Here is a 1,153,433-nt window from a genome sequence, read left to right on the forward strand (position 1 = left end):
CTGCGTGGAGTGACCTTTTGCTGTTCCGTGGCTGGCAGAAATGCACAGGAGCATGCAGTCAGCAAGGAACTGCCTCTGCGGGAGATAAACCCACTGGTGTTGGGAGTACCAGGAAAAAAGGAAAGATACAGGTCTATAAACATTTGCCCTATCAATCAACTAGTACTGCATTGTACATTTTTCTTCAACAGACTGATTTTTGTTTATTCACATTGCTTGGGATTTTGCAGGCCTCATCAATGCTATGGCAGATTGCGGAACCAAAAAATGAACCCTGACAAGAAAGAAGAAAGGCAAAAAATAAGCAACAAGTTTTCCTGCTGGTCGAGATATACAGGGTTGCACAGTAGGACTAGGAAGAAAATCTCCTTGCAGGTGAGCTGTTTCATTTCCACAGCAGGCAAAGCGAGGTATTCAGTGCCTTAAGGATCTAAGTATAGCAGCAGTAAAACTTATTTTTTCAGTTTAGCATAGTTCCGTTAGCCTATGACTTTACAAAGAATGGGAGAGCACATCTAGGTTTTGCCAACTGTCTTTCTCTCATTACCTGCTTTTATTTCTCTGTACTCAAACAAATCACAAGTTCACCAAAGAGCCAAATGAAATTAACTGAAGACAACACACACATATATTCTGAGACAGTTAAATTACCTTTTGAATTGGATATATATATTCTGATTTACATTCTCCACTTGCTAAAAAATAAAAGAAATGTTGTTGCTGGGGATAACTGATTACAGTCAGATGAAATTTACTCAGGTCACTGCCATCATTTAGTCAACGCATGCTGTAATTTTCCCAGCTGTATTTAATGAAGGTTTTAGTTTATAATCAAATTTACACTGCAATATTTTGCTACCATTTTACTCACAATACTGTTGATTCTAGAGGACATCAATCATACTTTAAGAAATATGCAAGAAATATATTTAAGAAATATATAAGAAGCTTCTTACTAAACACAATGCACTTGACTACCAACAAAGAAAGGGAAAAGGGTAGAAAAGGGGTTAAAATAAAGGGAGAAAAGGTGAAAAAGGAAAGTAAAAAAAAGAATAAAGGGAAAAAAGGAAAGGAAAAAAGGAGGGAGAAAAAAGAAAATTATAAAACTTGCAAGAGAAATTAAGGCATAATATTTGAATAGAACAAGGTCTGCAGTGATATTACAAAATACAGTGTGGAAATTATCTGTGCTACTGTTGCAAAGTATCTAATTTGGTTTCTAACAGCAATGGAAAATCAGTAGTAACAATATATAATATACAATTTTATTTAACAAGGACCACTTTTGTAAACTTCATACCTCAAAAAAAAATTAATTTCTGGGTTTGTATGTAAACAAAGACACGCAAATATTTTAATATGCATTTGATTAGAAGCGAAGTATAAAACTAATTGTAAACAAATTCTAAACAAAATCAGGATTATTTTAATTGTTGTAAGAAATCATAGCAGGAAAATTAATCCTGTAATACAATTTACTTACAAAGAAATACCTTTGAAATGGATAAAAGTAGAATTATAATTTTAAAACCTTATATAATAGGTATAAATAAATTAAATGCCTTTTCTAAAAAACCATTTATACTGAAATTAGTTGGATTTTTGTATTTACAGGGGACATCAAATTACTACATCAACTAAATGTTAAAAAACTCACGGTCTTCTAAACAGTCTGATTTGCTGCATTGTCCTAAATATCAAGCCAAATATTCAACAAAAAAGCTTCATAGTCAAGAAAAAAAAAACTATTTTCGTTATTTCATTTATGACACAGAAGATAAACAGCAGTGGAGAGTTACAAAATTAAATGGCCAACAGTATAAAGACTCTGGTATTTGTCACTTTCAGGCACTTTCACAACTCTGAAAATAACATGGTTCAACCGATTATTTGAAAGTAGAAAATCCCTCCCCTTAGGAATTCAACTTTCTAAAAATTAAGTACGCTTTTAAGTGAATCATCATTCATTTTAACTAGAATGGCTACACCACGATAGGCTGAGCCCCAAGGAGAAATAAGCAATCTCAAATCCCATCACAGAATGCTGAAGGCAGTCACATGACAAAAGACCTCTTCAAAATGGTATTTCTAATGAAGTACATATAAATCCAAGTTTCTCAAGTAGTTTAACAAGCTGCTAATAAATAAAACAGCTGGTAATTTTTAACCACCACGTTACAAAGAACTTGATTCTCCAAACCTTTCTGGAAGGCACAAGGTTCCTGTCATAGCTGTATATGCTGTGTTACTCCTTGAAGAGATAACCCAGAACAGAGACCTGATCTCAGTGAAGGATCAAACCACTCTGTTCATGTCATGGAGGCAGCACACTAAAGGCAACAAAAACAACTATCAATGGCTTAAGCCACAGGTCAGGATACACAACAGGGTTTGAATGAGGAATGTCATACTCAACCCAAATATACTTTAGCACTGAAGAGAACAGACATCACATCCTTCAAAACAAATACTGAAAATTAAATCTAAACAGTCTCAGGGTTGCTTTTTCACGTCTCCAGCCTTCATCAGAGCCTTAATAGCTCTGGCCCTCATCTCAAGCTCCAGAAGCTCCAGCTGCTGTGCTGATGGCTGAACATCTTCTGACGGAGGAATGGCTAAGGTTGCTGCTTTGGGCTCCTTTGGGCTGGACTCTGCCAACCCCAGTATCTCATTCACACTTTTCTCAATGTCCTTCTGAAGGTCATCTATCTGGCCGGCTCCACTTCTGACAGTGTTTTCTTGCACATCGGGGCCATCTTCTTCATTGCATGGACCTTCTATGTCACTATCATACGCATCTGCATTTATGCTGAGGACATCACTATCTTCTCCCTTGCCTGTAACACAAATTTAACAATCATACAGTTGCCTAACAGAAACATTTTTCTTTAAACTTACAAAATCGCTTCTGCTTGAAGTGTTTTCTGCTGATTAAGAGAGTGGCAAAAATTTAAGACAACTGATTCCTCTTCTTTTTCTCCTCCAACTTTTAAGGCTTATCTAATTTAGACAAGTGATAATGCATTTTTATGACAATTTAGAAGAACATGCAGTATAGCAAAGCAGGAGTACTGGGAAATTTCTTCCATCCTATGGAGTCACATGATCTATTTTCCTAATTAAAATACCATAAGGTTTGTACCATAAGGAAGCCTCTGCAGTGCAAAATTTATTATTGTTTATTATCTTTAAAGTAAACTTAGTTTTCAAAATGCAATTTTTAAAATGACACTTTAAAACTATTTTATGTATTATAGGGAGTGGGACCCTAGGCATAGTACTAAAAATTAATAGAAACTCCACTTAAAGTGCAACTGTTCCTAATCTACCACAAGGATTTCAAACGTATTTATCTCAGTAAAAACATACAGAAAGTTATGGCATTGTATTTTAATGCTGGCTAAAAGTTGGAGTTTATTTAAAAAAAAAATAATGAAAAGAATCAGTGCAATAAAATAAAAGCAAAACTGTTCTCACAATCTGGCTACAGAGACACTTGTGCTTTTGACACATCAGCCTCGGAAATTATTAGTCCTTCACCAACCTATGTATTTGTGGAATCTTAAGAGTAGGATTGGTTCCTGCTTAAAATGAATGATTTATAGTCAGATGATGGTAAAGTTACCGATTCTAAAGGCTTTATAATTGCTTTTGGTAGTACCACTATCCAAAGGTACGGCTGTGTTCCCTGTTAATTAATAATGAGGGTTTAGAGCTAAAGATCTGTGGTTTTGAAATACACGTAATTTCTTACCATGAATATTCAAAGAATGTTTACATTCCTATGTAATTTATTTCAGTCTATAAAGATCCTCTATATATCAAAAATACTCTTCATTTAATATATATTCAGACAGTATTGCAAATCTGTTTTTTTTAAATTTTCTTTAATTGTCCTTTAAAAATGTGGGAGAGCATGAAGACAAGGGAGACAAACTCTTCTTGGTACTGCACACTGACAGGACTAGTGGTAATAGGCAAAAATTAAAACACATGAAATTCTATTTCAACATATGTAAAAACTTTTTTACTGTGAGGGTCGTCAAACATTAGAGCAGGTTCCACAGAGACGTTGTGGAGCCTCCATCCTTGCACATATTCAAAACTTGACAGCACATGGACCTAAGCAACCTGCTCTAGCTGACGTGCCTAAGCAGGATGACTGTGTTCAATCATCTCAAAACAGCCTTTCTAACCTAAACGATTCTGTGACTCTCTGATTCTTAAAATTACTGTGTTGACATCTGGTTTTAAAATGTTCTCTTTCACCAAACTGTTAATTTGCTGGTTAATTGCTAGTTTCATCCATCCATACCTTTGGTTCCTGAACCTCAACTCTGAGGGCAATTCCATTCAGAATTCAGAGCCTCCAAAACTATACTACAGTGTACATACAAGCTCATTGGCCTACAAACATTTAATTAGCCAATGGGCTTTATTTCCCTCTTTTGGAGTTGTCATTTTACCCCGTAATAAAGATCACGGTTGGCATGTCTCATTATCTTTTTCATTTTGGTAACTTTTACTTTTACTTTTTCCTTCAGCTACAAGCGTGAAATTCATTTTAGCATACTTAATTCTGTTTCATAATTTTATTTTATCCACTTTTGCTTATCCTCTCATTTTCTCTTTTCCCATAGCATCACAGGCTGCAGCTCAGCAGAATGATTAGAATTATATTTCTAAATTTACGTTGGTATTCTCAAAAGCTCTTTAAAGCTTACATCTTGAGTGGAGGCACTCTTATAGCCCAAAGCCATCATGATACTCTGGTTGATTAAGTCATAAAAAACAGCAATGAAGCAATCAACTGTTAACAGTCATCAATTCCCTTTGATAATACAAAAGTGGAACAGATCTGCAGGAAATCTGTCAATTCTAAGGTTATTCCGTATAGTACAACAAGCAACATTTAAAGCATTCCTCACAAAGCCATACCAACCTGCTCCTAAAAGTTTTGATGCTTTTATTATGACTTCACTTCTCTGTTTAACTCCCCTCACTAATTGCTCTAGAAAAAAAACATGCTATGTCTTTTAGACAACATTCTGAATTGTGAAATAGGTGTTGCAGGAAGCAAATTATGTTAGATCTTCACAGAAAACAAATATAGCTTATAAGAATTTGCAATATGATTTGATCGGAAAAGCTATTTCTGATGTTACGGCATGCAGCTAGTCCAAATGAAAAGAAATAGACTGAGACAGAAACAACTACAATTCTAGTGCTTCATGTAGAAAATAATACTGGCAGTTGTTATATGGTGCTGATTTAATGATTGGACTAAAACAAATACTGCTGCAGGTTAAGAAAATTGTTTCTTTACACAGCAGGTACTCAAATGTGTACCACTAACTTCCCTGCTTTTTCATTTTCTATTCTGCCAATCAGGTAGTACCTGAACGCTTCACCCACTACAGTTTTGCATTTACAAAGAGAAAATATACAAGACAAAGTGCTCATCCTCAGAGATTCAAAGATTTGAGCGTGTACCCCACTGGCACTGACTTTAAGTAAAATAAGCCAGTCATCAGCAGTGATAGGCGTTAAGCACCCTTCCACTGGACCTCAGCTCTGCACAATCAAACAAATCAAGACCAAACAGATTACTAAATTACAAGCAGTCCTTTGGCAAACAATTATTAGAATGGATTTCTATGAATGTCGAAACAGAGTACTGTAGACTCTTATGATCATCTCAACAGAAAGTAAAACCGACTCTTGAAGAATTCAGCAAGTGGTAACAGTAATATTAGCAATCACCTATATACCATGAAATTGAAATGTCTGAAGTTCCTCTTCAGCTGAAAAACTAGATATAAAGAGTCAAATGAGCCTCGCACAAGCTTTAGTCATGTTCCAGAAGCTAAACCAGCAAACTTTGAAGAGCTGCTATTTGCTTCTACCCATAAAAAACCCCCCAGTCTCACAGAATTAAGAAGCCAAAGTTCCTACAATGTCTTCCTCAGTGTTCCCCTCTCATTTTCTGGAATTGGGCCCAAAGGGAAAGGTTGTAACCCTACAACCGCTGATTTCTAAGAGGATGATTCTCTGTGATTGCAGCTACTGTTCAAAAGAGAGTTTACTGGAATTAGTCACTGTCCAACATGAAGAACACAAAATTTCAGCTTTCTCCACTACATACCTTGTTTTGATTCCTGACCTTCTAGCTTGTTGTCTTCTCTCAGAGAAGAAGTAGAGTCTATACTGTTGTCCTGTCTAGAAACAAATGAAAAGACATTTTAATCTACATCTTTTATAATTTAAGAGAACTTTTCTAAGAAACGTTTATTTTAACTAAAGAAATTATGTGGTGGTAGGCCAATAGGCCAGCCACACTATGAATAAAGGAAAAAGAAACGCACAGAGTGCTAATCTAAGCACTTGATAATAAGCTTCTTTTTTGCTTTGCCTAGCAATACAGGAGGATAAAGCAAATATTTCTACTACACCCCAGCCTTTCAGAATAACAATCCTCACTGGTAACCTCTCCCTAGTATTAGGAGCTTTTCTCTACAACTCAGAATCCATTGTCACACAGTTAAATGATTTGAAAAAAACCCATAATTTCACTTGCATTCAAGTATTATTTATTGTTCCCTTTTGAAATTAAGAAGCTATTTTCATGAAGTTACCGTCACCCCACTGACATCCACCTCTCCTACGTCATAATCTCATAGTTTCACAAAGGGACGCTTTTTAAAACAAAACACAATTAAACTGTTAAATTGTATTCAGCATCTACATTTCTCGATTTCTTCTATTTAAAGATTTGTACCTTTGACCTGTAAGGTTTCAACTGCTTTATGCAAGGGATAAAGAAGAGATACTTTTGTGAAATGTTGATGTCCTTCAGACATTTCACATGTACTAGTTATATAAACTGTGAAAATACTGTGAAATATGCAGGAAGAAGGAAGACAGAAGGACCCAGAATCATAGAAAGAGTTCAATTGCCATGTTTAGTGAGCATTTTGACAGTAGCATTGCCAATTTCCTACCCTGAATGTCAATGTGGCATTGGTTTCATACATATTATTATGGGATCAATGCAACCATCCTGCCTGTGGGAGCTAAATAACACTATATAAAGGATAGCAGTATTCTGGTGTCACAGACGTAAATACAATGACTTTAACAACTTGGTTTTTAGTAATGGCCTGAAGGCTTTTCCTGAAACTCAGTACAGATCTACAGATATTTTTTTTTCAGCTGTTCAATGGCTATGGGCAAAAAGGAGAACACTGTAATATCTCTAGCCATCTTGGTCTGAGAGACAGAGTTATTTTAAATTCTCTTTCCTTTTCTGTAGTAGCAATGGTTACGAATCAATAGACCCTTCTGTTTCTCCCATGTTTTGTACCCATTGCAACATAAATGCGTATGGTAGCATGCAATAAGCCCGGGAATTCAACAAATAAAATTAGGTCTGCTGTATGTGAAAGTTTAGACACGTTAACCAGAGTCTCACTCTTCCTGCTGTCATGGGGCAAAAGGAACACCAGACAACATGCCATCACCACATTCAGTTTGTTAAGGGGATTAAGCAGAGGACAGGCTGTGTGGAAAAGTTTTGCACTCATACACACACCTGTAAGGTCAGAGTTAACTGAGACCTACCCCAATTACCACTCGGGGAGCCTGTACAACGTAGCTCAGGGAAACACCCTCTGTGCACTCCCAGTGCCAGGCCATGGCTTAGCACCAAAGCCTAACTGGTCCTCTGCTTTGAGACAGTGCCAGGCTCTTGGGTAGCAACATTTCCCCACCCATTACTGGGATTAGTCCAGATGCCAGCACAGACCACCAACTAAATCTGACCATGATGCTGTCACAGGACACCTTCCCAGAAATTTCAGGTTTTCCTCTCCTGTCACTTGCCAAGGCTTATCACACTCACTTTTACGTTGTACTGTTCTGTCCATTAGGTTATACATTTAATGGCAAGTCACCATAAGCACAAAGGCCCAGTGAAGAGAACAGAAAAACTGCAAGCAGAGGAGCCCTTCAGTGCAGCAGGATCACCCCATCTGAGTTGCTCCTAGGGCTGTGAAAGGAGAGCAAAAAGCCCATTTTCTGGGAATGAAACCTCGTAAGAGCAGTCAGCCAGAGAAATCACCTTATAGGTGAAAGGGTGTTACTGTCTACGGAAGCAAGGGGCTCTGCATAGGATGCTGGGAAAAGCACTGCTGGACTGCATAAAACATAGTGTCATATGTTTTGAAAAGGAGTGTAGGAACATGCAAAGCAGCATGGGAGGTTTAGAGGAAGAACCAAAGGTGGGAAAAGGGAGAGACTGAGGCAGATTAAGAAACAAGCATGGGGAGGGGGAAAAAAAGAGGAAAAAAAAAATAAAAGAAAGGGCCAGCAGAGCAAAACCATGTTGCTGGTCAGTACGCTTGTCTGGTTAAGCCCTAGAATGGATCACCACAGCCTGTCCTGCCTTCTTATTGAACTCTATTGCTACACTAACTATTTTGCTAAATGACAGGACGCTATTCTCTCTATATATGCATGTGTGTGTGTCTAAGTGCCAGCAACTGCAAAGGAGACATAGGCCATAGGGGCCTGCAAGACTGCGCTGCCAGAAACTAGACAGAACGAAAAATGAGCAGATTTCCTAGGCAAACTTCAATGCCATGCATCAGTGTGTATGCAGACACTTGTAATTCACCAGCAAACCTCAGGCTACTCTAGCCAGTAAGCAGGACGAGACATCTGAGAGTCAGGTACCAGACAGACTGTAAGATCAGAGGCCAAATTCCTGAAAGAGACCGGGGTCTGGTAAGGCGGCAGGTTGCGGGACCATAGCTCTGCTAGATACCCAAGAGATCCAACAGTCTGAGCATCAGCTGCTAGGGATGATCACAGGTCTGCACCAGCCTGTGTGCACAAGGAGGTCTGAGCAGCAACTGGAGTGGGGATGCACACCTTGCAGGCTTATATGTCCAAGTGCCAGCAACTGGAAAGATCAGTAGACCTGGGACCAGCTACTGGACCAGGTCCGGAAGGATCCATTTCTTTTTTTTTTTTTAAGCAACTCCTAATGATTTGCTATACCTAGCACTCAAATCTTGACCAAAATAAGGTTGTCATATACTCTGTTCTTCACTATGAGCAAAAGCTGCTTAGGCTGTCCCTACCCCGTCCTCCCTCACACACACACACTTCATCGTTTTGAACTGAGTAGTCATGTCTGCACTGGACAGCAATGTGTCACTTGGGAAAGCCTGATCTTGCACAAATAGTATCCAGGCAAGAAACTTCACATCTCTGCTATCACCCTGAGCTCCAACTCCAAATTTCACTGAGGAATTACAATCAACCCTTTGACAGAAAACTCAGAGTGACCTCTCTTGTTCAAACACTGGCAGTGAAATTACCTACACATATTTTAATAGCTACATGAAAAGAAATTATCAATTAAAAAAACACATATCAAAACTTGTAAAGTTTCCTCCTGTAGCCTTGACACTACCACGGATTATAGCAAAACCACGTACTTTTAAAGACTACCTACTGTGAGCAAAAGAATTTTTAGAGCCCAAAAGTACTTTTACAGCACATTTTACCCTTTCAGAATTGATTGGATTGGACTGTATGCCTGGTGAACCTTCGCTACTTCATTTAATAGGCGGGCATTTTGCACCATCTTGTGGCCAAGCAGAAGGATTTCAGTTCACAGTTCAATTTTGCTCTCAATTTATAAGCCTTGTTTAATTTTTTTAAGAAATTTTTAAGAAACTTAAGAAAATTTTTTTCCTACTTATCTGTAGTGCAGTATAGATTTAAGAAAGGGTAGGAAAACATCATGTCTCCAAACAATGGGAGCAGAAGACACAGTAATCTAAAATTAAAACACAGTATACAAATTTAATACCCTCTTCTTTCATGCCATGCTACTAAGTGACCACAGTAATTTGGAGCTCCCTCCTTGTATCAGTCTTTAAAAGTACTTCTCCATCAGGATGGCAGTTAAGATCAAAGTCACTGTTCCAAGAAATAAACTCTGCTTTTTTTTTTTTAATAGAAGAACATTTGCACAGTATGTTCTTTTTAGCAGAAAGGAGCTAACTATTACAGTTTATTGGTGATAAATGTAAATTTAAATTTTCCCTACGCTAGATTTTCATGTTGGTATGCTCCATGGTAGTGCAACGCTTACCTGGGATCACGCGTGTGAATTCTGTACAGAACCTATTACTTTCAGGAATCTGCATAGCTGTCAAAGAAATCTGGGTTTGAGGGTGATTTGGTACTAGAAATCCAGCAGATCATGTGGAGTGCAGAAAGAAAGCAGCACAGGTTAGGAAAAGGCATACTGGTCAGAGGAGTGGGTGGCTAAGGAACAAGACAACACTGGTGGCTGGGATTCCAAGCATCAGCTTGGGGTTGGAGACCAGCAGGAAAAGTTGTGTGACAGAAAAAAATATCTAAATGCTGGACTAGAAGATAGTCTCGACACATGAGATACAGTCACGCTGATACTTTCCTTACACAGCTTTTAATTGCTGTGAAGAAACATTCACCTATATCTCTGGAGTGAGGCTTGAAATCAGCACCTCTGCTACTCTGATATAAACATAATGTACCTTCCTAAATACCCTGGTTTGAGGTAAAACAGAACGAAGCTTCCTTTTCAGCAATTCTACTTTTCAGTTAAGCTTCTTCTAACTCTCAGAAATTAACAGCATATTCTGTAGACAGTGCCTACTACCAGAGTGACAGGCCTGACGCTTACAGTTAATAGCAAGGAATGGTATGCAGAGAGGCTCCTGCTTATACTATCACTATAAAAACCAAGGTCAGCTAACTTTGTTGTGTGCTCTGTTGGCAGGTTGGAAGTGGAAAAGCGTGGTGGGGTCACAACTGCAGGGAAGACTGGACAGGACAGGGGACCCAAAACTGACCGACAGGGTATTCCATCCCATCTGCCCCGTGCTCAGTATAAAAGCTGAGGGATCAAAAGGGTCAGCCTCCTTCTTCAGTGGCCAGTGTCCAAGGAGGACTCTTGTCCATTTGTCTGCCTTTGATCCCAATCCGTGCATTTCTGAATCCAGATCAGGAATCCCGTTCCTGTCTGTTTCTGAGTCCAGTCTGGGACTTCCCCAGTGCCTGCCAGTGATGTGATTATCATATACAATACAGAAAATACAGGTTTGTGTATAGTATATATTTCATTATTTTCTTATTAATATTGTTATCTTTTATTTTTATTATTTTTTAATAATATTTCATTAAAGTAGTTTCGTTTCTTTTTCAACCCGTAAGTTCTATCTTCCTCTCATTCTCTCTTCTCTCCACTGATGGGAGATGCTCTTCCTTCTCTGAAGAGACAGAGAGGTCAACAAGAGCAACTGTCTTTCATCCAGTGGCCAGTCCAGCCCAAACCACGGCATTAAATTAAAATTTGCCTTTGCAGTTCCAAGTCTAAAAAACAGTTCTATAAGTCCCAAGTCCTCGTAAGCTTCCTGCAAGTTTTTGTTCCAAGGCTAGTTTTCCATGATGAATGAGAACTAAAATAATTAACAGCAAGCAATTTAAAAAAAAAAAAAGGAAAAAATCCATATGAAGTAGTGCTCCTTAGGAAAGGTGTCCCAAATAACAAATGCTAATCAAATAGTTTAATGTGCTATGAAAGGTTCACCAGTCCAACTACAGGTGAAGTTTGAGAACACCACAAGAACAGAAGACTGAACAGATGCCAAGTGCTAATGTATCTGTTCAGTGAATCATGTAGCCTATTCTTCCAGTGATTCCAAATGATGAGAATAACAAAATTGTCCTAGAGGGGTAAATATCAGATGGCAATTGCATGCTTGTGAACAGCCCAGTATCCAGGAGCAAAACATGTTATAACAAGGCAAGCTTTTAAACTGCTAACTTCTCTAAAACAAAACAAGCAAAAACCGCACTCATGACTGCAAAGCAGTAAAAAACCTACGAAGTCTTGGAAGAGCAAATATTAAGCTGCAAATTTTCACACAGTGGAAAAAATAAGCATATTAAATTTTTCAGAGCAAAAGATCATTTACTCACATTATACACATGAACATATGATCACCATAATGATATTAGCATGCTTGTTCTTTTAATGCATGTTTTACTACTACAGCAAATAATTTACTTTCAGTCCTTCTGTTGGAGGGTATTTAAAATGCTAATTCAGGCAACAGGAAAGAAATAGCTCAAGAACGTGACAATACCTTTTGAATGAGATGGGAAGAATGCCTACTTGATCTTGCAGGACATTCAGTAGCTGACTCCTTCCAATTAAATACCTGTCAATTTAGTTGGAAGCTTGGTATACAGCAATTCTCTTTGTTTAATCGTATTCTATTGCAGACAGTAACACATAAACAATAACAAAAATATGACAACTGCATAATTAAAAATCTACACAGAACTCACAAGTAATGAAGTCTATCTATTGTAACAGCAATTTCAGGTTATTGGGAAACATAAGCCTTGCTTCTTCAGTTCTGCATGCTTGTTCCAGGATTTCTAGTGTTTAACTGGGAAGAAGCTGATGACAAAATAAGAGAGCAAGTGTTTTACATGCTAATGAAAGCATCTGAAGCTTTTAGAGAGCTGAAATCTAGGAAAAGCCTCAGGACTTCTGGTTCCGGTAAATGAGGATTTCATATGTGCATCGGAAAAAGGACGGTCCAATTTACAATTACAGATGCAATACTATTCAAAAGCTTCAGATAGAGATCTGAATTTTGCAATCTTCCCTGTACCTGGAAAAACTTCTTTAAATCTCTACTACTTTTAGACTGACAGACAGGAAGCAGGTCTTTAGAGACAGATAAGTATTTGCATGTTTTGCAAAAAAGAGAGACATAGTATACACTATACTCTTCTAAGAAAGCCTGTGTATTTTGATACACCTTTCATTCCTTCAGATGTATTGATTTAAGCCTTCTGGATTTTGATTGACTTATGGATACTGCTGAAGGTACAAATTTGTCGGACTTTTATTTTTTTAAAGAACAAGGGTGAGAAAAACAAACAGATGTTTCCAATCATTTAACAAGTTTTTGACCAGAGTAATATTAACTATTCACATTTTCCCTTCCCACATTTACATGTCCATGAAAACAACTAAGACAAGTCAGATTAAAACCAAAAAGCTTTAAAGTTGCATTATTAATAGAATGCAGAATAAAGTAGTCATTTACAAGACAACCACAAGTAATGATGACAAACTATGAAGAAGTAGTGAGAATATAAACAATGAAACTGTCTTTTTTCATTCTGAAAAGTCTTCCCAGGGCAAATTCACCCATTTAAACTCAGATGATAATTAAAAACATATTAATGATTACAAACAACAGTTTAGTTGTTTGTAATCAAAAAAAGCTAAAAAGTTTAGCTCAGCAATTCAGTTTCTTCACTTCAGCCTCCCTGCCTACTGACTGACTTGCTGCTGGCTGAAACACAAGTTTTCTGAAGTTTTGCAAACTTGCGTTTGTATTTATTTACACACAGGTTGCCAAAAAGTTAACCTAAATGCCCAGAGATTAGACCTATTTAATAAAAAGAGCTTTTGACATTTTACAGTTGTAAAAGCAGAATAATGTTCTACTTACTGAGCACTGGGCTTAATGATTAATAAAAACACTTTAATTTTCCTCATTTTACCTAATTCTCCCTATCCCTTTATTTCTCTATCATCCAAACCGCTTTTCCCTTTTGTTTTTTGTTAAAAAACAGCTAGCATACAGCTGAACCTTTGGGCCAAGGTTCTGAGATAGTACCCTTGTGCGCAGCATGTTTTTTAACCCACCTCATTAAAAGGAGAAGAAAAGCCACAATGCCTACACTAACATATATTTCCTGGACAGTTCGAAGAGGTCTGAAATATTGAACTATCAGGATGGAGACAGGATACAAAAAACAGGACAACCCAACCACTGCATTCATCAGGAAGCAATCTGCTCTATAACTTTGATCAACATCTCTTAGTTTCTTTTACTTTTTTTAAACACAATTTCTTCTTGATTTGCTGTCAGTTACTGCTCACATCTTTCTCATAAGCGATATAAGGTGACGTAGCTTTGTCAGCTTTTGGTAACTGCAGCAATGGTTAAAGAACTTGGTCAGTTTTAATTCTGCTGTACTTCAACACAGCTATGAAAAATTACACAACACTAACTTTGATTTACTCATTGTTTATGCTTGGAATGTCACCTGTCCAGTGTGAAAACAGTAGACTTCCAAACTGCAACTTAGATCCTATAGATGTTGTTTTCCTGCTCGAATCATTACTCTATTTGCATATAAGCAAGACTTTACTCAATCTACTGTAGCTGAGGGACATAAATACATGTCTCAACAGTAGCTTCCAAACACCTTACAGCCACAGAAATACCTTCCTGAAATCTAGCAGCACTAATCCTACCATACCTTGTTAAGATGAAGAACATTTCATGCATTTTGCAATAGTAAGAGCATGTGAATTAGGCCTTAAAAAAAAAAAATCAAAAAAAATCATGTAATTTCTCCAAACATCAAAATCCTGGGGCATTTTTCATCATTTCCTTAGCCAAGAAATTTGTCTTCTCATTCTATTTAGAAGTTCACTGGCAAAACATCAATCACTTAACAGAGACTCCCCCACATAAAGAGACCTGATATTTAGTGTATTTTGTCGGTTTTGAATTTTTTATTTTGCTTTTTTAAATAGCCAGCAGAGAGCAATGTCCAAAATAAGAAAACTAGTACACGTAAATGGGTATACTGACACCACTCACAGAACATGTAAGAAATAAATACAAAGGGGGGGAGGGGGAGATACAGTCACAAATCAGTTCCAAACAGAACCCTAGAAGAAACAGTGCCAAAGGGTACTAAAAATGTATCACACGAGAAAGCTGAAACATCATTTAACTTAGTATCACTCAATTTTCTAGTATATTTGTATAATGTATAAGTTCTGACCGAAGAAAATTACTTCATTCAATAACTTCATGACTTGTTCTAGTTAAAGACAGGATCAGAAACCAGGTCTCTCTTAAATCAAGACTACCAACCAGAATGTGAAATTTGGATTACTATCACTACCTTTCCCATCCATTTGCTCCTATTTAGTAAGTCTAGATGAAGTAACCAAACCAGCAACCCAGAGGTACTTTAATCTGCCCAACTCTGGTGTACTGTCTTGTATTGTCTCAGAGGTTTATTAAGTTTGTGCACTGAACCTGCGGACCAGCTGTAATCAGGTCAGCAACGAAAACAAAAAGCTTTTTATCTTGTCTTCTACAGGTAAGTTCAACTGATAAAATTTGATCCATTGTGGGTGATAGCTAGCAACTTTCTTTTCCCCTTCACTACTTCCATAGAAAATGTCAAAAAGAGTTTACCTGTTCAATAGACTTAGCTATATACTACACAAGACTTGTCTTTAAAAAACAGACAAGTATTTGAAGAAAAGGTTAAAAGGTGTTGGTCTTTACAAAACTGACAGATGCCAATCTAAGAACAAGAAAACAAGCCTCTGTTCTTGAAAGCCTAGACATTCTACAACACCCCTATCAGAGAACAAGGGAACAGGTAAGTGTCAGTACTGCTTTGCCTGGAGCAGGAATGAAGGGTGGAAGAGAAGAGATAATACACTTAACACAGTTCACTGGTTTAAGGGGTTACTCAATCTGCTTTAGCTCACTCAAAGAGGGTTAACCCACTTCTGCTGCAGGCCAGGACTTCGCACATGTTCAATTACTACAACTCAAATGACGGGTGGTAACATCGCTATGAAATTCAGCTATGTGTTCAAGACACATTTAACATTTTATAGACACATTTATAAGTTTAGTGCTTGCTAGCAGTAACAGCTCATTGTCATTCAACTAAAGTAATCACATAATTAAGGATATAGCAATTGGGTCTTTCAACGCTCTGTTTGATCATTTCTCATGGAAAATCCCTGTATTGTTCACTATTCTTAAATTAAGTTTTTAAGTGTTTTGTCTTTTACTCACTGACTGACTGATTCACCTCCAGTCTTGTCTCCTCCATCTGCCTCCTCGTCAGTATCAGAATCAGCTCCAATCTTGCCTAGATATACACAGTTTCGAAAACGAAAATTTAGGCAGATAATATAATTAATATTATATATTTAGGCTTAATCTTAACTCTACTGCAATCAGCAGAAGAGGGTTTTTTCCCAGTTAAAGCAGATGTTCTAAAATTAGACTTACTCAAACCCAAAAAACCTTATTTGTGAGTTTTCTGCTAACCACATGGTTGGCATTTTTCAGTTACACTGTCTTATAAAAAACATAGTATCTATTGCTAGTGCAGTACTACAGGCACTAAAAAAAAAGCATAGGAGACAGAATTAACAGAAGATACTCTGAAGTATTCAAGATTCGAAGAGTTCCACTTAACTGAGAAGACAGCAATATGTTTATAAATAAATTCTACAGCCTTTAAATATCAAGTGGAAGTTCAATAAGATACTGAAAAGCTGGTATGTCATATCCTTAATGAAAGTACATGACCTCTGTGTCTCAGCAGAGCAGAGGGATCTACTAAGAATCTTTTATCACCAAATACCCTAGTGCAATTGCTAACACAACTGAACTGGTATTGAAGTATGTCAGATTTACTCTGCAGAGAACGAGGAGGCAACTTACTGTCAGTTTACTTCAAGTACTTCTACATCCTAGCTTTGTTTTTTCCACCAAGTCAAATGCTTTGTTCTTAGTTTGGGTACTAAGGAAAACAAGCTTATACTACTTTTTTCTGAATGCATAGCTTCTAAATCAATCAACGACTTCATCCAAGCTCAAAAGATCAAAACCAGCATACATATACACACATGCTATATATATACACACATGCTATATATACACACACATGCTATTAGCATGTATATATATAATACTAAAATATATGTATACTTATATACACATATATGTGCACACTAATATATATATATGCACACTAATTAATTATATATTAGTAGCTAGAAATGGAGTGAAAAATCAAGTTTAGAGGCAGACTATTCCCTGGTATAGAGCACTGCCTGGAAGTTTCATTCATACCTTCAAGTATCTTCAACAGTTTTTTTTCAGATAACAGCTCCAACTGCTCCAAGCAAAGCCTTTTGATTTCATCCATGGAACAGTTCTAAGAAGACAGATAAGACAGACCACAAGCTACTAAAAATTTCTGAGGACAAAGTAATTATGAACAGTAAGTAGTACTCACAATTGTACTGAGCAAAGAGCTAACTCAGGGTGCAAGTCCCTTACCTATTCTGACCTTCATTGATGCAACTACTGAAGAACACCAGGTAGGCAGTTCAGTTTTGGCAACTACCAAAAATTGTGTTGCTGTGTTTTTTTGTTTTTTTTCTGAGAAATTAAGCAATAGACACTATCAGTTACTTGACCTATGAGTTTTCACTGCAGCTGTAACACTGAGCAGTAGAACTACTGGGCCAGATGAGTGATACAGGGAACAGCAAACAACTGTAGCCCTGATTACTCCTAATTCTCCATCACTCGGGAGCAGGTGGGTTTCTTAATTAAGCCTGCAGAGCCAGAACTAACTGCTGAATCCAAGTTCACAAACTGAACTAAACACTGCTACGACGACACACCAATAGTTGTATATCATCATAAAGAAAATATAAGAAATATGTAAATCGTGATCCATTTCTTATGCTTAATACCCACCACACGCTGCCACAGATTTTATGGGTATTCTACTTACCTTCACATCTTTCATACTACTTGGAGTCCTCTTGGTGAAATAAAGTCATAATTTCACAGTTTCAAATGAACTATGATACCACATACAAGCACCAAAATTAGAAAGTGCTGAGCATATTGTAACATTCATGATGCTAATGTAGGTTTGGTTCTACACCATCAGGCAAATTCCTTTCAAACTCAGTAACACCTTTGCCTCCAGCTGCTCCAGACCACTTTTCTCCTCCCAGAGATGAGAAATGGATAAGACTCTAGGCAATTCATTACATGTTTAAAATGAAGAAGTCCTGCCTCACTTATATTAATAATATGACTCATAAAGATAAAATTAAAGACAAAAATTTTAAAACTATTTTAGAACTATTAACAAACATCACACAAATAGCATTTCACCTGCAGCCTCTTCTTCAGTACAGGCTGCTAGTCTAATTTATTTTTAGCAAGTCCTGCAGTTCACAAGACTCAAAAAGCTTGCGTTCTGAGCCAGTAAAACTCTACCAATACTACGACTAACGTCCACAGAAGTTACAGCTGTTTATCAAGGAGTTTTATTGCCTTATCTCAGACATTAATTTAATACCATACAAAAAAATTCAGCTGACACAAACAGAAATCAAACTTTTATTAACAAATCAGCATATTTATTAGTGAACAACAGTACTGAATTTACTCCATGCAACTATGAAACTCTTTTTGCATATAACTAACCAGTACAGACAGATGGTATAAAAAATAAGCAGCCTGCAGTTCAGCAATGGCTGAGCAGTGGAAAAAGGAGTAAGCTGGAATAACTATATCAAATCTTTAAAAAGTCTCAGAGACTTGACATAATCTTTATTTAAGAAATATACAGGCAACTTTTAAACTAGAAGTCCACTAGACTTGAGAGATAAATGCTTTGTTACACAAGCACTCAAGCTTATAAAAAAGTATATAAGATTGTATTTCAGTACCTTTAAAATATCAGGCAGCATCTTCTGTAGTTTTTTCTCCCCTATGATACAGAAACACTGTTGAAGCATTTCTTTTTTGTCTGCAATGTAGAAGCTGACTGGTTTGAGTGAGATGCTGAGATCTAATCCTCCTTCTTCTATATCACTGGGTTGTTCAGCTTCTTCCACTTTTTCTCCAGATGGTACATTGCATTTTACTTCCTAAAAATCAAGGAGGGCAAGTACAATTTTCACATTTTCTAGTGAACTAAAGAAGGAAACTTACAGCTTCGTTTATGCTTGCAATAGTTTCCCCTTCATAATTGCAACGGACATCTTAAGGTAGACTTCTGAGCTTCCAAACACTGTTTTAGTTTGCAAGGTAACTGCACTACAGAAACTACATTTTTGGTTACTGAAACCATTGTTACACTTTTAAATATTAACTGGAAAACATTATCTGCAAATAATGTAGCTTATAAACAAAAGCACGCTTTAAGGCGGAAGACATCTGTCTCTGATTGCTATGCAAATAAATCACTGATCTCATAATTTATAGTGAACTTTCTAAGAAGCAAATTGGTGTACAATTCCCTGGGTGGCACAGTTTTTTTAAGGATAAAAGTGGGCTTCACATCAGAAAATATATCTTCCACTCATCGGTGGAAGACCTCTACAGTTAAAAAAAAAAAAAAAAAACACCAAAAAACCAGCTAGAAATACATTTTGTCCTCCCTATGACCCACTCAGGACTGCATGTCCCACAAGTTTTGGAACGTGGGCACCAACACCTCATCGAACAGACCCCCAATCCTGGGGTTTGCACCGTGACTGGGGTCTGAGCTTGTGCCCCAGATCTCTTACACCTGGGAAAACACAGGCCGGTCTGCCCTGGAGGTGCACGGGGAGCACCACGGACGGAACCGCCCGTCCTCCCTGCGGCTGCCCGCTGGCAAGCTCTAACTGAAGGTAACCAGCCCTGCAACTGGTGCCACAGCTACGGACGGAAGCCAGCCCCAACCAGCCGGCCGAGAGGCGGTCACAGCCGCCTGCCCCACGACCCTTCCCGCATCCAGTTCACGGCGGGGAAAACGGCCAGGCCTCGCCCGCCGGGGCGCGCCCGGGCACCGTCACTCCCGGGCGGGGGTCCCAGCGCCGCCCGCCTGCCCTTCCCGCCCCACCTCCAGGGCGCCATGGCTGGACTCGGTGCTCCGCCGCTTCCTCTCGCTACCGCCCGGCGCCGAGGCTCCCTCCGGACAGCAAGAACGCGAGCGGCGACGCTTCTTCTCCTTGGCCGACCTCCTGCCCGGCATGACCCCACCCCCGCCGCCCTCACACCCGCACGGCCCGCGCGAGGCCCGCTTCCGGCGCTCGGCAAAGGCGTCAGCGGCGCTTCCGGCGGGGCGGGCCCGGGCGGGCACCGGTGGGTGTCCGACGTCCCCGGTGGCGATGGAGGAGGGGCTCCGGCCTCTGGGTTCGCCCCCCCGGGGCCGTTGCTGCCTTGGCAGCTCTTTGGAACCAAGGATCCTGTCCCAAGCAATGTGGAAGCACAAGTAGGTGACGTAAAATGCAAGCAAACTGCGTCATCCGAGAAACACCGTCTGTCTGTTAAATACTTCCAGGGATGGCGATTCCACCACTTCCCCGGGCAGCCTGGTGTAATGCTTGACAACCCTTTCAGTGAAGAATTTTTTCCCTCATATCCATCCTAAACCTCCCCTGGCGCAACTTGAGGCCGTTTCCTCTCGTCCTGTCGCCTGTTACTTGGGAGAAGAGACTGACCCCCACCTGGCTACCCCCTCCTTTCAGGCAGTTGTAGAGAGCAATGGGGTCTCCCCTCAGCCTCCTTTTCTCCAGGCCGAACAACCCCAGTTTTCTCTGCTGCTCCTCATAAGACTCGTGCTCTAGTCCATATAGTCTTCCTGACAGAGAGGCACTCGACTTAATTCTCAGCTGTTTAGAGAGTCGCCTCTCAGACTCGCTTAAACGTTGCTAGAGATGCTGTTCTGAGCCCCTGGTGCAAAGCTTTGAGAAACAGGTTGCATGCCACAGTAGACACTGGTTCTCATGTAACCTTTTGTCCCCAGAAATTTGTTCTTACTGATTTGTTTGATGTTTTGCTAACTTCTACTGAGACATGCTCTGTTAAAAGTGCTTCAGGCATGGAAACGTCCATACTAAAATATCAAATATCCACATCTCAGTGGGTGCTAATGTTGACAATAAATTTAGTTTTTCTGTGATATGTCACAAGTATTGCAGAAGTGTGACACAAACTACTTTTCATGGGATGCAAACAAGTAGGAATCACAGCAAAGAAGACCATTCAAGGCAGATGGCCGCTCCATGCAATTCAGTAGGACCCTGATCAGCCCTCAGCCACCAGCGTCTAGATAAGCTATAGAGGGAAATGCCAGTTAAAGAGGATAGTTAGCCAAAAATGAAGACCAGCGTAGACAAATGTGCATCATTACACAGAAAGAATTTGTATTAATAACATCATTTTCTTTGCAGAGACACGCAGCAATTTTCTTCTTTATTTAATGCACCAAAGTGTCCATTCATCTTTCTTCTGTGCCTGTTTTTTTTCCACAAATTCAAACACATTGCCTTCCAGTTTGATATATTCCACATTGCATTGGATCTTCAAATGGCATTGGTGGCATTGCCCCATTTAGGTAGAGGTCCATAAAATGCAAGTTGTACAAAACCAGCAGCAATCAAAAGCGCCGTGGGCAGATGATAGGTAACACCGTGGTTGACATTGTGTTATTCAAAAGGGTTAGAAGAATTTATTAAGTATCATCTGTTCTTTTTTTCAGTAAGCGTGAGTCCCTGTGGAGTCAGATAAGGTGCAGTCACAGGGTCGGAGTTGATCCTGATTAGTCTGTGGTGTTAGATTACCTGGATGGTGGGAATAGATCTTTGTATTTACCATCACCAAATGACAGCTTTAGCGCTCTCTGAAGATGGTAGAGGTAATGTAATTGGGAAATGTTGATGAAGGGTGTAGAATTTTGACAGGAAAATGAGCAACTATACGGAAATTGGAAGGTTAAGGAGTATATGCTTAGGCATGCAAACAGGACAAGTGTTAAAGGTGAATCAAGAATAATCAAATACCTAATAACTGCTATTTTTATACAAAACCTGCACCTTTATTTGTGTGGACTGTGTTTTCAATGAAAGCAGCATCTGTTCACGCAGTACAGAAGCTAACCAGGTATGCTGATAAAACTATTTCTAACAATATTGATGTTTTGGTGGTCACAGACTTTTAAATTTACTGTCAAAAAGGGGTGATTCACTCTTAACACTTATTTTTTCCATGTGTTTGATACAGATTGACAATGACTTGGTCCGCATTTGCAAATTCATCCTTGCAACTGGGAAGTCTAGAAAAAAAATTTCACACCAAAATTGAAAGCTCATTCTTTATGGTGAATAAACATCAAAAATCCATTGGAAGAATAGGAAATCTGAAATTGCCCAGATATTCCTTTATGCTTTCAGCAGTTGCATATGGCTCCTTGTTGCTGAACATTTATTTTCACAGTCCATTCAGTACACATTTTGAAAAGGTGGGACATATCTACTGTTCCTAGCCTTTGGATTTGGATAGTTTAAAGAGAGAGGAAAAAAAGAAAAGTGATCACTTTTATATAGTAATGAATCAAATTCAGTTAAGACAGTTTAACTAAATATGTATAAACAACAAACTTCACGCAACTGGAATCAGCAGGTTATAATATTCCCTAAAGCATTTAGTTACGTCCTTAGTACTGATCTGTGGCACTACTCTTCTATAGTATAGAAGAGTATAACATATCATGTTATAGAGAAGGGACTACATCCGACAATAATGAACTTGTAGTTCAAGGTACAGTGCTTTTCATGAAATAGTAGTTTGTAGACTGAAGTTGGTCTATTTCTGCCTGCAAACTGAACATGACTGTAGTTTTTAAAAGTTTGCCTAACATTAGGCCCTGTAATAATAATCACTACAGAAATCTTTTGATTCCTGTATCTCTGGTTACATGACTATAGTCTCCATTTGTCTTGGCAAGTACAGCAGTCAGTGCTGGCCTGAGTCAGTTTTGGTTCCTCATTCAGTTCCCTAGTAAAACATTTTATGTTGTATAGCTGAGTTCTGGTCTAAGTAGATCCCAATTACTTCCACTTCATAAAACCCACGGCAGGCCTAGCAACAAAGGTTTAAAGTGAAGCACTACTACATGCTGTTTGCTGTTCCAAGAGCTTCCATTCTAGCTTGGAAAAAGATGCCAGCGGAAGAATTATATGATCTACTGAGAAGCTTTAAATTCTTAGCTGAAGACACAATTTCTCTTTAAGGGGGTCTTGAAATCTCTCAAACGTGCTTTTGCTATTCCCCTGATGAATCAAATCAGGAGCATTTAGCACACAGATCAACTTTATTTGAGGTTTATTGCTGTAGATCGCAATCCAGCTCTGAGTTCTGTGCTAGGCACATACTTGTTTTCAATATCCTCTGGTCTCAAAAGATTGGACACATGGACCTCCTGTCTGGCATGCTTCCTACGCATAGATTTAACATCCTTTCACTGAAACGGAAACTTCATCCTGGTAACATTCTTAGGTTTTTCTAGTTGTTGGCAATCTCAGCAGTAAATTATGTAGTACACTTACATATATTTGTGTGTTTATGTACATGCATGCTTACATGTACAATGGAGTTTTAGAACAGTATCATTTATAACAAAAGCAATAGTAATTATTCATTTTTGAGATAATACTGACAGAAAGAGCATATTCAGTTGCTGTAAGTCAGAAGACAGAAAAACATGCCCACTGCTTTGTAAAAGATCTTTCTCCCCTTTTTGCTGTTAACCTGTGTTAGCACATACCCAGTTTTGCTACCTAGGGGAAATGCTCACTGAAAGCTACTGTACAAATGCATGAAGGCATAAAAACACCAACAGGCTTCTGCATCAATTAAAAAAACCCACCTTGTTGTAGTTACCTTAAAACATATTGCAAGATCTTGCTGTGTGTTTTAACATTTTTTTTTCATTACTTCCTTTACACGTTACCTCCACTGCCTGTGCTGCCACTGCACATCTCTGTGGGGACAGACTCTCCAAGGACAATCCCTATGGGGTTGGAATCCAATATTCCCCACTCCCTCTGTTCCCTCAGACAAGGCTAAATCTTGGAATGGTGAGGTCTTCACGGTACCCTGGTAGCAGCAGCTGTCCTTCTATTCAAATATTCCTGGCCTGCTTTATGTATCTTGCCTAACATGTAGCACTGCAGTCCCCAGATGAAGGATTTTTTTCTATGCCCCATCATTGCCTTGCAAATTTAAGTGAATTTTGTAATATCTCTTAATATGCCATTTGTTGGAGTTGCCAGAACATGTTTATTAATATAAACATTAATTTTTGGTCTGGGAAATTAATAACAATTTTCACGTAAAGAGGTAATCTGTAACAGAGCAATCCCACAATAACAAAACTGAAATGTTAGATGAGTATAGATTTCTTAAAATAGCACACGTACAAACAGTTAAAGAGCACAACATTGAAAAGCTAGAGCTTCAAGAACAATTTTATAGTAGGCAACCAAAATTCAAAAACCAGGCACATTATTTCACAGACACGTTTCCTAAAGGCAGCTTATTAAATGTTTTCTCAGGAAGGGATTGATCTATTGGTAAGCACTGTAAATCTTGAATAATTTCTTGAGTGCCTTATACATCAACCTACAATGGATCAAATGAGAAAACCTGTGACTAAGCCATGATCAAGACTGAGGATATGTATCTGGAAATTAATCAGAAGTGTAACAGTTCAAGTGTGCAACTAAAGATCTGAAAAACAAGATTTGCTGGAAGTAATGTACTAATTCAGACAGCTCAGTTAAATGGAGCAAAAAGTTAGAGCTCTTGGTCACAAAACCCTTCCCATCTGGCACTGATGAGGCGGACAGGTATCATGTGATCAAGAGCTCATGTGCCAGAAAAACTTGCCTATTTTTTCATTTTTTCCATTCTCTTAGTTTCATGAAAAATGTAACTTTGAACATAGACATCTTGACTTCATCTTAATTCTAAACCAAAGTATAACATTTACAGAAGTGAAATATTATTTTCCCTTTTCACAGTCACAACAGTTATGTTAAAGCTACTTCATAAAACCTGACTTTAAATTTGTACAGTTTAGAACAGAATATTTCAGTTTTAAGGGACCTATAATGATCTCTAGTCAACTGCCTCACCACTTCATGGCTGACCAGAAGTTAATGCAAATTATTAAGGGCATTGTCCAAATGTCCCTTAAACACTGACAGGCACGAGGGATCAACCACCTCTCTAGGAAGCCTCTTCCGGTTTCTGCTGCTCAGTCTGTTCTCTGCACCTAAATTTCTCTCCCATTCTTCCAGATGACTTTTTTTTTTTCTTTTAAATCATCTAATATTTTACAACATAGAGTAAGACACTTGCTATCAATTGGTGTAATATTCCTGTCATTGAAAGTTAAGTCATGTAAAAGCTTTTTTTGAAGTTCAAGCCATTTTACAAGCTACAAGATATCCACTTACCAGTGAAGCACAACATCTATACAGCAGTTAAAGGGTCTATCCCTCAAAAAGTCACCTAATTCTAGGTTAAAAACAGTAAGAGCCATAGAACAGCTAGATTTCAAAAAGAAAGTGGAAAAAAGCTGATGAAAAATCAGATACATGCCGTTTTCTTACCAGGATATTTGACAAGGGTTAATACTAACCAATGTTAAGGAACAAGGTTGTGAAAAGCACCATTGAACTTAACAGTTCCCAGGGCCCCTTGTCTGCTGACAAAAAGCACGGTCAAGAAAGAGACTCATTGTGCTGAAAGGTGGAAGTGTGGTTGGGGTGGGTGTCGGGAGTTGACAGTCACTGAATCACAGCCATTTCCTACATTTCCATCTAGATGGCCTTTAAGTACTGAGATGGTTTGACTTCTTGGTGATCTATTTTGATCTGAGCTATGTCAGGACTTCTTGCAAAGATCCTGTGCGCTACAGACTTCAGAAAAGCAGTCAAATGACAAACAGTGAAAAAGGTTTTATTTGCTCTGTATCTTGCAACAAATCAAGTGTAATCATCCACAGTATTTTCTCAATTATAGTCGGTCACAAAATATGAACAAGAGCATCTTTTTTTTCTGCATACATTGTGTCTCCCAGTTGCTACGAAAAACAATTACAGCAGATTAAGAACAAAGCTACAGCATTCCTTTACTTTAGCCGGTTCTGATACAGAGACATACTTTTTTATTTGAGAGTCAACTCCAAGAGACTTAGCTAATTGCACAGCACTTGTGTCATCACTGATTAGCGTCCCAAGAGCCACAAGCAGTCTAAAAACAGCTTCAAGATCTTGAACGACTTCCATAACTGTGCTGATTACTGACAAACATTGAGCTTTGCCCTCGACGTTGTTGACTTTATGTAAACATACAGCATAGTTCAATGTCAGCGTAGCAAGCGCAATGTGGATGTTCTTATTAGTGCACGACTTCATTTCTATTGCTTGTGTCATGATTTCATCCCTCTGTTCCATCATGAGCTTCTGGCCTGCCTGGCTGACAAAGCAATTGCAAAGAGCTCTAAGTGCCAACAGCTGGTTTGCTTGCTTTCCATTAGGGTTCAGAAATTTAAGGAGAAGGATGATAAATTGGACGTGATCCTTTTCACTGCAGAAGTTCTCATTCACAGTGGGATGCCTGACAGACACTCTAAGAATGTCTAGGGCTGGAAAGACAATATCTAAGAAACAAAATAAAAAATATTTTATTATTAATATTGCATTATGTGCACATGTGCTGGTGAGTTTCTTTCAGATACAGTCTTAAACCTCTTGCTTTGGGAACAGACAGCAACAGTTTCATGCAGGAAAAGATTCAGGTAAAGCACAAGTTGTTTGAAATTCATAAACACAAGTATTGACAAACTCATTCTAGTAACAAATTAATCACAAAAAACATGCTCCTTAATTTAGGATAAACAATGCTTTGCAAAAAATCTTAAAATCTTTCCTAAAAGCTCCAATTGATAACAGTGAAGGCAAGCACAAAATACAGTAAATAATCCAAAAAGGTCTCTGAAAGCTTCTCAGTGACAAAACACCCGTACAAAGGCAGCATTCTCCCTTTGTCCTCACTCCGTATCTTACAGTTTAGTGTGGCTACAAAACTCCTTACAGAAAGGAAAATAAGAAAAAAAATATTTTAGACTACCTTCAACTCTCAGACATAATTTGGATGTCATAAAAGACGTAAAAGGATGTCCTCAACTGATCAGCTGGAAGTCATTGTAAGGAAACTGAAGCATTTTCTCAGTAGTTTCCTCCCACTTTCACAAATTTCAAATATATCTGCTCCTTAAGTCTACTATCAGTATCCCATATTTCTATCCAAATCAAAGCTAAACTTGGTTGGCTACTTATTGAGCAGTTTGTCCTACAGATATGCAGAATCTTGAGAATTAATACTTTGTACAACATAAACAGTCTGAAAGGTATGATGACATTAGCTATTACCAGCTCCTAGCTGTGCTAAACATAGTTTAAGTGATGTTATATAATGAATGTGAATTTTTGACACCAAAATATTCTTCCTGTTAATAAATCTTTAACTGCAGCTTCAAGAAAGCAGTTCATTTTAACTGCATGTTTATATACTTGTATATGCAATGTATCCATTTTTTCCAGAATGCACGGTAACAACCAAAATAGACTTTCCAATCCATCAGTGCTGATGACAATACATTATCAATTGAGATTGTATCACTTCCATTTGCATTCATTCAGAATGTCATTTCACTAATGCAGTTCTGACCACGTAACCTAGGTTCAGTAACTTATTTTCTACCATATTAAGCAGGAGGTACTTTTGAGGTTTTTTTTAATGATTTTATCTCCATAATTCCATCTCTCATTTCATAACAACTTAGGACTCCAACCTCACACTTCTTTGCTCTATCTCCAAACAAGCCTCACACTTCTTTGTTGAATTCATTAGCTCCTGCTAATGAAATAACCATGACCGGTGTTCATATCAAGTTTCTCCTTCATGTTTACTGTTGTGCCAACAACAAAACTTGCAAACCAATTACCAATTCTGAAATTCATGCCACAACCCCTGCTACTGATTGGTGCTATTAGCATCTGTTTATCATTTTCTGGTTTCTACTTGGGTTATAAACTGTTTGGGACATACTCTGTGTAACAGACAACTTAAGAAGACTTTTGGTTCATGGTGAAGTATCGATATGATGGTCCAAAAAATAACTGCGAGTGCGTACCTTCTGGCCAGTTAACTGCTCTCCATAAAGTCTGAAGTTGCTGTGCTGTAGGTGTTTCTGAAGAGTTGTTGCATGTTGCAGACAATAACTTTTCTAGGATTATCAACTCATCTTCTGTAAGCTTATGTTCTTCACTTGCACTGCCATTAAGTTCCTTTAATTTGCCTGTAAGACCAACAGAAGAGGCATAGCTTACTGACATTAGAACTTCACAAATCCAGATCTTGAATGATACCACAAAAGCACTTTATAAACAAGTTACAACTATTGTAATTGTTTTGGGAAGATTTGGATTTATAAACATTACTTTTCCTAGTTTCATCATTTTCTAATTTTAAAGTTTTAATCATCACAATGGTTGCTACTATTAAGCCCCCTCTAATACTGCAACACAAAGATTCAGAATTCACATCTTAGCCTACACACAGGCAAAAATAAATACAATGAAACAAAGAAAAGAATAAGACCATTAGTTTTCATAACTGAAATATGATTCCTTTTTTGCTCTTTTCTATTATTAGGTAGTAGAAACAATAAAGAAACTCTCTGTTCTTAGTGTGATGACAGTTTTTGTATTTTTACTTATTTAAATGCCATAAACAAAATATGATTGCACCATGTCCTATGTCCAAATTTCAATGTAATTTAAAAATCAAAGTACTGTTAAAATTATTGTAATGTACAGAATTTTGCTTAAAATGGAGCTGGCATTAAGTTACTGGCAATCATGGTTCTTCCAGAATTGACGAGGGCCATGTCAATAAACACAAGCAGGCAGCATTACATTAGTACACCATTATGAGATTTATAGTATGCACAGAAATCAACTGTGGGCCTCCTATAAAAAAAAACATATAGCTATTAAATCCATCCCAGTCCTGCCATAATATTTACAATGGTATTTAATCATGAACTGTTACAAAACTGCAGGAAACTCAGTGAAGCTAGTTTTCAGATTCTAAGCTTTAAAAAAACCAAACAACCCACTGAGCCTGTGGCTAAAGTGGTTACCATTTAAGAATACTGGACAAAAATAAATACTGACACAGTATGTTTTTAAGACTATGTAGAAGTCTCTGCTTTGCTATAACATAGCAGAATGAAGGTCAGCCAGTCTTGCCATTCTCCCTCTTCAGAGGTTTTGGACAAAGTTTTACAGTAAAACCTGTGCAAAACTAGGAAGAGGCTAAGTTTATTTAGTAGCAACAACTTCCAGGAAAAAAAATAACCTATTTTGCAAATCCCTTATCTTCACCCTGAAAAAAACAAATACCAGAGTGCAAGAAAATTCAGGGAAACAGGATGAAGCTCACTGAAGATTCTGACTGATATTTTTAAACAGAAAGTGAAACCTGAGCAATACGTAGAAGATCAAGACCTTGAGGCTTCTACAAGCAAGACCCTGAGGCTTGAGAAGTGGACACATGCAAACGTCATGAATTTCATCAAGGCCAAGTGCAAGTGTCCTGCACCTGGGCTGAGGCAATATCCAGCATCAGTACAGACTGGGCAATGAATGGATTGACAGCAGCCCTGCAGAGAAGGACTTGGAGGTACTGGGATTGGACATGACCCAGCAATGTGTGCTTGCAGCGCAGAAAGCCAACCGTATACCAGGCTGCATAAGAAAAATTGTGACCAGCAGGTCGAGGGAGGTGATTCTCCACTCTCGTGAGATCCCACCTGGAGTACTGAGTCCAGCTCTGGGGTCCCCAGCACAAGAAAGTCATCAACTTGTTGGAGCAGGTCCAGAGGAGGACCACACTAATGATCAGAGAGCTGGAACACATATCCTGTGAAGACAGGCTGAAAGAGCTTGGGTTAGTCAGCCCAAAGAGAAGGCTCTGGGGTCTTCTCTTTGCAGCCTTTCAGTACTTAAAGGAGGCTTAAAAGATGAAGGGAAACTTTTTATCAGGGCTTGTAGTGACAGGACAAGGAGTAATGGTTTTAAACCAAAAGAGACACCAGAACAGGTTGCCCAGAGAAGCTGTGGATGCTCTATCCCTGGAAGTGTTTGAGGTCAGGTTGGATGGGGCTTTCAGCAAGCTGACCTACTGAAAGATATCCCTGCCCACAGCAGGGGGCTTGGACTACATGATCTTTAAAGGTCGCTTCCAACCCAGACCATTCTATGATTCCATAGAATCCTAGAATACAGAAGAATTCCTATAAGTTCAGGAGCTTGCCCTCTTCAAGAAGTTGGGTAAAGGTGCTTTTTTTCCAAAATGCAGAATCTTTTGTTTCAAGTTTCTTCATCACACTATGTAGACAACTACAACATTTTCACGCTCTGTATATAAAGGGGAGGGAAGGAAGCAAGAGAATTTTAATGTGGAGATCTTCAAGGCAGGTACACTGTGAGTACAAGCTAGTTTTACAAAACCCTTAAATGTACTAATGTATGTTCAGAAACATACTGAAATAAACTGGTAACAAAAAGGGTAGAGATTCTGTGGAACGTTTACAGAAAATATAGAGAAAGAGATAGTAGAACAGGACTGAAGCATGGGAAGAGAAGGAAAAACAAGCCAATAATAAAATTTACATAGAAGTGTATAATTACTAAATATTGTACACTTTTTCTGTTATGTAGAGTGTTCTTTTAAATACAGAGGTCACCACTGCAACCTATGAATTGCAGAATGCCTAACTTTAAAACTTCATAGATTACACTGTATGGTTATCTGGTGAACTAAAACTTTCATGAGCAAGATCAGAAAGGGATTGCACATGACCTGCATACTTAGCAGCTAGGCAAAAAAAAAAAAAAAAGGTACAGTATTCAATGTACCAGCTTGATAAAAAAGATGCTGATCAACAGCAGATATAAGCTGAGGGGGGGAAAAAAAAAAAAGGATAGCCTGTATTAAATGGAGTTCCTGTGAAGTTTACTCATACTCCTAAGCCTTCAAGTACACGCCCCTTTGAAGTGGTGAATGCAGTTTTAAAAGGTCAAAAACCGGAAACAGTAGGAAAGCTATGAGAAATCACCTAGCTTTTTGAAAAGATCAAAAGTGAAGTTACTATAAACAGATGAAAAATAAAAACATGGTTAAAAGTAAGAAACTGACCAAGTATCTGTGTAGGATTTGCCTGGTCAAATGTGACAGCATCCTTCTTCGGAAAATAAATATTTTCAACTTTAGCTGCAGCTGACTGGTAGGCGCCCATTCCTGTATAAAGGAAATATGAGAAGTTCAACAGTGTATCAGAGAGTCTGACATAGAACAATATCCTACCAGTAAGTCCCTCCTACTGGACATTACTCAAAAATAGCTTTTTAAAAAATTGAATGCTTATGCAAATAGCTGTCATTCCTTACATTATTTTTTACGTTCAAGGGTTAAAGCTTAAAGCAATACCTTCACAAACTGTTCTCTTCCATGTAAAAATTTACTATACAAGTGCAAATTATTAACAGCGATTTCTGAATTACATGAACTAAATACAAATTCACAGGAATGGGTATTGCAGGTAAGACATAAAATGTAAAGGTCATTTTTGAACAAAGATCCCTCCCACACCTGAAATCTTATCTTTGGATTATTTTCATAATGAATAGGCCAAGTTTTTATGTTGGAAGATTTGCAGATATGACCAAGGTACGTCATACAATAGTAGCCTGAAATATCTTTAGAAAGAGAGTAATAAAAAGCTTTAATCACGACCTCTAGTGGTTTCCTGCAGTCACAGGTGAATTAGTGGTTGATACTGTGTAATTTCCATTAACTAGAAATATCAGTTAGGAAACCAAAAATCCTACACAGAAAAACAACTGTGCATGACTCCTGCATACAAAGGAAGGCTGTGTTATCCCTATTTTCTGAATAATTTTGAGTATAAGCAGCTTCAATCTGCTCATTATTTTTAATTAAGTATAAATTTGCTTCAATATAGAATCCATGTCACAGGAGTAACTGAAGCAAAAGCTCAGGGATGCTTTTCATTGGCAGGCATCATCTCTTACCTGTATAGGGATCAACCCCACCCACTGGAGCTACTGCATTTGATGCTGAACCAGGAACATAGCGACCAGCACCTGAACGGAGACATTAGGCTTTTTAAACACCACCACTGGTAAAGAGGTAATGTATACCTGTATTTAGTTACTAGTTTTCAGACATCACTATTAAAGGTGTTACTTTGCGCTAAAGGAATTAAAGAGAAGTCTTCAACAGTTCCTGAAGTTTAAGGATTAAATCTATGCCTATATGTGAGGGTGGTGCTGGTGATGAGGATGGCATTCACAAGCTCAGTGACCCACATCTGGGAGACACTCTGGCATGGTCTCCGCACTCACTGGTGCAAAGGCCCTCGGGACAGCAGATACTTTATCCATCACAAGCTACAGGGGGACGGCACTGCTGCCCAGGCCTTGCCTCTCACCGTGCCTGGGGCCAACAGTGGCCTCTCCTGTGGGAGGTGGACTCTGTGGCACTGAGGCCTCAGGTGAAGGAATTGCAGGATCTTAGCATCTGCAGAGAGCACAACCTGAGACACACGAAGCAAGGGAGGAGAGACAGATGAAAACCACAGTAGAATAGGAACAAAGAAAGACTATCAAGATGGGGAAGGCTGAAGGCTATGGCTTTTGGCAACAGCGCAAAGGCTTCTGCTCCACCTGTAGATCTGCAAATGCAGAACAGGCACAGTTCCCTGGCATTGGTGAAGACACTCAACAGGGGACGGATGCATCAGACCCAGCTGAGACCACACCTTGTGTCTGAAAAAAGGGGAAAGGCAAGCAGCAGTGATGGGACGCTTCCTCCTGCAGGGTGTGGAGGCACCCATCTACTGACATAACCTGATACCTTGGGAGGTTTTGTCTGCTGGAGGCCAGGATGCTGCAGAGAGACTGCCAAAGCTTGCGTGGCCTTCAGACTATTACCCTGCTACCATTCCACATGGGCATCAACAGTACTGCCAAGGAAGTCCTGGAGAGCATCTAGAGCGATTAAAGAGCTCTGGAGGCAAGTATGAAGGGCCCAGGTGGTGCTTCTTTGATGCTGCCAGTAAAGCAAAAACTCTTGAGTAGAACCAGGCTTACCAAGTGGGTCAGCAACTCTGCATGGCTCATTTTGCAGGCAGGATTTTAGCATCAATGACTACAAGACTATCTTTCAGGAGCAAGAGCTATACTTATCAGGGATGAGATCTGTCTGACGAAGTAAGGCTGGAATATCTTTGCAAGCAAGCTTGCTAAACTAGTGAGGAGGACTTCAAACTAGCTCTGCCAGGGAGGGTTAGAATCTAAATTTAGGGTGCAAGGTACCAAGAAAGACCATGTAATAAGAAAAAAGGAATAATAAGGGAAAAAAAAAAAGAAAACTAATTTTATGAATACGCTCATGGCTGTGTTGGCCATGCATCTGAGAGTTTGTCAAAACATAGAGTTTAAGACCTACTCTTTGGTTGTAGAGGACAGAGTGACAGGAAGCAGAGACAGGAAGCAGATGAGACAGCAGGGGGCTCTCCTAAACCAACCTGGACATGCTTTGATAGTGGCAGAGTCCACACTACTGCCCCAAATGGACAACTGCAAGAAACAGTGGTCTGTGCCAAACACTGAATGCAACTGATCATGATAAAATACGCATCTTAAATGCTAGCAAGACAGATTATGAATTTTACATTACCTGTAAATGGATCTGCCGCAGGTATTGTACTTGACCCAGATGAAGAGCCTGGCACATAACGTCCAGCACCTAGTGAAACAGTAAGAAAAGCAATGACTATCATATACAGCTTGATGTTATTAAAGCGTCAATAGTTTTCATACAGAAACGTTCAAAAATAAAGCCAAACATCAAATATGTCTTATTGTTTATTTTGATATTAAAAGAAATCTGTTCCTATCCACACAAGAGTCCCCTGATGCTGAACAAATTCTCCCTAATTATTTGAGCATCAAAAATTTGTTTTCTGGGGCATATACGTTACACATTTGGACACAGCCAAATCAAAAGTATGTGCGTAAGTTCAGATGACTGCAGCTCCATGAGTTACATCTGAACTCGATTAGCCTCTAGTCACATTTCTAGTTCACTGCAAAAAAATATATTTTGCTCAATTATTGTAATAACATTTCATTCCTACCTTCATGTTTGTAAAACTAGATGAAATAAGACTGGTTTGTTTTGTATATGTGATAAGCAGGATGTAATTGATACACATGGTTCAGCTTATGAGCAATTAACTTGTTCCATAACTTTCCTGAAAAAGGGTCATTTATGTATTTCACTTAGTTTCAGTTCATTCTCTAGCTAAATTTTTGTATTTTATTAATTGCCTTAACAGCACCTGGCCACCTCTTAGAGTAACATGAAAAGTGAAGTTTTCTTCCACTGGGAAAAAAGACTAGACTAAAAAAATACAACTGGTGTGATTAAAATTTTGTTGAAGATTTGTTCTGACAAATAATTCACACATTTGTAAGGTTTTCATATTTTTCTTGTCAGATCTATCTGTGCCTTGCCCTCAGTCGTTTGAGGACATTAAAGTGTGGAGGAGCTACAACACTGAAATCTGCCTGAAGCACACAGTGAGGTGGACTGAAAACTGTCTGAACAGCCAGACCCAGAGGGTGGTGATCAGTGGCACACCACCTAGTTGGAGGCCAGCTGCTGGTGGTGTACGCCAGGGGTCAGTACTGCGTCCACTCCTGTTCAACATCTTCATCAACAATCTGGAAGACTGGCCAGAGCACAACCTCAGCGAGTTTGCTGATAACATGGAACTGAGACGAGTGACTGATGTCATCATTTAAGTTTATAATTTTTACCTGTAAATGGATCGGAATATTGAGCACTTGTACTCAACAGTGTTTGCCCTTTAGTGTTGTCAATAATAAACTTGGCCACCTGATCCAGAAACATAGGATTTAGATCATTCTTCTGCAGGAAATTGTATGCAGTCAGCCAAGGATCATCCGTGATGTTATATGGCAGTTTGTAGGAAGGCCCACTTTCATTTACATCAATAGTGAAAACATAGTCATACTCCTTTAAGCAGATTAAAAATAAAAACAAATTAGAAGTTTGTCAGCACTTTTTACAGAAGGATGTACCAAATGCATACTAGTAATGGCCCAGGGCTAAGCCTAAAAACTTTAATACTGTTACTTGCAGATTGTATCAATAATACTCTCCTACACAGGCTGCATGTAAAAAATACTTAAACTATACCCTGTGTTTTCCAGAATTCTTTGTCTTGGGGAGAGGAGGCTAGAACAACATATGATAATGTGTGTACAGATATAATACAAAATAACAGATGCATAAGGTAACTCTCGTGGACATCTCTGGCTGCCTGCATAGCTACAGGGCAGTCACATATGTCAAAAAACTTCAGTCTTAAAAGCACACTCCTAATACTGAAAAACAACAAATTCCTAAGGATTTTTTCCCAACCATGTCAGAGATAAAATTAGTATCTCAAACGCATTCCTTCTGAGTTGGTGCTAGACAGAGTCTGTTCTATGTATATTTCAGTAAGACAAACATTTTTCAGCTTATCTGTCTTTGGGTTCAAAAGTTACTATAGAAAAGCTGTACAGAAAGCCTGGTACTTAATATTTTAGGTAAGCCTCACATTATAAATTGTATGGGTCACTTCCTTTGCAAAGGAAGTTAAAACTAACTTCTCAAGGTATTGGCAATAAATACTAGAGAACTTAATTTCTCTACTAATAGTTTACTTCTATCCAAAATGGTCTGTGTCCATTGGCTTGCTCATTTTACAAAAAGTGTTTCAAAAGCAAGTAGTACTTATTTACACTTCTGCATTTGAATAGATCACGGCAGACAAAAAAAGTACCAACAAATACCTATTTTATAAGTTATATTTTATCTAAGCAAAGACTGGAATAAATTTTTAATGAGAAATTAAGCATTTTACTTAGGGAGGAATAAAACCAATTAAAGTTTGCATATACCTTTCCTTCAAATAAAACCTTTCCAGATGTTTGTTGCGTGGCTCCAGAAGAACCAACAACATCACCAATCTTTATCCATCTTCCTTCACTAACACTCCATTGATATGCTTCTACTTTCCCATTATCTTTAATAAGCCGTGTCTGTCCATCTCTTGTTCCTGTAGACAGGAGTGTTTAAGAGTTTGAACATATTCCAGAATGTGATTTACTTAGGAGAGAAAAATGTCTTCAAATCGCACTCACGTTTAAAGATGAAAAGATAGTTCACCAACAGTCACAGCACAGAAGTAACTAGATACTACACGTCACAACAAGAATAGCAGAAATCTTGACAACAGCATTTTACAATTACAGTAATGGTATCTGCCACCAGACTAAGTTGCAAAAGCAATCCTTAAGTCAAGTACTTCAAAAGTTTACCATTTTCACAGGGAGATGACAATCAAGAAAGGTGATATTCTCCCACGGTCTAACAAGTTGGGAAGCTTCATACGATTGTAAGATTTATGCCACTTGCTGATCAGAGCCAAGGGCTGAGGTCACTGGTTACTTCGCCTTGGGAAAAAGTATTTGTCTATTTAAGAGTAATCTTAACTATCACTGCTTCCACTGTATTCTGATTAATCTCCTGAGTACCTCTAAAGCGTAAACCAAGCCAAGACAAACTTTTCCAAGCCAAAAACTAAGGCAGAAAATTTGCATCTACTTTTCTTTTAGGAAAAAAATTTCCACATTCAGTAGGCCTTTTACAAATTATGTAACTGTCTCATATACTACTGGCACAACCAGCATAACAGATCTAAAACATCTCGAACACACTACAGTATCCCGAACTCCATGTTCTTCTAAATTCTCATAAGAGAAATATTTTTTACCATTTTAGTCTGCAAAAAAATCCCAACATATATTTAAACTAGAGTCTTGCCTTCGAAAGGATCAATGAAAGAACAGTAGAGCAAAATTAAACTGTTTTCTTCAGTAGCTCTATTAAAAATGATCAAAGCTTTAATTTTGGAAACTATGGAAAGTATAATTCCTCAGAACTAAGATCTGGAGGTATCTCTAACCTGACAAAAGTATAATAACTTACCAGGATCCTTAAGATGTTCTCTTCCAGGAAGGTCATTAGCATTAATATCTCCTAAATCACCAGTTTTAGGGTCAATGGATGCTTGGGAAAGCTCATTTTCAAAAACTTGAATCTCTTCAGCACTTGCTGTACGTTCCAAAGATGCTGTAAACACTCTTATAATTCCATCACTGAATGGAGAGAAATCAGTCACACAGAAATACTATTTTAAATGTCAAAATGATCACATACATTCTAATGGTGACTTCTATGCCAGAAGAAACCATCATTATTTCTACAAACCCCTCCCAACTATTTTTATGAAAGGAATTCACTCTTACAGTAAAAACAGCCAAAGAAGGACTTAAGCAGGTAACCTTCTCTGTAGTAAAATTTTAAAATCAAGATAGGATATGCCTATCAAAAGGGTTCCTTATACAGTACTTGTAAGTCCATTCTCAGTCTCTTCATGGTTTACCACGTTCACAACGAACTCACTCTACCTCTGCAATTCACACATAATTGACTTTTTGGAATAAGCATAGCACATGTTTAAATTTAATACACACACACACTTGGATGGCTGTATTTTTAAATATAGATGAAAATGATATCCAAAGTGAAGCTTGCAATTTCATCTAAAAATACACTGGGAGTAAAACCTGAATACCTTGCACCAACTACGATGTCACCATTATCTAACACACAGCAGCACCATACAGACTGAGCTGGAAGTCTGATAGTTTGAGCACATTCCCCTTGTTTCCAGATTCTAAGAGATCTATCCTCTCCAGTAGTTACAAAATCTGAAAGAAAAAGTAATAAAAACTTTTCAAGTATATTTTAGTGTACTAGATACTGTGATACTGCCTTTCTGCAACTGGGTATCTAAAAATTAGAACAGTAAAAGAACCTTTATACAATTTAATACTTCTTTCAGTTGCAAGAAGAGAGCTAAAAAGAAAGCTGCCACAGTTGTCTTCTCAAAAAAACAAAATTAAAGTGCATAAATTGTGGACTAAGCAGCCAGTCAAGGAATGAAATTACTGTCAAGACAAACAAAAGCTTCCTTCCTCCTTTCAAGAGTTTAAACAAGGAACTTTGAACAATTTTGTAACCATCATTGTTTTACCTACACTATACTTGCAAAGGAGGCCTGTTTTTCCAGGAAACATGCATAAAGCATTCTCTAAAGTCTATAAACGCCTCAATGAGGAATTTTAAGGCATAAGAGATTTACAAAATACACATCCACTAATATACATGCAATTTACCTGTTGAACAAATGCACAAGTGTCCCATACACCACACAAAGGTCACTGACTTGGAATTTCTTCTGCAACTGACTGCAACAGTTAGTTCTGAACCTCTAAACCTCTAACTCTGAAAACAAATGCAATTAAGCTCCACACATAAAATCTTAACCTAAACTATTTGTAATGTACTTTGAAAACCTTTGTGGAAGTATCTAAGTTTACACTATCTGTTATGCCACACGTTGCCATTTTAGTACTCTGCAACAATGCTGAAATACAGGTGGCAACCTAGATGACAGTTTTGCCTATCGCTTTGGCAAAAGTTTCACTTAAACCTTACAATCAGGCCTAACCCAGGACCTTTCACTTCACCTACTGCCAGAGCAATTGTGCTGGAGGGGTGATTTGGAGTCAATCACAATTTTTTTTTTTTTTAAGTTATTTATGCTAAGGAAAGAAGTAATTAAACTCTACCTCAGTGCTTTACTTGTGGCAGTTCCACAGAACTACCGGATGCCTACCTTGTAATTTCATTTTGGAAGAATGTTCAGTAATAGTCACAAAAATAATCCTACCTTTACAGTGAGGGAAGACAGAGATGCTGTATATGTAATTTGTATGTCCGTAATACACCTGCAGACACTCGCCAGAGATCTGCCATCTTCGAACACTAGCATCATTAGCACAGGAAAGGAATTCCATTTCACTGAGAATAGCTAGACCTCTCACACAATCTTCATGTCCTTTATAAAAGAAAGGAAGACTTTTAATGCAGCTTTTATTTCCATTAGCAGCAGTATACCATTTCTATTTAGCTCACATTAAAATCCTGGCAACTAATCTTCATTATGAGAGCCGATTAAAAAAAAACAAACAAACAAAGGCAATTTATCGCTCATTATTCTCTGAAAAAAAATCTAATTATTTTTAAAAAGTTACATGATTTCTGGGCATATAACTCAAGAAAATTTAAAAATCCTACCTAAAAATTGTTCAATTTACCTACAGTTTTAATTTTTTTCTCTTTTTAAAAGAACACATGCCCCTGATTAAACTACCAACTGCAGCACCATTTACCAGTGTATGTTCTTTCACATCTTCCTGCCTTCCACAGTTTAATAGTTTTGTCAGCTGAGCCAGTCAACATTAATCCCTGTTCAGGCAGTATTTTCACTGCCCATATTGCAGCTGTGTGACCCTGGAAAAAAAAACCAAAAAACATTATTAGACTTGTCAGAATCAAACTGAGAGTACCTATTTTATATTCATGTAGAGGAACTTCATACCTGTAGTGTCATCATACATCTGTCATTCAACCAGACCTTGGCTGTTGTATCCCACGATCCACTTAATAATGTGCCGAATTTCCCAGATGAAAGACTGCAAACTGGAATGAATATTCAAATCAGCACTGACAAGTTTCCTGCATTGCCACCAATCTTATGCCAGCAATTTAAAGTGATTTATTTAAGAAGATTTACTTGGTATTAGTAGTATATTTAGTACTGAGGAGTTTGGGGAAGAGTTAAGTTGAAGTGTAGATGCACTGCCACCTAGAAAGGTGCTGCTTAAAAATCTGTTCACTTTAGATGACAAAATTCCACATCTTTTTGCCATTCGTATTTTTAAATTTCTCTTAGTACCAGATCTTTTCTCCTCAGACTAGAATATTTTGACAAGCAGGTTAAATAACCAGTCAAGACACAGAATTAATGCAAAGGTTTAGTTTTAAGATTACAGAGAAAGCCAAGATTTAATCAACATGTATTCATTTATATCCTCAAGAAGCAAAATTTTGTACAAAAAACAATTAGCTCACCTTCTTGGAAGGCAAAATACTACTACCAAGAAATAGTGGTGACATGTAAAGATTTAACAAAAAGATAATCTGCAACTGCTCCAGTAATACACAAGTACAAAACTGAAGACACAGGATGCTAACAAGTTTACTATTAAGTTTACAAAAAAAGCTAAGTCATAGAGTACCCTGTCCACCTAATCATTCATAAAAGGGAAATACAGCTTGATATTTTTTCCTTTTGTGACTCCACAGTGAGAATCAGACAGTATTCTACCTGTCATTTCTCATGTCCTACTTTTTCTGCACCTTAAAAAAGATTTTACGATCACTGTAATTTTACATTTTATTAATGTTTCACGTTACTGTAAAAATTGCTACAAATACTTTTTTTGTAGGGAAATCTATAACTTGTCTAGAACACTTCATTCCTTTTTATACCTCTGGAGAGTGCATATCACACATTATTTTAACTACTCATCCATCCCAGGTTTCTGATAAAGGACACAAGTTATTCCATGCCTTACACAGTGACATTTTCTTTCATTCTCAGAGAAAACCAAGAACTTCTACAATACAAACATAAATTTTAGGTGCTGTTTAACAGTCCAGGATATTTTCAAACTGGTCTCCACAACTATTCTTTAACACAGTTAAAAAAAAGCCCCAAAACCTCCAAGACTTGAAATGTTTATTTTTGATACCCTATAATTACATGATTAGACTGGTCAAAGGTCTATTATATACTAGATCAGCTCGCTGCCATGGTTTAACCCCAGACAGCAGCTAGGACCATGCAGTCGCTCACGCAGTTCTCCCCCTTCCACCACAAGGGCAGAGATAAGAGGGAGAAAAGGAGGGGAAAGGGAAAAAAACCCAAACCCTCGTGACTTGAGATAAAGACGATTTAATAGAACAGTAACAGAAAAGGAAAATAATAATAATGACACAAGCCACTCTCATCACTTGGTGAACTGGTATCTTCCCAAGCAGTGATCATGAGTACCCGCCCCGCGCCCTCATGGCTAACTCCATTTATATACTGAGCATGATGTCTATGGTCCAGAGTATTCCTTTGCCCATTCCATTGTTCTATCTACAGTCCTTATCAGCTTCTGTAGGAAGCTGAAAAATGTCCTTGAAAAATATAAGCAATACCTGGCAACAACTAAAACCAATATGCATTACTGACATTCCTTTCATACGAAATGTGAAACACAGCAACCACTAGAACTCTAGCCCAGCTGAAACCAGGACACACACAAAAAGAAAAACTTCGTACACAAATATGAAATTGCTGAATCTTATTATATAATCAAGAAGAGGTATACAAAGTTGGTTTACTATGTCACATACTGCACTGACCTGACTAAAGAGAGATGAAGTTTCTGCAATCAGCTTTTAGTCTTTACTATGTATTTAAAGGACCAATTAATATTTGATTCCCCATTTAGGTAACAAAATGGGCAGTAAGAGTTTGTTTATTTAGGAAGCTGACTTTTCTACTTCTATCAACTTTGGCATAAAAATTAAGCTTAATACAAGGAGAACTAAATTAACTGCTTCTTAAAAATCCAACTCTAAGCAAAAGGATAACCATTCTGTAAATTGCCACGTGTTCACACATAACAGTAAAAGCTCAAGCATTCATCAATGTAAACTTGGAAGTCCTTGCAATGAACTGTCACTGCATGAACTGAGATTATAAAATCCTATTTTGCAGAGGCCATAGCAAATAGTTTGCTACATTAAATACCAAATAAATTAAAATTGAGTTTTATAACTTCAATTTTAATTTCCTCTAACAAATCACATTAACTTTTATGCAACAAATTAAAAAAATAAAAAGACTACATACCTGCGTTCTTATGACCCTTAAGGGTGTAAAGAGGAGCTGGGTTGTCAACTGTGAAAATGCAAATATTATGATCATTGCCACCAGTTGCAATCAGCCCACGAGGATAGAGGTCACTTGGAGGTATGATGCACACACAAGATACAAAATTTGAGTGGCCACTCATACAGTGCATTTCGGTAAAACCCCTGTTAAGACTAAACATATACAATAATCAGTTTAGAGTCATGACAGAAACAGTACTTATTTGAGGCACTGAATTACAACACATGTTTTATACTCCAACTCTTGAATTAATAAATATAATTGTAGTGTGCTGAATAAATACTATGGCTCTCCTATAAAGAATGAAAAACTTAACAGAAAAATAATATCCCAGCGTTACAACTCAGTAAGCAATCTTTAAAGCTTTCCACTTATTTTTCAGTAATGGTAGGCCTGGAAGGACTTAGTTTTGATTTTCGTTGCTCATTGGCAAACACTATGCCCAATTCGATCAGTAGTTACAGTTTGCCTTTATGAAGTCTTTTACTGTCTCAAGACTTAAATATGTACCCCAATATACCCTAAAATAACAGAGCACATAAACGAAGGAAGTTTACTGCCTGCCAAATCTATTCACTGGCTCTTAATTAGGAGCACTGCAGAGGTTTAACAGTTAAACAGATTCAAGCAGCACCCTTATTTCCTTATCATGATCCAGCCTCAATAGTTATAGCACTAATTGGAAAAAGCTAGTTATCCCCACGTAATAAAAGTATGAGTTGCGGTGGTGTCTGGTTGGTTTGGGGCTTTTTTTCTTTCTGCATTTGCTTCCCCCTTACCCCAAAAAACATAACATATCATATCACACTATCATCCTTCATACTCTAATGCTCATAAAGTTTGGAATATGTAGGGAAATCACGATACTCTTCTAAATTCTAAAACGTCTTCTCTGCTGAAGGTACAGAGAACAGATGAAGGTAACATATGTCCCTGTAAAATTTAAATAACAAAAATAACATACAGCAGTTTGCTTGCCCACTGAACCCTGCCTAATGTAATACCAGAATCTTCAAAGCAGAGAGAGATAAACATTACCAACACTATGACTCTGCATGAGTTACTCATGTCTTCCCTCACACAGCCCTCAAAAATTATGGGTTAAAATTATACTTCCTTATATGCAATAAATTTCTATGCAATTTAACAAGTTCTACCCCTTGTGATGAGAGATTTAACAAGACACACTTAATGAGATTAGCGTTCCCCCCCGCACTCAGCTGCAGAGCTAGAGATATCAATTTAAACATACATGTGAGCATTCAGGCAAATTTGTCCATTATCCCTGTTTCAGCAGTGGAAAGAATATCCACACCTAGCAACTTCAGAATCCTGTTCACAATTCAAAACTACAGACAGGTGAGGAGATGTGTCCTGTGGCTTCCTGCAACACCCTACATCTGCACCATCTCCTACAGATATCGCTTAGCACTACCTCTTCTGGTCACAATGATACGCTGAAAAATTCACAGAGTGAATTCAACAAGATGAATGCAGTCAAAGACAACCCTGTACAACATGAATATCAGAGAAAATAATGTTGGGTTTTTTTCCTTATCCAATGCCTTTGTGTATTTAAATTTCCTGTGTGGTTTTGGGTTCGTATCCCATTTTATGGTCAAAGATTTCTGCTCAGCAAAGGCGAGAAAGGAGTTTTCTAAAAACATTCAAAGCATATCACCGTACTATCAAAAATGCAGCATTATTATTTAGCGGGATTACTTTGGTATTGAATATCAAGAGGTAGAAACCAACACTAACACCACCGGGAAAAAAGACCTCCGGATTTATAAACGTTGTTAGCGTCTGCAAAGCACGCTAAAATATCGACATAGAGTTAACTGTTTGACAAATGCAACCTATCCCAGAAGCAGGCACGCAAGCGGACACGCCGTGGCCATTCACAAATTCCCCAGCCCGCCTCCATGAACCCTCCCAGCGCCGCGCACGGCCCAGCCCCTCCCCGGACCCCGGCGATCCACCCGGCCGTCCCGCCACCGGACACGACCGCGGGGGACCCTCCGGGCCCACCGCAACCCGGACCGCCCGCCCAGGCCCGCCCAGAGCCGGCGGCTCTGCTGACGACAGCCGCGGCCCAGCGCTCACCCGTCAGGAGCCCAGAGCCGCGCAGTTCGGTCCCGGGAGACGGACACGAAACCGCCCGGCGGGAAGATACCGCACGTCAGGCCCCGCACGTCCTGCCTGTGCCCCACCAGGGAGCAGCGAAGCCGGTAGGCGCCGCCCTCGCCCGCCATGGCGAGAGGCCGCCGAGTGAGGTATCCTGACACAGCAACTAACCCCGCCGCCGCCGATACCGGAAAGCGCCGACCGCCGCGCCGGAAGAGCACCCACAGAGAACGCCGGGCCGGAGGGGCGGCGAGACTACAGCTCCCGGCAGACACCGCGCCCCGGAGCGGGGGCAGAGCTGCCTCTCTTCTGCCGCGAGGCACGCTGGGAGATGTAGTCAGTCCCTCGGCGGCCGGAACGAGCTTTCTGACTCTCGCGATGGCCGGGCGCTGGTGGTTGCTGTGATACCGGCTCCGTTGCCTGTGGAGGCTTTAATGGCTGCCGGTGAGAGGAAAAGGCTGCGCCACCCGGGAAGCGGGATCGACGCCTTCTTGCGGCTCCGCTGGGCTTGCCGGTTCTGTAGCTGGGGCCGCTGGTGCTGTGACCTCCGCGCCTGCCCGGCTCCAGAGGCCCTCAGCCTATCTGGGGGCGGGTGTTTATCTCCCTGGGGGAGCAAGGATACTTCTGCCCCGGGGGAGCAGGGGCACTTCTGCTCGTTTGGGTCGTGGCCGACAGTTACGGCATCTCCTAGGGCCCACCTGGCAGCCTCAGCCATTGAAAGGCTGTCTCTGTGTGGCTCTACGGCTTGGAGGGGAGCTCCTCAGGGGGCTGGTGAAAGCGACCAGGGTTTGTCGGGTTAGCGCAGCCTGGGTTTGCGTTGGTGACTGGTGATGCTTGAAGGACTGTCCCCAGATAGATGTAATGGGAATTTACAACAGCAGTTCACTTCCAGGTTGTTTCATGAGAGACTTGAATTCTATGAGTGAATGCGGAAACAATAAATGCAACAAGAATTAGCAGTAATTACCTGTTTAACCATATAAACAGTACTAACTAAGTACTGAAGAGGGGCAGCTGTCTCACCTTACTGATGGAGCTTCTGTGTTCCTTTCTGAGCTCTTTTTGTCTCTCGTACTGTGCTTTTTCAGTAGGGAAGTGCTTTACAAGTTTCTAAAAAAAGCTAAGCTCCTTTTAATAAGATGAAGAATTAAGCTTTAAAGAGTTGATCTGTGGTAGTTTTAAAGAACTTGTGCAAATTAAAGGACAATTTCTATCCCTCTTTCCAGGGAGAAGTTCAAAAGGGAGCAAATATGGCCAGCAGTCACAGACCTCCAATAGCTCGTCCTTCTTCAAGAGCAGGAATAGGGCTGACTGCAAGGCCTACCTCTTCATCAAGGACTCCATCAGCAACCAGAATAGGAACAGGGGTATGTTAAAAAATTTGAACATGAGCTTCCATATATTTAGATTTCTATCAGGTTTTTTGAGTGATTTTTTTTTTAGTACCATGACTGGAGTGATAGGTTCTCAGGAAGAATTTTAAGATTATAATTTTTTACAGAGTTTTATTTTCTAATTTTGACTGAAAGAGTCAAGGAGGTCTTGCATCAGGAGTTCACCTGGGAGACTGTAATAGCATTAATGTTGCAGAGAGAGGGAACAATGAACAGCTGCTTAAAGGTAATTTTTTGCCCTTCTGCAGCAGACATTTGACTGAAGCTTTGTTTACCTGAAGAGATGTAAATGCTAAAAGATTCTTCTAGGAACAGTATAGAGACAAATTTAAGTTTTTAATTGCTTTGGCAATTGCATAAATTCATAATTCAGAGTTGGGAGGTTTGTGTTTTGTTGTTTTTTATAGATTCCTCCTAGTACCTCAAGACCTGGTTCTCGTGGTGGTTCTTCGACTACCGGAGGAGTCTTATCATCTCAGATTAAAGTGGCAGACCGTCCAGTGACTCAGCAGGGATTAAGTGGAATGAAAACTGCAATAAAAGGTATTTTTGACTGAAAATAGCTATCAAAGTGTCTGCAAACGTTTTAAAGGAATATTTAGGTTTTTAAAGGAAAACTTCGTTGCTGTATAAATTGCAGAGTGAATAGCTATGATTAATAGGAGTAGAAGAAAGGAAAGGAAGATTAAAGCATGCCTTTTATTTTCTTTGCTCTTGGCAGTCAGTTGAAGACAAAGGCTCTTCTGTGCCTTAGCTGTATTTAAAAATCGTTCAAAAGAATAGAACAGGATAAATTGTGTCTTCTTCCGGCACCGCAGACTAATTAAAATACTGTGTTATATAGTAACTATTCATATAGCTGAAAAGTAATCATAGAATCATAGAATGGTTCGGGTTGGAAGGGACCTTAAAGATCATCTAGTTCCAACCCCCCTGCCATGGGCAGGGACACCTCCCACTAGACCAGGCTGCTCAAAGCCCCATCCAGCCTGGCCTTAAAAACTTCCAGGGATGGGGCTTCCACCACCTCTCTGGGCAACCTGTTCCAGTGTCACACCACCCTCATGGGGAAGAACTTCTTCCTAACTTCCAGTCTGAATCAACCCATGTCTAGTTTCAATCCATTCCCTCTGGTCCTACCATTACCCGACATCCTAAAAATGTTTAATCTTCACAAGATTTTTAATGTTTATCTCCACAAGAGTCTAAAATGAATTTCTGCCTTCATTTGTTTTAATGAGGTAAAATCTATCTAAGAACACTGAGAAGGTGGCAGTTCTCTGCCTGCAAATTCTGCAGATTGTTGTAATAATTTACAGTTCATCAAAATCAGTTGTTTTCTGACAAAATGTCATCTTATTCTCCTTTGATAGGTCCTCAGAGACAGATAATGGATAAAACATATTACCTTGGACTACTGAGGTGTGTCTTAACAACACATTGAAACTGCAGAAGTTTTAATGCTCTTTTCCCTTTCTGACTTGAAGTTTGTTGTGCTTAACAATAGAGTGGGATAAGTGGTGTTTACTTACAATGAAATCTGTCCTGTTAAAAGAGTTAAGGTCATTTTGCATATAGTTTGTAGAAGGAAAGGAATGTTATGCTTATTTCCAAGTACAAGTATATTCCTTTGGCATTTTGTTACTAGGTTTGCTAAGTGAAATGCACTCCCACAGCGTTAGTAGAAGGAGGGTCAGTGATTTTGAACTTTTACCTGTAACGCTTGATAGGTCTGATAGCTCCGTTTGTAAGAAGTAGCATTACAAACTAAGCGCTTTTTAGTGTACATTTCAGGTGGTTTACTTGAATTATACATTGTGATAACACTGACAAAGGCAAGGCTTTGCGGAAACTGTATTGCATGAGCTACTTTGTCTGTTGATCATATTGCAGTATTGTATAATGAGTCCTAAAATATGTCATTTTAAATATGGACGTTACCCACATTCTGTGGAATGATACTGTGATTTTTTTCCTGTCCATTTGAGAATAATTCATATATGTTTCACCATTAGGGACAAAAAGCTAATTAAAACATTTTATTTCATATCCAGGTTTTCAAACAACTACTTGTGATTTTATCTAATAGAACCACTCTGTTTTTTTCCTCACTTATCCAGCTCTTCTTTGAAATACTGATTTGAAACACAGTGCAGTGTGAGAAAGAGATACTGATTGTGTATCTCTTGTAGTAAAATAAAATTTCTGTTCTATCTATGTTTTCATTGTCCATTCAAATATTAATGATCCTTTTGGTTTATTTTTTTGCAGAAGCAAAACAAATGAACTCACAACAGAAATTAACAAGTTACAGGAAGAAGTAGAAATGTACAAGCAAGAGAAATCTGTCTATTTGTCATATGAAAAAAGGTGAGATGTATTGCAGCTAATGCAGTGCTAACTTTCTCAGTCACAAATCTAGTCTTAAGTATTGTTCAGGCTTCAAGGAACCATTACATAATTCTTTTTTCATTCTTCTGTTTTTACATGTACAAATCTTCCCATATTAAATTTGGCTTTTTGTTTTGTATTTAGGGCAGAGGCTTTAGCTGGTGAAATCAAAGACTTTCAAGGTCAGCTAGCAGACTACAACATGGTATGCTGCTGTCAGCTTTTGATACTGAGTGCTCCCCCTTCTCTCATTTACTTTGTACTGCTTTTGTTTTGCTTCAGCAGCTTTTTTTATTGACATTCTCTGTAAAAATGTACTGGTTAATACTGCTTTTTTTCAGTTTTTGGAAAGGAAAAAGATGGAAACTAAGGAAAACAAAAAAAAAAAGAAAGTGTACTATACATTAGGACCATCAGTTGCATATGGATTTAAGAAATTACTGCTGCATAGTATTTGTGGCTGTTGTACAGCTACATACAATGATGATTATTTCTGAAAACTGCATGTAATCTATTAAGATACCCAAAACATGCTTTTTCCATTTGTAATAACAGAAAATTACTGTGTTTTCATGAGCACTTTGTAAGTTGCTACTTACTTGTCTGATTTTCTTGTTTGTAATTAAAAAAAAAGGAGAACAGTAAGAGCTTGGAATTCTGTCTTATTTCAGGTTGTGGACATACTTAACACTAATACGGATATAGCAGAAGTGATTCGAGATTACAATATGGTAAGAATTAGGATATTTGCCACGTTGGAACAGTGAAAGTGGTGTGTGTTACATTCTTGGTGCTTCAAACATGTGACATATATAAAAAAACCACAGCACTAATTTAAAATTTACCCATTTTTCCACTTAAATTAACCATAATATTGGCAATGTGTTTGTAGTGAAACAGTTGTCTTAGGTGTTGCATTACCAGCCCCATGATAGTTTTCTGTGTTTTAAATTTGAGAAGGCTGTTATCCCAACCCAAATTATGAGTCTTATAAACATATTCTTTATTTGACTTGGAAGCATGGAACACTAATCTTATGAAAAGCAAATTCACTAGACTACATTGCCTTGTAAAGCTGCCTGGTTGTCTGGAAATTTAGTTCTCTTTTGTCTTCTGCCTTTTAAATGACTTCAGTGTAATAAATATTAGATAGGTCTCTGACATTGCCAATCACAAAATCAATGAACTTTGTTCTTCCTTCGCTTTCTCTGTTTTCTAACACAGAGTGTTCTGCTAAGTATTAAGGCACGAATGGCATTAAGCATGTCCCATTTCCTATTGTCACTTTGTCCATAAGCAAAAGAAACTAGCTTTAGAAAAGGTTATTTTGGTAGCTCGAAAAACCACCTCGGTGTTTTGACCAAGAGACAGCTTTTTTTTCCCCCTGTATTTAATTGAAGAACAAAGTCAGAATGACTGTGTCATAAAGAAAATAATACTTTGCAAGTGTTACATTTTCATTATTTTCTGTAGACTTAAATAGTATTTTACTAAGTGTTCCAGGAACAGATCCCATAGTAATAGTAAGTGAAGTGATTTGTTACAAACCTGATTGTGTTTCTTTTTCAAACATAAAGACGCCTTCTTACTTCCTTTGGTTTCCATTGAAGAGTGCAATTTTGGAAGGTCTTTCTTAATTTTCAACCGTGAAGAACCTCTGTAGCAGGTGACCTCTGCTGCTTCTTCCTCTACTGCATTTTAAGCAATTTTGTGGTCATTTAAAGGAAACTTTGAATTTGTGTATAAAATTTGTGTCTTTATTATTATATGTTATATTAAAATAGGTTTGGTTTTTTTTAAGTTAAAGGTTCAGAATGACCGAGATGCTCAGAGCGTGGATAAAATTTTCACAGAAAGACAAGCGTAAGTACATGAAGTGCTTGCTTCTTAAGTACTTGCTTCCCCAAAGTTGTTAAAATCATAACTGAACTTGGCAAAATCGAGGTGTTACCTAATTCAGAAGTTCCTTAACAGTGCAATGCATACCACAAGCGATAACTGAGCAATTTCAAGATGATACATCAGTGCCAGGCTGCAGCTGGAGTTTCCAGCTTTAAACTCTTCTGAGTAATCTGCTGTGGAAGTACTTGCCCTGTCATCCAGGAGCAGTGAGGTGTCAGTGGAGAATTCCTGTCTTCTGGCAACCTGCTGTCAAGGTCATGAGTTTTGGAGGTTGTGTTAAGGAGTGGCAAAGTGGGGAAAGCAAGCAGAAGTGGGAACTAGAACGGTGATTCTTGTATGGTGAGGATAAGGGTGTGTGGAGGGGAAGATGAGGACAGTGAGATGCTTGCAGTTAAGAATTTGTAAGCTGTGAGAATGACTTGTGTAGTGATAGTTTGAGAGGGTGAGTTTCTGAGATGTTTAATTTAGGGACAGAAGATGTGCAGGAGAAAGAGATGTGATCCTGCTTGTTGCCAGTAAGAGCAATCTCAACGTTGAGATTTTATGTATAAATAAGCACTTTTAAATAACAATTTACCATTTAATAATAAGTCACTTTTAAATAATACCACAGTTTTCAACAACTCACAAATGTGTCTGTTCTACCCTTGAATGCATTTTTAAGTGTCAAAATATGAAGAGAAAAAACTTGATTCAGTAGCAAACTAAGGTATGAAGGCACTAGATATGCAGTAGTGATACTTTATCATTGTACTGTATGTAGAAACATTCAAGGGAATGGAGCATTTGGTCTTTCTTGCTCTGCTAATTCAGGTGAAAAAAACCCAAATGCTCTGTGTCTGTGTTGCTTTTGCTTAATAGACTACTGAGCTGTGACACCATTGATTTGGTGTCCATAGTCCCTAGTCTGGCTGTGGTCTGCTTCAACATTTTAGAGAAATTACTTTTCCTTTCTGGACTTCTTCGCATAGAAAGCATTAGTGATTATGCCAGCATCACAAGCTATTTTGCAAAGACTTGTTCATGTTAAGCAATATACAGTAAGCGCTCCTGCCCTGCCATGAATAACCAAATACATTTTTATAAAAGGTGGATTATGAGTATTTTTTGCATGTCTTGAAATATTTGCTGTGACAGTATGCAGCATGCACAGCACCACATTTTTTGGCTTCATGATTCATGCAGCAATGCTTTGTTACGGATTTGACAAGATGAAAGGAGATGGACTGCTTATCTTCATTTTGTATTGTATATAAGTAGTGTAATACGGAAGTACAAATGTACTACAGTTTTGAAAAGTCAGATCATCATCCATTGTTTGAGACATTAACTCTCCTCAGTTACATAAGAATCTATGTATTTATCCTCAATAAATCCATCTTCCCCAGGAACAAATGCATGAATCTTCTCAAATATCACTATGGGCTCTTCATTATCTGTACCCGATACTGAGGAGAGGAACTCATGTCAGCTGAGAACTCCTCTTCAAACATCTCCGAGTCATTTTCTTCCAGACGACGGTGACTGTAGCTGATCAAATAGTGATACCATGTTGGGCATTTTGTAGCAGTAAAAATCAGGAGAGTAGTGCTAAGGACAAACCCTAGAACACCCGCTAGGAAGGTCCAACTTTTGCCAAGAGGTGGTAAATCTTTAAAACAGACAGGAAAAAAAAAGAAGAGTCACCTTCATGACGAATACCAGCAAGAATGATTTTTTTTTTTTTTTGTAGTTAAACTTGAGAACTCACAAAATAAACAATGATAGGGGAATTACTGAGTGTCTCCAAAGCTTTAGTAAAATGTTATTGCTATGTTATTAGGGAGTCAGTAACATCACTCAGACCAAAAATGCATATATTTACTATATCCTATTTATATCCTATTTACTAGCAATATAAATCCACTATGCATATTTATAAAAAATAATATTTTCAAAGTTAGATAAAGTTATAGGGACATAGAAAAGATAAAATAATCATTTTTTTCAATATTTAAATTCCAAAATAGGCTTTTTGAAAAAAAAGAAAAAACAGCAATTGACTTCAAATTCTATTTCCCAGGCTTAAATTTCTGTATGGTGATGATGTCTGCACCCTAAAACATTACATCTTCTGTTTGGTGTATCCTTTCAATTGTGTTTCTTTTATAATAAAAATTTCAGTAGCAAATGAAGTATGTGGCAGTGGTGGCTTTATGGAGAGTGATATTTCTTCTGCTTTAGCCAGAAGCAAGAAGTAAAGCATTTCAATAGAGGAGAGTGGAGAAGAACATTAATTTACATGTAAGAGAAAAAATACTTGACATTACAGAGTGAGGATGGAATTAACATCAAAAGGTGAAGAAAAGTAAGGAGGCTATCACTGAAGTTTTTAAAGAGTATGACATGGGCGCATATGTGAGGGCACTGTGAGTTGAGGGCAGGAGTAAAATTAATTGGCTTATTCTTTCACATTTTAAGAAGCAGCTACGTCTAGAAAGCAGTTAGTTTGGAAGAAGTAATTGAATTTTTGTAAAGACACTTCCTTAGTTCTGTTAGGCAGAAATCTGGATCATTTGAGAATTCAAGTGTGATTTATCTATTTTGAACACTTACTCAGTAGAGCTTAACATTCATCATAATGTGTGTACAGTCTACCAAAACCTGGAAGTATACTGGTACCGTAGCCCTGGCTTTTATGGAAGAATTACAGTGTACTGGGAATACAAAACAGTATGAAACCATGGAACAGCAAATCAAACAGCTTGTAAGCAGTAAGGCAAAACATGAGTATATTACCTGCACGTGTTCTATTGTTTTCAGTGATGTTGTTTGGCATCTGAGTTGTTAGTAAGGCCCTGCTTTTGACCTTAATGGCAGAAGTGGAAGTTACAGTGTTTTCTAAAGAAGCTTTTTCAATTTTGCAGTCATCTGGTTGGATAACTGCTGTCTTGATGGAGAGTTTTTCCATGATTTTTGGGAATGTACATGTAGCGTTGTCTTCATTTGCTGTGAATGTGAGCAGTGGAAAGGTTATGAGAGATTATTAATTGGTGCTGTAATTACTGCAAAATACAGATAAGTTGATGGTGGATATTATCCAGATCAGGAAAAAACAAGATAAGGCTGTTTGATGTAAACAAGTGTGAAATGCTGCTGTTACCAAAACTTACCCATTGTCACACTGGGGTCCTTTAGCCATATTTGTAAATCAAGGAGGTCACAGGAGCAGTTCCATGGGTTTCCAGCTAAACCGATTTCAATCAATTTAAAAGGTGATTTTATATGAAAAGATTTGAGAAGGTTATTCTGTAGATTTAAAACTGTCAGACTTTTTAGAGAGGTAAATACATCTGAATCTAGTTGAGTAATCATGTTATAGGATAGATTCAACACTGACAGTTGATTTAACCCTGCAAATGCCGCTTTATGAACTGTGCTAATATGATTGTTGCTGATATCCAGAATTAGAAGTTCTGTCAGATTGCAGAAACTGTTATTATGCAGTACAGTAATCATATTTTCATTCAGATAAAGTTCAGTGAGGTTAATAAAAGTTCGAAGAATCTCTCCGTCACTAGGTTTTAAAGTGATTTTATTATTTTTGAGGCTTAATTTGGTAACATTTTGGAAAAGGCCAGTGGGGATATCAGAGAGGTTCTTTCCAGACTCCTCACAAATGACCTGTTGAAAAAAAGAGAATGACAACAATTAAATACTGTGGGGAGGTCCAGTGATGAAGGTGTCTCAGTGATGAGTATTAAGGGCATGAAAAATCTTTCTTGTATTTTTTAATGCCAGCTTTAAAAGAAAAATTTTACTTCTCTTCATGTAATTTTATTTATCTTTTTAATATACTCATGGCCTGGTGATACAGGGAAATGAATCCTCCTAGTGTACACAGACCTGAAGTTCCAGATCGCTTAGTGCTTAATCACTGTCTGAGATGCAAGAATCTTTATGTGATGATCATGCAAAATATAACCAGTGTGGCATGCTATTTTGGAATTAGTAGGGCTGTTTGTTTTAGAATTCTGTGTGAAGGTTGGCTGGGTAGAAAAAGGATTCCTTTCCCACATAATCTGCACAGAAGGTGTCATAGAGGAAGTGGATTCAAGGCTGAAAATTAATTAAAATATGCTTTTTCAAAGGTAATGTTTTGTTTTAAAAACAGCTGTGTTTAAAGCATCTTTGGAGCACACCTTCAACAAAACATTTTATATATATTTTTATTATTAATATAGCACTTTAATTAATTTTGGTTTTCTGGGTCAAAGTTTAGCATAACTCAGTTTTACCAGGTTTGAGAGTGTTTACTCTCAATACCTTGAAACATTTATGTTTCCTGAAAACAGTAGATTTCTTTTTATGTATGTGTATGCATCACTGCAGACTATAGTTTAGTGTCAAGGTACTGGAACTGGCTTTAAAGGAGATTGTAACTACTGGAAACAGTTTGGTTTTGTTATGACTCTTCCTAAATAAGCAGCCTATGTTCAGCGTGTCTCTGCTGTGAGCAGGTTGAGTCTAGATGGTTTATTTAAAAACAAATGTAGATGGAGTGCCTTTTCTACACCGTGTATATCCATTGTGTGTTTCTTTGTTCTTCATGTTTTTCCCAAAGATGAACAAGCAGTAGATACAGTACTGGACCTATAGGCAGTGAGTCAGAGCAAATAGTGCAATACCAGTTTTATCACTTGACTGTTAATCAAGGCTTCTTCCTTGTATTCCATTCCCCAATAAATACAAAACCCATTAAATTTATCTCTGAAAAAAAACTTTAAAATTTCTTGTATACATTTGGACGTGACTTGAGCAAGTGCTAACTCAATAAATCTCTCTAACTTGAGCAGCAGTTGGCCTTGTCCAAATAACTGTTGCTTTTTAGGACTATTCCAAAAAGATAAATGAGGCACTCCTGTTGTCTGGAGAGAGATTTGACTGGGATATAAAACCATCTCAAATATGTTTCAGTGTTATTCACCCACTTAAAATGACTGCCAGCAGCTCATTGTCAGTTTTGCAGAAAACCACGCCATCTTATTTGTCTCTGTGTGCTTCTTTCTTCAGGAATTTTATGGTTGCAAGGTAGTTTTTCAAATGCCTTTAGCTTCCAGTGTATCTTTCAAAAATAAGGATAATTTACATACATGTAAAACTTACAGTTTGAGAAGTAGTGTTGCAGTCAGCAGTGACTGGATTCAAAAACAGTGTTCCAGCCCAGATCACAAGCCAAGAGTGTTTCATGTTTAGAGCCTAGCAAAAAACAACACTTTTGTATACCAGGACCAGAATACCAGTGTCTTCTGTAGTGGTAGTTTAACATATTAATGGATACAGTTATTTCAATGGTAATTTCATAAATTTTGTTCTACATAGGTACTACCAAATGTAAAATTAAGAGGAAAACCGTAGGTTATCAGAATCAATGCATTCATCTTTCACTTAATTGACCCAAATTTAAAATCCAATAAGCAGACTATATCAACAAATAGAAAAGGACAAGTTAATAGACAACTATTTCATAAATCAATAAAACAAATTGACAGGGGTGTACTCATTAATATCCCTGTTAAAGCAATCGTGGGTACTGGAAGACTATCATAGGAGTAAACTGCAGAAAGTTTTCAGGCTTGCATGCTCTCCATAAATAATTTCTCTTGTTGACATAGACAAGAGGCAAAATACTGTACTAGATGGGTTTTTAGTTTATCCAGTCAGGTTTCTTTTATGTTCTTATGTAAGTTATAAAGCAGTTCTTGTGAAGTTTTAATTAGTAGATTGATATTCTAATCTCTTTATGATCCGTAATATGACATATATCATATGGCATAAACCTGGACCTCTGTATTATGAAGGTGTAGTTACTCTGATCTTTGGAACTAAATAAACATGGTTCAGTCTCTTGGATTGAACTGGAGTTCTTGTGCTGGAGTTTTTGTACAGATTCAAACCTTATTTTTTGAGACTTAGCAAAGCTTTTCTGACAAATGATATTCACTGTGACATTAACTTCTCTCAGAGAAAGTGTCACTTATCCATCCCCTTTGAATCGGGCAGTATTTGCAAGATATACTAATTTTGAACAGGAGTGTGAAACCATCACTGTTAGATGTTAAATCAGTCCCTGTTTATGCCAGATTTGAATTAAAATGTTATGTAAGAGGTAGATTATCCCTTCATTTTTCCACTTTTTCTTAAGCATCTCAAGAGAAAAGGTAGGGAGCTAAGGGAACCTCAGCATCTCCTTCCCAGATTTCTATTTTCCAGATGAAGTGTAAGATACTTGTTTAAAGTGCCTGTTGTATCTTAAGCTGTAGAGAGTATTCACTGGATTTAACAGAAAAGAGTTGGGGAAATTACATAAGAAAGCTCAATTGTGTGAACAATGCTAGATATAGGCACCCAGTCAGATTTTAAACTCCATCAATCCGTAAAAAGAGTGCCAGCAGTCCTTTGCTGATCAGTATGGGGTAGATGAGATAACAGAACAAACTGGTCAAGTCTAATTGGTTTCTTCTGTACAGTTGTGTGTCTGAGGACTGACCTCGTTCACCTAGCTGAATCAGCCTGGAAACTTACTAACTTCTTGGGAAGAAAAAGAAGATAAATGCCGCCTATGCTGCTCTGATCCATTGTGCATTTCCAATGTCTAAATTTACATTAAATGCAAAAAGAGTTCATAAACCTTTTGGTACTAGCAGCAGCAGCCACTGTGGTTCCATATTAGGTATTGTTCTTGTCAGGTACTGGTGGCCTGCATATTGTATGGAGGCAGTTTTTGTGTCGCTAGTGGAAAACGTGATGCATTTTAAGAATTTCCGGTAATAGACAATGTTAACAGTTGGGTCTCATGGCATACGTGGAATTTAAAGATATCTCTTCCAAGATGTTCAGAAACAGAGCACACCTTAACCAGGCAATCTAGAAACACAGATTAATAGTATGGTTGTAGTTTGCAGATTTCAAGAAAAATACTGTCTTTAATGGGAAAAATCTATTAAAATATTATTTTTCAAGTTATTATTTTAAAATATTATCTGTAAGTCAATCAGTAACTGTCAAGCTGAAAATGAAAGTTAATTTAAAAGTTTTCCAAAACTTCAAGCAAAAAGTTAATATGTCAGAATGAAGGGGATGTGATTAACTTGAAAAAATCTTTTCCTGTCTAAAAATTTACTCTACATATGTCTAAGCCAAAAACATAGTTCCTATTTTTTACTTTAGTTTCTACTGAAAAGCTAGGGTTTTCATATAAATTTGATTTCCTGCATTGTGTGTGGGGCAACCCATATAATCAATGGAAGAATAGGAAAGCATCTATAATTTTAATTGCAGTTTAGCTATTTTTAAGAACTGCTGTTTAAAGTAATTGCTTTGGAAAGAAACTGAGCCTGGCAATACATTTGCAATACCTTGACATTTGCTTGTAATTAGAAGCGTTTCCTTAAGAAGTTTTCCTCAGAGAACTTTTCAAGATTTTATTGTTTAATAGTAATGTAATTCCTATTATTTTTTTTTACATTTGTAAAGAAAAAGGAAGATTTGGGGAGGTGATGGAGTTTACATAATCAGGTCATCTGCTTTTCAGTGAAGAAACTGACTGTTCCCTGACTTTCTACTGAACTACAATTTACTTAACTACTTGGCACGCCCAAGGTTCATAGTAATTCCTGAACTTCTAATGTATCTCAAGATGTATTTGTTTCCAGTCTAGCAACAAAGTTACACTGATAAATCTTTGCCTACATTTTGAAAAAGATGTGCCAAATGTCTTACCTTTCTGTTGCTTCTTAGAGGCAGCCTATGTTGTGTAGATTTTTCAATGCACTGACAAGAAATAACGTGGTGCAATAGCACTTTGTTTTTGTTCAACCTTTGTACCTGATGAATAAGCAGGCAGTGTGAAGAAAAAAAAAAAAAAAACAAACCTAGAAAATCCTTAGCAAAAGATTGACTAGGTTGAGCAACTTCTTATAATCATCTTGGATTTAATTGGATCTGCAGCCAATAGGGAAGTCTAATAGTAGTATGCTCGAATGTCAAGTTCCAGGTCGCATAGGAAGCACTGAGTTAAAATGCCACTGGAAATTTACAAGCAAGTTGGGTTATAATCAATTAAAGACTTGCGTTTTTTTATATGATCAGTCACCAAATGAAGAACATTTCAAGATATTTGCATACTAAAGATCTCTAGTAGTTAGTTAATCTGTGTTAAATTCTTGTGTTTTTGAAACATCAGTATCAGAGGGGCTGCGACGTGTAATATGTAAAGCTCATTGTTCACAAAGAATTATAAGCACTTAAAGTCATCTGTTATATGGACTATATTTCAGGAAGAAATTCTAAAAACAAAATATACTTGCGCTGATTTGGGAGCATGTCTATATGCAGGTTGAAAGAGTGATTATATTGATACACAAACACTATGTCCAATATTTTTTTTTCATTGGTGCTCATTCTCTAAGTCTCATTCTGTACAATGCACAGCATCAAGCTACAAGACAGTTCAGTCCCCTCTCATTCTCCATTCCTCTCAAATGTGTGGCTGTAGAAACCATTGTACTTCACTATTCCTCTTTGATGTTGTTGCCACTTTGATATTTTTTGCTTATTATCTCAAAACAATCTGCAACTTTTTCAAGCCTCATCCCCAATTCAGCTTCATCAACAGTGTTCAATTCACTTGTTGTAATGGATTGTCTTCCTGTGACAGTCATTGCCTCTTAGAAAAACACTGAGTTTAAACCTTCAATCAAAAGGTTTCTACCAGAGAAGATGCATCACAGTTAAGTCAGACATTTCTAGTCTCAAGGAGATACTGGATCACCTTGAAATATTTAGCTAGGAAACATAAGAATATAAGAAAAAGAGTCTTGCCTCAGGTAGAGGGTCTACTCTCTAAGGTGTCCACACATGCTTTACTTTGTTGGGGCTTGCAAAGTAGGCTTTTTTCTTACTCTGCCATCCATACTTGCAGTCTCAGGCATAGATGAGAAAAATCCAGTAGAGTTTGGAGACGCCACTGCCCTCAACGCTGGCAGCTGCTTCCACATGGTGTTTTGGAACACAGGAGAAATACAGCAAGCAGTATTTTTCTCTCCCTCCCTAAATGCCCCAGTGATCTCTAGGAAAAGGCACCCTGTTGGTACTTAAAGACAAGCTCCCTGTGATCAGTACTGACGGTCTCTCCAGCTAACTTACATCTAGTGTGGAGGTTTATTCTGGAAATCAGCAACCTTAACATTTTCTTGAATTCTTCATTGCAATTTCTCTGTCTTCATTCTGTCATGTCTTCAGTTGGGCTTGATTTGAGAGAAAATGTCACTGCTCAGACCTTGCAACAGCTTTCATAGGCCCAGGTTGAGGGATGAGGAGCCTCCAATAAAGAAGGAACATGAAAGCTCCATGCCAACACCCAGTTCCATGCCTTCCAGAGGTTCTTGAATCAAACTACTTTCACAGCTTAAGAACATGCTTCACTTAAAAAATTACTCCTTTCCACTACCAAGCGTAACATAATTATCTATTCACAAACCAGTGTATTTACAATGAGGGACTCATTCTTTGGACTGGACTTGAACAAACCATTTTTACTCTCAAGAGAGGGTACCATTTAATGTCATGTTACAACCATCCAGTATTTCTTAGGCCACCCTAGTCCTGGTGCACTCCAAATTTGCCACAGAAAGTGGCAAATCACTTTAATTTGTTTCTTCATCATCAGACTCCAAAGCATCTTTGCAGCTTGGGTTGCTAACCTGACAGAATTTCTACTTAACATCCTCAGATTCCTGGAGATTACAGGTCTTTCTTGAAGCCAGTTGGAAGACTGGTTACATATTTGAATCTCTTTTGGGAATTCCTTGGAAGTGGTGAAAACTATGGAGAAAGGCTGAGGGAGCTGGAATTGCTTGATCTCTAGAAGAGAAGGTTTAGTGGGTATCTTATCAAAGTAAATACCTGATGGGCAGGAGTAAAGAAAATGGAGCTGTTCTGTTCTCAGTGATGCCCAAGGTCAGGACAAGAGACAATAGCCACAATGTGGTGAACAGGAAATTCCACTTAAATGTAAGAAACAACTCTGTTTACTGTAAGAATAGCCAAACATCAAAAGGTTTTCCAGACAAGTTGTGGGGGTCTCCATCCTTCAAGATACTCAAAACATGCCTGAACGAGACACTGACAACTCGCTCTAGGTCACTGTGCTTTAAGTAGTGGGGCTGGACTAGATGACCTTCAGCAGTCTATTCCAACACCGCTTTACTCTGCTTCTATGAAATTGTCATTATTCCCTTACCCTGAGATTATCCTTGTGCAGTTCCACTATTTTTCATCGTCTTTTAAGCCTGGGGGCATTCTTGGCTGCAATCATTGATCTCATAGTGTCAGTTACACAATTTAAAATTTTTGGTATCTTGCAACTCAAGAATAGTTCATGAAAAAATAGAAGAAAAATAAATCCTGAAGGAAGGTATACAGCTTATTTTGTCATCCTAAGTAGCAGAAGTCACTCCAGAAATAAGCAAACAGTTTAAACTGTCTTTCATGAACTGTGAAGGGAAGGTATCCTCCTCAGGGTGTCAAGAGTTTTTGTTAATTTCCATTATCTTTGGCTGTGTTCTCAAATTTTCTGACTCAGCTTTTAGGAATTTAATAGAAATTACTGGACATTATATTCTTATTCCAGGAATTCACTGATTGAGAGCAACTGAGAAGGAGCAGTATATTTTTGCCAGTGCTGGGGACTATGCAAGTAGACAGAGTGGGAGTGTTGGAAAGTACTATGTGGGTACTTCTGCATTCAGTGATGTGAACGTTTACATAGCTAATCCATCTCCAGGAAGATTAGATTCAAGTAGGTAACTCCTTTTTTTAAAATATGTGGAGTTTTTATGTTAAAGGATCATTTCAGTGAGGCTGAAGGAATACCAGAGTTTGAAATGGGCACTTAAAATAAACATAATCTAGTAAACATAATAAAAATGTTCTATTTTTACAGCACAGAAAAGTTAATTCAAGCTGTAGAAGAAGATATTGAACGTGAAAAGGTTGTAGCAGATGACATAATAAAAGACATGTCGCAGGAAAATCAAGCTAAATATATGGAAATGAAGGCTGCAAATGAAAAACTCTCCCAGGTTGGTTTGTTGTTTGTTTCATTGTACTTACTTAAAATGTTTCTCAATCTGGCTCCATTGGTTCCAGATACAATTTAAGTATCAAAGAGCTTGAGAGTGGAGTAATACAATTAAAAATTTTCCGATATCTTAATCAATTGTACAGGTGCATGAAAAATAAATGCAGGGATTGACTAAAACCAAATACATTGTCTTTTTGTATTTATTATTTTAAGAACAAGTGATGTTCATCATTTTCCTTTTAAATTTGGGGACTGACGTGCAGATTTTAAAAGCCACTCTAGTGCTTAGATGTTTCATCATGTGTAAAAAGCAAGCAAAAGGGAAAAAGAACCCCAGCAATTTTTTTTAATTCACTTGAGTAGAAAGTTTTCTTCCTGTGTACAAAAATGAATCTGACTGGGTTTTTTTTATTGTTCTTGTTGTACGTCTGAATGTATCAGAAAAATGAACTGGGGTTTGTTAAATTTTTGTGACTTCACTAATCCTAATGTTAACAACAGCAAATTTCTAGGTTCTCTGGGATCATCTAGCTTCAGCTATATAGTCTTAGAAAGTTTCTCTGTGTAGTCTGTACAGAGAGATAGGCATCTTTTAAGGCCAGTGCTTCCCAACTGTCTTAGGATGAACTGCATCACTAGTCAGGGCCTACCTGTTTTCTTTCAAGACTATGAAGAAACTGTTGTGGCTAGTTCACATTTCAGAATTTTATAAATTCTACCCTCAGTATGGATTTTCAGAAAAATAGTGGAAAAAGGGCAAACAGTTCTTTGGTTATAGCCCAACTGCAAATAACAGTGCTAAGAGTTTATTGGAAAAGTTGAATGCTAAAAGTAAGTGAATACTATATCTGAGTTACTTGGAGAAGCTGGACACAGTCTTGTCTTTTAGATTTTTAGTAAGGTGTTTTGCAGCGTTTTATGAAGACTAAGTTGTAGAACAAAAAAGTGGTTTCATCAAGTAGTGATTTTTATCTGAATTTTGCATTTTTTTTCCACTTCAGGAATTGATTGTTCAACAGCAGGAATTGGATGCACTAAGTGTAAAGGAGGAGGCTCTAAGAGCTGTATGTATGATAACAAGTCATCTCTGTACCAGTCTTTGCTGAACTCTAGTGTAAAAAATAATACAATAGAAAAATACCTATAATCTTGCTCCTATAGGATCATGCCCTAGAATGGGAAGGCAAAGCTGCCTCTCTGTTTTCCATCAATAATTTCTAATTAGTTTTGGGTAAAAGTTGTTTTTGCTAGATGCCAAGTACAAAATTTTCATAGCAATAGTGAGGTTTCCTATATTTAGTTACTTTGTGGTTTCAAATGTTTTGTGTGACATTTGATTGACTTGGATTTACTCTCTGAAGATAAACATGAAATTATCATTCACATCCTTCTTAAGGATTTGTGACACCTAATTTTCCAATGTGCTTTCAACGCAACACAGGATGTGTGAGAATGGTTTTCTTGTACCACATTCCATTTCAAAAGCAACTGGCATTTAAAGCACAAAGTGTTACCTGTTAAGACATTTTTTATCCCACATACATACATAAACACAAACTTGTAATACACTGTCATATTGCTAGACCGAGGAGAATTTTCTTGTATTGGGTCTTTCATAGATAAAAGGATCTGTGAGCTAAAACATACAGTCATGTATGTTTTCAGAAAGTGTATTCTTCAAATACCACTAGACATTTTTTCAGTCCTTTTGAATATTGTATATGGTTTGTGACCCCTAGAAATGATGAAATAGTAAATCTACTCAGAAAATTGGCCTGAGGATGAACTCATAAAGCAAGAAGTAGCTCACTGGGATATTTAATTGCAAAAAATGGAATATTGAGTATATTGATTATGAAGTTTATACTGTCTCTGTACTGTTTGTGACAAATAAGCTTCACTTTTGATGTATAGGTAAGTGTTGCTTAACTAAAGCGTAAGTTCTGCAATGCTGTCTTGCCATCTGAAAATAGCTAGCAGGTGTTTGCTCTTCCCAACAGGAAATAGCACACTCCCAGCTGAAACAGGAAGCTGTGCAGCTGTACGAAAAGCTCCATGAGCTCGAGGAACGTCGAGATCAAATGATTGCTGAGGATAAGAACATGGAGTCTCCACAGGAGGAAAGAGAGAGATTACTAAAGCAGGCAAGAACATAAAATATTATGAAGTAAAAGATTCTTTGAGTTAGTATCTTAAAGGGATGATAATATTTGAAAATACTTGTGTTTGGATCTTGCCTTTATTTGCTCTTTAAGCAGCATAAATCTTTTGAAGTGAAGAACAGTTAATAAATTGCATGGATGGGATGTTTTAGGTTCAGCCAAAACAAAGTTGGCACAGTCAGCTTTTCAGATGGTTGACTTGTTCCAATTCATCATTCATGTTGGTGTGGGAAAACTGATCCTATTGAGCAATTCTATATCATAACTCCAAACAGTATCCCTGTGAGGTAGTAAGCAGATGTACAAATCCAGGAACAATTTAGTTAGTTGACAAAGGTCTTTGCTGTGTAATGTAGCTATCCATATATACTATATGGATTATTGGACTGAATGACACCGATAAGGATGTCTGATTTTTAAATGTGTATTGAGAAAGGAGGAGAAGGTTTGGAAGACATAACACTTCTATCACTTCTCTTCAGTGAAGAGCTGTTGTTGGACAATATGACAGCAGTTTGTGATTTCATATGCTGAGTTTCTATTCCCTGTATATGGAATTAAGAAATCTTTTTTGATTTTCCTTTTTCCATTTGTAGATTTCATTTCATATGTTAAAGTTGTTACACTTTTTTATAGGTTAAAGACGATAGTCAAGAAATAGCAAGCATGGAAAGACAGTGAGTAATCTCATTATACTGTTGCTACAAATTACAATTGGACCCTAAAGACAGGTAGTTGAATTCTATCACGTATTTCTATGGGCTTTTAGAACATCACCACATTTCTGAGCCTCTGCTAGTGTTAACCTTCCACAGAGAATAGAATATATCCTTCTGTTTCAGCTAAACAGCTTTTATAGTGATGGGACATTTAGATCTGCGTAAGAAGGTACATCTATCCTTATGAACATGCCTTGGGAATGTAAATTGGTAATAGCGCTGACATAAACTTCTTTAAGGCTGAAGAAGACGTTCATCTATAAGAGCTACTGATCCGGGACATCTTTGAAGTTGAGCCTACATTACACTGCATCACATTTTGAAGAGTTAGTTTGTTATGTGTTCTTAAAACCCAAGAGTTACAAAGTTGCTTACAGAAAGTTCCATTCTAAAGAGAAACAGGGCATTGCTTCTTGATTCTTGGGTACTATACATTTCTGAAGATCTGCCAGAAACTCTGGTAAATGTTATCGTAAATAGTAATGTATTGGGGTGGAGAGTTAAAACAGCACAATATTTTTGTGATTTTGAGCCATTTGATTTCTCTCTCTGTACAGAAGAATTGAGATAATTCCTGAAATTTCCTAGAAACAATTTTAAATTGTTTTAAGCAGTATTCCCAACTGTAGTAATTGGTTATTTTTAATGCATTGTCACCTTTGATTGGATAGTAAGTTGCTTAACACAATTTTTCGAAAGAAACAGTAACAGAGAATTATATTTGAGAATTTACATAGAATTTTTTTGAGGTAATTTCGTTTCTTACTTCAATTGATTATGTAATCAGTGTTTTACTTGGCAATTTCTTAATAGATTTTAGTGAACACATACATAATCTTTAAGGAATAGTTCCTTGTTGCAGTTTACCAGTTTGTTGTACCTCTGCAAAGCTGTATAGCAACCAGTAGAGGGACCAGTTGAGTAAGTTAAGAACTACTCGTGACTCAACAAGAAAGGTTTTTAATCAAAAAGAACAGCAGTACTTATATTTAATACATATAGGGACTAAGGTGAAAGCTGCTTTACATAGACCTTTTATAATAACAGCAATCCTCCTGATTGCTTTCGGTTTTGATAAACTTAGGTTTGCTGTTTTTATTCTTGCTTTTTCTCTCCATTTTTGTCTAAAAAAAAATAAGTATTTTACAACACGTTTTTAACCTTGGATTTCATTATCTATTTGTCAGGCTGACAGAAGTAAAAGAAAAAATAAACCATTTTAAAAAGGTTATTCAACGGCTTGATATGGATCTGGAGAATCATCAAGGTAATATGACTAGAGTTGTTGCAGACTCTGCAGAGCTGCATCTGTTCCTATTGTAACACATATTGTTATGGAAATTAGTTGCTTGAAGCTTTTAGGCTTCTGCAAACGTGCATTATTCACCATCAGAAGAAGGTTTTGTTTCTAGGGGTGCAGACTTCTCTTTTCAGATGAGAGAAATGGGGAGTAACCACCTTTAGTGGCACATTCATCAAGTAGTAAAACTACCATATAAAATAAAAGTACAGCTGTCTGGTTTTCTGTCGCAGTTTTATTTTTAGGACTGCTTGAGGAATAAAAGTTTCTCTTACTGGCAACATTAGAACCAGCTTAGTTTTAGAAAAGCTTTTATTTATTTTACCTTTTACATGATCTGATACACTGTCAGTGAATGTGGAATTGAGAATGTTTAATAATAGTGTGTAAAGCATGCAGAATTCAGTACTATTTTATCTGTCCTTGAAAATTCTTGAGTTGGTCTTTCTAAGAAGAGTTTGGGAGCTGCCTAGCAATGGCATTAGCTTAGAAACTTGCCTCCAGCAAACACCTGCTGTAGTACATTAGGCTAGGTTATGTTGGGATTTGTCGTAGCACTGGAAGTCACAGTTACTTAGTTTGAGCGTAGGCCCTCAACAGCTGTGGAACATTCTCCTTAAAATGGCGATTCATCCTACGAAAATCCTTCTTCTAATTGTAAGGACTATTGTTTAGATAGGAGTTACATAACTATGTGCATACATTTGGGAAAGCTTTCTAACAAGTTATTTAAATTCTATAGGACTGATGAATTAATGTGTTTGTGTCCTTTTTACTTTTCTTGGGCAATCAGTGTAAAATTTGGCTGTAAATTTCTTCAAGGTGAACAAATATTTCTAAAATTGACCCTAAACAGATGTTTCATACATCTGTTTCTCATCTTTTGCATAACAAAATATTTCATATTTCTCCAGATATTTCATTATTTTTGCGCAAATAATTTGTTAAGACTGTTTTATTAGCTTTCTTGTTTCCAGATAATATCATTGCCAACTTCACTATTCTGCTTTAATTTTTCCTTTTTTGTTTGGCTTGCAACTCTTTTTTTGTATCTTTGGAGAAATGCAGAAGGTAAGAAGCGAGTTGCTTATTGCATTTTATAGTTAGGTTTACACACACAATCATTCATTGCTGAACTGTATGTCTTTCACTGTTTTAGAAAAAAGACTTCTATTGAACAAGAGGGTTTAAACCATATGTAGGAGGAAGCACATGCTCTCTCTCAACCTGTGAGGAACAGTCAGGATATTCAGAATAAAGTTACTTTGTGGTATAATACAGAGGGAATTATACCTGTTGGTATAACATGGAGGGAATAAAGAAGATATTCATAAGGAGTAGCTTTAAGACACAGCAATCTAAATTCCCAATGCCCTCTTCTGTAGTGAACGGAGAGAGAATCACAGAGGACCATTCATATTTCTGCTCTAAATCAGCATCTTGGTGTGTCCTTTAGATTCCTTTTCTCTCTCCCTCCCTGGTCAACTTACTTCTGGCTCAGTATTTAAACTGTTCATTACAAAGCATTCCCAAAACTTCAGGTCCTGAAGTTTTTTAGTTAAATTTAAGGTAAAATAGCCAGTGAAGAAGAAATTAAGGATTTTTTTAATGTTTCAGGATAAGTATTTCAGCACTAGGAACATTTTTGAGTGGGAGAAACAAAATAAAAAGACTGTAAATAGAAATAACTGTTTTTAGTTTTCACTTAAGAAAGTCTAAACAAGTAAAATGTCCACCCACTTATTTTATGTTCCATATATTAACAGTTACCTTTAACTGATTAGTCAAAATCAACATTAACTAGTAATGGAATAGACTTAACACTTTATAAATTGCATGAGAAGCTAGGATATTGATACAATAATGCCATATTTTGAAGAAAACTGCTCTGTAAAGACATTTCAAAGGTTGCGTTCTTTATTTCAATTTTTTTTTCTTTAAACGGTTGGCAGATCATGTGGCTCTCTGTTTCGTGGATCACTGTAACTAGGCATTTTAAGAGTAGAACATACTGAGTTATTAAGTGTTGGAGACTGGCCTTGCAAAATGAAAGAGAGAATCCAGCAAGGAACAAAGCCACAGCTGCAAGGAAGCTGGAGTAGAATCACAGTCCCTTAGGGGCCCACGGGTGTTTTTATTGTTTATATATACTAGATAAAAAGGAAAGCCTGAGAGGTTACAAGTAAAAAAGACCTGGAGAAATTTGCTTGCTCAGTTATATTTGTATCTACTTCATTTTTTTTTTCTTTGTATTCTTTAAAGTTATAAGATTATGCTGAAAATTAACCAGTGACCACAACACAAATATTAAAAATTTACATGTTTGAAACTTAAAATTATTCTTAGGAGCTGAATTGTCTCATCTCCTTGAAACCTGTGACAAATATATCAGGTTCTCCCACTTTACTAGTACATTTTAATTAAGAGCTATTTATAGTCAGTGGTTGGATTTTAAAATGGAGTGAATTATGTGTTGTGTGTTATTCAGTACTCCTAAAACAGCTATAAAGAATGAGAATGGAAATGTTATTTTAAACTCAATTTAGACAGCTTTCTTTTATTTTATTTTCCGCATTTTATTTTCCTATGCCATTACTTGTGCAGTTTTCCTGTTTATTTCCCTGAGATTGTCACACTGTTGCTTACAAGCTGTGTATCCTTATGAAAGTCCATTCTAATAGGTGAAAGTGCAATTAAAATGGCCTATACGGTAAACAGAGCTGCAGAACGTTTTAACTAACCATGACGCCCAAATACACAAAAACATTTGTTCTCTATTATTCATTCATCTGAATTCATCTGACTTCATAAAATCCTATGAACTTTCTTTTTTCAAACTAAGTATTTATCCCACTCTTATTTATCGAGAATTCTAACCTAAAAAAAGGTTCTAAAAATTGCATTGAGGCTGATTTATTGCGCTAATTATATTCCTTTTAATATAGAACTGTGTATGACATAGTTGAAGTGACTACATTAAATGACATGGGATGAGTCGTGTAGTTTCTAGGCATGCAGAATTTTTATTTTTAAAACTGACATTTTGCCTACCTAAAGGAATCCAGGACTGAGGCAGCATAAAGTTCAATCAATGTAACCTCTATTGCAGGAGAGGAAAACTGGAAATACAAGGAGCTGAAGAAGAGGGAAGAAAGCATGGATAGTAAGTTGTCTAATATACTTTAATTAGGTCTAATTCAACTAAAGTACAGGTTTTCTGGTATTGTTAACACTGAGTTAATTCAGAGCTGAAAAGAACTGATGTCCTGATCTTTGCATAAAGTTTCTGTGATCTGCTTCAGAACAAGATAATTGATATCATAGCACTTACAGGTACAAATATTTGGAGCATCTTTCAAGGCTTTTCATCCAACATTAAAGGTCTTTGGGTCTTAGGAACACACCTCTATTTTATGAATTAATTTTAAAATTAATTTAAATAAAAGATATGTAAAACCAACTGTTCAGATATGTACAGAGCTGTTTTTAAAATATATCCTATTGCTAGTATACTGTAGTAGGCAGCTTACAAAAAAAGTTGGTCTGTTACTGAGCAAAACGGGAAAATAATCAATAAATATGCCATGAAGGCCAAAGTATGTAATACCTTATTCTAACAGTATTCTCTAAAAATATTCAATGTAACTTATGGCTAGCATGATACTGAAAAAAGGTCTCAGCTGACAATAAAGAAAGATGGATAAGAGCATACTTAAGAGAGTTTTTGTATTTTCAAATTACCTGATTTCCTGAGAACCAAAAGGGCAAAAGCTTGCTTGATCTTGATTTTCAGTATGAATAGAGACTATGGAAGCAGGGCCTCCTGATCGTTGTGACTTTTTGGTGTTTGGTTCTGCTACTGCCCTACGCTGCTTCAGGCTCGGTTTTATAAAATCATATATTTGTGGATGTAAAGTGCTTTAGTTTGCTCTTGTTTCATATTTTTGAATGGTTTTCCTTCATGAAGGTGCTTTTATTTCGTTCCTCTGCCTTCCCTATATATATGCTTTGGGAGATTCAATATCCTCATTGCCTACAGCTTCCTTGGAAGCAAATAAATAGTTTTTATCAAGGTACTGCAATGAACTTATTTAAGACCTCTTGCTAAGACACATCAAAGGCATGGCATCATCTGTTATGTGGAAAAGAAGTGGCTCAGACCCCCACAAGACACAGGTGTTGATGAAGCCTTTGCTCACTACTAGGACACTATAAACAGTTAAATGTGATTGAAAGTTTTGTGTGTATTAGGTTATCTGAGTGATTCTCTTTGTAAAAATCACCCACTTAATTTTTTAACCAAAAATTGGAAGAATACCTCAAATGTTTTGCAAATGTGTTGTACAATGACTTTTATTGACCTCTAAGAATTCCAAGTGTCTTTCATCCTGAAATCTCCGCCTGAGAGGTAGTCTTTGTAGTATCTTGGTATTGTCCCCTGGCTCAAATAATGCACATTTTCCCCTCTAAAAGTTTTAGAAGCTGACTCTGTGAAGTGTCTCTGTTAACTCTTTCATGGACGGCATTGCAGATAATGTCAGATATCATAACATATCAAAACAATAGTTTCCTTATCCATAAATGTTTTATTAATAAAGAATTTTAAAATTAGGTATTTTTAAATAATCCTGGATGCTCTGGGATCCGCAGTTCCTATTCCTCATCAGTAGCTCCTTCTGTCTTCTTTCTCTGTTCCCAAATAATTCATCTTGAATTTACTGTTATGTAATCCTTCTTGCTCAAACAAGCAGCTCTCCCCTTTTTCATCCAGCTAGAAAACTTGCAAACTCTTACATCTCCTCAGTGCTCCTGTGTACATAGTCCATGTTTTGTGAGGACACCCAGCAGGAAAGGGATGATCATAACTTATAGCCCTGGGTGGCATCTTGTTGGGCCTCTGACTTACATGTGGTGGGTCCAGCACCTTTTTTTCAATATGTCTGTCACCAGGAATACAATGTAGTATGCCTAGGACACAAATACAGAGTGCATACCACCACTACAACTGTCTTGTCAGATTCATAGAATCACAGAATCTTCATGGTTGGAAAAGACCTTTGAGATCATCGAGTCCAACCAAACAACCTACAATCTCTGCCACTAGAGCATGCCCTGAAGTGCCACATCTAGACATTTCTTAAACACCTCTAGGGATGGTGACTCAACCACCTCCCTGGGCAGGGTGTTCCAGTGCCTGACCACTCCTTCAGTAAAGTAATTCTTCCTAATATCTAATCTAAACCTCCCCTGCTGCAACTTCAGACCATTTCCTTCAGTTGGACACTTATTAGAATGAACATAAATAAGAGATGCAGCAAAGGGACATCATACTGAAAGAAGGAGATGGTCACAGGTCCTCAGCAGTGTTTGGCATTTAGTTCAGGCTATTAGAGGTCGTGAAGTGAGACATTTCCTTTATTTAGTAGCTTATTTTTATAGCTTTCAGAAAAATGAAGACCAACAGCTGCCTAGACAGGCATTCAGAAAGGTGTCAGAAATGATGGTGGTGAAACTCCTTTCCCATTGGGTGGCACCCCTTACCTAAACAGTATCTGAGAAGGTGGTGACCTCATGTCACTTACCAGTCGAATATGTGTCTCTGGAAAAGTTGTCCTCTTTTTCATTCCCATTCATAAGTTGACAAGTTTCAAGGATTCTTATCACATGTCTCTTTAAATAAACCATTAATCTTAAAGTAACCTGTTTGAAATTGTGCAGCTTATCAATTTAATACAAGGTTATGGCTGGAAACAATGAGGGCTTGTGCTGTACTCATGCAAGTAACAGTGTTCTTTATCATGCTTCTTGTTGTCTAGATTTTCTTGAGACTTTTGAAGAGGTGAAGAATCAGGAATTGGAACGAAAGGCCCAAATAGAAGCCAACATTGTTGCACTCCTGGAGCACTCAAGCAGGGTAAGTGCATTTCCCTCCTCCTGTGGCAAGCTAGGAATTTAGAAGCACAGAACAGGAGAATGAATGGATAAAGAAGGATGGTAAGGGTGGCGGGTTTTGTATATTATCCAGTCAATATCTGTATGATAATCTCTTAAAAGTATTAAACTATGTACAGCTGTAGTTTAAAAAAAAAAAAAAAAGAAAGCTTTGTTTAATTTCTCTTTATTTCTGGGGAAAGAGTTTTGAATACTAGATAACACCGGTGACCAGAATAAAACAAATGTTTACATAATTGCTCTAACTCGTCATCGTTACTATAATGGCCATTATTCCATTCATGATAAACATTTCAGAATACTGCTAGTAGAACTACTGCAATATTTTGTTCACCTGAAGTCTGCAAATCTCGGTTCATGGGTATTCTGTCAATACTATTAAGTAAAAGACAACATTCCAGTTGTCTCTCTGATCTACTAAAATTATGTCTAGAGTACCCTGCTGTGTAGTATTTAATGTAAACACTTTAGAAATTGTTCCCATTTGCAGTGTGCCATTTTTTTGCATTTTCAAAACATTTTTTCTTTTAACATTTTTGGTTCCTATGGAATTTTTTCTCATAGAAATCTTTCAGCTGTGTAATACTTTGATTATATCACCACTTTAATTGTCTTCTAACTCTTTCAGTATGGTATACCATAAGGTATATTTTACGCAATGACACTTAATTTAAAAGAGATCAATACGGCAACACAGTTTATACTTGCTGCATTTTTGTTTCATCTTGTCTCTGGCCTGGCCATCTTTTATCAAAAGATGGCAGAATGAAAATCACTCACATTTAAGTCAGTTCAGACTATTTCCAGTATTTTCGGTCTTTGCAGTAGAAAAGCCAAATAATAGACAATGTACTAGGACAGGAGAGATTTTTACTTGTCCAGTTACCATTTGTTGTTTCAAAGATACAGCATGTTCTCATTATTGTTATTGGTAACACACAGAATGTGAATCGTATGAAACAAATTTCATCTGTTACCAATCAAGAGCTGAAGATAATGCAGGAAGACCTCACTTTCAAATCAAATGAAATGCAGAAATCACAGAGTACTGCTAAGAATCTGCTTACAGGTGAGATCACCAATGAATTTTCAGATTCATTCCTTAAAAAAATTAAAATTGTTACACTAATAACAAGATCAGTGATCTTCAAATACTGAAATACGAATAAAGTGTCAAATTTACAAATTGAAACTCTTGTGGGTAACAAGTTATTTATATTCCTCAGGAGTATTTCACTTACTGTTATCAGAAAATTATGAGTTTCCTGGCACAGATGTACGTTAAACAGATGTATTTTAATACAGGGGTACAGAGTTCTTTGAGCTAGATGTTTGACTTACTAATATTCACCTTGCAATAAACATTTTTCATAATCTTAATGTAATTTTTAGTATATTGAAGTAGAGACACAGTTATCTAACCATGTGTTATTTGTAGATGTAGTTCTTAGTATCACTTACTTATCATTTGTGCCTTTCTAAAGGGGTATGTACCATGGGAGAATAACTGGCAACAACAGTAAATAGCTCTCAAATTCTCAGGCTTTGATTCTGCAAAGTGAATATTCATTTTGACATCACTTTGGAATTACTCAAATACTTAAGTGTAAGAATCTGCATGATCTAACCTGTAATTTCAAAAAGCAGACAGTATTTTTCTTTCATTTCTGTAACAAGTAGCTATTTAGTTCTTTATTTGCACTGTTTAGAGTAGAATTGTTCTCATAATTCTAAGCCTTTGCCAATATCATTATTGGTTCAGCAAGCCTTTCCTTGTTTGTTTGCCTGAAAGGAAGGGGCAGGAATTAAGAACCATAAATCATTTTCTCAGAGGGCTTTTACGTGCTGTACTTGGTAGTAATTTTCAAAATAGGAGCCTGTATTGTAACTTCAAAGTAGTTATGTGCAATAAAGAAGTTGTTATGCACAGAGCGTTACAGAAATTGATTCTTGTGTTGTGTGTTTGGACATTTAGCGTTTGCTTGTCTGCAAATACTCATTTTGCAGTTGTAGTGTGGTTTAAAAAGCTGGGCCATGCATTAAAAGTTCATATATGACTTTTGTTCTTTTGTGTAAGCATTAATTCTTATTATATTACAGAGGATGTTCTGGAAGCACATAGCACTATAGAGACATTATTGAAAGACATATTTCTTTCTTCGCAAGGGGAGAAAAGGAAGTGACAGTACATAATTTTCAGCAGATCATTTAAATGATTCATAAGTAAACTTCTGAAAGCAGGGAGTCACAGATATTGTAATAAACAACTTAAAATTCTTTAAAAAATACAGTGAATGTTCAGTTTCAGTGAAATTTCTTCCTAACCCTTGAATTATAGCACAGTCATCTTCAGGATTCTTTTGTTGTGATTAAAGTCTGGATTTACATATTTTCTTGACATAACAAAGATATAAAAAGTCCACCAGCAGAACCCTTAGGGGGAAAAAAAAAAAAAAAAAAAAAAAAGGAAACCATGAAGAGTAAACAGAAGTGCTGATGGCATAGTTTCCCAAAAACATTTCCCTGGGTCACTGTAGTTTGGTCTGAGAGTTTGCTACTGCGTACACAGTGCCTGCTAGACGCTGCAACTTCATGGCGTATCAGAAGGAACTGGACTGCATCCTTTTCCTGTCTCTTCCCCTAGAGAAGTTTTGAGTTTTTTTAGTTTTGAGGTTTTTTTCATTGAGGCTATTGCTGGATAAAGATAAAATTCACCCCTTCCAGTTTCTTCCATTTTCACCAGAAAGTGTGAATGGATAGGAATAGCCCATTGCTGTCTCACCGTAGTTTTTATCAGTATACAGATAGAACAGTCTAAGAATCCTTTCTGGCTTTTTGGCGTTTATGTTTTTATTACTCTTTGTATGTAAAATAAATCCTAATTAATCAACTATGTATTATTTTAAAATAACAAAATATAAATATTAGAACAACTCTATAAAATGTGAAAATGCTGTGATTAGGCCTAAATAAATCCTTAAGAAAATCTAAAGTTGTTTTCTGCTTTTCCCCTCCAATTTGAATTATTTTGATTTTATAATTCTATTTTTTACTGTTTTTAATGTTAAGGCCCTGATTTATTGAGGTCCTTAAGCATTTGCCTGTCTATAAACCACAGTGCCATAGAGAGAAGAGGAGTAGAGCTGTGGTCTGTTCAGTCCTGTTTTAGGGTCTGGCATTGACCAATACCAGGAACTTCAAAGTGAAACTATGTGCAATTATGAAATACTCTAGACACGGGGAAGGTGTTTTGTCAAGCCCTTTAGGGTGGAAGGCAGCATAAAGATCGAATCACAGACATGCAACGCAGTTTCAAACCTTTTATTTTTAAACCCTTCTTTCTACCAGTATGAATTTTTTTTTGTATTTATATAAATGCTCTTTGCACATACAACACCTTTTCAGTCTTACCTTATAGAAGTGTGTTTCTCAGGATAATTGCATACTGTACACAAAAATCTTGGCTTTTTTTATTTTGAGGTTCCTAAAGAAATCCCCAAAGCACTCCGTAATAAGTCAGAAATGTTGATTAAAGCCAATATTTCACTCTAAAAAATGAGTATATGACACAAATACACAAGGGGAGAGAATAGTACCAAAATCTTGCCATGACAGGGTTTTGATCAGATGAGATTTTCCCAAATAATTCCACTAAGGAAACCATACCCACATTTTTTGGAAAGGTGAACTCTTCCTCTCTCTCATATGCCCATCCACTCCCTTCTGCCATAAAGATCTCTACTGCTTTGGTTATTTGTGGGGGGGAACTTCCTACCCTTTTTCCAGGTGATCAGAACAAATCTGAGTGTGTGAGCAAAATATAGTCAAAGCTGAGAGAGGTTTCTTTGTGCTGCCTCATCCTGCCCAATAGCACGCTTTGGGAGAGATTTTAGAATGTAGGAAAAAACCTGCATTATGTGTGTCATTCTTCTGAGTTAGACGCAGCTCTCAAACATGAGATTATGTAGCCATGTGTTTCAATGTTCAGGAACATGAAGAAAATAAAATGACAAGGCTGCAGGTCAGAAAACCACCCAAACAAAGTCTAGCCACATCTAGTCCTTCCACAGGGTGAATAATTTGTCCCCAAAACTGGATCAAGTATATTTTTTGTGTATCTTTATTGTGTCCTCTCTTAAGCATCTCATGTCTGAACAGTTTCAGTCTTTACATCTATCTTCATATAAGAATCCATTCATACTTCTAATTCCTTTAATTACCTGTATCTCTGTTGTTTCTTTTTAATGGATTGTCAGAAGTAAATGCTGTATATTGTAGCACATGCTCATTTTGTAAGGTTTGACAGTTCTGTGGAGATACAGAAGTATTTTCCTGTACAGAGTGAATATTTAAAGCAAATTTGGCTATTTACTGTCATAAAACTAAGACTTATCATATACAAGCAACATAAATAATAACATGATGCTAAAAAACTTATAAAAATATATTTTTTAAATTGTCTGCAGTTTTGCAGTCAACTTTTTGTACGGTATCACCACTGCTTTAAGACTTGAAATTGACTGATACTATAAACAACTTTAACAACAGAAATACCCCATTGTGATATAGGAAATCACCACATTTTCATTACTCTTCACTTACAGACTATAATACAGTAATTGTACTAAAGGAGTCTGATTTACGGGATGATTGTGAAGATCAATTTTTTTTCGTTCATTCACATTAACATTCCCATAAATATCAAAATCAGAAAGATATGCAGGAGCTGTTTGTGTTGCTTAAGTATTCTGCACTGTTAATTAGAGATTGTGTATCTGTTGATCTAGAGAGTCAAAAACTACAGATGGACCTACAGAAGATGGAACTCTTGGAGGGCAAGATGGTTGATGAACTGGCTTCTCTTAAAGACAAAATCGAACAAACAAAAACAGAGCTGGAGGTCTATAATAATTTGCCAGCTCTGAAAGCATCAGGAGAAGAGAAGAAAAAGGTAATGAAAGCAATGAACCCTTGGATTATACAGAATTTGTGTGGTTTTGATCACCTAGTGGAGGGGAATCCAGGCTTGTGACTGGGAATCCTGACTGATAGCTGAAAACTGGGCTCGCACACCAGTACAAAGGCTTGCACACGTGGTGCTTCTCTGCTTATATATGTGATTTATTAACTGGGTACATGTAGCAGGCGATCAGCTGGATACCTTTCAATAACTTCCTTCCCCAAAATCTCCCATTTATTTTAGTGATTCATCTGAAGTTTTCTGCTGTAACTTATGACTACCTGTAAGTTTGAATTCAGCCATCTAACCACAGAACCCAAACAAAAAAGAAAAATCCATCCTGCATGTATTTGCTCTAAGACAAACTCCATCTAGAGCACTATCAATTTAACATGTGATAAATTTCCTACAAATTCTTAACATCAGTGTTCCCACGTGTGCTGATATAGTATGGTCTAAGCCTACAACTTGGTCATAACCATTAAATTCTTTAAGATAGAGAATGCATTGATGGAGAAAAGCCTTATGAGTTCTTTATGCATGTGATCTTGTTCTGAAAGGAAGAAAAAGTAGCATCCTGAAAGCTGTATTAAAATAATTAGTCTATAGCCCACAGCAAATGAACTCATCCATTAATCAGTTTCTGTTGTTTTTTTTCCAACTAGAGACTCCAGGATGACAAAGGAAAATTAACAAAACGAAGCCATGCTTTTAAGAAAGTAATGGAACAATTGAATACAGAGTATGAGACACTAAAGAGAGAGCTGCAAGACAATGAGACACATTCTCAGGTATAGCTCAAGCGACGTATTACCTCTTCAGTTGTTTCTATTGCAGTTTTAATTTTCTTGTACACATGAAGCATTGTGTCGACGGAATCAGTTTATTCCTTCTCAGTGAGTTTTCAAAATTGTGTGTTCTAAATGCATAGCCGTGTTTTCTGTTTTCCAACAGAAGTTAATATCATGCCAGTAAACTTCTTGTAAGGTTTGGATTTCAAAGTTACTAGACAGAGATCTTTCTGAGCTTAAAAATTAATCCTTTGTGTGAATCCTTTGTTTAAATGTTTGTATTTATCTTGCTCAGATCTCTCCCACTTTTGCCATTTCTTTGCTTGAGGAGTTTCGAGGACCAACTTAGAAAGAAACTACAGGAAAAAAAAGTCACTGCTAATTAGATAAGATCCCTTTTGCTTTTAAAGTTACAGTAGTAAGTTTTTTCTTGCAGTCTATATTATTCCATTTCCCTTTTTCCAATCCTTCTTCTCCTTGCAAACCACTGAAGTTTTAGGATTTGTTCAGACTTCTTTAAACCCAAGGAACTTTGGTATACAAGTATATTAACATTTATATTTCAAAAGTGAATCAGGAAAGAAGATGTTTATAAACTCTTGAACAGCTTTGATTCTTCCATTGTAAACACCCATAAATTGCTGTCATTTTGGCAACAGAACTTTACTGGCATATAGGTTTGAATGCACAGAAGGAAAATGGAAAACCTCCAAATAAGCTGAAAAATGGAAATTTGTTATTTTTTCTGCATTTCAGTGATTTTTGTTGTTTCAGGTTGTTGAGATCTTTGCCGCTTAAAACTGTAACTTTTTCCTTATTCAGTTAAAAGCTGAAGGTGGTGTTTGTACATATTTAAGGTAACTTTCTTCTGGAGTGAACTTTATGGTGCAGATGAGAAGGCATAGCTCTAATTGAGGAGGTACATGGATACACTCATAGCGTAAGATCATCGTGGTCTCACTCTAGGGTGATGATATAAATCCCCACAGCTGCACGCCAAAGTGCACAAGACTTCAGATATTGTATAATCTTTATGCCAAGATCACATTCTTATTCCTAGAGATAATGTAAATCAGAAATGGTCACCCAGCCGGTGTTAAGATACTTGCGTAATGATGCTAAAATTTTATATAAAGTAGTAGTTGTACAGCATTTCTTCAGTTCATTAAGCTGGTCAGTTCTATTTCAATCTGTGCAAAAAGAATTTGTTTCTTTGCTTTTAATGTCATGAGTGTAAATGTCTTTAGGGTGAATAAAGGTATATCATAAAGTGGCTGATTAGTTGACATGCATCAAGCATTGTGAAGTACAAATAGCGTTTACGTATCTTGAGGGTTTGTGCAATTTTGCCAGCGGTAAACTGTACAAGTTGTAGTGTTCAAGGAGTTACTATAAAAATACAACTAATATTTCCTTTGGTATATATCGGACTGTTTTAAACCTAGGCTCCTTTACCAGCTGTATTGCATGTAGCAACATCTACAAAGGGGGCAGTAAAAGTTATAATTGATGAGAAATATCATATCTTGGGAAAAAATGACATTTTTGCTGTGAAGCAGTACACTGACAACTTACTCTTCACCATAAGATTTACTTTGAGTAATATAGCCAGTATTTTCATATCTTCTGGCTTAAGTATAAGCTTTTAAGTAAAATGTTGCAGTATTTTCCCAATTTATTACCTTAGTTTCCACAGAAAGTTTAGTCTCAGAACGATTTTCAGTTTTTGCATTTAAAAATAACATCTGCCTATCTTGAAATGCAGAACCTTGAACAGTAGCATCAGAAAAACAAATATTATAAAATTGTATTGTAAGGAAGCAGCCATCGATATAATGTCCACATTAGTTTCCTGTTGATGCTGAAAGTATTGAAGAAGTGCCAGCACTTAACCCACACTCCTACAATCTTCTCGCTGCAGCTCTGTTCTTATCACAGCTTCTGGCATCAGACAGGAAACTTAACTATGGAAGTAAGGAAGTTTCTTCTGTATAGCTCAAAGTCCAAGACAGTGTCAGGAAATATTGTATCTTTGGTGATTTTAGATCTTACTGATTTTAAGAAGAGATCGTTTAAATGATATGAAGTATAATGAGAATGGGTATCTCCCTGCAGTGTTCACCTTTTTACTTCTGACTTACTTACACATTTCCCTATGTGACAAGTCTTGAATTCTCATCTGATTTTTTCCATCTACCACTGCAGTTGCATACAGTGCTCTTTTATAGGTAGATATATAAAATGTTAAATTATATTCAGGTTAATCACTAGTAGTTTTAAAAATCATTTTGCCGTGGTTTGTCATATTTGCAGGTTTTTTTTGTGAGATAACTTTGATCTTACAAGGTGATAGAGCACAACGTATCGATACAACAGTTTTCGGAGATTCTTTGTGTGACGTACGTCTGTAATAATTGTTGTTTTCATTTTGGCTCTTTTTGTGTTTTCAGCTTACAAATTTGGAGAGGAAGTGGCAGCACCATGAGCAAAATAACTTTATGATGAAGGAATGTATCCTTTTCTTTAAGAAATACAGTAAAATTCACACACTGTATTAATTGAGGAAGAAGTCTGTTTCCTCCAGCAGAATAAGACAGGACGGAATGAGGAGCAGGAGACACGGGAGGAGGGGAAAGGTGATGCTTTGCAAATGTCTGATTAGCCAATAGATATTATATGGAGCGAAACTTGCATGTGTTGTCTGAAACAATTTTAAGGGGTCCTAATGCCTAAAAATTGTCTTGCAGTCTGGAGTCTTTCCTGTTGGGTCGGTTTTGCCATTAGATTTCATATGAAGATCATCTTCACACATGTCTAGGATTATCTGAAACTAGCCAGCAAGTATAGCATTGTTTGAAAATCTCTACAACATAGTGACTTTTCATGGTATTTTAGTTATAAAACACAATAAATATCAATGATGAAAAAGTAAACAACAAATTGTATGCATTTAATGTATTTCTTATCAAATAAAAGAGGAATTGCATATTAGAGAGGAAAAAAATCAGATACATGGGATAGATAAATAAGGTATGACAACAACATGCAAAATGGCTGGGGTGGGTGAACAGCAGAGTTGAATTCCACTAATCATATAAGACCTTCCAAAACATCAGCAAAATCTTATTTGCTGCAAGTGATTTTCATAAAGTAGTTTTTGAAATTAGGAAAGAACACTGAAGTTTTTTTAATTAGAATTGATGTTCTTCTTATCTTGTACAATTCTCCGTAGTTATTGTAGAGATCTGAGTGGGGCATACTTGCAGTTTTATTTTTTATTCTATTTTTTCCTGATTCAAATTCACTTCAATAAATTCACTTCTTTAAAATTACTTAGGAAACAAAATAACTGAAATAGATGCATAGAATCACTGTCACATGATTATATTACAAATGTAATTGGTAAAAGTAACCTTAAAGTTATCATCCAGTGTTGTGTGTTGGACAATGGACATGTCTCAGATAATGGCACAAGAATGTATTTCAGGCAAGTCTGTAATAGCCTAGCCATCAGGGGAAAAAAATAATATAGGATCTGCATGTATTGTTATCTTTTTCATATACCAAATATCCTATTTCTCATATCTGCTCTAATTCTTAGGAAAAGTCTGAAAAAGGTCTTGGACAACATAATGTAACTGGAGCCATGTCCTCTATGACGAAGGCTCTACAGGAATATTTTATTAAGGCAAGAATCATGGATCCTATCTTTTCTAACAGAAAAATAAAACAAACTTAAGCGTTGTTGATTGGGATATTAAAAGGACCTCCTAACTTGCTATAATGCATTTCCTGTCCAAGTGCAGACCCTTTTACAGAGTTTTATGCCTTCTTGAGCTAGTGGAAAGAAAGGTCCTACCTTCTTGGACTAGAACTTCTGTAGACAGAGTTCTAAAGTGCCAAATTGTATGGCTGCAGTAGCTAACTGCCTTGAAATGGGTTTGTTTGCAGTGTAACAACAAGCAGAGTCTTCCACGAGGAACCTATTGCCTATAAAGATGAAAACAAAACTGACTTAGGCGTGTAGTCTCTTCTTTTTACCCTGCTTGGCATGAGATGACAGCTAGCGTAAATCTTTTAGATCCAATTTGATTTTTTTCCATTATTTGCAATCCTTTGACGGTTTTGACAGAAGGAAACTTACTGTATTGTGGTTCCCTTATGGTCTCAAATTATGCTAATATTTATACTGGCAGTTTGTTTCCTTAATTCTTTTAATCAGTTATAGCAACTAAAAGTCAGGAGAGTGACTACCAACCAATAATGAAGAACGTGAGAAAGCTGGTCACAGAATACAACAAAGCTCTCATAGAAGCTTTACAGAACATCAAGAACTGAGCTGAGGCACTTCCTTCCTGCCCCAGTGGACCGACAATGAGAGATGTGCACAGGCAGCGTGGAAAGCTGGATTACTGAGCTCATTTGCTCACCTCTACAGCAACAGATGTTCTTAAAAGTATTTTTCCAGGTTTTTAGAAGTCACGGGTTTTAATAGTATCCCTCCTTTTGCAACATTTAAAAATTTTAGGAATAAAGTTCTGAATATTAGAAACTTGTAGAAATAAAAAGGAAATGCTGCACAATGAGTGTAAAATCATCAGAATATTTTACTGAGAAACATTGCTGGATCGCGTCTCAAATGTGAAGCTTCAGTCTGCTTTACACAATGAATCTCTAATTGTCTTGTAGTCCTATCCCTGCCAAACAGAATAGGAGTTTTCCCTGAATAAGGACTGCCTGACAGGCTCTCCTACACATTATCTTGAATGAAGTATGTAATAAGATAAATGGTAACATCAGCATACCATCCCTATTTAAATAGCAATTTTTTAAAAGTAATGAAAACATCTAAGGATTGCAAGCATCTTGTAAGTCAGAACTGCGTCATAGTGTAAAATTTTATAATAAAAGCAAGTGTACTTTGGATCTGTCAGCAAATTTTCATTTCTCAGTTAAATTCCTTATTTTACATTTTTTTAATGTAACGAGAGAACTGTGATAAAAAGTAGTGAAACATAGCTAATACTGACCTTGTGTGGCACATTTTACTTTTGTAGTATTCACCAATAAAGGAAATAACAGGGAAAATTATTTATGGTTTTTGCAGTGTTTTATTTCCTCAGGTTTCAAGCTGCAGTGTCACAAGCAACCACTTCTTTGACAAAAATATATAGGAAGAAATTAAACATAGAACAAAACTAGGATTGATGCATAAATAACAATGTGCTTTAGGATACAGAAATTTCAGAAAAATTTACATAAAACAAAATTTCCATGTATATATTTCCCTCACATTCTACATGTAATGTAATTATAAAATACCTGTTGATAATCTCCTCCACCTGGTATGTTATAAGCTAGTCCTGATCAAAGAGAAAAAAGCACAGTTGACTATTTTTACAAAAAATAATAAAAAACAGTGAGGTCTGGATTTATAGGCATTCTGCTCTCTCTTAGAGAACTTTTCCAAAAGAGGATTAGACTATATGGTCCACTTTACAGAAGTGGAGTACAGAAAGAGTTAGAAAATGCACTGAGCCCATTAAAACAGAAGTTCTGTATTTTTGTCTCTAAATTTATCCAAATCTATGGTATGTCATTTACATACCATATAAAGAGGTAGGTAAAACAGGAATATTGAAGGTTCTTGCAGAGAGCACTGTGTTTCCAAATTCAGCACAGTAAACGCTGTTGCTCTGTATATTTGTGTCTGTATAACATTTAGAGATAATGGAACAGGATTTCTATAAACCTAGGACTGTTATCTATGGGAAATTCCCACTAATGTCTCTTCCTTCCTCTCAAAGTTTCAGCTATTCCAGAGAGAGCCCATTATTTGTTGAGATAAAGTTGAAGTCTAATACTCTCACCAATCAAACCATCAGCTGGAGAGATCGCCTCCTGAATTCCACTTGTGCTACAATAACATATTTTAATGAACAATGGAAAAAAGCTGCAGACTGAATAAACAGACTGCTTTAAATTCGCTTTCACTCAGGGCAGGGGACGGTTTTATTCCTTGGTAGTGATTCTCTAAAACAGCATGGTGAAGTTCACAGGTTCTTGTTGTGTTCCCTAGGAGATGCCTGTCACAAAAGCCCTTTCTCCAGCATGCTGTTCTCGTTCTACTGAAGGATCTCCAGATTACCTGTTTCTGTCTCAGAATCTCGTCCTTCATTCCTTTGCAGTTCATCCATATGGTCCTGGATGATGGTCATAGTACACGTGACTGAAAAGAACTGTGTGGATTCTGAATGGCCAACTATGCAGCAGGTGCTTAATCTCCCTCTAGGAGATCAATAACTCATTCCCAGTAGTGAGCTGAGCAAATTGTATCCATATCTAGCTCCTAAAGTCTTTTTTTTTTTTTAATACAAGTTTAAGTACCAGACACAGAGCACTTTTTTCACCAAAGCTCCTGTGTGTATATCAAGACACAAATTCAGTGACACAGGTCCTTCTACCTAGGCAATCTTTTATACATTTTATGCTGACTACATACTGACAGGACATTAATTAAGTGGCAGCTTCTATGGGGTGGAGAAGTTTAAAACCTTTTCTGCTCATATGTCTCACCAGGGCTGAGTAGAGGTAAGGATCACCTCCCACAGCCTGCTGGCAATGCTCTTCCTAACACACCCCAGCATACTGTTGGCCTTTTTTGCCATGCATTGTTGGCTCCTGGTCAGCTTGGTGTCCACCAATAAAGGACCCCAAGGTCCTTCTCAGCAAAGTTGCTTTCCAGCTACTCAGCCCCCAGTGTGTATAGGTGCCTGGGTTGTTCCTCCCCAGGGGCAGCAATGTGCATGTACCATTGTGGAACTTCGTGAGATTCCTGTCTACCTGTTTCTCCAGCCTGTTGAGGTGCCTCTGAACAGCGGGACACCAATCTGGTACGTCAGCCACTCCTCCCAGCTTTGTACCATTTGCAGAATTGTTGAGGGTGTGATCTGACCCATCATCCAGGTCATGAGTGAAAAGGTTAAACAGTCCTGGCATGAGTATCCACCCAGGGGTACACCACTACTGACTGGCCTCCAGCTGGACTTTAGGCTGCTGAGCACATGGTGAACCCCAAGTCAGTTCTCAGTCCACCTCGCTGTCTGCTTACCTGAACCATATGTTGTCAGTTTATGAGCATTTTATGGGAAACCGTGTCAAACACCTTGCTAATGTTGAGGTAAACAACATCCACACTTTTCTCCTGGCTCACTGAGTTAGTTGCCTCATTGTGGAAGGCTATCAGGCTGGTTAAGCTTAATTATCCCTTCATAAACCTCTGCTGTCTACTCATGACCATCTTCTCATCTTTCACGTGTCTGGAAATGGTTTCCAGCATAAGTTGCTGCATCAGTTTCTCAAGGATCAAGGTAAGCCTGACCAGCTTGTAGTTCCCTGGCTCGCTCTTCTTGCTATTCCTAAAGATAGGAGTGACATTTGCTTTCTTTCAGTCTTCGGAAGCCTCTCCCTGTCACCATGAAAAAAAGATAATTGAGAATGGCCTCGCAATGCCATCAGCCACCTCCCTCTGCACATGTTGGGTACATCCCAACAAGCCCCATGGATTTACATATGTCCAGTCTTTAGAAGTTCCCTAACCTGGTCCACCTCTGGGAAGATCCCACTGAGGCATTAGGAGACCAGGTTTTACGGTGTCTGTCACTCCAAATCCCACTTCACTGGCACATGGCATGGAAATAAGCATTTCGGTTTCCAAATCTTCAACCAAAGGGACTGTTATTTCTGTGCTATGTTTTGTGCATGAGGATAAGCATAGGAGCTCATCTTCTTATTGGTCTCCCTGCTTCATCTTGCCTTCACTGCTTTTCACTGTGATGAAAAAAAACTTATTTTTCTTTCCAAACCAGTTGTTTTTTTTCCTTGCACTGGTGAGCTTAGAAGATGACATGCAGCACTCCTGTGAGGAATTCCAGGCAGGCAGAACACTGAGATTCTTTTTTAGTTTTTTTCTGGCTGACAACATTAGTTAATGTTAATGCTTCTTAGTGCTGTTTCACAATCAGAGGGATGCGTTTCCAAAGTGAAGCATTTGTAAAGTCTTTCAGCACACGGCTATTTTTTTGCTGCAAGTGTAAAAGAAGAATACAAGGCATAAGGCGGACCTTATGGTGAGGCATTGGCCATAAGAATATCTTACTGTGAGGAGAAAGATATTAAAATACTTACTTTATAACTGTTCTGCAAAGTATCTGCTTTGAGTGAACACCTTGGAAACGTGCCTTGTAGTGACAAGGCATCTGGGTGAAGTGGATGTGGCAATTGTCCTGAATGAAAAAAAACCACCCTTGGATTCTGAAAGATCGTAAAACCAAAGTTCACTTGAACACATGCAGAATGATGAATACCAGCTGACCACTGAACCCTACATATGTTGTGGGTGACAACTCCAGCCAGAGCACAGCTGTGAAATGCGGTTTCATCCCTGGGAAGGGGAACTGAATTACTCCCAAACAAGAATTTCCATCTTGTTCTTCCTTCATAAAAAAGGAAGCCTTTAAGCATTTCATAACTGCAGAGATGATCTGAATCCAAACCCCAGCTTTGATCAGCCATTCATTGGGATTGGCAGAAGTTTGGAGCAGAGGAAAAAATGTTCCTTGCCCATGACTTGTGGTCTACACTTGCAGGTTCTGCTTTCAGGAAGGAGGAGTAACTGCACAATTTGCCAAATGTGTGAAATGGAGGAAGCCTCCGACATATAAAAAAAAAAAAAAAAGTGCCAGAAGTGTAAAATGATCCGCTCTTGTTTCCTCTTGTAAAGCTAATTCCTTGAAAGCTACATTCATTTAAAGTGACTGAGCTTGACTCACGGAGTGCTGGTACCTTTGGATCAGGCCCAAGATTTCTGCTGCACCACAAAGGATGAGCAAAGGTGCAAGACCTCTGTCTCCAACGCACAACACGAGCCTGCTCATAAACAATATTCCAAGTGGAGAGAGGGGGACTCAGCACCTCTGAGAATTAGAAAGAAAAAGAAAATAATGATTATAGCAGAAATTATCAGTTACGCATGAGAGACAAAATTCCGAATAAAGCCTTCAAATTTTCAGTATCCTTCCTGTTCCTTCTTTTTCTTCCAAATCAAATGAAAAGAGGGTGTTTATGGCTTGAACTTGTGTTCAGGTTTCTGGTATTTAATAATTTTCTAGGATTACTGAGTTGAAAGTTACTGAAATCCTTTACCTATACACAAACCTACATTTTAACTTTTTTAACCTTTCACATTTCCATATTTCAAGAAATGCTAAAATTATATTGTTCAATATGTTGCCATTTAGAAATCTTTCTCTCACAGAGAGAGAAGACTGAAGTTAAAGCCGGAATGTTCAAGAGAAGGAACTGTCACACTGCAGCTCACCAACAGTGCGCAAGTGGCTCCCCTGTAACAAAATTTTGGCCAATACCCAGTGTGACATAAATTTGGAAGCAAAACCAGGTTGACAGCAAATTTGTCCCTAAGTTGCACTTTTTTAATGCTGGTTAAAGTTAAATAAAGTTAAATGATGCAGTCATCAAATAAAACTTATAATTCAAATCACATTAACAGCGTGAGATTAATTCAGTGGAAGACAGTGGGTCCTGCAAACAGGACTTTCAGAATGAATTTTTGCAACCTTAGTGGATGAAAACACTAACCCTGAGATCTAATTAGCCTGACCCATTTCCTGGCCCTGGGAAGCAATAGTCGGATCTGCAAACTTCACATGCATTAAGTGGCTCATGCAATTAGTCTTTAACTCTCCAAATTGCACAGGTAATGAAATTTGCCTCGTTAATGCTGGGCTACTTTAGGCAGTCATATTTTATTGCTGTGCATAATTTGGGGTGGTCAGTGTCAATATCTTAAAGACACTTGGATACACAGTTGTTACCATTAAACAGAAATACACAGACTCATTCATCTTTCAAAATGTATTGTAGAAAAATTAAGCAGAAAAGCAGTAAGAGAGAGAGGAGAAAAATTGTGAGCTCTGTAGCTTCTGTATGAGCTCTGCTTACTTCCCGTTGGATGACACCTCTTTCAGGCTGGAGAATCTCATTCGTCTCTGGACTTCTTTTGGCTTTTGGGCAGTAGAAGTATTAACATCACTTACATTTGTGCTCCCAGAATCTGGTCCAATCTTGGCGGAGAAGCAAAAACTTGGTTTGAGGCTAATTTAGCACATGTTCAAAATCACCCATTTTAGCAGGTCTTCTAAAAAAAAAAGCAGACATGCTCTAAAGTAGAAAAACAATTGGCTCAAAAAGCAATGACAACAAGGATGCAGTTTTGTCCTTTTCATACAAACTAAGTGGGATGTAACTACCTCACTTACTTCTCACTCATGTGACTTCATATACGTATTTGACATCATCAGTGGCCATCACGATTGCTGACTCTTAACTTCACTTTTCACACTTTCTTTCTCCAAGCATTTTTTAAAATACTTTTGGTCCCTTTTGTCAGCAAAGAACTGGGAAACAAAAATTATTTTTTTGTCCTGCTGCTGACAACAGGCCATTCTAGAGTCTACATAAAACCTATTTCAGCAAAATGCAAGTGACTTACAAAGATAAAGTTTCCGGAGTATAGACCTTAGTCAAACAGCCAGATGTCCTTCACAATGACTTTACTGATACAGAAGCCCTAAAGCACTCCTGTGTTGTTTCGTCAGCTCAACTTTCCCCTTGAGGGAAACCCGAGATTCCTACAAAATCCTGTGTTTAATCCCATGGTAGTAAATTGCCTTTCATTTCACTTGCAAGGAAGACAGGAAAGCAACAGCTGCATTTGACTGAGGCTGTTCTGTAGACTGCTCAATACTCAGCCGTTTTCCAGACTACGGTCTCCTGACAATCCAAGAGAAGCTCATTTTTGAGAAGAATACTAAAACGCTGAGTGAAAAACCTGATCGTAGCTATGCTTGCAACCTGAAGTTTCCTTTTGAGTATGCATATGCAGGAGAGAGAGTAGAAAAAGCAAGAGGTAACTGCACCTCCTCAGCATGGGCTAAGTCATGAGAGTGAGCTACAACACAAACCAGACTCTGCTACCTTTTCTACCCCACCTTAAAGTTTCTCACAACTGCGTATTACAATATCACCACTCCTCCACACTGTTCCTTCCATGTTGGCATGACTTATCTTTAAGTATGTATCGCCAAAACCTTTATCTCCCTCCGGTTCCTACACTGCCAATTGCATTGCATCCTGAACGCTTAGACCAGCAACAGCACATGTCCTATGACTGGCCACCTGGCTGCTACCTCTCACTTACAGGTGATCCAAAATAAATGGCTTAGGGGCTGTGGTTTGCCTCAGTGGCATAGACTGTTCTGTAGGGGAGAGCAGGAACTGTTTAAGAAAAGAAGCCTAAACTCCATCATTTATGAGCCTCTGCTTCACATTAGCTGATTGCGGTGACTTACAATTCCTAAAGTTCCTCTGCTGCCTCCTACTAACACATATTAACATCATGTCAAGGCCAAAGTAATGGCTTGTTTCCAAAAAGCATAATACAGCCAGACACTGCAAGAGGATATGTGCTTTCTGCTAACACATCTACCTGATTAAAGAAGTGCAGAGTGGCGTTGTTTATTTTTCCTCCTCACATATTTCCATGCACTACAGCGTGTATGAATGGATTGTCCTTGAGACAAGCATGCTGCTTATCTAAAGAGGAAAGCCTGGTGTCAGGAGTTCAGGACACTTGACATATCATAAAATTAGCCCTCAGCAAACGGAGTTATGAAAAGCCATGTTTAATGCTAGGGTTATATTTACAGCTTGAAAGACAATTTGTTTTCCTTCTGTAACTAATCTAAAAACTCATGCACACCATTGTGATGGGTGTTAGGTTAGATGTGAATGCTGATATGTTTTAATCAGCAGTTAACCAACCACAAGACTGATGATCCCGAAGGGAACACTTCAGAAGTCATAGAATCATAGAATGGTTCAGGTTGGAAGGGACCTTGAAGATCATCTAGTTCCACCCCCCCTGCCATGGGCAGGGACACCTCCCACTAGGCCAGGTTGCTCAAAGCCCCATCCAGCCTGGCCTTGAACACCTCCAGGGATGGGGCATCCATGACTTCTCTGGGCAACCTGTTCCAGTGTCTCACCACCCTCACAGGAAAGCATTTCTTTCTAATACCTAATCTAAATCTACCCTCTTTCAGTTTAAAACCATTGCTCCTCGTCCTATTGTCCTATCACTCCACTCCCTGATAAAGAGTCCCTCCCCAGGGGACTCCCTCCCCCAGTCGCATGGGGTTGGACAGCCTTTCTGAGTCTTTCCAAGTACCTTTAGAAAAGACAAAGGGTGCATTCTACAGGGCCCAAATACAGCTACCTACCCACCTGAGGATGTGCCACAGGCATGCTCGTTGGCCAGCCCAGTGGTCAACAGTATCTATTAGTCCCACATGCAACAAAAGCTAGAGTAACTCAGTATCATATTTTACTCTTCTTGCCATCCTCGCTTGTGGCCCAGTTTCTTTCACAGGCAACCTGGTTTTGCCAGATGGCTATTTCCAGTTCTCCTGTGTTTTCATAGTGAATGCAGGCTGAGATTTAGACCCATCAACACAAGTTGAGGACTGGATAGCAAGAGATGGGCTTGTGCATTGGATCCTGCTATGATATCGTCGCTGCCTGGTGGAGGGGACAGAAAATTCTACTGCGCCTCTGAGTTCCTCAGTAATTTGAGGGATGACCAGATCATGCAGTTTTTAGTTCACAGAACAGAAAATCAATATGACCTACTTTTAGGGAGATTCGTATTCTGATAACATGAAATATAAGGGTGAAAATATGGACGGTAAGGCTGGCAGACACTTAAATATGAATAAGAGTAATCTAGAATAATGAAATCCTTTTAATTCCATGGTCAAGCAAAAGCTTATTGTGTGCTTAATTTTGACATTAGTGGGAGCAATAATGAAACTGTGGCACTTAAACGCCTTCCAAATAGAAACAGATCTACACATAAGCACTTATTACACATAAACAAGTATTTAAATGTTTGCCGAATCATAGATGCTATTCTTTATTACTTCAAAAATTAAATTACATGATGAAACGCAAAACAAATACATGAGCCTGCTGAGGCTGGTATCCCAACCAAATCCTGACTTGGGTAAGTAGGTATTTCCTCTCTTCTGACTTCAGCGAGTCTTTGCAGCCTTCTTGTACTTGTGGAGTATGGCATATTTAGGCTGTCCGACCTCATCCTGGAGATAGCCCCCTTGTCATGGCAGATGAAATGATCAGTTGATCCTTCAAAACATAGTGAGTACCTGACCTGGCTAATTATGGATACTGCAAAATCAGTATCAGCAGCAGGCCGTATGCATTGCTTTGCATTTAGGTGCATTACAAGTGGAGGCATGATGTATTTCTCCTCAGTGACCTGTTTATGTGCCAGGGAGGGAGATTTAAGTGAAAAGTGTAAAAACCCCTCTAAGCTCACAACAACAATCTGTAGAACCACAGCTTTGACTGAAGTTGTTTAACCTCCCACCCCTCAGCAAATCAAAAGACACCCGAAAAAAAAAGTTAGGATAGGCCATGTAAAAAGCACATTAAATGAGCAATGGGAACAGAGATATCCACTAGATAGGAATTATGATAATACTTAGTATCTGGTAATACACTAAGTATTCTGACGTTGGAGGGGCCTATACCAGCAGGTTACTAAGGTTATCGTGCCATTTGGGTAATCACTGCCTCTTCATGTCTAAGAGTAGAAAGAAAGGTTCTCAAAAATCAAAGATGGACAAAATACACGTGTGTATTTTGGTCTGGAACCAGACCCGGTAAATGTCTTATATTCTGCCTCCTTTAAGCCTGAAAGTGGAATTTTTGTAGTGTTTGGAATGTTTGTAGTGTTTTGAAGTGTTTTTGCACCCATAGGGTATTTTCAGTTTAATTTCCTACTGGGTTTCACTTTCAGTTGTATTTGGGGGGTTGGGGGGGGGGGGGGCAGCAGCGGCAGGTAAGGAGCAGCTCTGGGTTAATGCATCGAAGTCTCCTGTAGATTGGCAATTGATCTTGAGTGTAAAGGACTTCTGTGAAATCTACACCACCCAAAGGCTAAAAGGTCTCCCTAAGGAAATTAAATCAAAGTAGGATCAACCCATACCCCATTTCCAAAATGATGCTGAACATTAGCTTTTCCATACTTCTGTAAAAGTCATTCTGGGTGTTGGCATCTTGGCAGAACCACAGGACTTTTAAATGCTACATTGTCATAGGTTATATTTAGTCAAGTGGTAAATAGGATTGCCCTTTATTTGCAATTCTGTTTATATATCTCAAGTGCTGCTTTTCCATTTATTTCATTATTTTTTTGTGGTATTCTTTGTATTTTTTCCTCATGTTTTGTTTTAGCTTCTGAGTTTTGAGGCCCCCCTGAGTGATATAGCATTTTGATCCCACTGAAGTCATACTAGCTCTGTGTGTGATTTATTATTGCGACAAGTTTTCGGTCTGTTTCCAATTGTCAAATGCAGAGAAAAGTTGTTTCCAGTAAAGCACATGAACTAATGGAGTAGTTTGCTGGATTGTGGCTGGCTTTGGTCTATACTGGATTCAGCTGGTTGTTTTGTTACTCTTTACTTCATATTTTTATTACTGTGCGCTGAGATGCGCTACGGTCAGCAGCTTACAAGTGGATAAAATAAATAAGGGAAAAGATGATAGCACCCTGATAAATTAGCAGATCTGCACTTTGAGAAGGGGATGACGCTTTCCAGCTAGGTGGAGGACTTTTTACTCGCACTCTCCCGCCTACTGGAGGATGCCATCATTGTTCCTATTTTGCTGACTGTGACCAACAGCAGTCCCCTGCTTCTCCAGCCGCTCCAGATAACCGTTTTGATGTATTGCTGGATGGACAGGATTTGCACTGCCCTGCAATCCCGCTGATACAAAAATGCCTTTAAGATCCTGCCTTTCCCATCCTAATCTACAAAGGAAACAGGAAAAAGGAACTTAAACTCCCTGTACTCAGACAGCAATGAGACCGTTCCAGCCTGCTCCAGCGCTGAGATTTCTTGCTTGTGACTTGTAAACAGCCTGCCATGCAGGAGGAGAGTAACTGGTAAACGTCTGCGCCGAGAAAAGGATACTCCATGAGCGACTGTAAGAACTGGATGGATAAATTTTGGAAAGCATGGACCCTTTAGCACATCTAGTTCTCTATGGATTCAGCCTGATAATTTCAGGTAAGCCTTTGCTTTAATATCCATAGTCAACCCGTCACGCTTTTCTTGTTTCTCACGCGATGTGCAGGCAAAACGCATGAGACTCTGCTCCTTACTCCAGCACTTATCTTTATTGATTTAAGTACTCGTGCTTGTTTCAGTGAGACCACTTATCTCCTTGCACTGCGCTCACAGCGAGTGAGGGCAGGACTCTGGCCAAGCTACTGGGAAGGATTTAGCTACATGTAGAATCTGCTGCTACTTCTTTTAAACTGTTGAAGTCATTTGTTGACGCATACACACATCGCAACAGGGTTTCTCCTCTGTCTCATGGTATTAACTTTTTCATAAAGCTCATTACTTTGAAACCAATGATGTCTTTCCCCAAGAATATCTGCTCTAAATACAGACTAAATGTTGACTTTTTCTGTGTCTGACTATATGAACTGGCTGAGCAGTAGGAAAAGTTGATGTTTCTAGGTATTCCAGTATCTGATTTTAGTCAAGTTCTAGACAGGATTCCACAACTGAAATCTAGATGAAAGTCAGTGGACAAAGAGGGTAGAATAATGCACATTATATAAGGTCAATTAATAACACTTCAAATACAGCTAAAGAATGATTCAGTATTATCAGCAAATGTCATTAGCTCAGCAAATCAGAAGTTAGTTGTAAGAGATATCTGCAGAAAGGTATACAATAAGATTATACTAACGAAAATTTAGGTTATAGTCTTCAGAGCATTAACGTTAGAGATGCTTTGCTGAAGCTATCGCAAGCAGAGCCCTGAGGAAGCCTGCGCTCTTCCCATTGGATTCCTAGCTGCTCAGAATTTCAGTATTGCTTTCACTATCCATATTTTGGTTTTCTGGACAGTTTCTTGTAGCTAACAGACCAAGCAAAATCTGTAACGGAGAAATACAACTCACACAATAACCTTAGACTCTTAGCTCACTCTTAACTGTTTCATTGAGATATGCATAGCTTGTTACAGTCCATCTCGCCGTAAAAAGATAATGTGCTGTAACACTGCAGATTATGCTGCAATGAAAACCAGAAAGTGGCAAGAAAAGGCAGAAGTCTGTGTTGCCATGTAACTTGCTTTACAATTTCCAGATCCTCTTGATTAACAGCACGTTAATAGCTAAGTGAAATTATGAACAGATGAGTTTGAGATGTTACTTCGGCATCTGTAAAAGGCTACAGATTAATACGGCGTGGGGGGGAAGTGTTTAAAATCTGTTGAACGCATGTTTGGAAGTATTCATATCTAGCCATTGCTGTAATAGGCTGCATAGTGTTTACCAATTCCTCTTTTGTGGCTTAAGTTTCTTAGCTGCGCATTGATTCAAACTATCTAGCCCTCAGGTCACTTCCAGCTTTTCACTTTAAGGAGATACCTGGTGCTATAAGCATTATGGATGGTGAATAAAAGAAAGTTTAGTCACCCCAACCCTTTTTCCTTGTCTCTCCTGTTTCTCTACGTGGTAACTTACACCTAATTGAGACAGAGAGCAAGCACGGTGCATGAAGCCACACGTACGGGAGCAACAAGTCGGCGGTGGAGATTAGCTATAAACACGGGCAGTGCGGACAGCCCAGCCCTGAAGAGCTGCCGGTCGCTGCCTTTTCCACCGGGTCTGACCAGCGAGGTGTGTGCTGCAGTCACACCCATCTCAATAGATCTGTCAGCTTTCCCGCTTTTGTTTGAGAATGATATCATGTTTCCTGGGGCGAGCGGGGGAAGACAATGCGAGCCCGCTTTCCTCTAGATACTGCAGGCGGAGTTCAGGAAAGCGGGGCTGACATTCCCCGAGCAGGGCAGGCTTTACCCTGGGGGCAGACAGTGAACTGGCTTAACCTTGTCCCCGATGAGCGCCGGCTGCGCTGGGTGTGTTGCTGGGTAGGCACAAAACCCGCTCCACCCTTTTCCAAGGTGAAGGCTTGGATCCCATTACGAGAAATGGGCTTTGATTTAATGTCTTTTTTTTGTTTGTGGTTTGTTTTCTTTTTTTTTTTAAGAACAGTACTCCATTCACAGCTAGAGCTAAAAGCTAAAGTTCTGAAGGTAGCGTTCAAATATACACAAGGGCTTGCTTTTGCACTGTGTATGTGGTCACCACTTGCCATAGCAAATGTTCAATTAAATTGACAAGGGGTTGAGTTTAATCCTGTCAGGGTTCTTGAAAATGAACTGAGCATCGCCATGTGTTTTTCTTTCCGTTGATTCTACTCCAGTCATCATTGTGTAGAATCAAAATGATCCTGGCATCCATGCTGAAGTATGGATCCACCAAGCTTGTGGCTAGGTACGATCTCTTAAGTCCTCATGACATAAGAGCCACAGGCTCACCTACTCCCTTGGAAGGCTGAGGACAAAGCAAAGAACAAGTGCCAGAACTTGGCTTTTGCCTCTTGACAACACCCTCAGATGGTCTGGAAATTCGCTTGCAGCTTCTCACAGTGGGCCAAGTCGCAGAAATATTCATGTGTGAGCCATATTTTAGCAAGATGGCCACCATCAGTAAGAGGTTTGAGGAAACCAGCAACAATTAAAAACAGTTTAAAGCGCATCTCTTTGACTATTTCTTGCAAAAAATAAATACATTGTCAAATGTCTCCATCCTCCAAGACAGACAGAATCTTCTGTGCTATAGACTTGCTCTACCAATAATCTTAAATCTAGTGGGTTTCTAAAAATATAGGAATTTTATTTATTTATTTATTTATTTATTTATTATTTAGCTGTTGGACCCATATATGGTAAAAGACTCAAAAGGTTATATTAGCCTTTTAAGAAAGGGTAACTGTGGAGCTAACAGTGCAGTGGCATTCGGTGGTAGATCCCTGTAATCCCTGTTCATGGCTGCATTTTCTTTGGGATCAGTAGATGTTACCAAAAAAATACATAAATTGTATGTATTATCATTATGTGACTCATTTACATATTTAGAAAGTTAAACAGCTTTTAATATACATTACCAGACACACAAGCACCATTATAATGTGCTGTAGGCTCTTCAAAATTACAAGAAATCATAATTTTTAGTTAGACTGGAAAGTTCTAATAATTCTGTTTCAAGACTTGTTTTTTTCTTGTGAAGTTTAACTTAACCTGAAGAAAACCTGTGTTAACCTCTAGTTAATACGTGCCTGTGACAGTGAAGAGTCATTCTTCCCGTAATTAATGGGACTAAGCGTGTGTGAGTATCTTCAAATATGCTGTTGTTAGACCAAAATAGCGTCTGAACTTAAACCAGTCTGTCCTACGGCTGCGGCGCTGAGGGTTTGAGCCTCCCACAGCCAAAGCAGTGGACACAAACCACATTTGAGCTTTTAATCTCAGGTATTTCAAAACTGTGCTCACTAGACATTACACTGACACACAACATTTCAGACACCTAAATTACCAAACTACTAATGCAGTTTTCATCCTTGTTGCTGAAGTGTATTTGATTTGGGAGACCCAGCAATTGCATCTGCCTTCCACACTCAGGTTATTTACCCAGAGGGAACAGTATCCTGCTGCCTTTTGCATGAGTCTGAAGTTTACATGGAATCTAGACTCTTCTTGAGATGTAGCCTTCATCTAACCCACAAATGATGGGCCTGCCACAGGAATCACCGGCTGAATCTCTGACCTGCTGAATGTTGGTGTTTCTGCACAGTTCTGTTAGGACCATCACGACTACAAAATTGATGAATCTGTCTTATTGGTGAAAGAGAGCTGTTCTGTTCTAGTTACAGCGTTGGCTGTATGTTTGCAAAGAAAAAAAGTACCAGCTGTGACCTAATTCATCACCCCCTGACTCTGCAGCTGGAAGCCAAAACCAACAGCTTCAGCCTGTGTGGGCACCTCTGTGCACCTCCTCTAAGTGGAATTACAAAAGTGGGATGATTCTTTTCAGTTCTTTTTAATTTTTAGCTTTAGAGTTTGCTTTTGGGGTGTCCCTGGTTCAGACCTAGTGAGAGGTAGAGTAGCTCTCAGGAAGCCCGTATTCCCAAAGGCCATTTCAGCAGCTGGGAATAGTCAGGAGTGAGAAGGCATTGCATCAGACCCAGAGGAATAAAATCTAAAAGGGTGAAGTGAAATCACACTACATTCACAAATACTAACATGTGCTATTGTTTTAGATGCAGATTTCACATATATATATATACACTATATATATGTATGTACAATAGATTGTTTGGGTATTTAGTCATAATTAAGCTGGTTGGATGGATTATTTTTTTGCTGAAATTTCATTTCAGGGAAAAAAAAAACCAACAAGTTGTAACATTTTGCAGAGATGGTCTGATACCAGCAAGAATTTCATCTGGAAGGCTTTATGTGGAACAAGAGGGAGTATAGAAGTCAGAGACACTGATTGTAGCAAAGCAGCTGGCTTTAGGGCAGGGAAGATGTGGATTTGGTCCTTCATGTGCCCACAATGAGAACTACCTGGGCTGGAAACCTGCTCTGTATTGGTCCCATAGACTTCAGCCTGCTTGGCCCAGACTTGTCTCTTAAACACACAGAACCCCTGTTCAGCTTTCCCTGGATGACCTTTGAAAGTCATTGTGGTTGGAGTGTGTTGGGTAGGTAGAAGAAATGAATCAAAAATGGATGCACTTACCACTTGTGTGAGACAGATGTGTAGTTCCATGGTCAGCTCCCACTGTGACACGCTGGGACTGGAGGGAGAAATTGCGAAGAAGAACGGCCCTCCAAAGATAGTGTCTACCCTGTGCTAGTGGCAAGATCATATTTAGGATGTTGTTCCACCGTGTTTTTAGTGGAGACACATAGCAAAGAAGCAGCCCATATCTGACCTGGAGTCTTTCCTGTAAGGAGTTTAAAATGCTGATTGTTTTTTAGGGCGCAGATTTGATAACTGTTCTCCAGCTAACAGCCAAACTAAGAACGTGCACTAGTAATATTAAACAAGGGTCATATCATAAAGAAGTAAAAAAAAAAAAAAAACAACAAAAATCATTTTTTGTAATTCATCACTAGGAAATGCTTTTAGGGTGTGAAGATATTAGGCATTCACTAAGTTCTGAAAGGATTTTTGAAAGACAGGTTCACAACTGACATTTCTGTATTCAAGGGTAGTATATGTAAAATATTTGCTTCAAGGTCAGTATTTTCCTTGCCTGGTATTTATTTAGTTTTTGCATTATGGCAGCCTGTGGCTTGGTTAATTTGCCCTTTGGAGTGTAACAAGTCTCTCTCGAAAGCGCAGCTCCATCTGCACTTCCGATCGTGCTGTTGATTTCCTCTTGTATTATTTTGTGGCTGTTCATCCCAAACCTGACACTGTTCAGGCACCTGAGCCTCATTAGTCACACAGTGTGCTTAGCATCAGAAACATCTCCTGCTACCCTACTCAGAAAAATCAGTAAGTGGTAAAGCGAGGGTACGCTACTGTACATGCAGAACGTGTTAGGGTATGGCCATCCAGCAGCCAGCGCTCACAGACACTTCCAGACAACTAACCTTACGCCTGTCGTGCGCGGTGATATATTCTATGAAGACTAATTGATTCCCTATATTATTTTGCAATTTTATTCAGCTTGGCACATGCACACAAACAACATACAGCTTATGCACGCTGTACACATAGTAGCTTCATGGTGCAACTTACAAGGATCACCCTTGTTATGGACATATTTATTCTTGCTTGCAAATGCTTTATTGGTGGTGGTACCCGTATTTGGCTAGCTGCAAATCCAGCCAGATGTAGCTGAACTATAAGCCTGTCCTATGCGAGCTTTCCCAAATCCCTCATCCTTTTTCAGCACTACCTAGCACACTGTCAGCTGGTTGTTCAACAAGCAATTTCTGCTGATATGTTGTTTTCGGCTTTACTTCCTGATGGTCAACCGGGCCTAAGGAGAAGTCATGAGAAAAAGTCTTTCTACATTTTGATTACTTACACCCACACATTTAGGCAGCTCACCGGGAAACACCCAACCAAGCTGCACCAGTGTTTATTTTCTAGCTTTTTCATCTTAAAAGATTGCTTTAATGGATTGTGAAACAACTGAAATGTAGAGAAAACAATTTCATTCTATTTTGCAAGATGGCAGTTTTGTTTCCTTCAGCTGTTCCAGATGTACCCAATGTAAGAAACCATTAGCCCTAGTAGCTTTGATAGACTATTTTATTTTTCACACATGTGCTCTGGCGTTCCCACTACTACTGAGTAGCAAAGTGATGTTCTGTCACTAATTTTTTTGTCTCTTATTACTTTCAAAATACCTTCCCTCCGCAAATAATGCCCTATTTTTAAGGGCAAGAGGTCTCAGTATTCTTTGAGCTGTGAGCCGTCCCATGGCTTCTCATAGTGGCATCATGTAAGATACAAGCAGTAAGATTCTTCCCATGGACAGCAAGAAAGACTTTATTGGCAAACCTGACTTTTTTCTCTTTTTCAGCAGCATTTCTGTCTCTCTCTTTTTTTTTTCTTTTTTTTTTTTTTTTTTTTTTTTTGACCCAGTTGCTGCTGCCATGTGCCAAGGAATCTTAACTTGCTTGGGTAATAATAATTTCAGCCTTGTTCTCCTGTGGAGGACTGTGCTGTCAGAGGAGAACTTGACTCACTGGGAGAAATTACCTGAGCTGCTGCTATCTTTGCATCCCAGATGGAGCTTCCAGGACACTAAGAGACTACGGAGCCCATAAAATGAATTTGTGATTTCAAAGACCCCTGAAATCATTCACTTTTTTAGAGAATGAACAAAAAATAACCAAGATTGATAAGAGAACTGTTGAGTGCACAGAAAAAGAGAAAATAAAGATTGTCAAATTCTGATGTGGTATATGTTCCACTCTCCATATGAAAATATCCCCAAACAGCTAATGTTTTGGGTTAGTTTCTGGCTAGCTTTAATATTAAGTATGGAATACTCTATTCTTTCTTCTCTCTTTCTTTTTTTTTTTTAAGGGAGAGGAGACATGGGGATTGGGTATCTATTTGGTTAACCTCTTCATATTTCACTTACATTATTTCCATCCTAATTATCTTCTAAATTGTCTAATTAGTTAATTAAAAAAAAAAAATCGAGTAATTTATTCAGTACTTCACTGAGAATTAATCGGATACTGTACTTTTTCAGCTTACGTGATTGACACTTGTTTTTCTAAATAGATTAATTAAATTCTTTTAATCTGATGTGTGACATTCTACAGAAAAATACAATCGAGGAGGGTACAGCTGAGCTTGTAACTACAAAACAAGACACAATGCAAAATACTGAGGTGCAAGCTATTTAACAAGTTAGGTTGGTTCCAAATCAAATCCTTACTCTTTCAAGCAGAGGGAATGCTTAGTGTTGGTTTTTAAGAGACTTGAAGAAGGGGTTGATGACTTGACAGTCTGGGACATAGGCTTCTATCAGTCTCAAAATGATTTTTAAATCCTGCATTGACCGCCATGTACAACTGCCTGTTTTACTTTCAGCATAACACCAAGCCTAAACTAAGCACAGATTCTACTTTTTTCTCTGCTCGTACAGTAGCTATATGCTTTACATTCCTATTGCCAGATAGTTCATAGCAGAAATAATTCGTGTTCCAAGCAATAGCAGTAAAAAATTTAAGAAGTCTGTAAGCATTTCAAATTACATCACCTTTTATTCCCCTTGCATCATCTGATGAAAGAAAAGGGGTGGAATTTACTGGAAATTTCTGCCCTCCCCTCTTCTTTTAAATAATTAGTACTTTAAAATTATTAATCTTTCCACTTACCTCTTATCACAGCTCTTCTTTTGCCTCTGTTATGCTCCAAATGCCACAGGAAGGACTTCTAGCTTATAGTCACTTCAAGCAATTAATAATAAAGCTCTACAAGTATAAGGAAAACACATACATCACTAGATTTGTAATGTCTAATGAATTTCTTTCCTTCCACTACACTCAGTATTAATTAATAGCTAAAACATTTACTCAGAACTTTGCATTCTCAATACACCTTGGAAATATGGACTAGTGATATGTTTATCTAACTAAATATGTTTGGGGGCAGTGTGGTATGGTTATCCTTTATGTTGGTGGAGCTGACCCCTCTGGCTGCTTGCTATGGTAGAGGAATTTCAGCCACTCCACAGTAGTGAACACTTTTCCAATTTACAGGCAACTGTGCAAAGGCCTCACATTCGGTACAAATTGTCTTGAATATTTCTGTGATTTCCTGGGGACCAGACAAGGGTTAACAATGTAAATCCGGAATTATGTGGGCAGGGACTTTCTGAGATGAAAGGACAAACCATAACGCTTTTCTATTCTCATAAGACTTGCTGTGTGTACTCATTCAGAGGGTAATGGTCAACAGCTCATTGTCCGGATGGAGCTCAGTGACAAGTTGTGTCCCTCAGTGGTCTGTATTGGGACCAGTACTGTTCAATAACTTTATTGATATTGTGGGATTGATATAGTGGGATATAGTGGGATTGAGTGCACCCCTGCAAGTTTGTGGATGACATCAAGCTGAGTGGTGCGGTTGACACACCTGAGGGGCAGGATGCCGTCCAGAGGGACCTGGACAAGCTTGAGAAGTGGGCCCGTGTGAACATCGTGATGTTCAACAAGGCCAAGTGCAAGGTCCTGCACCCAGGTCAGAGCAATCCCCAGTACCAATGCAGGCTGGGGGATGAAGGGATCCCTGCTGCTCCGCACAGAAGGATATGGTGGAAATGGTGGATGAAAAGCTCAACATGAGCTGGCAATGTGCACTTGCAGCCCAGAAAGCCAACCACATCCCAGGCCACATCAAAAGAAGAGTGACCAGCAGGTCGAGGAAGGTCATTTTGCCCCTCAACTGTGCTTTGGTGAGATCCCACCTGGAGGACTGCATCCAACTCTGGAGCCCTCAGCACAGAAAAGACGTGGACATGTTTGAGAGGGTCCAGATGAGGGCCACAAAGATGATCAGAGGGCTGGAGGACTTCTGTGAAGACAGGCTGAGAGAGTTGGGGCTGTTCATCCTGGAGAAGAGAAGGCTCCAGGGAGACCTTATAGTGGCCTTCCAGTACCTTAAGAAGGCCTACAGGAAAGACAGGGACAAACTTTTTAGCAGGGCCTGCTGTGATAGGAGAAGGGGTAACAGTTTTATACTAAAAGAGGATAGATTCAGACTAGATATAAAGAAGAAATTTTTTATGGTGAGGGTGGTGAGGCACTGGAACAAGTTGCCCAGAGAGGTGGCAGGTGCCCCATCCCTGTAAATACTCAAAGTTAGGTGGGACAGGGCTCTGAGCAACCTGATCTAGTTGATCTGCTCATTGCAGGTGGGGTTGGACTAGATGACCTTTAAAGGTCCCTTCCAACCCAGACTATTCTATGATTCTATGTTCTACTACATTAGACTATCTCAGCTTGAGATTGCAGCATTTATTCCTGAACTACTGTCTAGCACCAATTCTGATTTAGGGAAGTGAGTTTTTAAACTTTACCAGAGATTTTCTTGCTCTTTGAGCAGACCTGCGTGTGGGATGTCTTCCAGGGAATTTCTGTTTCTTCCAGCTGGTCCTGGCTCAGTTTTGCTGGTGCAACACAGCACAGAAAATACGGTGAGTCTGTGCCTGTATGAATGGCAATTTGGTAGGGAATTAGAATGCACAGGGGCTGCAGAGACAGCATGGTACACACTTATTCTCTGTTCAGCACAATTTTCCCAGGCAAAGATGTACTAGAGAAGCTGTGGAAGACACAGCTGGGCATCTCCTAGCAAGAGAGACCATAGTCCTGTAGTTAGGAGAGGGCCAAGAGGAACTGCAAAGGTCTGCCTGCGTTCATTTTGCTGTCTGTGTTATAGTAGGTGTGCTAATATTTAAGCTTACTGCTTTAGACGATGCCCTTTTCTCTGTGCTGGAGGGGCTCAGAGCACTGTGCCACAATGAGTGCGTGTCATAAATACCGGGCAATGAATCCTCTCTGCGTGGCATCTCCCATTTCCAGCATTAGCCTTCTGCAAGTGCTTTCTCTTCTTAAAATGTATTTGCACACACAGCAAATTGCCTTCCTGATAAGGTCAACTCTTCAAGGACCAGGTCAGGAGTCAAAGGGATTTTTCAAGGAAGCACAGAGGATTGTCACTGGTACAGAGACAGGATGTTTCCTGTCTGTATTTGTTGTGCTTTTCTCAGAGAGCTAAATCCTGTTGTCCTTATTTGGTCCTTACATACTCAAAGTCTTCATTAACATCAAGGGCAGGATTTGCTTAGCCTTTGCCAGACCAGATAAATTCCTTTTCAGCAACCACAGTTGGGTTAGTTTAAGTTGTGTTACCAGAGAGAGATGATGTAGGAATTCCTAAGCAAAAAGCATATGTGGATTTTATACTTTTCTGTGGCTTTTTTCTACAATCTGAGGGTAGGAACTCCCCGCAGAGTGGAAGAAAGCCTCCCTATCACCTCAGACGCCTTAGGCTGACTTTAAAATCCCAGTCCTACTAGATTCTGAGTTGAACGAGTGAGTTGCCTGCAAGTCCATACGCTGCTAGAGTGCTGCTTTTTTTTTTTTTTTTCTTTAAATACACCTAAAGCATAGCTTTTTTAGTGCAAAACTTTCAACTGGATATATTTTAATTTCTGCTTGCAATATATTCCAGCTGTGAAACCTCAGCTGCCATGTCATGCTTAGCATATGATTCCATACTTATGCACAGGTATTACTCCCTTTTATAGACAGAAAGACCTTCTAGTGTTTCTCCAGGAAGGCATGAAACTCCATCTGTGCTCTATCTGCCTCACGCATGCCTGGGTTATTCTGCAGTGTCTTAATGTCACCAAAAAAATACCTATATTTAGAAAATCAATCGGAACACTATGCATGCATCCGTGGCTAGATTTTGATTCATCTGGAATAATCACGAGTGTAAATAAGCAATACGCCTGAGCTATGCTTATTTTATACCTTGGTTACACTATTGGTATTATTACAAAGAAATAGAGAAATATGCAGCAAATGCCCTGAATCTGATATGATATTTCTATGCTATATTTTGTATAAGGATCAAAGGCATCATGAAAGCTAGTGCTCAAAATCAGACTTCTACTGCTTTTTCTCAGCATATGAAAAAGTTGAGATGCAGGGTGGGGAAAGAGGTGTCATTTTCACCTTTCAGTGTTGTAAGTCAGAAGGAACGAGAAATATTAGAGAAATGGTACTGGAGCCCTGGATGAGCGGCCACCCTCTGAAGGACCCCAGCAACTTGGGCCCATACGTCTGTATCGGAAAGACAATTGCAGCTCTGTGCCCTGTGGATGCTAGGCAGAAACGTCAAAATATTTCATTTCTGATCTGTAGCACCCTGCCTGACCTCGACACAGATAATCACATCAAGCCACAGAGGTTGGATCCAGATTTGGTTCTGAGTTTCACACAAGTTTGCAGAAATAAGGATCTTGCAATTTAAGATTTTAAGAATATCTCTACCTGGCATGTGGTCATTGCTGTTATAAGCTGAAGCCCTCTGCTTTCAATGTTGGTGACTGTCGAACTACATCTGCCCTCAGCTGACATCTCAGACCCATAGTAAGGGTACAAGCGTTCCTCATACAAAAGTAAAAATGTTGCGATAAATGCCCTATAAAATGAGTGAACAAGCCTGGCCTCATTTCTACCGCACACCTCTAACTTTTTTCAAAGGATTTATTTTTGTAATGTGCAGCGGGATGAACTGACTTCGCTGAGCCGTGCCTTTATGTAATATTTACTCTAATGGCCACTGCGTCCTTTCCAGAAGGTTTCATTTCTCCATTGTGTGACTGCAAGTTATCTGTGCGGGCGCGTTGCAGGGTGGTGACGGTGGCAGAGTGGCGGGGTGTGGTGAGTGTCGGTGGGCTGTCAAGACACTTCAGTCCCCAGAGTGGTTGCTGGCACTGGAAGCAGAGGAGGACCTCCTCCCTTGGCCCCGAGCACTGCAGAGACACACGCAAAGGCTGCAGCCAGCACGAAGACCTTTTGGCACCCCCTTATCGCAGGCTATACCCCTTCCTTCCAATCAGAGAAACATTTGGAAGCTGAGTGGTGATAAATATTGGGTCCCTCTGCGTAAATACAAAATATACTTGTATCCAAAGCAGGAAAATAGATGTGATGAATAAAAGAAACCAATTATTCTTCCTGTTTCAGATGGAAAAAATGTTACTGTTTCCCTTCTCCTTACCCTGAATTTCAGAAGTAAAGGGAAACGCCTGTTAACTGCAAATTTTTGATTATAGGAGAGCTGCATTTCCCTCCTGCTATGCACATTTGAACAACTGAACCTGTAGCGCTCTGCCAGAGACTGTTTTAATTAGGCTTGTATCTATAATTTTCAAAGAACTTGCATCTCCACGTATTTCTAGCAGTTTATTGATCAAATGGAGCTGTTTCAATTGATTTAAACCTAACCTCATAAAAAATGGCTTTACTACTGCCGCCAACTTGATCTTTGTTTCTGAGAAAGTTTCTTTGTGCCATGGTTCTTGCTGCTGTCTGGTAGGGCTTCGAATGGTTAACATGAAACCATTATGAAATCATTAATCCAAATTCATAAAACAGCTGAAAAACAGTACTCCAAGTGTTCAAAGCACTACCAGTTCCTATAGCTGAAAGACATATGTGCTTTACATCAATTCATACGTATTAAATCCGTGTAAAGGATATAAAAGAAAAACTATTAAACTGACAACCTTATGATCTACCAACCCTTTTACCAGCAAAGTACCACGCTTGAGGCATTTATGCACGTCTAACTATCCAAGGATCCATGGGCTTCTGCAACACATGGTTTTCCTTGGGCTTCTCCAACAGCTTTTAAAAGGAATTCCACAAGCTTGCGAGGCTTATTCCCTCTTCTGAGAAGCACAGACTCCATCTGTTCATGACATAAAAAGCAAATCCTAAAGTCAGTGTAGCAGAATGGTTAATAGTTAATAAAAATACTAGCCTTCTTATTTTCCACAAAAGCTGTGCAAGACACCAGCCCGAGAAACCCTGAGTACTGGGTGAAACAGCTTATTTGGTGATTTGATCAAACTCTGCAGTAAAATTTTTTACTTCTTGTTTTTTTCCTTAGGTAAAGTGGAAGCGGCACTGGACCTCATACTGATCAATTCATTCCCTCTGGTGGGCAACTCCGAGACATCACTTATCTGTATCACTTCCAAATGGCGTTCCCGGGAGTCTATCACAATCGACCGAGACCAGGAGGATGTGACAAACCAGCACCGGGAACCGCTGGAAGTTAATGAAGATTCAAAGAGAGCAACAGCCAAAACAGTGGTGTGGAAGAGGGAACAGGCCAGTGAAACCATTGGGGCATATTACTGTGAAGGGAAACTCAAGGATGAGGTGACCAGGATACATACCATGAAGATGCCGCTGGGAGGTACTGTATGGCGGTCAGAGCTGAATTTTGCATATCCCTGCTTGCAGATGGGCAGTTATCCTGGGCTGACACAAGTGGGCACAAACGTGGCTCCAGAGCAGGCAAGGCAGTCTGGAGTCAACAAAAACAGTCTCAAGCCCGTGTTTTTTTCCTAAAGTGCAGAGACAACTGGTCGACACTAGCTGCTAGTCATTTCCTTGTGGAAGTTAGTCAGACATCTGTAGGAATTCTGCCTGGAGCTGGCTACTGCCAGGAACAGAAAGTCAGGTGGCAAATAAGGTACGTACTGGCCTCACTGACCCCGTGAAATAACACATGCAGTAACTCCTGCACTGCGTTTTTCACCTCCCAGACCGTTGATTTCTAAACATGCTTCCATTTTAAAGTCTTGACAGGTCTGAGATGTAGATAGCTAAACACCACTAGCCTTTTTCTGTAATAAATGGGCAACCTGAGCCTAGAAAATAACTGCCTTGCCTAAAGTTCAGTAAAACTACAGATCAGCAACATTGGATCTGCACAGTCTGTGTCAGTATGAATAAAGCTAATCCATCTCAACACAGGAAAGAAAATCCATAGAAGTTTCCCAAAGTCTAAGAAGGTTATTCACAAAAATTCACTACAGGCTTTCCTGTTGACTTGGTTGTGGTTTTAAGGCTATACACAGTAGAAAATGCAAATATGGCAGGAAGCTGGTGGGATGAGAAGGTGGCATTTCCAAGGTCCAGCACTCTAGCCATTAAATTACGTTTTCTTATGTGCAAAATTTTGCCTGTCTCTGGACCTGATCAGATTTCTGGGACAAGTTCCAAAGCAGTGATCACAATAAACTACCAAAAAAGTATAAGAAATGTTGGCTAATTTTCTGCAGCAAGTAAAGTTTTCAAAACTTTAGCTGATTTTTAGTAGACTTCACTGTTTGCTAATGTTTTGTGCTATGGCAGATTGTCACATCTAATCTTTCCTTATAAGTTTTAGTAAGAGCAATTATCATTGTTGGTATCCCCTGAAATTACATAAAAAATTTAGAAAAAGAGGGGTTTCATTTGTCCAAGCTACGGCTGGTGTCTATTTATTTGTTTTACTATGGGAACGTTAGAAGCAAGGTGGGCATGCCAAATGCATTTTTTTTGGCTTATATTTTTTCTGACCAAATGTGGTCTTTGAAGGGTTGGACTGGTCACAAAGAAAGCTCTGCAGATGCAGGCTGACAACTCCCTTGTTTCAAAGAGGCTGCAATGAGGAGGAGATAAGATAACAGTCCGTTGAAAGTCAATGTGACCCTGCCTGTGGCAGAATGCTGTGGTGTAGAAAAATCTCCATGGGTGGAAGAGCGTCTTCTGAATCAATCAGGTTTTTTGCACTTGGTATCTATGGACCTAAAACCAAAGAATTTAAAGTAACAAAACTTTGTTTCTTATGTGACAGTAGTTGTTCTAACCAGAAATAACATTCACACCAGCAGTAGGTAGGTTTCTTTGAATCATTTCTGGGTTTGAATGCATTTCTCAAATGTTCTCTGCAAAAGCCTTCGCTGACAAAACAGCTCATCGGTGAAGGCATATAATCTAATCAGACTAGATGGGTGAGAAAGGGGCGCGACAGAAATTCTCAAAGCTGTTAAAGTGCACAGAAAGAGGAAGAAGAGGTCAGTGAAGGACTGTGAGGTTTGGCAAAGCATCTGTAGTTGGAAAACAGGTCTTTTTTCCCCTTTACTGTTGTTGGCTGAATAATTTTTAAAGGCAGAGCGTGTTTTTCAACACCAAAAATTGAGCAAGAGTTGAAATGTGCAGTTTCCCATTGAGGACACAAAAGGCCTGTGAAGGAGCAACACTTCTGAAAATCCAGCCACTGTTTTGCAGCTTTGGGGCAAGAAGCTGCTGAAACACTCACTGAGCATTAATCATCTGGGTAGCCCTGCTGACTTCAGTGGGAACTGCCATCTGCCTGATTACGCACCTATTATCAGGTATGCAGATACAGTGAAGATTTTTGCTGCCTAAAATGGAAAGATAACAGGTTAATCTTCCTGTTTTACTCTACACGTGTGCCTTTCTGAAAGTAACGAGTCCATTCTTCTAAATTCTTTATATTTTAGCATTATGGTTACACATGTAACATTCATACATGCAATGAGAGGGAACAGATTATGCTTTCTGTGTGTATGGGGAGTAATGCTTATACTGTATACAGCACACATACCTAGAATAGAGCACTATTCTATTCTGCATCTAGTCAAATATAATTTATGCAATTTCTCTATACAATAAATGTGTATTTTCATGTATATGATTGAGTTTCCCCCCCACAGACTCTCTAGAGCGGGCAAAGGGACAATAATGGAAATGCTAGCAACACAGCATTATGGCACTTGCCCTGCAACTCAGTTCATTATGTCTCTATAAGGAATTGGCACACTCGAGATGTGAAATCATGAAATACAAGTCACAATCTAAAAATACATTGGAACTGGGCCCACCAGGGAGTGTGGGTTCCTTTCCATTGCAACAATGCTCTGAAGAAAAAGTCTTGTGGTTAAGCTAAACAACATACAAAGAAAATAAAATGGGAATACAAAAGTTTCATATATTGTTTAAACAATTATTAATGCCTCACTAAATTTGGTTTAAAAAAAACACTGCAACTAAACCACTTAGGATCATTTGTAACTAGCAATTCATTTTTGGGAAAGCTGTTGAATTTTCTTTTCCTAAATAGATCAAGATTTTCACCATGCATCTGTTATTCATAAATAACTTCTAACTCAGGAGCTGGCAGTAAGTTGGGACTGCTTTCAGTTTTTGTTTGCCTGCTCCTAACGAGATCTTATTTCATTATTGTATATTAGAAAACTCTGTTTCTCTAAGATGTAAGTCCAGATACCAGCACCTAGATAACATGGCAAATGCTCGTAGATTCCTACACACGTGCGTAGTACCCTGCAAGAAAAGTCCCACTGAAATCAATTGGGTAGCACTTACAAAGGAATGAAAACACGTGGCAGAGGCTCAGAGCATAAACACTAGAACTGCACAGGGGATGGAAATTCCATTCTGCAAAGAATTGTGAGTTTTCAATCGTTGTCTTATTTCCAATCAGCAATAAAACTTTAAAATGTCAGAATTCTCAAGGAAATAAAATTCTGGGAGAGATGCTGGCTTGGTTTGATAGAAAGGTCTTCATTCTACTCAGATTTTCTTTCTTTAATTTTACATCACATAGCACAAACATTTTGATTTTTAATTAAAATGCCATCCTGAAATGAAAGTATTAAAAAGATCTTTCTTCAAATATTGCAAGAATACTACAAGACACAGGGCGGACTTACCCAAGAAGAACTTGCACAGCGGGAACTACAAGGCTAAGCACCCTCAAAAAACAGAAGGAGAAACGGGGCTCAATGCCTTGCCCCCTTGGGTACTCTAAAAGGGAAAGTAAAAACTCAGATAAAGAGGTGAACAGCTTGGAAGTTAACTTTGCCTAATTTTAGAAGATTTTCTGTAATTTTTTTGCCATAAAATACATCAGTGACAGTATGGCATAAAAACTCAGAGATAAATATGGTCAGAAAACCTGATTTTGTCCTCAAAGAAACTTCACTCCTTTCCCTTGGAATTTTCCAACTAAATGAAAGAAAGTGTCTTTAACTTCTAAGTTGTTTCAAAGTAATGTTGCAATTTAAAGTGCTGTTTCACTGGTTTCAAAAAGTACTATTTCTTAAGATTTTTCTGTCCCTTCCCTAATTACATTCTGATCTTTTTTCCACTAGTAATGATAAGGAAAAATTTAGTGAAAATCTGTCTATCTACTACCTTCTTCTTTTTCTAAAATCAAGAACTATAAACAAAGGTATAAAAGTACTTTTCTATTTAAGCAGGAAAATGAATTTCAATTTCCTAACTGGAAAACTGAGAAATACGACCGATCTAGACAGTTCCTCTCCTGGAATTTTTATTTTAATTAGGCCACATTTTCAGATAACAACATTTTGGTAAAAGTACCACTGTCTGTGAATGTGTTTTTTTCTTTTGCTCTTAGTGCAAGCCAACGCTCTTGCTATTTACAGGGAGCGTGGTGAACTAACACAAGCACAGACCTACTCTGTCTTACTGCATCTCCCCCAGACCCTGCATGACTGTGGTCTCCTGAACTATCTTGACCATTCTGCATCATAAATCTTAAACAGAGGAGAACTGAGTCACTCAGGGTATTTGTTTGCCAAGGGACAGCTTGCTCCTTAATACACATTTTCCAGTACTTTATCCAATCTGCTTTAAAAATGTCTCAAGGGATGAAGAAACTTGGGAAAGTGTTTTACAGGCAGTTGGAGCTCCTAATTAGGGGGTGTTTCCAGTTACTCAGCCAAAATCAATTTGTTTGTTTGTTTGTTTGTTTCATTCCCCAGGTTCTAGTAGCAGTCTGTTTCGGGTATAGGTGAGTCCTCTGTCTTTGCCAAAACATGGAGTTGATATTGCAGGTGATAAGGAGTCAGTGTGCGCTCTGAAGAAGTTTAAATGTCAAAACCTGAGTCAGGGTCATACTGTGAACCATTCTTGGCTTTCGGCCCACAGACCAGATAGAGATAATACCTGCTGCTATTTATCTGTCCTGTTCTGTTTTCAGCCTCGTTCCACCCGGTGGCATTAACTGTTACAGCAAATAAGGGAGAGCATGTGAATATTTCCTTCATCAGAATGGCAGCAAAAGAAGAAGATGCAGTGATCTACAAAAATGGTAATTAACCTTTCTCTCTTGTCTTTTCCTCCTGTTATAGTCTTAGCCAAGTGCCACGTAACTCTTTAAAGTCATTGCTGGCGATGCTCGTGCTGTGCAACTGGAGCAGACATAATTTATCAAGCATTTAATGTTCCCTAAAGGAGCCATTTGCCATATCCAATATATTGAGCTGACCTGTTTCTCTTCCACCAGAATGCCAAATTCTCTGCTTATTCCTTTGCTTTGTTTCTCATTTTCCTTTTGGATTTCCTTCTATATCCCCTCATGTACTTGCCTGGCTGATTTTAGCATCTTTTTGGTTTTTTACTGTGCCACTGTGAAGGCCTAGTTACTGCATCTTTCTTTGCATTTCTACTGCTTTTCAAGCGCGTACCTCTCTTCAAGCCATTCTTCAAATGGCTTTTAGATTTTATGATGCTCTTCAGGCTAAGAAATTAAGCACTAGTAAGCTGCTATTAGAAAGGCAAAACTGTCAACAAGATCTAATCCTTACTTCATTCAACTACAAAAATTAGGCAGATATTGTAAAACTTATGACAGCAACTTTTCTATCTAACATGGCACCTAAATCACATGTCACTCACTGTTCAGCTGTGTGCTGCTACTGCTTGACACTTGGAAATATGTGCAGTTCGCTATCTGCCTCCTGTATAAATGTAGAAAAATATTGGTCACTAAAACTCACAGTGCCTTCATACTTAATCAGAATGTTAGACCCCAACAAATTATCGTCGTTGAAAGCACATGTAATGTACTGGTCCATCTTTGTCTACTGATAGCCTAGCTTACAGTGAGCTACCAGGAAACAGGGAGTAAATCGGGCAGGATGAGGTAAGGAAGTGCCAGCACACTGCAAAAGAACGCAGGCAGTGGGTCAACCCCAGTTATTGAATACCTGGAGCGCTTCTCTACAGGCTGGGAGAGAAAAATAACCAAAAGGCATCTTTTAAAAAGGCGATATGCAAAGCAGAGTTTCTGGAAGACCTGTTCCGTTGCTCTTCAGAGATTCAGCGATGGCAGTGCAAAGTGGAGAAAGTTTGCCATCATTTGTCCTTTCATGGTCCCCAGGGAAATGTTGTGATCTTGTGTCAAGCATTTTCTCATACAAGAACCAGCTGGTATGTCAGAGCAGGAGTCCTTACATCATGGTGCTGCCTTAGCTGGGATTCCAACTGGAAATTTGGCAAAAAGCCTCAAATTCACCATGTCTCTGGACAGTAGGTCAAGTTCTCCGCCTGAGATTGCAGCTGAAATAGCATCCCTCAGGATTCCTGATACAGCAGCTGGCAAAGAAGAGAAAATACTCATCCTGTTATATTTAACTCTTGTGATCTTTCACTTCAGTCATTAATATACCACCTTCCCCTTGCAGACCCTCACTAGGGCTGTCTAGAGAATGAAACTGTTCTGCTAAATAAGATTGCTGTAAGACATTGGAATAACATGTGCCATCTTCAAAAACAAGCCACAAAACCTGAACCTTGCTAACAGACTGTGAGCATAAGGCTTTCTTAATACTTTGCTGACAAGTTTGTTTTGCGGCTTGTAACTCAAAAGATATGCAAAAAAAGCACCCTAGTTTCAGAACTATTCCCTTTCATTCTTTGCTCTTTTTTTGAAGAACTGTTATGTGTTGTCATGGACTAAACTGACCCAAGATCTTTTTGCTGTTTTGATTACGATCCTCAGCAAAGTTTTACATTTCCAGGCTGCCTGAAATTTGACTATAATCGAATTGATAGTATGATAGTATGTATGGTCACAGACAGTAAGGTCCTGCCTGGTGCTGTTTGTCTTCTAAATTTTTTCAGCACAGTGAAAAGTGTTGTTTTGTTATCAGCGTAACTGTAAGGGCATGTAGAAGGTAAGGGCATTTGGTTTGTGGGAGCATCATCTGGTTAATGGTCATTCAGCGAAAAAGACTAAGGGAAGAAACAAAAGAAGCAATAAATAAACTGACGCGCAAGCCCTAAGGAGTGGCAGATGACAGAGAAAACATGAAAGGACAGAGCTCTTCAGCTTCTGAGGGACACTCAGGGAACAACACAAAGCCCTGAGCAGTTTCAGCCAGAGCTTTACAGGTATAAGAAGTGGGGAGCAGGATTACCATGCACCTCAAGGGGAAAGAGCAAACTTACTACGGGAAGATTGAAGGGGACTGTGAGCATATGTGAAATATTTAGAGATAGAGCCAAACACGGGAAAGGGAGGACTCAAAGTAAACGGGAAAGGAACAAGCACGGTAAAAAGGGGTGGGAGGCAGGTAGAAGGTGCCACTGATCTGGCCAAGCTCTGCTTGACAGTTGGTCCAATCTTATTAAGCTCTATTCTTAGTTATTCTTCAACATAAGTGTGCTCTCTACCTGGAACGCATATGTATAATCTGCTAGTGCCCTTCAGGCCAGACAAAAAGGCACAACAATTTGGCTCCTAGTAACTGGAAACACATGCCACGGGTCAAAGGGGCTTGTCTGGGGCCAGCAACTGTAGAGATTGTAAGAGATGTAAGGCCAGTTACGGCAGGGACCCACTGGCATGTGTATGTGTGTGTGCGCATGCGTGCGCACATATGTGACGCTAGCAAACTTTAAGCCAGGCTAACCAGCGAGTAGGATAAGAGGTCTGAGAGCCAGCTATCAGAGAGATTGTAGGTCCAGGCCAGCTAAGACACATTTTTGGGTGTCTGAGCCTATGAGATACACTAGCAAGCCTGACTAGCTGGCAAGTGCGAATAGGATCAGGCCACCTGGGTTGTTCCTGTGTATGTGAGTCTTGTGTGCACATGCAGTACCTGTAACAGCATAGTTCTGCTGTGTGGGTGTGTTTGTGGCTGCCTGTGTCAGTACAGTGTGTGGTGAGGTGGTATGTTTTGGTGGCAAATGGCTGGGCCCGGCATTAGCCAACTGCAGCTGCCTTGCTCTAACAGGCTGGAGTGGAAGGATTCCCAGCAGTCCCGAAGTCCACTGGATGCACCTTCTCTTTGGCAGCAACCAATGTTCAAATGTTGTTACACGGTGATCCAGAGGGATGGGAGAAGACCAAATGCTATTGCCTTACCTAGCAACCCTGTATGACCAACTACAGCAAACCTAGAATAACATAGATAAGCTCCCTTGGTGAAAAAAACAGAAGAGACAGAAACATGTTAAGTCTGGGAAGAAAAGATAAAGCCGTGTTGTGTTCTTCCTCTTTTGGTCTGCTAAGTAAATCTTTGTGCTACTCAGATTAAATAGGACCTGGCTGGCGTTTGCTGCCAGCCACACTAGACTGCTTACAGATGGTCACCCCTCACTTCAGGAAAGGCCAAGAAACACAATGAACACTTCTAACCACTAGACTCCTAGCAACATTCCTGTAAAACAACACTGAACTCAAAGTTGTTTGTCCCTTTCGTCTACTAGATCTCCTCAAGGTCTAGCTTCCTTTTCACTTGTAACTCTCCAATTATCAAAAACGAGTATAGCTAAAGAGCTGTCAGCAAATTCATAACTAATAAATAGATTTGTCTGCTCAGCTCACCCCCGCTGTCCTTCCTCAGTAACCAATGCAAACTTACTTCTGTCTGAGAGGGTGAATAGCTTCTGTCTGTTGTAACCGTGTGCTCCTTCCCCAGGTTCCTTCATCCACTCTGTGCCCAGGCATGAAGTACCAGGGGAGCTGGAAGTCTCCTATCCTCAAGTTCAACCACAGGACGCAGGGGTTTATTCTGCCAGATATATAGGAGGAAACCTCTTTACTTCTGCTTACACAAGGCTTATTGTGAGACGTAAGTTCCATTAATGTGTGCTGATGGTTAGTCGTTTGAAGTTGTAATGAATCTGAAATGAAACTTATACTGTGCCCAAATAAGGGCCAGAATCTCTCTTGGCATGAGCTGCCATCAGATTATGTCAGAAGAAATTTTTTCCCAGGGATCTTCGGTACAAGCTGGTGCTGATTTAAGCAGCTGAGAGTGAAAAAATTCAGATTTGGGTTCAATTCATCCTAGCTATTGCCAGGACAGCTTGCTCTTTTCTCAGCACCTCAGCTTTCCAAACATCAAGGAAACACAAACGAAAAAAGGTGGCACTGAGTCTCCCATAAGTATGAGATGTGGGTCTCAGCACAAAATAGGAATTTTCAAATGTCTCTGTTCTCTGTGGTGGGCTATACCAAAACCCCATTTATCGTAAGATATTTCTCATCTTTAGCATACGTTATTGCAATTTCACAAACTACCCCCCAGCCTTAGTTCGCTCCTAAAGTTCAGCTCCCAGTGGATGAAAGGACCAGTTTACAATGGAGGCAGATATTTTCCATTAAGTATTCTACAGGTCTCGTAGCTCATGCTGATATGTCTATTTTCATCAGATATAAAGAAAATTGTATTCCATTAACTTGGATAGAAATGTAGAACCGATATGTAAAAAAAAATAGCTGTTCAAATATCTTATATTATGGAGAAAATGTTTCTGATGGTAAAGCATATTTCACTTGCTAACATCCACAGGATACTTCCAGAAGTCGCAAATGAATCATATAATGCCCCAAATTTGGATTTTGAAGCTATTGCCATCTTACTAAATAAAATGGTCCGAGATCTGTTCTCTAGTGCCAAGCTGCACAGCAGAAGACTTATCCATAAATTCTGCCCCCTGCCTTGAAATAGGTTTTTGTCTTGCCCATCCCGCCGATTGGGAAAACTCCTGAGGCCTAGTCTGGGAGAGTGGTAGGGAGCACGCTAATGATAAAAAGAACGGATGATTACATGCCACTGCTCAAACACGTCCTGTCTGTCTTTGAATTAGCATTACAGACACTGACTGATGATTTTTAGTGAAGTTTTTTTTTTAAAGTACTCACATGTAAGAATTTCACTGCGGGGGAAGGAGGAGATAGAGCCATGTTGATCCATTGCACTCTTGCTGAAATCTGAAAAAGCTCATCCCACTCTGGATTACTCAGTTTTAGTGAGCCTGCATTAGGACTTTCCAGTTTATTGTCTTCTTAGTCCTGACTTCACACTAGAAGAAGTCATGAAGGTCAGTTTCTGTGATGTAAGAAACTTTGTTATAAATGAAATACTGAAAATTATTGGGTCCACCCAGCACCCACTGATTTCAGAAGCAGCCCAGAGAATCTTGCATCTTGTAGGGATAGATTAAGCATTTGCATGATAAAGAAGTCTTATATACTTGTTTGCTTCTTCTATGAAATTGGTATCAAAACTCTCACTGAAGGCATTAGAACAACTGATTGCTCTTAGTTCATTTATTCCAGAAGCAGATGAATCATCAGATGATTGATCCTTCTTATAAAGACGCAGTGAAGACAGTAAAGGTAGATGTGAACCTGGTCTGAGGAACTTTCAAGAGAAATATTGTTACAGAAAAAAATCATGACTTGCCAAACGCTGGTATAATGCCAGTGATGCCAAGCTTGGTCCTGTTGGCTTACTACCAGTACAGCTGCAGGTGAAGCTTGGACCTTTTGTAGGTCTCAGATCCGTGCTACAAGGACAGAAATCTTAAATATAGCATCTTTGTCAACTTCCAAACTTACTCTTCCAAACTAAAAAAATCTATCTGTAGTTTCAAAAATTGAAGACTTTTTCAGTTCCTTCCTTGAAGACGTTACATAGCATTACTGCATGCTGTGCAGCAGTTCTGCCCCAGAAATAGAGGCACTTCCACAAAGAAAAAAGTGATTCATTACATTAGGTCGGTCGGTGGGGTTTTGGGGGTCCATAAGGATAATATTGTTATGTATTTTACTGTTTGTCTTAATTAAAAAGAATTTTACTACTTGATCAGTTACTGTATAAAAAAACCACAAATATGTCATTATGTTTTTGCATAAAAGGATGCGAAGCTCAGAAATGGGGCCCTTCCTGTAGCTCACACTGCCCTTCCTGCACAAACAACGGCATTTGTCATGAAGATACTGGGGAATGCATCTGTCCTCCAGGTTTTATGGGAAAAACATGTGAGAAAGGTAAGCAAATATTATTTTCACAGATTGCTTATTAATTTGTTCTCAATTGCAGAAGATGGCAGATTATTGAGGGAAGCATCAAATGGAGTATCCTTGTTTTACGCTTTATAGCTATAGCATTAACTGCAGGTGCCGGAGACGGGAGAGTGTTGGGCGAGATGAACCCTGAATTAGTAAGGCTGTTCTTGTAGTTGTGACTTAACTTTGCCCTCTCTTCTTCTAGTAGAGATTATGTTGCCAGGGAAGATGAGTGTTTCCAACTCTTCTTGATCAATACGCACTTGGACAGTGTGCTAGATAATCTCACCTAGGGTCCCCTTCCCCCGAGGGGTCGGACGCAATGATCTTTAGAGGTCCCTTCCAACCTGGGCTGTTCTAAGATTGCCCTGAAATTCAATATGCTCGAAGCTACTGAACGACTGTTAAATGCATGGCAAAACATGATCGTAGGGATACACTGGAACTGGGAAATGAAGCCTTATGTTAGAGATTCCCTGGCTACTTCTGAACAAGCTGCTAACATGCTCAAAGGGTGATTTGTCTCTGTGGGGGCATATCAACAGTATATGTATGTTTGTGTGTATCCGTGTCTGTGACAGTCTGAATTCTGAAATAATTACAGCATTAATCTGATCTCTCCAAGCAACTTTTGGTCCAATGCTAAATATGTATCTTAATATTTTGACTGAATCGCAATGCTGCAAATACTAGAGCTAAACTATTGGAATAGTTGACATCTGAAATAATCAAATGTAGCACTGATCATATCAGAAAAGCAAAGCCATGAGCTTGGAAGTTTCATATGCACTGACCTCTAAGAAGAATATTTGGTTTTCACGGCACTATTTGTCTGTTTTATATTAAAAAGGCTTATAAAGCTGGTTTATTGCTGAAGTACTGTCCTCACATACCCAAAGCAATGGGTGCTTTGCTGATGGATCCTCACATAGGAGAAAGTTATGTTTGTTTCTGCTGCCTGAACTGACCCATTAGTGCAGCTGTGGCTTAAGTTGTTATGGATGTTAAATATATCTTGTATCTGAATGGTAAAAATGCTATTTTTATTTTAATTCATGTTTTCTGTTGTCTAAAGCTGTATCGTTAGAAGCATTAGCTCTTTTGTGGACTTAATGCTGTTGGACTATTCTTTCCCTCTCTCCCTTCGACAGCTTGTGGAGCCAATACATTTGGCAAAACATGTGAGGAGAGCTGTAAAGAAAACTATGGCTGCAGAAACTATATGTTCTGTCTACCAGATCCATATGGTTGTTCTTGCGCCACAGGATGGATGGGACTGGAATGTGATAAAGGTAAAGGATATGAGGAATGGTGAGGAGTCCTCAGTGTGCTGTACATAGAAAATATAGAAGGGAACTAACAGAGGAGAGTAAAAGATGGGATTTTTTACATTCTGTAAAAGAGGGATAATAATATTTACCCCTCTCAGAGGATCATGTCAGATTCTCAGAAGGACACAATAAAGTTGAAAAATATTCAAGTAATCCTGCAAAATTAACCGATATTCTACTGAGACATTAAAAATCCTCCAACACCTACAGTCCTGCTGTATTTCTACAAGTCAAACTGAGCAATTCTGTGCCAAAGATATATCTGTCGCTGAGCAATACTGAGCAGCACTATATCGTGTGTCATGATCTGAAATTGATGACAGACACCAAGACAAGCCTTGTTCGTTTCAATTAAACTTCAATCTCTTTGGGACACAATGCACACCTTCCTTTATGGATATGTGCCATCTTGTTCAATGGTGATGTAACTCTGGTGGAGCCTTTGGGCGCTACCACAGTGCAAGTGAAAAAGCAGTGGAGACTGAAGAAGCTTCTGTGTTGGCATCTAGTCTACAAATGACAGGCACGGATACAAATGTGGTCTACTTTTTTAACGTTAGTGTGTTCTCAGGGTGATTTAGTGCTAATACACGTAGTTTCAAAGTAAAGTTCACTGAGGGAACTAAACCCTACTGGAGAATTTATGCATGACGCTGAAAACTAATGGCAGACATTTGCTAGTACCTTTACACTAACTGGGAACTTATGTACTTGCAGAGTGCAAACCTGGTTTTTATGGGCCGGATTGCAAACTCAAATGTAACTGTCACAACCGAGGGACATGCGACAGGTTTAAGGGCTGCATCTGCTCCCTCGGATGGCATGGTCTGCAATGTGAAAAAGAAGGTAAAGCAAGGTAACACGGTAGTAAATGGCTTTTCCCAGTGTAACTGAAACAGATCTTCATGCTGGCTGGCGTTTACACTCCAGGCTGGAATCCTTGCTCTCTCAATTACGTTCCAGGGCCCAGCCACTTCTGCGAATCTTTATTGCAATGCGGTGTTTTTAAGTCTCTGCCCCATATGCTTCATTTAGCAAGCTGGTACACTATCATTTCATCTGATTTTGCTTTCATTAGAGGTAGATTTGCAAACCTTACTCCATGAGATTTGACACTGACCTTAATGTCAATTACTGACAGAAGCTGCACATCCTACCTGCACGATCACCTTTTGGATAGGCTCATGATAGTTTACCATTACCTACTTCTTATTCATCTGCATACACTCCTATATCATGTGCCATGATCTGAAGTTGACGACAGACACCAAGACAAGCCCAGAGTTTGAAACAGCTCCTGTCTCTCTGGAAGTTAAGCTTGAGAAGCTGAACATACCTTATTCAGAATCTCTTTGGATTCAGGCAAGGTTCACACACAATATTTTATAAGATGCGCTCAGCACCTATTATTTCTGCTTGATAAATAAAGTGAAAACCCCACTGTTAACTTGTAAAAGCTTTTAAGCACAAAAACAAGCAGAGAAAGAAGACCATGATCCAACCACCCAAACTATACTGTTGTGATCTGACTGCTCTTATAAATAGACAATATGGAAACAAATAGATACTGTACATTCGGTACAAAATATGTGCATGATTTTTCCATAGCTAGACTGTCTGCACTTAGAATGTCGGCCAGAGAGAGAAGGGAGGGGAGTGGAGGAAAAGGGAGGGGAGGGAAGAGAAAGAAGGGTGGACTCAGGGCTTGTTCCTGACTTTGGTAAGTGTGGTCCTTGCGTACGCTCACACAAGTGGAGGGAGAACCAGACTCCCATGTTGCCTGTGCTCATTGCACACCTAAACCTGTTTTGGTGCTGCCTTTTTAAAGTTCTCTTTGAAGGCTGACATTAAAATTCTGTCTATCTTCTGTAGGTTCAGCAGATGTTTCACCTCAGATAGAAAACTTACTAGACCCTGTAGAACTCAATTCTGGTGTTGAATTCAAGCCTTTTTGTATAGCAACTGGGATGCCACTTCCTAAATCTGAAGAATTTAAACTATTAAAGCAAGATGGAACTGTCCTAAGGGTAGGCTTCTAATAAATTGCTTCCTATTATTTCTGATGTTTATTCGACTTTATCTGTAGTTAATGCACACTTTTCAAACATAATGTGAAATTTCAATATTTTGAGATACCTCATGAACTGGAGGACATACGAAACTATGTAATTTACCATTGTAGACCATTTTTATTAATATCACTAAACTCTAGATGAGTTCCTAAATCACGAGAAAATGTCATGGGAATATTCCTAAATGCCCACATTTTTCAGGCCCTGTACATCTTTTGTCATTTCAGCCTGCCCTGATAGTTACCAGCAATCGCTCTGAAGCCATGTTTACAATTAATCGAATCCAGCCCCGTGATACAGGAACCTGGGTCTGCAGTGTGCAGACAGTAGCAGGAATGGCAGAAAAAGCATTTCAAGTTACAGTCAAAGGTAAAAACGTGAATCTCTTCAAATGTCTTTGGCTTTCTACCTTAAAGGCAGTTTTATACTCTACCATGGGAGAGCTTTCTGTTCTCTGCACTGTAGGACAATGTCTGAATAAATATCTACAGTCAGAATACAAAGAGAAACCCTTTCTAAGCAACATACTAGTTATGTGTATTGAAAAAAATCAGAGCGATGGTAAGAATTAGAAGAAAATCCAAGGGTTTTTTGAAAGATCTAAACTGCCAGCTCATAATAGTTTTGAAGAATGTCTCCGATTTTCCTACAGATCTAGGAAGACACCAGAGTTTTACTGATACAGGGAATTAAATGTCTGGTTTAATACTTGTGTTCTTGCTTAGTTCCTCCTGTGCCACAGTATGCTCCAAGGCTGACAGATAGCGGACATAATTTTCTCATAATTGATATCAATGCTGAGTTACATCTTGGAGATGGACCTGTTGTGTCAACAAAACTCCTGTACAAGCCAGCAAAACATTATCAGTCCTGGATGTCTGTGGAAGGTAAAAGGACATTCTTTGATTCCCTTAAACACAAACTTCAGCTGTGTGCTGAAACATAGTGTGGTGTCTGCTCTTCACTAGACTCAAAATACTCTACAATGCATGAAAGTTAAATCTTTTATGACTGGATGCATGACTTTTTTTATATCACTATGTATAATGCCAATGTGGATGTGGAACACCAACAGTAGTCAAAAGCGTATATTCAGTTTTCAGTAACCAAAGGGTTCCCTTCTCCTTCCTTAAGATAAACAGTACTCAATGTTTGCCCCAGCTGTTGACAACTCCCATGTAAAGAGCAGGTTTTCAAAAGTAGTGAACAGTATGGAGATGTCATGGAATGCCTACAATCTTCCTTCATGTCTATTGTGCCGTCTGTTGAGACAAATATCTTACCTAAATATTTATCAGGAATGGTATGGGCAAAATTAAGCCTGCTTGTGAGTTAGATGTCTGCTTCCAGCCCTGTTTTAACATTTTATGCAAGGCCTAAAATATTACAGGAAACATTACAGGAACTTCAACAGGCGACAAACAGCCATTGCAACTAATTCAAGGTAGCCCAAGACCTGCACACACAACGCACACTGCGTAAGCAACCAGACTTGTTCTGTCCTGAAGCAAGGGCAGATAGAAACATCCTTTGGGCTGCACTGGAGCTCAACTTTAATTATTTTATGCTTCTAAATAGCTTATTGTAGTGAGTCAGGAACGAAAGAAGAGCCTGAGTGTCTTACCTTCCATGGTTAGTGGCTCAGGAATGTTTTCCAAACATTTTCTTCCCTAACAATCTTCCTCAGCATGGGCTATAGCTTTACTTTCTGCTTTCATTGTCAGTAAAAGGCACAACCAAAAGACTGGACAATCTGGAACCAAAAACACAATATCAGTTTTGTGTGCAGCTGAGTCGGCGAGGGGAAGGTGGGGAAGGCCATCCTGGACCACAGGCTAGCTTCACAACAGCTGCGCTTGGTAAGTCATCACCGTGGCTTTTCGCAAAAGGGCTGTTTCAGCTGTTTTTCTCGGTGGTCTGTTCCCTGATCTCTGACACAGCACTTTCATTTGAGCAAAGAAGGATGGATATGAAAACTATGTAGAGTCTTTAAAAATAATCTCAGGCAAAGAAAAAAAAAAAGAAGAAAAAAAAAATCAGAGGTGAAGAAAACCTGAAAAAGGCAGAACTATTATTCCCCCAGATTTAGAGAAGGAGGGTCTGGGAATAGAAAATTTGCATATTTTATCTGGCTGTGCAGCAGAGTTGGGGATAGAAATGACTATAGGTAACTATCAGGTTTTCAAAAGTTGTGAGCAGTATGGAGACATCCTGGAGCATCTGCAACCTTCCTTTGTGTCTGTGGTACCTTCTGGTGAGACAAGTATCTTACCTAAAGATATCTATCTAAATAGATATAGCTAAATATCTTATCTAAAGATATCTACCTTACCTGTACGACAGTCCTTCCTCCTAATACTAGATCAGTCCTTCCTCTTAGTATTAGATCAGTTTAATTTAAAAGTGCAGATGTCTGAACAGGCAGAGAAGCTTTTAGTCCACTGTGGATACAGCCCAAACTGAACACAGACATACAAAATAAATGAGGATTGCACCAGGAACTATCTAACAAAAGAGCTGGTTTCTCAAGTCTAAAAACTGCATCTGCAACACCAGCTCAGTGAGAAGACCTTTTTGTTTACACAACAGATGTCGATAAGATACTGCAGGATTATTAACACTTCTTAGATCTAATTTCTGCCCAATTGGGTGGGGTGGCAGGGAGAGTTACCCTTTGTCACTCCAAGTTAAGGCAACTGGCTGGGAATTACTGGTACCTCTCTTTTAGCTTGCATACCAGACTTGAAATCTTGTTCCCTGTCTCACTGTGGCTTTTCCAAGGTCTTCCTCCACCAGAAGGTCTCGCTCTCTTCCCAAAAAGTATGACATCCCTGAATTTGTCATGGCATCCTTTAACACTGAGGGCAGAGGATGACATTCGTGTTGAAGTGGAAAGGAAGAGCGTCAATGACAACGGTGATGAGAGCAGTGTTATTACTCAAGTGCCAGGAAATATGTCCACGCTGATCATTAAAGATCTTGAGCCTAGACAGCAATACATGTGCAGGGTACGGGTGAACACCAGGTCCCAAGGAGAATGGAGCAACTATCTGTATGCATGGACTTTCAGTGACAGTAAGTAGCTGATTCACATCCTTTTGTTTAATTCTTCCTTTTTTCCACCAGTGATCAGGCTGATTGTCACTTCATGACTACATTAAATGTAATCCTTTGTTCCAGTAGCAGTTCCTGATGATCATTTGTGGTTGTTATTACTGCTATTATGAAGATATAGCTTAGTGTCCAAAGAAATTCTTATGCTGGAAATTATCAGGAACGAATGAAAAAAATGGGAAAAACAAATCAAAAGTCTGGTAATACACATCTTCATTTAAGTGTGATTTATCATTCTGACATGCAGCATTTTTTCCTCCTTATAATGATGAATACACAGAGTTCCCTACTCCAAGCTCTTTTGTTACTCAAAAAAACCCCCGGCACTCAGACCCTGCAATTCAGCTATGTCAATACAGAAATAGTCAGCAGTTAAAGACAGAAGACAAGATACAATGCAAGGTAAAACCCCTGAGCAAGGAGTAGTTAAGTGTGCTACAAAGAAGATCAATGACCGCTCTTGAGTTCCCTGAGTGTGAGTGGTGTCCTTTCATAACGCCACAACAAATGCCCTATCTGAATGAGGTACCATGGGAACAGACATCCATCTGAATGCCTAACAGGTGCCACTGCCCACACCGTACACTGGAAAGGTGGGCTTCTTCCTCCTTACAGGTTGTGTGAGGAGGCCCTCACTGAGGTCCTACATGCATTAACAGAAGAATCATAGCTGTCATGGGACACTCCAGTTTCCTGAGCTCTGACACAAAACTGCACTAAGAAAAAGATAAGGGTACTGTTTTCCAGGAGGAGGTATTTGACTCAATAGTCATGGGTTTCTGCACAAGTCTAGCGCTCCCCCCTGCTGATGGTTTTCTGGTGAAATTTGTAGAAATGTTAGTATCGATTTCTCTTCTTTCTAACAGCCTGTATCGTGACAGGGAGTTGCTCCCTCCCTGAAGCACTGATGGTATGGAACCTGGGAATGACATGAGGGTGATGATGCAGTACAGAAGGAAATTAACCCTTTGTGCATTAATTTGAAAGCAACATGTTGTCCTTGCATACAGCTCAGAGAATTCGTATCTTCATCCCAGGAGAAGAGTTTACTGAATGCTACTCCAACCTCTGCTGGAAGTATGGAGTACTGCAATATGGGTGACAACACATTAAGTTCATGGAACTATAGCATCCTGTTACCATAGCTTGTCACCAAAGTTCTGCCTCTGTTTAGCACAGAAAAAGCGCCGAGGAAAGTGTTTGACTCACAGTGGGAAGGAGAAAGTGGTGGATGTATGCTCCAATGCTTTGTGTGTGTTTGTTCTCAGGAATCCCTCCGGCGCCATACAACATCAGGTTCTCTAACACCACAGACACATCCTCAGTCATCTCTTGGACAACTGCCGAGGGTCACTCCATCTCCTCCATCATCATCAGCTACAAAATTTATGGCAAGGCTGAGTACAACCACATCGATATTATCATAAAGAACACCAGCATTACTCAATACCATCTCAAGGGCCTGGAGCCAAACACTGTGTACCAGGTTCAGATCAATGCTCAGAACAACATTGGCTTGAGCAACCCAAACACCTCCTTTGAACTGAAGACTCTTCCAGAAGCTAAAGGTTGGTTATTCCAGCATGCTGGGCTTGCACAAACCAAGTCGGTTAGCTAAGGCAAAGTCACACTATTTTGTTTTATTTTTTTATTATTAGTTTTCTTTTGCTCTGAATTTTGACACACAACAGAGCAGCACCAAAATTTGGTTCTCAGTTCACTGCATGGCATTGGCGAAGTGACAACGTGCAACGTTTGTGTGTATCCAGCTCATAATTTAACAGCTCATAAATTAAATGACCTGCATGTAATAGGACTGTTAGGTCACTGAAAGTGACCTTAGCTCTGCTGTGCCTGAATTCAGTGTGACCTTCAGGTTCTCATACTTCTGGAAATCAGAGCATCCAATGTCTGTGGCATTTTTGGAAAACAAAGGGATGTATCTCTGTGTCTTTATACGGTTTGCAAGATGGGAGTATTTAGCTGTACATTGTTTGTGACTTTTTCAGAATTAGCTGGAAGTAAGGGTGAACTCTTTCTGTGATTCCTCAACAGCTCCATACGAATCAAAAGGAGGCAAAATGCTGCTTATTGCTATCCTTGGCTCTGCAGGGATGACCTGTGTAACAATTCTCCTGGCCTTTCTCATCATGCTGCAGTTAAAGAGAGCCAACTTCCAGCGTCGAATGGCTCAGGCTTTCCAAAATGTGGTGGTGGGTTTCCAGCTTTCCTATGTCAGTCTGGTTATTAATTTGGGGCCCATACTTTCCTGTTTTTTCCAGTTCCTTTTCCCCAGCCTTCCCAAATACTGTCTTTTCTTCACGTGTGCAATTAGTACTGTTGTTGTAAAGCTTCTCTGCTAGTGGCCCTGTAGCTGAAGCAACCACAGTTTTAGAGTATGAGGTAGACAACCTGACTTGAAAAAAGATGCACACCTTTAATCCTTCTCCCTCTTCTGTCTTGTTGTACCTATGTATGACAAATACTGAGCCAGACAGAATGGCCTGTTCTCCCTCTATGAAGTTCTTGATTTTGAAAATTACATTTTTTAATGTTGCTTTTGAGTATCAGCGACAGCTCCACCATGGCTTTTCAACCTGGGGACAGCACACCAGGGATCAGTCAACAACAACATCACAGCTCTGGCTGTGAGGAAATTGCTGAAGCTTGTGACATCTTGTAGAGATATCGTGCGCTCTACATATGTGCACATATATTTGTATCCTGCTATAGTCTCTTTATCACTCTGCTTCCTGGTGCTATTTTCTCACTTCAGAGGGGAACTTGTGAGGCAGAAAGAGCTCCTCCATATGGATCTGCACAGGCTGTTTCATAAACAGGGGGCCAGGGGCTCATCCAAAAAGATGGTCAGTCTCCAGGCCACAGAGTAGAGCTCCTGCTCCCTGTGCCGAAACTTTTCCCACAGAAGTATTTCGTGGGAACGTGTAACTGAAGTAGAGATATGTCTCCTCAAGTATGGAGGAAGGTCATTTCCACTCTCTTTTGTTTTTTTGCTTCTTTTTTCCTCAGTCTTCCTACTGTGCCTGATCAGCACACGATTTAGTCAACCCTGATGCAAGAAAAATGTCAAATCTGAGACTTAAAACTAGTTTTGAGATCAGTTTTACCAAACAATTTTTGCCCAGCTCCTTCATCTTCAAGATGATTATAAAACTCTTCAGGTTTACAAAGGTACTTATGCAGAAATTAGGAGCCTGATTAATTTTGTGGATTTGGGCAGAAGTGCTTGATGCAGTTAGTGTCTAAAGCAGGTGTAATTGTCTACTGTACTTGCTCTTGCATAAGCAAGAGATGGATCAGGCTCCGTGTGTGTGTTCATGTGTGAGCACATGTGTGTTCAGGGAGTGTAATCAAGGGCATTTCTCAGTAAAGTAGAAATCACTGTTCATGTCATTTGCTTACCTTTGTTACAGAGGGAAGAGCCAGCTGTACAGTTTAACTCAGGTACTCTCACCCTGAGCAGGAAAGCCAAAAACAGCCCAGATCCCACTATTTATCCAGTTCTTGAGTGGAATGACATAAAATTTCAAGATGTGATTGGGGAAGGTAACTTTGGGCAAGTCCTGAAAGCACGCATTAAGAAGGATGGCTTACGCATGGACGCTGCGATTAAAAGGATGAAAGGTAGCAAAGATCAGAGACTCTGAGACTAAAGACTTTTCTTGGTTGTTTGTTCCAAGTGTTTCCCTATCATACAAAATGCTTAGTAGCCCTCTCCTAAAGCTAAAATAAATATTCCCAGTTGTTAGCGAAATTGTATCAGCTGTCACTAGGAAAAGATTTGTGCCCTGGCAAAGACCGTCTTTCTGCATGGTCAAGTTGGTTTATATTTCTCTCTGTTAACATAATTAACTATTATGCATTTTTCAATTCATAGGTCAGTATGAACTTCATGTGTGAGTTCACCTGCAAAGTGGGAGCTGCTAAAAGATGCCTTTAGTAGAGTGAGGGACACAGAGCTTGCCTTGGGGCACAGCATTTACTCATTCTGCTTTACCTTAGCCATTCGGACACAACTGTATCCATGCATCGACATACATACATATATGTGTGTGTGTAGATGTACATATATATATATACACAAATATATATGTACACATGCTATGAGGATCACTCATTTTCTTTGTTCTCATTGGATATGACTGCCACGTTTCAGAGAGAACTGCAATACTGCAAGAATGTACGTATTTTCTTGAAATTCATTAGATCATTACCTAGGCAAATTGGGAGACACTCCTCTTAAGGATGACGATCATTTGAAAAAGAGCCAAGGTCTGCTTGCAGGTAGAAATAATCAACAGCACACACCGGGAAGGATTTTTAGGCAGCTAGTTTTCTTATGGTCTGCTATGACATTTTACATTCTCCGTAAGGGAAGTGACACAGTTACATTAAGATTCTTCCTCTGCAGGCGACTGCTGCAGACATTAAGTTCTCTTTTTTCTTGGATTGAAAAGTCCTACTTTTTTTTCAGTACATATTCATGTATTTTAGAGCTTTTCTCTCTTTATTGAGGCTGAAGCAGTAGTGTCCCAAGCACCCCAGGGTCCTCATGATTATCAACAATATACAAATGCATGCTTATTTGATTTTCAGAGTATGCCTCAAAAGATGATCACAGAGACTTTGCTGGAGAACTTGAAGTTCTTTGTAAACTTGGTCATCACCCCAACATAATAAATCTCTTGGGAGCATGTGAACATCGGGGTAAGATACTCTTGAATATGTATACTTTAAAAAATTAATTTTAAAAAAAACAAACCCACAGTACAGCTCATAGAAACACTAGCTCATAAGCAGGTCTTTCTGTAACATTTGTTAAAAAGCCAAATAAACTTGATTTTAGACCTACAAGCCCACATTAATCCTTCAGAAATGATGTTCTTTAATAGCTCTAAATTCTCCTCTGCACCTAGGAATTACGCTGTTTGATATTTCCCCTCCAGTCTGCTTTATGTTTATTTCTTTTTCACACAAAGGAGTGTAAGTGTCCAAATACTATTACTGACCACCTTTTACTTTCTGATGTGCTCACTATCTGATGTTTCATTAGGATATCTTTATCTTGCTATCGAATATGCCCCCCATGGAAATTTGCTGGACTTCCTTCGGAAAAGCAGAGTGCTAGAGACAGACCCAGCATTTGCTATTGCCAACAGCACTGCATCTACACTTTCCTCTCAGCAGCTTCTGCATTTTGCAGCAGACGTTGCTAGAGGGATGGACTACTTGAGCCAGAAACAGGTCAGTCTTCAACTCTCTAGCCACTGAAAGCACAGCAATTCATTTCTCAGGGATTATGCCTTTTAATTAAATCAAAATACAGTTTTAATTATGTCTTCAGTAGAACCCACTGATGAGTTTTATTTTGTTGTGTTCACTTAGCCCTATCAAATTCAGTGTCATGGGGAATCAAAGAAGAGGCATTAAAATTTACAAACAATGCAGTAACTTTCATCTTCAGATAAAGTTTAAAACATTCTTGGTCGTGACATACCAGGCTGTTCGTCTTGGGTTTTGTTCTTTTTCTGAATGTTTGCAATTTTCAATATAACACTAAAATAATACATGAAAAGCTCATTCATACTGTTACTGTTCTGATTTCATTTGTTTGGTTTGGTATGTTTTGTTGTTTTTTTTTTTTCTAACCTTAGTTTATTCATCGAGATTTGGCAGCAAGAAACATCTTGGTTGGAGAAAATTATGTTGCAAAAATAGCTGACTTTGGCTTATCAAGAGGTCAAGAAGTTTATGTTAAGAAGACCATGGTAAGGATCAAAGGAAACTGATATAGTCTGTTTTCCTCTTTTTTGTTTTCTTGTTTCTTTGTGTTTTCACCTGAACAAAAAAGCATACTCATGGGTACTACGGAACTGATTATTTAAAAGTTATATATAAACATATAAACATTTATATTGTATATATTAATAAACATATATTACTTGTAAGTCAATTCTATACCATGTTATAATATAATATACAATGTAATTAAAAATTATTTATATGAATATGCAAGGCAGTAAAAAACCCAATTTTGCAGCCAGTTATGAAATTTAGTAAGAATGTATCATAAAACCAATATAATATACATTTGACATATGAAGAGGACGTGTGCATGTGGGTGGATCTGCACAGCTATGAAAACAGTATTTTTGTACCAGAACTTGTCCAGCTGAGGAAAGCTGGTCTGATTTTATTGAACGAGGCCACAATTAGCAAAATGGTAACCAGAAGCATTTCAGGACCTGTGAGCTGAAAAAACAGGTGTCCAGAGCTAATGCTTTGGAAGATGTGAAAGAGGAAGACGTGTAATAAGCATCATGTAATCATACACCAGGAGTAACACCAGGTGGCCAAGGGAACAGGATTGGTTAGAGGCATCATAAGATCTCTCAGGAATTACTCCCACTTCCTCTTGGTGCTGGTTGGATAAATTTTCTACTAGCTTTAGTGTGAACTGTCCCTTTAGGAAGTAAATGCACAACTTCAAGAAATAAGTTTATTTATTTGATAAATTTACTTGCATAAAGTCTGCTTTCATTAAGGTAACACGCAGAATAATTGTTGGGGTATAAATTGCAATATTGCTTTTCCAACCACCAACAAATGCACTTTCCTGAAATAATTTCTAGGGACGGCTTCCAGTGCGATGGATGGCAATTGAATCTTTGAACTACAGTGTTTATACCACAAACAGTGATGTGTAAGTATGTTTTCAAGTGGTCTTTTGATAAAGAAATACTTTTCAATATCAAGGAAAGTTTGACAGCCAGGATAACTCAAAAGACTCAGTAGCTGTGCCAGCATGAGTGAGCAATGGAAGCAAAAATAAAACCCACAACACAAAAAAGGTACTTCTATTTCATCAGCAGCATCTGAAAACGTTCTGTGTTCACAATCAGACAGCTAATTGGATTGGGGCCACTACTTTAGCTATACTTCTCATTTGAAATCAGAAACCTGATGAATCCTTGGGAAATCCAGAGAAACTCGGTATTTTAGTCAGGAAACTGGAAGTAATAGTTGGCAAAGCAGTTCTGTAATAACACGATTTGCTGAGAGGTCATGGTCTAGTAAAGGACTGTGGTTGATGGACTCATAGTGAATTAATTGTGCTAAAGATCTCACTCTTGCTTTCTGATTCTACAAACTCTATCATTATTAAAAAAAATGATAAAAAAAGGATGAACCGCACTTCTCTGTGTTATCTGAATACTAGAAAAGCTACCTTTTTAAAATGTGAAGTCATTTTGCATTCTTGTTGCACTCCATAATATCCCTCTGTTGCAGATGGTCATACGGTGTCCTGTTATGGGAAATTGTTAGTTTAGGTAAGTATCTGAATTTTGTACTGCACAAATAAACCAATCTGAGCCAAGCCAGCTCTGTTTACTTAGTCTGTTAAAAATGTATTCCTTTGCCACATACTTTAATTTTTTTCTGTTTCATTCTACTATATTTTATTTAGTTTCGGTATGCTTGGAAATTGAAGACTCCTATTTTAAGACTTATATTTTAATGATCAAGACTTATATTTTAATGTCTTGGAGGGAAGGGGGCAAACATCTACTCCGAGTATTCTCAAAGAAAATTTTTGAACATTAATCTTCAAATAAAATTTAAAGGTCGTTTCTGCACCTCTATTGATGATGTATGAGGTACAGCCTTGACCATTTAAAGTCACTGTGTGACATGGCCTTTATGATTTGCCTTAGAGTGTGCTGGCCAAGAGATGCACACACTGACTAAGGTGCACATTGTCTTCTGGACTAATCTACCTTGTCCCACCTTTCCTTACTAAATGGGTTTGCGCTAGATATGGATGGGAAACTAACACATTGCGGTGTGGAAATTGAAGAGTCTAAGCAACTAAACATCTGTAAAAAAGGGGCACAAACAGCTTGACAATAATAGCTCCATGAGTCCATATTGGATCTTAATACCATGCTAATGAAGGAATGACTTGCCTATTGCCATCACCATATTACAAAACCAGTTCAAATGCAATCTAGAGCAGGCCCTTAGAGTTGTAGAGAAATTCAGGCCAGGCCCACACACAATAAAAGTTTATACTCGCTTTTATTTTCCTCTTCAATACTGGGCGTTAAGCACAGTATGAAAACATTAACAAAAAAAATGTAGCTGCAAAATATTCCCTAACGTTGGACTAATTCACCTGCTACTGAGTCAGTCATTCTTTTTCATTTCTGCTATGAAATTAAGCTTTCTTTTACTAAAAAGACCATGTGTTTACGACAATGGATAAACTCTGTTTTAGGTGGAACACCGTATTGTGGAATGACGTGTGCAGAACTCTACGAAAAACTGCCTCAAGGGTACAGACTGGAAAAGCCTCTCAACTGTGATGATGAAGTGTAAGTAACTGCCTCAGCGAACAAAGTGAAATAGAATAACATCTGCTATAGGATATATATGACTTCTACAAGAAACTAATAAAACAACGATTTTTTTCAGGAAAACATAAAAACTACATTTAAAAAAAAATGTTAGAGGGTGCATCATTGGAAATACTTAGGTCCTTTTGTACCCAGCATGCACTGTTATTTGCCATGAACTCTTTCCCAGGCTCTCTGCTTCTGCCAGATACCCTGTTCTTTAAAAAAAAATATGGATGGGCTTTAGGTCAAAGAAAGTTGTTTGATTATTCCAGAGGAAAGAAAATTCTTTTCAGACAGCAATCAGCTGTGGAAAATGTTAAGTCTAGTTGTGTAAAAATCCATTTTCCTTTGAAAAATAGAATGTGCAACATCTTCCAATAAACATGAATTTGTAGCTTTAACCTGTGTATCTAAACTATCAAATGTTGGTGTTTGATTTTTAAAGGTACGACCTAATGAGACAGTGCTGGAGAGAGAAACCATACGAAAGACCATCATTTGCCCAGATACTGGTGTCACTGAACAGGATGTTAGAAGAAAGGAAGGTAAAAATGAATCCCTAGAAAATATATCGGCCATGAATAATTTCAGTATGGTTTAGGATTCTCGAGTTAACACACATTGCATCACGCTCTTTCTGCTTGTTTCCTTCCCAGACCTATGTGAATACCACCCTATATGAGAAGTTTACTTACGCAGGCATTGATTGCTCCGCTGAAGAAGCTGCTTAAGACAGGAGAAACATTCATTCGTCAATGATGTATTGAAGAAAACCAAAACTCAATCTGCTGGAGCCCAAAATGTGATCTGCTGTGTAGAACTGTGTATAGCTCTAACTGTATATAATACAGTAATACTGTTTTACTACAGATATGTATGTGTATATCACACAGTAACCTCTGCCCCCACAGCCTGTAGAAGTGTATATACTGTTCAGAGTGGGAATAGACTGAAGTAATGAATTTTTTTGTTTCATATGCAGGGTTTTCTATTTTCCTAGCCATGTAGATATAGTGTATACATATAATTACTGTAATGTATTAGGTATTGCCATCTTAGATATTTTTGATACTTTCCAAGAGCTACTGGTAGAAAATCAGTGTCTTATAGCAGTATTTCATAGACATTTCATTAAGATTTAAAAAAAAAAAAAAAGCTAAGCTCAATGTGACAATGGGAGTTACACACAAACGTCAATTCAGTAGGCTGACCAAGGATAATTAATTATTAAGTAAGACTCCTGCTTGAATGTAAAAGTGAGCTAGTAGAAATAATCTGTTCAAAAATTCTATTGAGACTTGTGAGATACAAGGCATGCTATTGCTATTTCATTGTCCAGTTTAACAGTCAGTGTGTGCCTATGTGCAAAATATGCATATATTTTGAAGCGTTTAATGCTATCAGAGGCAGCCGTACAGCAATTATCCTGAAGCATAGGATTGAGGAACATACTACGTATTGTAAAACACATTTTTACGATTAGCCTGGATATACATGAGGCTTATTCAATTTGTATTTCATTCAATAATTTCACTGCATAATTGCAAATTACTACCTGTTATGTACAAGCAGGGCTTACTTACTTTTGCTTATTTTATCCATTATGCAGTCTGTAGTGTGGTATGGCGTCTTAAAAATACTGTATTCAAATGCTTCAAAATGATGACATTTGGCCTGCCAGAAAGAACTTCTAGTCCTCAGGTTAGACAAACAGAGGCAGGAACGGCTTGAGCTTCTGGTATCAAGTCAACCACATGGGATTCTGTGGATTTACCCAATTCAAATGCCTCATATACAATACACAACTTGAGATGCCTCTATTCAATCTACACCTCACAGAACTACAGCTATTAAAAATATCCACTGGTTCTGTCTGAGTTTCAGATAGACAAAATGTTTCTATACCTACAATGTGCACCGGGTACCCCAGGTTCAATAGCTAGATTTTACTGTCTGTTATTCAGTGCTGGAAAGACCAATTTATGGCAGTAGGTGCCACATAAAGGTTTTCCTCATAACCTTTAGCAGGTTGTATGTTCTGCCTTCCACAGGACAATACATCAGATCCCATGCCCCTCCTTCACAGGTGTCTTCTATTTGTTGCTTGGCTCTCAAGAGCATTACCAGTGCCAATAGTTTTCTATTATTACAAATACCCCACATCCTAACATTCTTTATACACCTCCACCTATTTACACCTGCTGACATCTATGCACAAGCTTAGAGTATCATCAGCTATTCCTCACATTCTTTGTTGATATCACAGCATTAGTTTTCCCATGTTCTCTCACATACAGTTATCACAGTCATACTCAGTACAAGTTTTTTTGTTGGGAAAGAAAAGAAGCGTTTCAGACAAGTGGAGCTGGCCATGCTTTGAGGAGTATGTGACTCAGAATGGCAGGTAACTGTTTATAGTCAAGTGTTATCTATAGTTTAAAAAGAAATTATTTCACACCTGATTAGAGAAAGTGGAGCCTTTAAGAACAAAAAGGCAGGAGCAAGCCTCCACACCACTTCTCCCCCAAGCCTTCTCCCTCAACATCCTCAACTTCCATTTAGTGCAGCAGCTCTGATTGATTGTTCAACAGTCTGAGTGCAGACAAAAAAAAAATTGTCCTTGATATGTCCAAGAAAAACTCAAGAGCTACAGAAGAACACAGTGTGCTTGTCAGGAGAGCTAAGAAATTATCTGAGAACAGACACCACTGGCTAGCAAAATGCAAGATTCACCAGATACAAGGGGAGGAGGGGTAACAAAAATTCCAAAAGCACCTTTGCCCTCAGTAGATTAGCTGAAAAGTAAGGTATAACGACCCTTGGAGATGTCTGAATTCAGCTAATCCACTCAAGGGCTGCAATTCTCCTGCTCCTCAGTAACCCAAAAGGAAGCACCCATCTGGTCTTAAATGATGGGGTATTTAATTCTTACTTCTCTGTGGACAGACTGTGCCTGACACAACTATAAAGTCAAACACAGCCCCTCCCTCTACCCAAAATATAATGGTCAGGCATTTTCTGAAGCTAAAAGACAAAATGTTGACTATTACATACATCTCATCAAAACATATAAATACCAGATGGAAGAAAGTAAGGCAGATGGAAGTAGCCTTTGCTCAGCAGTATCCAGTGACAGGATGAGAAACAACAGACATAAACAGAAAACTAGGAAATTCCATTGAGGGTGGTCAGGCTATGGGAAAGATGTCCCAGAAAGGTTATTGAGTCTCCAGCATTAGAGATACTCAAAACATGACAGGGCACTGCAGAGGACTAGACTAGATGATCTCCCCAGATGCCTTTCAATCACAGCTGTACTGTGGTTCTGTGAACTCTGCAAGATGTGTTGTAAAAAAAAAAAAAAAAGTCATCCATTCTTACATTTTCATTTCCTTCTGCTTCCTTCACACAAAAATAAGTGGCAGACTTTAAAACCCTCCTCTGAAGACAGGAGAAGCTGAATCCTATCTTAAGCAGGAGACAGGTAATTATATCTGGGAGTATAGTCCAATGTTAGATGAAATGATAAACATACTTACTTCCTGAAATGCTCTACTTTTAGGGAACCTTTAAGTCAAAGCATATTGCTTTTACACTTGAATGGCTTCCTACAAGCTCAGTTTATTTAAAAGAGACCAGCTGATTCTTCTCCAGAAACATGACTAAGTTTGTTTTCTATCTCTCCATCAGCTTTCAGAGAGAGAGAAGGAGGAAGGGAAAGGGAAAAGAAAACAAAAATCTTAAACTTTAATCAGGCAGCAGAAACTTCAGTTTTATTTCACAGAGGCTGAAGAAGGTGAAATCAAAAGTTACATCCAGAACTTTAAACAATCAGTACCTTCACTTACTGCAAATGACAGTTTTGAGCTACACAGAGTAGTAAGAATGATTACAGAGATAATACTCCGTTAACAGAAGAGAAAAAAACATATGGGTTTACTGTTCAACACAAGAATTTACTCACTGCCTCTTACTTCCCTGTATTTTGGCATTTGTGATTTCTCCTTCCTGTACATCCTAAGCTTCAGAAGTACCTAGTGTCAAGTTTTCCCATTAGACTTTCCCACTGTCCTCTTTTTTTTTTTTACATCAAAAAAATAATTGATACTGAAGCATTACAGAGCAGTGAGCCAAACCGAAGTTGATTTTCCACCCCAGATCTTGTTCCTCCAAAGCCATAATAATCACCATTTTCTTGTTTTATTCTTGCTCTTGACCTTCCAAAGGATTAGTTCCATACAAGCAATTGCATCTTCCCTGGAATTATGACCACTAGCTAGAGGAGAACAACAAAAAAAAAAGTTAAGAGTGTTAGATTGTGCGTTTCTTTTTAAAAGAATGGTAGCTTTGTTTATTAAGCTGAACAATTGTTGAGAATATTAAGACAATACTTTGTATTCAGACAGTGCAACTTCTTACTACCAGGAGTCAAGGTTAATAACCACATGCTTCTAGCAGTCCAGTATTGTCTGGCTCCAGTTTCTCACCTGATCCTCCAGCTGCAACATCCAACGGAGCATGGATTAGTAACCTGGAGTATCCAACATAACTGTCTTTGGAAAACCAGCTTCCCCAAGTCACATAATTTCAAATGAGAAGTTGAAAGAGTAACAGATGACAAAGTTGATTTTGCAACTTTTAAGTAAACTCAATAGTAAATTTCTACGTTGGTAACTTAAGGACAATCTACTTCACAAAATCTAAACAGAATGGAGTTATAGGATTTAAATTATATATGGTTATATATTTTTATTACATGTTTAATCAAAGCTTAAAAAAACCCTTACAATTCTACACGTTTTATGCAGTTCCCATAACTACAAGAAGTACAGCAGAAAGGTTTTAATGCATTGTGGCTGGAAAACAGTGGTAGTCACCTGAACAAGAAATGCACAGTTCTCTCATTAGTTGGCACTTAATGTAGGCATCAGAATACCCTTCCTAACATTGAGTCAACAGAAGTAAACGCTGGCTGCTAGGATAATGATTAGTTAACTACTGAAAGCTTTGAGCCCTTCTTACTAAAAGCCGAAGCTCCACATTGGGGCTCTCCAAGCAACTTTAGGATAGGTGGAGCGAGAACAGACCTATATTCAGCTATCATCTTCATAAACAGATATTTGACACAGTTAAAATTGTCACATTGACTAATTGGAATATGTGTCCCTCTGTAAATCCTATATGAGCTGATCAAGGGAAAACTAAATCCTGTATCATTTGTGTTGAACAAAGATATCATTTTGAGTATAGAAGCTTTAATAAACGTAGAGAAAACCTGAGATAAACAGGTTTGGGACAGGGGCTGGTTATTCAGAAACCAAAAAAAGTTGTGGAAGAAAAAATCTGACAGCATATGGTTCAGCATTTTCATTTGAGGGTGGCAAAATCCCCTCCCCATTCTGTTTCTGAGCTAGTGGCTCAAAAAGAGAAAGGTATTGCTTCTTTGCACTATAGAATCACAGAATCATGGAATTGTCTAGGTTGGAAGGGACCTTTCAGACCATCTAGTCCAACCATCAACCTAACACTGACAAAAACCACCACTAAACCATGTCCCTAAGCACTATGTCTGCACGTCTTTTAAATACCTTCAGGGAGGATAACCCTTTTGGTGAAGAAATTTTTCCTAATATCTAATCTAAACCTCCCCTGGCATAACTTGAGGCCATTTCCTCTTGTCCTATTGCTTGTTACTTGGGAGAAGAGACTGACCCCCATCTCTCTACAACCTCCTTTCCAGTAGTTGTAGAAAGCGATAAGGTCTCCCCTCAGCTTCCTTTTCTCCAGGCTAAACAATCCCAGCTCCCTCAGCTGCCCTGCATAAGACTTCTTCTCCAGACCCCTCACCAGCTTCATTGCCCTTCTCTGGACCCACTCCAGCACCTCAATGTCTTTCTTGTAGTGAGGGCCCAAAACAGTACTCAAGGTGGGGCCTCACCAGTGCTGAGTACAGGGGGATGATCATTTCCCTAGTCCTGCTGGCCACGCTATTCCTGATACAGACCAGGATGCTGGTGGCCTTCTTAGCCACCGGGGCACACTGCTGGCTCATGTTCAGACAGGACTTAACCAACACCCCGGGTCCTTTTCCTCTTCCTCAAGCTTGTAACGCTGCATGGGGTTGTTGTGACCCAAGTGAAGGACCCAGCCCTTGTCCTTGCTGAACCTCATACCATTGGCCTCAGCCCATCAATCCAGCCTGTCCAGATCCCTCTGCAAACCCTTTCCACCTTCAAGCAGGTTAACACCTAACTTGGTGTTGTCTGCAAACTTACTGAGGACGCACTCAATCCCCTTTTTCCAGGTCATTGATAAAAATACTAAAGAGAACTGGCCCCAATACCGAGCCTGGAACAATATAGCACTGCATTACTACAGGTGTTCCATTTCCCACAGAAGCAGAGGACTTAAGTGCCATCACAACAAAAGATGACTCTATAGCAACTGTACAAGCTTCTAGCTTGTTCTTGTAAAACTTAAATACCAGTGATTTGAGATCATTTTTCATATGTAGCAGCCTAGACTCAGAAGCAAAGGTCTTCAGACATTTACAGACATGTAGCTGCAGTTCAGGTATCTACTGACTTAAAGCAGTGGAGTATCTCCTTGAATGTGGAAATGGTTATACTTACATATATTCTCTCTCAGTGAGCAAATAATTCAGACAGTCATGGTAGTCATCTGCAACAGCATTAGTGTGTTACATGAATGCTTTTACCAGCATATTTTATAAGAACTATCCCTGCAATTTCTATTTAGATTGGACATATAAAGAGCTGTGGAAGCTAACAGTTTTACACCACCGAGTCACAGAATCAGAAGACAGCTGGTAATAAACTTGCAGATTCTAGGTTTCTTCTCTTCTAAATGTACCATAAGAAATAAAACAGAACAGTTGCCAATAATCAAACAGAAACTATTTTGTCATTTGCATAACAAAATGGATGTGATCCTGTGAACTTCCCCTCTGCCCTTACTGTCTTTTGTCAGAGAAAGTTTCAATCCTCATCTGCTTTCCAATCCATGAAGTAGTGCTCTCTCTTGCCATTCCACCCTTCAGCTGTTAATATTTTTTAACTGGTCAAGAAAGCACAACCTGTACAAAACAGGTTTTTCAAGTAGTCTGAAAAGACTCGGTCATTTAAACAAGTCTTCTAGGCCTTCTTTTTCAATTTTTCAAAAATTCTGCAATTTTTCAGTCAATCAAGTATATGATATACTGTAAGTCAAGCTATATCAGCAGCTGCAACTCTTCTACTTTGGACACCAAAAATCCTGGAGTTGAGACCCTTTATAAATGCAATCCTAGACAAACCCCAGTTTGAGACAGTCAGAAAAAAAAGGCAGTCAATTAGTTAAATTCAGAGCAAGTTAAGTCACCACTGTCCTACTGCTTTCTGATAGCAAAGAGTGTTTCATACTGCTAATCCCTAGATTTACAAAACAAGCAAATCCAGACTTGATGTTTAATACCTTTCTTCTGTCCTAGCACAAAAATAACACAAACTAGCACAAAGTAGCAGCACAAACCAAAATAAACATAGGGAATGGAAGTCATGTGTCAGAATTTTTTTTCATTTTTTTCTAGAAATGGCAACTACCTAGCTCTATAGGTTAAGCTTGGATTTTAGCTCAGTGGTGATCAACAAAGAATCCAAAAATCCAAATTCAGGCAGAAGAGTCTGCTAAAGGCAGAGTTTTCGCTATTTGAGATAGTCATCTTGAAGTCTGTAGAAATAACTTTTGACATCCCCCTTACCCTCACCACAGTGCCATGCATCAGACTGTCAGAGCAAAGGAAGCCAGAGGATATTAGAAAGCTTTGAGATGCAACATCCAGCTATGCCACTGGGTATCAAAAGCCACCAAGTTTTGCTCAGTGCAACCATTTTTATATTCCCTGGACAATGAAGATATGTTAGCAAAATAGAATATTATTTGTTGTCTAGAAGGCTTCACTGATAAAAGCAAATATGAATCTGGCAGTTTATTTGATACTCAGTTTAATTTGTTCTAAAATCAGATTAAACCCAATTATTTAGAATGACATGGTCAGTACAAAATATAACTCTCAAATGCAATACTGCACTAGTATTAGATGCACACTGTAGAACAGATTTATTGATTTGTCTTTGACAGCCAGCCGAGAAATTTACTGTAATTTTACTACTGAAAACCCCAGCTGAAGAGCGCCTGTATCAGCTTGGATAAGCAAGTGAACCTTGAAATATATGTTAGCCTCATCACACTACCTTCAGAATTTTAACAATGCTCCTATGTGGGAAAGAAACTGGAATGCTTTTGTGTGCTGAACGCTTTGACAAGTCATCCGTACTGGGGTGAACGAGTGAGCGGCTGTGTGGTGTATAGTTGCTGTCCAGAGTTAAACCACACTACCAACCATCATACACTTGAGGTACATCCTCTGTATTTACTATACTATTGAAGTAAAGGTATCTAAGACAAAGCTTTAAGCAAGCGCATTACTACCTTTTCAGTTTTCTGTGTTATTCCTGTCTCCCATTTCACGACACAATACACCAATTGCTTAATAAGAACCTGCACTCTTACCATCACCTTGACGAATTCTCCTGAGGTAGTCAGCCATCAGACTTGCAAGGGGTCTTTTGTGAGGCAAACCTAGCCGATGAGGAAACAATATTGTTGTGTCCACTACTCTGCCATGAATTAGCTAGAAAAAAGTAGAGGCAACAGTAATGACTACACATACAGTTAATCTTGCATCTCCTTTATTTATTAAGGAAATCCCACCTAGTATGTAAGCCATTTCTTTTCTCAATAATATGCCCAAACTAATCCTTGAGCCCCAAATACTATGTCATTTGTCCCGTGTTCCCCTATTCATTATAAAATGGCAAACTGTGGGGCAAGAACTCTGGAAAAAATTGTGCCTCACAGTGATTTCTGTACACTACATTGAGGCTTATACAATAGTTGTATATATCAGTGAACATGATTAATTCTGGTTTTAGATAGACAATACCATACTGCAAGTTTCATTTGCTTTGGCGTTTAGATATCATCAGCAGGGAAGCCCATCAAGGCTAAATTCTAATTCCTTAATTAGTAATAATTACAGAATGGCTGAGGTTGGAAGGGACCTCTGGAAGTCGTCTTGTCCAAACCCCCTGCTCAAGCAGGGCCGGTGGCCACATCCAGTTGGCTTTTGAGCTCTCCAAGGTAAGAGACACCATAACCTCTCTGGACAACCTGTGACAGTGCTTGGCCCTCTCACAGTGAAAAAGTGTTTCCTGATGTTCACAGGGGACCTCCTGTGTTTCAGTTTTGTGCCCATTGCCTCTGGTCCTTGTCACTGAGCACCACTGAACAGAGCCTCACTCAGTGTCTTTCATACCCTCCCCTCAGGTATATACATTGACAAGATCCCCCCAAACCTTCCTGAGCAGATGGTTATGTTTCTTATGGAATATTGCTGCCTTTCATATTTAATAGCATAATCCATGCATTTTTGATACCTAAGGTAATTACCTGACAGGCAGCATAATTGTTTACAGAGATTCTAAAAGCAATCCCTTAGCATTATTTGAATTGTCACTGCCTTTTATGCACATACTGGCACAAGTTCAGCAAGATCAGAAAACATACAATTCTAGGTTTCTGTGAACCCAGAAATAAAGACAATATTATTCAGTGGTGATGTATAGTTACATAGGTAGAAGCACAAAACAGCAAAGTAGAAAGCCCAAGTGTCAGAGCCTTTACCATGCTGTGTTTCTATATACATCTCTTCTTTCTCTGAATGTAGTGTTGTCTTTAATACAGCTATCATTTAACAATCAAGTACATTTAATTCTTTTTTTCATACATGTTGATCTGCTGAAATACAACATCCTTTTCCTTTTTGAAATTACTTAGAACACAGTAAAGACAAATAGTGACCTCTTAAAAATGGCTTCAAAAATGTCATTTTACCTTGAGAGCAAATAAGGTATTTTCTAAGCTGTGCCCAATTAAAATTGTATCTGCACTGAACAAGTTCAGCAGTATTGCCTGTACATCCCGAAGAGATGTCGTGGTATTCTTCAGATCATCCTCTGCTGCTGCAGAGAGTCTAAAGACAGATTTAGAAGAGCTTCATTAACAGATACTAAGAAATACGTAGAAGAACTAAGTTCACAGTGGTCAGTCCCCCAGCATCTCAAGTTAACACTAGGCAGCTTTGAAGTCACACAATGCTGAAGTCAATATAAGGCTTTTTTTCCCCCCGCCACTTTCTCCCTTTTCACCTTGGTAGTGTAAGATAAACTAAGCTAGGTGATATTAACTTAGCTCTACCACTACAAGGAACTGAGCCTGTTTTTTGAGCATGGACCAAATACAGGGCTCTGAGTAAGTGAATATTGCTGTTGAATCAGTAGGAACACATTATGTTCGTTCTCCTCCAACTTTTTTTTTTTTACAGTGAGGCTCAAAACCTGTATTTCTTCTCAGAGCAGTTGCAGGACTTCAAAGAAATAACAGAAATTGAAAACATGTCTTCCAGGTCTCAAAGATAAAACACAATAGGAAGACCGAACACAAGTGATCTGCACTAAATACAGCTCCATCTAGTGAATCTGTACTGTCTGATGGCCTCAACACATGGCTTATGACTATACTGCTTTTCTGTGGGACAACATTTATAGATGAAATTTGCGTTTGCTTCTATCCCCTTAGGGAATTTCCCAAGTTCTGGGAGGTTTAGCTTAATTTTTCTTTTTTTTTTTTTTTTTTTTGCAAGAAGGGGAGAAGAAGTTTTCAAATGTGGAAAAAAATAAATTTAGTTTGGCAAAGGGAAAAATCCTTCTTAATCGAGCCTTTAAGAACAAAAGCCTCATTCCTGATTGAAAGTCTTTGTGTTACTAGAAACAGACATTTGAGAGGCATGTTTCTTCTTATACACTTATCTGCCAATTTATTGTCTAATCCTGAAATACTATAGACTAATTAGCATACCTTATATCGTAGTCTACAACTTTACCATCTGGTTTAACAAACGTATCATAGACAACCTGTAGCTTAGCATCAACCACTGCCACTCTAGTTACTTCCAAGCCGTGGGTTGTGTAACACTGAAGAAAAAAGTAAATTCAAAGAACATTTACACAGCAATGATGTTTCCTTACATTATGTAAGTTGTACAGAAAGCAGAACTAGCTACCAACTCAAACTATTTTACTTACTGCATACTACACAGTAATGGTCTAGCCACGTAGAGTGACTAGTCAGACTGAAGGTCTAGTCATGTAGAGTTACTAGTCAGAGTTCTGCAGATCTCAAAGACATGAGTTCCAAACTACTACAGATAGGAAATGGCTTCACAAACAGCTAATTAGTCTTCTATTAATTGAACAAAACTTTTCATGTTGCTCATACCATCTCGCAGTCCACAGCATATACACCATAGTTTCCATCTAAAGGCGGTGATTTAGTTAATGTCTTCATGAAGCCTTCCAATTTGTTGCTTCTTCCATCATGAACATGAAGCTGCAAAGTTTATATTAGTGTTTAAGTGCAAGTTTGCTAGATATGTCTTACCTGAATTGCCAGGCAATTCGTTTCTCTAACAGACTCAGCAGCATATATAATACTTCTTGTCAATATTTGCCACATAATTTACTAAATGCTAGTAAGTAAACCTAAAAGGCTTATACCAAACTGTTTACAGAAAGCTCTGACCCACCTGTAAGTCAAAAGGACACAGAAAGCAAACTGAGATACCACATTACATAAACCTTCTGAAAACATTATTCCTACCTTTGCAGTCTGACATCCAGCAGACCCAACTATTCCCTCACAACAGCTATAGCATTTTTCCATGCCACCAGGAACTGCCAAAAAGAAAAGTAGAAAATTGAGCAGTTTTTGCAGCAACTAGCAATTGCAAAAACGAATCAGCACCCTCACTCCTCCTCTAAAATTTCTTTTCCATTTTCTCCTGAGACTGCACTATGGAAAGAAGCAAGTCCCACCTACAGGTCCCACCTATGCCAGGATGGCAAACTGTATATCATTCCCTCTTGACACAATCTTTTCATCAAAAAAAGAAATAACACTGAATGGGAGAGAGAAAATTGTATGGTCTAGAAGGTTCTTCCCGAGAGAAATATTAAATATAGTTTCTGAGTTGTCGGAGGATGTCAGAGTGGGAGATGGACCCGGAGTAACGATGGAATCTCAATACGAGTATGATCGTTCTCCCTTTATTCCAGTTTACACAGAGTAGATATAGATAGGCAATAAGAGCACGCGCTAGCGGCAGCTATATGATTGGCTTACAGTCTCTGTTCACGCACTGTCCATGCAGTTCATTCACAGATCAGATTGGTTACAAGAATTCACATAGTAAATTACTTAGTCATTAGCACAACATGTTTTCTACCTTCTCAGTTCCCATTTTTCCCATGTACTAATTCCATCTTCTACCACCTGTTTTGCTCTTAATCTAATCTCTCATAGTAGGGAGGCTGGCTCACGTGACCATTTTCTCTCAGACACATTCCTACACTGAGTATTTAGGTATGTCCCAGAAGAGATGACAAGGTTCACTTACAAGTCAGTGCAAGACCACACAATGAACATTTTTCTATCTTCTCCCCAAACGGTTTTACTAACATCAGCTTTCCTAAAATTGTGACGTATTTGGAGAAAACAGGCTTTACTAACTAGCCACATTTCCAAAGGTACAGCAGAATCTCTCTCAGCTGAACCTTGTGCAAAAGAGTTTCACACTCTGATCTTGTTCAGTTTTGACATGGGATGTTGTAACTTTTAACAGCTTCCACAATGCCAAGGATACCTACCTCTTTGTTCCAACACTCTACCAGAATGATAGTTGCATTCTTCTTTACGTCTATGTTGTCCTGAAGAAGTAATGGCATATACTTTGCCACACCTACAGCACGCTCTTTTGAAAGCTAAAAAAAAAAGATAACAGATACTCTACAAGAGCTGAGTATGAATACATAAGCAGCCTCCCAAGATTAGCCGTGTATAAAAGAAACCAAACACATTCCTCTATAGCACAATATGAAATTCAAGTTTACCAGCAACTTCTTAAATTACTATGTTGAAACAAAAATTAAGAGACCTATGAAGATTTGTGGTTTAGTTATGAAAGCTTGTGAATTCACTTGTAGTCCAGGCACTAAATACAGAACACTGCTGTAATGTATAATCTTATACCTGTTTATTTTACTGTTCTGTGAACCACTGACTGAAATTAATTTTTTTTGCAAGTCCGCAAGTCTAGTATGCACTTACCATCATATCCAGCAGTTTTTACAACCCGAGGAAGTATAGCACTACCCTTTTTTTCAGGATTTGGCCGAGGGAAGTTATTTTCATTCAATTGCTCCTCAGTCAGAAGATAATCTTGTAGAAGTTCATATAGAGCCCCATCTGTAAATGCTAAAAAAAAAGCAACCCACAAACACTAAAAGTAAACAAACACAAAGCTTAAGCAATATTAGAACAAATGTAAGTAGCACTTAAATATCCCAGTACTTCCAAATTAAAACAAGACTGAAATTACAAGACATGCATCATAGTTTACATGCAACAACTATATGCTTGTACCTCAGAGCAATTAGAGGTTAGAGATGAAGTACTATTCAAAACAAAGATACTAAACAATAGGGAAGTTAATTCACTAGCTATCCCAGAAAGGCTAGGCATGCAACACTAAAGAACGTGCTTCTTTCAAACAAAAGTTCAACATTTTTTCCCTAAAAATGAGCCTTCAGATACGAATAGGGAATTGTGCTGGAAACCCTTGCAGTGGCTAACAAATAAAGCTTGACCAAAAGCAGAGCAATATTTTAATGCTGAAATAAGCCCATCTATAGGCTAAAGTAAAGAACCAATATCTTCCACTTTCTTTACCTTTCTCTGACTTTATGGATTCAGCGCCAATGGATAATATGCTGTTACTAAGTTGCCCTGAATGCAGGAAAAAAATATTTTTAGCAATTCTTATTAATTTTAGATTTCCTGTTAATATCCTAAGCAAATATTTATCAATAAAAACACCAATTTATTTCAGTGACATATTTCTACAGAGGATTTAGATACACAGAAATACCTTTAGTAAAGTTAAACTAAGTAATCCTTTTGAGACATTTCTCTGCTGTTCTAATTTCTACGCTTACAACTCACTTAGAAAAAAAATCTTCATTGAAAGCAAAAATACCATGATCTCTCAGATTTTTGAGAGTCTTCACAGCAAAATGTAGGTACATTTTTTTACTGCCACAACGATCATAAACAGATTGCTCTTCTACCAGGGCCTATATTTAAAAAAAGAAAAGAGATTGAGTGTTAGCAGAGTCCTTTACATTCTACAAAAAGCACTGCCATTTAGAATCTGAGATTCTGAACCCAGAGGTAGGTACACTAGTGTCCTAAATCTGAAGCACAACAGGAGACACTAAAACAGTAGACAGATTCAGTAGTTATGAAGTAGAGACCTGTGGGGGAAACCAATGCATCAACTCAGAATTTAAAACTAATCCTTGTGGGAATTTGAATACTCTTAGTGTAACCATTCCTGTGGCTACAGGCAGCTTTTTCTGATCCTGCTTCGAAAGGACGCATTATTGCTTTTTTTTAGGACAAGAAATATCTGCTTAACTTTCTTTCCATGTCGTAAGAAATAGAAGTGAGAGGAAGGTCCAGCACCTTTTAACTATAAAGAAGCACACTCAAAATAAGGAGTATGTTCATTAATCATCTGAGGGACAAAAAATACTTCTTCCCTGGTTTTATTTCACTGTTTACACTATCTATTTCGTCAACAAAAGAGAAGCTCATTTCAGGCATAAACAGTGCCTTCTAACAATGACAAGGAAAGAAGAAGTGGAGAACTGATGAAGCTGAGAAATAATACAGGGGAAAGTTAAATTGAAGATAAAAGAAACATTACTTAATGAGAATGAAGAGTCAGGCATACCAACATATGCTGCATAATACAGAGAACACACTGGAAATGGCAGAGGAGTAACATCTGATGGTGTACAAGTTTTTTTCAACATATAATTAAATACACACACAGAGTCTTGTCAGGACACCTCCAAAAAGTCTTTTGATTTCCAGCATGCAAGAAATTTAGATCATCTAAAGGTTAAGCTCTGGATATTTGTGCCTGTCACACCGTATCTGCTGGCTATAAGCTTGAGTAGCACTCGGTGTAGTGTAAGCAGTAAATACAAGAGCAAAGGCTCAAAATGATTGAGAGATTTACAATTGTTCTTCAAACGTGTTTTCCTCCTGTCCTGAATACATCTCAGTCACGACTACATTCCAGGAAGCCTCCAGTATTCACAAGATGATTTTTATTTTGCATTTGCAAAAGAAAGACTTCTCCTTTTTAATACTAAAATAGCATGTCTTTAGCACTCCTGATTACCTTCCAAAAAGACAAATGTTTTTACTTGGAGAAAATGGAAATGGATTGATAACACTGGCAAGTATAAGATGGAGTACATTTTAACTTCCACTTACTCAAAGTCTGAAATATTTGCCTTAAAAAAAAACAACAGTAAAACATTGTGCAAGATAAGACCTATTGACTTAATTCAGAAAAGGAATTGTGAAGAGCTACAAAACTTTACAAACCTTGTGAATAGCTTCATTCACTGTGCTACAAGTTTTGAGGCATTCTGCAAAAAAACAACTGACATATTGCTGTCTTGTCCCAAGTGGTACTTTGGATCCTGATTCTGGAACACAAGGCTTTTTCTGAGTAAAAACCTTAAAAAAAACAACATACAAATGTGGTCAATATATAACAAATAGCCCCAGTCCGGACATTCTTTTGCCCATCCTCAGAGGAAAAAAAAAGTCAAACAAAAACTAAAATCAAACTTTGCTTAATAGCTATTCAGAAAACTGGAGTTGCATGTGACAGGGAGTCAGGAACAACCATCAGAAATAGTAGCTATAGAGGTTTTTCCCTACTTGAACTAAACAAAGTAGTCTTCCGCTCAAAAACTATTTTTAATACCTCACATAACTTTAACTTATTTTTTCTCAAAGTTCAGTCCTTCAGCAATCACTGGCAGTTCAGTCATGATTTCATGATTTAAGTCACACTCTCCTTCTGGCCTTTATTTCAGGCAGTACTTCACTCACAGCATAAACTGAAAACTGAATCAACTGGACAGATAAAAATGAGTTTAGTGTTAGGAACCCATAACCTTTGTTAGACAATGCAATGTAGAGTTTTTGAATACCACAATATGCTTATAACCAACACAAAAGCATGACTTGCCTGAAAGCTAACTTAATTCTCCTACCACAACCACTTTGATTAACAATTTATGTATTTAATTGCTTACTTTTGTGTAGTGCTGGCTAGTGCAACCAAGGAAAATGAAAATCATAGCAACTTGACTACAGCAAACAGGACAAAAAGTAGTTTTTTTAAAAAAAAGCTATACTGGTGTATCACATTACTGGATCTACATTATAAAAAAAATAGTTGAAATTAATTGTAGTTTTTCCACTTCTGTTCCCATTCACATATCCAAGTTCTGCAGCAGTAACTTTACAGTACCTTGCATGGCACACGAGCAGTCTTTTTGAATGAACGACCAGACAGTTTACAGGGCTTTGCTGTTGCAGTGTTTCCTTCTAGTAGTACATGCAGTTGACCACTCCTGGTCTCAATGGGCTGAGCTTCAAGCAAATTTACAGAGGCTGAAATACACAGAAGATAGAGACTGAATCTAAACACTAATGGTAAGTTTTATTATTTAAATTACGTTAATCTGGAACAAAAGTATTTCAGTGCTCCTTTGTTAAAGCAGGGTAAGAGTAAATGATTTTATTTATTTATTTTTTTTTAAGATTTTCAAATCACAAGATTTAACAAATTGCTTCAGAAGGTCTGAATGCTTCAGATTAGAAACCTAAAAGCTGATATCAGTGCTAAAATGAAACTCACCAAATTTCTTTTTTTCTTTCAACTTGTGTATCAAGAGACTTTCAACGAAGCAAATGCTTTTCAGGTTTTTTGTCAAAACCATATATGTTTAAAGAACATAGCACAAAGTACTATCACTACCAAGACTTCAGATATAACCTTGTAGTTTGACAGGGCATCTATCTGCACATGCTAATGCTTACCATCATTCAACTCACAACTAACATTCACCACAACAGGAACACATTCAAGCAATGCCTAACCAAAGCAAAAGTAGGTTTGGTTTGTCAGAATATCTAAAGGGCAGGTGTCAAGAGGATGAGGCCAGACTCTTCTCAGTGGTGACAGGACAACGGGCAACAGGCACAAGGTGGAACACAGGAAATTCCATCTCAATATGAGGAACTGGAACAGGCTGCCCAGAGAGGTTGTGGAGTCTCCTTCTCTGCAGATATTCAAAACCCACCTGTATGCATTCCTGGCCAGCCTGCTCTAGGTGAACCTGCTTTGGCAGGGCGGTTGGACTAGGTGATCTCTGAAGGTCCCTTCCGACCCTTACGGTTCTGTGATTCTGGGAAACCTACGGATCAAGCTGTCATACCTATTGGTCCAATGCTTTGAAATGGAATAGCTGACAATCCAGACATAGTCTTCTGCTGTTGAGAAGCAGTAGCAATAAAAGCTTGTCCACTTTTAACTGTAGCTGGAAACTTCATTGCTGCCCAGTGTGCCTGCTGAATTTCTGCATCATGACCCTGCTGCCACAGAGATGCTTTAAAAGGCTCCATTTCATTTTTGTTATGTACCTGATACGCACATATACGAAGACAGAGTTAATATTCAAGCAGTTCCAAATTACAGCAAGATAGTGTTAAAGTTAACACATTGCTTCTTAAAACTGAATTTTGTTATCAGATTCATAGCTCAGCACACTGTCCCTAGAAGGAAAATACCAAGCTGAAAGAGCTCAGGGGTGGCAGAGGGGGCTTAGAATTATGCCTGCTGTTAACATTGCCACATAAAGCACTATAAAAGCAGTGAAAGCAACAGCTACTTTGAGTTTCCAAGTGCTGTATCTGTAATCTCATGGTACAAACCTCAACTTTAATCTAATTTTTCAATACTCATTAGCCTCAGCTGCTCTGAGCAGCAGCTTATTCCACCTGCATCAGGAACCAACTCGGTACTACGATATTTGCTACAGCAGAAGAGTTGATGAAACAGTTGTTCTAATTCATTTCAAAGTAATTCTCAATTAGATTACAAGACTCAGCCAACCTGAAGTTCAACATGAGTCTACAGATGCTAAGTAAAGCTATGTTGACCTTCAGTTTATTACCAGATTCTAACTCACATCCAATTTTGCCATGTGTGCAATTCTTCTCTTTTGACCAGGAGCTTTGGTTTCTAATAAGCTGAGATCTATGTTTCCTCCATGGTCCTATGAAAAACAAGAATATTGACTCTTTAGACCCGCTGTTATGAAGCTCTAGACTTCAGTAATATCCTCATGAACTACTCACTCCAATTCTTCAGGATATTCAGTTAAAAAACTCACCAAGAAAATTACAATTACAACAGTACTAGACAGTTATTTTACATTCAGAACAGTTAAGTCACAGTACTTTGAAGCTGAGGCAGTGGTACTCAGAGTTCCTACCTTTGTTTATACGAAGAACAGGAGACTACTGAATACACAACTGCCTCTAAAACTTTGCTTATTGCAGCAAAATTAGAAATGGCTACCCCAAGGCAAGGAGCTATTCAGAGCAATTTTCTACTTCACAAAATATCCAGATCACCCATTGTCAAACTAGACTACAGAGTCATAAGTGTTACTTATGACTTTGTCTACTAGCGTTGAAGGCTCAAATGTTTAATCTTTACTTACTTATCACATCCTGCCCTCATATCCTCAGAAAAAAAAAAAACAAGCACTGAAAAGGAAACAAAATACCTGCTTATCACTGTCCTTCTTTCGTGCTTCTCTTTCAAACTCCTCAAAAATTCTCCGACACTCCTCTAAAGGATCATCTGATTCAGAAAGATCTGTGTCCTTACCACTGGGTTCCGCTTCCTCAGCAGATGAACTCAGCAGAGTTTTTTCACTGTCTTCCTTGTTTAAGTAATAAGTTGGATATGGGTATGTATCTTCTGGGGTACTATTACTCCCATTTTCTTCTACACTCTGACTTTCCTCTGTATTTATTATTTCCTCATAAGGTCTTTCAATTGTAGTTTCATCTTTTGACAGGTAACCAGTACACAAGACAGACTGTGTTACTCTTCGTCTGCTCAGACAGTCTTCATTACTACTGTGTTCCTGAACAAATGCTTTGGCGAATATATTGGTTTCTGCATTCCCTTCCTTCAGAATTCCCTTCTGCATGACTGCCTCAATAGAAGGAGCTGAAGATAAATGTTTCTCCTTAGTATAAGCAAGGGCATCTCTTTCCTCCAAAACCTTCCGTGTATCAGTGTTTACATCAGGCAAATAAATCTCGTTTGCTTTTGGAAAAACATTGCCCAGTTTTATAGATTTATTTAAAACTTTGCCATTCCTCTGCAAAGTGATAATTTTCTCTGATTTTTCTTCTGTACACCCAAGCATTTCTTCTATAGCACTATCATGTAATGTTTCTGCACATATTTCAGCAGCCATTTTTTTGTCCCTGTTCCCACTTACACACTTCCTACTTATTCTTGGCTTTTTATTAACAGTTTGTGGTGGCACATCAATGACAAGATCACATTCATCATCAGATTCTTGAAGTTTTATGACAATTATCTCTTGGGAAGAGCTTCTTGACCTCTTCGTGGTTACATGTCTACTTCTAAATGGAGACATCTTTGAATTACCATCCTGATTTCCACAAGGAAATACTTCTGCTGGCTTAGACTGCTGCTTAGCATTTTCATCCTCATTTGTTACAGAAGAGATAGAGACACCTGCAAAATCATTTTGTAGAAAATTATATTCAAGAACAGTTGCTGGGCAACTATATTCAACAATGTTGATCTAATGTTGAATCTAATTAAAAAAACAACAGACATTATTTGTATAGCCAGAAACTGAAACCATGCACTAAAAACGCACTGCAATGGTTTCCTTAGGAGAAAGTATCTTACTTTAAGATAATTTTCAAGGGTTAAAGTGTTTATAATCATTTAACTGGGAAGACTGTACTGTGAGAGTCCCTTCTGTTCCTTGACTTCATTCTTTACTGAATGTACTGCTATTTTAATCCTTTTAGGTTTTTGTAAGTCATCTGCTTCTCTTAGAGGAAAGATAGCTACAACCTTGAATTAAGTCATCCTAAACCGCAATCTACAGATTTCAGCTGAGGTAAAAGAAATAATCTATTGCATTAATTATGCACAAGACTACAAGACTCATTTTCCTAACTACTCAGTACCATTTCAAGCCAGGCATATTTATAGTTGTGCATAAGCTTTAAGCAGCCTTGAAAGCCAAATTTTCCAACTGCAGATTTAAGTGACTAACTGTTATCTTTTTAGCTTTTATAGGCTGTAGACTGCCTACCAAAACTCAACCTGACTCATTTTCAAGGCACTATCTCCATCCTCACACCGATACTCTGGCAAATCACAAAACGTAGTGCTCGTTATCCTCCCAAAATTTTATTAATTGCATACAGACCCTGTCATTCAGGACATATGTTAGCATCAATCATGTATCTTAACAACAATGCTATTTACATTGTCATTTAAAAACATGTGTCACCATTTGATTTCAACAGCAATTGTATCAGTAATTATGAAACATTTCAGGGAATTACTAGAAAGTTACATTTTGTTAGTGAATGGGATCCCTTCCAGGTTAGTCAAAAATAAGTAATTTTGGCATTAACACAATAACACCACGCTAAAACAGGGTGGTACCCCAAAGTCTCACTACTCTGTTGTTGTGGGTTAACCCTGCCTGTCAGCTGAGGCCCAGGCAGTCTCCCTCTTGCTTCCCTAGTGGGATGGGTCAGAGAATCAGAACGGTAAAAGTGAGAAAATTTGTGGGTTGAGATAAAGACAGTTTAATAGGTAAAGCAAAGCTGTGCACACAAGCAAAGCAAAATAAGGAATTAATGTACTACTTCCCATCATCAGGCAGAGCCACTTCCAGGAAAGCAGGGCTTCATCATGCCCAACTATTACTTCAAATGTCCCCCCTTCTTCCTTCTTTCCTCAGCTTTTATAGCCAAGCATAACACTGTATGGTTTGGGGTACTCTTTTGGTCAGCTGGGGTCAGTTGTCCCAGCTGTGTCCCTTCCCAACTTCTTGCCCACCCCCAGCCAACTCACTGACAGGGCAGCATGAGAAACAGAGAAGACCTTGAGGCTGTTCAAACAGTCTTCATCAGTAACTAAAACATGGGTGTGTTATTAACATTGTTCTGGTTCACAAACCCAAAACATAGCACCATACAGAGCTACAAAGAAAAAACTTACTCCATCCCAGACAAAACCAGTACACACTTCTCTACCTCAAATAAGTATTCTGAGCAACCACGAGCTGGTAACTGTTCTTATCAGAAATACAAATAATCTGAGAGAGGTAACATTTACCAACCTTTCATACAGGTGAGATACCATTTTGACTATGTAGTAATCCATGCTATAGGATTATTTTTTGACCAACTAAAGCCTGAGCAAACCTTCAGTGCACAAGCTTCAAGCTTGCTAGAAGCTGCAGAAGACATTTAATAGCAGATGTTGGTCGCTGAAAAGGAAATACCTATGGACTCAGCCTTCACCAAGTCACACCATGCTGCACAGCTAGCTACCAGCAAGTGGAAGTCAGGAAGGGAATGACTCCGTGCTGGTTCGGGGTTTTTTTCCCCCGACTGCCGAAGATCTTAGCAACCATCAGATCACCCCAGTACTTCTTCCAGGCTGCAGTTCTTTATGCTCAAGCACAGAAATCTTCAAGAAAGGAACAACGTTTTACAGGCAACTGTGAAAACCCAGGTCCTTATTGTGGAAATGAAAGCTCCTGCTGCACAGAAAGAAGGACAGCAAGTGTTTCCCAAAGACTGAAAGCAATTAATGTTACTTCTGCTCTTCATCACAAGGTCACGCACCACGAAGGGAAGATGATATCCTACCAAGAAAGTGGGAAGCCTCCAGCTTTTATTATACTATCACAAACACCAGTTTATACGCTAATCCGAGAATTGTGGCTGCCGTTTGCCACGGTGGGGGTGTTGAATTAATTACTTTTTTCCTCCTGCTAACAGAGGCAGAGCAAGACCATACAGACCTCCTCTACGGTGCCATTTCACTCTCCGTCTCTCAGGCACGGCACTGCGGCTCTTTATTTAAACTCCCGTTCCCAAACGGCAGGCACGAAGCCCTGCCCGCCCCTCGGCGCCCTGCAGCACCTGCCGCCTCCAACGACAGCCCTGCCGCTGGGCAGCCACACCCCGAGCCCCCGGAACCGCCGGAGCCCTGCTCCCTCAGCACGGCAGCGCCTCGCTGCCGCCCCCCACCCCCAGCGCCCCGAAGAGGACAGGCCACCAGCCTCACCCTGCGAAGGACCGGCGGCAGCTGAGGGCCGCTCCCCGCGGCGCAACGCCCTTTGCTGGTAGCGAGGCCGCTGGCGGCTGCCACCCGCCGCACCGTCGAAGGAGCAGAAGGAAGGCACGAAGCACATGGCGGGGCGCATCGTTGCCATGTGTTGCCCCCACGCAACTCGTACTGCGGCTGCCGCCGCTACCCGCCTGTGCACCTGAGGGGAGAGCGCGGGAAGGCGCGGCGCCGGCAGCGCCACCCACCTGCCGCTATGAAGGCGACGCGCGGCACCGGCCGCCCAGTGGGAGCGCAGGGGGCGGGGCCTCGAAAGGCGGTGTGAGGGAGTTGGGGGGGGCGGTTGATCTACCGGGAAGGAAGGGGAAAGGGAAAGGGAAAGGGAAAGGGAAAGGGAAAGGGAAAGGGAAAGGGAAAGGGAAAGGGAAAGGGAAGGGGAAAGGGAAAGGGAAGGGGGGCACAGCCGCCTCCTCCGGCGGCGAGGGGGATCCGCGGCCCTTGGCGGTAGGAGCTGGCCCCCCCGCAGCCCTCATGGCGGGGACCGAGCCCGCCAGGAGCTGTCTCGGAAAGTAAGGCTTCAGTCGACGTTTGGCATGGCGGTGAGAGAACAAGTGTCCCGCCTCCCGCGGGCACCCGCTGGGGGAAGAGGAGGGAGGTGCCGGGGGAGCCGTGCCCGCAGCCCTCCCTGGTGAGGAAAGATAGGCTGTGGCGCTGGGGGGACACCCGCTCCTGCTGGGGAAGTGGTGTTTTGTCGTGCCGGGTGTAGGTGTTTATTTGTGAGCTGTGTCAGAAGCACTCGGGTCGGGACAGCCGTTGTGCCCCGGCTGGAGGAGAGTTGCCCAGGCCTGCTCTCCCAAGGAACAGGCGCTAGGACAAGAGGAAATGGCCGTAGACCGGTCTCTAGTTCTGATCCTGTGGGTCTCGTTGCACTTTCCTTCCCCATGTTGGAGTAGTGTCAACTGAAGGATTGTTGCTACTGCCTGGGAGTGGCAGACTGGTATGAGATTCTGGGTTTGGGGTGGTGCATAAAAAGCAGAGGAAGTGGAAAACTTGTATTCTCTTAAGAGACCTACCAAGAGATCTTTTTTTCTCTTCAAAACACCTGCCCTGCTATTATTTGGGCTTGCACGTTACTGTATACATACAAACAGCATACAGGGCTGTTGTGCAGACAGACTTTCCAAAGTGCATGTATGTTCACATAACTTTCCCAAACAACAGACATTTAAAAAAAAAAGTTAGTTAATTATTGCTCAAAAAATTCCTAATTTAAAAAGTAATTATTGTTCAGAGATCCATCACCACCACATTGCTATTCAGTGGGTGCATCTAATGTTGGACTGCTTGAATTCATTTCAAGAAGTCACTGTGTTTCAGATGTTCCTTTTTAACTTGAGGAATAATGTGGAGCTGTCTTCTGGTCATGGTTGTATCTCCTGGCACTTGATTCTGAAGCAATTAATGTTCGACTGCAAACATTTTTGATCAAATTTTAATTACACATCACTGTCTTATGAGAATGTAAGCTTTATTCTGCCCTGTCATGAAATTTCAAGTTACAGATGTAGTGAATCACAAGTACTGTTTCTATAAGTACAGTTGCACATACACCAGCATCTGAGTTACAGAGCTTGTCAGTCACTGTTAATGAGATTCAGTTTACTTGTGGCCTCTATTTAAGTCTTCATTAGGGAATCATTAAGTTCTTAATTCATTAGGTCCTCAAGGAATGCTGCTGAGACTCAATGCATGAGAAATCGGTGGTATATCAACTATAGAATTTATGATACATAGTGTTTCTGATTTTGTGCTTTTCCCTTTATTCTGTATGTTTGATGATTTTTCTTCACCCCACCCTTCAGGAAACGGAAGAATCAGGAACTCCCTTCAGAGGGTCAAAGTAAGATGCAGAAGTATCTTTGTTGTTCATGGGAATTTTCCTCTGAATGCAGTAGAAACAATCCTAAAACACAGAACAAAAATCATTACATTATTCTCACCAGAGCAATCCAATAGAAACCTAACAGATAGTGTTGAAGACAGAAAAGAAATTACTGAACTTTCTTCTTTTTGTCAATGTTTGAACTGTCAAAGGTAAGCATCTCAATTTATACGGAAATGTTTAGTACATACACTCTTGGTAATAACATAATTTTCTGTTCTTTAATAACTCTGCCTTCACTTTTCATTTGCAGGGGAAAAAGTAAGCAAATTAACTCTGTCTGTACAGCCTTTTTGAGGTTTTATCACATTTTTGCATAGTCTAATCCTGTGTTTGGAGTAGCACCTTACTTCGTTACCCAAATAATGAAGTGAAGCACAGCACATGACTGGAAAACTTACCATGTTTTCACTCTGTACTTGATGAAAGCAATCCAACAACATATTAAGACTATGAAGATGCAGGCAACAGCTACACATGACACAATGAGCACTACATTTACTTTACAATCTTCTTTTCTTGTTTCTTGAGCTGTGTTCCTCTCAGGCAAATCAGCCTTGTATGACACTAGAACAGTAAAGCACACACCACACCACTAGTATGCACACAGCTCATGTCCTGGACAAATCAATGCATGTAGAAAGGGGTTATATCTATGTGATTTGGAAATAAAAATAAGCACTTCTTCATAAAGGGACCAGTTCTGTGAAAACCTAAATCCATTCCGTTGTTGATGACTTGGCCCAAAGCACACTTTCCAATCTTTCTAGACACGATTTATATCCACCATAAAGAGTAATTCTGACAGATGTTTAGCAGGCTCCAGGGACTGTGGAGATCCTGCTGCTCTGAGTTTATTAGAACCCATTTTTTCACCTCTGAGGAGATGGGGTGGTCTTAGGCATCCGTGGAACCGTCAATTCTATGTATTCCTAATTTACGGTGTGCAAAATCCATCAGGGCTACTCTGCTGTATTCTCACTTGGCATTTCTTGGAAAAATGCGTTGCTTGGATGGTACCTGATGTCACTGAGGTCAGGAATTTGATTACATGCTTTTGTTTGATGATGAAAATGCCTTTGATGCAATTGAAATATCCATGTCTTTTCCACATGTCCATCTGTCATTTAAATGCATATCTGATTCTTTTGCTTGAAGAGAAACAAGTGGGATTATAAATAATTTGCAAGCAGTTGACTGTTGTAGGATTTAAACCAACTTGTGTGTGGCTGCTGTAACACACGTGATTTCGACATTGTTAGTGCTTTTGCCTGTGAAAAGGAATGAACCTCAGAGCTATCTCCAGTGAGCTGGTCACTCTGTCTTTTATGATTTTTACTGCTATTTTGTATCCTAGTTTTGCTATACTTTGTCTAGATCTAAACCCCCGTCAGTTTCTCCTAGATCTTGTTAACTTTCCGAAGTTAAGGTTTCTAATTATTTCTGTCTATTCAGATAGGTATTTCTATCTATTCAGAAACAAGCTTATATATTTTTCCAGAGATAGAGAAAGCATATACCGCTGTTTTCATTCAAGAATCAATATGGAGAAAAAACAATACAATCTCAGAGGCCAAATTGCACACAATTTGCCCACAAAAGCCTGTCTCCCATTCAGTTCAGTAGAAACTTAACTTCATCCGTACATTAATGAACGCATTTTTGTTCATTATGAACACATACATTTTCCCTCAGTTGCAGGGTAGCATTAAAATGTAACCGGAGGTAGAAAAACAAGAGATACACAACCTGAAGCCTTCTTGAAGGTTTTGAGATAGAAGCATGTTTTCAGATTCCAAGTACTTATTTGCATTACTTTTCCTATAGCTTGCTAATGTGGCCTGTGCCAAGTTTCATCGTCTTGGGACTTTGGTTTCTTTACCTGCTAATTAGCACATGTCTCAAAGACAGGGCTTGCCTAATGACTTTTACTTCTATGATTCTCAGATGAAGATGTGACAAAGTCTCTTGATTTCAAGTTCCTTTTTCTTTTCATTTCTGACCACCAAATTTAGAGTTGATGTTGTTCCTCTACTGTCTAGTTAGAAGAATTGAACTTAGATTTAATCGTTTGCTGAGTTCTCTACCGTACCATCCAAAGGTAGTTCTTCATGGTGGCTCTGTATGAGAGTGGTAGGGTAATGGGGTCCCAATCTGGATTCTGGAAAGAAAAAAGAACAGCTGCAAAGATTTTTCCTAAGACAAAGCAGAGCAAATGAAATCAGAAAGTTTTAACGTCTGAGATGAAAGGGAAGGAGAGAAACCGTGCCTAGGAAACCTGCTTCATTATTGTCAAAAGTCTAAAAGTTAGAAAAATTAGAAATTAATGTAGTTCACTAGCAGACATGTTTGGAAAAGCAGTGAGAACTGCTTTCTTTAGAAAAGACCCCCTATATTTTATTCTCCAGTACTTTGGAATTCTGCAGTGATTAGAAAATTGAGAACTTTGAAGAGATGTGTTATGAACTTAGAAATAGCAAAGGAAGTCCTGGTCTGGAGCTTGGTGAAACTGGGAAAATCTTGTCAGATTGGCATTGCAAAACAGTTTTTTTCAGTGTGATGCTATAATACTAGAAACCCTAACGAAAACACCAATTAGCTGTTACCTCGTGCCTGCTCTTCCTGGGAGCTCTCCTCTTCCTCTTCTTTGGTGGAGGTGAATTTCACTACAAGCAGTAATAATGAAGAAGCTGAAGTTACACAGGATGAATCTCTTAGGAGTAGAAACTAACTACTTACAAAAAACCCAGTCTAGTTACAAATTTTAAGTCAGAACTATTTTTGCAGAAGCACTTTCCAGATCCATGTTTGATTTTTGATGGCTGTGTATGGAAGGCAATGCGTCATTTGCCCACAGTGCTATGGCTGGTTTAAGAGTTTGCACGTGAGACCCCCTTTCACACTTCTTGGCAGAGCGGATAAGCGTAATAGCCAGCACCAGGATGTCACTTCCTATATGCAGTTAGTCACTCAGCAAAAATATCATTACCGTTATAGGCCATTTTAGTCATCCTGCATTGTTCAGTCTAAATTGTTACAGAAATGTCTTAAAGGAATGATTCAGGCAGAAGTGGGAAGGGGTTCTGTCAATCTGTCCACAGTGCCACGTGTGTTGACAGGCACTGTGGCGTTCCTTATTTTCTGCAATTAATTCAGATGTGGGCTCTCCTTAAACATGAACTGAAAACAGTGTTGGTGATCACAGAGGTCACCAGACAGCAGGAGACAGGATAAGAGGATTCTTGAGCCATAATGAAATGAAGTGGGAACCCGTGGGATCTGATCACTCACAAGCCAAATTACGTCTATGAATGTATTTGGTTAAAAGGTGGAGGGCAGCAGGATATTCATTCTCTCACACCTGTGGCTCTGTAAGTTTCTGTAGTAGTTTGGGACTGGTTTAGCATTTCTTGAGCTAACCTCTCATTATTTTGTCTTGTTCTTAGAACAGCTGTATCGGTAACGAATGCAACACAAGATACAACTTGAGATGCATAGCTGCCAGGTACGTGTGCCAGGCTCTTTCTGGACCTTACTACTACTTAAGCAGCTGTATATAGTTTCACACGGCTTCAGTGGTATCTTCTGCTACTTACCTTTTTCCTGCAAATTCTGCATAGTCTTCTTTAACAGATCCACTCCGTCATCCAGGTGGGACACAGGTGCCCTTGCAGAAATTTCTAAATGAATGCATATTCAGTTAAACTCCTATCTTTGCCAAATAAGCCTGGTATTTTCCAGAGAGTATTCACAAAATGGGAGTATTCACAAAAGCAGTCACGTCCAAGTGAGACAGATGGTTTTCAGCCTACCTAGTTGTGCTTTGACTGAGTTGTGGCTCATTAAATACAGTCGTTCGTACAGAGAAAGCAACCCTTCCCTTCTTTGAAAATTTGTATTGCACTACTCTGTAGCTGCCTAAAGTGCAATTGAAATGAATGTTCTGAAGGCCACATATAACATGTTTCTTCCTCCATTTTTTGATTCATAACTTTTTTTGTTTCCAGTCAGCAACATTCTTATCAATGAATAGTACAAATTTTGAACGTACTTTGTTCAAGGACAGAGTAGTACAGCACAGTTCCTCTCTCTTTCATCTTCCCCTTCCTGATACATTAGAGGAAGAAAGAGTTAATGAATGTCTATTCCTTACAGGAGTATTTTAAAATTCCATTGTTGAACGTTATAATGCTGTGGTATTACAAATTATCTATTTCAGATGTTGACAGAAAAAAAGCCAAGCTGACTTCATCCTTGAGGTGTTCCATCGTCCGCCCTTTTGTCTGTCCCACCGCGGACAGGCTTTTCATTTCTGTCCCATCTATGAGCAACAGACATGCCATTGTGTGAGCAAAGGACAGGGCACTGTTCTAACAGGATCCCAGATGTGTTTATCCCACCCTGCTACTACAGACTCCCCACTGAATTTGCGTGTGTTTCTAAGGCAGTCGTTTGGCTCGTGTGGAGACAGCGACTCCGTGAAACAATATTAGCAGCAAATAACTGCAAATGTGAAGATCACATTATACGAAAGGGAGAATTCCACTTCACATACAATTTTGAACACCCGGTCTTGAAGAGACGGAATATCTATATTTGCAACTTAATTTCATTTTACTGGTTTCTATAATCTTCTTACCAGGACTTTGTTCAACATTAGTGGCGTTTTTATCATCGTCGTCTTCCTTCTCCTCTTCCCAGTAATCTCCAGGTAGCTCGACTTTGGAGTAATTCAGAAAATGCTCAGTCAGTAACTGCCTAGTCAAATACATGCTTTTTTGAAAACCTGTATTCGCTGGTGACTTGACAGGCTGCAAATGTTTGCTGCAACAAGTGACTAAAACCAGTTCAATAAATTACAAAGCAGTACTATTCACTTTTTCAAAATGCTGTTATTATTTAATGATGGTCTTTATAGTTATACGATGCTGTATTTCTAAATCTGGCTAGTTTCCAACAGCTTTGTGCACACGCCGACATTCATGAACTCGCTCCTGCCACAGGCTCCCCACTTGGCTCTCAGCTGCAGCCTTCGCTGTACAGTGTGCCACTCACAATATTCCTCTGTCAGGGCAAAAAATTATGTATGCTAAGAGTACAATATTCCAGTCTTGGGTCTGGAGCGTAAGATAATGGCTACAATGGTCAGGAATCCAAGGGTACTTTTTTTACCTTGTGAAACAATACTTTTTTCCCTTTCCCTGTATGAAACAGGGCATCTGAGCTGGATCCAGCCGGAGAAACAGTCGGGAGTGTTTCAGTGTTACTGTTTTGCGGTTCCTGGTGACGGAACTCTGTGCTGTTTCTGCGGCACTGGCTGTCCCTGCACCTCTAGAAAGCTCAGAGGCAAACCCCATGTGATTCTCAATCTGCCCGTGGCTTGGTTCACAGGACTGAGCAGATGCTCCTCTCACTGGTGTTACGGGTGCTAATGGTTATGCTGGGTGGTGGCTGGATGTGCTGGACAAGCTCCATGCACTTTGGCCTCCCATGCGCTTTTGAACGTGCACATTGGCAGAACCAGTCCAGCTGCAGAAAATGTCTTTAAAATAAACAGTATAAGGGAATGGTCTCATTAAGCTCTCTGAGGAAGAACTTCATTTAACTAAAGAATAACAGAAGGAAGAAGTACCTCCTGCCTTGATATCTAGCAGAACGTAAGCTCTGTAATCATTTTTACCAGAACAAAGTTTTGATGAGAACATACCCTCAGGTGAAATAAATGTTCTGGTAGTCTCTGCAAAAGTGAGGAGGGATAAAAAGCCAAGCAGGATGACTTTCATAGTGGGAATGGTGCCGCTGCTCCAGGGTATCCCGGTCTCTGCAGCTGCTGTCCCTTGTGAGAAGTGGGATACACCCTCAGAGGTACCTGTGATGTCACCGTGATGTCATCACTGTTCTGAGAGCTGCCCTGCAGTTGTCAGCAGGAGAAGCCGAGCCCACCCATCTGGGAAGACCCCACAAATGACACTGGGGCGAAGAGGATTCTTACCTCAGATAACGCGATTTTGCTTTAATGTCTTTAGCCTTACACGTGGAGCCGCAGAGGGCCCTGGGTGGGCAGACGGACTGAGCAGCTCCTCTCCCATGGAACTCCTCACGCTTAAACCACCTGTGGGCTCCAGGGGGGAGGAGTGCACTTGGTACTGCCCTTTGTAGTAGATCACTTTTTTGGCAAAAAAAAAAGCCCAAACCCGAAACCCTTCTCCTGCTGAAGAGTCTTGTTGCATCACACATCCTGTGACTCAATCTACACGCATAAGGTTCAACATGTAATGGATATCTAAGGGTAATTTGCTGAAAAATAGAAACCGAGCAGAGCCGTGACATGATAGAGCTACCTTGTGAAATAGAACATCCTGTTTGGCAAGACCAGGTCAGACCACTGGACGCCGAGAAGAAAGTTTCTCGATCAATGATGCGGCAACAACTGTAGTTCGCGATAACCTTAGGCCTTATATGGAGTAAACTAAGGGTTTAGAGAACAATGTTGCCATAGAGATAGGGGCCCTTGTGTGACCACGCGTGAGCCTAAGAAATTGTTTTGCAAGAAGGAGTGTGTTCAACCTATATCTTCATGTAAACATTAACTAACTTTGTGCTTTAGAAAGAGACACGTACGCAGAAAAGCAAGATGTGCTCAGCAGCCGCGACGTCCGCCCCTGCGAGGATAAAAGGAGGATCCGTGCGCTTCGCAATTTGCGAGCCTGGTGGAGCTGCGACTCCCCGGCCGCCCAGCGCTGCTTTTGCTTTCTTATTCAATAAAAATTGATTAAACTTTTGATCGACTTGACGTGTTTATAACAAACACAACTTTCAGCTCTCACCGATTCTTTTTGCTTGACTGTAAGCTACAGCTGTTCCAAACGCATGTTTCTGATCACTAGGTTTTTTGCCTGAACTCTAAAGACTTCATTGCTTCAAAATACGACGTTCTTTGTTTAGATAATGCAGAATATAGACTTGTAGTAATGGCTGGCATGGTGCATTTTAAATGAGACACCAAGGAAAGGTATCCTATCCCTGACCTGTAGCAGTTTGTCCAGCTCCTCTTGAGCCTGCCACTGTGCCAGAGCCTTGTAAAGAAATGTTGTGGTCTGAGACTCATTCTAGCTTCTATGAACTGAAAAAAAGAGCAAAAAAAGCCCAGACCACGAAAGTCCTGCATAAGGAAGTGACAAAGCTCCCTCTGCTGACTACAGAAAGAAAAATCAGGCTTTTACAAGGTAAATGAAAAAATGGGCTCTGAGAGGAAAGAGTGTTGCAGAAGAAAAACATGAAGCAAACCCGAAGACTGAGAACAATATAATTACACTGGGAGACTAGAAGTCCATAGTTAGCAAATACTTATTCAATCAACACTGACATAAGCTGACTTACTGCTGACCCTTGTGACTCAGCATAAGCAAGAGTTTTAAACCACCTAAACCTCCATTCTACTTCACCAAGAGGAAACTGAAATTATCTTGATTGCTTATGTAGGTATTTTGCTTCCATAGAAAGAAAATTTAGAGATACACGTACATCTGTATGATACAGCTAATCTGTAACCGGTTTAATTTCAGGATACTTGTTCTTAGCTGTCTTGCAATTGATCTACAACAACCTAATTGTCTTACTACTTTTACCTTTTCTCCATTTACCATGGATGACAGATTCTCTTCCATTTTCATTTTTCAAGAAATAATTATACTGCCTGCCATCTTAATGAATAAGCATTGCTACAGGATCAAAGTTAATGAGATCCGTCTTGTTAATTTCCTGTCATGGCCTTTGAAAATGCAGTACTTTCCAGACACTGATCTCTATTCCACTTAGAACTTCCTCTTTTTGCCTTCATTGAGTGCTCCAGAAGGGGACCAGTGGAGCCTTCACCAGAGCTGATAGTACCCGCTGCCTGTGGAGGATGATCTTGGGCCAAATGATGTCATTTTCTAGCATTTCCGTACTTGATTTTTCCTAAAAAAGTACCGGAGGAGGTACTAACAAAATATCCACAAACATACACAAAACCCGCCCCCAAGGAAACCCCCCAAACCAAAGAAGGAATAAAAACCTCAGAACAGACTGTAATGTGAGGAGCTTCATACTAACCTATGAACTAATTTCTGCCCAGAAGACTCTTAAGTCTGTTTCATTCTGCCCATTATTCACAGAATTAGATTTTTAGTTAAAATGTGCAAGCAGGATTTGTTGCATTTCACTTTGAAAGAAAATACAGCGTTTTCCATGTCAAAGCCGAAAAGGTACCTAGTGATCACACAGCAACCTGAAGGACGGGCAGCTCCACTGCCATTTCTAGCACGATGATTCCTTGCTGTGGCTTTACTCTGGGCGGGATTTTAGGAATTCGCTTGTATGAACTTGGCTTTCACAACCAAGGATAAGGCTTGATGACTTTAGCCTACAGAAAGAACAGGATAACAGGATTTGGGCATTTCCTCATTCTTTCCACATCACTGTAGGCTCAGGAGAAAGGCCAGAGGCAGTGCAGCACAGACGTTTAAAACCTAAAAAAACCCCAAAAAACCAAAAAACCCAGCCCCCCCCAAAAAGAACCAAACAAGAAAACCCAACCTGAAGTGCTTGATTCTTGGACAGACAAAAGAGCTACAGAAGAGACATTCTGATTTCATTTATTTAAATAGCTGGGCAACAGCTGAAATTTGTACATTCGCACAGGAACTAGAAGAATAGAAAAAGTACTATTTCAGAGTTTCCACTTGAAAAAACCTAACTGGTAACACTTTCCAGGGGTTTCACTAGGAAAACTTGAATAGCATGCTTAGCTCTCTTTATGGCCTTTTTTTCTTTTACTGGTTCAAACAAAAAGCTTTCTCCTTTACTCAGCTTGTTATGCCAGCTGCTCTGCGCTGTTCCTCTCTCATCCTTTTTGGGTAAAGCAAAAGCTTTTTTCATCCTTCTGAAGGTGGCACATAACAAATCCTAGTGGGATCTGACAGTGATCCTCTGGCTGGGTCACAGAGCCTCAAGGAACAGCCAACCTCTAAGAGCAATTAAGAGTTTTGAATGAATGCGTCAGGTCTGCTTTGGATCCTGCAAAGCCACATCCAAACTAGGAACAGGAAATAGCAATAAAGTTTAGTCCCATTTGCTACTCCAGTCTGTCAATGAGTGAGCTGCTGCAGTAAGGCCTTCATACCCTTTGCTTTATAGAGGTCAAACTTTCAGACCTGTGTTTGAATCCAGGTGCGAGTGTCATTATGTTCCTGTTCCAGTAGTCTGACAGCTTTTCAGAGACCAGTTTCCATCATGGCAACTTGTGGAAATGCAAGAGCCCACAATTCAGAAGTAGGAAACGGAAGGCACTGACCGTGTTTCCCAGCACCTGAAGGGTCAAGAACAGCGGTGCAGGCTGAGCTTCAACATCACTGTCCAGGCCTGCAGAATAAACATACCAGGTTGTTTTATTGTTTTTTGGTTGTTGTTGTTTTTTAATTTGCTAAGATATGTTTCTTCTTTGCTGAACTTCGTATTTTGGAACTGTTTTTTCCAATGAGCTGGCATAAAGAATGGTTTATGTAGGTCCATCCAGTGAAATCAGCTTGTGAAATTAAGTTACTAGCACAAAAATGCTCTGTCAGACTAAGGCAGCAGCTTTACCACAGCTCCTGCTCATCCGCAGGAGCACTCGGGTTGTTTGAGATGGGAACCCTAACAGGCACTCATCTGTCAGTAAAATTCAATTTTCCATGTGTTAGTTGCCACGGACATTTTGAGGGGCAGCCACACATCACAAAGTTCAACATCATGCACAGGTTACACGTAAGTGACACAATCTGAGCCTTTTGAGTCTACTCAGCCTCTTTCTTTAGCCTAACCTTCCTCACGTTTTTGTAACTCTATCTCACGTCCAAGTCACTGAGAGCTAGAAACACAGGCCAGGCAAGTCCGATTTCACTGCCATGGATGATCAGCTTAGAAGTTCATCAGCAGCAGGTTGGCTGATTGATGGTCTCCAAACACCACCACTAAAAATAGCACAATACAGTGTTTGTGTAATATTCTTTTCTTATACTGATTTTTATTTTCTGCTAAGAAAATCTAGCACGGGAACGCTTAATAAAGGATGTCCTGTCAGTGAAACCTGCTTACTAAGGAAAGCGGCTCTGCCTCCCCAGCTACATTCACCAGCTCAGAAATGTATTGTGTTCCACCCACTTTGAGAAGGATAAAGGCAAGGTATGAGATGATTAAGATTTCGGGGGGTTTATCCCTGAAGTTTCTCAACTAGTATATACCATTTATCTCCTCACCCTTGATCATGTCAGAGCTACTTAAAAATTAAGCAAGTAGGCAGATTAATTGGGCATAATATTAATATGGTTATTGTGAAATGTGCTTAACTGATTCGTGTCAGTGTGGAACAGTGTTAGGGCCACAGGGTGAAGTGTGACCTTTGATTGTTTTGTCTGTATGGCCGCAGACGAGACGGTGTGTCTGTCCTGTCTGTGTTTTGCAGGAGCCACCTGGCGAACATTCTAGAATACCAACTTAAACCGGACCTGTTGTTATCTGCATAGTGACCTGTAAGAGGGGGGATACACCCATTTTTGGCAAGGGCCAACCATTTTAGAGGCAGTTATGAATATGTATTAGTATAGGAGATATAAACCAAAAATGGGGTCTGTAAGGTGTGTGTCTTGGTTGGGCAGAGACCCCCGGCACAGCCAGCGCTGTTTGCTTGCCTTTATTCCTTTAATAAATTATAAATTCTAATTGGAATCCTGTTTGCGATTAAATCATTTATCACAGTTATTATGATAGCAAATGGGAGGGCAGGTGACTTAATTCTTGGCCTTAACTGTTCAGGTCTTACATATGTGTGTCGCTGAAACGACTGCTAAGTGTGAGAGTTACTAGACTGCACTGTTAGTGTATTTCTCTGATCATTTGCTAAGAGAAACTCAGAAAGTCAAAACAGATGGTGTTTTGTGGTTTGTTTTTTTTCTGTTAACATAGTATAAAGTGCACATGTTAGTTCACTAAGCACTTGTCTGTTGGACACAGAAGTGAACAATTTCTGGATGATTTTTATGATATGATGATTTTTACAGCTTGAGCCCAGGAAAGCCTGAAAGGCTCCGGGACTGTGAATGATAGAAGTTCCCTGTTTTAAGGCAGAAAGAAACATGACAGGTGCTTAACACTGAACTAAAAAAAAAATGCCCTGATTTGCAGAGCTGACATGCCTGACAAGATTTTGCAGTGCTCTAGGAGGACTCTGTGACACAGGTCCTGCTGATACAACATAAATGTCAAATTTTACAATGTTATAATTTTGATTTTGTGGTGGTGTTGTGGTGTTTTGGTTTTTTTTCTGTTCAATTGCTAGAACATAATATAATCTGGTTTAGAGCAGGAGGGGGGCTTGATTTACTGTTTTTGCAATGAGATGCCACCTCTCCTCCTAACTACTGCTGCCCCTTGTGCCATGTTTATTAGTGAACGGTTAGTAATTACCTACAGTATGCCTTTTAGGGGTGTGAGTCGTGTGTGGCTTTTACTCTGCTACTAATGATGCCAGAAGGGCTCTACTTACCAAAATGCATGTACCAGGTGGGTGACCCCCTCAGATAGCCAATTTACTTGAATTGCTCTAATTGCTGTGACTAAATTAAAGTCTCTCCAAGGGCTCAAATCATGAGGTCCATCTGTTGTATGTTAGAACTACTTTTTTTTTATTTATGATAGACCTATTTTTTCAATCAGGCTGATCTGTTTGTTTTTCACTGTGTGAAACTGCAAGGGTTTGTCTCATTTTTATTTTACACTGGCTCTGAGGACTGTGAAGAGCAGTACGGAATAGAAAAGGGAGGCTGACTCCTGCTTTGCCATCACATTGCGCAGCAGCAGGCAATCATCGCCCCAGTTCCAGTGACATTGACACAGCTGAGTTAGTTTGTAGGATGTTATAGCCAGTCCCACTCTGCTGCTGCTTTGCTCCTCGGCTGACGCAGGAGGTGCCTCCCACTTGCTGTTCAGCTTTATGGAGTCAGGCTGGGGAAAAAGAGGGAGATTTTTGTGCAGCAAAGCTGCAGAGCAAAGAGTTTACTGTGGCTCTTTCCCCTCTTCTGGCTTAGGCAGGGAAATTGCTAACGGCAAACTAAAGAGCCTCTACACTGCTGTAACCAGAGGCTCACCACACCAGTGGACTGGAGGCACCGCTGGAGGCTGCTAGACCCACCCCATAATCAGAGCAGGGTCACTTTGAACAGGTTGCTCAGCGTTGTGTCCAGTTGTGTTTTTTAATATCTGCAAGGATGGAGACCCCACGGTCTCTCTGGGCAGCCTGCTCCAGTGTTTGACCACACTCACAGAGAAAAGGTTTTCCTTATATTTAACAGATGTTTCCTTCACTTCAGTTTGTGTCCATTGCTTCTGTCATTGGATCCACTGAGAAGAAGCTGACCGTCTTCTTCACTCACCTCATCAAATATTGATACATATGGATAACATCCCTCATGGACCTTCTCCAGGCTAAACAGTCCCAACATTTTCAGCCATCGGTCCCATCATTTCAGTGTGAGAGGTGCTCCAGTCCATTCATGATCCTCGTGGCTCTTTTCTGTACTTGCTCCAGTGTGTACTGTCTCTTGTACTGGAGAGCCCAGGACTGGACCCAGCACTCCAGGTGTTTCTCACCAGGACTGAGAGCCGGGGAGGCATCAGCTACTGACCTGCTGGTAACACTCCTCCTGGTGCAGCCCAGGAAGCTGTTGGCCCTGTTTGCCATGAGGGCAGATTGCTGACTCATGGTCAGCATGGTGTCCACCAGGACCCCCAGGTCCTTCTCTGCCAAGCCGCTTTCCAACTGGGTGGCCCCTTGCATATACTGGTGCCTGGGGCTGTTCCTCTCCAAGTGCCAGGACTTTGCACTTCCCTTTATTCAACCTCACGAGGTTCCTGTTGGCCGCCTTCTCCAACCCACTGAGGGCCCTCTGAATGTTGGCAGCCCTCTGATGCTTCCCTGAGACCTTCCTGCTGCCCTCGCCTGTGGGCTTGTTTCAGCTCTACCAAATTCCTCAGCTTCCCTCAGCAGCTGTTTTCCAGCTACTTCCTTAGTCCCAGCATTTCTTGTCTTCAGCTCCTCCCCACCGTTGGAGAGAGACACCCAGAGCCCAGCATCAGCTCTTCTCCTGGGTGCTGTCTCTACATAGCCAGCAGTCATTCTTAGCCCCTATGTTCCTGCTCCCCTCAAGCTCTCTAACTGACTTGTATCCAGTATACTGTAGCTTTATATATAATAGTACATATGTATATATATATGTGGTTATATATGTTTTAGGAAGCAGGCCAAAGGACAAAGAGGACAGTCCAATGAGATAGTTTCTGTCTTCCCATTAGACCTCAATTTCCTTCTGTGGCAGCCAAATTTTACAAGTCTGTTTTTAGGAGATGAAACTTTGCCTTGAACTAGCTTGGCACTACTTACATGTCCCTCCTGTCTTGGAGCGTCCCATCAGGAACCAGATGAAGAACATGGTGAAACCCATGAGTTACCCAAGCTCGAAGAACTGACAGGCAAGAACTAGTAGGCCAGCCTAGCTAAAGAAAGGCTACTTGCATGGCTAGTCCGATCCCACCGGCGGTGGGAGGCTGGCCAGTTTTCACTAGCATGACGTTTTGTCAATTTTTCTTGGTGTTTATCAGTGCCAGGAGGGCTGCGAGGAAGTTGTTGCATTGGCAGTGATGGACCTCACTCACCTGTGAGCCTGACAGGAAATTCTACCCCGCAGTATGAAAACCACATGCATTTTTCTTGCTGAAGAGTTAGATCCCAAACAACTTCACAACACTTCTGCACGGCTATGTTTCTTTTATTCGTATTCGGATTTCGTCACTTCGTCCATTAGCATTGATTTGAAAAGTAATCTTCCCTTTTCTTTTGATGATGGCAACAGTTAGTGTTGGTCTCGCTTCCCATATGCTTGAACCACCATTTAATAACAAACAGACTAAAAGAGCCTAAGACATATCTGACATCATTAAAAAAATTAATATACCAAACTGCTGATGCATAGAGGAGGAAAAGGAATCGACCACTTCTTAGAAAGATGCATCCCCCTTTAAAAATTACCAAAATTAAAAAAAAAAAAATTCTGTGGGGAAGAGCAGGGAGTGTACATATGTATACATGACTACTACCACATCCCTATCCCCACCCAAACATATATGTATACATATGCATATGCATATACATATACACATGCACACACGTACACGCACACACATACATGCACACACATATTTACACACACACGTATTACACTGGACAAGTAATTTATTTTTTTCCCTGGGAGATTATTATAACTCTTTATTATATTATGTGTCTTTAAAACAGGAAAACTTATTAAAACAGAAAAGAAACAACTACTTTAATATCTCCAACTTATTTGTCTAAACCTTGAAAAACATTGCCTCTATTTAGCATGAAATACATGAAAAATCAAGTTTGATCATTTTAGATTTAAATGTATACTGCTACCAGGTTCTATTGATTTGGCTCGATTTGCCCTTGGAACAGTCTCCATAATTATTAAAAATGTCTTTAATTTCTTCAAAATATATAGGACAAAATGTCTGAACACTGACCACTTGTCTGTACTGGGTCTCCCAGTGTTATCCCCTTTCTAAAGCACTTAAAGCATATTATAGAATAGCAAGCATATTCCCGTTTTGTACATAGTGCATCCTGTTTGCAGTGCTTGCAGGTACCTCCTGCTCTCTGCTTCCGCTCTTCTGAAGGATAATGGAAAACCAGCCCTGGGTGGCGCAGGGGAGAGGTATCCTCATTCTGCAGGCAGAGAGAGGCGAGAAAGCTACTTTTTGTAAAAACATTGGCCTTGGAGAAGGAAAGAGATTAAAAGGCAGAAGGCCAGCTCTTGAGACCTCACTTTTGGGAAATGTGAGAAACCTGAAGAACATGCAGGAAAGGTAAAAAGCAGAAGGAATGAATGGCTTTTTGTCAGAGCGCTCCAGAATGTGTAACTTATTCAACCTCAAGTACAAAGGTGCTGAACGACCCTTTTAGTCTGTTGTTAGTAGAGACTTGGTAATAGTGGCTCCCTGACTGCAAAGGGTACCATTCTCGGTTTCCTCTCCACAGAACCCCAGGAATTTTCTTGCACATGATCACTGGGACAATGTTTACCCCTTAATTAGGTTTCTGCATGTCTTGAGTAGTTGTCTGTAGGTCTCCATAAAGGTACGCATTAACTGTTTTCCTCCTCTCTCCCTGCCTTGTTCTTAATGAATCCAGTAGTTGAGAGAATGAAATACCTTGTCTGGATATAAGTTTTGATGTTGAGAGCTTGAGTTTTTGGAGAAAACTCAAGTTTTTTAAGTACACAGCTTCTCTCAAATCTGATGGAAATCATCAATTTCACTGCTGTGTATCTAAAAAAAAAACCAAACCCCTCTGATAGACCCTGGGACTCCATCCTTCATAAAGCATAAGGAAGGTTACATTAAGATCTGTTTCATGTTACATTTGTCACTACAGTGACACTAGTCTATGTTCACAGAAAGTAGAATTTCATTACAAAATCCCTTATTACAGAGACAATGAATGAAAGCTATTAAGTCTTTAATCACTGAAGGCTATTTTGGTATCACAGGAACCTTTCACGCTCTGAAGTCAAGCTGACTGTGGTCTCAGTGAGCTGAAGTGATCCCTCTTATAGTGCCTTGAAGCTTAACACTAATAGCATCTCTTAAGTACCAGACTAAAATAAATTGGTTTTTTAGGCAAGAAAAACAACACCTGATTGAGAGACTAGAAAGGTGATTAAAAGAAAAAAATACCCTAACAAACACAAACAACCTCACTCCCAATCCCAGAACCATATGAAATGCTGGAATGACTAGGAACATACATAATTCAGATCAGGTAGAAAGTTTTTCTCAGTAGGTGAAATGGGTGCATCTGCATACAATCACGTTTAAACTCAGTTCTCATTACATATCCCAAGGAATCACATAAATCAGGACCTGCAATTAACAACAAAACACAATTCTGTCCAGATGTGGCCAGGAGCAAATTATTGCTGAAGCTGGAATCCTTGATCATGAGATCCAACAGGACGCTGCCCCTCTTCCATGTGGGAAGGGGTAATAGGATACTTTCATGGTGTGATGCCATGTTCCAGACATTATTCTTACAAGGGTATCAGATACCAGGCACAGGAAAAGAAGAAATGACCCATGGCGTTAAGTGGAAGCAAGAGTACCTGTTGGGATATATTCAGCCAAAGGCCAAACGCTGCCATTCGGAGAAAGTTTAGTTCATCACCTAGCAAACTCCACGTGCTCCCCATGAGAATAAGCAACCAAAACAAGTACATTTTGCACTTCTTTATGGCTGGTTCAGTTCAAGGGTTGTAATGGGCTTTTCCCATTACAGGAATTTCGGCCAGGTCAAACACAAATCCTGCAGGGCTCAACTCTGCATTTCCCTCCTTTGCCTCATACAGTGTGCTGCAGCAGAAAAGGAAACACAAGAGGTTATGAAAAACAGTTTTAGAAATAGGAGAATACTCCAACAGTTAAGTTTTGCACTCACAAAATTAATGCATTCACAAAAAGGTGATTTAAAAATAATTCAAAGTAACTGGGTACAAATTCTGCTTCATCTTCAGACTGAGCTACAGTGAATAGACTCGAAACAGCATATGGTAAGCAGCATAATAAAATGCAGAATAAATTATTTTATGGATAAAATACCACGTTTTTCAGTTTACGTAGTAACTTTGATCTTTATGCATAAAATTCCACACATTTGCATCTTCATGTTAATTTTCAAAACGTAGCACTGCAGTACTGCCCAGCCATAAGAACACCAGATGGTAACTGGCCGCAGTGAAATTCAAGAGCCCCGTATTAGCTACAGGTCCATCTCCATCACTGCAAGAGCCCAGGCACTTCGGAGGAGTACAAGAAACCCTTTCATATGCACTTGATGTTGTCATTCGAGGCAGTTGTCATCCACACGTACCATGTATCTTCTTTCAAAGATGTAACATTTCTCATCTTTAAAATGAGGCAGCTAAGCTCAGCAGCAGCTGTGGCAATGAATTCCACAAGCTAGTTATGTCCCGCAGAGGTGCCAGCAGGCCAGAAATTATCTGTGTGCGCATTCCAATCCCCAAAGAGTTAACCTGATTGCAAAGACCACCGAAGGAGGTGGGAACACTTCAGTCCATCCCCTTGAAAACAAAGGATAGTGCTGCTTGCATAATTCTAAAGATGCAGAAATGCCTCCACCACTGCTACACTGAACTTTTACAGGCAAAGCCCTTTGTCCCAGCAGGGACGTGATCACTAACATTTACAAGCCCTATCTTAGGCAAGCAGGCAAGCAAATCAGAATATCCCACAATATGAGCTAGAAAAGGTTTGCCATTACTCTTTAGTGTCTGCTACCCCTCAATTTTAAATGTTACAATCCCTGGATACTCTGTAAGATTTGCTTCTGATACTGTCTCAGAAGATGTAAACATCCCTAACTCACTTGAGGGGAAGGCAGCAACAGGGTTCAGCACTTAGGAAGGAGTAATCTTTCACAATAGCACAAATGTGCAAAATTCATTAGAAGGCACAGAATATATGGGTGTGTTCCACTTGATTCCCACTTATTCAGCTGTATCTCTCTTGTGATCTCTCAAGTATTGCTTTATTTTCTTTTTTTTGAGAAGAAAGCCTCTTATCAGGGCATATTTGGCATAGAAGACTTGATTTACTGCAATGGATCCTTCCAGGCTGTCCATACAGGAGTTATGTTGCACCGAGTACCGGAAAAAAAATTTGTGTTAGTCCAGCGTGGAAAGCAAGCCACACTGCTTAGATGCAATAGAGACCTTCGCTGAGTGCATCCTGCTGCAACCTTTGTACTACTCATCTTTACTGCATGTTCCTCCCAGTTACTAAAATTAAATTTCTTTTTCCCTGAAAAGATGAAATTTTAAGGTGAATGAGAAGGATCCTTTTTCTAAGAGAATGGGAGGATAAAATTACATGACAGATTGGTGTACTTCATAGGGTACATCAGGAAAATGCTGACTATAGGTGTTTTTTTAGGTAATGTAGAGATACTGAGCAGATTAGCTGTCAGTTACAGTATGAGTTCAAAGAAAATAATTCAACACTGCAGAGCTGTATTTGGACTCCTGCTCGTGTAACTGCAGTCAGAAACTGTCTCATTGTCACCCAATTATGGGCCACAATGAAGCACAAACTGCCCAATCAGCCGAAGGACACAACATGTTCCTGGAAACATAAGGCTCACTGGCATTTGGGAACAGTGGCAAAACCTTGGGTGGCCTCTGGTGAGGGGTGGGGGGCATTAAAGGCAAAAAGTCTTCTGTGATTCCAGACTGCCGTAATATTCCACTGCACTTGGGAAACAAAGCACATACCAAAAAACAAAGGAGAACAACATTGCAGCTAACAATATGGTTTCATTTCAAAACAACTAATCTGGAAGTCAGCCCAGGGATCTGAATTTCAGTAAAGCTTTAGCAGCAGGAGCACCCTCTGTCATCATTCATGGCTGAAGAGGTTCTTATCCCTAAGGAAGGCGCTCGAACTAATATTGATTCTTCTTTTTCTCAATAATTCATGTTGCTCAGACAAGGTTCCTAGCAGCATATTCAGGGTTAAGAACACTGACAGTAGCGGGAAGCATTTGTGAATGTAACTGTGGTTCCCAAGGTCCCTGCTTTCATGGATGAACAAGCAGGCTCAGTCCATGAGGGCTGTCACGTTCTTGAACTCTGCAGTAAGAAGGAACCTGGACTTGTCTTTTCTTCGGTGGGGAGCTTTTTAGTGACACATCCTGGTTGTCATCTCTTTCTGTAAAATAAGAAGGGGAGATGAAAAAGCAAATGGCATTTCTTGTGAAGTGTGCACACGCTTCTTCCCAGCTAACATTTCTGCATCTCTGCAAGTTCATGTGGTTTTATATGCCACCACGTTTTTGCTCCTGTCTGTCACTTTCAAGGACAATGAACATAACCGGCAATTAGCATGCAGCATTTGTCATTCTTAACAGCTTTAATACCCTACCAATTCCCTATCCATGTCAGGTAAATGGTACTGCATCCAACAAAAAAAGAAATAAATCACCTGGAAAAGCAGGAAACCTTTTAACTTAATGTAAGAAACAGGATTCCAATCATTGTCATTGAACCTGCAGCCAACAGGCAACACGGAGATACATTCTTTGTCTAGTTATTTCTGGCTACACATGGACACAAATCTTCTTTTGAGACTTGACCAGAGCTGTGGCATTTGTCTCTGGGATGGGGTCTTGGAGCATTCACAGACCCATTAGGAACTGGGGTTTGGGATCCATGTAGGATTTTATTTGATCTGATTTACAGGCACTCTGATGCCAGCTCTGTCGTAACTGGCTGCCCTGCTCTATAAAACTCTTCATACTTGTCAGCAGATTTTCTGGAAAGATGTATCAGATGGTCTGTCCAACAGCCATCCACATACATGGCATTAATGTGTGCCGTCTGCTGTCAAGGCCGCCACATCTAAGGGTGACCATATTTGTGCAGGTTGTCCCTTTAGCTCCTCTTTCATAGTGTCTCTAGACTGTATGGCATTTCCCTTGGAGAATCTATTTAGATTTTCCAAGTTATCAGAAGTTTCTAAAAATCTTCTTAGCTTGCATGAATAATCTGTTGTAATTTGTAACATGATTAATATCTAATGTAAAGAGCTTCCTGACAGTCTTGTAACTGTATCTTACTCTGCGCTTAACAGATAATTTCTCCACCTAGAATCCTATGCAGAATTGTGGGACTTTTTTCCCCTTCCAGAGCTTTAATTAGTTTTAATTTCTTTTATATTCATAAACTATCTTGCAGTACTTGTTATTTTGCTGTCATGCGTGTAACTGAATTGAGTATTGTCATTTGTAGCTGTTACGAAGACAATGATATTTAGTACAGTAACTAATACAGCAAAGTGTGATCTCCACAGTGATCCATACAATAATCTGAACTAGTAGTTGTTTTTTCTCTCATTTGTTAAAGGTGACAAAAGTGAACGTTCATGGAAAAATCTGTCCCTTTTTCTCCTTACATGCTTTGTGTTGGTGTTTTTTGGGTTGTTTTGTTTTTCTTTTAAACAGCCACAATTAGGCTTATTCCTTTAGAGCAACAAACACCAAATGCAGACTTAATATAATTCAGCACACTGTTGGACGGCTTCCTACTGTTTTGTACATATGCAGATATAATGCCTCTCCCTCTTCGTTCTTTGAGAGATCAAAAAAAGCACCAATGCTAGGAAATACTGAAGAGCAGCAGCATATAATTTACTACTACATCAACACCATGATAACTAGCCCCGACCAAAGCAGGCACCTAGAAGCTGGTAAAATCCAGCAGCACGCAGTTTGATCTGAAGCCCTGGGGAAGCTCTTCCTAGGGAGGGCAGGGCAGGGCAGGGGCCACCATCCCTGATGTGGTCTGACACCATGCACAAGTTTTACTGGTGGGGCCTGACACCGTTTCCAGAGCTGGTTTTCCCGTCCGAGGATGCCCGGCACTGCCCCGGACGCTCCCCAGCCATCTGCGCTCCAAGCTGCTCCACAGGGTGCTCTGGCTTGTGGTGCTCAGCGAGGCGGGTGCCTCCATGGCACACAGCAAAAAGGCACCTTGCTCAGCAAAACCTGCTGCAAGTAGAAAGCTCAGGAAGGGAGCGCATGTTTCCAAAGTCTCCGTTTTCATCCTGGATGTTGAATTATTATTTCCCTTATCCGAAGATTAACTAAGTGCTAATGCTTCTCCAGGTAGCGTTCATCTTTGCAGACCCCTAAATTTACATGTACTCAGTGTCTGCATGTCTATACTGTACTGACAATAAGAGCTGATAGGTCTGCAAGGTAAAACACCACTTCTTTCTGCAGCTGCTGACGAACAGCTATTTGCAGTCAGACAGTAGCATCTTACCCTGTTAGAAAAGCAGTAGATCATGTGGACAGTGTCAAAGTCATTGTAAACTTGGACACCCTCTTTCAGGAGCAGTGAGAGCCAAATGGCCTCCCGATAAAATAATAAAACATCATAAGCAACACATTCAACATGAAAATTCATCTCCATTCTTACCTTGAAGAAAAAAATACCACCAGAGGCAGGAGTTTAGACATAGACAAAAGCGTCCAGGCAGAGGAAAGAGTAGCAGCCTAGATAATCTGTGCATAAGATGTAAACTACAGGGCTTTAAACCTGTTTGCCATGTGAGTTTATGAAATGTTTCAGCTATGTGCAGCTGTGAGTGTTCTACTGCTCGGGAGTCACGAAGTGTGAACCTGCCATGCCATTCCTACCTTTTCTGTCGAGGAAGAATACAGTAATACAAATTCTCCCCAAGCCTCTCCCTGCCTTCATTTCTGGGTTTTTGTTTGGTTATACAGTCATATTCATGGTCCCTTACGTCCACTGTCTTCCCCCCAGATCCTATTCTCCCACCCTCTGAGGAGAATGTTGCTGCAAATGGCTCTGCAGTTTTCTCCCTGCTTCTGCTTAACAGTCCTGTACCACTAAAGTTGTAAAGTCAGAAAAATCTTAAAACTTAAAAAAGGTCATCATTTCCAATGCATAGAAACTCTTCTGTATTGACCTATATTGTTATTGGTAAACGAAGGACACAGAAGTACACATACGATCCCACTGCATTCCTGCATTCCTGCATGAGCTTTTCCTGATTTCAGCCAATGACAATGAACTAGATGTGCTTTTTAAAAAAAAACAAAAAACCAAACAAAACATGATCCTTCTAGCAGTGAATTAGAACATACTTCTAGTTGTTTTTTTCTTAGAGGAATTTGCAATAGGGAAGAAAACCAAACAGGAAATGGTTTCTCAAAGAGACTGACATAATTATGAAGCTGGCAAAGAAAAAATTAGCTTCACTCCAAATGCTGGTGAGAACTGGAGGAAGGTTTGTACCCACAGCGTCCAACCTGGGCCGCGCGGCAGCAGGAGGGATGCTGTGTGCCACAGAGCCTACTGCTGAGCCTTCTACAGAGCAAACCTCTCCTATTTGCCAAATGCTCCCTCTCAGATACTTAACCCTTAAAAACTAACCACCGGCTCCTCACAGAGCCTGCTGGGAAATCTCTCCCTGATTCTGATGGGCACCAGGGAACTGCGCACAGTCCCACTCCACTTAACTCGGAAAGTAAGTCCCCCTCAAACCTCAACAGAGATCTGGCTCCTTAATTCTTCTGGTGGTGCACAGCCATTAAGACAAACTCAAAGCTGAGTCTTCAGTGTTTCCTGAGTCTCCCTGGTTTTGTGCTTCTCTGAAACTTTACTCTTCATTTTAGTTTGGGAAAGGTGTAGAGGTATGTTCTTGACTAATAACTATCAGTTAAAAGCACGTAAGGGTACTACCCAAACATGCGAAATGACAACTAGCTGTTGACTGACTCTTCCGAAAGGCTGGGAAGACTGGAAACACTGCCTCTTTAGCTTAAGGTACTACAATACCCAGCCCCAGCTGGGTATTAAATGAAATATACAGGCTAAAGAGACAAGCTAGAGAATCAGAGACAGAGACACAGACAGGCACACGCAAACATTTTTAAAGATATTTAAAACTTTCCAAATCTTTCTGTGCTTAATAAACACCCAAAATATCGTTAACAGAAACTCTACATACCAGAGCCTTTGATACCAGATGCACTTCTTCTTGAAAACAAATTACGAGAAATTCCAGAGCATTATTCTGTATTGCTGCATTCAGACTTTTTCCTGTTCTCAATTTTGGATTACACAATTAACTCAAAAAATGAAGGCAGAAATAAATACTGTTTTTCAACGCCAAAATACAAAACAAAAAATAAAATCTGGACCCAATCCGTGTTGAATATGCCCACACACCAGCCACTGAGGAGAATTTAACACAGAACTAACTTCTAAGTAATTTAAAGAGAAACATTTGGTATTTTCTGCCAAGTCCTTAAAGTACTTCCTCACTTGCTGGAGTTAACACTAACAAGCCACTTTGTAAGCACCAGAAATGTTTCCGTAGTATTTGTGATTTCACGGAAGGGTGCATTCCTCAGTGTTTTTCAGGGAGTACCAAAATTATTTCCCAGAGGAAGGGAAAAAAGCAACACACAGTCTTAAAAGGGTAATCAATCTTTATCTCTAATGGGTGTCTGGTCCGCTCCCCTCCCTACTGCTCTAACATGCACATCGGATACATTCAGCACACAAATCTATACCTATTTTAATTTCTGCTCCTCAGCTCACCTTTAAATAAAGCAGGAAAAGCATAGAAAAAATCTGACATCAGCATGCATGAACAGCTGAAGAAATATCTTTTTATCTGGACAAACCTACCAATGGGAAGATGCTGATCAAACCTGAATGGGGTACAAGAAGAATGAGTTCCCCAATGAAGAATCATGTTCTCCTAAGAAAATGGTGTTTCTATGCTTGCATGAGTCAAATAAGGAGTTGGCAAAACATAAGGCATAAAGAAACCAGTATTTAATGGAAGCAAGGGGTCTGCAGTCTGTCTTGTGCAAAAGCTGATGGGAAACTGAGAGAAGTGACATGAGTAAATAGTATAAATAATGGTATTCTGTAAGAACACCAGAAAAATTAATAAACACAATTAAAAGCAGGTTTAAAGATTAAATCCTCGCTCAGTGCCTCCGTCCCACCCTCATTTCCAGTTTCCCAAACCGCAGCCAAGCAGGGCTTGGCATTCCCCCTCCTCGCCCTCTCCTACTGCCCGATGGCAAGCCTAAGGATGATGCGACAACACCTTGTTTCAGCCCTTTGACAACTGTTTTAAACACAATGAGGGTTTAAGATGTGGATACAAGTGTCTCAGCAGAGAAGTTGTTAGTGGAAATGCATTACCTCCTGATGGGCAGGGACACCCTGCCAGGAGGTAACCAGCAGCTTGGAAGACCTGACCAAGTAGCTGACACCAAGGAGATGCCAGCAACAGACACCGTGCACAATTCACTCGTCCCACCTTACTGACCTAGAGAAAACAACCTTCCACACGTACCCTGTCATGTACTCACATCTTCAAGCTCTGCAACCTCCAAAAAAATCACAGTCTTATGGTTAAGGAACTTAATATCCATGTAACAATCCCGTGAATAAATACACGATGTTGGGCAGGAAAGCAATACACAAACAACCTTTCTGATCTGTGGTTCATGATTAGAAGGCCCTGCTGGAGCAGACACAAGCATCACTGGGACATACATTTCTCCTCCCTCCCCTCAGGCAGAAAAGTGAGCGACATCCAAGGGGATCCCACATACGGGCAGAGAGGCTCAGTGAGGCCCCACGGAGACAGGGCAGTCTTTTTGTTGTTCAAATCAGAATCACAGAATAAGTAGATGAAGAAGCAGAAAGTTTAAAAGAACATTTTACATAGTGTTCTTCAAAGCACAAATGGCTACGACTTCTGTGACTTTTTTTGTTTCTTGTTTTGTTGTTTTCTTCACAAAGATTTCAACAATTGACAAATAATCATCATGTGGACAAAGCTCTTTGTACCTTGGTCACAAAAGAGGCTGTTTACTATGGAATAGCATGGATCACGCGGTCTAAGATCCTGTGGTACACAACTAATCTATATTCAGACAGCTAATTGGCAGGATAAAAAGGCTGAAGCCAGATCTGTAGCAGTTAAGTTATTTGCAAAACTTTTTTTCTGGCATTTTTAGTTAGAGTCATGCCTTGAATATTAATTTACAATTAGAATTAGAATTCATTTAGAATTACTGAAAAAAATTTCCTCTAGTTCTTTAGTTGCCCCAGTCTCTGTACATTGACAGAAAAGACCCACAGACTGGCAACAGATGTCCAATGGGCATGTTGATCACTTGGGTATTTCCTTTGTTAGGTTTCGGGATGTCTTCCACTTGAATGAGTCTCAATTATCATGATGCACGGACTAAATTAATCTCTCCTACAATCTGCTTGGCTTCAGGGTGGTTATTTTGAAGCTCCGGATGGTCTGATAATAATTCTAGTAGATTACTCCTGAATTTGTACGGTGTTGTTTGCAGGACACAGATAACACTCCTCTCTGCAAATGTAATCCCTTATCACTGATGACAAAGGCGTTTTATCAGCTGATGGCAAATGGGAACAGGATCAGGAAATTACACTGTGAAACACACCTGTCAGCAGGGTTTAGATCCAGGTAGATAACACAGAACATGCATTTGTATGTCCGACTTGCTTAAAGGCATTGTATTCCAAGGAGGTGCTCTCACCTTCCACGCGTTTTTGTCTTCTCTAACAATAAAAGTCCTTCTGTGGTTGGTTTTATCTCACCCTATTAAATGGACCTCAAATGTGCTGCTTTTGGCACTGAGGTCATGCAGAGTGAGTGAGCAAACAGTAACACTATCATTAGCATAACATTTTTCAGAAAATTTATCAGGATACATGTTCTCTATTATGAACTACAATTTTGTTGCATATAATAGGTATTTCACATACATAATTTTATATGCTAACAGATCTATTTAAATGGGAAAACGAATACATCTTTCCCCCTTTTTTTTTACAAAACTGCCAAGTTCATGTGTCACTAGATATTTTCTTTTGACAATTAGAAAAATTGGACTTGCTGTTTCTCAGTTTTCTGATTTGTGTGAGTTTAGAAAGAATAATAACAGCCCAAATCAAAACTCAATAAAACTAAAAGAGTCACTAATCCAGTTCTGTTCAAATTATGAAAATACATGTTTTTAGCTAGGAAGAACAGCTTTCCTGAAACTTGTTTTAAATAACGTCTTCACAATTGCCTTCTGATGCCAGATAGACTACTGTATTAAGCTGTTAAATGTTACACAAAGGAAATGACATTTTTTGAACAGTTATCCAAAATTTCAAGTTGTTTTGAGTTCTAGGAAATCTCGAGTTTTGCTGCTGTTATTTTTTTTAAAGCAGCCTTTTATTTGTGAAGATTGACAACATTCACAATTGGGTTGGCTCCTTGTTTCAGTCTAGTAAGGGCAGCCGATCCACATTATTCAGAGACACACAGGATGTACCTAAACTGGGAAGATGATATTTTGTCAAAGAGGATGAACAGCAGTAGTTCTCTCCACAGTAATAAGAGCAGTTGAGGTGCTAATGCAGACAGGACAAAAGCATTACAGGAACCATGGCAGAGGAGTTCCAATTATACTTTTCTCAGTGCTGGTGAGAAAGCTTTTCCCAGTCTCCGCTTGCTGTTAATGTGCCTTCCACACTGAGCACAATCAGCAAGGACCCTTTTTGGTAACTGGTGTAAGAACTAGTGCAAATGGACTCATACAAACTACCGATGGAAAAGCCTATTTCATTAAACTCTTAATGATTTGGCCACTTTCTGGTTCTACCTACAGCATATTCGTCAGGGCTTTTCCTTGATGGGGCATAAATTGCAACTCTGTTCCACATCAGCTACAAGTTACTAGGTAAGGTATGATGTTGTGGTTACCAAGGAGCAATTTTGGCTCTAATTCAGCTCAGAATTTCAACACAGGGGCAAGTCCATGTGCAGGAAGCTCACAGGTGAGTAGAAGAAATACTTACGTATCCATTATAAAGCAAATAGTTTCAAACTTCTTTTTTATACCACACCTGACCTGGAATGCCCTTGTCATTTTTTGTGGTCTTGCAACCATAATTGCCTTTTCTACTCTGCTTTTTCTCCTTGTTGCTGTAAGCAAGCTCGCTACTCCCCACATATCCTGAGCTAGCACAGAGCAACAACCTATTGACTAGGCAAGATTCACACTAACTTATCAGAAGCTCATAATGAATTAAATAATTATGGAAAAGATTTTTTTTTTTATTATTATTATGATAGCAATCTCATAGGAGTTCACTGTAAAAAAACAGAAGTGTAAAGGTATCAGATTGATGCAATTTTGCAGTTAGTTTCTGCTCTTCTAGTATTTTGCAAAATTGAAGACATTTGGAGCAATAAGATTCTTCAAAAGTATCCTGTTCTCATTTTATTCTGGACTTTTTAATATAACTCTTGTTATATATATAGATCTTGTATTAATAATCTCTTTGAAGTACAAATGTGCCATGTTTATTACAAACTGTGAAATGTGGATTAATTTGGAGAAGCCCTTTTTATTCAACATGCTATAATTAACATTCGTTAGCTAAACTTCAAAACAGGACATATGTGGTGTACTCCTCAGCAGCAACAGACACCTGCACTTAATGTATCCACAAATGAGAGATAATTGTGTTGACACACGAGACCGCACAGGGGTTAATCCAGAGCACCAAAGAACCACTCCACAACCTCCATGACACATAGAAAACTGTCAGTAGGAAACTCCTCCTGTTCTCCAGTTCTCAGCGTGTGCCTGGGTTCAGTTCAAGCAAAGCAGCTGATGTGATAAAAATAGTCATTAAAAACATGCATGCCAGAAATTATTTACTCAGAAATTCTGGCACTGCAGTGCATCTTATGACTCTGCTTTCTTTGAGCATCAAAGTTGAGAATCTTACTTTTCATCAATGTCAACTCCTGGAGTTCTCATTCCTCCCCTAATTTCTTGCAGGAAATGGAGGAGATGGAGAAGTTGGCATTTATTTACCTACCACTGGTTTCTTGTTCAGTTAGTGATCAGATTCATTTGTTGAGAAATTCTCATCATTTGTACAACCTAAAATAAATCCTGTTGGATATTATCACCATACCACGTTGAACTAGAAAAAATGGACTGGGGGCAGGAAACGCTTCGTTTCTCTTTTTTTTTCTTTTTTTTCCCCCAGAATTAACGAGCCTTGCCTGAATGGGACTCTTTTACTGAAGCAAACAACTAGGGTGGGGGTGGGAAGAAAGAAAGTATACCTACTTTAAAGTTGGCTCAATGAGTTTATCTAATTTCGGATAATACCCAAACAAGGACTAGGTCACTCTATGACTTTGTGATAAGTAACAGAATTTAAAGCAACTATAAGCAATAACCTTGTAGGAAAATGAAATTATTAGGTAAATTAATACTGTGATTTGTACTTCTGAACACAAATGTACCTGAATTTTGAACAGTTTTAGAATAGCCATATGCCTAATTTACATGCCTAAAGAGAGCCATTGAACACAAAAACACACACACGTTCGCAAACCACCTCTGATTCAGTTATCCATATGTACATGCATCAATATGCGTAGACACACAGTATGTGTGTACCCAATGGTATTAGTTCTGCATCTACTGGCACATGTAACTGTTGGGCACAGTTTTCTACAAGGCACATGGTAAATATTTAGCAAGTGAATTTTGCATTAAGAGAGGCTGACAGTCAATTCCATCTAGCAGAGGGCATGGTGTGCCGTTTTGTGGGAGGACAGACAAAAGCACGTCAGAAGGGATGGGAGAGCTAGGTGCCACCTTCTGCAGAACAAGCTATTTGGGCTGGGCTTGCCTGGTCTTATCAGAGTGTCAGGGAGTCGCCAGCTCTCCCTCTGAATGCCCCAGCGTCAAGGCATGAGGAAAGCGGGAAGAAAAGCTTTTCATACAGAAGCTTCACTGATAGATTTTTGGATCAGAATCTGTTAATGATAGATTAAATAGGGAATGATCAGCTATCCCTCTGGAACACAAGCAGCATCTATGACTCTGAACAAGACTAAGCCTTTCGTGTTCCCTGCCTAAAATTTAAGCCATCCAGACAGCACGCAGAACTCACTAGGAAATCTACAAGGATAAAAGGCCAGAGATATCTTTAGGACAATGTGTTAATATTATTGTTGTCTTGCTTCTTGTAAGTGCTATAATACAGGACACTTCAGAAGGATCTGAAGGGCTGTACTTCGATGGCAATGAGCAGCAATATAAAAATAGGATTGGGCAGGTATAAAGGATAGTGATAACAAGAACACAGCGACTTTAATGAAATTAGTTATCCTCTGCTCTTGAGCTCAAACTGTCCTCTACTGACTGGCAAATAACTTCTATTTCACAGTCTATTGATTTATGAGTACCATCACTGCTTTCATAAAGATTGTAAATGGACGTATGGAGAAAACAGACATATGGAGAAAATGGACTGTTTCACCTGAGTGTACCCTCATCAAAATGCCAATACTTTGCCATATTTTGTTAAGCCGGCTACTGCTGATACTTTCCACTGTGAGCACTGGACGGGGCTAGTGCCAGACGGGCTATGTTCATGGTATTTCTACTATGTCTATGGCATTTCTGGCAAAGAAGTGCCTGATGAGTAAACATTTTTTGTGGTATAGACAAAGAAGCAGCAAAACCACTAATTATTTTGTGAAAAGATGTACTGTTTGTAGAAAATTGGATATGTAACAGCAGCTGCTTGGGCCTCATGCACAGTAGTGACAGGGCTGTAGGACAGATATTTATGCCTTGTTATAGTGCTGGCAAAGCAAAAAGCATAAAAGAGAAAGTCTTCAGTGATCACCCGAGCACCACCTGCCTATGGTACTTTTAATTAGCTCATCCTGAAACAGGGTGCTTGGAGAAACTCTAGAAACTTGGAGAAAATGCAGACTTCTTGATTTGGTATCCTGACGTCTGTGTGATGTCCTGAACACCTGGCAGGACTAGCACTACCAACTGCTGCAAGCCCAAACTCCCAGATGAAGGTAGGGACACTCACTCTTCCAGCATACAGTGAAGGACAATACTTTGGGCTGTTTTTGTGCCGTCAGAAGTGCAGGATACCACAAAAGCCATTACAATTCCCCCAGCTCCATGTTTCTGCCACCTGTCTTGTGCCAATATTAGACAGTGTTGTAACTGCTCAAGAAAGTGTCCTAGCAAAAATTCCAGCTGTTCAAGGAGTTAGTCAATAGGACCTGCTGGGAAACTGCCCTCAGGCACAAGGGAGCAGAACAGAGCTGTCAGGTCTTTAAGGACACTTTCCACAGAGCACGAGAGCTCTTGATCCCCAGGTGTAAGAAATCAGGAAAGGAAGGCAAGAGACCGGCATAGCTGAGTTGAGATCTGCTGCTCAAACTAAAGGGTAAGAAGGAAACACACAGGCAGTGGAAGCAGGAACAGGTATCCTGGGAAGAGTATGGGCATGCTGCCTGGTTGTGTAGGGATGGGGTCAGGACAGCCAAGGCGCAGCTAGAGCTGAACTTGTCAAGGGATGCAAATAATACTAAGAAGGGCTTCTACAGCTCTTCTGTAGAAAGGGCTTAAAATGACCATAGAACTATACCTTAAATGTTTTTGGCTTTTTAAAAATAGATTATGGAAGATACTAGCCAAAAGGCCTGGAGATGTAAAAAACATCTTTTCACAAACAGTGCCCAACATAAGACAGCACTTCTGACATCCCTGCTGTAAATACAAAAAGAACTCTTCCTTTCCCCCTTATAGTTTTTGGTTCTTCTGCTAAACGTGCCCACAAACCTGTCAGTTAATATATCCATGGGGTGCAGAGCACCCTACAGCAGCACACAAAGCAGCATATTGTGTAATACTACAGTTGTTGGAAAACCAGCACAGGAACATACCACCTGTGACTGCAGGGCTAGATTTTTCTGTGAATTCTGTAAGAAGATCTGGAATAATTCCACGGACTGAAAAGAAAGTGCCTCATATTTCTGTCAGTGTCACCAGAGCATCAACGCAGCTCTGAATTACAAAATATAAGAGGGTAGAGTTATAGTCATTACGCAAACCTCAAAGTGTAATTTCCTGAACACATTTAACTTCGAAATCTTCTGCCATGCAGTCCATAATAGGTTTTTCAAAATATTATATAATATTGCTTCCTAGGGGGCAAAAAGAGAGAGGAAAAAAACCCCACAACCCCCCCCCCAAAAAAACCCAACTGAACAGAGTTTAATGATTAGGTTAATGTATTAAACACGCATCTCTTTACTCAGTAGACTGCCTGGACAAGCACTAGAAATTCCATTCAGAAAGTTTTCCATAGAGATGTGAAAAAAACCACATTTAGATGGTTACTTTTAAGCAGCCCCAAATATGGATTAAAATGTTATCAGAAGCCAATTATGCTATAAAGCTTTTACACTGAGAACACTGGAAAATATGGCAGAAAAACCTTACTGGTTTTGCACATCCCACAGAGGAAGCCCATCCTCATGGAGGCAATTATCAGCTTCACCATTTTTATACACTCAGCTCTACTGACTGCCACCACTTCCAGCCCCAATGCTATCCGATTGCTGCCATGGCCCATCGTCTATGCATTTAAATGAAATCAGCATTTTAACAGTTATCAGAATAGCACATGTAAATAATATCATTCTCTATTTTTCTCCACTGAAGTGTAATTTTTACTTTTTGTTCTAATTAAAAAAAAATTTTATAAAAAATGAATTCTGAGGAAAAGGTCAATGTTGTCACAGGATGAGATTAAAAAAAAAAAAAAAAAAGACTTCTGGAGAATGAGCAAAGCAGATGGCCACATTCTGCTGTCTTTTACCCCTGTCCTCAGAGGCAAATTTCACTGCCATCAATAGTTTCCAAAGTTATGTAGGAATCTGCTGGGAATCTGACTGCTTTGCAATATGTTTATGGGTATTTCTGAAAAGAGCACAAAATCTTTGCTCTGTAAGAGGACACTACACTGGTTAAACAAAAATGTACAAAAATGGCATATACTGGTATCTCTGGCAAACAGATTTGTGCATTTGACAGTTCCTAATAGTTGTGAGAGAAGCAAATGTACTCAAAGCACGTGAATCATTCCTTCCTTTTTGGTAGGGTCCTCCTCCCACATCACCTCCCACCACACATTGGCACAATATGAATGCTTGACCTGCCCACAGTTTTGTAACTGGGTGGCCACAGAGAGATGAAATATACTTGGGTTTGCCATCTACATTTTTTATTAGAACGTGAGTTTCAGAGTGCCTATTGAATATACAAGCCCTGCACACATTCTCAGGCCCTCCATGACATTGCATAGATACACACAGCAAAAAGACTAAATATCTTTTTTTTCCCTATCTCTCCTTTTTTGAGATGTAATTTAAGGTTATGTTAATGAGTAATGCTCAACAGTGAGAAAAAGAGACAGGTCCACACCTCCCACAAATTAAAAAAAAAACAAAACAAATGCATCTTGGGAACTTTGTTCCTCCAAGAGAATTACACCATGTTCAGATCTCCAAATTTAACACTGAAATTTCACCATGTTGTCAGCTATTTGTTTTTTGTTTTTTTTTTAAACTTAACTCTGACAAACACAAGGCACAGTGAAAAATCAGGCAAATTAAAATGCACAGATTAAGAAATCAAATCAAGATACTGCAATACAGACAGATCAAGGCTGAGAAGCTGGGAGCAAACGGCTGCATCACCAACTAACTGTTACCCAACAAAATGCTTTGCACTGAGATTCAGTCACAGATCTCTAAGGCTTCTGAATGAGAAGGCTCTTACATGACCGAGGGAGAAGTACAGCTGCTGCTTTGCCTCTGTCTCTCTGACAGGCACCTTCCTTCTTGGGCCGGGGGGTGGGGGGCGTGGGGGAAACAACCACGATGTGGTTTAATGCCTCTCTGGCATTAATTTTATTGCTTTTCAGAAGGTTTTAGTTTTTTCTTCCCCCCTTCCTTTCTGGATGTCATGTTGCTGTAGCTGCACTGTTCCTTGGGTTTCATGACGGGAGCTGTGCCTGCTCCAGCTGGGCTTGGACTGCAGCAGTAAACTGGCTCCGCAACCACCAAGCCAAACCAGGCACATCAAGGGGGTCACCAGCAACTGATAAAAAAGACACCCCACCCCCTCACACTGAGGAATGGAAAGAGGAATTCTTTTTCTTTGAAACAGTGTTATTTATATCAGAGAACTTCTGTGACCTGATGCTGCCACATCACTAGAAGACACTTTGAAATGAAAGATTCCTTCAGGAGGGTCCTGCTCTACTATAGCAGTACTTTACTCCTGCTAAGTTAGCCTGTCTTTTCTGAGATGGGAGAAATGGAAAGTGATGTGTATCAGAGAAGGTACTTGCCTCTCTTCAGTGGAAAATCAGATTTATGATGATTTATGCCATGCTGAGCTAAAGAAATCAAAAACTATTTGGAAGGGATTATGTTGCCTTCCATACAGCAGCTTGTATTCCTTAAAAGTGAAAAAAGTTGATAAAGTGACCTGTCCCAGCAAAATATATTAAAAACAGGTCTCAAGTTATATCTTAACTGAAAAGAGCTACACCTTTCTCAAGTGGGGGCATACAGTATATGGTTATATATATTGAGAACACTTCAATAAGGTGTTCTATGAAGCAGTTCTGAAGATATCCAATCTACCCCGAGAGAGAAGGGGAACAAGGGTCTGATCTGTAGTTCAGAGCCCAGACTAACACTGCTAGTTTCATGGGATGCCTACAGAGCTAGAAAGCATGACGGTGTGGTGGTTGTACACTCCATTTTCACCAGTGGAACTCCTAAAGCAACAGCAAAGCAAATCAGCGAATGCCAAGTTAAGGAACACAGAAGTTTTGGTCTTCCCATTCCTTTTGTATGTGTCAAGGATCCAGCAGCTGCTGAAGGTAGGAAATTGAACTAGGAGCAAGCTCTACTCTTATTACAACCCTTATTTCATGACATCAGAGTACCTTGCAAACACTGTTGAATTCAGGTTCACAATACTTCTGTCAAATGCTAAATATTTTTATATTACACATGGGAAAAATCATGAAGAGAGCTATTACCCGGAGACAGGCAAGAAACCCACAACAAAACTGCAAACAGAAAGCAAGGCTTTAACCAACAGATTGCGTATGAGTGACTTTGCAGAGGATGCTTTGTACTGGGCATAACTGGCAGGGTTTTGGTAGTAGGGGGCTACAGGGTGACTTGTTGTGGTGGGAGGTCACGAACTGCACTCGGACAGTTATAGCTAATTCCAGCTGCCCCTGAAACCACTGCAAATAACCCACCATGTGCCAAATCTTCAACCAGTCAGAGAAGCACATGGTGTCTCTGCTCACAGATATTTAAGAAAGCAGCAGCCGCTGAGAGGAGAAGATATATGGCTGGTGGCACTGTTGGGGATGGGGCTGGAGATGCATTCTAGTGCCAGAGCAGGCACACCCCTGAAGGGACTGTAGGTCATGGGCAACCCGCTCCAGAGCAGGGACACCACGGAGGGACTATGTCCCACGGTAAACTCATGCTGGAGTGGAGGAAAACAAGTAAGAAGTAAGCAGCAGCACACACATCCTCAGTCTCCTTCATCGCCCCCCACCTCTCAGAGTAGCTGACTGTAATACGCAGCAAAACCAAGGTGAGCTGAGACCTGGAAGGGGGGAAGAAAAGTTTTTTACTGAGTTAGAGCCTAGGGAAGAAAGGTATTTCTTCACAAAGTGTTTTGTTTAGTTGTCTCTTCTTCCTCGATACCCAGATGTGTAAGCCAAAGTTTTGTTAACTGTCAATAAATTAAGTAAAATTCCCTGAACCAAGGCTGTTTTGCTCATAATGTGCTTAAAAAGTACTCTGGTGTATTTCTTAAGTCCTACATAGTATGAAATCTGTTGCTAGAGAAAAGTGATCACAGGAAGGAAGGAGAGGGGCATTACTCACTGTAGCCGGGCTGCAACAGTAAGTTACTGTGCTGAGGCAGCTGCATTAAGATTCTCACTAAAATGCACTTTTAGTGTTTCAAGTACCCAACACAAGCAGTCACCTACACAGGGTGAGGGTGGGATGGAGGTAACAGGCACCAGCCCACTAGACAGTTTTGGTCGTGGGAAGAAGCTCAGAAGTGAACTGAGGTGAACTACTGCCAGTGGGAAATAAAGCTGGTCACAGAGGGAGCCAGCACAAAGCAGATGCCATGTCTTAAAATTCAAACCTTGGTTTATTTCCTGATAGCCTCCCCATGGAAGCATGCCTTTAATGTCTTCTGAGAGCTCTCACAGTGCAGACTGCCTTGTCTGCCTGTTAGCTGCAGAAAAGGGCAGACATGCTTTCAGACGACTTCTTTTTACCCAAATTAACCAATTGGACATGCTTTTTTTTTTTCCTCAGGACCACCTGTGGGGTCAGTGACTGTGACAGCTTCCTATTTTGTCCCCACATAAAACAGCTCTACGAAAGACTAGGGAATCTGTCAAATTAACATAGTGATGGGAATGGGAAAAAGATAAGCAGCATTTTAAACTGCATCTCCCTTTGACTGCAGAAAGGACAAGTTATGCAACTCCCGAATGGGAGGGGGAACCCTATTTGACTCATTTGCTTCACTCATTTTATAACTGCTGTACTGAGTTGCAAAAGGCTGATAAAATCTATTTTAAACAAAGAACATAAGTTCTGCAGGCTAATATTACTATTCACCTACTGCCTGCTTCCACAATTATTCTCCATTCTTGAAGTTATGTTGATAAATCAGCTGCTTTTTTGTTTATTAAAGCATGTGTCAGTCTGTTTATTTAATCAGCTCTTAGCCCATTTTTTAATTAAGGGAGATAATGTGGGCTCATTTCCTGCCATGGTGAACCTGGCAGGGCACAGGTTATCCTCAAATACTGCATTAAAATTCAAGATTATTTGTAACGTCTGCTTTTGTTTGGCAACTCCTTCCCTCCTCTCTGCCCAGCTGAAGACAAAAATACAGATGTATGGGGTTTTTTTTTGCATTTCCACATGGCTGACACCCACCTAAGTCAAGGACAGAAAGATGGAAGCAGGTGGAGCTCCGTCAGTTTGCTGACATGGTGCCTCCTCAGTGCAGGTGAAACATTTTTCTGGGAGACCTGCGTCCCAGCAAAGTTAATAATACCTCATCATATGATGACCCTAAGGATAATTTTGTGAAGGGAGGGAATGCTGGAATGGAAGGGGAAAGCACGCACCAGTTGGAGCACATTCTAGCTTGCTCTGCTGCTGGAGTTGGGCCACCTCCTGAGCCACTCTGGCCCCAATCCTTTGTCCGTCTGCTTAGTGCAGGAATATTGCTAACCACCAACTGCAGCATTAAATAATTTTTGTGCTCTCTGTATTCCAAAGCAAGCAAGGATCTCGTAATGGCCTTAAGACAGCCACTCTTCCTAGCTCTGAGATATCCTGCCTCTTATCCTCCTGATTGTGACACATCCTTGGCGTTTAATAGCTACAGCTAACATAGGATCACTACTCTGGCAGCCAAGTTCTCTTAGCAGGGCTTGCTTCTATCCCTTAGGACAAATTTAGAGGGCATATTAAGTTTTCCTATCTAAAAAGATACCATAGATGCACTGCAAGTTATGAATACACACCATATGCAGTCTTTTAGCAGGCCTTGTGAACTGCTGAAAACAAGACCATCTATTTTGTCTCACTTTACAGGCTCTCCTTCAATCAACATAACCATATACATGCACCACACCTGTCACAGCTCTGGCTTCTGCAGAAACGCAGGCAAACATCACTTTGCCATACTTTCAGAACCGTTTCATACCAACTAAGCTATACACCTCTTTGCAATGTGCCTTTATGTGGAACAACTGAAAACTTGACGTGGCCCTGGGCAGCCCTCTCTAGGTGACACCACTTTGAGCATTTGGACTACATGATATCCATAGGTGCCAGCCAACCTCAGCCGTTCTGTGATTCTGTGGAAAAAAAAATCCCAATGGTTCTAGCACTTCATCAATAAGCTGTATGACACAGTATTTTCCAGACTTTGACCCATGGAGAAATGTTACCCTGATCCCTTTTAAAGCTGGCTAAATGCCCACAGTGAAGGTTTGCGCATACACTGCTTTCTGAATTGTGCCTTACTTTTCCTTCTCTACTTACACTTTTATTTCATTTGCATGTTCAAGCAAGAGCAAAAGCACTTCCATTTTTGGAGCCTTACTGTTGGAAACAATGAATTCAATTTTGATCTTTTTCAGTCCAAAAGGAAGCGTCTGGTTTTGTTACACTGCTAATTGTCTGAACCTCTGTCTCACCTCATCTGTCTCACTTAGACCTAGAGTGTGCTCTGGATCTAACACACTCAATGCCTTCACAAACACCTACTTAAAGATTAAAAAAAATCCACAAAATAATTCATTTTTATATAGACCACTGTTCCCTTCACATGCATTCAAATGATTGCTGTGAGTACCATGCTGTTACTGACCAACGAAAAAAGACAGAACAAAATTGTATATAAAATACATAGTACAGGAAGAAGCAGAAGACAAATGAACTTCTATTTTCAAATGGCAGTATTTCCCACCTTGTACTTTTCCTTATGAAATACACTGCACTTTTTCTACTGAGCCTACTGAGCATCACACAAATACTGCAGCAGATGGAATGGGTCTATGGACAGAAACAAGACTTCATCCCTTTAAATTGCCTGAGTTCAATCATGGACTTTATTGCCAGAGGAAACAAACTGCAACAAGTGTGGGAATGGCTCAGTGAAGGGAGGCGGAAAATTTCCCAAAGCTTTCCCCCAGACCCGACACTTACCAAAGGCTCCAGTTCTTTGCGGTCTATGAGGTTGAACTCTGTCACAAAGTAATAAAAATGCTTGTAACAGGTATTGACATGGGCCTCTGCCCCCATAAGGATGATACGATCAAAGTGATGGATGTAGACGTGAACGAACACCCGAAAAAGCCGGCAGAGTATCTTCTTGCAGATCTGAAGGAAGTTCTTTGGGAAGGGAACACCTGTGAACAGAGAAGGCAGGGTTGTCATAACCATCCTGTCATCCTCCCACGACAACAGCTTTGGAGCAAAACATGAGTTTGTAACTGCAACCTAGGTTATGACTTCCTAGGCTTCCCTTTCAATCCAGAAGATCACTTAATATGTATATTTATCTGTCTGCTAGCACCAAAGATAACCAAATACTTAAGCAACTTTAACATATCAAGACCGACAGGTACTCATCCTTTTTCCCTGAATAATTTAATGTACACCCAGTATTGTAATGTACACCCAGTATTGTGATGTCCAGAAATGTGATTTTCACTGCAGTGCACACTGTCCCAGTAATATCACTGGCTTTACATCCTGAGATGGCTGTTCCCCAGACTGATACACACAGAAGTTGTTGTAGAAGTGATAGACATTCTCCTGCTCATCTTAGTCAACGGTGGTATTTCACAGCGTCAAATTTAATACCGAATTTGAAATAACTGACTGAAGGACAGACCTCTTTGCTTTCACCTTCCTCCCAGTTATGTGTGCCAATCTAATTACTCTTCTAATAGAAAAACTCTTGAAGAGACAACAGCTCTTCCAAAATACCTTAGTCACACCACTTTGCAGCTGGAGACTCCAATGCAGCAGCAAAAGCAATGCTTGCAAGTAAACAGCCAGGTAAAACCACCTTCATTGAAGACAGATCTTGCATGGCATTGTGTACCACTGAGCTGCCCCAAAAAGCTGAAGGGTTCATCTCCTGCTATGATTGTGACTCAGACTTTAGTGCCACACTTGAAACTCTACTGCTACTTTGCTTTCTTGCACATCCTCCTGATTTTTTTAGTTAATGTTTTAGTTATATTTGAATTACATGTAGCGATAGGACAAGGGGCAATGGTTTTAAACTACAGCGGGGTAGGTTTAGATTAGACATTAGGAAGAAGTTCTTTACACTGAGGGTGGTGAGACACTGGCCCATGTTGCCCAGAGAGGTGGTGGAGGCCCCATCCCTGGAGACATTCAAGGCCAGGCTTGATGAGGCTCTGAGCAACCTGATCTAGTTAAAGATATCCCTGCTTACTACAGGGGGGCTGGAGGAGATGACCATTAAAGGTCCCTTCCAACCCAACACGTTCTGTGATTCTACATAACTGTAGTTATTGCTTTTTTAAAAAAAAACAAAAAAACTCACAGCTAACCAAACCCATACTTCCTAAAAGCCCAGCTCATGCTCTCAACAAGAAAAAAACTTATTATTTGCAGAAAGAAAATGGAGATATTAAATTAACACTGTTGCAAGCTTTCTAGTTTTCAAATTTTAGGCTCCTGTTAAATACCGCTCAGCACTCTTAAGAGTGGTGAATTAGTGGACAATGTGCCCAGTTTCACTGAGGAGGACATGAGGACATACAGGGAGAATTTCCATACTGAGAACAGATTTTTGATTATAGATTACATAGACGATCAGCTGTGGCTGTAACAGTCTGGGTGCCATCAGCAGAAACACGTGCCTTGTTCTGGACTCCCTGGTAGGCCACGGAGGTCCCAGGGTACATCCCCCGGGGATGTGAACACCGCTTTGTCTGCGGGCACGCAAGAGGGGAAGCCCATCATCACGCACAAGTGTCCTGCTCAGGGTATCCCTGACCTGCCTCTACATTTGCCAACGCTGAAGTGCAGATAACGTGGGAAAGCATCTTGGGTTTTTTTTGGCCTGTAAAGGATTCAGCAGAGGCAAGTCTTGAGAGATGCAGTGCAGCCCTTCTTACTCCTGATGTACAAACCAGGGACCAGCGAAATAGCTGCATCTATCAAAGCACAACTACTTTATCACCTCAGGAAATGTTTGCTTTTGGTTGTCACATCCATTCATCTCAATGCTATGCATAATATTGAAGGCCACAGAGGAGGAGGCCTAAATGCTGAAGTTATGACACTAAGCTACGGAAATGATAATATGTATAGATATCTTGGCAATATTTGAGTCAAAACTCCATAGGATTAGCCAAACACCTGGATTATAACAAACGACTGTTGTTATTTCCAAGGGCAAAATAAATACAATCTATCAAAAAACATAACAAAAGCCCCAGTTAGCCGCTTATTAACCAGGGAGATCACATTTCAGCCATTAGAGCATAGCTAAATTCAGGAATGATTACAGCAGCAGCCTGTTTTACATTTTTGTTAAAGCTACCCAAGCCAGAATTTTAAAAATACACCCAACAAAATGTTGAGTCTTAGAAGGTGGGAAGGGGAATAGCTAGCACTTGTTACTGCAGGCTAGTTCGCTGAACTGAGAGATGAATTCTTGAAGGTATACATTTTCTGATCCAGAATAGGCACGTCACAAAATAGAGAATAATTAGTTTTATCTTCCATGAGTTGACATATCATTGTTACTGAAGAATGTTACCATAATGAAGAAACTCATACTTCTATATTAACCGACTAAAACAAGATGAATAAAATAAGCTGACAAATCCTTTAACTTCTCTGCATCCCATGTTCCCACTTAACAGTTACAGGCAGTTAAGTGCAAAGGCCTTAAAGCACTGTTTCTGCTGCGAGTGAGGACTTTTCATCTATCAGCTTTTTAGATGTGTTAGGCAGTCAATTTGAGGACACGGAAACAACACGCAGAAAAAAAAAATAGCCGGTTCAGAACAGCCTAGGGTACATAATAAACTTGCAGTGTTCCCCTTGCTCCTCACGTGCATTAAGTTTTCAGACAGGCCTTGTATCTTCATTTGCCATTGCAGAACTTCTCCAATTCTGCAAAGCTACCTCTGCTTCATTTGCTCTTAAACATTGCTGCTACAGCAGATTTATCACCTAGCTACAGCAGAATCCATGACGACTCTCTGACTTCTCTCCCCTTCCTGCAGAACTGGTTTATGAACTGACATGGTATCTTGAACAGTTAACAAGTGCCTCCTTGTGCCACTGAAAGCAACTGGTAGCTGTGCAGTGAGCTGGACTCCTCAGCCTTGGAGAACCTGCCAGCCGGTCTGTCCCTGGAGCATGGAGGAGGCCCACAGTCTGGTCAGCCTCAAGGTACAGATGAGCACACACAGGTGGCTACAGCACTAGATTAAACATACACTCTTGCAGCTCTATGTCTTCAAAATTAGACAAAAGGATGGGAGAAAGGATTTCTGTAAGAAAAATTTTAATCTAATACAACAGAACAGAGTCTGATTTCAGTCACAGTAGCATGAATCCAAAGTAATGCCATCAAAATTTAAAAAATCAGAGCGATATGATTCTAGATTTATATTCTGAGGTCAGAATTTGGCCTAATGTTTTGTTCCCACTGCAACTGCTATAGTTATAAATAAATCAACCACAGAATGTAATCATTACAACTGTCTCTTGGGAACGCAATAGCTTAGATTTAGATCCTTGACTTGTTAAGGAGTCTGCTCTCTGTCCTTCAGCTCAGCCACAGTAGCCTTTGCCTTCTCCCCCTCCAAGCCCTCATTTACCATGGAGTCCAGGTTTAATAATTCCTTTCCTGGAACTGTGTAGTTAAAAAAGGAAAGGAAGAAAAAAAAAACAACACGCAAACCACCAAAAGCCCAAGTATTTATTTAAACTTTGGATGCTTTGCAACAGTGAAAAATATTTCCAAGAAGAAAGAAGACTGTCTTAGTATCTGCAAGGCAATACTGTAAAAAGACAGAATATAAACCCATGAAATTAAATTACTAAATTGTGGTTATTAAAAGGCAAGGAAATACAAAGACGGCACTGAAATTTTTGCACTAGCTGCTACTTGCTGAAAAAAGTATTTCTGGATGAGTGAACTGGCGGTGTTGATTCATTCATAGGCTGAGCCCCAGTGCTGCTGTATAAGAAGAAAGTAACAGACAGGTTCTCTTTGTTAATCTGGTGTTCAAAACCCCAGAGCTTCCCATTATGTCCCAAGAACGTGCAAGCAGCTTTCAAATGATCCCAGTCGCACCACAGAAGCTCATTTAACTCAGGGTTGTATGTGCAATTGGGAAACAATTCAGGAGGGGGTAGATAGGCATGGTGTAACCAGTAACAAACACGGCCAGCACGACTCTACCTACAATTCTCTGGAGTGTGTGCTGGACTTGTCAGTGCTGTACTAATAGATGGTCTCCTCCTGCAGGAAAGCTGCACCCAAATACCCTGGTGACAGATACACCACAGCAGCACAGGGCAACAATCAGGTCGTTTCCCCCGTGCTCCAGCCTCCCCATACTCCCTTCAACTTTTTGCTTCTGTTGACTTGATAGAAAAGGCTGCTCCTAACATGAGCAGGCCTCTCCATAACTTCCAAAATTCAGCTTGCCTGATCCATTTATCAAGCTCTTTTCCATTGGAAAATGAAGGGATTTTCCCCTCCTTTTTAAAAACAGCTTTATTCCCACAGCTCTCTGTAGGCTATCAACTTCATTCCTTACCTGTTCTTAACTTGCTATCAGGTGATGTGCTCCTGTGCCAGGGTGAGCATCTAGATCTAATCTATCCACCAAACAGACATACAGCACAGTGCTAATAAAGACAGGCATGTGATTGATCTGTTGTGCTATTTCTCTGAGTATTCCACATACATGACTACTGCAGACAGTGTCATGGCGCTCCTCTCATGACACTTGCTCCCCAAAAGCACTATTACGACTGCTCTCTGCTCAAAAGGCTGGTCACAATATCAGGGGAAAGTATGCGGACCATCTTGTGCAGTGAATTAATGGTCTGTTCGTTCAAAACATAGTTTTCATGCCATGATGAAGGTCCTTATTTAAAGCCTCTTGATACAAAACCTGTTTTTTGTATGATGAAAAAAACCAAACAACAGTGGGATAAGACAGAAAGACTAAAAGATAAAGAAACTAAATTAGGTGAGGATAACAGAGGGTAACTAAAGGTCTAGGATGAATAAGACAGGCAAGAAGTCTGTCTCATTTACTATATGGCAATCTTGAATGTTCTTACTTCACTATGTATCAGCCTCCCCTGAAGCAGGTCAGTTGCACAGGTTAGAGCGGACAAAGAAGAAAAGTCATGATACAGTTTGTCTTTGTTGCCTGATTCATTTATCTCCAGGCAAGAGTCAGAATGTATATGGTCCCAGAAAGCCCACACTGAGGAACCAGAGAGAATCACCCAGACTTTTTGCCTGTACTGTTACATGCGGTTCTCAGCTGGCTTACACTCTTGCCTGTAACATGCAGTGAGAATGACTGCCCAGTTAAATCTTCTGTGATGCCAGACACATGAGCATCTTTGACCTTATGCATTTTTGTGGTTTGAAGTCTTGCCTTCCTCAAGGGAAGCATGTAAGCCCTTTGGCAATTGTGCAGAAATTTTGCTGCACATTCAAAGATCCTCCTAAAGGCCACAGTCGTAATTCATTCTTTTTTAAAAAATACACATGTGGGAAGAAAGAGAGACTCCCTTCTCCATTGGCAAAAGGATTCACACTATACCATTGCAAACACAGCTTAAAAACACACCAACCTGTGAAAGTAAGAATTTTTTCCAGTTTTATAATAAGGAGGAAGAAAACAGTGTTACCAGAAACTGACCATTTGGAGAAGGCAGCTGAAGCAAACCCTTCATCCCCTCTTCCCTCCATGTTTTCCTTCTCCTATCTCTGCCCCAAGTACAAAAATTTGCAAAAATTTGCAAAAAATGCCCTCGACTATTGCTGGAAGCTTTGCTGCAAAAACACCTATCCTGATCCAAACTGATGTTTAATGTTATCTCAGCGTGTTAGTCAAGGAAGTGTCTGTCTCAAGGGCCAGTGAAAACAATGTCAGTTTTGCTGAACTTTGTTCCTCACATAAATAAGCAGGCAGCTGCAAAATATTAGGGATAAACTAGACTACCATGTACCTACATCCTCCTGATACTGCCCTCCTTTCTGCTTTTGTATCAGAGAGAGCAGAAGAAAGAAAAAGGTTACATGGCTTTCTAAGCAAAATGATGACCTTTTCTCTTTTTAAGCAGGACTGCCTCTAACAGTGTTACTCTTGAGTAAATAAATCAGCAGTCTGACTGTCACGTCTTCAACAAAGGTACTCGTGTGCTGTCCTGGAGAGAACTCTAAATGCAACCGGGTGCAGATCAGAAAACTATCTGAGGCTTTGCACTACTTAAACATCCACAACAGTTCTCCCTGCTGCTGCATATCACGAAATGGGTGATGGCACTAAATTTTGCCATTTAATTAACAACTTCATTAGAAGAGATGTCTTACAATGCAAATGCTGTGAAACACCTAAGTATGCAAAGGAATTGACTCTGAAATCAGAGGACAGAGGCACCTAAATCCTTGTGCTGCATAAGCCAGATCCCTTGGATTTTAAGCAAATTTACAGTGGCAGTTCCTGACTACAAACTGACCCCTTCTCTGTTACTTACTGCTTCTGCTTCTGCTGCTGCAGAGGAACAGAGGAGAAACACTGCAATGCCAGACAGCAGAATAATCTTGCTGCCTGTACCAAGCAAGGCTAGTTTTACCCCAGACAATAATCAGGCTGGTAAACCCATTAGAATAGATCTGCAGGTCTTGAAGGCAATGAGAGCACTGAATGCCACAGAGCGCTGCAGAACCATGGTTGTGTGACAGTGTAATTCATCAGACACATTTATCTGCCCTGGAAGATCCATCTTTGCCATAGTAACAAAATGAGATTTCTTGGAGCATTGCATTTCAACAACTTTATCTGACATGAATATATACACAGTATAAATAGGTTTGGAGAGCCATTATAATTATTTAGAGCTCTCCCTGCCCTAACAGAAACTATAGTACAGGTGAACAAAATGTAGCCTCTTCTGTGACAGAAAATATAGCAGTTATTTAGCAGTATAACAGCCTAGGATGGGAAAAGAGAGTTTATTAACCAGATGAGTGAACATAAGGAAAATGTATGCATGAACACTAGAGCCTGGTCAAGATACCAATCGAAAAACTTTCCTCCTCCCCTGGCAGATTGTTAATAGTTTTGTTCCTGTAGCACTTACCACGGCCTGACGATTTCTGGGTAATGACATGGTTTTGGCTTTCCATGCTGAGTGCACCACTGGCCTGCATGGCTTTTATTTTTCTTATTAACTTCTGATGTCTTCAGGAAACAAACATTCTGGTTGCCCATTAATTTTACAGGGACACTGCAAGAAATGTGCTGTTCTAAGGGCCCCTCTTGAGCTTACCGATGCAGCAAGATGCAGCAAGATGAAACATTATCAGAAGCAGCAAGCAACATGGTCCTGGAGATGCACTCAGAATCAGGCAAAACAGCCTCCTGTCTCCCAGACAAGATCTCCCAGCAGTTAACTGAAAAACAGAGGCCTTACGTCTGCCAAAACTCATGGCATGACACTAACAAGTAGCAGGAGGTGAAAGGTTAGTATCACAAAAGAAACATTTGCTCTTCAAATGATTACTGTGCTAAATTCCTTTTCAGAAGGCCATTGGAAGAAACATTCAGGCAGTTCTAACCCCTCAGATCACATGCCCTGTGTCTCCTAATACAAGTCATTTTCTGGCCCTTCCATATCTGTGCTGAATTAGGAATCTTTTATATGTATGAGAATATCCTCAGTGCGTATCAATAGTTCCTTACAGAGGTGATTTAGAAGTTCTGAATAAGTTATTTTCCCCTCCGGTAAAATGTAGCTCTTTCAAGATATAAGGAGAGACCATTATATAGCAGCATGCAAGGGAAGTTCAGTGGAAGATCGGAAGTTCTGACCCAGAAAACTATGAACAAAAAAACCCAAGAACAGAATCCTGGTCCCTGACTTTGCTTGAGTTAATCCTGATTTACCACAGCGCAGCCTGGAATAAAGTCCAGCATCCTGGGAGAGAATTCTGCAGAATGACAAGCAAGAGCCAGTCGGGGCTTTTAAATCTGCTTTTACATGTTTTAACTATTTTTGCTTTTATAACATGGGATCTGGGTGTAACACAACAGATGCTTTTCACTACTCTGTTTTTACAACTGTTAAAGGGTTGTAAAATTGAATGAACCCATCAGCTGAAGAAAAAAGAACCAAGCAACCCCCTTCCAGCACACTTAAGCACTCTCAAACATGAGAGCTAAGCCAGATTCACTCTTCAGAAGTCTGTAACTGCAACCTGAGCAACCCTGTCTTCAGTTACTGCCGGCCCATGCCCTTGCTCAGTCGAGGATCCCGCACGGCACCCCAAGTTTTGCTTCTCCTGTTTTCTCAGAACTACCTTACTGGAAGAGGTCAGTCCCTCACTCCCATGTAAACACTAACTGATGTTCAAACACTACACGGGATATCCCACTTTCCTCTGAGGAACGCTCTGTGCGTGCCTGGTACGCACGGGTTGCACCAGGTTCAGTGCCAAAGGCAGTGGTGACTGTTTTTGTTTTAGAGCAGAGCCAGAGAAGGTAGCATTGTCTGTCTTTTATCACTCAGGGTTTTTTTGCAGTATTTCCTGAGCTAAGGACACTCAAAACTCTTTCCACTGTTTTGCAGGGAACTATGTTTATCAATAGAAAGCTAGTGAATCTGGGCAGCTGGACTCTTTGTGCCATCTTGAAGCCACTGTGCTGAACGGAAGAGAAGACTTGCAATGTCAGAAGGCAGCAGAAGACACAGCACACCTCTGTAGCCCAGTGGGTGAAGTCCTGCTCGTGGAAATGCTCCTGCATTTTGCAATAACGTATTTATCTCATGAAAGGAATCATTCTGGAATCGGAACCAGAGTACACAGGCCTTTATGCTCACAGGCGACAAGACTTTCCAAGAGATTTCAGGTTATGTCAGCAGGCAGATGCACACACACAAATCCACAAATCCACATGTGCAAACACTCCCACACACAATCATACTGTGAAGCCTGTGTAAAACCTATCATTGACTGAGAGGTTTTGGATCCAGTGAAATTCCAAAACAGGAACTAAAGCCATTTAAAGAGGATTTGACTATTTTGATTGCGTATGCACCTATAAGACTATCTTTACTGTTAAAGTACAGGCCAATGACACTTGGATTTACAAGCCACTCAAAACCTACTATTGCCTATGAAAAAGGGCTACTATCATTTAAACAGATTCTTCTAATATGTCATGAATAGATAAGATCTGTCTCATCAGATGCCTAGAGCTCCATCTGGTACCTGGAAATCAAAAGAAGCTTTACCACTAATTTCATTGAAAATGAGTCTGGAAAATCAACGAGCAAAAGTATACTGTTACTTTTAAAGCATCATGAAGCTAAGCAGCATAACATTATTTTAATGTCTCTGGCAAAGGACAATGACAGAAACAATTTCAAAAGTTGCATTAAATTGATCACAACAAACTACTTTTGCAAAATTCATGTGCTAATTAAAATTTTTGAATGAAAATAAATCAAATGTACTACAGGACCAAAAGTTTTCAAATAAAACAACTGAAAGGAATATTTTAAAACATAACTAGCCAAAAATAAGTTGTTTTGCTCTATTATCAAATTCATCTGAGAAAGGGAAGCCCCTTGATTTCACTAGAGTAGAATTTTCTCTTGAACAGATCTTTTACAGGGTTAATACACTCTGAATCCTTCCCTAGCTCAGCATCCACACACCAATTCCCACTCACCAAAATTTGATATATCAAAGATTTTTGACAGACTCGAACACTGTCTTTAGAAGAAACACCTCAGGCCTCACTAGTCATGGGCAACATCATCTTATCAACAGATCTTTTGACTATTATATAAAGAACATTTCTACATTGCAACAGCTTCAGCTGCATGAACTCTTCTTTGGGTCTTGAAAACTGCCTGTAAACTTTTTCTGTTACTCCATTTAACGCCTAATGAACATCACAGAACTGAAAAAAAAATACAGCGAAGATTATTTTAGCTTAATATCTTTTTGTAGAACGTAGAAAGTAGTTCTGCATTACTTACTGCTATTTCATTCACAAGAAGAACATGAAAACACTCATTAGGCCTTAATTTTCATAAATGAAAAGCTAAAGAAATTCAAACATGGAATCATAAAATGATTCTTTAGGGTGCCTGCTTTCCATACAAATTAATAACATACTTTTTTATGTATGCTAGAAAAACAGCATATACCCCCACCCCATTCTGCAGACACACAATGAATGCCATCTAGACTTCTGCCTTTCCTTTCACCTTAGATCCAAAATTGAAATACTGGTTAGGACCTCACATTGTTTTTATTATTGTCATGGTTTCAGCTGGGATGGAGTTAACTTTCTTGACAGGAGTTGGTGTGGGGCTATGCTTTGGATTTGGGATGAGAGCAGTGTTGATGGTGCACTGGTGTGTCTGGTTGTTGCTAAGCTGTCAAGGCCTTTTCTGCTCCTCACACAGCCCCACCAGCGAGCAGGCTGGGGTGCACAAGAAGTGGAGAGGGGACACAGCTGGACAGGTGACCCCAACTGACCAAAAGAATACTCCATGCCATACAACGTCATGATCAGTATATAAAGCTGGGGGAAGAAGGAAGGAGGGGACATTTGGAGTGATGGCGATTGTCTTCCCAAGTAACTGTTACGCATGATGGAGCCCTGCTTTCCTGGAGATGGCTGAGCACCTGCCTGCCGATGGGAAGCTGTGAATTAATTCCTTGTTTTACTTTGCTTGCACGCACAGCTTTTGCTTCACCTATTAAACTGTCTTCATCTCAATCCACAAGTTTTTTCTTACTTTTACTCTGCTGATTCTCTCCCCCATCCCAACTGGGGGGAGTGAGCAAGTAGCTGCATGGTCCTAGTTGCTGGCTGTGGTCAAACCACGACAATTATGCAGGGGTAATTTAACTGAATGTGGGGTTTACAGGGATTTGGTTGTTGTTTTTAGCACAGCTTTAGAAATCTACAGTAAGACTAAGTGCACTTACACTAGCAAGGGTGATTACTCCACTTCAGTTACAGAGTTAAACATATACTTTTCAGTTTCTTGCTGAAGAAACTGATTTATCTGTATGTTTGACATTAATCATCACAAACATTAATTTATCTTCATGTTTAATGTTTTAATGTCTATACATTTTTATCTATAGTTTTAACTTAAGTTTACATGATCTCTGCCACTGCTCATATGGTGTCATCAATCACCTTTTAACTTTATGGGCATGTATATGGTCACACTGTAACTAACAGCCTCAAACTTAAAACATCGAAGGACAGACAAAACTTGTGCGTAAAACCTGACAGAGAGCTGGCAGCTTTATGCATCTGGACACTTAACATTTCCTATCTGTAAAGCTGGATGATGAGCGAATGTGGTCTTGACTCAGCGATTATCCTTCATCATTAAAAAGTGAAGCACACAGCAGCACAGGTGCCAGCTGCCACTTCTGTTGTGCTTGCAGGCTTTGAGTCTGTGTGTTCAGGCTCTGAGCACCAATGAACTGTGTAAGATGCTGAGCACCTACACCTCAGACAGTGCTGCCAAAGACAAATTAACTACTAGCACCTGGAGTGAAGTCATCTCTGCATTACTGGAAAAAAGGACTGCCAAGAACTGGATGAGGAGCTTCAAACTACTACAGACCCATGTCTCTGATACATGATTACTAGCAGAGTTCTGACAGGCCGGTGTGCTGGCAGGCAAGGACAGACTTTCAAAAAGGGTTTCGCTTTTGCATTTTGAAGAGTATCTGTAGGTGCTGGCCTCAATCCTCTTCCATGGAAAAAAAAACCCAAAACAACCCAACATTAATAAATCATACAGAAAATGGATTTCTTATTTCTTCCTGCTTACTCACAAGAGACCTGTTTGTACTTTTGATTTCTAAAATCCCAAGGACAGCATCGATAGTATTCTCTTAAATCCTCCTCTCACCCTCAGGACTTCCAGTTCAGTGTGACTTAAAACATTAGATCTTCATGACAGTGAACAGGCCAGCCTGCCAACCTACCCTTTAATGATGTTCCAGGAAGCTGAATGTTAGGAAATAATGCCTAATGGAGTGCAATTTGTTATGACTATACTGGAGAACTCCACCTGTGACAGAACATTCAGAGAGGCCTTGGAGTTCACATGCTCAAGGCACTGTGCCTTTTTCTTTCCTCCTGTCTCAGAGATAAACACAGCAGCAGTTGTGAATTTGCTGACAGCAACAGCTTAGCATGGCCATGGAAGTGGGACTGTTTAAAGAACAGTAGCAGTAAACTCAAACATTTTCACAGCAAGGAGGTTATTGCTAGTAACTGTAATAAGATAAAACTGATGGTCTGCAAAGGCCAAGTACTTGATTTTCTCTCCTCGGATCACACAGTTCTGTCAGCACAAGAGCAAAACACTGAGCAAAACATTTAATTTTTAACAAGAGCATGGTGTGAACTGTGGGTGCGCCGCAAGAGGCTACTGCATGAGAAGTGGAAGCAGGGGAAGGGATCGAGTGAAGTATTGTTACATGTCCACAGTTTCAGTACAGTGCCTTCATACGCAAATACACAGAGGCTTGCTGAACCTTAAAAGTAGATTTCTACAAACGCTAACTAAACAATTGTGAACTTAAGACAATATATTCTTTAAGGAATTGGTTATTTGTGCATTCCCTGAGATCCAGCAGGTTCACCTATTACATTTGGAACTAGATGATATCTAAGGTCTCTTTACTGAAAGAGTGGTCAGGCACTGGAACACCCTGCCCAGGGAGGTGGTTGAGTCACCGTCCCTAGAGGTATTTAAGAAACATCTAGATGTGGCACTTCAGGGCATGCTCTAGTGGCAGAGATTGTAGGGGTTTTTTTGTGTGTGTAGGGTTGGACTCGATGATCTCAAAGCTCCTTTCCAACCATGAAGATTCTATGATTCTATGATTTAAGAATTAAGACATGACTCTGAGGAACAGAGAAAGTATTGAGGACGCTCTGCAGCCCACCACTCAGATTCAGCATAGATCTGTGCTGGAAAATACAACGACATTCAAAGAAAAATTATTACAGACTGTGTTCAAAAAAATTCTGTAACAAACATGCTATATTGAGGGTAAAAACCTAGACAGAACAGAAGTGGTAAGAAGAAAGAGATGGCTGTTATATTCCATTTGGCCTTCACAGAATGAGACTACATTGTAGTGTTGTTCAATATGCAGGGCACGGAATTTCACGTAGTAATTTCTACATCAAGTCATACTTCCTGGCTACATCATGGTTAGGAATCCACTCATTGTTTCCTAGAAATGTCACCTTTTGTATTATAAAAAAAAACAGTAAATATGAATAAATGTTCAACGGCAGCACTGCATCAGTATGGACAGTCCATTATTATACATTCTAGTACAGTTTCTAAATTTCTGCTTAAGAAAACTGAGTTAAGTTTACCCTGAGCCCAATGGATACAACTGCATTGCTCTCCACAGGCTTAAGGTCATTGTTAATCTGTTTATTTTTCCCCTGAAAGCATCACCATGATTAGAGTCTTCCACCCCTGCTCTGTTTACAGCACAGATGTTTTCAGGATGCACTATTTCGTCAGTAATGAAACTTTTCCAGTGGGACTATTCCCAGGACAACGCACATACCAGTCTCGGAGCGTGGTCAACATATTCCAAACATTGTGAAGGCTGCAAGACGTTAAAAAATGACTTTGTGCCCAGATCTCTCCAAGGTCTTAAGAGATCATGCTGCCTTAGGGAGTGTGGGGAACTCTTAGGGCACTATCGCAAGTGTTCCTACAAGGACATTTTTTCTTGCAGCACTTATGCTCCTGCAGTCATTTGGCTATGTGAAAAATTGGGCTGGTTTTATGTACATGTATACACAAAATCTTTTAATAACTATCCCGAATTTAAATGCAAGGTTTGAGCCTTCTCGATTCTGCAGAAAAAAAAGTTTGAAATGTTGACACTAAAGACAAAATTCAGAAGACTAAGCAAATGAAATGAATTTAAAAATCTGGTCCTTTCCAGTTATTAAGACAGACTCAGTCAAAAGATACCTTTTAAGGTGTATTTAAGTTTGCATAGAGGATGACTGAAGAGTACACAGAGACAGAGTACACAGACACACTGACCCCATTGTGTGTTCATCCATTCAAAATTTGCTATGGACAAAAAACTGCTACAGTTTTAGAAATTCTCCAGACCATCATCGAGTCACAGTAAGTCCCTACAGAAGTGTTGCTGCTACTGTGGAGAGTATCACTTAAAAACCACAAAACAGAGGGAAAAAATTAATATTTTTTTTGTATATATATATATTTAAAAAGAAAGCTCTCTCTGAATATAGATCATGAAGCAGTATGTACAGTCCATAATATTTTCACATCCTTCCTAGCAGTAAACTTTGGGTTAGAATAAAGGCTGCATCAATCCCTGAACCTTAGATGTCTGTGGCACCTGGCCAATTCAAAAAATCTGTTTACCACACAGATGTTTTCAGGATGCACTACTAAGCACTAAGAGCAGCTGAAGCATCTCTGCTGAACTTTCTGGTGGAAAAAGGAGAACATGTAGCAGTTCTAGAAATATTAAAGAGAGAAACCCAAGTGCAAAATGCGTAGCCTCATTAGTCAGCATACAGATCAACCTTCCAGATCCACTTACCTTTAAATTACTGGTTTTAGTTAAATTTAAGCTGTTCCAACTGAGAACATACAATTAAAAGGTTCTCTTTAATTTTTCTAGCAGAATCTCTGTGACAAAGAAGGACAATTTCTGCCATTCTGATTTCTAATCGCTTTAGAAACCCCATAGTTTGGGGAGAAAGAGGAGATAACATGACCTCCGAAGGTAACTTCCCTAAACTAGTCTTTGAGTATGTATGTGATTCCATTCAAGCATCACACTCCTGTTGTCAGAAAGCTCGGGGGGGTCAGTAAAAATAAAAAAATACACAACGTAAGGATGGCTGATGGCAAGATTCCCTAATATTACCATTGCCCACTTTACGTCTTTGGTCTTGGGTGTCTACCTGAAGAGGTGTAGATGTAGGCACGTGCTTAATATAGAAGGTATGATTTTGTGGAATCATACATGATTTGTGCTTTCTTTCATTTTTCATTCTCTCTTTTGCTCTACTTACTTGATATTTTCCTCATGTTAACAGCAAGATACTGCTCCATGCAAGTAGTGGATTGCAAAGCTCTCTTTAGTCCTGCAGGCCTCCAAGGCTGACCCTTGTCCTCTTCTTGATTACTTGTATAAAAGAAAACTTTCTAGAGTCAAATTATTCGTCTAACAATATGATTTCGTTTTGATGCCTTACCAAATTTCTTCATTAGCTTGCTTATTTTTGTGAACTTTCTAATGGCTGTAAATTTATTTAGCATTTTTGTTCGCCCACTTGTATTATTCTCATATGAGACAAGAAAACTCTGAAAATCATATTCAGACAAAAACCAGAAAAAATAACAACCAGTATTTTTTCTTAGACACTTCTGGCTCTTGTTTACAAACTTAGAATGTGAGGACTGGCAAAACTCTAACTGATTTCATGAGGTTATCCTTACCGTTCTAACCCCCACAATACGAGAGAAATAAGCAGTACATATTGAAATTGCCATGAAGTTTAGCTTCTATTACAATAGACTGAAAATTAATGGCTTCTGATTTATGGGTAATCCATATAGATCACAGAATCATAGAATGGTTTGGGTTGCAAAGGACCTTAAAGATCATCTACTTCCAAGCCCCCTGCCCTGGGCAGGGACACCTCCCACTAGACTGAGTTGCTCAAAGCCCCATCCAGCCTGGTCTTGAACACTTCCAGGGATGGGGCATCCACAACTTCTCTGGGCAACCTGTTCCAGTGTCTCACCACCTACACAGTGAAGTTCTTCCTTATATCTGATCTAAATCTCCCCTCTTTCAGTTTAAAACCATGACCCCTCATCCTATTACAACACTTCCTCATCAAGGGTCCCCCCCCATCTTTCCTGTAGGCCCCCTTTAGGTACTGGAAGGGTCTATAAGGTCTCCCTGGAGCCTTCTCTTCTCCAGGCTGAACAACCCCAACTCCCTCAGCCTGTCTTCATAGGAGAAGTGCTCCAGCCCTCACATCATCTTTGTGGTCCTCCTCTGGAGTCGCTCCAATAGGTCCACGTCCTTCTTATGTTGAGGGCCCCAGAGCTGGATGCAATACTCCAGATGGGGTCTCACAAGAGTCGAGCAGAGAGGCAGAGTCACCTCCTTTGACCTGCTGGCCACGCTTCTTTTGATGCAGCCCAGGATGTGGTTGGCTTTCTGGACTGCGAGTGCACATTGTTGGCTCATGTTGAGCTTCTCATCCACCAACACCCCCAAGTCCTTCTCCTCAGGGCTGTTCTGAATCCACTCTCGCCTAGCCTGTATTTGTGCTTGGGACTGCCCCGGCCCACCTGCAGGACCTTGCACTTGGCCTTATTGAACTTCACGAGGTTCGCACGGGCCCACCTCTCAAGCCTGTCCAGGTCCCTCTGGATGGCATCCCTTCCCTCCAGCACGATGACTGCTCCACACAGCTTGGTGTCATTGGCAAACTTGCTGACGGTGCGCTCAATCCCACTGTCACTGACAAAGATGTTAAACAGCACCAGTGCCAATACTGACCCCTGAGGAACTCCACTCATCAGTGGTCTCCACTTGGACATCAAGCCGCTGGCTGTAACTCTCTGAGTGCGGCCATCCAGACAATTCCTTATCTACTGAGTAGTCCATCCATCAAATCCATTTCTCTCCAATTTATAGACAAGGAAGTTATGTGGGACAGCGCCAAATGCTTTGCACAAATCCAGGTACATGACATCTGTTGCTCTTCCCTTATCCAACCCCATCACAGAAGGCCACCAAATTTGCTAGGCACGATTTGCCCTTAGTGAAGCCATGTTGGCTGTCACCAATCACCTCCTTATTTTCCGTAGGCCTTAGCGTAAGTTTCACGAATATCTGCCTCATGATCTTACCAGGCACACAGGTGCGATTGACTGGCCTGTAGTTCCTCAGGTCTTCCTTTTTTCCCTTTTTAATATGGGATTTATTTTTCCCCTTTTCCAGCCAGTGAGAACTTCACTGAGCTGCCATGACTTCTCAAATATGATGGATAGTGGCTTAGGAATTTCATTCACCAGTTCCCTCGGGATCCGTGGAGGCATCTCATTGGGTCCCATGGATTTGCGCACTTTCAGGTTCCTTAGATGATCTCAAACCTGATGCATCCACCTACAGTGGATGGTTCTTCATTCTCCCAGTCCCTGCCTTTGCCTTCAGCACTTGCCAGTGAAGACCATGCAGTCTTACAGACCATGTAGTCATACAGCTGGGAAAGGCTCGCATGAAAAAAATACAGGGTGTGAGGAGAAGGAGATGAATACAGACCCAAAGGTAACCAAGGAGATGGATTTCACTAATAAAAATAATGTTTGGGTCAACTGGTTCAAGAGACAAACCAATACACCAGCAAGGCAGATCAACAAGGTAACACTGAATACCTAATTCCTAAAGTAAAGCAACAGTAGGAAAGTTAATTGTCCCATTCCCTGCAGCAACACCTCATTAACAGGAATGGTAAGATCTTTCTCAGAAGAAGACCAATTTCAGTTGCCACTGAAGCTGGAGTACAATCTACTTCAGCTGTCTCTCACTTGTTGCTCCTTATTCTGTTAGCTCACCCACTGATCATCCCTTGGCCTGCTTGACTTCCTCAGGCAATTAATCATAGTCAGTCAACCATGGCAGTGTGACCATTTTCTGCTATTTCAACGTAGCGCACAGGTGTATGGCACCACTAGAGAACTAATCCGGTGCCCTCGGTGTGTAAGACTTTTGTAAACAGCTCTTCCCACTTGCCAGATCACAGAAAACTCTTGCAACTTTCCTACTGCTCTTTATTCTTTCAGGCAGTAAAGTTTCACCACACCTCTGGAAGCTAATCGTAAGTATGGCCTTAGATTCAGAGATTGTCCATTGCTCACATGCTGCCTCTTATACATTCCGGGAACCCAAAGAGCAAGCTTTCTTCAAAGAATCTCTCATTTCTGGCATTCACATGCTGTCATGCCCAACTCATGAATAATTTCTGAGATTTTAAAAGCTACCCCAAGATCATCTTTTTCCTTTGAGACCATCAAAGCCAAAAGTCAACATTCAGAGAGCTTTGCGCTTCTGCTTCAAAAAAAATTTGAAGTAAAAAAAAATTCAAAATGCAGATGTTCAAAACCAACTGAAATAAAAATTAGAAGCTTTGTGGCTGTTTCTCTTGGGAAAACCATGTTAGTAACAAGGCAGTGTGTGGACTTCAAGTGTGGCACACAGATGAAAAGTTTAATAGGTATCTTTAAGTAACATTAGATGATTTTATAGCTTGTCCCTGGCCAATAAGGGGAAGTGGGCCATTAAAGATGTTGTGCTAAGAAAGAGCCATCTGCCAAAGCCAGCAGAGGCTGGCTGGTGGAATCAGTGGCTGGAGTTTGCAGCTGAGAGTCCTCACAGTCCTTTCTTTGTCTGTCTCAGTCACTAGGAATTAACAATAGAAAGTTTAAAAAAGAAAGCCGTGTCCATTTTGCTTAGCAAAGGGTATTGGAAGTTCACATGGGAAGACAAACTACTTGCCTTTTTGGGATCATATTCTGACAGATAGGTTATATGTCAAAACTTCAGTCCCAGGGGAACAGGATTGGTGGTGGAAGTTCACAGCTTTGAAATCCTATCTGGGTGATTAAATCTAGGCAAGATGAATGTCAACATTATAAAGGAAAACGCTGGGGACATATAGAAGCCAAACACAGCCAAAATATAAACAAGAGAAAGACGTGGTTCACTGCCATTTTATTCAAGAAAAAAATATTATGAAAATCAAAATACAGTTTTATAGAAATTTTCATTATAAGTCCTGAAGAAAAAAAAAATCAAATTAATCTATATCTAGTAAGCCTGATCTTCAGTAGCCTGTACTTTTTGTAATCAGCCACACTGATGTGAAGGCAATTTTCAGTTTTAAATCATTCAAACTTTTATCTGTGATTTGATTCATAGTCTATGTTTCCATAGTCTATGTTCCTTTTGCCTACAAGACACTGGTTTATCATCCAAGAAATATTTTCTGAACAAGTAAGGTTGTATAACTAGCTACATTCTGCGAGGTTTTATAGAAAATGATTCTGTTTGCCCCGTTATCCCTCCCCAGAGAGTCACCTGCCCATGTCTCCCCGCACTGCTCTTGGCACTTCTGAACTGCTGTCAGCTACACCATCCCAAGGGGTTTTGAAAGAGGGGGGCTGCCATCCACTGGTTACAGCAAGGAACATTTTGGCAAGGTCTGTTTCAGGCTAGTTTGCCCTCTATGATTATACCACAAAATTGCATATAAAAGGTTGTTATAAGCACATCAGAAATTGTAACACTTCTTCCAAGTGACCACATTATAAACATTGGTGGATACGACTGGGGCACTGCAATGGAGAGACACAGGCTTTTAAGGAAGGAGGGGCAGGGCAGGTAAGGAGGGGAGTGACCTGCTGTGTCAGAGCACTAGGACTGCAAAGAGCTCTGCCTTGCAGGAGTCAGTTGTCAGTTAGCTTCCGTGTCAAGTTTAGCAGGCAGACCAACATGGCTATCTGCTATAGACTGCCTGCTCAGGAAAAAGTAGATAAGGATTTCTGCAAACAAGTGGAAGAATTTTAACAGTCACAGCCTCTGGTCCTCAAGGGGAACTTCAACCCCCCTGATATCTGCTGGAAGGACAGAACAGCAGGGCTCAAGCAATCTAGGAGACTTCTTGAGTGCATTGCAGCATGCTGCCACAGGTAGCAGAAGAGCCAACAAGGAAAGGCGCTCTGCTGGACGTGATACTTGTTGAAGAACGAAGAAATGGTGGGGGATGTGAAAGTCGGAGGCAGCCTTGACTGCAGTGATCATGAGGTGGTAGAGGTCAGGATCCCAAGAGGACACAGGAGGGCAAAACCTTGGATTACATGAAAGCACATTACATGAAGCCTCTTCAGAGATCTATCTGCTCGGAAGAATCCCATGGGATACAATCCTGTAGAGAAGAAGGGTCCAGTAGGGCTAGCTGATAATCACGGATCACCTCCTGTAAGCTCAAGGAAGGTCTGTCCTGACAAGTAGGGAATCAAGCAAATGTTTCAGGAGACCTGCATGGATGAGCAAGTTGCTCCTAAGCGGAGTCGAATCTGGCAAGGTATGTGAACAGCAACAATAAGGGATTTTACAAATACATAAACAGCAAAAGGAAAACTAGGGAAAACGTCAGCCTGCTGCTGGATGGGGCACGGGAACTGGTGGCAAATGATACAGAAATACAGAAAAGAACAAAGTACTCAATGCCTTCTTGGGCTTAGTCTTTACTAATAAGATTGGCCTTTAGAAATCCAAGGCCCCTGAGACTAGAGGGAAAGTATGGAAAAAGAAGAATTATCCTCAGTGGAGGTGGACCAGCTTAGGGAAAAGTTAAACAAACTGGACATATGTAAGTCCATGGGTCCTGAAGGGATGCACTCACAAGTGGTGAGGGAACTGTTTGTCCCTACAAGGCTACTGTTGATTACCTTTAAAAGGTGATGGTGAGTAAGGGACGTTCCTGGAAACTGGGAGAAAGCAAATGTCACCTCTGTCTTCAAGAAGGGCAAGTGAGGGAAACTCCAGGCCAGACAGCCTCACCTCAGTCCCTGGGAAGGTGTTGTCAGAAAATCCTCCTGGAGGGCATACATGCAGGACAAGAAACTGATTTGGAGTAGTCAGTATGGATTTACAAGAGGAAACCACACTTGCGCAATCTGATGGCCTTTACTACAAAGTCACTAGCTAGGCAGATAATGGGGAGAGCAGTTGATGTTCTTTACCTTGACACTAGTGAAGCCACTGTAACCCATAACATCGTGGACAAGCTGACAAAGTATGGGTTCGATAAGTTTTCAATAATGTGGATCGAAAGCAGCTGAACTACTGGGGCAAGGGGGTTGTTAGCAGCAAGACAGTAGCTGTATACCTCATGGCTCAAGACCAGAGCCAATGCTGTTCAGTATTTTCATTAATGGTCTGGATAGTGGGTCAGAGTACATGCTCAGGAAGTTTGCAGATGATACAAAGCTGGGAGGAGTGGCTGACACATGAGATGGGTGTCCTGCTGTTCAGAGAATCCTCTACAGGCTGGAAAAATAGGCAGAGAGGGATACGATTAAGTTCAACAAGGGTAAATGCAAACTCCGGCCCCTAATGAAGAATGACACAGCCACCAGTACACTCTCAGGGCTGAGTGGATGGAAAGCAGCTTTGCTGAGAAGGAGCACTGGGTTCTGGCAGACCAAGCTAATCATAAGCCAGCAATACATCCTCACAGCAAAAAAGGCCAACAGTATCCTGGGTTGCATTAGAAAGAGCACTGGCAGCAGGTCAAAAGAGGTGATCCTTCCCTCTACTGAGCCCTGGTGAGGCCACACCTGAAGTGCTGGGTCCAGTTCTGGGCTCCCCAGTAGAAGACATGAACTTAACTGAACTGAGTCCAGCACAGGGCCACAGAGATGATGAAGGGACCGGAACATCTCTCATATGAGGAGAGGCTGAGAGGTAGGACTCCTCACTCTGGAGAAGACAAGACTCAGGGAATCTTATCCATGTGTATAAATACTTGATGTGAGGGAATTCAGATGAGGGGAATCTCTGCAGCTGCCTGACAGAACTCTTTGCCAAAGCAGAAATCCAGTTTTGTTGTCCCATGCTACATCCCCCCTAAACTGGGTCTGGCAGACTACAATGGTACTGGCGTATGTCTGAGGATCCCACCTGTTGGAGAAATTTTGACAGACCTTTTGGACAGCTTTGGCTAAGCAGTGAACACAGACTGCAGCGGGTAAAAAGAACTGAGCTTTTTTCTTTGTTTTGGTCTACAGGCTCTGAACTACTTCCAATGACAGAAATCATTAGCTTAATGATCCCAGTTATGCTATACAGAATCAGTCTGCCTTAGAAAGGTTTTACAAAAGATTCGGATTTTAGATTCAGAAATCTTAATGTAAGTCAATGACATTTATCAGAGCCTGACTCTGTTCCGTTCATATTTGCAAAACCCAACCTGATGATAAAAAATGTTAGGGGGAAACTGCACTACCAACAAAACAAGATCCTGATACAACAAATGTAACTTTTGTAAATTAGCCCTATAAAATCTCACATAAAGAAAAGCCTGCTCAAAAAATCAAGGAAGGTGTTATTGTCACGCACATTTGCTCTGAGAATGGGAAGATTTTAAAATTTTATTTAAAAAGGAACTGTTAAGACATATTTTAAATGGAATGAAAACAAGTTTTTTGTGTGTTAACAGATGAGCCCTCATAATAGGAGACATACTAGGAAAAGCTTGGGTAGATGACATGAGAGACAACAAGAAATCCTTCATTTTAGCTGAAGGCTACATTCCATGTGACAATTTTTTCATCTTGAATATTTACATCATTGCTTGCTTTACTGTAAAGCTTCCCAGCTCATGTGCAAGCAGCTGCAGCTTCAAATTTAAGTCCTCAGCGTCCTGCAACCCAATTGTCTGCAGGAGCCATGGACTATGCAAAACTAAAACTTTATCGCAATTCTAGTGTCAAATGTACACAAGTAAATAACCCCAATTTCTTTGAGTCAACAAGCTTCAGCTGTGGGAATTTGTCTCTCTTTTGCTGCTGTTGGTTTCTCAGAAGGCAATTAAATTACTGTACTTTTTTTCTTTTTTACTTTCCTGACATCTGTTGCTGTGCCCTGGGACAGTTACAGATATTTGTGATCTCTGCAGCAAAAATATATACTGTTAGTTAATTGATAATCATCTAACTCAAGTTACAACACAACCTGAAAACTAAAATGAGCACTGATTTTTATTCAAAAATTTTGGGTCTGTATGTGGCAGCTAATGTGGCATAAAGAGTTTTTAAAATATGCCTGTCCAAAGACAATTTATAAAGTATTTAAAGGAACTGCAAGTGTAAATGAAAAACAAAATGGGCATAAAGTTTAAGATCCCTTATTTTCACTTCAAGGGAGAACAGAAGGATGTATCTTTGGCCCAAACCTTCTGACTGCTCTGTTCTTCACCAGGAGAATTTATGGGCAGAAATTCTCAATGCAGCCCAAACCAGTAGAAAACTGAAGTGAGCACAACAAAGAGTCAACATGAAGATAAAACAGTGGGACTGCCATTTGTGAGACCTTCATTCTTGCCAGAATCCCCCAGATCAAAGGATGGTCTGACACCTCTGAGACAGTCTCTACCATGTGTATTGCTGGAAGATGGGAAGCAGCACCTTCCCCTTTTCTTGTACCCTTCTCTCATGGACATCCTCTATTGGGCTGGATGGATCCTTACGTTGAACTTTACAGCCTTTCTTCTGCAAATCATGTGCTCAAAAAGCCATGGATCTGGAACCAAATATTCAAAAGACTGTAATCGTGTAGGTCCTGAGTAAACAAACACCTAGGCAAAACCTTTCTCTTTGATCTGCAATTTTAATCCCTCCAGAAACTCTGTCAAGCATTCTCCTGGAGGGCTAGAAATGCATGGGATTGGAGGCTTTCTAAAGCCTTTCAGTTTTCATTTCCTTTATTCCAAATGCATACACAAAGCTAGGGTTTAGGAACAGATCAAGAGTATTCTTGGAATCACTGACACTACCTGTTTCTGGATCTACCAACAAATCACTATGCAATCCAAGAAAAATAATTTCTACTCAGAATTTCCTATCTTAATAGCTCCTCATACATTATGTAGACTACTTTGATTACCTGAGCTTTGGTTTCTTATTTGACAAATTAAATAGTAACATTTGCCTTGCTTTATAGGGCTCTTCAACAAATGGATCTTTAAAAAAATAAATACCAAAAACAAGCCCTAAAACTCCAAAAGAAAGGCAGCTGTGGTATGCAACTAATTTTAAAGCACAGAAATTCTAAACAGATGTATTGGTTTAATGTCCAAATATTAACTGGCACTTTTCTAAAAGGTCTGATGTCATCTAGTATGTGGTTTGGAAGTGTCTCCATTGCTGAGTACTACAGCTTCAAGCTTTAGGGATTTGTCTATTAGAGGGGTGAGTTCTTTCTATTAAGGCTGATTAGAGCTGATGCTCTACAAACAAAAATTACTATTGTTCCACCATGCCAATGTTGACAGTATACGTTTATTGATAAACTATAATGTTTCTCAGGTCAGCTGAACATCCGCCTCTTAAAAAAAAAAGGTACTTCTTTCCACGTCCAGATGAGAATTTGTCTTTCAAAGACAAGCTGTTCATTGTCCTTCTTTTCCCCTTCCAACTATTAACAGACTTTGATTATTCCCTTCTTGATCATTTCTGATTCCAGATGTCTCGGCAACCTTCCTTTTGTTTCTCATGATTCACATCATGAGAAATAAATACAAGTTTCCACTGTCTATTTTCAAGCATATGAAAAGGCACAGCCCCCCCGGTGTTCCTCAGACATGTGACTCACTGTGAGATGGAAAGAAGCAAAAAATCCCGTGTGTCAGCACTGTCGGTAAAACCTGTCTCCTCCATACTGTGTTGCTGAGATGCTCTGAGCATTTGTCAGGTCTTTTCTAATCTTTGACTTTGTGTAAGTGGAGTTTTCTGCTCAGTCATACAAACCAGTCACCCACCAGGTACTACAGCCTGCATTTACCCCCTATTCCAAGGATTCTAAGCATGGGTCATAGGATTTTCCAAGTAAAGCAAGAGGGAGAGTCAGCAAACACTACAGAGATCTGTGATTTAGGAAATTCCTATATCCATTTGCATGTGGAAGTACCAATTACTGTGGGGCATCATCTGTTAGAGAACCTCTTGGGTCTGTCTTCAGGGAAAATGGAACAATTTAGACTTTGGCTTTGCGGTTTTCTCTACTTGAAAACAATTCTTTGAGGTTAAATGCCTAACCACAAGACTTCGAGTCTCATACAAACAGTGTCAAACACTGAAAATTATTTAATATTTCCACAGTCCCTATGCTGCACGTTCAAGTTCTGTGGCATGTGGCTTACTATAACCAAAGAGTTTTTACTGTAAGAGTTGTTCATCCCTGTGATACAGAGCTTACAACTCAGCCTGAGAATGACTGTCAGGCCATGAGCCATAGAAACTACATGAATGAGAGAAGGAAAGTTTGTTGCTTTAAGACAGCTTATGCAGTTCTGTCCACAGGGCAGGTAGAAGTTAAGAGTGAAGATAACAATTTCACATTACTTTCGTGACTCATCAGATCTCATTGCAGGACAAGTGCCTGTCCTGTCACAGTTACATTAACAAGACTGACCTTCATCTTTTGGCTTCAAACACCAAAAGGCGTATGCAGGATGCACATTTTGTTTTCTGTTTCACTGCATGCAGTTCTTGGTCTGCATTGGCAGATGGGTTCCAGTCAAAACTGCCCAGCTTATGGTAAAAAAACCACAAACAATTATGCCAGCATCTACATATGTTAAGAAGAGAATGAAAGAGAACATCGATGAAATTCCAGCCTCTGTTGTATATCTGTGCAATTCCAACAGTCAAAAAGTAGATTTCTGCAGCGGTTACAGCGCTGTGTAGAGGTATCTTGAGGGCAGATGGGAGACTTAATGGAGTTCTATAGTGCTTAAAAACTACGAACATGTAAAGTTGTACAAATCACATGTACAGCCACAGGACAGTTGTTTTAGAAGCAAGTCACATAGAAAGACAAGCTTGCGGGCAGCACTGGACTGAAAAATAGTTCCAATTATGAAGGAAAAAAACCCCTTTACTCAGCACCTAAAGACATGCCTTGTGTTGGTCATATATATAAAGCTGTTTGCATTGCAGCTGTGGAAGACCAGAAGCCAGTACTCAATGACTTCTGCTTGGATTTCTCCAGGACGTTAACAAAGGTGTATGAAAGCATTTTATCCCTGCTTGGATAGAACCATAGAAGCACAGAGAGGAACAACCTACCAAAGCTTTTAATTTTTGTTTTCGTTTTCCTGAAGTAAGGCAGTCCCCCAGCATGTAACAGCTGGGAGCATTAGAAATCAGAGCACACTTACACTCCATTGAAGCATGGGGCATAAGCTGACAAGTATCCATTTTTGTTCTGTTGTTCAAGTGTTTTCAGTTACTTTATTTTCTACCACTCAGTGTGGAACTATACACACAAATACACTTCAAAAACTTCTTCTGTACTCCTTAGGTTTGGAAGTTTCCATTAGTAAAGATATTGCAGAAAACATATTGTGGGAGTATTACAGCACAACTGGCTAATACAAACAATTCTATGCTCAAAACCCATTTTTTGACAGGAAAACAATTATCCATGTAAAAATGCCTTACTCATTACAGAAACATAAAATGAAGAAAGATATTTGACTCCCCCCCCCCCCCCCAAAAAAAAAATCTATACAAGACATAGGGATCTAATTTAAAAGAAACTAATGAGTTTTTCCCTGTTAAGGTTTCTAATTTTACTCTATTTACATACTCTGTGTGAATCTAGAAGGCCAAAATTCTATTTGAAAGAAGGTGGCCAAACCTAAAGGCAGTATTGGTGTGTATACCTCTGGCTGAAGCAAAGACCTTGCTCTTCCTTTAGACTTTCCAGAAGTTCCCTTAGAACCGTACTACTGCAGCACTCCAGCCATTCCACTGTGAAGTTAAACTGAGGTTGTACTTTCAACAGGACTAAATTATTTTGTTTTCATAGCTCCATGACCAAACTTTATTCTGATGACTGTTACCATACGTCTGGGGCAGCTGAAGACCCCACTGACATAGGTCTCTGCCCTTGGCTAGATTCTGCATAAAACATGTCCCAAAAGTACCAGCACTGTCCTCAAAAGATTGACCTTAAAGATGAAAATATTTTGTGGGAGTAGAGACTACCATGAATTTTCTACAATATTCCTGAGCTTAAATAACAACTTAAATTTGGCAAAATAAACACAGGCAAAAAGTAGCCACTAAGAAAGCTGATACTCGTGAATCTTATTTCATTTGGGTTCCAAAAAATAAACCAGCAAAGTCATTATGATCTGTAAATACTACTCCTACACGTACTCTGCTTTGGAGCGTATCAGACAAAGTCTGTTTTATAAGGTTTCAAATAAGCAGCTATTCTTGTTCATCAGGGAAAGGAATGCACACAACACTGTGGAATGCAGACCACTCAGTTCACACAAACCCACTTTCCAAGGCAAAGCATGTTCAAGGTATCGAATTCCCCACGCTTTTCAGTTGGGCACAAGCTCAGCCCCAGTATGCCATAAACTTAACACACTATAGGTATCAGTCATACTGTGAAGGTAGCTAAAGAGTAGAGGTCACGGGTTCAGTTAGAGTAGAAGTTGTTGTTGCGGAGTTGCAGATCCTCTGAGAGGCTAGTCCAACTAATGTCCCACAGTGTATTCAATCAGAGTGTACTGGAGAGTTAAATTCCTCAAGGACAAGGGACCTTGCAGCTATAGGACAGACCACTCCAGCTCCCAGCTGGGACAGCACTTCTTGCAGGTGTCCTATAATTCTTTCTTCCTCCCAATGCAGTATCAGAGTGAGCAGAGATCCTGAAAACTTTCAGCTTTTGCAGAGCCAGCTAACACACCCCTCTCTCCATGAGCTTTCTCTCCACCATTCAGGCTACTGCTTAAGTTTTTGTTGGTTTTTGTTGTTTTGGGTTTTTTTAAGTTTCTGTAGCATGGAGAACAGAAGAGATCTGCTGAGACCTGCTTTTCTCTGTGTTCGTAAAAGTGCTTTTTAGCTTTTAATGATTGCCATAACACATAAAACCTGGCATATGAGGCATCAGCCTTCTAATATACATTCTCTAGGTGAGGAAGCATTCCTTCATACCAGCAGTGTCAAATCCTTCTCATGGAAAGAGATCATGCTAAAGAACTTTCTTTCCACTTACTTTCTACTGCACATATTTTCTATTATTATCAGAACTAGACTGAAGAATGGGTTAATTTATGTCTGAGATGAAAGCAGACCTATATGTTCCTCAAATGGGACATCTAGCATCAGGCCAAGAGGTACATTGGGGACAATGGCTGGGGAGGACAGCTTTGGGAGCAGCCACCTGTCAACCAACAATGACCAGGCTTGATGATTGCCTAGACTACTCCTAAGCTTCAGTCCCTATTCTTGTATAAGCAGAATGCCTAGACTAATCAAGGCCTTTGAGATACCAGACAGAAGTAGGGAATCAAATTGCTCCAAAGTATAATCAGTCAGCAAGAAAGTAATGCAACGCTAGGAAGGCTAGACAGATAGCTATCTAGTAAAATGCATCACTCCCCATACAGATGGGGACAAAATTTTATCAATCTTTTTTGATGGTACTCTTGAAGCCTAGTAGGTTTGTGGGTTGATTCCTCCAGCAGCTTAGTTTACATTGAAGCATCTGCTAGATGGAACAGGAAAAAGGGGAGAGGAGGAGGAAGCTCTGACATATAATCTAGTTGTAAAATATTTACCTGATATTTTCCAGGCACACATGCTACAGGACACCAGACTTTCTAAGATGATGGCTGTGCTGCTGGTCTAACTTTGCTGTAACAATACGCACACAATTCACAAAGTTTAGTGACTAGAAGAAAGCTACAGCCATACAATAATCTATTTCTTGCAGAATTTTATTTATTCCATTTGCACAAGAGATTAACTCAAAGCTTTTGGCAAGCACATCCATGCTGAAGGAGAGACCAAGGAAGTGCACCACCAGTGAAAAGATGATCAGCTTTACGAAACAAAATTCTTCTTTAGCCCAAATCCAGCATTGGTGCAACAGGCGTAAAGATCAAGCAGAATGGACTGTTTGGAATTTACAACAGTCTTCAGCTGGTAGCCTACCGCTCTATACATTCACCACTGGGTGACTGAATGACCAGTTAATAGCCAGCAATCTGACCCCTCCTTTCAGCCCCTAGGCAAAGCTCTGTCTTAAAATGAAGGAGACAAACCAGCTGTAGAGATTATACATTTTTTTGTTGCAGGGCAGATGTGCCTGAATCAATGGCAGTTCCTAGATGATCCAATTGCAATGGCTGCAAAGAATGAAGAAAAACTATACGCAGCAAATGCCAGCAAAGGCCACTTTGCCCACACCTTGGGCACCTCCTCATCCTTTGGAAGTGAAGTAAGACAGGGACAGTTGTAAGACAAAGTCAATGATGTCAAACACTATCCCCACATTTCTACAGGCTGTATGGTGAAGAGGTCTTTGCTCAGTAGAAGCAGTTGAGGAGTCTCTATTCACACCGACCAGTCAGCTGCTGCTCTGCCCCTGCAGAAAAGTGCCCCAAGTGGTAACTATTACTGGCTAGAGAACCATGAAAATTCTACTACAACATTAGTAAGAAACAATTGAAGAAGTTTAGTTCTTGATTTAGTAGTTGTTTCGAATCACATCCATAAGGGCCCTCCAGAGTCTTCATCTGCTTTCATAAATGCATTGTGGTGACATATTGGGCTCGTCTTTTGGAAGCAGCATCACACACATACTCTGTGCAAAAACTCTGAATCTGCCAGCTACCAAAGTTTACTAGTTAAGCATGGGCCATGCAGTGTGTTTCTAAAGATACATTAATTTTTCAGCTGAAGTCCTAGGCTTTAAACACTTTAAAAATCTGTTTTCATTTTGATCAGACATAACTAGGCTATTCGATTACAGTAACTTAATAACCTTTGAAATCCTCCTCTACAAAAACTTTCATAGCTTAAAAGTGATTTTGTACTTCCATTAAATGCCAAATTGCAGCTTCTTAAACTGCTTAATCAGTTTTGAATCAATTTAGCTCTTGTTCCTGAAGCAGTCTGTCAGTGCTGAAATTAGAAATAAGAATAGCAGGATAATTCAGGCTGGCACAAGTTTGGGGAGGTCTGTATCCCAGCTTTCTGCTTCATATAGCCATCAGATCAGATCAGGTTGCTCAAGGCTTTATCCAGCCTGGTCATGAAAACCCCAAAGGATGGAGACAGCACAACCTCTCTGTGCCTCCTCTAAACTGCTTTACTGTCCTCATTGGGAAAAGTTTTTCATAACATCAAGTCAGAAAAGTTCATGTTCTTGTTTATTTCAGCAAAACACTCTGTCTTCTGACTGCCTTCTCATTTCAAACCATGGACCTGATGAAGAAATCACGTGGTGAAGTTCTCTTGACCATGTTATGCTGGAGGTCAGACTAGAATAAATGAAATAATCCCCTGTGGCCTTAAATATCTTAGTGTCTTTCCCAGCCACTGTTACAACAGAAAGAAACATTACATTCACTGAAAATCCAAACAAGCCAGAGTTACTTCCAATTTAAGGCTGCAATGAGGAGAAGAAAGGCAACTGAATTTGTCTTATTTGGGAATCAGAGCCTGAAGGGAGCACAGCAATAGAGAGCTGCTTGCTTACTTAGCTCCATTTTTGACACTGCCCAAACACATATGGTGAAAGCTGACAATTGCAGTTCACCAAAAACTGCAGCCCTCCCAAGGATCTAATGCTTCCTGCTCCAAATGATTTCTTCAGCTTGTTCACCAAAAAGCACAGAAATAAAAAATGTAGGTGTGTGTGTGAAGGTACTTCTGAGGCTATAGAGTATTAAAGTTGTCCATATGAGCCTGGGAAATACATCCTTTGAGAGGTGTTTAAATAGTAAAACTACTAAATAAATGTCTGCAAGAGCAACTACTATTTACTGAAGAAAAAAAGTTTATGCTAAAGCTAAATAAAACTCCAGCACACTACGAAAATCCATGCTGGGGAGTAATATGAATAGCTTCACCAGAGTGGCCTGAGCACACATACAGAGTGAACCCTCCTCTGTTCTGTTCCTACATTCCCAGTCGGTGAGAGCCGAGACAGGTCAGGGTGTATCTGTGCTTAACTTTCAGAACTTGCTTCCGGAGCTGTCAGCCTCTTAAATGCCTTAAATCCACTTAAAATGGATAAAGGAAATGGATAATAATGGAAATAAGAACAATGACATTATCATGTCTGAAATCTTCTACAGGTTGTGAGGCCCTTTTATAATAAAGACAGTCATTAAAGCTTTGCTATACCAAGTGGTCCTAATGTTCACCATGTGTTTTTGTCACCTGTGCACAATTGTTGACAGCTCTTCCCATACCGGCGCCCTTTTCTCCTGCCAGACAGTTCAGTATCAGTAGAAGAGTGGCTAGAGGAAGAGGCTTTTTACCAGCGAATTAATATACCAGAATGACTGGAGAACGCAGAAAGGAAATAGGACCAGACCACAGGAAGTACAGAGACTGGTAAGTGGCCAGAGGTCATCATGCCAATGTAAACACTTAGAGGGTTAAATATAACATTCATAACAATTTGTAACTCAACTGCATTTGTGGTTTTTTTTAAACCACAGAGAAAAAACACCACCACATAAAAAAAGCCCACCAAGCCTGGCTATGCCTATCTTTAAATTGTTTTCCTTGAAAGTCGCTCCTCAATGAAAGCTGCGCTTAATCATTGTTCTTAAAATTCCTTTTAAGATAGTTTGCCTGAGATAAACTTGTTGTCTTCCATTTGGTGTAACAGGATTAAGCTGAGAAAAATGTGTTCAAGTTTCTGTGTGCAGCTCCTATGAATGTGACTCTGTATCTCTTCACTGAACTCATTTGCTAATGGAAAGGTCAGCCCAAATCCCATCCACTGGACATACATTTTTTCCATAACTATTCTGTGCAGACCATATGATACAAAGATTCAAAGCAATAAATAATATTTTTAAGTTACAGCCACTCAATGCTTTAGAACTATTGTACTGTTAGTAAGGACATACCTAATCCTGTTGCGTTTTCACATCTGAGTTTATCATCTTTCAAGATCTATTTCAACTGCTTTGAAGAATGAACAATCATCATCTGGATGTCGTCTCCAAACACGTAGAGGAACAGGAAGTTATTGGAAGTGGTCAGCATGGATTTACCAAGGGCAAATCATGCCTGACCAATCTGATAGCTTTCTATGATGTTACAACGGGTTGGCTGGATGAGGGGAGAGCCGTAGATGTCATCTACCTTGACCTTAGCAAGGCTTTTGACACTGTCTCCCATAACATCCTCATTAGGAAGCTGAGGAAGTATGGGCTAGACGAGGTGACAGTGAGGTGGATCGAGAGCTGGCTGAGTGACAGAACCCAGAGGGTTGTGATCAGCGGCACAGAGTCCAGTTGGAGGCCTGTAACCAGTGGTGTCCCTCAGGGGTCAATACTTGGACCGATTTTGTTCAATATATTCATTAATGACCTAGATGACAGGACAGAGTGTATCCTCAGCAAGTTTGCTGATGATACCAAGCTGGGAGGGGTGGCCGACACTCCAGAGGGCCGTGCTGCCATCCAGTGTGACCTGGACAGGCTGGAGAGCTGGGCAGAGAAGGACCTAATGAGGTTCAACAAAATCAAGTGTAGGGTCCTGCACCTGGGAAGGAAGAATGCCAAACACCAGTATAGGTTAGGGGCGGACATGCTGGGAAGCAGCTCTGAGGAGAAGGACCTGGGGGTCCTGGTAGACAGCAAATTATCCATGAGCCAGCAGTGTGCCCTTGTCGCCAAGAAGGCCAATGGCATCCTGGGCTGCATAGGGAAGACTGTGGCGGGTAGGTCGAGGGAGGTCATTCTCCCCCTCTACTCTGCACTGGTGAGGCCACAACTGGAGTACTGTGTCCAGTTTTGGGCTCCCCAGTTCAAGAGGGACAGGGAACTACTGGAGCGAGTCCAGCGTAGGGCAACCAAGATGATTATGGGACTGGAGCACCTCCCTTATGAGGAAAGGCTGAAAGAGCTGGGACTCTTTAGCCTGGAGAAGAGAAGGTTGAGGGGGAACCTGATTAATGTTTACAAGTATCTAAAGGGTGGGTTGAAGGAGGACGGAGCCAGGCTCTTTTCAATGGTTCCCAGTGACAGGACAAGGGGCAATGGGCACAAGCTAGAACATAGGAAGTTCCGTTCAAATACATGGAAAAACTTCTTTACGGTGAGGGTGACAGAGCACTGGAACAGGCTGCCCAGGGAGGTTGTGGTGTCCCCTTCTCTGGAGACTTTCAAGACCCGCCTGGATGCAGCCCTGAGGGATGTGCTCTAGGCAATCCTGCTCTAGCAGGGGAGTTGGACTAGATGATCTCTAGAGGTCCCTTCCAACTCTGAAGATTCCGTGATTTTCACTGTCATTAATTTCTCTGAATGAAAACAGAGATTTGCATTAACACTAAGCCTGTGGTGCATATAAACAAAGGCTGCTGCAGAACAGGTAGGAGCAACCACTACCCAATACAATAACAAAGCTTCTCTCTCTAATCCAATTGTGAAAAGCAAAACATGTAACAACATACTTGCTGAGTGACTGCATTTCATTCAACAGCTTTATAAGAAGTATTCAGACAAGCTGGCTGCTAGTATCATCTCCATTTTACAGTTAGGCAATTGATGCGCAAATAAATCAGAAAGATTCCCTTGAAAGAAAAGTAAGTTACCCAGGAATAGACCTGAACTTCCCTTTGACCATTCTGGGTGCCTAAGTAGGGATTTGCTGAGAGAAGAGGTACCCAGAATGCAAAATTCAGTGCAGTGTGCATCTCTTTAAAAATTGTAAAATCTAAGGCCCGCCCTCTCAAGCAATTTTACCAACAGTTTCATACCACAAATTGGTGAATCAAAAAGATAATGAGAACTGTGCAGATGGCCACTGTGGTATCTACAACAAAGGCTCAAGAGGAGGGGAGAGTGGAATATGGATGAAAGTGCTACTCTATGGAGTAATGCTCTGAAGGGTATCTATAAAATCTCTTTATCGGACTGTCCAGTCATCTCGGTCTGTAATACAACCATGGCACAGTCTACCACTCCACAAAGGCTCAAGACTCTTCCCCTTTGGGTCAATTCAGAGTGAGACAAAGATTTTTCACAGATGTCGAGCATTCCAGTTTTGACTTGTATCAGAGTCCACTCCTATTCTAGACACCACAGGTCTTTCCCCTTCCTCAGTTTCTTCAGATTTGATTTAATCTATAACAGCAGAAGCTGCTAGGAGGAGAAAAACAATAGATTGAGGGTAGTTACTGATTCAGTTCTTAGGCTTACAATAGGTAAGCCTTCAGGATAAAAGTTCCTCCAGACGTACTTAGAACAAACATAAGGGGGAGCATCTAGATCCGAAAGCTTGTGTGTTATAGATTATTTGTTGGTTCAGTAGAACCCATCAGCCTGCCAATGTGATACCTGCTCCCCATGCTTGCAGCCAGACATTTTCTGCATCTGCAAAGTGCAGTAGCATAGAGTATTACTGGAATACTCCAAGATGGAAAATTGATATAACAAAAGCCTGCAGAAATACCAATGGAAGCAAAATCACATACTTCACCACACCTTCAGCCCACCTTCAATTTCAAAGATCATTCACTCTGAAGAATCATAAAACAACAAATGCTTGAGAAATCAAACCCATTTTACACTACATAAAAAGTACAATGCTGCTTCCTTTGAAATCCTCCTCCTTCTTGCTGTGCTGGCAAAATCCAGGTTAAAAGATATAGTTACTGCCTTCTTTCTACCTATTAGTGCAGAAAAGAAAGGTGATAGGAACTGTGAAAGAAATCACAAGTTTGTCCAGACAAATAGCTGTCGAGGCCAAGAATAAGGTATTTCAAAGGTCAGGAAATACTTATAGATGCAGCCTCTTGATGTATCATCTACCCATTAGCTGCAGGCCCTAGCTGCATATGAACTGCAAAATATTTGGCTGAACTTATTTTAACAAATGAGCATTCTTATTGTTTGTTACTCATCTGGGCGAAGTACTTATATAGAACATCTCACATTTCTTACAGCAAGCTCCCAGTTTTCCCACTTGCAGGAAGTGAATCAGGACTCACTAACTAAAACTGCTAAAAATTACATAAGTACACTGACATCTCTAAGATACAGCATCCTGTCTTTTTTTATTACCTGCAGCCACAGCTAAAGGTTTAGGCTGTCTACAATGACTCTTCTGAAAAGCCCTGTTCAGCCAGCAGGAACCATTCCAGCAAAGATTCTTCACCTACTTGCCCCACTTTTTAGGGAAACTGACTATAGTTTTATAAAAGGAAAATTGTGTTGCCCTTAACAGCTGTCTCACCTGGCCTGTCTAGTTAAACAGCAGCAAAGCTTGTTAGTTATATATAGTCTTAGAAACAGTAATTTGGAGAATAATTCATTTCCCTATTTGTCAGTTTTGGATGGGAAGTCCGAGAGGGTGGCAGGGCAGAGTTCATTGCATTCCTGCCTCTCCACTGCCTGTACACACTTTGAAGGAAGGATACTACTCTAATTAGGCTTTGCTGTCCATCCATTCTGTATCTGCCTAAGTAGCCAAGCAAAGTGCAAAGCAATGCAAAACTGATTAACTTTCAACAAGTTAATAATGCAATACTGACCACCCCTGGTAATAAACCTGAGAGGCTTACCAGGGACAAATGGCTAGAATGAAAACATTTTAGGGTACCAAAGCCCACCATATTTAGCAGCCACAACTAAATTTTCATACAGTTCACACTATTCCTGCAAGACACCCACCTCCTCCCTATCTGCTGTTTAAAGGCTTGAATTTCACAATCTCTAAGAATGAGAGTGGGAAGAGAACATGCTTAGTACACAGAATGAAAAGGAGTTTATGCTTTAGGACTTTTTCCTTGCACTTACCTACACTTGTAGGAAATATATCCTCATTGTTGATTTGCACCTCGATCCAGTCCATGAGAAGATTCATATATTGGGGTGCTGGCAATGCTGTGGGCTTCTTGTACTTCATGTCGTCCTGCCACCGGTATTCATACTTAGGGCCTCCAGACATCACCGGGCAGGTGGTCTCTGTGCAGAACTCACAGATAGTTCCATAGATGAGGTTGATCCTATTGAAGAAGTCAACAACATGGACAGCAACCCAGTCATTTTGGTCTTCTCCACTGGGCAACTGCACAGCCGCTTTCAAGTCCACGCCTGAGTTGAGAGAGGCCTGTGCTCGTTTGTGAAGTTCAAACCTCTGGGTTCCGGGTTCAAACTTACGTTTTGGGCGGAAAGTCTTATCTTTATTAAAGACTTGCTTGAGTGCTATGGACATGTCTGCTAATCTTCTGCTCTGCAGCAGCTGGCGGAAAAGCACTGCTGAGATTTAATGCAGGTATCTGAAAACAGTTGCTCCCTATCACAGGTCCTCCAGGCCCTGCTCTTTTTCTCAGAGAAGCTTGTATCAACTTCAGAGCAGTCTACTAGCTCTTCCTCTTGAAAGCCTCCCGAAAGGCTTCATGGCCCTAAGGATATGGAAACAATATACATTAGTGGTAAGCTCAGGTATGGCTCTGTCAGTTTGTTACTGTTCTACCATCATTTTTTAGCAATTATGAGCTAAAAAGTAAATATATAACAAGCTAGCCTTAAAAACTGGCCAACCCCTAACCTCAGGAACATTTAAAGGAAAAAAAGAAAGCCCAATTTTTTAAAGTATTAAGGAATTAACTTCTGTCCTCTTTAAATATTTACCCAAATAGAGGCTCTTAAATTATCATAAAATTGTGAAATCAGTAAGTCATGTGTAGTTTTACCATCTTTAAATCATTTTTAAACCAACTTTTTCATTTTGCTACATTTTTACTGTGACTGCATATCATACATAAACATGTATACATTTAGTAGACAAAATACTATGTGACAATTTAGAAGGCTTATCTAACTGCTCCTAAAGTGACTGATGGTGCCTCTAAGCATTCACCATAGTTTCAGTGCTCTTCTCCACAGAAAAAAAATCTCCAAGCAAGATTTTTCCATATTTGTTCTCTATTTTTAATTAACAAGCTATTTATTTTTGGAAACCTTATAGAACCTAGTTAGAGTAAAACCTACAGCATTGCACAGAAATAATACATGTTTCCCACAGAAATGTACAGAGATTGTTATTTTTCTGGACTCACCTTCAGGAATTCACTAGTGGTTTTAATTTTCTATTGGACTGTTTAGAATAAGCAGAAAGCAATGGTGAAGCTGCCACTTTCTTTATAGGTCTATTCATCTTCTCTACAGGGGAATACTTGGCATTGTCATTCTTACAAAAGGAAGAGCATAGACTTTGCATTGTTCCATCTAACCTACTCTGGCAACAAAGAACGGCTTTGACAGCCAGTCTGACTGAAAAAATAAAATTACTGTACTAGAGCCTTGTTTGTTCTTATACACGCAGAAGAATATTATCATCAGTAAAGGGAGGCAATTAGTAGGTGATCGGGTAGCTGGGGGCTATCTCAATTATACTTTTGTTTTAGTACGAAGGTTTTATGATTAAAGACAAAGAGTAAACATTTTGTGCTATGCATTATTTAAATTAAATAACACAATATATTTTAAATTTGCATAGCACTACAAAAACCCTACCCTATCTGTGGCTGATGAATTCTCATCGTGGGATTATGCACGTTCCATCCTTTCCACAGAAATCACTTCCATGGAAATTTTACTAGGCCGTGTGTGGAAAGCGCTAAATTTTTCTGAAGACAGTTGCCCAAAGCTTTGCTGAGGGGCAGAAGAGAAAAAGGTGCTTCTTTTTTCTTAAGCATCACAAGAAAGCAACATGTACCAAAGCAAAGAGAAATCTGGTGTGCTAGAGCTTGTCTCCACACAACAGACTTTAAGTGCCATGAAAAATCCTCTCCTAAATAGCTGAAAGATCAGCATCCAGCCAATTTGCCAGCTAGCAGCAGCTAAACAAAACTAACAGAGAAGTGCCTGTTTTGCTGAAGGCATGATGGAGGGATACACCAATCATGAATTTATAAACAGTTATTCTTTCTGTGCCAGCAAAATATAAGAAGTTCAGGGATGAACTCCAAGGACACTGTTGTCATATCTGACATGCCCCTTGCAGTAATGTTCAAAAACAGAGATCCTCAAACCTGACAAAGGCCACGGAAAGAAGACTTTAAACAAAACTGGACTGGGAACAATTCAGTTAACTGTTCTTGGCAGGAAATGAAGGCACTTTAAAAAAACAACTTTGCCCTACAGTTTGTTGTTTGTTACTAGGACCCATAACCTCCAGCTCTCAAACACTCTCTGTCAGTCAGCTGTTTATTTAAAGCCTTTCAAAGAATAGGTGAGTACTACTGCACAGACTGAGCTTGTGACTGACACACTTTGAGGTGGCATGGAGCCAATGTCCCAGTTTGCAAAATCAGGATGTTAGCTCCAGAGTTTTACAGCTCAGGTAACTAATTTTTTTTCCCACTTTAATATACCCAGAGCTCTTATGTGGCTACTTTGATTCCCTTCCTCACCTGTAAATATTCATGAGAACATGCAATGAGTCTTTATTTAAAACAACAAGTTGAGCACCAAATAAAACTCATCTTCAAAAGACACATTTTGAAGCACAGTACTCACTGCTGTTAAACCTTTTCCAAGAAAAACAGAAGACACCATATTTTATAAGCTATTTTCTACTGAATATGAAAACATAATTAATCATATTAAATACGTACTCTTTCCTACTCCTCTCCATACATTAAGTAAAGTCTGCATAAAACCAATTACTACAGAGAAAAAGCAACCAAAACATTCAGCAAACAACTCATTATCTCAAGTCTTCTGTGTACCAGGAGTGACATGTTGAAATTGTCTGTGGAAGCATATATACGTCACAGTCAAATTCAACCCAGAGTAATCCAAAAGAGTACTCTACTATGCAGCCAGATGAAACTGTTTTTTAACCCACCAAGGCAGAATCAGAACAAACAAGAATTTCCTAGACATTTCCTGTCTGGAGAACTTGCTGTTCAGCATCTTGCAATAAAATGTTCTTCCTCTTTCATCTTTCTGTCACTTTGCACAATACAAAACTACATACTATCTTCACAAAGCTGGACTGTCGAAGTCAAACCCACTGTTTCACTTCTCTAAGAGACCTGGCTCTACTAAAAGCTGATTTATTGAAGGCTGTGGGACAGATAGACTTGCTTTCTCATGCATTTTCACGTGCAAGAATACAAAATAGAAAAGTGTATGACCTGAATTTCACAGAAATACAGCAGTGAATCATCCCTTTGAAATATTTTTTTTTGTATCCTGCTTCCTGAGGGTATTTGCTATCTAATTAACCCTTGTCTTCACTCGAAAGCTAACAGAAATGAATGAAGAAATAAACAAGAATTTTGAGACTCACCCCCTCACTTCCGAAACAGACTTTCCTGCCGGTTACACAACTGCCCTCACTCCCTCCACTCAAGCAACCAGCTCGGTTAGGCTTTTCTAAACAGTTACAAACAGCACCACCATTACTTCCCTGGAATAAAGAGGCTTTCGCTTTACTCACAAGAGACAAAAGAACAGCCTCACCTGATTTTCAGAGGAGATTAAACACAGACACTTTAGGTTTGTATCCTTCAGAGGCTGCAGCTAATGGGAAAGCTCTAGCCACAGTCTGTGGGCTTTAAAAGCATCTTTACTGCTTAGGCAATAAAGCGTCGGAAGTTAATGGTAAGATGGCCACTCCTCTGCTTTGGATTGAATCACTAAGCCATTGCAGGAACTCATTCACCATTAGACTTCAAACATGTTGCTGCACCGTGTTTGAATCAACAATCAGTGATGAGAGGTTTGTCATTCCATCCCAGATCACATACTGTCAATTAAAACTTTGTAGTGTTGGACTTATAAAGCAAAGCTATTGCTTCAAAAATCACACAGCATTAGCGAAAGGAAAACTCATCAGATAACCTCAACAACAAAAGGTGAGCAAAACCTCTTGACTGGGCAGAGAATGGACTGAGAGCAGCCCTGAGGAAAAGGACTTGGGGGTCCTGGTTGAGAAGCTCAACATGAGCTGTCAGTGTGTGCTTGCAGCACAGAAAGACAACTGCATCCTGGGCTACATCAAAAGAAACGTGGCCAGCAGGTCGAGGGACATGATTCTCCCCCCTTTACTGCACGCTTGTGAAACCCCACCTGGAGTATCCCCCAACATAAGAAGGACATGGACCTGTTGGAGTGACTCCAGAGGAGGGCGACTAAATCACAAAAATTATCAGAGGGCTGGAACATCTCTCCTGTGAGGATGGGCTGAGAGAGTTGTGTTTGTTCATCCTGGAGAAGAGAAGGCATGGGGAGACCTTATAGGAGCCTTCCAATACTTACAGGGGGCCTACAGGAAAGATGGAGAGGGACTCTTTATCAGGAAGCATAGGGGTAACAGTGTTAAACTGAAGGAGGGGAGATTTAGATTAGATATCAGGAAGAAATTCTTTACTGTGAGGGTGGCAAAATACTGGAACAGGTTTCCTTGAGAAGTTGTGGAGGCCCCATCCCTGGAGGTGTTCAAGACCAGGCTGGATGGGGCTTAGGGCAACCTGGTCTAGTGGGAGATGTCCCTGCCCATGGCAGGGGCGTTGGAACTAGATGATCTTTAAGGTCCCTTCCAACCCAAACCAGTCTATGATTTTTATGTCACTGAGATTGTAACTTGTCTTGCCGGCCACCACTTTCACTTCCATGACAATTTTCATCTGACAAGAATGAGAAACACTCCCAGTTTCATTATCTCAGCTGATCTTGGGAGAGTTACTTCAGAGATGAAACACTCTGAACAATGTTGTGGTATTGGTTAGATTGGATCATAACTCTCATAACATCTGTGGTACAGTAGCACCCACCCTCCTTCCACATCAAATTAAATTTGACTATTGCTAACAGATATTTTGCAGTCTCCTCTCATGTCATAGTAATGCTAGCAGAACTGCTCCTGACTTATACCTGTGCCAAAGTTGATAGAAAGTGGCTTCTAATCTCTTATGACGGGTCCTAACTATACAACAGGGCATGAAAAATGGTGTTGTGGCCATGACTTTGGTTTGATGCTATACAAAGCCTGTGTTCTGGATGCTTTTCTGAACTAGGCGCTTAATATATGTCTGTCCTGATATGGGCAGCTCAGATAACTCCTTCCAACACTTCAGGTTCTCTTCTTTCTTTTCAGAGCACTGTATTTCTGAAGATGTATGAGAGTCACCAACAGCTTTTCCTCAGGAACTATTCCATGGCATGAATATTGCAGTTGGATGAATTCCCTTGTTGGCAGAGCCATGACTAAGGATTGTAACCACAGATGTGGAGATATCTCAGAACAGATAACCAGACCCTCACAAGCTTTATCCATAGCATCAGCACCACAGTAATCAATGATGTCCCCAGTCTTATGCAGAAACATGTACATATAGACAGCAACTCAGTCTAATATCAGGTATACCAAGTCAACATATGTAAATAATAAAACAGTCCTACCCATGCAGATACTACTAAAAAAACACCCACAACAAACCACACACCATGATCACCATTCATATCTGAGTCACTGCTGAGTTAAAAATATACTATATCATTTTGTCATATACTTTCTATTAAATCACAGGTAATAAGAATGTTAAATGACACATTGTTAATAAACACACACCTTTCATCACAGCACTCTAGCGAGCATTACACAAGCTTTAGAGGGCTACTGAGAAGGTATCTGGTATAATTCCCATTTTATTAATCAAGAAAGTGAGGAGACAGGACTTCTCCAGCATAAAACACACAGTAAGCTGTCTATCGAGCAGACACTGGATAGACTTCTTATCAGATACTATCCACCAGACACTGAAAACCAAGTCTGCATCAGCTGATTTTTACTTTTTTTTTTTCCAAAATATAAGCCCCCATTTTGAACACTTGCATAGTCCAATCCAAGGCCAGATGAAGCTTGTAGGAAAGCACACATTTGATCCAAATCTTGCTAAGGTCCAATATTTTGTAGACTTCTCATGTTTGGCTTCATACTTCACTGTCCATACAAGGGACATTTTACTACAGCTGCATCAGACAATTGGTACAGCAAATACTTTATATGGAGGCACATACACAGACCATGCTCCATTCTGATTGAGCAAATGTACACTTTTTGTACTTCCAGGCTCATGTTTGAGAGTGTTATACTATACAATCATCAGGTTTTCTGTTTAACACACTGAAGTACAAAGTAAGGAAGGAAAGGCCTGTCCTGAAATCTGAAAATACTTTTCCTATTTAACAAAGTAAATATCAGCCAAGTGAGTAGGAACAATAACATTTTTGTTATGTTATGATCCAATCTTATTTACATACTTAAATTTGTGCAGCGCAGCTAAGTTTTACCTGAAATCACAAGGGAAAAAATGTCATGCAATTATTTGTATTCATAGTGAAGTCTTCATGATCTGAGAAGACATTGTATAATGTACACAAGAAGATTAAGATTTGCCTTCTGGTTGTGCCAGAATTGAAAAGGAAAGCAAGAGGATCAAATCAAATTTATGTTACTGAGAATATGTCTCTCAAAAGCAGCATATGCAAACAGAGGAACCAGGTTCTGAGGGTCAGTATATCTTTTTCTACGTTCCATCCTATCCTCAACAATCTTGCACGTTTAATAAAGCCAAAATCCCAGAAATAAGGACGTCTGATTAGTACTGTAAGACTTAAAAGAAGTATACACAGATATGTGTAAACAACATCTCAGTTTCGCAGGTGCTGGCTTAGATAGCTTCTCCATGGCTTCTACAGTGTCACTTTTCAGGTAGAACCATCACTATTAAGGACAACAATGTCCTGGTGCAGCCTTTGTCCATGGTTTCTGTGTTATTTACATGAAAGCTAGAGCATGTCAATTAACACAAAAAAAACCGATAGTAAATGGTACCATCCAGTGAAAGGAAGCTTACTGATGCTTCAGGACAAGAATTTGCTTTTGTTTATTGTGGCAGAAGTCCCAGAAACTTTAGCAGAAAAAAAAATCAGAATTTGTCTTAAAGTCCTCCTCCCAAGAAGGGATTCCTGGGGCTTCTCCAAGTTCTTCCCTTTCCTCTAAAGCTACTAGGATTACCTTACACTAATCCCTATGCGATAACCACAGTAACAACACTTCAGCCTCAAGGTGGAAAGCACAGACTGGAAAGAAGCCTTCCCATAGTCACAAACACATCTCACATATAGCAACATCCACTCATTGGACATGCAGTAACAAGCCTTTGTTTTGTCTATGTATGGAAAAAAAAAAAAGGAGCAAGTGATTTCAGGAGACACATAAAAGCCACAATTGTAAAAGATCACAGAAAGCAGCATAAATATTATTTTCATAATCAGAGTGCCAAGGCTCAATGGAGTAAATATAAATGACCTTTGATTCTTTTCTTGTTTAGACTAGTAACCACTCCACCTCATTTCTAAAGTAAAAGATTGGAAAGGGAAAGCAAAATACAATGGATAACTGTCTATAAAACCATGTGCTTTAAAAATGAACATAGTTACATAACATTTGACAAACAATAACTATACTAGATCAGCTTCTGCTATGCTAATATTATGGCAACATTTAGCAAATGCAATAAAATGATGCTATATCATTCTGCCAAAATACAGAGATTTTCATAGTGATAAAATTGAAAAATAATAAATGACTAAAGAACAGGGTCAGTCCCTCTGCTGTGAATAAGTAGCTAGGGCTTGGGTGGGTGTCAGGAGCTAAAACATGACCTTTGCAGGCCTTTTTAGACAAATGCCATTAATGATATTATCATCATATTTGCCATGAGGATATTTCAGAGGTGATGTTAGGTAGAGCTACTGCATTTTAGTATCCCAATGCTTTATTTACAACCATTTAATTCCACTTTCAACAAATTTCCTTTCGATACACACTACAAAAAGGAGAAGTCCCTCTTCCCTTAGGAAAATTAGAACAATTAGAAAAACAAAACAATTAGAAGGTGGTTTGAACAGCAGTCATTTCTACAATGAAGCACATCAGCTGTTTGACAGCAGCAGAACCAGGTATGACTGCTCAAATCTCAGGTGATACGTGCTATATATTAACTCAAATGAAGCATGCTTTTCACCATGTGGACAAATGTTTGTGTTTTAACAGAGGACTTGCCTCTGCAGCCACTATTATTCTAGTGCCTTTTACAAGTGTTAAATGTAATTGCACCTCATCTGAAATTCTGGAAATGTACACTGATCACTATGGAGAAACTGAGCATACCCTGGCACTCACTTCTTCACTGCAAGTTTGTATTGTAGCAGCACCCATGGCAATCCAGTCAGGAACATGGCCTTACTGTGGCATACATTTTAAGGAACTGAAATAAGTATCTCTCAGAACTACAGTGAAGAAACTTGAAAAAATGTATGGTTTAGATTACACTGAAGTTCAGCCTCTGTTCCTCTCTCATACAGGAATTTAAGGTCTTGACCCTCTACAGACTGATAGTCATGCAGGGGTATGTATGGCTACAATTTTTTTCTGAAAAGTTAATCCTGCCTCACCTCCTCCCCTTTCATGTTCCTGCCTTCTTGCCATCTCCCCTGTGATACCTGGCCCAGGTGTTTATATATCCCCTTGCAGGGAGCTGTATGAGACTTAGACATCAACAGCAATAATTAAACAAACCACCGATTTTTCATCCTAATCAATTTCTTTCATCTCTTGCTTAGCCACATAGCACAGGGAAGAGGACAGCATAAGAAAAGGTCTGTTTGGAAGGCAAAGGATGAGACAGATGGAATAGGAAACCCGTGGGAATGCTTTTTCAGCCACAGCCACTTTAGTGAATCACAGTGTTTGCCATGATCATTTCAGACTTCCCAAACCTTTAAAGCAGGTGGGGAACTCCCTTTAGCTCAGGCAGCTATCAAAGCTGATGTCTCACAGAGTGGCAGACCACAGCGAAGCATGCAGTTCTGACAGTCTCTTTGAATGCTGTTTTTTTGCTACACACCCTGGTTCTTCCGGTTCTCTCCTTGGTCCACAGGCTTTTACTGGTCTGAGCTGTGGCTAGCACATGTGCAAGCAGAGTCACTAAACCACATTCTCCGTAAGTACACAAACACCCTCTGCCTTCATTTATCAAGCGCTTGTGACCTGCTACATCCTTCCACCACTAATAAAACAAAGCCTTTATGAGTGTATGTGCCTTGTTTCGCCAGCTGCTGTTACAATCAACAGTCTTGTGAACAGTTACCATACTGGTGGATTGGATGGTTCAGCTTACTTATTGTGGTAGGAGTAGCAATAAAACCAGCTCACTAACCCTGATTCTGCCAAAATCTTTCAGTCTCTGTGGAGTCCTCACCACAACAGTGTATGGTTGTTACACTTTTGTAGCATGCTTATTGCAGCATTTGCTGCAACAGTGAACTGTTATCCTTCATTCCTGTAAAAAAAATATACTGAGGGTAGGTGAAAAGAGTAAGAAAATTGTAACAGCCTTGAAGAAGAGGAGGAGATACAAACTAAATTACATGGTCATTCTCTGTGATAATACATGTTTGTCTCCTCCAGCATGTTTAATTTCTGACTCCAGCCTGTTTCTGTGGATGAAATTTTGACTATGCTACAGTCAGTGGGAGCTCTGATACTGACCACAACAGAGCTAAAATTTTACTTTTACACTCTGAACACTCTCCTTTGACAAGACAATAGGAACTCCTTATTAAACTACCATTCAACTTCACAAATCTCTTTGTTCTGTTCAGCTTAAATCACTCCTAAATCTACAGTCTGGCTTTTGAAAGCACTGGTACAATTGAGCAGACAGGGAGACAGTTAAAATATGATTTCTTGCTCACTCCTACACTTTCAGAACATCCGCACAATTCCCATACAAAAGCTTAAACTAAGTCCACTGAAGTCTCTTGAAAAAATGCCAGTCAGGCTATGTGAGTGACAGAGAACAGCAAAACATGCGCACATAAAAATGTGGTCTCAGACCTCATGTCAGGGCCTAACTCTTCTTTGTTGTGTAAAGATCAACCAGAGGGCAATACATGGCAATACAATGACTTATCTTCTACAAGGCAGCAGTTTATCCCCTAGAACTTCCAAGGGCCCTACTCTGCATGCAGTGGCCAAACTCAGTTTTATTTTTGGTCTAAATCTTAGCTTTAGAAAACCATGTATGTGTTCTGCTTTAAAGAAAAAAGTCTAAATCATACATTCCATCTCAGTGACATTTCAATTAAAACCACTCATTTTCTTGTCCAGGGAAAGCATGCAAAGAAACAGAGATACAAAGGCAGAGCCATGTTACATACGCTACGCTGGCAGAGATAAATAACTAACAGTCCATGGAGAAAACAGTATTTCCTGAAAGCACAGACACTGAAAACCAGAGGTAAGAAGGCTAGCTGACTTTCAATCAGACTGTTTAGCCTTAGTCTGCCTTCTCCCACCAAAGCTCAAGTTAATGTGAGGAGGGTGCACAGGGGAGATGCAGGTTGGTGACACAATGCCTCAGCAGCTGTCCTAAGAAGCTCAGGAATTCAGAGGTGTTTTCCAAAGCAAAGGTCTGCAAAGAGGCTATGGCATCTTCAATCGGTGTGCTGCACCCTTTTTAACAAACACTGGTAATTCTCATCATGGACATGGTGATTTTCAGTTACAAAAAATTACCCGTAACTCCATGCTGCTGAGAGAGAAAATTTGCCTAAAATCATGTAGGAGTCAGTTATTGAGGTCAACCCTGACCTATGCAGTCCCTCAAATTGACTGCCAATAACTCAAAAATGAGTGGGATTGCTGCAGGTACTAAACACTCCAGTAAGAGGACAGTGAAGGTAGCTTCAGTATTAATATAGGGGAGAGAGGAATTATTTGTCTTTATAAAGCAGAGCTGATCAAGACAGGACAAAATGCATGGTTCTTTACAAATGGAGGAGTGTGAAAAAAAGTGCAATAATTTAATTGCAAATATCTTTCAATTATTTATACCATAAATCTAAAACCTTGTCCTGAAATGGAGCTCCAGCAGCGGTAGGACCCAATCCATTGACTTTAAGCCACAGCTCTGCATGGTTATCAGAAAAGCTACCAGCTCAATATGGCAGGTAGGGAGAGTGGCAGCAACTACAGCTAATTACGGACATTTTCAAACTCAAACAAAGGAGACAAAGTCAAAATATTTGTACATGTGTCTTTTGAAGAATACAAAACATTTCACAGATGTGAGAGTAATGATGGTTTTGTAGGTCAAGGGTGTGGTGTACTGGTAGCCCACGACTTGGCAAGTCGTACTGTGCTTCAGCAGCATGCAGACACAAGGCACAGCCTATGCAGTTGGTGGTGGGGTCAGAAGTGTCCTGTTGTGTGAACTGTGCTTTGAAAATTCAGAGAAATAAATTATCCACTATGTTGATTTATATATTGGTCTTAACTTGCAGGACTAAACTGACTTGATGGCTGAAGAGATTTTTCTCTAGAGAACTCTTCTGATCACCACCTGCAACTTTATCATGTTCAACCTTATCATTTGATCAAAATGACCTACTATTATGCACAGGGGGAAATACAGAGAATATGCTAAATACATGCACTGCCGGCCCCGCCGCCCTGCCCCATACACCAGGCTAGAAACAATACCTAGGGTGAGGTAATCATCCACAATCCAGAGCTCTAAATCAGCGCTCTTGCAGCACTCACTTGGGGGAAAAAAACAGTGTTTTCTTTGCTATCTGTGACACCTGAAATATAACAAAACCAATTAAATGAAGTCAGAGACATGATATATCAAAAACTTAATATTGGAAAGAACACTGAGGATAGTAACTACATCCCCTGAGGACAGCCAGCCTTCTCTCCAACTCATGATACAACTGTTGCTGTAACAAGGATTGCTCACCTGGGGAGAGCATAGGACAGAAAAAAATGTGCTGTCCTTTAATGCAGTTTAGCAGCCAGTAAGTAGCCAGGACCATACTGACTGGATAGCTCTGCAGAGAGCATCACGCACCACCACTAGGGGAGCAACGCACTAGCAATATGCGGTAAGGAACCAGGGGCATTTAACACAGCAAACAAAACTTCTACTCACAAACTGATCTAGAAGGAAAGTTTGGGTGTTTTTTTTCATTAGTGCCTGTGGTAAGCACTTTATACGCAGAAGTACAGTATTTGATAACTCTTTATGGTTTGTGGGCAGAGCAACTCTCATCTAGCACTAGCTCCGAGATCAGGTTTTTGTGTTCCCCTAAACCATTTTGCATTATGCAGCACTCTCCTCTTAACCACACACACAAAAAATTCACTGTGACAGAGCTGTAAAACCAAGCTCTCAACAGGTACAAAGAGATGAATACTTCCTTCACTGCAAGCTAAGGAACTGGCTTTTCAAACCAAGTTGCCCACAGCTGTGGCCAGGAAATACCCAACAGTACAGAATGAAGGGAACAAAAAAAATCACTGTTTATACAACATGCAAAAGTGACCAGCAGAGAGGGTTAAGACGGGTTCTTTCCTAACCATTACAGCAAGCAGTTTACTCTGAAGCAAAATAATTGAGTACCCCTTGTGGTCTGTGCAGCCATAGCTCCAGCAAACAGGGAAAGCACAGCTGACAATCTCTGGAAGGTGTCATTTGAAGGACTCTGCTTTGAACTAGAGTGGTTCCCCACAGCCTGGCACTGCGCAGTTTAGCCCTAACTAAAAGCCAATTGCTGATTTTAATCAAAATTTTACTGTGAAGCTGGCACAGTTTGGAGGCAGGAGTTGTCATGGCGGCTAAGCTTCCTCCTACAGGACTAGTTTATGGAGCATGTCTCCCACATCATAATTTCAGTAACTCCCCAACAATTTCTGGCCAAGAAAAAAAGAAAACCTGATAGCTTCCTGTTTGTACTTGTATAATTATGTGTAGCACATGCTGTGACTCAAAAGGAAGGTCTCCCTCTATCTCAGTCCCTGACCAACACCATTACAAACTTTTATTTGCTGGTATAACTAAAATGTCAGTAAGGAGTTCCTGTGGTGATGTTTCTTAATGAACCTTTGAAACTTCAAGGTCACTTTTTGACCGTACCTCATCCAATAGCCTCACATCTAAAGCAAAGCTGGACAGAAGAGCTTTAGAGGGAACTGCTAAAAGGCACCTAAGACCTGTTACTTTTCACTAAGAGATGCTGGGGACGATATGTTGCAGGAGAGGCTGTCTTATCAAAAACACATCCAAACCAATAGGTGGTTACAGTGGTTACAGCAGTGGAGGAATTCACAGCACCTCCAGTATTATTTCTTAACCCATACACCAGTAAGATTCTTATTCCCTCAAAATAAGATTTCATAAGACTCACACTCGCATAACCCTTAAGACATCACAAGCAGAGGTTCATTCAGAGTAATTATAGCAAAAAAACCAATCAACAACCCAGAAGGTCACTGAAGAGACAAAACAGGCTTTGTGAGATCAGAAGCAGGAAAGCCACCAAAATGTGTGCAGAAGTCATTGGGATAAACAGCCTTGCACTATCTGCACTACTTGCACGCAAACTGAGTCCTCTATCTTATTCTTTGAACAGCTCACTCCTAATTTGAGAATCTGAATTCTGACTTCATTATGCATTAATATTCTGCTGCTGGAAAACTGACTTAAAAGTATTCCCAGGAAGGCTGCAAGATACATTTTTTTCAGATAATTTGGAGAACCTTACATAATTCATAATTTGTACAAGTTAATTGTATTTAACTGAAGAAAAACAACACCAAAGAATATCCTCCCAAAACATCACTTATTGCTTGGTATTAGAAAGTGATTAGCACCTGAGGTTTCTACCCTACCCCAGCCCTCCCCTCACTTTTGTAGAGTCTTCCAAGTGCGAAGAACTTGGATCAGCAACACGCTTTTCACCCATTCACTCAGACCATGGCCTACATACCATACCCTGTCTCACATCATAATAAAAACAAGAGTATCTGTTATGTTGTTGAATGTCTCCATGCCCAGGTTCTGTATCTCTTTCCTTCTCCTGCTTCCTACCAGAAACACACATCCTGCAACACCCAGAAGATAATAGTGTTGAGGTATTTTTTTCACTATACATTTAGCACTTCTACTACATTACTTTGTTATATTTATTTTAGTACTTTAATTTATCCATTAGAATTTTACAGAATCTTTAACAACACTGAGAATGCTGGTAACGTTCACGCAAATTTTAGCACTTGCAATTTATCCCTAAATAGGTATTAAGCCAAAACAGCCTTAGACCTACTCCCCTTTAGGATGCTTTCATCATTCTGGTTGCTACATAATTAAATGGTTAGGAAATTGCCCTGCTACCTTGTTATTCTTTATCCCATTTCAATCACATCTTTTTCTACCCATGCATTCCATACATTATGGTTTTGATCCAGTCACAAATTATTTGAGTAAACCCAGCCATATCACACACAATATCTGCTATTAGAGAGGCAGATGCCATCATAAATTTTGAGGCAGCAATCACCACAGATCCCGAGAGTACTCTGAAATAATACATACGCTCTCCGAAAAGCATGTCACCCAGGTGACTAACTGACAAGACTGAATCCCTGTCCTAATACAACAGGGACAGAAGTCCAAGTTTTCTTTAGAAAAATGCATGAGAACCCAGGATGGCAAGCCACACAACTGAGTTTCGAAGCAACCAGTTTTTTGAGGGAGTTACTGTCTTGCAGACCACTACTCTGGCTCCAGCAAGACTTGAAACTTAGGCTATAGATATTTCTGTAGGAACCACCAATAATACCCAACGAGTACCAAGGTACAAATCACTGCACGTGTATCTGCAGATGCCATAATTACAGCAAACGGGATGGTATTTAATAGACAGCTTGTCCCATACTGCTTCACATGCTGAAAACACACATCCCAGCAATGCTATAAGATCAGACAAAGATTCAGAAATGCTTTCCTCTATTGTTTTTTCTCTATAAGAAATTTTTATCCCTTCTAGTCCTCTCTTTGTTCCAAAATATCCTCTTCATTTTCCTTTGGCTTTTTTTCCTTTCTCCCCTTCTTCTACTTAGTATTTCTCACAGCCACATCCAGGAATTGCAATAGGCTTTGGTTTAAGTGCCAACTAGACAGCAATTTAGGTGCCTGACAGCACACAGCAAAGCAAAGGTTGCTAGCTACATCCCATTTTGTCTCTATTGAGTTTCTAACCCCAGGTTCAAATATGGAAAACAATCAGGCAAATATACAAAGATAGTGTAAACCACCTATGTTTACTGCTTTTTATATCATCATGTGCAGACAGGTTCAATTATTAAATTATTGAATGTGTGTGGGAGTACATGCAATTAGAGAAGTATTCTTGCGCACTTCCTGTTTTAAGAACAGGAAAACATACTACAAGTTGTATAAAATAAAATGAGATTAGCTCCATTTAGGTCAGAGACATACTGATGTGGCACCCCTGGGAATTCAAGATAAAATCGACTACTCTGTGATTCATTCTTTAATACACCTGCTTAAGCTGGCATGAAAAGTGTGGTGTAAGTAATATATAGATTTAGATAATGTGATCACTATAAAGGAACATGATAAATATAGGAGAAAACTTCAAATACCAACTACAGCAGTTATAATTACAATGGAATAATCTGCTACTGCCAGGAAATCAAGATTACCAAAATTATGCTAAGTATCATCACTCTTCTGTTTCTTTCAGCTCCAACTCCTTAATATTAAAAGAAATATGAACACTGGCACTACATTTTCCACTACTCAAGAGGCAAAACTGAAATGTTCTGAACATAAAAAAATAAACAGCTAACTTGCAATGCAAGCATCCATTCATATATCACCGGACTGAACAGAAGGAGTTAAATTAAGCTCATAGCGATAAAATGGTCATGACGATATCTTGCAATACAAAATAACAGATAACTTTCAGCAGTCTATCCAGACATCTCTAAAGGCCTGAGATTTACTTTATAATAAACACATTGATAAATCTTGAGAAAATCTAAGGATGCTTCTGACATTGTGTAGGCTCCATGCAAACCATACTATTCAAAGTCCAATGTAATTCAGTGAGACAGACTACATCTATTACATAGATGTAATATGTAGATGTTCTAGCCTACAGAGACAGATTTCCCTCAAAGCTTGTACATTTGATATAACCTCCATTTTTTAAAGAGACACACGAGTGTCTCTCTCTCAGAGGCAGAACATAACACTTAATTTCTAATACACAGGTACTTATCCAACACCCTTTAAGCCAAACAACATAATACCCTGCAAAACTCCAGAGAACAGTTGTCATCTACGGCAGGCTGGACACGTAAAACTTTTGCTTGTTGACAGAGGTCTTTGGATATACTGACTCATATTTCATCTGTGTGGCAGAGATACTGTATCCAGACTGTGAAACTGCATACTCCATACCTGAACTTGCCTTGCACAAAAGAGATTTCGGCATACGGTTGCCAAAGGGTAAGGGGTAACCTTATATGCTCGCTTCTGATCTGTCACATCCCTTTGTCATTAGGACTGTTAGATTAAATGCATGGTTTATTCCAGTATCAGGCAGATGATACAAAACAGCTTCACTGAAAAAAAACGCACAAAACATTATGTCAAGCATTATGCTTCTTGTCTGCTTAAGACTTCATGATGTTTTGGTTTCTAGGACATTATGAGATGAATACAATTAGTCTAGGATGCAGATGGTGCACTGCTGTACTACTGTTCACATGAGCTTTAAAAGATGAGACTTTGCTGGAACAGATTGCAAGAGCGCAGGCAGCAACCCAAACAAGTGAATTAGTTCAGCTGCACTTTTTTGTTTTGTGCGAAGGTATAATGAAATGGACTGAGGAAAGGGGACATCTATGGGGAATAAAAGGAATCAACTTCTTGTTTCAGGCCTCAATATCCCTGAAAACTAAAACAACCCCTACTGTTATCCTACTGTCTGCTTTGAGTTGCACACAGAAAGATCTTCAGGAATAAACTTTCAGTATAAAGAAAAATTCTTGTTTAAGCTTTACCAGCTCTAAACAGAGAATAAGAACTAAGGCATGCTTTTCTTCCCCAAGACAAAGGTAAAAAAGAGCACAGAATAGCGCAAAACTATCCTGTAAAGATTTAAATTTGCTCCATGATCAAATTTACACCTACTTAAAGTAAAGCAGCAATCTTTTTGTGGGTAAACATGTTCTCACTTAATTTCAAATTTCTAATCCAGTTTCCATGTCATTTTTTGCAGACTGAGTATTAGTCCTTCTCTGCTATTGTACCCATACACATTCGCTCATATTTAAAGATCTGAAGCAAGCATCTGCTACTAGTGCAGTACCTTAGTTCCAGAGGAAAACTATGATGATGACCCTGTGGAAGATAAGTAGTAATAACTCCTTTTAATTGTTTTTGCTAAAGGAAGAAACCACCTCTGGAAATGTTACACCTGTCAACCATGAGATGAAATGCGAAGTTAAGGACTTTCTAACTATGAAGCTTTAAGACCCAATGCCTTATAAGGACTTAACATTTTGGAAAATGCACTTGCAATTGCTCCTTTCTATAATATTGTACTAAAACAGCCCACTAATGGCAAGTCTGTCTCCTTTTTACCTAATGTAAGTCATAAAAGAGTAGTCTGAAGAGCCAACAAAGATTTGGCTTTTCAACACGAAAAATCATGGCAAAAATATACTTTAGTGCATCTGATTTTTTTTGTGTGATTCCCATCAAGTGCTTTTAAAAATAAATCTTGGAATTTAGTGTCCTGGACATGTTTGAAAATAGGTTTCACATCAGATAAGATATACTGGACCATTGTACGTTCCTTCCTTTAGTTTAACTAACGAAACAAGACTGACCTACCTAAGGAGAAGCTTAGTTTTGATGATAAAACCAGTATAGACTGTGCTGAATTTAATACTAATGCCTGATAGTCTTACTGCAGCAATATAAACACATTGATCAGGACATAATTAAACCCCACAATTTACAAGCGACAGGGCAATATGAACAACACAATAATGTAGTATCTATCAGCTTAATTTATTGCATTGCTAAGCACAAACCTGTATTAAGAGCAACTAATGGCCCTGCCTTAGAAATCTAATAATTACAAGTAATAACTCAGCAACTCCACCTTTCTGGATTAAATGTCAGATTATATGGCATAATAAACAATCACACACATGTCATGGTTTAGGCCGGATTGGCCAATGACAGATGACTGATGCTCTCCCCCACCTTTCGCTCTTAAAATCGAAAGAAAAGAGATAAAGAGATTCGTGAGTTTAGAAAGAACTAAACTACTTTAATGAAATATTAATAATAAAATAAAAAAAAGAAATAATGAAATAGATACAACATATACAAAACTGTACCAAGCTCCCTGGATGATGTCACTGTCAGGCACAGGGAAAGTCCCAGACTGCACTCACCAACAGACAGGAACTGGATTCCAAATCTGTAGTCAGGAACACACGGATTGGGTCAAAGGCAGATGAACAGACAGAGTCTTCCTTGGACGCCGGCCACTGAAGAAAGAGGCTGACCCCTTTGATCCCTCAGCTTTTATACTGAGCTTGATGCAGATGGGCTGGAATACCCTGTTGGTCAGTTTTGGGTCATGTGCCCTGTCCGCTTCTCCCCGCAGGTGGGACCCCTCTATGCTTTTCCACTTCCAACCCTCCAACAGGGCAAATAACAAAGTTAGCTGACCTTGGCTTTTATACTAAATAAGTATAAGCAAGAGCCTCTCTGCATACCAGTCCTTGGCATGAACTATAAACAATCAGGTCTTATCTCTCTGGAAGCGAACAGTGTCTGGACAACATGCTGTTAATTTCAGAGAGTCAGAAGAGGCTTAGCTAAGAAGGGCTTAGAACTGAACACATTTTGACTGTACAATTTGCAGAGACAACACAATTCCAGCCAGGGAGACAATTTCATACGGAGCACAGCCTGATCACCTAAGCCACCTGACCTAGCCAACACTGATACTTCACCACTGCACTCCCCAGGACACAGAAATCTCTTGGATTTGTGGTTTCCAGCCCAGTCCAGTCCTCAAAGTGTCGCTACACTCCACTCCTCAGAGCACAAAAACTGGGGAGGCCTTCTGGCCCTTGGGAGCACACTGGTCCAGCAATACATTCAGGCTAATCAATGCTCCCCTAATGCAGAACACTGGTGGCTCAAGCAGACATAAATACAGTAGTACAGCAGGAGCAAGCGCAGCTGCCACTGCCATGACTGAGAACATGGCAAAAGCTAAAGCTTTCAGGTAAGCAGTGGCAGTTATTGTCATAGCAAAGTACATAAACCCTACAAATTCATTTCTTCTGGGATAAAGTGTAGGGTAGTAGTAAGATACAGAGGAATTACAGTTAGAACCTTTGGGAAGGGAATCATCTGTTCAAATGTAGGCATTTCTGTTGTAGATTTTGACACATTTGGTTCTTGCCTGAGCTTCCATTATCATTAATGAAGAGAAAGGCATTTCTAGGACACAATTCATCTCACCCTAGACATGTAAAATACATTCAGATGCATCAAACTTAAAAATGCTCATCTGTCTCCTCCGACAATAAACGTAGCCCAAGGTAATGAGCCCAGTTGTGCAAGTCTCACAGTGTAAACTGGAAGCTGCAGTTCCCATCCTTAACATCCCTTCATGCCCTCATCACTACCGCATCATTAGATTACGCTCATGCTCCTTTGCCCATTTTTCTTCTACTGTCTAAACAGAAGCACAGTAATGCTTTAATGTAAAACAAGGTTTCATTAATAAACACTCTGATTCTCTGATGCAAGATACTTTTAGAAAGTGAGTAATTATTATGTAAATATTGTATTGGGTCTTCATGACAAACAGTAATACTTCTCTACTGAATTTTAATACAGCAGTGTAGAAGTGCCTCCAATGGCATACGATATAGCTGCAACAGATTATGAGACCTAAGATTCTCATCCCTGACACTTTCTATCTAATCCCATTGGAGGCCTTACGGTTTTAATGCAGCCACTGGTGTCCTCACACATACTGCACTGAAATTTCAAAAGTTACTCTTTCCAGACTTATTCCTCTTAAACACATAGCAATTCCATTGACTCAATACACACTGATATAAAATATAACAAAGAGTTTAGAAATGTAAGCTAGAAATTAGCCACTACCATGGCAGAGAGAAATCCCTCCTGGTCTTCATTAGAGTAACTTTACTTGCAAAGGTGTGCAACACCTGAAAGTCCATTAAGTGTGAATATGCTGGTGAGAACTCGGTAATAATTTTTAAGCAACACTGTTAGAAATCTATTGAACAATTTAGCCCTGCTGAAAAACACCAGATACTAACATATCTTTCTTGCTCCTCCTTGCTAGTTCCCTGGAAGCTATTCTTGATCTTAGCTATCCAAGGCAAATGACTGCTAAATTCAAATGGCCTTACATGGCCTGCATGCATGCCCTTACAAATACAACCTCCTTCCTGTCACCTTATTTTATTTTCATTGCATTGAATAGGTTGTCATAAGGCACTAGGCATCACATTAAAAGGCTGTAACCAGTTCAATGAAGACTCTCAAGGCTAAATCCTTCATCTAATAAATCATATGCACTCCCTATTATCGTGTGAAGCCCTCTACTACACCATAAATTAACCCCTTATACCTATCTTACTTTCTCTTTGAAGATCTCAAGCTATAACCATCTTTTAATCCTAACTAGTTCCTATATGAAAACAGTGTTATGCCAGACTTTGGAAAATAGAAGCTGATGATTTCTCTTGGTAATGCCTGGCACAGCTGTCTCTCCGAGCCTTGATTTTTGTTACCATGCTAGTTTAAAGTATGATGCAGAAGAAAGTACCTGGAAAAGAGGATATCAGTTAATATCCTGAGGTCATCATAGCGGACTCACCCATCATCCCGTGTGGATTCTGCAACCTGTCTCGATGGAAAGCAGCCAGCCTTGAGAATTTTGGAGACTGGCTCTACAGCAAACCTATCTGTTTGAGTGGGAAGGCTGGGTTAAACAGGCTTCTCCCAGCTTATGCTCCAGTATCACTGGTAAGAGATAGATCATTAATAACATTATTTGCAAATCTGCCTAAAAAAGTGACCTGGCACTTGCATTTGGGTCACTGTATTTTGTAAAGCAGCACACAGCAGATTTCAAGACTGTCTAAAGCAAAAAGCACAAGGAAAGTTCTGCTTCCTCCAAATCCCTCATAAAAGAGAGAGAAAAGCTGTCTAGATATGCAGTCAGGAATAAATGCAAAATTCCCAAGGATTCACAAGTGAAATATTATTCCTCTGCTCTCAGGACACTAAATGAGTGAAATCATGCATCTCCTGTGCCGTGCACTACAGAGATCAGCCACATTTTTTAGCAGCTCATTCTATTCTTTTATTCCATCACCAGGGACAAGATGCTTCAGCAGAAGGCTTTTCGGCCTAAGAATGTTTGTTGCAAGACAAGGTGTCTTAAAGGTAGTGTCAAATCAAAATTTTGTTCAGGGATTTCAGTGGAATGCCATCAATGTTTTACATGCTCTACATTACATTTTAGGACTCTTTCGTCGCCTATATACCTAATGGAAGCACACTGCCCCTGCAATCATCCACGTTTAGTGACACTGCAGAAACCAGTAAATTGCTACGAAAGCAATAGAAAAAGCTAGGAGGTAAAAAGCCTACATCTGCAAGCACAATGAGCTGTACAACACAAGAGGAATCTTCCTTCTTTACAATTCTTTAAAGGCCATTAATGTAATCAAGTTGTGTTGGGTGTCTATATCAGTACAATAAACCAAAAAGAAATCTGGTTATAAAAGCTACTTCATCATAATAGTGAAAGATCTGGTTTTCAAATGGCCCATCTCTCTGCTGTAAGATATAACCACAACATTCTTATCAAAGCCAATCCCACTGTCTCTCATGTAAAATATTTGTCTCTTCAAGTGCTTTAAGAACAGCAGATGAAAGCAAGAAACACAACAGCAAGTCATTTGTCCAAGGTCACAATCAGGTCAATAGCAGACTAAGGAATAAAACCAAAGTTGCCACCTGTTCGTAAAGCTAGACTCCAAACATGTTCTTGAAGTAGACTTCAGCACCTCTCTTTAACTCAGCTTGAATCTGTGCAATGAAACAACATATGTCCTGATTTCCACTGGAAAATGGAGTCCTCTGGATCTAACAGAGTCACATTGGAAATGAAACAAGTCTGTACTTTAAGATGTGAGAAAAATTAGTAGCACAAACTTGACATCTTCTTATCCCTCAGGAAGTTTTTTTCTCTGACCTGCTAGGAAATTGCACTGCTGTTAAAGTCTCAATGTCCTTCAACAAGAATAGGCATGGTCATAATTATTGAACTAGCATGTTCAACCTGCAGAACAGAAAATAAGAAGTGGGAGGTGCCAGCTCATGTTATTGCAAAAAAAAAAAAAAAAACACGGACATGATTCATTATATTTGTTAAGACAGATGGAAGAGCAGAGGACGAATTTGATTTAATTTATGAGTTGACTTTTGTCTCCTGCATGTATTCCAGCCTTTCATCTGACTGCTTGATAGTCACCTCTTCTTCACTGTCTTGTTTCTTAGCTCTGGAAACTGTACCATTTTCCAAAGGAACAGCAATATTGTAGACTGAGAAGGTTTATAAGGTGTTGCTTAAGGTTGCTGTCTGAAAACAGTAAGTTCTGAAGTAGAAAAAGAAAAATGGTATTGGGGGCAATCTTAGGTGAAAGAAAATGCAAAACCTCTTGAGGTTCCAAGGCCCAGCGTCTTCTCTCACATTCCTGTGCCTTTTTCCAACACAGCACATCTGTCTATCAATCTGTGATTAATAGAGAACAGTTGCTCATTCACCTTGGGGCACCTAGAGTAAAAGTGTTGTTTGGAGCACCTAGAGTAAAGGAGTACGTTTGAACTTATTCAAGTGATTTCCAAAGACCTCCAACTTGTGTGTACGTTCAGATTCTACCAGTGAATGGTTTTCTAGCACCAAGTTCTTTGGATCAGGGGAATAAAATGCATCTCCTTCAAGCTGAATTATCACAATCCCATTGAAGGAAATCAGGCCTCCAGGCTCATAATACTTCTGGTGGTGACAACCACAACAAAATCAAGGAAAAAATATTTTAATTCAGGACATTACTTCAAGACTCCATTAAAAGTAACATGCATGTTATATTTATACAGAAATTACTTATAAGGGTATATACTACTTATAAGGACATTCCTTATAAGAAATTAGAAACAGTGAAATTAGTTTATATTAATATAATTAATAAATTTCTTATGTTAATATAAGAAATTAGAAATTAGAAATAAGAAATTAGAAACAGAATTGATCTCCTCTGCTTATGATCCAAAGGTCTATCTCAACTGTCTTTACAAGAGATGCAAAGACTTAATGCTTCAGCCCAAATTCTGTCCATAGAAGAAGAATGCCAGTGCTAAGCACTCAGTGTTGGGAGTTCCTCTCCCAGCATGGGGTAAGAAGGAAGGGAAGAGGTGCATCATATAATTATTAGTTGCTTGGTAGGCAACAGCTGTTGTCAACGCCCTTCCTGTGGATCATTTTAAATTAAGCTGCTGCATAAGCTCTGCGGGGGGGAAGAAACAAACCACAAACCACTCTCCAACTTAACAAATGGACTCTCTTTGTGCATGAAATAACACGTCTACAAAGTAAAGACAAAGCAAAGATGGCCCAAAACAAAGAAATAAGATGGGTAGAAAAAGCCATGAAGTCAGAAGAGCACTTGCCTTCCACTTATCAATATACCCTGTAATTTTAAAAAAAAATGAGAAATAATGCAAGGAAAACCTTGCTCTTTTAGCACCACAGAAATTTCATGCAAGTTATCTAGAAGTTACTTCTCTTCATCACCTTGCTAAGAAACAAGAGTTTGTAGACAGAAAATGTTTTAGTAATCAGAATTGTGCAAGTACTTGTTTTCCTTCGACAAGGAGTGTGGAGGGCCCAGCTGACAAGTCAAGGATTTCTTAACAGCAGTTCCCAAACTTGTCAGTCCAGCATACAGCTGTCCTGGTTGCCTGGAACCCAAATGATGGTAAAAAATAAAGGCATCTTTCTAGCAGTCCCAGCAGAAGAAGAAATAAATAAAGGAAAAGAGAGGTAACTACCAATTCTGCTCTCTCCTCTCATCTCTCTCAGGCAACATACTTACTGGGCTGTCCTCTTGCCTATAATCACTAACAAAATAGCACTGTCTAAGTGGGAACTATCTTTTAAAAATCAGTCCTATTCAGTTTCCCTCCTAAGAGTTACTACAGAAGACTTTGTACTGTGGGGGAATTCCAGACCCACACAAATGCTATCCTACCAAATGACCCATCTGCAGTGCAAAGCAGAGCCCCGCTCTGTTTACACCAGGGTCAATCCAGTCTGAAAAATGATCACACTCATTCTTGTTACAAAAGCACTTCAGCAGTGTTTAAGAGTATTACATAGAGTACTAGGTTAAACTGAAACCTGTTCTGAGCTCAGGCATGAAAAGGGTTAATATTTCTATTTCATAAGATTAGTTCCGTCCTTTTTCACCTCTTCTTCTAATGTCTGAATCGTGAACAGAAAAATAAGTGTGATACTAGCCACACAACAGCAGACAAAACTTTTATTTCAAATAGAGGCTTTCAGACCACGGAAAAAAAAAAGTGCCTGTTTCAGTTTAAAAATGCAGGACAGCCAAAATGATTTTTACATTTTAAGCAATGACACGACATGCAAGGAGTGTAGTGCAGACTCCTTCTGCACTTCACCAGAAAGCCAATTTGTTACTTTCTTAATTATATTTACTGAATGAAAGTAATTCTCTTCCTTCATCCTTAGACTAGCATGGTATCAACAATGATGCCACTGCTGCAAGAGTTTTTCTTACAGAACATTTGTATTTTATTATTTTATCTTGATGTAGCATCACATGTAATCAAAACTGACACACCTGCCACAACAGTGGTGCATCTCAGGGGTTCGCCTTGTAACACCCTGTGGTTTGGGACCTGCAAGAGAAATTTCTGTTGCTTCACCCTTTCAGTATAAAGGTGTTGCTGTGCTAATTTTGGGTGGGCTAATTTTCTTCATAGTACCTAGCATGGGGCTATGTTTTGTATTTGTGCTGAAAACAGCATCAATAATACGGGGATGTTTTAGTTATTGCCAAGCAGTACTTACACAGAGTCGCAGCCTTTTCTGCTCCTCACACCGCCCCACCAACGAGCAGGCTGGGGGTGCACAAGAAGTTGGGAGGGGACACAGCTGGGACAGCAGACCCCCAACTGACCAAAGGGATATTCCATACCATACAATGTCACGCTCAGTAATATAAATCTGAGAGAAGCAGAGGGAAGGAGGGGATGTTCAGAGTTACTGCATTAGTCTTCCCAAGTAACTGTTACACGTGATGGAGCCCTGCTTTCCTGGAGACCTGTCTGCTGATGGGAAGCAGTGAATGAATTCCTTGTTTTGCTTTGCTTGCGTGCAAGGCTTTTGCTCTACCTTAAACTGTCTTTATGTCAGCCCATGAGTTTTTTCTCACTTCTACTCTTCTAATTCTCTTCTCCATCCCACTGGGAAAAGGCAGTGAGTGAATGGCTGTGTTGTGCTTAGTTGCTGGCTCGGGTTAAACCATGACAGTCACACAGCAGATAAATCCTGCTGCATAAACAGTGGCCCAAGGGCGCACTTATAATAAAAAACTTTTAGCCCCTACAGTATATTGTTACATGGTAGGTGTGTGCTTTACACCTGACGATAAAATACTGATATTGATTTGAATGTCTCTCATTAGTGCTAAGATTCTGCTACAAGTCTTTGCAAAAGCAGCAGTGCAATTTTAGGAAGGAAACTGTAGGAAAGTTTGCAGCTCTCAGGGTCTCCAGGTCAGGTTATTTTTCAGTCAACAGGAGTACTGGATGAAAAAGGGACTCATTCACTGAGGCCACTTTTAGTTTTCCCAGGAAATCGTCAATCTCTCCAGAAACTTGTTAACCTCACCGTTAGAAATAGGTGAGGGTTTGGGGTCCACAGCTGCTTTCTGCTTGCAACATTCAACTTTCCCTCCAACCGCAGCGCTGATACTCATCCATACCAGTAATATGAATCACGGTTCACAGAACATGACTGATAGGCCTCTGGAGTGAGGGTGTAGCTGCTTGGTCAGTGTCAATCACTGTGGAACTGGGATGAGTAGATTTACAGCACCGCAGCCTGTTGTGGCAGTTTGCTGTAGTTGCTCTCTTTGCCTAACATGCAAGTGTCCAGACAGAAACCTGGCAACCTATACTCTTTATTCTATCAAGGATTTTAAAGTTGTCATTCCTATAGGCTTTGAGATAAGCTTTATGGTGAACTGATTCACAGTTTCAGCACATCAAATGTTCCTGTGTTCAGACGCTCTCCAAACCACTGATCCGTCAGGCACTAGCCTTGCTCAGTTGCCTGTCATATGCACTGAGCAATTTCAAAATGAGCACTGGTGCCAAAAGCCTGGATCACTTACTGACTGCACATGCACATGCCGTAAAAGGCACATGCACCATTTACTAATTCTAGAAGTGCTCTCCTCCCATACAGTCCAAACAATCTCTTATTGAGCAAAGACTGAGAAAGAGCTTAGGAAACCCACCTGACTCTTTCACAGACTTCTGCAAAATCCTAAGTAGCAAAACACACAGTACAAATAGGTCTTCACTCTGGAGTCATAATCTCCACAGCAAATGAATTGAATGTCACTGGGTTCACTGGAAGACAATAATACTTAATTCCAAAGACATAATATCTATGTGTGTTACTAGCTTTAAACAACCTTTTAAGGGAAAATATGTAATTATATCTCTATTCAATATATGTCTACACTTCTCAACCGATTTCCTATAAACAAGATGCTACACAGTCCAACTTTCTGTCTTGCTTCCCACAATAACTTTCTGAACCATCATCCAGCTTCAACAGTGTTTGAGAGAGCAGTTCAAACCTCAAAATATAGTCCCCTCCAGAGCTCACAAAATTAGCAGCTGGACAGGGATGAAAACAAGCTTACTGACCTCACTAAGGAAAAACCTAATCACTCAGCACTTGTGGAGTTGAAAATTAGTTACAGTATGTCCTCTGTCTTACCTACTGAAAGCTTGGACAGAACACAAGGAGAAGGAGTTAAAGAATTGAGTGAAAGGAGGTGTTATGGTTTGAGAAACCCACAACAATTTATTGTTTTTTAGACAATTATTCTATCCTCTGATGACCCCTTCCCACCTGGGAAGGGTAACTGGGTGAAAACAAGCAAACATGACGGTTGAAATATGAATAGATTTAATACGCTAAGACTAAAAAATTAACATTAATAATACTAAAGAACCAGTATTGATCCCAATACCAATATAAAATATACAAGGATTATAGTCAGCCAATTCTCTCAGCAGGAAGCCGTGCACTCCCAGCAGTGGACAGCAAATGTTGGACACTGCGAGCGCTGCAGCTTCGGGAGGAAGGGAAGGGCTCAGGGGTCCAGCACTGGGGCAAGAAGTTCTCTGGATCATCGCCATCAAGGGAGAGAGTGAGAGAGCGCATTTCTCAGCAAATTTTCTAATTTATATTGAATGTGACGTTCATGGTACGAAATAATCCTGTTAGCCAGCTTGGGTCAAGTACCCGGGTCTCACTTCTCCTCATCCCTGCACCTAGCAATGCTCGAAAACACTAGGACCTTGAATCCCACATAGCCTAGCTGGTTATAAAGTAAGTATTTTCCCGAATTCAGGCACTAGAATCTTCTAAAAGTACAGTTTTCCCAAGCATTAGAAGAGAAATGTGATCAGAAATATTCTATTATTTTTCACTATGGCAATGACACAGGATAGCCTACAGAATCACTGTATATACATATTGTAAAGTGGAATAGTATTATTACGCATTTGCAGCCTGTAATACAGACTAAGATTGATTTGTATCTGACATCAACTCTGCAAGGGCGAAGTCTGTAGCACACACACAGTAGTCAGAAATCTCAGGTTAAATTTGGTAAGGTCCTTAGCTTTTTATTAGTTTGGTTTTAAATTGTTTTGCTCTGTTCTACATTCTGCAGCCAGTCTCAGAACCAACTATTAGAAATCAGGAGCTGAGACACTTCACGATATAGCTAATGCTTCCCTCTCCAGCAAAATGGGACTTGTGGATGTCATGATGAGACAAGATCACATGATTATGTTAAATTGCCTTCAACACAGCACAGGCTCCTAAGCTCAGAATACCAGGTTTCCAGACTCTTAGTTTTACATCTCCTTTTAGAAAGGTCTGAAGGCAAAGAGACCTGATGCAAATTCTCAGCATCACTCTAAAAACTGAGATTTTTTTTTTTCTTTTTTCTCAGAGACCCTACCATGGGAAATCAGCAAAATCAAATCATCCAAGCCTAAACATATCATGTCAAGTGATCTGAAGGCTGCCTGCTGATGAAAGCAGGTCCTGCTCCCATGCCAATAGCCATGTTAGACTCATAGAATGTGTTGGGTTGGAAGGGACCTTTAATGGTCATCTAGTCCAACCTCCCTGCAGTAAGCAGGGATATCTTTAACTAGATCAGGTTGCTCAGAGGCTAATCAAGCCTGGCCTTGGATGTCTCCAGGGGTGGGGCCTCCACTACCTCTCTGGGCAACATGGGCCAGTGTCTCACCGCCCTCATTGTAAAGAACTTCTTCCTAATGTCTAATCTAAACCTACCCTGCTCTAGTTTAAAACCATTGCCCCTTGTCCTATGTTCTTCTGGTCATCCCTACGTGCCAGCACCAGCTCTACTCTGATTAGCCAGTTCAAGACAGAAAAGCAGGCAAAAAATTGTCCTTCCCATCCCGTCCCATCCCACACACACACACACACTTCTCTCAGAGAAAGGGAAAGGGACTGGCTTCTCAGTCACATTGGTTTCCCAAGCTGAAACAGTTGTAAGGCCCAACAGGAGAGAAATGGGAACAAGTCTTGGGTAAGAGCTAACTATTAAATCAATTTAGCTGTGTGTGGTAAAACTTCCCCCTAAGCTCAACATCATTTGTGCCCTATTAGAGGCTTGCTCCCAAGAGTAATTTGACTGACAAAGATCTCTGAAAACACATGCAGCATGAAACATTTCCTCTGCAGTTGGGGGTAAACAAGTTAGCTGGGTGGGGCTTTCCCTATCATGTTTATTGGATTCTGTGATTCAGGCCTAAGGGTTTTTCACATCTGAGAGAAGAAATATAGTGATGTTTGCACTCTTCCCAGAAAGAAAAAAACGCTACTCAGCAGGAAAACCAAGTGAGTCTCCCTCCTGGAATCTAGTCTGGCATTTTGGTTTCTTATTTTACCACACAAACACACAATTTTAACAAGATCAGTACTGACTAGGACAAGTGAGAAAGCATTAGGAACCTTAAATATCCTATCACTGTGGAGATGCTTTCATGATTGCTACTTTATTGGCGGACAAGATGACCCTTTTACAGACGGATGAACAATAATGCTAATCTAGCTGTTTATTACAAATGATTGCAAGCAGATGAGAACACTAAGAGTCCCAAAAATCTAACACAAAAAGTCTGACAGAGCAACCAACCATGGAAATTCCCTTGGAAAGCCGAACAGCCTTTGTGGAGTATTCCACCTCTGTTTTTCTGGTAGGCTATGACCTCTGCATTTTCCCCATGGCAGATATTCCAGTAAAGGTGAATCTTTTCTTCTTATCCCTGGAAGTGTTCCTTCACTCGTACAGCCCTTGATAACATGAATGAGGTGAGATGGGTACTTTATAAGCACTTACATGAGACCGTGGATTTCCTATTGGAATTGCTGGTCCCTGTCTGAGAGAAAACAACTGTAATTTGTCAGGGTGGGCAGAACCCAGCAGCCCAACAGAAGCAAGACTGCTGCAGCTTGATGCACCTAGGTCCAACCAGTTGGTCCAACCAGAATGGGCGCGCATTCCCAGGAGGCACACCCACACACACGTACAGCACATATATACACATACACATGACCAGATCAATACAGGCAGACACACAGAGCAGTCACGTGAATACCAACAGCTCCTTCCTGTTCCTCTCTCTTGCTAAACAGGATGGAGGTCTGCTAGTGGGGATATATATGTATACATGTATGTACAAAGTGAATCCCTTCAGCAGGTGGGCTCAGACACATCATTTGCCCCCTGTAACTGTCTCTGGATCCTGGCACCTGGACATACAGGCCAGCAAGTCTTCAGACCGATTCCACTTGCTAGTATAGACCCCTTGGTACATGTGTGCACACACACACATACAGAGCTCCACAGCAGATGACCAGGATCCCCTTAGTGCCCCCAATAGCCAGCCCCTCCTGTGTTGCCACCCTCAGAGACAGACATGCACTTGGCGCTCAGCTCACACTCATGGGATAGTCTAGCTTGATACTCTCTAGCACTCACATGCTCTACCACATATCCTCCCTCGCTGCGGTCACTGGCACCACAGACACACAGATCTCTGACCCCTGGTCCTAGTCCAGCTGCTGGCACGTAAGTCTACTCATTAGGATCTCTCCAGTAGCTGGTACCAGTGACACACGGGCCCTCTGACATGGCCCCTGGTCTGACCCTAGGTGCACTTAGATCCCATACTCACACACATCTACAGAATACAGTCCCTCACCCAGGAAAATACTTAGAAACAGAGTTTATTAAATGAGGAGAGGACATAGTGCTGTTCAGATGCTGAGCACAACCAGGGAAATGTATTGCCCAGCTGCTGTCTACACATGACCACTCCTTTTTATCTCTTCATCCTTCTATTTTCACACGCTTGTTCCTTCTCAAAACAGCCCGATCCATTCCTTTCCCTACCATTTGGTTCCTCCCCTAAACATCCCATAATATGTCCTGTGTAACCCTGAAGTGCTCTTCCTCTGCAACCTATAATATGTCCCTTTCCTCTACGCAGCAACCTTCAGGAAGTCCATAAGGTGCTCCAGCATTGCCTCATCTTGATGGGTTTCTCTCCTAGGGCATGGTTGTGAGGTTCTCCCAGGACAATGCTGGAAGGGGCCCTTCCTCCAAGTCCTTAATTTGAGTTCCTGCCTGCCACTGTGCCCCTGTGCTTCTCTGGGTTTGTAGAGATGGCCTGATGGCTCCTGTGATGGGACTGGAAACAGCTGGGGCAAGTGTTATTCAGGGTCCCCCACCTGCCAATATCTCTGTGCTATGTTGTGGGGCACAAGCAAGTTTTTATGATATAAACTAACAGTTTATCACCACTACTTCTTCAGCAAGCAAACAGGGAAATACTGAGTGAAACAAAAACAATCCAACAATTAAAGTAGCCTCTCTGACAGACACTAGGGTCATCTGTATTCAAAACTGATTTGCATTTACCAGGCCTCAGCCTTTTTCACTCCCCTTTTCTTCAGCATTTCTCACAATGCTTCCACTAGACAACCTTGACAGAGAGCCTGGGTAAAGCTACATAACACTCCCAAGGCATGGAGTAACTAGGTAGATCTATCTTGTAAAGATGCAGTTAAAATACAGGAAAACTAAAAGACACTTTGAACCTAGGCATCCCTAGGTGAATTCAGATCCGAGATCTCAGTTCCATTCAGTTGACTACTACTTGTCCAGTCTTTCAAACACAAAACCATCCTCCCCACAATTTCATTCATAAATTAACTTCTCTGAAGATCTCTGGGTACAGATAAGTTATGACAATACCACAATATTAATACAGCATTAGCATCAGCTGTAGCAAAACAAGAAGAATAACCACAGGAGCATTAATATATTAGTAGAGTCCTACTGTATAACTGCTGAAGTCATCCTGTGACTTGCTAAGAAACTGCTTATCCATAGCAATCTTTCAGTCTGTCACATAATAACAGGTCCTCCCAAGCATCAACAGGATTTTATTTTTTTTTTTAACAAAATACTTTCTAATCTCAAGAGCATCCAGGAGTTCCTTTGCTGCTTACATGACACATTCTTGAGCTTCAACATTTTCCATGTTCTTTTTCAAATATCCCTGTAATTATGCAGGCTAAATTACATAAAGGCACATCCCCTGGCTTCCTAAACTCTGTATACTTTGGTGACCAAATCACTTTTGTTCATATATATAGATTTATCAATCCTTAGAGATTCTCACGAGAAGCAAACCTGCCTGCTAAATGCCTTGTAACTTTTGCTTATCTTAATATTCAACCCAGTCTTCCTTTTCGATCCCCAGTGAGTTCTCATATTGTGATTACAGAAACCAGTTAGAAGGGCTAGTACTGCACTAGAGGAAGCCAGCAGAAACATGCCACCTTGCTACTGCATATTCAGGAACCAACCAAGATGTAGTGCTTGCCGTAGCACTATCTCATAACTGTCATCACAGAAATCTGAGGTTGTTTAGGGCAATTATAATTAACATGCTAACTGCAGTCCTACTACAAGACGGCACAAAGACTTGACATTCAGAGAAGTACCCTGGACAGACACTGGGAGACATGTTCCATGTGTCTGGGGGGATCCTGAGGACAGAACATTTTGCTACCAACACAAGTAAATTCAGCCTCCTTGAGAGTTTGTCTTCACAGGAGGAGGCTTCAGAACAGAAGTTTTCTTACTCTGAAATGCAAGGAATTCTTCCTCTTTACATAAAAACATAGTTTCCTTTATGGTTCTAAAAATTTAGGCTGATTCATCAAGTGATGAAGTAGAAAAAAGGTTCTTTGAGCAGTGAACTATCAGAGATATTGGAAAGAAATGCATCTGTCTTAAGAGCTGTATATACTTCTTTTTTGCCAACATAGTGATAGCAACATATGCCCCTAGTAGTTCAATGCTTCTGTCAACAATAGGGTTATTTTGCTAATAAAAATTAAGCCACTCCCTAAACAAAGCAATTTGTCCTACCAAACCAGACATTTGTTTTTAAATCAATAAAATTACATCCTACTTAGAGTGCCTATCTATTAGCTTTTTCTAAGTCCTTGCTAACTTAAGCATAGAAGTAAAATTTCTCAGCATAAAGCAAGACTGCCTGTTCTAGTAGCAATATAAGAAGATTAAATGCCCTTAGCCAGGTTCTAACCTGCTAATCTGTTCATGTCCTCTCACTGACTAGATTGACTCACTTATTCTTTTTTCAATTAAATACAGTCAAAGCAGAAATAGCAAACCTTTCCAACAGTCTGAAATTGAAATCACCAGTAAACCCTGGCAGGATCACAGCTGATAAAAACACAATTCCTACAAAATGAGTAATGTCCAGCATATCATACAGAAGAAATAAATTCAGAGACATGAAGGAGAAGCATGTGAGGACAGACAAGACAGACAAGAAACTGCAAGCTTACAGACCTGCAATAATGCAAGGAAAATAGTGCTGACTACTTCATCACCATGACTATCTTGGTTCAGAGGACCGTACTGCAAGTTTGCATTACATTGGCATTGTACATTAAAATCTCAGATCCAGTTTGCTTCTTCCAAGGAATCAAAGCGAACTACCACAACATGAACGTTCTGCGCAAAATGGGTGGCTATTCTCAGCACTGTCTCAGCGAAACAACTGATTTCAGATTCCCCATGGAGATTACCAAGGTCACACAGAAGAATGTCATAATGATCACCTATGAGTTCCTCCAACAGCTCTTCCAACTGTTTAGCAAAAATCTTCCTCTTGGTGCTTGGAATACAAGCAACATTGAGAAATTCCAAAATGGAATTTATCATCAAATTGAAGAATTAGAGATATGTTTGTCAGAAGAGCAATCAAAGGCAAGAAACCTCTTTCAAACATGGATCCTAAAAAGCACTATATTCAGCATGAAAAAGTACTTCCAAAGAATCACTAATTTCCTAAAAGATAAGCAATACAGTCTCTGTTCCTGGGAAGCAGTCCAAATGGAATTGAGAACATGCCTTATAATTTTTGATAGACTTATGAAAAAACACATGTCATAAAGAGGTAAAATCTTCTTTTTAATATTTTGTAATTCTTTGTAAGAATCTGATAATTTCCCTCTTTTTAATAGTTCTTTTAATTTCCACATTTTAATCATTTTCCAATTGATAACTGGGGCATGTTTTCAAAAGAGCATTCAGTGCTCTAAGTTTAACATGTGGAGTACTCAATTGAAGGGGCATTTGGTATCACTTCTTCTGTCAAAGATAAGCTTTTTAAAAAACAAGTGGATATTGCTCTTCTGTATTCTCTCTTTGCACTATAAGAACATTTTGTGGTCTTCCCACAGAATATGCCAACTGTTTTATGAAATAAAACTCTTGCATTTGGACACTGCATAGATTTTACTTTTTCATTACTTCACTAATGCAGAAAAAAGTACAGGATGCAGACATGCATAAGGAAGACAGACCTTCCTGGAGTCGTGTATGCTACAAAGACCTTAATTTACAAAACAGATGAGAATTTAACATTACTTGGGCTTCTTTAAACTCAAAAACAATGATGGGTAGATCTTTGGAGATAGAAAGTCAATTCCCAGCTTTGATCCTTATTTAGCAAGTAGACTCATCTCTGTATCTTATAGGGATATAAACCCTGTCTTTCTACACAGCATATTCAATAACTACAGCATATTCAATAACTACAGCATATTCAATAACTACAGCATGGATTTTCAGGATATGTTGGTTCACAATGCTATATGAAATATGTAGCTGTCCTATCTGTTTTGAGTTCATAAGCAAACAAGATTAATCTGAAAATATTTACTATATGGATGCAGATTCAAACAGATTTCTTTGACTCCTCTCCCACTTTTCTTTCCCTCATACAGGCAGAGCCAAGCAGCGCTTCAAGTCATCATCTTCATCAGTTTAACTGGTACTCAAGAGATCTTGAATGCCCCGAGTCTCAGTGCCACTCCCTATATATTAGAAGACTGGATGAGTTCTGACACAGATTTTTCCCCACCTCAGATTTCTAAGCATATCTGATTCCTAAAATACGTTTATCATAAACAGAACATGTTGCATTGGAATGTAAGAGAAAATAGTTAAAATCTTTCCATGACTGTATGGGACTGGGGAAGAAAAAGGGAATATTCTGAAGAGAAAAACTTCAATCTGGTGGTACTATTACCTGAGGACAGAATCTCAATATTTTGCCTGAGAAGTCTGAAGGCTGGACAGCAACTTAAGTCCCATGTTGTTCCTTCATTTAAATGGAATATATACCAAAATCCCTTCCCACTTAGGGAAAAAAAACCCTGAAACCCACAAACTAATTCTGGATGTAGCGATCTTAATGGAATGGTATTATTATTCCTCATCCCAGGAGTGCAACAACAGGATATTTACAACTGCCTAATTTTAGGCATCTAAATAAGACATTGAGCCAAGGAGATAGGGGTCACCCACTTCACTCTCACATGCTCTTGTTTTACAGAACCAAAGAGAGGGGAGAATGGGTTTTAAATTCCTAAATATAGATCTGCTTTCAATTACCAATGTAAGAGCTCAGTTCTTTAACCAGTTGTATAGGGAGCATAAGATGAGTTTGGCACATAGTTCATGTTAAATTCCCCAACAACCTCATTAATCAATCTCTGGGATCTTTGTTTTATTAATTTAAGCACTTTGCAACTATGTTGACACCATAATGATGTTAGATGGCAGCAAAATAAGTTCAAGCACATTTAATTCTGATTTTTTTTTTTTAATTTTATTTTGCTGCTTTTAATGTATGGTTACTGTGGGGAATTAATATAGCCCAATTTTGGATACCCAGCTTAAGGAAGTTGCTGAACCAAAGCCAATGAACTTGAGGTTTCCCCATGAATAATGCATCACGCAAGATGATGTTAAGTTTTATCTATGTATCTATATTTATGCTGGATGTACTTCTCTTTGCTCAAATCTGTACTTGGATTTCAGTCTCTGAAAAGCCAAGAGTCAGCAGAGACTTCAGCAGATATGACTGGATGCAACCTTACACATCCTACTATATTTCATCAATTCTTCACGGGATCACAGCATATTTTGGTTAGGCAACACCACCACTATGTGCAACAACCCATCCCTAGACAGTGTGAAAACATTTGCTTCCTTCATCTGCTTTTCTGGGGAGGTACTTTCATGAATCTAAAGTAGATATGCCTATTAACTCATGCATGCTTTATTGTCAATTGTGACTCACATTTTAAGATGCAGTGGTTTGGGGTTTTGTTGAAAGGCAGAAATAGAAAGGTTGTAAAGCCATACAGTCATTAGATGACAATTTGGGGTACCCAGGTGAGCTTAACTGACTGGTGTCAGCTAAGCATTTATAAGGAACAGGCATTTAAGAACTGCCTGAGCTAGCTTTCTGCAAAAAATCTTTGCTTTTACAAGTTAAAGTTAATTATATCTTATAGAAGAAAAAAAAAGTTATTGTAGACAATACTATTATCACATTTCCTGTCTGGAATTCAGTGTTAACCTTCAATGAGGATACATATGTAACTTTCCATTCCTGCAAAAGAGTTGCACTGTTGGAAACTGAAAATGGTCTTCTACTATTTGAAATCAAATGACTTTAAATCTTGACCTTTTCCCTTACAGGAAAAATTCTATATTACTGTTGTTATATGTAACTTTCAGAATTAAACCTTTTGTAACTTTTATGATTACTGTTAACTGGAGACACAAAGAAACAAAAACGTGTATTTGTTCAAGGTTCTTTAGATGGTTGTTTTTATACCACTGTGGATACACACACCACTTCAATGTCTACCTTAACAAGCATTCTGTTACCATGTCAGTGTGTACTTCATACCAGAACAACAGGAAAAGACACTAAAATTAGAAAGTAAAGATGGTAGTCTAAGAATTAGTACAGAGATTCAAAATAACTTAAAATTTATTTTAAGAAAAAATTTGATTATGTTTCAATATCCTCTATCTGGACAGTTTCTTAACCATTTTCCTAGGTAAAAATCAGCTCATATTTTTCAGGGAAGCACCATCTGAAATGTTCACTGTTAGCATTTGTGCTGTGTTGTACTGGTCAATGAAAGGTTGGATCACTTTGAAATACAGCCAGTTGTGAGATGGAAAAGACAAATTGCAGTTCTCACAAGATTCCGAGCTGGAGTAAGGAATGCATGACCAAAGGGTGAGAAACAGAATGGAACTTCATTTCTTACAGCCCTCAGACACACTTCTTTGGTTTCAGCACACTGAGGGTACCACTCAGTCAAGAGCTGGTCTCAAGCCCCTCCAAGCTGCATAAAATGCCTGTTCAGCACTCTCTCCAGTCCCTGATTGAGAGACTGCACTTATCTATCTGCTAGCATTTGTTTTAAAACTTCAGAGCTGCATAATTATGATAGACATATTTTCATTCTTTTGTACCCCCAAATGGCAATAAAATTCCAAAAACAAAAATCCAAACCCAATGCTCACTACGGTGGGGAAAGACATGTTTTTAAGCAGGGAGAGATCCTCTATTACCATGTACGTGGATATACTGCATGTTACTAGCCATAGAATTTGCTACAGTCTTTCTGGATTAAAAACCTGCATCTTTTGATAGCATGAGGGTATCTTCACACAAAACCAGAAAATCCTTTCTTTCTGATTGTGTTGGTGCGGTAAGGAAATGCTCTCAACGGCAAAAGTCGCAGGTATTTTAAATTAAATCTGAACACAAATTTCCCAGATCAAACAGGTCTTGTAAAGTCTTGACTGAAGAGCTCTATGCTTTTAAAAAACATGTCCTTATAAAGCTATCTGATTAGCCTGAGTACCTTTTTGTCTTTTTGGGGTAAACTAAAGTTATGGTTCAGAAGAGAGGATGACCCAATTTTACACCCTCTCTTCCTCCCTTCCGCACATTTCAATCATCTCACATTCTTGTCCTCTGTAATACTTGTTGAACCTTTTCCTGAGCTCAACAAACCAACAGGAAATTATACAAACAAAACAAACAAGCAAAACCCATACTTTTGTTCCAAGGTAAAGATTTAAACTAGAGCAGAGAAAAGCACCAGTGCATATGAGATCCAGCAGAAAAGAGAAAGGGGAGTGTGGCAGAAAGACTGCTTAACAACCACAGAACAGTAAGCAAAACCTCCTCTTCTGTTGTTATCTGGTCCAAACTCCTTTAAAAGAGCTTCTCAGTTACTCTGTGTAAGACTGACTATTCAGCCATACTCACAGTTCATTCGTAAACCTTTTTCCTTTAATATACTAATGTGCTAACTACCCATCACCAAAGAAGCTTAGTACAGTAGTAAGCTGGCAATTTCTCTGGAAATAAATTTAATTGTACAGTAGTTAGTGTTAAAATTACAGCTCCATCTTACTCATTTCAGCTTTCTCTCTCCATCTTACCTGCACAGGCCTAAGTCCCTTGCTCACAAGAGGCTCACAAGACTCGTATCTGTCAAAGGTACTACTGAAGCATCTGATCCTGAGGTAATATCCTAAAACAGAGAAATGAAAATAACATTTTGTTTTGTCTGTGAACTATTCCATCTGAGATCTCAGTTTACCTGACTCATGATGAAGACTGCATATTAAACAAAGAACAATACCATGTTTTTCCTGCAACATTATTAAATGATTGCTATTGCTATTCCAAATGACTCTGTGATCCACGTTCCCAGGGTACTTAGCCCTCTCTGCTTCTCCTAATTTCTGTTCCAGAGCACAAGTACCTTCCTCGGGGATCTCATATGATGCTGAGCACTTTGCTGGCAGCTGATAAAGAAACATTTATCATGAGAGAAATATCAGCAAAGGAGCTGAAGTGATTTGGTCCAGTCCCAAGTTTCACATCACTCACTAATGCGCTCTAAGCAGCACCATCTACTACACCAACACCGCAGCAAACAGCATTAAATCATCATTCCAGGCTGCTTGATGCCAAACAACACAACACTGTCTGCATTCATCTCCTTTTGCTCTTTAGCACTTTCTGGAACTCAGATTGCTTAACTGTACCATGTCTACGTTGTGTCCCTCTTCTTTCTGCTCTACCACTCTCTTTGATATGTGCATACTCTCTGTTACAAAACAACAGTTTCCTCCTTTTTTATTTTTTTTTGTGCCAGGACCACTCTTTTCTCTACCATACAGAGTGGAAAAGCAAAACTGTCACAAATGTTGGTCCACTCAGAAGAGTCTGCGAATTTTAGAATAACATACTTTGCTATGGTGGAAGAGGACAAACAGGCTTTCCATCTACCTACTGCAGAGCATCTGGCTCATAAACTCTCCCATCTGAGAAGAATGACTGGAAGATTTTCTCATGAGTATCCCTCATTATGTACAAATTATATCGTTGTGTAAAATCACAATTAAATGGCTTGGAAGACAGAAGCAATCCTGCCATCTATGTAAGAAATTACTGCAACTAAGCAAGGGTGGGATGGATCCTCAACCACCCTATATCTGTGTGATAATCATACAGGTAACCTGTTCTTGCTCTAACTTGGTTTAGGACACACCCCTGTATCAGTCAGAACATTTTGTTTATGAAAGCTGCCCACAACCAGCCCCAGAACAGGCTGATCTGACCACCAAGTGGGAGCAAGAAGGCCTCTACATCTTCAAATGCCAGCGGGCAGCAGTCTTGCCAGAAGAAAGAGATGATCTGCAGGGCCAATTAGCTGCAAGCAGGACTCTCTAGAAGCCTCTGCCAACCAGGCCCACACTGTGCTTGCGTTGCAGCTGTCCTCATTTAAGCCAACAGTAGGTACCTCTAGGGTTTGCTGGTCCTCACACCAGCAATTACTCATTTCTCCATAGTAAGCCCCGGGTCAGCCTCTGAGAGACCAGCTATGAGGTTGTTACGTCACAATGCTGCAAAGACTTGCAGAGATTTCAAATCCTGTGCTCCACTAGCAAACAAGAAGTTTAACACAAACCACTTTTCATTGAGCAACCTTGCAAACTAAAAGCAAAATCCAGCATCCTGAGCCTGCCTCTCCACAACTAAAAGACCTGGTGATCAGCTGCACGGCAGGTTTCTTGAGACGTTAACTTCATCCTCAACACTAAAAGAACTGCAGCAAAACTGCCGTTTTTAGCGGGCTGCGCCTCAGTGTTTGCCATGCCAGAGGACAGACTCCCAGCCTGCGGTGCTGAGGCTCCCATCCCTTTGCTCAAAACGGGTACAGCAGGACCAGCAAACAGGGCTCTGGATATCCCCTCCCCGCGTCAGAGTACGGTGCAGAAGGGCAGCAGGACGAGTGGGCCAGGATGGGGACACCATACTGGGTTTAAATAAATAGGGTGGAGGAGGAAAGACAACCCAAGCCTGACGACTACTTGCCTCCTCCTTCCTCTCTTTAATCGGCGTGCACCCTCGGCCGCCCGATGGTGCAGACCCCGCGCCCTGCCCCACTGTGGCTTCACCCCGCCAGCTCCCAGCCAGGCAACAGGTCGGCGGGGCCAGCAGCTCCCGGAGCAAGGCCGAGCGCACCCCTGCAGCTCTGGAGGAAAGCACGCTGCGACCTACCTTCAGGAAACAAGAAAAGGGGGAAGAGAAAAAAAAAAAACAATCCCCTTAGGGAAAATGCATCTCTCCACGGGCGAGTCGGCTGCCGCACCTACACAGCGCCAGTGACCGGGGAGCCAAGCGGCCCCCATAGGGACTGTCCCGTCCTCTTACACGGCACCCACCTGCCGCTTCTGGCCGGGACAGCGCGTGGATTTCCCCCCCTTTTCCCCCCGAAGGAGGAGGCCCCGGGCCGGCAGCAGACCCTCCCCGGTGGAGGCGGACACCGGCCGAGCCGCCGCGATGGGCAGGTGTGGGCCGCCCCCTCCCCAGGGTTGGGAGGAGGGGGGCTGGGGGGGCACCTCCATTTGGGCTGAGCGGGACCGGGAATGGGCGGTCGGTCGGAGCGCGTTCCCCCGTTAAGTTTGCGTGACGGCGGCACCGACCTCTCCCCTCACAGAGAACGAGCCACCCCCTCACACGCACCGACCCGCCACCCCCGCCTTACCTCCACCCCTCCGGGTGCCACCGCCCGCCCAGGTGCCTTCCTCGCCGGACAGCTAGGGAAAGGAGGCGACGGCCCTACACGCCTCCTCTACCAGGAGCCCCAGCGGCGGCACAGGCGCTGCCAACCGCCCGTCCCGCTCCTGCCAGGCGGCCGAAGCGGCTCGGCGCGGCCCTGGGCGGAGGCCGCCCCCTGGCGGGCGCGGGGCGGGCAGCGGCGGTAGTGGCCGAAATGGCGGCGCTGCCCTGCTTCCCGCTCTCCCGCTGGCGGGCTCCGCCGCGGCAGCGGCCGTCGCCCTCAGGGGAACCCCCAGCCTAACTCCGAGGCGGTTCCCCTCAGCTCCCGGGACGCCCCGAGGTTCTCCGGCCCCCTCCTCTGTGGCCCCATGTGAGGGGCAGCCCTACGGCTAGCGGGATGAGGCCTAATCCTACACCCTACTTAGCAGAGTTTAGCGGAAAACTTACCTCAGTTTAGGCAACAAACAAGGAACTTTGACCCGTCGTGGAGCATGTCATAAGCAGCGGGGAAGTCTCTACCCCCACCACAGTCTTTAACAGGGCTCTTCATAGACACCAGGCTCTGGAGGAGTTTGCCCTCCGCCACCGTATCGCTTTACCGCATCGGCACAGACCAAAGACCATGCGCCCTTCCCTCAGGGGTGGAGGGTAAGATAAATAATCGCGTTTGTGTCGCTGTTTTATCAGCTGAAGGGATTTTTGGTTTATCTAATCCATGGCGTTTACGAGAGCAGGCTGATGCACAACCACTTCTATAGCTAAATTCAGCTTTGCAGTTACACTGATTTGACTGTCTCGGTAGGAAAAAACCAAACAAACCAACAAAACACATTCTCCCAGCTGAGTGTGTGTGTGAGTATATATATATATATATATACACACAGCTTGGACAAAAAGCTCTTTTTCATGCTGAGAAAGACTTCAGGGTCTTACACCTTCCCATCTGACCCATCTTTTCTACAGTCAAAAAGAAAAAAAAAGGGGAGGGAAGATAGTGACAGCAGAGACCCATTTCAGTGCCACCCAACTTAAAATAAAACAGCTGTGTGCCAAACTCTTTATTAAGTAAAAAAATGTCAAACCCAACAGCAATGCTGACTGACTTTTGTAAATCCTCTTTTTGCTAAGTGAACAAAAAAATCCCCCTCATTTCAAGCAGCAGAAAAACCATGAGGAACTGTACAGCCTAACAGAGATGCAAGACAAAAAAACATGCAAAATTTAAGGCATTCTTCTGAGAACAAGAACTGCATGCAAGCATTGACAAATGTCCCTGGAGACTTGTCAGTCTCTCCTCTGGAGGAATCATATTTGAGAAGGCATAGGGGAGAGAGCTGCCCACTTCACAGGTTTGTAAAACATCGCAACAAAACAAGAAGACTGAAGGCTGCCTCCTTTCCCACTGTGAAAGGCAAAGGAAGGTGTCCTCTTTTTCCCCCGCTATGGAGCCCAACCATACCATCACAGAAGGGCCCGACTTCTGTCTCTCTGCCAAGGGCAGATGGTCTGGGGCAGCAGCTCCCATGTGGCAGAGGCAAAGCCTCAACTGGCCTGTTAGGTGAGAGCTTGGCTTAGGAGCTATTGGCTACCAAACCAGAGAAGAAAAGGTGAATGGGTAACTAAGAAGCTGCCAGCAGTTTGTGATTGGGAGGGGAGACTGAGTTGCTTGGAGGAAATAGCGTATTGCGACTGATTAACTGTTCTTTCCAAACATCTGCAAATAAAGATAGTGGAAGCAACCCTTGTACCTTCACAAACACAGCAAGAACAGCCTGAGAAGTGACCTTTTTCCAAATAATATTTTAGTTTTAGTGTGTCAGCCATTAGGTGTTTCTCACAGAGATATCTGAACAAACAGCAGTAGAAGTACTCCTCTTTCTGATAACAGAATAGCCGGTTTAAGTCACTGGTAGAACTGCTTTTTTATCTCATTACCAATTCCCTGCTTTCAGGCAGTGAGTCATACCTGAGCTGTAGCCCAGTTTGACATTGTTCTTACTGTATCCCATATACCTATGTAGGAAACTGAAGACAGTAAAATACGTGTACAGGGAGTTTGTGGGAGCAGACCCCTGAGGAGGAGTATGTAAAAAAGAGAAATTGCCACACTTAACATTTCCTAAAGTATTTGGAAAGACTTAAACATAATATTGAGACAATGCCAGGTCAAAACCCATGAAATCATTAAAACAATTTTCAGACAAGTTCACTGTTAAAAACAACTGACCAACCTACACAACCTATAGTCATCCCATTGTCCCAGTATACCCAAAAGTTTAAAGTTTGCATCCCTCTAAATGCTGCACGGAAAGATGTTTTAAAATGCAGTAGGTGTGGTTGACAAGATCCACTTTGTTATATATACTCAAACAAGGATACCCAGTGTCTTTGAGGACAGCATTCTCTTTTCTGTAATTCATAATCATTAAACTGTATCAAGAGCCTGCCAGCTCTGCCTAGGAAGAATTTATTTTTGGTGACAAACTAGAGCCCGGAAAGGACAAACTGCAGACACAATTCTTTTCCTGCGCTTCAATCCACAACTATCACAAATTGCTAGAAGCATTAGTGTACTCCAGCAAGAGCAGGAGTTGAAAGGGACAAAGTGCTTAAAAGCACATCAAGGACAGCTGCCCTTCCAAACAGGAAGATGCCTGCACCTCCCTTCTCTGTAGTCATGTTGTACACTGGATTGTTACCACAGCCACGTTCACCAGCACGCTCCATGGAAATTGCTCCTTTGCTGCTGGGAGAGAAGCCAGAGAGCAGTACTGTGAACCCAATCAATTTACTTCAGCTGAATTTAACCAAGAATCGATTCAGTCATGTATGCTCTATTATTCTAAACGTATACAGCAAAGATGCTGAAGTCAAGGGTCTTTCCTCTTCCTACCACACAAAATACATATCTCAAGAAAAAAAATATAAAAATGAGCAGATCTTCAGATTAATTGTTGTCAGTATGAGCGAACTGAAATGCAATTTAATTCAGCATCAAATGGTTGAGAACTGCTGAGTATCTTCCACTATTGGGAATCCAGAATGGAGAAAGATACAGATGTGGCAGATCACAGTGGTACAAAGAATCTAAACTAGCAGGAACAACCTGTTGTGATGTTGCTCTGTTTGTGCTTGGATGCTCTGACAGACCCAAGATCTTGCAAGTGGAACTTAAAAGGATTCTTTTCCTATGGCTCTGTTCTGTCTGGTTTTTTTTTGTTTCGGGATTTTGTGCCTGATATGACTGAATTCAAATTGCCTCCTTGGTAGATCACAGTGTTTGTGTATATCTCTTTGTCTACCCTGACATAAATTTGCATAGGAGTTGATGGAATGTACCATCTTTGAGATTTGTATCCCTTAATTAAATTTACAAAACCAGCTAGCAAAATCAAAACTAATTTGGGGACAGTGGGAAGAACAGAAACATGTATGTAAACAAGATGCTATCATAAACTCTGTTTTCTTGGGAAAGCAGGATAAAATTAGAGCTTGCCTCGTCCTCTTTCAAGTGGCCAGCTTATGGTTTTGATTTGAGTCCACAAGAAATTGCTGTGGCTTTGTTAAACCCAATTTAAGCTTGGAGATAATTTTTACTCCATTCTGCATCAAACTTACTGATTTAGTTTTATGTCAAGGCCCTGAATCAGCTTAAACCAAGCCAAAGGAGGCCATTGCTAAATACTGGCTGGTGGAATCAACTGGGGCATTGTCATGGTTTGGGCCAGACTGGCCAATAACGAGATGACTGATGTTCTCCCCTACCTCTCTTTCCAAGGAGAGGAGGGAAAGAGAGAAAGAGATTCATGAGTTTAGAAGGAACTAAACTACTTTGATGAAAACATTAATAATAAAATAAAAAGAAAATAATGAAATAGGTAAAATAAATACAGAACCAGTATCAAGCTCCCAGGACGATGATCACATCACTGGCAGGCACTGGGCAAGTCCCAGACTGGACTCAGCGATGGACGGGAACTGGATTCCGGATCTGGATTCAGGAATGCACAGCTCAGGATCAAAGGCAGATGAACAGAGTCCTCCTTGGACACCGGCCATTGAAGAAAGAGGCTGACACATTTGATCCCTCAGCGTTTACACTGAGAATGATGCAGATGGGATAGAATACCCTGTGGCCAGTTTTGGGTCCCCTGTCCTGTCCACTTCTCCCCGCAGGTGGGACCCCTCTATGCTTTTCTCCTTCCAGCCCTCCAACAGGGCAAATAACAAAGTTAGCTGACCTTGGCTGTTATACTAAATAAGTATAAGCAAGAGCTCTCTGCATACCAGTCCTTGGCATGAACTATAAACATAGGTCTTATTGCTCTGAGGTCAAACATTTTCTGCACAATATGCTGTTAATTTCAGAGAGTTAGAAGAGGCTTAGCTAAAAAGTAAAATTACTTTTGATTCTGTTTTACTTCAAACCAGGACAGGCATTTAAGAAGTTATTGTTCACAGCAGCTTATTGCCTCCCATTTGGCGATGATTAACACCCCCAAATCTGAGTCCGCTTTACTAAAAAATAAAGCATCTTCCTTTTGCTCAGCGCCATCACTGTCAGTTCAGCACAGCTGGTTTTGCACTGAAGTAGGTTATAGCAGACTCTCATATCAGGGGCTGTAGGCATGTGAAGCTCCGAAATACTGTGATGAAAAAACCCTCAGAAATGTAACTTAAACGACTCAATCTGGTTTTGAAGTAAGTATGTCTTCATGTTTACCAGCACCCAATTCTGTGTATATTAGGACTGGCTGTACTACTGACTAAGTTACAAAGCTTTACTGAAACACAGGACTATGTCATGCTACACCCTCTGAGTATATAGCCAATGACATGTAACTAAGCTGCTATCAGTTCTCTTACAAGTTAAATAAAATACTTTTTTAAAAAACTTTTTTTTTTTTTACCCAACTATTAAAACTAATACCCAGGGCACAAAGGGTACCTTGTGATGCGAGGAAGGAAGAAGGAGAGATTACAGCAAAGTAGCATAATAGAATATGCCTGCCTTTTGCCTTTTTACCATTTTTGCCTCACTGACTTGGATGTGTTTATGCAGCAGAATATCTTGAAAGAAGGAAGAGAACACTATGTACCCTTTGTATCTGTAGAGATCTTCCTCTATGGTCACCTTTAAGAATTTTCCTCGTTTTTAATAACCAGCATGACTTGGCTCCCCTGAGCCATCTATAGAAAAACAAAGTAGCAAAAAAACTGAAAACAGACAAACAGAAAAAAATGAACACATTCAGATAATCAATCAATGAAATTCTGAATAGGTTAAAGCCACAATGTATGCAAAACTAACTGTATTTTCATATAGGATTCTATGTCCTTGCATTCTTTTCAGTTGGTAGCCCATAGAGTACTTCATGTCAATAACCACCATGACTGGCTTAGGATTTTAATAGCTTTTTATTGTTCACAGCATAACCACGCTCTACACAGCATTAAGTTCTGACTTAACTCCGAATTACCGTGCAGTAAAGGCCTGCTGCCGTAACGACAAATTCAACACAGGAATCCTCTTTCACACCGTACTACCACCTTGAAATTCACGTGTATGGCACAGGTGTAGCACAGTTGGTTCTCAGATAGCTCTGGCAACATAAAGAGTATCCACCAGCCCAGGCAAGGCCACAACAGGCAGTAGGGCTGGCCTGCAGTAGCTTGGACTGCAACAGCTGTGGCTGCACTCCTGAGATGTCTGTGCCTGTGTTGAAGGTGAGATGATGCTGGTGTTGCTGAGGGAGAGTCTGAAGTGCAGCGAGGCCAGATCTGCTCTCTCAGGAGCGGGTACCAACACCATATGGCTTGCACCTGCTGATGCAAACAAATGCATCTCTTCCTTGCATTCATTCCTAGCTTTATTTCTACTGCCTAGCCACCTGCTTTACAAGGCCAGGGCAGCTCAGAACAAAAAGTGTGGTCTCCACCCGCCTCCCACGTGGGACAGATAGACAATTTACCCTCCCCACCATACACACGTGCACCTGTGACTACAAATAGAAAGAGACCGTTTCTTTCCCATAAAAAAACCAAGATGTAGAATTTCTTTTTTTTTTTTTTAATATGGCGATACATCTAATATGCTTCCAGATGTAGTAAATATTCTTAATATAAAGTCTAAATGCTCTACTCCAAAGTCCCTAGGCTCATATGTTACTGTGGGGTTTTTTAAATTATGGTGATCATACATTGAAGTTGTTGTCATTAAGCAGAAATATTACAGTACTAATCTGCTCTTTGTTATATTTAAGAACTGTGCTACCAGGCCTGATTTTTCACTTATTCCAAAGCATCACACCCTGGAAATCTCCTGCTGATATACCTGGTAAAAGAACATGGTTTGGCAGGGGAGATTACAAACTGTGTCCCTGTTACCATGAGTGGACTCAGAATCAGCTTTTTCATATATTGACTTATTTTCAATTTTTTAAATTTTTTTTTTTTTTAACTTAAGATGGCTTTCTGCAATTTGGAGGTGTTCCAGCATATGCAGTGTGGTGGCAAGCAGCCACAGTGAATATAGTGATATAAAAAGCACTGTAAGGCTAGCTTTGTCATTTTTACAGGTGGCTCACAGAGCATCCACAACCAGCTCCTGCACAACAGCTACTACTTGCAACAAGAGCTCTTTGTTCCCAGATCTGGCGAGAGGCAGGACACGAGAAGGGAAGGTACAAGAACTCTGAATAAAACAATCGGATGGCCCCACGACAGCTTTATTAGGGCTGGAATCTTTTTTTTTGTTGATGTTGGCCAGAGATTATGATGATCCTGTCAAAAGCCTATTTTCTTGTTCATTGATTCAGAAAGACAGATATTCCCTCTGCTGATTGTCCCGATAATTATAGCTGCCCATAGAACAATTCATTTCCAGCCGCTGAATGGCTTCAGCAAGAACATTTGGTGGCCTGGTTGCAGTGCCAGAGGCCTGAGCCTGTTTTTGGTGCATACGTGCCATCGGTTGCCTGCCTTCATTCCAGGTCTGTCAAAACTGCCTCAAGACCATGGTGTCTGGACTGAAAATTTGGTGTGGGGGGACAAGAAAAATAACCCATATTTAACTGAGGTCTGACAGCGGCGATAACCTGTGGGTAGGGTACTCAGATACAGTTATTGCTGTCAAAACCCATGGCACTGTCTCGCAGAAAGAATCCCGTTTCGTTTGGAGAGCAGCTCAATCCCAGTGGACTAAATTTGCTGGTGGTTTCAGATGTGAAAGAGAAACACTGCTGAGGTCGAGACCTGCATGAATCATCTTGTTTACCTCTGCTGACTGCCTGTTTCTGCTCACCTGTGGGTTATTTTCACAGGTTTCTGTGGCTGACAGCCGATGGGAGAGGCAAGGACTTGGGTATTTCTACAGTAACACAATCTCTTTAGTGTTTGCTAAGCAGCATGAGTGATGCTAAAATTCTGTCTAGGGAACACAGTACCTAGAGGGAAAAGGCAGCATGTGACCAAATTACTAGCCTTGCTTCTGCATTAAGAAATCTTTTCTAGAACTCTCCAATGCAAAATATAACCCCACTGCTGGCACTAGGTAATGCCTTCTAGATTTTATCCTGAAGTACGTGGAAACAAGTTTTGTCCAGTCTTTGCAGCATAAACCAAGAAAATCTTCCACTCCTAGCAATAAAGAGATTATATATTTATATGAAGGTGACCAAGACTGGAACTCAGTGCCCTTTGTCCCTTTGAGATTACAGTATTGTTTGCCATTCCTATCCAGCAAAAAGTAAACAGCAAAATCCAATTACCATTTCCTCTAAGTCAAACACTGCTCAAGGCTTCTCTCAGGACAATGGTTGTATTCAAGCTGCTCTCTGAACTTAATCCTGCTCTTATAATTGCGACATCTCTTTAGGATTTATTTGCCAAAAAATGTGTGGATCAGAAAGTGCTGTAATCTCACTGCATTTTGACAAAACAGAAGTCCCTTCCTTTTATTTTTTTTTTAATCCGTATTTCCTCTCCCCTTCTTCTCCAACAAAGCAGATAGAATTTCAGCTGAAGATTAAAATAGCAAATTGCTCTTTGTATCAGAAGCTGTCAGAAGACACAAAAGTTAGCCTTCAAATTCCAAGGCTTTTCTGCCAATGTGACCACCTGGTTAAGGTTGCTTGAGGATAAACACCAGAAACATTGCTTTCCTGGAACTAGTGGCAAAACTGTATCTCCTCCTGGCATTGCTACAACATTAACATAACATGAAGGTACTCCATCGCAAAGCACACATTCGTTCAGTTTCCATCTCCATTAAGAGCTATTTGCTTGAGGAGTTTGTTTTCAACCTCTCAAGTCACGTTACAGAAAAGGCACCTCCAAAACCAGTTTTTCCTAATGATCCCATATAGATGACGGATAGGATTGTGATCTCCCCCTCCAACAGGTGAAAACCATTACAGCCTTTAGAGCATCAGCCAGGACTGACTGGATGCTGGTTCATCTGAGGACGTCAGCTGAACGAATCACTCAAGCCCTGCAAAGTGGAGCCCTCTTTTTCAACCCTTGCTGGCAGCGTTTTGTGAGAGGATGCAATGCACGATGACCTTTTTCAGGAGAGGAAGCAAGGAGATTTCCAGGTAACATCAACCACCAGAAAGCTTATATTCCCACCTAGGCCCAACCTATCCACCAGCACTTGCTACAGTTGGAAATGAGAAAGAGAAATGTTCTGTTTACCATAGGACACACAGAGATGAAAGATAGATATAGCTACAATGCTATGGAAGAGGCAAGAGGAGCATCATTCATACTCAGAATCCAGCCTGCCTTCTTCCCGGTATACAAGAGCTACTTAAAATACTCCCTTAAGTATGGCTGCTACTAGATCTGTCTCTAAGTTTTCTTCTGACCTATTTCCCTCCACTCTTAGAGGTTTCCCATGGAACTTCTCAGCTCCTTCTTAAAGCTACCATGATCCCTCCTCCAGCTACGCTTAGAGCAGATCATCAAAGGACCACATGCAAAGTCCTGCAAATTCTCTTTGCCCAAGTTCCCAGTGATCCCAGTATTTAATAGAGAAGCCGTACCCCTTTTTGAACAAATTCTGAATTATGTGTCATGAAAGACCCAGTAACTCCATGCTGTATTAGCTTGGTCTGCCATTATGGGGCAAATACCTTTGGAAAGAGAGAAAAAAATTGAAGTTGTGCAGAATTTCACTACTCTCTAAATATTTCAACCACATTTTGAAGGGAGGTCCACCGTGAACCAATGTCTGCTGTGCTTTGTTGGTAAACACTTGAAAACATATATGGGGTGCAGAAAAGTTCATGGCATCCTTTGGATATACCTGTATAAATGACCCATCAGAACAGTTTGGGTATGAACATACACTTTAAAAGACCCACATACACAATGGTAAATGTTTTTGCTTGGCCCTTAATCTTACCTGTTGAGTGTTGTCATAGCAGTCTAGCACTTTCCAGAAAAATGTATATGCAACTGGAAAAGCTGTGAATTAATATTGTTTCAGATTCAGGCTGGCCTATTCCCTGTCCTAATCTCTCCTTTTATTCAATGACACCATTCAGACGCCAGAGCTAATATGGCACCTGGCAGCCCACTTACTAAGTGGGACTTTAAGACAGGAGAGCATTACGTTGCTGCTCGGACAGCTGCACTGGCTGCCTGGAAGTCTCTGGGGAAAATTCAAAGCTTTCAAGGCTCTAATTGTTTTGGATCTGGGTTATTTTATCAGCAGAAGAGGCAGTCAACTTTGAGAAGCCTTGATACAAAAGAGAAGTGGGTGGCAAGGGCGCTTGGATATTCAGGTCTGTTTCTTCCCAGACTGAACTCCCAGATGAGTTATTAAAGCCTATTTTCCAGTCTGACAACTGGGAGAGGGAAGGTTAGGAGAAGCTCTTTGCGCCATATAATTAGTTTATGTGCTGAGTGCAGTAGCATCAGCTGGTAGAATAGATGATTAAATTCTGTTATTTTGATCAATACTATAAATTACAAAGACAATCCTTGGAAAGACATTTCTGGTGTTTATGTCTTGTAAAACATATCTAAATAAAATGTACTCTTGGAAGTTATTCTCTGAGGGCCTAACAAATTCAGAACAGTAAATAGTTTAAATTTGATTTCAGACTTTTATGGTAAGACAGGCCATGGAGCATACTGTCATGTGTTTCCCTTTAAAAAAAATAAGTTATTATACTCTTAATTCGCTCTTTTATCTGAAGACAACACTACCATCTTCCATACAAGGAAGGTTGCCTTACAGGCCAAAGCATGGACAAAGTGCCGGTTCAGTGAAAGAGATGGAACAGCAGGCACCAAGACAAGCGGACTGATGCCCCCAAGAAGGGCTCAGACCCCTGCATAATGCAGTGGGAGCAGGAAGTATTAAACTTCATTCTCTACCTGTCACCTGGTTCTCTCTTTCACCCTGAAGGCTGCAGCCTCAGTGCATTTCAGCTTTCCGCAGGGATATGTTGGCTAACCTTACCTGCACAGGCTAGCAGGGCAGAATCACGCTTTGCTGTCTGCGCTGTTTCGCTGCGTTGGATCTATAGGGACATCCAGAAGAGCACAATAACTCGTCATTGCATATGCAGTAATATCACCTGGGTCCTACAAGTTTTGCAAAGTTATTCCTACCACAGCAGTTTAAGGAAAGGCAGGGGCCCAGTACTGCCTTCAAAACTAAGCAAGGTACTCCTTCGTAAACTAAAGGAATCAGGTAAATACAGCTCCAAAACACAATTAAACCCCAAGGCTTCAAGGCTTACATTTTCCAAGGTGACTGTCTCCTTCAGACAACATCAAGGACTGACTTAATAATAGAGGCAGTATTCGTAGTCTAAAATCTCATCTTACAGCACATGACTTCCTTTTTTTAATTAAGTTACTAGCTTTAATAATAGTCCCATCTCTCAGTGCACCAATTTCATGACCATAGGTAAAATATGACGTACTTATTCATTAAAAAGCAGGTAGCAGCACTCCTCTTCATCTCCCTGAGATATGGAAATGTGGGCTAATCCATCACAAGGTAAGACTGTGCATTCCAGATGGTGAAAAGGACTAATGAAAAGGAGTGGGGAATGCATTTCAAAATACAGAGCTAGGCTAGATATCCCTGTGGATTATCTGCAGTGGTACGATTTGCCTAGGAAATATAATTTTCTAAGGAAAAGCAGAGGGGTTTGAATAAATGAAATAAAATGTGCATAAATGGGCCCTACCTGCATGCAGAAATCTTGGTGTAACTCCAGTGGCGTTGTACAGACCTGAGTGTGAAGCCCTGTCCAGACACTTTAATTTGGTTTCAGGGTGATTAAATTACCAAACTTTGTGTAAATGCACTCCTAGACTACATAAAAAATCACTGGTTATCCATATCCAGATGGCCAAGCAACCTTTTACATCAGTCTAATGGGAAGGACTTCAAATCACACTGAACATTAAAGGAAAGCGAAGAACAAAACTCAAGTTGCAGTTCCCAGTGCCATTTTGCACCTTAACTGAAAGCTCCATCCACACTGCTCTGTCCTTGCTGACCGTACATGCACAGTAAGATAGAGAATGTGGTAAGGTAATGCTTTAATTCCTTCCATCCATAGGCACATGGAACAAAAAAGGCGGACCCTTCTGGTACTGGAAACCCTTGGTGGCTTGTGAGTCAGAGACTTTATATTCTAGAAAAAAGATTTGGATCTGAAGAGAAAAAACATCAGTGTCAGCCCCAAAGTCTCCTTATGTATAAATTCCATCTGCTTTTTTAATCATTTGTATTGCCACTTTAATACTTGTATTGCCATTTTTTACTAAACTGATGTAAGATGTTCCTGTCATCAGGGATTACAATCTCACAGTTTTAGCTTCAAGGAAGTCAGTACAGGAGCACTGTTTTTGCTCACCAAGTTCCATCACGATTTTCAGATTCATGCATGGTCCCCTGAGCCTCTCTGAATCTGGGGTCCAAAGAGATGTGTTTTTTAAATCCAATCAAATCGTGAATTCAGTGAGGTCTTCATTGCCTAATGAGGACCTTGAGGTGAGCTTGCTCATGACAAAACACTCTTTACAGGTACCTCCAAAGTAAAGACACAGAAGAGGTATGAATCCTAGTCTGATAATATTGGAATTCACTCTTGTATTACATCATAGTTTTTTCATCAGTCTTCCCCGTCAAAGGGAAGGGAGTTTATAGGGCCAATCAAATCTGGGTTTATAGGGCCAGTCAAATCTGGCAAATCAACAAATGGCTACAGCCGGGGGTTTTGCTACATAGACCATGGGACTTGCTTTGAGAAACATGGTCTACTGGGGCCTGATGGGGCCAGAGAGGGGAAGAGTATCTTGGATCAGAGGCTTGCCAAGCTGGTAAAAAGGGCTTTAACTGAAGTTGTTGGGGTAGGGGAACCTCAATCCATCCCACTCCTACCAGTATGATGCTAGTGCCAGTAATAGATGCCCAGAGCCTGGAGAAAGGCCACAGATCAGCAGCAGAGCACCTGGAGAGCAGCACAAAGGAATGCCAGCCACTCCAGCCAATAAGTGAGCTTCACTGGGGGCACAACTTAAATGCCTCTATGCAAACACACGCAGCATGGGGAATAAATAAGAGGAGTTAGAGATGTGCACACACCTGCAGGGCTATGATATTACTGGCATCATGGAGTTGTGATGGGATGGCTCCTATGGCTGGAGTTGGAATGGAAGGATACAGGCTCTTTAAGGAAGGACAGGCAGGGGAGATGAGGAGGGGATGTCTCCCTCTATGTCAATGACCAGCTGGAGTGCATGGAGCTCCACCTGGGGATGGATGAGGAGCTGACCGAGAGCTCATGAGTCAGGGATGGATGAGGAGCTGACTGAGAGCTTACAGGTCATGATTAAAAGGAAGGCAGGGACAGGTGACATTATAGGGGGGGGTCTGCTATAGGCCACCTGACCAAGAAGACCAAGCCGATGAGGGCCTTTATAGACAGATAGGAGCAGCCTTGCATTCACAAGCCCTGGTCCTCATGATGGGCTACAACCACCCTGATATCTGCTGGAGGGACAACGCAGCAGGGCATAAGCAATCCAGAAGGTCCCTGGAATGGGCTATCCCCAAGTGATACAAGCACGAGTGAGGAGAGGTGCCATGCTGGACCTTGTTCTCACCACCAAGGAATGTCTGGTGGGGAATGGGCAGCCTTGGATGGAGATTGTGGACTTTAAGATCCTTAGGGTAGGGAGGAGGGTGCACAGCAAGCTCGCTACCCTGGACTTCAGGAGAGCAGATTTTGTCCACCGCAGGGATGTGCTTGGCAGAGTACCATGGGATAAAAGCCCTGGAGGAAAGAGGGGCCCATGAAAGCTGGTTAATATACAAGGATCACCTCCTCCAAGCTCAGGAGTGATGTATCCCAACAAAGAAGTAGTCAGGCAAAAACATCAGGAGGCCTACTGTCCATCACATTTGAGAAGTTGTGGCAGCCTGGTGAAGTTCCCACTGACTTGAAAAGGGGAAACATAACCCCCATTATTAAAAAGGGGGAAAAGGAAGACACAGAGAACTACAGGCCGGTCAGTCTCACCTCTGTGCCCAGCAAGATCATGCAGCAGATCCTTCTGAAAACTCTGTGAAAGCACATGAAAAATATGGAGGTGATTGGTGACAGCCAACATGGCTTCACTAAGGGCAAATTGTGCCTGACAAATTTGGTGGCCTTCTGTGATGGGGTTACAGCAATAGTGGGTAAGGGGAGAGCAACAGATACCATCTCTCTGGGCTTGTGCAAAGTGTTTGACACTGTTCCATGTGACATCCTGGTCTCCAAATTGGAGAGACATGGATTGGATGGATGGACCACTCGGTGCATAAGGAATTGGCTGGATGCGCGCACTCAGAGAGTTGTGGTCAATGGCTCAATGTCCATGTGGAAACCAGTGACAAGTGGCGTTCCTCAGGGTTCAGTACTGGGACCAGTGCTGTTTAACAACTTTGTTGGTGACCCTTTAACCCAGAACACTATTAGGAGCAGTTACCATACACTCCCAAGAAAACTTGACAGCAAATGAAATGTCTCCTTCAGAGAAATCACTTATTAAAGCCAATTAAATTATTAAAACATAGCATAGAATTCCTGTTCTGGACCACCTTCAAGTGGCTCACTACAATCACTTAACACTGATTAATGAGGTGTAAACCTCATCACCTTTTATCTCTGCAGCTGCCTGCCTGTAGAGTCATTTGTACTCATCGCTGCAATCTCTTAACAAGAAAAGTAAAGGTAACAACCCAGAGCATCAAAAAGCTGTCTAAAACCCACACCATCTAGGTGACGGTACAGTCACCAGAGCTGTTTTTTTCAGATATGCTCAGCACACCAAGCTGAGACCCTGAGATGCTGCCACAATGTACACAAAGTCCTTCCATCTTGTGGTGGGTGGCATTAGCGCTCTCCTGGCTCAGGAATCATGGAAACATGTAGATCTTGCCCTTGGTTCTCTTTCCTGCCCTCACCTACAGCTTCCCCCCTGCCCAGAGCCAAGCAGATTTTGAACATGAAACGCTAAAAGTATCCTTGTTCTGAAGTCTGTCCTTAAGTCAGTGGAGTCTGCGCTGCTTAACCTTATAGACATGGTCTCAGACAGTGTAAGAACCAGATGGATCTTGCTCTTGTTGGAAAAAAATAACAATGCTGGTTTTAATAGTGGCTTTATTTTTCTCCAGCCATTGGCGAGAGTTGACATGCAGAATAGTCAGCATTCCACAATTTCTGCCCACAAGCAAGTGTGAGATGGCTCCAAGATGCCTTGCTCCTCTGTACTGAAGTTTTCTAATGAGAAGCCAAACTTCTGAAAACTGGAGATGCTGCAGCACATAAAGCCCTTAGAGAGGAACCCTGTAATACTAAAGTGGAAGTGGAATTAAATCAGGCTGCATTGGAAATGCAGGAACCTACAGCAGTGAACATAGTAATGAGTTCCTTTCTGTAGACTGTTCCAAACAAATTGTGAAAAACTTAAAACATACTAAGTTTTTCCACGACCTCATCCCATGGCTCGTATCAATAGATGTTTTTCAGTCTACTTCAATAGCCTCTGATCAAGCCATTGGTCTTTACAAGCCTTTAGATATATTACAATAGTTTAAAAAATTCTTCTCATAATAAAGCACATACAGAAATATTTGGTCAGGCATGTTTCTGCCTGCTTTTTTTTGATGCATGCTGCATGAATTTTCTGCCAGAAATAAAAATGTTCCCTGCATTCAGTGATTATCTGGGAGGGAGCAGAAAGGAGGAAGGAATTGGATAACTGCATTTCAACAATCGTCTACCACGAGAAAGAAAAGCATAGTAATCCAAACCAGATGTGAGGAAGAAAACAGAGGCACATAAATACCATCATTTGAATATCTATTCCACCACTCAGATTTTTTTTTAACACTGAAAATCCAAATACGTTCATTGCAAAACCAGACCATTTTTCTAACTAGAGGCACAGATCTCAAAACAGATTAATTTCTGCCCCGTGCCATGCTACCTTTGAACATAAAGGCCTGTTGATACTCCTTTCTCCTCTTCTTTCGGACCTTCCTGGATAATTTCCTTTCCTTTTCCCCTTTTTCTTTTCCATTTTCCCCTTTCCGGTATCCCTCTTCCCTTTTAGTTTCACTTGCACCCCTGTACCCGTTACTTGTGATCAGAGGGTACATCTACAGCACTGTTTCAGTTCACAGCAGGAAAGCTCTCCTGAAATCATTCACCTGATCATCCATCCCTCCTTACTGTAGTTTGTGTCACCTAATGAACTGCATAAAATGGATTTCATCCCATTAAACTGGATGGGAAGAGGCACTCCAGCAGCTAGTGAGCAGTCAATGTATGGGGTGGAACTAAAGCTCATCTGAAGTGAAACTGGTGAAACACGTACAGTGTGGACTTCAGGTCCTCAGCACCAATTATTTTGCTCTGTGAAATGACTCCCACAGCATTTCACCAAACGCTAACAGGATGTAAGATTGCACTTGAGTAGCCACGCACCCACTAGTGTTGTTCTGTGTGCTGTGAATGCATCCGCTGGTTTTCATCTCAGTGTTACGGTTATCATGCACAGCTTTGACATTCTTAGTCTCCCTTTGCATCTTTTGACCACCAGGCTCCCAGCACACCACGGATGGTTTCCCTCTGCTCCGCATCCCCAGCATCCTTTTCCATCTCGGTCCTCCCCTTCCAAGAAGGCTTTGGCTCAGTTTCCCTGACCTCCATGGATAGGTCTTTTTTTTCACCTTCCCACTTAGAAAGAATTTCATGCCTAACCACTCCAAGTCCTCCTCCTTCCACCCAAATCCTTTGTTCGTGCTGGAGTAAATGCTGCCCTTTCAGCCCAGCCATAACCATGCAGTTTGCTTTTGCTGCGTCATTGTGCTGTTCTTCCCAGCTTCTTCCTCAAAATATTCTGTGAATTCTCTTTGCAAACAGAGAGCATTTGAAATCCCACCGTCTGCTCCTCGACTGGTTCGGTCACAGGCTCCACCGACTGCAGCAAGGCTGTTCCCAGCAGCTGCCTGCAGACAGACAGGAGGTCTGTGTGCACGGAGCGAGGCAGAGGATGGCGTTGTGACCCCTGGCACCCAAGTTATCTAAAAGCCTCCTTTTCATAGCCTGAAGAATCGATCTTTCATTGGACAGCAGAATAACACTGGCTTGTGTTTCAGGAAAGAAGTAGCCCTGTTTGGATTTGAATGCAAAAGTGTTTTCAGTCTCTGCACAATCAGGCTCTTTGGACTTGACACAAATGGCCTCAAGTGAAAAATACTTAATTCTTCTCCATTTAAACTGTTGTAAGGCCATGGGGAGATTTCCCCTTCCATAGGAAAATCTCTCTGTCCCTCAGTGAGGTGTGGAGCCAAAAGGCAGAACTGGAGTTAACAGAGGCTGGTGGGAGGTGATCTGGGTTCCCATCCTGCTCTTCTTCCTCGGATAAGCCACATTTGCGCTGGGGCTCAGAGCACCAGACTCTTGCCTCTTGGGATCTTTCTTCAGTCTCCTGCAAAATAACTTAATCTCTCTCCTTCTGTGCCAGGCGCCAGCATTTTATTGTTTTTTTTAAAGCTTATTTCATAGCCTTGCCTGGAACCAAGCAGGTGCGGGAAGCTCAGCAGACGGCCGAGACCAGCTGGACCACCTGCCTCCTCGCACAGACGGGGACCGGCCTGCAGCTTTCAGAAACAGGGCTGAAGCTCTGTTTCAAAAACACTGCTATCAGGTTTCTCTCTGATTACAGCCCGTGGCTTCAGCATCACTCTGGTAGCTCTTGGCTGCCCAAGGCTAGCTGCAAAAATTGCTGCAACTTCCAAATATTATCCTTTGTAGAAGGGTCGTGCTTAATCCAACACACATACCTTTTGGCGTCTGTCCCAGTGCGTTGGTTTTGTAATAGGTGCCATTACTAAGCATCAGAAATTTAACAAAAACAAGGGGACTAAAAAACAAAAGTTTTGAGCAAAATGAAAGGCACCTCTGGTATTCAGTTTCTGAAATGGCACTCTTAAATAAAATTGTCAGCAGAGAAAGCATAACAAAGCCACATAAAATGCAGGAACATTTAAGACAGCCTCCACCAACACAACCATCCACTCAAAGCACTGCACAATTTTTTATGTGTACACACTCTTGATTAACAAAAATCCATAAATAAGAGACTAGATATGCTCTCACACTAATGTGTAAAGCTAGTCCTATAGACTTGGCTGCGTTTTTTTCTGTAATAAACACATTAACAAGCTGGCACTTCTCCGGAACTAATTAAAGACATTATGTTGTCACCACATCCTTAAGACCAGTCAAACAAACAGACATTTCTTTTCACACGTGACAGACTGGTTGGTTTGTTCACAAACGGACAAAGAAATCTATTGAAATATGTGTAGATGGGAACGAAGACTGGATGATTAGTTTGAAAAGAGACACTGAAAGTTAACAGAGTCTATTAGCTACAATTTGGATTTTTTTCTGTTCATTTCTTTTCTTAAATGCATTATCAGAAAGGTGACTGGAATGCTTCATTATATTTATGTCACATCTTCATAGTTTACATCATATTTTTATACATCTATGTGAAAATTTTGCCTGCAATTTACATCTGTAATACATCTGTAATACATCGGTAATACATGTATTACAGCCAGATGCTACAGTCATGCGGGCTGCAACTATCCTAAAAAACATCCAGAAATATAGCTGCCTTTTTGTGGAGAACTTGAGGGACAGTGAAAGGCTCTGAAGTACAATTCACATTTTACAGATCCACCACGGGAACAACCAGCTGGCATCAAAGAGCAACTTCATTTGAGGGAGTCAGAGGAAAACCAACACACGTGAGTGTGCTGCAGTCAAGACATGCTAGCATCGTGGATCCCCGAACCATAACCACCAGCTTGTTCTGTGACGTGCTGTTCTACCACCCCATGCTCCTCTACCCTATAAGGAGCCTCTCTGTTTCCCCATCCTGGAGGTCCTGGCACCAAAAGGTGCCTCACAGCTTCACTCAGTTGGCTTCCTGCACATTCTGGAGCTCACAACCACCTTGACATCAGCAAACCAGAGCTCCAGTGGGGCGCGTGGCCCCACGGCAGCCAAGGTCCTATGCGGAACCTGCGACAGCCCGCCACAGAAGTATGAAAACGAGTTATTCTGCTGCCTTGGTATGTAAACAGCTGGTGCACATGGCAAGAACCTGCTCGTGCTTAATAGGAGCCAGGCAGGGGAATGGAGGCTGAAGTACAGTAATTACGACTAGGAATTGAGTAAGTCCAACCAGGCTGAAGTGAATAATGGTAGGGGAACTTTGGCGTGCAAAGCCACCAACACCGAGCATTGCTATTGGTAAAGCCACATATGCCAAATATTGCCCAAGTCACAGTATCAGAAATACCAAATTTGGGTGCAGATGTAGCAAAACTAGGACCAATGGTAAAAAGCAATTAGGTGTGGGGTGTTCAGAGGAACTCAGTGGGGGGAGGAAGATGCAAGGATGGCAAAAAAGTCAGCTTAAAATAAGAAAAAATAAGGAGGGAGTAAGGTATGAAATCAGGCAGAGAAAAAAGGAAGATGGATCCTCCAGCAGCAGGAGCACGGAGGGCTGCAGACAGCAGCGATGCTGACCTGCGCGCCCCAGAACACTGGGATGCCAGAGGGACACTCCTTGGACAACCCACCATCAGGTCTGTGTCCATCAGATTTGGTGTAGGAGGAAACTGACTTGCACCACCACACTAACAGATTTGTAACTTGATTGTGATTACGCGTCTGTGTGTTTCACTGGACTTCAAACTTATAATTAACAGTTTCATAGTCAAGCCTGGTACTCTGCATTGTTATGTAATTACAGGCTGGTATATCTAATTGCCTAGATCACTGATAATTTTGCCGTCCCACCCATTTCCTTCTAGTGTGGTCATTAATCAACAAACACGTTAATCAGTTTGCATCAGCTACCTCTCCAGTCTCCAGCCTGAAGGGGAAGTGTCAGACCTTGGCAGTCCAACGCTAAAACCAGACTGAACCCAAAATGTTCCTCAGCCTGCCAGTGCCCAATTCTCTGCCAAAAACTGGTATGAAGTTAATTAGTCATTACTTATTGTCCAGGTCCTTAGTACTCTGTGTGGTTTGTCTGTGAAGCTGCCCTTGGCTACTAAAAAAACCCAACCCAAATGCTGGAAGGTCCCTCCTCCAGAATCTGGGTTATCAGAAGTTATTTCCAAATACTGCTGTCACAGAGATAGGGACGGGGACGTCAGCAGGAGACAAGGTGATGCAGGAGCAATCTCCAGTGAAGAGGCAGCCTGAGACAGGCAGAAATCTCAGCAAGGACAAATGCTTCGCATCCCTGTGGACGAATGTGGAAGGCTGAAACTGCAGTTCCATCAGTCAGCTACGCCACTGAACGTTTTGGCAGAAATATTGAATTGCTGTATGTATATGCTGCAGTACTAAATTTCAGTATTCCCTGACCTGTAATTTCTTACATTGCTGCTTCCACTGAAAACCAAAAGTCTGGCAACTGTTAGTCATATTTCACTGAAGCTGGAAAAGACACTCTGTTGTACCATAATGAGACAATTTTCTAAATGGGAGAGAAGCTGGCACTGAACTTAAAAGTTTCACAAATTAGCTTTTGGCTGTTGTACATTTTCAAACATTTTGGCTTATTGTTAGATAGAGGTTAGGGATGAAGCTTCAGACATTCGCCTTTGAGATATCACTGCTTCACAGCATCAAGCTTTTACTTTGACACTCAGCCAAAAATATCCTAAGTAATTTTACCTAATTACCATTTATACGTCTACATTCCTCTCTCTTAAGAGTCCATGCTTCCTTGCTACAGATAGATGTTTCTACAAAAAGTCATGTTTCAAGTACCTAAGGATAGGCTGCCACTAATTTTAACACATGTGCCTTAGATACATATTCCTGACATCTAAACTTTTCTTTCTGGCATTCGCTCGTTAGCGCACCCACCGTTTCAATGGTGAATCCAGCATCACCTTTAAGCTCTTGCACGCCTGTGCTCTCACAGTGGAGTTTATTCAGCCCCTGCTTTTTATCTGTGCGATTGGAGAACTGACCAGACAATGCCATGAAAAACATCAATGGAAGCTGGCTTGGTCCAAGCAGGGGGCTGGACCCACTACCCTCCAGAGGTCACTGCCCACCGCAGCTCTTCTCTGGTTCTTGACACCAGTGGCTGCAGCCTGCCTGCTGGACCGTAGCACCACAGGACATTTTGGGCTGGCAGGGACCTGAGAAGGTCTCCAGTCTGACCCCTGCCCAGGGCTCAGGCCATTATCCTGGGGGGGCTGGAAACCCTCCAAGGAGGGAGATGGCATCTCCTCTCTGGGCCCTGGCCCTGCCCAGCTTTTCTCTGGTTCTCCAGTCTCTCTGGCCCTGCCAGCTCACAAGACTTTCTCCCCAGAGCTGCCTCTGGACTCACTGATGGTCCAGGTCCCTCTGGACAGCCACCCTGCCCTCTTGCATATCAACTGGTGCCCCCCAATTTGGTGCCACCTGCAAACCTGACAGGGTGCCCTTGGTCACCTTCCCAGGTCACAGATAGAGATGTTAAGCAGGAGAGGCTGTAGGGCAGACCTTGTGGGACCCCACAAGGCACCAGCCTCCAGGTAGATAAGCCCCAGTGACCATCACCTCCAAGCCCCACCACCCAACCAGATGTTCACCCCTGGTGGGGCACCCACCTAGACTCTAACATCCAGCTTGGCTACAAGGACATTGTGGGAGAGTGCTGGAAGCCCTGCTGAAGTCAACATAAATGATATCCCCTCTTCTCCACTTGTCCACAAATCCAGTCTTTTAATCACAGAAAGTAATGAGGTGGGTGAAGCATTATTCACTCTTGGTCAAGCCATGGTGACAGCTCCCAATCACCTTCCTCATGCGGCAAGACACATGCTGCAAGAGGACACGTGCTGCAATGATTTTCTCAGGTGCCTGAGTGAAACTGGTCAACCTGCAGTTCCCCAGATTGTCTTTTGGCCCTTTTCCAGTTGTCAGGGTCCTCCTGTCATGTCAGGTCCTACATGACAATAAAGATAGAAACATCTAAAACAAGGGAGCAATTACCTGTTGCCATTCCACACGTTTAAGTGGAAATTTCTCTTTCAAAGGTTAAAAGTTCTTGCAGGGTAGCTCTATTATTCTAGTTGGAACTGAAGTCAGAATTACTCAATGGTTATCGGCAGGATTGTGTCCTTTTTACATACTTCTGAACTTTAATTGAAGTTTTCTGTGTTTGAAACCTCTGGACATGCATATGAGCAGTATGGCTTTGAGAAGCAAAATAATTACGCCCTTTAACCAAAGTATCACATAAACAACCTTGTAAACACGGACATGCTGCCATGGAGTTTCCTTGGTGTGTTGCCCAAGTAGGAGGCATAACAGTGTGTGGCTCTATGCCAGGACAGAGGTAAATCACATGATGTGCAAAAACCTACTCTGCAGACTAATGGATATGGTTTATGCCTCTTTACTGCTTACTGTTGAAGAGAGGACAAAGTACATTCTTTGTAGGCTCTGAGTAGACAATAGAGGAAAGCGACATGCCTGTATGACATAGCCCTCATATTGTCGACCACTTTCCTTTGTCTTCATAGATCTGAGAATAGGAAGTGAAATCTTTTGAATGCTTTTTCCCAGTAGAGAATGGAGTGTAGACATCCTGGCACACTGCTGGTGTATCATACTGATGGCTCAGGGACAAGAATATTACCAAAAGATGCATTTTGCTCTGGAATAAAACTGACACTACAAGACATTGATATATAGACCGGGAATATCCTCTGTGATCTCAACAAGAAAGACATTCCAAGGGATGTCTTTCTGTGCTACCTCTATAGATATGCAAAGACCAGGAATCAAGATCAAGGAAAACGTGCTACTAAAAATGCTCCAAACCGCTACTCCCCTTTCACATCCAACCGGAAGAAATAAACTTGCTCTATTCTTTTAACTGTAAGGAACTAAAATCCTGAAGTAAGGTATTCACTGACTGCTAGATATAAATGAACTCCTTAAAACATTTCTTAATTCTCACATATGCAATTAGGACTTTTTAACAGTAGAGGCTAAATTCTTATTTGAGCACATCAGAGGCACAGCAAGTCCCACCAGTCTCAGTCTGAAATGAGCAAATCCTTAACAGAAATGGAGGAACTAAATAACATATGGCTTTCTATCAATTACAGTCTATGATTCACCATCTCAGCAAAATTTTTAATTTAACAAGAAGGCATAAGGTTTCTTCTTTATTTCACAGCATAAAAGATAATGATTCTATCAGATACAGAAGAGAAACTCTATGGAAAAAATCAGCAATTATATTGAAAAATTGTGCATGAATTTTATTATAATACTTTTGTTTCCTGAGCAAGATTTACAACACAACATGCAGATGCATTTAATAACTTACCTCACTCTACATTCTGCACTTTTGACAGTGCACTTGTGAGAGCTGTGCAACAAAAGTAGCAACTGCGAAAGTTTCCAGCTTTTAATAATTTCAAAAAGTGACAGCATCTTCAGTAAACAAACAGAGCTTTACTTTTAGTAGTGTCAATGTTAAGCATCCAATGCCTATCAAGCTGAAGTGATTAATTTCAGCAGCACATTTAAAGCTCTTCAGACTTCAACACAACTTCTACATGAGAAGTTTCAGCAGTGTTCATTACGTTTTTTCACCACCTTACAGACACGAGAGTAAAAACTTAGCACAATCAGGCTCTTTTCTAATGGATCAATTGATTAAAAATGTGGAAGGAAATAATAATGGGAGGAAGACGAACAGAATCTCAGCACAAGTAACTTATGTCAGCAAAATTCTGACAAGTTCTTTTGATGAAGTGCTGAGCTTATTGCAAGAGTCCTACATACATGTACAGCAAAAAAAAAAAAGGCTCCACAAAATGTAATTACTTATTGAACCAGGTAATGCTGATGATGTTCATTCACCAAAATGGTGTGCAGCTGGGGCTCAATTCCACATCTTTCTGAAGCTCTAAATGTTTAATTGTGAATCTTTGTATTTCAGGAAATGTAAGGGAATTCTGGACATCTAAATAAAGGACATTATTCCTTTTAGAATCTGAGTATTGGACATTCCAGCAAAAGCTGTGAATCTAACTTCTGTTAACTTTTATGACTCCCTGTATGAAAGAGATACTAAAAAGCTATCTTGAAAACAGAAACCTGTTTGCCAAGGAGCATTACAAACAATTTAAACAATTTAAGCAGCCATGGCTTTTTGAATCACAAGTGCAGCTCTTCCACAATGAATACTGAGTTATGAGGGTACACTAAAACATGACACAAATATATTCCTGTATTTGTCCCAAAACAGAAGAAATACAACAACATGCAATACAGACATACCATTGACTTCAATATAACACACACCAACCACATGTCGAAACTCAAAAAAATGGGTCTGGATTAACTTGAAACCACACTGCGCTACACGCTACTGAGAGGTTGAGGGATACAAATAGAATATGTGTTTTTATTTTCAAGCAAAGCAAAGCTGCAGATGTCCTAAAATGAACTAAGAAGATTGGCAAGATTATTGACTGGAATTCACTCAGTATAATGCTAATCACATTAGTTCATAGTTGTGCTCATCTCTGAATTAAGGATTTACTGTTTTATCTTTCAGCTTGGCTATCACCTTCATGTTCTTTGGGAAGGTCTAATACTTTAATCTGAACCCTATTCTAAGTGACAATGGGAAAACCAGCAGCAGTTTATAGACAGGAAGACTAACAACTGCTGCTGAATGACACAAGTTTTCTGTTTTGTGTTTTGAAAGAGCTCAATTATGCTGGATCACTGAACACTTCACTGCAGGATGGCCCAGCAATCGGTGACAGAGTACCCTGGTTGGCGCTTACATGCACAAAGCTGCTGAAACAATGACCCAGTTCCCACGTGAAGAGTGCTGCTATTTAAGCTGGCTGCTAATAGTCAACAGTTTTTACACAAGAGTAGCAGTTTGTAGTATATTAAAAATCCCAAACACCTGTAAATGCTCTAAATAAAGGAGCGGGTAGTGTTAAAAAGGGATGAGGGAAGACACGGTTCAGATTTGTACCACATACAGAAGAACAAACTTCTAAGAATTCTTTGAAACTCCCAGAAGGCCCCTATTTCGCAATCTCCATGATTAGAGAGGACGTATGGATTGTTTTCTGTGGAAACACTAAAAATACTGACACAGAAGAACAGGTAAAAACTGACACATACCTGAAAGAAGTCTCTAGGAAAAGAAAATTAAAATGCTTCCCTTTATCATATGCCAAAACATATCTACTAAGCCCATACGGCAAGGGAACCTCTGGTAACATTTACTGTTAAAAAAAGCACACAGAAGAGATGGATTCCTTAAAATCATGCTTGTCTAGCTAAGCTGATATCCCCCCTGATAAAATCCCCTTCTGCTTTGGACAGACTATTGTCCAAATGTCTCAATGATTGTCACAAGTGTGGTGGTCACACTGACAGACTTCTTTTCATGCCATGCAAGACTGCAGTATTACGCGTTAGCAATGGAGAACTTTAAAACGTCATGAGCATATCACGTTCTTGTACGCTAGTGTAGAATGGCCTCCCAAAGATAAAGGAATGTAGACCTGGTTTAATCTTCTCAGCCAAAGCCATTATTATGTTAAGATCGCCCTCTGCCGTTAAGTCAAGATCTATCTTTAAGCTACGAAGAGACTTAAAAGGTTTTTTTCCTTTTTGCCTGCAAGAAAATAAAAAAGGGTGTTGTAAAAAAGAACAGAGGAAGTTTCTGAAAGCCTGCTTTCTATTATGTGTTCACTTACGTGTCATCCTCTATGTATTTTATTAAAGTTAAGGCTTTTCTGTGAAGGACTAGCAGAAATTGTGCAAGGAAAGTACTCCTTAGAGACAAGCCAGGCTTCAGATGAAAGATCTGTTAAAAATTATACCAGAAAATTAGGTAGACATGGAAATTAAAGAAGAATTCTAATAATGTGGAATATAAAGAAACACTGCATGCACACGTAACATATCCTTAATTACAGCAAAGAAGGCATGTTAACAGCAGATCTGTAGATATGCTCAACATTCTTAGTCTTCTGTCTGCTCAGATGCAATAAATTAAGCTGTTTTACAATTCTGTTTTTATAAAGTATTATTTTCCTTTTTAAAGTGATCTGTAATTAAGCAGAGTCAGATAGCTTTCTCAATACTGTAGACACTGCTGCACAACAACAGAAAACGTGCATTGTTTTTCATGCCTAAGGATTTTCAGTATTATATTAATACTACAAATTACACAGGCATTCTTCTCCCTAGTTACACAGGGAAGAATCAGCACTAGTATCAAAAAGACCTACCAAGCCAACAAATTATCTACTCAGTTGAAATTATCAAAATACTGAACTTCAGCTCCTGTTCTTTCTGAGAAAGCAACAATTTACCTGATCCAGGAAGGCTTTTACTAATGTATCTCGATGCAGGATATCTTGAAAGACATTTCTATAGAAAAGAAAGCAAACAAACATGTGATGTCATGCCATGAAGGGACATTAACTGTTCAGCAGTTGTGGACAGCAATAATATTACTGTTCACAATTCGGTAGAAACTAAAAGTGAATTCAAGATTTTAGTGAATTATAAACCTGCTATTTTTAAAGCCAATACAGAATTTTAATGCAAAACTTTCAGATGAAATGAACTAAACCCAGGAAAGCCATTGGGCGCTGTCAAATACACTTAGCTTTTCTTATACTCCTATTAAAACAGGCAAACAAAATTGACATAACATGGCCATAAGTATCACTGAAAATTAATTTCAGTAATATTTAATGTAACAAAAGTACTGACAGAACTGGTAGATTCCTCCAAAGCAAATGCAACTACCAGAGCTGAAGGAGCTTCTTAAACGCAAAAAGACATCATATACTTCATTAGAAAGTACACTTTGTACTACTTTACTGTCTTGTCCCAAGTCAAGTAACTTTGAGTGATATGAGAGAGGAGTACGTACAAATCAGGTGTGAAACTCTCATCTGTGTGGATAATACGATCTTGAGACATTTCTTCATCTGAATTAGCTCTCCAAAATGCTGTCAGCTCGGATCTCATATATCGTCGTTGGTTATAGATGTGTTCATGACAGGGAGGCATCTGCTTCACTGTATTGACATCTACATCTATATGTGTAGTAGGATATGGGGCATACATTACTTGACGGAAGGGCAACACAAAGCTTCCTGTTGCATCCTGTTTTAGTGAAAAAAATAAAATCTTCTAGTTACTTTTTTTTTTAAAAAAACCCAACAGCTATATTGGAACAAAGCAATATTAAAGCATCGTGGCTAAATTTTAAATCCCATTTGTTTAGACATGTTTTGTTTGAGAGAACTGATAGTTGTAGCCCACTAAAAAGTTCTTCGTACTGGATGGTTCCCTTAATATAACAGTGAAAACAGGTACTGAGGTAACCTGTGTATTACAGTATTGCATCATCCGGTTCATGAGCCCATTACCATTACAGTACTACATTTATCTGGTAAGTTTACATTGCTCGCTAGAGCAAGAAGCGTTATTTTTCTATTCATCTTCACCCACTGCTACAGCCCTTTTAAAATACGTGGAACTGTAGGACTGAGGGACTGTTGTTTTTTGGTTGTGGTACAACACAAAAACTTAATGCCTTTTGAGATTCTAGCCCCAAATAGGTAAGAGTATTATTATTGTAGCTCAAAGAACAGGAACAATTCTGAACAATACTCAAGGAAAAGATGTTTCAGAGTAAAGACTGGCGTGGAATTTTAACATGCAAATAGTTACAAGAAAAGCTATAGCGCCAGAAAGGAATCAAGAGAAGATGACATACTTCTTTGAACACGAATGTGTGTATGCATGTGCATATCATATGCACACATATACATTGAAGAATGTTCTTAAACTACAGAAGAATAGAACTTTCCTAAGCGTACTTACTTTGAGTAAGCCTTGAACAAAAAGTCCTGACTCATATTTGAAAGAAGACTCATTTCTACAGAGTCTGGAACACTTCCGCTCTGATGGTGTAAGAAATAGACACAATGTTCGCACAATCTGCATTAAAAAGAACAGTTTTGAAAAACATGAAAATGTAAGGAATGAACTGATCTTCAAATGCAATTTCTGACTAGAATGTATTAGGCATTTCAAATGATAAACAAAAAAGTTCATCATGCTTATTAGAAAAGCCAAAACTTTACCAAGGTCACAGAATAGTGATATGCTTAAATTATTAAGCTGTAAGCCATACCACTCCAACTTCTTCTCAGATGAAGAAAAAAAATCAAACACTTTTTGGCAAAGTTTGGTTTTTAGCCAACTATGTAGAACACATCACTTTGGCCTTCTGCTACCTCTTACTATTATATAAATGCAAGTCACTGTGATTACTTTCCTAGTCTTTTAAGCCTCTTATTTTATTAATTCCATATGGAAAGAGAAGCTAATGTCTCCCATCAGGCACGGTAAATTTCCTAAATAAGTATTCATGCTTATTTCCTCAGTAATTTCCTCAAACTCTACATTAAAAGCAACAAAGGTACTTTATTACCTGTTTTCAAACACCCATGCTGCAACATGAAATCATCTCCAAATACAAACATGTATTCCATTCTGCTAATCTTTCAGTCTTAATCTGTGGCGTCCTACCTGTGTCTGTGAGGTGTTTGAGAAGGGTCTATGTTTATGTGTTTATGCAGTACCTAAAACAATGACAACCTAGTTTCTAACTAATGCTTTCCACTGCTTCAGGAAGATGCAATAGGTGGGTTTTTTTACTTTAAAGAAAGTTAAAGTATGCCATAAAGAAAGCAATTACTTCAGAACAGTTACACTGTGACACAAAGAGCACACTGCTGATAAGAACCTGTGTAGAATTTACGAAATTTATCCTGGATGTACCTTGAGACTCACATTCTTCTACGACTGCTTTTTTCCTACAGCATCTATCTTATCAATATATTATTTTACATACTTATAAACATTTAGACCTAAAAGCCTTTTAATTAATTATTTTATGAACTATAATCTTTAAGCTTTTTATAACCACTGAAGTACTTAACATTTCCTCTATTATGCTAACTTAATCATGTGCAAATCTTGCATCCCTGAAATAATAAATATTAACTGTGGTTAGTACACTGGAGCTAAGATGTAAGAATTTTCTCAGTTGCTCATGACTATTTTTAATTTGAGTATCAGCATTTACTGTTCATTTGATCAGAGGTGCTTTACCACCACTGCCAGTACACATGAAACAATGCATTTCTAACCCCGCCCCCTCCCTTTTTATAAAGCATCAGGAACCGCTTCTTTCAAAACACAAGTTTACTAAAGGTGCCTTGAATTTTTTTAAAGAGTATCACATTTCACTGCACCAAGGAGCCCTACATCCTACAAGATACATAATATATGTCTAGTCTACAATTAATATATAATATATTCAGCAGGACCACTGTTCTTAATTTTTATTTTACATTGAAGCAATATACACAGATACACACATACATATGTCAAAAAGGGCATCAACTTCGAGAATGAAAATGAGTTTTTCCTCAAAGGAAGGTTTCAGTCTCACAAAATAAACCAGAGCTCAATAATTAGTACATCACAATTGAAAACATAAACAGACAGAAAAGCCAAATATACAAAACCATTCCCTATCAGAAAATGAAGTTAACTGAATACACTACTTCTCCACATGTACCACTATAGGACCTTTGTTATGGTCTCAGGACATGGGACTATTGTTATTGAATGGCCCGGGGGCCCCAGTGTAAATCGGAAACTTATCATGCTATGTAACTACACAGAACCTTACTCTCACAGCAGTACTGGTATACTTATTAAGTGCAGTGCCATCTAATACCTGAAGGCTCTAGGACTACACAGTTTTATGAAACGGTTCTTTTCATTCCCAGTGGCAGGGATATTCTGAAACAGAGGTTTATTAAAGAACTCAGCCGTGAATGTAGAGAGGCAATTGATTTAGTGAAATACATTTTCTCACAAAGAAAACAACATTTTCTTAATGATTTATAATATCCTAACTGAAAATTAACTTCAGTATTTTTATTAGAAGGGATGGAGTAACACCCTAATTAAATGCAAGTCAAAGAGAAATCTTTCTGAACAAAATGCTTATGCATTGGGCTATGCTAAAAAGAAATATGCTTGAAGAAATATTTCAACAGACAGTAAACACAAGTGTATGTCTTCCATGAATTGCTTTCAATTTATCCAAAACTCGCATTTTGGTATAATCAAGAGGCTGAACACAAAAAAAAGTACTTCAAGAATTCTGAATACGGAAAACATCCTCATTTGACTTCTCCTTCACATACTGGGTAAGCTTAAAATAAGCATCCATTTAGACCAAAATATCAGAGGAAAAGCAGTGCAGGTGATAGTTTCACATTGGTTCAAATTAAGTATTTCATAACAAGCTTACAAGAGAGTTAAAAACAGTAATAGCATGGGAAAAATATGTCTACCACAAAAATGTAATTACTTTCATGTTCTGAAATGTCAGTTTCCAAGTTTCCAAACCTTTTTTCCTCCCAAATAGACCATAATAATGTATATAGTCTTCCCCATTAAGAGGTACAGCTAATGCTGCTTATCGTTTTTAGACCTGAAAGCTCCTAAACATCATCCCTACTCATGTGATCCAGCAAGTATGACACACTGAGTGTTTTGTTGTTGCAGGACTCAGTTTTAGGAATTTGTATCTGTACTTTGTCTCTTTCTGGTTCTTCTGGAAAGCTACATCAAACCTAATTTAAGATCTACCAGTTAAACTGTACACTTATTTAACGATTAAGTTTTAAGGAGACTGAAGATGGAGTCAACACAAACACAGCTATGAAGAAAAAAATGCTGGAATTGCTGGAGTGGTTTAAGGTCCTAGTAAGCTTGCCTGTTTCAACATGTGTGTGTGATTACAGACTCAACAGTTTGAGGTTCCATGAAACACAAGCAGTTCATGATGCAGAAGTACATTTATTCCCCAGCTTAAGGGTAATTATGCAGACAGTAATTTCTTAAGAGTACATAGACATTACCCATTGACACAGATGAACTGGTCAAGCCAGTCCAGGCCTCTTCAATTTGTACGGTTTAGGTAACACACCTAGTTTTAAAAGCTCAGACTCATTTACTACTTGTTTATATACAGTATCAATTAAATTAAATACACTGGTTTTCTTATAGTTGTCAGAATACAACAGCAATTTTCAGGCAGAACTATCAACTGCTAGACCAATCAGCTGAAGTAAGAAAACCAGACAGCAGTATTCCTTCCTTCTTCAACCTCAAGTATGTTTATAGATAAAACTTATTCCAAGTAACACACTAACACTCCTAATAATCAGCATTTAAGTTTGGTTTATTAGAAAGTGCATTACCTTATTAACTTTTTCTGCGCTGCTTCCTACAACTACAGAACAACCACAGGTCTGCAGGTGTGAACTAATTGCACTGCAAATAAAAACAAACATAGGTGAATACATTTAATCAGACTTTTCAAATAAAAAAATTATCATCTTCACAAGAAGAATAAAGTGCTCCTAGTAAAAATTTAGGCCCATACCCATAGGACCCCACACAGCTGCATAGGTTACTGCTGAAATCCAAAAGTTCGACAGCATCTACATTTTCATTTTGATGAATAAAAAGACTGTCACTCAGAACCTCCAAACACCAGTTCAGACAAAAACTGTCTACTGCTATGATCTAACAGCATTACAGAATCTGTATAAAATAATTTATCTAAAGTAGCAGAAGACATATTAATAATGAAGGATTTGAAATAAGATCTATTCAATGGTTGTCCTCAATTTCTGAAACTGTGGATCAGAAGACAGTTTTGTGAGACTTGGCAGGTAAACTGTTCTACTCTGTGTAACTGCATGAGCAAGAGCATGTCACAAGCTTGAGTCCCTCAGAATACACACAGGCATGCTGGAAGCTGAGTGATCTCATCTTGTGAACTGCCAGCAGCATAGACTTGATTTAGTTTATCTTAAGTTTGGAGGCTGCAGTAAAAATACCTGGACTAACCTTGACAACTCTTAACTTGTCCTCAGGAAGCTTCTGTTGAGGTGTCTTATCCTTATCCTCCCTTTCCGCCTGCCCTTTCTCAAACCAACACCTGGCCCACAGCTTCAAAAAGTCTAGATACCCTAGAAAGTCTAGATGCTATTATAAATTTTTTCTAATTATCTGTAACTATACAAAAGTACATCTATGCTATCTTACTGAAGGATGCACTGTATGTGATTAACCAGTTCTAATAAACACCTCTAATTGATAAGGACTGTAATTGCTACATCAGACTCTGAAATGCTACGGGTGGACTTTAGAGGGGACCTGCTACTATTTATTTTATCAATCATATTCGAGGAGTTAAATTTAAGACCGTCTGAAGACTTACAAATGCTTCCTTTGGCGCAGATACAGATGTTCAGTTTCATTTAGAAGTTACTATGAAAGCGTAACTCCTTATTTTAGAGGCTGCTATTGTTGATATGGACATTTACTTATTTTAATTCGATTTTTGTTCAATGGCATGTATAAATCCATACAACACAGTATCTAAGACCTGAAATCTGAACCTAGATGACCTGATAAGCTTTGCAGATAAACTGAAAAGCAGACATCTGGGCCCTTCACATGAATGGACAAGTTATTCTTTTCAGGACAAAATTTCCAGGGAAAACAAGTAGCAAGATGAGAGAACTGACACACTATAGTCTACTACCTGCCCGCCCAATAAATCTCCATCTGATATGAGAATAGCTAATCATTTTAGCATCAATGGCTCCGGTTGCTCACAATAATCCATTCAATGATATTCACTTAATTATTCTGCAAATACTCTATGGAACTAAATACTACATTATTGTGAAGAATTAGTTAATTTAACACATGAATTTCTGTAGTACTGAAAGCACATGTGACACTGTGCTTTCATAGATAATAGCAACACATAGATAATAGCAACACAATAGATAAGCAACACATAAATGAATGCAGTTACACCAGGGATGTCCCAAAAGGTAACAGAACATCAATCAAAACCTGTCAAATATGCTTTTCCACAGGAAGAGACGAAGTTGCTCTCAAGTACAACTACTTCCACTTACACATTAAAAGCAGGAGGGTGAAAAGAGAAATACACAATTTAATAATAGGCGTTCTATATGCCATACCATTAATGACTCTTATTCATAGTTTATGCAGTAAACACAACCAGCTTGTGTTATGCAGGAAACACAACCAAAACCAGGTTTTTGGTATGTCATAAAAATGTAAAAAACTTGACTTACATCCTCATAAAATTAAACATAAGTATCAAAGAAAAATTGTATTTGATAGGAATTATCAAGCAAATGACTCTGCCACTACAGTCTGTAGGGATGCAGCCATTAGCTCAGAGCCATTCTTCTAAAAAGACAGCAACTTCTACAGCATTTTATAGACAAAAATCTCAAAAAGCCAAATACATGGCATGCTCCCCCCTCCTATAAAGAAAATTAATCTAATACATGTTCTTATGCACCTACAGAGATATAGATATATAGATATATGCACACACAAGTTTAAAACATTTTACCACAGCATAAATCAAAACTGAAATTCATACTTGAGGAGAAAGCCTTCATGGCAACTATCCCCAATGTCATCATCATTTAGCACTGTGTCACTTATCTGAAATGCAAGTAAATATAAACAAAGGTTAGACAAGAATCTGCAACACCTTCCAATTAATTGATTTTTGCTTTTAATGATAGGTGGTAACTGTTTGGGGACTATTTAAGCTAAGTTGTAAGACTGTCCCAAAAAGTGCAACCTTAAAAAGACCTTCTGACTTCAGCCAAAGCATTTTGAAAATTAGAAAGTCACTCCATTATTGAATGTTCTTCACCAGTCACAAGTCAGATTCTTCCTATTTTTTTGTCTATAACCTCATCCAGAATACTTTAAATTACTGCATGTGAGATCACTTTTACTTCTTCCATGAGAAGACTAAACCACACTGAAACAGGTATCAACATTAAAACCATTTACCTCCCCATTCATGTTGTTTTGCATCAAATAGCCTTTCCACTCCACTCTTAAAATCAGTATCATCCTACACAGTCAGTTTTGCTAAGTGCTGACCGTAAGAACCACCACTAGTACTGTTGTATTTACTGAACTAAAACAGTTATGTTAAACCATTCCCTACATCACTTAGGAGAACTTGATGTGAAACAACTGAAACGTACAAGAATTTATGACAACTGTGGGGTTTTGTCTGCCAAAGAGAGTACTGAACCAGAGTGCCAAAGCCCCTTTTATATTCAGAATGCAAAGAACACAAGAACTTACATCTATTTCTTCTGGAACACTGTGTGATTTCATAGATGAAAGGAGTTCCATTACAGGAATGACTTCTCCTGTCAGCATTGGAATGATGCTCTGGCCCTGCACAATAAACAAAATACTTGAAGTAAAAGCACATTGTGCGGTATTAGAAGTTACAACTAGCATGAACTTGCAATATTACATGCAAACAAGTTTAACTTCCTATTGTTTGGAAGTGTAGTAAGAGCTGATGATGCATAGACTTCTTGGGCTTTGCTCATCAATAATTATGAACAGGAAACATATATTTTGCTTCTCAACATCATGTCTGAAATGTATTTCCAGGGTCCTACGCTAATTTTCACCATCAGTTTGAGCAGCCTGGACAAGAAGTATTTGGAGTGAGATAATTTGATCATACCATATTATGTGCAATTACTGTTAAGCATTTTAGATCCAAGTCTGATGTTTCAACAGTGACAGGAAACTAAAAACAGGCATATTAGTTACTAACATACAAAATCGCTTATTTGATTTATCTATCACAAGGAACTGAAGCCACAATTTCATATTTACAGTTTCTTTTCACATTCTTATCCATGAGGTCTCCAAACACATTCCAACACAACAGAGTCCATACATCTCTGTAACTCAAAAAGGCAACAAACTAGCAAAAAAACATCCTTGATAGGAGGCGAGCACGAATCTATGGAAGCTACTACCTTTCCAGAGCTTCAAGTTCAAGTAAATGACTTTTATTTTCTGAAAGGTAATATTCTTCATAGATTTCCACTTTACCCATAAAGTGATGAAATATATTTTCCTTCAAATTGTTCACAGCTTCCATCATCCTATCTTCAGAAACTTTGCCTCCTGTGCATGGCAGGTCATCAGCCAGTCCAAAGTATCTTCCTGGACCCCAAAAATAAGAAGCAGCACCAACTTCTACAGTCACCAGACGCAGTCACACAGTTTTGTGATGGTGTGCCATATGCATCAAGCAGACGTCCCTTACCTGATCCTCCATTCTCTCCGTGCCTTCCAAGACAATCTTCTGGAAATGTTCTTGCCTCTCCTGAGCAAGAGAAGCAGTTAAATATAAACGCTCTGGTATTTGTTTATATATGTATGCACACAACAGTCAAATGGTACAGTTTCTTCCCTGTGGAGTCATGCTTCTTAGATTCAAATTTCGATGTTCAAGTCTTTTTTTCTTTTACAGAGTTGACATTAGCAGGAAGTGATGTCACTTTAAACAGATCAATCTCTGCTCTGCCCCCCACCAAACCTCTCACATGCTTGCGCAGGTAGCAGGAGAGAGGGTGTGATGACAATGACAAAACACTAAGTTTCTTCATTACAGATCAAGAAAATGCCAAATGATCAGATTACGGTGCAGAATTCCACTTTATGTATGGATTTTTATTTTCAAATGGATAAAGTACAGACTGATGGTTTCCAATGCAGCAAGAGAAAAAATGAGATCTCCAGAATGAGAAAAAGAAATTGTTGGGAGAGCGTAGGAAAAACAGGACTTTTTTTTTTTTCCCATCTTGAGACACTGACAAGCCTTCAAAACATTGTTTTATAATCAAGTACAGGAAACATGAAACCTCAAAACACATGAAACACAATGTACAAGAGACTGGACAAAGTTCTCATGACAGACCCATCAGCAGTTAAGTAGCAAACTGCATTCAAAAATGCAACTTACAACGGAATCAAGTTATTATTCACAAAGGGAATTTGGCATTTATCACTGGAACAATCAATACAATACACAAAAAATGGAAGCTGCTCCAAGAATTAATGATATCTTTTGCTAGATGCTGACAGGTTATTGCATTTTTATTGGTTACTCATTAGTTTCCTATGATTGAACTACTCAAAGTTGATCAAGTGGGAGAAGACTTTACATAACTTTTTGAGCAGATGAATAGGGAACAAGCTGCAGTAACTTCCCCTAAAACAGTAATAAAAGTTCTCTAACCATCTAAAAGAGGCATCTACTAGAATGAGGCGGATTCCTTCAGGGCACCTCCATCCTTGAGTTCAGTGTCAGCGAAGTCATCCTTGAAAACGAAGATCCTTGGCTTTAAAAGAAGTAAGTTTTCATGAAGATAAGGCTGAACGAGGGGTGTAAGCCACTTCTTTTTAGAAATGTAACTGCTCAAAATAGACAAACATCTGGAACATAAAATTGAAGTGGATAAAAGGGGTTTCAAGCCCCATATAGACGACTTGCTTGGAGTTGCTTGTCTTTCTCTGTCAGTTTGAACACTATTCCAAGCTTCTCCTAGTCCTTGAGTTAAGAAGATTTCTTCTCTTCTGAAGTTCAGCTGGAACTGTTGTACAGCTCTACAGAGAACTGATGAGAGCTAATAACTAGAACCACTGGAAATTCTAGAACAGATACATAGCTCCCTTCAGATAGAGCTTCAACATTTTTTGTTCTGTTGTAGCCATAGCTGCTGAACTGCCTCAAAATGCAAACTACAAAATGAGCCTGTTTTAACTCAGTATTAACATTCTACAGCTCATGCCTAAATTTTAAATTTTAATCTACATTTTCAAAGCAGGTTTCTCTCTTCTAGGTAAGGCTGCAGAACTGCAGATATATGCAGGGATGTTTGATCTTTCTCAGAAAAAAAAAAAGAAAAAAGAAAAGAAAAGACAGACAATAAATGTCTATTTCAGAATGTCTCACTGTCTCAGCTAACCCAGTTGGCCTATGTGCTTCAAGAACATGTGAAAAAAGAATGAAGAACTTAATGACTCATTTCTGAGGAAACTAGTAGAAAACATTTTTTGTCATTCTCAATGCCACTTGCAGGCTATTTCTACTGTGGAAACATACTGGTATGGATCAATGTCCAAAAATAGAGAAGACATATTATAGTTAAGAACGGTGGACAATTCTTACTTGACCACTCACATTAAAAGTCCGTACAGAGGACACTAACTGACAGAGAAGCAATGTAATCAAGAATGTGAGATAGCATTCACTTACGTCAAAAGCACTAACATCCTGCAAGCTTGTAGAAGACTAGATTAAGAATGAAATATTTGTGTTTCTACTATATTGAAAATGAACTTTATGTCCTGTCCTTCCTCTGAAAAATAAACCCCAGAAGTATCAAGAACCAATGTGACAGAAACCACTGCCAGCCACCATCAAGCAATGCAGCAAGAATCAATGGAGTTTGTTCATACAGCAAAAAGGAAACGACACCACAAAAATTAGCATCAGCTTACTATTTCAGAAATCTTAATTAGTTCAGATAAGAGCCCTCAAAAAGGAAGTTTAAAGTATGTTGACAAGAGGGCTCAAAACAGAAGAGGAACAAAAATTTTAACAAACATGCATCACCATACGCATTACAGCTGACATGCAAATTATTGCTCTAAGACAACTTGTACTCCGTGAACACAACAGAGATTTTAATTTTGTTATTATAATGTTATTTATTTTAAACAAAAATACGTAACAATTTTCACTTAATATGGAAATATCCATAAGGTACCCAAAGGCAAGAATTGCAATTCTTCAGAAAAATTTAGTATGTTTTGCTTTTTGAATTTCAAAAGTAGAAATATTTGGACCAAAGCAGATGCATATTTGTAGTTCTGCCGTTAGTTTTACACAACTTAACACCTACCAAACTATTTGTTGATACCCTTTTATGAGAAATAAAACTGTAACAACAATGACAATACTAATTACATCAGTTCTGTCTTCTGGACCTCAATAGTGAAAACAGTGATTTGAAACACAATAAATTTACAACTCTACCTAGTTTAAATACACCAATTAACACAGTTAAAAGCAACAATTTATATCAAATTCAGAGAGATGAAAATCTGTGCAGGATACCCACTTCACCTAAATAGCCTGGTACCGGTTATATATTACCAGGATAAATCATATGCCTAAAAATCCCAGCCTTGTATTTGCTGACATATTAGCAACTTTTAACCTTCAAAAAGGTATACTTGTAGAGAGATCAGCCTCCTCTGAGTTTTTGTGTCTGGATTGCTACATAACAGGTATCACAGAATCTTAATTCTTGCTTTTGCTCAAGACAACTTGGACAACTGTTTTTAGTAATGAACAATAAACCTACCTTATGCATCCAAATTCTTCCTTTCCTTATAATATGTGTTAACCTATCCACGCACACCCTGTGAAGTGGTAGGTAGAAGCTAAGTTCACTTTGCGGAAGTATAATTGATAGTCCATATGTGCTTCTGTCTCCATTCCAGTTTCCATCAAAGATCAATGACACAATGATTACCCTTTTTTCTGCCAAGACGAAGAACTTCACATCTATTGCACCGCTTTCTGCATTCCGAAGTATTTCTCCATTCAGGGTGTGGTTAGCAAGAAAAGTTATTTCACCGTCACTGAGAAGCACCTGTTCTGTCTTTGGGGCCCAGATATGCCGCACTCGGGGGCCAAGAATATTGTCCCAGTAAGCAAAAGTGGCAGCTAATAAAGGTGACTCGCCATTCAGAGAGATCTCTGTCTTAGCAACTGCAGGAGATGGTGGTGGACAAAGAGCTGACATGCCTGATTCCTCCGTTGTCTATAACTGAAATGCTTACATTACCTAAAAAAAAGTTTTTATAGGAAAAAAAAATCAAAACCAAACAAAATTAGAGCAGCACTTGTTATTGTCTCATCTTCTTTTGTTTCCAAATAAGACTTCAAGAGACAACCTGACTTCTACACCTGAGACTTCATTGTAGGCTTCATTCAAGAAGGAAGTCTATATGCATACCTTCCACATAATGAAGTGGTACGCTTTACAGACATTAGTCAGTCAGACCTCAAACACCCTTTACTCACTAGACAAGTATGATGAGCCTGCACAACGTTCAACTTGTGTAGGAAAACTGACACGTGATAAATATATCCTTTACATCATGGTGACATGCAGGGTGTTGGCAATAGAAGGTGTTGGCTCAGCACTTTATAGTATGCATTGATGGAAAATTCTTCATATTAGAATCATAGAATCTTCTAAACTTGAAAGGGACTTTTAAGTTTATCGAGTCCAACCATCAACCCAACATTGCCAAAACCACCACTAAACCATATCCCTAAGCACTGTGTCTACCTGTCTTTTAAATACCTCCATGGATGGTTATTCAACCACCTCTCTGGGCAGCCTGCTACAATGCTTGATCACCCTTTCAGTGAAGAAATTTTTCCTAATATCCAATCTAAACCTCCCTTGACTCAACTTGAGGCCATTTCCTCTTGTCCTATTACCTCTTGGGAGAAGGGACCGACCCCCACCTCTCTACACCCTCCTTTCAGGTAGTTATATAGAGCAATAAGGTCTCCCCTCAGTCTCCTTTTCTGCAGGCTAAACCACCACAGTTCCCTCTCATAAGACTGTTCTCTAGACCCATCACCAGTTTTCTTGCCCTTCTCTGGACACACTCCATAATCTCAGTATCGCGTAGACACAAATTTTTAAACATTTTCCCTACCAGTTTCCAACAACTCTACAGCTTCCCCATTTTGATGAGCCTCCAGAACAGGAAGCTTCACGTTCCCTAGAAGTCATGCTAGAGTCACAGAAACACATTAAATTACTCAACCCAGGATGATAAACTATAAAGGCTGAAAAGCATTTTATCTTCACGAAACCCCACATGACCAGCACTCAGCTTTCCTTTCCTCTCTGCCTGCAGCACTCCACATGATAGCAGGGGGGAACCCCCACCAGTATCAAAGGAGCAGGAACCAACACCCATCTCACTGACATATTTCAAACTCGCCACACCGCTGGCACACTTCCGTTTCATGTATCTGAACTTTCCCCCCCACCCCCTCACCCCTTAAGAGCGTCCGCAGTAAGATCATCCAGGTGCATTTCGTCACAGCAGAGGGGTAAAGCACCTTCCTCTCAGCTACTGCCCAGGCTCCGCTAAACACCAGGCCGTCCCCTGCCCGCCGGTGACCAGCCCAGACGGCAACGGGGAAGCCGAGGCCGTCGGAGTCTCTATATGTGACTCCATGGTTTTCGGGGAAGACGAAAAGAGAGCGCCAGCCAGCCCTGCCTCACACGCTCACGGGCTGACGAGAGGCTCCCTCTCACCACGGCCCTTCAGAAAACCCACCAACCCAGGCAGCCGCGGTACCCGGCGACCGCCCACAGGCTGAACCGCCCGCGGGGCCAGCCTGGATCAGGCCCGTTCCGCCCCCTCCGGCTCTGGTCCGAACTTCGGGAAAGGACCCACCTCCCGGGAGAGGCGAGCAACGAGGCAGGCCCAGCTCCTTCCCGCCGTCAGCAGGAGCGGGGGGACGAGGAGGAGGACAGCCCCACCGACGGAAAGCGCAGCGCAGCCCCCCTCCCCGTCCACGGCCCCGGGCCCGCCTCACCTGCGCGCCAGCCCCCTTCCCGCCTGCCCACACCGCGGCCGGGCCTCAGCAGCGCTCCCGCGCAGGCGCCGCACCGCCCCCATCCGGGAGGAGGCGGTGCCGGCGGGCGGTGTTCCCCGGGAGCTCGGACAGCCTAGCTCCTCCAGCGTACGGCAGAACGTGGCGGTGGAAGCTGTGTTGGCTGATGACAGCGACAGCGGGGAGGCGGTGTTACCTCCCCGCCGGCGGAGAAAAAATGGCGGCCTGCAGAGAGGCCCTGTGGCTGAGCTGTGGTGGCTGCTCCCGCCGCGGCGGCGGGGAGAGCAGTGCCGGGTACCCTAGGGTAGCGCAGGCCTCTGTGGAGCGAACAGCCCCAGCCCAGGCGCGAAAGCGAGGTGGAGCTTCTGAAGGGAAGGAAGGAAAAGGAAGGAAGGGGGAAAGGAAGGAAAGGGAAGGGAGGGAGGACGGGAGGACGGACAGACAGACGGACGGACAGACAGACAGACAGACAGACAGAAGCCGCCCCAGCTGCAGGTAGGTGGGGAAAGGGTGTTGTGCCACGTACATCATTATATGGAGGGGTTTCTAAGCTTAAAATAGGAACTTTAATAATGGCAGAATTAGGCTAGTATCCAAACATAACCTTGTGCAAAACAGTGAAGATGCTCTGGTTTAAGCTTCATTTAGTTTTACAGGTATGTGGTAAGCACCTGCTTCTTCTGCAGTCCAGTCTTGATGAAAATCACTATAGTTGCTTACATGTAAGAGGCATTTATTTATTTACAGCCTAAAAAGGGAAAAATAACCCCTCTGATGTAACAACACATCTCTAGTCCAGCAAGTTCACTCACTCGCACTGTACCCTGAGGAGTCGTGTCTTAGGCAGCTTGAACCGGCCCCTACAGGAGGTATTAACAGGGCACAACAGACCTGAAGTGTCATTTTTTTGGGGTCCTACCCTCCCAATTTAACCACAACAATCACCCTTCTCAAAATGCCTTTAATGTCAGGCAATCAAATAGCTCCACATTGACAAATGTAGTCTTCGGCCAGCTAAAATTTGCCTTTTAGATTACTTTTATTAATGATTTTTAAAGCAAACAGTGAAAGTAAAATGACTTACGTCTGTGTTTTGGACTAGTTTTAGCTTCTGAGAAGCAGAGCTCCAATAAAAGTAAATAGCTAAACAAAATTTATGTGATTTATAATTTGTAACAGTATACAAGAGCTTGGGGAAACGGTGGAATTAAACTCGAGTTTTAAAAGTTGCTGGTATTTAATTTGAATTTAAAGATTAGGCATCAATCTGGAATTGTCTCTTGTCTAAATCTATACAGTTTATAAAAAAAACAATGTGCATTTACATTCAAAGAGTGAAGATAAATGGATGTAAACTGCTTCTCATGTAGTTATAGTCACTAAGCTCTATGGTAAGAAAAGTGCATTGGTTAGATAAGTAGTGGTATAGGAAGAGTGGGCTTCAGGGATCGGGCAAGTAGGGTTTATCTTTGTTTTGTTACTGGATTGTCATGTAGCCCTGCATAAGACACTTGGTATTGCTGCATCAATTTTCCCATTAGAAACTCCTTTCGGAGTTCTACATTTAAAAGCAAATTGCCATGTTATATGCAAAGAAATATTAGCATGAATTACAAATCCTTTCTTTTTTCTTGAAGTAATAAACCAGTCTGTAACAGAGTGAAATTTCTGCCTGTTGTAGCAATACTGGTTGTTGTCTTTATTTTTTTTTCCTTCAGTTTTTCGTACTTTCTTCAGGCAGAGGACACAGTAACAATCCCATTGCATACGATTTGAAGAGATTAACAATGTTTCTGCAGGTGCCTTTTGTGGGCACATCAGAGAAGTGGTGACAGGCTGCAGAGTAAGCTGATTTTTTTCCTCTCACAGAGAATACATCTGGCTATGAAACCTAATGCTGCACATCTGCAAAGATATTAATTAACGTGGAACACAGAGAAGATGAAAATGAGCTCAGGCTCTCAGCTCAAGCAAAAACACATTTCAGTTTTTTTATTTATGTTTTTGGTACGGCATCCTGAATCATCATTATGCCTGGTGTCATGCTTATGTACGTAGGCAAAAAGGGAAAGGGATGAAACAAAATCCAGTGAAATTCAGCTGCTCAGCCTGGTGGAGAAAGGCCATGGAAGCACAAGGTATTACTTAGCTACCCTGCTGCACTGAAACCATGCATGCACTCAGGCCAGTACAGGTTTGCACACTGCAGAAAACGAATCTTGAAGAAAGCTAATTTCACAGTAATAAAATTAATATTTTCTAGCCAGATCAGATTGCGCAAAATTAATACACAAGGTAAAAGAGAGCCAATGGGAGAGGTTAATTGGGGTCACAAGAAGCAGGAACGTGCTTGGTGGTGGTGCAGAAATCCTTGCTGGGATTACGCATTATGCACATATAAGCAATGGATTTAGCTCTAGAAAAAACAAAGCTTGCAATCCCCTATCCCCAGTTATTCATTCCTGCACTGGGACTTTCCACAGTATCTGTGGTTGATGGCTTAAGGCTGTAGTTTCACATCTGTGTTAAAACCACTGAAGTATGCTCCCACTGTCACTGTCATGTTTTAGGAGTCTCTTGTTAGTAGTTCTAACTTGATCTTAGAAGCACTGGCTTTAGTAAGTGCTAGTACCCATGCAAATTTGAGCTTGACCTGTGAATATAAATTATTTTCACACAACTTCTAGTATAGATGCTAGCCTGCATCCCACCAGTTGTTTGTATCTGAGTGGTGCTGTCCTAGGCTGCTGTTATTATCATGCTAATACTTCACAGATCACTAAATGCACAGATATGGCAGTTTAGGGACCCATTAATTACTGTGACAGAAGGCAGCCTGCAATTCTAGAGCCACTCAGTGGAAGTTAACAATTTTCAAATGGAAGTTAAGGAACCAGAATTTGAGAGCGCTGAGGTATTTTATCCCAAGAGGTCTCCCATGGTTTTACTTTTTTTCCCTGATCCTGGTACACATGGAAAGGGTGATTTGGTCTTTTAAAGAGAAGTATTATATCTGTTCAAACCCACATGACAATAGTAAAATTACAACAAAAGATCTATGTAAATGGATGGTAGGAGGCAGAATATACATGGCTAAAGACCTTTCAGACAATAGCTGCTTTGGAGCTCAGGGAACACCGGGCTTCCTCTGACTGGACAGATGCCCCTAAGTTTTACACTTAGCAGTTCAGCTAAGTACAGGTTGGATAGACAAACTGTGGATTTAGGCAGTAAAAATAATTAACTCTTACTTGACTCCTGACATCCCACTGCCAGTTCCCCTTAAGCTGCCACAAATCTAAAAAGTATAAAATAAATTCAGTGTCTTTTAAAGATGCCTAGCATTGATTAGGAGTACTTATAATAAAAAATTCCAAAGATGATACTGTTTTATTTATGATGGAACAGTGATCATGCGAGCTCCAAGGTTTTTGTTGAATCCAAAGTTGCTTTCCAAACACAGCAAAACAGGATCTGCTATAGTAAGCACCAGAGCAGTTTTTTATTGGCAAAATGGCAGGAATTCAGAGTCGACACCATATTGCTGCAGCATCAATTAGAAATAAATAAATTAAAAACTCAAGGAGAATCCAGCACTGAGGTATACCCAGCTTTTTGTTTTGTTCTAACACCACTGAAGGAGAATACTGTTTCAACAAGATAATAAATTTGAGCAAACATACAGCAAACCATGCTGAGTTCAGCTGGAGTGTGGAGGTAGACATGTCGCTTTCAATAAATAACAGATAATGTCCTGTGATTTGTATACCTCTCAGATGTACTTTGTAAAACCAAGTTTCTCATAGCAGTAAGAGTTAGCTTAGGCTGGTTTCCATGGTCCAGGTTGCTATGCTGGATGTATTTGTCCAACGTCTTTCTAAGACTCAAAGGCATTATTCAGGTGCAGTTACACAGCTGACTTAAGTCAAATCTAAATTCACACAGCTGTTGAAAGCAGCTGGTCTGGTCTAGTCTCTCTTCCCAGCCTCGGGTGAGTGGTCCTACTTTCCTTTTCCTGCTTGTATTACTGTTTGTGTGAGAACACAAGCTAGCTGTACAATAGATCAGGCTCATCTATCTGAAAATCAATTTCCTTTTTGTATGTAGGCAAGCAGGCAAATATAACTTTGGGAATAATGTACAGAAGCAAGCATATATCATTATGTCATATTAAGCGGTATAACAGTAAAACAAAATTGGTCGTAACCTGAGATCATGATTTAAAATAGGAGATGTATATGTTGGGAAATTTTCAAATCTGAAGGATGCTGGGAAAACTTCAACAGAAAGCTTTCTTCAGTATATGTTAAAAAGGAAAAGGAAAAAACTTGATCTTAGAAGCACTGGCTTTAGTAAGTGCTAGTACCCATGCAAATTTGAGCTTGACCTGTGAATATAAACTATTTTCATACAACTTCTTGTATAGATACTAGACCGCATCCCACCAGTTGTTTGTATCTGAGTGGTGCTGTCCTAGGCTGCTGTTATTATCATGCTAATACTTCACAGATCACTAAATGCACAGACATGGCAGTTTAGGGACCAGGTTAAAAAGGAAAAAGACAGGAGAAACTGTAGCAGCACTTCTTGTTAGGACCATTACATAAACCACTTCTTCCTCAATTTCACTTCTTCTGTTGAGTTTTACTTCTGTTGTTGGGGAAGACTCTGAGAAGTATTGATGAAAATCTATGGAAACATACTGTTTTTAAAAGCTGTAGATGGCCCCTGCAGTTTGCCATGGCCATGCTAGCTGATGGCAATCAAGACATCTTAAAGGAGTTTCAAGCAGAGGAAATCTGGTCCTTTCCTTCAAGGCTTATGAAAATGGCCCAGCTTATTAGGACAGGCAGGTTTGGGAAATTTTTAAAATCTGTTGCATGAGTGCATTAGCCTTTATCTGTTAATGGGCAGAAGAGTGTGAAGTCCTCTCATGGACCTTCCAGCTGCCGTGAAAGGCACTCTTTGGACAGCAAAACAGACTAGGTACCTGCCATCACCAAGCAGGCTCTGCTAGGGTTTATATTCCCTTCACGGTTGGGTACATCTGAACAGGATTAGTTAGGATGTGTGATGTTTGATGGACACTTCAGTACCTTACTGTTTGTTCACATACTAGTACTTTAATTCATTGGAGAAGAGACATCAAGAAAGAAAGCAAAGACAATTCGTAATCCTTTTTCCTTTTTTTTTTTTTTGAAGTTCAAAGATTTTCATACTAAAACTGAAACCAGAGACTTTAGTTTCTTCAAGGTTTGAACCTAAACCAACATATTTTGCAGTACCTTGCCCAGCTGTTTTCATAGATACACAGCATTTTCATGAGCCCTGACATAAAAACTTTTGAGACATGCTATTTCTGTACTTGAATGTCTTTTGTCTTCCACTTTTAACACAGTATTAAAGTACACACTTTTAAAAAACACTGATTTTCTACCTCATTATTTCCAATGCCGTTTCCTCTTGAAAAAAAGGTCACTGTTTTTAAAGGCATCTGCCTTACTGCTGTCAAAAGTGTTACCATACCACGCTGAATGTAGGTAGTGCTTATTGTTTTTGAAGGACGTATGTAACTTCTTGTAAAATTATCATCATGTTCTCTCATGGTATGCTAATCATAGAATCATAAAATCACAGAATGGTTCGGGTTGGAAGGGACCTTAAAGATCATCTAGTTCCAACCCCCTGCCATGGGCAGGGACACCTCCCACTAGACCAGGCTGCTCAAAGCCCCATCCAGCCTGGCCTTGAACACCTCCAGGGATGGGGCAGCCACAACTTCTCTGGGCAACCTGTTCCAGTGTCTCACCACCCTCACAGTAAAGAATTTCTTCCTAATATCTAATCTAGATCTCCCCTCTTTCAGTTTAAAACCATGACCCCTCATCCTTTCACTACACTCCCCAATGAAGAGTTCTTCCCCATCTTTCCTGTGGGCCCTCTTTAGGTACCGGAAGGCTGCTGTAACGTCTCCCCACAGCCTTCTCTTCTCCAGGGAGAATGTACACTCCTAAGTAGTATGGCAACATCCAGTTTCTATTTTAGCTTCGGAATGGGTCAGAGACTTTCTGCAGAGTCAGCAGAAGCTGGTTGGGAGGTGCGTAACAAGCCCAAGATGGGTAAAAATTTTTCTCATGTAGTATCTGAGGTCAACGCTCACAGGATTGCGGTAAGATTTAAGCTTTTCCAGGGAAAAAGGTAGGGGCTTTCTGAAGTCAAGGCCTGTTTCAAGGGAAAGCAGCAGGGTTATTCTGATATCACCACTGTTTTGGTCCAGCCTTAACAGTCTACATAGTGTCACCAAAGGACATTGCTCCGTAAGACTTCATGTAAACTAAAGGTCGCTGGGGACAAGCAAGTTTCCAAGGTCAGACCCAAGCTGGAAAGCAGTCAGTAGGTTCCTTCTGTTGCTGTCCAATTTGAGACCCAGTGCTAAAATGTGCTCAGAGGTCAGCCAAGGTCACAACTGCCACCAAAAGCAGACATCATAAGTCTTCCTGCTGAATTCTTCGTATATGCAATTTTCTGTAGTCGGGCAGTTTGATTGAATCGCTGACTATTGCAATCTGCTCTTTAATGTTTTCCCAGTAAGAAGCTGTTTGCTTTTCACTTGTTACCTTGGCTACATCTATATATTCTTAGTATCACAACACATTAAAGCAATGTACAAAGCTGGTGTGATAACTGTTGGTAGTGTGATACGTGCTTCACACAAGGCGACTGCACTCATGGAATCATGAACCCTAGGGTGCAGCTTCGCTCAAAACATAGCAAATAAGGCTGCAGCTAAGAGCAGGGATCCGATATATCACAATCTTAACAGATTTTTCACCAACCTGATAAGCCATGAAAATGTGGCTTAGGTTCCTTGTTTATCATTACAAAGAAGGATTACAGAGAGGAGCTATGGGGGGTTTAGAGGGCTTGAGGACGCGGCAGAAGGCAGATGTCTACATAAAAGCTGTGGAAGCCTACTAACGCAGGTGGGTCTCATCCTCACTGCAAGAATAATTTTGATATTTCAGGTATTTCACAATCCTCTTTTAAGCATAGGTTGCTGGACTTGTTTTATGATGATTCACTGCTCTAGAACTGTAGAAATGTTCAAATCGCCATTGTCAAATCAGGACCAAAGTGCTGCGTCATATTTAGTGACATGAAATTAATTGGCAATCAATGAACTATGCAGTCAGGATCAGTGTCAGCAATATAACAGATAAACTGATACTAAAGCTTGCAAAATGCTTAACAGCCACTTACAAATTTTTATATGCCCATATAATCCCAAAAAGTTATAATGCCATCCATGTATGCTTCACCCCACCCAGTTAAGTGGGTGATTGGGTATGTATGTCACAAGCTGATGTCCCCTCTCCTGAGTACTGCTGTGTGTGACAGGGTTCTCCAGCTGTACCTGCACCTCTGCCACCCCTGCAATCCAGACCCACATGCCATGGAGGAAGACTCCGGCAAGATCCCATAAGCACGTGCCAATGGGTGTTCCCTCCTCTGTGCCCTTCACGGTGATGGATGCAGGTGCCCAGTGGTGCCCTGCAGCAAGGCTGCTCTCTCCAGCCCAGCACCAGCAGCTCTCAGGGTGTTCCGGGCCTGCCCTGGCTCTTTCCCACTGCTGCAAACGCTTCTGCTGCTTTTATACTGCTTTTCAGGCTGGCTCCTTTTTTGACAAAGTCTCTCTTAATTGCCTGATTACTGTTTAATCAATCTGATAGTCATCTTCATCTTTAGCATTATCAGTGTTGGACAAATGCCCCCTGAGACAGTTTAGGGTATCCCATTCACGTTCACCATTACACTGATGTCCCCACCCGATCTGTTCTTATCTGGCTGTTTGAACAAGAAGTGGGGCCTCACAGGCATCCCAACAGTCACTCTCATACTCTGGCTATCAAAAATCTGAGCAGGGAATTAACCATAGAAAAATGGTTTTATGGCTGAAAGGAAAGGATGAGGAGCTGGAAGAGCCAAATTCTGTCCTGTCTGCTTGCATATTTGTAACTTGACATACATTTAAATATAAGTGCACAAGGCATTATAAGAGTGAAAAATGCGGCATGGAACCTTAGAACCAGGACAGGCATATACTTTGGATAAAAACCACTGTAACCTTGATTTCCAGGTGGAAAACACTTCCACACATACTTACAGTGCTGATCACTCCTCCCTTCTAGGTGTGTGACATAGCATTCTGTATTAAACATCCAACATCTCATTTAGGATAGCTTTACTGTTACCCATACTACCTGGCAAGATGCAATTGTCTGTCACTGATTTAAGGGCTCCTAATTCTAGAGGAAAACAAACTGCAACCAGAACTTCCTGTTCCGAAGGGTTAGGGGGCAATTCCCACAAGCTAGATAATGCTTTTTTGGTCCTCTGATAGGGTTTTGAACATGTAGTCCTTCGGTTAAAATACTTGGAAAGGGTCTTAGTGACACTGGTGTGCTCTGTGCCTGAAATGGCACCAGCTGAAGGGTGATCACAATTTTATGGAGCTATGAATGTTGAGCTGGTCTACCGAGCTGGTCTACCAAGCTGTCAGGCTGTTTAGTTGGCTTCATTGTCTCACTGCCAGCTCATTTTAATCTCCACATTACAATTCTTTTGCCATTATGAAGGCGTTTAGAGGTGTTGAAAAATCTGATTTTTTCTTCTGACAAAAATATCGTGGTACCCAAAATCCGTGTGGTGTTATAGCAGCATGCCTATCTCTCTGCTGCTTTTCCATCCATGTGTGACAGAAGACACCTCAGCTGGATTTTATGCAGAGCATTCTTGTGAACTCTGGGGTGCATAAACTTCTTTGTTCCTCCTCTTGAGCTTAACAAAATTACTACAGCTGTTTCCCTACAGCTCCGAGGCCAAAGAAATATATTCCACCACACTTGGCCAGACTAAAAGTGCATATCCAAGTCTTCCCTTCAATACGTAGCACCTACTCCAAGCAGAGGCCTTGGGAGTAATTTGCAAGCAGAAAATGGTGGTAGTTCTTTGTTGAGGAACAGCTGGATATTCAGCTAGACAGCAAGGCGGTGAAGAACTGGCACCTTTGGCATTCCCTGCTGTCTCTCTTGCTCTCATAGTTAGACACTTGATTATCTATCAACCCTGGCCTCCCATCGCCTTGCTACCATCACTGGCTGTAGTTCCAGCACAAATACTGCACGTGAAATTCCCAGAGCTGTATGTGACTCAGGAGCCAGTCCTAAGACAACTGGATTGGACAGTGAAGAAAAATAATGGTTTCTTAGGATCATGGAAGTTGCCAAGTCCCATATCTTTTCCATATGGGAAAGTACTTAAAATCCGGATACAGCTCAGCACTTTATCATCAGCTGGAAAGAGCCACATGTGAGTGTGTCTTTCAGCACAGGTAGGTGCAAGCCAAGTGCGTAACCACACGATGAAGTGGCTGCTGGCTGCATAGATTTTGGGACTATTTAAGGTGACTAAGTTTCTTCAAGCAACCACACAGCTGGCTAGCAGTCATGTCAAATGCATGTAGCCAGCCCTCTGAGCTATGTGTAAAGAATTCTGGTTGCTATATCGTCGTGGTTTAGCCTCAGACAGCAACAAAGAACCACATGCTGCTCACTCGGGCCTTCCCAATACAGGAAGAATCGGAAGAAAACGGCAAGACTCTTGGGTTGAGACAAAGGCAGTTTAACAGAGCAGCAAAGGGAACAAGCAAACAACAACAATAACATGGACAGAGGAATATACAAACACGATTACGGAGCCCGCCGCTCCCCAACCGGACCAGAATGCCCAACCAGACCCAGGACGCCCAGAACAGCAACTTCCTGCCCCCTCTCCCCGGCAGGCAGCTCAGGGTGGGCATGGCTCACATGGCACGGAATACCAGGAGAAATTAACCCTATCCCCGCCGGAACCAGGACATATGTGTTCTTAGTTTAGAAATACTAATAGGATTCCATGATACTTCTTAAAATGATTACAGACACTTGCTCATCTCTTACAGTTAAGCCAAACACTGGCATGTTACAGAGGCAAACCTTGAGTATCAGTGAGGTCTGTAGGAATAAATCTGTGTCGAAGGTGTTCTTATTTTGCTGTGACTTTTTGCTTTCTCTGCGTTTGGTTTTACTTCCACTGGGATCAGTGGCAAAAGTTTCCTTTAGATTTCCAGGAGAGGAAAACCTAGCCTTGAGGCAGTGCAGCCATCAATGACAGCTTTACCTTAGAACAACAATGTGGGTACAATTCAACACTGCCTCATAATGTGTATGATTATTTTCACCGGAGAAAAGATGTGGTAGCCTTCTTCACCTCCTTCATTTGATCCTGCTCTGAAGCGTTGCATACAAAGGTCGGTAACAGACTCACATTTCACATCTGTGTCATTCTGTCTTGACTTCAGTGTTTATTTTCTCTGTCCTTATCTTTCAGGCTTGATTATCTTGTTTGGTATGTTCAAATATTAGAGAGTCTTTCTGAGTGATACTGAAAAAATGTGTTGTGATTCATCAAATATTTGTTTTAGCAGTTGTTTGACTGGCTAAACTTGCAGCCATTTATGGTAGGTTTATGTCTTACAGAAGCTTTTGTTTACATAACCTAGCAATGCATTTTTATTAGAAGTTCTATTTCTACGTCATTTCCATGTCTTAATGTCATGAGCATGACAGAGAAAACATAGTGTGTTTGGATACTGGGGTTTTAAGAATTGATGGTATTGGCACTGTTACTGTCCTTGGTAATTTCACACACATGCTCTCACACTCATTCCCAAAGCCACATTCCCTCAGTCTTCACTTCCTTCTCATTGGGGATATTGCAGCTGCTCCTGGAGAGTTGGGGAGAAAGTCTTGATTTAGTGCTTTTCTGGTGCTTGCAGTTACTGATCTTGGGTGTCAGTGGCCAAGTCCCCAAGCATCCCTGGGCTTTTTTTAGGTGCATTTCTAAGGAACTTCCCCCCTTTCCAAGGACTTCTCCAATTTTACAAATCTGCTTTTCTCCATTTAAATATTATGTATGTAGAAACATGTGACCCACATCTTAACTGAGGGTTTTGCGTCATGTTATGGCGCGTGTCTTTTTATTCATTGAAGGATTTGGTGTATGTCACTTCTGGTTAGCCCAGGTGTTACGACTTTTTACAGCAAGTCCATACAGGTTGTATCTAGCAAATAGTGGACCTCTGCTTGAGAATTCAGATGCTTAGTTTTTGACATTCACCTCCCTCACCACTACAGATTATCTCCTGCCTATTGATGTTAACAATCTAAGGTATTTCTTGTCCACTACACTTACTTGTATTAACATTTAAAAGAACACAGACTATACTGTGGTCTGCTTTCAATTTTTCTTGTCTTGTCACTTATCCTTACTTTCTTATCCATTTTTCTTGTAACATGCTATTAATTTTCCATTCGGGATTAAAATCCTGTCAGGTATTTTAAAGCTACTCTGCTGTGTGGCTTGATGCAAGGTGGATAGCCTAATATGGCCTCATGTGTCATTGCCTCATTGCAAAAAGCAGTTGTGCTTTTAGATGATACTCAAAATAATCAGCAGTTTCAGACAAAGTTCTGAATTTCTAAGTTACAGCAGTAAGGTACTGTTGCGTGAAAGGGGCCAAGCGGTTTTGGCAGAAGATAACCCCCCTTGCGTTCTAACACTCCTCACCGAGGTGGGAGGCTAGGTGCGGCTAGGTTTAAATTCTGAGTGATGCCCAATTCAGCACTATCAGTCCAATCGCGTTTAATATGTATTAAACTATTACGATTTGGATACACTAATAGTGGGCTGCACCTTCAGTCTAGTCGTGCTCCTGAACGAGCACGGCCTCTCTCGAGTTTTTGGTCACGTTCAGTGAGAAACCAAAACGACTAGCTACTTAAACAGTGCGGTTTATTTAAACAGATATATGGGTTCTTAGGATTGCCGGTGATAAATACACTGTCTGCAAAGCACGTGCAAATAAAAGTACTGTTAAATATACAAAACGTGCGACATAGTTATAAACAATACAGCCTGGCTATAAACGTAGGAAAAAGATTCTCTAGAGAGATTTCTAAGTTTCCCAAGGAAGCATTCGGCATAGTCTAAGTCTTATCCAAAGGCGTCCCTATATGGGGGAAGAAAGGCTCAGCCCGTCGACTGGTCCCAGAACTCAAAGGCAATCAGTGATGGAGTCCTCCTTGACTTGTTCACGATGGTGTCTTACCTGATATCCCCCCTTTCTTGGGCATTTTTATACTATATTTTACCTTCAAGGTGGAGTTTGAGTGACTTTAGTCATAAATACTTTTATCATGATTGGTGTAAAATTCTCTCGCTTCATATTTAAAGGTACAGTTTACGAGAAATTCAGGACATAGACTCAAGGAGGAGTGGCTGCACCTTGGAGGTGGGTAGGCTTCGGGATGGAGGTGTGTTTTGGTATTATAATGATATTATAATGAGCAAAGGTCACACAAAGGACAGCATTTCATCAAAATTTGACAAATGTTGGCTCAGGGTAGCAAATAGGCAGCTTATCGGTTCCATAGTACCATCTTGTTCCCATATCTGCTATACGTCACAGGGCAAGGCCATGGAAGATCAGATTCCGTTCTGTCCCCCATGTAGCTTCGCAAGCAATATTGTACAGGGAATCGCAGATGTTGAATTCTTCACATACCAGCTGCAGCTGTATTCTACCTTAGAAGCCGATTGATTTTATGCCTTTCCTCAATGTGTGAACAATGCTGTATTTTTGGCTATTTTAGTAATTATTCCACAAGTAACACATCCAGTATAACAAATGCTTATATTTAGGAAATATAACAAAATATTCAGATAGATAGATAGATAGATATGCGAACAGCATATAGTATTCTGTTTCCTCTTCACAAGCATAGAGAAACACGACTCAAAACCAGGGTCTCTCTTCATTCTTTCTGCTTTGTCAGGACAGTGGAACTTTAGAGGAAGTTTTGCCTGAGTGAGTAGCATGGATTAATATCTAAAAATAGTAGTGCAGCCAGGAAGCAATAAAATAGGTGGCTTAAAATTATGGACCTAATAGACACTTTGTGACAAGAATTTATCATTTCTGCAACACCTAACTTCACAGGAAGTTGTCCAATATGTCTCTGAAATTTGCAAGCCAAGTGTACACTATCACTGAAGAGGTTAATAATTGTTTTCTTTCCAAAATGCAGGGCAAAGTAGCTGGTATCCTGGGCAGAAATGAGTAATAGAAATATGAGATATTAGAGCATGGGAAATTAAAGTTCAGGTGCTGATGAATAAACTCATTCCAGAAAAGTAATGCATGAATATGGAGTCATTTTTATTGTCATAATAACACCTAAGAATACTAAAAGAAGCATTGAAATTGATGAGGTAAAGACGACGACACATTTTTTTCCCCACTACTGGTTCATTTTTTTTCAGGATTTATTAATGGCAAGGGCAGTAAACTAATGTTGGAAGCAAGGACTAAAAGTCCGTCATTTTCATTTTTTATTCAAAATCAGTCAGCATGTAAGATCAGAAATCCTGCTTTTCAAAAAAGAAAAAAAATTGGAGCCCTTGAAAGTTATTTTCCTGTTCACAGACAAATGTAAGTAATCCATCAGTCGTCACGGCCACTGAAGCAAGACAGGAGAATTGCCCTGTGTTTTTTGCCCTGTTCTAATAATGCACTTTACGAAAACCTTAACACTCTGCAAGGCTAAATCTGCAATCCTCATGCTAGCCAAATACTTGTGAGAGACACCTTTTCATACGCTTACTGTGTTCTATCAGGAAATGTAAGAGAAGTGGCAAGGAGCAAACTCATCTCTTATTAAAATAAATATTTGAGATCAGAATCTGTAGCAGAAGTTAACAGTCTTTGCAAATAACATGCCTCTCACTAATGATTTCAAAGCAGCTGTGCTGCTAAGAGATAGGTAAGGGCGATGGGTAAGTGACAGCTCTTTATGGCAGTTAGTTCCTGACACTCAAGGGCTTCTTTCAAGGCTTAGGGAATTTGAGTGCACTCTCCCTTGTGCTGCAGTGCAGCTGAAGAAGCAGGGAACAGTATGTTTTGACCTGTTGGTTGCAGCATGCTTTTCACCTAGGGAAGAACAAAACCCCATTCGTTTGGATTTTTTTGCTAGCAAGCCCCAGGGCACTTCCAGGACTCACACCTTTCCTAGCCGCTCAAATTCCCTTGCGATAAGCAGACACTTCTCAATTGTAGTGCCTTTTTTGAACACACAGAAGTCAAGATACTTATGTGGTCAAAGGTATGTTCTGTAGCATTCCCACTACCAGTTGTTTGTGTTTGTAATTACTGTGCAGACGCCACGGGAGCTTATACGCAGCAAAACAGACGACAGCAGAGAACCAGCCTCTCTGCCACAGGAGTTCATGTGTGAGCCAAATGCTTGGCACACTCTGATGTCATTACATAAAGTGCACTTGCACTTTAGCAGCTCTTACATGCTTGAAATGTCTATGGCAGGGAGGTCATTTAGAAGGAACACAGTAGTTTCATTTGATATCCCCTTTACAGTGCGGGAGGCCAGTGCCAGGCTCTCTGAACAAGGGTCACTGTAATCTGATGTGCAGAGAAGGTTTCCAGTCTCTGGTAGAGTCCCACTGACCTTCAGGGCTCTCAGCAAAAAGGCCAGGAGTGTTTCATTTACTCTCATCCTTTGGTACTGCCTGCAAAATTGTTTTGGTGGCCTAGCATGATTTTCCAGTGGCTAGGTGACAAACACCATCATCCACGGCCACTGGACAAACACTACTGACAACCTAAAGTGACCAAATTCTGAGATGACATTTCAAACAATGTTGAGACGTGCTTATTTGTAAACCTTTTCTGAAGATAAAAGCTTCGTTTCCAAAGCATCTTTCAGAATATATATTCAAAACAGAGACCAAAAAAGCCTCCACTATATTACTTGACTCATGCATATCAGACAGGGAATAGGCAGCGTTATTTTAGTTCATTCAAAAATCCAAGCATTTCTGCAACATAACAACATTTAGAAAGTGGTTGAATAAAGTGAGGTAGGTCCCTCTCGGCCTGTTTCCAGCATATTACAGCTGCAGTCTGTTAACAGCATCTTTGGGGATGGTACAAACTCACCAGTTCTTTGATTGCCACTTGTAACTTCAGATGTAATTCAGTTTTGTGTGCTATAGATCTGAAGATTGCTGTATTTGATCTCTCGTGGCGAGGGGTGTATATCTGATAATTAGCATACCTGACCATCCTGACTCTGACGACCCTTGGTCTATAAGTTCTACAGTTGTATTAATGGTATTTTCATGTAAAGGATGAATCCAATCTTGATATGCATATCTGAGAAATCTATCTTGTAGAAACAGGACATATGTAAAAGCCAATTAAGTTATTTTCTTGACAGAAGAAACAATATAAAATTGTAAACAATGCCAAAGGTGCAGAACACGAATGAGTAAGACAGGAAGCCACACCATGTTGTTATCTACATTTTGTAATTGTTGTGCTCTCTCAAAGATTGTGGAGGAGGTCAGCCACACGAAGCTTAATGTCATCCTGCAATGATTAATTACGGTCATGTCTAATCTCAGTCAAGAGCCGGTAATGAGCCACTTGCATTTTCCCATTCAAATATTTCTGTTGAGCATTTCGTCAGCGTGCAAATGATGTTAAATATTATGCTCAACAGATGAAGACACTTTACTCTGCAAAAGCAGCACCCTTAGTCACCCAGGTGGGAGGAAGAAGTTTTAGGTGACGTCAAGGAGTTCAAAAAGTTGCATAAACAGACAGAGTAGAGGTCTTGTGGTCCAATCACAGAACATTTCCATGCCCCAAGAAACTAATAGAGCTGGCTGTGAGCAGGAACCTCTTCCATCAGGAGATTTTCTCTAATGCATGCAGCCTGAAACATAAGGAATCTAAGGATGATCATGACGCAAACACATTCAATATCCACTCTAACAGCCCACAGCCCCAGCTCCACTTGCTTACTTAATTAAGAACATTTGTAATGATGCTGTGTTAGAAGTTATCATGCTACTTTGTCTTTCATTTTAAACTGTCTTGTTTTAAGGGTGATTTTAAATGAGCTTTATAACAAGTGAAACATCTCTTATATATGGGAGTGATGCGGTAAATCTGTAAACTGAAAGAATGAGCCATTTTAGCAATGCGTATAAGCACCAGAAAACATAGTAGAAAACAGAGCAGGCTGGTTTGGGACCTATTGTCCCTGGGATCAGGGAAGGAAGTCCCTCGCAGGAACCCAGTTGGCTACCCTGGCATATTATGAGATATGGAAGAGCTTATGTGAATCCTCAGGGATTTAAATGAGTTACTGTTATTGGCCATGCCTTCTCTTGTAAGGTACATTGCACAGGATTGTAGGAAAGAGCGGAGGAAGCTTTAACTCCCTAACTCCCACTGGTACTGAGCACCAGGCAAAATGTCATGTGTCTCACAAGGTCATGAGCTTTAGATGCACAAACACCTACAAAGTCTCTCAGAAATTATGACTAATGCATGCTCAGAGAAGTTAAGTGTGTTTCTAATGGCATTACATATACTAATATGTATTTTAGGAGTTGAAAATTGTCTGTGTTATCAGTGGAGTCTGAAGTGGGATAACCAAGGCGCTTTAGTCAGAGCAAGGGAGCAGTGTAATCGGCTTATAAACTCAAACGAGCTCTCTTTTGCCTGGTATTGTGTAACTGGTTCTAATCTCTACTTCACAGAAACTTAATTTGGGGATCCTTTATAACGTTCCTCTATTTCAGGCTACAAAGTCACAGGAGTACTTTTAACTGAATGTTGAGTGCATTATTAAATATTTTAAGATATTACCAACTTCCTAATACCTAGTGGAGTATAATTTTAATTTTTATATTTTTTAAAATGAAAATGACAAAAAATACCAATTGCATGCAGTGTTAGAGGCATGTTTGAGGAATGTTTCACGTAAACAAAAAGATTTTAAGCTCAGCATTCAGTCAGAGAAGGCTTTTGGTTACAGTATCAGCTGCAGAAATATGATAACAATGGCATCTGATGCAGACTAGCAAGGTTATATCCTTCTGCTATCAAATTGAAGAAGATGTAGCATCTAACTAAAGAATATGCAAATCAAATGCTTTAGGCAAATGGGCAGCACTGCTGATGAAACACAAGGCTGCTGTAATCAGTCACTACTATTTCCATTTGAAGTTTGTGAACAGAAGTTAAAAGAAAAAAGTCTTCAGACAAATCACAGTGGAATGGGAAAAGGAGGTAAAATTCTAGTTATGTCTTTGTAAAGTGAAGGACAGCAAAATGCACTCATGTCCTGTGAAACTATAGGGTTGCTAAAGTGTTTTTTTGCAAAATTAGAGATGATTAAAAATGATGTAGAGCATGTGTTGACAGCAACAGGAGATTCCATACTAGATACCGAGGCGGAGACACCTTAAAAATAACACAGACAGACAGAAGATTAGCCGCTAAAGTTTTCAGCAGGTACGTTTTGCTAGCCAGTATTTGAGAGGTGATCAAATTGCAGAGCATTGGCTTTCCTGGGTGGGACCAGTATCTCAACTGGGTCTGATGGACTGCCGTGAAGGTTAGCTGACTTACACCAGGGAAGGATGTGTCCTACAAACTTTCAGCAGTCACATTACACCTCGAAGTTATGTATTTACTTATCTGCCGTAGTTGCAGCACAAGCTTCAATCAGCTTGGCACTTTCTGGCCATTAAGATGTTCGCACTGCTATACGAATTGCCTCTATTTAACTCTTTTCACTGAGAAAGAGGCACATGCCCTGGTAGGATTCAGACACAGTACTCTTGTAGCAAGGATGAGTTAAGCTTTGTAATCAATGACCCTGGCACTTGTAAAAGATAATTGTTCACATTTTTACTTTGTGATCATTAAAGCTAAAAAGAGGGTAATCTTGCCACTAAATATATGTTTACGTATAGAGAATTAAAGATTATTATGATTGGAGTTTTTATCAGACTGATAAAGTAGGCCAATTTTAAACTCAAAAGCCTTTATTAAATTCATCCATTAACAAGTCATTTTGTGCTAATTGTTAGTACTTACACAATATTAATCGTCTTCACTACAGATGTAAAACTGTTTGTCCTTAGCATGGATACCCTAAATTACCTCTGTGTATGTGGTACCACAAAGCTGATGCCAGGAAGCCAGGACCGATGTCTGAGTCCTTGGTGGCCTTGGTGATGGAGATGTGGGCAATCAGGCTTGAGAGCTCTTCAACAAAGGAAGTCTGATCATATGTGGGCCTGTCCTCTTCCTTCTCTGTCTTCCTTCTCCCTGCCTGATGTTTATACACTCTTTGCCCCAGTCCTGAAAGAGTCCTCTCATCTGCTGCTCCTCCTGCTTACCTTGGGTCTGGTTTTGTCAGTCATCCTTCCTTTGTAGGCAGCAGGATGTCCTGCCTGATGCAGCCTTTTGTATTTATCTTGTCCTTTGGCAACTGTTGCTTAGTTGGATGCTTCCTGTGTGCAGCTATGTTTGTTTCCCCTGTTGGTGGTCACATTGCTCACACACGTATGTAAAATACTTATGCATTTTGTATGGCTATGCTAGCACAATGGCACAAAATACTTACATGGTTACACTTTTCAGCATGCTCATGCCAGTCTCTGCAGGAGGTAGCAGGGATTAAAAGCAATGCTCTTGAAACAGTACTCTGGAACCCAGTGGTTCTTCTTGCCTGCCTTGAGAGCAGATCCAGGTTTTGTTCATGTTGAAAAGGAGTTTTGTTGAAGTAAGGTGGGGAGGGGGGCTAAAAATCATAGAATCGTAGAATGTGTTGGGTTGGAAGGGACCTTTAAAGGTCTTCTAGTCCAACCCCCCTGCAGTGAGCAGGGACACCTTTAACCAGATCAGGTTGCTCAGAGGCTCATAAAGCCTGGCCTTGAATGTCTCCAGGGATGGGGCCTCCAAAACCTCTCTGGGTAACCTGGGCCAGTGTCTCGCCACCCTCGTTGTAAAGAACTTCTTCCTAATGTTTAATCTAAACCTACCCTGCTCTAGTTCAAAACCATTGCCCCTCATCCTATTGCTACATGCCCTTGCAAACAGCCCCTCCCCCTATAGGGCCCCTTGTAGGCCCCCTTCAGGTACTGGAAGGCCGCTACAAGGTCTCCCCGGAGCCTTCTCTTCTCTAGGCTGAACAACCCCAACTCTCTCAGCCTGTCTTCATAGAAGAGGTGCTCCAGCCCTCACGTCATCCTCATGGCCCTCCTCTGGACTCACTCCAACAGGTCTTTCTTATGTTGGGTGCCCCAGAGCTGGATGCAATACTCCAGGTGGGGTCTCACAAGAGTCGAGTAGAGGGGAGAATCACCTCCCTTGAACTGCTGGCCACGCTTCTTTTGATGCAGCCCATAATGTGGTTGGCTTTCTGGGCTGTGAGTGCACATTGCTGGCTCATGTTGAGCTTTTCATCTACCAGTTGAGCTTTTCATCTACCAGTACCCCCGAATCCTTTTCCACAGGGCTGCTCTCTATCACATCATCCCCCAGCCTGTATTGATAACAAGGATTGTCCCGACCCAAAAAATATGGCATGGGTCTCATATGTTCAGCCCTTGGTGTGACTGATGTACTTAAGGAAGACAGACATCTGGAAGAGGATGCAAAAGCTATACACATGTGCAAAAGAGTGCCACGTATGTCTCATCCGAGTTCAGACCAATGCTCTCCAAAGCAGTTAAGAGAATGAAAGGGGAGGAGGGGTGGGGGTGGGAAGAAATGTGGATGAAATTTTCTATTTTTTAAAAGGTATTGGGATTTATTGCAACTCAGTCATGCTTAGATACTCTTTTGAAATCCTATTTTGTGTGGACAAAAGGCCAGCTGAGATCGTACTGCTATTATGCAATTGCATCAGTTGTGTGCTTAATTTAGGTGAGATCTGGATACATGGCTTATTTCTTTGTGTATATTTAGACCAAAGGCATGGCACTGAATACTGGTACCATTCAGTATCATTCCTATACTGCAGACTATTTTTGATGCAGACTTGTATTTAGCTATGAAAGGCACATCTCTTCCTTTCAGAAAGCTCCGAAGGAGAACTCGGTACTTGTACATCTGGAAACTTCCAGTTATGGAGACTGTGATTCAGAGTTCAAATGACTCTCAATGACTTGGGCTTTAATTTTAGCTAGTTCTAAAAAATGAATGTTACTCTTCTGATGCCAGTTGAAAGAACTTTAAATGATAAGCCCTCCTGAGTATCTAATTGGGCATAAACACTCTGTATTAGGAACATCTGAAACTAAACATCACCTTAAATGAAATATATAACTTTAATCTTCTTAAGTCTTAATATAATAGAGAAAAAACACATGGACGCTTTCCAGAGGGATGTAACTGAAGGCAGGATCACAGCATGATGCAGAGAAATAACCGTTTCCTCAGGATGGCAGTAAAAAAAATATATTTTGTTTTCTCAAAGACTAAACAAAGGTATTCTTAATAGATCTGACTAGAGGTATAGAAAGAATACAGGAGCTGCTAGTATTATCCATCTCACAGGTGTTGTAAGAGAAAGATATGAGTGTTATGTATATTTCTGTGAAAATTCCCTAGAGAAAACAATAATGAAGGGAAACAATATCCTCTCTGCTATGTCAGCAACGAAAATTAAAACAGATGCCAAAGCATGTCATTAAGGGAGACATTTTCCAAGATAACAGTAGTTCAGTCCCCAAGTTACAGCGAAAGTCTCCCTTTCAAAGGCTCTTGCAGCTGTTGCAATTACTCTCGTCCACCCCTTACTCAAAGGGGAGAAAAAGGTCTGTAGGACAAGTCCCTTAGTAGTTGCATAGAAAAACAGATGGGGATAAAACAGAGCATTTCTGAGCCACAGCTTTTAAAAAGCTGAATTTTTGTGTCATAAACTAATACCTAATTTACTCAGGATCATGTTACTTGTTGTCTGATCTACAAAATACTCACCATCAGTAGTGAAACATGTACGGTCCTCACGATACCGTCAGTTGGAGGCTTCAGGATGGAGCAGGCAATAATAACCCATGTGGAAAGGACAGGGTTTGGTCAGCGAGGGCAGTGCCTGGCACCCACATCGTCATTGCCCAGGGGACTACCCCACTCAATTTATAGGCACCCAAGTCATCCAGACAGTCTGTCTCTGAGTGGTCAACGTTGGAGTGCTACTTCTTTTATTCATGTCTAGCCACAGTTCAGGTGAATTCAAAGCATTTCCTTCCTTATTTATAATTTTTATTCCTTAACTGCTTGCACATACAGGCTGTGAATTAGGAGCTCCTTCAGTTATTTGCTCGCTAACACATTTACCTTGTCCTTGAATTTGGTGAGTATGTGCCTAGCTGTAAATGGCAGCAACCCAGTCAAGAAAACCAGAGGAGAAACAACATCCCAAGATTCATTTCTGTATTTTTCATCCTACCAGGTGCATAACATCCACTCTGCTTCCACAGGTAGCCCACATATGTGTTTTGTTTGTATGTTGTTTTTTTTTTTTGCTTTCCTGCAGGCCTTTTAAACATCTGACTTCTTTCTGGTTAAGACCTTTATTTGTATTGATTATTGAAAGGTTGGACAATATGTGTGCCAAATCCCCCTGTGTAAGACAGGCCAATGACAGGTGAACTCCAAGTAGCATTGTCAGAGTCCTGCCAGAGCAATGCCCATAATACTCTATGGATATCAGGATGTCACAGTGTTATGAGTGCAGTGAGGATGTGCTGAGATCCAGGTATACATACACACATAGAGTAGAACACATAAGAACACTTACCTCCAAGTAAAGTTTTTTCCCATATGGTTATAGGGTAAATATGGGTATGGTGATATCATATAGGAAGAAAACATACTTACAACGAAAAAAAAAAGGGTAGAATGTCATCCCCACTGAAGGAAGGGGTTTTGTCAAGGTAAAGATTGTAAGAGGATTAAACCCATATTCAGAATTATATCAAGGTTATCAAGATGGGAAAAAAACCCCAAGCAGCTAAGAAATGTCTGTGTCATCATAAATTCTTGAAAATACAGTTAGGTGAGGAAAGCAAGGATTTTGGAATAACTACGAGGAATCGTGGTTGCAACTTAAGTGTTTTTAGGTTTCTTTAAGAAAAAAGTCTAACTCAAGTCCTACTTTATTCATATTTCTGCATTTTCTTTTTGGTTTCCTTACTCATGTATGGCCTTCCTGTACTTGCAACATCCATCAAATTGTGCAAGATACAGTAAGAGGATGTAATGGAACTGCAATCACTGAAAAGAAAAGCTTAGAAAAAAAATAGTGCTGGCAGCCTTTCTTTCAAAATCAATGAGATCAGAGAACTGAGAAAAATTACTGCAGCAAAAAATGATGATTTCTACAGTGAATCTGTCCCTTATCTCTCTCACAATGGATCCATGTTGAACGGTCTTAAAAAATTAAATCATGTATGCCAAAATGAACACAGGAGCGAAGGGGTAATGGTGACGGAGCTGTATTCATTTTAAAAAAAGGCTATTCGGTGGAAGGATTTGAATGAAACTAGTGTTGCATGAAAAGGGGCCAAGCGGTTTTGGCAGAAGATAACCCCCCTTGCGTTCTAACACTCCTCACCGAGGTGGGAGGCTAGGTGCGGCTAGGTTTAAACTCTGAGTGATGCCCAATTCAGCACTATCAGTCCCATCGCGTTTAATATGTATTAAACTGTTACGATTTGGATACACTAATAGTGGGCTGCACCTTCAGTCTAGTCGTGCTCCTGAACGAGCATGGCCTCTCTCGAGTCTTTGGTCGCGTTCAGTGAGAAACCGAAACGACTAGCTACTTAAACAGTGCGGTTTATTTAAGCAACAGGTACATAGGTTCTTAGGATTGCCGGTGATAAATACACTGTCTGCAAAGCACGTGCAAATATAGATATTGTTAAGTATACAAAACGCACAACAAAGTTATAAACAATACAGCCTGGCTATAAATGTAGGGTAGAGATTATCTAGAGAAATTTCTAAGTCCCCGAGAAAGCACTCGGTGTAATCAAAGTCTTACCCAAAGGTGTCCCTATGGGGGGGAAGAAAGGCTCAGCCCGTCAACTGATCCTGGAAATCAGCGATGGAATTCTTCGCGATGGTGTCTTCCCTGGCATCCCCTCTCTCTCAGGCTATTTTTATACTATTTTTTTATCTTCAAAGTGTAGTTTAAGTGACTTTAGACATACGTACTTTTATTATGATTAATGTATTCAAGGAGGAGTGTTCACACCTCGGGGGTGCATAGCCTCCGGGATGGAGGTGTGTTTTGGTACATTGCGGTGAGCAAAGTTCGCACAAAGGACAGCATTTCATCAGCATTTGACGAAATGTTGGCTCGGGTAGTGTGTAGGCCGCTTATTAGTTCCGTAGTACCATCTCGTCCCCATATCTGCTATTCGTCACAAGGGAAGGCCACAGAACAAGCGCGTTCCCTTCCATCCCTCGTGTAGTTTCGCAAACAACCTTGTACAGGGAATCACAGATGTTGCATTCTTCGTGTGCCAGCTGCGGCTGTATTCTACCTCAGAAGCCTCTTGATTTTATGACTTTCCTTAATGTGTGAACAATGCTGTACTTTTGTATTCTTGGCCAATTTAGTAATTATGCCACAACTAGTAATTTGGCCTTGCACTTTTCCTTTTGACACAACTTAAAGTTTCAGTACTGTGTTGAAGCGGCAACGTGCAATTTTTTTTCCTATACCTTCCATTTTACAGAGAAGGAGGAAAAATTTGTGGTATAGCCAACCCTGCCCTTTTGTGCAGCCTGTCTTCTGTGTTAGATGCTTGCCCTTTTTTTCAGCAATGTTTTTGAACCATAACAACAAATAGCAGCAATTTTTTTTTTTTTTTAATGAAAGCTGTTTAATACTCCCCTTGTCTCCGCCATGGTGCCTCTCCTTCCATTGTGGCAAGCATGGTGCTGTATTTCAGAGGCCTGGGTAGGCTGTGGTGGTGGAGAAAACAAGTCAGCAAAGGAGCTAATTGCTGATTGAGAAGCGGGGGAGAGCGCACAAATGACAGCTGCTCCACCTGCCTGCGTCTTCAGAGCCGGGAAGGGATGGGGCTACTCCTGCTTCCCAGAAAAGTGATCCTACTTCAGGCGCCCCATTAGTACTGAGTGAGCTCTAAGTGCAGCCACTCTGGGAGCTTGGAGAGTCCTCTACAGAGTCATTTCACAATACTGATGGGCCTTTTCACGTCCTCTTTCTCCTTATTTGATTTAGTCCAATGGTTTCAAATGATGCCATTGGAGGTGAACTGCTCCAAGTAAGAATCAGCTACAAGGGCTTCAAGCTTACAGACTCTCAATGCCTTGGGGTTTAAGGATACACTAAACCTACCTTTTTACACATAGAGGACCCATTATATACCCCTCTTAAAAGGCATTCTTGTCAAGGAACATGTACCAATCCTTAAAGCTGCTTTTTCCTGAAGGTTTATGTTAGGTTTGCTTCTTAACACAATAATGAGGACTTAGGTTGGCAATACATCTATTCACATCCAAGTTTTTTTTTTTTAACCCAATGTCCTACACCTCATCTATCTGTGAAGAAGGTGTCATTTCATTAATAAAGTGCTCAGCCATGGCTACAGGGCTATGCAACCAGACAGGCAAGCGTCTCCAACCTGAGTTTTTGTTTTTGCGAAGGTCATGAGTACCCTTCTTTCACTAGCCATCACAGCCTGGACCTAAAGTTACAGAGGAGTGAAAATGGCTGTAAGTCCACTGTCACGCACTTCACCTGTATACTAAAACTGAGCATAACCCGTATTCTTAATGTCACTAAACATCAACCAGCAAGAGGTGTGGATGCCTGTGCCTGGAGGCTGCACGCCCCAGTCAGGGCCGGGGGCTCCCCTTTCCATCAGAGCCACTGCCTGGCAGCATCTTGGCAGTCTTTTCAATACCTGAAATGCATTTACAAAGACTAAATTCATGCTCCACTTGCAAGGTTCCTCAGAAGGGGAAAACATGCATCATCCTCTTCCGAGAAATGACAGAAAAAAGATCAGTGAAGACATATTTCAGATGACTATGAAGTTTCAATAGTATGTGGAGCATAAAGAAAATTAGTAAGCTTAGGAACACTATGTACGCCTGTCTCAATCTCAGCAATTGTTCCCTTGTTAAACTGAAAACAAGCAGTCAGAGATGATAAAAGATTTGTAATATTTTGTAATAATGAAGCTTAATGCATGGTAAAAGATATTAAGACCTCAGTAAATTAATACAGAAAAGTTTAATAATTTCCTTAGGAGACTAAGGAAAAAAGGAAGATTTTATTCGTTTGTGACTGCATTATTTTTCCATCTCTAGTTCTTGTTTACTATGCAGAGAATGCATTACTGTGCATTACGAGGTGATAGCTGGGTGTTCAACAATATGCATGTCTTTGGAAAAAAGCATCCGCTGTCGTTACTGAATTACACAGGGAGACTGGCTGTGGCAGGCTTTTGCAGCTCTCCTCAGTGACTAATGTGCTCTGGGGATTGAGGTGAAGTGTCCTGAGACAGAAACCGGTGTCTGGAGTCAAAGTTGAAAGAGACAGAGGGAGGGAGGGCTATTTTCATGGTGCCAGATCTGAAAGCATATTGGGTTGACAATGTCTGAGACAGGGAGAAGGAGAGGAAAGTTTCATAAAATGTGCTGAAGCTAATGCAATGAGGCACAAGAACAAACTGAGTAATTTTTGATAACCAGAGCAAGCCTAATAATACTAATTAAGTAAATAGCAACAGTTGAGCAGTGGCTATTAGTATCTGCAATAAAACTTTGTACCCGAACTGCTATGAAAACAGCAGTTCTCCAAAGTCCAGTTTATGATATTGACCCAAGAAAACTGAACCCCAAAATTTTTAGTTCTAATATTTATATGACACGGGCTTAATGGAACCTATATGTCTGCATGGTGGGCCACTGCCTTTTCTCATCAAGGAGTAAATAAGCTTCAAGGTAATTTTTAATCTATATGTAAATTAGATATTATTATATTATCTGTAGCAAGAATCAGCAAACAGGTAAGGACAAGCGACATTTGCAGAGAAACAATGCAAAAAGAAGACAAGTTCTTGTCCAACAATTAGTCAGACATTGATGGAGATGGTAGATTTGATCTGTTTTAAGGACGGCTCCAATGAGTTTGTTAGCAGCAAAGTGGTTTATTTTCTCAGCACTTACTGTTCTTGCTTAACAGGAGGGTGCCATTTCTTTCCTCTGAGACACATATTGTACACCTGTGGGTAAATCTATATTTGTGTTCTTAATGCTGTCTGTTGTGTGTAGTATCATTATCTAGGTGAAGCCAGGAGCTACCCTTGCCATCGCCACAGAAAGCAGTGAACCATGGCATGATGCTACCAGCCCCACAGGGAGCTAGGAACCCCTCTGCTCACCGCCCTGCTCATGGCTCTGCCTCAGTACGGTCCTGGCCAGGCCAGCCTGTTGACTAAAGGACCACTTGGTGGCACCAGAAGTCAGCCAGAACCGGAGTTACTATGTATGGCACCATTTCTGTAAGGGCTGCTGCTCAGTTCAGCTATAAATGAAGCACTTGCAATCCTGCTGTGAATGAGTACTTTAAAAGGTACTCAGAGATCTTTGATTGGCTGGTATGATAGTGGTAATGGGCAGTTATATGGGTAACACAGCCTTTTCTAAACGCTGTAAGTTTTTGGGGATGAATGTGGTGACTGTCCTGGAATATCACATGCGAAAGGGGAGCTGTGCTGGCAGAAGGGCAGCTGAGCAACCTTCACCCCTGACCACTAGGGAAAGGTGGACAACTGGAGCCACTGCAGCCAGCTCGCCAGTCTCTCTGCATGCCCAGCGTGGTCCTGTACTGCAGTGGAGCAATGGGAGCCATCACAAACAGCTCACAACTCTTGCCTGTGAGTTATTCTGGAGTTCACTGCCCTCTGGGCTGTGTGGCCTGTGGCTCTGTGTTGTACAAAGATTTTGGTATGAGTCACAAGGTGAGTATGGCTTCCCAGAGCCATGACAGCAGGAAGATTGCATGCACTGGTGGCATAAGTGTGTTAGAAAATTTCATGGGTTAAAAAGATCTTCATATCTGATTCGCAAAATGACTTAGTAGCAGGATACTTGGCTTAATCGGTTACTTAATGCCACAGTTGTTCCGTTTTCTGCATTGGCCACCTGCTGCAAAACTGCATAGAAGGCTGAAATCTTCCATTTGAGAGAGAGAAATAAAAGGAGAGGGCATGATTTGTAACCCCATGCTGACAAGGAAATCTTTCCAAAAGTGAAGGGAGTATGAAGATCTGCAGGGATGTTTTTTTCCAGAAGTCTGTAAACAGACTGCCGTAGCAGCTTGCAACATCATCCATTAGTTTAAATAGTCCTTACCCTGCCCCAGTGTTTACTCTGCGGTATTCAGAGAGAATCACATCCTTGCTTGAAGCCCTTTTTTGCTGGTTGAAACAAGCTGAGCTTCTTCAGTCGTCTTGCATAAAGTTAGTTCTGCATTACTGAGCTCAGAAGGGGTTAATACAAATTGCAGAACTACCAGGGAAAACTATGAAGATGAAAATGTATGGCCAAGTAGTGCAAAAAAGCTGTGGCTTCTAAGTGTTGGATTTGATAACAGCCTTTCAGACTTTTTGGAAGGAACAGATTTCTTCTCTGAAGGGGTCCATGTGATGGACAGAGTTTGCCAAAGAGCAGCATGGTGTCCCTTTACAAGTTTTGGCATAGTCCTATCCAAAAGTTTTTGGTTTTAATGACAGAGAGGCAGGTGGCTTCAGTCTTATCTAGGCTTCTGATTAAATCTGAAGTCATATCCAATGTATGGTTATTATCCGTCGGTTCATACTGTCACCGCTGACAAGCTGCCCAGGCGATGGGACTGGAGCTGGCAAGGTTTGGTGGAGCAGCATCAGGGTGCAGATGCAATGCTACAGGGATCCATGCCTTTGTGCATGCTGAAGCGCTAATGTTGGGCAGATGGAGGGAGAGAGGGCTTTTCTGGCTGGAGAACATGCAGAAGACTACCTGCAAAAGGGTTAGAAGAAAGAAACATAGAATCTTGCAACAGCACTGGCAGCTATATTATTAAGGGAAGGTAAAGAAACCAGATACCTTTTGTTGGGGAAAAAAACCCACCCCAAAACCTTTAAACAGCTATAAAGAATATTTATGTGGGAGCATAGGGAACATAGCAGCTTGCAGACCGGGGCCTTAAATACTAAATCAGCAGTTGACCCTTGTTCAGGATATCAGTTAAGAATGAGATAAACTGAAAAGATTTCCATTCTGCCCATGCTTCAGCTGATGCATAGTTCCCACCGCATCTGAGTACACACTTAAAATCTGATTCAGCAAAGCACTTCAGTGACTTATTTCTTGTTCAATGATTTCTCTCCTTGACCCGAGTTACTCTGCTCTTATGAACTTAAAAATAGCATAAGAAGTTATGACAAGTCAGTCTCCTTTTCCTGCAAAGCTCCCTAAGTATCTTCTTCACCTTAGGTACCTTGATTACACAGATTCATTTGTGGAATTGCTCGTTGCCATTGACTGGTCAGTCAACTAGAAGGATTCTTGAGAGGTTCACTATATTCTGCTGCAGACTGATGTAGAAAAAGGAATCAAAGGGCAAGAATTATAATAAACCTGATAACAATTAGAGCAAGAACTCAAAAAAGGGGAAAAAAGGTCTTAACTGGTAGTGTCTTAAACCCGAGTCTCACTTGGAGGTGTTCTTTTAAGTGGAAACACCCATGAATCTGTTCACTGCATAACAACTTCAGTGCATACTTTGTACAGGGAAGAGTGACAGAGTGCTGGTAAAACACATTTTTATCACGTCACTTTTGTTTCACCTCTCATTTGGCTGAGTGTTCATGGAACTGGGCACTGGAAGTTTCGGGGTCTGTACTTTTAAGAAGTGTTTTTTTGTGTTTACAGTTCACCTTGAGCTGCCAAAAGTAGTAGGCATCTGGGTACCTATGTCACATAACAGTGGAAAAAAAAGTCTGTATAGTGTTAATGCTCTTTGGTTTTTAATTTATATATAATTTTTGTTTGTTTTTGATAAAAACTATTCACTATCAGAGTTAAAGAATCTGAAGAAAAAGGTTTGTAATGCTAACTCTGGAGACAAATTGGCATTGGTTTCACCCCTTTCTGTATTTTGCTTGTGAGGATACTGCAGTACAAAATTCTCTGGCAGTGGCTACTTTCTAGAGATTTTCCATTTAAAGTTTTTATGCTCTGCAGTCTAATGCAATGACTTTGAGAAGCATACAGGACAAGGAAATCTTGATAAACTTAGTAATAAAATGCAGGAAAAATATTATAAGTCATATTCAGCTTGGATTTTTTAACTGTTTCAAAATTTTTACTGTATTCAAACTGTTTTTCCGCCTTAAAAAAAAAAAAATAATAAAGCATTCTACTGCCCTGTCATGGCACTAGGCTGGGCTGGGCACTAAAACGAATGACAGATGCTCTCTAACTTCTCTCCCTTCAGAAAAGAGGAGAGAGAATGAGAAGAAGAGAGAACTATGAATTAAAAAAGAAATGAAACTACTTTAATGAAAATATTAATGGTAAAATACTAATAAGAAAGATAATAATATTAATAAGACAATAATTAAATATATACAGTATATACAACCCATGTGGAGCTCCCAGGATGATGATCGCATCACTGGCAGGCACTGGGGAAATCCCAGACTGGACTCTGCAATGGATGGGAACTGGATTCCAGATCTGTATTCAATAATGCACGGATTGGGATCAAAGGCAGACGAACAGACAGGGTCCTCCTCGGGTGCTGGTCATTGAAGAAAGAGGCTGACCCCTTTGATCCCTCAGCTTTTATACCAAGCATGATGCAGATGGGATGGAATACCCTGTTTTGGGTCACCCATCCTGTCCGCTCCTCCGCACAGGTGTGAGTCCTCCACGCTCTTCTACTTCTGACCCTCCAACATGGCAAACAACAAAGTTTGCTGACCTTGGTTGTTATAGCAATAAGTCACTTAAAGGTAGGTATTACCATGGAAATACCTGTTCTCTGCATTCACGAAGGGCAGGATGGCAGGGTGGCAGCGTTAAACAGCAGTGAGGGAGAATCTGCCTGGACATCAGAAGTAGTTTCTGATGTTATCCAAGCCCTGGAAGAAACCACTCCCAGGAAGACGTGGTATCTTTCCTGGGGGTTTGTGGGAGCAGGTTGGATATGGAGCTGGCTGGAGTCACCATGGTGGTGCTGCTTCAGCTTCAGAGCAAGGGAACAACTAAATCAATTGCAGCTCCTGCTAGGCTTTATGATTTTACAAGTGTATTGCAGTGTGTAGAAGAAAAAGAGGCTCCACAATATCAAAAACTATAAAGTGCTCCCACTGGAACCACGTTAATTAGATCAGCCCCTCCACCCCTTGCCAAAAAAAGCCCCTCAAACTAGCAAAAAGTGGAACCAAATGCTGGAACAGCACTGAGGAAGCAAAGCTGTACTGATGAAAAAACATTGCCACTTTGCAGAGGAATGTGACAGAATATCTCATGCCACTCCAGAAGAAACAACCGATTTTTCATCTAGAAAGGCATAAATTTTAAAGGCTTATCAACTGAAATTAAATGGTGGCATGCCTAGATGACAAGCTAGCAGTCTGCCAAATTGAAGGCAACAGCAACAATGAATCTACCTAGGATTTTAATTTCTGGCTATGTTGTATATTATGTTTCTTTGGAACTTCATTGCAGTACTGGGATTATAACCCTCTGCTTAAAAAGTTAAGGCCCCTCCCTGATAAATTAATGAAGGGTATCTCAGAGCAGGAGTAGAGAACGAAAGCTCTACAACACAGATCATTACAATCAAATGGTCTTGAAAGGAACCATTAAACTTTTAAATGGAATTAGGGCTCTTAATTCGGAAAGAAAGAAGCAAGAGCGAGGATGGGAGGAATGGATTCACAAGAATGGAAATTTCGGTATTTCACCTTCAGAAAGAAAATAATGAGTTGTTTGGCTTCTATTATTGCCCAAGACCCCTACTTATAGTCTTTTCTATGTTTAGCACAGGACTGAGCATCGATTCATATTCTCTAAGTCATGCAGCTCTGCTAAGAGGCATTGATCTTGGTTAAATGACATTTAGTGTTTAAAAATCAAGAGTACTCAGAGATGTCTTAATAAAGCAAGGTCAGGAACGAAGCTAGGTCGTTATGTTAGACTCCTTTTTTCCACTTATGCTCCTCAGATCACAACTAAAAAGTAATAATTTTTATAAGCAAAGCATTTCATACTAGAAATGACAGTTTCAGTACGTTGTGTGCAGTACAGAGAATCTCCGCGTGCACACCAGAAGGGGTCACTGTTGAAAGCTAAATCAACTACCAGATCTGCATCAAGCAGGTACAACTCCCTGTGCCTGTACATTCAGGGTAATAAAAATCCACGTTAACCGCTTTTCTCCGTCTTCCTAATGTATAACGCCCTGTCATGAAATAGCTCTAAAATGTCCATTCTTAACTAAAACTTATGCTACTGATCTTAAGAAGAATAAGCGCGTGTTTAAAGACTCTAGATGAAAAGAGACCCCAGCTCTACCCAGACAGGGAATGTTTGATGGTTAGAAAATGTTAGCACAGAGCTTAGAAATGATGAAACTATAGAAATGCTAAGTGCTAAGGCATCAAACACGACTGGAGCGATCTTGCAGCCTTTTGTACATGTGTATGTACTTGAGTCTCAGCTGCAAAGTAGTCAGACAATTTTGGGAGATCATTCACCTACCCAAGAACAGACGAATATGAAACTTTTACTCTGGGAAACACCATTTGAATCTACACAGTATGTATTTCTGCAAGCATTTGGAAGCGGGTGAAGACAAAGATCCTTGAAGTGTTATACCATATTAAATGTAGTTTCTTTGGAAACATTGTGCTTTGCAAATGTTAGTTTCCTTTAAGTCGCCATAGATACTTGACACCATTGACTTTGGCAGCAACCTGCTGAGGATGACCATCTCTTAAAAAATCAGTGGTTAAATAAAATGCTATAAAAACATTCAAGAATTTTGCCAGAGATTATACATTCAGACCCCTGAATTATCTTTTCACTAAACATAGCATATCTCAAGGGGAAAAATCTTTACGATGTGATTTAAATTTCAGTGATTGAAAGTCCACCACCGTCATGTAGGTCATTCCTCTAGGAAGATGTATGAAAACATGGACAGTATTATGACATTTTGGAGCAGCAAGCAGTCCGAGGCCAACAGAGGCCTGGGGCAATGTGATGCCATTGCTGTGGGCTTGTCCCATCTGCAAGGGAACATGGCAAGGAATGCCTGTGGTGGGCTCTGGCTGGAGGAAGAGCACACAGTAGAAACTCTTTCTTGGCTAGAAGTAGGGAAATGGGATGTTTGGACAGAAAGAATTCAAGTTCGAAATAATAGAGTTGCAGAAATAGGGAAAAAGATGTTTTAGAAAGACAAGCGAATTCAGAGGGAAAGAGAAACATCCGCATGAGTTCTTTGAGGGAGAAAGGGCATCAGTCAGGTTTTCCTCATTTTATTCCTTTTTCTGTGAAGATGGGCACAAATTTTATGTTGCATGCTGTCTGTTCCTCTAAGTAAAAAAATACAGCTGTGTTCGTTTCTTGTGTAGCATCCTTATGAATTGTTTGTGGAATAGGAAAGTTATTACTCACATCTTCTGACATGAAGACATCACCTGGAGTTTGTCTCAAAGACAAAGCAAGAAAGTTTACCAAACTTGCTTGTTTTGATTGCAGCATTATTATTATTATTATTATTATTATTATTATTATTATTATTATTATTATTATTATTATTATTATTATTATTATTATTATTATTATTGTTATTGTTATTATTGTTATTACCCATTTTGCTAGTTCTATCTGTGATAGGAATTTCCTTGTTCTGCATGTGACACCATGTAAATGTAGTTCCTATATAAGGAGCCTGCCCTTAGGAATTCTGCCATCAGCATTCACCGTAATTGAGATAAATTTGTGTTCATAAAGTAGCAAACAGCTACAATGAAGTAAACAGAAAACAGATATTTATTTTTTAAAAAAAGGCTTCATATTTAAGTTTGCAGTTAGTATTGTTTGGTAATCTTCTGCATGACTAGTTTTGTGCCTGTGCGTTGGTGCTGGTTCCTTCATCTTGGCACATTTTAAATTTCTACAGCACCATGTGCTGCTTGCCTCATTACACAGGAGTGATCTATGACAAGCAGACGTGTTTATACACGCAACCATTTCTAGGACCTTGGAACTGGCAGCAAAAAATAGCATCTTGTGCACAGTCTGTTTCTCCAATTCTCATGCGCTAGCTTGATCAATCCAGTTGTTTCCCTTGGACTTTTCAGATACAGAAATAGATCGTTACAATATGTTCAGCTGCTGCTAAGATATGCCAAGTTCCCTACTCAAAAGAGCAGGGTTCATTTCACAATTCATATCGTACTCATGATAGTGCTCAGCAAATAATTGCGTGTCATTTGACATTTTGAAATCAAGATTGTCTCTCCCGGAGAGACACTGCAGCACAAACAAAGGTCATGAGTCTGGTACAGAAATTATTAGGTAAAGAACTGTGATCTGTGTTGGGCAGAAGAGCACACTACACAGTCCCTTATTTGCCTTAAAATTTAAACCAAAATTATCTCCAAATGACCCTAAAAGTATGACAGAAGGTGATTGAATTTTAGTGGAAAACTGACAGCAAACCATACCTCCATCTGTAGAGCACTAAAAGATCTGTGACTCCCTGGTAGCCCTCTAAACTATTGCAGTTGTGGAACACAAACTGCTTTCCATCTTCTTCAGACCACCTGGGGAAGGTGACCTAACTACAACCTGAGGCTGAGATGATGCTTCTAAAAAGAGCATGCAGAAGCACTTGTATTTTCAAATGTGTTTAGGAAACAAGCATCTAAGTTAATACTCTATGTGCCTTGCTAAAGAAAAACACCCTACTTATTTCCAAATACATACTATAGCATAGCTATAGCTGATACAGCATAGCTGCTGCATAATTACTGTGTATATAATTTATTTGTGCTTGCAATATTGTCTTTTGCAAAGTTGGCCAGTTTTGTAAACTGAACCTGTCATTGCATTTCCGTCCTCTCTCAGATTCTGTATGTGCAGTTGACATAAAATAATGTTTAATACAACCAAATGTTTGGATTATAAGAAACACACTTTCATTATGATGCATTCTGAACTCTTTGCCAGCGTTCACTTGTAATTTAGTGTATGTATTTTGTACACATCATACTTAACGTAGATATATGTGTGCATGCACTTGTAAGTGTGTATATATATAATATTTATATAGGACAAATGCCTGATTATCTGAATAATAATGGGAAATTTCTTTGCACATTCCTTCAGTTCTTCTTTGGCAATTTTTGGCACTGGTTTTCCAGTAATTGAAATAATCCAATGAAATTCTGCGTATTAGCTGCTGCTCTCTTCCTGTGAGCAGTTAGGAGCGCAAGAAACATTCTTGCCTGTTGGTGCCCATGTCAGCGTGTTAAACTGGTCTGGCCTCAGGTCAGGTTGGCAAGCAGCGTCTTGCTCATCTCTGTGATGGCATTGCAGGAGATGGCATCAAATAGGCACCCACAAGAACAGACCATCTCCCGTATGCTGTCACACACAAATGAAGTATGTGCTGCGACTGCGGCATGCTATCTGCTTGGTGGATGTCATGGATGACCATAAAAGGCAAAACTCCTCTCGCAGGGATAAGGCACGTGCTAGGACTCCTTCTCTTTGCAGGGCTGCCCTGAAGCAAACAGATCTTCTGCAGGAATATCTCACTTTGCTGCAAAGCCACTAACATGATTATGGTGTAGGGAAAGTTTCTTTCCAGGCATTAATTCTGCGTCAATATCACATGTTTTAACAGAGCTGGAGGGTGACAGTCCAACACATCTTCCTACTCCAACCCAAATAAAGCTGCAGCTCACTCCCAGTGCAGATGTAAGGCACTCAGTATTTCTGCCTCCTTGGGCAGGCCTCCAGTGTGAAAAGCTGTTAGCAGGTCTGTGCTGGAAAGTACTCCTGCCATTTCTCCGCGTCCAACCAACTGCACTCAACGAAAACACATTTACCAGTTTAACTGCTTATACCTCAGAGCTTTGCTGGAAGATGTTTTGCCTCTAACCAGCATAAGGACATTATACACATCTAAGTTTATAGGACAGACTTATCCACTCAAACATGGACACTCCAAAACCTAATTTTGGCTTGTGTTATTCAAATGGCCATCAAACCTGATCAAACCCATGAGGATTGCATCAGGCTGTGAATATGTCTGCATTGCATTGTAGGTGTGTGTGGGTAAGATAATTGCTGTGATCTGGCACACCCTCCTGGCAGCTTAAAAGAAAATGTTACTGATTTTTTTATTAGATCAAAAATTGTTTTAAGATTCTTTCAAAGCAAGCTTTCTGCCCCGCACTAATTTTCTGTCATTTGAGTAGTTTAATGAGCTGAATATTTGAGGATCTCTAAATTGTAAGTGCATTTACACCTACTTCACTGAGGACCTTGTATGTGGGGTGTCACCTTATTTCATAGCTAGAAGTTAAGAGAGAGAGATATTAAATGATCTGCCGTAGATCAGCCAGTAAACTGTAGAACTAGGTATGGAGGTGGGAGGTCTTCACACCCACCCCAGTTCCTGAATGGTTGGTTTACCCTTTTTTTCTACAGACAATGATACAAATGACAGTTAAACACAGATGCAAATACAGCATCATATGTCCTTGCATGGAATGGGGATGTGTTAGGGACACTGTGCATCAGTACGCTCTGTATCTTCTCTCAGAGACAGACTTTCACCTATATTTAAGATGAAGCTTTGATGTTTTCTTTGTTGTAGAAAAAATTCACCCCATCAGAAAGTACTCAACATCACTGAAAGAAACATCCACCGATTGGGTAACTATTCCTGCCTCTGGGCAGGAAAAGATTTACTTTTCATTTTCACAGAAGATTTTATGTCAGTGAAGGCAAGCAATAACTTTTTTCTCCACCACCAAAAATAATACCTTTAGAGGAAACACGCAGACTTGCTGTATGAAATCATTCTTGTGTTATGTTTATGATTTCTACCCATTCGCAAAATTGAGTCACTGTTTTAAACAAATTTAATTCATATTCTGTGCATATTATTGAATAAGAGAATACCAGGAGTCACCGTTTTCAATGGCAACGTGGTACAGTTGAATCCTTCACTGCAAACATAATGCTCTTTTTGAGATTTCTGAAGACAGCTGCAGAGAGGAACTCTTTCAAAACGGCCGAAAACCCGAGTACTAAAAATGTCTTTTCTCCTAGTTAGCTAAGTGCTTCTAGCTGTGTCTTGAGGCTTATTACAAAGGTGGCACTGGAAGAAGTTCCCAAGAGAAAAAAAATCACCTTTTTGCTCACAGTCCTGCCATTTCTGTAGTTTATGCTGTGTTATGTATCTGAAATTCAGACAGGATCAAACTCATTTAAGAGGTAACTAGAGAGCTAAGTGTCAGCCAACCCTATACATAAAACTGTCAAGATCTCCTTGTCAAAGATAGCCAAACATCTGCTCGCCTAAGGTACTCAGAGAACTCATTTCTGCTCTGTGAAATTCCCAGTAGAGGAAATCAGTGGTAAAGGATTAGTACTTGCTCTGCCAGCATACCTTGTAATAATCTATCTAATTCATCAGATGTACATGGGTAGTTTTAGGCAATGCTTAATATCTGTGGTCTTTATGGTTAAATCAAGGCTGTAATTTTTGCCTTTTTTTTTTTTTCCCTCTTCCACAGTGGTCTATTATTTCAACAAAGAAGCACTCTAATAAAGCATGGAAGACTTGTATAAATGAGCTTCACTCATGCAAAACTCTTCTTAATGCATCCCACATAAAACTGAAGATGAAAAATTCTAGGCAGGTTTATGAGGCACTTAAATGGCTATCCACACTCATGACCTGGACCTATGCATACAAAGGGGATGGCGTTTGCAGTAGATGAGAGATTTCACAGTGCAAAGAGCTACCAAAAACTAGTTTATTCCTCCCAGCAAGCCCACATGCCTGTAAAGTGAGTCTCTTGGCGGAGAACAAGGAAGTATAAATAACCCTGGTTTTCCATGTTCTCCACCACTGTGAAATGGAGCACAGCCCATAAAACCTGTGATGTGTTATGTTCAGCAACAACTCAGCTGACATCCGTATGGTGCACAGTGGTCTTGCAAGAGTGGGCAGAAAGAACAGAGGAAAAACAGTGGGAGCATGTAAGAATGGAAATAAATTCCCTATGTTCTCCTTCCACTGAAGGTAAAACAAGGGGCTAGGGGAGACGACTGAAGGTAACAGCCTTTCATTCTGCAACAGTGGTTTTACATGCCTCACCTGCCAGTTGATAAACGTCAGGAAAGTAGAGGTGTTAGGGCATGCCACATGAAATTGAGGATGCAGTTCCTTCCTTTGTAGATACTGTTTGCCTCTGAACAGACCTTTCTAAAATGGATAAGAGAACATGATCTATTTGGGAGTGGAAGTTAAGGACAAACCCTAACTGATCATGGGCCTGACAAGACAGGTATGGAAAAACAAGAAGAAAGAAAGTTTCAGAGGAAAGTCCAGTTGAAGACATACAATAAAATAGTTACCTGGCATGGCTTCAGTGCCTGTGCCAATTCTAGATCGTGTTTAGGGAGTTATCATGCTCTGAATAATGTGATTATCCCAACACCTTAGTGGAGGCAATCCTCAGAGAGTACGACAGAAATACAGGAAGAACTGGAAAGGGCTGGATGGCAGAAAAAAAGCAAAAAACACTGCTTTTAATTTACAGTCTGACAAATATCCATCATGGGATAGAGTCCAAACACTCATCATTACCAACATGAAGTATTTATGGTTTTAACTCACTCTGATGCGGAAACTGCAGCTTGTCCAAAGGGCAGGTGTAGCTCTCCATGCACTCATACCCCCCTGTGGTACTGGATCCAGAAAACACATTGCTGGGGGTTCAACTCCATCAGACCTGACCTGATGGAACACAATTCCACCCAAAATAACTACCTGATATATTGACAACATGAAACGTTTTCTGGTGGGTCATCTCACTGGAACAGCTCACTTCGCAATTGCATGGAGACACAATGTAAGGGAGGGAGGGAAAACGTGTAGCTGAAGGAGTTGGACTGCATTGAATTTCAGCAACCACTTACAGTTATCTTGAATTGTGTTTAAAATTAAACCAAAGATAGGCCAGTCATGGACTGCCACAGTCAGTTGGACACAGGGAACTACCAGCATTTACCAGAGATTTTTTTCCTACATCAACCCTCTTGTGCTTAGAGTTTTGTGCTACCTTTTTATGGACTCTTCCTACTGCTTCGGAAAGAGGTGTTTCACACCTTTGTGTTCTTCACATTGTTATCATTGGCATCATTGTTATCAGGCATGTCTTTTATTTTATTAGCCAGCATCATGATTTCTGCTATTGCTACTAAATAAAAACATATGTTCGCATGTGCATATGGATATTATTTTCTTATCTACCTCATTAGTTACAGCAATATGAGTAAATTAGGCACATCTGAGGATGCAGTGTTACAATCATTTACCATAATTGGTTTCAGGAGTTCCCAACATTGTATTTCTTCTATCTCACAGTCACAGTACAGCTTCAAAACTGAAAAACAAGATGACTGTTTCTTTATTTAGTAAATGATCTATGCACGTTATGCTGTAAATAGCTCCACACAACTTCATATCTTAAATGCAATGTTTTTTTCCCCAGGGGACTCAGAAAGCAATGAATAAATACATTATCTGACTTGTCCAAAACTGGTTTTATGCTTTAGACATATGTCCTATTCAGTTAGAGCCTCTTTTCTCCGACCGCCCATTCTGTAATATGACAGATACTTAGTTTGGAGGGGACCTGTGAAGATCTCTGTAGTCCAGCCTCTCACTCAAAACGACGCTAGCTTCAGAGTTAGCTCAGGTTTGTTGGGAATATTGTAACATTTTAGGATAGCGTGCACCCACAATGACAGGAATAGCAAGTTAGATTTGAAGCAATGTAGTGCCCTAGTGTAGGGATCAGGTGAGGATATCCTGGAATTGTTCTGGAGTTGGCCTCATTGCCCAGACCTTGGATAAGCTAGGGCAGAGGTCTCAGATACAATTAGGGAAACAGAATGTCTGATTTATGAAAAAGGACAAAAATTCTGCATATAATTTTAAAAATTGTAAGGATGTAAATATATAATTTATGACAAAGTGGAATGGGAATTTAAAATGAGATATGACTATATGAAATGAGGTGAACTTTTAAGAGGAAAAAATAGAAAAGGGATTATCAAGAAGCAATAGCTACTAAGGCCAGGAAAATTGTAGTAGAAAGAGAGGAGTGGTCTCGTGACAACGGCGATGTGAGAAGCAGATCTAGCTATGGGCAGAGTCTGACTGCCAATATGTTGGTTACTGCTGTTCTTGCCATGCAGATGTCGACAGCAGCAGTATGAATAAGAAACAATAGAGTGCTAAAGTGACAAAGGCTTTTTTATGGTTACACTGGGAAAGCATCATACGGTATAAGAAAATCTCAGGGACAATGAGTTAGACAAGGTCATTTCGCTTTGTTACCTTCCACGTGTTCGCCTTAGTCATGCAAAACAGAAAAAGGAAGATAAAAAAAAGAAAGGAGATGTAGAACAAAAGCCCACATTATTTCCAGCAGGGTGAGATGTTTACCTATCTGTGATCAGGACCATAAGATTGCTTCTTTAACAGAATATAACAGAGCTGCCGCCTGCACCTTGAGGATGGTTTGATTTTTGTCTCTAAGTTAGAATAAGTGGATTAAGTGTACCTGCTATTACATGGCTCGATGTGTGAAATTTCATTTGACTTTTCAGATGGTCTGAGACCTGTTGGCATGTAGAAACAACGAAAAGGAGGAACTGTGGTAGAAATACCCCATGAAACATTCTTCTCTGCTTGTAGTCTACTCCAGCTTCCATTCTACACCAAAACAATCATAAAAGCTTTCCAGCACGTGCAGGCACATTTATTTAACCACTAAAATGAAACAATTACATGAAACTTATTTACCTAATGTCTTGGACCCAGAGATTTTGTTCGAAGTAGTTTTATACCAGTTGAAAGGAGAACACGTCTCAGACGATCACCTTTAGAAGTCAGAGATGTAATAAGGCTAATAACATGTCAGAAAAGGACACTAATGATTAAAGTGATGAGACAGCCCTATAGGCAGGTGGTGTCTTGCTGAAGCAGGTGTGGAAGTTGATGTTACTGAAGGGATTGAAGCTGGTGCTGGAAGACAATGGAGACAGCTCATTTGCAAGAGGTGCAAGATTTGTGGAATCATAGTGCCCCTTGAAGACTGTTACAAAATACAGCAACAAACACACAAAATGTATTGTTCCACTGCTTGACCTCAGGCTGGTGTCCCTCCAGTTCCCTCCTGCAAGTATAAACTTCATGGTCAAACATAACGAGGCCTGCAAAGAACCCCAAAATAGATTGGTTATGTTTTTGGAGCATGCTAAGGATTATGAATCCATTCTTGCACTTTTTATTCATATTGACATTCTCCTCAGTGCATATCTATCTGAACTTAGCTATTCCAAACCTGAGAGACAGCATGAAACAGACTTGAAAGTAGCACTGCCACTTAAACATCTCACTCCTGAGCAATAAGTTTAGGAAGTGGTTGCAGAATTGTTTCTTGTAAGCCTGACTAATACAGGCTATTAGGAAAATAACTCGGTGCCAATTCACTGAAATCATAAAATACTGTTCAAACAGTCCCTGGTCAAACCCTATTTGTTTCAGAAGGGTAAAAAGTTATTATATATTCTCAGAAAATACCATTCGGTTTATTGTTTTGAAACAAATGGCTGATGTTTAGGCAAAAGAAGATAAAGACTTTGCATGTGGCACAATAATGGTGAAAAAAATGTGTGTCAAATCTGTTGCAGAGATGGAAAAGTGAAAAAAAACCCACAGGGTTATTGAGTGTAGGAATATCATGACCCCATCAGAGGGCTACAGTTTCAAAAGAGCACCTCTGATTTTTCTTGCATTGTTCATATTATGTTTTGCATAAACACTTTTGCCACCAGCCAGACAAAAAGTCTTCTCCAAGCAGCACTCCCTGTTAACTCTCAGCCACACAGCATCCAGCCAGCAATCCCCAAATATGTCTTTATGTTCATGTTCACCGCAATGAAACAATACACTGATGGATTAGCAAAGCTTGCTCCCTGCAGCATCTCAGCTCCAAAGTGAAGTTCCTGTGGTCGAAATACACAGGAGGATTTTAGATTAGAAAAATGCAAAGACAGAGACCATGGTGCTGTGGTTTTGTGTTCTCTTTTGCACGCCGGTGGGTGACACTGGCTCCTGCCAAGGGGGTATCTGCCTGATACCCTGCGCGGGGATGTCCCAGACCCAAAGCTCTGTCCGTGCTCCTTAGAGACCTACCCAGGGCTAGTCCTGGGACAGCAGGGTAAGCAGAGCTGGGTGTTGTGATACTTTCCCAGCAGAAGGAGTAGTTAGGATATAGCCTGAGACTTCTCCTGACCACTCCCGTTCTGGCCTAATAAACTGTAATCCCTTCTCTGTCCATCCCCAGAAAGGAGGAGGAAAAAAAAAAGAAAAGCAGCAGCAAGGGAGGAGCAGTAAGCCAGTGCACCCTGCACGCACCTGAAACCCGTGGATCTGAAGCACCGTCATTGCAAAGAGAAACGGAACTCTCTTTGGTCTCCTGGCTTTCTCTCCTTTGTGATCCGGCTGAAATGGCAGTTTAAAAAAGGGACATCCTTGGATAGTCACAGTGGCAGATAAATGGCCTGTTCTGATCTCTTGGGACCGCTGTGCACTTTTAAAATCGATTTGCTTTGAAAGCCTGATTGGTAAAACTCTGTAGGACTACGGAGTCCTAAGTATAGGCTGAAGAAGAAAGCAATAGATGAGGAAGCTGCCTGTGTGTGGAGTGTTCATAGACGCAGGGTAGCCAGCCATATGTGGTATCTGTCTATATCGACTGTGCTTGGAGGCTGCGAAAGACAGTGCTACAGACTGCAGGAGGGCTTTCCTCTGCGCGTGAAATGCCTGGCTGTCATCCTGCATCCAGAAGCACTCGGCTTTGTTTTCCTTGAAGTACTTTCATGCTTACTATTTCAGCAATTGCCCAGAGCTTAAACATTACAGGACAATATTTCTGATGGGTATTTTGATAAAGACATACTTAACAGAAGAGCTCTTTGATTTGAATAATCATATCAAAGACTCTTTTTCTGATTAGAAGGCAGAGTATTGTCTTACACAGGCCTTTTCAGCTGAGGCTTTCTGTTTTAGTTACTTCCACAAATTCACCTTCTTGTAATACAACATCTTCAGGTCCCATTCATTTTATTCTATACTTGCTGACAGAGTCTGGGCTTCTCATTTCAGCAGCGCTCTTCGGAAATGCAATTGACTTTAAGTACTACTCTATTCTTCAGGTCATTTAATTGCAGCGAATTGAGCTCTTCTGAAGGTGACAGCTCTGCAAATTCAAAGAGTTCTGATCAGTTCAGAAAAATCGCTTTCAAACATAACTTCCCCTGACATTACAAAAACCTTCTGTTAAAACTTTTTCCATTTTCCAGACTATCATTTTGTTTCTGAACGTAGATTTCTTCCCTTTGTGTTCCAGCGACAACTTTCAACTTCCCATTCCCTCCCGCCCCCCACCCCCCCGCACCTTGCCTCATCTTGCAAACTGCTCCACTGAATTTTGGACCATTATAAGCACGCTTTTCTGCCTTTCTCCCCAGTTCGACCTTACACAGTGGTACGGCCTTTTGTAATTCCTCCTCCGCAGCTGCTAGCATTGCCTGGGAAGATGCAATGCCCTGTTCCCTCTGGAGCCTGCTTCTTGTCAAGCTCAGAGCAGCACCGACTGGAATGAAATGCCCTCACCCCTTCATCCGGCAGGGCTTTGCATGGGGGAAAGTTTTACCTTTCACCCAAAACTATGACAAAAATCAGCCATCAGAAAACATAAGGAGTGCAACCCCACATGGTGCGAAGCCTGATCAGAGCGCGGCAGCAGCTCAGAGGAAGGGAATCTGGCTCAAAGGCGGCTGCTGCCGCACGGTGGCTCGGTCCCCCTTGGCTGCTGGCCACTCACCGTCCCTGAGGAAGGGCAGGGGTCTCTAAGCAGGTCTCCGAGCTCTCTCAAGCTTTGCCCTGCTTGGTGTCTGCCTGGCTCCTGACGCCTAATCAAGCAGAGCAGGGAGGCAGAGGTCTCCCTGCGGGGAGGGCAGCCAGCAGGCTGATGCCAAAAGGGGACATCTGACCCTGCCGCTCTCTCCCTCTTTGACCTCTGCCTGCAAAGGGATAGGACCTGCAGGCCAGCAATGGATTCAGGGGTGAGAAGTGAAGTGGCAAAACAGTGGCTGCTTCTTTTGTGGAAGAAAGGGATTTTCTTTTTTCATGAAAAATCGTGTGAAATTTTCCTTCTTCTATCATTGCTTCTCCGTTACTGACATTCATGGTTACCGATTTGCTGCTCCTCTGAACTATTCTTGCTAACTCAAAAAAAAAATAGTGTTGGATGCAAGTGAGGACTCACATGTGTGGCAGCAGTTGGAAGTTTGTGGATCCCAGAAGAGCAGCAACTAGCATCTTGAAAGGCATATGCATATGAGGTAATGTAATAACAGCAACAGCAGGGTAGCAAGATGAACAATTTCTATTGTTCTATTGTGCCTTCCCCATCCCTTTTTATACTCTTTCAGCTCTAGATTTGTAAGTTGGCTTTCAGATTTTTATTCTTGCCATTATTTAGTAGCATAGTTATAGGTGTGGGTTTTTTCCGTTGGTGTTTGCAGTTGGATGGATAACAGCAAAAGGAACGCATTCATGTAAATGTCACGATTAGCAAACCAGTCTGCGTTAAACCTGACTTATCTCTTTACATGCAAGATCTTAGGCATACATCAGGAAGGCCTTGGGAAATTGCGACCCAGACAATATGTTTTTAAAATGCTGCTGCCATACAACTGCAGTTGGATTAGGAAAATTCCCAGTACAGCTAGGGAGCCAAATTGCAGATTCTTTCTTAAAGGAAGGTCACCTTTGATTCTGTTTTTGCAAGTCAAACTCCAGACTGCTCTTTACCCCCCACTGCCAACCCCTGCCATGTTGTGTAGCTTTGCCCCTTCAACTTTGTCTTTACAGCTTGCAACCTCAGTTGGTATCTCACCCTCCTTCAGCGAACAGTAAAAAAAAACCAACACATTTTGCTTTATAACACAAAATGAAGGCTGCAAACCTCTTTCTCTTGCAACCAAGAATATTATCAAAAATAGAAGCAGTGCATCTGAAAGGGTTACTGAAGCTAATGTGTTTCAAAAGCCCTGAAAAAATAATAAATAAATCAAAGCACAGCACTATTGAGCAATTAGCAAAGGTGCTAAGTCAACTTGCTAAGCAATCTTCACTATCAGACGCAACCGACATGGGAAGAAATGGAGAGAACGCTAATTAGTAATTAAGTAGGGCTGCTGGGATCCGAAATCAGAGGGGACCCTCTGTAGCAGAGTAGGGGGGAACTAATCTTTTCATTACAGAACCCGGTGTTTACTCAGGCAACTGAATCCAAGCTACATAGGAACAATATAAAAGTATTGAAGAACAACGAAGGCAGCTTTGTGCTGCATTTCTGTGTATTTTTAAATTTGAAATGAATAATAGATGTTACCTTTCTATAAAAATATGTACCAAGCAGCAGCAAGTACCAGAACACTGACCAACTCAGTAACTGTAACTCCAGCTTTGTGGGCTGGTTATCAGAGATGCTGAGCACAGCCAGCTCCTGTTGATGCCTCATGAATTTCCATGTGCTCAGCATAAGTTAAGGAGGAAAAAAAATCAGAATAATTCATATTGTCTTGTTTAATCACAACCCCTAAAACAATGATTGCTGCAAATATGTGGTTTTGTAAAATAAAATAAAAGCCAGACTAACATAAACCCGTAATTTTTGTGTCCCTTTTGCTACAATCTCTGGGCTAGAGTAGTCAAGAGACTTAACAGCTGTACGAGTGAAAATGTACAAAGGTATCGTAGAGTTTTGGAGGGGGGGCAGGAACCAGACAGGCTATCCCGTGCTTGCTCATTTACACATACAAATATCAGATTTGCAGACATGGTAGATGTATGTGCTGAATGCAGTAGGTGACAGGGCACACAGCTTTTCTGGAACGGAATCTGCATGGCAACAATAGAAATAATCAAACAGCTGTGTTCTCCAGCTTCTTTAAGTATCCTGAGCACAGTATTATTCATTTCAGCGGAGGCATGCCCGATGCAGACAAATATGGGAAGCAGCCTGACCATTTCAGTAATAAACTGTAGCGTATGAATCAAGGGGATTCACTCTCTTTTGTCAGGCTTGGCACAGTTCATCCAACCTGGGGTGTGAACTATGGTATTGTCTGAAACAACATCCGAGGGAAAACCGTGCATACACGCTTGCTTAAATGAATAATATTTACCACAAAAGCACCCACTCCCTGAGATGCATGCATTCGTGACATGAAAGATGGCTCACGGAAGGGGTCACTGTAAAGCAATATTATTTGTGGTTTTTATTAGAACCTGGTGCTCTAATGCTAGAGAGCAGCACCATTCACAAGGGAATAAGAGCTTATGGGCATATGAATAGGGAGTGTCGTACACTCACAGAAACACCTGTGCTAAATAACCTTGCACTCATCCCCTAGGAAAATCTGCATGCTCAACAGCTCTGAAATTTCTCATGTGTATATTAAGCTGCAGTGTAAAAGCATGGTGTGATAACGCAGGCTAAAAAAAATTCTTCAAGGACATATATATAAAGCCTGCGGTTTTACTTCAGTTTTTTTTTTTCCCCCTCCTAAACACTGCCTGCAGTGTTAAGGCACATTTTACTTCTCAGAACGTAAAGAGGCCTCCATCTACATACAGAAACATTGTTTTTCATCGTAACAAGCACCGTAACAGCATCATGTCTTGGTGGAAAGAAGATGATTCTTACTGATTTTCAACAGCTGAGGGTTTAGCCTTCTTGTTGGGGGTGTTTGCTGAAAGCCAGTCCAAGGCATGCCAGAACAATGGCAATCCTGACACTGCTGCTTTGGATAAAAGAGGTGTTTTTTCATCTCCTAATTTTTCAGAGCCCTCTGCATTTGTGAGCTTCTGGAAAACTACCTGCCAGAATGAGTAATACTGCAGAGAGGTTACTGGCAGCCCCCAAGGCAAAATACATTTGATTAGGGATCTGACATCTTTCAGACACTCATGTATCATCATACAGAAACAGATATTTCAGTCTCAAGTGATGCTTAGCACTAGCAATTAGCTCAGCGTGTGCTCACACACATTGAAGCGCGTGCACAAAGGCTGGGTTGCAGGTTTCTCTGTAACAGTGCAGACATGGCTTGGTTGGATGCCAAATTAAAGCAAGACAGAGCATCCTTCACGGGTCACTGTTTGGCCTAGAGTACGCTATAAATCTCCCACTGGCTACAAGTTGTTCTATTTAAGCACAGCAGATTGCTATAGGGATGATAATTTTTAAAGGCAGGGCTTCTGCTCCTAAAAACTGCTGACCTGTGTCTGTCCTGTTTCAGGCACAGAATGACCCTCCCCAAAATGTACGTAAAGTGCAGAAGGACATTCACTGCCATGACTCTGCTACAAATCAGTTTAATAGACCACAGTCATCTGCATTCCTCCCCGTTTTCCCCCTTCTCTTCCTCCAAGATAATGTCACTTGAAAGTTGTTCTTGCATCTAATACACAGAAGGGAAGTTAAAGAGACTTTGGTTTTGGATTTAATAAAAACGTATGATGTCAGAGAGCATTAACATATCGTCCTTAGTACAGGGTCGGACAAGTAAATCCACCCAACTGGCAGAACATAATCTCTTGAAGGAGTATGCGGAGGTTTCTAAGCAGGATCGATACAGGACTCTATGCAGGGGAAAAGGCAGGAAATTAGAATTTTCCATCTGATCCATGCACATGGCTTCAATAGGACTGAAATCACAGTGTCATGGTGTGGGCACCGGATCTGGAGCACGAACCGGTGTTGACGGGGCATGGCCAATAGTAGTGAAAGCTCCCACATCTAATGACAAGGGAGAGTCTCTTCTGTGTTCTGGAGTGTGATAGATAGAAAGGCAAAGGATCCTGTGGTTATGAAGCTGGTCATATTAAGCTGCTCTGTGGCCAAGAAGTTTTCCCTATTTATGATTTGGAGCAGGTCAGGAGAAGGTCACTTGGTCTTTAACTACATGGCTCAATTTCTCAACTCTGAATGTCACTACTGTCTAGGCTGGGAGATTTTGTGAAGAGGTATGCCAATTATCAAAGGCTGCACTGATATTATGGTTCCAGGGCCGTGCTGTGGATCATGGACACTGACAACGCTACCAGGCTAACTGACAATTTGTTGTTGGACTCTTGGGGTGACCACTGGAGCAATACTTCCACTAATTTTAAAAAGACTTGTAACACAAACAGCCTGAGTTCTCCCTATACATCTTTGAGTAGCCCATGCTAACCCTTACCCATTATTTTTCAGAACCGCAGACTAAAATGCAGTAACAGTTAAAGGATGAACAAAGTTTAAACTGCTACCGGTATCAATATCAGAAGCTGTTAGAAATTAGTCTGAAAATAATTAGCATCCCTGAAGCAAAAACTCAAGCTGAAAATGGAGTAGGTCATACTATCAAATCAATTTGAACAGCAAGTCAGATCTTTATTTAATATGAACTTTATGAACTCTCCTGCTGTCCAAAGCTAAATCTTCCAGATGGATATCAACTTCCGCAGGGAATCAGGAGAGAACTGCAATTTAGATTTTCAGTTTGCAATGGACAGAGACTGAGGGAACACTTTACTAGCTCATTTACTATCACAGCAGTTTGGCCTGCCCATACAGAAAATATACCCTGTAAAAGTACCTTTTTTCCCCCTTCTCTCCCACAGTGTAAGCCAAATACACATCTTTTACAAGGAATAGAAAGGCAACATATTGCTGAGATAACAGGGAAACTATAATGGCTTTGCACTTACAACAAACTAAGGGGAGGACAACAGAGCTTATTTGGCAGTTTTTCTGTCTTCACTTCCATTAAAAAAAGATTGTAGGAGGAGAAATTTGAAGTGTAGCACAAATAACCATATTCTGTTTGGAAGGTAAGGGCAGGTACGTTTTTTTGTGTGGAAGATTTCAAAGAGAAGAAACTGCACCTCATATTGTTCTAACAAGCAGCCTTTTTACTTTGGTACATTAGATACCAGTCAGAAGGATGCTTGCAGTAAAAGTGAAGACGACAATCTGTGATCACACCATTTCCTCAGTCGGACTTGTAATCGTGCTTTAACTTCCATCTCAAACTCAGTGCTGTAAATTAGTTTTACACATGCCTCTGCACATGTGTATGTACACCCTAGGTTTGTGAGACTTTACAAAACTTGCCAATCTTTCCCATGTCCTGTGCCCAAAAGGGTTGTAGTGTCACTCTTCTTTCTGTATTTGATGTATGGAGTAGTACTGCAGTTACCGCGTGCTCACATGCACCCTACTGATAAGAATAAAAATGTACTCAATACCATTTTGCCCTTTCCCAGCATCTGGGTTTTTGAGTTCTGTTTTTTGGGGTTGTATTTATTACTAACTGGCCTGGTAATATTTAAATCTGGATCTCTCTTATTTGTGTATTTCTGAGTCATTTATTGTTGTCATCCACTAGGTAAGAGATTTCTAACTCCAAACATCCAAATTTTGATGAACAGCCTCCTAATAAATTCTGCAGGGAAAGTCTCATCTCGCACTTCATTTTAGGAGGGACATCCTAGCCAAGAACTAATAACTTTGCAGCCTTCACTGGTACAGCTCTCTTCTCTGTACCAGTAAGTCATGCCATAGCTCTTTAAGAAGTACACTCTTGATGACAGACCTGTATTTGTCTGCATGCTTCTGATCGATGAATCCAGCTGCAGCTGGCTCAAATACAATTCTTAAAGGTAAAGGTATGATGCTAAGAAATTCTTATCTTACTACTTGACCAACGCAGTGACCTTATACTAAAATCAGGAATGACTTCTGAGTCTGAAAGTTTCATCTCTATTTTAACTGTATCTATTGGAAAGAAACAAATACTGCCTCTCAGGCAGACCTTACATTTTGAAGACGTGTAGTGTTGCTAGCTTTCTCCATGCAAGCTAGGACGTATTTTGACCCAGGGTGGGTTTACACTCAAGACATCCATTTCCAAAGCAACTGATTTTAATCGTCATATAATAAAAATGTTCCACATCCTGATCGTTGAATTTAACTGAGGGTATCTATTGTCTGTTGTTTAGATGTGTTGCAATTATTTGAGAGAGTTTAACAGCTCTCAAGGCATTGCCAAGTAAAACTCCAAACCTTTCTTCTCCCATGAGCGCAAATGAGTGTGTAACATGGACGCCTACAGAACCATCCTCTGCCCCCACAGCCCCCACTGACGAAGTGAGTCTGTTTTGAGTCCATGCTGCACTTACAGCTTGGGTCTTCAGCTGCAGAACAGCTTTCCAGTGTTGCCGTCATGCAGCAATCAGGGCTAATAAGAGGAACGAGCCTGCTATTCCCTGTATAATTGTCACTCTCCACTAAAGTGGTATCTCATGCAGAACTTCAGAAGGTGTGAGAAAACAAAGCTTGCCAACTTTATTAAAGAGAGGGCCTAACCTCACTGAAACTTTTCTTTTCAGAGGGAGAGGGAGCTGAAAATATTCCTTACCGAATATTGAGACTGCATGGTCAGGCGTACAAAACATTCTGATTAAGGAGAAAATGCTGATTCATTTCCCTTATCTGTCAGGATTATTATTTCCAGGAAGTGGTTTATGACACAGCTGGCACCAATACTCACAACCATATACAACACATCAACACAATGGCTGTATCATTTTGACTGGCCCTTGCTTGAGTTATAGTAATGCCTGCTGGCGTTGTCTTGTTACAGGAGGCTTGTGTCAGCAGTTCTGCTTCTGCATAAACCCATTTGTTTAGGGGATTATAATAACTCAGCTGTAAACATTATTCTGGTCTTGAATTATTATTATTAGCATCAGTAATACTAATAATATCTTAAATTTATATTGTGCCTTTCAACCACAAGAATCCTCAGGCACGTCAGTGGATGCACAGAGAGCATCATAACTTTCCCAGTCCCCCAGCATAGCTACTTTTCAGGATAAAACAAAACAGTCATTCTGAACTAAACCCAGAAATTTTTCATGGGGAAGGAAACATGTTAAACACTTTCTTATGAGCAAGAACCAAGTGCATTTACCTGTATGCCCATCTCTCCTAAGTATGCAGTGAGACCAAGACTGCATACAATGAATTCCTAATCATGAGTGCTTTGTGCTTCTTAATTTCAACTTTTATGCTAATGTAAAAAAATTATATAGTATGTGATGCATTAAGGTTTACATGCTTAACAAAACTTGTGCTCACAACAATTACCATTTTATGGATAGGTGAAAATCAAATTGCTTGGAAATTAAGCAAGAAATACTCATTTGTCTGCCCAAATGGATAGTCAGGCGAGAAACCAAATGGATATATTGGAGACTTGTGAGGCAGGCTTAAACCAGTCTGTCTAAGGAACAGAAGAATTGAAGATCAAAGAAGCATCTTCTCTTCTACTGTGAACTCTCTGTAAGGAGCCAAGTCAGATAGCCCCAATACATAAAACACTTCCTCTATACATTATTTGACTTATGCCATTAAGTCATTTCTACAAAAGCCTAAAGAACTCAAAGCCTCACATTAAAAACTGACTGCCTGGAAAAGTTGTGATTCATTGAATGCAAGGGAGAATGTTTGGCATCCATAAACAGGTAACCTCCAGTAAGCTGAGAAGTAAGACAACACTGGCAGCAGGGAAAGTTTTGACAGGGAAGATTGCTGCATCATGCTGTTGCAGGACTTTTCTCAGAACGAGATAGATCCCATCTTCTCCAGGCATGTCAGCCTGCCTGGGATCAGTCAACTGGGCAAAGTCAACCGAACGACCACAGCAGTTCATTCTCCTGCAGTGATCCTGGAGCTGGAGCAGGGATAGAGAGGGTAAGGCCCTCCTTTCCTGCCCAGGAAGCAGAGCTCTAGCAATAAAAGGTCATGCTATGTATTGGTCTGCAGGGACTATACTATTACTCCAGTTTTTGCAAATGTGAGCCTATTAAACCTTGTAACAGTGAGGAAACATTCACTTCAGTCTATTAGAGAACAAAATATGAGAAGTTAAGGTCACACTTTTTTAACATAGACATGTGCAATAGCATCCTATTTTCAAAGTGCCTAGAGAAAGCAGACTTTGCAAACGTGCTGTCACTGGAGCTGCAGCACATTGACACACAGCCTGTGATGAAGAAGTGATCTCATAAGACCACAGAATCACAGAATCATAGGGGTTGAAAGGGACCTCTGGAGATCATCTAGTCCAACACCCTGCCAGAGCAGGGTCATCCAGAGCAGGTTGCACAGGAACGCGTCCAGGTGGGTTTTGAATGTCTCCAGAGTTGGAGACTCCACCACCTCTCTGGGCAGCCTGTTCCAGGGCTCTGCCACCCTCAAAGGAAAGAAGTTCCTCCTCATCTTTAGGTGGAACTTCCTGTGCTCAAGTTTGTGCCCATTACCTCTTGTCTTGTTGCCGGGCACCACTGAAAAGAGCCTGGCCACATCCTCCTGACACCCACCCTTTAAGTATTTATAAGCATTGATAAGATCCCCCCTCAGTCATCTTTTTTCCAGACTAAAAAGACCAAAATCCCTCAGCCTTTCTTCATAAGAGAGGTGTTCCAGTCCCCTAATCATCTTGGTAGCCCTGTGATACATGATACATGAATGATACATGAATGTTTTCTCTGGGACCTCAAGAGCTGTGTGAACCTCTGTCTACTGGAGTGGCAGACTCTGCCCAAGCTGCCATAGGGACCACTTCATCCAAACATTACTCCTTTGGGACCCAAGGCAGGTATCTCACCTACACAGGAACCTTGAGGCAGATATCTTCTTCCTGAATACTGCCACAAAGAGGAATATATAGATCCAGATTTGAAATGTTCAGACTTGTCTCAAATGATATCCATTATGGAAAAGGAAACTGCATGATAGAACAATTTTAAATTTGTCACTAAAAGAGGATCACTGGGCTAATATCTTCCTTTTGACTATTAAAATAATGAGGGAAGATTTAGGAGATAGAATTGATATCCATCTATAGTCTAAATTGTCTCCTTGATGCTAAAAATCTCTGGGCAAAATTTCATGCCTAATGATAGTCAAGAGATTAAACTAGATAACCACAATGAATCTTTCTGGTCTTGTGCTGCATTATTGAATTTTAAGAGCACACACAATCCCTCTGACTACAGCACTCGGTGCTGAAGTATTTGATGCACATGCACAAATTCTTGGCTGCAATCTAGTCATCATTTGAACCCACTGTTAACGTAAGTTCCAAATAATTCTGTGCTCCAAAAGGTTGTGTGGTTTCAAATCCAATTTAAATAATTCTTAGCAGAATAATAAGATGAAAGAAGGGAAATAAAGACATTTGATAGTACAGCTGTCACATTCCCATATCAAACTCATTGATATTGGGTTGATAGAGCTTTCTGAACACAGGACAACTTAAAAAAAAATAAAAAATTAACACCTTCGTAAACTCAGGAGGAGTGACAAAGTTATGATCTTTAACCAGATGAAGAGAATCATGTTTGCTAAAGAAGAAATACTCTTCTGCAACTGTCTGATTATGTGCAGCATTTCTGCTTGAGCTGACATTTCCTGGCCTTGGATTTTTTTTAAACCATAGTCAAAGTGAGTTCAGTTTACAAAAACTTACTATAATAATGGGTATCGCAGTCATGCTGAGGATAGCATATTATTATAGAGGATATTCTATTCCTGTTGCGAGCAGCCAGTGGCCCTTTCATCTTGATTAACTCTCCAGACCTTTAGACATTTAGACCTTTAGACATAGACCTTTAAACTAGCCAGCACAACTTCATTAAGTCTCCGTAAGGAATAATTGTCATCCCCTTTATCTGTTATCCCAGTTATCCCTTATTACTCTGTTACCCACCTGTCTGTCTTCAAATATCACTTTTAAACCCACGGGTGAGGGGCTTAGCAGCCATGGATATGTGACCACAGGAACTGCTGCCCCTGGCATACCAGACCAAACACACACCATTTGTAACACCAGCCTAATAGCAGCCAATATCCTCTTTCATCGTATAAAATGTTTGAGACAGTCCACCATACAAATGCACACCTTTATTTCATACTTTTATTTCATATTCTTATGTCAGTTACTATTAAGTCCAGGGTGTTCTCAAAACAGGACAAAAGAGGGAAGCCTAATCCTTAGGAGGGCATATTTTATTGGCGCAAATGCCTTACTGAGCTCAGTATTGCAAGATCAGAGATTAGAGAGCAGACCCAGGTCAGATTTAAGGGTCTTTAAATACCTAAGAAATACAGAGAGACAGCCAATTTCTACTGAAAGTCCATGGGCTTAATTTTATTAGTCCCTGAATATGCAGGAATATTTTAATTCTTTTATGTTTGGCCAAAGATGTCTGGAAGAAGGTAGGTCAAACGTTGGCAAAATACCTGTTTTTTTTTTCTTTCTTTGGACTACTAAGCCACGTTAGTGTTTGGCCATCTGTTTTGCATCAGTGTATTTTCCCAGCTTAACAACAATTGCCTTTTGAAACCAGAAATGCTGTTTTCTTCAGAATTCCAAATACAAGTACTTTATTTAAATAGAAGTATGTCTGAAATATGTTTCAGAACAGAATTTTCATAAATGAAAACTGAATTTTGTGTCTCTTTTCTAATGAGTTTCATGAGATAATCCAAAGTCACCAAACAAACAAGTATTCACTTTGTACCTCCTCTTTTATGCAATAAACTTGTCCTGGGTTTCACAACAGCCTCACCTTAAATATCTATTTCGGTGAAATTACTAGCTGCCTATTGAGAGTAGTGCTCAGGATCTCTTACCAACAGAGGGCAAAAAATCTTATTATATGCTCTCTGCCAGACTAAGACATTGGTGTTTCCTCGAGGCACACATTAGTGTCCCCAGATCACCAACAAATATCAGTTTCAGTGCATTGGTCCAGTCACTCAGACTAATGAACTTGTCTTGCCAAGTATTACGATGCTTCTGTCATATCACCAGCATATGGCTGGTGGCAAATAACCTAGCTATTATTTGCACATCTGCTGAGTAATATTACGTTAAAACATTACATGCACAATTATGTTCAATTATATTAAACAAATCTATTCCACATAATGCTGAATCTCCAGGGCTTGCGCATCTTTAGTTACAGGAAGTTTAGTGCAGGGTAGCAGATGTTGCTGATTTTTTAATCGGATAATATGTTTAAAATGTCAAGTGCACAACCATAATTTCATAACAGATATTCATTTTAGGCAAATAAATAAAAGTCAAAATATTTGACTTTTAAAGGCTTCAGAGGAGTTGCACAAAATTTAGTATGTCAGCATCTAGTCTTGGAGGCATGTGAGCAAGCAGGGCAATTTTCAGACAGCAGACAAGTAAGCAATGCTTCTACTTTCTTTTTGGAGTCATTCCCAAGCTCATTTGCAACATGACTTGAATGTGCTAGGTTCCCTCCTCCCCTTTCCCTCCAATGTTGTCTTATCTGTTTATCCCTTTTACTTTACGTGGAGTTTTCCTATGTCACAGATTTCACTTACACACCTTCTTTTGCCCAAAGTCTGTTTCTGGAGGGATACATGTTCAGACTACAGATTAACACCAACATTGCTACTGGGTCAGCAGAACACCAACTTTGTAAGGTGCAAAATGCATTCCTTTCTTTGTTATCTTTCTCCTGGCCCTCATCCCCAACTCATATATGCTATCCTGGCTGGTCGCGTTCTGTTAGCAGTCTGGCCAACGCAATATACACCATTAAGGCCAGAAGTTTTTGTCAGGGAGGACAGAGGCTTAGCTGAGATTTGTAGAAAATAGCATGCTAGTGCTTATCGCCCAACTGAATAAGGGATCTGTGATCAGTGAATAGTGATATTCCTTTAGGATTTAATCCTACTTCATCAGCTGCTATAGATGCTCAACAGTATATTTCACAGTTCAACTTTGTCATACCAGCTACTAGAAAGTGCTATCGCTATGCAGTTTCATACAGTTATAATCTTTGCCATACCTATGGGGTATTTACTCCTTGGCTTTCCTTCTGAGTCACAGATAGGAGCATGTGGCAATGCTGAAGCTTGTATTCTAGTCCAGTTATAGCAAAACTTGGAATGGACCCATTTATAACCATATTCCCACATGATACTGCAAAATATATTTGTGAATAGTATTTATGTATGGAAGCAAAAGTGTTTTTCCACTGGCTTTTTTTTTGGAATGTACCCACTACACAGCACAATGAAGATCTATGGCCTTCAGTAACACTGGGGCTCAGGAAGCCCAAGAGGGAGGCAGAGCACCCTCTCTGCAAGACTGTAGACTTACTGGAAGTAAAGGAATAGACATCCAAGTAAGACCTGTTTCAGTCCACGAGGGATCAAAAGCCAGATGAAGAAATTAAAGATTCAGGGCCTCATCCTTCACCCACCCCAATTAAGCAATAACCTAGCGAATAATAAGCACCTAAGTCACAGGAGCTGAAAAATGGTGCACTCATATCGTGCTGAAGGAAATCCTCCATTTCTTAGCCAAAACATTGCAGAAAAGGCAAATCCCAAGGGGAGACATATCCTATTCTATAAGTAGCAGAGAAAAAGGGTTTCTTTTGAAACCACTGCCAGGTAGGGCTTTGCAAACTATAATATGCCCTTGCCAGACACAATCTGTCACACAACTTTTTGCCCCTCCCCCCCAAAAAAAACCCCATGAGGCAATAAAGCATTATAGGAAATTTTGTACATGTGGATTCTGGCCACTGTGACTAAGCATCTGGAAGAAAACAGAGCTGCCAGAAGAATTCCCTCCCCGACAATTTCTAATAGTTTTATTTCAGCCTGCCCCAACTCTGTGATTTGCCATAGAAATGTTATGTTACAGTAGAGGCTGTTTTTTGCTTTCCTGAACTGGAAACATGCCAGGGGGTGTACTGGCTAAAATAATACCAGAGTTAGCCTTAACAGAAGTGTGAATGGACATGTTGGTACTGCGGGCTAATTGGGGAAATGCCTCCATGATATGATGAAGTCCTCTGTCCCCATCCTCTTCAGCTGACCATGGTCCAGCATCCACCAGGCACAAGAAGGTTCAGGGGTATCTTCTGTTTTAGTCAGAGCTTAAATAACGTTAACCAATCCCAGAGCTGGGGCATGCAAAGATAAGAAAATACCATCTTGATTTTCTTGCTGAAGTTGTACCTCTTGCATGTCAGTTGGTTCAGAGGTGCTTGGTGATGAGTTATAAAAGACGGGACAGCACACACACCCTTCCTATAAATCTCAGCAGTGTGGACCAGCTCCACTTATTTTTGAGGCTCTGTTGTCCTCCCTGTGTCCCCTGCTGTCTCCCTGCTCCAGAGAGACCAGCCAATGCAACAGCTCACTTCCCATCTCGCCTCCTGCTGTGGACGTGTGGTTCCACATCTGTGGTGAAGGGATTTCCAGGGGCAATACAACTCAGTATGGTGGTCCCCTGTAAAATTATTTTAATCATCCTAGGTCCTACTACCTCCAAACTCGGGCTATTCCCTAACTCGCTGCAACCACTAAAACTATGTAGATTCCTCTCCTTCTGCATTTAATGGAAACAAGGCTGTGTCTTATAAGGCATCTTCTCCCCGCCCCTGAATTGCAAGGAAAAAAAACAATAGTTTGTAGCAGGGGTCAAGGCTCTAACTTTCAGTACCGTAAATAAATCTCATTTATCTTTCTCACTTGGGAAACCAGCAAGCAGAAATACACATTTGAGAAAGGAGACTAGCTTCCTCTGTACCTTAGGAACGGTAGCTAGGGACAGGGAAGACAGGCAGCTCGTGGCAGAGACCACTGCCCTAGATTATTTATAATGATAAATCTTCTCTTCCTTCCAATACTTTACAAGCACCAACTGGAGCTCAAAGCTGACTTACTAGCTTGTTAAAAAAATAGCAAAGGCCAGTTACATGAAGACCTCTATTGTTGCATGGTTAATGCATTTTGATGAGGACGGATTGTACTCATCAGCAATAAAATTCTTTAAGTTGACACCTGAGTCTTCAGGAGCAAGGTTTTTATGCAGGATTTTCATGAGGGCAACAGCATTTGGAGTCTTGGGCTGCTCTTTTTAACTGAGTAATTAACCCCAGGATTCATTTAAGAGATTAAAAGGATAATTTGTTTTTATAGTGTGGGAGCACAGTTTACTCCAGATCTATTTCTTTTAGCTGAAAAGACAGTTTTCAGTAAATTGGCTGCCGACTGGTATACCTTCCTTCATCTCAGAGACCCGCCTTCAGCTGCTACAGAGCAAAATTTAGGGAGTGCTCAGGAGCAGCAGGAGAATCAAGACAGACCTCCTGAGTGAGCAGTGTACACCAATGGGAGCATCTTTGGAAGGGTACCGGAGGAGTCATAGGGTAGGGCATCATTTCAGGTGGTGCTTTGGGGTCAGGCCCTTTGTGTTGTAGAGTTGTTATGAATGCAGCGTGGAGGACAGGTACTCAGTCTGCCTGGGTTGGAACCCATGTAAACACTGCAGGTACAGAATTTCAAGGTGAACGCAAACCTTCCCCTCCCCTTCCCCGTAATCTGGCTGGGGCAAAGGGGCAGGGGGAAAAGAGAGAGACAAGAGAGAGAGAGAATTACTGACAGACTGTGTGTGATTCTGCCAGTTTGCATGAGATTGCAGTAGTTTATGCTGGGAGGAAGAAGTATTTTTTTGTGTGTGAGCGCAGCGTAGATTTCCCTCTGCAAAGGAAAAAATTATTTTTTTAAAATGAATCATTGCTGGGAAAAAAATCAAGAATACTTGGTTCAAAGAGCACAATGCACAACAACAACCATGACTAGTTCCCTCACTTGAAACCATTGTGGAGACATTTACCTTAGGGAAGTACATGAAAGTCTTGAGATTCTTCCTGCTCATATGAGAAACTGTATCAAGCCTCACTGACCTCTTGCTCAAGAAAGCCTGGGGCTTTGTCATAATGAAATAAGAAGGAAGCTGAATAGATTTATGCTTTGTGGAACAATGCAGGAAATAACAACCAAAAACAACCCCAAACCCTGAAATTCTCTGCTGAAGCAGAATGCCAATATTGCTTTAACTAAATTCTACCTCCTGCACATAAGCATTCAGCAGGGAGTCTCTGTATGAGGTTTAACTGCTTTCCTCGGACACCCCTCGTTAATAAGGACTGGCTGGTAGGCCAGCTGAAGCCCAAGTATATCTTTTAGATTGGTGACCTCTTTGCAGATAAGCATGTGTCCATTATACTGTTTTCCTCCTGTTGCAGAAATGCCTTCCTTCTGCATGCAGGAAAACTCTCCTCGTGTTGGATGAATTTTGCATGCCACACAGTGTACACAGAAACCAGCCATATGCTTTTGTGCCCATGGATGATTCCCCAGAATGCAAATAAGGCCACTTCCAGCCAACAAATTGCACATCAGAGTTAACTATAAAGGCAGATTAAGGCTGCAAAAGTACTTTGACTTTACAAAGTGCGGTCCTGCCTCCACACATCCTTGTCTCTTAGGCAGGACTCCAGGAGTACTAATGCCTTCACACTCAACTTTTCCTCCTGTTCTAGCTTTGGCTTCGCACAGTGCAATGCATAGCCCACTTGCTCAATGTGAAGATCACAGGAACCAAAAAAAAAGAAGCCTGTAGTGAAGATGCAGATCTGACCCTACACTTTATCTTTGAAGCTCTCAAGAGGAGAGCTCTCAAGGGTGGAAGAGGAAAAATGAGCACACTGAGGCAGGAGGCAGTTGACAGGAGAGTATGAAATAAATGGGTGCATGAAATACAAAAAAGATCCCAAACCAGCCCAAGAATGTAAAAGGGAAGAGCAGCAAAAGACAAGCATGCAAAGATAGGAAACAGCAAGAGAAAGAGACGCAGCTGCTCTGAAGAGATGCTGTAGATAGGCAAACACACGAAAAAGGAGAGGAGACAAGCCTTCATCCCTTCTCCCAAAATCTTACTAATTCTCTCATGCAGGACATGAAGCCATGCCTTCCCCTAAATGCTTAGCTCTTCCTTCAGCTGTCCGAATCTCAGCCTGCTGCAGCACGGGCACCGTGCATATGCCCATGGGTGGGCAGGGCGTGCCCTGAAATCTGAGGTGGGTAGGAGGAGCAAAGGCTAGGCAGAAAACCTTATTTTATGGGTCAGGCCAATAAGTGGCAGCTGCAGAAGGCACTACTCCAGTGCATCTTGGCCAGTGATGGTGCCACTCTGCTGAGAGCCATCAGGTCTTGGTGCAACACAGAGATGAGAAACCTGCATTTCAAACACACAATAAAGAGAATTACCGATGCAAAGTAAAGTGAAGAAAATAGTAGCACCATGTTACTGCCAGTAGTGTTAAGGTGGTGTCAAAATTTCTTTTATAAACTTCTATTTTTGTAGGGTATATGAAGCTGACCCAACCGTAAAAATTCCGTTGAACCTGACTTACAGGACCATGTGCTGAGACCAAGAAGTCACTCTTCTTCATTGTCTCCTCTCAGTTATTATTGAAAACTTTTTTGGTCCATTTTTATAAAAGCCATAGAAAGAAAGAAATGTAACTCATGTGTCCCCATTTTGTAGAAAAATGACTGAGGTACTAATGTAAATGGTAAAAAAAAGTAAAAAATGGTATTAATTTTTTACTAATGGTAAAAAATGCATGAACTTAGCATATGTTCAGCAATTCTTTCAAAATTAAAAGGTCATAACGATTTGGAGTGCCTTGGCTTAATGATCCGACTTGGCTATTGGATTAACAGAGCTTGGACAGCTGTTATTGAGCACTGGGTGTATATTTCATGCACTAAAAGGAAGCTTCATGATAGAAAGCACTGTTGGCAAAAATTTATTAAGCCCTCTTTAATTTAACAGTCCAAATCCCTGCTTTGGGATGGCTATGGGATAGAGAAGCAGTTTACCTCTCCTCCATATCTCCATTCACCGGCTTGTGCAATGGTGGAGTGGTCAATATTATGGGACTTCCTCCAGTTTCCGAAAAAACATCAGATCCATGTGCCTCATGGTTTGGCCTTCCCCTGGTGCTGCAACCCCAATAGTCAGATTTGGCGGGGGAAAGAAAAAAATTATACTAGGACTGTGGAAATAGAGAGAAGCCAGGGAGTATGCTGGCAGTGCATTATTTGGTTGTGGTAACAGCATGGTAACAGGGAGTCCTGAGTGTGAAGCAGGACATTTGACGGATCAAATCCCAAGAAAATCCTCAGGCAAAGGCCATGGATTGGATTCGCATTTGCTGTGAGCTGCTGCAGTTTTTCTGATTTGCATGCCAGTAAAAGCCGAGTGAGCGAGCTTTTGCTGAAGTGCTGATCCACCCTGGTGAAGTCTTGATAGATGGGTTCTCTGTGCATGTGTGATATTTTAAATACATACTTGGACTTAGCTGCCTCTGCTTGCACAGAAGGTGGCTCACACATTCTCTCCATTGATTTTTTTCTACCAAATCCAAGTCCCTTCTGGAACTGTTTCTTTGGTGTAATGAAACCAAGCCATAACCCCAGGCCAGACAGCTCCTTCACCAGATGTTGAGGGGCTACTTCCAAGGAGTTGTAGGGGCTGCTGTCCCATCCCTTGCTTCATGGTAAGCTGCAGGAGCCTGTCTTCTATTGAACCATCTTTGCAGCTTCTATGACAAGGAATGTCTGTGCAGGTCCCACGTGGGGCAGATAATTGCATGTGGTTCCCCAATACAACACCAGTGGGCAATAAAGAAGAAGGTGACTTTTTTCCCAATCTGTCAAAAACCAAGTCTCCAAGAAATATACAATTACACCATTTCTTTTTCTAATTTCAAAAAATATTTATACACATAGGCACTCCACTGACTTCTGCTTAAAATTAAGGATATATGTATCTGAAGGCTATTTAGGTTGTAAACCATCCATCACAGGAGACTAGTGCCATATCCTTCACTTAAATTACCGTATGGCCATGCTTCTAACTAAGAATACACATTTTTGAGATTTTTCTAGCAAAATTCAAGGCATTTTACCGTGAAGAGGCACTAACAGACAGTTTGCTGGGTACACACCAAATATGAACAACCTGAATCCTAGTCCTGAGGGTACACTAATGTGGTTTGCTGTATGGTAAACAGGTCTTATAAATCACCTTCATGCACTGGCACTTAATTGTCAATGTGTTCCTTTTAAATCAGGACACTTAGGAAAAACAGAAAAGGAGACATTGCTTCCTGGCACTGGTATGTTTTGAAAGGACTGAGGTGTTTGTATTGTGACTGGTGTGTGAAATTGTTCCTGCTGTAGTCCAAGGCAATTCATGGGACAAGAAAGTCAAGCCTAGAAGCTGGGCTACTAGGGCTGCTCTCTGATTTCTCTTGCAGTTCAGCTGAGTATCAAGAAGTCTTGCTTAATACAACATCTCAAAAAAAATCATGTAACTCTGCAGCATAACTGAACAAAGCAATTCTCCAACCGAAGACCCATATACAAATAAGAAAGATGAAGCGGTGATGCAGGAAAAAAGGCATTGGCAAATATTGATGAGTTTCGGTTCTTCTGATACTGTTATTACACCAGATGACAAAAGGCTATTACCACCTCTCATGATAGAAAACAGAGGGAAAAATGCTATCCCCAGTGAAAAACTCCATATATTTGAAAAGAGTTACAATATATTGTGTTACTTAGAAAAACTCTAGAGGCATATCCCAATTCCCCTCACAGATCTGTCACTGTTATGGCCCTACAGATTTATGGGAACCAAAGAAAAAGTCACTGTGGTCCGCAGAGCCCTCTCCAGATTAACAGCTCTGTTGCCAACGCTTGTTCAACAGGATAGGATCCTCCCTTTATATGCTACATGCACTGACTTATGAGTGAGGAACATTACTTGGTGAAGGATTGTTATTGTACCAGTTTATGAAGCTTAGTCTCCTTGTGATATTTAAGTTAATGATCTAAAACCATCTATTCAGGTGGGACCCTACATAGAGTTTTTTGCTCTGGAAAAAAGTCCCATTAATTTAAGTTCTTCAACTGCTTTACGATCTCAGGCAATATGTTTCTACCATTTAAGAACAGTTGACCATCACCAGAAAATTACAGCCTCTTTTTCCCATAGCAAGCATTCTGATTACCGGAACTTCACAACCTGTAAACATTTTTCAGTCTTAAAAAAATGCCAGCCCCAGCCGGGCATTTCTAATACAGCAATACTGCAAAATACAGTACTGCAATACAATTGTATAGAAACATGTAAGATCTTTCTGCTTTTACAGGAAACTGTGTAATTATGTCAGAGACGCTGTACGTTTCTAGGCATCCATTGAGCGTCCATTCAGGCATTTACTACACCTGTTAAACTGCCAAGAAATAAAGATCTTCTGTAATAAAGACCACTTGGGGTTCAGCTTGCACTTTTTAATCTCAGGTTTGCCATGGACTGAAAGCAAGGAGATGATCAGGTACTTCGCTTCTGCTGAAGCATGGTATTTCAGTGTGATAAGTGGCTGCATGCTGTGCCATTAGACTATATGCTCGTACACAGGCTGGACCTTGCAAATAAGATGAGATAAGCATGTGGGCGTAATAGAGCCAGAGTTAACCTGGCCAGAAAGCTGGCAGTAGTGGCAATAGCACAGCAGGAAGGACTTTGGCATGAGACAGATGCTGCATAGCAAACCCTCCAGTGGCCCCGCATCACTGTGCCTTCACTGCTCTTACATGCTCTCACCTTCAGCCCAGACATAAGCCTACCAGAACTGTGAATCACGGAGACATACTGTGTTTTGAACAAATTTAATTTCCCCAGTTATATTCAATGGGATCATGCTTAATACCCTTTGCGGTGTGTCTAACCTTACAGTGACTCCTGCCTCTAATAAAGCTGGGACTTTTTTCTTTCTTTTTTTTTTTTCTTCTTATTTTTTTTTCTTTAAGGTTTTCAGATAACGATTCCATTCAGGTTTAATATTACAGTTATTGTGGATTTAAATGAACACTATCTGTGTTACTTACACATCACATTGCCTTCCTCGATGATGCGAGATTCACAATTTAATTTCTTATTGCAAATGCATAGCTTTTGTTACTTAGAAGCTAATACATGCTTGTGCTTTAATAATACTTGGAAATAAGGAAAATGTAATTACAAAGGGTATGCTCCCCATTAACTTGTTTGTACACTGGAATACGTCCGGTCTTAGCTGTAACTCCATATTAGTTTTTCCAATGAACTGAAGAGCGAGAGAGAAGCGAGCACACGGCGACAATTCCAGCCTGAGCTTCAGGAAGGGATTAGCCTTTAATCCCCAAAGACAAAGATACAGTACCAGCCCTGCTGTTTGAGGTACTCAGTTTCTCGGTGTTCAGACACTCTCTGTCACTCAGTGGTAGCAGCAGGTGCCTCCCTCAGTTCAGTGTATCTCGGCTCACATGTTACAGGAACAGGGGAAAGGAGCAATGCTTAAATAGGGGTTAGCTGTGACTCCAGTTAGTACGACCTAGCATGCGTGCTACTTCAGAGACATTTATGTGGCAATGTAGATGGGTCACTCCTGGGAAACCACCACCTTTCTCATGAGCTGGGGCAATATAGCCTTACAAAACTGCAGAATCTGCTTGGCAAGAAATGTAAATTTTGCCACCTGAACCTTTGAAGCAGGATCTTTGGGGCATGCAAGACAATGATGGATGTCCCTCTCTTCTGCTAAAGATGCCTGCAACAAGAGAGCGGAGTTGCTTTCTCGCTGTTCTCTTGCCTTTCAAATGTTAAAACAAATAGGGTCATAACAGCAGAAGGTAGCAAGGCTACTGGCAACCCCACGAACTTTCCTAAATATGGAAACAACCTCGGTGAGAGAAGCGGCAGAACAGCGTGCGCTGCTAATGGCTTCCCTCTTTGAGAAGTGAACATTCACGCATCCGCTGTAAATCCCAGCAGGCCAGAGCTAGAAGAAGGGGTCATATAGATTTTTCTACACTTAATAAAGTCCTTAGGGCCCTAAGCAGATGGACTGTGTCAGAAACAGGCAGTTTTAGGTACACTTATGACTCTGAAGCAATCAAGATATCATCCAAGTAAACAAGCACTTTCACTCCTAGAGACCTTAGGAAATGAATAACTCATCCCATAACCATGGCTATTCTTGGAGCAGTGCACAGGCCAAACACCCTTGCATATTGCTGATGTGTAGCATCTGTCTGCAAAGACTTTCAAAGCTCCTTTAAGTGGCTTGAATGCAGGAGGGTCAAGATGCTAAATGAGGTTTTACCTAAAATCTATCTATGGCAGAAAAGGTCCATTTCTGAGTTGTGACTTGCATGTTTGAAAACTGCCATGTGCAATCTATCTGTAGTCGCAAAGCAGCTCAACGAGTCAACACATATTGTGTACAGCAAACAGGAAGAGTTTAGTGTGATGAAGCTATGTTAATTCACTACCAAAGAGCAAATCCCTTTGACATGTAACACCGTGTTACATTTCTCTACATTTTCTATAACATGGATTAAGTTCAGATGTGAATTCCAGATTTTCAAACCGGTCAAGAACAGATTGCTCTAACTCCAAAACTGGTAATTATAGTGGAAAAATTATCAAAGAATAACCAAGGGAAACACTTCTACATACATAGATTAACAAGATTAACAGGATATATTCACATGAGTTTATCTATAAAAAACTCACACACTAGACTAATGACAACATAATTTCAACTTCTCTGTGAGACTTCTTTGTCACTTTGTACCAAACCTGAAAACAGGTCCTCACTTCATGCCTTTGTTTGCAACAAGTTTTACCATTGTGACTCCTGACTCCATATTTGACTTCTTTTTGTGACAGGGTAAGAAAAAGTTTGTTATTTTTATCAGTAGTAATATAGCATATGTGGCAGAACTGTAACATCAAGGTACACCCTTATCCTTCTTTCCTGGTGTGCTTGCTACTCATGTAGTCATGCAGAGACTAGTTTTGTATAAATGGAGTTTCATGTACACTTCTACAATGTGCAAACTAACCAACTGTTCGTTTGAACTAGCGTGTATTTGCTGAAAGAGAAGTAGCACCTGACCCAAAGATGCACTCTACTGAAAAAAATACCTAAAAAGCCTGAAAAATATAATACTACTTTTTTTAAGGTTAAGATATATTTTGATTGGCTGAATCTAATCTTAAATGTATATACAGTAACCTGAAATTTAGCATAGCCTCACTTACATTAATGAAGATATGCTAGTTACTGTAAATTGTGAATCCACCCCGAAAAAGTCTGAACTTGAAAAAGCAGTAAATGACCTTTTAAAGCTGGAATGTGAGTGTGAAAATGAAATTGATTTTGTATAGGAGAATAAATACAGATTTAGCAGCTTAACTTTATACATCTGGGTTTGTGAATTTTGGCCTTAGGCTACAACAGTACAAGATGAGCAGTTTCTCCTTGAAATGCTGAAAGTACACGATTATAAAATCCAACAGGTCTGTATTAGCTTTGCCTTTTTCTCTCTTTCCTCAGCTTCTCGAAAACTCTCACTGGTATGGTAAGAGATACACAAATTGGCATATGGCAGTCATTCGCTAGAATCAATTGCAAGAAATCTTATCCTAGAAAACAATTTAAGTAATCCTGAAGAATTATGAGCTACCTGAGTCACTCTTTTGAAAGGCATACTCCACTCTCACTAAGGGACTGAAATAGGCACTAGCCTAAATAGTTAGCAATTTTTTTTAAGGAAAGTCAGCTATTACTATATTGTTTACTTAATTCAGAATTCTTAGGGATAGTCTCCTAAACATGATAGTTAACACTTTTTAGCTAGATTAAACTTGTCTTATGCTATCAGTTGGATAACTTTCAGCTGTTCCATGATTCTTTTGTGTCTGTCACTTACAAAATATTTCAGCATACGAATCTGCAAAGCGTTTTCTGAGGAAATACTTTCTGTCACAAATTAAAATATTTCAGTATGCAGGCATGAGTCCTGTCTCATCTCATCTCATGGTTGCTCTGCATGGGCTTTTTCTCTTGCCCCACATAGCCACTCTTTGGGATTTTTGCTGATTTCTTAAGTATCTAATTTTCTACCTGCACAGTAGGAAGCTGGAGTGAGTCTTAACACTGAAGACACTTAAGGATTGAAGCAACTATGAAGTTCTACTGTTCTGCAGTGTAGATGCTCTAAAGGATAAAAATCTGAAAACACCGGAGGCACAATGGAGTCTTGTGAACAGTGCTGCTGGAAAATATTTTCCATTTCCAGAGCATAGTCCTTTCCATTGTGTTAAAACTATGTTCTCTCCCTAAATACGTAACAAGGAAATGCAGTTGACTGTTTATGGGATACAGTGAGCTATTATTGACAATAATGACTAAACTTGTAGTTAGTGCTGGGTTGTGTACAGCTTCTTTTTCATCTACAACCACTGTACATCTATCTTTTTATTACAGACATAGACCTCATTGCATTACACAGAAAAGACATGATCAGTTCTGGTGATAGAGGAAATGTAGATTTTTCTTTAAAATTATTTTCAGGTCATTATTTCCTTTCTGAAGTTAATATGAAACTGCTGAAGAATTCCCAGATTCCTTATAGTTAGTCTTAATAAAAGATCTATTCTACTTCTGTAGGACTTTTACATTAATAATTAAGACAAATGCAATTGTAAGTCCCCTAGAAGGAACACTTGTCAAATAGTTTAGTATTATCTATTCTGAAGCTTTCAGTTGAATCCAATTAATATTGCTGTGTGAGAGTGGAGGACCTTCAGCTGATGCTTTTCAAATTCATCAAAAATCGTAATGAATACTTGTATCCATATTATGTCTAAGCCAAGTCCATCTTTCTGAAATGAAGGAGGATAGGAACTTTGCCAGTCATAAAAAGACACGTTTTACATTTAAGTTGTTAATCCTGTGCTATCATTCATTGCATGTAATTGGTTTCTTAATTGCATCTCCTCAGAAATCTGATCTGTTCAAAGTTCAGCAACCTCTGGCTGGTGAGACCAGCACAGTATAATTTCCAGTTAAATGTGTTTGCCTTTTCCAGGTGTTATCAGGATTTCATTAATGAACTCATTGAGACGCACCCATTAAAGAGTAACTAAGAGAACAATGGGATGGTTCATTTTGTGGAGCATTTCTCATGCTTAAGGGAAACCAGTGCCACTTCATTTGCAATAATTAAATTTTATTAACTTAGAATAGTAGTTTTCAAAGTCTTTTTCAGCCTTCCAGTGGGGATGTACATCCCTGTATAGAGAACAGGCAGGCTAGCAGCCGGCTGGATTTCCTTAGCTAATTTTTGAGAACCATTGTGTCTGTTTCCTCTACACATCAGAGATATGCCTGTTGAAATCCATTGAGTTGTCAAGTAAATGAAGAAGGCAGGATGTCTGATTAGAAATTCTGGAAGGAAGGAGGATGATATAATGGCAAATGAATTTATTTCAGGTTAATTGTTCTGCTGCAGGACTGTACCCAAGTTAGCAAACCCCAAATTTTTGAGCATGTGTAGAGATATAGCTGCAAAGAAATGAAGGCATTTCAATGCCTTGAAAAACTGTCCATCTGTGCAGTTGCACAGTCTGCATAGAAAAATAACTCATCCCGTTTCAAGAAGAGAAGGAAAGAGATAAACTTGGTATGAACATAAATGCATGAAACTTACAGAAGATACATTGATAAGCTTCAGTTCATGAATGTGGTATAAATTTAGAATCATAGAATTGCCTAGGTTGCAAGGGATCTTTCAGATCATTGAGTCCAACTGTCAACATAACACTGACAAGAACCATCACTAAACCATGTCGCTAAACACCATAGCTACAAATTTACTTTGGTACCTTGCTTGATGTGAAGTCAAATCTGCCAGTGGAAACTACTGACTCTTGTATCCAGCCATTACTAGCTCACCCAGTCACTTGAGTGTCATCTTTGTAAGCTTTGACACTTCCTTGATAAGTTTAAACAATCATGAGATTGTTTAAAATGACACTAAACCATATTCCATTTAGAACAGTAGCTTAGACTTTGTATGACTTCAGATTTCTGTATACTTCTCAAGCAAACAACTTTTCCAGTTTTAGTAATTGTGAATGCTATTTGGGTGTTTTATGCTTATGTTACACAGTACTTACATTTTGCATGTATAGTTGTTGAGTTTAACTCAGAAAGCATCACTGAGTGACCAGTGTTTCCGTACTGTTAAAGTGCAGATACATATACACGTGTAGATATGTCTAAATGTGTAGGTCTGTTATAGACGCCTGTAATTTTTAAATTTTGTGAGGATGGGCCCTCGGTTCATCATCTGGCCAATAAGTTGCTGGATTCGATCAAAGGAGCTGAAATGTGACAGTAAAATTGATGTGACTTTGGAGGAAGGATGGGGACAGAGGAAGAAGATTGCGTGAGGAAGATCAATGCGGGGTAAAATGATTTATACGTCACTTTGGTTTCAAAGTAAACACAACCACATGGCCTCCTTTAATAGGCACTGTTTTCCTGATCAAAATGTGTCTTTTCTATGTGTAATATTTGTGTGTTTCATTACTATGATTTATAGCAGAGTTTTCTTTCCTGCTGCACTTCTACATCAACAGGCAATTCCTCATCAGCAAAGTGCGGATCTATCATTTTAATGCAGAGGAAAAGCAGCATCTTGCAGAATCGGTGAATGAGGATTTTGAGGGGAGTACCTCAGCTGAGCTACAAAACAGGCACTTCAGGGAGCAGTTACTTGCAACTCAATTAAAGGTAAGTTGGTAGCTTTGAAAACATGCTCTTCGATCACAGAAGGAGCACTAGATGAAAGCAAAAAGTTGAGGAGCCACTTAAGCAACCTCTCTGACGTCTCCGTGAGTGACCTCAAACCTTGCTAAAACTGAAACCGGAGGCCTTTTCCCAGCTCAGGGCCAAGCTGGGACATGCCTCCCCCAGAGCAGAGGCACAGTCACCTCTTTGAAAGTCAGAAATGGGACTGGAAGAACATACAGTGTCTGTTCAACCAAGATATGGAAAACGATAGCAGGTCTATAATTACAGTTTTCTGGACAGAAACAGCTGCTGCAAGTTTGGAGAAAGTCTCCATGGGACAGCATTTTGCAGAGCTAGCTAGAAGACCTTTTCTTCTATGGCGTGCAATGTATTTTGTAAGTTATTAATTAGTTTTCCTAATTCTGTCAATTTCATCTCTCAAAATATTGTAGTATTCTTGCTTCCTACGTGTCAGTAACAAATTAACTTTTGACAGGACTACAAAAAACATTATAAGACTGTTCAAACAGGTCTGTTTTTCTTATTTCCATAATGAAATGTAATTCTAACAATTGCATCAAGGTACTTCTTTTATTGCTCTTTTTATACTTATCTTGACTAATAGTAAGATAAAGTGTACATATTTGGACCAATTATGTTTTTGAAAGCATCATTCCACTCCTATTTCTGTCACTCCTTCCCCTAGAAAGCATTAAATATAACCTCTGGATATCTCAATGATTCAAAGGAAAATTGTGAAGTCTGAATGCAAAATTTCACAGGTAAGTTTTAGTGTTTGGTATTCTCCCACACTTTAGCAAGTCATGTTTCCCTATAAGAACAGCCCTACAAAAATATGTTGGCAAATTATCGTAAAATTAATACAAATATAGAAATTACATACTTTTTTGCATTTTATTCACAAAAAAAGAAAAGTAAAACCAAGCAGATCTGCAATATTACTAAAAAAAAATTAAAAAATTTTCTTACAGAAAATGTAACACGTGGCAGGGAGTAGAAGAGTTTTGTGGAACAAATCAAACTTGTACTAGGACAGATTTGCTTTTAGAAGCTCTTGTGTGTGAAAAGATTGGTAGATATTCTGATTTGTGGTTTAGTGAACAGTGAGAGATCTCTATACTAAGCAAAGTAGTAAATCAAGAAGGGATTCTTAGCGAGACCTTGAGTTAAAGAAGTGTTAAAGCCCATGCTGTTGTACCAAGGTGTTCTTAGCCAAAGTTCCTAAGTAAACAGTTACTTACATATTCTCACTGTGTTTGCCTATCGCTAAGTATCCTCCACTCCCTGGCCCAAAGGCTTTTAATCTACTGTCCAATTTCAGTCAAACTTGATGAGTACAGAGAATAGAACAATTTGGAGTAACATGACAAGAATCATGCTTCATTATTTCCCTTGCTTACAGGATGATTTGTGAATCGTTGACAAGAAAATTAGGAATCTGCTTTTCACTCCAGCCAGGCTGGCCAGCACTTTATGTCACTCAATTTATCTGATATCAGCCTTTGCTCCTGATGCAACACAATAAATCCCACTTTTGCTCAGTTTAGCATCCTATGTAGCCACCTAACCCAACCTAAATATCTTCCCATTGAGTTTGCTTTACGTCTTTGTTGTACAGGTGCAAATGACTACCCAGAATTCACAGGAGCACCAGGCGAAATGAATGTATATCAAAGATGCACAACATCATAGTTTAAAGAACATCATTCATTCAACATCCATTTAAATCATGAATGTGCAAATGTATACAATACACTTCCATTTCACTGAAGTCCTGCAAAAATTCTGGCTTTGAATAAGAATTAAAAGTGGCAGTTTTTAAATCTTCTCCACATCATGTTAGTAGTGGTACTCTGAAACAATAGTTAAGATTTCTATCAAGTTCAGTGACACTGACAGGGGATATTAACGTGCTAAAAAACTACTGTCAGGGTAGGAAGGACTGCTGAGGTGGCTACAAAAGAGGTCTAGTTTTGTATAGTCCAAGAGGCTTCGGTGGACAATGAACGACCTCCCATCAGTTCCCTGGAGCAGAGCTGAACTTCTTGGCTTTCCAACATTGTGCTGACACTTTCTGGATAGAATTTTAGCAACGAATTCCATAAAAATAATGCTACTTATCTTATTATTGGAAATGGTTATCTAGCTATATAGCCTGTGTAAAAATAGAACCTTGAAGTGTTCAAAATCAAGAATCAACATGTAAATTACTGAAAGATGGGTCTGGTATTCTTCTGAAACTTCATCTGGGACTCCTTGTCTTTGACCAGAGAGGTCAAAGCCTCTTTTAAGCCTGCAGGATAGAACTCTGTGCATTTTTTCAAATTTTATTTCTAGGCCAGCCCAACTGAAAAACTGGAAAATCATAAAAGCAGACCTTCTCCTGCAATGTTCAGTCCAGCACAGGGTTGTAAAAATAAGTAAACACAAGGAATTGTAGAAGTCTGAACGTCACGAGTCCTGTAGAAATCATTTTAGCTGGCAATACTGAAGAAGTACTTTTGTGACATTGCCAATGCTTACCAAGCAAGTGGGGTTTTTTCAGTGTTGTTTTTTTTTGAATATGAAATGCTCTTTAATAGGCCATTGCCGGTAAGCCTCTCAGACACATTCTGTCCTTGTGCGCCTGCAGCAAGCTTAACATCAAAGAGTGTAAGTGTGTTGTGGCTGCTTTTTGTCTATAATGGAGGGCTGGTTGTGAGACAGGGGATCTGTGAACCTTGGAAAGTTTAGTGAATGCAGCAATAGAAGTTTTGCCAAACCATTTGCAACTTGATTGGCCCTCTTCTTCTTTCCCCTCCTAAAGCTTAAATATCGAAGAATTTAGAAACTCCACAGGCAGATCTGTGCCAAAGGTAAGAATGTCAGATTTTGTCCAAATGCCAAGGTCTGGGGTTAATATGTTGATTTCTATGCCACTGAACAAAACTGCCATGGTGAGACTCTCTTCATCCAGAGTGGCCTTGACCCTGCCTACATTCTGTTCAGAGGAGTCAGACTTCTCCTACTGCCTGGTGTTTGTGGGGAGAGAAAGGGAAAGAAGAAGGAAATATGGAATACTGTTAAATATAAAGAAGGTCAAAGTAGTTCCATCTCACCTGGATGATTAAACACAGAATATGGATGTATCTAATAGAGGCCATCACCGCTACCACTACCACTTCTTTTTATTTCCAGGCTCAAGATCAGCATTTGGTGGCTAAACCACGTGAAACCATTTCTAGGTACAGCACAGCTGTACAAGCCTGTTTGTTGCTCTGAAGAGCTTTCATTCCTCAACTCCTGGTTTCTGATATATACTCATCCACTCAAAGTACCTGCAGTGTTATAGAGATTCTGGATTTAGGAAGGGCACCAAATAGCAGGAACAGTTGAGTTTCTGTGACAAAAATTAAATTGTTTTCATGGAAATGCATTCAGAAAGAAGGCAAAAATAGGGGTATCGCTGTGTCTTACTGTCCTGTGAATATTCTTGAGAGACAAATGGCAACATGGCTTAGAAAGAACTTTTCAGTAGTAACAGATAAATCAATCTCTATTTAGACTGGAAGTACTTTAAGAGTTTAGTTCAGGATTTAAACAGCAAAAGATTTCTGTTGTTCTTACTTTGTCTGCATCTCATTTCCCAAATGCTTGTTCATGTAGCTTTGATTCAATTGATCTCCATGACCACTTCTCATTGCCACTCTATTTTAATCTTTCAGCAATTGAAGGGTACCTAAATATGGAAGGATTTTCTCATGCATGCAAGGGAATAGTCATTCATTTGTACTAATTTTTCATGATCTGTCCTTTCAAAATCAGAAGCTTAGTAAAAAAAAATAGCTCAGTGCAGCCTGATGCCAGCAAAACTGCACCTGGTTTTGCTTTGGATTCTTGTGCTTTGATGAAGAAGGAAAGAACAGAATTATTATGCACTCCATCTCTGGTTAGATAGATGACGAAGGCTTAAAATAGTCTGCCAGTCAAAGAAGTGGCTACTGGACCAAGGCTGCAGGAATAGGTTATGGATGTGGATCAGATGGAGTAATTAACATAACATCAAAGTTGTTTCTCCTAGGATGTTAAGATTAAGACATTTACAAGGGTTTAGTGATTCTACACAGTTTAGGCCATCAGTGGCTGAAACTTGGACTCCCACCAGGAATAAATTTCATCAAATATCTAGAAAATTCAGCAGTTTCAAGTGATGTTTCAAGTCATGAAAAACCTTGCCTTTGTAATTCTGTGGTTAAAATAATGTTGTGGCTTGCTTTTAAAATAATTTAAGGTTCTCCTATTCATACTTCCACACTTCAATATTCACTGAAGGGTTCATATGAAAGTGATTGTCTAAGACCACCTTCCAGGTTTTATCTTCTGTAATGTGGCATGTAATCAGACCTTCATAAGTAAGAAGTAAATTGTTAAAACTGTGAGACAATACAAAGATACTCTCCAGAAAACCTATACAAATTACCTATATGGCTTTTGTGGTGATGCATGACACAATATTAATAAATATGGAGACTTTAAAATGCTGGGGGTTTAAGAGGAATCAAACCTACAAACCTCCAACTTTGCCCAAGTCTTCAAAATAACTAAATTTGGCTACAAAAATGTGCTCCTGGAAAAAAAATATAAACCAATCATAATTAATTCACAAGTGTAAACAAGTTGTGCTATATTGTTTTGATAGTATTTGCCTCGGATAATCCTCATATGGCTCCAGTGCCTCTTTGTTTTTCCAAGTTGAACTCTGGCAATCAAAATAGACTGTACAGTCTCACCTCAGAAAGGTAAATGGTAACAGGCTGAGAAAGAAGCAACAGACGCAGTTCACCCTTCAGGACAAGTCAGTATCTAGCCACACTTTTTGTGGACATCAAGAAGATGTGATCACACACCTCAGGCCTAATTTAACAGCATGCCACAGAAATCTGTCTGAAGTATGACTGCGGCAAATTCACACTGCGTTAGGCAGACTGACTAGACAACTGTTGAAGACATCCTTCCAGGTCAAAGTTTGTCTATTTGGTTATTAGAGAAGATCAGAGGAATCTTCACAAAGCGTTTTTAATGTAATCATAGTTACAAGCTGTGCTTTTTGGCTCAAGTAACTCATTAATGGCATGAAAAGGAACAGTGAGCCAGCTCGTCTTTGAGGAAATTATGTGGTAATGATAAGCTGCCTAATCCTTCAGGAGAACAGTCCATTTTGCAGAACAGATAATTTCCACGTAGTTGAAAGAACACCATGAAAGCCCCTTAAAGACTGGCAGCTGACTACCGCACAGAGGGATGGGTTTTTGCTCTGTGTTTGCCAGCCAGACTAGGCTATCAGCCTAATAACTCTCTCAGTGCCTTATAACAGCTCTATGTAGACCCATTCAGAGCCCTTGATCACACCAGAAAGAGAATAAAGAGCCCTCCATACTCATGCAAGGAGGAAAGAAACCAAAGCATCTGCTTCTGTGAAAGCAAATCTATATAGCTGCTAAAAACACTTTACAGCAGCATCAGTGATGACATGAATACCAGAAGTTTGAATACCGTTTCTCATCCCGATGCTCTTTTTCATTAGTCAGCGATGGAATAGCGTCATGTAAGCTGCAGCTGTTTTGGGTCTAGGGAGGGAGTAGATAGCTGTCAAAATGCTGAAGTTCAGGGTGGGCCAAAAATCTCAGAAAAAAGTGACACTCATTTGAAGCTGCTGAGAAACTTGTTTTGTTGTAATCCAGCCACACGTAACTAGTGTTCATAGTGTTCATAACTAGGTTTATAGTTCAGTTGTGGAAGGTGCATATATTAAAATATTGATAATGAGGAGTAAAGCAGCTTCATCCAAAACTGGGGTTTCCCTTCCAGGCAAGGCAAGATGGAGCAGTAAAAGAGAAACACCTCTTTGAAGACTGCAGAGGAAAAAGGAAACTGTAACATAACCCTCCACAACTTCCCATGCATCCAGGTGGCTGCACTGGCAAAGTGCATGGAGAGCACAAGCTGGAGCTCTTTAAAGATCTGTGGTATGTCCGTATCCAATCCCTATGAAGTGATCTGGGAGCAAAAGGGTTGGGAAACGCTAGACTAACCTGCAAGTGAAGTTCAGTACTACAAGAAGGAAAAAGCATTGACCCTCACGTCATATTTTTTTTGTAGTCTTACATTGTTTGATGGACTTGGTAAAGGATAATAGGGTCTCATCTGGTTTACCAAGGAAGAAAATATGGTGTGTACTACTGTGACTGAACTCATGCCAGGCAGAGTTCCGACTGGGAGCGACTTTTACTGATCTTCTCCCAGATTTGTGCAGTTACACTCAGGCAATGCACACTATTCCCCCTGCCAAAGCTTTCACCCCTCCCAGCATGCCTCAGCCAGGCAAGGAGCCTGTCCTCCCTGTCCTGGCTACTCAGAGGTGTACAGTCAGTTGTGACTGAACAGATAAAAAAATCTTACCTCCTACCTCTTACAAAAATATGGTATCTTACAGAACTGTATGGACAGTTTTTTCCAGTTACTTTATATCTTCTTGGATTACCTGATTTACTTGTGCGTTGCTCCATTTCTCACCATGCCTCTGTGGCTGTAAGGAAAGGCTGATGTTCACAGGCACCACAGTGAGCACAAGTGAGCGGTGGTGACTGGGTACACTAATACTCCAATTTCAGACAACAGCCAATAACATTATTGGCTGCACCAATGCCCTAATGACAAAAAAAAAAAAAAAGGCCGGGCAGAAGCCATGCAAAGATGATAAGTGCTCCAGTAGTTTATTCCATAATTGAGAGGTTTCTAGGCCATTCTACACCATGAAAATGCAAACAGTCCATGAGTTCAGATCTAAGTTGGCAAATGAGTGCTACGTACATTTGTGTAGCATTTGCACCGACAAATCCATCGTGCATGATGAGCAAACATGGACGTGTAAATGAACTATTGTTTGTCATGACCAGACTGAAAAAATCTCCTTGCAGCAAAGGCAGTAATACAGACGTGGGCACTACTGTAGAGAGGACTTAGACTTGCTGATAAAACTCTAAAATTAAATGTTAATTAAGCTGTAGTACACAATAGTTGTATTTCAGGTGATGACAGCTGCCTATTCTTTACTGTTCAGGCTGGATTGATGAAAACAAGTGATTGGGATGAACAGTGAAGAGCAGAAACCTGGCCTTGTGCTACACTATGTAGTGCAACAGGTCACACAATTTCACACAGAGTGATACTGAGGACAGCTTAGCATCAGCTAAACTTATTTAAGCTTTCCTGCATCTAATCTAAGGATGAATGTCAAAAAACAGCAGGAAAACAGTTGGCATTATTTGCCACCAACCAACCAGTTTCCTGGTGGGTTGTGGTTTTGACATTCTATTCTATTCTATTCTATTCTATTCTATTCTATTCTATTCTATTCTATTCTATTCTATTCTATTCTATTCTATTCTCTTTTCTTACAGTCAATATAACACTTTGCGAAAAAAAAAAATAAAAATCTGAAAATCTCATATGAATGACCCCGTAGAAGTTTCTGTTACACCTTCACTGATCAGATGTCTTATGTCCTGGATGGTAGGAGAGATATAATTTTCTGTAGGTGGTGTGCAAGAGGTGTAAAAGTATACGTGCAGCATCCCAGGGGCCAGTGTGCAATTGCATATCTCCCCTGTGGCGCAGGGACAGAAAACCCAGCGAGGCCGGGTTTGGGAAAAGGTTTTAAAAGTCTTTTTGGTGAAGGGAAGACCCTGTGTGCATTGACCTGGAAAAGGTGAGCCAGAGAAGTACCCTGGTGTCACTACTGTGTTGGGGAAGTTGTTGCTATTGGTGCCGTACCTCCAGCAAAACCAGTGTTGTCACAGGCTACGGGGAATGAGGCCATGGGGTTAGGTTTGAAGAACTGGATCTTGCACCTCACATCTCTTTGCAGTGCATGACCGTGATGGCAACTGTCCAGAAAAGGACTGGTGAAGGATGGGAAAGAAGCTATGAGATCATCGATTCTCAGAGGAAAAGCCTCCTGACCATGACACTTAGCACTGTGGACTAGGACTGGGCAAGACACCTCTTTAGTTTAAGGCCCCAGTTTGTGATTGCCAAATCTGTATTGCCTTTTTTTTTTTTTTTTGTATATTTAGCCTTTCTGTCTTTACTGTCTCTAAGCAGCAAAAATGATGTGGACCGCTGTTCAGATTAGGAGGATTATATACAAGTCCCATTGGCAGTCTTTTGAATTTGGAAAGCATCCATAATGGAATTAAACAGATGATGAATATTTAAGCAGCAACAGAAATGCAAGAAGGAGGGTTCTTAATGGATATTTTCCAAATGACTCTCTGGGATTTTCTTACTGATGTTGCAAATTCTCTCTCTGTGAATGTACCGCTTGCTACAGAACTCAGATTTTCCATGACACAGAAAAGTAAGTGGCATTGCTGACAAATAAAACTAAACCACTCTGACGTGTGCATGGGCTCCATCTGCATACATGTTGTATAAAGTACTAGAATTTAAATGTAACATCGTACATTTTAATCTGCTGTTTATAGATCCCAGTGGGGGTTTTGTGTGTAGTTCACTCCCAGTAATTTAAATTAGACAGGAGACCAACTGTAGTTTTCTTTTGTATTGTGCCTGTTTTAACTCATAATTGAGAATAAAACAAACTAACATGACTATATTCAAAGAACTGAGTTGTGGGATCAAAGAGAGATCATGGAAACAATACTTACCTGGTAGGATTATCTGCAAGGTTCAATACAGTGCAAGAGTAAACTTCATTCGATCTAAAGCATGAGCCCAAAGCACTTTTCCCAGAATGATGATAGATTTTGTGTCAGCTCACCGTGGCAGTTATAAGCCAGTATCATAGCTGGAACAACTTTGTATCTAAAAAAGCAAAAAAAACCCAACCCAGGTCTTTTTTTTTTTTTTTTTTTTGAAGTGGCCATGTTCTCTCAATATCACTTGTGCTCCTAGACAATAAGAGTTTTCTGGAAGACCTATTACTAAACATTTTCTTAAAATGTGTTTCTGAGTAAGAAAGGTTTTCTCTGACTAGAATGACTTAGAGCAACCATCTAAAAATTATTTAAGAACAAATGCAGCAGAACTGGACAACCATTTCTGAGGCAAATTATCTCTCATTCTGGTCTTCCTGAGGTGTACTCAGTTGTTTGTCTTCCCAGGCTGTTAAAATATAGTAGTTATGATAAAAAAATATACCAGAGGAGTGATCAAATGACAAAATGGTGAAATGATCAAAGTTAATTGCAAAGAAAGAACAAAGAAGAGACTGGAAGTAAACATAATTAAGATTAGCTTTGTTGAAGTAATTTCATTATAGTTCATGTAGCTTTTTTTGTCAATAATTGAAGCCATTTAGAGATTTTTCTCTGTCACTTCTGGAAAGTCAAATGAAGGGAACAGAATCTCTTGACCAACCCAAGATTTTTGGGACCAATTCTGTAGGGTGGAAAAACGAAAAGCTGGCAGGAGGAATTTTATCACAAATGATAATTCTAAATTGAAAAAACCACCAAATGGCCTATGAATACATCAGATATCTTCCCACAAGAAGGAATGCAAATCAAAACCAAGAACTAATAGCTGTGCAAATCAATGGAAAAGGACTGAATTTGAGGAATGGCAATTCAGTAGGCACTGACTAGTGAACTTCCCCATGCTAACGAAGCGTGTAAGAGCTACCTGTTTGACTATTCCAGAATCAGAGAATCAGCTGGTTTTAGGGGGGAAAGTCTACAGGATAGTGTAGTGCTGATTGGCAGTAAAATGACATCCAGGAGGCCAAATCAAAGACCTATGTAATAAGTAGTATATTTTGAGTCCAAAGCACCTTGTAAATCTGGAATGACTGATTTGAGAATCAATAATTCTTTTCTATAATCACTTCAGTTACATAGAATAATTACGAACTATTACTTCTGAAGGAAGATAAAAAAAACATCAAAAACAATTAAAGGAGTGAAAGAAACAAGCAGTGCAGAAAATCTGCCATTCTTATGTATTTATTAGTTATGTAGGTGTTCAGGGAATACTTGCTATTAGTTATTACATGCTGATCTTTCTTCCCAGTTACATTTTGCAGCATGTTTTGTTTTTAGGGGAAATCAGAGACTGAATTTCAAATGGGAACAAATCTGCAACAAGATGTTATTGAACCAGAAATGAAGCTTTTTTAACAGGAATTTCTTGAAGAGGCACTTCTATAAATTGTAAAGCCCTAGTTGGAGACATGAATACCAAATGAGACAAAAATTTCTGGCAGAATGGCCAGGCAGCAGAATTATTATCCCATCCCTTCAATACCTGTAGTTTAAGACCACTGAACAAAGGATGAAGGCTTAAATGATTCAAGACATGAGAAACTATGTGAATTTTTAATACAGAATGTTTAATATGTTCTGTCTCATGCTTCATGCCCTTTTGATAAACTCAAGATTTCTCCATTTTGCAACGAAATCAGCAATGGGATGTGTGTCAAGGCTTCTGCACGAGCACTGAGAAAAAAAAAATCACAGAGGGCATGAGGTAATAATGCACACACAGAGTGAAGAGTTCAGTAAAATTTGATTGGTGAGGTGTTCATTGTGGGCCTGGGAGATGGTTTCAGCTTGCAGACTGTTTTGTTTGTTCTTTCTATGTGTGTTTTTCCCCCTTGATTTTCAGAACCTGAAATTGAGTCCTCCTCTGCACCCTTGTAAGTCCCGATGCTTCCACAAAGCTCAGCAGAGTTAGGGGTGCAAGGAGGACGCAGACATGTAAATGTCATCTCATTTCATTCTTCCTATGACTTACAACTGGGTATAACTTATATACATAGCTCCTTTCGTCTTTCCACATTTCAGAAAACACTTGCCTGACAATTTGAAGACACATGGAAAGAGAGTCTTTTTCTTTTGCTAGAGGTGTACTCAGGTGCAAATCTGAAACTCCAGCTGCAAGTCACAGCCAATTACTGTAATGGGGTAGATTCAGTGGGACTCCCACAAGGGCTTACCTCAGAGAATGATGCAGAAAGCCCTTGCACGCTCATATGTAGGAGAATTGAAGCTACATAACATAACAATACAATTACACTTTGTAACTTTGGTTTTATATGCCTTCTGGAAGTCATTCCCCATCTCTGTTATTATAGTATAAATATTTCCTGCTGCTTCCATAAATATTCAGCTCCCTTTTTACCTTTGCTAATATCTTAATGTTAACGTTCATGTCACAGACTCCTAAATTTGAAGTAAAAATTTAATCTGAATTATGTTTCAGAGAGGGATATATATTTTTTTTTTTCCCCAAGAAATCAGCAGATTTTTAGGAGCTTAAGTTCTAATTGCATAGTCATTTATTATTACCTTTATGCAAAACAGGTAGCATTTATGTTAGTAAAGGTAGTGATATTGATATCTGAGAAGACACAGTTTGACATGCATTTTATACTACGTGAATTTTAGCAAAACAAATATACCAGACTAAATTATGCATTCACTTTCCTTCACAGAGAATTAGCACTAGAGGGGATGAATAAAATTTAACTATTAAGTAAAATTACCAAGGTTTTTGGGTGAAAAAATATCAGTCATAGAAGAAAAAAAGCAATCTTAGCTCACGAGTTTGTTTTGAGAATTTATCAATGGGAGCAGCGTTGCCAACAGCAAGCATTAAAGAAACATGAACCAAGCCCCAAAAGCTGTATGTTTCTGAGTCAATCTCACATCAGTCCTGAAAGGTGGTTATCGCCGAGTGTATGAATATTTTAATGTATGCTGCATACTAGTTCTACATAGCCAGAGGACCAGGCCAGCAAAATCCATCAAGTTTACCACAGGGGCTGATGTGGACTTCTCTGTCTCACAAACAGTCTTTCTGTTTCTTCTCTCATTTTGGAAAAACTGAACAGCATCTTCTCTTCAGTGCTGTCTCATTACCTAAACAAAGCAGTGAGAAAAAGACTAGTGTTAGCCCGTTCTGCAGAAACCATTTGCAGTTTTAACACCTTCCCTTACTTGCATTTGGATCTCATCACCAGTTGCCAGACCCTGCAACACCTCTGTTAGGAGGAGAAAGGAGTGTTTGCTCTCGGAAAAGAGTGGAATGAAGGCACTTGATGAAAACAAAGTACAGAAAATAATGAATAGGAAGAGGAAGATCGTTTAATTTTGAGCTGCTGCTCCCCTCAACTTGTAATGCAAGAGAATATTTTAAGTTATTTAAAGGTAGCAAACTGCAAAATTATGTCAAAAGAGTTCTTTTTCATTTACTATGTCATCAGACTGTGAAACTCACTGTCCAAAAAGTTATTAAAGATCAGAGCATACCAAGATTAAAAAAATTCTAAAACATTATATTCGATCTATTGTGGCAAATCTCATGTACTATATACCCCATATGATATTTCTCTTTCCTCAGTCATTCACTTGGGTTGCCCTAAAAACACCAGAAAAAGGGTGTTCAAGTGGGCATCTGGTACCAGATTTTGTTGTATCTACTGACATCTTCATGAACTTTACTTCTGGAGACAGAATTTCTTTGTAACAGTCTGGAGTTAGCTTTTACTTGCCCAGAAAACCCCATATTGCAGAATTTGTAAAAACTTGTAGGTCTTCTGTGGATCTTCATATACTACATTACCTGCCATTTACGCAGCGTTTGTTGCAGAAGGATATACGTATTTAAATAATACTTCATTTTGAAGTCCCTGACAAAATGTTTCTTTCCTCTGTCACAGGCTGAAAATAAGGCTTCTTTGGAATATGGATTAAATAGCATTTTAATCTTCCTGTACAACCAGCTGTGTGTGGAGAGGCACTAATGCAGTAATAGAATCTTAAATTCAGTTAAGAATTTTACTACATTCCTAGAGAGACTTAAAATAAACGTGTCAGATACAGAATAAAAGATTTATGGGAGGATTCCCTGGCAGAATTGTGTAAAGCTGAGCACACAACAAAAGGAAGAAATCTTAAAGGCAAATCATAATTGAAGGGTAGTTTCTCCACCAAGTACTCAGACGCTAGGAATTTGAAAGATTGGTGGATATACAGTCTTCTTTCCCAACACCTTCAACAAAGAGAGATGATTTTTTTAGAGCACCAAAATGCATGACTCCTCTTTTCCAATGAGTTTGGGTCCACTGTCACTATGCACCTTCCATTCCTCTCAATCTCCATCCCATATTTCCTGACATCCAGGCAGATATCCCAGTGCCTGCAAGGCCTACTCCTGCTCTGCTGCTTTCCACTGCTAAGTAATATCCTGAACTAAGCCATATCCTTTAACAGCCAGCTGTGAAGCATGAAGAATGTGTCAATGCTGGTTTCAGGCTGTACACCTGCTGGAAGATCAGTGTGCTAACCTTACCCTGCAGTTTTTGCTGTAGATAACACACACAAATTTTTCTTCTCCACATAGCCACCCATTTTCTCGTGGTCTGTTGGGGCTCTTTCTCCGCTATCTTTTCATGCCTTGGCCAACTGAAATGTACATAACAACAGTTTGCAAGTTTTCAGGGAGCTGTCAGACCAATCTAATCATATCTGCTTTGTCTATATAGGAAAGTAGTCTGTAACATGAAAGTAAGAATTAAAGGATCAGAAGGCATTAGGATTGAATCAGAAGGAAATTTGATGGAAGCCGATTCTCAGTAGCCTCATGCTATTTATTGTGTAATTGTGTCTTTAACTTTATGCAATTTTCCCCTCAGACCTCTGGCTAGTCTAATCATAAGTTTCTGCAACTTTTCTGATTTTAATAGGTCTTTTTTGAATGCAAATAATCTGAATTGGATACCATATTCTAGGTGTTATTTGGTATAATGGCTTGAATATTGCACTCCATCTGCTGGAATTACCCTCTCTTCTTTCATTATTGCTTAAAAGCACATCCACCACTGGTTGTGAATGAGATTGCAGGAAAAGATTAAAAAGTATGTATGCTTTATGATGTAGTGATCTTTTGTCTCGACAAGAGAGCTATCACTAGTATAGGCCTGGGTACATTAAGGCCAGCATGCTTTTATGTACATGGAGCAAAACAGCCTCTGCTCAAATTAGGCAAAGACAGTGACAACAGAATTCTTGCAAAATGCATCAAATACCACCAAAATCACAAATCTAAATGAATATCAAGAGCACTTTGTAGTGTACAATATACTTGTATGCAAGATGAGGAAAAGTTTCTGTCTCATTTTTAGGTAAGGGGAAGATGCAGAGAGACATAAATGCACTGACCCAGCCTCAGGCTTCAAGCCCACCTGCACAGGAGGGAGATGTTCTGTCCCAGTAGTTGCATAACCGCATTGGACTCCCTTTCCATTTCAACGTTTACACAAATCCAAAACAGAGACTACACTGCAAAAATCTTGACCGCTGATGAAGCAGAACAGCACAGTATTTGTATAACGTTCTCCTCTTTGTTAAAAAAAGGTATTTGCAGCTAGCTATTTATTAAAAAAAAAAAAGGTACAGGTTAAGAATAAGTGCTGGGAGAAAACAGCATTTAGAGAGATCTGTTTATCAGTCCATATATCTTAATATTTCTATATGAATGCTTTTGAAAAAACATCTTCGTCTTTTGCATATCATCCAATTTCATGTCAACATTCATTTTTTCCATCCAAGGTTGACTGATCCTGCTGTAATTTTCTTCAGAGCAAACAAACTGTGATTTACCAATATCCGTTGTATTCAAACAGCCAGATTCCTCTTCTGAAAAGGGAAGAAAAAGGTATGGTACCACACCAGTACAGATGATAGACATTTGTAGCATAAAATATTAATGATATAAAATCTAGGTTTTTTTCAGCTGCTTGCACAGCCACTAGATCAGACTCACACTAAAATAAATGAGAGAGACTAGGGTTTTAAATGTACTTAGTTTGCCCTGCTTACTGCTACCCAGGACAGTCTGAATTTCCTTGAGAATCACTGATGACTTCTTTAGTAAATTTTGACTCCAGTGTTTATCAAAATACTCGAGACTGAAAAACGTAACAAGAAAGATCCATCAAGGCTAGAACTGCTGAATTCAAAGCAACATTAATTTACAAGTGTGGCTTTCACTGTTCAGAAATACTGCCCATGTAGCAGTCATCAGTTTTATTGGGACACAGTGATGGCTAAAACAAAGATTACAGAGCAGGACTACCACAAACCAGCTGCTAACAAGACAGAAGCAGTCCACAATTAGTGTTATTTCTGCATCTAGTGAAAAATCAAAGAATGATTTTTTATACTTTTGCCAGCCACCCTTTTTTCCCTTAGATATATCATCTTCAGTCAGCCCTATATAGCATTCTGTGTGCAAATAATCCAGAGTAGAAAGAAAACAGTTTTCTTAAAGGATTTTCTTTTCTTCCTGTAATTGTTTTTAACAGGACTTGAATCAATGGTCAGTCTCTGAAGTGTGAACAAGAAGTTCTCTTTACACATCTGTACCTGAACTTGTGACCAAAAAGATTCAGGGATATCTAAAGCCTTGTAAAGGATGTCAGTTTGCCTTGATGAGAACATGCTTGAGTCCCCATGCTTAAATGCGAAGCTCCCTGCTTGTGCCCATGCAATACCCTGACTCACAGCCATGCTGGCTGACACAGATCCATAGCTACAAGGGCTAAACAGGAAGGTTTGCCCAGCCATGCCAAAGGTCAAGTTGGGAAGGAGCTGTTAGCAACAAAGATCAGATGGTCTTGATCAGCAGACGGTCATCTCAAATGCGTCTGTGTCAATTGGACACTCCTCTGCCAGCTCAGCGATCACAATACTTTGATGACCTTGTGGTGGCAATGTGTGACCATGCAATCCTCCTTCCAAGCATGATAATGCAATCTCCTCCTGTGGACAACTCCCAGTACGGCATGAGCCTGCTCTGGGTGGGATTCCCAAGGTAATGGCTCTCTGGAACCTCTTTTCTGTTCAGTAGAAGAAGCCATCTGCTGCTCCGTCTGCCGCTCCCCTGACTCAGCCCAGGACTAACACCAATCTTTTATTCTCCACCGGTGCTGCCCCAAACAGAGCTTCTGTGTTAAAAGCCCCTTTTTATTAACACAGGCAAATCTTAACAGGCTCCATAAGAACCAACGTAGGCTTTTCATGTCTAGGGTCTGCACGTAACAACCGCAGAGAGAGAGAAAGAAGTAGAAGGAAAGAAGAAAGGAAGGGAAGCAAGCGAGTCCAAACCCAACACCAGGAACTTTGCCTCCACTCAGCACAAAACTTAAGGACAGGCACACTTTCTGTGTGCACACTGTGAAGCACGCTTTCTCACAGACATGCACGTTCCCTCACACTCTTTCTCTTTTCCTAATGCCATTGGAGACATCTATCCTCAGTCAGCCATCCTTGCTTTAAATTTCTTTAAATTGGAATATGATAATCTTCCAGATTCTGGGGAACCCCCTTGTCAGAGTAATTCCTGGGGATACAGCCCCCATTTGATGAAATGGAGAGTTGCTCAATTAGCAAAGGACTGACCAAAGTTAGGGTTCTGTGTTCGTAGTAGAAATCCTGTTTTACTAACAACTTTCTTCAAGGAACCTTAAAGCAAAACCTGTATGCTTATACATTCATGTTCCTACATCTTATTTTCTGTCAAAATAGACTGTGAATTTATGAACGTTATAATCTCTGTATGTGTGTCTATTTGGGAATTTGGACTCTAGCCTACGCGCTTGCTACCTTCAGCCTCAAGTATCTCACATGTATAGGCACCATTTGATCTAATTTCTCCAAATCACTTTTAGTTTTCCAATTTCTTTGAGTGTACATGTGGCTCTTTGTCACACACGTGTAATTTTGCCCTACGTGTAACTCATGGATTAATTTAGCTGTACTGGTGTGCTTACACTCAGAAGAGAAGAAGAAGAAAACCCCACCACTGTCACGGGTAGCAAAGAATATCTTTTCTTTGTTTAAGAAGATTGTGGGGGAAGGGAAGGAATTGTCATCGCCATAAGTATCACTGCTGAAGCAGTCAATGAAGTTTATGTAGACAAGACTTGGGTTAGTAAGACTCCTAGCTGACTGGTTAAGAATCAGGGTAAGTGTACATAAAATAGACTTCGGTACTCTGATGCTCTTTTCTAGACGATTTTAAAAGATACCTCAGGGCAGAAAAAAACCCCTGTGTCTATATTGTCGATTTTAATATACTCTTTATCCAGAGTTTTTATGGGGTTTTAATATACTCTTTATCCAGAATTGGGCAGCCCAGCTAAGTACTTTTACTACCACTGGGAATCTTTGCTGTTCTTCTTCTGTAGGGGCGCAAAAAGAAGTTCTTAATAGAAACCCCAGAAACAATTACTTCCCTCCTATTTGAGAAAAGAAAATACTGCTATTTTAACCATCCTTCTTAAAAGATTTTTCTGACCCCTTAAAAGGAAAAGGGCTCCCTTTTCAATGTTCTTACTGCATTGTAAGCTTTCTTCTCTCCTACCCATAGAAAATCCTTCAGAGTTATGGGGCAATTTCAGTCACTGTCTGGCCCAGAGACACAGTTTATGCTTCATGAACTTCACTTAAATTCAGCTGATGAACATCCCATTTTGTAGTGTGAACACAGACAAAGCCGCCTTTATGCCAAAAGTACTTCTGATTCCCTCCTGCAATCTGTGTCCTCTGTTTAGATGGAAAAGCTGTCTTTTTTCCGGTTAGCAGGGGCTGAATCAGACCAGCGCAGCCCAGTGAAGCACCCCAGCCCTGAACCTGTGTGAAGGTGCACACGATATCTTCTGCAATCCTCTGCATAATGCTTCTCGTCATTACATCCCCAGAGCCTAAGTAAATTTGCCCAAACACAGATTCACAGAGTGTAAATAATATTTGTTGCATTGTGCACACAGTTTGTTATCTTTGCTGCTACATTTCTAAAGAGCAAAAGAGTCAAGATTTCAGTCTCTGTTTGAACTGCCTGGTAAAGACATTCTGCAGTTCCTAAATGGCAAATCCAGACTCTGAATTTATTTTATGGGTTGCAGGTTTTCCTACTTCATCATATCAGAGAAGAAAGACAGTGTCTAGGTGAGAGATACAGATTCAGAACTACTGTTGGGTATTCGTTCTAAAGGATAATGTTAGACAAACCTCTCAGAAAAAGCAAAGAGACTAATCAAATTGTAAATGGTATAAACAGGAGGGAGAATGTTATCAGCACTTGATCTGAGATAATCTCTGCCCACGCAGCCTCAGAATATTACTAATCAGACCAAATGCAAAAGGAAGACCTTCATATCTGTCAGGCGGCTGTCCCTGGACAGCTTATAAGTGCCTTGCAGTTAACAGGCAATCACTCATTGTCTAGCCCTGATCATTATCTCAAATACTTCAGAAATTATAGAATGATTAAAACAGTGAAAAATCTCATCACTCATTGCATTGACTCCCACACGTCTAATTCTTACATCTACCTCTGAAAGCCTGCGTGTTACATTTCCCTTGCTCTGGTTAGTATTTATCCTGTTGGATTTTCTCATGGCTTTGCTTTCATCATTTTTCATAGGCTAGTAGCACTCTTTCTAAAGTGACAAAAAAGGGCGTCCTTTGCAGGCAGTCATCATGCCTGCTGCTGTTGCATGCGCTACCCAGAATTTTCAGTAGCCGATAGTTCATTCTGTTTTTCAGCAATTAAGTGGCTGATGCTATAGTCCCAATTGTAAGAGCTTTTTAATCTGGAAAATGAAGAACAAAATACATGGCACCAAGCAGCTGAATTTAATGTGGAATTAAGAACCAGTTTCTATAAACTCCTACTCATGCAGTTATTGTGCTTTCAGAGGCAGAAAAATATTATTACATCACCTTTGTCTACTGTTGTACTGTCTGCTGCTTTTTGTACTTTTTCTATGACTTCTTCCAATTGCGTAAAATGCAGAATTTCCTTAAACACAGACATACTGTTTTTTATGTGATGCATTTGTGCAGATAGTTCCCTTCCAGCCTAAAAGAAATGGGAATTGCTCCACAGGTTTCTTCCATTTCAGTCCTTCTTCAGGGCCTTCATTATATCTTCTAATACATCTAGGATTAGAAGCCTAATACTAGAGTGAAAATGCTTGGCCATAGCATGTGAAATGGAATGGGAACAAATACATAATTTGAGTTCAGATATATTACAAAAAATGTGCTTTTTGGGGGAAAGAAAAGATAACTTTGTCCTAGCAGACGTTATGATAGATCACGTATTCTCAGTCTACAATACCGTATAATTAAACCTATGATTAGTGCTGCATGCTAATTTGACAACAGTGAGATCATTGGCTTGGCCTGATCTGTAAAAGTCTTCTACGACCAACCGCAGCACTAGCACTTGTAGCACCAGCAACATCCTTAGGACTATGTGATTCGTATTCATCCTTGATCCAGGCTGCTGGTATGACTCTTCCGTATATACTTGTAGCAAAAAACCAAATCAACACAGGTAAGAAGGGGCCATCTAACAGAACAGTAATTATATTTTTCCAACAGAGCCGATCACCATCTGCAAGGTTTTACGGCCATTGCTGAGGACTGTAACTCAATGGGAACTACCGCAGGCAAGCAGTACCGGCCCAAATCCTCAAGTCTACAGGCCAGCAGAGTCCTCACTGGCAATGTCTCTTCCAAAGCAAGATAAGTACCCTGTGGTATCGAGGAAAAACTAAACAAACTAGTAATAATAATATGGGGGGTGGGGGGTGGGGAAGGGGATGGGAGAAACTTGGATTTCTACACTTGGATTTCTCCAGGTGTTCTGACTAGGTGAGTCATCTGCTCTGCAGCATCTGCTAGCAGGCAAGCAAAATAAAATCCCACGAGCTGATAACAGCAGTGAAATTTAATACTTTTACTAATGTAATTCTTTAATAGATGTGATGTATTTCATGTTCCTAATGTTAAAAGTTTTAGACAATCACCTCGTTGAATGAATTATTTTATCTCTGTAACAGCAGTTATTCCAACAGATAAAGCTATGAACACCAGTGGTACACAAAATAAATGTTCCAGCGTGATATGCAAGATGGACGTGTATTCAGCCATGATCTCCACCAGTGTTGTTTCTGTAGTCTCAGCTGATGTAATTTAGATCAGCACTTACTGTTATTAAATCCATTGTAGATTGAAAGGTCAACATCAAAATCTTATGAATGTGCGAGCATTGAGATTGCCTAACTTAAGTACAATCATATGTCTTTGAAGTTCTAAACCAAGTTTTTGCACTAAAATGAATTGAGATTAGACACCCAAATATTTGTAGGTGAAAGATAAGGCTTTAAAGACCTGTCTTAAAAATACTGTGTGTACCATGAAACCTATGAGAAAAGTTGTAACAGAAAAAAAATAGTCATGACAATTAAACCTGCATTTTTGTATAGTGATTATATTAGAGCCTCAAAAGCCTCATAATTACGCTGTAACTCTTAGCACAGAAACATTTGACAAAGGCATCTTCTAAAGTGAAATACGGTAATCAGGAAAAAAAAACACCTAAGACTTGAAGATGGTAAAAAGTAGAATTTAAAGATAAAATTACTCTTTGGAATAAAAGGCGCTGGCAAAATCATTAACGTTTCATAATTAATTTTTTTCAAGTTACATTGTATATATTTTCATTTAGTCTCAACAGATGCGCAGCATGAAATTTCAGCTGCACGCGTGTGCCCACTGAGTTTGGAGACACTATTCACAAAAAGAAGTTGCCTGAGATTGTGAAGCCTGTACTCTTCAAAATGAACAGTTTACACTAATCCTGGAAACGTGTTTGGGAACAGTGTCAGGCAGACAGCATTTGGCTGCCACTTACTACCAAACATTAGTTCCTTGCAAATAGGCCTGCTGATTGCGGAACAGGAAAGGAAGGGACCATGTGATGAAACAGGTCCCAAACCTCCCGACTCAAAATACCAGAGTTGTTGATTTTTGCAGGATGAGGTTAAACAAGTGACTTACTATGGTCTATAGCCTTTTTCCGGGGTCTGAGACATGTTAATTACACAGCCTCAGAAAATTAAAAGTTCATCGTTTGTAACCCTTTAGGTAAGGTACATATCAGTATCAGCTGTGATCAGCATTCCAAACCCAAATGAATATTCTTTCAGAACAGAACTGGTAGAACTGAATCTTTATGGTTTTTACTAGACTAATATATACATGGAAACTTAAAGGACTTTCATGTCTGAAAGCTTGTCTTTTTTTCCCATTGATGCCAATTGCTCAAATAAAAGATTTTATCTTCCATGGGAAACCTCCTCACGGAGAACCACAAATTATTCCTGTATTTGGAGTAAACCAAAGCACAGCAAATAAAAAGAAGTGAAGAAATAGTTCAGCCCAGAGCAAATTAATCTGCAGTTTTGGGAGGGATGTTCCAGAATATCTTCTGCCATTTTTACAGCAGACATGCATTCCCTTTACCAAGATTTGAATGGAGCTCATAAACAGAAAGAATGGAACACCAAATATTGTGTAATTTATACAATATTTTCAAACTTTGCTGCATGCATGTTTGTAGGGATTATTTGTTTCCCTGAAAAGAAGCAAATGATATTTTACTACTGAAGCTGAGGACGACATCTTCTGCACTGTAAAGCAGAGAATCCTGGAGAAGACAAGGGGATTAGGCTGGATCCTTTCCCAAATCTCTATCATGTATTACTGTATTTTTAAAGACCTACTCTCTTTTCTTTCTTCTGTTAAAGTGTTACGTTTATATGACTCCTTTGTTTGCAAGCAGAGTCAGTAAAAAAGTGTGTTCCATATAGATGCATTAAAGACACTCTTTGGGTCAGTGCAATTCAAGTTTACCGTATGCCCTCTTTCTTACCTGCTTTGTACTTTGTAAACCACAGCCATTCCTCCTGTCTCTAATGTAAAATAGATCATGAGATCCTGATTAGCCTCTTTCTATACGAGGAGACAACATGCTGTATCATTATCTGAATGTTTAAACATTGACAATGCAGCTCTGATCAGGAGCAACAGGCAAGGTTTGTCAAAAAAATTGATGGTGCATTTTATTCTTGGTTTTCTGCCTGTAATGGCTTTAAGTTTGGAAGTCGTTAAGTTTGGAAGAATGTATTAACCTGGGTGAACATTCAAAGCCAATAAATGAAAACTATGCATATATATCATGTTTCAGTTGATGTTCAATCAATGATATAGTTCTAGCAATGTTCTAGCAGTGATATACTTCAGGTTATAGGAACTGTCTCAAGCATTAGAAAAAGCAATGTTTCTTGTATAAAATTCTCTTCTTACTGTCCTATGGTCCGTTTCCATTATATCATATTACCTGGACTCTGAATTTTAGGGGAAGTACAGGATAGAAACTTTGCCATGTGATGACATCTCCATAAATAGTCTATCTTATTTTCCTTTTAGATAAGATTGAATTAGTTCTTTTCTATCCTGCAAGAAGGAAGAAACATGCTTCAATTGCTTTACAGAACAGGGCTGTGAAATTTTAAAACAAACCCAGTGTTAGAAAGACACTACAGAATTGCCTACTATTTGCGTGTATATTGATAGATATATGTATTACTGCTTTGTATTGAATTGATCACTCAATTTCTCAAATAATCAAAGGATGCATTCAAAATTTTGGGATTGACATACATTTTGACTGCAAACTATCTGAGATTTAATTTATGAAGTATGTCCCCTTTACATACTTACGTACTTCCATGGCTAGATTAACTAGACTAATAAATAGTTTTTAAGTGCTGATGAGGGAGAGGATTAGTTCATAAGCAGGGCTTATATATTTCTATAAATAACCAGGAGATAATGTTATATTATTTCTGAAAGCACTTCTTTCAAATTATGCCAATTGATTATACTTATTTTATGAACTTCTGGAAAAATGTACAATCCATTTTTTTTTCCCTCAAGGATGTGTGTAAGATATATGTCAAGGAAAAAATTGCTAATTTACAGATGAAACAATGCATTTAATATTTTGGCAGTTGTATCCTCCTTATGCCCTTATCTTCAAGCCTTACACTAGCTCAGTGGCAGATAGTTTATTTACTGATATTGACGTTGAGTTGACAGTAATTTTTCTATTATGTAGAACCCTGCACTTATTTGGAGAGTTCTCCATTACTGCCTTCATTATTGATCCATTACTGCAGAGACAAAAAGCAGAGCACATTGTACCAGGCCCTGTGCAAGGATATTACTGCAACATCAGCACTCATTGCTGTGCAAAGTGGCATCTTGAATATCATTCTGCAGCAAACATATTTGATTTAGAAACTCACTTTATGACCTTGACTTCCTTGTCTCTTTCCTCTGTAACCCTCCCTCTCCTTTAACTGGTCCCAGTTCTTTCTTGAAACATTTATTTTTCAGTCTTTTAAAACTCAATATTCTCGGTTTCCTGCAACAAGATAATTCAGTGTGTCTCTGGGGCCAAGGGAACTATAGTTGAAATATCCAGTGCCCAGACCCTAGGGGAGGAGAAAAAGGCAAGGAAGTTGAGGATTTGGCCAGGATATGTCATCATGTTACCATTCTTCTCAGCACATCCCTGGGAGAGATCATTGTAAGAAAAGCACACCTTTGCTTGAAAAATGAACATAAATGGATGTGCCTAAATAAAAAAAAACAGAATGTGGAAATGACATCTGTAGACCTGTCTTCCAGAAACTTCCTTTAAAAATGCTTAAATCTCCTCTCTATTATTATCTGAGACAGCTGCCAAGATTCTCTATCCAGACTGAATTTCTCTTTCTGGTGTAACTCACACTGGTGCTCTGAACTAAAGTAGGAGCCTGAATAAATTTCTGTGGCTTCCTCCCACACACAGATTTGACTAACTTACAGATACATGTTGAGTCTTACGTTCTCTTCACTGTGATTCTCATCTCCAGTAGCAGCATACAACTTTGATTCCTCAGGAATGAAATTTACCAAGATACTTAAACATTGCTTTCTATGCACAGCTTAAATAGCCAATAAAAAGTATCTTTCAAAAGATATAATTTTGCAAAGCATTAAACACTACTTCCCAGGATAATTTTTCAAGAGTCTGATTAATGTTTCCTATTATTTACTGTATCTTCAAAACTGAATATTTTCAGGAGTTTCTAAACCATAATTTTGCCTCTGCGTATAGGAGATTATACGTGATGGGTCTAATGCTTATACACGTGTAAATCAGGAGTCACCCTGCAGCTGAGACTGTTACAGTAGCTCTACCTGTCATCCATTTTTTCTCTCAGCACACAGGCAAGCTTTTATTCTTGGGGCGACGTGCAGCTTGGACCTATAACAAACCCGCAGCATGCAGAAGCAGCGCTGGGAAGTATCGAAGGAGGCATGAAAAAGAAAATTTGTTTAGTTCCTTTGAGTTGTGTTTATAAAGCTGTACTTTGAGACAGAGGCTTTTGGATGTTGGCACTGCTTTGCCATCTGCATCATTTAGAGAGTGGTGCATAGCAGTTGGCACTCAGTACACCCAGAATCCATCTTGTAGTTTCCTCAGCTGTATTCATGTCAGAAAAGGAAGCAGTATTTTAAAAAAGAGGAACAGGAGCATAAATCTGATGTTCTTGCTACACTGGCATCAGTTCATTGATCTCCCCGTAAATCATAATTCACTGGAGGAAAAGTATGTCACGGGGAGCTCTTTCCAAATTTTAATTTTTTGCCTCTTTAATAAACATATCCAAGTTGCACATACCTAAGGAGACTGTCTCTGGAAAGATAAATATTTAATTTATGTTCAATTTTATCTTCTCTTTGACATATTGCCATGTAACTGAAAGTGATTTGTTTCCAGTCAGAAATGGATTATCTGGAGAAGAAAGTGGAGTATGTTTTGTGGGAATACAGGGACACATTATTAAAGTGACATGTTTAGTTTGGACCATGACTAAAATAGTTTGGCATGCAGATGTTTCTGGGTATAAAAAAGTAAACTTATCATGGGCTTGGGCACATGTGACAGTTTAGAGAATTGTTATTTTTCTTAGAAGGGAATGCATTGCACTGTACAGTCTGTTAGGTTCTGTATTAATATCGCCATTTATTCGTTCTTTTGTTAATTAAAGTGGTTAGAAACTGAGCCAGCTACTTGGCATATTTCTTTCTCTTGGAATACAAAAGCCTGTGAAAATCTTATTGCCTGTGCTATTCAGAAGGTCAGAGAAATTGGTCAAAGAAACTTCCTTTGATCCATACATCAGCTCATCAGATTCCATGTAAAGAAACTATGGTGCTAACTTACACTAGATGACGATCTCACCCTATAAGTGTGTAGGTTAGCAGGATAAGGTTTTTAATATGTGAATAAGGCATTAGGGAAGAAGATCTGAGAAGAAGGGATTATTGTCTACCTTTCAGGGAGCACAACTGAATGGCGTGAATAGTGCATGTCATTCTACAAAATAAAATGCACAAGCTTTTCCAAGAAAAACACATTCATATAACTCAGAGGATTGAAATTACTATAATTAATGATCAGTAAAACATCTGTGGTGAATTTCAGCATCCCAGAAGTGCCTGCAAGATCAATGATCATTGCAATTACAGAGAAGACATCAGCCTAGAAAGTCTTCTTCCTGAAAGCTTTGTGGAAATGGCTTAGATTTTTGAAACCTGAGTGTTATTTTCCAACTCAGCGATTCTTCTAACTTTGAGAGTTTGAATCATGAACAAGCTCAGTCCTGCATGGGCATGTGGAGTGCTGTTTGTGGCACAAGGAGGGCTTATAGGTTTATTTGGTAAACAGGTTTTCAGACTCCTTTCACAAAGAATTGTTAAGGGTTAAAATCTGATGCGTTCTGAGTTCCTCTTACAAGGTTGTAACAGAAATGTTTTAAAAGAAAACTTTTAACTTTCCCATGAGGAGTTTCTCTCTTCAGTCTCCAGGTCTTGCTTTCTAAGACACTTGGCTGCCACACTATATGGCAATGTCCATGTACATACCTGCATGTTAGTCTAGCTCAGCAGGGTGCACAGGGAGACCATGGCAAAGCAGGAGGCTGAATTATTTTTTGTAGACATCCTTTGACAAGATAAAGCTGCATCTACTGATTTAGAGTGGTTACAGAGAAAGAATATTTATCTCCTTTAACAAAGCAATCAGTTGAAGGGCTCTATGCACATACTTATGTTAATGTTAGTGACTACTGGGAAAGGCTACTGAGGAATTTTTGCTTCATACAGCCACAGTGTGCCTTGGATCTGCTCTAAGAACATTGGACTCCTACAGAAATCAACAGAGAATAAACAATAGCCTTAACTACCCAGTGGACCTAATTTGGGCAACTTGTTCCAAAAGTGACATGTTTTGTATCTTTAAACCATAGCATAGAGCTCAGTGAAATCATGAGAAGCTTCAGAAACCACTCCTTCTTTTTCATTAGTATAAGTTTCTTGTTCAGCATAAGAAGAAAGTAGAAGTTATTTTCAGAAAAAAAAAAAAAAGAAAAAAATAACCCGAAAGACCTGAAAACTACGGGTCAGTCTGCTGTACAGAATAACTGCTTGAAACAGTCCCACAAATTTATGGTGTGGTTTCACTGGATCATTTTTATGCCTTTCACTACACAAATATTTATGAATGACTTTTTTAATGGAAAAGAGGGATCGAAGAATGAATAAAACAGAGTCTTGAAATTCTCATAGCCTTAAATTCCTCAGATTAGGAAGAACAAATGTAGGCTCTGAGATTATGAACTAAGAAATCATTCCAGAGGTTCCTCATAATAGTAGTGAATATACAGGCATGTGCTTCACAGTAGTTGAAGGCCAACTCTAGGCAATTGAACCCTTTTGGCCATTGATGAATTTAATAATACATCATTTTGGTTTAGTGCATCCAGGACAGGGTCTTTAAGGATGTTCACATGTAGTGCCTTCACTACTGTCTTTCCTAATGACAACAATAGGTCTAGGTTTATTACTTTAGCTAGTAAAATGCTTTCTCTGGTCTCTGTTAAGAAGCCAAAGCCTCCACAAATGAAGTTTAGTGAGAGCACCACAAAATCTTTATCTACACAGAATCGAAAGGCCCTGTCCTCAAAAGAATAAAAGTTCACAGATTCACATTTACACAGAAACTGTATAAGGATTTTCCAAGTATGGTTTAAAGCTTCTTCCATATTTTTGAACCAGATTTCTTCAGCAGAGTCATTTTGTGCTTTCTACTTGTGGCAGCTGGAAGCTAGCTTGCCTACTGGCTTTGCCAGGAGCCTAGGCAGACTTTCTCATAAGAATAGGAGTTATCCCAGTTCACGGACGACCCTCCAGGAGAGAAACAATCAGATCAGTCATGATTTACATCTGTGTTTACTAGACAGGACCTGGTGCGGTCTTCAAATGAGGGAAAAGAAATAGTTCATTCAGCCTTGGGAGTGCTCTCCCAAAGTAATCCTTTGGTTTACACCCTGCTGCAGGTGGATAAGGTACAATTTACTTTATAATCCCAAATGTGTGAAACTATGAAGTTACTAGTGTTTCCTATTCCATTAGATTTATAGGTATACCACCAACCATACCAGAAAGGAATACAAAAACTAAACTGGATTGAACTTACCCATGGAGGATCCCACCAGCCATCCCCATGCTCTGTCAGACCTCACTGCTGCTCATAGATGTGGTTATGAAAACCTCTCGTGAGATCAGCTCAACTTCCCCAAGACAGGTAGTCACCATGGAATTGGACTGGACTCCGTCCTAGTGACTGCAGGTCAACACCTACTGGGATGTTCCAGCTCCTTCTCATGTAGCCATGGCCCCTTCTCTACATGAGAGATGCCCTTACATGGACCCTCCCATTTACATTCAATCCTGTTCATCCATCTGTCTTTTTATCATAGCTGGTCAAGTCTGCTGGGACCTTCAGTCAGCTATACCTAAACTGTCTCCTGTATGGAACAGTACTATGGAGACCAAAAGACTTTTAAGTGAAAATACTATCAAGTGGAAGCGGTATTATTAGAATGTAAGCTAGGATTCACAACTTCTTAACCGGATAAAAGTCTAGCTGATGTGGTGTGACAGACTCGGACTAGCAGGGATTCACATGTATCTCTTTTTGAACTTGCTGTGTCCCTTCAGAAGAAATTACTTGCTTTTAGGCTTGGTGCCAGCCTGCTCAGAGGCTTTCTGGCTTGCAGAAAACTGCTCAGTCCTTTCCACAGCCTAGAAATTGCTTTTTCCTTCCCCTCTGAGACCTGCTTACTTCCTCCTGCTCTCAGCAGTTTCCCTGTGTGCACCACAACCCCCCACCAACACGCAATTTTTCCTGATTTTTCCTGCTTCAAGGCCCTTTCCCACCAGCAAGTTTGTTTCCTCTCCAGGGTACTCCGACACTGTCTGAAAGAAACGTAGGAGAAGTGAGAACTTAACAAAAACACAACCAAACTCCACATTCTTTATGTTGTACTCTTAACCACAGTTGAAATCTAGATGTAAGTCTTTATTTGGTCATTTTCCTTTTAAAACCAGACTTTGTTCCTCTGTATCTCCAGCACTCTCTTCACATGGGAAAAAGGAAACCAACTCTCCTCACTGCATTTAATCCCTTGTCCAAGAGCATTTCTGTAGGTGGCACATAAGTTTTAACAATGCACTTTCCTGGTTGGCAAGCGAAGAAGAATTTGATCTACCTTCATTTACAGTGTTAGATAAATACTTTTATGCAGGCTTTCAAAAACATTCTGTTCTCTTAACAGCTCCCTCTGTCAAACAATTCACAGGCGGTAAATAAAAATCTCCACATTGTCACGCAGCTGACATTTCAGCTGACTTTTACATCTGCCACATTATGTTCTCCTCTGTCTAACTATGATGTTCACATCACTGTTAAACTGAATGATTAGCTAGTGCAATGGATGCTACTTGTTTTAGAGATACTTGACTTCTCCAGAGAAGCAGGAGGTAGTCTCAGCTCTGGCACTACACCACAACTGCTGTATGAGACAGCCACAAAGCACCAGTTGTTTGCATCTAGGATACCTTTTCCTTGATGTAGGATTATGATTCTTTGCTAAACTAAATTACTTACAAATTTGGAATAAGTTTTTTTTATTTGCCTTTAAGCAGAATTTACTGTAGACCCCACTGATCTGCTTCATACAGTATTTAGCCATTCAAAGAAATAAATTCAGACTGAAAGTCAAGCGTCATGCATTTTGACAAGGAATGATGCTGGTCATGTTCAACAAATGAGGATAATTAAGTTCAGTGACAAGACTGTGAAGAGCCAGGAGTTTTCCCATCACTGAGAAATGGAGACATCTGCCAGGTGCCACTGAGGAAAGTGATATGACAGCAGCTTCCACTGACCATACCAGATGACTGAGAAAAACTGCTTCAAGCAAGCATTGCAAGTCTTATGCCAGAAGCAATATGTCTGCTGACAGAAAAACAAGAATATTAAAATCAGAATTAGTAGTTTAGGCACAGAAGAACCCAATACCTGTAAAACAAACCAAGCTCAAGAGCATCTGGCTTACTTTCTAGCTCCCATGTTGCTGTCAGTTTCTCTTTAAACATCCTATATTTCTGAGTAACTTTTTAAAAAAGGGAGGGAGTAAGTAAAGGCTGAGCAAAAACACTCAGCTGACAGACTTGCATATGGAAAGCTTTCTTGATTCTGTCATGAGCAAGGAGAGCATTGATGGCTGCTGGGCTTGTAGCCACCAGCAAATCCCATGTAATATGAGGTACAGTCTAATACTGAGACGGTCCAACCAGTCCAGCACTGTCATGGCTTCATTGCATCAGTCGACAGGCTACCCAAACACGGCACCTGTGTTTTAAAGCTTTCCTTTTCCTGTAGTGCAAAAGACAATAGAATTGGAGAGAGATTATGTGACCACTCTTGCACTGAGAAGGCAGCTTTGATGCATGACATTCTAGGTATGTGATTTTAGTACCTGTGTTAGGTATTGAATCCTATGTGGTTTGAAAATAAATACATTTAAAAAATAATTATTTTTTAGCACTAGAAGTGGGTCAGGCAAGCACTAATTGAAGTTTCTGAAAAGCAGTGTTTTCTCTGCTCCTCACAGCAGGTCAGTGCTGTTGATGGTAACTGTGAGGAAGAGAAAGCTCAGATTACACAGGTGTCACCATCCACTTCCTTTCACAGTTGTGATTTTAATATGTTTAAATATTACCTTGAAATACCACCTTCTTTGCTTAATTGTGAAATTAATAGTTGCACCAAAACCAGCAGAACCACTGGTTGTTTTGTTTTGTGTTGTTGCCCCTACACAATCTGTAAACAGAGTCTTTGCAGATTATAACCAGATTTCTCATCATATCTATTTACTTGTGCTGCATTTGTCAAGGTCCAAGGTTTATCTGCAGCAAGGGCTGTACAAACATACAAGAAAGCGTGAACTCAAAGGTAATACTCTAGCAAAAAGGAAGAGAGCACAGAAATGCCTTTTTTACCTCTTAAGCGTAAGGTGCATCCCAGTAGGTATGCACCTTTGTTTTTTTGATCATGTTTCAAACTGAAGCCAAAGCAACACACTCTTGAAGGCACTGGTGAATAAGTATGGATTTTATTTGTGTTTGAAATTAGGCATGCTCTTAAGCCCTATACTACACACTAAAGCCCATTATCTCTTATAGTTCCTCAATTATCTGTGTGTTACAAGTCTTTACAACTAAGGTCACGTCTGCTGGTGCTGGACACAACAAGGACTTGACTGTCAGAGTGCAGATTGAGCAGAGCTGCATCTCCAACCCTGTCGTGTCTGTCCAGACCATTACAGGTCATCTCAGAAGCCGTTGCCTGTGCATTAGATATTGCAGTTTCCAGCAACATGTTTACTGCCTGGTACCACCCTTTGAAGGTAAAGAAACGATATTTCTGCTTGTGAAAATTTCTGAAATTATTTCAAATTCTGCGGCACCTTCATGTTCAGCAAGAGACACTCTACTCCCTTGCAAGGCATTCACCACAAAGACTTCAACTTCCTATCTCTCCTTCTTCACCTCACGTTATCCTCTGCAGCACCAAACTGAGTGTTTAGGAGTGCCTCTGATCAAATACTGAGAGCTTTTTCTCTTTTGCTTGCTCTCTCCCATCTGTGTTTACCTTAAACATAGTGTAATGTCAAAGCTCTCTCATATCCTGATAAACATTGAGATTTTATGCAAAAAGATGATGATTTCTTCCAATTCTCTGCAGAAAGCATACTTTTCCCCAAATTGTGTGGAAAAATGCATTTTAGATTTTTTAGATGTTTGCTCACCAAAGTCTCGTGCCTCAGCTGGGTGCCCCCAGTTTAACAGCCTTCTCCTTTTTTTAATGAAAACTTTCCATTAAATTTCTCTCAAGGATATTTTGTAAAGGCCTGTTTTCATATTGTGCTTCTCTTTTAGTGAGATTTTTGAACACCAGCACTTCCACTCAGATCTCTTCATGGGTCACCTTAATATTATCTGATATATAATGCAGGTGGAAAGGCATTGGGGGAGATTTTTGAAATAAACTTTTCTGAATAAACATTTGGAAGAATTGCTTCTACTCCTCCTCATCCGTTCTGTGGTATTTTGTACTATTGGGTTGTACAATAAAAAGTTCTAAGCAGGGCTGAAATGGGCACCCTGAAATGTTGGCTCCTGGTTGTCTTGGACATGTCATGTTTCTGTTGGCAGGTGGGTAAAGGCTGCAGAAAAGGGCTGGTGCCTGTGCTCCTCCAGAGCTGAGCTGCCTCTGACCCTTGGACAGATGGAGCTAGGGAATCTATGGCATGAGTTAGACTCATTTGTGGACTCAGTTGTCCCCTTGGGTTTACAATTCCTGTGGATAAAGCCTATTGCATAGCAGGCTGTAAACCACTGCTCCATCTGGTTACACTCAACTGGCTGTTGGGGGCTTGTGTTTGCAACTTGCTTCTTCTAGGAGCCCAGAAGTCTGGAGGTGCTATCTACACAGACATGGGCCAGGGTGTAACCACGTAGGAGGATACACTTAACAGATAAATTAATGAAAGAAAATCTGCAGCACTCATTTATTTTCCCAGATTATGGCTTTTTTTTTTCTAGCTGATGCCATTATTCCTATCTCTAGGAAAAATCACTTTTGCTGAATTGCTGCCAATTACAGTTAACTACCAGTTAATATTTTAATCACTGCAACACTATTCATTCTACCCAGAGCATCTCACTCAACATTTGCTTAGACTATTATGATGTCTTAGCACCCAACAGACACTTTAATTTATTGAAAGCTTTCCTCTGCCCTCAACCAAATTGCAGTTTTTCTTTCCTCTTATCTATGTTAGTTATTATAATGCATTTTGCACTGAAAGGTCTTTTTTCTTGTGTGGGGGTGTTTTTTTTCTTAATTCAACTAAACACACAATCATGCTATCACTTATAAGTATCTTGAATCAAAACTTTTACCAAACTGCAGTGCAGCAATTATGCAAATAAGTGGACTGAACAATTTTAGCATTACAAAATTAGCATACTGTATTTAAGAATAAATAAAAAGTTATAATGGATTTTAAATATTTATGATAAGTTGTTTATCACAGAAAATCAGCACAGCATCAATTTTGTGTATTTCCTCTCCTAATTTTCTCTTGACTTACAGCATGCTGTTATGACTAAGAGACTTGAGACGTGATCCTCAGTTGGTTTAAATTAGAGGAAGCCTACTGATTTTTATGAAGCTATGTGGATTTACATCAGTCACAAGTCTGCACCTCTTCTACAGTAGGCTATGAGAAAGCCTGACAGTGGCCTGGACTTCATGGAATAGATTGTACTTATTCTTTTACTTAAATGCCTTTTTTTTGACTTCCATCTTGTCAGGCTGCATGTGGGGATAAATTAGCGTTTCGCATTTTTTTGCACTGTGGAGCCATATAGAGAAATCTCTGCTCCACTAAGTCCTAGCCCTTCTCTGGTAGGCTTGCCTTAACATGCCCCCTGACTTTCTCAGGCCTCCTCTCTGTTACACTGGGAGAAGACCCACAAAGCAAACCTTCTTACTTGCAACCACACCAAGGCCTTCGGTTCCTGCTTAAATCACATCTAAGGTTTAAAAAATATGTTAATTTGCAATCATTAGCCCACAAACTCTAGCTCTTGGATCAGGCCCTCTGAACACCACTCAAACAGCTGCTCAGCTGAAAAAGAAGCATAAATTCAGCATGTCATAGAATCACAGAATGTGTTGGGCTGGAAGGGACATTTAAAGTCCCACCCCTGCCCCTGCAGTCCAGCCCCCCTGCAGTAAGCAGCGACATCTTCAACTAGATCAGGTTGCTCAGAGCCTCATCAAGCCTGGCCGTGGATGTCCCCAGGGATGGGGCCTCCACTACCTCTCTGGGCAACCGGGGCCAGTGTCTCACCACCCTCAGTGTAAAGAGCTTCTTCCTAATGTCTAATCTAAACCTACCCTGCTCTAGTTTAAAAACATTGCCCCTCGTCCTATCACTACATGCCCTTGCAAGCAGACCCTCCCCAGCTTTCCTGTAGGCCCCCTTCAAGTACTGGAAGGCTGCTATAAGGTCTCCCTGGAGCCTTCTCTTCTCCAGACCGAACAACTACAACTCTCTCAGCCTGCCTTCGTAGGAGAGGTGCTCCAGCCCTCTGATCATCTTCATGGCCCTCCTTTGGACCTGCTCCAACAGGTCCATGTCCTTCTTGTGCTGAGGGCTCCAGAGCTGGACGCTGTACTCCAGGTGGGGTCTCACGAGAGCAAAGTAGAGGGGAAGAATCACCTCTCTTGACTTCCTGGCCACCCTGGAAGACACTTTCAGGTAATCTCATCCTGGAGGTCACTATATGTTCTTTGCTTGCCACTCCAGCAGATGAGGTTATGAGTTGCTGTGAGGCATGGCTGTGATGTGGGCTAGACAGGTGAACACAGCCTGCCCCATTCAGGATGAAGGCAACTAATGTGTACTCTGATCAACTTTAAAAGTAAATGGCTAGCTAGAAGAGAATAATTGTGCCACTGTGCATACACTGCATATTTCTGGATAATTTAGAATTCTCCACTTTTTAAGTGAAAGTGTCAGAGAGAAAATCAGTGCTATATTCTGAGCTAGAAATTATATAAAAGGCAGGTGTCCTCCATATTTTGCTACTCTTAAGAAAGTCTAAACCATTTATTCCAAAGAGAAGCAGCTATGATTTACAGCCCCCCGCAAGCATTCGGAGCTCTTGGGGGTGTTTTTCCAGAAAGTATTAAATTAGCTATTCTGCCCCCCTGTGACTGAGTTTTCCATTTTTCCCTGTGCTCCATTAGTGCCTAAACAGACTATGAAGGCAGGGCTCACTTGGAAAGCAATGATTTTTAGTTAAACTTAAAAAGTAGCCCCAAGATGCAATGCAGAAAGCAACAGGCTGGGACACGGGAGCCTTGCTTGATGGGAGCATGGAGACTTGTTTTTATGCCTTGTTCTCCCATACGCAGTAGGGAACACAATACTTGCTGTGGTAAGTGTGGTGAGTTGGCCCCAGCTGAAACCATGTGAAGCTTTAAACAGGGCTTTGCATCAGGCCTTTCTTAGGCAATTTTCTGGAAAACACTTGGCGATAACCACTGCTCTTCTCTCCCTTTCTCTGGCTCTTGCTTTGGATATTTCATCTCTTTGGCTCTGAATCTTGTTTCTAGTCAATGAGCTGATTTTATAGTTTTCAGTTCAGGCTAATATTTATGAACAACCCTGCTCGGTTCTTCTTTAGACTCCAGATAATTTAATTTTGAGCAGGAGTCAGGCAAGAGCTCAGCTTGGATCCCTAGGGAGGGTGGCGGTGTTCATGATGAGATGTTCATGAAATGATCAGAGAGGAGTGACTGAATTATACAGAGATTGGGAAGGTTGTTCCCAATGTAATTTCCCACCTCTGTGTTTCCTGATGATCATGGAGTGAACCAGTGGCAAACAGCTCTGCACTGAACTCTGGTCTAATATCCATACCTCTGTTGTAGCCAGTTTGTTTGTTATACATCTGTGGTCTGGACAGTAATGGAGGCTGATGACACGTTATAAAAAAAGGTTTTAGTGAGACAGTAGGAAAGATGAGCAACAATGTGCCCATACAGTGACTGACCCAACCACCAATAGCAGCACAGGATCATAAGTGATGCTGTAGCTCTGGCAGACTACCAGGGACACTTGGTGTCCAGGTCATCTGGGAGCAGCAGCCAATTGTGCAAATGCCTTTTGAATGTGGGTAAGAGTTGTACCACCCCTTGACTCCACTGGTGGTAGTGTGATTTGAGAGAATTGTACCTTACATAGAAGGTGGGCAGCATCCTACCTATGCTGCCGATGTTGGTCATGGTGCAGGGTGTCAACACTTATTAATTTTAAGTGAGAATATTCAGCATGGGACCGTAAATAATTACCATTTTCATTTTATTTTTATCTCTACAGTGTTAAGAAAATTACAGGTTTTAACATTTCAGAGAGGTGCAAGGCTGTATTTAATTTTTCACTCTTTCCTGGTGGTGTCATTCACCTGGGAGTCAGGCAGAAGCTTTGTTTACACAGAAATACACAGAACTGGATTTTGGTCCCAGACAGATAGATTTCTGATTGAAATTACTGTCTATTTTTTAAGTAAAAATGAAAGTCTCCTATCACCTCCTGGGAACTTAACATGAGCTACTTGACTAAGAATACTTTCTTTTTTTGTTTATATTCCTAAATATACAATAAAAAGAGACATAAGATATCATCAAACTGCTGGAGAGGAACAACTGCTACACACCTTTTAAAACAAGGAAAATATCTTGTTAATGTTCAAATGATTTCATGCACATATATACTGACTGTGCCTTTGTCTATATACTTAGCAGCCTGGGCTTGCAGATGCCACAGTAGACCTAAAGTTTCAGGTACAAGTGCAACCCTCTTTTAACGCTACTTGTGATGATCTCAGACAAAACAATCTTTCAGCTTCATCATTCATCTCAACAATAAGGGATTATCTTTTCTTCTTCTTACCTTCTTTCATTGTTTCCTGTTTCTTTCTTCTTTTAAGCTTCAGCCCTTTTTGAGCTATGGAATTAGGAAAAAAATGCGCTTTTCCCACAGGTCCCATTTAAAAATATTAGCCTTGTATAATTAATAAGTGACAGACACTAGAAACTTGGCTATGGGAAAGCAAGTCAGAGTTGAAGTTTAAGAAGACTGATGTAGTTTTCCACAGAGTTGCGTTATCCGGAATGCAAGTAATCATACGTGCACCCAAGGGCGTGTTTTATTTCAGTGGAAAAGTTGTTGGGCATACTGCAAAACATATTTCTGGCTGTTCTAGAGCAGCTTTGGACCATGAAATAGCTGCAAAGGCTTACAAACTGCTGTTTTTTTCAGAAACATGTTTGTCCTATTTTTCACTACCTGAAGGAGACATAGTCCAGGAATTATATGTAACATTAAGATTGCTCCCATCATAGCTACTAAATTTAGGAAGGATTAATAAAAATGACAGTACTTTTACTCAATTATATAAATAAGCTTTTTTCTAAGATTTATTCCTCCCTCCATTATTAGGTATAATCTTCAGTATATCACTATGATGCTGTTATTAATGGCTACATTTACAAAATCTCTATACAATTTTCTACCTGCAGTGTTGCTGACAAAAGTATCGAATCTTGGATGAAGGGGGAAAATCAGTTGCTCAGCTGATGAAATCTTCACCCACAATATATCCACAGCAGACCGGCGAAACCAAATCTTATTCTTTGGAAAGGACATTAGACTAAACATAATGTCAAATGATGTGCTTGTGCATTAGAAAATTCTATGATAGCTACTTGGACCCTATTTGCAAGAACAGCAAGCCTGACAATACTGTTATACAGACTAACCAAAAAATTGAGTGAAGTTCTCTGCTCAGAGGAGAGTAGAAAATAGGACCGAGAGAAATGGAGCACAAGGTTATTTAGTTCTGATTTATGTCACTATAACTTAAAAAGTGTTGACTAGAAATGAGGGGGAATGTCTGGATCCTCTGATTTCTATGTATGTACGGTTCTTTCTAAGACATTCTCCAATACATAGGCTATGTATTAATGTAAAGTCCTGTGGAAAAAAATAGAATGCACACATATATTAAATGCTGTACTCATTCATATAAGAGGTCAGCACAAGAGTAAACAGCAAAATGTTTTTTGACAGAAGTTATACTGTTTTTCAGCCTGATCACTCAGATAGGGCTTGGATTTCCTACTGCTACTCTTTTAAGGTGAAAAAGGCACCTTCTGAAGAAACTATAACAAGTGGAAAGTGCTCCTTGTGGTTTATACTCTGTGTAAAATCTGTCTCAATCATCCTAACCCCACCATGCAGCCTGAGCCTGCTCAGAGAAAACTGTGGGCATCAGAGAGACTGTAGATAGGAGATAGCAAGTCACAATGTGCTAGAACAGCATTCTGTATGCAGAGGCATCCAACCACTCTTCCCTTTCCCTCTATCATTGCCTTGTATTCCAATAATATCTAGGATCTTCGCACGATGACCTACAGCAGCAATAACTTAGTTCCGTGAAGTTTCTGCAGCACATCCCTGTCTTTCTCATCTCTTTGGGTCTAGACAGCTGTGGTGAGGTAGAAGAACAACACATAGCAAGGAGAGGATTTTGATAAACTTGCTGTAATCCCCTAGGGTCAGCCCAGGACTCTGGTATCTTTCTGCCTGCCAGCATCACCAGTAGTCACGGCAGTTGCCACTGCCTCTCCTGGGTCCATCTCTTTACCTGCCATGCAGCTCACCTCTCCTCTCCTCTGGTGAGTGCTGACAGCTGTGCTGGGAACCCCAGGGCCATAGTCTACAGGTTCACAATATTGTGTGTCAGGTAGAGGGACAGATATCCAGAAACCTTATACTACATCTAGCACAAGATGGACTAAGGTAAAAATAAAAATGCAAGTTGTTGATTCATGACATCCAAACAGGCAACACAATTGCAGATATTTATAAAATTCACAACAGGAGTACTGTAAGTCTTTTAGCAAGAGCCCTCTGAGGGCTCACGTTTGGTCTAGACCTTGGCTTCTTAGTTGGGAGTGACTCAACACCAGCTTTGAAACTTCACAGACTTGCAGAAACAGGGCAAGAGCAGCAGGGCACCAGGGAACTGCACGTCCGTGGCTCATGTCTCCATCTGTCACCTACCATAGGTCGAACCTGTGAATGAACAGGATGAACAGGCTGAGTGGGTGCTTCCAGTGCTAACATCAGCAAATTCTGAAAATGAGATTAATCACCTTAGCTGAAAGAGGACTCGGGAAATTGCCATATAGTCATACTAATGTAGCTATTATGAAAGTAAAGCCACCTATCCTAGAAGAAACTGCTTGGGTACATGTTTAGACTTTTGGAACTCTTTCCCATGGGTATTGCAATTAAAAATCTGCCTGAACAACTGAATTCTTGTGAGGCATTACACAGCTAAAGAGAGATAGATGATTAGATTTGATGTGAGAGATAAACTCAAGAGTCTTCTCAAGTCTTTTTTTTTTCTCTCTTGTTGCACTGCTAATCTGGGTGCTGTAATAAACAGATAAGATGCTGCCCTACAGTGTGATCTGCTAGGGGTGTGGGAGTGCAGAAGAGGGCTTTGTGGCTATTGTTTTATTTCCTTTCTGGAACTCATTTGATTTCTTAACCCACTCTGGAAAAATCTGATTGTGCATTTCATAAATTACCATGCTTATGCAGGATCTCTCTCTAACATTTTCTGCCTGTCTGTCTTCTGTTTGTTTGTTTATAGGAAAACAGAGGGTACAAAGGAAAGAAAACATCAAGAGGTCTCAAAGTTCTTGCACAGAGAAGACAGAAACAACAGCTCAGTTAGTTACTTCCTGACCCAAAATGTTGTGCTAAGACAACATGATGTAGCCTCTGAAACACATTTTTGAGAGCACCACACGTGCTACACATGACACTGAAAGGAAGATGGAATGACAGTCAAGCTGTCATTTTCATATTTTCAGTGGTATGACTTGATGTGTAAATTCCTTGGCAAGGAATATTACCTCACCTTCCTCTAACCTCCACTACAAATGTATTCTGAAGGAGATGCTGCCAAAAGCTGCCAAAAGGAGCATCTTCTTAATTTCTTTTGTGATCAAAGCAAACTCCAGAAGTAAAACGAAACAAACTAAAAAAATCCATCAATACTCTAAAAAGATCAGAAGTATGATTATATTACCAACAGTTTGATCCATTTGACACTTAGATACATTTATGGTCTTTGTGTCCATAAGGCCATGGCAACTTCTGGCAAAGCAGTGATGACATGAAGTGTTTGGAAGAATGCTGTGCCTTACCTACTCACAAGTGCAGAGCCCTGGAGGCAGGTTGGATGGTACAGATGTGCAGATTGACGAAGACCTGCTGTCCTTGATGCCTGTGACCTTGCTCTGGAGTTCCTGGTTGTTTCATGGTCCAGGGAAACTGAAAGAAGTCAGACTCCTCCGAGAAGCAAATGGACATACCAACTTGCCTGTGGCACAGTGACCATCATCTCATTGTTTTCAGGGAAAACAATCAAACTGCAGTAGATATTTCAGAAGCTGAAGCAGTGCAAATACTTTTTATTTGTTTGTTTAAAATTATCCTAATTTAAAAGCCGATTAAGTGATACATATCCAACCAGGCAGTGCTGTTTTTATGGATGAGAAAAAGGTAACTGCCTGTGGAGAAAGCTGAGCAAGTGGTGTGCTCTTCAGCCGCAAGACTATAAGCACTGAACCTTAAGGTATGCACATTCACAACGTTAAAGCCCAAGGTACTATCCTAAACTAATAAAGATGTAAAGTGCCACTTGTGACTACAGTTCATTGTACTGAAATAGGATGGTGCCCAGAAATGAGAGGAGAAACTTGTAATGAGTGAATCTTTAAGGGCTGTTCAGGTAAGTAAAAATGATCTTATACTGATTCGATCATAACACCATGAAAAACAGCCCCGTTCTTGGATTATTTTTTTTTTCTTTTTCTTTGTTGTTATCTGGCTCAAGCATGGAAAAATGACAAGATGATTTGAGGGCTTTTTTCTCCATATCCTTTCTAAAATCTACCTGGAATCTATTCCAAATGACTACAGTGTACAGGAACCTAACCATCCTGGTACTAAGAATGGAAGGAAGACTTCTAGATTAGTTGCTACACACAGCTTTAGCAAGATTTTGAACTGAAATTTCTGTCCTGCCCTTTTTATGTGCGAGACCGATATATGCAAATGCTGTTCCCAGATTCAATTTATAGCATTCACAGTCTTTGTAAGTGCTTGAATTTAATTTCAAAATTTGGTATTGTCTGTTAACATTTAAATTGCTGTGTATGAACATTAGTTCTAGGCAGCAACTAAATCTCACTGTTACAATTATACTCAAGCCTTGTACGTTGTATGTACTTACATTTGACATTCACTCAGTTGAATTTCTTGCTGACTGGAGACGAGTGAACTTTTTCTTATAGTCAATGGTATCACAAAGTCCCAAAGAGAGGCTTGTGGAGCTCTGGTCTGTGTTCCCTGTGCTAATTATGCATTCATGGCACAACACGTACAAGCTTCAAAGGCGTATGTGGTGAATATGTAATAACAATTTTATTAGATTTACTAACGCTCGCCACAAACAGCTCTTACTAATGCAAGAGAGCAAGTGGGAGTTCTGCATGCCATGTGCTCATTATTTAATAAGCAGGTTGTACAGTGCACAAACTCTGAATATTAATGGATTTCTAAATATAAAGATCACATTCTTTTGAAATACAACATAGAGATACAATAATGCCAAGGATAAAACTGCAAAAAGTCACAGAAAGGAATCAGCATGACAGGAAGTGAGACTGGTATTGGTGAAGGGTGATTTGCAGTGGGTGATGGGAGTGTACCAAAGTACCAGCAGGAAACAGAATGCAAGAGTTTGGCTGGGACAAATGAGTACTATAGGAAGGAGCGTTTGGGATGGGGGAAGGATAGTGGTGGGAGCAATGGCAATGACATAGATTAACACTGCAGACACAACTCACACAAAGCTGAGAAGTGGTGCACAGCTGCTTTTCTCCTAAATTGTATACAGAGGGTGAGTGAGGTACAGTCATTGCAAATTGCCTTGCCACATGTCATAGCATCCTGAGACAGGCTGAAGTATTCTTTTCTGTATGCAGCATCTTAGATGGTGCATTCAGGGTGCAATGTGGTGCTCTTCTCACCAAAAGTGAGTACTTTCTCATAAAAAAAAGAATAAATGACCAAAACAAACAAAAAACAACAAGAAAAAGACTAGTGATCTTTCAAAAGAGAGACTGATTTCCTGATTCTGAGCTAGTGATTTACAAGCATTTCCCTGAAGCCAAAGAAGTTTAAAAATTAAATTACGCCAAGTTAGTCCCGTATAAAAGCAATATGGATGGGCTTGGGAGGTTTTGGTAGGCTCCATCTAGAAGAAGGGTTGTGTCTGTCGTGAGGAAAACCAGCCACACATCTAGGCGGGAAGACAATTCTGTTAAGGACTCAAAAGGACTATAGAGATAAAACTGTTAGTGCCTTCTTTTGATGTAGAGTGTGTTTATACCTCAAAATGTACAAACAAGAGGAGTATTGCCTCATAATTTTTCTGTAAAGTTCACTCGGGGAGGACACAGCAGCATCAAAACTTATCAGACACAGGAAAAGATGAGAATTATAAAACAAAACATCAATAAAGAAGAACCTCCTGCATAAACTCTGTTTCAGTTCAGGATAAGAAAGGCCTGGCTGAGTTTAGAGATGTCCCCTCAAGGATGCAAGCTGTCACTAAAAGAGACAGTTAAGAAATCCAATAGACCACTTCCTTAACATGGATTTAAGCAGTAACAGAGAACTGTTGCAATATTGCTGTAGCACGCAGTACTGTTTCTGGTATTAAAAATGTATCCATAAGCCCCTGATCTTTTAAACAACAGATTCTCTTTTCTGGCAGAAAAAATGTGTATAATCTCAAGTGGAGCAGCAGGGTGAATATTTGCAGGCCATAATGGCTTTAACTGTGTTACCTATGTGCTGGATGCAGGGGCCTTTTTAGTTTCCGTTGTTTCTAGCTGAGGAGTCAAAAAATTATTTTCATTTAGCTAGAATAAAAACCCCACCAGCTTCGAAGAGGTTTGTGATGCACATAGACCAAAGATGGATGCAGTTACTTGGCAACCTCCAGCACGCTCATAGCAGCAACAGGATGTATTCCTTACAATACCTGAAAAGTCAAACCCTTGTTCTGCGGCACAGAACACTTTGCTTTGGTTGTTCTCACTCCAGTTGGCCTTAGTGCTCCAACCTGCTCTGGGCCTTAGTGCTGTAAAAGCCTGTGTGGTCCATTTTTGAGAACATCTTTGTCCTTTACCTTCATAGAAACACAGAGCCACAACTCCTTTCTCTTGGCCCAAGGGTATCACTTCTCAGAAGTCCATCTCTACAGGTATTATTGAGCCAGTAATCCTGTCTTCAGGGCATAAAGAGATTTTACAAGAGCTATTGAAAGAGTGTTAGTCTTAACCGGCTAGCATAGGAAACACACTGATCCCAGACACAAAATGAGAACTTTTATTTGGCTTCGTAAACATCCTGGAGCTCTCACTGCATCACAGGCTTGAGGATATCAGGGTGGACCTGGAAAAGGGCTGCAAAGATGTTGCACTGGAGGTCATCCACTGGAGCCCTGGGCACCGTCCCTGCCATCCCCTGTTCCACCAGGACTGGTGTGTGCTGTGGAGAGGGTGGCAGGGATGCCATGGGGTGATGAAGCCGTGGGTATCTAGGTGTCCAGGAGCTCTTCCTGACTGGCTGCCAGCAGCTGATGGCTCTGCGGCAGTCATGTTGATGTACTCTAAAGTCATTTTCTGCTCACACTGAGAACTTGATGGACTGGACAGGGCCCTCCCTGAGGGGTCAGTCTGGTTTCCTACTGGCCCACCTTATCATGCTGCAAGTGTGCCCTGTGGTGCCCAGCTGCCTGAACCAGGCAAGGCCGGGGAAACGCAGGTGACAGCTCTGGAGACTGGCACCAAAAGCTGCCACCAGCAGCCCGCCAAGCAGGACCCAACACCAGCCAAAGCCTCGCTTGATTCTCCAGGCCTTACACACATGCTTGGCAGGAGTCCAGGCACAAACCAGGCTGGGCCAGACTCTGCCAGTGCCTAGGGATGAATATTGAGCCTGGCGTGGCCATGCCAGTGGTACTCACACTGGCAGAACTCTGGCCGCACCAGCACTCCTGCCTCTACACACTCCTCTGGGGCCTCCTGCAATGACCCTTTCCGCTCCCTCCCCGAATTTTTTGTCTTCTGCTCAGCATTGACATTCTACACTGGTCACCACGGACTTGGCTATGTTGTCCCAGATCCCCATCAGGTCACTCTGGGATCTTCTTCCTTTTGGTAAGAGATTTTGCTGTTAGAAATCACTCTGTAGCTGTCAAATGCAGCTGTCGCAAGGCTTGTCTCTGCCTCAGGTGCTCCTGCTTGTTGTCCATACCCCCTACCAGCCCTTCTCATACGTTGGTTGCCATGGCCAAAGACAGACATTGGAGAGAAACCAGAGGAGACCAGAAGTGGAAAAAAAGAAAAAAAGGGAAAAAAGGAAGACCTGTGGAAACAATACAGTATCAAGCTGTGTGGTATGGTTGACACACTGGAGGGAAGGGATGCCATCCAGAGGGATCTGGACAGGCTTGAGAGGTGGGCCCACGCAAACATCATGAAGTTCAACAAGGCCAAGTGCGAGGTCCTACACCTTGGTCAGGGCAATCTCAAGCACAAATACAAGCTGGGCAGAGAATGGATTGAGAGCAGCCCTACAGAGAAGGACTTGGGGGTGTTGGTTGATGAGGAGCTCAACATGAGCCAGTAATGTGCATTTGCAGCACAGAAAGCCAACCACATCCCGGGATGCATCAAAAGAAGAGTGGCCAGCAGGCTGAGGGAGGTGATTCTGCCCCTCTACTCTGCTCTCATGAGACTCCACCTGGAGTACTGTGTTCAGCTCTGGAGCCCTCAGCACAAGAAGGACATGGACCTGTTGAAACAGGTCCAGAGGAGGACCACTAGGCTGGAGCACCTCTCTTATGAAGAAAGACTGAGAGCCCTGGGGTTAGTCAGCCTGGATAAGGCTTCAGGGAGAAGTTATAGGGGCCTTTCAGTACCTAAAGGGGGCCTACAGGAAAGATGGGGAGGGACTCTTTATCAGGGAGCGTAGGACAAGGGGTAATGGTTTTAAACTGAAAGAGGGTAGATTTACATTAGGTAATAGGAAGAAATTCTTTACTGTGAGGGTGGTGAGACACTGGAACAGGTTGCCCAGAGAAGTTGTGGATGCCCCATCCCTGGAGGTGTTCAAGGCCAGGGGGCTTTGAGCAACCTGATCTAGTGGGAAGTGTCCCTGCCCATGGCAGGGGGGTTGGAAGTAGGTGATCTTTAAGGTCCCTTCCAACTCTGTGTTATGATTCTAAGTGTCGGTATGTAGATAGAAAGGGACTGGCTGCCGGCAGAGGGCACATCTGTCCCCAAAGCAGAGAAAAGTTGCTCCCCTCTGTGGCGGTCGATGTGCCCCCTCTTTCCCAATGGTGACCAGCAAACAAAGGGGTGGACAGTGGGGAAAGGGCTGGCAGCATGGCGGAGACCAGTTAAAGGTGCCTGGATCAGCAGCTCCTCAGCACCCAGATCCCTTCTCCCTGCACTTGCCTGGGGACAAGGCACTGGGACAAATCCTTACACTTGATTGTCCTGGGGCTGGATGGGGACAGTACATGCTGAACTTACCAGTCAAACACTGGTTAGAAAGTGTGGGGAAAGGGCAGGATGGGAGAAGACACTGACATCGCAAGTCTATCCTAGTTGGTGTACAATAGATTTATACCTACAGGAAATGCAACCTCATTGGAATATTAAAGAAAACCTTTTAATCCTTATAATCGATACACTTACTGGAACACTATGCATACTTCCAAAACTATAGCAGAGGACCAGAATTACAGCCTCAAACTTTTGCCTTAAAAAACACAAGTGAAACTGTAATGGATTTTTATCTTTATTTTTTCTTCTTTTTTTTTTTAAAGGAAAGTAATTTATTTTTGTGCCTCAACAGATGAAATTTATAACTTTGTTTCTGATAGACAGTTGAAACATAGGAATCAATTACAACAATGTGCTTTTGAGCTTTTATTTCTTCTTTTAAGTAACTGACAATTCGGAAGGACACAGACAATAGGGCTGTAGCAGAACAGTGTTACAATTAAAATCGATTTCTATGAAAAACAATTACAATAGCTGTTGAAAATCCAGGAAGGGTTGATCTTTTGATCAGAACAGGCTCCATTTTAAGAAAGTATTTGTTACGAAATGAGGTGATTTGTAGCTTTCCTTTTTGAACAAGGAGAGAGGAGAATCCTTGTGTTAAGACAGGATCTGGAGGGAGCATTTTATCACACTGAGAAAATGATTTTCCCATCAACAAGGACATCACTTATCCATCTTTCTGAGTTTTCATTCTTACAGCATAAAAGCCCCTAGAGCAAAATGCCTGTGGTTTCTTTAATGCATACCCTCCTCCCGTTTTCAGTGGTTTGGGTTTCTGCTTCAGCATGTTAAGCCATAAAGGACAAACTGATCTCTCATATGCTTTTTTAAGTGCAGCTCTCTAAGATGGCATATACGTTCAGCAAGTACTCCCTTCAGTTCTTATTGACTTCAACACACGCCTTCCAGTGTCTTGAGCTGATGGTGGTCTTCAATGGAAAAACGGACGTACGCTGGTTAATCTTGTTCCCAGGGACCAGTTATTTTTAATCGTGCCAGATAGGCCCATACCTCAGAAATAGTTCCCAGTCACTGCTGGATATGAGGCAGTAACTGGCCATTAACTATCAAATGTGCTTCAGTGACATTCACAGCAAATTCTTCTGGCTTCAGTGCTAAAGCAGAAGCTGGGAATGGGGCAGATCCAAGTGTTTGGCTCATGTATAAGGAAAACAATTTTGATTAAAAAATGAAGATAAGGTTGGCCATGATTCAGCATTGTGGCAAATTGAGTAAACAGAGTGTCAGGACAAATTCCCTATGATAAACATTGGCAGCAGAAATTTCAAAAGTGGATACTTGTTACTTTATCTATTAAAGAGTTGGAGAACCTGTGGGAATGTTAGCGTTCTTTCAATAAGCTTCGATCAAAGAGTAGAAAACTATGGGACCTATTTTTGGTAGTCTTGTAGAAGGACCAAATGCAAGAGTTTTTGTAGTAGTAGTAGTAGTAGTAGTAGTAGTAGTAGTAGTAGTAGTAGTAGTAGTGGTAGTAGTCTGAGTGCTTGGTGTAACACTTGACAACCTGACAATTGATGTGTGGTTTGCATTCATTTTGCCATCTCTCATCTATAATCAACGGCAAAGCGACAAGTCTTCCTAGATTCCTTGGGAGATGAATCATAGTTTTCAAGCATTGCAAACCCACTAATTAAATGAGGCATTAAAAGGTCCTTTCATGCAATATACCACTGAATTGCAAAAAAAGACAGTCTAGTTGGTGTGCATCTTTCATGACAATTTTCTTTCATGTACTTTCACTCCTCTGCCAGAGCATCTGTTCTACAGCTGTTGGAAATGCTGACTACAGGGCAGACTACGGCTGTCACCATGATGCCATCATCTTCTGGAGCACTTTGGGCAGTAGGGGTTGTTTCTTAAAAAAAGGTTTTGTTTGTCTGATAACAATGCCTATTACAGCATACAAACCTACATACAAAATTATCATTCTTCATGCAGGCATGGCCGAACCGTAACTCCTTGGCTTTATAATCCTCAGGAAAATGGCAGAATCTTCCTTTTGCAGGGTAAATATTGGTATTGTATTCTCCAGAGAGTTAGAGGCCCAGGGGTTTTGATTACAGCTCAGAAATCCTGAGTTCCAGCCTTTTATTTGCATTAACTGCCGACAGCTCTGCCTTCCCCAAGTCAGGCAATGCTGATCTGATATCCTTTAGCAAAATGTGACAGCCAGCCAAACTCACGAAAGCCAACACAAGATTCCGTAAGGCCCATTAAAATGCAAGCTTTTGTATAAGTCAGAGGGCTGTATTGCCTCCAACCCCTTCGTGTGGCACGCCTGTTCTCTGTGTAAAAGCTAAGTATTATCTGCAATGCATTAGAACTGATGCACCACACAGATGCACCAAAGGTCGGTAGCTTAAGACGAGATGTTGTTTGGTTTTAGTGATAGCAATACTTTATATAATGGATGTAATCTATTAGTCTTTGTACATACAGTAAAGATCTCTCGTAGCAAAAGTAATAGATTAAATTTATTATCATTGTCTTCCTATAATAAAATAAGTGTGCTCTCCATCACTTGTGCTTTTGAGTTATACAAATAGCAAAGTTACTGGAAAATAGCTCAGAAAAATATAACTTCCACTGAGGGACTGATGAGGTAAATAAGATTTTCCAGCTGGTGATTGCAGCTTTAACTAGCTGAATGAATCCCCTAGCCACTAACTAATAAACCAATTCCTGCAAACCCAAATAATTTAAAAGACAAGGTGCTAATTACCGGTGTCATATATTTTTTTAATGCAAGTTTTAATTTCTTTTCTTCTCTACTATCCAACCAATTTTACTAACTTCTTACTATACTATGTTTCCCCTTGATTACTAAGGTTGAAACTTATCCTTCCAAGAACAGAGGCAAAATAAGAATTTCTATGGAGAATCTGCTATATCTAGGAAAGAAGGAATTTATACCAAATCCCCCAGCCTGCTGCCAAGTCTATAGACGGCAAGGACAGGTCCTTTGCAATAACTCTGTGTTTCTTAATCCAGTAGTTTCATAATTATTTGTGATTTCCCAGCATGAATTACCAGCCTCTCCCCCTGTTGAACAAAAGAAGACGAAATTCAAAGATGAATAAAGCCCTTTTTTTATAGCATGTCATCTACGGCTGTGTGTGGGAAGGTTTTATGAGGCAGAAAATTCACTGTGAGCATTCCCCCATGTGAGAATAACTCAGTCTCTGTGAATTGAGTTAGTAATTGGTAAATAGTATGATTTCCCATTTCCCACTATCTTTTCTAAATACAAAAATGTTAAACCCAGGTATTTCTTAAAATATACTTTGGATATCAAGATTTGTTTATTTAAAGGTTACTGTGATATCCAACATAGGGTTACTAATTGTGAGGCAAATCTTCTATAGTGGATCTGCAAATGTATAAATATTCTCAAAAAATTATGAAAGCGACTGTGCTCTAGAAAATTTTCGATGCTTTTTATAAGCTGAAGTGGTGTTTGTCTGTGAAGAGTTACCTAAAGATATTACAAGTTTTTATGAGAAGAGTAGCTCTGGGGAGCAAAATTTTTTTCTGTTTAGTCCCTGGCCATGATGTGGCTTATTTTAATTAATATATTGGTGATTGCCTGAAGTGATAGTGTTTTTCTCTATCTGGTTATTGTGGAGAAAACTAGTACCTTCTTCTACTGTATGAACTGGAAATTGCACATTAGATCCTGTGATATAGGAACAGGTTCCACCTCTTGTGATAACGTCAGGTAGTCCAAAAAGGTAACTTGAATTGCATAACAGAAATTTAAAGCTTAGGTAGAGAAACCTTTTAAGGAAACTCAATGCTCATTTCAAACTCGATGTTCTCAATGCAGTGGTAGGAGCAATGGCTCTTTTTTTCATGTCATACTGAAGGCAGTACTGCAGTACACTGCAGACTGTCCATCACATTACCAAATTAAAGCAAAATAAGAGAACATGAAAATATAGCATATTCTTAACATAATCTATAGTTAAGTTTAGCCCACAGATTCATTGCATTTGACGTTCTGTTGCAGAGGAAGGTACGGTGGTGCAAGTCAGCCAAAACCTTTTGGAGGTGTCAAATGCAAATGCAGAAGGATAAGACAGACTTCAGGAGGCACAGGAGAGCTCAGATTCAGTCCCTGTCTGTCTCTGCTCCCAGCAATCCAGCAGAATTTCAGCCTGCTGCTTCCTTTCCTGAGGTAGAAATAGCAACTTTGTTTTCCTCTTCTAGTGAATAGGGCCCTGGTTTAGAGGATAATGGGTTCATGGCTGATAAATCTTATTTCAGATGATCCCAGAAAGAAAAATTCTCTGTTGGCGAAAGTATCTAGCTGTGGGAGAATGGGAATAGCAATAGTTTAGGTTTTGGCCTGTGTCCTTCTTCAAAGCTGATCTCTGTCATAGATTTGGTGGGTCATGGCAAGCCTCAGGGGTTTGGAATAGCTTTCAAGCTCAATAGAATCTACTTTCCACCACTTAAGTTTTCTGGTGCAGTTACAGTGGAGTTTGAATACTGGTGATTTCCTTTAGAAACCACATTTCAGATGCAAATCGTCAGTATTGGTTGCCTTCCAAGTGACACATAGCTGGTGAAATCTCTCTTTCTGCTGTGCTCTCCATGTGATGGTAAGTGGAAAGCTTTTTCTTTCCAGCATTAGCCATATGAGTATCCCCACCAATTACCTGTACACACTGTGCAAGTGAAAGTGAGGAAACAGGCTGATGGACACTTTGCATGGAGAATAAATCCCAAAACATATCTGAATGTGACCTGGGTTTTTCTCTGTGTCTAAGGGCCCCATGCAATCAAGCAGGAGTGAAAGTGAGTGGATGAAAAACACCTCCTAGAGTCTTCTCTCTCTGACTGTAATATTCTCAGTTCAAGAGTGGTGGATCTGAGCAGATTACCTGTTGTGAAGACTTGGCACTGAGAACCTTGGGTCTGTATTTTTCTCATTTTAGGTTAGTCCACTACCCCTTGAAAAAAAAGCTACAATAGGGAAAGCAATGTAAATGTTCTTCACTTTTCCCAGTAAATTTTGCCACTCCATGGAATTATTTATTTGGGTTTCATTTTGGATAAGTATGATACACATCATGACATAAGCCCTAAATTAACTTTTAAAATGACATTCAGGACAACTGTCTTGACAAACAAAGCTTTTTTTTTTGCCTTTTTTTTTTTTTTCCATTATATTAGCATATTTTGCTCAAACATGAAGCGAACTTATGGACAAACCCAACTTGTCATGTGCTTCATGGACCATAACAGCAAGGCCGTTTCATTTCCCATCCATACTTATGATCATATATAGTAAAATAAAGTACAACACATTTTTTCTGGTTAACCTTGTCACCTTTTAAAAACAATATACATTTAATACTTGAAGTAAGAAAAGAACAAAACAAATATAACTTTTTTTGCACACACAAACATATACATATGAACTACATGTGCTTGCAAATAGATTTCAGTAAGTGTGATGATAATTTAATATATACGCACTATGGCATTCCCTCCCCAAACAATAAGAGACTTGCTATCATATGTACTTGCCCAGAAGCCAACTTCCTACTATATGGCTGTAAGCTCACCAGATCAGGGTTGTCATTTACTTCCTACTTATACTGTGCCCAGTGTAATGAAGCCAAAGTGTCATTTTCTTTTAGGTATCAAAATGACATAAATGAATTCTTTAAGAAGTAATAATATTTTGTTTTCTGAAAGATTAAAATTAGTAACATGTGTACAAGTTGAAAACCATCTTCACACCTGCCTTGAAATTTCATGCCATTGTTCTTGGCTTATGTGTGAGGAGATAATGTTGTTGACTTGGAAATACCACACACCGAAACAGGCAGACACCTTTAAGGTTTGTCTTTTTCTTTTTCTTTTGCCTTTTGTTCTTTTCTTCCTAGAATCTACATTTTCATATGCTCCAGCTCAGTTAGCAGTGGTAAATATTAAAGCAATCCAGAACAGAAGGTATGCCACAAGGTGAGAAATAATTAAAACATAAGCTCTGCTTATTTTCCACTATAGCCCACTTAGTAGAAAGCAAAAAACCTAGATTCCTTTATCAAATTTCTAGCGTAACCAAGGAGTAACAGAACAGCGTCAAGAGGATTTATCCTGATTTATATTGCCTGACTAGAGTAGAAAATCTGTTTTCAGTCTCTTGCTTCAACATGTCTGCTTTATGACAATTTTGGTACCAGTTTGAGTAAATACAAATAATCAAATTATGAGGTGAGATTCTGCTCTTTTGTACTTTTCTATGAACTATTTGAATATGAAGGATAACGTATCCTTAAATTTAAGTTGAAATAACATGGAACATTTTCTTGACTGTGACAGCACTTTCCTTATTCTGCTGAGGTTATAAATACAGGTTTTTATTTCCAGCTGGCCTCATATCCAACCACCTGGTTCTAGTGAAAAAAAAAAAAAAAAGAAAAAAAAAGACTCAGACTTCTTTAACCTGCGTATTGCTTTTGGCATGTAACTATCTCAGTAGCAAGAAGCTCACAGAATTTGTTTTATTTCATTTGCAGGAGGAGGTTTACTCAATCTTCTTCCTTTTTTATTTTACTTATTGATCTGAAGAAGGTTTAAGATCCTGCTTTGAGATCTAGATTCCAAAAGCCACGTGAACATGCAGTGAAAGTAAACCAAAACCAGAGATCTGCATTTGACATCACAATCATTTGAAACTTAGAAGGGAAGAGTGCAGAGCTAGGAGGCCGGCAAAGGGAGCATGTATCACTGAACCAACTGGCTGTGATTCCTCTAAGCTGCGAAGGAAAACTGAGTTTGTAATTCTTATTACAGGTGATAGGAAGGGGGCATCCAAATTGCTTAGCTAACTTGAAAAATCTCATTCATTGTTTCAGTGATTCTCCAGCAATCAGGCCCTTTGCCTTTTCCAAAAATGTTCTTTTAACCTCTGCAGGCACAATTAACTTTTAAATTACTGGATGAAAGTTTTTTAGTTCTTCTTTCCTAGTTCTTTTTAGTACAAAAAGCAATCACCTAGGATACTGAAACGAGGTCAGAAAGCATGTATCTAGTGTTTTCCCACATGTTGTCTTACGGCTGTTACTGCAGAAGACTGCAGTTTCTAAGATACTGCTGCTGCTCTACTTTTTTTATTTGAAAAGACCAGAGTTACAGCTCAGGGAGGAGGGACAGCTTGGCCACGTGCTCCTTTCCCTGCTACTCCATGTCAGGCCACATTGTGAGCTGAGAGGATGAGAGTGGAGAGAGCAGTCACCACGCTAGCCCCAGGTAGACTAGGATCATCCAGGGGGAAAAGAAAATTAGCAAACTGGACAGAATAGTCTTCCCCTTCCTCACTTCTTTCTGGATGTTTCACTCCTGGGGATGGAGTGGAAGAGGCTGTAGCTTATTTACACAAATGTTGCCCTCTCTGAAGAAGAATGAGTAAGGATCGTCTGTTTTATTACTGGATAATGGACCCTTTTTTCACAGGATGCAGTAGCGGATGAGGCAAAATAACTATATGACTACAGTTTCCCGGCTGACTTTGCTAGAAGCTGCTGTTGTCCTTGGGCAGCCAGAAGCTGCTTACTCTAATGGATTTTCAGCCAATGCTTTGTCTTTTTATGGGTTAAATGTGGAATTCTGGCATTCACACATCTTGAAAGTTTCTCCGGAAAAGTCCAATATCTAAAACAGATATCTAGGCATGGTGTAGAAAAAGTCTATTTCTACCTGTCTTTGATGTGATTCAGTTGCAACATGACCTACATTCTCTGCACCTCTGCACCAATTTTATTCTATCACAAGGTTTAGATAAGACTTTCCATTAAATATTAACGCTGACTTCTTACTGTGTCTCATATGCCTCAAATAAAATTTGTGGTGTTGAAGGTGTAAGGTAGCTTGCTTTCTTGATTTTCTTTATTGTGGGATAATTGTTACCATCATGGGTGATACAATACCATGACGTAAGAAATAAGGAAAAAAAGACAGCTACCATTCACATAAACAAAACCTTGAATGGCAGTATGACAATGACGTTAACTTAATTAAAAAAAGTTTAGTTGAAAAAAGTACCTAGTGGCATCAGCTTGTATTGACAGGGGCTGAGAGTCTCCTGGCTGATTTCATTTGTGTCTGGAGCTGTTGACCCTGTTGGCACTGAGAGCCTCTGTGAATGGTGAGGGAGAGGGGAACAGAGGGTAAAAGCAGTGTCCCAATCTGAATTTACCCAAGCTGATGTTGTGGACGAAGCCTTTCTCAAAAGAATGGTGCCAAGTTAATAAGAAAGGAAGAAGGGGGGGTCAGGGGTGGGAAAGAAAAGCACCTCAAAACCTAAAAATAAGGTTGAGATGGGGCACTGCTTAGTCTTATATCTGTCCTTATATCATTGCAAATGCTTTTCTTAATAAGTTGCTGCAGCGCTCTCTTTAACTCACTCGTGGGAAGTCTGAGCACTTGTACATCCATCCATTATGAAAGAGGAGTACTGTTCTGTGGATGTGGACTTCAAAATGTATTTGTAGGAGGCTTAGCACTGGGAATTATGGGAATTATTAACAAGGATACTGTGGTACCTGCTTTCTCAAGTCGCTCTTCTGGTTTTGACATTTGCAGTTTTCTGCTTTTCTGCAGAACTATTGCCACTCCTCAGAGCTTTGTTGCACTGACCATCAGGTAAGCTCAGGCTGGGCCTTGTGCCAGTGTTGGGGGGCAGCCAGTACACAAGTCAGAGGTAGAGGAAAAACCTTATTTCCCTCTTTTAGCGCAGGTACACACTGTCCACCTGTTTCTGAATATATGATAGGGGAGCCATGTGGGCCAGATGCCTCCTCACAGTCCAGTTCTTTTTTTCCCCTGTAGTAAGATAAACCGTGGTGTCTCCTTGATCTGTAGCAGTGATGGAGAAGTGAATCGTTCAAGACCCAGGGTAGGCAGACACTCTGTTATTAAAAGAATTGCCAAAAAGGTGCATATCTAGGTATGACCTTGACACTGTATTCATTATCCACCCAAAATGGCCACTGTGAGCACGTGTCCCACAAATACAGATAAAGAAGATTATGTGGAGCAAGATAAAAGCTTGTCTCTGAGTTTTGCTGTCCTCACTTACGTTAAGAAATGCCATATGCCTTGCCAAGTCTACGGTGAAATAAGTAGGCTGCAAAAAGTAGAACATTGCTAGAGGCAGGGAGCGAACACTGATTCTTAAAAACTGAATACTGACTGAACTCAAGGCCATACACACAACGCTGACAGCTCTGCAAGGTGGTGCTCAGCAAGAGCAAGCGGTGATTTTCATCACCAGCACACATTTCACATAGGTAACTAAGCACATTACGTCTCAGAAATCCTTGCAGTGCACTAACAATGCAATCACTTTTTAGAGTCATTCTAAGGGAAGAGGGGACTTCAGAAATTCATAATTAATCCTAAAAGCACATTTTTTCTAGGTTTTTTTTTTTAGATTTTTTTTTTATTGTGTCATTTAGTATGAAGCAATCAGCTGCAACTGTCTAGAATTTAGGAGAATTTTTGCTTCTAACATTGATTTTAACACTTAACATGAAATGACTGCAGGGGTAATAGATTACTGGTTGAAAAAATGACAATTACAAGGGAAAGGCACATGCAAATGTCTTCAATGGGCAGTTCAGAAACACTTTGTTTTATCCCCATTTGTTTCTTTAACTGCCCACATTAAGGTACAGTAGAGTTTTGGACTTCAGTGCGGTGGTTATTATATCAGCAAAAATAATTTCCCTGGTGATAGAATTTAGTCAGGGGTTATTCCATTTCCTTAACGTTCTACAAACTGTCAGAGAACAAAGAGGATTAGTCTCAAGCATCTTCATAAATCTCCAGCTATCTAGTTCAGAGCATAAAAAAAAGGAAGCAAAAAAAAGAAAACACAACTCTAAACTTAAAATCAACTAAAGTGAAGAAAATGTATCAACTCTTGCATCCTCCTCAGTTTGGTGACCTAAAATGGAGCAACGATGCAACCAAAGATCAACTACTAAGAAAAGAGATTCTCAAAACTGCCTAGCCTTGGGTCCTACAGCTATGTTAGGGGTACACCTGGGGAGCACAGCTGGATATTACAAATTTTTGGCACATTTCCCTCGATAAGAGTGGGAGATTTATATCCTGCTTAGAAAATCTCTGCCAAAGAATGTGAATATTAATTTTAGAAGCACCTGCATGCCATTATAGGTCAGCCTGACTTTGGTTTCAAAGTGCTGAAATCTAATTTTAAGATTGGACACAGAATGTTCTGTCTTATAATATTTTAATATTCATTTTGGCTAAACATGTACATAGTCATAATTATCCTTACTTCTGGTTATGCCAATCATTTATAAATTGTATTTGTTATCATTCACTTAGCAACAAACCTATGGCTCATAATTGCTGGAAAATTGAGAGGTGGCTGAACAACTCCGTATCTTCCCATTGCTGAGAATTTCAAAATAAGAAAAGTGGTTATCAACGATAAAGGATAAAGAATAAAGTTTCAGTTCTGAGCCTTCTGAGGGTTTGTTTAGACCTATAAAACAAAAACCATTACTTGTACTGAACTAACATTCCACTTCTGTCTTCTCTCCATTAAAAAACTTCCTAAAACCTGGAAAAACTTGCCCCTCTTGCTCTAAGATACTGCCCCTGAAAGAAACATAACCACATAGTTAGTAAAATGGCATCAAGAATAGCTAAGTAATCTGTTCTTGGAAATTAGCTTTGTGTTTATGTGTTATCTACAAATATACAAGATGAGAATGACAGTGGCTAGAGGTTCATTATATCTGGCAGTATGTTAGCCTTTTTGAGGCTACCATGTTTTAAACATTTTCTTAGTATTAAAATCCCCATACTATGCATGGACAACCATAGTTTACTTGGCATTGGAGAAGAGTTCATTCTTAGTAGCAGAGCTTTTGTATGTTTCAATTCACTCATATAAGTAGTAAGATGACCATATTTCCCAAGGAGTATGCAGAATGCATTACATTATTTCTTTTTCCCAGCACATATGAACATTTTAACAGGAGCTTTGAAATTAAAATCAGGGCTAACAAAACTAGCTTGCTCTCTTCAAGGTAGAACTCAACTCTATGCCAGCAATGTCTAGGGGTTGCCTTCCCTGGTGAGATCCAGGGCTATGTTACAGTAAACTGGTCCAGTGTGATATCACAGATATAAAAAATATTCCATTCTGTATCAAAACTAGGCACATGCCTTATATTTATATGAAGAGAAGATAACAGAGCTGAGCATTTTTGCTCTCAACTATTCATCTCTGGCCTTCTACATGAGGAGAAAAATATCTGATGTAATTTCTAATTGTTAACTACAAGAGTCTAATTTGGGTTAGATGGTAGTTAAAAGGAGGGTGACATCACACTTGGGTCAGTATTGGTGGATATCTAAAAGCACAACCTCTCATTTGTATTGCTTTAAAATGTACACAGTATAGATGTAGATTAAAAAAAACTACCAATTTTTTTGTGGTGTTGAACCAACTAGAAGGGATGATGCAAGGTTTTACCAAATGAGATCTATAGATACAAATTTCACTGTAGAGTATGTTTTAGACAAATGTGTCTTTTTCCTTAAGTATGTAAATCCTACACTGTAGGCTTTTTTTTTTTTCTTTTTCTTTTTGTAGTGGTAGAAAATGTTGAACAATTGTCCATGAGCATGAGCCAGCGGTTCATTGCTGATATCCCCAGAATGCCAATATTTGCAATGCAAACAGTTGGTACTATTTACCAGTTCTATGAAAGGCCCTGACATATCTGCCTCAAGGTCTGGAGGCTCTGCTGTATAACCACAAATAGTCTTTCCATTTTCATGTAACCTTTTGATACAGTGACAGCTGCATTAAGCTGCTTCTGCCCAGCAATTCCACATGCCAGGCTGGTTTAATTGGTTTTAATGCCACAGAAAAAGCACTGCTAGCAGAATACCATCAAATCATTTTCATATTGAACCTTCGTGGTCCAGCAACCTCCCCTTCAACCACAGCACCATTGTTTTTGCGAGGGACATATTCAAGGTCAATGCTGGTTTTGTGTTTGCCTTTCCCTCGGCTCCACACAAAAAGAAGGAGGAAACAAAATAAAACCACTCCAAGGAATGTGAAACAGCCCATAGCTGTGGACACCAATATTGTCTTAAGGTCCAGAGAGAAGGTGTTCGCATTAGTTCCATTGGAACTTGTGTCGTTGGAGTCTGTCATATACATAGGGGTCCTGTTGGCGTAAAGGAAACGGTCTGAAGTAAACCCCTTTACTGTAAGGGAGGCCGAATAAGTGTCATTCCCCGCTGCGTTACTTGCAATACAAACATAAATCCCAGTGTCCTGGTCTTGAGCAAATCGGATCTCCAGGGTGCCATCTCCCAGCACAGTGGCCCTTCCGTTTGATTTAGTTGTGATCAGCCTCCGACGCGGGGTAACCCAGGATATGGTAGGCTGCGGATCACCGTCAGCATTGCAGATCAACTGCACTGTCTGCCCTTCCTCCACTACCAGGTATTGCAACTTCTTGTCTTGTATCTTGGGCTTCTTACAGGTGAAGTAAAAGGAAAGAGCTGTGCTGTGAAAGTCTTTGAATGACCTCTCTTTGACACTGTCTGGACCAGCACACATCGGCGGCTGGCCTCCAAACTGCAAAGTGGGTTGCCTCTGTAAAATCCAAAGGAGACGGCAGTCACAGGCCAGAGGGTTGTTGTTAATGCAGAGGACCTCAAGGCTTTTGGGGGAGTGGAATACATTCTCTTCTAGGGTTTCTAGCAGGTTTTGGGACACATTAAGCACGCGTAAGAATCGGAGCCCTTGGAAAGCATGTGGTTCAATGGTACGTAGCTGGGCCCCCACCATGTGGAGTTCCTGCAGGCGCACTAAATCTGAAAGCATGCCTGCTTCAATGGTGCTGATAGGGTTGTAAGAGAGGTTTAGATGTGTCAGGTAAACCAGATGTTTAAAAGCAGAGTAAGGTACTGCAGACAGGTTGGTGTTGGTGATGGAGAGAGAAGTAAGGTTGAGACCATACAGACTGTTGGCAGGCAGCATGTCCAGGAGGGGCCAGGCATCTATCTCTAGGTCTTTCAGGCGAAACAGTCTTTTAAAGGCATACGCAGGCAAAGCATTAATGTTGAGCTGTTTCAGATGGAGACTGATGAGGTTGTGGAGGTGAGAAAGAGCTTCTGTTGGTACAGCTGTGAGGTTGCATCTTTCCAGGGTGAGCTGCTCCAGGCTAAGCAGTCCGCTAAAAGCCCTGTGTGATATATAAACCAAATCATTGTCCCCAACCTCCAGGGACTTTAGGTTATGCAGATCTTGGAACATGTAGTCCAGCAAAATGACAATCTTATTTTCACTTATATCAAGTTTTGTTAAGTTTGACAACCCAGTGAACACCCCAAGGGGAACCAGCTTCAGACGATTTCCTTTCAGCCTCAGGGAGCGCAAGTTGAAGAGATTGTTAAAGGCTCCAGGCTCCACATTGGCAACTATATTGTCACTGAGGTCAATCTCCTCCAGCAAAGGGTATGATGTGAATTCCTCAGGGTTGACGCTCTTCAACCGGTTCTTGCTGAGGTCCAAGATTTTGGTCTCAATGGGAATGCCCTCTGGGATGGACATCAGACGCCTTCGGTGACAGCTGACGGACTTGTTCTGTGCTGAGCATTCACAGCGGGCCGGGCAGCCTATGGTGGGGCCCATGAAGACTAGCAGCACAGCCAGACCCAGGAATGGCTGCCAGCATGATACAGCTGTGTGACGCATGACTCCACTGATCCAGTCTAACCCTCCGTCACGGGCCTGTGGGGATAAGGATGGAAAAGAGGATAAGATAAGTCTTTAGAAAAAGATCTCTGCCAATTTTACAGTACCATTTCAAAGCAGGCACATGTGTTTGCATTTGAAACAATACAAAAAAACCTATTGCAAATGGCAAAACCAACAAAAAAACAGATTTTCCTTCATTATCATTGGGTTTGTCGAAGGATCTCTTTATCCAGCATTTTCCTTCCAGACTTCAGAGGAGACAAAACAACTTTTCCTACTGCAAACAGTAAAGGAGGTTAGGTTTTATTCTTTTCTTACTCTCAGCAGGTCTCCTCAAGACAGTGCTATAACTAATACAGAGATAAACACCATACATTCTGCAAATAGGACTAATCACATTTGTGATAAGTTTACAGCATTGCACCTCTGTGAGGTAATATGAAACTAGGCTTTTGTCTTATTCATGTCAGTGTTTTAAAGCAAACCTTAATGATGCATTATCTTCAAGAAAAGGAGCTCCTTGACAATGAAAAGATCCCTTTTAACATTTATTGCACACATTACAGGTATAAATAGATGGAGCTTGTTCGCTCATACACATACACAATGTCTCAGATGAGGAAGGAAGAACTGGTGCGTCTCTGATTAGAATTTGTATTAAGGACAAATTGATTCTTTGCTTTTACTGCACAGAGAGATTTTATGTGATTTTTGGAACCGAAGACCTGAGAAGTGTCTACAGAACACATCTTTGTACTTCCAAGATACGTAAACTAGCTCTGAGGGAGAGAAAACCAAGATAAGATGAGCAGACTGTATTTAAGCAGCACAATGTCCAAAGAAGCACAACAAATTATGTGGAAATCACAGTTAGTAAGAGATTTATTCATTCCTGCCTTCAGGTTAAAACTAAGGAAAGTAGAAGACAAGATAACCTCTATTAAATCAACTACCTGTCTCCAAAGGCTGTACTTTATAGGTTTAGTCACCAAAGGCAAGAGACTTTTTCAAGGGTTGCTACAAAACGAAGATACTCAATAACCCATTTCAAAAGAAGAAGAAAAAAAATAAATAATAATGTTGGTGCTCATCAAAGGTAGGTGTGTATGAGACACTTGCAAAGTAAGGTACGCTGCAAGCAAGGACTATGGAAGGCCTTTAATCTCTGTGGTACAGCCAACTTGATGCCAAGTGGTAGTATTGGGAGTCGGGCTTCGTAACAGTAATAAACCTGACAAGGTGCCTCAAGCTTTGTGAGACCTTATTATGGGTTATTTTGGGCTTCATTTTAGTTGTACTTGTAAAATTATTTACATAGCTCCTGCTTGTAACTTCCTCTCAGGTCTGGATAGATGACTATTGTCCAGCTGGTGCTACTCATAATGGCAAAATTACCCAATGGGCAGGCATTCATTGCCTGACCTGTGTCTTTGGGCTTTGAGAGTCATGTGGCTAGTGCTTAAGAAGTTTTCAACTTAAATTTGAGTCAAGTTTTGTTCATCTGTGCTCAGTCATGTGGATTGCATCGTAAAAGAAATCCTCCCATACGCACAGAAGGATTCATAGATTTAAAAAAATATGGCATAACTAAATTTAAGATCCCATCAGATAGGTTTTTTTTTAGCAAATAAGCTGTTTGAAGCACATAAAACCAGTATTGAGTAAAGTCCAGACTGACGAAGAAGAAAATCCCACGAGTAACTGTGCTGCAACAACACTGTGCTCCCCTGGCAAACAGCTTGGGATGTGAAAACTCACCAAATGGTTCTGCCTGAGAGAGGAGGGTTGCCTTCTTAGGCTATGGATGATCAGAAGGGTGGGATTCAACGTGCAAGAAAAAGAGCAGATACTTGGATCTACTGATCTTATTGTATCATTAACAATTCTCAACAGAAACTGTGCGGTTTGGATTGTAAGCTTTAGCTTTATTGTAACTGGACTAAGTAAATAAACAGTCGTTATGCTTTGACCGTTAAAAATTTAATTGGGTGAACAAAAAAATTCTCCTGGAGGTGCATATAAATTGTGCTCTTTGACCATAAATGCATGGTACACATATTACTCCTCTCATAACTCTGTGGAAGAATCTCACTCTTGACTGATGTGGCTGCTTCTTTCCACTCTGACACTTCTATGCAGAGACTAATAATAGGAGACAAATTACACGCTGGATTTGCGATGCAGTCTGGGGACCTGGATGAAGACTATTCTTTATTATACTACCTATAAAAGCACATTTCGACTTTGTCCTAGAAGGACAACCTGCTGAGTTTCATTTAGTTTCCCCCTTAAGTTGTAGTTTTGCAAGTTAAGTATTGCTAGTTATGTCCAGCTGTGACAAAGGTTTTCAGAGATAAACTTCACTTCATTAGGCACTAAGTTAAAACTGGAAGTGTATAGCGGTCTGTGAGTTAGGTGTTTGCAATGAGTTCAGATCAAAGGGGCTTTTGGGTGCTCTGATCATTACTTTCAGAGCTCAGTCTGTGAGGTTAGCGCTTTCATACTGATACTTCTAGCACGCAGGGAATTAATTTCCTACCTTATTCACCTAATGTATGAAGCACAAAGTAAACAGGTTCAGTGGAAGAGAGGCACCCCTGGTGTGCTCATTTTAGATAGCAAAAATATGAAATGCTTTTTGCAGCTATCCAAGCCACCTGGTAACTAGAACTTCTGAGGAGTATAAAGTAGAAGATGGACAGTATAGAAGATGATAAAAGGATTTTTTGACCTTGCCTGGAATAAAGAAAAGTAGTGTTAATAAAGCACTTCAAACAGTAACAGTTGCCTTCCAGAAGAGCATGTGCACACAAATGAAGACGGATATGCATTTACCTATAAGAGTGTGTGCATGTGTGTGTATGCGCTTGAGGGCAAGCAAAGTTCAGAACTGCATTTTAAATTGGAGTAAATTACACATCAATAAGGAAAAATAATAAATTACATTAAATCATAAGTCAGAAAAACAAAGATTACATGGATCAACAAGTACAGATTAGAAGATAACATAAATTAAATTAATTATTTCAATTTACATTGACCCAGATGATACTATTATGGTTTCTGCTAATCACAACTGTGACTACACCCTTAGCTTTGAACTGCTTTGTGCAAAAGAGACTTTATCTTTATTATACAAAAATTATTACCTTACCTCATTGTACAAATAATGAACAAAAGGTAAAAATGTCTGGGGAAAGAAATAATGGGCAACTTCAATATTCCTGACTCTTTGCGGGACAAAGTGAACTTTGGGAGAAACTTACAGTGAACTTTGACCAGCTACTGCTTATGGTCCAGTCCCAGACCAGAATTTAATGAACGCGAAGTGGTACTTTCAGGACAAGTCTGGTAAGATCACTAGCAGGGCCTCCCTTGGGCCTTCAGTGCAACAACATTTTGAAAGGATACATCTTCATCCCTAATTTATATTTTCTGTTACTTTGATCACTATTGCTTATTATTATATATCCACTAAACAACAACCCTAGTGTTTAAAAATCCTACTGAAATGATACCATTAGAAGATATTTTTCACCTCAAGATGATTTCTTGCAGTGAAAAATTATTTTCTACATTTCTTTAGACTTGTGGGGTGCTAATTAATTGGCAACTTTATTGGCACTGTGCTGAACTATCAGTGTCGCTCTTCAATGTGACATCTTTCACTCCTGCTTAAACAACCAGGACCTACATACTTTATCCTTTGCCAGTACAGGACTTCTTTCTAAACTTCTGCAGGATTACCTCATTATCCTTCTTTGCATCCCTCTGTACAACTTTTCTTCACTATGACACACGCAGGAAAGTAAAGTGCATGCATACAAGTACTTGTATATACATACATGTAAGCTAAAAGTATCATCTTTTTGCTCTGTGATTGTACTATGCCTTGCGCTGTGGAGTACTTCTCAAAATTCTAGCTTGTTAGCACAAAAATTCTAATAAAATAAATAATTATGAACCGGCAGGTTTTATATGCTTGAATGAGAATGAGAACACGTAAAACTGTTTTCCCAACCTTCCTGGAGTATTTATCACACTTCAATACACTCTGGGAAATGAAATTTATCATGGAATTCCTTATTAAAAAAAATAAAATTAACTGACTACCTCCTTTTTGTCTTTCTCTGGCTCTGTTTCTTAAGTCAGAAGTCAAGAGTCAAGTTACTGTTGGCTGATACTCTTTTTCAACACAGGACCCCAATCAAAGTTCAGTTATGCAATTAAGAAAGCTCATTAAAGTTATTAGTTAATAGTTCTGTGTGATCTCACCCCAAACAGCCATCTCTGCTGCTTTGAAATGCAAATCACTTTGCATAAAGTTCTGCAGCTTTGAATCTACCCGTAAATGCCTTACAAGAATGTGTACGTATCAGTACCCTGTAGCTTTTAAATTGAAGAAGTATACTAAAAAAAAAATATAAAGCAACCACATCCTCCCTCAGAATACTGTGCAATTCTGAATATCATAGATAGGACTGTATCAAGCCATGCAAATGTGCTATATATTGTATCACTTTTCCCTCTCTCTCAGACTCATTTTGAAGCCTTTCTGGCTAAAAGAATGCATTTGACCAGGTTCTTTTCCTTTTCCAATTTGTTGCTCCAGTACTGCATAGGACCAGGCCTTAGACAAAAAAAGATAATCAGAAGATCTGTTTCTCTCATTAGCTGCATGTTTGATGCTCAAACTTGGCAGATTCAATCTCACCTTTCCCTCCCCTTCTCCCGGCCTTTAAAACAATTAAAAAAATCCAGTGGATCATATGAGAGATGATAAGTTTGTCCAATGTTGAAGTCATTTAATATTTTCTCTTCTAAGATTCCCTTTTCAAATACATAACTGTATTAAATAAACTTTCTAGGATGAACCGTTGCATGACAGGTATCTGGCTAGTACTGATTATTCAACTAAACACCACCAGCTAATCTTGAGAACCAGGTGAAGTCCCTGTTTTAGAGGTGTTTTAAACGGTATCTGTTCTTCACATTGTTCAAGACATAAGGCATCCAGATGTTTATTTTATAACCCTGTGCTCAGGGAAAGTAAATTGTTCTTCCTCTGTAACTTTTTTTTCTTTCTCCTCTTGCTCGCTGACTGTTAGGATTCTTATGTTTTGGAGCAGGCAACAGATACTGAGGAGTGTGAAGAGTCCTGTCTTTGCCATTACTGTCAGCATCTGTCACATTTCAGCAAACAGTAAGCCACAATCTTTGCTCAAACCTTTGCCACATAACACCTTTGCTCATCTGCTCAGTAGACAGTTACTGAATATGAGTGGCTAAATCTACTGCAGATTTTACCTGTGTGATGCAAACTTATGACCAGCTCAGTGTGGTTTGGGAAGGTTTTTACTCATAACCTTATCTCTCAACTACCTATTGCAATTATTTTGGAAGAGCAACTGATCTGGCTTTCCTGCACTCTCCTGTGATGCTGAACCAGACCAGGTAAGGGAGGGTGAGGAGTCCTTGCTGCTGGACTGCACCAAGTTGGCAATGATGGGAAGTTTTGCGCAGGGGATGGATGTGAACAGGCTGGGAAGATGACAAACTGAGATGGTTTTAGGGACAGCCAAAGAGAAACATGAAAATATTAGACATTTGGGAATGTTCTTACAGCAAGACACAAGGCGACAAGGAGGATGAATGAAATCCCGACTGTGCTATTTTCTGACAATCCCACCATATGATCTTTCGATTTAACACCCCATGTGTGGCAAAGGCTTTGCCCCACCAGGTCTTGTGCCAGGAAATTTTCTAAGCTTAGTGTCTTGATCCCAAGCTCTATCACAGGCCAAGTCAACCCTGCCTATACACTCCTCAAAGGAGGATTTTTCTTTAAATGAGAGCGTCTCAGAAATTATTGAAGTGAACTATGGTGTACTAACTTACCTGTCTCTTTAGTCAAGCTTTTCTGGCTTATGCAGAGATTTTTTTTCTCCATCCCTTCATTGATCTCGTTAACATCTCAGTGTTTAAACAAACTGCAAAGCATTAAGTAGCTGTCTATCTGCATTTCAATAATTAATAGATTGGAAGAAAACTTGAATAGCAGCAGAAGCAGCACCAACAACAGTCTGCCAATTCACTGAATCAGAAACAAAGTTCTGATTCAATTATTCTACAGTCCTGGGATCATTCTCTACTACTAAGTCATCAGGAAAAGCTTCATCGGCTAACACCAACTCAGAAACCATAGTTGAGATGCATTTGTTTTCAGAAGAAACAGTACTTGTTTCCAGTGGTACCATGGTTATACTTCTAATTCTAAGACCCAGAATAGCATCCTGTTATAACGGACATGATACAGAAATGCAAAAAAAGAAAACTAACAAACAAACAAGCAAACAAAACCCCCTATCACCAGAGAAAACTTTGAACGGCTTATCCACTAGTATTATTATAAGACTGGTTAAAATCTTTGTACTCGGTGCTATAAAACTAGACAACAGGGTTTCGTTTTTACCCCTAATGCTTAGGTTATTCTTTGAATCAAAGTGAAAGAAGCAAGTGTGCCAAACAACAGAAGGTAAGAAAATCATAATGATAAATTCATATGATTATACAAATTACTTGTACAAGGCTTAGAAATCCAGATCATCTGAAATTAAGCAAAGAGATGAAGCCACCAGTACACCTTCTGTTTCTAACCCAATGTTTTTAAGATTGATTTGCCAATTTCTTGCAGTTGTCACAGAGAAAATGAATCTCAGGAAGAAATTTGAAGGAAAAGTTAATACACCTTAAGGATTATCTCACAGGAGACATTCCATGCATAAATAGCAGGAAAAGAAAGTGGAGATATTTGCACGAATTGTAGACAAAATGACATTCCCACTGACATTGTTGGCAAGTGGAAGGGAAAGAGGTTTACAAAAAGCTTATATGAACAATTATGTGAAGGGTTGCAAAAGAGGCTTGGAGGTGAAGTAAAATTCAGATTTTTTTGCATGGTTTAATGATAAAGTCAACCATTTAGGGAAGGTAACACTACCATCATACTCATACAATTCGCTACCTCATAAAAATTGCAAACATTTGCATAGAAACAGTTTTTGAAGAAGAATTCTTATTTGAATAAATTAGTGAAATACTGTGAATAGCACATCTTTTCTGATGTCTATTTCCTCCAAATGTGGAAGCAAATTTTTGAAAGGTGAAATTCTTCAAAATATCTTCTGCCAAGTTGTTCACTCATGTCTAGTAAATGGTATCCCTATTTTACTGGTGAAAAGTGATGTCACTAAGAGGTAAATATTCAGTGTCAAAGACAGGAATAGCACAATTACCATGACTATAGATGTTTTGAGAGACCTAAAGGGGATAATGCAATAACAAAGAAAGATACAGACTAATGTCTCTGAAAACAGTGCAGCTTCCTGGTAGTTTGTACTACGTCTTGTCAGGGCTGCTTAGTATTGGGAAGGGATCCAGCTGTTGTAGCAGAACTCCATACCTGGACTTGGTGATAAGTATCTCTGCATGTGACATCCATTGAGTGATGTGTGACTTAAAAAACGATGCGTATTATAAAATGCATAAAAGAGTGCACATTTTTATTAAATCGCTTTAACCCTAACTGATACTAAGCAAAAATCCATCAAGTTCTGTTTCACTGATGATTCTTGCAAGATTTTAATGTTCCAGATTCTGAGAATGACTTCTGACAGGGGAAGAAAGGCAAAGTTGTTGTAGTACAGCAGGGGAAAACACACAACAAGTAAAGAGCTAAAGCTGTTGCTCTTGGGGGAATGCAGCAGTCATAACAGTAAAAATCTCTTGCAAGTTAGGATTCATTATTTCAAAGAGGACCTTGCTGTGTTTCACAATGTATCTAGGCAGACGAACCTTAGAATGCTCTGCTGCTATGAACAGGACACTGAACAAGAGGATGTGGAAGTGTTAAATGCTATACTTGCTTTTCATATCTGCACTAATTAATGCAGTCTGAATAAATTAACTCAAAACTAAATCAGTAGGAAAGCTAACTGCATTGATTGCAAGAGGTAAGCTTTTGTCAACAGCAGTTCTACATTAAAAGATTATCTTTCTTCATCTTGAAAGAAACAGTCTTTCTTCTAAAACTGTCTGGGCACAGCAGTAAAGATGACACCCGTGTTGCCTGGACAGTATCTCCTGTGTTGAAAAACAGGGATGGAATTCCCTCTGAAGTTTTAATTCGAACATCCACATGCTTCTCAGCTTCAATGAGTGAAGGTCTCTGTGACGGAAAGCTAATGGAAAAAAAAAGGAAGCTGCTTTAAATCTGGGCCGGTAGCAGATTTTTAAGGGCTAGTACCTTCAAGCATAATTGAATTGCACTTCAATAATCCATTCAGAAAGCCACAATCAATCTGCATTGGATATAGGACATCATAAGAAAGGTTCTTGATACAACCCGTTATAAATGGATGTTTCCTTCAAATACCTGCATGTTAAAGAGGTCTCTATGGCTGGCAGAAAAAAATGAACTGTTCTGGTAACATGCAGACTTCCACCTTTTGCTAACAGAGACACTCAGTGGTAACTTTAACAACATATTTTGCAAGCTTCTGTCCATTAGCATAATTTCATTTTTGTTTGATTTAACACCAAAAGATTGTCTTTGTTATCTTATCCACACACACAATAGGACAGCTAGGATACAGTGACCTTATCAGCTGTTAGGAGAGGCAGACAGATCAATGTGCCATCTGTATAACAAAGGCAGGTGAGAACTTTTTCCCTAGCAGATCTATGTAAATACTGAACCGGACAAAAGGGAGACCAAAACTGCATGGTACTCCACAGGGTACGGGTCTGGTAGAGTTATTTTTTAATGTCGACCGCAATCCTGTGATTGCAGCTGCCAAGGAGGGTTTCAAACAATTTCAGTCTACTGAATTTGGTCTCTGCGATTTTTTTACATTTCAGCACAGAGCCTGGTGACAAATCATGGTATAGAGGCTAAAGCGTGTGCACACAAAATGTGCCCACGAAAGCCAAGAGATTGATCAATTAGTACTCAAAGTGCTGTTGTTGCTTCATAACAAAACCCAAAGCCTGTTTAGCCAAAAGCCCCTGAATACTTATGACCCTGTACTTTTAAGACACTTTTTTAGCTAAGTACATCTGAAAAATCAAATGCATTTTACAGTCGCAACTTTAATCCATGGTGGCTGGAGGTAGATATAGAGTTAAGTTTATACCTCCAACTATTTGAAAATAGCTAAAAAATTGAATTAAATGGGAAATCTGAAGAAACTGAAAACAAAATATTTTCCTTTGTGCTAAGACAAGAATATAAAAAGTATGTGGGTACAGCACATGTGTTGGTGGTGAGACAAGATGGTGAGATAAGATACACTTAGTGAAGCTGTAACACATGCCTAATTACAGTAGAATTTATCTCGCTAACACAAGGAAAAATGAAACCCATCAAGTGTGTGGTCTTTTCCACCTTGATAACCGTGTTACAGCTGTTCTACTTGTATCTTGCACCAAAACCCTACCAGTCAAATAAAGGGGCATATTCACTGGGGACTGTCTTCATACTGTCATATGCAAGGCCTTCAGAGCACAGCATGGAAGCAAGCTGCTGAGCTATACAACGCTGCTGTTTGCAGGAGTAGTCAGAGTCTGGAGAGACAGTATAGGAGCTACAGCATTACATTCAATACATTAAAAATAAGCACAAGAGAATAAACACATTTCTCAGTCCTTGTTAGAAGACCCTCTGTTGAATTTGTTGAAAATACAACACTGTTGAATTCAGAGTGGCTATCCTAGCAGAAAATTGTGTCCAGCAATCAGTGGTGGCACGTAGGAAAGAGGGGATGTATTTCAGCTCATTGGTCAACATTAATAGGTTATGCAGGAAGAAACTGCACGATAGACCCAACTGTAGCCACTTAATGGCTCAGATAAGGAAGATACCCTGGGGACAGCTGTACAAAGCTACTGCACTTCGAATTAAAATAGAGTTGATCAAGAAAAAGAAAATAGTAAACCACCCTGGGGATTTCCTGTTTGCTAAAGGCATTCTTAAAATATATTTAGATTCAAAATCAGCCTGCAGAAGGGTCAAGGTAGGACATTCAGAAATAAGACCTGACATGTTGACAGGTGAACAAGACACAACCATTAAACTCTGCTTTAGTCATACCCATACTTCACGAGTGTTACTGCAGATCTCTAATGGTGTCAGCATGAGCTGAACTAAGCCACCACATTGAGACAAAGACGAAGAAAAAGAGAAAGAATGTTGAAGACACAAAATAGTTGAAATTTTGTAGTCAGATTTTTGCAGCTGGGTCAGAGTCATAATCAACCCTTCATTTGAGCTGGGCCCATTGCAGAGCTCCTGGTGTCTGAGCAGTGCTGTAGGTAGCTCCCAAGTGAAGCAGTCAGAAAGATGCTAACTCTAGTATGCTTCACAGACAAACTACTCTTTTTACACTTGAAATCCATTCTTCTGAGTATTTACTGTCACCCATTTGCTTCAAATCTGTACCTACCTTTGCTAGGGTATCACTAGCAACTTTCCAAGAGCTTTCCAAACCATGGCAATGAAGACTGTTGCCCCATGACCTTTGTGTCTCAGTATTTATACACTTCTTTGGAAGTAAGAGGGATTTCTTGAAAATCTGCACTTCATTCAATTAGTGTCAAACCTGATGAAGGCACTTTCTGTACAAGGTAGGGCCTCTGCTGCTTAAATTAGTATACATTTGGTAAATATTTTCCTTAATTATTAGCAAAAGACAAATAATAGTTTCACAATATCCCAAGAACACTTATTTTCCTGGTTAATCACAAAAAAGAGATTAAAAAGCAAAGCTTTCCATATTGGTTTACTCATCTGCCCTACCATGCTAGCCCTAGATACAAGCATAATTGTGTATAGTTTTAAAAATAGGCCAGAAACAATTTTTCCCTTCTTTCTTTCTTTCTTTCTTTCTTTCTTTCTTTCTTTCTTTCTTTCTTTCTTTCTTTCTTTCTTTTTCTTCCTTCCTTCCTTCCTTCCTTCCTTCCTTCCTTCCTTCCTTCCTTCCTTCCTTCCTTCCTTCCTTCCTTCCTTCCTTTCCTTCCTTCCTTCCTTTCCTTTCTCTCTGTTTCCATAGGAAAGCAGTCTGTGTCTGCATACTCCTGCTGCTTCGTAGACAAATTGACATATCACACTTGCAGTGGGTGGTGCTCTGTCCCGCAGTTGTTCCTGATCTATATGTGATTTCCAGAGACTGGTGCCTGGCAGATGACACTTGGGTCCAGACATCCGTGAGTGCGTGCAAAGCTACAAGCACCATAACTGATGCATCACCCAGTTTCTTTTGCACCCTTTATGAGCTCATTGTCATGGTTTAACCGCAGCTGGCAACTAGAACGATGCAGCCACTTGCTCAACTGTTCCCCTCTTCTTCTCCCCCTTGAAGGGTGGGAAGAAGAGGGAAAAAAAAGGAGGGGAAAGGGGAAAGGGAGAAAAAGCTCCTCCTGGTCTGAGATTAAGACAGTTTAATAGAAACAATAACAGAAAAGGAAAAATAACAATAATAATAATAATAACACGGGTCACTCTCACCACCCAGTGAATTGGCACCATCTGGAACAGTGATCATGGATTCCTGTCCCTGGCTAACCCTCATTTATATACTGAGCATCACACCTATAGTATGAAATATTTTCTTGGCCATTCCATTCTGTCCATGCTTCCATGGGAAGCTAAAAAAGTCCTTGAATACTGCAAAGATCACTTAGCCATAATTACGACCAAGAGGTATTATTTACACTCCTTTCACAGCAATCACCAGAAAGAAAATTAACTCTTTACCAGCTGAAACCAGAACATTCTTCCACTGACTTAGTCTATCTATTGGGAGACCCGCGATAGCTCTTCATAGCACTGCTTTACTGTCTCTCTACGAGTTGAGCAGTACTTAACTTAAACTACACTCAAATCACATTTACAGTAGTTTTCTTCCTGGTTTAGATCTACAGACTTCAGCTTGGAGATGGAGACTTACCTTACAGGGTAGTTTCTATCTCACTCTATAGCTGTACAGTACAACTCAGAAGTGTTTTTCTCTTGAAAAATATTTTAACTTTTGTTGAAAATCTTTTCCAATAAATTATTCTTTCCCCTTAAGACATTTTCTACAACAGTTGTTTTTCATTAAAAACATAATATTCTATGAAGAAACAGTTTCAATGGATAATTTTCAATCAGTTCTGTGTTTATGCACACTAGCATGCTCAAAAATGCACATATGCTTAGAAGTCTTTAAAGGAGAGAACTGTTTACACCATCACAATAATACTCTCTGAGAATAACATAATTGTCCTTGTCCTAAATAAAATTAATGCTAAAATATCTTTCTGTTGTCAGAGCACTTTTAGATGTCCTAATTAAAAAAATAAAATAAAAAATCAATGCTTGAGTCTGCATGGATATGTCTATCCATAATGATGTCTCAGTTTTATTCCTAATTAAAAGTGCATTAATATCAAAGACAATTGTAAGAAACTCAGATGAGACTATATCATTTGGGATCTTAAGACTGAAGGCACCCATATTATCAACTGAAGTTCACTTTTTCAAAAGCTACTGTAAGCACTGTGTAAAAGTTTTATCCTACAGAAAGAATTGAAATACTTCTTGATGAAGGCTGTATGTAATATTCCACTCCTTCAGTTAGTTTGTGGCTCCAAAATGTCACTTAGGCCAAACAGTAGCTGGAAAAATTGAAGAAAAGAGGACAACCAAAGGAGGGTAATTGGTTCACTCTCAAAAGCATTACATATTTTCAGTATTACTAGACATGGGATCCGTGAGGAGGATGCAAACAAGTAGGATGCATGAACAGGCAGGATACCATCAGAACTGTGTACAGGAGATCTTCCTGCATTTCCTCCAGCGGAAGATATCTTGTATATCTCTGTCATTTCAGAGCATATACTACAATAAATGCAAAATCTCTGTAATGAGTGAGAAAAAATAAAAGAGGCATTCATTTTACTTGTATCCTGAGGGGAAGATTATGCCCTCTGAATCGGAGGTGAAAGGATATCCACAAAACAAAGGATGCTGGCAATTTCCCTCTGTTTTGAAATATGTGACATGACTTTCTACAAACTCCTGCCAGTAAGCTATAATTAATTTGATTTGGAAAATTCACTGCAGTCTTAAGCTTTATTACTCATCCCAATGACAAATATTCCTAGAATAATCTAGAATTCAAGAATGGTATAAGAACAGTGTTTATTTGCATGTGTATATATAAGGATGACATCAGTTATTTGGCAACTGAAATTTTCTTTTCAGGCAGTTCCCCAACTAGGGTTAATTACTATGATCATGCTTTCGGTCATAGAATCATAGAATATCTCAAGTTGGAAGGGACTCATAGGATCATTGAGTCCAACTCCCTGGTCCCTGCAGGACTACCTAAAACTAAACCAGATGACTAAAATTGTTGACCAGTCACTCCTTGAACTCTGACAGGCTTGGTGCTATGACCACTTCCCTGGGGAGCCCGTTCCAGTGACCAACCACCCCCCAAGTGAAGAACCTTTTCCTAATGTCCAATCTGAACTCTCCCTGATGCAGCTTCATTCCATTCCCTCATGTCCTATCCCTGGTCACCAGAGAGAGGAGATCAGCACCTCCCCGTCCTCTGCTGCTGACCTTGAGGAAGTTGTAGACTGTGATCGGGTCACCCCTCATCTTTCTCTTCTCCAAGCTGAACAAACCAAGTGACCTCAGATGCTCCTCCTAAGTCTTGCCCTCGAGACCTTTCACCAAATTAATCACCCTCCTCTGGACACACTCTTAATAGCTTGTTGTCCTTCTTATATTGAGGGGACCAAAACTGTACAGGACTCAAGGTGGGGCAGCACCAGTGCAGTGCTGAGGGGGACAATAACCTCCTTTGCCCAGCTAGCTCTGCTGTGCTTGGTGCACCCTAGGACACAGTTGGACCTTTGGCTGGCAGGGCACACTGTTGACTCATATGCAACTCGCCATCAACCCAACCCCCCAGATCTCTTTCCACAGGGCTGTTCTTCAGCCTCTCATCCCCCAATTTGTATGTATAACCAGGATTTCCCCACACCAGGTGCAGAATCCAGTGCTTGCTCTTGTTAAATTTCATATGGTTGGTGATTCCACGGCTCTATAGTCTATCCAGATCTCTATGTAAGGCTTCTCTACCCTCGAGGGAGTCCGCAGATCCTCCTAGTTTAGTATCATCAGCAAACTCACTTGATGTACATTTGATTCCTGCATCCAGATCATTTATAAAAACACTAAAGAGCACTGGGCCTAAAATTGAGCACTGGGTAACCCCACTGGCCACTGGTCACCAGTCTGATGTAACCGCATTTACTGTAACTCTTTGAGCTCGACCCAGCAGACAATTGCTCACCTAATGTATTATGGGCTTGTCTAGCTGTGTGCTGGAAATTTTGTCCAGAAGGATACTGTGTGATACAGAGTCAAAAATTTTGCTGAATTCCAAAACCCCTACACCTACTTGTTTCTTCATTCAAGCACTCTAAGACCTAGCTCAGTAAATCTGGCATGGGGATTCTGGCATGGGGGCTGACCTGATGGAGAGCAGCTCTGTGGAAAGAGACCTGGGAGTCCTGGTGGACAATGGGATGACCATGAGCCAGCAATGTGCCCTTGTGGCCAAGAAGGCCAATGGCATCCTGGGGTGCCTCAAGTAGAGTGTGGCCAGCAGGTGGAGGGAGGTCGTCCTCCCCCTCTACTCTGCCTTGGTGAGGCCACACCTGGAGTACTGTGACCAGTTCTGGGCTCCCCAGTTCAAGAGGGACAGGGAACTGCTGGAGAGGGTACAGCAAAGGGCTACCAAGATGATGAGGGGACTGGAACACCTCTCTTATGAAGAAAGGCTGAGGGATTTGGGTCTCTTCAGTCTGGAAAAAAAGACAACTAAGGGGGGATCTTACCAACACTTATAAATACTTAAAAGGTGGGTGTCAGGAGGATGGGGCCAGGCTCTTTTCAGTGGTGCCCGGCAACAGGACAAGAAGTAACGGGCACAAACTTGAGCACAGGAAGTTCCACCTAAAGATGAGGAGGAACTTCTTTCCTTTGAGGGTGGCAGAGCACTGGCACAGGCTGCCCAGAGAGGTGGCCGAGTCTCTGTCTCTGGAGATATTCAAAACCCACCTGGACGCGTTCCTGTGTAACCTGCTCTGGGTGACCCTGCTCTGGCAGGGTGTTGGACTAGATGATCTCCAGAGGTCCCTTCCAACCCTACGATTCTGTGATTCTGTCATTCTGTGAAATAAAACACTTTTTTTTTTCCCATGGAATTTTATTTAATTTACTTTGTTCAGGGAAATGAGCTACAGGCCAGAGCCACACATGTCTGTTTCAACTGAGAGGTCTAGACAGCAAAAATACATTTAGGTATCTAAAAGTGTCATTGGGTAGCTTTAGCTATTTTGTGAGCTTTGTCTTAGCTGATCAAAATTAATCTCAGTAAAGCTGCAAAAGGTACTCAGATAAGACTTTATCCTTGAAATGCACACACTAAGATGGAGATTTCCACTGCTCAAACGGACTGAATTCCATTGATCAGCAGTGTAGAGAAACTTTGCTGCACATTGCCATAAATGCCACTGGAATTACCACTAGTTAACTTTCCATATGGTATGAAATTGCCAGATGTGCTATTCATGCTATTCATGGCTCAGGAGCTGGTCAGTGGAATGACTAACAAAGAAAGACAATAAAACCTGTAAAAACATCAGTTTCATTCATAGAGATCCACTGCAAGAGGGTTATCTGTGCCAGTATTTTTTTTTCCATAGACCATATTAGTACTCATGACTTATAACTGTTCAGATGTGCAATGTAAGGAGAAGCCATAAGCCTCAGAAGAATATTTTGACTGTGTTCAAACTCAGAGTCCTCAAAAAATTATCTAGATCCATGACTTGTTATTGGTGTTCAGGGCCTCACAGAACAATATCATTCAAGATAATATACTGTCTGTTTCTCACAGTTTCATCTCAGCCAAATTCCGCTTTTGTGTTTAAGAATGCAGAAGAATGACACTCAAAAAGGAACAACTGGGCTGTGCAGATTCCTCCACTACATCAATTTTTTTGTTGGGTGGCCAGATTTTATTTCAACATCTTTTACACAATTCACAGCCCAGCAAATCCTCTGTAAAGCAATAATCCTTGTTCTTGTGTATGACAGAAACACAAAACCAGCTCCCTTTCTTCCACATGATAATTTCTTTCAAAGATTTCTATTCTTTTCCATTTGATTTCCTGATTCTGCATCCAACTGTATCAAAAACATTGCAATAATGTGGCTCAGCAATTTCACTTACCTTCTTAAATGAAAGCAGGGGAGGAAAAAAATTTAGGAATGACCAGTCACCTGCTTGTTACCAAAGCAGCTGGTAAGGGAATAAGAAATGTTGGAAATAAACACCTGGTGGACTCTCAAGAAAGGCGCTCTCTCTCTCTCTGACTACTATTCTCTGAGAAAGGAAACGACCAAGCGCTGTGCAAAATTCAGAGGATTCATCCATTTTTAAGGTTTTTTTTTGGAAATGGGAAGGAGCAATGACTATATTTTGCCTTATTGCATATAATTATAGATGCACAGAACCGAGTTATAAATTTAAAGGAAATCAATACAACACCCCAGCAGATTATATGAAACTGTGAAAGATGTTCAATGTTTCCACAATATTGTGTTTGCTGGCTAAGAAAAATAAAAATGATTTGCTGTTTTTCTCTTTTCCTAAGGTTATCATAACTTTTTGCTTATAAGCAGTTGTATAGCATAATTGAATGAGTACAAGAGTAATATAGCAATCACCCAAAACTCCATTTTCAGTCTCTTTGAAATCAGAACACAACCAGAGCCACTGTTGAGTGGCTGTAGTTAGTAAAGCAACACTTCATTAGTGACAACCAATTCAGTCCTATCACAAAAAAGTCCAGGTATTCTTCCCATGTACAACTGCCTGAGCTCAGCTCAAGACTTTTCGGGAAGCAGAAATACAGAAATACAGAATACAGAAATGCTCATAGGTTATTCTTTTTCCCGTATCTTTAATCTATTCAGGATATAAAGAAGCACTGCATCAACCTATCCACGTCTCTCATGAAGCAGTGATATTAGATGTTACATTCAGACCCTTCTTTTTTTGTGACTTTATGCCTTACAACCCATGATAGAAGAATGTATACTTCAGCTTAAGACTGAAGACATGGAGGATTTTCTGAAAGGACATACCCCACCTCCTAGGCACACCTGTGATCAAAACTGCTACTTCATGGACAAGATCTCTTTTTCCTCTTAAGGTTTTTGTATCTGACCTAACATTAATCATAACATTATAGTTTTACTATGATTGCTTTGAATGCTGAACCCAAATTTACAGCACTGTCAAACCAAGCTTCCATGCGTAACACCAGTAAATATCTATTTACCAAACCACCCTCTGTCAGGATGTGAGGACGTATCTCTGGTACCTTGTGTTACTTGAAAAAGTGCCTGCCCAAAAAACTGGTGAAAGCCGATGCTTCAAAAGATGTTTCAACAGAGCAGTGGGAACTGTCCTGTTCTCTGGTGGAAACGTGTGCCCTTTTGTTCTTCCTCCTCCTTGGAGAGGGCTCAGAGTGTGGGAGTTTGGGCGGAAATGCATGAAGTTGTGGAAGTGAACTTGTGGGTGGCACTGACAACCCTTGAGACCCCTGTGTGCCTCTTTGCAGGCAGACACTTGAAACCTGGGTGTGGTTTTCATGCAATAGCGGATATAAGACCCCCTTCTGATGTGCTCAAGTTTGCATGACATGTTGTCGGATGGCAATCCTGCCGATGAATACAGGCATGGCTTGCTAAAATGACATTGCAGGTTCTGAAGACAGTTGAGTGTTTGATCTAACAGTCTAGCTTCACTTCCAGCTAAATCTTCTACTAGTTAAGAGGATGAAAAGGATCTTGTTCCCACTGCAGTCAAAGCAGCTTGCCAGTGGTATCACTGGAAGCAGAAATGCTGTGAACCAAATTCCAATTAATTTCCTAAAGCAAGTAATTTTGCCAATGGCTCTGCACTTGTGTGCAGTCAGGCACATGCTAAATAATAGTAAGATTTTACTCACTGTAAAGCTTTCCCTGAGCTTGTAAGCTTTTTTCCAGCTTTGATGCTTCTGGTACAGTCTTCTGCAGCTGGATGGGACTTCCTCAGGTAATTAAGGAAGATATAGAAATATCCTTTTTTTGAATCTTACCAGCAGTGGGTATCTCAGATCAGAACACTGGATTTTCCTCCCTTCTTTATTATATAAACTGATTTCAAATAAAAAGCACTTTCACTTCCACACAGGTTCCTGTACCCTCAAAGGCAGTAATATCACATAATACTTAAAAGCAGACGAACTACTGAATCTGACAGGATGACTCATATACATGAAGTCAGTCAGGTTAAGGATAACTGTTTGCTCAATAGATGATGTTTCTTTTTCAATTTCTGTCTCTCTAACCTTCCTATAACTGTCTGAGGTTTTTATTTTTTCCTCTATGATAGAAAATCTTTATTTTTTAATAGGGTCATTTAAACCTAATCCTTTCTGATAGAAAAAAAAATCAGAAAATGTTGTGGCACCCAATCTTCAATCAGTCAGTATAATACAAAACATACGCTTAGGAGGTAGAAACAGAAAAAAATAGTGCACTTCTCTAAGTACATAGATGCACTTAGTACAATGATAATGCCAGTTCTTATAAACTTTGGGTCTCTAGGTTTAAAACTAAGCTTCTGGATCCCAGTTACAGAAACCAAGCCCATTTTTTACAGATGTAATTTCAAAACGTTGACTTTGAGGAACTGCGAGCTCCAAAATACAGAAGCAAAGACACACCTAAAAAGCTTAAAAAAGCTAAAAAAGAAAAACAGGGAAAAAATGCAATATTATTTTTATGAAGTGTTAGTATACTTCATGCTAAATCATGCTGATTTGCAGGGAGGACCTGATTACTGAGGTCTGTGTGCCTGCCATTGCTTATGAAGTGGCAGTGTGGGACAAGTTGGAAACCGGTAATGATGTATATGGTGGAGAGAAAGCAGCAGGGAATTACTGTGCTGTCTATGCTTGTGTAAAATAAAAGCTGCTTCTGTAGAAAATTGGTATATGAGAATGGTGCAGGCTAAATCTCAGTCCTGTGATTCAGATTCCCGCCCAAGCTTTATTTTCAGAGTTTGAGAGCTCTGACAATCACTTGGGTAAGGAAAACTGCACACTTCAGTTATTTTCCAATGCCTGACAGAGAACACAGAGTTAATAGTGGACATTATACTAATTTTTTGAATCAGTGATTCAGAATGCCTTATTCTGTATTCTGCTTGCAGGTCTTGATGAACTGAGGGCTTCCAGAAAGACTTAAGAAAACTATTGTATAAAACCAAGAATTGGTAGGCGGTTGGCCACTCTGTGGAATGTTTATTTAAAAGCAAAATGAAATAAAAAGAAATATAATACTCTTAGTGGAAGAAGGTAAATTAACTCCCAAGTTCAGGTTATACAGACTATATAGCATTGAAAATTATAAAAAAGTCTATATGTCAGCTATGAAGCCTTTGGCTAGCGTAGCTGAGCACGTAGCCGTCTGTTGCGCTTCAGCCATGCTTGCTTCTGGCTTTCTGGGAAACTCATATGTCAATTAGGACACGTTCTGCAATAACTCCTGGATCAAAGCCATGAACTTGGGTTTTGACCAGTGACACTGAAGACCTTTTTTGTTTTGCTGTTGCTTGAATCTGGGGAACTAAAGCTCCACGTTGATTTTGTTAAAAACAGACACATATTTAAAGAAAAAGGGTTCTCAGCTATTACTGTGGGAACAGATTTTCAGCCAGCAATTTTCAGCAGGGGCCCAGGCTAAGATCCTTCACTGTGAAGATAAGTATCCAGTTTAAGGAACAGCTTCGCTGCCAGAAGTGAGAGAAAATTCTTAAGAGCTAGGCGTTTATTTTGGCATCTGAAAGGACCACAACCTTATTGAAAAATCTTGACATATGAGGGTGTTCAGTTTGGCTGCTGCTGCTGTCCATGTTTCTCTCTGGTTCCCAGACTAAGGATTTGGATCCCTGACATCCCATTGATGTTATCCAGACAGGTCCCTGCATAGTGACACGGGACTTGCAGTAGGATGAACTACAGGACCCTGTCACCGGTCTCTAGACTGTCCCTTCATTTTGCCCTGCTCTATGGGTGAGGGAAAGGCGCATGATGTTAAATGGCTCATTGCACTAAATACCAGCTACCACAATTGGGTAGATTGTATTTTTGCTTTTTGGGGTCCATTAGATGAATAGTTCTTACTGAGCCTTAATTAAAGCCCAAGCCATTTGAAAGGAAGATGACTCATTTTCATATGGATTATTTTAATGCATTTATGTTTGTAACTTTTAAGTAACTTACACATAATTTGGAAACTAATATAACTCATTTGTTAAACATACTTTCAGTTTACATCTAAGGAAGGAGAGATGGGCAGATTAAGTATTTATAGTTAGAGACCATCACGTTTAAAGGATGTTGAAGTCTAGCCTTCCACCCAAAAGCAACATAGAGATGGAATACACATATAGGTGCCTTATCAAATGAAGTTGAGTTTGGTGGTGGAAGAGGTGATGGCTTGACAGCTGAGCTTTTGCAACAGACCACTTGTAGGCTTTCACTATCCATCACTCCTGAAAGTGCAAGACATAAACTCATGAAGGCTACAAGATTCTGGCACCCTTTTTGTTTCAAAGTTGTCCTATGTAAAATCAGCCAGAGTCACTATAATCCTTAATGAAATGATGATTTTTAGATGAATACCGTGCCATCTGAGACAGAACCATGAGAACATCATGTGCAAATGAGTACTGGCAGCAGTATCGTCGTTTCTTCTGTGAAGTTTTGACTCAGATTCTTGTGGATTAAAACTTATCATTGGTGAAGAAAAGCTGTGAGCATATTTTGTTCTTCCATACCAGTGTCTCCATTTTCTTCTTCACACAAACACATTTTAAATAAGAGTCACTTGGCTGCCAGTTCTGTTCACAGTTAGGAAATTTAATGCCTGAAAAGCTGAACTGCAAGTCAATTAAGACAGTTGGTCAATATCTGCCTTGCTGTTTTAGTGAAAGGAAATTATGCTGGTAAATTTTCATTGGTTCTGTTGATTGGTATGTATTTACTGTCAATGAAGAGGGCGGTTCTTTCTTTTTAAACACTGCTCTGTCAAACTTTGCTTAAACTGATTTTTATTGATACTTGACACACACTGATATGTTTTCCTTTAGGAAATGCTCAGTCTAGCTAATTTATCTTATTTTCTGCATGGCAACCATATCCAAATACCGATGTGTAACCACTGACTGTAGAGATCTTATGGACAAGAATTTGTAAGATGAAGTTAGCATCAGGCAGATGTTTAGAGAGTGCAATTTGGAGTTTGATCAACATTTTACTGAATTCTGCACTATCAACCACACAGAAGAGGATTTTAGGTAGTTACAAAGAGTGCTGCTATCTGCTTATCACTCAAATAACCGTACCATCGGGACCCAGTGACCAGACCTTGTCACTGAAAGGGAAAAGAAACAGCCCAAACCTTCTGTCTTATGCACAAATATAAAGAGGAGAAAATAAGCTGCAAATGCTGTTTATTCCCCTCTGCCTCCTCTGGGACTGAAGGAATATGTTCTAGTTGAGCATTTCTCCCTCTTTTCTAATACATCCTGCCATATGGAGGAAAGAAAAGAGAATGAATCACTGACTTCACATGGGGTAGGATGAAGGGGAAAAAGGCACAGAGGAGATAGGAATGGCAGTCTGAATGCAGACCTGAAATCCTCCCAAACAGTTCCAAACAGCAATTTGGCTAATGGCCGTAATTTGGAATGGCTGTGCATCCTTAAAAAAGCACAGGGGAGGTGGGTGGAGAGTAGTTTAAATGTATCCATCTCTGATCCACTTCCCACTGCCTGGCTAACACGCATGTCCCCTGCATCCCTTCACACAATCTGGCGATGCTGGTGGGAGGACCTTCTGGTCGAGAGCTTCTGCTGTATGGAGCAGCTTTCCCAAATCTGTCTGCTTCACTGAGTCACCATTTCAAGCATTTCCTCCCTTTTAATGACTCTCCCTGTATTACTAACTTTTTAACAATGCAAATGTTTTACTTCGCTATGGAAAGCAACCACAATACCCTGAATAAATGAGCCTGGCCAGCAAAGTTGTGTTTGGTTACATTTCAGGCATGCTCAAATTATATCTGAGTGAGTGGCGTTTAGTGCTCAGAATACTGTAAAAAGGCCTGATGATGACATTTAAGGAACAAGCCTGGCATGCCACGACAGCACATACACAACAACACCTGAATAGTAAATATTGCCTCTATCATCTCTCAAAAGGATAACTGAAAAGGAGCATTGAAACTTTCCTAAGGCCTTGAGGAAGAAAAGTTATCTTTATACTTGCCTTCCTAGAAAAGCCCTCTACAAATTAAAAACATAGGGACTAATATAAACATGAAATATGCTGTTTCTGAATAAACAACAAGCCTTATACAAATCATATAACATGCATAATTGAAGCTCATATAATTGCTCTAGAAACTGAATAAACCCCACCCCAACCTCTTGTCAGATTTACATTTTGAATTCATAGAGTCTCAAAACTGGGTAAGTGGGTTAATGACGAGGCTGATATTTCAATAATGTACAGAGCTAAGCAGCAAGGGGCAAAAGATGAGCAAGATGTAGTTTGAACAAGACTTCTGTTGGTTTGGAGCCAACAGCCAAGTTAGGCGTTTATCTGAATTTACTTGAGTAGTTTTAGGTATGTCCTTCCTTGCAGAAAAGTAAATCTTTGCAGTTTTACTTCATAAAAGTTTACTTCATAGAAGTTTTAGACAGTGTCCTGCCGTGACAGCTGGTGCTAGTTGGTTGCTTAGGCAGAGCATTTGCCATGTGTTCAGGAACTGTTTTTAGAGGGGTATAAGTATATACTGCACTTTCTAGTTTGAGGTATGATCAATAAAATTGACTAAGCATCTGTAACAGAGATGCAAAAAGCCAATCTTGCATGCTACCACCTTAATTTGCCAAGGTGATATATTCCTTTTTGTACTTACGCGTGTTCGTAGCTTTTCCAGTGGAAGCAATAATTTTGCTCCCTTGTCTCAAATTTTAGATTACACTTGCACAATACGAAGTGAAGAAGCTGACTCTCTATGACAGTCAGCTCCTGGAAGTACAAGGACTTTAACAGAGACAATTTTAATTAAGATAACATTAGAGGTCAGCACTTCACACTTCCATTTCACTGGCATTTTAAGCACTCCACTCCCCTGATGGGTAATATTGGTATATCATTTAGAAACGTTTCCTTCTATTATATTCTACTTGAAACTTATTGTTAATATACCAACAGGAATACGTGTTTCCTGCCATAAATTCCCGAAGTGATGCAAAAAAAATCTCAAATATATTTGGGTGACTTTGTTACATGCCAAATTATCTGGAAATATATACCTATAGCTGCATGAAATTATATGTGCCATTTGAGGAAATGCTGAATACACCATTCACAGCTCTGATTTAGTCCCTGTTTCTCAAAACTGCAGCTACACTACTTGAAATATCTTTATCATTAACTTACCAAGACACTGATGAATAAGTATTTCCATACATATATTCAGCCTGGTTCTCATGTGACTTCAAAGTCTCTTTACACCACTGGTGAGACTGAAAAGTTAAAGGCAAATGGAGAAAAAGGAGTATAAAGCAAGCAAGTAAATGAGTTCTTCAGGCTGAAGAGAGTATAGAAATCTCAAAACAACTATGATATTAGACTTTGCTTTCACCAGTTCGAGTCTGTCAAATTCGTTTTTTAACGCAATGAAGCCATTCATTATTTGCCAATGTTATCTAGAATAACTTTTGATCCTCATCCAGTGCAGTAAAACCAGAATCAAGCCACATTAGCAATGACAACTTCAGCAAAAGGTAGGTAATGCTTGTGTAAGAACTAAGAATATTGCCAAGAACTGAACACATTTTTTCTAAAACTTTTTATTATCTTAATAAATAAATAAAGACCTAAAGCAAAATTCAGACATGAAAACCCAGAATTTTACAGACTATGTATTACTGTATCGTAGTGGTGCAGCAGCATACTGAACCTTCTTCCTATTTAAAATAAAAATTGAGAGGCACAAACCATTGCTAACAGAATAAATACTGAAAGAAGCATGTTCATCGCAATTTGAAAAATGCAGAATTCTAAAATGGTTCTGCATGTAGACTAGCAAGAAATGAGAGTACAAAGCTTTTAACAATTTCTTTCCCAAGTGTTTACTCCCAGGTCTCCTTTCAGACCACTTTGTGGGAGAGACAAGGAACAAAGAGCCATTATTCAGGAGACAGGATAGAAGATAGTGTCTTTGTACAATATTACCATACTAGCACTTTGTATTAGTGTTTCTTAAATTCTAAGTATTGGTTAACTGATGATACCTGGAGCCCTTCAGGATCCTACACACGGTAAAACTGAGTGGAGAATACAACCGTGAAAGGCAGCGAAGGCTAAGGTTTAATTAGAAGATCGCTAATGTCAATGGCAAATATTCGAGTGACTCCAGGAAGTTTTGTGCTGGGAGAAAAACCTCTCTCTCTCATGTAGAACAGTTCACAGATCTTTAAGAATCTGTATAACAACATAGTGTGAGACTGAGAAAGTGTAAAAGGAAATCAAGTGCTTATGAGGACCAGCAAAAGTCAACAATCCTGGAACCTGGCCAGGGCAGGTCTGTTCAGTGTTCAGCTGTTCGAAAGCAGAGGATAATGCTTATAATTTATTCAATCTAGCATTAATATACATACGCTGAAAGAAGAGGATACAGAGGGTCTGTGTTATGTCAACTGATGAAGCCAGAGAAGGGAAAATCACAGCTAACCAGTTTGCTGTCATCTGTGGAAACAGATTTTGTAACAAGGCTTGCCATCAACTATGGTCTGTATAATCTCTAGCTCTAAGATCAATGAAATGATGGGAAGATAACTTCTGTAGGCTATGTTTCTATAAAGGTAATTTGAGTGTGAAATGGGTGGCCTCAGATTTCTTAATAACATGTGTATCATTAATGAACGTTACCGGCAGCAAACCCCTAAAGCATCAGTACAGAGAACACTATCTGCTGAGAAAGACTTTGTTTGAAATTCATCCTCATAGGTTCTCAACAGTTCTTAACTAAGTCCAGTTCCAACCGTATGGGATCAGCCCCTGTCTCTGCTTTTTTCTCTACTATGTAACATCATTCATTTTAAAGCTCTTGACTGAAGGGACTAACTCTCCTGCAGCTGGACTGTAAACTTTCCACCACCATGTTTGGGCCACCTATTCTGATTTTTCTGGGCTATCTTGATGTCCTCCTGGCAGCCCTTGGGGATCCTTTGCCACAATGGCTGTGTAACGCCACTCTGTGTTGGTGGCTGCAGTGGCTGCTGGTGTCTGCATAGCTGGTAAGCCGGGGGGGCAGCTCCAGCACAGAGCAGCACCTCGACACACGAGCCACGTTTTGTGCTTGGTGAAACGTGCTAACCTTCTGGCACCTTTGGTTTTCCCTGGTTTCTTCAGGAGGCAGCCAGGATCCTCTCAAACGCCAGCTCACTCACACTTACCACTGGTATTCTGCTGGTGGTGTTGCCACCAACAGATGAGACGTAATATTGCGCTAGATCAGTCCCTACCTAACCTGGTGTGGCTGCTTTTATCTGCTGCAGTACAAGGTGACCTTGTACAATGGGTATATACTGGTTTAAATTTCACCTAGAAGTTGACCTGTGGCTTTACAGGAAAAGCATTTTACATGTGAAGATTCCTCAAGTGTCATTTAAGTGTCTCACTTTCATAAGCATTATTGATTTAGTGGGAGTTATTCAGTCCCAGAAGACAGAAAATTTGGTCATGTATAATAGCTATATGACAAAAGAAAACAACTATTTGCATTACATTTAAAATGGTTTACTTTAAACAACCAGAACCACAGGCATAAACAGCATTTCCCTTTTTCAATATTGATAAAATAATAAAGCTGATATGTGGAATTCATGATTTTAAGTGACCTCCTGCTTGTTTGTTTCTGCAAACCCTGATTATAGCAGTCATGCAATAATCAACCCTCTTTCTTCTCATGAAAGTCTGTCACAATACTTAAAGCACACATGCGCTTTTCCCCTGCTTCATAGAAAAAAGTACAGAGAAAGGTTGTGCCGCAAAACGCTTTGAGACATAACACGGGAGCAGAGAGACACTGAGAGCCTCTCCTCAAAACCCTTGCGAGTTTATCAGCAAGTGGCAGAAGCAATCCCAGCCTAATTTACTAAAGCCACTAGGTGTCCCTGCTAACCTACGGCAGCAGCGGCGCTCCCGACTCTTGCTGGAAGATACAAACACACTTCATAAACCTGTCCAAAGAAAATACAGCACTACCAAACCAGGCAACTGTTCTTTGCAGCATCATCTGCCCAGCTGTGCATCACTTCACCGTGCCGTCCATTACTTTTCCCTCGCAGTCTTTCAGGGATGCGGTACCTGCAGGCAAGGTCAGTACTAGTCAACTGCACTGTTTCCTGTTCATTAAATAAACCAGGTACGTCCTTGGCAAATGTTTTCTGAGACTGCAGGTGTTCTGAGACCACACAGTTCTCAATCAAAAGCCAGGAAGTTTTCTGTGGTGTTCATTGCACCGGATGCATCAAACTGAATAATGCAGCAATTATTGAAAAGGGGCACAGATGCTATTCTTTTAGTACTGGCTGAGTAAGACAAATATATTAGGCGACCATTTTTTGCTTGTCCATTTTTTCCTGTTGTTTTCCTTGAAAGCATTTGAGTCAAATATGATTCGATTTAAAAGCACATTTTTGGGAAAGGACAGATTTTTCAGTATTTCAGACGCAGATTTAGGGACCCTTTAAGCAGCTGTAAAAGATTGTAGCATGTTATTTTTAAAGAGCTCATTTCCACATTCAGACGGATAAGATTTTTATTATTGGCATTACTGGAGCCGTGCTCTCACAATACTGCACTCATTCCCCATTCTCGGGGCCCCTCTGTGCAACCACAGCCATTGAGCTCTCTATCTTTCTTCTGTTACTGAAATAAAAATAATGATGTTTAATTCTTGAATGCAGTGTTGCCAGTTTCATACAATAGCAGATACCTCTCTCTAACTTGCTTTTCATAAACTAGAGCTTCGCAAACCCAAATGTTTTATTCACAGGCTATATTTGGTCTGGTTTTGCCCTAGGAAAGGACAGTTTTTTTCTCTAGTGAAAAATAAAAGAAAAATCAAAAGCCAAAAAACCACCCCAAACAGCAAAACCCACCCCCCTCCTCGCCCTAAACTTTTAGCATTTTGACTGGTGCCACAAATGCTTAGGCACGATGGTGCCTCCCTGGAATTACAATTGGTTATATCCTACTTCTGTGAGCTGTGATTTCTACAAGCTGGAGTGCTTCCCTCTGTGATGCATCACTACCTCTTCCTGAACAGAGAGGGTTTATTTTATAAGAATAATAAATTATGTTACACTGTCATAGAAATAGTTCTGCCAGAAAGATGAAGCTACAGAAAAGCGTTGCAATATAACATAACAGAACTGTAGATCTCACAAAAAGAAAAATGAAAGATAGCAACATTTGGAAGTTTTAGTGAAAGTTTTCTTCTTACAGAGCATTTGAAAACATTTGTATGTTATTTACAAAGCAAATTATGTTCTTAAGATTGTTTTTTTCAAAAATACCTCTTTTTTTACCCCCACTTTTACATGGTCATTTGGTTTTAGAGTTTCAGGTCTTTGATACAAGGCTTGGGAAGATATTCTGTTCATTTTTCCTCATGAGTGATGATTCTTACTTATATATGACACTTCATCCACTGGAGAAATCTCCCCATTTTCACTAGCAAAGTCCCATTTTTCAAACTGAGTTTGCTGTGGAAATACTGAAGAAATTCAGCGTGAATTTTTCAAGATTTAATGACTAAGTCCTTCTGAAACATTAAAACCCTTGAAATATGCAAGGCAGTACAGTTTAATGCCATGGTTATAAAAGCAAAAAACACAATAGGTTTTTACTCAACATTCTTGGTTGCTCTCTATGTGCTCTTTAATGCATGCACAATAGTGAAACACAATGGAGACAAGCGCTTAATGAATGTTGTCAGGATTTCAGTACTAACTTTACACAACAGATGGTTCTCAGGCAAAATAGGAACACTGAAAATATTTAAGAAATCACTATTATTTAAGACAATTTCCAACCACAGTCAGAGAAAAGAAAGCAACAATGGAGAACATATTCTTTCAGGCTCATCTTGACCTTGATTTCTTTAAGTTGTCAGAACAAGGAAGCAGTCAGGATGCATTACCCATGCAAAGGCATTATCTTCTTTCTATAATGTAGAGAGATGCTACCGATGAACCCTGACCAAAGCAAACTTATGGTTGTCTCCACAAGTTAAAAAATCTTAACTGTTACCCAAAGACTAGTACCATTCCTCCTTCAATAGACTTAAAAAGCCCACATGCTACAAATCTTCATTCTTTCAAAGCTTCTCTTACTCTTAATTCCCTTTTCCCTTTGGGATGGATCAGAAATGAACATTATGCAAAACTCTATTACCCACTTTAGTTGATGGTGGTTAACTTAGAGCCATGGCCAGTTGGATTGTTCTGTTCCTGATAGATATTTATAACACAGCATGCTGTTGTGACACTATCCTCTGTTTTAATCACTGCGTCCAATGCATAATGATAAAAAAAAGCAACCTGGCACAACCGTCCCTGCCCTGTCTGAAACTGTCCTCTCAGTTCATTGTCGACATTCATGCACCACTAATGCTGAGACATTTAGGAAGAATATTTTAACTGCAGTACTATCAAATGCAAGGAAAATTCAGGTTTAAAAATAATAATATAAGACAGTAAAGAAAAGGATGAAATCTCAGCAGCTGGGTGCGCAGAAGGGTTAGCACAAGGGCCTCAGATGCTATCAGTGTACCATGCAGCCTGAAATCCACACACTAAAAAGAAGTCTCTCTGGGAATCAACTTTAGTGATGCAAAGAAAACTGTTAGCCTTGATGCAGAGGGATTAGTTTACAAACATAAGCCCCAGAAGCATAGTTCCTAGAGCACCCCCCCCCCTTTTTTTTCCTTTCATTTTCTTTTCTTTTGCTTTGCTGCTCCAGTCAATGCACATACAGTATGACATGATTGGCAGCCTCTCAGTGGTGCTGTGTTCCAAAGATCAGGCAGATTTCAATGGCTTTCACTGGAGCGGAGCTGTGGGGAGGGACTGCTCTACAGGGAAGGACAGGTCACTGCCTGCAAGAGGCAATCCTTCTGCAAGAATGAAGCTGTATGCAAAGAAGCAACAGGATGCAACAGGAGAATGAAATAGCAAAGGGAAGAAAAAAAGGTGTGGAGGGGGAGTAAAATTAAACTAAAACCATAGTAACACAGGAGAGGCTACGACCAAAAAATAGAAGAGCTGGGGAAAAAAGAAAGCTAGGGAGAAAAGAATGTCTGTTCTTCTAAAATGTAAAAAGATCAGAAGAGAAGGAAAGAGATGAAAGATGAAAGATACAGTATGCTTCTGGGTTCAAGTCTTAACTTATTACTCTGTTGGACAAACTATTCCTGTTCTGTACCACCCAATAAAAACCCATGCATAAAATAGGACTTACCATCTTAGCTAAATTAAACACAAAAAGGAAGAAAAATATTGCTTAACAGCAGAGTGTTTATGGCAAAATCTATAATTCAAACAGAAGGAAAAATATGTTAATCCTTTTCATTAAACAGTAAATCTTTGCAGGCTGTGAAAAAAACCTGGTGTCTCATAGCAAGGCCACTGGCACGTGCAGAGAGGTTTTAAGGCTCAGACTGGGATTCAGGAAACACAGGCATGTACCTGGCCTCTGTCCTTCTCAGTTCTTCCACACTGTCTTCCTCTCACTGCTTTCCTCACTTGTGTAATTGATCTGTAATCCCTTTGGGAGCTGACAGCCTCTTGCCATGAGAGCATGGACTGCTGAGAGCCTTTTAGGCCTCAACTAAGCGTTAGCTGCTGCCTCTTCATAAATACCATAACTCACATAAAAAAACTATTCTTGACTTTCTCTCCGCTCAGAACGTTGTGCCGTGCACCTGGCAATGGACCGTAGACTGGTACCGCCGTTCAGTGTGCGTGCAGTACTGTCTGCACTGGTATCACCGACCGCACATATGCAAATGGTATTGCGTTGCCAGCCCTGTGTGCTGACAATCTCCATCCAGGGTCTCCTTCTCAGATGGCACTGGGGGTCCTGGCTCTCCCCTTCCCTCGCGTGGTGGGGGCAGAACAGAGCTGCTGCAGCCAGCAGAGAGTTAGGGAAGGAACGCTTGACTGCAGAGGGGTGCGGGACGAGGAGGAGACCTGTGCGAGGTGCCATGGCTACTGGTCAGGACTGGGACTTTAAGTAGGGGTTAACTAAGGAATGGGGATAGAAAGATCCCCTTCCCAGCTGTAGACACTTTAATTTCCAAGAAACCATCTATGTCCTATGCTTACACGACAACAATTTCTTTGGTAATATTATGGGGAATTGCAAGTGTGGTTGCTATTTGCAAAACGTAACCTAAATCTCATGATTATTTCTGAACTGGAAGCTTGTTGTTTTGTTCCACCAAAGCCAGTGCTGCTCTTACTTTTGCTGCGTGCAATGCTATAAGGGCATTTTTATTAATATGAACCACATGTACTCAGATGTTTCTTATCTTTGTGCCTTTGATCTTATGAGGGGGTGAAAGCTGCATTGCAGTTAGAAGCATTCTTACAGGGAGAAAGAGGAATGCAATATTTATTTTTGTTTCCATTGAAAATATTTCTCTTTGTTTCTCCCCATGTTGTCATCAGGATACCAGAGCCAGAGTGGGAAGGCGTTCAAAGGAGTGAGAAACAAGACCATGAGAGGGGCTTATCAACCTCAGACACCATAGTCAACCACATACAATATTTCCTCATCGTTCACTTTCTATTAAACCCACTACAATTGATACACTGGACACAGCTCCTAACATGTCTTTGCTGGGGACCACAAACTTTGTGGCTTCAGAGTCACACCAAGAGGCCTGTTTCTGTTGATAAGCAATTATCACTGGAATGAAAGGAGAGAAGATAAAGTCTTGGTCTATAGGACAGAAAGACAGTACCATTCACCTCCATTGTTATCAGTATTTTAGGGTAGTTACTTCTGAGGAGCAAACACATGGGAAGTTAGATTTCTTGAACGTATTTATCTAACATAATAAGGAGTCTGAATGCAAATTAAATACATCCACAAAGAAACGAATCCATTGTCAAATTTTCATGAGCTTTAATAACAAAATTCCTCTGGACTTTCTGAAAGCAGAGTCAAGCTCCTGATTTTAAAATGGAGCTGGAGCAGCAACACTCTGAGCACATGGAACACAAGGCTAATAAAAAGGATGGCAGAGAAAAAAGGATGTGAAAAATAATCCATGTGCATGAAGAAAAGTAGTCACACAAAATGAAATATTTTATACAGCTAATATTTAGAAAAGAACAGCAAGCTGGAAAGTTTATAGAACTGCATTCAAAGATTTGGATTATATTGAAGCCATGTCAAACAGTACAAATCCTCAACTTGGAAAACTCAGCAAGATTTTCAAGATGAAATTTAAATGTATAGTTAATGTAGGACATGGTTTTGCAGAGATACTACTGTATATTCACTTTCTTCCTGTCTAAAACACATTGTTTTCCTGTGTGTATCTCAGCAACTCCTCCACTGAGAGGTCACAATGTTATATGACCACATTGTATCTCAAAACTCTGGTCTCTTCAGAATGAAAATACCTAAGCCTAATTATAAACACCAGTCTCTGCCACCAAATAAATGGGGCAAAACCCCCAACCCAAACAAAACCCCAGACAGAAAATGTTTTCCTGGAGGTAACTTCAGAGACAGGGATGTTCTAGAAAGCTGTTCTGCTATACTATCACACTCCTCCTGAGTGAAAACATTAAATGTAATCACAATTTAGACAGCAACAGTCAGCTATCTGTCTGGTGTGGAAGGTGGATCCTATGCCCTGCTAAAAGGCATGGTCAAGATATGCAAAATTCACATCTGCTGGTTTCCATTTACAGCTGTGGTACAGATGTGTAGGACCTCCCTCTAGCTGTCTTCTTCCCTGCAAAAGACCTTTCAGTAAGAATATTATGCTTAGTTCAGAAAACTGATTATACCTTTGATTGCAGTTAATGATTTGTTATAATCTAGCTAAACACTTCTCTCAAGATGTACTGCCAGAAAATCTGTAGCTCAGGCAGCAGTTTCTTATAAGCAAGGTCAGCAGAACCGAACAACCACAGGCATGTGTAAGCAAGGTAAGCCAGTACCCCAGCATCCAATCTCACCATGACTGTCACATATGATAGGCTTAGCTTTACTAGTGTGCCATTTAACAAAAATCTGTTTCTGTGTCACTTTCATTATTTAATTTTATTTAGTTTTGCACTGGTAAGAATTATAGAAATAAGTCCAGAGAAGGTGTTACATGTACTATGTAAAGGAACTCATCTGTTTAATAATTCTCCAAATGTTTTCCTTCAGCTTTGCAAAATTTGGCATTTTCAGTTCAGTTAGATGTCCTGAGTCTAATTTTAGATGACTACAAGACCAATGTTTTGTGCTAGCGTAATCTTTCCTGTGCCATCATGGGATCATGCAGCTGTAATTACCTAGCACGTAACTGAGATACTATGAAGATGGGTTTTTCTGGGAATCTCTACTTTTGCAATGGACTCAAGACCCAAAAATGAAAAATAAGGAATGTACTTTGCTGCAATATTTGAAATCCCAGATGTAGAGCCTCAGTTAATCTGGGAAGCAAGGTCACCTTGCTAGGCCTGCTATCATTAACACACAGGGCTGGGACAAGAGTGACAAACTCAAAGAGAAGATCTTCCCAGAACATGGGAGAGGGACATATCAGTCATAGTTCCCTGCTATGCAGATATGTCTTAGCAGATTCAATGCACGACGTTGCTCACTCAAAATTTCTGTTATAATCTCACTTACCCTCTATCAGTTTTTCCTAGGCCTGACAAGAGCTTTCTGCATTAATACTTTAATGCTTCCTTCCCATCCCTTCTTTTACACTCTGACATGCCCTTTTTGCTACTCTGGAAATATGAGATCCTGCTGGTATTCTGCTGAGAGCCCAGGCTGCAGATGCCAGGCTGCAAATATCTGCATACACTGATCATGGATACAAAGGAATGTATCCCCAGCTCATGTGAAATGATGGAAACACATTGCATGCTACAGATCTGTGCTGTTTATGCTAGCTGGGAAATCTGCTCCTCTGTCATTTACTATCACAACAAAACACATTAAACCAGTATGTTCTATTTTCTAAAAGAAATAATTTTACCTTCCAGGGATTCAAAGGTCCGAAGAAAATACCATCCTATTACCATGTTTTAACTTCACACAATAAAGTCTCATTCAATTTACAGCTGGTATCTTAGCATCTTTGTAACCAATATATTCATGTCAGCAATCAGATCCATGAATATTTTTGCGTTTAATAGGTATAATTTCCATGAATCACTAATGGAATCAGTAGGAGGACATAATATGTATGCAAAAAAATGAGGTGGTGCCCTTCAGAACCCTGGAGGGATTTCATCAGCACAAAACAGCCTGTTTCTTTACTCTACAAAGCCAGGGGTTTTCTCCCAATTAGGAATTTCACAGCAATCTGTAATGTAGCTCTGGGAGGCCACACTGGATTTTTGTTTCATGTTTTATGAGCAGTATTAAAAAAAAAAAAAATCAACTGTTTTAGCAAAGCTGAAACACAGATGTCTGGAAATAAAGCTGTTTCTTAGCCTGAGAAACATTAAGCAGTTTGGCTAATACAACCATTTTTCCCAGTTTGATGCAAGATGATTGGGTGAAAATGCTCAGGTCCTACACTGGCTCTAGAGGACTGAATAAATTGAAACAGAATTAGTTCATTAATACTCTCAGAGCTTACCAGTTCTTCACCACAAAGAGAAAGGGATAGGAACAATTCAATCATTGTAGAGCTTTGATTCAGTTGCAAACTGTAAGCAAGATTCAGTACTTCAATTTTACTTGAGATCCACATTGACTTTGACTTTGGATCACGGACTACACTTAGCTTCTTCATGTCTAGGTTTGTAGACCACATTCTATCTTTGAGGCATAATCATATACACTTAAAAGGGGACTGATATGTTGTTGTGACTGAGAACCCTATGTAGTGATAATTGCAGGTAATGGGCAACTTTTTCTCTTCCCCTAATACTCACAAGGCAAGAAACAGCAGTAAACTCATGCCTTTAATTACCCATGCATTTCTATTCTGTTTCCTGCCACCCATAAAAACTCCCTTCTAACATCTGGCACTTCCAAAGAACTGTTATGTATGTCATTTGCAAATCTTCATGAATACATTTGAGGAAGAATAGTCTCTATGGATATTTATTTTTCCTGGCTGGAAGCACCTCTGTCATAGGAAGGACATTTATCAGTCTGTAGGAGTTCCCTGTGACACTTGGTACATACAGAAAAAGACAAGATTTTATCATTGTCATTCTTGTTAAAAGGGCAATACTACAAATTTACAGATCAACTGCAACGTGGTGCATACACCGGATCAGCACATCCAACACAAATAGCTTTCATGTCAGCTGTGGCTATATCTTGCTGGCTTGTCTCCAGCAAGCGTCTGGCCTAGAGATGGCTCGCAAGAGAATCTCAATGTTGATCTCTCAGACCGTACATTTTGCAGCAACTTCAAGAAAATAATATATGAAAGTAAGCAAGAAAGTATTTTCCCCATATTATTAACTCAAGATTTGTATGTTGTTTTGAGGCATCTTTCTTGACACATTAGGAAATGTTCCACATGATGTCCATCTCTACTACAGCACAGGTTGGCTTTCCTTCCCTGGTGCTTGATACACGCTCTTCACAAATCATTCCCTTTTGAGTTTCCTTTTGCTAAGCATTCAAATGTTAGTCAAAATACCTTTCAATTTTACTCCCTTTTGAGTGTAGCAGTGAAGTCATAGTTACTATTTTTCAGCTAGGTAGGTAGGTTAAAGGCAGTATCTGTGCCCCTGTCCACTCTGTTTGCTTGAGTATACCAAGTGCCAGTGAACCATGGGCATTTTCTTTATAATGCAGTAGGTAAGGCAAATCTGAAACCACCTTTCGGTGCAACAGCAAAGAAAAGACACTACCTATGTGAAACTTAACATGGCATAGACTGGTGACCGTCCACTGAATGCACAGCCCACACAAAGAATAAAGAAGGAACTGGAAGAAGACAGAAACTGAAAAATGGGATTAACTGAGGGAATTGATTTATTTAAAAAAATGAGTACTCAGCACCAGTAAAATAAGTGCTCAGAATGCCCCTAACATGTTCTTGGAAAAGAAAGAAGCCCTTTGCCACCAACATATATACTTTAAATTACCTCAGACATAGGTATTGCACTTTGAATAAGGCCAACATGAAGCATGCTGGTTGTGATATCTCAGGCAGCTGCGCCGTGTAAGCAGAAAGCTGGTGTATCCTGTAATTGATTTACAAGGCAGAAGATCAGATGACTTAGCAGGTGGGATTCCACAGCAGGCTCAAACAGTAGCTATTTACAGGCAGGTCTGCATTGAAGCAAAGCAACAGCGATTAGAAGGACCTTTTCCACCGATATCCCTGTTACTCTTGCATAGTTGTTCTTTTTGTAATAGCAGCACAGAAGAAAAACTAGATGTCTGAAGTAATTGCATTGGACTATTATGTTAAAGCTCACTTCATAGAATCATTGAATCACAGAATTGTTTAGATTGGAAAGGACCTTTAAGATCACCAAGTCCAACTGTGAACCAAACACTGCCAAGTCCACCACTAAACTGCGTCCCTAAGCGCCACATCTACCTGTCTTTTAAATACATCCAGAGATGCTGACTCAAACACTTCCCCAGGCAGCCTGTTCCAATGCTTGACAACCCTTTCAGTGAAGAATTTTTTCCTAATATCACAGAATCATAGCATGATTTCGGTTGGAAGGGACGTTAAAGTTCAGCTAGTTCCAACCTCCCTGCCCTTCCACTTTGACCAGGTTGCTCAAAGCCCCATCCAGCCTGGTCTTGAACACTTCCAGGGATGGTCCATCCACTACTTCTCTGCACAACCTGATCCAATGTCTCACCACCCTCATAGTGAAAAAGTTATTCCTGGTATCTGATCTAAATCTGCCCTCTTTGAGTTTAAAACTGTTACCCCTGATCCTATCACTACCATCCTTGATAAACAGTCCGTCGTCATCTTTCCTGTAGGTCCCCTTTAGGTACTGGAAGGCTCCTATAACATCTCCCTGGAGCCTTCTTTTCTCCAGGCTGAAGAACCCCAACACTCTCAGCCTGTCTTTGTAGGAGAGGTCCTCCAGCCCTCTGATCATCTCGCTCCACCAGGTCCATGTCCTATATTTGTGCTTGGGATTGCCATGATCCAGGTGCAGGACCTTGCACTTAGTCTGGTTGAACTTCATGGGATTTGCATGGGCCCACCTCTCAAGCCTGTCCAGGTCCCTCTGGATGGCGTCCCTTCCCTTCAGTGTGTCAACTGTGACACACAGCTTGGTGTCCTCGGCAAACTTGCTGAGGGTGCACTCAATCCCGCTGTCCATGTTGCCAACGAAGATGTTAAACAGCACTGGGCCCAGTATTGACCCCTGAGGAACGCCACTCATCACTAGTTTTGACTTGGACATCGAGCCATTGACCATTGATCTTTCAGTGTGGCCATCCAGCCAGTTCCTGTTCCACCGAGCGGTCCATCCATCAAATCTGTGTCTCTCCAATTTGGAGACCAGGATGCCATGTGGGACAGTGTCAAACACTTTGCCTAAGTCCAGACAGATGGTATCTGTTGCTCTCCCCTTATCCACCATTGCTATAACCCCATCATAGAAGGTCACCAAATTTGTCAGGCATGACTTGCCCTTGGTAACGCCATGTTCCGTGTGCCTTAGCAGAATTTTCAGGAGGGTCTGCTCCATGATCCTGCCAGGGACAGAGGTGAGGCTGACTGGCCTGTAGTTCCCTGGGTCTTCTTTTTTTCCCTTTTTGAAAATGGGGGTTATGTTTCCCCTTTTACAGTCAGCAGGAACTAAAGCTATCCAATCTAAACCTCACCTGGTGCAACATAAGGTTGTTTTCTCTCATCCTATCACTTGTTACTTGGGACAGAGACTGAACCCCACCTCACTACAGGTAGTTGTAGAGGGTGATAAGGTCTCCCCTCAGCCTCCTTTTCTTCAAGCTAAATAATACCAGCTCCCTCTGCTGCTCCTCATAAGACTTGTGCTCTAGACTCTTCACCAGCTTCATTGCCCTTCTTTGGACATGCCCCAGCACCTCAATGTCTTTGCTGTAGTGAGGGGCACAACACTGAACACAGTGTTCAAAGTGAGGCCTCACCAGTGCCCAGTACAGGGGGATGATCACTTCCCTGTGAAGTATTTCCAGATTTCTGCTGGCCATGCTATTTCTGATACAAGCCAGAATGTTGTTGGCTGCCTTGGCCACCTGGGCACACTGCTGGCTCATATTCAGCTGGCTCTTGACCAACATCCGAGATCCTTTTCCACCAGGCAGCTCTCCAGCCACTCTTCCCCAAGCCTGTAGTACTGCTTGGGGTTGTTGTGACCCAAGTGCAGGACCCGGCACGTGGCCTTGTTGAACCGCATACCATTGGCTCGGCCCATCGATCCAGCCTGTCCAGATCCCTCTGCACAGCCTTTCTACCCTCCAGCAAATCAGCACTCCCACTTAACTTGGTGTTATCTGCAAACTTACTGAGGGTGCACCAAGGATGCCCTCGTCCAGGTCCTTGATAAAGATATTTCACCATAGCTTTCTTAACTTAATCTTCCATTTTCTAAGACATATTAAAGCAATGAAGCTGAAGAGGATTCTTACAACCTCTCTAGGCCAATCCATCACTGCAACCTGGGGAGTTATGCCAACAATGAATCTGGTGTCTGAATTTAGTCATAAATGAAAGATTTATTCAAGTTATTAAATTATATATTGTAAACACACCACTTTCAAAAGCAAATCACTTACAAGAAATCTTCTATTAAGAGATTCAGATTGCAAGGTTACCTGACAACTTCAAAAAAATATGTGTTCCTGATTTGCAGGTATTTTAAAGAAGACACATTAAAATAGGAATTCAGTTCAAGCACAGGTATCAGACTGCATTTAATGAATGAGATGGGAATAAAAAGGGAGAAATTGGGGCACGTATAAGACAGCAATTCTGTACAAACAGAATTTTAAAACATGAGAGGTGTGTAGAGGAGGAGACAGGACACACCATGCAATTCACATTAGAGGACTTGTTTGTCCTTCTTATACAGAAAATATATCTACATTACATGAATGCAAATTATTATTTTATGCAAATAAAAAAGAAGGACAAGTATGAACTTCTGTTAACTACTGCACATAGCTAAAAAGATTATGAGTGTCTGGCCCCAGTGCCTGGAAGGCCATTGTCGTGGGTGGGCCCTGGCTGGACGCCAGGTGCCCACCAACCTGCTCTATCACTCCTTCTCCTAAAGTAGGCAGAGGGAGAAAAATATGGCAAACAGCTTGTGGGTCGAGATGAGACAGTCAGCAATTACCATCATAGGCAAAACAGACTCAGCATCCAATCAAATCAGAGTAGGATAATGAGAAATAAAATCAAATCTTAAAACACCTTTCTCCAACCCTTTCCTTCTCCCCAGACTCAGTTTCACCCCTGATTTCTCTACCTCCTCCCCATGAGTGGTGCAGGGGGACGCGGAATGGGCGTTGTGGTCAGTCCATCACATGTTGTCTCTGCTGCTCCTTCCTCCTCAGGGGGAGGACTCCTCACACTCCTCCCCTGCTCCAGCGTGGGGTCCCACCCATGGGAGACAGTCCGCTATGAACTGCTCCAATGTGAGTCCTTCCCTTTTTTTTTTTGGTCAGAATGCATCCAGCAAAGTGTGGCTTTTCATATAGCTTTTCTGGAGAGGATACATTGTTAGAGGGTATGGGGGTGATCATCCTGACTCAAATTCTTTAATCTTTCCTTTTCCTTTCTGCTATTGTGACCTTTTGTGATACTTGCAGCAGAAGGAGGTGAGAAGTAATAAAAATCAAGTGAGGGGATAATTTTTTGAATCCTCAGTGCTCCTTTTAAGGTACTGTTCCATCAAGACTTATTGTCCCAGCTGTAGTTAAAATAATTACAGCGCAATTACAGTCTAATGAGGAAGAATGGTGTGATCTACTCAAAATGAGTAAGAGAGAGAAAGTAGTGTTTCTTGGGACTGATAAAGCCACCTTATATGCATGTTACCATCCTACGAAGAGAACAAGAAATCTAATACGTTTGGCAGCTAGAAGCACCAGCCAGCGTTAAACATTTTCCACACACAGGGAAACAGAAGAGTTCCTGCCTCAAATATCTGTCCTTAAAAATTGAAAGAGAATCTGTGATACAGCTAAGAAATGTCATTTTCTTTTCCATCTTCCCATTTCATACAATTTAAATCCCTAAAGTAGGCAGAGTAATAAGATTTTCAAAGGTATTTAAAAAACCTTGTGATTTCAGGACTTATATTTGGAAGGATGCGTTCAGCACTTAGGACGTGATCTCACATTAACCAGAAGGGGAAAAATGAAATAAGGAGGGTTGTCTGACTTTCAGGAAGTCTTCAGTTCGTAAGTGCTGAATGTCCTTTTGAAAACAGGATTACGGTTCATAAGCTATTTGGTATACGTGCACACTGCCAGCTATAATGCAGTGCTGAGGTACTTGATCTGGCTCTCGCATGGGTAACAGCACAGCTAAAACTAAAGGCAGACAACGCCATATTGCAACTCCTAGTGCAAATTTACCTTAGTCAGATAATGATTTTCATTGGGTTTCAGCACTCATTTTTCAATGGAGCTGATGATCTGGATCACCATATTGATGTCTCGTTATTCAACTTGCAAATCATGGATGCCCACCCACTTTGCCTAAAGGAAAACTCTCACGGAATATACGGGAAATCTCATTTCTGCATGGATTCAATGACGTTTTACAGCGGTTTTGCACCGTGATTAGCATTTAGTTGAATTTCTACATAAAGTAATCACACCACTAATCTATGAATTCCTGTATGAAATCCAGTCTGTAGGAATGTAAAAGAAATAAACCTCGTGAAGTCATGGTGATGCTACTGTCATGTATTGTATGCATAAAACCTAGCCTTTCCTCCTAAGTCGTCCCTCCTGCTCTCCTGAAAGTTATTAAATCAGTTGTACTTTGGATCATGATTTCTAACCTCTTGAATGTAAATTGTCATTGAATTCCTTTGTGTTTGCATTTTAACACACCTCCTGGACATCTTGCAAAACATAACAAGGAGAAATAGCTAGGGCTGTAGATGTCCAAGTCACTTGGTGTCAAAGGTGACTGTGGTGCATTCTCAGCATTATTCTTTGTTTCTTTTAGAAATGGATCATGCAGACACCCCAATAATTAAATCATTTACTTACTGGGGGTTACAGCAATTGGTAACGATCAAGACATTGCACAATCAGCAGGCTGCACTCATTTGTTCTGCTGCTTAACATCACCACTGTGAGAACATCATTGTTTATTATGGCTCACAGGCAGTAATCATTTTACATAACATGAGGATTTTTTTCACTCAATTGCTTTCATGCTTTAGGCTGATGAGAATAATCATCATGCAACAATTACTTGCACCTCTACAGATGATGCTCAACAATTCAGGTCACTGAATATACCGTATATATATTTCTGTGGGGGTACATCTTTTCCTTTTGCACCATTTAAGGGATAAGAATGAAAATCTGAATCTCTGTCTTATTTTCCCCTGTACTGAGAACTCTTATCAAAATGAAAAGACTGTGTCCAGTGTCCAGTAGCAGACACTTTTCAGATATCATTGGAAAGAATTCAGAAGCTAAAAATGTAGATGAAGGATTAAGTAAACAATTAAAAAATAAAAAAATATCAGAGGGCTGGAGCACCTCTCCTACGAAGACCGGCTGAGACAGCTGGGATTGTTCAGCCTGGAGAAGAGAAAGCTCTGGGGAGACCTTATAGCGGCCTCCCAGTACCTGAAGGGGGCCTACAGGAAAGATGGGGGGGGACTCTATATTGGGGAATGCAGTGATACGATGACGGCAGATTTAGATTAGATATTAGGAAGAAATTTTTGCAATGATGGTGATGAAACACTGGAACAGGTTGCCCAGAGAAGTTGTGGCTGCCCCGCCCCTGGAGGTGTACAAGACTACGTTGGATGGCGCTTTGAGCAACCTGGTCTAGTGAGAGGTGTCCCTGCCCATGGCAGGGGGTAGGACTAGGTGAACTTTAAAGGTCTCCTCCACCTCAAACTATTCTAGGAGTCTATGATTGTCCCCCTGTATTCAGCACTGGTGAGGCCACACCGTGAGTATTGTGTCCAGTTTTGGGCACCTCAATATGAGAGAGATATCGAGGTGCTGGAGCGAGTGCAGAGGAGGGCAACGAAGCTGGTGAAGGGCCTGCAGAATAAATCTGATGAGGAGCGATTGAAGGAGCTGGGACTGTTTAGTTTGAGGAAGAGGAGGCTGAGGGGAGACCTCATCGCTCCCTACAACTACTTGAAAGGACATTGTAGAGAGGTTGGTGCTGGTCTCTTCTCACAGGTAATTAGCGATAGAGCAAGAGGGAATGGCTTCAAGCTGCAGCAGGGTAGGTTTAGGCTGGACATTAGGAAAAAATTCTTCCCAGAAAGAGTGGTCAGGCACTGGAATAGGCTGCCTGGGGAGGTGGTGGAGTCACCATCCCTGGATGTGTTTAAGACTCATTTAGATGTGGTGTTAGGGGATATGGTGTAAGGGAGAACTTTGTAGAGTGGAGTTGATGGTTGGACTCGATGATCCCAAGGGTCTTTTCCAACCTGAATGATTCTATGATTCTGTGAACTGTGACCTGCCAATATGGACACAAATGAAACAGCTAAATCCACTGGGCACTGACTTGGTTTGAGGATTTCTAATGAATAATTCAAACTATACCCATTTTAACTATTGGCAGATGAAAATACACCAGCAATCTTTTTCAGGAAATAGGCATAATAAACACTATTCTTCAATGCACTCACCTTTTGATTTGCTAGTAGTAGCTGACCTTAAATACAGATCTCATCCCAAAAGTTTTGCACCTTTGTCCAATTCAGCATTAAAAATAATTCTAGATTAGCTTGCAATAGATGCCATGAGCAATCTTCTGCTCAAACAAATGAGGCAAAGCATGCATGAGGTTGAAAAGTATTTAACTAAAACAACAATGATTTGAGAGCAAGATGGTCAAATGCAGGACTTCAGCATAAATTATCTTCATAAAGAGGCGATTTTACACAGAAAGATTTTTATCCTAGAGAAAAGGATTTTGGGTGATTTCTCTGCACAAATGCATTGAGTCAATTCACTCTAAGGTTTCAAAATTGTAAGGTAGGTGGGAATCATGAAGGCACATGTCTGGGAGAAGGCATGGGATTTCACAGAGTACTCAAAAATACTTCATAGTTTTATGTATATTTGTTGATTTTGCTCCTTTTCCTACTTTCCTTCTTGTAGATGCAGAGAAAGAAGAGTTGTTATCATCTGTAGAAATTTTGGCAAAGCACACACGATTGCAAGGCAAAAAGATTCAGGAATAAAGATTTCTAGGCAATGGGACATCATAGAAGGAGATACAGGAACGACATTAAAAATTTATTTTGCCAAAACTGACTTTGCTGCTAAGCAGGAGTAGATGAAAGAATGTGAAATGAAACTGTAAACATAGGTGCAAATTAGACATTATATGGACTTGAAAGTATGCTCAAGAGCTTTCCAAAATGAAAAAGTGCACAAGTCTAACGTGGGAACTACTCTCTATAGTGGCAATATTTTGAACATACTGGAGAATAAAATCTGAGAAACTCAGATTGGTGTACTACAGACTCAGTACTCAGTACTACACTCAGACTGGTGTACTAGTTACTTTGTGGTGAGACAAAAGCCCTTTAGACGGGGGAGAAGAGTGTGGAAATGGTGTTTAAGAGGGAGAAAAGGAAGCATTGCCCAGGCTGGCTTGAATTTTTAGGAACAGCTGAGGACAGAAATGACAAAGACACAGGTATCAAATCAGGTCTTTTCCGTAGTGATAGTATTAAGACATTGATGACGAAGATAACTTGCTTATCACAAAGGAATACGTGGACATGAAATTACAATGAAGTGACAACAGTGCAATATACATTATTTGCTTAAACTGTGGCAAGGCACTGGCATATTGAAAGCTTGTTTTTATGAGGCTGGATATATGAGGAATCTCTTTGGGCAGCTGTGAACAATCAGGTATTTGGAATATAAAATCCTTTTGCATATACTCAGATAGTTACCTGCTAGCCCATTTCTGCTCAGGCTGGTCTCTAATTCTGATACTTCCTGGCTTTCTGCTGCCGTAGTTATCACAGTTGGGCCTGTGTGAGTTCCTGTACCCACTAATTATAAATGAAAAATACTATGAAAGGTTGAAAACCTGTTTTTTGCAACTCCTACTTCGTGTCTGGGTCCACTTTTTCCAAAGTCTCAAAGCTGAATAAATCAAATCAAATCTTTCCAGTTTTATCACCTTTTCAGAGAGGAGAAATGCTCTACTATTCAAAGAACAACATTTTGAACTTCAAACACTATGCTGAGTAGATGGTATTTGTTAGGGGCAAAATGTGGTCGAGAGAGAGAGAGAAATTTGTAATCACAGGACGGGCACAAAGAGGAAATCCAGCAATCCTATTCAGACTGAAGACAGCAGAGTTATGATCTATGCAAGCATAAAATTATACTTCTCTCAGTGAGTCTGACCCTAACATATACTGCATGAATGGCACCTGTTGACTGATGACATCATATTTATTCATATTTCAGGTAGTTCAGTCATTCTGTAGAGCCAGTCAGGGTTTTTATCCCCTTCTCTGCCACACTTGATTAGGCTTGTTGAGTTAGAGAAATAAATCCAGTCTTCTGCAATGCTAGGCTATTACCTTTGCATAGGAAAGATGATAATCCATCACAGAAAATCCATAAAAAGATGATATTAGGGGTTCTACTCTTAAACTATTTGGCAAAGCCATATCTTATTGTAATCCACCTGCCTCCAGCAGCCTCCTGCTCCTACGAAGGCAATAAATAACAGAGAGGGAGTAGGGAAGCTGGTAAAGCTCTGTTGGTGACCAAGGGCCAGAGAGCTGCAGGATACTGCTTCTGAGCAGAGCAAATGCTGAATCCAACAGGTAACTTTGAAAAGTAGAAAGCACAGAGGTGCTACAAAGATGGAAGAATATTTAAACTGGGCTTTCACTAAAACATGTAAGTGGCATAAATGTCCAGTTTCACAACATCTTACTCAGATACGTCAAAAAAAAACCAAAAAGCAAAGTGTTCTGAAAACACTGCAGTCTACGGTGAGCCTGGCTGAAGGCTTCTTTGACAGGAGAGTGATCCCAGCCAGTGCTCCATTAAATGAGGCACAGTGGTTTCTCCCTCTTCTCTACATCTTCTTAGCTGAAGATAGTGAAAACTCAAGTACCTGCACTGAAGTAATGCTGAGAAGTAATGAAATACTCTAAGAACACTGAACTATATTCATAATTTACTTAGTAATAATGGAAAGTGATATGTAGAATATAAGTCCATCATGGAAATGACAGCACAGGTTTCTTTTTTAAACTAATTACATGTACTCATATCTCATTGTTCAATATTTTCATTGAAAATAAAAAAAAAACAAGCCTCCAAAAGAACAGCCTTTAATTCTTTGAACAGTGTAACTTGAAATAATACTGTAAGGAGCTGGTGTCTTTTGATAAGCGACAAAAAAACCCAAAATCCAAAATGAGAGCACTTCTGAAAACAGGCAATTGATACTATTAATCTCTGACATTTTCAAAATATGTCAGTGTAAATTTGTGATGAATTATGTATTATGAGGCAGATAACTTGTTAAAAAATCATCAAGCCTTGAAATAGGAAGCTTAATGTTACCATACTAAGCCATACATTGAAACAACAGCGAGGATCAACCTCTACCTTCATTAATCAGTGTACAGGAAATCCCTTCTTATTTGTAGCCTTTGAACTAGAATGTGGATCTTTTTTTAGCTAATTACTTGACTGAAAAGTTAACTTAACTGCATGTTAACTTCTTTTTAATGTATCAAATGGAGTTTAAATTTTAAAGAAGGTAGGGACCGATATGCCCTTTTAATCAGACTTCTGTTCTATCCTCCAAATTCCAGCAGAACAAATTTCTTCACAGATTTCATATCCCAGGAGTGGAACTGAGGCTTTGCCTGTACCTCTCCTGCACTAGCTTAGCTGATATAGCTCAGAGCAGAGTTACTGTTGGAGCTGGGCAGGGAATTAGCAGCAGAGCATTTACTGAATTAGCTGAACCTCTTTTCAGGTTCAGTTTCTCTCAGACAACTGTCAAATCTGGGTTATCCTCAAACTTTAGTATAGGTCATTTTAAAATTCCATCAAGTTTTAGTTTCATTACCTGTTCCAGTAATCAAGTAGTTTTTCTTACAGTTTGATAATAAGCAGGTAATACATAGATATTGGGAGATGGTGCCCAAAGTTTTGAGCATGGATCTTTCTATTAAAATTCTTGCTGCTCCACCATTATTTATGTTTTATACTCCTTGGTGTAAGCACTCTCCTTTCCAAAAACTAAAACAAATGGTGGGAGGAACATATTTCTTTTATCTTCGCTTTACAAGTGACACCAAGGTAAGATAAATGCTTCTTTCAAGGTCCTGAAGGAAGACTGCCTTTGAGCCAAGAAATCCATATTTTTGAAGTTTCAGCACAGTCTGCTAATCACTGAGAACTCTTTTATCATTAGTCAAGTGCAGTTCTGCTCTTACAATTATTACTTCTTTGGTTTTCTACAGAAAAGACATGTGAAACAGCCCAAGTCTTTAAAAAACTTTGGCATTTATATGCCTAGAACTCTTCTTTCACTTTGCCCTAATTAAAGAAAAAACAAAAGCACGTGATCAGTGAATTTGTCCTGAGTGACTTTGTATCTGACTTGCTCTTCACAGAGATTCATGTAACTGGACAGCTTTACGTGAGGTGGCAAGACTTCTTTGTAACATGGGCTTTGAACTGGTGAATTTTATTGGCAAAAATCAAAGTGTTTCTTAAAATTTGATCCAAGAAATCTAAAGGACATAAACTGAATTAGTTGTAAGGCAAGTGTTTTCTTAGCTCCTAAGTGAGCCAATTGGGAAAACACAAAGTGCTTTTCCATTTATTTATTTATTTATGTATGTATGTATGTATGTATGTATGTATGTATGTATGTATGTATGTATGTATTTGCCTGGGCAGTATTTACTAAGCTTTCAAGCCACTTCAGACTCAGTTTAGAGTTCATTCATTAAAACAGATGGAAACAGGACTTCTGAGCACTGTCTGATGGAAACTACGAATAGTTTTTGTGTCGATTGTAGCGTATAGTCATTTCCTGTTGATCAACGAAGACTACATCTATGTTTTATAGTCAGTTGTTCAGAGCATACATAACAGTGTGCTTATGGATTACAATAGCGTGTAGATAAAAAAATGTCAACACTTTTTTACTGACTATTGGTTACATCTATTCACCAATGCTTTTTATAATTATGGAGTATCATTCACATTGCCTACGTGGTGCAAACATATTCATATTTCTACTTTCACAGACCTTTGTATATTCTGAACTTTAAAACTGGAGTTTGCTGCAAACACCTTAGAATTTTATACATGTGAACTACAATTGCAAAAAAACATGTCTATTTTAAAACATACCATAATATTTGCTGTTTGTGTTATTTCCTGCAAATTCTTCTCCATCCCTCAGCAGACAAGCAAGCAGCACCAAATATATATCTTACGTAGAGCAAGGGAGTCTACGCTATGTTTCCATCCAACAGTGCATCAGAACAGACTCAATTCAGATTTGATCAGATTTTGAGCTTAATTTGACTGGTTAAAATAATTCAGTCACCCTTTTTGAGGTGTGACAGAGACACCCAAAAAAGCACCTAGCAGTTAACAAGGACAAACTACTCACAGGGGACCTGAGAACTAGTCTGACATCTGCTGCTCTGCCACTGTTTATCAGGTCAAGGTTTTGCAGCTTCATTAGCTACCTCCTGTCAAATGTCAGAAACAAACCATTAATTCTAGTAACAAATTCATACTGTACTGATACTTTAAATACCTCCCAAACCTACTGCTTTTCCCACTGAAACGTTTAGGCTTTTACTGAGCTGCCATTTATGAAAAGACAAAGGGGAAAATATCCCTTTTCTTAGTAATAAATTATTACTTTTACTATCAGAGTTTGCTTTAAAAAGCTTCAAGGATTTTTTTTCTTAGTTATTTTTTTTGGGTGTGTGTGTTAGCAAGCACAAAATGGTATGTATTACGCATCATGAGAAGTTTTTAAGATTCATTTTTTCCCTTCTATTGTAGCACTTCTCAAATACTCTAAGCTAACTGTTACCTCCTTGAAATGTCACTACACTTATTTCTCAATCATGGTTTTTTATTATCATGGCAGACTGATTCTTTAAAAGTTAGCTGAATTTCTCGAAAACCCTAGCTGGTTAGTTTGTAGCTTCATTAACTACATTTAGTTATCTTGTATTGAAAATGGAAGGTAGTGTTCTGTAGATGTAGACCAGAAACAGTAGAGATAGAAAAGCCTTGCTAAAGAAAAATTGCTTAAAGCATTTTTATTAATGAAGTTGTCTGACAAGATTTATAATGCAGTCATTAATAGCAAGGATTTATCTTTTTTTTTTTTCATGCAGTAGTCAATATGTTAAATAAAACTACCTAATGTTTCTCCCCTTGAAAAAAAAACCACACCACATTATCATGTGACAGACATTTTTAATTTTTACAGCAAGGTTTTGGGCAACTGCTTCAGTAAGATTCACATCCTACTCAGAGCAAATCTGAGCATCTTACAGTCCTGTGGAAACATGCTTCCTTATGTTCTCCTTTTCCCATCAATTCCAGAGAAAAAAAAAAAGCCAGCAGTCTTCTATAAGCAAATAAGCATCTACATATATATCAAATTATGTTTATTTTCAGAGGATAGTGCTTCATTAAGTTGTATAGCTTCATTTTCACAGAGGCTAATACCAACCAAAACCCTAGCCCATTTAGGACTTATTTCTACACTTTTACAAATTCATTCTTTTTGTGTTAGTCCAAAAAGTAGACAAAAACTTCAAATGAACTCTGATGTCTGCCTGATTATATATTTGGAAAAACCACTTTCCTTCTGAATTTTGAAAGTAAGGACATGTACAATAATATACATGTATACATATACACTACTTGCAGAGCCTAAGGAGAATCACAACCACAACTGGCCTACAGCAACCTAAGCATGACAGTGCCGTTCCATGCATCTTTTCCCTAAAAGCTAGCAGCTTCCAGATTTTGGGTTGAAGCCAGAGGTCCCACAAGCAAGCTGCTAAAGTGGTCAAAAAGGCTGAAGGCAGAAAAAGCTAGCAGACAACAACCGAGAGTTTAAAAAAAATTCTCAATAAATTTTTCAAAGTATTTCTGAAGTAAATTGCCCAATTTCTGCTTTTTGATACCATCTGAAAGATTGAAGTGGTTATCTGGAAATTGCCTAGCAGCAACAAAAAGGCAAAGGACAGATTCAGGGAAGACATATGTGTGCTTTTATAAAAGTCCACAGGCAAGATTTTATAATGTCATAGGGGATAATAAATGGCTGTAATTTTTTAATCATATAAAGTTTTTTTTACAGTTTCTTTACTATCTTTAGTACTTTAGAAAAGTATCTTTCTGTACATTACGAGGCACTTCTTTCCCTTTCTATTATAATGTGTTCCAACTAACCTCTTGCTTTAACAAATACTAGTTTTAGAGGGCTTGTATACACGTTGAACTTGCATGTGTAGGTTAGCTGTTTCTCATTCAGTCTTGCCCTAAAAGAAAAGCACTGTGTATGTGATGGCTTGCTATGAGGGGAAAGATCAACATTTCCTTAAAATCTGCGAATGTCGTACTTGAGGTATTAAAATTGTCACCCCTATATTCTTTATTTTTTACAGTTGTGTGTTTTAAAATTCAACCTTAAATTTCATGTACAGCAAAAACTTTTCCACCTGATAGCTACAGAACCAAGAAGAAAAAAGTTACTGACAGTGTGTGAGGATACATTTCACATTAAAGATGAATGGATAATGATAAGATGAACAATGACAAGTTAGATGTAGAAAAAGTGCTGGGTTTTCCAATTTCTGTGCATCATACATTAGACTTTATTAGTATTTTTTTTACTTTTTCCTTAATTTCTCAATTTCATTGGCCATTTTACAGCACTTCACTGAATTGCATAATGAAAAGCGTAGCTTGTTAGAAAGAACTGTGGAAAGTCAGAAGGCTAAGGCTATACACGTCTTCTGTAACCAAGCAGAGCTATGACTTCTTATTGCTGTGAAATGCATCAAAATTTGGACAATATCTGGTATGAGTGTTTGACATTGCCATAATAATACTGGTTTGCCACAAGAATACCATACGAACACGGTACCAGACTGAACAAAATATCAGCATTTAACTGCAGATAGTTAAATAAGGTTTACCCCAAGGCTACACTTTATGTCCTCCTATTGTGCCTCCTTCTCTCGTATGACATGCCCACTCTGCATTTTCATCTCCAGGAAAAACTAGTGAGTTATGCCCACAGTGCTTGGTAAACTGAAAAGATGAGCTAGTCATACATATAGAAAGGTTCACTCTGAGACATATACAAATACATCTGCTTGGAAATGAATGGATAGCTCTGTCCGTTGACCTGCCACTCTGCTAAGAAAGGCACACGTGAAAGTTGAGGCTGGGAGAAGAAACACATGTATCGCTGTAACTGCTACCATCTTGTAACTGCTTCTACTATTGTACTGACTAGAATGTGTGTATTCCCCAGGAACGGTTATTATATTTGTACTATTCTTCCCCTGTGCTCTACCTACAACTCCTGTCACAGTCTTCACTGCCACGGTGGCGGTGTCCTGTGGCACCACAATATACTCTCTGTATTTACCCCATCTGCAGGGAAAAACATGTCTTGTCCTTTCCCTCTTTCCTTCTCCTAACAAGTATAATTGCATGCTCAACTACTTTGAATAACATTGTGAAGATGGCTCAAATTAAAGAAATATCATATCCCATTATTTCAGTAAGTACAGGTTAGATAATTACATGGCTCAGTAGCACAGAGTTAAAAAAGTTAGAAAAAAAAAAGGATGCATGTTTGTGTATCTTCAGGGGCATGTGTGGTTTTGGCCAGGAAAATGCTACAAAAACATGCGCTTTTTGTGTCTCCCTGACGAGGTTTCAGAGCTCTCATGGGCAGCTCTGAGATTACCACGCCACTAGGCAAGCTGCTTACTCACGGACTGGCAAGCCATTTGTCGAGTGAGCAGGTTGTCCCACGCTGCTCTGTCCTCTCCACTGAACTAGTATTTGATGTGTAGCACACATGCAAGGTACGGAAAACTTTTGGGATTTGGGTTTTGGCATACAGAGAATGAATTGCTGACTTCCAGCCTCACCTAGTAATGCCCATGACTGAAATCAGGCACCAACTGGTGAAGACATATACTTTGGTAGTACACACATGTGTAAAGACTTCTATGTTTAATAGAAACATTTACTGAACTTAAAAAAATAACATGAAAGGAAAAGTCATGGCTTCCCAAAGTCTGGTAAGAATCAGCGTATTAGAAGTATAATCTAAGGGGAGCTTGTGAAACATACCAGAGAACATAATGGGAAGGGGGGGGATAGGCTTAGCTTTTTACTCAACAGTGTCTGCTGGAAAAAAAAAGATGTGCTAGAAAAAGAAGATGTGCTAGAAAAAATGCACTGGGGAATCAGTGCTGGTTATTATTTCATTTCCTTTTGAAGTCATCTTATTCTGCTGAGCTTCAGAGACCTGCATGACCAGTAAAAACTGCCTCCAAAAATCTCATTTTTATATAAGAATATAGGCAAGTTTTAATTTCTAATGACACACAGCTTTGGGTGTTGCAGTTTTTAGAACTTGTTTTTCATGGACCTCTCTACTAATAGGGAAGGGGGGAGGCAATTTTTGTTTTTATGCTTTAACTCCTCCTAATAATTTTTAATTTACCTATAGAATGTGGAAAGATCAAAGATATAAACCTAGTTGAAATGATGCTGGAGGAGTCCAGGAGCAATTTGCTGCTTATTAGGAAAGATCTCCAAAAAGATCAAATAATCACACTGGAAATCCAAAGGGCAGCATGGTACATCAGCGTTGAACTTTGAGCTAAAGAGTCAGTTTTGCCGAACTAACATAGCTCCAGCAGATGGGATTTAAGCTCATCAAAACCAATCCACCCTCCCACTTTGCAGTCTGCAAAATCCCTTTGAGGACCCATATGCTGCTGATGCTCTTCCAGGAGGTTATTTGCAGTGTCTGAAAGCCGCTCTGGGTCAGAGGCTTAACCTCAATGTACCAGACTCCATCCACATAGCTGCTCCTGCTACAGAATGGAGTTCATAACCTGGCCTCTCTTTATGACGAGGTAACTGTTATTCAACCCTCTATTGAAGGCAAAATTGCATGCCAAGCAAGATGTTATTATTACTACATGCTTATTGACCCTATTAGGCTACTTCCACTGCTGTTCTCCATCAATGTTTTGTTTTTCTGTGAATCAATGCCAAGGAAAGATTACTGCTACAACTGAGGGAAATTCAGTGTGAATCAACTATGATGGATAACTGTGTCCAGACAGGTCTGGAGTGACTACAAGCAGGGCTCAGTTTTGATTAATGCAGCTCTAGAATGAAGTGAAATGTGAAGAAATATCCTCACCGATGAACCTGGGTAGTGCAAAGCATAGCGATGCTAACGGATGCTACTGGTTATGTAGTAACCTGAGGACAATTCAGATCACATCCACCTCTTCTCAGCCATGCTCTGCAGCTGTTCACAAAACACTCCTACATTTCATATGCATGGGAACAAGTGAGTGCTGGCGACCAAATAAGAGGTGATTTCGCTCTCAGTTCCTTATCATGCCAGGACTAAATTCTGTGTAACTGAACTGAATACGGTTGAAAGGAGCAAGGGCCACTGAGAGTTGCACTTGGAGAAGAGCCCTGGGGAAGGGTCTGCATATCCCATAATTATACCACAGCTGCAGCTCTACTTACTGGATGCAGATGGTTAGCAGACAGCCAAAACTTCTTTCCTGCTTTACGTCTGGTATCTGTCTCTCTCCTTCACTGTTTCCTTCTCTTTTAGTCCTTACGTAGGTACTCTGTCAGGGTCTCCCCGGGGAGACTTTATCACAGCTGCCATGGAAGTTTATGTGCATATATTTTCAGATAGGCCCCTCCCGAGTCATAGGATCAGGTGGGCACTGCATTTTTGCTTTTACAGGTTTAAAATTTTAAAGTCTTTGAAAGTGGGCAGAAGCTCAAAACATCTCAGCTGCAGTCCCAATCTGATTTTTGAATGTTTGTACTGGGCAGCCTGATATCTTTTGTAAGATGGAAGCAAAAGCAACATTAGCAATTCTCCGATGCTTGTACGTCTGAGTATTGGATACACAGACATACCTTTGTCCCAAGCAGAAAGTCTTCCACTTATATAAATATACCTATTGAATGAACTTTAAAGAATTATAGAGCAAGTCACTTGCCCGACCAAGACATGTCCCTTACATATAGTAACAGCATCTTAGAGTTTGAAACAAATTATTTCTGAAGCCACCCAGCATCACAAAAGCTCAAATGGGAAAAGTATTATTAGATGAAACATGACAGTGAGCTCAGAACAGGAGCCTAGGAAATTGATGTTCTGAATTCAAATAACACAGACTTTCAAGGATAACAGAGAATACACCCAGGAATGAAGCTTCATGTACAGATTTCAATAGTTCCTTATATTTGAACACAAACAGAGCAAGCCAAAACCTAGACTCTTCAACCTCACTCTGACTGAGCTGAGATGGTAGGAGGTCATCTCCAACTTAACACTGAAAGTGTTCTTTTGAATAACTGAAGAATCAAACTACCTCCAGAAACCTGTGTAGCTTTTCAAACTTGTAGGCAATTTAAACTCTCTGCTGCTCCTCTGTGTCTCTCATGAAAAATCAACCCTGTTCTTCAGCTGCAATTTCTTGTGTCATCATTCTCTCCAAGGCATTGTGGTTTACATACTAGAAATAGCGAAATGTGTTTTACTCACTTTAAAATTTCAAGAATATGGTCATTAAAATCAAGCATCTCTGAGTAATAATGTTTTGGTTAATTGAACCTCTCTGACATGTAGTCCCCTAGGTTTCATGTGCTAAAAGTTCAGAAAAATTCACTATGCTGTGAATACATTATTCCTTAAATATACCAGGACAAAACTAGACGCTCCTGTTCTGAGCTTGCTGTCATGTTTCATCTAATAATACTTTTCCCATTTGTGCTTTTGTGATGCTGGGTTGCTTCAGAAATAATTTGTTTCAAACTCTAAGATGATGTTACTATATGTAAGGAACATTTCTTGGTAGGGCAAGTGACTTGCTCTATAACTCTTTAAAATTCATTTGGTTCCTAAGTTACTATATACACGCACTCCTAACACACATACAGACATATACAAGTTTACCTAATATTCAGTTTTGCATAAAAATCAAACCCAACACAGAACATTTTGAAGGAGAAATAGTTACATGCATTTTAAAACCAAAACCCTCATTTCATTTAAAGAAGAAATCAAGATTGCAGAGAAAAACACTAAAAAGTTGGGAAATACCAGATTCAAGGTTGGCACAGTACCTCCTCCTTTTTAGGCCTATGTGTTATGACAGCCTTTAAATGCATAATACTTTTCCCCACAAAGAACGTTGACCACTCAGTAAACAAGCAGAAAACAATTTTTTAAAGAGCATTTATCCTATGCTTTGTCTTGACTTTAAACTCTTCAGAGAATGTGAATCCCTACAGACTCTGATTACCAACATACCCAAGGTCTCCTGACAGCACAAGCATTTTTTTCCACTAAATCTTTTTAATGGGTCTCACTAACACATGGACAACATTTTTAATGAATATTTAATTTATGAAGTATTGTTCCTGTTCAGACAGTCTGTGTCCATCTATCACAAATCCCTGATTAGATTTAGGACTTGGCTCCACTTCTACATCAGTTTTTGTTCCTGGTTTCTATTCCTTCCTTTATGCTTGTGCACCGCTGACCCCAGACTCTGCCTGAGGCACGTGCTGCCTGTATCATCTTGTCCAGCCTGGATTCAGCATTCATTTTCTTTGTCTCAAAGGGATCTTCTCAAGGAGAGAGAGTAACTGCTGAAGTTACTGAGGGAGAACACTGGGATGGTGATGGCAGGCACTATATGACAGATGGCGCTCAACTTGGCAAAGTTTTGTCCATAGAGTTGTTGCCTGATGAGAATGGTCCCTGGTACATGTACACGGCAAAGCACAGCTGGGTGTTTTCTCAGTGTTGGCTGATGTAGGGAGAAAGCAATAATTAACAGTATTGGTGATCCAGTGCTCTAATTTGCTGGCTGGGCCTATTTTATTTAACCATATAGACAGACTATGCCACACAAGCTTATAACTATGGCTGTTATGTTTTGGCTCTGCCCATAACCGAGTATTACTTCCATTATAATCGCTGCAAATGTTGGAACCTAATTCTTTTATGAATTTTACCTGTTGTTTATTTTCACAATTCTCTCACTAGAAACACAAGACATTTTTATTTTGCCTTTAGTGTACTCTTGTAGGCTTCTTCATGCTACAGAGAAGCTATGGAAGGACCTAACATAAATAATTAGAAGTCACTTGCCCCGGTCTGGTGCATGAATTAACTCAAAATTTATGTTTTAAACCTATATCAGCTGTTACAAGTGACTATTTCTAGCAGATATGAGAGGGGGCAAGAGATGAAGAAGAACTAAGAGGCTTCAGCCCAGAGTAAATGCAAGAATATTTGTTATATACCTGTAGACTTTAAAGCAGATGTTCTGCTTATGAGACTGAATCTGGGAGCTCTGAATGCCAAATGAATGCTCAAGCATCCTTGTAAAATTTATCTGAGTTTCTTAATTCATACTTCTCAAGATGGATTACTGTTACCAAATCCAAGCAGTTAACAAAATTCATTTATCATTTCCAAGAATTTTAAGATGACAGATCTTTTCATCATGGTAATTTTTTTAAACCAGCAAACGACTTCTGAGAAGTTCAGCCTCCGCACCTTCTCACATCAGGACTGTACCATTAGTTCTTCTGGCCATTTCTATGACTAATTTGAAGTGACCTGCTGTTAGCTCTTCTCTGAGAGTTCAGAAAAGAGGAAGTAAGTAAGTGCTTCCTTCTCTCAGGGACATCTGGCTCTTATTGTGAATTGTAATCTTTCTACAGTGCTTTGTTCTCTTGAATTGCAATATTTGATTCTGAAAGGACTAGATAGTCATTCATGTTGTGTTTGTTTTTTTTAACCTCCAAATCTGCTATAAGAGTAATAGCATAAAGGTTTGGAATTAAAATTTTGTTTACACTTTGGCAATCATTCAAGGGAGAAAGGGGGTTCCATCAGTACAACCAACGACAGTACTAGGTCCAGACTCCCTGTTCTCAAAAACCAGTCTTTTTGCAATTATGTTTTTTGAGAAACACGGACACCTGCCACGGCTTTCAATGGGATGCACATTTCCCAAGAGCTGAAATTCAGATGTTTTCAGAGAGTCACAGCTGACATCTTTATTGACATAGGCAGGTACCAAAAACAGTAAATGGTGGGAAAATTTGTGAGGAGGCAGGTGGGCCTGCTGAGGGCACTGAGCAATGATAGTACAAAATCATAGAATCACAGAATGGTTTGGGTTTGAAGGGACCTTAAAGATCATTTAGTTCCAACCCCCCTGCCATAGGCAGGGACACCTCCCACTAGACCAGGTTGCTCAAAGCCCCATCCAGCCTGGCCTTGAACACCTCCAGGGATGAGGCATCCACAGCTTCTCTGGGCAACCTGTTCCAGGAGGATTATGTCTAGTCCTTTCACAGTATTACAATCTCCCCAGAGGAGGTCAACTAAAATCACACAAGAAGATCAAAAGACAAAAGAAGCCATGAAAATGGGAAAATGGGAGAGTCCCCTATCTCCAAGCCTGCTTCTCCATCTACCTGGCAGGTGGGCAAGGAGTGCAGTGACACCAGAGGTAAAATGTGACCCCACCAACATACTTCAGACTTCTCAAGCTCAGCTGGTGTACTGCTCCTCTAGTTTTCTATAGCTTGGAGAATGTATTTCCTAAACTGCAGCAATATCCCAATAAATCAAGAGAGACTCTGGGACACACTCTGAAATCTTTGCAGGTCCATGCACATTTCAACTGTGTCCATGGACATTTCAATTGTAAAAGGCAAATAAACTTTTTCTTTAGAGAAAAGGGTGTGGGGGAAGAAAATAAATTTAATCATTCATTTTTAAAAGCTGCAAAAGAACAGAGCACTTTGAAGGATAACAAGTGCACTTTGCAACTGCAGGGGAGAATTACATGAGCAGTGCTTTGCCTTTTGAGACTATGCGCAGGGCTAATAAAGGGCAGGTTCATTTGTCAGGAAACAGCAGCAAATCGATTGTATAACATCACTCAAACCGCTGCTCCCCTGCTATGTGTAGGACCAGGCCGCTGGCAGTTCACGAGCTAAGCCCCACTTCCTGGTACAATTCCTAAGGCTCATTTCCCCAAGCCTGGGATGTCCCTTCCCCAAACGCACACCCAGGACGCAACTTCTGCCTCCCTCCTCTCACACAAAAGACCCGATTTGAATCACTTTGTGGGAGAGGGCACATCTCATGCAAACTTTTGGTCTTCATAAAAAGCTTCAAGGGTGACCTTGGCTGTCATTCCTCCCATACCCTCTCTCCAAGGATGCAAACCATCGTTGAAATGCAGATGAAACTCTTGCAGGAAGAAAGTCAGTACAACCTGGCTGGGAAATGGAAGACTACATCAAGATGACTGTAAACATGAGTAGTTGTCACACTCAGATGCATCTACATCTTGAGCTAACAAAATGGGGTATTGCTGACAGTGAGAACCTGCACTAATTTAGCCTTGAAATAAGATAAGTGCATTCACTGGCACCTCTAGGCCTGTCCTACTGAGTCTGACAATACTGCCTACACAATAATGTCATGTTTGACTTACAGATGAAAATAGCATCCATTCACAAATTTGAAAAAAAACCCACAGCAAAAACCTGCAGCACCCAAGCTATTCAAGTAGGAGGACAGTTTCAAACAAAATCACTGGTGTGCTTGCTTGTGTGCACTTCCCATTCCCATACCCACTGATGTGGCTGGCCAGCTTTGTGGTGAGAAACTGAGCAAAGCAAAATCTACTAGTTCTGCAGTACAGAAACAGTATAAATGGAAATGGCTCGTATGGTATTGCAAACATTGAGGTCAGATAGGCTTGTGGTTCAAGAGACTGAACAGAGATTAAAGTAAGGGTACATGTTTTCATTCAGCACTTTCTGCTAGACTTTGGAGGAGGTCACTGTCCTATCTGTATTCTTCAATACTCCATCAGTTTTTACCTATAACCCTTGATGTGTATACTACATGTTTCGACTGCAAGTTCTTTGAAGGGGTTGCCTGTAGTTATGTTTATGACACTGTGTGGTACTGGAGACAAATTGGATTGGGAACTATGCCTGGTGACAGACTGCAAACAATAACACTGTATTACCATGTGGAGAAATATACCGTGGAATATCCAGTCTTTCTCACTGATTAGTTTATTATTGTAGAAGGAAGGTTTCATGGTTTTTGAGGTTTCACAAATACTAGCACAAATCCAAGCACATTTTTTCCCATAACTCAGTTGTGGGGCACTATTGAAAAAGTGTGGTCTTTTTTGAATCTGCTATTTTCTTTTCCAGGTAAAAGAGAAAAACTCATTAGACACAAAATCAATGATTAAAAGGTCAGTCTCACACAAAGTGATTGTGCTATTTATAAAATATTTATAAAATATTTTGTATTTGTCTATTGAAATGGTTTCCTATATCTTTCTTCTTCTTCCTTTAACATTTTAAAGAATGACCAGGCTTTCATACTTATTTCATAGTATTCTGTAGACAGAAGAAAGAATATCTATACTAATTTTAATTTCAGATGTTGAAAAGCTTGAATAAACCAAATCAAACTGCAGATTCTGAATTCAGATTACACTTTTTTGTTTTCTTGCTCTAACTCTTTGCTGCAGATCATTACAGCTTTGTTAGGTAGAGTGACACTGAAATTGCAAACTTCTTGATCTTCCTAAGGAAATTTAGTCTTTCATAGAAGACTCATCCTCCACAAAATTTAATATTGTAAAAAGAAGACTTCATCCATGGATATTACTCTTAAGCATTCTTTTACAAATAGATAATTATTTTTATGAGTGCTATAATTAAACACCAAACAAAAACTGTGTTTTGGAAGAATAAAATCAGAGGTTGTAAAATTTGTGGGTTTTTTGTGTATCATCACTGGTAGCTTTCCCCTATGGCCTCTTTTTTAAACTTTCCTCCATGGACTGTTCTTCACCTAGATGTATTTACAATAGGGAGCATTTTCAGACAGGATCTTCAGATATACCACTGATATTCCTTGCAAATTTTATCTCTGGTATCAGAGTCCTGAATAAAAGATATCCACTTCTTTGAAAACCTTTTTAAATAACAAAACCTTCTGGTAAAGTTTTCAAAGCAATTTAAAATGCTTCCATCATTGTTTGGATGATAGCAAGAACCCTAATTATTTATAGGGTTTTTACCCACCTATAGTTTCTATGACTCCATTGTGCAGTACAAGCAAGAGAGAAAACATTTCCCACAGGGTTGTTTTTGCTCTTTTTTAATTTCACAAGTGCTCTCTGAAACATGAGTATATCAACACCATGATGTCCCATATCTGAGTGAAGCTGGGTGATAATGAATCTGTACGTAGTTTCAATCCTGTAAGCACTGCAGTGACATAAGCACAGAGCTCTGTATGGACTATGTAACTGGGTTTGCCTGTAACGCACTGCAGGACACAGCGTGCGTGTAATCTTGGATTCTGCATAGCGTTTTGGGGTTTGGTACAGAAATCACATAGAAAGATGAGGGGTTGGGGCAAGAACACCAGTTCCACAAGAATTTTGTAACTCTCAAATCATAACATCACCTGCATTGACTCAGCAAATCAAGCTGCGCTTAGCATTGATGAGTTGTCAAAAAAGACTTCTGTCTTCATCAATTTCCTTGTGAGTGAAGACTTCATTTAATGATTTGCTGATCAGAGGTGGCTGTGTTTACAAACATTAATGTGCCTAAAGAACATCAGACCTCACACAAAGTTCTTAACGCATCTACAATAAAAATTGATCCCATACCCCTCAAAAGTAAATACATTTGTAACTGAGGCTATTTCAAGGATGGACAGAGGTCTCTTAGAAAGGCAGTTCTATACACAGTAAAAATGGAAATGCATCAATTCAGCTCAAATATTGTAACAATTTCAATTAAAGAATGCAGGTACATTAGCTTCTCACTCAGAACCCACATAGTGCATTTCTCTTCTCAGAAATGTATTAAAGGCCAGAAAGCAGCCTTTAAATTGTTAATTTTTTCTTCTTTATTTTCCTGAGCCATGTGTGAGCCCCCATACAAAGTTTCAAGAAGCTCTCTTTCCCCATCCCTCCCTCCTTCCCCTACATTTGCTGCACTTACACAACCAAATTTGCCGGGGTGATCTTGTTGCAGAAACACTCAGCATTAAAAGAAGGGAAAAAAGAGATCAAATAATGAAGGGTCAGATCACTGAGAGGCCAGCAGCAGTAGCAGCAATGAAAAGAAATTGTAAAAGATGCAATCACCTTACCATTCATTGTGGCTTCCTGCTGCCCTTAGTGCTTTCTGAAGTGGACAGAAGTTAAGCGACAGCTTTCCTGTCCTTTAAGTGCCTTTGGCTGCAGGCACAGGCATTTTCACAAGTGCTGCACATTTAACCTTGTTCAGAAAACTACCTTTGCAGGAAATAAGCCTAACCGAAAAGCAGTTGAGGTTTCCAGAGCCTTATGAGATCCCCTGTGGGCAACTGCAGGGCTGAGTCATGACGGGGAACGAAGGTGCACACCAGTCTGGATTGTCTTGGTATTGTAAACCTAGTAAGTGAGGGGTAGAAGACCCCACTAGCTTTGAATAATATACACACAACACCTCCGACAGAAATGGTGAAAAATTCAAGCGGTCTTGCTTGCTAGCAAGATTTGGGCACTATCTCATCGGTTTAATTAATCACTGGGGAAAACTGTACAACGCTGCTCCGATTATAAAGTAATGGGTCCATCAGGCACAATTAGAACCCAGCTGAAACACAGTAGTTTGCTTGAAAACTATTCAAGTAAACAATTGTGGGTCTTGGATGGGGCTCCTTTTCTAATTGATCCATAGAGAACCAAACTATTAGCTTTTCCTCAATGAGGCATTTCCTAATAAGTGATAGTGTTTTGCTCATGCTTCAAGTCTTCCTGGTAATTAAAGACAGATTTTCAAATAGGTATCCATTCCATCGCCATAGCACCGTCTCAGACATGTTTCTCCCTGTGGCATGACAAACTGCTGTGCTATTACATCATTCCCAATGGTACCACGTGTGACATGATGTAATAGCAATAGGGAGAATGAAATGCTCACAGTGACATAATGTTCCAGAAAGCATGTCTTTGGTGACAAGAGAATTTACAGGAAAGGTTACCTGGTTACACCATTGAAGACAGGAGGCTTGGTGGCAGCAAATTACATTCAACTTCTGTGAATTTTAGGTACTAGCAAGTACCTAAGAAGAGAAGAATATCTTTTTATTTGGAAATTCAGCACTGATAATAGATGCATAACTATCTTTAATATAGTATCAATGTTTAGATGTCTGATCTCAACTTTTGAATGTAAAAGAGGGCTAACTAGTTCTGTTAATGGAGTTTAACTCAGTGGTGGGGTGGAAAGCATGCTTGAATATATCCCCATACAATATGCAATGGAGCAACCATATACAAAACATGACCAGATCAGCCTCCCTGGAAGGAGAAGTTTTTGATGCGTTTACTAGAGTATGAAAACTCTGTTCTCACTTCCTCTTTTCAGTTTTCACATGTCAAATCTGAACATTTACTCAAAGGTGTCCAAATTTTAACTCCCATTTTCCACATATGCAAGCTTATGCACCAGAGGCACGACCATGCAAACTCCCTGAGCAGGTCAGTTCTGGAAAACACAAAATAACTCAGTTCAAGCAAGTCATGACTCCTTACAGCAAAAGCTAGCCATAAATGGTGCTAGTCTCCTCATTCACTAATCAACATAATGCATGTTTCTCTAATGGTGTGTTCTTGCACTGAATTTAAACTTCTGGTACAATTCAGAAGAGCTTGAGATATACCACGAGCTGGTGGGAAGAAGTTCATCCATGCCACATTACTTAACTGCTTGTCCAGCTAGCATTAAATCTACTCACCCTACAGATCAGTTGCCTTCTAAAAGCACCATTATACATCTGAGTATACCAAGTATATACCTCAGTTACTGAGAGTTACAAGGAATTCATATGGATAGGTTGACACTGTAAGGGAAAAATAACGGAAGGTTTTACCTCAGGTTAGGGTCCATTTCAAAGGATTACATTCTTGATCTGAAGAGCCACTTGATTCAGCTGTCATAGCTAAGAGGATACCTCAAAAACTTATTGAGGTCTCCATTCAAAGAAGGCACCCTATGTAGGAAGCATCTCATCTGAGACCCAGACCACAGCTATAATAGATATGTGATTTATCCTTGTTGTTAGCCCGACTTCATACTCTGCCAGGTGAGTATGACAAGGGAATGTGTTGTTGCACGTTCAGGATAGAGTGTTTGTTAAAAAGGAAAGAAAGCCCCACCCTAATGTATTAAGATCCTGACATGCAATAATACTCACATGGAAATGTAATCTGTTGAGCAAGATGACCATTTTCTGTCTGGTGACGACAGGCATCTCCATGGCAAGTATCCTCACAGAGATATTGTCAGCTGGATGAGGAGGTGCTCCCCTAAATTCTGTTCTGTACAGCTCTTATAACCCAGGCTGTGGTCCTACAAAACCACCCCAGAAGAAGCATTTTCCATTTCCAGTGATCTCTGCTGTCGTAGATTATAACTGCTACATATGAAAGACTACCCTACATGGACACTTCTGAAGGAAGAATTTCTATTGACTACTTAACAAATATATGATTTGATCACTTCTGCAGCAGAAATGGTCTAAGGAAATCTTTTGTTCACTCCACCCACGAAGTAAACCCAATATATTTAAGCACACAAGAGCAGACACAGCAGCAGCTTCCTTGGGGAAAATCTTGAGACCTGCCTGAAATTCCCACCTGCAGGGCCCTAGTACCCATCAGTCAAAGACTTCATTGTGAAGGTTCAGTCTGTCACCCAGTTCCAAGTGCATCCATCGTCTCCAGCCAGACCATTGTCTCATGTCTGCTGACATCTGGCTGGGTCCCCCCTGAATTAATGACTCTAGTGCAATATGTGTGCGCACCTGCACCACCCTGAAACCTCACGGTTATGACTAATGAACAAACTAGATTTTTGTACTTTTAACTTACTTATAACTTAAGCTCCATCATGCTTGCCCCAATCTTAAGCTAAACCAAACCAAATCAAGTAATTGTTTCATTGTCATGTTTCAAAACACTGTTACTAGGGTTATATTTTGCCTTTTTTGGGGGGGTTGCTTTGGTTTTGTTGTGGCTTGATATTTTACACCCCTATTAATCCTTTCCCAGTTTCACCAGCATTAAGAGTGATCTAAGGCTCACCTGGAAAGTAGTGGCTGTCTCATCTGCCAAGGAATGAAGAAATTCCAGATGGTTCTTGATTTCTTTCAAGGTGGTGGACACCCCAACAGGCCAAGATTTCCTCAAGCCACTGCAGAGCCCGTTTCCCACTTACAAAAGCATAATTCTGGGTTGTTAAAGGTGAAAACATTGAGAAACTTCTCTCTCTCCTTTGGCCGGCACAGTCTTTGTTCAAAGCATCAAAACACTGAAATGAGGTCATGAAACTTATGTTGCACTTACTGACTGTTACCTCAATGGCAAAAGCAATAAAACCTACATTTTTGGCTCGTCAAGGCAGGACCCTGTTCACAGGATGTCCCAATGTCTCGCATACTCCTGCTTGTACAGACACCATGCTTCTAGTTTCTGAAGATACACAACTACTATTCCTCCTTGTGCCTCAGAAATAATAATTTAGGATATAGAGGCAAATATTTTCTAACTAAATAGAGATGCAAACTATAGTAGCACCTTTTTCACTAAGATAGGGCACTAACATTCAGTTGAATAGGCTTTTTATAATCCCAGAAATTCTCAGACTGCATCCAGGTTGATAATGATATCAGAGCTATGAATTTATTGACTGGATTCCTTAAATCATTTGTCTGTGTCAGTGAAGTACAGTATAATTTCTGGCTGCTCTTCTTCAGTAGCACCTTCGATTGCCGCGTACATTGTAGCTTTCAACACTGATCAAGTGTGGAAACTGAATTTTCTCTGATTGATTATAATCAATGGTAAATTATAGCATATAGCATTTTAAATTCTCATTGACATACATATTCAGTTCTTTAATTTTGCAAGTTCCTCCTTAATCAGAGCGAGCTACGGATGTTGGGCTGAAAGTGACAAAACTGGCATTACTGTAGCTATTTTGAAGCTACATGATTTAAGCTTGAGTGCTCAGTCCAGCGACTGCTGAATCCTGCTGGGCAATTTCAGAAGAAAGGACTGTAACTTGACAGATAGAGCTAAGCCCTGATGGCTCAAGGGCCTATCATTCAAGAAAAGGAGCAGGCTGCTTGTTCTCTGGTAAGAGGACTTTAGGTGTAAGGGCTGTTAATCCAGCAGACTGCACCAAATGTAGAAAAAAAGAACCCCTTGAAAGAAAAAAAAAATCTTCTTTGCACACTCTTACATGTCCCAGTAAAGATTGTATTTATTCTTTTTTTGTTCATGGAATTCTATGCAACAGCACTGGCTATATTGTGCTGTGATATCTTGTAACAAGGCCAACTGGGGAATGCTTTTCAACAATATTTCACCCTCCCTCCCCTGAAGCTCTCTCATGCATCATACTCTCCTGAGTTTTAAGCCGGAAATTAGGTTGGAAGAGCAGTAAGCCTGAGAAATAATCATCTGAGTATCATAAACATCCCCATACTGTGTTCTCCGTGTGTGAAAATAAAAATCACTCCTCCTGCTTAGCCTCCCCCCAGTTTTTACGTGGAGTCTAATGATATCTGAGAGGCAATACCCCTTTGGTTTTTATTGCAAGATTTCTTACCCCCTGCAGGTGAATCTGTCTTCCCTAGAGCCATCAGAAGTGGTCTTGAAAATCTCCCGTCTGTAGACCTGCTTTTGGCGACCCATTCTTGCAATCCCTCGCATCCTTAAGATGCTTGTCCCCAGTGTCAGGCAGTATGCTATTGATACATCCTGAGTGTTAATGTGTTATTCATATTTCTCTGAGTTCATCAGTGTCTCAGCTTGTTATTCTCACTGTTCCCCAGAATAATAGAGCTTAGTGAGGCAATTTGTGCTCAGCTTCTGCAGCGTGTGCAAGTAACATATTCTATTCAAAAATATTACAGAAAAAATAGCAACTATGTCTAATCACCTTTCCTCCAGAGATTTAAAGCACAATAACATTCTCTCTAACTGTACTCACTTAACTGTTTTTTAAATAATACTTTCTACTGTAGAATTGCTCAGAAGGGTTGCTCTTTTTCCTCCTCACTTTGGCTTATCTCCTGATGGAGACTCACTTGTGATTATGTCTCACCAGTGTAAATAAGGAATAATGCCTCTAATGTCGGCACAGCCACAATGGAGTAAGGAAGAAGAGCCAAGCCCTTAGCATCATGTAATACACAAAGTTGCTTTTATCTACATCTTATCACAGCAATGCCTGCTTATACATTGACATAGCTTTGCACTAGATTGACTTTTCACAGACAAGAGAGGCAATTTCTGTGCCAATATAATCTACATTACAAATTTAACCTTATGTTGAGAGTTGATTTAAAGTATTAAAGGATTATAATAAAGTATTTTCTAAGGCAGGCTGCCCCGGCACAACCCAAATCAAATGCTCCAATTTTGTAAGATTTCAGTGCACAGGAAGAATGGAATATTTTCCTGCTATATTGTCTGTTCAGCGCAGTGTGCAGACCTGCATTCATCCTCTCATGCATGCATGAGATCAAGTATCATGAAGCATGAACAGAATAATAAATCAGATACTGTAAGTTCTTCAGCCTCCATCTTTTGCTAGGTAGCATCTCAGGTACCAAAAAATGTGCATCCAAATATATCATTTAGAGATACTTTCATCTTAGACTTTATGTAACAGGGAAAGAACATATTTAAAATTATATAATCGAGAGACATCTGTCCACATTATCCATGATACATAGATTTTCCAGACTCTTCTAGCTATGAAAATATAATATAAATTCTTCTTATTTTAATTTCAGAACTTAGAAAGCAAAATGCATTGAAATCAGGGGGAAAAAAATTGTTTAAATTAACATTTCCTTTCAAAGAATTTAAGAACATACCTGGTTAAGTAAACTACTAAAACAACATGATGCTTGTTTTGTCTCATAGTTAATGCAACCTATTCCCTGTTTATATTGCTTTAGTGTAAAGAGTACAATGGCTTTATGTGTTAATTTCCCTCAAATTCTCATAAGTTGCACCCATGACAGCAGCAGAGAGGGACTGCATACAGTACAGGGGCCCTGCACTGACTTTGCAGGTACTGTTCCTCGACGCCATTCACAGTCCAGGTAAGCACCGTGGTTTTGACATCTCTGTGCCACCCTCCAAATCATTAAGCCATCTGATGAACATAGGCAGGTTTGATTTTCATGGTCTCGCTTAATAGTGGCGCATCTTTCCAGGTTTGCTGTGCTACAACTCCATTGTTTAGACTGTCTAATAGGAAGCATGTTTGTTTCAAAATTAAGTGGCTGATACTTTTCCTTGTACCCCTGTATTTTATAGTGTTAGAAGTTGCGGTTTCTGTGAGAACATCTTCACTGAGGAACCATTTAGGACACTCCAGACATGGAATAATCACAGAAGAGTCATCTGCTTTACCATCAATAGGTGGTTTTGCACTTTAAACGTCTTTTCAGTTCAAATCAACCAATTTCTCTGTACAGGAGGCTTGATCAAAATTTTCATAAAATGAGCCTCGCTTAAATGTTATATTCAGATGCGCTTCATGAGGCCAGAGAAAATTTTTCCGGTTTGCAGGTGCAAGCCATCTGCACTGTGTCAAAAGTAATAGTGCATGTGCTAACCTTAACCTGCGTTTAAAATATGTGCGAGAGATGGATTTAATGCCACAGAGGTGAACTGTTAACATTTGAAAGTAAACCAGGGAAGTAAAATCAGGATTGAGTTCTTCCAGTCTAGCCATCAGAAATGGTTACCTTGGGATTTTTGAGGACATGATAATTCTTGCCCTGCCAGCTAGTTTCACACCGGTGTGTCAGAAAGAGTATGCTCAGGGTCAAAACTGCAAAAGTCCTTTCTGACCTCTTATTTGAGGATGAAATCCTACAGAAAAGAGCAATACACAGGCAAGATCTGTTACATTTAGAGCTTCTTTGTTGCCTCTGCTCCCTCTTGTTTTCAGGGGCTGAGAACTCAGCTCCATGTGTAATTCCATTATGAACCTCTGTACGCAAGATGTCATGCTAGGTTTACACCACAAGCAGCAGAGAATTTCTGAAGGGCATTCTCCAGGTCCACCAGAATATTTCTAGAGCACAAACTTAGGAATGTTTTTCATTCTGAAACCTGTCATCTAGAAAGATATCTGTGACTCTTCAAATGCTGTTCGAATGATTATACAAATCACACAGTAAAGTTGTTGTGATGGCCCTATGGACTATACCTCCAAAAGTTATTTTGAGAAAAAACACCAACAATATTTCAATGCTAAGCACAAAAACAAGGCAAACTTGTAAGATCTAATAAATAGGCAGAGATGTAAATACAGATTTTCACAAAAACCATAGACTGTGGATGTAAAAAAACCATCTACATATAAAATTCAGCAGTTTACTGCTTCTACAGTTTACTCAACATCTTGAAGAATTTAGATCAGGACTCGCCACAGAATATATTTTCCTACCTCCTTGTATTAGTTATTGTGTCAACATACACAGGATTTCACAGCAATGAAACAAATCTGCTCCTGTGGACAGAGTGAAATCCAGCTGCTATCTCTTCTTGGAGAATGATATCTCTAGACTTTGAAGAGTCATTAAAAAAAAGAGGAATATTCCTTATTGAAGTGATTTTTCCATTTTACGATGAAGCGCAGAAAGAACCACACAATAAGGAAATAAATAAATATGAGTTTCAACAAAAATATAAAATCATATTTGTTATGCCATGAGGAGGGCAACAAAGCTGGTGAAAAGGTCGGAAGGCACGTCCTGTGAGGAGCGGCTGAGGACTCTGGGTTTGTCTAGTTTGGAGAAAAGGAGGCTGAGGGGCGACCTCATTGCTCTCTACAGCTCTCTGAGGAGGGCAAGTGGAGAGGAAGGTGCTGAGCTCTTCTCCCTGGGATCCCGTGACCGGACAAATGGGAATGGTTCAAAGCTGCATCAGGGGAGGTTCAGATTTGACATTAGGAAGCATTTTTTTTCAGGCAGTGTGGTCAAACAGTGGAACAGGCTTCCTAGAGAGGTGATCAATGCCCCCTGCTTGTCAGGGTTTACAAGGCATTTGGACAATGCCCTTAATAATGTCCTTTAACTTTTGGTCAGCCCTGAAGTGGTCAGGCAGCTGGACTATATGTTCCTTCCAACCTTCCAACTGAACTATTCTGTTCTGTTCTGTTCTGTTCTGTTCTATTCTATTCTATTCTATTCTATTCTATTCTATTCTAGTCAACTCTAGTCAACTCTAGTCAACTCTAGTCTGGTGACTAACTGGTCTGCAAAAGGAAACAAAGATTTAAAAGCAAAGCAAAAGATAAACAGTTATGGCTAGTATTGTATTTTACTTACAATATGCACTGATATAAAACTGGATGTTCCAGGCGGTGTATAATTAGGTACAGCTCCTGTACTGAGCCTGGTACCATGACTTTGTTAGAGTTGGAGTTTGTAAGTAGGTTGAACTCTTGTGTTGTGGACATACTGGTCAACCAGATGACCATGAAATGCAGGTGCATGAAGATGCAGATGCACCAGACTGTATTCTGTCCATAAATGTTGCAACTGCCTTGGGGTCACTATTTTCTCTTCCCTTGTACCCACTGCCAGAGGCCCCACTGCTTGCTTCTCTGCTGCATGTGTCCCATGAGTTTCCATCTGAAATATTTTGGTAAATAACTTGCTCTGCTGGGAAGTACAGTTACCCAAAACCAGACCATGGTGAATTTTTATCTGGAAAGGGACACCATTAACTGATTATACCCCAAAACATGAATCATAACCTATAAGACTTTTGACATTGGCTTGGAAGAGAGGGTGGGAAAAAAGAATGCAAGGTACAGTGATATTTGCATTATGAAATCAATTTTCCCAAATGGGCTGCAGTTTTCAAAGGACAATGCAAGATTTCAAGATTCTGTACTATGCTTTGCTGTTTTCTGATTAACAAAAATGTTTTCTCTTTGTTTTTATTCTGGCAAAAATCCTACATTTTTTGTTTATTGCTGTTTTATGCTAGCCATTGTGTTTGTCTTTATGAAATGTATGATTTAAAAGAAAATAAAAGCTGCATTGCTATAATCATAGATGTCTAAAAAATTCAATCAGAAGATAATTATAATAATAAAAGCTCTTTCAGATTCAATGAGTTACAACTGGTAGGGTAATCATTGTTTCTGGAAAAATAAGGGTGTCTTTTCTCCCTTTCATATCAGTAATATGGTTTGGAAAGGTTGTACTATCTATCTTTATTCAAGTCCCAGGATGAGAATGAATTCCATTTAACATAATTGACAGGCTTCCTAATAAAAGAAAGAAGAGAAAAGAGATTTGTTCTTGGTCAACCTGAATTGCTCAGGTTTAAGGGGATTGTGAACACATTTAAACTGTGCTCTCTTTTTCTCTTAGACTTATCCTTACTTACAGCCTAGTCTTGCTGTGTTAAAGAACAGAATTTTATTTTGACTGAAGTGTGATGAAAAATTAGAATTTTCATTTTGGCAAAATATGAGTGAAATGAGGGTACAGTGAAATTTTGATGATATCCAGACTTGGTGGGGATACTCCATAATGCCTTTCAATGAGATGGATTCCTGTGCCTAAGGGGCTTATAGGTGCTAAAATTTTGAAAGTGAAGATATCTGGCACAGAAGCTTATAGGACAGGGCCATGAACAGGCACAGCTGTTCCACAGTGTAATGATCTTAGAACTTTCCGTACTGACATGTAAAGAAAATGTCCTCTATTATCTGACTCAACTTCGTCTGCCGCAGAATATTGGAGTGGATCAATGTGCTTCTTTATGTTTTAGCATGCTATCGTGGTTTCCTTGCATATTATGTAGGGAAAATCAAAGGAGGTTTTTTACCTCCTGCTGTCTTCACCTTCAGTGAACTATACTTTCCTTAAATATGTTTCATCAGATATTAGGATATTCTCCTACATGTTATTATTTCTTGGCAGCATAATACTACCTACATATTACATAGATGAACCAGGATCTTACTGTGTTACGAACTACTGAAACACAGAACAAGAAATTCCTTGACCTTCAGAATTAATGAAGTCTTGGGTCTAACAGTGTCTTCTTTCATGTTTGAGTTCCCATGTGCATTCTTCGATGACGAGAAAAAGTTGTACTTAGTCTGTAGACTCTTTTTTACTGAGGGCTTTATTAGGATCCTCCTTGTAGGCTTGTTTGTACAAAATTAATAGGAAATTACTTTTGAGATACAACCCTATGTCAAATTTGGCTGAAACTGAGAAGCTCATTCAAACTTTGTTGGTAGGAGATAACTCCATAGCCGGAGAGCATAGCCACTATAGCCTCCTTCATTTAGGAAATGAGGCTATCATTGCTACCTCTTCCAAGAAGTGTACAACTTGAAAAAACAACAGAAGACAGCAAATGTCTTTGGCAGGTGAGTGTGCTCAGAAAGACAACCCTGAAGAACGGGTCAGAGAATAAGAAGATTGTTACAAGCATGTGAGCATTGACCCCTCTAGAAAGTTGTCATAAGACTTATGGAGGAATTTGAAGGAAGATAATGATGTTCTGCAGGTGTTCGTAGGATGATTCTACTTTGAATAGAGGGGCAAACAAAATCAAGCATATAATAGTAATGACTTAAAATGACTTATGATCAAAAGTAAGCCAACCTTAGATATCAGCAAGTAGACCCTAAATTTGGGCTTTTGGTGAGTTTTTCGATTCTCACTGCATATAATCTGAGAAACAAGTACTGTTATTACAAATTTATTTGCTGCTGTCTTTAAATTAATGATGGCTATGGTTTTTGTGTGAATCAATTAATCTTTCAAAAAGTCTAATTAAAAAGAAAACATTTGGATAATTCCAATGTGAACTGTAGCAATACTTAGGCTTTTCTGAACAAATCCTTTGCTTTCAGACATCACATACCTGCAGCAGATACTTAAAGCTCCTTTTACATTTTCTTTTGCAAAATACTGCAAAACAAGCACAACTTAAAGCACTGACAGCATTTTCTGCATTTTTCAACCTATAACCTTAATATACAAGATGTCTTGGTGACATGATTCTGAAAAAAATTTCAGCATTTATGGCTCCTAGCAGCCCCCAAATATTGCAGTGGATGTTCAAAGTCTCAGAGATAGGGAGAAACAGAATTCAGAAAGAATAAGAATACGATTTAAGAATAAGAATGAGAAAAAAATAAGAATAGTCATAAGAAAAAAATTAAGAGAAAGAATAAGCTTACGAACAAGAAAGAAGGTAACTTTTTTTTCACCATTTTTCACTTTCTGTAGCTGAGAATTAATCTGAAGTCAGTATTTCTGTTTTAGATATTGGAAAATCTTTGATCAGTGCAATGAAATTAAGGGACTGAACACCTGCTGATAAATTATAAACATTATTTTATCTAGCTACTATGTAAATAGTAGAAAACTATTTCCAGGGAAAGGCTAAACTGTGCTATTTTATGTAATGAGTGTCTAAATATTTTTCTCTGTAAGGAAGGCATATGGCAATAGATGATTTTGTTCTAATCACAATACTTTCTCTTCATTCCTTCTTGCAATTTTTCCTTGCTGCTTTAATGTTTTCAGATCTTCCAGTTCCCAGTAGTAGAATAGATGGATTCCAGTCACGTTACACGGCTCAAGATAAAGACTGTTATGCTGCCCTTTCACAGTCCACAATGGTTTTATCATTCACCGTACTAGAAAAAAGACCTCTACGTAAGAACCACTTTATTTTAAAGTAGAGCTTTAAAAAATAAATTAAGAAAAACCTTCACAACCTCAAGCATATGAATCCTTACTGATAGCTAGTGGGGAGTAGGGAGAAGTAATTTCAGAAGTTGTTTGCTAAAAGGCATGAACTCAGAAACAGTCAGCCTTGATAAGTCACTTATGTTTTCCACTGAATAAAATATTTTGACATTTTTGTGGTTTAAATGAGAGCTGACGAGAGCTGTTCACAGGCAATTCAAACTCTAGTGAGCAAGTCACTGTAGGCTGGCATGAATTCATACCAGCACCTTCCTCTGTCAATTACCCTGTCAGACCATCCTCCAGTTCACTCTGTGGGTGTGGAGATAGAAAGAGCAGCACAGCCAGAAAGTGTGTGGATCTTCCCAGCCCCAAAAGGGCTCTCCAGAAGGTCCTGATCCTGTCAAACAGTGGCTAGAATCAATCACACTGTCTTTCTTCCCCCTGCTCCTTACAGCCAGTAGCCAGTAAGCAATACTTGAGTCTTGAGTCGGGACACAGCCATGCCTTCAACTCACCTCCCAGTGCTGAATTATTATTATTATCTGGCCGTTTCTGCCTGTTGGAGAAGGTTATGTACAAAGGTGCAAGGTAGAATTGCAACTTGGGCTGATGCAAGACACTTGTAATCTATATGCCATCCCCTACCAGTGTCTGCCGAGGTGCCCACATTTCTCCTCTTGTCCTGGGAGCCCCAGCATCAACCTTTTCCAGTGCTCCCACATTTATGTTACGCAGGAATAGAAGAGCTGGGGAAAACAGGCAGGAGAAAGCAGAGATAATGTTGTATAAGTAAGAAAGATCGAGAGGGGTTTTGCAAAAAAAAAAACAGGAGTGAAAAGAAATGGGGTAGCTTGCAGAAAAGTGGAAGTAAAGGTAACAATAGAAGGAAGCCTGCAATCAGAAAAGGAGAAAGGAAAAGGGAAACACTGTAGGTTTTTAAACTGGGTGGCGTGGAAGAGAAGTTCTAAGAGAGCAAAAGGAAAATCGGATGATGCTGAGCTATGACAGATTGGAAAGAAAAGGGAAGTATGTAGGAAAGAATATGTAGGAGAGGCGAGAAATAGGTAAATGAAGAAATGGGGCAGGTAGATGTAGCAGAATAAGAAATGAAGAAATTAAACTGAAGGAAAATGCTAGAGAAACAGATAAGGAGAAAAACAGAATGAAGGAGAGTGGGGCAAAAATGTCAAGATGAAAAGAAGAGAATGAAATAGGAGACAGACAAAGGGTGAAAGGAAATGGGGCAGCTAAAGCAAATAACCTTGGGATGGACTAAATTTCATTTCATTTACTTGGACTCCAGATTTTAATTATTCTTTGGTACTGTTTATAAACATTTATTAGGTAAGTGGCACCTTACAGGTTACATCTGTCTTGTTAAGGGATATAAGATACACAGCAAAGGAAAAAGGTTGTTGAAGGAAACATAATCTGTTTTGAGAGGTCAGAGATTTTTCCAAAATGGTAAAATATTATTATTACCTAGTGGAAAGTAGATTAAAGGATTGCAGTGTATATTAACAGACACAATAGGTTGTTGCTGTTTAAAAAAAAAGTCTTTTCACAAGGATTTTAGAGAGTAGAAAAATGGCTTTTTGACAGAATGGCTAAGGAGACTGTGGTAGATGAAGAAAAGTATGAGGGTAAAAACTTCACATGAAGATGGACGAGCACAGTACATGAGAGATGTGAATGTGTGCCTTGCAGTGAAAGAAAATTTAAAAAAAAGAGAGAATTTGTGTAGAGACTTGAAAGGTGAGGCAACGAAATCAAAGAGTGGAATGGGTAATTTGCTGAATGGACTGGAATGAGGGGTGGTGGGATGGCTAATGTGCAATGCTTCTGGACACAAACATAAATTGGGAGAGGAGATCGGCCCTGCAGGAAGGGATCAGGGGCTGCTGGTTGGCAGTGGGGTCAGTATGAGCCAGCGGTGTGCCCTGGCAGCCAAGAGGGCAAACCCCATCCTGGGGTGCATCAAACACAGCATAGCCAGCCGGTCAAGAGAGGTGATTGTCCTGCTGTATTCAGCGTTGGTGCAGCCTCATCCTGAGTGCTGTGTGCAGTTCTGGGCACCACAACTTAAGAAGGACATGAAAGTGCTCAAATGCGTCCACAGAAAGGCAACAAAGCTGGTGAAAGACCTGGAAGGCACATCCTGTGAGGAGCGGCTGAGGACTCTGGGTTTGTCTAGTTTGGAGAAAAGGAGGCTGAGGGGCGACCTCATTGCTCTCTACAGCTCCCCGAGGAGGGCAAGTGGAGGGGGAAGTGCTGAGCTCTTCTCCCTGGGATCCCGTGACCGGACAAATGGGAATGGTTCAAAGCTGCATCAGGGGAGGTTCAGATTTGACATCAGGAAGCATTTTTTTCCAGACAGTGTGGTCAAACACTGGAACAGGCTTCCTAGAGAGGTGATCAATGCCCCCTGCCTGTCAGTGTTTACAAGGCGGGTAAGATAAAAGGAAAAGCCCTATTATTTTAATTAAAATATATGCATGCATTTGCGTGCCAACTGAAATCAGAAATTAAATCCTGCAGCTTAAAAGTCAAGTGTATAGGAGGATTTCTTTTGATTGTGCTTTTCCCAGACAAGCTGTCTTCAATCCAATGTCAGAATAGAAGCCTCTCAAAAGAACATCAAAGCAGACACAAAGATTTTTGAAAGCAACTAGACACTTCAGCCTGAAAAGGCTAGTGAGCTCTAACACACCAAAAGTTAACACAAAACTGTGACTTCTTAATAACTATGGTGTGCTTAAGAGACGAAAGGAAGCATTTTTAGTGGTCCTACCATTCCTCAGGACATAGCCGGGTAGGACTATGAAGAACATTAAAGAACAAAGACATTGCAGAACATTAAAGAACAAAGACATTAAAGAACAAAGTAAAAACTCTCTATTGCCTACTGTCTTAAGAACTGAAGGGACAACAACACAGTCTCAAGAGAGTTAACTTCTTAAACCTTCACAGGTGTTGCAAGTGTCTCCAAGGGCTAACCTGGTTTAGGAACTGAAGTCTCAATGTCCAGTATGATAAATATGTACTGACCTCAGACAGCTAGATTTTCTTAGAGGCTTGTTGGAAAGCCTACGTTACAGACTGCAATGCAGAAGAAAAATACTGAAACTAGTCATGTGGAAGAAGCAGGGTAAATTGTTAAAGGCAGTAGGATTCTTTCACTTTTGCAGACATCCTTACTGTAGCTACATTAGTCTGCTGTGTAGACAAGTGAACTTCCTGAAAGAGATCACTTCAGTGCTTTCGAAAAAAATCTGTTCTCCATTGTCGGTGATGTACGTTTAAAGAGTCAGGAGAGAAAGGAAGAACAAAAGTGCAGAACTCAAGTTAAAACTCTCTTGCCACCATGTTGATACATGCTGAAGATGGATTGGTTGTGATTAAAGGTGAAACAGTCCTTATCCTACCAATTAATTATGTATTTAATATAAATTAATCCTTATATTTAATAAGGTCTGAGTCATTAGAATCAAGTTTGCATAGATACAGATAGATAGACAGATAGGCATAATTGGTACTACAAAAGTGTAACTTTTATGTGTGAAATGAAGGTCAGAGCTAGAGACAGACACAGTTTTATTATTAAAGAGATGCCAGGCTCATTATTGATATACTGCCCAGGGTATGCTGTGATAATTCCATGGTTAAGGCTCCTGGGGGGTTTGATTAAAAATGTAAATGATTGAATGATTGCTTTTCTTGCTTGAGAGAATGACACGCTGTATGCACTGTAATCTTTTAGCAGAATAGAAAGTATTGCCTACTGAGTCACTCGGTACTCTGCCTCCCAGAGGCAGTAACTGCTCCCTGGGACAAGCCCAGCAGTCTGTCCCATGGTCAAAGACAGTCAAAAGGAAAAAGTAAATAAATAAAAAGGTAGAGGGGAAGAGACTTTTTCCTTTCAGTCTTCAGAACAGCTTCATTACAGAACATAGTTTGCCTGGAATAGGAGAGAGGAACACATATGCCCCAGATTCAGAAAACTACCTTTGTGTTCTTCTGCGTACACAGGCCACCTGAATTTAGTTAAAACTATACATTTGTTTTCAGGTACTGCTAAGAGCAGGAGTTTTAATGTAAACTGCCATGAGCAAAAGAGGTAGTTAGTCATACATTTCTCTGGCTAACTTACTGAGCTTAGCCATGAAGCTGCTTTGGTTGTGTTCACCCAGACGTGTTTCAATAGCTCGACATCGCCACTGATGTGATGGAGAGAAGACTAACAATGCTTCCTCCTCATGTTTCCTCTGAAGCAGATGACTAGGATCTTGGTTTTGTGCCACAAGCCACATTTTAAGAAGACTGGGGATTGTGGGAAGGTCTAGTCTTGGTTTGACTGTTCACTAAATGCCAGAGAAAAAGAGAAAGAAATAGAGATGATTATCTCTTAACTTCAGAAAGCAACTACCTTGTAGATGAGGTTCCCTGTCTGTTCAGAAAGGGCATCTGAAGGAGCTATGAAAGAACATTTGTTTTGAGAGGTGAGCAGAAATAAGACTGAGGTCTTTCAGAGAAGATCTGACCATGGTTCAATTATTATTTTTTTTCCAGGGAAAATACACATCTCTCATGACTTACGGAGATCAGCTAGAAAAAGTTCCAAAACTGTGTTCCTGACTTGAACTGCCTATGGATCTTGAAAAAAGAGAATGTGTCTTTTCTTCTTGTAAAAACCTTCCTGAATCTGCCTGTAATAATGAAAAATAAAGCTGAAAAGCTGAAGCAATCCACTTCAGTCACAGGTGGAAACCTGAACCAGTGGAACTGCTGATGGATGCATTTCCTTTGTTACTTTTATAGATAGGAAAAAGCCTTTATTGCTCTTGCCGTCACTCTTACACTTCCAAAAGTAGTTGGGAAAAAAAAGAAGCAAATTAGCTTTAACTCACTACAAAAAAGAATTCATTTCCTTCAGCTAGTCTGCACTTGGGACAGATGTAATTGATGACTTAGAGAAACCAGAATAGTAGATGCACATTTGATCAACCTATCCATGGCTATCTAACTGAGCAACTAAGGAAATACCGTGAGGAAGGACTGCAATAAGTAATATGCAAGTGTGAGTTTGATGCTGGTTTTTTTCCTCCTAATTGCTTTTTTCTGTACCTAAATCTCCAAGCACAGAACTCAAAACAGAAAGGATCAGGAATATACCATTTCACTATGAATTAAAAGCTACTTGTGCAGCACTTCAGTTGTTAGATTAGTTTGAGACTAAGAAAATGCATGAAGTAGTGAGGAAAAAGGCACTAATTAATTTCCCTCAATCCAAAGGAACAGAATTAAAAATGGATTTTTTTTTTAAATTTCTTTCTTTTATTCCTTCCATTGTGGTGAAGTGGGAAGGAAAACAAGGGAGCACATAACTGTGTATACATTCTACATCTCATTTAAATTCAACTGTCAAAATATCACAAAGGTTTTAAAGATACAAGCTGAAACTTTCATTCAAATGTCTTACAATTCCCACATAGACTGCACCATTCTCAGTGATGCTCAGAGACCCAAAGTGATTTTTATGAACAGCCCTTCTACTTCAGCTATTATCATTGTTAAGGAGAGATGAAACAATCTTGAATAAAGGAAGCAAAATGTTATAAAGATCCAAAAGGCAGTTTATTGAGAGTAATGGCAAAAATTCACCTGAGAATGGTACTGAAATCACCCACCCTCTGGTATAATTAGCAAAAATTAAACTTTTAAATGAAAAATGAATATATTTTATGGTGGTTTTTTTTTAAATATAGACTTGAAAAAAGCTTGGTGTAGCCATAAAAAAAAAACATTTACAATCCACATTAGGTATTAAGAATACCTTTATCTAAGTAAGGCTTAATATTTTTACATTTTATTTAAAAAAAAAAAATAAATCCATGAAGAACAGCAGCCTCTGCCTTGGCTTTCTTCTATCTGGAAGAGCTTCACAAGTTGCCAAAGCATGTCATGGCCACCCTGCAAACCCTCTGGCCTAAACAAAGCTGCAAGTATTCAAGACTTTCTGCACTTGCAGAGGGGAGCGGTGCGTCACTGCTGAAACAATCTGTGAGAGTTTGTCTATACTGCCTACTCAGGCACAGCATCAAGAACAGAAAAAGCAGTATAATCCTTCCAAAACAAAGGAGTACAACATGATTACTTTCTAGTAGAATAAATCAACTCACCACTCATCTGTCTTGGTAAATTTTTGACCTCATCTCCTCTCATCTCATCTCATCTCATCTCCTCACTTCAATTTCCTTCATGACATTTTAGCCTTTTGTTCCTCTGGCTTTCCCCTTTTTTCATATGTTTCATTTTGAGACAGACAGTCTCTTTTTGACCCCTCTATAAAAAAAATAAGCCAAAGGTACTCCAGACCATACACTTGATGAGAAGGGTGCCAGAATTAAAATGTTTGCCATCACCAAAACTGAGGCTGATTTACAAATTCAACTTGGTGACTCAGAGATATTATGCAATTCTGGCATAGTATTAGTCAGTTTTCATAACAACTTCCTTTCCCAAGGAATCATAATGATGAAAGATCAAAGTAATTTCGATTTCATATATTTCATGTATTTCTATGGTGAATTTATATGGGATACACGTACATACATATGTGGTATAGATCCCACTCATACCTCAAGATACAAGTATAACCTTTTTTATAAGAAGAATTATTTTTTCCCAGTCCCCGCTTCTTTACATGTTTTCCCAGCAAATGACATTTGTTTTGTATTCTTCTTACGTAAGAGGAAACAAACAATTACGGATACCCAATTCCTATTTCAGGCACCAAAGTCTTAACTAGGAATCTGGTTCTGATGGACTTTCCCTTAAGTCTAACTGCAGGGCATGTTGAAATAAGATTAATGGAGACAAGATTTCACTGACATTGGTAACAGAGAGACAACTGAAGAGCCAGGGGCACATTCAGAGTTTATTAGAAATGGACTTAGATAATTTAGATCGGAGTCTTACTGTAATTTGCTCTATATGCACTGAATCATAAGATGTACCTACTTACATAATACAAAGAAACATAAAGCTGTCCAGGAGGGCAAAACCAACTTCAATAATGTCACAAAAATGAGAAGTGGCTAATGATCTGATAGGTGCGGAGGCAGAAAATGTAAGGTAATCAAAATGACTCTCAGGTTACTTAAGGACATCTAACATCCTGGAGAGCGCTTAGAAAGCATGCAATACACATTTGCTTCAGCGGTGTGTAATTCATACAATGGTGCAAGGTAATCCAGTATAGTATTCTTTAAGAAAGCACAGTGGAAGAAAGTTTGTGTTCAAAGTGGCAGCTGATTTGGCAGGTTTAATTCCAATGCCCCCCTCTTTCCAGATGAAAGGAGTACAGCCAGTGTGGGGCTGCAGTGCCTGACAGAGCATCTCTAGCCCTGCTGTCTTGCAGCCTCGTTCAAAATCATTGTCAGTACTGCCTTCTGATAATCTGCACTTCTCCATGCTGTGAAAAATGTTAAGAACTTTCTGCACTCCTGATTCAGTCTTCTCAAAGCTTTACTTTAATGAGTGCAAAACCAAAATGATCCTCACTGTGCTATGGACTCTCTTCACCGTCCTTGGGGTAAGGAAATATAATGCAATTCCTTGGCTTCAGGTTGCTTATTGAGCCCCCCACGAAGCCTCTGAATGTTTCATTACCAGGGGAGTCAAGTCCTCTCCTTCCCCCTATTTATTTTTGGTATGACAGGCACTACCCAACTGCATGAAATAGGTTCTTGTAACACTGTATTCAGGAAAATATTGACTTCTATTATTTGCTTAGGAGCTTCCTTACAGTGAAAGTGCAGAAACGTTTTATTTCCAAGAGTTATGAAGAGAAGGAAGTAACAAATAAGCATCCAAAACTGAACAAAACTGAAGTTCTAGTCCTAATGGGGCGTCAGAATAAACATTTTTATTGTCTATAAAAATTGACCAGAATATCCTCTCATTCCCATACATTCTTGCAAAAAGAGGGGGTGTGGCAGAGTTGCCACTCTGTTAACTGAAACGAAAGCACTGGCAGGCTGATGAAGGGACCAGAAGTCCAGCTAGCTGGAAGTGGTTAATACAACCGTGTCAGTGTCCACTACACCAGCATGTATGTCCTCAAGTTGTACTGATACCCACCACTGTAATTCCATCCTCGGCTTCCATTTAGCAGTTTAGAAAGGATCTCCCACAACCTCCACCTCCTGAAATTATTAAAGATTTCATATGGTTACTGTTGCCAGGGAAACGGATACTTCGTTTCCATGTCATGACCCAGTACCATAGAAATCAGGGATTAGAAAAACAGAAAGAAACCCATTAACACAAGACTCAGATTGCTGTGAGGAAAACCCTCAACAAATTCACTTGCAACAGCAGCTTTTCAGCAGAAGCAGCAGGCAGCACAGAAGATGGAAGTATGCAGAGCATCCCTTCATCACAGGGATGAAGGACTTGATTCTAATATGTGCTGAACATCCATACTGATGAACATCTGTGTACCATCAGCAAGTTTGCAGATGACACCAAGTTCAGCGGGAGTGTTGGTCTACATGAGGATAGGGAGGCCCTACAGAGAGACTTGGATAGATTGGACCGATGGGCCAATGCTAATGGTATGAGCTTCAACAAGGCCAAGTGCCGGGTCCTGCACTTGGTCCACAACAACCCCATGCATGGCTACAGGCTTGGGGAAGTGTGGCTGGAGAGCTGCCTGGCAGAAAAGGAGCTGGGGGTTCTAACTGACAAGCAGCTGAACATGAGCCAGCAGTGTGCCCAGGTGGCCAAGAGGGCCAATGGCATCCTGGCTTGTATTAGAAATAGTGTGGCCAGCAGAAGGAGGGAGGTGATTGTCCCCCTGTACTCAGCACTCGTGAGGCCACACCGTGAGTTTTGTGTCCAGTTTTGGGCACCTCAATATGAGAGAGATATCGAGGTGCTAGAGCGAGTGCAGAGGAGGGCAACGAAGCTGGTGAAGGGCCTGGAGAATAAATCTGATGAGGAGCGATTGAAGGAGCTGGGACTGTTTAGTTTGAGGAAGAGGAGGCTGAGGGGAGACCTCATCGCTCTCTACAACTACTTGAAAGGACATTGTAGAGAGGTTGGTGCTGGTCTCTTCTCACAGGTAATTAGCGATAGAGCAAGAGGGAATGGCTTCAAGCTGCAGCAGGGTAGGTTTAGACTGGGCATTAGGAAAAAATTCTTCCCAGAAAGAGTGGTCAGACACTGGAATAGGCTGCCCAGGGCGGTGGTGGACTCACCATCCCTGAATGTGTTTAAGACTCATTTAGATGTGGTGTTAGGGGATATGGTGTAAGGGAGAACTTTGTAGAGTGGAGTTGATGGTTGGACTCGATGATCCCAAGGGTCTTTTCCAACCTGAATGATTCTATGATTCTATAATTCCCATTGATATCAGTGTATACAAAATGCTGGAAAACAAGTAAGATTTGAAAGTAGTTCAACGCTTCTCAGAATTAAACTGACAATGAAAAAAAAAGGAAATCTTGTATAAAAAATCAGGCCCTTTTAAAGAGTAAGGAGTGGGAATTCTCCCAGAGCTGTAGGGAGAAACTCTGGGGATCACCCCTCCCTGGTTTTATACCTCCGTCTTTACCCAGAAATCGAGCAGGTTTATCACAGAGAAGAATATTTCAAAAGAGTGTTGGAGGTAACAAAATACACTTTAAAGGGGATAAGTAGTCTTCATATATGCTGATTTCCTTCTTCACTCTATGAAAGATGACACAAATAAATTTGTCAATAACCAGTTAATTTATCACTAGGCAAGCAGCGGCCCTATTAACTTCTCCAGTCAAGGAAGTCCTGCCACTCAGAAATGCTCTTATCAGCTAAAATTGGAGAACACTGCCAAAAGTCATCTGTCTTGATCCAGGGGAGCTGAAATACTACTTATAAAAGCAGTATTTGACTTCAGCATTGATCATGTTTTCTCTTGGTGCCAAGACAGCCTTCAAGTATAAGTGCTCAGACTACCATGACTTCTTTCCTGAGCTTGCTAGTTTTACCTCAGTATTTTGTCCCCTCCGTACTAAGCAAAAAAGTCTGACAAATCTTGAGATGCTCTTTGTAGACAAATAACACTATCTATCAATTGTCTAAAGGCAGACACCTTCACCTATCTCTTTTTTTTTTTTTTTTTTTTTTTAAATTCCTTACAGATTTGGAAGCAGAAGATCTCAAGCATTGAGGACATTTCCAGAAAAACAAGCAAACCTGTGTGCAGGTAAATATCCCACAGCTTCTTAGAGTTTGGATAGTGCACATTTTAATCTCTGTTATAACTTGTTGAATTAGTTTAAAAATATTTATGTCTGCAAAACTAAATGTCTCCTTCTCTCTCCTGAGAATTTCCTGAATTTGGAAAGGCTATAAACATCTTTGGACCTCTCTCTCAAACAGCTATATTGTAGCCTGCTGAGCCAGTTGTATTAGGAGGGAATGGCTGGCACTACAGTGATAATAAAGGGAGTTGAAGCATTGGCTGTCAGGGGCCCTTAAAGTCTATGGACACTTCATTCCTTCAGAAAAGTTTGACAGAATTTAAGAGAGGTGTAACATTTGGTCCTTAAAAGTGACTCTCAAATGAAAAATCACATCTTTTGATTGCCTTTAAATTATGTTAAAATGGTATTGACTATACAGCAATGATAAAACTGCTTAATTATAAACTGGAGTAGCCAAAGTACATGGGCTGAGGGGGACTCATTACCAGAACTAATATAATTAAGTTCAGTTATAATTCTATAATATACATTACAGATGACACATAGCTACAATACATAATATATTTGTATTATGTAATTATACAGTACACAATTAATTAGGCATGATATAATTCATTATAGTTATAAATATTTATTACTTGTTGTTAATTGTTATAGCCACATATCCATCCTATTCATCTAGCAGCACTAATTTCTCCTCTGCCAGAATTGAAAAAAAAGTCAGTTTCTATCCAGAAGAATAAACAACTACCTTGTCCCTCCCTTTGCACATCCACCAGCATACAAGTAGAAGGAATGCTGCCCAAATGGGAAACAAATGTACCCTTAGCATACTAGACCTTTAATCAACATTCTTGGAGAGGTTTAGCCAATATGCTGCAAGGCAGCATGGCCAAGTCCACAGATCATGCACACTGCCTTTCATTATCAGCTCTGCTGATTAATCATGCCCAAGTTTTTTTTTACAGCTCCTGGCCTCTGTTTCCTCTCTGGATGACAAGAATAATGACATCGAATCATAGAATCATAGAATCGCCTAGGTTGGAAGGGACCTTTCAGATCATCTAGTCCAAGAACATTCTTACAAAGAAATTTTAGGTCTGTGGTAAAAGAAATCCCAATTGTTGTGTTCCCTTAAAACAGCAAGGATGGAAACAGGTTGTAAAGGAAGAGCCCTGCAGAAGTCAAACAAGCCTGCGCTTTGAAACATAAGTGCCTTGGCTGCAGCCACACGGACCTTTCTGGCACTTTCTCTTACTCCATATTCTGGATGATATGTGCTAATGCTTCCCAGGTTTCACTGCTTAAAGAGAGCAGCTCAGCACACCTTGTGGAAACAATAGTTCCAGTTTATATCTGTGTGTTATTTTTTTAAATGCAGAGTGTGTTAATCATCACTGAAAGAATTATAAATCACTTCTTAAAAGACTTATAGAGACATGTCACTGATCCGTTGAGATGAAACACAAACTACTTTGGAGAAATTGGGCCTTTTTCAGAGTAGACTATTCCATGTGATCCGTTGTCAAAGTTGGTATCAGGTACTGAAAATATAGAGACGTATCTCTGATATGACATATTCCTTACCACTCCAATTTGCATAATCGTTGATGCTCTAAAGCGTTTGACAAAAATTTTATGTACACTTAAGTAATTTCACTTGCTCTGGGTGCTGTGAGGCAGTAATTCCTCTGTCCTGAGCTCCTTAGTATTCACAATAGCTGACATTATATCTGTGTAAGTGAATTATCTTACACAGTAAACTCAACTTTGTGGTCATTTTACTTTGCTTAGATAGCACTTGTCACCTTAAAATATTGACAGTGCCATGACTTCTTCATAAAAGAGTGAAGCCAGATATCTTTGAATCATTTCCTTTTAATTTGTAAATTTTTTTGATATATAAGGATGACAGATTAAATACACGTTGTGAAGTTTTCTTCCTCAATGCTTATTACTCAAATGGAGCATCCTGCAATACTTTGGTTATGAATTTGATTTCATGGAATGCAATTTGTGCTAGATTGTAACTAATCTTTAGACAGCCACCTGGGGCAGAAGTGAAAGCAAAACCAATCCTCTCCTTCCACCTCCTGATGATCTCAATACCGAGTTTCTATACAAAATCTTGGACAAAGGATGGCAAGAGAATGGCTGTCACTAACACGATATTTATAGCCATGGATATAAATACTCATACCCTAAACATATTTGTGTATATATACATACATACATTCATGCCCATAGCTACTAATATACCTTTTTGAAGAAAGTGACACATCTAGAATAACCATTCATTGATCTCACCCCTAGCTAAGACTTTTCATACACACCCACTCCTACAGTATGTTTCCTCTGAACTGAGAAAGGCCAGAGAGATGGCGATTTTAAGAAATCCGGGAAGCATCTGAAGTACCACCTTCCTTGGGTTCTACAGAGGTATCTAGCATAACTAAAATACCTTTATTTAACATTATTATAACATTTAAAATGTAAAATACCTTTATTTAACATTAACCTTTATATAACACCTAATGGTGTTGCACAGCAAAGCAGAAATGTACAGTGGAAATGCACCTAGGTGTGAATGAATGGCTGTGCTTAGCATCATTCCTGTATTGTTAGACTGCATCTACAGTCTGATCAATATAGTTTTTGAGACAACTCAGAAGCCTGGCATTCTTTAGAATATTTATAAACTCTGATACAGCAATGACACATCCTTACACAGAGAAAACACTTCTCTTCTGCTTCATTAAAAAAAAAAAAAAAATTGAAATGACCGCAGTGAAACTAATGTGAGTTAGGAAAATGATATAGTGTGTGGTCTAGGAAATCCAATTTCCAATTTAATTTTTTTCTGAGACAAATTCCATATGAGTAAATAAATAATGCAAATCCTGACTGGAGAACCATATGAAAGTTCCACTCTGCAAAATATATTCTGTTTCTGAACAGTTCTTCATTTGATCATAACCTTTTCTCAATTCATTTTTAGAGGAAAAATAAGGTATTTTATTCTGCTTTTTCCCCCACAAACTGATGAAGACATAGCTTTGTTTCAGTAGTTTTGCCTCTTCACTCTTTAGAAAGAAGGTAAATTCTGTCATATCCAAACTGAGATGTTAAGTAATTTTCAATATCTGAAAAAGAGGCAAGCCCTGAAGTCCGAAATAAAAAGAAATGAAAAAGCAACAGAAGCAACTGCAGTAGTGTATGATATATTCTACCGATCAACAAAAGGAGAGAAGAGGTAAACCTCCTTGGGGGTTTAAAACACTATAACAGACTGGGATAATGCTATGAAAAAAGGCTAATCGTGTTTCCTCTGTTTGCATTTTTGTAGGTAGCATACACGGCCAAAAAAGAAGTAAAGGAACCATTTGTTGCTATATTGCTGAAAATACAATTAATTTTTGTTTTGGCGCACTGTAACATCACTATATGGTGTAACTGGCAGCACCGGCGTGCATGCACGCGCTGTGATGACCCAAGGAGTGCTTTTGCCTGCGCTCCTCCGCCTCTGCCGGTGGCTGCCTGATGGACTCCTGCTGGCAGGAGGCTCTTCCCAACTGCTCGGCACTGACCCTCACGGTTCAGCGGAAGTCAAGCCTCAGATGCTATATCCCTTAAATTCACACTGGGTTGTAGATCCCTTCGGGGAGAGCACTCAGCTTTCATCATCTAAAGGGATGCTGTTTCTGCCTTTGGTCCTTGAAGGTGAATCATCCCAGCTACTGTCCTTTACTGCTGAACTCGGAATAGCCAACTCATTCTCCATTTCTCATCCTCTGTCATTTTTAATTTATCAGCTAGATAGCAGATATTGTGAGTGCTCAAGTGAAAGTTTGTGAGTTAAGCCTGAGGATTTCCAAGGCCAAGAGAAAACATAATGCTGCTCTGCCAAATCACCCAGGGAAGCCAACTGCAACTGCAGACCTCGTTACCTGACCTACGTTAAAGTTTTGTCTTGCTTCCTTGAGCTAATTCACTAAGGTTCTTTGGAGATCATCTAAATAAAACGCCAACCACAGAAGGAAGAGCAAAAAGAAACTACTTCACGCACAGGCCACTGTAGGTGTTCTCCCTTTTAATGCATCTTTAACCCACCCTTCTACAAATTGCAACTTTGATACAAGTGCATACTGTACCATCTGCTCATGAAGGAGTAAAAAAGAAGGTCTGTCAAGCTTGTGTGCCTCTGTGTGTATGTGTATAAAGAAAATAAAACATTCATCTGGTAATTTGAATTGGGGATAGGTTTTTCAAGATTGCTGGTGGGCAGAGCCCGAGCACACCATGAAGGTGAAAACGTACGCCTCTGCGTTCGAATCTGCTGCTTCCATCGGCAGTGTCCAACTGGCTAACCAAAGAACAAGGCAGCTAGCAGGACAGCTGTCAGCTTTCATTAGCAGCCAGAGAAATAGCACAAAGCAAGAGGCAGCTGCTGGAGATAGGTGGTCTAGAGAAAAACAGGAGAAAGAATAAGTGGATGTATCAGTTCTTTGCCTGCCCTTTCTGGCTCTCCTAACGTGCCATTTCCTTTCGTTCAGTTTCACTCAACCAAGCATCATGTGGTGCCTAAATAAGCTGTGCTTTTATTAACAGCAATACTGTAAGAAAAAATTCCTTAGAAGATGACTTCATGTTGTGTCAGAAAAGATAGCAGGGTATTATTTACACACTCATAGATAAGATAATTATTTGCCTATATATACCCATACTAACAGTAGGCAAAAAAAACATGGGGTAGATTAAAAAACTGCCATTTCTTTTTAGCTCCATTTTACTTCAGTTTTAGCCATCTGTCTCCCTAAAACTTTATGAAGAAAATAAGTCAAGTACCACTTTTCTGTTGGTGTTTTTATTAGTGTTCTTTTTTTGGTTTGTTTGTTTCGTTTTCTTTTTAAGATGCTGTCATGATTAAAGTTTTCATAAGACCCACGGGGAAACTCTGGCAATAAATACTGAAAGGCCTTCAATGGTCCAGTAAGCATGATAATCCTTTGGCTTAGGAGGAAATAAATGACTCATAGTCCTTTCCATAACCAAAGATCACCCTTGACCTAAGCCAGCTCTTTCAGTCTATCTAAAGAGCATTTATATGTATTTGAAAGAGACACATGCACCAAGAAAATCATGAAGGGTTATACGATAAACATATGACAGGGATACCTGTCTGCACAGGCATGAGAAGTACTATCTTACAGGATGCCAGGACTAATGCGGGTGATGTTTTTTTTCTTCTTTTTATAAGATAAATAGCAATAGCAAATAGCAATACAAATGATCCATATAAGCAGGGCTTTTTCAGAGTCCAGTCATTGAGACAGAAAAGTTTCCTTTCCAGCTGGCTGATGTGCACTTTGATTGCTGAGCTTTGAACTCCAGGGAAATATGGAAAGGAGAATGGAAGAAGAATTTGAGTGGCCTTCCCTCTGCTGAAGTAGCAGAGCCCATGAATCTAGCCAGTGACATTAATGAAAAGCTGAGGCATTGCACAACCCTGATCAATCACAGAAAATAGGACAGTCACATCTAAATCCAATTCTAGGGGCTGAGCTTTTACATTCCCCCAAAGTCTCTAATTGCCAACACAGTTATTCCTCCATTGCAGTAAATGTTCCCTTGTGAAAATCCCTCTACCCATCAGCTGGACCCTGGATGTGATCCCTCAGTCTAGTAAAATAGTGCTGAATTGGCGTCTTCATAAATCTTAACTGCTCAGGCTAATATCACTGCTCTTGCTTAATACATTTTGCCCACCCCATCTTACAAATGTTATTTAACTTCATTTACAAATGCTGTTTAAGTTTTGGACGTGTCAGGGAACAGAAGGAATACCCGCCTAATGTCCTTTGGCAGATGAAGATGGCTGGAGACAGCACAAACTGGAAAGTGGGAAAAGGTGGAGCCTTGTTTCTTAAGAGTGTCTGCCTTTGAGCAAAAGCAGGGAATAAGCTATGCCATAGCAAGTTAAAGGAGGACACGGGAGATAACTTACTCCATCCCCTTTGACACCAGACTAAACTTGAGGTGAAGGGTAGAAAAAAAATATTGTCACCAATTCACACAGTGCCATTATCTGATCCTGAGCCAGAACAACTATCCGCTCTCGAAGAACTTACCATATGCATACCAATACATTGGTTATTCTTAAGATATCTTGACACTAGCAGAACTTCAAGTAGAGATGTGAGAGTTACAACTGGCAGGACAGCTGCAAGCTCTGAAGTGAGATGCCCATCAGGAAAGTTGGGTTGGCTCTGCTGGAATATGAAGTCCAGATTTGGCATTGCAGAGAAATGTGGTGTAACTACCACAGGATGCAGAGCAAAGTGAATGGTAGCGGAACATTTTTCATTAATGCTTGTTCAAAAGCAAAACTAATTTTCACTTTGGCATGTTTATAGTGCCTTTTGTTTGCTTTCTGCAGACTTCTGAGCTCTCAAACCATTTTAGCATAAACAAACACAAGTGAGCTGTAAGCTTCATTGATCATGTATTTGAAATACGTATTTGATTTTAAGAGTTATTGTTCATTTCTTGTTGGATATTGCCAGAATAATCTAATCAGAGGAAAAAAAAATAAAAATCAGTGACTTGACTTCGGTAGCTAAAACCTAACTATGCCAAAATAGCACTAAAACAATCTCTACATAAAGAAAAACATGCACTGGAAATACATATAAAGATTTGAAGTGTAGATATGAGAATACCATAACTTATTTGTGGGCAATTAAGAAAAAATAGAGAGACAAAAGTGTTAAAGACTTCACTTAGTTACTTTCAAATTATTTCAGGGGAAAATAAGTGCCACTTCAATTTAGTAAAGGAGAAGGGAGCGAATATATTAGTAAATTCTATGTTTTCTGACATGTCACTTTCTTGACTCTTTTCTGACATTGAGTTAGCAGCATATTTAAAGATACGCAGGGCCAAAATTTCAAATACTGACATCTCAGCTGTTACTGCATTATTTTTCATTATCGACCTTCTATGTCTGCATTCAAAGACACCCTTCTCTGTGTGTAAAATGGCCAGGAGTAAGCAATCCCAAACTACTGGAATTGGAAATAAGTAATCCCAAACTGCTTCTGGGCCTTAAGAAAACATTACAAATCTTGGACCTCATACGACAAACTTGTTTATTCACTCAAACACAGAAAAGTCTGCAATGCTGCTCTGAAGCTTGTACACACTGTCACAAATTGAGATATAAACAGCAGCAAAGCATTTCACTCTCAAACTTTAGAAGCATGAGAAAAATAAGAAATAAGGAACTGATATAATTAACGCAATCTAAATATTGGTTTTGCCATCCTGAACTATGCATTCTGCATGCATTTGCAGTCTCACAAAGCACAAGCGTTGGCTCAGCTCAACCCTGTAGATAAATGCTATTGGAAGTGTATAAACCAGCTCAGCTTTATTATCAGGAGCATATATATGTGTTCAGAACAAGATTAGCTGCTCCTGCTGTTATGTGAAAAAAACCCAGCCCCCTCCATTCTGCAAACCCCAAACCTAACACACAGACACACACTCGCGCACACACAGAAGCATATCAGAGTCTGTGAGAAGAATATTTTCTGAGAAGAATCAGGATATATTACATGAAAGCTGAAAGAACTGTTTACAAACTGAGATTTCTGGAATCAGAGGCCACTAGCAGGAGAAACATTAGAAAGAGACGACTGAAAAAAGGGTGCTGATCAGGGCTAACTAGTCCCACGGCTGTATATCATGTTGTTATTACTGTGCAAAGTGTACAGTGCAATTTTCGTATTTGATCTTTTTTATAATCATAGAGCAATTCCTGGCTTTCGCCTCTGTCATACCACAGCATGACAAATGTGTAACAGGGGAATGTTATGTAAAGAGATCTGATCGCTAAGACCTTTTTTACTCTGTTGAATGATAGATGGAAGACCTACAGTAGCAGGCACCTCTGCTTCACTGTGGCTTTGAAAAAAAACCCAACAAAATAGAAGCCTTTCCTGCCCTCTCCAGTCTTTGTCAAAGAGCCAAGCCAAGTGACAACCCCAGAAAGCCAATCTAATCCAAAAAGGCTAGACTTTGACATCCCTGATTAACGACGCATCCATTTGGAGGAGACTTGACAGCTAGATGACCGCAGCGATCCTTTCAGAGAAACAAACAGTTCATTTACAAATTACACTTCATTAGTTTGGAGAAGATTAATCCAATTGCAGATGGCAAAATGTAACTAAAGCTGCATAATTTTGGTGGAAGTACCAGTAAAAATTTTCCCTAAAATTACAAGTTTAGAGATGAATGCCTCCCTCCACCCCTCAAACTGCAAGAAAGCAGTGAATTATTATAGTCTAGAGTCTGAAGGCAAGTTTAATGGGACTGTAAGTCAAAGCAAACACGTTCCAGTAACAAATGTGTTTAGCTGTATTATTCATATTTTTAAATGCACTCATCATGTTTCTAGGCCTATGTATGTGAGTGAACATTACTGCTAAAGTTGATGTCTCCTGACATCAGAGTAAATCTACCAAGATTCATCACAGAGAATTTAGGGATGCAGAGATGCTCCTGCATAGAGAAGACCAGACGTTTTTTTATCCCAACAGTTTCTGGTCAAAACCAAATGCACTCCTGAAATAAGAAACTATTGAAGAGACTACGGAATTTCAGACAAAAAGTTTTAAGAAATGTCTGCTCAAGTACAGGATTAATTTAGCAGGGAAGAAGCCAAACAGATACGGAGAAATTTGTTAGTATGTTTTGGGAGCCTTACCTTATAAATTTCTGTCTAGCAATTGTTTAGTTATTAATACAGAGATGGACAGTTTCAGTAAGAGACAAACGACTTTCCTACAAAACCATGGTACTCAGCTGGTTTGTGGAAGTATCACAAGAAGGGCCTTGAAATGTGGCCTTTCCATAAAAGACTAAATTGTAAAGACAGGCTATTATAGATTGATTCCTTTACATTTTTTATGAGAAGCTTGAAAGACTAGTTTTACCCCAGTTTCAAGAAGGATCTTTTTTTCATCCTGCAGTTTGCTCTCCTGTTCTCCTAAATGGGAAGGAAACCCTCACAAAAATTTTTCTCTGTATCTGTGTGATTGTCTTTTAGATTCAGAATTACAAATGATTAAACTTCTCTTAAAGATTTCCATAGCCAATCGTCATTTCTCTATTTCCTGCACAAGAAAATTGACATCTAAGTCTTCATATTGACCCTGCTGAGTTTGTTCACATTAGGATAAGCAAAAGCATACAGAAACTGGGGTCTGAGAGCACTGATGACATATGATACCTTAATAACTCATGACACAATAAATTATTAATAAAGCATCTCCATCTCTGAAGACATAATAATGTAAAGGAGTAATGATATATCAGCAACATAAGAATTATTTTCTTCTCTTTTTCTGTCTTCTCTGGCCAAATCTTTTCTCATTTTTTTGATAGACATTTTACATCAAATTATTTGAAACTTCTCTTCTGATGAGTTCTTACAAATCTTGCATATCAAGAAGGGAAAACCCAAAGCAATAGGCAATGTGCAGTAAGTGCAGAGCAGCTAACTGTAATCGCTGTGTGACATTATGTGGATTCCTGCTGACATTTCCATTGGTCAAGTGGTAACTTCAGAGTTCCTGAAGTGAATGAATGGTGCCATGTGTGCTTGATGCACATTTCCCATTCGTTTGTAACAACATCGCAACAGAAAAAGAGGAAAGTAGAAGAACAGACAGATGCTTAGCATTTAGACAAAAAAAAAAAACAAACCAAAACCACCCCAAAACACAGCAAAGCTCACCAGGGAGGGCTGATTCATTACATCAACTCCGCAGGGGGTTTCTACAACAGATTTGGCAGGGCAGTGACTTTCTGACATGAATCAGGTTGTCGAGTCAGTAATCAGGGGAATTGCGTTGTGTCAGTTTTCCACAGGTCAGTTCTAGAAAACTAAATTATTTCTGTTCAGCAAGAAAAGACAAGACAATGGCAGGGTCAGAGAATGGAGCAGACCTGAAAACCTTAAGGGGAACTGGTGATCAAGTGACAAATTTGGTAGCCATGTTTCCTATCAGACAGTTCTAATTCATGGTCCAAATACGTTTCCCTTACACAGGCTGCACAATGCTTTTTCAAAGAGACACATTAAACTACTCTTATGTTTAGTTACTACTCACACGGAATAAATGTGGTGGAGTTTTTTTCTAAATGAAGAATAAATAAGATTTTGATCGGATATCTTTGTTTTGCCTAGATACCAGCATAGTCGATTTTAGGAGCCTGAAGTGCAGCTTTCAATTAGAATTAGTCTAGCAATCAACAAACTGAAGAAAACAGATACAATGAAAATTACTATATTGAAATACTTTCAGTGTAGAAGGAAAAATCCAACATATATGAAGAAGTAACTGACAACAATGTGATTCAGAGGGCAATCTTTAGTGCATCTACAGTCTACTCAGCACCCGTAAAACTATATGCACAAAAGTCATTAACAATGTAAAGTGATAGTTAAGTTCTAAGTCAGCTGTACAAATTCTTTGCTAGACAGAAAATATTTCTTACTGTACACCCCAACCACAGTATGCTAAAAGTGGGAATGAATATGCGACTGTCATTCTGAGCTGTTATAAATTAAGCGGTCCAAGGTTTATTGTAAATGGGCACAAAGGGCTGTGCCAGTGAAAATTTAGAAAAAAAACCAAACCAAACCAAAGAAAACAAAACAAAACAAAACAAAACCAAAAAGCAACAAGAGAAAAACATCAAAATGAAACAAAACTGAAAAAACCCACAACTCAGCACAGTGGAATAGCAGAACCTGGACTTGTCTGTGTATTTTGCTCAAAAACTGAATGGAAGCATGTGAAAAAGTGAAATGTGATCTCCTCAGGCACCTAGTGTGTGAAAAATGAGAACAATTTGTATGCCAAGGGAAGGAAAGACAGGCAGAGCTATTCAGCAGGAAAGGTACATGTGGGAACTAATGGGATGATGTAAACAAAGTAACAGGTCTCATATACCCTTAACTATTCAGCCTACTATATTCTGTTCCTTCTCAAAAATCATCTTAGTGCTTTGCTCTGCTCTTCCTGTTGCATCCCACATTCTGAGCGATTTGCACTCAGCATAAAAATCATTTAGCTATTTATGCTATTAATAAATTTCTCTCATAGCTAGAAAAACTATTATCCAAAGCTCATTTAGGCATCATGTAGTATTTGGGTTCAAATATCCGTACTTCGGATTCATTTGCTCTTGGCAGCTGAGAAATGAAGAGATATATGGGTTCAGAAATGAAAGAATTTTAAGGAGATAAATTTTAACAATATCCTTAGGCATTTTCAGTGTATGCTACTGAGATTATAGGTATAGTTAAAATCTGAACTAAAACCTAATTTTGAAAAAAATAAAATTCTGTACAGTTCTGACAACAGGTAAAGAAGACCTCAGTGCAGATATAGTGTGACTTACAATAATGGTAAAACACAGAAAGTTTAGTTTGGAGGTCCCAGTGCTTTCCGCTTCAGGGCTTTTAATGCCATAGCCTAAATGCACAACATACCGTAAGAAATTTTTATTCATTCCAGGTCAACTACAGGAGCATAGCTTGACTGGCTTGTCCAAAACCGCATCATGCAGCTGAAGAAGAAGAACCTCTGCATGAAATTCTGGAAACACTGAAGTAAAACAACCTCAAAAAGGGCTCAACGGTATCTGCCTACTAATTCAGGGCAAGATCTTAAGTGCAACAACTACAGTACTGTTCACCTACTTACACGGTTATTGACTATTACAGATAATATACCAAATTCCATACTCCTTCTCTCTCCCACACACTGTTCACCTTGTATAATAACTGTGTGTTCAGCATGTGGACTTGACTGGGAATGGTGGACCTGCAATGTGGCATAATTCTATGTTGTATATTTCACCACATATGATTTACTTATTCAAACAATATTTTCATTATTTTCAAATGTGCGTGAGTAGATGGTGCAAATCCTAAAAACAGAGTCACTTCTAAGGTTACAACCGTTGGAAAATTCTGATTACCCATGCAGAACCATTAGAACTGGCAAAACGTCAAAGGTAAAAGGGAGGACACATTAACTCTGGTTCACCCACTTAATCTACTGTGGCAAAAGATTATCTGTCAGTAGCTGATGTGGACACATACCCTTCACTCAGGAAGGTAACCTTTTTCTACTCCACGTGGGAGGGAATGTTCATTTCCTAACAGCAGTAAGTGATCGCAGTAATTTTATTCCTAGAGCTATTGCCATGCCGAAGGTGATAAATCACTCAGCTTCTTATATTACAATAGATTCAAGGATTGCATTTGCTTGCAAGTATTGTATTTCATATATGAAATACAGTAGAACTGATGTTTTCCCTGCAGAGTAGTCCTTAATACTTTGTAGCAGGCTTGACTTTCAGAGTTTTTGTTGATGTTACTGAAAATATTGTGATGAAAGAGGCATCCCATGATACTGGAAGAATTGTTCACAAAAGCTGAAAATTGGAGCTAAATGGAGGTTAAAGAATGTAAAGCACAAAGTTTGCATCCCTTACACTTACTAAGAGTTTTGTAGACTATAATAATGAAAAAACCCACATTATTTTCCATCTGCATAGGATTTCTCTGTCTGAGGCATTTCAATTTTAACTAAAATGAAAGTCCATGGAAAGCAGGGGATATCTACTGGTAAGATTAGTATCTTGGTATCTGTTGCTTTCTTTTACTGAAGGCAGATCTTCAATCGTATGTGATTTATAGTGCTCTAGGCTGATCCTTGGGTAATAAGCAAAAAGCCACAGGAACACAGCATAAAGAAACTCTGCGGGAGATTAAAAAGTTACATTTCTTGACTTGAACAAAGCATGTGGTTTGTAGAGCAATTCAAATGATGGCATATCAGGGCATCATTTTGCTCTCTTACTCCAAAAATCATCCATTCCATGCCTGTGTAATGCACAGGTGGCAGTGGACTGGAGTTAGCTAAGAACGAGATGAGCTGCAGCAATAAAAGCTGCTTCACATTCATGTCTGATCTTACCATCCCCAGCTCTGGTCCCACAAGGTGACCTGAGTTCAGCAGCACTTTTCTGTGCATATTTAACATAGGAAAAAGTGCAGTGGTTCTTAGGATTTTGCAGTCAAAACCAGACAATGCATACTCTATAACAAAAAATTAGACAATGGTCCAGTTTGATTCCACTGGAAAAGGCTGCCATTTTCTTTTTCTGCCTTTTTTTTTTTTTTTTTATTTTAACTACCATTCCATGAAAATTCCTGACGACATGTAAATGGTGAAAAGGACGGGCAGCTGTTTTCTAGTCCTTCAGTAGAAAGTAAAGGATTTTCATTTCAACACTCCAAAGTTTTTATTTGTTATATACTCAGGGGCTTGCAACTGAAGAAAAATCATCCCATGCCTAAGTCATAAGATGAGGAGCAAATAGAAATGGATCCATTTCCCAGCTATGAGAGATTGTATGATCTTGGATGAATTATGTGAGCTATTTGTGCTTCCATTTTTTCTCTTGTGTTAGAACATTCCATGTATGCCCTGTGGATACCGGGTAGGTTTTTTTCTTCACAATTGACAAGTTTAGAGAAGGTGCTTAAATTGAAGGTTTAACACAGTGCTTCATTATGAGTTTTTTCTCAACAGTGTACTGTAACCCCAGTAGAAAATACACTGGCTACATACACCACAGAGCATTTCTTTTTGGTGGCACAGCTCACTGTCCTAGATGGAAAATGGATTGATTAAAGGAATTTAGGCTACTTCTCCACAGGAAAAAAAACAGTAAAACAGATGGTCTTCTCTGGAAGGGTGATCTATCCACACAGGGATTTTCAGCACAATGGCAGCAGCTAACATGTATTTCTCCAGACCCACAGCTGGCAGAGTTGGCTCATCTTTGCCATGTAGGCACTCTCCACTTCCACTCAGAGTCATGAAATGCCATGGAGTGGACCAAAGCACTGCGCAATACCTCAGCCCAGCAGAAACCTTGGGAGGTCCCTAGGCCAAACACTTGCCCAGAGCAGGCTCAGCCAAGGGGTCAGACCAGGTTTCTCAGGGCTTTATCCCATGGAGTCTGAAAAACCTCCAAGGAGGGAGACAGCACCATCTCCCTGTGTCCCAGACCTGCTCCCTGGTTGTCCTTGTGGGAAAAAAAACATTTTCTGAAACCCAGCCTGGACATCTCCTGCTACAGCCAGCTTCTGTCACTCTCCCACCAGGCACCACTGTGAAGAGCCCAACCCCACCCCTGTGATCCAATTCTGTATGTACCAGGCTGCAGTTAGGTGCTGTGAAGCCATCTCTGCTCCCACCAAACAAGCCCTGGCCCCACAGCCTCTCCTTGCAGGCTAAGCGCTCAAGACCTGCTATCCCAGTGGCCTCCCCTGAACCCCTCCATTTTGTTGATCTTTCTCCTGCTCTCTGGCCCTCTGGATGGTTCAACCTCTTGGCCAAGTCACACTGACAGTTCCCCATCACATCCTTCTCATTCATGTGCCTGGAGATGTACTCTGATAGGATTTGCTCCATTATTTTTCTAGGGGCTGCAGTGAGGCTGTGTTGTTCCCTGAGTCTTTGGCACCCCTGCCAGCTCTCATAAGGCTAAAACGTTTAAATGAAGCAACTAATACTTTTGGAAAAAATAGGTAAGTCTCTTCGTTAGAACTGACAAAGCAGCAGCAAGATTCAAGCTAAGAACAGGTGAAAAACAATGGGCCTAAGTTGAACCTAATTAAGTTCATTAGTTGAACAAATAGAGAAAAGAAGGTAATTAGCACCACTCCACTAGTAATGTGCTTGACACAGGATAATTAGCCTTTTTGAGAAGTAGCACGGAGCACTGCAGTGATACAACTATGTAGGTTTTCAGACTAACTTGAAAAGCTCTGCACAACAGAGTCATCAGTGCAGACATGTAATGATTTCCTGCAGAACATGAGAGGATCACAGTGACAGACTCTATTGGAAGTGGAAAGATGCATTTGTTCTTAAAAGATGCTGCTAACACATATACAGTACAACAGGAACAAAGGTCCAGAAAACTGCTTTGATATGTATTTGTAATCTGACTGTATAATCTGTTTTATAACACTGGCGTTTTGCTGTGACCAAGAAGAACCTCCCTCCCTCTCCTCCCTCTTTTTTTTTTAACAGAACAATATTTTGATCACATTATTAATGCCTTACTATAAAATCAGTATAGCCGTAATACTATCAAATTCTCCTCAGACCACCTTTCAATAGAAAAACAGCCTTAAATAAAAATTGACTACAGGCCAAGCAACAGAGAGGAGAAATGCCAATCTGTAAATACTGTGTTTCTGTTTCTCAGTTGTTTGGAGCATTGTCTAGCATTGGGACCTATTTATTAGGGTAAAGCTTGAAACAGGATATATATTAGTTCACTGTTATGAAGAAATGCTGCATTGCTTAGAGTTTATTATGCCCTTGAGTGTCATAATGACTTTTTACCTGTACTAAATCCTTGTGTTTTTGTAATGAAATGCATGCTCTTGTGCTTTAATGAGCACTCGAACATAATTTATAATCAAACATTATGAATCTGCAATTGCTACATTCCCCATTCACACGTAACAGCTTCCAATATACAACCCAACTTCATTTCTCGTGGATCAGTCACTCTGGCCTATTGGGTAAATCTTCCTCTACAGAGGTTTAGCAGAGCCATTTTCATTTGGAAGCTGAGGTGGGTCAAAATCTTATCCCTTAGCTGTGGAAGCCCTAGGGCCTCACTCTTGTTCTGATATTCCCTTATGCAGCTGTTACAAATCATGGATACCTATTGTATTTGACTAGTAACAGAACAGATATTTTGCCACCTTCTTTGGGTGATGTGCCACCACTTCTGCACAAATTACCGTGGTTATTCTTTGAGCAGCCCCACCAAAAAAAGTGATTGAGTTAGGTCAGAGTAAAGACACCAGAAGCTAGGTCTTTATTTGGAGCAAAACATAGCCTTGGTATTATGAAAAAAAAAAAAATCAGAGGAGATTGCCTAGAGCTGCAGTACATGTAGTTGGCTGTCTCATCTTCCCTAGAGACCAAGTGAAGTGTGGATGCTTGTTTTAAAAGAAGATTCTTATATTACAATGAAGATCAAACCCCAGCTAACTAAATAAGGTTGAATGTTGCCATCACACAAAGGAGAAAAGGAAAGAAATAGTGATTGCATCAAGATCCAAGTGTCCTTTGCAATAATTAGCAAAAAACAATGTAAAAAGTGGAACTAAAAATGACACAGATGTTTAATTAGACAGACTTGTGTCATGAAGCTTAGATAGCTGAGGATAACTAAATGTTTCTTTACTGAAGATCACTGTATCTAGTGATCCCAATTCACGCTACATATTTTGCCTATTTTACACAAAACTTGGTTTAAGACCTCTAAGTTTGGTTTGTGTTTTTTTTAATATAAAAGCTTTAAACTTTTTAGAGCTTTTCTGGCGTTGATGGATCTCACTATATCTTTTTGGAATATTAGATGTTCCCTTGAACATGTTTTAACCCCACCTATGTTACTTTATGCCATATATTAAAAATATCCTCTACTTACACTGACAGAAATTAAAATCTCACATAACTTACAACATCCATATGTGTGAATTACTATATCTAGAAATATTTCCTGTCACTTTGTTATAAATAAGGAAAATCCAGTTAGCTAAGTTATACCACAGTGAATAAATTAGGAGTATTAGAGATGATTGATCTGATTCTTATCTTATTATTTTAGGTATGTGAAAAGTATTCAGGGGTGAGGAATATAAGACGACTTATTTTATACCTTTGTGAATAACTACCTTCTTGTCTCTTTTTCTTCCTGTGTACATAGCAATATATGGTTAATATATACAAAACGGGTATTTTCATATAGAATCAGTGAATCTAAACGCTTCAAACAGCCACAGGGACATATTTATTCCAAAGAGTGAATCCAAAATGACACAGCTAATGAGTATGTCCTTGAAGGACTTGGGCTGCATTTATGCATATGTAATTTGGTTATGACAGATTCATTAAGGAAAGGCTGAAATGTCCATATTACCTGAAGCCTATTTAAAGAGAACATCTGTTTTGCTAAATGGAGAGCATATCTGAACTAAGAATGAGCAAGAGAGCCTGTCTTTTTGCAAGGAAAGAAAAAAATGAGGAAGGACTTAAGACAAAATGGTTAAGTATCAACATCTGCTAACACAATCTCATGCAAGAAAATAGGAAACTGCATGTTTTCTGAGTTGTCTAGATCAACCCATATAGTCATAAGTATGTATATTCACTAGGCCATTAAAATCAACAGAAATAAAAACTAATAGTTTTTCCCCTATGCTGTGTTCACTTCCAATACTTTCTAATATCTCTCAGATAATACATACCTGCTGATTTGTTCGATTGTACAAGTATTTTAGCATTCTTTCAATGTGCAGTATATACCGGAGAGAGGCAAAGGAAAAGACAAAGCTTTCAGCCAGACAGTCCGCATTTTTGTATAGTCTGCCTGTGACGGATCCCCCAAAGACTCAATCTGGCACTTAATTTGGAGTGAGAGGCATTTGCATACAATATAGCTGTGACAACTTCCCCTCCACTTAGCTCCCCTTCTAAAGGCCAATAGCTTGAGTCTATAACAGTTACAGCAAAACCATGCAAATCAAGTATATTACTCCATATGTAATGGCTTGATTTTAACCACTAAAATCACATTCTGCAGAAAGAACCAACAACAAGGAGGTATAAATAAAGGTATATATATAAATAGCTACAGGTTTAAATAAAGGAAGAATGCCCAACAAAGTTGTGTCTCAACTGATACAGAACCACACTTACCTAATGGTTAGTGGTGTGTCAAGATTGTGCTGAGACTCTGCTTCACCGTGTGGCTTAGCAGGATCTGCAGATACCAGAGTGTGGGTGTAGTGAGATCTGATCATCAGAAAAGTCCAAGCTGTGGAGAGCTTCTCCTTGATTCTTCAGATAAAGTTCATTACTCTTGCACTATAAACTTGACTTTTTTATATGAATCCTGCTTACAACAGAATGCAAAAAAGCACGACCTTCTTAACTACTCTCTGCCACTGGAATAGAAGACTCCAGTATTAAGTAGACCACAATTTATAGAGGAATTGGTTATACTCTTATTTTTAATTTTGTGTTATTTTACCACATTCTTTCAAGTAAACAATTCTGTATCTTTTAGTTCTGAATGATTATTAAATGAAAAGCCACGTCTGGGTTAAGTTATCCACTGGTAAAGTTCACCACTTCTGTCTTACCGTTTCCTCCATGTACAGACAGCAAATTACGAAGTGAGGGCTAACCTTGTGAAGAGCTCATGTTATACTGTATATCCATTACAATTCATTTCATGAAGTTAAGGAAGGTGTAAGGTATCCCACTGCTTTCCCCTTCTGCTCTGTTGAGACTGTTGATGAGTCTTTCATGTTTTCATGGCTATTAGTGTTGACATAATGATATTTGCATATGTGCCAGAGCTCAGATTTTTAATTAAAAATAGGTCCTGAGCAGCAGGACAAGCACTCTCAGAATGTGAAAAATTATTTCTTGATTATAAGGTTTTACTCATGTGTCTACCTGAAACATGACAGGAAATGCATAAATACTTTGTATCTCTTCCTCATTAAAATTAAAAACACTACACAAATTAAGCATGTGCAGTATGTATAAGAGTGCGAGGGACAAAAATGCTTCCAGACTCACTGCAGGCTGGTCATGAACAGCTGAGTACCTGCTGTTACAGTCTCCTGCTTTCCCACAACAGTAGCTCCCATTCATTTAGTCACTTAGATCAACAGGTCTAAGTAGAAAGTAGACAGTGGCCAAAGGCGGTGCTGTACATTTTACAGGTAGAATCAAATAAATAAATGAACTGTTTAGTCAGTATACTAGAACTAAAGAAAAAAACAACAAACCACCAAATTGAAGAACGAAGTTTATGAATTCAGCACAAAATGAAGATCATTCAATATGATGCTTTGCTTGTTCTTTTTAATGATTCACCATTCCCTTAATATAAGTATACTGTCCTAGGAATAAATTGTATATAGGTAAAATGAAGTGAAAAAGTTAAATTTTTATTTATTGGCTGCAGACCACTGTAGTGTTTCTGGCAAATAAGATGAAACAGTAAGTAAAGAACCCAAGTGAATGTAGACTTCCTCTTATCAGATTAACTTCTTGTCCCTTTCCAACAACCCTGAGTGTGTATCATAAACAGGCAACTGTATTTTGATGACGGCAAGTCCACATCATTACTCACTGCCAGACTCAATTAGAGAACACAAACTTAATTCGCCCTGAACATTACCTAGAAATTAGTTTAAAATGAAAAGCACATTATGTACAGAAATGCAATGATGGTGAATGAAGACAGTAGCTGTGATTTACCCCAGTTTCTTAAGTATTTTGCTTCCTGTCTTTGTGCCAAACCCCCTATCGTTCATTCTTAAAATTTTGCTATGGAAAGCAATAACGTAGAGTTTGTCTTCCTCTTAACTGAGGGTTGGGAACAAAATTGAGATTTCTAATTATTTCAGCTTTCAGAAATCATACTTTTTTTCTCTTTTCTAGAGGCTGTCTTTCTACTTGAAAATATTTAATTCTTTTTTTTTTTCTTTTCCCTCTGAAGAACTGAGAGACAACTTCTGCATTTTGTTAAAGTAGAGGAAATGCCCCCTTCAACTAGCTGACTGCACTGATTTAAATTAGTTTCCTCCTCTAACTCCCTACTTCTTTAACTGTGCAGCTTCCTATTATATGATAATATTGATCAGTGATTGACTGAATAGTGAATTTCAGACCAACTTTTTTTTTCTTACAGTCACGATATATACTTCCTCCTGTTGCATACACTATTGTCAGGATAAAAAGCAAAGGAACATCATCAATAAATGAAAAACTTTTGTTTCATGGATTGAAAGGCACAGCAGACTTCTGTCAAAGACACTGTGAAAGGCGTAACTGTACATAGAAAAAATGTTTCCATTCAGCTCCGGGGGCTGGCTGCCTCAGGCCTTTGCTAAGCAGTCAAAAAAGCAGCCCTCATTTGGGAAACTCTCCTTGTATTCTCAGCTGAGATTCTGATCATTCTGCAGTCACCCTCTTGAAAGGCCATTTTTGCCTGTTATCTGTTTCGTATTCTTCTGAAGTTCACTCACTTTGTGATTGGCATCTCACGCCTCCGACATCACTCCTACATCAAAAAGCTCTTAGCACTAGCCTAGCCAATTGCCATGGTCTCACCCTTCTGCAAAAAGCAGCTTTCCCCCCCTACTCAGTAATTCCTTTTCTCTCTTTAGCCTGCACTACTGATTCTCAAAGGAGTTTTGAATCTAACAACTTCAAAATGCCAGGAGAGGAGAAAGAAAAACCTCTATAGAGGAAGAGTCTTCTGAAGTACTGTTGGATAAAGTACTTGATCTTTGTTTCAAACCAAGCATTTATAACCATATAGAAGCTGTTTTTCTAAGGTTGCAATAGTATAAAAAAATCGCAGAAAATGAAAACCCAGCACTGGTTAATATTATGTTAGCAGCGTTACTGAAAATGAGTGAACCCACATCAAGCCTAACAAACAAGCTGAAGTGCAAAGCAAGCTAGCAGGCATTTACCTACGCAGACTCGGAGTTTTACTTAGAATCACAGGAAAATTATAAAAGCTTTTTGGAAGCACTCTAATAGCGTATGCACTTAAGAATCTGCAGGACCAGATTTTTACCTTTTTGCATCCTAAATAAGACATGAACCATTGGTTTACCAAACTGATTTCAGTGAATATGCTCCAAAACGAACAATGGCAGACTGAGATCCAAAGTTAGAAAAAGAGATGATAAATACTCAGCTAGACCAGTATGTCAGGGGTGGAGGAGACTAAAAATGCTGTATTGGTGGAAAATAAAACACAAGTTTCTGACAGTCCAGCAAATAATTTTGTTTAAAAATAGTAACTTGAGTAAAAATGCTTGTTAAGTGGATTTAATTCTTAATGTCAGGAATAGCGAAGCCTCAGCTCTGTCCCTTTATCATGCAAAAGACAACACAGAAACAGCACTTGAGGGGAAGTTAGGCTATACAGTCTGCACAATCAGAGGTTAAGGCTGCAATACTTGCCTTCTCAAGCCTGCTGTATCTGTGCGATATGTTCCTCGGCCATCAGAGACAGCAATGTGGATGACAGACCATACATCACAGCTATGCCCCGCAGCTTTGGCGGATTCAGCTTTACTCAGACCTATTTAAGCATGGATTTTAGTGTGCTTGGCTATGTTTTTTAGCATTAATTGTAATCTTTGTCTATGGTATTTTGTTAGAAAAGAAAAAGGCAGTCAAGATGACTTTATGTCAAATGTCTTTTTTTTTTTTTTTTTTTCTAAGGGTGACTGTACTTAAGTTGTAAGTGGATCAAACCAATTGCACATACATACCTGGCAAGAGAGGAAAAAAACTAAATTATTTCCTTCAGTGAACATCAGGACAAATATTACTATATTAATCCTGCAATGTCTAAAGTGCTTTCCATTTTCAGAAAGTGAGGCATGGAAGTGGGTGAAACACAAGTTATGTGGGATAGTGTTCTTCCTTCAGAGGCTTAACATCTGTGTAAGAATAGCAGAAGAGCAAATGTGGCTGCAAAGAGAAGAGTCTTTTCCCCATTTTGGAAAAACTGCTGTAAAGATCTTAATTTTGTATACAAAATTCACTCTGAATTTGTAAAATAAAGAGAAGAAAGGGAAGGTTTGTCCCCAGTTCTTTTATGAATCAACAGGCAGAATGTAACGCTTTATCACACCTTATTTAGTGATTGAGAAAGCTGTAAGAACTTCTTTGTAAAATTTCATACAATATTTCTAAAACAGCAGGAAGTCTTCCAAAATTCTTCATGATGTGAACCATATCTTCATATCATCAGTATGTGAACAAAAATGTATTTGCTTTGGAAATTTAGAAGGAGCTTTAGATATGTGTGCAATGCATTCTGCCTCATCTATTTTGCAGTTAAACTATTTTTAGCATCATTTCTATTACATACGTTTCTCACATACATTGTCAGCACTGGTTAAGCTTTTCGTTGTAGACAAATCTCAGCAGTGCTAACTAAACTAAGACTTCTCTTATAAACGAGCTTACTACTGGCTATTTTATATGTAGCCCATTATTCTCTGCTAGGAACCAGTAAATCAACAAAAGTAGTTATTTTCTCTGGGAGCTTGCTTATAGTCGTGAAAAGGAAATCTTCAGTAAATCTTAATTACTTGTGGATTTTTATTTTTTTAATGCTGCTGCAATAAGAGAAATTAATTCCGACATTTTGAGAACTTCACAGGAGGTTATCTCCATATAGCCATCATTAAAAGCACTAAACTAAATAGCCCTTACTTAGCAGAAAATGATACAGACTTGCGAGATTGGAATTTTGACAAACAAGCAAAACCAGTTCACTGACAAATAGCTTTAGACAGTGTATTTCATGAAGGGCTTTTAATTAAGTAGACTCTAAGGTTTATAGAACATGGATGATATTGCTGAAGTTCATTTTGATTGAGTGGAGACTTGACTATATTTCCAAGGGGAGCTTATCATGGCATTTCAGATACTCATGATTTCAACATAGATTTCATCTCTCTTTTTTTCGTTTGAATGACCACTCAAATGCCAGAGAACCCAGGCTGTTCTTGGAATGAATTGGCATTTTGTCAGGGGCTCTTTCTACAAGCTATCTGACTGGGTCTCTACTGTATCTTAAAAAAATCCGAACAGGACTTCAGCTTTGACTTTTACATATAACCATGTGGAATGTTCCCACAGATTTAAAATGCTTCCTTATTTTCTAATGTCCTTGTGCTAGAACTTTTAAATTACTGTATTATTTATTATCACACGTGTATATTTTATTAACATACTAAATGTGCTAAATAAATCATATGATGATACAATTACTCCATATAAATTTGACAAAGTGTGATTGGAAACAAAAAAGCTGCATAGTTCTAAATTGAGAAAAACCTACCTAAAGGTTTTAAAGCAAGATTGAAGAAATTTATTGAAAAAAAAAATTGCTAAGGGTTTCTAAACACACAAGAAATATCTCCAACTCATGATATCCCTAAATGCAGCTGGTTGGACGCTGGGCAAATACTCAGGGGATTTATTGTGTATACTTCCTCTGGATTTATATTCTTGAGAAATTATTTTTTGGCCATCACAGGGTATGGGATATTGGGATAGAGTAATGTTCAGTGTGACCTTATTTATCTGTTCTTATGTCCTCATGTCTGTTTTTTTTTCTTCTACATTGCAATTCTATTCTTCCTTTATTTGATTCTTCATGAGATTAACTTGGTGATCAGTCTCATCATATGTCACTGTCCTTTATCTAATATGAAATCTGCAGCACTCATAAAAGTTTATTCATAGGACTTAGAGACATTCCCTGTGCTGGATGACATGTTGTGCATAAGAATCTGACTCTTGCTCTATTGCATGTAAGTGACCTCATTGTTGTCATGAAGTTGACAGGGTATTCATTCCTTGACACTAGAATAGAATAGCTGCTATTACAACCCATGTGCCTCACTCGAAATTAGGGTCGTGTCAGGAATTATTTTTGTAAATTGTGGAAATGCATTGTGCACACTGTTTTATTTCTTGAGATATCAGATTATACAGAGCGAATTTTCTTTCTACCCAATAGCTCATTACAAATCCTTACACAAGTTTGAAATAATGCACTCCGTCTGTACATGCAGACCTACATGCATAATTCTACGCTCTCTTCAGGTATGTATGTTTGTAAATTAGTGATTTTATCTACCAATCCAAATATCTACATGTACAATGACCCATTTACGCATTTTGATTTGAAGAATAATTCTTCAAATCTAGATAAGTTCTGTTGAATGAGAAATAATAATAATTTCAGTTGTATTATGAAGTTAGCATAAAACCAGAAAATGACAGGAGATTTTCCCACTACTGTTGAGAATAGTAGTTTACAGGAGAAGGAAAAGGATGCTTCACTTGCTGCACTAGCAGCATTTTGACAAAATATGGCTACAGATATGACCAGTAAAATGTTGTATTTATAGATCATAATGGCAGGTAACAAATGTTTTAGGGATTTTTTCTTCCGTCTCCCTCTGTTAAATGGATAGAATCTAAATTTTGGTTTTGTTCTGGTGCTTTTCTTTTTTCTTTCCTCCATATTTAATACAGGAAAACAAAATCAAACTGATCTTGACTAGGTAGGGAAGGCAAAGTGGCCATGCATGCAAGTTAGTCATAAGAGAGACAATAAGAAATAACTGTCCCCTGCAATTTTTCAAACAGTGAAACTGTACATGGAGAGATAAAAGAAATAATTACTTGAAGAACAGCTACTCAGAAAGCATTTTTAACAATGTATGGATGTGTCATTAATCCTAACTGCTGTCAGAATAAATATTCTCTTGGAAAATGGCTATATTTAAAGGGAATTAATGTTTTTTAGTTTTTCCTGCAGTAGGAATCTAATGAGAGGAAAATGAAGGGCAGACATTGAAGACTGAGGAGCTTGAGAGGAAGAAAAAAAATTATTTCAAGATCTAGGTGGCTTAGGTTATTGTAGGTTCTACTGAGATAAATCATTGACTAATACACCATTCCTTGCATATAGATCTTCCGCCTACCCTCCAATCAAGAAAGAAATTTCTCAGTATTGACGTCATTTGCTGCAAAGCAGAAAGAGGCACAAAGTTTCCCCTTCTCTAAGAGGATTTTCCATAAAGAATTCTTCATACCTGCATATGTGTACGTAGAAGACTACAGGAGGTTGAGCCCATATTGTTTTGGTTCTTTACAAATGTTCTTTGTACAGGACATTTAGCTTTCTCGGAAAGAGGCAACTGTGGTTTGATTTTATTAATTATGCTAAGAATAGGACAATTGGAAGTGGACAGTTGTTCAGCAGAGATATTTCAGCTGTGAAGGATCTGCCCTGGCTTAGGAACATTCTGCGGATCCCATTGTCAGCACTGGGTTCACCACAATGGAATGCTAATGTTCGCAGAGACAGGGAAAATATCCAGGTAGCCTAAAAGATAAGGTAGTTTTAGGGTTTTTTGTTTGTTTGTTTGTGGGTTTGGATTTTTTTTTATGCCAAGGGAACCAAACATTAAGGGTTACCTTACAGAGGAGAGGACCTTAGTCACTGATGTCTAGAGCAAACCTGTGCCTGTTGATTTATGTGGCAAGAGGCACTAATCCTCCTTTCATTAGCCTACAAAATCATTCAGTAAACAATTACTACAGAAATATTTAAGTACTTTAAAGTTCTACCTAAGAGAATGCCACCTGAACATTTGTGTAAAATGCACAAGACTGCATACTTTTAGGAGCTTGTAGAAGACCACTTCTGGGTGTGCATGTCAAACCAAGATGATGAGCAATCTCAGAAGAACAGCTGTATGTAAATCTATCTTATATTTCTGAGAATGCTCAAAGGCATGGGGTAAATGTACAGGTTATAAAAAATATCTACATGAAAGATTGTTTCTGCTTACCCTACATTCTGCGTAGGTCCAGAGATAGCTTGCAATCATGTGGGTTTTTCTCATGAGGTAATTCAAAAAACAGTTAGTGCTGTCTTGCCATCAGTGAGATCTTACTGTGGCAGAAAGGAAACTAAATGGTTTTCTCTTCCCGTAAGAGTCAGGACTTTACCCCACAACATAAGCAATATACTCAGTATGATGCCATGCCAATCCCAGAAGTGAACTACTATTTGCTACGCTGTGTCTTCTAACTAGTTTCAGTTTTCAGATAAAATGTTGTTTTTCAAGAGCCTGGCAATCATTTTAAAGCCAGACGGTACTCACAAGACAGACTACAGGTGAAGATGTATGGCTAAAACCAAAATATCAAAAAGTATTTTCTGAACTTTGGGGGTTGGATGAATGAAGGGAAACTCGAATACATACAGATAAAACTAAACCATTATAAAAGCAGCTAAAGCAATTCTTCTGTCTTCTGTGCAAATAATTTTTCCAAATCCTGTTAAAAAATTGAGGGTTGTCAATTTTTATTTTTACTGCATTCACGCACTTAGGAATTTAAAGTACACAATAAAAGAGAAAATTCAGTGGACAGAGATAAAACAGAGGAAAAGCTATTTAGCTAGTGAAACACGGTTTCCACTTGGTGCCTTATGCCCTTATCTTACTGCAGAAACTCCAGCTCTCACCTACAACCTGCTGCCACTACAGTCCTTCCAGTGTTTTTCCTCCTTTCCCTGTCCCTTCCCTGCCCCACATGCCCAATATTCCTCCCATAGGACTGAAGATTACAATCAAAAAATGCTCATGCCATGTAGCTCACCATACCTATAACAAGAAAAGAAAAGATGTCCACTAGGCTCATACTTCATCTTCTTCCTCCATGGAGCATCGGTCTGGGACTCTTCCCTCTACCCATGACTGACTTCAACAAAACCTACAGAAATTTGAATCTTTGAGGCATCTACCCTGTTGCATTTGATTCAAACTGATCAGCTGCAGGTTACTGGAGGAATAAGGTGGAGGAAAAGCAACAAATTCTGTGCAATTGTTTCCTTAGACACATACAACATTAGTGACACTGATGCAACGCATATACAGGACAGTCTGTCCTTAGGCAGCACCTCATGAACCATTTGTATGTGTTCAGAGACTTCTTAAAAATATATTACTGTGTAACATAGAGGTCCAGCAATGTAGGGACTGAACATGATGACTGTATTTTTCCTTAAAAATGCATATAAAGGGATATTATATGACATTTTTATGACAAAAACTAGGTCATTGTATAGAAAAATCTCTGGGCACCTGCTGCTCCATTCCTCCAATGCTGGTCATCAGAATTGCCTCACGTTTCCTCTTTTGAGGGCCACATATATTTACGAATGTACTAAAATTTGACTTTTCAATTCCCCAGATTGAGATTTATATCCATATGTGTTGATTGGAGGTTAAGTGTAAGCACGGGAAGGTCCCTGTTTTGTAGATCCAGCATAGACTTGTTCTCTTCTGACAACAGCAGATTTTGTGATATACGATGATTCAAGTCATCTATTAAACATATTCTAGGAAGACAGGCATTGCTGATGCAGCAAGAGGTTCCTCAATAATGGGAATAGATTGGTCTATTACAATCAAACCTCATTTCCTCTCTCTCTTACCAGCATAAGACAAGAATAATTGTGACAAATGCTATTTTTTTTTCTTCTAAATTTGGCAGTGAGTTACACAGCCATGTTTAGTTTTGGTGCCACATTTTATAAAATGTTGCTGTTATGGGGGATATGTATAGCCTATGTGCTTTAGAGAGTAGAAGAGTATTTTCTCCTTGTAAGGTCAGTAAAATATTGTAATTAAAAACCTCTGAAGATCACAGAAGACAGCATTACATAAAAACTACCTAAAAAGTGGTAAAAGAAAAGCTTTATATTCCATTGCAATGCAATCAGTGCCTATTTGCCCCTTTTCTAACAATACCACAGCTTACCAAAAGGTCAGGATACCTCTGCTTATGCCATGACTCTGTTTCCTCAGTATCTGTCTTTGACTTATATTTTGAAGAAATATTCTTTACTCATGATCTGTATCTGCTTGGCTATATGCCAAACTTCCCAATACCTAAAATATCTACAACATCTACCTACGTCTACATAATATGTTCCGTCTCCCCTGGGGGCAGCGAACCACTAAATTGGACCAACGTTTTACTTTTGAGATAGCTATCAACCCAGCATGACACTTGGAGTTTTCGACAGCTTAAACAGAGAACTCTCATTCCCCTGGAAAATCATGTCAGAGATGTGCAACCGTTCTTGGTGCTCAGGGTGCACAGCACTCTCCTTTGACTCAACAGTGAGGAGTTTTAGCAGTGCAAGGAAGACGGCAGTGATCTTCCAAGAGCAGCTTATCCAGCTCCATTTGACTTCAAGCAAATATGTTCAAGAAGAGCAATAACCTACGCTGCTTCCCCAAACTGATTTGAAATGGTATGAGATGGACCCAGAAAATTTCAGTCCCACTAAACAAAATTCAGAACCTGGCCCAGTTTGTTCTCTGACTGCTACAACATGGAAACAACTGTGTAATAGCAAGGTGACTTGAAGTTTATACACTTTTTAAAGCATCTTCTTGTCATGCTTACAATATCAGGACAGTGCTGTCATGCTCACAGTTCATCCCAATCTAATCATGCTCAGACAATCTGCCGCATAATACCTCTGGGGCTACATCTGTATCAGCCTTCCTCATTGTTTAAAATACCCTGTAGAGTTGATCCCTCCAGGGAAAGTACAATGTGGGCAAGAGAAGGAAGAAAATAATTTAGAACCTATATGTATTTTTCTAGATGAAATTAATAAGATGTGAGACATAATGTTCAGCTGCATATCCACAGGAGCTGCTTCTACTATGAAATTGAATTGAACATAACAGTCAAAAAATTGCTAGGAAATAAACGGACATGTTAATAATAGATTTAAGCATCTTTCAGACTTCCTGGTTTCTTAAATATACCTTAAGGTACCAAACAGGATTGATTCTTCAGTTGAGAGCTGAAAAACCTTCACAAGGACATCAATTTCATTACTCATTTTTCAAGTTCCCTTTTGAAGGAATTGTGTTTTTCTTTTTGTCTCCCAAACTAGAACTCAGTAAATCCAAATTGTTTTTCAAATTGTGCAAAAAAGAAGTGGCTACTCCATAAGACTTCATATCATCCTTGGCATTACTTATACAGCTTCTCAAGCTTTAAAGACAAAAGTGAGTTTTTATCTACTTTGCTTAAAATATTAGTTTGATTGTTTAATTTGAAATAACAGATGTACCATTGTGCATTACAGTAAGTTTCATGTGCTCTCTGCTATGGTCCTTTCAGAAGAGCAATATAAACTTAACCTTTGGAAAGAGGAGAGATTTGCTGAAAGTACTTTGAGGGAAAGTTTTTGAAACTTCAGAGTACAGCAACCATAAGAATCCCAGACTGAAGCTGGGAAACTGCAGCTTGTTCAGAGAAAGACAAACTAAAGTAGAGGATCTGGGAGTAAAAGAATAAGCCTCCAACAGATTGAAAATAATTGTTTCTAGGGGTAAAATACACACCCATTCAGAAAGATATGAGTTAGCCAAAAGCAAGAATCCACCTTTGCAAATACACAGCAGGTAGGGGAAGAATAAATGTATTTCTTATATCTAGTCTGTTTGACCTACAGCTTTTAAGATTTATTCGTGTTGAAACTTCTCTAACACTATACTTGTTAATAGAATAATGAAAGACACTTTTCTTTAATGTAAAGGCCTTTCCTTCTTTAATGAGTTTGGTACCAGGAAGTCTCAGCAGTTCCTCCTCAAATTCTACACAACTTGCAGTGCCCTTTACAATAATTTCTTTTATTTTTCTGAGGAAATTAATTTCATAGAATCGTAGAATCATAGAATGGTTAGAGTTGGAAGGGACCTTAAAGATCATCTAGTTCCAACCCCATTGCCATAGCCAGGGACACCACCAGGTTGCTCAGATCCCCATCCAGCCTGGTGTTGAACACCTCCAGGGATGGGGCATCCACAAATTCTCTGTGCAACCTGTTCCAGTGCCTCACCGCCCGCACAGTAAAGAATTTCTTCTTAATATCTAATTTAAATCTCCCCTCTTTCAGTTTAAAACCATTACCCCTCGTCCTATCACTACACTCCCCCAAAAAAATTCCCTCCCTATCTTTCCTGTAGGTCCCCTTAAAGTACTGGAAGGCCATTATAATGTCTCCCTGGAGCCTCTTCTTTCAGCCTGTCTTCATAGGAGAGGTGCTTCAGCCCTCTAATCCTCTTCATGGCCCTCCTCTGGACTCACTCCAAGTTCATGTCCTTCTTAACTTGGGGGCCCCAGAGCTGGACGCGTTATTCCAGGTGGAGTCTCTGGAGAGCAGAGTAGAGGGAGAGAATTGCTTCCCTCAGCACTTTTCTTTTGATGCTGCCCAGGATATGGTTGGCTTTCTGTGCTGCAAGGGCACACATTGCTGGCTCATGTTGAGGTTGTCATCAACCAACACCCCCAAGTCCTTCTCCTGAGGGCTGCTCTCAATCCATCCTCTGTCCCTCTGTAGCCTTCTCTTCTCCAGGCTGAACAACCCAAGTCTCTCAGCCTGTCCTCATAGGAGAGGTTCTCCAGCCCTCTGATCATCTTTGTGGCCCTCCTCTGGACTCACTCCAACAGGTCCATGTCCTTCTTAACTTGGGGGGCCCAGAGCTGGACGTAGTACTCCAGGTGGGGTCTCACCAGAGTGCACTAGAAAGGGAGAATCACGTTCCTCAACCTGCTGGCCATGGTTCTTTTGATGCAGCCCAGGATATGGTTGGCTTTCTGTGCTGCAAGCAGTCATTGCCAGCTCATGTTGAGCTTCTCATCAACCAGCCTCTCAAGTCCTGCTCTGCTTGGTCTGGCTGCTCTGATTCCATCCTCCGCCCAGCCTGTATTTCTGCTGTGATTTCCCTCACCCACCTGCAGGACCTTGCACTTGGCCCAGTTGAATTTCAGGAAGTTCACATGGGCCCACCTTTCAAACCTGTCCAGGTCCCTCTGGATGGCATCCCTTCCCTCCAGCATGTTGACTGCACCCCACAGTTTGGTGTCACCAGCAAACTTGCTGAGGGTGCCCTCAATCCCATGTCGCCAACAAAGATGTTAAAGAGTACCAGTCCCACTACTGACTCCTGAGGAACACCTTGTCACTGGTTGCCACTTTGACATGGAGCAATTGACTGCAACTCTTTGAGTGCAGCCATCCAGCCAGTTCCTTACCCACTGAGTAGTCCATCCATCAAATCCATGTATCTCCAATTTAGAGACAAGGATGTGGTGTGGAACTGTGTCAAATGTCTTGCACAAGTCCTGGTAGATGATATCAGTTGCTCTTCCATTATTCATCAACACTATAATGCTAATATAGAAGACCAGCAAATTTGTCAGGCATGATTTGCCCCTTGTGAAGCCATGTTGGCTGTCACTAATCACGTCCTTATATTCCATATGCCTTAGCAGAGTTTCCCAGGAGAATGTGCTCTATTATCTTGCTGGGCACAGAGCTGAGAGTGACTGGACTGTAGTTTCCCAGGTCTTCCTTTTTTCCCTTCTTAAAAATGGGGGTTATGTTTCCAATTTTCCAGTCAGTGGGATCTTCAGTGGACTGCCACAACTTCTCAAATATGATGGACAGTTTCTTAACGACTTCATCCACCAGTTCCCTCAGGACCTGTGAATGCATCTCATCAGGTCGTATGGACTTGTGCACCTTCAGGTTCCTAAGATGGTCTCGAACCTGGTCTTCTCCTACAGTGGGTGGTTCCTCATTATCCTAGACCCTGCCTTTGCCTTCTGCAACTTGGGTGGTGTAGTAGAGCCCTTGCTGGTGAAGACCGAGGCAAAAAATCATTGACTACCTCAGCCTTCTCCATATCGCAGATGACCAGGTCTCCCATTCCCAAACTACACTGATTTTTGAATAGAAAAAAATTTTAAGTGAGCCTGAACCCCATCCCTGCCCCTTCTTAAGGTATAGGTCACTTGTGTGGGTAGACAAAAATAGGGGGGGGCATAAAAAAGTGTAAGCATACAGATACATGCCTTTTTTATTTCATAACAAAAATTGAAATTATCTTAATTCTGAAAAGGTTTTGCTGTATTTTATACTGCAGACTTGAGTTTTTATATAATATAATGTTATCTTCTCTCATGTTTCTTCGATTTCTTATAACTGTGTTCAAATAATTGAAAAATATCCCTTCCTTTTTTCCCTTTCCTCCTGCCCCAAAGGTAAGAGTATTTAAATTGATGAGGTATTCTTGCATAGTTATAAGACGTTTCTATTATACCTCACAATATCTGATCTATGAACAGAGCAAGAAAATTAAAATGTGATTATCTTAGATTCTAAGGATTAAACCATTGAATTTTGAGAGAATCTGTCTTCTCTCTTGGCTAGATCGGGCTATCGCATACTATTTACAGAGAGACAAAATATGAAGCAGGTGCTTCATAGGCAGTGCATGCTGCAAGGATACAACCTTGCAGTAGGAATTATATGAAAAATATTTGCAGCTTACTTTCAGGTTTTCTTGCGAATCTGAAGCACCAGAAGACTCTGGCACATTTTAAAAAGAAGCAGTATTATACCCCTCTTAGGGGCCTGTCCTCCCTTATTTTTAACAGAGATTATCTCCTACTTAGTCTCCAAGAAGCTAGGTCCCTCACAATTTATGTATATTCAATCTATATATTCTATATAGGTTCAGAAAATTTAGATTTGTTTAATCTACTGATAAAAATTTTCCTTTTCTTCACCCTTAGAAGAAGAGGAATAAATATGGCCTTACTGCCCCTAACAGACTGTCAGAAGTTGGAATTGAAACAAATGGGATCTCCAGGAGTCTAAAGAGCTGAGTCAGGAGTTCAGACTCCACTGGAATAGCAGTAGGAGACATCAACATCTTTCGCAGAAAAGCTGGAATACTATTCTATTCCTTTTGATGGAAAATAGCACTAAACACAGAGTAGATATATGTTGTATCTTTTTATCTTCAGAAAATGTGGGATCAATTCCTTTCTCTCCCTCAGGAGAGAATTCTTTTCTCTCCTCAGATCCTTAGGGAAAGCCTACTATTGACTGCTTGTCAGAGGTGGAGTAAAACATTCAATGAAACCATATCAGAATGTTGTAGCAGAAGGCTAAATACAAAAAAAAAAAAAAGGACATTATCAGTTTACTTATTGACTAGAATAATGCAGTTGTATTTCTATTGCCTTTTTTTTTTTTTCGCTGAACCCAATCTGGACAAATATCCTTACAATTCTGCAATCCTTGTTTTTGTAGGAAACAAAAAAGTAGATTGTACCTGTGAATCTAGACTTGGTATGGCCTCTGTTTCTGCTGTGACTTACTTTCCTCTTTTTTCAGATGTTTGAAATGCAAGTGTGCCTCTGATCTGACTCTAATTTTACACGGTTAAAGTGTCACTAGAAATAGTGTTTTCTGTTGATGAAATTGATGAAGAAGGGTAATCAAGCCCCCAGCGTTACTTTCAGGTACCAAATTGAGTTTCCCGCACGGTGGCTAGAAAGCTTTTGGTTTTGGATGTGCACTGCGCAGATTCAGTATAGAAATCACTGAAGGAGAATAAATACGGAATATCAAGGCATTAATTTTTTTACCATAATCATACCGCAAGGATAGATTATTCTTAAGTTTTAAAGTGAAAATCCAATTTGAATGCTAGAAGGGAGCTATACAGACAGGAACAGTGCAAAGCAGATGTACCAACATTTTTCTACAGCAGATAAAGTGCAGAACTGATGCACAGAGTCTTTATATACATCTAGGTGACTAAGCAATGGAATGCGAATTGGAGAAGTAAGGAAAAGCTGATGGACTGTGACATTTCTTCTGTTTATGTGTCTACTTCACTGACACTTGACAGTTATTAAAGTTGCCCTTGTGTTTGAGGGAGTCTTTTCCAATTGCCTGTACATGTAAAAGCTTTCAAGAGAAATAGAGTGTATCACTCCAAGAGTTCCACAATTTAAAGTTTTTCCCTATTTAAACCTCTACTTTATATAAATTTGCCAGGCAGAGTGAGACAACAAACATTGAGTTGTTCTGACACTTTCTATTACAGCATCTCTCCTGACTTTTTCTTATGCCCCAGATGCTTCATCTTTACATAATGACAGTGAAAAACTGGCATAACATGGCTTTCACATTTCAAATTAGGTGATGTAGTTACTTTCCCTTTGAAAGCACATGCCTCATTTCAGGACATTTGTTGTCAATGCGAAGACAAAGATGCCTGTTCCAAAGTCAGTTGGGAGACAACATAGAAATAAAGGATGAGAACTGACCTAATTGAGCAAATTATAGATGTAATTCTGGGAAACCTGGAAAAGCAACACACACAAGGCAGATGACGCTTCAGGAAATTGCCTCATGTTGAAGAAAACTCATTCAAGAAAGATGCCTGCCCTCTTTCCCCCAACCAATCCTCTCACAAGGATATAAGGTGTTAAGGTTTGGCTCCAAGTGGAAGTGATGACATTTAGATGCCATAATGTACTTTTTGGAATAGGGGGGAAATTCAGCTGATGCTTCTCCCAGGCTGGATTTGGCCCACAGGCTCACAGAGAGATCTTGTTGGCTTAAAAGACTTAAGAAATGCAGATGCAATTTCCATAATTCTGAATTGCATCCACTTAGTATAAAAATTGAAGTGTTTGTGGCTGCTTGTGCCTCATTCTAGCCTGGAAAATGAATATCACAGGCTCTCCACACACATTTAGTTTTCTGTCAAATAGCAAAACAGTGTGAATTTAGCAACAACAAAAAACAAATGGAAATGAAATGTCCTGAAAACTAAAATCCTCTAATATCTCTCTTTCCTGGGAGCAGCAAGTTGGCCTTCTCCCTTTAGGGAACCACGCTGTACTCATTTATTTCGAAACAACCCTATCTGAGAGTCAAGAATCAAGTAACCTTTTGGGCTGCTAAACTGTTAAAATCCGCTGCCTGGGCCCCATTCCTGTCAGTTCGATCAAGTGTTCTTGTGGGTCTGTTAATTTGCTTGCCACCTTTAAATACAGCAAGCTCTCTGTGTAGGGAACAGAATGTAGAAATGTACTTTGAAGGCCATATTGACAGATCTGTTAATTAAATGTCAATCATAAGACCTGTTCAGCTAGACCCTACCACCAAGCCTAGCAGAGTTTCCAAAGTTGGAAAATAGAATAAAAGCCCATCAAGGAACAATAAAAAACCACGCAATATCACTTTTATAACATTTTCATAAAGAATCTGATTTTCATAAGAATTTAACTTTCTACTTTCCAGCAACTGAAATCAGTGGGAGCTTTTCCTGAACAAGCCTAAGGAAGAACAGCAGCACTATTCTCGGTGAACTCATTCATCTTCCTTTCTCTCAGTATTTAGGTAGGCAATACCTGGCAGCAAAAAGTCAAGAAGTATACGTACAAGATATAGGGTTTCATATGAACCAGAGAGCTGTAATTTGTGAATGATTAACCAACAAAATGCAAGGGTAGTAAGTGACAACATTGCCCATGCTAACATATCCATGGGAAAAATATCTATCACAGTGCATTTTTAAAGGTTAGCAGGAGCTGTAGGACAACAAAACTACAATGTAATGCTAAGGAGATGGCATTAGGAAATGTATCAGAATGACCTCTTACTCTGCTGATGTCATCCTGCAAGATATCTGGGAGTCTTGGAAGAAAGGAAATAGATGAAATCTAAATGAAGTTTTCAGACCATGGAACTGAAGTTCCCATATAAAAATTAGTGTGACTAAGCTTAGCAGTAAAAAGAAAAAGACAAACTACATGCTTGTACATAAAGGCAAAATACCACATATAAGTGTGAGTAAGAGCTCTTTTCATTCCAAAGATAATTGGTTTGAGACACAAACTTCAGGATTAATTTCATATGGGAATTTGAAAGACATTCACATCCCCAAATTTTGACCTTAATGTAAACTTCGTTGCAAGCTTATCCAACACCTTGAGGGTAACAAAGGTCCTCTCTCCTTTCACAAGCAGCACCAATGCAATTAACACAGGCTGTTAAAACATTCATGGAAGGATCAAGCCTTGGGGGAAGACATCAGTTTGATCAGTAGTTCAACTTCATATATGGCAAATGTGAAACAGCATTGGATCACACCTAACTGCTGAGAGAGGCAGAGTGCTTTGCAGGGAGTTCAAAAGGAAGAGAGATGCACATTGTTCTGAAAATAGCCTTCTAACTTCGCATACCTCTGTCATGTATGATCTTATTCCTTACCCTGCTTCTACTTCGATGTCACACACTGTACTTACAGGGAACTATTAGGAAAAAGGTAAAATGTAGTTCAGGGGGGCATAGAACAAATATAGATAAGGTACGTTGTAACTAAGGATTAACATCTGGGTCTAAAACAAAGGCATTAGAAGACATTAGAAATCATCCAGTCAAGCATGCTTCATGAGAAATCACAAGCTTTCATTATAACTATTTACATAGAACAATGGACAATAGCAGCATAAGGTACTCAGGGAAACCAGTTCCTTGAAGGAAACTATCCTTAATTATAAACAACTCAAGTGAAAGTGTGAAAAAATGGCCAAAGTTCTGCGTGGGTCTCCACTGCTATGTCCAGGAAAATGGTTTGTTTCCAGGAAAATCTAACCAACATAATTGTTATACCATCTTTTGGTTCTTTTCACAACGACTACTTTTAAAGACTATGCTTAATAACTTAAAATCCTATATACCTCTGCAACGCAGATCCAAAAAGATCTCAAACAAAACTAGAATCAGATGCATGTACACCAACACATCTGCCAACTTAGCAAAGAGGAAAGAAAATCTGGGTTTTCTATTGTGATCATCACCATGAGCAGCATGGTACCTGACAGCAGACACCTACAATTCATACTTCTACTTGGAAAGTAGACATAGACTGTGCCATTTGCTTGATTCTGTTCCCCTTCAGATTGGGAAGTTGAACCAATCTTGAGTCGCTTTTTAAATGACAAAAGCTTCTGGGTATTTCTCAATGGTTTCAGTGACCAAACTTCACTTTGCCAGACTTTCCACCCAAATGCCGCAACCTTCTGACAAACTTCCATTTAACAGTTATACGAGTCTGCTTAGTGATCTGTACATCTCACTCAGGAACTAAGCTCATCCTGTGGCTTTCTGAAAGAGAAAAAAATCTCATAGATACCAGTATGAATTTCGTCTCAAGTTTTAGGAGAGAAATATACATGCTACTGCTATCCTATATATCTGTACAATATAACTTTGACCATAGCTGAAAGCTGCTATACCTGCTGCATTATGACCTATTTGCATGCAACAAAACTTTAATCAAGGACACAGCTTTCTGAGTAGAGGCAGCCACTTCTGTGTTCAATTATCGCCTGCTAGAGTGTTTTATAAGATGGCTTGCTTACTTTGGCTCCCTTGCGCTGCATTTTCTAAATGCCAGCTAAAGAATTATTTTGGAAGAATGTAATTATTTTTCTTGTGGACAAATAAGCGCAATGAATGACCAACATTGTACCATAGCTCATATCTTAACAAAGCCTGCAAAGTTTTGTAACCTGAAAATAATGAAATTCAAGCATATAAAAGTATTACATGGTAATAATTGTGGTAATGAGTACTTAGAACAACAGTGGGCATGGAGGTGTATGTGTACATCTTTTTTCACCTTTGGTATGTAATTAGGATTTTCAGAGACACTGAAAAATCTAGGAATCCTGAATTATGCCTAACAAGAACTACATTGAACCACACTTGGAAAAACTTATCAAGATGCCATCCATGTCTTAAAAGAATGTTCATCTGCATCTGAGGGAAATGGATTTATATTACATTAATAAAAAAATACACCTGAATAACTTTAGTTATCTTGATGGGTGATCAATGGATAAAGGTAAAGAATACAAAATTAGTGGGAAAACAAATTGATTATGCTAATAGGTTGGCACCTCTTCTAGGCTGTGTATGTAAATCAGTAGCAAAAACTGAGCTCTGTAGGTCTCCCTTCTTAGTATTATATCCTCTACTGCCACAAATGCTATTTTAGAACATTAAAGGGAAATCTTTTTCTTGTATTTGGTTTAATGTTTAATTTTATGTGTTTGGTTGGTCTGGTTTCTGCTCTTCAGAAATCCTTGTAATGCTAAAGTGCAAGAGAAAGGCAAGAAATACTGCATAGCAGAGTTTCTGGCTTTCCCCTTGTATGCTGTTCAGCACGAACTGCCATAGGAAGTTCTGTACATACAACAACAAATCCCCAGTTCAGAAGGCATTGCACACAGCAGGATAATAAGTTGCCATATAGGTTAAATACCTAAATGTCAACATTTCAAAATGATTTATTATCTCCCTGGTAGTTAAAATGGCTGACAATTAATGGGTTACATTTTTAATTCATAGGCTGTGTTTGTGAACTGGTTTAAATCCTGAGTCCTACTATACATATTTTCTTTTTTAGTCTAGGCACTTATAAAAGTTATTAAGGAGCTTAGAAGTAAAGTCATATTCTTCAACTTAAGCGTGTCTACATTTGAAGGGGAAAAACACGCTATTCCTTGCTAAACATCTTAGACTAAACACCCAATATTTACCAGTTCACATAAGCCTATCCCAGAATTAAGTGAATACTTTTCTTTTTTTTTTTTTCTTTTTTTGCAGTTTGTGCTTTAATTTAGAACTAGGCAAGTTGCCATTTTCTAAGAGGGTGTCAGAGCTGGACACTGGAAAAATAAGTCCAGTGCGCTTATGAAGAGACACATTTTGTAATTTATGTTTCCAAGATTAGATGTTTTCCTGTGTGCATGTATTGAGTCTGGCTGAGGTGGAGTCAATTTTCCCCACAGCAGCCTCACAGAGCTGTGCTTTGTGTTGGCAGCTGGAGAGGTGTTGGTAACACCCCAGCGCTTTGGCTACTGCTGAGCAGTGCTCGCACAGCATCAGGGCTGTCTCTCCAACGTTCCCCTCACCAGGAGGCTGGGGGTGGGCACGGTCTTGGGAGGGGACACAGGACAGCTGGCCCAAGCTGACCAAAGGGATATTCCGTACCACATGATGTCTGCTCAGCAGCAAAAGCTAAGAGAAAGGAGGAAGAAACGGGGGCATTCATTATTTATGACATTTGTCTTCTGGAGCAACCACTACCCGTACTGCAGCCCTGCTTCCTGGGGAGTGGCTGGACATCACCTGCTGATGGGAAGTAGAGAACAAATCTTTTGTTTGCCTTTGCTTCTCCACGTGGCCTTTGCTTTTGCTTTATTAAACTGCCTTTATCTTGACCCACAAGTTTTTTTCCATCTTATTTTATCTCTCCCTGTCCTGCTGAAGATGGGAGTGATAGAGCAGCTTGGTGGGCACCTGGTGGCCAGTCAAGGTCAGCCCACACCAGTATTGTTTATACTTCCTTCTCTATGTATCAGCTTGGTATTATTCACTGTCTAAGCTCAAAATCTAGCTTGTACAGCTCACATCTTAGAATGGCCAAAAAACAGGGCTAAGCAAAAGAAGCTTCTCCCAGAGGGACTGGAAGGTATGTATTCAATTATAGTATACAATTTGCTACATGAACTCTGGTTTCCTATAGCAGCAAAGTGAGAGAACAGACTGCTATGGACTTGCAATTCACTTACTAGGACAGATCCTTATCTCTCTGAAATAAGTGCAAGCCCAGAGTGACCCTACACCCTTCAATGAATGTAGTTAAATCAATATAAATCACTTTCGAATCAATTGGGGAATGATGTGAATGAAGTCTAAATCAAACTCAGGAATTTGCCTCAGACATTTTCTCCAGCCGTATGGAAAAAATTTCAAAAACTTAGTTTAAAAGCACTTCTTGAAATTTGCTGAAAACACTTTCAAAATCAGTTAAAAACACCTAACTGAATGTAGCTAACACCTCAAATTAGTTTAGAAATTTTTTAGCAGGTAAGATAATGTAACATTTGCATAAGTTCAGACAATTGCTCCTGTAATTGTGAAAACTAATTTTAAATTATAAATGCAATCCTAAATATACGAAACATTAGCAGTTATTAAATTTAAAGCCCTACACAGTCAGCTCCTATCAACTGTTATCTTATTTAAAAATAATTTTCTCAGACTTTTCTCTGATTCTTTTTTTATTACAGGATTTTCATATACATTAATTTACAAGTATAAACTCTTAAATCTGTTTTTTGTACACATTTTTCACGTTACCTAATGCACTAAAAATTCTTTTACTTTTCCTTCTCCTTTTTGAGTTACTTCATTGATTGTGAAAAAACGCTGGTTCAGTCACCCTGGAGACTGAATGCTGCTAAGCCCTTTTTCTTATGAGTGATAACAGAGGGAGGGATCAATATGTTTCAGCTTTGATTAGAATTTAAAAGAATTCCTATTTTGATGGAGACTGTCAAGGCCTCTGATCTGCTGAAGAGTCTTGGGTTGAGTGTCAAGTGAGGTGGATCAAGTGATTATAAAAGCAGATCAGTAGAAGAGCTCTAGAAACCAAGTGAGCTTTTGTGGAAGGCACTAAATTGAAGGAAGATGCAAAGGTCTGTGGACTCTAATCTCTTCTGTCAGTCATCAGTGCATTATCCATGGACACAAGGGAGGAAAAGTGGGTGTTCTACACACTCTTAAGTCCTAGAAGATACATGAGAAAGTCAAGACTTCATCGTCCTGACGTCAAGAAGACAACCCACAGGACTTCCTGCTCTGTAAAGTCTAGCCATCCAGAAAGGTCTCATGCACAAAGGACCAAACAGGCATTATCAGATTGCATGCCTTGCCATTCATGCATTGTTCAGCCCAGGTGCAAAGTCATCCATCCCTTTCCTACCTCCCTCATCCAGTAAAGCAGTACCACATTGCAGGGATCCTTCTCCAGCCCCATGGGAAAGAAAAGCTACCAGCAGCCTGGCACAGTTCATATGCTTGGTGCAAAGAAGTCAGCTTCCTGTGTCCTGTGGAAACCATGTCCCTGGCTTTTCCCTACTCTCTCAGTTTCTAGGCTTTCTGCGAAAAATTCATCTTCCTATTAATACCTACCACAAGAGCTCAGCTGAGCTGGTAGCCCAGCTGCTGGTAGCCCTGGTGACAACAGTAACTGGCTAGAAGAGCCTCTCAACTATGCACGAAGGAACCAGGCCCAGCCTGCCACCGTGGCAAGGTGTTATCTGCTCCAAAGACCTGGTCAGCCTCATTTGAGGGCATCCACAATATCACCCCAATGTGCTCTGACCCAACAGCTGCCAGCACCAAGTCTCCCTTGGCTCGTTGGCTAAAAGGCCAGCTCAGCCCAGTTCAGCCCATGACAGTCCCAGCTCTGCCATTATCTTCTAGATCTGCGACAGAGCTGCTGTCGATACAATGCTCATTGTTAATTAATATATTTCCCACAGATCCATCCTTCTTTCCCTGTGGGACAGGGAAATTTCTCAGAGCACTGCATGCTGTGCATTACTGTTGCAACAAGTATGAGTGGCAAAATTACCTGAATTTGATAATGGGCCAACCCACTAGCTATCCTTAGATTTGAGGATTAAGTTTATGCTTAAGTAAGAAACTCAGTATACGCAGGTGGGGATCAGCACCAGTGCAGCAAAACAACCTGCAGATTTTAAATTCCATGTCTTGCAACCAGAATTTTCATTAATTTGAGCCCAGTCAGAGCTACTTTGGTAGAGACATTATATCTGAAAAATGATACTTTGCTTCTGAACTAGCTGCAGTTCTCCTAGTAGAGTACACAGACAGATGTTGAAAGGGACACAATTATGCTTCAGGGAGAAATCAGCAAAATCAATTCTTCTTTCAATGTTAGTTAAATTGAGAGGATTTATTTCAGATACAAAGCTTGGTAAGAGTCTGTTTATTTTTCCTTCACAAAAAATATACAGCTACCTAATTTGAGCTGCAGTCATTTGAATTACAGCAGAGACACAAAAAGCATACTTGCTATCCAGCACACAAAATCAACCTAATTTGAAGAAATATACTTCAGCACAAATGTTAAATTCTGCAGCAACTTCCTAATTTCTGAAATGCTTCCTACTGACATTCACTTATTGAACTGCTGTTCTAAAACCTTTATATCTCTAATTTACAAAGCTATTCACTTTCCATAATTATGAAGCAACATATTTCTCATTTAGAGAGAGTTGCAAGCTAGAAATCTTCCTAGAAAGGTTTCTAGTTGGTTTTCAGTTTTCAATTATTCACAGAATCATAGAATCACAGAATGGTGTGGGTTGGAAGGGACCTTGAAGATCATCTAGTTCCAAATCCCCTTCCATGGGCAGGGACACCTCCCACTAGACCAGGCTGCTCAAAGCCCCATCCAGCCTGGTCTTGAACACCTCCAGGGATGGGGCATCCACAAATTCTCTGGGTCCCACCAGAGTGCAATAGAGAGGGAGAATCACATTCCTCGACCTGCTGACCACACTTCTTTTCATGCAGCGCAGGATGTGGTTGGCTTTCTGTGTTGCAAGCGCACATTGCCTGCTCATGTTGAGCTTCTCATCAACCAGCACCTCCAAGTCCTTCTCCTCAGAGCTGCTCTCAATCCATTCTCACCCAGCCTGTATTTGTGCTTGGGACCCCTGACCCACATGCAGGACTCACATGCAGGATATGGATGGCATTTCAATACCTTCATTTTTTTTCTCCTTCATTTTACCATATCACCATAATAATGCTTTTAATTCAGGCCACACAGAGCAAGAGGAAGTAAAGATAGAAAAGAAAACTTAGAAGCACTAGAAAATTAGATGGAGAGGAAAAAAAAAAAAAAAAAGAGAAACATTTGCCCTGCCCAGTCACTAAATATCATTCTATGTTTTCACATGATAAACTCCTGAGTGTTATCAGCTGGAATACTGTTCAACTCATGGATATATTATAGGGTATGTAGCCTGTTTTCTAATTAATATACAGAAGATTCAGCATTCTCACAATAGGCATTCATGGCTGATATCAGGTTTATATAAACATTACTTATTTAGAACAATGAGTCAAGTGTGTTTCTCCATTGCTTCTTGTAAATTTCACCCCCAGTTTCTCCCTTTCATCTTAAAATCATTCTTCTCAACCTCAAGACACTCCTCTAGTCATGAAGAATGGAGAGAAATGTTAATCAAGAGCGGTCAGATCTAGATATAATAAGCATAAAATAGTTTTTATAAGTCAAACAGCAGCTGTGTTGGGCAGAAAGATCAGAAATATATGTAAAGCACATTGGGGACAGCTATTCTGCCTATTTGAAAAGTCTTGGTGAACAGAGAAAAGAGGGTAAGCTGGTGAAAACTTAAAACAACTGAAAGCATAAATACCATGAGATTGAATGCATGAAGCTAACCTTAATGGTTTTTGTTACATGCCAGGTGAATATGGTGCATCAGAAGCCTAGAGGTTCAGTGAAACAGATAGAAAGAAGCTATTTAACTATCTGGCCCTTCTTTTTCTTATTTCAGTTGTGTGTTGCAGAGCACCAAGTGACACTGAAATTTTTGCAAGCATGTGACATTCAACACTTCAATGAGCTTTACTGCAGCTAATCCTTTACATTTAACTTACTTAGTGCAACATTCATGTCTTATGTGATGCTGAGTGAAAAGCAGAACTCAGAAAAGTACAAAATATTAATTCTAGTATTATGTCACCCTGTATGGGGGTGATGCTGCATGACAGCAGAAATGCCCAGTGAACATCCCACAGCAAATATGAAAGTTCATTTTGGAAAATTACAGTTCAGTTGCCTAATTGAATAACTTCTGAAAACGAAGAAGATGGTAAAAGGAAGTTTTCTTCTTCAGTTCCTGCCTATGACCAGTGTGTCCTTCCAGTGATACATCTACAGTGAATCTGAATATGCAGGCACAGCTGAACTTGTCTGGCTAATAGGAGAGAATTGGAATAGGATAATCTTCCAGATTCTGGGGGACCCCCTTGTCAGAGTAATTCCTGGGGATACAGCCCCCATTTGATGAAATGGAGAGTTGCTCAATTAGCAAAGGACTGACCAAAGTTAGGGTTCTGTGTTCGTAGTAGAAATCCTGTTTTACTAACAACTCGCTTTAAGGAACCCTAAACCAAAATATGTATGCTTGTACATTCACGTTCCTGTATCTTTCTTGCTGTCACTTTAGACTGTGAATTTATAAATATTATGATCTCTGTGTGTGCTTCACTGGGAATTTGGACTTTAGCCTATGCGCTTACTACCTTCAGCCTCAGAGATCTCACATGTATAGGTAACGTTTGATCTAACTTCCCCAAACCACTTTTAGTTTTGCACTTTCTCTGAGTGTACTTGTGGCTCCTAGTCACACACAAAAGCCCTACATGTAACTCTTTAAATACTACAGTTAGAGAATACCATTACAAAATCCAGTAAGACTGAATCTAAAATGAGATGCCATGCCTAGCTTTGCTATTTTAGGTCCTTTGAAAGTTAATAGTCCAGTTTATATCTGAGGTACTGGATCATTACCCTATGTGGGTGGTAATGCTACAGGCCTCTGAACGAAAAAGTAAACTACCATTATAAGTGGCAACAGAGCACTTCATTTCCTTCTAGTGGATACCTAACAACTATTTGCACAGACTTCATAACATTACCAGGGAGCAGGAAGAAAAGTTTTTATGATTAGAGCAGAAAACGGGTGGAACTGACAGAGAACTACTAATATATGAAGACTTCATGCACAATACGCTTCAGTTCAGACTCTTGTAACACTTTGTGTTTTAATCATTTAGATGAGTAAGATATTTGAGCACCTGATATTCTTGAAAATGTTAAGCATACATCTGCAATAGAAGCTACTATAATTTTGTTTTGCAGTAGGGGAATAGACTATGTAACCTGCTTCAGATCAGAAATTTATGGAATTTGGATATTAGAAGCCCCTACACAATCACTGTGTAGGCACTTCCTAGTCATACAAATGTTGGGTTTGGGTTTTTTTTTGTTGTGTTTTTTTTTTTTTTTTTTTTTTTTTTTTAAATTGCTGACATGTAATGATTTAAGTAAAAGAATCAATTTTCATTCTATATGTATGTTTTTACATGATCAACCTACGTGTTTCAACTTATGCAGAGGAATTTACTCTGCAATAATTCCATTTTTTGTTTTCCATTCCATTTAATGTTTTCAGCTTGATATTAGAAAAAATATCTTGAGAAAATGAAATTTCATGCTGTCTGGTGATGTTCATGTACCTGATGATACTTTTTTCTCCCAGGATTTAAGACAGAAAATACAATCAGAGAGGCTGATCTACTCATGTTTTTCAGGCTGCTCTAAGAATAAGTGGAAAGAAAATATTAAATCCAGTTTTGGAGATGTTGGATCCTCATCTTCATGACTGTTAAGGTGTACATGTTGTTGTATTTTCTATTTAGGGTGCACTGGTGCAAGTGAAAAAAAGATGTTCTATAAATTAGAGCAATAATGAAGTAAGTTTTGTATAAACTATGAGTTACATGGTTGTAGGCTGAAAGGAAGAGAAAACTGTGGAAATGCTTTACAAAGTTATAGTGAAGTATCACTAGTTATTAATATCTGTGTACCTCTGAAAATTTAAATAGAAAAAAATCAATATTAACTTATTGTTGCACTGTAAGGACTCTTACTTCAGTGATCTCACTGTGTGAAATATCTGCTCCACTGGGACTGAAAAATCATGTCACATTCAAAACAAAGTCTACATGGCTATGATGCAAATGGAAGATTGAAGGTCTATGTTGTATCTCAAAAATTCATCAAATCAAGCACCTAAGTCAATTGACGAATTTCTAATGAATATGTTAATTTTTTATGCACAAGCAATGTTGGACATATTTATCGATGATTTTTTCCTTTTAGCCTATTGCTAATTCCAATGCGAAGGCTAGAAAACAGCCCATGTTTTTATTCTGAGTCAAGAGTTCATTTCCTCAGGACTTACCCTTCCACTTTTACCTGTCAAAAGACTGCTAATTTGTCCAATCTACCTTCTCAGAAATATAAAACCGCAGGAAAAAGCCAGGAATTTCATACAGACGTACTTTTTAAAGTGTTTTGTTGTTTTGTTTTGTTGTGGGCTTTTTTGTTTGGTTTTTGTTTTTTTTTTTTGGTCTTCATAACCTCCATAAGTTTTTCTTTTAAAAGTTCTAAAAAAAAAAAAAAAGAAACAGGCAAGTTTAATTCGGCCAAAAAAATTCCTCACAAAGAATTCTGTGAGGAACAAGATTGTTTTTCCCGTGAATGATCACAGCTCAGCCAAACCTGAAAAGTGCTGAGTGATTTTCAGCTGTAGCAGTGAGGGAGCGAGTATTTTCACTCTAAGTGGGAGGTAATGTCCATACTCAATGTAATTCTCATTTGGAATTATATAATACATTTTTGAAAGTGAAGTCTCCAAAGCAGACCAAAAAGCTTTTAGTCTGAAGGAAGGAGACAGGCAGCTTTCACCAGAGAATAAACTGGGAAAATTAACTTTTTAGGAGGAGAAACACAAAGCCACTTGGGTGGAAGAGAAGACAAACAAAATGAATTAATAACTTTTTAAATAAATACAGCCACTGTTGGAAACAGCAGAGCTGAATGAGGCTGTGGTTGTTTTCAGAAATTCTTTGTGAGATCAACACAGCTTTTCTCCTCTCACTTTTCTTTGAGGTGGACTACTCATAAATGTGCACTAGAGGCTGAGTTGACATCAGAAGCAATTCAGTGTGGGGAGTCCTCCTCTGGAAGGAGCTATGCCGAGACCTTGTGTGGGGTCCCACGGGCACAAAAGGCATTGGTTTTTCCATGTGTATGCAGGGATTTCACCCAGTAGGCTCTTGACATATAACAAAAAACCCCATGCTTTTAAAATTTTCCTACTACCTAGACTGGTCCTCAAACAAAACTCAAGCAAAATAAATAAATAAGATCATAGTAGATTTTATGTAGAGTGCATTGTTTGAATGTGACTCCAACAAATAACATTTCACATTTAATAAGAAAAGGCTAATGCAAGGCCTTCATGATTCTGCTGAGCTTTGCAGACTATTTGGAATAATGTTTCACTGAGCATGAAATTTATCTAGTTCATCTGCCGTCTTATTGATTATTTTTTCTTTTCCTCTTGCATTAGATGTTCTTTCTGCTGCTGTTGTGAGCTGCCTTGTAAGTATAAATGCACGAAGAAATATCTTGCTCCTGGGGAAAAAAAAGAGATTTGGCTTCTGCTGAGGAGGTTAAACACTTACACGTTACTCTTTCAGGGTGTAAAATTTTCTGGAAAAATAAAGGCAGTTTTCTCAGTCCTATAAGAACATACAGAATATTATTACACTATCTAATAAAAAGTGATAGGCCTATTAGAAAGTCAAGGGGCTTCTCCAAGCTCATTGGGGAAGGCTGTATGAGAGATGTGATCATTTTAAGAGAAGGGTATACACTCCTGCTAGGAGCTCAGACTTATTACTCATTTTCCTGTGATTTGTTAGACGAGTATCATGTAATCCAGATAATTTACTGTTCTTATCTAAATTGTTTTATTAGAGAATCCGCTCTTTTTACATGAGTAATGTCACCATAGCCAAGGTATTTAGTTTCTCTACTACGCCTTACGCCTATAGCTGTTGCTCCCTAGAGGCTCAGCAGAACTCACTGATATCATACATGCAATATGAGACAATAATTTCTTGTTATTAGTCTTTCAGTGCTCAGTGATCCAGAACATGTATAGTTCAAATAAAGTGTAGGAAATGCTGGACTTTTTAGTATTTTTATATTCACTTACTTTCTGCTATATTTCAATATGTTTATATGCAGAAATGAATATGTAATACCACTTTATTCTCTTATAGATATCCCTGAAAGTAATTCCCCAAAAGGATTACAATATTTTAATAAGCATAGCTATAACCATAATAATACCATATAAATATAATCCAACAATGTACCAAACACAACTATTTTAAAACAACAAGCACCGTCCACAATTTTATGCCCTCTTCTTTTATGATTTAGGCTGCTATTTTCTGTTCTTCTTTTCATAGAAGGAAAGGTGCTATACTTCTTTCTACAAGATTTTAAAAAAAATTTGTGCTCACATGACATTTAGACAGAGACTGTACTATCTAAAGCTGTGACATGGTTATTAATTTTCTTTTTTATGTACAACTCCAAAAATATATATATAACTAACTTCAACTATAAATGATAAACAATAGATGCCATTCTAATGTTACATGTGAATTCGATTTCTGGATTGTGTTTAGGTTTTTTGTTTTGTTTTATTGTTTGGTTTTTTTTTCTAAAAGTAGGATGTGTTAAATTTCCATGTATTAAAAACAGACAATGTTCTTTCTCTCTGTCAAAAAAAAGTCTGTATGTTATTTAAGTTGACATAATACCTCCTTTTCTTCCAAATGCAACCAAGAATATTCAAATGTTACCAAGCAATCTGCTGGTGACTGCCTTTATTTTCAAAAACTAGTTTGATGGGCAAATGACGTAGTTCTTCATAAATATTTTTCTATGAAGATTTTTTTGATTGTTTTACACCATTTTGAAATTGAAGCTGTTTCCCTCTGCATATGGGAATATTAAAATAATTTTGGAATATCAGTGGTAATTTTAAATGTATGAATTTTATCAAAATAATTATTTCATGATTTGATATGATTTGTAACACCACATACAACAGGTATAGAGAATTTGGAAGATGGAAGAACTAACTTTCAAATAGTTCAAACCATAATTTTTTTGTGAGAAATCATTTGCAAAATACTGTATTTTCAAAGTAGCAAGTGTTACCCAAATCAAAAAATCCTATACATGTCAGTTAGTAGTTAATTTAATAGACTGCACCTTCCTCCCTTTCAGAATACCAAAAAGCCTTCTAGTAATTTCCACATTAGACTCCTTATTTGTTTTAAACTACTGACTGCTTTTTATTAAAGCACAGTCTTCCAAGGAAGATTTCACATAATTGAATGATCAGCATCATTCCCAATTGTCATTATGTTATTGATATTAATTATTATTAAGTATCACTAGCATTAAAAGTACTTTCTATTCTAAATGTACTGGACACTCTTTCCTACCTTTTTGTCTACTAAGAGTTATCTATTACAAATCATTTTACTAGGTGCATTCATGTAGGCATATGTCATTCTATTTCTTATACTACATCTGGGGGTGAAAAATAGGGTAGGCTCTTAACTCTGTCACTTATTCCTGTAACATTTCTCTGAATCTTTTCCATTATTTTAGCAACTTTTTTGAACCATGAATATAAATAATAGCCTAATTTACACTATATGCAGAGACAATAATGATTTCTGCCCATATTTGATGTTTTTTGGATTATACATTTGACTTATCAATGTCACGCTTCACTGTAATTTCAGCAACATTATCACTTTGATCACATGCATTTCTGTTAGGTAGATTAACATTATTACTGTATTTATGGTGAAAATCCAGGCCCTGTTTTCAGTACCTGTATACATACTGGGATGTATGCACCCTAGCAAAAGTCAAAGTAAAATCTCATTAATCAGATTTGACAGTTGTGCTTTTCGGTAAAGCAAGTGACACGCTTCCTCACTGAAGCCAGTGGCAAAATTACAGTGGATTTCAGTGAAGCAAGGATTCCCCATTCCCTTCTAAACTGCACCTGGGAGCATACTGAGGGAACATGCAACAAAGAAACAATAATTAACTGCACGCACAATCACAAATGAGTGTCTTTTCTTTTCCAAGGCATGTAATTGAACAAGCAGCTTCAGCCTCTCATTAGGAATCTTGCTGAGTTAGGAGAGTTTCCAGTGAGACTGAAATACAATTGATATCTTTAATATTTTTACTTTTTATTAAAGTTTTGGTTTAGAACAACAGTTCCTTTGTTATTTTCCCCTGTGTGTCCCTCAGTCCAATTAAAAACTACTAGCTCACAGCATATAAAAGAAATGATTACAACACTGTAATATGTCAAATGTATAGGGCAGAATGGGTTGTCATTATACCATATAATAATTGCCTGTATTTTATATTAATAGACATCTATGAAAAACATTTTAATGAGTATTGCAACAGGATAGAGAATACAAGATACTAATACAAGATTTTTTTTTTAAATGAATTATCTATTGATTATGCTGCACAGGATATGACAAAGGCAATTGTACGAAATACTTTACACTGGCGTAACACTTGAGTTCTGATTGTCTTTTATAGTACTGCCTTTGTAGAATGAAATTTTCAAAAATGCTAAGCATTTAGCAGCTCACAATGACAACAGTAACAGTAATCCCAAAGAAATTTTTTTTTTAAATCAAAATTCCACATAAAGAAACAAAAATACCAGAGGCAGGTCAATTTATCGTACCAAGCCACAAATGGATGCTTCCCTGGAATGATGTGCTATTAGAAAGGTCAGTTTTACAAGTATAGAGATGTGCTACCAATTTATTTTCATGCATCCTTAATAGGTTCTATTTTGTCTCTCCTCTGGTGCTGAAGAAAGGTATTGATCGCCAAAAGGTGTTCTAGCTGTTTACTCGTAACAAAGAAGCAATTTGGGACAACTTTTTTGGGTTATCAGACATAAATGAGCTACATGAAGTCTCAAGCCTTGACACTGCAGGTGGGAATGGTTATATAAAGCATCATTATTTCCCAAGTATGTCTACCCTAGCTGCTGCCCACTGACACCAGTAATGAATAAAGACAGCTACCAACTTCTCCCGTGATTCTCTCAATGCAAAGTCAATTCTCTGACTCTCCCCAACAGTGGGCATCAAAAGGTTGTTAGTTTTTTCAAGTTACTCATATTTATTGATCTTCTGTCTAAAAAGCAACAACAGGTACAACATTGCTAGCCTATAGATGAATTGCTCATGCTGTTCTGGGGAGTGAATGGTTTTTAAATAAGCACTGTTCCCATGAAGCATGCACTACATATGGTTTAATTTTAAAAGCTTCAGGAGATTTACACTGTCCTCATGCACTGCTTCACAGACAGATCTGTCCACAATCATTGCTATTACAACAGTCTGTCACCAGTCATCCTCCTCAGCAGTAGCTGTGTGCTCATAGGTACAAGGCCACACAGACGCAAGAAAAACCTTATTGTCCGTCCACTTAAGACAATCAACTGGTTCATGCAAGAGAAATATAATTACTGCACAGCAGACAAGCTGTTGACCTGCATTTTAAAATCCTCAGAGCATTAGCTAAATAGAACATCTAACCAAAGAGTGAAAATAAAAATCACTTCTATTTTCCCTCCTAACACAGCTGATCACAGCAGGAATGATCACTTGAAGTCCTATCACGTTGTTTTGTTAAACTCTCACCTCTCAGTACCACAATCAGGTTCCCCACAGCACCTTTGAAATCAAGTCTGCAGCCACTCACCTCTGTGGTTTCACAAATTCTACTCTGGTTTTTGGAGAGTTTTGCAAAGAAGCTGAAATGAAAGCAGTTTTAATCTGCTTCTGCTGTCTAATAACCCAATAGCAGCACCAAATTGTGCTTGGAGGAGTAACTTTAAACAGCAATTTCCTCATCTGGCCTACCAGGAGACTGATAAAGTAACAGGCAGTACTGAAACATCAAGATAGTTTAGTGGCAAAACGTGGAGTGGTTGAGGTACCGTATTTTTCTATTAAAACATATGATGGGTAGAAGAACAAATGAATGCCAAATTATGCCTACTTACAGTCAGACAGACTAGTTCACTAGGATGCCCCGTAAGAAGCAGTATACCAGTTTTTGCTCTGATATGAAGCCCAAACATTGCATAAAACCTGCACATCTAAGCACAGCATCAAGCCACTTACAGCTGCCTCCTGAAGAAGAACAGAGGAGACAGGGCGTCCAGGAGCTTGGTGAAGTCTGCAAAATACACTTTAATGGGATCTGGACAGGAGCCTACCATTTTCATAGCTCTGGCAAGAATTATTCTATTGTGTGCTCATACTAGGCCAGGTCATGAGCCACCCAACTGCCTGTGCACTGGTCATGAATCAAATGCATGAAGAATGACTAACGCTGTCATGAGTGTTGAGGAATTACAATGCTTTTTATAATATATACTAGACATTAAGAAAGTTCAGCTTCTCTAGACCAACATTATTCCTCAATGCAGGGAATGAAGACAAACTCCCAGCTGCTGCTTTAAATTCAATCATGAGAAACCCCCACCATTCCTCATAGTGGTTTGTTGAGACCACGTCTGAGACACATTGAATAAGCAAAATGAAGACTGTTGCAATCTTGCTGCTTACGTTGATTTCAATTCATTGACACAGAAAGCACTTCAGTTGTAACTGCAGGAAGATGCTAACGTTAAGCAAGCACAAGCAAATTTATTTTTTTATTATTTTAAACCCATTAACTCAACAAAATGTAGGCCTCTGTGACCAAAAACACGAAGATCAAAAATGTATTCATAGCGAGTCTGTGACACGTTTCATTATATTCATAGAGTTTTCTCAAGGTTGATGACAATTAAAATTTTGGCATGCTGTTGTTAGATTATTATGTATCTGATATGACATATTTCTTTGTATTAATCACGTGAACCATTGTTTTCTGGAATTGCCCAGCTCAGTCTCCTCGTTTGCTTTGTGCTCCTGACCACCAGCCCTGACTACCATGATGACCCTCTGCTGGATTCACTCTCCTGCACATCAGGGTCTGTCTTGCACTAGGAGACCAAATCCAGACCTGGTGTGGTCTCACTCCTGCTGAGCGGTGGCACAGGACCCACGCCTGGCCCCGCTGGCTGCTCCCTTGCCGGTGCATTCCCTGGTGCAGGGGCTGCTTTGCTGCCTGGGTGCAGTGCTGCCTCCTGGCAGCTTGCTGCCTCCCGGGGCTCCTCAGGACTTTGCTGCAGAGTTCTTCCTGGCTGGTTGGCCCCAGCCTGTTCTGCTGCAGGGAGGCTCCAGACTGTTTCCCATCCCTGAGGCCAGACTTTGCCTTGGCCTAAGGTGAACTACATGGGAGCCCGTTTTCCATTTCACTCTCAACAACAGCCCTGCCCTCCAGCTCACTGACCGCTCTCCCCAACCTGGTGTTATCCACAAACTGTCTGGGAGTGCCTTCTTGTCCCACCATCTAGGCTGTTAATAAAGGTAGTAAACTACATGGACACAGCATCAATTTAGCCACTAGACACCACTAATTACTGTCTGTCATCTAGACTTTGCACTACCTGTCACAGCCCTTTCAACCTGTACATCCAGCCAACTTCTTACCTACCTTCTCATTCAGCTGTCCGAATGAGATCTCACTGATTTAGTGATAAGGAAACTCTGGGATACTGTAGCAAAGGCCTTGCTAAAGTCAGGGTACATCCAGATCCTTCCCAGAGAGTAAGGGGAGACTGACCTGCCAGTATAATGTGGATTCTCCTTTTTTACTCCTTTTGAAGATGGGTACAAAGTTTCCCTTTTTTCGGGCATCAGAAACAAAGCCACAATCTTCTGAAGATGACAGGTAGCAGCTTTGCAAAGACACCAGCCATCTCCCTTCAGTGTGTTCTGTCTGATCCCACACAGTAGGAGGCTCAGGGCTTCGGGTGGCTTGAGGGCAGATCTCACCAGTGAAAACTGAGGCAATCTCCATGTCTTTAGTCACTAGTTCCCTTGCCCCACGTAGCAATGGGCCCACATTTCCATTATCTTACTTTTACAGACAAGTCCACCTCCACACACGGTCTGTCTTTTACGTGTTTGAGCTCAGAAGTTCCATGTTCATCCATGCTAGCTTTTTCTTGCTCGGCTTTTCACACATTGAGATGAACCATTCTTCTTCTCTGGAGAGGCTATCCTTGAAGACTAACTAGCTTTGTCCTTCAGGACCAAGCATGTCCCCCAGTAAGGAAAAATACATGAGCCTAAATGTTCATAATCAGAAAATCAGGAACAAAACACAAATTTGGCTAAAGCTGTTTACTTCAAAGTGTCAATTATTAACACTTAGGCTCTGTTCAACTAGTTAGTTTACTTAGCAATCCAGCATGGCAAAATACCATAGCTGAACTTTCCAACCTCAGCATCTTTTAAGGTGCTTATGATTCACATGAGAGCTTACATACTATTCAGCACTTTGATTTTACACCATGGTATTTATTCAGCTCTTTCTTCCAGTGCAAGCAGCATTAGACAGCATTGGAGGATCCCCAGAGGTGTGCAACAGGCAACTGGAGAGTGACCACAAGATTTCATTTACCCCCCTTCATGCCATCCCCATCCCAGGCTTCAGAGAAGAAACAAAAGCTACGGTCCACTTTCAGAACGTTTACTTCCCATGATAGAAGGAGTTAGCTGTATTTCAAGACACAAAAACAGGTTAGGGTTCCCTCTCAGATCTCCTGTTGTAACCATTTGGATTCCCAAAATTTCTGTTGCCCTCAGCACTGTGCTGTCAATTTCCCTTGGAATAAATCTATGCTAAGTAACAAAAATGCTACCTATAAATGGACATTTCAAGTGCTGCTATTAATAAACAACAACAGCCTACTGAGGTCAGACTATATAATCCATGATTCTGCATTTTGTAGCTTCGTAGGAAGAGTTCTACAAGATTATTCAGGCACTGAACTTTTCATTTGTTTTAGCAGGAATTAGCCACTTAAAGGACCTTTGGAAAACCAAGTTGTAAGCATGCAGGGGAGTGGCCAAACCCTGTATCACAACTATGTAAGGTAAAGATTATATGCATTCCCTTATGAAGATTTTAGGCCCATATTAACCAACCACAGAGTTTTGGAAATGGCAGGTAAGAACTGTCCTAATATTCCTACAGAACCATTCTAAATTCTTCTTTAGAAAATGTGCACAGAAATAAGTCAGCTTCCAGGATAACTCTTCAAGACTGCAGAAATGATTAAAAAGGTGCTATTAAATGTAAAGAAAAAAAATTACCAATTTACCCTTGACCAGGCTGATATTTTTCCTCGTGGAAAACTAACAGCATGCCCTGGCTCTCTGGGTCTTCCATCTTGCTTATATTCTTTAGGGTCTCCCCCTCCTCTGTATGTGAGATTTGCTGCAAGAGTGGTACAAGCCAGAGAAAAAAAGTGAAGCTGGAAGAGACTAAAAATCTTTTTTTTTTTTTTTTAATTAGAACATTTTTTTTTCTTTAAACAATCATGGCACAAACCAAGGAGCATCACTAAATTAATGGACCATAAGTGACTTCCTGGATTAAAGTATGTTGATTGAATAATCAAATTCTAAGGTCTAATAGAAATAATAAACCTTATTCAGTCTAACCTTGCAAAAAGAAAAAAAAAACTACTTAGAGTTTTTATTGGAGAGTTTTTTACATCAAATGCCTAATGAGATGGCAGGCATGCATGAATAATTATTTTTACTTACTGTTCCTATTAAAGAAAAGATGAGCTATAATTCTTTCAGTCAGAAATGAAAATTCTTCCCTGATCATTAACATTAAATTGGCTTTTTATTTTTTATTCAAAGAAAGCAGAACATTTAAATTGAGCTTCAAATAGGAAGAATAAATATCAGTCTTTAATAAAATGAATGTTTTTCCCTCTCTTCTTTTTATAATATTTTTAGTTATTTTCAAAGTGTTTAATGGTTATGGTAGAAAAAATTTCACCTTAGTGCACAGCAAAAAAACCCACAAAACCACCACCACTCTTGGAATTGTAACTGAATTGTTTTCAAGCATCGATTGGAAAACAGTTTCAATTTTTCTGTGATCACAGTAGTACTGCCAGCAACTCCATAATTTAGTATTGAAGTTCAGAAATCTGTGTACACTTTTAAATATTTTTCCAGGTGAAAAAGTTGCACTGGTATTGAATAAGCTGGTTACTAAATCTCAGTATGGAGTAAATATTAGTGGAGAAGTATGTGAATTTTGACAGTAAGTGACAAAGGTGTCTTATTTTGTTGATCTTGGTGCCTTTAAAATTGCACTTCTACCACCATAGGAATGGGAGCCTCTCTTTTCTACTCTGTCTATCCTGTAAGTTGTATACAAAGGGCTCAAGAAATCTTACCATCTGTGGGGATATATTTTTTTTTTCGGTATAAGAAAAGAAGCTTCCCAAAGGCTGTCAATCAGACACAGCTGTAAACCAGATAAGCACCAAGGAAAAAATTAGCATACACATTTTCCATAAAATTGTAGTATGTAGTGTTTTGCTGAGAAAAAAAAGGGACATAATCTTGCAGTCATTCAGTATTTAAAGGGGGCTCATGAGAAAGATGGAGAAATACTTTTTACCAAGTCCTGTAGTGACAGGACAACGGGCAATGGTTTTAAACCGAAAGACGGTAGATTTAGACTGGATATAAGGAAGACATTTTTTACGATGAGGATGGTGAGACTGGAACACGTTGCCCATAGAAGTAGTGGATGCCCTGTTCCTGGAGGTGTTTGAGGTCAGATTAGATGGGTTTTCGAGCAACCTGATCCACTGAAAGATGTCCCTGCCTATGATGGGGGGTTGGATGAGATGATCTCTGAAGGTCTCTTCCAAGCCAAACTTCCATGATTCTATGATCTATTTTTTTCATCTGCATAAAATTAACATATGATTCTCGATGACTTCTTGATTCTTCTTTAGGGACACAATATAGAGTCATGGCGGTATTTTCAGCTGCTTTGGCCCAAGAAGCTTGTGCTTTCTCTTTCTTTCTCTTTTCTTCCTTCCTTCCTTCCTTCCTTCCTTCCTTCCTTCCTTCTTTCCTTCCTTCCTTCCTTCCTTCCTTCCTTCCTTCCTTCCTTCCTTCCTTCCTTCCTTCCTTCCTTCCTTCCTTCCTTCCTTCCTTCCTTCCTTCCTTCCTTCCTTCCTTCCTTCCTTCCTTCCTCCCTCCCTCCCTTCCTCCCTCCCTTCCTTCCTTCCTTCTTTCTTTCTTTACCCTAAACAAAAAGTACACCATGTTCTTTCTGCTGTATTTTCCTTTCATATAAATGTTTTAGGGTTGGTTTTTTTTTTATCAGTTACTGTCACTAAAACCGTTATTCTGAAACTAGAGATCTATCCCTTTGACTGAAAACAGAACCACATTTCTCTCATTTTGTGGTTTTACATAAGAAAATTGACTCATGGGCATACCACTTCAGTGAAATTCTAGAATAAAGAACATAATGTCAGCCTGTCTTCCGGTAGAAGACCTTGCAGAGCCTTTCAGGTATTCTGCAGCTGACAGGGCTTTCTACGAAAAAGGACAGCTGAGATGAACCTGCTCTGTAACCTTTGATGTCCTATAAAACTTTGAAAGCTTAAAAAATTATTATGCCAAGGCCTTCTATGGTTAGTGCTATCTGGAGAATATTTCAGTTCAGATTGCCTGTTGCATTGCCCTAGCACTACAGAAAATTGCTTTAATGCAACATAATTATCATCTCCCCACTTACGGATTCAACTCTATATAATAGATGTACATCTGTTTCTATGCTGTCTCTCACAACTTTAGAACTGCCTATAAACACTTTCAAAGTCTCCTTAAAAATCTCTTTTGTTGTGCTGCTTGCACAAAACACTAGCATCAATTAGGTACTGCTGAGATCACTGCCTAGCGGATTGATCAGTACTGCCTCAGTGTCTTGTATTCCCACAGCATGTCTGTTTCCAACTGTTGTCTCATCTTAAACATACATTGTAAACACCATGGGAAAGAGAGTTCTTATTCTTTTCTTATATACTACCTAGTATAAGAGAATTCTGGACCATGGCCAAGGTATGATGATGGTACAAATACCAGCATATTACATGAAAAATTTATACAAAGTAACACAAAGCAGAAACATTTCCGAAGCAAGCAATTATTTTCGTCTTACTTTTAAAGCCCACAAACTGTATAAGCTCTGATTCTTTCATACCATCCAAGCAACATGTCTTCTCCCCTCTCCCCAACACCACATTTTCAGTTAGGAGTTATTAGCTCCTAACTGAGTATTTACACCTGCACAGAATTAGTTTTCCCAAGGCAAGCTTCTCTGTAATTGCAGTTACAATGAAAGAATAAAACTAGAATTGCAGCTGTCTGACAGTGAAAATGATCGCAAAAGAATTTTATGCTTCCTCTGTTCCAGGACGACCATAGCTTGGGACCATCTCACCACCCTGAAAATCTCCCTGAATGGTACTGAGTAGGCATGGAGACTGGGAGGAACTGCTAGAAAAAACAGACACCACCAGAAATCACATTCCCAAGCCATGTCACTGTTACTAACCATGCCACAGGTCAATATATGTCATGTATCGTTAGAGTGAGTGGTACTGACGCAAGAACCACGTGATTTTATGTCACCAAATATAAAGCTGTGATGCAATGGTGATCTTTAGGAGACCCACAGCATCTTTGTCATTTGAAAATACTTTTTAACTAGGAAAGAAGACCTAGGTTTAGCCATAAAAAAAGGGTTAGCCTCTGGAGTAAATCAGTTTTTGGGTGGAGAAGTGAAGGATTGTAGATGTTAAATGATGCAAAAAAAAATAGGTTAAATATTCTAGGACTGGGGACAGCATGAGACACTACTTGGAAGAGAAGATTAAGGGCATGATCATATATATACAGTCACCTGTATTTTCTTCACTAACTTCAATGAGCTTTTCCTAAAGAAAGATGACTGAGCATAGTATAGTAGATGATCAACAATGGCAAAATTTACAAAATATTAGACCTTATCAGTGAAAGTGACTGGTTTTAAAAATTCAACACTGTCTTTATTTTCACATGAAGGAAATTTAACACGTAAGGACAGAAAAACAAACAAACAGGACGACATTACTAAAGAAATTATGAAAGATCTGGAGCTGCTGCAAGACTAGAACTCAATTTGTATGTGTGTAGTGTGTGCGATGAGAACTGAGCAACAGGAAAGGAAATGGTGGGAAGGTGCCACTGCTTCAGTCACCACTGTTTCTTGTTATTCCTCCTTCCCCTACTAGGAGGGAACAGAAGGGGAGCCAGGAGGAGAATTTTGTAATTAAAAGGTATATATACTTCTACAAGCACTCCTTGGGTTTGAGTGCATGTTTCTCTTTAACATGTGCAGTAAAATAGGCTTAAGAAGTTGGCTGTCTTCATTTTAATATGAGGCATAGATAAGGATATGCTGCTCCTATAACTCATTAAAAAATATCTTCTAGGAATATTTTTTTTTTCTAGGGGAAGAGCAGTCTGTGGAGATTAACATCCATCTCACCAGAGAGTCTTGTCAGTGAAGTATGAAAATAAATCAGATTTCTGCAGCACGATGAGAGCTGTGAGCTACAACACAGAACATCTTTCTCAAACCATTTTTCCACTCCATCTTTATTTTCACTGACTTACCAACCACACGAAAGCTTATACAATGAATACAAATCATATCCAGGAGGAATTTCTCTCTTTCCTAAAGGCTGGGAGCACAGACATACACGTTGTTTTATTCTTCAAACACTGTAATGAATATTTTATGAGCTATGAAGCTCAACAACTTCCATGAAAGAAAAACCAAAGGAAGGCTGAGACTCTGCCCTCCCCTTTCCTCTCTTGTGGTTCACCTCCCACTCTTTTTTTAATTAACCTTTGCTCTTGTGAGAAGTAGAACAGACTGTGGTCATACATATCCCCAGGAAATCAGTGACTTGTATGGCAATAATTTGTACTGTGTCACCTATGTTTGTCTTGTGCTACTTGAAACCGCAGCACATTCATGTGCTCCTAATCTGTTTTTCCCCAAGGAGGCCAAGGAAGCTGGTGACTAACGTTGTCCCACAACAGAGAGGATTAATGCCGGAGGACTGAGAACTTGGGCAATTGAAGTTTCATACCACTGTTGATAAAGGTCATGATATACATTACACAACAGATTGCAACAATTACCTGCTTGGACTTCCTTGAAGTACTGTTTTTCCCCAGTGTTCAGACTAATAGTTTTTTTTCCTCCCAGCCTAGCTTTGACTCACAGGAAACTACCAAAGTTCATAAAACATAGATATTTGAGACCTGATTCTTCACTACTAAGCAACTCATGCATGATTTATGCCTGTACAAAGCAGATGTAAGAGAACAAGACTGAACTGATTGCATTTTATACCTGCTTTTATCTAAGTATAAAGGACTGCATAAATAGCAAAATGTGAAGCATCAGGCCCATTTTCTTAAATGAGTAGCAGAAAGATCTCTTTTTCTGAAGCTCAGTCCATGCTGCCAGAGTGAAGTCTAATCATCACTGCACTGCAAGGAAAAGAGTCTCTTTTTCACCCACGGCTGATGGAATTTTTGTTTGTAAAAGGTGAAATAAAGATAAGGGAAGCAACAAATACATTTCCTTTCAGTCCTGACAAGGAAACTGATGACCTTCCTGGTGTAAAACATGGTTCCTGGTTCAGACATCTTTTTGCGTACAGATACCGTGTTGCTACTGAGCTCAGCTAAATTAATGCTGAAGTCATGGAGGGAGTCTTTCAACCTGGGAGTGACAGGTCTGGCTATATGGGTAGAAATCAGGGATCTTAATTAAGATTCTGAGGCTTGAAGTCTTAGGCCCTTGCAGCCCCAGAGCATCTTTAATAATAAATGATGCAACAGTCAGGCTAACAGGCCAGAAAAGAGATGGGATGGTAAGCTTAAGTGAGCATGACTTAGGTCAGCATTACAAAGCACACTGCCAATTTTGCTCAGCTTACTGACAAGCATACACATGTGTTCCTGAGATCCAAGTCGCATAGTGAAGATAGTCCCATTAGACATCCCAATCACTTCTCCTAGTCTCTCTTATTTATGATTATTAAGAAAGACATTCTTTAGCGGTTCCTTAACCTAAACCAGTATGAGTTTTCTAGCCAGAGTTCAGTTCCATTACAGAGTTGTGTTCTCAAAAGTACTGTTCAAGTTGTAAGCAAGAAGAACTTTCAAAAGATAAGGCGTGAGGGAAGAAAATGAGCATTTCTTGTTCCCATCTGTGGATGTATTGTGCTATTATCAGAGACTTCTGAACATCTTGCTGATGAAATCAATAGGAATCCTTTTTATTCTGTTAAAAAGGACTGAAAATCTGAATTCACACTCTTTCCTTTTCTCACTCTTCAGCCACTCAAAATACAGTGACACTTAAAACTGCTTATACTTCTTAAAAGTTTTGGTTCAAGAAAAGCCATCCAGGCTTCAATTTCAATACATCTGACAGAGAACAAACAGAGAAGAAGTAGGAGAAAGAAAAGGACTAGACAAAGAGTGATTGGAGTAACTAAAAATACTGTTTAATCTGATTTCTGACTCCTCATCCACCCCTGTGAACCAGTAACATTCGAGACTTTATAAGATTAAGGCAAAATTAGTTGGAGTTTCTATTTTTCCATCAAAAGATAACAAAAATCCATTTTGGGATAAGGCTGTAAATATTTTTAAAACAAATATTTAACTAAGTTTTCTAATCATAAGTGCTTTTAATGTTTCTATTGTGGCATATCTTCTTGGCTGAGAAAGTTCAGTTTCAGTGGGTAGAGCTCTTAGACAAGGAGCTTATGCCAATTTATATTCCAATAAGGTCTAAGGTCGGTTTCTTGATTTCATCCTGCTGCTTTTTTTTAAACAGCAACTCATGCCTAAAGGCAAAGAAATCTGAAATTCAAGACTATAAATAACAAAAGGAGATGGCATGTCTGTGCAGTGGAGAAAAGACAAAGTAATATATACAAGCAGAATATTTTGACCTAATAAAATGCATTAAAATAAATCAAGTAAATCTGTACTTTAATTCTAGAAGCTAGTGGTGAGAAGTCTTCAAAAGATTCTGCTTCCTATACCCTGAAAGTATCCTACTAGGTCAGCCCAGTGGTACGTCCAAGTCCACTATTCTCTCTGGAAGTGGTTATAGGAAGAACAAACAAAGGATACTATCTGCAGTTATATCTCCTAGCATCCATAACCAGTGGACTAGTACATCCCTGCCTACTCCCTTCCAGCTATTTAAACATTTAATTTAAACAAATTGTGGAAGTTTAACCCCAACCAGCAACTAGGACAGCACAGCCGCTTACTCACCTCCTCTTCCCTCACCCTCCCTACCCCTTCGGTAAGGAGAAGAGGGAGAAAAGGAGGGGAAAGGGAAAAAAAAACACTCGTGCATGTGTTGAGATAAAGACAGTTTAACAGAACAATAACAAAAAAGGAACATAACAATAATAAGAAAAATAATGGCAAAGGAATATACAAGACACAAGTCGCTCTCACCACTTGGTAAATTGGTTGCGAAGCCTGACCCAAGCAGTGCTTGTGGATTCATTCCCCCTGGCCAACCCCCATTGATATACCAAACATGATGTCAATGGTATAGAATATTCCATTGGCCATTCTATTGTTTGGTCTATGCTCCTTCTCAGCTTCTATGGGAAGCTGAAAAAGTACTTGACTAGTATAAATATCACTTGGTAACAACTAAAGCAATATGCGTTATTGACGTTCCTTTCATACCAAATCTGAAAGCACAGCAACCACTAGAAAGAAAATTAAGCCTATCTCTGCTGAAACTAGGACACAAATGCAGCTTAATTCTTTCAAAGAATATTTTAGTAATTTTGGGGGTTGCAAGCCAGAGACTTTGGCTTAAAACCATTTTCTTGTGATGACTGTCTTGTTCTTACTTTCATGTTTATTATTTTTTACTGTCATCTGTTTGGTACATTACGTAAAACAAAAAAAATAGAACAACATGGTACTATGTCTGATATTATGTTTATGTCAAATTAACAAACTAGAGAAAATTATTATGACATTCTAGTTTCTCACAAGAGCTCCTACATGCTGTTCTACTCTTATTTTTTTACTCATAGGAGAAACAATATATCAACCTAAAATAATGATAGGCTGGAATACATATACACATATAAAATCACCCTCAGATGTCCTGAGGGTTTATTAAGTTGGATTCCTTTTTCCCTGTTACACAAAAAAAGAAAATATATTGTTGACCGTAGTCTGTCTTTTTATCCAAAACAATTTGAAGTTCAAATCTTGCTATATTTACTTTCACAGAGAAGTATCTTCCTTCTCAAGCCGTTCTTTTTCATTTGGTTGGATCTCTTTTTGCAATCACAAAATCACAAAATGATAGGGGTTGGAAGGGACCTCTGGAGATCATCTAGTCCAACCCCCTGCCAGAGCAGGGTCACCTACAGCAGGTTGCACAGGAACGCGTCCAGGTGGATTTTGAATGTCTCCAGAGACGGAGACTCCACCACCTCTCTGGGCAGCCTGTTCCAGTGTTCTGCCACCCTCAAAGGAAAGAAGTTCCTCCTCATGTTTAGGTGGAACTTCCTATGCTCAAGTTTGTGTCCATTACCTCTTGTCCTGTTGGCGGGCACCACTGAAAAGGGCCTGGCCCCATCCTCCTGACACCCACCTTTTAAGTATTTACAATCATTGGTAAGATCCCCCCTCAGCCATCTTTTTTCCAGACGAAAAAGACCCAAGTTCCTCAGCCTTTCTTCATAAGAGAGATGTTCCAGTCCCCTCATCATCTTGGTAGCCCTTTGCTGTACCCTCTCCAGCAGTTCCCTGTCCCTCTTGAACCGGGGAGCCCAGAACTGGACACAGTACTCCAGGTGCGGCCTCACCAGGGCACAGTAGAGGGGGAGGATGACCTCCCTCCACCTGCTGGCCACACTCTTCTTGATGCACCCCAGGATGCCATTGGCCTTCTTGGCCACAAGGGCACATTGCTGGCTTATGGTCATCCCGTTGTCCACCAGGACTCCCAGGTCTCTTTCCACAGAGCTGCTCTCCAGCAGGTCAGCCCCCAACCTGTCCTGGTGCATGGGGTTATTCCTCCCCAGGTGCAGCACCCTACACTTGCCCTTATTGAATTTCATAAGGTTCCTCTTTGCCCAGATCTCCAACCTGTCCAGGTCTCTCTGTATGGTGGCACAGCCTTCTGCTGTGTCAGTGACCCCCCCCAGCTTTGTGTCATCAGCAAACTTGCTGAGGGTGCACTCTGTCCCTTCATCCAGGTCATTGATGAATACATTGAAGAGGACTGGACCCAGTACTGACCCCTGGGGAGCAGCACTTGTCACTGACCTCCAGCTAGAGTCCGTGCCCCTAATCACGACCCTCTGAGCTCTCTCTTTCAGCCAGTTTTCTATCCACCCCACTGTCCATTCATCCAACCCACACTTCCTGAGCTTCCCTAAGAAGATACTGTGGGAGATGGTGTCAAAAGCCTTGCTCAAGTCAAGGTAGACAACACCCAATAAAATACTAGAAAATGTAACCAGATACACCAGCATCTCTGCCTTTGAAAACAATGAAATTACGTTTAGGAAATCTTGACAGCTGCATCATATAAATGCAATAGAGCAATTGGAATGAAGGCGGCAACATCATGGGTTATATTCAAGAGTGTCTCTCAGACTGAAATTTTCTATGAGTTTTTCAAACACTTTGCTAAGTAAAATGGAAAACTAAATGCAAACACAACCATTCACCATACATTTCTCTGCAAAAAAATAGAAAAAAAAAAAAAAAGCATACAAAAACAATGGCCTTACCCTCACACACAAGAGAGTAAATGCTCCGAAATACCATATCAAGCCAATATCGAGTTACTAGCAAGCTAATATCTAGTTAATGGAAAGAGGCCTTATAATGCTCTCCACGCTTCTGGAACACCAGTACCTAAAACAGTGATAAAAACCCCTCTAGTTACTTGTTGAACTGTTTTCATAAATATTAACTCTCTCTTTAAGATTCAGAGATTCAGATGGCTTAAAGCCGCTATGGTTTCTCAGGCCACACACCAGAAAAAAAGCTGTGCAAAGGGGCAGGTGGCAGCTGGAGTGACTAAACCTGGGACTCACTGATCACACTTCTCTGTTGTTGTATTAAACAGCTGCCGTAAGCACATGAGAAAGCATGGGCAGGCCAAATATCTTTTCAGAAGTGAGAATTCAAAGGCGTAGATGGCTTTATTGCCAGGTAATGACATATGGAGCTTTTTACCTCTGGATAACGGCATGAAATTGCCTGAGGTCAGCGATGACTGAAAATTGTGACAATTAAATGGCTGCTTTGTGGCCTATAGGAAATGAATTGGTGGCCTCATTCCAGTTCTCTATCATAAAACAATTACAGCTAATGCTGATTGACATCTTTGATTGCAACCATGGCTGAGAGGCCGAGGCTGAATGAGCCTTGAAAATAAACTGCCCTTCAACCCAGAAAAGTCAATCCTCCAAGCCAGAGGTGAGACACGTTAGACTGAGAAAAATGCACCTCTTTTTGCTCACTTTGCAGATAGAAAGTTTGTCTCTCCTACTAAATGACAGTGCGTTCACAGCCTCTGCTTAAAATGAAATAGAAAATGCAAGCCTTCTGGGAGGGTTTAGGCAAGATTTATTACGTATCACTCTTCTCTGATTGCATTCCAGAACCATGCAAGATTTCAGACAGCGAGGTCCTGTTGTGCTAAGTACTGTGCAGACACTGTGCCCAACAGTCCCCTCTGCGAATCACTTGCCATCAAAACAAACAGGACAGATGTGGGAGGCAAGAAGCACCGTTAGCAGTATTTGACAGACAAGGCATGAGGCTCAGTGAGACAATGTAATAAATACAAGATCACACAGGTAATGTGTGGCAGCGAAAGGAGATGAAACAGAAGATTGGGTCATGGCTTTAAAAGTGAGTTAAAGCCAAATAATTCTGGGTAACACAGATATTTCTTTACACATTTTGCTTGTGGCACCACAGAACAGAAACTGTGCATGAGTGCCCGTGTGTTTGATGCCGTCCTAGCATTAGTGATGCACAATGGAAATGAGGATGACTTTGAGACTAAATGTGGGTGCAAAAAAAATTAAATTCCTGCTCATCGCTTAAAGTATCTGTGACTGGCTACTTCCTATCCCAGACACACCCAAATCAGAAGATTTTTGCTTAAGCAGCTGTTCTTGAATTAGATAAAATGTTTCACATGCAGGAAGAAACCCTCAAACTCCCATTCTCCACTATTTATTTCACAGCAGAAAGGTCATTTTGCTCTGGTTATGTAAAATACGAGTAGTGCTAAACACATACATTGATTAGCACTTGAAAATGTCATGCAATTAAAACAACAAGAAAAAAAAAGAGGAGTTAGGAGTTAGACTGATCTTTCCTAATGCACGGTTAAAATATGCTTCTTCTGAAGCAGTGGGGATTGAGAAAGAACAGAGTTGATGTCTGTATAGGTTTATGACTCCATGTTGGCAGCTGTCCTTGACTCAAAATACAAGGATTCAGCTTTCTCCCCCCTTCTGACTCCAGTTACAGTGTATGGGCTGTGATACTGTTTGTCTTAGAGGCTGCAGTACATTTCAACTCCTAAGAAAAGGTATGCAGTAGCAAAAATTCACAACACTGCTTTTCCAATGGACTATACTGAAGCATTTCAAGCATAAGTCTTCAAATAACCTGAGGTAAACAAAGAAAGATCAAAGAAACCTAGAGGAATGCATGCTAATGCTCAGATGAAGCATAAACATTATCAAGCTGGAATTTACTTAATCCATCTGCCTTTTTCTCTTAAGACAAGAAGTGTCTTTCACTGGTCTTACATTTTGGGAGGCTAAAAACAGTGTATTCCTTTATCAGTTGATAAAGATGTGACCACTAATCAACTGAAATGTAAAAACTGGGTATGTGTATGTTCTTAGCCCATTTCAGTTGCAAAATAATAGGTTAGCTTAAATCACCTTCACAATTTATACAATATATGATCTCAGAAAAGTTATTATTATATAATTAAATATAAAATGAAAGGAGGGGGCCCTAGAAATCCTGGCAGGCTATCAGAATGACATGTAACTAACGATATCTCTTTTTGGTATTGTTACAATGAAAGAATTCAAACACTCCCACCCCTTTCTTACTATGATTCCTGCTGCCACTCCCCATAGTATTTTAACAGAAGATCAGGCCCAGGATCCTTTTTCTGTGATTTTTCCTACAATTGATGTGCTAACTGGAGGGACCTTCAATAGTTTTTATTATTGATCGCTGACGATAAAAGGGAGAAATAGGAAATCCAGCTGGTTATGACACAAATCCAAATAGATTAACAGTATTAGTGCATCATATGAACATCAAAAACCAGAGAACAAACATTTCAGTTACCATTTTAAAGTGTCATTCTAACGAAATAACAAGGCAAACCCCTCAATACTTAGCCATAATGATATCTGAGAGTCTGGTTAAAAGATGGCATGGAAGCAGGAATATCTCAGGCTTGACATGAAAAAATATGACTACTTTCAGATGATAATGCACATATGTCAATATGTAAAAAATATATTCTCATAGACTTAGGGCCAAACACTTAACCAGTAACAAAATCTATATGAGTCCAAAGGACTTTGAACCTAGGGTGTTCCTCATTCTTTTGAAGATTTATAACTAAGGAATCCTAACTCCAGCATTTCTCTTTTTTTTTTTTTTTTTTTTTTTCTCCTTCTGAGTGGATCTTCTTAGAGTGGATATGTCTTCAATCTATTTTAATTTAAGGAATTAGTGGCTTCATTACACTGTGTTACTAAGACACCTGAAAGCTTCTAAATGTATTATCTACACTTTGAAACAAGTTATCTTACTCTTTCAAAATGTAGGTCAAGTGTCATTCTGCATAAAATTATATGAATTGCAAGGAATGAAATTCCTTTAATTTTCCTGTTAAGATCTCATTTGGCCTTAGATTATGTGAATCTTAAATTGGCAAACCCTAAGGGTTATTAAAAAAACAAGAGAGCTGTATAAAGAAATCCAAATGTAAAACAAATCTAGTAAATCTGGCTTTTTTCCTGCTATATGCACAAAGTGGAAAGAAGTAATGTGACATTTTATAGACAAAAAATGTATTACAACACAGAGAAATCCTTTGCTTCAGCCAAATCTTCATTAAAGAAGGGCACAAAAAGAAATATTTCTTTTACAATTGTCCCTTATGTAAGTTAAAAGGGAAAAAAAGTATCGGTGCAGGACTCACTGTATAAGATACCCACTGACTATTAGGATATACCATGCTATAGACTAGAAGTATCATTTTCCTTTTTCATGAAGAAAAGGAAATGTGGAATCATTCCAATGCTAACATATGGCAGTTTATATCTTTATGTGAGTGAAGTGCAAAAGTTGCATATCAATTAATATCAAATTAAATCAAATCAAAACATTGCTGAAAGGAATACTACGGCCATTTCCCACATGGCTTTGGAGAGGCTGAACAACTGATGATGCTTAATATAAATAAGTACTGTGATTAACTTCTTACTAGTCAGAGTAATATGTATACCTGGCTGCTGATTAATTACTAAACTTGGCTCAAAATAACAAATGTAGTTCTGAGATACAAATCTATCACAGAATGCATCATATCAATTGGAAAAATTTATGAATTTATCTTATAAATCTAAAAAGTTCATAATTCATAAGATCTTACCAGTAGTCTACCTGGAGTTCACAGCACAAGCCATAATTCATTCCTAGCCTTGGCATCTTTTTTATGATCTGATGATAAAGCTTTGTATTTGACTAAATAGTCCTTCTAATTGAAAGAAATTACTACATACGATCTGTCTTTGTGTTCCATACACTTCTGGTAAGCTGGAAAAATAAAATACCATTCTGATAAGATTTCAGAAGTCATGACAGACTAGACTTCCTCTCCTTAGACTTTGTCATGCAAGTTTGGAAATCTTGACCCAGCCTTACACAGAATGTATCATGAGATAATATTTCCTTGGTAAGGCACACCTAACAAACAAAACATAGGTACACACAGCACAATTCACAGAATGCTACTTCCACAGACTGGGCTTTGGAAAACGTTCGTTACCTGCAAATGTTTGAATGGTTCTTTTACTAATATGCCATGTTCTGACAGCTTTCTAGACCGAAGAAGACTTGCTTATGATCTTCTGTTTTGTATGAACAACATATGAACTTTGAAGTTCAGTCTAAACTGAATTTAATGGATGAGAACCCACAAGAAAAAGTGTAAGTTAATTTTCAGGAAAATTCTTATAAAACAATATCTCTGATGTTCACACATTCTAATTTGAGGCCCTGTGGGGAAATGATCTTCTCTTCTGATTTTTCAGAGTCATAAGCTTAGTTAGGTGTATACAATTAACTTAAACAGTAACACATGGCCATTTTTTGTGCAAATTCCCAGTTGAGGGATGTATAAACAACGTATTTGCATAAGCAAATAGCCAGCTAGTTTGCTACTAGGTCACATGCATGAATAAATACTGATTTGTGTATGCACAATGACTGTTTGAAGGCATATTAGATGCATACTAATGTATGAGTGCAATTGTTCACTTGCAACTTTGAAAATATTGTTTAACTGGCAACAATTTTAATCACAATTTTTACCAAATCCAGAGGTGTTTCTCCCCAGTGTATGAAGCAGCAGTGGAACTAACAGAATCATAGAGAAGAAAAAATTCCAAAATGCAAAGAGAAATCCAACATGCTCATCTGCTTTGCTAGAGAAAAACTACAACAGGAAAATAACAGTAGGATTGACATTCTAATTTCACAGAATCAGTTACAATGAATCATTACTTTGTCTTCCAACTGCAAACGTCGTTATTACTGTGACAGACTTGCAACACAAAAAAGATGACAGTGAAATTCCAAAGTTCACGTCATAGCCTAACTAAATGTATCCCTACAAAGTCTGTAGCCAGAATTTTTAACTCTGTGAGGCATGCATTTGAATACTTTTTTATGCATACCGGAATAATGTATGAAGATGCCCATATAAACTATACATTTGCCACATGAAATATACATCCAGTTCCAGTTAAGCCTTAATGTAAAGTTAGTTCCACAGCAATAGAGTAGGTCATTCTCAAAAATACTTCTCTGATCTTTCATTCCTTGAACATACCTCATGAAGGAGAGAAACCTAAAGTACTGTATTGATACTAAAAATGTGTTACTGTTCATGATGAATGGCTATTTGATATGAGGGCTAGCATTATCTTACTGTAGTCTGCTGCTAAGAAGCCTTTCCAATTTAATTGCAGCGGCCCATGAAGTAAAGTAGCTGTCAAGGTCACCCATAGTGCCAGATCCTAGCCTGAAGTTTCTGAAAACATCACTGGAATCTTATCTGAATGACTGAAATATAAATAGTTGAATAAAATGTTATTCAATGTTCATCATGCATAATGTCTTATGTATTAATGTCTTACAGCATCTTATAGCCCTGACCTCAACGTTCACAGTTAAGAAGGATGTTTAATAATGTTCATAACATATATATTTTCCTGAATTCATAGATTTCAACCAAAGAATTTGCATTGTACTATTAATAATTGCATTATTAGTATTTTCTCTGCTTTTTGCAGAAAGTTATTTTCACTCACAAAACCTCCTGAATACAGAATTTGCTACAAGACATATGAAATTTCGCTTGTCAAACTACAGATGTTACAAAGGACATTTTAAAGGACATTTTATTGTATGACTATATATTAGAAGTTTTCCCCTCTACCTCTTGCCTTTTTTGGAGGAAGAAAGGACAGATATTATTTGACTGAGTTGGACAGCTCATCCAAAGCTGTTAAAATGTGTCATTTCCAATTCTTATTTAGAGAATGGAATCTTCTTAAAATACGCACTATTTATTTGACAGACCATGAGATACTGTGCACATCTAATTCAGGAGCTTTACGTCTCAGTGTACGCTGGCTAGTAAATATGTTTTCTTTTCCAATCTGTACAGAACTGTTCCTAACTAGAGTAGCACCATCAAGCTGCATCACACTGAAATAGTCTCTTGTTTGTTCCCATCTCATCACAGGCTGAAGTTCTTGCGATCTCAGATGTGTGCAAATACGTGTTTCTTTACAATGTCGCAACAGATCAGCTAATAAGAGGAGAAAAGCAAACTCTCTTCAAACCCAAACTGTAAAACCATGGACTTGTAAAGACAAAAAGCTCAAAGTGCCATTTGATTTTGACAAAGTCCCCAGACAGCCAGATTACAACCTGAACCTTTGTTATGTACAGAAATGTCCTTGAAAAAGAGTGGGCTTTTTTTAAAAGGTGCCTATGGTAGGGTAGATATCTAACGCAAGTAGGATACTCTAAAAAAAGAAGAAATAAGAAGAGATCTTTATATAAATTTATATGTATCTACACACATTGCATAGCAAAAGGTTGGGAACTAGGAGGAATTACTCAAATAGCTTGGCACTTCTCTTGATACAGGAATCTGCTTCAGTTTTGGGGTTGTTTTTTTTTCTTTTCCATTTATCTATTTCTGTGAAGTGATGAATTTTCAGAAGGGTTTAGAGATTTCAAGAATACTTGGAAAATATTAAAAGGAGGCTTAGATTCAGGGCATTTATTGTTAAACTGATCAAGACTGGACATCTTCTTCTTTTCAGCTGCACTTTGTTTCATGACAGGGAAGATTTTACTAAACAAGTAACAGTGTTATGGGACTTCAGCTCCTCTTATCAGCAACAGGATACTTGTGTGTTGGCATGCTCAGAACCTCCCTAAGCCTTTCTACATATCTGTCATAGCTTTGTCATATCTTTCTGTAAGATTCTTTATAATGAAACAATTTCGGTAACTTTCCCTAGGAGCTCATATATTTTTATTAGTGAGCATGTTGGTGTTAGGTACATTCAGCTTCCTTTGCTGGCCTGCTGAACTTGCTAGAGAATTGAAATTTAATGATTGATAAGGTGATAAAATGACGAATAGAAGGATAAAACCTGAGGGATAAAAGCTGACTAAGAAAAATAAAGTTTGGAAGAAGTGAATTAGTTTTTAATTGAAACATAAATTTGAGGAACAGGGTTATGAGACTTCGTTTCAACAAATGTGTATGAAGGTGAGTTTTAAAAGGCACAAGCATTGGATATTGACCCATTCTGGGCTGATATGGCCCATTGTGCAAAGCTGTATTTAAGTAACCTATAGGCAGTAAAGGCCCAATCAGTCTATAGTGAAAAGCTGAGGTATGGCAAGTTCCATTATGCATCATTCTGGTTAAAAAAAGCACCACCTCATCCATTCCTTTTCATATTAACAGATGATGCTTATCAAGATGTTTGAAATTTATTATGTTTTTCTGCCCAGCAGTTGGGTGGGTCCCCCAACAGAGCACTTAAGAGCAGGTCTGAGCTGTCTTTCAAGCTCTCGGGAAGGCTGGGCTAGAGTAGCACCACCTAACCTGCCTACTTTACACCCTCAATGTCCACACTGCACAGGGGGCAACTGGTGCGAGGAGATAATCTCTGTGGGCCCTGTTCAAAGACAACTCCTGACTTTCTTGTCCACACTCAACAGTGGCGAGATGGAGACGGTTCTTCTTACCTGGTCAACATGCTCTTTCCTCAGATTGTGGAGTCCTTCCTTACCCTCCCACTTCTCCATTTTCATTTAACGACTTAATGGAAGGTATTAAGCTAGCTTTCTCTTTCTGTTACTCCTCCTCCTTCTGGCCCTTTTCACACTCTCCTGTGTTAGCATACCCACCTATTCCCAGTTGGCAGGGATGCCACAGAGAGCACTTTCCACAATCCATTTGCTCACATCATGTACCATCAGAGGCAGAAAATTCTGTTAAAGGACTGAAATGGGGAAGAGGACGAGAAGACAAAAAAGAGGAAGAAATCCTCCTCCATTTTCCACTGAGCCAGTAAAGTGTGTGTCTCACAGTGCTTACACAGGAAAAGCAACGCTTTCTTTTTCTGAGAGGTCTATTGAAGATTCTCGCCCAGATTTAAAAATTTACCAGATTTTCCCTATCAGACTTTTAAAAAAAAAACTAGTAAAATTAATTATGTGACCTCAAATGGAAAGGGAAAAAGATTTATAGAAATATGTTTGCTTTCAGAAAGCATTGAGCATTATATGACTAAGGACTCGGAAATCCAAAGATGTCTCTAGTTCATGAGACTACCAATATAAGGAGAAATAAAAAAAAAATTGGAATGGATTTTAGGTTCATTTTATTTGCTTTCTTATTCTTAAGGCTCAATCCTTTAAGCACCTTTTTCTACCACTGCAGATCATAGAATACCTTGAAGAAAAATGAACCTTTTATTTTCAAGTATTTGCATGGTTTAGGAATCTTGTATTCCAAGATACCAGTCTCTAAATGAAATGAAGAAATCACAAGTTACTTAATAGAATCATTAAAAATATTTTAATTTCAAAGGAAGAAAGATGTGTGGAAAGGAATAGATCAAAGAGAATTAAAGTTGTAGTAATAGCACCGAGTCTCCTGTCTAAGTTCAAAATATTCTCAGAAAATCACATGAGCAGTCAAAAATCTGATCAACTCATCCCTGAATTCCCAGACATGCTCACTTCTAGCTTCATATTGTAAGTATGCTACTATAAACAGCATCAGATTGACTTGGAATTATCAGTCTATTGTACATCCATAATAACTCTGAAGAAAGGACGTGGTATTATTATCAGTCACTTAAAGCCTCCAGATGTAAAATGTGTATTTTTCTTCAGGCTTTTCCAAAAAGCACGGTGTAGTTAGCTAGTTTGCATATCACATTTATCTTCATTGTGAATGGTAAGTACGAAGCTTTCCGGATATGAACTCATCACCTTTTGGAATATTTTTCATTTTTCTTTAGTACTCATGGAAATATTCTGAGTTTTCCATGCATATTAGTATTATATTTAAATTCCTGTTATGCAGAAACTTTAAAAGGTATATAATATTTGTTGAAAACAGAATAAGATATTTTGATATTGTAGATCTTAGAAAAAAGGGGTTTGGAAGTCATGACAGCCCTTCAATTAGCAAACATTTTTCATTGGCTAGTAATTCAAGTTAAGACTTCTGAGAAAGGATTCCTCCCAGAAGCTCTTTGCAAAAGTCCCTATTGTCTGCCCATTTATTCAGCCAAAAGAGTAGCATGGGAAGCTACACAGCTGGAAACACGGTTTATCCTTTGATGCAAACAGTGAAAAATTTGAACCCTTACTGAGATGAAAAATGCAATGATTTTTAAATATACTTAGTTTTTACAGTACACACCACAAAAGACTTCTACAAATGAGGGACAGCAGAAAGGAAAAGCAATACTTTCTGAAAGGCAAAATAAGAATTTTATATTTCTTTTGTCTCTTGTGTTCCACATACCACACACTCCCAAAGTTTAGAAGTATAATTGACAGTGTTATCACTGTTGACTTCTTTTTAATAGCTGACCCTTCAATTAAATGCTACAATTTCTTTTAAAAATGGATAAAAATCTGGGTTTTAAGAAGATGAAGATTAGCAAAGCATAAACAATCCTAATTCAACAGTGATCCCAACTCTACATGAGTATCATCAGAATAAAGCTACCATGAGAAATATAGGCATATGAGAAGAATATTTTATCAGGCTGTAGGTTTATATAGGAAAGTAATGTGAAGCTAGAAACGCAATCCAGTATAGGATGCCGTTTTAAACACTTTTTTTTTTATCACCATACATCAACATTAAAATTCCCCAATTCTGTATCTCAAAGTTGAGCTTTGGGGGTACATTATGGTTTTGAAAACATTAGTGATCTTATTTCTGACACTGGTCTGCTCTTTTTCCCTTTCTTTTCTGAGTTTTTCAAGGTTAAAAAGCAGAGTCTTTTATGCTAGTAAAATATCTGAAACAAACCTAGTCCTTAAATAACTAGGTTTGAATTCATAGGACGATTCAGTTGCAGCACTAAACAGAAAGTAAAATGTATTTTTCCCACCTGTTATAAAAATTATTTTGTTGCAAACATCTTTTGGAAACAGGCAGAGCAAAACAGTAGTGGAGCTATAATATAGATAGAGACACACCTGACCTACACCTATCTGAGCGTACTCTAAAATCAGAACCCTGAGAACATGAATGTAAAGATAGCTTTTCTGCACTTATGTCTAAGCTGACTTTTACCGACAAGATCGTATCTGGAAGCTGCACAGTCAAAATTGCAAGGTACAGTGTCACCTGAACATTGCAGTACTGTTTCCTGACCCAAACTGTGTATCTGTACGGTTCAGCTGGCATAAGCTTGGAATTTGCACACCAGTATCTACCACTGCCCTAGACATAGTCCAAGACAGTTTTTAATACAGTTTTGGTAAATAAAGTATCACTCCTTGTTCTTTACCAAGCCAGAAAGGAATACATGAATAGTATCACCCTTAACCATCCATAAGCATGAGGCTTACACACCAGCAAATTGCGTCAATTCAGCTTTGCCAGAGTCCCATATTGCTGCATAGTTTCTAAGATTTTGGCTTGAAAAGAGAAAAGCTACAGCAACATACAGAAAAAAAAAGAAAGAAACATACCAAAACTGTTTACCCTCTCCTCCCTCTCTTGTGAAACATCTGTCAAAATCAGGAGAGATAGATCCATTTTTGGTAATGTTTGAAATCGTCCATACCACATTGCTCTATGTTAGACTGATTGGTTTCTACAGATTGCTCTAAGGAATGAGATAGCTTGTTTAGACACCAAAACAGGAGTGTCAGTGAAGGTGAAAGGGGACTCTCAGGATCTAATAATAAAACAAAATATTATGCTAAAATAGCCACAAAATAAACATGCACTAAGGCCCAAACTTCACACAGGTAACAGTCTTTTAATATAACAACTTACATAGTGGCCACTAAATTTCTCTGCTAGCCTAATTATTTACATTTTTTCCATTGCTTTCATACTGGTACAATGCTACTGGGTGTAGCAGAGATTCTTCTTATTAACACAATGCAATGGAAATAAGTCAGTCTCCTTTTCTCTTTCTTTCTTTCTGTAAAGAAAACAATTTACTGCACAAAAAACCGGAGCTGCTTAGAACCGAAATTGCAATGGTTGTTTGCATTTATGCTTGAATACAGATTTTTTTTTGGCTGTTAGGTAGGACTGTGCAACTGCTCTAGATTAGTAAGCTGAAACAAGCATCTGCTTTAACACAATTCAGTGCAATGTTCTTTGTGATTCCCTTCTCTTTGGAGATGCATGACTGAAGTTTTGTTTTAATTTTAATTTTTAGTTTTTATTTTAACCTGATTTTTGTTATATTCCACTTATGCAGTAGAAAATTTTTGTTTCAAGCCACAGCTTGAAACAGCTCTGAGATGGTAATTAAGAGGAAACCCTGTTAGAAAGAATCAGTGATAAATGATTCTATAAACACCTGCAACTGAAATAAGCCTGGAAACTGTAAATAAACAAACTGATTTCAAAAGACTTACCTGTTTAATGCTTTTAAAAGTCCAATACTTCCTCTTTACCATACAAATCTTTTTGCCACTCAGTGAAGTCAAAATAGAGTACTTGATCATGATAATCCCAACCTGTCATGGACAACAGCATCTCTCATGGCACCACACTCAGAATGCTTGAAACAAACCTGGAAGACACAGACATTCTTACGTTTTTATTGAAATATACTCAACCTAGGACAAGGAAATACCAGCACTCTAATAAATGAATACATTATAAGGCGTGAGTACAAAGCCATAAGCAACACCTGGTAAACTTCAAGACCATTGTCTATGAAGCTTACATTCCAGAGAACCTGTTTTTGCTGAGTATATGCAACTCTGTTGTACTTACTGACCCATTAAAGCAGTCAGGATTAAAAACCAGTATTTATCTTTTTTAAAAATTGCAGCTTTTCATACATAGACCTGTTAAGTCTTCTTCCATATGAATTTCAAAAGGAAGATCATATTCTGAACCAAAGAGAATCTTATCTGAGAAAAGTCATGGAAAGGATTCAATAAAATTATAGTTAGTTGTTCCATGAGAACTTTGCTGAGTACCATTTCTTACAGCATCTTTAAAAGAAAATGTAACCTGTAAACGGATGTAGTGCAAACCCACACCAATCACATGCTCTTCTTTTTACTAAGAAAAGGTATGCATACAAGTAAAGTATTCCTGAGTGATGGCAGATGGAGTCGCCAAGCCATCATTTATCCATCATATCCATCATATTTGAGAAGTCGTAGCAGTCCAGTGAAGTCCACGCTGACTGGAATAGGGAAAACATAACCCCCATTTTTAAAAAGGGAAAAAAGGAAGACCCGGGGAACTACAGGCCGGTGAGCCTCACTTCTGTGCCTAGCAAAATCATGGAGCAGATACCCGTGGAAACTCTGCTAAAGCACATGGAAAATAAGGAGGTGATTGGTGACAGCCAACACGGCTTCACTAAGGACAAATCGTGCCTAGCAAATTTAGTGGCCTTCTATAACAGCATTACGGTGTTAGTGGATACGGCAAGAGCAACTGACATCATCTTTGGCATTCATCATTGAATAACAAGAAGGGCTTCTACAGGTATGTCAACCGGAAAAGGAAGGTTAAAGAAAGCATACCCTCCTGAGGACCAAGAATGGCAAACTTGTAACAACAGATGAGGAGAAGGCTGAGGTTCTCGACAACTTTTTTGCCTCTGTCTTCACTGCCAGCCTCTCTCCTCACGCCTCGCAAGTTGAAGGACTGCAAGACGGAGACCTGCGGGACAAAGTCCCTCTCACTGTAAGTGACAACAAGGTTTGTGACCACCTGAGGAACCTGAACATATACAAGGCTATGGGACCTGATGAGATGCACCTCAGAGGCCTGAGGGAATTGGCTGATGTAGTTGCCAAGCTACTCTCCATGATATTTGAAAAGTCATGGCAGTCAGGTGCAGCCCCTGGTGACTGGAAAAAGGGAAACATGACACCCATTTTTAAAAAGGGTAAAAAGGAGGACCCCGGGAACTACCAACCTGTCAGCCTCACCTCTGTGCCTGGGAAGAACATGGAACACATCATCCTAGAAGGTATGCTAAGGCATATGGAGGACAGGGAGGTGATTCGAGACAGCCAGCATGGCTTCACCAGCAGCAAGTTCTGCCTGACCAAGCTGGTGGTTTCTACAATAAAACACTGACTGTGTCAGTGGACAAGGGAAAAGCAATGGATATCATCTATCCGGACTTCTGCAAGGCCTTTGACATGGTCCCCCACAACATCCTTCTCTCTAAGTTGGAGAGATACGGATTTGATGGGCAGACTGTTTGGTGGATAAGGAACTGGCTGGTCGCATCCAGAGGGTAGTGGTCAATGACTCAACATCCAGATGGAGAGGGGTGACAAGTGGTGTCCCTCAGGGATCCGTACTGGGATTGGTGCTGTTCAACATCATCAGTGATATAGACAGTGGGATCAAGTGCACCCTCAGCAAGTTTGCCGATGACACCAAGCTGAGTGGTGCAGTTGACACGCCAGAGGGAGGGGATGTCATCCAGAGGGACCTGGATGAGCTAGAGAGGTGGGCCCAAGCAAACCTTATGAAGTTCAACAAGGCCAAGTTCAAGGTCCTGTACTTGGGTCAGGACAATTCTTATTATCAATACAGGCTGGGGGATGATGTGATAGAGAGCAGCCCTGTGCAAAAGGACTTGGGGGTACTGGTGGATGAAAAGCTGGACATGAGCCAACAATGTGCACTTGCAGCCCAGAAGGCCAATTGCATCCTCGGCCGCATCAAAAGAACTGTGTCCAGCAGATCCAGAGAGGTGATTCTCCCCCTCTACTCTGCTCTCGTGAGACCCCACATCGAGTACTGTATCCAGCTCTGGAACCCTCAGCACAAGAAGGACATGGACCTGTTGGAATGGGTCCAGATGAGGGCCACGAAGATGATCAAAGGGCTGGAGCACCTCTCCTCTGAAGACAGGCTGAGAGAGTTGGGGTTGTTCAGCCTGGAGAAGAGAAGGCTCCAGGGAGACCTTATAGCCACCTTCCAGTACCTGAAGGGGGCCTACAAGGGGCCCTATAGGGTGAGGGGCTGTTTGCAAGGGCATGTAGCAATAGGAGGAAGGGCAATGGCTTTAAACTAGAACAGGGTAGGTTTAGGTTAGACATTAGGAAGACGTTCTTTACAATGAGAGTGGTGAGACACTTGGAACAGGTTGTCCAGAAAGGTGGTGGAGGCCCCATCCCCGGAGACATTCAAGGCCAGGCCTGATGAGGCTCTGAGCAACCTGATCTAGTTGAAGATGTCCCTGCTTACTGCAGGGGTGTTGGACTAGATGACCTTTAAATGTCCCTTCCAATCCAACACATTCTATGATTCTGATTCACCTACCTGGACTTGTGCAGCGCATTTGACAATGTCCCACATGACATACTTGTCTCTAAATTGTCGATACATAGATTTGATAGGTGGACTACTTGGTGAATGAGGAATTGGCTGGATAGCAGCACTCAGAGTTGCAGTCATCGGCTTGATGTCCAAGGGGCAAACAGTGACAAGTGGCTTTCCTCAGCGGTTGATACTGGGACTGGTGTTGTTTGACATCTTTCTTGGCAACATGGACAGTGGGATTGAGGGCACCCTCAGCAAGTTTGATGATGACACCAAACTGTGGGGTGCAGTCAACATGCTGGAGGGAAGGGATGCCATCCAGAGGGATCTGGACAGGCTTGTGGTGGGCTCGTGTGAACTTCCTGAAATTCAACTGGGCCAAGTGCAAGGTCCTGCAGGTGGGTCAGGGAAATCACAGCAGAAATACAGGCTGGGCGGAGGATGGAATCAGAGCAGCCAGACCAAGCAGAGCAGGACTTGAGGGGCTGGTTGATGAGAAGCTCAACATGAGCTGGCAATGACTGCTTGCAGCACAGAAAGACAACCATATCCTGGGCTGCATCAAAAGAACCATGGCCAGCAGGTTGAGGAACATGATTCTCCCTTTCTAGTGCACTCTGGTGAGACCCCACCTGGAGTACTGCATCCAGCTCTGGGCCCCCCAAGTTAAGAAGGACATGGACCTGTTGGAGTGAGTCCAGAGGAGGGCCACAAAGATGATCAGAGGGCTGGAGAACCTCTCCTATGAGGACAGGCTGAGAGAGTTGGGTTGTTCAGCCTGGAGAAGAAAAGGCAACAGAGACCTTATAGCGGCCTCCCAGTACCTAAAAGGGTCTTATAGGAAAGAAAGTGAGGGACTCTTTACCAGGGAGTGTAGTGATAGGACAAGGGGTAACAGTTCTTAAGTGAAAGAGGGGAGATTTAGATTAACTATTAGGAAGAAATTCTTTACTTTGAGGGTGGCAAGACTTCGGAACAGGTTGCCCAGAGAAGCTGTGGATGCCCCATCCCTGGAAGTGTTCAAGGCCAGGCTGGATGGGGCTTTGAGCAGCCTGGTCTAGTGGGAGGTGTCCCTGCCGGTGGCAGGGGGCTTGGAAGTAGGTGATCTTTAACGTCCCTTCCAACTCTAACCATTCTATGATTCTATGATTCAGGTGGCATTTTTCAACATGGTTTTAATGAAGCCAGGGAAATTTACCATTTTATCTAGCACTCTCTTTCTGTATAGTTTTAAGGTTCCTTGAGAACATTTCCTACCATTTATAAATACCTATTAGCAACTCAAGTGAATACTTTTATTACAATCTCTAAATTTGTTTTTTTCAGGCTTTCAACTACAGTGCATAATGTCTTTCACAAAAAATATGATTAATTTAGGTGACCTGAATTTACTTAATAAAGATATTTTTCTCATCTTTGTTCTCTGTCACTGAAATCTTCAGGGCAGTGCACAGATATCATGGGGAATAACAGATGGCATCCAGGTCATGGCCAGGTCTTCCAGAAGATATGCTGATCTGAGCTTTCTTCAGGAGTCTGAATGTGTTATTTCAGTCCCTGTTGAAGTATAAAGAGTGACTGAGCACTACTCCTAAGCATCTCCAAAATATGGATGTTCCGTACCTTTCCCACTGACAGGAATGTCTCCTTCTCAAGTGTTGCATATGTTTTTTTAATGGGCAGCAGTAAAATGTGTGCACAGAGGTGAGTGCTCGTGCATATATATGTATGCAAGATAAAAACAAAATATTCTAACCAAATTCAGAAATATCCTAAGTAAAATATCAGTAGATTTCTTGTCTAACTTTGCAAAGTATTTCGCTACTGGGTTAACACACACTATGACTTCTCAGCAAATCAAATTTGTTAGACTGCAACAACTGAGCTAAAACCAGTGGGTCAAACAAGAAATTGCTATTCAATCTCCATCAGTCATTAGAATTTTTTCTAAAAGTTACACAAACAGAAGCTATTTCTAAAAAATGGACAAGATTGCTCTTAGTTCAGTTTTAAAGTGGGAGTTCAGTGCATCTGATGGTGGCCTGATGCACCACCATAAAAAACAAAGTTTCCAAGTGTACAAAATTTAGTGTATCTTCCATGACTTCAAATGTGAGAGCAACCATGTACAGAATTTTAGGAATGTACCTGACTAAATGATCAGGAATCACGGTTCTGATCTCTCATCATACACCAGGTCAGATGAATACAGGAAATGTGAAAGGTTAGTGGAATGTACTTTGAAAATCCACTGAATATGTTTCATTGAGATATTAATGGATCTTTTTCATCCAGTCCAGTGAATGCGAATCAGTCAGTGTTTGACATTTTGTTCTCCATGATCTGATGCAGAACTGAATTTTAGTTAGACAGAGGAAGGAACACACTAATACATTTCAGAGTAAATCTAGTACCAAACTCAAAATACATGCAGAAGGGTGCTTTTTCTTTGGTCGTGACTTCCATAGTGACATCTCTTATGGGGCAGCAGGGAAGTTTTCCCTAGAAATGCAATATCATAGACACATAAAGGAATCTAAACAATAAGTAAAGCTTTTATTAATATCTTCCAGAAAGATAATGGAAAAGTTTTATTCAATTGTTGTAAAATTCTCAGAATAAGTCAGGGTGTGTATGGCCAAATTTAAATACTCCAGATATTGCTCTAAATTTGCATAATAATTTTGCATTTTACAGTGCAAAGAGAGCAATCAGCTAAGATTTCAGATTTGGATGCATCAGAATTTGTATGACCAAATTGAACAACTTTGATCTTTAATGCAACTGAGAAAGACAGAAGGTAATAGGATCAAGAGGTAAACCGGCTGGATAAAGGTCAAGATCTCTAGAATTTACTAATAACATAGGCAGGGGGCATTCCTGAATCAGAATAAGGGAAACTGGGCTGAAAGGAAGGCAGAATATATGGATTTGGTTATTAAGATGAGAATTTATACCTTATCTTGAGTAACCACTTCTCTGAAGAAAAAGAAGATTCCTTAAAACTAGGACAATTTGTAGTAGAAAAAGCAGCAAGGAACAGTACCTAAGCCTTTGAGGTCTACTTGTCTCTAAATACCAATGATGGAAGAACAGGCAAAAGTCCTGAAAAGTGCTAACCCAAATCCACACAACTGCACTGACAAAGGGAGATCACCTGTTAGTTCACAATACCACAGAACAGGATGCCTCCTTCAGAATGTGCCAAAGCCTCCTTTCACCCTACCTGAGTCTGAAAGTGGAGAGGAGGATGAAACATAGGCCAGTGCTTTAAAAACAGTGTATGCTCACCTCCAGAAAGAGACAAAGAATCTGGAGAAAACTATGTACAAGGCAATCACTGGGCGAAAGGTGCCAACAGCATTTAAGGAGGAGAAGACAAACATCTGGCAATTGGTAGCTTTGCATGTTCTCCTATAAATAACTTATCTCTGAAGACAGAGTAGAAAAAAAAAAAAAGTGAAAAAAAAGTCTTTTTTGATAAGCTCCCCTGTTGTGCTGGTATTGACTGGGATAGAGTTAATTTTCTTTAGGGTAGCTACTATGGGGCTATGTTTTGGATTTGTACTGCAAACAGTGTTGATAATACAGGGATGTCTTAGTTATTGCTGAGCAGTGCTTACACAGAGACAAGGCCTTCCCTGCCACTCACACCGCCCCATCAGCAAACAGTCTAGGGGTGCACAGGAAGTTGGGAGGAGACATAGCCAGGACAGCTGACCCCAGCTGACCAAAGGGACATTCCATACCATATGACTTCATGCTCAGCAATATAAAGCTGGGGGAAGAAGAAGAAAGGCTGGACCATCAGAGTTACAGTGTTCATCTTCCCAAGTAACTATTATGGGTTGATGGACCCTTGCTCTCCTGGAGATGGCCTGCCCATAGGAAGTAGTGAATGAATGCCTTGCTTTGCTTTGCTTTGCTTGCTTTGAAAATGCATGGCTTTTGCTTTATGTATTGAACTGTCTTTATCTCAACCTACAAGTTTTCTCACTTTTACCCTTCCAATTCTCCCCCCATCTCACCGGGAGGGAGTGAGAGAGCGTCTGTGTGGTGCTTAGTTGCCAGCTGGGGTTAAACCGTGACACCTGTCAATCCTGTTTCATAGGCCAGATCCACCATGAAAATCATCAGATAGCAAGTACATAGCAACACAAAATTTAGCAGGAAAAAAAGAGAAGGTGAGGTCTGCAGAGAAATCTCATGTGGTGGGGAAGGAATATTGAGCAACGAAGACAAACAATGTGACAAGAATTCAACAAGCTTGTGGCCAGCAGGTTGAGGTAGGTGGTTCTGCCCCTCTACTCTGCTCTTGTGAGACCCCACCTGGAGTACTGCATCCAGCTCTGGAATCCTCAACACAAGAAGGACATGGACCTGTTGGAATGGGTCCAGCAGAGGCCCATGAAGATGATCAGAGGGCTGCAGCACCTCTCCTATGAGGACAGGCTGATGAGTTGAGGTTGTCCAGCCTGGGTAAAAGAAGGCTCTGAGGAGACCTTATAGACGCGTTCCAGTACCTGAAGGGGGCCTATAGGAAGGGTGGGGAGGGACCCTTTATCAGGGAGTGTAATGATAGGACATAGGGTAACAGTTTCAAACTGAAAGAGGGTAGATTTAAATTGGATATCAGGAAGAAATTCTTTACTGTAAGGGTAGTGAGGCACTGGCACAGATTGCCCAGGGAAGTTGTGGATGCCACATCCCTGGAAGTGTTCAAGGCCAGGCTGGATGGGGCTTTGAGCAGCCTGGTCTAGTGGGAGGTGTCCCTGCCCATGGCAGGGGGGTTGGAACTAGATGATCTTTAAGGTCCCTTCCAACCCAAAGCATTCTATGATTCTATGATTAAGATATATATAAAATAAATTTAATTAAGATTCAACACAAAGTGGAGGAGTGAGAACAAAAAATCAGCAAAGTATCTATGATGTCATTTATGCTCATAGTGTCTGGGGTTTCTAAGAAAACAACTGGCCAATCACGGGACATGAATTTTGTGCTGAAATCCCAGATGCTGAAAATAAGTTGATACAATGACTACTCAACACGGTATAATTTTCCAGAAAAGGAAAACCTCAACACTGATAATGTTCACTGCTTGCCAGTAATTTTTGTCTCAGTATCCATGCCAGAGCTTTTTATCAGGAACGCTCATAAACGAAATTTAGATTACTGTGAACAGTAAAATCAAATCAGTGAGTTGATTATTTAGAAATTATTTTGCTTGTCATCTTCTGAAGAGTTCTTGTAGCAGACCCATTTCTGTTCATTGTGTGTTTTTTCCTTACTTTTTGGGGAAAAAGATGATTGATTTTCAAGGATCATCTCCTCTTAGCTCAGGGATGGTCTGTTGCCACATGCAGAAGTCAAATAAATGTAGCAGGAGGCCTTGATAGATGAACTACTGACTAAAAGCAAACATATAAAGGAAGCACACAGGAGGTGGAAGCAGGGACATTGTCAGAGGGTTAGGATTAGGACAGCCAAAGCCCACCTGGAGTTGAATCTGTCAAGGTATGTAAAGGGCAACAAGAAGGCCTTCTATAAGTAGATCAGCAATAAATGGAAGACAAGGGAAAGTGTGAGCCTACCTCCAAATGGGGGAGGGGTGCACATGACAAAGGACACAGAAAAGCCTGACTTGGTGCCTTCTTTGCCTCATTCTTCATTGACAAGAAGAGCCTTCAGGAATTCCAAACTTCTGGGACCAGAGGGAATGTCTGGAGCAATGAAGAGTTCCCCTTGTTGTAGGGTGATCATGTTTGGGAACACCTAAAAAGGCTAGCCATATACATGTCCAAGGGGCCTGATAGGATGCTCCTGGGAGAGGTTCCTGAGCAGTAGGAGAATGTGTCATCCCTAGCTACAAGACGAGTCAGAAGGAGTATGTAGGGAACTACAGGCAGACGAAACAAATAATCCTGGAAATCCTTTCCAAAACGAAAAAGATAAGAAGTTGATTGGGAGCAGTCACCATAGATTTAGAATGATAGAATCATAGCACGTTTTGGGTTGGAAAGGACCTTAAAGATCACCTAGTTCCAAAACCACTGCGATGGGGCCCAGGATGTGGTTGGCCTTCTGTGCTGCAAGAGCACATTGCTGGCTCATGTTGAGCTTCTCATCAACCAACACCCCCAAGTCCTTCTTCTCAGGGCTGCTCTCAATTCGTCCTCCGCCCAGCCTGAATTTGTGCTTGGGATTGCCCCGACCCATGTGCAAGACCTTGCACTTGGCCTTGTTGAACTTCATGAGGACTCACACCATGCAAGTGTACCACTTTCACAGCCCCAATGCTCGCAGAAAGCATTTTATTTTTACTAACACTTCTTTTGTTCACTTCAGTAACTCAAGCACTTCACAGTCAGTGACCCACTGCAGTACTGTGCAAAAATACACAGTCAAACTGAGATGCTTCTGGCTCAGTAAGTCATTTACTGTACCAAGAAATCTGAGTGCAGCACTTGGAGTTGCAGAGGTGGTGGCCGGGTACAATCAGCACAGAACGACATCCTGCCCCTGCAGGAAATCCCACAAAAGTCTGTGGGCTCATCCTCTGCTGCTGGCAACTAACTTTCAAAGCCACCTTCAGATTTCCAAAGAAAGCTTCAAGTTTTCTATCACCTTACATTAGAGCACAGAGAGTGCACCAGGTTCTCAAGTTTTTAATCATATAAGCTTTGTGAATTTATTAGCAAGACACCAGACAGCATGAGAAAAGGAATTAGAGCATTCGCAATCCTTTTGCTATTTCTGTCACAAATGATCGTTACCTGCCAAGAGACTCAAAAGGGCTCAGCATTATCAGGTTACAGTAGCTCCTGTACTCTTAAATCAAAGGTTAAAGGCTTAAATCAAAATCATAGTGATAGGTGCTGTAAAAATGTTGGGGGGAAAAAAGTTGTGAAGGGGAATCTGTGCTTAGCAACACGATAGCATTCTACAATGAGACGATGAGCTTGGTGGATGAAGTGAGAGCAGTGGATGCTGTTTACCCCAACTTTAGTAAGGTTTTAATCACTGTTTTCTATAATATCCTCACGTACACACTGAGGAAGAATGGGTTAGATAAGTGCATACTGAGTGGACTGAAAATTGTCTCAACTGCTGACCTCGAAGGGTTGTGATCAATGGCCCAAAGTGCAGGAGGAGACCATTCACTAGTGGTTCACCTCAGGGATGGATACTTGGGTCAACACTGTTTCAACCATTTGTGAAAACCTGGACAATGGAAAGAGTGCACCATCAGTAATTTGAAGATGATACAAAAGGGGAAGGAACAGTTAATACATCAGATGGATGGCCTGCCATTTAGAGGGGCCTCAGTAGGCTGGAGTAATGGGTCAACAGGAACTTCATGAAGTTCAAAAAAGGGAAATGCAAACCCCTGAACCTGGAGAGGAATGACAGACACTTCCAGAGCCAATATATCGTGGAGGCTGACTGTCTGGAAAGCAGCTCTGCGGAGAAGAACCTGGAGTTCCTGGGACACAAGCTGATCATAAGCCAGCACAGTGCCCTTGCAGCAAAGAAGGGAGGTTGCATTAGGAGGGGTATTGCCTGCAGATTGAGGGAGCTGATCCTTCCCCTCTGCTCAGACCTGGTGAGACATACCTGGAGTGCTGGGCCCAGGTATGACCTCTCTGGTACAGGAGACACATGTACTTACTAGAGGAACTCCAGCACAGGGCCACAGATGATGGACTGGAGCATCACAGCATGGACTGTGCCAAGAAGGCACAGTGTGGTGAGTAGGACTAGAGAAGTAATCAATCCCCCGTACTCAGCACTGGTGAGGCCCCACCTCAAGTACTGGGTCCAGTTTTGGGCCCCTCACAAGAAAGACACTGAAGTGCTGGAGTGGGTCCAAAGAAGGGCAATGAAGCTGGTGAGGGGTCTGGAGAACAAGTCTTAGGAGAAGCAGCTGAGGGAGCTGGGGTTGTACAATCTGGAGAAAAGGAGGCTGAGGAGAGACCTTATCACTCTCTAGACCTACCTGAAAGGGGGTTGTAGAGAGGTCGGGGTCTGTCTCTTCTCCCAAGTAACATGTGATAGGACAAGAGGAAACAGCCTCAAGTTGCACCAGGGGAGGTTTACATTAGATATTAGAAAAAAGTTTTACACTGAAAGGGTTATTAAACATTGGAACAGGCTGCCCAGGGAAGTGGTGGAATCGTCATCCCTGGAGGTATTAAAAAGATGGGTAGACATAGTGCTTAATGATATGATTTAGGGATGGTTTTTGTCAGAGTTAGGTCGATGGTTGGACTAGATGATCTGAAAGATCCCTTCCAACCTAGACAATTCTATGATTCCGTGATATTCAGAACCTGACTGTACATGGTCCTAAGCAATCTACTTTAGCTCATCCTGCTTTTAGCAGGGGCATTGAGCTAGACTATCTCCAGAGATGCCTGCCATCCTCAAACATTCTGTGATTTTGTGAAATCCTATAAAATGTTGAAAGAATGAAAAAAATTCATCAACAGCTTTTGCTTACTTCATAGTACCTTAAGACATACCAGTGTAATCTGGTTTACAACAGCATATTGTTTTACAGCATTAGAAGAAAGCTTATTTTGTCTCTACTCTGCTAAGCCAGTGTTTTTGGTGCAATAATATTAGCTGTGACTTTTGAAGTCACAGGCATTCAGCAAAACTGGCATTTAAATAAAGAATCTTCGCAAGAACTTGCCACTACACCTAACCCCTCCCGAACCCTATTTAAGTAGACAGGTTTAATATTTAACATCAATTTCATTCTCTACTTATTCTTTTTTACCATTACTGCAGTCCAATTTTTGAAAGTGAACTGAGGTAATAACACTGGAGAACTAGTAAGGCTAAAATCTGGAGAATACTTTTAAGAGCACAGTCCCACGAAACAAATACCTAACAGTGTGCTACTTAACAGAAACTAGTAAAGCCAAACAAACAAAGCACTCACAACAAGCCTACACCTTCTGTTGGGTTTCCACCATTGTGAAAACAGAATCCATAAATGAAGGGGTTATGTTTTGCAATGGTTTTGTTCAGGTGTGTGCGACTGAAGCAGAACCCAATTTCCACATATTGAGAGACTCTATGATATTACTGGTGACAGCAGCCTGCCCTGTCTCTGCTCCTTGCGAGCTTAGGCTCTGTGATGGCCTGAAATCCTGCTCAGGTTTGAGAATTACACTGCTAATTGCAGCATTAGCATTTTGACAGTCTTGTTTTGCAACATTATCACTATGCCTAGGTCTCAAAGAAGAAAGAAATGAGGCATGTGAGGAACTGCTCTTTGACTGGTTCTGTATAATCTGTGGGGTGATACTCATTGCCCCCTCTGTTATTTATCATATTTTTTTCAGTAGTCTTAATGGAAAAAGAGGACAGCAGAAGAGGAGCTTCTTGCTGTACCACACCATATAAACTGACCCAACGGTTTAACATTTAAATCACGAGCACAGGCAAAGGATGGGAAAAAGCTATCGGAGAGAAAACTATACTGATGCAATGAATGCAATATCAGTTCTGATGACTTGTTTTAAATGTTGGTACTGGATTTTCAGTCCTTTCAGTGGGTTTTTGACAGAGGTGATTCCAGAGGTAGCAACAAAACAAAGAAGAAAGCAAGAGAGAAGGTGCTGGAACAGAGAGTGGGAACTTTCAGAAAATAAAGTAGTGTGATGGTGCCATCTGAATCTCTCCTTATAGGTTTAGGAGACTTTTTGAAGTTGTGATGAAGGGTGAAAAAAAATTCGATGTTGAACTGATACATATTTAGGAATGGTTATACTATATATGTGCTCACAGATCAGTTTCTAACACCAAATGCAAAGGCTACAGACTACAAATATCAACTGCTTTAGGACCATCATTTGCATTTACAGTGCTGGTTATTGGTTTGGAAGACTGATACCAGCTAACTGTTGCATGGCAGAATATGCATCCCTGACAGTAACATGGTTATTCCTTTCCCACGACCTGTTTGACTTCTGTCCTCTCTGACCTGCCAATAAAACATGTTAATCAAATCCAAAACCAAAAGGATCGAATCCATGTAGGATTGTCACCTACTAAGAACTGGCTCGAAACCATTGAAATCACATATCTAGCAGTTATCAGAAGTTAATCTGAAGGTAAGAGTAGCATGCCAACTAGTTGGAATTAATTGGAATCATACAATCATCGAATGTGTTGGGTTGGAAGGGACCTTTAAAGTTCATCTAGTCCAACACGCCTGCAGTGAGCAGGGACATCTTCAACTAGATCAGATTGCTCAGATTGTTAGGTAACAACACTGGGGACGGGAACTTTTCTTTTCCAGCTAGCACCGCTGCAAGAAAAGTGTTACGACTGTGTGACTTAGCTGTTTTTACTGCTGATTGGTTCACTGCCTGTTGGTGGAATGGAATCTGACGTTTTTACAGTGTCTGATGTGGGGTTCATCAGAGCAGCTGTCAATTGCTCTGAGCAGCAGCAGCAACTCCAGTGGGTCATGAATGAAACGTATTACACATATGTATGCAAATATTTTGCTTCGTGTAACAGCTGTGACACATCCCAGTCCCGCTGGAGCTACTGCATGAACAGAAATTCTGAACATGGACATTTGTTATTTCTGATGATGATGGGTCTACCAGAAGACACTTGGAAACATACATATAAAAAACGTGGGAGACCTTTGCCAAAAGATCAAGCATGGGCTGGGGAGGGCAGGGATTCTTCAAAAGTCTTTCCAGGCTTTGGTAAATGTAAATATGCGAGCAAGCATACCTGCAGGACAGCAGGGCAATATAACAAACACCAAAGAATTCACTGATTAGTTCTCCAGATGCATGCATGTGTGCTCTCTAACCTCTGTAGCCTCTCACTCACAGTGCACAAGAAACCACAAACATGAATGAAGAGCACCAGCAACCATAAAATCAAACACTAAAAATGGAGGGGATATTTTTGGATTAAAAAAATCCTGCATTTTTGTTTGCTATCTAATTCATGATTCTCTAAAATTCCTTTTCTTCTTTTTTTTTTTCCCTTTTTCTTTTCCTCTCCATAGTCTTGGATCTAGAGCCTCATTTTATATAAAATGAAAAGCTGAAGTTCCATAATAATGAGTTGCAGGAACTCGAGCTTTGATACACATTCTGTCAAAACTAAGGTTCAATAAAGGAAGACTTAATAAAATCACGCAGAGATTGCACTACATTTTTCTTCTTCAGATTTCATGATTTAAGAGTGGAAGGCACAAAACAGAACAAAACTTATCACTCAATGAATCAGTTAAACCTGTTCCATTTAACAACGGTGAGATATATGACCTGTGATCAACTTGCCACGGTCAATCAAAAGAACACAATACACATCCCAGCTCTTCCATGTAGAAAAAAAGCCCTAATATTTGTAAACATAAGAATAACACCATTTCATTTTTAACTTTCTTGCAACATAGCTGCAAACAGTAATATAAGACATACTCAGATCAAGTTGTTTTACTAGGGAAAGTATAAATAACATACCTTAAGACTTAGTGGTCCAAGTCCTGGAGACAATCACTGCACCTTTGGAAATAAAATTCACCTGTTAAAACTTTTGCAACTAATTTAGTTTAGGATAAAAATTCCTATTATCTGAAATCTTTTATTCATCACAGTTTGCAAGCTTCCTTAGTACCAAGCAGCATGCTCCTTTCTGACTTCCTTCAAGCTATCTTCAAGAGGTGAGTGTAATTTCTTCAGTCCCTCAGTCCTCTTTTGAGGTTTCCGAGGAGAAGGTCCACTGTAATATACAGTCCTGCATACTCCAACCTCCAAACCCGGATTTCAGCTCATTTTGTATTACAAAGCCTAGCAAGAAATCTTTCTAAAGCAACTATTTTATGAAGCGAGCTTCAACAATATTTTGTACTCCCTCTGCAGCACTGGTTACTGCAGCAGCAGTTAACCAACAAACTGTTAAAAAATAAATACCAATCTTACAGATGACAGAAAATAACATACCTAGCACCAACCTCTTACTCAGCTTTTTTGGAATGAAGGGGAATATAACGACCGGACTTCTCCTTGTTTACCAATGGTGGTGTCAGCACATTGGACAAAGCATTATAGGCAGAGCACTGGGAACAGTTTATTTTGCACAGGAACACCATGATAACTCTTTTCTCATTCTAATTTCTGTTATTTGCACGTACTATGTGAATGACATCAGACTTTCTCATACTCGTTTTTGGAAGAATCTCTAGAGCAGATCCTTTGCTCCTCTACATTTGGAATTATTTCAGAAAAGTGATAGCAATTTATAGTGTTTGAGGATCTTGCACCTTGAGTTCAAGACATCAGAGCCCTCTTGACAAACAGGCAATTCTGGTATTCTGAGAGACTAAGAAGATGCTTACTCCTTTGGTAACCTGTCCTTGCTATCCCTTGTTCACATTTACATATACATTTATAAATATATACATATATTTATACATATATACACAGACCTATATATGTATGTCATGGACATATATTTTTTTAAATACTGCCTGAAAATTTTTGTTTATTCCCCACCCCTTTGAAAATATCTTAATTCATGATACTTTGGACTCTCTACATCCAGTTTTCTGGACGTATGAAATTACCTGCCACCCTTGAAATATGAGAGCACTATAGTCCAAACACTGTCTGCTATTCTACTACAGAGCTTGCCTTATTAAAATATAAATAGTACAACCATCTTATTCACCTTAATTTTACAGGTTTAACTGCTTTATAGCAAAATACACAGCTTACAGGGATCATCCAAGATATTTCTTTTACGTTCATGTCATTAAATGATCTTTGTAGGAACCATCACAGTGGCGTACGAATCAAAGCAATCTTGTCTCAATAGCTGTTGCTTTATTGGCTAGCACAAAAAATGTGTATTTCCCCACCTTCAACAACATGACTTGCAACTCCCTTGTAAGGGCACAAAAGGCAATCTGAAAAGCATGCACACTGAATCTGGCCAGATATAGGAGGTTTGCAGATTTGCACCGTGTGTGACTCAAGATTAATCTTCTGTAAAATTCCAGATCCTACAATATGTCATTCACAAATCTGAAATCTTCAATTTATTAGATTACCCGGATACTCACAAAGCTAATCTCAAAGAGAACATGTTCCCTAGGTAGCTAACTCAAAAATAAATCATATATTTTTGTCTTAATAAAATGCTTACTAGAGATAAGTTCTGTTTTCGTGTAGCAAAATTACATTTTCTCCTTAAGTGTATACTTGTGTGTACAGATCAACGCAACAACATTTATTTCATTTTAAAGACACTGCAACTTCTGACAAACATTTTCAGGGTCATTATCCTGCACATAAGAAGGTAAGTTTAGACAAATATTTTTGCAGAAAAATCTTTCAACATTCTAGAAGTGATATTTAGAAAAAAAAAACAACAAACAAAAAACCAAACCAAAAAACCCCCCATAACTAAAATTTGCTGATTTGCATTAATCAGCTTGAAAGTATACCTGAAACAAATGCATTAATGTCCGGGAAGTATACGTTCCTTCTAAGTGGAATGACTTGGGAAAACATGCTGACAGTTGTGACAAAAGTAAGAAAAATGCCCTCCTGGAAGTAAGGACAGCTATGAAAGTTGGAAAGTATTTGTAGAATATAATTTTTTAGCTGTAATTCATACTTAATAGTATACATATGTTTCTAACTGTTACCTCCTAAACAGAGAACTCAGTGAGTTGTCAAACTCCTTCCAGTACTGCTGTACATGTTTCAGATTTCTTATTTTCAGTCTATATTCCCAAACAAATCTTTTATCAACTCTTTTGCTGATGTTTTTTCAAAACACACCACAACTCATAATTCATGATATTATCTACAAAATGCTTTCCAAGCATTCTGAACTAACACTGTAATAGGTGGTTTAGATGATGTAGCACCTAATGCTAAACAAATGCTAGTTTTGTTTGTATCCAGCTGAAGTCAATGGAGATAAAGATTATGAGGGACCTCACAACTCCTCATCCTTAAACTCCTGCCACCTTGTTTTTGATAATAACGGATTTATGTTTGACACAACCACATTGAATTCAGGGCTATCATCTCCAATAATCACTGATGTGAAAGTAGCTGACACCCTTCAGTGATGACTACGTTACATTTCACTGCCACATCGCTTATTAAAATTTGCATATATTCTGAAATATTTATTTGAATTTAAAAAAAACAACAAACTTTCATGTACTTGAAAGAACAATCTCATAATAGACCAACATACTTCATGAACCTAGTCAATTTATTTCATCCCAAGAATTAATTAATTCACGCTTTGGCACAGGTTATTCAAATGCAAAAATATAAATCCTGATTTGCAAAACCAATAGACAGACACAAGTATCCAGAAATCAGGTGGTGCAATGTTCAGGAGGATCAGGAGGATGCACCTCAAGGTGCAACGTTCATAGATTGTCACTGGATTTTCCTCTGCCTGCTAATAATGACCAAACACCTCCTTGAAACAAAATTATGCCAATGATGGCATAACGAGACAGATTAGTGTCAGTGTCAGAACAAAAGGCACAAAATCAGCTTTGCTGACTAATAATGCATCCAAACTATGGCTGTTCAGTCAGTTAAAGGATTTCCACACCTCATCTGTCTGAAAAGAAGACAGTAGATGAAAGCTTGGCTCGAAGTCCTGGGTTTTGAAAGTTTCTACCCAAATGATTCAATGTCTTCAAATAAATGAGATATGAGGGGGAATTAATAAAGCTTGTTATTTGGCCCCTGGTAGAAAGTTCTGTCAAGTTCTGCCAGGTTACAGTTCTAGTGTTCCTATGCTTTGAAGAAGACTTCATATCTGCTGAAAGAGCAGCCTTTTTGCCACAAAACTTCTATTTTGCTGACGCTCTGAAAATCCAGCAAATGTGGTCAAGTTACAAGAGTTGTGTGTACACCCAGAAGAGTGAAGGGGAAATTCAGATTGTAGCTGCTCAGCATTGGTAATTTGGGACCAAGGAATGGTCTGGCATGGAAAGCAAGAAGGTCCAACAGCAGAAGGGTTTGCACTGGCTGGATGCAGGAATGCCGGAGCCAGAAGGACTCTCGGTAAGGGAGGGAAGTTTCCCTCGGTGATGAGACAAGAAACGCTGCAGTGTTCCATGTGGCAATCCGTCGGTTGTGGGAGGCGAGTGCTCCGGGGGATGAGGAGGCAGAGCCAAGCCAGGGGATGGACCCCAATCCGGCCGAGGTGCCCCGTGCTGACGCTCATGGGGTTGGTGCCCGTGCAAGTGCACGTGAGGAATCGGCTCGAGTGGCACCTTTGCAGACTCCCTGTGGAACTGCTTATGGGGGTGCGACTCTGTCCAATGCATTGTGTGTTAGAGCTTTTATATTTAAATGCAAATATGTTTAATTTACCTCAAGGGATACAACAGAAATTCCCCAACAAGAGACTTGGAAGTTATCGGTTAAGAAAAACATAGATTCTGTCTGCAGAATTGACTGGGTGATAAACGTGAGATTTCCACACAGAAGATGGGTTTATCTCACCCACAGTTAGAACACAGAACTATTTTTTCTTTGATGATGCATGTCTTGGCAGTTTCAGGCAAACTCTAGGTCTCTGCTGGGATGTTCTGTGAATATTTATAACACATTTTGGATTGGAATGCCTCATAGAAGAAGAAAATACAATGTGTACTGAGGTATGTACATAGAATGTATCCTATTTTATGTACCAGCAGAATAACAAGAATTTATTTTAACATAATCTATAGCCCCTGCTTTCTACACTGAAAACAATGGACAATCACCCAGTCTAAGAGAGTCAGCTGAGTGATCTATAAAAATAAATTTCCTTAACTGAAAACAATTAGGAATGTAATAATGAAGGCGCAGTTCTCACAATAACTAAGGGATAATTACCAAGCTTGTTTTGTGACTGATGAACAAAGACTTTGAAAGGAAATTTAATCACCGATTTTTATCATATAGTTAGATGCCAAATGAGATCACATAATTACAGATGAATTAATTTCTATCCTCATTTTATATATAATCATGTTTTGCATGCTGATTACAAAAGCAAGAAAAAACAGAATCTTGGTGTTTATTTCATGGAATAACAGTGAGGATTCACTTTTAGCACCCGAAGGCAGAATACACGAATACAGTCTTGCGGCTATAGGAAGATGAAAATTATTCAGCCACAATCAATCCATCTACATCCACAGGAAAATTTTGCACGAAGTTAAAGGATGCATTGCCAGGACCTTTTATCAGGAATCAGCTTCATCAGAGCCACAGAAGGAATGCATTGCTGGCAGGATGTTCTATAGGAAGGTATGTAAACAACAGATCCCCATCCTGGTCACATCACATCCCTTTTCATACTGCCCCACTTTAAATAGCATTAGTTCCTTATTTTTCTCTACTCACACAACAGCCTCCATCACGTCTTCATTCTTAGTGGCTTAGTCTCATTCTTCACTGACAGCTACTTCTCATATTTTACATCTCTTTGAAGTGATACTGCCGTTCGTTATCTGCACATTTCCTGACATGGGGTTGAGAACAATGCCACTAACACACCACTACTAAATAGAAGAAGAAAAATGCTATGTACATCTGCCTCCACACCCTCTAAAAACTGTATCTTTCACCAAGAAAAATGACTATGCTTAGTCCATGGTATGCTATAGACGAATTTCTGCTGAGTTAATTATAGCATTAACACAGAAAAGCCAAGACTCGCCTTAAAGCAGGCAACTACGTATTTATATGAAGGTAATGGAAAATGAGAGCAGTGAACCTTATGTAACATCGAAAAAGCATCAATAACATTAGCAGACAATGAAGCAAAGTAGAGTCCGTGAGAATGACAGTACACATTTTGAAATTCACTCCTTTATCAACATGGTATGCCATTGTGATCAATTATGGGAAGGGAATTCTTTGAGAAGACAGAGACTGAAATTTTACTTAATTTCTCTGGAAGTAAAATTTTGTCCTGGTCAGAGCCACAGAAGGACAGAGTACCAAAAGGAGAACACGTTGATTTCTCTTGTGCTGCCCAGATTCTGCACAGTGCTAATGTGACTATTTTAGCAAAGTCAGACACCTCCCATGCTCACCAGTGTACACGTAGCGGTGTCTCTCAGCAACTCGATAGCAATGCATTTAGGGAGGATAAAGGCCATGTGTGCAGTGTGAAGCTGCCCCTTATAGACTACAAGCTTCTCTTCTTTAGCTCTTCATAAAACGTCCCCAGGAGCTTGCAGCAAAGTATGAGAAGGAAGGGCTATGTGTGAAGGAGCAACCCTAGGTAGAAAATGCTTTTCTACCATTCTGCTCTCAGTGTCACAGCCAAGATCTCATTGCTAGAATCAGACGTGCATGATGCTCTGCAGTGGAAACCGTTTCTGACAGTATCTGTTTTCTTCTTATATTTTGGCTTTTAAATACAATAAAATCAAATCCAAGCCAATTTCTAGAACCTTTTCCTCACACAATACTGCAGACAACACAAGACCATTACGAATAGCATCTACTATAAAGCCTTTTTCATACTGCTCCTTGGCTAACCTAGTTTTGAGAATGTTTTTATCAGAGTAATTTAACTGTAACTGAAACTACCTCACTGAACCAGGAATTTTGAGCAGGGGAACAAATACATTTCTGTAAACTTCCTACAGATCCTAAGCTGGGGCAACTAAAGATGAGGAACCAGAAAATAAGTGTGTGGCCAAAAATTCAATTAACAAAGGGTTATTTGAAGTGGCAAATTATAACAATTCTCTACTGACCTTTAATTTAACCTTCTGCTAACACCTCACAGTAGGCCAGTTTAAACTGTTCAAAAGGGATGCACTGTACCTTTCTTGTCTCCTTTAATATCACCCCACAATTCACTCTATTTGGATTACTTGCTGGCCAGTGTGACTGGGAAGAGAAGTAAAACCTGCTATTTAAGTTGCAAGCAAAAAGACTGCCATGGGCATCCCAATGCTCTCAAATGGAGATATTCCTTTTACTAAAGGATTAACTTCATTCGAGAGTTAAGTTTTTTACAGTAAAGCTCCCAAGAGCAGTTGTTTCTAGGATATCTTTGCAGTTCTGTCTGTGTAAGTGTTGTCAGAAACACATACTGTTCAGTTACACCTGAGCTTAACAGACACCAACGCATATTTTGTGGTTGTAACAACTACTAAATCTACCTGTGATAAGACTTTATAGTAAGTACATATCTCCTTATGTTATGTAAAAACCCCACAACAAACAACTCGATGGATTAACATGCACCTGGCTCGAGAGTTATTAAACCAGGATAAAGGCTGGTTTACCCTCCAGCAGTCAGTTACGAGAACTGTTTCTGCAGTGTGCAGCGGGGCTAATGTTCCAATCCTCCCTCCCAAAGTACACACGCAGCAATTATACCAACAGTAACTCTGCCACTCTCAGGTTTTCTGGAAACTTTAGTCACTAAAAACAGTTTAAAAAGAGCTAAATTTCAAATTCTTTTCACAGCAAAGAGTTCAACTAATGGATGAAAGGATTATTGGCATCCTACCTGGGTTTCTTTAGACTGGATTCAAGGAAGTATTATTAGCAAAGTCATTAGCAAAGGCTACCCATTGAGCAATAAATTTTGAGGTTCCATAGTTTGTTTTTCATTCTATTTTGGAATGCAAACTAAAGCTGTCTGAATTTTCTTTTTTGAAAGTAGAGCTGGTCTATATTGAGTACAAACTGGAATTTTGCTTAGCTGGAATTGCATATTTGTGTCAATCAACAGACTGATGGCTGGCTAACAGCCTCAGTGTAAGTCATTTAAAGCAGTCTGACTCTAAATAGTTTTGCTGACTCTTTTAAATCAGTCTCTCCTCTTATCTCTCCAAATCAACAGAAGAGGGATAAGAATATGGGTTACTCTCATCTCAACAATTTAACTTCTGCTCCTTTTTGGACCAGCTCAGTACAGTTGGGTTCATCCGTATATAGCTGATGAAGAATCAGGAATAACAGCCCTAATAGCATTGTACCTCAGAGGATATAAACCAGATTACCTCTACTGAAGGCAGTTTAGACTAGCTAAAAACATAGCTAAGACTTTTAAGGCGGACTATACTGTGAGCAGTGAAGAAAAAGGAATAAATATTTCCTGTCCTGACACCTTCCCAGTTTCACACACAATTATAAATGCATACCTATTATCTGGTTTTTTTTTTAATATTTCTTATATCTGAAAATACGCCGCTAATCTACCAGAAATACATGCATAAGAATTTTCCTGGGAGGAGAAAGTTAATATGAAGTGATATGATGTTAGGAAAGACTGCAGTAGGCAAACTGATCTAAAATCAGGCACCAAGTTATGAAATGGAGTTACCTTTATTTTTACTTTCTGTCCTCATTCAGTGTTTAATGTTACAGTATCCTTGCAGAAAACAAGCTATTTTACAATCAATGTGTTTTATTAAGTGCAGAACGAAGAACTGAGAATTGCTGCATATGAATCTCAGCTCAGTTTCTTCTCACATAACTTTGACTAAACCACATTTTTTCTTCCTGTAACCTCATATTAACAACACAAGTTGACTTACTGAGCTCCTGAGGGCCTCTTCTGTGATAGAGCATTAGGTGCTGGTGCCCATGGGGAGAAGAAATCCCTCTTAATTTCTGGATTTTCTTGATATGAGGAAGACTTGGGGCAGGGCCATTCAAAAATGAATGAGGTAGGCAGAGGAGGGGTCTTTGTAAATAGATGTGTTTAGTCTGGTGTAGAAAAAGGAGCTGGTCAGATACTCCCTTTACGTGCTGATTCTTAGAACAGATCATATGGGGCTCTTAAAATGCATCCACGCCACTAATTTGAATCCCAGGCAACTTAAAACTAGGTTGATGTACCTTCCTCACCCAACTCCAAACCAAGTGTACTATGTGCAGATATCACAATCAGACCTTGCATTTTGATAGTGCATTGAATTTATATGATGTTATCTAACTGAAGAGTGCCATTTGAAAGCAAATTTTGAATAATAGGCAGTATCTACTTTGAGAAGAATTTATAGAACTAAACAGCCTTTCATCCCCCTATTCCCAAAGGAACCATTCCAAAAAGAAAATATATATAATAACATAAACCCCCTATGCCTGTGGAACCAACGTATTGCCAATAAGCCTAACTAATCCGATTGAAGTTGTCTGGATTCTGTCAGCATATAGCTTGAGATGAATAACAGTTTAGCATGTACCGTTCATTTAGGACAACTACAAAACACAGAATACCATGTCCAAACTTGCCTGCACAGATACATACTGACTTTATAAGATTTGAAATGAAAAGCTGCACATGCAAAAGCATTCAGTCCTTCCGAATGTACTTGTATTTGGACATGCAAAATGAACTGCTGACTTATTAGAAATGAGATCTCAACACATATCAAAACAAAGGTGAGACTGACTGCAAACGACATCAAAACTACACCTACCCCTGGAAGCAACCCAGCTAAGTACCTTTTGTTTTAATGAAGAGAGCAAATAATGAACAAGACTATAAGAACATAAAGAAGGAAGACAGCCAAAAAAAGGTGAATAAAATAAAATCAGTCTCAAAACAGAAACAACCACATGGTAAACAATTCAAGGTTTCAATTTTAAAGAAATGAGCTGTCAGAGAATAATGTGGATGGTAATGCACCAAAAGCAATAATCAATCAAAGTTCATTGCTATCTGCACCTAAAAAAGCATTGTGAATAATTTCTCAAGCATTCACAAGAGAAGCTGAGGAAGACCATATCAGTGAATGACAGTTTCTATTATTAACTGACATTATTAGCAAACTATAATAATTAATTAAAAGACATCCTCCTAATTAAAATTGCTGAACAGGGTTACACTTGCTATTGTTGACCGTTCTCTCCCTGGAATGCTCATCTCCCTTTTTAAGGGTCATGTTCCTGTATACATAATTAGATTATTTAGAAAGTAACAGCATATACTGGGGTTTCCAGGGAAGGCATACGTATTTTTCAGGAGGCAAAGATCAGAAGTTCCCAAGTATAATTAAGTTGTATTGCCTTTTTAGAGGAAGAAATCCTTGGCTTCCTACTATAAAGCCAAATAAAGGAATGCTATTAAATCAATATTTATGCCCCAAACTCAAGATCACATGGCTGTCCAAATATTGGTATTTTGTGTAAGACATTCTCTTATGCATATATTGACTTTTAGCAGAAATTTTATAAGCTTCTAACATCATTACAATTTTGTCAGAATGTTCTGAAAAAAGGTCAGATGCCTTCCTATTGCACATTCTTATTCCGATTGTGTGCAGCCGTTGTTGCATTAAACCTACCTTAAAAATATCTGCTGAGACAAATGAAATACAATTTATTTTTTAAATCTGTAAGGACCGCATTCCGTTTTCTGTGAGGTCGGTGGTTACCTCAGGCCCCTCGTTAGAGTAAAGAAGACTAACGCAGAAACACTCGGTGTAGACGACTAACCCCGAGCGCTGCTGGATGGACAGAGCAGCCTTGCTGTAGGGCACTGAAGGACACCTGCACTCCACTGTGGGCCACCGTGGTGGAGGACACAGAGGTGGGACACCATGCCGAGCTGTGCTTGTGGGACCTTGAAGGGGCCTTCCTCACGGCGTGTGGGTCAGTGGGCTGGCAGGGGTGGAGGCACAGCTGCAACCCCCATTCTGCCACAGCATGGGTGAGCATGTGGCTGGGGTCCACATGGCCAGGAAGGAGGTCTGCAACACCCAGAGCCTGTGAGGGGAGGCGGTGTGCGTGCAACTGCATGTGCATGCAGCCACACACACTTGCATGTGTGTTTGTGCAGGGGGGAATTGTATCGTCTTGGGATTTGCTACAGAAGGATGCCTGGAAATTTGTAGGTGTTTACTGTTTCGTAAGTGTTTAGTGTTGTGGAGTATATGGTTTTTTGTTGCTATTGGTCCCAAATGTATAATTCACTGATTACCACTTAATTATGTGCTGTTAACAATAAAGAGCTTTGATACTGATTTGATTTAAACCACTTCAGCAAAACATTCTTTTTCTCTCATATGCTATGAGTTTTTTTAACAGATTAGAATGCCTCGACTTCAAACAAAAAGTCCACAGTATACATCATCTTCATCATAGCAAATGAACATACAGTTTGCTCCCCAACCAGACGCACTTTCTGTGTGATTTCAGAGACAGACACTTTGCCCTTTGGAAACTGAATGTAATGGTACTTCCCTGTTTCAAATGGTTGAAGGTCAGGTGTGCAATCCATCGGCAACTGAGTGGTGCTCAGCTGTTCCACCAATAAAAGCCCTTAAAAGAACAATACAACTAAACGGACTTTTCTCCATTCTTTTTAGATCCTATATACCACGTTTATAGGTGGTGTCTGTACGTACCCACCAAAATACAGACTTTCACATACTAATAAATAAAATTAAGTAAGGCTGTAGATGAATAATTATAATTACTAATAGAACAATAAATCATTTCATCACATAAACCAAAATACTCTAGGTTATTACAGAGACAGTGTTCTGTTTCTTTTCTATTCTTTAAAAAAAAAACCATACACGGCATTCATTTAAAAGACACCCCTTCTAAAGCGACAGCTTAAACCAGCAATTCTGCTTAGCAAAAAAGAATCTTAGAGCTGTTATATACTATGTCTATTATGCTTTTTAAAGGGCTGATACTGACTACCATTTGCCTATGTTATTACTAATTATTTAGAAGCGCTAAAGTAAAAATAAGGAATGACTGCAGTCTGATAACCAACAGCAACAACAGGAATCTGAAAGAAAACTGTTTGGGAGCTCACTCTAAGTGGAAAGAATATAACATGAAGGTGGCATCAGTAAAAGTGGAAGCAGTCCAGTTACAAGTCATTTTTTCAAAGGTAGTACAGGATAAGAGTTGATATCCTTTATACAACAGAACACAGTTCTCTGGAAAATTGATGAAAGTAAGGGGATTTTAGAAACTCATTTAAGAAGAAAACAAAAAAGAAATGTTGGGGAATAATGCTAAGTACAATGATGCTGCACACAAATGAACATAAAATGGAAAAAAAAAGTGCACAATATGTCAGTTTCCTTTCCTCAGATGTTACAAAAGAGGTTAATATTGCTTAATAAAGCTTTGAGGTGGCTGCTTTGTTTTGTTTTTTTTTGTTTTTTAAATGTATAAAAATTTTGTCCTATATTGGAGTTGAATCTCTCAGGGTATTTTTTTGGCAAACCAGTGATAGATCTTCGTGAAGAAGAAATAATTCTTGTTTTTTAAAACCAAAATAAACTTACAAATGTTTCTAAAAGGTAAATGGGGAAGATGTGTGAGGGGTCCAGAGAACGAGTCTTATGAGGAGTGGCTCAGGGAGCTGGGATTGTTTAGCCTGGAGGAGTCTGAGGGAAGACCTTATCACTCTCTACAACTACCTGGAAGGAGGCTGTAGAGAGGTCGGGGTCTGTCTCTTCTCCCAAGTAACATGTGATAGGACAAGAATAAATGGCCTCAAGCTGTGCCAGGGAAGGTTTAGATTAGATATTAGGGAAAATTCTTACTCTGAAAGGGTTATTAAATATTGGACCAGGGTGCCCAGGGAAGTGGTGGAATCGTGATCCCTGGAGGTGTTTAAAAGTTGGGTAGACGTAGTGCTTAGGGACATGGTTTAGTGATGGTTTTTGTCAGTGTTAGGTTGATGGTTGGACTCAATGACCTGAACGATCCCTTCCAACCCAGACAATTCTATGATTCTATGAAAATGGCAATGTATTATTTTATTTTTTTATTTACTGATACTGCTTTGGCTTTTATTTTAAACGCAAATGCACGGAGATGTCACTCTAAAGTCTACAAGCGTTCAGAGTTTACCTTCACTAGAAATATCGAAGAGCCACTTATAGTTTGTCGTATATTGTGATTACATAGGATAGACACACATTAAAAAACAAAACACACTTAAATCAGTGCTACCTGTGGTACAGTTTATTTTCATAGAATTAGCCCATATAAATTATTGCAGCATCAGGACTAGTATAGACTAGTAAGTGAGTCTACGCTAGACTAGTAAATGAGGCTACACTAGGTGGTTCATGGGCTTAACTAGATTGATGTCTACTCCAACAGCGCTGAAGGCAAAATTTACTCTACAGGAAGCAAATTGTATGATCATATTACAAAATGACATTTGGTTTATTGGCTATCATGGATCATGCTGAAGAAAATTAAATTAAAGTTACAGTAATTAACTCCTATTTAAAGGAAAAAAAATATTCATAATTGGGGGACACTGTTTAATATGTATATTTGCTTCAAACGTTCAAATTGTTCAAATGTTCACACAAATGATGTAGGGAGATTACTTTACAGATCATCATTATTTCTCTCATTAACAATTTATCCAGCACATGAAAAAAACTGAAGGTGATTGTGTATCCTAAGGTGACTTCCGTACACTGGAAATATCTCAAGGACAATAATTCTGGATGTGTTAAAGAAGTAGAGGGCTACTAACAGCTACCCTTCTAAATGACAGCTATTACATCGATACTTATATATGATCTTTATGGAAACTGAGAAGAATGTCTAACTATTTATTAGAGAAAAGAGAGAGGGAAGGAAACAGAACTTGATTTTTTTTCTTTTCGCCCTACTTAAACTAACTCCTCTGGTAATCACTGTTGCTCTTTCACTCCTACAGTCCTCAGCTTTTTCCCACAGCTCCTGCAATTTGCCACCCTTATATCTCTTTCTTACATCATCATGTTTTTTGAGAAATGGTTCAACACTGGCTTCTATCTAATCCATGGCAGGCTTAGATATACCACAAGGTGAAATGAAACAGAAGTAAAGAATATTGCATGTTAATAATGCTCCTAAGACTCTAGGTGAGAATTAAAATATCTTTAAAATGAACTGTGATGGTACAAAGAGAACATTTTCTTTCTCTTCAAATACTGTATTTTAATTGTCCTCTGGAATTTGCCACCAAATACTATCTGTGAAATACCTTGGCTATTGAATCTTCTCAAAGCTGAGGCTCTACACTGGATCTGGAAACACTGATAATCACAGAGGCTGAAACTGAGCCACTGTAATCCTTTTCTTCAACTCCCAGGGAAGAGGACATCAATTGTAAGGATAATTGAAAGTCTTATTTTTGAATAAGCAGCTAAGTACTTGCTTGGCTCCCATTGACTTTGATAAATATTAAGTAATTTCATAAATGTTCTTAAACAAGAGTGATTCATTGAACTGAAGCCCAGAAGAAGCAGTGTTGACATTGTTAGTAAATGCAAAACCAAAGAAATGTTCTTTGCTAGCTTATGACAAACTATTTGTAGGTCACCAAAGATGGCAAACCAAAGCCAAACTTTCTTGGATCTCCAGTTTACACTTCAGACACAATTTTTTTCACTCTGCAAGATAATTAGGGATGATTTGCTACTGAAAAACTAAAATGAACATTTTCTTTACACTGTCTTTCTTTTGTAGGAAGCATGTTATGAAATACCAAAATATTCAATTCCCAAGGAGAGTCCAGGGGTATGGAAGAAACATCTCTCATTCAGACTGAATTGTTAACAAGGGATTTTCTTCCCCAGGAAGAGCCAGGCCAGTAACTTCCCCTGATACTCCCAAAATGTGACAGTTAAGCAGTGGTCAAATAGCTAATAGCGCATAGTGAAGAACGTGGGAACAGCAGCTTCAGTCCCTGTTCCAACATAAACCTCTGCAACCATACAGAGGTAAGTTAGTGTCTTATTTTGTCTTTGTTGAAATAGTACAGGTAATAGCATGACATGACTTCAGTTAGGAGGACAAATACATTAAAGATGAGGAGGAACTTGCAGACTATGGTAATGGAACTGACAGCTAAGATAAGGAAACAATACAGAAACACTGGCTGGAAGAAATAAAAACAGCAATAAGATACAATATAGTATGATCAAAAAAAAAAATAAAAGCCCAAGATAGTCTAGTGCCAAACACATTTCAAGGACACTACCTAGGTAATCACCTCACTACTACCCTTTGCATCTACATACATTTCCAAAAGTTGCTCTTGCCTACCTTCTTCCTGATTATTTATGCTAGAGGGACACAAACCCCAAGACGATATTGTGGCAAGCATGGGGTAACCAAAGAATGACATTTGGAACAGACACAGGTGACTGCAAAGGAACCAAGGAAAAGGAGATCAGCGGAATTCAGCCTGTGGCCAGCAGCACAGCTGGGGAACATGTATCAGGTGTGTGGTCCCTCCATGAGAAACACTACAGCCTCATTTTGCCTGTTTAGCGTGCTCATGCAAGAAATATCAGCTCTTTAGGGAAGAAGTTATTTCATGCAGATTTGCAACCAATGTGTTAGTCTTATTCCAGAAGTTCCAGAATAATATTCAGTACTATTGACTGCTTTACCCCAACTTGTTTTTCCAATGTGCTTCCATTCAAAATACAGTATTTTTGTTTTCCTCCAGAAAAAAGAATGAATCTCCATGGACTGACAAAAATACAGAATGCCCACAGAAATTATGCAGATCAATATAGACGAAGAAACTTGTTGAGTATTAGCATGGCACGCACATGGTAATGAAGTTATGTTTGACTTAAAAACACCTTCTCATAGAATTCTTCTTTAAAAAAGAAAAGAAAGAAGAAAAAGAAAGAGACAAGAAAGTCCCTTCTTGGACTATGTTGTTCATATTTGCTTTTGAAGTCCTATTAAGCTGTAAAGTGATATTTATAGTTAAAAGCAGGTTTTGAGAAGAACATCAAAACACATCAGGTAAGTAGTTTCTGGTGGCATAAAGTGCCAGGAGAATTCACTTGTGCTTATTTTCCCTTTTGTTTTAAATCCTCTAATATTATGGGAAAAGAGTCTACTAGCCTCATTACTACAAATGAGAAGTTCTATTAATTTGGATTAAAGTTGTTATGATATCTGAACACGGGAATGGAGTGGTGACTGCATTAACAATTCTCAGTTGGTTAGAATCAGTGGATTATGGTTATAAATCTTGTCTTTGATTATATCTGCATAATAAAGTGCAAGGGAGCCTACAGCATTCTCAATGTTTGAAATGGGGATACTTTCATGAGGAAAGAAAAAATAATAAAAAGTCCAAGCTCATAAACTAGTGGCATTTACAAGCCTATGGCATTTATACACTAGTGGCATGTACAAGCCAGATATATTAAAGCCTTTGGAAACCTAGAGGTTCAGAGAGACACTTACACAGATGCCAAAAAAAAACCCCTAAGTATCTGCCTTTATTTCAACAGAGGATAGTTGGTTTTGAAAACAAATATCCACTTTCTCCTCCCTGTCTCCTTCTGAGACTTTTCTCTTTCTCTCACAAAGGCAGCCTTTAAAAATGTGGTCCCTAGAGCTTCCATCACCATTGGAGGAAGAGGCTGGCAGAAGACTTGCAGATCAGTTTACCTTTGCTCTTTGTTCATGGGGGGCTGCACTTTGACTCTGCAATACATTCTCATTTTCTTCATTTAATAAACTTGCTTTCATGGAGTTAATTGTTAGCATTTGTAGTAAGCACAAAAGGGGAACGGTGATAAATAAACCTATTTTAAAAAGTTCTCTGAGTACCTAAACCCAATAAATCTTATTGCTTCCGCACATAACAGGAACTGGCTTGATGTATTGCAAGCATGGACGCCAGGTACCGAGCACTAAACTTGGCTTACAGGATTGTGTTGTGCCTTGTGATCAGTACAGTAAACAAGATAAATCAGTGCATTTCTTATACCTCCCATCCTAAACAGCAGAGGATTTAAGTTGCTATGCTCTTTGAAAGGGAATGTAACACTTTTTGTTAAGTCTGGCTGGTGAGGAAGAAGGATCTTTGCCTACATTTTGACCTGTCTGGGGAACTGTGTCCTACATAGGAAGAAAGTAAGAGGAATCATGCCTAAGACTATTTTGAGGAAGAGACTCTAATTCTGTTTGCGAAGCACTAAGGCAGAGGGCTATTTTGCATAGCTGCATGAGGAAGGTAGAAAGAGAGAGAACTGGCTTATGATACTGCTGCAGTTACGGATGATTTGTCTGTCTTCATGCTCTGCACATATATACATTAACTGCCATCAGGTCTGAAGCTGGAGGGACAACATTAAGCATCTTCCCAGTATTGCAGACATGGATTACAAAATGCCAAGGCTTTTAAGTACAAAGAAGTTAAGAGTTCTCAACGATATAAAGGCAGACTGTTACTTCAGTTCATGGAAAGCCATCTCTGTTTCCATCAACATTAACACAGCTGAGAGATGCTTCACTGGAAGATGAAAGGAATTGACAACTATTCACCAGAAGCAACTACACAAAAGAGATGCACCAAAGTCTAACTTAGTCTAAGTCTAAGTCTAATCTTCATTTTGATGATTTTCAGTTCAAGAGTAAAGGAGGTATTTCCTAGGTTAATCAATGTCCTAATTAAGGGGTCCTCCAGCAATTGTGGGAGATTTTTGTTTGTTTGTTTGGTCGGTTGGTTGTGGGTTTTTTGTTGTTGTTGTTGTCTTGGAGAGAATACCTTTTAAAAAATACAGCTGATTTGATAAGAAAACAATTTGGTTACTTTTCAGAACCTGGTAGGTGAGGTAACTACAGACAAACATTTCAGTCTACAATACATAAAATGCCTTCTTGCAAAGCACTCTTTTTATAAATCATAAAATGGTTTGGGTTAGAAGGGACATTTGAAGATCATCTATTCCAACCCCTCTGCCACGGGCAAGGATATCTCTCACTAGACCAGGTTGCTAAGTGCTGCATCCAACCTGACCTTGAACATTTCCAATGATGGGGCATCCACAATTTCTCTGGTAAAAAAATTCTTCTTCATGTGCAATCTAAATCTACACTTTTTCCATTTAAAACCATTGCCTCTTGTCCTGTGTTACAGGCCTTGGTAAAAAATCTTTTTCAGTCTGTTTTATAAGCTCCTTTTATATATTGAAAGGCTGCAGTAAGGTCTCGCTGGAGCCTTCTCGTCACCAGGCTGCACAACCCCAACTTTCTTAGTCTTTCTTCACTGGAGAAGTGTTACAGCCCTCTGAGAATTGTTGTGGCCCTCCTCTGGATAAACTCTAACAGGTCCATGTCTTTCTTGTACTGGAACCCCAAAACCGGATGCAGGTGGGGTCTCATGAGAGCAGAGTAGAGGGGGAGAATCAACTCCCCTGACCTGCTGGCCACACTTCTTTTTGTGCAGGATGTGATTGGCTTTCTGAGCTGCAAGAACATATTGCTGGCTATCTAGTAGCTTCAGGAGGGCCAAATAATTTCATTATGTCAATAACACACTTAAAAAACCTGGATTTTCCCATTTAAGTTATCTCACTGGCACTCTTTAACAGTAATCGATGTCAATAGTAAGTGATACATGCCAGCTTCAGCTAGACACGTGATCTGGAGCTACTGTCTAAGGATATGGAAAATAAGACATTTTTACACTTATTTTCAGAGAATTAATGAAGAAAAGAGTAATAGAATGTTAACCAGAATCATAGGAAGATGTTACTAAGCATGGGTTAATGCCAGAGCATAAGAGAGGGTTTAAACTGTTTGCTGATTATCATCCAAAGAGAGAAAGGGAATTGGCAAAACTATGAGGAAAGCTGCATGATTTGTTAGTTTGTTTTAAAGTAGGAAGCTAGTCATAACTGGAGACACTTCTCCTCCACTACATCAAATATTTTCTGATTACTTACTCTGATTAATGACTGTCCATGAGTCATTACTGTATTTTGTTAACAAAGTAGTAGTCAGCAATCTCCTTCACCCTTGGCTCAGAGGTTAATTTAGTTGTAAAATACATAAAAACTGAGAGGGCTGCCAGTGGTAGAGAAATTTTCTTCCCATTAGTTACACTTTGAAAACGAAGTAGGGAATGTTTTAAAATACTGATGAAAGAAAGACTATCAAATATTGAAACTATCAGTAGTTTATTAAAGTATTACTATTAAAGGATGAAATACTTAATTTGAATCAGTATTGAAGGCTTGGATTTTGATCTTAAGTTTACTTATCCTCATCAAAACTTTCTGCATCTGCAAATTTCCTGAAATTTCAAGGAATGAAACTTCATAAGGCATCTATTTTGATTTTTAACTGTTTAAGTCACATTACGAGGAGCATGCATTTGGTGGCTCCTGAACCAACACCAGTAAAGAATTTCTGGTCCCACCAGAAAACTGGGACCTTCACTGAACATGAGAGAAATATCGAGGTGCTGGAGCGAGTGCAGAGGAGGGCAACGAAGCTGGTGAAGGGCCTGCAGAATAAATCTGATGAGGAGCGATTGAAGGAGCTGGGACTGTTTAGTTTGAGGAAGAGGAGGCTGAGGGGAGACCTCATCGCTCTCTACAACTACTTGAAAGGACATTGTAGAGAGGTTGGTGCTGGTCTCTTCTCACAGGTAATTAGCGATAGAGCAAGAGGGAATGGCTTCAAGCTGCAGCAGGGTAGGTTTAGGCTGGACATTAGGAAAAAATTCTTCCCAGAAAGAGTGGTCAGACACTGGAATAGGCTGCCCAGGGAGGTGGTGGAGTCACCATCCCTGGATGTGTTTAAGACTCGTTTAGATGTGGTGTTAGGGGATATGGTGTAAGGGAGAACTTTGTAGAGTGGAGTTGATGATTGGACTCGATGATCCCAAGGGTCTTTTCCAACCTGAATGATTCTATGATTATCCACACTGTAAGGCTGGAAGTTAGCTTGATTCAAACTTGATTCAAATGAATGAAAAGACAATGTATGTTAACTGTTTATTCATACCAACACTTCTTTGTTTAAATTTTATTTTCCTTATTTCTATTTCATTTTCAATGCCTTCCCGCCTGAAGGAAACACCTCATTTATGTTCAGGAATGATGCTTAAATCCCAAAGTTATCTCTGACAGAAATTTAAATAGAGTACAGTACACATAAATAAAGTAAAGATTTGCAGGCCTAGGCTTATTAAATAGGCAAAAAAAAAAAAAAAAAGCCCAAGTTTTCGATCAAGGTTGATTCCAAATGTTAGATATGATCCTTGATTCTATGCTACACAATATAGAAGAAAAGAAAAAATCTTATTTTGAACTAACTGGAAAAATGTTTCCTAGGTTAGTAAATTGGAAGGGCTCTCTAGACAGAATCAAAAAACGAAATAGGAGGTAACAGTGTATATGTTACAATAATGAACCTAAACCACGAAATGTAAATGGGAACAGAACTAACATAAACAGAATTTCTACTAGTTCTTCCTCCAGAAGATTGTCAGTTTCCAACTGACACCACTTTGCTGATCAATTCAGTTTGAGTATACTGGCATCCTTGAAACATCCTTTTTGGACATAAATCTCATTCCAAACACTTTGAGCTACTGTACAGCAATTCATGTGCTCCTACGCAGCTGGGCTGCAAAGAGGATGCAGAACTTTATCTGTATGCAAAGTACTGAAGACTTTTCAGTTTCTTGACAAGAAGAAGTGGAGATGGAAGACAAGAAATCAAGTATGCAGCTTGCTAGGACAGACTGAGAGGACTCCAGTGCTCTAGATATTTTTGCTTAAGCCAGTTCATCAGTCCTGTAGTCAGCCTGCTGAACAGTTAATCACAGATACATACTGACTTCCAAATGCAAACTTCCACCACTAACTTCTCAATAATCTGAGAAAGGCTTCTGCAGATTAATTCTTGAAACAAGCTCATTAACCATAGATTCCACTACTTGCTCCAAGTTCTGTAACAGCAAAGTCCCAAAGAAGACAATCACGAAGTTACAATTCATGCTGGAGAAGCAGAAAAAAGAATGTGTCCCCTGTTTCATTGCGCATAGCTACAGACTGAAGAATGGCAGAAACATCAGTTTGGGAAAGAGGTTACTTGAAGATGGTACTATGCAAAGGATATGTGCGCTTATAGAGATTTCATTCACATTAACTGAGCATGGCATTGATTGAGAAAATCCATCATTCGCTTTTTCATTAAAGCGCATACAAGGACGCCTACATAGTACGAACCAGTAACAATGAATCCATGCAGCCTTGGAAATTAGGGTTGGCAGAAAGTGATGAAAGTGACGATTACTATGTGAATAGTGAGCAAGGTCCAAGGAAATTCCAATGCCGTTTATAGCCTTTAGTTAGGCACTCAGTCACTTTCAGTACTTGGGAAAAGATATTGATTCTTCAATAAGCTAGGGAATTACTGATAACAGTAGCAGGATCTGACAGGCCAACCACTCTAAAATTCTTATCAGCAAAAGTCCTCCTTTCTAAATCCACTCGGGACACATGATCTCCTAGATAGTTTGACTCATGGTGGGATATTTTATACTTGGCATCAGAACAGATTGTGAGATTCAAGAAATGATCTCAGCAAAATGACACTGTTAGAGCTACAGGTACACATTTCCAAGCACATTTGCTTTTAAGCCATCTTGTAGGGGCCAGAATCCTACCTAGCGCAGGTCAGCATTAATCCATTAATTTATAGTTACTAAACATTGTAATGTACTGGAACTGCATCTATTTACAGTTAAAGCCATGGAGCTCTCTCTCTTTCCTGTTTAAAACTGAATTCAAGTCTCCAGGTAGACAGTGATAATGAAATGTTGCAGGAACTTAGAATAAATTCTTAAATAGTGAAGAGTGCACAGAAAGATGGTGACTTTCTAGCAAAATGCTTTTATAAATGCCTAGGAAAAGTTGAGCACATATGAAAACAGTGAAGGGAGCCACTGGCCTACCTTCTCCAGGACAATTAATTAGTAATGAATGAATTAGGGAGGCAGAAACAAGTGATTATAGAAAGCAAAGCATAGTCATTGCTGTCAGTCAACCACATGTGACACGAGATAGCAGCTTGTCACGAACTACCATGAATATGTTTATTTCCTGTTGGAACAAAGATTAGGAAGAAGAGAGATACAAGTGAAGGAGAAACTCTCACACATGAAGTGAAGAAATCAGTGAGAGAAGATGATGCATAAACAATGTCTTTGGAGAAAAGCATCAAGCAAAGCTAAGGTGAGTGGAAGATACAAGCATCTGGGGGCTGTTGAAGGTTGAGATTAGAAAGGACACTGATAACAGACAAACAGAACTAGCGGGAGCAAAAAAAAATTAGAATCGTGCTTCCTGATTATTATTTTCTTCCCTAAAAAGTGAAAATCATTTGCAGAAGCTTAACTCAAAGTATATAACATGGTAATATCTAACATAATAATTTTTTTCCATGACCAATTATGATTATTCCAACCACAAAATGAATGGGGTCATAATTAGGAAGCTTGGAGTGTGGGTAATCTCCTTTAAGGTACACCCTGCAGAGGAGTGAGACAAGCGCTGCTAAAGAGGTCTTTAAAATCTGCAAAATTACTCAACATAATTGCCCAGCTAGAAATACAGACTCTACAAGAACAGGAATGCAAGTATTAAATAGTAGTCTGTCGACCCTTTGCAAATCATGACAAGAAGTATATTAGCCCACAAAGATTCACCCTACAGCATTCTCTCCTAAAACAGACTCAGGCCATCACCAAACTGCTTTTGTTCTAAAAATTGGGAAAAAAAAAAAAAAAGGAAAAAAAAAGCTAGCATACATCACCGTTGTGGGCTTTTAACCTGTGGGGAGAATTTATAGTGTATTACTTTCCAGAACTTTATTAAAATAAGTACCAATAAACTACAAGGACAGTCTGAAAAATGAATAACCTCATCTACCTGCTTCAAGCACTTGAAACAGATTAAATAAAATAGAGCACTGCATCCATATATATCAGTATCTTAGAGTGTGGGCAGATAATCTATTACCAGGCAAAACCTTCCTAGAACTCTCTTGAGGCTGCTGTCCCTGCCACTGCTTTCACATCTCATAATGCAAAATAAATATTGACATTATCTGTATCATTTCTGTTCTGTGCTTTCATGACCTTCTGTATCGAGACTGAATACTTAGATAATTCTATTTGTGCTAAACTTTCTTCAGAAAAGCACTGCCTTTCAGGTATAGCAAATAACGTGCCTTCCCCACCTAAATGCTAACGAAGCAAAGAATTCAGAGAAATAGTACCAATTAAATAAATTAAAAACAAACAACCAAACAAACAAAAACCCAAAAAAGAATGAAGCCAGTAAGAGAAGATTAACATGCAGAAAATGTCACTGGTCACAAGTGAAATCAAGTCACAAACTCTGTATTTATTGGAAGTTCTTAAAGATACAGGATGCTAAAACCAGAGAATGTGCAGAAGGAATGTGATACAATGTACATAGAGACCTCTCAGAATTTCTTAAAAAGCAATATGGCTTCAATGTAAAATTATGAATCCCAGAATTATCATCCTTCTCTTTCAGTACAATGAACAGACAACAAACAGATAAAAAAGGGAAAAACGAAAAACTGACAAGAATTGGACCTAAGACAAGAAAGATGGTAGTTGCAAGATGCACTAATGTATTCACAGACTATTTTTACTTCCAGTTCTCAGTGAAATTTTTAATTACCAGCAAACTGAAGTTTTACCCAGTTCTAGCAATTTTAATTGCAATTGTTAGACCACAAGATGAAACAACAAATACTGAATTAATGCAAATCAATCCCTGATCATTACGAGAATGCAGCACCTTGGAAAATAACCACATTTCTGTGAGCTAGTTATGACACGGCAGTCACCCCTCCATTCTAGCCTTACCCATTTCCAAACCATATATCCATGAAAAACCTAAGTGTAATAAACACAGTTGTCCCATGAAGGAAATATACATACCAACACACACACATATATGGAATATATATTAGATACATACATATATATATATACACACATACATCTGTATGTCTACAACTGTATGTCACAGGGTAGAACTGAAGTATGAATCATTTGAGACAACCAAGCATCTTTTCCACTTTTTCCGTAAGTACCATATAAGTTCATTACACCATTCTCTACCAGAAAGATCTTTCTCAAAGTAACTTAGTTACTTTGGAACCTGGAATTTTGTTTTCAGTTCTGCCACTGCCACTCACACATGACCTTTAGCACATTACGTCACTTTTTTGCGGCTCAGTTCATTGATCCGCAAAATGGTACAACAATACCTGTGTTGCAGATAATTGATACTCTCTCATGGCAAGACAGTCTTAGATGAAAAGCATTATCTAGGAATGTCCTGCGTAGACAGTTGTAAGAGGAGGTGCACTGACAGGATTAAGGCTGGCTAGTCTCATAACTATTATCTCTGTCTATACGATGATAGATTATGGGAGTGCACTTTTGAAAGAACATGCATCACATAACACATACTTATTTTCTGCTGAAAGACGAACAGGAAACAAAGCAGATTTTACAGCAGCTGTGCTACATCTAGTGTACAATATAAAGGATAACACCATGACAGAAGGCCACACCAGTGTGGCAGATAAGAACAGGTGGCATTTTTGAACCTTTTAAACTAACTTCTATTCACTTTGAAGTCACTTTTTTCCCTCAGTCTAGCAGTATCACGGATACTAAAGTGAGCAGAGATGTAATTCATGCCTTAGGTCTCTCCTACATTGCACAAATGCCATGAAGAGTTTTAAAGAATGTAATACAATCTATATGTTTTAAAGTGCATTTTACCAGATAAAATAGAAATAGCAGATACTTGTACTCATGCATATTTCTGGTATTTTTCCCTTAATTTTTTTTTTCTGAGAAATTTTACAAAATGCTTTTATCTCACTATAATCCCCTGTAATGGAAAAAAGCTGCACATTTTCTCTGAATAATTCTATTAAAAAGCTCTTAAGTGCTAGGAGTTAATTTTTAATTTTTAGAAGTCCATTTAGCATAAATATTTAATGTATCTCAAATATGTATGTATTAGAATTTAATACAGAGAATTTGTAAAGTTATATTACACTCAAAATACAGAGTTCAAAAAGTTAGTATAATTTCCTGCTTAAGACTCTGTCACTACAGAGTTGCAGTTCTAAATAAACAGTTCCTAAATCACAAAAGGATAGATTTGTCACTTTGTGATCTAGTTATAAGCCCTTTCATTTTCATTTTCATTTTCATTTTCATTTTCATTTTCATTTTCATTTTCATTTTCATTTTCGTTTCTTTAAGTAAATATCACAATGGAGCTATTCAAATGAGTTACATCAATTTAACTCCTCAGCAACCCTCACAACAAGAAATTCTTTCAATGCCTTGAAATAATCAGATGAATCACTAAATTGTGATTCTTTAGTGCTGGGTTTTCCAAGGAAATGTTGGGTTTACTCTCTTCATGATCTGATTCCCATTCTATGAACTTTTGTTTTTCTTTCCACTAAACTTGCTACTTCCACTTCTTAGAACTAGTCCCATGACTAATGACTGCTCAAGCGATTAAAATTGACCTTTATTTTTGTAATTGATACGATTTTTAGGGTAACTATCTTGCTTTCAGCTTCTCGGACTGTTAGTTTTCACTAGACAGGAAACCTATGTCTCATCTGGTCTGTCATTGTAAATGTATTTTTATTCATGAAGATTGGTATTTGACAACAGTAACGCCATGTCCATTACACTCTTCCTCCATCAACTTTCTTTAAACTACTAGTCTTAGATATCAGCTATATGGACATCAGCTATATGGACATTTATAGCCAATTCTAATTTACTTTGCCAAATACATGTGGAAATTCAACAAGTACATGTGGTTACCCTTCATTATCAGCAAAAGGAAACTTCTGATACTGACCAAGGGCTAGACTAGCATACTCTTTGCTCAGGTAAAATTCTTAAGGGCAAGGTTTCCTGATCATCAGACTATATTTACTTGGATTCCAAGTCACGTGTTTCTTTGATATTGCTTATATCTTTATCCTTCCTTCCTCCATAAGAAAACATTTTAAAGTTTTCATATTGTATTAAAAAAAACCACAACCAAACACAAAAGCAACAAGCAACAAAAAGGAAACAGTGAAATACTTATCACATCTTTTACAAGGAATAAATCCACTTGCAAGCTGAACATATGCAGAAATCCAGAGATATGATAGTACTAGTTTTTCAGATTATTATTGGGGAAAATTAACAAACTGGGTTTTGTCACAGGCAAATCATAACATAAGCAATTAGAACTTGCAGGAGTGGGACAAAATCAGAAAATTTTAAAGAACAAGGAAGAAATTTTTTTCATCCCTAGTGGCACATGGAGATTTGGAACAATTTCTCACCTCAATGGCAACAACTCATATTATCCAGCACAAATCGAAAGAGGAGGTCACACTATTTTAACCATCAGGTATGGTTTTGCACTACAAACAGTACTGAAGGCACCAAGGTTTTAACTCAGAGCCCCCTGAATCTCTTTGATAAAGGGAAGAAGGATGAAGTTGTCATTGACGAACTACCAATTTAAACAAAATAAAATAATCAGTTTCCTAGGTGACATATTGTAGGGGCGTTTGTCCTTTTTAATAACAATGGATCTACAATCAGTGTCGCATCTAGGTCTCAACAATATACTGCAGATAAGTTCAAGTCCTCAAGGGCAAACTGTACAACTGACCATAAAATCAACACTTAGTTATCAAGGTTGTAATTATCATGATTGGTGGTGTAATAGAAACTCATTTTTCTAGCGGAAAGACTCATTATCATAGTGTTTACCAGGACAGTGCTAGGGAGATTCTGTAAAAAAATTATGGAACCTTGATTGAGCCAAATTCATCCCAGGAATAAATCAACAAGACAAGCTATAGATTAAAACTGACATGGATGAATTTATCACGATGTGCTGTATATCACATTAATGAAATGTGATGACATTCTATATTCTGCCAATCTTTAAAGAAAAAAAAAGGATTTAAAGAAAATTAATACAATTATAACAGTTGATAGAAAAACAGTACAGTTTCCAAGTAATGCTGGAGACACAGTCCCAGATCACATGGTAAGCCATTCTGATCCTCCAGCTGTCAATTTCTATAACTCTATTCTTGTATCACTCTCATATTACTTTTATTTATGGTTTCAGAAATAAGCAGAATTAATTCCTCTACCTAATTATTTAGTTGCACAGATCACAGAAGTTTTAATTTAGCATGTTTATGAAAGGAAGGAAGGAAGGAAGGAAGGAAGGAAGGAAGGAAGGAAGGAAGGAAGGAAGGAAGGAAGGAAGGAAGGAAGGAAGGAAGGAAGGAAGGAAGGAAGGAAGGGAGGAAGGGAGGGAGGAAGGGAGGAAGGGAGGAAGGGAGGAAGGGAGGAAGGGAGGAAGGAAGGAAGGAAGGAAGGGAGGAAGGGAGGAAGGGAGGAAGGAAGGAAGGAAGGAAGGAAGGAAGGAAGGAAGGAAGGAAGGAAGGAAGGAAGGAAGGAAGGAAGGAAGGAAGGAAGGAAGGAAGGAAGGAAGGAAGGAAGGAAGGAAGGAAGGAAGGAAGGAAGGAAGGAAGGAAGGAAGAAAAAAAAGAGAAAGAAAGAAAGAAAGAAAGAAAGAAAGAAAGAAAGAAAGAAAGAAAGAAAGAAAGAAAGAAAGAAAGAAAGAAAGAAAGAAAGAAAGAAAGAAAGAAAGAAAGAAAGAAAGAAAGAAAGAAAGAAAGAAAGAAAGAAAGAAAGAAAGAAAGAAAGAAAGAAAGAAAGAAAGAAAGAAAGAAAGAAAGAGAGAAAGAGAGAAAGAGAGAAAGAAAGAGAGAAAGAAAGAGAGAAAGAGAAAGAAAGAAGGGAGGGAAGGGAGGAAGGGAGGAAGGGAGGAAGGGAGGAAGGAAGGAAGGAAGGAAGGAAGGAAGGAAGGAAGGAAGGAAGGAAGGAAGGAAGGAAGGAAGGAAGGAAGGAAGGCCCCCCTCCTCCCCCAAATACTGAAATTTGTAGATGACCTAAACAGTCCTCAGCCACTTTTTCTTCTCTGATTGTACTGCTGATGTAATATCCCTGCTGTAAAGAGAACATGCTGAGCTTACAGTTAGCATAGCAACATGTTCAGTTTGATAATTAGATTGTTCCCAGATGTAGTGGCATCCTCGATACATTTCTCATATTGATTTTGGTTTTGCCTTCTGGAGTCTTTACCACAGTGTCCCCCACTAGCCCTCTGCACTGAGGTCCTTTTAAGAGATACTGTAAAATCTGTTCTTTCTAAGAAATTCAGAGGATTGTCTGCTGATTGTAAAACACAAACTGATATGTAGCCCTTGGTCATGATTAAAAATGAAGAATAAAAAGAAGACCTAGGTTTTAAAAATGATGAAGAAATTTCAACAACATTTATCATTTACACTAATTCTGCTGGATTCACAGGACAATATTTGAAACTGTTCCAATAGAAAACACTAGTGAAAGAAGTTTTAAAACACAGTTATAAAAACACAGCTGCATTCTATGCTTCCTTATACACAAACATTCCTATTGGGCACTGACATATTGATTGAAAATATCTAAAAATATTTGAACACTTGTAATAAGTTCGGAAATATCAATTAGATAACACCACTGCTGATTACATCGTTATGAAAGGGTGTGGCATTCATGTTCATTGACTGCTGTCTGCGCCCAGTATTTGCTGTGAAACACTTTCTGCGCATAGTTTTTCCTGGAAGCCACGTATCAAAAATTACAGGCTTGATTCTACAAAATGTTAAAACTTTCTCATTCTGATTCGACAAGGCTGGCAAGTACACAAAAATGTTTTTAAATTCAGTAGGACAACTCATTTGCCTTCTTGGAAGAAAAAGCAAGAAAATAAAAAAATAATTGTTTCTTCTCTTTGTTTCCCAAAAAAATAAATCATCCTTAAAAGCCGTTTAAATCATAGGTATATAATTATCCAGTGACTTTTTATATACAGCATGAATGCGTTGAGCTCTCTGCAGTTCTCAAGGGAAAATCATTAGAAGACATGACTGTCCATAAAAGAGGCAAAATACTAAATTTTATGTCAAAAAAACTCTTTCATATTGCAAAACCATAATTTACACAGTATAAGGTGATGTTCTTGCTATGGTATTGCAATATAATTTTTCAAAGTAGTCTGTTAGAAACACACACCGGACTTCATCATAATTCACCTACTGAGTTTTAGAGATAATTTTTTGGGTGAACCTGAGGTTGTCTGCATCTGTTTGTGTAGATACTCTTCTACACGTTCCTTAAATGCCTGACTCACACTGCTTCCTCCTACTCCAATCCACACACTCAGCACCTGGAGGCAAGTCATAGAATCATAAGAGTCATTGATCAGCCCAGGGTGGAAGGAACCTCAAAAGATTATCTGGCCCAGCCTTTCATGGAAAAGGGAACCTGAATGAGATTATCTAGCAACCTCTCCAACTGCGTCTTGAAAAAGTCCTACACAACTGGGCAGTTTGGTGTGCTCAGACATTTAAACCTCACTGTTTTCAGAAATTTTGTCTTCTCTAGTGCTTAAAAGTGGCACTTCAACAGTGTCACAGCACCTGGACTCACTCCATGGAGGGCATAAGAATTTACTGTTTACAGCCTAGATAATACAAAGTTTCTACTCCAGAAATATATATTCTTATAATCCAGCAAACTATAGATATCATGCCCAGTGTTCGTCCAAAATTTACACGGTGATTCCCTAATGCTTTAGTGCATTTAAACCTAATTTCTGAATAAATATTACCTGCTACTGAAACAGAAAATAGCAACGTGGTTGGTAGCCTTAGCCTTCAGAATTCTTCTCAGTAGAGTATGAACCACTCTTTTTTGTTCATTTTGTAGTTTCTACTGGATCCAAGTAATGGAGAGAAGTAAAAGGTACCACTTGTCTCTAGAATAGGAATGCCTGGTATGGTCTGGTTTGGTGTAGTAAGGAAGACAAAAAGGGTCCAGGAACCTGAATGTCCTTTGGGAAGGAAACATTAAGCAATGCAAAAAAAAAAGGACAACTTAATATTAAAAAAGCTCAATACACATACATTTACACAAAGTTCAGTGCTGGAGATATCCTGATTATGCAGTATGTGAGAGGAATGACCAATTTTTTTTTTACTAATCCAACTTTTACAAGCATTTTAAAAATGTTAGGTATGTATATTTCTAAATATATATTTATATATATTCACATCTGTTACACAAAAATTGAAGGGACATGCAGTGAAGTAGTTACCCTCAGCGCCAGCTTACTAAAGAAACATGTACCCTTAGCAACCAAGATTTTGTGTTTAATGAAACAGCACAATTCATTACAGATTTTACTGCAGAGCATCATTAATAAAATACCTCTGCACTGGCTCTTCTGGGAACACAAGTCTGACAGCAGTAGTTAATTGCCTTCCAGAGGAACACAAGTAGCCTTGGAAAGGCTGCAGCATCTTTTCCTCCAACCAAATGCATTAGGCTGTAACAGAGTAAGGACTGAACAAAACACAGGCATTGTTTCCCTATTTTTCACTGACCACCTTACCAGTCACTCTTCACCAAAGATATTATCATATATATAGTCTATCTTTCTTATCCTTCTATTGTCTATCCACTTATGCCAGAAACAGAATTCAGAGATAAAGATCATGGCTACCAAAACTTATCCTGCTGAACCTCTGTGCACTGATGTGTTTACGGACAGGGAAGTAAGAAATCCTAATAATCAAATCCAAAGTGAGGGGAAGCTTATTGTCCTTTAATGGATAAACAAAGTAATAAAAAAGAAAGATGTACTTTAATGGCAAACACAATACAGAACGAACACATTTCTTTCACAGCATATATACCCCATTTACAGAAAGGAAAGAAAATCCCACATTCAGGCTGACTTAAAATTGACATTATTTCTAACACCGGCACAAGCAGGAGACAATTTAATAGGCTTTGGGACAAAGCAATTGAGACCAGTCAGTCTCAACTGACCTAACCGCACCTTGTGAGGCATGTGAACTTTTCTAGTGTAGACTCTTATTTCCAGAAACTTAAGAGTGTAGAATTTGTTCCAGTTTAACTTGTTTCATAATGCTCTACCCAAGAAATGTATCTGTGGTTTTATAAAAATAAATTTTCACTTACACAAAGCAAAACAAACCATAAAAGAGATGCTCCACTTAAGAACAAAACTGGTTAAGAGGTTAAATCTTGCTGATTGCTACTGTGCGCTACAGCCTATGAAATAGCTCCTTACCTCTTTATCAAGATTAAGCTGGCATTGCTTTGCTCACTCATGGTGCAATCAGACCTTCATTCTGGAAGACAGGTATATTAGCCACAATGCCCTTGTCCTTGTGGAAATCTACCAAGTGCAACCCTGACCAGCTTCTGTGATGAGGCAACTGGCAGGGCATGTAGGGGACAGCAGTGGATGTTGCACGTATTGACTTTAGCAAGGCCCTTGACGTGGTTACCCATAGACTCATTGCAGCCATGGGCAGGTTTAACCTGGGTATGGGTATGATGAACTGAGAAGAAAAATCTCTGGAAAGACGGGTTCAAAGGGCTGAGGTCAGTGTTGCAAAGTCCAAATAGTGGTTGATTAATAGTGGCACCCTTCAGGAACTGACAGTGGTTCCAAAGTAGCTTAGTGCCTTCATCGCTTGCATAATGGGAAAGAAGGAACTGAAGGGCACCACATTGAGGGCAGCAGAAAGCAGGTTGGAGGGCAGCATTGTTATTTAAACGAATTTGGACAGGCTGGAGAAATGTGCTGAAGGGAACCGCATGGAGTTCCTCAAAGCCCTAGAAAGGAGTCACCCCTGCAGCAGGACAGGCTAGGCCTGACTGAGCAGAAGCAGCTCTGCAGAACAGGCCCTGGGAGGCAGCAAGTTCCCAGGAGGCAGCAGTGCACCTGAGCAGCAAAGCAGCCCTTGCACCTCAGGCTGCAACTGCACAGGCAGAGCAGCAGGGTCAGGCACTGATCCTGCCCCACTGCTCAGCACCGGTGAGATCACACAAGGAGTGCAGGGTCCAGGTCTGGGCTCCTGACTCTCACGTACAAGAGTAAGTCTAGTGGAAAGTCACCATTATGGCCAGGGCTGAAGCATGTGGATGAGATCAGCCTTAAGAAAGAGGTTAAAGTGAGATTCTTCTGTTGTCTACAGCCACCTGATAAGGAATGGGGAGGTAAGGAAGATGAAGCCAGTCTCTTCTCAGAGGTGCATGCTCCCATGGAACATAGGAAATATGGACTCAATACAACGGAAAATTTCTTTGTCCACTGTAAAGGCTGTCAAAGACTAAAACAGGATGTCTATGGAAGCTGTGGCATCTCCAAGGATGATCTCAAAACTTAGTGGAACAAGGCCCTAAGCTACACAGTCTAACTGAACCTGCTTTGAGAAGGAGGCTGGACTACATGAACTCCAGCAGTCCTGTCCAACCTACCTTATTCTGCAATTATACGAAATCAGTAATCAGTTGGTAGTTCCTTTTGACCAGCTTAGGCCTGGGAATGTGTAAAAACCGTAGCAGGTTTTTTTGCTATTGTTCACATGAATAGCACAAATCAAAGTACAGTCAAAATATTTTTATATTCATCATGCATCCTCCTTCTACATAGAAAAGGATAAAATATAAAATACTCTTGCAATGCTACTCACCTCTCACTTAGTCTTGTCTGATGTTCTTTATTATATTTGATGCCTGTTGTAATTGCCCTCTGCATGATTCCAGACAGTAAATGTGTTTGTTGTCCTTGTCAGAGTATTATGGATGTGAACTATGGTGCATCAAGGGCAGGACAGGCATTAAAAAGTAAGATGAAAATTGTCAGCTGCCTACTTTTGTCTTTACTTGATACTTCAATAGCAATAATATAACTCTTGTTTTCATTCTAATTCATAAGTTCCTCTTCTGAAAGAATGAATGGCTTGGATATTGCATGCTTGTATGACAGGCATGGTACACAATATGCTTCACAAAAACCATTCTACAGAATCATTGTATTCTATTGAATGTCTTCTCAAAGTTAAGAAAAACCAAAGAACCAAGCTGTTACAAGGTGCTTGCAAATATGAATCTGACTTATTTCAGCAGTACATACCTTCAGTTCTACTTCAGCAGATCTTATTGGAAGATACCATTACGAGATCACCTTCACCAATGTCACTCTAGATATGACAGGGAAAAGAAGAGCAGTTGTATCTCCTATCAGCTCACAGCTAACAGTGCAGAGCACTGCAGAATTTCTCCTTTGTGCTTCAGCAGAAAGTGTCATTTAACATGGATGAAGGAGGAAAGGAGTCACCTGTGAGAAAGCTTCTGGGTAACAAATGTGACTTGCACAGGACTGGCCCTTTTCATTCTATTAATTCAAAAGTATCAAACCATTTGATATTAGTAGAATGAAAAGTCAAAGAACGTAAATTCACATAACCACCAGTAGAGCCATCCATCAACTAAATCCTTGGTTTCATCAGTTTTATTATAACACTATATAGTATTTGTACAGGTTTTATATTTTCTGTCTACTTTTTTCTGAAGGTTCAGCTAAGACAGGTTATACTATCGTGACCAGCAGAACACATAAGGAACAGAAATTCTACAGTTTACTTAATCATGTTACATCTGTTGGCTTAAAGACTCTGTATAGAGCAAGAAACGATACTCCCTTGTTGATTAGCACAAATACATACCCAAAGCCCTTTGTTCTTCTATTCTGTATTCCACACGAGCCAAATGCCAGATTGTTCATTATATTTGTTGAGCAAAAGCATACTGTTCACAACTTGGCATTTCACAAATAAGCTTAACCTTTCCCTCCCCTCTCTCCCCGACTGTATCACCCTCCTACTTTTCCTGACTTAGTCTCTTCGACATCTGAAAAGGTTTACATTAACATTTCTAATGGTCTCCTGAGAGAGAATGAAACTCAATCATCCATCAACACTTTTCTTGCAGTGATACACAAAGAGATCTTTGTGAGTTAACTTTTATTTTCTGGATTAATACACTAAGATCCAACAGAAAGCCTTGCTAATATAATTACTCCGCTGCAGCAAAGAAATTGTAGGGAAAAAGAAACAAAGAATGCACACTCACAGAAGTGAACCAAGCTGGCCTGATCTCTGCTAACAGTGTAGCCATTGCTGTGCAGAGTTCACCACCGGACGTCCATTTTTTGGCAAGCGTTTTGCAACTTGCTCTGTTCTCTGAGCCACTACATACACACCCCAGCTGCTTTTAAGTCTTCATGAATTCATAACTGCAAAAGTAAACTAGCGGGTGCCCACATCCCAAGATTAGACTTCTTAACATGCTAGGCATTGCCAACTTTGTCTCACCTAAGACAACTAACTAATGGAACATCGGTCTACTCCTCATGGGAAAAATTCAAATATAGAAAATATTGTTTCTTAAAATTATTTAAGGAAACCACCAACAAAGCTCTCATTCTTCTTTCTTTTTCTTTCCTTTGAAAGCCAAGTCCCTTCATGCTTCTTGTGGTCTGATAACGCAACAAAGTCTACAAAAAAATGTCTCTGGACTAGATTTAAAAAAGAGAAATGTAAGTTGAAAACTTCATTATAAAATCAAAACAAGAGAAAAACACCCAGAAGTCACAAAACTTACTCCGGAAAGTCTTAAAAGCCAAACTTTCTCCCCTAAACTTTAAAATATTCTTTTAGAAAATCCTGTAAATGTAACCTACAGAGTGTTTTCCTTTTGTTCATCTTAACAGTGAAAAAAGAAAAAAAACCAACAAACACCAAAATCACCAGCCAGAGCTTCTTTGGGTACAAGCATTGTGTTTCATTGACTTTAATACCAGTTTATAACACCTATAGATTGAATTTTCTACCATTTAATAACTTTGGTGCTATTCCCAAGCATTCATACACTGCTAAGCATTGCTCAGAGAAAAAACAACCCTGTCGTTAAGCACTGAATTATGACGTGAGAAACTTAGACTGAATGATAGATCTAAAATTACAGGGTTTACACTTTATACGTTCTCACTATTTTGTATATGCATGATTTCCCACAAGATGGTTCTAAAAGTCCTCGCAGAAGAGGATACCCAAGGACTACATTTTTAGAAGTCATGGATTCAGAAAATTAAATAACTTCATTCTTCAAATGAAGATGATACTATATAGTGATATAAAGGAAGAAGAAATTACCTAGTAAGACGAAATTGTAAGTTCCAACAAGGGAAACAAGTCAAATAAAATGCAATGCAAAGCCTGCACCTGGAGAAGAATAACCCCATGCTCCACTACAGGCAGGGACCTGGTGGACAAGATGACCATGAGCCATGCTTGCAGCCAAGAAGGCTAAAAAAGCTACCTGGACTGAATTAGGAAAAATGTTGCCAGCAGGTTGAGGGAGGTGATTCTTCCCCTCTGTTAAGCGCAGGGTACAGCTCCTGTCTCCTTAGTACAAGAAAGGTGTGGATTTACTGCAGTGAGTCCAGCGGAAGGCCACAAGAAGAGGCTGAGAGACCTGGGACTGTTCAGCCTGGAGAAGCGAAGGCTCAGGGGGATCTTATCTGTGTATAAATACCTGATGGGAGGGATTGAAGCAAGAACCAGACTCACAGAGTGGTGCTCACTGATGGGACAAGAGATAATAACAACAAAGTAAAACATGCAAAGTTTCGTCTGTACACAAGAAAATTTTCTACTGTGAGGGTGTTTGAACACAGGAACCCATTGCCAAGGGAGGTTGTGGAGACTCCATCTCTGGAGATACGCAAAACTTGACAGTGGGCAATGTGCTCCAGCTGGCCTTGCTTTAGGCAAGGGCGTTGGATGAGATAATGCCAAGAGGTGTCACCAAACTCAGTCTTTATGTGACTTTGTGAAGACATACTCGCCTCCCTGTGTGGAATATATCAACAGCGTACATAACATTATTTTTCTTCCATTATATTTTTGAAGGTGATGTTATAGAGGCATGAAACATCTTTTTCCTTTTTCACTTTATAAATCTGCCCAAAATCTTAAATCAACATGGTTTCAGTATTTCAGTTCAAAGACAATGACTTATACTAATTTGGAATTTGGAAAATATGTAAATTTTGGCCTTCATGTAAATCTGAAGACTGTTTCTGTATTACTATTTTTACCTTCTTCTAGCTACACTCCATTATCTTCAGAATCACAGTATGTGGTATCCACTCAATAAGATAATCTATATAACATTATAAGAAAAAAATAAAGATTTTTTTTACTGTTTTAAACGTGGCAGAAGTTACCAGTGCTGTCTAGATGTCTGGCAGGTAGGGGCAAGGGAAAAGGAGAAAAGGTATTCATATTTTCACAGAGACATTTATGTTGAGGAGACCTCTGGATGTAATTAGTTCATCTTCTGCTTGAAAATTTCATATTAGATCAGGTTGCTCAAAGGCTCCAGACAGGTTTTGAAGACCTCCAGGTGTACAAGCTTCACAACCTGGCCAGGCAAGGAAGGAAGAGGCATCAAATTTATCTCTATCACTAAGTTCTAAATTTAATAATGAATTTTATTTGGACATGAGAATTGGCAACAATTTTCATTTTTAGCCACAGCATTTATAATTTTCTCTTACAGATTCTACAAAATAGTCTTTTGCCGAATTGTGGAAACACCGAACTTTCACAAATATATTAACCTAGGCAAGTCTATCTTCCTTTAACACATAAATGCCACACAGAAAAGAAATGCAAAATACTTAATCAGATCATTTCACAGCATGGAGCAATTTTACTGTATAGCTTTCTACCTCACCATTTGATTAAAATGACATACACATATATTATTCATGATATACCCATACTCTACTGTGTATATCTTAAAAGCATTTTAGAAGTTTGTTGGTTTGATATATATAGAAAGATAACATAATACTGTCTTGAAAATGAACTAGAGACATCATATATTTTCTACTTAGCTAATTCAGAGTTTTAGATCTCTGTCTGTAGTACAGCTAAAAGATCAAAGCTGAAAACTTTACAACTACCTCAAATTTTCTAGATTGTCAGAAATGTAGCTGCAAGGTTTTAATATGTTTTAAGAATGAGTTATATCCTCAAACAAACCTCAAATCAGGTCATGTTTTTCAGCCTGGCAGTCGGAAGTCACCTTGAAAAGCTATACCATACATTTCTATTTCCTCAAATTGATAAAAGAAGTCAGTGCTTGTTATCAGAATGCAACAAATAATATTTATACACTCAGAAAGCTTTAAACACAGACTGTTTCTTGAACAGTGGAAGAATACTGTTTCAGATTTTTAGCTTGATTGGAAAGGGCTCAGAAATGATGCAACTTATCCCTCTCACCCCTAGGAATTACAATCATTGAGGCGCCTATGAATTACATGAAAAATAAAACCCCTTGTTTTTCTCTTGACACTATTTTGCTTTCCTAGGTGTTTTTCTCCTTTGCTTCTTGTTTTCACTTCCCTGTTTCATCTTCCTTATCTTTATCCTAAACAAGATGCTTCTTTTGAATATTACGTAGTTACACAAGTACATATAGTTACACAAGTCCTAAAACAAATTTATCATTTCTCCATTAGCAATTTCTTTTTATGTCTTAAACTAGAAAAAATAACTTCTAGGCAAAACCAAAAACCATGCAAATTTATGTTAAATATAATATAGAAGAGGGCAAAAATGGAAGAATTTACACTGGATTGCTTTTATACTGAGATATTCTACAAAGCTAAAATGGAATTCAGTGTATTTATAGTGAAGAAACGGGTGCCTTCATTTGTGGGGAGCCTAACATGACATGAGATTTAAAAGGTCATACACAGAAAGAAAGAGTTCTGAAAATACCTAATATATGTAAGTTAGGAAGCTAAATATGACTGACCACATCAGAAAACTTTGCTATAATTTTAATTAAGACTCATCAGTTTGTAATTACAAACACTTCTTGTCGTATCACTGGCCTTTACTATCAGTATAAATTGGTGTTGGGAAGATAACAGTTCCAGATTGTAATATATGATAATCATAAGATTAGAATGAAGGGACTTCAAAAAAAATTCAGACATAGCAAGTTTGAAACAAATTTGAAACATTGAGTGTTTTTTCTAACACACAGTAAAACCTAATTAATTTATTGACATGACATACCACTGAAACTAGGAAATTAAGTCAACCTGCAAAAGGAATTGGACAGTTTGTGGCTAACGCTATGATGAATTGAGATTCAATGTGTAAAGTAAACTTTAATTTAGACCCAATACCAAATTTCAAGTAACTCTTAACAACCAAAAGATTATATATATATGTAGTGTGCAGTGGGGTGATATAAGAGAAAGCCAGCTAATGTCACAGCAGTTGAATGTGAGCTATCTTGCATCTTTTCTTGAAGCAGTCTGTGCCAACCACAGGGTTTACTGATGTAAGTCTAACACAATACTGCAATCTAGTTGCTGTCAGTTATCTTAAAACTGATATGAAATGCTGCTGGTGACTTTGTTATGAGAACAAATGTAATCACCCCAATTTATCTTTTTTTTTTTTTTTGTAAAGTACTTTCTTTTAGAAAAAAAAATAATGAAATACCAGCAAATTCTTAGTGAGACAAGCATGAATATACAAGCTAGCTCTTCATAAAAAAATACAGATCTCTTCCCTAGCTGAGTCTAGAAAAGTATTATAGCTGCTTGCTTGCACTGGGAAATCATCAGAAGACAATTTCATCTATGCAGAAATGCTGAAAGCAAAGGGATTTCACTTTACTCCACACATACTTAATTTACTTTGTATCCTTTGCTAATGAGTGCATTTTTCACACACTAACTTAAAAAAATATAAAATCCTTCAATTACGTTTAGGATACAAATATTGTGTCCTACTGAATATTCCCAGGAGAAACACTTTCTACTGCAGATGGGGCAAAGAAAACATTATAGAAATCATTAGGTCCAGGAGAACAGATTTGAGGAGGAAATGCTGCACTTTTACTAGCTCATTAAAGGTGTGATTGCATTTAAAGAGCAAGAGACCCCTTCCTGCAGAAGCTTAGGCTTTTTACATTTACTTTTTTTTAAGTTAAATATCACAATTAGGCATAAGCATCACATTACATTATGTAATCTCTTTGCAGAAATATGGCAAACTGCCTACTGTCTGTACTTAGACATCCACTCTGTCTGGAAATCCATTAAAGCCCATAGCATTGCTGCCAGGTAAGAGCATAAAATGGGTTTGGTGGCAAGGGTACCGCTGGTACCGGTACCAACTGTTTTCCATATTATATCTTTATTATCTCAATTGAATAAAATAATACCAGCTTCAATAGAGATAGAAGGTCAATATGGTTGACAGTTTGATATGCTAGCCCTGCTGCAATATATTTTCGACAAACTCTAGACTCATACATGTTTTTAATAAAACATATTGGCTTGGGAAGGCACTTTGCTTCAAAAAGACCATTTGAGTAAAAATTTAGATGGATATTCGGTGTACTCATTCTAAAGAAGAAATCAATTGCATGCTAAAAATAATCTCAAAAAAAACCCAGCACTTCCTTATTGCCTGCCATTGCAATGTCTGAACTTCAATATCTACAATACTGAAACACCTTTCTTAGTGTAAATAACAACAGCCTGGGAGATTTCCAGCTCCACCACATTCTTCCACCATTTCAATATGGATGACTACATTTAGACTTGTACTGAGGTTGGAATAAAGCCATGTGGAACCGGTCATTGATATTAGGCACGGTCTCCCATTCAGTTTGAGAGTAGAGAGTTTCAACTTTGTGCATTGCTTTTGAAGTTCCTGAGGTTATATTTCTTCTGTAGTTGAGCTTGTACAATAGAATCATAGAATGATAGAACACCTAAAGATGGAAGGGACTCAAGGATCATTGAGTCCAACTCCCTGGTCCTTGCAGGACTACCTAAAACTAAACCATATGACTAAGAGCTTTGACTGGACATTCCCTGAACTCTACAGGCTGGGTGCTGCAACCACTTCCCTGGGGAGACTGTTTCAGTAACCGACCACCCTCTTACTGAAGAACCTTTTTCTTAATGTCCAATCTGAACTCTCCCTGATGAAGTTTCATTCCATTCCCTCATATCCTACCCCTGGTCACCAGAGAGAGGAGATCAGCACCTCCTCCTCCACTGCCCACCTTAAGGAAGCTGTAGACTGTGACGGGGTCACCCCTCAGACTTCTCTTCTCCAAGCCAAACAAACCAAGTGCCCTCAGCTTCTTCTAAATCTTCCTCTGGAGGCTTCTTACCGCCTTTGTTGCCCTCCACTGGACACACTCAAATAGTTTGATGTCTTTCTGATATGGAGGCACCAAAAACTGCACAGGGCTCAAGGTAGGGCTGTACCAGTGCAGAGTGGGACAATCACTTCCCTCGCCCAGCTAGCTCTGCTGTGCTTGGTGCACCCCAGGACACATTTTTCCCTTTTGGCTGGCAGGGCACACTGTTGACTCATATTCAACTTGCCATCAACCCAACCCCCTAGATCTCTTTCCACAGGGTTGCTCTCCAGCGCTTATCCCCCAGTTTGTATGTATAACCAGGATTTCCACATTCCAGGTGAAGATTCTGGCACTTGCTGTTGTTAAATTTCATATAGTTGGGTACTGCCCAGCTCTCTAGTCTATCCAGGTCTCTCCGTAAGGCCTCTCTGCTCTTGAGGGAGTCCACAGATCATCTTGAGGGAGTCCACAGCTCCTTGTAGTTTAGTATCCTCAGCAAACTTAATGTACACTTGATTCCTGCTTCCAGATCATTTATAAAAACATTAAAGAGCAGTGGCCCTAAAATTGAGCCCTGCAGAACCCACGGGTGACTGGTCGCCAGCCTGATGTAATCCCATTTATACAACTCTTTGAGCCTGACCTGTTAGTCAATTGCTCATCCACCTTACTATGGACTTGTCTAGCTGCATACTGGACATTTTGTCCAGAAGAATACTGTGAGAGACAGTGTCAAAATCTTTGCTAAAATCCCAGAACTCCACATCTACTCGCTTGCCTTGGTCAACTAGATGGGTGACCTTGTCATAAAGGGAAAGTTAGTTAACCCCTCATGAGCCCGTGCTGGCTATTACCTAACATACAGGAAGTATAAGAATACATCCTATTCTTTCATTCCATGCAAGACCTCTCATGCCAGAGGTATAAAGTATCAAAGAACATCATCATCTCAACATTTGCAAGTGGATATTTTACCTCTCTTATACCCAAAATACTCTATGATTCTTTTTAATAGACAGTGTATTATATGAGATCATGATACAATGAGTTAAATAACAAATATTTTAAAAAAGGCTGTGGACTGAATCCTATCTATGAACTATATCTAGTGCCTGTGCTTTATTGTGTATGACCAGAGGTGGAAATGGATCTTTCCTTGCTGTTTGAAAGGAAATCAATAATAGTAAATTCCACTAAATTCCTGTAATCTGCTAGGGGGGGGAAAAAAAAGAAAAAGAAAAAAAAAAAAGGATAATTTCTTAAGATTTCCTCTTCCCTGATTACAATGCTGTAGTGCTCCAGGGGATCTGCAAACACACCTGATGCTCAATTAACTCTCTCCAAGTTCCGTGTAATTCTTTCTAGTTAAAAGAACTTCCTCCCATTTGGCTTCCACACATACACTACCTTTGCAAGACTCATGCAAGATCTCAGGGCTGGCACATAGTTAATGTCTTCTGAGTCACCCCAGAGCACTGGGAAGACTTGAATACAAGTTTTGTGTCTCATCCCAATAGCATCTAACAGAAAATCCACTAAGTAAAATTATGTTAAACAATTTTTTCTAACTGTAGATTTTACATCAATCTTTCTGTTGTCAGATGTTAGCTTTTTGAGTAACCATCGATGCTGGCTCATCTGAACCTGTCTTTATAAGCATCAGAGAACTGTCAGTAGAGGTTCAAAAATGTATTTTATTTTTTTTTTAAAGACAGGAAGCATATCTGAATTAATATTTTAATCTATCACAGAATGTGAGTATATGAAGTATGTGTTTTATGAAGCTCAGGGAAAAAAGTGAACCCAGAATGAATTTACTGTGATTAACACGTAGTTGATGTATAATTCTCCATGTTGCACTAAAGGCAAACACAGCAGCTACTGGGTAAATGGGTAAAGGATGCTGAAAAGTGACCAAAAATGGTGCACTGCAGAAGAATGCTGGATCACATTAAATCAGCTCCCTCTTTTTTACTGCTGATTAAATACTTCTCTAGTCAGGATTACCAATTAGAGGAGATTTCCTAAGCATATTAAAAAATGAAGGGGGAGCAATGGAAGAAGGGGCAAGTCATCAGTGATATGCATAAGCAGCAGAACAGATATGTGGAAAAAGAGAAAATGAAGAAATAAAAAAGTAAGTATGGGCCATACATCTGTCATTGTTACTTAGGAGGCAGATATGGACAAAACTAACATATCATGGATTTTGCATCATTTTTACTGATACGAAAACAGTGGAATAGCAAAATTTGATCCTGAATTGGCAAAATCCACCTAAGAAATTGGAAATCTTAGGCCATCTGTTTTAATCCGCTGAATTCAGGAGACTTGCAATACATATTTTTTAAAAGCTCTTCTTGCCATAATCTCTCATTCTATATGTGACTGAGAAGTGTAATTCAGCTTCTTCTATGGAAAAGGCAAGAGATGGAAATTAGGTAAAGTAGGCTGAGCCCAGTCTGTCAAATATGGCTTGCATGATTCAAAGGATGCCAATGCTTACTGTCACCAGAAAATGGTCATAACTGGTATGTAAAATACATTAAATAATCCACATATTTCAGTTCCTTAAAACACTATATTCACATTTTAAGTACCAACACAGCAGCAGAGTCTGACTTCCAAGATAGTTTACCAATCCCAGGTTTCTTAGGTCTGTTTCAGAGCTGGCTAAAGTGAATCTAGGATAAAGGAAACATGTTTGTCTGTTCACAGATCCTACATATCTTGAGGTTGTATTCAAAGAAGTACATGCCATGACTGTCTTATTTTGGTAAAGAAGATAAACACAAAATTTGGCATTTCAAGTATTACTACAACTCATTCTTTCCCCTCTCTTTGTCTTGCTTTGAAAAGTTAAAGTGTTGGTGAGCATCACAGTTGATGACTTTTTTTTTTTTGTTACATTTCACAACAAGAAGGCTGTCAAATTCAGTGTACAAAGATGAGGATAGTGCATCATAACTACATATCTTATGAAATATTTTAGCAATTTATCAACTCTGAAATAACTTAAGAGGATTCTACAATGGAGTGACTGCACTGGTGGACAAGGGAAGAGCAATGGATATCATCTATCTGGACTTCTGCAAGGCCTTTGACATGGTCCCCCACAACATCTTTCTCTCTAAGTTGGAGAGATACGGATTTGATGGGCAGACTGTTTGGTGGATAAGGAACTGGCTGGATGGTCACATCTAAAGGGTAGTGGTCAATGGCTAAATGTCCAGATAGAGAGGGGTGACAAGTGGTGTCCATCAGGGATCCATACTGGGATCGGTGCTGTTTTATATCTTCATCAATGATATAGACAGTGGGATCAAGTGCACCCTCAGCAAATCGGCAAACCCCAAGTTTGCCGATGACACCAAGCTGAGTGGTGCGGTCGACATGCCAGAGGGAGGAGATGTCATCCAGAGGGACCTGGATGAGCTAGAGAGGTGGGCCCGTGCAAACCTCATGGAGGTCCACAAGGCCAAGTTCAAGGTCCTGCACTTGGGTCAGGACAATCCTCATTATCAATACAGGCTGGGGGATGATGTGATAGAGAGCAGCCCTGTGCAAAAGGACTTGAGGGTACTGGTAGCAGCCCAGAAGGCCAATCGCATCCTGGGCTGCATCAAAAGAACCGTGGCCAGCAGATCCAGAGAGGCAATTCTCCCCCTCTGCTCCACTCTCGTGAGACCCCACCTGGAGTACTGTATCCAGCTCTGGAACCCTCAGCACAAGAAGGACATGGACCTGTTGGAATGGGTCCAGGTGAGGGCCACAAGGATACTCAGAGGTCTGGAGCACCTCTCCTACGAAGACAGGCTGAGAGAGTTGTAGTTGTTCAGCCTGGAGAAAGAAGGCTCCAGGGAGACCTTAAAGAGGCCTTCCAGTACCTGAAGGGGGCCTACAGGAAAGCTGGGGAGGGGCTGTTTGCAAGGGCATGTAGCGATAGGACAAGGGGCAATGGTTTTAAACTAGAACAGGGTAGGTTTAGATTAGACATTAGGAAGAAGTTCTTCATAGTTAGGGTGGAGGCCCCACCCCTGGAGACGTTCAAGGCCGGGCTGGATGAGGCTCTGAGCAACCTGATCTAGTTGAAGATGTCCCTGCTTACTGCAGGGGTGTTGGACTAGAAGACCTTTAAATGTCCCTTCCAACCCAATACATTCTATGATTCTATGATTTCAGAAGCTATACCTGTGGCGCAACAAGTATATACTGAAATAATTACTACTAACTGAGAATTTTCAGTCATAACTAATGTCTATTGGTCTCTGATGCATAAAAATGTTCACTATTTGTTTAAATGTAAACCTGAAATCAAGCCTGCAGATGTCAATAGGAGCCTTTACATGCACAAAGCTAATCTGTTGTTAAATTAGTTAGTTGAGTCAGCATTTAGTGCTGAAATTCCATAGGATTCACAGCCTGCAAATGATGTTTATTTTATGTATTCAGAATAGATAAAATTTGTTCTTTTTTTCATGCAGTTCTTTCAGAAAGTGATCAGAAATGTACCTGGATCAAGTACCTACTGGTAGGTATAGTAACTTATACTTAAAGAAACATACCAGCATTCAAGGTAACTGAAAGATGTCAACACAGCTAGTATATGGAGAAACATCTGTTCTGTGAGCATCTACCAGCATCTTGGAATGATCTACCTACCCCACACCTGCAGGAAAACTTGTATAATCAATAAATTATAATCCAGCTGCAAAACATGCCGTGTATGCTCTGGAAAGAATACAGAAAACTCCATTAGACAGTGAAAACACCACACTTAAAATTTGTTTTCCTCTGTCATTTAGACAAAGAAAATGCAGAAAGGTCTTCGCCCATCCCAAGCAGTACCCTTCAGCTTTACAACAGGAAAAAGCTGCTGTGAGCTTTCTTCATGGAATCAGGCTGGCTTTACTGTTTTCAAGCCTCAACATGCTTGACTGATAAAATTATTAAAACTGAGAATGTTGCAGCAGAGAATTCTCTGAAGCCATGTTTTCTTCCAATTTATGTGCAGTTGACAATTTAAAAATGAATATTAAGAAGGTCAAATCACCGATTTTAAGGGAGGAATTAGGAAAAAGCATAGGCACTCTGCACATACAATTTTTAATTTGTCTCGCAGTTTTTCAATGATTCATGCTACACTGAACATAGAAATATTTTTTTTTCCCAGCAATTCTTTTTTCCTCTAGTTCATCATTTAAGCTTCAGTGATATCTCATTCCTACTACTGACCCTTTCCTTAATCCTCCACTTCTTCTTTCATCATGACAACTTTGCTGTGACGATGGTTTCTCATTCTTTCTTCTACTATTTGGGCTGTCCTCTTTTTCTGCAAGGTTGAGTCCCCTCTGAATCCAAAGTATATGACATAACTCTTCTGTCTTTTCTTCAAAACCCCAAATCTATTGAAGAGTGGGAAGCTAACCGTCCCCAGAAAAGTTCTCATAAGACATATTTCTTCCCAATTGTTACAAGACAAGTCCTTTTATTATCAGGTTTATTTCATGTGATGTAATAATTACTGCATATTGTATGACCAGGGAGCTTGCCAGATTTCCAGTGGTGGTCCACCACAGCTTTCTACCACGACTAGCAGACAAAAATCCAGCACACGCACAACTTCCCAGCTTTTCTGCCATGATGCAGGGCAGGAAATACTGGAAGCGATGCTGACTACTGTTATGACAGTTTTATTTAGTTTGCAAACTTTATGGATGGCATACCAAATGTCCCGTCAATATTTGTGACTTTCATTTACTACCCAATGTCTCATTACTATTCCCTCCAAGTCATTTGGCTGTCCTTTTTGTAACACGTATTGCCAAGCAAATCTGCCTTACAAAGCTAAAGAGGACTCAGGCTTCTTTCTACCAATCAGAGACAAAGAAAACCAAAATTAGCAGCATTAATTTTAATGATATTTTAAAGTTCAAAGAAAGGGATCATTTTGCTTGGAACAATAAAAGCACTTTCTTTCTCTTGCTCCATTAGGAATGAATAGTACATGGGAGGTAAGCTTTACTGTTGCTTTATGAAAAGACATACATTGTATTAAGAATCTTTTCTTTGTCTGTTGCATATGATCACAACGTTGTCTGTTGAAAAAGGCAGAAATTGTTTCTTCAGACTTTTCATGGGAATTTGCCTTCAGCTAATATGAGTGGGAGATAGGTAATCTGTTGCCAGCACCTACCAATTTACTGACAAGTGCCTATTAATTTGCGTCTCATAGCATCGAGTGTGAAATCACAGAATGAAATTTTTGGTAGTGTAGGATGGAGATAAGGGGTATGAAAACATTTCTATTTTTAGAAGACTTAATTTCAAGGTTAAAAAATATAATTGATTTTCATTAATCACCATGCTTACCAAAAGTCTGTTTTTTTCTGTTAGTCTGCAATTGCTTTTCTATGTATGCAAAATTTTAACTTTAAACAGGGTCGGTTTTCTCAATGTTTTCATAAATACACTCTCTGCAGCGTTCAGAAAGAGAAAAGAAAAGCTTTCTCAACCTTTCACCAAGTTCACCCTTCTGTATCTTATGCAGATACATGCCACATGTTTAGTCCAGTAAGTAACTGATCCAAATATAAAATTTTTCCTTAAGTTTGGCATACAACATATTTTCAGATCAACAATTAATTATTTTTCTGATGAACTAAAAAAAATATTTGTGAAAGATGCACCTATGGTGCATCTATGCACAACGGTTTAAAAATGTACATTTTTCATAGATGGAAACATTGATTCAATGCTGAAAACAACATATGAGTGAAATACACAAAAATAATCTCAAACATTTGTATGGTATGACTACATTATCCTACATTAAGTAAACCTGGTCACTGGTACAGTTTCTTGTAAGTTTTTAGGAAGTTTAAATGACTTATCAAAAAACCTTTCAGCCTGGGTTCTGCCTCCATGTATCAGTGTACCTTAAAAAGGCAATTAAACTTTTGCAAACTAATAAAAGTACCAGTAAGATGAAAAACTGAACTTTTAGTTGTATTTTATTAAAATTAAGATTTTATAACTTTTTCAAAAGCATGCTTATTCTTATATCAGTCTTCATAATAGTTTATTAGATGGATACAGTCCATCTACGGTATTATATAGAATGTGAGGAGACTGAATACTTGAGAAAGGTTATTTATAAGTGTGACTTTTGTATGGGTGGTGTTGTCATGGCTTCATTAATAACATGAACATAGAACAAAATAAAAGTTTTTCATTTAATAGACTCCTGATCCTACAGATTCTTCTAGCAGCGTCTAAAGCCCTTCAGCGATATGTCAGTCTGCAGCATACTGAAAATTACACACCAAGTAAAATTAACTATGAAGATATTAATAATTAAATAATATAAACAAACAAACAAACAAAAACATAACACAGGAAAACTACAAGACATGGACAAGGATTGTGACTAAAATCCTGGTCTCAATTCAGTTAATGACAGTTTAGCCTTTGGTTTCCAATGTTGAAACTGATGTTCATATTTGTGGGTGATACTCGAAATAAAAAAGGGCATTGCAAACTGTGGGGAGAGGGACTATCCTGAAAGTTAGCAGGAATAATCTCTGTGATATAACAGGATTGCTTTAATTTTTATTTCAGTTAAAGCTTTGAAGTGTCTTTCATGCTAATAATTTCCTATGTTATGTCTGTTTCTGTATTTTTTTTCCAGTTTTCACATTACATTTCTGGAAGTCTGTCAGATAATTGTGACTTTTGCTCAGTTCAGATTCAGAAGTGTATAACCTTCTTATGATCAAATGACCTTCACTTTCCAAGCAATACTGCCAGATTTTTCTGCACTTCTGGAATTAGTCTTGCCTATCCAAAACCTGGGAATGCAACAAGTGCTTTTGAGAAGAAGTAAAATGGGATAAATGTCAAATACGAAAATTCATGGGGTTTTTTTCCTATAGGCAGACTTTTCAAGATCATATTTTCAGTGTTTACTGTTGGTATTTGTTCCCTGTTTGAAATATCAAAGTATATGAAGTAGAAAACAAAAGAAATAAAAACACAAACCAAGTTTTCACTTATGTTTCATTTGTTTGTAAAAACATCCTTCTACCTACCAAGGTGTTCATTAATTCTGAGAAAATGTAAAAAAACAACACCAAATGCACAAGTTTCCAAGTAGCTATTAAATTCAAAGCCTCTATTTAATAGCAAAATAAAAAAAAAAGTTCAGAAATAAAATTACTCAAGTAACTCAAACTAATATAACATTACTTTGCCCTAAGAAAATGCTGGTTTCTTTATTTCTCTTTGAAAAGTGTATCAGTCTTTTGTATCACCGTTTTTAATCAAATTAGCTCAAGTATCTTTTTTACTGTTGTGTTGTTTTGTTTTGTTTTGTTTTGTAGCAAACACCAAGACTATATCCATACTGAGAGGAATAATGTGTAAGTGTACAGGGAAATACGATCCTACCTTTGAATCACACCACATCTGAATTTTTGGCATTTTTTTGAAATTGTGATAAATCTGTAATGCTTTAAAGTTGGTATTGTTCAATAGCTGTGAATAGATTATCTGATATAGCTTATAGTCAATATGCCATGGAATGTAGATAATTCACACTACAGACATTATACTATATTATACAGATATTGTATTACGTACCTTGGGAAGACAGTATTATTCAACAACATAACAAATAAATAAAATAAGTATTTTTTTCATTATAATTAGATGCAGAAAAAATTATTACAGTAATATATTCTCAAGATATATATCTTCTTTCAGATCTTGGAAGTCTAACCTCCCACCCCCCCGCCACCCCTGTAAAAAAAGAAATCAGAACAGAAGACAACCCGAATTTTTAGGGCTAACCAGCTGATATTTTTCACAGAATTTGAACAGAAGACAAGACTGACTTGTCACAACCCACAATTTCCATAAGCTATTATGTATCAATTAGAAATAAAGGCCAGTGCTGACAGCATGTTTAAACTTCTCATTGTTTTTAGATTAACCGTACCTCTTCTTAATGTAATGATTCCTAAGCGATGAACAAAACTGCATATTTTTTCAACTATTCTTTTTGTTTAAGACATTCTGTGATTCAAGGAGAGAAATACAACAGATTTTATGAGCGTGCATCACAGTTTTGAAACTGTAATTCTGATGCAACAGGAAAGCTCTTAAATGCAGGAGAGCCAGAAGTTCGCATTCAAAAGCACATAAAGCTCTAAAGAAATACCAGGCAACCAGTGTGTAATTCACAGATTTAGAGAGAAAAAATTCAGAAACCTTGCACAATTTTTTTCTTGTGCTAGCATGCTGTAAAGATTCCTCCCACAGTTTAGAGTGCATTTTACTCACTTTTGCAAGATCCTGAAATAATTTTCTTTCAAAATTCTAGCTTGCTTTCAAGGACTACAAATCCCTGTATCAGACTAATGCTTGAGCATCTACTAACATTATAGTATTTGAAAGAAGAGCCAAAGATTAATACAAAGGTCAGTGAAATGTTAAAAAAAAAAAAAAAAAGGATTTCATGTAGACAAACCAGTCAATGTTCTGGAATTCAAAAAAACTTGACAATAAAGCTTTTGATCACAGGTTTTGCTTGATTTATAGAAATTATAAATAAATAAATACATAAAGTAAAATGCCTTCACTTCTATATTGCCATTGTTTGTTTCAGTCTTATTTTCTCTAGTTCTGGGATGCTTCAGGAATGATCATCAAAATAAAGAACCTGTAAAGACATTCATGTTGTGAATGTTTTCATTAAATCTAGTAAACAAGCTTTACTACAGCAGTGTATTGGAAATGAGAATTAAAACAACCCTGTCCTATAATAATCCTGCTTGCCACATGCATAAGGTCACACAAACGAAAACCAACAATTTATAAATGTGATAAAATTCAAGCAGTGCCATTAAGCTGCAGTTCAGAGTAAGTTATATGCAAAAAATTAAACCGAGGCTGCATAAAAGAACGAAACAAATAGTGATGAAAGAGATTTCAAATCTTCCTATTTTCAACATCAGGAGTTTGCTGACACAAAATAAGGAATCCTTAAATATTTATATGTTGAATGGCGGACATTTCATTGTCATAATATTTCATATTACATGCTTTAAATTAAATATTTTAATAAATGTTATATTTCACAGAAATTACAATTTTCACTAAGGCCACTATATCTCAGAACATGGCTCTGTCATGCAGTTGCATCAAAACAGGCACAACCAGTTGTGCAGCAGAGACAAGACTTAATAGGAAAATAACAGTGATGTCAAATCTGGAGCCACAGTGCCCTCAGACCACATCAGGAAAGCAGAGTAGAATTGTGCAGTGAATATGGCAATGGAATTTTTTTTCAGAAACCATCTAACATCTTACACATTTTATGTAGTGTTCTATGTATGAAGGAGCTACATATCAACACTTAAATTATAAATGAAAAATGACAAGCAGAAAGTAAAGATGTGCATACGTGTTTGGATTTCACCTGGTGTATATTAGTATGGCTCCATTCATCTCCTTGAAGGAATGCTGATGTAATTAAAACAGCTGATGACAGTGGAGAACACTACTAAACTGTTTTATAAGGTTACGATGCGAGACACCAGTTTTTCATTTTCACATGAAAACACATGTATAATTGGTGTACTAACTGAATGCTAACTCTTTCACAGTTAGAATTCAGAGAAAAGCCCACATGAAAACAAAAGACACCTGAACTGAACCTTCCAGTTAAAGTTGCCTTTTGTAAATGACTCATCTAACAAGCTTGTACTGTGTTACAAACTAACAAAAAAAAAGAAAAAAAAAATCCCTCATTTCAACATGGCAATCTTAAAGCCCTGAGTTATTCAAGTGTTACAATGGAAAAGTCTGATACCTTCCCTCTGCCTGTCTCACATTGTATTTTGTATGTGAAGACAAAGAAGCGGACTGTCTCCACTAGATAGGTTTAAACTGTCCATCATTTAAATTATGAGCAAAAGAAATTAATGTTGCCATTAAGTCCATCACGAAGTGATAAAAAGTGAGACGAATTCTTTTATTCCTTTATTTTACCTCATCTACTCTGACTTCACCGGGAGCTTATCCTCTGAGCCTTGTTGAAGTGATGCACTCATCACTAACTATTTTTTTAAATGCATTTTTGAATTACTGAGAGGTGAGGTTCCCTAACTGGTTTATGCTTCTACTGTAAGTCTGATGAAACTCAGACACCTACACTCCTCATAGGTAAAAACCAATCCACCCTCATCTTCATGTTTTATTTTAACTTCCACAATTCAGTGGCCAGGTCGGACATACTTGATTTTATTGTCTTCTAAAGGAGTAAAACCTCTTTAGATATTTTACAAAGCTATGCACTAAACTTATCTGACTACCTTTTGTTGTATTACCAAGAACTGGCATTGTCTGAAACACCAGGAATGGAACCGGACATTCAAGAAGCAGTTATAACTTTTTCAGGCTGACTGATAATAGCCAGAAGGCAATAAGCAAGGGAAGATGGGGTGAAAGCGACTTAATGGAAACACAGTCACAACAAAGCCAGACAGACAATTATCATCTGCCTGTTTCATAACAAGATCTTTTTGCATTGTCCTCTTCGTTACCATTTCAGCTGATGCTTCTTGTCTTCTTCAGTGTTTGCTCCCTGTCTTAGGTCTGTTCCGCTCTTACCATTTCATCCAAATCCAGCCATCTGCATGTGGGAAAGCACTGGTCTCTTTAATTATTTTCCCTCCAGAATAATTAGAATTTATTTTTGCATCTGGATTTGATTTTTGCTCCTTTTGCTCACTTTGCAAGTGTCTTTTTGTACCATTGTCTCATTTCTTTGTTCTCAATGGTATTTGAAATATCATCTCAGACAGGTAACATTATATAAGTGCAATTGAATTAAATTAAACTTTTGCTTGATGGTTCCTAAGGCCATTCATCCATTTCCAACAATAATTAAATTGAAACATTTATACAAGAATTATGCATGAAAGAGAAAAGCTGAAATGGAAAGTAGCACACCAGAATAAATAGTCCGCTTATTATATATGCACATAAACCAAAACCACCAACTTCAATATAAATGTGCAACTTCAGAAAGCCCAAACCTTGACAAAACTGACTTCTGTAAGGAGCAAGTCCTTCTTAATGCAGTGCCTGCAGAATTACCTGGCACTAACACAGAATAATGGTGCAAACTCAAAGTCTTCATTCCTGTATCTTTGGAATGAAAACTTAAAATGTTTGCACTACTCCTCCAAGAAGAAATGCTCCCTCCAAGAACATCTGCTGTTGTTTCTGTTATACTTTCCAGAAAGACTTGAATCCCTTCTGTCCATAAAATTATACTGATCATGTACTATCTTTAGGCCCCACACTCAAGAAATCAACAACAAAGCTCATCAAGTTTAAAGGTACTAACACCAGCTAACCTGCATGCAAGTCTCAAAGGGAAACACTGTGTTTTATTATGCAGGCTTTCAGAGAGAAGGGCAGAGTGTATACTAAAATACATTCTTTCAGAAATTCATTTGACTGTGAGAATCTGATTATGGCCTAATTTGCATGTCATTCATTTATATTTGACGTTGAAAACAAAACAAAAAAATATACTGTATTATAAATCTATTTGGTGGCCCACTGACACATTCAAGAGGGCTTACAAATTCCAAGTGTGCTGTTGTAGCAGAAACAGCTGCAGAAACTGTTCTATATATTCTATATTCACCATAATTTCTATATATTCACCATAAATTTCATCTTTTATGAACCAATACAGGAATATGCCAATGCTCAGTCTAACGCATGCTTCAAAATACCAAACATCATGGCAGTTTGGAAAGACGGGGAAATCACAGATGTGCTACTACATACTTAGTACTAGAAATAACTCATTTTAAATGTATGAAATACCCACAAAAGACTGTTTTTATGAATCATAACTGGAAATTTTATTCATATTTAAGAACACTCAGCAGCAAAAGAAAAAAAAGCAAAGAATCCATCCCAAGATTTAAAACCACATTTTTGTGGTAATGTTTTCTTCAAGAAGAATGAACATTATTATAAGCAGTATTTTAAATAACAGTCAAAATTACTATGTTCCCATTTGTTATGAAAGCTGAGATTTTCACCACTATGCATGTTTTAATGGAACCTTTGAAAATGAGTTCCTGTAATGAAATAATAATAAATTGACTAGCTGCGAAAGGCTGAATCCCATATAGATGTTCATTGACAAAAATGAAACCTCACGGTATTCATATCTGGAGACACATACAGGAAGTCCTTAAAAATACTCAGGTTCAGATGATACTCAGAAATGCAGATGATCCCTCTGACTTCAGTTATTACCTGATCTAATGGACTTTAATTGGCTTGTAATTAGGGTACTTGGTATCTATCAGAATGTAATACTATACAAATATTGATTTCAAGCTTTTGTTGGTGATGCACAAGCAAAAGCCCTTTCTTAAGGACAGAACAGAATCCAAGCAAGGTAAGTCTCCAGGGTAATTTTTTTTTTTTCTGAGGAGAACTTCTGTCACCTTAGAGGCAGAAAAAAATGACTATGAGGAAAAAACTGCCAGGGTACTACAAGCAGAGCCAGTTGAAAGAGGACCTGTGGAGCACTCTGTGACCAGACTGTGAGGGGCTGCCTTGCAATCCACTTTACCTTTGCACTGGGCCTAGGTAAACACACCGGGAAACAAACAAAAAGAGCCTTCCAAGTTTTTCAATGAGACCATGAGGTTAAAAAAGCCTTAGCCTTAATTCTTTTCAAAATAAAGCCTGTTCACCCACATTCTCAGTACTGAGGTTGTCTAAACATTGAAGAATCGAGTTAAAGAACTCTTCCCTAGTGAAGAATACATAGACCCAGAATATTCTCTGAAAACTAAGCGAAAAAAATATTTACAACTAATTCAAATTAATTTGGTGCTTATTCGGATGACTATCCTGGTTTCTCATGCTAAATTTTGTCAAAGAAAAAGGTAAGTAAAAAATTCTTATTCTTAGTAAAATATTGTGAATTTTTTGAGGCATCCTATACTTGCTATATGCCATTATTGTACCTTAATCCCAGGGTTTTTTGCATTTAGAAAAGGGAACTTGTCAATTTAGAAATCTATGTATTGCAATTTATGCTGTTATTGCTCAAGAGTAGCACCTATAATCTTTTTCAGCTCAGGTTAACCGTGATTGATTTCATGACAGCTCAAATCCATTCACAATAAACGAGCTCACATACACTAATGTGATTACAGCTTTAGAACTAATGAAGAATAGTTTAAGTGCTTTCAGAACTTGAGTCTATCCTTATATTCACTACACTTAGAGTCACAAAAATCATGGGTGTATAATAGAAAAATGCTGTTATAAGATACATTTTAAGCATATTAATTGCACTTTTAAGACATGGGGATCCTGGTGTTTGAATTTAATTGAGATTATTTTAATTTCCACAATTGACTACTGCAGATAACTGAAGCTGACTTTGGCTTGACTATGTCTACCATTTAGAAGGTTAGTGCCTTTCAGAACAATCACACTTTCGTAAATGAAAACACCTGCAGTTATAAGCTGTATTTCCTTCTCTGTTTAAAATACAGAAACTATTAGTGCAGAAAAAAACCCACAATTTGAACTTGAAAGAACTAATTAGTTCGAGGGCAGAAAGGCCACTTATAGGATCACAGCTTAACTACACATCCTCCACATTCAATGTGAGGGTTTTTTTTTTTTTATTTAAAATGATACCTCTAAAGAATGAAACACATCTCAGACTAAGAGCTGATGGACAAGCTGAGACAGGCATACAAAAAAAGAGTCCTAATCAGAAAAAAACACCACACACAAAACAACCAAAATCAAAAACACTTGCAAACATACTTTTTACTTCTGACCTAACTCACTCATTTCCTACAGAAATGAGAGGTTAGGGCAGCATACAATAACAGTATTAATCAATCATCAAAAAATCACTGCAAAGAAAAACTGAAAGAAACTTTAAAAAACAACTTCACCAGCAAACGTGGCCCTGATTTAAAAGTACTGCAGCCATAAAGCTGTAACAAGAGAACAGGTAGAACATTGTCATAAGACTTTGCTTCCACACATATAATTTTAAGCCCTGCTGCCTAAATGTCTCTAGCAATTACAGAAGTTGCACTGCAGTCTGTTATAATAAAGAAGGAATGCAGTGGGTATAGCCTTGATAAGGCAAGAGGATTCATCTGGAACACACTTTTCACAGGGGAGAAGAAGAGAAACTATAAAAGAGAAGAGAGCTTGGGGCCTTGAGGTTTATTAATAACATTAGCAGCAGCAAGGGAAAGCCAAGCATTGACGTTTTGAGGCAAGAGTTCTTAACTTATAGGTCTAATTTTAGATATTGGTATCCTCCTAAGTGGCCCCATTTGAAAAGTTAATTGCTATTTGTTGACCTTCCATAAATCCTGAAAAAGAAACTGGCCAGAATGCCAAAGGAGAAATATACCTGTGATTAATAACAAATGGCATACTCTGTAGTCTATCACTTCAAATAAACATTGGAGATGACAAAATGTTTCTGCATTTTACTATGAGAATTCGAGAAATTTCTGCAAAGCACTCTGAGAATGTGAAATCAGCACTTAAGAGTCAGTAAGGGTTTTGTCAAAATATTTTTGCCAAATTTTGTAATAAATTGCCATGGATGTGGGAGACATTCTGCCTGGGCTTCACTATTGCTTTTGTGCCATTTGGGATGTGAGATTTAAAGCTCACAATACTTCATGCAGTTTCAGAATTGTAGACTCAACAATTTATAGACATTAACCCTACAGAAAGAAAAGACAAGAGTGTGCAACTGCTGTCTTCTCATCTAAGACAGTGTTATAAATAATGTTAATCAGAAAGGGACTGCTGAAATGCTTTTCTGACAAAAAAAAAAAACCTTTAAAAATATTTTTGTAAAAAATACCGTGTTTTTCATTGGGGAAGAAGAAGACAAAATTGTCATCTTTTCTACCTGACTTAAACTTTCCTATGCCAGCCTGTTATTTTCTGCCAATCTCTAACTATAACAATTCTTAATCAGTGCTAGAACACTGATTAAACCAAACATCATAATATTTCATCCTAGATGACCAATAGAGCTGCTCTATCTCGTGAAAGAACAACAGAGTCATGTTATTTCCAAATAAATGTTTCTTAAACATTCATAGTGCCAAAAAGCTGGCACGTGGGTTGTTTTCTTTCTTTTTTTTTTTTTTCTGGTGTACTCTGGTTAGTGATAAGACAATTTTAACCTTCTCCAGCTTATACCAAAAAACACACTGAGCATGGGTACCCCAATATTTGCAGCATGATAAAACAAAATTTATGCTTGTTCCCAAGCTGTTCACATGAATTTTCACAATTTCATTGCTTGACTCAGCAAATGAAGCAACTATCTCTGGAGCTTTAACCAATTTAGCTGGTGATCCCATTCAACAACCTCACTTCAGTTTAAAGAAGTAGCATGCTAAGGAGTACAGGAGCTGAGCTTACTATTTGCCAAACTTCAATGACTTTCCAAAACAAAGAAACAAACAAGCAAAAAACCTGTTTTTCCTTGGTCACCCTTTTAAGATGATCTTTTTAAGACAATTCCGAAGATGTAAGCCACTTTTTCTCCACTGTAGCAAATGAAAAACTTCTTAAATCTGCAGCCAAAGAGGACTTTGTCAAAAGACTCACTGTCGCAGATGGAAATATTTGACATGGTTATGATTTAGCAGTGATTCAAAATTTGTTAATGATTTGAGGTAGATCAAGAGGTTGAATTTTAGCAGCACTTAATCATTAACTGGTTTAGAGGTTTACAAAGTGATTTAAAACAATAAATGAACCGCGACTTAATTACAGATTCGAAGATGGCAAGATTCACAGTAACTTACTATATGGTGTTCTAAATCAATACATATACATATAAACAAAAGCACAGATCTCAAATTAATGCATATACATATAAGCAAAGCATATATGCCCCCCCACACACCAGTCTATAAATTGAGATCAAAGGTTACTGCATGACTCTAATGAGCCAGTGGGTACCCCTTTTAACTCCTACATGTGCACACACAAATGGAAGAACACCCACACCCATAAAGCTAATGTGTATACCATGAACATGTAAGTGGAGAGGTTGATTTAAGAGAGGCAAGCTTATGGTTAAAATTTCCTCTTTGCTGAGTTTAAATATTCACAATGGATTGGCATTCCTCAATGGGAGAAAATTGAGACTCGAGAGGGGTTGACTTGCTCTGACCTTCCAACTCTCAAAATGTCTGCCTGAGTGGCATCCCAACTCAGTGGCACATACTGCACACAGCCCACTGCAATCCAGAAGAGCTCAAAGGCTCTTTACTATGATATTTGAACAGTCATGGCAGTTAGGTGCAGTCCCTGGTGACTGGAAAAAGGGAAACATCGCACCCATTTTTAAAAAGGGTAGAAAGGAGGACGCTGGGAACTACCGCCCTGTCAGCCTCACCTCTGTGCCTGGGAAGATCATGGAACAGATCCTCCTAGAAGGTATGCTAAGGCACGTGGAAGACATGGAGGTGATTCGAGACAGCCAGCATGGCTCCACCAGGGGCAAGTCCTGCCTGACCAAGCTGGTGGCTTTCTACAAAGGAGTGACTGCATCAGTGGACAAGGGAAGAGCAACGGATATCATCTATCTGGACTTCTGCAAGGCCTTTGACATGGTCCCCCACAACATCTTTCTCTCTAAGTTGGAGAGATACGGATTTGATGGGTGGACAGTTTGGTGGATAAGGAACTGGCTGGATGGTCGCATCCAGAGGGTAGTGGTCAATGGCTCGATGTCCAGATAGAGAGGGGTGACAAGTGGTGTCCCTCAGGGATCCGTACTGCGATCGGTGCTGGTTTATATCTTCATCAATGATATAGACAGTGGGATCAAGTGCACCCTCAGCAAGTTTGTCGATTATAGTTATTATCTTCAAATGGTAGGAGCCATGAGGACCAGGGACCTATGTTCTGGTCTGTTGCTCTCCACCTTTTCTTTCTTTCATGTTAGACCATTATAGAATCATAGAATCATAGAATCACAGAATGGTTTGGGTTGGAAGGGACCTTAAAGATCATCTAGTTCCAATGCCCCTGCCATGGGCAGGGACACCTCCCACTAGACCAGGTTGCTCAAAGCCCCATCCAGCCTGGTCTTGAACACTTCCAGGGATGGGGCATCTACAACTTCCCTGGGCAACCTAATACAGTGTCTCACCACCCTCACAGTAAAGAACTTCCTAATATCTAATCTAAATCTAAATGCCTCTTTCAGTTTAAATCTGTTACCCCTCATCCTATCACTACACTCCCTGATCAAGAGTCCCTCCCCATCTTTCCTGTAGGCCCCCTTTAAGTACTGGAAGGCTGCTACAAGGTCTCCCCGGAGCCTTCTCTTCTCCAGGCTGAACAACCCCAACTCTCTTACTCTCTTCTGGTCCCTTGTATTATTATGTGGGCCAGGTGGGGCGGAAATCACGCCAAGTAGCAAGTGGCCTAAAGGGGCTGAGGCGGGGGAGGGTTGCACCACCACACTCACTGACTACTTATTTCAAAACTTTTCTCTTTCTAGAAGATGGAGTATTAGAGAATGGTTGAGTTACCTGCACATCACAGAGTCCGTGTTAATTGCTATTAGCATCATGACTCAGGCACCAGTCTTGGGTTCCAGGGGAATTATAATTTGGTACAAAAACAAAAAATAAAATGTAGAAAATAACAACTGTAAGATTACATAGAACTTCTTCAAATTTCACTGTTCTCTGAACATACCAGCAGTGCAATAATAAGAAAATAAAGACAAAAAACTCTGTGAAGCTACTGAACTCTTGCAGTTAAATGTTAATGCATTGACACACCAAGATCCAGAGGATTTAATTTTGATAGTGCACCAAATATTTAATATGCACCAATCCTTCAATGTTTTACAGCCATACAAATACATTATTTTAAACACAACTAAAATACATTCAGTAGAGTGCAGAGATAAGATACAAAGCTACATTTGTATCTCTTCAGAGCTTGAGAATATTTTGATTGAAATTTTAGATCCAACTGTATTGCACTACTATGAAATGGCAATACAAACCATCACAGAAGAGAAGACAGAAAAACTTTGAAAAATATTTGAAGTGTGTAATTCAAAGGAGGAAAAAAATTGCTAAAAGGAGCGACCCTCCCTGGAGTTGCTTTTTTTCTTTCTTTCTTTTTCCTCTACTGTGATTTAATGAATTTTAACGAAATTACATGCTGGTGAAAAACTCTCAAAGGATTTCACCCATTTACTTCAGATACAATTCTAACTTTGGATTTGAAATTCATAATAATGCATAATTAGAAGCAAACCTCCTTTATTTTGCTTGATACTTTTCCGTCAATCAATGGGCAGAGAAGAAATGGACTCTGATCAGCTTCCTAAAGACACATCATCACCCTGGAGAGCAGCTGGTCCTTCACAAAAGCAAATATGCGTGCATCCATGAATGTAGGTATGTTTGTATATGCTTTAGACATCTGTAGATTCATATGGAGTGGTATATTATTTCCAATGAATATTCTGATTTTATTAATTCTATTTGTTTCCTCTCTGTGAAGTTTGCTGCTAGAAAATTCTGCTATATCTTGGTAGGCTGCAGATAAATTTTTAATCTGACAACAGCTGCATAGCCTTAAAAGGATAAATTTACATACCGAAACAAACTAGAAGAGATAGAAGGAATATATTCAGTGGCTTTCACATTACTGGAAATGTCTGTTGTATGTCTTACTATCCATATTTATTGCCTCTTGTGACACATCAGCCATAATTATTACACATTATCTGCCTAGTCCTGCATTAACCAAATGAATTCTTTTGCTTTTAGGTGTAGCAGATTTGTAATTTTGATTATGATATGGTCCATTAGAAAGGAAAGAGCGTCTGGCAAGAGAGTGTACTAAATCTAAAAAAAAAAAAAAAAGTTACGTGAAGAGAAGAAAAATGCAAGTTTACTTGGAATGTCTCTAAAAGAAGCAGCAGGAATAAGGCTCAGTGTCTTGAGCCAAGATCCACAGAGGTAGAGAAGGAAGATTAGGTGATAAGAAGAAGTGAAAGGAGACGAAAGAGAAGAGCTCACAACTGTCATTTTTAATACAGTTAATTTGGAATGCTTAAAATGGCTCAGATAATCTGCGGAATGCTTACCTGCTACCTGACAGAAGCACTGAGGGGGACAGTAGCGTAAGGGACTTCAGGAAACTGACACTTGCTGAAAACAGTCCTCACGTATATCTGCATCTTCTCAGACTGCCCTTGTAGTGGAAAGTGCTTCATTAATTAAGCAGAAGTACCATGTGGTATAAGTTGAATGCCCAAAGAGGTGAGGGGGTACCTGAGAGTGTACTCTCCTTTCCTTCTTGCAGGATTCCCTTGTGCACACAGATATATGGCTTCTGCCCCCTCATGAGAGGATTCTTCACTTTTGTTTCCATTTATGCAGTAGCCCTTTAACTTCAATGATTTTCATGCTCGTTATTCATACGGATTGCCAACAAATGTTTCTTGCTCTTGCTCTAAGTTTAGTTTTCCTTTATAGTATGTTATGGGGCCAGTTCAATGTAAACAAAGCACTGTGGGCTTTATTTAGAAGGGAGGGTCAAGGACCAGGACAAAAATATTTTTGCTATTAAAAGCATTTCCAGGGTTGTTGGAATATTTTTTATCATAACAGAAAAAATACCTGCCACCCCTTGCTGACTATAAAACAAAAAGAAGAACCTCATAGAAATTCCTCATTAAACCAATACTGAAGATACCACTTAGAGTGCTTCATCCAAGCCACCCCTCTTATGTGTCCCGGAGCCAAATTTCTCCATTTTATTCTTTGATTACATATAGCTTAGACAAAAAATATTGTATTGTGCCAGCGGTTCTGCTTTTTCATGCAGTATCATTGGAAAACATTGACTCGTGAAGGTAATACTTTGGCCAGTAATGGTGAGATGAATTGTTTGTCATCAAGATGGAAAATATTCCTTTTCTCTGTGCAAATATATTACAAGGTGAGAAGTGCTTAATGCCTCCTCCACAAAGAATAAATCAGATCTAGCATCAGGTCACGAGGCAGCAAACTAGAAAGTTACTTTAATTAAAATGTTTTAATATATAGGACTATTGAATAATAATCTCAACCTACTGATAAATTAAGCACGTTAAATCTTCACAGTTGTCAGCGATTGCCTTCAATATTGCCATCTTGCCATCCAGAGAGCTAATTTATGCATTAGTGCTAAGAAGAAACCCTTTTTCTGTCAGGTAGAATCAAAAGGATCAGCATTGTGTACAGTTTTGGTATTACAGCTTTATTTTCCTTTGTACATTTTCTACATTTTATTTTATTTTCTTGTAGGAATGGTTGCTGGAGGCACAGATTTTGATTAATAACATAACTCAGTTAAGCATTCTCTTTGAAAAGAATTAACTATCTAAGCAGGGTACAACAAAGCATATTTCAACAAGAATATTTTACAAGGCAAATTACAAAGAGGACCATAATTACCAATTTGGAGCAGTGTTTTTCAGGATTTCCTCTAGGTAGGGAGAAATCTGTTGGGAAAGTTGTTGTAGCACGTATTTATGAACTGATAAACCTACTCTTCTAAAAGAACAGTACATCACCCTTAAACTCAAGTTTATAGACAATGCAGCGCATATCCTAGGCCTCAAATGTAAAAATATTTTGCAATATAAAGTTCTCTCAGGACTTTTTTTTTCTTTCTATATACAAATGATTTCTACTAGCATGAGTGAGGCATTGTCCCACAATTACATAAAGTCTATACGGCGTAGTCTTTTTCAAAAATTTTTATTTGGTATTAGTATTTAAACATCATTGAAGCATAAAGCAATTATGTCTGTGTGTTCAGTCCCAACAATGGTAAAATATAATCAATAATAAACTCAAATTTACAGACGAGGTACATTTACACACTTGTTAAGTCCAGACATGATTGTGGACCCTAGCTTACTGCTGCATAGGTCAAGACATGCTTCCTTTCCCAGTACTGAATAGCTAGTTGGCAAGGTTCTGCTGTTCTTGTTTTATTATAAAAGGTAATAAAGCAGCAAATAGTAATAAAGATATCAGAATAGATAGCAAAAATGTTTTGCAATTTCACACAACAGAAAGTTTTCTACTTAGAAATCTGCTTTATAAAAAGTAAAGAACACAAAGCTGGGACACTGTTAGCTTTACGGGGCATTCTTCTCTTCATGCATCACACGGAAATGCTCATCAGAACTTAACTAAAGAGTTATAACTTCTCCAAACCAGTTGAAGATTGGATGAAATTCAACAATATGGTGAAGCGTATGAATAATATAAGAAAGTTTAAACCCATCCCTGCAAAATACAGAGAAATTCTTAAAAGTAAAACAAGAGTTTCCCTGAATCAGACCTGTTTTCACAGAGCTTTAATTAAGGCTTCATTTGCAGGAAGAGATCAACAAGAAGGGCTCAGAGAATTTATTAACCTCTTCTCCCTTCAGATGGAGCTGAAAGAATAGTAAAACTGACTAGGAACAGTGCACAAACTGAAAAGTTAAGTGGAGTTTTGACATAAGATTGTGACCTCTATAGTTCTGAACTGTTAATGCTTGAGATTACCTCCTCCACTGTTCTATGGTCTAATGAAAGTCCAAGGACATCTAGCTGACCGTCCTCTCATGTGAACATTACACAATCTTGCACCAAAAAGGGGCACCAGTTGAGCAAAGAAGCCAAGAATTGACATGGTTAAAACTTAATAACAAAACATCTGCATGGTGTCCCAAAACTAAAATTCTTTTACGATGGGAAAAGAATCATACAGTTCTTATGACATCAAGGAAGAGAAGGCTGACATGACTTTTTTAGTAAGTTACGGCTTCAGCACAAGTTGGACAGTTGTCATTGTAGTTCTGGATGTGATTTTAAGCAGAGGAGAATGGAAAAATGCTATTAAATAACTCAAGCATAATTTGTGATTTGCTTGCTTCTAAGATGTTCAGATTTAAGATGTTTATGGTAGGACTAATACACAGCTAAATGCATGTGAATATGCAGGAGTAACCACATACTGAAGGTACACCACACACTGTTTAACTTCAGACTTTTCTCTCTCCCTTTCTCACCACCTTTGTAACATTTTTACCAGTCTAGTCTTCATTCTCTTTCCAGCTGTATTCTGTTTTAGTTCCTCTTGCTACAACCCTTGCCCTACTTTCTGAACTCCTGTGCTCTCTCCATCTTTCATGACTGCTCCACCCACCCACACCTATTGTTTGCAAAGCGTCTCAAGAACACTTTTCCATCCCTCTACTAAATTAGCAGATCAGATAGCAACCTGTCCCCCACTGATTTTATAACGATTTCTCTGCCAAAAAGATGACTCAAAGACAGCTAGAGAAAATGAATATGAAGAAACAAACCTGAAAACATGAAGAATCTGAGAAATCAGGGGATTCCTTGGTTCTACTTTTAAAGCATCTGAAAATATGAAAAAAGCCCTAGAAATGTACACTAAAACAAGGGATCAGAGAATAGCTAACCTAAATTGCCTTAGCTTCTCTGATCACATTGCAACTGATAACCTATACTAGCTGAGATATATCTTCTGCAAATTAATATGCAGAAGTGTAATATCCTAACAGAAGTGTCTTGTGTCTGCTAAATTGAAATAACACACTGCCATGAACATCTTTACTCCAGAGTTAGATCAAACACCATTCTGTTTACCAATCTGGGAATAAAAGGACATCTTGAACCTGAAGGGAGTTGTCTGATTCTGTGAAACTGATTTTGAAAAAATACATTAATATAGTTAGTATAGACTTATCTGCTTTTTTATCTGAGTCATATTTACACTTCATCACAACTGATGCCAGGGTACAATTCTAAATTACTCAAAAGAATCACATTAACATTTGGTTCTGGGAAAACCCTTTACACTAAACAGAACCTCTTCCCAGCCAGAACAACACAAAGGAGCCAAGGTATAAATAAAAACCTGTCTCAGCACAGCACTTTCTAAGACAGATTCCTTCCCTGTGCAAAAGCTATTTATGAAACTGTGCCTGTACCTGTGGGAAGCCAGCTAACTTCACTACTTTTATTTTCTCAGTGTAGAATGTGGAATAAATAGACAAGAATTCATCTTAATAATACTGCCTGTTGGAATAATATCGTATAACTTTTTTGTATGTCAAAATACCATAGTTATATTTTAGGATGGAATCTATTTTTTTCTAGGTATGTTTAATCTTAGAATACATTTGAAATGTTGGTCATGAAACTGATAGTAATTTTTACAGTACAAAAATAAATAATATGCTATGCTTAATTATAGTATTTACTGATACAGTATCCCCAGATCACTTTTTCATTCCAATTAGCATGCTTAAAAACCCATTGCCAGCAAAAAAGCTAATGTCTATAAATCACTGTTACAGCTGCAAATGAACTCCTTATTACTTTAGAAATACCAAAAGAAGATCAAGGTCAGGAAAAAAAGTTAACGCTTATTCATACAAGCAGGAACTGAAAAGATAAGTGGCAGAAATTAGATGATATTTTGAAGTAGCTAAAAATAAGGGCTTAAATGGTCATCAGTAATACTTTCTACATGTTCCATGACTTAGTAGCAGTAGTGATTTTAAGATTAGTACTTTTCAGTACTTAATCACTTTAAGGGTGTGGGGTAGCTCTTTAATCAAATTACTCTTTGTTTCCTTTAAACAATAATTGGTCAGATTTAAGTCTGATGCAATTCCTTTGACTTTTGGCAAGCTCCCTCTGTTTCGTGTTTCCTTTTTCCCCACAGTTCTCTTCCTTGCTCCTTGTTCCAAAGGGAAGACAAAGAGATCTTAATCAAATACAGCTATTACAACTTGAATTTCCTTCCCCTCAGTAGTTTCTGCAGTTCAGTCTCTACCAATCACCTTTTAACAAAATGAAATTTATTAGGCGCTTGGGTTTGCCACTCCTGAGTTCGAATGAAACATTTATTGCTTACTTGCCAGAATGACATCACCTCACAAGTATTTTAAGAAAATCCACAGTAACTAGTTCACTAGAAAGAGACCATACAAAACATTAATAAATATACATGACAGACTTAGCATTACAGTCCTCTACACTCTAGTTCTAGACACTCCCACCACCAGAGAAACTCCTCCAAATTGAAAACTTATAAAAAGCTAATTACTCTCAAAACCTTTCCACCTCGATTAGATCCAACTGGCACCCGTTGGTAACCAGGAATTTCTAACTTATTAATAAGGGAGTGCAATTGTCTAAAGGAAATGTTTGTCTTTACAAATTTCTAAAACATCTCTGGAAGCACATTTATCTGTCCAGTATCTGCTCCTTGTTCAGAATCACCAAGATATTGATATTCTAATATGTGTAACTAGAAAAAGAAAGAGAATATGCATTTCATATCAGTTTAGTTAAAATCTCATAACTAATTGCTTGAAGTGATTAGTGAAATTAAGCAAAATAGTTGATAAGACTTTTCTTCTACTTCTTGGACACAATGCTAACCATAGAATCACAAATCCACAGAATAATTTTGAAAGGAAGGAGCCTTTGGAGGTCATCCAGTCCAACCCTCCTCTCAAAACAAGTCTAATCAGATAAAGCTGCTCACAACAACCACACCGAATTTATTCTTGAACATTTCGAAGGACAGAGATCTCATAGTGTCTCTGGGCAATCTGCGTCAGGATCTGATCACCCTCATGGATAAAAACCAATCAACTAAACAAAGATCTTCTTATAGCTAATGGGAATCAAAGCAGAAAGCCAGATACATCAAGACTGATATACTACTATTATTCTTTACCAAAGCACTCATCTCATCTAACTGCAGAAGACACAAAGTTTTCAGAAGACTAAAGCAATTCAAGATTAAAATATTTAAAACTGTCCTCAAAATAATTCTGAAAGGTAAATTCTAGAGGTACACTGAAGTGAGGTATGCAGATAAATATATAGAAAATTATCAGTTCTGCGTAACAGAATTACAAGTGTTTCCTTCAAAGATACCATCTAGATATATTTTCGCTTTCTGGAGAGTAAGAAGCTTCAAGGAGGACTGAACAACTGGCAATTCAAAAACACTGAAGGGAAAACACCATATTTTTGTGCTACCTAAAACATGACTAAGAAGTGGTGATGTTAAGGCAAGAAAATGCCATGTCCCAGGGCAAGTCTAAACTCTGGATGAAAAAGCACTCCCAAACGTGCAGAAACAGACCAAAGCAAATGTATCCAAGAAAAAATTAGCTTTTGCAGGAGCCCATAGTAGACCATCCTCCATTATGTGCAAGAACTGAATTCCTCCTAATTCCCAGAATTAGCATCTTCCTCACAAATTTATAAGAGACAAACTGTAAATACCTTTATGTAGTGCATGTGGGATTTTTGCCACATAGAAAAGATTCGGGGTGCTTCTAAAATGAAAGTGACAATGACTGGGTTTCTAAGGACAGAAGGTGGGTTTGAGTCAGCATAGGTATTACAATACTAGAGGACTTACCATTCAGCTTGGAGACCTCAACAGTCCAAGTGAGTTCATATTATCGGAAAAAGAAATATCCTTCCTGAGACACAAAGCTATATTCCCTGTGTTTCTCTGTTAACATTTTTGATATCTCTGCCACCTGCCAGTGACCACAAGACAGAGTCAGTAAACTTCATTTTTTGAGCGGCGGGTTCTCACTTCTTCATTATTATCCAACATACTTTCAAAGTCAGTACAGTGGTGAAGCACTAGTGATGAACTGTCAGTACTGACATCATAGTCAAACTCAGAAAACTATTGTGTTTCCTTTAAATAAAAGATATAGATCATACACTTAACAACACAAGCCATATATACACAGGGATATATAAGTGAATATAGTTACACATATACATGAAAATGGAGATCAGACAAGACCAGTCTTGACGGAAGTTTACAACTCATTACATATTTCTTTGCTGATAAATTTGATATCTTTATAAATCCATTTTTTGGGCATAAAGCCTTATGCTGTGCCATGTCTCCAATACCAGGGTTTTTAAATATTTTTAGGTCATAAATTTGAACATGTTACTCTATTAAATGCTGCAGCTCATCTGAATTCTTTTTGAATTTCTAAAACTATCGTACCACTTTTCATCACTTTATGAGCCAAAGGTTGTATGTGTGGCTGATATTCTAGCGTATAAAAAATAGCAGGGCTCCACTCCCTTTGGGGGCTTAGAGACTATTGTCCCTAACCATTTCTAAGTACTTTTCCTCTGAAAAGAGAGAGCACTGCTAAAATTGCAATGACTTTCTTCTAGGGAGGAAAAAAAGGTCAACTCACATGAAGTAAACATTTCTCAGAATAAGGCTGGAGTAAGTAGTTCTTTTAAAAAATACAATTTGAACCCCTAGAACAGTATTTTTAAAACTCATGAGTGTATTTTTCTGGATTTTAAAACAATAAGATAAAGCAGAAAATAACATTTTAAAAGCAGCCCCTTCAGCTCATAAAATTCTTGACATTGAAACATCTAGTCCTGCCAAGAGTGGGCAAAATTTGGGAGTATCGTTTACTAAAACTAAGACTAAAACTAAAACTAATACTAATAAATACTAATGCTAATATTATACTAATATTTAAAGGATTAGAAAATAATTTTCTGTGCTAGCTTCATTGGCTGGTGACTGAAAATACATGGATCCATGATAAAACTGCATCTCAGAGAGATAATGAGATACTGAGTATTCGTGTTTTGCTAACACAGAAGGCAAAGTTTATGACATTTAACAAAGAAATATAACATCAAGAATAAAAAGCAACATCAGCTGAGATGTTACTACAAACATAAATGAGACCATCAGTGGTAAAACCCATCACCAGTGAAAACAAGAAAGAAACTTACCAGGTTGAAACTGTTCATTGCTCACACTTGTGGTGATAGTCTTCCACTACTTCCCTCATCCAGACTGCTTATTTTCATATCAACCTGATACAAAAATAAAATAAAATAAAAAAATAATTTAAAAACAAAACGAAACAAATAAAATAAGGCAATGATATTCAAATATTTAGATAGAATAACTTCAGTAACTGGGTGAGAAATCTTTCAGTAGAGCAATGTGATAAATCATGTCCTCTCATTATTTTTACATTTTGAGATTGAGTATATAGGACCTTAGCATATAGGACCTTAAGCACTTATAAAAAAAAAAGAAAGAGCTCAGTGTAAACTGTTAAAGTTACATAGTATGACTTCTCAGCTTCCCTCTATTTATGAATTTAAGTAAGTAATATGGAGGTTTTAGAACTTTTGTAGTCATAGATGGCAGGAGGTAAACCTTGACATGAATTCATATGAATTGTAAGGGTAGAGCAAGGATAGATCATAGAATCATAGAACAGTTTGAACTGGAAGGGACCTTTAAAGATCATCCACTTCAACCCCACTGCAATGAGCAGGGACATCTTCCACTAGATCATGTTACTCAGAGCCCTATCCAACCTGTCTTTGAATGTTTTCAGGATCTGCCACTTCTCTGAGGAACTTGTTCCAGTGTCTCACCATCCACACAGTAAAGAATTTCTTCCTAGTCTAAATCTACTTCTTTGAGTTTAAAACCATTACCCCTTCTCCTACCACAACAGGCCCTACTCAAAAGTTTGTTGCCATCTTTCTTATAAGCCTCCTTTAAGTATTGAAAGGCTGCAAAAAGGTCTCCTTGGAGCCTTCTCTTCTCCAGGCTCAACAACTCTCTCAGCCTGTCTGAGCTCCAGCTCCCTGATCATCTCCGTGACCTTTCTCTGGACCTGCTCCAATAGGTCCATGGCTTTCTTATGTTGGGTGCCCCAGAGCTGGATGCAGTACTCCAGATAGGGTCTCATCAGAGCGAAGTAGAGGGGCAGAATCACCTCCCTCCGCCTGCTGGCCACGATTCTTTTGATGTAGCCCAGGATATGGTCAGCTTTCTGGGCTGTAAGCGCACACTGACATGTCCAGCTTTTCATCCACCAGTAACCCCCAAGTCCTTCTGTGCAGAGCTGCTCTTAATCCCTTCATATCCCAGCCTGTGTTAATACAGGGGGTTGCCCTAACCCCCACATGCAGAACCCTGCACTTGGCCTTGTTGAACATGAGGTTCACATGGGCCCACTTCTCGAGCTTGTCCAGGTCCCTTTGGATGGCATCCTGTCCCTCCAGCATGTCAACCACACCTCTCAAATGGTGCATTTTATGTCTCAGTTATTTTCCAAAGTTTACTTGCTGTTATTGCAGGCTTGTATTACCTGGGGTAGAACCTAAAAAGCACTATAACACCCTTGTGGTGATTAAAAAAAAAATTAAAAAGCATGTTTGTTTTGTTGGTTTTTTTTAACTAAAAGGAAACAGCACTGGAGAGCTGCAATCCACCACATAATGGTTCTTCACTAAAAGTCCTCTTCCTTTTTGTTATATAATCAGTTGTAGTATCATTCTTAAAGTTAAAAGTAAGAAGAGAGAAACCAATGCTCTAGATATTTAATTCAGGAAATTAAAATAAACTTCCATAGTTTCTACCTTGGTCAGGGTTTGGCCTGAAAATAATGACTTATTTTCAGGACAATTCTTTTAAAATAAATTGACTGGTTTGGGTTCTCCACTTGAAACGACCTCTACCAGTTTCATTTTGAGAGGCACTAGGATGAACAAAATTGGAATAGGTCACCAACAACTAGTACCAAACTGATAAGTCATTTACTAAGATCTCAGCTTATATGGTTTTTTTCCTGGAATAATCTGCCATTGGCTTATCACATTAACTGGACAGGCTTAGATCAGTTAGGATTACTTTCATTTTAAAATGCTAGAAAAGTCAGGGAGAAAGATTTCTTTGCTTTGCAAAACTCTTTTGCTTAACACCAGGAAAACTGTACAAGCTGAGATCTACACATAGATTAAAATGAATAAACACAGGATAAGTAATGCTACATTTTTCTCCAGGTGCATTCTTACCTGTGCACTTGTAAATTGCAGACTTGCTGAAAAAAGAGAGAGGCTTCACGTAGGTATCACAAAACTCACCTATATCCTTCCGAAGCTTCCTTCTATGATTAATAATAAATCTAGCTCATGATTTTCTGTCCTTAAGCTCTCAGTCAAGACAACTGCTTATATGACAGGACTCTCTGTTTCTTACATTCAGTTGCCTTGCAGCTTTTTAAAGCCAGAGGATTATGATTGACATAGAGAACTGCACCAATGGTATCAGGCTTTTTGAATTTTTTTGTGAAGAATCAGAGTCACAGAACTGGTTGGACAGGACCTGAGGAGGTCTCTTGACCAGCATTCCACTTCATGTGCAGGGGAATTCAGACCAAGGATTGGTTCAGCTAAGTATCGAAAAACATTTCCACGATACGTTTAATTCAAAAAGGAAATCGAGAACTATAATTTTAGTAATTCCACTTAGTTTGTACAAATTTATAAAGGCAGCTTAACCCCAATTTATTTGGTTTGAATTACTCCTGAAGAATTAACTCATATGCTTGTCTCTTACCTTATTGCTATCTCTAATTTAATGCATTTTCAAACATGAAGGAGGAAAGAGGCAACAGTCATAATCTTGCAATTCAGCACGTGAAATGTTTTGGATATCCATCCATTTTTAGACATTACTGCTTCTGTATCTTGATACAATGACTCAGGTAAAATTTGCCCCAGTCCAAATTTATATGACAGAAAGGATTTCCTGCAAACTACTTTTAAAGCCAGAAAAATAGCCACTTCATCCTTATTATAATGAATGATATTTGCAAGATCAATGAATAAACTGATGTTTTCTAAGAGTGGCTATTTTTAATATCTACTTAGAAAGTATGAAGGCTAAGAGAATGATTTCTCTGTTGTTTTATTACTAGTTTTGGAGACTGTTCCATTACTGTTATAAATAAGGAACACTAGACAATTTCCGCACTGTTCAATGAACTACTTTCTTTTCAGAATGCAATTTTAAATAATGTTCCTGATAATTTATTATGAAGAATTCTGTTGTGTGATGTGCACTGCTAAGTGGTACTCTAATATTAACCTGCATTATATACAGACAGCATATTATTGAGGAAGGCTGTAAGAATACCCACTTGACTTCTGAAATATTTTGTAGAATACTTGACAAAAGCCAAGGAGCATAGGCTAAATTCAGCTATTAATGAAGATGAAGAGGCAGTCAAGGTGACCTCAAGAGGCAAATACTAACTACCTACATACCTAAAAAAAAGGAAAAAATGTATTCCCCAGATTTTATATTCTTCACAGGAAACTCAGGAACAGGCAGAAGTCAGCATAGATATGTTATCTATTTGGTACAGGTGACAAGGTAGCATTGCTACCTCCTACTGGAGACCTGGAGACTTGGATCTGTTCTAGTCCTCAGGAGAGGAGTAGGATAGAGTCATATTGATCTATTCTTGAAATATCCCAGCAGCCTTATTGGCAAACTTTCGACTTCTAATTTAATTTATATCATCTTAATTCTGTGCATATTACAATAAAACCTCTTCAAAGGCTTCACTTTTAACCCAGACACATAAAAGGTGAGAGCAGCGCTTGGCCAGAAAGAAAGTTCAACAATAATAGGTACAAGAATCCTTCTGGTCTGAATTATCACTGAGAGACTGGTAATGGACATCCTCTTTGAATTTAAGGCAATATAACTGATCTATTTGAGAGGAGATGAAAGAAAAGGATAGAGAAAGAAAGACATCAATTTATGCTATTCCACTTTTTGTTGCTGTTGTTGTTTTTGGTATCAATTACTGAGAACCACCTGAGACTTTGATGCCATGGGCTTTACTGTTACTTCAGGCATTTCTTTGTAAACTCAGGATTAAATCAAAAGAGTGTCCGTTCCTCAACGGAAATACTAAATATTTCAGTCCTGTTTTGTGAGATATGCAACCTTTTTTCTGAGCCATTTTACTTTCTCAGTATAAATCTCTGTAATGAAATCACATTTTCTGACAAGACTGAAACTGACTGTCCCTTAAACATCTGGCTACTTTCAGTTTCCTGGTATACATAAATGATGGCCTTATGTACCTTATGAAGTTTACAGCTTCAACTTGTTTCAGTCCTGAAAGTCACCTGTAATCTTCAGCTAAAAAAATTATATTGTTTATTTTTTAATTAAAAGAATTCTATTTGGAAAACAGAATTCTACTTTGGAAGAAGGTAAAAAATGAATTTCGCAACTGCAGAGTCAGAACACAAATGAACACAAACTGTATGCATTTAAACTCTTGTAACTGTTGTACTTGTTTTTAAGGACTGGGGAGTGAGGCAAACAAGACCTTTGGTATTTCTTTCTGAAATACTGATGGACCTCAAAAGATTCAACAATGGGTCTATGCATACAGGGCTACCTATGATAAGGATTTAAACTGGATCTGCAGAACATCAATGTCTACTTAGCATCCTGTACTGTTTCATACTGAAAAATCAGGGACAAGAAGAATTAAGCTCAATTCTGGCTCCATTCCACATTTATTGGCATTGGAGTAGGATCAATCATATATTAGTGTCTCACTGTGGAAGGGGAAGAAAGAGACTAACCGTTATAGTTCTTTACTGATATTTGTCCTGCCAAATTTCCTGGAATTTGGCAGACAGAGGAAAGCCATGGTATGATCAGAAAGTAATGAAATAAAAGCAAAAAATAAACTCAGAGCCAAAAAAAGGCAGCAGAATTAAGAGGCAGTAGTAGTATAAACTGCAATTACTTAAAAGGACCTGTAATCAATTGTTCCAGAAATATGTGTAGTACTGTAGCTCAGATTTCATTCGTGAGATACAGAATAGAGATTTTGGTATCTTAGGTGAACAAGAGTATATACTGGCACAACAAGAACTTTCTTTTTTCTTTTTTTTTTTTTCTTTTCTTTTTGGAGAAAAAAGCATAGCCGCAGAGATCCTCAATAGCAAATCATATTTCAGATTTTTTCAGAAAGATGTAAAAATATGACTGATTAAGAACTAAGATAGCTGCTTATGAACAAGGACCAAATACAGACACTGTATTCTTCTGACTATGCTTATGACTGTTTAAACTGCATTTATTACACATACTGGCGACATTCAGCTCAGGTCTTTAAACTGTCAGTCCTGGAATCTAGTGGGGTTTACCAAGAGGTTGCTCACTTTATATATGTATCATCACTTTCCCTTAGCAATACTGGAAACAGACTACTGCGGAGCTTAACATCTGGTCTGAGCAAATAAAGAGATTCTCATGGTGAAAATCACATTTTTGCTAAGTAATTTAGGTACTTTCCCAGCTCACAATTCAGAAATACCTTACCATTGACCAATGTGACAAAAAGACAGGACATCATAATAATTTGAATCAGAAGGCAAAATTTGAAAATTTGAGGATTTTATCTTTTATGCTGCTATACAAGTACATCCTATCACAATGATCACAGTACGATCTGTTACTCACCAAAACAGGACCTATTCATTTCAAAGGGACTATTTTTAGACAAATGTATTTTCTCAGTGTAATCAAAGAACGTTGATGCTTGATTTTAATTGCGTGCCACAGAGAAAATGAGATGGCACCTGCAGAAAGAGCAGGTACCACCAGTAGATACTATTAAGCTATTAACCAGTTAACAGATCTGCATGTATCTGCAGCCTGACATCCCCAGTCTTACCAACAGCTGAAAATAAATGCCATAATTGATTTGTCAAAATGTATGCATTAAATGGAACACTCTTTCACCTAACAGAAAAGATCATGTTGATTACATTAAATACAGATGGTACACTTTCTAAAAGGACACTGTGCACATGTATACATTTCAGCTGAAAGGACAAGATGCTGTCTCTACCTGCAACTGAAATGCCAAACGAAGTTATGACTTGAACAAGATGCAATAAAGATCCTAAGGGCACTGGTCTTGAAAACTGACTATTCTAGTAAATTGACCACAGGTAAGCACCCACTGAATTTTTAATATAAGAATCAGATGGCTTGCAGATGCTAGGTATCATAAACCATGATTTGTTTGAGTACAAGTGAAGGATCCAACCTAATGTTTGAAAATAGTCAAACAAGCAATATTTCCTATACGCAGCAAATCAGGTTTTTATGCATTACCTGCAACTGTATTTTTATTATTTCTCAATTGAGAAATACAGCGGCTCCTTACCTATAATTTCTTGTTCTAAAAAGCCAGCTGCTATTTGATATGACAATAATCTTGTTAGAAATAAGAAAGCTTCAAGAAAATTGTCCATGGGATTAGTGCATCAGTTGTTCGGACTTTTGTTTCTGGAGAGTGGAAAACAAGAGCAGTAAAGGTATCTGAAAAAATAGGCTTTATTGATAGTATTTGAAAGGGACACATGCTAGTGGATCTTCAGACAGCTGGATACATTTAATAAAAAATGTTTTTCTTTGGATTAAGATTGTTTCTCCTTGAAACTTTTATCACTATAATAGATTACATTCTTACACCATAAGGATGCTTCTTGAAACTCACATCTGCAAGGCAAGAGACTATCTGTTGATAAAGTGTTTTTTTTGTGTATCACGCATTTGGAAAAGAGCTTTTGTATAAAACTAAATCAATTCCAATATAAATAAAGAAATGAAGAATCTGAAAAATTGCAGCAGGCACTCAACAAGATATTGGTGTGACAGCCAGACAGATACAGCGTGAATCTGTGCAATTGAAGTCTTGTATTAAATAACAAATCTAACAAAATATGTTACATTATGGAGCTTGCACACTCAACAAAAGTGGTATTAAACTCAACTATAAACTTCTATTGTTGCTGGCACTGGGTTAGGGAGACTGGAGAAAAAAAACAAAACCCACAAACTAGAATTGTTCTTAGTAATGCCAAAACTGCAAGCTACCATGTTAAATCTGCCCTTTCTAGTTTGATCAGTGTTAGATGAAAATATGCACTTGTATCTTACATGTGTTCTGTCTTTGTAAATGATTTCACAAAATGTTAAATCAGGGCTTATCTCAGCCCTTTTAAAATTTCAGACCCTCTCCTTCCTGCTCATGATGGGGCTGCCTCCTATTTACACTCCTCATTTACTAAACAAGTGCATTATTCTTATCCTAAGTGATAGCGTCTTTACTGAGTAATACTCTAAGGGAAAGTGCAAATGCTGCAAAATTCTCTTTGAGTCTCCGACATGGTGAAATGTGGGGTGCTCACTGGAGGCAGTCATGAGTAGGTACTGTTCTGCACCCGGGGAAAAGGTAAATGGGAGAGATGCAGAAATTTCTACTCATTCACAGATCATACGGCCAAATAGTCCACTGCACAAAATAAACTTACCTCACATTTACAGTTTTTATTTTTCATGTTTGCTTCTCTGATATTTCCCACAACGACAACTCTGAAAGATACCAGAGCATTTTTGCAAAAGCCTTTCCTCAGGGATGTCTTAGACTTCAACCAGTTTAAGCCGTGCAACAATGATTTTCTGAGCAGACTCCTTACTTTATATTAGTTGCTGCAGTCAGGGTAGCAGTTATGCCTACATTTCATGTACAGAGAAATATGATAAACTAATCACTTTGAACTACAAAAGCTAAAGATGATTTCAGATAGAGCTGTTGTCTTAGATTCCTAATTATTTTAATTATAATAATTACAGTATTAAGAATACAATATCAATCTGTCACATCAGGTACTACAGTAATGAAAAATAGCCTTTCAAGTGTGGATTATTTTCACTCCCTCCACTATTACTCTGAATTGTGCTCAAGTCTATCTTAATGTCCAACCATGCACTCGTATTTATCAGTTCTTTTCTTATAATCTCCTGTCCTGCACTCTCCTACCTTGTACTCTCCTATCATGTTAGTCAAGCTCAAAATCCAACCTTTGTCTACTTGGAGTGCTCAAGATTATGCTTCTTTATCCTTCTGTATCATCCTTATCTTCTTACTTGTCAGGTTTCCTCTTCAGGACTCTATCAAAGGTACTAGCCTGAGCATAACATTTTTTTCTTCTTTCCACTTGAAGGCCTTCACCCTTCTTCCGATGTTCACTTCATTTCATCTTATCAACTAAACAATAGCATATCTGAAAGGAAAAGAAGAATCCTGGATCCTGGAGATAAATATCAGAATACTGTTATATTCAAACTGTTGGTGACTAATGAGTAGAGATGTAAAACTTTGAGACTTTTGGCTCTCTACTGTTGAAACATAAGCATAAGTGTAACTGATTAGTAAAAAGTTATCTTAATAAATTTTAAGATTAATGTTTCCTATTAATGACAAGATAACTAATGCAAGCATCACCACTAAATACACGCCTTCATATACTGGTGCTTGAACTCCCTGAATGAAAAGTTCATTCTCCTGGCAATTTCAGCCCGTCACGGCTCTGCAGGGTGTGTTGTCCTGGTTTCCAGCCTCTTGGCAATTTGCTGATGGCACATCAACATAGTTATTCAATAATAAATAAAAACTCCCACCAATTCTTTGAGCAAAGGAAGCAACTTCTGGGACCTTCCAGGTTCATCTGGGCTAGTCTTTCTGATCATCTCAACCTCCATGACTAAGGAGCACCCAGCCATCAGCCCTGACTACAGTGCATCATCCCTATGACACTGTACATACTCTAGGGTATGTTTTGTATATGTAGTGGCAGTGTTTAATGTGTAGAACAAATCACTAGTACTAAGCATATCGCTAATGAATGAATTTAGGAATGTTTTGATTTTAAATTTAAAAACTGTTCAGATTTAACAGTATACTGATCAATGCACAGTGTAGCTGACATTTTATCAGTATCAGATACTCCCACTGGACTTCTATCTTAAATAAATTTAGCAGCTTGGACACAAATCTGTCAGGAAGGACCTGGCTATAATGAAGTCTGCCTCAGGGTCTCGGGCACTTGTATCTACCCATTTAATGTTTCTTAGTAATAAAAATCTACCTAAAAAATTAAATATAGTTTCAGCCACAATAGAACCTGTGAGACTAAAATTGAAATATATGATTCTGTTACGCCTGAACGTGCATACAGCTGCTTTTTACAAAGACAGGGTTTTGGAGCTTCTGCTGTGGCAACAAAAACTTTGAATTTTTTCTCCAAGAATGTGGCTGTGATGCATATTCACATACACTAGGTAGACCTGGCAAAATTCAGCATTTAGGATCTAAATGTTTACAATATGAAAGTAACCATTACCCAAAAAGTCTATGGCCTTGCAAGTAAAACATGAAATGATTAGAAAGAATAACTGGGAAAAGAAATGTGTGCCAGTGCCACATTGCTTTATCTTACAAAGTATATGTACAACAAAATTTTGTTGGTATTATCGAATTAAGCACTCATGCTCTTTTTTTTTTTTCTTTTTTACCTTGAAGGCACTTGAGACTTCCTTAGTTCAGCGACCTGGGTAACTAACTCACTTGAATTTCTGAGACCCTGATTTACGCTCTGAGTTCAGCAGCCTGAAATCTGCATGCCTAAAAACTAGCTTTATCCAAGGCAAATCACATTGCTCCAGGTAAGGCTCAGAAGTACTGAAGATTTATTCCTCATCCTCTCAGGAAGGTGCACAGACAGGGATTTTACAACGCCCCAGGAGGTAAGTGCCACAAAAATCTCAAGGCTCAGGTTCAGAATTCAAGCCTTGCTGAGCTGCCTAGAGATTCTCCTTTGTAACCAAACAGTGGAGATTTTTGGTTTTTGACATACATAGAAAGAAGGCTTACTGGTACATTACATAAGAACACAAAATCTGTGCTCGGATAGAGGAAACCAAATAGAGGAAAGCGATTTCATTTGTAATTACAAATATCCCTCATCTCTCATTTCTGAACAGTTTATAGAATTTTCTTTTATATAGAGATCCTATGTTGCATCGAAAACTTCTTCAGAGTTCTTCAGATTATATTCTGCAAATTCTAGTGAAAACCTACATGTGACCAGTAACAAACTTCAGAATCCATCACTAAAGGGCATTTTAGATAAGTACTTAGGGAGCATGATAAATTACAGAGCCTTCAGCAAGAATTTATAGTCTGTAGACTACCTCAAAATACTCTGTAAAGGTTAATAGTTATTACCTCCTACAGTCAGAATGTTACATCATGTAAGTTTTGACCAACTATTTTAGTGCATGCACATATTTCCTAAATACCCTAAACTAATTTTCATATTTTTTTATGATTTTTTTAAAATTTTCTTTTACTCTCCTTGACACAAGACTTTCACCACTACATTAGTTTTCGACAACCAGAATGCTTATATTTGAAAGTAGTACCAAAATAAAGTGTCACTAGTACAGAGGGAACATTTTCATTTGTAGTCCAAAAAAGCTGTGTATTGAAACTTTAGTAACACCTACAAAGGTAAATAATGTGGACTGTTCCATAGTTCTAATTTACTGATACACAGGCTTACGTGTGACAAATTGAAATCTAGAGCTATTGTTGACAATCTGCTTCTTTGAGGTCAATATTCTAGGTTGCTTTTAAAGTGGACAAAATATAATTTAAAAGTAAAAATTAATTAAACAAGTAACTCCCACACTACAAAATTTTATTATTCTATACAATGCAACATAGTAATAAAAACAGCAGTAAAAAGCCCATAATGCACAACTGTAGCTTTTTAGTGCCATAAAAATGCACTTTCAAGACAGTAGCACATTATAGTTTAAGTGAAGCTCTACATTAGATAGTATGAGAAAATGAGGCATGAAAGGAAGATAGAAAAGCCTCCTTAATAGTTCCTGTGAAGATAATGTAAGCCAAAGACAATCAATAGCCATGCTTCATTTATTTTATGTTTTTGAACACTTAAAGGCAAAATGTTAGTATTTGCGGTACTGTTGGGCTTCACAGACCTGCATCAGTAATGACAAAACAGATTTGCATTTGTGATGTAATTTATATGAATTTATATTTAAATGGCATGTGGTTATTGTCTGCTAATATGAAAGGTATATATGAATATCTACTCCATTAGTCTGGATTCATTAAAAATCATGTTGGCCTACTAATTTGGTTAGTCATCAAAATGATCCAAACAATCAATCCAAAGGTTCATAAATACATTATAAAATCACATAAAATGTATGTCAATAACTTAAACATCACATTAAATACCCTAATAATTCAGACTAACCTTGTACACTCTGTGCAGCTACTACTGACTGAAAAATGAGACTAAAAAATATATGGGTTTCAGTGCACTTTTCACGTACCTTAACAATTATTTTCTAAGTGTTTAAATATGATTTAGAGTGACCGCCATGTTTCAATTCCTTATTACCTCAATCACATATATTTCTTAATATCAATAATGAACTTAACTACTAAGCTGTACTAGAAACAGAAGAGGGAAAGACAATATATGAAAAAATATTAAGAAAAGAATGTGCTGGAAAAAACACAGCATTTAGAATCATAGAATCATAAAATTGCTAGGTTGGAAGGGATCTTTCAGATGATGGAGTCCAACCATCAACCTAACTGTGACAAAAACCATCACTAAACCATATCGCTAAGCACTGCATCTACCCATCTTTTAAATACCTCCAGGGATGGTGCCTCAACCACTTCCCTGGGCAGCCTGGGAAAGGGCTTGATAACCCTTTCAGTCTAAAAATTTTTCCTAATATCTAATCTAAACCTCCCCTGGTGCAACTTGAGGCCATCTCCTCTTGTCCTATTGCCTGTTACCTGGAAGAAGAGACCAGTCCCCACATCTCTACCACCTCCTTTCACGTACTTGTAGACAGTGATAAGGTCTCCCCTCAGCCTCCTTTTCTCCAGGCTGAACAATCCCAGCTCCCTCAGCTGCCCTGCATAAGACTTGTTCTCCAGACCCCTCACCAGCTTCATTGCCTTTCTCTAGACATGCTCCAGCACCTTGATGTCTTTTTTGTAGTGAGGGGCCCAAAACCGGACCCAGTACTTGAGGTGGGGTCTCACCAGTGCTGAGTGCAGGGGGATGATCACTTCCCTAGTCCATTTCATCACGTTCTTTTAAAAACACAGAGTGTAACAATTTTATCATATTAAAAATCTACTGCAAGGGTCAGGATAGAAACTGGTTAGTTTTTCTATGTAAAAGTTCTAGCTAATAATAATGGCCTAACTGAAACCATAAAGCTTTTTCTAAAATTCAAGAGAAATAAGATACAGCTTGGACTTCCACAGCCTCCTCCCTGTGCAGTTTCCCTGTATATTTAGAAATCTGGGTAACAGGAAACAGGTCTGATTCAATAAACCTCTACATTAATATTTTTAACTTACTGGCTTCACTCCTGTAACCTGCTTGGCAGTACCATTATTTTTATCACTCCCCAAGGAAAACAGTCACTGAATGTATACGCCCCAGTAATCAAACTTAAGGACAAGGTTTGACCTTTTGTTTACAATAGGTTTCACTCCTGCACAAAAGCCAGACCATACTACTAATATATTTGCTAATATATGTAGCATTATAGCCTAGTGATTTTCTAAGCTTGTGTAGGAAATTAGTATTGCAAATAGTTAAATGAAATTGTGTTTTACTTATGTTTAACCTTTTTTATGTGCAGTGTTAAATCAACAAAGAAAAGCTGCTACTTCACGGTAAGGCAAATCGTGCTTAAAGAGTACAGTGGTTGCACCAAGTACACCACACACAGAAGTGAATGAAGAGGCCATCTGGAACAGATGAACACCTCCAAGCACATGCCCAGGGGAACAACAAACACCGCATCCAATGGATGATAAGAACCTTGGATGTATACAGTTCTGGGATTGCTACAATTCTTTTGATCAAACTTCATAGCTTTTTGTTTTTGTCAAAAAAGACTGACATCTTGTCATCTTGTTTGAGATACAAATCTTGGTGAAAATACATACTTCTGAAACTTACTTTCTCATACTACTTCCTACCCAAAGGTAAATGCATTAACTTTTAGAATTTTCCCTGATTTAATTACATACAGGAGGGAGGTGAATTAGGGTCTTCAACTTCGACACGCTAGATGCAAAAACCTGAAGTACTTTTCAAATCTGTTCTTACTGAATCCAGTTGCACCAAAACACTGGTGGTAATGAAATAGAAGGGTAAGTCATTGGTGGAGCTGTTGTCACAACTATTTTAATTTAAAGCTTAGGTATTCAAAAAAATTTTAGAGGTAAAAAATAACTTTTGAATGCTAATTTATTAAAAACCTTGCCATTTCAATAAACTAAAATCTTTTATTTGCTACCAATGGATTAACTCATAGTACTTGCCATTACCGGAGTGCTGTAGCTCACAGGTTTTCAAAGAACAGGGCTATTTTCTAAATAGAATGCCTTAGAATTGAAGCCTTTTCTACAGCAAAACAGAAATTTAGTTGACATCTAACTTGAGAATGTTTGACTCTCAGGGCCTCAACATAGAGAAATGGATGCTATGAAACACATTTTTCTGTTTTATATAAATTGCTGGAGAACTTCTATGCTTAGGCTGAAAGAAAACACCTAACTGAAGACTGTGTGAGCTGAAGCATGCTTTGGAAATTGCATCCAACGGCTACCGTAATCTAATGCTGAAGAAGGACAGTGTCTTACAAACTACCAGATAGACAAATCTGATGCAGATTCCATTAAAAATCTGCTAGAGAGACACAAAATCCCCCTCCTTTCCAATCTTTTACATATTGCTGCTTGCCCATTCCTAAATTACGGACCTGAGAGAAATGCCATGGACAACAATACGCTTTCTATGACAGGACATGACTGTTAGAAAGAGAGAGAAAGGAAGAGAGAAAGAATGAGAGAGAATTAATCAGCAGTACCTGATACCTGTACACTGGTGGCACAACCAAAGGACATAACTAATTTCCCTGGAAAGCCTTTTGTAATGTCAGATAATATTTAGTAGTATAGTCACTCTGCAGATTACCATGGGATGAAAGTCGCATGGGCACAACAAAAAATAATAACCATCAACTTTAAATCTAATATGTTATTTCTTATGCATTTGCAAAGAATTTACAGCTACTATAACTTATCTGCTTTAATCATAAAACCCTCAGTAACTTTTATTAGTGGTAAAGAAAATGGTTGGAAGGAAAAAAAAGAGGACCTTGCAAGCAAGGTAGACACTTAAATAGAATATTCAACTTCTAATATTCACAGAATCCTTGCTCATTAATTCCCATTAATAAGATCTTTGCAAAATGAAAGAGGAGGGGTTTGTGATTTATGACCATTGCAGGGTGAGGACAGGAAGTAAAAGATGTAGGTGCAAATGATATCAAGCAGTTTTAAAAAATACTAAAATAATAGTGATGATCTCATTAAAAAAAAAATATTCTTAAGACCCTAACAATTGTCTCAATAAAATCTGTCTTAGCATTTTTAATTAAATGCTTTCTCGCCTTGATGTTTATCAGCAAATTTCAAAGAAATTAGAAAATATGTCATTTATAATGCTTACATCTGCATGGCATTTGAGTTCCTGTCTACAGCTCTTGGGTATTCACTTGGCTCCATCCCACTCTCTTATATTGTCTTTGGACTAAGTGGTGAAACAGGATCTCTGTTGTTGTCCCAACACTTCGCTCCTTCCATTATGCAGATAGCTCCCTACCACAGACTGGTCTATGAGAATAAAACACATACAAATCCCAGAGCAGGCTTTTAGCATCTGTCTTTGCAAACAAAGCTGGAAAGACAGAGCCCATTTTTTAACAATTGTCAGTTGAATGTCTTGTTTTCCTTTTCAATTGTCTTTAAGTTTTTAACTCTAAAGTTTTCATGTTTATTAATGCAAAATAGATAATTGCAGCCTGAAGTATAGGGATGGGGGAATGACAAAATGATTACTTTACTGGCCATCACAAGAATTCCTAATGTGCTTTTATGCCCTTTGATCTCCTGGGAATTATTTTTAAGAGCAGCAGAAAAGATGTATAATCTACTACGAATATAGGCATGAAAAGATATAATACACAGTAAATAGCTGAAAGTGAAACTTCCTTAATCAGGTTATTTTTACACCTGTTCATCAAGGTCAGCAGAGAAACTAAGATGTATACCAACTCCACGTGGTATTTCAAGGCTTATTTTTCAGAGAAATTCCTCAAGTATGTTACTGCCATTCATTTCTGCTGTCATACCCAGGTGTAAAGAACAGGAACAAAATGAATTAAAAATATTCTTGTCCTTGGATCACAATACTGATGTTACACAGTGTTGTTTTACTAAGAGAGGTGACAGAGACAAGGATGACAGATATTCGTTCCATGATAGAATGATCATCAGTCTTTGCAACTCCATTAACATAGGATAACTCTTTGCAGTAAGTCGTCATCTCTGGTAGAAACAATGTCTTAAGGTAATTGATCAGACGTCAAAGACACTACGAAAAAAAATCATGGAATGTCATGTAGTTAATCTCATCATCTGTCTGTATGTCTCAGGATCCCTAACACCTTAGCTTTTTGTCTATTATTTAAACTCTATTTGTCTAAACACATGTTGCAGTCCTTCATAACACATGCTTAGCAGAGCCTGAAATTTGATGGAACCCATGGGCTTTAATGAACTGCATGGATTTTAACTGTAAATAGGGAATCAGGTAAGAAGTTTAAAGCATTCATCATTAGTTTAACTCAGCTCATAAAGAAAAGGATGCAAGTTTTTGTATTGAATTTAATGGGAACAGAACAAAGCAGCTTTTGTTTGTTTGGCTTTTTTATTTCTTTTTCAAAATTATTCTACTCCAGATATCAAGACTGATTAGAGGACTTTGATTTAAGCAAAAGAGGTTGGTGCATGACTTGAAAGACTTATTCCAGGGGGAAATCACCAACACTCTATTTCAAGTGGGTTAGTTCACTGAGGTCTGTGCATTGCCAGACCTTCAGATCAGCAATTGGAGAGCAGGACCCACATCTACAGAAAATACAAATAAGGACATGTTACTTATTTTCATAACAGACATTAAGACTTTGCTTTGTCTGGACAGGCTAAATTGAAGAAGTACTGTAATCCTTTTCCTCAGAAAATTTCTGATTGACATCCTCAGCAACCACTGTAACCAATAACATTATTTAGGAAAAAAATTATTAAAAAATTGTGGTGAGGCACCACACAAAAGCTGAGTTACTAGAAATCCTCTCTTGCTTCACACTAGACTCACCCTTTGTTGGTCAAAAGGTCTGTCAAAAAGGAGTTACTACCAGCACTCTTCAGATTCTTCTACCACCTTTGATCATACTGGCTACAAAATTCAACTTACACACCCTAAGAACCAACAAGAAATGGATATAACTTTGCTTAAATATATTATTTTCATTTTCTGTTAAACCAGACTGGGTACTCCTCAATTGCTCATCTGTGATGTGTGCTTTCTTACACCAGATACTACAGAACTCTGGCTTAGTCATACCTCCTGTTCATGATACATTTTCTTCTCCTGAACTTTTATGAGGTCTGTCTCTCTCTACCTCTTCTAACTCCCTTTGGTCTTTCTCAGGTGTTACCCTATGCATGTTGACTGTGCTGTGCTTCCCCAAGAAACAGGAGATCAAGTTTCAAGCTTGTGTTCCTTATCTGTACAGCTGGGAACTGAATATCTTTTCCTAAACAGGAGTGCCCTACTCACTGAGTTTACTGACTGCCATTATTAAAGGTAAATTCTCCTGATCATTCATGGATACCACTTCCCCCCCCGTACCCTCCCCCCAACAAAAAACCCCCACCAACCCAACACCAAAAAACCCAAACAAACACCCAACCAAAGAACTCAACAATGCACATTTATGTATCTTCTGGTTTAGCAGGACAGTTGTGTCTTTGTGGTCAAGGAGGACAGTGGTATTACAATACCATTGGCACTGCTACTGCAATTCCAGCACATCAAATTGAGCTACTTGGGTTCATACTGGTAACTCACAAACCAGTAGCTCAGGTTTGTCCATGCAGCTGAAGCTGTCATTAAGTATTTAGTTTGGAGTGTCTGATTGTCTTAGGCATTGTACAGAAACATGTTCCGTCTTCCTTCGCTTATAAGTGCTGTCTAAACACATTCTTTCATCATACTCTTGGGTCAACTCCATTACTGAGAAATTACTCAGCAAAATTAGCTCCTTGAAAAAAGGAAGAGCTTGTTCCCTTTGTCTATGGTATATGAACTATTGTCTTAAATTAGACTGTAGACTGTTATTTCATTTCTGTAATTAGCATTTTCTTCTAGTATCGAGTACCATGCTATAGCCAATAAAATTTTAACTTAAATAATATTTTTATCCTCTGCTTTTAAGAGCTACTATCAAATACTTCACCATGCTTAAGTGATACGGTTTATATACAACTTCAATTTAAAACAAAGGCAATATGAACATTTCAGTTCTTTCAGTTCAACTCTAGGTGCATTTAAGAGTAAGCATTTAAGGAAATAGCTAAAACAGACAGGTGCTGATGCAAAAATGTCCTCCTTCCCCCCTCCTCGTCCACAACTGCCACAAAAACATCAATATAATTAGAATATTTCAATGTTCCTTTAGGCCAAGCTGATGATCTATACTCTAGGATAATATGAGTAGTTTAAAGAAATAAATGAAACCCTTCACCATCACCTACTCCTCAAAGGAGATTTAAACAAAACTATCAATGACCAGATTTTCAGTGAAGAATGAGAGAAACTGAAGGGAGGAGTCTAAACAATTCACTGATATTAACTGTTTAAAAAAGGAACCAATACTGATTTTAAACGTCTATGCATGTTTGCTACTTTTGATTGTTACTTGAATTGTTTAGCTGAAGACTAGGAAGAAAATTGAAGAATACTGTGTCTTTGCTGCACTACATGTCATCTAAAAATATGCATATGTCTTCTGAAACACAACAGGAGAATTGCTGTAGTCATTCTGAAGTGTGATACGTAAGTTCGCAACTTATTAACAACTTGAAAAAAAGAAGCATGTAAGAGCCCAGCATTACACTGAATGTTCTTAAAGTACTTTAGAAGGACAGATGCTTCAGCTTTTCCACAGTCATTCAGTAATGCTTAAGAAGACTTGAAAAAATACATTAAGATTGATGCACAAAGAAATTTGATCAAAAAGTAGTATCCATTTTTCTGAACAACAAAAAGTTTCAAGTAGTGCTTTTACTCCAAAAAGTAACTGAAGATGGCTTCACAGTTCAGTGGGGAAGCTATTATAGCAGGTTTAGTCTAAACAGCAAGAAGGATATGGAAGCAAAAAAACATCAAATGCTTATTCAGTAATTCAGTGAAGTTGTTTTTTTAATGATTTCACCAGTATGATGTGCCCTTATTATAAAGTCTCGCTTAACTAAGGCTGGGATGCTTGTCAGGAGAACAGCATATTCCACCTTCAGTTAGCTGAATGAAGCCAAAGAAAAATGTCAAAATACAGCTACAATGAATGGCACCAAAATGGTGGCAAATTACAAAAATTGTCTCTGTCAAGTAACCCATTTCATAATGTAATTTTACATATTTTTCTTAGTTTGTCTTTTTTTGGTCAGCGGGCTAGCATTAGCCAATATTTTTCTAAGTCTATTTCATCTGCTTTAAAATTTGGATCTAAGTTATAAGCTGAATTGCTTATAATAATCTATATTGCAAGAACCTATACAGAATATATATTGCTTTTATACATATATAAGAAACAATCTATATTACTTAAAATATAAAGCTTTTATTAAAACAGAAAAGGCAGCAGCTCTAACAGGATTTATAAATACTTTTTTGAGCTTTGCATTTGGTTTTATGAAAATGCAAGCTTTTTATTATGGATAATAGTTATCTTACGGTTGGAGGGCAAAAGTATACAAAGAAACCAATGAAAACAAGAGTCAGACTCTTCAAATAGAAAACAAGACATTAGATAAAGTGACACATAATTCTTTTGAAAGGAATTGTGTACACCTAGTTCTACAAACCTTTCCTTCATCTAGCATCTAAGATACAAGAAAGTTCATCAAACATTGGGATGGCTTCTTAGAGAATAAGACGCTAATAAGCAGAAATAAGGATGCTGGGAGTCACTCTTTTTTTTTTTTTTTTCCCCCTCCTGAAGGACAAAAAAATACAAAGAAACCAACGATAACAACTTGGACTCTTCAAACAGGAAATACTACTTTAAACTGACACATTATATAAGTAACAGTCAAGAATATGACCTTGGGACTTCAAGACCAGATTTAGTTTACTGAGCTAGAGCTCAAAAAATGCCATTACTGTGTATGCTACCATATGTTGTCTCAGTATCTTAGCATATAGAATTGGATTGCTTCATGACTTTCTGAATAATTCCACTAAACGCAATTTCTTCCTAAGCATACAAAATACAGATGCTGTGATTTAGCATGCACAAGGAGGCCTCAGTATGAAACTTGAGTTCTGAGAGAATTACATTGTCTTCCTGTTCAAAATCAAATTGATTTTAAAATTGCTATATGACAACTTACAGTATGAAGCTTTGCACAATTTGGAATCTCTGTTTTTATCTAGCCTATTATCTTTAAGAGTTTAGAGGTTGTTGAGACCATCTGAAGTTGGCCATTTCAAAGCAGTTCACATACGTTCAGCTGTTATGCCTGTCAATTTGAAATCCATTTCCAGATGGGGTCTAGAACACAGATTCAGATTCATTTAAACATAAAATTTTATGTTTGCAGTCTGACATCTTCATCAACCGAGCACTGGTGCTTTGTATTTTATGTAGCTGAAAGTACAAAAATAAACAAATAGAAAATTACTTAGCAGAGGAACATTTTTGCATCAAAAGAGATTCTATTTGTTTGTCCTTGTGCTGTAAATAAACTTGAAGCTGTTGCTAAATACTTGAGATTCTTTCCAGTAAATACCAAGGTTTGATTATATATTGCAAAAAGGTGTACGCCCATTGTTCTTCATCACATTAGTCTGGGATCAGATTTGCAGTGTGAATTCATATTAAGAATGAAGATAATCGTTAGCTGCTTTTCTGCCAGTGAACATGGGAATGGCTGAACCGGCAAAGATCCATTTGACTGGCTCCAAAGGCAGGTGCTTAGGGAAGAGCACAAGGATGAGGCAAAAATATCTGTGTGATTACAGTAATCTTATATTCTCTCCCAGTTTCTAGCATGCATTGTTCATGGACATCCTAAGTAAAGGTAGTCCTTAAACTATACATACAAGAATGTTAAAGAGTTTAACATTCTTGTATGGATTTTTCTTCTAAGCGTTTCCTGAATATATGTATATCCAACAGCTATGCTACCCTACAGCAACATATACACACTTTAAATATGTGTTTTATGAGCTTTCACTGCTTATTTTGGAATTTTGGAAATATTTATAAAAATAGACACATTCTGGTATCAGTTGGCTATAATAAACATGATTATGCTTCTGCCCAGAAAAACAGACAGAATGCCAATGTGTTCAAAGCAGAATACCAAGGATACTACTTTACCAGTGGTTTTTCCAAACCTGCCAGGAATATCTAGATCTCCAGTAAGTATGTCCTTTCAGACATTATCAGTTAACAACCATCCTCATTCTTAGGATGAAGAGATCTAGCGCAATGTTTTCAAAAGAAATTACAATAATTTTCAGTGAAATTTTAGAAAATAATAACTAAACTTTCCCAGCTAAACTTTTATTGCTAATGAAATGAATTTTACTTTATACAAGCCTATTGACAGGAAAGATAATGTCTATTTTTCTGATAATTTTTCCTGTACATTATACTATTAAATCAAGACTCATGTCGCTAGTGCTACCATAAGGTGGCAGCATATAACACATATTTATTTTGCTGAATTTTTATATAATTGTACCTATTTTCTCTGTGCTTTAATTCACATTCTTCCAATTAACACAAATGTGCCTTTAGAGAGATTGCTAACAACATATTTCAAATTATCCCAAGAAGAAGCTTTTTAAACTGTAAAATCTTTTGTGCATATCTGTATCCATCTTAAACTTTCACTGAAAGTTAATTTTGCCAAAGAGTACAAGGTCAGTAAAAATGTAAGTGCTATAGTTGATATAAACATTCATATAACTACATTTTTTGGATGCAGAGTTAGAAACTAATATTTGCTGAAGGAATCTTGAAAATAACACACTGTTTATAGCTATGCTTTAGTAGTTGATTGTCTGTAAGTGTAACAGAATACCAATACCAGTACTGCTTGCATGCCTTCCAAACAATGTTAGCTATGCAAAACTGTCATCAAAGCACTGTAATTTGAATAAAAAGAGAAAAAGACTGTTTTACTGGGGTTGTAGTTTTACATGTTTTCGTATCTTATTTTCAAGAACCAGTGACTTAAAAAAAAAAGAAAAACCAAAACAAAAATTCAGATTCAATAGGTTACCATTGAGGTTTTAACATTAAAGATAACACAGTCAGCTTACACAATTATTTGTAGAATTTATATTACATAGAAAATTTGTGTTCAGACTTGATTTGGAAAGCTACAAAAATTTGTGGCCTTACTGCAAATCATATGTCGGAAAAGTATTATTCCTGTTATATGTAACGAGAAGCTCAGAGACACTGATTGGTACTTGGAATAATCTGTTTCTAAGGTACTCCTTGCTGTGGGGAAGCAGCAAAGTAATTCTAAATAGGCATAATGAAAAACAAGAGTTGTTCACAGTAAGGGTGGTTCAGAATTGTAATAGGTTGTACAGAATGGCTGTGGAATCACCATCCTTTGAAATTGCCAGATCTACTGAAGAAGGGCCATCAGTGGTCTGGCTTCACTTTGCAGTTAGCCCTGCTTTGAGAAAGGCTGGGCTACATATCCGCAACTATGCTTTGCAACACAATTTTCTATGCTTTCTATGAATGTTCCTATTCTCCATCAGTGCTGTGCTCGGCACAGGTGATTTCACAGAATATAAGAAAAGACTTAGTTGCATGTGATGCATGTATTCACTTCGCAAGGAAGAAGCCTGCTCTCCCTACAGGCAACAAGGATGTTGTGTTGACCAGCACTACGAGTGATAATGTTGCCTTATTTAGTACCTGGGAAACACTCAGACACCACTGTCTGTCCTAAAGCAGGTCAGCTAAAGAAGCATATTTGACTAGCTTCGTTAGCTCTCAACCCTGTATTGTTTGCGTATGCCCTCAGCGCCTTCTGTCATTGTTTGGGCACTACATAAATTAAAGTCAAAGACTCTCCTACTCTTTCTTATTCTTCCTTCCCTGAGGTCATAACCCAGGTATTTTTCCCAGTTTTGAAAAAAAGAGCACAGTCACAACTACTGCCCTAATTTCTGCTCACTTGACTTCAGAGAGGGATCTTGTCCCACTGTATCACTTCCACAGGAAACACCACTGGATTCTTTTCTTTCTCTTCTTTCTTTCTTTCTTTCTTTCTTTCTTTCTTTCTTTCTTTCTTTCTTTCTTTCTTTCTTTCTTTCTTTCTTTCTTTCTTTCCTTCTTTCCTTCTTTCCTTCTTTCCTTCTTTCCTTCTTTCCTTCTTTCCTTCTTTCTTTTTCTTTCTTTCTTTGTCTCTTTCTCTCTTTCTCCCTTCCTTTCTTCCTTCCTCCCTTCCTTCCTTCCTTTTTCTCCCTTTCTCCCTTTTTCTCTTTCTCTCTCTTTCTTTCTTTCTTTCTTTCTTTCTTTCTTTCTTTCTTTCTTTCTTTCTTTCTTTCTTTCTTTCTTTCTTTCTTTCTTTCTTTCTTTCTTTCTTTCTTTCTTTCTCTTTCTCTCTCTCTTTCTCCCTTTCTCCCTTTCTCCCTTTTTCTCTTCTCTTTCTCTCTCTCGCTCTTTCTTTCTTTCTCTCTTTTTTTCTCTCTTTCTCCCTTTCTCCCTTTCTCTCTTTTTCTTTTTTAGATCCAGCTAGTTAAGATGTCTGAACAATAATACAAGTGTGAGTTACCACATCGTATACGGTTTCACTATACATCATGCTATTATATCAGTGTAAGGACCAATACAGAGAATTTTGATAATTTATAATTATCAAACTGTTTACATGATCCATTCTCAAATTGCTATGAATGTGATAATTCCCAATTATCAAAAGGACAAAAAAAAAGAGGTTCTTTTCATCTTGTTTTTGAGTTGGCTTCTACAAACTCTTCACTGGGAGAAGAAGGAATGTCACAGTACTAATCCCACATTGCTCTCCCCCATATAACCTTTTAGCCAAGTTCCCACTATGATTAAGCCTGGAGCAAATCTAACTTATGTAACGGAATGGCTCCTACAGCCCGCTACTGTGTAACTCGTGTAAAACCCCCTTGTGATTGTCTAGAAGTTCTTGCTCATTACTGCAGTACATTTGAGTACTCAGTCCAAGAGCATTAAAACACAGCCTTAGACTGAAGACTATCAAAACAAACCAAACAGATATTAAATCAAAAACTTCTCAATCACTTCCTTTCATCATATTAGTTTTTCTAGCAGTGTCTGGCTTTTTAATTTGTCTGGAGGATCTTCCACTTCCCAAACTGTTAGCTTTTCACACATACACAAATCTTATCTCTGGTAGCAAAGCTTGTGTAGAGTCCAGCAAGTTCATAAATTTATTTCTGAGGGAAAAAGACACTTGTTGGTAGACCCACTTATGCAAATCAGGGCCTTTAAAGCAGGCCACTGTGGACATCTGCACTACTACACACCGGCATGAGGCCGAAGAGGTAGGCCTATTAGCCATATGATTATAACACACAGCAGCATGCCTTGTGGCAAGGAAGTTCCCGTTTGGGTTCTCTGAGATGGTTGGTGCTCATTGACGTAAAAACCCTTTGAATCCCTGGAGTAACTGGAGACAACTCTGCAGAGTTTCAGCAAAGCAGAACACAAAAATGAAGCTCACAGGATTTTCAGGGTGGAACTGCCACTTCAGGAGCAAGGAAACAATGTCATAAAATGGCTTTGGAAAATGCACAAGTGTCCCACTGCATCTCAGCCCCGAGGCATATGTCTGCCTAGAGCAAATTTTCACAGCTCAGCAGAGAATCCTTGAAAATTAGTGTTTTTAATGTGAGCGTTAGCACAGTTTGTACCATGGGATAGCTTTGTGCAGGGGAGATACAGAAGACTCAAGAGGCAAAATCTGACAAAAAATACATGCTGGAGCTCAAAAAGAAATAAAGCGTCAGAGCAATGTAACTTGACAGAACTGCTGGGAAGTCTTTTTTATTTTTCTCCTTTCAACATTTTTAATTTCCCAAACAAAAGACATCACGGTACTGATGTGTACTCAGCCCGAGGAGACAGCTAAGAGAGAGGGAAAATTACCTTTAATGGAACCTCCTGATCCCACATTCATGCTGCTGCCAGGACCAAACTTAACTGCAGCATTTCTATCTGAATGTGGCAAAAAAAAAAGAGAAAAAGAACAAGGCTGTATCACCCTTCAGAGACAGACCAGCCAGCAGCAGGGAAAACCATGATACAGTGGTCTGACGTTTGACTTCTCAAATCATGCTATTCCCTAAAATTTCCTCTCTTTCATTCCCTTGTTTTGTTCTTTGTTTTGTTTTGTTTTTTAAATAAACCAAATGTCAGTGTTCATGTTTTGTAAAATAGAGATACTTTGGTTCTTCCTGTGGATACTGCACTTACTGCTTAGTAATAATAAGGATGTACCTCTGTTTTCCTGTTCAGAATCTTCTCTCCTCCCAAGAGGGCACAATCATGCTGTGCTCTGGTTATGGATCTCCTCCCTCTTGATCACCAATCTTTAGCGAAGTGCCTCAATAACTGACCTTATTTTCAGGTGCTGAGCCCCTGGCAGCTCCCTTTAAAGTAAACGAAAGTTGCCAGAGGCTTAGCATTTCAGAAATCAGGGCACTTAAATTTGTTGCCTGTCTCTGGATTTAAAAACCTGGTTTGAGGTTCTCTTTTATTTTTTAGCTTTGCTCTGTAATCCAACATCAAGGGAAAAGTAATGAAAAGAGACCTGACTACAAGAAAGAAGGGTTACAGTTTTGGAATGACTTTTTCTATCCATTGGACTTATTAATTAAAGAGAAAATCTCAGTTAAAATATTGCCTGTTAATTCAAATATTATTTTCTAACCTGCTACAGCTACAAATAACAATTAAGACCGCACAGCTCAGAAGGTTTTTTCTTCTTCTCCAGCTTGTAAACTATGTTTTTGACAAGAATGCTTGTAAAACTGACATTCGCTCAGACTTGGCCAGGTTTACCTGAAATATTTCTAACATGACAAGCCTTTCAGTTTGAACCATCCTGAAGCCTGCCAAGCCTGCCAGATCTTAAGTGGGCACAGAACTACTTTCTTAATAGGTTAAAATCAAAAGAGAAAGCCATACTTACAGTGTAATACTGTAGCTTGTTATAGAACACAGATATTAGTGAAGCAAGGTCATCTTAAGAAACATGTACTTGCTTTAAAGCAGCTAATATAGCTGGAAAGCAAACAAATCACGAATTACTCTCACACACAGATTGCTCTAATGACATGATGTTTTCTTACAGCTGTTACTCTCCCATATTTCGGACGTTTATTTTGCAGCTGATGGGTTCATGACAGGTTTGTGGTTTTGGCCTGCAGCAGAATAGTGCGCTCAGATCTGAACAGACGCAGACATGCTCTTTGGGACAGAGTTTTGGGGAACTGAGTCAGTTACTGCAGGTGCTAGGCAAGAAGGAGGCAAATATTCCGTCATAAAGGTACCACAACTTTTATTTCTTCATCAAAATATTTCAAGTCGTGTCATATTTTACGCCACATTTCAAACCAGGTAACTTCCACTCCCTTTGTTAAAGAAAAAGGAGATGTGTGAAGTATGAGCGGATGAAGAAGCTACCAAATCTGCAAGTCATTGTAGCAGAACAAACATTCTGCTTTGAACATAGTGAGCTTATTTTATCAGAAATCCTATACACTGATGAATAGTAAATATCCAGGCAAATAGTATGTAAAACCACTATATGACTTGTTTCAAAGTTATCAGGTCTCCAGTTCTGTATGAAAGAAATAAGTGAGACTGAAAAAAAGATATGTCAGGAAAAGTTACAATCTACCTCTCCAGCATCTCTGGAGTATATGCAATAATGCACAAAATGTCTCATGTTTTTCTGATGGTGGTGAATGATTGTATAATACTTACAAATTGTGAGGACCACAAACACTTATTTGCCTCTTCTTGTGGGCAACTTCCATCTGCAGATCTGCTACTTAACCTAACTGCATCCTAAAAGGGTTTTGCAAAGTACCGCTGCCTCAGAAGTAACACTTTCTCTTGCCCTCTACCATTTAATATTGGTGTTCAGACATTATTTTATTGTCATCATTTTATGGATAAACCCCTGTAAAGCTACACTCCGTTCCAAGCACTCAGAGGCATCAATCAGACTCCAGCAAGAGTCATGTCATGAAAACATTTTAAAAATATTGCACTTTTAAAAAATATTTTTCACTTGTTATTCATTCCTGAGTATTAAATTTTTAAGGACTTTATTTTTAAGTCATTTCTGCATCATCTAGACTAGGGACTTTTTTAAATGAAAGCTAAGATTTTAAAATAAATTTTTAGCAGGAAGGTGAGAATTAAAAAAGCAACATGAAAAGAAAATAAAATAAAGGCAATATTTTAATTAATGCACAGTATAAAAAATGGCATAACGCAGTCTTACATAGGCCTTAGCAGTGTGGCACAGAAACTGGCTAGAACTGATTACCATGACCACAGATTTTAGAGAAGGAGCTGTATGTTTTAGAGATAGAGAAGTATCAAACACTCAGGAGGCCCTTCTCACGAATAATGTCCTGAGATTACATGGAGATTATAAATGTGAACATAAATTTCTACTCCATTTGTCAGAAACAACTGGAGTAATTTCAACAAATTGGAGAAAATTACTTAAGAGTCAGAGAAAAGCTAACTGGCTCAAGTAACATCCCTTAACAAATAAATTAGATACTTGTGCTACTCTTTGTGCTAAAACAAGACAATCTGGATTTCACACCATTCAAGAATATACCTATATTTAGGCTTCTACATGTAGGTGTCTATAAGCTCCTATTATAGACAATTGAGATATGTCAAAAGTGAGAGCGGAGTTTAGAAACTAGACTGTCAACTAACATTTCTGCTTTCCCAGAATCAATGAATGGTTGAGGTTGGACAGGAACTCTGGTAGAAATCTGGTCCAATTCTTCTGCTCAAGCAAGGCTACCTAGAGCCAGTTGGCCAGGACGATGTCCAGATGGCTTTTGAATATCTGCAAAGATGAAGACTCCAGCGCCTCCCTGATCAACCTATGCCAGTGCTCACTCATTCTCGTAGTAAAAAGTGCTACCTTATGTCCACAAGGAACCTTCTGTGTTTATCTTTGTGCCCACTGATTCTTGTCCTATCACTAGGTACCACTGCAAGCAACCTGGCTCCATTATATACATTATATGCATTATAAACATTGATAAGATCCCCCTGAGTCTACTCTTCTCTAGGATAAACAGTCTCAGCTTGCTCAGCCTTTCCTCACAGAAGAAATGCTTCAGTCCTTTCATCATCTTTCTGGCCCTTCATTGGACTTCCTATGTCCATGTGTCTCTTGTACTATAGAGCTCAGAACTGGAGACAGTACTCCAGGTGTGGCTTCACCAGTGCTGAGCAGAGGGGAAAGATCACCTCCCTTGGATCTGCCGGCAACACCCCTCCTAAGGCAGCCTAGGATACCGTTAGCCACCTTTGCCACAAGGGCACACTGCTGGCTCATGTTCAACTTGGTAGCCACCAGGGCTCCTTGGTCCTTTTCTGCCCAGCTTCTTTCCATCCGGCTGGGCCCAGCATACACCAGTGCCTGGGGTTGCTCGTCCCCAGGTGCAGGACTTTGCACTTGCCATTTTTGAACCTCGCGCAGTTCCTGTAAGCCTATTTCTCCAGCCTGTCCAGGTCCCTTTGGATGGCAACATGACCTTCTGGTGTATCAGCCCCTCCTCCCAGTTTTTTGTCATCAGCAAACTCTGTCCCATCATCCAAATCATTAATGAAGACGTTAAATAGGATTAGACCCAGTACTGATCACTAGTTATTGGCCTCTAACTAGACTTTGCACATCATCTGAGCCCAGCTGTTCAGCCAGTTTTCAATCAATCAACCTCACTGTCTGCTCACCTAGCCTACACATCAACAGCTTCTCTATAAGGATCTTATGGGAGTCAGCATCAAAGGTCTTCCTGAAGTGCAGGTGGACAATATCCACTGGTCTGTCCTTGTCTACCACGCCAGTCATTTAATTGTAGAAGCTTATCAAGGTGGACAAGCATGACCACAAGATGGTCAAATATAACAATGCTTTACAGTGACACAAGTCTTTCTCCACATAACACTAACTGTGACACCAAGATCTCACTGACAACAGTAGATACTTGGCTCATTTGCAGATCCTACATACAGATGCTTAGCATGCAAGGGCAGCCAAGGCTTGCCTTCAGCTGTGTGGAAATGTGGTCTTTGCCAGACCTTTATTCCTCTTTGCAGAGATGCTAAACTCATGCCCATCCTTGCTCTTTCCCTAGCCAAGGAATGGTGGCTTTCCCAGAAAGCTCTGCTATGCTTCTTTTGGTGTCAGCACTGGATGATTCCATAGAAGCAGCCATATATCCTTCCTACTGACCTCCCTATCCTGCCACTTTAAGGCGCACTTCTGCTGCAAAGGTGAAGTCTGATGAGTTGGGGAAGGAAGCAGGTAGGATGAAGAGGACTGACTGTCTCACCCAGAGCACTGGGTTCATGCTGCAAACAATGTAAGGCAGCAAGGGTGTGGGGATCTTTCTTTTTCACCAGCAGTACTACAACCTCCTCTTTATGGTGGGAGATAAATCCTTTATCTTTTGCTAGTCTGAGCAATGGAATAACTGCTTGTTTCCTTTCACCTGTAAAAGGTGGCAAGTCAAATAGAAACATCTTGTGAGCTGAATCCAGCTCATGGGTTGTCACTAACATGTTATTGCATGAATTAATGCAAAAAAACCTTCTCACCACAACTGATTCTCTATTGCCATGTTCTAGAAGAAATCAGTTACTGCTACTTAAAAGCAAATGCAAAACAGTAGCTAATTATGTCTATTCCATTTATATCCATTTTGCACTGGAACCTAAGGTTCTACAGACCCATAAATCTATTTAAAAAATTGCAATACTTCAGGGAGGGGGCATCATTGGAAACATTAAGTAAATTGAGGGAAGTGATTCTCCCCGTCTACTCCACTCTGGTGAGAGCCCAACATGGAGTACTGCTCCAGAGGGGGGGCCATGAAAATGATCAGAGGGCTGACCTATGGGGGTCAGGAGGGCGGACCTCTCCTATGAAGACAGGCTGAGAGAGTTGGGGTTGCTCAGCCTGGAGAAGAGAAGGTTCCAGGGACACCTTATAGCAGCCTTCCAGTATCTGAAGGGGGCCTACAGGAAAGCTGTAGAGGGACTTTTAACAAGGGCATGTAGTGATAGGAAGAGAGGTAATGGCTTCAAACTGGAAGAGGGTAGATTTAGATTAGATATCAGGAAGAAACTTTTCACTATGATGGTGGTAAGACATTGGAACACGTTGCCCAGAGAAGTCGTGGACGCGCCCTCCCTGAAAGTGTATAAGGCCAGGCTGGATGGGGCTTTGAGCAACCTGGTCTAGTGGGAGGTGTCCCTGCCCATGGCAGGGGGTTGGAACTAGGTGATCTTTAAGGTCCCTTCCAACCCAAACCATTCTATAATTCTATAAAAGGGCTTTGTTTTTACTACAAAAACATATAAAAGATTTCACAATTTCCTTCTAGAACAATTATCAAAGAAATAATATCACAAGATCCTAAAATTCATGATGATTCTTCCACTAGAAATGCTATTTTAATGGTACTGTCTTACAACTGAAGTATCATTGTTCATTGCAGGCAGGCATTTTTCCCCTTTTCTCTTCACTGCATGTTCCTATTTCTGTTCTCAGTAGTTTTGCTGGAAACTTAAACACATCTTGATAACTAACAATAAAAAAACCCTCATTATAAGATTATGGATTTGGAGCATGTTGCTGACATGTATCAATCTACTTTCTCTTCACCTTTTACATGTGGAAATCCAGTTGATTTCACTGGGAACTGTAATTGATATATTTATAAAATTATCAGAACTGTGGCGTCTCTTTTATTCACATTGCAATATAAAATCATATAGATCCACATTCAACAAAGGAATTAAGATAGCTGAAGATCTGCCCATCTCAGTTTTCAGAGACTGACTAATTTGTTTGAGTTAAGCATCATTTGAAATGGCAGCACAGGGAATCCATATGCTTGCAGTTAAGTTGTTAGTTTTTCAGCCTTAACTCAGAAAGCATGGAGTCTGCCTAATCATAAATCTTTAGAGAGTTTCAAAGCTTCCCATTTCGGTTGGACGATTTATTCAGTCAGTATATTCTAGTGATCTATGTCACTGCATTTCAATGTTCAAATCTCCTGACACTTTAGGTAAAAAAAAACAAAACAAACAAAACCAAAACAAACAAAACCAAAAAATAACCAAAATCCTAACATTCCTATTAAGTAAACAACTTTTAAGAAAAAACCCTAATAAAATGTTTACAGTAGATATGAGTAGGTCTTGATGAAGCTATAGTCTATGTCTTAATTTATTTTAAATGTTTTTTTTCTTATCCTCTGTTGTGATGACCTCATTTTTCATGGAAAAAAAAGACAAAACACAAAATCAATTAGATGATAACTCTTTGATGTCTCCTCCCAATGGAGAAGCAAAAGCTCCCAGGCAAATATTCTAAGAACAGGCATGATCTAATGCCAGCGGAAATCATCCATTATAAAAACACAGAGAAGGGGGAAAGTTTTGCACGATAGAAAGAGGATCAGAAAACAATGATTGAAGATGAATCAAAATAACGGTGACAACGATAACACTAGTTGAAATCTCAGATAGTATCTGAGAACAAATTTGCCAGTCGGATTTTAGAGTAGTTTATTCCGGTTTTGCTATTTAATAAACCTTTTGCTGCTTGAGTGGATTCTATCCCTCTGCTTATGACAACAGTCCCTGTGGCCATTTTAGCGGCAAAGTAAGAACACAAAAAAACAAGTATCATATAATTCATACTAGACGAATCTGCTAAACCACAGTTCAGTTTTCACTGCCAATGACTGTTATATATACATAAATGATAAGTAGCAATGGATCCTACACAATAAACAAGCACAGGCACTTTCATTCAAAAAAAATGCTAGGCAGAGCAGCTATCTTTTTCATAGCTTTTCTATAGGTTCTAGGAAAAAAAAAAAATCATTCATTTCCTCATCCAAATGGGATTCACACTTTTGCTTCAGATTTCTTTTCTCCTAAGGGGAATGTCCTAATGATAAGACACACTATGAGACAGTTCAAGAACCAGAAACTTGGGTAGCTGGCTCTCTATCCCCCCTTTTAAGATGCTTCTGTGTACGGCTTAAGAAAACCCCACAGTGTATGTCTGGCAGGAGAAAAAAAAAGTATAAAAAAAAGAAAAAAGAATGAACACGACTGTATTCAGATCTGAGCTTTACCTATATGGGGTGGACCCTTTGTGCTATCCATTCTTGCCCTCTTCATTGTTCCCTGTCTTACGCTGAACAGGCATGAAAAAAAAAAAAAAGTATGGAGTGGCTGGGACAGTAGCTTATTTTAAAATAGATTTACTGGCTCGTAGACAGGCATACATCATTTTGCACGAAAGATATGCCTTCATCTTCCGCAGAACACTCATCTGATAGACTCACAAAATGCATGGAAATAAGCTGTATAATTTTTAAATAACTAAGTCCAGCATTGGGAAACTTTCACCATGAGCAGCCAGATGGAATCGCCTTTCAGAATTACACAATTTGTTTGCTAAATTATGGGGACTGTGACTCGTACCAATAAAACTCTTCTATAATATTATGTCTATACTCTCAGCTTGGCTAATTTAATAATGGCATGGGATGAATGAATATATTACTTCTCTTGTTTGGCTTAGTCTTTCATACTGAAGGGACAAGGTGATCTTCAAAAATTGTTTTCAGCCTGACTGTGCTGCTGTTTTATTCACATGTGTCAACAGCATCTGGTGAGCATGCACTGTGCATTGCTAATTCATCTCTAAGCTCTAAAATTAGTCCAAGTTCCGGAAAGAGCATGAGAGCAGTTGGTAAAACAATGAATTTGACTAGTTTGATCAGCTGAATATACCTTGGAGCTATTCCTGTCTCAGAACAACTTGTGCTGCTTACTACTACTAATTTCAGGTCTAAGTCTGAAATGCTTGTCTGAAATGAAGAACTGACATAGCTTTCATCAGCCTAACAAACAACAGTCAAAGTAAATATGAAGTTAAAGCAACAATTTAGATTTAAATTAAAATCAAATTCAGATTTAGTTTAAAATGAGAAAAGAGTATTTTAGACGATTACTGGTACTGCTTATTCATGGAACCCAGGCCGTAGTCCCAGGAGAACACAAGATTTGCCTATATCAGACCACCTGCCCCACTACCTACTACCAGTAACAGGTTGCAGTGAGTAAAGGAAAAGATTTCCTGAACCAGGGAAAGACTAAAGCTAATCTTGTGCTTTAGTATACCCACAGCTTCTGACAATAAGTAGCTAGACACTAAATCATTTTCACTGCATTTAAGAGTCATCTGTAGACCTATTCTCCATGAATTTATGTATCGCCTCTTATGAAGGACTCTGCTCTGTAGTCCACACACCCTCGGGCGAATGACTTCCACAACTTAGCAAATACACTATACCATGGAAAAAACAAACAAAAAAAAATCATCAATTTTAGATCTGCTGCCTCCACAGATGCAGCAGTTATCAACCATGTGCTTGGTAGCATCCACAGTAATGTATGACACACAGGTCACTCTGCGGGGTTGCTGACTCCATTTACTGAAAGACAGCCAGCAACTGTTTGTTTACACTGGTAGCAGTCACATCCAAGCAGGTCAGAACAGTACAGAACTCAACAGGTAAAGATGATTTTGACCAAGATGATTTATGGGTGGAGAAAGGGGAAATATAAGCACTGGACACAGGCAGCACAGAAGTTCCTCGTTTAACAATACCAGCAGAAAAACGCGCTTTCAGTATTGTTTGTCTGAGACTACAGAGACTTGTTTGAGTGTTCCATAAGACTTGGATAAATGTGGCTTAATATTTAGAAGGCATTTTAAAGTTGTAATTTTTTAATGCCATTGTTTTTTTATTTTATGTTACTTAAAAACTGAAAAAGCTCAGACTGTTGTTCTACAGAGCCAAAAGAGTTCTATGCACTTGCAACTTGTCACATTCTAAACACAACTTCTAATGCAACAACGTTAGGACTATAAGGATCAGTTTATGCTTGGGTAATGTATTAGCAAAGATGGTACTTTCAACCACTGAAACTAATTAAGGACTTCAGTTTAAAATAAAAAAAAGGAAAAATGGAAACAATAAGGAAACTCAAAAGCCCAGTGTTATCATGGATTCCCCCATGAAAGAGAAATGTATATTTTGATGAAAATAGAATATAATTGACAGCATAAGCATTTGGAAATAAACTATACATGGGCATTACTATTCATTTAAGCAGACTACACCCAGGTAACGTCTGCTTCTGTGGTTATACACTGAGAAAGCTGCAAGGAAGAAAAGAATCAGCCTTCAGGAAATCCTGATCATCACCCACTTGCTGTGTGGCAAAGCAAGATCAAGAAGGCTGTATGAAATCCCTCCCCTCTCTGAGGGGAATCTGGATATAATTCTTTTCATGGCTTCTAAGGACAGTATATTTTGGATCCCTTTTTACCCCTACAAAAAACGTGGAAAATCCACTCATGAAAATTTGGGGTACTTAATAGCTAAATATTTGGTCTGAGCTACTTTGAACATAACAGCTTTAATCAGCTTAACTGGCTGTGCCTTGAATAAAACCATTCTGAGGATATTAGAATAATAAACTACAAAGAAAAATAAACCTTCTACTGCAAAATCGGTCTTTGACAGATGTCACATATGCAAGGTAATGAAACAGTGGATGCTGCGTAACTTAAGGCCACAGACAGACTACACAGAATTCAGTCCGGGTAAAGATACACCAACAGAGGTATCACGACTAGCATCGTTTACATTCCTAAAAAAGACTGGCACTTCTTTCAAGTTATCTAGCAGTAATTTTCTGTTTTCCAGAACCTGACTGAGATTACCCAAAGCTTTCCAGGAAAGAAGCACGTATTTCCAATACATGACTGGTAGTAATTGTAAAAAAAGGGCTTTTGGGTTTACAGTGAAATGTGAATTAATTATTTAAGGTACCATGTTCAGGTAGAGTGGAACCATTAATACTGGAGGCACTTTTAACCCCTCAGCCCTTTCACCATTTTTAGTGAATCACACAGTGATAATATAACAGTATCCAAAAGCAAAGCTGCATGACAAGCACTGTATTAAAAACTAATTTACTACTAATTAAATACTACATTGCACTTTTATATCTAGATTTACCAGAAGGGTGCTCTGCTGCTGTCTTACCCGGGAAACAGCTCAGGGAAGGAGCCACATCTGAGGGGGAGAGTTCATACTGTAGCTCTCAAGGTCAAACATATAAAACACGCTCTTGTGACTCTTCTTTCTTCCTATTGTCTCCTCCCTTCTGCCTCAGTGAGCCTGAATGGTTCAAAGCACCATCACTGCCCTTTTCCACCCCTCTGTACCGGAGAGAAGTCAAGGCCCACCACTCTGGTTACCCATCTTCACCTGCAGTCCATGCTCCGCGGGAGTCACCATCTTCCTCATATTGCAAGGAGTTGCAAGGAGTAGGTATTTTTATTTTAAAGGGGTTCGTTTTATGAAAAGAGTTATTAATCATATTTAAAGAGGAAAATATTTCTCAGGCAACTTTGTGATAGGAAAATAAAATCCCCTTTTGAGGAGATCACACAAACATGTTGTTGTTTTGAACCACATCATTTCTTTAAAATCTGCAGTCAGGCTCTATCAAGAGAAGGAATCTTTCCTTGAGGTGTTAAGAAAGCTCTCTGGCTAAATTTGTATTCAACTCATTCACACATAGAAAGAAAAATAAATAAATACAATATTTAAATTTTTAATGCTTCAGTTTCACCCTTTTTTTTTTCCTGTTTCTTTTTCCTTTTAAGTTCTTCTCTCACTATTTTTGTTTCTTGCTTACCAAACTGACTAGGGCTGTGTAAACACTACGGACTGACCCTGGCTCCTGGAAGCTGCTTTCCTCTGAGGCTCAGGAGCTGGACTCCCACCTGAGCAACTGCTCCAGGCCTGATCCTGCCCCCCACCCATGAGCGTCCTCTCCTGGCCTTTCCCGTCCCCGTCCCCAGGGAAGTGCTTGCTGCCTGGGGCTGGGGCTGGCCCCCAGCTGCCCTGCTCCTTGGCAGGGGTGGTGGGACTGTCCTGGCTGCCAGGCCCTGCCCTGCTGCCCCTGAAGGTCCCATCTCCAGCAGCCCCCGGCTCCCACAGCGCCCTGGCAGGTATTTTGGAAAAATCCCACTTGGAAAACTGTGTCGAAGCTATGTAAACCAGCAGGCCTCCTGATGCCGTGTTAACAGTTAAGCAACATGGTCCCTTGAAACAGTGGTTTATGGAGGAAAGAAGGCATCAGTTTCTAGGCCTTCTTACTAACTGAGGTCAGACACCCAGCTGGGGAAAGGCTGCCACGGCCAATGCAGCCAGCTGGCCGATGTGGGGAGCCCTGAGCAGCAGAAACAGGAGTTACAGCCCATTTCAGACAGACACAAATGGTGCTATGGTGTTATGTTGTTGGTGCTACGGATGTGTCTCAGAGGGTCGTGAGTTTCCCGAAAGAGCACACCCAGCTCCGTAGTCAAACCTGGAGGTCTCTTCCCTCCTTGTATATGACCAAGCCCAAACTCAACTGTGTTGGGTATAAATGACAGGTCCATCCAGCTCCAACGGACCCACAGCTGGCCAACACCAGCTATGCTGGTGGCACCTCTGGGAAAGCATACTTAAGAAAAGACAGAAAACACAACACAGGCAGAGGAGGAGGTGAGCGCCAAGGTCAGGGAAGACGGAGGGTAGGAGGTTGCTCCAGGCACTGGAGCAGGTATTCCCCTACAGCCCATGGAGAGCCCACAGCAAAGCAGGTTGCTCATGAAGGACTGCAGCCTGCAGGAAGGACCCACAGTGAAGCAGGGAAAAGCATGAGGAAGGAAGGAGCAGCAGAGGCAAACTGTTACAGACTGACTAGAACCACCCAGTCCCCACCTGTTCAGGGGGAAGAGGGGAGCTGGGAGTGAAGCTGGGCAGGGGAAGAAGGTCTGGAGTAAGGTAAGTTAGTGAGCAGCTCGGTGGGCTTTTGGTCCTTAGCCAAGGCTAGCCCACCACAACACATAACAAGTTTCTGTTCCTGCAATATTATGTTTGGGAGACAAAAAGGGGGGGTCACTGCATGTATGTGTATTATTTTTCTATGAAGTATTTTAATATACCATTACCTAAAGACAATTGAATTGACATAAACACACAATGAAAATGGCAGGGGGGCCAGGGGGGTGGGGATGTTACTATGTTTAGTAAGAACCAAGAGCCTTCATTTTCTGCTTATTCTCTCTGTCTCCCTCCCTCCCTGAAACAAAGCTGAGCCTCCTAGCAGCTCCTCCCAAACTTTATTACATTAACCACCTTTTTAACGATGTAATTAGCTTACTGCAGTCTGTGGAGGCTCTTCTAAGCCTTTTCAGTTTTTAAGCTGAAAACCCAGAAAGGCTTTTCCTCTTTACAAAGTAACTCATAAATCTAAAGGCTGGAGTCCTCCATTAGTCATTGTGACCCTTGTAACCTTAAACTGCAGTTTTAGTTTAGAGGATCTAAACTGACTGCAAGGTGTCCCTGCTTAGACAAGAATTCATTTCATAGGCTCGGTGACTGGACAGCAAGTAGAAATTGACGTTACAATCTGTTTCCATGAGGGGCTTAAAACGGGATCCCAGAAATATCAGTATTTAAAAGATTCTAAAACTTGTTAAAAGGTCAAAGCAACCAGCATTTGAGAAAAAACCCAAACAAACTCAAACAAACCAAAGCAAACAAAAGAATCCCAACCAATACCTTCTATAATGGAATTAAAAGGAAGATTTTCATACAGACATTTATACAACATCCTCTTAAAAAAAAAGGCTATTGATCAATATCAAAGTGCTTTTTTTGCTAGAGTGGGAGCAGCCACTTGCTTAATAAGAGTAAATAATTGTATTCAGAAAGAGAAGAGATATAACAGTTCCCAGTTCTGTTGCTGTACTTAAATGACATCCCATCCCTATGTGAGAAGAACTGAAGAGGATGGCTATACATCCGCATGTTCTGAAACCCCTCTAAAATGGGAAGCTACTTAGAGAGAGGATGAGATTTTCCCCAAAGTCAGGACTCATACCTTCCTACCATATAGAGACATTGGCTGTGTCTTACAGTCTTCTGAAAATCCCAAAGACAGCACAAAGCTTTGGGAAAACTGCTTACTTGTGTTCTTCTCAGTTAATGAGCTAAGATATGGGAAAAAAACCTCTTTGAATATGTATTTGTTCCTCTTCTGTTTTGCAATTGTTCAAATCAGAATCTAAATCAATTTTCTCTTATGAAAATCCCAGGATTTCCACAGTGACTGCAGCTACTGTCTCACCAAAGATCAAGGATCAGTTATCAGGCTAACATTGTCATTTGTCAATTTTGGTGCAAAATTTTTTGTGGCTGAACTGAGCTTCTTAGTAAAGGCTGACTTTGGAGAAAACCCAGTTTACAGCCACAGAGTGTCATCAGATGCTTTCATTCTTTTCTTCAATGTGAGTTATTTTTAGAACAATTTTCACTGGAAAACCTTTGGACCACTCAGTTTGTCCTGTAAATCACTTATGGTACAAAATTCTATTTAGTTTAGAATTTCTACGTGAGCTCCCCATATGTAACAGGTTTTGCTGTAGATGACACCAGCACGTGCTAGCAGAAACACAGGTGGAGTTCCTCATTCTCTGCTCCTCACGCACCCCGGGCCAGCAGCCAGATTGTGAGTATATTCAACAGCTGCAATTCTACTTGTGAAATGGGTAAGAAGCATAAAAGGGCAATTGAAGGCACCTGAAGCATGCAGAAATTCTGCATCTGCCTGCTGCAAAACTAACTAGCAGATGTCCTCTGGTGATTGTAATTGGGTCCCTCCATCCTTGTCAAAGTTCCTAGCAAAAACTGCTGAAAATAAGTTCTTCTTAGGGGGTAAGTTGTTGCTAAGACAGGAAGGTGTAATTTCCACCTCTCTGCACCAGCTTTATTGGCTTTTTTTCCTGTACACAGATGGATTATCATTAAACAGTCCTGGAGAAATCTCAAAGAAAATCAGCAGGCTGCCAAAATGATTTGAAATTGCAATTTATATTCATAGCACAATGATATGCGAAAACTGCTTATGTGTGTTTTTCACAAAGATCTTTTCAATTAATGAACTAAATGCATGGGAAAGAAAACTCTCTTTGAAGACGTACTTGTGCCTATTCTGTTTTGCATCAGTCAACATCAGTTTTGCCTCAAAAAAACCCCAAAACTGAAGCGTGCAATGGTCTACCACCTCATGTAAGCAAGATGTTATTCTAATGTAATCTACCTTCAAGATCTGAATATCAGAGTTAGGAATGGTGTAAGGCCCATTAATAAAGGATATCTATTTAACAGCCAGGTAGACTAAGCCATTTCTAACTTTTTTTCTTTTTTCTGTGAAAGTTTCTAATGACAGTAATTTGCATTTATATCACAACTCCCTTAAAATAAACAACAAACAAACTTTAAAGATTACTTTTAAAACTCTGGACATAATTTCTTCATCCTTACACTGTCCAAAGTTCCATAGACCTTAACAGGTTTTTCGGATTCACATCGGTCAAACCAGAACACAGGATCAGGACCCGAAGACGCATGCCCCATATTAGGAGCAGCTTTGGTTAAGGGACAGTCAGAGTTGCTCTCATTTGCACCGGAAAGAGATGGACATGTACTGTGTGATACACATAGTACTGTGTATCGTATCAATGTCCGTTATGTAGGAATTGCACGTGTATGAAATTGAAGAATGCACTGGATTTACTGTTTAGGTATTGGTTGTCTATAAATGGCATATGACATAAAATCAATGCTTCTGAGACATCATTCTCACTGCATACATAATATATAGATATATGCAGACACAGTGAGTCAGTCTAATGCATCTTGAAAGCGTCAGAAATATTGCACGAATACATTAATAGCAACACTTTCAAAAACAGTGATAGGCTTTGAGTATAGTCACTGTATACATTCAGTAGATCTCACAGGAAAGATTTCTGAAAATGTCAGGTTTATTAGATTTTATTTAACAAAATTTTCATTTGAGGGAAAAATAGAGATGTTTTCAGAAGAACTAATTAGTCCCACGGAAGACAACATGTGGTGCCTGCAGGGAAGAAATGCAGCGGGTTTTTTAACAGCACTCAACAATACTGTTCACTAGTTTATATTGGAACAGCGAAGTAAAAAATATTTTTCTAATAAGGAAGTCATTCAGAAGCTGTGATATTTTCTAAAAGACTAGGTGACCTTTACTCTTGTTAACAAGTCAGACATCAGAGGACATGACTGATGAGGATTTTCATAGCTTGTCTCACTCAGAAGGAGCACAATAAAGTAACACATAATTATCTTCAGGTATCATAAATGCACATTCAGATAGTATTCCACATACAAAGGGGAAAAGAAAAAATGATTAATTTAAAATAATATGCATTTGTCACAATGCTATGCTAAAGAACTCTTTGTGCTGTCCTGCCTTCAGACTTTTGTAGAAATATCACCCTTTGAAGTTCAGACTAAAAACACTCTATAGATGATGATCAATTTATTCTTATTCTTTGCTTATGCTATCTCCACTAATATAATTCCAAAATACGTATCTGACTATCTTTTTAGTTGGAAAGATTTTTAATTTTTATGTTACATTAGGATCATAATTAAAGCTGTTTACATCACTGTAATTGCATGCTGGCACATATGAAACATTTATGAATTCTTTAGGCAATGGCTGCTTGTAGCTACCATGAATTACAAAATCAGAGTAGCAAAACATTTCCCAGCAACACAAACCACAGTGTAAAAGCGTTAAAAATTGCATTTTTGAAACATGTCTTTCTGAACCTAAGAATAAAAAATTAATTATTTCCAGATTAACCAAAACAAAATTAAGCAAACATTCTGTTCTTTTTAGTCTACTTGTGCTGGTTATTAAAGATATTTGATAATACTTGCCAGCAGTAGCAATCAAACATGAAAACTAGTGATACCCATTTCTAGAACCCTAGTATAGTAGTGGAAAGCTTGCTAGATGCTCTGGATCATCTTTCTCCCACAATGTCAAAACACATGGTGAAAATGTTTTGCTCAATGAGTTTGTAATTATCCAGATGTGAGCAGAATTTACTTTCTATGCTGTCAACAGATCTGGCCTTCAAATTGAACTATCAACTGCTTTAGTCTGTTTTTCCTTTGTGAACTGTAAGACTGACTTCATTTTTATGATTGTTCTGATAAATAATTTTTAAATTGAAATACATGGCTCAAATCTGGGAGTTCATATTTAAGGAGTTAAATATTCTCAGCTAATATTTAATACTCTAGTCATAGCAGATGTTTTGTGCTTTGAAGTATACATGTATACATTGATACAATGTATTGATAATATTATTTGTGCTACACGTATGCAATTTCTTATTTCTTTTTAAAGGAACAATGACTTCAAATTAAATTACATATATATGTTTAGATACACACACATGCAAACATGCTTCTATATTGATATAAACATTGTTGAATATCAGGTAGTTGGGTTTACTGAACATTTTTCTGCAATATCCCTAGTTCTGGCTGGGGCAATGGTATGAGAAGGAATCAGATACTTGGCTTTCAGTGAGCTTTGCTGCTTCCACTATCCAGTTCAGAGAAGTGCCAAGACATCTGAAAACGCTTCTGTGATTCTTCAAATCTGATTGGCATTTGCTAGATAATTCATCTCACTGTGCCAGAGTGGTTAGCAAAAAACTGGCATGCAGGAGAAATTCTACATGGAAGATCTACAATACTTGTATTTTGGCAAACGAAAGTTTATACCTGTACTGTATACTTCAAATGCACGCACCTTTGTGTATATACCAAAAGGTACATGTATATAATCACTTTATATAGTTGGATGCATGTCAGGCTTTCAAGAAATTACTGGACGTGTTGTCACCATCCCACACAGCAAGATACAAAGTTCCCTGAGACTTCGCCCAGCAGAAACACTAAACACTTCCTGACAGGCAGTGCCCGGTGTAACCTATGACACCTATATACCTGCTTCCAATTCCAAACCTAGTTAAGTGAGGTCCTTATCTGCTTTATTTAATGGTATAAATGTACCAACTGATGAAATTAGCACAGAAAACACAGTTCCATTTAAATAAAGGTAAGTCTTCTCCCTTAGTCTTCTGTTAGTCCACCTAAGGACCTTCTAATTTTATACTGATTTTTTTCTTTCTCTCTGCTAAGTAATGATGTCCTAAAAAAATACCCTATGTGATTAGTCATACGGTGTGTAACTGCATAAAGAAGCATTGCCAAGTACAATAGGTTTGTTTTCTTAAGAATGACGCAGTGATAAAAAGCTTGGAGGAAAATTCAATATTTTGTTTCTGAATCTGTCTTATTTATCTTATTCCTCTGTGTACAGAAAATTAAGCTGTCAAGTATCATTTAAAATGACTGCTTCTAAAACAAATGCCTTGCCCAATAGTTTTAAAAGACACCACATATGTATTTATCCTTTAATTTCTTTTCAGTCTTTGCGGGTCTAAACATTCTTAAAGAGGGAATACTAAAAATCAAACTTTGGTGAAACAATTAAAGTGCTTTTTCTCCACAAATGTAGTTAAAAAGACATTATACTGTTGGAGTTCAGACTCACCTATGAAAGGTGGAACATCTGATCCATAGGGGTTTTTTTGGTCTTGCTTTTTATTTTAAATGACGAAGAAAGGAGTTTTAGTAATTTTGGCAATTTTCACAAACTGTTTCACACCATGCTTGACAAAAAATTATTTTTTTAATAATTACTCAGTCTGTATATCTCTCACTTTTGACTAGATGCTTGCCTTGTGTCTGTGCTTCTTAAGAAAACCTAGCAGAAAGTGACTGTAATAGGACAACTTGGCTAAAAGTTATGGGGACAAAGTCTGTGGCCAAAATTCCCTCTCTTGCTTATCAAGTGGATCAAGCCTCTGGGATCTGTCCTTATCAAGTGGATCAAGTGTCCTCCCCTTTTTCATGCAACTTTTGATATTTCAAACCCCATGACGTTCTTTGCAGCATCCTTCTTGCTGATGCACAATTTACCATACAGGTTCAACAAACAAATATTAGTAGAGGTGAAATCATCCAGAACAAAGATCAGATACAAGACGGTAGACATAGCCAGAGACTTCTTTCACTAATATAAGATAAACAGCACAGAATGGGAAAATGAGCAGAGTAACCTTTTTTCAGTGACTCAGACACTGGGTATAGAGGACAGACAGGTCAAGGGAAGCTCTTATGGACAGTCGAGGGGAGAGGACAGGCTCATGTAGGGATTCTTGATGGTCTATCAGCAGCATGGACATTTTCCCATTTCAATCCCTTATTATGGCACAAATGTTTGCACTGTGCAGATGGCAATTTCTAGAACAGCATCTTCTTCAAAAAGATGTATTTTCTTTCCTTTTTTTTTTCCCATTTGATGGATCAAGAATGGAAGTCTTCAGTTATTAGCACTATTTTTTTTTTTTTTTTGCACTGTATTACCTAGTGGAGTTCTCTTTCAAAAAACTAACTCCAGAAAGCATGTCACATTCTGCTTGCTTTTAAAAGTAAATGGGCAGAGAATATTATATTACTGCCTGCACAGCTCTAGCACAAATAGACAAAATGATCACTTTTCTTTCCATGCAAGCTCCTTGTAATTCATTGTAATATCCCACCCCTCCACCCTCACCAAAAAAAGCAGCATTCATAGAGACTTTTTTTTTTAAATAAATACGTAAACTGAAAACTGTCTATGACTTCTGATTAATGGCTTTAACAGTCACAATCATCCCTCCATTTGAAAAATCAAGGTAACCTTTTATATATATTTCATTTTTAGTATCTGCTATATTGAAGTTAAATAATACTCAGTTTGCTAAATCCTGTAGTTGCTTCCTATTGATTCTAGTTCAAGAGCACCTGGAGGTTACTCTGCAGCAAGCATAATATATATACCTGTTATAACCAAAACTGACTACAGTTCAGTGGTATTCAATGGTCATTTACAAGCAAAGTGTAGGTTTTTTCCAGTGATTTCTCCTGTTTACACATACTACAGATTTTTATGTTCTGCTATTTCACTTTAATACAGCCATTATCAAGAATATAATACCCAAGGCTCCTTTTTATGAATAATATTTTTCTTCCCTTAGATAAAATTGTTGAAAGGACGCGATGACCAGTATGTTATGAACCAGCAATAAATGTGAAAACTGTAACTGAAATAAAGAACTGCCGTTTAGAATGAAAATGTAAAAACGGGTAGTTTTAAACCTCCACTTATTGCTCTCTGCTGTCAGAATGAATTTATCCAAATATTTTTCTGGTCTTCTACAATGATGGCAAAGACTTCAGAGATGAAGGTGGAAACAGAAGTTGTTAAACTAACGGTAACTGTCATCAGGTGGTTAAATACAGACTGTGTTCCCAATCTGTAGCACCAACCTCAGCAGGAACCAAGAAAGACTGTCCTGGAAGCGCTCTCATCCTTGAACACTGATGCCCCACTGAAAGTGCCAGAGGGCTGCGCAGGTCATTGCTTTCTCAGTCCAGTCTCAAAACGATCAGTGAATATACTGTCTTTCTGTAGGAATGACAGCAACAAAGAAAAATTTAAAAGGCTATTCATGAGCATTTTTCAGGCACAGAGGATTTGAGAGGCTGTTGGCTAGACAGAGTACAAAAGGGAGCCATACAGAGTGAATGGGAGCACCTGGCCAAACGGGTTTCAGAACACAAAAGGTGAGATGCAGGGAGTTGTCATTCGACTCAGCTCCATCTCGCCTTGGCAGATGCTTATTGATCCTTATCCATGCAGAGATAACGTGGGGAGAGCTGTGGAAATGGCTCAGCTCTGGGTGCTCTCAACACTGCGTTACAAACAGAACTGAAACCAGAACTGAAACCTGAATGGTGCCTTTAACAAACAAAATGCCCTGAGTCACACCCCACCGCTATTCAGTGAGTGTGAGGCCAGACATCACAAAATAAACATTGCTGTCTGAGGGGCCATCAAACCACCGGGGATAACCATCCCAGATAGTGTCATCCATTCGACCACAGTCCCGAAAAAGGATATTTAAGTCCAAAGTTTTGGGGAGCAAAATGGGGAGTCTTCCAAAGCTACAGCTGGCCTGTAGGAGATCCTGCCCCCCGTTGTCCAGGACGCCGTGCAAGGTAACTTCTCGGGACTGAGTGGCCTTACCTGAGAGAGAGGGTAAGTGATTTAATAATGTATGTATGATGTCTAGCGTGCTCTAAGATCGTGATTTGTGCACTCGTTGAAGGTATTCATATCTAGCGTGCAGATGCTTTGTGTTGTTACTTTTCGGGATCACTTATTAGGTGGTAATAGCGTATTCTGTGAATTGTTTTGTTCTTTTTCCTTACATTGCAATAGTGCACTCTTCCATTGTATCCGTAAGAACTTGCAATAGTGGCGTATCAGACCTGTGAGTGTAGTCCAAATAAATTGTTAATCTGAACCTCTCAGTGAAGTCGTCTTCTCTCCGTCACACAGACACTGACGAACTGTGTGAATTGTGTGAGAAATAATTACCCTTTACTGAGAAACCCCTCCCTGCCCAAAAAAAACCCCAGAGCTGTGGCTCATATTTTTAAATGGCACATCCAACTGAAACTCATCTGAAGGAACAGCAAAAAGGAAATAGATTAGGATCTTTCTCCTAAACTTACATTTTTTCAGATGTTTTCTTAATAATAAGAGCCACTCCACTACTCAGTTCTATGACATGGAATTTTGTAACACACTTCATGGGATTAGGAAAAAAAAGCTTTTGTTGCACCTGCAGGCTCGTCCCAATCCATACGTTAAATTGGCCCCATGCAAGGGTAGAAAAAACTTGGACACCATTGGAGTAGGATAACTTGATAACCTTTATCATTTATTTGAAACAGCTGTGTGGGAATAACAGTATGTCTGAAGCTATCTGCAGGAGTCAGACCTTGGATACCCTTCTGTAAAATAACTTAATGTCAAAACGGAACTTTTAGCACCCGACAGCAAACATAAAGTAAGTTATCACTGATCATAAAGGGCATTTTCTGGTACCACAGTAGTGATCATCACAAAAAAGTCATGAACCACCAAATTACCAGAAGAGTATCTGAGATGCCAATTTTCCCTCCACATGCTCAAAACAGGAAGTAAACATGGTGATTGTGCAAGTCAAAACAAAAATTAAAACCTGATGCTTTATGCAAATAAAACATCTTCTCTGCATATTTAATTCAAGTAGAGCGTCTTGCTTAAAGAAGTGACAGTTTGCCAGAGCTCAGGACTGACAGGACACAATCTGGGACATGCCATGGGAACAGCACATTTGGCATACTCGCTGACTGCCATCCCATCACTTGGCATTCATGCAGCTGGCAGCTCCCGCTGGGATGAGCAAAGGGTGCTGATTGAGATGCTCATCTCTGCTGTTGGCCGCTGCTTGCCCAGGGTAGTGAAGGTAATGCAGCAGTTTCAAGCCAGATGCACAAGTGTGTTCCAGCTGGAACATCTGTCTCCAGCTAAGGTGTCTATTTCGGTCTGCTGTGTTCACCATACAGGGAAGTAAAGGGAGCAAGAGTGAAAGGAGACAGCATAGGGTCTGGTATTGCCTGTTTACATTTTGCCAACAGAAGATAGCTATAATGTTGCCCAAACATTAACATAAACCTCCCTCTGAATCATTACAAAGATACTCTTTTCCAGTTACCCCTTCATATCCTGTTAACTCATACCTGTCTATATTGTGCTCAGAAGTTTTCTCATGGAATAATGACATGTTTCGCTGTTCCCACAAAAAACCTGTATAGTTGTAATGGTTGTCCATTCTAGTTGTTCCTGTGTGTTCAATCCCAGTGATCTCTCATTAATCATTCAAATCACAACCATGTGTTACAGCTGGCTGCTCCTGCCAAGATAACAAGAGCATGAACTGGCTCAGAAAGCAAACTCCTTCTCTCCCCTTTGCTGTGTTTGCCCAGGCCAGAACTGGATTGGGCAGAGGAGAACCTGCATCATGCCAAGGTGCCAGGTTGCTGCCACCTATATTACACATTAGCACGTTTGCCATTTCCTGTCGGCCATTTCTTTGCCAATCTCCCTCCCAAATAGTACTTCTTAGACAATACCAGATATAATGTACATCCTCTGCAAACTGGCTTGCATGATATATGCATTCAGGTCTCCTCTTGTCTTTGAAAAGCCAACTGTTCTACACATACGAAAGGGCAGACTGGATGTGGTGGATAGCTAATAGCAAGCTATTACAGCAACTAGACTTTTAGGTGGCTATAGTATTATTAAAGGGGGTTGTGATTAAAAGCATGGACACATATGAAATAGACAGATAAAGATGCAATTTGGGTATGAAACAGGATGCATTGCAATATGGTAACAGAGACTGGGGTGCTGCTGTAATTGCACTCCATGCTTTAGAAATGGGACAAAGAATGTGATGTATTCTGGAGCTTCTATGACCAAAGATGTTCCCATTTAATCTAAAACAGTACACAGAGCATCTCTCTATGCCATTCCCTGGAGGGAGCCTATGCAAGACTCTTTGGGAAAGGATGTCTGTACAGCATTTTTCAGGTGCAATGTTACAGTCCTTTTAAACACTGGACCTTGTTTTCCTACTGTAAAGTAGCTGCAGTGTTTTCTGCTCTCACTGATAAAATTTCATCTAATAAAGGATATCACAGTTTTTGAACGTTCAGATCTGAACAGGCTGACAGTCATCCTTGTTTACCTAATCAGTCCAAGCTTTGCAGTTCTTAAACCCAGTAAGTAGGGCAGAAATACCATTTTGTACTGGCTCCCCATGGCAAGAAAGCAAGAATGTTGTGGTGATACCTTTTGAAGCTGAATTACTACAATGCCTAATCAGTCACACACAGGAAAGAACCTCAGAAGTTACACCGACTGCAAAAGAAACGTGAATGAATGAATGAATGAATGAATGAATGAATGAGCAAAGCTTCCTGCAGCCTTTGGAGAATTTCTGCTACTTGTGAAAACCCATGTGGATTTAATAACTGGACATGCTGTTAAACCTGATTATATTATGTTCAGCACATAATGAAAGAGGAGTACTGAAAAGAGCAATGAGAAATTTATACTTTGACACAACTTGTTTATCAAAATGATCACTCTTCAGCTGTGAAAATTGCCTTTGTTTTCATCAAACAATGCAAAATGAGTGACATTAAGACAAAAAAATGCCTCCCTGTTTAACTTTTTCTAAGAGAAATGAAAAACAGTAATAATAATAATTATTATTATTGTTATTATTTCTTTTAAGTAGTTAATATTTTTCTGCATGTGAATGCATCTGGGATTGATAGCTTTATTTGAAATGCTTTATAGGAAATGCCTTATAACGGGTTATATCTTCATCTTGGACATACAAGTTCACATGCCCAAAGGACCTGGCTGCCCATAGTCTGATTCCTTCAAGTCACCCCTGAACTTTGCAGGCACAAGAGCAGGTTCATTCTCAAGCCTTTTTGACGGCGGTTGACACTGCAATACCCCAGCCACACTTGTGGCCACAAGAAAGCTTTCAAGAGAGAACATCCCCTGACCTGTGCTCCCAGCTAAAAGAAACAAGGAGCTCAGTTTCTCCATCAGCAGTAGGATCGACCTGGGAATTTCAGGTGCAAGGACTGCTTCCAAGGCTCTGCAAGCTCAGGCTCAGTGCAGTGCTTGGGTAGAGAAGTGCTGCCAGTGCCATTCTGCATCTGCAGCTGTTGCCAGAAAGAGTCACCACTCCCTGCTATACAATCCCCCTGTAAGACTCCTCACTCTTTCCTGCTGCAGCTGAAAGAGGGGGATAATAGGGTCCCTGGACTGGTCTGTCCCCATTTAACAATGGAGAGCCTGGGCTAGGCCAGTATCCCGTACTTTTTTCTTTATCGGAAGACTATACCATGGGACAAAGAGGCTGGGGAAATTGCAACAAATATATAGACAAGTACTAAGACTTCCTTCATCTTTTAGACCTGTGTATCTATAAAAGGCATCTACTCTATGGAAAGCAATATTCACTTGGAAAGACTATGAAACCTGACTCTCTACTCCTGTGTCCTGTGTTCCTTTTTTAGGGTACTCTCCCCAACACAGCTGAGCATTCTTGAATTCACAAACTGCAAAGTGATAAAAAATGTCATTTATCATGTACAGAGCATGGTTATCACTCTAGGACACAACAGTTGTACTGAGATGAAGACACTCTGGTCTACACTACTTCCAAATTTCAGAGAATAGTATCTCTTTTTTAAAAAGACACACATCAATCTTTTCTTGGTTTCATATTCTGCATTAACCCAAAGCACATCAGAATTTTATTCTCCTGCTATTTATAATCCAACATTATTTCAGAACCAAACAAACCTTGTTTAACTTCTATCAAGGTAACTTCGAAGTAGTCCAAGGGATGATGTCCCACTGAATCTTTCATGAGGAAATGCATATTGAGAAAAGTACATTATGCGTTTTGGCTCCAGCCACAATATTTTGAGTTTGCCTGGAAGGAAGCTAAGGAAGGAGAAAGTATAAACTGACAGTTTTGTGATACTCATGCTATTTCATTAAGGGATATTTTTTGGACATTACATGAAGCCTGAAAACCTCCTCCTTGCCAACAGAATGATAGCTGTAAAGAAGAATTGACTGCAAACAGTTGTCCTTCTCTTTTCACTTTTATGTAACTATATACAAAGACATTAAAACAAACAGCAAGATGCTGTCACTCAAATATGTTTGCCCAATTTCCTTCAGTGTTGATTTTCTCTCCTAAGGAATTCACTGTTGAACCCTTAATTACAACCACATGATTTCTGAGGCAGGCAAATTTTCTTTAAAAAGAATCGTTCCCACTGGCAAGAATAGAATACAAAGCAGTAGAGATCACACACATCAGTGCTTATTTGTGTTTTGACACTCTTGTTTGTACCACAGGTATTCCCCAACATTAAAAAGCAAAGTTATGATTAAATATATTAATTACAACTTGAAATGCAAATAATAATAATATGTTAAGCCCAGAGTTTTCTTGTAACCTTTAGGAAAAGCTAATAAACTCCTAAAATAGGTTTAAAAAAATCACACCACTGGCAAATTTTTAGGTCCTGTAAACTCAAAGAATTACGTGTATTTTGAAAGCTAAATAACAATGCCATATATGAATCACAACCCTTCTCTTTCACTTTCTCTCCCTTTTCTTTTTAAAAAAGATGATAAATGAATATAATTCTAGGTTTCATAGAGTATGTTTCATACCGCAGCTATTTGTAAGTAGTCTGGCAAATTTTCCCATCATCTCTCAGCAATGAAGCGAACCCCTCAATGAACAACTAAAAACTAAAACCCAAAAAACCCGTTCAAATTATCTCTTCACTTTTTCCTCCTATTCTTGTTGCTGGTCATGTTCTTCTTTTGGTAACCGTTACCTTCATGTAGGCAAATGACCCCTTCCGCTTTATACCAAGACACAGACTTGTTGACACAGATTCTTGCTTTCCCCAAGCTTTCATTCATCATCTTTGCAAACAATAAACATTTTATGGACATATCTACATTAGGGTAGTTCTACAAGTCACAGTAATGAAAATGGCTTCTGGATCAAGCCATTTTTTAGAAATCTGACAAGTGTGAAACTGGATTTTTTTTTTCATTTTCATCCTTTCCTTTTGTTAGACTTTGTGTATGTGTGTTTACACATATAGGATGACTAAACACCAAAAAAATTAAGGGAAGATTAAAAAATGTGAACTAGAGTCACATTTGCCCCCAGACATCAAAGACATCACAGTCTCTCAGATGCAAAACAGGGTCTGACCCTCATTTTGGGACCCTCTCCAAGCACAGCTCTGAGCTACACAAGGTTTACTGTGCCCTCAGATGAGAGGTTCTATTGAGGTATTTTAAATAACAATTTGTTAGCCCTAGCGTTACTCCCAAGTGCTCTTCACAACACCAGATGAAGAGATCAAATGGCCAGATGACCTGCAAGACCAAATTGCCCTTGCTTTGCTGAATTCTCAAAGCATGAACTACCTGTGTCACTAGTCCATAATCCTTTACTTATTTCAGACTATTGCTATACTGGGTGCAAAGCTGCAACTAAACTTGCCAGCAAGTACATGTTCAATTCACACAACAGAATCTTCTCCTTGCACTATTAATGTGCAGGACAAAGCGTCACAGTTCTGTTTGAGAAACAGAATCTAATTTCTTTTTAAGAACAGAATTATTTACTATAATCACAGAAGACTATCAGTTAGTCTTAACTGTTAGTAAATCATAAAGTTATCAGAACCTACAAACACTGAGTTACCCTCCTCTAAGTACCAAAATCAAATTCATTACTGCTGCTCTGTAAAGGAAACAGGGACAGATCTTGATAATACTCCCCTTGATGAGAAGAATCCCACTGATACCAGTCTGCTAGGAAGTAGGAACTAGCCTGAAGAACAATTTCTGATAGAATCCATGAATTACACTGTTGTTTAGTGTGACTGAAATGATGTAAACCTTCATCTGCAGTCACCCGTATTTCTGTAAAAACTTTGTTGTGCATTTAGGTTTGTGCTGTTGGGTCACAGGTGCCAATCTCTGACATTATGATGTTAAAAGAAATCCTCTTCACCAGCTTGTGTTAAATGGCACAGGAAGGAGGTTAAGTGTATGGGGTTTTTAAAGATATGGAAAAAGGTCCACTTTTTTCATCATTTTAATAATATATAGAAAGGGTTGTACTTTAAGTATTACCTGGAGAGACAACGGAGTGTGGGCAAGCCTTTCCTGAAAGAACTTGAACTTTGAAACACATACCAAGAGGTATGAAAGGTAATTGTGTGTCTGTGCAGACATCTTGAAAGCCCATTCATTTGTCAAAATACTTTGAAAATGTGTTTATGCTACATCACTTGTGTTTAACTTCCTTCTGTTTTGCTTGCCTTGCTGGTATTTTAGGAAATCTATAGTATGGAGCTATCAAATGTCAAAAGAGCAAAGTCGGGTGTAGACAACAAAATAAGAAAAGGAAAGAGATGAAACCTTATTTCTTGGGCCAGCACAACCAAAGCTGTGGCTTTTACTACAGGTATGCTGGACCCAGACTCTAATTAAATTTGTAGTCTATGCACGAAAAAAAGCTAATAGCTCTATAGATTTCCTAATCGTCCACTAGTACATTATTCATCGAATTACAGAATCATACAATCCTAGAATGGTTGGAAGGGACCATAAAGATCACGTAGTTCCAACCCCCCTGCCATGGACAGGGACACCTCTCACTAGATCAAGCTGCTCAAAACCCCATCCCACCAGAACACTCTTAGGGATGGGGCATCCACTTCTCTGGGCAACGTGTTCCACTGTCTCACCACCCTCATATTAAAGAATTTCTTCCTAATAGCTAATCTAAAGCTACCCTCTTTCAGCGTAAAACCATGACCCCTCATCCTATTGCTACACTCCTGGTAAAGAGTTCCTCTGCACATTTTCTGTAGTACTGCAAGGCCGCTATAAGGTCTCCCTGGAGCCTTCTCTTCCCCAGGCTGAACAACCCCAACTCTCTCAACCTGTCTTCATAGAAGAGGTGCTCCAGCCCTCAGATCATCTTCATGGCCCTCCTCTGGATTTGCTCCAACAGGTCATTGTCTTTCTTATGTTGGGGGCCTCAGAGCTGGATGTAGTACTCCAGGTGGGGTCTCATGAGGGCAGAGTAGAGGGAGAGAATCACCTCTCTCTACCTGCTGGCCATGCTTCTTTTGATGCAGCCGAGGGTGTGGTTCACCTTCTGGGCTGAAAACGCCCATTGCCAGGTCATGTTGAGCTTGACACCAACCAACAGCCCCAAATCCTCTCAGGGCTGCTCTCAAGCGATTCTCCACTCAGCCTGTATTTGTGCTTGGGACTGCCCTGTCCCATGTGCAGGACCTTGAATTTGGCCCTGTTGAATTTCATGATGTTCATACCAGCCCACCTCTCAAGCATGTCAAGGTTCCTCTGGATGGCATCCCTTCTCTCCAGTGTGTAAATCGCACCACACAGCTTGGTGTCATCAGCAAACTTGCTGAGGGTGCATTCAATGCCACTGTCCATGTCGCCAACAAAGATGTTAAACAGTACCAGTCTGACCCCTGAGGAATGCCATTCATCACTGGTCTCCACTTGGACATTGAGCCATTGACTGCAACTCTTTGAGTGCAGCCATCCAGCCAATTCCTCATCCATCAAGTGGTCCATCTATCAAAGCCATGTTTCTCCAATTTAGAGACAAGGATGTCATGTGGGACAGTGTTAAATACTTTGCACAAGTCCAGGCAAATGATGTCTGTTGCTCTTTCCTTATCTACCATCTCTGTAATGCTATTGTAGGCCACCAAATTCGTCAGGCAGGATTTGCCATTAGTGAAGCCATGTTGGCTGTCACCAGTCACCTCAATAATTTCCATGTGCCTTAGCATAGTTTCCAGGAGGATCTGCTTCATGATCTTGCCTGTCACAGAGGTGGGATAGACTGACCTGTAGTTCCCCAGGTCTTCCTTTTTGCCCTTTTTCAAAACGGGGGTTATGTATCCCCTTTTCCACTCGGTGGGAACTTCACCAGACTACTGTGACTTCTCAAATATGATGGATAGTGGCTTGGCAACTTCTTTTGCCAGTTCCCTCAGGACCCGCAGATGTGTCTCATCAGGTCCCATGGACTTGTGCACCTTCAGGTTTCTTAGATGGTCCTGAACATGGTCTTCTCCTACAGTAGGTGGTTCCTCATTCTCCCAGTTCCTGCCTTTGCCTTCTGCGACTTGGGTGGTATGGCTAGAGCCCTTGCTGGTGAAGACTGAGGCAAAAAAATCATTGAGTATTCATAGTAAGGATTTCTTGATCGGATCCCTTTCTCCTTTTTTTTTTCCTTTTTATCCTCTTTTGTACTAGTGACCGAAAAAAATAAGTGGGAGGAGGTTGCATGCTTTTTTATTGTTAATATTTGCATTAGAAAACTGCTGTTCTGACACGGCTTGGGAACTTAGCACAGTTAAGACTCTCATCTGCTTTCATCTTTGTGGTACTGCCTGCCTCCCATTTCCCCAAAAATTCGAAACAGATTTGCAAGACTGATGTAGAATTGGGAAATTCTTTCAGGTTATTTCGCACTTTCATGCATGATGACGCAGATATCATTTTCTGTGTTTTGAGCATCATGACATAAAGGATACTCTCACTTCTAGGGAAGAAAAGACATTTCCTCCTCACAGAGAAGCCTCAGTGAAAATCTCAGAAGGTGAAAACTAGGTGTCATATCATCTTTCCTTTCACTTTCTCAAAATATAGATGGGAGCAGCAGCAAAGAGGGACATGAGTTACAACTCTCATGGTAACATCCATTTTTATGACTAAAGGTATAAACTTTATAAAGAATCAGTACAGTTCAGGAATCAGCCTTAAAACCCAACATAACCTTAACTGTTATCTTACGGGAGTTGATATATTCCCTGAAGAAATTTGGCACATCTTTCCAGGCAGATATTAATACTCTTTCATACATTAGCCACTTTCCTTGACATTTTATTTGCCATCTCCGTGGTATTTATAAAAGTTTAAAGCTAATAGCACAACAAATACAACTAATGGTACTGCAGATGCATGTAAATCTTGGGAAGAATAAATTATAAGTGTCACAGTAAACTGAAATTAATGGGACAAAAGCTGAGTGCCTGAAAGTAAATAGGTATAGTTGTATCAGAAGACTAGGCACTCAAATATTGAAGCAAATAGCCTTCTTGCTGAAGGATAATTGCTTCCCTGGCATGATACCATACAATGTTTGTGCAATATATAAAATCTTTACTTCTCCAAGAATCAATGGGTGAGCTGAGGCTGGGCCAGCTGCGCTTACTTGTTTTGAACAGGTAGGAACCTGAAAAAAAGACAAAACATCTACCTTTCAGGGCTGCAGAAAAGATGAAGGCTTTTATCTATACTTGGTTTGCTAAGAAAGGATCTCCTAAATCCTATACGTCCTCAGGGACAGATAAAATATTCCTTTTTTCCATTGTCCTCTTTCATTTAATCAAATTCTGGTTTATCCGCTACTTCAGTTTAAATTCCCTTCTGAAAGGGAGTAGCCAGACTTAGCACATTTGTGACCAAGCAAGCCTTTCTTTCTCTCTTTACTACAGCCGAGGGCGAGTGCACTGCTGTTGTACTCCTCTTCTTCTGCCAACAGTGAGGCAGGATGTTACTCATCCCAGGTGAAAGGAATGCACTTTGAGAAAAGGTGATGCTGGTCAGTGCCCAAATCCAGGGGAGAGAATCACAGAATAGTTTGGGTTGGGAGAGACCTCTAAACATCATCCAGTCCAACCCCCCTGCAATGAGCAAGGACATCTTCAACTAGATCAGGTTCTCAGAGCAACCTGAACTCTGCTGTTGAGCTGAAGTAGAAGGGGTGGCTACATAGACTTGTTTTTCTTAGTAGCAGCCTTGTCCTTTGCTGGCCAGCCTGTCCTTAGCTTAGCTTTAGCCTTAGTATGGACTGAGAGAATAACTCCAAAGAAACTGGACGTTCAGATAACAGCAACTTCCTTATTGAATGAGGCTCCCAGAGAGACTGACATAGCAAAGAGTCTGTAGCACCATCTTTACACTTAGCCTGAAAGGAAAGTCCTATAAGAGTGTTAAGTTCTCTTTTCCTTGTCCATTCTTGTTTGACAAATGTCAGTGGGCTTATGAGACCAGAGTTAAATATGTAGTATCAATGAGTAAGAGGAAAACAAAAACAAAACAATAAAACAAAACAGTAAACCCACTAGCCTGAAGCAATACCACTCTGAACTGTGATCTATACTTACCCTGCAGGAAAACAGAAAGCCAGAGATTTTGCTCTGTTTTAATGACCTTGCCTGGCATCTTGCAACTTCAAAAAACAAGGAAGCAAATATATCAAGAAAATAACACATTTTCCAGCAAAGCTGGATGAACTGTCAGACTCCAAACTGTTCTCTGGATCCATTTTCTCTTCTGCATTAATTTTGTTTAGTGCCTCCCTCGCTGCAGCTGTGGACCCTGTTGCTGGGACCTTCAGAAGCTGGGGACTCCCCAAATACATAAACAAGGAATGCAAAGTATATACATATATACAAGTTCATTCATACCCAGTAAGATAGTGTGTGTAGAACATCATGTTTCCTGACACTATGGTAAATTACAGCTCTCTACAGATGTGAGGGCAGATGACATTAAATGCTTTCCAGAAGCACTGCCTTCAGTTCATTTACTCATCTTTTATCACTGTCACATGCTTCTCTCATCCATACAGGCTTAAAATACATGAGTGGAGAAAATACAGTAATTTGGATATTGAACTATGTAACAAGTTGTACATTTAAAGCATCTCCTTTCCTATAGATTATTTCTGCAGAGGTATATTTCATATTTTCATTATAAAAGTAATATTAGTAGAAGAATTCCATATTTGGAGATGGAATGAAGAAAGCAAGGCTAAGAAAGTATCTCCCCCCATTTTTGACTTTTCTCATTGATTCTTCATTCTTAAAAATACTTTCCTTTCACATATTTAAAACTTTGTATGTGATAAACATATTTCACACAACACTTGCCCTGTTCTGTCTTTTTCTCCCGCTTCTCAGTCACTTGTTCAAAAAATGCTGTTATTCCTCTTTTCAGTGGCAGCATCCCTGACACTTTGCAAGCAGCAGTACCTTTCTATGAAAATCTTTAAAGTTCCCTGTCTGTAAATGGCAAGGGAGCCTATCAGGAGGAAAAGCTGAGACCTTTCATGTGAAATTTTGCTGCCTGGGCAGTTTTGGTTGTTAAGCTTAAAGGAAGGTAACCCATCTCTGGTGCTCCCCTTAGTACTTGTCTGCCCTTTGTGGATGCACACAATTCCTCCATCGTTCGTTTCACCAGAACCTGCTCTATGCAATAATCACCATTGACACAGAAGCGCTAATAACCACTGCAGAGAAGATAGAAAAAAGTCATTGTCACAAGTGGGCTTGCAATTTGCAGTTAATAACCCAGAGCTGGTTGAAAAAGTGCTAACCCAGCAGATGAGGTGGAATCCAGTGGAAACATTCTCACTTCATACATTTTGCTCCTCAGTTTTTAAATTACAAAAAAAAAAAAGAGTAATTGAAAGTATTTGGACATTTTAAATTTTACTCACATAAATTTTGCATTAGAATCTTTCTCAAGATTTTATTTTATCCTTATTTCCAAGAATTATATTTTTGAAATGCTGGAACGTTGGGTCAATTTCTCAGCTAATACTGTGAACCTATAATTCAGATTTCCACTCATTTTTTGCAAAGGAGAGGCAAGATCTGTCCTTGGTGGCAGTGATAAAGAAGACAATATAACACAGGTGGTACACACAATGCACTTCCCTTGATGGTCTGACAGATTCTTAAGAGGAGGACAACAAAAAACCTACTCTCTGTGGCTTTGAACAATCACATTAACCACTTTTGATATAATAGACTAGAAAACTGATGTGAGTTTTTAAATTATCTGTTAAAAAAGAATAGAACTCCTTTAACCGGGTGGCCATCAACAGATAAATTAAAAATCAGCAACTGCAGATACGAATGCTTGAATAACGGATTTCTAAATGTATTTCAAACTAAAGAAAAATATTATTTAAAACTAAAATTTGAATCCATGTCATGCTGGGTGTCTTTTTGGAAAAAAAAAAAAAAAATTAATTCCAGGACCAGCAAATGTTCTGAGTGGCCCTAGAAATGCCTCTCTGGAGGGTTGCTTAATTTATTCATTATATTTCCATTTTGAAACTAAAAAAAACGTTGTTATGAAATGAAAAATCAAAAAGTTTAGATTTACTGGATTTTCTCTTCCTTATCTGGGCAAAAGCTATGTGACAAATTCCAGGAACAGTAAAATGAAAGAGGTCAGTTCCAAAGGACTTTGGTTTGATCTAGAAGCAATGAATAGAACCACGTCTGTGTAAACCACTGTAACAAGAGAGCAAATATCTTTTTAAAAACCTATTAAAAAGTCCAGGAATATTTATTATAAATATTATACCTAAAATGCCTGTAATAGAATGGTTACACAACTTCACATTCCCACTTGGATTTCACTTCAATAATCATTTGAACAACAAGGAAAATATTCAATCCCCACAATAATCTAAAGAGGCTTGGGTCGGGTTTGTCTTAGTTAAAAAGGTAATATAAAAACAAATAAAAAATGTATTTACTATGGGGGAAAAAATTCAGAATCTTTGCATGTGGTGAAGCAAAGCTTCTAAGAAATCACAGGCCTTCTTGAATATTATCAAATCCTTTTTTTTCCAACTGCTCTCAATGGCAAAATCTCAACAGGTTTCAGTGTGAACAGGATCTCATTGTTGCAGATGGAGCAAAGAGTATCTGAATCTTTGTCTTTTAGATTCATCTTGCAACACACATTCAGCTATGTTATACAACACTCATTTCTCATTCTACCTACCCCACATAGATTTTTGAAAGGGAAGAAATAAAGAAAATTAAAACCTTCCTTGGTGACATGACCAGTCATGTGTAGTTGGGAAGAAAAACTGAAATGAACTGCAGAATCTAATGAAAAACCTAAGTCACACAGTATTAAACAGAAAAAAGTGTATGGCTTAGTGACCTTTTTTGTCAGAGTTAGGCTGATGGTTGGACTAGATGATCTGAAAGGTCTCTTCCAACCTAAGCAATTCTATGATTCTATACTGCAGCAACTAAGACTGAAGTATCCTGCAGTGAAGTAGCAGAGGCTGGCGGAAGCTAATTTGCAAACTTCCTCTCCAAAATGTAATCTAGATAAGCCTGAGAATACCATAGAGGATGCTGCAAGTGAAGCAGAAATCAGAACCCTCAACTCAAGGGGAAACTTGGAATAAATTAACAGATTGAAATAAATATAAAATAAACAAAAGATGATTTTTTGAGGCAATAAACAATTAGTCTACAGAGCTTTTATCAGAGTAGTTCTGATATAAATAATTTACCAACACAAGACAGTTTTTTTGTGTGAGGAACACCATGAACATTTCAGACATAAAGAGATTTTGAAAGCAAATTCAATAAAAACCATTAAAAAAACATTAAAAAACCTGCACAACTGATGAAAAGCTGCAAGCAATGTTTCTGTCATAAAGGTGGCCTTGAATTTCACTGCCTTTCAAGAAATGTTGTTATCACATTAGTGACTCTGCTCGTGTAAATCAAGTTTTACATAGATTTGCTTCTGTATTAATATTGTGACATATACTGGACACAATAGTTTTTACCTAGGCAAATAAGCTGGTTGCAAAAGGGAAAATTTAGAATTTTACCACAGTTATGAAACCGCTGACATGTATTGAGACTGAGCTGACAGTTCATGCTGGTTTATTCTTTTTAAATTAGACTTACACTGGAAATACTGTTTCTCTATTCACTATCAAGTCATCAGACACACACACGCATACAAACATCTGTATTTAATTTTTCATTCATGCTTATCCAATAAGCAATGACAAGTATAGTCCCATAAAATTAGAGAATAATCTTATTCATTCTGATTTATTGTTCCTAAACCATCTGTTATGGTAGAACAGCATAATATCTTCATATTCTATATAACAATAGAGCCTTTTAGGAAGATGAACTAACATCACTCTTAGAATTCACAAATTTCGTCATTGTCTATCTTTACCTTTACTTTGCCTTTCTCCAAATTTCCAACGCTATTATTTCAAATAGTGCTTGCACTTACATAAAAAATTTTACAGTGGTGTGGCATCACACGGTGTTTATTATTGCACCCAGCTGCACAAAAAAACTTAATAGGAAGATGCTGGACTTATATTGGTTCTGACCAAGTTTATCATTTTGTTACTATCTTAAATCTCAATTTATCCCCAGGTAATTGAAGGACAATTAGGATTTCAGGAATATAAATTTAGAGTATTAGGAAATCCATGTTCAAGTCACGCATCTACTGTTTACTTAATGCAAAAGAAAAAAATAAATTATTTTAAAAATTCAAGCCATTAGATTCCCAGATAATCCAATAAAGACCACTTTACACCTGAGTGTGTTCCCATTTTTCATCCATTAAAGCTCTGAGGCTTTAAGTTAACAATATTGTTAAATTAACAATTTAATTTAACAATAACGGGATTATTGTTTTTCTTTACATGATTTATATTTTATTGCTGTTATTTACATTTGTGGACATATCTTGAGTACCTTTTCAATCTATTCATCTTTCATCTTTTACATCTATTTCTATTTTCCCTCCTTTATGTTTCAGCTCTGATTAAGCAAAACATGACAACTTACGAGCATATTACTCTTACAATTTCATTGTGTTATTCTTTCTAATTCTGTATCAAAATAATTATAGCTACATGAAAATCGTTTGCATGCTGGCTCTTATTCCCTGTGTTTTGGAGCATACAATAGGTGTAGGTAATTTTTGTTCTATTTCTAACGTATGTTTAAATGTATAATAACATTTTACTATAAATAATTTTCTATATACTCAGTAAAAGCCATTGTGAATTTGAACGTCTGAACCTTCATAAACAGATCTGGTAAGCTCAATTAGAGAAGCTATTTGTAATACTTCTATTGACTGCAAAAAAATGCCTATAACAGCAACCTATTCCATAAAGTAACACAGAATATTCATGTCCATTTTCTTCCCAAGCACCATTTGGTTAAAATGTTTTAAGTTGTTATAGAAACTAGAGTTTTTCAAACATTTGCTGCTCACAGTATGACATCTCCAAGTTGCGTTTCAAAGAAAAGCTCTAGTGTGGTAATGAATATCAGCTAACTCTACAGAATTTAAGTTCCCTGCTGAATTTCATCATGCACAAATTATTCTGTTATCAAATGGCCTAACTGTTCCTGTCAGGTGAAGCACTGGGAAATTCTCCAACCATGGTGGTACAACTTGTCCCTCCTTCCCCACAGAGAACCTTTCAGAAACTATGGCTGTACCTTGTTCACTGCTAGAGACCTCCCTATGCTTACATCAATTTTCAGACTATTTCTGCATAGTTGTCTTTCTGGAGACACCTTTTGAAGTCATGGAACAGAGGCAGAATCCACTTTTTCTAATTCTTGCTGCACTCATGAACCTTCATGAGGCTTTAGGTGAGGGGCTACAATACAGGACAATGCTCACATTTTCACCAGGGTCTACAGAAACATCAGAAAAAATGTCATTCTACCAAGCCAAAAAAGGTGAGTCAAGTGTCTATAGTAATCATATTAGTCATCTCAAGATGTTTCTTTAGTGTGCAGAGTCCTAGAGTCCTCTGGGGGATTCAGTAGAGTTCCTGCAGGAGAACATATGAGCTGCCATATCAGTTCCCATTCTCCATGGAGACTGGTAGCCCCATTTTCAGGCTGTTAACATAAAGAGACACTGCGTGACTGTCACAGCAAGAATTCCAGGGCACTCATTGTCAATTCAGGATCTTGCATGTACCCAGATGCCTGACATGTCATACAGCTGATGTGCAACAGCAGGACTGTTGTGTTCCTCTCCCTGGACATTTCCAATCTTGTCCCCAGCTTCTCCTGACTGGACCTCCTCAGCTGCAGCTAGTTCTTCTTTGCAAAGCTTCCCCACACTTGCTGCTCCCTGCCAGGGATGGTGGCATTCAGTTGCTTCCAGAACTAAAACAGAAACAGTTCACTCTTCTCACGGGGAATTGAATCAATGGAAAGTGGCTTCTTTATTGTACAGCAAAGTGACACTAAGCAATGCTGAATAGATAGAACATACATTTTTAATTAAGCAGACTACCTTCAGTTCCCTTGCGTCTGTGATGTTTCTGAACAAATCTCTTCCCATCTCCTTTTATATAAAAGATCAGTTATTTATTATTATGATTAGTTATGACAAGCAATCCCTGGAAAGACTCAGGCATACAGTGGGAGGAAGAATACTTGTAGACTCTTTTAACTGAAGGTCTCTATTTCTTAAAGTCCGAAATAATTTGCTGGGACTAGTTTAACTTTCAACTTACGCTGTTCACCTTGTGGACAAAATTATGAATCAGACCTTAATTCTGAGGATTTACTGAAAAAGAAAATAACTTAAAATTTGCAATAGAGATATTCAGGAAAACAGCACTAGGCAGTATTTCAGTAAACTCCTTCCTGTACCCCATGTTGTAGGCTAAAATCCAGGCACAGTTATACTGGAATTCAGTTTTGGAGGATAAACTCACATGATTTGAATCATCAGTCTGTTACAGGGCGTCTACACAGTTGGTAGTTGCTTTGTTTCCCATACCATGTGTGAAGAAATGATGGAGCTCTTTGTCCAGATGCAATGTTAAGGTCTACTGACAGCCACTGCTTTCCACATTGTATGGTTTATATAATTGACTGCTTGATGCCATCTCCAAATTTCTGATGGATTGCTGTATCCTTTATTTCAACTTTTGATGTTGCTATTTTGGCATTTTTGAAATTTATTTTCACACTTATCTCAGGGACATAAGTGTTACTGTCTTTTTGCTGTAGCCTGTGAGGCCTGGTTGTCCTCCAACGCATGATCTTTAAAATATTTACATTTCTTATGTCACTGCTGTTGATAAAAAATTTGAATTTATTTTGTTTATGTTATGTTCTTTTGAGTGCTACTGGAGTGGTCCTCTATACTGCTTAGTTTTCTTCCAGCTCTTTTAACAGAGACCAACAGATGATGAAGGCTTTCGGAGTGGCTGAAGCTGTCTGGCTACACTACCATATGTTCCCTTTTCTAACTTTGTTTCTCTGCTCTTAATCCAGATGGCTGTAGACTATATTCGATGTTTTAGTGCAGTTTAGATTTTTTGCTGCATCATTATGTGGTTCTCAGATGGCAAGCCAAAATAATTTATCTGTTATCATGGCTTCAGAGCTTCTGCTCCTCTTTTGTACCAGGTTGCTACATTGCTTTGCTATTCTTAATTTTATTATTTCTTTATTCTAGCTATCATTTTATCTCTTCTGTAGATACACAAGACAAAACCTTACCAAGCTACCGTCAGCACATTAGAAGTACTGAAATACTTTGTGACATACAGGATACCTCTTCCATCTACATTGTCTTTATCTGTCATCTTCTTGGTGTTTTTTGGATTATGCGTAGTCTTTCATGACAGCAGTGCATATGCTGTACCATGTTGAAAGCCTACCTCATGTTCTTGATAGGGAGTGGCACCTGTGTTGTAAGCTAGGACACAATCTCTGTCACTACATTGTGACTTTCCGGGTGATGTTGGGGCAAGGCCTCATCTTCAACTGACAGCTCTGGAAGCTGAATAACAGCCATTTTTAGTCACCTGGATTCTTTCAGTGATGGCTTTTTCATTATGCTTTCTGAAGCTCATGATCAAACCTCACCTGAGACACAAAGCAGATCTACTTTGATGTGATGATTTCATTCCAAACAGCACAGATAGTAGCTCCTTTTCAGTACCTTCACACTCAACTGTTAGTAACAGGTACCAACTTCTTTTCCAGGTGGTATTCTGCAGCTTGGGATCAATGCAAATCCTTAGAAAGAATAGCTAGTTCACTAGAATGCGATTTCTTAAAAAGCTCTAAAGTTGAAGCACTTTATTCATTCACTGAAACAAGACAAAGATATTAGGATTTTTTTTTTCATTAAAAAATAAGGGAATATGGTAGCCTCAGAATAACCAACATGGCCAAGACTAGGATATTATTATGATACTAATATGTTCTAACCACCACATTACAGACCTAGTTTTTCAATTTTTCCTGTTAGGGCTCTTCCATTTCAAGAACGTAATTAAATATCCACTTCACCAGGAAAGTGTTCATTTTACAGCCAAATAACTTCAGCACTAAAAGGTGGGGAGTCTGGAGACCCATATCCCAACATTTCTTGGAGATCAGTTTATTGCCCAAATAATTTATTTTCTCTTTTGTGTTATTTCCTAATAAAAAGGTATTCATCTAACAGGTGCATTTGTATTAAGAAGGTGTGCCTCTTCTATATTGCTTCTGCCATTGCTTTCTCACTATAGACTGTTATTTTCAATAGTTATAATGAATTTTCTTTACGTTCTTGTTAATACTTTAGTAACAGCAGAAGGGCTAAGGTGAATGCATTTTGGCAGTCCCAAACCGTATGTAAGGCAGTCTGTTTAGAATTTCCAACTGCTATTTATATGTCTAGTTCACTAATACAGTTGCTCATATTGCTGGCCAAAGCCCATAATAACTATTCTTTCACATGATGATGATATTCCCATATTATACTGGGTTGTTTCAAAATGGTCTATGGTCTTGCCGTGCTACATAGGTAGACCTGTATGTCAGCTCTCGTAGTCTAAGTGACACCACCTTTTGTTGCTCAAGAGCTTTTTAACTATGCTTGCTTTTCCCTGTGAACAGGTCTTGTCGTAACCAGAACAAAGTTAGATTGTGCCAGTCCACTTCTGCCCCTCAGCACTGCCAGTAATGCATTACAGATGCCTTCCTAATCCCGCTGTGATATAACTGTTGTTGATTTAACAACACAGTGGCAAATTTGGCCGTTGTATAGCTGACAGTCTTTTCATGCATTATGTGCACTCTGAGAGTCTTAAAATTTGTTAAAGCCATACTCCAGGCAGTCTTCTTTGCATTATAAGGTTTTAGTCCTCAGTCATGCTCACATTACTGCCGTTCTCATGAGAACCCGCTTCCCTGGAATATAAAATGTGTATATATACCGTAGCCTCCACTGTCTAAAATCTTTGCATTGTCTTTGTGCTTTTCATGTTTCTTTCCACGATGAATACTTTGAACCATTCATGGTGTCTACATTTTCAATTCATCTTTCTCTGACTTACCTCCTATGATTATTTGTGTGGTAACTCCATACTTCATTGTGACTTGCAATTGTCAACACTGTAATTTTGTCTCTGGTCTAGGATGACTGGCACTGTTTTCCTGGAAGCATTTCTGCAGGGGTGGGCTATTTTTGTCAGCTGTTTCTCCAGTAAACTTAAGTCATGTGCCATGTGCCAGAGACATATCTTAAATATCTGGTTTTGTGCACTGTCAAAGATGGGATATTGGGCTAGGAGGAACTGTATTATGACCCATCACAACCACACTCATATGCTTAAGGAATGTAATATGCCTTTGACATCAGACCATCAAACCATTTTTCCTTTTCTTTGCAAAATTGACCTACAGAAAATTCCTGAAAAATAGATAACATTGGAAAAGCAGGTCTTTTGAAGTGTGCAGATGGAAATATGTAGACAAAAAGGGGCACAGGTTAGTAATCTCAAGTGTAGCAGATTTTTGTCCTCTTAAGTGAACAGCATTGGTGCAACCTCATCTTGAGTGTTGTGTGCAGTTCTAGGCCCTACAGTTTAATAAGGATGTGAAGGTGCTCGAATGCATCTGGAAGAGGGCAACAAACCTAGTGAAAGGGTTGCAAAGCACGCTCTGTGAGGAGCGTCTGAAGACTTTGGGCTTGTCTAGTTTGGAGAAAAGGAGGCTGAGGGGTGACCTCATTGCTCTCTACAGCTCCCCGAGGAGAGGAAATGGAGAGGGAGGTGCTGAGCTCATCTCCCTGGGATCTAGTGACAGGACATGTGAGAATGGCTCAAAGCTGTATAAGGGGAGGTTCAGACTGGACATTAGGAAGCATTTATTTACCGAGAGGCTCGTCAAACACAGCAATAGGCTTCCCAGAGAGTTGGTCGATGCCCCTGGCCTGTCAGTGTTTAAGAGGAATTTGGACAATGACCTTAATAATATGCTTTAACTTTTGGTCAGCCCTGAAGTGGTCAGGCAGTTGGAATAGATGATCATTGCAGGTCCTTCCAGCTGAAATATTCTATTCTATTATAATATGCTGTCACCTATAACAACACTATTAACATAGCCTATAAGGTTGTCATCACAGTATCACATAAAATAAGCTTATTTCAGAAAACATCTCTCTTTCTATCCTGCATATCCTGCATAAAAGCACGTATAAGATTTTCTTCATAAATAGTACCAGACTCAACTCTTTGAAGTTTGTGAGATCAAGCACTTTCCTGATGCTTATATTTAGGGCACATTGTTTGCAGTGGACTGCAGCAGAAGGAATCCTAGAAAGAAAACAACTATAAACACTGAACAGCCTTGAGACACTACCAGTTAGTTGCTTAAGAAATAAAAATAATGATAGACAATGATTTGATGCAATAATGCTCTTTCACAGAAAATAAGGAACCCTGTTCTTTGTTTGCAACAAAAGTAGTAATGAAAAAATAGTCCTAGGTAGCTATGATTTCAAAAACATCTTCTAACCCATTTCAGCAACCCTTCACTGAAAACTTATTTGGTCTACACTTCTCCACACAGTTACAATCTCAGGCCCTGCCTGGTGCTTTTCTTTCCTACCTGAAAAAAAAGAAAATCACACCACAGTTAGGAATTAAAATCTTCCACCTACAGCTATCTTACTGTGCCTTTGCCTTGCTTTAAGTCATTCTTACAGGAATCTTTTTCTTGGACTTATCCAGCATAGGAATACCAGTCTAGATGGAGCTGTGTCTGAGACAGCGGAGATGCTGCGCCTGCCAGTGGCCTGAAAGAACAGAATTGCTCAGTTTCTCCTAGCAATTGCAAAGGAAGGATGAAATCACTCTTGATTTCCTGAACACCTCTTCTGAGAATATGATACTTTTATGAGTTCTTTAGATAGGGAGAGTAATTCCCATTTCTCAGCTCTGGCATATGACTTTGACTTCTTCTGAATGACTCCGTAGAAATGTATAGGTAAGAAAATGAAACTATTGCCAGTGAGATGGAAAAGGAGCCAGCCATTAGTAAGGCATAATCAAAGTCAATAGTGTAAAGGATCCAATACTGTCAGGCTTAGTAATAACATCATCTTGAGTGTCAGATAACAGCAGACAACATTTCAACAGCTGCTTCCTTTGAATACTTTAAGGCATTTTTACACATTTTATTACAGCACCATCCAATATATATTATCATCTGCCTTCTACAGATTGTGCACTCAGATACAGTGTGCTCCTCCCTGCAAGATGCAAGACAATTTGCTGAGGACAATGTTTATACCCTGGACTGGCTGCCAGTGACAGTTGTTGACTCTGGGACCTTCCATCTAAAAGGACAAATCTCTACTGGCACATTTAACTCTAGCTGCCACAGCATCTTTCATCCCTTTTCATCCCTCAGCCACATTCCTGGATGTACAGGAAGAGAAAGAAAAGATAAACCCAAAGTTCCTTTCACATTGAGTTAATTTTGAAGGTAATAATCAGAAAACAGGTAACATTCACCTCCTTCCAAGTCACACAGAAGTTCGTTGGGAAACAAAATAAAGCAAGTTTGGTGTTTTTTTTTTTCCATTCTTGACATGATTTTTCCATTCTTGACATGATTTTGGTAACCAGTGGTCGTTATTTGTTTGTTAGTTGTGCTATTAATTAGTACAGGTAGAGTCACAGAAAAAGAGGAGTACTCTTGAAGGAACTTCTGGGGATTTCTGGACCAACCCCATGCACAGAGCAGGTCAAACAGAGTGTTGTATTAGATTGCTCTTTTATGACACTTCCATGCGAACAGGGAAATCTGGTTCACACGAATCCCCAGGGTTCATTTCTCTGCATTTTTCCCAGAGACAGTGCTGTGCTGCAACATGTGTGAGCACTTGTCAGGGTTTAACCCCAGCCAGCAATTAGGACTATGCAGCCTCTTGCTTATCTCCCCTTTGCCCCCCACTCTCCACCCCGACCTGCCCCCAAAAGGTAGGGAGAAAAGGAAGAAAAAGAAGGGAAAAGGGGAAAAAAAATCATGGGTTGGGATACAGAGAGTTTAACAGAACAATAACAGAAAAGGAAAAACATAGTAATAATAACGGTAAAAGAATATACAGGAATTGGTTGCCCAGCTTGACCCAAGCAGTGATCACTGATTCTTCCCCCCCAGCCAACCCCCATTTATATACCAAACATGGTACAGCATATTCCATTGGCCATTCCATTGTTCTGTCTATGCCCCTTCCCAGCTTCTCTGGGAAGCTGAAAAAAGTCCTTGACTAGTATAAACATCACACAGCAACAAATAAAACAATACACATTATTGACATTCCTTTCATACCAAATCTGAAAACAGCAACCACTAGAAAGAAAATTTTCTCTATCTTAGCTGAAACCAGGACAGCGCTTCTAGCCCTGGGATGAAAGAGAAACTAAACCAAGGGGATTGCCTCTCCTGTTCCTGGCCTAGGAACAGGAGATTGGAGGCTGTATGGTATTTCACGACTGGGAGAAGATTACACAAGGATTCCAGTAACTGAAATCCAAAAGAAGACAAAAAAAAAGTGTAAACAACAAGAAAAATATATCTACCTTTCTACCTACACAGAGCTTTAATATGCCTCTTTTCGACATGTGCATTTCATGTATGTGTTTCAGATCTTCTGTATTGACCAACCTGTGACTTGAACAGGACACCTAACTTTACGTGTCCATTGGGAACAGCCAGTCTTGCCCTGGTTAAACCCTAGTTGTAAATAACAGCTATTTCAGTTTTGCCCCAAGCTGTACGTGATGGTTCACTCTATCACTGATATCAAGAATCCAGTAAGGAGGGCTCTCCAGTCACACTTTTAGTGTGAGCTGAGAGAAAACACCTCTGATCTTGAGAGAGTTTCTTGAAAATGAAAATCACAAATATATGTTTTAGACTGTGTTGTCCTCTAGATCAGTGGAAGGTGACACAGGAAGGATGCAGACCCTGAGATTCTGAAGGGTTTTTTTTCTTTTCCATGATGTTGTATTTTATGGTAACTAAATCATTTGCAATAAATTAAAGTTTTAGAAGTTATTTGGACAAAATATTTCAAAATTAAATTTTATTCTCATGTTTAATGATTTATGTACTCTATACGTTTATTGTACCTTTTAACTAAAGCAATTTTCCATCAGTAGGTTAATAAACTTATTAGGTAAATCAGGAAAACCACACCAGATGCTTTTATTGTGAATACATTGTACATTTGTTTTTTGGAGATAGAAGACAAACCAATGATGCATTTTTTTTTTTTTTTTGCCTTTCAGATATATTTCAGCTCTATATTTATATCTACTTCATTTACAATAGATTTCAGGAGGTAATAATGAACTGTCTCTCTGCATGGTATGGTGACAACCTAAGAGCTAAAAAAAAACCCCAAAAAACCCTGTCCCCTAAAGAATATGGGGCTGTATAATAACATTGATGAATAATTTGATACTGTTAACAGGCTTTACATAACAAACAGTTATGAAATGAAAAGTTCTGCTAGCAATTTCCTTCTTTTCCAGTTTCAAACCAAAGACAATTCAGCCTCAAAAAAACAGCAGATATATCTGCCTGTGTTCTGGTAGTGTTGAGTAGCTGTTTAGAGGGAGCTGGTAAGGGTGACCAGCAGTTGCTCAAATCGCAGCAGCAGGATCAGGAGATACCAGTTGTAACTCACTGGCCACAGTCCTTTAAGGACCCAGGTATATAAACAGAATCATCGAATAGTTTGGGTCGGAAGGGACCTTTTAAGGGCGTCTAGTCCAACCCCCCCTGCAACAATCAGGAACATCTTCAACTAGATCAGGTTGCTCAGAGTCCTGTCCAACCTCACCGTTAATGTTTCCAAGGATGGGGCATCTACCACCTCTCTGGGCAACCTGTTCCAGCGCCTCATCAACCTCCTTGTAAAAAAAGTCAGGACTCTGGATGCATCTCGTCAGGTCCCATAGCCTTCTGTACGTTCAGGTTCCTCAGATGGTCACAAACGTGATCTCCTCTTATAGTGGCAGGGACTTTGCTCTCTCAGTCCCCATCTTACATTCCATCCTCTTGAGAGGTATGGGAAGAGAGAGTGACAGCAAAGACTGAGGCAAAATAGTTGTTCATTATCTCAGCCTTCTCCTCATTTGTTGTTACCAGTTTGCCAGTCTTGCTCATAAGAAGGGGACACTTTCTTTGACCTTCCTTTTCTGGCTGACATACCTGTAGAAGTACTTCCTTATTATTCTTTGCGTCCCTTTCCAAGTTCACCTCCAGCTGTGCTTTGGCTTTCCTGACCCCATCCCTATGCAACCGGGCAGCATCCCCATACTTTTCCCAGGATACCTGTCCCTGCTTTCACTGCCTGCGCATTTCCTTCTTGTCCTTTTGTTTGACCAGCAGGTCTTGACTCAGCCATGCTGGTCTCTTGCCTTCCTTTCCTGATTTCTTACACCTGGGGATCAAGAGCTCTCGTGCTCTGTGGGAAGTTTCCTAAAAGACCTGCCAGCTCTGTTCTGCTGCCTTGTCCCTGAGGGCAGTTTCCCAGGCGGTCCCATTGACTAACTGCTTGAACATCTGGAATTTTGCTTTGCTAAAATTCAGGGTCCTGGCTTTACTCTTCACCTGACCCATATCCCTCAGGACTGTGAACTCCACCAGTTCATGCCCACTGCAGCCCAGCCTGCCTCCAGTCTTGATGTCACTGATTAGCTCACTTGTGTTGGTGACCAGCAGGTCCAGTACTGCGTCCCCTCTGGTAGGTATGTCTATTACCTGGCTTAAGAAGTTCTCCTCAATGCACTCCAGGAATCTCCTGGATTGCCCACAGATCACTGTGCTACTTTTCCAGCAGATGTCAGGGTAGCTGAAGTCCCCAAGCAGGATGACAGCCTGCGAGCGTGATGCCTCCTTGTAGCTGGAGTAAGAAGACTTTGTCAATAGGCTCACCTTGATCAGCCGGCCTGTAGTAGACACCAACCACAAGGTTCCCTTTCTTGCCTCAGTCTCTAATTCTTACCCATAAGCTTCCAACCTGCTCATAGTTGCTCTTCAGAGACAGCTCTTCACACTCTGTCCATTTCTTGATGTAAAGGGCAACACCTCCACCCTTTCTTCCTTGTGTGTTCCTTCTGAACAGCCATTGATAGCCACTCTCCAGTCATGGGATTCATCCCACCAAGTTTTCATAATTGCAATTAGGTCACAGCTTTCTAGCTGCACAGTGGCCTCCATCTCCTCCTATCCATGCTCAGTGCTTTGGTGTAGAGGCACTTCAACTGGGCTGTCGGCTGTGTCTCCTTTTTAGAGGAACACCCCTTAATTCCTTTGAGGTATTTCACTGGTGTTTGCCTCTTGGCTCCTATTATCTCGGGAGCCTCTGGCTCATCTCTGTAAGTCCTCAAGTGTGCTGCAGTGTACCCAGCATGTCTCAGAGCATATCTGTGCCAGGATGGTGGAAACGACTTCATTCAGCAGCAACTCTCATGGTAACTCTCTCTTTGCAATTCCCACTTGTGTACAAACAGCACTACGCCAGTCTTGAAACTTGACCTGGGTTCACTAACCTTCAACACAACCAACTCAACTTGGTGCTGACTCCTAGCCAAATCTTAAGAAAATCATACAGGCACTGATGGCCTCAGATCAAAGTAATGAGGAAACGGAGCTGTTTCTGTTTTCATTTAAATGTAAAACTCAAGAGGATGAAACTTGCATGAAATTAAACAGACCAAATATCTTAATTAACTCCTGTGGGAATGGCAGCAGAACTTCACACAGCTCTGCAACCAAAGACACAAAATATGAATAAAGGATGTCCAAGCTACCAAGTTCAGAAAACAAAGTGAACTGCCCATTCCCATCAAGGATATTCAGGTTGGATAGCTCAAGTCTATTCATATTGCGCATGAGAACCTGCAGATATCTGCATATACAACCTGATTTTGGCAGTGGTATTAACATATCCTGTAAGTAGTAAGTATTGTATGTATTGTATGCAGCTGATGTGATTGAGTATAGTATGGCCTGTGTCTGCGTGGTACAATTTGATGAACAAAGCCAACTCACATTTCTAAAACCCTGTATTAACTGCTAAGATTTGTAGTACACTTACTATTCTACAACAAGCTCTTAAATGAAATTTTTACCCTTTTATGGATATCAAGGACTGCCTGCATAATCCAAAAGCACAGGAAAATTAGAATCATCTGTCAGCAGTAGCTTAGGGGCTCCCTATATCTGCCACGTCCAGGTACAAAAAGCATGCAAAGACTTCACAGGACTTTAAGCATTCTGGTATAGAGAACAGGCAAGACAGAGGTATGAAGGGTCAGCACAGTTCTTACTCATTTTCAGTGGGTGAGGCAGTGATGGTAGATGACGGTCCATTTATATCTGGGGAGAAGCAGCGGGAGTTCATTAAGTAGCCTACTCAGCAGTGAAACACATTGCTGCTTTTTAAATTGCCTGACTGATGTCCACTTACAGATTCCCAAGGAAGAGTGAACTGATGGAGAGGAACAGCACAGCAAAAGACAATCTTGCAGTCCTAGAGTTTCAGCCCTAATGGTCAGATACAACCCTTCCCACTGTCACACCAGAGAGCAGTAATTTCTTAAAACATTTTGATTCCTGCCTTGTTTTTTTTTGTCTTCACCCTAGGGCACTTCCAGGTCATTACTTAGCCAAGAAGAAAGATCCTGCTAAACTCAAAATAATAATGCATTCTAATAATCTTCACACTGTAATTCCCAAAGGAGTAACTCTGCAGCCATTTCATTTGTATCTCCTGTCTTTCTGGGCCATTTGAATTGTTCTCCTAAATGCTACATTAAGAAGGAAAATAAAAGGTTTTCATAATGTACCTCTAACAATGCAAATCAGAAAATGAATGACAGTAAGATACAATACAATAGCGATGCATTCTTCTTTTGTTAAAACCAAGGATCTGCTCAGGAAAAGAAAGAAAGGGGAAAAAAAACCAGATGGTAAGTTATCCTCACAATAAATACGTGGGCTGAGGTGTCAAAAACTGTTCTGTTTGTGAAGGGAAGTATACTGCAACTTCTTTACTCTGACTCCATAACCTGAATAATTTCTAATGTATTTATAATTTAAAAAAATGAAGCTTTGAGTAGTTTTACAGGTTTTCCTTTGCATGTTCCTTATTAAATCTGTATTTTGCATGGGAATAGTCAAACAAACACCAGAAAACAGATCAGCACTTCTTGCAGCCCTGAAAAGTTCAAACAATATTTGATAAGTAAAAAATGGACAACAAAGAGATTTTGTGAAGTAAAAATGAACAAGTTCTTTATATTTCTGGATCATGTTTTATTAAATCAAGGTAACCATAAATTAACTACGTCACAGAGGATTAGGTTAGCTTGGATACAGTCTCTGCTGTGTGCTTGTTCTGTCTCACACACAGCAGAGCTGAGGTGTCTAGGTGTTACTACAGTTCTAAACACAACACAACAGCATCTGTCAGCCCAGGCATAAAAAAAAGAGTACATGCTATACTTTATTTATACTGCTCATTTTTAATACAGCTAGGCTTTTACATGCTATTGTCTTGCATCGCCTCTGGTAGGGAGTAGAATTTTCCACCTCAGAACTTGGTAACATTGGCAAGGTAAGTTTTCTTCAGAACTTTACTATCTAGTGCTTTCTAATGCATCTCACACTTGGCCTGGCCAGAGAAGCTGAAGGATTACCTATTTCCAGCTTTTCATATTCTATCAGCAATGGCACTGCCCCATAAATACTAAACTCCTGTGTAAGAGTAATAATCCACAATCTGCATATCATGGATTTCAGCAATGAAAACCTCTTATGTTTCTCCAGTCACAACATTGCTGAGGCCTAAACTTTGATTACAGAAAGGCTAGAAACTGTCCTCAATGCAACTAAGGTGAGTTCACGGTCAAAGGAGTTTCCCTTTGGATTTGTGGCTGAGGAAGAAACTTTAAGAAAGTTTATCCTAATCCTAGATGGTGATTTTAGGAACTTCCGTGCTATTCAGATATTGAAATTCAGAGATAACTGCTCAAGTTTCAGTATGTAAAGACCAGATCCTGTTCATAATGAATACACTGGTATTACTATCAACTTCAGTGAAAACAGGAGATGGGTTTCAAAGAAGAAAACTTTGACCTTGGTTTACTTTAAAATATTCTGTGGAAAAAAAAAGATGACTTGCTAACATAAATTGAATCTCAAAAATAAGGAGTCATGTTACAGAGATACTTTGAATTACGTATGAAAAAAAAAACAAAACAAAAAACAACAAAAGAATGAAAGATAACAAAAATAAAAATTAAAATTTAGTGAGAAAAGGAAGGCTTCAGAATTAGAGACGGATGCAAGCCAAATCACTAGAATTTGAACACACCTCACTTGGTCTGGCCTAATGTCTATCTGAGAGAGAGAACAAAACACTGGATGCCTGAATAACGTTAAAATAAAAGATCTCATTAAAATGTGTGGCATACATCCATCAAAATCCAACTGTCAGAACATTTCTAGAAAGTATGAATAGCTTGTGAAACATAGAATGGCGTAAGATGTTGTTTGTGCCTTTGTTGAACTAATCCTGTAATAAAAATAGTATTCAATATATGTAGTAATAGGTATCTACACATCAGATTTTTTGGTTAATACATTTTTTCAAATTAAATGGCATAGGTGCCATGTGTGGCGGTGTGCTCTTCCCTTTCCCCCCGCCCCCGGCTCCTGCTCAAGCCATGGCCATCAGTGGGAGTTGTTTTTCTTTACAATACTAGAGGTAAAAAAGGACAACATTATTTACATGAAAGTGAAGGTTTGGGGTTTTGTTTTGTTTTGGTTTGGTTTAGTTTTGGGTTTGTTTGTTTGTTTGTTTGTTTGTTTGTTTTCTCCCTCTGAATCAGTTTCCTGCTGGCCTAGGAAATTGCAAAATGAAATCAGAAAAGATAACTTTCCCACCTAGTTCATTAAATGCTGCCTTCTTTCAAACACTCCTAAAACATCTGGTTTGGGAATTGATACCAGAAACTAAGTGAATTCCCTATGAATAAAGAAACATAAGTCCATTGAATTTGGTTCTAAGAGGCCCAACACCATTTTGTACAGCTGCCACACTACGTTTTGTTTTTGCTCAGCAGTGTACTTCATTTTCTTTCTGTTTTCATTTGGTTTGAATCAATATATTAACCCAGGCTATATAATGAAGGAAAGAAAAAACAAGAATGGGAAAAATCCTTGATTAAGATCTAAATCATGTTCAGTTAAAATCACACAAACCAAGAAGAAACATCCCAGTGCATTGGAAGGTAGCAATAACATTATAAAATCTGTGCTTAAAATGTAGTAGCTCAGGAATAGTTATACTTTTTGACATGAATCTAGACTATAGCCCAGTCTGTCAATTCATCCATCCAACCTTCTTTCTTTTAATCTTAACTGACTTCTACTACTATATCACTTCCACCTCTGAACTCATCTCATCAAAAGAAAAAGGTATGCTTTTTGAGAAGCAACAGCAAAATTATCTTGTGTTTTCAGATGATGAATAATTAGCATCAGGATACTAATTCTATTAGATTGTGTTCTACTATATTATAGTAGATTAGCATCTCATTCTATTCTATTGGACACAGCAGAAAGAACTATTAGTGTCAAGAGATTATTTTCTTTAACAAGAAAAGCGACTTATTTGGCTCATATTTAGTGACAGCTAAAGGACACAACTATAGAGGAGATGATAATCAAAGGCTTATACCTTCTGCAAGTCTAATAGTCATTACTGTTATTTTTCATTGTATTGTAGTAATTTATGAATTTTCCTAAACAGTAAACTCAGTAATATACAGTAGTCAGACTACTGAGTCTGTTTTAATGAAGGAAATCTGAACAATTGCCATAAATTTGTGCTTTCCATTTGTGGCTCTATCATAAACATTTCACAGTCGGACCGTGACTTAGGGAGGAGCCGTCTAACTTAAGCGTGGAAACAGAATAGAAATAAAAATGGAAAACAAATAAAACATGTCAATATTCCTTCTTTCAAAGTTTTTTTTCTGAATGTCTGTGCAACTGAACTGAAAATCTGCTTCTTTTGTTTATTGTTATGGCCCTTTAGGAAAGTCATATAAATCTTTATTTTTATTTTACATACAGCAACATTGTAAAGGAATTGTGAAACAATAAAACATACCAAACTTTTGAAAATCTTTTAAATGAGAAATGTCAGCTTCTCAGCAAAGATTTTCCACAGTTTCTTTTGAAGAAGTTCTTGGGGGAGATGTTTTTTGTTTTAGAAAAGACCATTTTGTCAAAGTAGGCTGATTTGGTATGAAACCGTCTTGAGAAATGTTCTAACAAGGATTAAAATGGGATTTCAACACAGTGTCTGGTTTCCTAGTGTATTGCTATTTACTTAGAAGTGCAAGGTCTAACACTGAGTTGTTCTCTGTGTTTCGTATCAATGAGTCTTTATCTGTTATTTTCCACTTACAAACTTTCTTACAGTTTTTTATTTAAGCTCAGTAGAGCGTCAAATTCACTGATGACCCCAGCTCACATTGGCAGCATGTTTAGCTGAAAGCATTACACGGCCTTCCTAAAGTTAGCCAGCTGCACACCCTCTCTCAGCCTGTATGTAAATAGTATGTTGTATTCACATAGTTATTACTAATGATGGATTATGTTATCCATATATCTGCTTCCCCTTAGGAGGCTATCGAAGGACAGCGAATTTGACTTTGATAATATGAAAGTTTATTTCTACTGTGTAAAATCTAATTAAAGATATTTATACAGCAGGAGTACTAACAAAAGAAGAGCCAGGGAACCAATCTTATGTCAGTTATATCTAAATATCGATAAATTTTACTGCCCTATGGGAAGTTGGTAGTTTATTAAAGAAAAATGTTCCACAAAAAATTTCTTTAGGCTGGAGTGTGTGATTGATACTACTTCGCCAGGCTTAACCTCAAAAGACTAACTTACAAATAAGAGAATTAAAAACCCCTGAATACGTTCCAGACCAATTGTAACTATCTGGTTTTTTATAATTTGCATGCTGCTTCTACAAAAACAGTGTTCACTAGCAGCTGCGAACAACAATTAAAACTGAGTGGATCATTTGCATTCAGTTTTCACATACACTATTTGCCAACAATTGCCAACAATTTACCAACAATTACCAATAACAGCAAGGTTTGCGTGAGGAGAATTAAAAGAAAAAAAATTAAACTAAAGATGCACGTTTACATTTGTTTTCTGTATTTATGAATTTCCTATTAACAAAGGCATGTGTGCTTTACGTAACCTACATCTAATACAGTGTTGTGAATCTGTACCACTACCACCCAGGAAGACATTCCACAATCAAATGTTTTTGGGAGAAAATATCTATTCATTGAAAATGCAGGGTAGGGTCTATTTTCTCAAATGTCTTGACATCTGGTGTGGGGGGAGGGAGGAAGGGAGCTTCCTAAGCAATGAAGTATGTATTTTTGATATAGTCTTTTTTTTTATTGGTATTTTATAATCTCTTAAATTTAAATCTGGTATGTTCTATACCCACTGCATCATTAGAATATTTGAGTTTGATTTGCATCATTATTTTAGTGAAGCAATCTTGGGGGGGTGGGGGGAATAGAAGACTTACAGCAATTATTTCTTTGCCATGTCTAATTTTGACTGGATAAGATAGTGCTTTGGAGTGGGAAGAGAGATTGTCTTCTGCAGTCTAGGTTGAATTTTCCCCCTTAAATGTCTACTAATAGGAAATATGGGATATGTTTATCATATATACACACACCTTGCATTAATGAAATTGAAGTTTGGAATAATTTCCTACATAAAGGCCAGTATAATACTGAAAAGAGCATTTCATGCATACTTTAAAATTTTACTGTAAACAGACCAATAGCAAAGCCCTCAGCAACAAAGTCACAGTATAATGCCAAGTATCCTCAGGTCCTCCTTGCACATTGGAAGTTATAGGCACAGGACCTATCCTTGAAACAACAGTGCTAAAGATGTACATCTTCAAATCAGTTTAGGTGTTATGTTTCAACCCCAGAGAAATCATACAGGCAAAACCTGAATTAATTTCTAATTCCTTCTGTTAGACTAAAAAAGTCTCATAAAACATTAGTAAGATCTCTGTTCCAAAACACACATAAAAACATTTCTCCTGCTTTTTATTTTATTTTATTTTTTTTTAAAGGTAGAAGCATTCATCCGGTCTTCATTGGCAAGAAATTATAAAAGGGAATACAGATGATGAAAAAGAATATGTCCTGATTCACCTCTCCTGTGATTTACATTAAGAGCAGCACAGGATATAAAGGTAAAATGTAATTTATCTAGAAATTTGCTCTTAAAAATAACAGCAGAAAAGCTGGAAAGGCTTGTAAGGCTGTAATATTTTTTGCCAGTATTAATGATTCTTACTGTACAAACAGCAGAAATAACTCTTCCTTTAATTAGAGGTCTTGCAGTAACTGGTAGCCCCAAAATCACTGTGTTTGCAAGATGACAGAGTAGCTACCAGCAATTAACATTCTGTGCCAACAGCAATACATTTTCCAAGGAAATACACACCTGCCTAAAGCAAGTGTTATGGTATGCAACATTGGCAGCTTGAGCCAGCTTTGTCTCCACACATGAAGACATCCTACATTATGGAGCTGCTCTATGACAGTGGACCCAACAGCTACAAGTGTTTTCTTCTGTAACTGAAGAGCATTCTGGAGACAAGGCTGACAACAAAATTAAGATCCATGAAGCAGCTTCGCAAGAAACAACACTATTAGCGTCAACAGCATATTGTCTTAAATTATTAGTACTAGTATGTTATGCAATTGTTACTGCTCTGTATAAATTTACTGGGTATGTATTTTGTAACTGAAATATTCTTGTCTGAAAATTGTGGCCTCAGTCATAGGTTTTCTTTAGCTTTTCTCAGATCTAGTTGCATGAAATCATGAAAAACAAGCTATCAGCTTAGACCAAAATTTCAGAATAAATTAAGATTTGCTATACCGTTTCCCATTCCGTGGTAATGCAAATCACATTTATATTTCTAAAACTGACTGTCTGAATAAAGAACGGAAAAAAAAAAGAAGTAAAACTAAAATCAGTTCTGAAATAATAATAAGTAATTAATAAGAAGGACCCTGGGATCTACCAACCAGTCAGCCTCACCTCAGAGCCTAGTAAGGTGCAGATTCTCCAGTAAGTTGTGTTGAAACATCTGGAACACAGGGAGGTGATTAGACACAACCAACATGGATGGCTTCACCAAGGACCAATCATACCTGACTAATCCAGTGGCCTTCTATAATGGAGTGACTGCATCAGTGGACAAGGGAAGAGCCAGGGATGTCATTTACTTGGGCTTCTGTAAGGTTTGATATGGTCCGCCACAATATTCTTGACACTAAATCAGAGAGGTACGGGTTTGATGGATGGACTGTTAGATAGATAAGGAATTGGCTGGATGGCCATGTCCAAAGAGTCAATCAATGGCTCGGTGTCCAAGTGGAAACCAGTAATAAGTGATGTCCCTCAAGAGTCCAAACTGGGACCAATACTATAAACTATCTTCCTCAATGACATAGTGGGATTGAGTGCAAGTTGGAGATGAAACCAAGCTGACCTGATACATTTGAGGGAAGGGATGCCATCCAGAGGGACCTGGACAGGCTCGAGAGGTGGGCCTGTGCAAGCCTGATGAAGTCCAACAAGGCCAAGTGCAATGTCCTGCACCTGGGTTGCGGCAATCACCAGTATCAATTCAGACTGGGGGATGAACGGATTGAGAGCAGCCTGTGGAGAAGGGATACTGGTGGATGAAAAATTAGTATGACATGGCAACCTGTGCTTGCATCCCAGAAAGCTGATTGTATCCTGGGCCAGATAAAATGATGTGTGGCCAGAAGGTCGAGGGAGGTTATTCTCCCCTTCTATTGCACTCTGTTAGACTCCACCCAGAGTACTGCACCCAGTTCTGGTGTCCCCAGCACAAGAAAGACACAGACCTGTTAGAGTAGGTCCAGAAGAGGCCCATGAAAGTGATCCTCCATGATCCATGAATCACCAGAGAGCTGGAACACATCTCTTATTACGAAAGGCAGAGAGAGTTGGGATTGTTCAGCCTGGAGAAGAGCCCAGGAAGACCTTATTGTAGCCTTTCAATACTTAAAGGGGGCTTGTAGGAAAGACAGAGATTTTTTACCAATGCCTTTTGTGATAGGACAAGGGGCAATGTTTTAAACTGAAAGAGGTAGACTGGGCATAAGGAAGACATTTTTTATGAGAAGGGCGATGAGACAGTGGAACAGGTTGTCCAGAGAAGCTGTGGATGCCCAGCCACCGAAGGTGTTCAACATCAAGTTGGATGGGGCCTTGGGCAACCTGATCTAGCAAAAGATGTGCCTGTCCATGGCAGGAAGATTGGACTAAATGATATTTGAAGGTCCCTTCCAACCCAAACCATGATATGATTCTATGATTCAGATTTCTCTGCAAAGGGTATCTTTCCAGAAGATGATTATGTTTAACAATCTAAATAGAGAGCTGGATTAGGATGTGGGGGTTGTGAGTGCCTTTTTCAGCAGCCTGATACATAATCTTAGAAAACTTGTTCCCTTTCACCTCACTAAAAAAAAATTAAATCTTTCCATCTTAACTATTATGGTCTAGAAAATTCCTTCTTGCTAGAAAGAAAAGAAAAAGAAAAAGGTCCTGAATGCGAAACCTCATAGTAACAACCAGAACTATTTCATGGCCAAACATCACTGAATACAGGTAATCGTGTTACATCGCTGAATACATGAATAAAATCAGATATGAGATCCCTAAAGTTTTCAGACTGAAATTGTGTCTGAAAGGTAAGTCCTGCTGCCTTAAGCTACAATTCATTTATTAGCAAGACAGTCTACAATGATGCTTTCCAAGGTGACAAGAAATTTCTGAGATCCTCCCTCCTTGGAGCCCCTTAGGGAAGCAGCCACCTTGGCTGCCATACAGTGTTACTGGCATTGCGCAGCAGTGCTGCAAAGCAATCACTTGTGCTTGCATGCACAGACATGAAATCCCCAGGCCATAACACCCTTCTACACCTCTGCCCTGGTTCTGGTAAGCTGCTGCTTCTTATCGAGCTGCTCAGCTTTTGAACAGAGGTACTGTGGGGCCCATCAGGCTGCTGCAATAGCTAAATATGTAGACATCTCCAAGACACATATTCAGTTCTCCCTGTCCGCAAGAACATACACTGGTTGTTGAAGCAATGATGAGCAAAAACGTTACTCCGAAATATGATGATTTTCACTTCTATGTGTTGATTGATTTCCCATCTGGACATTCCTAATCTTGAAGAAAAATTTCTTTTGTTCTGCCATTTGTGCATAGTTCGCGGTTTAGAACCAGGCCCGAAATCCATGCTTAAGATTTAACTAAGAAAAAAATGACCCACTGTTTGTCCTCCATATGCAATAGAGAGTGCAGTATGTGCCAGCTCTGCAGCTGTGGGAAACAGGTGTCAGATTTAGGATGCCATCCCCGATCAGCCCCTACCCACAACAGAAAACTGAATGCACCCTTTTCTGACCTGATGCAGAAAAACAAACAAGCAAACAAACATAAAAAAGCCCAGAAAGACTGTTCTGGGGGACTATGCTCTGCAGTTTCTCTCCTGATGCCTCTTTGTAGTGGGTTACCCTGCCAGCTCTCTGTGTCAGGCAAAAAGAGGACCTGGGCTTCCTAAGTAGCTGTCTACTGTCACCTCAAAGTTGAAATTTAGTTTGCATAATGATAAAGATGTAGTAGACAGGCACAGATCTGACCACGTACCACGTATGGAATTATGCCAGAATGAATCTTCAGTAAAGCTGTGTGAACTCTAGCAACTTTTATGTCTGGTATTCTTTGTCATTGATCACTTATTTGGAGTCCAGAGGAAGACAAACTATGTACATTCATTTTCCATTCATCATTACTTTATTATCTTTCATGCAACTTTAGATCAGTATAATTCCAAAATCCAATTCTGCATCCTGTCTTGGCTAGGCAGGTCAAATAGGATTTGTTTACCGCTTTATGCCTGAAAAGCCTGTCATTGCAAGCTGATTTTATCACGTTAGTAATATTAAAAAATAATTAAAATAATTTTGCAAAGTGGGAGTGTAAACCAGGTAAGTGGGAATCCTTTTTAGGCTAACATTGGCGAGTTAAAAGTATTCACATAAGCTTTAGACACTTGGGAAATTAATGCCCTTAGAAGTACAGGACATTCTTAAAGTAATACTTCAAAGTATTATTTGACTTTATTTTACTATATTAAAGGAAAGGTGGATGAAAGAAATCTGTCTAAAATTACTGCATATTCCTATTTCAGCTCTGACCCTGAAGTGACAAGCTATTAATTTGTTCTTAATTTTAAAATATTACTGCATCTGTAAGTACAACCTCACCAGCATTTTAGTGGAGTTAGAGAAATAATTGTCTACATGACAAACACATTTATGTTTTACATTTAAACAGTAATTTAAAAATTCAGACCCAGTTCTTCCTTTATTTCTAACCTGTATACATTATCCAACTATCAATACCAGTTTTTCCTTGAATTTATTACTGAAATGCAGTTGGGGCTTTACTTTATAGAAAATATCTCTATGAGCACATCTCAAAAACAAACAGAAAATCTCAAAACAAAATGCTTCTTAGCACTGTAACAGTACCTCCACCATCTGGTGCAACCAAGGGACCATTGAGATATTATGCCTCTTTTGGGGAGCAGTAGCAAAAGCCCACATGTAAGTATAGGAGACTTGCTATGTTCCCCTACAAACGCTTTTAGCAAACAGGACTTGACACATTTTCCAGGTCAGTTATTGAAGATTCTGCTCCATTCCACTTTCCTGATATGCTCTTCAAGCTAGTTATAAACTGCCCTTCCAGGAACAATTATCGTAGAATCATAGAATCATAGAATGGTTAGAGTTGGAAGGGACACTAAAGTTCATCTAGTTCCAGCTCCTTCCACTAGACCAGGTTACTCAAAGCCCCATCCAGCCTGGCCTTGAACACTTTCAGGGATCCATAACTTCTCTGGGCAACCTGTTCCAATGCCTCACCACCCTCACAGTGAAGAATTTCTTCCTAATATCTAATCTAAATCTCCCCTCTTTCAGTTTGAAACCGTTACCCCGTGTCCTATCACTGCACTCCCTGATCAAGAGTCTCTCCCCATCTTTCCTGTAGGTGCTCTTTAGGTACTGGAAGGCCGCTATAAGGTCTCCCTGGAGCCTTCTCTTCACCGGGCTGAACAACCCCAACTCTCTCAGCCTGTCTTCACAGCAGAGGTGCTCCAGCCCTCTGGTCATCTTTGTGGCCCTCCTCTGGACTCACTCCAACACGTCCATGTCCTTCTTATCTTGGGGGGCCTCAGAACTGGATGTAATACTCCAGGTGGGGTCCATAAATTTTCCGTTCTCTGAAAATATTTCCTTTGGAGCTCTGAACTTTCTCCCTGAGTATTTCTTTGGTTGTCCTGATTCTTCTGAGAGGAAGTGGTTATTTATTCCTACTGGCACTCTGTATACAAGGTATTGACTTCTTCCACATTCCCTCAAATGTCTTTGTCAAGTGAGAGAGATACTGTCTTTATATAGAGGACAAGTATACCTGATCAATCTACAGCAACTACTTTCTTTTTAAGATTAGTAACCAGAACTTCATGTATACTTAAATTTTGAAGCATCATAATTATTCTTTTTTTCTACTATTTTTAATAAATATTCATAAAAATAATGAAAACTTGAGATAGATAACATATAATTTCCTTTTGCAAGACTCTGAGTGGAGGTAAGACGTGTTTTCACCTTAGGCTAACTAATATATGTTAATTACCCAGAACAAAACAAACAGGAGTACGCTGATTTCATTTGACTGTGACGTAGTTTTGCTACAATTAATCATACAAAGGAACAGAACTTGGGATTTTTGGCCATATCAAAAATCTTTTTCAATTATACTGATCTTTTATAAACTCATTTTTATTTTTGCCAGATGATTCTGTCAGATACAAAGTAAATAATGGGAAAGAGGTTGTAATTTGAGGGTAATTTTCAACTATACGGTTTTGTTTGTGTGTAAGTCTCTCACAGTTTTATTTTTAGAAGAAAAACATGCTCAAAACTGAATTGAAGCATTTTTCTGGAGATTCACTTTTAACTATGATCTACTTATTTTGGCTTAAACCTATTACCTGTTGGACCACTCTTCTCTGGCAGTATCGGAAAACTTAAAAAGCTTTTATTTGGGCAGTTCTATTGCTGACCTTGTTTCATTTTTACACCACCATAAAAAATATCAATGCCACACCTCCAAGACAGTTTTACAGTGGGGCAATTATTGCATAATTAATTTAGTTAATACCAGTCACCAAAAGAATGAATGCTTCTTTTTAGAGAAGATAATTTCTCTCCAAAATTAGTAATTTAAAGCTCTTCATCAATCTCTGCCTTTACTGATGCTCTGTCTGTCTGCACAGCACTTAAAGAAAAAAGATAAAAAGTAACAAGATTCAAGCAATACCTACATAATAAATGTCCTGTTTGCAGATCATCAACATTTTGTGAGCACTTCACAAGCATAAAGAAAGGTATCACATGATCTATGCTGGTAACACGATCCAAACCACAGGTGTGGTTTCTGAACTATAAAGGAGTATAAATTTCTGAAGTGTATATATGTATTTCTGAAGTATAAAAAGGAACAGTAAAAAAAACAAATAATTGAAAAAGTCTTAATTTTTTTTCATTAAATGTCAACTTGGATTTTCTGATTATGACTCAACAGATATGTAATTATTTCCACAAAGGCTTGAGCTTCAGTTATCTGCCTCTGCCTGCTAAAACATATGCATTGGTTCCTTATTTGCAAATTATTCTTCAAATGACCATTAGAAGCGCAATGCCTCACTTCATAAATGCATGATTTATGCTTTTGTTTTGAACTCCAAGACTATTAATGATTCTGGTTTACCAAATAGTGAACACACAAACACTCAAACCCATGTCCTTTCCCTATGCCCTTACCTTGATTGGAAGACAGTAAAATTACATTGCAAACTGACAGCAAATAAAGGCAGGGCAACTACACTTAAAGTTCTCCTTTTAACATATATCTGTCCTAGGTGTGGGCAAAGAAGGAAAGGAAAAGCACTACAAAGAAAATAGGTTGCCCTTTGTACCGCTTCCAGAACTGAGCAGAATTGTCTTCTGCAGTTCAACAATGGCTCTCTCATTAGCCAGAAATGACCAGTGGTATTTAATTAAAGGCTCTCGTCAAAATATTTTCAATTTTTCTCGAATTTTTGAAGGGTCTCTTTTAAATGCTTTTGATTACCATTTAGAGAAAGAAATGCTAGAAGGTGCTATTCCAATAAAAACTCTAAAAATGTGTAACAAGGGTGCAGAAAGTGGAGGAATAGCTGGAAAATGAACAAAACAAATTCCTTCATCATTTAAAGGAATTAATGCAAGTAGAATACTAAACAATAAAATAAGTTTCAAATCTAAAACACTTTTTCCCCGCCCCCCCCGAGGATTATCATTTTGGAACACTATAAATTTAGTTTGTTTAACTTTTAATAAATGTAGCAACTGTAGTTTCTTCAGATCTATAAGGACTAAACCCATGAAGGACACTACACCCTTATAGCCGTGTTTCCCATCAACACACAGGACACAGACAGAAGATCCCTAAAAGCCCTACACCTGCCTAATCCTGTGTGTCCTTTAAAGTATGGCTACAATGGTGGAAAGCCTTTCCTTCTCACCAATCTCAGTTTCAACTGAAAATAAAGCTTACATGCATGGAATGCAATCACATACCCAGATGCATTTTACTAATCAAAGACTATTCAGGTATTTTTGCATTTGTTTTTAACATTATTGCTGTATACACTTAAGATCTGTGAATTATATCAAAAAGCGGGATAAATTATTTGAAAACATAAAATATATTTTAAAGTACAATGTGCTTACTTTAAAAGACCTCAGTAAAACAGTATCTTCAAAGGCAAAATTATCTAAGTACTACTTTCCCTCAGGTGTTTATTCAAAACTTATTGCTTTGCTAAATACTTTTATTTAAGAAATCACAGAAGTTTCCTTCTGATTCCAGTAATGCTTTTTCTTATCGAGTATATTAAAAGTTTTGGTTTTAAATAACAATGCTAATTTGAGAGTGAAGATTAAAAGCCCGGCATTTTAACCTGATATGTACCACTAGGAGATTGTGTAAGGTAAGCATGGTACTGTATTTGAATTAGGATACTAGACAGCGTACTAAGGGGAGAACATACGGTAATGTCAGCATAACTGTGTATGTGGGTTTTTCTTTGAAGTACCTAGCCTTCCTCTTTATGCAGCAACCTCCAGAATAAGACCGCATTTTGAAAATGAAACCCTCATCTGATTGAAAAGGAATAATCCTTCCTCTGATAGATGAAATTGCACTTTACGGTGATTTTCCTCTTCAGTCCCTACGGCAAGGCTCACGCCAGTCTCTACGGGCAGTTATTCTTGGAACCCATGCTCACATTTGGCTGGCACTCATTTGCTCACAGTTACAGCACCAACCTTCCACGTCCAGCTCTGAAGGGAGCTGGACAGGAGCGCAAGTGGAAAGGCAACGCTATCCCTCCATCCAGACCCCAATGGGGCAGAAGCAGCCCTACGTCAGAGTCCTTCAGCGGACTTCAACTTGGCTCTCAACTGCTTTGAAGTTTAGAGGACCATTCTTAGCCAAAACCAGAAAAAAATAATGCCTTGGAGCTTGTAGTGCCCAGCATTGCCCTCAGTGACTCTCAAAGCAATCCCAGTTGCGTCCACAGGTTCCCATAATCCTGGAGCAACAGGGCTGAAATTGCTATTATTTACGTAACTGAAGGGAAAGAAATGAAACACGGAAGGCGACAGCCCTTGGGGCGTCCCTCCACCTCACACACGCACTGACTGCTCTCTGAGATTGCCTGCTCACTGAAGGAAAGATGAACTCAAGGCAAAAGCTGGAATTAAAACAGCGGGTGAACATCCCAGAATCTGGTCAGCTCATAACAGAAGAATAAAGCTTTCCTGACTATCAAAAACTGTGTTCAGAAGAAGTCCGTCCTTTTTATTTAGTGAACTAGTATGCCCAATCCACTGTTGCCATAAATCTTCTAACATTCAGTTACTATTGAACTGAGCGAGCTGACTCTTTGGCGACCCAGAAAATGTGTCATTCTTCACAGGATGCAGTTCTACTAACCATTATCCATATAACTGCTGCTACTCACAAAACATACATTTTGCTGACTACAGCATCAATAACTGTTTTATTCTATTTCATTTCTGCACATTGAATACCATCTTGGTAAAATGAATTCCTGTGATTAGCATGCACAGCAGAGCTGAGGAGCTCTATAATATGGTTAAATGAAGCTGGAATATTACCACATTACATAATTTAGAACTTATAAAGTGTAAGCTCCTCACACACAGAGTGTGGAGTAGCCTTCACCACTGTACAATCCGAAAATGTGAAGGAATTTTGAGTAGTCAGGATTAGAATCTTAATTCAAATGGATCTGGTGCATTAATTAGAATGGTTTCCACTCAATGTTCCCAAGTGTTTTTTCCCCTGGGAGATTTCCTCTTCCCTTCTCTTCAGGTTCATCTATCTGTCACCTTGGCCAGTTTTGTCAAAATCGACTCTTACTGGAACCCCACTGGCACTCCTTTTATACTACAACTTAATTCTGCATTTCTTCTATATCCTGTCTTCTCTATTACCTCTGCTTTCAAGCCCTCATAACTTTCACCTTCACTGGCATGATTACCACCTTCTGGGATGCTATGCAGCTTAAATGGTCTTCTTTAGCTTGTCCACACTGCTATCCTACAAGTATTTTTTTCCCTGGGTTATCCAAGCATTAGAGGCGAGATCTCACTCACCTTCCTGGGTCCTTGTTTGGTTTTTTTTTGCTGTTCTGCGTCATGTTACCATTGCATTGCATATGTGCATGCATACAGTGCATGACTATAGTGTATGCTACAGGTTCAATTGTTGTTTCAGACATCACAGGTTCCTTGGAAAATTCTGAATAAAACTACAGATCCCACAGCTCTCTTTTTGTAACAAGCAGCCCTGCTCTCCAGGGGTGCTGCTCTCTAATTACAAAGAGCTCTGTGATGCTAAGGGGTGGCTCACGAAAAAAGGGAAAGGAAAGTAAAAGAAAAAGGACACACCGTAAATAACACACACAAGTAACTAGGCAGATAAATCTGGATGTGATCAACTGTGACATCTTGAGAGGAAATGAGAAAAGCCCATCATTAATAATTGAAAAAAGAAAAGTGAGCCTCCTTAAAAGCGAGAGTGTTTTCCAAACACCAAAGCAAAGGGCAAAGGAAACAAAAAAAAGTTCATGCTATACTTACTCTATTTATGTGTTCGGAAAAGTATGAAAACAACAATTAGGTAGTGCATAAGATAAACATGGTTTTAGAAACACCTGGCCATACCAGTAACTTTAGTGGCTCAGGTATTTGTAATTATGTATTACCCAGACACTCTGGTGCTGACAGGGCCTCCTCATCTGACTTGCCTGAAATTATCATTCTAAAAGAAAACATTCAGTGCAAACACCATAACTATGTATGAAAACATACCACTAAATATTCGAAAACTGTGCTGTGAGCTGAAACATACAGGCTTAGGTGCTTACAGACTTTTAACGTGTCGGTCCTCACTTTCCTTCAGTACATCCAATTGTAAGCACACTAGGGTTCTTGCACAAAGATGAACAAGTTTGGTGCTTTTTGTTTAAGTTTGGCATTATTTTTAACTTCTTTAAAAATTTAAGTAGCTGTTCGCATTCTATGAATATTGTAAATATCCATTTTTAAGTAGGAACAACATAGCCGTCCCTTTTTTCCCTTTCTCTTCATAACATTTGTTAAATAATTACTGATTTGCTAACACAGTGTAGGCAATCCTAACATTTCATAACTGAAATTAAAATAGATGTATTTTTGGCTCCTGGATTCCATGTGAAGGCACACTGCTTTAATTGCTTTTACTGCATCTAAGAAGCTTCTCTCAGTTTTAATATCTGGTAATTTTTAGGCAGAATAAAAGACAAGATAAGAACATGTTACAGGAAAAAAATAAATCATGAACATTTTTACTTTGAAAATGTCCAAATGCATAAATGCAGCAATCTCCATCAACTTTTTCATCAAAAATGTTTTGAAATATTTCTCCCATGAGCTTCGCTATAGAGTGAGTAGAATTTCTAAAACAGGTTTAAGGGCTATCATATTTTTTTGTAAATTAGTGTAACGCCAGTGACATCATGATTTACGTTGGCCTTTAATTTTCATGCCAAATGATAAAATTTGACCTTGATGAAAATCGGAGGCATATGGAATGCATTTGGAATTTCACTTTTTTACATATGCATGAAATGCAGAAATAGCCTACTTTGTCCCATAATGCTGTGTCTGTGATTCTGAAAAGCATCACGTTTCTTCTCATGTCAAAACTAAAACTAAAACTAAAACTAAAACTGAAACCACAGGATTTGGTTCATACCGTTTCTCCATCCCCTCCCTCTTCTGAATCGACCTTTATGTCTGACTGAGGCACTGATCTTCTTGTCTGACAAGATATCAAGAAACTGAAATGGTGGCTGCTTTCTGCTTAATTTATATGAATATTTTTAGAGTGAATATATTTGAATAAATGGTTTGAGAGAGCTCTCCTTTTCTTGTACTAGATGAAGGTGACTAGCAGCTACTTTAAATCTTCCAATTAAAACTGCTACATTTTTGTGTAACTGTTTACAAAATATTTTCCCTGTTAGAAGGACAGATTTTGGAGGGGAATGATTCCAGAAAGATTCTGAATCTATGCTCCCATTTGCAGAGGCAGAAACAGCTGTGTGGGGAAAAAAAATAATAAAAAATTGCATAGATCTATTCTGTGCACTGGCTGCAGTGAGAGAGTTCAAGTAATGGCCTTCAGAGTGGTATCAGTATGCTCCAGAGACAGAATACCAGGCTCAGCACAGGGGCTCCGCCTGAGCAAATTAAAGAATTCAATCTCGACAACATCTTAATTACCCTCTGGGAAATTTGGTAGACTACCAAATTCTTTGCCTGCTATTTATATATAAAGAAAGGAGCATGCTGCTTCTCTACGTCCAGATGTATCATTAAAATATTTTTCTGAGGTGACATATTTTTTATTATTCAACATTCACTCCTCATCCTTCATGCTTTTTTCTTTAAGAATGTGATGACAGCAGAATTTTCTCTTGTGATATTGTTAATAATATTTACAGTGACAGAAACCACTTTGGAAGAACTATTTGCAGAAAAAATACCTCTGTCTACCTTTGGGGTGCCCATAGCTCCTTTTCCGTATTGCAGGACAGCGCACACACACTGCACTACGTGGCCTCTCTACTTGAGTGCTTTCTCAAGACATGTCAAATTATATTACTTTGAAGTTCTATCGACCTATAGCTGTTCTCATTCACACGGCTGGGTGACCTGTTCTTCCTTGCACATTCAAGGGCTTTTTAATGGATTTGAGACCGGGCTCTCCCAGGGAGCTGGCAGGGCTCCTCATCATCAGGCACTTGACCGAGGCTTTTCAACATCCTGCACCTCCTGGACTCTCAGGCCTGGGGTCTCACCTGCATTGGCATCCCCTTTCTGGCAGAAAGTCCTGTGCACAAGAATAAAATGAGGCAGAACACAGTGGCCTGCATGATTAAACTTAGATGTATAGTGAGTCTGCGAATGATCTTCTAGTTTAAGGATGATTTAATTCACAGTGAGGCAGTAAACAAGGATGGAACAAAGCTCTGAAACCTGTTATTCAAGAATGAGACTTAACGTTCATGTCAAAAGCTTCTATACAATTTCTAGTGGTACTGACAAAATATACCAGAAATCACAGCTGTATTAAAAATAGAGATTATGTAAAAGAATTGAAGGTGTTAAACTGTGATCACCTATATATTTATTAAAAATCTGTATATCAGCAGGCTACTGTTACATAACAGACTTTTTATGTTTCTCTTTTTGCTGGTCAGGAAATGAAAAACACTTTTTGGCATGCAAATTCTTCTTCCAACATCAAAATAAACCAACCCACTCCGTTCAGTTTTGGATAGTTAAATACATTGTCTCCTTTTACCTTTTATTATTACTGTAGCTCAAATGTCACCCTTGTATTGACAGTAATAGTATACAAAGTTATTCCTTTTTTTCCTGCTCATATACTTTCTGATTAATGAAATGCAGCACAATATTTTACTACGATGAGTTCTCATTGCAAAATCCCACACCAAAGATCGGGCTGCAATGCTGAAAATGCAAAACGGAAAGATTTAAGGATGCACAGTGGGGTTGTGAGTGAGGCATGAAGGAAAGTCAAGGAAGGACTGAATCCATTATTTCAAGAGAGATGAACAAGCTAAAATGGTGCATTGCTTGTGATAGAAAATGGAAGCATACTGGCATTGCTACTAAAAGGAGACAAAAGATCTAGCTTTTCTTAAGATATCTTTATCTTCTGCAAAACATAGGAAGTGGCTGCAGAGGATCTGTATAACAAAACTTTGTAACACAAAGAAATCCCCTTTTTATTTGTGAATTGTAACTTCCCTTTTTTCCAGCAGCTTCCTTCTCTAAGATATTGTTCAGCACTGATCGACTTTCGTACTTTTCAAAACCAAAGACTACTGAGGATAAGTTTATCATTTCCAAACACTAATTCTAGGCCCCTTTGAATGTAAATACCACCTGATGCCTGGGGGAGACCAGGGAAGAAATGGGTGTCTGCACTGAATAAAAAACATGTCTCTCTAAGTGAAGCTGTTCTTTGATGTGCATCAGTTTTAAACATCTATTCATTATACTGGAGTGTGGATGCCTATTGTCCCTACTCCACAACTTATTTCTGAACTTCCTCTGGAAAACAAAATCTGATATTCAGTAAACTTAAGAACTTCCAAATAATTCCTAACACATATTTAACTCAGAGAAATGTATGCAGACCATCACATACACAAGAGCTCAAGATAACACCCCAAAAGAATGAAACAGATTATTTTCATTTATTCTGGTAGTAGGTCTCGCAGCTACAGCGTAAACGGATTTCTCTAAGTGATTTTATGTGTGTGAATTTTGAATTTAGAGGAACCCTGAATTTCATAAAAGGAGTGGTCAGAACTCACTGAAAATCAGATTCCTTCAGGCTGTATAATCTGAGCACCAGAGGCCACCTGTTATTTTTGAAGCTACTAGATGGAATCATCAGAGAGGAGTCAAGCACATGGATTAAAATAAATGGTTTAAACCTGAGGAGATTTACTCTATCTACATACCATTTTGTACATATTTCTAGTCATTTCAACACAATTATTTAAGTTTTCCATCTCAGTCTGAAGAACGGTAGCTTCTTGTCTCGACAGCACAGTAGTTGTGACAGCTTTTCATAGAGTCATAGAATGGTTCAGGTTGGAAGGGACCTTAAAGATCATCTAGTTCCAGCCCCCTTTTACTTCCTTTCAGGCAGGCAGACCTGATAACATTGGAGACCTCCGAAACCTTAATTAATTATACTACCAACCCCCTGGATAAGCGCTTTTTAAAATCTATATTCAAAAATTAAAGAGCAGAAAAAAATACAATCGTAAAGATTTTTTTTGGTTTTCTCCTTTAGGACTACTTGAGAGATGATTTTTTTTCCTCAATATACAGGTCCATCAAATTCAGGGAAAAGAAATACAGAAGTTTAACCACAAGCAATTAAAGTCAATATAGAAGACACTGGAAATAATATTTCTAGACAAGTACTGCACTCATATGAAGTTTGGCTATGTCTGACGATATAAAAAATATCTTCACCCAAGAATGCTGAAACTACATTAGTAAAAATGAGTTCTTACAGCACTGTTGTCCAACTGGGGAAGGAAACTGAGTTAACCTGGCTACACAAACACACCATCAGCAACAGCCAATATCACAGTGTGGAAAATCTTCATATTGCTTATACTTATTTGAATGAATACAGGCTGTTGACTGCAGATACCCAAAATAAAAGCACATCATTTTAGCACCATCACAGTGGTGTTTTCTTCAGGATGGATTTTCATAGAAGAAAAAAGGGAAAATAGTTTATCAGACAGTGTCTTATGGTACACACTTAGAGGATTTCTCATCCAAATAACATTTACTAATCATTTAAGGGCCCATATGAAGCTCTTAGCAAGAATTCCCAGACCCCAATGCCAGGTGGCAGTTCATATTTGACCAGGAAGAAAAAAGACCTTAAATCAGAATCAGGCTGCTGTATATAAAAACAACTGGGATATTAGATTAGAGGACACCACATGTCCCAAGCACAAAAGTTTTGCTCACATGGAAAATTTCAGCTTATGGAGTACTGGGATCTTTTTTCTTTAGAAAAGAAATACATTTGTATGGACACATGTGGTGACATTCTGAAATAACCCCTCTTTTTCAGTGCCTTACATTAGCACTTAGTATTTTCTAGATAGTAAAGAAAAAATCATTCTTGAGATACCTAAAAACTAATCAGAATTTGTTTGGGGTTTTTTTTTGCTAGTACCCTAATGTGAAATCAGAAGTACAGAGGAAACTTATGCAAATCCACAAACAGGATGCACTATGCATTCCAATTTCGCAACAAGAATGTTAGGAAAACAAGTTAAATAGGTGGTAATAAATCTTTTCACAAGGAGGAAGACAAACGACAGAATGAGTGGCAATTTACTTCACAATAATTTCCCAAACCTGTTTATAAATAGAATGATCAAACTGCAACTCTGAACTTACCTTTTTGGCTGATTAAAAGCACCTCATTACCTCACAGATCATCAACATAAAGACATATTAGTCTCTTCTCACTGGCAGTGACTTATTGCTAACTCCAAATTGAATATTGATGTTTTGCTATTGAAATGTCAATGCCAAAAATTACACATAACCCACTAGAATCAATGGCACCTTCAGATTTAACTACACTCACAATGATAGGAAGCCAAATAAGTCAGAATCAGTTATTTTGGATAAAAGTGATAATAATAATGGCTTTTTAGAAAAAAAAATTAAATGCTCTTTGTAAGTCTTATTTTAAAATATTATATTATTTTTTGTGACTTTTATCTCGCATAAGATACCAAGCTATCATATATGACGGAGAAAAACCACCATGTGGCTGCTGTTATGTCACATAGAGATGCTTTGGAAATTTTACTCATTATCTTCACTGTCACTTTTTTAGCTGTCATTGAGCCAAATACATTCCAATTCTACAAGTGTTTAAGTACATGCTTAAATTTTCATTAAACAGAATGCAACATAATAATGAAAAACATAATCATGGAAATTGTGTTTAAGCTCTTGTAAAATTACAGCTTTAGCCATCAGACTGCTGATTGCCAGTGACTTCTCCGCTTCTGCTGGATTCAAAAAGTCAAGACAGACGAGGCCTATGTAATACAAAACAAAATCTGGGGAGCTTCACCAGCACCTCTTTGAAACACAACATCACCCACACTTTTCTGGCAAGTCCAGTTGTTCAATGCCTAACCGTCTGCATGGAAAAATCATTGTGTTTGTGCTATTCCTCACAACTGGAATTTTTCTACTGTTTTTAGCATGTGAAAGAGAGAGAGTGAAAACGGCCACCCTTTTTCACTATTTACAAATGGCTTTCATCGTCAGAAGGTGCCTGTAAGGAAATGCTGCCACTTTTCTTTTTACAATCACCACCCACACCTCGTAGCAGGGTTTCACTCACAGCAAAGGCTGATTCACCTTTTTTTGTCTCCCTACTAAAGAAATACAATACATTAAAATCCACAGCCTTGGGGTTCAGCTTGTTAAATAAATGCTGAAGAGTTGCATATTAACTCCCCCGGTTTAGGTGCTGTGAAGGCTGCTGATTTTATTTTTCAAAAGGGCCAATTTTCCACCTTGAATATACAGCTCATAGTGGCACTTCTGTAGAGAGGGGGTAATTCTTCTGCTCAGTGCTTCATTTAAAGGCATGAATTTGGAGCAGCTTTTGCATAGCTTCTGGTTCAGTTCTTTATAATATGTAATAAAAAAGCTTTTGAAAATCTTTTTTTCACCATGTGTAAAAGAGTTAGTTTCAATGGCAGAAAGATTCAGAGAGGAATGTTCTTTCCTACAGACAACTAAGACAATTTCAAAAATAAAATTCAGGCGTTAAACAAAGTCTCAAAGGAAAGAGAGTAATATTAAGCCTAGACCCTTAACCAAAGCTAAGGAAGGTATTCAATGACATATTTTTCTTGGCAGAACCAGCCGTTCTTCCACAGTAACAAAATTAATTATCAAAAGAAGCTAGTTTCCCTGAGGTATTTTTAAACTCTAGAAAACTAAATTTTCCAAATATTTAACATGACTACCTTTCAAATATCACTACTAAGAACTATGTTCAAAAGCACATATAAGAACCTCTCATTTTAAATACTGTACAGCAATAAAGATTGTCAAACAAGTACAACTGAAGAATCACCCTCAGTCTCCCTTCTAAAAAAATCACCAATAAACACAAAATCACCAATAAACACAGAATATAGAGAATACATCCTGAAATAATAAATGCATTCCCATTCAGATTTAAATCCTCGTGCTCAGCTTCACTGTTCTTTCACTCAAATTGATGGAAATATAGGAGCAATAACCCAGACACTCACAAATAGCCTAAATCTTGGCAGCCTTTTCCTTTCTTCCTGAAAGGGAGGTGTGCTTGTTAACAAATACAAAGAAACCTATCGCATTGATTTTAAGTTATAAGAGGGTTCTCTGCTAAAACTGTAGATGAAGCACTAAGCAAGGGTATTTTCTTCAAAACCTAGAGGTACTGTAAGGTCATTTTAGTCACTGGAAACCATAATAGTATAAAATTACAGGTAATGAAAATGGAACATTTACCTTGCAAAATACAGGCTCCACAGAAACAAGCAGGAAAGACAAAGAGTTTGCTGCCAAGTTTTCCAGCTCCACTGCTCGCTAACTAGAAAAGAAGAGGAAAATTTATTTAGACTTGTCGGTTCTACTGAGTTTTCTGAAATGGTGATGTTTTTAGTGAAAATCCCTAAGACGTTTTAGGATCATATTTAGCTCCTATCCAAAAGAACAGAAAGGACTGTCAGAGCTGTAAATGCCTCTGCTGAGGTAAATAGGGTTAGAGGCAAGTGAAAGCAAATAATACCAAATAATAGTGCGCACTCCCTGGCACTCAAGGGGAGCAGGCAACTGTTGCTTACAGTAGCTTAGAAAGCCATTTACTGAAGTAACTGAAGGAGAAACTGACAAAACATTAAACCCAGAATGGAGACAAAGAAAAAAATATCTTTGCAACAGTAGGATTAACTACTTGTCTCTGCTGATGCTGGAGTTTGGCACCTCCACAGCTTTCTCCATCCATGTCTCCAACTCTACAGTAAGAAAGGAGGTTTTTAGAACTGTATCCCCTTGCTATATTGAATTAAAATCTGAACTTTCCATTAATTTCAATGGGACATATGAAAAAAGAACTGTCTTCAACAGTGAAGGCAGAGGAGTTAAGAAAAGTTCTGACTCTTACGTTTGTCTTCAACAGTGAAGGCAGAGGAGTTAAGAAAAGTTCTGACTCTTACGTTTGTCAGGACCAGAATAACTGCTGATAGAGCAAAGGAACTATAGATTACACAATAACCCCGAACTACGCTGATACCAAAGACTAGTAATGACTGTGCTACTTCAAAATTAATCTGAAAAAAATGCCATGAACAATTTTGGTCAACATGTTCCCCTAAGCTTTTCAGAAAGACAAACCAAGAGAACAAAATTATTTGTCTTCCTGCCATATAGAAATGACTTTTCCAAGACCTTTCACAATGCCTGAAAAAGAAGACTCTGCACCTCTCTATAAAGCACATTACGATCTGACAGAGACTATCCTGAAAACTGGAAAACAGCATACAAAAAAGGAAGAAAAATATTACTTTAAAATACTCTTAGGATATTATATAAACATAACACTGCAGTTATGGGAAAGATCAGTATTCTAAGTAAATGCAAATTTCATTATGAAATATAATGTTTTATCTAATTCTCCTTCAACTAACTTTTTATGTGGTATACAAATATGTGAGTTAATTCAATCATTTTTTATTATAATATATGCTTGATCATGGACAACTTGAAAGGACCAACATCTGAAATGCAGAAGGAATCTGTAACATAAGGAACTTACGCAATTTGCAGAAGGAATCTTGGAAGGCAGCAAAGAGCTGCCAGCACTCCAGGCACGACCGTCTCCACTAAACAAAGCTGCTTCCCTAGAGAAGTCAGTTTGCTCATTCACTAAAGCAGTAGTTTTAGCATGAGACTTGCATCAATTCCCTAGTATCTCCCTAGCATATAATTTTCAGCCAGCTTACTTTGTGAAAATAAAAACTTTATACACTATTCATTTTTTTATTTTTTTTGTAATGCAGGGTCACAATGGGAGCTAGCCGAAAATATTCTCCCCTCAAAATGAAGGAGCGGACTGATTCAGCAAATTCTCTAGAAATGCATCTCTTGGGCTTCTGAGGCCACTTCATGCTTGGCTTTGTGTTGCTTTGTATGATCAGTTAGTATAACAAAAACAAACAAACAAACCAAAAAAAACCCCATGTTGCTTAGGTGAGGAGATTAACGGGTATGGGCAGAAAGTTTGCCTCAGTATTTTTTTGAACAATTGCCATGGAATAAAAACTTCAATTCTCCAACATTTTGCTGAAATTTGAACACCTCTCCAGACATTCAGAAACTTAAATTTATTTTCTTCTTTATGGAAACTCGCATTCTTGCCTAAATCTGATTGTACAGCTCTTACCTTTGTATCTACCAGAGATACTGAGAGAAATATTTCAGAAGTCAAATGCTATCTTCTATTAATAAAGAGGTCAAATTATTATTTGAAGAAATGGAAATAACCAGTGATACAAGGAAGCAGGAAGGAAAAGTTACTAGAAGAAAATAATATTGTATTGCCTGAATGCATTAGAATGACAACAATGGTGTTCTATTAGCAGACAGAATTAATTTCTAGACAGTTTATTTAATCTTTAGCTTATTTTCTTTATTCCTGCTCTCTAGATAGCTTGAAAACGCCTTATCTAGATGAAATCATAAGAAGTGTCAAAACACATAGCAATGGTAAAACAACTTATTTCTGAATGTAACCCTGAAGGTAGAAAAGTTGGGCATGGAGGAGTGAATTTGAGAAAGGGAAGATGGGGGTAGGGAGGCGGCAAGGGGAACGTGGTTTTAGTTTTATATTTGTTTCTTACCCGCCTATTCTATTTTTAATTGGCAATACATTAAATTAACCTTCCTTAAATTGATTTGCTTTGCCTGTTACAATAATTGGTAAGTGATCTCCTGGTCCTTATCTTGACACATGAATTTTTTCATCTTGTTTTCTCCCCCTGCCCTGTCGAGGAGGAAGAGTGAGAGAGCAGCTGGGTGGGGGTCTGGCAGCCAGCCGAGGTCATCCCACCACAGTTTCTCTACACGCTCTTGGTAATTCTTCATTAAGACAGACAGACAGAAATGTCTTCTCCTAATGAGCTGTACTGTCACTGGCCTAAACCCAACATTATGAGGTTAAGTCAAAAAAGCAATGGCATTTCAGTGCTGTTTTGTGGTGAAGGTTACAACACGACAATTCTGCTTTGGTAAGAGCAAATATGTGGTCATTCGGTGCATGTGCTGTTATACTGATTAGGTCAGCTCGAGAGGGTGAAGGGTAAGGAAGTTGTTCCACCATTGCAATATTTCACTTCATTATTACTGTACCTTTTTAGTTGCAATGACAAGGTACTTTCCTACAGAAGAAAACAGTACTATATTCAGAATTGCAATCTTTACATAGTGCTTTCCCACAGAAGCAGCAGTTCTTCCACACCATACAGGAAGACTGTCTTGCAGTCTAAAAATATATTCTACTGTAATGTGAAAGGTTTCAACACTGTATTGAATTCCTAAATTTATTACTTACTATTAAGTTAAATAAAGAGCATGCTTTGCTTTCATTCCTGTGTAGGTTAAAGTAATAGGTTCAAAGCTAAGTGATCTGGTGATTTTAATGGAGAAGGGGAGAAGCTTTATTTGAACTAATGGCAATATTTTTTTTTTCAGGTTTTTCACTTCCTAGGGGGAATTGTAATGATTTTTTAATCTTGCCTTTTGTTACCTTGAATTATTCTCAGACTTAATACAGAATAAAATTAGAATGAAAAAAACCCCACACAAATAAGTAAAATCCACCACATCTCTAAAAATATATTTGATTTCTTTTATGCTGAAACAAAAGGGAAGTGTTTTAAGTATTGTAGCCATTTCCCTTTACCTTTGGTTGCACACACAGTTGACTTAAAATAAAGATGAGCTGTTGGAGATGAAGGGAATTTAACTCTGAACTGTGCTTTATATTCTATCTAACCTTCAAAGGATATTTAAATAAGCAGATTTCTGTCCTCCCCAAAATGCAGCAGTGCAATGGAGTATCATCAACATTAAAACTCATCACAAGAAGGACATAGATCTGTTGGAATGGGTCCAGCGAAGGGCCATGAAGATGACCAGAGGGGCTGGAGCACCTCTGCTGTGAAGACAGGCTGAGAGAGTTGGGGTTGTTCAGCCTGGGGAAGAGAAGGCTCCGGGGAGACCTTATAGCAGCCTTCCAGTACCTAAAGGGGGCCTACAGGAAGGATGGGGAGGGACTCTTTATCAGGCAGGGTAATGATAGGACACGGGGTAATGGTTTCTAACTGAAAGCGGGGAGATTTAGATTAGATATTAGGAAGAAATTCTTTCCTGTGAGGGTGGTGAGACACTGGAACAGGCTGCCCAGAGAAGCTGTGGATGCCCCATCCCTGGAAGTGTTCAAGGCCAGGCTGGATGGGGCTTTGAGTAACCTGGTCTAGTGGGAGGTGTCCCTGCCCATGGCAGGGGGTTTGGAATTAGATGATCTTTAAGGTCCCTTCCAACCCAAACCATTCTGTGATTCTATGAAAATCTCCTCCATTGAAGAAGCTCAAGAATCAAACTCACAAATGCTGACAATATCTCCATGTCATTATTTCACTATTTCTGAGGGCAAAACCCAAGTGGTAGTAGAGGACTAGAGGGGCGTTATTATGACAGATCCCAATGGGAAATCAACAAAGTCCATCACAAAAGGTTATTAGAGAAATTAAGTTTCTCTGGGACAAGGAAGAGCTCCTTATAGAGGTAAGTGATTACCTAAAAGGTGAGAAACAGAGGAACTTTAAAGTTTCTCCACCAGCATGATATCACTAGCGTCTCATTTTATAGCAAGCTGCTCTTGGCCCCAACCTGCTCTTTAGGTGCTACCAACTTGATGCTGGAGAACTGCAAAAGCTTACTAACCAGCAGAGGAAATTCAGTGTTGCTGTACGAGTGATACACGTGGAAAAAGAATCACTTACATTAGATGAAAAGTAGTGTGTTCTGATGTTATCAACACCCCTCAGAATAAGATTTGGGAGTCTTAAAAAGCAGGTCTGTGAGGACATCAGCTTTTTAGTCAAGAAAGCAATCCTGAATGATAAGAATTACTGTGAATGGAAGAGAGAAAAAAATGGAAAATACCGATAGAAAAATAAAAGGGGAGGGGCTACCACAATTTTCTACAAAATCTTTAATGGCACAGATAGTGCCCACTACAAGAACCAGTGGGAACTGCACAATATCCAGCAGAATAATAGTCCAAAATAAACAAAAATATGCATTTTATTCATGGATTGCACAGGTAAAACAGAACTTTTTGCCCCAGATGCTCATCTTCATCAAATTTTTGGAGAAAAAGTCATCTGTGGGAACACCTCTTTGTTAACTCTAGAATACTTTATCTAAATTTGTCTATTGCGACAGCTTAAGTGCAATCTAGTCAAGATGTTGCTTTAAGGAAGAGGACAACTGTCACAAAAATAATGCCGAGAGTTTCACAATATCAAAACAAGAAGTCATCAAAACTAGAATTCACCAAAACACACTATACAGGGACAGCCTGAAGATATTACAGAGATTTCAGTTGGATTTTTTGAGGCACATGCCAGGCATGTGAAATGAATTAAGATAGTTTTGCCCTAAAAGCACACAAGAAACATGAACATCATGAAAATAAGTTATGTGACCTACATATTCTAAAATACTGACAACATTAAAGGCCACAGAGCTAAAATGTTGAGATGCAACACATCCAAAAGCTGACTGCTTTAACTGCCAAACAACAAATATTTCAGATTTTAAAAAGGGTTCAAAATTGTATTAGTAATAATAAAAATCCTCCAGACCTATATGTTGACACCATAATTAATTAGTTTTATATGCAATTTACACTAGGGTTTCAGGCACAAAATAATTACATTCTTGAGACAATATAATTTTTTAAGGCTAGCGGTCATATTTAAAATAAATCACCAATTTTTTTTACGATTTCCGAAGAGATGTTACCCAAGACGCACTGGGGACAGCAGCATTTTGTTTTGTAAATCTGTCATAGTTCAAAACATTACCTTAAAAAGTATGTTTCTTCTCAAGCATTAACGAATTGAACAAATAAAAATTTCCATACAAGCCTAAGGCAGGCAACAGTTTGGGTTTTTTTTCAACAGATGTGTTAGATTTCTTGCAACACATACTAAGCTTAGTCCCAGTTTTTTAAAAACCTAAATGAACTAGCTAATAAAAAGTAAAGCCTTCCCTGAAAGCATATCTCAAGACTTGGTATTGAAGGAATTAATTTAAAAAAATCTGCTACACACAGAGGTCTGCAATCACAGCCTTTGAGTCAACTTTACAAATATATAGCAAAACTTCCCAAAACTTTGCTGCTCTTAGCAGAGTTGCTAAGTTGTGCCAGACCACAGCAACACACAGACACCTATTTCTTTTCCTGACTCCATTCCACTCTCCCCAGCTAAGAGGAGTTTCAGAGTGACACAGTAGAAGTGTAGCTTTTTGAGAGAAGGCATTGCCCTGAAATGTCCACTGCTCCCTATTCGAAGTTACAGGGTATACTATGCTCTGTAGAAATGTAATTGCATTTTAGCATTTCAGATCCTGCACAAGAAAATACTGGAAGTAGAAAAAACAGATGTTAAAGTCGATGCAACTGATTGCAGAAAAAGAGATTAAACTTCCGGGGGGGTAGGGTGTGTGTGGGGGGGGTGGGGCAGGCAGGGAGAAGCTTTCTAATTCTAAGGGTAGTTCAGCACTGAAATGTAATGTCTACGGCAGTCATTGCACGTCCAGTACTTCCATCATTATGGTACTTAGATAAACACCTCTCAGAAATGACATACCTACAGCTGGAGGCAGCACTGGGGGAGGGGAGTGGGTTATATACTCTAAAAGATCCATTAGACCTACCTTTCATGATCCTTTCAATAATTTCTAGTATTTTAACAACAGAAATTGGTTATAGGATTGGGTTCATATTTTATCGTCCGACTAAAATACACATCTTTCATTACTTTATTTCAGTTATTAAAAGTGATCAAAAGTGAACTGAGGCAGGATTTTCAGGTTTAAAACAATGAGAAAGCTAAAAAAAAATTAAAATTTCCCTTTTTAAATGTCCTTAAGAGTTATATGATCTTCAGTTACAACAATTTCTATTTTAATAATTATGTATGAGATTTTCTAAAAACTAATACATTTCAGATTTCTGAAGCCAAAGCATGTATTATCTCATTTGCTTTGCAGAAAGCCCATACACATTCATGACGCTTTTGCTGAAAGTCGAAAGAATGGATACTGAGCCATTCTGCAACAAGAGAATTAAATTCTGTTAATTCTCTTTATTTTTCATCACCATATAACATTCAATTAGAATGAATGGTTACTAAGTTCAATGTGTAAGAACTACTACAGACAAAAGTGACGTGAAGAAGATCATGGTCTTTGTAAAATCAGTCCTTCAAAACATTTATTTCTTATGGCACTCAAAAATTTACTCATTTTTCAATAGAAGTGACAATAATTGGTCACTCTTTATCAAAATGCCACAAACAAAATGCAAAATTAAAATTACCAAGAAATGAAAGCAAAAATACTGGAATCTAGAATAAATCAAAGAGTCACCTGATGAAATCATAATTGTCTGTCTCTCTCCTTTCAGTGTTTATTGTCTTTGCCACCAACAAGATTCCTCCATAAAGACTATACACAATTGTTACTCTCATTCCTCTACATATGGCTCAATTGCTATCCAGGTTTGCAGCCCTTTACCAAAATCAAACTACATGTATCTGGAAAAGCAGAAGGCAGTGTTGTTTATGCCTTGACTATATCTGTAGGTTTTTATTTCATCTGTATTGTTCCAAACATAAAGATAACTAATATCGACATATGCCTCCTACTCAAATCTCTCAGACATCCTATCCCATCTCCTTGCATGGTGGGTGAAACATGGTTTGGTATGGTACACATCAGTAGAATTCCAGCTATTAAAATTGCCTAATGACGGACAAATGTTCTCAATACTTCTTTCAATGAACCTCGTCATCAGCTCACTTCTGGTAATCTGTGATACCACCACAGGGATCAGACAGGTTCTCTTATAGTTGTGAAACACCTCATGGTAGACTGGTGTTCCGGGAACCACTCTTGATTTAATTTTGTTTAACATTTTGGAGGCATTTAGGAGTAAGTGGTTACAATAGCTGAAGTTACTATATCAACCTCTTTTTATGAGAAATCATATCTTTATCATGGATATCAGGAAGACACACAGTCTTTTATGAACCAAAGACTTGACAAAACTACATTAGATAACAACTGAAAATTGCCATTCAGTGTAAAACAGAGTTAGTGACACAGCATAAACATGTTACACTGAACTGGACAAACACAACACGAACATCTAAATGCCCAATACTCACTTGCACCATTTGACATTCAATCATCGCTATTAATTGTAGGTTTCATTCATATAAAGTCTGACAGACAGCTTTATTTTGCTGCATGATAGTTCAAAGAAATCACTCTTTGATAGAAAAAAAAAGGAGCTAGGGAAATAATATGATGTAATATTAAACTGTTGCAACAGTCCATTTCACAATCCTTTCTCATTAGCTCAGCAAATGGAATTGTCAGGAGAAAAAGTGAAGGTATAAGACCTTTTTTCAGGATTGTTTCCCATTTCAGTCAGATATGTGCAGAGACAAGAAGAGATGAGAAGTTACAAGAACAGGGATTAAGAAAACATGCATTTTTTTGAGCTTAAGTCCAGCAGTATTCTTCCATTTTCTGCAGGTGCCGATAATCTTTGTTTTTCAGGTGCCTTCCACCTCTGTAATTTGGCTGCCTCTATTATTTGCAATAGCAATGATGCTTTCCATGACCTACTGCTAATTTCTTGTGGAAGAATGAATATTTAATTTTCTGCCGTTCAAAAACAAGGATAACTTACTCTCAGAACTTAAGGACGAATTCATAAAAAAAAAAAAAAAGTTATGTATAATGTCAAAAACACCTAACAGTATGCTCAATATATAGTTACAATTAACATGAAACAGTAAATCCTATAGTTAAGGTACTGTTTGTTAGCTTTTGTGGGTAAGCATGTTTGATCTTCTATTTCTTACTCAGAATGGTCCTGCATCTCTTCTAGGTCAGAGAACGGTAAGAAATAATGTGTCATGCTTCTATGGATGCTATTTGCTTTAGCCAAGGATACACAAAGCAGTATCAGTGCTAGCGGTATGGCTAAAACGATATCACCTAGTGCTGCTAAAATCCATGGAGATTACCAGAGAAGGAAGAACCAGTCAAGGTATTACTTTGCTTACCACTTCTCTGGCATACTCTGAAACAAATATGAGCTGCCTCTGAGATTTTCTCTTTCACAGCCAGGATTTTTCCTTATTCATAGTCATACAGAGAAACAAGTGCCCGAATTAAAAAAGTTACACCTATAAAATAAGGCAGCTCTCCAGCATGCATACATAAGAGGTACTTCATTTTATAGCTATAATCTACCCGTAATGTAATTGATCTCTTTTAGCAATATAAAAAAGAATATAGAACTGTCACTATAACTAAATCAACTTTATATGAATGTTCTTATACTAAAGCAAAATGTTATTTGACCTTGCACTTGTAACTTGATGGATGATTCAAGTGTGGGCCTGATTCATTTTGGAGGACTGTGTTTATAAAACACATGACATTCGTCGTCAGATTGAGAAACTGAGCTCTTGCCCTTAAGGTTTGTAGTAATCTTAGCGGAATTGTAGTCTGGAAAAGAGTACCAATACATTTATACTTTCCTTACCCTTTGGCAACATTACTTTCAGGGTAAGAGCTCTAGCAGCAAATATTTTGTTATATAGTCAGAGCCTGCTGCAGCTAGTGAAGCAAATCAAAACACTCTAAACTCCAGATGCTTCATTTCATGAATTCACCCCAAAGCAAACAGATTACCATCTGGGCATATGAAACAGAAAGATAAAATATACACTTAAAGTAGTCTGTGTTTGTGAGTACAGTGAGTGCAGTTGGAGTTTAGTATATCAGTATAGGAATTACACTATTTTAAAAGCTAACATACTGGCAATACCTGAATAGTATTTGAGATATTACTGAGATGCTGAGGTGTTATTTCAGGTGAAATCTAATACGCTTTAATTTATCTGATAAATACACCAAGAACATTAAAAATTTTGACCCAACACCACTGATAACATCTGGACTACTGATTTATTTTTCCAATTATTGTTCTTCATTTCAGACATTCAGAAAACATATTGAGGCTGTTTAAAGCATATTATTTCACAGAATGAACTGTAACTGCCCAAACAAATTGAACTCATTTGCCCGAGTGTCTTTTACAAACCCGTTTCTTATCTTCACACTGGTTAAAAGCTCATAATATAAATATATACAAAACAGATCATAAACTCTTCCCCCATGATTTCTACAGGTATACACTTCAAACTTCTTAAAAACTGAAGTTCTTTCACAGGATTTTGAATATCTATTATGAAATTTTGGACCCACTGAAGACCAAGGAGGAGAATTCCCAGCAATTCCAGCTGAGCTTATATTTAACCTTTCAATTTCTTTTGCCACAGAAACATATTTTATTGCCTGAAATGTGCGGAATCATGTAGACCGAAGCCTTTCATCTAATTTTGCACCATGGACGCGCTTATTGTCTGCAGCACAGGGCAAAGGCAGCAATAAATATTGCCTGAGGGGTGATCTCAGTTTGGGAAACAAGACAGCCATGTTTTTCCTGGACTCAAATACCCTCAGCAGAGCCACTCTGGATGCAGATGTTCGTGGCATTGCACTCATGGTGGAAAATACAAACTAACACTATTGAAAGTTTCAAAAAAAAAAAAAAAAGTAATAGTGCAAATGGATGCCCCTCTTTTCAAACTCTTCATAAATACAAACTTGTGAACATCTTAGTTTTCGTCATGTGCTCATCATCTTGTGATTTCAGAGCAAGAGCTCTATGTATGAAGAATGTGAGCATGTTGGGCCCCTCCTCTGTAGCAGTGCTAGGATAATGGTTGGGCTTGATGATCTTAAAGGTCTCTTCCAAACAAAACAAGCAATTCTATGATTTCAGAGGTAAAAAAAAATAATTGTGCAGATTTCATTGGAAAAACAGAATCTATAAAAACTTTCTCAGATATATTAGCAACCCAGAAGGTATCAGTTGAACTACTGGATTCATTTATGTTTTTCCTAGTGTCTTGTACTCAACAAAGAATTTCTATGTCCTGCAAAATTTGATTTAGGGAAAATGGGAGAAAATCCTCAGTGAAATAAATAAAGATGACTTGTCTCTAACTGTGCAGAGAAAACATTTGATCTTTTCTCCCTTTTTATACACAAAGGACACAATATTTTACAGACGATTTTTGTGAACTTTGACACTGGTTTGTTTTTTGTTTTAATTTTTATTTTCATTTAAGAGATATAACAAAACCAACAGGTTTTCTTAAGAAAGGAAAAAAAGGCATAAAGATCCACTTTTATTATGAGCTAAGTGTTAATAAGGTCCTGGGAGAATTAAAGTCAGTAACTGTGAACTTAAGACTTGACAACTAGGATAAGTAACCTCTGAAATATGTGTCTTCTGCCTATCTGTGCTCTATGGCTTCAAACTGTTTTCTTTCTGTCAATCAGAAAGGATTTAATGCAGAAACTTTGAGAGAAAGTTTTAGATGCACTAAAAGAGAGACGACCCCTCCCTCCCTTCCCCCAGCTACAGGCATGGCATGACTGCAAGTGCTGAACAATAGCAGCAGCTATTGAGGTTAGAATTTTTGAAGGAAGATTTCTGTATACCATAATTATTTTTTCCTATCTTTACTGGCAAAGGTTCATCTGAGAGCATCAACCTCTTTCTCACATAACCTTCTACATCAGGCCACAGGTTTAAAAAGCTCAAGATATATTTGCAAATGCATCACAGCTCATTTTAAAGGCAATAGCAAAATGTAAGTGGGTAGAATTGTAGAAAGAAACTATTCTGATCCACTGAATAAACTTTAATTAGGAACATAAAATATGTATTAATCACTTGGTGTCATTAAGAAATTACATGGAAGTTCATCACTGCCAACAGCCACAGTTTGAATTTATTACTTTGCAATGGCCTAAGGGAGTAGTTACAGATCACCGTGTAACCTAAAATTAGGAACTATTCCTCCCTAAGTGATATTATTTCCTTGATCTGTACATATCACTTACTGCATACCACTTAGCTTTGCTGAGGTTATTTTCAAATCATGTGAATATTTGCTTCCATTGACTTGAACCTCCAGTACATTTTATTTTTTTCTAGAATGAAGCCAGAGGTCTAAAATAAGAGTTTGCACCATTAGGCTCAGAATAAGTCATTTTACTGTCAGGTATAGCAGATGGTATTCCAAGTTAATGTTCACTTTGAATTTAGCCATTTGATTTCTTTCCTATAAAAGTAGCTAAAACAGGTGACATTTAAGAGGGTTCACGTCCCAGAAAAATAACCACTGGAGGCAGGAATGGGTGTGTAAACAAGCTTGTCATTTTAAGAAAGTCTGGATATTATGGCCATATAAGAACTGACTGAAAAAGAAAAAAAGAAGCGTTGACTAAGTAAGAGTTTGGTGGTTGCTGTCAAGATACAGAAAAGTAGTGATTACCTTAAAAATATTAATTGTATTACTAGTTGCATTGTTGCAACAAAACATTCAGCTGTATGCATGGAAGAGATTACATATTAAAACTATTTTACGTCCAAGATACTTTGCCAAGCTACAAGAGTCAATAGGGTTTCTTGGAGACTTGGAACATTTTGGGAGGACCAAGGCCAGTGTTCTTCACATCATTCACATCTGAATCCTTCGGGACAAAATTTGAACCCACACAAAGATCCTACAGAAGACTTACCACATTTAACATCCATGGTGAACCTTACTCACAAGCAAAATTTTAAGTAAAGAACTGTTAACTGATATTCTTTTATACAAATAAATAAGTATTCTACTTTTCTAGAAAACCCTTATTTTTGTTTGTTTAGCCTCCTTAAAAAAAATGGAGTACAAGAGACTTTTAATAATGCAGTTATGTTTCTGAGACTAAAGACTAATGAATAACTAAGTATTTTACTAAGAACAGTATTTTATTAAAATAATTTATTTACAAGTTTCTCTCCTTCATGTAAAGGGTGAAAATGCAGGACGGTACACCTATGTGCTGTGTATGCTGTACTTTTTATCACTGTACAATGGCAAAACCAGAAAGCATACAACCATCACAGAGAAGAAGCTAAGCCATCTGCTTAACATTGGTATAAGTAAAAATAAGTGGGTTTATGCTGCTGCTGTTTTTCCTCTCGCTGTGTCTGAAAAGCTACTACTACTGTCAGTTTACCTCAGACATCTGTGTTTAAAACAGAATAATATTTAATTTTACAAAATACCATCGCGCATTGTTTTCCCTGTGACAAATAAACATGGTTTATTAACTTGTAACGATTTAGATAAACCTCTTTGTGGTGTGTTTTTACTTGGTAGCAAGGCTACAAACTGAGATTGGCTACCCCGTATTGCCTAGAACCACAAATGAACTGAGCCTCAGTGATTGACACAACTTCGCAGCTAAGGGTATCCTTCCACTGCTAACGAAGCACAACAAGCAGCGCTGTGGCCCTTCTGTTGCTGGTTCGTATCAACCGTGATACGAAGCAGAACACTTAGGTAAGGAATGACTAACTTTTCAGTCAAGGTTATATTTTTCAGAGCTACAATGTAACTAGACATTTCAGCAGCTTATTTAGCAATATATCGGTGACTCAGATTTCAGGCACAGAAAAATGCAAAACCCTTTTTTAAGCATATTCATTTAATATAGAAAAAGTTTAAAATATAATAGAAGAGAGACTTACTGGCTTTTGCCAAATCTTAATTATAGAGTTCCATTATTTTCCATAATTAATTTACAGTTGAATAGTGTCTCTAACAGGACATGCAAATCAGAACTATGATGCTGTGCAGAATTCCAATCACGCTTGAAAGCCCACAATATGCCAAAATAAAGAAACCCTGCTGAAAACATTTTAATGTGAAGCAAAAAGAAGTTTTAAAAAAACAGTCCAAATTCTGTGTGCTTGCAAAAAGAGACTGCATTCCTTTTTATAATTTTTAAAACAAGCTGTTTGGGCATCATATTAGGCAACAGAACATAGTCTAATATCATTCTCTACAAAACGTGTAGGTCTACATAAAATGATTGCTAGGTACCTAACAGATTTTTTATAAGAACTGCAGTATTTATTGCAGTGAACAAAGAAATGTATTGAAAACACGGTGGATTTAACCTATAGAGAGAATGTACTTGTCTTTGGGTGTTCAAAAATGCTCAAGAATGTAAGATATTTCTTTTTGTATAAAGAACAGTGAGATCCACAGTGACCAAGTTTTTATTCACAGTTGCTTTCCAGGAATCTGTGCCATTTGCACCTTCCCAAGGCTGTTTTGCTTCTGAAGATTTAAGAATAAAATCCAGAAGCTGAAGCAAGTTTTAAGAAGTGACTGAGGCCAAAACAGAAAGCAACCCCTCTCCCCGCAGTTTCCTTCTGTCCTGGTTTGAGGTAAAACAGAACCAGCTTTCTCTTCAGTAATTTTACTTCTTATTAATTTTTAAACTCGTAAACTCTTATTAATTAAACTCACAAATCTCTTTATCTCTCCTCCTCCTCTCCAGGTGCAAGAGGTGGTAGGAGACCATCTGTCACCGGCCATTGGCCAAAACCAGGACACCTTCCCAGTTTTTCTGTCTATCTGCCTCAAGGAGAAAGAAGCTCAAATGAGTATGGGAACTCTGTTAACATCCTACAGAACAAAGGAAGAAAAATGAAGAAAACCAACAGGCAGTCCTGATGCATGGCAGTTTTGAGCTATTTTGTTAGAGAGGAATCTTTGTTAAAAAGAGATTTATAGCAAGTAGTATGTGGGAAAAGCATGAAAATGCATACATACGAGTAAGTCAACTAATTCTCTAAGTGTGCGTGAGCTGAGCATTAACCATAAGCCAACATCCCCGAGCATTAGGGTACAAACTCTGGAATGGAAGAAGGTGAACATGAAGGTGAGGTTTTCTGCCAAGCGTAAAATCAGAAAACCTACTTAATAGTGTGATGTATGTTCAGAGACCATGTTTTATTTTCAACATCATATATATTATTTCAAGAGGTCTGATGAGGAAAAAACCTGTTAGCAGACCCATAGCAAAAACCTATGGTGGCTCTAAAAGAAGCTGAGAGCATAGAGAGAATTGCAGAATAATAAAGAGTGACAAAAGGCCTGGCATTGTGGCACTAGAGAAATGTACAAGGGTAACAGGAGCAGTCAGAGACAAGCTTGTGAGTGAGTAAAAGGTGCAGCCAACAGAGAGTCTTCATACTGCCAGGTTGGCTGCACCTAAATCAGGTCTTAGTGTCCACCCAGATTTAATAATCTCAGACTGTAAGTGCAAAAGAGGAAATTGATTATCCACACTACCAGCTTACTCTATACAGGAAACAATCATAGAATCACAGAATGGTTTAAGTTGGAAGGCACATTAATCATCAACCCTCATGCTATGGACAGGGACATCTTTCACTAGAAAGGATTGCTCAAAGCCCCGTCCAACCTGACTTTGAACACTTTCAATGATGGGGCATGCGCAACCTCTCTAGGCAACCTGTTCCAGTGTCTCACCACCCTCATTGTAAAAAATGCCTTCCTTATGTCCAATTTAAATCTACCCTCTTTCAGTTTAATACCTGTGTCCCTTGTCCTGTTGCAACAGGTCTTAGTGAATAAGTATCTCTCCATCTTTCTTATAAGCTGCCTTTAAGTATTGGAAAGCCACAATTACTTCTTCACGGAATCACGGAATCTTCAGAGTTGGAAGGGACCTCTAGAGATCATCTAGTCCAACTCCCCTGCTAGAGCAGGATTGCCTAAAGCACATCCCTCAGGGCTGCATCCAGGCGGGTCTTGAAAATCTCCAGAGAAGGGGACTCCACACCCTCCCTGGGCAGCCTGTTCCAGTGCTCTGTCACCCTCACCGTAAAGAAGTTTTTCCGTGTATTTGAACGGAACTTCCTATGTTCTAGCTTGTGCCCATTGCCCCTTGTCCTGTCGCTGGGAACCATTGAAAAGAGCCTGGCTCCGTCCTCCTTAAACCCGCCCTTTAGGTACTTGTAAACATTAATCAGGTCCCCCCTCAACCTTCTCTTCTCCAGGCTAAAGAGTCCCAGCTCTTTCAGCCTTTCCTCATAAGGGAGGTGCTCCAGTCCCATAATCATCTTGGTTGCCCTACGCTGGACTCGCTCCAGTAGTTCCCTGTCCCTCTTGAACTGGGGAGCCCAAAACTGGACACAGTACTCCAGTTGTGGCCTCACCAGTGCAGAGTAGAGGGGGAGAATGACCTCCCTCGACCTACTGGCCACAGTCTTCCCTATGCAGCCCAGGATGCCATTGGCCTTCTTGGCGACAAGGGCACACTGCTGGCTCATGGATAATTTGCTGTCTACCAGGACCCCCAGGTCCTTCTCCTCAGAGCTGCTTCCCAGCATGTCCGCCCCTAACATATACTGGTGTTTGGCATTCTTCCTTCCCAGGTGCACTTGCTTTTGTTGAACCTCATTTGGTTCTTCTCTGCCCAGCTCTCCAGCCTGTCCAGGTCTTCTTCCCAGAGCCTTCTCTTCTCCAGGCAGAACAACCCCAACTCTTTCAGCCCCTCTTCATAAGAAAAGTATTCCAGCTCTCTGACCATTATTTTCAAGGTCCATGTGCTGGGGACACCGGAGCTGGGGACACCAGAGCTGGGAGCAGAATTACAGGTGGGGTCTCACGAGAGCAGAGTAGAGCAGGAGAATTTACATCCCTCAACCTACTGGCCGTGCTTCTTTTGATGCAGCCCAGGATATGACCACCTTTCTGGACTGCAAGCACACATTGGTGGCTCATGTCCAGCTTTTCATCCACCAGTATCCCTTCTCCACAGGGCTGCTCTCAATCCATTCATCCCCCAGTCTGAATTGATACTGGGGATTGCCGCAACCCAGGTGCAGGACCTTGCACTTGGCCTTGTTGAACTTCATGAGCTTTGCACAGGCCCACTCCTCAAGCCTATCAGGGTCCCTCTAGATGGCATCCCTTCCCTATAGCAAATCAACTTCACCACTCAGCTTGGTTTCGTCTGCAAACTTGCTGAGAGTGCACTCAATCCCACTATGTCATTGAGGCAGATATTAATAGTATTGATCCCAGTTTGGACCCTCAAGGGACATCACTCATTACTAGTTTCCACTTGGATATTGAGCCATTGACTGTAACGCTTTGGACACGGCCATCCAGCCAATTCCTTATCCATCTAACAGTCCATCCATCAAACCCATATCTCTCCAATTTAGTGGCAAGAATGTTGTGAAAGACCATATCAAAGCCCTTACAGAAGTCCAAGTAGATGACATCCCTGGCTCTTCCCTTGTCCATTAATGCTGTCATTCTGTCACAGAAGGCCATTAGACTAGTCAGGCATAATATGCTCTTGGTGAAGCCATGTTGCTTGTGCCTAATCACCTCCCTGTGTTCCATATGCTTCAATGTAATTTCCAGGAGGATCTGCTCCATGATCTTACCAAGGCTGACTGGTTGGTTGTGAAATTGCTATTTGTATAGTTATGATTGGAGATTTGGTTCTTTCTAGCCCATGTATTGACTTGTGTTTCAGGACTTACTTATCTTGGTGTGGGTTTTGGTTTCATTTTTTCTTTATTTTTTCCCCCTCATTGAAAGGGCTCACAAGAGGTGTTCAGTCCAACCTTCTGCCCAAAGCAGGCTCAACTGTGAGCAGGTTGCTCAGGGCTTTATCCAGTCAGGGCCTGAAACCCTTCAGGACATCTTCAGTCATTTCCCTTGCTGTATCTTAGATTAATCCAATTATCTTCAATGCAGAAACACTAGTGCAAAATTTATGCAAAAACATTTAAATTTTTTAATTCATATATATCTTACCCATACATCCCACATTGGTGGTACTACTCAAAATCTTCACAAATCTCTGTTTAAAATCCTCAGGATTTCTTGCTAGCTACATACATTCTGATTTCACAAGGTGTTTTAGTAAGATTAAGATGGCAAAATGGAATGGAATAGAAAACAGCTCTTAGGACTGGTTCACAAACATACTGAGAACTTATGCCTAACTGAGACAGGGTATCAAGCTAATTTTAAAGGTCTGTCTGCAAACTTAAATTCACCTGAAGTTATACAAACTACTTTTGATAAAGCTGGGACATGAAATATGATCCGTGATGTCCAGGGTAGTCTGCCAAAATTCTAATATCCATAATTTATTTTAGCTCTCAAGCAATCCTGTTACACGGCTCCTAAGATAACCACAAGAAGCAAATCTTTACTTCTTCTTCCTCTGAGTTTTATCCTAAGAAGTCTTCAGAGCTAATTTTTGGCTCCTTTAAATTAATGATGAAGTTCACGTTAACCTTAGAGCTGCAGGATTAGGGCCTTAGAATCCTGTATTGAGTCTGGCTGAGGTGGAGTTAGTTTTCCCCACAGCAGCCTCACAGAGCTGTGCTTTGTGTTGGCAGCTGGAGAGGTGTTGGTAACACCCCAGCGCTTTGGCTACTGCTGAGCAGTGCTCGCACAGCATCAGGGCTGTCTCTCCAACGTTCCCCTCACCAGCAGGCTGGGGGTGGGCAAGGTCTTGGGAGGGGACACAGGACAGCTGGCCCAAGCTGACCAAAGGGATATTCCGTACCACATGATGTCTGCTCAGCAGCAAAAGCTAAGAGAAAGGAGGAAGAAACGAGGGCATTTGTTATTTATGACATTTGTCTTCTGGAGCAACCACTACCCGTACTGCAGCCCTGCTTCCTGGGGAGTGGCTGGACATCACCTGCTGATGGGAAGTAGAGAACAAATCTTTTGTTTGCCTTTGCTTCTCCACGTGGCCTTTGCTTTTGCTTTATTAAACTGCCTTTATCTTGACCTACAAGTTTTTTTCCATCTTATTTTATCTCTCCCTGTCCTGCTGAAGAGGGGAGTGATAGAGCAGCTTGGTGGGCACCTGGTGGCCAGCCAAGATCAAACCACCACAACTCTTTAACAACTCCTTCTTTTCTTTTCTATAAGTTGCTGGAGAGAGAATTGTGTTCTTTAAAGGGCAGAGATTTTGCCTTATGTGTTCTGTGAAGTGCTTTATGTATTTACCATAGACAATAAATAATGAGAAGAAAAGATGGTTATTTCGAGTAAGAAAAGATGTTTACAAGAAAAAGAAAACATAGTGCTCCTTTATATTCCCTGTGGAACACAAAGCAGAGCCATGGTGTCTCCTCACTTTTCAAAAGAACACAAAGGTCATAGAGAGAAAGGAGGAACAACGCACAGAAGAATGACCAACAAAACAGAAGAAATGAAACACACTCAGATTTCAGTTCTCCCCTCAGAAAGAATTATCTACAAGGAAAGTAATGGCAACATGCTGTCAGCCCTAGATATTTATTACAGCATCTGAAAATATGCCTTTTGTGACCACTGTCTCCAACTAATACACCAAGACTGGGCTGATTGAGATATAAATCACAACATAACCTAATTCTTTTGTTTCAGTCCTCACTGCATGATTATTTTGCAGAAGGATATATAACCTCAGCTCACCCCGGGATGAATGAGCAAAGGCCAGAGGAGATTTGGAAATTTTGTCTGACATTTGATGTATAGAATGCACTCAGCTGTTAGGAGGACATAGTGCCATTCAAGTCTTGCTGACATGTTACTAGGTCAAAACACAGGTACTAGCGCCTGGCACAACATAAACTTACATATTGATTTGCCTGTTGCCATGTAATGACTTGGTAATGACTGCTCCACTGGAAGAGGTATGGCCTTGGTGCAGCAGGTTGTCCCCAGGCATGCACCAGCCAACAGTCGGAGCTGATCAGAAGCTGGTTACCAGCTCACGGCTACTCACATAGGGAAAGTTTAGTTTCCACTTCCTCCCTTTTCTTCCTCTCCTGCTCCCCAGTGCTTCCAGCTGTGTGCCCCTGTCACCAACCTTCCTCCAGCTGCAGAGCCCTCCTAAAAACTTTGGTGAATCAACTCAGCTGAGAAGTCCAGCAGGCTTGGCTTTCTAGTAGATTAGCAAATTGCGTCAGCTTATGGAGGAGTCTGATGAGAAGCAGAGCCAGAAAAAAAGCTGGCAATGTGAAGGTACAGAAGGTAAGCACCCAGAGCAGGTAGCTTTGGAAAGGTAGGAATAGGGTAGGGAAGCTTGGGAAGGGGATCGCCTCCTTCCACAACTCGGTGTTACTAAACTGCCTTGCCCCATTTCATGGAACTGCACTGTTCTGATGTAACATAACACCATGCTATACCCTTGGCATGGGTGTAATTTTTCATGTAAGTACCGTAGAACACCTAGATATACCGAGGGCAAAAGGATAATGGGGAAGGCATAGAAGATGACTGTGCCACAAAGTACAGCAGCTTGTAGAAAGGAAGGACTTGGCTAACTCATCTAACACAATAATGACAACTATTAGCATCAGCTGTTACAGCACCAGCAGACATTACACGAATGAATCCTCACCATTCTTCTAAGATGAAATAAATAAATCTCTCGTTCCACAGGGAGACAGAGGGAGCAAAGACTAAAAATATTCAATTATTCAAATTATTATTATTATTATTCAGTCCTGTTTTTTTAAATAAGTCCCATTGTTTTCACACTATTTGTATTCACATTCTCCAGATTCCTGTTGGCACACAGGAATGATTATCAACAGGAATGACTGCCCTTTTCAGCAAATACAGCAGAAGGGAAGTTCTCAATTCATAACTCACATGGGGAGCATGATTCAAGGAGCTGCTGTATTCATCCAGCCAAGTAACAGAAATATATCCTATTGCCTATGGGGCCATAAAAACATGTTCGAGTACTGGATACCTGGAGGAATACTTATAGCAAGGAGTGTGGGAGCAATTTATTGCCTGAAATAAGCTACTGCATTCATGAAGCAATTGACAACAAACAGCACACTATTTGAACTGGAAATAATTTTAGCTATTTTTTCAGTTGGTAACAGAACTATATTTGAACTACTCTGTAAACCTTATTCAGCTTATAAGAGTGCAAGAATACGCAACCTTGCACAAACTTCTGATATCTTTGTCTTGCTCTTCCAACATTGTCTCCTTATGGACAGGAATACATCATCCCTCCTATTTCATATCATGATTGTTAAATTTTTCAGGTAATAAATAGCTTATAAACAGGTCTTGTCTGTAACTGTGAGTGTGCATGAATGTAGGTGAACTTTCCTGCAAGTTGGTGAAATGGTGTGCAGGCTGAGCTCAAGCATGCGAACTCACAAAAGCACATTCTGTGCTGAAAACCTATCGTTTGCTGTGACTACTTCAGCTGGAAGTGACTCCAACATTTTGAGTATAATCTGCACTGTTTGTGGTCGAACACTAAGGGACTTTCCGTCTCTGACTTAACCAAAGAAATTGTAGGTAAAATCTAAAATGGAAGCTAGAAATCTTTCCTCCCTATCCTTTACTGCAACTGTAACATCAAAGTCAGAAAGAAAATTTTAAAAAATTGGGACTGTTTGTAAAACAACTCAAACTTTCCCTCCAAAGAGAAATATTTCACACTCTGTTAGTGCCAAAACCCACTGAGGCTGCACAGATCTAGATATAGCCATTTTGATACAGCTTTTATCTCACTATCTAGTGAGAACAGCCACCTGTCTGAAGTCTGAAATGTTCAAGGTTTTCTGAAACGGCTCATCTCAAACAAAAGCATGCAGAACCTGCCAATTTTCTCGGGACTGCTAGGCCACTAGAATGCTTTCTATTTATTTTCTTTGAGTAAGGCAGGGGATTTAGCTAAAAATTGTCTGATATCCCAAGAAACTGGGAATTTTTAGTGGCAATATTTGTCACTGGACTTCTGTAAATGTCATTTGGAAATTAGAACCCTAAAATTCATACCTGTCAAAGTCTTAAGCATTAAAGATTTAGTAATAACACTTTATTCCCCAGCTTGGCTGTAAATTGAGAATTAACTCTGTTCATGAGGTTCTATATATAGAGAAGCTCTGTGCATGACTCTCTCTATATAAATATATATATATATATATATGGAAAAAAATTAGAATAACATGGCAATGACCACAGTTTAAATTATAAAACCCTTAAGACAATGCATATTAGCTTAAACTCATTCATGTCACTTCTTAATAAGAACTTCCACATATAAATGTTCTATTTCAGTATTTCAGCAGGGAAAGAAAGAGAGAAAGAGAGAGAAAGAGAGAAAGAAAGTTTAAACTATGAAAATAAACTTTCAGACAGGAGATTATAAATACAACCATCTACAGAAGCTATTAGAAATTCACACAGCAATGATAGGTTGAGAGCTTTAAGATTATCATAGCAAAAATATGACAATCAGAAGGTTATCAGGAACTAATCGTCAGGCTTTATCAGCTATAAACAACTACTCACAGTCCTTCATCCTCTACTGTGTTAACATATTCTCTAAAAATCTAACTAATTCTGCTGTACACAGGGTGGCATTATGACTTCAGAAGCCAAAACCAAGACTGCAGGTGGGGAGCAACATCTCCAGCAGTCTCCCGATAGCATGGAGGAAACTATATAAAAACAAAATCTCTTCTTGGTGTTAATAATGTGGAACATGTAATTTCTGTGGAAAGATCGAATCACACTGAGAAAAGCTTTTGAACAGAAACAATGGTAAGACAGATGACAACGCACAGACTAGTAAAGATGTGATGGATAGAGTAGAAAGGAAAGGGTGCAGGGCAATGGCAGAGGAAGAGACCTCAGGAACAATATTGCAGGGTGGCCAGGCTGCCACCCCGGGGTAGGCACACAACTGCACACAGATGGGGAAACAAAACCACAGTGACTAAGATGTGGAGGAACAGCTCACAGAACTGGAGTAAACAGTGGTCAGGTAAAAACCCTTCAGTACAGGTGGACAGGAAAGAGGAGGAGGAGGTTGTCTTCAGTATGATGGCTCAGACACCTCCATGGAGGCAGATAAGCCTAGCTAAACAGGGAATGCCTTTTTTCTCGGTAGTGATGAACAAGGTTTCTCTCTGTGCTTAATGATGGGATTTAAGAACAAGGAGAATGACTAGAAAAAGATGATTACTTATAAGCTCTCAACAAGCTCATTGGCTGCACTCAGCTGTGCTGAGAAAGCTAACTGATGTGCTTGCAAGGCTGCTCTCCAACAGGAAAGGTCTTGGGGATCAGGGGAGATCTCTGACAATAGGGAGAAAGCAAATGATGCATCTATCTTCAATAAAAGCCAAAAGGACCACCGCAGTAACTGCAAGCCTTACTTTGGTCCCCAGGGAAAATCATGGAGTGGGTCCTCTTGGATCACATTTCTGAACACAAGGGAGAAGAAGGTGACGGGGGACTGTTGGTGTGTGGTTTGACCAAGGCTGAATCATGCACAAATCAGCTGGTTACCTCCTGTGATAAAATGACAGGACAAATTTGCCCAGAATTTAGCAAGGCTTTCACTACTTCTTCCACAATGTCCTTGTATTCAAGCTAGATGTTAGGGTCTGGGTGGGTCCCCCACCTAGTGAGTAAATAGCTTGTTAGGTGGTGGGGCTCAGAGGTGGTGGTCACTGGATCATAACTGCCTGGAGGCTGGTGTTTTGTGGTGTCCCACAGGGTCTGCCCTGGGGCCTGTCCTGGTTAACACCTCTATCTGTGACCTGAGGAGGTGACCAAGTGCACCCTCTCAGATTTGCCGGTGACACCAAACTGGGGCAGTGGACAGGTCCATATGCGTGAGCGTAGGGCTGCTGTCCACCTGGTGGTAAGAAGTAGCCAATGGGGCCCTCATGCACTTGGGGCAGAAGCAAAGGGCAGCCCTGTCCTAGGCAGGCTGAGGTTTTCCAGCTGCCATGGAATAAAGTCCTGAGCAATGTGGTCTGACCCACAGCTCATCCAGTTCTGGGCAGAGGGTTGGACTCTGAGGTCCCTGTCATCCTGAATTGTCCTGTGGTGCTATGATCCATAAAGTATAGTAATAGTTTTGAATACATATTATTCATGCCTGCTGATCTACCCTGCATCAGCCTTGGGCCGAATAACAAACTGTCTCTAGCAATGTGATGTAAAGGATGAAGGATAGCAAAGCAACTGGATGAAAGAACCAGGAAGCTCTGTTTTTTTAAAAAGACATATTGAATGTAACTGGAACTAGAGGAGCAACACTGTATTGTCACAGGCAGCTGCTTGAGACAGAATGGGAGGTGGATGGCAGTAAATCCGGCACTAAACTAACTTAAGTTTGCCTCTGACGGACAGCAACCAGAAGTCGAGCTGCTGCTTGATAAGTTATTGCCTTTGACTATTCCAGTCAAAATAAGTTTGAGGATGTGAAAGCAATTGAGAAAGGAGAGCTATGTTCATTTTCTCACCTTATGTTTCTCTTCTGGATTTTTACAATTCAAGAACTTAAACTTTTGCTTCATGAGAATAAATTAAAATTCTTTCTAGATTACAGCTTGTCTGTTATTAAAACAGAAGATAAAGCTGGCAGCATTGGGACACCTTTTTCCTCAAAGGCAATGAGTCAGGTGAGGAGGAGTGAGCAGTCTACCTGCCATTTAAGAGGAGTTTGGGAGGTCACGAGTCAAACTGTGCCTCAGCATAGCCCCTCATCAGGATCAGCAGATTAGTAACTTTCTGGCAGGAACAGCAGTAACATAGATCATTACTCCAGGCAAAAGCCCAAATTGTTGCAGCGCTGTAGACACCAATGCCTGATACAAAGCCAAAAGAATGTGTTTAGTACTACAGAAACAAAACTACAAAAGTATCACTGACACACTTTCTCAGTGTGGCCTGTTGTAATTTGTCAACATAGTTTGTCATTGTGCTTGTCATGTCTAAAACACTGTCCTATTGACCTCAGGCCAGGAGTTACAGGGACAAATATAAAGTATTTGGCTTTGCACTCTGGCTATACTTTATCTCCAAAGTGAAATCTCCATGTCTTAAAACACAGGATTTGTCAGCTTTGCTTGAATTTAAACACTGTGTTTTCTAGTGTAAAGTTGGAAGACAATTTTCTTTTTTAGGGGTGTTTTATAAGGGATTCTTTCATGCTTTGCCTTCTAACTGATCATGAACTGATTAACGTCTACTGCACATGCTGTTAACTGAATCCCAGTTAAGTGCTCCAACAAATTATAATATTGGCAATCCAATTATTATTATTCAAAGAGTAAGAGATTAGAAAATACATTTTTGATATAAAACCATTAGAAAAACACTGTCTTTACGAATGTAAATTTTGCTTTTAGTATCAGCTCCACAAATTTGTATATTAATTTCCAATACTTGTTATAATGCAATATTTAATGGTAGCAAAAGGACTAAGCGCAGTCCTTTTGGGTTTTCCCCACAAAGGGGGCTCTCATAGGTGTTGACCCTTTTTAAGGAAGAATTTTAAACCATAGCCATTATTTCTGACTTGTGAATGAAGCTGTAAGTTACTCAAACAAATGGGGAGTCCAAAGGAAAGAAACGAACATACAACCAGGGAACTCCTCTCCGGAGCTGATACTATAGACCGCACAGATCAGTTAGCTGGCTCGTGACTCCAGGCCTCTGCGAGGATATGTGCTGCTCTGACTAATGGCTAGCAAAGCCCATGCAGTTCTCATAATGCCAAGGATCCTCCATTCAGCTCTAGTGAAAATCTAACAAGGAGAAGGAAGAGAAAGAATGGCAGGCAAACATAAGTGCATGATAATACTGAGTACTGTTCTACACATTGTCAAGGCCCTCTTACAAGATGTAAATGTGGCTTTTGTCCAAAATCTTCAGGTTCAGTTAAGAAAGACAAGATAATGTTGACTCAGATTCAAAGAAAAATACAATTCTAAGTCTGACTTAGATAGTATTAACTATTTAAAACCTTCAGAATAATTTAACTGAAAAAATTCTTAAACAGAAAACACTTCTAACTTACCACTCAGAATAAGATCCAAAGAAAAAGAGCCACAATTAAAAAACCAAGCAACATTCAGTAAGTTAACAGGGTGCATCCACCTGCCATTTACAACTTCCTTGTTCCATTTTCCATTGAAAAATATGACCCATCATGTTACTTATCTCACTTATTACCACTATTTTATGGTTTTACCTTTCAGGTTTTATAGTAAACCAAGTTATAGCTAATTTGCTGTCTACAAAGAACAATGGCAACTTTAGTTCTGGACCATTAAATGTTAAACTCATTGATCACTTTGGAAAAAAACAATGATCCTGATCTTCCAAATGCAGCAAGCTTACTAAATATGTGCTTAGTTATAAGCATGTCTGTGTACCTATAAGAAAGCTATAAGCACATGTCTTATTGGACCACAGCATGAGTCTTACAGGAGACCAAGCTGAGACCCTGCTTATCCAAAACAATGACATGTGGGAAAAGGGAAAAGAATCCAGCAAGAAAAAATAAAATAAGCACTTGGAAGCGTTAAAACACCTTAACTCCAACACAGAAAAGATGTTCATGAACTTGAATGAGCCAACCCTGTCACTTAGGGCATCAGAAAACTGAGGCATGGTGACAAACGGAAGGTGGCAATTTGTAATTCTGTGTCATAGAAACATAGGAAATGAGTATACAGTTAAAGGATGGGCATATCTTTCATATACAGAACCAAAGAACAGATAGACCGAAGAAAGTTAAAGGGTTTACCTGAAGACTAAGAAAGATTGCAATGGCAACAGATGAGTTTTAAAACCTGAATTACTGTACAAAAGCTAGTAACAGACAATAACAGTTTTTGCCAGAAACTGCTCATTGCTAAACAAATGGAGAAAAAAAGTCAGATTAAATGTAAGCTCAGGAATTCTGAGCACTTGAAGCTCTTTAAGCAAAAATGATGTAGAGAAGCAGAGGAAGCTCATGACAAGGAAAACCTTAAGCTGAAACCCAAATTCAAATGCAAACCTCAATAATAATCATTCAGAAATATTTTCACACTGAATTAAGGACACTGGCCAGTTACAACACAGCAGTCAGGCATTTTGTTCTCTCTAGCCTTCTCTAATTCAATGCTAATATATTTCTTCTTCCAGCTGGCTCTACTGCATTGAAATATCCTGAACGTAATGAATAAGATGTATAGATTCTTTGTCATACTTTGGAAATGCATTAACATATTGAGTGACTAAGCTTCTGTAAACAAACGTGTTGGAACTGTAACTACGAAGTGACAAAGCAGCTTTACCTGTATTTGTTCATCCACATAAACCCCCCTGCTCTCTAACAGTCCCTACACAGTTAACACAAGATGGTTTGTGCCAACAGACTGGGCACAGGATTGCCATTTGAAATATGCCTCAGAGGGTATCCAAACAGAGGTGAAAGAATGACAGAAGTGCAACTAATTTTCATGTCTACAGAGTTCCATTTATTGGAGGGCCAGGCAAGACCAGACTGTTCAAAGACAAATTACTGTGTTTGTAACAAAGTATAAAAGTTTTCCAGCATAAATACACAACTTTGCATAACATTCTGGACAATTCCTGGTTTTGAAGTTATATTTGCAAAAGCAAACAAAAAAACCCAAACACCTCTTTCCGTGTCCCCCCCCCCCGCCGCCCTCAGAAAAAAACACAGAAATACTACAAAACAGTATAATTTCTCATACAAACTGAACCAAAACTTTTAATTCCTGGTCCAGTATCTGTTTCAGTACAGAAAAAATAATAAACCGATAAATCTTTAAATGTATATCTTTATGTTTTCCATTCTAATCTGCTAAAATGAGATACTTATGCTGTATTTGTCTAACTCACAGAGATATGAGAAGACTGATCAATATCTGAAAATTACATGGAATCTCCAAACAAGATCAAGAAAAAACACAATTTGAGTCTAATTCTTGATGCTCAGATTGCACTTTCTCTTTTCGCAGTAGGAAGGCAAACAATGTAAGTTTAATGTTCGATTTTATAAATATTTTCACTTATTTCTCTAGTTTGTCCTTTGTTCACAATCGACTCAAGTGAAGATTAAAGATACAAATCACAGTGGTTATGAAGCCTAGGATAACCTATGGTTTAAAGCATATATATACATATATATGTACACAGACACACACACATATTTATGTTCACAAAGCTTCTGCTGGAACCTTTAGTAGTTTCAGTAAATGTAACACAATTCAGCTCTTCTATGTAACCAGGGCACACAAATTTTTGTGTTTCCTATTTGACCTCCCTCATCTGCAAATCTGTTGCAAATAATAAGCTTTCACCAGTGTTTGTGGAACTGTTAGTATATCTAGGCTAAAACAACAGTTACCTACGTTATGAAACCAACGCTGAATTCATGAATATGCACAAAAGGCTAACCAACACTTAAGTAATCACTGAATTGAAAATATGATATATCTGCATATGCTACATACTTGTAGAGTACACAGAGAGTCCATGTTCAAAATTCAGAAAATTCTGCTACTGATCAAAAAATAATTCCAGAACGGCATTTCTTTAAAAAGGTCACATTTGCCTCTTTGTTTTAAAAAGTGCTAACTTTGAACGTCCATCTTCAGGAAAAAGTCTGTGCAGACCTTGTCAAAAATAGAGATATAAAACATGGTGTTTACCATAATTATCGCTGCATGACAACACATGTGAATCAGTGGCCAAAAGGAAATGTGTCACTGGTATCACCGCACTCTTACTATTTGCAATTGCTAGTCTAACCTATATAAACTATGTGTAAACTTGTACAAAGCTGTGTAAACTACGCTTGAACTAAATACATACACACATAAATACATAAATACATATACACATAAATACACACATGACATACATACATGTACGCATCTGTGCACACATACACATAAATGTATGTTCATGGCAACACACAGATATCATCCAACAAGAGGAACTTGGTAAACATGTATTTTATAGATATAAAAAAATAGATTAAAATTTACTAAAAGGAGGGAATTGTGCTGAGTGGCAAGGAAAGACCAGATTAAAACAGCAGGGAAACTGCTGCTCTTGGGGTTAGGGGCATTTTAAAGGATTTTGTATGCTTGTATCAGAGAACAGAAAAATGAATGATTTTTTTGTAGTAACTGATGGTTTTATACAAGCTGCCTCATACTGAAATGAGAAAACTCTTTGATAAGACACAGCAGAATGGCATTTAAGGGATTACTCAACCTAAAAACTGGAAACCATTCAAAGGGACAGATGCAGTTTGATGACAGATTCATGGCTGAGGAACGTGTTAAACCCAGGTGCAAACTCTACACCTCTGAAGCGTCCGGCTGCTTTTACAGGATCCTGGCAGCATACAAGCCTGATTCATATGGACCATTATGACCACCTGAATTAATCTAATCCAATTCTTACCTATCAGAAGGCAGGTAGTTCCACTGAGCAATTCCTACCGCACACTCAAGAGCTGCTGGCTGAAGTGGGATGTGTTTTATGGGAAGATTGTCAGCCACAAACAAGCATCACTGAAGCAGTTCAGCAGCAGCTGTAAAATTGTAAGTGAAACCTCACTGTAAGAGCTCTGCTTCCCAGTGTTCTTGGTACTTCAGCGTTGCTCTTTGCCATGAACTGGAAACTTTAAAAAAACCCAACATATAACTTATGTCAAGAAGGAAGGCAGACATAGGATATTAATTATTTCTATCCCTTCCAAACTCAGGAGATAAAATGGATATGAAGACTAAAATCTGCGAACTTTGGGAAAATTGTTAAGGATAAAAAAAATTACTTTGAAAAAGCATTTTTGACTGCCTGCACTGGACATGCTGACAATTATTATTTTTGCAACATAAAGCCTGTACCTACATTAGCAAGCAATGCAGCACAAAAGGAGCAGGTTTGTGGGGCAAAACAGTTGGGTCTAAAGACCTCCAGCTCTGTTACAGTCTAGCTCTACACCGCTTGCAGGATCTGAAGGCCCATTAATGTCTAGAGCATGCTAGGCATGCACCAAAACTGATGTTTTAGCTTCATTTCAGCTGCAATGAATCCAGCTTTCCACACAATGTGAACCAAAGTGCACACCTGATGGGGACATTCCTGCCAGAGGGGACTCCCTACTTGATAGCAAAGACACTCCCCAAAACAGATGGCAGTTGGTGGCACTTTGGCGCTGCAATACAAAGAATTAATGCACTTAAAAACTTCATGCTTGTGCTGAGGTTTTAGAAAAAATGTGTGTCCATATCCAGGGCTCAAAGGGAAACTGGAAAAGCAAAGAAAAACCACAGCATATTCCTTTTATATGTTTATTTCCCTGTTGATTAGTTTCTGCAGACAGGATCCATCGGTCCTTGAAAATGTACGTGAACCAAAATCCTGAATCTCTCCCTCTTTCCCCACCGATTTCCCTCTTACTTGACAGCGTGTCCCCAAGCTGCTGCTGGCATCTTAGCAATGCTAGACCTGCTGTGAATGTCAGGTTGTGCTAGGTACCAGGAGGGCCCTTCTCTTAGTCTGCTGCTGGGGCAGGCAGGTCTGATCTGACACGACTGACGCCGGCACAAAGGTACTCTCTGTCTGAAGATTAATTCCTTCAGTTCCTGCAAACTGCAGGAAGCTTCAGTGCGACTGTCCCATTTGACTACTAACTTACATTAAGTATGAAGCACCATGGCTACCTGGTGCTCTTCCTCCTTTGGATTTTCCTTCTAAAAACGCACAAGTAAACTTCTTATGCCTGCCCCGAGACGGCATGACTATGACACCAGGATGAAAAATGATAGGACTATATATGCCACTGTTAAGAGAACTGTTCAGAGGGACAAACAAATGTGCAGTACCTTCTAGACTGAGGACGTGTGCGTGCTACAGCACTACCACGAATCTTTTGTTAACTTGACATTTTTTGTCAGTAGGAAGGAAGTGCCTAGTGTAGGCTGGTGAGCAAACCTACTGTCCACAGAAAACCCCCATTACAATTTATTGAATTTGGTTTCTAAGAAATGAATGCAAGTAAGAAATAACCAGTTATCTAAAAGAATACACGTTACTCTTTCAGCAAACAACCCTGCCCCGTGTCTGATTTGATGTGAAACACTTTCTTTGGAATATACCATTCATTTGAAGGTTACTTTGCTTCCCTGGACTTGCATCTAGTACTGAAACCCAGCACAGAGACTTAGTGAGTTCCTTAGGCCTTTGCGCAAATACTTGCATCTGGCGCTACAGGCCTGTATGCACAGGTAGGGTTAAAATGCAAACAAATTCACTTCCTAGTGCTGAGTCAGTTGTAGACATTTTCTTTCTGTGGATCAACATAATTCCTGCCAACGTATTTAAGTCCAATGTGAACTACTTTTAAGACAGCCATAGCTTATTAGACAATCTGGTACTCCTGTGTCCTAAAATTGCTTCAACCTCCTTTGCCAGAGTAGTTATGCATGATACATATAAATGAGCAAGCACTTTTGCAGGAGAGTAAGTCTTCCCTTTGTCAAGAGTTTCAAATTAAAATATAGTGATTTATATTAAGAGACAAAAAAGTTCATGGCACAGATATCTCTTCAATGTTTTTTTCAGCAACAACTTCAATATTTGTCTCCCTGATAGCTTTGCCATATTTCCCGTACGCTGGTAGAACGTAAGTGTGCAACATAATAACAAACTCTGCATGAAAAAAACACAACAAATAAACAGCTGAAAACACAGAGTGAATATTTTCCAGCAGAAGGAAAAGTAATACCTGTCTTTTAAAAAAAAATTAGTAGCAAAGTATTTCTTAATTATTTTAACAGACCATTTAGCACTGACAACACATATAGAAGTTAGAGATGGAGCGAGGATGCGATGTTTTGGAAACCTTAGTTGAAGAGATATATGACAGCAAATATTCCTTCTGCAGTCTTAGAAAAACATTATTTAAGGCAAAATAATCCCATAAAGACTAGTAATGGTTGAAATGGCCTATTCCTTCTAATATTTTAGAAAGCACCTCAAGGAGGAATATTAACCCAATTCTGTTTAAACAAATATCGATGTATCAGAATTTTCTTTTCATCTGGCCACAGCAGTACTTCGAAAGTCCATGTGAACCATCACAATTGCCATAGTCTACAGGAATTCACAGGATTCAAGGTGCTAGCCTTCACTGAAAGTAACCATTAGTATATACTGCAAAACAACAACATCTACAGATTTATTTAAAACCCTGACCAATAATACTATCTGATGGGGTTTTTTGTTTCTGTGTAATGAGAAACAGAGAATAATAATCCTCACCTTCACAACATTCAGTTTTACAGTACGTCTAGATCATATCCAATTCATTTACCTTTTTCCAGGCTCAGGAATACCTGTCTACTTAATCTCTTCATACAAAAGATGTTCCACATCCCTAACCATCTTTTTTGCCCTTCTCTGTAATCTTTTGGTTTTTTATTTATTTTTACAGTGTACCTCTTAAGAAGAAGGGAATAGGAGATATTCAGTACTTAAAGGGCAAAAGTATATTCTTGTTTGTTCCACTTTCTTTCCCAGCAGATCCTACGATTCTGCAGTGTCAGTGTTTCTGGCACACTATAGCTAACCCTGTTAACTAGGATAATAAGGAGGTAACTGAAAAAAAAAAGGCTAACCAGGGTTCTAGACAGCACACATGTCTCCACAAAAATCCAGCCTAGGCTTAGTCAACTCATATTCAACCAGTTAAATCTTAGTTATTGGGATGAGCTCAGATCCAGCTTGAGTTGTTCCAGTTCACGCAAACCGTGTAGAATTTGGACTGGTCCGCAGATCAGCTTGGTGCAGCAGCATGCTTCCTAGGGGCTCCGGAGGGAACATTTACTAGGGGAGGTGCAGAGATAAACCCAGCTATGAATGGTGTTCTCATGTGTTGTTGGCTTGCATAACAAGATCCTGAAATCTGGGACGCTTGGGAACAAGTAAATAGACAATGGTTCCAAAAGAAACCACCTTGGGTAGAAGGACAGATATAACACATACAGCTGGCTCTGAATGACTTCATGCACAACCATTATACACTGACTTCCCAGTTCTGAAGGGAACAGGGTGCACACACATACCACTACATAGGGCCAGAAGAAATTTATTATTGTCAGTTCTTTCTCAAGTGAAAATGGTCCAAACAGCTGAGCTGTCACTAGAAACAGTACAGCTACATTCCTGAAAAGATAAGCCTCTCCGTGACCCAATGGCAATCTCCAATCTCTGGCATCTCTCCAATGAACAGAGAAGATATCATCCACTATTAAATGCTAGGAGGCCGGGCAACTGGTTTCAGCTTTGCAGAGAAAAAATATTTAGCGTAGAAGTAATTGGAACACCAAGGAAATCTCTAATGACAAAAAAACCTCCAAACCCAGAAAATGTGGTTTCTGTATCTCCAGGTTTGCAGCTTCTCGCTTCTCCCACTTACGATATGCAGAAAATAATTCTAGTGTGCCTTACCAGAGCATTATGAGGCTTATCTTTATATTTATGAGGTGCTTTTTCATAGAGAAAGTATTACAGCTGCACGGAGCTCTGATGCCACCAAGAAACCTAGAAAATCAACTGTTTCTAGTGTTTGCACTAACCTCATTAAGTCAGTGAAAATACCAGAATGCCCTATAGAAGGGTAGATGTTACCTGTTTTTTATTTGGACTGGTGTATACTGTATACAATGGATAACTACTAGGAATATTCAATCTGCATTGAATTTTAGAAAATATTACAATAAAGAATTCTATTGAAACCTCTCAACCTGCATAAACACTATCTTAACATCTTCTCTACAGATATTATGCTCTAGTGCATTGCACAAGAAAAAGATTAGTGCTAAACAAATTAAGGGAGTGACTTGCTCTCTTGCTATTATTATTAGTATTGTTTAAGAGAATGATTATTTGTATTTATTTCTATTACGTTTTCAGTCCTCATGTCCATAAGTTTTCTGAACTTAACAATAATACTACAGGGGATTTCTAAAGTGGATGCTTTTTTTCATGTGAACTTCAGGGAACAGAAAAAAAAATGAGACAATCCAAACTCCGCTGGCTAGGTTTGAAACGTTTCTCCGTTTACATTACTATACTTGTGATATCTATGTACACACAAGCAGAATGACAATTTTATTACATTTAAAACCTAAGGACTACTGTAATTCTCACCCTCATCTTTAAGAGATAAGTACGGCAGATCAGTTTCTCAAATTAAAATACCTTCTTTCATTTCCTGGGTTGTTCCAGCACTACTGCAGTTGAGAAGTTCTTCTTGAAGGGGAGAAAAAAAATTAAATTGGGATAACTCCGAGAAAAGCACAGTCCGAAGAGACCTCAGAGTCATCCAGTCAATGCAACTACCTTAATGCAAATTAGCTCTACTTACACCTTACTTGGCTGACTAAGCTACCTCACCCAGGAGATCCATTCAAGTACTTCCTTATCCTTAAAGTTACAATTTGTTTTCCAATATATTTTTTAAAAATTGCATCGCAGTTTAATTTCATTATGTTTGGTATGACTGACTATGGATACATGATATAGCTCAGTGAAAAAGGTTTTTCTTGTTCTCAAAGACTGCTATACAGGTTTCTCATAGACAGAGTATGTCCTATGACTTAAATAAACAAATCCTACTTTCTTCTTACTTTAACTCAGTTACTGAAAAACTAAAATTTGGACAATAGGATCTCTATAATTAAGCACAGAGCCAAGGTTCTTCTTAATAGTGATTTAACCTGCAAGGATGAGTACCATTCAAAGTAAAAGGCAAAAAATCCACATGAATCAAAAGCTTGATACAGATAAGTGAGATGGAGATCCATCTTTATCAACAAAATGTGCTAATTTTTGACAGCTTCAATTAACCTCACTAGGCAGAAGCGATAGCGAGGATTCTTGTTTTGCTCTCTTTCCTCTCATCTTTCAGTTATAAAGTATACTGTCTTAGGAATCTACTGAAGAAAAGTACCTTGCTGAACTTTCAAGGCGTGAAGAAACAATCTTTCTTTCTTGTTTGGCTTAAAATGTAGCTGTTGGATTAGGCTGTTTGGTGCTCATCAAGACTAAGCAGTTCTTCTCTCTATATGTGTGTTTCTCCATGTCCAGTTTACAATCACTGATAGTGTGCCAGAAAGCCAGACTTTCATTTCCAGTATTATGTGTCACTACATTAAAACCAACAGTCTTCCAAATAATTTCTAGCAGTCTGTTCAAACAGAACTCCTCTCATCACTTGGCTGCCATACTTTCAGTTTTGTCCAGAACTTTAAAAAGTATTGAACTTTAAATGATAAATCTTTCCTTTGTGAATGGAATAAGCTTGTCACTGTCCTATAGCTGCAGAGGATGTTTTTTTCATGTTTTTAGACATTCAGCTCCTTTTACTGTACATGATGCACTGTTTTGGTTGCAGAAATTTGGCAAACAGCTGCACTTATTAAACTGTATTTCAAATGCTGGAAGTTTATTGGTGGCTGCGTCAAGAAATTCAGTAAGGCCCCCGGGGGCAGCATATTGATCACATGATCACTTCCTGCTGCCTTTCCCCTTCAACCATACTTACCAAAATACAGTAACGATGAGCTACGTTGCTAACCTACCACAGGATTATCTTCAGAAGATTCAGATCTTTAATTCCCTTTGTTTCACACATACCTTTGGATCTAATCCCATTTTGTCTAACCCAGATTTTAGCTATACGACCCGTTCCCTGGAATGCAGCTGATTTCAAAAGCTTGAAGTTGTGTGGCACGGCATTTTAGAAAATAAACTATGGTTATAAATCAGAAAGTTTCAACTTCTATATTGAGTTTAGGTTTTCTCACATTGTCTAGGAGCAAAAAGTCAATCTAAGAATAATGTGTTGAATGAAACAACCTATTAACAAAACAATAAAGAGATACTACTTCTGGTTACTGCTCAAAGACCATTGAAAGCACATGCTTCTGTGCACACCTGCAGCAAAAAGAACACAGTATTGGGTTGCATAAATACAGAAATTGGATATACAAGACAGAAGGGAAAATGTTACTGCCTAAGACATTTCCCTGTCTCACAAAAAAGATGTTGTTAATGATATGGATTCTGAACAAAGTGATGGGAGTTTATGCCAGGCCCAAAGAATGTACATTAGAGAAAAGGCAAAGAAGGCTCAGGTTTTTTTTTTAATTAAAAATACATCCTAAGTGGCCTGGGGAAAGCATAAGGAGGCATATTATTCTTCCTATAAAAGGGGTAAACCAACTACATATTGAATATCTAAACCTGTGAAGATCTTTCATCCAAGTACACCGCACAACTCTTCAAATTAACTTACTTAGTCCTCCAGAGTATTACATAAATATTTATATTTACATTCACAAGCAACAAAGGAAAACAGCTAGGCCCCCAAATCCCACATTGTTCTGGTTTAATGGTAAATATTATTAATGATGGATTTAATCAAAATGATGTAGTACCTCTATTAACAAGTCACTTTGGTTTTTTCAATTTATGTACTTTTTTAAAACCAAAAACTCAGATGTAAATGTCTCTGCATCAAATTGAGAGTATTTAGATCCGTTTATATGTAAAAAACTCATCAGGTGTAAACTTCAGAAATAATGACAATACATCCATGCCAGCATTTACTTTTTTTCCATTGAATCTACCCATTTAGTGCTATCTATGCATCTGTCAAATTAATTGAAAAAAAGAAGTCTAAATCAGACTTTTCCTCTCTTTAACTTTAATAAAAAATTTTGCATTCAACTATGTGTCTAATCAGTGTTAATAATGGCCACATAGTTCATCACAGATTCATGCAAGAAATTAATGAAAGTAAACAAATGAAGTGGAATTAGGTGGAAGTTCAGGAGGATAAACCAAGCATTCTTAGCAAATACAAACTGCCAAAACAGACTGCAGCTCATACCTTATTAAGCCATGACAGTAAACATTGATCAAATGACGCAGAAGAATAAACCAAAAGTAAGACAACCTCTCCTTCTTAAATTCTGGGTGAATAGTCTGGTAAGTCTATCCTAATTAACTGCAAATAACAACAGAGGGCAAGACTACTGACAGTAATATTCAGGCTAGCACTAGGATATTGAATACAAAAAGTACAGATGGCCTTAAAATGCCTGGATAAACAAATATTACATGTACGAACAGATGGACAACTAATAAAACTTACCAAAAGGTTGCAAACCGTCCTATATCATGCCAGACCCTGCTTAATACTAATCCTTCAGTACCTTCACAAAAGAAGGAGTGCATCTGAATCTCTTCTGAAGACAGCAGAATTCATTCCCCATCTTCTTGTCAGGTAAAGGATTACCTCATTTGGAAAGATAAGCCCTAACATTGCTGTATGTATTGTTGAAGTATAATGTTACATATCTAGCTTGGGCCATAACAATGTTAGTTATTATCACAGGCAAAGGTTTGCTACAAAGGGGTATTACGGAATCAGTAAAGCTGCTGTACTGTGTTTGTAACTAGATTCACAGATGTTGTTATAGATAAGCAATTGCCTTTAATGTGGGATGAAAACGACCCCAATGGCAATTAAAAGGAAGTGGACCTTGACTGCAGAATCTGATTTGTCACTGTGGTATCCATGCTACACTGTATTTACTCTAGCAGTTACTCCAATTTTATCACACTGTATTTCCACAGATTCCATTTGCCATACCAACCATAATAAAACTGGAAGAAACACACTGCCTAAACATGGGAGATTATATGAAATAAAAAAAAAAATAAATTCCAACATTAATGAGGAAATAGAATGCAAATATTGTTGCCATTTTACTTGCTTCTTACCCTCTATCAATATAACATTTAATTGCCAAACAATGACATCACCAGATCATGAGGTAATCGGGTAAAACAATGAATTTAGTATATACTGGAACACAGGAATATGGTTTAGTGTTCACTGTATTGAAATATCTTTTTTGCTATTGCAAGAAAAGTTAAAAGAGGGAGTCAAATAGGAAGCCAAGATCGGGGCGCATTGCTCGACATAATTCCATTCTTTCAGGCACCAGATACGTTACGCTACAGCTTTTATGGCACCTAGGCCGTCTATTCCAACAGAGAAAACTAAAATCAGACAAGAAATCTTAGTTCCACCATTGCTCAGGATTGAAGCAAAGCTCTTCCCTTACTAGACAAATACCTCTATTATGGTTATCTAGAAAAAAAAGGTACTACTTTTAGTGTGCCTGGTCTACACCCAAACCATTGCAGCTGTAGCCTATTGCCTGAAGGCACTATATCTCATCTCCCATCTTGTAACAACCTCTTGTATGTTGTTTTAACAAGTTTCCATAGATACATATATTTTCAACAATGCTTAAACACATCATAAAGTTCTTATACTGTTATATACCTACACAGTAACTCTCAGTGGAGATTTTGCTGGCTATCACAGAGTTCACAGATATGGGCACTAAAGAGAACAAAATGGAGTGCAAATGAGAAAGATAAAAAGGTAGAGGCTACTTTTTATGTTTTTCAACGTGTAAGAATGAAACACTTTATCTTGTTTCTGTTTTCCTGATAATAAATAATCTATATTATTCTTGGTTTTGTATGGTGTTATTCTACTGAACTACTGAAAGTTCAGTAGAACTACTAAAAATCAGCAGTAAGGGAGAATGACAAAGGAAGCTTTTAGCAAGTTTTATCAGGTTTTGGTGGGTATGGATGCTGCAACCACCAAGGCAAGAGCAGCTTCTTTATCTTATGAACATATAAGATAAGGCATGTTGAAAAGTGAAATAAGTGCAGATGGTTAAGAAGCACATTTCCTTGTATCAAGGCTGATCTAACAGTAAGCTTCCTAGAAGAACGTACAGCCATATATTCACACAAAGAAGTTACAAAGAGTTTGTGTAGAAAGCCATGAAATTAGAATGTTCTTTAATAGCTCCTCTTGCATTTGGGAAACTTAGAACAGAAATTAATGCATTCCAGTTCTTCCTGTGTAAGATGGGGCTGAACTTATTTCTCCCGAGAAGGAGGGGATTGGGGGATAAGATTACTCATCCACTCATAGGTTAAAAACCATAGTGTCAGGAGGTTTTCTATCGGACCTTGACTGCCACAGCAAAGTCACTAACCCTTCAGTTTCAAGTCAGGCCTCACAAAGGCCAAAAGCAAAAGGAGATGAGAGGAGAGAGAAAGAGAAGGCAGGACTTAACGTTATTGATGTACCAATGTATAATGCAACTTTTAAGGCTGCACCCTGCTATGTTTGCAATGTGGTGCTTCTTCTGGTGGCATCAATTAAAAAAAGACTTAATACTCTTCTTGTTTATATTTAAATAATTTCTAGTTGAGATCTATTCTAGCTGTATAGACCAGCTCTGTTTTTTTTAATGCAATCCATTGCTTGCTAATATAGAAATAAAAAATGTCATGTTATTATGACCACTAAAACTATCTGTCCATTAAAATTCATGGAATTTTTGCTAAACTATCACTGAATAAACAATTCTCAAGTCAGAACCACTTTAGTGGAAATGAACAACACTAAAAATATTTTCTTAATCTTTTATTTTCTTCACAGCAATGTAAGAGCATGACAGATATTTTAATGTGATGATTCATCATCACATTAAAGTAGCCTCAGTGCTCTCCATGGGGTATAGTTGAGGCAAATGGCCTCATGAAGGAGTACAAAAAGGGAAGCCAGAAGAAAAAGAAACAATTGAAAAGACAATATAAATTCCCCAAGGGCTACAAGTCAGAGAAGGGTTTGGGAACTGATTGGCAGAAGAAAGACAGCTGCCAGTGCTTTGTGACATTTCTTTCAAAGACAAGAACATCAGCTCTGTCAGCTGCAAAATGGGCAACTTGCGCATCTTGGCCCTCTTGTTAACTTCATCTTTGAGCCTTCAGTTTGGGATGTGAATAGGGGGTGACATGACCTCTTCCAATGTGCTTCCCTCATTTTTCTTTTTCACTTATATACACTTATTGTTGTGTCCTTCATAGGTGGCCTGCAATTGGACAAGCAAGATCTGCCAACTCATCCACCCTTTCTGCCGAGAAGTTGTTACATTTGTGTGTGACTCAACGCAACTCGACCACAACTGGGACGGAAAAAACCTTAAAGCAATGTCTGCCTCTTGGTGGGCAGAATTCACTTCTGAAGCTGTAAATGTAGAAAATAAAAAATTGCATAAAACCAGTAACCCTAAAGTGACAAGAGATTACCATTAGCAGCAGCTACTTCCATGTACAAAAATGTTTTTTTTAATTTTTATTCTGCCCTTCCCTCTTATCAGTGTTTTCTTAGGGCTGCTCCTGGATATGTTAACACTTGAATACCTACGCATAGTGTCCGGTTGATGCAACACTAATTTCCTTATACAATCTGTGATTTACACTATTAAAACGATACTATGTCAATATACAAGCAATTCTTATATGTCAATGGTCTGAGGTACAATGTCTATGTAGTATCTATGTAAATAATACAAAAATTTAAAAAAGCAATTGCCTTACAATCTTGTTCTAACAACTCACAAGAATCATCACAGTTCTTTTGCCATGTACTGGCTTCTTCCTAACAGGTATCACCTCTGTCCCTTACTATGTCTTGTTGCATTGTCATACTTTATTCCACCGTCCCTTGGTCGCACAGGCAATCATGGACAAAAGTTCTTTATTTTTGAAATCTTCAGCATCAAAACTAGAAATCTGAGTAACTGAATGCTACCAGGTGAGAGTATCCTTCCTCTGGCAGTTGATAGTGAAGAAAGATATCATGGTTTTCTTGGGTTTGTGCTAACAAAAGTGTATTATTTATGTGGCTGACAGAGTAGGGCAACCTCTTTACAGTCACAAAGCTGGAATTAACTATTTACACACGTAGTATACTGCTGCTAGAGAAAGGATTATCAAAATGCCTCTAAAATGCACAGTGCCAAATTAGACCAAGTACAGTATTAGACCTAGTACAAGTATAATTCTTTAATCAGCATCTCTATGATGGTTAGTATTCATTTAGTTAGCACTTGATCTGATTTACAAGTTTGGGGCAAATACCTCAGGACTCATTAAAAGCAGCAGCTAGGTTTGAATATACTTTCTCCACAGAACTAACAACATGTCAGTTTTGGCAGGCAAAGGCTGGGTTGTTTATACATTTTTGAGATTTAAATTTCTTCTCATTCCTTCTCAGCACACGGTTTTATAAAACATTCAGCTCTTAGGTAGCTCCAAACTGCACTCTCCTTCCCAAGTGAAAAATTAACCACCAGCAGATTATGGTAAATAATGTGTCCAATTTCCCTATTGCCAAGCCAGGTAGCAGAACTATTAGTGCACTATTTTTGGGAGCCATGATGATTTTTAGCTACTGTCTAGGGCAAGGTTTCTCTCCCTCCCTCCCCTTCCCACTCTCCCTCTCCCCTCCATGTTTCCCCATCTCTCTCCCTCTGTTTTACGCACACATGCACACACAGAGTCAACTGCTATTTATACAGCCTGAACAATCTTCGCATACACAGCACTGAGTAATAGGAGAAAGGTGTCAAAACACAAAGTCCTTGCCCTGGAAATCTGACAATACAATAGCACAGTATAGTACAGACTTGTAGTAAACAAGTACTGAATAGCAATTGGTCATTGTAGCCAAATTGCTTTATGCTGGGAATAAAGCTACGCCATAGAAAATACTGATAAGCAATTAATACAGCAGTATGATAAACAGACCTACCATTGCTGTATTATATTAACGGTTGGAAAAAAAATCTGTAGTTTTTCTTATATTTACCTATGATCTGATATTTATTCTTTTTCATTTGATGTTAGTCTCACTAAACAGACTATCTGCCTGCTTTACTGATTAAACTGGTGTCTTGCCAAGCGTTAAATGTGTGATGCCGTTTCCATAGTGCATTCTTACCTGCTTTGCACAGTGGAAATCAACCAAAACAGGTAGTTAGAAACACTGTATGATTTAGTGGACAGAAAGAAAAACCAAAAAACATGCAAGTGAAGTTTTTTCTGAGATAACTGAATCGGTCTAATTCCTTACTGACACTCCCAGGGACATCCTAGAGCCTTGTGATGCCACATGGACCAGCTCTGCACTTCGTTTGCCCCTCAGGTGAGCCAAATGAACTCATGAACCTCAGATTCTGCCTCTTCTGTCAGGTTAACATCCTAACAGTTTAGCAAGATGAATCAATCCACTGAGCAGTCAAATGAGCGCCAAAATCATTGCAAAGGGAAAAACCAGCATGGAGCTGTGTCAGAAGGCAGTTGACAGTGCACATGAAAGAGAAATAGGAGGCCTTTGACAGCTGTGATTTGTTAGATCAGCTCTGCTGTCTTGTGAAGCCTCACCATTAATTAGGACAAGAAAAATTCCATGAAACAGAGAGGTGTATCCTTTCATCTTTCCACAGGTCAACTTATAATTTTAGGATATGTGCCATCCTGACAGAGAAACTATTACATTCCTGGAAGATAAATGTGTCCCATCGTGTTTAGTTCTTCAAAGAGGATTAAAAGTTGTTTCCAGGTGTAAAAATAAAAGGCATTTCCCAAGTTAATGTAATGACAAAATCCGCAACACATAAATAGAAAAACAAACCCCTTGAAATGCTAGTTGGAAAAAATGCTAGCTGGAAAAAATGCTAGCATCCCTCTCTGCCTTTTGATTGTTTTGCTGTCCGCCTCCTCCCCAGGTTCGTCTGTGTGCTGCTGCCTGGCTGACTGAAGTGATGGAAAATGCTGCGGGTAGGAGGACAGGGAGAAGTCTCCCTTACTGATCTCAGTCCTCAGCAGGTCCAGCAAAGGACGATCCTGCAAGAATCCTGCTCACAATGAAAACCGTACACTTTCTTCAACTGCTTTTTTGGGGTTCATGAAACAAAAGCAGGTTTTTTATTGGTTTGTTTGTTTCTTTGTTTATTGCCTCTACATCTGAACGGGTGGTATGACTGCTTTTTTAATTATGGCAATCCCAAGATTTCATGAGCTCTAAATACTAACCGAGACTAAACCGACGGCATCTTTGTAGCTCAGATAAGCTCTTAGCCAGCACAGCATTAAGCATGAACAGGAAAGATCATGAAACCATAATTCCAGAAATCTAACCATGATCATGTTTTACTTGGCAAATAGAATATGATATTCCTGACAGCACATGTATTTTATACAGGAATTGCAGTAATTTCACAATGTAAATTGCCATTTACATAAGACCAATTTCCACACATATTTTCATTTATTCAGATTTCATCCTTTCTAGTTGGTTCCAAGGTCTGCATAAGCCTTCAACATGTTTAAAGGAACACAGTTATTAAAATTATTGAAAAATGTCTGTGTAAAAGATTAAGATTTTGGAGACAAACTGAGACAAAATGCTTGATCCAAAATCAGTCTGTATTCTGCTGAAAACTCCCAGGTTCTATTGCATGTCAGCAAGACTCTATGTCCTTGCACAACTGCAGCTTCCCTCATTCATTTCTTTTTACTTTTTTGTGTCACTTTCTCATTATGCTTTGTTGAAGGTTGTTTTTTTTGAAACGTCTTTTCCTTTCTGCTTTTTCTTCAAAGCCCAAATCTTTAAGACAAAAAAAATCATAAAAAAAATAAATCTAAGAGATAAGGAAATAAAACTGAGTTCCTCCTTCTGCCCAGGCCGCAGGAGATTTTAGGTAAGAAAGAAATTTAAACCACCCAAACCAACAAAATTTTACATAATGCAGCTAGGTTGGCTTCCAGCATGAGGATCCTCTGGCATTCTGACAGAGACCATACATCTAATTTCTTTACCTTCGGGAAAGTTAAACAGTGCTTTTGTGTCCCATGTTACCCATTTACTACACGCATGAGGCCAACACGAGATGCATCCCAAGTTCTGAATCCTCTCTGGAGCGTGAGTTTTCTTGTACAGACTCATCAATTTCTGAGCATCCCGGAAACCCCTCACAACCCAGTTTCTTAACATGGTATTAAACGATCCTTCTTCTGTAGGAAGAAGGAGCTGTAGTCATCTAGAGCTTTCCAGTGCAGTTCAAGTGTCCTGAGCTACGTGCTCCAGAAAAATGCAAGCCTGGTTGTGATGTTCATCTGCACCCACTTACAGTATTCTTGAGGCTCCTACTGTGGAGCTTTCTATCACTGCCACCAGTGGAGAGTTTAGCCTGAAACCTTCTACTCTGGGCTTTTTACACTGAAGGTATATACTCTCAAATGCTGTCCTGATGGCAGTATTTCCCACACCTGCATCACCCCCAAAAGCTCAACTGCTACAATGAGGACTGTGCATTGTAGCAGCAGGCGTGGTTTCTCTACATCACTTTTGACCTATTATCTGTCTCTAGCCACAAACACACAGTTGCAAATTTTTCTCTTTCAGGCAATTTTAAATAGAGAAAAATAAATAGCATGAATAGGTAAGCACTGCCTTTGGCGATGAAGAGATGCATAAAAAAAAAACCAAACACACACAGACAGGAGAATAAAAAAAAAAAGACACGAGTACACGTGTATGCAAGATGTTCTGTACACTTAGAAGAATTGCCACTTCAATTAAAAAAAATGCATTTAGGATAGCAATAATCTTAGAAAGTTTCAGAAGCACCTATAATAAAGGTAAATACAAGATGCTGGAGAGAAGTATTCTTTCAGAGATCACTTGTGGAAAAAAAGCCAATGCATACAGTAAAGGACAACTTTCAAAGTGGGATGATTTCAAGATTATGCAACCTTGGCAGTGTCCCTCTTTACTGAAAATTAAATTAAGTACATCTTCATGCTATTTGTCACAAAAACAGCAAGCAATGAAATGGCTGATACAATCACATCTATTCAAAAGTAAAAGCTCAGCCATCATACAGCTGTGAGTGAATGCCTACAGCAATAGCAAATTGACCATATTACATGGGCTAAGCTATCTTTTTGACCATCAAGAGCAACTGTATTATTCCTGATTCAGATACATATTAAAGCATGCAGGAAAAAAAACACCTGCAGAACTCAAATGCATGACAAATTTGCAAAATAAAAGTGTTTATTATATTGAAATAGAAAAAAGTAGATGACACTGCTGGAAAAACTAAAGGTATTCATTATACCTTTGAGATTTGTGTGCATCATAATGGAGTTAGAAGCAATGAAGCAGCTAAATTTGTTTTAGAGCTATACTTGGAAATTGGTAAAAAATACTACTGCCAAGGTCAAAATTCAATGATCCATGTGGCGAACAGCTAACACACGCCCTTCTCTGCAGCTAGCAGCAAGCAGAGACAGATGTTTATAGCATTCAGAGATAGCTCTCTGACACACGCACGCCCTTTTTCATTTGCCTATGGACACAGTATCACAAGATGGCTTCAGAAGGATTAATGGCTCATTGACACTGGAATGGGGAAAGTCCAGGTACTCTCTCTTAATTCCTTTCCTCTTCATGCTTTTGAAAAGTGGTTTCAGAGCATTTTTGTCAAACAGAAAGCTAATCCCTCTCATTGCAACAGAAGAAAACTAACCTGTTTTTCTTATGTTACAGGGCAGGAGGGCAGGGGAGAAGAAAGAAACCTTGTATGGGGCTAATGTTTAAAATTTGCTTACTGTCCTACCAGATGAGCATCAGAGTTGGGACTAGGAGAAGGAGATAGATGGTGAGGAGAAGGGAGACTGGGGAAGGATATTAGCCCCCTCACTTCCAGTAGCTTGGAAATCAGCCAAATCCAGAGATGCCTCATTTGAAATAAAAAAAGTACACATTAGCAGCTGGCTCTGGTGAGGCCTCCATTGACACAATGCTGGAGTTAAGCTTGAACTTGGCAGTTAAGCAGTACGCCTTAACCATTTTGCCCCTAACTATTGCCAAACCATCTGTTAGAGACTTTCTTCTGTTCTCAAAGGAAGCTGTAACGAAATTGGGTTTCCTACAGTTCCCAGAAAGGTTATTTCTTCCTCTTGTAGGCATTCTTTTCACTATTCAAGCAGTGAGACGCTTGTATTCTTCCTTTTCTAGTTATTTGCTTTCTTTCATATTAGTGAAAGATAACCCTAAAATTAACTACCCCTTCTCGTTCTTTCTCGACTATGCTTATCACTAGGAACCCAAATTCATGACCTCCTTCCCATATATTCTACATGCTGGGGCATCCCCTGTTCTCCAAACCCTTTACATTAGGCCCTTCACTCCCCACCAGTCTCATACTCCCTTTCATGCCTTGGTGCCTTCATTTCTCCACAAAACTTGGCGGCATGGCAGATCTTAAAGCATCACTCTTCATATGGCCAAATTTCTTACCTATCTCGATTACTTTCTGTTTCATCTCCGAGACTCACCATCCTTCTCAAAGAACTGCATAGGCTGATTTTTCCATGTTGTTACCAGACAGTACCCCAGAATTGCTAGAGGCCATCATGACCTCCTGCGTTTCTGGGGAAATCATAAAAGCACTCTTTCTTTAAAAGGCAGAAAATTAGGAAGGGATGTTCCTTGGACTGGCTGGGTATACAATTGTTTTAATGGACAACTAACTGAAGGGCCACATTTTAAGATATTTATGGTAACCCCTGTCATTAGCATGAACCAGAAATCTATGACATCTGAATGCAGATCTCCTTTGCAAATGTAAACTGACTGCAGTTACGCATTGCTGCCTGCAAGGTGCAAAGTAAACTGGTACAGCCAGTTTTCAAGCCTGTATAAATACATTCACACAGTTAAATAATAAATTCTATTTTAAAACTGATTTCAGTGTGTTAAATTTGGTGTATTTTTAATCTTGAGCTGAGTCAGTCACCCTTTTTAGTATCAGAATATAAATAATATCTAATAATTATTTAGCTTTTGAAAAATACTTTTCTTCTCCTTATGTACCAAAATTCTCCTAATAATTTCCTAATATTTTTATTTTCTAGCTATACTCAAAATCACAAGGGTGTTTTTGTAAAAAAGTGAAGTTTTTTATCTCTTTATATAATGTTAGAGATGAACCTATTTAAAAAAAAAATCTGGCCAATTAACAAGGACACACAATGCTTCTAAACCTTTAAATACACAATAATTTAGCTTCATTTGCTATAATTGTATTACAAGTGTTTTTTCCCAATGGTAGGTATTACAAGCAATGAGTTAATCACATTTCTATAAACAATCATCGTATTTCTTGAAAATTTAATTTTCACTTAATTGAATGCTGTTTTCTAGATTTAGTAATACAATCCATCTAGTCTACCTACTGTCCACATCTTCTTGCCTCATACAACAGTTTTACATAAATTATGCTTAATTCGCAAATTCGCCATGCCGTAAACAAAACAATTAAAATTTATTATTTCACAATGTAGTACACCATATTAGCCAGCCCTAAGACCATGAAATGAAGACAGACCTAACATATGCTTATAACAGAACAGCTTCCTCCCACCTCTCGTGCCCCTGCTCACTGTTTTGGTACTTATTTAGTAAAGCACATGATTCATTTAAAGCCTAGGAGTCATTTGCATTTAAATTATATGCCTAAAAAATATTAAGCATTCGCTCATGTGTTCTATGAATACAGAATCTAATTTAGTACTTTTAAAAGTTAACTTTAAAAGTTAACTTTTGCTGTCAAACAACTTAGAAAAAACCCAATTTGAATTAAACAGTCAAAGGGTAAGAAAAGTACCCCTGTCCATTTGAAACCATGGACAAAAACAGATTATGATGGAGATTTAACAACTGCTTAATGATGGATTGTGTTTGTAACCATTCATTTTCCAGTCATTCAAAATGGTTGTGCTCTGGGACTAGATCTAACACATCTATTTGACAAGAACACCCATTTCACCAGAACATCCATCAAAATGAATGGGAAGCTGGAATCAACGGTATTTGCTTGTTCCTACAGGCCATTGTCCCTTAAAAGCCAAATGTATCCTCAGAAGAGTGGCTGTCCCTCTGACTATTATAGCTCATTGGCTTTACCCTGTATTTAATATCATGCTAACGATGATGTATCCACATTCTCGTATCTGAATAAATGTTTTAAAATTACTAACTGAAAGAAAAGTTCTCCCTAGACTAATGAAGATGTATACATATAAAATGGCCACTTCATCGCTCCTACACCCAGTACCTTCCAGAGTCTGATCTATTTCTATGAAGATCACTGAAGATGATAATACTGAAACGTGCTAAGATTTTTTTTTTCCTTAGAGATAAAATTGCTTGTTGTGTGTTTGGGTTTTTCTTGTTAAAATATTCACTTTTCTAACAAACTCTTGCTTAATATTATCCAGAACTGACCTATTAACTTTTTAGTTTTTTTGAGCTGAGTGAATCATCAAGACAAAACCACAAAATATTTCTTCAAACTTCCATCCCTATACCCTTAAGATACTGAATCACCATAGAAAGTTAAAAAAAATAATAAAATATACCTACAATTAGTGTTACTATTTAGCTTTATAAAATCCATAATAGATTTTTTAAATGAGCAATGACTAGAAATCACAGTGCCTGACTGACCAATGAGCTGTTGCAAATGCGTCTTCATCCCAGTCACATGCACAAATGTTTCAGAAGAATACATTTGAAGCACCACCTCCTGTGAGTTTCTTCCCGCTAAGTTTTCAGGAACAGCAGAGCACACCTCACACTATGCCCAGACGAGAGCAAAGCAGAGTCGAGGACTGATGCAGCAGAGTCAGAGAGACTTACTCCATAGGAGTAAGGCAGCACTGATTGCCTATGATTCTGTGCTGCAGCTGGGATGAGCGAGGACCAGGAGGAGTTTATAATAAAGCAGAAAAAAATCTCTCTCTACTCCCATTCATTTTAACAGCAATCTAACTGTGGTTTTACATGCTTATTTTTCTTTGGTGCATCTGGCCTTGAAGTCCATGTGACAGTACGATAGGTAACATATACCACAATACATCCACGGGTATCGTGAAGACAAGTACAGCTCAGGGCCAGTGATATGAATTCTGCTCATTTGTACCCTTTGTTAAAAAAAGTTTGGTAACTTAAGTTTTGGCTGTACAACCAAAATATGGCAGCTTCTCTACTAACCCATTCTGTCTTGCCGCGGGAGTGTATTACTGCCCATCAGCAGCCAGATGACGGGCAGTAATATGGGAAGATCAACAAATCATATGCACAGATGCTTGTCAGAAAGTCTACTTGCTTGCTTTCTTCTCATTCATTAGATCTATTAAATCACTGTGTCATCCAGCATAATATTTTCTTTTCAGGAAGCAAGTGTATCTTGCGTTTTTCTGTACCTCATTTCACTGAAAATGCATTTCCAAGTCTCTGTAAGATTCCCAGCCATTTTGCAAACAAGAAAGGATGATATTCTATAAAAGCACACAGGATGCAAAAAACCATGTATGCACTAAGCATCTATTTTCATTTCAATAATAAATAAGCCCATGCAAAATCATATTTTAATATAGGAAGAAGGCAAGTACTTCTGTTACTAGTTTAGCTGACAGAAGAAAAAAACAAGTATGGGAACTGCTGGCTTAGCAAGGATAACCAATGAGGTGTTGAAATAAATTCTGGGTTTTCTCAGTGTGATTTGAAAAGCTATTAACCACTCACAGTGCTCATGAATTCATTATACTCATAGGCAACATTCTCCAGTAATTCATCTTTTGATGTATTTAGGCAAAATAAGGAAATCACAAATTATCTAACGCAATATAATTAGGTAACAGAGAGCACACAAGCAATTAAAAGGTTCAAAATAACTGCAGTTGGAGCAATTTTGAAATACTTTAATCTGGGTTTATGAAAACTTTTTTAGTTTAAAATTAGTATCTGTGAATTCAAAACGGCTTAGAGTTGACCAATCCTTAAAAAAAGGTTTAAAAGCAACTTCTGAGCACTTACCACAAAGATCAAAGCTAAGGAAAAAAGGCTGTCCAAAGTTCAAAATTAACGATCACTCCTATAGCTTTACTACTAACTTAGCAGAAGATTATAGTGACTCATTTTCAATATAAAGACTTCTACCAATTCCAGCTGCAGGACCATGGCCAAGCTGCCCATAAAAGCAGACACAGAGAGCAGTAACAGAGCTCATGGTGAGATAAAAATAACCAGATAGTGGTTACAGGGAATGATGAACCCAGCTGCAAAAGCAAAAGCAGACCCACTCCTACTGCTGCACTCTGATACTTGCAGTACTAACAAATGGAGCTTAATTTGTCAGAATTTGGGAAATCCAGGCATCTAGCTGCAGCTGGATTTACTCCTCAGCTTCTTCCTGAGAAAGGAAAGGCTTTCTACCCTTAAAACTGTTCACATCTGGTTGGTCAGAGATAAAAAATACTTGGACTGCTCGCTAATATTTGGATTGCTCTGCTAATGTACAGAAGATTGCATTATCCAAATGAATATACTGAAAACAAATGACGTTTTCATGATGAATACTGTTTACAAATCATGTTTTCATGACCTGTCGGACCAAGTCCAGAGGAGGACCACAAAGATGATCAGAGGGCTGGAGCACCTCTCCTGTGAGGACAGGTTTAGAGAGTTGGGGTTGTTCAGCCTGGAGAAGAGAAGGCTCCAGGGTGACATTATAGCCCCTTCCAGTACCTAAAGGGGGCCTACAGGAAGGGTGGGGAGAGACTCTTGATCAGGGAGTGGAGCGATAGAACAAGGGGTAATGGTTTCAAACTGAAAGAGGAGACATTCAGATTAGATATTAGGAAGAAATTCTTTACTCTGAGAGTGATGAGGCACTGGAACAGGTTGCCCACAGAAGTTGTGGATGCCCCATCCCTGGAAAGGTTCAAGGCCAGGTTTGAGCAACCTGGTCTAGTGGGAGGTGTCCCTGCACATGGCAGGAGGCTTGTATCTAAATGATTTTTAAGGTTCCTTTGAAGCCAAACCATTCTATGATTCTATGTTTCCCATTTGAGTCTGTAGTTTACAGTAACTCTTCACAAAAATTAAATTCTAGAGACAATAAAACTGCTTGAGCTTTGTTTCATTAACAATTGAGCAGACCCACTCTATATTGAACTGAAATGTACATCTGCATAAAAAATTGCAAATTACTATGTGAATGACAAGTATTCATATGTAATTGACCTGAAATAGTTGTTTCTTCCAGCAGCTGAAAAAACTTTTATGTAATTAGGAACCACATTATTGCAGTGGCTTATAACCATTACATAATTTAGCATTGCATTAATTTTATGGTTGTTTAAAAGATAAGAAGCCATTTTACCCAAACCATTAACAAACTGCATCCTTGCCTAGTAATATACATTAAAAGCAGTAACAGTTCTACTGAATACCTAAGACTTCTAAAAGACTTTGTCTAGCTACTTTTTTAACCATTTGTCAATAGCTTTTTTACAAGATGAAATTACCTTCCGATTTGTTAAGGATTCTGTGATGTAAATCAGCAAAAAAAGTTAACACAAGTACCAAAATACAGAAAACTTCGATGTAGCGTACACTAGACTTTTTAATAAAACAAGATGATTAGAATCTTGGGGGGAAAAAAACCCCACATCTGTGGGCACCATGAAAATTATCTTACATTCAAAAATTTTGCAACAGAACCTTATTAATTGTTATGAACTCCCAAAATATGGACACAGGAATGAGAAAACAAAGACGTGCAAAGCTAACATTTCTAACATTTATTTTGAATCTGTAACAGGACTACCTCCTGCCATCCAGAAATTAAGATTAATCAAGCTACCAGCAAGAATCTTGTACTTCTCTGTCACCTCCCAGAAGATCTGAATAGCCATAAGCTATGTCCCTGCACAGCTTTAATTATAATAATTTCTTGAAATGTAACCAACTCTGTTTTTTTCTCTGCAGTGTTACCACCCTACTACTCTGTCATAAAATAAAAAAATACAAACTGTATGTTACCATTAAATGCCCGCCCGTTTAATTCTGCGTTTTTTAAATCCTCAAGACATCTTTTTTTGTGTCAGCTGTTACTGTTCCAATGCTGAATCTATCCTTTTTACCTTCAAATCTAATTGATTTCCCTTGTATTACCACAACCAAAATACTCAGCTGCATCATATCATTTCCCATCAGAAAATCTCCCACCGCAGTCAAACACAAGAAATCTACCAATGATCAGGAAGTATTTGAAATGTCATTTTGTTTTAACATCATTTCACAGGCATGTCATTAGGAAGAGAAAATCCGGCGTGTGAACTAACGTGTGCTAGTAATGCTTCTACAGTTGTATCTACTCTATACATGGTTTTTAAACTTAGTGATATTTCAAGAGGTCTCTAGCATCCAACAAAAAATCAAAACCAATTTCATGATTATGACTTGTCATTGCTATCACCAGTACTGAAATCACTCAAATAGATCTTGTGGGGCAGTAATTTTCTGTTAATAGCCATTAATTACTAAATCTTTATTTTAATTTCATTATGCTTCTTGGGACAAATCCACCATCATTACTGGTACTTATGAAACTTCCCATATTATTGGGCACTGGAGTTAGGCTTGTATTGCCCTTTACACTAATCTTTTTATTCTGGAAAACACATTTGTCTTCTCAGAAAAAAAGTAATTGGTTTGTACCATTTCTACCCTTACTTTTAGAACACCAAACAGACATTCGCAGGAGTCAATTGCTGGTTATTTTGGTACTACTGTGCTTCTTATTTTCAAGTAAGGTGGTTAAGATGATTTAGTACTCTAGAGGCATGTCAGGTGAACATTTGAGGATAAAAAAAGACCATATACAATCATATACTGAGTCATAGCAGGTACACAGAACTGATGTTGCATAGATTTTAGAATAAAAATCTGTGAGTAAAGCCTGTGCATGCTTTAGTGTAGACTTTTTAATACTAAAAGCAACTAATAGGTAATATATCTTAGATTACAGTTTGAATATATTGTAGAGTCTAAAATGCTTGAGGAAATACACTTTACATACAACTTAAAAGAAATGGAAAATCCTAGTAGAAATACTTAAATTATAAAAGGACGGTGGACATGAAAGGCCTTTAGCTTAGTTCAAAATAGGAAGTAGAACAAAGGAGACTCTTTTTTTTTTTTTTCCTGAAATACATAATACTGACTCTCCACTGAGACAGCTAACAGTGTAGAAGAGATTAATAATCTATTTTTCCTTGATATATTCATTACTTTCCTACCTGCGGCCACCACTTGCCTTCTTACAAAAGAAAGACCATAGTAATTAATGCAAAAATTGTGACTAATCAGTGCAACATTATAGCTTCACAAATTTAATGGTTGGACTCGATGATCTCAAAGGTCCTTTCCAACCATGAAGATTCTATGATTCTACGATTGAAACCATAGGAGTATTTGCAACTAGCTTCTATGGCCTCATCCAAGCCACAACAACCCATGATCATCAAAGTTTACAGATTAAAATATTTGTTTAACTGGGAAGCTAGACAGTTGAGCTGGTAAAAATATTTCAACTACATTTCGGTTGTTAAAAGGAAAATACTTCATGGGCAGAAAAAATTAACAACTTAATGCTCAACAAAACTTTAACAAAATTAGTAACATTTTTCAAAGTAAAATAAAATTGTTTCAAGTTAACATTTTTGTATTTTGTATTTTGAAAAAACTATTTAGGACCAGTATGGAATTCTATAATTAAAAATTGAATTTTTAATTTCATATAATTTTAGATATAATTTATATAAATTTATGTACATTTTTATATTTTTATAAATTTATATACATTTTAAATTTTATATATACGTCATATATATATAAAATACCTTCTCCTCCTTCAAAAGACTGAAATTTTTCACAGTCTCAATGCAAAATAATAATCCATTTTTCTCTAAAACAGCTAATTCTCTATTGAGTTCCTTTCCTTCATAGAAATATTACACTCCTGCATGCATTTGTTGTTAGGGATTATGATGTCATCCTGACCATTTAAGGTTAGTTAACACTGAAAATTACTTCTTTGGGAAAACAAGGAAAAGAAGAGTTGCAAGGGCAACTTGCATGAGTTTAGGTTCATAACTCTTTCCATAACCACAATTTTGCAACTGTATTTATTGAGGTGGATGATCTGGTAAATAAGGTGTGCCTTAGTAGCAAAAAAAATAATTACTAAGCAAAAGGAGTTGATTGTTCTGCAAGTCTCTCTTTAGCAAGTTATTGAAAGTATTGATTTTTTTCAACTACCACAATTTATAGAGCACTTTTTTATCCATTGTGCCTGAAAGACTAAACTCTAAGTTTAGAAGCTAAAGTCTCAGTGCAGAATAAAAACTGTGAAACATAATTAATTCAAACAGCAAACTAAGAACTGTACTAATACACATTCAGACAAGCCAGATGTACTGAGTTACACTTTATCCCTACATTTTTTAAGGTAAGTATTTAACAGAATGTTTTGGGTTTTGGAGATGGGAGGGAAATGAAGGGAAGAAGATTTAAGGCCTTAATTGCCTCTTAAAATGAACATGCCATGCACTTCAATAGTCCCCACTTCCTCTGGGGTTAAAATAGGTCTATTATAAGCAAAACCTTTTATTACATTCAGTCATATGTCTTCAGAAATTAGTTATGAGATGAACTGTCTTCATGTGTAATAGTCATGCATTTCTCCCTACTTTATACAGTGGCATCTCTGCAAGAAAAAAATTAATTACAGCAAATAGTTTTAATTCAAGGGGAATAATTAAAGGCAGTGTGGGGGAGTGAAAGGAAGATGATGCCATTTTCTAGTTAACTGGAGCATTTAAAGATTCGCTATCCTATTCTTTGAGCTTAATTAAATCTATTAAAATTGGTTGTGAAGCTAATATATTCAAGCTATGAAAAGTGATTAAGATTTTGTAGCTTTTAAACATAAACATTTTCAGATTTCTTCACTTTCACAAAGTAACTTAAATTTGCGATCAGGACGAAAAGGAAGTAGAATTTGGAGTTCATTCCAAATGCCAGCACTGTCAGCAACACTTCACTGTGCTCAGAATCTATTCATGGTAGAAAGCAAAACTTCAAAGCTAAGGAAAACAACCTACACCCTTTACTTAGGAGATTATCAGTAGTACTGCTGTAATACAGCAGTATTGTAGCCAACTACAGCACCTGCTAGACCAGTCTACCGACCTGTGATTATTTTCCCACTTTTCTGTTGTCTGAATTTACTTGAGTTGAGTTCAACACGGTATTCATCTGTGACCATATATTCTGATTTTTCAGCAAGACCATTATGGCCTCAGAAGCTCTGCTCCCTAAAGAAAGAAATATTCTGTTAATTAAGTATAGCTCTGACTCCTACCTCTATGATACCTAAAAAGGAGACATCTGAGAGGTTTTTTCCAGAGGCAGATATTTGATACATTAGATGATTACTTAATCAGAGGCATCCACTGTGGATACACTTTTAAGTGAGATAGATAAAAGGTTCATCCAGTCAAGAGTCCATTATGAAGTCATAAAACCATAGCTTCCAAAAGAAAGTATAAAGATACTGTAAACAAAGGCTTTTATCTTTTCAACTACACTGGTATTTCAGACTACAGATCAACTGAAAACATCTGCTAAAACAAGATTGTTAAAAAAGAAATATGATTAAAAATATCTGATATGAAATTGACACTCATTTCTGTATCAATTTCCTAATTGATATCTGCCAGATATTGTTTTATCTTCACTAAGTAGTGTCATGTAACTTGTCAAAATGTTGGTGATTTTAGTCTAACGTTAATTAAACATTTTGAATGACTTTTTTTGGATATGGATATTACAGCAAAATTTTTGACAACCACCATATATTCTATACCAATTGCTTATTCATAGAGGACCAGACGTAAATCACTCTTGCAAACACCATATTGCTTTGTTCCAGCAGAAAATAGGGTTTATCTATGGAGAAAGGTTCATGTGTTATCTTTGGCTTTCATAACGGGAGCAGTAGGTGTCTGGCAGAACATGCGGAGATATTTCCTGATTTGCCATGTACTCTGGTACATTGCTCAAAAACACACCTAGATGTAGCTGCTCATGTCTTGGACAGGTGTACTCTTTGCTGGGTTAAAAACTGTCTGGCTGTCTGGACCCAAAGAGTGGTGGTGAATGGAGATAAATCCAGTCGGCAGCCGGCCACAAGCAGTGCTCCCCAGGGCTCAGTATTAAATAGGGATCTGTTTAATATCTTTATCAATGACCTGGATGAGGGAATTGAGTGCACCCTCAGTAAGTTTGCAGACAACACCAAGTCGGGCGGAAGTGTTGATCTGCTTGAGGGTAGGAGGGGTCTGCAGAGGGATCTATAATTTTATAAGCACATATATGAGGATTGTATGTAAAGAAATATGCATATTAACCTGGCAAGTTTGATAAGTCTCATGTAACATAAAGTATACATTTTTTGGTATGACATTACATTTCCATATTGGGAGAATTTTAATTTTTGGACTAAAACAAAATCTAAATTCTTATTTACTTTGCATTACTGATTTTATGCCTATGACATTTTAAACCACATCTATTAGTTTTACTGTTTCAAATTGTTTTCAGGATTTAAAATCACAGTTTGAGACAGATAACAACAAAGGGCAATTTAATATTCTTGAAAATGACCAAATATTAACACTTACAATTAAATAATTCATGGTTGGTTACTGCATAATTATAGCTCAGTAGTACAACAAGTACTTCTGCCTAAATCCATGTCTATATTACTAATGCTCATCTAAAAATCTTGTTTCCCTAAATGCTATAAACAATTTTCCATCCAGACTCATCCACTTGGATGAATACAAACTTAAGTTTATTTCAGTACCATTTGTCATGGGTTATTTCTTTCAGTTTGCAAACTACAAGAACGTGGAAGGAATGTATGCTGTCACCAGTTCAGAATTCTTTTTAAAATGGAAGCCTGAAAATTGATGGAGAGAGAAATGATATCTTAAGAAGTTTTAGGAGCTGCAAATAAAGAAACATTTCCGTATCATCGACTAAAATTCAGTATAGTTTATTCACCTGGCCAGTAGATTTATTTTTGCAGGAGACAAAAGAATGGGTTGTCTTCTTCTTTGGTTAATAAATAAGGGTAAAATTAATATCGGTGTATTACAGGTCTTCTGCACTTAGCAAATGGTGCTTTGTGCTTAAAGCATTTTGTATGTTAAATTCTACACCATCTTCAAAGAGATATAGCTTATATGTAAGGTCCTTACTAAAAACCATAGTGGCTTTGCACAGATTTTGTTAATTCTGAGATTTTCTAGGCCATGTGCCTTGAGAGAAGATTGAAATACTGTGTTTTCTTTCCCTACAGATATACAGTGGTGTTTTGTGACGTAGCTCACTAAAATAATCTCTTTAGGATCTGGATTTGGATACTGAGTCCAGGTTTGAATCTGCACTGCTTTTCAAGTTCGGCAAAATGTCCCCAATTTTATTTTTATTTGTATTCTAGTACAACTGTCTATGGTGTTTCATGAAACATAAATTGTCTGTCTAGCATGAGAATTAAAGAAAAAACATGACGAACACTGTCTCTACTCCAAGAATAAAAATAATCATTTGGGTAACTCAAGATTATTCCTAATGCCTTATTAAGAAAAAAAAAAAAAATCAGCCAACCAATTATTTTATAAGGCACTAACTTCATGGTAAAAATTTGCCCATATGATTGCAACGTTTGAACAACCAGCCAAATCCTGTGCACTTATGTGCACACGTTCTCCTCAGCTTCTAGTCATTCTTTTTCTGTCTGTAGCATTTCCAAGAAATCTATCTGTACATACAGTCACTTCCAAGACTTCAGTATCTAAAAACTGAAACCATTTAGAGCAAACTGCAAATTTTAGATGAGATTACTAAAACAGCTCATATTTAGGGAAGAACCTTAATATACAGTGTTTTTTGGTTCTGAACAGCAGTTCTTTAAACTTAACCCTCAGATGTTCCATATTTTACATAAATCATACGACATGGCATAATACTATTTATTGTAGATGATGGATAAGACGACTACTGTTCACATTCTCCAACTGGTATATGTGAAATCATGCTACCTTTTCAGCGTAACTGATTGTCAGGGCCTGACATTTGTATCACCGTGTCATTCATCTAGAACCGGACAGCCAGCCAACACTCCTAACATGAGATAATGCCTCTGGCATTGCACGTACAGAAATGGTGATTCTTGGAATATAAACCTGCTTTTGAGCTCAATAGCAAGCTTGGAAAAAACCCAGAACAGTTTAAGTATGTATGTTAAGAAGTGCACGTTTTAAATCCACTGAAGGCAGAATGTGATTTCTCTGAAAGATCATGAGTAAGTCTCATTTGGTAGTTTCTCCATAGCCCTCTCTCTCCCTCTTGGACTTTACTCCAGGTCCCTTCCAAGAGGCCTTTACCTGCTAATCTTGTCTGTTAGCAGCATCTTAGATACACATGGGAATAAAAATTAAACCATTCATGTTGCGCTTCATTAAATAAATAACCCATGATCATGCATTTCATGCCTTCAGTTGCCTGAGATTTTGAGTAATCAATGCAATGGTTAGGCATACTTATGTAATTTGTAGAGCAAACACAGAGTTGGCAAATGATTTATACATTTAAGTTAGGGTGTCCTTAGAGCAGAATCATTTGGGCTGTGGAATGACAAATCACAAGATCCAGAGATTATACCAATTATTTGTGTCTTCACAGTGTATCCTTTTCTAAGCCCACATTAGCGCTTGCAGACAGTCCTATAAAGCACTTAAGAAGGTAATGAGGACATACGCTTTATGTTTAATTGGCAGTACTGCTGTTCCTGATGAAAACAATGTGTGACTAACAGTGACATCGTGGAAACTTCTCCTCAATTAAAGATGGACAGACTTTAAGATTTAGCACTAGACAGTAGTGTGCGCATGGGGGAAAAGTCAAGAACTTCTCACCCTTTAGTCTTGGCACAAATCTGTACTAAACCAAGCTCTGCCAACAGGAAAGTCATAAATATTTATACTGGGGGAAGGGTTATACAGGAGAGGGTGAGTGCAATAAATACCAGTGCCGTTGTCTGTTTCTGTTTCAGGCTCGGATTTCCATTCCTGTCACCCTGCTTCCACAATGATTTGTGGAAAAAACTCCCTTCTTCTCTAGTAGGCAGTTTTCTTAAAATAATACAGACTGTCAGCAGCTAAACAAGCTCAATCAGGGTCAGATGTAGATCCTTTGAAACAATGATGATCACCATCATATCCACTCCTACTAGCTCAGTATTTTTTTCTGATTTTCCTGCCTTTATGAATAAAAATAGCTATATTCTAGTTGCATGAAAAAAAAAAAAAGAATGTATTGTGGTCCCCTTTTCAATGATCATGGACCTGTTTACAGGAGAATTCCATTAATTTAAAGAACAGGTTAAACCAGTGGAAATTTTGTTAAACTTCTGGACTTGGGAAAACACCACAATTTTTTGTTTTCTGTTTATTAGGAAGTTAGGTAAAACATCTTTGCCCTGCTTTTAGCCACAATGCAAAAAGCACCTAGGTGAAAAAAGTCTGATCCTGCCTCTTAGATTTCCAGGCGTATCGGCAAAATCCATTCTGGGTGTTAAAAGCCTGGATCTGCATGGCCATGAAAAGTCACAAGCCTCAGTTCTCCAGGGATTGTGACCACCACCCTCCTGCGCACTTTCTCGATGCTCCAAGTGCAACGGGAAAATTAATATCTGGCGCTAAGCAGGTACTCTGGCATCAATGAAATGGAAGAGACTTCCTGAGTGCCCTGATGAAAACTGTTTTTTAAAGCAGATTTGATTTGACTCAAATTATATTCAGTTTTTTTGTGTACATTGTTTTCCTTCAAGGTTTTTGTGCAAATCCCAACTTCATTGTTTCAGCTAGGGCTTTTTTCCTCTTTTTTTTTTTTTTTTTTTTAATAACACAGACAAATAAAGTCTAAATTTATTCATGAGCCTGGAACAGTCAAGTTCCCCTTTCACAATGAGGATTCAGAATAATTTCCTACCTAAAGGATTGTCCTTTTGTCTGTACAATCATTGCTGCCAAGCGTCAGGTCAGATCTATTGACATGAGACAATGGAGAAGGAGCGCACACAAGACACAATGCAAAGCTGAGAGAAAAAGACCTCAAACAAGAGAAAATATCCGCTTCTTCTGAAACTCAAGGCTAATGCATTCTGCCTTAGAATTGAACAATAAATTCCTCCCAACCCAACAAAATGCATGTTTTAGAAATCAAAATGAAGCAGATGTAGTATTATTTCATATAGCATCATTGGGTGCTAGCATGTGGAGACTGCACCTCACTTTCTGTAACCAAGTAAATTAACCAGAGCAATACAGTTGAGCTGGTAGTAAGAAAAAAAAAGAGCATTTAATAACCTTGACACAATCTTATAATCATTAAATTACATGAAAGAGTTAGCTGAATATTCAGCAAAATGCTGTTAATACTAGGTTTAGAACGCATAGCAAATAATGGTTTCTGCCAATATTACCTATGTAAACCTAGTCAATCAGTTAATTACTGAGCGTGTAGAAGATTCCATAACTTATCCTTCCCTTCAGATACTGACAGACTTATGTCTCAGTGAGCAGTGTGACTTACCACTACATATACTCCACGTGTTTTGAATAGCTGGCTGATTGCCTGGTGAACAGCCCGTTTGAGAAACTGCAGATGACACAAACAGAGCACAAAATTGCAAGTCTCATGGAAGAAAAAGGTGCCTTAGTAGCTTCCTACCTCAGCTGAAATAATTTCAAATAGACTCCAAATCCATTTGTAAAATACAATGAAGTTTTATAATAAAAAAATTAGAAAACAATACTTATAAAAATGCTTGGGACCCCCTGATCACTCTCCAGTGCTACCAAGTCAGCACAGAGGAATGTTGTGTCTGAAGAGATTCAACATGACCACTCAGCTCCTATACTGCTGTGCATCTAAATATCGTACCGAAGTAATCATGCTTAATAGACACTTTATGCAAAAGGAGCTTGATGTTTCAGTGTCAGGGGGCAAAAAGACGCCTGCAAAACTTTTAAAAACCTTTTTTTTTTACCTAAAAAGAAATTTTTCTGCATTTTTTTAGTTAGCTGCCATCTTTCACGTATCACAAGAGATAAGCTTGAGGACCAAAATGCTTTAAGTTTTTGGTTTAGATTCTAGCTAAATTAAATCTCTAATCTCTAGCTGTTTCACATATGTGTGTATGTTTTACCTTCATCAGCAATACCTTTGGGTAGTTTCCATAAAATCTATGTAAACTGAAACATCCACTATGTTGCAGGGATGCAGCATTCTAGCTGCATGTCTTGGAGATGTCAATCTTTGTTATTCCAAATTTTACCCACGAAATAAAAAAAATAATCCCCTTTCAAGATTCAGCTCTTCTCACTATCCAATGTACATGCCACCTACTTTCCTTGAACTAAAGACTAAAAACCTTCTGCCTTCACTAGACCAAAGTGCTGATTCCAAATCCCTCTCCCAAGAAAAACACCGCAACCTATACAACCTACCATGTTTTCTTACTTATATGCTTTTAAACATCCAGGTATGCAAGACAGAACTTCTCTGTGTTGCAAACTACTTTCCTCTCTAAGGAAATCCTAGTACAGATCCTAATACAGATCTCTCTATTCAAATTCAGATTTCTAGGAGTTTCATATCAATGAACTTACTAGTTGACAGACAAATGAAAGAGAAATTATTTCAAATGACAATGGAAGCAGCAGTGAGCATAAGGGTATCACAGGGAAGAAACAAACAGTCTCTGACAAATTGTGGCACCACATAAACCTAATTTCCACAGGAATCTATGCTAAAAATAAGCCACCAACCTTACTTGTTTTATCAAATGCAATGTCTTCCTCAAGCATCATCATTATAATTCAGTCTGCCCATGAAACACAAGAAGGTGTTTATAAATTCCTAAGTAAAATGGTGCATGTCCCAAACAGGTAAAATTCAGTGAAAGAGTACAAAGGAAGAATACATTAAGATATATTAATACTAGGAAAAACACAGAGAAAAACCTTATGTTTAGACAGAGGAACTACACAACTGCTATTTAAGAAGATAATAAATAAGATAGGAACTAGAAGAGTTGGGTAAAGGTCTGAGGATATTGTGGGATCCACAAATATTAAAAGTGATGCTCATACAACCTGTTCTTAGATAAATACAGGAGGTTTGAGGCAACTTGTAGCCCAGGATGTCCCTAGAACAGTGATTTCGAGAAGCTATACATTCTCAGTTTCTTACACCCTTACTTGATCATTTATGGGCAAAGGACAGGAAACTGAGACGGGATAAAATGCAAAGTAACAGTTCTCAGCTGATCTCCATGACTGATTCTGAAATCTTAATGAGTGCTGAGTAATGTCATTGATGCTGAAGAGGGAAGGGTTGTCATCCAGAGGGACCCGTACAGGCTACAGAGGGGGGCCTGTGCGAACCTCATGAAGTTCAAGAAGGCCAAGTGTAAGGTCTTGCACCTGGGTTGGGGCAAGCCCAAACATGGACACAGGCTGTGGGATGAAGGGATTGAGAGCAGCCCTGAGAAGAATTTGGGAGTGCTGGCTGATGAGAAGCTCAATGTGACCCGGCAACATGCGCTCGCATCCCAGAAAGCCAACCACATCCTGGGCTGCATCAAAACAAGTGTGGCCAACAGGTTAAGGGAGGTGATCCTGACCCTCTACTCTGCTCCGGTGAGACCCCACCCGGAGTACTGTGTCCAGCTCTGGAGCCCTCAGCACAGGACAGACATGGACCTGCTCGAGCAGGTCCAGAGGAGGGTCACAAAAATGATCAGAGGGATGGAGCACCCTTAGGACAGGCTGAGAGTGTCCAAATAGACACGCATCTACATTACGTTTCCAGCAAAGTACACTGCGGAAGCACTCTAACCTTTCTACAAAGCATTAACAGATTGAAAAAAAAAATTCTTTCAATTGCTAACTATAAAAATAATTTGACATTTTCATTTAAAGAAACTGCAATCTGGGATTTCGGCAAGAAGCAGCATAACAGTCATACGGTGTCGGTAAGGGGGAATACATGGGACACTCCTATCCACTTATCTCCTATACACTAAAAATAACCTGAATGCTGTCTATTTTCTTCAAAGAAAAGGTAGGTGTTACAAATTTCTCACCATGTGTCTCACTCCTGTAAAGACATGATAATTTGAAATACAGATTATAACTCAAATTCAGTCACACAATTAGAATTATAAGAATTCAGGACATTTACATTATCTTTTTAAGGCTGACATTATGTTACTTTGACTTTTAGGGCTTTATGTGTCCTAAGAGTATGGTACCATGACTCTTCAGACTACTGGTACCGGAATACATACTCACATTATCTGTGAACTAATTGCAAGTTTGCAACCTGTCAAAATGGAAATAAATCAAGCAAGAAATCATAGGCTGATAATACAGGCAGCGAGGTGAAGGAACTGGATAAAATGGAGGGAAGGAATAAAAAATTACTAAAAACGATTTGAAAAATAAAGGTGACCCAAGTCCAATAGCATTTTTGAGTAGTAGAAAAAAAATCAGAAAGGTGTGGAGGAAAACCCATGAAGACAATTTGAAATCATGCACTCTCTGACAGTGAATAGCCTTTACCATTTCTCAACATCTAAACACAGCTGCAGTTCTTTGCTAAAGAAAAAAAATTAGGAGGCTACATTACTGTCAGCTCTCTCATGAAAGAACAAAATAAGACAGAACACCCAAAGCTCCTGCAGCCATTTGATCCTCTACGTCTTCGTTATTATCATTATTATTATCAGCCTGACTTTTAAAATCAGACTTAATTCTGCTCAAAGTCTCTCTAGGGTTGAAAAACTGGCCAACAAGTCCTGTTTATATTTTAATAGCACATATGCATCCAGAGTATGATGTAAGGTACGCATGCCCAAAATATTCCCTTCAAAAGGAAAAACTCCATTTAATTTTACAAATCTGACAGAAAGAATGTAAAGGATAGAAAATTTAACTAAGATGCAGAAGAAAGCAGACAGGAGATATGATGGGAAAACTATTTCAGTACAAAGGAAACCTCTGTATGAAGCCAAAGAGAAGGTAGAAGAGAGCTATCCTTAACATTGTTTTCCTGTTCAGTGCTTCAACTAATTTGTTAGACTTTTCTGAAGCATTTTTTTTTTAAAATTGTGAATTATTTTCTAAACTTTTCTGAAGGAGATATTGAATATCTACTAGCAATAGTCAACAAAGAGACCATTCAGAGGATAATGAATTTTATTCGTAAAAGGTTTGTGGTCCAAGCCTGCAAATGCATATCAAATTAAACTCTGTATATAAACAGTTCCCTTGTTTTTACAGGAAACATTCCTACATGCAAGGCGAAACACAAACAGACAAGGACTTCAGGCAGCAGAGCTTTTAGACACTCAAAAACTGACAAAGGCTTATTTTTACAAGAAACTAATTCATCAAAAATAATGGATAATTTTGCAAAGATCAGATAAATCAGCATTTCCTGATGAAGATTATGATGTTGTATTTTCAGTTGGCCATTATTTTATCATTAGCAAATCCAAGGCAGACTGAAAAGAGAGGCACAATTTATAGTTGATTTTCATAGACTGAACTGAAGAAAATGTTAGAAATATTTGACAAAATTTATTATGGTCTTTGAAAAATTTTTACAAGTGATTGTAGCAATGCTCAGTTCCTAGAAATATGCAAGTACATCTGGGCACCTAAGACCGGAACTCTTACATTCGAGAAAAAGCAGTACAGGAAATCTAACAAGTAAATTTATTCTTTCTGGTCAGGAAATGGGCCACCATAATTATTTTAAAACTAACTAATTCTTTTCGAGTAGTAAAAAGAGTTGGCACCTGACCATAACTTTAAATATTATGTCTTTCGCTGAGCACTCATTACATTCCCATAATTTAGACTAATGACATTCCTTAGTCTGGACTTAAATTAATGCTTCGGGAGTGTATAAAGTACTTCAGTTATAAACACCTAAATAAATATTACTAAGCCAACACATCAAAAAGCACAGGTGAAGCTAGTTGTGAAGGAATATGGTAGACTGACACTCCGGAATCTCCATGGAGTTAATTTTTTCTTTCAGATCTCAGCTGAGAATCTGTCTTCTCTGAATACTCAACTGAACTCAAAAGTAAAAAGGCATCTGCAAGTCGTCAGAAAATGGATCACCTAAATCCCTCAGAGATTTTCTGGTTTCTGAACTGCATGCACTGAATAATTTTTGAGATTTAACCTTGGCACTACTGAAATAAATGTAAGATTTTAAAATGATTTTTAAATGAACTCATAAATTTTAGACTTCTTCAGTGTTATATATTATTATGTACTCTGATAGACTAATTAATTTTTCATCTATTTACAGCTTTTTGAAATACAGCATGTATTTTTAAGACTTTCTGAGGCCGAACACTTTAGAAAACAAAAAAAAGTAATTGAAAACTGTTTATGTTCTTAAATTCTACAGGGGGAAAAAAAAATCAGTCTAGGGAAATCAGAGGTCAATTTTATAAGACATGATGCATCTCAAAAAAAGGGTTAAACACGCTATTGATTTATTCATACTTTTGTCCTGGGGACAATGAACACAGCAGCAAAACTCATACTACCTTGTACTGCAAAGCAAGTACCACGTGCTGGGTTTCAGTCTTCCTCCATTTAGTACCTAAGCAGAGTAAGCATTTTACTAAGTTAATTCCAGACAACCAATATCTAATATGAAGCACATTTGTCTAGCACTCTCATAAAATCCCTAAATGGTAATAAATCACTTTATGCAGTCACATTGCTTTTCATTTTGCTTATAAATGCGAATACAAAAATGTAGCCTGATACATGCATAGTCATTTGTTTTCTTACTCAAACAGTACAGCAATTCCCATGCAAATCTCTATCAATTTCCCAAACTGTATTATGTATGATTTTCGAAGTCACTACTGCAGAAGATCAGAAAGTGAGTGGGAATCAGGATCCACTTGCATTAGATATTGTTGATATTGTACAATGAAGATTCCCATTCTGGGGGGCATACTCCCTGAACTAAAAGATAAGCTTAACTTGTGCAAGAAGAAATTAAACACGATAAAATTAAACATTTTTTTCCAGGACTGTATGATGATATATGGCAGAGAATTATGGTCTAAAAGTCCACCATAGTTCATCACTCTATTGTTAGTTCCCCTAGTATTCTCTTTATTTTCTTAAATCAAGACATCAACTTGCTTACACTTAAAGTTTTATTTGAAAAGTCACACACCACAGCCTTCCAGAAATCTAGATAAAGGCATTCTGCTTTCCAGCTAAAGAACTCTAGGTTCTCGGCAAGAGTTTTTATAGGGCTGCAGACTGTTCGACTTGTATCTCAGAGACAAAAATGGCAGAGCTGATACACACAAAGAGGCCACTAGTCTATCCTTTCTTTTTCTATAGTTAGTCTTACCTTATTTTAAAATCATACAGCTTACTCTTTCACCCCACCTTAAAAATAAACCTACCCGGACCAGGCTGGATGGGGCTTTGAGCAGCCTGGTCTAGTGGGAGGTGTCCCTGCCCAGGGCAGGGAGCTGGAACCAGATAATCTTTAAGGTCCCTTCCAACCTGAACCGTTCTGTGATTCTATGATTCTAAGACATATTCAGCCAACCCAAGGAGAAAGGTGTCCATAAGCACTAAAGGAAATCAGAAAAGTCTGTGATTAATTTTAGAGTTTACACCACAATATTATCAGTTTGATACCCTTAGCAGTCACAATGTCTGTCCCCAGAAGAAAGTAGCTGTAACTGTAACTCTCACTGGCTCCTGTGGAATTTGAAAGGATCTCTCCATTCTACAGACTTAGCTTGGTTTATACATCAGTTTGGGACAATCGAAACAGCGATACTTAGCACCACACAGCCTACTGCTGTTACTTGTTTCATAGACAGCAGATTCTGAGGAATAACAGAAATTATTTGTGTAACACCATTCTTTATTGTCTCAAAGGTGATACAGTATGGAAAAAAGACAAGTACCAGTCACATGAGAGCTGTTTGGGTAAGCTTGCGTAAGAAACAGAGAAAAACAATATGTAGCACAATGCACTCTTTCCCCATTTATGTTCTACAGAGGGATGGTATTGCTGGAAGTGTATTTAAATAAGAAGACTCATGAATTCAAAAAGGGAATTATTGGTGGGAGAACAAATGCTGTGGAAAGTACAGTAGTAAAACCAACATTTTCAATAGAAAGGCAGAGCACTTGAAATAACATAAGGAGCAGGAGTAAAGAACAAATGACTGACAAACTGCTGATCTAACAGGTATCCAGTGACAGGACATGCGATAATGGTCCAAACCGCCGTCAGGGAAGGTTCAGGCTTGACATTAGGAAGCACTTCTTTACTGAGAGGGTGGTCGCGCAGTGGAACAGAGTTCCTAGAGAGGTGGTCAATGCCCCTGGCCTGTCAGTGTTTAAAAGGCACTTGGACAATGACCTTAATGATATGGTTTAATTTTCGGCCAGCCCTGAAATGGTCAGGCAGTTGGACTAGGTGAATGTTGTAGGTCCTTCCAGATGAAAAATTCTACTCTATTCTATTCTATTCTATTCTATTCTATTCTATTCTATTCTATTCTATTCTATTCTATTCTATTCTATTCTATTCTAAAAAAAAAGAAAAAAAGAAAAAATAGTCATCTTCATCATGATTACTTAAGAGAAGTAGTTATTTTTCATATAATTGTTAATTATCTAAAGAGAGACACTATGGCACTCTTCAAATAATTCAATGGATATAGTATCCCAAGAGTGACACGAGAAACACTTGACTATGACTTTTCATATAGCAGACAGCTGATCGTTCTGTGTTGACTGTTTAGAAAATATTCCAGTTTTTCCATACACGAGTAACTAGTGTTAAATATATTTAGTCTGACTTTTAGAGTAGACCTAACTAGACATCATCAGGTATTTTCAGAAGTTTCGGGACTGAAATAAAATTCAGATCTTATTAGGGAGGTACAAATTAACAATTTGTAATGTGATAACAAATATATTGGGCTCAAGTCAGAAGACTCCATACTCCTTACTTTAGAGAAAAAGATTTAATTTTAGTGGTGGGGTAAGGAACTGCACTAGATCACTTATTCATGGAACATCTACATTATTATTAAGTGAAACTACCAGCACTTTGTTCCTGTCCTCTACTCCAGCTGCAGTTCCACAAAAGTCTAAAGTGCAACTGCTGACTCTCAGGGTATCAGTCCATGTACTGCTTGGCAGATCATGCACTGATCCATTTATGAATGAAAATATAGTTTAATAAAATCATTCACTTTCCATTTCTCAGCATCAAAAAAAAAAAAAGATAGGCTGAGGAATCACAAAATTTTCATTTTGTGTGTTGAATCTGTTACTTCTCAATTCCTCACAGAATTAAAAAAACTGCCAATGCCTCTATAAAGTCCAAATCTTCAAATTTGCCAAGAACTTCTGCACTTTTCCCTAATGTAGCTGGTTTTGCATAAAAAATTAAGTCTTCCATGCAATGTGTAGGTTTTCTAAACTGGCTCTGGAATATCAAATGCTAGGTAATTTTTTTCTTAATGTATAACCATCTACTGTCTTCCAAACATAAATCTGAAAGTTTCCCTTAAAAATTTGAAAGAAAACATTATTTTTTTCATAAATAGAGAAATGTTCTAAGGAAGGGTTGTAAACATTTCCACTAGTACATCATAATAAAGAAACTACAGATTGTGGCGGTGTGATACAGTCGTGCGACACAGATACAGTTTGTATAGGCTAAGAGCATTTCACAAAGTATAAATGGCACATACATATTTTATTATTCGCAGGAATACACTTCCATTAAGCAGTATTAATGATGTCTTTCTGGATTCTTAAAGTTAAATTAAAAGGCATGTACCCTCCCCTGTATTGCAAAGAAATTTTTCTTATAGGTATTACAAATGAGCAAGATTGCCTTTAAGCTACGTTCACAAGTGCGTTATTTTTGTCATGTATGGTTGCTACTTTATTTAATTTCTCTTCTTGCCACATTATTCACTACAGGTATTCATCATGTTAGGAATTGTCCACGCTGCTGAAGACTAAAACACACACCTCACCAATTACTTAACCTGCTGTGTTTTGAGTCCCTTGTGTTCTCTATTACAATGACAGTCTCCTAATCTATTTAAATCACTGATGCAATTTGTACCTACAGAAAATGGAGAATGTTAAATTCTGCTTCATCTAAATCACTGAAAAGCTAGAACACATTATAACATGATCTCAAATGTCTTCATATAACTGACACAAATGCTTACTGAAATGATTGCTATTTCCTTGCATGAGAGAAAATATGAAAAAGTAGCATTATAAAAACCTTTCAACATTTTATGCAAATACGAACACTTCAGTACAGAAGCAATTATAAGGTAGAATAAATTGGATAGACAATCTCTACTTTTGATAATTCAGGATTTCTTATTAAACTAAGTGCAACTGGCATGAGAGGAATACTAATTTTCCATATTTGAAAGGTGGTGTCCTGAGAAAACTCTGTGGAAGGAAAAATCTTCATACACCTAATTTCTTATGGGTACTGTAGGGGAAAAGATTAACCCTAAACCCCTTCTCATTTGGGAGAAAAATGGTTTCCCAACTGTTTTGAAACTGTAGTTATATTAAATCTGCAAAAACCAACACTGTTTCTCAGGATTTTATAGGCTACATAGATATGTAAAAAAAGCATGCTCCTTACATTCTAATAATCCAACATTTATTCTGCCCATGGCATACAGATTCATTATTCGTTTTTTACATCTTTTATTCCACCAAATTAGCTTATCTAAGGAAATGCAAATGTAACAGAAATAGAAAATCCAAAAAATACTATCTATCTGCAGCTTCTTCTGTATACTCATCATGCCATCACCTTCCTGCAAAAATGCTTACAAGGTACCACAAAGTCGGGGTTTGAGTCTGGTGAGAAGATTGTTACCATTTTACAATGGGAAAAAATCACATCTTTGGAAAACTAACTTTAAAATTAGCCTCTGGAAAACAAAGAACTGATTACTGCAATTTCATGAGAGGAAAGTAAAAAAAAAAAGAATCCAGGCCTCCTGTAAATGTAGTAGAACGTAGAAGAATGCTGCAGCTGCAATATTTAACATAGTTCTGGAGGCTTCAGGGAGATGAGATGAAAAATTTCAAACACTACGTACTGTATCTTAGTAATTCAGAAGCCCATTCTGTTTTAATTGCTGACCATCCTGCAGATAAAGACAAGACTAATGTCAGTGTTCAGTTTATGAATTCAGAACCCCATGTAATCAGTATTTTGCATCAAGAAAAAATGCAATCTACAACAAAGTTAGGCCAGAACACTGCCTAAAACACACATTTAATTATTAATCAAGGTTTTCTCTCATCACAGTCAGACTGGTCTTGCTAGAGAGCTTGCATTCTTTGATATTAGGTCTAGAAGGAATTTGAAGTTGAAAAACATAACAGTTAAGAGAGATGGGGACTGCTGCTCTCATTTGTTAACTGCTATAAAAAGCTGCACCACCTTTTCAGAGGACTATATGAAAATGGAGTGTGTATTAAAAAAAATAAAAAATTAATATAGCTGTTGGTATAAGCCAGATAAGGAAGTCATTGGCCTGTGTATAGACTAGGACTTGGCCTTGCCAGAAAGAGAATGACTTGCTTACGAGTATTACTGCTCTAACATAATGGAAAGACTAGATTTTCATTATTCAGATGTCCTTTTCTCCTCCTGAGTTCAGCTTAACACATTGTTAACAGGCATTTCCTTGTAAGACAGTAACTTCTTGTAAGACGCAGTGATTCCACTGTTGCTGAATGTTAAGTATGCAATATGCCTGAAGTCTGCATTTTCAATGAGAGCAAATGGAGTGCATAAACCAAGACATTACTGCAGCTGTTGATAAGAAGACTGCCAACCTCAGAGTTACAGTCAACATCTTGCCCTTTACTATCTTTTCTGCAAAGGTTACTGACATCTCTTGGGACTTGTTTCGATACAAGTGCTCAACATTTTCTGTAAGCTTAGTCATTTCTATTCTAGTTACTCCGCCATCTGAAGAAATGGCAGGAGAAAGAAACATAGCAAAAGCGTCTAAGCTGTATTTTCACTTATGCCAACCAAAGAGCTACTCCTGACCAAAAAAATCATGCAGACAGCATATCTGAAAAAGGAAATCTGAAAAAGTCTCATTAGTAAGCCAGATGTATTAGTGTCCTGGTTTCAGATAGAATAGAGTTAATTTTATTTTTACTAGCTGCTGTGTTTTGGATTAAATATGAGAGTGATGTTGATAACCCATAGTGTTTTAGTTGTTGCTAGGTAATGTTTATATCAAGTCAAGAACTTTTTCAGCTTCCTGTAGAAGCTGTGAGAGAGTACAGACACCACAGGCTGACCAAAGGAATATTACATACCACAGACGTCATGCTCAATATAGAAATGGCGGTAGGCCAGGAGGCAGAAACCTGTGATCACTGTTTGTGACAGGATGGGCAATTGATCATCGGGTAGTGAGTAACTGTATTGCATCACTGGGTTTGTATACTATTTTACTGTTATTATTATTTTCCTCTTCCATTATTCTTCTATTAAACTGTCTTTACCTCAACCCACAAATTTGGGTTGTTTGGGTTTTTTTCTCTCCCTCTTCTCCCTTTCCTACCAGGGGAGGTGCAGGGAAGTGAGTGAATGACTGCCATGTTCCTTGTTGCCAGCTGGGGTTAAACCACAACAACTACACAAGTTTCAAAACCAGTATTTTTTTAATACCTGCATACTGCAGTGGAAATGCACAGAAGTATCCATTGTCAATCCACATGGTTAATAATGAAGACTAAGAAAATATTAAGGATTTTTTTTTCAAGTCACATTAATTAAAAAAAGAGGAAAAGAATGAAGTTGAGTGAAAAGACCAAACAAGAAAATCCATTTAGCTCTATGTCTAGCAGGTGAGAAAAATACAGTATTTCTCATAAACGCTGAAAAAAGGTATGCAATCCCTTTGCACAGACATTTTTGGTACATATTTTTTCTGCTAAATTCAGAGAAATTATGTGATAAAAATGGTGTAAATTACTCAAAACTTAGGTTCTCAGACAGGTATTTGGATAAAAAGAGGTATTTAGGCTTCTAACTCTTAGAAATAGAGACTGTTTACCTCCAGGTTTCATGTCTGTTATACTTCCACAGTCCTAATGGGAGTCAGAGATCCAGATTATGCTAAAAATTTTGCCCAGATGATGACATTTCTATTTATGATGAACAAATGGGATGGTATTCAACTATTTGTCTTGTCATCCTACCTATCAATAAACCACTACAAAACCCCTTATTCCTCTCCCTTCTTCCTCTGTCAATCATAATGCAAATTTTCATTGAAACTTATGTTGTATTCTTATTACATTTCATTAAAAAAATTTCCCCCAAATTTTTCTTTTCACATATAACCTCTTTTGAAATAGCAAAACTTATTTCAAGGTTGATATCACCATTTTTCTTTTTCATTCGTTTATTTTTAAATATTGTTAGTGACTCCGTTTAGTCCCTGAAAAAGATCACGTCAATAACAAAATACCACTATTTGGGAAAGCTTACATAAACAGACAAGCCAGATAAAGGCATTTTCCTATTTTTAAAACAAAGAAATAAAGGAAAGGAAACATTATATATCTTGGCAACAGCTATGGAGGAAATTAAAATTGGGAATTTAATTTAGATCAAATAAATCTTGGGCACATCCTGTAACTGCAAGACAATCTAATCAGCTTTCCTTTCTAAGCACAAAATAGAGAAGAAAAAGAAGCACCCTGATGTTGTCCAAATTGAGAAACTATTGTGTGACACCATGTACTCCTGGATTTACCTCCCACCATCTCCAGTAACTACTGGAAACCAGGCTTCCTAGCAAAGTGTCTCCAATAACGAGGGCTTTTTTAACAAAGTATATTTAGTTCTGTATGGAAGTGTATAAAAATGTCTAAAAAAGTTCTTTTCTTCTAACAAGTATGGCTGCATTTCTATCTTTGTAAGGTCTACTGGCAATTGCAAGGCTTTAATTGGAGAATGAAAGAGAACACCTACAGAGCCAGATAATGTAGAGACAACAGTAGTACCAATAACGTCCTCGCATTTTTGATTTTTTGAATAGTTTCCACCACCGACGTTATCATTTTGTTCTTCATTGTTGGACAGATTGCCTGCATGGAGATTCTGCATAGAGGGTCTGAGGAGCAAAATTACTCTGTTTGAGAATACCTATGGCACAGAACACATTGTAACCTCAGTGGCTATCTTACAGGGATCAAGGATTATACTATTCTCCTCATTATTTTCTGTTCCAGCACCATTGGCCAAGGTGCAAGAACAACCCCCTCCTTCCATTAATGAAGAAAAAAAAGTAAAGAAAAGTAACCAAAAATTACTCGTTGCAAAGTTCAAATAAAAACTACATTCTTTCTTCAAAAACAGACATCAGTCCAAATACCATTTTCCAAGTTCAGGGCACTTCTGACCACAACAAATACCATTGTGTTTGCCAAGAAGAGGAAGAAGAGGAGTACTACGTAGCTTAGATTAGTATTGCATAAGCATAGATGTTCTTATAGAAGGATATACACAATTTTCAGCTTCACATGACAATAAAAAGCAATTTACCCTGTATGTATACCCTTCTCTAGCGACAAGAGTGTACAAAAAGGTTTCCTTCATTAGCTGTTTGTTACCACATCTAATAATAGTATAAATGCACTTACACCTGGAGAAAGAATATTTTATCCAAGCAAAGATCTGTCATGAGTAACATACCTGGTTTCTTCTGATCCTTTCCGTGCATTTTGAATCCATTTGTACTGGTCTTATTTAACACAGAACCAGGCAACAAATTCTTCTTTTCCCTTCAGCAGCTTTTAGACAATGATGTCACCTCTAACAGCTGCTGTGTTTTGTTTAGGCTAAAGGATACCACTTTTCTTTAAGAAGAAATGCTACCTACCTCCAGTCATTCTTGTTCATCGTCTTTGAATCTTCTCCAACCATCTACTCTGTCCTGTAACTCAGCACTGTAGCTTCACTCCCACTTTCCCAGATTTGAAAAGAATAACCAACATATTTATGTAGTTTTAATTTCTTAATTTAAGCAAACAATGATAAATGAAACACATCCCGCTCTATTTTCATTGAAAGTCCATTTTAATGTCATCTAACTAACACTAATTCAGGACATTTTTCTATACCACATGAAGCAATTTGACCACGTCTACAGGTCATGATATTTCATAAATTCATCATCATGTATTTCTGCATTTGCTTGAATGTCATTTTCAGAGATGTTTTTAGTGATGTCATTCTCTTGTAGTGACTTCAAATGACAGATCAGATTTACCTGAAAAGTTCCAAGCCAGTACCTAAGCATGATTCCTGAAAGAAAATGTCCATTTATGTTTTCTAGCATTTTAACACTTATACAGTCCATCAAGTCTGGGCTGAAACCCAGTGGAACTAGTTAATATCTTGTAAAATAATTAACTTCAGTCATACAGTGTTGCTGTAAATAACGTTGTACGCTGCTTCCACTTGACTTTTGTTTTCATTTATGTAGCCCTACTTGTATTAAGGTCACTACAAACATTTTTGAATTGTACTGGTACTGCAAAAAAAAAAAAAAAAAAAAAAATCTGAACGTACCTCCTTGCAGAAACAATAAAAAATCAGTGTGGTCATTAAGCATAGATTTTCTTACAGAAGGATATACACAATTTTCAGCTTCATATGACAATAAAAAGCAATCTACCCCCTATTGTCAGTGAGTTAGATTCTGCCTAGAAATTCTTATTTTATGATCTGCTTCTCATGCAAACAGAGGACTGCAATGCTAAGGTTCTGTATAAGCTGAAGATGCCAGCAAGAAGAAACTCCAGTAGTATACATAAAGCATTTCTACCTAGAGATTATGAACCTGCAGCCGTAATGATGACATGTTTCATAAGAGGTGGTCTCTAGGGAGCTGTATAGTATTGCTTTCACAGATGCTTCATTCAATCAACAGATCGCAGTGCTTTAACCTGGCTAACAACTGAGAAGGCTGAAACCCCCTAGGGTTAAATGGCAGAAGCGTCATTGCTGCAACAATTTACATTTATAAGTCTTGGAAAGGAAATTCTGTCTCCTCAGTGTCAGGTATAAAAGGATCCAAGATTAAATATACTTCAGAGGTTTCCGACTGAAATCAAGTATCTGCACAAGAGTTGCTGAATGAATTTGACGTTTTTTTCCCAGTGTGAGGCAGCATTTATTTTAAAGAAATGTGTTGATACTATAGTAATACACAAGCCACAAGCGCTTTAATTCTCAAGCAACACTGAATATGACATGCACAATGTTCATTAATTTGTCTCGGTATTCTACTTATTTAATAATAAGAAATGTGATAACATAGTTTTTAAAAATATCCTTTAATTTTCCTTCCCAAATGTTGGGAAAAACAGCCCTGCAAAAAGAACAAAAATACTGAATATTCCATTTTGATATTTCCAGCTTGACTGAAAAGTGATGGTTACGTACACACTGATCTCACAGTAACATACACTGTGCAATATAAAAAGACTGAAGGTAAACAATAATAATAAAAAGATGTCCAATTTACTTAAGACTAAAATTTTACAATATTCTTTTTTTGTATCTGTAACCTAAAATGATTCCAATGCCAGGAGTGCTTGGATGAAAGAGGATTCAATTTAAATTCAGGCATTATTAATAATACATCTATGGTATGGTAAAGAGTTTCATTTTATAGCATGTTTTCATTAAAAAAAAAAAGAACATGCACAACACCTTAGAGATTATATTGGATTTGCTCTTGGCTGCTGCGTCATGTTGCTATTCTAATTTTCACCTTCATAAGCAGGCGAAAAATGTTTACACAGAGTCTCTGTAAAGACTTCAGAAGACTCCTCAAAAAATATACATTCTTCAAACCATAATCCAGTAACATTGGGTTTAGGCAAAAAAAAAAAAAAAAAGCTACGGAAAAGTGCGTACAGCACAGGATAGACAACAAGACTAGGACCCAACAGATCTAGCTCCTATTCCTGTCTCTAACCTATGGAAAAGCTGTGAAAAACCTAATTATTTCTCAATGACACTTTTCCTACTTACATTTATTGCTGATTTTGTGCGGATTTGGAAGGATTGCCTCCCAAATATTTGTGTAAAACAAACTCAAAGATCCCTAATGGTGTCTTGGGCCTCCTTGTCACACAGCAATTCAGTACAACCATTAAATCTGTGTGCACACTATACGCAAATTTCAGCATTAGTTATCATACTGGTTCCATTTTCTAAAAGATCAGCAATGGTTATATCCTGAGTTAAAATGGCACTGTCGATTAATTGCAATATTTATGCAGTAAATGATAACAGTGTTTCCTCACGATAACTACCGTCCAAATAACCGGGCTAAGACATCCACACTGCACGACCATCACATAAAATGAGGTATTGCTTTGCAGAATACATGCAATTTTCATTGCTTATTTTGAAAGATTAGTGCAAGGATTTTTTTCTTCTTTTAATTATTGGATCTATATTTTAAGTGGTGCATGTTCATCAAAAAGAGCACAAGACCGATTTAAATAGTGCCTTGAATGATCCCTTCTTTTCTTGCTTTTTCTTTTTCTCAAATAAACTTCTTGGGTTTTTCTGTTCCAATATTAAAGTCCTTGCTAAGTGATCTTCTGTCCATGGAAGTAGGCTTGCTTTTTCATATTCTCTTAATTTCACTACCTCTAATAACCTGACTAGAAGTTGGGGGAGCTCTTCATATAATAGAGAAGAATTTGCACTATGATTGCTGAAGACAATCTGAAAGAAAGTGAAATTTGCTTTATCAGTACCAAAAAAAGAAAAGGATTGGTTAGAGAAGAAATTAAACTAGGGCTTCCATATTTTATTTTATTTTTTCCACAGAGACTAAAACTCCTATAAGAAACATGAAACTGACAAGTGACACCAGAGGGATGAACACATTTAAACATTAGTTTTAGTATATCGAAATTTATCTTTTAGTTAATGTTAGGAAATAAGATGAGCAGTGGTAATGAAAATACTAATTCTCAGTCATCTGGAGCCATCCAGAAAAATTGGAAAGCAGTACTTTTCTGTAATAAATGATGTGGGTTTTGGAGTCATTAATATACCTCTAAAGTTAACTGTGAACTCTGGAAGTTCACTTAGAAAAACACCTGCAGACTGATTCTCTTTTTCTCAGGGGTACACCAAGCTATACCAGACATAGTATTTCAAACAAAACATAACCAGAGGAAGTTAACACAATGGCACAAAACAATGGCATATGAGATGGATGAAGGATAACTACATAAGAGTCCCATACAAGATTTTCAAATTTCCAGAAGTCAGCAGCTGAACACCACTGGTATCAATCAGCTCCAGTTGGCCAGCCACATCTAACCAGGCCCCAGGAGATGAAGCTTCAGATACCATTCTAGAGAAGCACCTTTGCAAGCCCTCCAGCCCAGTTTTTCTTTAGCTGCATAATTCAATGCACCAAGAGGAGGTGACAAACTGAACTTCCAGGGTAAATAATTTTAGAACAGTCAACATCTAGACATCAGTGTGACTCAGCTTTCCTCTTTTCAAAATTTGGGTCAACTAATTCACTTGAGACCCTCTCTCATCTTCAGTTATAACCTGTGTCTAAATTATTATTTAGAGAGGACTGTTCAGTTGCCTCAACAACTATCAGGATTGCAAAAGACATCTGTACTTTTTGAATGTATACAAAACTTTAACCTTCATGCTGGAATACGACTTTCAGCATAAAACTCCCAAGTGTGTGGATCTATCAATGTTGATTCATTTAAGGTCTTAATAGTTTTTGTCATCTTAATGCTCAGTGGACTGTTTTTGTCGTTTCTTTCAACTATCATGATACTTTGTCAACAGCCACTAGGACATGCCCCAAAACCTCAGGTAAAATACAAAATGCAATTGCCAGCAGCTTCCATAAGCGCACAGCACTGTTGACAGGCAACCCATTAGCAGCAGACTGTCCCTGCTTTCTGGCAGCAGTAGTAAATCCAAGCATCCTGCTGCTTGCAGAGCTTTATCTGAATACACAATGCCAGTGCAGGCTGATCTCTTCAGGACTTTGACAAGTACCCGGAGAGTTTTGCAATTAATATTATTATTACGTACTTTCTGCCAGGAATGCCCTTGAAAGTAGGAAATGTTCCCTACTGTATCTGGGATGGAGAAAAACACCGAGGGACAAGGAAGAGAAGCTCATTTGGATAACCAGGGCCTTCTTAAAATGTTAAACTGTGAAGTAGCAAAATCCTTTTGAAGGTAATTAAGCTAGTCATTAGCGGTATTTTAACGACAGCAATTTCAGAGATTTCTGACCAGCGCTGGAAAAAGCAAATAGCCTTGAAACATTCCTCCATGCCTGAGAGATTAAGGGCTGCATTTGCAGTCTGAGCAAGGAATTTAATTATTCTGAGTATCTTGTACTCAAACGTTTGCTACCCGCTCTATCAAGTTGTGAATGGACAACTTAAATTTTTATCTCTTTTGATCTAAGACACGTCTAAATCTAAAGTGGGAACCCATTCACCTGGCCCAACTCTGCACCTATTTCTGGTGCAGCTGTGAAAAAGCACTCCATGACTATTTGATGCATAGCGCTGGAGACACTACCAAGTGGACTTTTAAGGTCGAATGTTTACATAATGTTTTGATTCAAAGTAAAAAAAGAAAAAAACAAAACACAACAACCCCAAAATCCCACAAATTGCATTAAGTTTCTGCTAGACCATCCTATCCTATTCAAAGTCAGTCCTTAAACATTTTGATTTTGTGTTGGAGACAAGGCTAAAAGTTAAGCTTAGTCTCCTGTATTAAATTAACTAAACTAAAACAAATAAATCTAATTATTTGAAACTTAGACAAAAACTCAGAGCTTTTGTGAATTTTCGTTATTATTACACTGTTTCTCACCAATGCTAAAAATACCGAGAACAGAGGTAGAACCAGATGGTTTCACAGGAAAGCAGGAATTATTGTATTGTGTCAGAATAATGGTTCATATCTTTACTCTGAGAATGGCCAATACCAGCTGCTTTAATGAAGAGTACAATAAACCCAACAGTAGGTTGTTACTGCTTTTCTTGAATCAGAAACACCACGGAGCCAAGTAATTATTTTTTTTTTCCTCAGCAAATTCTCTGTAATAAACACATTCAGAAACTATAATAACTATTATAAATGGCTGTGCATTTGAGCAAGAAAATGTAATTATTCTTCAGTAATATTTCACATTAGGCTTAGAGATACTCTAATCATCATTAAGTTGCAGAAAAAATGTGCATGAAGGACCCAGGCACAGTGCCCATATTTTTCACAGGATGCCACAAATATCTTGGCTATTCAGTTTTTGTGAAAGCTTGTTTCTTTACATATTTTTAATGTCTTTGGGGATCGCAAGGGAAAGATAAGAAAGGCGGGATAATGCCACTTCTCTATTATCTTTACGCCAAATTGCACATCATCACAAGTTTAGCAACCACCACGTTGGGCAGAAGCACTGGAAATTAAATGTTGTGAACTGAGCTTCTGAATCAGCATCATGATATTCCAAGGTGCTGAGTGAGGCAACCCATCAATTGCAGAAGAAAAATGGTGAGTATCAATTACTTCTGGAACCGAGGCTTAAAAAAAAAAAAAAAAACACCTCAGAAAAAACCCCGCCATCCTCTCTTAACAGAAAACCAAATCATCCTTTGTATCTTTAGGCAATGTGACCCGCATATGGTCCCATTTTAGAAAACCCAGTTCACTACTTTTGTTCAGCTATTTTTACGTTATTACGTTCTGGTTTTAGGTAGGTATCTCTATGGCATTAACGTTTTTCACTAAAAGATACACAACGGGATGCCTGCAGACCCTGCAACCCACCTGCTGAGACTACTGGCTCCGTCTGTGTGTTTGCGTGTGTGCGCACGTGCGTGCACATGGCTTGGTGCAGAAAGGCTGTTCAAAAGCTCAGCTGTGCAGGAGCTCAACTTCCTCACCCTCAAACATTTACTGGGCTTAGAACACCTGCAGAAAAAACTACTCCACGCCGCTGAGCTCCCAGTCAGCAGTACTGTAAACTGACAGCAAATGCTTTGTCTACACAAAGTGAAGATTCAAGACAAGTTTTAACCAAACAGCTGTTTTTTACCTAAACATTATTTATATGGGGTAAACAATCACTTAGCTGACACTTTTGTCCAGGCACATTTAAACCATATGTTGAAGGAAACAGAACAAGCTATACATACATTACGTGTATGTGTCTGTGCATACACACACGTATTTACCCTAGTAAGCAATGCAGTGAAAATCCAAATTCTCCCTGTCCCCCAAACAAAGGGACATCTTATTCAAGCACTGGAGGCTCATACAGTACGAAGATGCTACACCTAACTGGTGCACAGCACAGGAAAACGTGTTCATAAATTTCACCTCTTTGCCATAATCATTTCTAAATGGTAAAGCAAGATAGTCATCGTTTGGAGTGGTATCAGTGGGAACATATACCCCCAGAGTGAAAAGATGTTTATGGCAACAGAAGTCTTACATGCTGCCCTTCAAAGCCACCCTGGCAGAAAGGGACATGATTTCTCAGAACTGGTGTGAAGAGTCTTAGCCATTTTTAGAGCCGTTTCATTATGCAGGTGCAAATTACTCTATTTACAAGTGATTGCAGGTAAAACCAGTTGAAGGAGTCAAGCTGTTTTAAATACGACTACTGCTTGACTAAACAAGCCTTGTACAGCACTAATGTTACACACAAATAAATGCAAATATTTTTATGTATTCGACTGACATTTATCTTTGATATAGAAATTCATGAAAATTATCTTGGTCTTACCATACCGCAAAGTGAATTTTGTTTTCATTTTGCTCCTTCAAGTAGATGTGCACATATTGTGCTGTTAAAGGGTTTATCTCTCAAAATCATCTCCAGAAAGTTTCCAAATAAGGAACACAATTTTTTTTTTTTTCTTGAGAACTGAAGCTAGGTACTAGCTCTTAAATTTCTTACACATCATTGCCATCCAGGATCTCCCTTGTCTCTCTACCAACACTAGAGTATGCATGCATTGATAGTTCCAAATGATTCACAAGCCTTTGCAATTCCAATTATATTAGCTTTCGCAGATTTATATTTGATGCATAATTCAATATAGACTGTATAAAATAGCAGGCACGACTACTCAACCAAGGTTGCATAAATATTTCCAGTGAAATATCTTGTTATCAGCTACTTATAACTTGCGCTTAACAGGCTGTCACACAAACTCCTGATCTAGGTCTCATGTCGACAACTGGAACACAACAAATTTGCCCATCTTGTGTACGAACGCGTACACATACTCAGGCTGCCCTGTCCCTGCACATTTGTATGAGGATTCCCACTGCGCAGACCTCCCTCTCTGGTACATATTTCCCCATATTTCAGAGATATGAATAACAGTACGGTCTCAGTAAGGCAGAAAAAACAGAGTCTGGAAGGGCTGCAAATTTACTGAGGGGAGCATCCTCAGCGCATCCATGCAGAAAACATCATGTAACCTGTGCCATTCCCTGCGCATCACATCACACACGGGCCATCACCTGGCTCCGCAAACTATTGTCCTACTGTTCAGGCTGCATGTTTGATACAGAGCTTGTTGCTCTGGATATGATACAGTGTAATTTTGAGCCGTGGTAGACATGTTAAGGAGGTAAATCTTAAGAAAACAGAGATTTTGTCCAAAGTAATCGTTTCCTTGATATTATTCCTGAGTTCACGCTAGTGAATTCTTTCAGGAACTGTCCTCATTGCTAAGAAAAATGTTAACGCTTGTGTGCTCAAATATACAGAAATATCTTTTATAAATCAGGGATAGCAAGATTAAATGACTGTTTTTTAATTACTATTAACATAAATATAAACAAGTTCTCCCACTGCAATGCACAGTAAAAAATTAAATGCACCTACATTAAGGATACATGGACTATGCCACTGGAGATAACATGATATTCCAGTAAATGTAAAAAAAAATATGAGGAAGAAATATGCACTTGCAATAGAATTTCACCACCATGATGAAACAAAAAAAAGGGGGGGAAAAGGAAAGAAGGATGATTTTTCAATTTTACAAAAGTTATGACAAACTTGAAAAGAGGGAATAAGCAAACTGTTCTTGTAAATACCCTAGTAATCCACAGATGTAGCTGTTCAGAAATCCAATTTATACAAACTGCTTTTTAAAAACACCCCTTTCACAGTGAAGAAGACTGTTTGCATACAGTAGGACTTCATGAATCTTCACAAATTGCTCATCCCATTACCAATTTTCAGTTGTCCTTTTCTTTTTTACCCCCTATCCTGTCCTGGCTAAGGGTCCTAGAATTCAAAGATTTTTTTTCATAGAATTCATAATCTTTCCCAATTTTAAAGATTTCTTCATTTTCCTCTTTATGTTACATAATAAATATGTACACAAAAGTTGCTTCTGCCCTAAGCTACAATGAAGTACTTCAGCAGATAAAGTTTTCTTCTTTTCCGCATGACAGTACAGTTTCTTATCAAGTTTAGCTTTAGGAACATCTAATACTTGCCCCATACAATAACTCAATAAATCTACATGGTGAAAACACACCCACCTACCCACTCCCCCACACATACTTCCCCAAAACCAATCCTAATGAACCGAATTCTAGTATGTGTCCACTGTTTCTTATTCTGCTTTGAAGCATGAATGCACACGCATATGCAGCTAATGCCTGCTCCCCATTTCTTCCCTGTGGCCAGTGCCGTTCTACTCTGCCAAGTGATTTTGCCCTTTACTGGGGCTATGTGACATGCATAGTGAGTAATACAAAACCACGTCCTTAGAAAGACACCATGAGCCTGAAAGGAGATGCTTTTCTTGTTTTGGTAGCTTGAACAGGGAAGTGAGAAGAAGAGGAAAGATTTTCTAAGTGGCAGAATGCTGTTCTGCTACTTTCTAGAGGAAAAGTTATGTTTTATATGTGTTCTGGATTCTTCAACTGGCTAATTTTAGTTCATATTCTAAAACAGTTTAAAATATCTTTAAGGGTCAAAATTAAATCTAAGATTTTTGATTGACCTTATTCAACTGTTGTTTGTATCCTAATTATCAATTTGTAAGAGAACTTACCCTCTGCTTTCTGTTTTGTGTTTAATATTTCAGCAATCCAGAGGATATTTAAAGTTTGGAGAAAACATAACAGTTTTTTGCTGTCCTGGTGGTATAAATGAAGACCCATTTTGTAAAACTCTGGCTCACTAGATACAACACACAGGAAAAAAAATATTTTCTCTTCTTGATAGCGCATCTGCTTCCTACTGACCTCATTAAAAACCTTGCTCCCTTCTGATGGGGCAATATAATTCTTGTACTGTGAAGGATTTTCTCCCCCTACCAGTACCTGAAATTTTTCATTAAAAACACAAGAACCTGGACTAAAAGCAGACAGACTTCAGGGTGTACTTTGCTTGAGGTGAGGTGAGACGAGGAAGGGCGAGGGAAGGAAAGGAGAGGGGGCAAACTGAAAAGTTTCGTAAGGACTTTAGAGTGAGAGATTGTACGTTCGAAAGACTGTAAAAAGAACACTGCTCTGTCACTTTTTTTACTTAAACATTTTTATTCTGAAGATTCCTCTCACAGTATGCAAGATACTACGAAACAATGATAACTCAGGCCTTGTCAAGTAACCCTTCCCGGTCAACTGGAACCAGCTTATTTGCGGGAGAAACACAAAAACATAAAACACACCAAAAAGCCTTTAATTCCCAGGGGTCAAGCTTGACCTCGATCATACTAGCTGTACATGCTGTTGTTGCACTGGCTATTTTTGCGGAGGACCAACCTCCTTCACAGTCACTTACCTGTGCTTTACTCTGCCCACTCAGTCTTGTGGGAGATGGAAGACGCTACCAATGCAATGGCTGAGCAGCTCACATACACACTTTCCCCACCACCCTCTCATTCAAGCAGCTGTCATTCACCAAGGTAGAAAAACGTCCAATATGTTAATGCTCTAATGACGGGTGAGAGATTGAGGACAGCAATTTCAGCGGTAGCGTAAGAATAGGCGTGCTGCTGTTAACTAGCTTCAGAGGGAGAGCAAAGCACTCATTTGAAGTTTTGCTGTATGCTCCTTCTTTGTTCTCCAAAAATATAACAATTATTCAAAAGGTAGTCAAAGAAATAAAGTTGAAGAGGCCATCACACATTCAAATCTACCCTCAGAAACCTCATATTCTAGTTCCTAAAGGCTGAGTTTACTGTTTTGAATCCCGCACAACACAGGAATGACACCTATGGCAGGGCAGTATCTAAAAATGATCGCTGTCTCTAAGCACTATCAATTATATGCAGTCATTTTCAGACTTCCAACAAAACATATGCTGATGAATACAGGAGGATTTTACTCCTCCTCAACTTACCAGTAATAAATGCGCTGCCTGAATTAATCATGTTCTTGTCAGGCAATGAAAAAAAAACAGTAGCTGTCAGTGACTGAGGCCCCTGGAGTGTTAGAAACCACGTGCCGCCTGAGCGTGCTCAGGCACCCAAAGCTATCTTTGGCATCTGGCGTATGAGATGACACACAGAGAGCTGCCTGTTTCAAGTCAATCTCTGTTCCAATAAAACATTTTTGGGATTCCTGGTCTGGACTGCACCAGAAGCTGGGGGCAACATGTGCTATGAAGGAGAGGACAGGTCCCCTGGGTTTGCTGCACTAGAAGAAACCACTAACTGGGTACACAGGGTCTTCATGTCTTACACGGGCCACACTGGAATCCAGACTGAATTTTGTTAATTCCATCCCACTTTGACAGCGACAAGAAATAAACATCTGTCTATATCATGCATCAGATCATGGAATGGATCCTCCTAGAATCTATGCTAAGGCACATGGAGGACAGGGACGTGACTCAAAACAGCCAGCATGGCTTCAGCAAACGCAAGCCTAACCTAGTGGCATTCTGTGATGGAGTGACTACATCAGTGGACAAGGGAAGAGCTAGGGATGTCGTCTATCTGGATTTCTCTAAGGCCTTTAATACGGTCTTCCACAACATCCTCCTCTCTAAATTGGAGAGATACGGATTTGATGGATGGATTGTTCAGTGGATAAGGAGTTGGCTGGATGGTTGCATCCAGAGAGTAGTGGCCAATGGCTCAATGTCTAGATGGAGATCAATGACAAGTGGTGTCCCTCAGGGGTCCATACTGGGACCAGTATTGTTTAATATCTTCATCAATGACATGGACAGTGGGATCAAGTGCACACGCAGGAAGTTTGCTGATGACACCAAACTGAGTGGTGCAGTTGACACGCTGGAGGAATGGGATGCCATCCAGAGGGACCTGGAGAAGATTGAGAAGTGGGCCCGTATGAACCTCATGAGGTTCAACAAGGCCAAATGCAAGGTCCTGCACCTGGGTCAGGGCAACCCCTGGTATCAGCACAGGCTGGGGATGAAGCGACTGAAAGCAGTCTTAAGGAGAGGATGTGTGGGTACTGGTAGATGTAAAGCTGGACAATGTGCTCTCACAGCCCAGAAAGCCAACTGTATCCTGGGCTGCATCAAAAGCAGCATGGCCAGTGGGTCAAGGGAAGTGATTCTGCCCCTCCACTCTGCCCTAGTGAGAGCCCACCTGGAGTATTGCATCCAACTCTGGAGTCCTTAGCACATGAACCTGTTGGAGCAGGTCCAGAGGAGGGCCACAAAAACGATCAGAGGGATGGAGCCCCCTGAGGACAGCCTGAGAGAGTTGGGGTTCTTCAGCCTCGAGAACAGAAGGCTCTGGGGAGACCTTACAGCAGCCTTTAAGTACTTAAAGGGGGCCTACAGCAAAGATGGGGACAAACTTTTCAGTAGGGCCTGTTGTGATAGGACAAGGTGTAATGTTTTTAAACTAAAAGACGGTAGATACAGACTAGATAGAAGGAAGGAATTCTTTACAGTGAGGGTGGTGAAACACTGGAACAGGTTGCCCAGAGAGGTGGTTAATGCCCCATCTCTGGAAACACTGAAGGTCTGGTTGGACAGGGCTCTGAGCAACCTGATCTAGTTGAAGATGCCCCTGCTCACCGCAGGGGGGTTGGACTAGATGAACTTTAAAGGTCCCTTCCAACGCAAACTATTCTATGATTCTATATGTAAATACTAAGTGCCTGGATGAAAAACTGGTAAAAATAACATAAAAAACTTTAAGGTAGCATGTAGCATAATATAACACAACATTGCTACTGCTGTACTTCAATTTCTGCCTCTACTTGTACACAAGGATGCCACAGGACAGCATAAAGCAGCATAAAGCCAAAATATTTTTATCTGTTTTTTCTAAACAACACTTTGAGAACAGCATGTGCAAAATGTTACTCAAGACAGGAAAATTGTAAATGCCATATACTAATATTTCCATTTACTATTGTTATTTGAACACATAGTTTTATCAAACATGCTATACTCTAATCAAGATTAAAATACTGAAGCCAGGTATGTCTCAGGTTGGCTTCTGTAATTTAATTTTCTATTCTCCTAATTACCCAGTAATGTAACTTGAAGTTAGGCACCATGACATTTCTTTAAAACAAATCAAATTACATTTAACATTTGTTTATGGTAATCACGATATACTTTACTTCCCAAAGAAGCCAAAATAATCATTGGCAAGGTTGAAACTACTTTATACCCTTAGTCCAATAAAGTATGTGAAGCCTGAAATCAAATGTCAAAGCTGAATTTCCCTCCACAGTATGCATCTCCAAATGATAATTTCTCAAAGGGATTATTAACGTTTAATCCTCTCTAGCAAAAGTGCTCCCCAATTTACTTTTAATATGCAAACTGACTTGTGATCCTGCTGATATTTCCATAAGAAAGTACACTGAACATTGCTGGCAAGTCTTCAGAAATGGCATCACTCGGCTGGGGAACTAGAGCTGCTCAATGCCTGTGTAGGACACAGCAGTTCAGCTTCACTGTAAGATGTTCCTGCAAAATCATTTAGTACTACTGCTATTTAAATAAAACAGAACTCAAATAATTAAGAATATCGAGGGCTCAAGAGTACGCTCCATTTGGTTGTTGCCGTTCACTTACAATCTTGGGAAGTTATCCTGCAAACCCATCCTACTAGGAATACTGTTGACTGCTGTGATGAAAATCAATTTCAATTTTCCTGTACTGCTCTAGGGATTAATCCTTGTACCAGGTTGTGTCTGTAAAAAACAGAGGGGGCACCAGGGAAAGCAATCTATTTAAACAGAGACATGGAAGTCCGCGTTGATTTGCTTTCTAGAAAATAAAGTGACTTTTAAAAAATCACGTTTTGGGTGATTACTAATGAAACATATCATCTGCATTATTTAAACTTTTATTTTAAATTACTTTGGAATACTCAACTTCCTTGCTATCCTTCCCCCAGACATTTCAGTCTCTTCTTCCTTTCACTATGTTAACAAATTGTGTTTGGAAAATAAAAGAGGAGGAGGACAAGACCACTGGAGACTTTTTAAGATCAAGAGATCTAAAAGATAAGAGCAACAGGATGAGGATATTACCTTGCATCAACAACTAATGAAGCTACCTTGCCAGTGCTGGACAATTATTTGTGACAGCTGAAAAGTGCTGGGTATCTGGTTTCCTTCTTTCTTCCTTGGTGGCATCTGAGATGACAGAAGGTAATAGAGGATAGCCCAATATATGGATTTTGATTCTCATTCTGGAAGAACATGAGGCTCAGGGAACATGCGTCTAGCCTATGAAAGACAGCATGAGTTTCTGTGCAACTCAGTCTCAAATGCAATACCAAATTCACATCACACTAGGTCAAAGATAAAGTCTTTGTGTGTCACCCTATTCTGAACTACTCCAGAGAGGGAAGCAGCCCTAACAAAGTGCAGCGAAGACTCTGAGGCTCTTTTAAGTCACAGCAGCAGCTGTGACCTGGCCTGCAATTTTGAATACCCTCTTCTACATCCAAACCCACTTTCTTCATAAGGGCTTATATAGAAATATTTGGAAAGAAGATCTGTGGTGGTTTTTCAGAAAGTACTAGGATTATCCATTTCCTGGAGACTCCAAAGAATGTTACTCTGACAGATAATCCAGGGTCTCTTTTTCCTAATATGCTAGGTGTGCCCTTGGGAAGCTAGCTTGTGACATGTGATGTGAAGATGTGAACCCTGCCCAGCAGATAGATACAGTTCCCTTCAGCAAAGGTACTCTTGGGATGCAGTTATGCAACGTGGTAAAACTGCCGTTGTCTAAATATAGCCTGTGGAAACTGGCCTGGGGAGCTGCCAAATGCATGGCTTGTTAGAGATGTATGACAACTGGAACGATGCCACACAGAAGTCCCAAAGACCACTCGCTGGCCTTCTAAAACAATGTTTTAACAAATTCTTTATTCATATTAATAACTACAAGGGTTCTGATGCTGTTTCAGACTGTTGTCCAACACATACACACACACAAAAGGCTTTTTTTCCCACTTGTATCTCACTGCAAATAATGATGGCACTGCAGAGAAAATGCAACCTGTGCAGAGAAGCAACAGCATCACAGATTAAGTCCTGTATCCTTGCCTCACTCACCAGCAAAACATCTTTAAATGGAAAGATTTAAACCTTCGGGGATATTAAAATATTTTTCTGAACAGCTGAGCTGCAGAGGTGATGTCAGGCCACAGCTGCCATCCTGACATACTAGTTGTGTCGCAGCTTTGGCTTACCTCAAAGGCATCTCCCACCGAGATAAATGATGCTAACTGATGCCGTCAATACCACGGAGTATTGCCAACAAAAACCAAAACCCGCAGGGCAAAAGCAGTACCTGCTGGTCATTCACTACCACTTTCTGTAACAAGCTTCCCCACTTCCATCTTGTTTACTTTCGATGCTGTATCTCTTTGCTGCAGGTGACAACAGTGCTACAAAGCATTTCTATTATTACTTTTCCTTAGAATACCAATGCATATTCTGGCAACCCAAAAATACTTGTATAAAAGAACACAGTTTCTTCCACTTCCCATTCTCCATTTTTAGGGAGTCAGTTGTAATGAAATGGCAGTTGTAACTAGATTGCTGCAGCAGCGAGATAGAAATGCAAGACTGGCTGAATCTCAACACTCAAGTGCTGAATTCAAGATTTTTTTTGTGAATTGAGATTTTTTGAAGGTTCAGATTCAGACTTTTTGAAGGTTCTTCCTAAATTCAAAGAAAAAATAATTAGCTTTACTGCCCTTTGTGTGCTCAGTTTTCGCACTAAGTGCAGCCCATTTGGTGACTGTTCAACTGAAGTCCAAGGCAGGCATTCTCAGACTACAGACTACAGTTATTTGCAATGGCATACAGCAGCCTTATGAGCGTAATGAAGGTGACGTGTGAAATAACCTCTAATTTCTATGAGCTTATGGTCACTGTAGACATGAGAAGGATTACTCATTAGTGCTCCAATAAATGCAAACTGAGTGCTATGCTATCAACTGGCGGTTGATTACAGCTAATTAGACAACCCACTAAACTGTATTCCCACTGATGAATGAGCACACTGAGAAGCAGAAGTTTAGCTTCTGTGATGCCATTTGCCACTGCATGCCTACACCTTCCTTCTTTTCCAGTTCCTATCCCAAATAATTGTCTGTGACATGGCACCTAAACTAAGCACTTCTCTTTTCCAAAGCCTGAGGCTTCATTAAATTATTTTGCCAGACTATACAGCTAATATAAACTGTGAGGTCCGTAAGAGGCAGGCACGTGAGGTACACACATTGAGTAAGTTATTTCTCTTCACATTAGGTACCAAGATTCACTTCCAGTTTTCCTTTGCTGACTTAGTAAGATATGTGGTTCAAGACAAAAAGAACATATCTCTCCTTTTACGCCACCTGTTTAATAGTACTGTCCACTGAGAAATAACACACCAGTATCCCATCTTGCACTACCACCCAATATTTTTGGCATTTTTTCCCTCATTGTGGGCTGTAAGACTCATTTCCCTCTTGCTTCCCTGTAACAGAAAGAACTTGAATGATATGTTGCAGGTCATGATGGGGATAAATAAGAATTAGTGTTTTTTTCTCCATAAAATGTTATCGTTCTTAGTGAACAAGCGATCTGAAAATCACAGAGATATACTAGGGAGTATCAACCCTCTTCATCATTTATGTCTGCCACCATACTGCAGTAGCAATTACAAGCCTGTTCTTCTGGATTAAAAAAAACAAATTGTATTAAGCTTTTACCTAACCACCTGATGTATAAAATAATCCTACTGAATCAATATGTATAATTAATACACATTCAAGCAAATGATTCATAATATGCACTGGTGTGAATATTAGTGTGAACATTCTTCAGTTTTACCATACAAATTTAATTCAAAATATTCACTTATCGTGAAGGAAAATAAGTTCCACATAGGCCTGATATCACAAAACAATTGTGCTAAATTTCACCTGGTTTTGCTGAAACCAGAGTGAATTTTACTTTATCGCACTCTGTGTACAAGTGAAGTGAAGAGAAGGAAAGGCAAAGGGAAGAGAAAGGAAGCACTGAAGTCAGTTTTGTGGAAACAGCTTTATTTCTGAATATCAGAAATAGAAAGAATAGACAGGAAATGTTTTGTCACAGAGTATTTAAGGGTGCTTTTTCCTGCACGTGCCGGGAAGATATAAGCCCATAATACAGTGGCAAGACTTTGGTGCTCCTGACTGCAAAGCTGAATTAATAATTAGCAAATTCTTTCTCTCATGGACCGTTTATCAGTATTTCTTGACAAAAATCCATTTTATTTTTTTTTCTTGGCAGCTTTTTTTTTGTGTAAAGGTTTTCTACAATGCTACACAATTTACCAAGCCATGTTATTTTATAGGCTTGCAAGTTACTGCTGAAATCAGTTGTTAGTACTTGAACATCGATTGTCTCATATACAGGTTTTAGAAATTATTCTAATTAAATCCCTCCCTTCACTAATGATAGTAGTGATAATATATATGGGACATTAATTCAGCTCAGACTGAGCTACCAGAGAGGCTTTGAGGAGTTTTGGTTCAGATAGATTGATAATGCTGCTGTTTCTTCTGTGGCTTGGACTCTTCAGCAACCTCCTTCTATAACTTGTACAGTTCACTGCTGTACATTCAGCTGTAATTCAGCTGCAGGAAAACAGCTTGGGTTTCTAAGATGCGTAATTTCTAAGTAATGAAACCAGGAATCCCTACCTAACATGGAAAGAGAGGCAAAGGCATATTCAAAAAGGATGCCCTTTGCCTGTAAGTTCAGTTTCAAAACAAACCAGATGAAAACAGAAAATTACGAGCTAATTTTTTAAAAGCTTTCTATCCCATTACTATTATTGTTATTTTGAACTCTGCAGTCAGAATTGAAAACAAAAATTCTTAATCACTTGTTTTTTTCTTTTCAGATATGAATTCTGACATTTTGCGCAGCCTCAGAGTAAATTTTAATAATTAATAAATAATTAATAGAATTTAATTTTAATTAATATATAATAAAATATTTCACAGTAAAATATTAGTAGAAGCTAAAAATGCAATATAAAAGGTAAGTTATTACATCACCATGTAATCATAATGATTGCTTTTCTATCTAATCAGTCTGAATACAAGCAAGCTGGGTATTTAATTCGACTTTGTACGCTCTGCCTTCTTTTTCTTACAAGTGGTGATTAAATAGCAGAATTACTTCTGTACTTAGAAACTGCACATTTTTAAACTAGGATGAGGGAGTTATAGAAAGCCTAGTAATACAGTAAGTCTCTTAATTAGTTAATACATACATGGCCCTGCGTTCCTCAGGCAGACAGGAAAACCAAATATTAACAGATCTAGAATGACTTTGAGATGTCACCTAGAATCAGGGTGTATGCTTTGCCTTCTGGGAAAAAGACCACTGAGAACTGGAGATACAAACGTTCCACAGGCAAACGTAAGTTTTCTCCAGTTTGCATTAAATGGTAACCAGACTTTTGGTGAGCAGACAGTGAATTGCATTTGTTTCTAAGGCACAGATCCACACGTAGAAAATCAAGGAGTGATTCTTCTGTGCAATCTCTGATCCACGATTATAGTTTGGGTCTATGGATGCTTGACCAAGTGACTACAAATTTTAGCTATTGAAATGAAATATTTTAACCAAAAGCATTTTGCTTGCTACCCTACACAAAAAAAAAATAAAAAAAAATAAAACCACCCCTCAGAAGTGCATGGTTAAAAACTCATTCATGTGCTAGAGAATACTCCATCCATTCTAACTTATCTTTTACCAAGACTATGAGCTAAAGACAGTGGGAATTCAGAGCTAACAGAAAAATACAAACAATAGCATGAAAACCATGACAGAAAGAAACAACTTGAGGTTCAAACTGCAAGTTTAAGTCTGCTGGGTTAGCTCATGGGTAAAAAGGTAAGCAAAGACAAATGACCAGGTTTTCTACACAGAAGTAGGCAACTGAAGTCTTCCAGACACATTTTTCTGCACGTTACCTTCTTCTGACTCACTGACCAGAGAATAAAGAATCATAAGGAAATAAATAGCGTAAGTTGAGACTGTATGCTTGAGCTCAGGTAACGTATTTTCTTTACAACTGCCCGCTGAAACAGAAACTCCGCAGTTGGAGAGAGGCTCATCTACGTTCTTTACTGCTGCGGGTCAGCATGTAGCTCCAGGAATATAGATCTATACAGTTAGATTCATGAAGGGGAGCAACCTTAGTAATTATTATTCCATCAGAATGGAATAGCTTGAGTCTAAAGGGACTGAGAAAACTGTAGCAAGAAAGAAGCCTCACTTCATCGTCTGGCGTAGATGTGAAAAGCATGAAACAAACCACATCCTGACAGAATGGTCTTTTACATTTCTTTTAAGCTCTCCTTTTACAAAAGGAAGTAAGTACCACACTGCCAGCCATGCTATTACTCTAAGATTTCTCTACTCTGCCCACCTTGTTCATTGACTTATATTTCCAATTTCTTACAAGTCTCCTAACCAATAAAGCTGATGATTAGACCACGTTGTCCTTGATATCCTAAAGAAACTACTGTGCAGGCTAAAAAATACTTCATTTATTTAAAGTCTTTTTTTTTTGAAGCTGAAAACTATGCGGCACTTTCTGGAACCAAAGTTATCCTTTTAAAACCTACAAGTCATGTGGGTTGTACACAAGTATAACTTAGCAAACAGTTAATTAAAAACATGTGGTGGAAAATTGTGCTCTTATTAAAGATAACACACTGAAAATGGCTAAGCCTGAGTACCAGTAAATCAGTGATTCATCTATCATTGCCCTGGAGTATATTGTATGCTCCTGAGCAGAATGGTAGATGTTGAATAATTTGACGATAAACACCATATTAAATCAATGCCTTATTAAAAGCAGAAATCACTACAAAAATTACAATGCAGTCTAGCTTGTGGAATTTTTTTCTGGAGAAGTGACAGTTAAGAAATGGTCGTCTGTTTTCAGGATCATGCACTTCCATGGGTTGATGTAAAATGGATGGGGTGCTGAATGCTGAAATACAGTTCTAGTATCCTGCTAAATCTGGCACATACGTTTGACATTTTCTAGACATAGACGCCAAATGATTTACTAGTGTTTATGGGACTGAACGGTACATTTATTTCTTGTATTCACTTATATGTCAAGTACTCATTTGCTCAAGGTCTTCCTTCTGTAACAGTTGCAACCTTTAACTTGGAAATCAACCTAAAACCTACAGCTGACAGTTCCAAAAGAGCACACGGTTCAGTTAAATCTCCTTTTAGGACATATAGGGTATTTTTATCTCAATTTCTAAAAAGAACTGGTCAAGGAGCATAAATAACTTGCACAATGTCATAAAGAAAAGTAGATGTGAATGCAGAAGACTTTGTCTAACATTTCTGATGTAGGCTTTTCTACTTATTTAAGAATTTTGGGATCTGTCACTTACTAGTCTCAGTTATGCCTATGTACAGTCTTAAACATAAAAGGCTGAAGGATCACATGATGGAAGTCCACTTCTTTTAAAATATTAATGGTCTATTCTCGATCAAGAACTAATGACATAGATAGACAATCAAGACGGTACACACTGTGGACACTCCTGGTGATTTTACTCCATACTCCATAATACACAATGACAAGAGACTGGACAATTAACAGCGAGAACACCTGAGATGCAGATAATGGATGCTTGAGCAAAACAATAACATGAACGAGCCTGAAGAATTCTCATCAAGAGGCTCTAGAAGCTCAGCTGCTTGGGACATCTATGTTCAACCGAGTAGTGGCGAGGGAGGGGAAGGCGGGGAGTGGCAGGGCCCTGCAAAGAACAAATAACACCAGGAAACTGAGCTAAGAAGTCTTCACAGTGCTTGAGTCAGTAGTAGGAAAATCTGACACAAAAACTTAGTGCCATGTTTATATCGGTTACATACAGAATGCAAACAGTAGAGGCTTATACTGCAGACGGTAGAAGGAGTTTCACGTATGAAAAATATCCACTTAGTAAACCACTCGTGCCCGAGTATGACTTGACCACACCTCAATATTAGAAACTAAACAGACATTATATTAATGAATCAACTCCACCATTAAATACAAGGGCGGAAAGAAGAATGCCTAAATCTTCCTTACATGCAAACCAAACTGTTTGGTTTTTTACATTTTTGTACATTTTTTACATTTACAAACTGTTTGGTTTAATGCCAATATTATGCATTTAGCATCCTTATCAATTTGCAAAAATGTTAAGGAAAATCATTTTTAGGAGGACTGAGGTGACTTTCTGAAGTGCAACGTATGCCCATGGGGCATCATCCCATGAATAAATGTAGTCCATGCATTTGGAGCATGTTTGAATGCATACAGTAAGACAGATCAACAAAATACATGTGACATGAGGTTTGTAGTGGCACATTGACATTTCTTCCATTGTGATATAACAACTGGAATGAGAGATTCTTCAGCTGAAAGTCAATCTTGACATTGTTTTCCCTTCTTGGTTCTGCAGATAACTTCTGTAACAACAAATCTATGTGTGCTTTTGACCCTGATATCTACAATTTCCAATAGCCTGACATGTAAAAAATATTTCTATAGGGACACTGGAAGTCTTTGTTTTAATAACAGGAATCCTTAGTCATTTTAAAAGGTCAAAATTATACAAATACAGTATCCTAGGGACATATGCTTGTGCTTTTCAGCCTTTACAAGCATTTTTGCTAACCTATAAAACCGAAGTAAAAATTTAACTACTTTTTCAAAATATTCCAGCACCCTTTTGTTTAATACATCTGCTTTTCTATAAGGCAGCAGTTTCCTCTCCTTCTCATTTTTGGTGTGATCTTAAAAACATGAGATTATTAAGGTTTATTTTGTTAAATAGATTGTGGATGTAGTTGATATGGATGGTTTTACAGTATGAAATGAAAAAGAAGTGGGAACTTAATAGATAGATAAGAAGAACAAAAGTTGGATTATCAAATTACTTAAATCCATTTTCAATTTATCAAAATTCATTTCTGTAATTTAAAAAAAAAAAGAATCATAGAATTGTTAGGGTTGGAAGGGAGCTTAAAGACCATCTAGTTCAACCCCCCTGCCATGGGTAGGGACATTTACCACTAGACCAGGTTGCTCAGAGCCCCATCCAGCCTGGCCTTAAAAACTTCCAGGGACGGGGCTTCCACCACCTCTCTGGGCAACCTGTTCCAGTGTCGCACCACCCTCCTGGTGAAGAATCACATTCTTCCTTCATTCTCATCTTTTCATAGAAAGTCCTAGCAAAGACAGACTTTTAATATACTTAGCAGCAAAAGTGTGTTTTGATGTATCTCAAACATGTTTTACATTTTCATAAGACTTTCTAATCAGCAGTCATGATAAAGCTTAATATATATACATATATATATGCACACACACACATCCACATATACACTCAGTCTGTCCCACGACAAGCCGTGGGAGCTCTCAGTCCACAGGTGTAAGAAATCAGGAAAGGAAGGCAAGAGACCGGCATGGCTGAGTCAAGACCTGCCGGTTAAACTGAAGGGCAAGAAGGAAATGCGCAGGCAGTGAAAGCAGGGACGGGTATCCTGGGAAGAGTATAGGGACACTGCCTGGGGTGAGGAAGGCCAAGGCGTGTCTGGAGCTGAACTTAGCAAGGGACGCAAACAATAATAAAAGGGATTCTGTAAGTATTTTAGCCAGAAAAGGAAGGTGGAAGGTCAAAGAAAGCATACTCCTCCTGATGAACAAGACTGGCAAACTAGTAACAATGGACAAGGAGTAGGCTGAGATACTCAACAAATTTTTTGCCTCAGTCTTCACTGTCAATCTCTCTTCCAACACCTCTTGAGTGAACAGACCTCAAAGTAGGGATTGGGGGACCAAAGTCCCTCCCACTGTAAAAGAAGATCAGGTTCGTGACCACCTGAGGAACCTAAACAAACAGAAGTGTATGTATGAGACCTGTTGAGATGCATTCCAGAGTCCTGAGGGAACTGGCTGATGTAGTTGCCAAGCCACTCTCCATATTTGAAAAGTCATGGCAGTCAGCTGAAGTCCCTGGTAACTGGAAAAAGGGAAACATCACACCCATTTTAAAAAGGGTAAAAAAGAGGACCCTGGGAAGTACCAACCTGTCATCCTCACCTCTGTGGCCAGGAAGATCATGGAACAGATCCTCCTAGAATCTATGCTAAGGCACACGGAGGACAGGGACATGATTCAAGACAGCCAGCATGGCTTCCCTCAGGGCAAATCATGCCTGACTAATCCAGTGGCATTCTATCTTGGTGTGACTACATTGGTCGAGAAGAGAAGAGCAAGGGATGTCGTCTATCTGGATTTCTCTAAGGCCTTTAATACGGTCTTCCACAACATCCTCCTCTCTAAATTGGAGAGGTACGGATTTGATGGATGGATTGTACAGTGGATAAGGAGTTGGCTGGATGGTTGCATCCAGAGAGTAGTGTTCAACGGCTCAATGTCTAGATGGAGATCAATGACAAGTGGTGTCCCTCAGGGGTCCATACTGGGACCAGTATTGTTTAATATCTTCATCAATGACATGGACAGTGGGATCGAGTGCACACTCAGGAAGTTTGCAGATGACACCAAGCTGAGTGGTGGAATGGGGAGGAGGAATGGGATGCCATCCAGAGGAACACAGACAAGATTGAGAAGTGGGCCTATATGAACCTCATGAGGTTCAACAAGGCCAAATACACAGTCCTGCACCTGGGTCAAGGTGTGTCCTGGGCTGCATCAAAAGAAGCATGGCCAGCAGGTCGAGGGAGGTGATCCTGCCCCTCTGCTCTGGTGAGAACCCACCTGGAGTACTGTGTCCAGCTCTGGAATCATCAGCACAGGAAATACATGGACCTGCTGGAGTGGATCCAGAGGAGGGCAACAAAAAGCACCAGGGGGATGGAACACCTCTGCTATGAGGACAGGCTGAGAGAGTTGGGGTTGTTCTGCCTGGAGGAGAGAAGGCTCTGAGGAGACCTTATAGTGGCCTTTCAGTACTTAAAGAGGGCTTGTAAGAAAGATGGGGACAGACATTTTAGTAGGGCCTGTTGCAGTAGAACATGGGGTAATGGTTTTAAACTATAAGAGGGTAAATTCAGATTAGCTATAAGGAAGAATTTTTTTACAATTAAGGTGGTGAAACACTGGAACAGGTTGCCCAGAGAGGTGGTTAATGCCCCATCTCTGGAAACACTGAAGGTCAGGTTGGATGGGGCTTTGAGCAACCTGATCTAGTTGAAGATGTCCCTGCTCACTGCAGGGGGGTTGGACTAGATGACCTTTAGAGGTCCTTTCCAACGCAAACTATTCTATGATTCTATGATATATAGCAAATATTAAAACACTACTGAAACTGAAAAAGTTCAGCTTTTATATATATTTTCAATTTGTGCAATGCAGAAGTGACAAATATTTTAAAAATCCTCTAGCTAAAACATATTTATGTCTTAAATTACTTACTAGCAAAGGGAGTGTAAAAAGCAGTAAATCCTAATTAGCCTAGAATGAAGACACCTGCTAGATTCTTTGGCAGATGGCTTAGACAGCAGGGCAACCAAGGATTAAATATTTTTGGTATTTACTTTCAGTCAAATAGGAATGTCCATGAGTTACAACCTTGCACTTCAGACTCAAATTGCTTACCAAAACACGAGCATGTGGAGTTACAGATACTTTTCCTTAGCTTTCGTTTAACTTCCAAAAGCCTAGAGTGTCAGTGACCAAAGCATAGACACAACCTTCCTTCCAAGATTTTAATCAGAGTTCTCAGATACCAATCTACAGCTTTTGCATGACTCCACTTTACCATTCTGCAAATGGATCTGGCAGTAACACTGCACCACAGATGGAGAGAAATGGAGAAAAAAAACAACAATCAAGTGAGCCATAGCAATAACTACTGAGAAAAAGAGAGAACATTCTTGAAACAAGATTTTGAGAGGGAGAAGGCAGTCAAGGAGGACAGATTGAGCAGATGTCCTGCAAACAGGCTGTGAAGAGGTTACTTGAGGCATAAGACAATGGTAGCTTCCACTGATGAGACAGGTTGAAATCTGAATTTGAGAGCAGTACTGCATGGAAATTGTAAGAAGGCCGAGTAAATTTTCAACCAAAGAAAATGCTTGGAGAAGGAGGCAACATCTGCATATGGGAAATGCAGAAGAACTAGTATAGACTAGCTACAATGGTGGCAGAAAACAGAGTTAAAGCGATGCAGAAGAGTAAAGACAGACTGCAGAAGCCTTGAGGACAGAGCAGGCAACATGGCCAAAGAGGAGGCGATAAAGGTACTATGGCTGGTATGAAGATGAAAACTGCAGTCATGTCACTTCCACTTGGAAGAACTACATTAAGTTCTCATTTCTAAGTTCTTGTATGAGACATGGCATTGCAAATGCATGTGGGTGAGAGAGCCTGGTTAAAACAGCTCTGAGAAATACTAAGCAGCAGTTGCTTGCCTAACTTTCTAGAAGAGGTAGGACGATAGTCCTGTTCCATCAGTGAGAGCATGAATGGATACAGTCTGCTTGGTAAGAATGACACACTTCAAGGCTATGGAAAAGGAGTAAACAATGCTGAAACAAGTGAGAGGGGTGAACATGGAGATAAAAATGTGCATCAAGAACCACAGGGAGTATTTATGACTAAATCAATGGCGAAAAGGGAGGGAAGCAGCAGAAAGGTTGGGATTGATAAGTCACAGGAGTGACTGCTGAGAGAAATGAAAAAAGAGAAAATGCCAAGAAAGGAAACAGGGCAAGGTAGAACACAACCAAAAGGATTATTTAGGATTACATATTAAGAATAGTCAAAGTGGGGCTTTAGTAAAATAAGTAAGCCAGGGAGTCAGGCTGCAGTCTCTTCTACGTTTGCCATGAAGAAGACAGTAGTCAGAAAATGGTGTTCAAAAGCAAACAGAAAATGGAGAGTGGGGGGAAAGCAAAAGAGACAACTGCTGTCCAGTCCATTTGCAGATAATCAGACACCTTGAATGGCTGTAAATCATTACAGCTGCATCAGTGTTGATGGAACTGCCCCTTTGTATCATTCAATTCATGGAGCAGGGTCTGGGAAATGCTGGCACAGTTGGCTGGCAGGAAGGCATCCTCATTGACAACTTTTAGAAATACCAGGCAAAAAATCTGGAGGAAAGGTGAAAGATGCAGAAAACTATACTCCAGCAAACAGTTTTCTTGGAGGACTGAAAGTGATACTCCAGCTCTAAATCTAGTTTGGACAGATTTTTATCCATCACCATTAAGAAGCATATGCAGAGTCATTTAAGTAAATGTGGCATCGAAAATATTCTGAGTGTTCACTTATACTTGATCTCCAGTAAGATGACATATTCCTCCATGAGATTAGCAAAGGTAATACAGGCACTTTAGAGGTGTACATTACTGAAGGACTGGGATATGAGAACGGACACACCACCCTGGTAACAAAGACATTCACCAAAGTTACCGAAAAGATAACTCATTTGAGTGCTGAGAAGGATGACTATATCAACACCAAAGCAACAAGACCATAAACCTAAAACCACCTGCTTGAAAGTTATTTTGGATGGTTTCCTGAAACTGGGCCTACTTGGTCACTATGTACACAGTGATGAACAAATTTTGTATCTCTTACTGAAAGAAGGTCCAAAACTCCCTATAAACTAAGCATAACAGAAGATTTGTGATTTAGGACTCAAGGGCCCCGGATTTTTGACAAACAACATGCCCGACTAAGTCAATTGTCAAAATTTGTCAAGCATCAGCTTCTGATCAAACTTCCTCTATTTGAAACGCTTACAGGAACTTGGTGGGATGGACAACGCAGGATGGACTCTTTATGGGCTGGAATGCCTTTATACAGAATATTCTAAGGGTCTCATAATATTTTGTGTATGTAATGACCCACAAATCCTGCAAGCTATTCTCATCTTCATGTAGTGAACCAGGAGACCAAGTAGGGTGAATATTTTCAAACCTGGGCTTCTCAAGTTATGCCTATATTGCCATGATGCATGAACTTGCATGAAAAAGTACGACTGCACACCTTTGCCAATAGCAACTGAGATGAGAATTGTGCAATGGGGCTGCAAATTAATATAAATTTACATAATTAAATACTTAAAGGCTGAAATGCTATGCTATGATTTAAAGGAAAGAAAAAAAATAGTTATGCAATAATTAAATTGATCTGTATTCTAAAACTTGAAAATAACAGGAGACTCCATTAATATGGTTGTAGCTCATCAGAAACATTTGCCAAAAGAAACTAGTTTTGTAAATGTTATTTTCTATAATGAAACAAAATTTTAGTCATTTCAAAAGATTCAGCAGAGAGGCTGTAGGTGACCGTATTACCTAAAAAAAAATTTAAGCCAGAGAAGAAAAAAGACTTTAATACACCCCCTTAGGAAGTGAACTTGCAACCTAGTCGTCATAGGGAGACATGTCAGTTAATTAAACAGCACAACTGGCAAATACATGGGTTAGTTGTAGAAATGTACAAATCCTCACTCTGAAAGCTAATTTGTTTCATATGCAATCATGTGAAAGATAAGACAATCATACTGTAGCTGTTTTATAAACAGACATTATATTCTAACCCAGAGCATCTGCTAACCAGTTACACAGTCTAGCAATATAAATAGTTTCTCTCCAGTAAAATTCTTTTTAGTATTTTTTTTTTTCATAAAAGGATCTGGGAAGGAAGGAAAACCTACAAACACAACCTTTAACATAGAGACTGGCTAAAACTGATATGGTATAGTCTTACTAGAGATATCCAAGAATAATTTTGTCAGAATTACAAACTACTTAGCTGTAGTACCACAGGCCTCTCCCATTACAGTAACAGTTTGGTAAGCAAATAAGTCATTATGTTTGTTGAAATCATGTAGAGCTAATGAACATAGCAGCAGATAACATCAAACAAGATGAGCCAGTAGGAGCAAGAAATTAATCTTTCTTTCATTTCTGGAAAACAGTAATACCTTTAACAATTAAAAATGTGTCTAAGAACTTGAGTAATTAGGCTGCAAAAGGCCTTTTAAGTCTATTTGAACAAAAAAATGCAAGGCTACTTTTTGATTTGATAACTTCTATTTTTTTGTACAAATATCTTCCACAATATATTTCTTATGATACAATTGAGCATTTCTCCCAACACTTTCCATTTCTTATTGTATTTCTTAATCACTTTTTTTTTGTCTTTTTTGAAAATGAGCTATATATGAACAGGCATAGAAAAATGGTGGCCCAGTAATGTAAATCAGTATTTTCAGATTTTTAATGACATTCCGTGAGATTTCTGCAGGTACTACTCACTGTCGTGGTTATAACCAACTACCTCCACAGCTAGTCAGATGATGGTTAGATGTTGAGTTAAAAGGCACAGTAGCAGATTATTGTCTTCTGTATGTTGGAAACACAACAGTGGAGAACAACTCTCTGTGTTTGCTTACATATTAACTCACATACTTATAAAAATCTTGTGTGTTCATGCAGAACAGGCATGGTCTTTTTTTATACTAATCATGAGATGAAAAACATGAGGATTTTGAATAACTGCCTATTTTAAAAATATCTAAAAGGACAGAATGAGCATGTATTTTATATAGGTTTCTGTAGGAGACTTCTGTTTATGTATTCCTTCTTGCCAAAAGTGCAATTTAAAAAAGTAGATATTCATCTGCAATTGGGAGCCACAGTATTGCAGAAAAAGGTAGGACGATCTATCATTATGTTTAGATGGAAATACTTGACAAATCCTTCTATCTGTATAATTACAAAGATCCACCCTATATTTTATTGGGCCTTCATTAACACCTTCCTAGTTTTCAGGGGCATGGAAAGGAAGCATATACCTTAACTCAGCAACCCTACGGGTATCCATTCCTGCTTTCTGCTTCTTAGCAGGTGAACGGATACTGTTTCCTGCTGAAGCTGTTTCATTCTGCAGAACAGGGAAACACTGATGCACTGCAGTCAGCCACAGGAAATAAAACAATGCCATCCAAGATCAGAAATGCAGAAGGGAGCTTAATTTCCCATTTGTGCTTCAAAGATTGTGTTAGTCCTCTCTGTAAAATATACAAGTAATCTTCAGGGCTGTGAAAGGTCGCACATTCCTTTGGACCTCTTTGAATCTTTCAGCCCGTCACTTTTACAACCAGAAAGGACGTCAGGTAAGGAACTATCCCAGGAAATAGGAATATGCAGAACAATGATACAGATCCTGGTGCATCTTCTGAATAAAAGGAGAGGAGGTGGATGGCTGCAGTTGTAATGACTTCAGAAAATTGGTACATGTTGCTTTATATTTTTTGTAGACTCTGAGGCAGAATACAAGCCCGAGGCACCTGTGAGCATCCGTAAAGAAACCTCACCCTGAGAAACCAAGGTGCCCACAGAGGTAAGACATGCCCAGAATTAGGAAGCCATTGGACAAGAGCTTTGGGAATTGCAGTTTTAGACTGAGGTGACTAAACTGCACACGTCTTCACCTCACACAAGCTTCTCTTTAGAGCTGAGACAAAATATGTTAGCTTTTTTAAGAAAATACTACCATGAAAGAGATGGCAAAGACAAAGGTAATACTTTTTTTCAGCCTAGCTTTATTGAAAATATGACCAAAAAACCCCATTTCCTTCTTTTTGATTTCTTCCAAAATAAAAGTACAGGTAATAATAAAAAAGTACAGGTAATATCCTTTGGGAGCACACTAATTCTCCTGTGGGATTTCGCTCTACAGAAAGCATTCTTTAAAATGTATCAACAAAGAACTATGAACTGCATTTAAGGCCATTACTCTACTTAATTACTTTTTTTCTCTGGCATTTCAGAGACCCCATAAAGCTAAGGGCAAAAAAAAAAGTTTCATTAAAAATGTTATAAAGAGTAAAATTGCACAGGAGGATGCAGTAGACCAAATGCATATTAAGCAAGAAAGTAAGTAAGTCCTTTACAACCAGTTAAAGTTCAGCTAAGGCAATGCCTCTGGCATAGCCTGTGCAAAGGATTCCATGTGCCAGCTACAACTGCAGCAGACATGAAGGCAGCTCAATCCATCTTCATTTTATATTAAGAAACTGGACTCCAGGGGATCACCTGACCCAACACCTAGTCCTTTGCTGAAGCGTACTTACCTCCAATATATTTCTTTTCATGAGGATCGGGTTTCTCCTGAAAGGCAGCTGGTTTTTTTGTCTGCATTATCCTAACCAAAAGGACTACTAGAACCACAGGGACAATGCTGCACAATCCAGTTGCCATACACAACGTGCCAGAGTCATGAAACTCACCACAGTTGTACTCTGGAGTCTGCTACAATATGTATCTTTCATGGACATCAGAACAATCATGCGTTACCTTGTGCTAGTCTTGGGGTTCAAGGGGCATCTCTGTAGTTACTGCCTACCTGACGCAATGGTATTTAAATCATACCACATATCCTTCTCTGTATGTCCCCTTTCTGCATGCTTGCCGTGCAACCTTTTGTCATCCATTAACATTTCAGTAAACCTGGAGCAGTTCAGGTTCACCAAGAGACAGAAAAACAAGAAATCAAGCACTAATTCTTACCTATTCCCTCCACCGTGCTTGAAAAGCTATCAATGGATGTCTGATACTAAAATCCAACTTTCGAAACCTTGTGCTTTTCCCCTGCCAGATTACTTGTTTAAGAGGAAGACAACTACTTCACAAAGTTCTACCTATCTCATAAGAAAAATCAAAAGTTAAGCTAATTCTGGTTAGGTGAAAGCACATTTAATCACAGAACCTAAGAAAAGAACAATATTCAGTGGGGACAACTTCAAAGAATTGTCTGGGAGGAGATACAGAGCTGTAAAATACTGCAAGTAATCGCAGCTCCCACTATGTGACCGTTTTACAGAATAAACTGCAAAATAAAATCAAGGATGGCAACTCAGCTGACAATAAAAATTGAGGGTAATAGTGTAACAGTTTTGAAGACTGTGCAGGCTCCTACTTATGCTAGATTGCCTTTAGATCTTTTGCCTACCAGAAGTAATTAATTCATGGCCGTGGCTATGGTGTAAGTTCAACAACTTATACCAACCTGTGCTGCCCTGTTTTTGGTTAACTACAAAAACTATGTAGAAATTTCTTTGAGAATGTTTCTTTGAGACTACATATGCCTGCAAAATTACTCGATATGTTTCCTTGTGGGCTTCCTTATTCAAAGGATGCCTGTATGTGTGCCAACCTCACGATGAGACCACTACAAAAGTAAACACCCTTCCTTATGAGATAAACATGCAGGAGTATGTCATGACATGAGAACTGGGACTTAACACTGGACCAGAAACTCTTTGAGATAAGGAAGGGTGTCAAAAAGGGAGAGAACAACTCAAAGCACAAGAACCATCACAATTAAAAGAGACCTAAGAATCGATGGCATGAAAGACATAAAATTTAATGCAACTGCTAGGTATTTTCCACAATGTCCAGATATTGATTTTCCTTCTACTTCTCTTTTTCAGTCTACTTTTCTGCCTCCCTCCACCAAACTCTTACCGACTGTGAAAATAACTTATGAAATTGATGATTACTCTAGACATTTCTTAATTTAGACTTGAGGAAAGGTTTCCTTTTCTTTCTTAATCTCCATTATAACACTGAAAGCACTACCTTGTTGTTTCTTATGCAGCTATTTGTGTCTATTTTTTAATCTAAAATTAATATGGAATTTTATGCATAAGCTTAGCACGATTGGTTAAAATGGAAACCAAAAGAGAAGCAAACAACAACAACAACAACAAAAAAGCTTGTTTTTTCCCTGCTTTCCTCCTGCTGCTGCTATTTACACAGTATCTTAAGTTCCTAATAATTAAAAATCATGGTTCAGCTGTCTCTCCCCCTGAGATTAATTTACAAGCAAGTAAACATTCTTTGCTTTCTAGCTATTAAGTTTTAAGAAGACACACAGAACATTTTTTAAAAATTTATTTCTGTATATGTGCTTTTCATTTGCCTTTTTAATTTTTTTTTTTTATAAGAAGAATAAGATTCTGGGGAGGTCCCTGCTGACAGGAAGCTAGCCAATGTTATTCCAATTTACAAGAAGAGTGTGAAGGAAGACCTACAAAACTACAGACCTGGAAAAATTACGTAGAAGATCATACTGGATGCTGTTGAAAGGTATTTAAAGAACAATGCAATCATCAGGCACACTCAACATGTTCACAAAGGGAAAGTCCTGTTTAACTATTTTGATATCCTTCTACGCACCCACCTCATGGATGAAGGGAAGGTGGTGGATGTAGATTCTTCTGGATTTTAGTAAGCCTTTTGATACTGTCCCTCATAGCATCCTTTTGGACGAGTTGTCCAACTGTGAGATGAGTAGGTTCACAGTGCACTGGATGAAGAACTGGCCAGATGGCAGGGCTCAAAGGGCTGTAGTGAATGGGGGTACATCTGGCTGGAGACTGGTCACCAGCAGCGTTCCTCAGGGCTCAATTCTAGGGCCAGTCCTGAGTTCTGTTCAAGATTTTTATCAGTTTTTGGGATGCAGAATTCGAATGCCCCATTAGCAATTTTGCTAACGATACAAAACTGGGAGGTGCTGTTGACTCTCCCGAGGGATGAGTGGCCTTGCAGAGGGATCTAAATAGATTGGAGCATTGGGCAATCATCAACAGCGTGAAATTTAACAAACCAAATGCTGGATTCTGCTCCTGGGACGGAGTAATGCCAGGCATAAGTATGAACTGGGAGAGGAGTGGCTGGAGATCGGCCCTGCAGGAAGGGATCAGGGGCTGCTGGTTGGCAGTGGGGTCAGTATGAGCCAGCGGTGTGCCCTGGCAGCCAAGAGGGCAAACCCCATCCTGGGGTGCATCAAACACAGCATAGCCAGCCGGTCAAGAGAGGTGATTGTCCTGCTGTATTCAGCGTTGGTGCGGCCTCATCCTGAGTGCTGTGTGCAGTTCTGGTCTCTAGAATGTAAGAAGGACGTGAAGGTGCTCGAATGCATCAGGAGGAGGGCAACAAAGCTGGTGAAAGACCTGGAAGGCACATCCTGTGCGGAGCAGCTGAGGACTCTGGGTTTGTCTAGTTTGTAGAAAAGGAGGCTGAGGGGCGACCTCCTTGTCCTCTACGGCTCCTTGAGGGCTGAGCTCTTCTCTCTGGGATCCAGTGATACATGGGAATGGTTCAAAGCTGTGTAAGGGGAGGTTCTGACTGGGCATTAGGAATCATTTCTTTACCAAGAGGGCCGTCAAACACTAGAACAGGCTTCCTAGAGAGGTAATCAATGCCCCTTGCCGGTCAGTGTTTAAGAGACATTTGGGCAATGCCCTTAATAACATGCTATAACTTTTTGGTTGGCCCTGAATTGGTCAGGCAGTCGGACTGGAGGATCATTGTAGGTCCCTTCCAACTGAACTACTCCATTCTCCTCTTCTCTTCTCTTCTCTTCTCTTCTCTTCTCTTCTCTTCTCTTCTCTTCTCTTCTCTTCTCTTCTCTTCTCTTCTCTTCTCTTCTCTCTTCTCTTCTCTCTTCTCTTCTCTTCTCTTCTCTTCTCTTCTCTTCTCTTCTCTTCTCTTCTCTTCTCTTCTCTTCTCTTCTCTTCTCTTCTCTTCTCTTCTCTTCTCTTCTCTTCTCTTCTCTTCTCTTCTCTTCTCTTCTCTCTTCTTCTTCTCCTCCTTTCCTCTTTTCCTCCTCTCTCTTCTCATCGAAGGTCATGCCTAATCACATGATCCAGATGCTGGGATCAATAAGCATCAGATCTCTCTATAAATCGTAACAGTTGGGAACAATAAAGCAATGAAAAGAAGATTAAAAAAAAATATCCGACAGTATTTCTTTCTTATTTTGGACAATTAGAAAATAATAGCCAATGTTTAGGACTAGTCAGTAGCATGTCTACTGCCTTGAAAGCTAACAACTCTTTACTATAGCCACAGCCCTCTCACAAAAGCAGCTGCTGCCTATTCTTTATCTACCTCCTGGCTAGAAGAGGTCCTTCTTTAATGCCTGAGACCCTCTTTATCATTCTGCACTTCTAAAGCAAAAGAGCACCATTGTGATATGTTATTGTAGCCTTTTATATAGAAATGCATTGACACACAGAATCCATTGCTAGCAGACTGATAAGTGAAAAAAACCTGGTATTTACAGCTTATTTAGACTGGATTTGTATAATGGAAGAAAGCATCTAAAATGTATGATTCTTTTATTTCCTGATGCTCTCAATAACAATACTCTTTTTAGATAATTTTATACTTGAACTTGTTTCTAATGCATCTCAAATCCAGCATGTCTCTTTCCAGTTATTCACCTTCTTCCCACACACAAACCATAGCCTCTAGGGTGCCTTCATTTTTCTGGAAGCCTGAATTTGGTTGTAAGATCAACAGCACAGACTTCTCCAGCTGGCTTGAAAAAGCGGTACACCGCACTTACATGGGAACAGCAGAATTAGTCTTCTAGGAGAGATTAATGCAAAAGCCGTCATCCAGCCCAAAGCAGGCACATTTTGCAGTGGTGCTCTGACCACAGTGCAATAACACAGCCAAGGGATGCAAACGCTGCAGAGGAAAGGAGACAATGTCCTGTTAACGGTCTGCCTTGAGATGCAGCAATGGCTGAGAGGAAGCAGGGAGCAGCATGGACAGAAGGCTTACTCCACAGCTATACTACTACGATAAATATTAATAGAAGCAATAATCAGGCTCATTGACTATCAGATTGAAGGGGGGGAAAAAGAAAAGCATCTCTAGCCACCCTTGTCTTTCTCAGCAGCAAAAACCTTCAAGAAAGTTCATGCATCGGTGGTTATAGATGAATCTTATCTCTACAGCATGTGCCTCCAGAAACACAGAAGTAGAACTCATTTCAAACATGGTTATTATCCTAGAGAAAATATTCTTCATTAAGCGTTACTTTAATATTTCTATGCTTTACAAGATACTGATGCACTATACATTTTGCTCAATTTAAGCAGAACATTTTATAAAACATGGCATTTGTGTTTACTAAGCAATAATTAATAATCAGTGATTCTGGTGAATTGCATCTAAATGGATTCCCATGAAATTTTACTATGTATACATCATGCAGTTACTAATTAACTGGAATTGCAATTTTAATCTGCACAAACAAACATTCAATGCAAAACAATCCCTTGTGTGATCTGCCTTTACCTTGGTATTGAGTTCAGCTCTGATCATGAAAAATGTTACTCACATGAGCAAATCAGATAGTATGAGTACGCCTAACGAAATACAGTCGAGGAAAATGCAGGAACAAGATTCAAAAAAACCTCCCACTATTTCTCCCTTCTATTCTGTTTAAGAATTTAAGCACAGATTCATATTTGCGATGAACAGAATTTACTTTATCAACACATAAAGACAATATTCCTTATCTATGTCTGGGTTTTGGGTTTTCATTCTGTTCAGATTTTCCTGCCTATAAGAGGAAGTTAATACTTCACCTGTTATACACAATAGATGATGCAAATATGGAATTCCACCAAATATCTTTAAACTCCATTGCTTTACTTACAGACTCCAACATAATTATTGAAAATAATTGTGAGATAACTGTCACCTAATACTGTTAAATTCCTAATTCTCCAACGCACGGGAACACCTTCCTTAACATTGATAGTTATTCAGCTGCTCATTCCACATAAAAGATGATCTTACACATTTAAATTCACCTGGGACCTTGCCATTAAACTGATCGGAATGAAGAACTTCAGGTTACAATCTTCTTGTCTTCAAGTGCAACATATTACAGTGCTTTTACTGAATACCAAGGTGGCATGAAATGGACATTAGTATGCGTTTGTCTTGAGAATGGAAAAGTCTGGGTCTGAATAGTCAAAACACCTTTGTAGTTAAGAAAGTTCTACTGATGCACTATCAACGTGTGATGCAGCTGATGACTATTTCACAGAATAGGCACGTGCCAGACAAGATTTAAAGACTACACATGCAATCTCAACTCTGACACTGGCCAACTACTCAACTGAAAAAATGCACTTCAGCAACTGCAAAATACCTAAGCATTTCATTTTAAAGGTAGATTATTCAGACAGTATGTTAGAAAACATGTTCAGGGCTTGGCATAAGTAAACAACAAGTTTTTGTTTTCTCTTGGTGCAATGCATTATTGATTCTAAATTTGGAATTATTTCATATTTATGTAACACTGTGAAAATGAATATAATTATCTCAACAACATCTACATATACAATATTTTTTACCTTGCCCTTTTTTTTGTCTTGAAAAAACCCATAGCAAAGGGGTAAAGACAGTAAGAAACAATGTCAATGTACCACCAAAAAAGGCATTTTCAGGTGAGTAAGCAATGATACCACATACGTAAAGACAACATGTTTTGCACAGTTATCTTCTACCAGTTTATCCAGTACAAGAAAGTACAGGCAAGAGAAAACAGTATTTTAGTGCTATTTTAGGATTACAAATCCATCAGATTCTTTTACTTCATCCTTAAAGAAGAAGGCATTTAAGCATTTTAAGAGAGTACTTTTGATATAATAAAGTGCTTAAGTGCCCTGAAAGACAGGGCACACCATGCTCACTGCAGCTGGAACAACTCCACAGAGTCTAATATTTCTGTGTTTTAACTTAACAGAATTTTTGACCTGTACATTAGTGGAAGTAAAAAGAGACCATCAACCCATACAGGACCATGAAGAAAGAAAGACTATGTTTACATTTCTAAATTTAAATGTCTCTGAAGTGTCTACACAGCATCTTGCGTCCATTACTTAAGCTGGTAGGCGCTATATTAAATACAGCTAAAACAATTATCAACATTTCATATTTTAAGTATTTTTTTCTGCTTTAAAAAGATTAATCTATATTCCAGGATTTTTTAAAAAAATGTAATTACTGTAATTACTGTTTTATATTCTATCAGATAGCTTAATAAGTCAATTAAACTTTCAGAATAAAGAAAACTAAGGAAAACATCCTAGATCCTGTACACTACAACATAGTGGCATAAAGAAAATCATACTGACTATTTAGAGTATAAATATTCAGGAGGAAATGTGCGTTTCTGGTTATGGTAGTAGACAGACTTATAAAATTAAAATTGAATTCACTGTTGTCTTTTAATCTCCTCTTACACCATTATGCAATGCATTCATTTATCTTCTCTATTTGCTTCAGCCTCTTTTCTTTCCTGCAAGGTGTTTAGACTTTTCATTGCTAGATAAATTGGCAATGGAGACGAATGATTTGGCTGTATGACTTCCATATGGCAGAACTGGAAGTTAAAAAATGCATTCTTAGCTCACATATACGCATATGTGCTAAGTGGTGGCATTCAGCATCTTGCCAAAGTGGTTGGCACAGGAACTACCTGTTCACCAAAAATATATTGTATTTTCCATGGAAAACTTTCAGGTCTGTGTCTTAACTCCGAACAATAACAACGGCCTTTATGTCTTTTTAGGCTGGTACATTGAAACAGATGCAGATATATGCAGTACTTCATAAGGCTAAGAAATCATAAGTCTAATACTTATGATTTATATTAAGATATAAGTCTAATACTAACGGAGTTAGTTTGAACTTTCCATATGACAAATAAGATTGCATGGAAAAGTACCAGCTATTGACTGGGCACTGAACCACCCCAGGCTTTCGAAGAAACAGACTGAAAACATAAACACCCGCCCCTCCAAAAACACAACAGCTGAGTTCTTGTGGGGACCACACCTCAGTTCCCACATGATATCTGTCTATATCGTAAAGAGTAATAAGAGAGTCAAAGATTTGCAGAATCTGCAGAAAGTTTCCGTTTGCCATGCATTCAAAACTTCACATATTAAAATCAGACATTTCTTTTCCTGCTTATAAAGCAGACAGAAGGTAATTTTCATCTGGCTCAAGAATAAGATGACGCAGAACAGACAGAGGTATGACAATATGTTTGCTCATGGAGTTAAACAAACACATTATAGAACTTCGGAAAAGTCTTTAAGGCATGTAGGGTCAAAAAGGAGCATTTCGCTTTTGTTTTAGTCAAATGACTGTTTCTAGGAGAGACCATTCTTCTGTTTGACTAAAATTTTTGACAGGATGGAACACCACTGCTAATGCTTTTTGTATCTCACCATAGTAAGCCTTAGCCTAGGACCTCCTGGCTGTCACCAACAGAAACTTAGTAAGCTAAAATCTCTACTAAAAAAAGGAAAGTTCTCTTTCACTTTTTTCTTTACTTTCAGTATCAAAACATAGAAGCAAATTCAAAATCTTTACAACTTGGTTGCACAATTAAAAATTAAACATGGCTGCACATATAAAACAGTAATCCCACAAAGGAAGGAAACACATGCATATGTACCTATCACAACATTGAGCAGAACTAGAATAGCTTAATATGGTTTCAGTAGGGTTGCTTTTGAGTCAACACTTTGAAAAGATATGCATAATTTTTGAGACAGTGCGAAAAAAGTAGTGGGATACACAGAAATATTTTTTAAAGAAAGAGTATCATTTTAGTAGACATATTACAGAGCTAGACTAGCAGAATTTAAGACATCTCTATTTTTTTGAGCAAAACCAATGGACTAAAGGATATAAAACACATGCATAGGCTCCAGTTTAGGTATCAACCATAAAACAGATATATAGCACTAGATCATAACGAGCTACAGTGCATCAAATCACAACACACTACTTTTCAGGAATATGGCATTTCACTATGCAAGTGAAATTTTTAACTGGGTATGTATCACTACAAGAAAAAAATTCAGGACAGTAACATAAGGCAAAAGTTCAAAACTATTAAAGAATAATATAAAAAGCAATTGCTCTTAATATACATAGGTTGTACCTTTCAGTCCACTTGCTGTGAATAGGGATTCACATGAATATATATACATATATACATTTATATGTATGTGTGTATGTATCTACATTCCCTTTGTATTACCAGTTCTCTGGGGAAAAATACATATGCATATATATAAAAGTATATCTATGCGTAACAGACATTATAATCAAAGATTTTACTGCAGAGTACTAATAATACAAAGGGTTTTTTTGTTTCAGCTATTGATATTGGATAAAATCGCCCCCTTGTTCATTTCAGAACTCATGTTCTTTTCCAGCAATAAAGCATGGATTTCCCCCAGAAAACGTCTTCAAACAACAGGTTGGTTTGTTTTTTTTTTTTCATCATGGAGCCTTACTGACTACACTTAACCCAGGATTTAACCCACAATATTGAAACTTATTATAGACTTCATCAGGGCTAGACTGGCATCCTTCTTTTTCAACATCCTTGGCTACATAATAGAAATAAAGATGTCTTTTTAAACAAAACACCCTGACACTTTCTGAAATCAATGACCCTATTGACTAAATAAACAATATTTCATAAAGAATATAATTTGTCTTAGTGAGTATTTTACAGGTAGACTGAAGGTCTATTCTGAAGTTACCACTAAACCCAGTAGGAAAAGAGTCTTCCCAGAAACACTGTGAAAATCAGTACCTGCTCAGCACAACACAGAGTGATTGCTACATTTTTCAATCACAAACATTCACATTTGTTTAGCACTTGCAGAGCTATTCCTAGCAGTCCAAACTATTTACAGATATTACCAAAGTAATGAACTTTACATGAATATATGAAACCATTGCATCAACCAGTACAGCTGCATTACCTGAAGTTGTTTAAAAAGTCAGGGCATAATTGAAAAAGTGCCACACCATCTCGTAGTTAAATACTCTTAGGTTCTACACACAAATGTGGATGCCACACTTTTTGACAGCTCAAGGATTCTAACTTTCCTGAAAAGGCAAAGCAACAGTACTGCTTTTTCCAGTGTTACCGTATTTTACTGTCATCAAGATCTTACAACAAGCCACGTTCCTTTTCAAGTCTCAGCTCCAAAAAACTACAGGCACTAACTGACCATCTCTAGTAAGTCGCAGGCTTTGAGCCCTGCTAGTTAAGGTAGACAGCTTAAAAGTCTTTGCCTTACACATCACAGTCTCAAATACTACAGGACAAATAAAAAGCCACAAATGAACTGACCATTGATATTTGAGATTTTTTTATTCTTTTCTTTTTATATTTGTCAACAGAGTTCTGTGTCTCACACCTCCACTCACCCAAAAAAACCCAAACAAACAAACAAAAAAAACCCCAAAAAAATCCCCAAACAAAAAACCACCTAAAGCCAATAAACCCCAGATATTATTTTTTTTTTTAAAGTAAGATATAAAAGTATAATTCTACTAACAAAAAAAGAATTCACAGGTACATACAGCAGCGGACTGGAGAGACTGATCTCTTTCGTGTGTCTTTCCTGCAAGTAGAAATTTTACTGATGAACATAGGCTTGCAAAATTATGAGATTGTTGTACTGTGCAACGGGTGAGACTCTTGTTAGACACAATGCAAACAGGGAATTCAGTGTGTCTGACAAGGATTAGATCACAGAGTCCACAGGGCTAAAGAGACAAAAATACACCGTGGGACAGGGTGACCTTTCCATTTCAATTTTTTACCCAGATGTTTCCTAGCCTGTGAAAATAAGTAAGTCAGTAAACAAATAAATAGGATTATTTCAGACCCTCAGTTTGCGTTGAAGCTGTAACAGCTGCTGGCCTTTTGACTTTTAGTGCATTGGCAATCTTAGCCTCATCCTTGGAGGATGGCAAGTGGCTGGACCATAACATATGTTGCACATGAAGGAAATAATTTTAAAGTATCACAATCCTGATACTGGGCTGCCACTTTCCTCCAAACTGCCATGTCTCCCCAGAGGTTCACAGGCATAATGGATTCCTTGATATCTTAATTATTCCAGAATTGAAATCTCATCCTTCAGTTTCACAGAATCACACAGAATCACAGAATGGTTCGGGTTGGAAGGGACCTTAAATATCACCTAGTTCCAACCCCCTGCTATGGGCAGGGACACCTCCCACTAGACCAGGCTGCTCAAAGCCCCATCCAGCCTGGCCTTGAACACTTCCAGGGATGGGGCATCCACAGCTTCTCTGGGCAACCTGTTCCAGTGTCTCACCACCCTCACAGGAAAGAATTTCTTCCTGATATCCAATTTAAATCTCCCCTCTTTCAGTTTGAGGCCGTTACCCCATGTCCTATCATTACACTCCCTGGTCAAGAGTCCCTCCCCATCCTTCCTATAGGCCCCCTTCAGGTACTGGAAGGCTGCTATAAGGTCTCCTCGGAGCCTTCTCTTCTTCAGGCTGAACACCCCAACTCTCTCAGACTGTCCTCATAGCATTCATTGGCATCCATCCACTAGCTCCTACAGTTGTTGCACTAGGCCCTAGGAGGTGGGACAAAGGCTTCCTAAATTCATGTGGCCATGTGGCAACAACACAGCAGGTGGCTCATGTTATTCCCTACCACATAAGACTGTATCAGTGGCAGCCAAGGTTTTACTTTATTTATCATTTAGCACTTATTTATTTATTTTGTATAAAAGCTACAGTGGAGGTAATCTGTTATTTAGAACAATGAGATAGAGTCTATAGAGCCTGACTTTTAATGAACTGAAACAATACTATGAGATTTCTATGAACATTCAGAATTAATCAATGCAGCTCAGTTCTGAACACAAAATATCCAGTATTTGCACTGATACATTTAACAGAGTTTAGAAATCTTTATTTACAACGCAAACTGAGGAAAAAGTAACAAAGGGAAATTGAGAAAAAATCATAATCTGATCACAGAAGGAAAAAAAATCTCAAATGACTAAATTCTAACATAGAATAAAACCTGTACCTCCATCCCCTCAGTAGAGGTGCTGAACAGCACACAGCCATTAGAAGACTGCTGGTTTATAGTGGAACCGTGCTACAGCATACACGTGAATTCCACACACACACTGATGGAAATCAAAATACACTAAAAAGAGCACCTCATAACTCTCAGGTTTTTTTAGGCCCTCTTTGGTGGTTTAACCTTGTCTAGCAGCCAAAAGCCCACCCAGCCATTCTATCACTCCCCTTCCTCAACAGGACATGGGCAGAAAATACAATAGAAAAGCTCATGGGTGGAGAAAATGACAGAGAGATCACTTACCAGTTATGGTTAAGGGCAAAACAGACTTGACTTGGGGAAATCAATTTAATTTATTGCCAATTAATAACAGAGTAGGATAGTGAGAAATAAGAACAAAACCAAAACCACCTTTTCTCCACCCCTCCCTTCTTCCCAGGCACAATTTCACTCCCAGCTCTTCTACCGCTTCCCTTTGAGCAGTGCAGAGGGATGGGGAAAGGGGACTGCCATCCCGTCATAGCACTTTGTGTCTGGCATTCTTGCCTTCTCACACTCTTCCCCTGCTCCAGCGTGGGGGTCTCTCCCACAGGAGGGAGACAGTCCTTCATGAACTGCTCCAACATGGCTTCTTCCCACAGAAAGTCCTTCATGAACTTTCCACAGTCCTTCAGGAACAGACTGCTCCAGCATGGGTCCTCCATGGGGTCACTAGTCCTGACAGAAAATCTGCTCCAGCATGGGCTCCTCTCCATGAGCTACAGCTTCCTTCAGGGTATGTACGCCTGCTACATCATGGGGTCTTCCACAGGCTGCAGGGTGCATATCTGATCCACTGTGGTCCTCCATGGGCTGCAGATGCACAACCTGATTTACCATGATCTTCTCCAGGGGCTGCAGGGGAATATCTACACCGGTGCTTGAAGCACCTCCTCCCCCTCCTTCTTCAATGACCTTGGTGTCTGCAGAGCTGTTCCTCTCACATATTCTCACTCCTCTCTCCCAGCTGCTGTTGTGCAGCAGTTTTTTACGCTTTCTCAAATATGTTCTCATAGAAGGCACTACCAATGTTGCTCATGGGCTCAGCTTTGGCCAGTGGTGGGCCCATCTTGGAGCTGGCTGGAACATGGGGGGAACTGCTGGTGGCTTCTCACAGAAGCCATCCCTGCAGCTCCTTGCTACCAAAACCTTGCCACAGATACCAAATACACCCTTGAAACAGAAGGAGAAGCCTGAATCTATTTAGTGATACAAAGTGTGATTCTGTAAGTACGAAAAAATACATGAGCAGAAACATGCCTTAAAAAAACTGCGGCTTGTATTTGCAAAGGAAAGTCCTTCTTAATGGCCTGCAGAAGCGGTGTTTCCGCTGCCACAAAACCACAAAGTGACACTGTGCTTTTTAAACGCAGAACAGCAGCAGCCCTGTGACCAAAGACAACATTTAGTACTAGCTGTGGCATGCAACAGATTATCTACAGAAGTATCATTCAAACACAATGGTTTGAATTTCAAACTATAGTTTCAAACTATAGTTTTCAATAGTTTTCAAACTATAGTTTCAAACTATACCAAAATGACAGTGCTACTCTGTGTTCTCAGGAATATGGGGAATAGATGGTTACATCTCCTTACAACCCAGTACACCTAGTAACCACCTACACACATTTAACCCACCTGATGTGATGGATCTAGTAACAAGGTATTGTCAGCCACTTTCCCAACATACACTAAAAAAGGGGGACCGAATGTGAATTAAATATTGAGATTTCATGGCTATAGGAAAAATAAAATAAATTCAAGCCTCAGAAAAGAAGAACTTTTAATTTCAAACCTAGTAGTTCCACAGCTCTGCATCGTGGTCGATGCACTCCAGATGCAGAGAGCAAAGGATCAGAGCAGACCGGAGTATCTTCATTATGGCTCCCAAGAAGCAGTGTGACATCAGACCAAAACTAAAGCACTTCAGTGTTCACGGGTCTAGGTTTCCCCATAAAGAAATATATATATATTTCTCACAGATATTATTTTATTGTTTTATATATGTATATATAAAAATTGGAAATAAATATGTATTATTTCATTCATATATATATGAAAATTCTTTTTTTTAATTAAATATGTCTTACTAAGAACTCCAGGTTTATGACATGCAAATAATTTATGGAAAACAGTGCATTAGCCCTGACAATGACCGCAGAAGAGATGTATGCATCTGATGGTGTTGGGATCTATTCCAACATCTGCCAGTTAATGGATCCTAAGTAGACACAAGGATTACACCACAGAAAGCTCGAGGAAATTGTTCATGATTATACAAAATTATTATACACAATGTATTATAATTAACCAGAAAACTGACATAAAAAGGGCTAGGAAAGAGCAACTGTATTAAATATTGGGACTATTATTGGACTATATGATATTATTGGCCTGTATGAAACTATACCTGGGGCGCCGGGGGGGAGTTCATTCGGTCCTCTGCTTCTCTTTTTGTAAAGGCACAATTCATTTCTCAAGAAAGTACATCCCAATGTTCCCAATTATTGATGACTTCATCAGATGCCACACCCCACTGCTACCCCTCCTTTTTCTACTCTTTCTTCTACAGGTATTTTTGAAAGTCTCTGATACGGTGTTCAAAAACAAACAAAAAAAGGCCAAATACTGCATCTACTGGAATGACTAAATTGGATGAAGGCTTGAAAACCTTGTACCAGTACAAGTTTCATGATTCCATCACACTGCAGAGAGCTCAGATAATGAGTAAAAGCCAGCATCTAGAGACTTTTGCCACTTTGCTTTTTTTTTTCCACACAAAGTTGGTGGAGAAACGGAAACAGTAAAAGACCAGGATGTGTGCAAAATAAGCCACAAGATGAAGTTATTTTAAACCTTGAGTTGATTTGTGCTATCATCTGAGAGACAATGTGCTGCAGGCTAGTGTAATAGCTTGAAGAGCAGTTACTGTGCAACCACTAGGGCAAACACTACACTCCCGAGGAACTGTGCCCCAGGGAACAGGCAGTCAGGTGAGAAGAAGGAATAAAAATGCCACTTCTTGCCAGCAGAGATTTTGTGTGTGCATGCATACACAGGTGCACAAATGAAATGCCGGGAGAGGAAGGGTCCAGCAGTACTCCAGGAGAGCACTTCCCTGGAGGAGGGAATTGCTCATGACCATGTATTGACAAAGGTTTTACCAAGGATACCAGAGAATATAAAAGCTATCATCACTATCAAAACACATTCGCATTTGCTCTGAAGTGCAGAGTGGTCAGAAGATTTCTGAGAAAGTGTACTAGTAATAGAGCAAATAGAGAATTCCCCTTCAAGTATACCTTTCCAAGAGAATGGCTGCCCCAGCGAGGCACTGCTTGATAAGCTCACTCTCTTATCTAATCTCTCCTGAAACACATTTACAGTTTTGGTCTCTAAAACACCCCTTGGCATTGGTTTGACAATTTCATTTTATGCTCTAATTTAAACAACCAGTTCTTTATGTCTGCTTTAAACGTAATACCGATCATTTAATCTAAAGCCTCTACGTGCATGTCATTCACTGTATTACACAAAAATAGTTCACTATTCACCTTTTCAAAATTAATTGTTATATCTATATCTCTCATGCTTGCCTTCAGACATTAAATTTTTGAAATGAGAAATCCTTATCTATTAATTTTCCTGTACAAACTGTTTTGTCCCTTTATACTTTAATGAAGTAATGGATCCTCTTCCTCATAGTTCTGTAAGGGTTTTTTTGAGGTGGACAACTAAGCAGCAGAGATTTTCATCATAGTGTTACATAATCACAGAGGCTGAAAGGAATTTTCAATTGGCCCAACCCTCATCAAAGCAGGCTGTTTGAGCCCATCCCTCAGGGACTTACCTAGCGAAGTCCTGATCACATCCAGGGATGGAGGTCCTTCAACCTCTCTAGGTCCCTGTTTCAATTTTGGCCCCACCCTTTGTGAAAAATTTCATATTTATCAAGACAGAATTTTTGCGTGTCTCAAATTAAGCTCATCGCATCTTGTGTTGACACTGTGCACTTCAGCCTGACGCCTGGGCAGCAGCACCCTGGCCCTGGAGCTTCCCTTGGGTCGAGGCTTCTGCTGCACTACATGGCACTTCGCCACCACTGTGGTGTAGTCGCCAGCAGATTCTGGGCCACCCTTACATCCCTCTTGCTGCCATGCTGCTGCAACAACTGCTCCACTATTAAAACTGAACAAATAAAAATTCAGTAAACAAAAAATTGCAAATGAAGTCACAACCTATAGGAAGAAAAAATTAAACAAAACAAATAACAGCAAAAAACCCCCACTGCAAACCCCGTCTCCTTCCCCAAGGGATGGTATGAGAAGTTTGTCATACTTTGACCAAATATCAGTTTCTGCCACAACAGATTATCAGTGTTGTTTTAAAGCTCACAGTGGAGTAACAGTCAAATGAAGACCATATCCTCCAACACACTCCCACTGACAATTTAACATAGATAATTAGGAATGATCTTTGATGGAATATGCGTAACGTATGCTGTGTTTTTTGTGTTGGGATGGCAGCAATGCTCCTTTGGCTATTCTGGCATGAGAAACAAGTTCCCACAGAAGAAATAGGATCAACAGGTCATTTTCCTGAATTTTTAGAGAAAGGTCATCATCTACTACAGACTACTATGGGATGTTTCCTAAAGAAACAGTGTGGATACAGAAAATTTTGCTGAATTTGATGCTACAAGTTAATATAAAATTCAAAAAGTTATAAGCAAAGAAGGGGCAAATAATGAGGGGTGAAAACAGAAAGGAGGGAAACAATTAGGGAAAGAATGTCAATGACAACTTTATAGAGGCTATTCTTACACATTTTTATTAATTATAAAGTGTTCAGCAAAGTTCCATTCAACTTCAAAAGCTGAGAGCTCAGACAAAATTCCAGTTCACCAACACAGGGAGCTTCTAGGGTCCACAGTGCCACCACTGGAAAGCCACTGCTTTTCTGACCAAAACTTCAAGATACCCGTTTGTTTAATGTGAACTTCTGAAGCTTGTTTAATGCAAGCCCCAACTACCAACTGTAGCAGAACCAGTCATCCCTCTGAACAGAACGCTAGTGTGCGAGCTGCACGACTGCACCACCTGTCCACTGAGAAAACTGAGGAAGAGGTGCTCCAAAGATAAAAAGAGCTAAATAACGCAACAGCTCATGCTAGGTGTGATAGCAGCAGGCTGTTGGCAATTTATTGCTGTATAATGAATGCCCAGAATATACTGCAGGCAATGAATCAGAGGCTGAATTTATCAGTTGTTGTCCTAGAAAAGGAAATAAAAATCTGGTATTTTAAGTTCCAAAAAGTAAAAAAAAAAAAAAAAAAAAAAAAAAATTACGTTCATAAGTATATACTTTCCTCTGAAATATTTGCATCTGTTGATTATCCTAAGTCTCAAAACTTAATTTGCTTTGCTGTATCAAAAAAAGTAATTCTGTCACATTACAGCATTTTACTTAGGAGCCAAGGTCCAGAGTGCCATACTTTTGCAAAGTATTTTAACACAGTGGGGTGCTCATATCTCCATAACTTATTTCAAAAAGTTTTATAGCTTAGTGGTATTTTCTGAATTTTGTTTAAATTTTACACTACCACTTTGTACATTTTTATTGCCCTGACACCAGAAATTCTATTAGTCTAGCAATAAGGAAGCATTTGTACCAACAAAGCAATAAAAAAACCCCAAATATAAAAAAAATCACCAGCCCCCCCCCCCAGTCTCTGGCGCTTTGAAATTACATTCAACAAAGCAGTTCTAACATTATCGGAATCTGAACACCATTCTCAAGAGATTATTTCTTTTTTCTTTGTCACTCTGCCAACATAACTGTCTTAACGAAAGAACACGCAAACAACAGGTGGTATTATTTGTTTTGGATGATTATCTGTATCTCTTCAGCGAAACCCTAAAAATCCTTCACACTGGTCTTGACAATATGCAAAAAGAGATCTCTCCAAACTAAACACGGGTCTTCAGTCTTGGGTTTTCTTTCTCCTCAATGGCATTACTTCCCTGATTGTGGCTTTCACAGCAGTGGGACTTACAGTAAACACTAAGTATACTCCTGGTGTCATTACAGGCGAAAAAATCTATGTAACTAAAGAAGAGTGACAACCAGTCTCCTCCACTGTTAAGGCACAAACCTAGCAGCATTATTTTGACAGGAACGATTCTGTTATTTTATTACACTGAAGACCAGAATTTAGCCCAATTTGCCAGGGATGAACACTTGACATTAAATCATTCTGCATGACTGTACTGCTATTCACTTTAATTTGTCCCCCCAAACATTAAGCCTATTTGGCAAGGTTAAACACCTTACCCACGAACACAGCCCCGAATGTACGAGGAGACAGAATCCCCAGACAGTGTCAAACGGAGCACTCATTGCTTATCTTTCAAAGGAATCCATTTAAACGTACAGAATTCAGTTATGCACTGTATGACCTGGCAGTGCTAAATCCAGCTCAATTCCTTCTTTAAAAAGAAAGCACTCAGTTTTCAGTTATTGGTTTAACACATCAGTTACCCCTCTGCAAACCTAGCCTTAGCAAATTAATAAGCCTGTGCAAAACCAAGAGCATGTAATGGCAAAGGCTATAACAAAATACAGCATTTAATGCTACTAAATTATTTACACCATGGAAATACGTATTATAATTTTGATTACTACTAGTACAAACATTGACATAAGATGAAACCTGAGGGAGAAGTGGTGTATGACATTTAGTCCACAAAACACAATTGTTTCTTTAACCACATTTAGAAGACTAGGAAACCCTGGATACTTTCAACACTGCTAGGGCATTTAAAAGTGATCTGAAATGCCACAGGTTTAACATTTCCAAACAAACTGTGCGATGCCTGATCTTGTGTGGCCTGGCTCTCAGAAAGGCCTTGACAAATTAAGGCACCTGAGTTCCAATAAGAGGAACAGTGCCCCTTATTTTCTTTTACCGAAGTCCTTTGGTGATGAGAATTCATATAACATATGCCTTGGCCGTATGGACAACATCCCATTTCCCTTTGCGCTGGACCTCCTTCCAGTGTTTCTGAATAAGTTAACCCATCCGTACGTTTTGGCCATGCTATATGGTGATATATATTGAACTACATTTTGCATTTAACATACGCAAGCTGTTATCTCACCAATTCTCAAATTTCCCAAGCAGCGTCTTGCCTGGTAAGCTGTTAAGGAATGTGCATTTTGTCCATTTGGGGCACCCGCTGCTCATGTTCAATTCTGTGATGAGTTAAAACTCCCTCATCTGTCTCAAACGTTGAATTTATGTTTCTAATTGCTTCTTTCCTCTCTTATCCTTTTCATTTTTTGCCAAAACCTTCTTCTTGAGCAGATCATTTCTAGAAAATGTACCATCGGTTCTTGCAGATATCTGGTCATAAGGAACAGAAAAGACTGTTTTCACTGCCTGACTAATACTTCATGTTCTTAGCTGGTGTGTCAGCAATAAAAGCCCTCCTCTGTGAAAGCAGACAGTGGCCAAGCAAGAAGAAGTCTGCGTGAACTCACTTGCATTCACAGTCAGCCCTTTCAAGATCCAGACTCAATGGTGCAAAAACAGAATTAGCCAGTGTCAGCGTTACTACTTCAGAAAAAACTGACCAGGAATTTTAATATGCTAAATATTTTAAAATTAGTGCTTCACTTAATTGTCAACACTTGGTTATACTGTCAGAAAATATTCTTAATATTGTTCTGAATATTCTGAATATTATTCTTAATATTGTTCTGAAATGCAAAGCAAAAAGCACGTTTTTTTTTTCCTGTCCTCGGTGCCCACTGATACTTGGTGCGTAAGCAAGTGTGGCATCATATTAGATTTGGCTCTTTGTGTCAGCAAATATTAAGGTAGCAGACAGGACTAGTTCAGAACTGATCTGCTTTACAAGACTTAGAGTGATTCCAAAAAGGAACTTTTCAAGAAAGGGGGAAAAAAATTCTTCCAGTATTCCTCCCAGAGTACTGCTCTTCCCATACCTAATATTTATTCTAAAGACTCACTTTCACTACTCACAGGGAGGACAAAGTATGATTTGAAACCAAAAATTACCAGAACTAAATTTGATTTTCCTGCATTATCATCAGCAGCTAGCAGGATCTTGTTAGCACGTAATTTATTGCATTAAGTTATGAGTGGGGATTTTGCTGGCACTTACATTGTAAACGGGTGAATTATTTATTCCAACACTTTGTTTCTAGTAACTGAAGAAATTGAGTATAATAAGGTATATTTGTAAATTCTGTGAAATTCTCATATGGTGAGAGGAGGAGATATTTCACAGGATGCGTGGGAAGCTCCCAGCAGAAGAAAATGAAAAACATTTTTGCAAAGATTTATTTATAACCAAATTGCTTTTTACCTGAGAAAAGTACAAAGGTGTAATACTTTTATGCACCCATAAAAATGAATTGTTTCTTGACAGAATGTGTGCTACTGACAGCTCATTTTATTACTAGAAGGCTGTAATAGAGCAGGTATACATGGCATTGTAAGATAAATGGAAGGCTGACAGCTGATTTGAGCAACCTCGTTAGCTAATATACTAATATAATAGATTATTTTTCTATAAAGGCCTTGCAAAAAAAAAAAAAAGAAAAAAAAAAAAGAAAGAACCAAAACCCAAACCCACACAAAAAAAAAAAAAAAGAAAAAAAAAGAAAAAAAAGTCCAACAGGTCAAACCCAAAATCTATTTTGTTTGATTCCTACCAGGACATTTTCTCTTCCTTCACACTGAAATAAACCCCAGTTTACTTCCAAGACATTTCAATGGAATATTGATGAGTGTGGGCTAATAGCTCCAGATTCAACTCATTCCAAGTGTCAATTATGCCCCAGGATCATTGTCAGTGTTTGCCTAATAATTTTTAGTTGCTTTGCCTTTGCTTGTTTTACTGTGGAATTTTTCGTCTCTCTCTTACTATACTGGAAGCTTCTCTGCTCTGCAGCCTTGGCGCTGCCATGCTGCTAGCAGCACCTAACATTTTTTTCTACAACAGAGACAAGGAAATAAACTGTATTGAGGAGCCTGTATTCTTCCCTCTCTGCTTGGAACGCGGTAGCTGAAATGCTCTCCTAGCTTTACACTACGCATTGCAGTTTGGCAGACTTTCTCTCCACTGCAGGGGAGCCAAAGAAAAATGGCATCCAAGGATGCAAGGATGGCTAGGAACAGGGTGAATGAATATACGCCAGCCTCCAGTGCAGCTTTACAGTCAGAGTATTGGCCAACAGTGGAGTCAGACCAGCAGAAGCAAGAGGAGATCTGCCAGAAAGCCAGATGAGAACCCAGATGTCATTGCTGGGGAAAAAAAACCACACCAACAACAACCCCCCACACGCACATTTCCGAGCTTCGTATGTGGACAACAGAGTTGCCAATTTATCACTTTAGCTGTCACAGGAACTGACTTGAAATGCTAGATCATTCATAACAGATTGATAAAGTTTAGTTCTCTGATAAACAGTAATAAAACATGGCAGAGGACTATGAGTTAAACTGAAGAAACGAGACAACATTGATTTACATTACACAAATTAGATTTTTGTGATTCTCTGTCTGGATGCATTAGTATCAGACTATAACAGGTATAGACCATAAATACCACTGTATTCATTGTAATGCTTAGAAGTCAGTGCTTTACTTCCAGTATATTTTTTAAACAATATCTGAACTGGGTTATTTTGTTTTTACTGTACACTGCAATGTATACTGCAAACAGAGTAGGATGGATGGAACATTCTTTGAAATCTCACTGGCTTCCAAGCACTCTTGATTATGTCTACAAATTTACATTTAATAATACACAAATAAATGCCCACCTTAAATTTTCAACGCTAGTGTTGCAGTCAAAAAAACCTTCAAAGATATGAACTGCCCCAATGAACATTGCTGTCAGAAATATTTTATTCTTTCCACACCAAAATTAGCACTCTTTGTCAAAATGGCATCTGTTCATGTTAAGTTTATTAAAAATTTTATTTGCTCTAAATTCACTATAAGTATCAGCAAAACTCAGTGGGGACTGCCTTCTTTTATGCCATATTATGAAGTATTCTATTTAGCCAATGGTAGAGACACTTCAGTCACCACTGGACAAAAAATACATTTTCCCCTTAATTTCTTTCTCTTATGCCATATGTATCTCCAAATAAGATTCCCATACACACCGCTACCAGGTATAATTTTTATGCCCTCCCTTCAATACATTTAAACGTAATCTTTACCCTTGTTTTCTGCAATGTCAAACTGAGGTAGCTATGGAAGCTTAGAACTAAAGAAACAGCAAAGTATGTGCGTGTTACAAGGGACTACTACAAGGGTCCTGTCATTTACGATAAGGGGGCATTTTTTACCAAAGATAAGGGCAATGCAACATTTGAGTCTTTAGTATAACTACAACATAGCTCTTTCTGGTTTAGAGTTGCGTAGTGCCTACCACTACCAGAGACATTCAGGGTCTTCAATGTGAATTTAGAAGCAAAGTCAGATTCTTTTAGAAATTAAATAAAATTACTAGGAACAGTACACCTGCTTCCATCAGGACATTCCAGCAGGCTCTGTACTGCAGCTGAATTTTCTCAAAGTGAACCCTCTTTGATCGAAGGGTGGAGGATTAGCAGCTGATCTAAAACGAAGCCGTTAGGTAATGCTCCATGACTCTTCTGATCTGTGTGGGCTGACCTGCATTTCGATGTACAGCTCCAGTAAGGTCAGTTAATTTCTTCAGAAGCACAGGAGTTCACACCTACAGATTAAGTTCTAAAACTCTCTGGTGAGTCGAGAAGCATTACCTTCATTACAGCCAACAAAATACTTCCTGAGCACAGATATTCACAAACACACACAAAAAATCTGCAGGTAAGGAATCGTACAGGAAACTGGTCATAGCATATTAAAAAGGTTTTATCTGTAATAAATTCACCAATATTTGCTCTACGAGTAAGCATATATTTTGTGAAACGTTTTCTCCTAACTTCATAGTACATTTTCTTCTTTTTTTGGTGTAAATGTTCCCATTCCTAATTGACTTCAGATCTGCAAAAACACGTGATTTTAACACTACAACTCTATGGCACTTCTTGGTGTTGTGTTCACATCACAATTTTTTGTAACATTCTTTTCCCTTAATGCAAAGTTTTTCACTTGTGAGAGCTGTGTTCATTTATGCATTAATTTAGGTTCATTTAGGTGTGTTCATTTTGATGCCTAACACTACATTAACCTCAGAATAAACACTCTTCCATTTCTTTAAGAGGGGAGGGGAGGGGAGGGGAGGGGAGGGGAGGGGAGGGGAGGGGAGGGGAGGGGAGGGGAGGGGGGAAGCCTGACCTTAATGACATCTTTAAACGTACTTGCATTTAAACTGCTCCAATTAAGCTTCAAACTTTGCACCTGGAAAGCTAAGTGGGTTGAGGGACAAATACTTTCCCAGCTCAATTATTACAAGATTAGGTTAAGAGATCACCTGCATGCTGATTAGCATATAGTAATAGCACACTTCAACTTCAGAAAAGTCAAGCAGAAACCAGAAATCACCATCTTGTGCCAGCAAATACAGCAAGTTGCTTTTAGTTGGGAGTCCTATCTTTTGCTCATAGTTACGTATGTCTTATGGTTATGCAGTCAAACCTCAGGCTGAATATTCAATTTCTACTGCAGTAAAGAAAATTAGTCTTCTCTCTCACTTCAAATTCTCATTTGAATTTTAGATGGTTTTGCTGTATGTGATTCACTTAAGGGTTTGAAGTTTCTTTCAGATCATAGCTGCATTTTGAGGGCTGCAGCTTTTAATAACATCTGCCATTTTTTTTTCTCCCACCACAAAGTCTATGCCGTTCCTCCTACTTGAAATCAGAGGAAGAAATAAATATGGGGAAAAAGTTCATTAGTTTTAACATCTTCAGAGAAGTGTATCAAATGTATTCACCGGTGTAGTTTTAAAAGACAGTTAAAAGACAGTTTTAAAGATGCACACCATCTTTTTCTTCCTCAGCTTCTCTTGTTTTCTGAAAAGATCTTAAGGGCAGGTAAGCTTGAAACAGATTTAGACCAAGACTGTACTACATCACCATATTGCATATGGTGAACATAACACATATGAGCTATTCAAGTGCAGACCCATGTATATGTACAGGGAAAACAAAATAAATGTTTTTGAATATCTCAAATGTATATGACCGCACTCAAAACATGTTTAATCACAACCTCCTATTGATTACAGAACACTCTGTATAAGGCATTTTGAAAAGATAATGTCTAGTGGGATTACGTTTTGAACTTCAAATGATCATACGTTGTCTATTGACTAACTAGCGCTGATTAAGAGTCACGAGCCAACTTTCTTCTTAGTTAACTACTTCAGAAAAAACTTCAACAAAAAGAAGACAAAGAAAAGTAAGGTTCTCTGCTGCGCACAATTTTTACATATATGACCCATGCCAGAAAAATACCTGTTAAATTATTTTTTTAAGATAAAGTAATCCAAATTGAAAACAGAATGTTAAAATGTTTTCATCACACATGGCTAAACTTTTACCATACTGTCCTGCCCTGGTTACAGGTGAGATAGAATTAATTTTCTTTCTAGTAGCTGCTATGTTTTGGATTTAGGAAGAGAATAATGCTGATAACACATAGGCTTTTAGTTGTTGCTAAGTGACGTTTACATTAGTCGAGGACTTTTTCAGCTTCCCACAGAAACTGAGAGCAAGCACTGACAGTACAAGGTGGCCAAAGGAATACTGCATACTATAGAGTCATGCTCAGTATAGAAATGGGGTTGGCTGGGGGGGCAGGGATGCACGATCACTGCTTGGGAAAGGCTGGGCAATCAATCATCGTGTGGTCACAGCGACTTGTGTCGTACCACTTTATTTTGTATATTCTTCTACCATTATTATTATTATTGTTATTCTTGTCATTGTCATTGTTATTTTCCTTTTCTGATAATGTTCTATTAAATTGTCTTTATTTCAACCCATGAGGGATTTTTTTGTTTGTTTGTTTGTTCCCCTCCCTATCCCTTTCTCCCTCTTCTCCCTACCCTCCTGGGGTGGGAAAGGGGAGAGAGAGCAGAGTGAGCGAGCAGTTGAGTGGTCCTAGTTCCTGGTTGGGGCTAAAACACAACATATCCCCAACGTGTTTTAAGCACAAAACTAAACCAGTTTATTATGACCATTTATTCTCCAGGATGGGGAGACTCAAGCTTTTAGATCGAAACCGAGAGTCCTTGAATTCTGGTCCACAGGCCATAAGCATAATCATACCCCCAAATTGTTTACTGCAAGAAAGATAAAAGACTCCCTGAAACAAAACAAGTATTTCCGCACATTTAGGGAAGCAAATTAATGGAAGAATGTAAAAATTAAAAAGGACCATCCAAAGCTCAGTGTACTTTGCTACGTTAGTGACACACAAAAAAAATGTGCAAGTAAGGCCTTGGGTCTGATTTAATTTGATGTCTTCAATTTGTCTGTTTAAGGATGTTTATGAGAAGGCTGTTTACTATCTTTGGTTAGACCCTCAAATCTAAGAGAGTGAACTTCTGCATATACACAGAGGACCTGATTTCCACTAAGACTTACTTACATGGAATAAAGACGACTTTCTAATTGAACGTATTTGTTCATGCAGACGCACATGCAAACAGATCTGCTACCAACATACTGAACTGGAATCTAAATCTGAGTTCTGCGGCCCAGACCAGCCTCTCCCATAGCATTTAGTTCTTCCTTCTGGTACTGATTATTCTTAGAAGAACAGAAACAATCTGCTGCAACAGATATGATGACTGCCATTCAAGGAAAATCATCATATTCATAATTGTACAAACAAAAGCTGCTGATGACACTAATTAACAAGTGCCATTAGACAATTAAGTGACTGGGGATGTAAAAAGCGAATGCATTATGTACTCGATGGTATGCTTGACAGTACATACATCACGTTTAACAGATGGCAAAGAAATTGTAAACCTTAACTTTAAAAAAATATTAATTTTTTAACTGCCTGTCAAAGCAAGGATTTGTTAGGACCAAGCCAGGACAGAAGCAGGGATTTAATTCAACAGCAAAATACTAAGATGCTCTGTATTCAGATGCCGCAACGCTTTGAGGACTTCCTAGAAGTGTACAGCTGCAACTCAAACCTAAGAGGATAAAACGCACAATGACATTCCCATCAGTCATAACACACAAGATTCACTCAATGTCACCTATGCACTAGGAATTCTTGTGAGAAATACTAAAATAAAAAAAATAAGAAGAATATTGCATTCTTTCTCTCATATAGCAATATGAAAGGAAAAAGTGTGCAGTCATTGCTTGTCACTGCAGCCCCATGACAAGCATTTCCTGCAAACACCATTGTGATTTACAGGACAGGGATCGACTCTGGAAATGTGCTGCAAACAGTAATTGACAAAAAATTATCTTATTATCTCTTATCTTGCAGGATATATATTGACCAACAGTTATTATCTTTTCAGAGTCTTTCTACGGCCATTACTTCAGGAAATCACAAACGATAATAAGCTCTTGATAATCGTGATAATATACAGCAAAAATCTAAAGAGAAGAAGAAAAAGTAATTTCATTAAGCTTCCGTACCACCTTCTCATTTTTTTTTCAGACATGTATTACCTTTACTATCAGAAAGAGAAGCACTAGCACACACATTACTCAAAGGCTCACAGAATCCACCCACTAGAACTCATGAACTACTCTTTGTACTGTAGAAAGCAAGCAGTCACTGAAATCTATTCCTATCCTTAAAAGAGAAAAAAAATGCAAAATAAAGTTGTGATCTAAGCTATTATTCCTAAAATTTTGTAAGTATTTAATGTCACTACAAATCACTAAGCTGGTTTATTGTATATATTGTACATACTTTATTATAAATTTAAAAAAATGAAGGTCTTTCTTCAAATAGAATGTTTTGAAATGAACTGTATACAATCAGTTCTAAATGTAATCTCTTAACTTTATGACTGAAAGGAAGAAACCTACCTCTTTACAATTAACTACTTAAATAAATGTGTAACTGAAAATATGTAAGATTAAATGACTGTCACAGGAAAAATGTGTGAAAACAAACCCCTCATATTAAAATAATCAGCCATTTATTTTTCTGGCATTACTTTTTCTTTCCTATTTTTTTTTTTTTTATGTTTTGAAACACAGAACAAAAAATATTTCATAGAATTTTATAATCAAAAATTATATCAAATCCTCAAATTTGAAAAACAGCCAAAATCTTCAAATTAATTATAATTTCTTTTGTCTCTTCCACAAAATAAAGGAAATAAAAACTAACACAACTTAAGTGAAACCTAAAAAGGGACATAAATTAAACCTACGGGCATGATTCTTACATCACCTACTCAGCTCAACATGAGAATGATTCACTTCTATATAATTACTATGCTCCTAATTGACTTTAGCAAAAGCTCTATATTCAACAAAACCTCAAAATACCCTAAACATGTAACCAGATCAGGCCGTAAGCAGTGACTCAGATTTAAAAGGTTTCTAAAGGCGTATAGGTATTCACTACAAATAAAAGATTTGGTAGCACTTGACACCTGTATTAACAACATACAGGCTGAGAAGTGACCAACTGATTTTTTGAAAATGAGAGTAAGCCATTGGGTCATAAAGTTATGCAACACTGAAAAGCACTAAGCATAAATTAAGCACAAACAACATGCAAAAGGCCAGCTTTAATATCCAAAAAGAAGACATTCATAAAAAAATAACTGGTGGAACAAAACACCTTAGACCCTCTCCAAAGCAGGAGAAGAATCTGCCCTAATGCCCTGTAGTGCTGCCTTCAGTGCTGTGTATTTCTAATCACGTGATCCTTTATGTGCTATATATCTGTTGGACTTCAATGACATAGACAATGTAGTAAAGCTCATTTTCTCATTTCCTCATTCTTAACATTTTAATTTAATGCTCTGCCAGTAAATTATTTTAAATAAATAATTTAAAAAACAACCTAGAGATGGCTGGCAAAGCACTCTTTATAAGGAAATTACAATTACTACATTGCCCTATACCATTAAAGTGTAATTCTAATTCATCTGTGTACTTCTGTAACATTTAATAACTAATTAAAAAAATAATCATGCATCATTAATAGACTTCTAAAAATATGATAAACAGTATTAATGAAGGCAAAAATATGGACAAAAATTAATCAGTAGAGGTTGCAAGAGAACCCCTACCTTCTAGTACGTATGTGTCTTCCAGCAAATATAATCATAAGGACTGGCTCTTTGGAATAGAAGAATGGGTATGTGCTCCATTGTGCAACAAAAGGTTTGAACTAGAATGCATGTGCCCTTTTGAGTTTATTTTGTAATTAAAAGCAAAGCATGGGAAGGGAAAAAATAAAGATATCTGCCACTGCTGGTGGCCTACCGTATTGGAGAAGATTTGAGTGTTCTGATCAGAAACTCCACTGTGATTATTTCATTTCTGAGTGAAAGATACACTAAATGCCATTCTTTTTACTAAAAAATATGCCTTATAACATCACAGAAACAATCATTACCCTTTAAAAATACCAATACAATAAGTAGTCCACTGATATGAACAGAAAATGCATATTAAAAGCTTTTGCTTTTTCAAGGGGGAAAGAAAGCAATGGAAAACTATTTGCTGATTTGTACCTTTCAGCCTTATCACAAACCGTGTCAACTACCAGCAATTCTTATGCGCTTTAATGAACATTCATTTCTGAGGGAGTAGCAGGTGTACAGAACAACCCATAATCAGTCTACAGAGTCCTTATTTTGGTCAGAACTGAAAATGAATAAGAGTATGATTCATCATTCAATAAATACGAGAACCCACCTGTGCCCTACACAAAGAACAGCACTCTGTGTGTGTCTCAGTGGACTCGATGGGTTTGACTACACTTACGTGCCTGTAATGCTTAAATGGATCCTACAGAGATATTTTGGCCTTCACACTGAAAACAAGACGATGAAAATAAACTGCATTTCCTCATATTCATAAATATCTAATTTAGTTCTCCTAAGCGCTTCACCAAAGTGGATTAAAATTATACTAGGATTCAACGTGGCCTCGGGGTACTTTTCCCTAATAGTTCTTTAAATGTACAGCCTAAGATTTCCAAGCATTATTTCTTCAAAAAAACCAAAAGCAAAGCACTCCTCTTCCCCTTACATAACAAAAATCCAATATGATGACCACTCAGGACTGGGCCATAAAATCAAAGTTTACTTCAGCTACAAAACTGAGCACAAACTGCAGAATCACGGCTCAGTAAGGAAAAGAGACACTTTCATATATTTCAGCACAGCTTCTGACTCTACTGTTTCCCAAAAAGATGTCTTCTGACCATATATACTGTAAGACATCACCTCATTTTTTGTCTCCAAACTCAAGGGTTTTCTAATTCAGGATCAAAAAAGAGAATACAATTTTGTTCAGCTGCGTAAAATACTGTGTTAAAAATTAATTTTATACATGGCCTACATACATTGCTAATCTTAAATTTATTATAATAAATACAATTGATCATAAAGATCATAAAGTTTGTGAATTATAGATGTAGAATGACAAAACAAGTTATTCTTGTTTTATCCATTCTTGAAATAGTCAAAATAATCTCCATAATTTCCAGATTTCCATAATCCATGGTCAGAAATGGACTGGTCCATGACCATAATCCATGGTCAGGCAACTAAATTCTGCTTTTCTTCTGCAGCCTATACACTGAGGACATCACAAAAGGATCGAAGTACTCATGAAAATACGCAAAAGAGTTGTTTTCTATAAAAAGGGGAAAATTTTCCACACATACTTGTTAAACTTGAATGTTGATTACATGACTTGATTGGTATATGGAAATGTAATGACTGCAGTTTGTTTCAGTTGTCTTATACAACAATTTAAATTGTAAGGCACAATGACATTTTAACACACTGTTGATGCTATTAATCTTCAGTATCCTTGCATTTTAGAAAGGAAAGCAGACTTAAGCAAAGCAGATTTATTCATCAAAGGTGATCCTTTAAAAAGGAGCAGGGCTTTTAGTTTGGGGTAATTACATGGATAAAATTTTTGTACTCCATAAACATCCAGCAATTACAATCACGCACACACAAGTCTTAAATTGTCCAGTTCTGTGTGTCCAGTTGAATTGCTCTAGAGTATGCAACACAGCAATATGAAAAGCTCACCTTGAAAAACTATTATACCAAAACTTAATGGAACATAAAAATGTTTTAACCTTCTTTGAGCCATGTGTCAAAGTCTACTGGACTCAATCCAGGGAATGAAATCGATCTTGCTATTTTAAAAAGAAGTAGAGAAGCACTTCTTGCCATGAAAACATAACTCTTATTGCACCTTTCCTTTTTAGGTGTTTTCTTTCAATGATGATACTACAGAGGAATTATTACCCTGTATGTGGTAATCTTTAAATTCTACCTATTTTTGCCGCTACCAATTTTTTATCATATACAGCCTTCCAAATGAGAACGTTGCCCAGGATTACTCAAATGTAGTTCAAGTATGAGCAATTTTGCCAACTCCTGGTAATAGTGATATCCCAAGTACAGCTGTATTTCTTTGGTGAAACGAAGGTCTAAATGAGGAAATAATGTAGCATTTCTGGGAGTGATAAAAAAATATCACGTGATCAGTTGCAGGAAGTCCATCTGGAGGCCAATCACTACTACTGAACCCCAGGAGTGCATATGGGGGCAAATACTGTTCAATCTCTTCATTAACAATGTGGACGATGGGCAAAGTGCACTCTCAGCAAGTTTGCTGATGACAAAAACAGGCAGGAGTGACTGATAGGCCAAACGGATGTGCCACCCTTCAGATGAGCCTCAACAGGTAGGTGAAATGGATCATGAAATTAACAGTGGGAAGTGCAAAGACCTGCACCTGGGGAGGAATGACACCAGGCAACAGTTGATGGGTAGCTGTCTGGAAAGTAGGTCTGCGGAGAAGGACCTGGGGGTCCTGGTGGACCACAATTTGAACATTAGCCAGCAGTCTGCACTTGGAGCAAAGGCGGACAACAACCTCCTAGGCTGCACTAGGAGAAGTGCTGTCAGCAGGTGAAAGGAGGTGATCCTTCCCTCTACTCAGCCTTGGTGAGACACACCTGGGTCCAGTCCCGGGCTCCCCGGGACAAGCATGTTCTGTCTCTCTCCAGGAGAGACATGAATATACTGGAATGAGTCCAGTGAAGGGTCACAAAGATGATAAACTGATGTAGGAGGAAAAGCTGAGAGAACTGGGACTGTTCAGCCTGGAGAAGTCTCAAGCATGCATCTTAGCCATATGGAAAAATATTTGATGGGAGGAGGTAAAGAAGACAGAGCTAAACACCCAGACACCCAGTATATTCACTGTCAGCACAGAAGGCAACATGCACAAACTGAAGTGCAGAAAATTCCATGGAAATCAAAGAAAAAGACTTCTTAACGTGAGGGTGTTTGAACAGTGAACAGATTGCCCAGAAATTTTGTAGACTCTTCATCCTCGGAGACAGTCAAAATCCAGCTAGACTCAGCCCTGGACAATCTGCTGTAGCTTATCCTGCTCTGATCCAGGACTTGGAAGAGCTGACCTCCAGAGAAGCCTCCAACCTCAGCAATTCTGGGATTCCATACCTGGGATTCCATCTAGGATACCACTGTGCAAGAGTTTACGAAGATCCTGTACTTGGGTCTAACAAATTACAGAGGGGAATGACATATGTACAGACGTATTAAATGCATAGGCACACTTTCTGTCTTAAACCAAATAGGTGTATGTACATAAACAGGAACAAGTTTCTATAACCAACTTTTCACACAGGAGTCCTATCAAATGACATCAACTGTTAAAAAAAAAAAAAGTATTCTCAAACACCAAAACCACTCCATCCTCTATTTGAAAGGTATTGTGAACTGTAAGAGTTTCATGTAAAACAATTTTGGAAAATAAACACATTCGTATAATTAGCTGATTATCTGCTACCTATCTAAAGTTCTACTGATTGACAAAAGGTATTTCAACACATACTAACGGTCACAATGTCTTGTATTAAACACAACGGAAAGAAAGGCATCCAGTAAGCAGGTCCAATGCCTTCACTTACCAAGGAAATTGCTATTCTTTTCAGAACGTACTGAACGCAAGACATGCACTTTAAAGCAGTCCTTGACCTGCTGGATAATAGGAGACTGTATTAAAGAAGTTAGCAAGTTTGTTTAGACCTCATAATTTGAAAACAGTACACATGAAGGCACATATCAGAAGAGCAGATGTTTGTTCTGTTTGTTACTAAACTCATGCTGCTCCCCAAGAGAACTTCTAGAAATGGGAAAAAGATTGCTTTTACCTTTAACAGACAGGCATCATACACGAGGAAACGTTAGTCACTACAGGCAGATAATGCTGGCATTATCATAGTTTACAAAAAGCATTTTCCCTTACCTTCTTTAAATATATGTGCTGGGTACCAAATCTATACCATTTGCAGAAAACAATGTTAAAAGAACAATACCTTTCTGAAAAGTCTTCTGTAGAAACTGTCCAGAGAAGAAAACTCTATCTTCTGCCCATATCTTCACGAAATAAATACTTCTGAACTTTTATTTTAGCTATTATAGTTAATCAACTTAGAAGATTTATACCCGACATGGATAAAATAATTTGAGAAAGAGAAATTAAATGTCATCAAAAAAGACAAGACCACCCAATTAACAGTTCCTCTTGTCCATAACCAGAAGCAGACTGCAAATTTTAGTTGTTCAGAGCCCTGCCAAAATTCTGAATTGCAATAGCCATACAGTTATTAACAAAATCATTATACAGCTATGAAAATCTACATTCTAACAGCAAAATGAAACTAAATACTGTGAAATTAATACATTTGCACTTCCCTCCTTTATCTTTGCCTGTGTTGTTGAGAAGACTTTGTTTGCAATTTGTAAGACACCTCTTTCAGCAGACAGAAATCTGATAACCAACCCTAAATGAAAAATAATGAAAAATGATATCCAACGATGAACATTCAACAGGTGCACACAATGTATGTATATATATACACACATAAGCAACAAGGATTTGCAGAGTATTTCATCAGTGTTTAACACAGAGAAATTGTTAGTTCTTCCCTTTCTCATGCATCTGCATGCAATTCTATGCAGCATTTATGACAGCATTCTCACAACTATGAGAGGATCAACAAGCTGATCTGCAAACTGATTTTATTTTCTGTGCTTCTGTTTCAGAAGCAGATCAATTAAAAAAAGAAAAGCTTACTGCTAAATTCAAACTTCAGCATGTGCTTTACTAATTTAGGGCCGGAGAACTTGAGACATTACACAATCAGTAGCCGTAGTAGGAAGGAAGAGAATTTGTGTGGCTATTTGATGTGTCTCCAACTTCGCTTTCATCCATAAACGCATTTGCAAAAAGCACTTGTATGTGATAAACAGTATGACTATCCCAGTCATATCCTATATACCACTGCATTTTTCTTGGACCTTTATGCTGTATTCCAACCTATGCAATTTTGGCGAGTAAAAACAGGATTCTAACCTACTTTTGTACCAAATGCAAAATACACTGTGCCCTTGCACTAGTAAGAACAAATTAGTCATTACACAGAAAACCATCCTTGATCTTATAGTCAATGAATTTTCTCTGCATGATCATCTGAGTTACTCACTGAATCATGTGGAATGTTCAAATCACAATAGCAAATTCTAATGCCAGGAGGAAACTAAGATTTTTCTGGATTATATTCTGGATATATATAAAGAAGACAACAATAAAATTAAATTGGAAGTACTGTATTTGCCTGTGAATACAATTGCTGTGATTTGCACCTGAATGTTAGTAATTTCACTGTAATAGAAGATGATAATGTTCATGTGCTGTGTGATCTGCAATGTCACCTGTGAAGTGTGTTCAACACTCTGCAAGAACTCTGCCTGCTCCCAGGTTGCCCTGTTCTGCGCACGCAAATGCTCTTAGCAGTTGGAAGGCAGCACCTGATGCTCTTTCGTCCCCTTTAAATGAATAGTTCCACTTTTTCCTTTAGTTAGAGCTTTGATTTTTAGCAACAGCTTAACCCAGAATTTTCAACTTTGGAATCAATAGTTTGAAATCACAGAAAAATTTCTACCTTTTTCATTGCTACACTGAATTAGAAAATACAGAAAATATATATGCATCTCTATGAAAAAAACAAAACAAAACAACCAACCAACCAAACAAACAAAAACAAACCAAAAAGCCAATCCAAAACAAAAAAAGCATAAGCCCAGGTTCTGACTGCTTTGTCTTGGAGGGAAAGGGAAATACTAACATAACCACTATAATTCGAAGAGAGATATGACACACTTGCTGTTCCACACCACCATAATTCAGGTACTTCATTCTCCCTCTACCCCCCGCCCCCCAATTTTTTTTTTTTTAATGTAATTTTGAAGTACCTCATGAACATACTATAACCACGGAAGCTTAGAAAGAACTTCAGGAAGACACCTCACCTCTTATTCTACCTCACGGCAAAATCAGATATGTTTGTAATACAGCATCAGAAAGATATTTGTTCAGCCTGTTTTGAAAACCTGCAATGATGAACCAACCGCAATCTCTGTAAGCAATGTTCAGTCATCCTCAGCAGGTGAATGTCTTTCTAATGCCTAACACAAACCTCCCAGCAGGAGTTGAAGAAAAGCAGTCCAATGCAAGCAGACACTACACATTATCAACTATGTTTTTGCTTGAATTATGTGGACAAAAAAGGAAAAAGTTAACATGCAATCGCTTTCTCTCTGAATCCGAGACAATTCCATCGCTTTGATTACTTCTGGCAGTACTGTACATATGCTAGATCTCTGTTACCGTTGCACAGACAGACTCTCCAATTTATTGACCTGCAGATCCTCATTCATTTAGGGAAATGAATACCTGAACTGCACGACACAGGAAAGTATATAATGATATTTCCGAATTTTAATTTTCACTTTTTCTTTACGGATTTGATCACTGTGCTCGTAATGTTTAAACCTCACAGTTTCCACATGTTCCATTTTCATTCCAAGCTGGCTTAATTCAATGGATATGACTGATGCTTTTGAGCGTCACTTTAGGATGACTTTGGGGATGATGTTAGCAGTAAGTGAAAAGTTAACATTGCCATCCTTAACAAACAAAAAATTAAATGGGAACTTTTCAGGCAACTCCAGTTACTACTAATGTGGCATTCTATTCCATCTATTATAAAAGTGCATCTGATATATCTGAATACAGGTCTATGATTTTAAAAGGCTAAACCACATGTCCTAACAAAGCCTGCACAATTCCTCCCTCTGGAAAGCCTGGCCATTATCAGCTGTTGGAGGCAGCACTGATACCAAATTCAAAACCAATAGTAAAATTTACATCCTCAGCCGTAAGCTGAAAGATAACATTTCCTCAGCAACATTTAAAAAAAAAAAAAAACAACAAACAAACAAACATAATTGTACCTGTCTTGAGGATAATCTGGCAGATAGCATCCTGCTAGAAGTAAAGTTATGATCATTACAAAGGATCTTTAGAAAAAATTTTGCATTCCCTTGGGGAATTTTGGGAAGCATAACGTCAGTAATATTTGCCAAGAATCCACTGATTCATCTCCCAGATTAGTGCAACTTATCTGCTTTTTGTACAAGAGCAAAAAAAAATACAAGAAAGTACCAGGGAAAGCAGATTAAAATGTAAATTTCACTATCTTTTCCATCTGTTTCTTCTAAAATCGTTTCTCTCAACTGTGCAAGTGTCAGGGCTAATCAAGTAAAAATATCTGGAGTAGCATACATCATTGCCTTTTTAAGTTGAAGAAAGACTATGCAGTTTATACCAGTAAAAAGTTAAATACGATCATGATTCAACATGTTCACTGAGGGACAAGCAGGAACGTTCAGGGATCTCAAAACAGAGAACTGGAGAGTTCCAAATTGTCACAGAGGAGACGGACTAGAGTGCTGAGAAATCACAAAAGATGATGAATTTGTCATCTCACAGTAGAAGAGAAGCAGAGGATTTACTCTGTAAATCTTTAGAAAATCGTTTTTTCATTTTCACTGGTACAACTCCAGTTAATTCCACAGTGTCACTCTGGATGTGAAAGAATCAGCTGAAGAACAGAAATGAACTACACAAGCTATCTTCTCAGCAGATAAATGTGAATTTACCACATCTGAAAATGTTACTCCACATTTCAAGCTCAACATTTAATCACTAATTTTCTTCAACAGCAAATAATTCTAGCTCTTTCTTATCTGAGCAGTACTTCATAGGAACAGCAAAATGTTCTGACACAGCTTTCTGGATTGGGAAAGGAATTTTTAGTTAACGTCAATTTCTCCAATTATTTTAAGAAACATTAACAGTTAATTAAAATATATTTGGTTTCAATGCGTAAATATTACTGGTATCCTTAACAGTTTACAAAAAGGCTATTTTCCCCCACCTTGTACGGTCCTTCTCGCCATTATCCTTCCTCCCCTGCTCATCTAATGCTTTTCCCCACCATTTCTTGATCTCAATAACAAACGAACAAAACCACAACGAAAACACAAAAAACAAACAAACAAAAACCAACCAACCAAACAAAAGAAGTTGATTCTGGGAAACGGATGGTATGAGAAGATGCAACTACTACACATAGCGAAGGGCTGTCTGTCAGTAATTACAAAGGCCAACAGTGGGATATGACTACAAGAACAATTAAGCTGAATTCTCAGTTATTTCAAGGAAATTCAGCTAAATGGAAATGGACAACAGTCTTGCCAATCATTTCACTCTAAAATTTACCGTTATCAAATTCCAGTCCCTGACTTAACTTAACTAACCTGTGAAGCTTCCCATTTGTGAAGTCTTCCCATTTGTGGTGGCTGTAAATGGCAAGATGTTGGTCGGGTTGGGCAAGTGTAGGGTTGTCCCCTCACTGGCCACACTGAGCCCGTCAGCCACTCTGGCGGTGCCTCTGTGAGAAGGTATTTAAGAAAGGGCAAAACACAGCACAGGCAGAGACAGGCGAGCAAAAAACTGTGAGCAACAGCCCTGTGAGCACCATGGGCAGAGAAGGAGGGGAAGAAGTGCTCCAGACCACCAGAGCGGAGACCTCCTGTAGCCCATGGAAAAGACCAAGGTGGAGCAGGTGAATATTTTCTGAAGGACTTTTGCCCATGGGAGGGACCCCAAGCTGGAGCAAGGGAATAGGGTGAGAAGGAAGGGGCAGCAGAGAGGAGCTGTTATGGACTGACCACAAGCCCCGTTCCCCATCTCCCTGCGCTGCTCAGGGCACAGGATGGGGAGCGGGCAGAAGATCTGTGAATGAAGGAGTGAAGATGATCCTGGGAAAAAGGGGTGGAGAGGTGGGAGGAAGGTGTCTTTTTGTCTTTGTTTCTCACTATCCAAACCTATTTTTATTGGCAATAAATTCCATTTTTCCTAAGCTGATTCTGTTTTGTCCGTGACAGTAACTGGTAAGTGATCTCCCTGTCCTTACCTCGACCCACGAGGCTTTTCATCTAATTTTCTCCCCCTGCTCTGCAGAGAAGGGGGAGCAAGAGAGTGGCTGTGTGGGTGTCTGGCAGCCAGCCCAGGTCAATGCACCACACAATTACACATAGGAACACATACTCGTAGGAGTGCCAGATGAATTTAGCACTGTCCTAGTGCACTGAGGATTTTCACTTGAGTACTGAAAAAGCCAGCCAGTCACACATCATCTATTTAATGTGAGGTCAAAACAACTTTCCCTTTTTAAGAAGCAGAATTGTATTTATAAATTATGCAGAAGTGAGCATCTTAATCTTTTCATGTTTAAAGCAGTATGGGTGGTAGCCACGATGCTTCCACCTGCCATCATTATTACTTCCTAAATGAATAATGAAAGAAACGGCAGTATCTCAAAGGGAAAAACTATATGTCTTTCATGAAGGATCTTACCATCAGCTAAAGATTTGATTTTGAGTCCCTCCAAAGCAGATAGACAACATCCATATTTCCAGTAGTAACGGGTTCATGTACACAGGCAGGGCAGAGGGAACTGAGGGAGATCCTGTGGTTCAGGATTCAGCTGTTTTAGAGGCACTGTTCAGGAAATGGTTCTAAAATTCCCTTGGCTACACACATATGCTGCCTCCGTTATATATAGGCATTCTCATGGGAGGACAAAATGACCGCTGTTCGGGTTCGGCAGTCAGCCCGTGTCCATCAGTATCTGAAAAGAGACTATGTTATCAAAACCAATGCCACCACACCCGCCCTTTCTTTTTTTTGTTAAATAAGGCTGAGGGTGTCCTTAATAATTAAGTTTGGTTTGCCTAGTAACTTTTCTGACACCTTCTATGATTGTCATATATTGCTAATGAGCAATCACAGCTTAGACTTAACAACACAACAACGTGATGCTTTCAGGTGTAGAGTACTATCCAATATTATTAGCTGCTGCAGGTAAATAATTGTTTTTTATTGCAGTCCTTTTGATTTCAATGTCAATAGGTAATGATAGACTTTAAAACATGGGTTTCCTTAATTTTGACATTACTGGCTCAGTTTTTTAATGCCATATGGTTGCAGGCTTAACCTTTCAAACTTTGGTTTAACATCGAGTCCAATGGTAAGGTCACTTGTTCACCTCCTTCCAGCTCAGCTGATGCTCCACCAATCTGAAATAATATCCTATGTGAGCTGTTACAAAAATTTTCTCATTTAACAGTACTTCAGTAAATCAATTCAGCTTTGCAGGACGCAGCTCTGCCTTTCCTTTGAATGCAAATAACACAACCTCATTCTGGGAAGCCATATATTTAAATTGTCCCTAATACTTATTAGCTATTGAAACTTGATGAAAAAGTGGAGGTTATCAGAAAAGCATTGAGATAAGGGAACATAAACTGGGAACTCATTTTTGTGTTCTCTCCTAGTTTTACATTTGCAGAGCCTTCACATGCTTTCACAGCCTCTACAAATTTCTTGCTTAGTATGAACATACAAATTGCGTGCTATGATGTTGTGCAAGCCTGGAATTAATAATATTCCCCACCAAACTATCACAAAGGGACAGATGGCAAAAAAATCACTATTTAGTATTATTGCTAATGAAAGTTTGTCCAATGGAAACAACATGAAGTTAGTATGAGCAGTGTGAACAAACATATTGGCATAGCCAGGCGTCAGAAATGACTGCAGTATCACAGATCTCACAGAACACACTTAATTTATCAAATACTATAGCTGTAATACAGTACAATTGGTTTGTTAATGCTCTTTTTGATAACAGGTTGTACCTATGTCAGAACAAGATGATATGAATACTGGAAACTTTATGTTTACAAAGATCACAACTGAAAGTCAAGATAGGAAATGCAGGTTAATTGAACTCTCTTCAAATCTTAGATTCCTGTTACTGCTCAGGATTTATTTTCATCCAGTATACTGCGGGGATGGGGGAAGTAAGAAAGAGAGACAAAGAGAGAAAGCACACAGATTTTAAATGCATTTTAAATCATAACTATAAATTTAAGGATTTCCTGACCTAGAACTCAATTAGAGGAGAAAAAAAAAGAAAGATTCATTTATTAAGAAGTACATATGCATATGTTTTCATAACACTGCCAGAAAACGGAAATGATTCAGTGCCTTCATCTTCTCAGCTCAGGATTAAAAATAACAATTGTATATTTGCATGTAGATTTAGTAGAAATTGGCGTCAACTTAACTCAGGGAGATAAGAACTACTAAAATACAGGATTGAATTTCTAGAAGTGATTATGTCGAGACGCAAATAAATAAATAAAATTAAAACTAATTATGCAAATTAGAAATCAAGCCAAATACCTACAAAGACTTTTAGACTGACAGCAATTAGATTGCAAGAATTCTCTGAGAAATGAAGCTGCAAGATGAGGCACTGGCCAATCAAAGAAAATTTCATTAAAAGATCATACTTCCATTTCCCGTATGCTGGCTTTAGAAGAACTCCAAAAAAGAGTTTTCTTACACAACGAAAATAATTTTATAGTGTTTCTGAATTATACTCTCATTATGAAGTTGTCATATTGATTGATATTTAATAAGGCTTTTAATTAGTCTGGTGAATTAGGCAACAAGTGACATTCACATGTTGGCAGACCTTCTCTACCCTTGTCAGATAACGGTTTCACGTATGTCAAATTATTTTATGATACTTTTTATCCTTGAAGGCTGTATTCCTCGGTGCATTCAAGTAACAGACCTCAACATGGATCCCCATGATTATAATGTACCTATTGGAAAAGCTTTGTGTGGGTCTTTGGTTCACACTGCTGCATGATACGGTTTACTTCCTGATAGACACACAAACATTGCCATTTTAAATATTATCTTAATAGTAGTATCCTTGTGAGGAAAAAAAAATTCTCATGATCATTACAATATACCTGTGTTCCTGCTCTATGTGTGTACATAATTTAGAGAGCAATTAATGCTTTTAAAAAGTTACTCCCTGGATTCTGATAATCACAAAAGAACATATTAAACTAGAACTCCGTATTACAGTTGTTAGCTGGGTTCCCAAAGCGAAGAGAGGACTTGTGATCATGTCCACCACAGGTGTCTACACCAGTCCATGCCATCAATAACTGCTCACTCTGGGGACAGAAGAGCAGAGATTTCAAATACATTAAGTTCCTAAAGGTTCTGTGAAAATCAATAGCCACTAGGCCTCACCAAGGAAAGAGCTGGAGACCAAACTTTCCTCTTTTAAAACACCAGAGATTTCACAGGGGAAAACAGACACTGGAAATAAGCTACCTTAGCTGCAGGCTAACAGGTTAACTTGGTTAAAAATACTGGAGAATTGACAAGTTCTGAGACAGCTTTGTCAAACCTGAATAAAGTCACCTGAATATCACAACTTCTGAAGGAATAAAGTATGCCAGGTTAGGTACCACTGTGTGTGTGAGCATCACCTATCACACACACGTATACTGTAAATACAATAGTACATTCAGGTTTCTCTTGTACCTTGGGATCTTGTTAGTAATGCTCCCTGACATCATATCTCCTGTTTAGAAGTGTGATTCAGCAGTCACTGGCTCACTGACATGTCAGCGTGTAAAAGAGAATAGCAAAACTTGAAGACACTAGGATGTCATGACGCCCTCATTCAAATGCTTCACCGGCTGTCAAAACATGAGTATGAGAGTTTAGAGAAGGCACTACCTTTGTTATTCGTGGTCTAAAATACCTTAGTGACACTCAAAATCTCTTGTGCATTTTAGATATATATATCTTTGTTTCCTTTCAGGAGTGATAAGGAAACTAGCTGTGCTGGTTTTAGCTGGGACAGAGTTAATTTTCTTCATAGTGGCAAGTATGGGACCATGTTTTGGATTTGTGCTGGAAACAGTGTTGATAGTATAGGGATGGTTTTGCAATTGCCGAGCAGTTCCTACGCAGAGCCAAGGCCTTTTCTGCTCCTCACACCGCCCCACCAGCGAGCAGGCTGGGGGTGCACAAACAGTTGGGAGGAGACACAGCCGGGACAGCAGACCCCCAACTGACCAAAGGGATATTCCATACCATACAATGTCACACTCAGCATATAAAGTTGGGGGAAGAAGAAGAAAGAGGGGACACACGACTGGAGTTACGGCATTTGCCTTCCCAAGTAACCATTATGTTCAATGGAGCCCTGTTTTCCTGGAGAAGCCTGAACACCTGCTTGCTGATGGGAAGTAATGAATTAATTCCTTGTTTTGCTTTGCTTGCATGTGCGGCTTTTGTTTTACTTATTAAACTGCCTTTATCTCAACCCATGAGTTTTCTCACTTTTCCCCTTCTGATTCCCTTCCCCATCCCACCAGGGGGAAGTGAGTGAGCGGCTGCATGGTGCTTAGCTGCCGGCTGGGGTTAAACTGCAACACGAGTGTAAGGGCTCAGAGACTATTACCTGCTGGCAGGATTTGGCTACTGGGACTAAGGGCAACTGACCCCCGTCCCCAGGGAAGTGCTTGCTGCCCAGGGCTGGAGCTGAGCAGCAGCTGCCCAGCTCCCTGGTGGGGCAGTGGGATGGTCCTGGCTTCCAGGTCCTGCCCTGCCACCCCCCTGGGGACATGGAGTTTTATGCTTAAAAAAAGCAAGCAATTATGTGTGGCCTTAGCATGGGCTATAAGGGAAGTCAGGGTGAGCCAACTGAGTCTGATGAAAATGGCAATTTTAGATGTTGTGGTGCAGTCATCAGAAATTATTTTTGTACTCCTGTAGCCTCGCCAGTACCAAAACCTTGCAACGCAAACCCAATACAGGTGTATTGATGACTGAGGGAACTGACAAACCACTGTAAATAGAAATATGAGTCCTGCAGATAATATTCTTCCTACTCAATACAATGAAGCAGTGATGTTTTGAAATGAGTACGTTAAACTTAATTTGTCTCAAGTTTAAATCACTGCTTACAAAGCCCAGGACAGGCATCATTTCAATACTGACATCCACGATGTACAATATAGCTGCATAAATTTCAGGGTTTTTACACTCATAATGTCACTAATTATAATTCTAGAGATGCAAGTTACTACCGCAACATTGTGCTTCACTGCAGAAGATGTCTAACACCTACCCACATTTCACCATTCCCTCGGTAACAGTTAAGAGCAGTGTTTTCATCCTGGGTAAAATGTTGCCTGTACAGTGTAAAAATAACAACAAAGTTTTGCCAACTTGGAAATTATTTGTAAATATTCATCAGTAATTTTCAATAGTTACAGATAATCAGAAGTGAAGTAATTTCCCCATGTAAAATGTACACATGCAGAAGCATAGCGGTATACTCTCTTTAAAAAAGACAGTCTTGCTTAATGCCATCCCTAAAACCACCATGTGCTGAGTTTCAGTTTCGGAACAGATAATGCACTGTACAACCTTGTCTCACTTAGATTTTAGTGTGACTGTTGTAACAAAATGTGAGAGTGGTCTCAAGATATACACTGCAACAAGCACGCTAAGCATTTGCCTTAAATGATAACAGAGAAACAGGCACCAGGCTTGCTACTACAGGGATCTTTCCGATATTCACTTTTCTGCTCTTTTAGACCCTGGCAGCACCCTGCTACACCACCGATGCTAACATTAGTACCTATGGCAGGCAATTTTCCGAAGCTAACCTGCCAGAACAGTGCTCATCTTCACTGCAGACAGAGCAGGATCAATCTCTTCCTAATTCACTGCCCTGAATCATCTCACTGTGACAGCCAAAAGGTAAGCTTTTGGGGGCAGCTACGCTATAAATTGGTAAGGTATGTCATCTCGCCACATGCACATTTACTGAGATGCAGGAGGAATGTTGTACACCTTGCTGGAAAAGTAATACATGACTGAACACAGGAAATGAGACTCGGTCGAATAAGGGGAATTTCGCACTTCCAAGAAACTGCTGTAATGCTTATTATGGTGAATGACCAGCCTGTCTCCAAGATCAGAAACATAAATTTGCTTCACAGAAAAAGCTACTATCCAGAACACCTAGAAGGCCTCAAAGAAGTACTGGAGATAAAAGCTAAAAATGCCCCACTGAGAATGGGTAATCTCTGACACCCGGGAGCATGCAAGTACAGGAAGGCAAGACTCCCAAACACTGACCACAGCACGTCAGCTGAAAAGACAGAAGAGATTTTCCAATTCAAACTCAATGTCAAACACAATGAATGTGTTTTTTCCTTTTGGTTCTTCAGTTACACTTTTCAGAAATATTTATAGATGTATGATTTCGAAGACTCTCAATAAACCCTAAAATTTAATTGCGTTGCCTGAAATGAATTGCAATCCCAAGGTACCCGGATAATAACAAGATATTCTTCAACTCTGTGGGACATTTTGACATGTGCTCTCACTCGCAGGATTTTATGCACAGGACAACAGAGCACACCCAGACATTGGTGGGTCCATGGGGACCTGGAGAACCAGTATCAGGAGGGTCAGGGCAGGACAAAGTGCCTTCTGGTGGCTATAAGAGAAGGCTCTCTGGCATCTGAAAGATAAGGAGGTGTGCACAACTGAAATCAGATGGTCCCCAAGGTGTTTGGGATGGACACTCAGTATAAAGGCCTCCAAGCCTGAAGTGTGGTAAAGAGGCTCCTAAAAGCGATGACTGGATTTAACTATTTGATAGTATGATCATAGCTAGCTGTAGTGATTCAATGTAGTCATTATTATTTTATTAATGCAATCAGATTTATAGCATCATAGAATGTGCTGGGTTGGAAGGGACCCTTAAAGGTCATCTAGTCCAACGCCCCTGCAGTCAGCAGGGACATCTTCAACTAGATCAGGTTGCTCAGAGCCTCATCATGGCCCCTCCCTGGCCTTGAATGTCTCCATGTAGGCTGCAGAAGCAAGTGGACTGCTTCTTAGAGCAGATGGCGTGGTCAGCTACAGTAAAAAGGAACGAAACAACTTTATTATATGGAAGTATTTAGTTGCCTTGTAAGTGTAGGGGACACAGCACATAATCTTCACTGTCTGACTAAAATATCTTTATCCACATTAAAGAATGTAACACTACCCAGTCAAAAAAGTTGAAGAAATCTTAACAGATTACAATGTATACCAAAAAAATGGAAGAAAAAAAGGAAAATGCTAATAACAATGAATGTTAAAAGATTGAATTTAATTAAAATATGGGCTTGCACGCATTAAGTTAGGAGACAAAGTAACGTGGCAGTTATAAAGAGGCCTTCAAAGTTCATGCATTTCTAAAAAATAAAGTAAAAAAGTGTCATGAGAATGAAGTAAATACAGGGGTTAAAAAAGGTAAAAGAAAATACTTTTAACCATACAGATGGAAACTCTACAGTATCACCCACCTACATTTCAAATAAACTAGAAGAAAAAATTCTGTGGACAGAACTGCCACAGCTGATGACTGAACTTTTTAGTTTTGCTGTGATATGGCTCCAAGATCTCACTGAAGGCACACTCAAAGCAGTATGCTGCCTGTTCTGCAAACAAGTAAAGGACTTCCATATTCAGGCCTACGAGGATATCACGTTTCACTAAAACTAAATTTCTTTCTCCCAGTAGGTGGCAGAAATTCAGCCATACAGGGAAAAACTTTTTCTCTCCTAGATGCCATTACGGAGTGATTGACTGAGGAGCCGTAACTATTTCTCATGAAACTACCTACCTTTTCCTGATGATTACGTGTTACATCTCATGTTATCATTGCAGCAGGAGGGCAAATAACCACAAGAAAAAAAAAAGAAACTATTTTTTGATGCAGTTTCTCATGAGATGATGATGAGAATTTGCCCCTGAATACAATACGGAGGACAGCTGGAATTCAAGACTTACACTTAACAGTATTCCCATGAAAGCTGCACTCATTGAAATCTACAGGGGAACTGCACTGTGACCTTTGATGCCTTAAAAAGAGACAACATTATGCCTATCAAATAACGACCAACACCGTTTTACAATTCTAATTTGCAATTCATTACACCTTTCTACTAGTATGTTTTTTGGTGCATCTCTAATACACAAAATGAAACTATTCTCCCTGTTATGCTTAGCAATTCAATATTCATTGAAAATGTCTTAACAAGCAATTTCCTTTCAGAGTTCCAGCAAACTTGATGTGCCAATCTTCAGAAGTTCTCATCCACATTTCCAGGGGCAAATAATGGTTACTGAATATATATCTTTCAAAGTCCTTGTAAATGAGTTTAAGTACTTTCTGCCAGCTTTCTCTACTGCTTCAAACAATTGAGGCTTTAGGATTAGATAGGCATCTAAACTGTTCAGGTGCTGTTTTACATTATCTTAGATCCCAGGCTGCAGTTTCAATTTTTTAAGTGAGAGGAAGTTATCCAAGTATAGTTGCATCTTTTCCCTTTCTGTGCCCTTAATGCCAAAACTAGAATCCTTCTTTAATAAAAAATAATAAAGTGCTTAACTAAGCCTAATCCATGCAGCACTCCTACACTTTAGTACAGTCCTCAAGAAAAAAACCAAAACAGAACAGGAACATGGCTAAACCTCCCTCAAGATACAATTACTACTGGAGAAAGATACAGACCAAAGAGGAAAGAATTATGAAACTGAACTACCATCAATGGAAATTAACAGAATAAAATCATAAAATCATAGAATCATAGAATGGTTTGGGTTGGAAGGGACTTTAAAGATCATGTAGTTCCAAACCCCCCGCCCTGGGCAGGGACATCTCCCACTAGATCAGGCTGCTCAGAGCCCCATCCAGCCTGGCCTTGAACACTTCCACGGATGGGGCATCCACAAATTCTCTGGGCAGCTTGTTCCAGTGCCTCACCACCCTCACAGTAAAGAATTTCTTCCTAATATCCAATCTGAATCTCCTCTCTTTCAGTTTGAAACCATTACCCCTCGTCCTATTGCTACACTCCGTGATAAAGAATCCCTCTCCAGCTTTCCTGTAGGTCCCCTTTAGGTACTGGAAGGCTGCTATAAGGTCTCCTCGGAGCCTCCTCTTCTCCAGGCTGAACCACTCCAACTCTCTCAGCCTGTCCTCGTAGCAGAGGTGCTCCAGCCCTCGCATCATCTTTGTAGCCCTCCGCTGGACCCACTCCAACAGGTCCATGTCCTTCTTGTGCTGATGACTCCAGAGCTGGACACAGTACTCCAGGTGGGGTCTCACCAGAGCAGAGTAGAGGGGCACAATCCCCTCCCTTGATCTTCTGGCCACGCTTCTTTTGATGCAGCCCAGGGTGCAGGTGGCTTTCTGGGCTGTGAGTGCACATTGTTGGCTTATGTTGAGCTCATCCACCAGCACCCCCAAGTCCTTCTCCTCAGGGCTGCTCTCAAGCCATTCTCCACCCAACCTGTATTTATGCCTGGGTTTGCCATGACCCAGGTGCAGGACCTTGCACTTCGCCTGGTTCAGTCCATGGAAATAATATCCTTAATCCTGCATGATAATAACCCTCAAAAAGGTAGATACAAAAAAGTAGATAAAAAAGTAAAAAGATAAAAAAGAAAAATCTGCTTTGTCTTCCTACTACAAGCAAGATACAAAGTAGTTCAAGTAACACTTCCTTTACAGCAATGGCGATATGTGTTCAAGGTAATAAGAAACTTCTCACAGCAGAGACAGGTACTGGAGTAGATTCCTTACGGAAGTCTGCTGTTCCTGTCGCTGCAGATTAAATGCTTCCCAAGAATGGCGGAATTACAGATGGCAGAGGAGAACATACCCTGCTGAGGTCGCCTTTGCCACATTTTTAAATCATTCTTTAAAGATCTTAGTCTATGTTTTTAATTATCATATTTCTGGATATTTCTATGTTTTAAATTAATCAGCTTTTCTAGCATCTCTTCATCAGCTAGCAGAAGGCTCAACTATCTATAGCATTTTTGGCTTTTGCTCCATAGCCTTTTGTGTTAATATCACTCTGTTGGCTGCGCATTAGCACGCTGCCAGCGTATCTCCAAGGGTATCCAGTTGATTCCTACCAGCTTCATGGGGAAACAGGCAGATTTTTAGCCTTACCTGGAAATTAAGTCTTTACAAAATGCTTCCGTGCAAATCTAAAGAATTGGAAACAAAAAATATATGGCTTTGGATAACAGATCTTTCTAATGAGTTTTCTTATGACCAAGCTCTATTTGTGCTGAATCGTAGTACACATAACATAGAAGCAGCACAAATTTACACAGTTGAAATTCAAAGTTTGGTTTGTATTCATCAGTAAGAATAGGAACTAGATGTAGATATTTCAAAAAGCAGACTGCAGTGTACGAAGCCTTTTCTGACTATTAAGTTCTTTTACAAAGCATGAACTACTTACAGAGGCGCAGGTCGATGCACAACAAACTTTCAAAGTGACAGTCCAGAATTTGAGTCCAGCGTTCAGACAGGATGTCAAAATGCTATGAAGTTATCCAGTCAATGAATAAATGTCTTGTAAAAAGCCTCATTAATTTCTCAGTAAAAAGACTGTCTTTTTTTTTTAATAATAACAGCAAACACACTATCTGTTTTTAGGTAAATCCGGTAACTAAACTGGTAACAGGCAACTCTTTCAGCTTCATTATAAAAATGTAATACAATAATGAGGTATTCTCAATGTCTAAATAAAAATAGATCTAATGCCCAAGGGAAACACATTTTGTCAAACCCCATACAGTATAACTCTTTTCTGCTAGCCAATTGGTTTATGACAGTTACATCCTATTTATAGATTTCCTTTTGTAACTGTTTTGAGCCTGAATTGAACAGGCTCCAACAATTGAAGTGAATCAGCAACTTATTTAAAAATAAAGAACTTTTCAAAATAAATGAAAACAAAGAGCTCTCTAGTACAACGGCATTGTATAGAAAGCCTCTAGGCAATTATCTTCTCCATTATAGTAGAGGTGAGAGAGAAAGAGGCAGCAACAGAAGAGGCAGCAACTCAAAACACAGTGGCCTGGGGGGAGAAAAAGTTAGAAACAAAAATATTAGGATAAACTAAATAACAATCCATGAGGTAAAGCTGAGTGAGCCCCTGTGTGATTAAAGCAATATTATCATGAAAGCTGAGGCTTTGTACAATGCTGAGGCTTGAACTATAAATTCAGATATGAAAGGGGCTGGGAAGGGATCAATGTTACCAATCACAGTTGACAATGAAATAGGAGCCTAAAGATATTCATAAGGATTTTGAAAAAGTCTGTTCTTTTCCTTACTCTCTGGATACATGTTTCTCCAGGAAAAAGGAAACAGATTACAATATTTACAGCTTTGAACCATTACTTAGTCATGAAGAAATCATGTGCTAGGTCCTTACCAAAAGCGAGAAACATGTCCCTGCCTACAGGAATGCACAAAGGCTAAGACAGTTCCCAAGGACAGGTTCTGACAATTGCAATGGAAAATACTGGTAGCCAAGATAACCTCAGCTTTGGCTCCTACCAGATTACCTTTTCCCACAATCTTGTGTCACAGAAAAGGAGATTTTTAGGCAGTGATCTGAAAGAACACAATAGTATATGTTTATGAGTGCGCATACACGAGTGTGTCCAAATGAAACGGTAGCATGACAGAAAGCGTGGAGGCATTTGTCTCAAAAGAGAACAGGCAGGCGTAGAACCTGGCAGCAACGCATATCTTGTTGCCCACCTAAAACTGTTTTTGAAATGCTCTTATCAGTTGTGTAAATTAAGTGTCCCAAGGAAGGCCTGATCACAGCAACCAAAATTAACTTTCACTCAAGTACTTTTTCCATCTCAGGCCTTAGAAAGATGCCAGATTACCATTACCAGTCATATAAAAGCATGGATACTTCATCTAAATAAATACATGCATATTTTTAAGGTCACGCAGTTAAGGACCGGCTGCTCTTGTTATGCATATATAGTGTTCCACTCATCTTAAGGAAGAACATAAACCTCCTTTTTAGATTGTGAGATTATCTTACTCTAGTCTTTCATCCTGTGTTCAAGTCCCGTGAACACCACTATTACCCTGAAAAACAAACTGAATTCCAGGCACTCTTCTTCTTCATCTCTGAGAGCCAACAGCCTTTATTACTCATGAATCTTCCTCTTAAAAAAATACAAAAATGTAATTTGACCTTTTTAAAAAACATGTTTGAAGAAGCCATTAGGAAAAAAATATATCTAAAACTCTGCAAATTTATTCTTTGCCCATCTTAAAATCAATTTTCACTTAAGGTAACAGGTTTGCTTTTTTTCTGCACAACAGAAGAGAACATAATTACATCTCCATAGTGCAAAGCAGATCCTCCACCATCTGGAAGGCTCCTCATCTCATTCTTCCTCACTATGTCACATTGTTTTACACAACGGGATATCCACCACACCCCTATAAAATTAGAGTAAGGCCATTAATACTACAGTTAAACAAAAGACTTTTCAATATTATGAAGCGCTACTTTCATCTTCCTTTATGAACTTTCACAACATCGTATGTGGAACCTGGAAAACCGTCTCAGTCATGAATCCACTTATCACCTCCAGTTGGAATGGAAACTTTACAACAACTTCAGCACAAACATAACATTAGCGAAAAAGCACCTTTTTTAACCCTTATGAAAAGATGAAGGAAGGAAAAGAGAACTGTGGAAAGGATCTAATGAGAACGGTCTCCAAGTTTAGAGAAAATATGTTTCTAAGAATGACACTATTGGCAATTGAAAATGTTAGACTGGATGGTGATGTTAGACTTGCAGGGTGATGTTTTCCATTCTCCGCCCTTAAAGCAGGATCAGCTGTGCTCACGTACAGTGTCAAGAATACTATGACCTCCCTTGGCAAACTGTTACAGTGCTTCCTTAAAGCTTCATTCCTTAATGTGTATTTCCCCAAACAGCACATCATATACCACCCAAAAACATTATGTATGTTGAGGAAAGCAGGATTATTTACATAACTAGCTGGTTAATCTTCCGCTCATATATCAAAAAAGGTATTTTATCCATTAATCTTGTTCAATTTTATGACACGCTATGGGCCTTTTCTAAAGTATGTTTCACTCTGGCTTTATAGGAGTTAAGACTAAATAGATAAAACCTGAGACACTCAAAACTCTCTCTTTTTTTTTTTTCTTTACTTTGGATACTGGAGGCGGGTGGCACAAAGCAAGACAAAGTGGAACATTAATCAGTTGTGCTCCTTTCTCTTTCTCCTGCCTCTACAATCAACTGTTTTTCACAGATAAAATTGTGACAGGTTTTGACTACCTCACCTCTTTGCTGAACAGGCCATATTAAATACGTTACTGTCAAAGAACTCACACTGCCCTATCCAAACATGTTCCTCAGAATTGTGATAAAAGCCCGACTTTGCACGAGTTCATACCCTGGATAATTCTGCTCATTGTGATACTCAGTTTATATCATAAGTTTGAAATGAGCAAGAATTGGGGAAAAAGTCCTTGTCTTTTGTACTAGTAAGTACTGGAGGAAACTGGAGAAACTCATTGTTATTGAAATTAACAGTGTAGGATTGACTACATTATAGTTTTAATCTCTAGAGTTACTAATACTGGCCATAAAATAAGAGGAAAGAGCTCATAATTCTTTTGAAAACTCTTTAAATTGAGTCCCAGCCATGAGGAGACTCTTTGTTGCAACCATGAGTTTGTTTCTGTCTCCTTAATACTACTCAAAGACTACCAGAGATCCAAAGAGTGCCTTCTCTATATTCTTGTGGAGAACCTCACTGAGGTGAATTCCTTCAGATCCAAGGGAGTGCATCCTCGAGTACCTCAAAAGGAAGACAATGCCAGCACTACCTTTTGAGCTCAGAATATCCACATCTCCTTTCACTAATTTCTTCAAATGATTTCTTAGAAATTCATAAACGATGCACAAACTGGTGAGAATTAAACATGAATATTCCAATGAAATTTATACAGAAAGAATGACAAAGATTCTTGCAAAGCATAGTACGCATCTTCAAATCCACATTTTTGTATCATGCAACACTACAAAGGTGATAGCTTCATGAGTTGCTCGTGTGTGTCAACACTGTGAATGTCATTAAAAAACAAAGACATATATCAACAGCAGATCCCATATAAAAAGTACATTGATAAATATAGTAATGCTTGCAATATTTGTTCATTAAATCAATATTTAAAGACAAAGTAAACTTTTTTTCTCTGGGGCACAGCGGTTTCTTTGATGCTTTCTGTGATGGAGTTGATTGCTGTTACAATAAATTGTAATATATTTTTCTTCAAATTCATACCTATTTTTACTACATCATCGGTACTTCCAACAGCACAGTCTCATGGTTTCCACTCAGTTCAATAGGGAATTGAAGCACAAAAGAAAGAGAGAACTTTTCCTGTGTTTACAGAGATGACAAACCAGTACATCTTAATCTTGGCATCTACTTGGTATTGCAAAGATGAATGAAACTATGATAGTCTTCTCAGATCAGAGTTTGGATCAATACCTCAAATGTTAAACCTTCAGGGGGGAAAAGAAGAAATATTATGAAAGGCTAAAAAGTCTGCAAGATTTTATGAATGGCTTGCATATTCTGCAACACCATCAATGGTTCAAAACGGTGTTTTCAGACACATAAAAATTGTCTGCCTTCTACTTCTTTACATAGGAACAAGTAAGAGACATGGCAAATAAAAATGAAAAATTACTTTAGAACTTTTCCTTTAGCATTCCATGGCACGCAGTCTAAGTGTCCAAAATTTAAAAGGTAAAATAAAAAATTTATTCTGAAACAGTCCAACAGAAATCCATGATAAGATCAAAGAAGTTTTATATTGTGGGTCATAAGAAATCTTGAGCCTTTAATAAATTGCTCCTAATCTTTAGTAAGATGTATCAGAAGCCAGAAATACTACAGACATGCTATAAAACCCATCAGCAGCTATGCTGCAAAATTAAGTACTTGGATATCATTCACTGTAAAATGAAATAGATTGGTTAAGATAAAGAAAGTTGAATTACTTTTTGAAAAAGGCTTGAACTTCTCTATGTACATTACGGGAAAGAAAAGCTTCCTTTTAAAAAAAAATAAATTAGGAAAAATAGCGTTTTAGGAAGGGTTGGAATTGTGGTGGAAGATCTAAACAACCACAGCTCAGAAGTTCCCTCTTACACACCTTTGCAGTCACCATAAAATTAATGAAGTTGCCTCAACAAACCAATAAGATAATTTCCTGCAATGTTTGAGGTTTTTTTTTAACATTTTGAGGATAAAATAAAGAAAATATTTTTCAAGACTTCTATTGTTACTGAAACAAGATTCTTTTATTCTGTACATATCTATATGATTTTTCTACGTGCCCACCTTTTTTTTTAATTCTGCTAACTATATTTTTCCATTCTGCTTCAACCTTTCTTTAGGTGCCATCTGAAAGTGTTTAGGTTGATTAGACACCATACAGGCTACATGAGACAGCAGATAAATAAAGAACTGTCTCTGGTTATGTACCAAATTAGAGCTAAGTGTCTAGCAGACTTCAAGGATGTAAGTTATTTGGACCACCTTACCCTGTCGATGTACAGGGATAGGTCTGTCACATAACTAGCTACGGTTCCAGCACTAAAAAAAAGAGAATACCCCCTCCTCCCTAAAAGACTTAAAAAAATCATCTGAACAGCTAAAAAGCAGTCAGAAATCTTGGTCTAGAAAACAGAAGGATGGTAATCCTTTGCATTACTCTTGAATCAGTTTCTAAAAAGGCAAAATTACCATCAGTGTCACATTTGGTCCAATGTTTATTCTTGCCATACTGTGTTCTCTTCAAACAAGACTGCAGAAGGCATTTCTTTCAAAATGTCAACCGGACTTTATGTTTTTAATCATAAACATGTCTTCCTTTATGTACAGATACCTTAAAATGACTGCAAATTGTACTTACATCTGAAAAAACTCAACATTGCTGGAATATAGTTTCTCAATTTAACCTCATCAAGTTGAACAAGGCCAACTGCAACATATCAGTACAGACTGGGGGACGAATGGATTTAGAGCAGACCGGCAGTGAAGGACTTGGGGTACCGGTGGATGAAAAGCTGGACATGAGCCAACAATGTGCACTCACAGCCCAGAAAGCCAACCACACCCTGCGCTGCATCAAAAGACCCATGGCCAGCAGGGTGGTGGTGGAGGTGATCCTGCCCCTCTATTCTGCTCTGGTGAGACCCCACCTGGAGTATTGCATCCAGCTCTGGAGCCCTCAGCACAGGAAAGACATGGACCTGTTGGAGTGAGTCCAGAGGAGGGCTACAAAAATGACCAGAGGGATGGAACACCTGCTCCTATGAGGACAGGCTGAGAGAGTTGGAGTTCAGCCTGAACAAGAGAAGGCTCCAGGGAGACAAAGAAGGCTTGTAGGAAAGACAGAGACTTTTTACCAAGGCCTGTAGTGACAGGACAAGGTGTAACTGTTTTAAACTGAAAGAGGGTACATTTAGAATGGACATAAGGAATAAATTCTTCATAATCATGAGACACTGGAACAAGTTGCCCAGGGTAGTTGTAGATGCCCCGTCCTTGGAAGTGTTCAAGGTCAGACTGGATGGAACTTTGAGCAACCTAATCTAGTAAAAGACGTCCCTGGCCATAGCAGGGGCATTGGAGTAGATGATCATTGAAGTTCCTTTCCAAGCCAAACCATTCTCCGATTCTATGATTCAATTTCTAATATTCACTTGAATGGGCTTGAATTATTCTTATTTCCCTGAGTATTCATTTGGGAATAAAAAGTACAAAATGGTAAAGGACAATTCAAATTTAATCTTACTTCTCATGGCTTTCCTAATGTACAGATTATTCCTTTTATAATTATTCTGGATTCTTTTTTCATCAAGGCAAACAATGATTTTTCCCAGATTTCTAGTTACCAGATTTATTAGGTATTTATTATCTAGGATATAGATATACATAGACTAGGATATAGGCAAGTCTTGCAGTTTTGCAGTGAAATGCTTCAGGACAAAAAAACCAACAACACTAGAACAGTGCAGAAGTACTAATGAAGAGTCGATTATTTACAACACACAAAAATAAAAAAAAAATAAGGATACTGTTGGTAAAACGTACCTTAATGTCTGATTTATAAATAATGCTTTTAAGAAGCAGTCTGGAACCGAATGCTAAGCTTTGAAAGACTTTTTAAACTATTTTTGTTCAGTTTTGATATTAAGCCACCACAGCTCCTTTGTAGTTCTTCACTCCACCGGTGGGGTTGTAAAGAGAATACAAGCCTACCACTTCAATCTTCTTCAAATAATTTATACCCCTCTTCCAACACCATTTATAAATTGAACCCGGGTATTTCTCCACGAAAGATTTTAATCAGGAAATGCTGAATCTTGTGCTGATTTAGAACATATAATCTCAGTTGTCCATGGCCTCCCCCATCCACCCTCACTGCGGTCGTTAACTAAAATATGTACTTAGATTTGATTTGTGCCTCTTCAATTCCATCAGTTCTCAGAACCTGTTAGAAGATGGTAATAAGTAAGGGAGATACGTAATATCAGTAAATCCACACAAATATGTCTAAGCAAACACATGAAGAATCTGGGGGAAGAGCTCATGTAGTTCAGTATAAATCCAAAGAAAGAAGTTTAATGCAGCTTCAGTATATCAGATTTTTACCATGTGGATCACTTGTGGCAAGCTGTGACAATCATATCGGAAAAACACAATATGGGATTGCATTTCTTCATGTTTCTCCTTGCCAAACTGGTTCATTTGTAACTGTTTCATAATTTCAATTATGCTTTTATGTAACTTACAAGAAGAAAATCTTAAGTTCTAGCAGCTGTAGTTCAAGGCAATAAATCATTCTAAGAAGCTGCTTATGTGTAATTGTAACTTCAAATTTTTCCAACATTATCCCTCTCTCAATCTTGTATTCCAACTGTTCCACCCCTACATTGTGACACTACTATAAAACTGGAAGGTCCATCTGGCCCCTTTATCATCTTAGCAGATAATGCTTATTTCAACTCTTACCTAAATTTGCATCAGAAGTATTTCAAAACAAATCCAAGGTATATGACAGCTCTATAATTTTACAACATAGTGTAAGACATTAATTTAGGGTCTTGTTTGTACTCTAAGCTGACCGTTTTTTTTGGCAGTAGTTTGGTTTAATGGGATGAAAAAAAAAGGATATAGATGAGTCTTGAAGTTTTCCAGTAAAATGCTTCAGGACTATAAAAAAACTCTGCCCCAAAGTGAAGAGAAAGGGTAACAGGAAGGATAAACAATAACATAAAAAGGATAATCCAATAGAAATAAATGTTTTTAGACTTGACTGGAATAATAATTTTTCATTTTCATGGAAACTTAAAGCAAGAACTAAGATATAGGGAAGAACAGTTTCCCTTATAATTGCTGTATTCACACAGCTGTACTACTATTATAAGAAATAATTAAAAACTAATTGTTTTAGCATGCATGCAATGCTTAAATCTCAAAAGACCCAATTTCTCGGCACTGCCACAATTTCCTCATATAGTTGAACCTTGTTTCACTTAGGAAGGAATCTCTGGTTGCTTGCACTACCATCCGAAGGATGTAAAGTAGCATAAATAACTTTTGCATTGTTGATTTCAGTTACTGTCTTTCCAAATACACAGCCAATGCCTAAGTAAAAACATAGTAAGTGGGCAGGGAGGTATAAAACCCAATCTTAAGGACTAAGATTATCTGGTGCTTATCTCAGTGCCTTCTTCTAAAGAAAGGATTGAACGTCACAGTTTAGAATCCATAATTTTAAACAGCCCCATATTTAAGTGCAATTTCACTAGTTTAATATCTCTGTAAACTGGTTTTTGTAAGCACACACTATAATGACACATTATGCCATGGACCTATCTTGAAATACAGCTCCACAATGCCAGTCCTCACCATGACAGGTTAATTATGAAAACATTCTAACAGACTTAAAAACTAGCCAGTTGTACTTCCTGGACTGGTTTTCTATACATCAGAATACACCAATTAAAAAACAGTGTTTCAGTTTAATTTTAATGAGTGACAACAGGCATTCCACAGAATAAACTGTAATTTTTTTTTGCATTTCTTTCCTTCATTATATAGCTGTCAGTGTTAAGGAGCTTTAGGCAAAAAGGAGATAAAGCAAATGGCTTTCATTTAAGTTTCAGCTTTCTCATTCTGAAGCAAGTGGTAAAATGTAGCTTTTTCTGTGATAACATCTTGTTTCTGCAGGTACATCAAGAACCCCTGAATAAAACAGCAAACTGATGCATCACTGCATTCCACTGAATCTTTCCTTGATAACACTGAAGGTCTTCCTTCATTCATTTGTATCCTTGGTTAAGTAACGTATCTACAGGAATCTGACAATTAATTAAGAATCATCCTAGTTCTTCAGTTTGTTGGCAAGTTTTCAGTAGCATTTTTTTTAAAAGAGAAAATACTACAGCTGTTGGATTAAAAGAATATATAAACTAAATAGCTCTTTAACTACTACTGGTTTGCATTTCACCAGTCACTAGTTACACAGTCCAAGGACTTGGGGTAAGTATAAATCCCCAAAATAATTTCACACATCCTTTCTTTTACTTGCATGATTAGTCAAGTCAGTTTAACTGCATGAAAAAGAGTTTTAAATGTATGATTTGTATCATGGTTCAAGCACACAGCAGAATTCCTGGAAAGTTTTATTGAATTTACAGACTTTGCTATGTCCTCTATAATGAACACAGTATCATTCACTTCCACAGGCTTATTATTGTCCGTAACTATTTCTCGTCTAAAATAGTGCTAAACAAGAACCTAAACATGACATTCAAGGAGTTTACAAAAAAATAAAATTTAAAAAATCACAGGCAATCTTAAAAATGAATTAGTTAATTCTTTGGAGGCCGCAGCACTGAACTGTAACAAAGCAGTTATGCTATGTACGTGTTGCCAAAACACAATGATAATTGGTAGACCTGATCTTGATAAGTTTATCTTCTGAATGAAATGGTGCTATAAAAATTAATCTCCTGAGATCAACAAAGTCACGGGGATTAATAACCTTCCTCTGACTTCCACATCATCAGGTTTGAGTTGCACACACTGCCTATACCGCTTTAACAAGTTCTGCAGTGAATCTGTACAGCAGAATAATCCACCTCTCCTGTATTTCAGGGCACTACACTTCACCCTTGGGCTTCAGCTGGCCCAAGAGCCTGACTGTCCAGAAGTGGATGTAACTCACTTCAGCCTCATCCACGCCATCTGTCCTCCGAGTGCTGTGCACAGCTGGGCTGAAGCAAAGAACAGCAACGGGAGACAGCTATGAGGTTTGCTTCCGAAAAAATCACACCCCTGATCCACACAACGACATTGGGGCAGACACACCCCGTGATGGCAGCAGGCAAAACCAATTAGTGACTCTAGTCCAAAGAAAAACTCCTATATAAATCAAGCCCATTTAAATTATTTCGGGGTCAAACATTATGCAATAATGAAGATACATTACCTACAGAAACTAGTATCTAACAGATATATGTTTATGAACTGTCAAGTGATTTTTAAAAGACTGGCAGTTAACGCATTACTGAAAAACAATATACTCTGCTCTTCAAGGCAAGCTATTACATAGCCCAAATTTATCCAGAGCTTAGGAAAAATGGAAGCATGATATTACCTACCTATTACAGCTGCTCCCAAATGGGGAACTTGTTTATACATCAAATTCCTCAAGAAGAGGAAAAAGCCTGCCAAAAACCTCATATAGTCTCTGTGCATCATCTGCATTAGTTAGGGTGCTCCATTTGCACAGGTTCAGTGGCAGGTAAAAATATGACACTCATGAAATTTAGACAACCTTTCTGGTTCTTTTTGAATGATTTGTAGAAGAAACATTATTCACTGCTCTAAGAAAAGAGAGGCACTGTGTTTCCAAATAAACTACCAACAGGCAATGTGTGTTTATATGGCTTCTGTCATGCAGCATGGAGACAGAATGTATTAGTTTCCCATAAAGGCATTACTGTCAAGGTATAAGCGAGATAGATACAATACCATTTATAACAAACACACTGGCGTTCTGTTTAGCTAGACCATTTTGAACAAGAATTCTATAAAAATATTTTTAAAAATTATTAATCTGAGGCAGGTTAGATCAATATCCATTTAATTATGGAACAGCATTTTTTCATTTTACTTTATTTTTTAAAAAACCCATACGTTTTGCAATGCTGGAAATTCAGACTAACAAAAAAATTAACGTTCTTGAAGTTGATGGGAAGTCTGCATTGTGTAAGGACCCACATGGACCTGACAGCAAGAAAAGAGCATTCTTACTTTAAATTTTATTTTCATGAAATATATACATGTATGCCTGAGCAGCACCTGGCATATTTGATCTCAGTCCTGCTGAGAGGCCCAGCGATTACTGAAAACAGAAAGCTATATTGCACTGATAATTTTCAAGGCATTCACATTATCTTAACCTAACTTTATAAAAAAATGCTTCCATTGTCTGTAATTTCAAACTAATGGAAACAAAGACAATCACAGAAACTGGTAACAAACAAATACAACATAATGACATATGAAATCAAACTAAACAAGTATTGTATCATCAAGGTAAAATGACAAAATATATTTTAATGATGAAGAAACTAAGGAAAGAAAATACACTGATTTTCTTGTTCTCCAAGCTGACAAACACTTGCAATTAGGAGCAGCAGATGACTATTAACTCTAAAAATTGGCACAGAAGGGCCTTGACTAAGGCTAAAAGCGTGCTAGAAACAAATCTCACCTGCTGCATTTCAAGGTTCCAGGTAAAATCACTAGATCTGTCTACCTTACATGTCAGAAACAAAATTTTCATCTTGTACAAGGTATACAGTAGAATGACTATTTCCTCATTGCAGGAAATGGAAAAAAGGATAAATTATCATAGCGAAACTGCCAGAAGCCATATATTTTACTTTGTTCTGATTTAACTCTGATTTTCAATTCAGCTCAAACTACAATGATGCTGACTAATGACCTGAAACACAGCAGGTGAGTGCATAAATTGAAATGGTTCTAAGTTAGTTTTAGGTCAAAACTAATAAAATCATCTTTTAACACCTAGTGATGCTTGTATCATCCCACGATAATGTCTTTCCCTAGGATAAAATTAAAAGATAGTTCAGATAAAAATCATACTAAGCTCTTCTTAAAAATCACACTGTCAATCACTAAAATGTACTATTACAGTTGTTTAAGTATGTCCTCCTTTTGACATGTAAGATGGTCATTTGATTGATCAGAATATAGTTTAGATTAATATAATTACACTAAAAGTAAATGTTTTGTTACAGAAATCTTTCAATGGGATGTCATTCCAGTAGCAGTGAAGATTTAGCACTTTTATGTGCTATGTCTAAAATTATCAGTGAGAAATGGAGTATTTCTGTCTACATCAAGGAGAAATTGCTCAGCAGGGTTTGGCATTGCTTCCGTAATACTCTTTGAAGTTCTGCTATTGCATGCAAATTGTCCTTAAAACATTTTAAAATACTATTCATTTATACAGAGAACAAGATTAGAGCAATCAGGAAACATATTAATTTTTCTGTGGAGAAGAAAAATCCTAAAGAAAAATAATAGCTGTGTGCAGAATATTAGCCGTGTTTTACCAAGTCACAAACCAATAACAATAAGAATATTCTGGCTTGATGCTTAGGCATTTTTCCTGAACAGTGGAACTCCACACATAGGAAACAAACAAACAAACAAACAATAAAGGACTCACTATGAGTTGAACACCCTACTTTGCTTCACTGTGTTGGTTTCAGCTTATCAAAAAGAAAACAAGCATCTCACGCCAGTCCCATGTTCAAAGGCTGTATGTGAGGCAGAAGGATCCTCATAATCAAGCAAATCAGACTGTATAATTTCTGCACCAAAATGGCATATTCTAGAGAAAGGTTAAACCATGTGGCATTACCAGCACACCCAGATGTTCATCACCTTTCTTCACCATTTAAGTTTTAATGACTCAGGTATTTAAAAATACAACAATGATTAAGTAAACTTTTAAACTAGCCTTACAGATGAGTAGCCTACTTATTGGTTTCTTCTGAATTTTTGTGTAACATTGAAAAGTGGAAAGCCAGAATACATGTGCTGAATCCAGCTATTTTCTCGTCATGAAAACACTTAAGATGATTATCATGCATCTGGATTAAAATTGTGCGGCTTTATAGACTGTGGACTGTTGTGTCACATCACAAAATCCAATGAAGGGGTCACAATCCTGCAATTCTCAATACATCTAATTTGGACAATGACTAGTGCACCCGCACAGCTTGTTTCCTAAGAGCGTGCAAATTAAGCAGTAAATATTCTGGATTTTTCTCCCTGTTGTATGTACGGAAAGGGAAAAGCAGAATTCACAACACCACATACACTATTTATTGATGTCTTTGTTGCGAAGGCTTATCCTTGTACAAAAATTTCCATACACAAAATTAAGAAGTATGCTTCAATTCAGCCATTGCAGGCTGAACAATATATTATGTCGTACTAAGGTATTTTTCATTATACAGAAAACATTAGTGGTTTGAATTTTTTTACCATCAATCCTCGTGTACACATTCTAGACTGCTAAATTTCTGCCTAGGTGTACATTCCTATTTTCAAATGCAGGTTTTGTATTCATTTATATCAACTCTACACACTCAGAATCTGACTGGGCCTATGTATGTTTTATGGGAACACATCTCGGCACAGGAGGCACAGGAATTAATTCACAAAAGCAAAGTGCTGCAGTTCTAGCTTTTTATTATATCCCAAATGGCATTCACCTTTTTGAAAGATAAAAAAGATAATTTCTGATGGAAGAATTTGTTCTTATTAGGAAACAAAAGCTGCTTATTGTCCTCCTTCGTTTTGCACCAAGTTTTGTGACAATTTCTTTTGCTATTATTTGCTACAGTTATTGAAGATGTGAGGTGACTGATCTGAAAGTCATCTCCCTTTCTTTAATTGCCTAAGCATACACACAGCTTCTTATCCCTACGTACTCTTACTTGTTGATTCTGGATTTTATTTTTGACGTCTTCTCTGAAAGTTCCATTTCCTTATGTGGAAAAAAATTGAATGAGAGACAATACAAGAATGCAACACGGTTAATTTTGATCTCTAGGCTGCAAAACTGCTTGCAATAATGTTTCCAAGATTTTTGCATATTTTGAAAGTCCCTGGTGACAGTTCAAGAATGACGACATAATATCTCAATGTCTGCTAGATCACTATTTGTATGCCTACATTAAAATCAGAGTCCTCTTACTCTTTCTGTTAGATGCAATTCCAAGCTTCCACATGCATATAGGGGAGCTTTGTTTTCCTGAGAAACAGATCTACAGAGAGATGAAGCGGTATGCCTGAACTCATGCTATAGATCCCTCGCAGAAAAGGAAACGAGGTTTTACAAGTCCCAGGCAATGCAGACTTTTTTTTCTTCATATTTAACACTATGAAATATCAACACAGGAGGTACTGCACAGACTTTCAGTTATTCTCTCTTAAAGTTTTAAAAGAGAGGCTAAATTACACATACTAAAATAAGGGGGTACCAATAATGTAATCGTCCTTTAGGTTTGCTATGCTGGACTTACTGAAATCAACACCAACAATTCTTATCTGCACGAAATTTAGGACATGAAAAATCACTGCATATTCATGGACAGTAATTTACAGATCTTTATTGAGTTAATTTTAACTGTAATCTTTTGTGCACTATTTTATGTCTATTAAACATCATACGATACTTAAATTTTCAAATCAAAATTCTCTGCCAGTTGTAAAAGTGAAAAACTGTTGAAAAGTCTGCATGATTAGGACTACATAAATCTGTAAGGAACACAGAATCCATCTGAAAGGAAATCATGGTCTTCATGGTTTCTGGTTATACTTAGTATTTTTAACAATGTTATTTGCCAGTTGCTCAGTATTCAAATTCAGAGCTGGAACCCCCTGTATATAAATTCAGGTTTCACATTACACCCTAAACCTATATATTTCTAAAGATTCTTTAAAAACATAAATTTCTAAAAACAATCCAACATTGAAAGAATGTTTTCATGAGTTGGCTTGAATACTAGTTAATATCAGAAGTTCATATCTAGTTTGGTATCAGAGGCATATTATTCTACTACTTCAATTAGATTAAGTTAAAAATTACAACTGATTTTTAACAGAGAACTAATAGAGACTTTAATCATAATTGTGCACATACCCTGCAAAATTGGGTGGGTTTTTTTGTGCGGTTTAGTTTGTGCGGGTGCAGGGGAGGGAGTCAAGTGGGGCTGGGTTTTTTCCCTCAAAAAAGTAGGAAAAAGCCAGTGGAAATCACTTTGTGACAAAGAATATGAGAGAGAACCAAAACCCTGCATCACATTCATCAGTGTAATAATTAGAAATTGCCTCCATAAAGATACACTGAGGAGGTCACAGCTGTACAAGCAAATCATGCATTTTGAGGGGTTTTGCTTTTCTTCTTCTGGTGCTTTGAAAGTTCTGTTCAAAGAACTTAGAAGCTTTCCTGATCTGATGATGCCAAGAAAGAGAAATTTACTTGACGAGGTCTCCAAACATAACATACAGCTTCTTACCAGGCAACTGTTGAACTAAAGTCACATGCAGAGGCTAACTAATACTGCAAAGAAAATAGCAAGCAGCTGTAATCTGTGATACAAGTAAATCTGAGACGTGCCTATTCTATTTTTCCGGAGAGGGGACATGCCATTTTGTATAGTCTAGTGAAACAACTGCCATTGCCTACACTGGCTCTGAAATTAGAACTACACCTTCATAAATTAGAAGTGTCATCTGCGAGTTTTCATAATAAAAATGCCTCTGCGAAAACAGCATGTCCTTATTAAACACATTAGGTGTCCAAACTACTTGTACTGCCAACAAAATCAAGGTTTTACTAATTTATTCGGTAAAAAGGGATTCAAAGAAAGTAAGGACAGAACCACATAGACTGATCCCAGCTAAGTGGGAATTCCTCCATCGTATCACACAGCCTAACTTACAACACAGGTTCTGAAATCGTTCTCGCATATCTGGGGCATTATTCTTGGAAATGAAGAGCTCCAGCAGAGAATATAATAGAACCATAATGTTTTTCTAATGTTTCTAAGTTTGTGCAAAACTTCCAAAAGCCGTAATTCCAACATCCATTTTTGTTATTTTCCCTCTTTTTCACCTGTGTTTAACACAGGCCTTTTTTTAAAGTGAGTTTACAACTGATGTCATCTACTGTCAGTCTAGAGTAAAGAGAGAAAATTTCAGAACATTTTCATTGGATTATGACAGTCCTTTGGTTAGAAACAGAATGTTACTTTTTGTGGCTCTACAGAAGAAAGAACGGAGAGAACAACTGAACACAGTTCAGTGTTCTGTTCAGTATATTCATAAGTGAAACACTAGTGCACAGTTTGATGCACTAGTAAACTACTGACTCCATTTATGCTAAGATGATTTGAAAGTTGTTCAGTTCTGTTTCCCACAAGTAAACCATTCCTTAATAGAAATAGATCTAACTATGTCGCCTTAAATATCTGAGGTTATGTGCTTTGGAAATCACAGGTTACCCATGATCGTATCCCAATGAGTGGCTCTTAACATTTCACTTGGAGCCATAATTTAATTTTTAATTATTGCTTTTTATCTTGATCTCTTTCTTCCAGAGCAACCTAATGCATATGCTTGAAAGTATCACTCTTCTTTTTCTTCTTATTATTAGAGAAAACACTTTTAAATGAAGAGACCTGCCGGACTGAGTACTTGATGAAAGTCTTGGTATGTACTTAACCAGCAGGCTACTCATTACTGGGCACTCAAGGAACAGGACAACCTTAAGTACCCCATTATCAGAGGAATAACTGCTCTGCTGTGCAGTGCAGCAATTCTAAGACTACACCAGGTATCATTTTAGTCATGCTAATACATGTTGACAAATGACTTCTCAACTTTTCTGTTGGTAGTATCGCTTTCAGGAAAGCAGGATGCTTGATGTTTCAATCAGCAAAGGCAGTGAACTAACACCTCTGAGCTCTGACAAGCAATGATCCGAATACACGGATAACGACTGCTGAAACCTCTGCTCTTTTTATGCTGTGCCATTTTTTACCTTTTTTCAATTCTTGCTGTGCCTTCCAGACCATGGCGCTGGGAAAGACTAGAAAAGAAACAGTTAACAGGAGGAAAAGCAATACCAGATGCTGACACTGGTTATTCATCTAATAAGATATGCAAAAGTGATGTAAGAAGCAACTAACTGGAAGCTAACAGGAAAGCACTGCATCGTTCTTATTCGATTATCTAAAATACCACCTCACTAGAATCCAGAATAAATTTGCTCCCTAATAAATCACTTCTCTGCAAAGACATTGAGTATAAAGAAGAGACTGCAGAAGTGTAAAGGAGAACGGGAAACCATTCTAAGAGCTTCGTATGTTTAAACATTGTAAACTGTCAAGCTCCAATATGAAAGTTTTTTACTGTTCTAGCTAGCGTCTGTTCGAATGATATGAAAAGACTTTTGTCTCTACAGAACTTCTAGCTCAACTCTTCCCTTCTGTGTTAATCTTCCTTTTGACCTCTTTTGACCTCTTTCTGGCCATGTCAAAGCAACTTTCAGTAGACCTAAAACTGCTGTACTTAATTTTGTGAGATGCAGAGTTGCCACTTTCCTGTTGAGAGCTCTAGCAGTATTAACACACATGGTTATTCACAGATCTTGGAACAAAAAAATGGCTTCCCTTTTGTTAAACTTTCCATCATTTTTCAAGCTGCTGTAGAAATTGAGCGTGTGCCTCTAAGCAGGCCAAGTACAGATAGCTGTTTTTTCCAGTGCATAATCCAGAAAATTGTTCCACATGTGTAGATTCATTCTTTATGATGAGATACAAGATGTTTACAACCTTCTTGTTACTCATGCTGAAAGGTCTCTTTTTGTTTTATTAAATAATACAAATATTCTAATGCTCAGAATAAGTAGCTAGACACAAATTTTAGGAATTAGGTTTTTTCTGTTGCTGTGAGATTTTACGGATCTTGTGAAATAAAATCTTTCCTCCAGACGGTTAATCTTAGTTATGTGATTTACTTTTTCCTTGGAGGGGGGGGGGCAGATAGTGAACTGCTTGTTCACCTCATTTATTGTAGCAATGCTCCCATGTCCTTTAGAAAGGTATAGGTGCAGTGACTGAAGTGGATGAGCTCAAGTGAGCTAGAGTTAACGCCAGCAAGCGACACAGAAGCCTACTAATCAGTTCATAGAAAATAGCAAAAGTTCAGAAACAACAGAGTCTAAAACCGAAAGAAAACCTCTTCATGAAAGAAAGGTATTAGAGACTAACCACTATTTTGAATGATAATTATAGACTGAAAAAGCAAAAGGACACAAATGAAACAATAAAACAGGGAATCACGAGTTATGCTTTGTCAAGATAGATGTACTGGTTTTGGCTAGGATAGAATTAATTTTATCCACAGTAGCTCATAGGGTGCTATGTTTTGGACTTGTGACCGAAACAGTGTTGATAACATACCCATATTTTAGTTATTGCTGAACAGTGTTTGCACAATGTCAAAGCCGTTTCTGTTTCTCACACTATCCTGTGAGCGATTTGGCTGGGGGTGCACAAGAAGTTGGGAGGAGACAGAGCTGGACAGCCGAGCCCAACTGACCACAGGGATATACCATACCATAAGATGTCATGCTCAGCAATAAAAGTCTGGGAAAGAAGGAGGAAGGGTAAACATTTGGAGTTACAGAGTTTGTCATCACAAGTAACCATTACATGCGATGGAGCCCTGCTTTCCTGGAAATGCCTAAACATCTTGCCTGCCAATGGGAATCAGTGAATGAATTGCTCATTTTGCTTTGCTTTTATGCACAGCTTTGCTTTATTAACTGTCTTTATCTCAACACATGAGTTTTCTCACTTTTACCCTCCTGATTCTCTCGCCCATCCACCAGGAAAGGAGTGAGTGAGTGGCTGTGTGGGGTTTAGCTGCTTACTGCAGTTAACCCACAATAGGAAAGCAGATATTTTTAATAAATCAAATTATGGAAACTCATTATAAAGCGATGTAACTGGAAAGAACTATCATAACTGAATCAGAAAACAAACCTTTCTTTTTTTCAAAAGCAAAACCATTTCACTGTCAGCAAAAAGGGATTTTGTTCCCTAACAAGTAAGTGATTACAACAGACCAGAGGGGGATAATGGTTCACCCAGTGACCAAAAGGAAAGAAACTTTAAAAAAAAACCACAAAAACAACAGGTAAATAATACTGATGCAATACGACCATATATAAAATGGAGTGATATTACTGACAGAGAAGATATAAAATCAACCCCCTACGGTATTCTGTAGTCTACTACTCTTAGAGAACAGTGAGAGCATTGTAAGGATGAGAGACTGAAGCATACAGGGAACTTCTTCAGCATGTTTCAGGTAACTATGACTCTCTTCTAAGGAAACCTAGGAACGAAGACAGGGCAAGGAGGGGATTAGACGGGTATAGGCTCCTTCCAGGCTAAGTTACTTTATGATAGAACGAATCATTCATACCTCCAGCATAAAGTACTTACACATTAAAGAAATTATACCAAGGACAAACTGGTGGATGCACTAATTGAAAAAGAAATGCTTCTGGATCCTAGATTTATGGAGGGGAGTCAGTTTGGACTAGCTGTATATAAAGGCTACCAATCCACATTCAGAACCTAAGTAAAATCTACATAAGTAGATTTCAAAATCAAGTACAAAATGAATCAATGGCAATATACAAAGCAAAGACCTGAAATTGTTTTACAACAATAACTGTTTAAGAACAGGCAATGCAGCAAACCTCTGCATGAAAGCACTGTGATTCAGAAGTGGCAATGAAACAAGAAGTGGATAAAATAATTCATGTATAGTAGCTAGAATCGGATGGAAAAATTCCTGTAATTGTATCCATTAAAATTAGCAGCAATAAGCTACAACTTCACTTCAAACAATGAATATGTAACATTTCAAAATGTCACCTTCCATATTGCTTCCAGAGAAGCAGTAGAGTCAGGCAGAGGAACAAGTTCTTCAGTAGATTTCTGAAAAAGCCCTCCCTGGAAATGAGTGGATAATTTTAAAAGCAGGTAAGGGCAAGAAAGGTCTTGATGGTTTCAGAGTCCTGATTTTATACTAACGCTAGGAAGAAGGAGGATGACCAACTTCAAAATTTTGTGTTCTTGCTACCACTAAGGCAACTACTCCTAACTGAAAATTGAAAACATTTTAGTTCACTACTAAAGAAATAAAGGCCGTACAAGTTAAAACAACCACTACAAAGTGAGGTCCCTAAAAAAAAAAAAAAAAAAGAAAAAGAAAAAAGCTAATTTAAAGATTCTATTAAAACTACTTTTAATAACAAAACTATATTGAATAGACAATATGTCACAGAAAACCACATACCAAGCAGAAATCAGAGCTGCATAGTACACATGCACATCCAAAGGTTAATCTCACTTATAATTTAAGGAAATCATTAAATAGTATAGTACCTAACACAAGTAACAACTTCATATTTATCCCACTCAATGAAATTTTGGATCAAACTTTGAAGAAATTCATGCAGAACAGAGAGGAGAACTAAATGCTTTCAGATCTCGTAGCTTAATTTGCCCTGCTTTTTCACTCTATTGGTTTAAATGTTGTCATAAACTAAGCCCTTATTTCTTGTCAAACGGATGCCCACACCAATAGGAATAAACACTTCTTGACCTTCTGAACTTATTTCAGGACTTATTAGAGTAGCTGAAATAATATACTCCACCCATAATTAATAACATGTTCATAAACGTGGATTTAATATGACAGAAAAAGGAACATCCATTTTATCTGCTGCCCAGTAGTGAGTAGTGTATTGTGCCCATTTATCATGAACCATGTTTACCTGCAGAAACATCAAGAATAGTAAGTTATCTTTATGAAGAGCATCTGCACACCTCCACTTCTAGATTTATCCCTCAAAATCAGTCTGTGTGCAAAATCAATCATGCAGCATGTATGATTTATCTTCTTTTAAGTGTCTCAGACCATCCACATAAGATTCAGTTACCAAAGAACAGGTATACACATAAGATTTTATGGTGATAATGCGCAGCACTGACCTCATTGCCTGTCTTCAAACAGGCTTTAAAGGAGCTACATGACTGCATAAATTCAGTGTCATTAAAAAATAACTGTTTCTTCTTGCTAAGTTCTGTCTCATCTCTATCAAAAGGAACAGGACACTGATTTTCACTGTGAATTTCTTCTGGACAGTTGCCCAGGTGCTAAATCAACTCTGTGTATGCCATTGCTAAGGCTTGTCAGCATCGTTAGTATAACCTGTCACTCAAATGAGGCAAATGGCATACATTAAACCAAACATCAGCATCAGCAGACAGTTTCTGGGCTCTCAGTTCTCCTTGATACAGGAGCAAAAGGCTAGAAAAGGAATTGACAATGATAGAAACGTAAAACAAATTTTCAAGTTGTTGAAACCTTCAACTCTCCAAAGAATTCAGAGAAGCTATTCTTATTTTTACTACCCAAGGCCCAAACCCGCTCACATAAACAGTTTACAACTAGATAAAGAAACTGTTTGAAAGTAGTAATTTTATTACCCACCTAATAAAAGAAACACCATGTTATGGCAATCTAAAAATCTTCAACACAGAGAGAATATCAGCATTCTCTAAGGAAGAACACATACACATAGATATTCCTTGACCAAAAAAAAAAAAAAGTCAATTAAAAAAATAGTATAAAAAGAAAACATGTTCAGGAAGCATCTTTCCTGGGTGGCATAATTTCCACTGCACATTGGTAAGGCAACCCAAGATCTCCCAGTACAAATAACAGCATGTGAACAGTGAGCTGTCACAGTAATTGATCACTGAAGTCTCATTTATGCAGTGGGCAATGGTGTACATGACTATATGTTTTTGTTGCACAGTGAATCTCAGGGAAGTTTTTCCTTTTCTCCATTTACTATTAGATCATTTCCCACAAATACCCTCAACATTCTATTTTATCGATCTTGTTTTCAATTCGCCTACGCTCTGGACATTTTTACACACCCCTGACATCAAATATCATAGACTTGAAGCAGAAAATAGAGCAAGCTAGAGAGAAATACTGTGCTAGAACTATATTCCATCACAAGATACATTTGTGAGAATGTAACTCTTCACAATATCCAGCTGTTCTTAGTTGGGAGTTCATTTTGGAAGCAAAAAAGGAAAATATGTTCTGACAATGTCAAAATTATTCTGCTTCCCAATTACTTCTCCTTTCAAATTCTGTTTATATTATTTTATATTATAATGGCACACATGAAAACATGAACACGAAATAGAAACCAAACGTAATTAAAAAAATTTTGGATCAACTGCTATTGGTTCATTTTAGTTGGAAAATAACAAGTTGAGGAAATTTGGGTTTATCTGGAAGGAAACCAAATCTCTAAACTTAAAGTTCTAAACCAGAACATACAGTTCTACAGAATTATCGGATGGTACAGCTGAATCCAAAAGCAAAGCGGTGGGCATTATGTCTCCTGGAGCACACTCTTACATGCAGTACAAAAAGTCACATCTAGCAAGAAGTAGTAACAGATCTCCCTTTCCAAATCTCTACATAAACCAGGATTTAGAGCTTCGAGTTTCTTTTTTTGATGCCCCTTTCTTAAGGAAAGAAGCCATAAAGCATTTTTTGTAGAAGTCATAAAAACAAAATCCAATGCCTTCCTCTTCCACTGCATCCACCTTACTACAGATCACATTTCAGAATCTGGCCTTCAATTTCACATTCCCAACAGGAATTATAAGACCATCTAAGTGACTTTAATTGCAAAATTGAATTATTTTCTATTTTTCAGTGGTACTGCTCCTATTTACTTTGAAGCAAAGATGTGTCAGTTTATTTCAAGGGACAGTACAGCAGAGTATATCTCGTCTATTTATTAATTCCTTAGTTTCTGCATATATGGACAACAATGTAGCATTGATAAAGATGGTAATTTATTCTTAAATCTCAAGACAAAGTCTCACACGTCCATTTTTTAATATTTTAAAATTATTTGCTACTTTATTTATTTTCTGAATTAGGCCCCTCTGCTGTTTGGTTGGGGTTATGTTTTGGTTTGGTTTCAGGTTTTTTAAGTCATCTGGAAAAAGCATTCATGTTATGTTCATTCATCATGGCCCTGGATTTTCCATTTAAATAGGCCAGCTGAGATCTTCAGAACAAATTTAAACTGAAACCCTAAACACTCACGTGTATGGTACTATGCAAAAGTAATTTAATTTCAGACTTTGTGAAAATTTAAGAGTTAGAAGTTTTGACAACTTTCAGAAATAAAAGGCCACCTAGTACCTGCGAAACTGTATGCTGTCCTTGGAAACAGTGTCCTCTTGCAGCCAGTTACCAGTGTACTTGCAGTTTATCCTCCTCCCAGAATCTGAGATTCTCTCCTCTTTCAGCAGATGATGTACCGTCACTATTAACTCTCTTTCAACCACTTTTACCTTGCACAGATTGGAATAATCGCACCATTCTCATTCACTCCCCCTGTAAGCAGCCTTGAGGGTATAGTTTTTTGATGACATACCATTCGTTCATCTTTAATTGTGCAACTGAATCTTAGTATTATCTTGATAACATCCAGTTACCTCATCTGCCCCAAGTCTAAGCAGTAAGTATGGTCAGACCTTTCAGTCTGTTTTCTCCAAAGACTCTTCCTGTGCCCACAGTCTGTCCTCCTTTCCACCTTTCCAACCTTGACATTGTCCATTAAATCTATCAGGCTTTCCAAGGCTGGCTGCTCCACCACAGACCATTGTGGCATAATTACTAAATTGGCCAAGAATACAAAAGTACAGCATTGTTCACACATTAAGGAAAGTCATAAAATCAAGAGGCTTCTGAGGTAGAATACAGCCGCAGCTGGCACCTGGAGAATGCAACATCTGTGATTCCCTGTACAAGGTTGTTTGCGAAACTACACGAGGGATGGAACGGAACGCGCTTGTTCTGTGGCCTTCCCTTGTGACGAACAGCAGATATGGGGACGAGATGGTACTGCAGAACTGATAAGCGGCCTACATGCTACCCGAGCCAACATTTCGTCAAATGCTGATGAAATGCTGTCCTTTGTGCGAACTTTGCTCACCACAATGTACCAAAACACACCTCCATCCCGGAGGCTATCCGCCCCCGAGGTGCGAACACTCCTCCTTGAATACATTAATCATAATAAAAGTACGTATGACTAAAGTCACTCAAACTCCACTTTGAAGATAAAAAATAGTATAAAAATAGCCCGAGAGAGAGGGGATGCCAGGGAAGACACCATCGTGAAGAATTCCATCGCTGATTTCCAGGATCAGTCGACGGGCTGAGCCTCTCTTCCCCCCCATAGGGACCCCTTTGGGTAAGACTTCGATTACACCGAGTGCTTTCTCGGGGACTCAGAAATTTCTCTAGAGACTCTCTACCCTACATTTATAGCCAGGCTGTGTCATTTATAATTTTGTCATGCGTTTGTATACTTAACAATATCTATATTTGCACGTGCTTTGCAGACAGTGTATTTATCACCGGCAATCCTAAGAACCTATATACCTGTTGCTTAAATAAACCGCACTGTTTAAGTAGCTAGTCGTTTCGGTTTCTCACTGAACGTGACCAAAGACTCGAGAGAGGCCATGCTCGTTCAGGAGCACAACTAGACTGAAGGTGCAGCCCACTATTAGTGTACCCAAATCGTAACAGTTTAATACATATTAAACGCGATTGGACTGATAGTGCTGAATTGGGCATCACTCAGAGTTTAAACCTAGCCGCACCTAGCCTCCCACCTCGGTGAGGAGTGTTAGAACGCAAGGGGGCTTATCTTCTGCCAAAACCGCTTGGCCCCGTTTCACGCAACAGACCATAAAAAAAAAAAAGTAAAATAGTCTAAACTATTGCCAATTACCTAGATTTAGCAATTCTGACCTGCAGTTAGTGAAGCTCTAAATGGTGATAAATACTTTATATATTTTAAAGGTACTGCATTTTTTTTTTTAACTCAGATGAAGTAAAAACACCTGGAAAAGTAATAAGGAAGAAAAAAAATCTGCTCTATGCCCATTTCTTAAAAACTACTAAGTATATCCATAGTACAGTCATCGATTTCACCGACTCTTCATTATATTCCAAATACATACACTGACTTATTAAGACAATGCTCCTCAGAAAGTGACCTTACAAAGTCACAGTACTGAACATATTTAATGCACAGATACATACTACATACCCTGCTGTCACAGAATGAGCTGGTTATCATCATATCAAGGTGGGGAAGCATCACTACCGCGGGACAAAGGGTTTACATAAGACAGAGCCAGCTCAGATATGTTTCCATCCTGAAAATACAGTACTAACTTCATATCTATCAGCTCCACTCAAGGTTTGCTGGGTGCTGCTGCACAGAAATATGGTCAATGTCACTTACCCCATCAGAGGGCTTGAATTCTGGGCAGTAAAAACAGCCAGTGCAAAAAAACCCAAACCAAACAAAATAACACTGAAGCTTTACAAAGGAAAAGCATGTAGGTCTAGGCACACAGCAAATCTCAGTTCTGAATCCTAAATCCTTGCCCACTGCTTCCATGGCTCCAAGACCATTCATCCCAGTTTGGTTTAAGTCAGTCCAACTTTGTAACGCTGCCAGAATGAGATGGCACCTCCCTTGCACCTGCAGTAATGCATCCGGATCAACACTGCCAGCTTGGGTTGATTAGAAAACTGTGCCCTGAGGACTATTTACAGGGGAAGGGAATGGGAATGTTTACTTCACACTGGGCCAATTCACCCAATGTGAATGTGATCAGAGTGCATTTATCTGTTCTTTTTCAACTTTCTCCTCTAATTTTTCCTGTTTTAGTTGCAGGAAGTGGCATGGTATCCCTAAGGAAATGGATGCTTATGAACATCTAAAATCTGTGTCATATCTGACAGCTAGGTAAAGTCCTTGAAATGTTGCGTAACTGGTACTAAATCTCTTAGATTCTCTTAGAATCTTAGTATTAATTTCCTTTCCAGTCTCTGGAAGAAGGAATCTTATTTCTGCAACTACGCATTATACAAATGAAGAAACAAGGACAGGGAGGCAGGTATTGTCTTGAGTGACAGGTCAGATGTTTCAAGAATCAAAGTTCCACAAAGAATAGCACTTAAAAAGCTCAATCTTAAAAGGAGGAAAACACTTTTGGCCCCTTTTTTCAGTAAAGGGCACATTACTGGTCAAATATCTCTCTAAGAGGAAAGCGCCTCAAGTGGCATGACAGGAGGTTTACAGCCGATATTAGGAACAATTTCTTCACCAAAAAGGTTATCAAGCATTGGAACAGGCTTCCCAGGGAAGTGGGTGAGTCATCATCTGTCCTGGTTTCAGCTGGGATAGAGTTAATTTTCTTCCTAGTAGCTGGTATAGTGCTGTGTTTTGGATTTAGGACAAGAATAATGTTGATAACACACTGGTGTTTTAGTTGCTGCCGGGCAGTGCTTACACTAAGCCAAGGAGTTTTCAGCTTCTCATACTGCCCTGCCAGCGAGCAGGCTGAGGGTGCACAAGAAGTTAGGAGGGGACACAGCCAGGACGGCCAACCCCAACTGTCCAAAGGGCTGTTCCATACCATATGACATCGTTCTCAGCATATAAAGCTGAGGGGAGTTGGATGGGGGGTGGTGGCCACTGTCAAGGGACTGGCTGGGCAACTCCATCATGCATCACTTGTTTTGTATATTCCTTTATCATTATTATTACTTGTCATTCCTTTTCTGTCCTATTAAACTGTCCTTACCTCAACCCCCGAGTTTTACTGTTTTTCTGATTCTCTCCCCCATCCTACTGGGGGGTGAGTGACCAAACAGCTGGTGTTTAGCTGTCTGCAGGGTTAAACCAAAACACCATCCCTGGAGGTATTTAAAAGACTTGTAGATGTGGCACTCAGGGACATGGTTTAGTGGTGGATATGTCAGTGTTAGGTTTATGATTGGACTCTGTATTGGGTGTGGCTGAGGTGGAGTTAATTTTCCCTGTTGCAGCCCTCATAGAGCTGTGCTTTGTGTTGGCAGCTGGAGAGGTGTTGGTAACACCCCAGCGCTTTGGCTACTGCTGAGCAGTGCTCGCACAGCATCAGGGCTGTCTCTCCAACGTTCCCCTCATCAGGAGGCTGGGGGTGGGCAAGGTCTTGGGAGGGGACACAGGACAGCTGGCCCAAGCTGACCAAAGGGATATTCCGTACCACATGATGTCTGCTCAGTAATAAAAGGTAAGAGAAAGGAGGAGGAAGTGGGATGCATTCATAATTACGATGTTTGTCTTCTGGAGTAACCACTACATGTACTGAAGTCCTGCTTTTGGGGAAGTGGCTGGACGTTGCCTGCTGATGAGAAGTAGAGAACAAATCTTTTGTTTTCCTTTGCTTCCACACATGGCCTTTGTTTTTGCTGTATTAAACTGCCTTTATCTTGACCCAGGAGTTTGGTTTTTTCCATCTTATTTTCTCCCCGCTGTGTTCTGCTGGGGAGGGGAGTGATAGAGCAGCTTTGTGGGCACCTGGTGTCCAGCCAAGGTCAAGCCACCAGAGACTCGATGATCTTAAAGGTATTTTTCAACCTAAAAGAGTCTATGATTCTATTACAGCAACACTATATCAAAGTAACACATTGTTCCTAGCTTCAACGGCCAACACCGAAAGTCCTGGTATCAATCTCTGCTCTGAGGATGGGATTACTTAGTGTCTTCTTTGGATATTTTATGTCAATCTTTAAGATCTAAATACCTATAAACCAGGTATTTATCTGCCTCCCATGTAACTCAGTCTCATGATTTGTGACTTAGAAACCTCTGCACTCAAGTACTGACAGTCTTTGTGGCTGTTACTTTACCTAACCATGCAGCAGAAATCTGAAGCAAAAGGACAGCAAGGCTAATGGGAGAACAGGCTATAGATGAATAGGGGCAAAGAACAAAACTGGGACAGAAAGATTGCTGGGAGTAAGCTTTTCTATTTGGAACACTGTTCAGGCTATAACATGGGGAAAAAAAAAAGAAGCAGAAATCGACCTTCACACATACATCAATGTGACATGAGCCTGTTTGATCATGCAATTAATATCTGTCATGCAGAGTAAGATCTTAGGAACAAAATGATCAACACACAGTGTCACTGGTAATCTTTGACTGGCAACCTGAAGGGCCCAATTTGTCTAAATATGTCCATGTTTACTTGGCTTTTCACACAGTCAACCACATCTACTATTGATTTCAACTGCACCCACCTGGGTGGGTATCCTTGTATCCAGTATCCTTGGATACAACACCAAAAAGTGATTTCAAATCTACTGTTAGACGTAAAATACAGATTTCATACATCCTATTTGGTTTTGTCCAGTAGTTCTTACACCGCCCTGACAAAGCAAATGAAAATTGATTAAATGTTCACAATACTACATGAAGAGCCACAGCTCTTCCTCAGTACCCAGAATCCAACATTAACACCATTACTGACACCCTCTTAGGACACTTAAGTAATCCACCAATCCACCAGCATCACAGAGATGCTGCCTTAAAGGCAAAGATTAGAGATAAAAACTTATCCCTTCACCCAAATGTCATGCTGAAACTGGCTTTTTTTTTTTTTTTAAATTTTCCTTCTTCCTTTCATTTACAGTAGAAACTCCTGATCGCATCGACCACTACAATTCTGTCATTCCTTAACGCTTCAATGACTTCATGACTAATCCTAACTGCTGATGACTTCCCTTTTTAAAAATCTCTGAGCAAATTTATATTTGTTTCCTGTGTTTGTTTGGGTTTTTTTGTTTAAATTTACTTAACCTGTAAATGAGACAAATATAATTTCAAAGTATCTTTTTGAAGCAAAAAGACTATTTTCTTTGAATAATATTCAAGCAAAATGCTGTGTCTATTTTGGAGACAAAGTCAAAACTATCAGCTGAACTCTGCCCAAACTGCATTTTGGGGCAAATAACTTATTTTTCTAAGAAATTTTGTTCAAACAGAAAATAAAAGGCAGTGGCACATAATATGTCAAGGAAACACATTTCTGTATGATTTTTCCAAAGAGTCCTTGGATACAACACCAAAAAGTGATTTCAAATCTACTGTTAGACATAAAATACAGATTTCATACATCCTATGTGGTTTTGTCTATTAGTTCTTACACCACCCTCATAAAGCAAATGAAAATTGATTAAATGTTCACAATACTACATAAAGTTTTACACTTGTAAGCCAATTTTTTCCCTCAGAGAAATCACAACAGCATCACTGACAGCAGAGGATCTAAACAAAGATAAACCATTTCTCACCAAATGAGGATGCAGTCCTACTTTTTTTTTTCTTTTTCTTTGTTAACCTGTAACACATTTTGCTCCCTTGGGCAGAAAAAACAGTGAATCAGTCACTTTCACCAGATGGCATGCTTCATATTGAATCAAAAAACTGTACTGAAGAAAGAATATAATTCTCCTGGCATGACAGGTTTCAAACCAGTCCCTCCTGCAGAGATCTACAGAACGGAAAGACACGTCTTCCAAAATCAGCATTTTGTGAGTTAGTCTTCCCATTTAGTAACTGTATTGAAAAATAAAAAAGGGAAGTATTTCAAATGACACCTTGGAAGAAAAATCCCGTGAAACAAGGTGCTGAACAGACATAATTTTTACTATACTTACTGGTAATAAGATCCATTTTTTTAAAATTTATTTTGTATTAGTGTTACTTCTTTTACAAAGACCTACATTCCTCTTCAAAACAATAGCATAGTGATATCAAAACACACTCAAGAAAAGCTTGGAATCGTTACATAATTTGGGTAACATTAGAACAAAAAAGGAGTATCCTGAAGCAAAAGAGGTACCACAGAGTGGGCCTTAAATGGAAACAAAAGACAAACCCCGAAGTTCATCAGTGACTTAAAATCTGGGGAAGAGTTGAAAAGCATGCGCAACTGCATTTTCCAATGATTACACACTTTCTCAAGTTAAACGTTTCAAGTCTTTTCCAAGAACTGTATGAACCAACTCTCATGTTAAATCAAAGCAAGAATGCCATTAAAATAATTGAGTAAATCTTGAGCTGGTTTACACAATCCTTTTAATACAACACTTTGCACCACCTGAATATTTGCTCTGGTCCAACTCAATTACAGCAGCATTTCAATACACTAATTAAGCCTGTTTAACTGAAGTCAAATAAAAACATGGTAGCATTACTTACAAAGTCCTTCTTAGTTCTTTTTTCCTTTAAATAACTTAAAAAAAAAAAAAGAGGAATGAATTCAATGATTGGTTGGCTTGGAAACTTCAGTACTGTTTATTTACACCTCTATTAAAAGATGACATATTAGCCTATCTCCTTCTAAGGACTTCCTTCAGTAATCATTCGACAACATGTACCTTTCAACTGGGAGTGGTTTGTGGAATTATTTTTATTGTGTCTATTTAGAAAACCTGCAAAAATGTTTTTCAGTCCAACATCTCTGTGAGGTTAATTGCTAAAAAGTAAATAACTAAAAGGTATCCATTGTTATGGCTGTTGTTCAATAAAACATTTTCTTTCCCTTATACGGAACATCAATTTTTCTTTCTTGGTGACAGAAGGTATAAAGAACTTGTTATGACAGCAGTAAGCCCAAAAAATTCTTCTTCATGTTCCTAAAAAAAAAAATCAAATTTCTCCAAGAAATGTTGAATTTGTTAACAAAAATAAGAGGATGTTCTGTATGAATATGCATAGATATGCTTGTTAAAAACTCTAACTTTTGCTGTACCACATTCAAGACAGTAGTGCTTAGAGAAGGGATAGATTATTCACTCTTAATTAAGATAAAGTGGTCTTATTTTAATTTCAAAAAGACAAAAAACCTACTTGGAGCCCTCTTAAATTATTATCCTTATAAGAAAACCTGTAAGTGTTGAGTTTACACACCCACTATTCCATGGTTGGTTTGCACATGTTATTTCAGAGAAAAAGACCCGCAGACTGATGATCTGGAGAAATCTGGCTGTTCCTTTAGAAAAGAGTCTCCTTTCCTAAAAAATCTGTAAGGAGACATCTCGGGTCAGAATTCTACCTGGTTTTGCAGGTCCTTGAGAACAGCATGTTAGGATCTAGCAAGGAATTACAGTTTCCTCTTACTGTTTCAAAAATACTCAGAAAAGGCAACAAAAGCCAGATGTGCATTCACTAGCACAGGATTTTTTAGAAATGGGTACTGTAAGTAACTCCTCCTCTCATGTTCACTGCCAAGACTTTTACTGAATGTCAAAGATTCAGCCTCGACAAAGCATCTGTAGAGACGAGTCCACTGAACTACTACTACAAAAAAAAAATTAAAAAAAATGTTGTACAACACAAAAGCAATACGCTTATTCAGTACAATTTAGCCCACTCATTTGAGACAATTCCCTTAAGCCCCGGAGACTTATATAAAGTACAGCTTCATTAGAGGGACTAATTTATGTGAAATAATAAGCATAAATTCATCATGTTTTAAATTCTAGGTTACTGTGCAATGTACTAAGCATAGAGTACTGGAGAGCTCATGAGATGTCTCTGAGACATCCCCAAGTGCTCTTGTAGTGTTGTACCAAGCTATTTTTCATTTTATATGGTTCACCATTAGAAGTATTTCTGCTTAGCTTATTTAACAAAGATGCAGGGTTTTCTACAGCTTCTATAAAGCAGTAACAGCTCATGGTAACCTTACAGTTTTACAAAGTTAATTTGTAAAGATATCTAGCCATAACCACTCTACATACAAAACTGTAAAATATTTTTTATTTAAGTACCTATAAAGGAGCTGTTCTATATATACATTATATTCATAAAGGAAATCAGTAGTTTAGATATATAAATTTACCCAAATCACTGTTGTGACAGTAGTGCTACTTACACTGCAAAGTAAGTGTTTCATACCTACGTATATGTTCAGAAGTGTACTTGGCCAATTTTTATTTTTAATTTTTAAATTCAATTACTGATTATGAAACAAGTGTCCCGTTTTCAGTCATTCTGAAGTACAAATTATGAAATACCTGAAAATCTCCTAGAATCTTCTGAGACCTTGTAAATAAAACACTCTTGAATATTTTCAAAGTAATCGCATTACTACTTTATCGAACAAAAAAACAAAAAAATGCCAAAAAATTCTTCTATGCTTTTTTTTTTTTCTTTTTGGGAGTGGGGGTGGAGATGTCAACTTTTTAGTAAAAGAGGGGTCCTCATCTTTAATAAGTTTCCTGCAAGGAACTGACGGCAGAAATGCGGCAGCCTCATCCTCCTTCCTCAGCAGAGTAACAAGATGTGTGCCTCTTCTTTTACAGCTGTAACTGAAAGCAAGGCAATAAGGGAAGTCAGGGAAGGAGTCTTAGTTTGACTCTTGACTCAAGTAGAGACAGAACAGCCTTAGGGAAACAACGTTTTCCTGTGTTACTAAAATCACTTTCCTAGCACTAAAAGAAAATGACTCATTTTTAGACTTTTTTGTTGTTACACTGCAGTCTATATGACAGTTTCTTGTATAATTCGGTCACATTTCATTCAGTCTCTCTTAACATATTCACCAATTCAGTGAACTATATCCAGAAATGAGTACAGAATGAGGTTCAGATTCCAACCACTGGTGAGACATAATCGTAATGGGGCTGCTAACTCAGGTGCTGGTGAACAAATGGTTTCCTCACTGCAACATGTGTGGAGCCCACAGATACAATTATTCAAACAAAACAGCTCGAACGATACTTAGAAATCAGACACAAGCATATTGTTATCAAAACCAGCAGGTGATAAAAATCAGTAAGTATTCCCATGACAATGTGCCTGTATCAAACACTTGGCTGCTCCATGAAGACACGAACAACAGTCTCAATATCCAGGGCAAATAATTCTCCAACCTAGACTCTTACAATTTGAAGCTAACATCACTACGGCCTCATCTTGCATTCTACTTTAATCCGAAATTGCTAATTAAAAGCATATGTAAACTGACATCCTCTATTACCATGCCAACACCACACTCAGGCCTCCAGACTCTTCACACCAAAAATGATAGATTATGAAATAAACTAGATTTTATGGATTTCTTTGAATGAAGTTCCAAAATTATTCATGGATAACTTCTGCAAAATTCATTTTCATCTAGCACTCTCTAAGGCAAATTACCATCACCAAAACCAAATTTGCAGATTATTTAAAATGATGATTTCAGAGAAATCAGATTAAGTAAATGCACAATTAAATATGTATCTTCATTTTTGAAGTAATTTAAGAACAAGTGTTTCACTTCATTTTTGTGATCAAAAAAACCCCCTATGTTGAAAAGTAATTCATGCAATAGCTTCAATATTTTCCTCAAAGAATTTATAGTTTTGTCTTCCAAAAATATTTTCTGAAAGTCTCAGGGTAAACACTGTTGCTTTTTTGTGACTGCATTTTATCAACAAGAAAAAAACCCAAACTGTTAACAAAAAGCTTGAGAGAAATAAGAGAACAGCCTGTATATGTATCTGTATTATAATAAGCGCTTAAAATTGTCATGCTGGAAAAAAGGCTTTAATTTAAAACTTCCCAAACTTTATACTACACACATGGGAGTTTAATTTTCACCAAAAGCTAGATTAGTTAGTCTTTTTTCTCAAATAAACCCCAAAATCCCATGCACAGCTCCAATCACCTTAATAATTCCAAAGGGTAGAATCCTTTGCAAATTACAATCTCAGAAATGTGTGTCTAACTCTTTAATCATTCAAAATTTGACAACAGCTACTGCCTACTGGCTGCCGTTAAGAACAGGTATTGGCACCTATTCTTGAGAATCCCACAGTGAGTTTGATGTTAAGAGAACCTCACTCAACTTCTGGTTAAAAAATGCCTTACAGTACTTCCAGCCAGAAGAACTGAAGACACTCCTGAGACAGCTTTACTGGAGATCAAAAGCAGTTCCATTTATATGCAGCCATTAGACAAGTGTACTCTTTTATATTGCTCTTCAAACAAACGAGGAACCAGACAGACCCGGAGCCCCACTGTGCCAGGGTACCAATATAACAAAACAACAAAATTCATGAGTAAAACAGGACTTCTAAGACACTACCCTTTACAGAAGTCCTACCAAACTTCGTTATCATAGCGTATTTAACTTTAGTGACAGACTAGGTACTAGTGATGGTACTTTAAATTTTGAAAGGATGTCACACGCCAAAAACAGCTCCTGCTTCCTGATTTTGGCAGGCTATTGCTGATGATGGTTTTACATCTGCGAGGCTCTTTAACTTCGTGGTTGACGATTAGTAACAGTGCTGTTGAAGTAATGATGTCCGAAGCACGTTTTTAAATTGGGAGTAGGGTTGCTAGAGCAGTCTGTTCACAGAAGTTTGTTGAATAAACAGCATCAGCCATACACCTTGCTGGTGCTCCAGTGACAGACGGGATTAAGTCATCTTACATTTCCAGTTCATTATGCACTTGGCTAAAGGCTGCACTGACTGCTTTAAGAACTGAGCAACTGAAGATTAGAAAAGCTAGAAGTGCCAGCTAGCAAATTTAGGATTACGTGATCACCTTCTTGCCAAGAAGTAAAAGATACACTTATATGCTGATCTCCAACTGGAGAAGATATCAGCAACACAGAAATTGAAGAATATTCGTATTGCGGCTTTTTTGTCTGACATTTTCTATTTACTAGTCCTGGAACAGAGACTGTCAAACAGCATGTTTCTTCTCTCGCCAAACACTTAACAAAAACGTCAGCATGTTCAGGGATTTGACCTTCCTCAAAAATTATTTTAGCCAAATTTTCTTGTCATTTGCCACAAATCCCAGAGATATTATACCACAAAACCAGTATTAATTCACTATGTCATGTATCAGAGAAGAGAACAAATATTTTAAGAAAATACAACTTACAAAGACCATAGAGCAGTGCCATCTAGTGATTGCCACCATAAATATAAAAGTTTGCATTAACATGAGCTGCGAATAGAGTATTATCAATAGCTTTGGTCCTGTCTTACTTTCTGAGGCAAAACATTTGTGCAACAAGGTGCAAGGGGAATAACAAGTTACGTCAGAGTTCATGCACTTGCCACTTCAAGAGAGCTCAGCATTTGTATTTCAAAGTAAAAATGCTACAGGTAGCAGATTCACAGGAAGAACCTACCATCATCCCTCACTACAAAGTGTTAAGAAAGGGGTTAATATTTTCAGTACTCTAACACAGAAGTATCAGTGAGCAATATCTCTGTTGTTACCTTTGAAGGATGTACTGATAATTACTAACTGGAATTAAACTATAGGAGAAAGGAAGGTATGTGGTTTATACGCAGGTCTAAATTATTTTCTTGGCAGCTGCAGAAAATTACCCTGTTGTAGTCTAAGTGACATACCACAAGCGTCTAGTTAGGAACCCTGACTGTAAATATTCTTAAGTATTGGATTACTTGGACAAAAATTCTTACCCAAGCACAGAAGAGAATGCGTAAAGCAGAAATATTGCTCATTTTTTAATTTATCAAATATTTTATGATCAGCATCTGATGCTAACTCTTTTTTTGTAGTTTCTTCTAGAGTATCTATGTAACAACTACAAATCACTGAAATAGTATTCTGAGTCTCAGATTTCAAAATTGCACAAAAACATAGGCAAAATTGTGCACAACTTTAAAACGGACATCAGCTTGAATTATGAGATGCATAACAGGTCATTTCTTCAAGTATGAACACCAAATCATAGAGCAGAAGCTTCAAAAGAGCTTGAAGTTCTGCATCTATCTCTTTACTGCAAATTTCAGTCAGCCTTAGTATTCTAAATCCTTCTGGTGAGTTCAAAATGTAACTAATTGTTCTAATTTAAATCAACAGAAAGGACCATGCTCTAATGTATATATTGCAGGATTACTTTCTGCAGTTTTCTATTTGCTTCAGAAAGACTGAACAAACAGTTAATTATCGGGTTTTGTCAGTTGCATAGTCTATGTGTAACAGAATGCACTGGTAACTTCCCACAGACCCAAAGGCACTACCTAATTTTCACAGGTATGCACAATCAATTTCAAATCAGAGGTATGATCATCTTGCAGTCAATAAAATGCTACAGCAAAACATGTTGCACTTCGACAGCTGCTGAAGACATATCCATGATACCGTTGCTCCAAACTGACTTTGCACGTCTGGCACCATCTTTGAAGAGGCTTTAGGAATTTCTAGGTATATCCTACTTCAGTGTCTTGCTGTTCTCATTTTCTACCTCCATGCTGATCCCAAGTACCTGCCCAGCGTTTCTGTACTTGAAGACAACAATAATGAAATCTGTTTCAATCAAAAGTAGAAAAATGTAAAAAATACAGTGGTTAACTGCATGTCCTCCTCTCTACCTTTCTGCTACAGTGCTTTTTCGTGTGCCCGAAAAACCTATGAAATAGTACTAGTACCAATAGAAACACCAAACAGTTAAGATGGACATATTTAAAGCACGAATGTAAGCTCTTGATATATTACAGGCACTTATTGTGTGTCCTTCCCTATATTGTTAATATCTGGCTAGCACGTGAATAAAATAAAGCTGCGATCTTGATTACACATTTCTGTGTAAAATCCAGCAGGCATGGACATGATACAGATTTCTCATACTAACACCTACAATGATGAAGAAGATTAATTCTCCTATATGGAACATCTCCTTACTTCCAGTAAAATTCCATTTTCCAGCTAAACAAGAGCACCTCTCAACAGCAGACTCCAGCAAGAGCTTCATTACTTTGTAAGAGGCAACAGTGAAAACAGTCATTATCTTTAGATGCACCAAATATGCAGTACTGTTACCCTAAACTGAATGAGCCATGCACTGTTGGTGGCTGGTAGCTGTCAAATCTAACAATAATCTATCTGGTTTATTCAACTGCAGCTCTCAACTGACCTACATTCAAATGAAACAGAAAATCTCAAATACTCATAACAAGCTGCTTTAAAGTAAAATCAAGCAATACTAAGCAGAACTAAAAATTTTAAATTGCATTATTTTTTAATCTAATATCAAGATTGTGTATTAGTACAGCATACTACATAATTATAACGAGGTGCTGATGTAAGTATTCAGAGGCTACTGCCTACTCACACTGCAAAGTAACATCTCAACTTTTTTTTAAGCAAGACTATGAAGAGTAGCATGTGCTGGTCCAACAGCCATGAAGTCAAGCTGATTAGTGGTGCAGTAAATAAAAAAGCAACAATTAAACCGATGATGGTCCCTACTGTCTGGTATCTTTGCTTTAGAGCAATGTGAATTGATTCAGCAGAACAGCTAAGCCCCACCAAAAGAGGCAAGCAATTGTATAACATGATGTAATGCAAAACATTTTTTATGGTATTCAGAGCATACATTTTTTTTCCCCTTCTTCTTTTTTTGCTCTTCTTCTTTAGCAGTTTAAAGAGGTTATTCTGTATAAAATACCACTATAGCTTTGGAAGAGAGTAACTCTCTTGAAATTCCTACTTCAATACTGTTTGGTTAATGCATTATTAATTTTAAAATATTTTGTAATTCAAATATCTTTTCCCATCATATGACTTTTTGTTTGTCTAGTGGGAAAAAATGAAATCATAGAAACTAGGATATGTATTATTAAATACCATCATCATATCTCTCTACCTTTTCCATTTCAAAGCTTTAGCATGTTAATCTCAATGTATATCTAGGACTTCAATTATCTACTCATCATAAGGATTTTTTCTCTTTTACCGTTGCCTCTTTTCAAAACTACGAGAACTGGTCACACTGGGAAAGTCCAAAATAATTACTGAAATAGATCTAAGTAAAATTTTTGCATCCTCCTTAATCACTTTTTTTTTCTTTTAATGTACAAACATTTTAACTTGTCTTTTCATTGTAATTGTTTGACGGGAGATACGTGATGACTTGTTTTGCAGTCCCTAATGCGTAACACTGCTCAGTACTTAATTACTTCAATGTTGAAGTAGAAATTATATCTATTTCTTCACAAGAACTAGTTTTTCCAAAATCCCAAATGACTCCTGCCCTGAAAACTCTATCCCTAACAGAGTAAAGACCTAACAACTCAACACAACTTCAGTTTGCAGAATTATGGCATGAGCAAAATAAAAAACCTTATAGAAGTGTTTGCTGTAAACAAGTACAATGTCAAATTATTTACAATATTTTTTTTTTCAAGAACACGCATGTAACTCTGTCCCTTTAATCAAGCTGTTCATAAAACTTAAGAGCAGTTTGAAGGAATACATGATCAGTAAGAGAAGTGTTCTATAGTAAGACTGCAATTCTACATTCACTTTAAGTCATGCTGACAGTGAAAAGGTCGGACAGGACTGTTTCCACCAGCAGATCTGCACAGTTCTCTCCTTAAAGTAAGCAGCAGTCCTATATTCTCCTAAGATGTTCATCTAGATGTTTTAGGATGTTGACTTAATTTATTTTTCTCAATTACTTGTTTGGGGCTCAACTTTATTATTCATTCCAGACATCATTTTTCTTCTTAATAGTTGGCTATCCTCCAGGTCAGACATAGTATTTAAAAATAAATTACAGATTCAGAAGTCATTCAGATGCTCAGCTATGTATTTCCTTCAAAAATCTTGGACGCAAACCATTGCACACTTATGATTTACTGCAGTTTAATTTCTGCAATTGCTCCCCTGCTTTTCATGTTGATACCTTTCTTCACTACCTTTGAAGTAACTTTAAGGTAACCCCTCGTCCTCCATGGAGGCAACAGAAACAAGGATTTATTGTTTTTTAAGCTTTCCTGAATGTACTTATCTACTTTATAACCCTGTCCAGCAAACTCAATCAATTTCCAATTGGAATGAATTCTTGTTTGCACTAGGGTCTGTTTACACCAGGAACACCGAGAAACTTCTGTCAAATTAAACTGGTCCACTCATTCTTTCAAGGCTTCCACTACCCAAATTGCACTAAATGGACATCTTCTGTCTTCACATGTTTGCCTATAGCCTTAATACTTCTTTTGCATTGTAGGTATGCTAGTTCATTTGGGGAAACAGCCAAAAGCTGGTATGAGACACGTATGTTCTCACTACATTTGGCTGGTCACACTCAGTATTCCACAAATAAAATTAAAAAAAAGTATGACAATCAAAAGGACTATAAAGCCATACACTAATGTAGAATTCTGCTTATTCTTCCAGATTGTCTTGTGCACTGATCTAAACACAACTCATTCGCATTGCTTCCTCCCCACATAAATTATTAACATTAAATTTTGCATAGATTTCAAATCAAAAATCTATTCCTGTTACTACTGGTGAATGTATTCATTTCTATTCAATAAAATTATAAATGACATCTCTTCTTCTATACAATTGCCCTAGTCTGGATAGCTACATGTAGCACTGGAGGCATTCAGAGGAACCTCTAAAGTTCTTGTACTCAAACGTGGGCCTCAAAGCTGAGCGTTTAGTTTTACCAATCTTCTTTGTAAACCTGACACTTTTTAACGCCCTTGACAGGAATAGCAACATACTCTCTCCTTTCAGGACAATTATTGCTGTGCCTAGAAAACCGCATCACAATTTTTAAGTTTACGTGCATTTGGCTAATTTTGTGAATGGCCAGCCATTTTGATGCTGGGAGGCCACAGGCTTGGCTGGCTCTCTCATTCCCGACACACTGACAGGCACACACCACCATCATTCCCGCTTCAGCCTTTCCTATTTCTTTCCTCTTCAGAAACATGGGATTTTGTCACAAGCAGCAGCCACAAAGCCCACCCGCTCTTTACTGGGGCTGTCAGCTGTAGTATGTCCCAGCTGCGGTTCTGCAGATGGCTGAGCAGCAAAGTCTCACCATCTTGAAATCTCTCCCCTTTTTTTTTTCTCCAGGGCCTACAGAGAAGCAGATTTTTTCCTTCCCAAGGAGCTTGTTTCTCTCCTTGACTCTCTCATGATGTTAGCTGCAGATTTTATAATCCAGTCAGTCCACCTGAACAACCAGAATTCCCAACAGCCTGACCACAAATCCTTCTGGCAACCTCCTGCCTGGTGGCACCAAGAATTTACTACATCATAAGGAATGACAGAAAAGTGGTTACAGTTCTCAGTAATACATTTAAATACTTACACATCTGTAAGATACAGGTGTTCATTCAACCTACCTTTGGCTGGGAACTAACTAAAGACTTTGATAATCCTGAGAGGTTTTTTTTCCCAAATAATTTTAAAAGACTGAATGTTCTTATCTCTTTCAAAGATCTGAACTGTAGGCATATAATTTCTCTTCATAGCTGTACCGTATGACTTTAGTGCAAAAAATTCAGGCTATAAATTAGTTCCTGACATAATCATAGGTTTGCAGACATTCATATTTCCCTGAGTCTATCAACAGAATGAACTACTGTTCTAATAAACTGAAATTGGAGTCACTGGAATGAACTGACCTTCGCTGGTGTTTCCCATCAGACAGCTGTAACAGCAAACATCCACAAAGAACTAAGCCTCATTCCTGAAGAAAGTGTTTTTAACACATAGCACCCTACAACCACTCAGAACCTAATGGGCTTCATTTTCTACTACTGTAACAAATTAATGTAGTCCCACGGACTTTAACAGAGCTTCACTAATCGATGCAGCTGAAGAACTTCTACTTTTTTCCTATATGCAGGGAGAGCCACTAACACAACCCGCGACTCATGTCTAAATTCAAACTGAAAGCAGAGGTTGCAACAGGACCCAGAACAGGGTGAGCTCAAGGAGTTCAACAAAGAACACCACCCCGCAAATAGTATTCACAGTAAGATGAAACGTCGCAATTTATTTCCTAATCACAAGTGAATTTGTACATTATGACTAGGTACTTTCAGCTCGACATTCCAAGGGAACTAAAACCCTTGGAAAATACTCCGGGGCTCTGGACTGTTTGATCAGTATGACACATCCTTAGCAGCCCACTACTGCTGAGAGGAATGCACTCTGTTGCAGTAACAGCATGATGCTAATAAACTGCTGGGCGTAGGCCAACCATGGGAAAACATCAGTGCTGAGGCCCACGTGTGCCATGAATGGGAGCCCACTTGACGGCTTGTCACAGAGGAACATAAACCTTCTTGCTTTAAGAGAAACAAAATCTCGAAAAAGGCAAACTGAGCTTTTCCTCAAAACAACCTCTCTTGCGAAGTTCTTCATGGCCAGTATCTACTGCTGTTCCACGAGGACTTCACCAAATTACATCCTGAAATGCAGCTCATGAAGCAGAGCGATCAAGAGAGAAATATCATTTGCTGGAAAAATGTATGCCGTTTTCTCAGAAACAAGATAAAGTGAAGGAAGTAACAGGAGGAAAGACTAATCAGAAGTTGGAAAGAGGACAGAGGATGATGGCCTAAGTAGATGTCCAGTTCTAAGGCCAGCCTGCTTGATTTCTCCAGTGGTGTGACCACACTCTCAGCTACAACAAAACTATTTGAGAAAGGACCCCAGTGAAATACAGATCTTCCCTAGAGACGAGGCTCTGCATTCCTAGAGCTTGAGGATGGTCTTTGCCCTGCCTCGGTAAATGCCAGCCTCATGGCTCCTGCAAGCTTTCAACACTGAAGATAGGTATACGTCAAGTGATTTGGGGGCGGCGGGGAAGGGGGAGTGTCATATTAAGTTCCTGTAGTCTGAGATGATGACCACTGGTTGCTCTTCAGCATTAAACACAAGTATCAGAACAAGTGCAATTTTAAAAAGTATAATTTCAAACGTAAAAATTATATTATCACTGCATGTAAGAGCTAAGAGATTTTATCTACAGTTTTACAGGGTGCATGTGATTTTTTTACCATTTAAAGAAGCTGTCTTCACCTGAAGAATGGCTTTAAGACATACAAGTTCTATTTTAAAATGTAAAAATAGAACACACATTTATTAAAAGAAAAAGTATTAATCACAAGCTACTGTTGTGATTAGTCCTAGCTAAAAAAATAGCAATAGGACTGTAGAATAATCATTCTTCTTCATTCTGACCAAAGGACAGACATTTTGCAGTTAATCAAACAAACTCCACAATAAAGTCAGATTTTATACATACAAATCTTTCTGCTGAATTTAATTCTGTTCACTCTATTCAAATATATTACAGTTTTATTACCAATGATGACAAAATGTTTCTCTTTTACTTTTTTTTTCTTGCACCGCAACTTTTAATTTTGAGATTGACAGCTAGTAAGTTATGTTGCTTTGCCTGTACAACTAAACCCCAATTTTGTCAATTTTCTTTCTTTTTGGGAAATTTAATTAGTCCAGCAGATGAAGACTCACATTCCCATTTCCTTCAGACACAGTCCTCTGAAATATTTTTTTTTAAATTCACCCTACTTTGGCAATGCCATTTAAAATCCACTAAGTATGGTATGATTTGGCTTTTTCTTGCAACCCAAAACCAAAGGGACTTTCTTGTCTATTATGAAGGGACTAAGAAAAAGATTAGCTAAAGTGCTACTCAACAGTAAGAAGCAGTTTAAAATATTTCCACTTCAAATAAAAAATTAATTTCAATGCACCTTTATTTCTATTTGTCCATAATTAGGAGTATTTCTGGAAGACGGGTTAAACTGTTCACTAATTCCATCTCACAGAAAAGATGTTCACTAAGTATCTACACTGACCTACTGTGACTTTCATAATAATCATCAAACTGAAAACACAAACAGTGTATCAATATAGAGCAAGACTTCCTACAATTTGCTGATACAGACATCTACTTCAACTTTCAAAGGGAATGAGAGATTAGTCTTTAATCAAATAACAACTCTGATCAGTATGATTATAAATAATCTCATGAACTATTGCTTCACAGGATAGTTGCTGAAAGGAAAAGGAAAAAAGAAATCACAAGATTTGCATTTTATCAACAGAAAATGGGTCACCAAAATGTCATTATACAACACGATGACAGTTTATGTTCTATGTTTCCTCCCTCTACAGATTTGCATCATTAAGAAATGGAATTGTCCCCAGGAATCAAAAGGCTTATGAGATGGCAAGCAACTCAAATATGAGCTCTACTCAGCATATCTCATGGGAATAATATTGATATCTCAGCACAGAAAGCACCAATTGGTATGCTGCATGAACATACGTCTTGAGGAGCAATGCCTATAAATTTCAAATACTGGAATTTCATTCTTCACAGAGTTATTTATTTTAATATTTTTCCAAGATAACCAAGAAGCCACTCTTTCCAGTAAAGAAGAAAAAGCTTGCTTTTATGATTTCAAATTAGGGAAAAAATGTTCCTGGCTGAAAATACACAAGCTGGAAAGAGTCTGGAAAATAAACAGTTAAATTAGTGACTGTACTAATTAGAAATGAGCAATAAGTTTTAAAGATTCATAATTAGACACAGCTTAGCCAAATCAGCCTTATAATGACATAGGGATGTCAATCAGTGACTAGAAACAGAATTTTCTTAAATGTCCTGGATATCTGTACAAAAACTGAAGAGAAAGTACAGAGAATTAGGATGTATTTAACATGTGTTATAGAATTAGTAGCTGAAAAAACTCCTTGGCAAAAGGAGAATGCAGCAATACACATACCTAGTATTGTATAAATTTACTGAAACTGATCCACTTATCTGTCCACTTGTCCTGCATCTGGATTTTTAATTATCAGCAACAGCTCGAAGGAAATCTACTTTCTCACAAAGGATGAGCCAACAAACTAACAGACAACCATATACCAAGCCTTCAGAACTCCTTAACCTGTTTTTCCCCCAGTTTATTCCCTGAGGCTTAGACAGTCAAAAAGCACAAAACAAAACCCCAAAAAAAGCAACAATCATACTGGCATGAATTATAAAAACCAGCACAGGAATCCTCCTAGAATCCTCATCAATACCCTCGCCGATAACCACACCCACCCTGTGTTTATGTTATTTGAATGGTCTTAATACCAGACAAGAAAAAGCCACTAACATAGACTTTTTCAAACTCAGCACGGTCTCTAATATTCCAGTCTCCAGACCTCCTTACCTTTCTGTGTTGGAGGAAAATGATAAGGCTTCAGAACTATGAACGGCAAGTTACTTTGGCCTTTTTTCCTAACTGCAGGATACCGAAATTCAAGGTTTTAGTTCACAGTGGCATACCAACGTAGTACTAATCACAGTACTTGTGGACAGCTGTCTGAACTAACAAGCTTCTCTAATACTTCGTATTCCTTCACCTCTTGTTGCTACTACACAGGATAACATTTCCACCTAGAGCCCTTTCACAGAATGCCTGGATTCTAGAACAATAACAAAAAATCCCTGGTATCTGTTATACTACCAAACCACGCTGCTTCTATGTAGCTGATCACACCTTATTTTGTTCAGTCTACGTAGGTGTTATTCCTACTTTTCAAGAGGGAATTCAGAGCAGTAAAAACAGTTTTCAGGGATCTTCTGTTTACCTAAAAGGAATATTATCGCTGTTCTGCTGCACACAGATTAGCTGCTGTCGAAATCACTACATTTCAAGTAAGAAAAGTAGGAAGGTGGCACAGTCGCTGAGGACTCAATCATTTTAAGTGCTGATCTGAAGGAAAAAAACCCCAAATCACATTTTGACTGGGATATTTACACATAGGCAGTGGGAGTGGGCACACACCGATGTTAGTGCACCCTCCTATGTGGTCCATTATGTAGCAAAGTAGACCACACCGCAGCTTCACCTTCACAGGGAAGCACTTCCCAGAAAGGGTGTAGCCCCTAATGGAACCACTGGTGCTTTGATTGCATACAGCAGGGCGACTGACCATCTCTTTTAATCCTGTGGTTTTCACTGGAAGGTAGAAGCTCAGCAAAGTATATCCTTTTCTTCCACCTCCTATAGGATTTTTTTTTCCATGTGGACGCAGCTCTTGTTGCTCCTGAATGGTGAATAAAATGCTATATAGTTCTTTTAGGGTATAGACAGCAGTTTCAGGTGAAATCTTCTTAGACGCGCTTTACATTGTAGACCCCTCAATCCCAGATGCGTCACTGTAGGAAGCGAGGTAAGGCTTCAAAACTACTGGGTGCATGCTTTACAGGTCATGGCTTACCTCCCTGAACACTACACAAACTAATTTTCACTTCTATTCCCTTAGTGCTATAGTTTTGACTGAAATAAAGACTGCATGGCTCATTTTCATGACAAAGCCACAAAAAAAGCTGTGTGCTCCTTCTCCCCACCTTCCCCCCCACCCCCCCAGCACTTGGCAAGCAATGCAAGTTCAAATATGATTTATTTTTGAAGCATTCAGACGTTTCCCTTTGTAAATGAGAAGGTCCTACTTCTGAAAGAACAGCATTTTGAAATAGCAGCATATAATGAGAGAGCACTGCAGTTCTCTGCTTGGCAAGGAAAGCTATAGGGGAAAAATGCTTAAGAACATTTGATGTTTACTCCAGCAACTATGGGATGGGACTTGCAAAACCCTGTAATTTAGACTCAAGAGACTGGGAAAACGGTATAATGGCAGGTGATTTTCTTGCCTTTGTTTTTCTTCCAGGTATGTTCAGGAGCACCTGTACATACTTCGAGCTTCTCCGTTAAACCGGGGGTATCCAAAATTTGCTTTGCAGAAGGTAAAACAGTGTCTTCACCGCCGCCCGCCCCGCGCCCCCCCCCCCCCCCCCCAATCCCCACTTTAGTGATGCACGTTCTCCAGCGAGCACATCCACCATGGCAGCGGACACAGGTGTGGAAGCATCTCTGCACTGGCGACAAAGGACTATTGTGTTCATGACACGTCCCTTGAAGCCCCCGGACGACTCCTGCCCCCCCTTCCCCCCCCCATCACAACGGCTTCCAGCCCGGCGGGGGGAAGCTCATCCCCTGGGAGGGTGCGGCGCTCAGCACGGCGCTGCCCCCATCCCCCGACTGGGGTACCCCGACCCCCCCACCCCGCCGGCCAGCGCCGTCCGCCGCTCACCCGACAGCCCTCGTGGGGCGGGGGGGGGTGGCCGGGGATGAAGCCGGCCCGGCAGGGCGGCTGAGGGGGGGTCCGCTGCGCCCCGTCCCGCCCCGCCGCCTCTCGCCCCCCGCAGCCCCCTCCCCGGGGGGGCGCACGGCGGGGCGGGGGAGCGTAGCCCCCACGCTGCGGTCTCCTCTCCCCCTCTCCCGCCCCCCGAAAGTTACTCTGCCCTGACGGGCGGGCTCCCCGCGGCCGCCACCCCCGACGGCATCGGGGGGTTCCCCCGTCGCTTACCTGGCGGCTGCCTGGGCGCTCCCTCACGGCGAGCGGCGGCGGGGCGCGCCGCAGCCGGGGCTGCCGCTGCCGCCACCTTCACAGCCCCCTCCCGAGGTGAGCGACGCGCGGGGCGGCGGCGGGGAGCAGCCGGGGAGCCGTGACATTTAACCGGGCGTGAGCAGGGTCTTGCCGGCCCGGCGGCGCGGGCGGGGGTGCCTCTCCTCGCCGGCGGGATGGGCGGCCGGTCACCGCCCTCCTCTCCGCGCGCAGACTGAGGCGAAGGGCGAAGCCCAGTCCATCCCCGGAGACCCAGCCGCAGCGCGCTGCCCGAGCCGAGCCGCCGGGCTCCTCTCCTCTCCCGCCTGGCAGTCGCTGCTGCCCCTTCCCTGCGGCGGGGGGCTAGGGGCGCGGCAGCCGCAGCCGGGCGGCGGGGGCGAGGGCTGGCCGCCTGCCCCTCGGTGGAGCCCGGCACCGGGGGGAAGGGTCGTGGGGGGGGGAAGTACGGCGGCGGGGCGCGGTGGCGGGCGAGCGGCAGGCAAGGCGGCAGCGCCGGCAGCGCGGGGAGGCAGCGCCAGCTCGAGGTGAGGGCGGGCGGGTGGTGCGGGGAAGGGAGGGGGGTTCGGGGGAGGGGGGGGCGCGTCTCTGTCAGAGGCGGAGCGGCTCCTTCCGCACAGCGGCTCGCACACCGGCGAGTCCCGCCGAGGCGGCGTCGGCACCTCGGGGAGGCAGAGCGGGTGCGCAGAGGGGCGGGCGTCCGAGGCCCCCCCGCAAAACCTCGCTGGCTGCGGCCAGGCGCCCCCAGCCCCGGCGACAGCTCCCCGGCCGTCAGCCCTCCCCCGCTGTGAGAAGGGGGGGGGGGGGCCGCCGCCCCCACTTCCCCCGCGGCGCGGTCGATCCCCCTTTTCCACCCCTGCTCCTCCCGCCTCGCCGCTTCCCGGGGAGACCAGGGCGGCGCCACGGCGCGGAGGTCGGAGCCCCCGCGTCCGTGGGGTGCCGCGGCTCGGGGGTGTGCCTCCCGCGGGAGCGTGGCGGGGTGCGCGGAGGAGGGGGGGACCCGCGCGGCTGGGCGGCCATTTCCAGAGCGGCGCGGCGGGCAGGTCGCGGGTTCGCGGCCGGCGGGGGCCCCACGGCCCGTCCCGCTCCCCGCCCGACGGCGCCGTTCGGGGCAGCGCCGGGCGCCCTCGGGGAGTGGGCGGCGGGCATGGCAGAGCGGGGGAGGGCCGCCCCTTCGGGCAGGCCCCGGCGGGCGAGGGTTGGGGCTCGGCGGCGGTTACGGGCCCGAGAGGACGTGTGCGGCGGCTGCGAAGCAACGACCGTCGCCCTCAGCCTTGTGTTCCGCAGGTGGCCGCCGCCGAGGCCTCCCCGGGACTCTGCTGTGGAGAGGACACCGGCCGCGTCGGTGGTGCGAGGGCGTCTCTGGCCTCTTCGCCGCCGGCTCGGCTTGTGCTCGCTGCCTGAAGAGCTGTTTGCCGCTCTCGGCCTTCCCCACGTTTCCAGGAGTCAGTGCTGCGTGGTTCCTGGAGCTCGGTGCCCCGCTTCCTGTCCTTCACACACTTTGGCAGGGTTGTGTTTCACACAATCTTTGATGGAAGGCATGGAGTGTCAGGTTCATATTGAGTGATTCAGGAACAGCCGTGCTAGTTCTCTAAGATGATCCCAAGAATGATTGTCTCTTTCTTTATGTATTTCTTTTTTTTTTTTTTTACCAGCAGCAAACCGCATGCCTGCCCATGGAAGTCTGGCTGGAGGCTGCAATCCTCAGAAACCATATTATAAAATTGATGAAAAATTGGCAGACTTAAGGAATTTCTCTTACCAGTAGCAGCACTGACGTGAAAGTTACAAATAATTGAATGATAACTGTGAGTTGCTCGTTTTTTTGGCACTCCCTTAACTCTCGTGCATGCACAAACGTGTGCATATACACGGTTTGCATAGGTTTTTGCTAACATAGCAGGGCAGGAGGTAAGTGAAAACACATAACTACATTCTTCAAAACCCAGGCATGCGTTTTGTTGACATCGTGAGACTCGGAATAAAGGAAGCTAACAAATGAAGCAGTTTTTTGTCATTTTACTACCAATGTTTCGTCCACGGCGGTTTTTGTAGCTATCAGTATGGCTAGCAGTAGCCCTGGTAGCCATACTTCAGGGATAAGAAAGCTGTTCTCTTCACATTAGAAGCTTTTCCCTTTGACCTGCGTAGTCAGCTTCTGTGTTCATTTCAGTGCTATGAAGACTTCCTGTTTTCTTTTGTCTCTCTCTCTGGCGTAAGCCACACGAATAAGGAAGCTAATACCAAAGAAGAGCAGCTAGCTACCTTTAGCCACTGATAAATATGAAGCTAAAGAGCAGTATCTTGACCTTGGCTCTGTGTCTGGCGGTGCTGTAATACATGTAATGCACTCATCAATAAAAGGAAGCGCTGCTAATCCAGAATCACGTGCCATATAGCTTACCCACACAGGAGAGCTATGGCTTGTGGAATATCTTAGAAGTGAAGAGAAACATTAGGAACGAATAATAATAAATGGCTGGGAGTTCCTGCAAAGTCTGGAGAAGAAACAGCAATCAATGATACCTGGTAAAACATAAAATAAACTCCCTATTGTGTGGATTCAGAAGCAACTGACTTCCTAAGTTTTTCAAGTGAGCCCATTTTTGAAAGTGCTGACAGCATGATTCAGGGCTCCTGCAAGTGGTCTCAAATTGGGTACCCAAAGCTGTTAGTTACTACTGCGACCCAGCTCTTCAGCTGTAGTTAGTTAAATTTTTTTTTTCAGAAAAGATTGCTGTGTTTTCTGTTGAATGCTAGTTATACAAAGAGGTCACTGTTCTGAGGAAATTACACTGATATTTTCATACCCAGTGGAAATTTTATGCTGCATATAGAAGTATCTAAAATTGGCGGGTTAAGTGTAATTTTTCTGAAGGTTTATAAACAGCAAGATAAAGTATTCCATCTACTCCAAGAAGTGTACTGACAACAAGATAAATGGGAGTCTTTCCTTGATGCTGCCACCTCGTGAGTGTTCTCTAAGTGGACGATAAAGCAGGATAGCTATATAGAGACTGAATTACTACAGACTAAAAATAGAAACAGGAAAATACTAAGGCTATTACTGTACACGTTGGTGTTGGTTTTGAAGTAAGGAGATGCTGCCAGCGAAATTTGAAAAATGTCACTTAAACTTTGCATTAATTTAGAGACTGAAACTCAAGGAGAGCGAAAAGGGTTCACCAAAGGGAACTTCATCAAATGATCAAGCAACAGAAAACCTGAGGAACTCTCCTGCATCTCATCAGTCAAATCTGAGTTGTGATGACCAGTGCAATGCAATGTACATGTTTGTGAATCGCAAAGGAAGCTTCTGCAGTAGGATACTGAACCTTACTTCAGCTTGAAAAGCTTGCCATTTCCTTTTCAGTTGTAGGTATTTGGCTTTCAGAAGAGCTGTAACGGCGATGCACAACAAGAAGCCAAGTGTTTGTGTGATGCTGGCCATTCAGTCAGCTCTCCATATAAAAATCAAAGCTGATGAGACTCTTTTTTGCCGTGGGGAATTATGTGCATAACACAATCTAAAAGCATTTTTAAAAGAGCCCATTAGCTCTTTAATTGGAAGGGGCCTTTGAAAGGGTGTTGTACTTCCTTTTTGCTGTAAGTTCTAGAAAAGGAAGGAAAAAGAAGATCAGAACTGTACTTTTTTTTGCAATTAACTTCAAAAATGTAGTTCCTATAGAAAGAAGAATGATTATGGATTTACCTTCAATTCTATCATGAGGAAAGATTACAGTGCCTCTTCAAAACAAATGAAATTAAATGATCTACAAATCACTGATCATTTATTCAGTAATATTAAATGTATCAAAAATACTCCTGCTATATTTAACTGTCTTGTAAACACTTCCACCGATCACTGTTCTGGCATTCTGAGGTTTCTGTAGCAAGAATTCAAACTTTTTTATGTGTTTTTCCTGTTGTTTTGGATATCTGGAATTTTCAGATTTATAAAAATGCTTAGCCTTATGAATCTCTGAAGAGCTGGGCTCACCGTGGTGTTCTCACATTTTCTTTGCCCCAGTTTTTAGCATATTATTTGGCATCTACGTAAAATGAAATCATAGGCTGAATCAGAATTTGGACGTTATCATTTAGTGTGCCTCTATCTACAAACAAAAAAACAAGAAAAAAATGCTTTAGCACCCACATACGCATACTAGCATATGGTTTAAAGTTTCCAAAAAGTACTTTTAATGCTAAAAGAACTCAAAACTTCAAACTTTCAACATTTTGAAAATATATTTTTTAAAAATGCTGCTCATAATAATTTACAATTTCTTGCGAAAAATAATAATGTTTTGAAAAATGAAGATGACTTTTATCATATAAAATTATTCCTAACTGTGGAATAGAACTCAAAAAATAAATTGGAAATGAAAGGTTGTTTTTCCATGTCATACCTTTTACATTGCCACCATTTTTAATCAGCATCTAATAACTGCTTAGTCCAGCTGCTTTTACATGCGCACCCCCTCCATTAGACTGTTTCAGCACAGGTTTGAGCAAAATTAAAAAGTGTTCTGTTGAGTTAAATGTTGGTTAGTGGATTTAAATAAGACCCTGCTTCATTCGTTTAAAGCTCATACTTGCAGTTTCTCTGCATGTAGAGTGAAACTGGAGAACGCTGGTAAAATCCCCTAAATCCAAGGGTGGGCACATTGGTGTTGCGTAGATCTCCTTGCTGTTAACGGGGTGCATTACCCTAGCAGACCTGGTGGAGTTGGGACTGTTGCAATCCATGACAGAGGTGACATCCTTAGTTTGCTGAACAAGAAAAGGACCTGTGTGGGAGGCACAATTGCTGCATGAATGGGACGTGCATTTTTGTGACAAGATAGATAGTATTTGGAATTCAGTAGCATGAGACCTGCTGTGTGAGAACACACACACGTATCGTGAGTTCAAATCATGATGTTTACCAAAAATAATCATAGAATTATAGAATGGTTCAGGTTGGAAGGGACCTTGAAGATCATCTAGTTGCAACCCCCCTACCCTGGGCAGGGACACCTCCCACTAGACCAGGCTGCTCAAAGCCCCATCCAGCCTGGCCTTGAACACCTCCAGGGATGGGGCAGCCACAGTCTCCCTGGGCAACCTGTTCCAGTGTCTCACCGCCCTCACAGTAAAGAGTTTCTTCCCAATATCTAATCTGAATCTCCCCTCTTTCAGTTTGAAACCATTACCCCTTGTCCTATCACTCCGCTCCCTGATCAAGAGTCTCTCCCCATCTTTCCCGTAGGCCCCCTTTAGGTACTGGAAGGCTGCTATAAGGTCTCTCTGGAGCCTTCTCCAGGCTGAACAACCCCAGCTCTCTCAGCCTGTCCTCATAGCAGAGGTGCTCCAACCCTCGCATCATTTTTGTGGCCCTCCGCTGGACCTGTTCCAACAGGTCTATGTCCTTCTTGTGCTGCGGACTCCAGAGCTAATGGCGTTCTGTAGTTTTGCATAGCTTTTGTGCACACTGCAGTAATCCCCAGTGGAAATCCCCAAGTTCTTCCTAGCCATACCAGTTTTCAGTGCGGTAGGCAACCTCTCGCCCCAGCCATCGCTCAGTGGGGAAGGAGGTTTCATAAAAGAGATGTGTATATATCACTACTTAGTGTTAATAAGTTCAGACCCAATAGAAATTCTGTTCTTTTTTCATCACAGAGGTGAATGTTTCACCATATTATAATTTTAATCACCTATGAGGTGTCCCCGTTTTTATGAAATATTCAGCAAGCATGAATCATATCTTTAGAAACTACAAATTAGGAATCTTATTTTCCTTTTTTAGAGGACACAAAATAATTCTGGAGGAGAAGCAGTTCCTCTTAAATACCATTAGGAAGGCCAGCGAAATAAAACTACTGCTCATTTACTAAACATCCTGTTCCAAAAACTGGAAGATAAGCATTTTTATTTTTTTTTTCCTTTTCAAAGTCATAAAGGCCAGGATTACATGCATCTCTGTCTGCACAGAAATGATACATTGTCTTCTGTGCTTAATTGCGCACCTGCTGTTTATTTGTCCAGAAACAGTGCCATAGCAAATGTAGACTCTGAAATGAAAAAAGTAATGTTATGATGTATCCCTATTCACCTGCTTAAGTTATAGATGATGGACATAGAGGGGCATTATGTACTTCCATTTTATTTGAGGATTACATGAATGTTAGAGGTGGAAAGACTGAGAAAAGCACTGAATTATTCTAAATCACAATCAAATCTAGCTGAAAGAAAATAGCTTATAATTTTCTTAAAATAATGTTTTCTGGATCTTATTCACTGTTGCTTTACTTCAATTTCTATGAAAAGTGTGATGTCAATAGCATTAGAGAGTGTAATTTACTAGTGTAAAATAGGAGTATCTCAGAGGTGAACCCAACCTGCATTTTCAAAATTAGCATTTTCTCTCAGTGATTTCAAAGACCAGCTACAGAACACGCATATTCTTCTAAGAAACAGGATATAGCTATTGCTGCTGTTCAAAGCTGCTCTAAATCATAATACACTATTTAAGGCTAATTTTACCAAAGTTCTAGTACTTGTCATACATGTAAAGCAGGAAGAGCAATAATTCTGTTGACAGACAAGGAATAAAAAAAATCTGTGGCATCATTTGTCATTTGTTGGAGAGAGGGCAATTTAGGTGGGCAGCTTAAGGCCAGTAGTATGTACCATTACTTCCAACCTTTATTCAACATCTTCTGTTGGCTTCTTTTAAACCTTGATATAGTTGTTAGTTAACCTGTCAGTACTTGTAATTATGTACACATATGCAATTTGAAGAATATGAGCTACATGCAAGACAGTACGTTGTGAATACAAACCCACAGAATGTGCCTGTGGCTACATAGAAGTCTCAAGTATGATGGCAGCCGGTAAATAGCTGAGTCTTAAGTTTGTCATAGGGTAGAAACAAGGCTTTATAGCGAGAATTTACAAATGCTACAATGGATAAACACAATTTATTTTCAGTGATACATGAAGCTAACTTAACATTCAACTGAGCATCCATTTTTTGGCAGTATTTCACTAAGTATTAGCGGAGCTATTAATTTTAACAAAAGTGTCATGCATTCAGAATAGTTTCAGTAACCCAGAACCACTCCTGCCATCATCAAGATTCTTCACACAGAGATGGGAATATTCCAAAAACATCAGCACATTACATAATAATCCCGTGTATGGCAACTGCAGACAGCAGAAAGCCAAAGGCTTATGTCACTTGGTAAACAAACTCACAATCTGGTGTCTTCTCCTCGTGTTTTGGATGGGTAGGAACAATAGCATCACTTTTCCCAAGCAGCAGGACTCCTGTGCTAGTGAATTAAAGAGTCCTGGGGGCCATTCTGTGGCCTAGACGGTGGTAATTGAAATGGTTTGGCCGCACTCCTACTATCAAATTCTCAGAGCCTCCAAAGCAAGGGTGGTCACATCCAGACACTGTGTGGTCCAGAAGTCATCTGGGAGGTTGTTTGTTGAGCCAGGCCAAAACCAGGCCAGTTCTGTCTCTCCTTCCTGAAGGAGCAGCTGATCAAGTTCCAGTGCTTGTGTGCTTAGACCACTTATTTTAGTGCTTCACATGCAACCCTTCAGCTTCTGTTTACCTTACAAGTTGCATGGATGAAATTCTTAAAACCTTCAGTTAAATTTGTCGTGTGACTCTGTCGCTTGACTGTGAGGTACCAGATGGTGATAAAGAGAAAATAGGCTTTGTTGCAGTTCCGTAACTGAAAGCCAGATGGTGTTACTAAGGCTGATAAAGGGAAAACAATAATATATCCCTGCCCTACTCTGCCTCAGATTTCCAGCTATTGCTATGGAGCTGAAAATCCATCTGTTCAGACATTACTCATACTATATCATGCAGCTTTTTTGGACCCAAATTTCTGAAACCGCAACACGTGCAAGCACTTGCAAACTTACAAGTACATTAGAATAATACTTAAGGTGCAATTTTAAATCCATTTCTGTCAGAAAATTATAATATTTGAATCTCTGCAACTAACAGCAATCTTGTATTTTATATGGGGAGACAAATCCTCAACATTAACTGAATAAAATGAAACTAATCTAATAGGAAGCTGGTCACCAAGGAGAAATATGGTTTCACATTTATGTAATGAAATCTGAACTTTTATCTATAAATAGGTCTAGAGAAATGGCTATTCTGCTATTTCAGATTTGTCAATTCTTTAGTACAAAATTTAGCTGAGTATACTGATTCGGTTTCTTTTGCATGAGAAAGTGTTCATCAGTCATCAGTGGTTGCATCACCAAAGTAAGATAATAGTTGTAGACATTAAACAAAAGTTGAAGTTGGCAGTGAATCAGTGACAGAAGAAACAAAACCATGTTGTTCTCTTAGCAGAAAATATTTTGCTTAATATTTAGGATGATGTTAATTTCCATAAATAAACGTGTAACTCAAGTGACATATAAATAATTAACTAACTACTTTTGTGAACTGATTAGTGTTGTTCTTATTCACAAAAAGGGTATCAACATTGCATATATTTATCTACAAATCTAGCTATTAAAAAATTATTACAGATGTCCTAAAAACTGCGCCCTGTGATTTTCATTTTCATTTTTCATTTTATCTGGTCCTGTGAAAGGGGAAGAACTGGTGTCTGTCTTGTTGCAATCCTGTACAATCCAGGACCTGTAATGAAATTCACCTTCGCTTGAATGTTTTAGGTGCACGCTGTGTGTGAGGCGAGAGCTAGATGCTGGACCATGTTGTCTCTTCTTTGCAGGGGGATGTGTGCTAGGTAGTGTCTGGGTGTGTGGTTTCAACCTTGGCACCACCAGCAGAGAAGCTCCTTGAGTTGTATCAGCTGGGCATTCAAGTGTGTTTTGCAGCGGTCTAAGCAAAGACACGAAGCAAATTCATACCTCCTTCAGTAATTTGATTTGTTGGTGTAGGTGTGCCCACCTTGCAAAGAATCTATGACAAAAAGAAAATTAGAACGTTTCAAAATAAACTACTTGATGTTGGTAAAGAAAAGGCATGCTGTTTGCTGTATACACACATTTACTTTCAATTGAACTAGAGTTTGTACAATATCTAATACTCAGGTGTCTGGGTTCTTGGACCAGATTTGAAAGAGAATGTTGTGTAGTTCATGAATTAGGTAAGTGGAATTGCCCTTAGCTGAAGGAGGATATCTTGCTCAAAATTTAGGAATGTATCTAAGTATCCATGACTCGGAGACACAAGGTGATGGTTGGCACAGACAATTGAAGAGGAGTCACACATACAGACCAAAACTGAATTCAATGGAAGGTCTTAGTGTTCCCCTCAGATCACTTCCTAAGGGATATCAGAAGTCTTCTGATTCAGCTTGGGAATTGCAGAAAGAGAGAGATCTGGTTTGTGTGAACTCCCCTTGCTCTCCTTCCCAGCTCACCTCCTAGTAACTTCTGAAGTGAATAGGCCGGGCTCAAAATTCAAGGTTGCCTAAACTGTCAGCGGATCTGCACCTACAAAGACTGACCTTTGTCAGCTAATTACTTTGGTGTCTTGCAGGTGCAGCTTATCTAGTTGAAATACACATGTGGTGACAAGTTCATGAAGCTGTGCTCAAATATCTGTCTTTTCCTACTAAAAGTTTGAGTAAGGCAAAACCTCTTTTTTTTTCTTTTTTTTTTCTTTTTTTTTTTTCCCCTCTGAAAAGGCTAAACAGAAGCTAGATCATATTCTTCCTGAAACTTCAAAAGCGGAGGAGAAAAAGTATTCCATATTTTGAGTTTTGCTGCCTGGAAGGAGCTGGAGTGATGATGACCCATTTAGCGGTGGTTACCATTGAAATCTCACACCTAAGCAGAGGTTTTGTTTTGCACAGAATTTCTGAAGTTAAAGGTAAGAGCTACTCTGTGACTTTGTATCTGCGAAATCTCTTACAAACACGTGAGGATAAACTATATTTGGTGTACTCAACTGTTCTTTAATATCTCTATACCTATGCAAATGCACAAAGAAACTTATAGAACACTTTGAATGGCCATATTTTAAGGGCATAATGGATACAGTGAGACATAGCAACATATCATTTCATACAAGAGTTTCTTATAGTAATTGTCAAAGCAATTTCAGTTGAACCTTGCAGCTATGTACAACATTTTCTAAACCAACATTACTTTAAAAAATCTTTAGCAAATAACTATCTTTCACATATGTTGACAAGCTCATTCATCACTCTGGATTTATTGGGAAAATGGCAGAGTAATCAGGAAAAAGAAAAGACATTGGAGCTACATTCAGGTAACTTCTTTGTTCACGGAGGTGTAGCCATGTGAAATTCATGAAGGCACGTGTCAATCAAATAGCTTAGTAACACATGTTCTTTTGTTCCTTTCTCTCTGCCTTACTGTATGTAGTATTTGTAAAAGTCTCATATTTTCAGGAAGACTTACTGACTTGCAGTCCTTCAGTGTTTTCAATAAGTAAGTATGTAGTATATATCTTGAAGGACTAGTCCTTCAAGATATACTTACTATTTAAAAATCAAATCAAGTAGAATATTTAAAGCTTGAAATGTTTAACATTGTTAGCTGTTCCTGAAGGGTTAGATGACATGTGTGCATGGGTGCATGAGCACTGTGTGTCCTATTACATACTGTAGCCTAGAATGCCTGCAGGTTTCTTTATTAAAACATCATACTGGTCATAAGTGATAACACTGGTAGCAAGGTAGAGGTAGATATGGGTATGGATCCCACTACAGAGCCATCTCATAGAGGAAAATTTGTCATGCCAGATTTGACAGCCCGAAGGAGACGAGGCTGCTGCAGCTCCATGTCCCCAGGTCCAAAGAGCAGCATGGCCAAAGATGTATTCACAGTAGGCACGTGCACACAGAGTGCAGATATATAACACATATATACATATATGCATATATACATGACCAGCCACACAGATCACAGACATTGCCTCTCCTGCTTCCTTTGCTGGCTGAGTAGGATGGAGGTTCACTAGGGAGAATAGATATGTATATATTTACACACATACACATACACATATACATATACATATATACATAAATGTGGATCCCCCCAGCGGCTGGGCTGAGACTCTCAGTCTGCCCAGTAGCTGCCTCTGGATCCCAGTCTCTCCAGTTGCTGGCACCTGGAGACATGGACACCCAAGACCACAGCCCCACTCCAGAAGCTGTTGCAGACTGTTGCAGGCACATGCACACCCAGAGCCGACCAGGACTCCCCTGGTCCCACAGCCAACCCCACTGCACTCTTGCCCCTAGGGACACGCAGATGCTCCCATGTTCATAGCTGGCCCACGGGGACCCACTTACTCCTTCACTCCCAGGCCGCCTTGCCTATGTGCTGGCTTGTCCGCCTTGATCCTTGCTAGTGATCACTCGCACACCCGCACTGCTCCAGTCACTGGCATCACCGGCACATGGACTTCTTGACCCCATTCTTGTGCAGATGGGTCTGAGTTGGGCTGGTGACTCCTGCGAGGAGCTTGGGACAGCCAGGACAGAGTATTATTTGGGATCCCTCTCCTGCCAGTGTCTCTCTGCGCTCTTCTGGGGATGTGCAGACAAGCTTTTATCATATAATAAAGCAGCTTCATTTCATGTCTATATGTGTTAGTGGTCAGTGCATTTTGAGGCGTCCAGAGGGAACAGTGAGGGAAGCAAACCCATACACTGTGTTTTGCGGGAATCCAGCCTGCCAGAAGCAAGCCACAGCTCCATTCTGTGATCTGAGATTATCTGGGTAGTTAGTGAGCAGAGAAACACACCCATTTTCTCCCAGCCCCTGAAACTTCACAGCTTTCCTTGAGCAAATAATTTATTTTTTTTTAAAGTCCCAGTTTCATGATTGTATGATACCCAAATGCTAACTACCCTTAATAAAATGCCTCTATCAAATGCTGACAGAAAGTTGATCTTCATTACAGCCAACATTCTTCACAGGCCACACACAGCAGAAAAAAATAGTCTTCTCAAACCTGTCACCAAGTTTTAGATATATCTTGTATTCTGCCTTAAAACAGTTCTATCAGCATAAACCCCATTGAGCAGGGCTCAGATGGAAAGAAAATTTGAAACTACTATGTGTAAAGTATTTCAAAAAGGTGATTTGAAATTTATTTTCTAGACATTAATATGCCATAATGTGACAAAGGATAGTGTGGGCTCTTCCACAGCTTGCAGGAAGTGACACAGTTCCCAGCAAGAAGTTAAGCTTTCCTTTTCCTCAAAGAGGTGAAAATCCAGTTTTTGACCTCCCAGATGTTAGATTTTAAGCCAACAGCTATTTTCTAGCAGACCAACCTTCTCACAGGGGTTAATCTAGCTCCCTTGGATTTAGAGGATTAAAAGACACATCTGCTCTAAGTGTGTGGTGTTCAAAACAGTAGTTGTTAGATGCTACTGCGGGGTTTGGAAATTGAGAGTAATTTTGGGGGAAATGGCCAAGTAGGCAAGAGGGCTGCATACATGGATGATTAATTGGGGAAACATGAAAAAAAAAAGGTATCATAAAATTGTCTTCTCTGCCTTTCCCTATACATTTGTTATAATTACATCTTAACTGTTAAGAGCTAAGGCGTCTCTCCTTCCCTACATTTTAGGTGTGAATGTAAAAAAGATTTATGAACTCTTTAATTTAATGCGTGGTCGCTTAAGCAGAACAGGGGCATTTGCAGTAAATTTTGTCATTTGTCCGTAAAGAAAAGATTTCAGTCATTTAAAATACTGTAAAAAGGGGATTTAAAGCCAGCAAACACAGTGCAGGTAACTGAAAATTCACTGTGATGTGTTATTCTTATGCACCAGAACAAACTCTGAACTAGTTTTTGTTTTAAACTGGAATAGAACCAACACGGGCAACCTCACACCTATTTCCTCCATCTGTTATACCCATGGCACAGCATGTGCGCTCTGTTCTTGCCATCCATTTAACAAGGTATTTCTTTGCAGGCCAGATTTTGAGCAGCAGCTTACCTTTCCAGGCTTCCTCCACTCCAGATTCTTTAAAAAAGCCTGTCCCCAGGTAATCCTAGTCTGCCAAGGCCAAGCCCAGCAGAAGCCCAGCAGGTATGCTGCACAGCTCCTTCAGCTCTCACCCAGACACCTTGTGGAGGCTGGGACCACCATTGCCTCTAGTGTGTGCCCATCCCTGATCAGTCTCCTCTGGAGCAGCAGTGGCAAAAGCCTTGGCTATGGTGGAAGAATAGGAAAAAAACCAAAAAACCAAAATAAGATAGACCTGATCCTTCACCCAGCAAAGAGTCAATGTTGGTAGATTTATAGGGCAAAGTGTCATTTGGGGATCCAAGAATATTTTCCTCATGATGCCTCAACAAGGATTCGATGCTTTGCTAGTGGCCATAATCGAAGAATTCCCGTGGGAATTGTATGGGAATACCAGGTTTTGCAGACTATTGTCCTTTGAGTTCCTATCTTTACAGTAAGAAAGCTGGGATCAAGAGAGGCACATACCTATTCAATGTTTGAGGCACACCCTTTCTCAAAGCTCAGTCGTGCACCTGTGTATCTTAATTTCTCTGTTTTCTCCAGAGGATAGTTCTCAACCTAGGTGAGAACACAGATAAAGGTACCTAAGACAATGTCAACCACTGCTGTCAGACAGCAGCCCTCTTCTCTAAACTGACATTTCTTGTAGTGAGCTTAACCACATGGTCTTAACCACAGTTATTCTGTTGAAACCTGACATCCTTCAGTTTCCCACTTCTTTTTACTGAATGGAGCAAAGTGGTCTGGAAAGGGAAGGAGAAGCCACTGCTTCTTCCTTGGCTTGTTCTTGCTCTGAGCAACTATCAAGTGATCAGGCACCACTTTTTCTCCATTTTCCAAAGGCAGTTAAAATATTTCAGGACTGCACATGTAAGAGCTCTAAGGCTTTCAGGGGTCTTTTAAAATTAATGATGAGTACATAACAGACACTTTTGGAAGCAGTACCAGAATGTTCTCAGACCCAACCCATATGCTGATTTTCACCTGCTGTGGCTTGTTTTGCTTAGTCAATTCATCTCACCAGTTTTAGGCTCTGCCTTTTACAGGACTGCTGTGTGGTCACAGGTTTTTCTTCTCTCCTCTGTTCCCTGAACTCGGTAATTGCAGCCGGCACTTTGGAGAGGCACTCAGCCTTACAAGTTGGTCAAGATACAAACAAGCGTGGGAGCATGCCCAGAAAGGGGAACACATCATACTTTTCCTGTAGCGTCTTTCTGAACATATGAAGCTTGCCTTTCAGAAGAGCAAAGGGCCCATCACTGGAGATAGTTTCTGACTCTCCAGTTGATTTTGAGGGTGAGTGGCTACAGCTAAGGCATCACTTCAAGCATCACTCAATAGGGCAGGATGACCTTTTCTATTGTCCGGATTCAATCTTCAGAATAATACGGAGCAATACGCTACGCATGGGAGGAATGAGCTTTAGGGGACTGAGAATTGTTTGGCCTTCACACAGAGACTTGACAGATACATGTCATTCCTCGGAAACTGCATGAGGAGAAAAGAGAAAAGCAGATACTTCAGGCATTTGCTTATATAAAGTGAAGACTTCCGTCACTCCAAGCATTAGCAAGAGAGCCTAGAAAAAATAATCAAAGTGCAGTACATGAAATAAAAATGTGCAAAGAGAAATTTTCCATCTGTCATCTCTGACTGAAGTCAAACAATTCTTTGTGTTGAATACCACATATTTTTCAGGTAGAGCAGGTCAATGTTGAGAGCAAAACCATGTCTGTTTCATATTCAAGGACAACCCCTTGGCCAAGGAAAGCTTTGTTTTGTATTTAAAATCTTCAGAACAGAGTGTCTAGACATACAGCTGCTATGTTTGGGTATTTAAAGGGCTTCACATTTTAGCAATGTATATTTATTATTCTACTTTGCTGTTCAGAGGGATAACCTGTGAATTTCTTATCCACAGAAATAACAATGCTATGGAGTATCCTACCAGTATTACCAGTTCATTTTATATACAAATGAATTTTTGAAAATCTTTCATAGAATCATAGAATTGTTAGGGTTGGAAGGGACCTTAAAGATCATTGAGTTCCAACCCCTCTGCCATGGGCAGGGACGCCTCCCACTAGACCAGGTTGCTCAGAGCCCCGTCCAGCCTGGCCTTAAAAACTTCCAGGGATGGGGCTTCCACCACCTCACTGGGCAACCTGTTCCAGTGTCTCACCACCCTCATGGTGAAGAACTTCTTCCTAACGTCCAGTCTGAATTGACACATCTCTAGTTTTAATCCATTCCCTCTAGTCCTACCATTACCCAACATCCTAAAAAGTCCCTCACCAGCTTTCTTGTAGGCCCCCTTAAGATACTGGTAGGCCACTATAAGGTCTCCTCGGAGCCTTCTTTTCTCCACACTGAACAACCCCAACTGTCTTAGTCTGTCCTCATAGGAAAGGTGCTCCAGCCCTCTGATCATCCTTGTGGCCCTTCTCTGGAAACACTCCAGCACATCCATATCTTTCTTGTAGTAGGGGCTCCAGAACTGGATGCAGTACTCCAGGTGGGGTCTCACAAGAGTGGAGTAGAGGAGGAGAATCACCTCCCTCAACCTGCTGGCCTCGCTTCTCCTGATGCAGCCCAGGATACGGTTGGCTTTCTGGGCTGATAGTGCACACTGATGGCTCATGTTGAGCCTCTCGTCCACCAGCACCTCCAAGTCCTTTTCTTCAGGGCTGCTCTCAAGCCAGTCACTGCCCAGCCTATGTCGGTGCTTGGGATTGCCCCGACCCAGATGGAGGACCCTGCACTTGGTCTTGTTGGACTTAATGAGGTTGGCATGGGCCCACCTCTCCGGCCTGTCAAGGTCCCTTTGGATGGCATCCCTTCCCTCCAGCATGTCAGCTGCCCCACACAGCTTGGTGTTGTCGGCAAACCTAACCTAACCTAACCTCTTTCCTAGCCTTTTGTATCAAATTAAAAGAAAAAGAAAAAAAGAAAGAAAAATGAGTTCAGATGTCGGTCTTTTCAGCAGTAGCCATCCAGTTGTGACTTCATGACTGTGTAGCAAGGACAGGAACTAGAACAATGTCTCATTGAAAGTAAAGTTGATAACTGCTTGTTTGTGTGTGCCAAATGGTAGCCTACATAGGCAGATGGGGCTGACAAAACAAACCGTAGAAATCTCCAGCTTGCTTATAGCACTTGAAAAATCTTGGTAGTCAACGGTAGAGACCAGATGCTGGTGTTAATACAGAAGATCAGAAAAAACCACCTTGATAATTGTGGTTACAGAGACAAAAATTTAAGATAAACAAAGAATATTTTATCTGCACTTGTGACTATTACAATGCTTGTGTCTGAATCAGACCAGATCAGTATCTAATGCATTAGTTGATAGAGGTTTACGCTGTTTTCAGTGACTTTTAAAATGTACTTTTAGTGGCAATTCTAATTCAACAATATATGTCCTCTAAATGCACTCTGTAGCATTTTCCTCCCACACCATATGTGAGCTACATTTTTATAACAAGAACAGAGGAAAATAATGGATCTTTGCTGCTGTTTAGTGAATGGAAATTATCAGGGTTGCTGCATAGCACTGCATTAGTGGTGGGAAATGAGGTTTTCCCACAGGGACTGAAATATTCTGACTGACAACTCTGGCTTAAGGATCACTCAGGAAGGAAGCACGCTGCATGTTGGAAGACAATCCCCGTTATTACTGTGTCACAGATGCTTTTCTGGAGGTATATAATTCCCATCGGGCTGTATGAGTGTTTCACGAACACTAGGTGAGATTTAGCCTCTTTCTCTCTTACTAAAAAAGAAAAGGCTGAGGAAAGGCAAATCAGCCGAACTGCAGCCTTCTTCCTTAGCTATCCAGAACAAAAGTGTCTGTAAACAGAGAAGATTAATGGACAGTGGAAAGTGTCTTCTTTTTCGTTTAAATAAGTGACCACTTGCAGACAACTGGGCACAAAAAGTAAAATAATACATAATTAACACTACACAATTCCTTTAAGAGACATGTAAAACTGTATCCATATTTCCTGGCAGAAAATCAGATTTTCTGAAGCTGGAATTGTTTTGTATCATGGCATAATTCTTTGGGAAATGAAGACAGATAAATCGGTTTTTTACAGCTTCCATTCAGAGTCTTACACAGCCATTAATTTATTCTCACAAAACTAGAATCGTTAGAAGAAACCGATCGTAAGCCTATGGCCCATAGTCTTCAGGCTAAATGTTCATTAAACTTTTTCATGAGTTTTGCCTGAGGAAAGCTGTAAAACCTGGCCTTTCTAAAGTGTGGACTGATTTTAAGTTTCAAAGAGAGAAATTTTCTACCATCCTATGGTCACGGAAATAATGGGAATTCAATTTAGCTGAGGTCAGAGCAGGAAGAGTTTATTCCTATAGCTATAGGAGAGTTCCAGGGTTTATATACCTTTAGGATGTACAACCGGTTCTTCACCAAACTCTGTCAGATAAGCAGGACTGTAGAACATTGCAACAAAAAGCATTAGCATGTGGCTTAGTTCATACAGGGAGGCTCCGGACAGTCAGATAAGGCAGCTCCAGGCAGTAGCTCTTTTTTACAAATAATTCACTGCTTTGTTAATTAATTTGTGCTTACTCGGTTAGGTCATGCTGACATGTATTTCTTAACTAGTGAGGCCTGCAAAGGATTTAAAGGATTTAAAGCCACTGTGAAAACCACGCTAAATTTGAGAGTAAATATTTCTGTTCTTGAAGGCTGACTTTCCTGAAATTTTGTACTGAAGACTCATTCTGCTGGGCTGCTGCACAGAAGATGGTCCCTGAGGCACCAGTTTTGTATGAAAGGTTTTCTCGGCTGTGGTGAGAGAAGAAAATTGAGGTTCACACTTAAACGGCTGCATACAGTGTGCTCTACATCAATTCAAGGCAGATGTGGAGGGACTTTTCCTGGACATCTCTGCAGTAGTGTAAAGCACTGGGAAAGAGCTACTTATGTCTTAAAATAGCTCAGATCATTAATTCAACAGAAAACGGGTGCAGGCAAGGGATAAGCATGTGCCTAGACAACAACCACCTGCCAACCCACAGATACCATGCAATTTGGCAAATGGGACTGTATAACATGAATAGAAACCATTTTGTTGATTCCTTGCCTGACTGACAGATCCTAAATGAGGGAAGGAGTGAAAAACTACTGTGTAAATCCAACTCAGCATAAACAATAATCTCAAACTCCTAGTCTTTATCCTTCATGTAATATTCAAATGTCGAAATATTCAACCCCAAATTTTTATGGTGAAGGGGTCACATGGTGAATAGAATGAGGGACATTTCAGGAAAAAGCATAATCAATCTTCACTTTTTTTGATCAAAGGAACAATAGAAATAACCAGTTATCTTTGCTTAGCTGGTTAGGCACGGAGCAAATTAACATTCAGTAAATATCACACTTCTTTTGTCATGAAAGATTCCTTCCACACAGCAGATTATGACACAGGTCATCAGCTGCTCTCCCCCTCTATTCCTCAAAATGCTATTTTAATGGTTGGCTTTTCTCTCCCCCTTAAATAGCTTTTAGCCAGCCATTATGACTTAAACAGCAACTGAGACATGAAAAACAAAGTAACTGTAGTGTGAAGGTTAGATCAAATGACGAACCATTGGCATCTCACTGCTGAATTTCTTCTTTTATCACAAACTGCAGTTTTCCTGTTACTGCACTTTTCATACGTTATTTTCAGTGGAAAAGGAGGTAACTCGTGTGTAACTGGTAGTGTTTGCTCTTTGCAGCAGTCCTGGAATCATGCATGTGGTGTGTAGTATGAGCACAGAAAACTGTCATATATGTTTTTGGTATAAGCTTATTATATAGGTTTGGAATAAAAGTTCCCTGTATTTATTTTTTGATGTTTCCTTAGAGGATTAAGAAGCTGTGAGGAAAGGAGAGAAGTGAATGCGTGTTTCCACAGGTAAGATACTCAGTCATCTTCACCAGCAGGAAATTGTCCCTTTTCTTCTCCATGTCTTTGCAAGATTCCCACTCTTAGATCTAGGTTTTAGATTCGCAGAGAAGGCTTGAGGATCTCATTTTATTTGCTTGAACCTTTGCTATATTCGAAATATTTAGGTGAAAATTGCATGGATTGATCATTACTTTTGTCGTCTCAATATCTCACTTTAGCTAATAAACTGCTCAGAGGAGAAAGAATACACTTTCAGGTACCTGGCATGGGAGGGCTGCTCTGTCCAGCCTCTCATTCCCAGTCATGGCAGCATCCAAATCTGCTTTGTTTCTCACTTAGAGCACTGTCAGCTGAGAAAGACTGACTAGATTTCCAAAGCTCAACAAAGTCAATTAGAAATACAGCATCCTGAAAACAATCAGGCAGTTTGTCAGCTCTTCTGTCTGTGTGAATAGCAGCCTGTAGTCCCAAAAAACAAGGCAGAGCTGAATTACTTTAATCTTTCCTCAGGAGTCCAGGAAAGACAAAATTAATAGCAATAATCACATGTGATTTCAGTCTGAGGCGCAGAGGAGTGTAAAGGTTTCTGTTACACTCTTCTTGTGGCAACAGTACTGTATCCCTACGTGATGCTAGAAAGTGTCCGCACAGTCAATGCTTTTCAGAAACGCCCTTCCTTCAGTCTCACCAAAAATAAAAAAAGGGGATTCCCCTCTCCCCAGCACACACAAAAATAAATCACAGGCTACAGGTGCAATTTTATTTGTTGGCATTTAAGTGCAAGATGCCTGCTTTCAAGAGATGGTGCTCACTTAAAACGCCATGATGAAGCCAGCTGATCTGCATACACACTCTGCCTATGAAACCTAATATACCTGACAAAGAGTATAAATTAGATGTCAAGGTCACAGGCTCCAGCACCTGTTTAATCTGACAAATTTATGTCTTTAGCATGCAGTAGTTTTGCTGCCAACAGTAGTCTGTATTTCAGTTGGCAGATTTCCACACATAAGGAATGATGTGCTTATGCTGCAACTGACTTATAAACACATCATGTTAACAGAGTAATTATAGACTTACACAAGCACCACAATTTGCAAAATAATTACTTTACTTTTCAATGCTAGATGGTTTTATTGTGTTCCTGAAAATAATTCCAAGTTTCAACATATCTCTCTTTCTATTCTGCATCTATGAAATGGAAACTTTGCAGAGAAATGCGTAAGGTTCATTCATCATTGAAGGACTGTACAAAACTCTTACTGACTCTCTCTGCAGGGGTAAATTGCATCCTAAATGCACATAAAAGAGTATTGTGAGTAAATGGTAGACATGTATGACTAACCATCAATACGACTCAGATTTTTTACTAAATATGGGCTGAAAAAATAACATTTAAATGAAAATAAAAACTGCAAGCCATTCAAGAACATAAAGAACATCTTTTTTCTATAGAACCAAAAGAGGATTTTTATGTAAAGCGGTCTTTATAAAACTGTGAAAATTTTCTTTAAAAAAACAAAAAAATCGAACCTGAATCTAGTAAATTAGCGTACAGAATCTTGTATTCCAAGATCTGAAACACAGTATGATCAATATTCAGAATATGATCACTACTTAGAGAACACGTATGGTTTGTGATCAACAATTAGTATCTGAGGATGAATGAGCCCCTTCCCACCCACCCCACCCCCCGCCCCGTACCCAAACCAGGAGATCCCACACTCAAACAAACCCCATCTGGCCAAATATATCCAAGCTACTTACTGTCTCTACATGAAGAATCTGTTTCATTTTGGGCATCATATTCAGTAAAGCTTATCTAGACTTGACTTGGCTTAAAATCCTCAAATATCTTGTCTAAATACCACTTGTGGAATAACACAGTAGTATAAAGTTAACAGATGGAGATTGTCAAATAATTAATATAACATCTTAGTTAATATTTGTCTCAGGAGTTCAATTGTTTTTCCAGAATACAGTTTGGGCCCATGCCTGTTCAAAAGGCTAATAATCCAAAGTATCTTCCTCCAGTTACCTGTCATAATACAGCCTTCACAAAAGTATCATGAGCCTGCAAATACTGATGCCATAGTATTATCAAGTGCATGAAAAGTCCTTGGTACAATATTTGTACCTTTTTACGGATAGACATTTCAGGATTTCTAACAGAAAATACTGCAGATCTTGCATACATTATTACTGATTTATTACAATGTTCAGGGCAGGGTAGTTTGTGCCTGATGTGACTGGAAAGCACTTGCAATGTTAACCAAACACTTGTTGAGTGGAGGTGTTATCACCACCACTGTAAGCATGAGTTTAGCACTTCTCAATTTCCCTGTTCCTTCTGCAAGGCCAGTGGAATACGAATGGAGCTTCCTGCCCTGCTTTCTCTGTTACTGGCCACAGATAATCCTTTTTCTCAGGACAACAAACCGGACCGTGTTGCCCTTGTTCTTGGGCTGTCACCTAGTGGGATTTGCATTCTCATCTTTCTGCAGCCTCAAGCTATTTACCTTTCTGGAACATGACATCAGAAGGAGCTGTGGTGGTCACTGAGGACAGGTGACGGCACTATACTGGTGCAAGTGGAGAGCCCTGTCTCAAGCTCTGTGTTTATGCTGATGCTGGAACACATCCTCCTTTCAGAGACTCCTGGTCCCTTTCCTTTCTTATTGTCTAGTTTTACAACTCTTTGTGAGACCTCATGGCTTCAGTAGGCAGCACCACTGGAAGAAATTTCCAGCAGCATGACCAGCTTCTCACCACCGTCCCTCCAGGTCCCATCTCTGATCCTGTGCCTGTGGTGGCATTCCCCTCTTTCTCTTCCTTCAGGTCAGCATTAGGCTGTAGGTCCTTTTCACTCACCAGTCAGGCTTTCCTCTAAGCCACATGTCTCTAGGCAAGTGGCTAGTTTTCAGAAGTCAATTCAGTTGGAAAGCCAATGCTGTCCTTCCTAGGGGGACCTAGAGACTCACTGCTTTGCACCCTTCTTTTATCAGGACTCATTCAAATGCCTTTTTGATTCATGGTTTGGAGTAGGCAACACAGGAGGGTGAACAAACATCTCATTTCATCGCACTGTGAGTGGGGCCTGATCTATGTTGGTCATACATATAAGAGATGATCCTTTCTTCTTTGTGGCAGATAAGGATCTCTCTTACTGAGGATTGTAATTTGCAGAAATTCATGTAGGCATAACATAAAGCTGTATTCAAGCAGAAAGTGCAATCTTCTAGGATGATATTAATAGTAGAGTACATACATTCCCTCAAGAAATTACAGCTGCAAATATACAACCAAATGTTTACTAAGCAAAACACTCGTATTTCTTTTTGTGCAACAGTAAGCCTTCATATAGTTCATATACTTGTGTTGAACTTACACCTCATTTTTCTTTGACCTAAATTCGGTTTATGTATTGTTTTTTCTTTAATAGCTAAAATCTTTTTATTCTTTAAATATTTATGTCTATACATATAAAATACAGATAAAGGTTTTGTGTATTCAAATGTGCAGCACAAATGCTATATAAATCTCATGCTTCCCTGCTGATGCAACTAAACTGCAGTGGAGCAAAGCTGATTTACATTAAATTAAATCACACCAAATTCAACGTTCTGTTTCAAAACTAAAAGGCTACTATATTCACTTCTTCAGACAGTCAGTGAACTTGTATTAGCTTTATATTGCCTATAATAAAAATACAAACAGGTGGATGAAGATACAGGGTTGCGGCTGAACTGTAAACTTCTTTCCTCAGTCTGTGACAGGCTAATGACAGGATCATCTTTACAACCAAGTGACACAGTCTCAGAACTGCTACACACCAGTCCATCAAGCAATGGCTCAGATGTCTAGACACAATCTAACACTTGGACAGTAGAGTTGCAGTAGAATATACGGTCATCTTCTGCCTGTTCATCAGCTATGCCACTAGTTTTCAAAGTTCAACATCACACAATACAAAATTCCTCAGACTCCCATGAAACTGCCTTTGCTATTGCTTTCTGCTGCTTTCAGGGCATAGAAAGGAGAGGAGGCTCCATTTCTTGATTTGTACAGCACCCTATTTCCTCTTCATTTTTTTGAGAACTACAGCACTACATAAGACTGGACAAATGCTGGTGCCATGCCACACTTGAAATTCTGAGATTCTCAGTATAAAAGTGTTTTTGTAACTGCACAACACAGAATTATGGAATTGAATGTCATGTGCTGATAATGCAATTGCATAGTCCCCCAATGCACTCTTGAAAAATTGCCCTCAAAATAGCTCTGTCATGATGTTCTTACATGCATTAACTGTGTAGCCGGTTGTTGCTCAGAACTTATCTTTGGGTTGATTAGCGTTGATGAACATCTTCTCATATTCAGAAGGTGCATATGGGCTACAGGGTCTTTCAAGTACCTTGAGCGTTGCAAATCACCGAAAGCCAGTAATATAATCTTTTTACCTCTGCTCTGTAATGGCAGGGAAAAAGTTATTGTTGCTTTTGGCCTCAGGCATTTATAGTCTGTGACATTAAGCATGCCTTTCCATGTATGTGTTCCCCCTTGGGCTGAGGAGCCATGAGTTCACTTAACTCATCCTCAGAAAACTCTGAAGCAGTGCGGTACTTGGTCAGACACCAAGAATAAAGCCAAGGCTCTCCTGATTTCTAAACCAGCGGTTGACCCTAACTCACTGTACAGTACTGTGCATAGCCCTCACGTATAGAGTTTAAGAATTTCAGTTAACTCTTGGCACTTCAGATTTTGCATTGAATTACCCGTGGCCTGACTTATGGAGATGCTGAGCATTCATAAGCTAAGGCAAAGTTGAAAGAAAAAAAGAAAAAAGAAAAGCTTTAGGAACAAATGTTTAAAAACAGGCTCTTGGTCTCTGTGGGTCATTTAACCACCATCGAAGCACCAGATATCTGTAGCCACTTTTGAAAGGTCTTATGTGTGAGATGGTAACAACAGTGTATTGCCTTTTACATCAGCAAGGGAAATAAGCAAAAAGAAACAAACCAACACAAACAATGCAGGGCATTCTATACAAGCACAGATTTATCAAAACTGCTGCTCTGGCTTATCTGCTTAAATAAACTTCTGATGAAATAAGCATGCCTCTTGCCAGTTTACACGCCAAGGCTGACTTTGAGGAAAAGGACCCCAGTGATTTTGGAAGGAAGTCAGTGTTTACCTGCCCGAGACTGGTGAGTCCGTGCATTTCTGGTGTATGGGAGTTTGTGCAGAGGAAAAAGAAAAACTAAAGAATGAGCCATTTTGGTGATGAATTGTTCATTTGTCAAGTGGAACAAAACCTGGGGTAGTTTCCCCAGATCTGCTCATTCCTGTAGCATCTCTGCTTGGTTTGGCAGAAACCTTTGTTCTTCTCCTTAAAGTCAGCTATGTAGCCAAGCTTGGCTGTGTACTCCGTCTCTAATGACTATTTTCCTGCTTGTAGCTCTATGAAAAATTAAAGAACTTATTCATCTGTGTACATCCTACCAACTATTTTCACATGGCTAGTCCAGTTAATTGATCCAACAAGAATGTACTGTCATGCCTGAAGCAGTCCAGGCTTTAACGGATGCTTTGCACCTCAGATTTTCCTCTGTTGGCCTTGGATTAATTTGTGTATTTGTCATAGGAAATATTAAGAGATCCTTTTCTTCCCCAGATTTATGCTAATACACAGACCTGCTTGAAAACATTTAGCTTGCTGGAATTTGAAGAGCTCTCAGATCTGCTGGAACACATACAAAAAAAACCACAAAACAAAACAGTTTAAGAGCCATTCTGTGAATGTTTTCTGTAAGTATATTTTATATTTTCTGAGCTGGGAGTACTCAGGTTATTCCCAGAGGGTCAGAATTGCTCAAGAGCTCAGCAGCCACAACGGCAGACAGACTTCCAAAGTAGTTCATTTCCCATTTTAGACATCAAAATGACACCGTCATTCATAAAATTGTACAGCATGCTAGAGTCTAGGTCTTGTGAAAATGTAGCTATATGTGTTTTATCTAAATGATAAATTGAAGTTGAACTTTTTTTTTTAAAAGGAAAAAATGAAGTAGTAAAAATAAAATAACTGAGCGCCTGAAAAAAAACACTCTTCAATCTCTGCAAAATCTTGTATTCAGTGGAACCATGAGATTTTCTAACAGTAAAGCATAAGCAAAATCCTCATTCTTAGGTTATTCTAGTTTCCTACAAATTCAAAAACACCTTTCATCTTAAATCATTTCTGTGTCGTATCCATTATTAGTGCTTGATTCTCCGGTCTGCTGAATTCACCCTTTGGAGATGGGTCTCTCTCAGAAATGTCAAAAAAGCTAAACAAAATGTAGACAACTGAACCCAGAGTTTGAGGCAAGTAATCTTCTGGATAAAAATAGCTAGCTTGTATCCTACTTGTGGAGGCAATAATGACAGAAGAGGAAAAAAGGGACTGTCACAGGTAGCTGTGATTTTATTCTTTTTTGAAACCAGACACTCTATTTTTTTCAAGGGAGTGTACAGTAGTTAAACACCAGATACACAGCTCTGCCTAAATACTTAAACAACTCTATTCCTGCACCACAATAGCCCTGGCACATCTTTGCTTTTGTTGCTGCAAAACTGGGTAATATTATTTTGCAATGACAGCATCACAGGAAATTCAAAATCTAGAGCTAGTTCAAACTTAGCCATGGAGCTTCATACGCAGAAGAGCGTATATTATCATCATTAGCAGAACCATGTATTCTGGCCCCATTTTCTCTAGTCTTCAGTTATCTACCAGATTGCTGATTACCAGACTTATGAACCTGGGTACTTGAAAGTCCTCTGCCCTATTTTGTCATACACACTAGTACTCAACATCTGGCTGAAAATGTGTATCCTATTCTTGGTGCACCTAGCTTGGTGAAAGATTTTCTGTAATTTTCTTTTAGTAACGATGTCGTGGAATAGCTCCAAAACCTTAATCCACCATCCTAAATCCATGACCTCTCCATCTGAACAGAATTCAACTGGGTAAAAAAACATAATAAAAAATTACTTCCAGCTGCAATTGTCTATTTTCTACAGTTTTCCCTTCACTGTGAGTACACATGTCCAAACTATTTCACCATCAACATGATGAGAAGAATGAGCATGGCAGAATTTTGCTATTGTTAGCTTAACACAAAAAATTCCTTGGAGGAGAAACAGCAACATTACCTAATTGCTCGAATGGTCCCATTGTTGCAGGGGCATCAGAACAAATTCATCCTTGAGACACACAACCGTCAAGGCATTGAGAGCACTCACAAGCCTTAATGGATCTCACCAGCTTCCCATGGGACCCCCCACCAACCTTACCCGTGGCCCAGGAGCCCCATTTCAGCACCCCATAGGACTGCACCTTGGGGTAGCCATGGCTGGCTCTGGCATCTCCCTGGGTCCTGAATCTCCATCCCTGAGGCAGCAGACAGGTTCCACTGCTTCTGGACAATAACCTGCCTGGTTCATGCCGTTTGAGTTGCTCACTTCAGAATTAATGTGGAATTTCACTCACAGGTTTCTTAAGAAGAAATGTGAAATTTTGTCATGGAAACTGAGCAGAATAGCATCAAGCTGATTTAATAGAGCACTAACATGTCATAGAATCATAGAATCATAGAATTGCTGAGGTTGGAAGGGACCTTTAAGATCATCGAGTCCAACCTTTAGCCTACCCTGACAAGAGCCACTTCTAAACCATGTCCCTCAGTGCCCCATCTACCCTTTTTTTAAACACCTCCAGAAATGGTGAATCCACCACCTCCCTGGGCAGCCTATTCCAATGTTTAATAACCCTTTCAGTGAAAAAATGTCTCCTAATATCTAATCTAAACCTCCCCTGACGCAACTTGAACCCGTTTCCCCTCGTCCTATCACTTGTCACCAGGGAGAAGAGGTCAGCCCCCATCTCTCTACAACCTCCTTTCAGGTAGTTGTAGAGGGTGATAAGGTCTCCCCTCAGCCTCCTCTTCTCCAGGCTAAACAACCCCAGCTCCCTCAGTCGTTCTTCATAAGGTTTGTCCTCCAGGCCCCTCACCAGCTTTGTAGCCCTTCTCTGGACACGCTCCAACACCTCAATGTCCCTCTTGTAGCGAGGGGCCCAAAACTGAACGCAGTACTCGAGGTGGGGCCTCACCAGTGCCAAGTACAGGGGGATGATCACTTCCCTAGTCCGGCTCACCACGCTATTCCTGATACAGGCTAGGATGCTGTTGGCCTTCTTGGCCACCTGGGCACACTGCTGGCTCATATTCAGCTGGCTGTCAACCAACACCCCCAGGTCCTTTTCTGCCAGGCTGCTTTCGAGCCACTCTGCCCCAATCCTGTAGCGCTGCATGGGGTTGTTGTGACCCAAGTGCAGGACCCGGCACTTGGCCTTGTTGAACCTCATACCATCGGTCTCAGCCCATCGGTCCAGCCTGTCCAGATCCCTCTGCAGAGCCAACCTACCCTCAAGCAGATCAACACGCCCGCCCAGTTTAGTGTCATCTGCGAACTTACTGAGGGTGCATTTGATCCCCTCATCCAGATCATTGATAAAGATATTAAAGAGAACCGGCCCCAGCACCGAGCCCTGGGGGACACCACTTGTGACTGGACACCAACTGGATTTAACTCCATTTACCACCACTCTCTGGGCACGGCCATCCAGCCAGTTTTTTACCCAGCGAAGAGTACACCTGTCCAGGCCATGAGCAGCCAGTTTCTCCAGGAGAACGCTGTGGGAAACAGTGTCAAAAGCTTTGCAAAAATCCAAGTAGATAACATCCACAGCTTTTCCCTCATCCACTAAGTGGGTCACCTTATCATAGAAGGATATTAGGTTTGATAGGCATGACCTGCCCTTCACAAACCCATGCTGACTGGGCCTGATCACCCTGTTCTCCTGCATGTGCCGTGTAATGGCACTGAGGAGGATCTGTTCCATGACCTTCCCAGGCACCAAGGTCAGACTGACTGGCCTGTAGTTCCCCGGATCCTCCTTCCGGCCCTTCTTGTGGATGGGTGTCACATTTGCTAACCTCCAGTCAGCTGGGACCTCCCCGGTTGTCCAGGACTGCTCATAAATGATGCCAAGTGGCCTGGCGAGCACTTCTGCCAGCTCTTTCAATACCCTTGGGTGGATCCCATCCGGCCCCATAGATTTGTGCAGCTCCAGGTGCGGAAGCAGGTCCCTCACCGTTTCCCTTTGGATTACAGGGGCTTCATTCTGCTCCCCATCCCTGTCTTCTAGCTCAGGGGTCTGGGTGCTCAGGGAACAACTGGTCCTACTGCTGAAGACTGAGGCAAAGACTGCATTAAGTACCTCAGCCTTTTCCTCATCCTTGGTCACTATGTTGCTGGCCCCATCTACTAGAGGACAGAGATAATCCTTAGTCCTCTTCCTATTGCTAATATATTTATAGAAACTTTTTTTGTTGTCCTTGACAACAGAAGCCAGGTTTAGCTCTAGCTGGGTTTTGGCTTTCCTGATTTTTTCCCTACATAGCTTCACTATGTCAAATTATCAGATATTAATTTGATGCACCACAGTCTGGAACTTTTGAATATATTATGCATGTATGTATAAGCACTCACCTGGATATGTGTGTGATTGCTTGTGCATGCAAATAACCTTAACAAGGAACTGAAAACACGCAGTGTTTTAGTCCACTCATAACAGCAATCTAAAGGTGAATAGCATACGGTGGCTTACACTCTATAGCTTAAACTAATCCAATGGTTTGCTACTAAGAGCTGTGAGAGTTTCCACTCCTTCACCCCTGCTCACTGCTCATTAATGAGACCATACTAAGCATGAACACAGGTGCCTTCATCTCACTGGGAAAGAGTGTGTAAACTAAATAAATACTAAGAGCTGTATTACATTTCTAAAATTCTAACACTGAAACTAAATATTTTGTCATTGAAAATGGCATACATGATGACTACACCTTTACATAACAAATAAATGGATTCCGTCTTGATTTACAGCAATTCCTACTTCAGAATTGTAAGAACATATGTAGGTAGAGCTTTAGATTAAAATAGCAATTACATTGGTAAAATAACAAAAATTATGATGATGATGATGATGTTAATAATTCTTCATAATTTATATTATATTTTTACATAAATAGTAGTACAATATATGATTATGTTTATTTCTTTACTAAAATTTCAGAGTTAGTATTGCCCTAAGGAAACAAAAGATTAAAGGTATTTGTACTATGTAAGAAAAAGAGATGTCAGAACTAGCTTTCAAATTAGAAAGTTACAAGAAAGGGAGATACAGCTTATTTGTGTGTTGACTAGCTCCTAAGGATGGGAATATTCTAAATAGTTGTTTGGAAAGGAAATTCTCTAGGCAGCGTACTTAGCAGGAGATAAAACTAGCATGTTACATTCTGGAGAATGACTGTAATCTCTTGTTATATGTACAAGCAGAGAAGAAGTAAAGCAATGTAAATTTACATCCTTCTGTTATTCGGAGAATAGCTAGTATTAAAGATTGAATTCTGATGTGTTTTGCAAAGGAAGGGAAAAACTGTTAAAAAAAAATCCTCCAAGAATACTTGAAGAACAGTGTCTTCTTGCTCTTAAGATTAAGGACAAGACTTTGCACTGAGGAACACTGCTGTAGCTGTACTGGAGTCAATGATAGTACATTAATTTAAAATAGCTGGTTATTCACGACGCTTTGCCAACAAATGAAAATGCAGACATTCCACTCACATGAGGCTGTTGCTGTGTTGTTCCTTACAGACCTACATTCTTATTCAACAGAGCCGCTGAGAACATGTTTGAACAAGAGGTCAGACAAATTTATGGAAGGGTATGAAAATCTTGTTATTACTGATGCAGTGCCACGTGTATTCTCGGAGACTTTCTGTCAGTGAAGAATAAATTATGAAAACAGAAAACAACGTCCCTTGGCTCAAAGACCTTCTTGCTTCTGAGTGCTAGAGAAGTACACACTGGACATGCAGTTGATGAGATTTGGAAGTGCTCTTATGAATAAATTATGAAAAGATTATGAAAAAAAAATATTTTCTTGTAATTTCAAATCATTCAAAACCTGGAGGTGAACTCACTGCTTTTTCTGCAGTGAATTTTCCAAAGCAGACTGAAAAGCTTTGAAAGTCCAAAAGCCATGTTCGACACAACCTTTACAGACACAACATATATGTTGACTACTAGGTCAGACAGAAAAGCGTTATTCACAATTCTTCCCCTGCCCACTTACCCCTCCCATGCAAGTCTATTATCGCAGGCTTGATTCGAGATGAACAGCTTCCCTAAGTGGCAGCAAACTTTGTCCAGTCCTCTCTGGTCATCAGGGAGGCTTTTTCATCCTTTTCAAAAGCCTGACTGGTTTGTCCCCAAGGTTTCTCAATCTTTCTCAAAGAAATGCTCTATTTTTCACGCTGGATCTGGCCCCATGTGCTGTGCTCCACAAAACTTCTCTGCTGGGGTGGACCCATGGCAAAGAGCACACTCTGGCCAGAGAGTGTACTTGGCCTCCTCCTCATAAGAAAGTTTAAGCCAAAAAAATAACCTGGTAGATCAAACAGGGTATGTGCTGGAAACCTCCCTTCTTTACTTTCGTAGTATTTGTTACTATGGTGCCAGGGCAAATCTTGTTACTTTCCTGTTAGAATATGACCAAAGTAAAAAGCAAGGTAAGCTTTATAAAGAGAAAATATACTGTTTTGAGGCAGGGTTCTTTTTAGTCATATTCCAGTTCCAGACCTAGTAATATTAAATATCATTTTTCATAATGAATGTTTCTGTATGTGCTGCATGCAAAGTTTCTACTCCTGCTGATTTTTTTGGTGAGGTATATGGCAAGACAAGTCATACACTAGTATGTAAATTGATCCAGAAAACTAAATAGGTGGTTATAAGCAAGAAGATTCTGTAACTTCAAGGTTACACAACTTGTAACTTAGCATTGAACTAAGTTTTCACCTGTGTGTAGCCCAAAACAGGTAAAGGGCTATATTTTAAAAATCTCTTTATGACAAATGAATATAAAAAAAAGAGAATAGTTATCGTCATTTGCTTTGCAAAATATGATAAAAATTCGTCACTATGAATTGCAGGCTATCCTAGCAGAAGCTGGACTCACGGTTTCTGAGAAAGATAGGTGAACGTCTACAAAAAGTCTGAAGTTTTAGGCAAGAGTTAAACCTATTTTTTCCTTATTCAGGCAGATTACATGTCTAATCTGTACTACAGTGGTTGAATGATTGAAGCCTTATAGGATTTTGAATAAGGTCTTTGGTTACTAGTGGCATAATCCTTCAAAAAACAGTGTCCATCATGTTTTACCACTTAGGCTATTGATCTCAATATGATTCACATTATTTTTTTATATTTTCAAATCTATATGTATATACATCTATGTATTCTCCCGAAGAGAGATTGTTCATGTGCCAGTAACTCCCACATCACTACCATAACAGAAAAAACCACTGTTGTATACAATATTGGCATTTTAGGGCAGCATCCTACAGAACTTTGATAAAATGCCAGCATTTTAGGATCAGCTAATTTCAGTTTCTAATTATATTTTACTAATACAAGGAGAGGGCTAATATTAAGCATCGAAAACCAAGAGTCTTTTTAGCACCTTCTAGACTTTCCTGTTCTTGTCAAAAGCAATACCTGAATTGCTTGGAAGAATTCTGTTGTGGGTTTGTTTGTTTGTTTGTTTGTTTGTTTGTTTTCCTGATAGGAGTTAGAGGTTGAAATGTATGAATGGTAGAATCTTTCCTCCTAGTTTTATTGGCCCAAGATCTGATTTTTAAAAGAGTTTGAGAATACAGATACAGAAAACAAAGAAAGATACAAAAGATTTAGAAGCTAGAACCAAAAGCTAAGATCTAGGAAAAAAGCTAATACAGATATTTGTAACTGTACACATTGTTAACCGCTGAACACCTTATCTAAAGCTATAAGCCAGACAGAAGTTAGGGATTCTGTTTCTGGGCCTGAGCCTCAGCAGACTTTTGCCTTTAAAAATCCAGTAATCATTTTTTTTAAAAGTTAAAAATGTTTGAGGACTTCTGAAAATCAGTTAGGCTCTGAAGAGCCGTGAAAACAGTGTCTACTGCATGGTCTGCTAATTTTCCATTTATTTTTCTGTTTTCTTGACTTTAATTCTTTTTTTTCTGGGAGGGAGAATAATTATTTTCTTCAAGTAAGGACATTCTAAAAGAAAAATATGATCTGGTATTTTCTATCAGTTAATGGTGTTAATTCTTATTTGCCATTACATGTGTGACTTCTCTGTAGACATTATCTGAATGATGTTTCTTTATTACATGTAGTCCAAGAGTTGCTAAATGCAATGAGGGACAAAAGATGTAGTGGAGCCATTCATCAGAAACTTTGGAAGAAGTTCATGGACAAGTACTGTGAGTGCATATTACCTCTAGCTGCCATCTGTAGCGATGAGCTACTCACAAATATTTGACACAATTACAAGTTGGCCCATGTTAGAAGACATCAGGAGATCAACATTGCTTTTCATTCACTGAGAAACAGGTTATTGCATAAGGAGAGCTCCTGGAAGAGGTGCACTAGAGAGAGCCTGGTACAACAGCAGATTTTATTGTATCTCTCCTGATAACAAAAACAGGGTGACAGTCCCTTGTAGCAAGACTTCACTTTCTAAAGAATTTGAAAACAAAGAAAGGCTGCAGACTTCTTTGTATCACTTCACCACTGTCATGCCAAAGGGAAAGCTAATGGGAAAAAAACTGTGGGATATCCCGGTATTTCCTTACTGCATTTTAGCAATTCTGTTCTGTGGCAGACACTCAAAAGATGCCTATGCTGTGTTACACAGCACATGCCGAGGCTTCAGAGCAAGCTCCTAATGAGCCAATAAATGTCTGTGGCAGATAACAGTACTGCAGGTCTCAGAAGCAGTAGAGTCGTGTTATCCCAGGCAGAGTTAAAGCCATCAGCTCTTTAACAGAGCTGATTAACTTGCAGGGAGTACTGCCTCAGTGCTGCTCTGCTCTTGGTTAATTAGAAACGCCTAGAAGATCTTTGCAAAACAGCGTATATAGACTTGAATTTTAGAGCTGATTGAAAATGGGGTGAGAAAAAAGTGGGAATAGGTGCTGAGCTATCCACATTCTCAAAAAAAATGTACAGGAGTATTCACACTGCTACATTAAAATACTAAACTTTGGGTAGAGGGGGAAAAAAAATGGATAATTTTAACAAGACACCAGCATTGGGAAGGAGAAGAAAGCAGAATGTAAACTGTATAGAGTCCCAGATTCAGCATCCACCATGTGACAGAGCAGCTCTCTCTGCTACATGGTGTTACTCACCAGTGGGATTGATTACACATGAATTTACAGTGTTCTACATTGAGCTCCAGGAGCTCCTCCTCCTTGCACTCCAAAAGGATGTTGTCTCCAGCTTCACATTGCACCATGCTTTCTTCTTAGCCACATCTTTCCTGCGAATTAAGGTTGTCTTTAGTGCCTTAGTGTGGTGCAAGACTGTAAATTCAGAGTGCAAACTACCATACATTGACTTCTTCATCTTGGCAAACCCGTAGATTTCTGGGAAAATAATTTACTATCACTCCAACTTCTTTAAGTAGGGTTTGAAAGCTTATAAACAAAATTCAAAATAATACTTGGAAGAGAAGAGAGCAGAATTTTTAAACTTTTTTTGAGATGTGACAGCAATTTCAAGTATTTCAGAAGGGCATTTTTGTGTTAATATTTCATCTGTCATTGACAGAGGTTGCAGGCATACAAGTATATTGCTGTCTTGCAAACCCCTTTGACCACTACAAAAAAATCCCCCACTTGAATGGCACTTGTTATTTAGTTCCTGGTTTCTTCTGGCGTTGAACTCAGTAACAATTGTGTATGCCCCGTCTTTTTGGATTGAAGGCCTGTATACCATACACCGGGACTTGTACTCGTCTCTCTCAATATGCACAAATAGAACAAGAATCTGGAACAAGGCCATTCTGCTCACTGTAAATCTTTTGGTATGATATTTATGTTAAAAATCTCATTCTATTTTATACAATGCTAGTAAGATTGCATAGTGGATGCCCAGCCCTTGGAAAAATAAGGTGAAATCATGTCAAGTGCCATACTTCAGTACTTTACCAGTACTTCTGCTTTGTTGAGTAGTTGAGAGAACAAGAGGTTTGTTTCTCCCTAGCTGCATGTAGTTTAATGAAGAATGAGTTCAGAATATCATCTGTTTTTCAACACCACATCTACAGGAAGTTCTGGAAACAGTAGGGCTGGACAGGTCTGCATTGACAAAGGTACCCACCAGATGCTTGCAATCCTCTACCCGCACAGAGGTATACTGACAGTGATACCGGAGACTTTTGCTGTGGTTTGACTGTAAGCTTGCATATTGCTTAAATACAGCATGAAACGTTGCTTTTCAGCATTTTCATCACAACAATAAAAAAATCATAGAGCTAAAAATGTAGAGACTAGACAATCTGCTCTCTGGCGGGAAGAGAGTTTTGATATTGCAGAAACAGCTTCTTCATTAATATTCAGAGAACACATGAAATTATGACGTATGTGTAGAAGTAGACATTGAGTGTTTGAGAAAAATACCTTCATTACAGCAATATTGTTAACTTAGGGATTTAAAATGATTGTAAGGAAATGTGTGGCTTGCTGCAATGATCATGAAAAGGTAAAACCAAACTAAGGTGCCAGTACAATACTCCCAAGTCACTAGCTTTAAACTTGCAAGAAATGGGTACTATAAGATGTCATTATGTTTTTTTTTGGAAGGATGCAGCACTTCTAGGAGATGTAAATAGCTGTTTTTTTCTTCTGGAAAAATATTCTCTGTGGTCCAAGAGTTCCAATTCTTAAATCTTTCTGATTAACTTGCATTATTTTGTAATCAAGTGACACCTTTAATATGAGAAAATTCAGACTTTGAAATTTCAAATATAAGATTTTTTTTTTGGTTAGGTTTAAAAAAGAATATTTATGTTTACTGATACTGGCTTTGAATTGCACTAGATCTAATTTCAACCATTTTCTTTTCTTTTTCCATATTTGAACAAAACAAAACATCCACTAGTTGAGTTTTTTTCTATTTTGACCAAAATGATTATGCTCAGTCAGGGGATAGCCAAGCAATTTAAATTGCTGTACACTCATCTTTATACATACTTGTCTTCACAGAGTTGGTTTGTCTTCTTGCTCATTTGCCAAGACACCAGTAATTTGTAACCGTGAGTTTGAACTAGCATACTACCTTATTGTTTGCTTTCACTTCAAAACAATCAGGCGGCAATATACTTTTAAAATACAGACAAACGCACACACACACACGTACACATGAACACACACACAGCTACAGCATGAATGGGAACACTGGAGCCAATCAGGCCTTGGGTGTGTGGATGAGCACTTGATCAAGAAGTTTGCAAGTCATGGGTCCTCCGCCTGCCTCACAGGAGCTAAGCTAAGTATAGGATTTCTTTTAAAAGATAAAAACAAGGAAATTCCATGAAGTAAATATCACTGAAATTGTAATCAAGGAAGCAAGAAATACTACTTGACAAATCAACCTCTAACAAGCTTTTAACAGAAATCTCCATTCTTTATGCCCGACAGGCAGACTGAATAAAGTAATATCAGTCTGCACTGGCTGAGAGAAGACTGCACTAGATGATGAGAGGTTATGGGGCCAAATCCTCCATCTGAAAATGTTTTGAAAAATGAGATGGTACCTGTGATGTCACCCATTCAAAAAAAAAACCCAAGCCACCAACCCAGAACCCTCAAATCACAAGCTCTGGCTTATGAAAAAATTGTTTTGAGGAGCACTGGAGAAACTACTGTCTAGCAGACTTACCACTATCTGAAAAGGGATCTATGACAGCAAAAGCATAGAAATCACTCAAACACTTCTTTTGCTTCAGTTCTGTGACTTTGAGAAAAGGTTCATAGGAATTCCTCTATAACTATCATTTATATTGACTCTAAGAGCCCTAGGGTTGTGCAGCTTTTATCTTACAACAGCATAGCATAGGAGAAAACCCTGTACATTTTGCACTTTTTCTTTGCTACTTTTTTTTCAGTAAGGCCCCAGGTTAATGAAATGTATAAAGAAGTTGTAACACTATTAAAAAAAAATTAAAAGAAAAGCTGTTATAAATCCAGTTTGAAGACAGAAAAGACAGCAGTTACTTGCATTTTTAAATAATTAAACGTTTTTTATATGCTCTTTCAGGATGTCTTTTCCTCCTATGAGAGAATAAAAGCTATGAGAAATAAGAATTAATAATAATCAAAACAATAGAAACCGTATTGAGTATTAAGTCATAATTGCAGGCTGAAGAAGCATATTATAAAACAAGTCATCTACAAAAGGGACAAATCTTGAAGCTGTTAAAGTTTTCCATGTGGCCTTCATTTTGAATCTGTTACATGCAGTATTACGCACAGGAGGGCCTAGATGGTTAAGAAGCAAAGCAGCACGGCAATACTTCGCATTTAGTCATGCTTATTTCCCTGACACAAGCAAATTCAAACTACTTCTGTGCAAGATTTTAAGAGCAGAAGCTTGGGAGACATCTTGGACTCCGTTGTGGCTACACATCATCAATGTTGTTACCTTAGTTACAGCCACAAAAATCCTTGCTGTGAATGGTGATATTTGAACCAGAATTAATCCTCCTGACTTTGCAATGTTGGTAGCTAAAGGAATCATAATTCTGCTGCTTGTCTGAAAATTTTCTGTCCCTGTCAGTTGTATTTCATAGCACGATGGATGTGAACCGTCATGTCGATCTTCAGTAAATCATATTTTAGAGGCTACGTTTCAACAGCCTGAAAAGATCACTTACCTATTCATTGAACAAACCCAACAACAAGAAGAAGCTGGCCAAAATGTAGAAATCACAGTTTCACTGTTTCTTGTGGTTCTACATGAATGCTTCAGGATGTAAATGAACATTAGCATCTTTACTCCAGTACAGTGCTGAGGTCTGATCTGAATCTGAGGACATCAAGGGAAAGAGCTCCATCGGCGTCTGTAAAACTGACCACTATGGAGACAGACAGCATCATTCAGCCTTTCCAGAAGAAGGTGCAAACGACATGTTCATATACATGTAAAGAGGAGGAAGTCTAGCTGGCTCAGTCTGCCTTTCGGCTACAATAGATGAGCATTGTGTGACACTACAGCTTTTCAGTCCATCAAAATCAAAACTACCCCTGCTCTTGCTTGTAAATTTCAGAAATACAGTTACTTGCTATGTAATACATAAGGGGCATTTTATTTCTTCATGTCTTTTATTTCTACTTATACCAGTGTGACGTACTGTAGCAGTGTTTTCAAAAGGGCAGGGCAGCACCTCAAATCTTAAACTCTGACTGTGAAAAACTAATTTTTGCACAGCATTGTTCTAAAAGTTAAGCTTTCACCCAGTGCATACAACGCTCCAAGGAAAAAAAAGCTAATTAATGGTTGAGGCTAAAAAATTAAATTGCAGTTCTTGTGGCTGGAGTTTTGAATAAAATTTCAAGAATTTTTGCATCATTCTACTTTCAGCCTGGTACAAGGAGCCTAAGTTGCAAGAGGGCATTTCCTTACCCTCTGGAGAACTTTAATCAGATATTATCCAGTTTCCATTTCATTAAAGGGCACACTCACGGGTGTTCTTGCCAAATGTCTCATGTAATGAATTCAGTCTGGCATCCCTGTGAAGAGGGGAGGATTATTTTATACATGGGTACTATGACACCAAGGAATTAATCATGATAGTCAAGGCAACATACTAGGTCTGCATTGCTTTAATAAAAAAATATTCTCCACTCTTCTGCATCATACAGTGGGATTTGAATTTACAAGTTCATGATTACCTTCTGTGCTCTGGCTATACAAATGTACCTGTGAATGAAAGACTGATTTGTAGAACACACAGAGCAATGTATCCTAAGTCACTGTGCTGGTTTTGTCTGAGATAGAGTTAATTTTCTTCATAGTAGCTAGAATGGGCTATGTTTTGGATTTGTGCTGAAAACCGTGTTGGTAATACAGGAATGTTTTAGCCACTGCTGAGCAGTGCTTACACAGAGTCAAGGCCTTTTTTGCTCCTCACCCCACCCCACCAGCGAGCAGGCTGGGGGTGCACAAATAGTTGGGAGGAGACACAGCCGGGACAGCAGACCCCAACTTACTGAAGGGATATTCCATACCATATGATGTCACGCTCAGCAATATGAAGCTAGAGGAAGAAGAATGAATATATTCACAATTATGGCATTTTGTCTTGCCAAGAAACTGTTAGGTGTGATGGAGCCCTGCTTCCCTGGAGATGGCTGAACACCTGCCTGCTGATGAGAAATAATGAATTAATTCCTTCTTTTGCATTTCTTGTGTGCGTGGCTTTCGCTTTACCTAACAAACTGTCTTTATCTCAACCCTGGAGTTTTCTGACTTTTACGATTCTCTCCCCATCCCATCAGGGGGGAGGGACTGAGTGGCTGTGTGGGGCTTAGTTGACGGCTGGGATTAAACCATGACAGTCAAGCGTAATAGTTTCAAATTTAGGAAACCACTTGTCTCTGAGCTGCGTACTGATGCACTGAGTTTCAGTGTTGTTTCATAACTTTACTCACATTCAGACTTGGTGACCCTGATACTGTCCAGTTTTCTAACTGAATGTTCCATTTGTGTATTCTGCAGACAAATAGCCACAAACTGATAACAACACTAAGTTTTCACAAGACATCAATAACATAATAAAACCAGACAAATATATTTAAGTCAAAGCAGATTTTCTGAAACATAACTAACATGTATGCACAGGCACAAGGCCACAGTTTTGACTTCAATAGATTTTGGAGCCCAGAGCCAACATACAAGAAGAACCAGAACTGAAGATGAGAAATTGGAATGTTTAGCATTTTGACTTCACTTAAAATCTATACAAAGGTCAAGTCACCTCTAAGGTTTTACGTGAAAATGTAGGCAACTCACTGTTTATGAAAGCAGTTTTTCAAAATTAGTTTTTCATGTTACTTCACTCAGTATTTCTTCACATGTTTAGGTGAACTTCTAGCAGGCTTTGCCTAAGATTCCTTGCTTTCTTCCCATCTGAAAAAATTAAAGACTGAATTGCTATGAAGTATAGTTAATTTGGAAGCATGTATAGATGCAGATATATCAGCATTCTGTAGAAGTTGAGTTTTCACTGCCAGGTATAGGATAAGAAGTGGCCCAGCTGAATAACAGTGTTGTAGAAATTAATTCAGACTCTGAGCGTTTCATAACAGCCTCAGGAGAGTAGTCTGAGCCAGACGCTTTGCCACTCTCACATGCTTATATCCCATTAAAACTGTCTTAAAGGATCTGATCACCATAAAATTTTCAACTTCCCAGAAATAATAGACTTAACCGAAGCAAGGATAGAAATCCTACATAAAAATTACAAAAAGTGCTAGGAACAAAATGCAGTAATCATTAACTCCATACCCTGATGACATCAAGGCTATGAATCTGCATCATTCCTACCGGTTCAGTATGCATCCCCTTTGACGCATGAGACATATTGGTCTTCTTTTTTGAAGCACGGCTTTGCAAAGACTAATGGCTATGTGTAAGGACGCTAAAATCCCCGTCTTGCTATGGCAATTTTGTCATTTTGTATCTCTGCCAAGCACAGATAATTAATTCCTACTTCTGTCTCTTGACAAGAATTTCTTAATACAATCACAGTTCTTAAAACAAACTATGGTTCATTTTAAGACTGCGGTTTTAAAGCTTCAATACATCTTTTAGTATAAAACATAGATTAAGAAATATAAGCTTAGAACATCTCTGGAAGATGTTTACTCAAATAGGCTTTTGAATACAATAAATGGCACTTTTCCTTTATCATTAATGAATAATTAATTCATGATTAATGATTAAGTGTAATACAAGAGATTCTCTAAAGAAAAAACATTCTCTAATGGAAGAATATTTCTAAGATGATCATGTGATACTGAACGTACTTTTATTATGTAAAAAGTATTTTCCCCTCTCTTTCACTTTAAAGCACAGAAGAGACTCACAAATCTCAAGGCTATGACAACTAGCCCTGAATCTTGCAATAGAAGTTTTTCAGTTGACTGTTCATATTAGGAGTCACATAATGTGGTCGCATTAGCTACAGCTTTTTGTATGAAGAAAAGGCAGACTGGTATTTTATAGAAACCCCTAAAAAAACCCCCACGACACAACATACACTGCTGCAAATTAATTATACTATCATAATCCATCAGCAATATCCCTAGAGAAGTAGGCATATGAAAGTGCTATCTTTCTTTTGCAGATGAGAAAGTGGAGATGTTCATTTCTGCTTTTCTCCTCAAGCTGCAAATTATGGCAGTGCATATATCAGAGTCCCTGGGCTACTTGTACTTTTGATCCATTCTGATTGCCTCATGGTATATTTTGAGATCAATACCAGTTAGCTCATTTGGCCTGACTTACCTTCATTACCCGCACTTCTTTTCACGCAGGAACAAATGGCACAATAGACAAATGCAAAATCATCTTAAAGCACAATAGTATTTATCTAGGAAAAAAAAAGAATCTGACAGGTGTCCAAAAGAATGAAATATGCTATGTAAATATCTAAAATTATCTAATTTGTAATCTTTTCCTATATGACAACTCCAGCAGATACAGCTTTCCTTCCACTACATACGTCATCCTGAAATTGTGTAGTCACACTAACAGTTTTCCTTCAATTCAAACACTCAGTGAAATGATAATTATATTCACACATGATCTTATCAGCTGTATCAGACTGCTATTCTTAGATAACGGATGACAGCCACACAACTGTTGGCAAGGATACCCATACAAGATCTGGTTTTGCTGATTTTCTCATCTAGGGGTTCAGCTGTCTAATGATGTGCACTGTGTTTGAGGTGATAATATAAAGCAACAAAGTACAATTTTAGTAAGAATATATAATCACACTTGATTGATATCCTGTAAGGTTTCAGTAATAGTTTAGGTTTAAACAAGAATTTAAACTTTCATCAAATACAATATACAATATACTTTCTGTGCTTTGTTAGTGTCACATCGTATGAGGAAAAATTAAAGCTTGAAAGAACAATTTTTACTTTTTTTTTTTTTTAAATCAAAACCACAAGCAACAAAACACGACCTGATTATCAGATACAGAGGAACCTGAAAACAAAGAAATAGACTTGCAAGTAAGCGATTTTACACACAGTAACTAATTAAAAAAATAACAGTGCTATTGACATTGAGGAAGAGATTAGCATATAAACATTTCAGACAGAATTTCTTTATGCAAACTGTAATTAAATTAGAACTTTCAAAGATTGAGCTTTTATAGTTTCCTCAAGGCAAAGCCCTAAACAAGCATAACACTGAACACGTGCTACTCTCATCACCAACAGGTATTTTGTTGCTATTGCAAGATTTTAAGCAAATGCTTTCAAGTCTCCAGTTAATATAGAACAGCATTAGAAGGGATAAGTCTGAATGCTATGTGGTGACGCAGAAGGCGGCTGCAGTTGTGGTAGAACTGCTCAGGGAGTATGACTTGATATGGGACTTCAGGCAGAAGAATCAGTTGTGCCGTGTTCCTCCTGCAGAGACTCACCCCAGTTACTAGGATCAGTAGAGGTTTGTCACTGATTACCAGGTGAGACAAACATATGGGCTAACACCTACATCTGCCAGGTGCAAGGCTGGGTGTCTTAAAAGTGGACATAGTCATCAGTCCTGTAGCAAACCATTGTATGGAAAATATTTTCAGTTTGTACAAGAGTGGCAAAGGAAGGCATCACTATGCAATACTGTAATTCAAATGTAATTCAAATATAAGGGCATTCAAATTGTAACTCAAATAATAATTCAAATATAATGGCATTACACCTGAGACAACTCCTTATCAGACAAGACATCTGTCACGATGCCACTGTATGCACACAGATTCAAAAAGCAGTATAGACTTATCTAAAGGGTGATTTAGAATATATTTAGGACTTGTTTCTAAGAGAATTTTTTTAGCTTTTACATTGACTGCTCTGTACCTTGCTATGCATACTTTTTGGTATTTTGTAGTTTTCATCTTGCAGGAACATTTGCAGTTTGCAGTTCATAAATGTATGTTTGTAGAGAAGCAATACTATACACCCAATTATGGATTAGCACAGCAATGTTAAACAGTTCTAGATTCATCCTTCCATTTTAAATTCATGATAGCTACTCAGATTCAAGACCTGTTATTATTAAAATGCATATATCTCAGACATTTAAACCTATATATCTACCTTTGAATTTTACAAAACTGCTTCCTACGTTATGAACTGCAAAAGATTTGTTCAAAAGGAATAATTCAAAGAAACTACAGATTACGTAACTCTATTTCACTCCCTGTTTCAAAAAATAGTTTCCTTTCATAAGGATCAAATATCTACCTTCAGCTAGTTAAGAATGGAATAATCTGTAAAATTAAATATTTTTACTTTTATTCCACATCTGTTTACCTGGTTTACTGTAAGAAACCTCTTTCTTGAAGTGGCTGAATTATGCTCTGGTTTTTTTTCTTTTGTTTTTGTTTTTGTTTTTTCCTGCAAATTTAAGTTATTTATTTGTTCAAAAGGTCAGCGAGCCACTCTCTTGACTCTACTGCAATCCTTAACAGTCCTATTCCTTTTAAATTATTCTTATTACTTTGGATAAAAATAGTTCTGCAGAAAAACCCAGTTAATTCTGTAGTTCATAGTCATTAAACCTGTCCAAGGGAAGAGAAACCCCTCAACAACAGCCCTTCCTCAGCCCTTGTACCTATAAAGGATTGTATTAAAATCTGAGGGAAGCACACAGGAACTAGGCAATGAAGAAGAAAACATAAAAATATGGAGTAAGTTCAGAATGTGAGACAGACAGAATTATTGATTGAACCCATTGCTGCCATTAGGAATTGTCCTTCACAAGACACCTGACAAATCATTTCTACTCCTATGATGGTTTCACTAAGGTCCTATGGACTTCCAGAGGGAAATCTTCGGCCTGTTTAGTGGCCTGGTTGACAGAGTCCCTTGGGAGGCATCCCTGAAGAGCAAAGGGGCCCAGGAAAGCTGGATGTTCTTCAAGAAGGAAATCTTAAGGGCACAGAAGCAGGCCATCCCCGTGTGCCAAAAGACAAACTGGCGGGGAAGAAGACTGTCCTGGCTGAACGGAGAGCTTTGGCTGTAACTCAGGGCAAAAAAGAGAGTTTATGACCTTTGAAAGAAGGGCCAGGCAACTCAGGAGGACTGCAAAGATGTTGTGAGGCTATGCAGGGAGTAAATTAGAAAGGTCAAAGCCCAACTAAAACTTAATCTGGTTACTCTGGTAAAAGACAATAAAAAAAGGTTCTCTAAATACATTAACAATAAAAGGAGGGCTAGGCTAAGGAGAATCTCCATCCTTTATTGGATACAGGGGAAACAGAGTGACAAAGGATGAAGAAAAGTCTGAAATACTTAATTCCTTCTTTGCCTTAATCTTTAATAATAAAACCAATTGTTCTTGGAGTACCCAGCTGGCTGAGCTGGAAGACAGAGGCTGAGGGCAGAACGAAGACCCATGCTGTGACTGATAGCTATAAATTACTCAGAAGGGACAGGCAAGGAAGGAGAGGTGGCAGAGTTGTCTTCTGTGTCAAAAATGGGGTTGATTGCACAGAGCTATTGCTGAAGAACAGCAATGCACAGGTCAGGAGTTTATGGGTGAAAATTAGAGACCAAGCCAATAAAGAAAACCTTGTGTCTGATGCCTGCCACAGGCCACCTGATCAAGAAGAGGAGGTTGATGAAGAGTTCTTTCTTCAACTGCAGGAAGCATCATGCTCACAGGCCCTGTTTCTGACAGGGGACTTCAGCCACCCGGACATCGTCTAGAAAAGGCTAAGGGAAAAAGGAAGACTGGGGGAACTATAGGCCAGTCAGTCTCACCTCTGTGCCCTGCAAGATCATGGAGTGGATCCTCCTGGAAATTATACTAAGGCACATGGGGAAAAGAGAGGTGATCAGTGACAGCCAACATGCCACCAAGGGCAAATCGTGCCTGACAAATCTGATGGCTTTCAACAATGGGGTCACAGAATTGCTGGATAAGGGAAGATCAACTGGCGTCATCTACCTGGACTTGTTCAACGCATTTGACACTGTTCTGTGCAACATCCTTACCTCTAAATTGGAGAGACATGGATTTGATGGGTTGCTTTATTAAAGCCTTTGACACTGTTTCCCACAGCACTGTCCCAGAGAAACTGGCTGCTCATGGCTTGGGTGAATGTACGCTTCACTGGGTAAAAGCTGGCTGGATGGACAGGCCCAAAGAGTTGTGGTGCATGGAGTTAAATCCAGCTGGGGATTTAACACAAGGGGTTTTCCCCAGGACTCAGTATTTGGGCTAGTTTTTTTTAATATCTTTAACAATGATGTGGACGAGGAGATTGAGCGCATCCTCAGTAAGTCTGCAGACAACACCAAGTTGGGTGAGAGTGTCGATCTGCTTGAGGCTAGGATGGCTCTGCAGAGGGATCTGGGCAGGCTGGACCGATGGGCTGAGACCAATGGTATGAGGTTCAACAAGGCCAAGTGCCAGGTCTTGCACTTGGGTCACAACAACCCCATGCAGTGCTACAAGCTTGGGGAAGAGTGGCTGGAGAGCTGCCTGGCAGAAAAGGACCTGGGGGTGTTGGTTGACAGCTGGCTGAATATGAGCCAGCAGTGTGCCCAGATGGCCAAGAAGGCCAACAGCATCCCAGGTGGTATCAGAAATAATGTGGCCAGCAGGACTAGGGAAGTGATTGTCCCTTTGTACTTGGGACTGGTGAGACCACATCTTGAATAGTTTGTTCAGTTTTGGACCCCTCACTACAAGAAGATATTGAGGTGATTCCAAAGAAGAGCAACGAAGCTGGTGAAGTGTCTTGAGTACAAGTCTTATGAGGAGCGGCTGAGGGAACTGGGGTTGTTTAGCCTGGAGAAGAGGAGGCTGAGGGGACACCTCATTCCTCTCTACAACTACTTGAAAGGAGTTTGTAGCAAGGTGGGAGTTGGTCTCTTCCCAAGTAACAGGCAATAGGACAAGAGGAAATGGCCTCAAGTTGCTCCAGGAGAGGTTTAGCTTGGATATTAGGAAAAATTTCTTCTCTGAAAGGGTTGTCACTCACCAGACCAGGCTGCCCAGGGAAGTGGTTGAGTCACCATAGAATCATAGAATAGTCTGGGTTGGAAGGGACCTTTGAAGGTCATGTAGTTCAAACCCCTGCAGTAAGCAGGGACATCTTCAACTATTTCAGGTTTCTCAGAGCTTCATCAAGCCTGGCCTTGAACAACTCCAGGGATGGGGCCTCCACCACCTCTTTGGGCAACCTGTGCTAGTGTCTCACCTACTTATTGTAAAAAAAATTCTTCCTTATAGCCAGTCTAAATCTACCATCTTTTAGTTTAAAACCATTACCCCTTGTCCTAACACTTGCTAAAAAGTTTGTCCCCATCTTTCTTACAAGCCCTGTTTAAGTATTGAAAGGCTGCAATAAGGTCTCACAAGAGCCTTCTCTTCTCCAGGCTGAACAACCCCAACTCTGTCAGCCTGTCTTCTGATCATCCCTGCAGGTATTTAAAAGATGTGTAGACATTGTGCTTGGGGATATGGTTTAGTGGTGGACTTGGTAGTATTAGGTTTATGATTGGGCTTGATAATCTTATGGGTCTTTTCCTGCCTAAATGGTTCTGTGACTCTATGATCTCAGTCAAAGCCAACGGCATTTCAGCTGTCTTACTGCTGAACAAGAACAGATTAAATTTATTAACGACATTGATAAATGCAAGTTAGACTTTCACCTATAGTACTTACACCAAAGCCAGTTCAGGTTGCCATTGCCTGCTATGCAATCTCCAGGAGTATCACTGGAAGGCACTTACTCTCTGATAAACAGACTGCAGACAGGGCCTTGCATGTAGGGGAATCCTTCTGTGCTCTTTTGTTCTGCCATTCTGCAGTCCCTTGTTCTTCAAAGAAAGTTTGGAAGTTTTATGTGCAAGGATTCGGTTTTCTGAGCTGTATCAGGTCCTAAACTCCAGGTATCCGACAGAAATATTCTCACTGGTTGTCACTGGTTTGAGATTAGGCCCTTAATTGGAAATAGAATCATGCGTATAGATTTGCAATCAGAAACCTACTGAAATAAAACTTTTTTCATCAGTTACATCTCCTCCCTGTCAAATAAGTAACTCTGAGAGTGACAAGAGCTATGGTTTGCATTCTTCACAGTTTTGTGAGCACTATATGTTAACGTATTTCAGAAGAAGCACGGTGGTTTTTATTCCATTCACAGATTTAAACCTAATGCCTGAATATTAAAAAAACCCAACAGTTCCACGCTACATTTTTTCATCATTTTATTTAAAAGGCAGATTAACTGATTAATAGAAATGTAAATTGCATTTCCCTTCCTAAATTAACTGAATAAATATATATTGTTTTAGAACTGCAAGTTTTGATGAATTATTCTTCATCCTGTAGAATAATGAAAGTCCTTGAATGCGCTGTGCAGAAGCCTTACTGGAATGGCACACCGTTTTAATATTCTGGCAAACCTTTCAAATTATTTGTAACAAAAGAAAAACTATTTAATGACCATATAGTAAATGCAATTTATAAATTTTTGCACAAACATAAATCCTTAAGGTTATTGTATCTTTTTTTTGCCGTATATCTTATTCATTAACATGGATTATGTTGTGGCTCTATTCAAATGGACAATGGAAGCTGTACTTACATACTTTTCTATACAACACTTTTAAAAATAGAAAGGCAATCTCCTTGAAGAAAAATCATTTATAAGTGAGTATAGTTAAAGAATACTGTATCAACGTTATCAGTCCAAGGAACTTGAATTATTTACCCACGATTTTTCAAAGCCTTCAGTTCCAGCTATCTGCTTGAGGACTAGTTACAGCTTTTGGTAAAATTGTACACTTACTTCCAAAATCTTCTGATACATTGAACAATCTTGAGACAAAGATACCTGCCTGTATCAGTGCATCTGGCATGGGATCAACGCTCTCTCCCTTCTGTGACATAAATTATAATTTTGAACTTGTTCTGTTCCACACATATGTCTTTTTCCTGACTTTTTTAGTGTCTCTGTTTTTTTTTTGTTTGGGTTTTTTGTTTGTTTGTTTGGTTGGTTTTGTTTGTTGTTTTTTTTTAAATCAATTAGCCCAATTAGTCACTTGACCAAACAGATTTAAAACTCCTGTTCTCTTGGGACATCACAAAGTATGGAAAGACCTGATACCTTTTCTGTAATCTAACAGAAGTGCCTGTCATTGATGAGTTGGCCAATTGCATTGTATCCACTAACAAATGAAAGCAGAACAGTTGTGGTGACATGATGAAACTTAAAAAACTCATTCAGAGAAACTAGCACTTAGGGTCCCAGTCCAACAAAACAGTTCAACACTTGCTTAAGAGAGAGCACCCATTATTTATTTATAAGGAGAGGCATTTCTTTTGTGTTTAAAGCACACATTTTCTGAAATGTTTTGCTTGTCTGGAGTAATAAGCATTACTTCCTTAGAAGAAATATTCCAGTCCTTTTAGCTGATTGAACCCTTGTACCCTTAAGTTTAAAAATAAATTTTTTAGGAGTAGAACATATAAAGCTTCTGCAGGAAGGTGCAATGTCAAATGATGAGTTTACTTAGGTATTGCGAAAGACATAATGACAAAAAAATTTCCTAATTCTGCATAGGTCAACTTTCATTTAATCTAAAATGCAGCATTGCTAATACAAAGGCAAGATTGTTTCTGGTGAATATAAAATAGCAATACTGGGTTTGTTCCCTTTTGTGTGTTGGCAGATGCCTAATTATTTGCTCTACAGTTGCATGAAGACAGGATTACATGTTGCCTGTATTCAAAGAGACAAACAATAAGATGAAGCTCTTTATAAATTTTCCAATTTTCATGCATCAAAACATTAGTTTACATGTAGCTCAAACTGCGTTATGTAATCCCAGCAGCAATCTAAAGAGTGGAACATTGCAAAGGTTACTCTCTCCAAATATTTTTTTTTTAAATTCTCAAGTAAAATTTCCTTAAGCAGAGTATGACGGCAGTAGATTGAAGTAATTCATGTCAATTTCAGACAGAATAATGCAATGTAATACTTCACTCAACTTGTACTATTTGTAAGTTTACCCTTTTCTAGTACTTACACAAGTCATCTGTCTGTGTGTTTCTAGATTTTTTTGCATGTTCCATGCAAACATTAGCACGTTCTTATGTAACGGAAAGATAAAGAATAAACTAGAAAGCAGAGGGGTTTCCTTCAAACACTAGACTAGGAAGTAAAATAGACCATCAGAAGAAAACCATGATGCCCATAGTAAGAGCCGAATGTCCTTATAGCTACGCAAGCAAAAATGCTTGCACGTGCCTTAAGTGAGGATCCAGCCTCTGCAACCACAGCAGCTCTGAAAGCCAGGCAAACCCTGGGCTAAGGGGATGATGTCTCCTGCTCCACCCCGAAGACAGGCACGTAACAACAGCCAGGTGGGCCAAACCTAAGATACTGGTTCTTTGAAAGACAAGCGAGGTCAAGAGTGTCTGCCCAGGGTCTTTGACAGATAACCCTTAATTGTCCATACCAGTTGTATTTGGTCATTAACATCACAGTCTCACACAGGCCAAGACACATTGCTACAGTATTCTGCCACTTCAACCTACAAAGCAAAACTTCAGTATTTGATTGGGAAAAATTATTTTCTTGGTAGAGAAAGGCTTAGAAAGCCAGCCACAACTGTCAGGGAGGCAGGTGATTTCTTCCATGCAGCCTCTCTGGTGCAGTAATGCATCTGTGACACCCTCCACTTCCCCAAAGTTTCAGGGCTGGGCTGAGGAGGCTGTGGTTACCCCAGCACTCAAACAGGCAACTCTTACAATGGAAGGAAACACCTCTTACAGCAGCGGCCCACTATGAAAAAGCCAACAGCAAGGGCACTACCTGTACTTGTCGATACAAGTATTGACATTGATCTTCATGGGGGAGAGTGACAAAGTCATTTAGAGTGTGCGATGAGGACCAAGCCTGTCCTCTTTTCTGATTTTTCCTTGGTTCACCTTTGCAGAAGACTCTTGAACATTTAGTGTTCAAATGCACTGGACACTGAAATGTCTTCCTGAACAGCTCCCCTGTCCTGAGAAGCTGCCTTTTCACTGAAAATACGAACACCAAATAAGACAGCAAGGAGGTCAAATATAGGCAACATGACACTTTACCAGCAAAAAAGTCTTGAAATAGGTGAAGAATATAAGGGCCACCGCAATCACAGGACAAAACCTGACCAGTGTTTTTTGCTGTTTTTTCTTCCAGGAATCAGCCAAGTCACCCTGTAACTATTCAGAAACTGCCGAGTCCCTGCAACAAGGCATTGCTTGAAGAGACATCTGTGGACTGCATCTGGCCACACACCACTATGCATTGCAGGCTATGCAATGCACACAAATGGAAATCTTTCTGTTTAACTCCCCCACACTTTACATGCACCTGTACATCTGCACATTCTGGCTCTATGTTCTGTTGCTTGTTAGGAAAAACAGTGGCTGCACAGGTGACAGGCTGCTGGCTGCGGAAAAGCAAAGTGCACACAACCAGATGCTACCTGCAACTGAGAGGGAAAGTTAAGCATATTTGCCTGTATTGTAGGACATCTAAGCACTCTGAAGAGCCAAGGCTGGCCAGGCACTTATATCACCAGCTCATCCATTTATCACCTGCAGATTTATTCTTAGTAGTCAGTAACAATGTAGAAGGAGGGGTGGACTTGTTGGGTCTGGTAGGAGAGAAAACTAGGAAACAGGTGCTCATCCAAGCTGAAGACTAAATGGATGAGACAGTAGCAGAACAAATTATGGAGTTCTGCATAAACATCCTCTGCAGAACATCCCTCTGCATCACTGGAGACCTCCTATTTGGTAACTGCCCTTGTGCCACAGCAGTGGTACAGTTAACTCACCAGCCTCCGAGGTCTGGGAAGGGTGCCTGTGATGAAGAGTACAAGGCAGAAGAGTTACTCACAGAGGCTGTGTGTGGCAGCAACTGTGTATTGGAAAAGTCCGACTTTCCCACGTGAGGAGCCCAGAGCTATTCATGCATGGGTACCAGAGGGTTCTGGAAGGACCAGCTGAAGCTGAGGTATCTCCCCATTCCCCAGTCTCTTGCTGAGATTGTCACAGCGTCTCTAGGAGTAAAGGTGAAGTCAGTGTGGGTGGTCTCAAAACTGTGCTTCACAACCACACCACAGCAACCTGGCAACTTAAGTACGACCTCACAAGCACCAGCGAAAATGAGATGCACACAACCAAAGCATTTTCTAGCTCCATAACACAAAAAACCTTGGGAAGGTTGGGGTGGGGGACATGCTTCCATACTGCTGCTTTCCCCAAACTGCCCCGCCATATCAAGTGACCCCAGCATATTCACTAGACTCATCCAGATACTTTCAAACCTGGATGCAGACATCAGCCGGCACCTCTTTGTTTCACATGACCTGACTTCTTTTTATTTTATACTTATTCACAGTTTATCAGTAGAACTTGGACTATTCATCAGTCTTTACCATGCTGATGAAATAAAGATTTCTAATACTCCTCAAATAGTCCTCAGATCCTTGAAGTTATACATTTTATGCATTGATTTACTGACTTCCCACCCCCACCAGGATTTTGCCTTATGTTAATTACACTCAGGCTCTGCTACTGATCCTCAGCAACAGTGATCATCGACAGAAGAGGTATTCCTTGTGTAAAGCACTACATGGTGAGTGATGGTAGCAGGTTCTGACAATAACTACATAATTACCTGTAGAACTGTATTTTGGCAAGTGCACTGCAGAATGACCAGTTGTTCTGAAACAATGGGAAGCAGACCTCTATACTTTTAGTGACACATTTATTCTACGCGTCCCTTCTTGGAAGGCATTAGTTTTGTATCAAGATCTTCCAGTAAAAACTGATTTCTAGTTTTACATGTGTTCCTTCAAAACTCATGACATAAACAAAACTAACATAACCAGACTTCCAGAGTCTGTACATAGCCTGAAGGCTTGAGAAATTCGGCTATTTTATGCACTCAAATGATTTGTTAACTATGAAACGTAATGACAGTGATTTCTAATATCTATGCTAATTTCCTTTTATTCCCCCCTTAATATCAAGATAACAGGTTTCTCCTTAAAATAACAGCCAACTCCATTAGTCACAAAGAAATCAAGTCTCACTCTTGCATATGGCTTCCCTACTCTGCTAGCTTTGGGAAATGATATATTTTGAAAACCAAAATCTAGAGTCATTCCAAAACAGAAAAACTTGAGAAAAACTTAACTTACAAAAAGGTGCTGGAGTCGTTAGCACATCTGAAGTGCATCTATACCAATGCACGCAGTATGCGCAACAAACAGGGTGAGCTTGAAGCCATGGTGCACCAGGAAAACTGCGACATAGTGTCTATCACAGAAATGTGGTGGGATGCTTCACACGACTGGAGTGCCACGATCGATGGCTACAAGCTCTTCAGGAGGGACAGACAGGAAAGGAGAGGCGTAGGAGTGGCCCTGTATGTTAGAGAATGCTATGAGAGCTCGTAAATCAAGTATACTGCTGATGGGGTGGAGAGTGTTTGGATTAGGTTAAGGGCCGCTAAAGCTGCTATCGCTGTGGGAGTCTGCCATAGACCTCCCAACCAAAGCAGTGAGGCGGATGAAGCTTTCTATAAGCAGCTGGGGGAAATCTCACGGTCACTTGCCGTTGTTCTTGTGGGGGACTTTAACCTCCCGGATATCTGCTGGGAATACAACACAGCAAAGAGGAACAATCCGTGAGGTTCCTGGAATGTGTGGAGGATAACTTCCTCACACAGGTGGTAAGTGAGCCGATGAGGGAAGGTGCCCTCCTGGACCTGCTTCTTGTGAACAGGGAAGAACTTCTGGGGAAAGTAAAGGTTGGTGGCCGTCTCAGGCACAGTGATCATGAGATGATCGAATTTCTGATTCTCGGAGAAACAAGGAGAGGGGCTAGTGAAACTGCCGCCTTAGACTTCCTGAGGGCAAACTTTGACCTGTTCAGAAGACTGCTGGACAAAATCCCTTGGGAGGCTGCCCTGAAGGATATAGGAGCCCAGGAAGACTGGACATACTTCAAGAGAGGCACAGGAGGAGGCTGTCCCTGTATGCCGAAAAACAAGTAGGCGGGGAAGCTCATCCTCATGAGCTGGGAGACAGGGAGGGGAAGCTGGACGAGGTCATCAAAATTAAAGAGGAAATGATGCACACAAGTCTATGAGACCAGATGGGTTACATCCAAGAGTGCTGAAAGAGTTGGCAGACGTGCTCGCCAAGCCACTTTCCATTATTTACCTGAAGTCATGGCTAACTGGGGAGGTCCCAGTGGACTGGAGGGTAGCAAATGTAGCACCCATGTACAAAAAAGGCAGAAAGGAGGATCCGGGAAACTATAGGCCTATCAGTCTGACCTCGGTAGCAGGGAAGGTCATGGAGCAGATCATCTTGAGTGCCATTACAAGTCATATAATGGACAAGCAGGGGATCGGGCCTAGTTAGCATGGATTTACGAAAGGCTGGTCCTGCCTCACGAACCTGATTTCCTTCTATGACAAGATGACCCGATTATTGGATAAGGGAAAGGCTGTGGATATTTTCTACTTAGACTTTCGAAAAGCATTTGACACTATTCCCCATAGAATTCTCATGGAAAAACTGGCGGCTCATGGCCTGGATGAGCATACGATCTGCTGGATCAAGCACTGGCTGGATGGGCAGTCCCAAAGAGTGCTGGTCAATGGAGTTAAATCCAGCTGGCAGCCGGTCACAGGTGGTGTCCCTCAGGGCTCAGTGTTGGGTGCATTTCTGTTTAACATCTTTATTGATGACCTTGATAAGGGCATAGAGTGTATCATCAGCAAGTTTGCAGATGACACGAAGCTAAGCGGGAGTGTTGATCTACATGAGGATAGGGAGGCCCTACAGAGATACTTGGATAGATTGGACCAATGGGCCAATGCTAATGGTATGAGCTTCAACAAGGCCAAGTGCCGGGTCCTGCACTTGGGCCACAACAACCCCATGCATGGCTACAGGCTTGGGGAAGTGTGGCTGGAGAGCTGCCTGGCAGAAAAGGAGCTGGGGGTTCTAATTGACAAGCGGCTGAACGTGTGCCACCAGTGTGCCCAGGTGGCCAAGAGGGCCAATGGCATCCTGGCTTGTATTAGAAATAGTGTGGCCAGCAGAAGGAGGGAGGTGATTGTCTCCCTGCACTCAGCACTGGTGAGGCCACACCTTGAGTATTGTGTCCAGTTTTGGGCACCTCAATATGAGAGAGATATCGAGGTGCTGGAGCGAGTGCAGAGGAGGGCAACGAAGCTGGTGAAGGGCCTGGAGAATAAATCTGATGAGGAGCGATTGAAGGAGCTGGGACTGTTTAGTTTGAGGAAGAGGAGGCTGAGGGGAGACCTCATCGCTCCCTACAACTACTTGAAAGGCCATTGTAGAGAGGTTGGTGCTGGTCTCTTCTCACAGGTAATTAGCGATAGAGCAAGAGGGAATGGCTTCAAGCTGCAGCAGGGTAGGTTTAGGCTGGACATTAGGAAAAAATTCTTCCCAGAAAGAGTGGTCAGGCACTGGAATAGGCTGCCCAGGGAGGTGGTGGAGTGACCATCCCTGGATGTGTTTAAGACTCGTTTAGATGTGGTGTTAGGGGATATGGTGTAAGGGAGAACTTTGTAGAGTGGAGTTGATGGTTGGACTCGATGATCCCAAGGGTCTTTTTCAACCTAAATGATTCTATGATTCTAAGATAATTATATACTAATTTGATAAAGACTTACATTAGAAAACCACATCATCTTAATTTTGTGCATTTTTCCACCAGTTATCTCTGGTGACATACAAGTCACAAGCAACAAGAATCACAGTCTTGGCTGCAGAAGTAAGGTCCAGTCCATGACAGACTCTGCAGAAGATTTCACGTCTTCAATTTTCAATGGCAAATGTCTAACCCTTTCCTTAGAGAACCCATATGCAAGAGGGTTTTCACACATTTCGTATTCTTCAGGACAGAGGCTCCAGTAGTAAAAATGAATCATTTGCTTTCTTTTGCATTAATAACTCACCTTTTGTAATTTGATGTTCGTTTGCACTGAAAATGCAGTGTGTTGCTACTGCCTTGACTAGATTTAATCGTGATGAATAAGGTTGTAAAAGTAGAATTAGGCTACGTGCTAATGACCATATCAAATCCAAATCAATTAATAGTATTTGTCTAATGCAAAGTGCTAAATGCCTATGGAACAATACTTACCAGCCTTTCAGTTTGTTATGAATGCTTGTCATATACTGTATTACACTGTATTTAATCTTCTACTCCAAGCAGTTTTTATTATGAGTGTTAATAGATAATTCGTCTCCTTGTAGCTTGGTTGCTCCTCCAACAAACCCAGTTTAGCCTCAATTTACCATTGAAACTGTGTCTAAAGCAGTTTATTTCTGGCACTACCCTCAAATTTCAAGGCTCATTATATTTATTCTAAGCAATGCTTAGACAGATAATTCTGCGCTCAAGTGGACAGACAATCAACTCTGATGATGAAACTTTTTTGATACTAGGCTTCAAAGAAGCTATTAAACACACATTTGCATGATATGGCTCTTCCTGGTGAGATCTTCAATATTTGAGGGTAACTGGATGTACAGGAGACAAGCTTCAGTAATTTTTGGGTCTGATCCTCTTTGAACATAGAAAAATATATTTCTGAGATTCCTTTTCACTAGGGTGACTTTTAAGTTGCTGATGGCTAAAATACTAACATTTGCTATTACAAATTCCTTAATTTCTGAAGAACGTGATTTCATGGTACAGATGGTCTAAATTATAGTTTGTTCTTAAGCTTATTTTAATAATAAGCATATAGCAATACAATCACACATAAAGCTTCAATCAATTGTTTCTGACAGTTAAAAAATTACAAAACATTTTGCTTTGTTTTTATTAATTTTAAGCAGCTAGCTCCTATTTTGTTATGTGGGCATGCCTTACCTGCTTGGTAGTCTCATTGGATAAATAAAGTCAATAGGGCCTGTCAACATACTTTTAAAATTCCAACCTTTTTTCCTGAAAGATTGACCTGAATGTTCATTCTTTCATATTTCTATCCAGTCACCTTTCAGATATATAAATTTTAAACATGATGCAGACTTCAGTCAGCAGAACAGTCAGTAAAATTCTCAATAGTTCTGAAATGTAAATATTTTTATTACTGAAGGAAGCATTTAAATATTGGTCATACAGACTCAACAATTCTTGCTATATGATGCAACATGTTGAGTTACATCCAAATTTCCTGTTTGTTGAGTTTTGTACAACCCAGTAAATTGGCTGAAACATAAGCCTACACATTCATTTGAATCAAACCACATTTGTCTCTCCCTTTTGACTACAGCAATTCAAATTTTCACATACTTTTAGCATCTAATTCAGCAATTCGTGTTACCTTTTCCTATTAACTGTGCAGGAAAACATTACTATCAGAGAAAGGCATTGTCAGAGGTTAGACAGATCATGCTTTGAGACAAAATAATGTTACTAAAACTCATTACTTCAAAAGTTACAATCTGTCAGGATGAAGAGCATCACAGAGGTGCTGGAAATAGCGTGATACCCTTCTCCCCTCAACAATGTGCAGGTCAGTCAACAGCATTGCTTATGCCCTAAACTCCTTTGCTGAGCTTTGCTTCAGGAATAGCTGGAATAGCTTGGCTGGTGTCATCCATGTTTGCATGGATGCCCGCGAAGTCCGCTCAGGTGGCACCTGGAAGAAGGCTGGAGAAATCCCGCAGCTGACTTTAGGCAACACAGATGCTGCACGTGGCTGGTAGGTGACATGCAGAAAGCCCACCTTGTGTCCGTGGAGCCAAAGCAGCTGTGCCACTGTGTCACCTGAGCACTGGTTATCATGGGAGTAGTGCTTCAGGGTGCTTGCTCCTGCCACCAGCTTAGCCGCAGCTGGGCAGAGGATGTCTCCACGGAGCGGCGCTGGGCGGCACAAGAACGCCTTTAGCTGACTGTACTCAAGTCTGATGTGGTCAACTGATGGTGCAAATTTGTTTCCACCAAAATGAGCTGCAGAGTTCTTGTAACATCTCCAGGGAGACATACAGTGCATGGTGAGTGATTTCATAGTTGGAGCCGCTCTTTCTGCTCCTGGCATGCTGCAGTTTCAACACACAGGTGTGTGAAACTGATGGACTGGCATCTCTGTCGCAGACCACCAGGTCCTGTGGTCTGCCAATGACTGATTATTTCCCCTAGCTTTCTGAACTGGCTGGGATAACAGAGCTGTATGCAAATCATTGCAGATTCCTGCTTGGACATCCACAGTTAGTCATTCCCAATGTGGTATTGTAAAGGACTTTTGACAAATAAAATTGTATTTTTGCTGGAATACTGACAAATTCCACGTCTTGAGCTCCAGCTACTCTGAATGGTGTCAGCAAGACTTGTAAGTTCACAACTTTATAAGACAGTTCACCTGCAATTCTAATACACATAAATTGAGAAAACACATTTATCTTCTATGTTGAGGAAGTGATCTGCCCAAAATATATCTCTGGTTTATCTAAACAAAGTTGAAGCACTGTACTGCTCATATGAAGACTCAAAAATGTTAGCAACTGCAATAAACCAAACTGTTGTTTAAAGGATTTTTCCTGGCACTTGATGACTTTTTGGAACACAGTGCTGCTAGCATTTCATAGCTCAATCAGTCCTAAAGCATACAAAACCTATTGCCAATGCTTTTACAATGGAAAAAAAAAACACCCTGGGATATCGCAATACTATACATTACTAGGCAATGAGGCAAAAGTAAGTCTGTTTTGTCAGGTCAGAATTCCAAACGCTTTAACTTGATTTTCTGTGCTATGAGAAAGACCATATATGAAGTATGTTACTTCACACAGGTTTTTGTTTGGGGTTTGTTTTTTAATTTATTTTTTATTTTTGCTATAACATGCACCTGGATGCGACAAGAAAACTTCTGTTGCTTTAAAGAATTTTAACTTCAGACAAATTATTTTTTTATACACATAGGCACATTTTATTTGCACTCATAATGACACAAAAATTATCTTCTCTAATCAAATGCCAAAGGACTGCACATTGGCAATGGGTCTCAGTGGAGAGTACGCTGCATCTTGTTAGAAAGTGTACTTTTCTTTCATTTAGCCCACAATGTACTACTTAGCTTTTAAAAGCAATTCCATTCCTGTTGATGATTTTACACCTCAACTTTTTCTAGTAAAAGTTACTTTGAATGTGCAGGTTTGTAATTAATTGAAAGCTACAGTGACCCAACATAAAATTCAGTAGCTTAGAAACTCAGCCAGCCAGTAGTAATACCGACTGTATTTTTCTACTTGCATTGCTTCTAGTTTGTATTTTAAATTGTGATGGCAAACACAATGTTATGCTTATTCCCTACAGCTTTTACGAGTCACAGAGTTTGTACTTTTTTGTCCCTATCCCTGTAGTTTTGTGATTTTTATTTTATTCCTCTTGCGTGTTCAGGAGAGTAGGCCTCTGCCATCACTCATGGCCTCATTCCATAGGGATACGCAAAAAGTGCCAAAAACATTTTCAAAATGACTGGTTTCAGCCTACTTTAACTTAATCATTTTAAGCAATGCAAAGCCCTCTTTTCTGAGTTTTATTTTGTATGGAAACTTCAAATTTAGAAAAATCAGAAATGTAGGAATGGGATTCATTGTCAATTTGCTGACTGACAGGGTCTGACCACATTTATGTCAGCAGTCATTTGAAAGCCTAATTTTGCTGCCGTATTTAGTTTAGTCTACAATTATAATAGGGTTTTTCTACATGGAGATACTCCAGAAAACAGTGAAGTTAATGCTTTATTTCACCAGAGGCTGATCCCACTCTAAGGCATTTATTGAATCCCTGCGTAGATGTTTTTATTTGGAAGTCACATGGCTTCAGTTCAGTAGAGCTGAAATGACTTAGGGATTAGGCTACAGTGACGGCTGCTTTCCTTCTGAATGTGAGAATTCACATGGAGCCTTAATAGGCTGTAACTTACTCATATTGACTTCACCCGTTTGGCTAATTTGTCCTATCTCCTCAAACAAAGTAGTCATCAATGTATTACAAATCATACTTCAGTAGCAACATAATTAGTCTGGTAACTGACTACTTCTTATTTGGAGTAAGCTTGCTCATAGGAAGTATCAGGGGAAAAAAAATACACATGCCTGCTAAAGAAGGAATTGCATATGTGTCATGAAAGTGGTCTATATTTGTCTCATAAGTACCATGGAGCTTGAATTATCTGGTGGCTTGTGATAGCCTATCAAAATTATAGATAAGCAGCGTGGGAAATAATCACCACCTGTTTCTTGTAGTAGTTTTAAACAATAGCTTCTATCCATATGTGGCAACCAGGTAAAATTGAATGCAGGGATCATTCTGAACCACTGAAAAATAATAGTTTATGATATGGGGAAAAAAAGACAACATTACATAATTCCTCCTAGAACAGACATTCATAGATTATATTTTATGGTAAGAAAGATAACAGGAATATTCAGGTGAAATATTGCATCATATACTAAAAACAAATGCTTTCCTTTTTTTATTTCTAGTGCCTGCTTTGGCATTTGGGACCTGTGTAATGTCTCGCCTTATTCTCTTTACAGGAGTTCAAACACATCTACAACCTATAATATAGCAAGGAAGTGATCTCCATCATCACTGCCATCTTCTGCTTTCGCAAGACAAAATCTAGGAACTGTTGCGTTCATTGTAACAAATGTTAAAAATGTTAAAATTTGTGCATTTCCTCAAGGAGGATAACCTTGCAGAATGTGTCCTGCTTGTGAACTTTAAGAGTTAGTTTTGGCAGCTAAGGAAGGGTCTGAAACAATGGCCCTGCCTTGTCAGTGCAAGCTGACCCACACGAGATAACATGTCTTCTGCACGGACCAGGCTGTCTGGCATCAGGCACTTGGTTAAAAACAGACCAACTGGAAATGAAAGCACCATCCCTGAGGCCTAGTTGATACCATTTGTGTTTTTTCATCTGAAACAGCATCTGTGTGTAGGAGACAGGAGTGCTCCTAACACCTCAGAAAAGGATTTCAGCTAAGGAAAGGTGCTGGTTTTGAAGTATTATTCTCTTTTAGATTTCTGCTAGTCTATATACTTGCTCTCTAAGCAATGCTGAAAGTTTACTCTTCAGGGCAATGCAAGAAAAGCCTGTGAGCCTTAAAAACATACCAGACCACATATGGATGACTTACATTTTATGACCTGTTGCAAGGTGTTAACCTCAGCAAAAGACCATCCCCTTCCTCCAGGTTTGTGTTAACCCAGCAGGTTAAAGCACCATACCAGAAACCATCGACTCAGCTACTGTTACTGAATTCAGCTGCTTCTGGTGCTCCAGAGGCAAAGCAGGTTTGCTGTTGCTCAAAGGTCTCCATGCAAACCATATATTTTTTTGTTCAGAATGTGTCCTCATTATGGGGAATAAGTTTTTCTATATTTGCAAGGAAAGGTGTTTTCTGTGCAATGGCCACATATTGGTCCACTTATTGGCCGTATAATTATTTCCTATTTAGTAACTGCATGCAGCTGCAGGCAGAGAACAACTGAAAACCCTGTAACCTGACACTACAATATGTAAATCTATTTACTTGCAGGCTCCAGAGTACTGCATTTTTCTCTGCTACAGGCATATAAGTCACTAAGCAACAGTTAACACAGATATATGGTTTTCATCCATTGCAGAGAAGGGTAGATACATATCTCCTGCTAACAACCACTGACTTCCAGCTATTAGTTTCTTTTCAACATGATCACACAGTCTTAAAAAACATAAAGAACAAACAGGAAAACAGTAGGCAAAACAGGTATATTGTTAGGTGTAATTATTTGTGGCTTTGAATGCATGGCGAATAGAAGTGACGCACAAGTGGATTAAGAATGAGCCACAATAAGAAGGAGAAATACAAGAACAGTATAAATTCCCTCAAGGGAACACATCACATTAAATTAATAATAAAAAAAATAGCAGTACTTGAATTGTTCAGCTGATGGGAATGTCTACAGGGCAAATCTAGACCAGGATCCAATTGTTCTAGGCAATGTACAGACATATGGTAAACACAAGCCTTTGTCTCAAAGAATTTGAAATTACGTAGGAGAGAACAATGCAGGTGGAAACATATAGAACCTCTTTTTCCCATTAGAAATAATGAAGGTTGGGCCAAGGGGAATCTATGGCGTGTGCAGATTGCTATGGGTTCTCTGTCAGAGTCAGGGGCTAAAACTAGATTCTCAGTCCTCCACTGCTTTGATTGGAAGAAATTTCACACCTGTTGAACTTCTAGCACTTTTCATGCTAATTCTTGAATTCCTCAGTTACTGCTTTTAAGAACTGTTCTTTACTCAGATATTTATTTTGTTGGTTCACTAACAAAAGGCTACTTCAATAAAAAAGGCTATATCAGGTGTCCGTGTGTGGGGTACCAATAGTCACACAAAAAAGACCTCTAATTAACCATCTGAACACCCTCAGGCCAACAACATATTTCTGCAATGCACACACACTTGTACGCACTTACATGTAATTAAATGTGCTTGCCGAAGACTTTAAAGAAAAGTTGAGAGGAGTTAGTAAGAGATTTCAACACGACTACCTTTCAGCCTGCTCACCGGATTCCCACATCCTCTCAGTGTCAGCAGTCTATATCTCCACACCAAATGCAGCCCCACAGCAGCAAACACCAATGGACTTTGTCACAGAAAAGCCAAAGTGAAATGACTGCGTTTTCCAAAATTAAACCTCCTCAGAAGAGCCTTAATTGTCGAGATACCCGACTTAACTGTTTAAGGACTGCAGAGAGAGGGCAGCTGAGGAACCACGCAGCTCTTGCCAAAAGTGATGAAGGCACCAGAGTAGGAAGGCTGATCGTCCTTTCAGGTCATCGCAAGGCAGGATCGCAGCTCTCCCTGCTCTCCCTGGTCTGTGGCTGGGGGGTAGGCTGTACCCTGACAAATATGTCACTCATTACCAGGAACAGGGAGGAGGGCATTTTTTCTCCCAAAATTTTCTCTTGCAGTCTAGCAGGATCTGAAGGCTTTCATTCTTTAACCAAGAACCTGTCTATGCTAGGACATAATAGTGAGAATCTGGCCTGAGCACCAGAAGAGACTGTGATGGGTACTACTAGGATTGCTCCCACAAAACAGAATTGATGTTGACAGATGGAGACAGCAGCAAAGAGGTGGTAGTAAGAAGAGCGCATGAAGCTTTCCAAGGAAGCGTGAGTGATCTTTAAGGGAACTTGGTCATCATTAAGATCATGTGTCACTAGATAGCTGTGGTGATCTGGTTCCTTAGGTCACCTTTCAAGACCACAGCAGGAAGAAAAAAGAGACTCTGGAAATCTAGCATTTAAGGACAGATATACAAAATGGTGAGGGATTCAGAGGATTTCCCTTTACAGTTTCTCCTCTACAAGAGGAGATGCTGGAATGCTGGAAATAAAAAATGGATCTGGGAGAATGTCTCTTTTGTAGTCTCCAACTTTCACTGTGTACTAATGCAGAGTGAGGGAGAAGCAACATTTGTGTTGACACAACTTTTAATTACACATGAGAAGATCCTGAAAGGTCAGCTTCAGTATTGAGCCTTATAGTGGATAAATTCAGTGTATCTACAATCTCCTATGTTAACAACTATTAACGAGAGACTAGAGGTGGTGCTGTGATCTAGACTTTTCAGAGTATTTCAATAGCAAACAGAGATAAAATAACTGAATAGAAAAACAAATCAAATTAGAAACACTAGAGTGACACTGGAACAATTTATTGTCGAAAAAAGAAGTCTCATGCAAGTTTTTCTGAGCCTTTTAGCTTTTTTCTTCTTCCTTTTGTTTTGTTGTTCTCATTCCAGTTTATTATTTGTTCAGCTCAGTTTACTTTTGGTTCACTTAGTTTTGACGTATGACTAAACAAAATTGCCAAGGGCACATAGATGATGGATGATACAATGATGACAGACTTATTTTCATTCCAATTCTAAATTCTTCTAAACAGGACATTTTTCTTTCTAAGTTCACCCTACCACATGCATGAAAGTGGAGAAGTTCACCTGATGTGACTGTGGGAGAAGAAAAAGAAAGAGAAAGCTGGGCTGCAGTTTTGCAGTCATATTAACTTTATTTTGATTCTTCATCTCTGGGAGTCATCATCCCTCACAGTATTGCGAAGAGACACGCTAAGTGCTTTTGCCTTCTGATGTGTTGCACGGCAGTCTTAATCAGCTTCTTTCTCTGTCCTGGCCAGGAGTCAAAGAAAACTGCGGCAAAAACATCGCAAGCTTGAACTTGCAGTTGCAGTGGCAAGCAGAGTGCTGGAAATAAGTGGCAGCAGGAGAGTGGAGACCGCAGCTCGGTGGGGCCAGCTGTTGTGAGTGAATGTGAAGGAAAGGCTGAAGAACCAAACCCCCGTTACTCATACGCTGTGGTTGCTAAAGAAACTTCAGTGGTTCCCTAGTGTGTGTGTGTGCTACCTCTACCTGTGGCTGGTGGCACAGCTGCTGCAAAAAGAAAGGAAGGAAAATCTTGCCAAATACACCATAGGAAATGAATTAGACCAATGTATATTTTTCTTCATTTCAGTGACCTCCCCTTAGCAGGTCATGAAGAAGATACAGTTTCTCTGGTTGTGTCTTGCTTTTTGCTAATAAGGACCTCCTGTCTTAACACTAGAAACGAGAGAGACACTAATCCTCGGGGTTTTCTGAAGAAGCTTCTTAGCTCTGACTGCAGAGGAAGGAATACTTCCTTGAGGGCTCAAAAGAATAGGTCCAGAGAATGTAAAAAGGGATAATTTGCTGCAAATCTTTTACGAATGAAACTATGCAGGACATATGTCAGATTTTGGTGGTGTTCCATAACATTTAGAAACAGGATGTTAGAACTCTGCATGAACGTTTTTCTTTTTCTCCTTTTTTTTTTTTTTTTAAACCAAAGCCTGCCTGTAGCACAGAACTGAAAGTGTTCACTGTAATACCTCATTTTCACATCAGTGTTGAAAAGACATGCTTGAAATCCCACGAAATTCGCTGAAAGATGAAACTGTTGCGAGACATGATCTTTTGTCATTCCTGAAAAAAGAGTGAAATCATGAGATATCTGTAGATCTTGAATTTTTACTGAACATTGAATCGTGAGTAACAGAGATTTTAAAACCCAATAATGTACTGCCTGAGCTACAGTTACCCATTACTACAAAAAGCACATTCACACTTGCAAGTTATGCAGCCACAATAAATACTAAAACCCCTTCAAACACATTTCTAAATTCTGTTTAATCAGTGGATCCCAAACTTCCTACAGGTTTCACAGCTTCTTCTGCAACTACTGCTGTATTGTGCTCCATTTTGCCCTTTTTCTTCTATATGTTCCTTCCCAGTTCCTGAAGGCTCATTCCATAGCTCTCTACTGCTATTTCTTTTCGTCTTTTCTTACCTTTGCTATGGCCTCGTGCTGATGGCATCGGTGTGAACCAGGCTGGTAATTGTTATTGGTTTGGGCCCTTCACCATACCTTATCCCTAAATTTGGCATAAATCACTGGTAATGTTGCCCATTCATTAGAGACTAGTGCAAGACAAATCATTCTTTCTATTAAACTAGAACTTTGACTCCCTAGTTTGCCAAAGTCAGACCATTTTATTGTTGAGCTGAGGTTAGACTGATGTTAGGGGAAAGGCAAGATAAAGAATTTGGACTGTACCTCAATCTTCAGGAACAGCTTTAGGCTGAGATGATTTTTTTTTTTTAATTGCTAGTCAAAACTCTGGGAGGGGAGGATAAAAAATAATTGCTGTCATTAGGAAATTCTAGATTCAGGAAATCTGACTTATTTTTCGGCGCATAATTATTAATCTTTGACACAGATGCTAACGGCCAGTTAGAAATGGATACTACTATGGGGAAAAATCTACTTGGTATGCATCCAAGGTCTGCAATGTTTATACAAGATAAGACTATATGATTTGAAGTGGGCATGAAGCTGAAGAAATAAATTGCAGGAATGCTTGATTTTTGGCTAGCGTATGGCATAGAGCATTTAGGACTTTTACTGTTCAGGGTAAATTATCAAAAGAGCCATTTCTATTTTGTTTTGTTTTGTTTTGTTCTGTTTCTTTTTTTTTTATTTGTTTTCCCCAAACTACATCTAAAACAATGGTGACATAATAGCAGAGGTAGATTTAAATGCTATTTATTGACATTCAGACCTGCAACTTGAAAAAAGAAAAAATTTTTATAATGGTCCTAATTCCTCTATTTCCCAAGTAGCTGGTAAATCAGACAGTCCAATAATGCTGCAATTTCCAGACCTGTGCAGGCTGAAAAATGTATCTGTTGATCAGGAATAAGAAGCTGTTTCAAGAGGGACTAGCACTTCTAGAGTGTCTTTTCACACAGTCATCATTGCTTCACAGCAGCAGTTCCATTCTTACGGGCTTCAAACTGAAAACCACAGTCTGTGGGGAAATCTTTCATATATTGTTTCTAAAGCAGCCCAAGCAATCAGTTCCTGTAGTGCTGCACAGTGTTGTCTCGATTAACCCCTTACAGATATTTCAGGATAACTGTGTAAACTAAAAGGCAGAGATGGAAGACAGCCAGACAATCTAGTCTGATCTCAGTAGATCAATTCTAAATAACAGAGGCTAAGGTTAAAACATGCAAGGTAGTACACAGTGTTAAAGATATTCAAGCTATCTCAGAATGCATGCTAAACAGCGTAAAGGTACTAGTTTGTATCCAAGAGGTGCAAGTTTCTTACTATGCAATGTAAATGTACCTTGAATTCCACAGAAGAAATATTGCTCTTTGTAAATATTTTCTTTGCATAATCTCAACAACATGACTTCTTCCTCACTTCTCTGGGACTAAATTGCTTTCTTGTTGTGGCTGTTCAAGGAAGATCCTTTGCCTGGCTCTTCCAGGAGGTGTAGACTGGATCTTTCCCTGCAGTCTCCTGAGCAGAAAGGAAAAGTATCCTTCAAAGTTGATATTTACTCCAGCCCTGTATCTCTTTGGCTGTTTTAATGGGTATGTCCAATACATTGCAAGAGCAAATAAAGGTGGTTTTGCAATTTCTTTTGTTGGTTCTAAAACCTCCCAGAGAAACATAGACTATCTTTACTACAGTTTGTAGAATAAATTGTGCTCACCAACTTTTCACTTAATAAAAATTTAGTCCAGGGGCTTCTTAGGAAGCAAAACATACAAAAAGCATAGCTGCAATTTGAACAGTAAACATTTTGAAAGCGAAGTTTGACAAGAAGCTATAAAGCATCAGGATTGCTGCTGCATTTCGGTAATAGAGCACTTGTGTTTCAGAGACAGGTACTGCTTATTTGACTTCTTTATCTGTGACTAAAGGCCCTTTTTTGATATTGGATTTCCAACCTGCCAAGTTTTGATTGATGAATTGATTTCAGTGGGGTCCCATGCAGACTAATTATGACCACAAATGCTAATTCTCAAAATAGATATCCAGGCTGTGATGACTCACTGTCATCATCTGCAGTCAGAATTCTTATTTATTATTTAACATTGGTAGATAGTGGTACAGTATTCATAGATTAAACTACGTATTAGGCATCATGTCTCAGTCAATTTTATGACTCAAAAATGTCCTGAGCAACTTGATCTAGCTGGACCTGCTCTGAGCTGAGGATTGAACTGTGTGAACTCCAGAAGTCCCTCCCAACTCACAGCATTCTATTTTATGTTACTCTGATTATACGTTAATGAATCAGCCAACACTGAGAATATTATGCTCTATCATGTATTCTTTCCACTAAGAACAAGCTACTCCTTCTCGTCTTCACCCCCAAAATTTATTTAATCTGAGAACAAGAGACTCACTTTAAGCAAGAGAGCCTCTTGCTTAAAAAAGGGTCAGCACTGAAAATTCAGACCAGGGTACTCAGGGTACCAAGGTACATCCATTCCCAAAAATCTTCAAGAACAGACAGTTTGCCACGACTCTTGGAAATCTGCTTCAAACTTATTTGTATTTACAGTGATTTTTTTTCCATATGTCCACTTAGGATCTCCCCCATTTTTATTTATTTCCACTCTTTCTCTTCCTCCCTGCAGGCACCTCAGTGAAGATCTCCTTCCACCCCCTCAATCCCCTCCCCATAGGCACTGGGTTGCTGTTAGGTGCTCAAAAGCCCTCTCTACTCCAGGCTGAACCAGTCCTGGCCTCACAGCCTTTCTTCACAGGGTGAGTGCTTCAGCCCCACTGCCAAGTGTCTACCCCTGTGCTCCTTGCCCATCTTAAACATCTTTCCCATACAGGTAAGGTCTAGCAAGTGCTGAGAAATGGGGTATAATCACTCCCCTCAGTCTCCACCTTGTGCTCCTCTTCATACAGCCCAAGCCGATGATAGTCTTAATTGCTTTCCAGAGATACTCCTGGCTGATATTTTCTCACCCCAAGAGCTGCAAAGCTGGTCCCCGGCTAGTGAGCCCCTTGTCTGTATTATTCCAGGAGGCTAATCCACCTCAACTGCATGTTTTTGCATTTGTCCTTGATGAATTTCATAGGCCTATTCCTCCTTGGCTGTCAGGTCCTTCTGGATGGCAGCCCTGCCCTTCAGTGTACTGAATGGTTCCCCCCGGTTGGGGGTCATATATGAACTTGGTGAGTGTGTACTCTTTCAGCTCATACGCCCTTGGTAAATCCACACTGACTGTTTCTCATCACCTTCTTGTTCTTCATGTGCCCAGAAATATGCTCCAAGAGGAATTGCTCCATGTTTTTCCCAGACACCCAAGTGAGGCTGACTGTCTGCACTTCTCCGCATGATCTTTTTTGCACTTTTTTGAATATTGATGTGACATTTGCCTTTCTCCAGCTGTTGCAGATTTCCTCTGATCTCCTTGACCTTTCAAAGATGATAGAGAGTGTGGCCTTGCATGGACATTGGCCAGTTCTCTGTGCATCCTCAGGTTGGACCTCACTGGGTTCAATAAAACTGCATGGGTTGAGTTTTCTCAAGTGATTTCTAACCAGGATCTCCTCCAATATCGGTAATACTTCTTGAACCTTGCCTCTAGAAAAAAGGCCTGGGAGACCTTGCTAATGAAGGGAAAATGGTGAAAGAAGTTGTGTAGACAGAAGAATATAAAGGTGTACCAAAGTACAATCTGTAAGCAGTAAATAAGAGAGTGGGCAACATTGAGCTTTAGAGCATTGAGAGATGCAAGCTAACGTATCATAGTGTGACATCATTCTCTTATCTGTTGTGTAAGTTGTAATCACGTGCACAATTTCTGCATGGGGAAAAAATCCACTATTTTATCAACAATAATAAAAGTATGATTTTCAGGATATCTGTGGGTATTTGAAGCATAGATCTTTCACAATGCGGTAATTGCAGAATACTGGATATTATTTCCAATTTGCAAATTTGCCATGAAGTAATTTCACCTTGAATTCATAATTAGGGCATATTATGGTGAATGGCTATCCAGCCAGCAAAAGGAAACACATAATTTCAGAACAATTTGGAAATTGAAGACCTCCTTAAAAAATACGGTCAGAAAAAAAACCCTATATTGATTCGCAGCAGGAGTGACACAATCCCACTTCTGCCAGCAGCAGACAACTAAGAAAAAGAATCATACATATATAAGAAAAATTCTTTGTGAACAGGAGATAATCGTGATGGGATTTTTTATGTTTTACAATGTAGGACCACATATAAGACAGGCTAAGAACTCCTGAGATTAAAAAGCCCCCCATATTGTTCTGTCACACTGATTAGCAATGCTTATGAAAATCAACACAGAGACAGCGAAAGTGATGACATTAACATAGGCATATAGCGCAGCAATATACCAATTATATTAGGCTTAGATCTTTAAAGCTGCTTAAAGGACTTGGATACCACTTCTCAGTAACATATAGGTCTAACAGCTAGGAGTGAGCAAATCCAGGGGGAGAAGAGCTGCTTAAACAGCCTCTAAGATTTTGAAAACACAGAAACAGAGAATATGGTCTAATTCTGAAAACACCTAAATAGGAGCAACTTTTCTCTTGTTAATAATCTCATTAACTCAATGGGACTGCTGACATGAATATAATTACCTCATACATACATAAGCATTTTATGTTTTCACGTATCAGAGACAATACCTCTTAGCACAAAAAAAAAAAAAAATAGAGCTTTAATAATGAAATCTCATTACTGGCTGGTGTCTCTTTTCAAATGTTTGACAGTAAGCTTACTGGCAGAACAAATATAGTGTCAATGAAATATTGCTTAGCAGATGATAAAGTACACATGTTATAAATTAAAAGAAACAAGTGAAACGTTTTTTTTTTTTAAGCTAGGTGTCTAGAGCTTCAAACAGTTATGGAAGTACATTTTACACTTGGGATGCAATTCAATTTGGTGAAAGTATAGCTTTAAAATAAAAGGATCTTAGAATAAGAATAGTCAGTGGGAAATGATGGTCTAGCAGCAATGCTTTGGAGACTTCCAAACATAAACAAGTATCTCATTCTTTAAGCTCTTTCTTTAAAGAAATAACTATAATATTACCTGGACACTCCAATGTCCAAATATCTTTAGTCCTCTGAGAAAGCAGAATTCCTTCAGGTAAAATGACAAAATATATTCTCCAAATTCAGGCAGTTAGAAGACATTTTGCACGATCCAAAGAGGGAAAAAAAAATCTTTTCACATGACCTGCTGTATCTGACTTTAGGCAGTAAAAAGCAAGACGTCTCAGTTTAAAATTGACATTCCTTGTAATTTACATTACAATTTAAACAGCGGAGTTTTTAAATTATATACTTTTCTATCTACTCATCAATGGAACTTAATCCACATGCAGAGGGCACAAAGCATACACTCTGGAAGCAACGTATTTCCATTTGAAGAAAGGATTAGTGCCCACGAACATCAGGAGTAACAGAACATGATGCCTTAGGAATGAATGATTTACCTGGGCAAAACCAACAGATTCATGGATTTGTCTCTTTCTGGTGGCAGCGAGGATAGACCCTCAAATTGTGCAATGGCACACACAAACGCAGTGGAAAATTGAAAGTATCCATACAGGATTTTAGAAGCCAGCAGATTATGAAGTGTAAAAAAGAAACCAAAATGTAGCAAAACCCTACATAGACCAGAATTTCAATGTCAATATGTAAGCCCCTTCTAGATTAAGAAACGGAGGGAAAGGCAGATGCAATTAGAATCCTGGCTTAAGGTTTATATTAATTCAGATGTCTTTTTTTTAAAAAAAAAGCTTCAGTGTGTTTCCTGTGCCATGAGACTCTCAAAGGAGAAGCACAGCTTTTTAAAATTAATCCCCTAGGGAGTAACTAGTCAGATACAATTCACGTTCAGTTTTTATGAAGTGCAGCAGATAAAAACAGAGGAGAAAAATGTGCAGAACTCACAGAAAACACATGCTCAGACTCAGCATGCATGTAATTGTGTTTATGGCAGTGTTTGGCAATTGATTGGACAGGTCAAGGGATACTTGGAAAAGTGAAGATAAAGTAGTTCATTTCAGTGCCATCCAGTCTTCAAGGAATTAGCTCTTCTCTTTTCTCAATATATAGCACACTAGGACTACCCACAGGTTTGCATTAGCAGAGGAGGAAGAATGCAAGCATACTACTTTCAACCATACTTAACTGTAACTTTCTTAAACTAAATCTCAAGTTTCTTTGTCTATTGTCAGCGATTTCATAAAAAGAAGAGAAACTACAGGGATTACCATGATTATATAGCCAAAACAATAGAGCAAAAGAGAAGTTAACTGTGGTACGAATGACATGTAAATAAAGCAGAAGTTAGTTTACAGAAGCTAGTTTGAAAAGATTACAGAGAAGAATATATTTTAAAAGACCCTAATGGATCCACGAATAGAACACTTACCTAGTCATGCTTCTTTTTATTGGGACAAATTATCATTCCAGAATGAAATTTCATTTGGTTATATCTTAAGAACATTTATTCTGCTCTCCATTTTTACATAAAATAAATATATGAAAATCAGGAGATGTTAGAAATCTCACAAGAAAGAAATCTGAATTAAGAGAATTTCAGGCCAACTTATAGGTTAACAAGGCACAAAAATGAAAGAAGAAACTCTAATAACCTTAACTTAATAATTCAGAACTTAATTTAGATTAATTTTCAGAGAAGAAAATGAGAGTAAAACAGTTCTGTTGCTTCTCCAGTCTATATATCTTGAATAAATCTACTGAAAACTGTAAAGGTCTTCCCTTGCAGATGATGAATTTCTCGTGAAAAGAATCCATAATTGTATATTTGTGTTTAACTATATATGTGTGTGTGTGTGTGTTATGTGTGTATGTGTACATACATACATACATCATACGTGTATGATGTAATCAGGTTTTTGTGTTGGTTTTTTTTTTTTTTGTTTCTCCAAAGACTTCAATTGCCATTCAGGCAGCTAAAATGAGTTCAACATCCAGGTTCTCCAATTATTATGTTTATGTCATTTTAAACATTCAGAAAACATTATGCTTTCATGAAGAACCCAGGGAAATTACTATACACTCAAATTCTGGTGACTGTTGTGGAATTTTAGTTATTGTTGTGGAATTTTAGTCTCAGGGCCAACCTGGGGTAACTTCCAGCAAGAATTACAAAAAATTACTTCCCTCTCTCTGTTGCTCCAAGCCATTGGTTGTTTATGTTTGGAATGCCCTGGAGATTGTAACTTAATGTAAACTTACAGTATGTCTACCCAGGCATTTGATACAGGTTAACATAAAACTTCATATATATGTGTTTTGCAAGGTATCCATTATCTAGTCTGTCTTTTGCCTGTAGGATAATACTAAGCTATTAACAACCACATGAGTGAGAAGACAAATTCATTCTCACAACCAAACCAACTCTTGGGGCGTATGTAGAAAACTCATACATGGAATGAAGTGGAACCTGAGAAATAATATCAAAAAGTTGGTTAAAAGACTGGAAAACATGTATTTATAATACTTACAATGGCATTTCTCAGTCATTCATTGTCTGTCTTTGGAGAGAGGGCTTGCAGCCACCTTTTTTCTTTTTTTTTGTTTTTTCAGATATTGGCACTTATAAAAAATCTGCAGCCACAGTGTCCTGCCTTTAAATCAAACCTGTGGCGCTTGATATCAAAGAGGCAAGATACCTGTATATTGCATAATTTTTACATCTTTGCCTTTTCTACCACCAACCTCACCATACTAGTTCTCTATTCATTTCCTAACAGCCAAATGTAGAGGAAACCCTTCAGTAATAACTCAACAGATTTGTAGTGGAGAGTAGCAGCATCAAAAAAATGTTTTCCATACCTTTGTGCTGACATTCTTTTAAAAAAACCCAAAGGACATTTCCACCAGAAGTATCGTAGCAATCTCATTTTTCTTACATACCTGATCATTGCAAAATTGAAACAATGAAGAAGACTGATGCCTACAGTAACATAAGTAGGTTTGCAACCCCAGATTTGCAGTACTGAATGCGTATTCAGTACCACAGTATGACAAGTGTGTATAAAACTTCATGTAGCTAAAGAAGACAGACTTGGTAGTAACCATACTAATTCTGTAAAACATGGAACAACTGCAACCTGTTCTCTTCTATGCTGTGTGAAAAGCTGAATGTGAATATTCTCTTTCATGTCTACCTGGAGGCTTGAAACCACAACAGTAAAGTAGGCAGGGCCTACCTTCTCTCCAGTGTCTCCTTCTTTGCTTCAAAGAGAGTATCAGTAAACATCTTTGTCACTTTCATCAATAATGACTTCCAATTTCCCCCTTTGACTAGCGTTGGGGGAGAAAATATGTATTATCTGTAATAATTATGCTTGCATAGATAGAGTAAACTCCACCAGTTGCCATTAATATTCTTCAGCTGATCTCTAATAGCCTTCTCAAGAGCCCTAGTTGATCAGCCTACCTGGAAACAAGTGCAATTCCACTGAGGGACAATGAAAAAGAGTTTTAACCAGATCATGAAAGCAGTGAATGAGATGAATGCATAATAGTTACTCACCAAATTTCACAAAACTAGAACAATGTAGCACTTATTGACACTTAGGTGAAATCCTGTTAAAGCAGAAAAGAGAATTTTTATTTTTTTTTATTTTACAGTGGACAGTGAACTTGCAAATTTTTAGACTGGACACTGTGGAGAAAGACAGTGCCATAAACTTTGGAAAGGATTGGACAAATTAATTGGATTTGTAAGCATATACTAGAAGGAGTAGACAGACCTCTAATATCTCCTATCCAAGATTACAAATGGTGTGGGCCACATAGCATAGATAGGGTTGAAGAACAAGTTGAAGAACCACTCATACATTTTACCTTGCAAGGAAGATGAGAAGTTTTTGTCACGCAAAGTGCACAAATGACCTACTTTAGCTTAGCTCTTCCTTCAGATACAAAGGTGGTGAAACTCACAAACTCACTTAAAAATTCTTCTCTTAAAATATGAAGTTCACACTCAGGAAATTTTACTAATATTTGCTTAATTAATATTGGTTTGCATATATTTCAAATTTCCTTCCAGGTCTTTGACACAAAAGGCATAACTATTGTTTCATTAGTGAGTCATTGTCTAAAAAAGTTTTTATAAGAGATCAGTATTGTGATATCTCATGTTCTTTTCAACTAAAATCAGCTAAAATCAAAATACTTTTAACTGTTCTGTGGTGTGTTTACTTTACTAGCCTGCCTTCCCCAATGTGTTCAGACACAGAATTTAACAGCGAGATAGATATCTTTCTGGTTTTCCATATGTCACTATTGTTTTGTTTAAATCACTGAAGAGTAGGCATGAATGGGTAATATAAGAGTAAATAATCTGCAGAATGATGAAATAAAACCTATTCTAACTTACTGGTTGGCCAGTGAGAGGTAAATGCTAATGCCATAACTGAATTAAGTAGGAAACCATGCCTCTAATCATCAATTACCGCAGGAGAAACAAGAGTCAAAAGTTCTTTGCTAATTGTCTTTCCCCTTCCTTGTGCACACATGCACATACATACCTAGTATCAGTCAAAATCTATACCTTGATGCACGTTTCCTCATATGCAAAAGAGAAAAATCTGTACTCACCACTGAAAGGGTTACTCTATTAATTCCACCTTGTATATATGTATTTAGTATTCTCCTTAATTTTTATTTTTTTTGTCTGTGTGTGTGTTCAAAGTAGGTCTCTCTACAAAAATAAACAAACAAGCAAACAAACAAATAAACCCCTTGTCTTAATTAAGTGCCTGGTATTCATTAGGATACTTTTATCCATTGCTGAAGAGATCTTCATGCATACATTTAGAAATAATTTGATCTTGCAAAAGAAACTTTAATAAAATTAGGCAGTAAGAAGTTAGCAGTAAATAACCTTGGAATATGATTTCTACTCCTTGACCACAAGCCATGTAAATTCAATAAGAATCATCCACAACAGGATCAGAAGCATGCAAGTGTTATTGTCTTACATGTTGCAGTTTTACTTACGACGTTTCCATGTTTCTGACGTGCCATGTTTGCTCATCTTTTCAAGCTTTCAGCTGCAATCACTAAGCTATTAATGGTCTATCAGAGATCTTGAAGGCCGCTACAGAGTACAAATTTGATCATGCCCTGATAAGTAGCATTGGAGCATATAGCTGGAAAAGAAAAGGCACTGAAGGCCCTTTGGCATCCATTGAGACATTGATTGCTGAGAAGTGAACAGCAAATGAACCATGGGACGCTAACCACTACTGAAGCACTAGGACCTCCAAAGATAACTTTGGTACTGTGACAGCTTATTTCCACTCTGTGGTTTGTGTCTGTGCTTAAGTACACAACACGAGATTAATTTTCCCCGAGAAAACACAGTTTGGTCACATAAAAAAATCATTTTGCTAACTGCTGAATTTCTGCCACAAACTTCTAGGTAGCCCTATCCTGTTTCTATAAAAACAAGTAGATATTTAAATGTTCAGTAGATTATATATTTTTTGAAAATAAATGTTCAAAAACTAGTTTTGTCAAATATTTTTTAAAATAAACCAGATTTTTTTTTTTTCTTATTCCTTCATCCAACTAAGTATGGATTGATATTACTTCTGGGAATCTGTCCAACTCTTCCTATCTTTCCTAGAGCCTCCATGGTCTACACAGCAGCTTGTTTTCTTATCGTCTTTAGTTTGCTCTTTGTTAAGGTCAAAGGATAAATGCTTTCAACTTACCTTTATACATGTATAAATTTGTATTTCTCTTAGTAAGAAATACCTGAAAATACTTTAGAAGTTATACACTTTAGCATTCCTAGAAATATCACAAGATTTTGGTCTTCTCCTTCAAAGGTGTAAGGAAGACTTTATGTCACAGTATGAGACAGAAAGGCTCATTTGTAAGACTATTAGAAGCCCTTGCATCTGCTCTGTCAAAATACTATAACTCATTCTATTGTAAAAGCTTCCATTTTGGAGAAATTCACTGAAAATGGGCATCATATACAACGTGTTATTTAAAGAAAATGAGTGTTAACCTCAGCTTGGTCTCTCAAATATACACCAGAGACACTGTGATCCTGATAGAACTTGAACAGAAAGTTCATGTTTGGTTTTAAACCAAACATTGTGTAGAGTAAAATCCCTGAGCTGCTAAACGGTATTAGAAAGATTTATAATGTTCATTTATTTTAGGCTTATCAAAACCAGGTGTAACTGGTCCAGACTACCTTTAGTGGCATAATATACTGAAATTTTTAAAACATCATTTGTAGTTCAGCAGTTAAAGAATAATAAAAAATAAGGTTTCTGTGAAACACCCTTGAAAGTCGACCTTGCTATCTCAAAGTGGAATCAGATTTTCCTTAAATGTTTGTCTTTGAGAAAAATCTACAGTTACTTCTAAGAATCCTTAGCTATGACTAAGGATCAGTATTTTTCTTGTACTGATCCTAAGCTTCTTTTGCTTCTGCTTGAGCCCATAGGTCCTCAAGATTTACATAGTGCATAGGGAACAGCACAGTTCCTTCTTGCTTGCAAGAATGTTTTACACTGTCAAATAAATCATCTTAAGAATGTTTTACACAGTGAAATAAATCATCTTAACTCCTACTATTTTTTTCTTCTATAGGCGAAAAAAACCCAAACCTAAAATGTTTTCAGTTATTCTTGGTAGCTCATCTTTTCCAGTCTTCTAGTTATGTCTTGTTATCCTCTTAATTTTCCTAGTTACTGTTTCAAATATTAGTTTCATGCCTTGTTGTAATATCTTTGCATTGTGCCTTGTGGTGCTTGTTGTACCTTATGGTGTTTGTTTTGTGCCTTGATCTAGTATATCCTTCTAGTTATACAGTAAAATATACCTTTATCTAATATTTTCACGTAGTTTTTAATTAAATGAACACCAACTCGTCATAGTTTCGCCTGGGTTATTATAGTAAGTAAAAAGAAACTCAGTCTGAAACTTCCATTGAAACTCTTAGTTGATGTCTAGTCTTCCCTTTGTCATCTGTTTTTAGCACTAGACCTGTTCAGTGCCCAATGAGAATTCATGAAGTGCTAAAGACCATCCTAGGAATGGAAGGAGCTGACATGGCCATAGTGTTTACACCTTCTGTGCTCCTTCTCATCTTTTCTAGCTGAAGACAAAGTAATAAACTAATCTTTCAGGCACAAAGGTAAACAATCTTTTAGTATAAAGCTATTGCAGGTAAATAAAAAAAATAAAAGGTTAATCAAGAGTTATCAAACAAAAATAAAAAGTCCTCTGAATCTAAAACAGTGAGTCCTTTTGCCACATTTGTCCTGAGGGAAATCCAGGTATTCAATTCTTCTTTGAAGTCTCCTACTGGATAATTGCAAATTTACTGGTATTGCATGTGTTCCCGGTCCTTTGTGTAGGACTTCTACTTTTGGCATAACTCACAACTCCTGATTACCATTTTTCCACAAAGCAGAGCTGTTTAATTTTCTTATGTCCTAAAAGGACTTTAATATCTGGAGGTAAGATTTCAGTTGACAGGTTAAAAATAAAACTGTCCAGAGAACGATAACTTCTTAGAGTATCCCAGAATGATGTTATAAAGACTTTTGAGAGATTAGGAAAAATGGGATATATAGAATTTCATAGCTGCTCAGCTTACAAGTTACCAATATTATGTTGTGTAAACCAGTTTGTGAATATGTACATCTTTAAATAAAGAAATACAAATAAGAAAACAAAAAAAAATATCTTGCAATTCTTCAGAAAACGGAGGGAATGAGGTGCTATTGCAGCCCATGGGCATTACTGGGAACACAGACACAATCACTTTATGTGTATTTTATGCACCAAATGAGTTAATCTCAATAGTCAATAAAACACATGTTTACCATAGCAGATGCTACATCACACATGGTACGTTCTTAAAGATGCATACTTTGTGATTCATTTCCATGACAGCAAAAAAAACCTGACTGAAATTGTCAGATCTTAAAAGATGAATAAATGACTGAATTTGCCTTCTACTGACCTAGAAGTCTCCTTGCCTTTTTGCTGTGTTTTTTCCACCTAAAAGACACTTGTTTGCAAAGTTTAAATCGATCAAATCCCTTTGGGAGTGAGAATATGTATTTCATCATAATTCAGAGGAACCCCATAGTGGAAATTCTTAAAAATATTTAAGGACTTAAAATTACATGAAACTAATTCTCCTTCCCAAGCAAGAGAGAAAAGTGGATCCAATACCTGTCTCAGGCTTATATAGGTCTCAAATCATGGGTAGTTTTTTCTTTCCCCAAATTGTCTCTGTTTGTCTTATAGTCTGGATGATGCTTTTCCACTTCCATTCCGTTTCCTCTAGAGAAGAGTGATAAACTGAATTATCCAGTTTTACACAGATGATGGGGCTCATGGAGCATTTCGGTTTTTTCTGCTAGTGTTCCTCTCAGCTTATTTCAGAGTGAATTGAACTTTGTGCTGGGGAGTGCCTGAATAAAACTTTACCCATTTCTGATGAACTCTGTTGAATGTTGACAGCATTTTGGAGCAGGTTTATTGGAACTTTTCCCCAGATTCACTAGTTAAGATAATATTTACAATTCTAAAAAAAGAACTGTGCGGTGTCAAACAGAGGGGAAGAAATTCCAACAACCAAACAAAAGAAATAATCCATTTGTAGGAAGATCTAAATCAGTTCTGTGGTTCCTAATAACTGTGAAATTAAATGGGCCACCCTGCTCCTCCTCAGCTGCCTGTCTTTGCATGACTAGGTCCCAAGGAAGGATTTCTGAACAATACAGATCTTGATCTTGATCATGAAGGAATATAATGAAAGAACCACGACAGTGCTGGAGGCTGTGTGTGAATCAAGTGGTTGAGTGGATGTATGAACTGTCATATAAGGTAAAATGTATAGAATTATAACTTAAGAACAAATTTGAAGTTAGTCAGGAATTTGGAAACATCTACTTATGTTATCCCTTGGGAATTTAATCTTTTACTTTTCAAATGTCTGCCTCACTTATTAAGTATTTTTTTAATAAAAAGAATCCTACCTCACACATCTAAAATTTCTGACTTTCACACAGAGCTCTTCAGGAACTTGGCACTATCAAGCCTCCACTTGCATTAAGAAGCATCTCTTAGCAAAACTGCTCGCACATTAATATTTACATATTCATTAGAAAGAGGTTGTAACATACTCTGTGGCACAACATTGTTTTACCGTGGAACAACTCCACTGCTTGCTGGATAGTTGTTGCTGATTTAAAATTAAGGGAATAGCAGATTAATTTGATTTTCACAGTAGAAAATATTATCTTTGTTTATTTGAAGGTGTATTTTCTGCTATACGAAGGAAGAAAGTTTTCTAATATAAGGGTAAGGAAAGACCCTGAAAATCAGTTAGAGATAGGAATGTAGTCTCCCACAGTAAAGCTGATATTTCCATATAATGGAATATGGAATCTAGAAAAATTCTAAAATAAAAAATATATTTATGTACTTACGTAATACTTCATTTATAGTTGTCATACACAGATATTTTATAGATGCAGAATTTTTTAAAATTATGTGTTTAATAGTGATGCCAATAAAACTTGCAGCATCTGTCTTGATTATTCCTAGTTGTACAGTTTTCCTCTCTGTATAATGCTATTACTATACAGATGATAGTGTAGCATATTGACCCATCTCTATTTATGTATATGCATATACGCAAATAAGTCAAGAACTACCTTCAGTAGCAAGAATATTTTTATCGCATCAATCTCAGTTTAAAAAAAACCCACAACACTGTTCAATAAGCAAGGTAGTTTAAACCCCATTCAGAAATCACCATGCCATCCTGTTGATGCAACAGTTGTTATTGATGCAGCTGTAGAAGAGTCTGGCCCTTTTCTCCTTTCTCCTCAGAAAACAAATTCAAGATCTTTCAGTCCTATCTTGCTGAAGAAAAGTAGGTTAATTACAAAATCTGTAAACATTTTCAGCATGATTCTCACATGATTTTGTGCCCAGTTTATTTTGTGGTGTACAAAGTACACTTGGTTTTATCAGTAAAAGAAATTGATATAACTTGAATACACAGAGAGCTTAATACTGACATAAATCAGTATAACTCAATTTAAGTTAAGTTAACTATATAAAATTTTCCCAGAGGAAAATCTAACCTGGAGAGACAATATGTTCTGCACAGAACTGTCATTGTTACTTTTCTGACCACAGCAACCATGTCATTCTGCCCTCTAAGAAATACTGAACGCTATGAAAAGTTTCTCTTCTGGATGTAAAGAAGTCATGCTAATATTCCATTTCATGTGTCTGACAGATGGCCTGACATTATGCATTGAAAAGAAAAACAATCCCCAACACTATGAGTCTGACTTTTATCTTCAGTCGGTTGTGGATACAGACTTTAAAAGAATATTTTTATTATTTCCGTCTCCCTTTGAAAGCGAATGATGTGCTGCCTGCCTCCTTACTATTAAAGGGAAAATTTAAAAAGAAAGTCTATATCTGTTTTGCCCATTTTGTGCTAAACAGTTGGGTTTTTTTTCCAAAATGGTTAAAAACCAATGATTAAGCAGTCTGTAATACTAGGTTAGCTTGGGTTTTTTTTTCATAAACAATGTTTTGATGAAAAATTGCTTTTTTTATAATGGACCGCATTTCTACAATACCTCTATTTTGTATGAACATGTTCTAGTATACCACTGAATAACTGGAATCCCAATCTAAATATTACGCCATAAACCCCGGTGTTTTTCCTCAAAATAGTGCTGCAGGGGTCCATGGATTTTAGTCAATCATTTGCTTCTTTTGGTCTGTTTCTGGAAGTACGTATTACAATTGAGCAAACAGGCCTTGCTACACTTTCTTTACTAAGAAAGCCTTGTGCTATGGAAAACATAGTCTGGTGAGAGATCTCAGTAAGGATGGGGCAATGGGAAGATGAACCACAGACACTGTAAAAAAAACGCATTTTAAATACAAATAATGAGTTTTGATATTTTGTCTTAGTGAATGGAGTGAATAATTATGAACATACAAGGGACTCCTGGACTTGCTGTAAGGAATACAAGGGCTTTGTCAATTTTCCAGCTACTGCCACATCTGTGATGTAGTGCAGAGCTATCCATTTCCCTGAGATAATTAATTAAGCCAGATATAGCAATCTGGGCAGCGGCATAAATTTATTTATTCTGCCTCTCAATCTGTTACATCTGTCATCCTTGCAAAACTGGTGGTAATCCTCAGTACTAAAAGATTAACAGAGTAGCTTCCACTACAGAAATAAACAGTGAACCCTCTCTTTCTGTGTCCTGTTGTACCCATTGAGACAATGGTCATCTTCGCCTCAAGAAAAAGCAAAAGAAACATTTTCACCTGATCTCTCACATCCTTAACAACAGTGAAACAAAAAGCTTTCAACAAGAAGCCTCTAGATTTGAATTGGGTATTCATTGTCTGCCAGAGGTGAAAAGACTTTTTAGTAACTTGAAGTAGGAAATGTAATCTGCTTATTTTTTTGTAGGTTAGGGAGGCAAGGTTTTATTTACATAATACTTCATTTACACTTGTCATACACAAAACTCAGGATTATATTCCTTTCCTTTTTTTCCCAGCAGTGTTCAAACAAAGCTTTTAAGTCTTTACTGCCTTGTGTCATCTTTTACAGCTGAGCAAAGCGCATGCAAATTCTGCTGCTCCAATTTGCTATTTGCTATTCCAAACCTGCTCTGCGAGTGCAAATTACATACAAATGTGAAACCATGGAACAAGTGCCAGATAGACACTTTGGGAAAAAATGTAGTACATAGAGTGAGGTAACACAAGATTATCTGCAGTCTTTAAGGGGCACTTACAGCTTCAGCCTGGAAGGTCCACTTGTAAGTGAGGGGTACTTCAATTTCAGGAGGAGTAAGGGCTGACACTGAATTTTTTACCAGGACATACTGAGACAACAGCAGTCTAATCCAAAATCAATTAAGAAGAATTATTTTTTCCATATACTTCAACAGGCTTTGGCTCCAGCGCTGTCATACTTTCCATATACCACCTATCTGGTTTTGTTTATTTCCAAACTAACAAGCTTCTACTCCAACATTTTGCTTACTTATTGCTATTAACATTTCTTAATAATTTTCCAGGATTAAAATTTTAAAACTTTTTAGTTCTTAGGTGCCATTTTCACATTACAATAATGTTGATAACTCATTGTTAAATACAGTTTTAGATCTACATGAAGAACATGTTTGATGACATATCTAAGATCTCTTTAGATGATTCTTAATCACTTCAATATCTTTACTTGCCGATAATGCCTGGTGTTGTAAATTGTGTAATCTTAATAAATTATTTTTTACTAACAGCATTACACCTGGAAAATTTATCCACCTGTCAGTTAATCACAGTACAGTTCTGCTTTGCTGATAGCTTTTTTATGTCTCAGTGGCTGTCCTATTCTTCTTCTGCCTTCCCGGTTTGGTATCTTGGGCAGTGAAGAAGATACAAGTATTAGCTCCCTCTGAGAGCAGCCAGAAAATTATTCTGAAAAGTAACGGAGAGATGGATAAAATACAACAGCTTCAACCATCACTTTCCAAGCCAAAGGGCACTGGCAGATGGAAAAAAGAACTATCAGAAGGATAGGCGATTGTTAGCTGACACAAAATTTTCCATAGCTCTGTGAGAAAGACATAGGTAGCAGAGGAGTGATGTATTAATGGGATGCAGTTAAGACTGTGTCACTTTTTATTAACAGTGACATGTCCTTCTAGAATAAGTTATACACGTTATTATAAGCTAAAGGAGATGGGTTGGGCATTCGTAGAATCAAAGAATCACAAAATGGTTGAGGATGGAAGGGACTTCCAGAGGTCATCTGGTCCAATGCCCCTGCTCAAGCAGGGCCACCTACAGCTGGTTTCCCAGGACCATGTCCAGAAGGCTTTTGAATATCTCCAGGGATGGAGACTCCACAGCCTCTCTGGGAAACCTGTGCCAGTGTTCAGTCATTGTCAAAGTATGAAGTGCTGCTTTATATTCACAAGGAACCTTCTGTGTTTCAGGAGCATTGTGCCTCTTCTTTTGTATGATTATAGTAAAAGCTAAGAAATCTTATTAAGAAAACTTTCAGATAAAGAATTATCCTTACTTGTTTCCTTGTCCACTATTTAATTCACATCATGGATATAAATGTGCATATGCATGAATACAGGTGAAGTTTGCTGCATAAAAAAAAGCAGCAAATGAACCACTTTCTCTTCAGTGATAAGTTCATTTGCCTTTTTTGATGGCTTGTTTTTGACAAGCAACAGTTTCATTAAAGCAGGCTTCATATTGAATCAGATCACAGAAGTAAGAAGAAGATTAAAAATAGGCCTGGAACAATCTATTGGTAATATAATGTAATCATCCACTTGGGGGAGATGATGAGTTGCTCATATGATAATGGTATGTAATACTGCACAATTATTAATTAAGAGAAAGTAATTTGCTTGCAGTATGGCTTGCAAAAGAAAGCATCTTCCAAGCCCATAACACTATGACCTTTCTGTGGTGTACATGTGTGCATGTATACCACAAATGGAAATGAGGAGATACATTCATTGGGATCTCCTTTGAAATCCATTTGGAATTCAAGTAGGGAAAAGCTCAGCTTATGAAAAATTACAGGTTTCCCTGATTATAGTACCATCGTGATTTGCCATGATGCAAGTACATTAGTGGCTGGCCATCAACAGCTTCCTGTACAGTACGTTTCCCACTGGTCAGATGCTCAAGTGGTGTGAATAGTACAGTTCAACCAACTTCAGTGGTCCTATGCCAGTGTACAGCAAGTAATGCTTCAAGCAGCTTTGCCTTTTCATATTTGTACCTGTAAAAGTCTTCTTATTTCAGCAGAACCCATAGACTGCAAATGCTTAGCCAGCAACATTTCTGGAAGTTTCATTTTCCAGTTGTCAGAATGAAAGCTGTGAAAACACAGTCCCTAGGAGTCCATGTTTTTCAAGGCTCAAGAAAATTGTCATTATGGCAGTGATGAACCAGACTTTTTGCTTCAGTCTGAACGCTATGAGTTACTCTGGAGGTACTAAGGAAATGGAAACAGTGGTGTTTTAGCGCCAGCCATTTGAGACTACCCTCCGGCCATATGAGACAAGCCACTTCCGTGGCTCTGCAAGAAATGTGTTGCCGTTGGAAGCACATGGCAAAATACAAAGACATCTTGAATGAAGAAGAGAGAACCCCAAGTTTCTGCTCCAAGCTGCACCAAAAAATATGGTTTCTTATTTTCATATTAAGGAAAAAACATGTGATATAATTTAAACTGGCATCCAAAGGATAGGATCCAGTGTTTCAAATTCATATCCAAATATGATAAAAAGTCACAGTAGGGAAGTGTCACTGATATGAGATAAGAAAAGTTATGCTTCTCAACTGATAATGTTAACAGATAGTGGATCAACAGCTTTTGTTTCAAAGTTTATTGCTTTTCAAATGTATTTTTATCTATATTCATTCATATATAAAAATATACACATCTACGCACACACCCCAGGTATAGTACCTTCACACTACATTATGCAAACATATACTATATATGTAAACACAGTTAGTTATAATGAAAGCAAAGGTTGTTAAAATTGGGCTTTGTAAGAATGTACCACGATGACTTGACTGAAGGTGTTCTCCCAAATCAGGCTTTACCTCAGTCCTGTGAGTTTAAAGCAATGGCAATATTTCTCCAACACCTCTTTTTTCAGAGTGTTCAGTAGTTACAGTGCTGAATGCTTTCCTGATACAGAACAGTCCACAAAAGTAAGGGAGTGATAAAAGAAAGGGCTTTTTGTTGTTACACTGGACCAGAACAAAACTGGAAATGTTTAATGGACTGAATAAAGTATCTTAAGGGATGATAAAATGTGACCTATTAACTAGTATGAAATAGTGCATTCCTCTCTCTTTTTAACAACGTACTTGCTATAACTTTGCTGAAGAACCAGTGCCAATCATTTTCTGATCTTGAATGCTAGGGCCAATTTAACTTCTTCCCAGAAAACCATGGGGGTGAAATGTCAAGATAAAACTGCTGCCACACAGAAATTGGTGTATTATCCTCTTGGCCTGTGGGTCTACAGATATGTGAAAGGGCTTGACGTAGGATTGGCTCTCCATAAGGACACTGAAGAGGCGTAGGCAAATCCACTTCAAATGTGACAGTCTCTCAGGCAAGGGGCAGCACTCTGCAGTGATTCTTTTCAGTCTCCTTTTCTGGCAGAATGGAGCTTCAGTTCATAGAGTCATGACAAGAGTCAAATTAGTTTGTATAAATTCCATGCTTCTGCTGGGCCCAATGAGGAATTCTGTGAGCAATAACATCTCTGGTTCCTCTGGTTAAAAAGCAGGAAAACTTTAAAACAGAATGGGCAACAGAAAAAATATTTGTTCACTGAAAGAGAAACTATATACACAAATAATATTTACACTAATGTTTAATACCTTATCATTAATATATACTTATGTATTATATATCTAAATGTGCATAAACACAAATAATATGAACCATATATATTACACGTGCTTAGCCAAATCAAATAAATCAAACTCTTTTAGACACGACAGACACATATATACGTGAATTGAAAATGCAGAGGCTTGAAGTGCATAATCCAATTTACTGAATATTTCCATTGCAGTTTATTTATATGGAAATTTGAAGTCAAATCATGCACACGTCTACGTGCCTGCAAAACTTATACCATAGTCACCATATATACATTTAATAATTTGACCTTTCTAGTCTGTAGTTTATTTGCTTCTAATTCAAAGAAACTTAATTTACCTTATCATATGTAACGGCAATGGGTAGAGGACCTTTGACGTTTCCATCAAAAATAGAGAAACAACTCATGAAAAACTCTTCAGAGGTGAATCGATGTTCCTGTTGAGTTTGTGTAAGCATGCTGCCATTCGTTCCTAACCAAAACCTTCACGTCTTTATATTCAATGTGAAAAACAGTTCATGCAGACACGTGCTGCAAAAGGTTTCTGTTGGAAAGCTCTCTCCACTTTCTCTTTTGATCCCCTCTCCCCTGTCCTAGATCAATATGACTGGGAGGCCACTTTTTCTGATTCCTGTCATCATTCAGGGAATGATGGATATTCTGGGTCAGTTCTCCATGGCTGTGTGTTAAAATGCACTTTGCTTTCAATGTCACTGGGGTTGATGGCTTAAGGTACAAAGTGATGGAGTATCTGGACCACGTGTCTAGAAGATTTGTAGATGATGGTGCAATCAGCCTGTATTTGTGAGATTACATGATTTTGTTTCAAGTGAATATCTGAAGTGGTAATTCATGACAAGGTATAGGATTTGTAACAATCTGACTAGCAAAATTTAGAGTGAAACGTCTTGTCTTTCCCAAACAATGTGACTTAAAACCCTTAGATAAAGAAATGGGAAAGAACATGCAGGAAATTAGTACTATTGTTCACATTTGATTAAAGATAAAAGAAGAGAGGAGAAGTGAAAAGGAAATTATTTGATTTTATTTTAATCTGCTAGTGCCTTGATTAAGAGATCAAATGATAGTAATAAATGATAAAGCATTAAATTCAAAATTAGAGCAAAGTGAGTTTCACAAGATACACTTAATCTGTATCAATAATTCTTCCCATATTGTTCTTCTCAGAAGACAACCTTACTTCCTGAAAAGGAAATCTATTCAGGGTGTCACCTAACTGCAAGTCATGTTAAAGGGTGGTAAATTAATAGAGGTGGACTTAAGCAAGCATATGTTTCTCACAGATGGCTTAAGAGCATTTTTTATTTTTTTTTTTTTCTGCAACAGGACATAAAGTCAAGTTGTTGTTCCAGGAATACTCTCTGAAGAAAGTCTTGAGACAAAACATGTTCTGAATTTTTCAGTGTAATTGCAGGGAAGTACTGGAGCCATGAATCTTTTAATGTTGAAACTTCTGGGGCAAATATAGTCTTGAAAAGATACTGACAGTCAAGACTGGTAATATTCTGTAGCTTGTGCTAGTTGTCATAATAGCCAAGAGAAGTGACTGCATCTCTTACTTTTAGAAGCTGATGTTGAGATGATTCTTTCTGGGGTTTGTCTTTTAAAAAATTACTGTGTAAAGAACAGGATTTTTGAAAATACCTAAGCTAGCTTTGTCTTCCAGATGAGCTATAACTATCAGAATTGGATTTATATAACCATCACTACCACTGGTATGCTTCCTATTATGCTTCCCTTCTCCTGCAGCACTAAACAAGACACAGAATAGAATCAGGCCATTGGAGACTGGATGCTCAAGGAGGAAATGGGTGTAAAGGTACATTCCCACCACACTGCTGTTCCTTCTCAGCGTTGTAACGTAATGGCACAATCCATCTTTAAGGGTGTTGTTTCTATTGACTTTAGTGGGATTATCCATTACTAGAGCAGTAAAATAATATGAGCATGAGAATGCCACCTCCTGCGCCAGCAGGTCGGCATCAGTTCATTTTGCAAGGTTTTCTATATGCTTTGAGAGGGTAGGGAGCAACGAAGCTCTGCTTGTCTTCTGTATGCTGCCTCTGCCATTGTTTAGCTGTGTTAAAAGCATACACATTTGTGTGCGAAGCTTCAGACAAGTTGCTGTAGTTAATTTTTATGGCTAATAACTTGGTTCTGACATTTCTGAACAGAGCATTACATGGCTCGTGTTTTAGCCTGAAGCAGGTAACGATGTTGTATGAGTGACATTCTGAATACTGTCTCAATTACGAAGAAAACTTGGGACTGTGATGCTATAAAGTTTCACTGGGAAAGCTGAATGGGTGCCAGTGTGGGATGACAGTACAGAAGAATGTATCATCAGTGATCACAGCAGTCCCTGTCCATTTCGGGGAATTTGCAAGGAAAGAATGGTTTAAAATAAGTTATTCTTCTACTTAGCTGCCTATAGTGCAAAATTTTTTCCATATGTCATATTTTCCTCTGCATTTCAGGGCTCACTATATATTCCAAAAGACTCAAAGGTTCCTTCACCTTTGGTTTGTAACATTTGGTTTGGGCCACGTAAACCATAACTCAACCTTATTAGAAAAGAAGAAAAGATCAGCCATTACTCATTCAGAAACACATAGCATTTCAGTTTTCACATTGCTTAAAATCCTGAAACTGTCTTAATTCCAGTGGGACAGAAATTCACTCTGACTTGCAGAACACATCCGTCAGTGGAATATATGTAATGAGGCTTTGTGTGTCTCAGTGCCTGTTGCTGCAGTTAGGATTTTTTTAAAGTTGCATTTTCAGAATAAATAAATAAAAATATCTTGCCTCAAGTTTCAGAGTGTAAGCAATATTAGAAAGATGCTGTGGACAGGTCAACACTTAACTTTGTGCTACATTAGTGCATGGATTTGCTTGTGGGTGATCAGGTACAGCCCACTGTTGAAAACAGGCTGCTGAAATCACTAAGATGCTCAGCTAATTGAACTGCTATATTGATGGAGCCTGGAAATCTCATCTTGTGCTCTCCATGGAGTGTTATGTCCCACTGCTCAGTTGCAGTCATCCAGTTCTCAGTAGGTTCTGCACACTGGTGGGGGAGAGGCTCAACTACTCTTTTATTATTTCTTTAAAGCATTTAAAAAAGGTCTGTGTGTTGGGGTCGTTCTTTATGTGAGCTCATAGTCATTAGCTGGTCTCTAAGCTTGTGGTAGTTTTGTGGGTTTGCGGTTCTGCAGGTAATTAGGATTAAAAAAAATCTAAACTGTTAATTGAATAGCAAGATCTCTTCCTTCCTTCACAGACCTTTGAGACTACTCAGCCTGCCTGTATTACTGTAAAAAACTTGCAAAATTTGCCTTCAGAGAAAAATAAAATTGATGCCATTTTTCTTTTGCAAGAAAACTAAAAAGAAAATAACAACAGTCCTAATTCAGCAGCAAGACCTGATATCACTCCTGCTTCAAAGCAATAATAAACAATGTTCAGACTGGCAAGGGCACTCTCTAGCCCCTTTTATCCAACGCAGAGCCTCAGGTTCATAAAGAAGTTCTCATACCAGAGCTATAAATACAGAAGCAACAATGAAATATCCACCCGTGCCTTTTGGAAATGCTATTTGAAGTTAAGTTCCTTGAGAAGTCCATCTTCAGGATGAATAGCAGGTTTTGTATCCCATATGGGGACTACATTGGTTATGACCCATTAACAAAAGACAACTACCTTCTCGCAAATATTGGTCTAATAAAAATCGTTACTGCTGAGCTTTTCAAAGCACTGCAGAGGATGTACATGCACGTTTTCCCTTTATTTCAATGCATACTATCTGTCTATTATCTGCCTCGAAAACTCAAATTAATATTCAGAATTATCTCCCTAAACAACTTCAACAAATTCAAATTGCTGTGAAATATAATGTTAATTCCTACATCATATATCAGGCACAGACAAGGGATATATTTTTGTCCTCTTTAATAAGTCTTCAGGAAAGTAATTCAAGACAAACAAATATTTATTGTACTAACCCATAAACACAAGGGAAAAATAAAATTGTGCCAGCTGAAACAAGATTGTTAAAAATATGTGATACCCAAATTACATGGTTACTAAAAGCGATTTTGTAATCATCAAAGGAAAATACTTTCAAAACCAAAGAACTTTCAAATTTAAAAAAAACTTTTGAACTTTCAAACTTAGCTAAACTTTCATGCTTACTAAGGACTGATAGACTAATTGTGCTACTAAGTCTGCCAAATATGGATGGCCAACTGAAGACCCCTCTAAAAATGTCCATAAAGAAAACCTACAATAAAAGCCGTATAAAACTTGACAATTTCTCTTGCCAGAAATTCCAAGAGAGAAGAAACTGAGACACACATATTTTAAATAGGTATTTCCTGAGAAACCATTATCACCATAAGCCAGATGAGCAAGTCTTTTGAATTCTCTCTGAAATTACCAGTGGAATGGGATGAGGGGTTGTTTGCTTGTTTTGAAAAATATAGGAATATGGGAAGCCCTGAAATAAACAAGCTTGCTCGGGTCATGGACAGTCATGTGAATTACTCAGTAGTTACATTAGTTTCAGTGGCAACTTTACTCAGGTCAGATATATGTATATCATTATGGAGGTGATAACACTGATCCTGCAAATTTATCTGAGCTGATGGAGGCAGTGACCTCAAGGTAGTGCTTATTTAGAATCTCCTCCTTGATGTTGAAAATGCACGTACAAACTGTATATTCTGTGAACTGCTTTTAATGAAGGATAACAATCAAAACTGCAATATTTTTTTGTTTGGGCATGCAGTCATGCTGAGGTCACTTATTTGCTTGCATATAAGTATGCGTCTTATCACAGAAGGCTCCATGGTAGGCTAGCTGAGTCAGACATTAAACATACCTGGATAGGTACACTTGATGTTAAATACTGGGTAATGTTAAGGATTTTTCACTATTTTCATATAATTACAACACTAGGCTGTTGAATTACAAAGACAATGAGGGTCCTGTATTCAGGTGCTATAAATTCATCTGCTGTGTTTGAAACCAGAGGTACTTATAAACCATGTATATTCTTGAATGTAGATTGCAGCCATTTCTGAAAACAATTTATAATCTTTTATGTTATATAAGGCACTGATATTTACCAAAACTAACTTTAAAGACAGTCCCATTTTGATAATTATAGCTTTAAGTTTTCATATAGAACATCCCAGGTTAAAAGAAGCTCAAAAATCAGATTTTGCATAATTTTTAAGCTGAATGTTGCAGAATAGCAATTATGGTTTTAAAGACTATTAACTGGACACACAATATATTTAAAATCTTTTCCCTCTGTTTTGCACGTTGTGGCTGGATCATAGGCTGAGAAGTAAGGAGGATTAGAGTCACACTGTTGACTCCGCCATTAAGTCATTCAACTGGTTTTGGCACTATAAATTACGAGTAATTATTACTCACAATTGTCTGAAACTAATTCTTTTCACATCATGTTGGCTTGTCAACCCTAGCCAAAAAGCTTTTCTTCAATAAACTATTACACTACAATTTCAAATTAAAACTAAATACTAAAATTTGTCAAAAAGATCGAGATTTCGTGTGCAGCCTTTCAAATAGTTCTGGCTTTAATGTAAACATTTAACTGGTTAACTGCTTTCAAAATAACAGCAGAAAAAGTTTTCATTATCGTCACCACCGGGCCAGTTCGTGTATTAGAAACACAATGAATGTAAGGTGCAAAGTAAATTTTATAAGAATTATTGACAGATAAAAACTTGGCCAAATTAAAAGGGTGAATAATTTTGTAATTACTTTATTTCTGTGGTGAATTCAGACTCATGGTACCTTAAACTGGGACTCTACTTCACCTGGTTTGGAATAAGGTATATTTAAATAGAATTAGACTCATCAGGTATCAAATCTTATGAATCAAAAATAAAGAAGTGTTCATTGCTTAAGGAAATGCTCTTTCAGAGGGAAGAAGACAGGATAAAAAATGCTTTCTTATCACCGTTGTGCCAAAGAAAGGCTTGCTAAACAAAGCATCAGCTAATGTCAGTGGAGAGAGGTGGAACCTACATACTCCTTTGAAGTTAAAGTTGAACAATAACATCTCAACATTGAGTTTTGTGCTGCATTTTTGCAAAGACATATTAAATCTTTCATCATCACAATTACATATTATATTTTATGCATATAATTAATAATAATAACTATAACATATATCTTTTTCTTACAATTATTTGTTGAAAATATTATTTTCTCTAACCACACAAAGGTAACAGACACATTTTAAGTAAAAATATAAGTTATAAGGAAATTCTGGGAAATGCAGAGATAAATAATCTAGCCATGGACAAAAGAAGCCTATGGCTGACTGAGCAATTATTTTGGATTACAAAAGAGAGATATTTTTTCAATAGCAATCATGAACACCATAGGGAAGCAGCTTTTCCTCTTATCAGACTGCTGTGATATAGATAAATGGTTTTGGGAACAGGCAATTACTTCACACATACATAAGGTTGTATTTTAACTGTGGACTTAAATATTGCCCATTCTAATAACTCTGATATCTTATACGTACCATACAAACTCTAGCTGAGGTCTAATTAAGTTTAACTCTATGTCAAAGTGTTTACAGGATTAGGGTTTAGGTTTTTCCTTTAGAATATAAATATTATTTTCCCTTCCCTCCAGTGTGTCTGCCACACCACACAGCTTGGAGTTGTTGCCAAACTTTCTGAGGGTGCACTCAATCCCACTCTCCATATCCCTGACAGAGATGTTAAACAGCATTGGTCCCAGTACTGACTGCTGAGGAAAACCACTCATCACTGGTTCCTACTTGAACATCAAGCCATTGACCACAACTATTTGAGTGCGGCCATCCAGCCGATTCCTTATCCCCTGGGTGGTCCATCCATCAAATCCATGTCTCTCCAATTTAGAGACAAGGATGTCATGTGGGACAGTGTCAAATGCTTTGCATAAGTCCAGGTAGAAGATGTTAGTTGCTTTTCCCGTATCCACCATCTCTGTAACGCTGTCGTAGGCCACCAAATTTGTCAGGCAACATTTTCCCTTAGTGAAACCACGTCAGCTGTCACCAATCACCTCTCTGTTTTCCATGTGCCTTAGCATGGTTTCCAGGAGGATCTGCTCCATGATCTTGCCAGGCACAGAGGTGAAACTGACTGGTGTTCCCAGTTCCCTGGGTTTTCCTTTTTGCACGTTTTGAAAAAGGGGCTTATGTTTCCCCTTTTTCAGTCACTGGGAACTTCACCGGACCACAACAGCTTTTCAAATATGATGGATAGTGGCTCAGGAACTTCATCCGCCAGTTCCCTCAGGACCCACAGATGTATGCCATCAGGTCCCATGGACTTGTGCACCCTCAGGTTCCTTAGATGGTGTTGAACCCAATCTCCTACAGTGGGAAGTTCCTCGTTCTCCCAGTCCCTGCCTTTGTCTTCTGTGACTTGTGTGGCTAGAGTACTTGCCAGCGAAGGCTGAGGCAAAATAGTCATCGAGTACCTTGAGTCATTGACTACTTCCCTCGCAGTATGGGGAGCAGATGCCATTCTAGGTCTTTATTTTAAATAATCTAGGTGGTGGCCAGTACTGGAACAGGCAAATCAAGAGATTTTCTTGCGCAGTTTCTTTGCCTGGAAACAGGATCACCAGTACTAGCACCTCTCATGAAGCATGTTTATCTAGCCTGGTCTCCTGTGGTTCAGAGCCAGTTGAGGAATTTCTTTCTGCTTTGTAAAAGTAGTAGTTAAAACAAAACTTGCAATGTTCTAGTGTGCTAACTGCTTCACCAGCTCTCCTCCCACAAAAAAAGAAAAAAATCAAGTGCAAGAAACCACCGAATGAAAATTATAAGAACTCGTGATCTCAACAGCTGCATAGAATCGTAGAATCATCTAGGTTGGAAGAGACCCTTAAGATCATCAAATCCAACCATCAACCTAACACTGTCAAGTCCACCACTAAACCATGGCCCTAAGCACCATGTCTACCTGACTTTTAAATACCTCCAGGGATGGTGATTCAAACACTTTCCTGGGCAGCTTGTTCCAATGTTTGATAACCCTTTCTGTGAAGAATTTTTTTCCTAATATCCAATCTAAACCTCCCCTGGCGCAACTTGAGGCCATTTCCTCTTGTCCTATCGCTTGTTACTTGGGAGAAGAGACCGACCCCCACCTCTCTACAACCTCCTTTCAGGTAGTTTCAGAGACCGATAAGGTCTCCCCTCACCCTTTTCTCCAGACTAAACAATCCCAGTTCCCTCAGACACTCCTCAGAAGACTGCATGTCTGATTGTTCACCAATACTTTTCCCAGGGGCTTCGGAGAAAACCTGTATGTTTTGGCGTAAGACCAAACACACACATGCAGAAAGCGCTTCAACTAATACTGCTTCTGGAGCAAGACAATATAAAAATTATTGTTCTATTTGCTGCTACTGCAGCTTCAGGGACATTTCAAAAAAGAACAGGACTTTTTAAAGGGTGGTGTTGTATTTCTTTTTCAAGCAATTTGAGAAATAAAACTATGAGTTACAGAAGCAGCTTTTGTTGATGCGGTACTTACAGTGAGAACAGTTATACTTCCTGCCTGTTTTAAACTTCTGACTGAATAACTCAACATAAGTAACAAACAGCAATACCTATGTTGAAGACTTTCACATTTTTCAGCAAGCATGTGCTGTGAAAATTAGACTGGATAACTCCCATTTTGGGAAATTATATTCCCCCCCTTTTTATTGGGTAATACTGGAGTCAAGAACCTGTGTGAAATAATTATTTTATGGCACAAAACCTAAGAAAAATACAAAATAAGTATTCTGATGTTTTCAAATGCCAAAAAGAAAAAATAAATCTCCATTATCTGGTCAAGACATCTTGTTACTCGATGCATATTTTACCATAAATTACTTCTTTCTTTTTAGCTGTTGCTGTTGGTCTTTGTGAAATCTTTTCTAGAAACAGAGTACTTGAAGAATTGATCAATATTATAAACCATATATTTGTTTAAGAAGATTTTCTTTAAGAGGATTGAGTTGAAATCTAAAAAGCCTGGGAACACACTGGTTAAGACCAGTATATGTAGTAGCTGGCTAACACCCTAACAATGACATTCAGATCCTTTTGCCTCCCCCATAACATTTTTCTTCTAATACTTGCTATTATAAATTCAGATTCAGAGTTCTCCCTACGTCACCACATCAGAATCCTGCATTTAGTAGCAGGGCAGGCAGCCTGGCATCACCTGTTGCAACCATGTTCTTTGCTTATTTACTCTGCTCACCAATTCAATAAAAATAAACTTACAGAATTAAATCACTGCAAGACTTGCCATGCTGTTTGCTGATATTTAATATACATATATTTGCAAGCAGTCAGTACCTTTGTTTCCAGGTACAATGTCAGTTCTCGCTATAATTCTCCAAGCAAAGCAGAGATCAGCACATCTGTTTTCGAGGCACAGTACATATGTATATGTTTCCTTCAATGTGGAGTAACTACCAAATCTTTTTTTGTATTCAGAAAGTTCGCTGTAGCATATGGCAAAGAAATATGAACAATCATCTAATGCAGAGCCCCTCTACAGCTTTAAAACTTTCTTACGATAACTACCAGTAAACTATAGGAAGCGTCCACAGAGTCAGCTGTGTAGGAACTACGTGGAATGATTGTCATGATAACCTTTCAGTCTTTGTGATCTTACAAAGCATTCCTTGTATTAAAGTTACTTATCACAAACTATTATTAAACTGACAAGCCATTAAAATGTAACAATTAAATAACGTCACACTTTTAAATATTATCTTTACTTCTGATTCACTCCTGTAAATGAACAGCATGACAAATTGCACTGCAGTGACCTGACACAAAAAAATGTAGGAGTCTCATGGGGTGTATTTCTATTAACTATCAAAGGTTTTGCACCTGATTCTTAGAGTCACTGTAAATGACATTAAACGCATGTTGCTTGAACTTAAAATGTTTGATCTTGGTAATAAAAACAGCATTTTTTAAGGCAAAATAAGAATGGCATTCAGTTTTGCTAATGTTAGTACTCTTTCTAGGTTTTCACTGCCATTTTATCTTGAAAAGTGGAATAAAAAGCAAGGAAAAGATTTGGAAGGCTAAAGCCTAAGAAGTTCTCATCTTGCTTAGTAAACACAGTACACCTGTTCTTGGGCATTTATAGCAAAGCAGTTCAATGGAGATTCAAAATCTGCATAAGTTAAAATGCCTCTTACAGCTATTGAAACTCAAGGGCTATACTGTATCCAATATGAAAAGGCACAAAAGACCCATATTTCTTGAAGCATACTGGTGGTAAGTATACCTTATCCCCAAATATTCAAAATGCTCTAATAAAATTCGCATAAAATTTATTTTTAATTAACATAGGTAGTATAAATGCTACGCTGGAAACATACATCTAAAATGAAGGCAGATGGTTATAATTTACTCACCTTTTACATAGCCCAACGTAGTATGATTTTCAGGCCATATATTCTATTGTGTATCAGAATTTCTTCTCCTGCTTTTGTCACTCTATCATTAATTTTGTCTACGTATTTCATTAATTCCTGAAAAGACATTGCATCTCCAAAACCAGTGATGTAAGGTCAACAATTGTTTGATGTATTTCTTTATGGCAAACTGAGTCTCATACTCTCTGTCATATTTTATGAGGAAAAAAATGGACCACAGGGAATTCATAATAGGTCCTGATCTTTCTTTTACACAGCTTTCAGTTAAGCTCTTAATATCAAAATTAGTTTCTATGCAAATGTCAGGGTTTGGACATCTCCAGACACAAAGTGTTTGAAGATTCAGAAGCACATGAATTATCCAAACTGACAAAATGGCATATAAAGACCTCTGCTGAGAAAAGCTGTATAGAACAGTTATATTGTTGGTCAAATTGCATTCCTCCTCTTCATTTCGTGTGAGATTTAGCAAACACAAAATATGAGAAAATTATCAGAACATATGGAATTTTTTTTGTCAGTGCACCAAGTCCTTGCAGAGGTAAAGTAAGAGAATAGACGGTAAAAAAAGAGAAGCATCTTTCAGATTAGAAGATTTGGCATAGAAGGAATAAATCCACAAAAAAAATAATAAAAAAACCAAATTGGTCATCTGTTTGCAAAGGTAAGATTAGTCAACTGCAGCCACTACTGCAAATTATTTGTGTGAAATAATTGCCAAATTTAAAAACCTTACCTGTTGCATCCAAAAATATATTTCAAAGAAATTTTATTTTTTAGGTATGTTACATTATTTTTTTAACAGTCTTGTGCTGGTATGCATTTAAACCTGACAACTTCTTTCTAAAGGAAGAGTTTATGATGCAGTCATTCCCATTCTTCCTCCATCACGTCCTTCCTCTTTCATAATAAATCAATCAGTTTGTTCAGTTCCTTTTAAATTTCCCTATACCAAATAAAGAAAATATTTTTATTTCTAATCATTACTGCACAAAAAGCTGTGGTGGGACTCTTGAATAAACACCCTTGTTGTTTCTGATCTTTTATTATTTTTTTTTTCTTCCTTGCTAAGCAAACCCAGGTTGGGGGGGAGAGGGGGGAAGAAACACAGCCTGAAAAAAGGTTAATTCTTTACCAGCATTAGAAGTTGTCAGCATATGCTATTCTTCTTTCCCAGCAAGTGCAGACCCAGAAATAAAGTTTTCCTTACATTACCTGCCTGAAACAAATCTCTCTTCCTCATTCACCAGCTCCCCAGAGACATTGTTCTGTGCCTTGGAGCAACAATCGTGGTGGCTCCAAATGTTCTTGCTAAAAAATGAAGAATTTGTCAAAAGCCATTGTAAGTAAATTTTGGTTGGCATTCAGGATATTTCTTCCATGCAGTCCAGAAGAATCTCTATGGCTTGTGGAAACCTACTTTACCTAACTTTGAATTAGCTTGTTCTGGCTCTGATAATAGTTCTACAGTCTGTGATGAAATAGACTGCAAGATTCATCCGAGGCTTTGTGGCTGCGTAGTCTGTTTTAAGTCTGTTCAACATATTCTGTGTTGGCTCTGCTACTGTCATGACCATGTCTAGCTAATATACAACGCTGGTTACATCTGCAGAACTGGGGGCATTTCCTTAGACTGCCGAAGCCGTATACCTTGCATCAGTTCCTGGTTACAAGTGAAATAACAACATATAGACCAGATGCGCAGAACTATTTGTAAATTAAAAACACCCATAAAGCAGAACCCCAACTCCTAGTGCTTTTAAGTAACGTCCTCCAAACTACTTTCATTACATGTTGTGTTATCACAGCGTTGTCAGCTAACACTTAGCTGATAAGCAGTATATGCTGATTCTTTGTGTGACAGCACAAGCTTCCATAAGTAAGCTGGGTTTTATTAAGCTAATTGATATTAAATTAGGACTCATTACCACGTATGCATATGTGAACATATTGACACAGGCTGAAAGACACAACAGGTGAATAAGTAATGAAATGAAATTTCACAGGCTGAGATACAATGCTGAGTGGTCAGGGGGTATGTCTTTCTAATCTGAGTATCTGCGTAGATACAGTACTATATAATTTTTTTTACCGTTCCCCAAGTAGTTTTGGGCTGCAGCCCCAAGTTGCTAAAAGACATGAGGAAGACAAGCTGAAAAGTTAGGTGGTGGCGGTTCATTAAAACCGGGTGGAGAAAGGGGGTAAGGAAACAGAGCACAGAAATACCAGCACTTTATCACTTATGACCTTTACCTAAGGAAATGTGAAATGCTTCTGAAAATCAGCGATGCACAGAGATGGTGAGTGATACGTTTCTCGGCTTTTCCATCAGGAATATTCTGCTGGAGGGCATGGTGCAGAGGGGTATTGCCCCAATCCTGATTTATTCTAACCCTCCTGTGATCTTGCCACAAATAACCTGCTCTGACTTCATCTAGTTTCAGATTCATTTTAAGGTGACATGCAGCAGCAACAGCAGAAGCCGAATTGCTGTTGAGACAAACGCGACTGTTCTGCAGGGCTTACACTCTGTCCTCAGGTATCTTTTTGGTGTGGGCTGATTTGTTACAAACTTCAGGTCCCCTCCTCTGCTTCACATTTACATGGATGAGTTTTCTGAAAACATGCTAATTGCACAGTTGTCAGTTTCCTTTACGAATTCAGTCACAGCACTATCTCTGTCAAGGGCCTCTTGTAGCTTAAAAGCTTTTTGTTGCCTCGCCATTGTAGTTTTAATTTCTGCACCACAAGAGTTGAAGGCCTCCCTTCTCCAAGTAATAACTCATTAGCCTCAATTTTGGATTGTCCCCAAATGCTTATAACTTATTTTCCTTTCTCCCCAGTATTTCTTAAAGCCTTCTGGTGCAGTTAGCACTTTACCATCTGTTGCCTTCGTGACACTGCAGTAGGGAACGACTGGTCTGAGTGGTGTTTTCTGAACCATGATGAAAAAGTGTGTCTGTGCTCCCATTTCTCGCTGTGCTACTCTAACATACTACGTTCTTTCCACTGATCTGTTACTGCCTGACTTCAATCACTAAATGTCGTATCTTTCAGGCTAGACACTTGCAGTTTAAATGTACTCATCTCATTGTCCTTTCTCCACTAATTCCTCTCATCTCCCTTTTCTTCTCACCACTGAGTAATAAGTCACTTCATCTCTACCTGCTGTTTCCACTCTCCATGGTTTAGTTATCATGTTTTTCATGATGTGTAAGATGACATATTTTACTCTAGACCATTGCTTATCAGCATCTTGTCAAAAAGCAAGTATGTTTACACCCTCTTCTCAACTTTAGCACTGCTTTAGAGTTGTGGAGGAAAGAAGACTATGACCCAGCAGTTGTGAAGGGGTATCAGCTGTCTCTGTCTCAGCATAAAGAAGAGTCTCTGTACCAACTTTCGCTAGGTAATTCAGAGAAAAATGGCGGGAATGGGTGAAAATTATAAATACATTGTATAAAGGCAAGTAGTTTCAAAAGTGTTGTGTCTTCCTTGGTGATCTAAGGCTATGACTTGCTATGTCTCAGGAAGGAGAAGGTAAGGTTACATTTTGACTCACTTGCCCGCTGGAGCCTGAGCTTCATTTCCAATTGACTCGAATTGGGTGGGAATCACAGTTAAGTAGAGGCCAGGCTGAACAATGGTCCCAGATTTATAGTTTCAAAGAATCTGTCCAGAGTGGCATTAATTTCTATACCGTTATGCTGCAATAAAGAAATATCTGTGAGTCCATTCTGTCTGGACTGACTGAGGGTGGCAGAGCCCTGGCACAGGCTGCCCAGAGAGCTGGTGGAGTCTCCGTCTCTGGAGACACTCAGAACATACCTGGATGCGTCCCTGTGCAACCTGCTCTAGGTGACCCTGCTCTGGCAAGGCGTTTGGACTATGGTTCTGTGGGGCTTTGCTGGGCTTAACCTGTTAGTCCAACCACAGCCTGGGATACCTCTGCACTCCAGGCTTTCATGGTACCTGGGAAATCCTAAACCTGATTCGTGAAACCATCACTCACTTTGCATGTGAGTGTAAGAAAGACAGTCCGTGTGTAGGCTTATTCTCCCACCCGTAAGAAAGAAACAGGAGTTTCTCTGCTGCAGGGCATGGTTTAGTGAATACTGTAAAGTTTCCAAGAATCGTCTTCAATACTCTGAGAGAGACAACATTATGCTGGAGTAATCACACAGAATTCATGGACTATACTGATGGAACAGGGGGCAGTTTGGGCTTTAACCCTTTGCTGATATGATCCTTCAATACATAAGCACCATCAGTGACCTAACAGTAAACTCACATGCATTTGGCAGAGTTAATGCTGGGTGCCATGAGGGCATGCTCATATTTAAACTTTAAGAACTTCAGTGTTTATCTCATCCGCTAACTTTCTTCCTGTTGAAAGTATTTCTGCACTGGTCAGAGGCTAGAGAAAAATTACTTTTAAACTCTGAATTTCCATCTTGGTTTTGTTTTGATTTTTTTTTTAATGGAAGTGAGACAGTTTCACCAAGAAAAGCACTATTTTGTCCTCTTATCTAGGAAACAATTTGGTCTGTCAGTTTCCAACTAGTTCTGTTTATGATGTACTAATTAAGTTTAGTTTTAAATGTAATGCAATCACATTATGAGACTAACAGGACTGAACAACCTCTGAAGTCTAAGAGTACACTGTAGTATATAGTCAGTTACCTTGTTAGTTTTTCTGTGCTATAATAAGGACAAATTTTATTATCTCCCCACAGTCCACAGTGGATCTAGTTCTGATGTCAATCAGGAATAGCCTCGGAACAGGGGAAGGTTATAATCAGAAAATTCTCACTGTTTTTTTTAAGCAGTGGGTGGAGTAAGGCATATATACAAGTCATGTTACTTATGAAGTCTATTAAGATTTTCACACAAAAAAAATAAAAATTAAACATGCCTTTTGATCAGCTCTGCTGAATTGTGCTACAAAAGCCTAAAAAGCTGGCCCTAACAGTTTTTATACATTTGAGAAGTTTTATTGCTGTCATTTTATTGAGGATTATAAATTTTTGAAAGATGCGTTTCTTGAACTTTGCAAACACTACCTCCTCAGCACCGTTTGTAAGCAGTGACAGATTCTCTCCTAAAACTGTTCTAAAACAATCATTGACTACTTTAAAAGTTGTGTCAGAAACACGTCTAAGAGATGTTACCCACACACAGAAGATCCTTCCACTCTTAACAGAGGTTCCTGGTAAACCAAAACTGAAACTGGGGGGTGGCTTCTTTCCCCAAAGAGCTAATCAGAGTGTAGGTAACTTCAGACTACACTGCTGTGGTTAACAGCTGTCTACCTTTAACACTTGAGAAACTTGACATGCTATCTAGCTGAGCACCAGGAAAAGATTATTTTGGGCCTATATGCCATGACAGGCTAAATGTGACATTGCAAATTTGAAATTTTAAAATCACTCAGAGTAGGCTTGGTGCTACAGTTTTCTTGAAAACAGCTTCAGCAGAGCCAAGCCCCAAGCAATGAGCCCTTCACTACTGCACTTGATGTCTAAGCAGAAGAGAATTTCTGCTCACCATCACTGCTGCTTACTGTCTAAAAGCGTCTTGAAGTGGACCTTTTATGTAGCTGACGTAGTTTTGCCAACACTTGCAAGTTTGGTTCTGCAGTACAGAAGTGGTCTTTGGTATAGAAATTACAGTAATAGGTAATGAGTTTCTCATGGCAGCATTGTCCGTAGCCTTAGCTCTTGTATATGATATTCTTCCAGTTATGCCTGTGCCTGTACTGAAGGGCATTGTAATAAGGAAATGTTAGCAGCTACCACCAAGTAAGTAAGGAATCTAAGGAATGACTAATCTCTAGGTCTGATTTTTTTTTCTAAGAATGAGGGGTATATTTGTGCTTATATTATTTCACATGCATCTAATTATGAGACCACAAGTTAGCTTATATTTTTAATAACCTGATAATCCTAGATGCAAAATGATAAGACCAAATACATTTGTTATTATTACCCTGTATGTCACTAACCATTAAGCCTTTGCTTAGTTATTCCTACAAAAACATTTCTATGCTTAAAAGTGCCCAAATTTGAAATTAAAACCAGTTTTTCCTCTAATAGTTTATTCTAGTTACTAATCACACTGTTAATTTTTTTCATATACCTTCCTTTGTGTTTGCAATTTTAATTTGTCCTGCGACAACGATGTTTTTGCCACTATATTAGCAACAACTTGTAGTAACAGTAGTAGTAGTAGCAGCATTGATGGTATTATTACCTTAGAGGAGGAAAGGCTTAAAATCCAGAATTGAAAGTAAATTTATCTAGATAAAAAATAAAATTTGAGTTATAAAGAAATTGTGTACTGGCCTTATATATACCTAACCTGGAGAAAAAAAGTAATAATCATATTTGACAGTAATTGATCAGAAAGTTGGTGTTTTAATTATTAACAACAAATATTTAAAATAACAGTACAGGAAAAGAAAACTTTTTTGTTGTTGTTGCCTCAAAATTATGAAAGAGTTAACAGAACTGTGAAATGCAAGTGTATATGGTTTACCCTAGGTAGAGAAAAATCTGGTTTAGCCAGGTACTGCTGAGGCATAAAACACCAGCCACCCCAACAAGAAAATGAAGACAAACTGTTTAATTTCAGTCAGGACAGAATAGAGTCTTGTCCTGTTATTGGAAAGTGTAAAGTCTTGGTTTCTCTTTCCTTTTTCCTCAGGGAGAGTCTCTGTTGTCTGATAATATGATTGAGCTCATGTGTCACTCTTTTCTTCATTGTGCAATAATTTGTTTCCCTTTTCCTTTTTCAGTCACTCAGTGAAAAGGAATCACCTTTGAGATATCTAGCCCTCATTCAAACTTTGACTAAATTATACTGAAGTTCGAAATAGTGCTTGCCTGAAGGCAAAATCAGTGGGCACAAGAGCATCCTGGTTCTTAAAGCCAAGGCAATACTCCATGCAACTGGAAAGTAGAACCTTTCCATTTGCCCATGGTATATAGACATGCTTAAAAAAAACAAACCAAAAAACCCAAACCAAACCAAACAAAAAAAAGCTTTTATTAAAGGGAAAGCAAAAAAGAAGCAGTAACTACTGTTTAGATAAAATAAGGAAAAATAAGGTAGTTGTAAGGGAATGCAGAATGCCATCAGGTAGAAAAGCTTTTCACTTCGGAGTCTGGACATTTCTGTTACTTTTCTTTTACCAGAAATTGCCAGAATTTCCAAATCAAACCTTCTGTGGCAACAGAGCTTTTTCTCATGAGACAATAATAATAGTAATAATAATTTAAAAAAAAAAAAGCAAGAAACAGGCTTCCTGTTATCAAAATTATTATCCAAGTGTTTTAGTTATACCTTGAATTAAGTATTTCAATACTTTTGTTTCAAATTTTTACACTGAAAAGACTGTGATAAAACATATATCATCTTTATTTTTTGTATGACAATTATTAAAATTTAACAATCATTATAATTTTGAACATCAGTATCAAAGAACTTGTGTCTTCCATTCTTCTCTTCTAATTCAACCAAAATATCTTAAAACAAGAGCAGACTTTGGCATGGAAGATTAATCCCAAGTTTTGACAAGCTCTGCTATTCATTATTAAAATGCTAGCAATTTTTCTACAGCAGAAAGAACACACTGAGAATAATGGAGCGCATGGAAGTCACCTCCGACCCAGTAAGCCCTCTGTCGCACAGACGTTGGGACAGAGATCAAGACAAAGTTGTTATACTGCTCGCTATACTCTTGCTACTCTCTGTAGGCATCTGCTCTTAAACATAGTTAGAGAGAACTGAGCTACTCATCCCTTTGGTCGAAGCAGTGCCACTGTTTCAGTTTTTATAAAACTTCCACCACTGTTTTTCAAATCAGCACACACCCTGGAATTATTATTAGTTACTTTCGTTTCTCAAGAATTAGTTCAAATCTAACATCCCTTGCATTTGTTTCTTTGTCTTCACGGATTGACCTTTTCCTGAAATATCAGATCTTAATCACTGAAGTAAATGCTACGAACAGTGAAGTATTAGCCTTTGGTTTCTATCTCAACAGGATAAAACTGCATAGCATTTTCTTTTTTTTTCTTTTTTTTTTAAACCGATGAATTTACAGTGTTGTACAACAGAAAAGAATGTGCCCTTCTATTTCCATATAGAATTGAGGCTACCCAATCATAGAATCATAGAATCATAGAATCATAGAATCATAGAATTGCTGAGGTTGGAAGGGACCTTTAAGATCATCAAGTCCAACCTTATAAATGCATCATCAGCTTGGCTCTTAACATAACTTGTGAATCATAGTTTCAGTAAATGCCCAGGGGTGGTAAGACCACATAGAAAACATTAAATAACACAAGGCAGGGCCTACTTTTCAGGAGACAGCAGGTATAAGCAAGAGAGTTGTTCCCCGGTCATTCTAATTGTATAAGCAAGGGAGGTGTTCCCCACTTCATTTTAGCGGGCACCAATATCATCTTACATGACCTTTTTGACCGAGAAAAGTCAGAAGGTAGTGACAGCAGTGATTTCATATGTTTTTGCTCTGATTGTTACTTTACACATGCTGCTGATTAACAGCAGCAGTAACCCAGTGAATTAGGAACAGTATAGACCTAACGATGTTAACTGAAATATTTCTAGGTTTCAATCACATGAAACCACTGACATAGATGTAGACTATTGCTGTCTGTCTGCTGGACTTTACACTAACAATAGAAATAATTTCAGCATCAGTTATTGGTAAGGAAGGCATCTGGTCTTCACCTGTTAACAGATCAGAAAGACCATGTTCTCTTTCCCTGAGTCTATGCCAACTTATCCTCAGTTTGTTTTCTCCTCACTACACCACACTAAGTGTTGCCTTTCAAATAAAGGTAATTTTTTGCCCCATAGTATTATTGTTTAAAAAAATAAGAAGTTTTAATGTCTTCTAACAAGAAATTAATAAGAACTAATAAGAAGTTCTTCTAAATAAGAAGACAATTATTCATATCCCTGAATACCAGGGAGAGATTTCTAGCACAACCACTGTTGACTTTTACTAGCCAAATGCTACTAGAACTTAAAGCCTAAACAACGTACCAAATCAAGAGTCTGTAACCTCTGCTTTGGCATCTCTTTCCTCATTTTTATGCACCAAGCCACTCTGCGACACAGCAAAGGTAGATGTATGCCCATATAAATTATGATACACATAAGAGAAGCTTGGGCTTTTTTTTTTCTCCAGAGGAATGAACCCTTGCACTCCCCTTTTAGTTCCTGCACATTACTTTGCTGTATTTTACAACTTGGTGAGAAGGCGTCTGTCTCAACAGTTCCAAAAGGAAGTTAAAGACCCTTAATTTCAGCACATTGAAATGAAAGGCCTTTTCTTTGCTGCACCACTTTACTTGTGCAAATCAGAGACATGCACCCTATTTTTAGTAGCAGAGAGAGGCAGCATCGTAGAGTGGCATCTAATTCAGGGTTTCTTCTGTTTATGTAATGATCAAGAACTTGCTTCTCTACCTTTCCAGATCATCTCATCAACTAAGAATCTTTCACAGTCAACTGGGTTTCTCTTTTAGTGGTGAAATGGACAGAAGCAAAATTCACTACCTGTGGCCAAGCAGTAGTGTGGAAAGAGACTGTAACAAATGCACTCATTTTCCTAGAAATTTTATAGTGTATGACACAGTTAGTGAAATATTAAGTGTCTGATCACTTACAATTCTGTCTTACTCATTGACAAAGAGAGAAGATGGTAAACATGGAAGGGGAAAATAATATCTCTTAGCTGCCAAAGCAAACAACATTTCACTGCCTTGCTGTAATGAGGTGAACATGAAACAATACAATAATGAAGCTCTTCCACAACAGAACAATGTGATGCCATACTGTGACTAAAAGAGTCCTGTTGTGACTGGTTGATAATTAAGAATACTACGTATCTTAAAAGTTAAGACGTGGTTTATGCAATACAAAATTATAGTCTCATTATTTGTCAGGAAGGAAGAACAGTTTCCAGTATTTTTCTGCTATAAACAGAAGTTACAAAATCTAAATCTGTCCCTTCAATTCAAAAATGTAGTTAGAAAAGAATTCTGAGAGACTACACTGCTACATACGATTCCTTCTTCTTCCCCTCTCACCACTTTCCATATTTCTTCCAAATATTTATAAAATTGGATATAAACTTTCTGGCTATGACCCTTTTTCTTCACTTTTTTAGTTAATAACATTTTCCTAAAATGGTCTCAAAAACGCCCCTTAAAAATGCCCCTTATTTTGTAAGGTGATAGCAAATAAAGTTTCTCATGAGGATTTGGAAATCAAAGCCTGTATGGAAGGGGAAATGCAAGTAAACAAACTTATAATAATTAAACTATTCATGTAAATAAGCCACGGCTAAACCCTTTAGTACCAATTAGCTAAACCACTATATGAAGTATATCCTCACCAACATTTTAGTTTATATTTTTGGAGTGAAAATTCTGAAAATATAGAAATATACATGTTAATATGTTTGGGTTATGCTTTTAAATAAAGATACATGTGTTCAGTTGGATTTTTTTAAATTTAAACACTTGACAGAAAAATGTTTTAATATTCTCAGTTCTAAAGAAAAGATCAGGCCAAATTATCATAACCTTTAAATATCAAACTGAAAATTCTGGAAAATGCAAATACCTTTGAATATCTCTATTTATAATACAGGAAAGAACTTTGAAAAATGCAACACACTTTTAATATTTTTTTTGCATTAAATGATATCAAAATTGATAATTTTAAGACTAAAATTATCAATTTCTCTCTAGAAAGCCAAGTCAATAGCAAAGCTTTTCTTGCTGTAAATAGGCCATAGAGAAAAGAAGTCACACCCTCTTCAATGGTTTACTAACCTCCTGTAATGCCTCTCATCAAGGGTACTCTGAGGGAGTGAAATGACAGATGGTAAAGACGTTGGAAAGGTTTGTGCCTGCACTTGTAATGAAGGTAATTTTAAGCACCGCTTTCTCAGAAAAAGGTCCCTCCTGGCAGAAGCTGCCTAAATAAAGCTAGATAGAGGAAAGGTTACACAGAGGTGCAACCAAGGACCATACTAACCATTCTTCGAAAAAAAATGAATTGTATGGCATTTTTTAATTTTTTAAGATAGGTTTTATAGATATGCAATTTTAAAGACAGGAATATGTTTGATTTCAATAAGGGAAGTTGCTCAGATGTTATGTGACTGAATTTATTTCCTCCCTTGCATAACTGTTTTCGTTACTGTTAGCTTTAAAACTGGGTAACGCGGCTGTTCCCTGCCCGTGCCACTGGGCTACAGCCAGAGGCTGCAGAGCTTTTCCTCACTGCTGGTGTCAAGGTGGAGCTGCAAACAGTATGGAGACGTTTGATGGGTCCTTGCTGACTGCAATGCAGCTACACTTTGCTGTCTCCTCCTGCAGACAGTGACAGAGTCAAAAAGACCGTGGAGGAGAACCCGCTGTTGTTTAGCATCCTCTGCTCTCCCATTTGAATATATGTGAGCCGACTAGTAAGTTAGAAATCTTTCAACTGGGTTTGTTTACTGCTTGCCAAGGGCTTAGGAGAAATCCAGCTAACACAGGACAGAGAACCTCTGGAAGACAATGCTGCTTTGGCTCGACTGTTTCCCGGACCGGAGCTAGCTTTACACGCAGCTTGCCCAGGTATCTCTGTGCTTCACTGCAGGTAGACAAACTTTATGTGAGATGAAAATAAAAACATTGATGGAAGTGGGCTTTTTCATTAGTGGTTTTTCTTGAACTGCTTTCATTTAAAAGAGTCCTGTAGTGTAACTGTATCAGAGGATCGGCCATACTGACTCATATGCTACAGAAATCACAGCCCAAGTGTCTAAGCTGATCTAAGTTCAAATGCTCTGTGTTCAGTGTTCTTATTGTCAGAAGGCTTAAACATATTTCTGTATCTTGTTCATCCATTACTCCATAGGCTGTTTTCCTATTGCAGATAATTTTATAGGTGCCACCTAGGAGTGATAAGTGGGTTTGTGGAGGGTTTTTTGCATCTGCCAACCAAAAGATGTTCAGTAATCCTTTTACTCTGAAATAAATCATGTAGCTCATGGTTAAAATGAGTTTAAAAAAAGCTGGGAACATTTGTGAATTTCCTATCTGTTACAGCAGTTGTCTGACTCTATCTTCTTTGTCATTTGTTATAAACCCTGTGGAAGGAAGGACCTTGAAAGGTGAGATAGACTTTTTTTTTTTTTTTTTTGAATTTTGCTAGTGTATTTGCCACTTGCGTGACCTTAATTAAACTTGGGGATGCTAAACACAGATTTTGTCTGGAAAACATATGTAAATCAGATAAATGCTTTCTGCAGTCGTAATTATGACAGGCTGCATCACAAGTCAAAAGTTAAGTTTTTGTTACCTGCATTCCTTTATCTATGCTAAATTTCACATTTTTCTTACTTGGCTTATTTCCAGGTTTGGAAATTATTGACTAGTGTGTAAGCCACAGCCTTCAGTGGCTGAAGAAATGAAGCATTTGACTGGGACTCAGAAGACCTATACTCTATTAATGGTTCAATTTCTGCTTTTTCTCCAGTGTCTTCAACGGCTCTCTTTTTTTTGAAAGGAAATCAACATATCTGCAGCAAGTGCTTATGCTGTATGTCCTGTAACAGGACTCTCTGTCCTCACTAAGAATGCAATAACAGTTTGAACAGTTTGAATTAGTGACATTTGCTTCCATTAGTGTGCCTTAAAAACTGATATTGATTTGCTAACTGCAAGCGTTTGTGCATGTTTACTTAGATCTTGTCTATGCTGAAACAAATGCCAGTCAAGAGGATACTAAATTTTTAAGCTATAGATAATGATAAATTTTCACATTTTTGGATCGTTCTTTACAGTTATCAGTGTGATGAAGTTTTTGGTATTAAAATTAAATTGTGAATTTCAAAACTGTCAAACAGGATAAAGCCAGAAAAATGAATTAAAAAAATCCACTTTAACACAACTTAATTTTCATAGTCTTCTGACTGAAGTTGCTAGTCTGATGAGCTATATTCTATTCTCATGAACTTGCTTTTTCTTGAATTTTTATTTTTCCTAATCCTAAATATGAAATGCAGTTTGGAAAACGGTTATTCACTCCCTTTCTTCCTGTCTCTGTTCCTCAGGCTGTATAAGGCAATACTTGGTATCATATAGAAGTTGTGTTCAGAAGAAAAAGTAAAATCCTTAAGTGTCAGAAGTTTTTAAAGATAATAAAGAAAAATCATAAATTTGAACATTTAACTCAGGATTTTAAATTCCATAGAAGCATGCAATTAGTCATGCAACAAAGTCTTGCAAAAGTCAAGACAAAGCCAGTGAAAAATGAAGAAATTTAGTGTTTAACTATGGCCATCTTAATTCTTATACTACCTCACTGAGAAAAAAAGATGCCTGGATGTCTTCCCAAAATGCTTAAAACCAGTAATTTCATCTTCAGAGATATGTCTTGATCTGTGAACTCCAACTGAATTTAATATTGCAAAAGAAAATTTTGAAACTAATTGAGATTATCTTCAGGACAATATGCTCTTTAGTGAATGTATTTTGTATAATACATTGAAGGCAAAATTAAAACACGTTTGTATGTCACTTCCGTAGAGCAGCAGCTGTAGACAAACTGACATCATAACCTCGAAAACTTTTTTTTGTCACTGTTAGCAAAGTGAATACTGATCATGTCAGTCATTAAAAGGGTATGTAATTTGTCAAAGTTCTATCCATCAACAAAGACTGAACATTTACTTCATTTGTTTTGGGAAGAGTGTGTTGCAATTCAATAATCTGTCACTGTGTTTAAAGATTCCTCAGTAGTACAATTACATAATAAACACTTTCCATGGTACTAACCAATATACTTCTTTAGACACCAATAGTTTGTATATTATGAAGCACATTACCGCTGTATTATTACAATTCGGGATGGAAAATCGAAGCCTTGTCAAAAGACTTTGGGTTACACCACTAATATTTAACCATGTCAAGGCTTGAGATTAAGCATGGCACTTCCCCAAAAGTTAGCAAAAAATTAATTTCAAATTATTATTTGAAAATATAGGAAGATTTTGTTAGAATTTAATTTTGACTAAAGTAAACATTTACAGTTTAACTACAACAGTATTTGCAATGAACATCTTACTTAGACATCCAATTAAGTGACGCTCCATGACATCTGAGGAGGTTAAAACACTCACGATATAAAAAAAAGTCTGAAATTATGCTTAGTGTAATTATATTGATTTAGTTTAAAGAATAATATCTGTATGTCTCAAACTATATTTGTTGCCCTAGAGTAGTGTATTCCCTGATATGAGGTTATTTGTACATATTCTCTGACCATCTTCATTGTGAAGTGATATTTTTTGTTCATTGTCAGTGTTCTAAACCTCAAAATGTCACACTTCATTTTGACTACAAGATTGCTAAGCTAGAAATGAACTGGATGACTTGTAAAATTTACATGCTTTTTCTCTTCTTTCAGTGTGACAACAAGAAAATATGAGTTTTTTTACAGATGTAACCCCATACAAAATACTGCAAATTATTTCAGAATAATCACCTTTGGCTAAAAGTGTCCAAAGTTATAGGACTTTTTTGTTTTTTCTTTTCTTTCTCTACTTAAGCATTATGTGTTGAGGTGAATACTGAATTTTACCAGTAACATGCATAAACCCCCTTATTTATGAGGTCTAAGTGGAGAAAAGAAAAAAGGAGGCAAACCATAAGCTGTTACCCTGAGTTAATGCTGTGGGTGAGTGAATGACAGAAAGGACAGTAAATAGCGCACTATTTGCTTGAATGTAAAACTCAAACAATTCTCATCATTGCATATCAATAGACCCTGTTGAAGTAGCAACAATTTTTGCACATTTTTATACTAATTTATTTCCATTTTGTCTTTTTTAAGACATCAACAAACATTTTATTCTCATGTGTAAACAGACTTCTGGAAATTTATGTGTTTTGCAGATTATGGAGGAAAGCCATAGACCTACTATGGCAATACAAGCTGACAGAAGGATATAATAGGCAGAGACACTTTCAAGACGAGTAATTATTCACAAGTATTCAGTTCTGCCATCCGCCTGCTCAGGAATGAAGGCAGCCTGGGTCATCAACAGAGCACTCCCCAGTAAGTTTGCCCCAAGATGCAGAAGCATAAGCAAAAAGAAGAATTTACTCTGGAATATTACTCCTTTGTTGTTTCTTTTTGTTTGTTTGTTTGTTTTTTTAATAATGGGCGAGGAAGATCTCTGATGTCTAAGATTTCTACAAATTGATCTTTATGAGGTTACCACCATTTTATTCCGTATGAAATTCCTTTATGAATCACTATTCTCTGAACTATATTGTACTGTTTTGTATCTTGCATAGGTATTTTTCTGATTAAAAAGCAGACTTACCTATGGCTACTTTGATTTATACCCATAGTTATTAAATGTGAAGTGAGCAAAGTTGAACTGTAAGTTAAAATAATATGCTTTCTGCAGGAGTGGCTTGTTCTCCACATGTAAAATCATCCACACTCTTTACCTCAAATCTAACAAAGTGACACAAACCCTACATAAAATCCAGCCCTTGACCCTGGCCCACTTTTTTTTTTTGTGTGCACAGAATACCCAAATACACAGTACTGCTTCCACGGTGCACAGATTTAGCAACAGATTTCTGAAAGGGTTGTGAAACAATCACCAGTAAGGCATTTAAAAGAATATGTGATCAACCACCTTCATACTTTCTCAGAATACTATCATTGAACAGAACAGACCCCTTTAGTAAGTAAAGATGCACAGAAATAAATCTTATTCTCAGTATCTAGGTGCAAAGATACACTGTAAAGATAGTGGGCTTTCATGAAAGCCGTTTCAGATGCGTTTTGAACAGTAGAAATGCATGCATGCAGAGGAAGAGGAAAAGGAAAATTATGAGTTTAACTGAAATAACAATGTTAAGCGAGTGCCAGTAAACTAAAATTTAATTGTTTGTGTGCTTCAGGAATAATCAGCTTAGGATTCAATAATCGGTTCAATATAATAATCAGTTCAATTCGAAAATTAAAAGCATATTTTTTGGGATTGTTGGTAGTTCCAATAGAATGCAGAGCAGCATTATTGAAGGAGAAATCATTTCTGCTGTCAGCTTCGACAGTCAAGATGGCAGAAGAAGAAAGGTAAAAATGGAATAGGAATGCAATTTCTGCAAAACAAAAAGATGCGACAGACATCTTCAGATACAATTCTAAATGGCCATTTAATATCTGTCTGCATCAAGCTTAGAAGCCAGGTGCTCAAAGAAATGTTGGGAAAGAGATGAAATCCTTCACTCTTGAGCATTATCACAGATAAAATATCATCAAGAAAGATGCATGGAAAAGGGATGGAAAAGGGATTATTGTAGGGAGAGGTGTATATGAACTAACTTAATGGCATCCCCAAGGGATCTTTAATTGCAGCTCAGTTTCCCATTTCTCATGTCAAGAATAAAGCTCTACTCTGCTGTTTGGTAGCTGTCACTGGGAGTCTGCACTGTGCTCCAGGTTTTGGGGAGCCATGCTAGAAAGGCAAATAATGAACTATGCAACAGCTCTTTAATTGCCTTTTGCTCCACTGATATAGTATCTTTTAAAAAAATTAGCACACAAGTTCTTCAAAATTTTGCATTGAAAGGAAACTTATTAAGAATACATAAGTTTTGTGGCAACAAACTTCTGTGAGTCTTTCATCCACATTATGTCCTGAGATATTTTGAGACTATATTTTATTTACACAAATCTGTTTACACTAATATCTTGAAAGGGTTAAAAAGTGTCATGGTAAAAGCAATATATGAGTATTTCCTTTAAAATTCATGCATCATACTAAATACCTAAAATTATAGTATGCAGCCAAACTAACTTAACTATTTAATTTTGGGATTCAGTTCCTTCGCTCTTTGGTTTTTTGGAGGTATACAGCTTATACATTTTAATAAGAAATTACCATTTTAGAGGATCAATAACCCTTACTTATCATTGGCAACATTTTCTACAACTTTAATAATCTTCAGGCAAGATAAAGTTGCTGTTGTCAGTTCCTTATGGTACCTGAACTCATTGCTTCATATTTATTTATTTTTTTTTAAAGTTGCTTGGGCTGGTTTTACTGCTAATGCTGTATTCTGTATTCAAATCAGGAGTGTAAGTTCTTCACAATACAATAGAGCTGCCTAGATGAAAAGTTCCGTAAAGCTGGAAACAGCCACAGCTAGCAAATTGTCAGAGAAGACGGATCAGCCAGCATTCAGGTGGCCTTGTTTTCAAACAAAATAGAAAATGTTAAGAAAAATCAGCAAAAGGTAAAAAAAGAAAATGGCATTTAAGAATCTTGTTCCCCAGTTTTAGGCAACAGAGACTGTTTAAACTGTCACACATATACAGCGTTCAAATCTCACCAATGAAGTATATACATGTTCAGTATATTTCTCCCCCACCATTCAGGGATAAGTTTGAGTTTTTGGCAGCCTAGTAAGGAAACTTATGTGTACCTTAAACAGCAGCACAGGGAATAAATCTCACCCTGGCCACCACGGAGGAAAGACTTTTGTTATATCCCGCCACCAAGTGATCTGGCACTTTGCAGTGAGAAGTACTGGAAAAACAACTTTTCTGTGCTCACATAACTGCCCTCCCAGCTTAGCCCACCCAGGTGCCAGCATAATTTTCCCCTGACTTTGTCAGCACCCGTCATCAATCTATGCCTGCCTTTATAACCGGTTTATGTCAAAGCAGGCACAGAGCTCAGCAGACTTCTCTTATCTAAATCACTATAACAGGACCTCATCTAAGTTGCAACCAAGAGCCAGATCCTGAATTACCCCAAACTGATACATGTCTACCTAAAAAAAACCCCTAAATGTCCCCAAATGAAAAACAAATCCCTCCAGTTCATCAGTGACAGATCTCTTCCATGATGCAGTAATGACACAAAGAAATCTTGCAATTAATTTTTATTTTATTAGGTTTTGTTCTGTCTTTGGTAAACACATTTAACTCTTTGCCAAGAAGGATTCTTCCCTAAGTGTCTTGAAATAGAAATCAATTAATGTGTAGATTTTGACATTAAGGGCAGCATTTTACTGCAAGAGATGCAGGTTGCTTGTAAATGCACTTGTCATCTTGGAATGCTTCTCAGCAAGTGACTGTTAAGAACAAGATCTATCTTACATTTCAGCAAGACAGCCAAATAAGAAGTCAGAAATAACTTTTAAAGATTCAAGTCCATTTTCACCATAATAGAATGATGACATTCATCAAGTATGTCCATAAAGACATACCTGTAGGTAACTGAGCTTGAGTTCACAGTGTTTTACAGTGTATCTGGATTTGCCTTCCAGCTCCTGAATCATGCTGCACATTGAGCCATTCAGGCAATAACCTAAAGGAATCAGTTCATAACTCATCATTCTGCCCTTGCCCCCTTTCCCTCCCCTTTCTGTCTTTTCAGTAAATCACTTAAGTGATTTATTGCTCATGGTCTTTTAAAGTACAAGAGATAAAATGCAGAGAGAGAGTATTTTAAATTAAATCCTCAGGATGAAAAGTAAAAAGTGGAGCCTAGAGCTTTATCACAGAACGTGAGTTCAGGTTGCATGAAGCCACGTCGGTTAGTAATATTTTTGTTAGTTCCTTGTGAGAAACTACCTTTCATGGTCTGGGACTCTATGAGAGTGATGCAGTCATGTTTTGGGGATGGAGAAAGGAGAACACTACCTACCTGGGTTACTGCCTCACCAGCATCATCCTTTTGACGACTTCCGCACGTACTCAGCCTTATCAGGAGACTGTGCTCCTCACTACAGTGGTTCAACCTGCCAGCTCTGTCCAGAAGACAGAACTGCTCTTGATCACTCACCCCTCTCCCCAGAGGATTAGATATATCACCATGATCAGGCTTTAAGCAAGACCAAAGTCTCTTTGCATTTTAAGATACTTATTTGAGTTATAGTTAAGCTATTAATGTTATCTTTTCACTGCAAAGGTGACAGATTATAATTTTTAATTTGCGTAAGAATGATAAAAATGCATTCTCTAATTTTCTATATATCTTATTTACTTAAAACACCAAATAAACCTACAAATAATTGCACTTGTTAGCACACTCTTATAAATGCTGTTTAGAGAGGGAAATCCATGACAGATGACTGTCTGTCTAGCGTGGGTGGGCAGCTATCAAAAGTAGAGCTTCAGGGACTGAAAGGGTGTGCTCAAAGGATTCACTATTTAACTGTCATTTAAATTTGGGAATAAGAGGAGGGAGGGATTACTTTGCCATCCTAATCTACACTTTCGATTTTAAAGGGTGTTAAATTAGAAGAGAAGAGAAAGAGATACAAGAATTTAGACAGAGTTGAGCAAATATTTTCAGGAGAAAAAGCTGGAATAAAAGTACACATACATTGTTGACATTCCATTTTACATGGCTAAAACAGCTTTCGTTCTACCTGTATTTACCAAGAAAAAGAAAAAAAGGCTTATTAATATTTAATTTAATTTCTTCTTCTCTCTTCTCCATAGTTATGCATGCAAGCCTGGCTGCTCCGCAGATGTTTAGTGGAAGGGAGGAATGCCATGGGTTATGAAGGCTGCTCCAAGTCTTCATCTCTTCTTTCAAGTTCTTGCAATATTCCATATATGATCCAGGCAACACACATACTTCTCTGCAGATTGGAGACTCTGCTCCATTTCTGAGCGTAACTGTAGCACATCAGCTTTTGCAAGAACTTGCTTTTGCCTAAAACCCACACTAATCTAGTTGAACCAAAATTTCAGGATGTAAGTCTATCTGTTTCCCAGTTTGTTTAAAATAGAAGCTATAAAAAACTTTATTTTCCCTGTTGTTGGCATGCTTACAAATATTTTGATATAAGACAGCTTTAGCACTTAACTGGGCAGTACTTTGTTCTATCAGCTCTTCTTAAAGGTCATCTCAATGAGAATGCCCTACCTGCAAACTGTGCAGTCTCCATGTTTTGTTTTATCATCCTATTACATTTTGTCATTAATCTTCATTTCAGTTTCTTTGGTGCTAAGAGGATTTCTGCATGCAGTTGCCTCTTATTTCAATTTGATTTTTTTAAAAGTGCAGGCTAATTGATTGAGACTTTTTAATGATGAAATTGTTAATTATTGAAAGACTCAAGAAAGCATATGTGTGCACTCCCCAGCTGTATTCTCACTTCAGAAAGGGTAATATATACCTACAGAAAAAGACTCAGATAAATATTAAGTTTCAGTAGGTTAACCTTGGCTGTCAACCAAGTGCCCACCAAGCTGCTCTATCACTACCCCTCCTCAACAGAATGGGGTGGGGGAGAAAATACGATTAAAAAATTGTGAGTCTAGATAAAGACAGGGACATCACTTATGAATTCTGTCACATGCAAAACAGACTCAGGCAAAATAATTTACTTTATTGCCAATTAATTGTAACAGAGTAGCATAGTAAGAAATAACAAAACTAAAACCATCTTTCCCTCACCTCTCCCTTCTTCCCAGGCTCAACTTCATACCTAACTCTTTTGCCCTTCCCCTGACCGGCACAGGGGAATGGGGGTTGTGCTCAGTTCACAATTCTTTGTCTGTGCCGCTCTTCCTCCTCTTGCTCTTCTCCTGATCCAGCGTGGGATGCTCCTCCTGCCATATAGTTCTTCATGAACTTCTCCAGTGTGGGTCCTTCCCACAGGCTGCATGGTGGTTATATCCTCCACCATGGTCCTCCATGGGCTACAGAGGGACAAGCTTATTCACCATGATCTTCTCCAGGGGCTGCAGAGGAATCTCTGCTGATGCCTGGAGCACCTCCTCCCTCTGCTTCTTCAATGACCTTGGTGTCTGCAGAGCTGTTTCTCTCACATATTCTCATTCCTCTCTCCCAGCTGCTGTTACTCTGCACTTTTTACCCTTTCTTAAATACTTTATCATAGAGGTGCTACCAACATTGCTTATGGGCTCATCTTTTCCCAGTGGCAGGTCCATCCTGGAATCAGCTGGAACAGGCTGTGTTCACATGGAGGAAGCTCCTGGTGTCTGCTCACAGAAGCCATGTCTGCTAACAGAACCTTGCCAGGTAAACCCAACAAATAAATTTTCAGTGAACTGCAGTGTATTTGACAGTCTTAGTAACTCTAAATTATGTCAACAGAGAGGACCATCATAATCTGTCCTCCTAGCCTTATTTTATAATCACAGTAAGCACTCCTTTCTGGGGACCATTTTATCATTATATGCTGACAGTCCAGATAGATAAGTCATATTCTACTCTCAAAAACTTAAGCATGAACATTATTTAAGCTATTTATTAGTTAGTAGATAGTAATCAATACATTTTATGCATATATTTTCAAAAAATAAAAAAAGAATTACTAAAAATTATGAAAAATAGGAGAAAAAAAAAGAAAGACTGTCATAATCAGGACTCTTTTCTGTCTCCTCTCCTTGCTGCACCAGATTTGCTTTTAATTTTTTTTTTTTTTAAGTTTACATAGGAACAGTCCCTCCCAAAGTTCAACACCAATAATATTCCAGTTTTATTTGATTAAATCAAACCTTAAAACATAAAGGCAGATTTTTCTGCCTTAGAAGAACTACTGAGCGCACAAACAAATGGTACATCAAAAAGAAACACTATGAATAAACAGTTACTGCCTTAGCAGACCCTTTGAAATAGGAAAAGTAAAAGTTGAAAGCTCAAAAGAAGTGTCTGACATAGCAAGACGAAGACAGAAGGAAATTTTGGAATGAAGTTGCAGGAAAAGGCACTACTATGGAAGCTTGGAGGAGGTAGAATTTTTTTTTTTAAGAAATGAACTACGAAATAAGGAACTTTAGTTATATAGCAAAAAGTGGATTCTTAGTTTCGTTTCTGCATGAAAAGAGCTATTGCCTTTTTAAAGGGAAGATTCAAGCAAGACTTAAATTACCTAAAGAGTTTGGGGTTTTTTTTAAACATTTTTACAAAAATTAGAGAAATAGATACAACTAAGCCATTCTCCAGTTAACTTGAGTATTATTATGCTCTTCAGATAGATTCTTAAAATTCATTTTAACGGATCTTACTCATAAATACATCTGGCTCATAAGGTCATTTCATTATGACCCAAAGGTGTCCTGTGTGTTAGCCAATTAGGCTAAGGTTGTACACCTGGAATAAGGTTTCACTAGTTGTTTAATGTAGTACTGTGTTTGATAATAAGATTATTTTTTTAAATGTCATTTTTTTCAAAAAGCATCCAAAATGTATATTTTATTCTTTGAGGAAGTAAAGTACTTTTATTAAATATAGCCTAATCAGTCTTCTTTAGGAAAATCTGTTGTCTATATGTTGAAAAATAGCCATTAAAAATAATTAAATATTAAAAGATTAAAAAATAATCAGTTCCCCAGATTAACATGTGGCCTGTCAGACTTTTTCAGAGACTTATTGTTATTTGTCTTTGTTTTAAAGAAAGCAAGTCCTCACATAGATTTATATAGGTAGGATTCAAAAGGTTCAATAAACATTTACGTTATTCATACACATCACACTGGACCTTTACAGTGGGACAAATTTAGCAAAGGCAATATATGCAGGTACCTAGAAAACAGTAATTTTATCATGTTAGCAGCAAAGACTGCTGTTATCTTGTGCTTTTAAATTTAGCTAATGTGATAAAAGTCAGTAACATTTTTAGATCATTACATTATCATAGTATTAGTTAGTAGTAATGAGGATGAATATTATGAATCAAATGATTTTCACAAAGCAAAGCATTGAACGCCATTCCACCAGTCACTCCCAATGCCTGTGGCTGATGGTGACACATTTATCTTCATGGTGAAATAAAAATAAAAAAAAATTACAAAAAAAAATTACAAAAAAAAAAGAAAGAAAGAAGAAGATAAGAAAGAAAGAAAGAAAGAAAGAAAGAAAGAAAGAAAGAAAGAAAGAAAAAGAAAGAAAGGAGAAGAAAGGAAAGAAAGAAAGAAAGAAAGAAAGAAAGAAAGAAAGAAAGAAAGAAAGAAAGAAAGAAAGAAAGAAAGGAAGGAAGAAAGAAAGGAAGGAAGAAAGAAAGAAAGGAAGGAAGGAAGGAAGGAAGGAAGGAAGGAAGGAAGGAAGGAAGGAAGGAAGGAAGGAAGGAAGGAAGGGAGGAAGAAAGGAAGGAAGGAAGGAAGGAAGGAAGGAAGGAAGGAAGGAAGGAAGGAAGGAAGGAAGGAAGGAAGGAAGGAAGGAAGGAAGGAAGGAAGGAAGGAAGGAAGGAAGGAAGGAAGAAAAAGAAAGAAAGAAAGAAAGAAAGAAAGAAAGAAGAGAAAGAAAGAAAGAAAGAAAGAAAGAAAGAAAGAAAGAAAGAAAGAAAGAAAGAAAGAAAGAAAGAAAGAAAGAAAGAAAGAAAGAAAGAAAGAAAGAAAGAAAGAAAGAAAGAAAGAAAGAAAGAAAGAAAGAAAGAAAGAAAGAAAGAAAGAAAGAAAGAAAGAAAGAAAGAAAGAAAGAAAGAAAGAAAGAAAGAAAGAAAGAAAGAAAGAAAGAAAGAAAGAAAGAAAGAAAGAAAGAAAGAAAGAAAGAAAGAAAGAAAAAGAAAGAAAGAGAGAAAGAGAGAAAGGAAGGAAGGAAGGAAGAGCAGAAAAAGCGGAGGAGGCATATATACACAAACAGATCCAAGCTCGATCTTTATCATAACTGTCATGGTTTCAGCTGGAATGGAGTTAATTTTCTTGCTAACAGATGGTGTAGTCTGTAGTCCTGTGTTTTGGATTTGTGATAAGGAACGGTGATGATAGTGCACTAATAACAGTCAAGGCTTTTTCTGCTCCTCACACTGCCCCACCAGTGAGTGACTGGGAGTGCTCAAGAAGCTGGGAGAGGATACAGCTGGGACAGCTGACCTCAACTGACCAAAGGGATATTCCACACTATGTGATGTCATGCACAGAATATAAACCTGAGGGAAGAGGAAGGAAGGCATTCAGAGTTATGGTGTTTGTCTTCCCAAGTAACCATTACATGTGATGGAGTCCTGCTTTCCTGGAGATGGCTGAACACCTACCTGCCAATGGGAAGTTATGAATGAATTCCTTGTTTTGCTTTGCTTGTGTCATGGATGGAGTGATGAACTTCAGTCATAGAGAGAAGCAGCGATACGTTTATTGATTGACAGGGATTTAACAAAGTTTGATGGCAAATGAGACAGTGTTTTAACAAGATTCAAGATGGCAAGGCACCCTTGGTTATTTACTGCATAAAGGACAGGGTCAGACAGAACTGTCAGGGAGACCTGCCCATTGAGTCAAGGTTCAGAAAGGACCCCCTTGCTTTCTAAACTCCTTCTCAGAGAGCAGTAGTCCAGGTGCAGCTGGATCCAATCCTAGCCCCAGACTTGGTCAACGGTTTATGTCTAAAAGATTATATATGCGCAATCAATCCCTTATATCACTTAGGTAAGATTTCAAAGTTTAGCATGCTATCAGTCACGTATTGAGCATCTGTTTCGGCAAGGAATCTCTTAATCTCGAGAAGTAACCTTGAGAGGTGTCCCTACTCAAGAGGAGATCCTCGTGTGCAGCCCACTGCTGTGCAGGAGAGCCCAAAGGGCTCTTAGACTGTTCACTATTTATGAGGGTAAGATGATGGACTTATTGTCATATTTGCATATTGACCACAGTACCAGTACTGTGGTTAGGTGGACGCATTGCTCAAGTTAGCCCTTGGCTATTTTATTGTTGTGTGTCTACCCGGAACCATGTTGAGCGATGTTGATGCATATGACTGCCATGGGTGGTTATCGCTTGGGCAGGGTTGTGGGAGATAAAGGTCAGTTGAGGGGGACCACAATGTCACAACTTATTAAATTGTCTTTAGCTCAACACATGAGTTTTCTTACAGTCTTCTGATTCTCTCCCGCATCCCAACCATGGGGACTGAGTGAACAGCTGTGCGGTGCTTAATTGCTGTTTGTGGTTAAACCATGACATGAACTTAGAAATTTAAACAGCCCTTGCCAAACCTATGTCACTCAAAAGTGTGAAGAAATAAGGATGAGTTCATTTTGAAAGAAAACAGCATTGTAACTTCTGTAAATACACAAGCACTAGAAAATGAGCTCCATCCTAAGTGTCTCTGGCTGGCACATTGAAAAACACCTCTAACTAAGGGTTTCAAATTGACTGCAAAAATGTATGGCTTTATATCACTTATGAGGGAAAATCAATTCAGTCAAAATTCTTTTATAAGAAAAGAATCTCCACTGATTTAATGAAGTTTCTGTTGTTTCACAAATACATGCTTCCTGTTAAGACCTCTCCTTGCGCAAACCAACTTTTCTCTTTACCACAGCTGATTCTACTTCAGTTTTCTCTGTTAGAAGATAGAGGTTTCCTTAGTTAAACCCTAGGATTTCCATACGGTGTTTGTCATCATGTATTTCCCCACCTTCCTTTTAATTATTCCTGTTTTATTGACTTTCACTAACCTTCTCCAATTCACCTCCTAGGTTTGCCAGTAAAAATCCCAATAGTTCCTTTCCTTGTAAACTGCTTTTCTTTTTTGCTAGTTTCTATTGTCCTACCTCTTCAGCCTTCTTTTCTTTCATCCACAGCTTACTTGAGACGTCATTGTGTTGCAAAATTTAATTTATCTCAATTTCAAAAATTATTTTTGTTCCTTTCATTTAATTTTTCTCCATTTCTGTTCCCATTATTTTTCTTAATGCTCCTCACATGTCCCTTTACTTATTATGTACAAAGTCTATTTTCTTTCTTTTATGTTTTTTTTAATTCCACTTTTCTATATTTCTTTCCTTGGGCAACTGCCTCAATTGCCTTAGAGGACATACAAACCCTTGCTTCTGACTGAGGAAAAGAGAAAATTAAAAAAGTGTGCTTAATCACTCTGGACAAATACCTTGATGTCAGAGATATATGCTACTATTCACTCGTATGCTAATTTAAAAAAAAAAAAAAAAAAAAAAAAAAGAAAAAGACACCCTTTGAGAGTTTTCCAGATTTCCTAAGGAGAAAACTAGATTTTATTTTAATTTAAAGGATTGACTTCAGCAATGGCACTTTCAGCATTACTCTGCATCAGAGACTCTGTCTTAGAATCAATATGAACCTACATGTAGATTACTAAATTGAGAGGAAAATTCCCAGAGTAGCCCACATCTGCTCTCTTTTAAATGAAGTGGTACATGTAGTTATAAAGACAAATTTGTAGAATGGGTAACTGTATTCTTAATTCCTGCCTTATTTTAAAATCTTCATTGCCATGCACTGTTGACTCATACTGTGTATTTGATATTAAACTGACAAGTCCGATAACTATACATTTCAAAGCTTGAATGTTTCCATTCTAACAAGGCAAAAGCTGTAATATTGTCTCTGATAGTCAGAAAATGACATTGCAGTATTTATTAGCACAGAGAATCCAACATTTATTATTTTGGTCTCAATTTTACTAACCAGGCAAGTACATAGAATGATTTTACTGCTATGTACACCTCAGTAGCTTAAAAACAAGCAAACAGACAAAAAGTTCAATAGAGGGGAGCATCAATAAATTACAAAGTAATACTGTGCAAGTTATTTAAAAGTAAGCATTTTAGAACATAGTTCTTACACACATCTAATCTCAATACTGCATTTCTTACTGTGCTGGGAATTATAAATAAATGTGAGAGTAATGAGGTGTCTGCTAATGTTAACTCTTATGTACTAACCCATCTGCATCACCATAGCATTATGAAGGATTTAACTTTCAGAAAACTTGTTGTTGAGATATAACCATTTTCTTTCATTATCAGCTTGGATTTTTTATAATCACTTGACATTGCATGCAAATCAATTTCACTGGCTGCTGAATTCTTTATCATTTGTCAGGCCCATCAAGAATAATACTCTGTAGTCCTCCCCACCCCCACCGAGCACAAGACAGGAGGCTGATGCACGGTAAACTAATAAAAAAAAAAAATATTTTATTTTATTTTATATTTTTTTCATAAAATCCTCACACCTCCTGAACAGTTCTGTAAAAATCCAGTGATGACATGTGGGTAATATAAATGATTTTTTTTTTTCTTTTGCTGCTCTTACAAAGTAAGGTAATCACACACTCCTTAAAATGCTGTCTATATACAGGGCACCTGGCAAGGGCAAGTGAGAGAAAGCCTGAACCCATCTGAAACAAAACAGACATTCCAAAGCACAAGTACAAAAATATTATCCATTTCTCCATTCACTCAAATTTCAGCTGTGCTGAAAATGACCTACACAACAATAAATTGGACACTGGATTTTCATGCTCAATAAGGATTATTTTGAGTTACAGAAAGGGATATACTTGTGACTTAAAGTAAGAATGGGCAATAATGCAAGACCTGAGTGCCATAACGAAAATACAGTTTAACATAATCTTTACCTAGCTCCCTTTCAACCCTTAATTCTTAAAAGCAAATGTTTGCTTACTATTAAAAAATGAATTCAAAACGAGTATTTTTTATGAAGTCTGTATTTAATTCAGCCCTGATTCAAAGAAAAAGAATAGCCACATTCAATAAATATGCAAGTTATTCATTCTAAAAATACTTGTCAAAGAAAATAACCTGTGATTCCTTTCTGAAAAATCAGCCTCCTACTACTTTGATCCTAAATAAGCTGCACAACGTGTATAATCTTGCATAGTCACTAATTATGAGGTGGGGATTTGCAATTTACATTTCTATTTCTGTGTAAGCAAAAAGTATTCATTTGTGTCTTTACATTTTGATTACTTTACTTTGTTTTCAAAATCAGTCATCTATAACAGTATTTGTTTTTTAGCCAGATAAAAAGCCATTTCAAACCCAGCTGCATGGAGTTATTGACTCCATCATCGGAGAAAGAAAACAGTAAGAAGATGATTTTCAGTTCATTATTACTTTTGTTTCCATTAGTAAATTTTTTCAGTCTCAGGAACAGATTATCAACAGCACAGATTCACTTCTGTAGCTTTTTCTTCAGCCATCAAACTGACCTAGACATCATGAATTACACATTGTCACATGTTACCTTGTTGACTCGGGCCTGAAACACAGAAGCGAAAAAGTCAGTATTTCTGTGCTAGTCATCATTGTCTGCATTACCATGCCACCACACTCCCTATGGTGTTCATATGTACCTGGCCTGTATCTGCAGGTACCATGATGTAATTCCAGTAACTCACAACTGAGAAAGATGAACATGTTGCCAGTTTCACAAGTTTGACTTTTTTTCTCTTCAGGCTTATTACCTTCCTTCATTGTAAACGTGAAACAACGCTGTTTTATATTTACTTCTGGAAGTGCCGATCACTGATGACTTTGTGTATCTCCTGTGTCATCAGGAATTTTGTGTCAGAAGCCATTGAAAGCTGGATTTAACTCAGGCTTCCTTTGACTTTTGTAACCTTTTCATCTGAACATTATGGGCAAGGATTACAACCTCAAGTTAATAAATTTTGATATCTCTGTTGATAATATCTTCTTCACTCCCATTGATATTACCAAATGCAAACTTCTCAGAGAACTACTCCTTATTCCACGGCAAAAGGCCAAAAGTCCCCTACAAAGGGAAGCCCATCAGGTAATTCCAGTCTGAGGCTCAGTTGTGCTCCATATGCAGTCTACTGCCTTACACAAGACACTTTCATGTACCAAATGTTTTGTTTTACAGTCCTGCTCCAATCTTCCCCTCATTTAACCTATAGAGTATACTGGGTATGACAAAGCTGATCTGAGAACTAGGCAATGAGGTGAGCAGTGGACTTGGATGTGAGTAGCTGAAGGAAGTGGAGAGCCTGGGGAACTAGACGAAGTGAAGCAGCTATGCAACTCTGGCCACCTGCAGGTAGGAAGGAGATACTTTTCTAGAACCTTCAGCGTATCTGCGATTTGGGTTACAATAGTGGAAAAAGTTACTTGTGTTTAGATGCCATATCTCTGCTTGTAAAGCAGTTCTAGTGACAGTGGTACCCAGCAGCCTGTGAAATAAACTTTATAAAGGCTGAGGATTCCCAGCTCCCTCTGCAGGGTTAGCTGTTGGGTTCCTAAAAAGCAAGGGACTTCTGAAGAGTATCTTGTTTTGGCAAATATTTATTAAGTAGTTTTTCCTTTAAAATTCCTAAAAGAAGAGCTATTATTATTAAATTTAATATAATTAAATTGTCCATATCATCTGATCTTCCCCCTTCTACTGATCATAATGGCAAAATTAATTCTGTTCTGTCTCTTTTCAGTGAACAAACAACTTCAAATTCTTTATTTAAGAAAACTAACTTGGACCATCTGTATGTATTAATGGCAATACAATACTTGGAAAACTTTTTGGATGAAGAATATTGCTAATTTTATTATATAGGTGATGTGGTTTTTTTTTCTAAAAAAGGCATAGATACACATCTCAGACTAGCTTTCCCAAAGCAATTTTATTTTTTTTATTTTTTTAAATATATTTTGGAGAAAGAAATGGTGTCTAGACTACTCTTGCATTTGATAGCTTTAAACCTTTCTGATGTGTCATCTGGATGACACCGAACTTGAAGTGTTTTATAATTCTGCCAAAAAAAGGTTTGTTTGGCTCCTCTTTTAATAATTTCATTTTGTAAGTAGATACCAAGAGTGAAAGATTAATGTATACAGTCATAGCAGAACCTTCTCTGTTCTTCAGCAGCTCTCCAGATAACTCAGACATTACCCACAGAGGAGATACCATCTGTTGAACAAAGGAAACAATTCCAATTAGTTTCTTTATAGATATTTCTTTAGCTGACAGAAACAGTGAATTGATTTCTTAACTTCCTGAAGAGCTAAAATCAGAATGGACTCTTGAATTGAATGAATTTTAAAGATTAGGATATTTTAAAAAACAGTTGAGCTTAGTTCCTTTTTAACTTGTTCAAAATGTTTTTTTAATAAGAAAAAAACTTGGTGGGACTTCTGGTTTGGGGTTTCTTTTTTGTGTAAGTAATTCACCGGAGACATTCTTCTGAAACATGCCTTGGTCAGTCTGTACTGCATACAAACAGGAATATTTAATAATTATTTCAATGACGTACAATGAAAATGAGATGAGAAGAGGTTCTTTCTTCCTGAAATAGTTGGTCGACTCTTGCTTAGTCTGTAGGAGTTCAAAATCAGTTGAAGACTTGCTCCTTATTCGTGCAGGTATTTAGAATAAATTATTTAAAGTATATCTTAATTTCTTGAAACAATTGCCATTTGGTAATGATATGTAGTTCAGCTACCAGAGTAATTTCCTTAAATTAGCTCCTAAGGGACAGCCTGTGTCTGGGAATCAGAAAACAGAGTCATTGTTTTCTGGTTTAGGAAGGTATGAAAAAATTACTTACTTATAAATTATCAAATACATCCACTGCATGATTAGATTAATCCATTTTATCAACAATACTCTGTATTCATTACACGACACAGACAAGTTTGGTGTCTGAGCTGTGTTCATTTTCATCTTGACATATTTGGAAATTCATGCTTAAGTTTTCTTAGTTTGCAAAATTTCCTCCACTGTCACTTGGTTCAACTACAAAGTTAAACATAAGGAAGAAGAGGAAGATACGCAATAGCCCAGTTATTCCTTCACCTGTGTTACCCTAAGATCTTTCTGCATTACCAATAACCTTCTGGCACTTTTCGTCCTTGCAGTGAAGTAAGCTGTGTAAGGCCTGATTTGAGAGACAACCATGATCTCTGTGTTAAATTTTACACTCCAACATGGGATTTCCAACCTTTGTTCCATTTCAACAATTTTATTTTGTCTGTAATCTGTACAAACGTAAATGTTGTTCTTTGAGTACATCATAAAAATAAGGAAAATGAAGCCTTAAATTAGAAAATAATACTTTTCTGAAGATTAATTGACATATTGAACTGCACACAACTGCAGTAACAGAATGGCCTAATGATGCTAAAGATGTGAGATTAATTGTTCCCTCATATTAATTTTTAACGAAGAGTAACAATTGAGCTGACAGGCTAATTATTACCATTTTCCAGGTCTCTGCTATAATAACAGTCATAATGTTACTCGTCAATCAAAATGCAGCCCTTATAAGGCTTTTGTTCTTTAAAAATCCAACACTATTTTCTCATTTAAAGTACAGTGACTCCTGACATTCAGAGACCAAGAGCACTTTGCCAACCGAACCTCCCTTTCATATTTCAAATAGCTACTTGAAAATTCAGGGTTTACTAATGAAAAAACTTTCTACATTGGTTTTATAATTGTGACCTACAAAATTTGGAAGCAGATGACTGTTCTTAGCCTTTCCACGGTTTAGAAGTTTTCCCGGTAATGTATTTAAGGAATCCAGGAGAGATAACTAGGGCTGGAACTAGAGTTGGACCTTCTGCATTTAGTGGATGTTGTCTATGAATTCTTGGACAGAAAGAAACAATAACAACATTCAAGATTACATATTTTTTTCACTTCTTTTTTATTTGTTTATTTTTTGTTGGTTTGTTTGTTTTGTAAAAGAAAAAGCTTATTTTCAGTAATGAATATAAGACATGACAGGAATTTTGGTCCCCAAATGGTGTCTATTTAGAGGAAAAAAAGAGAAAAAAAATGTCAAAAAGGACCTCGAAAAATCTCATCCTTGCAAGTATAATCTTACTTACATTATAATGAACAAAAAGCTGCCTACGGTCATCAACTTATTTAGGTTCAAGAGTTGTAACAGATTCTTTTCAACTCAATTGTTTCTACTTTTTACTTAATATTTTATTCATCAATTGTACTTTGTTTGATGTTGAAGCTAAATGAAACAGAACTCTGCAATCTTTTTGGCTTGAAATAAGACAGATTTTTTTCTGTATATCAAGAAGGAAAGAAAATTTTCCTAAATCATAGTTCTTACCTGTGTCTTGCCTTGGAACATGTAGAATCATTTCAGTTGGAAAAGACCTTTAAGATCATCAAATTCAACTGTTAACCTCGCACTGCCAAGTTACCACTAAACCACGTCCCTAAGCATTACATCTAGATGGCTTTAAAATATCTCCAGGGATGGTGACTCAACCACTGCTCTGGGCAGCCTGGTCCAATGCTTAATAACTCTTTCAGTGAAGAAATTTTTCCTAATATCCATCCTAAACCTCCCCTGGTTCAACTTGAGGCCATTTCCTCTTGTCCTATTGCTTGTTACTTGGGAGAAGAGACCAAACCCTATCTCTCTACACCCTCCTTTCAGGTAGTTTTAGAGAGTTATAAGGTCTCCCCTCAGCCTCTTTTTCTCCAGGGTAAACAATCCCAGCTCCCTCAGCTGCTCCTCACTGGATTTGTTCTCTAGACCTTTCACCAGCTTTGTTGCCCTTCTCTGAAAATGCTCCAGCATCTCAATGTCTTTCTTGTAGTGAGGGGCCCAAAACTAAACACAGTATTCAAGGTGTGGTCTCACCAGTGCCCAGTACAGGGGGAAGATGACTTCCCCATTCCTGCTGGCCCCACTATTTCTGACACAAGCCAGGATGCTATTGGCCTTCTTAGCCACCTTGGCTGTTGACCAATAGTCCCTATATGTGCCTATTACAAGCGTTAAGAGCATTGAAAGACAGAGATGGAATTCCCTTTGTCATGCCAAGTGTTTCAGGTTGAAACCCATAGACCAGTTGTGGTCAAACAGAAGAAACATGTTGCAGGGAAAAGAAAAAAAGGAGTTATTAACTCAGAGAACCATGTCAAAAATTTCACCAACGTTAGCATTGACCCAATAACCAGTTTGTCTTTACTTTCCTTTTGTTTACAAGTTTGATGGAAAGAACAGAATGGTCTTCTCCAATGTACCGGGTTAAGGCTGAAGCAAAGTCTGGTTGGGATTACTAAAAGATAATTTGAGAGTAATACAGGTGCAAATAAGGTATGGTGGGAAACTGATTACTGTTTTAACTCTCTGGCATATGAATCATAATGCTGGTGCTTGCTGAGGTCATTGCCGAAGTTAATTCAATGTCACCAAAGACTATGGGTGAGACATCTTTAAAGAATTAATGTTCTTGCTCAAGCGTTTAAGGAATATTCCAAGAATGTCTAGGTTGTATGTCTGAGCCTGCTGAAGTATAGTGCAGTGAGAAATGGCTCAGATTCTTTGTCTACACAAAGTTATATACGCTATAACCCTTTGAACAGGCCTCAAAAGTTGGTATGTCGTGCTCTAGATCTGCTTTGGCCAAAATATACACAGTGCTGAAGTGCTCCATGACATTGCTACTTTCCTCTTTCTCAAACAAGAGCTTTCATTTCATCTTGCCAAAGAACATCTGTTTTTCATCGCTATCCCTTCTTTTGATGTCTAGACTTAATTTTCACCACCCCCTCAGAGACATGATTTGGAAGAGCCTTCTCTATGTTAGCCATTTTCATGTGGGTTTACTCTTTCATAATAACTTTCTCCCTAACCATTCTATTGTTCCAGTAATATTTTTCAGTTAATAGTACACATGCTGAAGTATATCACTTTATTAAATATATTATGCTCTATATTCTTTCTCAGTACGCCATCAGTCTTAATTTACTAAGGACTGCTGCTTGATTACCTGTTTTCTTGAAGAAATATTCAGACAACAATTAAAATACATGCATTAATTAATCCTTTGGGAAAATACAATAGGATTTTTTAGTCAGTATTGTTCCTTGCGTTATTGTCTTTTTAAAAACTCAGCTTGCTATTATACAAAATCTAAAAGCTGACAGAATGAATTAATTAAATGTTGACTAGAAGACAGCATAAGAAGTTTAGTTGCAGCAGGACATTTGTGCAGTTTACTTTTAAAGTTTTAAGTCATATATTACAAGTGAAAAAAACATATTTGCAAGGTCTGGTTTTAACTTTGGTCTTCAACATGACATGGAAAGTACTTGTGGAGGCCCTTCCTTCACTTTTATCCTGTATCTTTCTTGGTCTGAAGATAGTATTTTGGTAATCAACTTGTGTTGAACTCATTTCTTCAGGTTCTTGTTTCCAGTTAACTTCTCATTATGTTCCACTTGGTTTCCGTAACTGTCGTGTGCACTCAGTTAGCAATGAAAACTTGCAAGCTGCAAGCTCCCACCACCTGTGGAGGCGATTTACCAAAGGTTGATAATCACTCAGTTTCTGCCCTAAAGCTAGCAGTAACAGCAGGCCATCTGTCATAAAATTGAGGAATGCCTAAGGACATTGAGGTTATGTCATCCAAATGGTGCCTGAGCACACAAGCAAGGACTGCTGCAAATGGCAGTGGTATATAGGCATCTCCTACAGCACCGAAAAATGTTACTTGCCAAACTGAAGTGATTTTTTTGTTTGCGTGTTTGTTTGTTGGTGGCTTTTTTTTGGAATGATAGCAATGTGCATTTTTTCCTTATCGTTAAGTGGAAACCAATACATTCATTCTAAGAACGTTTCTCACTAAAATACATCATAAATAAGTTACAGGTTTGTAACACTCAAAAACCAAATAAAGAATCTTGTTTACTTTCCTTACTAATCCTCATCTAAATCAGATCTTTAAATCTTGTCATATTTAAGAGCAGATTATTCTTGTTTTCTTAAGCAATATATTTCCAAGCTTGTGAAGTCTGTCCACAAAAAAATGGTAAAAACAGAATAAACTTTGGAAAAAACTAGTAAAAATAGAAAAACCTATGGGGAAAAAAATAATCTAATCTTCAAATATACATAGACTGTATTTAGGACTTACTGCTAAAGACATTTTGTAGCCTTTTTAGAGAAGTCATCATGATTTCTCTTATTTGCAATACAGTTATTGCATTGTTGTTAAACATGTTGAACTTGTAAGAAGCTTTGGTCAATAAATTTGAGGAATTGTAGTGAGCTGTAGAGCAAGGATCATGCCTTCTGTAAAATGCCTAAATCGTAGATTTTGTGTTTAAAAAATGTTGTAAAATTAATGGAAAACAGAACTTGCCTTTCATGAGTTAAAATCTACACAGATTGATATTTCAACACCACAGTGGTACCTGACTTAAGTAATCAAAAGAATGAAATAGTAACATGGCAAGAACTATAAAAAAGAGCACATGCACATGAGAAAAACAGATGACGAGACTGATATGAAGGTTATTACAAAACAGCAGCCAGGATGTGCAACGTTAGTCTAATAGGGGTGAAGACTGAAACTCTGGTATCATTATTGCCTATTGATACAAGTGAGTAATACTGTAATACTGTTTTGTGTACTCTGAGACCTGGTAACATATTGCCTTTTGTAGGCAAACTAAAGAAAATACATCACAGAGTTGAGTTATTCACACGACAGCATTTGTGGAGATGCTGGGTAAAAGGACAACGCTTAGCAAATCTATCCTGAATATTTGCTGTTGCTTAAGGGCTTGTTTGGCAACAAATGGGGAAAGGAACATTGATTTAAAGGTCCTACTGCACTATAGTAACATAGTACTCTGTGAAATTGACTTCACCACTTCACAGGAGGGCATTGTCTTAGATTTTAAATTTTGGGTTTGGGAAGATATTCCTGGGGATGCATATTCTCAGAGACACACAATATAATACAGACTACTTGTGTTCATGAACTTTTCCTGGTAATTTTATTCCCTGCACAAAATGCATGGAAAATGCATGGAAAATGTAAAAAAATATGATCAAATGTTACCAAATCACTTCTCTAGAACAACTGTTTCCTTAAGGAGCTTTGCCAGCTAAATCAAAGAATCAAGAATAATTTCTTCTCGAAAAATCCAAGTTAACATCAACCCAGGCAGCTAGGAAAATACAGCAAGTACTGGTGTGGATTTTGTAACATGTCACAAGGAAATCAGCCTTAAAAAGCTGTGCCTCTAAGTCTGAGTACTTTCTCTGAAAATGTTTTATTTATTCTTCTAAACAGTCTTTTATACCATGAATGAATAAAAAATGTGCTATGTGCTTTCTTATTTTGTTTATCAGAACTAAAAACCTTTTCAGAGAATTTTAAAAAACCCCAACATACTCAGCTTATGCAAAAATTAAGTTTTGAAGTACTTTTGTGAACAAAAAAGTTGTTGCACTTAGTGTAAGGGGAAGATATATTATATAACACATATCGTAAAATCTCTATATTCAGAAATAATGTGGCTGAGAATTAATTCTTGTGCACAAGGTGACAGAGTTAAAATTATATATTTAAGAATACTGTCAATGTAAAGAGCTGATTTAAAATCACAATCGAATAAATTTGCATCGCAAGAATACAATTGTTGCTAGATCAGACAAATAAGTGTTTAAAAAAGCGTGTACATTTCAAAGGGTTCAGTACAAAAATACTCAAAAAAGTATCAAACTGAGGTTATAGTGACAAAACTTAACCTTGAAATTTTCTTACTTTTGAGTACTTTTGTCTGCCACCTCAGTGACTTTATGTTTTTTAAATGAAATCTTTTTGTATAGTAAAGAGGTGTCACTGTAATTAAGTGACATCATGGTACCTTCCATTGCCCCTCAGCTTTATGTTGCCTTTAACTTTCCAAAAGGTTTTCAGCATAATTTTGCATTTTCTATTTTTACTTGCTCATTTTCTAAAATCTGAGCAAGAGCAGTAAAAGCATGGAAGGGGTTGATAGGTTGTGGAAGGGGTTGTAGATGCAAACATAGCTGAAAACAGGAAGCAAAAATTTGGCATTAAAAAGCTTTTTCATGCTTATATTGAAACTGCTGGGCACTGCAATCTTCCTCATCTGTGGTTTCCTTGTGTTTGTTTTTTTTTTTTTTTCTTTTAAATGAAAGTGAGAGGCCTACTCAATTGTTTTATCTAAGCTATCTAAGCATTAAGTAGGGTAGTGCTGGAACAGGTGCACAATTGATTGAAATGCACATTTTTGTTACATTCCTGTCTCAGGTTCAGCACTTTGTGATTTAAGTGCAAATAGTGCTAAGTGTATGCATCCTCTGGAATAATGGACAACTGTGGAAAGCTGATATTCTTTTCTTATTATTACTTAGTATTTCAACCTAGGAAAATATTCCACATACGTTTTTTGGACTTAAGAGTATGCCCTATAATAGGGGGTGAAGTAGTTTCCATATATGTTTTTAATGCATTGTAAATGTCACCAATTTTTACTACTCCCGTAGAAGTTTGTTGCAGTGTTTATAATTTTTCATAAAAATCTTGCTTTGCTTTTGCCACATTTTTTATGTCTTCAATCATGACAAAATTAAACATTTAAATGTTAGCACTGAAAACTTGGAAGCACATGTGATGCTGGAGGAAGCAGGGTGAAAGGAAGGAAAACCTTCATGTACAAATTCTAACATCAGTCAGAATCAATGACAAAAATTCTGTATTAAGTTTTTTTCATTAAATATATTGAATTAAATCAATCCCTTTTTAAGGGCTTCAAAAATAAAGGAAACCTGAAGATTTTATGAGTCATTCTTTGCTTTTCATTGATGCTTTAAGTATGTAAGCACATTTTTCCAGTGTAAATCTGAGGGTAGACTTCAGTAGTACAACTCACTAGTTGTCTTACGAGTAAAATTAAGCATACGTCTTTGTAAAGTAATTATTAAAAAGTATTAGTAAGGAAACTTTTTAATGGTTTATTACTTTTTGATCTGGGATACTATTCATAGCCTACCACCTTTTTTTCCAAAATTGTTTCAAATCACTTCTGGCTAAACTTAGAAAGACATAGTACATGAAACTCACTGAGTGTGAACTTCAGCTATACCCATTTATGTGAGAAATAGTACAAGGAGAGCTTGGTATTCAGATACATTTTAATCATAGCATCAAATGTATAAGTATGCCTTTACCTCTGGATGAACTGGGAATATCTTTTGGACCAAAAGTAGAAGAAAGCTTGAATTCTTGCCTCTCTACTCTAGCCAAATTCCTGAACCATTCTGTATGCAAACTCCTTAATACAAAATATGTTATGGTTTAAAAATAATGCAGAAAAAAATGTTTTAAGTTTAATGCATGAATATGCTTTATTAGTTAAATTCCGCATTGCCAAAAAAGATCAATCTGCAGGTTCCTTGTTTCTTTGAAAAGAAGAACTAGGAAATACTATTTGTGGAAAAGAGATTTATTTAAACCAGAAAGTGTCTGAATATATGTAAGGCTGTGGGACTACATCAGTGCCAGTGAAACAGGAGTCATTCTAGGGAGCAGATGGATTAAATTAAGCAGTTTTATTTTTCCTTTGAAAATCAGTGGACAGCTGCAGTTGAATCTCCATGCAAATTCATATTTGTCCGTAGAATTTGCAAAGTTTCAGCTTTCCTGTTGTTTTATAAAGATTTGCTTTTCTATGAGAGAATTTATCTTCTCTGAAGAATATCTTACATTATCCTCAGTGGTTGCATGAAGAAAGTTTTTAACTATGAAATATATCTGTTCAACTGAGGTATGCCAATTGATATTGAAATAAAATAACAAGTGAACATTCCCAACCTTTACCATTGACTAAGGATTTGGAGGAATTTATAAAGAACAACATCTGAAATTAGGGAAATGATAGAAAATTCTCATGTGACAAGTCGCTAAGGAGACTATACTTTGCACGTGTGCATATATTCTACCTCTTGAAATCATATGTGGGCCAGAACTTTGACTATGCTGTTTATCAGAGAAGTTTAACTTGCCTTCTGTATTCATTAGAGAGAATTCAGATAATAAGCCACCGTACATAGCTTCATGAGATCAATGTTCTGTTTCCCTCTGGGGAAAAGAGAACTTAAGATATGGAAATTTTTCTACATTTCTCTAGTTTTAAGATAGTGATACTAATATTTAAAGTCTAAATAGCTAAAACAAACTGTAAGTAGGTACATTTATTCCGAATTTAACTCACAGACTGGTGAGAAACTACCTAAAGCACTAGATTACTTGAAATTAATTGGAAATTTCCCTTAAGTAGTTGACAAGTTTCATGTGAATGAATTAAAAAGAAATACAAACCAAAACCTAAGGTAATAATTCAGGAAAGTTAAAACAAAATAATTTGCCTTGAACTTTGTGGAGACTATACGCATGAAAACTGCCAGAATGCCATTATATTTACTTAATCTCATCTATATGCTGAAAAATTATGATAAATGTCTTCATAAATCAAGTTTAAGGATCAAGTGGTTTATATACTTGATTCAGAACTGGATGAGAAGGGAGGTCTGTCTTTCACAGGGGTAAACGGAAGGGTGTTTGTCTTTAACTAGATTTCTTTATTATTATTTAATAAATATCATGGAAAGTTCTTTCTGTACCCAAAGCTGGTTTGTTTTTTGTTATGTGCGGATTTGTTTGTTTGTTTTTTTGTTTTTTTAATGTAGCCATTGGAAAGAAATTATTTGCAGTTCCTGGTGTATGTTTAGTAATGCTTGTATTACAAGGGTTCTATCCTACAATTGCCACCATTAACTGACATGAGACTGTCGGTAGACAACAGGAATTCAAAGTATGGAGTTTATGACTATTTTGTAGTTTTTGCTATTGTAACTTTACAAGACAATATAGATGCTCATCATATCAATTCTGGAAAAAAATACATGCTTGTCTGCAGGGTTGTTCCTTTTCAGTTCATGGAGATTTGTTTGGGAATTCAGAGGGTGGGAAAAGTTTGACTTGAATGTGCTGGACTATTAGGCAAGAGGAAAGTATGTATAAGCATATTTTTTTTTTCCTTTCATGTTCTGCTACTGTTGTTAAGCTATTTTAGTTTATGAGGGCTTTTGAGTCACTCTGCTCACCCATACCATTATTCATACACAGCCAAATACCAGGAATTCCAAATAAATTAATTGCATACACACGATGTATATTTGGAATAAAGTAGATCCAAAGTCAGCATAGGAATAACAGCCCTCGTGAGAGTAAAAAATCTGGTCTCATTACAATGGGTAGTGTACTTGAAGACAGTGTCAAAATAATGGTGCCACACATTGCACTGCCGTGAAGGGACCAATGGTCTACTCTGAGTACTTTCCATATTGGCTCCATAAAGTCTCTGAGTGGAATAAATGCAAGGAAATTATACCTCCTTTAACAACTTTTCTAAAAACTATGCAGTGATAAACATTACAGAAAATACTGCCTTCTATTCCTATAGTTAAAAAAATAAGTAAGGAAACCCCATTGTTATCATCAATCAAGAGAATAAAGAAACATAAAACACTGTGCAATAACTGCCCTCTATACCTGTGTCTGAGTGAATTAATTTAATTGGTTGGTATTCCAATTCCATTTTATATTTCCAAATGTCCTGGTTTTATCTAATCCTTATAAATAACTAATAAATTAAAAAACAGAGGGCTGTTGGGTTCTTTTGTGTGAAAATTCTTATGCCTTCACCGTCATATAGTTTGTATGAAATTCTTTACAGTGAGTTAAATCAGTTTATTTTTATATCAAACTATGCTGTTCACCCCTAACCATCTGGTATCATTTTCACATACATGGTACACTCTCACACACTATCTAATTTAAGTCACCAGGCTCTACGCATGCAAACCAGTGGTATATAATGTTTTAACCTATTTTACTCTATTGAAGATACAGACAAAAGAGCCATACGCTTGAATCAGTAAAGGTCATGAAATGCCAATATTAAAAGGGCAAATTTTCTTTTTTTTCCTTTTTCTTCTTTCTTTTTTTTTTTTTTTGAACCTGTCAGTTCATTCTGTGTGGTTTGCACTCTTGTAAATATAAATGTATTAATCAAATAAATAAATATTTCTATTTCAGGAAAACTCATTGCTTCCATGCCCTGTCTGTTCTCAGAGATGAGAGTAAATAATGGTAATTTTTTCTTCATTTTTAAAATGTTTCCTCTAGAAAAGCCATGGTTTTCAAAAATAAAAGTTTTCTTTTGCTCTATTTCTCATAGGCAACCTCCTTAAACCTGGCTATTAATTATTGTTTGGATTTCTGCATTGTTGCCCATTTTACAGGATTGTCAGCTGGATATATGCTGAAGTAGCCTGATCATAGAAAAGAAACTTCATAATAAAACAGCAAAGTAATATCTGGAAGTTGACTTATCATAAGAAAAGTTCTCAGTACAATGTGGCAGAACCACAACTGTGACACTGTTATCCGTTTCAACAAACATTTGAAATTTGCTGCCTTGCAGTTACCTGCTTCATTGCTCGTCCCTAAATCAAACTGATGACAAACTTGTTTGCCCTCAATGGTATGAGGATTTCATTCTGTGAACCTGATGCCCTCTCATGCAAGTTTTAAGCTGATCATACAAGTTTTAAATCAGTAAATATTAATTTTATATGAGTAATGAATAAACAATTAATAGGTGAATTAACGTCTGTATGTGAGAATGTAAGTGAGTTTACCACTGGTTTGGTCATTGGCTTGATCAAAAATTATTTATCGCAAATGGAAAAATTGGGTGGGATTTTATATTTGTTAGTCATTCACATGAAAAGGGAAATAGACAATATTCACGATCTTACATATATCCGCAAATGTAGTGGGAAATGGAATAAATGGAAAGAAACAACTTTGCCATTTAGCTTATGTATCTAGGTTGAACATCATTAAGAAGCTTATGAGTAGTATGCTAAATATCTAAATACATCAGAATAAGATTCTGTCATTCTTTACATTGATACATAAATTTAATCTGACTCAAGAAAACTTGCTGCCTAGATGGGACCTGTACAGTGCAAACCATTAGCAAAAGATTGAGTTTTAAGAGTCCAAGGCACACTGCAAGTATTAGAATATCTCAAGTGTTTTCATAATTGTAACCAGCATTATCTTGCTGCCTTTCCTTCAACGCCTCCCCAAATATTATTCAAAATTATTCAAAAGTGGTTATAGAATGATAGAACCATTTAGGTTGGAAAAAACCCTTAAGATCATCAAGTCCAACTGTAAACCTAACAGTACCAAGTCCACCACTAAAACGCATCTACATGTCTTTTAAATATCTCCAGGGATGGAGAATCAACCACGTCTCTGGGCAGCCTGGTCCAATGCTTAATAACACTTTCAGTGAAGAAATTTTTCCTAATATCCATCCTAAACCTCCCCTGGTTCAACTTGAGGCTGTTTCCCCTTGTCCTGTTGCTTGTTACTTGGGAGAAGAGACTGACCCCCACCTTGTTACAGCCCGCTTTGACGTAGTTGTAGAGACCAATAAGGTCTCCCCTCAGCCTCCTTTTCTGCAGGCTGAACAACTCCAGTTCCCTCAGCCACTCTTCATAAGGCTTGTGCTTGAGACAATTCACTAGCTTCATTGTTCTTCTTTGGATGGACTCCACCAGCTCAGTGTTTTTCTTGTAGTGAGGGGCCCAAAACTAAACACGGTATCCAAGGTGTGGTCTCACCAGTGACCAGTACAGAGGGACGATGACTTCCCTATTCCAGCTGGCTATTCCACTATTCCACTATTCCTGACACAAGCCAGGATGCTATTGACTTTCCTCACCTGGGCACACTGGCAGCTCATATTCAGTTGGCCTTTGACCAACACTAACAGGTCCACAATGTGTAAATTTTTTTTAATGCTTAGAGTTAACCATCTTCTGTAGAACCTGTCTCTGATACTTTAATCCTTCTACTCTGTTTCAATATTTCCCGTCTCTTTCTTATATTGGATTCACATTCCAACATTTGCACTCTAATTTGAGCTAATATAAGATGTGTGTTAAAGGCAAGGAAAATCAGTATCACCTATTTATATGTTTCTTATTGAGTGTAACAAATGAAAAATACTATACAGTATGTGAATTAAGCTATTTTGCTAATTAACCTTCTTTGGTTAACCCTAAACTAAATTAGTACTTTACTTCATGTCAGTAAATGCTACTTATGTTTCTCTGCAGACAACCACAGCACTGAAGATAATCCACCGTTACAGACAGACCATCCATCTGAAGCATAATAGAAGGGCACCTCAGTAGGGAGATTTGTTGTCCAGGCAGATCATGATTTCTTCATGTATTGACGATGCACTTCAAGAAAATGATCTGGACAGCCTTCTTCCCAAAATGCAAGGGCGTGTCTGCATCTAAACATCTCTGCCTGTTTTCTGCATTCAGGTGAGCACTAGCATGTGCAGAGACAAAACAGCATTGCCACTTTGAAACCAGCCCTTCCAGCAGCTCATACCAAATTTTGTCTCCATCTCCTCCTCCCTTACCTCCATCACTGGATCTAGACCATCATGCGGGAGCTCTCACTCCTTTCTGTCCTACAGACAGGTTGTTCGGGACATCACTGTGTTCCTTCATGCACAAGTATTGGTAGAAATAAGGACAGAAGGATTTCCTGATCATGTTGCTGCTATGGTAAGTGTAGGATCATGTCATGTTTTCCCCATACTTTTCAAAATGTTTTGTGAGCTGAAGTCCTGAAGTAAATTTTAATTAAGATGTTTAAATTCATTTAGATTAGTTTATGTATATCATTCCTACCTGTGGTCTCCCAGAGACATGTAGGTATACAAGCAACTGCAGATACTTAGTGCTATACAATGCATATGTAGTGCTATAATATGTGTCTTCATAATATACTTATAACCTAATGGCTAGCATCTACCTATTTGAATAAACTGATCATACTTTTTTGCTATACTGTGAGACAACTCTGATGTGTGCTATGGTTTGGTGGTTTTTTTTTTATTTTTATTTGATTTAGCCACATTTGGGAAATAATAACAATATTGGGATTGGGTCCTATTCTGACCCCTTCAGTAACTGATGGTTGTCTTCCTCCATCAACAGGCCTCTGCATAATGGGAGCCTTGAGAGCAAGCTTCTGCTCAGTTTAAAATATCTGAGCTTAAAATGAACTTTGTTGTGTTAAATAGGTCTAAACCAATTTTCTTCTCATTTTCTTTCTTTTTTTTTCCCCCTTACATACAGTAAGTAATTGCCACTGCATAAGTGATTTGAATGGAATTTGTAAGACAAGATTAGTAAAGCTTGAGAGATTGCTCTTCATTTAATGGCAACTCTGAATGCTTTTTCTCACAAAGTCAATACCATCAACATTACTTAATGTTGTCAGCTGTTTACAATGTCACTTCCCCTTTCTTTAGCATCATTCTACTTTTTAAATCTATTTGCTTGTGTAGCCACCCACTACTTTATCCTGAGACAAAGGAACTTTCAATTTAACAAAAAATTATGGGGTTGATATGGGAATTACGGTTTTATGTCATAAAGGAAATAAAATTTAGTGATTACAGCTGGGTCCCTTCCATTCTTAAAATGTATTTATGAATCTCAAATTATTTGTCTGAACAGCATTTTACCATTACCATCCTTGTGACCATCATATCAAAGTTTATTAGCAATATTTTAACAAATAAGGCTGCCAAAATATCCTTCTATCAGCAATTGTCTGACAGTGAGTTCCTTTGGCACCAATCCTACACCCCACACAAGGCAACAGGAGGAAAACTCAACAAGGGGAAGAGTGGTGAGGAGAGGGAGATTAGTGACTGTGGCCTTCTGAGCCTGGTGGAAAATCCATACCTGAGTGTGACTCAGGAAGTCTACTGCAATTTAAGTCATGCTGTGTTTAAACTGCAATGTAAAAAGTGAAACTTCACATCTTTCTGAGAATTCGTAACATTTTAATTAGTTGTAGAACACATGATCATCAGAATAAGTTTGATAATGTAGTATCAGGTTTACCCAATTATTTCTCATGCCTTCACAGACTGCTTCAAGGGAGCAGATAGGCAGGAAAATAAAATAAAAAGTGACAGCTGTTATTTCTTTTTAAAAAAAAATTAAAATGTTAAAAAAAATCACTTATTGGATGTGTTTACTTAAGTCCAAAGGAGTATTTCTTCAAGGACTTTTGTTGTAAAAATAATTTATTTAAGGCTTCAGAAATCATAACAGTCTTGCACGAATGTACAATGTGTGCTGCCTCAACTCTATCATATTTGACAATTTAAAAACAGTGACAGGTAAAAGTCGTTTCTGCTACCATATGTCTTTATTTACAAGATAATGAGAAATTTCATACATTGGAAAAATTCCTGCATGTTTTGAATTTTAAAACATAGGACTACAAGGAATGAAGAAGTAGGAAAGACTCAAGACAATATGTTAGGAAATGCAAAATGCATGGCACGTTGAACTTCTGAAGGTGTATAGGTGGTAAGTGAACTCTCCACATGAACTATAAGGGAGAGATGTATCTTCACAGACCTGCAAGCTAGATTTTTCAGTTTGAAGTTATGTCAAACAAACAGGGCAAGGGAAGTTTAGAAATGTAATTTTTATAATGTATAGCTTGCATACTGTGTTCTCCTCTTATTAGGCAACACTGAAGATCTCTGCCAGATCTGGAGACATGAAAGAACTTCAAAGTCTTGATGTAGAGGGAACCTATCAGTCTGAAGGGGAGACTGACAGCATCAGCTGCAATAAAGTTTTGGGTGCCATCCCAACCTCTCCCTCACTTCACATAGGGTCTGCCTCTGCCTATTGCATTGCTGGTGTTTTCTCCAACCCCTTGTGCCTGGATCTGAGCTTCTAGCTCTCTAGCGGTCTGATTAATTCTTCAGTTTTTCGTATCTTCTTTTCTAAAGCATTTCAGATAGTTTAGAGATTCTGCTATTCTGAAGTTATGCTTTAACCTTGTGTTTTCCAGCATAGCTCCATCCTTGCACTGCCTCCTTTCTGCATTGCAAAACACATCACAAGCCTTTTGGCTGAAACAGTGTAAAGAATGAGCTTTCTCTCCTTTTTTTTTGTGTTTTAGAAACAATGAATTTGATCATGGTTCAATTACAAAGGCAGCAGTACAGCACTGCCAACTTTGAAGAATTCTACTCATGTTTGGGAAGGTGCTTCCATTATAGGTAACAGTACTAGGTTTTTTGTCCTCAGATAAGGGATAGATTAGGCAATAGAAACTGATAAGAAATGTAAAACAAAGTTCTATTTAATTATGTTTAACAAGGAAAACAAAGCAGTGGCACATATTCTTCTACATACGTGCTACACATCTTAAAAACAATACAGGAGACGTAATTATTTGGTCCTGAACAAAACACACTATGCACACTATAAAACTGATGAAAGGAAGGTAACCATTGTGCTATTTTAATACTGAGATTAAAAAAATATAAGAAACTTTGAAATAAACCATGCTGGTTTTGAATAATTTTCTGTGTCCATGGCATCTCCAGATCAAGTCTGAAGAAACTGATCAACTCGGTGAATAGCAGAAAATCCCTGGAGCATAAAGACCTTAAGTGGGGAGCTGAGTACTTACCTTTAGTACTGACCTGCTGATCTGGATGAAAATACTAACTGAGCTATAGACTAAAAACCCCCACAATTCTGATCTAAATAAAAAAAAAAAGGGAAAAAGAAGAAAAATACACAGAAAAAGAAGGAAGCTTGTTAAAAAGAAGTTAGTACCTCAAACTATTTAAGAAAGCATGGGGGATACTTGAACACAACTTACAGTAGCACCTCATAGCAGGTCTAGGTCTGAGACATACTGCTTATTTTAAAAAAAGGTTTGAGAAAAGACAAAAGAAAGAAAGCACGGCTTCCCAGCAAGGAAAAGGGTACCATTTTGAAGCAATAAGACATCCTTCAAAAAGCTGAAGGTGTTTACAAAAACGAAAAAATAGAAAGGACCATAAACTCTGGCAGATTAAAAACAAAACAAAACAAAACAACACCAACAGAATTGAAGAACAACTAGCAAATTAAAACTAAAGCCAAATCCTTCTCCAAACACATCAGGAGTGGGAAGTCTGTCAGAGAGCCTGTAGAGCCAATTGATTATCAGGGTACAAAAGAAACATTCAGAGGAGATAAGACCATTGCAGTGAAACTTAATGTATTTTTGCATTGAAGTTCTCTGTGGGAAATATCTCCCATTCAAGAACCATTTTTCATTGGGACTCATCAAAGAATATATCTGTGAATGAAATGACAGTAGATTTTAAGGAATAAATGGCAAAATGAATAGCCAAAAATTTTTTGTCAGAACCAGGTGGTGTTCAGCCCAGAGGCCTGTAGGAGTTCAAGGACAAAACAACCACTAACCGTGTATGATGAAAAAGTAGTGAACTGCTTACATATCAGTAATGAATAAATAAGCTGTGACTCTTCAGATAGAAAAAACAGATAACTTGTGGATGGGTGTGGAGACATGACATATATCTACAGAAGCACAGGATGCCTGGGGAGACATCAGCTACTCAGTGTCTCTTTCAGTGCAAGAAGAAGAGTCATGAAGTAAAGCTATTAGGAACCAAGTTCAAGAAAAAGAACGGAAGAAGATTTTTCTTTCTGGGGTAGTGAACATGCAAAACTCATTGCCAAAGGTTGAAGCTTACAGGAGTTCAACTACTTGGAAAGAAAATATATTGGGGATCCTGAATTGCATAGAAAAAACCCAGGGAGTCCCCGGGTTGAAAATAGTCAGATTAGTGATGCAGGCACCTACCAGTGTGTCCAATATCTGTGCTAAATACATATGATAAACCAAATACATCCCTCTCAAAGGAAGACCAAAGGATGAATGCATTTCAAAGCTACAGTCAAATGAGGGAAGGTGAATACGGAAATACTGCGCTAGTAGAAAATGATACAGTCACCCTATTTCTGCAGCAGACAGCAATGAAATACATAATTTAAGAAAATTAGTGAGGGAAGATTCTGTGTACATGTTAGGAGCTCAGACAGAATCATTTATTTTCCAGCAACAGCAAAACAGGCTTGACATTTTTAAATAATATATTGTAGCTGAGATGAAGGGCCTTTCAAATATGCTTCAGTGCACACCAGCCGGAGCAGACTGCAACAAACTAAGTCAATAGGACTCTCAGCAAGGGAATCGATGTGATTTGCAGTGTTCCTGGTAGAAATGTCATTCAAAATTGATGACAAGATTTCTGACCAAATGCTATTTTAGAATAGTCTTTATCGTTCTCTTTCTAACGCTACATCTCGTGACTTTTGACCCTCCTCAGAAACATCCCACTTCCAGCTGAAGACTGAACTAATCTCATGCCGACTTGTGGAATTAACTTAATGAAACTGTAGGAAGATAAAAGATACTTTTGAAAGCCCTCTGTAAAAAAAATGACTGTGAGCTAACAATTAGAACCTTAGTACTTCAGCTGCTACTGAAATACAGGAGATAATAGCTCCTTTTTTCAATCTTTTCTTCCTCACAGATGCAAGAATCTTTAAACTTTATGTTCTAAATTACTTTGGAACCTTTATAAAAATAATCACAGATGCTACAAATACCATTTAGAATATAGTATTATTAAGCCTATTGGTTCTTGGCTGGAAAATTGCTCAGTCTGCTGTAAAAACCCACATTACTTTCCGTAAAAAAGTTACTTTGTTGCTACCACTGTGAACATTTTGCGCAAGAAAATTATTTCTCCTACCTAGAGTTGAAAGTGAAGCTGGTAGAAAACTGCTTTGCCTGGAAATCTGGCTTTTTGTGAACTTTTACTCGGCATTTGGAGAACCTTGGTTTGAACCCTTTCTGCAGTGAATTTGGGTGAGACCTCATACTGCATTTCCCAAAGCAGCTGAGCCAGAATCCCCAGCCACTGCACGAGACCCTGAGGGGGGAAGATGAAGAGAGCAATGTACGTGGTTGACTAAGGCCAAGGTTGTGAATATTTTACTCCTCATTCAGAGAAGAAAAACCATTTTGGTCTGCCAGTTCTTACATGCACACATCTGCTACCAATATACTGTAATAATGGCCAGTTGTATGTAACAGAGAAAAGACAGTATTTAGGTGATGAGTATATTGACACAGAGAGTAGCTTACGAGAAAATACAGATCAATGACTGTTTTAGAGGGGACTTGCTGTCACTCTGTGCGTATATTGCCTCTGCTCTGTATTAATTAGTGCTAAAACACGAATGACTAGCCCATTTCGTCAGCCCCCTTCAGTTCATGATTTTTACAAGGAACTTATATTTTTTACACGTAAATGCTAAAGAGAACAGGACTTAAATTCTTTATTTTCTTGCTAAAACCATGCAAAAGTGGGAAAAGTATGTATATCCAAAATTAGTGCTTCATCATTTTGATAATCAAAGAATATTTAGCTTTGAAAATAATCCAATACTAAGCATGAATAAATAACTAAAGTGGATTAATACAGAGACCCCTTGACTCAACAAACTTATTTTCTGTATATTTTAAATGGCCTAGCCTCAGGCCTGCTTGGCAGCTTGGGTCAAGATGGCAATACTATATGTATATAAATAAAAAAGCAAGAAAATACAGCTGAGCTTTTCTGAAAGAAGCTGAAACTTCAAGTTGGTGGGTTACTAACTTCTGCAAAAGACAATTTAAAAATGACCCCAAGACAAATCAGAAACAACTGGGTCCTGTGTGACAAAATAATTACCTAGCACATCACTGACAATACTACAATAGTACAAGCACTTCAAGATGAAAAAAAAAAAAAGAAAGTTAAAGCAACCCTAATATTACACCATCATGTAGAAAATGCACAGTGGGCCATATTGTGCCATCTGTTTTGAAAGCAGAACATGAGATTAGTGGGGAGATACCCTTAAAAGCCAGATGGCACAATGTGACTTATTATTCTTGTCAAATCTGGAAAAAAAATGAATGTTTCATCACAGCATAAAGAGCTCAACTATGACCCCAAAATCATTGCATGTTTAATGTGCTTTTATCTTTGAAGCAGCTAAATATTTTCCTTGAAGCCTTATTGTTTGAAAGGAAATAGTTAAAAACTTGGATCAGGCAGCATTTTGCATATTAGCATATTAGCAGTAATGCTAGTTACATTTTAGGAAAAATGTAAGATATGTGTTTTAAAGTTAATCCAAAGATCACTGGAAAGAGAAGCATGGAATAGCTGTGAAGTACTGCAGTGTATTGTGGGACAGTGCTATGCCTAACTACACTCCCTGAGAGTCCAGCACAAGGATGCTCTTATCAACTTTCAGCAATTTTTTATTTTTCTGTTTAAGTTTATGGTTTTTTGTTTAAATATGTTTTTTATATGGGGAATACAGGTCATATTTGAAATTGTTTATTTATGGCACATAAGGCAAGGTTTGCAGAAATAATTAAGTATTTATTTACAGCATGTAAATGATAACTGTGGTTTCTACTTGTACTGGAGGACTGTACTTGTACTGTTTTTCCTCTACTTGTACTACAATAAAATTGTTAAGCAGTACACATTCACCTACTTGCACATAACATACCCACAAGCACCATCTACCTTTCAGTCATAAAGGAAGGAAGCATAACATTCTTCAGTAGGCAGTAGAACATGTTCCTCTAACCCCTTCTTCAATCAAAGAGTATTTAGTCAGTAGAGCTCTGTTTTCATCTGGAAATGACCTAAACTCCCTTTGAAGTTCCCTTTAAGCAGAAATAACAAACTGTTCTTCTATCTAGTGAATTTGGCATGAAATCAGACTTCAGTCTCCTAAGGATCTCCTAGATCATCTTAGTTGCATTGGGCACTTCTGTAACTATAATAAATGTATTCTGTTAATTTTTACAATAGATTTAGATGTTTCTGAATTATACTTTTGGCCAGGGAGCTTTGCTGAGTTCATCCTGGTGAAGAAGAAACACAAAGATGACTCACTTGTCTGGAAAAAAATGTCCTCCTTGAGGGAAGTGATTGTCTTGCAGGACTCAAGAATGGGAGGAACGGAGTGGAAGAAAAGATGGCACACAGCTACGGATACGGAAATAATTCACTATATCTATGTCTGCACTGTAAGAACTGGATGACTTCCCAACTACGATGTTCTTAAGGGTGCAACCATTGCAGAGCATCATTCAGTGTATCTTTTTATCTACAGTTTTTCTGTCCTCAGGTGTTCTTAATTTTTAAGTCAATGTATATGTATATCTAATACGTAAGCAAGCTTTGATGCGTGCCTTGAAGCAGAGCTGCCCCATGCTTTTATAGAGTGTTAGCAACCTGTCTTTCACCAATGTTTCTAATCTCTCACTTTTTGTTTTAATAAAAGTGAAAAAAAAACAACTTGAATGAACAGGGAAACTCTTACGAGGAAACAGGAAACACTGTGATTGTACATGGCATAAACCAGACTTCTGAGGTGGAGCTGTCTAGGTTTTCTTCTCATAGTAATGTCCTTGAAGATAAAAGTCCTGTACAGCAACATTTAAAAAAAAAAAAAAAGTGGTTTAATGGACTATGCATCGTCCATTGTTTCCCTGCACTTCTGCCAGATTTGGTTTTAGTTCTGTAACTGGCTTATTTAGCCTCTGGCTGTTGTCCTCTTCTCCCCATGAAGTCTGCTGCTTCTGAGGTTTGTTGCTCTGCTCATCTAAACAGTTTCTCTGCTTACCTTGGAGTGCAGTTCTCTTGCTCTGTGGTGTGATTTTGTCAATCTCTTTTTCTCCCAGGTCCTTTAAAACTTTATTTCCATGCAAAAGCTCAGTTTTTCTCACAGGAAAGAATGGTCTTTCCCATCCTCCAGAAGGTCCCAGATAAGCCAGACACTACTGTTTCAGGTTTATAACACAGAAATAGGGTTAAAAAACATAAACCAGACATTATCTGTAGCAGATACAAGTATGAAAAGCCTCTGCAGCCTTACAAAAGGGCAACTTTCAAATGTGTTTTTTAGGCTATTGTTTCTGAGAAATTTTCTAGTTGAACCTATTCTACAGTCTCCTCTGCAAGCCCAGGAAAACTTTCTTTCCACCCAAGGCCTGGCCTTGGTTTTGTTTCTTGCCACAAGAAAATTCCTCCCAGATAACTCCTATTTTAACAAGTAAATGAGAATGAAACTGAATGCGTGTTCACTGAAGCGAAGAGCAAGGACTTGTGTCAACAAGTAATAAAAATTTTCAGTAAATCTAGACATTATTTGGGAAGAATAACTTGATTATGCAGATTTTCTTCATTTTCTTCTTAGAATCTCAATGCAATCAGCACAATATAGATTATCTGCACAAAGATGGCAACTACACGGATATGTTCCCATCTGCTCCTCATGACTAATTCCAGCTCGGCTGCAAAAAGACTTGACAAAAATGCCCTATTGAACTAAATTCATATAAATACCAAGAACATCTTGACTGTCCATGACAGTGTATATTTTTTTTTCATTACCTCAAAGCGATCAGTTTCTTACGAAGCAGCTCTTTCTAGTGGAAAGATCTTCCAAATAGGACATACTGCTCCACTAGTTTTTAAGATACGGCAAGTGACATGAGGTAATGAAATTAACATCGGGTCTAACATAGATTTGGTTTATTTTTAAAGGAAATGCTTTTGAAAAAAGTTAAATAACTTATTTCAATTAAGCCAATATTCAGATGCAGGATGAAATTTACTGACAAATGACAGTTCTAAATAATAATGAGATTAAATGTTTAGGGCTTGATATATATAAGGCCAACTTGCATTCAGAGACCTTTTTTGGCAATCTCTGAAACAGAGTCTTCAAAGAAGAAGTTTTTTATAACCCTATCTTGTACTGCAGAAATTTTACAGGATGGAAAATGCTGTCTTGCATAAATGCAGTTACCTCTTTGAGGCAAACCTCAGAAATATTTATTCAGTTAAATACAAACAATTATGGACATCATCTGAATTACAACCCACCGTATACAAATATTATTCAGCTGTAGATGTATGTATCTGCATCAGCATAGTAAATATTGGAGCCACACATATAGCAGTTCAACTCCCAGAAGAACTGTGCACTCTCACAGCTAACCTGAGTGGACCTCTAGGTTTACATTCATATGGATAAGTGAACTTTAGCGCTTTTTCTTGGACTGACATTTGATCTAGCTTTCGATTGATAAGAGAGAAAAAAGGTAATGGTTAAGTTAAAGCCATGCATCTTAAAGTCAGGAGTCACAGGTTTTGGGGGGTTTAGGATTTGCCTCTTGGCTTCTTGTTTTCATCAAGAAGAATAAAAGATCTGAAAGGCAATGTTTTGAACTTTACCATAAGAAATTCTGTTTCTGGGTTTGGGATTTGACACACACCTACTTTCAAAGGAGCTGTATACAGTCATTTTGGAGAACCTTTTTTCTCCTTGACTTCATCAGAGATAAAACTGTGCCTGGGGAAACAACTAAGAAAGTCCTTTAAAAAATCAAAGGCACATCTTTGTAAGACGTTAAGCTTTCAATTCATCACAGGGAAAACTCAGAGACTCAAAATATGAAGGTAAAGATATTTACTACAGAAAATTAGCTCAAAATGAGAATATGTTTTAGGCAAAATAGTTAAAAGAAGAAATCTCTTTCAGTTAGGCAACTTCAAAGTGTGTTTAGTATTCTATCAAATTCTTTTTGCTTCTAACAAGTGTAGTTTCAGCCACTTAATACCATTCCAGTAGGGAAACATCTTGAATACTGTTTTGGCATATAATTTGGTAAACTCTTAACCTTTAATAAGGAGAGAAAAGACAACATTGACTTCTGAAAAAGCAATTCTCGGTGTAAAAAGGGGAAGTGATGAAGGTGTTAACCTGCTCTACTTACTGTGGCCTATAGCCTCAGCAAGATGATAAGTTTATCCTCTAATATCTGAATATCTGACATAGTTTAGAAAAGTATTGAATTACTAAGACATAGTCTTAACCTTCCAAATAAGTTCTTAGCACCTCTGTGAACCTTTACACTAGGGACTGTGCTATGCTAGAGAAAGAAACGTTATTGCACACTAATAGGGAAATTAATACTTTAAATGCAGCTGGTAGTTTTCGGTATAAATAGTCAAGCTGGTAGTTGCTTAGGTAGGTAAGAGAAGAATGCTTTTGGTTTTGGTATAGTATTTTAAGACAAGAATGCTTTTGGTTTTGGTATAATATTTTAGTCTGTGTACAATCAAAACCACTGAGTTATGCTTGTTTCTCATCTACATAGAAAAAAACCCCAAAACTTTTAGAAAAACGGGAATGTATTCCACTTGCATGGATAAATGCAAAGTGCACGTATGACTTGACCATTAATTATTGAATTATAGCATTAGGTAGTTTGGAAAGGACCTCTGGGCTTCATCAGGCGCAATCTCCTGCTCAAAGCAAGGTTAGATAGAGCAGGTTTCTCAGTGTCATTGCGAGCTGAATCTTGATCACCCCTAAGGATGGTTGTCTCGCAGTCTTTCTGGGCTCCTGTTTGGTCACTGTCATTGTGATAAAGATTTTTGAGGCAGAACTTCCCATGCCCGATCTTGTGGACATAGTTTTTCACCCTTCCACCATGCACTTCTGAGTAGGTGCAGCCACTCCACATGCTCCCAGCCTTCCTTACATGTAGTTACAGACAGCAGTGAGATCTGCCCTTCCCATACTCTTCCCCAGCCTGAGCTACCCCAGCGCCTTCTGCTTCCCTTTGTGCATCCTGTGCTTCAACAATGACCATCATAGGTACCCTCCACTGAACTCGCTGCTGTACATAGAATCATAGATCATAGAACCACAGGGTTGGAAGGGACCTCTGGAGATCATCTAGTCCAACCTCCCTGCCAGAGCAGGGTCATCTAGAGCAGGTTGCACAGGAATGTGTCCAGGCGGGTTTGGAATGTCTCCAGAGACGGAGACTCCACCACCTCTCTGGGCAGCCTGTTCCAGTGCTCTGCCACCCTCAAAGGAAAGAAGTTCCTCTTCATGTTTACATGGAACTTCTGATGCTCAAGTTTGTGCCCATTGCCTCTTGTCCTGTCCCCGGGCACCACTGAAAAGAGCCTGGGCCCATCCTCCTGACACCCACTCTTTAAGTATTTCTAAGTGTTGATAAGGTCCTCCCTCAGCTGTCTTTTTTCCAGACTGAAGAGACCCAAATCCCTCAGCCTTTCTTCATAAGAGAGGTGTTCCAGTTCCCTAATTATCTTGGTAGACCTTTGCTGTACCTTCTCCAGCAGTTCCCTGTCCCTCTTGAACCGGGGAGCCCAGAACTGGACACAGTACTCCAGATGCGGCCTCACCAGGGCAGAGTAGAGGGGCAGGATGACCTCCGTCGACCTGCTGGACACACTCTTCTTGATGCACCCCAGGATGCCATTGGCCTTCTTGGCCACAAGGGCACATTGCTGACTCATGGTCATCCTGTTGTCCACCAGGACTCCCAGGTCTCTTTCCACAGAGCTGCTCTCCAGCAGGTCAGCCCTGAGCCTGTACTGGTGCATGGGGTTATTCCTCCCCAGGTGCAGCACCCTACACTTGTCCTTGTTGAATTTCATAAGGTTCCTCTTTGCCCAGATCTCCAACCTGTCCAGGTCTCTCTGTATGGCAGCACAGCCTTCCGGTGTGTCAGCCACCCCCTCCAGCTTTGTGTCATCAGCAAACTTGCTGATGGTGCACTCTGTCCCCCTGTCCAGGTCACTGATGAATATATTGAAGAGGACTGGACACAGTACTGACCCCTGGGGAACACCAGTCATCACTGACCACCAACTAGACTCTGTGCCCCTAACCACGACCCTCTGAGCTCTGTCTTTCAACCATTTCTCTATCCACCTTACTGTCCATTTCATCTAACCCACTCTTCCTAAGCTTCCCTATGAGGATGCTGTGGGAAACTGCATCGAACGCCTTGCTTAAGTCAAGGTAGACCACATCTACCGCCCTCCCCTCATCTATCCATCCAGTCATACCATCATAGAAGGCTATCAGATTAGTTAGACATGATTTCCCCTTGGTGAATCCATGTTGAGTACTTCTGATAGCTTTCTTTTCCTCCACACCCAGAATGGGCTGTTCCATCATCTTTCCAGGGATGGAGGTGAATCTGACTGGCCTGTAGTTCCCCGGCTCCTCCCTCTTGCCTTTTTTGAAGACTGGAGTGACGTTGGCTTTCCTCCAGTTCTCAGGCACCTCGCCTGTTCTCCAGGACCTTTCAAAGATGATGGAGAGCGTCCCAGCAATGACTTCTGTCAGCTCCCTCAGCACTCTCAGGTGCATCCCATCGGAGCTCATGGACTTGTGAATATCTAATTGATCTAATTGATCCCTCACTCGATCCTCCTCAACCCAGGGGAAGTCTTCTTCCCCTGTTACTTTCCCCAAAGCCTGGGACTCCTGACAGCTGGGCCAAGTAGTAAAGATCAAAGAAAGGAAGGCATTCAGTAACTCCGCCTTCTCCGCATCCTCTGTCACCATGGCTCCTGTCTCATTCAACAGTGGGCCTACAACTTTTCTGGTCTTCCTTTTGCCTCCAATATACTTGTAGAAGCCCCTCCTGTTGAGCTTGACATCCCTAGCCAGGTTTAATTCCAAGGCAGCCTTGGCTTTCCTTGTTTCATCCCTGCACGCTCCAGCGGCATTCTTGTAATCCTCTCAAGGGGTCAGTCCCTTCTTCCACTTACTGTAGACTTCCTTCTTCCACTTGAGTTTTTCAGAAGCTCCCTCCTCAACCATGCAGGTCTCCTGCATCCCTTGGCTGATTTCTTGCTCTTAGGGATGCACCGATCCTGAGCTTGGAGGAAGTGGTCTTTGAATACCAACCAGCTCTCTTGAGCCCCTTTGCCTTCCCGAGCCCTAGCCCACAGGATCTCTCCAAGCAGTTTCTTGAAGAGGTCAAAGTTAGGCCTCCTGAAATCCAAGGTTGTAATTTTACTTCTTGTTTTGTGTGTAGTACCCATGATCCTGAACTCTATCATTTCATGATCACTACAACCTAGGGTGCCCCCAACCCTAATGTCCTCCACCAGGTCCTCTGTGTTTGTCAGTACCAGGTCCAGGAGTTCTCCTCTCCTTGTTGGCTCAACAGGCTCAATGTCATTGATGTTGAGCAACAATTGGCTCAACATCAGGGTTTCTCCTGCACCAGGAGCCCACATCGTGGGACAGCACACCAGGAGTGATCTCACTGGTGCCAAGCAGCTGGATAGGATCATTTAGTGCTTTTTGCTGGTCAGTGTTCCATCACATAGTCAAAAGGTCAGTGCTGTTATTTCTGCACTGTAAATACTTGAGATATCTAAGGAATAGGAAATTAATTGGTTTAAAAAACAGGCAAAAACCTGTGAATGATAAAAGTCTTTTTTTTCTTTAGCTTTTGTAGCAGTACTTCTTTTATAAAGAAGACATTAAGCTTTTTTCCTGAGAAAAATTACCTAAATATAATCCTAATTAGAACTTCGGAAGCCTTTTTTTTACCTTTGATGTTGCTTCATGAAGATCACAGACAGTAGAGTTTTGTTCTCACTTATTTTGAAATAAAATTGATGTTTTGAAAACTCAGAATTGAAAAGCCAAAATAAAACACCATTTAGTTCACATAACTTCAAAAATTGAAACGCTATTAGGTAGTGAATGGATGTATTGGCTCAGGGGATCAATTGTTAATGGGAATTCCTTTATCAACTCAGCTACCTGCTTCAGTGGGCATCAGACTAAGATTTCTGAGTTTTATTAGAAAAATTTCTAATGAGTCATGCTGAAACATATGGAATTTCAGGCTTCCTTAATAAGAAGTCAGGATTGAAAGTAGTAGCCTTGCTAAAAAGAAGAAGAAAGCATTTGTTCACTGTTCGTAAGATAATATGGCAGAAGCAGGATGACATAATTAACACAGGCATGACTCTGAAGAAAACTATAAACACTTCCTCTAAAGCATACCTTTTATATTTTATTGTACCAAATTTACCTAGTCTCTCTGTAAGTATTGCTGGGCTATTGGAGAAATACACAGCATAAGATTCTGACTGACTAAAGATATTTCTTTCATGACACTTTCCTTGACTATGGTAATATCACTGCAAAGAAATTTGCAATTGTTTATTAGTCAAGTTTATAATGGTTATGTTATGTTGGTTATATAATATTGGTTATAGAAAACCCTTCAACTTAATAGAAGCCATATTTGATTTTCTCAAACCTGTAAAGTTCCATTAAACTTTGTGGCCCGAAGGATTACTGAACTATAGGTACTGTGTACAAATGTTACCATACCTCTGGCAAACATTTTGGCTCAAACTTTTCCTTCTAATTCCCTCCATATTTCTATGAGGTAAATGAATCTCACTGTAGGTGAAACTGAGATTCCTCATAAAAGGTGTAGCTCAGCTGAAAATCCTGAAACTAGAGAGAACTAAAACATGAGATTATGAACTTCTGGGTACCTTCGACACTTCAGAAATCTTTCATATATCAATATATTTTATGCTGATAACTTTTGCCCTCAGAGAATTGAACTCTTGGAAGGAAGTTGTTGAGCAAAGACTTAGAGTCAAGGTTTTTTATGGGAAGTCTCTTTTTGACTAATTCTGTGGCAATCTTGTTATAAAAATTTTAGAATCTTTACTGGATATATTTTAACCCAAATGACATGCATGAAATGATATCAAAAAGTTATAACTTTGAAAATGAGACACATAACTTAGAATAGAAATGATATTGCTTCTAGGCTTTACTGATGCCTACCAAATACCTGCTTAATATTTCATTCTATTGGTACCAAAAGGTTTTCACTGATTAGAGGCCCAGCCCACAGTATTCTACCAAATCAGTTCAGCTTCTCTTCCAATTATGTCCTTGGTTACAGAGATAAATGATAAATAAGGCTCTGTAGGAGGAACATAATAGAATCCATCACTAATAAATGACACTGATATGTAGATGTCAAAACGGCAGTTCTTGGATTAACAGATGTGGTGGCATCAGGACTATCAGCAGGAACAGATTGTTTTGCGTTGCAGATGAGAAAATAATTCACAGATAATTATTTAACTGATGGTTTCAGCTATTTCTTTCTGTTCACAAACTGTCCTCTGCCTCTGAAGTTATGTTCCAAAGTCTTTCTTGTTATTACTCTTTATTCGGAGATAGAAAGGCCCGGATGACCAGCAGTGAGGCTTTCAGTCAGTGAAGAAGCAGCGAGAGATAGAAAGAGCTAAGGGCACCCTGACTGTTTATAAACTGTATTTTCTGTATATGTATATGTTATAAACTGTATATGATTCAGGCTTGAGAGTGTTTTTATTGTCATGCTGCAGCGTTGCAGTTTTGTCACATTAAGTGGTGGATTGTGTTTCAAAATGGTCCAAGGTTTCATCAAGTGGTGTACCCTTCCATGTGTGACCTAAATGCTTGCTTTCTGTCAAAACATGTAATAGCAACAGAACAAAAGCAAAAAGATTAGTGAAAAAATGTCCATGAAAATGTTTATAGGCAGCAAAGCAACAGGGCAAGCTGATTTTGTACTGTCAGTTTCCTTGAAACTGTTGACTCCCTCCATTTCCCCTCTTAAGGGACTGGACTCTCCTCCGGCATTTAAGGCTTCTGCTAAGTGACAAGGGAGCTGTGGCTGATCACAAATGCTGCAATATAAAGGGGAAGAGAAGTACATGAAATGAAAGGGATTGTTTCTTCTCTGAGGGTAGAATAGCAAAACAGATACTGTGATCTAAATAGGACGCAAAGGAAGGATCAATACAAATAATTTGGTCATTTATTCCTATATATTTACAGAAAATATCAATATTAAGAAACACAACACTGTGTGCTTTTACAAAGGAAATGAATAAGACATTCTCAGATCTTGATTTAAATCACAGTAATACATAGTCTAGGTATCTTTCATGGAGTTAGAATACTTCACAAACAAAATCTGCAAGACAGCTAAATCCAGGCCTACAAAAATCATTACCAATCTATTGACTCTTAAGCATTAATAGTTAACTAATAGCTATATCGTTCCAAAACTTCTGTAAGGCAGCTTTATCACATAACATGAAGAAGGAATACTGAGATAAATAGGAGAGCATTTTACTAGTTGTGTTTAAAGTTGGAGACATCCATAACTATTCAGGAATAAATGCAGTATGCTATTATAGATATACATGAAGTTTATTGTCACAGCAATAAAAAATTGTAATTCAGTTGAATCAATTTAGTTGGAGTTTTCAAGCTGTGATATCCTAGAAACACCAGCTTCACACTGGAATGAAACAACATGTTTTAGTTCTGCTAAGATTTTTTGTTAAATGGCACATGAAATATTTCAGAATTTATATTTCTTTCTCTGTTCATTATTTTACATTTGCAAAATTACCTTTCCATTAAATATTATAATCAGAAATTTTCTAAGCAATTCTTGTAGAAAGGTATTCAAAAACAATTTGTTGTAAAATATAATTCCATAAGTCATGCTTTACATAATATTAATATGTTTTAGAATGGGGTGAGAAATATAGGCCATTTGAGTAATTTGGTTGTAAAAGACACTGTAATGAAAACTTGTGTTATAATTTGGGGTGATTTACTTGAGAGATATGTTTGATACTTGGGAATATAAATACTATACATAAAATGCTATTTAAAGTTATCTAAAATACTTTTATGAGAAGAATATTTTTGGAGGAGGTTCAAACCAATAACATTTCTCTTTTCCTTCTATCCCAACTTCAAAGGAGAAAGACTTGTATTGTTATAGATAAAGGTTTATGTAAGAAACTTCCTGGAAAGGTCAAGTTCTGTAAATTTGAATTCCAGAATAGCCAGTGGGGAATTTATGTTACAATAAACTTGAAATTCTAGACACTCAGACTTAGCAGATAAAGTGCAAATGATCATAAAACCAGGCTCTCTTAACATAAAACATATGTCACTGCTTATTAACGGTGGACAGCAGCAATGCAAAAAATGACAACTAAAGCCAGTGGTGGCCAATCCCACTCAAGCCTCCTTTTTGGGTTTATTATTAGCAATACTAATGAAAATTTGAGTGTTCAGACAATGATTTCATAAATGTCTACAGAGAGCAGAACTTAAACTAATAATCTCAGACAGTCAGAGGAGGAGTGACATACAAATATTTATGAAAACAATGCCTCCTGCCAGATTCTTGCTTGTTCAGAGAGAAGCAAGGGAAGCAAAACTACAACATCAGCCTTTACAGACAGGGTTTTATGAATATTGCATTTTGATACTGTTGGGAGCAAAACAATCTGATATATTTAATGTGGCATGGATTTTTCTTTGACATAAAGAGGTAGACAGGTCTTCACAGAATCATACAGGACTGTAGCACTGCAAGACAATTTGGGCTGGCATGGACTCAGGAGTTCTCTGGTCTGGGCTGCTGCCCAGCTGTGTGGTCAGGTAAAGTTGCTCAGGGCTTCATCCCAGGGAAGTTGGAAACCTCAGCACCACCTCCCTGGGTCTAGCCATGCTGCCTGGCTGTTCTCATGGGAAAAAACTTTCTGAGTACTTCTTCAGATTGTACTCATGGTGAACACACTTCCTGAAAATTTGTTGGTATTGCTTAATCAGCAATGTTTTGTTATGTTGTGTTACATTTAATTCTGCAGTCAATGGAGGCATGCATGATTGGCTCAGGCTATACTCAGAGGCAGATTTAATATTTATTCTGTGTTTAGAAGGAACTCAACAAATTTCTAGGCCCTATCCTAACTTGCAAATCCTATTTTACTACAAGACAAAAGAGAGTTTTTTAAGTGTTACAGATCAAACATTGTTAGCTCATGTTTAGGCAACACGAATGCTGCACGTGGCAGACTTCTGTAATAACTCTTAAAGTTTTCTCTTTGGGAGAGTCCAAACAGTTTCAGCAGACTAAGTCAAACTAGAAGAAGTAAATAGATTTAATTACATCTACTGTGCCAGCTGCCAGGCTGTGCTGAAATTGCTGTAGCAGGCACGACCTCATTCCAGTTGAAATATAGAAGTTAGCCTTACCCAGAGATGCCAGATGAGTCTTTTGCAAGCAGAACCATACTTTGCCTGCTTACACCAAGGAAGAGGCACATTCGCCTGGCTCATAATGTGGTTGAAACATATGTTTAAGCTGGGACTGAGCTCAAGGCGGTATGTCCTATTGAGGAGGAAGGTATGTTACAGCAGGCTCAGACACTGCTGTGTGACTGTAGTCACACCCGTCACTAGAAGCTGATATGGGCTTAACTGAGAAGTGGAATATGCACATGAAGGACCAGACCAGGCTTTTTAGGAGAATATAGCTCAGCTCTGTTCCCTTTTTCTTCTGAAATTTAAGAACAAAGTCTGTCTGCACTTATGACAGCATAATGTTCATTTCACCATAAGAAAATAGGACAGCAGGTAAACTATGCCATGCATCTGTCTCCTCCAACCTATTTTTTTTTTTGGGTCTTCATTTCAGAGGCAATGAAACAATTCTAAGCACCAGTATCCTAACCACCAGCCTTCCTTCTTGGCACAATGTTCCTACTCTCCATATCAGAAAGATCAAGAAATAGTACTGTGAGACTGCTGGACATGTTGCTATGTCTCTGTGTCCCAGCTGCCTCCAAAATTTGGAGGTCAGATGTACATCTGGTCAGTATTACTGCTGGTCCAGCCTGAACGAGAAGACAGAGCTCTGGATTTAATGCTTAGATCGGTTGTGCTGACTGAAGAAGGGTTTAGCAATCATTTTAAATTCCGCATGCCTAGCAGGCAAGACAGCTGCTTGCTTTCTCCACCCCTTTCCTAGACTAGCCACTAGTTACATATTTGGTATATGGGATCTAAGACAGCAAAAATTAAGAGCAGCAAGATTTCCCCTTCAGACTACTTATGCTTGGTTTTACAGAAAAAAAAAAAAAAAAAAAAAAAAGGAACACAAAAGGAAAAAAAGGTTAAAAAAAAAAAAAAGAATTTTCTGTGTTATTTTGGGAATTGTTGTGGTTTAACCCTGGTAGGCAGATAAGCCCCACACAGTGGCTTGTTCACTCTCTGCAGGGAGTCAGAAATCCAAAACACAGCGCAGAGTGAGCTCCTATGAAGAAAATTCACTCTATCCCAGCCAAAATCAGTACAGGAGTATAAAAGGGAGATAATGGTTTATTTCTTCACAAAGTCAAACTGATCTTTTCATACATTATCTAAGTCTTGATCTTGGGAGCCAAAATTCCTGTTCAATGTCTTGCTCTGTGCTATCCATGTTGTACAGATATATACTCTGCGCTGCCCTCCCACATATCTGCTCAATTTTTTTCACAGGGACAAAGAAAGGAATCAGCGCTGCAGTTAAGACTATCAAGAGAAAAAAAGGACAAGCAACTAATGAAAAATGTTAATTGAGATGTTTGCATCCCAGTTTGATCTCTCAGTGTTTCAGAGAGCTTTTTCTTTTCATCTTTCAAGGAAATAATACTAATTATGTTTAGCACTGAAAGAAATGCATTAGAAACAGAATGAAGACAATCTAATAACCATCAAAAAATAAAGGGCATCTTGATCCTAATTATACCATTCTGATACAGCAGATATATATATATATACACACACTGAATTAAGGATCTTAATCAACACTATGTTTATCAAGATGTTAAGCATATTTACTGCAGATTTGAGCCATATGTTGGTGAAACAACAACAATACAATCAAAAAGCATGTAGGAGACTAAAATTTGGACAGCAATAATAGTTTTCTCCCTCTTCTAATTTGCACTAAATCCTTATGTTAGCCTATACAGTATTCTTTATATGTTCCTGTACCATGACAGAACCGTTTCTTGTAAGAACAACTTCTTAATGCCTTAACAATAATAAGCCATGAGAAGCTTTTATAAACTTAATGAATACTTCAGTGATCATGATTACAAAACATTTTTGGAAATCAGAAATATTAACTTTCTATAAATGCATGTCTTTAAAAGTTCTTTGTTATTATATGCCTAAGATCTTGTTGTTTTAAATTGGTCTAGGAAGGCAAGATATGTAAACTATTTTTTCTACCATAGTACATCTAAGATGGTTTAAAAGGAAAAAGTCCTTTTCTTCAAATATCTTCTGTTCTTTTATTTTCACTGTAAGATTTCTAACAAATTGACAATAAAAATAAATTTATTCTTCAGAAACCTCACAAAGGTGCATGGGTATGGTTACTTCCATTCAGTATAAACACAGAAGTTAAGCAGTATAACCAAACAGGTGTGATAAGTTAATGGCAGGAATCACGATAAGGCTTATCACTGCTGCATGCCAACTTTATGATCACTTGAAGACTGGTTTGAATGGGCTGAAAACAAACAGAAGTGCTACCAGTGGAAAGTCTACAGTCTTTATCTGGATGTTCTTCAAATAAGAATAAGGGCAATGTTTTGCACATTGCTGAACCATTTCTTCACTCCTCTCTAGAAATGGGACTGCTGTTGCTACCTTCCCACCATCACCCAATGTGTGATAGAGCTTCTTAGATCGGACTATTTGTTTCCTTTAAAGCAGGCCCTTGATTTAGGAGCTGGAAAATAGAGCTCTAATGAACCTGAATCTGTAGTGAAAGAAACTGAAAGACCAAAACTCCTGGTAACTAGCAAGCGATGTTCACTTTTTCTTTCAATATGCTTAGTTTGACCATCAGCTTAATATTTAGCACTTCTTTTTTTTTTTCCTTCTTTTTTTTTTTTTTTGAAACTCATAAAATAAGGTAAAATAAAAATGAATGGAAATAAAAGCAAATGTGGAAGGTATTGCATTTCTGTTGCTCCGGCTGACCTATGTTATGATTTATGTTGCCCTTCTTGGAGGAAAAGGACAGCTCCAAGAAAGAGAGGTTGAATGTGGAAATATTTAGTAGTTTTCCAATAGCATACTTCAACTCAGATTCACAAAATCTTTATTGTAAAATGAAGCCTGAAGTAGGTGGAGGAAACTAAGCCAGTGAGGGAGTTAACCGTGGGGAAAAGACATCTTTAACAAATAGCTGTGCAAGTCCTGACAGTGGAAAATATCAAATAGGTGGCCATGCCTGCTTGTTTTGTGCATGTGGTCAAAGTATGAAAAAGAGTGCATGCTTTCTTACCCCCAGCTTGAGAGCTACCTTTCTGCAGGGATGTGTGGCATATTTATACCATTTTCTTGCTTCCTGTGAAAGACCAGCTTGCAAGTCAGATGCCTACACATCCCACTGGTGGCTGCAAATAGAATTCCAGCCTGCCTTCTGTTTTTCAGAGTCTGCAGCTTGTATTATATCTTAGAGGACTCGATTTGACACATTTAAACTCAAAGGATATCAAACTTTATTTCCCTTGACAGCAAGAGTAATTGCTATGATGCTCAATAAGACTGATAGAGAAGTTCAGATCTGTTTGCTTACCCCACTTTGTAGCACAGTCTTTCCTGCAGATCAATGTTTTGATGGATGAATACAAAAAAAGGACATTTTTTTCTGGGATAAACACATATGGAGAGATTTTATCACAGTTAAACTGGTGTAAATCTGCCCCAACTGCAATAAAGTCAAACCGTTTACCTTGGGATTAGAACATAACCTCTTATGTGAGATGATAAATAGTTCGGGGTGCTTACAAAGTTATCTTTGCTCCCACCCTTGCATAGCTTTCAAGAAATTTAAATTTCCCTTTATATGTTGAAAATATCTGTTAAAGAAATATGCATCCTTTCTTAAAATACTCAATAACACACTCATCTCACATTTTAAGAAAATCTTCCATAGTGAAAAATGAAATGCAGCTAACTCCCCTCCATTGATGAGGTTTGCTCCTTCCCACTGATCCTCTGCCTGTATCATAGATACTACTGGTTCACTTGTTGTAGAGGACTAAGAAGTAGAATGCATGTATTTCTATACAGAGACAGAAAAACACATCACAAAATGCAGTCAAAACATATGTCAGTTTGTGTCTGTTCCCCACACAGTACAGAAGGTGTTTGGATTATCAGTAGAAGCATGGGACAGTACTGCGGAAGGCATTTGTCTTCCCACTCCTGTGATTCTGGCCACAAGAGAGAAGCAACTGCTGGGAAGACTAAAAACGATAGTAATATCTGTGATTCCTAAATATTTTTCTTTTTCTTTCTTTTTTTTCTTTTTTTTTTTTTTTTTGTTTTTAGTGTGTGGGTTGTTTAAATCTCAAAGTATACAATTTTTTTCTGTTGGGCTGACACAACAGTAACTGTGAGATGTTGACATCAGTTCTATCAGTTCTTAGAAGACGATTAAAAAAATAGTACAGTTCTTTATTTAATCCTTCCCCTGGCAATCTGAAAAGTTTATAAAACATTCAATAAAGTATAAAAATACTTTTTTCAATAAAGAATAAAAAAATAAAATAACCAGCAAAGATAACCAGACCCTACTCAACATAATTGTAGCCACTCTTACTACAGAAATAACCAATCTGCAGAGGGCCATGTACATAAGAATTACATTGCACGACATTTTCATATGTGAAATGGAACATTAAACATTTAAGATAAAGGAGAAAATAATATGTTTAGGAGAGCTCATATGTCTTTTTTTTTTCTTTCTTTTCATTATTTTTAGCAGGATTTTCACTAACATAAAGGATTTACACAAACCATAAAGATGGCAAAACTCAAATAAAAAAAATTAGACACACAAAAACTCACAAGTCCGCATATCTACTAAGTTCTGCCCTGAGAAAGAATTAAGAGACTGAGTTTATGTCATCACACTTTGCTGCTATCAATTATTATGCTCAGCAGAGTGTTGAGAAGCTTTTCAAATGAAAAATTAGTGATGAGTGAACATCTAAATAAGGTTTAATTTGCATAAGCATACAAAGTTATCCTAACTTTCTGAGTCTTGAAGTAATTGGAGTGGAAGGGAAGAAAGCTATTCCCTTCCCTCATGACTTATGCTAAATAATCTTACCTGTAGCAAAGCTTTCTCTTCTCTTCTTCATGCAATAATAGACCCAAAAGGATGATTTAGAGGTATTTCTATTTTTAACTATCACTTATTCCTTGCTCCATTCCCTGCCAGGGACTGCCATCTTTGTTGAGCACAGGCACAAGTAACAGCAGGTGCCTATAAAAGAGGAAGAAATCTATTCCTGTGCTTTCACAACTGAACTGCTTTCCAGGGGTGGAGCGATTCAGTCTCTGACTGTTTTGGCCTCTTAGAAGGGCTGTTAAGGGAAGGAAAAACAAGAAGGTGAAGAAGAATGGTGTGCCTTCTCCTCAGAAAATAGATCTAGAAAAGGTCATAGGAATTGTTACCTGAAGTTTTGGGGCTTAATTTGTATGTCAAGTTAGCAATGAAATAAACATTAGGAAAGGCACCTTAATACCTGAAACTTTACTTCCATTCCCTGATGAGTGAATATGATGAATGATGAGAATAGTCCAGCTTCCAAAAGGGCACACAGTCAACTCAACACAAGTGAGCAGCCTGTTTTACGTCCACTGTTGATCGCCTCAAAACAAAGAAAAGAGCTATGACTCATTGCTTTTACTTACTTATCTTGGAATTGGCATTTCAACAAGAGAGCTGAATGGAATTTTGGGCAGTTTAATGAAAGATTTTTTTCCCCTTTTTACCTCTTAATTTTGCCATGTGTTTCGTCTTAATGAATAGGATGGATATCATGGGTGACTGTAGTATTTCAATACCTGAATCTATGATGTTAATAATAAATGAATCAGAATTGGCTGATAAATTTATAAGTGGCAGAAGTTAGGATAAATAATCTCTGCAGATACACAGTAATAAGCAATTGAAAGTGGTAATTTCTTTAGCTGGTGCAGTTAATTTCCAAAGCAAGGTACATCAGTCGCTTCAGAGAAATCTAAAAGCTACTAAAAAATTGCAGTGGTTGTAAGCCATTCCGAAAGGTGTCCTAACAAGCAGACCAAGTCAGAGTCAACTCTTACTTCTGTAAAAAGAAAAGGTTACAACCTTTATAGATTGTATATAAGTTATATATAGGTATATATAGGTTATATAACCGATAAAGGTTATAACCTTTATAAAACCTATATAGGACAGTCCATAATATTGTACAGGTATACTTGCAAATGGAATGGATAATAACATTTCTGCTGCAGCAATAGTCAAACAGTCCAAATGTAACATGGCAAACAGCGATAAAGGGGAAAAAATGGCCTATTTGCCAAGGTTCTACACCCGGGCTGTGACTACATTAGTTACAGAACTTGCATATCTTGCTTCTTTCCAGTTACCAGGGTTGATCTATTGTACGTGGGAAAGGAAAAGCTGATAATGAAAATTAGAAATTCCTCAATCCTCACTTTCTGTTTGTAGTTAGATCAAGCAATATTAAAGGCAGAATTGATATATCTGAATCTTTATAGAAAATGCTACAGCTTAATAAGGTGAGTTCCTTTTCTAGCTGAATTTCTGTTATCACACTTGCAGGTCTGGATGTGAAATGACAGTGCCATTATTGTTATCGCTGTTCTTTATCTGCTGAAGGACATTTGAGCTAAATCAGTGCAAAACTTCTGTGACAAATTCCAAAACCATGGTTACCTCACCTAACTTCATATCTTATTAAAAAAATGAGGGTTCTGCTACTCCTCTTGGCAAGATTTTCTGAAGCTTAATCTTTTTAAGACTTTCTAGGAAATATTAGACTTTTCCTAACTGGATTTTTCTCTTAACAGTAATATTTTACTGCAAACAGTCCTTGTGATCTCTTTGTACTTACCACTGTGTTTTGAAATACAGACAAAAGACAAAAACCTTTGCCCTACTGCATGACAGCTTTTTCCCCACCCTCCAGACCAACTTGACCCAGTTCCACAAATTTTGTTAGCTAATCCAACAGTTGCAACTTCATCACAGTTTACTTTTAATAACTCTTGTTCTTTCTGCTTTGTTTCCCAATCTGTCCTTGCTCCCTTGCCCAGATTTCCTCTGTGAATTACCCTGCTCCTTCAGCTCTTCAGCCACTGTCATTCTGTTTCACTTTAGTTCACATTCATTCACATAAACGCATTGAATTCATGTCTACACATCACAGTTTACTTAAAGTTATGGTTTACTGTTTCTTGTCATCAAATCCCTACATTTCATCATAAATCCATCAGAGTTCAAAGAAAACAAAAGTGTATTAAAAAGTTGTCAGTTGAAGTTTTCAGCTTTGCAAATAGAATAGGTTCCCTCCTCAAGTGGGGTCTTGAAACATGATCTTTGTAAGCAACAGTTTTGTTCAGGTTTCTGGCAGAAATGTTCATGTTTCATGCTCAGAAGAACATAGGTACAAATGATCTCTTATTAGATATACCATATAGCTCTAGCTATTAAGGCTATTTAAATATAGCCTTTAAAATAATCTAATCTGAAAAAGAAGGTATTTCAAAATATTCATTAGGATAGGAAGAATGGGATTGCTTTCATCTTCACAGTCTTTTTGTTTCCTGTGAACATTTGTACAAGAGCCATTCGGTCTTCAAAACCGTTCTAAGAAAAGGCCACATGATGTAATTCTTATTCAGCTGTGTCAATGCAGATGCTTAAAACTAGTATCTCCGAAGTTATCATAAAATCTCTTTGATCTTACTACTGCAGTTGAAACAAATTTAAGTTCTCCACTGCAAGAGGAAAAATAATGCCCTGTGATTTGTTATGGAAAAGATGCAAATGGTCCGTGTCATTAACGTGTAATCAGGAGCTGGTGTGTTTTTATGAATAGTGTGAAAAATGAGTACTGGTGTAGTATTCAGTAGTTCAGGTTACACAAGGGAGATAGTAAATATAATAAATGAGTGTCCTTTTCTACTCTTCTCCATGATTCTTAGTTCCCCTTGATCCCTCTCTCTTCCTGAAGTAACCCCCTCTGTTTGACTTCAAGTGCTGTCCACACCCAATCTTGCATGAGTTTATTTAAGCATTCTTTTTAGATACTGGCATTGTTAAGGCTGAGAGTTACACTTGTCAAAATGTAGAAATGAATATTTCTGACCAAATTACAATATTTGTGGAAGGTAAGGTACATCAATAGAAAAATTAACTCTCAGAAGAAAGGTTTTTGTGAGAACTACATGGATCAACCTCTGGTCTACCCTTTTCTGGAACTTCTCCTGGAAAACTGAACTCCAATTTTGGAGCTGTAATATTGAAACAACTAGTTATGTTGCATGAAGAACCCAGATCCTGAAGCTCCCACACAGAAGACATTCAAAGGAAATGCTGGGTTTTTTCTTGTCCATAAGGACTAAGTTTTAAGAATTAGGAAAAAAATCTGGGAATGGATTGATAAGAAAAGCAGAGTAAACCAAAGGGAAATAAAAAGGGAAATAAAAGCATTGTATTAAAACCTGACTTCTTTCTCCCCTTCTCTTATATTTCATCCAACATCTGCTGTTTCCATAAGCATTTCAGAGACGACCACAGGTGGGAGCAGTCTTCCTTGGGAAAGATCTGAGTTAAGATATCATGGTCTCGTAAATCATACAGGTATCCACATATAGGAGAATGTCTCCTTCCATCTCTCTTAAAAACAACCATTGCGTCAAAATAATGAGAGGTCTTCTCATATTGATGAGTGCAATGTCTTTCTTAAGAATGAAACTAAACCATGACTTTGGAATGATAAAGTAGACAAAAAACTTCTTTAGAGTAAATTTTATTATGCTGTGATATACACAGTATCTCAGATCTGTGCTGCCCTTTGCCAGATGACCATCATCACGAACAGATCGAGCTATTCCACTTGCAACTAAAATCTTTGTCTCACTGAAAATGCTTTATACTTTTTGTTTTTCAGTCCCAAAATCTTAGCATCTTTGGATTAACGCATTTTTCATTCACTTTTATGACTGACAAAGTAGACACATTTCTGGTTTAGGAGACCATCCTGGTGTCAATGTGAATGTGAATGTGAACATACTGTTTCCTTTTCACCACAAAGTGATTTTGTTCTTATTTCATTATTTTAAACTCTTAAATTAATATACACAGGCAAAGAAATTTAATCAATTCGAAACAGCCTAAAACCAAATTATGTCAGCAAATTCATGACCCAATTGTATAAAAGAAACTCTACCAGTGTCTGCTCAAAATATAACAATTGTGTAGGTTGGGGTTTTTTTCTTCTTTAGGTTGTTTTTGTGGTTTTTTTTTAAATGATCTGGCGAGTAGTACTGTAGGACAAATAATTCTCAGAACTGAAGCATGTAAAACTGACTCTTTTTTGAGAAAAATCCATATCTTTCAAATTTCAAATTGTTCAGATCATAATGATCAGCTTTATTCTTAGACTGCCCCTCCCCTATCAATTTATATTAAGCCTCTTAAAAAAGATATGAAACCTAACAAATGTGACTGGGAAAATATTTTTATCCTGTTTTCTACACTTTACAAAATCACAAAATCAAAAAGACTAGCAGGCACTTTTGAGGTCTCTAGTCCAATCCTAGTGCACAAGTAGAGTCTCCTATGGCAGATTGCTGAGAAGTGTGTCCCGTCAGGTGTTGAATATCTCCAAGGATTGAGACTCCACAGCCTCCTCAGCTGACAGATTTTTTTTCCTTAAATATCTTGTTAGAACTATTCTTAAAAGATAGACTCACTTTTATATACAAATTATATTCTGCATATAGATATTGAATAAAAAAAAATATTCGTGCTAAGGAAAATTAAATTATAAAAATAACAAGACTGCCAGAGATCACATTCCAAATTTAAATATTTTTTTTTGCTCTGATGAAATACTTTGATATCTGTGAGATGCCTTCTGTGTTTCCTCTCCTAGAAAACTGCTTTTATCTTTATAAATGTGAATAAGCAGAACTGCTTTCACTGTGGCAATTTCTGTTACAGAATTGCGCACAAATAATACATTTAATGAAATATCCTTTTTTAGTTCATTCAGGCCATTAGTTCATCTTTTTTTTTTCCTCTTTACTCTTAAATCTATGCATTACTTCATTCGCTTTTCTTCCTTTAAACCCAACCTTCTCTGTCATTTTCAAAGCTCTCCATAGCAACATGCTACCTTCATTTTGATGTTTATCCTTTAGTCTCCTGTCTACACAAGCTTTCTTTTAATTTCAGGGTTTTCTTCATAGTCCAACATGCTCAAAACAGCTTCCTTGCTAATCTTTGTTATTCTTCCACTCATTCATTGTTGTAAACACTTCCAGAAACCTACGTTTTCTGGAAAAAATCTTCAGTTACACTGGTATTATAGCATGGTTATGCTTCCGAATAGTATTTGTCAGTATTGTCAATGTTAAATTAACTTGAATGAATTTGCATAAACTATTAGACGCTCCTTTTGTAATTATGATGCACCAGTATTCTTGCTAAATAAATCAGCAAAGGAATATTTTTTGAATCACTGAATTTACAGAAGACACGCACTAAATTTCAGAATTCTTAATTCTTAGACATAGAAGGGCACTCAAATACTGTTGAAATATTTCATAATTTTGAATAGACATCTCTGCACATAAAGACTCTGAGGTTAGGAAGCTTTATCCCCATATCTCACATAATGTGAGACTGCAACACATTAGTTAAATCTACGTTTCTAAGTAGGACAGTATCAAGGACTATTTTCCGTCTGTGAAGATGTATGGTGGGAAGGCCACCCTCCCTGCACTGCAGTGAGTCTAGTCGTGTGTGTTTTATAGGCCTTGGTGACCTTATGAGCATAAGATTTAATGATTGGTTTTGTGTGTTTTTTTTCAAAGTGTCTGAAACAGTGTGAGGCCACACAGCAGCTCTTCAGAGTAGCGTAAAATGAGTATGTATTGCATTCATGAAGGCATGAAGAGGCATGCAAAGCCTTTTGGATTAATATTGCAGGACTGCACAGGGTGGAAAAGACTAAAATAGATTCAGACTAATCCATTCTGCTTATTATTAATAGTCCCTGGCATGTGCCAATAAATATGAGCTTGGACAAAATTGCCAAGGATCTTGTTTAAAATTATAAGGACAATTAGAAGACTAGTGAATAAAGTTGTTTGATCTAATTCTACCTATAGCAAGAAACAGCAAAAGAGTGTTGGTAGGCTCATAGGAAATCCGTGGCAAAGCAAAGAACCCTGTTAGGTTTTCCAAACTTCGAACAAAAATCTTAAATATGTCCTCAAAGTCTTACCTCAGGCTTAAGTGCAGGCTCCTGTTTGTGAGATGGCATGGAAAAAAACTCAAGTACAAATGACACTTCATAAATTCTCAGCTTGGAGTCCAAGCAGAAATGCTTCAAGTTCTACGTAAAAAGGTGCTAGCATAAAAGTTACTCCAGTTCGTGGCACAAAGGAAAATCACACCACATGCACATCATTTCTTTTGGGTAACTGATGTGAGTAATGTGGGCAAAGTAATGGCACTTAGCCGGAGCTTAAATTCTATTGGGAAGTCTTGCAAGAACAACTGTATGTGGAAATCCTAGCAAAACATGTCAGTCACTCCTGGCAGTGAAAGAAGGAGGTCTTAGTATGTTATTGAAAATAAAAGTTGCTTTTCAATGCATGTAGTTTATCCAGGTCCAAACAGCTCAATGCATTTATTCTGCTTTGCACACAGCCAACTCTATAGTGCTGTTGTCAGTTTTCCTCCACTCTTCCCTGTCCCTATAGTAAACTGCTGGGTTCATGGCACAATAAATTACATGACACTGGATGTTCAATCAGTGTATGTGGTAAGAGCTCAGAATATGATGTTCTGGAGGTGCACTATAAGACTTAACCTACCAATAAGTATTTATTTAAAATTGTATATGCAAGAGGTGTTTCTTTTTAATTAGTTTGGTACTCTTTTCTGTCTAGTTTTTGTTTTACAATATGTTAAGCAGTTGCTGAGCAAGAGGCCAGAGACTTTCTGAGACACAGAAAGAGAAAAGGTTGTGTTGGGGGTTTCAAACTAAACTGTTGTTCTTATGCAGGATTCTGAAAGTGCTTAATAGAAAAAAAGCAAACCAAGCTCTTTCTGTACAATAGCTTCTGAATGATTAGCTGGTAGGTAGTAACCACAAATACATTAGAGATTCACTTGGCAATAAGAGCGGCATGTTCCTGTTATGATCATTACAGTACAGAAGAAGTCTGGTTACGTATGCAAGTAATGAGACAAACTAAAATGCCCTTTGACAGATATTAGCTAATAACTACTGTGTTAAGCTCTCATATCGTCTTATGATTTCGCTTTCTACTGTGTTGCAATATAGCAGCTGACTAGTTCCTACAGATCTTCTATGAGATTTCCTAAACAAATCACTCTCAAGAATTACATTAATTTTGTGTCAAGTTTTACGAGTTAAAATAATCTTTCATACACATAAAAAACTGCCCCTCTTTGGTTTACAAAGCCAGAATGTAAAGATTACCAGTTCACTTCAAATTACCTGAGCTGTGTTAAACTTTAGTTCATGTTAGCTTCCACTGTGAGGATTCATCCTAGACTTTGCTGCTCAGTTACACTCAGTATCTAGCTCCAGCTGAAATGGGGTTTCTTCTGCAAAGCACGATTTCATATTGTGGAGATGTACATTAGCATAGCTATGGAGTTGTTACAGGCTACTTACAAATGACAATGAATCACCTCCAGAAACGCAGAATCTCCAGAAATATGGGAAATTATGTTCCACTCTTTTTCTGTTGTTTCTCACAATTCGAAATGGATCATGGATTAAAGTAGTATGTGTATCACTGAAATGGCAGAAATGATGTTAGTATACCCTTAATTATTAGCAAGTTCTCAGAACTTACTGTCAGTGTTTGATTCCAGATAGTACTATGTGATTAGAGAGTGAGACCATTTTTCTTTGAACTCTTTAGTAACTCCTATCTGGGGAAAATGTGTGCGCTGGTGAAATCTGTGGAGGGATATGCAGAAGGAAGTCCAGGTTTTCATAGAGGCTAGATGTATCCCACATGCTATAAAGGAAGCAGCAGGAGACCTAAGCTCTGCACTTAGAAACTAGGATTCCACCTGCCTTTGTACAAATCACTTACACCTTTATCTCAGCACAACTGTAGCAGAAACCTGTGCCTTGCCCAAAGGCAACCTGGTGCATTCAGGTTGTGTTTTTATGTCTGTGATTTAACATTCACCACAGCTGACAGATGCAAGTTGTCCATTTTCCACTTGCTGTGGTGCTGTGGATAACTATACTGAAACTGACATTTGCATTTTTATTTATTTCTTTGAGAAGCTTCTTGCCATTCAGGCAGTAGAGAGTTATTTGTGTGCTGGGCAGGCTTAAGATGCATAAAGGAAGTAAAGCTGCTGGGCTGGTTCACTTACTGAGTAATGCAGGCCACTGCTACGCAACAGGGAGCTTCAGTCAGAAAGCTTCAGTGATGCCCCAGTGCTGAAGCAATTTCCCTGTCACGCATCCAGGTTGTGGATTTCTCACAAGCTATGATTGACACATAGTTATATGCCTTACTCACCTTTGACGTGTGTCTGTGTCCGTTTCTTGAGGAACTTAACAAAATGAGGAGACGAATAGGCAGGGTAGAAAGCTTAAAATTTGGGGGTGTTGCTTGTGGAAGAAAGCAGCAATTTATTCTGTGGTAAGAGAATGTTAGAAAGGAGAAAACAGTACTTGTCAAATACAATAAGAATCTGTCTTTCTGGGGTCCTTGAAGAAGGTTCCTTTAGAGAAAAATGCACAGCTTTACTGCCTTATCTGCCTTTCTTCCAGCCCAGATGGAGAACTCCTTTTCTGTGTAGTTAAAGTCTCATAGATATTGTCCAACATAGCTTATTGTACTATGGACCTGGAAATTTTGGAAACTCCCCTGTCTGTGTGCTAAGCACTTTCTCCTATCCCATATACAATTACATGTTTTCAACATTAAGTATTTAGTAACTAAACCTTCTCAAAAAGTATGATAGAAGCAGCTCTTGTTACCTGCTTTGCTTAAGTAAGGAAGCTGAAGTACATTCATTCTAAGAGCACTTTAAAGGCATAAAGGAATGTTAAATCTTGAAAGAAATTCTAAAAGAGCTCAACATTCCAAAATCATGTCACACATTCATTATATTTTAGATTTTTAGATATTTAATGCAAATTAATGTGTGGTCCTTAAGAGGTTTTAGGGACCCGGAAGGCTGTGCCATCATACAGAGAGACCTGGACAGGTTGGAGATCTGGGCAGAGAGAAACCTTATGAAGTTCAACAAGGGCAAGTGTAGGGTGCTGCATCTGGGGAGGAACAACCCCATGCACTAGTACAGGTTGGGTGCTGACCTGCTGGAGAGCAGCTCTGTGGAAAGAGACCTGGGAGTCCTGGTGGACAACAGGATGACCATGAGTCAGCAATGTGCCCTTGTGGCCAAGAAGGCCAATGGCATCCTGGGGTGCATCAAGAAGAGTGTGTCCAGCAGGTCGACGGAGGTCATCCTCCCCCTCTACTCTGCCCTGGTGAGGCCGCATCTGGAGTACTGTGTCCAGTTCTGGGCTCCCCGGTTCAAGAGGGACAGGGAACTGCTGGAAAGGGTGCAGCAGAGAGCTACAAAGGTGATTAGGGGATTGGAACACCTCTCTTATGAGGAAAGGCTGAGGGATTTGGGTCTCTTCAGTCTGGAGAAAAGATGTCTGAGGGGTAACCTTATCAACACTTATAAATACTTAAAGGGTGGGTGTCAGGAGGATGGGGCCAGGCTCTTTTCAGTGGTGCCCGGGGACAGGACAAGAGGCAATGGGCACAAACTTGAACATAGGAAGTTCCACCTAAACATGAGGAGGAACTTCTTTACCCTGAGGGTGGCAGAGCACTGGAACAGGCTGCCCAGAGAGGTGGTGGAGTCTCCAACTCTGGAGACATTCAAAACCCACCTGGACGTGTTCCTGTGTAACCTGCTCTAGGTGACCCTGCTCTGGCAGGGGGGTTGGACTAGATGATCTCCAGAGGTCCCTTCCAACCCTATGATTCTATGATTCTATGACCTATAGCTCCCTCCCTTTCTTTTTGGAAGTAACATTTCCTTAACCATACAGTATTTTCAGTGTCATCAAATAGTTCTTATGAAATATTTCTTTTGAAATATTCGTCCTTCAGATCCCAGCATCATCTACTTGATTTCATCCTGTGGATTTTCTTTACCACAGTTTAGCTACTTCTGTTTCAATCTGCTCTGACAGTCACAGCATTTCTGAACTTTCAATCTGAGACAGTGATTCGTCATTCTGAAGACTGGTCTGCCTACAAGCATTTCATGTACCTAATCTTGATTCAGAATTACTTACTCAGGCCTGCTGCATTAGCTGCAGCTTGACAAGGGGCTGTGGTGGAAGCTGGGCTTTCGACATGCTCTGGTTTCTTTTGTTATGGTATAGCAATGGTGAAAAACAATGAAGGATGAAATATGTATGAGCAATACATCTGATTTCAAACTGAGATTAAAAAAGTTGATTTAATTGTGGTAACGTTAATATTATTTTGCAGGTTTGGAACAGCTTTTTGATTTTTAAAACAAATGTTTACATTGTGCTTTATGTAAAGCTCATGGAAAATTCTGTGATTCTGTGAAAATAAGGACCAATACTTTGCTTTCAGCAAATGGATGTTTAGAGTTACAGGAATTCCCCAAAACAAATAACTTAAGGTATTTTCAGAAGATAATGCAGACTGTGGGTAAGCATATTCAGTTAGTGCAAGCAATGCACTTAGACATTGATAGGGGCTAGGTGTGTCCGGGTAAGTACATTACAAAATGAAAAATCAGAGGCTGATGAAATATCAAGGGATTTGCTGGCAGGAAATGGAACTGCCCAGAAAGACAGACTACTGCACTTGAACAGTTTCTAGAAGACTTTTGAAATCACAGCAGCAGCAAAGATCAAAGCAACATGTACTTTAGGCTGAGCATTAGTATTCTAGCATTTGCATGTATTTTGTTGATGGCTGAACTACAGTCTCATGGCTCTGAAGTCAGCGTAAATGCATAAGGTGTGTAGGGGGGTAATTTCAGAGACACTGTGTTGGACACCAGGGGATTACAGACTGATGCAATTCTTTGGACCCTGAAGAATAACTTCAAAGTGGTCTTTCGAAAAAGCATTACAGAAATATGCAAGATGAGACTTTAGGTTTTTGCCAAACAGGAAAAGAGTTCAGAGACTTTGAGAAGTGGTATGAGTCCAGTTTGCTGATTATTCAGTTTTCTGTACCTGACTGCCTTCAGTCTCAGCACCTTGTCACTTCCAGTTTTTGTCAAGGCATCCCCCAACAGTGCAAGGGACAAAAGTCCCTTTTGTCAAAGAGTTGTCAATGACGTCATTTTGCTTTGTACTGAGAGAAAGATGGGATTAAATGTCATAACTTGTTAAGGCAAATTAAAAACTTACAAATTATCTTTCTTCAGCTTTTACAAGTGAAACAAAGGAGGAAAACATAAAGTGAATGTTTCACACATTCGTGCAGAGAGCTCTTTTCCAGCTCAGAGAGCATGGATTTCTCCTCTTGAAGCATTAGAGCTGTGGCAGCATCACCTCGAGCAGTGACTAATGCATTGTCTTCTCCACGTGACAACCGAGTAAGGGAGAAGGAAAGAGTAGTACAACAACATTTTTTGAAAGACAATGATTAGGAAGGTTAAGCATTCCATGGGTCTCCTTCATATCCTAGCTATGGGAATAAGTGGCCTGGGTCATCTCCAGATGATTGAGCTAAACAACGGAGAGAGTGACAGAGAGACCAAAGAGCCGTCCGCTACGTCACATATGCAAGGTTTGGGACTTCACAGCAACATCAGATCTGTCAACCAGCACATGCCACAGAGCAGAGTTTCCTTTTTAAGAAATAACTTGAAGTATGATGTGTAGAAGATAGGGAGATTAAAAAAAAACTAAAAGAAATAAAACCAAATTACTTGAAATCTAAAGAAACAGTCAAAGAGAAAATAAACCTTTTCAGAATTAATCTTTGCTCAACAACATTTTTTCCTTTTTTTTTTAAAAAAAAAAAATTCATGCGCAAGTCTCAAACCTTATCCTTCACAAGATTTTACTGATGCAACTAATATATTTCCAGGTGACACTCCCCGCTTTGTCCCTGGCTGTGCCCTATTTCCTAAAATAAAATAGAATAGTTCAGTTGGAAGGGACCTACAACAATCATCTAGTCCAACTGTCCTAGTGCAGCTTTTTGGCAAACTGTGACGTTTCCACAAGCTCCTAAGTGGGTCGAGGGTACTCAGGAGCCACCTGAGGGTGGAGTATCTGGCATTTTCTGGAGCATCACTTCCTGAAAGAAGAACAAAACCAAACAAGACCACTGGGTGATACCTCATTCCTCGTTCTTCTCCAGAAGCACCTAAAGGTTATTTGTCTATGCTAACTAATGCAGCTTGATCTGACTATAAAACCAGTGTTATCCAGCACACTACAGAAAGCTAGTTGCCTCACCCTGTGGTAGGTATTGCAGGTCAGGAGGCCTAATTATGCCTTGGAAACTTCTCAACAGCTTCTTGTCACCTTTCCAACATCACAGGCAAGGTGGTAAGCATTCTTTTCCTTGGAGAGAAGAAAAGTGGAACAGTAATTGCTTGGCATAACTAATGATACAATTTAAAGTAATTTTTTATTTTTCATTTGCTATTGTATTTTATTTTGGTTTATTTCTTTTATATTTATTCTGAAAATATCAGTTGACTGCAAACTTAGGACACAGCTTTTATCCTCCTGAAGGATCAGGAGGCAATGAAGAGTAAAATCATATACACCCAATTTCTAATTCCTCCAAAACAATGAATAGGTCTTCTTCTCTGGTTGTGATCAGAGAAACAGTAGCGCCAAAGTCTTTGCCAGGTTCAGGCTCTTTCCTGAGGTAAGATAATGTGGTATCCCTAGGACCAAAAAACTTAGATGAAAAAATTAGCTACGGGGTCATATTTTTCCCTAACAAAGCAAAAGGGAATTCTGTGCACTGGTGAGAAAGATGAGTTGTGAAAGATATCAAATCCAATTGCACAGAAATGGATGATAAAATAGGATGTTCTCATGCTGATTTTCCTCTGCTCTCTGATGAGCTTTACAGATGTTTCCTACTGTTGGGTACTACAAGGAAATCCCATGTTGGAGAACTTTGCCCTGTCAGTGGGAACAGTCAACGCTGTCATCTCTGCTGCTAACCCAGACAGTGTTTTCATTACGTTTTGAAATGCACATTCACATGTCAAATCCTGCAAAATTAATAATTTATGCATTGAAACGAGGTTGGCAGAGATGAGGCTGCATGCTTGCCCCCTGGCATCAAGGTAAACAAACCCAAAACTTCATTCACGGTCTGTCCTGACCACCTCTCAAGGCTGGCCCAGGGCAAGCATAGGGCATGCTTCCCCAACAGGCACTTGGCCAGGGCAGGACCTTCTATGAGCTGTCAGTTTCATCAGCTACTGGAAGAATACACAATTTCTGTGGTTTGCAGAAAAGTGAATGGTGATACATACCTTAACATACACAAAATTCAAATGAGAATAAATGTTTCACAAATTAAGAAAACGTCTGTCAATCTCCTTATTAATAGAGCTAATTCTCAAAAGGGAGATAAGTACAGTATTAGCAGTTGAACAGGTAGAATTTTCTCAGTAAACGCTATTTTGTATAACTGAAAAGGGGACTTTCAACTATGTCTAAATTCCTTTGGACTCAGAAAACTGAGGCACTGCTTGGCAGTGTTACCTTTTCCAGCTCTGTACTAAGAAAAGCTCTTCATTATACTGTTTTTGTAAGACTGATAAGACTATTGAATATGACAATCCTAATGTATATTTTTTTGCATATGAAATGAGCCACAAGTTTTCATACTCATGCTAGAAAGCAGTAATTAACCATGCTTGTTACTGTCTTACAAATTAGAGGGGAAATCATAGAAAATTTCATGCAAGGAGTAATTCAGGACAAATGTAGCCTCATTTAACAAGAAACTCCAGGACAGAGTTGTCACATGGGAAAACTCAAGGTTCTTTTTTAAATATTTGATGCATTATGCCAAAAAAATACAGTATCTGGAAGCCTGAGTTACCTCATTATCTTAGAAAATAAATTACAGCTGTTGTCACTATACCTTCCAGACTACATCTATGAAAAACATGGTGACTAAATTGTGACAGTCTGTCATGGTTTGCCACACATGTGAGGTTTCATCAAAATACACAGTAATGTTTGGTTGGGATTTTTTCAAGGATGTTGGAAATAATCTTAAAATATATTTTATGAAATAAAGACTGGACCAAATCACTGAGTCAGGGATGTAAATAGCAAACATATTTTTTCTCAAAAATTCAGTTAAATGGGTTTAAAGTCTTATGCTAAAGTCCCGAATTTCAGTTCAGAATTTGGATTCACTGGGATGATTTTCACTCAGGTGGATGCATACCTGTCTACTGCTGCAAGATGAAACACATGCTTGTGTCATCACACAAACTGTAAAACAGCTGTCCTCGAGCAGCCCTCAGTATAGCTATGCTAGGAGTCTTGAAACCTTTGAACCTAGCTGAAGGTAGGAATAGGACAGCTTTTGGATCTTAAAAGCCTTGGGCTGGGACATACCTAGTTGAGATACAACTTACTTTCCCCACAAATGTAGACAGAAGGCCTGTTAAGGCTGTCTTACCCTTTATGAATGAGAAGGTCATGGTTGACTAGGACAACTATCATTTTCCGAAACTAACCTCTTGCTTCCTTGATCTTAGCTTGACTGTGCTGCAAAAGTCATTCCTTCAACACTGCAGGGTCAGGCAAAGTTGAGGGCATAATGTGGTTTCTCTGACTTTTTTATCGTTATCATCAAGAAATATTTACCCGATGCTTCTGGTTACTGACCTAATGTATTATCAACTGAGGATATCATTCTATTAGCATGAATTTATATGAAAATATTTTACCAAGAATGTTTGTATTTGTTTTATTGATGGACGATCTAGATTAATATGTTTTCTAGTTTTCAATGTTCTTTCAGAAAGTGAAGAAAGAATATTTAGGAAAATATTTTCTTTATAGAAACAGCAAAATAATTGTTGTCACATTTAATTCCTGAGGGCAAGCTCGGACAATAGTGTTTTTACTTTGTTGTTATTATTGTATCTATTCAGGCAGAAGTCCTGTTGTGGAAACTTCAAATGAAATAAGCATCCTGTGGAAACAGTGAAGACGCAACACAATTTGCATTTCAAAATTTTCCAGCTTAAATAGACAAAAGACAATGAAATATTATATTAAGTTTCCCTGTTTTACACACGGGAAATGGGCTAAGTGCAGTGACCAAGTAGATAACGGAAAGAAACTTCAGTTGGATTTACACTATCCCAGAACCTGCTGTAAAACACACAGCTAACCTTCCTTCTGTGTATGTGTCTTCTGTTTTAAAATCAGTTATTTCATGATTTATTTTGAGCTCCTTCTAGATCCTGAAACTCTAATAAATGAAAGGTATTCCACACCTCACTAGGAGCTGGAGATTGAGTCAGGTACTCCTCACTATATACTTGAATGAGTTGTGGGACCCAGGATCAGGAGATTGAGTCAGGTACTCCTCACTATATACTTGAATGAGTTGTGGGACTCAGGATCTGTTTTCGTTTGCACAATGCCACATCTTCATATTCTATAGCTGAGATTTCTTAATTCAGATGATATAAAATTTCCATGTCATCAATTTTCAATAGAGTTTTCACTCATACTTGAGGCTTGTTACTCATTCTTAAAAGTTTTGCCCATTTTTTTTCATGTCCTGTATTATGGCTTGAGTAAAGCACTGGTTTTGCTAGTCATGCAAGTTGAACATCACAGGAAATGGATTACAGCAACGGCATAAATTTATTTTTGGTTTTATTTTCCTTTGTTTTGTTTTGTTTTTTTTTAAAGTTTAATTTTTTCCAGAGGCAAAAATTAAGTCCAGAATAGCTGCTATTCCATCCCTGGAGGTGTTCAAGGCCAGGTTGGATGGGGCTTTGAGTAACCTTGTCTAGTGGAATGTGTGCCTAGCCACAGCAGGAGGGTTGGAACTAGATGATCTTTAAGGTCCCTTCCAACGCAAACCATTTTGTGATTCTATGTAAAAACTTAGCCAAAAGTAAGATATGAACACTTAAAAACATCAGTCTTAAATAATGTTCAACGTCAATAATTCTTAGCTGTCAAATAGCCTGGGAAGAAGAAATGCCGTTGTTCCAGAAGTTCTAAACACATTTTAGTTCATGTGGTTCCAAGGGGAAAAAAAAAGAAAATCAGATGTTAATCTTTCTGCTGCACCCTGGCGAGGAATTAAAAAGGACAGAGCTGAAATGTACTTGTTTTCTAGAATTAATATTCGGTGCTACTTTTATTTTAGGTTATAAGTTTTAGGATTTAGTCAATTGCATAATGAGTGATTACGTTTTAAAAGACAAAGGTACTGTGATAACCAAAATGACTGCCAAGGCTGGTTCATTGTCAATGTCAGGAAGAGCTACCACCAATTCTAATTTAGCCTCACACACATGAAACTACCAAGTATGCCATACATATTTCCCAAACAAACAATTTATCTCATGTTTTCATTATTGACTATAATTTATTATTTGATTTTCTTTGCAGAAAGGAAAAGGATGTGAAGTGACTTATAGCATATAGCAGAATCTCTGTCCATAACTGTTATTGCAGTGGTACTCTAATAAAATGTAGGTGTTCACATAGGAACTCATGAAAATTTTAAATTTAATAGTAAACAAAGGGGGGAAATTGAATAGTCTAGCTGTTTTATTTTAAAAAGAAGAAGGTTTTTTTTTCCCTTGGAGATAAATGTAAAATGTTTTCCTGAAGCAAGCCTATAAGTTTCAGTAAATCACTGGCAAAAGATAAAATGATGCTAAAAGTGGGTAGGGAGATGGAGAGAGGGACACTAGGACTTAGAGAATGCTAGTGTAAACAGCAAAACTTAAGACAAATGTGATTCACAGCATATATAAGTTCTGTTATCATAGCTGTGGATTGTGACTATTACTATTAGTCCAGTGGGAAAATACATTTCACAAGGCAGGTAGTTTCTGACTGAAAGGAGCGGACATACGACATGACTAATGATGGATAGTAAATACATTATAAGAGTAAAATTCAGTTATGGTTATCACACTATTTGGGACAAACAACTTAATTTGCTTACGCTGATGGGTTGCTTTTTTCTTTTTATAAGAAATGTTTTCTGTTGAATGACTTTGAATTGATCATTATGATTTCTAACATCATTGACTTTAACATGCTGCTCTAATACATAGATTTTTTTTCTAAGCTTAAGTGTAATTCAAAAGAAAAGAAAAAACCAAAACCCAACCAGCAGTGATATTATGAAGCTATAGTTCCAGCTGCCAACTCCAAACAGGTGCCCACAGGTACTTATGCGTGTTTTTGTATTAAAAGAACGTCTTAAGTGCAAGAATTTAGCAACCACCAAAGACATTTAGGAGGAAGGGGGAAGGGTCATAGCTATTCTAGTCTTTTGAGAAGGACACATGACACTGCATGGGCTGTTTCAATCGAAATTGCAAGTTGCATGCCGTTCTAGTTACAGAAAGAAAGCTAAGTGGTAGGGAGAACACTGCATGATCAATGGATACAATCCCAGAATAAGGGAGTCCCAGCTAGGAGTTCTGATTTTCTCCCACTTGTTTCCACCCTCTTTACCTAGAGACAGGATTGGAAGAAAGTGTCCCATGCCTTCTCAAGTCCTCCATGCAGGCCTTCCAGACCAGGCAGTGGTATGGCTTCATCCCCCGTTTTCCTGCCTTTCCAGAGCTCAAATATAACAAAGATCTCAGCTAGTCCCTTCCTACTCACTGACCGTGAGAAACTTGACAAAGCCAATAAAGAGAAAGCAGTTTCTACAGAAAGCAGAAGACGGAAAGATTATCTCGTTGCACAGATAATTCTGCTTTTTCCTTTTAGTGAAAAACTGGTAGGAAGGAATAGCAAGGGCAAGACACACAGCTTCAGCAAAGCCAGCTGCTCTGTGTTGCCACTATTTATCCACTTATTCTCCTGTCCAGGCTACTTATCTGAATAAACTTTCAAAAGATCAAATCTTTTAGGAGCACTATGACAGAATGTTATTAGGAGCTCTATAATTCCGGTAGAGAACTTGGTCTTTTCTTATTACTTGCTGAAGAAGTAGTAGCAGGATAAGAGAAAGATAAGACCTACCAATCAGTAAATTAATCAAAATCTGAAATTTCCATTTTATGGGCAATTCTGACATTTCATCAGACAACAAGCTTGATTTATACGTTTTTCTCTCTGGGAAAAATCCCCCAAATTTATAATATGATAGTTATTTTAGTCAACAGCAGAGCTTTTCCTGTGTAACAGAAAAATATTTTATGTCCTTGACTTTCATAGACTTAGTATCTACTTCCCCTACTCTCTCTCTTCTCCTCTGTGTTGTTCTCCTATGTATTTCTGGATCAACAGTTGCTTAAGGGATTGTTTTTTACAAATTACAAAATTCGTAAGAACGCTGAGGACAAATAAATTAGAAACTCTGATGGTGAGTAAAAGGTTGCATAATTTTGTAATATGCCGCTGATATAAAGTGGCATTGCTCCACAGGATTCCAGGAGCTGCCTCTTATTCCTCCCTCCTACTTTTTTGTAAAAAAGATATCAAGCAGAAATATTTGTGAGATAGGTATTCTGTTCATCTCTGGTGGCTCAAACTGTTAGGGATAGCTAAGGGACACGTAGTATAAAACGCACAGATAAGACTAGGGGAAAAAAAACAAACCCAAAACTATGCTGGAGCAGTTCTTTAGTCTTCAAATAAACTTACACATTCAGTTAGGCTACAGTTAGAGCAGAACCTTTTTCTTATTTCAGGTTGGTATATATACTTCCATAACACATGCTACTGACTGGGAGTGTGGGGGCAGTTACATAGGGATTTAACTGGGACCGAGCTGGCTGTCACATTGTGAGATACCAGACCTCACAGTGGTTGGGTGACAGTGAAACAAAAGTGAAGTAACTTCATATTTTCATTTTTTTTTAGTGTGTAAGTAGTACCTTGTCTATTGACTGAAAAAGACATTAATTGTTAAATTTTATACTTTAGATTCGTATCTGTGCTCAACTAAACTAATATTGCTGCCAGTGTGGATGATTTCTGGTGTAGCTCCATGTAGCTTGGTGATATTTAGCACAGGTGTTCTATTTTTCAGCTTCAACTTCTTTTTTTTTCTTTATTGATGATATAATACATAATAAAAGTTAGTTTCGGGAGCTCTTATTTGAGGAAGGACAGAGATAAAGGCAGAGTGAAGAAATGGCCAGGTCAGGGTTGTGATCACTGAAATGGATGTCTTCTGTTGTATTCTACCTATTGTACTACATCAAATGTCTTTTTCTACAGTTCCCACTGAAACACCGAGCAGTGGACAGAGCATATTAAAATGGTGTCCATGTAGAAACAAAAAAGGGGAAATTTTAACATATTAAATAAAGAGACCCAAAAGACTATTGCAAAGCACTGGAGGAAAAGAAATATTACTCCTTCCTGATCACCGCTATTTCTTCATGGACTGCTGAACTCCCAATGGCTAACATTCATCTTAATTTCTAAGTTTCTCTGTGTGGAATAATTAATTTTGGCTTAAGTTCTATGAACAGACTCTTTCATATATTTTCTTTATGTCTCATTTTGATCGGAGCTAGCTGGGAAATTATTTTTCTTAAACATACTTTATCGGGAAAAAAAAATAAGAAAAAGTATTGGTTGAAAAAAGTTTGCTTAGTACCTGTGGTTACCTAAAAAGCAATGAGAAAGAGTTAAAATTTCAAGTCCATTTAAAATCTGATCCTGACTGTACTTGGGATGATTTCAGTTATTCTGACTTAAGTGATAAATAAATAATAGTGAATGTTTTTAAAGTGATTTAAGAAGAACATGTGAAGATAGGAATATTCATTTTTCCCATTATACAAATCAGCAAGCTGAGGGAAAGGATGTACATTATATTGTCCAAAGTCACTCAGCAGATCACAGACGAAATCTAGACTGCTGACTGCTGACGAAATTAGCGCTGCCAATCTTTCCTCTATTTGTCCTATGCACTGCTTAATATTTCTCCTGGATACCAATGTGTCATTTTAACACTACTGTCAAAAAAAAAAAAAAAAAAAAAAGTAGCTCCGATTTTTAAACTGCAGATGGGTTTTCTTTTAGCTAATGACTAGAGGCACTAGTCACTGCATTACTACACCAAGACAGTATATTTAGAATGCGAACTTTGAAAATTAAACCAAAGCAAAACAGCTGGTTTAATAACGTCACCCATACCTGTGTGGGTGCCCTGTACTACACAACTTCTGGAAAAATGGAATAATGTCTGCCTCCTGGTGCTGTACAGTATATCAGCATATTACATATTTAATGAGCAAACGTTCAGTTTAGACAAGGAGATGACATGTTGGAGTGATCATGGTACAAGCTGCTATTTATGCAGACTTTTCCTTCAAAGAACCTGTGGAAGTTGATGTCTCATGTGTTGCTTTCTTGGAAAAAACAACCCTGGTAGACAACTGGGCACCAGTGATCCCATTTTATCAGGCAGTCAGGCACCAGTTTTGCCAAACAACCCACTCTTCTTCAGCACTGCACCTTTATGTCTAGCAAGGAACATGGAAAGGTATCTATACTCAGCAAGAGGTTTGGCTTCCTTCTTTGAGCGTAAATTGCTTCTCACCCAGAATTTACATGAGTGTGTGGTATGTGGATTCCTCTTTAGGCTGAATCTGTCTTTTTCTGGAATTAAAGAAGCAGTACACATTCTCTCCAGGAGATTTCCCTTGCTTTAACTGTTCTACAAGTTTCTGGTCATGAAAACGTAATGAAAACATTGAGTTTAATTCTGCATTTTCCTTGATGTGTGAGAGACTTTTTTACCTTTTTTGAAAGTGTCAGCATTTTTATAAAGGTAACACATAAATCCATGTGTTAATGTTATTTCTCATTCATGTGGGAAAACACATCCTCTGGTTACTCTGATTATCAAAGTGGTTATAAATACAATCATCCTTCTTTTTCTCTTTCCTCTGTAATAGCTGTAATTCTTAAGATGTGAACATCGTGACCTGTTTTCCAGGTCTTCAATTTTATTATCAAAATAGTGTAATCTTTTCTGAATCACTTGAAAATCTCACTTGGAACAAATGCTTAATTCTTTCACAAAGCAGGCTCCTTTTTTAGTTTTCTCATGCTTTCCTGCAGTTACTTTTTCCTGTTTTCAAGAGTAAAATATTAGTAATCTATAGTGACTTGTACCAGCTATGTGTACTTTGGGGAGAAATTTCCAGACTGTTAGATTCTAAGGGAGGAAGAAACAATTGTCCTGATTTAGGCTGACCTTCTGTAAAACGTAAACCAGAGAAGAGTAAGTCTTGTAATAAAATAACATTTTTTCTGTCTGCAGTCCAGCAAGACCCATCCTTTATTTAAACATTCAAATATGAGAAAAGAGGAATTTACTTTAGTGTTTAGTTTCGAGTTTCAGGACTGAAATACTAGTGATTTACAGTGACTGATGCAAATCTAGGAAAAATTTCATGACTCAAATTGTAAGGGTAGAAGAATCAATGATCCTCATCTAGGCTGACCTCCCATAAAAAGCACAGCAAAGAGCAGTGATTCTTGCATTAAGAAGTTTCTTCTCTGTTTTATGTGGTTTGGGACTTCTAACTACTATTTGATTTTTAATCCATTTAAGGCAAGGTATTAAAAAACTCTAAATGTCTTTTACAAGGTTATGTCAATACATCTGAAGGTATAATCCAAACTTTCCCTATTGTTTAAGAATAAGAGGAAGTGAGATGTATTAAACTAGGTCATGTAACTGGATATAGGCTTCCTTCTTCACTAAATTATCAGCATTGCATGATTTTACTTTTCATTAGGTTGGCTGTACA

The 1,153,433-nt window shown here is 39.0% G+C and overlaps 9 protein-coding genes and 2 long non-coding RNA genes across 17 annotated transcripts; 3 read left to right on the forward strand and 8 right to left on the reverse strand.

Moving 5' to 3' along the window:
* Window positions 1–516: 516 nt before the first annotated feature.
* On the reverse strand, window positions 517–20,078 carry CAAP1 (caspase activity and apoptosis inhibitor 1). Of its 2 annotated transcripts, XM_063320733.1 has the most exons (7): window positions 19,843–20,020; window positions 18,683–18,883; window positions 17,058–17,142; window positions 15,990–16,065; window positions 12,210–12,284; window positions 6,149–6,222; window positions 517–2,840 (listed from the first exon to the last, which is right to left on the reverse strand). In XM_063320733.1, exons 1-7 carry the CDS (start codon window positions 19,972–19,974, stop codon window positions 2,497–2,499), a joined length of 987 nt encoding a protein of 328 aa, XP_063176803.1. In that variant the 5' UTR covers window positions 19,975–20,020; the 3' UTR covers window positions 517–2,496. The 2 variants fall into 2 exon arrangements, with proteins under 2 accessions (XP_063176803.1, XP_063176802.1); XM_063320732.1 differs by lacking the exon at window positions 12,210–12,284 and having other exon boundaries at window positions 19,843–20,078.
* Window positions 20,079–34,762, forward strand: LOC134508746 (uncharacterized). The gene is made up of 3 exons (XR_010069137.1): window positions 20,079–20,214; window positions 31,941–32,072; window positions 34,446–34,762. It is a non-coding gene; the product is annotated as an uncharacterized LOC134508746 (long non-coding RNA).
* On the reverse strand, window positions 25,733–44,343 carry PLAA (phospholipase A2 activating protein). Its single transcript, XM_063320728.1, has 14 exons — window positions 44,050–44,343; window positions 41,902–42,095; window positions 39,532–39,632; window positions 39,323–39,443; window positions 38,821–38,988; window positions 37,660–37,795; window positions 37,011–37,180; window positions 35,921–36,078; window positions 34,769–34,988; window positions 33,624–33,692; window positions 31,955–32,026; window positions 31,059–31,160; window positions 27,988–28,152; window positions 25,733–26,451 (listed from the first exon to the last, which is right to left on the reverse strand). The coding sequence occupies exons 1-14, from the start codon at window positions 44,196–44,198 to the stop codon at window positions 25,886–25,888; spliced, it is 2,391 nt and encodes a 796-aa protein (XP_063176798.1). The 5' UTR covers window positions 44,199–44,343; the 3' UTR covers window positions 25,733–25,885.
* Window positions 44,344–44,370: 27 nt separating this feature from the next.
* Window positions 44,371–81,857, forward strand: IFT74 (intraflagellar transport 74). Of its 2 annotated transcripts, none has more exons than XM_063320729.1 (20): window positions 44,371–44,514; window positions 45,297–45,437; window positions 45,872–46,007; window positions 46,838–46,886; window positions 47,736–47,834; window positions 48,000–48,060; window positions 48,527–48,586; window positions 49,657–49,718; window positions 60,742–60,880; window positions 61,884–61,946; window positions 62,883–63,026; window positions 63,681–63,721; window positions 64,951–65,030; window positions 68,173–68,226; window positions 70,880–70,977; window positions 71,958–72,084; window positions 75,803–75,966; window positions 76,641–76,766; window positions 79,217–79,277; window positions 80,989–81,857. In XM_063320729.1, exons 2-20 carry the CDS (start codon window positions 45,321–45,323, stop codon window positions 81,102–81,104), a joined length of 1,797 nt encoding a protein of 598 aa, XP_063176799.1. In that variant the 5' UTR covers window positions 44,371–44,514; window positions 45,297–45,320; the 3' UTR covers window positions 81,105–81,857. The 2 variants fall into 2 exon arrangements, with proteins under 2 accessions (XP_063176799.1, XP_063176800.1); XM_063320730.1 differs by lacking the exon at window positions 44,371–44,514 and adding an exon at window positions 44,525–44,584.
* Window positions 49,726–57,646, reverse strand: LRRC19 (leucine rich repeat containing 19). Its single transcript, XM_063320731.1, is given in 6 exon segments — window positions 49,726–51,208; window positions 51,211–51,408; window positions 52,536–52,745; window positions 52,910–53,420; window positions 54,903–54,995; window positions 57,519–57,646. Coding segments are annotated over 5 exon segments (1,128 nt in total). The 5' UTR covers window positions 54,987–54,995; window positions 57,519–57,646; the 3' UTR covers window positions 49,726–51,083.
* Window positions 81,858–91,655: 9,798 nt separating the features above from the next.
* On the forward strand, window positions 91,656–134,375 carry TEK (TEK receptor tyrosine kinase). Its single transcript, XM_063319782.1, has 23 exons — window positions 91,656–91,996; window positions 105,025–105,336; window positions 109,960–110,070; window positions 113,687–113,839; window positions 115,915–116,046; window positions 117,216–117,356; window positions 118,113–118,241; window positions 119,268–119,422; window positions 119,695–119,836; window positions 120,193–120,354; window positions 121,192–121,326; window positions 122,249–122,542; window positions 123,850–124,149; window positions 124,637–124,794; window positions 126,016–126,226; window positions 127,199–127,309; window positions 127,656–127,846; window positions 128,257–128,370; window positions 129,235–129,305; window positions 129,893–129,933; window positions 130,881–130,977; window positions 131,447–131,546; window positions 131,658–134,375. The coding sequence occupies exons 1-23, from the start codon at window positions 91,945–91,947 to the stop codon at window positions 131,730–131,732; spliced, it is 3,387 nt and encodes a 1,128-aa protein (XP_063175852.1). The 5' UTR covers window positions 91,656–91,944; the 3' UTR covers window positions 131,733–134,375.
* Window positions 134,376–135,153: 778 nt separating this feature from the next.
* Window positions 135,154–153,676, reverse strand: LOC134508330 (RNA exonuclease 1 homolog). Its single transcript, XM_063319783.1, has 16 exons — window positions 153,488–153,676; window positions 149,904–150,895; window positions 149,301–149,387; window positions 148,548–148,752; window positions 147,578–147,720; window positions 146,638–146,772; window positions 145,214–145,310; window positions 144,907–144,963; window positions 144,286–144,432; window positions 143,826–143,939; window positions 142,780–142,853; window positions 142,399–142,509; window positions 141,979–142,094; window positions 140,956–141,094; window positions 139,573–139,693; window positions 135,154–135,277 (listed from the first exon to the last, which is right to left on the reverse strand). The coding sequence occupies exons 1-16, from the start codon at window positions 153,633–153,635 to the stop codon at window positions 135,186–135,188; spliced, it is 2,778 nt and encodes a 925-aa protein (XP_063175853.1). The 5' UTR covers window positions 153,636–153,676; the 3' UTR covers window positions 135,154–135,185.
* Window positions 153,677–157,527: 3,851 nt separating this feature from the next.
* LOC134508790 (uncharacterized) lies at window positions 157,528–161,523 on the reverse strand. The gene is made up of 5 exons (XR_010069143.1): window positions 161,422–161,523; window positions 160,069–160,149; window positions 159,026–159,109; window positions 158,036–158,095; window positions 157,528–157,590 (listed from the first exon to the last, which is right to left on the reverse strand). It is a non-coding gene; the product is annotated as an uncharacterized LOC134508790 (long non-coding RNA).
* Window positions 161,524–164,230: 2,707 nt separating this feature from the next.
* Window positions 164,231–269,899, reverse strand: MOB3B (MOB kinase activator 3B). 3 transcript variants are annotated; one of them, XR_010069135.1, is made up of 6 exons: window positions 269,753–269,899; window positions 267,135–267,226; window positions 228,647–229,254; window positions 192,876–193,078; window positions 173,867–174,302; window positions 169,225–171,929 (listed from the first exon to the last, which is right to left on the reverse strand). XR_010069135.1 is itself a non-coding variant. In XM_063320720.1 (5 exons), the coding sequence occupies exons 3-5, from the start codon at window positions 229,062–229,064 to the stop codon at window positions 164,787–164,789; spliced, it is 666 nt and encodes a 221-aa protein (XP_063176790.1). In that variant the 5' UTR covers window positions 229,065–229,254; window positions 267,135–267,226; window positions 269,753–269,899; the 3' UTR covers window positions 164,231–164,786. The 3 variants fall into 3 exon arrangements, 2 of the variants coding, with proteins under 2 accessions (XP_063176790.1, XP_063176791.1); XM_063320720.1 differs by lacking the exons at window positions 169,225–171,929; window positions 173,867–174,302 and adding an exon at window positions 164,231–164,831; XM_063320721.1 differs by having other exon boundaries at window positions 169,225–174,302.
* A 14,572-nt stretch (window positions 269,900–284,471) lies between these two features.
* Window positions 284,472–310,439, reverse strand: C9orf72 (C9orf72-SMCR8 complex subunit). Of its 3 annotated transcripts, none has more exons than XM_063319892.1 (11): window positions 310,081–310,438; window positions 307,811–308,296; window positions 304,702–304,761; window positions 303,711–303,806; window positions 302,983–303,047; window positions 300,743–300,815; window positions 297,276–297,392; window positions 296,317–296,552; window positions 295,748–295,805; window positions 295,127–295,236; window positions 284,472–295,044 (listed from the first exon to the last, which is right to left on the reverse strand). In XM_063319892.1, exons 2-11 carry the CDS (start codon window positions 308,252–308,254, stop codon window positions 294,858–294,860), a joined length of 1,446 nt encoding a protein of 481 aa, XP_063175962.1. In that variant the 5' UTR covers window positions 308,255–308,296; window positions 310,081–310,438; the 3' UTR covers window positions 284,472–294,857. The 3 variants fall into 3 exon arrangements, with proteins under 3 accessions (XP_063175962.1, XP_063175963.1, XP_063175964.1); XM_063319893.1 differs by lacking the exon at window positions 310,081–310,438 and adding an exon at window positions 309,939–310,074; XM_063319894.1 differs by lacking the exon at window positions 304,702–304,761 and having other exon boundaries at window positions 310,081–310,439.
* Window positions 310,440–424,242: 113,803 nt separating this feature from the next.
* On the reverse strand, window positions 424,243–970,585 carry LINGO2 (leucine rich repeat and Ig domain containing 2). The gene is made up of 6 exons (XM_063320456.1): window positions 970,151–970,585; window positions 773,115–773,196; window positions 677,764–677,847; window positions 610,195–610,236; window positions 595,795–595,952; window positions 424,243–437,784 (listed from the first exon to the last, which is right to left on the reverse strand). Exons 5-6 carry the CDS (start codon window positions 595,882–595,884, stop codon window positions 435,928–435,930), a joined length of 1,947 nt encoding a protein of 648 aa, XP_063176526.1. The 5' UTR covers window positions 595,885–595,952; window positions 610,195–610,236; window positions 677,764–677,847; window positions 773,115–773,196; window positions 970,151–970,585; the 3' UTR covers window positions 424,243–435,927.
* Window positions 970,586–1,153,433: the final 182,848 nt, after the last annotated feature.

This window comes from Chroicocephalus ridibundus, chromosome Z, assembly GCF_963924245.1.
Source record: "Chroicocephalus ridibundus chromosome Z, bChrRid1.1, whole genome shotgun sequence".
NCBI classification, from domain to species: domain Eukaryota; kingdom Metazoa; phylum Chordata; class Aves; order Charadriiformes; family Laridae; genus Chroicocephalus; species Chroicocephalus ridibundus.

Coding starts and splice junctions, on each gene's coding strand:
- CAAP1 (XM_063320733.1), bottom strand. CDS start 19,974: ATGCCGGGCAGGAGGTCGGCCAAGGAGAAGAAGCGTCGCCGCTCGCGT. Junction 16,066..17,057: donor ACTGTTGAAGATACTTGAAG/GTATGAATGAAA, acceptor GTGTATATCTAG/GCAAGATTGGAGCTGATTCT. Junction 12,285..15,989: donor GGAGGTGAATCAGTCAGTCA/GTGAGTAAAAGA, acceptor CTAAATTGACAG/GTATTTAATTGGAAGGAGTC.
- PLAA (XM_063320728.1), bottom strand. CDS start 44,198: ATGGCGGGCGAGGGCGGCGCCTACCGGCTTCGCTGCTCCCTGGTGGGG. Junction 33,693..34,768: donor ATATTCCGATCCATTTACAG/GTAAAAATTATA, acceptor CTGTTTCACTAG/GTGCTGGACGTTATGTGCCA. Junction 31,161..31,954: donor TGGGGTTGATCCCTATACAG/GTAAGAGATGAT, acceptor TCCTTTATACAG/GAATGGGCGCCTACCAGTCA.
- IFT74 (XM_063320729.1), top strand. CDS start 45,321: ATGGCCAGCAGTCACAGACCTCCAATAGCTCGTCCTTCTTCAAGAGCA. Junction 45,438..45,871: donor CAACCAGAATAGGAACAGGG/GTATGTTAAAAA, acceptor TGTTTTTTATAG/ATTCCTCCTAGTACCTCAAG. Junction 47,835..47,999: donor TATTTGTCATATGAAAAAAG/GTGAGATGTATT, acceptor TTTTGTATTTAG/GGCAGAGGCTTTAGCTGGTG.
- TEK (XM_063319782.1), top strand. CDS start 91,945: ATGGACCCTTTAGCACATCTAGTTCTCTATGGATTCAGCCTGATAATT. Junction 121,327..122,248: donor CTTCACAACAGCTGCGCTTG/GTAAGTCATCAC, acceptor GGCTTTTCCAAG/GTCTTCCTCCACCAGAAGGT. Junction 124,795..126,015: donor AGGCTTTCCAAAATGTGGTG/GTGGGTTTCCAG, acceptor CCTTTGTTACAG/AGGGAAGAGCCAGCTGTACA.
- LOC134508330 (XM_063319783.1), bottom strand. CDS start 153,635: ATGGCAACGATGCGCCCCGCCATGTGCTTCGTGCCTTCCTTCTGCTCC. Junction 141,095..141,978: donor GTTGTAGACTACGATATAAG/GTATGCTAATTA, acceptor ATCTGTCTTTAG/ACTCTCTGCAGCAGCAGAGG. Junction 135,278..139,572: donor GAGAATTCGTCAAGGTGATG/GTAAGAGTGCAG, acceptor GTTCTCCTCTAG/CTAGTGGTCATAATTCCAGG.
- MOB3B (XM_063320720.1), bottom strand. CDS start 229,064: ATGTCCATAGCACTCAAGCAAGTCTTTAATAAAGATAAGACTTTCCGC. Junction 193,079..228,646: donor TATATTTCCTACAAGTGTAG/GTAAGTGCAAGG, acceptor CTCTGTTCACAG/GTGTTCCCTTCCCAAAGAAC. Junction 164,832..192,875: donor GCAAAGAACTGGAGCCTTTG/GTAAGTGTCGGG, acceptor TTTATTCTGCAG/GCCTGGACAGTGATGTTGAA.
- C9orf72 (XM_063319892.1), bottom strand. CDS start 308,254: ATGTCAGCTCTTTGTCCACCACCATCTCCTGCAGTTGCTAAGACAGAG. Junction 303,807..304,701: donor CGGAGAGAATGGAGGATCAG/GTAAGGGACGTC, acceptor TTTATTGTGCAG/GGCCAGAGCATCATTCCAAT. Junction 295,045..295,126: donor AAATACATAGAGGATGACAC/GTAAGTGAACAC, acceptor ATTTTCTTGCAG/GCAAAAAGGAAAAAAACCTT.
- LINGO2 (XM_063320456.1), bottom strand. CDS start 595,884: ATGATCAAGTACTCTATTTTGACTTCACTGAGTGGCAAAAAGATTTGT. Junction 437,785..595,794: donor CTTTTAAAAGCATTAAACAG/GTAAGTCTTTTG, acceptor TTATCCCCACAG/GCCCGTGACGGAGGGTTAGA.